The sequence below is a fragment of the Pristiophorus japonicus genome, chromosome 3, assembly GCF_044704955.1.
Source record: "Pristiophorus japonicus isolate sPriJap1 chromosome 3, sPriJap1.hap1, whole genome shotgun sequence".
NCBI classification, from domain to species: domain Eukaryota; kingdom Metazoa; phylum Chordata; class Chondrichthyes; family Pristiophoridae; genus Pristiophorus; species Pristiophorus japonicus.
Window position 1 is genome coordinate 105,097,038 of NC_091979.1, and position 1,153,433 is coordinate 106,250,470.

Below are 1,153,433 nucleotides of genomic sequence, written 5' to 3' on the forward strand. Positions count from 1 at the left end.
CTCCTCCATTACCCGGATAACTCTGCTCAATAAACCTTTTCACATCTGGTTCCTCCATTAGACAGGTAGTCAGCAATACAGGCGGAGACAATACAGGCCCAATTCTTTTTAAATCTCCAGAATAATTTTCAATGAAAAAACTAACTAAAATGCCTTTGATCTTAATAAGTTACTTAGTATCAATAAAAATACTTTTTCCACTATAAATTGCACTGTAAAGTCACTGTTCACCTCAGAGATAAGACCTGCTGCTTGAGCTGACTGTTCCGCATTAAATTTATAATGGGAAACAAAGAAATGGCAGACCAATTGAACAAATACTTTGGTTCTGTCTTCACGAAGGAATGTAGTAGGGGACAGTGGGTATAGTGAGAAGGAGGAACTGAAGGATATCCTTATTAGCTGGGAAATTGTGTTAGGGAAATTGATGAGATTGAAGGCCGATAAATCCCCGGGGCCTGATAGTCTGCATCCCAGAGTACTTAAGGAAGTGACCCTAGAAATAGTGGATGCATTGGTGATCATTTTCCAACAGCCTATCGACACTGGATCAGTTCCTATGGACTTGAGGGTAGCTAATGTAACACTACTTTTTAAAAAAGGAGGGAGAGAGAAAACGGGTAATTATAGACCGGTTAGCCTGACTTCAGTAGTGGGGAAAATGTTGGAATCCATCATTAAGGATGAAATATCAGCACATTTGGAAAGCAGTGACAGGATCGGTCCAAGTCAGCATGGATTTATGAAAGGGAAATCATGCTCGACAAATCTTCTGGAATTTTTTGAGGATTTAACGAGTAGAGTGGACAAGGGAGAACCAGTGGATGTGGTGTATTTGGACTTTCAAAAGGCCTTTGATAAGGTCCCGCACAAGAGATTGGTATGCAAAATCAAAGCGCATGGTATTGGGGGTAATGTACTGATGTGGATAGAGAACTGGTTGGCAGACAGGAAGCAGAGAGTCAGGATAAACGGGTCCTTTTCAGAATGGCAGGCAGTGACAAGTGGAGTGCCGCAGGGCTCAGTGCTGGGACCCCAGCTCTTTACAATATACATTAACGATTTAGATGAAGGAATTGAGTGTAATATCTCCAAGTTTGCAGATGACACTAAACTGGGTGACAGTGTGAGCTGTGAGGAGGACGCTAAGAGGCTGCAGGGTGACTTGGACAGGTTAGGTGAGTGGGCAAATGCATGGCGGATGCAGTATAATGTGGATAAATGTGAGGTTATCCATTTTGGGGGCAAAAACACGAAGGCAGAATATTATCTGAATGGTGGCAGATTAGGAAAAGGGGAGGTGCAATGAGACCTGGGTGTCATGGTTCATCAGTCATTGAAAGTTGGCATGCAGGTACAGCAGGCGGTGAAGAAGGCAAATAGTATGTTGGCCTTCATTGCTAGGGGATTTGAGTATAGCAGCAGGGAGGTCTTACTGCAGTTGTACAGGGCCTTAGTGAGGTCTCACCTGGAATATCGTGTTCAGTTTTGGTCTCCTAATCTGAGGAAGGACGTTTTTGCTATTGAGGGAGTGCAGCGAAGGTTCACCAGACTGATTGCAGGGACGGCAGGACTGTCATATGAGGAGAGACTGGATCAACTGGGCCTTTATTTACTGGAGTTTAGAAGGATGAGAGGGGATCTCATAGAAACGTATAAGATTCTGACAGGACTGGACAGGTTAGATGCGGGAAGAATGTTCCCGATGTTGAGGAAGTCCAGACCAGGGGACATAGTCTTAGGATAAGGGGTAGGCCATTTAGGACCGAGATGAGGAGAAACTTCTTCACTCAGAGAGTTGTTAACCTGTGGAATTCCCTGCCGCAGAGAGTTGTTGATGCCAGTTCATTGGATATATTCAAGAGGGAGTTAGATATGGCCCTTACGGCTAAAGGGGATCAAGGGGTATGGAGAGAAAGCAAGAAAGGGGTACTGAGGTGAATGATCAGCCATGATCTTATTGAATGGTGGTGCAGGCCCGAAGGGCCAAATGGCCTACTCCTGCACCTATTTTCTATGTTTCTATGTTTCCCGATTTAAAAATGGTGGCACCGAGCCCTCTGCCCATTCAACATTGTGTAAAACCACCTTTTCCAGGACGGTATGCAGCTCGAGTGGTGTGTCGGCGGTACGTGGTGAAAATCGGACTTTTGGGCAGTATGCGGGCAGTCCTGCACGGTGCATGGTGTGCATACCGCTCGGCGGTATGTCACTGATGAATATTCCGCTGAGCGGCATGTCAGTGCTATGCAAGTGTTTTTTCACCAAAATCGCATTTGAGTGGTAAGCGGGCGTTACGCAGGTGGTAGGGAGTGGTATGTCCATGAATTTTGGGCCCAAAGCCTTAAAGGCTTATTCTATTTATAGATTTCCATGCTCAATTCAGAAATGGTAATGCTATTTTTACTTCAAGACTGAGGAAGTATGGTGATGACATGGTTTATACAGAGCCATATGACAGGAATTCAATTTTCACTTCTCCACACAGCGAGCTCAAGTTCATCCTCATGCCACGTGGGGAATAATCACTTCGCCAGTGGGAAGACCAATCAGTAAACTGGAGAGAGGGTTGGAAAAAAAAGGTAAGGCTGAAAAAACATTCTTTATGATCAGTGGTAGATCATTATGCAAAATATTGACTCCAAATTTAGCTAAAGTCTATTATTACCCTTCAATTCTGATCATTATAAATACAACAAGCAGGAAATTGGGGGACCGAAATTGTCCTCCACCTGAAACGGGGCGCACCTACCAATTTTTAAGTGTTACGTCCGCCCTAATGAATGAGATGGACAATCCAGTGATTTTCAGCACTTTGTTTCTTGCTTCCGGTCGGATCGGTGTTGGTGTCAGGAGAGGGGCGGAAGTGCAGGCGGGTCGGTGCAGCCGTCATCAGTGGGGCGATAAAGGGGTCAGGTCGGACCGGCCGTCGCTCCAAGTCATCAGTGGTGTTGGTGATGTCAGCGTGTCGCTGACGCGTCACAACATCCCGCCCCTTCAGTTAACGTGGAGAGCCGCTGCAAACTCTTCAGCCACTTTAGTGGCAAACACTGGGCCACCAGGGAGGGTTTAGGCCGGGCAAGCGGCCTGGCACCCAAGAGGCGGTGCCAGGTTGCCTGTTGGAGGCCCGGCCGAACCCGTGGGCATAGTTGTCGGCCCGATCTGGCAGTCGGCCGACAAGAAAAAATAAAATGGAGTCGTCAACAGCGCGACCTCCCCTTTAAGGCCGGACAGGCTGCCCAGCCACACACAGCTCCCCGCTGGTGAGAGTCGTCAGTTGCACCGACCAGCAGCAGCGCGCTCCCATGGGGCAATTCCACATGGGGTCATTTCCCGCGGGGCAATTTCTCACGGGGGTCAGAAAGCGGGTCGCCGCCGGTCGGTAAGGGGTCGGCACGTGCCCGACACGACAGGAAAACAGGAGGGCAGTCCCGTACACCGCTCCAAAAATAAGAGGGCAATTTACAAAATGGCGGCCCCTCCATGCCGACCAAGAAGTGAGTCCATACCGACCCATGGCCACCTGTTTGAGGCGGTCACAGCTCTTAAAGAAAGGGGCAATTTCAGCCCCTTAAACTTTTAAAAAGGTATGGACACCATTAAATTTACAGTAGCAGAGTCAATAGTGACCAAAAATGGTGCAATGGAGTAGACACTTCCCATTCACCGCAGAGACTAGTGGTTAAATGCAGCTTAGACTCATGGGTTATGGCGGGGGGGTGGGGGGGGAGTGGGGGAGAGAAAGAGTAGAGTTGAGGAAGAAGATCAGCCATGATATTGAATGGAAGAGCAGGCTCAAGGGGCCGTATGGCCTACTCCTGCTCCCATTTCTTATGTTCTATTTGCAATGAAATAAGCTTGGATAGTCTCTACTCACTTCATAGTGGACATGACTTACAGCACAAAATTCTGCTTAATTTAGCACACATTGGTAATCTCTGAGTCTAGAGACTTGAGTGCAAAAATCTAGGCTGACACTCCAGTGCAGTACAGAAGGTCAATATGGGAAATGATAAATGTCACTGGTGCAATAGATGGTCTTGTGAGGTTGGGGCTGAGTCATGTTGTCACGGAAGTGAGCTTTTTCACTCTGTATCTAGCTGTGTTATACTGAACTTTAGGAGTGCTTGATGTTGACACTGGCACTTGAAATAAACGTATTCCATCCCCATGAACCAACATCCCTTGTCTTGATATCAATGACCACAACAGCAAGCGTTTATATCGTGCCTTTAACAAAGGAGAACATCCCAAGGAATTTCAAAGATTCAAGGGCAAAAAATAAAAGACCAGAAATCACCCACATGCTCAAAGCTTTACTTTGTTAAGGTAATACAGATGTCAAAGGATGCTATTTCATTTGTAACAAACATTACTACCAGCCTCCCCCAACCATTAAAATGTTCCAAGTTTGTGGGAGCTCATTAGATACAAAATTAGAATTTTTTACAAGAATACTTCATGCAGAGAAAAGCACAGCATGTCAGCTGTGGCTCAGTGGATAGCACACTTGTCTCTGAGTCAGACTCCCAGTCTAGAGACTTGAGCACAAAAATCTATGCTAACACTCCAGTGCAGTACTGAGGGAGTGCTGCACTGTCGGATGTGCCGTCTTTTGGATGAGATGTTAAACCGAGGCCCCGTCTGCCCTCTCAGGTGGATGTAAAAGATCCCATGGCAAATGGCACTATTTCAGTGGAATTATCCCTAGTGTCCTGGCCAATATTTATCCCTCAACCAACATCACTAAAACAGATTATCTGGTCATTATCACGTTGCTGTTTGCAGGAGCTTACATTACAACAGTGACTACAATTCCAAGAACTCCGTCCGGTGGTCACGAAAATGCTATATAAATGCAAGTCTTTCTTTTTATATGTAAACATTCTGAATCATACACCACAAATCTGCATATACTGTACTGTGAATTTTCATTTACACTATACACTGAGGATAGTTTACAAGAATCACTGAGATTTAAAATAAAAAGGTCGTTAAATCAACTCATAGCACTCACTGAAATACTAATCACTCATAGCACTCACTGAAATAGAAAATAATGATTTCTCCAAAATTAACTGCAATCTAATCAGAATAAAAACACAAGGGAGAAGAGGCATTTTACTACAAATAGGGTACCAGAATAGCCTTGTAAACTTTAATACATATGGATGTAAATTTAATTTTTGCCAGAAAAAATACCAACAACTGCCCAAAGCCAAAGATCAGGTCACAGCAAGCAACTTTTTTCGGACAGACTACGTTATGTTACTTGTTGGGTGATGCAAAGTGCTTTTATCTTTGTATTGATGCAGGCTGCATGGTTCGATGAGATCACTTTAGTTGTCTCACATCACTTTGGCTTCACTAGCTGCAACAGGTAGAAAACACATTTTCAAATATGGATCGCCTTGAAGTATCAGCGACTTGGACAGGCTCAAGGGTCTTGGGTCTATTTACTCTAGAGTAAAGTAGCTAGAGGTTTATAAAATAATTAAAAGGGCTGGACAGTGTCCCTATTTATAGATTATACCAGTTTAACAGATTAGGCAAGTCCAGGGAACACGAGTTTAAACTTGTAAGAGTAGGAATAGACTGGATATTAGGCAGTTCTTCTTTTCGCAGAGAATTGTGAGCCTCTGGAATACATTGTCAGCTGGTGTAGTGGGTGCTGACTCTCTGCATATCTATAGAGGAAGCTGGCCCGGTTCCTGACTGGGGCAGAGATCGCATCATTTAGAAGGCAAGTGTCATTATAGGTTAGAGAGGTTCATGTGATTTCCTGGACTGGTTTTGATTGTGTGAGGTGGTTGGAGAGGAATTTTAGAGAATATTTTTTCCCCCTTATTGCTCTGGGTTTTTTCCTTTGTTTTTTGTGTCTCTCGCAGGAGATTACATGGCGGTGGGGGTGGGTGTGAGGTGGGTGTGGATGGTCAGGGGTGGGAAGACGTTTTTAGCCATAGGTCCGACCATCATGGTGTGGGACAGGCTTGATGGACCAGCTGGTCTTTTCCTGCCCGTCAATTTTGTATGTAACTAATGTACTAGATTGTATAGTACAAGCTGCACACGTCACTAGAGTATTAGTATGCCAATCTTTCAGCTTTGAGATCTGACCTAATAAATCTCCTATCCATTGTCTCTGTATTGTCAGACTGCGTGCTCAACATTCAGCCTTGGATACGCCATAATTTCCTGCAACTAAACATTGGGACGATTCATGCAGAAGGATGTGGGGTTGGAAGGGTTTTTTGGTGGTGATGGATGTAGAGTAGTTGGAGATGGCCTCGTCAGTGATCAAGACCATGGGACTAGCGAGATTGCAGGAGATTATGAAGTCAAAGTCCTTACAATAAGTATTAATAGAAGAATTTATTTGTGTTTACAGAGCAACAACTGAAAGATTGGTCAGCTGGGTTTGAAATGTTTAAATTTTCAAACATTAAATGTTTCCTTCCCTTTTAAGGCCTATGCACAGCTTCTCACTACTACAGGTAGTACTATATTACTATAGGTGTCCAGGGCTGCCATAGATAACGGACTGGAGTACTTCCTCCTCCCTCTCTTTCAAATGTACATGGCCCATGCTGAAAGTTCAGCAAATTGAAATTGGGCTATATGCACAGACACGCTTCCACAAAGTCCCAACAGCTGTGAGAAGGGGAGAAATGGACCTCAAGAAAAGGCACTCTCCAGGACCGAGAATTCCAAATCAACAAACTCCAGATGTCACTGATATAACTACATGGTTGAAGATCCTTTTACTGTTTAATATACACAGTTGATCATTATTTTACTTGAATTAACTAAACTGATATATTTCACTGTAGACGTAACAATATACAAATCAAATCATCAACATCTATAATATTTCAGCAGATAACTTAAGGCTTTCCTACATCTGGAATGAAACAAATATGCAGTAAAAACTGCCCACTTAAATAGAACCAACAACCTGGGAGGAGCTTGTCTAGTGTTCCCAGTTCGACCCCTTCCCAAGCTCCTGAACCAGACGATGCATAAGCTCAGTGTCCTGCTTGACCCTCAGCTGAGCTTCAAACGTCATAATCCTATCCATCACCAAGGCTCCTCGCTATAAGTTTCGAGATCTGCCTTAAATATTCTCTCAGGTACAGTAATGCTGGTCACTCCCATAAAGGAGAAGTTTAGAAATGGGCTTGGACTACCCAATGTGTAATTATATAATGGCATAACCCAGGTGTGCAACAAAAAGAACCACCTTGTGATTTTAATTGGTTATTGTGTCTTTTGCACACGAGACAAGACCAGGTATGATTTCTTTCGTAAGCTGCTTTATTTTACAGGCAGCGAGTGAACATTGGGAACCATTCAAAACAAATTTTACTTACTTCATTCAATACTACTTCTCTCCTCTAAAAATTAGGAAAAAAATAAACCTTGCACCCTGTCCCTTTTGCGAGCCGACTTGTTTTTGGCAAATTCTAGACAATTTTGATCTGCAAAAAGTTACATCCTGTATGTTAGCTTCCAGCTCCAGAACTGCACCTCAGTCTATTATTTACAACCTGAATGTCCATGTGTCCCTTGGTCAACAATAACTTGCATATATATAGCGCCTTTGATATAGTAAAAATGTTCCACGATGCGTTATTTTATCATTGTATCTGTGATGCCGATTTCTTTCCCATTCAGTAATTCACCAATAGGTCTATCTTATCTTGAGGTAGGTGCATGAAGGAAATGGCCCATATTTTGCGGTGAGTATGGCGGCAAAATCTCAGTACGCCGTCATACCACCGTTGAAATCCACGCAAGTTCGGGATTTCCGCAGGACCGGCCATCCGCACAGTCCACAAGAAAGCAATTGCTGGTGCAGAGTTGGGCTATTTTCCTACCAACTGCCCAGCAGGGCCTGTTTGCATCAGCGTAAGGGGATATGTCAGGCATGTTTTAAACATGTTCATCTCAGAAATCATATAGTTTAACTATATCAAATATGTTTTTCTAGTTTCTGCAAATATTAGAGTTTTAATGATCAGCAAATTTTAATTTTTAGTGAAGTTGATGGATTGAAGCTAATTAAGAGTTAAATTCCAATCCTGTCAACTGTAATTAAATCTGATTACGGGATTCCCTTCTGAAATGATGTAAAATCTAATTCTGTTTTCTGATTGGAGGACCAGGCCCACGTGATCCCAGGTACACTTCCGCACAGGCTGCGTCCCTGGGCCATTATGCTGCCCTCCTACTCTCAGTGTCAGACCGAGTTTATCGCAGGAGAGCCGCCATCAGGTAGGTACGTATTCTTTTCACAGCTCGGCACTGTACTCCGGAGGTACACCACCGACCGCAATCTTTGGCCCACTAGTCCCTGCTATTCTTAAAATGAATGGGGACCATTGACAATTGACAGTCATTGTATCAGTTTAAAATAGACGGTGAATTGTGACATTCCACAAACTAGCCCATCCAGCTTTAAAACACATCTTCGATACTGGCAGCCTGTGGTTTGTTTGTAAATCTGTGTGAATTCACTTTGTTTTAAAACACAACACTTAAACATAACGCAAACACAATCCCAAAATCCTTTCTGCAAAGAAGCAAATGATCAAAATTCCTAAAACTTGACACATTTATTTCTACCTCGATATCACCTGTCTCCCTCCTTATTTCAACCTCACTACCACTGAAAGCCTTAGCTATGCCTCCATTACCTCCAGTCTCGACTTCTTTAATGCTCTGTTTCCCGACTTTCACCATTCATAAATTCCAATTTGTCCAAAACTCCCATCCTACTCTACATTAAGTCTCACTCCTCTATCACTACTGCCCTCCATGGGGCCCCACCCCACCAAACATTTTGGGCCAGATCTTGCTGGAGCTTGGCATCTAATAGCGAATCCCATTAGACTTTTTTCTGCAACCTTCAGCTCAAACTTTTTTTGCGCCGTAACTTGCAGGATGTGCAAGCTGATAATGGCAAAGGCAACAGGGCATCTGGGGCTTTGGTGAGCAGTGGGACCAACAGTCCATCCCTTTAACCATTAGATTTAAGGATTGAGAAAGAATCAGAGGGACGATGGAGAAGAAGGGTGAATTAGAGTTAAATCAGGCACAGAAAGAGAAATAAAGAGAGGGAATGAAAGATTGGATTGAGAGAGAGAGAGAGAGAGAGAGAGCGCAAAAAAAGAGACAAAGTAAAATAAATAATATATATTTTTTAATTTATATTTTTTTAAATCTCTAACCACAATCGACTACATGCAATGAGATTGAACGGTTTAAACTGGGCCAAAGAGGTTGACTAGCTTTGCATTAACAATTATGAAGTTGTGAAAAAGATACGTACGCTGTTAATTATCAGACTTAACTTTGTGTCTAGTTCAGGGTGCAAATCCAGCAAGTTCTTAAAAATAAAGGGGAGGCTATCCGCAAAATGCTGTTTGTGCGAAGCAAACGCACAGTGGTGTAAACCAACCAGCAACATACGACATATCTCTTATTCCCAGAACTTGATGGCTGTTTTTCACATTAATAATGGCGTGCATCGTTAACGCACCATTATTTTTCCAGCAAGATCCGGCCCATTGAATTCAAAATTCACATCTTCCTTCACAAAACCTTCTACCGCCTCATCCCACCCTAACTCTGCTACCTCCTCCAGCTCGTGCCCTCGTTTCTTGTGACTCTGGCCTCAGTTTATTTCTGCCATCAATAACCTGTCACATTCTGAGGTTTGGGTGCATTTTTGATGGCCTTGGTTTTCGAGTCCGTAGGCCTGATACCGTCAGCAGCAATTTTTCTCCCCAGGAATTCGACTTCCGGTGCCATAAAGATGCACTTCGAGCATTTCAGTCTGAGTCCCACTTTGTCCAGACGATGTAGAACCTCTTCCAGGTTGTTCAGATGTTCGGCGGAGTCACGACCTGTGACCAGTATGTCATCTTGGAACATGACGGTTCTGGGGACGGACTTCAGTAGACTCTCCATGTTCCTCTGAAATATGGCTGCAGCCGAGCGAATTCCAAAAAGGCATCTATTGTAGATAAACAGTCCTTTAAGAGTGTTGATGCACATAAGTTTCTTCTACGTGTCGAACCAGCTCCTGTGTCATGCAGGCCGATGTCAGATCCAGTTTTGTGAACGACTTCCCCCCAGCTAGCGTTGCAAACATGTCATCAGCCTTCGGTAATGGGTATTGATCCTGTTTCGAAACTCGGTTGATCGTAACCTTGTAGTCTCCACAAATCCTGACAGTGCCATCACTTTTCAACACGGGAACAATGGGGCTGGCCCATTCATTAAATTCGACTGGTGATATGATCCCTTCACACTGGAGTCTGGCCAATTCGATTTCGACCTTCTCCCTCATCATGTAAAGAATCGCCCGAGCTTTATGATGTATGGGTCTTGCATCCGAGTCCACGTAGATCTGCACCTTGGCTCCTGTGAAATTGTCGATGCCTGATTCAAACAGCGAGGGGAACTTGCTCAGCACTTGAGCACATGGATTATCCTCCTCCGACGACAACGCTTTGATCTCGTTCCAGTTCCATTTGATTTTTTCTAACTAGTTCCTGCCAAACAGCGTTGTACCATTGCCTGGAACAATCCATAACGGTAAATCATGAACTGCACCATCATACGACACCTTGATTACTGCACTGCCAATCAGCATTATGAGTACTTTAGTGTATGTACGCAACTTGGCATTGACTGAACTCAGCTTAGGCCTCACAGTCTTAGTATCCCACAGCCTGTCGAATGTCCTTTGGCACATTATTGATTGACCGCACCCGTGTCCAATTCCATCGATACCGGCACACCATTAAGTTTTACATTAATCATTATCATTTGGCTCTTTGTTAGGAACGAATACAGTCCATACACTTCCTCCTTTGGTATCTCGGATTGCATATCCGGATCCACGCTAGACTGGTCATCATCCTCCACGTGGTGTGTCGCAGTACACTTGCTCAGTTGCAGACACATGCGCTGGAGATGTCCCACTCTCGAACAGCCTTTACAAATATATTGTTTCAACCGACACTGATGATGCCAATGATTTCCCCCACAACACCAACACGTGATATGGGATTAATTCCCGCTGGCGGACTTTGAGCAGCCACAGGTTTCGCGTACGCAGTCGGGTAGGCCCTGCCATATGCAGCTCTGCCAAACGACGATACCGTCTTGTTTACAGTACTTGTCGAGTCCGATTTTTCAATGATATCTGCTTTAAGCTTTTGTCTGTAGTCATGCATGATTGGGCAATCGTGATGGCCTTGCTCAAATCCAGCGTCTCCGCTGCCAGTAGCTTATGCAGGATCACCTCGTGGTTGATGCCGATTACAAAGAAGTCCCGCAGCATGTCTGCCAATGCAATTTCGAACTTACACAGTCCAGCTAGACGTCTTAGGTCGGCAACAAATTCCGACCTAAACGAACGTGCGTATAGAATCGATATCTTGAGATGATGATGCCTTCATCTGGTTTGAGATGGTCACGTACCACAGCACACAATGTTTCATAGTCCTTGTCCGTTGGACTTAAAGGCGAGAGGAGATTTTTTATAAGTCCATAGATTTTCGGACCACAAACCGTGAGGAGGACCGCCCGGTGCCAAACTGCGTCTGCCTCTTTTTCCATTTTGTTGGCCACTGGTTCAAGCGGGTTACAAAGTCTGCCCAATCTTCTCCCTTCACGAATCACTCCAGAATTCCAATTATGCTCATTTTTGCATGAGAAGATTGTTACCTCGTCGCCAAATGTTGTGTATGCAATAACTCAATAGACTGAATAATGTAAACTCCAAACAGGTACAAACCTGGCTCTACTTTATTAAGGCCCAAAGTGATTACATTACAAGATGGCTGGCCTTTTATACCTGGGCCGCACACACGTACGCACAGCCCAATGACCTCCAAAAGTGGCGCTACCTGGTGGCTAGTAAACCCAAGCATACATACATGACACATTTGTCCTCTATTTCTGAAGATCTCCAGTATATTCTTACTTCATAATTCTCAAACAGGCTCCCTACTGCTAATGTGAACAACTTCACAATTAAACAAAGGTGGTAAAATTGGAGAAGGACAACCAAGCAGTTTAAAGGTGAACTGGCACAAATCTCAAATCAAAAACAGTAAATTTGTGGTTAAAATGAAAGAAACCTGGAATAAAAAAATTTACAATCCAAACGGTGACTATTTTACACTGACTGTACTGTCTTTGATCTACACAGTGCTGTCATGTATATATATATATATATATAATATATACACACACACAATACTGGAGATTTTCACGGAAACGTCTCATTCATGTAAAATGTAGACTGTGTATCAAGTGAGTGCATGTTGATAAATATTGTCAACTTAACAGCATTCTACTGTTCTGCAACAGCCATCACTCCGCAAGTGACCTCTTAGTATGATTTATGGATAAATTATTTACGGATAGATGAACTAAGGGGACCTGGCAATTAACGGTTGAATTTGCAGTTCTTTCGTAACTTGCAAGACAACACTAATGTTCCATTACCTGCATCACTGCAGTGGCCCATTGTTATTTAGACTCATATTCAAGTTATTATACAGGTAAAGTATAGCAGTGGGCCTGCGTGCAAATGCACGTGGCTCTTCCATTTTAAGGGCAGATGTTGCTGCTGGCTAAAACACTGCTACAGCCCTTCCCTTTAGTTTCACAGCTTCAAAAAGCAAAGCACGTCTCCAGAGACTTCCTGTGGTTGAACTTCAATTAAGCCTGGAAGAACCAGTCAAAATCCATATCGAAGTGCTTAAATATTTCAGTATGAGTGAAATCAAGCAGATGGGAAATGTTCTGATGCTACCGATTCAATTCATTTGTACCCTAAAAGTGCCACAATGCATTCCACAATAGCTGACAGACTGTCACTATGTCTTACAGTAGGTCAGAAAACCACTGGCTGAGTTCACACTAAAAATAAATCTGGTAAAAAAAGTGTCTTCTCAGCAAATTGATTACAACTTAGTTTTCTAAGCACCTTTGTCCAAGCGCAATTCAAGATTCATAGACTAACGCTACCTTCAGCTTTCGCCAGGTGATCTAATTTCTCCTGCTTCACCACTTCAAACAAGCATGTCTACCTACAATTCCAATTTCCACCTTAAAATCATGATGACATTTGTGCATAGGCTGTACCAGTAATTCCTGGCACTTTGCTATGCAGGTAGGCCGCCCCAACATTCAAAACGGTATTGAAAGTCCGCTAGAAAAACGAAAGGGCCTGTAGCTTTAATACAAGGCTTTAACGATCGCTATGCATACTGAGATTGTTCTGCCTCTATAGCTGGAAGAACAAACAATTTCAAAATCATACAGGCTGTGAAAAGAGAATGAAGAATACAAAAAAAAGGAAAGTAAAAAAAAACAGAAAATTGAAAAGGGCAGTGAAATAGAGATAGGAGAGAAAAAAGAACAGAAAGAGAGAAGAGAGAATAATACACCAATGACTTTTGACTATCTTCTATGGGCCACATGCTGCACACACAGCTTGTCAATTTTAACCAAGTTTTTGTTTTTGACATGAGTCAACACTTCCAGCATGCTTGGCACCTGTCCTGCCAACAGCAGACTGATTTCCCACCCAACAGTCTCGCATTACTGATCTCTAGACTAACTTGCATCACAACCACCAGACCAAGCTGGTATCATCACCTACTACCAGGAATAGGATCACTATCACTAGGCCATCAGATGTGTGCCCTAATCCCATTGGCCTTGGGTCTCCAACTTCAAGATAGGACTGAATTCACAACCACTGAACTAGCTATCTCCATTCATCCCTTAGCTAGATTTCTTATTCTGAAACTTGTTCATGTAATTTGAGATTTTTCCTGTGTGTTCACTTGCAGACGCACATTGATTGCCACTTAGAACTGACACCACCCTCCCCCTCACTATCTTCTGCAACAATCTCCCCCAGCCTGCATCCTACTCACTATTCTCCCCTACCCCACTCCTGGCAAAAATGCCCCATTTGGTCCCCAGCCAACCTCATCTCCTGCTGCCATTGCACAGTACAGTCCCTTCTGGACAAGTCCACAGCTCCCTATTGCTACACCCTAGGTAATCTCTGTCACACTTACCACAGCATTTATTGCTCTATCTCCAAGAATAGCAAAACCAAATGCCTTATTTCACTCTCCTGACAAGCTTCCCAGCAAGTTCACTTGCACGGATTAATCTCGTACCCGTACCTCATTCACCTTCCACTGCCCCCTTTTCCTCTTCATGCGCCTCCCCCCCGCCCCCCACCCCTCCCTTTACCAATAGATTACTAACATCCAGAATATTCTCTCCCTTGCAAACAAAGCCATCCTGTCCATGGTTTCATCTTCAATGGATCAACCAACATCATGAACCTGACTAAAATCTGTCTAACAAGCAGGGACTGCTTCCTCCTCACTGAACTGCCCATCTGGGTATCATGTTGCCCACTCAAAGACCATTGTTCTCATCAGCAGGTCTGATCTTGATTTCCCTATATTCCTCTGGCACCTACTCATTTAAAGAATTCATCCTTTTACTTCCCTCCCACATCCCCTTTAAGCCTCATTGACTAGTGTCCCCCTTGTCCTCAGCCTCTATAGAGCGATTCTCATCCTCAGTGACTCTAACCACCACTTCAATGTTCCTTGCCCCCACATCTCTCCTTTCCACCCTCCTGCCCTCACTCTGCACATCAACTCTCCCCAGCCACAGTCACCCCTTTGATCTCATCTTCACACAAGATTTTGCCGAGCTCTTGATCAATGATAAGGCCATCTTTCATAACTTCGTCTCCTGCTTCATCTCCAACCCTATGACCACCTTCCTCACCAACATACTCTCCAACTCCAATCTGCCTCTTCTTGTTCTTCCAGCCACCACGACATCACTGCCTGTCGACCTGCTCAACAGTTCCTTAGGTTCTGCCTTCGACATGCTCATACCACCAGGTTGCTCAATCTCCTAGCACCCTCTGGTCCTATGGTACAGACCCTATCATCAGCACTTACGTCCGAGGGCTCAACCACACTTGGCACATGATTGGTGATGTCGTCTGAAGTGTCCTGGATACTTTGACGTTAAAGGTGCTGCAGACACCTGTTTTTAAAACAATTACAAGTGAATTTTTAAAATTCAGCACAAAATGATTGTCTTCTCAACTGAGGCAATTGTGCTCATGGCACAAGTTGAGCACTAAAATATATTGCTTCCTCAGTTAGCTTCAGCTCCCAAGCACCCTTTACCATCAATGCAGTCGCCAGGGGCACCAGGATTTATGGCTACATGGCAGAATGCTAAGTTTCCACGACTAGTCTCAGAAATGCAGAGAAGATCCAGCAACCTAGTGGTAAACGTAAATCAAAAAGGTAAAACAACAAAAATAGAGTTATCTTAATCAAATGAGTGCTGGAGGGCCGAAATCCAAAGTAAGTTTGATGGATGGCACACTCTGAAGACAAACGTTGAAGTTGCAATATTAAAGCTGTCTCCATGTTTAGAATGGCCCCAAATAAAATCTGTTTCAAATAATAGCAAAATATTTTACTATATACTGTTATATGACAGCTTCCTTCCTCTTTGCTTTTCAATATATTAAGGATTCACTGCCCTTGGCCTGAAATATTTACTGAAAATACTTACCCTTGAGGGAATTTCAATAGTCCTGATGTTTTTATACGAGTTTGGGCCCAAAATTCCAGATGGACTTTTTTTTGGCGCAGTTGTAGAGATACGTCCAATTTTTTTAGTGGCCCGACTGTGCCCCCCAAAAAAATTCCAAGTTTCGCCGACATACCCTTTCATTTTGGAGCGGTGCAGATGTCCTTAAGCACTGTGGGTGGAGCTTAAGGTCTGTGCCGAAAAACTGAGGTTGTCAGGGTAACGAGGGACGCTGAATTTATCCTGTACTGTCATTGCTGATTTTTCTGTCCCCAAGAACTTCTATTTTCATAACAGGTGTAAGCTGGGGTACTGAGTTGCATGTTCAGCCACGAACTCATTGAATGGCGGTGCAGGCTCGAAGGGCTGAATGGCCTACTCCTGCACCTATTTTCTATGTTTCTATTCCAAGAGCCTAATTTTTAAAAATTGATTTGTCTCTTTGTAAACTCAACCATGACCCCCTGATACCCCCCACCTCCCACACCCGGTGCCTGTCGCTTCTATCCCGGGCCGAAAGGCCTCCTGCACTGGGCTGAAAAGCGCCCTGATGCTGTGTCTTCAGCTCCACTAAAACAATGGCGTCTTCTCACTGCCGATTTTCTTAAGCGTAGGTAAGGTTTTTCAGAAGGGTGCAGTGCGCTGTTTTAGAAAAAGATCGTACTTGGCCAAACTCGTTTAAATGGCCAGAAAAAAATGGTGCACCCGGCAGGTTCCGTCCCCAGTAACGTCAAAAAATCGGGAATTAAAAAAAAAAAATCGGACTTATCTACTTTAGGATGGCGCAGAAACTTTGGAAAACTTGCAGATTTTAGTCTGCTCTAAAAAAACAGCGGAGGCCAAAAAAATGGTGGTGAAAATTCAGCCCAAATTTATGTGGTGCAGAAATACATACTGGATGTACTCATCACAGTGTAGCCAAAGGGAACAAAAATGGTTGTTTAAACTATAACGTTTCTCTTAGTCATTCTTCCATTTCCATTTACTGTATCCAAAGTGTGGTTGCACACTAAATCAATCAAATTAAAAATGAGATAATAGAGCAATCAAATAATTTCAGCTGACATCTGGCTGAATTTGAAGAGAGTCCTGTGAAACTGGAGGTCATGTCCATTGTCAGGTTATTACTCAGACTTTGTTGTTTTAATGCTGTCTGTAATAATGCTGGAACCCATAATTCACCTCCAACTGCTGCTCGTACTATCGTCAATTGAACTAACCAGCTCATTTGATTATTTTAATATTGTTTCCAGTGCACTGAGCTGTGCGAGCGTTAAGGTTGCCTGGGCAGAGTTTCTAGTGCCAGCAACATGCACAAGGATGCTGCCACATTCGATAAAGCAAAACCTTTGGAGAGGAGAGAGAAGGTTTGCAAAGGATGATGGTGGCAGGATAAAACTATGAAGCTGCAGGTAAGCTGGGTGGCTCTATTTGAAGGTCAAGACCACCCAAGAAAAAAAATGAAGTAACCCTGCTGCCCTCCCTTGAAATGCCCAAGCAACTGCCGTGCTTGAGAACATGCCTCATTTAAATAGGAAATGGGGCACTATGCAGCAATTAGTCAGAGCACATGATGGGATGCTGAGTGCTTTGACTGCTCAATAGGCTTCAATGCCCCAGAACGTGGGACATCAACACCCAAGGTGCTGGTAAGGATCACATTACTGGCCCCTCTGGATGTGCCAGGTGGTGCTAAATGCTCCCGTACATTTTAGAGAATGGAGAGCTCTTTTAAAAATAAATGTTAGTTAAGTCAAAGAACATCCTTTCTCACCACAGTTCCTGCCTCCCAATGATCAGCGAGGTCATCATTTTCAATTCTCAAACTATTACTTTGCTTCTTTTTGCATTCTCACTTACATGCAGATGATTTTAATTACTTTGGATTGTGCCTCTTTTGCTCAGTGCTGACGTTTGCAGAAAGTGGCTGAGGATTTTAAAGATTGTCAAGTTCAGTTTCAGCTGAACACACCAGCCAAGCCCGTTACCCACATTTCACAGTGCTGGTGCCACTATTAGTCCTTTATCTGATCTTTACGGCCTCCCTGTACTACACTATTACCACCACCTTCCCTGAAAGACATTAATGAATCAGATGGGTTTTTACGACAATCCGGCAGTTTCATGGTTATTATTACTGATGCTAGCTTTTCATTCCAGATTGATTTAATTAACTGATTTTAAATTTCCCAGCTGCTTGGTGGGATTTGAATTCACGTCTCCAGATCATTAGTCCAGGCCTCATGCGAAAAAAGGGAGATTTACAACCTCTGTTAGGATCAAAGGGTTCAAAGATGGAGTGGCTTGTGGTGTCAGCCTGGCTCAGTTGGTAGTATCCTCACTTTTGAATCAGTAGCTTGTGTTTCCAGCTCCACTCCAGGAGTTGAGCACATAGTCTCGGCTGGCACTTAGTTTTGGATGAGCCACAATTTCCTCCAGCTAAATCTGGGGAAGACCAAAGCCAATTTCTTTGGCCCATACCACAAACTCTGTACCCGTGCCACTAATGCTGTTCTACTCTCCGGCCTCTGCCTCAGGCTGAACCAGACAATTCGCAACCCCAGCATCTTATTGGACCCCAAGAGGAGTTTCCGACCCCATATTCTCTCAATGAGAAGGACCACCGACTTCCACCTCTGCCTCTGCCCATCTATATCCATGCTATTGTCACCTCCAGACTCCATTATTTCAAAGCTCTCCTGGCAGACTTTCCATCTTCTATACCCCTTTGACTCATCCAAAAGTCTGCTGTCCCTATCTTTTCTCACACCAAATCCCTCTCACCACTGTCCGATAACTTACACTGGCTCCTCGTCTCCCAACCTCTCAGATTTAAAATTCTCATTCTCATGTTTAAATTCAGTCATGACCTCGCCCCTCTCTACCTCTGCAATCTCCTACTTTGGCTCTGAAGCACTTTGGCACATTTTCCTGTGTTAAACACACATTATAAATGCACGTTGTTGTTAATAAGAGATCACATTAATGCAAACACTCATTTTGTAAAAGATAAAAAAGAATTTTTAGGTGCTGGAAAAGATCTATTTGCTAATTATCCCAGTTAAACACACATATATAATCATTACAATAATATGGGAATACATTTTATTGCTGTATTACATGATCAGACATGTTAAATTCTTTACAAGTTTTCACAACCAGGATTGGGAGAGGAGAAATCACAATCTGCCTGCTGCTTCAATTGCCATCGACCATATCTTTAAATGGCAGATACACGGTCTTGGACCTGTCATGTTGCAAATACCCCTCTAAAGTGCCTCATTAGCACCTGATCCCTGCAGGATGGTGCATCTCACCACCACATAAAATAAGCATTCACATATCAGAGCACTAAAGTCAGTGAAAAGCACAAACAAGCACTAAAACACTTAATTTGTCCATACCTAACTCTTGTAACGATAGAGGTCATAGCTTGAGATACATTAATAAAAATATGAAAAGGTTTACCCCTCCCCCATCCATTCTTCACATTATATACAGGCAAAGCAAAAATCCAACCAAGAGCCAAAACAGCCGGTTAGCCAGGACTTATTGGCAGTAGTCAGTATAAAGCATCAATTACACTGTACGTCTCAGAGTGCCTCTCACTGCTCAACTGGCTTGTCCATTTTTTCAGAGACAAGCAAAGAACATGTAAATTGAGTACAGAATTATTAACAAAAAAAATGACATGCTTGCGGCTTTCTTCAAATCATGGTATTAGTTTCTTGCTGTTACTAATTAATTTAGTGCATCCCAGTGTTTGGACATTAACTTGTCCTCAATCAAACCCACGAAGCAGTGAGCACAGAGCAAGAAAAGACTGCACTACAGGCTATGGTCTGACTCTGCCCCCAGGGTGGGTGTTGGAAACTGATCAATTTAAGTGCCAGGCTCCATCAGCACAAACATAAAACAGCCACTGTTTTGCTAGCTGGAGTGGGTTCCGAAAGCATCAATAGTGTGTTTCATGCAGAATAGTCATTGTCCATTACAGGCCACTTTTGTGACATCTACAGTAAACCACAGCAGCTTCTATAAAGAATGCAAAGAATGTGGGCCAAAGAATGTGAACCAAGTTCAGGTCTTCAGATTTCTCTGTCCAATCAGGCAAGCAGAACAAATAATAAAATATCAGCAAGACAGCGCCTGCCTTCCAACCGAGTCAAATCTAATAATTACTGTTTCCTCTGCCAAAGCTTTGTAATTGTACTCCTACTGTACATTTCTGAAGTTACTAATTTATAGAATGCCTCCAGTGAAACTCTGCTCTGTTTATAATGCAAACCAACAGCTCTTAAAGTATGCAAGAATTTAATGCAAGAACTTAATGTAAAAATAGTGTAAATTTAAAAAGTCAGGACTCGGTGCAATATCAGAGCAAAGTGAAGTGGGACTCGCTAGATTCAGGTTGGGTCGGAACTCTGAACTTGCAGTACACAAATTCAGCATTGATGTGAAGCCAAAATCTTTTGCTGCAATGCTTCACTGAATTTTAGTTAAATATCTTAAATTATCACCCTAAAGGCTCACCCGTTGACACATAACCACTGGAAGGTGTAGTGATCCATGCGCATCACTGTCCTTCAGACTCGGAGAAGGTATTTCAGATAGAATCTCACCACGACATGTATGTTTAGAATATCAATTAAATTAAATTCCACAAAAAAAATCAAACAACAATTAAAACTCAGCAGCTACAAAAAGGAATGCAAGGATGAACAATGACAAACTTTACATCATGGTCTCACATCTTACTGTATTATATTCCTACCTTGCCTTACTAACTATGTACAGGGTTACAAGTCTGGGTAGCTACATAACGCCTCTAAAAACAATCATCCTCACCACCAAAAAATGGATGAAGTGAGCAAGTATTTGCTTTGCAATTATAGGATTCTAACTATCTTTTAGGACTTGGAATGTTTTATTTCCTTTAGAGGTTTAATTTAATTAGCCACAATCGAATAGTATTTTACAATTCTGTATTGCAAGAGTCTCAAACTGGAATGTGATTGCTTTTTTGAGCGTGTTCAGGCACATCCATTTGATCCTCTGAATAGATTGTTTAAATATATTTAACCCTAACCTTGATTGTGTTTCTAGTTGTCAAAATACACTCTACACCCATACTGCCCACATCCTAAAAACTGTGATTTAAAAATGTGTGGCCAAGATGATTCAGGGTTTTAAGAATTATTCTGATAGAGATGTTGGTGTGGGGTGGGCTTGATGGATCAGTTGGTCTTTTCCTGCCCGTCAATATCGGATGTTCGTGTCCAGGCAGTTACCATGGGTATTTAACAACTATAAACTACAACTACGTGGCATGTACATGTGGGCAAAAAAAAATGAGAGCAATGACAAGCATGTTAAGTGTAATTACAGTCTACTTATAGTTTAACTATGTATAATGCTTTATCAGACTGGATCATTAGGATATTAAGAATACCAGCCAATTACTATTAAAGATATTAAGCAAAGTCCCTAATAGAACCTATCAAAAGGTTAAGGAGTGATCTGATCGAAGTTTTCAAGATATTAAACGGAACAGATAGACTAGATCGAGAGAAACCATTTCCGCTGGTTAGGGATTGTAGGACTCGGGTTGGGGGAGGCATAGCCTAAAACTTAGAACCAGACCTTTCAGGAGTGCAATTAGGAATCACTTCTACACGTAAAAGACCGTAGAAGTTTGGAACTCTCTTCCACAAAAGACAAATTATGCTAAAATCAATTATTAATTTTAAACCTGAGATTGATAACTTTTTGTTAACCAAAGATATTAAGGGATATGGGCCAAAGGCGGGTATTGGGAATTATGTCGCAGATCAGCCATTTTCATTGAATGGCGGAACAGGCACGAGGGGTTGAGTGGTCTACTCCTGTTCCTATGTTCCTAAGTCACAAATTGCACTTTCTGCAATGGTGACCATGGTATATTATTCCTGCTCTTCATCTCCGCAGCCTTCAACATAGTCAACGGTACAATCTTTCTCCAATGCTTCTCCTCTGTTGTTCAGTTCAGTGGGACTGCCCTCATTTGGTTCGACTTCTACCTATCTGATCATAGTTATGGTATCTCCAACAATGGTTTCTCTTTCCACCCCAACATTATCTCTGCTGGAGTCCCCCAAGGATGCATCCGTGACCCTTCCACTTCCTCATCAACATGCTGTTCCTCGGCATCATAATCCGCAGACATGTATGCTGAAGAAACTCAATTGTACCTCTACATCACCTCTCTAGGCCTCTGTGCTGTCAAGAGTGCTGGGCGAGTCTCTGCAGGAAAACATTAAGAAGACTGAAGCAATCATCTTAGTTCCCAATCGCAAACTCTACTCTCTCACCACCGACACCATTACCGTTACCTGCCACTGAACCTTTCCATCCTGTTCAATCCCAGCTGAGTTTCCAAGCCCAAATCGTCTCCATCACAAACTCTGTTCTTCCAACTCTGGGCTCGTGCAACCATCCTCCTTTCACTCAAACACTAGGGATCATTCCTTCAGTCCCACCTTCCCTTAACCTCTCTGCTTCACCACCCTCCTCTCTTCCTTTAATTCCACCTCCATAACATCACTTGCCTCCGCCCCAAGCTCAGTTGCTTTGCCGCTGAAATTCTCAAACACACTCATTACCTCTATACTCTGCTTGCGATCACCCACCTTCCACTTTCCATAAACTCCAGCTCGTCCAAAACTCTGTTGCCTGTATCGTAGCCTGCAACATATGCTGCTCACCCATCACACCATCCTCACTGACCTGCACCTTAAATTTAAAACCTTCTGTGGCCACGCTCATCTCCTATCTTTGTCATTTCCTCCAGCTGCACAAGCTTTCACCTTCCCAAACTCGAGAGAAAAAGGAATACCTGGATATTTTACTCGGATCCGCCACATGTTCCACATTCGCTGGAAATAGCTACAATAGGCACATGCTTAATCTACAACCACAGCAATTCCATAAATAGTCAATAGTGCAAAGTAGGCTAGATTCTTCAGTAATAAGATTATATTGAATTGCAAAATTGCTAAATGACTCTTGGTACAACAACTAAGTCTATTGATTTTAATGCCTTCAATTATTCAAATAAGAAGTTAGTTTGGCAGGTCTTTTCAATTAATGCAGTCCATGTCTTCCTTAATTTTACACCATCTTAAATACGTTTGATCACAAAGTGATACTAATTCATTAGATAACTGGGTTTCTAAAATTTTGAAAGTTGACTTAAATACAAATTAATGTTTTTTGTTCTGAAACAAGTTCCCAGTCCATTTTATAAAATCAGCCACCATTTTCTTTAAATGCAGTTCCACAAGATCAATATGGTCCATCAAGAACACACAGTCTACTTGATCAATTACAAACCGTACTTATGTGTGCAGGGCTGAAAAGTGAATGAGATGCACTATTAAAAAAAAAGGAAAAAGTGCAATAAATTAAAACAACTAATGATGCTGTCAACTTCTGCGAATTACTTTATTCTGGATTACGGTGAGACTAAAGAAACGAAGCAAGGCACAAACTCTGCACTGTAGCCCAGTGACAGGGCAATGCTTAATGTAAGCAAGGATACTCTGCAGCCTGTGCTGCATTTTTAACCTTTTCACAGAACTTACTTTGCCTAGGCGGGAAGGTTGTATGGTTACTTTTCAGTTTCACAACATCAATGCCCTACAGTTTGTGCAACATTCTATACCGGTGCGCCGCCTGGGGAGGAAGTGTTCAAGGATCAGGCCCTCAAATCTGGCACCCAGCTCATGGTCTACAGGCCTGTAACAATACCCGCCCTCCTGTATGGCTCAGAGATGATGGATCGGATTAGGCGATGGTCCGTCCAGCAGTCGTCAGCTCCTGTCATGGTGCGGGTGATGCGCACACAGGTGCCAGTGTTTGGAGCGCGGGTGTTGCCACGATGCCTTGTATTTGTCTCTCTGGCTGAACAGTGTGTTGGTGATGAGGAGTTCGTGTTCTAGACATTTTGTCAGGAGTAGGGTACCACTGGAGTTGGCTTTCCCTACCCCCTCTCTGCCAATCACACCTCCCCAAAGGGCTGTGTCTTTGCCGACCCTGGCATTAAAATCATCTAGGAGGATCAATTTGTCGCCCGTGGGGGCGCGGGACAGGGATGTCTCGAGGTTGGAATAAAAATCCTCTTTAGCCTCATCCGTTGCGTCGAGTGTTGGGGCGTACGCACTGATGACTGTGGCACATTGGTTCCGGGATAGGGTAATACGAAGGGTCATGAGGCATTCGTTAACCCTGCAGGGGGAGTCTTTGAGGCGGTCGACCAGTTCATTTTTGATGGCAAAGCCGACTCCATGAAGGCGGTGTTCTGCCTCTGGTTTTCCTTTCCAGAAAAAGGTGTAACCTCCACCATGTTCCTTGAGCTGGCCTTCCCCTGTCCGTCGGGTCTCGCTTAGGGCGGCGATGTCAATGTCAAAACGTGTAAGGTCCCGGGCAACTATGGTGGTGCGGCTTTCCGGCCTGTTGCTATTGGAGTTGTCCATGAGGGTCCTGATGTTCCAGGTCCCGAACTTCATATTAGCGAAGTGGAAGGTGCCTGTGCGTGAGTTCTTTTAACGTAGGGTGGCCGCTGCACACCGGCAACCACACGGGCTTAGCTGAGCAAGGTCTTGGTCCAGTGGCAAGGGGGGTCCAAGACAACTGGAGACCAGGCACAGCTGTATGAGCCTAATTGCCTACAGCAAGGCGTTGGCCGCAAGCTCGGCACCGAGTAGCACCATTGATGGTAGATGGCCCAAGGCTTGGTTGGGGGCAGGCATTGGGAAGGTCAGCTGCCCGCTGGGGTTCCGAGGGATGTTTTGGAAAGTTTCTTCCAAGGTTAAAAATTTCCCCAAAGGTTTCCAAGTTGTTTTAAAAGTTTAAGAGTTTAAAAGTATTTCCGAATTATTAAAAAGAAGTTACGCAGGTTGATTGAAGATTTAATAAATAGATAAAATTGATAAAGTTGATAAAAAAGTCTAAAATGTAAATCAAGTTGTTTAAATGTTAGAAAAAAAGAAAAAAGTTCTCCAAGTTGATGAGAAATGTAAGAGTTTTCCTGAATTGTTTAAGAAGTTTAAAAGTTGATTAAAAGCTTAAAAAATTGAGTCCCTTCGGCTGGCTCAGCGCTGGCCCTGGAGTCCCTTCGGCCGGTTGAGCACCGGCTCCGGAGTCCCTTCGGCCGGTTTGATGCCGCCCCGGGCAGAATGTTTCACAGTCGCCGCAGGAGGTCCAGCCAGGTGGCCCAAGTCGTGAGGCTGCAATACACGGCAGGGCACAGGGGCTGGAATCACCACCACACCTGTTCTCTCCCCTGCTCCCGGGTGGGACCTGTCCTCCGCTCCCGGGCTGAGCTTGTCCTCCGCTCCCGGGCTGGGTCTGTCCTCGCTCCCGGGCTGAGCTTGTCCTCCGCTCCCGGGCTGGGTCTGTCCTCCACTCTCGGGCTGGGTCTGTCCTCCGCTCCCGGGCTGGGTCTGTCCTCCGCTCCCAGGCTGAGCTTGTCCTCCGCTCCCGGGCGGGGCCTGTCCTCCGCTCCCGGGCGGGGCCTGTCCTCTGCTCCCGGGCGGGGCCTGTCCTCCGCTCCCGGGCGGGGTCTGTCCTCCGCTCCCGGGCCGGGTCTGTCCTCCGCTCCCGGGCGGGGTCTGTCCTCCGCTCCCGGGCCGGGTCTGTCCTCCGCTCCCGGGCAGGGCCTGTCCTCTGCTCCCGGGCTGGGTCTGTCCTCATCTCCCAGGCGGGGCCTGTCCTCTGCTCCCGGGTCGGGTCTGTCCTCCGCTCCCGTGCGGGGCCTGTCCTCTGCTCCCGGGCCGGGCCTGTCCTCCGCTCCCGGGCTGGGTCTGTCCTCCTCTCTCAAACCCACAACCTTCTGACTCAGATAGAAGTCGGCAGGTGCAGGGTCCCTTCGGCCCGGGATAGAAGCAGGCCGGTGCAGGTGTCCTTTCGGCCCGGGATAGAAGCAGGCCGGTGCGGGGTCCTTTCGGCTAGTACTCTGATCCCACTCTGCACTTGGCATAAAGTACAACATTCCCACCGGCACCTGGGAATCCCTGGCCCAAGACCGCCCTAAGAGCACCCGGGAGGGCACTGAGCACCTTGAGTCTCATCGCCAAGAGCATGCAGAAAACAAGCGCAGACAGCAGATGGAGCATGCGGCAAACCAGACTCCCCACCCACCTTTCCCTTCAACCACTGTCTGTCCCACCTGTGACAGAGACTGTAATTCCCACATTGGACTGTTCAGTCACATGAAAACTCATTTTTAGAGTTGAAACAAGTTTTCCTCGATTCTGAGGGACTGCCTATGGTGATAACAGTTTGACCACAAATTGGTACCAAATAGGTACAGTTTCATGATGTTGGTCCATAACTTCTAGTAATTGGATCAAAACTGCCCAAGCTAATTTCTCACAGGAACATTACTGCAAGCAGACTGCAAAATGTCTAATCCCCCTACTCTACCAAGTTCCACTAACTTCCTCTTTCACATTCCCACTTGCCACGTCAGCAGAGAGCAGTCAGGAGGAGGGAAGAACTCCCTACAATTTTTCATTCTTCCCTGTGGAGAAATATCTTCCCACAATAGCATAGCTGAGCTCAGTGACTTAATGGGCTAGATTTTACACTTTTGTGGTTATCATCCAAAAATGGGCGTTATTTCCGGCGTGGACGGTAAAAATGGGTTTTCAGATCGCCGGCTTCTCGCCCATTCTCAAAGCACCCAGTCTCCATTTTTTAAATTGGGCGTTACCGCGAGCGATATGAAATGGGCAGGTAGCGTCAAATCTCGCTGATCTTCTGCCGTAAAGTGTCGCCGTCCTTAGCAACAGCATGGCAACGCTTGATTCCCGTGATTCAGGAGGTCAAGGGTCATCATGACATGCGCATTGTTTCAGATAGCTGCACCATTACACACTGGTGATTCCTTAACATGAAAGGGTTAAATACAACTTAACATCAATCAACGTAAACTTTAACTGGAACCAAGGTGATGGGCACCATTGATGTCTGAGCTGCACGCACACAGCAGTGTGTCAGCACTGTCACTCACATCAACGCTCGTTCAGGCAAATTGTTCAGATATCAGCTCCTCACGTAAGAGTCCTGCAGCTATGTAGCCACCACAGGCCCTTTCCTGCGGTCTGAGGGGGTTGTGGGCATGGTTGCATAGCCAGCCTGATTGTCTGGCCCTAAGTCAGCATCCAGCCCCTCGTCGTCCTCTTCCTCTCTCTCCTGAGGTGGAGCATCAGACCCTTCTGGCAATTCTGGGACCCTCCTGATAGCCAGATTGTGCAGCATGGAGCACACGATCACAAATTGAGCTACTTGCTCAGGGTTGTATTGTAGCTCCCTCCCGAGTGGTCCAGACATCTGAAGTGCTGCTTAAGCACAGGTATTGTTTTCTGGACCACATTGCGCGTGACTCTATGGCTCTCGTTGTGTCGCTTCTCAGCCTCGGTGTGGGTGTCACACAAGGGGGGGGTCATCAGCCAGGTGGCTAGGCCATATCGGTTATCACCAAGCATCCAGCATTGTCCTTGTGGCTGACTCTTAAACATGTCAGAGACAGCGCTCTCACGCAGGATGTGAGCCTCATCGAAGCTGCCCAGATATTTGGCATTCACTGCCATGATGATCTGGTTGTGGTCGACAACTAGTTGGACCTTCAAGGAGTGAAATCCTTTTCTGTTACGAAAACGCTCCGGGTCCTGAGAAGGTGGTTGTTTGGCGATGTGGGTGGGTGCACTGTAGCCTCCGTGGTCATGGGGAAGCTGATAAAGTCCATCCTACACTTGTACAGGGCCTCCGTGACCTGTCTAATGCAGCGATGAGTTGCATGGTGAGACAGAGGGCATATTTCGACCGCGGAGGCCCGAAAGAAACCGGACGCGTAGAAAGACAGTGCCGCGGTGACTTTGACCTCGACCGACACTGATGTCCTGATGGCAGGCTACATATGTGGCCTGATGAGCTCACATATTTCATTGTGGAGGTGCAGTCTCCGAAGGCAGGTATGGTCGGACACGTCAAGGTAAGGCCTCTTTTCCCAATACGTGCGGGGTGTGTATGGTCTGGCCCTCCTCCTCATTCTTGCACGTCTTAAATTGGGGACATAATGATGTGCATCACACATTGAGCCATCTATACTCTGCAGCATCTGCGTATTAATTGATGCAGGCTGAGAAATGGCTGGTCCTATTGCAATGAAAGTATAATAGCGATTGATCAGAAGCAATAATTTCCTCACTAAAATACACCTAGAGTAAACCCCGAATAGTCCAGAGTCCGCAAATATGTCTGCTGAGATAGTCACTTCACCTGAGAAGAACTCCAGAGTCAATGCAAACTCCCCTGAAGTTGAAGCAGCCTTTTGAATGAAGCGACCTGCGATTTAAAAAATAGCAGCCACACTGCTGGCTTTAGTTCAGAACAGTTCCACTTTTTCTGGGTGAGCGATATTGTGGGTGATGTGTGCGAGGTGGTGAAAGTGACAGTGCGCGATCTCCTGGGCGTTAGTTTCGCCAAATGTGCTCTTTACGACAAAAGAAAATGTGCGGGCGGTATTATTGAATCTCGGCGTAAATTCTGTGCGGAAAGTAATGCTGGCCGATATTATGGGCATTGATTTCGCCCATTCTGATGATTCCATCCAAAAAAAAGTGGGCGGGCATTATTATTTTTTCTCGACGTTACACACATGGAGCAATAACGCTCGCCGCTAAATTTCCGAAAAATGCCCATCAGTTTCGATTTTGTGGCTAAATGGGTGATATATAGGGGTTATACATCATTTCAGCGGTTAAATGGACGGTAAGTGGGGGTTAAGCATGCAAAAAAACAAGGAACGTCGAGCCCAATAAGTGGGTGTCCAAGCTAACATTCTACCTCTCCATGATAGAGTGTACTGGAGCCCACTCAGGTAAGAATAAAAAGGACACCCACTGCATTTTGAAGATTAAGAGCAGAATATAACCAGTTTAGGGAAATAAGGCAACTCTGTCTATAGACACAATTGATTTTGGAGAACCAGCTAGCCAGTCATGCTATTGTCAATTATTTATACTTACAAAATCGATTGCATCAGAAACCACCTCATAAGTACATGTTAACACATTGCATCTAGTCAATACAAGAGCAAAGTTATTTAATATACAAAGAAGATATCAAAAACAAGTCAAAGCCAAACACAATGTCTGCTCTATGCAACTTGATTAATAACATTATTGTTTGGCTTGCAGGAAAGAACTGCATTGATTTTGGGCACTGCATTCTGCTGATGGAAACCCAGAGGAATGCGCTGATAAAGGGACGTTTCTATATTTCAAGAATTACCACTTCCCCTGTGTCATCCAAGTGTTTCCAGGTCACAGGGCTGAAACCAGACCCTGGGGCAGGTGGAGAAGCACCCATACCATCATCTTTATTCAGTGAGAAGATACTGAAACGGGCTAAAATTTTGCACACTTTATTCTCTTGATTCAGGAACAGTTTAAATAATGCACCAATCACTGTACTGCAAACTACCTGCTGTATTATGTTTTTGCTTCTGTATGATTACATTTGATTAGTTTTAGCCTGAATAGTATATCTGACAGCTTGATGTTTTCCACTTTTCATGAAGGACAGGAGGGCAGAATGGGCAGTCAAGATACATACTTAATCAGCAACGAGGCAAGTTCCATTAGCCCTCTACTATATCAGACCAGGAAACATTGCTGCCAAAAATATGGCAATGCAATATGTTCTTGACAATTTATCATATTTACTTGTCAAACTGATTTTTTCAATTACCATTTTTTTGCTGCTAATGCTAGTTTTTGCATTTCTTTTCTTTATAAACAATAATATTTCTAATTTATTACTTGGGAAGGAGCTGTTTACACAAATAAGATATTTGATTAATAATCAATGCACAGTATTTCAGTTCTGTCAGCACAGTACAGCTTAGAATTAAACACCAGCACCACAGTACTGCATCTGACAAGGCAGCACACAAGCAGAAGACTTTCCTTCGACACTGGAATAAAATAGGGCCCGTGTACCAAAATTCATATAGTAATAATTAACCAATACTTCATATTGCCAGTTCTCATTAGTAAACTTATACGATACCTAAGAAAACAGCTTATGAATATGTACGGTATCAGCCTTGGCTCAGTTGGTAGCAGTCTTGGCTAAGTCAGAACGTTGTGGGTTCATAATCTGGGCTGACATTTCAATGCCGTATTAAGGGCGTGCTGCACTGTCAGAGATGCCATCTTTCGGATGGGACGTTAAACTGAGGCCTGCCTTCTCAGGTGGATGTAAAAGATCCCACGACACTATTCAAAGAGCAGGAGTGTTCTCACCAGTGTCCTGGCCAACTTTTATCCCTCAACCAACTTCATTAAAAACAGATTATCTGGTCATTTCTCATTGCTGTTTGTGTGACCTTGTTATGCACGGATTGGCTGCCTTTCTACAAAAGTACGTAATTGGTTGTAAAGCGCTTTGGGACATCCTGAAGTCGTGAAAGGCTCTATATAAATGCAAGCTCTTTCTTTAATTATTAATGTAATATACTAATCAGAGGACAGCAACTTTACAAAGCAATAACGTACTCATTAGTGTTCAAAATAAAATTAATTCTCTTTTAATTAAATGCTGTGCCATGTTGTACACCATGAATTGACTGCATATATTTGCTCATGCATTCCAGAAGTACCTTGCATTGATTAATCAGGTGTAATGGACAAACACGTGGGGACGAAAATTGATCACCTTACCGCCCACTGCCGCCGACATTCTTCTGGAAGATCCGCCCAGTGCCACTTTCGGGGTGGCCTGGAGCAGGCGGGAGGAGAGAGCCGTAAGGAACAGCCCGCTGATGTCAGCAGACGGCCGAGTGGCGTAACTGACCTTCCGCCCACCGAGCTCCCATTTTCATGCGGGCGGGAGTCGGTGCCAGAATGGGAGTGGACCGCTGGCTGGAGGCTGGTCTGTCCCCGACGGTAAGTATAAAGATCCCGTAAAAAAGGTTAATGAACATTTGATATATTTTTTTTCCACAGCGACTTACGAGGATGGGGTCCCCTGAAGGTCTTCCGATAGTTTATTTATTTTTTACTGATGATTTTTTTTCCCACCTGTTCGACCCTCCATGGGCCCGACTTCATCCTCGGCAATACTTGGGCGGCAAGCGCCTCTGCCGCTGAGAATTAGGTCTCCTGCCCGCTGCCGCCCAGATTGGCGGTGTATATCGTCCATTTGCCGCCCACAGACCTTCAAGGGACCTCGGCGATGAATATCCCGCCCAAAGTACCGTCTGGTACCTCGGCGGCATTTTGGGCGGCACTTGGGAGGGTGAAGGCCTTGATCAAATTGACCCCGTGGTCTTATCAGTGTCGGTTACTCCTCCATCTGTAATTTATATAGGATTTAATTTGCTGTTTTTTGTAGTTTGTAACAGGTGGTGCAAATCAGTGTTGGCCTCATGTTGTGCTGCGATTAGGCAGTTAGGTAGAGAGCACGCAGGATCAGGATCAGTGTAAAGAGACCAGAGATTATAAGAAAAAACCAAAAGCTAGGAATTGGCACTGAACTGAGTTGGGACTGTGGGGAAGTGGCCAAGAGGCAGAACAACTTGCACGTAGAGAGTAGCAACATTTAAAACAAGAGGCATGGCTGGTTCTTCTGAATGAGCTAAAGATTCTGAAACATCAAATGGGTTGTATTCACTCACATATCGACAGTGAGTGTCTTTGAGACTTGCATTTACAGACTTAAATCAGTTCAGACCAGGCCCCTTTCCCACCAGTGCTGCGTATACCCAAGTTTGGCTCGGATTGTACCATACTGCTGCTAGCACTAGGGCAGGGATTGCTGAAACTCTGCATACTGTCAGTAGAAACTCCCATGGGAAGAGGAGTTCCTGCTTCTAGTATACAGAAAACCAACCATCCTTGCTATTAGTGCTAGCAACAGCAGCAGCAAGATGGAGAGCACAGCCCAGGCAAATGCATTCTCGCTCATAGGCAGTCCCTCGAAATCAAGGAAGACTTGCTTCCACTCTAAAAGTGAGTTCTCAGATGACTGAACAGTCCAATACGGGAATTACAGTCTCTGTCGCAGACAGACAGTCGCTGAAGGAAAGGGTGGGTGGGACTGGTTTGCTGCACGCTCCTTCCGCTGTCTACGCTTGCTTTCTGCATGATCTCAGTGATGAGACTCCCGGATGCACTTCCTCCACTTAGAGCGGTCTTTGGTCAGGGACTCCCAGGTGTTGGTGGGGATGTTGCACTTTATCAAGGAGGCTATGAGGGTGTCCTTGTAACGTTCCTCTGCCCACCTGGAGCTCGCTTACTGTGTAGAGTTCCGAGCAGAGCGCTTGTTTTGGGAGTCTTGTGTCAGGCATGCAAACAATGTGGCCTGCCCAACGGAGCTAGTCAAGTGTGGTCAGTGCTTCCATGCTCGTCATGTTGGCCTGATTGAGGACACTAACGTTGGTGAGTCTGTCCTCCCAGGGGATTTGCATGATCTTGCAGAGACATCGTTGGTGGTATTTCTCCAGCGATTTGAGGTGTCTACTGTATATGGTCCACGTCTCTGAGCCATACAGGAGGGTGGGTATCACTACAGCCTACAGTGCATTAGTAGCTGCAGGGAGACATATCCGGGACTGGGAGTGGCGGGCGTGGGGGCAAGAGAGATAGCAATGAGGGACACATTACCATTCATTCCCCCTTTGTGTTGCAAAATGGATTGCAAAATGGATGGCAATGAAGGAAAGAGGGATAGGAGAAATGGAAAGCAATAAAGAGAAGGGGGAAAAGTGATGACAGGGAAAGGTGTGAAATGGCAACAAAGGGGAAAGGGTAAGGGCAGAAACTGGGAGTAATGTTTGACGAGGGGAAAGGGATGAAGAGGGGCATTCTTAGCAGAGATTGTGGAGAGGGCGACTTAGTATGAAATTGGTTGGGGGAGAGGAGAGAGAAAGAGAGCCAACGTGAATTGGAAGAGTATAAAAGGACTATCTTAATTGGGTTGAATTGATGGCAGAGAGGGAAGGAAAGACAATATGAACTGGAAGCATTGGAGGAGTGAAAAAAAAATGTCTGTGCAAGGGTTCGGAGTTTGATGAGCATCTCTGAACTGGGTGCAGAGAGGGTAGAGTGCTTTTCTGAGTTTGTTTGGTTGTGCGAGTTGTGTTTTGGATGTGAAAGGGTTGGCTACTAAAGTAATATTTGATGGCCTGGTTGGTCTGTTAAAATCCAAATGCCATTCAGTATTTCCTTGATTTAAAAAATAGATTAGAAATCCTTTAATTGTGAAGCATAACTGTATTTAAAGGAACTAGAACACATTTTGTTTTTCATTTAACAATTCAGAAAAGTTTTTGGGGAGCATATTTCACAACCAATTTTGTACCTTCAATATTTGGATTTCCCCTTCAGGCTCTCATGTACTTGTATGTTTTTCCTTTATTACAAGTGAAGGAATGTTATATATTGCTGCATAAAGGGTACAAAAGAGGTCAACGTGTCAACCTTTACTGGAAAGTCAAGGCTTTGGAATAAGAGCCATGGAGATTACAGACATCTCTGGGGCTGGATAAAGACCAGAGATGTAATTTACACTTTGAATTAGCAAAGGCTCCAAGTCTCCATCAAAAGTTCACATTTGCTCCGGGAAATAGTAGAACATTTCAAAAGGCAAGAATGATTAAATCCTGCAACCATTCCACTATGGTCGCTTGTGACACTGCAGTAAAAGTCAACAATGACTGGAGCTAAGAGACAGGATCAGATCAAAGAGTAGAATCTTAGAGCAACACGAGGAAAGGAATTAATTCTTTCATCCTCTTACCACTCACACCCCCTTTCCCTCCCCCATCACTTCTGTTTGCAGAACCACAATCTTATTTTCATTTTGGTGCATAAATATTGTCATGGACCTTAAAGTATTTTTTAAAATCCAGCTATTGTTCATCAAACCAGTCTGTAAACAGAACATTTCCTCTTATTCCTGAAGGTCACCACAGCCATGTGATGTCAGTTACAGGTTTCTGTGCAAAAACACAGTAGCCAAGCAACTTTATGATGCCAACATTGATTGCTGTGCCTATTTGGTCTTTTGAATGAAGCAGTTCAAGCCTCAAGTTCTTGCAATTTCTATTTTTGCAGTGTTATTAAATTTAAATTTAGTAATAATGACATTTAATCAATTTTGTTTTTCCATCCAATTTACAGGCATCAGATACATTTCATTCTCAATGATTATTTGCTTATGCCCAATCACAGAACTATTAGAGAGCTGCATTCGGAAGCACAACACTGCAAACTGCCCACACAAAGGAAGACAGAAATTTGCAATTTTTGAAACAAGTTTTATTTTAGATGTTACAACTTAGAAGTCTTAATTTTCAATTAAAACTTTAGAAATCAGTGACTTGAAATGAAGTAATACCCCTTACAGTGTACAAGCCTGGATAATTTGTAGATTTAAAAAAATAAATTCCACACTTGCCAAATTTAGCAACAATAACAATGAAAATGACCAATGGTATCCTAATGTCAGCTTACTGTGGTCTTCTCCATAATACATGTTTATAATTATGATATACACACACATATAAACATGTCCAAATGTTACACTTTTGTTATACAGTAAATACAAAGCAATATTAAAATGCTCTATGCTCCTCAGCTGCGACCTTAAATTAAACATGCACTTTCCAATTTGCAAAGTTTCCTTACCAAACATTCAAATCAATTGAACAAAAAAAGAAAAATTCTGCAAATACTGGAAATCTGAAGGGATGGAAATTGGTGAAAACCGATGCTCCGCCCATTTCTTGGTGGTAAGCCAGTGTATGTCGTTTCATACCGCCGAGTACCGTTGGGCGGAGTGTGCGTGATTTTCGTTACTTTTTTCTTAGCGGTGTGCCAAGCGGAGTGCAGCCGGCAGTGTGCGGGCAGTGAGCCCTTTTCACTCGGGAATCTTCAGGTCCCGGGTTGTGTGCACGCGCATGCTACTGCGAAGCACCGCGCCCCCCCCCACCCCCAAGAGGCACTGACCAGAATCGACAGAGACTGCCGGCCTGAGAGCACTGTGCAGGTATGTGGGGTGGGGGGGGGGGGGGGGGGGGGGAGGGGCGGGGCAGGGAGAATCGCTGCTGTGGGGAGAGATGGCGACTTGGAGGGAGATGGCTGTGGGGCGGTGAGGGAAGAGAATGGGGCATGGGAGAGGCGGAGGGGGGCGGTGAGAGATGCATACTGGTAAAGATGAATACTGCAGACTGAAGATCGACTGAAAACCACCTTTTCCAGAGCGGTCTGCAGGGTCGGCGGTATGTCAGTGGTAAGTGATCAATTTGGCAATTTTGGGTGGTATGTTGGCGGTGTGCATGAGCGGACGGTATGCATACCGCCCAGCAGTATGTCGCTGATGAATTTCCCGCTGGGCGGTATGTAGGTATGTTTTGATCAATTTGGCAATTTTGGGCAGTATATCGGTGGTCCACGGGCGGTATGCCCACCAATTTCAGCCCAAAAGCAAAACAGAAAATGCCAGAAGCACTCAGCAGATCAGGCAACACCTGTGGAGAATGAACATGTCAATATTTTGAATCTTTGATCAGAATACATTTTAATTAGAGGCTGTTTACTTAACAATTATACTTGGTAGCCTTGAAAGGGATACTGTTCCACCCTAACAGCAGAGGAATACATCATCCCTTTTATGGATACGATATTTAAACGATATCGCCTCACCCACCCAATTCTTATAAAATTAGGATTGTTCACTTCAGCTCTCACTGATGTAGCAATATGATTTATATCATGCCTGTCACAACCACTGAACATCTCAAACACTTTAGAAACATAGAAAATAGGTGCAGGAGTAGGCCATTCGGCCCTTCTAGCCTGCACCACCATTCAATGAGTTCATGGCTGAACATGCAACTTCAGTACCCCACTCCTGCTTTCTCGCCATACCCCTTGATCCCCCTAGTAGTAAGGACTACATCTAACTCCTTTTTGAATATATTTAGTGAATTGGCCTCAACAACTTTCTGAGGTAGAGAATTCTACAGATTCACCACTCTCTGGGTGAAGAGGTTTCTCCTCATCTCGGTCCTAAATGGCTTACCCCTTATCCTTAAACTGTGACCCCTGGTTCTGGACTTCCCCAATATTAGGAACATTCTTCCTGCATCCAACCTGTCTAAACCCAACGTTTCTATGAGATCCCCTCTCATTCTTCTGAACTCCAGTGAATACAAGCCCAGCTGATCCAGTCTTTCTTGATAGGTTAGTCCCGCCATCCCGGGAATCAGTCTGGTGAACCTTCACTGCACTCCCTCAATAGCAAGAATGTCCTTCCTCAAGTTAGGAGACCAAAACTGTACACAGTACTCCAGGTGTGGCCTCACCAAGACCCTGTACAACTGTAGCAGCATCTCCCTGCCCCTGTACTCAAATCCCCTCGCTACAAAGGCCAACATGCCATTTGCTTTCTTAACTGCCTGCTGTACCTGCATGCCAACCTTTAATGACTGATGTACCATGACACCCAGGTCTCGTTGCACCTCCCCTTTTCCTAATCTGTCACCATTCAGATAATAGTCTGTCTCTCTGTTTTTACCACCAAAGTGGATAACCTCACATTTATCCACATTATACTTCATCTGCCATGCATTTGCCCACTCACCTAACCTATCCAAGTCACTCTGCAGCCTCATAGCATCTTCCTCGCAGCTCACACTGCCACCCAACTTAGTGTCATCCGCAAATTTGGATACCACATTCAATCCCCTCGTCTAAATCATTAATGTACAATGTAAACAGCTGGGGCCCCAGCACAGAACCTTGCGGTACCCCACTAGTCACTGCCTGCCATTCTGAAAAGTACCCATTTACTCCTACTCTTTGCTTCCTGTCTGACAACCAGTTCTCAATCCATGTCAGCACACTACCCCCAATCCCATGTGCTTTATATTTGCACACTAATCTCTTGTGTGGGACCTTGTCGAATGGAGCCAATGGAGTACTTTTGGAGTGTAGTCACTGTTGTAATGTAAGAAAATAAAAGAAAATAAACCTGCTGGCCAAAATCTGTGCTGTTACAATTAGACCAAAACCAATTACAATACAACTTTCATCCTATTCGTACTCAGACGTTACAAATTTGCACAAGGGTACACTGACATATTCTCCACTATTCTCCTCCAGTCTGCCCAGACACTGGGAATACACAAAAAGTAATTAATACAAAGGGGAAATGGTTGCCTCCTTATTCATCCAGTGACATCTTTGTTTCTTGGCTTCAGGTAAATTATTTCCACAGATCAAGATGTGGGTTTAGTCAGGACCTATCTGCAGTAATATGTCAACTTTCATGAAACAAAACTCAAAACAGATGGTTGTGAAGTTCTGTTGCACTACAGAACTAGCAAATGGAGAGAGACCACAGAATTCTAACAAACTTATTGAACAAAATCAGGAGGAATGCCAAACAGCAAAAGGCAACACAGGTTCACTCTTCTCAGTTATATTGCTGCATAACACATTTCAATGTACACCTCATTAGCATGATAGCTGCAAATGTTAGCTATTGGAGGCTGTTGCATTAAAACTTACCAACTCCCAATACCTGAATAACATGGATATACTTTATGGTGTTAAACTACCTACGGTTAGCGCTAAAAGATCCAAGGGCTAGAAATGGATCAAAGGCCACCACCGCCCAGTTACTGCCCAAAAAACCACTCAGCTTCTGCAATTAACGGCAGTGGAAAATTGATCAAAAAATAGAAGAAAAAAAAACGCCCGGCGGGAAAAATGTGCATTGCACATGGATTGTCGGCAGTCCTGGTCAAATTAAGTCCGAGGCTAGAGTCAGCCTAGGGAGGAGGGATAACACGAAAAATATTTTTTTCAAAAGATAAAACATCGGAAAACATTCAAAAGGAGCTTTTTTTAAACTGAATCGCTGCAAAAGAATTTTTAAAAACCCATTCACTTACCTTTTTTTTTTGCAGGGTTTCATACCTACCATCCATTGAAAGGCTGCTTCGACTGGGCGTTTTTTTTTTGCAGGAGTACAGATCACCGCTCCCACCAAACTCGGGCGGGAGCAGTTTTATCAGTGTTGCACGCCGGCGGTCTGCTCCTCAGCGGTATTTCGAAACCGCTAGTGTACGGCCCTGATGAAATTCCCAACGAATGAAAGACTGCCCAAAACAAGGAAATACCGCCAAGAAACGCGGCGGTAGACTTATCAATTAACATAAGAACATAAGAATTAGGGTCATAAGTCATAAAGGTCATAAGAATTAGGAACAGGAGTAGGCCATCTAGCCCCTCGAGCCTGCTCCGCCATTCAAAAAGATCATGGCTGATCTGGCCGTGGACTCAGCTCCACTTACCCGCCCGCTCCCCGCAACCCTTAATTCCCTTATTCGTTAAAAATTTATCTATCTGTGATTTGAATACATTCAATGAGCTAGCCTCAACTGCTTCCCTGGGCAGAAAATTCCACAGATTCACAACCCTCTGGGAGAAGAAATTCCTTCTCAACTCGGTTTTAAATTGGCTCCCCCGTATTTTGAGGCTGTGCCTCCTAGTTCTAGTCTCCCCGACCAGTGGAAACAACCTCTCTGTCCTGGGTGTGTTATTAGTAGATTTGGCACTTAACATGTCTGGTCACTGTGCAACAGCAATTACTAAAGCATATAGAACATTTAAGTATATAGTGCAGTATTTATTGGAGGATGCTCTGAAATTGTAGTGATCTGATAAGATCACTCCATACTCAGCTTGTGTTTGGTCTCTGATACACAGTTGTGCCTTGGAGAGAGTGTCCAGAGAAGAGCCTCAAGCCTTATTACGAAAGTCAAAAGATTGAACAAACCTGGGCTTTACAGCCTTGAAAGCAGATGACAGCAGTAATCTGATAGAGGTACCCTGTATCGAATATAGGAAAACATATAAAAAGACAAATCTGATCCGGGAGCACTACTTTAAGGCAAACCTTGAGTAAGACAAGGCAAAAGAGACAAATTTAGGATTGATGAAAGAACTGCTTCCACACTCAGTATCTTGAAGGGCAAAGAGAGTTTGGCACAAAAGAGGGAAGTAATCTTTGAGATAGCTTCAGCAATATCAGCTGATGATGGGTAAAGTATGGCCATCAAAGTCAAGAGAAATCTCTCAGTAAAGAGCAGAAAGAAACTAGAATTTCTCCTTTATGTCCCTCCTTAAAACCCACTTCCTTTTACTAAGCTATTGAGCAACCCTCTCAGTATCTTTGTTTAAAAAGGGAGAAAGGGATAGACAATAATTACTCAGCCTAACCTCGGTGGTGGGAAAATTATTTGGAGAAAATTCTGAGGTACAGGATAAATCTTCATTTAGAGAGACACAGACTAATCAAGGACAGTCAGCATGGATTTGTTTAGAGAATATCATGTCTGACTAACTTGATTGCATTTTTTGAGGAGCTAACAAGGAGGGTCAATGAGGGTATTACGTTTGATGTAGTGTAGATGGATTTTAGCAAGGCTTTTGGTCCCACATGGACCATGTACAGTAGACACCTCAAATCGCTGGAGAAATACCACCAATGATGTCTCCACAAGATCCTACAAATCCCTTGGGAGGACAGACACACCAACATTAGCGACCTCGACCAGGCCAACATTCCCAGCATTGAAACACTGACCACATGTGATCAGCTCCACTGGGCAGGCCACATTGTTCACATGCCAGACACGAGACTCTCAAAGCAAGCACTCTGCTCGGAGCTCCTTCACGGCAAATGAGCCAAAGGTGTGCAGAGAAAACGTTACAAGGACACCCTCAAAGCCTCCCTGATAAAGTGCAACATCCCCACCGACACCTGGGAGTCCCTGGCTAAAGATTGCTCTAAGTGGAGGAAGTGCTTCCGGGAGGGCGCTGTGTACCTCGAGTCTCATCGCCGAGAGCACGCAGAAATCAAGTGCAAACAGCGGAAAGAGCATACGGCAAACCTGTCCCACCCACCCTTTCCCTCAACGACTATCTGACCCACCTGTGCCAGGGACTGTGGTTCTCGTATTGTTCAGCCACCTAAGGACTCATTTTAAGAGCGGAAACAAGTCTTCCTCGATTCCGAGGGACTGCCTATGATGATAATGACATGGCAGACTGGTCACGAAAGTAAAAGTCCATGGGATCCAAGGCAAAGTGACAAGTTGGATCTAAAATTGGCTCAGAGGCAAGCAAAGGGCAACGGTTGATGGGTGTTTTTGTGACTGGAAAGCAGTTTCCAGTGGGGTTCCGCAGGGCTCAGTATTATATCCCTTGTGTTTTGTGGTATATATCAATGATTTGGACTTGAATGTAGGGGGTACGATTAAGAAGTTTGCAGATGTTACAAAAATTGGCTGTGTGGTTGATGATGAAGGAGAAAGCTGTCAACTGCAGGAAGATTTCAATGAACTGGTCAGGTGGGCAGAACAATGGGAAGTGGAATTCAATCCTGAGAAGTGTGAGGTAATGTATTTTGGGGAGGGCTAACAAGACAAGACAAGGGAATACACACTAAATGGTAGGTCACTGAGAAGTGTAGAGGAATAAAGGGACCTTGGAGTGCATGTCCACAGATCCCTGAAGGTAGCAGGCCAGGTACATAAGGTGGTTAAGAAGGTATACGGAATACTTGCCTTTATTAGCTGAGGCATAGAATACAAGAACAGGGAGGTATAAAACACTAGTTAGGCCACAGCTAGAGTACAGTGTTCAGTTCTGGTCACCACATTATAGGAAAGATGTGATTGCACTAAAGAAGCTACAGAGGAGATTTACGAGGATGTTGCCTCGACTGGAGAATTTTAGCTATGAGGAAAGTTGGAATAGGCTAGGTTTGTTTTCTTTGGAACAGAGGCGGCTAAGAAGCGACCTTATTGAGGTGTATAAAATAATAAGTGGCCTAGATAGAATGGATAGGAAGGACCTATTTCCCTTCGCAGAGGGGCCATAGATTTAAAGTAATTGGTTGGAGGTTTAGAGGGGATTTGAGGGGACATGTTTTCACCCAGAGGGTGGTATGGATCTGGAACTCACTGCCCGAAAGGGTAGTAGAGGCAGAAACCCTCACCACATTTAAAAAGTACTTGGATGTGCACCTGAAGTGCTGTAATCTACAAGGCTACGGACCAAGAACTGGAAAATGGGATTAGGCTGGCTAGCTTTGTCGGCCAGCGTGGACACGATGGGCTGAAATAGCTTCCTTCCGTGTTTTAAATTTCTATATTAGCTCCTTCTTTGTTTTTTTTAAATAAATTCTGTGCCAGTGAAGCAGTTTAGTACATTTTCCTACATTAAACAACCTATATAAATCCAATTTGTTGTCGTAAAAAAGATTGCCTGAATCTAATGTAAGCAGGACAACAGCCCAGGCTCATGGCGAGCATCACCCTTTGCCATTTCTTTGTCATTTCTTTACTCACTCAATCGTTTCCTCACATACAACATATACAATAGCATTACACACTAGAATATCTTGTCACATTTCAAGAAGTGTCTTATTTAAACATTCTTCTATCCTCTAGCTGCTGAAGGAATGAATGTAACAGAACCCCAATGCCTGCCTTGAACCAAGCACTTCACAGCACCCTGTGTTACTCACCCCTACAGTTAAGAGCCAGTATAGAACTCATACATAATAACATAAGAAATAGGAGGAGTAGGCCATTTGGCCCCTTGAGCCTGCTCTGCCATTCAATAAGATCATGACTCATCTGATCTTGGTCTCAACTCCACTTCCCTGCCCGCTCCTCATAACCCTTGATCCCCTTCTCATTCAAAAATCTCTCTATCTTCACCTTATATGTATTCAATGACCCAGCCTCCACAGGTCTCTGGGATAGAGAATTCCAAAGATACATGACTCTCTGAGAGAAGAAATTCCTCCTCATTTCCATTTTAAATGGGCAACCACTTATTCTGAAACTATGCCCCCTAGTTCTAGATTCCCCATGAGGGGAAACATCCTCTCTGCATCTACCCTGTCAAAACCCCTCAGAATCTTATATGTTTCAATAAGATCACCTCTCATTCTTCTAAACACCAATGTGTATAGGCCCAACCTGCTCAATCTTTCTTCATAAGACAACCCCTTCATCTCAGGAAACAAACTCGTCTGAACTGCCTCCAATACAAGTATATCCCTCCTTAAAAAAGGAGACCAAAACTGTACGTAGTACTCCAGGTATGGTCTCACCAACACCCTGTACAGTTGTAGCAGGACTTACCTACTTTTATACTCCATCTCCCTTGCAATAAAGGCCAACATTCATTTGCCTTCCTAATTACTTGCTGTATCTGCATACTAACTTTTTCTGTTTCATATACATGGACTCCCTCTATACCTCAGCATTTTATAATCTCTCCCCATTTAAATAATAATTTGCTTTTTTATTTTTTCTACCAAAGTGGATAACTTCACATTTTCCCACTTTATACTCCATCTGCCAAATTTTTGTCCACTCACTTAGACTATCTATAACCCTTTGCAGATTCTTGTGTCCTCCTCACAACTTGCTTTCCCACCTATTTTTGTATCATCAAAAATTTGGCTACATTACACTCGGTCCCTTCATCCAAGTCATTAAAATAGATTGTAAATAGTTGAGGCCCCAGCACTGATCCCTGTGGCACTCCACCAGTTACTGTTTGCCAACCGGAAAATTACCCATTTTTCCCAACTCTCTGTTTTCTGTTAGTTAGCCAATCCTCTAGCCATGCTAATATATTATTACCCCCAACCCAGTGAGCTCTTATCTTGTGCAGTAACCTTTTATGTGGCACCTTATCGAATGCCTTCTGGAAATCCAAATACGTGACATCTACTGGTTCCCCTTTATCTACCCTGCTTGTTACATATTCAAAGAACTCCAGCAAATTTGTCAAATAAGATTTCGATTTCATAAAATCTATATCCCTATATTATGACTGCTTGATTGAATTATGCTTTTCCAAATGTCCTGCTATTGCTTCCTTAATAATAGACTACAGCATTTTCACAATGACAGATGTTAGCCTAACTGGTCTATAATTTCCTGCTTTCTGTCTCTCTCCTTTTTTAAACATTTGCGATTTTCCAATCCGCTGGGACCTCTCCAGAATCCAGGAAATTTTGTTAGATTACAACCAATGCATCCACTATCTCTGCAGCCACTTCTTTTAAGACCCTAGGATGCAGGCTATCAGGTCCAAGGGACTTGGCCACTTTTAGTCCCATTAGTTTGCCCAGTACTTTTTCTCTAGTGATAGTGATTGTTTTAAGTTCCCCCCTCCCAATAGTCCCTTGATTATCAATTATTAGGATGCTTTTAGTGTCTTCTATCATGAAGACTGATACAAAATATTTGTTCAAGGTCTCTGCCATTGCCCTATTTCCCATTATTAATTCCCCAGTCTTATCCTCTAAGGGACTAATGTTTACTTTAGCTACTCTCTTCCTTTTTATATACCTGTAGAAGCTCTTATTGTCTGTTTTTATGTTCCTTGCTAGTTTACTCTCAAACTATTTTCTCTCTCTTTATAATTGTTTTTAGTCGTCCTTTGCTGGTTTCTAAAAATTCCCCAATCCTCTGGCCTTCCACTTTTCTTTGCAACATTGTATGTATTTGTTTTCAATTTGATACCATCCTTTACTCCTTAGTTAGCCAAAGATAGTTCCTCCTTCTCGTAGAGTCTTTCTTTCTCAGTGGAATATATCTTTGCTGAGAGTTATGAAATATCTCCTTAAATGCTTGCTACTGCTCATCTACTGTCTTACCCTTTAATCTATTTTCCCAGTCCACTTTAGCCAACTCTGCCTTCAGACCTTTGTAATTGCTTTTATTTAAGTTCACTTGTTTGAGACCAAGCTTTCTCGCCCTCAAACTGAATTTGAAATTCTACCTTGCTATGATCACTCTTTCCAAATGCATCCTTTATTATGAGATAATTAACTAATCCAGTCTCATTACCAGATCTAAAATAGGCTGCTCCCTGGTTGGTTCCACAACATATTGTACTAGGAAACCACCCCGAATACACTCTATGAACTCTTCCTCAAGGCTACCATTGCCAATTTGATTTGTCCAATCAATATGAAGATTAAAATCACCATGATTATTGCCGTACCTTTCTTACAAGCCTCCATTATTTCTCGATTTATACTCTGTTCTACAGTGTAGCTACTGTTGGGGGGCCTACAGACTACTCCCCCCACCAGTGACTTATTTCCCTTATTATTTTTTATCTCCACCCAAACTGACATCTTGATCTTCTGAGCCAATATCATTTCTCACTACTGCGCTGTAGTATTCACTAAAAGGGTTCATTTTCAGGAGGAAGGGCTTGGTTAATCACAGAGCACAAGTGAGAAGGAACAAGAGGAGGTGGCATGGAGGAGCCGCAACCTGCTATTGGAGGGCCAGCTTAATGGCTCCTTTATTGTGTTCGGGAATCATGATTAAGACAGACATAATGCAGGACTTTAGTAACCACAGTGCTGCCCAGCATTCTGCTCCTACACAGATCTCTGGATACGGTGAGGGAGTGCCCTGCAGCAGGGAAATGAGAGGAGCTGGCACAGATCATGGAGAGGTCTCTCAGGGGATCATCGCGTCCATAACACCCTGTCATCCTGTTCAAACAGATGTGTCATATAGTATATAGGCCCAGGCAATCATTGAACAATACCTGTCGCACTTGAAGTTGCAAGTCCGGCACAAGTTAATACTCGACTACCTCCAAGCTTAGAGGCATAAACTGACACCCAGCATCTATACATCTCACTTACTCCACCCACTGAAGAAACACTTAGGAAGCACACATGGTCAGAAAGTAGAAGACACACCATGGATTTCAACAAATTGTTTCATATGAAGAAACTACAGTTCATTTGTTCACAAGGAAAAGTTGAGAAGGCATTAAAATACTAGAGATGGTAGGTTCAGAACTCTCAGTATATGTACTGGTATACATCATATATTCTTTGATTTGCAAGATAGGTTTGCACACTGATTGTGCACAAATTACAAAATAGAGCATGCAATGACAATATGGATAAGCATGCCTCTCAACACCTCATCTTCTCCCTTCACAGAGCAAGAAGAACCCAGTGGTGGGTGATGAAGGGCTAGCAAGTGCAGGACAGAGGAAGTCCAACATGCCCTGTGTTCCTCCTCAGCTGCTTAGGAATACACATGTACCTTCTTTCCAACAGAGAAAATTAGGAATGGTCTGAGCTAAATGACCACCTTTTCTTGTGCAAAATATTTTGTGACAGTTTCAATGAGAATGCCATATCTCTTACAAACTGACACCAATATCCTATTTTCTGCATCACTGACTTCGCATAGCCAGGATCAAACAATTAACCTAAACCGTGACACTTCAAAAGTGGCTTTGGGACGTCCCGAGGTCATGAACGGCGCAATACAAAGGCAAGTTCATGAGTTGATTATGGTAAGTTGCTTACTGGAGAGCATGTAGGATCCCAAGTCCCAGCTAATTTCCCTGTCAATCAGGAAGGCAAAAAATATTACAATGCCAGACCAGTTTGCATAGGCTGTGCAATTCTCTTGAGTTTTTCATGATGCTATAAGCTAAAATCAACAAAAAAATATTTTTCCCCCCCCACACCCCGACCCCTTTGTGAAGCTATTTCAGAGCAGGAGGGATCCCCAGGGCAGCAGTAAACACGGGAGGACAGTCTATAATCACTTCAAACTGGAATTACATCTTTCTTTTGGTAGCAATATTGGAGAGAAGAATATATGGCCCAAAGTCTAAAGAGTGATATTTGTGTGGGACTAAGAGCAAAAGGAATTTGGAGACACATTGCAGCAGGCAAGCAAATAAAAGCAATTTAGACAAAAGGCAGTGGGTTGAGGGTGGGGTGAAAGATGTAGGAAAAGGTAACAGTGTAGCAAACACTGTGTGTTCTGTGCATGCTACAGACAGGAAACAGATGCAGAATATTCTGATATTCCTTTGAACATCAGGCATACAGATTTAAAGTATAGCTTATTTGGAAGTGTCCTCATATAATTAAAGTTTATTTTCATAAATATTAATAGTTTTTTGCAGTCTTTTTAAAAAGAAAACGCTTCAAGTCCATTGCAATTGTTATTTTGTTTTCTAAATAATTAAAAAAAAGGTTACAGTTGATATTCTCCTATGCCACTGAGACTAAGTCAAAGAAAAAGTAAATTCATTCCATAGATAAAAGCTGTGAAAAGCACTACAGATTCTGGTTATCAAAAGTACCAACGACACACTGCATCTAGTGCTAAAAATTGATGTGATGTAGTGAGTTAAAAACTGGTATTTGTGCAAGGCACAACAGAACTCCGGATACCCAATATGAAGTAACCACGTACATTGAAATGAAGGCGCAAATTATTCGACACTTGTGATACCCAAATTATGGATATACACACATGACAGTTTATAAACATGAATCAGCATTCAATGCTCAAGTATTAGAAAAATGACTGATAACCTATATTGTCTGAATAGATGTGGCAGTTACGGTTTTACAGGATCTCACTGGAGTTTAAAATGCATTCGAAACACAGTAGCTAAAAAGGAAGTTAGGAATGGATGGATTGGCTTCCTTTTTATTGCTGTACAAATTGATTATTTTGCCAATTGATTACTTAAATTGATTGCTGAACTTGTGGTCAGCTGCATTAAGTCCAATATTAGTTCAGTGGGAGCATAAATCTTCGCCAGGGCGATGTCTGCTCGCCTTGGTGCCGTGCTGGACCACATGATCCACCCCGACCAGTCATACACGGTCCCGGGCCGGACAATCCACGATAACATCCATCTGGTCCGGGACCTCATCCATTGTTCCCAGGAGGCTGGTCTGTCGGTCGCCTTCCTATCCCTCGACCAAGAGAAGGCGTTCGACAGGGTGGATCACGACTATCTGCTCGGAACTCTGCGCGCTTTCGGGTTCGGGACGCATTTCGTCGCCCGGATCCGACTTTTGTACGCCGCCGCGGAGTGTCTGATTAAGGTTAACGGGTCCTTGACGGCGCCCCTTCGCTTTAGGAGAGGGGTGCGCCAGGGATGCCCCATGTCCGGCCAGTTATACGCCGTTTGCGTGGAGCCTTTCCTGCGCCTCTTGCGGACGAGGTTGACGGGACTGGCTCTGCAAGGGCCGGGCGTGGAGGTCGTCCTCTCGGCTTACGCCGATGACGTGCTCCTCGCGGTAGAGGATCCCGCTGACCTGCGGAGGATGCGTGAGTGCCAGGAGATTTACTCGGCCGCGTCCTCCGCCAGGATCAACTGGGAGAAATGTTCCGGACTCCTGGTGGGTCAGTGGCGGGTGGACTCCCTGCCGGAGGAGCTCAGGCCTTTTGCCTGGAGCACGACCCATCTCCTCTATCTGGGAGTCTACCTTAGCCCCGACGAGGGAGCCTGGCCGGCGAACTGGCAGGAGCTGGAGGCCAAGGTCGCCGCTCGCCTAGGGCGCTGGACAGGACTGCTCCGAGTGCTGTCCTACAGGGGTCGAGCGCTAGTCATAAACCAGCTGGTGGCCGCAATGCTGTGGTACCGGCTGGTCACTTTGACCCCTCCCCCTGCGTTTGTCGCCAAGATACAGAAGAAGCTGATGGACTTCTTCTGGAACAACAGGAAGCACTGGGTCTCTGCCGCGGTTTTGAGTCTCCCGCTTGAGGAGGGCGGTCAGTCGTTGGTGTGCGTCAGCGCCCAGCTCGCGACTTTCCGTCTTCAGACCCTGCAGAGATACCTTTACGTCGAGCCCCCTCCTAGGTGGTGCGCTCTGGCGAGGTATTTCTTCCGCCAGCAGCTCGACCTCAATTATGACACGCAGCTCCTGTTTGTGAACTTGGGGGGTGCCAGGACCGCCCTCCGGGAGCTGCCTGTCTTTTACAGGGAACTCATCAGGGTCTGGAACAAAGTCTCCACCAAGCGCAGCTCTCCACCGGCTGGAGTGGCGGCCGTCCTGCAGGAGCCGCTGCTCGGGAATCCGTACCTCCACGGCCGAGGCTTCATGTGGCGGTCGGAAGAGAGGGCTGTGGCTGGTGAGGTGACCAGGGTCAGGGACCTGCTCGATGGCGGAGGAGCGGGCTGGATGGCGCCAGTCACGCTGGCGCGGCGCCTAAATTCTGCCAACGTCCGCCACGCGGCCGATGCCATCGAGTCGCTAAAAACAGCTCTGGGCCCTGACTCGGTTAGGTGTATCGAGGAGGCTCAAGCACGTGGGGAGATCCCGTCCGAACTGACCCCCGTCCGGACGGAATTCCTCATCGGCGCCAAACCCCGGAACCTCCCTCGGGGGCCGGCGCCTCACAACTTGAGCCGCCTCGGGGAAATCCCCTCCGTGCCTTTCAGTTCCGCGCGGAGGGGTTTCCTGTACGGGCTGCTCCTGCACACCCTCAACTTTGCCATCCTCGCCGGCCGTCCGGACACGCCATGGCGTACCATCTTGCCGTCCGGAGGAGGCGGGGGTCCCCGATGGAGGGCACTCTACGCAGGGGTCCTCCCACTATTCATCGGGGACTTGGCCTGGAGGGTGGTGCACGGAGCAGTGCCGTGCAATAAATTTTTAAGCCGGTTCACGGACTCCCAGGCCGCCTGCAATTTCTGCGGTCTGGAGGAGTCCGTGTTCCATGTTTTTATTGAGTGTACGAGGTTGCAGCCCCTGTTCCATTATTTGAAGGGGCTGCTCCTGAAATTCTGGCTGCACTTCAGTCCCACACTCCTGATCTTTGGGCACCCTGAGCGGAGGGGAGCGGGTAGGTCCGAGGGCCTCCTCGTAGGACTGCTCCTGGGCACGGCCAAGGGTGCCATCAGCCGGTCCAGGCAGCGGGCGGTCGAGGGGGTCGTTCAACCTGACTGCCTGCCTCTCTTCCGCTCTTACATCCGGTCCAGGGTGTCCTTGGAGATGGAGCACGCGGTGTCCACCGGTACGCTCGCGGCCTTCCGCGAGAGGTGGGCACCGGAGGGACTGGAGTGCATCATCACGCCCGGCAACCAAATTTTAATTTGATTTTACGTTTTAAAGTTTAATTTGTTTTAATTGCCGGTGCTTTTAGTGTCCCCCTCTCCTTTTATAGGGGGCACTGGAAAAAGGAAAAATTTGATTTTAGTGCCCCAAAAAAAAAAAAACCACAAAAAAAAATAAATAAAAAAGGGGCCTTGTAAATGTCTTGTGTGTGTCATCCAGGTCGGGTGGCACGGATACATGTTTTATGTTTTTGCAGTTTAACTCAAAAGAGTTTCAGTGGGAGCATTACCAAACAGTGTAGAACAAGGCGAAGTCTCTCAAAGCTTCATCACTTCCACCTTACATTACCTGGAGATAAGTTTCCTGATAATTTTTTCATTGCATGAGAGTTGTCCAGCTACCATTTCAGGTTACTTAACTCAAGTCCTTCAGAGAAAGAAATTCTTCCAAAACTCAAAACAGAAAAGTACTGGCGAATGATACTTAAAAGGATTGACAGTGGATAGGCAATGGCAGACATTTAAAGATCACATGGATGAACTTCAACAATTGTACATCCCTGTCTGGCGTAAAAATAAAACGGGGAAGGTGGCTCAATCGTGGCTAACAAGGGAAATTAGGGATAGTGTTAAATCCAAGGAAGAGGCATATAAATTGGCCAATAAAGCAGCAAACCTGAGGACTGGGAGAAATTTAGAATTCAACAGATGAGGAGAAAGCGTTTAATTAGGAGGGGGAAATAGAGTATTGGAGGAAGCTGGAAGGGAACATAAAAACTGACTGCAAAAGCAACTATAGATATGCGAAGAGAAAAAGATTAGTGAAGACAAATGTAGGTCCCTTGCAGTCAGATTCAGGTGAATTTATAATGGGAATAAAAAAATGGCAGACCAATTGAACAAATACTTTGGTTCTGTCTTCACTAAGGAAGACACAAATAACCTTCCGGAAATACTAGGGGACCGAGGAGCTAGCGAGAAGGAGAAACTGAAGGAAATCCTTATTAGTCAGGAAATTGTGTTAGAGAAATTGATGGGATTGAAGGCCGATAAATCCCCAGGGCCTGATAGTCTGCATTCGAGAGTACTTAAGGAAGTGGCCCTAGAAATAGTGGATGCTTTGGTGATCATTTTCCAACATTCTATAGACTCTGGATCAGTTCTTATGGACTGGAGGGTAGCTAATGTAACACCACTTTTTAAAAAAGGAGGGAGAGAGAAAACAGGGAATTATAGACCAGTTAGCCTGACATCAGTAGTGGAGAAAATGTTGAAATCAATTATTAAAGATTTAATAGCAGCACATTTGGAAAGCAGTGACAGGATCGGTCCAAGTCAGCATGGATTTATGAAAGGGAAATCATGCTTGACAAATCTTCTAGAACTTTTTGAAGATGTAACTAACAGAGTGGACAAGAGAGTACCAGTGGATGTGGTGTATTTGGACTTTCAAAAGGCTTTTGACAAGGTCCCACACAAGAGATTAGTGTGCAAAATTAAAGCACATGGTATTGGAGGTAATGTATTGACGTGGATAGAGAACTGGTTGGCAGACAGGAAGCAAAGAGTAGGAATAAACGGATCCTTTTTAGAATGGCGGGCAGTGACTAGTGGGGTACCGCAAGGTTCAGTGTTGGGGCCCCAGCTATTTACAATATACGTAAATGATTTAGACGAAGGAATTGAATGTAATATCTCCAAGTTTGCAGATAACGCTATGCTGGGTGGTAGTGTGAGCTTGAGGAGGATGCTAAGAGGCTGCAGGGTGACTTGGACAGGTTAGGTGAGTGGGAAAATGCATGGCAGATGCAGTATAAGGTAGATAAATGTGAGGTTATCCACTTTGGTGGCAAAAACAGGAAGGCAGAATATTATCTGAATGGTGACAGATTAGGAAAAGGGGAGGTGCAACGAGACCTAGATGCCATGCTACATCAGTCATTGAAAGTTGACATGCAGGTACAGCAGGCGGTGAAGGTGGCAAATGGCATGTTGACCTTCATAGCGAGAGGATTTGAATATAGGGGCAGGGAGGTCTTACTGCAGTTGTACAGGGCCTTGGTGAGGCCACACCTTGAATATTGTGTACAGTTTTGGTCTCCTAATCTGAGGAAGCACATTCTTGCTATTGAGGGAGTGCAGCGAAGGTTCACCAGATTGATTCCCGGGATGGCAGGACTGACATATGAAGAAAGACTGAATTGACCAGGCTTATATTCACTTGAATTTAGAAGAAGAGAAACATAGAAAATAGGTGCAGGAGTAGGCTATTCAGCCCTTCGAGCCTGCACCACCAATCAAGAAGATCATGGCTGATCATTCACCTCAGTACCCCTTTCCTGCTTTCTCTCCATACCCCTTGATCCCTTTAACCGTAAGGGCCGCATCTAAATCCCTCTTGAATATATCCAATGAACTGATATCAACAACTTTCTGCGGTAGGGAATTCCACAGGTTAACAACTCTCTGAGTGAAGAAGTTTCTCCTCATCTTAGTCCTAAATGGCTTACCCCTTATCCTTAGACTGTGTCCCCTGGTTCTGGACTTCTCCAACATCGGGAACATTCTTCCTGCATCTAACCTGTCCAGTCCCGTCAGAATTTTATATGTTTCTATGAGATCCCCTCTCATCCTTCCAAATCCAAGTGAATACAGGCCCAGTTGATGCAGTCTCTCCTCATATGTCAGTCCTGCCATCCCGGGAATCAGTCTGGTGAACCTTCGCTGCACTCCCTCAATAGCAAGAATGTCCTTCCTCAGATTAGGAGACCAAAACTGAACACAATATTCCAGGTGAGGCCTCACCAAGGCCCTGTACAACTGCAGTAAGACCTCCCTGCTCCTATACTCAAATCCTGTAGCTATGAAGGCCAACATGCCATTTGCCTTCTTCACCACCTGCTCTACCTGAATGCCAACTTTCAATGACTGATGTACCATGACACCCAGGTCTCGTTGCACCTCCCCTTTTCCTAATCTGCCGCCATTCAGATAATATTCTGCCTTCGTGTTTTTGCCACAAAAGTGGATAACCTCACATTTATCCACATTATACTGCATCTGCCATGCATTTGCCCACTCACCTAACCTGTCCAAGTCACCCTGCAGCCTCTTAGCGTCCTCCTCACAGCTCGCACTGCCACCCAGCTTAGTGTCATCTGCAAACTTGGAAATATTACACTCAATTTCTTCATCTAAATCATTAATGTATATTTTAAAGAGCTGAGGTCCCAGCACTGAGCCCTGCGGCACCCCACTAGTCACTGTCCGCCATTCTGAAAAGGACCTGTTTATCCCGACTCTCTGCTTCCTGTCTGCCAACCAGTTCACTATTCACATCAGTGCATTACCCCCCAATACCATGTGCTTTAATTTTGCAGACCAATCTCTTGTGTGCGACCTTGTCAAAAGCCTTTTGAAAGTCCAAATACAACACATCCACTGGTTCTCCCTTGTCCACTCTACTAGTTACATCCTCAAAAAATTCCAGAAGATTTGTCAAGCATGATTTCCCTTTCATAAATCCATGCTGACTTGGACCGATCCTGTCACTGCTTTCCAAATGCGCTGCTATTTCATCTTTAATAATTGATTCCAACATTTTCCCCACAACTGATGTCAGGCTAACCAGTCTATAATTACCCATTTCTCTCTCCCTCCTTTTTTAAAAAGTGTTGTTACATTAGCTACCCTCCAGTCCATAGGAACTGATCCAGAGTCGATAAGACTGTTGGAAAATGATCACCAATGCATCCATTATTTCTAGGGCCACTCTGGGATGCAGACTATCAGGCCCCAGGGATTTATCGGCCCCAGGAATTTATCGGCCTTCAATGCCATCAATTTCCTTCCTAATAAGGATTTCCTTCAGTCCCTCGTTCTCACTAGACCCTCGGTCCCCTAGTATTTCCGGAAGATTATTTGTGTCTTCCTTCATGAAGACAGAACCAAAGTATTTGTTCAATCGGTTTGCCATATCTTTGTTTCCCATTATAAATTCACCTGAATCTGACTGCAAGGGACCTACGTTTGTCTTCACTATTAATTTTCTCTTCACATACCTACAGAAGCTTTTGCAGTCAGTTTTTATGTTCCCAGCAAGCTTCCTCTCATACTCAATTTTCCCCCTCCTAATTAAACCCTTTGTCCTCTTCTGAATTCTAAGTTTCTCCCAGTCCTCAAGTTTGCTGCTTTTTCTGGCCAATTTATATGCCTCTTCCTTGGATTTAATACTATCCTTAATTTCCTTTGTTAGCCACGGTTGAGCCACCTTCCCCGTTTTATTTTTACTCCAGACAGGGATGTACAATTGTTGAAATTCATCCATGTGATCTATAAATGTTTGCCACTGTCAATCCTTTAAGTATCATTCGGCAGTCTATTTTAGCCAATTCACGTCTCATACCATCGAAGTTACATAGAAACATAGAAATATAGAAACATAGAAAATAGGTGCAGGAGTAGGCCATTCGGCCCTTCTAGCCTGCACCGCCATTCAATGAGTTCATGGCTGAACATTCAACTTCAGTACCCCATTCCTGCTTTCTCGCCATACCCCTTGATCCCCCTAGTAGTAAGGACCTCATCTAACTCCTTTTTGAATATATTTAGTGAATTGGCCTCAACAACTTTCTGTGGTAGAGAATTCCACAGGTTCACCACTCTCTGGGTGAAGAAGTTCCTCTGCATCTCGGTCCTAAATGGCTTACCCCTTATCCTTAGACTGTGACCTCTGGTTCTGGACTTCCCCAACATTGGGAACATTCTTCCTGCATCTAACCTGTCTAACCCCGTCACAATTTTAAATGTTTCTATGAGTCCTTAAGTTCAGGACTCTAGTCTCTGAATTAATTGTGTCACTCTCCATCTTAATAAAGAATTCTACCATATTATGGTCACTCTTCCCCAAGGGGCCTCGCACAACAAGATTGCTAATTAGTCCTTTCTCATTACACATCACCCAGTCTAGGATGGCCAGCCCTCTAGTTGGTTCCTCGACATATTGGTCTCGAAAACCATCCCTAATACACTCCAGGAAATCCTCCTCCACTGTATTGCTACTAGTTTGGTTAGCCCAATCTATATGTAGATTAAAGTCGCCCGTGATAACTGCTGTATCTTTATTGCACGCATCCCTAATTTCTTGTTTGATGCTGTCCCCAACCTCACTACTACTGTTTGGTGGTCTGTACACAACTTCCACTCGCGTTTTCTGCCCTTTGGTATTCCGCAGCTCCACCCATACAGATTCCACATCATCCAAGCTCAAGTCCTTCCTTACTATTGCGTCAATTTCCTCTTTAATCAGCAACGCTACCCCACCTCCTTTTACTTTGTCTATCCTTCCTGAATGTTGAATACCCGGAATGTTGAGTTCCCAGCCTTGGTCACCCTGGAGCCATGGCTCCGTGATGCCAATTATATCATAGTCATTAATTGCTGCCTGTGCAGTTAATTCGTCCACCTTATTACGAATACTCCTCGCATTGAGGCACAGAGCCTTCAGGCTTGTCTTTTTAACACACTTTGTCCCTTTAGAATTTTGCTGTAATGTGGCCCTTTTTGATTTTTGCCTTGGGTTTCTCTGCCCTCCGCTTTTACTTTTCTGCTTTCTATCTTTTGCTTCTGCCCCCATTCTACTTCCCTCTGTGTCCCTGCATAGGTTCCCATCCTCCTGCCATATTAGTTTAACCCTTTCCCAACAGCAGTAGCAAACACTCCCCCTTGGACATTGGTTCCGGTCCTGCCCAGGTGCAGACCGTCCGTATTGTACTTGTCCCCCCTCCCGCAGAACCGGTTCCAATGACCCAGGAATTTGAATCCCTCCCTTCTGCAACACTCCTCAAGCCACGTATTCAATGAGAGGGGATCTCATAGAAACACATAAAATTCTGGTGGGATTGGACCGCTTAGATGGAGGAAGAATGTTCCTGATGTTGGGGAAGTCCAGAACCAGGGGTCACAGTCTAAGGATAAGGGGTAAGCCATTTAGGACCGAGATGAGGAGAAACTTCTTCACTCAGAGAATTGTGAACCTGTGGAATTCTCTACCACAGAATGTTGTTGAGGCCAGTTTATTAGATATATTCAAAAGGGAGTTAGATGTGGCCCTTACGGCTAAAGGGATCAAGGGGTATGGCGAGAAAGCAGGAATGGGGTACTGAAGTTTAGCCATTATGATGATCAGCCATTATTATATTGAATGGTGGTTTGAAGGGCCGAATGACCTACTCCTGCACCTATTTTCTCTTACTTCTTGGCCACATTAGCTTAAAAAAAGAGAAAAAGCAAATCTCTTAAAAATTAAAACAGAAAAAAAGACAAGGCAGGATTGTAGGTGCATGTGCATAATTATGAAGATAGGTTCGTTTCTGGCTTGATTGTGGATCAGTTCTCAATTTGTCCAGTTTCCTCGTCATCACACACAAAGACACTGGAATTTGGCAGAGAAAAATTGTCCAACCTCCAGGTTAAATGTGGATTTAACATCTTACCCAGTGATCTGGTGTCTTTCTGAATTAACATCAGTATACTGTTTGAACTAGATACTAGTTTTGTTACTAAAACAATGTCACATGCTTCCTAAACTGGATCAAATTACAGTACAGCATCGGGTTTCTTGACAACAAACGAGTTAACCAACTTAATCCATACAAGGCAATTAAAACATTCTTTGTTCAAAATTAATAAAGTATGCAAGTTAATTGGTCCAAGTTCAAAAATACTGAATGAGGTTTGTGAGGAAATAGAATTAACATGTGAATTGCAGCAAAAGAATGGAGATTGGCAAAATGTTACAAAATAGGGGAAAGAGAAATGGCAGTTAGTTACAGATCTGTTAGCCTCACACTGGTGGTAGGAAAATTACAAGAGAACCATAAGAAGAGATAATATTAATAAGCACTCAGAAAGGCATGGGCAAATCAGGGTAAATCAACACAGGTTTATAAGGGAAAGGTCATGTTTGACTAATTTAATCAAATTCTATGAGGAATTTAGCAAGCATACACACACACAGAATCCAGTGAATGTGTCTATTTGGATCTTTAAATAGCACTTGATCAAATAACACATCAAGAGATTTGGTGCAAGATTAAGGCATGGTATTACATGTGGAGTGGTATCAATAGTAGGTAGGATGGCTGAAGAATAGAAAGCAGCAAATATCTCTGATTAGCAAGGTGTATCTCGTGAATTACCAACAAAATCTGTGTAGGACCTGTTATTCTCCATATGCATAACTAATTTCAACATGGGCAGTGAGAGGACATGGGCATTAAGAGACTAACATGTAAGTGTGTTGATAACACCACAACGGATGGCATGAGGAAGAATGCAGGAGTAACCAAATGTAGTTCAATGTAAATAAATGTGAACTAGCACATTTTGGCCTCAACAGTAAAATATTCAAAAGAAGTGGAGAAACAGAGATCCAAGTCCAGATACATGATAATTAAATTGGATTGCAGGTAGGAAAAACCTTTTTAAAAAAAGCAAATAGAATTATGGGCTTTATTTATAAAAGATTTTAAAAGCAAGGAGCCGATGAGCAAGATATTGCTTAGGCCACAGTTGCATTACTCTGTGTAGTTTTAGAGACCCCACTATAGAAATTATATTCATCATCTTAGGCGGTCCCTCAAACGAGGATGACTTGCTTCCACATGAGTTCACAGATATTTCAATGAAGGACCCGATGTTATAGTCCTGAATTCCAATTGAAGGGGTGGAGGATGCCTGTGCTTGTATTTTTTTAACATGTGGTGACCGTTACACATCAGCCACCACACGGGCTTGACAGAGCTAGGCCTTTATCCAGTGGCAAGGGTTAACCAGGACAACTGGAGACCTGCTCTGCTGCACGGACCTAGTGTGCACACATTCGACGAACAATCCAGTCAGTCCCACACTCTCGCTCTTTTACATATTCCTGCAATTTTTTCTCCTTCAAGTATCCATCCAATTCCCCCCCGAACGCCACCATTGACTGTATCCATTACCCCATCAGGCAGTGCACTCCAAATTCCAACCAGTCGTATTGTTTTCTCATGCCATCTCTGGTTCTTTTGCCAATCACCCTAAATCTGTGCCCTCTGGTCCCTCAGCCATTGGAAACAGCTTGTCATCATCCACTCTACCCGTAATGATTTTGAACACCTCCATCAAATCTCCCCAGCCCTCTCCGCTCCAAGGAGAACAACCTCAGCCTCTTCAGTCTCCCCACGCAACCAATCCCTCATCCCTAGAACCATTCTAGTAAATCTCATCTGCACCCCCTCCAAAGCCTTATATTATAGCATTGAAGAACGACAATGCAAGCTTATTGGGGTGATGCAAAGGATGATAAAGTGTAATTACAATGAGACTTGAAACACGAGGTCAAATTAATCTCGGCCATTTAAGAGGGAAGTGAAAGGTGGAAGAGGAAAAATATTAAAAGGAGATGAGATTAGTGTAGATAACTTTATTATTGAGCTACTGCTGACACCATCATGATGGGGTGAAAGGCCTCCTTCTGTGCTGAAATTTCTGAGATTAAATATTTTGTAACTGAAGTCAAACGTTTTCCCGTTGGTACAGTTTATTTTTAAATGGTGTTTGTGCTGATTATGGCAGTCTCTTACTTCAGTAGTAAGTCTTATTTGAGAATAAACCCTTTTCCAGCCATGTCCTGTTCATTGTGGATGGGGGAGGAGGATTTCCTTGTGTGATATATCATGCAAAATCATGTGTATTCTTTATGAACCCATTTGTTTGGCTCTGCATAATATACGGAGGACATTTTTCATCTGGGTGACCCAACTTCAGAAAGAACAATTTCGAGGACTTTAGATATTAAAAAGCATTGCAAAGTCTTGTCATCTGGAACCTAAAGTAAAGCAGGCATCTGAATAATAATCTACTGATCGCAAGTATCAAGTAATGTAACAAAATAGGAAATGATTCACTTAGCCAGATTTCATATTTGATGCAGTTTATTATGAAAGGTAATAGAGGTAAATTCTGTTCTGTTTGCATGACATCACTTCATTGATTATATATAAATATTTTATATATATATAATAAATAATATAAATATATATAAAAAGAACCGAGTGCTGTCATTTTCCTCTTCTGCTCTTGACAACTAATGGAAAAGAATGAATGGGATTAAAAAAATGTAAGAGTTCAAGACATGACTGACATTTTGAAAGGTTTTAATTGGTAGTGTTCAGAAATATAATGCACTTCTGCAAACAGAACAATCACGATTATGTCAAAGGAAATCTGGAAACAGGCGCCACAATCAGTTCAAACTTTGGACAAGCGATAGTGATGGAAAATTAAGCAACCATTTCACCACCATGACCTTCAATTGCTCAAACATGTATTCCATCTTCATTTTTTCCCCGTGTGAAGGTGGAGCAGTGTTTAACACGGCCAGTCCCTTCCAGGCCACACAATCCACTTGCTGCGAGAGATTCATTGGGGGTTGGTTGCTGTTGGTGAGGGAAGTCTGCAGATTGGTAAATTTCTGGCTCCATGTTAGTCTGCAGGCCTCCCTCACCAATGGCAAATGACCTCAGCATTGCCTTTCTTTTTAATACTTTTAATTGTCTGAAGCATGGCAGATGCTCTGAAAACAATAAATAGGTTTCCAAAGTGGACTGTCCCAATGTGCACTTCTTGAGAGACTGTGTAATGGGCATGCAGCCCAGTATTTTCTGCTGAGTCAGGTGCAGCAGCAGCGGTGGGTGAGTGGAAGAAGTGCCGAGAGAGGAGCGAGTGAAACCCTGGGACTTTACTGGGGGTAAATAGTAAAAGATTATTTCCAATGTGTGGGTAAATGGGGGACAATGGAGACCTCGGATTTTCACTGGAAAAACCAATGGGGAAAGGAGAAAGAAGATTTATGAAATGAGGGCTTTTAAACCATGGGATGCTTCACCACAAGTGGCTATTGTGGCAGAGACTAGAACATTATTTAAAAAGGAATGGAATAAATATTTGAAAAGGAAGAATATTAAAGGATCTGCTTCGGAGGGTGGGGGGGAAATGGGGTTACAGGAGAGAGCAACAGAACAAAAACAAGCACCGGGGAACCAATGGTCTCCTCCTGGACTGTAATTTCTATCATCCAATGAAAACTCTCCTTTCAGTCCGATCCCAAAAGGAGTGGTTTAAGAAAGGTTAGTGCTGAGCTGAGTGTGTGCATTGTGAGATGTTCCAAACCCCCGAGCCCACTGCCCTTTGTGCGATCTCTCACTTTGGTTCAGGTGGGTCTGTGACGATTAGTTTTCACGTGTGTAGTTCAGATACAGATTGGCTCTGACTGAGGCTTCCAGTTCAGAGTTATCACCTTTACACAGAACCAGAGTCCAAGGAGACAGGGAAAGTTATGTGGCCCATTAAATTTGGCATTGATTGGGGAGCCTGATTGCACCTTCTGCAATGCAGGAGGATTCTGGCTGTAGTTACAGGGGTTATTATTGGGTTTATAGGATTACTACTAGGCATTGCACCTATTACTGCAAGTGCATATAGACTATCATTGAGTTATTGCGTTTTCTGTTGATTATATGGGGAAGCTGAGTCTTAAGACTATTACTGTTAGTAACTCTAAAACTGCACCGATAACAGTTAGTTATTTGTGGAATCCAAGTTCCTCCCACCTCTGGTTTCCCACCTTTGAATCCCTCCATCACCTTCGGTTTCTCCTCTCCCCACTCTCAGTTTTAATTCTTTGCCAGGTGGTCTGGTTTTTGGAACATCTTGCACACAGCCGCTTGCATGAAACCATAAGCAAAGATACTCAACTACAGGGAACCCAACCGTTACAAAGGGTAAATGCAATAACATTTGCAGACGGCACGTGACGACTTACTCCGACATCACATGGTTAACCTCCAGGAATACCTCCAACCACAGTTGGTAACTCTAGCCGGCAGGAGAGTAGGATTCAACTAGGTGGATCACGTGGAGACATACACCACCTCAGACTTGATGGCCTGTTAACATTCTATCAGAAACAGTGCAGAGAGCTGGACCTGTACAATAATGTGGAAGACATCCACAGCAGCTGGAATTGTACGGAAGTATTCAGTACATTTTGCATGATAAGCCAACATCTGTTTTTTTAATAAAAACAGGAAATTTGTGCACGGAGTCTCTTGGACAACTTTCAAAATACATACTATTTCTTTCAAAGCACTTGCAAAAATTTAATTAGAGTATTGTATATTTAACTATTTTCATTCATTACATTTTTATAAAATTAAGCAATAAACAATCAAGCTATTCAGTCATTGCAAGGGAACAATTTCACTGTAAGTGTTTATTGTATGTTCTGATGAAGGGTCATCGACCTGAAACGTTAACTCGGTTTCTCTCTCCACGGGTGCTGCCTGACCTACTGAGTATTTCCAGGATTTTCTGTTTTTACTTCAGATGTCCAGCATCCGCAGCATTTTGTTTTTGTTTTTTTATTACGTCATTGTTGTGATTTCTTTTAAAAAACTAACAGCGCTCTTCCATATTACAGTCAAACTTTCACTCCTATATTTACCTGCAAGCACATGTTCTACCAGTCTTCCCACCTTTCTGCTGTCATGCCACTAATCATGCCTTCTGCTACCTTTTGCTTTATGGGTTAATTAACTGGGGTTTTATTGAGTCTTGTGAGCATCACGTGACTGGCTAAGCCACTCACAGTGCAACAGCTCCACAACTCTTTTTGGGGGAACAAAATAAACGTTAGATCAAGTGCCCCCTGATCTGGGGGACACTCCAGACACTTAACTGCCCCTTTTTAAAAAAAATTTTTTGTTTCTTTTTTTTGGTTTTTTTTGTGATTTTTTTTTGGGGCATTAAAACCATATATTTTACAAGTGCCCCCTATAAAAGGGGAGGGGGACACTAAAAATCCGGCAATTAAAACAAATTAAACTTTAAAACATATAAAATCAAATTAAAATTTGGTTGCCGGGGGTAACGATGCACTCCAGTCCCTCCGGCGCCCACCTCTCGCGGAAGGCCGCGAGCGTACCAGTGGACACCGCGTGCTCCATCTCTGAGGACACCCTGGCGCGGATGTAGGCGCGGAAGAGAGGCAGGCAGTCGGGCTGAACGACCCCCTCGGACCTACCCGCTCCCCTCCGCACAGGGTGCCCAAAGATCAGGAGTGTGGGACTGAAGTGCAACCAGAAATTGAGGACCCCCTTTAACTAATGAAACAGGGGCTGCAACCTCGCGCATTCTGTAAAAACATGGAACACGGACTCTTCCAGACCGCAGAAATTGCAGGCGGCCTGGGAGCCAGTGAACCGGCTTAAAAATTTGTTGCACGGGACTGCTCCGTGCACCACCCTCTAGGCCAAATCCCCGATAAATAGTGGGAGGACTCCCGCGTAGAGTGCACTCCATCGGGGACCCCCGCCTCCTCTGGACGGCAAGATTGTACGCCATGGCGTGTCCGGACGGCCGGCGAGGATGGCAAGGTTGAGAGTGTGCAGGAGCAGCCCGTACAGGAAACCCCTCCGCGCGGAACTGAAAGGCACGGATGGGATTTCCCCGAGGCGGCTCAAGTTGTGAGACGCCGGCTCCTGAGGGAGGTTCCGGGATTTGCCGCCAATGAGGAATTCCATCCGGACGGGTGTCAGTTCGGACGGGATCTCCCCACGTGCTTGAACGTCCTCGACACACCTAACGGAGTCAGGGCCCAGAGCTGTTTTTAGCGACTCGATGGCATCGGCCGCGCGGCGGACGTCGGCCGAATTTAGACGCCGTGCCAGCACGTCTGGCGCCATCCAGCCCGCTCCTCCGCCATCGAGCAGGTTCCTGACCCTGGTCACCTCGCCAGCCACAGCCCTCTCATCCGACTGCCACCTAAAACCTCGGTCGTGGAGGTACGGATTCCTGAGCAGCGGCTCCTGCAGAACAGCCGCCACTCCAGCCGGTGGAGAGCTGCGCTTGGTGGAGACTTTGTTCCAGACCCTGATGAGTTCCTGGTAAAAGACAGGCAGCCCCTGGACGGCGGTCCTGACGCCCCCCAAGCTCACAAACAGGAGCTGCGTGTCGTAGTTGAGGCTGTGCTGCTGGCAGAAGAAATACGTCGCCAGAGCACGCCACCTAGGAGGGGGCTCGACGTAAAGGTATCTCTGCAGGGTCTGAAGACGGAAAGTCGCGAGCTGGGCGCTGACGCACACCAACGACTGACCGCCCTCCCTAAGCGGGAGACTCAAGACCGCGGCAGAGACCCCGTGCTTCCTGTTGTTGCAGAAGAAGTCCACCAGCTTCTTCTGTATCTTGGCAACAAACGCAGGGGGAGGGGTCAAAGTGACCAGCCGGTACCACAGCATAGCGGCCACTAGCTGGTTTATGACTAGCGCTCGACCCCTGTAGGACAGCACTCGGAGCCTCCAGCTCCTGCCAGTTCGCCGGCCAGGCTTCCTCGTCGGGGCTAAGGTAGACTCCCAGATAGAGGAGATGGGTCGTGCTCCAGGCAAAAGGCCTGAGCTCCTCCGGCAGGGAGTCCACCCGCCACTGACCCACCAGGAGTCCGGAACATTTCTCCCAGTTGATCCTGGCGGAGGATGCGGCCGAGTAAATCTCCTGGCACTCACGCATCCTCCGCAGGTCAACGGCATCCTCTACCGTGAGGAGCACGTCATCGGCGTAAGCCAAGAGGACGACCTTCACGCCCGGCCATTGCAGAGCCAGTCCCGTCAACCTTGTCCGCAGGAGGCGCAGGAAAGGCTCCATGCAGATGGCATATAACTGGCCGGACATGGGGCATCCCTGGCGCACCCCTCTCCCAAAGCGAAGGGGCGCCGTCAAGGACCCGTTAACCTTAATCAGACACTCCACGGCGGTGTACAAAAGTCGGATTTGGGCGACGAAATGCGTCCCGGCAACAGCTCCACAAACTTGTGAGCATGCTCACAGGTGCATACATTATACTACCTGTAACCAAGTGAGGATTATTTGTTTGGGCGGGGGGGGGGTGCGGGGGGGGATGCTGCTCCCTATATGCTTTGCAGCATACCACACAACAAATATTTTAAAACTATCAGTGTCATTTTCTATTTGCTGTTGGCATTTTAAAAACACTAAAAAATAGGGCAAAAATGTCAGGTTTCAGGGTCTTTTTCTTCACGTTCATATTCTCATTGTGAATCATGCAAAATATGGCAAATCACCATATAGATGGGTGCACTGCACACATGAATTCACAGCTGCAGTATAAACAGGGTGATGGATGTGAAATGGCCAGTTTTTCATGGCAGGCAAGAAAGGTCAAAATCTTTTTTTTAACCATTACATGGAAGCATTAGTTCCTAACAAACACCCCGGTTTCTTCCTTCCTCAAAAAGAACTGGCTCTACATAAAGAATTGTTAAACAAGATGTTTTCCACTTAAATCATTAGATTCCCCTAATCACTTCTGAATTAGATCTAGTCTTCCTGCTGGTTACTTGAAGACCAAGAATCTCCAGTTACATTAAAAGCAAGGCTCATCTCCCAGCATTTAGTCAAACCAACAAAGAACCAGCATCAAATTTCAAAATCATATCATGAGCAACAAAGAAATGAAGAGGTCTTACTGACGTCGGTTCTGCACACTGCCAGCAAGTTAACCATTACAAAAACAAGGTTGAAGGGTTGAGAAACACACTGCATATGAATTATATGTAATTGTATCAAACTGCTATGGTCTCTGTTTGACTACACTGTGGTATTTATTCCTAAATTAAGGCACAACAACACCATTTCACTGCTGAAACGACTAGCAAAGATGACATTAGTAAGCTGTATCCAAAGTGCTAACATCCCTTTGACTTTCTTTTTGTGGTTCCAGCCAAGTCGTGTCACTGCACCATGGTAACCAGGACTGAGCACAAAGACATGCCCCTGCCTGAACAGGCCCATTTAATGCAAGCAGCAACTGACCATTTATACTATTTTTTTTTAAGACTTGAGTTCCCTCAGATCATTATTGCAATGGAAGATCTTGAATCACTTTTAAACCAGAAAGTATGTCCTTTGAGTCAAGAGAATGTATTTAAGTAGAAAACTCCTTTCCTGATGTGGCTTGCAATATTACAAAAAGTTGTTGAAAAGAGAGAGCAAAAAAAGAAGCCTTCTGCTCAACTGCTCATACTGCAGATGGTGCAAAGGGGGATTTTTGGTAGATTCAGCCCCCAAACAGGTCGATTTGGGTCTGCTCTTGCAATGTCGTGTTAGCAGCTACAATCAGATTGCATCACTGCAGACACTATAGTGTGAACTTTTATAAACCTGCCCCTTTGTGCAATTTTCGAATAAGATTACTTCTGTTAGCTGAAAGTTCCACAAGGGCTAGCAACTCTCAAGTACCTTGCCCAAGTACCATTATGTTCAAGTCAGAACAGCATTTGCTGGCAGTGTATTCGACCACAGAGGTATCGTAACCGAGGACAATCCTGTTCTCATCTGACTTTCACACATTGGCACATTTCAGCAGGGATCACTAGCAGTGAAGAGAAGTGGGAACCCTAACTATGTGTTCCCCGTCCCCAATACAAAGGGCTCAAGTTTCGGGTGCAGTTGCTCCTATTATTTTGGAGCAACTAGTTTAGAATGGAGCATCTCAGAAATTGCAATTCTCGGCATTTAGTTTGCTCCAGTTCTAGTGAGTTAAAATAGTTCCATTTAGAACAGATTTTTTTTCAAAAGGGGGCGTGTCCAGCCACTTACGCCTGCTTTGAAAGTTTAGGCAACGAAAACTTACTCCAAACTAACTTAGAATGGAGTAAGTGTAGATTTTTGTACGCTCAGAAAAACCTTGCCTATATTTAGAAATCAGTCGTAGGGAATGAGACGTGGGTGGGGGGGGGGAGGGGGATTTACAAAGATTAAACACTTCACTTTTACAAATAAAGAGCCAACATCAATAATAAATGATAAATAAATCAATAAATAAACCAATAAATCAATCCAAAAAAATTAAAAAATTAATTTTTTTTTAAATCACTCAATAATTAAAAAATTATTTCTACTCACCTATTGCAGCACCGGGGAGAAGAGAGGGGGGTGGGGGGAGGAGAAGAGAGGGGGGGGAGAAGAAAATGGGGGAGAGAAGAAGATGGGGGGAAAGAAGATGGGGGGGGGGGGAGAAGATGGGGGGGGAGAAGACAACGATGCCGGGCCGCCGCCGACTCTTCGGACAGGGCCCGCCCCCAGCGAGAGGCCGTGGGCCCTGCCGACGCCGCCGCCAGGCTCACAAAGTACTTCGGGCAGGGCTACCCCCAGCGAGAGGACGGACGGACAGGCCCCGCCGCCAGGTAAGATGCGTCAGGCCACTCGGCCCGGGATAGGGGCGACATCCCTTCGGCCTGGAATAGGGTCGTCGCCCCGGAGACAGGACATGCTGGGAGGGCCGGGAGCTACTGCGCATGTGCGCAGCTGCCGGCACTGTTTTTGGCGCAGGGCTGTAGCTCCGCCCCCAGCAGCTCCTGCTGCGCCGTGCCGAGGTGGAAATGGGCCTACAGCTATCTGAGAATCGCAAGGTATGTATTCGACGCAATTTTTGTTCTATAAATTAGACGGGCCTCTCCGATGTGCGGCATTCTAGCGGGCGTCCGAAACTTGAGCCCAATAACACTAAACCAAGGGTAGCAACTCTACCTCCACTCCAGCCAAGACCAAGAATCAAACCCAGAACCTGGCTTTGTACCACGTTATTTGGTGCATATGCCATTAGGGAAGACCTTCCCCCCACCTTTGTAATGTTTTATTAATAAAACCCACAATAAAAAAGAAAAATCTGAACATTTGGGGTCAACAAAACAGTATCATGGCATTGCAGGCACATTATTTCTCCATTGATAAGTAAAGTAACATAAAACCCCAAGACACTTCATCTTGCAATACAGCCCATTCTTTGATTTTATTTAAGGATCCCACGTTATTTCTTTAGTGACAGAGTAGAAGACTCTTCCATAAAATGGATGAATGGTAATTTGGCAATCGTCATTCGGCAACATTCATGCCATTGGAACAGAGATAGGCCATTCAGCCCCTCGAGCCCATTCCGACATTCAATTAAATCATGGCTAACCTGTACCTCAAATCTATTTGTGGAGAGAAACAGAGTTAACGTTTCAGGTCAATGACTTCGTCAGAACTGGCAAAAGTTCAAAATGTAACAGCTTCTTAAGTAAGTGCAAGGGGCAGTGAAAAGGAGAGGGGAGGAAAGAACAAAAGGGAAGGTTTGTGATGGGGTGGAAGGCAGGAGAGACTTAAGACACAAAAGGGATGATGGGCCAAATTGAGATGGTAATGGCACAAGTTAGGAAACAAAATATGAGTCTAGATGGGGTTTGAATGGTGAAATAATTACCAGCTGCCATGGGAAACTGAAATTTTTTTTTAAAAAGGGGGTGGGCGGGTTGTAAAAAAAAAGGGGGAATGGGAACAAAATATGGGCAGAGGTTATGGTCTGAAATTGTTAAACTCAATGTTGAGTCCAGAAGGCTGTAAAGTGCCTAAACGAAAGATGAGGTGCTGTTCCTTACATTGAGCTTCATCGAAACAGTGTAGGAGGCCGAGAACGGAGAGGTCAGAGTGGGAGTGGAGCGGAGAATTGAAGTGACAAGCGACCAGAAGCTCGGGGTCACGCTTACGGACTGAACAAAGGTGTTCTGCAAAATGGTCACCCAATCTGCATTTGGTCTCTCCGATATAGAGCAGACCACATCGTGAGCAGTGTATACAGTATACTAAATTGAAAGAAGTACAAGTAAATCGCTGTTTCACCTGGAAGGAGTGTTTGGGGCCCTGGTACTGGGAAGGGAGGAGGTAAAAGGGGAGGTGTTGCATCTCCTGCGCTTGCAAAGAAAGGTGCCGTGGGAAGGGGAGGTTATTGAGGAGTGGACCAGGGTGTCGCAGAGGGAGCGGTCCCTTCGGAACGCTGAGAGAGAAGGGGAAGATGCGATTGATGGTGGGATCACGCTGGAGGTGGCGGAAATGGCGAAGGATGATCCTTTAATTTGGAAGAAGTGAGTGGAGTCAAAGGAGAAGTTGTTTAATGCGAGAATAAGTTCAGCCAGGCAGAGGAGGGTGGTGATGGATGGGGATTGGTTGGGCCTCTGCTCGAGGAAGAAGCGGAGCGCCCTCAGGCCATCCTGGTGGGGGATGGAGATGTAGAGGGACTGGGCGTCCATAGTGAAAAGGAGACGAATGGGGCCGGGAAACTGGTGACTGTTAAAGTGGCGGAGGGCATCGGAGGAGTCACGGATGTAGATGGGAAGAGACTGGACAAGGTGAGAAAAAAAGTCGAGATAGGAAGAAATAAGTTCTGTGGGGCAAGAACAGGCTGAAACGATGGGTCTACCGGGGTAGTCCTGTTTGTGGATCTTGGGAAGGAGGTAGAAGCAAACTGTGCGGGGTTGGGGAACTATGAGGTTGGTGGCTGTGGAGGGAAGATCTCCAGAGGTGATGAGGTCACTGACAGTCTGGGAAACAATGGCTTGATGTTCAGTAGTGGGGTCATGGTCCAGGGGGAGGTAGGAAGAGGTGACAGAGAGTTGGCAATCAGCCTCTGCAAGGTAGTGGTCGGTTCGCCAAACAACAACAGCACCACATTTGTCAGCAGGTTTAATGACAAAGTTGGGGTTGGATCTGAGAGAGTGGAGTGCTGTAAATTCAGAGTGAGGTAGGTTAGAGTGAGTGAGGGGAGCAGAGAAATTGAGACGGCCGTTGTCCCGTCGGCAGATCGCAATGAAACTGCCGACAGGAAATAGTGGAGGATAGTCCGTTGAACGTGGAGGCTGGTGGGGTGAAAGGTGAGGACAAGGGGAATCCTGTCGCGGTTCTGAGAGGGAGGGGAAGGGGTGAGAGCAGAAGTGCGGGAAATAGAACGGACATGGTCAAGGACATGTTAACCACGGCGGAGAGGAATCCTCGGTTGAGGAAAAAGGAAGACGTATCAGAAGCACTAGTGCGAAAGGTGTCGTCAGACGCCACCTAGACTCATCTTTTGTTTCCTAACTTGTACCATTACCATCTCAATTTGGCCCATCCCTTTTGTCTCTCAAATTTCTCCTGCCTTCCACCCCGTCACAAACCTTCCCTTTTGTTCTTTCCTCCCCTACCCCTTTCTGTGCCCCTCGCACTTCCTTAAGAATCTGTTACATTTCGAACTTTTGCCAGTTCTGACGAAGGGTCATCGGCCCGAAATGTTAACTGTTTCTCTCCACAGGTGCTACTGACCCGCTGAGATTTCCAGCATTTTCTGTTTTTATTTCAGATTCCAGCATCCACAGTATTTTGCTTTTACCTCAAATCTATTTACTGGCCTTTGCTCCATATCCCTCACTACCCTTACCTAATAAAAATCTGTCAATCTCAGTCTTGAAAATGTCAATTGGTCCAACATTCACTACCCTTCGTGTGAAAAATACTTCCTGATTTCACACTTACATGACCAAGCTCTCATTTTAATTGGCCATTTCCAACGAAGCTCATAGGTATTAAGATAGTTTTGATGCCAAGTTAAATATATATTTAATTGCTAAAGAATGATATGACTGACTACTCCACAATAATAAGTGAATCCTTTTTTTTTAAGTACAGGTATGTTCCATTCAGAATCTACAATCTGCAAATACCCACATTTTAACATACTTTCTATTCATAGATATTTATCTTCAGAACATAGGTTCATAATGGACTTTCCAAAGTGGTTTCTTGCATAATTAATCATAGGGAAAGGTCTACAATAGATTCTGTAGTTCAAATTTACCCATAGAATATTTATGCTGACTACGCTGCTTCATTATATGACGACATTTATCCACAAATAAGTTCCTGCAGTCATACATTGTAAACAAAGCATTCAATAAAGCGAGACTAACTTTACAAAGAGAAACTAGAAACATTAAATATCAAGAAGTCCATAGTCCCACGAGGGAGAAAACTGCATATAATCATTTAAAAAATGATGTGAACAGCAGCCCCATAATCCTAAATGTATTTCTCTACACTTATTGGGGTCTCAGTTGCTCATTTTTACCATGTTTTATACACTTGAACTGTAGGTTAGAGGCTGTCTGGTAGCATACATTGTGTAGCAGTTCCCTTCGTGTAACGTGATGAATAGTGACTGCTGCCCTAGTGCACAAAGTCACTGGAGCAGAAGTCATCACGAAGGCGAAATTCTATACTAAATGTCTGCTCCCAGCCTACCTCTAACCAAGAGTTCTAAAGCAGGATAGCAAGGGATGATTGAGTGATGCTGATAATTGTAGCCTTTACAATGTTTAGGATACAATATTTCAATATACCTTTACCTTTTAAAAACAATTAAGCAGAGTCAATGGGGGTCATTTTCACTTTGGCCACAGCTTGTGCACCCACCTGATTTTCCTTTCCACTGAAGTCAATCAGGCAGGTGGTACAGGCAGAGCCACAGTCACCAGCTTTCCACCACCACCCAAAGTGAAAATCACCCCCAATATTTCTTGATGATTTATAAAGTCCAACTGGCTTCAAGTGGTGAACTGACTAAACAGTTACACATTTTTCTTGTGTTCTGCATGAGCAGTTCATTGTAAATGATTCTCTACAAATCCTTCAACAAGGAAGGTGAAGGAGTTCACTGGGATGAAAACAGGAACATGCAGAAATACATTAAATTAAAAAGGAAGGCCAGAGTGATAAAGAAAGTCCTGGGGAGAAAAAACTGTAGTTGCTGATATAAAACATAACAGCAAGAAATTGTTTCAGTATTTCAACAATGAGAGGAAAGTCAGAGCAGTGGTGAGACCCTGAACGGTGCAAATGGCTGAAACTGATGATTACAAGATAGTCAATTTAATAAATAATTACTTCTGCCAAGTATTCTCTGAGGAAGGCATGAGTAACATGTCCTCCCTAAATAGGGATACCCCAAATTAACCACTGATATAACTTGGGATAGAAATAAATGATTACAACTTTCAGGATACAGTAGTAAAGCAGTTCCCTTAATTGCCATCAGTGATTGTACTAATTCATCAGAATCGATGCCAATCCATATTTTGACAGTTTGCAATCTTTGGCTTTTTACTCAACACAAGAAAGTCAAAATTAAATGCCCAATTACTCCAAATCAGAATTTAAAACAGTAGAAAAGGTAGTTTGAATTAAGGCATGTGGAGAGTGAACTGCATTATTAATTTAAAGTGATTGTCAAAAGAACCAGAGGCAACAGGAGGTTTTTGAAGCAATAAGTGGTTAGGATTTGGAATGCACTGCCTGATCGGGTGATGGAAACAGATTCAATAATAGCCTTCAAGAAGGGAACTGGATAAATACTTGAAGAAGAAAAAATGCAGGGATATGGGGAACGAGCCGGGGAGTGGGACTAACTGAATTGTTCTTCAAAAGAGCCGGTGCAGGTTCGATGGGCCGAATGGCCTCCTTCTGTGCTGTATTATTCTGTGATTGAAAGAAGATGGTTCATTTTTCACTTATTTTCCACATATCTTACAATTATGCTATAACACTGCTTCAAAAAAATGGAGACGACCTACTTATTTGATCTTCTGGCAAATCCTGCTTTCAGCATCAATTTATCAATGTGTATCCTCTTGGGAAACAAGGTCTAGATTATTTAGTAAAGGCACAATAATTGTTGAACAGAACCACACAACATATGGAGTCTGGAGGAACTATCTTGATGTTTGGGCTATAGCGTATCAATAGCTCAAATATTGACTTTATCTGTTGAATGTTGGTTGATCTAATTGTTAAAATACGATGCAGTTACTGGAGGAGCCCGAAATGGAGGCTCAACATACTGAAATGACATCCAGATTATAGCTGTTAAGAGTAAGAGATTTAAGATTACAAAATAAGCACAAAAGAAGAATACATAATCTTTTGAAAAACAAAATTAGAGTTGTGATGCTGCTATATGTCTTTTCATAAACTTCAATATCAAAGAGTGCTCTGTCATAAACTTTTCATCAACAAGGGATGCAAAGCTGCAATGATCACTAAATAAACTTGATCTAAGCCTCAAAACAAGCTCCATTCAAACATGCATTATGGACAGAGCAGGCACATGATATTCAAACAAGTTTGGTTGTAAAGCCATTGCCCTATCAGCACAACACAAATTCCTTTCATTTGATGTTATGTACCTTTAAAGTACAAGATATTCTGAATGCCAAGCATGTGTTCGCACAACAGGGGAAATGCTGAAGATTTTGACTGCAGACTATTCTTCTCAAGCGGATTGGTCCATTTGTGGTTTGCAGCTCCCCACTTCCCACGGGTTTTCTCTTCTGAACCTGGTCTCTGACTGCTAAAGAGAAGAGATTTCTTACCTTGCAACTAGAAACATAGAAACATAGAAAATAGGTGCAGGAGTAGGCCATACGGCCCTTCGAGCCTGCACCGCCATTCAATAAGATCATGGCTGATCATTCCCTCAGTACCCCTTTCCTGCTTTCACTCTATACCACTTGATCTCTTTAGCCGTAAGGGCCATATCTAACTCCCTCTTGAATATATCCAATGAACTGCATCAACAACTCTCTGCGGCAGGGAATTCCATATATTAACAACTCTCTGAGTGAAGAAGTTTCTCCTCATCTCAGTCCGAAATGGCCTACCCCTTATCCTAAGACTATGTCCCCTGGTTCTGGACTTCCCCAACATCGGGAACATTCTTCCCGCATCTAACCTGTCCAGTCCCATCAGAATCTTATACGTTTCTATGAGATCCCCTCTCATCCTTCTAAACTCCAGTGAATAAAGGCCCAGTTGATCCAGTCTCTCCTCATATGTCAGTCCAGCCATCCCTGGAATCAGTCTGGTGAACCTTCGCTGCACTCCCTCAATAGCAAGAACGTCCTTCCTCAGATTAGGAGACCAAAACTGAACACAATATTCCAGGTGAGGCCTCACCAAGGCCCTGTACAACTACAGTAAGACCTCCCTGCTCCTATACTCAAATCCCCTGGCTATGAAGGCCAATATACCATTTGCCTTCTTCACCACCTGCTGAACCTGCCAACTTTCAATGACTGATGAACCATGACACCCAGGTCTCGTTGCACCTCCCCTTTTCCTAATCTGCCGCCATTCAGATAATATTCTGCCTTCGTGTTTTTGCCCCCAAAATGGATAACCTCACAGTTATCCACATTATACTGCATCTGCCATGCATTTGCCCACTCACCTAACCTATCCAAGTCACCCTACAGCCTCTTAACGTTCTCCTCACAGCTCACACCGCCACCCAGTTTAGTGTCATCCACAAACTTGGAGATATTACACTCAATTCCTTCATCTAAATCGTTAATGTATATTGTAAAGAGCTGGGGTCCCAGCACTCTACTAGTCACTGCCTGCCATTCTGAAAAGGACCTGTTTATCTCGACTCTCTGCTTCCTGTCTGCCAACCAGTTCTCTATCCCCAATATCATGTGCTTTAATTTTGCACACCAATCTCTTGTTGGGACCTTGTCAAAAGCCTTTTGAAAGTCCAAATACACCACATCCACTGGTTCTCCCTTGTCCACTCTGCTAGTTACATCCTCAAAAAATTCCAGAAGATTCGTCAAGCATGATTTCCCTTTCATAAATCCATGCTGACTTGGACCGATCCTGTCACTGCTTTCCAAATGCGCTGCTATTTCATCCTTAATAATTGATTCCAACATTTTCCCCACTACTGATGGCAGGCTAACTGGTCTATAATTACCTGTTTTCTCTCTCCTTCCTTTTTTAAAATGTGGTGTTACATTAGCTACTCTCCAGTCCATAGGAACTGATTCAGAGTCAATAGACTGTTGGAAAATGATCACCAATGCATCCACTATTTCTCGGGCCACTTCCTTAAGTACTCTGGGATGCAGACTATCAGGCCCCGAGGATTTATTGGCCTTCAATCCCATCAATTTCCCGCCTAATAAGGATATCCTTCAATTGGTCTGCCATTTCTTTGTTCCCCATTATAAATTCACCTGAATCCGACTGCAAGGGACCTACGTTTGTCTTCACTAATCTTTTTCTCTTCACATATCTATAGAAGCTTTTGCAGTTCTTTGATTATTACTGAAGAATCTGCAACTTGGGAGCACAGTACATAAGCAGGCCACCCACGAGATATTTGCACTCTGGAATCTTATTAAAGGAGCTAAGGTCACACTTGCTCATTGCACACAGTACTCAGCCTCACCCTTTATTATGAGTATAACAATGAGGAAGTACACTTAACATTTGGTCATTTTAGCAAAGGCTCAGGAAAACTGACTCAGACTCTTCTAAAACTGATCTAAAGTAGACAGCAACGGCTGAATTGGAAAGCAGATCAAGGGACACCAAAAACTGACACTCTCTGAACATTAAGGTCACCAGGAGTACTCGTCAAGGTACAAATACCAAAAGGCATCATCAACGCTTTTAGAATTTTAAAAAGCAATCTAAATCTTCAAATTTTTCTTTGAGAGTATTGAGCCTCTGGAATGCATTACCGGCTTGTGTGGTGGGTGCTGACTCTGCATATTTTCAAAAGGGAGCTGAACTGGTTCTTGGCTGGGGCAGAGATCACATCATATCAAAAATGTAAGTAGAAACATAGAAACATAGAAAATAGGTGCAGGAGTAGGCCATTCGGCCCTTCTAGCCTGCACCGCCATTCAATGAGTTCATGGCTGAACATGCAACTTCAGTACCCCATTCCTGCTTTCTCGCCATACCCCTTGATCCCCCTAGTAGTAAGGACTTCATCGAACTCCTTTTTGAATATATTTAGTGAATTGGCCTCAACAACTTTCTGTGGTAGAGAATTCCACAGGTTCACCACTCTCTGGGTGAAGAAGTTCCTCCTCATCTCGGTCCTAAATGGCTTACCCCTTATCCTTAGACTGTGTCCCCTGGTTCTGGACTTCCCCAACATTGGGAACATTCTTCCTGCATCTAACCTGTCTAACCCCGTCAGAATTTTAAACGTTTCTATGAGGTCCCCTCTCATTCTTCTGAACTCCAGTGAATACAAGCCCAGTTGATCCAGTCTTTCTTGATAGGTCAGTCCCGCCATCCCGGGAATCAGTCTGGTGAACCTTCGCTGCACTCCCTCAATAGCAAGAATGTCCTTCCTCAGGTTAGGAGACCAAAACTGTACACAATACTCCAGGTGTGGCCTCACCAAGGCCCTGTACAACTGTAGCAACACCTCCCTGCCCCTGTACTCAAATCCCCTCGCTATGAAGACCAACATGCCATTTGCTTTCTTAACCGCCTGCTGTACCTGCATGCCAACCTTCAATGACTGATGTACCATGACACCCAGGTCTCTTTGCACCGCCCCTTTTCCTAATCTGTCACCATTCAGATAATAGTCTGTCTCTCTGTTTTTACCACCAAAGTGGATAACCTCACATTTATCCACATTATACTTCATCTGCCATGCATTTGCCCATTCACCTAACCTATCCAAGTCGCTCTGCAGCCTCATAGCATCCTCCTCGCAGCTCACACTGCCACCCAACTTAGTGTCATCTGCAAATTTGGAGATACTACATTTAATCCCCTCGTCTAAATCATTAATAAACAGCTGGGGCCCCAGCACAGAACCTTGCGGTACCCCACTAGTCACTGCCTGCCATTCTGAAAAGTCCCCATTTACTCCTACTCTTTGCTTCCTGTCTGACAACCAGTTCTCAATCCATGTCAGCACACTATCCCCAATCCCATGTGCTTTAACTTTGCACATTAATCTCTTGTGTGGGATCTTGTCGAAAGCCTTCTGAAAGTCCAAATATACCACATCAACTGGTTCTCCCTTGTCCACTCTACTGGAAACATCCTCAAAAAATTCCAGAAGATTTGTCAAGCATGATTTCCCTTTCACAAATCCATGCTGACTTGGACCTATCATGTCACCTCTTTCCAAATGCACTGCTATGACATCCTTAATAATTGATTCCATCATTTTACCCACTACCGATGTCAGGCTGACCGGTCTATAATTCCCTGTCATCTCTCTCCCTCCTTTTTTAAAAAGTGGGGTTACATTGGCTACCCTTCACACCATAGGAACTGATCCAGAGTCTATGGAATGTTGGAAAATGACTGTCAATGCATCCACTATTTCCAAGGCCACCTCCTTAAGTACTCTGGGATGCAGTCCATCAGGCCCTGTGGATTTATCGGCCTTCAATCCCATCAATTTCCCCAACACAATTTCCCGACTAATAAGGATTTCCCTCAATTCCTCCTCCTTACTAGACCCTCCGACCCCTTTTATATCCGGAAGGTTGTTTGTGTCCTCCTTAGTGAATACCGAACCAAAGTACTTGTTCAATTGGTCCGCCATTTATTTGTTCCCCGTTATGACTTCCCCTGATTCTGACTGCAGTAGTTTAACAGTTACCATACCCATGGTCAACGGGATCTCCTGGACTCGCTTCTATTGCCTGAGGAAATCGGAGAAGAATTTTCCACATTTTTTTCCCCTCTTCATGGCCCTGTTTTTTTTCTTCTTTATATCTCACCTAAGAGATTACACTGCTGCAGGGAGGGCGAGGGTGGGGAGGCAGGAAGTGCCTAGTCATAATGCTCCAGGCTTGATGAAGCAGCCAGTTTTCTTCTGCGCATGATTTTCATGTTTGTAAGTCAAAAAGTTCCTCAATACCTCCCAGAATATCACACGAAGGAGTTGAAATTGTCAATATTTGTGGCATCTGCTAGCGCCTCCAAGGAGCACTAACAGGGCGCAAAACAATTTTCGCCCGGGAGGGGGAGGTGGGGCGTTACGAGAGTTAGCGGAGGAGATGCCAGTCGCGCCGTACCCCGCCCAGTCGGTCGCGTCCCGGGCCGCTGCTCAACCGCTGATATTGCCCTGCATCCCGCAAGGCTGCCGTGAGCGATGTCAGTGTCAGCCTCGTGGGTCGCCAACCATGCCGACCTCCGCTCGCGTAAGTTAAAGGGAACGTTGGGAGCACCCCGCACCGCCATCTTACCTGTTTGGCCAACGCACCAGTCGGCACTTCATTACTTCTCTAGTGTGGTCTGGGCTGCCATCGTGCAGCCCAGCATTCTGTTTTGGGTGCTGGGCTGAAGCCTCGGCACCATGTCGCCTTGGTGGCCCAGTGGAGGCCATCAGAGGCCCGACAGAATGCGCAGCGGCCCTCCCTTTTAAGCTGGCTATTGCGCCCCATTATCCCCCAGAACCTGCTCCATCAGGAAGTGGAGCGCGTGAGATTAGTCTCCACTTCCTGTGAGGGACGGTACCCACAATTTCGTGGCCGGGGCAGGACTTCCGCACCAGGGCGCAGGAAGTCCCACCCTGAGCCGGTTACTGCCCCCCAAACGGGGCGTTGGACAATTGCTCCCCCTAAGCACCTTTCTGAAGCTGAAGCCAAAACTGGGGTGTATATAGATTCGGCCAAGCTCCTACATGGGATTTCAAACCCTTAAAAGCAACTGAGATTGGGGCAGGTCTTAAAATAATCATAAAAGATTTCATAAGGAGAACTTCATCTGAGGATTACTTAGGTCTCCATAATTGGGGAGTTTCAACTGGACCTAACTCTCAAAGGACTGGAGGATTTGCGATCATGTTGCTGCTAACTAACAAGAACTAACTGCATTTACATAGCATCTTTAATGTAGTAAAGTGTCCCATGGCGCTTCACAGGTGTGTTATTAGACAAAAATATTCCCATTGCTGCATGCAATTGATTCTTCTTGAATGATTCCAGGATTTTCACCACCACTACTCTCTCTGAAACTCCATTTCAAGTGCTGATAACTCTGTATGAAGAACTTCCTGAGATAATCCTTTCACTAGTGTGAACCTGTGTCCATTTGATCTGCTCTCAATTTAATTTACAGCAGTGTTGCAGATTTACCTTCAGGTATTCCTCATAACTGAGAATCCAACAATAGAAATCAGCTTTGCAGCTCTTTGCACTGCCTCCAACACTTGAATGCCATCCTGGTTTCTTGGTGGCTAGAACCAGACTAAGTACTCAAGGTGTAGTCTGGGTAGAGCACCACACAGTTTAATCACAACCTCCTCTGATTTATAGTTACTGTTTTAATAATGTAGTTTTAACACGGACTGCAATAAATTGATCCAAAGTGCATGAAGTACCTGTACTTTGATCCTTTTCTGAGCTCTTTCTGGATTTCTTTGACAAAACTCATTTCAAATGAATTTACGATTGATATCAAACTAAATGTAGGTATATTCTATATACCAACATCGGTTAAGCTAAGGAGAAATTCAACATGGTCTTGGTGCTAAATATTAATAAATTCATTTGAAATATAGTTTTGCCAAAGAGGTCCAGAAAGGGCTCAGAAAAGTATCAAACTACTTCATGCACATTGAAGGGGAACACACACACACACAAACAACTGAAATACAAAATGAAAGCACACGAGGTCATTTTAAATTTCAAAAGTAAAAGTAATAAAATGGTGTAGTGGACATTTTAACAAAACATCTTATTTTGTTGTACTGTAGATGTAGAGACACTGGCGCTACAGTGGGTATTTGGTATAATTGAATACATGTGTTAAATTATGTGCATCTGTTAAAATTGCTGAAGTTGAATAATCCAATTTTTGTGGGTTTTAAAAAAAACTACATTGTGATCTAGTGAGAGACAGAACCCATCACTCTGCTTTTTTTCCAGGCACCTTGCCTTGTACAGTTCCCACAGAAAACAAAATACCATTTTTCGCTGTCTCCACAGAAATTGTGTTTTTTAAATAAATGGCACATTCAGAATACAATTGCTCTTTTTGTGACTTTAACAACATTCAATGTTTGTCTCATAAAATGGTTCACTGTTTCTATTAAACAAGACATAAACTTAACAGAACTTTAAGTGACTCCACAATAGGTCACACATTGTCAGACTATATTATGAGTCATGTACTGTTTACTTGGATTGTGCTAGAATTCCTTCATAGCCCAAGTTTTCAGATTGATCAAACATTTTAAGGTTGTGAAAACTAATGAGAACACATTTACCAGTTTTATTTTTAATTGAAGGGGGAAGAAGTTTGAATTTGTAACCGAAGTCAAAGGATCATGAGCTCAAAAGGAATGGAATCAGTTAGAATCAAAGTATGAAACAGCACAGTAATAGGCCATTCGGCCCATCATGCCTGTACCGGCACTTTGAAAGCTATCCAATTAATACCATTCCACTGCTCTTTCCTCATAGCCCAGCATTTTTTTTTCCTTTTAAGTATTTATCCTTTTGAAAGTTATTATTGAATCTGCTTCCACCACCCTTTCAGGAAGTACATTCTAGATCATAACAACTCACTGTAAAAAATATTTCTCTCATGTTACCTCTGATTATCATCCCTTCTGTCACTGAAAACAGTTTCTCCTTATTTACTCTACCAAAACCCTTCAAGATTTTGAACAACTGCAACAAATTTCCACTGAACCTTTTCTACTCAAAGGAGAACAACCCCAATTGCTCCACATAACTGAAGTCTTTCAACTCTGGTACCATTCTGGCAAATCTCCTCTACATCCCCTCAAAGAGCTTGACATCCATCCCAGAATTAGCCATAATAATCTGAGGAAGGACATTCTTGTTATTGAGGGAGTACAGTGAAGGTTTACCAGACTGATTGCTGGGATGGCAGGACTGACATATGAGGAGAGACTAGATCGACTGGGCCTGTATTCACAGGAGTTTAGAAGGATGAGAGGGGATCTCATAGAAACATATAACATTCTGACTGGACTGGATAGGTTAGATGCAGGAAGAATGTTCCCGATGTTGGGGAAGTCCAGAACCAGAGGGCACAGTCTAAGGATAAGGGATAAGCCATTTAGGACTGAGATGAGGAGAAATTTCTTCACTCAGAGAGTTGTTAACCTGTGGAATTCCCTACCGCAGAGAGTTGTTGATGCCAGTTCATTGGATATATTCAAGAGGGAGTTAGATGTGGCCCTTGTGGCTAAAGGGATCAAGGGGTATGGAGAGAAAGCAGGAAAGGGGTACTGAGGTGAATGATCAGCCATGATCTTATTGAATGGTGGTGCAGGCTCGAAGGGCCGAATGGCCTACTCCTGCACCTATTTTCTATGTTTCTATGTTTCCAGCTGGGTCCTAAACCAGTGTGTTATAAATGTTTAGCATAACTTCCTTGCTTTTGTACTCCACGCCTCTATTTATAAAGCCAAGGATCCCATAAGCATTTCTAACAGCCTTCTCAACTTGTTCTGGCATTTTCAAAGTCTTGTCTACATATACCTCCAGGTCTCTGTTCCTGTAACCCCTTTTAAAATGGTAACATTTAGTTTCTATTGCCTCTCCTCATTCCGCCTACAAAATGCATCAATTTACACTTCATTGCATTAAATTTCATCTGCCATGTGTCTGCCCATTTCACCAGTCTCTTTTAAAAGAAATTAATTCATAGGCTGTGGGCGTCGCTGGCACATCCAGCATTTATTGCCCATGAGAAGGTGGTGGTGAGCCGCCTTCTTGAACTGCTGCAGTTTGTGAGGCGAAGGTACTCCCATAGTGCTGTTCGGGAGGGAGTTCCAGGATTTTGACCCAATGATGATGAAGGAATGGCGATATACTTCCAAGTCAGGATGTCTGTGATTTGGAGGGGAACTTGGAGGTGACGGTGTTCCCATGCGCCTGCTGCCCTTATCCTTCTAGGTGGTAGAGGTCATGGGTTTGGGAGGTGCTGTCGAAGAAGCCGTGACGAGTTGCTGCAGTGTGAGTGAATGTTTAAGGTGGTGGATGGGGTGCCAATCAAGCAGGCTGTTTTGTCCTCTTGAAGTCTGCCAGTATCCTCATCACTGTTTACTACATTTCTGAGTTTTGTGTTACCTGAAAACTTTGAAATTATGTGCTGTATACCCAAGTAGAGGTCATCTATATACATCAAAAAGAGCAGTGGTCCCAACACCGACTCCTGGGTGGGGCACCAGTGCACACTTCCGTTAAGTCTGAAAAACAAACGTTCACCAATACTCTCTGCTTGCTGTCCCTTATCTAATTTCGTATCCACATTGCCGCTGCCCCTTTAATCCTATAGATTCTTCAGTTTTGCTAACAAGTTTATTATGTGGTACTTTATCAAACACCTCTTGAAAGTTCATACACACAATATCAACCAGACTACCCTCATGCACTCTCTCCATTGCTTCAAAGAACTCAATCAAGTTAGTCAAATACGATTTGCCTTTAATAAATCCGTGCTGGTTTTCACTTATTAACCCATATTTTTCCAAGTGCCGATTAATGTCTTTAAATATCTCCCTACCAGGTTAGGCTGATTGGCCTGTAATTGCCACGTTTATCACGCTTGCATTTTTTTTTGGAACAGGGTTGTAATATTTGCAATCCTCCTGTTCTCTGGCACCAACCCCATATCCAAAGAAGATTGGAAGATTTTGGCTAGAGCCTCCACAATTTCCATTCTTAGCTTCAGCAACCTAGGATGCATCCCACTGGGACCAGGTGACTTTTCTACTTTGAGTACTGCCAAAATTTTACGTACCTCCTCTATCTAATTTAATCCTGTCCGATTTCTCGATGACCTCCTCCTTTACTGTGACATTGGCAACATCCTCTTCTTTAGTGAAGACAGATGTAAAGTACTCAGTTAATACCACAGCCAGGTCCTCTGCCTCTTCAAGATGATCTTTGCTCCCTAAATCAATTACATCCTTCCATTATTTATATATGCTTATAAAAGACTATTGGGTTCCCTGCTAATCTATTCTTTGACCCTCTTAATTCCTTTTCATTATTCCCAGTACAGGTACTTTGTGTATTCAACTTGGTTTGCGACTGAATTATGAACCCGACATTTATCATAAGCTTCCTTTTTCTGTTTCATTTTATTCTCTATATCTTTAGTCATCTAGGGAGCTCTAGCTTTGGATGCCCTTCTTTTCCCCTTGTGGGAATGTGTCTAGTTTGCACTCAATCTCTTTCCTCTTTGAAGGCCTCCAATTGATCATTTACCGCTTAACCTGCCAATCTTTGATTCCAATCCACCTGGGCCAGAACCTTCTTCAACGCATTGAAATTAGCTCTCCTCCAGTTGAATATTCAGAGTTATTTTTTCCGTAACTACTCTAAACCTAATGACATTATGATCACAGTTTCCCCAAATACTCTCCCACTGAAACATGCTCCACTTGTCCCATTTCATTCCCTAGAACTAGATCCAGCGCTGCTTCCTTCCTCATTTGGCTGGAAATAAATTGATTAAGAAAGTTCTCCTGTACATATTTCAGGAATTCCAACCTCCAGCCCACTTGTCCTATATACTGTTATTTTTCAAGTCTAGATTAGGTTAATTGAAGGCCCCCATTTATCATTACTCAAGTTCTTGCATCTTTCTGCAATATGCCTGCAAATTTACTCCTCTATCTCCTTCCCACTATTTGGTGGCCTATAGTATACACCCAGCAGCATAATAGCTCCTCTATGGTTCCTTATTTCTAACCAAATATATTCTGCGTTTGAACCCTCAACTCTCTTTCCAGTGCAGTAACAACTATATGATCAATATTGCCAACCCCTCCTTTTTTTTTCCTTCCCCATCTTTCCTGAATACATTCTAGCCAGGAATATGAAGTGCCTATTCCTCCCCTTGTTTAATCCAGGTCTCTGTTATTGCCACTCTATCATAGTCCCATGTGACTACTTGTGCCAGCAGCTCATCAACCTTATTTACCTCACGGGCATTTATGCACATGCACTCTAAATCCATCTTAGTTTGCTTTGCATTTCCTCGCTGTCTTGATCCCTGCAATTTCTGAACTACTCTTTATTCGAATACGATTTGTCTCTTCCAGTCCTCTGTGCACTTTGTTTTTCCTCTCCAATGTATCATCCAGGTGTCCCCCCGCCCCGCCAAATTAGTTTAAGCCCTCCCCCACAGCACTAGTTAACCTCCCTGCAAGGACATTGGACCCAGCCCTGAAAGTGAAAGCTTTGCACAATGTGTATTGGTCTATAAACAGCAGACAAATCTAATCAGCATCATCATAGGCGGTCCCTCGAAACGAGGATGACTTGCTTCCACGCCAAAAAAGGGATGAGTTCACATTGTTTCAATGAAGGACCTAATATATCAGATCCCGAAATACATCTTGAAGGGTGGAAGATGCCTGTGCGTGGATTTTTTTAACGTGGGGTGGCCGTTGCACACCAGCCACCTCACGGGCTTGACAGAGCGAGGTCTTGGTCCAGTGGCAAGGATTGACCAAGACGTCTGGAGACCAGCTGTGGTCTGGCCTTGAAATGAAATACTTGAATTGATAACACAATAACTGAAAGGACAAGCTTTTCCCCACAAGTTTCGGCCTACAAAATGTTTATTTTGTCCAGGAACTTCACTGTTTTGCTGATGCATAATTCAAAACAATTTTGCTTTAATTATACTGACTAGATTAATATCTGCAGCTGAGGGAAGAGGGGCAGTCTTGACAGTAGAAAATGTTCACATCACATTGAACAAGACATAGGAGCCAATTCAATCAGATTTTCCAAAAGGTGTAATATTTGGACTATAAACCCTCACCTTTCTGAATTTAAGGAGTTTTCCTGAGAAATTCCTAATTTGATAGACAAACACAGATGCAAGTTACCCAGCTCCCTCCCAGCACTAAACTAGAATGCGGAAGGAAAATATAATTTGGTAGAAAATGCAAAATTACCACACTATGGGCCCAAGTTTAGCGCAGCCCCGACCTGGACGCCCGTTTATCGCGCCACAAAGTGCGCCTAAAAAAAACTTCCAGATTCTCCGGCTCCCTGCAGGTCGTTTGCCACTCGGCGCAGCGCAGCACGAGCTGTGGGGGGCGGAGCTAGGTCCCTGCGCTGAAAACAGTGCCGGGACCTCTGCACATGCGCGCTACAGTGGGCACGCATGTGCAGTAGCTCCAGGTGCCCAAAACTGTGTGGGAGGGACCCGAAGCACGCAGCCCCTAGCCCTGGCCGAATGGCCTCACTGGGGCTGCGTGCATAAGTTTGCCTCCCACACCCAGCTCCTGCTTCCTCCCGGTTCCCCCCCCCTGCCTCCGGACCCGACCCGACCCGTGCTCCCCCCCCCCCCCCACCCATCCGGACCGGACCCGACGACCCAACCTGACCTCCCTCCCCCCGCCCCCGACACGAACCGACCCGACCTCCCTCTGCCCCCCACCCGACCCGTGTTCCCGACCGTCCCCCCCACCCCCGGACCCGACCCGACCCACACGCCCGACCCCGACCCGAGCTCCCCCCGACCTGACCCGCGCTCCCGACCCCGGACCCCGGATCCCGGACCCGACCCAACTCCACCTACCTGTAAATCTGGTGCTGGGGATGGGCCCTGCCCGAAGTCTTGGGCCCGGCCAGGCCAGGCCCGTTCAGCCTCAAGAATGTTGTCACGGTAAGCATTTAGTTTAATTTTACAAGGTTACCATATATTGTAGAGCAACAGCACTTCATTAGAAGCTTGGGGAACCTCACACAAAGAGAATGCACAGCACTCTACGAATGGCTCATTCCAAATGCACAGGCATGCCCATATTCTAACACAACAGGCTGTATTGCTGCTATATAAATGCATTTGTCCTGAAGCCCAGTAAAAGTGGCAATCAACAAGCGCCAAGCATTCTGCTAACACCAGTGTCAGCTGTGGTAGAACCCTCGCCTCGGAGTCAGACGGTTGTAGGGTCAAGTCCCATTCCAGAGACTGGAGCACATAAATCTAGGCCGACACTCCAGTGCAGTACTGAGGGAGTGCTGCACTGTCGGAGGTGCCATCTTTCAGATGAGACGTTAAACCGAGGTCTCATCTGCTCTTTCAGGTGGACGTAAAAGATCCTTTGGCACTATTTTGAAGAAGAGTAGGGGAGTTATCCTCAGTGTCCTGGCCAATATTTATCCCTCAATCAACATAACAAAAGCAAATTATCTGGTCAATATCACATTGCTGTTTGTAGGAGTTTACTGTACACAAATTGGCTGCTGCGTTTCCTACATTACATAAGAAATAGGAGGAGTAGGCCATACGGCCCCTCGAGTCTGCTCCGCCATTTAATACGATCATGGCTAAGTGGATCATGGACTCAGGTCCACTTCTCTGCCCACAACAGTGACTGCACTTCAAAAAGTATTTCATTGACTGTAAAGCGCTTTGGGACGTCCGGGGATCGTGAAAGGCGCTATATAAATGTAAGTCTTTCTTTCTTTGACACAGGGTACCTACGGGCCCGCATGTTCAGATTCTGGGCACTAAGATAACATACATCTTCTCAAACCCCTCAGTCCGACCTTTGTCCCTCTTCAATCTACTTGAAGGACAGGCATGGAAACCTGAATTAGGTCACCTCATGGCTGCTGGATCCTTATGGAGGAAAGGTTACTGGAGAATCTGAGCCTGGGGACAATAAAGGGAGTGGGAAGTAGGAGGCCTCCTCCGAAGCTCATGATTAATATCATCCTTTGTTTCTCATCCTTTGTTTCCCTCACAAGCAGGCAAACACTTCAACACCATAACATTACAAGACCTTGCCACATCAGCTGTTTCAAGGGTATCTTCCTGCCAATAGTGTAAAGCATGTTCTTTGATCCTCTAGATGCCCAAAAGGACATGATGACAGACCAGCTAACATTACCCTCCATCACCCACTTCAACGGTGACAAGTACCAGCACAGATAGCTTCACTCCGTAGAAATCAATTAGTGAGCTGCAGGAGAAGCACTTGGTGAATTACTAAGCATGAGTGAGGAAAGCAGGTGGAATTAGAAGGGCATCATCTGAAGGTCCAAGAGACACTTGAGGCATCCTTCATGTGCTAAGCCCAGTGACTGACTCTTCACAGAGCTAGCGCTAGCTTACAAACAGTTTTGCACTTCAACATCAACAGTTATCAACCTCCTCTGCAGATCCCCCCTGCCCTTGCCCTGAACTTGCATCTCTCTCCAGTTTCTCTCTGATCTCCCCTCTTGATCTCTGCACGCTCATCTTGTCCATGAGACCCACTTCCTGCTCCCTTGACACTTTTCCCACTAAACCGCTGACCACCCAACTTCCTTTTCTGGCTCCCACGTTAGCCAACATTGTTAATGGTTCTCTCTCCTCGGGTACTGTAGCCCCTCTCCTTCAAATCTGCCATAATCACCCCTCACCTCAAAAAAACAGCACTGGATGAGCAGAAATTTTCTCCAATTAAATATTGGGAAGACCAAAGCCATTGTTTAGTCCCCGACACAAACTGCGTTCCCTAGCCACCAACTCCATCCCTCTCCCCAATTTCTGTCTGAGGCTGAACCAGACTGTTCGCAACCCAAGTGTCATATTTGAGCTTTCGGCCACATATCCGCTGCATAACTAAAACCGCTTTTTTCCACCTCCGTAACATTGCCTGTCTCCGACCCGCCTCAGCTCATCTGCTGCTGAAACCCTCATCTGTGAATCTGTTAGCTCTAGACTTGACTACTCTAAGCACTCCTAGTTGGCCTCTTACATTCTACCCTATGTAAATTTGAGGTCATCCAAATTTGCCCGTGTCCTAACTCGCACCAAGTCCCACTCACCCATCACCCTGTGCTCGCTGACCTACATTGGCTCCCGGTTAAGCAATGCCTCGATTTCAAAATTCTCATCCTTCTTTACAAATCCATCCATGGCCTCGTCCCTCCCTATCTCTGTAACCTCCTTCAGCCTCACAACCAACCTCCTCCCCCCCCCACCCCCCACCCTCGAGATGTCTGCACTCCTCAAATTTTGCTCTCTTGAGCATCCCCAAGTATAACTGCTCAACCACTGGTGTCCGTACCTTCAGCTGCCTAGGCCCCAAGCTCTGGAACTCCCTCCCTAAACCTCTCTGCCTCTCTACCTCTCTCTCCTCCTTTAAGATGCTCCTTAAAACCTACCTCTTTGACCAAGCTTTTTGGTCATCTGCCGTAATTCCTTCTTATGTGGCTCGGAATCAAATTTATTTGTTTTGTCTTATAACTATCTTGTGAAGCACTTTGGGACATTTTACTATGTTAAAAGGAGCTATATAAATACAAGTTGTTGTTGTAAGTTGTTGTAGTCATGCAACAGTCTGCCACAGAACTGGAGGACCTTGATGGAGAAGTCCACAGCTCACATCTCTGCAGTGCTTCATGATGCCTTACCAAGCTCCAGACTGCTGTGGACTTTCAAAGTCCGACATATAAACCACAACATGCTTGACTGGGGCTCTGTAGACCTTGGATTGTAGTCTACTTCAGTTGATCCTGTCTGAATTTAGCACGTTGGAGAAGCAGATTGAGATCTCATAACACATTGATGCCCAATGATCTGTCCCAACACAGACCTCCGAACATGACGAGGGAGTGGCCATGAATAAAGGAATGGCAGGAATTGGCACAAGTGATGAAAGGATCGATCGCATGGGGCATCTGCATCAGTCATCCACCACAACATGCCTGATAAAATTCTGCACAGCAAGTCTGGAGATTTCTTCCACATCTTGTGCTGTTGCTTAGAAAGACCTATTGCCAATAAATATTCAGGACAGTGGTTACTTTGACAGCCAATGACCTGAGCCGTTGGTGCCTTTAAAGTGGTTTCAAGGTCTGACTGTAAGAGACTTAAGTTGTATTATGGCTTAAGTTGTATTATGCCAAATCGTCATCACTGCAAGTAGATCTTTCTAAATACAGGTACATATCTTGGTGTGTATACATGGGTAACAGCATATGGCTAGCTCCGTGAGCATCCACAGCTTATGAATGAATAAAAAAAAGTTCATGCTTGATGTAAGTAATAGCACTTGGCTTACATGACTGCATTGATCCTCCTCCAAAACATAGAGCAGGATGCCCTGTGGCATACCCAAAGGTGCAATGCAAGCTTTGTACAATTAGTACTCTTGGCAAACACTCAAAGACGGGATGGGGGAACACAGCTGCGAGAGAGTGGATCAGAAGTTGGGTTCAACTTTAACTACTCACTACATGAACGATTAAGCCTGCTCTGCACAGTACAAAGAAATAAGCATCCTGCAACTAATTTATCATTTTATTCGATATTCAAAATCCAATAGCCTTCTTAACATCCCTCTGTAACCATAGTACCCATGTCAATGGCACAGTGACACCAGAGAATGGCCTGGTTCGCTCCCTGCCTTCATGGTGCTAAAAATATCAGAAACTTCAAATTAGATAGCCAACCCAAACTTCCTTAATGTAGTCATTTATAATGATGTAAATCTTACATTGATGCAGAATATAAATTCCTATGTACACATTTATAATAGAAACTACTCATGTAAATTTGTCACACTGTAACTATACTCCCCCACCAGTGGCGGCACTGTTGCATCAGTTTTACATCTCAGGTCCTCAGTCTGCACTGCGAAAAAACTCCCCACACTCCAAACAACGCTATTTCTCTGCTTTAGGAATTGAGGCAAGTTTTACTGTTTAAATACATTAATGCAAAATCAAAATATTATATAAAAAGAACAAAATGTATGATTTTAAAATGGGGACTAAATAACATCTGCCCACCCTGGTCAAATTATAGCCGCCCTCTAACCCTTTGCCTGTAGACTACACTTGGTCTTTTCTCCCATGTGTCATGGGAGATCAGCAAATTACAAATTCTATAATGCAATTAAAAAGGGTTGGCAATGCCCAAGAAAGAGGGTCTGTACACAGCAACTACACATCCTCGCAAAAGCCAGTGAATTTTCCAAAACCTTAAGAACAATCAATCAGCAGTCTCAGGCATTCCTTGCTGTACCTGCATGACAATCAGGAATCTCATACAATATAGAAAACTCCATGAAATGTGAGCATTGTGGATATCATGGAGGGGCACATTCTCATTACAGAATGTATTTTGCACAGTAAATTTTAGTTTAGTTTAATTATTTCTACGAACACATACAAGACTCTGTGGGATAGAGTATTTTATTTCCACCAGGAAGGCAATTGTGCGAAAGAACTAGGAGTAACACATGGTGTGTGTCAAATGTGGGGGAAAAAAGTAACACAGCCCTCCAGAAAGGTTTCGTTTCGAGCACTGGTTTCATGCGAGCATCATAAAAACAAATTTTTCAGCTGATAAAATTGGGTGTAGACCATTTGATAATGAAGTGATGACCCACTAGAATTGGGAAGCAAGTGTGTAAATAGGTTTTAAATTGTGTTTTTCTACTATACTTTACAGTGTCTCTTCCAATTGAAGCAGTTCAAATCTGGGTCAGCATTACGATGATCTGAAATGGTTTATCAGCAAAAGCTGAAAATACTCTCATTAGTTTGAGACTTTTTTCCCCTTGACTTTAGTCTGCAGAGTTGTAAATTGTGCCTTTCTGAGGACATTCTGCTCACGTGGAACACTAACTCATTCATGCAAGTGTTCAGCCCATGTCTGTCTTCACAAGTGATATGGGTCGGAGGTGGTGGGGTGCGCAGGGGAGAGAAAGAGACTGATTACAAATGGGAAACTATTGGGAGAAAGGAAGTTTTAAATCAAAATAGAAGCATTGGACATATTCAAGAGGGAGTTAGATATGGCCCTTGCACCTTACAAAGAAATGTTGCCTGTGGTCTACCACAAGCGGCCCTAATGCTCCTTTTGCTGAGGAATTCTTCACCATTTGCATATGATGGGGTGAAGGTGTGGAGGGTGTTAGGGGAAAGTGGGAGAGGCATGGTGGGGTGGGGTGGGGTGGGGGGGGGGGTGCTGCAGGGATTAGGCATTTGGCCTCAGTGCCAGATTTGTCTCTGGCTGTTCTGGGTATACCACGAAAAAAGGTACTAAAACACAAGGAAATCTAGGCTCTTGTTTCAATTTATGTTAATATTATATGATTGAGGTTCACACATTATTTTCTTACCAGTTGTGTTTTTCTTAGAAAACAAATTTAAAGATATTTTTGTGATTCTTGTCTTCATAACTCTTCCTCATCAGTCATTCTTAATAGGTCAGGCCCTTCCTCTCCTGCTCTAATAGACACATAGGGCCCAAATTTCCACAAGAAAAAAAACGGGCGCCCCTTCGAGCTGGGCGCCCGTTTTTCACGCCTAAAACGGCGCCTAAAATAAATCCTCGGTATTCTCCACCGACTTACAGGTCCTGTGGCCCTCGGCGCAGCCAGCACGAGCTGTGGGGGGGGCGGAGCCAGGTCCCGGCGCTGAAAACAGTGCAGGGACCTCTGCACATGCGCGCTACAGTCGGCACGCAAGTGCAGTAGCTCCAGGCGCCGAACTGTGTGGGAGGGGCCCGAAGCACGCAGCCCCTAGCCCTGGCCCAATGGCCTCACTGGGGCTGCGTGAATGAGGCTCCTCCCACGGCCAGCTCCTGCTCCTCGCCCGACCAGACCCGACACCCGCTCCCCCCCCCCCCGGACCAGACACCCGCTCCCCCCGACCCGAGACCCGCTCCCCCCCCGACCCGACACCCGCTCCCCCACCCCCCCCGACCAGAGACCGCCCCCCCCCCGCCCCGACCCGAGACCTGCTCCCCCCCCGCCGACCCGACCCGACACCCGCTCCCCCCCCCCGTCCCGACCCGACACCCGCTCTCCCCCGACCCGAGACCCCCCGCCCCGACCCGAGACCCGCTCCGCCCCCCCCCCGACTGACCCGACCAGCGCTCCTGTTCCCCGACCCGACCCCCTCCCGCTCTCTCTCCCCCTCTCTCCCCCCTCCCCTCCCCTCCTCCCCCTCTCCCTCCCCCTCTCCCTCCCCCTCTCCCTCCCCCTCCCCCCCTCTCTCTCACCCTTCCCCCCCTCTCTCTCGCTCTCTCCCTCCCTCCCCCTCTCCCTCCCTCCCCCCCCTCTCTCTCTCCCTCCCTCCCTCTCTCTCTCTCTCCCTCCCCCCCCCTCTCTCTCTCTCTCCCTCCCCCCCCTCTCCCTCCCTCCCTCCCCCCCCCCTCTCTCCCTCCCCCACCCCTCTCTCTTCCCCCCCCTCCTCTCTCTCTCTCTCTCTCTCTCTCCCCCTCCCGCTCAGCGGCACGAACGGCTGCAGAATTCTCCCTGGCTGAAGCACTTTCACACAGGTAGGAAGATGGTTTATTTAATCTTTTCTTGGCTTATAAATGTTTATTCAGGTTGGATTTATTTGTATAATATTTGTAGAAGTATAAATAAGGATTTATTGTCGAATTTAATGAGTTCCCTTCCCCCCCCCCCACCTCGGTCTGGACGCCTAATTTGTAACCTGCGCCTGATTTTTTAACGTGTAGAACAAGTTTTGTCAGTTCTACAAAAATCTTCACTGGCTCCATTCTACTTTAGTTTGGAGTACATTTTCACTGTGGAAACTTTCAAATCAGGCGTCAGTGGCCGGACACGCCCCCTTTTGAAGAAAAAATTCTGTTCTAAACTAGAACTCTTCTACCTAACTAGAACTGCAGAAAAAAAAATGTGGTGAATTGCGATTTCTAAAATAGTCCGTTCTCCACCAGTTGCTCCTAAAAATCAGGCGCGAATCATGTGGAAACTTGGGCCCATAGAAACATAGAAAATAGGTGCAGGAATAGGCCATTCGGCCCTTCGAGCCTGCACCGCCATTCAATAAGATCATGGCTGATCATTCACCTCAGTAACCCTTTCCTGCTTTTTCTCCATACCCCTTCCTCTATTAGGAGGACCACCGCTGATCAGATGTCTTATACGGGTTCTGCCCCTACCCACTCTTACCCATGCCTTTATATCCAAAGACCCAGGCAAGATTACTTCATCCTGAACTTTCAAGGCAATGCTTTGAAAGGTTGCACTTCCCTCATGATGCATTAACTGAGTTCTGCCAGCATCATCACACTCAGTGGATTGGCAACAGTCTCTACTCAATTTACTGTAGGCATTTAATTCTCCACAATTAACAAGACTCCCTTTTAGAAGCCATTCTCCTACTCCTTCACATAGGCATTCCCTACCTTGGCCCAAATCATTCTGCACATATTCCAAAAGGGACAAAAACATTTCCCAACATTTGTGATGACTGTACCACCTCTTGCTGCCTCCTACTATGTGCCCTTTGAATCCTAGCCTCCCATTTCTCCTACGGTAGCAGGAGGCTTTGAAGTGCCTGGCTATCGCTTTCCAGCAGGCCATTTGGGGAGTTTGAGCGAGCATTTTCTTGTCCAGCGTTGTGGGCCATTTCTCCTTTAAGAAGGGAGTAGATTTGAAGGCCCTCTGCCTGCTTTTGAAATCGATTGCAGCCCAGGTGCCAGGAAGCATTTGTTAATGGGGATGAGAACAGGTGCCGGTAATCAAATATTCAGCACGCAAGTCTTACACCACTTCCCTATGTGCTCAGCTGTGAGTAAAGAGACACTTACAAGGGAAGGATGGGGGAGTGAACCTCCAGTATATTGCTAGTTGCAGATGGTGTGGGACGATGTGAGAACAAGGTGACTGCCACTGGGAAATATGCTTATTACAGTGCATTGTTACAAAATATGACAGCCAAGATAACAGAAGGCAGTCACTAAGAAGTCATTGAACTTCTTCTGACATTGAGTGTGAGGGAAGCTGGAGGTTGCACTCATTGCCAAGACTACCTCCTTTTACTGGGGCTGCACCAGATCCTTTGTATGTCTCCTTCACTCAAGGCCAAATAGCAGGTTGTTCCCTCACTATATTACAGACACTTGCACCTCAACTGAAGTATCTTTAAAATTAATGGGCTTAGTGCGCTGAAGAACATCCAGCTTTAGAATCTACAGTGAGCCAAATTGGTAAAAGACATAAAATGGCTGCCTTGCCCCTTCAGGTGTTACAGCCACTTTAAAGCTGAGGCTGCACTAGATTTCTCTCCCTCCCAAAGGAAGACTCCCTACAGAGAGGGTCAAAATCCCACTGGGAAGCCATCATGAATATTTAAAGCAGGTCTAAGGAGGAAAAATTGCATGGTTCTCGGTCGGGTGATAGCCCAGAAACACAGCATGTGTGTTTCTGCACAGTGCAAGTGCTAAACCGGACAAGGAGGAAAATCTAGCTCCAAGTGTCGAAACTAGTTCCACTTACAAAAACAGTAGTAATTGTTTATGCTGCCATTAGAATATCAGGGCCAACATTCCTTCCACAACACTATTGTGCTGGGTTGTTGCCCTTCCTCTGTGGGAAAATGCATAGGTTCCTTCACCACATTTACCAAGTGGTCATTCATCTGGTGACATTAAATATTTGACAAAGGAGGAATCACATTGAAGCGCAATGCACGATTTAAACCTCTGAGGACATGAATAATAATGTGCAACCAAGCTGCTAATAAGCAAGAACTTTATTAAAAGTTGCAATGATAATTTAAAGTTAAAATGCGGGGAATGGTTTATTTATTTTTGTAATTTGCTGTTACCCTGCTTCACTCCCATTGGTCTACAACATAAGTTAAACAAATAGTACGAAGAAAGATTGTGTTATTTACTCTACCCCACAAAGACAACTTCGAGACCGATCCCTTTCTCTCTTCAACTGCCTCCCCATCCCCAACACTCCCAAAAAGTGGCGACATCAGTTGGGAACTGGATTTAAACGGATGTCTCCAAGCACTTCAATGTTTCAGCTTCTTCATCCTCTCCAAAAGGTCATTGTTTTTTAAAGTTGTTGTAAAAGCAACTGGCTTGTGTGACTCTTACAAAACACAAAGGGGTGAGATTTCCTGTGTATTTGCACCCAGAGATACAATTATGCCAAGCAGTCAGTGGGAGAAAGAGAGAGAAGCAAAAGATCGATGAAACTCGGTGCAAGCATGTTACACACACAATTACGCTATGTCTAAATTTCCTCGCTTTTTTCTGCCCATCTATCAATCCCTGCACCCAAACACATCTCGGCTCATTATAATGAGGCTAAAGAGCTACAAATGCGAATTTCCTGCAATTTCACTGGATCAAAACAGGTCAAATTAAGCCCAGAATTTTAGGTGCAGCAGGAAACAATAATTTTCTTGTGGTTTATTGCCATTTAAAAAAAATATCTTCACTGAGCTCTGCATTGTATTTCCTGTTTCTTTGAATGCTTTTCTATGGCATCCGTATAAATCACATTAAAACTTGAAATGTTTCCGCAATTGCATATTCTTAACCATATTATGCCAATTGTGCATGAATGATAGTAAGGTGGATTGAAAATTTAATTTTCATATTTAAAGAAGGAATATGAGTTTGGTACTTTCCTTGGGCCCCAATTGTTTATGCATATTTATGTTTGTTTACACCTATTTTTTTCATTCCAAGGTAGGTTAATGAGATTGTCTATTTGCACCGCAAATGCCCTGCCATTGGCAAAATGGTCATACAAATGGGCGTAATTTCAGGTGTAACTTCCTGATTTCACCCTCAAAGGAAATTCTACCCCAAACACCGCATAGTACTGATTAACCAAACTGGGAAAAGTCATAGATGACTTAGAAAATGGGTAAACTGACTGTAGAATGTCTGGCAATCCTTAAAGCAACTGGTCAATATAGCAGTCATCTTGAACTGTATTAATGATAAGGAGATGGCCCAAGTTTTGAAAAAAAGATCTTGTAGGAACATAGTGCCAGAGTGTGCTATGCCAAGACAGGTTCATTCAGTAGTGGTACATTATTTGATTGCCCCAAAGACCATATTCTTCATCTAAATTCCCGAGATGTGTTATTTCATGTTTTGCTCCTATGTTCTGCGAGATTCGGGCATCTTGGTCAAAAACTCCAGCAAATTCTGGAGGGTAGATTGCCTGGACAAGTGTAATAGCCAACCCATAAAGTAATAATGACCTTCACACCATATAATTACAAAAAAAATTGGTACTGAGATTAGGCACCAATTATATAGAGTTCTTTGTCTAGTTGAATTATGCCTAACTTTGAAAAATGTGGTCATTGTGTGATACACGAAGGGGTTGTCTTATGAAGAAAGGTTGAGCAGTTAGGCTTATACTCATTGGAGTTTAGAAGAATGAGAGGTGATCTTATTGAAACATGTAATATTCTGAGGGGGCTGGACAGGGTAGATACAGAGAGGATATTTCCCCTCGTGGGGGAATCTAGAATTGGGGGTGCATAGTTTCAGAATAAGGGGTCGCCCATTTAAAACGGAGATGAGGAGGAATTTCTTCTCTCAGAGGGTTGTAAAACTTTGGAATCCTCTGCCCTAGACAGCTGGTGAGACTGGGTAATTGAATATTTAAGGTAGAGATAGATAGATTTTTGAATGATAGGACAGTCAAGGGTTATGGGGAGTGGGCAAGAAAGTGGAGTTGAGGCCAAGATCAGAACAGCCATGATTTTATTGGCTAGAGGGGCCAAAATGGTCTACTCCTGCTCCTATTTCTTATGTTCTTATGTACATCATAATGCACAAATTCCACAGAAGTAAAAAGTAAATTTGAGCATGTACCTATGATTTTCGGTGCCTCACAGTTCAGTCAAGGTTCATGGTATTTCCCTTTCAAGGCTATGCATTTCCAGTCTATTAGCACTCAGCACATCAAAACACAATGTAGTAAAACCCAATTTGTAGATGGTAATAAATAACAATACTAAGTGCTCTTATGACAAAACACTATGATGCTGGATGGGAAGTCCATTTAAAACTATGTAATTTATCAAAAAATAAAATCAGAGCCCGAGTCAAAGTGAGAGTGAATCAGTAAATTGCAACAACTGATGAATCCCAGTGAGGCCACAGTGTCTGTGAAGCTCAGCTGATTTGAAACAAATCAGTGTGTTACAAATAGTTTTATTTGAAAGCGTAATGTTGGGCTGTCAGCACTATTATAATGGCACAACTAGGGATCTTGTTCACTTGAATAATTGTTTGTTATCTTGTAATGCATTTAACAACAACTAATTATATTTAATATTGTGCCTTTCATCCCAGAGCACCTCAGCAACATGGGGACAATATTAACTTCCTCCTCGGTGAAAACCAGGCAAGAGGGTAGTTAAAAATGGAATGGAGCACTTACCTACTCCTTTCTTGAAACAATCTGACCCAACGTAATTTTAAATCGCAAGTGAAAAGGACACCCGCCCGAAACCAGAGGGTTGTCTTTGAATATGCAGATAGGGCTCCAACAACGGGGCCTGAGCAAGAGAGCTGTGGCAGGCAACAGTAGCCAAAGCCAGAACATAAACATAGGACCATAAGGAGCAGGAGTAGGCCATTTGGCCCCTCGAGCCTGCTCCGCCATTTAATAATGTGCCTCCCTGCTGCCGGTCGGCTCGTTTTGCTGCGTTCCTGGCCAGAGTAAAAATCAACCTATAGTATCATAGGAACAAGAGTAGGCCATTTGGACCATTCAGCCATTCAATTAGGTCATGGTTGATCTGGACCTCAACTCCAATTATCCATCTTCGCTCCAAGTCCCTTGATATATTTACCTAACAAAAATCTATTGATCAAGTCTTGGAAATTTCAATTGACCCAGCATCCACAGCCTTTTTTGAGAGAGAGTTCCAGATTTCCACGACCATTTGTGAGAAAAAGTGCTTCCTAATTTCACTTCTAAATGGCCTAGCACTAAATTCAAAATTATGCATCCCTGTTCTGGATTCCCACCAGAAGAAATAGTTTCTCTATTATTTTTCTCTATTGAATTCTTTTATCATTTTAAAGAGCTCAATTAGATCATCCCTCAACCTTCAAAACTCAAATGGAATACAAGCCAAGTTTTACAACCTGTACCCATAATTTAACCCTCAAGACAAGGAAAAGAAATATTGAAACAAAGGAAAATGGTAATGACTAAAACATTCTTGGTTGCAAAAAAAGTCAACAGAAAAGGGGATATAACAGCAAAATAGCAATTTTTCAACAGGGGAACATATTTCATACAACTAATGCACCATTATTAAACTCCACTTACTCTCACCCCTCATTTTCTATGCAATCCATAAAAACCACCTATTTCCCAAAATCAGCTTTATCTTGAAAATTACTCTCTTAATTTGTAAGCAGATCTTCTTTATATCAAAGACAAGTCCTGTGGAGTAAAGGATTCATGTTGTTGTGCAGTACTGGAATTTAAATCTAATCACTAGAATTTTATTTAAATAATCTTAATTCTTATAAATATTGAAAGATTTATAAAACAGAAAAAATCATACTAGCTAAGTTAATGACTCACACCAAAAATAGCATAAAATACATAATCATAAAATGGAGATGGACTTTTAGTCCTTTAGCTCAGAACAATTAGAAGCCAAGCCTTTTTAATCAAATTAAATATAAAATTGCACATAAAAAGCATTTATTGTAATTGTACAAACGTCTGATTGATCAAGAAGGATAAAGAAAAAAAGGGAAGCTTATGTCACATACCGACAGGAAAATACTGTAGAGGAATATAGAAAGTTTAAAGGTAAAATTAAAAAGAATATTAGGAATGCTGAGAGAGAGCATGAAAAATTCTTGGCAAGTAAAATTAAAGAAAACCCAAAGATGTTCTATAAATATATTAAGAGCAAGAGCATAACTAAAGAAAGGGTAGGACCTATTAGAGACCATGAGGGTAATCTCTGTGTGGAGGCAGAAGATGTTGGTATGGTTCTTAATACTTGCCATCTGTTTTCACAAAGGAAAGGGGCAATGCAGATACAGATGCTATCGAGGAGGAGTGTGAAATTCTGGATGAAATAAACCTAGTGAGAGAAGAAGTATTAAGGAGTTTAGCAGCTTTGAAAGTAGATAAGTCCCCAGGCCCAGATGAAATGCATCCCAGGCTGTTGAGCAAAGTAAAAGAGGAAATAACAGAGGCCTTGACCATCATTTTCCAGTCCTCTTTGGATTTGGACATGGTGCCGGAGGACTGCTAATGTGGTATCCTTGTTTAAGAAGGGAGAAAGGGATAGGCCGAGTAATTACAGGCCTGTCAGCCTAACCTCAGTGGTGGGAAAATTATTGGAAAAAATCCTGAAAGACAGGATAAATCTACATTTAGAAAGGCAAGGATTAATTAGGGACGGTCAGCACGGATTTGTTAAGGGAAGATCGTGTTTGGCTAACCTGATTGAATTTTTCGAGGAGGTAACCAGGAGGGTCGATGAGGGTAGTGCATATGATGTAGTGTGTATGGACTTTAGCAAGGCTTTTGATAAGGTCCCACATGGTAGACTGGTCACGAAGGTTAAAGCCCATGGGATCCAGGGCAAAGTGGCAAGTTGGATCCAAAATTAGCTTCGAGGTAGGAAGCAAAGGGTAATGGTTGATGGATGTTTTTGTGACTGGAAGGATGTTTCCAGTGGGGTTCCGCAGGACTCAGTACTGGGTCCCTTGCTTTTTGTGGTATACATCAATGATCTAGATTGGAGTCTGATGACTTTTTCTACCTCGTGCAGTGTTGGGGTCTCACTGAGGTGGTGGTGGGTAGTATGCTGCGGAATGGAATCGAGAACACTCGAGTCAAAGGCAGAGTCTCAATTGAGGAGATCTTCGTACTGCTCCTTCCAATGGGCTCTGACTGCCTCGGTGTCCTTGATGAGTGTTTCCCCGTTCTTGGCCAGCAACGAGGTGGGGCCTTGGGTGTTTGGACCAAATGTGGTCTTGATTGCGAAGAAGAATCCTTGCACAGCTAAAAAATAACAAGGCTACAGGAGCAGATGGAATCCCTGTTGAGGCACTGAAGTATGGCGGAGAGGCATTGCTGGCGTGAATACATGACCTCATCTCTCTCATCTGGAGGGAGGAGAGCATGCCGGGAGATCTTAGAAATGCAGTGATCGTGACCATCTTTAAAAAAGGGGACAAGTCCGACTGCGGCAACTACAGAGGAATCTCTCTGCTATGCCACTAGGAAAGTCGTCGCTAGAGTCCTCCTCAACCATCTTCTCCCTGTGGCCGAGGAGCTTCTCCTGGGGTCGCAGTGTGGATTATGTCCCCTACGAGGCACAAAGGACATGATTTTTGCAGCACCAAAGCTGCAAGAAAAATGCAGGGAATAGCGCCAGCCCTTATACATGGCCTTCTTCGACCTTACAAAGGCCTTTGACACGGTCAACCGCGAGGGTCTATGGAGCGTCCTCCTCCGTTTCGGTTGCCCCCAAAAGTACGTCACCATCCTCCACCTGCTCCACGACGACATGCAACAGATCCTTACCAACGGATCCATCACAGACCCAATCCACGTCCGGATCAGGGTCAAGCAGGGCTGCCTTATCGCCCCAACCCTCTTCTCAATCTTCCTCGCTGCCATGTTCCACCTCACAGTTGACAAGCTCCCCGCTGGAGTGGAATTAAAGTGCAGAACCAGTGGGTACCTGTTCAACCTTCGCCGTCTCCAAGCCAGTTCCAAGACCACCCCAACCTGTGTCGTCGAGCTACAGTACGCGGACGACGCTTGCATCTGCGCACACACAGAGGCTGAACTCGAGGACATAGTCGACGTATTTACGAAAGCATGGGCCTTACGCTGAACATCAGTAAGACAAAGGTGCTCCACCAGCCTGTCCTCGCCGCACAGCACTGCCCCCAGTCATCAAGATCCACAGCGTGGCCCTGGGCAACGTGGACCACTTCCCTTATCTCGAGTCTCCTATCAACAAGAGCAGGCATTGATGTCAAGATCCAACACCGCCTCCAGTGCGCCAGTGCAGCCTTCGGCTGCCTGAGGAAAAGAGTGTTTAAAGACCGCGCCCTCAAAACTGTCACCAAGCTAATGATCTATAGAGCTGTAGTAATATCCACCCTCCTGTATGGCTCAGAAACATGGACCATGTACAGCAGACACCTCAAGTCGCTAGAGAAATACCACCAACGATGTCTCCGCAAGATCCTACAAATGCTCTGGGAGGACCAACATTAGTGTCCTCGACCAGGCCAACATCCCCAGCATTGAAGCACTGACCACACTTGATCAGCTCCGCTGGGCAGGCCACATAGTTCGCATGCCAGACACGAGACTCCCAAAGCAAGTGCTCTACTCAGAACTCCTTCACGGCAAACGAACCAAAGGTGGGCAGCAGAAACGTTACAAGGACACCCTCAAAGCCTCCCTGATAAAGTGCAACATTCCCACTGACACCTGGGAGTCCCTGGCCAAAGACCGCCCTAAGTGGAGGAAGTGCATCCGGGAGGGCACTGAGCTCCTCGAGTCTCATTGGCGAGAGCATGCAAAAATCAAGCGCAGGCAGCGGAAAGAGCGTGTGGCAAACTACCCCTTCCCTCAACGACTATCTGTCCCACCTGTGACAGAGACTGTGGTTCTCGTATTGGACTGTACAGCCAACTAAAAACTCATGTTAAGAGTGGAAGCAAGTCTTCCTCGATTCCAAGGGACTGCCTTTTATGATGAGATTTGAGTATGATTAAGAAGTTTGAATATGACACTAAAATTGGCTGTGTGGTTGATAATGAAGAGGAAAGTCATGGACTGCAGGAGGATGTAAATCTACTCGTCAGGTGGGCAGAACAGTGGCAAATGGAATTTTATTCAGAAAAGTGTGTGGTAATGCACTTGGGATGGGCTAATAAGGAAAGGGTATACACATTAAACAGTAGGCCACTTAATAGTGTAGATGAACAAAGGGACCTTGGAGTGCTTGTCCACAGATCCCTGAAAATAGCAGGCCAGGTGATAAGGTGGCTAAGAAGGCATACGGAATGCTTGCCTTTATTGGCCGAGGCATAGAATACAAGAGCAGGGAGGTTATGCTTAAATTGTATAATACTCTGGTTAGGCCACAGCTGGAGTACTGCATGCAGTTCTGGTCACCGTATTATAGGAAGGACGTGATTGCACTAGAGAGGCAGAGGAGATTTTCTAGAATGCTGCCTGGAATGGAGAATCTTAGCTATGAGGACAGTTTGGATAGGCTGGGTTCGTTCTCATTGGAACAGAGGAGGCTGAGAGGAGACCTCATTGGGGTGTATAAAATTTTGAGGGGCCTGGATATCGTGGATAGCAAGGGCCTATTTCCCTTGGTGGAGGGGTGAATTACAAGGGTGCAAAACTTTAAGGTGATTGGTGGAAGGTTCAGAGGGGAAGCTTCTTCACAGAGAGAGTTGTGGGGGTCTGGAATTCACTGCCTGGAAGGGTGGTGGATGCAGAAACCTTCACATTTAAAAAAGGTGCTTGGATGTGCACTTGAAGTACCATAACCTGCAGGACCTAGAGCTGGTAAGTGGGATTAGACTGGATAACCTCTTGTTGGCTGGCACAGATATGATGGTTATTACTGCAGGGAATCAAATACCGCCAGGGTAATCTCCTGGTTGGGTCGTAGAGGAATCTTCCCAGATTTTTTTCCCCCAATTGGCCTGGGTTTTCTGTTTTTTTGCCTCTCCCAGGAGATTGTTGGGGTGGTGTGTAAGAATGGTGCAGTGCAAGGGGTGTCGCAGTTGTGTGGGCAGACTGATTCGGCTGGATGCCCGTTACCTTTCCGCCACTGTTCATAGGTTTATATGTAACCTTCAGGGCTGCTGACCGAGGGCTGTGTGGCTCTTTGTTGGCCGGCGCAGACATGATGGGTCGAAATGGCCCCCTTCTGCGCTGTAGATTTCTAGGTTTCTAGAAGATAATCTGAGTAGACGACTCCTGGTGGATCCGTTCTGACCATTGTTAGTTCCTATGAGCAACATCCTCTATCATATTGCTGGCCCTGTACAATTAGCTTCTTTTGTTTCGACCAACATAATTGGGAATTATCTGATGTATTAAATGTGAAATCAGGCACACTGTTCTGCTGATTCAACTAATGCAGACGCTTGCAATTCTTACCTACCATATTGTCGAATTTGATACTAAGATAATACGGATTCACATTATAATAGAGTCAGTGCTTTCTAACAAAGTGGATAAAACACAATAATGCCAACATCAGGGCCTTTTATTAGTCTAAGCTTAATGCATTCTTCCAGGCTATTCTCAACAAACTGAAGGCAAAAGCAAGTGACACATGCATTTTGACACAATTGGTTCATTCCTAGTCAATGCATGTGTGGTAAATCTACAGAATTTTCTTTGAAAAAGAAAACAAGCTCAATTTTTTAAAAGTTTCAGTAAAACAGGAAAACCATTTTAAAGCTTATTCATTTGAACCAGAATAAATTACTGATGCATAAAAAGAAGAAAATAAACAGAGTTGTTACACACTGGTAAAATAACTGCCAATGCTGGAGGTCACAAGTATGCTATTATACTAGGATCACTGCACTCTGGCACATTTATTACACCAGGTCAAATTATTGTTAGCAAACTAAAGAACTACCACTCATACCATTCTAAATTAAAACAACAGTGTCACCACAGAAAAGCATCTTGCGAGGCTCATCAGCATATTTGTATACAAAGAAGTCCAGAAAGACATGATCAGCAATGGCAGAATGTCACATCACCCACTACATCTGGTGCTGTAAGGTTTTTAAAAAAAACAACCAAAATGATACAACTGGGTTTTTACAGTCATAAGTGTCTCCTGCAACAACCTCCCTCCTGTGACCAAAATGGTGAGTTTTACAAAGGCCCCTTCCCTGCAATACAGTGCCACTGTTCCTTTAAAACTAATGGAAACGCTAAAACAAAGTGAGGAACATGCACTGAACCATGAGGTTTGCTTTCAATGAATCATTCTTTAAAAGTTCCCTTTTGGCTCTATTAATGTAACTATGTTTCTATTAAAAAAGGACAGTATTATACTTGTGCTTGCTTTAAGACTGTAAAACACACTTCAAAATATTTCTAATGCTGCATCTTTTAGTTTTGCATTCAGACTGCTTTAAATGGCAGAAGCATCAAGTTAGGATGAAATGTGGTCATCCTGATCTTTCCCGTAACAAAATGGTGATGTTAATGTTCCATGGGGGTTACAGCTAGCTAAAGGAGGTTACTCTAGGGTTAAGGCACTTAATCATACTGATGTCTCATTTGTTTTTCCTATTTAAAAAAAAAAAATCTGCATTAAAGGGCTTTTCTGTGCTCGCCCACAGGTAATCCTGTGCTATATAAAAAGGAGCAAGGAGACACTCCAGCAACATGCTCCAGGGATATTCCTTTCATCCATATCTGCTTCCGAGCCATAGATTTGTTTTGTGGCTGAATTTATTTTTAAAGCTCACTAGCTGCCCCACAGAAGGCATCCAATTATGGTGAGGCAGCCACGCCAATCTACCGATGCGCATTGAACATTTATGGCACTGTTAAACTGATATCCATTGTTGTAAAGGGACTGGAGGGGGAGGGGCGAGGGAAAGGTTGCAGGGAAGTGCACGCTGGATCTGGGCAGACAATAGGAACTCCTGCAGCTCGCAGAATACAGGTGGTGCCAGAGACGAAGGAGTGCTGCAGCAAAAACAGTCAGCTGACCACATTGATGGGAGGAGCAAGTAGCAGCTGGCTTGCTGAATCAAGTACAAAATGAAAAGCAGGTGATTTTAATGGTGGACTTCCCCAATCAGAACTCAACTGTTTAATTTGCAAACACATTTTCAGGGGAGCAGAAAGCATTTCTTTTTTCTTACTGCGAAAACACCAAGATTAAAACAGATCACAATACAAACAGGGCTGTCCAGATCTTTGGAAAAGAACCTGAAATTCCAAATGATTGGGGATTCATTTTGATAATTAAGTCTGGTTGTAAGGAGGAGGTCAGTGAATAGCACGTCTTAAATTAAAATATCCCTTTAAAAAGGTAGACCCAAACTGAGATTAACTCTTCAGATAACTAGTATTTCTATATCAGAATTAAAGCTAGCAATGGAAACTTACAGAAGAGAATAGCATCTAAAGTATTTTTTTTTAAATGACTTGCCTGCTTAAGAGTTTATATTCATATTTGTGAATCCATTGCACATTCAATTACACAGTACTTGCAGGAGGAGTATTAATAGAGGTATCTTTGCATGACTGTGCTTGCACTGGGAGCCATGTAGACTGTGGTTTGAGGCAATGTGTTGGTTGTTTGTCTTGGGCTCAGTTGGATCAGGGAGCAAGGGGTTTAACCCCCCAGTGGTCCCTTCTGTTGGGATAGCTGTTTCCTTGTCTATGTGTGGGCAGATGCTGCTGGTTCACCAGCTCATCATGGCAGGTGGTTTGGTTATAAAGACAGGAGGTACCAAGTGACTCTCCAGAGGCAGACACCAGACTGTTTGATATTTTTTCCAGCTCCGGACAGCGCAAACACCACTTGTTCAGATTTTGATATATTCCACAAATACTACAGCCACTTGTTTGCTGTGTTAAGCTGCATTCCCCTACAACAGGCAGATTCATGGAATAGTACAGCACAGAAGGAGGCCATTCGGCCCATCGAGTCTGCGTCGACTCTTTCAAAGAGCAATCCAGTTAGTCCCACTTCCCGCTCTTTCCCCATATCCCTCCAATTTTTTCTCCTTCAAGTATTTATCCAATTCCCTTTTGAAGGCTATTATTGAATCTGCATCCACCACCCTATCATGTAATGCATTCCAAATCCTAACCACTCGTTAAGAGTTTTTCCTGGCTTCTGTTTATGACTAGACTGGGAAACTCAAAGGCAGAAGGAAGTGCAAAGAGACTGGGACGGCACACCTAGAAATATTTATTTCATGACATCTGCCAGTGACACTACCACAAGGTTGGAATATCCTCACTTTCTCACCTCTTTACAGCTCTCTTAAAAAAAAAAATATTCACAGGATATTAAACCCTTTAATTGCTTCTTTGTGATAGCTATTAAAACCATTGGACTCTTAACCTTTATATGTCCCCACCCCTGCCATCCCACTCCCTCCACTACAACAAGAGCAGTGCTATCTTGCATGCTGTCAGGGGAAACATAGAAATTTACAGCGCAGAAGGAGGCCATTTCGGCCCATCGTGTTCGCGCCAGCCGACAAAGAGCTGCACGGCCCTTGGTCAGCAGCCCTAAGGTTACATATAAACCTATGAACAATGAACAATGGCGGAAAGGTAAAGATAAGATCACCCAGCCCAACCAGTCCGTCCCACACAACTGCGACACCCCTTACACTGAAACATTCCACACTCCACCCCAACCGGAGCCATATGATTTCCTGGGAGAGGCAAAAACCAGATAAAAACCCAGTCCAATTGGGGGAAAAAAATCTGGGAAAATTCCTCTCCGACCCATCCAGACGATCAAAACTAGTCCAAGAGATCACCCTGGCCATATTCGATTCCCTGCAGTACTTGCCTTCGTATCTGCGCCAGCCAACAAGGGGTTATCCAGTCTAATCCTACTTACCAACTCTCTAAGTACGTAACCCTGCAGGCTACGGCACTTTAAGTACCCATCCAAGCACCTTTTAAATGTGGTGAGGATTTCTGTATCTACCATAGGGGTCGGGAAGAGAGAAAGAAGGCTCTCTTGCAAGTAAATAGGCCCAGCAACCACTGTGTTCGTCCTCCAGAATGGAAAGACTACTCATGGTCCTTGCGGTCTCCCAGGCTGCCAAACAAAATTGCTGAATGCGGCAGAGTGACTTGAACCAAGTGTTGGAGTTTACCTTTCTGGTTGCAGCACCTGTGTTATACCATCTCATATGGAAGGGAGTATTGGTGGAGCCTGTGTGGGATCCTCTATGCAAGATAGAATCATAGAGTGGTTACAGCATGGAAGAAGGCTATTCGGCCCATCTAGCCTGTGTCAGCTCTCTGCTACAGAACTTTAGCTAGTCCCACTCCCCCGCCCTTTGCATGTAGTCCTGCAAATTTTATTCTTTCAGGTACTTAACCAACTCCCTTTTGAAGCCGTGATTGAGTCTGCCTCCACCAGCCTTTCAGGCAGTGCTTTCCAGATCCTAACCACTTGCTATGTAAAAAAAAGTTTTTTTCTTAAACCACCTTTGGTTCTTTTGCCAATCACCTTAAATCTGTGTCCTCTGGTTCTCGACCCTGCACCAAGTGGAACAGTTTCTATCTACTCTGTTTAGATCCCCCATGATTTTGAATACACCTATCAAATCTCCTCTCAACCTTCTCTGCTCTGAGGAGAACCACCCCAGCTTCTCCAGTTTATCCACATAACTGAAGTCCCTCATCCTGGAATCATTCTCGTAAATCTTTTCTGCACCCACTCTAAAGCATTCACATCCTTCCTAAAGTGTGGTGCCCAGAAGATCTTGCGTCGCTGCAGATGGTAGTGATATAGGTGCCATTTATCTTATATCAACTGGAAGTCTAGCTCTCATTTCAAGTGTCTTTCAGATTTTCTGTTTTATATTTGATCATAAGAGGTAAAGGCGATCGACTGAGTGGAGTCTGTTGTGGTCTTTCAGATAAACGTAAAATCCAGACTTAAGGTAGAACACATTCTGCAGAAAGTTGATACCCTCACTACATTCAAGTGTGGTTGATAGATCTGGAAAATTAATACTTTAACCCACTGAAACACAGTCCTTAATTTATCGGCTAACTTGGTGTTGACAAGGGATTAACACCATTTGTCGGTAAATCTCAAAATAAAAAAATAAGACTGATTGTAGAATTTCAATAGAAATGTTTGCATGATGCCAAACAATCCAATGACTCCCAGAGGCACAATCTGTTAATGAAGCACCCAATTCCAAATACTGGCAATACTATTTACTGAAAGCAGCCAGCTTTTTAAAAATAAATTTTACAGATTCCCATGTCTTGATAACTAATGCAACTAAAACATCCTTCACATAGAAACATAGAAATTTACAGCGCAGAAGGAGGCCATTTTGACCCATCTGTCCGCACCAGCCGACAAAGAGCAGTGCGGCCCCTGGTCAACAACCCTAAAGGTTACATATAAATCTATGAACAATGACGGAAAGGCAAAGAGCACCCAGCCCAACCAGTCACCTCATACAACTGAGACACCACTTATACTGAAAACATTCTACACTCCACCCCAACCGGAGCCCTGTGATCTCCTGGGAGAGGCAAAAACCAGATAAAAACCCAGGCCAATTTAGGGAGAAAGATTCTGGGAAAATTCCTCTCCGACCCATCCAAGCGATCAAAACTAGTCCAGGAGATCACCCTTGCCGTATTCTACTCCCTGCAGTACTTACCATTATATCTGCGCCGTCCAACAGGTCATCCAGTCTAATCCCAGTTACCAGCTCTAGCAGGTTACTGCACTTTAAGGGCCCAAGTTTCGGGTGGAGTTGCTCCTAGTTTTTTGGAGCAACTAGTTTAGTTTGGAGTATGTTAGAAATTGCAATTCTCGGATATTAGTTTGCTCCAGTTCTAGTGAGTTAGTTTAGGTTGGCTTTAGATAAGGTACTTTTTTTCAAAAAGGGGTGTGCCCAGCCACTCAGGCCTGTTTTGCAAGTTTTGGCAGTGAAAACTTACTACAAACTAACTTAGGATGGAGTAAGTGTCCACTTTTGTAAGTTCTGAAAAACCTTACCTAGAGTTAAGTTTAGTGCAGGCACAGCCAGATACGGCGGGTGGGAAGCATTAAACACAAAGGACACATCAACATCACAACAGCGGGGGATAAGGGAAGTTAGAGGATTTTCCATAAACACCTTCACAACAACATTAAAGAAGCAAAGTACATTTAAAGCGCTAAGCACTAAACAAAGCAGTACATTTAAAGCACCAAGCACTAAACGAAGCAGAAAAAGTAATAAGCAATTAATTAATAAAAAATAGAAGGAACCCTGCACCTAAAGCACCAAGACCAAAGTAATAAGCAATCAATCAATAAAAAATAGAAGTCCTACCTTTATGTGAAGGGAAGGTGTCTCTGTCAGTGTCTCTCACTGTAGTGTCTCTCTCTCTCTGTATCTGACAGTGAGGGGTGCGGGGGGGGCGGGTGGTGTGGTGTGTATCTGTGTGTGTGTGTATGTGTATGTGTGGGAGTGGGTGTGTGGGAGTGGTATGTGTGGGGGGGGGGGAGGTGGGGAGGGGGTATGTGTGTGGGGGGGGTGGGAGGGGGTGTGTGTGGGGGGTGGGTGTGGGGGTGTGGGGGATGTGGGGAGGGGGTAGGGGGTGTGGGAGGGGGTGTGGGGGGGCTGGTGTGTGGGGGGGGGTGTGTGGGGGGGGGGGGATGTGGGGAGATGGGTGTGTGGGGTGGGGGAGAGGCTGGAAGGAGCCACCGCCGCTCTCTCCTCCGGCCCTTTGATCATTGAGTGCCCCCCAACCCACGCTCCTCCATCCCTGTTGCCACGCTCCCCCCCCCTCCCCACCCCGGTTGCCATGCTCCCCCCTTCCCCACCCCGGTTGCCACGCTGCCCCCCTCCCCACCCCGGTTGCCACGCTCCCCCCCCCCCCCTCCCCACCCCGGTTGCCACGCCCCCTCCCGGTACCCACGCCTCCTCCCCCCCCTTCCCGGTACCCACGCTCCCCCCCACCCCGTACCCACGTCCACCCTCCTCCCGGTACCCACGCTCCCCCTGAGTATTGCGCAGGCGCACATGCTCCAATGCGCCTGCGCAACGCTGCCGGCAATGAGAAGACGGCATGATCCCTAGCCCCGCCCCCCTGCAGGCAGGCTCCTTCCCAGGGAGACTATGCTGCGCCACGCCACGGTCCAGGAGGACCGAAGAATTGCTGCAGAATAATCCGGCGCACCTTCGAGCCCAGGCAGGTCACGTAAGTCTCGGAGGTGTGCCGTTTTCACCAGATGCCGAAACTTGGGCCCTAAGTGCCCATCCAACCATTTCTTAAAAGTCGTGAGGGTTTCTGCATCCACCACTCTCCCAGGCCGCGAGTTCCAGATCCCCACAACCCTCTGCGTAAAGAAGCACCCCCCCTCAAATTCCCTCTAAACCTTCCACCAACCACCTTAAAACTATGCCCCCTCGTAATTGACCACTCCACCAATGGAAATAAAAACTTACTATCCACTATGTCCAGGCCCCTCAATATTTTGTACACCTCAATGGGGTCTCCTCTCAACCTCCTCTGTTCCAATGAGAACAAACCCAGCCTATCCAATCTCTCCTCATAATTAAGGTTCTCCATTCCAGGCATTCTAGTAAATCTCCTCTGCACCCTCTCTACTGCAATCACGTCCTTCCTATAATACGGTGACCAGAACTGCACGCAGTACTCCAGCTGTGGTCTAACCAAAGTATTATACAATTTAAGCATAACCTCCCTGCTCTTACATTCTATGCCTCGGCCAATAAAGGCAAGCATTCCGTATGCCTTCTTAACCACCTTATCCACATGGCCTGCTACTTTCAGGGATCTGTGGACAAGCGCTCCAAGGTCCCTTTGTTCATCTACACTATTAAGTGGCCTACTGCTTAATGTGTATAACCCTTTCCTTATTAACCCTCCCAAAATGCATCACCCCACACTTCTCTGAATTAAATTCCATTTGCCACTGCTCTGCCCACCTGACCAGTAGATTGATATCCTCCTGCAGCCCATGACTTTCCTCTTCATTATCAACCACACAGCCAATTTTAGTGTCATCTGCAAACTTCTTAATCATACTCCCTATATTCAAATCTAAATCTTCATATATACCACAAAAAGCAAGGGACCCAGTACTGGGCCCTGCGGAACCCCACTGGAAACATCCTTCCAGTCACAAAAACATCCATCAATCATTACCCTTTGCTTCCTACCTCCAAGCCAATTTTGGATTCAATTTGCCACTTTGCCCTGGATCCCATGGGCTTTAGCCTTCATGGCCAGTCTACCATGTAAGACCTTATCAAAAGCCTTGCTAAAGTCCATATATATTACATCATATGCACTACCCTCATCGACCCTCTTGGTTACCTCCTCAAAAAATTCAATCAGGTTAGTCAAACACGATCTTCCCTTAACAAATCTATGCTGACTGTCCCTAATTAATCCTTGCCTTTCCAAATGCAGATTTATCCTGTCTTTCAGGATTTTTTCCAATAATTTTCACACCACTGAGGTTAGGCTAACAGGCCTGTAATTACTCGGCCTATCCCTTTTTCCCTTCTTAAACAAGGGTACTACATTAGCAGTCCTCCAATCTTACGGCACCATGCCCAAATCCAAAGAGGACTGGAAAATGATGGTCAAGGCCTCTGCTATTTCCTCTTTTACTTCGCTCAACAGTCTGGGATGCATTTCATCCGGGCCCGAGGACTTATCTACTTTCAAAGCTGTTAAACCCCTTAATACTTCTTCTCTCACTATATTTATTTCATCCAGAATATCACACTCCTCCTCAATAGCAGTATCTGCATTACTCCTTTCCTTTGTGAAAACAGATACAAAGTATTCGTTAAGAACCATACCAACATCTTCTGCCTCCACACAAGCATTTCCCTCATGGTCTCCAATAGGCCCTACCCTTTCTTTAGTTACCCTCTCACTCTTAATATATTTATAGAACATCTTCGAGTTTTCCTTAATTTTACTGGCCAAGAATTTCTTGTGCTCTCTCTTAGCATTCCTAATATCCTTTATAATTTTGCCTCTTAACTTTCTATATTCCTCTAAAGATTCTAAAGTATTTAGCCGTTGGTATATGACATAAGCGTCCCTTTTTTTCTTAATCTTCCCCTGTAAGTCCCTAGACATCCAGGGGGCTCTAGAATTATTTTTCCCAGCCTTTTTCTTTAAGGGCACATCACACTGCATAACTAGATAACTGGTTAATAGCAGATTTGTCACTAAAAGGACTTTGTACAAACCAACTATTAAGCTTTAACATACCAACTGCATACTAGTATTAACTTTGCCCTGCACACTAGAGTTTTGTTTGCACTAACAAGGTTTCTCCCTATAGGAAAAAAATGAAAACAAAATTACCAGACCTTATCGTGTGCGATCATAACTGTTTTATTCTGATTCCTGGAATTGCAGGAATCATACAGCACAGGAGGCCATTTAGCACATCATGTCTGTGTCAGCTCTTTTTTCTGACATTCCAACAGGGACTACACTTCAAAATATATTAATTGACTGTAAAGTGCTTTGGGACGTCCTGAGTTTATAAAAGGTGCTACATCAAACCAAGTCTTTCTTTTTTTCAAAGAGCTATCCATTTCGTCCCACTCCCCTGCTCTTTCGCCATAGCCCTACAAATTTCTCCTTTTGTGGATATACTGGGAAACGTCCTGTAATTCCAAACTCTCAGTAACCATATCTTGCAGCACGAAGACTAGGAATAAGAAACATTCCCCCAAGATAACTGCATCACCATCACTTTACAAAAATTGGTGCATTTATCTAGGGAGAATTGTGATTGTCATCCATGTTGCAGCTTGCCTGGAATGCCAGATTATCCTGGTAAGAGCCAACAAATCCTTTCTTCAGCTAAAACACGAAGTACAATAATGGTATATGCGCTCTTCCAATTCTGGCCCAATTTCCTTTGCAATACTACTGGCGGTCATGCCTTCAGCTGCCTCGGCCCCAAGCTCTGGAATTCCCTCTCTAACTCTCTCTCCTCCTTTAAGATGCTCCTTAAAACTTAGATCTTTGACCAAGCTTTTGGTCACCTGTTCTACCATCTCCTTATGCGGCTCGGTGTCAAATTTTGTTTGATAACGCCAGTGAAGCACCTTGGGACATTTTACTACGTTAAGGACACTATCTAAGTGTAAGTTTTTGTTGTAGAATACATCACTGGGATAAGATATGTTTACATCAGTGGAATCTCCCATTTAAAGCAGATAATGCTATGTTCATTAACATCTTTTAATAGTAAAAGGTTGGTCAAAAGAAGAGTAAGCAGAGAAGGCACCAAAAAGGAGATATTCTTGTGGAGTCCTATGACAATTGTAGGCTTCATAATAGAGTAGAGAATCAAGCTAAATATAGAAAGTACAGAGGAGATCTAAAAAGGGAGTAAGAGAGTCAAAGCGAGAATATGCGAATAGATTAGTGGCTAACATAAAAAGGGAACCCAAAAGTCTTTTATAAACACATACGTAGCAAAATGGTCATCAAAGGAAGGGTGGGGCCAAATAGGGTCCAAAAAGGAGATCTTCTTGTGGAGGCAAAGCTGAGGTACTATATGAGTGCTCTGCATCTGTCTTCTCTAGAGAAGAGGATGCTGCCAATGTAGCAGTATAGGAGGAGGCAGTAGCGATATTGGATAGGATAAAAATAGATAAAGAGGAGGTACATGTAAAGTTTGCCAGTCCTCAAAAGTAGAAAACTTACCATCTGGATGGGATGCTTCCTAGATTACAGAGGGAAGCAAGAGTGGAAATTGCTGAGGCTCTTGACTCAATCTTCCAATCCTCTTTCAATATTGGGGTGGTGCCAGAGGACTGGAGGATTACAAATGTTACACCCCTGTTTAGAAAAGGAGGTGGTTAAACTCAGGCTGACTGCCCTGTAGTTGCCAACAGTTGAAGGGGGAACTTTTAGACACAATAATCCAGGAAAAAATTAATTGGCATTTTTGAAAATTATGGGCTAAATCATACGGATTTGTTAAAAGGAAAATTATGTTTGACTAATAAGTTCTCGGATTAAATAAGAGAGATGGTTGACATGGGTAGTGTGGTTGATATTGTGTATATGGACTTTCAAAAGGCAGTTATCACATAACAGACTTGTTAGCAAAATTAAAGCCCATGAGATTAAATGGAGAGGCAGCATGGATATAAAATTGGTTAAGGGACAGAAAGCAGAGAGTAGTGGTGAATGGTTGTTTTTCCAGACTGGAGGGAGATATACAGTGGTGTTCCCCAGAAGTCGGTAATAGGACCACTGCTCTTTTTGATATATTAATGACCAGGAGACTTGGTTATACATGACATTATTTCACAGTTTGCAGATGATGCAAAACTTGGAAATGTAGTAAACAACAAGGAGGATAGTAGCAGACCTCAGGAGGACAGAGACACACTAGTGAAATGGGCAGACACATGGCAGATGGAATTTTGTAGAAATGTGTGATGTGATATATTTTGGTAGTAAGAGTAAGAAGAGACAATATAAACTAAATGGTACAACTTTAAAGGGGTGCAGAAACAAAGTAACCTGGGGGTGTATGTACACAAATAATAAGGCAGCAGGACAAGTTGAGAAGGCTTTTAAAAAAGTATATGGGGCACTTGGCTTTACTAATAGAGGTATAAATTACAAAAAGCTAAATCTTTATAAACTCTGGTTAGGCCTCAGCTGGAGTGCTGTGCCCAATTCTGAGCACCACACCTCAGGAAGGGTGTCAAGGCATTGGGGAGGGTGCAGAAGCAATTTACCAGAATGGTACCAGTGACACGGGACTTCAGTTATGTGGAGAGAGTGGAGAAGTTGGGGTTGTTCTCCTTAGAACAGAGAAGGTCAAGAGGAGATTTGATAGAGGTTTTGATTGAGTAAATAATGAGAAACCGTTTATAGTGGCAGAAGGGTTGGTAACCATAAGGCACAGATTTAAGGTGATTGACAAAAGAACCAGAGGCAATATGAGGAAACATTTTTTTTATATAAACACACCGAGTTGTCATGATCTGGAATGCACTGCCTGAAAAGATGGTGGAAGCATATACAATACAGATGTGACGTCCGAAATCTGGAAACCTCAGGACCGAGGCTGTTCCGGATTCCGGGTATTTCCGGATTTCGGAACATCTTTGCCTGGGCCGAGGAAGGTAGGTAGGTAGGGAAGGTTTGTCTGGATGCCGGAGGTCAGTCGGCCGCTTGGGGGGGGGGGGGGGGGGGGTAGCGATCAGGCTGAGGCTGGGGGAGGTCGGGGAAGGGGTCGGTCGGGCCAAGGCTGGGGAAGGTCGGGGAAGGTCAGTCGGCCCGAGGCTGGGGCAGGTCGGGCAGCCAGAGGTCGGGCTGAGGCGGGGGGAGGAGGCCGGGCCGAGGCCGGGGAAGGTTGATCAGGCCAAGACGGGGGGAGATCGGGCTGAGCCGAGGTTGGGCGGCCGTAAGTCGGGCCGCCGAGGCGGGGGAGTCCGGATTTTGGAACATTTTCCAGTTTCCGGACAACCCCACCATGGATCGGCCCGGTGTCCGGATTCCGGAACTCCGGATTTTGGACGTCGCACCTGTAGTAACATTCAAAAGGGAATTGGATAAATACTTGAAGGGAAAAAGATTTACAGGGCTATTAAGAGCACGATTCATTGGCTAGCTCTACCAAAGAGCACAATGGGCTGAATGGTCTCCTTCTGTGCTGTATTATTCTATGATTCTATGAATTAGATATTCATACAGTTCTTTCTTTAAAGAATGGAATTGAAGGTCATATGGTTAAGTAAATGATCGATTATTCTATGGAACACTCTGCTTCTAAGCCTTTTGGGTAAAATGGGAATGTAATCTGTGGAATGAAACCAGCCAGCATTGAATAATAGATTGTAATGTTAAATTCCCTGAGGCTTTCATACTTTTGGGAACAGGAAGAAATTTCACAGATAGTCCCATTGCCTCTGAACGTCATGTGGAAATTCACCTTGTGAGATTAAATACATTAGAGAGAATCTTTAACTGTATCTATTCTGTCAGAAGGAGAAGGTTCGATGGGATGAAGGACCTTTTCAGTTCAATACTTCATGTTCTTATATAAAAATCACAATATGGTAATTCATGGTTTTATGCTTCTGGATAAATGAAGATGTCACACAACACCAAAGTCTATCAATCCATAACCTCGGTTTTCCGATCTGGGTTGTTTCAATGATGGCATCTACCAATTGATTTTAAAAAGGTTAACAATGACACTAAAATAATGCTCATGGGAACATTTAGGCCACATTGAGTTTCAAACATTACAAAACAATAATAGAGGGATCAAGAGAACTTCAAAGCACAGGGACAAATCTTCAGCTATTTCTCAATGACATCTCGACTCTAATGTGTCTTACTACCTCAAAAACACTCTAAAGGTGTGCTCTAAATAAACTTAATATACTTGCCACCATTTATGGTTTACTGTTTTAATATCTTGCAATTAAAGATGTTATGAGAAGATACCATAGCTATCCAGACCCGGTGATTGATTTTTTTTAAACTTGAGTAGAAGAAATTATTTCACTGCATGTTAGAGAGATATCACAATATTTACAATGATCTGATCAACTTACATGAAAGAGTCTCTAAATAAAATCATAGAATCATGGAAATTTACAGTACGGGAGGCCAAAGAACGTTTGTAATATGAAAATTACACTGAATGGAGCAATGCTGCTTTTAAAAGGGAAGAAAAAAGGGCTTGTATTTATAGAACTTCTTTTAAGACTGCAGAATGGCCCAAAGCACATCACAGACAATGAAGTATTTTTTCAAGTATAGTCACTGTTGTAATGTAGAACTATGCAGCAGCCAATTTACAAACAACAATCAGATAATTTTTTTTTAAAGAAGTGATTTTTGTTGAGGGATAAATGTAGGCCTGGACACTGGGAGAACTCCCCTGATCTTCATTGAATAATACCGTGGGAATGATTACATCCACCTGAGGGGGAAGAAAACACCACCTCCCACAGTGCCTTCTCTGGAGTGGGGTTTGAACCCACAACTGTCTGACTGAGAAGCGCGAGTGCTACCATTTTAATTTGTAAGTATAAAAGGCTGATAACCCGAGTGCTAGTCACAGTGAATTGCATTTGTCTTTCACATCTGTACATTAAAACCAATAATTCACCATTAATGGGGTAACTTTTTTTTAATAGTTTCTGTTTCTACACTTCACACAGTTTAAGGTTTTTTTTAAAGTCTAAATGTATAATGCTCCTTCTGTTAAGCTGTTAATAGCACAGAGGAACTGTGTCAATCAATTCTACAATGCAATGTGTGATGCCATGAGCTATACAGGAACTACCTGTAGGCAGCTATCACATTACTGGGAAGTGAAAAGTGACACTACATCCAATGTAATAAGAACAATACTTTATAAAAAGTCCATGTGATATGATTTTTATTACAACTTGTGAAACTACTTCAGCTCACTTGTGAAACTAAATTCACATTACAAAGAATTGATTGAAATAAGCTTTCACACTACCTATGAATCAAATTATACAATTATTGTTTAAAGAAATAGGAACAATTTATAGTACTAGCGATAATCAAAGTACCAAACTCACTCTAAATCAATGCCACTGGACCAAAATTCAAATAATATATTTGGTTGGGGGAGGGCAGGGGAATAATTACCACTATTTAATTTGGGAGCAGCTATTAGTCTTTCTTTTAAAAAAATGACTTGTTATCCAAGGGAAAAGAAACAGCAGCTCTATCTGGGGCAGAAAAGAGATAGACCCATTTAATTAAATTTCGCACTAGTCAAAGAGGATGGTGGTAGTGGTCATATGTGCAAGTGATTGTTCAGTGGTCCAGTGAGGTGGAAGAGGTTAACAACACCAGCCAATGATCCAGTGGAGAAGTAGAACGTAAACAAGTTACTCAGCACTGTTAGTTGACATTGTTAACGGTTCTCTCTCCTCCGGTATTGTCCCCCTCTCCCTTCAATCTGCTGTCATCAACCCTCTCCTCAAAAAAATAACCCTCAATCCCTCTGTCCTTGAATACTACCGCTCCATCTCTAACCTCCCTTTTCTCTCCAAAGTCCTTGAACATGTTGTCACCTCCCAAATCTGTGCCCATCTTTCCCGCAATTCTATGTTTGAATCCCTCCAATCCGGATTCTGTGCCTGCCACAGTACTGAAACGGCTCTCATCAAAGTCACAAATGACATCCTTTGTGACTGTGACAAAGGCAATCTATCCCTCCTCGTCCTTTTTGACTTGTCTGCAGCCTTTGATCCGCTGCAGAAACCCTCATCCATGCGTTTGTTACCTCTAGACTTGACTATTCCAATGCAATCCTGGCTGGCCTCCCACATTCTACCCTAAGTAAACTAGAGGTGATCCAAAACTCGGTTGTCCGTGTCCTAACTCGCACCAAGTCCTGCTCACCAATCACCCCTGTGCTCGCTGACTTACATTGGTTTACGGTTAAGCAACGCCTCGATTTCAAAATTCTCATCCTTATTTTCAAATCCCTCCATGGTCTCGCCCCTCCCTATCTCTATAATCTCCGCCAGCCCCACAAACCGCCACCCCCCCCGCACTCCCTCCCCCAGATGTCTGAGCTTCTCTAATTCTGCCCTCGAGTATCCCTGACTATAATCGCTCAACCATTGGTGGCCGTGCTTTCTGTTGCCTAGGCCCCAAGCTTTGAAACTCCCTGCTTAAACCACTCCGCCTCTCTACCTCGCTTTCCTCCTTCAAGATACTTCTTAAAACCTACATCTTTGACCAATTTTTTGGTCACCTGTGCTAATTTCCACTTATGCGGCTCGGTGCCAAATTGTTTTATCTCATAATACTCCTGTGAAGCGCCTTGGGATGTTTCACTACATTACAGGCACTATATAAGTACAAGTTGTTGTTGTCATAACATGGGAATATATATGTCCAAGTAAGTTACTTCACTATCAATTTTCAGGGATGTGTCCAAGTGAATTGTCCATGATAGTGCAGGGTATATGCCTTAGAGAATGCTATAGATCCAACTAAGCACCTTGGCAAGTGGGAGAGGGAGGTTCCTGCTCGCCAGGATAGGTATTTGCCCAAGTTTCCTAGCAGTAATGTATAAGTGAGTATGTACCCAAGAAACTTCTCTGCTGGGTGCAAAGGGTTAGAATGTAATCATAATGTCTGACAGTGAGCCTGTCCCAGTAAACAGCTTTTTTTGATAACTACTATACATGAACGCACAATACTGGAACTGTCCAATATCTAAGATCTTCTTACGACCAGTATCTAACTTACCTCTATGAAAATGTTTGTCCTAGTGGAACATGTAGAAATGGAAGTGCTGACAGTCCATTTGCCATGCAAGATTAAACAAAATCTGTACAGCATTGCATCTGCAGCAGTAGAATCCGTTAAGGAAATCAGTCCGCCTGGACCTCTGCTTCATCTCTCATCTCTTTTGCTTTTCCTGCACATCCACTTCTAGCTCCACTGAGCCCTCATGGATTTCAGAGTAAGCATTGCTCCAACGTTTTTGGAGACTTCAGATTTGGATGGTATACAGACCATCTACATATTACTGGAGCTGAATCCAAATAATATCCCTAATAGTTACACAGCTAATCTCGATATTGAAGTTCGTGGTCACCACCCCCTCCCAAAGTTAAGTGTGTGGTGGTTCTCTCCCTCCACCATGAACACCAGCTACACAACGGTCCTTTAAGATAAAGATCGTAGTTACTAAACTCGAAGCAGTGTACCAAGATTTATCCAACTGGTTAAAAAAGTTTGCTGCTATACAAGTGGCACAACATTGCTAGTTATGGTTTCCAAGGACAAGTACGGCCTTGGCCTGGTCTGGATATACTGGAGGAAACAGTCAATTCAGGGAAACAAACAGAAACCCAAACCGTTACGCTCTCCAACAACCAATGTTTACAAAATTCATCAAACTCGAAGCAGAAGGACCGCGCCCGCTGAAGCCTAACCAGCTGGACACATTGACACACACATGTATTTCACAAAAAAAAGTTTCTGGAATGAATGTTTCCCTAATTTAAAACACGCCCTTAACTCATATCCACTGAACTTCACCAGGGCTGGTTCATTTCATGCTGCCTTGGAAAGCCACTGGAAAGAACTAAGGACAATTTCAAGGTGTGGAACAGTTCACACCAAACAACTAGGACCATCTCGGCTAATCATTAAATCTTAGACCGTCCAGACCTTAGGGTGCGTGTGTGTTAAACGGTCAGTGAGCAGAATCGCTGTGCCTGCCTTCTTGTAGATTCAAATCACCAACCTTAGATGTGAAGCATATGGCTGTTAACCTTTGATTCATTGCCTTTCCCTCCCCCTCCCCCTCCCCAAACTAAATCTGATGCCAAATCCATCAAAACAACCCAATAGAAATTAACTTGGGGGTGGGAGAAATTAAAGAAAAAACATTTTATGACCGTGATTTTTTTTAAAGAGAAGGTAGTCGCCGAGTCCGGGCACCAGTTACTTGACACAATAAAAAGCCAACAAATAGCAATGAAAACTTTACAGTGGGCAGTGCGAGAGAAGAGGATGCAGAGTTGAGGACTGACTCACCAGGACCACCACAAACCTCTCCTCCAGCTCACTGGGCTCGGGCATTGGCAGTTTCAGGGGCATGGTGTGAGCCCGCAGGTCCGTGTGCTGAGAATCCATGCTCCCAGCGTTTCCCATGATCGTCCCTCCCGGACCGTGCCGATTTCCACCCTTGCTTAGTTTCTGAGCACGGAATCAAAAAGGCAATATAAAGAAATCCTCCTGCGATCTTCTCCTCAGCGCCCTGCTTCTCCCCCTTTCCCCTCCTCTCGGCTGCAAAACACACACACACACACACTCTCTCTCTCTCTCTCTCTCCCCCCTCACTCTGCCTCGAATCCGGTCACTTTCCAACACGAAGCCGACAATGTGTGTGAAGATCTCCGTCTCCCTCCACCATCATAGCAGCGGCTGCAAGGGAAATCGCCGTCAGGGTCTCTGTTCTTTCATTCTCCTCTAAATCCCTTGGCTGCCGCCTGACGGACCGGGTCAAACGGTGGGCTCTAGCTGTTCTTTGCACAATCTGGGCACCACTCCCCGGGTGTGCAATGCATGATTCAGGTTTAGCGGTGCAGCCTGCTAATTCCCTGCTACACTCACACAATAAGCGCTTTGATCGCAGACACACAGCCAGCCAGTCACCCCGAGCGAGCAGCCTTTGCGCAACACACAGGGGCTGGGGCTGGGCTTGGCAAAGCTTGCTGGGCTCTGGGATTTGTAGTTTTCTGTTGCCAGCGGGTAACGCGGAATTTGTTGCAAGAGAGAGCACTCTTCAGGTTGCTGCATTTTGATTTGCCCAAACACGATTGGGGCGATGGTTCAGGCGTGGTCAATTTCCATTTATTGTGTCTGTTTTTTCTAATGAATTTCTGTCACCCTTATTCGCTTTTCCAAAACAAAATAAAGTTCATACATTGTAATTTTGGGCGGGGGGACTCAGTGCGGGTTCATTCAGCTGTAATTTATACTCTGCACGAACAATAGGAACCTTACAGAAACAGGTTATTATGCCCAACCAGTCCATGGCGGCGTTCATGTTCCACTCGAGCCTCCTCCCGTCATCTCAATCTACCAGCATAACCCTCTATCCCTTCTCCCTCATATGCTTGTCCAGCCTCCCCATAAATGCATCTATACAATTTGCTTCAACCACTCCCTGTGGTAGTGAGTTCCACATTCTCACCACTCTTTGGGGAAAGAATTTTCTTCCGAATTCCCTATTGGATTTCTTGGTGGCTATCTAATATTGATGGCCTCTAATTTTGTCCTTCCCCACAAGTGGAAACATTCTCTCTGTATCCACTCTATCATCATTTTAAAGATCTCTATTAGGTCACCCCACGGCCTTTTTTCAAGTGAAAAGAGACCCAACCTGTTCATCCTTTCCTGATATGTATGCCCTCACATAGAAACATAGAAAATAGCCTGCACCGCCATTCAATGAGTTCATGGCTGAACCTGCAACTTCAGAACCCCATTCCTGCTTTCTCGCCATACCCCTTGATCCCCCTAGTAGTAAGGACTTCATCTAACTCCTTTTTGAATATATTTAGTGAATTGACCTCAACAACTTTCTGTGGTAGAGAATTCCACAGATTCACCACTCTCTGGGTGAAGAAGTTTCTCCTCATCTCGGTCCTAAATGGCTTACCCCTTATCCTTAGACTGTGATCCCTGGTTCTGGACTTCCCCAACATTGGGAACATTCTTCCTGCATCTAACCTGTCTAAACCCGTCAGAATTTTAAACGTTTCTATGAGGTCCCCTCTCATTCTTCTGAACTCCAGTGAATACAAGCCCAATTGATCCAGTCTTTCTTGATAGGTCAGTCCCGCCATCCCGGGAATCAGTCTGGTGAACCTTCGCTGCACTCCCTCAATAGCAAGAATGTCCTTCCTCAAGTTAGGAGACCAAAACTGTACACAATACTCCAGGTGTGGCCTCACCAAGGCTCTGTACAACTGTAGCAACACCTCCCTGCCCCTCTACTCAAATCCCCTCGCTATGAAGGCCAACATGCCATTTGCTTTCTTAACCGCCTGCTGTACCTGCATGCCAACCTTCAATGACTGATGTACCATGACACCCAGGTCTCGTTGCACCTCCCCTTTTCCTAATCTGTCACCATTCAGATAATAGTCTGTCTCTCTGTTTTTACCACCAAAGTGGATAACCTCACATTTATCCACATTATACTTCATCTGCCATGTATTTGCCCACTCACTTAACCTAGCCAAGTCACTCTGCAGCCTCATAGCATCCTCCTCGCAGCTCACACTGCCACCCAACTTAGTGTCATCCGCAAATTTGGAGATACTACATTTAATCCCCTTGTCTAAATCATTAATGTACAGTGTAAACAGCTGGGGCCCCAGCACAGAACCTTGCGGTATCCCACTAGTCACTGCCTGCCATTCTGAAAAGTACCCATTTACTCCTACTCTTTGCTTCCTGTCTGACAACCAGTTCTCAATCCATGTCAGCACACTACCCCCAATCCCATGTGCTTTAACTTTGCACATTAATCTCTTGTGTGGGACCTTGTCGAAAGCCTTCTGAAAGTCCAAATATACCACATCAACTGGTTCTCCCTTGTCCACTCTACTGGAAACATCCTCAAAAAATTCCAGAAGATTTGTCAAGCATGATTTCCCTTTCACAAATCCATGCTGACTTGGACCTATCATGTCACCTCTTTCCAAATGCACTGCTATGACATCCTTCATAATTGATTCCATCATTTTACCCACTACCGATGTCAGGCTGACCGGTCTATAATTCCCTGTTTTCTCTCTCCCTCCTTTTTTAAAAAGTGGGGTTACATTGGCTACACTCCACTCCATAGGAACTGATCCAGAGTCAATGGAATGTTGGAAAATGACTGTCAATGCATCCGCTATTTCCAAGGCCACCTCCTTAAGTACTCTGGGATGCAGTCCATCAGGCCCTGGGGATTTATCGGCCTTCAATCCCATCAATTTCCCCAACACAATTTCCCGACTAATAAGGATTTCCCTCAGTTCCTCCTCCTTACTAGACCTTCTGACCCCTTTTATATCCGAAGGTTGTTTGTGTCCTCCTTAGTGAATACCGAACCAAAGTACTTATTCAATTGGTCTGCCATTTCTTTGTTCCCCGTTATGACTTCCCCTGATTCTGACTGCAGGGGACCTACGTTTGTCTTTACTAACCTTTTTCTCTTTACATATCTAAGGAAACTTTTGCAATCCGTCTTAATGTTCCCTGCAAGCTTCTTCTTGTACTCCATTTTCCCTGCCCTAATCAAACCCTTTGTCCTCCTCTGCTGAGTTCTAAATTTCTCCCAGTCCCCGGGTTCGCTGCTATTTCTGGCCAATTTGTATGCCACATCCTTGGCTTTAATACTATCCCTGATTTCCCTTGATAGCCACGGTTGAGCCACCTTCCCTTTTTTATTTTTACGCCAGACAGGAATGTACAATTGTTGTAGTTCATCCATGCGGTCGCTAAATGTCTGCCATTGCCCATCCACAGTCAACCCCTTAAGTATCATTCGCCATTCTATCCTAGCCAATTCATGCCTCATACCTTCAAAGTTACCCTTCTTTAAGTTCTGGACCATGGTCTCTGAATTAACTGTTTTATTCTCCATCCTAATGCAGAATTCCACCATATTATGGTCACTCTTCCCCAAGGGGCCTCGCACAACGAGATTGCTAATTAATCCTCTCTCATTGCACAACACCCAGTCTAAGATGGCCTCCCCCCTAGTTGGTTCCTCGACATATTGGTCTAGAAAACCATCCCTTATGCACTCCAGGAAATCCTCCTCCACCGTATTGCTTCCAGTTTGGTTAGCCCAATCTATGTGCATATTAAAGTCACCCATTATAACTGCTGCACCTTTATTGCATGCACCCCTAATTTCCTGTTTGATGCCCTCCCCAACATCACTACTACTGTTTGGAGGTCTGTACACAACTCTCACTAACGTTTTTTGCCCTTTAGTGTTCTGCAGCTCTACCCATATAGATTCCACATCATCCAAGCTAATGTCCTTCCTAACTATTGCATTAATCTCCTCTTTAACCAGCAATGCTACCCCACCTCCTTTTCCTTTTATTCTATCCTTCCTGAATGTTGAATACCCCTGGATGTTGAGTTCCCAGTCCTGATCATCCTGGAGCCACGTCTCTGTAATCCCAATCACATCATATTTGTTAACATCTATTTGCACAGTTAATTCATCCACCTTATTACAGATACTCCTTGCATTAAGACACAAAGCCTTCAGGCTTGTTTTTTTAACACCCTTTGTTCTTTTAGAATTTTGCTGTACAGTGGCCCTTTTTGTTCTTTGCCTTGGGTTTCTCTGCCCTCCACTTTTCCTCATCTCCTTTCTGTCTTTTGCTTTTGTCTCCTTTTTGTTTCCCTCTGTCTCCCTGCATTGGTTCCCATCCCCCTGCCATATTAGTTTAACTCCTCCCCAACAGCACTAGCAAACACTCCCCCTAGGATATTGGTTCCGGTCCTGCCCAGGTGCAGACCGTCCGGTTTGTACTGGTCCCACCTCCCCCAGAACCGGTTCCAATGCCCCAGGAATTTGAATCCCTCCCTGCTGCACCACTGCTCAAGCCATGTATTCATCTGCGCTATCCTGTGATTCCTACTCTGACTAGCACGTGGCACTGGTAGCAATCCCGAGATTACTACTTTTGAGGTCCTACTTTTTAATTTAGCTCCTAGCTCCTTAAATTCGTTTCGTAGAACCTCATCCCTTTTTTTACCTATGTCGTTGGTACCAACGTGCACCACTACAACTGGCTGTTCTCCCTCCCTTTTTAGAATGTCCTGCACCCGCTCCGAGACATCCTTGACCCTTGCACCAGGGAGGCAACATACCATCCTGGAGTCTCGGTTGCGGCCGCAGAAACGCCTATCTATTCCCCTTACAATTGAATCCCCTGTCACTATCGCTCTCCTACTCTTTTTCCTGCCCTCCTGTGCAACAGAGCCAGCCACGGTGCCATGAACTTGGCTGCTGCTGCCCTCCCCTGATGAGTCATCCCCCTCAACAGTACTCAAAGTGGTGTATCTGTTTTGCAGGGGGATGACCACAGGGGACCCCTGCACTACCTTCCTTGCACTACTCTTCCTGCTGGTCTTCCATTCCCTAGCTGGCTGTGGACCCTTCACCTGCAGTACGACCAACTCGCTACACGTGCTACTCACGTCATTCTCAGCATCGTGGATGCTCCAGAGTGAATCCACCCTCAACTCCAATTCTGCAACGCGGTCCGTCAGGAGCTGGAGGCAGATACACTTCCCGCAGCTGTAGTCGTCAGGGACACCGGAAGTGTCCCTGAGTTCCCACATGGTACAGGAGGAGCATATCACGTGACCGAGCTCCCCTGCCATGACTTAACCCTTAGATACACTTAAATTGGCTGATATAAAAGTTACTGACTGATATAAAAAATTAATTTCTGGTATCATCCTTTTAAAACTTCTCTGCACCTTCTCCAGTGCCTCCATATCCTTTTTATAATATGGCAACCAGAACTGTCCGCAGTACTCTAAGTGTGGTCTAACCAAAGTTCGATATAGGTTTAGCATAACTTCCCTACTTTTCAATTCTATACCTCTAGAAATAAATCCAAGTACTTGGTTTGCTTTTTTATGGTCTTGCAAACATGTGTGATTTGTGTATTTGTAACATAGAAAATAGGTGCAGGAGTAGGCTATCCAGCCCTTCGAGCCTGCACCACCATTCAATAAGATCATGGCTGATTATTCCTTCAGTACCCTGTTCCTACTTTCTCTCCATACCCCTTGATCCCTTTAGCCGCAAGGGCCTCTTGAATATATCCAATGAACTGGCATCAGCAACTCACTGCGGTAGGGAATTCCACAGGTTAACAACTCTCTGCATGAAGAAGTTTCTCCTCATCTCAGAAAGAGTTACCAAGAGTGGGGTTTGAACCCATGCAGGTATAAACCTACTCGATCTTAAGTGCAAAGCCTTAACCACTCAGCCATCCTTGTACTCTGAGATCCCTTTGTTCCTCTACCCCACCTAGACACCCACTCTCCACCATCATCATAGGCAGTCCCTCGAATCGAGGATGACTTGCTTCCACGTCAATAAGTTCACAGGTGTTTCAATGAAGGACCTCAAATTCCAGGTCCCGAACTAAATCTTGAAAGGTGAAAGATGTCTGTGCGTGGATCTTTTTAACGTGAGGTGGCCGTTGCACACCAGCCACCACACGGGCTTGACAGAGCAAGGTCTTCATCCAGTGGCAAGAATTAACCAAGACGAATGGAGACCAGCTCTGCTGCTCGGACCTAGCGCACATACATATCGCAGTGTGGGCTGGCCCATGCTGTCCCGGGCCCTCACCTCTTCTGGGCCCCGATTAGTAATCTCCCACACTCCAAGTAATAAGTGAGCTCCCTATCCTTCCTGCCAAAATGTAATACCTCACATTTATCTGTGTTGAACTTCATTTGCCAATTATATGCCCATTCTGCAAGTTTATTAATGTCCTCCTGTAATTGGCTGCTGTTCTCCTCAGTATTGACTATCGCCCCTAATTTGATGCAATCCTCAAATTTAGAAATTGTGTTTTTGATTCCAATGTCTAAATCGTTAATATAAATTGTGAACAACAGTGGTCCCAGCATTGATCCTTGTGAAACACTACTTCTCACCTTCTGCCACTGTGAATAGCTATCTTTTATCCCTACTGTCTGCTTTCTATCTTGAAGCCAGCTAGCAATCCATTCTGCTACTTGTCCCCTGACTCCGCACTCTCCGTCCTTGTTCATCCGTCTATTATGAGGTACCTTATCGAAGGCCTTTTGAAAATCTAGATAAATAATATTGTGTTCCTAACACAGATGAGACTGCACACAGGGAGGTTAAAGTAACAGTGACCTCAGTCTTTATTAAGACACTCCAGAGTGAGGAACAGGCCTCAGGGGTCGGCTTATGTACAGTGCTCCCAAGGGATGCTGGGATCCCTTGGGACTTCAGGGGATGCGCTCCCTGGTGACGGAATGTGGGAGTGCATGCTTTACAGATACATAACATCACTCCCCCACAAAGTCAAAGTGAAAACTATATACAAGGTGAGGCGGTCGGGAGCCTTTCTTTCCCTGGTGGACTGCCTCGGTACAAATGTCTGTTCTGGTGTGTTGGCTGTGCCCTCGCTGGGCTGGCGTGTTGTTGGCCCTGCAAAGCTGCTGGGTGAGCCTGGCCTTGCTGGGCTGTTGGGCGTGATGGGTTAAATTTCCTGGTCCGGGGTGGTGTCATTGATCCTTTGGGTGTGTGTTGTGGGCTCGAAAAAGGTGATGTCTGCTGTGGGTTGTTCAGGGCAGTCAGTGAACCGCAGCCTCGTTTGGTCCAGGTGCTTTCTGCAAATTTGCCCATTGTCTAGTTTGACTACAAACACTCTGCTCCCTTCTTTTGCTATCACGGTGCCCGCGATCCACTTGGGACCATGTCCATAGTTTAGCACATACACGGGGTCATTCAGATCAATTTCCCGTGACACAGTGGCGCGACCATCGTTTACATTTTGTTGCTGCCGCCTGCTCTCTACCTGATCATGCAAGTTGGAGTGGACCAGCGAGAGACGGGTTTTAAATGTCCTTTTCATGAGTAGCTCAGCTGGGGGCACCCTATGAGCGAGTGGGGTCTCGTGCGGTAGCTGAGCAATACTCGGGACAGGCGGGTTTGGAGTGAGCCTTCTCTGACTCGTTTAAGGCTCTGTTTGATGGTTTGTACTGCCCGCTCTGCCTGCCCATTGGAGGCTGGTTTAAACGGGGCCGAGGTGACATGTTTGATCCCATTGCGGGTCATGAATTCTTTAAATTCGGCACTGGTGAAACATGGCCCGTTGTCACTGACCAGTATGTCAGGCAGGCCGTGGGTGGCAAACATGGCCCTCAGGTTTTCAATGGTGGCGGTGGCGGTGCTTCCCGACATTATTTCACATTCAATCCATTTTGAAAAAGTATCCACCACCACCAGGAACATTTTACCGAGAAACGGGCCCGCATAGTCGACATGGATCCTCGACCATGGTCTGGAGGGGCAGGACCACAAACTGAGTGGTGCCTCTCTGGGCGCGTTGCTCAACTGAGCACACACGCTGCATTGCCGTACACAGGACTCTAAGTCAGAGTCGATACCGGGCCACTACAGGTGGGACCTGGCTATCGCTTTCATCATTACTATACCCGGGTGTGTGCTATGGAGATCCGAGATGAACGTCTCCCTGCCCTTTTTGGGTAGCACTACGCGGTTACCCCACAACAGGCAGTCTACCTGAATGGACAGTTCGTCCTTTCGCCGCTGGAACGGCTTGATTAGCTCTTGCATTTCAACGGGGATGCTGGCCCAGTTCTCATGCAGTACACAGTTTTTTACTAGGGACAGCAAAGGATCTTGGCTGGTCCAAGTCCTAATCTGGCGGGCCGTGACAGGTGATTTATCATTTTCAAACGCTTCCATGACCATCAACAAGTCTGCGGGCTGCGCCACCATCAACAAGTTTGCAGGCTGCGCCATTTTCACCCCCGTGGTGGGCAATGGTAGCCGACTGAGAGCATCCGCACAGTTCTCGGTGCCTGGCCTGTGGCGGATGGTATAGTTATACGCTGATAGCGTGAGTGCCCACCTTTGTATGCGGGCTGAGGCATTAGTATTTATCCCCTTGTTTTCAGCGAACAGGGATATGAGGGGCTTGTGATCAGTTTCCAGCTCAAATTTGAAGCTAAACAGGTACTGATGCATTTTCTTTACCCTGAACACACATGCTAATGCCTCTTTCTCAATCATGCTGCAGGCCCTCTTGGCCTTCAACAAGCTCCTGGAGGTGACAGGTTGCAACTTCCCCACAACGTTACGACGACGCATCACATGCTAACACAAGTCTTTTACATGGGTTATACAATATAAGCAGCTTGTTGGAGCATAAAACGTTGCTGGCTTTCTCAAACGCAATTATTTGTTTTTTCCCCCATACCCAGTTCTCACCTTTACGCAATAACACATGTAGGGGCTCTAAGGGGGTGCTTAACCCCGGTAGGAAGTTACCAAAATAGTTGAGGAGTCCCAGGAATGACCGCAGCTCCGTGACGTTCTGTGGCCTGGGTGCGTTCATGATAGCCTCGGTCTTGGCGTCTGTGGGCCGAATGCCGTCTGCTGCGATCTTTCTCCCCAAAAACTCCTCTTCTGTTGCCATGAAGATGCATTTCGACCACTTCAGCCACAGCCCTACGCGATCCAGTCACTGGAGGACCTCCTCCAGGTTTTGTAGGTGCTCGATGGTGTTCCGACCCGTGACCAATATGTCGTCCTGAAAAACCACCGTGCGTGATACCGACTTGAGTAGGCTCGCCATGTTTCTCTGGAAGATCGCTGCAGCCGACCGAATTCCAAATGGGCATCTGTTGTAGATGAACAGTCCCTTGTGCGTGTTGATGCAGGTGAGGCCCTTCGAAGACTCCTCCAGCTCCTGCGTCATGTAGGCCGAAGTCAGGTCGAGCTTGGTGAATGTCTTGCCTCCTGCCAACGTCGCAAATAGGTCGTCTGCTTTAGGTAGCGGGTATTGGTCCTGTAGCGAGAAATGATTAATAGTTACTTTATAAATCGCCGCAAATCCTAAGCGTGCCATCACTTTTGAGTACTGGAACAATCGGGCTGGCCCACTCACTGAATTCCACTGGGGAGATGATGCCCTCGCGTTGCAGCCTGTCCAGCTCGATTTCCACTCTCTCCCTCATCATGTGAGGTACCACTCGCGTCTTGTGGTGAATGGGTCGTGACTCTGGGACCAAGTGGATCCGCTCCTTCGCCCCGGAAAAGTTTCCAATGCCTGGCTCAAAAAGGGAAGGAAATTTGTTTAGAACCTGGGTACATGAGGCCTCATCGACATGTGATAGCGCTCGGATGTCATCCCAGTTCCAACGGATTTTGCCCAGCCAGCTCCTTTCAAGCAGTGTGGGGCCATCGCCCGGGACAATCCAGAGTGGCAGTTCATGCACCATGCCCTCAGGTGACCTTGACCATAGCGCTGTCCAGGACATTGATGCGCTCTTTGATGTACGTTCTCAGTTTCGTGTGGATGGGGCTCAGGGCTGGTCTGAGTGCTTTGTTGCACCACAGTCTCTCAAACATCTTTTTACTCATGATAGATTGGCTAGCGCCAGTGTCCAGTTCCATGGCTATGGGTAAGCCATTCAATTTTACATTTAGCATTATAGGTGGACATTTCATCGAAAATGTGTGCACCCAGTGTACTTCAGCATCTGCCTCCTCTCTCTGAGGCTCGAAATTGCTTTGATCCACAATGGACCGATCTTCCTCTGCCACGTGGTGGTTAGCAGGTTTTGCAGAGCTAGCAGCTCATCTGCAAGCTCATTGGAGGTGCCCCATTGTTCCACAGCTCTTGCAAACATACCCTTTGAAGCGGCATGAATAAGCTGAGTGGAAGCCTCCACAATGCCAACAAGGTGTGAATTGTCTTGCATTCATCCTTTGTTGCAGACTCTGAGTCATCTGGGTCACCTGAGGCCTGCTGGCAGTTGCAGCCTCGTGGTTTCTGCCCTGTACATTTCTGCTCGCAAACACAGTTCCAGTTATTTTATGAACATTGCTAGCACTTGTGTGCTGAGAGATGTTTGGTGTTATCACTGGTGGACATAAACGCCTGTGGTACCGCAATGGCCTTACTGAGGGTCGGTGTCTCTACAGTCAAAAGTTTTCGTAGGATGGTCTCATGGCCAATGCCCAGTACAAAAAAGTCTCTGAGCATCTGCTCCAGGTAGCCATCAAACTGACATTGTCCTGCAAGTTGCCTTAGCTCGGCGACATAGCTCGCCACTTCCTGACCTTCAGATCGCTGGCACGTGTAGAACCGATACCTCGCCATCAGCACGCTCTCCCCCGGGTTAAGATGCTCCTGAACCAGTGTACACAGCTCCTCATATGACTTATCTGTGGGTTTCACCGGAGCCAGAAGATTCTTCATGAGGCTGTAGGTCGGTGCCCTGCAGACCGTGAAGAGGACCGCTCTCCTTTTTGCAGCGCTTCCTTCTCCGTCCAGCTCGTTGGCTACAAAGTACTGATCTCGCCATTCGACAGAGGCTTCTCAGTCCTCACCCTCCGAGAACTTCTCCAGGATGCCCACAGTTTGCTGCATCTTTGCGTTGGATTCGTATACTCATCACCAGTTATTGTGTTCCTAACACAGATGAGACTGCACACAGGGAGGTTAAAGTAACAGTGACCTCAGTCTTTATTAAGACACTCCAGAGTGAGGAACAGGCCTTAGGGGCCGGCTTATCTACAGTGCCCCCAAGGGATGCTGGGATCCCTTCAGACTTCAGGGGATGTGCTCTCTGGTGGCGGAATATGGGAGTGCATGCTTTATAGATACACAACAAATAACATCTACTGCATTACCATTGTCTACTCTCTCTCTTACCTCTTCAAACTTTCAATGAGATTGGACAAGCAAGACTTTCCCTTTTGAAATCCATGCTGACTATTTATTATTATATTTTTGGTTTTTAGATGTTCTTCTATTTTCTTCTTTAGTAGGGATGCCATTATTTTTCCTACCACCGATCTTAAGCTGACTGATCTAGACGTGTTCTATTCCCCTTCTTCAATATAGGCATTACATTAACTATCCACCAGTCCTTTGGCACGACACAATTTTCTAACAAATTATTAAATATGTGTAGTAATGCCTCTGCTATCTCTTCCCTATATTCTTTTAAAATGCGTGGATGCAATACATCAGGACCAGGAGTTTTATCCTCTTTGAGTTTGATTAGTTTATTTAATATATCCCTCTTTTTTATTTTAAATGTACTAATTTAAATTACTAATCTCATCATCCAATGTTATGTCCATCTGTCCTATCTCCCTGGTAAATACTGAAGCAAAATAATTATTTAATATTTCTGTCATCTCTCTATCGTTACCTAGTTTCTCTTTTATGAATAAAAGAAAATACTTGCATTTATATACAAATGCACAAACTTTATATGGTGCCTTCCACATGCTGAAGAGATTCCAAAGTGTCAATATTTATATAGCGCGTTTCACAACCTCGGGAAGTCCCAAAGTGCTTTACAGCCAATTAAATACTTTTGAAATGTAGTCATTGTTGTAATGTCAGAAACATGGCAGCTAATTTGCCACAGCAAGCTCCCACAAACAGCAATTAGATAATGATCAAATAATCTGTTTGAGTCATGTTGGTCGAGGGATAAATATTAGCCAAAACACCAAGGAGAAGTCTCCTCCCCTGCCCATCTTCAAAATAATGTCATGTGATCTGTTATGTGCACCTGAAGAGGCAAATGGAGCCTTGGTTTAATGTCTCAACCAAAAGGTAGCATCTCCAATAATACAGCACTCCTTCAGTACTGCACTGAAGTGTCAGCCTAGAATATACATTCAATTCCGAGGATGGAACTTCAACGCTCAGCCTTTTGACTCAGAGGCAAGCGTGGTGCCACTCAGCCAAGCTGACACAGGATAAGGGAGCAATTACCTTTATGTTGTAGGAAATTATAGACCCAAATCAGGATGATGGATGCATGCTATTTTAATTCTGAAGTTTCCATACAATCTGAATCCATTAGTGCTAATGTGAAAAAATTGGCCAATCAGAACTCCTCTGTAATAATGTTTTATTGTCATTTTTTAAGCACCTAAATTGGCATAAATAGCAAATATTTTGTACATTGACCAAAATGGCCCAGTAAAGTTTTTACAAGGCTTATTGCACCAACTAGGAGCAAAGGTTTTAGGAGGGGGAGGCAATTTAATGTTTGTAAGTGTGAGGTATCACATTTTGAATGGAAACATGAGGAATATGAATACATATTCAATGGAGAGACACCAAAGGATGTGAATGAACAGATAGACCCAAGGGTTCAAAGGTATAATTCATTGAAAGTGCGAGTGTAGGGTAGATAAAGCCACAAAAAATTCCAACAGAATATTTGGTTTTATAAAGAGGGGTTTAAAGTACAAGTGTAAATAAATAATGATGAATTTATATAAAATATTGGTTAGGGTACAGTTAGAATACAAGTTTGGACACTCCATTATAAAAAGAACTTTCAACTGATAGAAAACATTCAACATATACTCACCAGGGAAATGCCAGAGATGGGAAACGATAGTTAAGAAGAGAGGCTTAAGGTACCACATAGGAGGTTACTGCACAAGATAAAAGCTCACGGGGTTGGGAGTAATATATTAGCATGGATAGAGGATTGGCTAACTAATAGAAAACAGAGAGTCAGGATAAATGGGTCATTTTCCAGTTGGCAAATAGTGACTAGTGGGGTGCCGCAGGGATCGGTGCTGGGTCCTCAACTATTTACAATCTATGTTAATGACTTGGATGAACGGACCGAGTATAAGGTAGCCAAGTTTTCTGATGATACAAAGATGGGTGGGAAAGCAAATTGTGAGGAGGACACAATAAATCTGCAAAGGGATTATAGACAGGCTAAGTGAGTGGGCAAACATTTGGCAGATAGAAACATAGAAACATAGAAAATAGGTGCAGGAGTAGGCTGGAGTATAGTGTGGGAAAATGTGAGGTTATCCACTTTGGCAGAAATAATAGAAAAACAAATTATAATTTAAATGGAGAAAAATTGCAAAGTGCTGCGGTACAGAGGGACCTGGGGGTCCTAGTGCATGAATCACAAAAAGTTAGTATACAGGTAGAGCAAATAATCAAGAAGGCAAATACAATATGTTCAAAAGGGAGTTAGATGAAGTCCTTACTACGAGGGGAATCAAGAGGTATGGCGAGAAAGCAGGAAGGGGGTACTGAAGTTGCATGTTCAGCCATGAACTCATTGAATGGCAGTGTAGTCTAGAAGGGCCGAATGCCTACTCCTGCACCTATTTTCTATGTTTCTATGTTTCTAATGTTGGCCTTTATTGCAAGGGGGATAGATTATAAAAGCAGAGAAGTCCTGCTACAACTGTACAGGGTACTGTTGAGGCCACACCGACAGTACTGCGTGCAGTTTTGGTCTCCGTATTTAAGGAAGGATATACTTGTATTGGAGGCTGTTCAGAGAAGGTTCACTAGGTTGATTCTGGAGATGAGGAGGTTGACTTATGAGGATAGGTTGAGTAGGTTTGGCCTATACACATTGGAGCTCAGAAGAATGAGAGGTGGTCTTATTGAAACTTATAAGATAATGAGAGGGCTCAATAAGGTGGATGCAGAGAGGATATTTCCACTCAGAGGGGAAACTAAAACTAGGGGACATAGTCTTAGAATAAGGGGCCCCCCATTTAAAACTGAAATGAGGCGAAATTTCTTCTCTCAGAGGGTTGTACATCTATGGAATTCTCTGCCCCAGAGAGCTATGGAGGCTATTTATTTAAGACGGTGATCGACAGATTTTTGAGCGATAAGGGAGTAAAGGGTTATGAGAAGCGGGCAGGGAAGTGGAGCTGAGTCCATGATCAGATCAGTCATGGTCTTATTGAATGGTGGAGCAGGCTTGAGGGGCCAAATGGCCTACTCCTGCTCCTATTTCTTATGTTCTTGTGTTCTTATGTACTGGGACTATTTCAACTGGAGTACAGAAGGCTAAGAGTAATTTAATACAGGTTATTAAAATTATGAAGGCTTTTGATAGAGTGAATAGGGAAATAGTATTTCTTTTGGTTGGGGAGTCAGTGACAAGGGAACATCAATTTAAAATGTCACAGAGTGAAAAGAGAGATTAGGAGAAATGTCCTTAGACAGCCGGTTGTTGGAACATGGAATGCTTTGCCACAGGGACTGGTTGAGGCAGAGATCATTGCAACCATTATGGAAAAATTGGAAAAAAATGCAAGCAAAGCAAAGCAAAACGCTATGGAGAGAGAGCAGGCTGTATTAGTTTGGGATTGTTCTAGCACAGAACTTGCAAAGAAACAATGTGCTGAATGGTCTCGCTCTGTGCTGTAAATGTATATGGTTCTATTTTCATTTTAAATACCTTGCTTGCAATCTTGCTAAGATTCATTTTTCTGTGAGTATATTTTTCAGTCCATAGTAATTGTGCATATCTTTAACAATTATTACTTTGCTTCATGGCCGTATACTACTTTTGTGGCAATGTCATGATCATGTTTTTACCAAATACGCCCTCAGCATAAAGTTCATGCTGTCAGTCACATAGTGCCTTGCTTACCCTTCCTTTGAATATTTGGGAGCTCTCAGCCTTGGCTCAGTGGTAGCTCTAACCACTGAGTCAGGAGGTCATAGGTTCAAGCCCCACTCCAGAGACTTGAGCACATAATCTAAGTTCACACATCAGTGCAGTATTGAGGGAGTGCTGCACTGATAGATGTGACATCTTTCAAATGAGATGTTAAACCTGTCTGTTCCCTCAGGTGAATGTAAAAGCTCTTGTGATAGGATTTGAAGAACAGCAGTGTCTTATCTGACCCAACATTTATCCCTTAAACAACATTACTAAAAAAAAAAACAGATTATCTGATCATTTATCTCATTGTTGTTTGTGGGACCTTTCTGTTTGCATATTGGCTTGCATCACTCCGTTAAAAGTTACGAGAACTTGCCGGGCCTTGTTAAATCAGGATATTCTTACCAAAAACATTGCACACTTCACAACTGGATTAATTAGCTGAAAATTCCGGCATCGCCGGGTATGAAGTGCGCACGGCAAGGCCTCGCAAAAGCCGGTTTTTCGGCATGCGCCGAAAACCAACTTTTCCGATCTGTCAAGATTTCTCTTGATAGATCATTCGCATACCCGGGAGAAGGACATCTGCGTAGGAGAGATTGGCCTATTTGCCCAACTCATGCCCAGCGAATGTCCTTCAAACTTTTACACCTTGTAAAAGCAGGTGTATAGCTTACTTTTGCCAGCGTAAGAGTTTTAAAACATATAAAAATTAAATGTAATCATTCATTTTTATGTTAAATCCCTGTCCATTACGGTAAGTTTATTTTAACCCTATTAAAACACAATTAAAAAAATTCTAAAAAATATATATTTTTTTCTAAAACATTTAATTACATTTAATTTCAATTAATTTTAAATATGTGAGGTTTTTAAAAATTTATTATGCTGTATTTCTTGTTTCAGGAGGGTTTTCTCATTGATAGTAATGGGATTGCACACAAACAGAGATCCCATTTTTATCAATGAGAATACAGCATAGTGATTGGTGGTCCAAGCCCACGTGACTCCAGCATTTCCCTACGTATGGGGAAGTCATCTCCCATACGCTGTGCATCGAATGAAGCCCTCCGACCGGAATCAAAGGTGCCTCCGTGACCACCAGGTATTTTGGCAAAACATTTTCAGGTCGGAGGCGTTTGTCCGAATGAAGCCTCCGACCGCAATTTTCCCCTCAATATTTATATTGGTTAATTGGCTCATAAGTTGCTAGAGAAGTATTAAAGGATCATTATGGCAAATGCATCATGACCGACTGAGATTTTCATTGCTGCTATCAGAATGACATTCTCAGGAATCAAACATTTCAAAACTGCATGTTTCTACAATTTGAATAGCACTATTAATTATGCTGAAAAACAGCCGTTTTTTTCATTTTTTTCTTTGGAGGAATTCTGGATCATAGTTCCTGCATTTGATCTCTTCTAAATGTCATAGAAGATTTTTTTAAACTGATCATATTCAACAATAAATTTTGTAGTCGGTAGATATTTTTCTTCATCACTTTTTCCCCAAAGAATTCAACAATGGGCAACTATTTTTTTAATAAGAACGTGACGGTCTTTAAAGCAATGACGATTATCTTTGAACTCTCCCTCTCATTTTCACTGAATAGATTCGACTGGGATTTGAGGTTCCAAAATTCAGATCCCCACCCTTCCCCATAACTGTAATATCCTGTTTACACATTCAGAACATTGCTCAAAGTAAGAGGAACTAACCCCTCACTGCAGTATATGGAGTGTAAGATATCACAAATAGGAAGAGCATTGGTCAAAGCATGAAACACATACTTCAACATCCGATTCATACACACAGCTCACCTTGACTAAACATTGCATCACAAGTGGGAACATGACTACCTACCTATTGAATGAAGCTTAGTCATCATGTTCATTGACAGCTACTAATGATTATAGCTAGTGCAATATAAATAACAAACAGCTGAATCATTAATACTAATCTTGTAACATGATACAACATGGTAAAATTACATTCCTACTTGTGCATATTACACATGCTCTCAAGCAAAGACATCCTAATAGAGAACAGCTATTAGGAAACTGGATTAGCAAACTCTGAACTCAATCGCTTAGGCTGGAATCAAAGATACTCAAAGTTTGAAAATGCATACCAAGGTACTCTCAGAAATCTTTGCTTAAAGACAGAGATCTCCACTCCTCTCTCCAATCTGCCTGTTATACTTTAAGCAGAGTAATGCTTGAATTCTCACATTAGTAGGTGTCATACTCACCACTGAGTTAGAATTGCATGGGTTTAAGCCGCTTTCCAACATTTGAACACATAATCAAGGCTCAAAGTCAGTCTAATTTTATGGCCTGTTCAGGTGGATATAAAAGATCCCGTGGAACTATTTGAAGAAGGGCAGGGGAGTTCTCCTGTTGCCCCGGCTAGCCTTTATCCCTCAACGATTACCAGCAAAGCAGATTAACTGGTTATTTATCTCAATTATCTAATTCGCTGTTTGTGGAGTTTTACTATACACAAATTATATACTGTGTTTGTCTACAAAACAACAGTAGCTACACTTCAAAACTAATGCATTGGCTGTGAAGGATTTTAGGACATCCTGAGGAAGTGAAAGGTGCTATGTAAATCCAAGTTCTTTCTTTTCTTTCAGTTGTTTTTTCACGAGTTTCATTACCATGGTTTCGAGTAGCATTGCTGAAGCCAGTTGAGCAGTTTAGCCCAAAAGTAGCTCAGTGATAAAAAAATATTTTGAACAAGTTGGACATCTATCGTTTATCTGGATTAAAGTTAATTTCTATTACCCTAACTGTTCATTGGATCATTAGTAGATATAACTAAATACCCTCTCCCAGATGGCAGAAAGCAACCTCTTGCCAAGGACTAAATATGAATGCTTTGCAAAATTATATGACATCTTTTAAGCCATTATACAGGTATAAAGATAACATAATGTATTTCATAGACATGGCACAGGGAATCTCTGTGCATCCCCCATTGTCACAGATTTAATTCATCTTAAAATCTAAATAAATTACAGAATAATTTTCCTTTTATACAAATTAATATTATGCAAACAGATTCCATAATTTAAAAAGAATTACAGTGTACAAACTTGAATGCCGATTATTTGCTAATTGCAAGCTACAAGGTTTCTAAATTTTTATTTTACTCAGAATATTCACTGTATTTCTTGTTGTCTCTATCTATCCCTGTCTATGTTCTCTGATCCGTCTTCCAAGATTTCCTGATGCCTCTATACATCTCATATACTCCCTTTATTGTCTCAACTTTTCATTTGTTTTCAGTTACCTTCAATCTCTTTTCTAACTTTCTTTACTTTGCTGGGTCTTTAATTCCTGTTTTTTCTATCTACATTTCCAGCCTCTTTGGCCTGGATATTAACAGGGGTGGGTTACGTAGACAGGGTGGGGCGGAATTTTGGACGGCATACTCGGAAGTCCGTGTTTCCCCGTGTGCTGTGGAATTTAACTCTACAAGTGTATGTCTTTTGTTCTTGACAGGTTCTCCGCCCAGAAGTCAGCCTGATCTCCTGCAGGCTGCAGGAGCAGATAGATCCGGATGGGGGTGGAGGTCCAATCACAGGGGGGGTCTGATACTCTTTCCTGGGGGCAGGGCGGGGAATTCGATCTGATCCTGGGTGTCTGTGTACAGGAGGGGGAAGCACTCCTGCTCCTCCTGGCCCACAAGCTGTGCTGTAAAGGCGCTTACCTTCTCCCCAATGCTGTCCTCACCTCCCTTCAGCCTCAGGGTTTCCCGAGGCCTGGGAAACCTGGCCAGCTACTGTTAAATCTGCAAAGAAGGGTAAATCAGTGGCTTCTGGCCTTATTCAAATATTTAAATAGCCAACTTGCCTCCTGGGAGCAGGTTAGCTGCCCATCCCTTGTCCCGCATCCCTTAAACCTGGAAGTGGGCGGGTTGGGGTCAGGTTTCAGATTTTTAAAATTGTAACATCTGCCCCGACTCCAGCTCACTCCTTTTTGGGTGTTAAAATGCCCCTCTTTCTCTTTTCTCCATTAACTTCTACTTTTTAAATAAATGTTATGATCTCTTTTGCCAATGTATTCAATCCTTCACTTTCTCAGCTTTGTTGAAAGAATGTCCCACTGTTCGCTTTCTCTTCAGTCGACATGAAAACAGATTCTAGCTGGGGCCACTGCTATTGTAAGACAAGCAATAAATGATATAGAAAGAATAAAATTGCAATTAAAACATAAATGGATACAATTAATAATTAAAAAATAATATAAAAATGTAACTGTAAAAGTTGAAAAGGAAAGATAACAATGAAGGGTACTGACAGAGAAAGAAAATTAGAAATGCTGTACATTTTGGGAAGCGTTTTAAAAGGCAAGGTCAATATAATACTTCAAATAAAATTTCTATTACCGTGTTGAATGTATTATTGTATACATACCAAAATAGAGTCAGTTATCAGGATTACTTAAATTGTTCTGACGAAAGGTCATCGACCTGAAGCGTTAACTCTGTTTCTCTCTCCACAGATGCTGCCTGACCTGCTGAGTATTTCAGCATCTTCTGTTTTTATTACTTAAATTGTGTTTCTTTTAAACTGCACTATATTTGACAACATAACTTTGAAATAAATTGAATTCATCAACTAAGCAGCGATCAAGGTTGTGTGCGAGCTGATATCTATTTGTTTGGACTGACTGTTAAATTAGGAACAGTGTATTTACATTTCTCGAACTTAGATTTTTAAAATCCAGAAGAATCGAGGTGACCCATATGCGCACTCCATTGGATGTTGCAGTTTTTGTGTAACAACAAAATTGCACTACAAGTTGGAGAGATATGGCTTTGATTTTCATTTGGAACTGTGTTCTCAATCTTGTTGCTGTGGGGCAGTGAGTAATGGTTAGACATTACCCCACAGATAGAGCGAGGAAATCATTGGGACAGTCAACCCCAACCCATTGGTGGAATCCTTGGGAGCAAGTCACCTGCATTCTTGACTGGAATTGATACATAGGCTATACATAGCAGAGGAGAAACAGTTGGGAAAATTGAAGCAATTTGTCCTCTAATACTTCTTCTCGAATTCAAAATATATTCTCTTCTTTCCCACCGTGTCTCCAGTGCCAACTGCTGATATCTCAAATTTCCACTGATATGTCCTTACTATACAATATAAATGCACACGGCTCATACTTGAGAGAAGGTCACTCTGTGACCAGTTACCTTTATTACCAAGACCTCAAGTGATGAAGGTGGGTGGAGCTTCCCCTTTTATACCTGAAAGTCCAGGTTAGGAGTGTCTCCCACAAGTTCACCCCCTTGTGGTCAATGTTCTTAAGGTGTACAACTTAGGTCAGCTTATACATGGATTACAATGATAGTTGAATACATGACATCACCTCCCCCCCAAAGTCTTATTGGGATCACAGGTTAAGTCTCTCTGGTGGTTTACGCTCCCTTGTAGAGCGCCTGTGTTGGGGCTCCGGTTGTTGGGCGCTGGCCTGAGTGTCTGCTGCTTGCGGTGTCTCAGGTCTGTCCGGACTGCCCACAGTGATTGGGCTCTCCTCCACTTGGTTCCGGTATAAACTCTACATCCTGTTCTTTCTCTGCTTCTTCTATGGAGTTGCTGAACCTCCTTTTAGTTTGATCCACGTGTTTGCGGCAAATTTGTCCATTGGTAAGTTTCACAACCAAAACCCTATTCCCCGCTTTGGCAATCACAGTGCCTGCAAGCCATTTGGACCCTGCAGCGTAATTAAGGACAAAAACAAGGTCATTGACATCAATACATTGCGCCCTCGCCTTCCTGTCATGGTAGTCACATTGTGACCGACGCTTGCTCTCAATAATTTCTTTCATAGTAGGGTGTATAAGGGATAACCTGGTTTTGAGCATCCTTTTCATTAGCAGCTCTGCGGGTGGAACCCCTGTGAGCGAGTGTGGTCATGATCTATTGGCCAACAGGAGGCGTGATAAACAGCTTTGTAGGGAACCCCCTTGGATTCTGAGCATCCCCTATTTGATTATCTGCACTGCTCATTCCGCCTGGCCGTTTGAGGCCGGCTTGAACGGTGCCGTTCTGACATGGTTGATTCCATTGCCTGCCATGAAGTCCTGGAATTCAGTGCTTGTGAAGCACGGGCCATTGTCGCTGATCAAGACATCCGGTAGACCATGGGCGGCGAAAATTGCCCTTAGACTTTCTACCGTGGCAGAGGATGTGCTTGAATTTAAAATGGCACACTCAATCCATTTGGAGTAGGCGTCTACTACAACCAAAAACATTTTTCCCATGAAAGGACCTGCGTAGTCCACATGGATGCGTGACCATGGCTTGACGGGCGAGGACCAGAGGCTATGGGGGGCTTCCCTGGGTGCGTTGCCCAGTTGAGCACACGTGTTGCACCTGCGAACACAAAGTTCCAGGTCTGCATCTATCCCTGGCCACCAAACGTATGACCTGGCACTTGCCATCATCATGACAATGCCCGGGTGCTCATTGTGAAGTTCTCTGATAAACACCTCTCTGCCCCTCTGGGGCATGACTACTCAGTTTCCCCACAGTAGGCAATCGGCCTGAATCGAGAGTTCATCCTTGCGCCTATGAAACGGTTTAAATTCCTCAGGACATGCCCCGTACGTGGCTGCCCAGTCCCCATTCAGGGCGCATTTCTTAACTAAAGACAGTAGCGGGTCTTTATTTGTCCAGACTTTAATCTGACAGGCTGTCACAGGTGTTCCTTCACTTTCGAAAGCTTCAACAGCCATCACCATCTCAGCATCATGTTCAGTTGCCCTCTCAGTGGTGATTAGAGGGAGTCTGCTGAGTGCATCGGCGCAGTTTTCAGTGCCTGGTCTGGGCCGAATTGTGTAGTCATAGGCGGCTAACGTAAGTGCCTATCTCTGTATGCGGGTCGATGCATTCGCATTTATGGCCTTGTTGTCGGCCAAAAGGGACGTTCGGGGTTTGTGATCTGTCTCCAGCTCAAATTTCCTGCCAAACAGGTACTGGTGCATTTTATTTTACTGCAGATACACATACTAGCGCGTCCTTTTCTACCATCCCTAGCCCCTTTCTGCCTGGGACAGACTCCTGGAGGCATAAGCTACCGGCTGTAAATGACCATTGGCATTCACATGCTGCAACACACACCCGACCCCATAGGACGACGCATCGCACGTTAGAACAAGTTTCTTACACGGGTCATATAACGTTAACAGTTTGTTGGAGCATAACAAGTTGCATGCTCTATCAAAAGCCCTTTCCTGGCAGATCCAATCGCGACCTTTGCGTAGGAGCACGTGCAGCAGCTCTAGCAGCGTGCTCAATTTGGAAAGAAAGTTGCCAAAATAGTTCAGGAACCCCAGGAACGGACGCAGCTCTGTCATGTTACGGGGTCTGGGTGCTCTCTGGATCGCTTCCATTTTGGATGCAGTAGGGTCTGATCCCATCTGCTGCTGCCCTCATCCCCAGGAATTCTACCTCTGGAGCTAAGAAGACGCACTTCGCCTTTTTCAGTCGCAGCCCTAGCCGGTCCAGTCTGCGTAGCACCTCCTCCAGGTTGTGGAGGTGTTCTTCAGTATCACGACCCGTGATGAGGATGTCGTCTTGAAAAACCACCGTCCTTGGAATCGACTTGAGGAGGTTTTCCATGTTTCGCTGAAAGATCGCGGCGGCCGAACGAATCCCAAACAGACATCTGTTATACTCAAACAACCCCTTGTGTGTCGTGATGGTGGTCAGCTTCTTTGACTCACTCGCCAGCTCCTGGGTCATGTAAGCTGAGGTCAGGTCCAATTTTGAAAAAAGTTTAAAACCGGATAGCGTCGCAAAGCGGTCCTCCGCTCTCGGTAGTGGGTACTGGTCTTGGAGTGACACCCGATTGATGGTGGCCTTGTAATCGCCACATATCCTGACCGACCCATCCGCCTTGAGCACTGGCATGATCAGGCTCGCCCAGTCACTGAATTTGACTGGCGAGATGATGCCTTCCCTCAGCAGGCGGTCCAATTCGCATTCTATCTTTTCCTGCATCACATACCGCTCTGACCTTGTGGTGTACTGGCCTAGCGTCCAGATTTATGAGAACTACTGCCTTGGTCCCCATGAAAGTGCCGATGCATGGTTGAAATAATGAGTCAAATTTTTCCAGAACCTGTGAGCATGATACTCGCTCCACAGAAGAAATTGCATTGACATCGCCCCATTTCCAGTTCATGACAGCAAGCCAACTCCTCCCCAGTAGTGCGGGATCGTCCCCCAGGACAATCCAGAGTGGCAACCTGTTCTCCGAATCTTTGTGGGTCACGACTACCGTGGCGCTGCCTAGCACCGGAATGATCTCCTTTATATATGTCTGTAGCTGTGCGTCAATAGGCAATAAATTTGGCCTCCTGGCCTTGGACACCCACAACCTTTCGAACTGTTTGATAGTCATCAGGGACTGGCTGGCCCCCTTGTCTAGCTCCGTTAATACTGGGATGCCATTGAGGAGCATTTTGATCATTATCGGTGGTGTCCTGGTATATGAACTGTATATGTGCTCCACATGAACTCGCTGAACTTCAGCTTCCAGCGATTTCCCCCAGTATTCATTTAGCCTCGTAGGGCTTACATCGGGCCCATCCTCCTCGTACATCAACCTGGCTGCAGGCTTCCTGCACATACGTGCCAAGTGACCGCTGACGTTGCAGTTTCTGCAGGTATATTGCTGATACCTGCAAGCTCTGGCTGGGTGTTTGCCTCCACACCTCCAGCATGAGCTGGAGGCCCCATTGTTGGAAACAAAAGGTCCATTACCAGTCGATCGTCTGACTGTAACTGTCCTTAAACGCACCATTAACAGGTGTTGATGGCCCCATTACTGGCTACATTGTCCATTGCGATAGCATGAATCACCGTTCAGCTAGCCATTGTCTCTGTTGAATTCCCCCTTTGGGTTTAAATACATGCTGGGACATGTCCGATTGCCCTTGTCTGCCGTGAGAACTGTGTGCCACGTTAACAATGTTGACTCCCTGGTCGTTTGCCGCATTTGAGCCAAGATTTTTGTTATACATCATTCTGCTCTCTTCCTCTCCTGAGCTAAATGTCTGGGCTATCAGAGCCGCCGCTTCCAAGGTCAAGTCTTTGGTCTCAATCAGTTTCCTGAAAACCCCAGCGTGCCCGATGCCCTCAATAAAAAAAGTCTCGCAGCATCTCCGCTCTCCATGCATCTGGGAACTTACATAGGCTCGCCAGTCGCCGGAGATCTGCCACGAAGTCAGGAACGCTTTGCCCTTCTCGCCGCCGGTGCGTGTAAAACTGGTGTCTCGCCATGTGCATGCTGCTCGCCGGTTTAAGGTGTTCCCCGATCAACTTACTGAGCTCTTCGAACATCTTGTCCGCCGGCTTCTCTGGCGCTAGAAGGTCCTTCATCAGGGAGTACATTCTGGATCCACAAACCGTCAGGAGATGAGCCCTGTATTTGTCGGCCGAGTCCTGTCCCAACCATTCCTTAGTGACAAAACTTTGCTGTAGTCTCTCAATAAAGTCGTCCCAATCATCACCAACATAGTACCTCACTTCTGTGCTGCTAGTGGCCATGCTCGCTTGGTTTAAATCCCAGTTTCTCGTCGCCAATGATATGTCCTTACTATACAGTATAAATGCACACGAGGCTCTTACTTGAGAGAAGGTCACTCTGTGACCAGTTACCTTTATTACCAAGACCTCAAGTGATGAAGGTGGTGGAGCTTCCACTTTTATACCTGAAAGTCTAGGTTAGGAGTGTCTCCCGCAAGTTCACCCCCTTGTGGTCAATGTTCTCAAGGTGTACAACTTCGGTAAGTTTATACATGGGTTACAATGATAGTTGAATACATGACACCCACCCCTTAGGTTCTCTTTTCAAGTCATTTGCTAATTGTTTACCATGCCCTTCTGCATTCTCATTTTTGTCCTTGAGGTCTAAGTGCCCTATCATTTGTAACAAACCATTTATAAATTGTGTTTTTGCACCTCAGTGTATTTTGAAAATCTTAAGAGAAGCCTGCAATCTTTAGCCCAGTGTTCAGCACATAAAGAATAGGCAAACAAAGAACATGAGTTGAACTGCAAAACAACTTTATGTGAACAACAGATAACTAACCCAAACAAGGCTTATTGTGTGTTAAAGAAAAATACAGTGTTTCCACTGATGTCAGTAAGCCCAGCTAATGACTATTGTGGTGCAGCGATAAAATAAGGACTAGATGTAATTACAACTGTATGTGGCTATTATTTGGAAATAGAAATTGGTCTGCCACTTATTTTGCCTTCTGAAATTTTATTTTTTGTTGCTGTTACTTCAGATAGGATTTTGGAATATTTATTAGAACATAATAGGCTGAAAATTGCGGTTTTGTTGGGTGCGTATGATGCGCGCACGCACCCTGTGAGGCCTCGCAAATGCCGGTTCTCGGTGCGCAATGCGCATATGCCGAGAACCGGCTTTTCTGATTTGTCAAAATCCAACCCATCCCCGCAGGAAGGACATCCACGGGGCAGAGATTGAGCTATTTGGCCAACACATGCCCAGCAAATATCCTTAAAACTCTTACGCCTGGCATATAGCTTATTTTTACCAGGGTAAGAGTTTTAAAACATAGAAAAATTAAATTGAATCACTCACTTTTATATTAAAAACCGTGTCCATTAAGGTAAATTTATTTTTAACCCTATTAAAACAGATTAAAGAAAATTTCTAATTTTTTTTTCTAATACATTTAATTTACATTCAATTTCAATTAAATTTAAATATGTGAGGTATTTTTTTTATTTATTGTGTTGTGTTTCTTGTTTTAGGGGAGTATTCTCATTGATAGTAATGGGAGCTTGTAAAAACAGAGCTCCCATTATTATCAATGAGAATAGTACAGAGTGATTGGTGGTCCAGGCACACGTGATTCCCGGATACGAATACGATCCTGGAGGACATGTTCCCATACGCTGCACAGTGAATGAAGGCCTCTGACCAGAATCCTCCATTCCTCCGAGACCAGCAGGTATTTTCATAATTTTTTGGGGGGTTGGAGGCGTTCGTCCGAAGGAAGCCTCAGACCACAATTTTCCCCCCAATATGATTATCAATAATAATAGCAGATCTTCTGCATCACACCTCACAACAAGTTAGAGGTTGTGCTGTTGCAATGGGGGCGGGGGTGTTATTTGAGTTTTAAGGTGTAGGAGAATTTGGAAGGATGGGAATGTAGGAATAAGAAGAAGTGTGGTTGGGGAGCATAGGGAATTTTGGATTTAGGAGGATTTGAGGAGAATGAGAATAGAAGCACTGGGAAGGATTGGGACATGGGTACATTCCCTAATTATCTATCTATCTATTGTATCTAATATTTGAAGACAATCCATCATACTTCGGACTTCACACTTTTAAAATGTCAAACAGAGAAGGAAAGCAGTCACGCATGCTGAGGTCAATTGCAGGTTCTTTGGTATTAGTGAGGGGAGTTTGCAGATTGATTTAGAGTCAGAAATTTGTAAGCACTCACCAACAATAATTACACTGTAACTCACCTCGGGCTTCTGCTTACTTACAGCAATTTGATTGTGTATGCTCAAATAGTCTAGCCTGCTTTATCACTATTCCACCATTGCAGCAGGATATAATGGTCTTTTGTTCGAAAACAGCTTAACATCCAATTTGCCATAACTATGGGAGATCTACTAAAAAAGCATGTCACACATTAAAATTCTTGCATATTGTGCGCATTTATTGTAAGTGTACCACTTTCTGCAATACTTTCCTGTTACATCATTACAACTTTTCCCAACACGCCTGCCTGTCATGCTTTAACTTACCTAGCTATGTCTCCCATAATGTGCACCACAATCCCCAGGCTTGGTCAACCTATCTGAAGATCACCAGTAATCTGTCAACAATCTCGGGTATTTTTCATGATTTTAAATAAATGTTAAATAAATTAACGTGCAGCAGCAAATGTATTATTTCATTAAATTCTCTTCCTACCAACAGTTATATCTGTATGCAGGAAATGGTAGTATAGTGGTTATGCTACTGGATTAGTAATCCAGAGGCTTGGACTAATGATTTGGAGACATGAGTTCAATTCCTGCCATGGCAGCTGTGGAATTTAAATCCAGTTAGCTAAAGAAGAAAGAAAGACTTGAGGCAAGAATTTCGGGTTTTAGTAATTTAGGGGGATAATCGCGGCGCAAATTTTTTTTTACCGCTGGGTTACCGTTACCGCCAGTACTCGCAAAATTCGGCAAATGGTCAAGAACGTTAGTGATAGTGATAAGTCTGGCAATGCGCAACTGAATTTGTGCGCCGGAGCCGAAATTTGCGAGTGAAAAAAAAATTCGGACCTTCTGCGCATGCGCAAACTATTATATATTTTTTGCAATTTTTTTTCTTCTTCCCATGCTTTATGGTCAGCTGTCAGGGAGTGCCCGCACATGCGCAGTACACCGAGGGCTGAATCAGCCATTTTTTAGATTTAAATTACGATGGAAGGAGATGGGAGCAGGCAGAGAGCCAGAAGTTCAGCAGCGAGGCAAATGAGGCCCTTGTCACTGCTGTTGAAAGGAGATTGGCAGAACTGAACATGAGGGGTGCAAATAGATCCCTCCCAGCAGTTTTTCATAGAATTTAGACCAACATATAAGAACATAAGAACATAAGAAATAGGAACAGGAGTAGGCCATGCGGCCCCTCGAGCCTGCTCCGCCATTCAATAAGATCATGGCTGATCTGATCATGGATTCAGCTCCACTTCCCTGCCCGCTCCCCATCACCCCTTATCCCCTTATCGTTTAAGAAAATGTCTATTTCTGTCTTAAATTTATTCAATGTCCCAGCTTCCACAGCTTTCTGAGGCAGTTAATTCCACAGATTTGCAATCCTCTGAGAGAAGAAATTTCTCCTCATCTCAGTTTTAAATGGGCAACCCCTTATTCTAAGATCATGCCCTCTAGTTCTAGTCTCCCCCATCAGTGGAAACATCCACCTTGTCAAGTCCCCTCATAATCTTATACGTTTTGATAAGACCACCTCTCATTCTTCTGAATTCCAATGAGTAGAGGCCCAACCTACTCAACCTTTCCTCATAAGTTAACCCTCTCATCTCCAGAATCAACCTAGTGAACCTTCTCTGAACTGTCTCCAAAGCAAGTATATCCTTTCGTAAATATGGAAACCAAAACTGCACGCAGTATTCCAGGTGTGGCCTCACCAATACCCTGTATAGCTGTAACGAGATCTCCCTGCTTTTAAACTCCATTCCTTTTGAAATAGAGGCCAAGATTCCATTGGCCTTCCTGATCACTTGCTGTACCTGCATACTATCCTTTTGTGTTTCATGCACAAGTACTGCCAGGTCCGGCTGTACTGCAGCACTTTGCAATCTTTATCCATTTAAATATTGGCCCTGAAATTCCGGTTGACCTCTTCCCGCGGGCAAACGACCTAAAAACAGAAAAAAGATGCGCACTTACCTGCTGCTGCTGATCCCGTCCGAACTTCCGAGCCTGAGGCCTCTGGTAACAGCGCGCGCAGTGCGTGCACGTGGGGACATGCGCAGGCGGGATCTGGAGACAGCAGCCAATCAGGTACAGTATAGTTTCTCATTCATAGCAATAGGAGTTCCGTAAGTACAGAACTCCTATTATTATGAATGAGAACCCCTCCCCCGCCAAACACCCAAAGCACAATAAAAAATAGAAAATAAAGTACACATTTAACATTCATTTAGATTTAAAAAAAATAGTTTGCCGATTATTTAAAAAGTTTTTTTAAGTAAGCCTTAAAATAAACTTGCCGTAGTGAGGAGGTTTTTAAAAAATAAAATGTGTTTTTATAAATGTGTGTGTACTTTTAAACACTTGCGCCTGTAAAAGTGGGCTATACACTTGCTTTTTCAGGTGCAAGATTTTAAAGGACATTTGCAGGACAAGATATTCATAAATATCGGAAATCTTGCCCTGCAAGTGTCCTCGCTCCCGATCTGCGGATGATCTGTCAAGCCAGGAACTTGACAGATCGTTGACAGATCGGAAAAGCCGGTTTTTAGCGCATGCGCATTGTGCACTGAAAACCGGCTTTTCCGATGCCTTCCCGGGTCCGTAGAAACTTCTTATGGACCCGAGACATCAGAATTTCAGAGCCAATGACTTGCTCTTTGAATTTTTTTCGGCCAAAGTGCATGACCTCACACTTTCCAACATTATACCAAATTTATGCCAAATTATTGCCCACTCACTTAGACTGTCTATGTCCTTTTGCAGATTTTTTGTGTCCTCCTCACACATTGCTTTTCCTCCCATCTTTGTATCATCAGCAAACCTGGCTACGTTACACTCGGTCCCTTCTTCCAAGTCGTTAATATAGATTGTAAATAGTTGGGGTCCCAGCACTGATCCATCCCAATAGTTACTCTTTGCCAACCAGAGAATAAACCATTTATTCTGTTCTCTGTTAGTTAGCCAGTCCTCTATCCATGTTAATATATTACCCCCAACCCCTAGAATTTTTATCTTGTGCAGTAACTTTTTATGTGGCACCTTGTCAAATGCCTTCTGGAAGTCCAAATACACACCCACTGGTTCCCCTTTATCCACCCTGTTCGTTACATCCTCAAAGAATTCCAGCAACTTTGTCAAACATGACTTCCCCTTCATAAATCCATGCTGACTCTGCCTGACCGAATTTTACTTTTCCAAATGTCCTGCTACTGCTTCTTTAATAATAGACTCCAACATTTTCCCAACCATATCTGAGGAAGTCTCCTATATCGACGCCCGCCGAAGGACCCACACACAGTGCCGCAAGAGGTTTAATGACCTTTGCAGGGTCATTAGAGTAAGTAATATTTTTATTGGTGCACTTCTTCATTATTTAAATTCTAAATCTGACACACTATTTATTCTCATACTGTTGGTATAGGTAGCCTTAGTGTTGCATCTTATTTGCCATGAATGATCTTTACACATTATTAAGATTGCTTTCTGAGATCTTAAAAGATGTTTCTGCACTTCGATGTCTTCCTCATGAACCACGTGCAACTTCCAGGGCCATTAAACAGAGGACTGTATTAAATGCACACAGTATGGTATAAGTACTTGGTGGCTATCTGTGTGTGCCACAAGAGCAGATGGGCCCTCTGGTAACCATTCCCATTGTCACCTTTGCAGGGAAAGATGTCCCACAACCGACGAACACAGCGGCGGACAGGCAGCAGTCCACCGAAGCATGCCTCTGACAGACATCGCAAAGAGTTGCTGGTCTGATCGGTGCCTCAGGGAGGGCAACTGACCCCCTGTTCAATAGTGAGGGTAAGTCTTGCACACTCCCTGGACTGGGTTGGGGCAATGTGATGTAGTGTCTGTGGACTAGTTAGAGCAATGTGATGCAGTGTCTGTAGACTAGGGTTAGAGCAATGTGATGTAGTGTCTGTAGACTAGGGTTAGAGCAATGTGATGTAGCGTCTGTGGACTAGTTAGAGCAATGTGATGCAGTGTCTGTAGACTAGAGTTAGAGCAATGTGATGTAGCGTCTGTGGACTAGTTAGAGCAATGTGATGCAGTGTCTGTAGACTAGGGTTAGAGCAATCTGATGTAGCGTCTGTAGACTAGGGTTAGAGCAATGTGCTGCAGTGTCTGTGGACGAGGTTTGGGGCAATGTCATGCAGTGTCTCTGGACTTGGGTTGAGGCAATGTGATGTAGTGTCTGTAGACTAAGGTTAGAGCAATGTGCTGCAGTGTCTCTGGACTAGGTTTGGGGCAATGTGATGTAATGTCTGTAGACTAAGGTTAGAGCAATGTGCTGCAGTGTCTGTGGACTAGGGTTAGAGCAATGTGCTGCAGTGCCTGTGGACTAGGGTTAGAGCAATGTGTTGCAGTGCCTGTGGACTAGGGTTAGAGCAATGTGCTGCAGTGTCTGTGGACTAGGGTTAGAGCAATGTGTTGCAGTGCCTGTGGACTAGGGTTAGAGCAATGTGCTGCAGTGCCTGTGGACTAGGGTTAGAGCAATGTGCTGCAGTGTCTGTGGACTAGGGTTAGGGCAATGTGCTGCAGTGTCTGTGGACTAGGGTTGGGGCAATGTGCTGCAGTGTTTGTGGACTCGGGTTAGGGCAATGTGCTGCAGTGTTTGTGGACTAGGGTTAGGGCAATGTGCTGCAGTGTCTGTGGACTAGGGTTAGGGCAATGTGCTGCAGTGTCTGTGGACTAGGGTTAGGGCAATGTGCTGCAGTGCCTGTGGACTAGGGTTAGGGCAATGTGCTGCAGTGTCTGTGGACTAGGGTTAGGGCAATGTGCTGCAGTGCCTGTGGACTAGGGTTAGGGCAATGTACTGCAGTGTTTGTGGACTAGGGTTAGGGCAATGTGCTGCAGTGTCTGTGGACTAGGGTTAGGGCAATGTGCTGCAGTGTCTGTGGACTAGGGTTAGGGCAATGTGCTGCAGTGTCTGTGGACTAGGGTTAGGGCAATGTGCTGCAGTGTCTGTGGACTAGGGTTAGGGCAATGTGCTGCAGTGTCTGTGGACTAGGGTTGGGGCAATGTGCTGCAGTGTTTGTGGACTCGGGTTAGGGCAATGTGCTGCAGTGTTTGTGGACTAGGGTTAGTGCAATGTGCTGCAGTGTCTGTGGACTAGGGTTAGGGCAATGTGCTGCAGTGCCTGTGGACTAGGGTTAGGGCAATGTACTGCAGTGTTTGTGGACTAGGGTTAGGGCAATGTGCTGCAGTGTCTGTGGACTAGGGTTAGGGCAATGTGCTGCAGTGTCTGTGGACTAGGGTTAGGGCAATGTGCTGCAGTGTCTGTGGACTAGGGTTAGGGCAATGTACTGCAGTGTCTGTGGACTAGGCTTAGTGCAATGTGCTGCAGTGTCTGTGGATTAGGGTTAGGGCAATGTGCTGCAGTGTCTGTGGACTAGGGTTAGTGCAATGTGCTGCAGTGTCTGTGGACTAGGGTTAGGGCAATGTACTGCAGTGTCTGTGGACTAGGCTTAGTGCAATGTGCTGCAGTGTCTGTGGATTAGGGTTAGGGCAATGTGCTGCAGTGTCTGTGGACTAGGCTTAGTGCAATGTGCTGCAGTGTCTGTGGATTAGGGTTAGGGCAATGTGCTGCAGTGTCTGTGGACTAGGGTTAGGGCAATGTGCTGCAGTGTCTGTGGACTAGGCTTAGTGCAATGTGCTGCAGTGTCTGTGGACTAGGGTTAGGGCAATGTGCTGCAGTGTCTGTGGACTAGGGTTAGGGCAATGTGCTGCAGTGTCTGTGGACTAGGGTTAGGGCAATGTGCTGCAGTGTCTGTGGACTAGGCTTAGTGCAATGTGCTGCAGTGTCTGTGGACTAGGGTTAGGGCAATGTGCTGCAGTGTCTGTGGACTAGGGTTAGGGCAATGTGCTGCAGTGTCTGTGGACTAGGGTTAGGGCAATGTGCTGCAGTGTCTGTGGACTAGGGTTAGGGCAATGTGCTGCAGTGTCTGTGGACTAGGGTTAGTGCATTGTGCTGCAGTGTCTGTGGACTAGGGTTAGGGCAATGTGCTGCAGTGTCTGTGGACTAGGGTTAGGGCAATGTGCTGCAGTGTCTGTGGACTAGGCTTAGTGCAATGTGCTGCAGTGTCTGTGGACTAGGGTTAGGGCAATGTGCTGCAGTGTCTGTGGACTCGGGTTAGTGCAATGTGCTGCAGTGTCTGTGGACTAGGGTTAGTGCAATGTGCTGCAGTGTCTGTGGACTAGGGTTAGTGCAATGTGCTGCAGTGTCTGTGGACTAGGGTTAGGGCAATGTGCTGCAGTGTCTGTGGACTAGGCTTAGTGCAATGTGCTGCAGTGTCTGTGGACTAGGGTTAGGGCAATGTGCTGCAGTGTCTGTGGACTAGGCTTAGTGCAATGTGCTGCAGTGTCTGTGGACTAGGGTTAGGGCAATGTGCTGCAGTGTCTGTGGACTAGGGTTAGTGCAATGTGCTGCAGTGTCTGTGGACTAGGGTTAGGGCAATGTACTGCAGTGTCTGTAGACTAAGGTTAGGGCAATGTGCTGCAGTGCCTGTGGACTAGGGTTAGGGCAATGTACTGCAGTGTTTGTGGACTAGGGTTAGGGCAATGTGCTGCAGTGTCTGTGGACTAGGGTTAGGGCAATGTGCCTCAGTGTCTGTGGACTAGGGTTGGGGCAATGTGCTGCAGTGTTTGTGGACTCGGGTTAGGGCAATGTGCCTCAGTGTCTGTGGACTAGGGTTGAGGCAATGTGCTGCAGTGTCTGTGGACTAGGCTTAGTGCAATGTGCTGCAGTGTCTGTGGACTAGGGTTCGAGCAATGTGCTGCAGTGTCTGTGGACTAGGGTTCGAGCAATGTGCTGCAGTGTCTGTGGACTAGGCTTAGTGCAATGTGCTGCAGTGTCTGTGGACTAGGGTTAGAGCAATGTGCTGCAGTGTCTGTGGACTAGGGTTCGAGCAATGTGCTGCAGTGTCTGTGGACTAGGGTTAGAGCAATGTGCTGCAGTGTCTGTGGACTAGGGTTCGAGCAATGTGCTGCAGTGTTTGTGGACTAGGGTTAGGGCAATGTACTGCAGTGTCTCTGGACTACATATAATTGAGTAGCGGCGGTTCACTGTTCAAGCAAAGTGTTGAATTACGAACTGCTGACGTTAAGGCTTTGGCAGTAGTGAAAGCTGCGCAAGGCCTCCCCTGTGATGGTGGTGGTGGTGGGGGTGGTGTGGTGGCATAGGTTCCTCGCCAGGCTCCTCGTCCTCGTCCTCCTCTCCCCCCCCCCCCTCTCCTGAGATGGTCCTGCAGTCCCCGGTGGCAAACCCTGTCCCCTCATGATGGCTAAGTGTAACATGCAACACATCACAATAAACTCAGAGACCTACTGAGGGGAGTATTGCCGGCAGCCTCCAGAGTGGTCCAGGCATCCGAAGCGCTGCTTGAGCACTCCAATTGTCTGTTCGACGATGTTGCGTGTGGCTATATGGGTCTCATTATAGCGATGCTCGGCTTCTGTCTGAGGGTTCCAGAGTGGGGTCATGAGCCAGGTGACGAGGCCGTAACCTTTGTTCCCCAGCATCCAGCTCTGGCCTTGTGGTTGATGCTCGAACAGGTATGAGACACTGCTCTCACGCAAGATGAAAGCATCATGGATGCTCCCTGGATATTGGGCATTGACTACCAGGATGCGCTGAGTATGGTCGCAGACAATCTGTACATTCAGGGAGTGGAAACTCTTTTAGTTTCGGTAAACCTCTGGATTGAGTAAAGGTGCTCACAGGGCGATGTGCGTACAGTCAATGATACCCTGAACCTTGGGGAAGCCAGCAATTCGTCCAAAACCTACAGTCCTCTCATTCTGTGCCTTCTTGGTCATTAGGAATTTTATAAAGTCCATCCTGCATGCATACAGTGCATTAGTCACTTGGCGAATGCAGTGATGTGTAGTGTGCTGCGAGATGGAGCATATGTCCCCTGTTGATGCCTGAAAGGAGCCGGAGGCATAGAAGGCAAGTGCCACAGTCACCTTCACCTCGACAGGCAGTGCAGTCCTGTTGCCGCTGGTAAGCTGTAGGTCTGCCTTTATGAGTTGGCAAATCTCTGTGACCACTTTTCGGAAGAGCAGCCTTCTAATGCACTGTGCCTCAGATAGCTGCAGGTATGAGCGCTGTTCCCTGTAAACTCGTGAGGGGTAAAGCCTCCTCCCCATATGTCTGCGAGCTCTTTGATTATACCCAAAATGCTCATCAATAAGCCTTTTTCCAGCTTGACGCTGCATAGAAAAAGCAGCCAGGAATAATGACTGACATAGTTTAGTCCCCATTTTTTAAAATGTCCTTAAATATCCTTTAAAACAAACCATAAACTCACATCAAACTTCACTGTGAAAAACGCAGCATTTATCTCCAAATCCTTTTATGCACTGAACTTCCACTCTATTTTCAAAATGGCGGCGTCAGCGGCGGGTGCGCGTGGTTCCGATCTGGGCTCAACTCAGTTTTTCTACGGGTTCCCGGGCGGATGGTAAATTGTGCGATATCATCGAATATTTTTCCTGGAGCGATAGCGCAACATTGCATGCTGATTGACGTCATCCAAACGGTGAAAACATCGGGTGGGCACTAAGTTTTAGCACTGCTGAAAAACCACTGTCGAAATGTCCGCCTGGGCGCAAAATGTTGTGTGACTCGTTTAGTGCCAAAAATTTAGTTTTTGCGTTTCGCCCAGGCGAAAAACAATCGCAAACCTGTCGAAAATCTAGCCCTTGGAATTATATAGCGCCTTTCACGACCACTGGACATGTCAAAGCGCTTTACAGCCAATTAAGTTCTTTTGGAGTGTAGTCACTTTTGTAATGCAGAATAAAAAGCTAATACCAGTAACAGTGACCATAACACTACCAGATTGTTGTAAAAACCCATCTGGTTCACTCATGTTCTTTAGGAAAGGGAATCTGCTGTCCTTACCTGGTCAAGCCTACATGTGACTCCAGATCCACAGCAATGTGGTTGAATCTTAACTGCCCTCTGTAATGGCCCAGCAAGCCACTCCGTTGTTCAAAAGCAATAAATGCTAGCCTTGCCAGTTACACCCACATTCCGACAACAAATTAAAAAAATATAAAGCACATATAATTAAACCAAGCACTTGACTGCCCAATACTTACAAAAGAATTTAAGAACATAAGAAATAGGAGCAGGGGTAGGCCATTTGGCCCCTCGAGCCTGCCTTATCTCTACCTTAAATATATTCAATGACCCAACCTCAACAGCTCTCTGAGGTAGAGAATTCCAAAGATTCACAACCCTCTGAGAGAAGGAATTCCTCCTCATCTCCGTTTTAAATGTGCGACTCCTTATTCTGAAACCTAGTTCTAGATTCCCCCACGAGGGGAAACATCCTCTTTGCATCTATCCTGTCCAGCCCTTCAGAATCTTATATCTTTCAATAAGATCACCTCTCATTCTTCTAAACTCTAATGAGTATAGGCCCAACCTGCTCAACCTTTCTTCATAAGACAACCCCTTCATCTCTGGAATCAACCTAGTGAACCTTCTCTGAACTGCCTTCAATGCAAGTATATCCCTCCTTAAATAAGGAGACCAAAACTGTACACAGTACTTTAGGTGTGACCTCACCAAAACCCTGTACAGTTGTCGCAGGACTTCCCTTCTTTTATACTCCATCCCCCTTGCAATAAAGGCCAACGTTCCATTTGCCTTCCTGATTACTTGCTGTACCTGCATGTTAACTTTTGTGTTTTATGTACAAGGATCCCCGAGATCCCTCTATATCGCATAATTTTTTAGTCTCTCATCATTTAAATAATAATTTGCTTTTTTATTCTTCCTACCAAAGTGGATAACCTCACATTTTCCCATATTATACTCCATCTGCCAAATTTTTGAACACTCACTTTGAACATATCCCTTTGCAGATTCTTTGTGTCCCTTCACAACTTGCTTTCCCACCTATCTTTGTATCATCAGAAAATTTGGCTACATTATACTCGGTCCCTTCATCCAAGTCATTAATATAGATTGTAAATAGTTGAGGCTCCAGCACTGATCCCTGTGGTACCCCACTAGTTATTGTTTGCCAACCTGAAAATGATCCATTTATCCCAACTCTCTGTTTTCTGTTATTTAACCAATCCTCTATCCATGCTAATATATTACCCCCAACTCTGTGAGCTCATATTCTGCAGTAACCTTTTATGTGACACCTTATCGAATGCCTTCTAGAAATCCAAATACAGGTTGGACCTCCCTTATCCGGGACTCCCTTATCCGGCACCATACCTTGTCTGGCATGATTCAGGTGGCCGGGGGCACATGCGCAGAATACGGCCGACCTTCACCCCGACTTTGGGGCAGCCTGACACTCGGCCTGCCCAGGAGCCGTTGACACTTGGCCCGCTGGGGCCGCCCAACACTCGGCCCACAGGGGCTGCCCGACACTCAGCCCGCCGGGGGCCCGCCGACACTTGGCCCGTGGGGGCCTGCCGACACTCGGCCCGCTGGGGCCGCCCGACACTCGGCCCGTGGGGGCCGCCCGACACACAGCCCACCCAGGGGGGGCTGCCCGACACATGGCCCGCGGGGGCCTGCCGACACTCAGACCGCTGGGGAGGCCGCCCGACACGGCCTCCAGGGGCCCGCTAACACTCAGCCTGCTGGGGGCCTGCCGACACTCACTGGGGCCACGCCTACACTCAGCCCACTGGGGCCTGCCGATATTTGGCCCGCTGGGTCCCATCAACACTCGGCCCACTGGGAGGCTGCCGACACTCGCTGGGGGCCCACCGACACTTGGCCCACTGGGGCCCGCCGACAATCGCTGGTGCCGTGCCGATACTTGGCCCGCTGGGGTCCGTCAACACTTGGCCCGCTGGGGGCCCGCCGACACTCGGCCCACTGGGGCCCGCCGACACTCGGCCCACTGGGGCCCGCCGACACTCAGCCCACTGGGGCCTGGCGATATTTGGCCCGCTGGGTCCCATCAACACTCGGCCCATTGGGAGGCTGCCGACACTCGCTGGGGGCCCGCCGACACTCGGCCCACTGGGGCCCACCGACACTTGGCCCACTGGGGCCCGCCGACAATCGCTGGTGCCGTGCCGACACTTGGCCCGCTGGGGTCCGTCAACACTTGGCCCGCTGGGAGGCTGCCGACAATCGCTGGGGGCCCGCCGACACTCGGCCCACTGGGGCCCGCCGACACTCAGCTCGCCGAGGCCGCCGATACTCAGCCTGCTGGGGCCCGCTGATACTCGGCTCGCCGAGTGGCCACCGACACTCGGCTTGCTGGGACCCGCCAACACTCAGCCCGCTGGGGCCCGCCAACAATCGCTGGGGCCGTGCCGACACTTGGCCCGCTGGGGCCCGCTGACACTTCGTGGCCCACCCGGGCACCGACCTCCTCCTCCCCCGCCCGACCTCGAGCCGCCTCCCCAACTCCCCCTCTCGGGCTGCCCTACCTTTATCCGGCAAAATCCCTTATTCAGCACAGGCCAGGTCCCGAGGGTGCCGGAAAAGGGAGGTTCAATCTGTACACGACATCTACTGGTTCCACTTTATCCACCCTGCTCATTATATCCTCAAAGAACTCTAGCAAGTTTGTCAAACACGAGTTCCCTTTCATAAAACCCTGCTGACTCTGCTTGATTATATTATGATTTTCTAAATGTTCTGCGACAGGTGCAGCGCTGAGAATCCGGCGTTCCGGAATCCGAAATACCCGAACCTGGGCTCGGATGTTTCTGGATTTGTGACGTCAGAATGCAAATCGCAAGTCTGGAAAATCCTGGAATCCGGAATGGCCTCGATCCTGAGTGTCCGGATTTTAGGCGCTGCATCTGTACTTCTTCTTTAATAATGGAGTCCAGAATTTTTCCAATGTCAGATGTTTACTAAGCTATCTTCTCTCTTTTTATTATTATTTTTTTTAGCCATCCTTTGCTGGTTTCTAAAAATGTCCCAATCCTCTGGCCTACCACTAATTTTCACAACATTGTATGCCTTTGTTTTCAATTTTATACCATTCTTAACAAAGAAGTAGAAAGAAGTCGAAAGGTGATGTCACAACCAAGGTGATAAGTGATTGGCTGGTGATTGGTGAGTAGTGTTCTTTTTCTTTTCCTTTATCAGTAAGTAACCTTTATCATTATTGTTGCCAAATTAAGTTAATCTAGGGGTTAAGTCATGGCAGGAGAGCTCGGACACATGTCATGCTCCTCCTGTGCTATGTGGGAACTCAGGGATGCTTCCAGTGTCCCTGATGACTATATGTGTGGGAAGTGTATCCTGCTGCAGCTCCTGACAGACCGCATTATGGCACTTGAGCTGCGGGTGGATTCACTCTGGAGCATCCGCGATGCTGAGGATGCTGTGAATAGCACGTTTAGCGAGTTGGTCTTACCGCAGGTAAAGGTTACACAGACAAATAGGGAATGGGACAAATAGGGGTTGGTGAGACGAGAGTCTGGGATCGAAGGCCGATAAAAAGGCCGCGAGAGGCGTCGGGAGTTCGTTGGTGAGGCGAGAGTCCGGGGTCGGAGGCCAATAAAAAGGCCACGAGAGGCGTCGGGAGTTCATTGGTGAGGCGAGAGTCCGGGGTCGGAGGCCTATAAAAAGGCCGCGAGAGGCGTCGGGAGTTCGTTGGTGAGGCGTGAGTCCGGGGTCGGAGGCCTATAAAAAGGCCGCGAGAGGCGTCGGGAGTTCGTTGGTGAGGCGAGAGTCTGGGGTCGGAGGCCTATAAAAAGGCCGCGAGAGGCGTCGGGAGTTCGTTGGTGAGGCGTACTTGTGCAGCTACAGGGAGAAGGCAAAAAAGAAGTAGAAAGAAAGAGAAAGGTGATGTCACAGCCAAGGGGGTAAGTGATTAGCTGGTGATTGGTGAGTAGTTTTTCTTTTTTCTCTTCTATAACAGTGAGTAAACTTTAGCATTGTTGTTGCCAATTTAAGTGTATCTAAGGGTTAAGTCATGGCAGGACAGCTCGGTCACGTGATATGCTCCTCCTGTCCCATGTGGGAACTCAGGGACACTTCCGGTGTCCCTGACGACTATGTGTGCGGGAAGTGTATCCGCCTCCAGCTCCTGACGGTCCGCGTTGCGGAATTGGAGCTGAGGGTGGATTCACTCTGGAGCATCCACGATGCTGAGAATGACGTGAGTAGCACGTATAGCGAGTTGGTCTGACCGCAGGTGAAGGGTCCATAGCCAGCTAGGGAATGGAAGACCAGCAGGAAGAGCAGTGCAAGGAAGGTAGTGCAGGAGTTCCCTGCGGTCATCCCCCTGCAAAACAGATACACCGTTTTGAGTACTGTTGAGGGGGATGACTCATCAGGGGAGGGCAGCAGCAGCCAAGTTCATGGCATCGTGGCTGGCTCTGCTGCACAGGAGGGCAGGAAAAAGAGTGGGAGAGCGATAGTGATAGGGGATTCGATTGCAAGGGGAATAGATAGGCATTTCTGCGGCCGCAACTGAGACTCCAGGATGGTATGTTGTCTCACTGGTGCAAGGATGTCTCGGAGTGGGTGCAGGACATTCTGAAAAGGAGGGTGAACAGCCAGTTGTCGTGGTGCACATTAGTACCAAAGATATAGGTAAAAAAAAGGGATGAGGTCCTACTAGACGAATTTAAGGAGCTAGGAGCTAAATTAAAAAGTAGGACCTCAAAAGTAGTAATCTCGGGATTGCTACCAGTGCCACGTGCTAGTCAGAGTAGGAATTGCAGGATAGCTCAGATGAATATGTGGCTTGAGCAGTGGTGCAGCAGGGAGGGATTCAAATTCCTGGGGCATTGGAACCGGTTCTGGGGGAGGTGGGACCAGTACAAACCGGACGGTCTGCACCTAGGTACCTAGGCAGGACCGGAACCAATGTCCCAGGGGAGTGTTTGCTAGTGCTGTTGGGGAGAAGTTAAACTAATATGGCAGGGGGATGGGAACCAATGCAGGGAGACAGAGGGAAACAAAAAGGAGATAAAAGCAAAAGACAGAAAGGAGATGAGTAAAAGTGGAGGGCAGAGAAACCCAAGGCAAAAAACAAAAAGGGCCACTGAATATAAAAGGGCTGCAGGAGGGGGTCAAAACTAAAAATCATGGTTTGAAAACTAGTATTAAAACACTCTACCTAAACGCACGCAGCATTCAAAATTAAGTAAATGAGTTGATGGCACAAATCATTACAAATGGGTATGATTTGGTGGCCATTACTGAAACATGGTTGCAGAGTGGCCAAGACTGGGAATTAAACATACAGGGGTATCTGACAATTTGGAAAGATAGACAAGAAGGGAAAGGAGGTGGGGTAGCTCTGTTAATAAAGGATGATATCAGGGCAGTTGTGAGGGATGATATTGGCTCTAATGAACAAAATGTTGAATCATTGTGGGTGGAAATTAGAGATAGTAAGGGGAAAAAGTCACTGGTGGGCGTAGTTTATAGGCCCCCAAATAATAACTTCATGGTGGGGCGGGCAATAATCAAGGGAATAATGGAGGCATGTGAAAAAGGAACGGCAGTAATCATGGGGGATTTTAACCTACATATCGATTGGTCAAATCAAATCGCACGGGGTAGCCTGGAGGAGGAAGTCATAGAATGCATATGGGATTATTTCTTAGAACAGTATGTTACAGAACCTACAAGGGAGCAAGCTATCTTAGATCTGGTCCTGTGTAATGAGACAGGAAAAATAAACGATCTCCTCGTAAAAGATCCTCTCTTGTGATGAGTGATGAGTGATGAGTGATCACAGTATGGTTGAATTTGTAATACAGATTGAGGGTGAGGAAGTAGTGTCTCAAACGAACATACTATGCTTAAAGGGAACTACAGTGGGATGAGGGCAGATTTGGCTAAAGTAGACTGGAAACACAGACTAAACGGTGGCACAATTGAGGAACAGTGGAGGACTTTTAAGGAGCTCTTTCATAGTGCTCAACAAAAATATATTCCAGTGAAAAAGAAGGGCGGCAAGAGAAGGGATAACCAGCCGTGGATAACCAAGGAAATAAAGGAGAGTATGAAATTAAAGACCAATGCATATAGGTGGCCAAGGTTAGTGGGAAACTAGAAGATTGGGAAAATTTTAAACAACAGCAAAGAATGACTAAGAAAGCAATAAAGAAAGGAAAGATAGATTTCGAAGGTAAACTTGCGCAAAACATAAAAACAGATAGTAAAAGCTTTTACAGATATATAAAACGGAAAAGAGTGACTAAAGTAAATGTTGGTCCCTTAGAAGATGAGAAGGGGGATTTAATAATGGGAAATATGGAAATGGCTGAGACCTTAAACAATTATTTTGCTTCGGTCTTCACAGTGGAAGACACAAAAACCATGCCAAAAATTGCTGGTCACAGGAATGTGGGAAGGGAGAACCTTGAGACAATCACTATCACTAGAGGGGTAGTGCTGGACAGGCTAATGGGACTCAAGGTAGACAAGTCCCCTGGTCCTGATGAAATGCATCCCATGGTATTAAAAGAGATGGCGGAAGTTATAGCAGATGCATTCGTTATAATCTACCAAAATTCTCTGGACTCTGGGGAGGTACCAGCGGATTGGAAAGCAGCTAATGTAACGCCTCTGTTTAAAAAAGGGGGCAGACAAAAGGCAGGTAACTATAGGCCGGTTAGTTTAACATCTGTAGTGGGAAAAATGCTTGAAACTATCATTAAGGAAGAAATAGCGGGACATCTAGATAGGAATAGTGCAATCAAGCAGACGCAGCATGGATTCATGAAGGGGAAATCATGTTTAACTAATTTACTGGAATTCTTTCAGGATATAACGAGCATGGTGGATAGAGGTGTACCGATGGATGTGGTGTATTTAGATTTCCAAAAGGCATTCGATAAGGTGCCACACAAAAGGTTACTGCAGAAGATCAAGCTACGTGGAGTCAGAGGAAATGTATTAGCATGGATAAAAAATTGGCTGCCTGACAGAAAGCAGAGAGTCAGGATAAATGGGTCCTTTTCGGGTTGGAAATCGGTGGTTAGTGGTGTGCCACAGGGATCTGTGCTGGAACCACAACTGTTTACAATATACATAGATGACCTGGAAGAGGGGACAGAGTGTAGTGTAACAAAATTTTCAGATCAAAGATTAATGGGAAAGCAGGTTGTGTAGAGGACACAGAGAGGCTGCAAAGAGATTTAGATAGGTTAAGCGAATGGGCTAAGGTTTGGCAGATGGAATACAATGTCGGAAAGTGTGAGGTCATCCACCTTGGGAAAAAAATCAGTAAAAGGGAATATTATTTGAATGGGGAGAAATTACAACATACTGCGGTGCAGAGGGACCTGGGGGTCCTTGTGCATGAATCCCAAAAAGTTAGTTTGCAGGTGCAGCAGGTAATCAGGAAGATGAATGGAATGTTGGCCTTCATTGCGAGAGGGATGGAGTACAAAAGCAGGGAGGTCCTGCTGCAACTGTATAGGGTATTGGTGAGGCCGCACCTGGAGTACTGCGTGCAGTTTTGGTCACCTTACTTAAGGAAGGATATACTAGCTTTGGAGGAGGTACAGAGACGATTCACTAGGTTGATTCCGGAGATGAGGGGGTTACCTTATGATGATAGATTGAGTAGACTGGGTCTTTACTCGTTGGAGTTCAGAAGGATGAGGGGTGATCTTATAGAAACATTTAAAATAATGAAAGGGATAGACAAGATAGAGGCAGAGAGGTTGTTTCCACTGGTCGGGGAGACTAGAACTAGGGGGCACAGCCTCAAAATACGGGGGAGCCAATTTAAAACCGAGTTGAGAAGGAATTTCTTCTCCCAGAGGGTTGTGAATCTGTGGAATTCTCTGCCCAAGGAAGCAGTTGAGGCTAGCTCATTGAATGTATTCAAGTCACAGATAGATAGATTTTTAACAAATAAGGGAATTAAGGGTTATGGGAAGCGGGTGGGTAAGTGGAGCTGAGTCCATGGCCAGATCAGCCATGATCTTGTTGAATGGCGGAGCAGGCTCAAGGGGCTAGATGGCCTACTCCTGTTCCTAATTCTTATGTTCTTATAACAGGAAGAGCATTGGAAGGAAGGTAGTGCAGGGGTCGCCTGCGGTCATCCCCCTTTAAAACAGATACACTGTCTTGGGTACTGTTGCGGGGGTGACTCACCAGGGGAGGGCAGCAGCAGCCAAGTCCATGGCACCGTGGGTGGCTCTACTGCACAGGAGGGCAGGAAACAGATTGGGAGAGTGGTAGGGGATTAAGGGATTCTATTGTAAGGGGAATAGATAGACGTTTCTGCGGCCGCAATCGCGACTCCAGGATGGTATGTTGCCTCCCTGGTGCAAGGGTCAAGGATGTCTTGGAGCGGTGGCAGGACATTTTGGAGGGGGAGGGTGAACAGTCAGTTGTCATGGTGCATACAGGTATCAACGATATCGGTAAAAAATGGGATGAGATCCTACAAGGTGAATTTAGGGAGCTAGGAGTGAAATTAAAAAGTAGGAGCCCAAAGGTAGTAATCACAGGATTGCTACCAGTGCCACGTGCGAGTCAGAGTATGAATCGCAGGATAGCTCAGATGAATATGTGGCTTGAGGAGTGGTGCAGAAGGGAGGAATTCAGCTTCCTGGGAAATTGGAACCGTTCCTGGGGGAGGTGGGACCAGTATAAACCGGACGGTCTGCACCTGGGCAGGACCGGAACCAATGTCCTAGGGGGAGTGTTTGCTAGTGCAGTTGGGGAGGGGTTAAACTAATATGGCAGTGGGATGGGAACCTACGCAGGGAGACAGAGGGATGTAGAATGGCGGCAGAAGCAAAAGATAGAAAGAAAAACAGTTAAAGTGGAGGGCAGAGAAACCCAAGGAAAAAATCAAAAAGGGACACATTACAGCAAAATTCTAAAGGGGCAAAGTGTGTTAAAAAGACAAGCCTGAAGGCTCTGTGCCTCAATGCAAGGAGTATTCGTGATAAGGTGGATGAATTAACTGCACAGGCAGCAATTAATGAATATGATATAATTGGCATCACGGAGACATGGCTCCAGGGTGACCAACATCCAGGGGTATTCAACATTCAGGAAGGATAGACAGAAAGGAAAAGGAGGTTGGGTAGCATTGCTGGTTGAAGAGGAAATTAATACAATAGTAAGGAAAGACATTAGCTTCGATGATATGGAATTTGTATGGGTGCAGCTGCAGAATACCAAAGGGCAGAAAACGTTAGTGGGAGTTGTGTACAGACCACCAAACAGTAGTAGTGAGGTTGGGGACAGCATCAAACAAGAAATAAGGGATGCGTGCAATAAAGGTAAAGCAGTTATCAAGGGCGACTTTAATCTACATATAGATTGGGCTAAACAAACTGGTAGCAATGCGGGTGGAGGAGGATTTCCTGGAGTGTTAGGGATGGTTTTCTGGACCAATATGTCGAGGAACCAACTAGAGGGCTGACCATCCTGGACTGGGTGATGTGTAATGAGAAGGGACTAATTAGCAATCTTGTTGTTCGAGGCCCCTTGGGGAAGAGTGACCATAATATGGTAGAATTCTTTATTAAGATGGAGAGTGACACAGTTAATTCAGAGACTAGCGTGCTGAACTTAAGGAAACGTAACTTCGATGGTATGAGATGTGAATTGGCTAGGATAGATTGGCGAATGATACTTAAAGGGTTGACGGCGGAAATGCAATGGCAAACATTTAAAGATCGCATGGATGAACTTCAACAATTGTACATCCCTGTCTGGATTTAAAAAAACTGGGAAGGTGGCTCAACCGTGTCTAACAAGGGAAATTAAGGATAGAGTTAAATCCAAGGAAGAGGCATATAAATTGGCCAGAAAAAACAGCAAACCTGAGGACTGGGAGAAATTTAGAATTCAGCAGAGGAGGACAAAGGGTTTAATTAGGAGGGGGAAACTAGAATATGAGAGGAAGCTTGCTGGGAACATAAAAACTGACTGCAAAAGCTTCTATAGATATGTGAAGAGAAAAAGATTAGTGAAGACAAATTGCAGTCAGATTCAGGTGAATTTATAATGGGGAACAAAGAAATGGCAGACCAATTGAACAAATACTTTGGTTCTGTCTTCACGAAGGAAGACACAATTAACCTTCCAGAAATACTAGGGGACCAAGGGTCGAGTGAGAAGGAGGACCTGAAGGAAATCCTTATTAGGCGGGAAATTGTGTTAGGGAAATTGATGAGATTGAAGGCCGATAAATCCGCGGGGCCTGATCGTCTGTATTCCAGAGTTCTTAAGGAAGTGGCCCTCGAAACAGTGGATGCATTGGTGATCATTTTCCAACAGTCTATCGACTCTGGATCAGTTCCAATGGACTGGAGGGTAGCTAATGTCACATAACTTTTTAAAAAAGGAGGGAGAGAGAAAACGGATAATTATAGACCGGTTAGCCAGACATCAATAGTGGGGAAAATGTTGTAATCAATTATTAAAGATGAAATAGCAGTGCCTTTCGAAAGTAGTGACAGGATCGGTCCAAGTTCGCATGGATTTACGAAGGGGAAATCATGCTTGACAAATCTTCTAGAATTTTTTGAGGATGTAACTAGTAGAGTGGACAAGGGAGAACCAGTGGATGTGGTGTATTTGGACTTTCAAAAGGCTTTTGACAAGGTCGCACACAAGAGATTGGTGTGCAAAATTAAAGCACATGGTATTGGGGGGTAATGTACCGACGTGGATAGAGAACTGGTTGGCAGACAGGAAGCAGAGAGTCGGGATAAACAGGTCCTTTTCAGAATGGCAGGCAGTGACTGGTGGAGTGCCGCAGGGTTCAGTGCTGGGACCCAAGCTATTTACAATATACATTAATGATTTAGATGAAAGAATTGAGTGTAATATTTCCAAGTTTGCAGATGACACTAAGCTGGGTGGCGGTGTGATCTGTGAGGAGGATGCTAAGAGGCTGCAGGGTGACTTGGGCAGGTTATGTGAGTGCATGGCAGATGCAGTATAATGTGGATAAATGTGAAGTTGTCCACTTTGGTGGCAAAAACACGAAGGCAGAATATTAATCTGAATGGCGGCAGACTAGGAAAAGGGGAGGTGCAACGAGACCTGGGTGTCAATGGTACATCAGTCATTGAAGGTTGGCATACAGGTACAGCAGGCGGTGACGAAGGCAAATGGTATGTTGGCCTTCATAGCTAGGAGATTTGAGTATAAGAGCAGGGAGGTCTTACTGCAGTTGTACAGGGCCTTGGTGAGGCCTCACCTGGAATATTGTGTTCAGTTTTGGGTCTCCTAATCTGAGGAAGGATGTTCTTGCTATTGAGGGAGTGCAGTGAAGGTTCACAGAATGATTGCCGGGATGGCTGGACTGACATATGAGAGACTGGATCGACTGGGCCTGTATTCACTGGAGTTTCGAAGGATGAGAGGGGATCTCATAGAAACATATAAAATTCTGATGGGACTGGATAGGTTAGATGCAGGAAGAATGTTCCCGATGTTGGGGAAGTCCAGAACCAGAGGACACAGTCTTAGGATAAGGGATAAGCCATTTAGGACTGAGATGAGGAGAAACTCCTTCACTCAGAGAGTTTTTAACCTGTGGAATTCCCTACCGCAGAGAATTGTTGATGCCAGTTTGTTGGATATATTCAAGAGGGAGTTAGATATGGCTCTTACGGGTAAAGGAATCAAGGAGTATGGAGAGAAAGCAGGAAAGGGGTACTGAGGTGATCTTATTGAATGGTGGTGCAGGCGCGAAGGGCTGAATGGCCTACTCCTGCACCTATTTTCTATGTTTCTACGTTTCTATATTTCTATGTTTGTTAGTTAGCCATGGATGGTTCATCCTTCTCTTAGAGTCTTTCATCTTTCACTAGGATATATTTTTGCTGAGAGTTATGAAATATCTCCTTAAATGACTACCACTGCTTATCTACCATCTTACCCTTTAATCTATTTTCCCAGTCCACTTTAGCCAACTCTGTCTTCATACATAAGAACATAGGAACATAAGAAATAGGAACAGGAATAGACCATACGGCCCTTAGAAGCTGCTCCGCCATTTAATACGATCATGGCTGATCTGATCACGGACTCAGGTCCACTTCCCTGCCCGCTCCCCATAACCCCTTATTCCCTTATCTGTTAAGAAACTGTCCATCTCTGTCTTAAGTTTATTCAATGTCCCAGCTTCCATAGCTTTCTCAGGCAGCGAACTCTAAAGATTTACAACCCTCTGAGAGAAGACATTCCTCCTCAAATCAGTTTTAAATGGGCGGCCCCTTATTCTAAGATTATGCCCCCTCGTTCTAGCCTCCCCTATCAGTGGAAACATCCTCTCTGCATCCACCTTGTCAAGCCCCCTCATAATCTTATATGTTTCGATAAGGTCAGCTCTCATTTTTCTGAATTCCATTGAGTAGAGGCCCAACCTACTCAACCTTTCCTCATAAGTCAACCCCCTCATCTCCGGAATCAACCTAGTGAACTGAACTGCCTCCAAAAGCAAGTATATTCTTTCGTAAATATGGAAACCAAAATTGTACGCAGTATTCCAGGTGTGGTCTCACCCTGTCTAACTGTAGCAAGACGTCCCTGCTTTTATACTCCATCCCCTTTGCAATAAAGGCCAAGATTCCATTGGCCTTCCTGATCACTTGCTGTACCTGCATACTATCCTTTTGTGTTTTATGCACAAGTACTCCCAGGTCCCGCTGTACGGCAGCACTTTGCAATTTTTCTCCATTTAAATAATAACTTGGTTTTGATTTTTTTTCTGCCAAAGTGCATGACCTCACACTTTCCAACATTATACTACATCTGCCAAATTTTTGCCCACTCATTTAGCCTGTCTATGTCCTTTTACAGATTTTTTGTGTCCTCCTCACACATTGCTTTTCCTCCCATCTTTGTATTGTCAGCAAACTTGGCTACGTTACACTCGGTCCTTTCTTCTAAGTAATTAATATAGATTGTAAATAGTTGGGGTCCCAGCACTGATCCCTGCGGCACCCCACTAGTTACTGATACATTTGTAATTGCCTTTATTTAAGTTCAGGACACTAGTTTGAGACCCAAGTTTCTCACCCTCAAACTGAATTTGAAATTCTAACATGCTAGGTCACTCTTTCCTAGAGGATCCTTTATTTAAGATCATTAATTAATCCTATCTTATTATACATTACAGATCTAAAATAGCCTGCATCCTGGTTCGTTCCACAACATAGTGTTCTAAGAAACCATCCCGAATGTACACAATGAACTCGTCCTCAAGGCTATCTTTGCCAATTTGATTTATCTAATCAATATGAAGATTAAAATCGCCCATGATTATTGCCTTTTCTTACAAGCCTCCATTATTTCTTGATTTATACTCTGTCCTACAGTGTGGCTACTGTTTAGGGGTATACTTGCCTGATGTGCTGCCTGAAATAGATTAATAATTAAATTAACATAGGGAAAAATACATATTCATGTTCTGCTACTGAAGTTCATGTGTTGCAACTACAAAAATAGTTTATAATAAATTCTTTTCCTCCCAATGGGGTCAAGTTACGGCCTGAGTTGCTCCTATTTTTTTGGAGCAACTGGTTTAGAATGGAGTATCTTAGAAATTGACATTCTCGGCATTTAGTTTGCTCCAGTTCTAGTCAGTTAGAACAGTTTCAGTTTGGAACAGATTTTTTTTTTCAAAAGGGGGCATGTCCGGCCATTTACGCCTGTTTTGAAAGTTTAGGCAGTGAAAACTTACTCCAAACTAACTTAGAATGGAGTAAGTGCAGATTTTTGTACGCTCAGGAAAACCTTGCCTACACTTTACAAATCAGGTGCAGGTTACAAATCAGGCGTAGGGAATGGTGGGGGGGGGGGGGTGTAGGGGGGGGGGAAGGGAAGTAATTAAATTCTACAAGCATTCAACAGTCTTACTTATTCAAATAAAGAGCCATCCTGAATAAAAAATGATAAACAAAGCAAAGACAAAATATTGAATATTTCTACCTGTGTGAAGCAGCAGCAGCCTTTGAGCTGCGGTGCTTCGGGCAGGCCTTCCTTCCATGTAGGAGACGGAGGCGGCGTCAGTGGCTCGACGGCAGCCGAAGACACAGCAAGCAGCCTTCGAGCTGCGAGGGAGACTGAGGGCATTCGGCCACGGGATAGGGGCGGCGTTAGTGCCTGACGGCAGCTGAAGACACAGCAAGCAAGCAGCCTTCGAGCTGCGAGGGAAGCTGAGGCCATTCGGCCACAGGATAGGGGCGGCGTCAGTGGCTCGATGGCTGCCGAAGACACAGAAAGCAGCACACTGATTTCAGCGGGTGATTACTTCAACAGTGCTGCTAAAAGCACTCCTTCAGACACCAAAAAAATCACCAAAATTCAATCCCAAGCCCATGGGTTCAACAGACAAATGAACACTTTTCTTTAAGTCCCTTTAAAAATGGCTGAGTGCCAATGTTTATGGGCTACTGCGCGTGCACGCCGCTCCAACGCGCACGCGCAAGGCTGCCGGCACGACGCTGTCTCATTTAAATTAGCCCCGCCCCCCACCACTTGTAGAATCGGCGCAACTCTGTGGCTCCGCCCCCCACGCTGCTGTGTGCGCGCCGCGCCGAGCTCCCAGGGATCTGCAGGGAGCCGGAGAATCTGGAGGTATTTTTCTGAGGCACTTTTAGGCGCGAAAAACGGGAACGGCGCAGCCCGAAACTTCACCCCAATATATCTAAAGCATGTGCCTCAATGCTCACATTAACACAGCACTGCCTGAAATCTAAATAGTTACATTTGGCACTTGGAATTTATTTTTCATCAAAGTCATATATTGCCACGGTCTTTTTGAAAGTGAAATTTAGGTGTTGACATAAATATATATCCCTTTCTAAAAAATATTATTTATACTTCTTTTATATGTGTGTTCACATATATAAAACAATGCCTGCGGTATATATAACTATGGTCTACATAAATAATAGTGCTAGCTAAAATGTTCTAAGTGACTGTGAAATTTAAAAATTTTGCTCAAGTCATGTCTGATGGAAAATATGATCCAATTGCCCTATTTCAAGCAGAGAATAGCCCCAAGCCATGGCCCAATTTGAGGAAACAAAACTCCATAAAGCAAAAAAGTAAAACAAAATTCAGGAGATCAAAAATGGTCTTTCAATGAAAAATGTAATTTGACATAAGAATAGGCACCAGACAGGAAAATTCAACCACAACTGTGCATGTGTGGAAAATATGTCCCTGATTCACACATGTGTAATAGGTCTGAAGTAGGAAAAAAAGGGCAATAAAGTGAATGATTGAGACTGTTGGAAAGCAGTAAATGTCTAAAGGCCCCTGAGACAAGGTGAGCCTGCAGCAGCCTGCCTCTTGCAGGGAATAAAACTTCTTACAGGCAACTTTATTGACAATTTTAATTACTTTGGTATGAACTATATAAATTGTAATGTATTTAGAGTTTTGTGATTTGTGTTTTTAATTAAATGATATTTCGGTCAATCATTATATGTTGCGTATGAAAATTTTCAAGTATTTTATGTGTCACATTTGATGTATGACAAAGACTAGGGGGGAGAAATTGGTCTTGCACCAGAAACCATCGTGAAATGGCCATCATGTAGCTGAAGGCATCGTCTCAAGATCAGTGGAAATGGGGCATCGGGCCCCATTCAAAAAAATCGCCGAGCTACGAAGGGCAATTGGGTGTCCCATCGCAGATCACCAGTCGGGGCCTTCGGAAATTCAGCCAGCTCCAACACCGAGCTGGCTCACAGGTAATTCCTGGGGACGGGGACAGAGACGAATTGGATGGGGTCGCATCCGGGTCGGCAACAGCCTGCAGTATTTTTGTAGAGCCAAGAGGAACATTCCTGTTCCTCCTGACTCCATAGAAAGGAAAGTATAAAAAAGTTAACTTGCCTTTTTTGGCCAGCTTCCAAGATCTTATGTTCTTATGTTCCTTTCCCTTTAAGGATCGTTGGTTATGTTGCTGTACAGCCTGAAAAACTGAGGGAAACATGCGTGGTGCAGTTGAAGATGAATTTCGCGCAAGGTCGTAAAACAGGCATTAGGACCCTGATTGGCATCTTCAAGGACCATAATGCTTGTTTCAGGCATTTGCTCTGGATACTTGGATTCACTGGCTGCCAACTTCCGGGGACATCATGCACGAGAAGTCGCAGCCTAAAATTGGTCCCCTACAATGCAAATTTTTCACTCAAAACCAGGCGCGACGAGGATCACTTTCTCTTCTAATTATAACAAATAGCAAATCTCCCCTGACACTGCTCATGGTGAGTCAGAGGTTTTATGCTAAGTAGTATTATCAGGGATGCTGATTGGTGTCAGTTGTCGCTCAGATAGTTGTATCCACACCTCTAGGTAAGAAAAAAAGGAAGACTTACATTTATATAGTGCCTTCCACGACTATGGGCGTCTTAAAGCGCTTTACAGCCAATTAAGTAGTTTTGGAGTGTAGTTGCTGTTGTAATGGGTCAAAAGGTTGTGAGTTCAAGCCCCACCCCAGAGACTTGAGCACAAAATCTAGGCTGACACTCCAGTGAAATACTAAGGGAGTGCTGCACTGTTGGAGTTGCTGTTGGATGAGACTTTAAAGCAAAGCCCTGTAAGGCTTCTTAGGTGGACATAAAAGATCACATGGCATGATTTTGAAGGGCAGGGGAGTTCTCCCTGGTGTCCTGGTCAATATTTATCCCTCAACCAACATAATTAAAACAAATTATCCGGTCATTATTGTTAAATATCTGGACTGGTATATACTGTGTACAGCCACCAGAGGGCTCATTCCCCGGAGTCCCAAGAGAGCTCATAATCCCTTGGGAGCACAGGTATTTAAGAGTGCTTCACAGGTTGGAGAGGCACTCTGGAAACCTGCAATAAAGGATTAATGTCACACTTTACTTTGAGCTCACAGTGTTCAATCTGACTCTTTCTCCATACACTACAACTGACGACGAGATACAGATAGCGAACCCAAAGATGCAGAGAACAGTGGGCATCCTGGAGAAATTCTCGGAGGGAGATGATTGGGAAACTTTTGTGGAGCGACTCGACCAATACTTCGTGGCCAACGAGCTAGATGGGGAAGCGAGCGCTGCCAAACGAAGGGTGATCCTCCTCACCATATGTGGGGCACCAACGTATGGCCTCATGAAGAATCTGCTCACTCCAGCGATACCCACGGAGAAATCGTATGACGATTTGTGCACACTGGTCCGAGAGCATTTGAACCGGAAGGAAAGTGTTCTGATGGCGAGGTACCGGTTCTATACCTACAAAAGATCTGAAAGCCAGGAAGTGGCGAGTTATGTCGCCGAATTAAGACGCCTTGCAGGTGCGAATGAGAAGGACATTTGGAGCACATGCTCAGAGACTTTTTCGTACTTGGCATTGGCCACGAAACCATACTTCGCAAACTTTTGACTGTAGAGACCCCAACCTTGAGTAAGGCCATAGCGATAGCCCAGGCGTTCATTGCCACCAGTGACAATACAAAGCAAATCTCTCAGCGCACAAGTGTTGCTACAAGTACTGTGAACAAAGTGATGTTGTTTTTGAATCGTAACGAACAGGGCAGGTCACACATACCTGCAGCTACACGTCTGCAGATGTCTCAGAGTCCACCATCAAGGGTGATGAATGCAAGGCCATTAACACCTTGTTGGCGCTGTGGGGGTGATCATCGTTTCCATTCATGCCGATTCAAAGGATACATTTGCAAGGGCTGTGGAACAATGGGACACCTCCAACGAGTGTGCAGGTGAGCTGCTAGGCCTGTTAAACCTGCAAACCACCATGTTGCAGAGGAGGACAGATCCACGAAGGATCACGACGAAAGAGAACCTCTGATAGAGGAGGTGCATGGAGTGCACACATTCACCAAGAATTGTCCCCCGTTAATGCTGAATGTTGAACTAAATGGACTCCCGGTGTCAATGGAGCTGGACACGGGCGCGAGCCAGTCCATCATGGGCAAAAAGACTTTCGAAAGGTTGCGGTGCAATAAGGTCTCAAGGCCAGTCTTAACTCCAAATCGCATGAAACTAAGAACTTACACTAAAGAACTGATTTCTGTAATTGGTGATGCTACCGTAAAGGTCTCCCACGATGGAGCAGTACACAAACTACCATTCTGAGTGGTACCGGGCGATGGTCCCACGCTGCTCGGTAGGAGTTGGCTGGGAAAGATACGCTGAAACTGGGACTACATCTGAGCGCTATCGCCCACTGACGACACTTTGTGTGCCCAGGTCTTAAACAAATTTCTTTCGCTGTTCGAACCAGGCATCAGGAAATTCCAAGGAGCAAAAGTGCAAATCCACCTAATTCCGGGGGCGCGACCCATCCATCACAAGGCGAGAGCAGTACCGTACATGATGAGAGAAAGGGTAGAAATCGAGCTTGACCGGCTACAAAGAGAGGGCATCATTTCACCAATCAAGTTCAGCGAGTGGGCCAGTCCTATTGTCCCAGTCCTCAAGGGAGACGGCACCGTCAGAATCTGTGGCGATTACAAAGTAACTTTCAATCGTTTCCATCTGCAGGACCAATACCCACTACCAAAAGCCAACGACCTCTTTGCAACGCTAGCGGGAGGAAAGACGTTCACGAAGCTGGATCTGACCTCAGCCTACATAACGCAGGAACTGGAGGAATCATCGAAGGCGCTCACCTGCATCAACACGCACAAAAGTCTTTTTGTTTATAACAGATGTTCGTTTGGAATCCGATCAGCGGCGGCGATATTCCAGAGAAACATGGAAAGTTTGCTGAAGTCAGTTCCACACATCGAGGTCTTCCAGGACGACATCTTGGTCACAGGTCGGAACACAGTCGAGCATCTGCAGAACATGGAGGACGTTCTTAGTCGGCTCAACTGCGTGGGGCTCAGGTTAAAACGCTCGAAGTGCGTTTTCCTGGCGCCTGAAATGGAGTTCTTGGGAAGAAGGATTGCAGAGGACGGCATCAGGCCCACCAACGCGAAGACGGAGGCAATCGAGAACTCACCGAGGCTCAGAACAGGACGGAGCTGCGGTCATTCCTGGGACTGTTGAACTACTTTGGTAACTTCTTACCGGGTCTCAGCACCCTGCTAGAATGACTACATGTCTTACTACGAAAAGGGGGTGAATGGGTTTGGGGAAAAAGCCAAGAAAATGCCTTTGTAAAAGGGAGAAAATTGTTATGATCAAACAAATTGCTTGTGTTGTATGATCCATGTAAGCGTTTGGTACTAGCATGTGATGCGTCGTCATATGGCGTTGGGTGTGTATTGCAACAAGCTAATGATTTCAGGAAACTGCAACCGATTGCTTATGCATCCAGGAGTCTGTCTAACGCTGAGAGAGCCTACAGCATGATTGAAAAAGAAGCGTTAGCGTGTGTATATGGGGTAAAGAAAATGCATCAAATACCTGTTTGGGCTAAAATTCGAATGGGAAACTGACCATAAGCCACTTATATCCCTGTTTTTCGAGAGCAAAGTGATAAATACCAATGCATCGGCCCGCACATTGTCCGCATACAACTATGCCATCCGCCACAGGCCAGGCACAGAAAACTGCACCGATGCTCTCAGTAGGCTGCCATTGCCCACCACGGGGGTGGAAATGGCGCAGCCCGCAGATCTAGCCATGATTCTGGAAGCATTTGAGAGTGAGCAATCACCCGTCACTGCCCGGCAGATCAAAACCTGGACAAGCCAGGCGCCTTATTATCTCTAGTCAAAAGCTGTGTGCGTCACGGGAGCTGGTCCAGTGTCCCAGTGGAAATGCAGGAAGAGATAAAGCCGTTCCAGTGGCGCAAAGATGAAATGTCTATATAGGCAGACTGCCTTCTGTGGGGCAATCGAGTAGTGGTCCCCAAGAAGGGCAGAGACACCTTCATCAATGACCTCCACAGTACCCACCCAGGCATCGTAATGATGAAAGCGATAGCCAGATCCCATGTCTGGTGGCCCGGCATCAATGCGGACTTAGAGTCCTGCGTTCACAAATGTAATACATGCTCGCAATGTACCCAGGGAGGCGCCTCTAAGTTTATGGTCTTGGCTCTCCAAACTGTGGTCTAGGGTACACGTCGACTATGCAGGCCCGTTCTTGAGTAAAATGTTCCTTGTGCTTGTAGACACGTACTCCAAGTGGATTGAATGTGAGATAATGTCGGCTAGCACGTCCGCTGCCACCACTGAAAGCCTGCGGGCCATGTTTGCCACACATGGCTTACCCGATGTTCTGGTGAGCGACAACGGGCCATGTTTTACCAGTGCTGAGTTCAAAGAATTTATGACTCGTAACGGGATCAAACATGTCACATCTGCCTCGTTTAAACCAGCGTCCAATGGTCAGGCTGAGAGAGCAGTGCAAACCATCAAGCAAGGCTTGAAGAGGGTAACTGAAGGCTCACTGCAGACTCGTCTATCCTGAGTCCTGCTTAGCTACCGCACAAGACCACACTCACTCAGCTGCTGAACTGCTCATGAAAAGAGCACTTAAAACAAGACTCTCGTTAGTTCACCATGATCTACATGAACAGATAGAGAGCAGGCGGCTTCAACAAAGTGCATACCATGATAGCGCAAATGTGTCACATGAGATTGAAGTCAATGATCCTGTATTTGTATTAAATTATGGGCAAGGTCCCAAGTGGCTTCCCGGCACTGTCGTGACCAAAGAGGGGATCAGGGTGTTTCGGGTCAAACTTTCAAATGGGCTCATTCACAGGAAACACTTGGACCAAATCAAACTCAGATTCATGGACTACCCTGATCAACCCACCTTGGACCCTACCTTTTTTGATCCCCCAACACACACACCAGTGGCAACCGACACCACGGTTGACCACGAAGCAGAACCCATCATCCACAGCAGCCCTGCAGGGCCCAACACACCAGGCAGTCCAGCAAGGCCAGCTGCACAGCTGCACAGCAGTCCAGTGAGGGCCCAACAAATGGCTCAACAACACCAGCCTTCACACCAAGACGATCAACCAGGGCAAGAAGGGCCCTAGATCGACTCACATTGTAATAAGTTACATTATTGACTTTGGGGCGGAATGTTGTTATGTATCTGGACTTGTATATACTCTGTACAGCCACCAGAGGGCTCATTCACCGGAGTCCCAAGGGATCTCATAATCGTAATAAAGGACTAAGGTCACACTTTACTTTGAGTTCAGTGTTCGGTCTGACTCATTCTCCATACATTGCTGCATGTGGAATCTTGTTGTGTGCAAATTGGCTGCCACATTTCCATTACAACCATGACTACACTTGAAGAGTACTTCATTGGTAGTAAAATGCTTTGGGACAACCTTAGATTGGGAAAGATGCTATATAAATGCAAGTTCTTTCATTTATTGGAGGCATCATGGTGTCTGGCAGAAATGGGATATCATGTCAGGGTTCAGAAGTAATTTGAGGAGACATCCCAGCATGTGGAAGCACTGGGAGGGGGCGCTGTGATTCTATAGAGAGGGTTACTGGAAACATTGGAACAGATTCTGGAATCTGAGATCACTGGGAGAAGGATGCTGTGATCAAGGAACATTGAGGAGGATGGTGACTGTCTTGGGTTCACTGTGAATCACTACTTTCTGATTTATCTCACCTTTTCTTCTACTCTATTTAAATGTGCTGGTGTGCCATACTATCGTCCTTGACCCTTCATCTAGGTTTCTCAATGCAAAATGTTCAAAAAGAATGCAGTAAGAAAGTATAGAAATGATAAAACTGTTCCAATAGTTTGATCCAATGTTTGAATATAAAATATTTATTACTTTCTTTTGTTACTTTACTTTTTTTTGTTTCTCAGTCTCATTTCTTTGTATCTTCCCCATCACTTCTCCCGGAGCCTTGTCAAGTTCCCTTTGATGGCTTGGCTGAATAACCAGGCAATGACATTCTTTGAACAAATATGCAAATGTTATTGGCTAGTTTCAGCTGTGTGGGCAACAAGACAGCAGCATCCTGCAAACATTACTGAACTTTGCCATTTACCTAAATGTATCTGTATTTCCTTCAGGTTCCCATTAAATGTAGCTATCCCCATTGATCTTGATCTTCAGATATTATTTCAAACTATAAGTAGTGACAAGCAACAGGATTAAATATTTTGCATAAAAATTAATTTCCCTACAGGCATCTTCTCCTTTTAAAAAGATATTGGGGTGGAAATTCGGTCATGCCTCAGTTGGGGATTTGTCCCGGCGGGAGCGATAAATTTTGCGCCGGAAAATGGTTTGCTTCTGCTGTCGCAAAATTCATCAGCTAGGCCCGGAGTTTGGAGTGGGGCGCTAAGAGAGGCGGCACGCCTCTTTTAGGTCACGAGGCCGGCTGAGCAAGGGAAAATCCAGAGCTCAACAGCCGGCCTCGGAGCACCTTAACAGAGGCCTGGGGAGGGTGGGGGGGGGGGGGGAACCTGAAAAAGACCCACCAAAAACATTTCAAATATATAGCTAATGCCACCACAACATAAATCGCAAAGAAAACCCAAAAAACAATCACTCTTATCTGAGGTCAGCATTACTTACCTGAATGCGGTCGCTATAGCTCAGACCACCAGCTTTCACAGGTGTTCCCACCAGGGCGCGCTACGGAGTGCTAAGAGTCGGTTGGAAACCATAAATCGAGCTGGTGTCGCAACCAGGGGTGTTGCACACTGGCTCGCCTCTCCTGGGCTGTACTGCTCTGCACCCTGTCGATACCGGCACTGAATGTCCCGGCGGGGCACTGGAAGTTGGCCGCCCGGGCGCAAGTGTTTTCCACTGCCATTGACCCCCCTCCAGGGCGCTAAGAGGAATGGCAGAAGACCAAATTTCCAGCCCATTAACTTATATCAACAAAGGTAAAAAATGAAATGGCAGTTAAAAAATGGCTTGTGTGACTAGATATAGAATAACTACTCTAAAGCCTCTGTGGAATTTTTTTTCAAAATGTGATTACAGCTTACAATTATATTGGGGCTTTAATGTAGAAAAATGCTTCACAGTAGCTTAGGGAAAATGGACACTGAGGCAAGGAAAAATAAATTAGCTGGGTGGTTAAAAGCTTGGTCAATGAGGTACGTTTTAAGGAGAAGAAAAAGAGGGGTTTAAGGAGGGAATTCCAGAGTGGTGGTGGAGGCAACTGAACGTATGACTACCTTTAATAGAGTGAAGGGAGGAGAGGATGCAGAAGAGGCCAGAGTCAGGGGAACAGAGAGTTTGGGGAAAGCTTATAGGACTGGAGGAGATGACAGTGATGGGTGGAGTGAGTGGTGGTGGTGGGGGTGGCTGGCATAGGTGCAGGGGGCAATGAGGCCATAGAAGGATTGAAAGACAAGAACAAGAATTTTAAATTTGAGGTCTTGAGGGAATAGAATCCAATGTAGGTCAGTGACGATAGGGGTGCTGAGTGAATGGGACTTGTGGGATTGGATACAGGCAGCGGAGTTTTGGATGGCAGAGCATGGAAATCAAGGAGAATATTGGAGCGACAGTCTGGAAATGGTGAAGGCAATTGAGGGTTTCAGTGGTAGATGGGCTGAGGTAGAGGCAGAGGCAGGCAATGTTATGGTGGTGGAAGTGAGCGATCATTGTAATGTAAACTCAGCTCGGTGTTGAACCTGAACATGGGGTTAAATAGAGCATGAAAGTGTTGTTCAGCTTGAGACAGTGGCTGAGGAGGGGGATGGAGTCAGTCAGTGGCAAGGGGACAGAGTTTGTGGTGGGGGGGCTGATGCTTAGCTGGAGGAAGTTAATACTCGGGCATGTAGTTTGACAGTACAGAAGCATTGGAGGGGTCAAGAGAGATGGTGGAGAGATAGATCTGGGTATTATTGGCACACATGTGGAAGCTGATTCAATGTCTGTGGATAATGTTGCAAAGAGATGAAGAGGACGGGGCCAAGGATAGATTATTGGGTGACTTCAGAGGTGATGACGCCGGGGTAAGTTGAGAATCCATTGTTGGAGATACTATAGCTATGATTGGATAGGTAAGAGTAAAACCAAGTGAGGACAGTCCACTGAACTGGACAACAGAAGGGAGGCAGTGGGGGAAAAGGGTGTGGTGGACTGTGTTGTTGGCTGCAGAAGTGTTGAGGAAGGAAAAGGGATAATGCATCATGGTCACAGTCACCAAGAATGCTATTCGTGACTTTGGTTAGGGTTGTTTCGATGTTGCGGAGGAAGAGAGGTCTGACTGGAGGAATTCAAACCCAGAGTCATAGAAGAGATGGAAGGCATGGAGCTGGGGAATTATAACACGTTCAAGGACCTTGAAGAGGAAAGAGAGGTTGGAGATGGGAGCTGGGTTGTAAGGACATGGGGTGCCCTCCAAGTTGATCCTAACATATTGGATGGTTTAGTAGAGGAGAATGAGGCTCAAGATGTGAACAAACCAGAGCAGGCCATGGATAGCTAAGGCAATTGTGCATCAAATACATTTCTGTGCTTTTCTGACTTGAGGAAGCAGAGATCTGGGGCCATACCAGAGGGAATGGAAGGGGTGAAAGATAGTGAAGGTTTCGCTGGAGATATGAGCATTAAAAATGATGGAGTGTTTCAGCAAATTATCAGTTGTAGAGATATTGTGGCAGAGGGAAGGCCAAAGACTTGGCAGTTGGGAGTTTAAAAGTGCAGTTGTGGATGATATAGGAGAGATTTTCTTCTATAAGCAGATGCTGAAAGAAGTGACATTGAAAGAGGGTAGGGGGATGTGACTATGAGAAGGTGATAGAGATAGCCTTGTTGATAATCAGGACCATAGGAGAGTTGGGACACGGGAGAGGCAGGGTCGAAAGAGTGGTTATAAACACGAGTAGAGGAATCTATATGGAGAGAAACATTTAGAGAATACAGGAAAACAGTGAATTTGGAGGAAAGAGGGTAAGGGACCTGAGATTGAAATCACCAAAGATGAGGAGTCACTTGGTGCAGAGGCTGAGGAAAGAAAAAAGTGAAAATATCATGGTGAGGAACTTGGATTAGGCCTTGTGGATGTAGTAGATGACAAGGATTTCAAAGAAGATGTGAAGGGATAGAGCAGGGTGAAGTGCTTGAAGGTGAAGGTACTACAGGAGTAGGGAGTGAAGCCAATGTGTGACTTTGTGATAAAGACCACACGACCAACATAGATAGCAATTTGGTGGGCGAGATGGTGGAAGTAAAGCCAAGCAGGGAAGCAGGGAAACTTTGGCAATGGGCAAGGTGTCGCCACCCATGAGCCAAGTTTCAATCAAGGCCAGGCTGTCAATACAATCACCCACAATGAGGTTGTTGATGGCAAAGGCCTTGTTCCTGAGTGAGCGGACATTCAGGAGGGAAATGTGGAGGAGGCTGTAATTGTTAATCTGGTGGCAGAGATCAGAGGTTGGTTGTAATGGGTGGGCTGAGGAAGATGGGAAGGAGATTGGTGGGGTTAGCCTCCAGTGAGCACACTGGGCAGGAAAATCAGTGACAGTGAAGGAAGCAGCGTGCAATTTTTTAGGAGGTAGCAATGGGTGCTGCAATGCGCCTGTCAGAGAATGCCAAGGGAGGTTGCAGGGTAGATTTAGGCTTGTTCAAGGGGGAAGCAAGCCAGGTGCAGGAGAACAGGCAACAGTAAGATGAGGAGTCGTGATGGGTAGGGCTAAGGATCAAGGGGAGAAAAGAACCAAAGCGGGGAGAAATGAAAAGAGTCATTGCCGGGTGAGGGGAAGAGGAGAGCGGGGCATTGAGGGTCAAACATGAAGATAGAAGTTGTGGGCTCAGGTTTGTAACAACAGTCAAAATGCACATGCGAATGGCCAACAACATTTTCAGTGAAATTAGAAAAAAAAATTTAAATTGTAAGGTAAGTTTAGCATGAGCACTTTAATAACTCCTTAATGTCAGTGTAGGTGTGGCCAACCATGCTCTCACAAGCTACATGCAATGCTTCTGTACTGAAGTCAGCTCTTTCAGTGCTTTGCTTGGAACCCACCCACAAACACAGTCTCCTTATAGGAGCTGCAGAATAACAAAGGATATGATCAGCTACAACAAAACAAGTGGTCTGTAATGGTGGATCCAAACAGGGCCAGTGGGAGTGCAGGGCAGGATGTTCTTTTCAAAGACTGGATAAAAGCCAGCATATAGAAAATCCAGGAATGTAGAATGACGGAAGGCTGAGCAGGAGTAGAGCTAGCTGGTTCGGTCTCTTCGTGGAGTGTAGGAAAACTATATAGAGAAAATGAGTGAGTGAGTGAGGGAGGGAAAAAGTAAAATAAAAATATAGACAGAGCAAGGCCCAGGGGGAAAAGAGACATTGTCAACTGAATCAACAGATCAAGCAGACAAAATCTCAGTTTAATTTCTTATCCAAATGACAACATCTCCAAGAACACAGCACCCTTTCAATACTATATTATGTAACTCCTAAAGTGGGGCTTGAATTCATAACCTTCTGACTCAGAGGCAAGAGTACTACTAACTGAGCCAAACTAAGATCACAACGGCATGACAAAAGAACACTTGGTGGAGGAAAGAAAAAACCCTGAACGTCAGTACGGGGGATACGGTAGCATAGTGGTTATGTTACTAGACTAGTAATCCAGAGGCCTAGATTAATAATCTGGAGACGTGAATTCAAATCCCACCATGGCAGCTGGGGCAATTTAAATTCAGTTCACTAAATAAATCTGGAATTAAAAAGCTGGTATGGTGACCATGAAATGACTGGATTGTCAGGAAAAAACCCAACTGGTTCACAATGCCCTTTAGGGAAGGAAATCTGCCGTCCTTATCCGGTCTGGCCTACATGTGACTCCAGACCCACAGCAATGTGGTTGACTCTTAACTGCCCTCTGAAATGGCCTAGCAAGCCACTCAGTTGTATCAAAAGCACTACAACAAAGTCAGCACCGTGGGAGTACCTTCACCACACAGACAGCGGTTCAAGAAGGCAGCTCATCACCACCTTCTCAAGGGCAATTAGGATTGGGTAATAAATGCTGGCCTTGCCAGTGACATGAACGAATACATTTAAAAAATAGTAAGAGCCTAGAGAGAGAAAATGTCTGAAAGCAGATTAGCAGCAGAGAGAGACCCACAGTGAAACCAAAAAAAACTAGCCTGCATAGCCCGTTCTGGAACTCACCCAAGTTCAAGGTGGGTGTTTCAACTGGCTCTAGTCCCAGTATCATTAGAGCATAGAGACAGCCTGTAATTTAAGAGTGGCAGGTACTAAGGAGTTTGATCCAGAGGAAATAGCAGAGGCTCTGATGATCATTTTCCAATCCTCTCTGGCTACAGACGTGATGCTGGAGGACTGGAGGACTGCTAACATTGTACCTTTGTTTAAAAAGGGTGAAAGGGATAGACTGAGTAATTACAGCCAATCAGCCTAACCTTGATGGTAGGAAATTTATTTGGAAAAAATTCTGTGGGACAGGATAAATCTTCATTTAGAAAGACATGGATTAATTAAAGACAGTCAGCATGAATTTGTTAAGGGAATGTCGTGTCTGACTAACTTGATCACATTTTTTGAGGAGGTAACAAGGAAGGTCGATGAGGGTAGTGCATTTGATGTAGTGTATATGGATTTTAGCAAGGCTTTTGATAAGATCCCACATGGCAGACTGGTTACGTAAGTAAAAGGCCATGGGATCCAAGGCAAAGTGTCAAATTGGATCCAAAATTGGCTCAGAGGCAGGAAGCAAAGGGTAATGGTTGATGGGTATTTTTGTGATGGGAGAAAGGAATAGAAGGATATGTTGATGGGTTTAGATGAAGAGCGGTGGGTGGAGGCTCCTGTGGAGCACAAACACCGGCATGTTGGGTCGAATGGCCTGTTTCTGTGCTGTAATATTTTGTTATTTTGGCTGGTCTGAGAGAAATTCTGTGTGAAACCATGATGATGGCTGGGGAGGCAAATGTTGTAATCAGTAGCATGGTCTCCAAGGTTTCATGGATTCTAACCAGCTTTCAGACCATACTGATGTAATGCCACTGTTGTTTCAAATGGAGCAGGTCTGGGAGGCACAGGGTCACTGGAAATCAACGATATGACTCGGGTGGTTTAGCAGCATATAAATGAGAGAATATTGATATTTTCACAAACACTTCAAATAAAAATTTCTTGAGAGTATAAAATAGAAGAGTACTTTGAACAAAAAATACTGTCCATGGACATAACTGCTTAATAAAAGCAAAGTCTTGAAAACATTGTTGCCAATATTAGCAGATAAACAGTTAAAGCTTTAGGGCTGGATTTTCGAGGGGTTTAGCGCCTGGGCGGGGCGCAAAAATGACTTTTTTGCCGCGAAATGAGGCGCACAGCGTTTTGCGCCGGGGCGGAAATTTCGGCAGTGGTTTTGCGGCTGCGTTAAAACTTAGCGCCCACCCGATGTTTTCACCATTTTTGGATGATGTCAATCTGCATGCAGCGCTGCGCTAGCGCTTCGGGCGGAACTTTTGAACATATCTCCCGATTTAGTGTCCGCCCGGGAACCCGCCAGCAAAAAGCAGTTTCACCCAGGTCGAACCCGGCGCTGACGGCGCCATCTTGAAAACGGAGCAGAAGTTGACAGCATAAAAGGATTGGGAGAAGAAGGCTGAGTTTTTCATAGTGAAGTTTTATGTGAGTTTATAGTTCGTTTTAAAGGATATTTAAAAAAATGGGGGCTATACTACACCAGCCATTATTCCTGGCTACTATATTTATATAACATCGAGCTGCAAGAAGGCTTATTGATGATCATTTTGAACGTAATCGAAAAGGTAGCAGACGTATGGGCAGGAGGACTAACCACAACGAGTTTACAGGGAACAGCGCTCATACCTGCAGCTCCCTGAGGCACAGTGCATTAGAAGGCTGTGCTTCCGAAAAGAAGTGCTGACAGAGATATGCCAGCTCATAAAGGCAGACGTACAGCCTCCCAGCGGAACAGGACTGCACTGCCCATCGAGATGATGGTGACTGCGGCACTTGCCTTCTATGCCTCTGGCTCCTTTCAGGCATCAGCAGGGGGCATATGCTTCATCTCGCAGCACGCTACACATTGCAACATTTGCCAGGTGACTACTGCACTGTACGCACGCAGAATGGACTTCATAAACTTCCCAATAACCAAGGAGACCCAGAATGAGAGGGCTGTAAGTTTTGGACGAATTGCTGGCTTCCCAAGGTTCAGGGTGCCATTGACTGTACGCACGTCGCCCTGCGAGCACCTTTACTCAATCCAGAGGTTTACCAAAACCAAAAGGAATTCCACTCCATGAACGGACAGATCATCTGTGACCATACTCAGCGCATCATGGCAGTCAATGCCCAATATCCAGGGAGCATCCATGATGCTTTCATCTTGCGTGAGAGCACTGTCTCAGGTCTGTTCCAGCGTCAACCACAAGGCCAGAGCTGGATGCTGGGAGACAAATGTTACGGCCTCGCCACCTGGCTCATGACCCTCCTCCGAAACCCTCAGACAAAAGCCGAGCATCGCTATAATGAGAGCCATGCAGCCACACGCAACATCGTTGAACAGACAATTGGAGTGCTCAAGCAGCGCTTCCGGTGCCTGGACCACTCTGGAGGCTGCCTGCAATACTCCCCTCAGCAGGTCTGTGTGTTCATTGTGGTGTGCTGCATGCTACACAGCTTAGCCATCATGAGGGAACAGGATTTGCCAATGGGGATTGCAGGAACACCTCAGGAGAGAAGGGAGGAGGAGGAGGAGGAAGACAAGTAAGAGGAGCCTGGCAAGGAACCCATGGTACCACCACAACAACCACAGGGGAGGGAGGCCTTGTGGAGCTTTCACCGCTGCAAAAGCCTTACATCAGCAGCTCATAATTGAATGCTTTACTTGAAGAGTGAACGTTTGACCGTTGCCTGGCCACTCTATCCCACCATGTTGACTATTCCCCCTCTTATTCTGCAAATGCGATACTACACAGATTTTATGAAAAATGTAAACATTTAGAACTTTGTAAACTTCGAAACATTGGAAAATTTAATAAACATTCAGAACTTTTATAATTTAATATTAACATAATTTGAAAACTGTGAAAACTTTAATAAAATAACAACAACAACAACAAAACAACAACCCTGCTCCAACTCTCTTTTACAACTGCTCTTCCACCACCTTCCCTTACCCTTAGCCCCCTCCCTCTCCTTATGCCCCTAACCAAAGTGGCACCAAGAGTTCGTGCAGCAAGACGGCCAGAGCCCTGCTGAATTGGGGGGGGGGGAGAGACAATGGAGACGCCATGTGTGGATCCACTTTTAGAAGCTCGTGGTATGGAAGGCCCAGCTTCTGACTGACGAGCCTCTTGATTGGCATCGCCAGTCACAGGTGGTGTGGGTCTGGGTGTGACACTGGGGACTCTCCAGTGTCACTGGTGGAGGCTATCAGTGATGGGTGGGCATTGATGGCCTTGCAGGTTTCGCGGCTTGCACTGACAATCTGCGACCCTACCTCTGTGATGGTCACAGTGACTTTTCGATGCTCGCGGGAATCAAGCAATTGTCATGTCAGCTGGACGCTCCACAATGTCCAGTTCCGCGTCTGTCTGTCAGCAGATTGACTTTGCCGACTCACCCTCCGGAGAGATGGCATATGGGATTCGCTAGTCCCAGGAGCCCCACAGATCTCAAAGCCCGGGAATATCTGATCGTAAAAAAGGGGGCAGACAAAAGGCAGGTAACTATAGGCCGGTTAGTTTAACATCTGTAGTGGGGAAAATGCTTGAAGCTATCATTAAGGAAGAAATAGCGGGACATCTAGATAGGAATAGTGCAATCAAGCAGACGCAGCATGGATTCATGAAGGGGAAATCATGTTTAACTAATTTACTGGAATTCTTTGAGGATATAACGAGCATGGTGGATAGAGGTGTACCGATGGATGTGGTGTATTTAGATTTTCAAAAGGCATTCGATAAGGTGCCACACAAAAGGTTACTGCAGAAGATAAAGGTACGCGGAGTCAGAGGAAATGTATTAGCATGGATCGAGAATTGGCTGGCGAACAGAAAGCAGAGAGTCGGGATAAATGGGTCCTTTTCGGGTTGGAAATCGGTGGTTAGTGGTGTGCCACAGGGATCGATGCTGGGATCACAACTGTTTACAATATACATAGATGACCTGGAAGAGGGGACAGAGTATAGTGTAACAAAATTTGCAGATGACGCAAAGATTAGTGGGAAAGCGGGTTGTGTAGAGGACACATAGAAGCTGCAAAGAGATTTAGATAGGTTAAGCGAATGGGCTAAGGTTTGGCAGATGGAATACAATGTCGGAAAATGTGAGGTCATCCACCTTGGAAAAAAAAACAGTAAAAGGGAATATTATTTGAATGGGGAGAAATTACAACATGCTGCGGTGCAGAGGGATTTGGGGGTCCTTGTGCATGAATCCCAAAAAGTTAGTTTGCAGGTGCAGCAGGTAATCAGGAAGGCGAATGGAATGTTGGCCTTCATTGCGAGAGGGATGGAGTACAAAAGCAGGGAGGTCCTGCTGCAACTGTACAGGGTATTGGTGAGGCCGCACCTGGAGTACTGCATGCAGTTTTGGTCACCTTACTTAAGGAAGGATATATTGGCTTTGGAGGGGGTACAGAGACGATTCACTAGGCTGATTCCGGAGATGAAGGGGTTACCTTATGATGATAGATTGAGTAGACTGGGTCTTTACTCGTTGGAGTTCAGAAGGATGAGGGGTGATCTTATAGAAACATTTAAAATAATGAAAGGGATAGACAAGATAGAGGCAGAGAGGTTGTTTCCACTGGTTGGGGAGACTAGAACTAGGGGGCACAGCCTCAAAATACGGGGGAGCCAATTTAAAACCGAATTGATAAGGAATTTCTTCTCCCAGAGGGTTGTGAATCTGTGGAATTCTCTGCCCAAGGAAGCAGTTGAGGCTAGCTCATTGAATGTATTCAAATAACAGATAGATAGATTTTTAACCAATAAGGGAATTAAGGGTTACGGGGAGCGGCCGGGTAAGTGGAGCTGAGTCCACGGCCAGATCAGCCATGATCTTGTTGAATGGTGGAGCAGGCTCGAGGGGCTAGATGGCCTACTCCTGTTCCTAATTCTTATATTCTTATGTTCTTATGTCCTCGGATGAGGTATCTACCAGTTGCAAAAGTGGTGTTGAGTGCATCTTATGTGATTTCTTTACCTACAAAGATGAAAATGGGAATGGTTACCAGAGGGTCCATCTGCTCTTGTGACACACACAGATAGCCACCAAAGCATTTATACCGTACTGTGTGAATGTAATAGAGTCCTCTGTTTAATGACCTTGGACGTTGCATGTGGGTAATCAAGACATCGAAGTGCAGAAACATCTTTTAGGATCTCAGAAATCAACCTTACTAACGTGTAAAGATCATTCATGGCATATAGGGTGCCACACTAAGCCTACCTACGTGTCATGCATTTTAGGAGGCAACCCGCAGAGTGCTGAGAGACAGAAACAGCATGAGAACAAATAGTGCGTCAGATTTATAATTTATGTCATGAAGGAGTGCATCAATAAAATTTGTACTCACTCGAAGGATCCTCGTATGATCGTTGAATTTTTTCCGGCACTGTATTGCAGAGTCGGAGGCAGAGACCTCCTCTGAAGTTTGCCTCCAGATCTTTTTAAATACTGCTGGGAATGTATCTGGATCCACCCCTCCTGTTTAATTCAGGCCATCTACGCTCCACTGCCCCCACTAGAGCTTCGTTTGCCTCTGGGCTGACTCTCCTCGCACGCTGCGTGCTATCTTCCTCCTCCATCGTGAAAATCAAAAAGTAAAATGGCTGATTCGGCCCGGCGGCCGTGCCCTGCATTAGCGTTTGCGATCAGACAACGGACCAGAAACGTGGGGAAAAAAATATTTGCGCATGCACCGAACAGCCTATTTTTTTAATGGTTGGAATTTTCGGTTTTGGCGCACAAATTCAGTCGTGCTAACAGCCACTGTGAACTTTCATCTGGCGCTAACGCTAACCCAGCACTAAAATTTTTTTTTTCCGTGATTAGCGCCGGAAATGGGCGAAATCGCAAAAAAACAAAATTCAAGCCCTTAGTATGACATCCCTCTGCCCGCTGTTTAGCATTATCCTATTTAACATGAATGGGTTAACACCTGATAATGCCAATAATAATTTCTACACTATAATATCTCAAATTGTCCATAAATTTAGAAACTGAACAAAAATTAAGAATGACCATCATTTCACAACCTTCTTTGCTGCACAGTCTACACTTCAAAAGCCAGTGCCTGAGGTATATCATAGATTCCTGCCAAATAATTAAGTTTGTAACTGAATGCTCCTTTGACTATCGAAATTAATTAAATAGTTTGACATGCTGATTATGTTCTCTGTAATCAACAGATAGTCATGGGTCAAATTTCAGAAGTTTCCTCAACTTTTACACTGCTTCCAGCAACAGTGAAACACTATTTGCAGAGGTTTGGTCGTTATGCCATCATGAACTTTGATGTTCTAGATTGTATATAGTCTAATAAATTAGCCATTATGCGAATTATGTTTGACTGCCATTTATGGACCTCGGAAGATGCGAATGCACTATTAAAACTATTAATTTAAGGAGATGAAAATCCAATCTAAAGCTTGTTTGCAATGAAAACTTGTGTTGAAACTCATCACCGCAACACTTTTGTAATGAAAATGGCACGTCGTTGCTCAGGCTCTTCTCTCTACCCAAACAAAAGAAAAGATTGGTCAAATGGTTTTCATAAAGAATGTGGCATTCAATACTTGAGAGACAGCTATGAAAACTGTTCTGACTAAACTTGCTAACAGTTGCTGAGGCACTCCATATAAACTACTAACTAGCAGGCACATTTGCTAGGTTATGCCTTACACATCATCAATGAACATTTGAACAAATACTTTGGTTCTGTCTTCAGGAAGGAAGACACAAATAACCTTCCGGAAGTGCTAGGGGACCGAGGGTCTAGTGAGAAGGAGGAACTGAAGGATATCCTTATTAAGTGGGAAATTGTGTTAGGGAAATTGATGGAATTAAAGGCCGATAAATCCCCGGGGCCTGATAGTCTGCATCCCAGAGTACTTAAGGAAGTGGCCCTAGAAATAGTTGATGCATTGGTGATCATTTTCCAACAGTCTATCGACTCTGGATCAGTTCCTATGGACTGGAGGGTAGCTAATGTAACACAACTTTTTAAAAAGGAAGGGAGAGAGAAAGCGGGTAATTATAGACCGGTTAGCCTGACATCAGTAGTGGGGAAGATGTTGGAATCAATTAGTAAGGATGAAATAGCAGCGCATTTGGAAAGCAGTGACAGGATCGGTCCAAGTCAGCATGGATTTATGAAGGGGAAATCATGTTTGACAAATCTTCTGGAATTTTTTGAGGATGTAACTAGTAGAGTGGATAAGGAGAACCAGTGGATGTGGTGTATTTGGACTTTCAAAAGGCTTTTGACAAGGTCCCACACAAGAGATTGGTGTGCAAAATCAAAGCACATGGTATTGGGGGTAATATACTGACGTGGATAGAGAACTGGTTGGCAGACAGGAAGCAGAGAGTTGGGATAAAAGGGTCCTTTTCAGAATGGCGGGCAGTGACTAGTGGAGTGCCACAGGGCTCAGTGCTGGGACCCTAGCTATTTACAATATACATCAATGATTTGGATGAAGGAATTGAGTGTAATATCTCCAAGTTTGCAGATGACACTAAACTGTGTGGTGGTGTGAGCTGTGAGGGGGACGTTAGGAGGCCGCAGGGTGACTTGGGCAGGTTAGGTGGGCAAATGCATGGCAGATGCAGTATAATGTAGATAAATGTGAGGTTATCCACTTTGGCGGCAAAAATGCGAAGAAAGAATATTATCTGAATGACAGCGGATTAGGTAAAGGGGAGGTGCAACGAGACCTGGGTGTCATGGTTCATCAGTCATTGAAAGTTGGCATACAGGTACAACAGGCAGTGAAGAAGGCAAATGGTATGTTGGCCTTCATAGCTAGGGGATTTGAGTACAGGAGCAGGGAGGTCTTACTGCAGTTATACAGGGCCTTGGTGAGGCCTCACCTGGAATATTGTGTTCAGTTTTGGTCTCCTAATCTGAGGAAGGACATTCTTGCTATTGAGGGAGTGCAGCGAAGGTTCACCAGACTGATTCCAGGGATGGCAGGACTGACATATGAGGAGAGACTGGATCAACTGGGCCTTTATACACTGGAGTTTCGAAGGATGAGAGGGGATCTCATAGAAACGTATAAGATTCTGACGGGACTGGGTAGGTTAAATGCGGAAAGAATGTTCCCGATGTTGGGGAGTCCAGAACCAGGGGACACAGTCTTACGATAAGGTGTAGGCCATTTAGGACTGAGATGAGGAGAAACTTCTTCACTCAGAGAGTTGTTAACCTGTGGAATTCCCTGCCGCAGAGAGTTGTTAATGCCAGTTCATTGGATATATTCAAGAGGGAGTTAGATATGGCCCTTATGGCTAAAGGGATCAAGGGGTATGGAGAGAAAGCAGGAAAGGGGTACTGAGGGAATGATCAGCCATGATCTTATTGAATGGTGGTGCAGGCTCGAAGGGCCGAATGGCCTACTCCTGCACCTAGTTTCTATGTTTCTATGTTTCTATTTCATTCTCTCCAAAAAGAGAAAAATGACAGCACTGATTGGAGGCAAGCTGCAGTGAATGCAATTTTGGAACTAATTTAAGAAGCATTAAGACATATTCCATTGTCACTGGATTAAAATCATCAATTAAAGGAAAATTATATTTTTGAAGGGAAGTTCCATTTTTTCTTTGAGGACAAATTTTGTTTTAAAATTGTTTCTAAATTCTAAAGAATTAATTTTGTTTACAGGGCGACAGAAGAGCAAAGCCAATAATTCGATTAGTTTTGGATTAATCCAGTAAAGGGATGAGGGAGAAGTGGGATGAGAGAAGGAGGATTAGGTATGCGGATACCCTCATCTTCAATGGCTTTAGCCCGACCGGTGGCCACGGCCTCAGCAATGGCCCTTCCAAAAATGGCCAGTAACATCTCCTCCATGGGGTTAGAACATGCAGGTGCGCCTCTCCTCCTCTGGTTAGTTTGTGCTGCCTCCGGTTGTGCACCTCCTTCTGCTGCAAGAGAGAGGGTAGTGAGTGTCCAGCAATCTGTGTGGGTTATGTGGCTGTCATGGTTGAATAGCTGTGAGGTGTGGATTTGAGGCTTGCAACACTGCTTAGTGTGCGAGGGTGAGGTGAAGTATATGAATGTGAGGTATGAGTCCTGATTGATAGAGAGTGGGTGAATGATGAAGGTGTGGTGAATTGAGCAGTGGCTGAGGCTAATGGTGCAGTTGGTAGGATGTGGCATTTGAAGATGCATTCATGGACCTCAACCACTTGTGTCAGATCATTAAACTTCCTCCTGCACTAGATCCATGTTCCTGGACCTCCTCCACTATCTTTTGCAATGAACCCGCGCCACTGCCTTCTGAGCATGTATCTGGAAGGCCTCCAGCCCCTCTGCGGATATAGGACATCTCTTCTCCATTCCACCTCTTCCACCAAAACCTCCAGTGCAGCTTGGTGCCCGTGCTCTCCCATGGTCAACCATGTTGATTGTTGTACGTCACACTATTTCCAATAATCTCAGCAGCTCCAGCAGTCATAATGCACATTCCCTTTAAGTGGTGCAGGCAAGCTTTAAGTACTTCAGGCTAGCTTAATTTATTGCTCGGATGTAACCATATTGGGCCTCTGCTGATATGTGCAGCCAATGAATAGCACGGCTAGCACTGGTTGCAAACAGAAATCATTATAATGAGAAGGCCGGACGAAGTTGGCACCCTATCTGCATTTCACTGGATGGGCGCGGGTTAATCGCGCATTGAGATCCCTGCGCCTGTCTTCGGGTCTAACCAATTTAATCCCCCCTATTTGCTTAAGCAAGCAATTTCACATCTTGCCCATGGACAACTGGCAACAGTATGTGTGGGCTGTGCAATTTTACAAAATGACATGGTTGAATTCCTGAGATTGCAGTGGATGTATAGATTGGACCAATGTGCCACCAAGTGCTCCAATGCACTATGCCATTACCTACATAATCAGAAAGTGTTCAACTCATTTACAACATCACCACTGGATTATACAGATCATTGCTCACTTCCAAGGTATCTGTCACAATGCCTTCATTTTATGGACCCACCAACATTTGATCGAGAAACGCAAGTCTCAAGGAAGCTGCTCGGCAGTCAAAGCAATCTTCTGGAGCCATAGTTCATGACACATCTGAACACAGGGATAATGAGGTTCTGGCATTGACTGTTGTATATCTGTAAAGCATGCACTCCCATGTTCCTCTACCAGGGAGCGCATCCCCTGAAGTCCCAAGGGATCCCAGCATCCCTTGGGAACACTGCATATAAGCTGGCCCCTAACGCCTGTTCCTCACTCTGGAGTGTCTTAATAAAAACTAAGGTCACTGTTACTTTAACCTCCCTGTGTGCAGTCTCATCCGTGTTAGGAACACAATAACTGGCGACGAGGATACGAATCCAACGCAAAGCTGCAGCAAACTGTGGGCATCCTGGAGAAGTTCTCGGAGGGTGAGGACTGGGGAGCCTATGTCAAATGGCTAGACCAGTACTTTGTAGCCAACGAGCTGGACGGAGAAGGAAGCACTGCAAAAAGGAGAGCGGTCTCCTCATGGTCTGCGGGGCACCGACCTGCAGCCTCATGAAGAATTTTCTGGCTCCAATGAAACCCACAGATAAGTCGTATGAGGAGCTGTGTACACTACTTCGGAAGCATCTTAACCCGAGGGAGAGCGTGCTAATGGCGAGGTATCGGTTCTACACGTGCCAGCGATCTGAAGGTCAGGAAGTGGCGAGCTATGTTGCTGAGCTAAGGCGACTTGCAAGACTATGTGAATTTGATGGCTACCTGGAGCAGATGCTCAGAGACTTTTTTGTACTGGGTATTGGCCATGAGACCATCCTACGAAAACTTTTGACTGTAGAGACACCGACCCTCAGTAAGGCCATTGCGATAGCACAGGCGTTTATGTCCACCAGTGATAACACCAAACAAATCTCTCAGCACACAAGTGCTAGCAATGTTCATAAATTAACTGGAACTGTGTTTGCGAGCAGAAATGTACAGGGCAGAAACCACGAGGCTGCAACTGCCAGCAGGCCTCAGGTGACCCAGATGACTTAGAGTCCGCAACAAAAGATGAATGCAAGGCAATTCACACCTTGTTGGCGTTGTGGAGCCTTCCATTCAGCCTATTCATGCCGCTTCAAAGGGTACGTTTGCAAGAGCTGTGGAACAATGGGGCATCTCCAACGAGCTTGCAGACGAGCTGCAAGCTCTGCAAAACCTGCTAACTACCACGTGGCAGAGGAAGATTGGTCCATTGTGGATCAAAGCAATTTCGAGCCGCAGAGAGAGGAGGCAGATACTGAAGTACATGGAGTGCACACATTTTCGACGAAATGTCCACCTATAATGCTAAATGTAAAATTGAATGGCTTACCTGTAGCCGTGGAACTGGACACTGGCGCTAGCCAATCCATCATGAGTAAAAAGATGCTTGAGAGACTGTGGTGCAACAAGGCACTCAGACCAGCCCTGAGCCCCATCCACACAAAATTGAGAACGTATATCAAAGTGCTCATCACAGTCCTGGGCAGTGACATGGTCAAGGTAACCTACGAGGGCACGGTGCACGAACTGCCACTCTGGATTGTGCCAGGCGATGGCCCCACACTGCTTGGAAAGAGCTGGCTGGGCAAAATCCGCTGGAACTGGGATGACATCCGAGTGCTATCACATGTCGATGAGGCCTCATGTACCCAGGTTCTTCACAAATTTCCTTCCCTTTTTGAGCCAGGCATTGGAAACTTTTCCGCGGTGGAGGTGCGGATCCACTTGGTCCCAGAGTAACGACCCATTCACCACAAGGCGCAAGCGGTACCTCACATTATGAGGGAGAGAGTGGAAATCGAGCTGGACAGGCTGCAACGCGAGAGCATCATCTCCCCAGTGGAATTCAGCGAGTGGGCCAGTCCGATTGTTCCTGTTGTGTTCTTACACACTACAGCAAATCAACACGAGGCACATACTGGAGACAAGGTCACTCTGTGACCTGTACCTTTATTCACAGGACCAAGAAGTGATGACCCTGCGTGGGACCTCCCTTTATATACCTGGATGACCAGGTGAGGAGTGTCTCCCACAAGTTCACCTCCTGTAGTCAAGGTGTGCATTTCTCAGGTGTATACAGTGTACAGTGTTGTTACATAAAGATTACAGTTAAGTGAAGGTTACAAACATGACAGTTCCAATACTCAAAAGTGATGGCACGGTCAGGATTTGCGGTGATTATAAAGTAACTATTAATCATTTCTAACTACAGGACCAATACCCGCTACCTAAGGCAGACGACCTATTTGCGATGCTGGCAGGAGGCAAGACGTTCACCAAGCTCGACCTGACTTCGGCCTACATGACGCAGGACCTGGAGGAGTCTTCGAAGGGCCTCACCTGCATCAACACGCACAAGGGACTGTTCATCTACAACAGATGCCCATTTGGAATTCGGTCGGCTGCAGCGATCTTCCAGAGAAACATGGAGAGCCTACTCAAGTCGGTACCATACACGGTGGTTTTTCAGGACTATATATATTGGTCACGGGTCGGGACACCGTCGAGCACCTACAAAACCTGGAGGAGGTCCTCCAGCGACTGGATCGCGTAGGCCTGCGGCTGAAGTGGTCGAAATGCGTCTTCATGGCAACAGAAGGGGAGTTTTTTTGGGGGAAAGATCGCGGCGGATGACATTCGGCCCACAGACGCCAAGACAGAGGCTATCAGGAACGCGCCCAGGCCACAGAACGTCACGGAGCTGCGGTCGTTCCTGGGACTCCTCAACTATTTTGGTAACTTCCTACCGGGGTTAAGCACCCTCTTAGAGCCCCTACATGTGTTATTGCATAAAGGTCAGAACTGGGTATGGGGAAAAAAACAAGTAATTGTTTTTGAGAAAGCCAGAAACATTTTATGCTCCATCAAGCTGCTTGTATTGTATAACCCGTGTAAAAGACTTGTGTTCGCATATGATGCGTCGTCGTACGGAGTCGGGTGTGTATTACAACAAGCTAACGTTGCGGGGAAGTTGCAACCTGTCGCCTATGCCTCCAGGAGCTTGTCTAAGGCCGAGAGGGTCTACAGCATGATTGAGAAAGAGGCATTAGCGTGTGTGTTCAGGGTAAAGAAAATGCATCAGTACCTGTTTGGCCTCAAATTTGAGCTGGAAACCGATCACAAGCCCCTCATATCCCTGTTCGCTGAAAACAAGGGGATAAATACTAATGCCTCAGCCCACATACAAAGGTGGGCACTCACGCTATCAGCATATAACTATACCATCCTCCACAGGCCAGGCACCGAGAACTGTGCGGATGCTTTCAGTCGACTACCATTGCCCACCACGTGGGTGGAAATGGCGCTGCCTGCAAACTTGTTGATGATGGCACAACACGCAGACTTGTTGATGGTCATGGAAGCGTTTGAAAATGATAAATCACCTGTCATGGCCCGCCAGATTAGGACTTGGACCAGCCAAGATCCTCTGCTGTCCCGAGTAAAAAACTGTGCACTGCATGGGAGCTGGGCCAGCATTCACGTTGAAATGCAAGAGCTAATCAAGCCATTCCAGCGGCGAAAGGATGAGCTGTTCATTCAGGCAGACTGCCTGTTGTGGGGTAACCGTGTAGTGCTACCCAAAAAGGGCAGGGAGCCGTTTATCTCGGACCTCCAAAGCACAAACCCAGGTTTAGTAATGATGAAAGCAATAGCCAGATCCCACGTGTGGTGGCCCGGTATCGACTCTGACTTAGAGTCCTGTGTACGGCAATGCAGCGCATGTGTGCTCAGTTGAGCAACGCGCCCAGAGAGGCACCACTAAGTTTGTGGTCCTGGCCCTCCAGATCATGGTCGAGGATCCATGTCGACTATGTGGGCCCGTTTCTCAGTAAAATACTCCTGGTGGTGGTGGTGGATGCTTTTTCAAAATGGATTGAATGTGAAATAATGTCGGGAAGCACCGCCACCGCCACCATTGAAAGCCTGAGGGCTATGTTTGCCACCCACAGCCTGCCTGACATACTGGTCAGTGACAACGGGCCATGTTTCACCAGTGCCGAATTTAAAGAATTCATGACCCGCAATGGGATCAAACATGTCACCTCTGCCCCGTTTAAACCAGCCTCCAATGGGCAGGCAGAGCGGGCAGTACAAACAATCAAACAGAGCCTTAAACGAGTCACAGAAGGCTCACTCCAAACCCGCCTGTCCCGAGTACTGCTCAGCTACCGCACGAGACCCCACTTGCTCACAAATGTGCCCCCGGCTGAGCTACTCATGAAAAGGACACTTAAAACCAGGCTGGTCCACCCCAACCTACATGATCAGGTAGAGAGCAGGCGGCATCAACAAAATGTAAACGATGGTCGCGCCACTGTGTCACGGGAAATTGATCTGAATGACCCTGTGTATGTGCTAAACTATGGACATGGTCCCAAGTGGATCGCGGGCACGGTGATAGCTAAAGAAGGGAGTAGGGTGTTTGTCGTCAAACTAGACAATGGACAAATTTGCAGAAAGCACCTGGACCAAACGAGGCTGCGGTTCACAGACTGCCCTGAACAACCCACAGCAGACACCACCTTTTTCGAGCCTACAACATGCACCCAAAGGATCAATGACACCACCCCGGACCAGGAAATTGAACCCATCATGCCCAACAGCCCAGCAAGGCCAGGCTCACCCAGCAACCCTGCAGGGCCAACAACACGCCAGCCCAGAAAGGGCACAGCCAACACACCAGAACAGACATTTGTACCGAGGCGGTCCACCAGGGAAAGAAAGGCTCCCGACCGCCTCACCTTGTAAATAGTTTTCACTTTGACTTTGGCGGGGGAGTGATGTTGTGTATCTGTAAAGCATGCACTCCCATGTACCGCCACCAGGGAGCGCATCCCCTGAAGTCCCAAGGGATCCAAGCATCCCTTGGGAGCACTGTATATAAGCTGGCCCCTTAGGTCTGTTCCTCACTCTGGAGTGTCTTATTAAAGACTGAGGTCACTGTTACTTTAACTTCCCTGTGTGCAGTCTCATCTGTGTTAGGAACACAATATCCACCAGAATAATCACTGAGCTCACCATTTATGTTAAAGTAGTACTTTAGGTACCTAGATAGATCCTGTAAAGGTTTCATGGTAGCCTGAATCCTGATAGGAATGTGAAAGGTGGCTGCTTTGTGTGCATAAAAACCTCTTGGGATTGACGTGGCCCTCACATCTGAGGGCTAAAGCTGTAGGCTCTGCCACTTCTGGAACTTAATGGGCAGCATAGACTGTGCTCTTTCTGCTACATGTGCAACCATTTGAGGGAGGATGGAGGGAGGGTCCCAGTGTGACATACAGATCCGTCATCCATACATAATTCTATTGTTATTGAGACCGTTCCGGAATTAGTGTACTAAAGGTACAGTGGGTTTTTATCCTGCACCACCTCACTTCCAAAGGGGCTTATGTCCAATCAGAAAATCCAGGTTACAGGGTCATAATTCGTTTTTATGAATACTAGTGGGAGGTGTTAACAGATGAATCATATGTGTTTATATTACTCTGAATTCAGGAAAATTAACAAAAAGTAACATTTTTAAAAGTTTTGCTCGTTAAGTGTACATCTTATTTAGAATTACAAAAACTAGAAGGTTTCACCACAACTGCAAAGATATTGTAAAAAATATCACGTAAAAAAGACCAAATATTCGTGGCAAGGAGTGACACATAACATGGCTTTGGATTTTTTTATGTACTGTGCTTTCTGTGGTTGTTATTAACCTCAGTTAATCGGAAACTAGAAAAGACTTTAGAACTTCAAAACGTGTCGGGACTGACTCTGACTAAACAAAGATTTAAAATGCTCGCATTCCTGCACCCCCATCACTCGGGTGCTGGACAGGTGAAGCGCACCTAAATGCAACCTGTCTCTCCATGTCTCAGAGTACTCATATTTGGTGGATTCGGTCATTCTCCTAGGCCTGTTCTAGATGCATGGATTGGACTGCCTGTGCAAGGAAGCCCAGCAAATCCTGAGACAATATTAAGGGGGTGCTGGCCGCCATAACAGGGCTCTGTCCTCTTTTCCTCTCAAAGCAACTGGGAAATGAACAATTTCAGGCACTAGGAAGAGCAATATTAGAGCAGTGGCATTTAGTGTCAGTTGTGGCTCCGTGGGTAGCACACTTGCCTTTGGGTCAAAAGTTTGTGGGGTCAAGTCCCACTTAAGTAGCTAAATCTAGGTTGACATTCCAGTGCTGTGCTGAGGGAGTGTTGCACTGTCAGAGGTGCCATCTTTTGGATGAGACATTAAATCGAGGTCCCATCAAGTGGATGTAAAAGTTCCCATGGCACTATTTCGAAGAAGAATAGGAGAGTTATCCCTGGTGTCCTGGGCAATATTTATCTCTCAATCAACATAACAAAAACAGATTATCAGGTCATTATCACATTGCTGTTTGTGGGAGTTTGCTTTGCACGAATTGGCTGCCACATTTCCTACATTGCAACAGAGACTACACTCCAAAAGTACTTAATTGACTATAAAATGCTTTGAGACATCTAGTGGTTGTGAAAGATGTTATATAAATGCAGGCCAACATCCCCAGCATTGAAGCACTGACCACACTTGATCAGCTCCACTGGACAGGCCACATAGTTCGCATGCCAGACACAAGACTCCCAAAGCAAGCGCTCTACGCGGAACTTGTCCAGAGCAAACGAGCCAAAGGCGGGCAGAGGAAACGTTACAAGGACACCCTCAAAGCCTCCCTGATAAAGTGTAACATCCCCACTGACACCTGGGAGTCCCTGGCCATAGACCGCCCTAAGTGGAGGAAGTGCATTCGGGAGGGCGCTGAGCTCCTCGAGTATCGTCGCCGAGAGCATGCAGAAATCAAACGCAGGCAGCGGAAGGAGCATGCGGCAAACCAGGCTCCCTGCCCACCCTATCCATCAACGACTACCTGTCCCACCTGTGACAGAGACTGTGGTTCTCGTATTGGACTGTTCAGCCACCTAAGAACTCATGCTAAGAGTGAAAGCAAGTCTTCCACGATTCCGAGGGACTGCCTATGATAATGATGATAAATGCAAGTCTTTCTTTCCTTCTTTCTTTCTTTCATCATTCATCAACAATGTAGTGAACTGAGTGCAGTTGCCAACCATACAAACATTTCCAGTTCAGAGGCTGCAGTCATGGAACTTATATTTAACTATGGATATGAAGGTATCCCAGTTCCTCTTAAATACCATCCCATCTTCAGTTATTACATTGCACAATATGATATTCACTTGCTATTTCACTTATGCTGGTAGCCATTTCCTTTTTCCTGTTGGCTGAAATCTGGCAACTTTTCCTTCTCTATGTCTATCAAACGATATTGTACCTTTATTATAGAAGTCTTGTTTAGCTTTACTGAGGTTATGCTTTTCTTTTACATCACTTACTGCCCTCAGATTCAGAAGCTGACTTGCTGTAGGGTGGAGTGCCTTAGTTCATCTGCCAAATAATCTTTGAGCTAGTGAACTGTCCAAGATCTCATCTGATGTGTCATCAGTCAAGAAGAGAGGAGCAAGGTTTTATGCTCTTCGTTAGAGTGGCTTTGTAATTTTAACAGTTTTATCTGCCTTGCCATTTGACTGTGGATACCTTGTCAAACTAGTGATATGACTGAGCTCATACTGTTGTGTGAATTGTAGGAATTCCCTTGAGTTGAATAGTGGTGCTCTGTTACAACCTCATTTTTAATACTATGATGTATAAAATGAGCTTAATGATTTAAGATTGTTTCTGTGTTTATTACAACATGTAAATTTCAAAGAAATCAGAGTAATAGTTGGAATATACGAGATCGTTTCTGCCTTTTGCTTCCCAGGACCTTGCTGATATTTGATGGCAGGAATATATCACATCTACATATATATATCTATGTGCCAGAGGTAAATAAATCATTTTTGAATGCTATCACCAACATTGGATTCTGAAGTGGCACAAGTGAACTCTGTGCTTCATCTCTTCGAAAAATCAGTAAGTAAAATGCATCAGTAAATCAAGACCAGCCAGCATGGATTTGTTAAAGACGAGTTCTGTTTGACATATTTAAGTTTTTGAAGAGGCAACTTTTATTTTCAAAAGAGGTTTGATAAAATCTCTCACAAGAGGATTGGTAGAAAAATTAAGGAATATTGTACAAGAGGAAATGCAGCAGCATGGATAGAAAGTTAGTTGATGGACAGGAAACGGAGTTAGCGTAAATTAGCGCTGCTCAGACGGGAGAAGGGTTGGAGGTGGTGTACCCCAGAGATCAGTGCTGGTCCAGTTTTGTTCTTGGTATATATACACGAAAATAGGAAGTGTGGCAAACAATGAAAAGGACTGTAAAAGACTCATGGATGACATAGATGGGTTAGCGGAATTTTCCAGACAGCTGGCAGATGTATGTTAATATGGATACGTATGAGGTAATACATTCTGGGAGAGAAAAAAAACAAGGAATGGAAGGTAAACACTTACTGAAAATATATTGAAGAGTGTGAATGAACAGAGAAACTTAGGTCTAAAAATTTGTTGATGCCGCTCTCATTCTATAGATGGAAAATGGGTACCAAAGCAACCAATGTGGCGGGCGGCATGCACGTGTATATTCCGCACTAGTCATAGGGTGCCACAATATTAGTAAAGGCTGACCTGTAGGCATCCAGAACCTATGCTTGAAACAAGTATTAGGTTCCTTGCATATCCTTATGCAAGATAATCCTTTTGATATCTTCTGTGCACTTCTAATGGTGGCAGTTCTCTGTAAAATTAATTTCTTCCTTCAGTAAGTCACAAAGAGGAGGAAATTATTCTAAGAATTCGCTAGAAACCTTGTCAGTGGGAAAGGCATCTGAAGTATTGCTTCAATTTTAGTAGCATCTGGTATTTGTCCATCTTCAGAAAATCTGTGGCCTAAATATTTCACTTCTTGTTCCTTGAACTTCATCTTATTCTTGTTTAGGTTGATATCTTTTTGTTGGCATTGCTTCAATAGGACTTCCAGTTTCTAATCATGGCCTTGTTCTCTGTACCAGAGACTAAATTGTCTTTCACCATGATTGCAACTCTTTCCAGATGTTTTCTGAACTTTCTCAATAGCTGAAGAGATTCCAAAAGCCTTGAACAACCACATATATCTTACTAATAGTGCAGAAAAATGAGTTAGAACATAAGAACATAAGAAATAGGAGCAGAAGTAGGCCATACGGCCCCTTGAGCCTGCTCCACCATTGAATACGATCATGGCTGATCCGATCATGGACTCAGCTCCACTTCCCTGCCTGCTCCCCATAACCCCTTATTATCTTATCGGTTAAGAAACTGTCTATCTCTGTCTTAAATTTATTCAATGTCCCAACTCCACAGCTCTCTGATGCAGCAATTCCAGAGATTCACAACCCTCTGAGAGAAGAAATTTCTCCCTCATCTCAGTTTTAAATGGGAGGCCCCTTATTCTAAGATTATGCCCCCTAGTTCTAGTCTCCCCCATCAGTGGAATCATCCTCTCTGCATCCACCTTGTCAAGCCCCCTCATAATCTTATACGTTTTGATAAGATCACCTCTCATTCTTCTGAATTCCAATGAGTAGAGGCCCAACCTACTCAACATTTCCTCATAAGTCAACCCCCTCATCTCCAGAATCAACTTAGTGAACCTTCTCTGAACTGCCTCCAAAGCAAGTATATCCTTTTTTGAATATGGCAACCAAAACTGTACACAGTATTCCAGGTGTGGCCTCACCAATACCCCCTGCAAGACCTCCCTGCTTTTATACTCCATCCCCTTTGCAATAAAGGCCAAGATTCCATTGGCCTTCCTGATCACTTGTTGTACCTGCATTCTAACCTTTTGTGTTTCATGCGTAAAAATAAAAAAGGGAAGGTGGCTCAACCGTGGCTATCAAGGGAAATCAGGAATAGTATTAAAGCCAAGGAAGTGGCATACAAATTGGCCAGAAATAGCAGCGAACCCAGGGACTGGGAGAAATTTAGAACTCAGCAGAGGAGGACAAAGGATTTGATTAGGGCTGGGAAAATAGTGTACGAGAGGAAGCTTGCAGGGAACATTAAGACAGACTGCAAAAGCTTCTATAGATATGTAAAGAGAAAAAGGTTAGTAAAGACAAACGTAGGTCCCCTGCAGTCAGAATCAGGGCAAGTCATAACGGGGAACAAAGAAATGGCAGACCAATTGAACAAGTACTTTGGTTCGGTATTCACTAAGGAGGACACAAACAACCTTCCGGATATAAAAGGGGTCAGAGGGTCCAGTAAGAAGGAGGAACTGAGGGAAATCCTTATTAGTCGGGAAATTGTGTTGGGGAAGTTGATGGGATTGAAGGCCGATAAATCGCCAGGGCCTGATGGACTGCATCCCAGAGTACTTAAGGAGGTGGCCTTGGAAATAGCGGATGCATTGACAGTCATTTTCCAACATTCCATTGACTCTGGATCAGTTCCTATGGAGTGGAGGGTAGCCAATGTAACCCCACTTTTAAAAAAAGGAGGGAGAGAGAAAACAGGAAATTATAGACCGGTCAGCATGACATTATTAGTGGGTAAAATAATGGAATCAATTATTAAGGATGCCATAGCAGCGCATTTGGAAAGAGGTGATATGATAGGTCCAAGTCAGCATGGATTTGTGAAAGGGAAATCATGCTTGACAAATCTTCTGGAATTTTTTGAGGATGTTTCCAGTAGAGTGGACAAGGGAGAACCAGTTGATGTGGTGTATTTGGACTTTCAGAAGGCTTTCGACAAGGTCCCACAGAAGAGATTAATGTGCAAAGTTAAAGCACGTGGGATTGGGGGTAGTGTGCTGACGTGGATTGAGAACTGGTTGGCAGACAGGAAGCAAAGAGTAGGAGTAAATGGGTACTTTTCAGAATGGCAAGCAGTGACTAGTGGGGTGCCACAAGGTTCTGTGCTGGGGCCCCAGCTGTTTACATTGTACATTAATGATTTAGACGAAGGGATTAAATGTAATATCTCCAAATTTGCGGATGACACTAAGTTGGGTGGCAGTGTGAGCTGCGAGGAGGATGCTATGAGGCTGCAGAGTGACTTGGATAGGTTAGGTGAGTGGGCAAATGCATGGCAGATGAAGTATAATGTGGATAAATGTGAGGTTATCCACTTTGGTGGTAAAAACAGAGAGACAGACTATTATCTGAATGGTGACAGATTAGGAAAAGGGGAGGTGCAACAAGACCTGGGTGTCATGGTCCATCAGTCTTTGAAGGTTGGCATGCAGGTACAGCAGGCGGTTAAGAAAGCAAATGGCATGTTGGCCTTCATAGCGAGGGGATTTGAGTACAGGGGCAGGGAGGTGTTACTACAGTTGTACAGGGCCTTGGTGAGGCCACACCTGGAGTATTGTGTACAGTTTTGGTCTCCTAACTTGAGGAACGTCATTCTTGCTATTGAGGGAGTGCAGCGAAGGTTCACCAGACTGATTCCCGGAATGGCGGGACTGACATATCAAGAAAGACTGGATCAACTGGGCTTGTAATCACTGGAGTTCAGAAGAATGAGAGGGGATCTCATAGAAACGCTTAAAATTCTGATGGGTTTAGACAGGTTAGATGCAGGAAGAATGTCCCAATGTTGGGGAAGTCCAGAACCAGGGGTCACAGTCTAAGGATAAGGGGTAAGCCATTTAGGACCGAGATGAGGAGAAACTTCTTCACCCAGAGAGTGGTGAACCTGTGGAATTCTCTACCACAGAAAGATGTTGAGGCCAATTCACTAAATATATTTAAAAAGGAGTTAGATGAAGTCCTTACTACTAGGGGGATCAAGGGGTATGACGAGAAAGCAGGAATGGGGTACTGAAGTTGCATGTTCAGCCATAAACTCATTGATTGGTGGTGCAGGCTCGAAGGGCCGAATGGCCTACTCCTGCACCTATTTTCTATATTTCTATGTTTCTATGCACAAGTACCCCTTGGTCCTGCTGTATTGCAGCACTTTGCAATTTTTCTCCATTTAAATAATAACTTGCTCTTTGATTTTTTTTCTGCCAAAATGCATGACCTCACACTTTCCAACATTATACTCCATCTGCCAAATTTTTGCCCACTCACTTAGCCTGTCTATATCCTTTTGCAGATTTTTTGTATCCTCTTCACACATTGCTTTTACTCCCATCTTTTTATATTGTCAGCAAACTTGGCTACGTTACACTCGGTCCTTTCTTCCAAGTCGTTAATATAGATTGCAAATAGTTGGGGTCCCAGCACCCGACTAGTTACTGATTGCCAACCTGAGAATGAACCATTTATCCCGACTCTCTATTTTTTGGAGAGCCAATCCTCTATCCATGCTAATATATTACTCCCAACCACGTGAACTTTTATCTTGTGCAGTAACCTTTTATGTGGCACCTTGTTAAATGCTTTCTGGAAGACCAAATACATCACATCCACTGGTTCCCCTTTATCCACCCTGTTCGTTACATCCTCAAAGAATTCCAGCAAATTTGTCAAACATGACTTCCCCTTCATAAATCCATGCTGACTCTGCCTGACCGAATTTTGCTTTTCCAAATGTCCTGCTACTGCTTCTTTAATAATGGACTCCAACATTTTCCCAACCACAGATGTTATGCTAACTGGTCTATAGTTTCCTGCTTTTTGTCTGCCTCCTTTTTTAAATAGGGGCGTTACATTTACAGTTTTCCAATCTGCTGGGACCTCCCACAATCCAGGGAATTTTGGTAAATTACAACCAATGCATCCACCATCTCTGTGGTTACTTCTCTTAAGACCCTAGAATGCAAGCCATCAGGTCCAGGGGATTTATGTGCCTTTAGTTCCAATGGGGCCAAGTTTCGGCCTGAGTTGCTCCTGTTTTTTTGGAGCAACTGGTTTAGAATAGAGTATCTTCGAAATTTGAATTCTCGGCATTTAGTTTGCTCCAGTTCTAGTCAGTTAGAACAGTTTCACTTTGGAACAGAATCTTTTTCAAAAGGGGGCGGGTCCGGCCACTTACGCCTGTTTTCAAAGTTTAGGCAGTGAAAACTTACTCCAAACTAACTTAGAATGGAGTAAGTGAAGATTTTTGTACGTTCGAAAAAACCTTGTCTGCACTTTAGAAAATCAGGCGTAGGTTACAAATTAGGCGTAGGGAAAGGGGTGGGGGGGCTAGGGTTTAAAGGGAAGTTTACAAACATTAAACACTTCAGTTTTACAAATAAAGAGCCATCATCAATAATAAATGATAAATACATCAATAAATCAACCAATAAATCAATCCAAAAAAAATTAATAAAAAAAAAAATTAAAAAAAAAATCAATCAATAAAACATTTTCTGCTTACCGACTGCAGCACCGGGAGTCCTCCAACAGCGTGCTGGGATGGCCCCATCAGTGTGTCTCAGTCAGTGTCTCTATCTCTCTGTCTGTCTGTGTGTGTCTCTCACTCTCTGTCTGTCAGTGTCTGTGTTTCTGACAGCGATGGGAGGGGGAGAAGGGGGCTGGGAGGGGGAGAAGAGGGGTGGGGGGAGAAGGGGGTTGGGGTGGGGGGGGGAGAAGGGGGTGGGGGTGGGGTGGTGGTGGGGGGGGGAGGTTGTGGGGTGGGGTGGGTGGGGAGGGGGGAGGAGCGGGGTGGGGAGGGGGGAGGAGAGGGGTGGGGAGGGGGTGGGGGGGAGGAGGGGGTGGGGGGGAGGAGGAGGAGGAGGAGGTTTGTGGGGGGTGGGAGGAGGAGAGGAGGGGCGGGGGTGGGAGGAGGAGAGGAAGGGCGAGGAGAAGAGGGGGAGGAGAAGGGGGGGAGGAGGAGAGGGGTGGAGGAGGAGGGGGGAGGAGGAGAGGGGGGTGAGGGGGGGAGAAGGGGGGAGAGGGGGATAAGGGAGAGAGGATGGAGGGAGGGAAAGGAGAGAGGATGGAGGGAGGGAAGGAGAGAGGAGGGAGGGAAGGAGAGAGGAGGGAGGGAGGGAAGGAGAGAGGAGGGAGGGAGGGAAGGAGAGAGAGGAGGAAGGGAGGGAAGGGAGAGAAGGAGGCTGAACGGCCGGGCCCAAGACTTCGGGCTGGATTTACAGGTAGGTGGCGTCGGGTCTCCGGGGGGGGGGGTGGTTGCGGAGGTCCGGGGGGTGGGGGGGGGGAATTAGTCGCGGAGGTCCGGGGTGGGGAAGTCACAGAGGTCCGGGGGGGAGGGGAGAGAGAGTCGCGGAGGTCGGGTCACCGGGTGGGTCGCGGAGGCCCGGGGAGGGGTGGGGGGGGGGGAAGAGAGAGAGAGTCACGGAGGTCCGGGGTGGGGAGAGGGGGAGAGCCGCGGAGGGAGGGGAAGTCATGGGTCACGGAGATCCGGGGGGGGGAGAGAGAGAGTCGCGGAGGTCGGGTTGCCGGGGGTGTCGCGGAGGTCCGGGGGGGGGGGGTAGAGAGAGAGAGTCGCGGAGGTCCGGGGGGGGGGGAGAGTCGCGGAGGGGGGGGCAAAGTCGCGGAGGTCCGGGGGCGGGGGGGAGAGTTATGGAGGTCGGGTCGCCGGAGGGGTCGCGGAGGTCCGGGAGGGCGGGGGGGAAGAGAGAGAGTCGTGGAGGTCCGGGGGGGTCGCGGAGGTCGGGTTGCCGGTGGGGGGGGCGGTGGTGGGGGAGAGCGGGGGTCGGGTCGGGTCCGGTCGGGTGGGAGGAGCCTTATCCACGCAGCCCCAGTGAGGCCATTCGGCCAGGGCTAGGGGCTGCGTGCTTCGGGCGCCTCCCACAGTTTTGGGCGCCTGGAGCTACTGCACATGCGCGCCCACTGTAGCGCGAATGTGCACAGGTCCCCGCACTGTTTTCAGTGCAGGGACCTGGCTCCGCCCCCAACAGCTCGTGCTGCGCTGTGCCCGGCTCCAGAGGACCTGCAGGGAGCCGGAGAATAGGTAAGTTTTTTTAGGCGCACTTTCTGGCGCGTAAACGGCGCAGCCCGAAACTTGGGCCCATTATCTTGCTGAGTACCACCTCCTTAGTGATTGTGATTATGTTAAGTTCCTCCTCCCCGCTATAGACCCTTGACTATCCACTGTTGGGATATTGTTTGGAGACTCATCTGACTACAATATGCCAAAATCCTATTGTTGCACCTACAAATGTGAATAGTGCCACTTTCACTAGTTTAGGCAAAACATTATCTTTGTTTCAAACTGGGTAATGATTACATTTGAGACCTTTGTTGCACAGGTGAACTTTACCATTCCTTTTCATTACCATCACCATTCAAGTTGGGATATCATCCGATCCAACAACTTTCCTTTTAACAAGCTAAATAATGTGCTTCTTGACAAGTTCTTTTATAACTAGAGATAGGCTTCTGGCTGGCAACTATGTAGGTTGAACCTTGACATTAATTTGGATGTCTTTGAAGGGATTCTGGTATTTGGCATTGTATTGTGTCTAGTAAGCTTTGATGAATCCTCCGTCATCATAATGTTCCGTTATCCGCGATTAGTCTTTTCAACATAAAATTGTTCCATCTCACTGAGAACAACCTCTATATCAGTCTGAACTTCACCTGTCGCAAGCTGAAGACCTTCAATTATTTTTAGTGCTTCCCTGCCCATACAGGTAATTAATCTAGCAGTACTGACATCCTTTGGTTGCTTAATGAGCAATCCCTTAATTTTTCGATATTCTTTTAAAGCTTTTCCAATTGCCTGCTAGAGTACTTTCCATCACTAATTTTACTAGGAACGGCTCATTTTGTAGGTTTTCAAAATTTAACAATAGCTGAATCTCCAATGCTTCACAGTTTAATTTTCCATATTAAAATGAATATTTGGCTGATGTAGTATGCAGTTGTGTAACGAAAGTATAGGTTCTGGATTTTATCTGTTTAAAATAAGTTTCAATTGGTTAGCTGAAAGAACCTTTTTCTGTAGGAAGCTAGATACCTGGCTTAAAGTGGTTTCCTTTTTCTGTACCTCCATTAAGACATTTAGGGTTCGAAATTTGGGTTTTAGCGATTTTGCCTGTTGTTAGGCAATAATGGCAGCGGAATTTTTTTTTACCGCTGGGGTACCGTTATCGCTGGACCTAGTAAAATTCGCCAAACGGTGACCAGCGATAGTGATAGTGATAAGTCTGACATTGCATAACTGAATTTTGCGAGCAAAAAAAAAATGGGCCTTCTGTGCATGCACAATTTTTTTTTCCTGATTTTATTTTGTTGCCATTTTTTTCTTCTTCCCACGCTTCTGGTCAGCTGTCGGGGAGCGCAGTCCAGGGCTGAATCAGCCTTTTTAGGGTAGCAGGCACGATGGAAGGAGATGGGAGCAGTCAGTGACCGAAAAAATTCAGTAATGAGGCGAACAAGACCGCTATCACAGCTGTGGAGAGGAGATGGGGGGATTTAAATAGAAGGGGTGCAAGTAAATCCATCCCAGTGGTTCTTAGGCATCTTTGGGCCAGCATCTCTGAGGAGGTGACATCAGAAGGATCTACACCCAGTGCCACAAGAGGTTCAATGACCATTGCAGGATCGTCAAAGTAAGTAATATTTTTATAGATGCACTCCTTCATTATTTAAATTATAAATCTGACACATGTTGGTATAGGTAGGCTTAGTGTTGCTCCTTATTTGCCATGAGTGATCGTTACACATTATTAGGATTGCTTTCTGAGATGTTAAAATATGTTTCTGCATTATGATGTCTTCCTCATGAACCACATGTAACTTCCAGGGCCATTAAACAGAGGACTGTATTAAATGCCCACAATATGGTATAAGTGCTTTGATGGCTATCTGTGTGTGCCACAAGAGCAGATGGGCCTTCTGGTAACCATTCCCATTTTCATCTTTGCAGGGAAAGTTGTCCCACAATCCCAGAGAGCAGCGACGGACAGGCGGCCGTCCACCCCGAAGCATTTCGGTAAACCTCTGGATTGAGTACAGGTGCTCGCAGGGTGATGTGCGTACAGTCAGTGGCATCCTGAACCTTGGGGAAGCCAGCAATTCGTCCAAAATCTATAGCCCTCTCATTCTGTGCCTCCTTGGTCATTGGGAACTTTATAAAGTCCATCCTGCCTGCGTACAGTGCAGTAGTCACCTGGCAAATGCAGCGATGTGTATCGTACTGCGAGATGGAGCATATGTACCCTGCTGATGCCTGAAAGGAGCCGGAGGCATATAAGGCAAGTGCCGCAGTCACCTTCACCTCGACAGGCAGTGCAGTCCTGTTGCCGCTGGTAGGCTGTAGGTCTGCCTTTATGAGCTGGCATATCTCTGTGACCACTTCTTTTCGGAAGCGTAGCCTTCTAATGCACTGTGCCTTAGACAGCTGCAGGTATGAGCGCTGTTCCCTGTAAACTCATGGGGGGGGGGGTAAGGCCTCCTCCCCATACATTTGTGAGCTCTTCGGTTATGCTCAAAATGCTCATCAATAAGCCTTCTTCCAGCTTGAAGCTGCATAGAAAAAGCAGCCAGGAATAATGGCTGACATAGTATAGCCCCAGTTTTGAAAATGTCCTTAAATATTCTTTAAAACAAACTATGAACTCACATAAAACTTCACTGTGAAAAACGCAGCCTGCTTTTCCAAATCCTTTTATGCACTGAACTTCTGCTCCGTTTTCAAGATGGCGCCATTAGCGCTCAGTGCGCCCTGGATCCGACTGTTTTATCCGGGCGGTGATAAAATGGGCGATATCACCGAATTTTCCACCCTTGGGGCTGGATTTTCCCAATGTTGCCGCCTCTGTTTGTGCCTTGGAGGAGCGGTAATGCCAGCGGGAATGGATTCCGAATGGGTGGCCACCTCCCAGTGCCCGCCGGGAAATTAGTTGCCAGTTTTGCGGGAGGGCTGAGCAGCACCACTCGGGAGCGTCGAGTCAGTGTGGAACGCCTCAGGTTTCGACAGCGCATCAATTTTTGTTGTACGCCGACCCTCTAGCGCACCAGGCAGTCAGATCTGTCCCAGCAGCGGTTAATGAATTAAGTAATGAATGAAGTAAGTTTGATTGTTTTGTTTATTTTTATCTTTGCGATTTATCCTAATGTGGGGTGGGCAAGCTTTTGGGAATGTTTCTTGTGACTTGTGGGGTGCTTTTTCTCTCCCACAAAAGCTTCTCTTCATGCGTTCTGAGGCTGGCTCTTTAGCAACAGATTTCAGTTGCTCAGCCGGCCTTGTGCCCTAAGAGAGGTGCGCAACGCCTCCCTTAGCGCACTGCTCCACATTCAGGGCTCAGATGGCAAATTTTGTGGCTGCAGGTGCAACTATTTCTCGGTGCAAACTTTCCGCACCGCTGCCATTACCGCCCTGCGATGAGCAGAACCGAAAATACAGCCCTTAGTGTCAGCCGTGGCTTAATGGGTAGCACACTCACCTCTGAGACCAAGATTGTGGGTTCTGTTATGTATGCAACCCTATGTAACCAGTATTATACCGCCACCAGAGGGCATACCTGTTGGAGTCCCAAGGGATCCCAGCATCCTTTGGGAACACTATATATAAGCAGGCCTCCCATGTTGTATCAGCATTCTGGAGTTAGAATAAAGTAACTAAGGTCACACTTACTCACATCTACAGTACTCAGTTACATTACTTTATTATGGACGTATCAACTGGCGACGAGATAACGAACCATCTCGCGAAAATGTAGAGAACTGTTGGTATCCTGGAGAAATTCTCAGAAGGTGATGATTGGGAGGCTTTCGTGGAGCGACTCGACCAATACTTTAGGGCCAATGAGCTGGAAGGGGTCGAGAACGCTGCCAAACGAAGGGCAATCCTCCTCACCGTCTGCAGGGCAACAACCTATGGCCTCATGAAGAATCTTCTTGCTCCGGTGAAACCAATAACCAAATCATATGAAGAACTATGTACACTGGTCCGGGTGTACCTAAATCTGAAGGAGAGCGCTCTGATGGCAAGATATTGATTTTACACATGTCAACGGTCTGAAGACCAGGAAGTGGCGAGCTACATCACCGAACTAAGGCGCCTTGCAGGACATTGCGAATTCGATGGATTCCTGGAGCAAATGCTAAGAGACTTTTTTGTGCTTGGCATTGGCCATGAGGTTATCCTTCGCAAACTATTGACTGCTGAAACACCGAACTTGAGCAAAGCCATAACGATAGCTCAGGCATTTATGTCCACCAGCGATAACACCAAACAAATTTTGCAGCATAAAGAGGTTTTGGCAAGTACTGTACACAAAGTAACGTCATTTTCAGGCAGGAATGCATATGGCAGAACGTACATGCTTGCAGCTGCACGACCTCAGATGACCCAGAGTCCGCCATCAAACTTTAATGAGAGGCAATTAACACCTTGTTGCCCCTGCGGAGGTGATCATCAAGCCCATCAATGCTGCTTCAAATACTATGTGTGCAAAGGCTGTGGAACAATGGGACACCTCCAGCGAACATGCAGATGAGCTGCAAATCCTGCAAATCACCACGTTGCAGAGAAAGATCGATCCATGGCGGATCAAGCTGAACTAGAGACTCGAACCGAGGAGGCAGAAGTGTACGGGGTACTCATCTTCACCACGAAATGTCCTCCGATCATGTTAAAAGTCAAACTGGACGCAATTCCAGTATCCATGGAACTGGACACGGGTGCGAGTCAGCCTATCATGAGCAAAAAGGCCTTCGACAGGCCATTGTGCAACAAGGCAGACAGGCCCAAGCTGAGCCCCATTCATACCAAGCTGAGAACTTACACCAAAGAGCTGATCCCTGTAATTGGCAGAGCAGCAGTAAAAGTCTTCTATGATGGAGCAGTGCACGAACTTCCACCATGGATTATACTACGAGATGGCCCCACACTGTCGGCAGAAGCTGGCTGGGGAAATTCCACTGGAACTGGGACGACATCCGAGCGCTTTTGTCCGTCAACGACACCTCATGTGCCCAGGTTCTGAGCAAGTTTCTGTCGTTATTTCAGCCAGGCATCGGAAGTTTCTCGGGGGCGAAGGTACAGATCCATTTGGTTCCCGGTAGATGACCCATGCATCACAAGGCACGGGTGGTGCCATACATGATGCGAGAGAAAGTGGAGATCGAGCTGGACAGGCTGCAACGAGAAGGCATCATCGCGCCGGTGGAGTTCAACGAGTGGGCCAGTCAGATTGTTCCGGTCCTCAAGGGTGATGGCACGGTCAGAATTTGTGGGGACTATAAAGTAACGATTCACAGTTTTTCGCTGCAGGACCAGTACCCGCTACCCAAGGCAGACGGCCTATTTGCGGCCCTGGTAGGAGGAAAAATGTTCAACAAGTTGGACCTTGTTATATATGTAAACTTGTATTTATTCTGTACAGCCACCAGGGGTTCATCACCTGGAGTCTCAAGGGATCCCATAATCCTGTGGGAGCACAGGTATTTAAGGAGGCCTCACAGGTTGGAGAGGCACTCTGGAGACCTGCAATAAAAGACTAAGGTCACACTTTACTTTGAGCTCACAGTATTCAGTCTGACTCTTTCTCCATACATAACAACTTTGGACCTGACCTCGGCCTACATGACGCAGGAGTTGGCAGAATCTTCGAAAGGCCTCACCTGCATCAACACGCACAAAGATCTGTTCATCGACAATAGATGCCCGTTTGGGATTCGATCGACTGCGGCTATTTTTCAAAGGAACATAGAGAGCCTGCTAAAGTCGATTCCGCACACTGTCGTTTTCCAGGACGATATATTGATCATAAGTCGGGACACCATCAAACACTTGAAGAACCTGGAAGAGGTTCTAAGTCAGCTAGATCGTGTGGGACTCATGGCTCGAAGTGTGATTTCCTGGCGCCAGAGGTTGAGTTCTTAGGGAGAAGAATCGCGGTAGACGGCATCAGACCCACCGACGACAAGACGGAGGCCATCAAGAACGCGCCGAGACCACAGAACGTGACGGAGCTGCGGTCGTTCCTGGGACTCCTCAATTATTTTGGTAATTTGCCACCCGGGTTAAGCACCTTGCTAGAACCCCTACATGTGTTGCTACGTAAGGGAGATGACTGGGTATGGGGGAAATCACAAGAGGTTGCTTTTGAGAAAGCCAGAAATCTGTTATGTTCCAACAAACTGCTTGTTCTGTATGACCCATTTAAACGTTTAGTGCTAGCTTGCGATGCGTCTTCATACGGGGTCGGATGTGTGTTACAACAAGTTAACAAATCGGGAACACTGCAACCGGTCGCTTATGCGTCCAGGAGTTTGTCCAAGGCCGAAAGGGCCTACAGCATGATTGAAAAAGAAGCTCTGGCATGTGTTTACGGGGTAAAAAAAATGCACCAGTATCTGTTTGGGATTAATTTTGAGTTAGAAACTGACCATAAGCTGCTCATATTGTTATTCTCAGAGAGCAAAGGTATCAATACCAATGCCTCTGCTCGCATCCAAAGATGTCTGCCTATAACTATATAATCCGCCACAGACCAGGCACAGAGAACTGCGCTGATGCTGTCAGTCGGCTACCATTGCCCACCACTGGGGTGGAAATGGTACAACCTGCAGACTTGCTCTTGGTGATGGATGCATTTGAAAACGAAAAGTCACACGTTACAGCCCGCTAGATCAGGACCTGGACCAGCCAGGATCCTTTACTGTCCCTTGTAAAATACTGTGTCCTCCATGGGAGCTGGTCCAGTGACCCAGCAGAGATGCATGAAGAGATCAAGCCATTCCAGCGGCGCAAAGACGAAATGTCCATACAGGCGGACTGCCTTTTGTGGGGTAATAGCGTGGTTTTGCCTAGGAAAGGCAGGGAAATGTTCATATGCGGCCTACACAGTACCCACCCAGGCATAGTTATGATGAAAGCTATAGCCAGATCCCATGTGTGGTGGCCCCGCCTCAACTCAGATTTGCAGTCTTGCCAAGGCAATACTTGCTCTCAACTGAGCAATGCACCCAGGAAGTTTGTGGTCATGACCCTCCAAACTGTGGTCTAGGATCCACGTTGACTAGAATCCACGTTGACTTTGCTGGCCCGTTTCTAGGCAAAATGTTTTTGGTTGTTGTGGATGCTTATTCATAATGGATTGAGTGTGTAATAATGTCTGTAAGCACGTCCACTGCCACTATCGAAAGCCAACGAGCCATGTTTGCCACGCACGGCCTGCCTGATGTCCTTGTAAGCGACAATGGGCCGTGCTTCACCAGGGCTGAATTCAAGGAATTCATGACCCGCAATGGGATCAAGCACGTAACATCTGTCCCGTTCAAGCCCTCATTCAATGGCCAGGCAGCACGGGCAGTCCAAACCATCAAGCAATATTGAAGTCAATGACCCTGTATCTGTATTCAACTATGGACATGGTCCCAAATGGCTTGCTGGCACTGTCATAGCCAAAGAAGGGAGTAGGCTGTTTCAGGTCAAACTTGCTGGAAGCATTTGGTCCAAACCAAACTGCAATTCACAGGCAGCCACGAGCAACCCGAAGAGGACACCACCAACTTCGACCCTCCGACACACACACAAATGGCAACCGACATCACGGTTGACCACGAAGCAGAACTCACCATCCCCAGCAGCCCAGTAAAGATAGCTGCACAGCAGCCCAGCGAAGAACCAACCAACTCACCTACACCTACATTTGTACCGAGACGATCGACTAGGGAGTGAAAGGCCCCAGATTGTCTCACCCTGTAAATAAATGTACTGTTGACTTTGGGAGGGAGTGATGTTATGTATGTAACCCTATGTAACCAGTATTATACCGCCACCAGAGGGCGTACCTGTTGGAGTCCCAAGGGATCCCAGCATCCCTTGGGAGCACTGTATATAAGCAGGCTTCCCATGCCCGTACCAGCATTCTGGAGTTAGAATAAAGGAACTAAGGTCACACTCACGTCTACAATACTCAGTTACATTATTTTATTATGGATGTAACAGGTTCAAATCCCATTCCGGGGACTTGAGCATATAAATCTAGGCTGACACTCCAGTGCAGTGCTGAGGTAGCACTGCACTGTCAGAGGTGCCGTCTTTTGGTTGAGACGTTAAACCGAGACCCTGTCTGCTCTTTCAAGTTGATGTAAAAGATCCCATGGCACTGTTCGAAGAAGAGCAAGGAAGTTATCCTCGGTGTCCTGGACAATATTTACCCCTCAATCAACATAACAAAACAGATTATCTGGTCATTATTACATTGCTGTAGTGTATACAAATTGGCTGCCGCGTTTCCCACATTACAACAGTGAGTACACTCCAAAAGTACTTCATTGGTTGTAAAACGCTTTGAGACGTCCGGTGGTCGTGAAAGAACATAAGATATAGGTAGGCCATTTTGCCCCTGGAGCCTGCTCCGCTATTCAATAAGATCATGGCTGATCTGATCATGGACTCAGCTCCACTTCCCTGCCCTCTTGCCGTAACCCTTTATTCCCTTATTGCTCAAAAATCTGTCTATCTCCATCTTAAATGTATTCAATGACTTAGCCTCCACAGCTCCCTGGGCTAGTGAATTCCATAGGTTTACAACCCTCTGAGAGAAGAAATTTCTCCTCATCTCAGTTTTAAATGGGCGGCTCCTTATTCTGAGACTATGTCCCCTAGTTTTAGTTTCCTTTATGAGTGGAAATATCCTCTCTGCATCCACCTTGTTGAGCCCTCTCATTATCTTATATTTTTCAATAAGATGACCTCTCATTCTTCTGAACTCCAATGTGTATAGGCCCAACCTACTCAACCTATCTTCATAAGTCAACCCCCTCATCTCCAGAATCATCCTCGTGAACCTTCTCTGAACAGCCTCCAATAAAATTATATCCTTCCTTAAATACGGAGACCAAAACTGTATACAGTACTCCAGGTGTGGCCTGATCAATACCCTGGACAGTTGTAACAGGACTTCTCTGCTTTTATACTCTATCCCCCTTGCAATAAAGGCCAACATTCCATTTGCCTTCCTGATCACTTGCTGTACCTGCATACTAACCTTTTGTGTTTCATGCACCAGGACCCCCAGGTCCCTCTGTACTGCAGCACTTTGCAATTTTTCTCCATTTAAATTATAATTTGCTTTTCTATTATTTTTGCCAAAGTGGATAACCTCATATTTTCCCACATTATACTCCATCTGCCAAATTTTTGCCCACTCACTTAGCCTGTCTATATCCCTTTGCAGATTTTTTGTGTCCTCCTCACAATTTACTTTCCCACCCATCTTTGTATCATCAGCAAACCTGGCTACATTACACTTGGTTCCTTCATCCAAGTCATTAATATTGATTGTAAATAGTTGAGGATCCAGGGGCGCTATAAATCCAAGTCTTTCTTTCTTCTCTCTTTACCAGGGATGCATCTAGGGACAAAGGCATCAATAACAGTTTCTAACTTTACCCCTAACTACTGGCTCTAACCACTAACCCGTACCCGAATTCCGAGCCTTAATCCTAACCACGAACCTTAACATCTTGTGGCCACATTGTCAATAGTTACTCCGTTTGGTAAATTCAGAGAGTGTGTTATTTCCATTCTGACACCATGTGCTGTTTGTTATTAAGTTCAGCTAGTAACAAACTAGAAAAGCTTTAAAGCATGTGGTTTGTCTTCATCAGGCATTTTGGTGAATTGTGTGCAGATGTCAATCTTACAAATCTATCCGGGTCAGAGGGAACCGTCTGGGAACTGCCTGTACTTAGTAATGGATACAAAGTTACAGCAGTATTGATCTACGCTCCACATACTGTACACATCATGCCACGGAGAGTACCAGGAGGAGGGGGGAATGGGATCTGTGTTCCCCATCCCCTCTCCCCCCCACCCCCACTTCATTGTATTATACACCTGAGTTATGAAAACCATTTCTTCAAAGTCTGCTTTACTATTTTTTGCTCCATTGCTTCATAATGCAACATTTACCTTTCCCGCTTCAGAGATCCTGAGACTCCGTTATGTTGTCAATGGTCCTTTTCCATGTTTTTTCTCTCAGTACTTCAGCAATCACCTCAAATACTTCGCTGGGATCAGTGTCAGCGTTCACACAACCTGAATACCAAGACGATTGGGCGATTATCCAAACCAAACAATTAACATTTGAAAACTGCAGTAGCATTTCTTTATTAAAAACATGAGTTGAATTTTAAGAAAAGCTTACTGCTATTGAAGTGATGATAGTCCTGGCTTTTCATTACTCAAAGAATTAATTAATAAGTTTGAATGCTTAAAATGCACAAGATATCTGTTGCTTTGTTGAGCAGAACCGTTTGTTTAGGTGAAGCACAAGTCATAGCAATCGTCTTCCTGAACCTCATGCTTTGATTTTGAATTATGCTTTAATGCCATTGGACTGTTTAGGTGTGTTTTGTAACATTCTGTGCAACTGCTGCCCCTTTTGAAAGTTACAACATGCCTGGGTCTGGTATTTGAAATTCCTTTAACTCTTGGGCCCCAATATTGGTGGCCTTACCGCCCACTGCTGCCTGCTGCCGCCCACTGCCGCTGAGTTTTGCTGCCGGTCTCTCCTCTTTGCCATTTTCCACTTGGGCTGGAGCGGGCGGGAGGGGAGTACTGCCGGAAACCGCCTGCTGACATCCTCTGGCAGCCAAGCAGCATAAGTGGCCTCCTGCCCGCCGAGCTGCCGGATTGGTGTGGGCAAGAGTCGGCTTTTCTAACCCTGACGGTAAGTACGAAGAACGGAAAAAAAGGTTAGTGAATATATTTTTAAATCTTTTTTTTACAGCGACTTACCTGGATGGGGTCCCCTGAATATGTTGTGGTGGTTTTTTTTTTGCTATGATTTTTATTTTCAGGTCTTCAAACCTCCCTGGGCCCGACTCCATCCTCGGCGGCGCTTGGGCAGCAAGAGCCTTTGCCACCGAGATTGAGAGCTCCCGCCTCCTGCCACCCAGATTGACGGCGTAAGCCATTGTTTGGCCTCCGGGCGTTACTGCCACCTCTTTTAGAGGAATCAACATAGCCCCAAAGCGGCGACGGCAGCAGAAACAGTGCCGCAAAAAAGTCAATGCCTGGGCACTCAAAGACCCAGCTAAGAGAGTCATATACAATCAGCGCCTCACTGCTAACCTGGCGTGCCTTGATGATCCCGAGACGCAGAATGCCCACAGTGCTTGGTCTGCCCTCCAGGCCTCCATATCCAGTGCCTGCGAAGTGATGCTCGGTCACTCAACCAGGAAACACCAGGACTGATTTAATGAGAATGACCAGGAGGTTCAAGAGCTAATAGATCGCAAGTGCAAGGCATTTCTGAGCCTTAAACAACAACCCAACTCGGGAGCAGCAAGGCAGCATTACAGACGGCTTATGGCCGAGGTCCAACAAAAAAATCAGGACCTAAAGAACAGATGGTGGATGGAGAAAGCACAGGAGATACAGCAGCTGGCCGACAGCCATGACATGTGAAGATTCTTCACCATAGTCAAGACCACCTACGGGCCAAACACCCAAGGCCCCACCCCACTGCTGGCCAAGAATGGGGAAACACTCATCAAGGACACCGAGGCAGTCAGGGCCCACTGGAAGGAGCACTTAAAAGATCTTCTCAACTGAGACTCTGTCTTTGACTCGAGTGCTCTCGACTCCATCCCGCAGCAAGCTACCCACCACCACCTCAGTAATACCCCAGGCCTGCACAAGGTAGAAAAAGCCATAAGACAGCTTAAGAACAACAAGGTTACGGGAGCGGATGGAATCCCCACTGAGGCACTGGAGTATGGCGGAGAGGCACTGTTAGCTCGAATGCATGACCTCATCTCTCTCATCTGGAGGGAGGAGAGCATGCCGGGAGATTTCAGAGATGCAGTGATCGTGACCATCTTTAAAAAAGGCGATAAGTCCGACTGCGTCAACTACAGAGGAATCTCCCTGTTATCAGTCACTGGGAAAGTCGTCACTAGAGTCCTCCTCAACCGTCTTCTCCCTGTGGCTGAGGAGCTCCTCCCGGAGTCACAGAGCAGGTTTTCGTCCCCTATGGGGTACAATGGTCATGTTTTTACAGCGCAACAGCTGCAAGAAAAATGCAGAGAACAGCACCAACCCTTGTACATGGCCTTCTTTGACCTTACAAAGGCCTTTGACACTGTGAACCACGAGGGTCTATGGAGCGTTCTCCTCTGTTTTGGCTGCCCCTGAAAGTTTGTCACCATCCTCCGTCTGCTCCACGACAATATGCAGGCCATGATCCTTACCAACGGATCCATTACAGACCCAATCTGCGTCCAGACTGGGGTCAAGCAGGGCTGAGTCATCACGCCAACCCTCTTCTCAATCTTCCTCGCTGCCACGCTCCACTTCACACTCAACAAGTTCCCTGCTGGAGTGGATCTCCAGGCCAGATCAAAGATCACCCCAATCTCTGTCATCGAGCTACAGTACACGGACGACGCCTGCGTCTGTGCACATACAGAGACTGAATTCCAAGTCATTATCAATATATTCACTGGGGCATATGAAAGCATGGGCTTTACACTTAACATCCGTAAGACAAAGATCCTCCACCAACCTGTCCCCGCCGCACAGCACTGCCCCCCCAGTCATCAAGATCCATGGTGCGGCCTTGGACAACGTGGACCATTTCCCATACCTCGGGAGTCTCTTATCAACAAAGGCAGACATTGACGATGAGATTCAACACCGTCTCCAGTGCGCCAGTGCAGCCTTCGGCCGCCTGAGGAAAAGAGTGTTCGAAGACCAGGCCCTCAAATCTGCCACCAAGCTCATGGTTTACAGGGCTGTAGTAATACCCGCCCTCCTGTCTGGCTCAGAGACATGTACCGTAGATACCTCAAGTCGCTAGAGAAATTCCAACAACGATGTCTCCGTAAGATCCTGCAAATCTCCTGGGAGGACAGACGCACCAACGTTAGCGTCCTCGACCAGGCCAACATCCCCAGCATTGAAGCATTGACCACACTCAATCAGCTCCGTTGGACAGGCCACATTGTGCGCATGCCTGACACGAGACTCCCAAAGCAAGCATTCTACTCGGAATTCCTTCATGGCAAACAAGCCAAAGGTGGGCAGAGGAAACATTTCAAGGACACCCTCAAAGCCTCCCTGATAAAGTGCAACATCCCCACTGACACCTGTGAGTCCCTGGCCAAAGACTGCCCTAAGTGGAGGAAGTGCATTTGGGAGGCCGCTGAGCACCTCGAGTCTCATTGCTGAGAGCATGCAGAAATCAAGCGCAGGCAGCGGAAAGAGCATGTGACAAACTAGTCCCACCCACCCTTTCCCTCAATGACTGTCTGTCCCACCTGTGACAGGGACTGTCGTTCTCGTATTGGACAGTTCAGTCACCTAAGAACTAATTTTTAGAGTGGAAGCAATTCTTCCTCGATTCCGAGGGACTGCCTATGATAGAGGAATCTTCCAGGCAAAGTACTGCCCGGTCTCTCGGCGGCCATCAACAGTCCTTTGGGCGGCACTTGGGCAGGCCTTGGCTTCGACCGAGTTCGGCCCTTTGTATATTAAACATTTTTTAAGCTTTTGTTTATATGTTATTCCCTTTACACCACAAATAAAGTGAGAAGGCAACTTTCTCCTAGGCCCCTGCCTAGGAGCTGTTTGAAAGGTTTGGTTTGACTTGCTCTCTATTCTTTGTTCTGGCTGTGTTTCTTGGACTTAACTTTAAAATTCCTGCAATTATGTTTTGACACTGATATAAAAATGTTACTGTAGGCCTCAAGGATAACCTGTGTTGTAACACGTTTTTAGCTTGCTTCTATTCAGTCCTTCGACCTTGATTTACTGTTCCCCAAACCAAAGACTGAAATATTTACTGTTCTCCAAACCAAAGACTGAAATACATCCGTACAAATAGAAATATTTTGTCTGTGTGCGCCTATTATGGTCTACTTCTTTTGCTAGGACAAGCTGTACTCTATTTATAGAGCACAGGTAGAACTCATTCAGAGAAACAATTTACCATGAGAACAAATTCTTCAAAGTATTACTGATTAAAAACCAAGCTCTCTCTTGAGCACAGAATGGTCTGCACAGAGTGGTCCTAAAGGGAGTGGACTTAAACAAAGTGGTTTATTTGGGAATTTGGAGAGAGTGGGAATTCGGAGAAGAGGGGAAAGGAGTTGCAGCTTTTTGCCCACATTATTTATAGTGCTTTGTGTTATGTATGCAACCCTAGGCAACCTGTATCATACCGCCACCCGAGGGCTTACCTGTAGGAGTCCCAAGGGATCCCAGCATCGCTTGGGAGCACTGTATATAAGCAGGCCTCCCATGCTGTACCAGCACTCTGGAGTTTGAGTAAAGGAGCTAAGGTCACACTTACTCATTGTCTACAGCACTCAGTTGCATTACTTTATTATGAGCTTAACAACTGGCGACGAGATAACGAACAACCACGCGAAAATGCAAAGAACTGTTGGTATCCTGGAGAAATTCTCAGAAGGGGACGATTGGGAGGCCTTCATGGAGCGACTCGACCAATACTTCATGACCAACGAGCTGGAAGGGGACGAGAATGCTGCCAGACGAAGGGCGATCCTCCTTACCGTCTGTGAGGCAACAACCTATGGCCTCATGAAAAATCTTCTAGCTCCGGTGAAACCAACAAGCAAACCCTATGAAGAACTGTGTACACTGGTCCGGGAGAACCTAAATCCGAAGGAAAGCGTTTTGGTGGCAAGATATCGATTCAACATGTGTCAACGGTCTGAACGGCAAGAAGTGGTGAGCTACATCGCCGCATTAAGGCACCTTGCAGGGCATTGCAAATTCGATGGATTCCTTGAGCAAATGCTAAGAGAATTTTTTGTGCTTGGCAATGGCCATGAGGTTATGCTTCGCAATCTATTGACTGTTGAAACACCGAATCTGATCAAAGCCATAACGATAGCCCAGGCATTTATGTCCACCAGCGATTACACCAAACAAATTTTGCAGCATAAAGAGGTTTCGGCTGGTACTGTGCACAAAGTAACGTCGTTTTCAGGCAGGAATGCATATGGCAGAATGTACATGCCAGCAGCTGCACGACCTCAGATGACCCAGAGTCCGCCATCAATCGTTAATGCGAGGCGGTTAACACCTTGTTGGCGCTGCGGAGATGATCATCGAGCCCATCAATGCCGCTTCAAACACTATGTGTGTAAAGTCCTTACACAATACCACAAATCCACATTCTATGGACAAGGTCACTCCATGACCTGAACCTTTATTCACAGGACCAAGAAGTGATGACCCTGTGTGGGACCTCCCTTTATATACCTGGATGATGAGGTGAAGAGTGTCTCCCACAGGTTCACCCTCTGTGGTCAAGGTGTGCATTTCTTACGTATATACAGTATTGCAGTGTTGTTACATAAAGGTTACATACATGACATCAGCCCCCCCCCCCCTCAACATTTTATTGGGATCATAGGTTAAGTCTCTCGGGTGGTCTGCGCTCTCTCGTGGAGCGCCGCAGTTGGGGCTTTGGTTGTTGAGCCTTGGTATGCATGTCTGTCACCTGTGGTGATTCCAGCCTGTCCGGGCTGACCGCAGGGACTGTGCATGCTGCTGAATGTACTTGTTGCTCATTCACTGGCGGTGATGTAAATATCATCTCATGATCTTCCTCAGGTTCTTCAGTGTCCATGCTGAACTTTTTTTTTACTTGGTCCAGATGCTTGCGGCATATCTGCCCATTGTTAAGTTTAACCACGATGACCCTATTCCCCTCTTTGTCTATTAAAGTACCCTCAAGCCATTTGGGCCCCAAACTGTGATTGAGAACAAACACGGGGTCATCAATTTCTATACATCTCCCCCTTGAATTTCGGTCATGGTACTCGTTTTGGGACTGGCGTTTGCCCTCAACAATGTCGGACAGGACTGGATGAATGAGGGACAGCCGAGTTTTGAGTGTTTGTTTTATGAGTAGCTCCATGGGCGGGACCCCCGTGAGTGAGTGCGGTCTGGACCTATAGGGCAGCAGGAGGCACGATAGGCGGCATTGAAGGGAGGATCCTTGAATCCGGAGCATGCCTTGTTTTATGATTTGGACCGCACGTTCCACCTGGCCATTGGAGGCCGGCTTGAACGGAGCTGTCCTGATATGGTTAATGCCATTACCCGACATGAACTCCCGGAATTCGTGGCTTGTGAAACATGGGCCATTATCGCTAACAAGGCTGTCCGGCAAGCCGTGGGTCGCAAAGACCGCGCGCAGACTCTCCACGGTGGTGGATGTCATGCACGAATTCAAAATGATGCACTCGATCCATTTCGAGTATGCATCAATCACAATGAGAAACATTTTTCCCATGAACAGGCCCGTGTAGTCTATGTGAATACGTGACCATGGCCTGGTGGGCCAGGGCCATGGGCTGAGCAGGGCCTCCCTGGGGGCATTACTTAGCTCATGCACCTGCGAACACAGTGTTCCAGGTCTGAATCAATTCCCGGCCACCACACATGTGACTGAGTAATGGCCTTCATCAGCATGATGCCTGGGTGCTCGCTGTGGAGTTCCCTGATGAATGCTTCCCTGTCCCTCAGGGGCATAACTACCCAGTTGCCCCATAGTAGGCAGTCGGCTTGGATGGAGAGCTCATCCATCCGTCTGTGAAACGGTCTGACCTCCTCAGGTCATGCTCCGTGTGTGGGCGCCCAATCCCCAGTCAGGACACATTTCTTAATCAAGGATAGGAGGGGATCTCTGTTGGTCCAGATTTTGATCTGGCAGGCTGTGATGGGGGAGCCTGTGCTGTTAAAGACATCGACAGCCATGACCATCTCAGCGCTTTGCTCCGCTGCCCCCTCAGTGGTGGCCAGTGGAAGCCCGCTGAGTGCGTCAGCGCAGTTTTCAGTGCCGGGCCGGTGCCGGATGGTGTAGTCATACGCAGCGAGCGTGAGAGCCCATCGCTGTATGCGAGCTGACGCATTGGCATTGACAGCCTTGCTGTCTGACAACAGGGATGTTAACGGCTTGTGGTCCATTTCTAATTCGAACCTCCTGCCAAAAAGGTACTAATGCATCTTTTTCACCCCATAGACACATGTGAGTGCTTCCTTCTCAACCATCCCATATCCCCGTTCAGCTTGAGAGAGCGACCTGGAGGCATAAGCCATAGGCTGTAGTTGGCCCTCAGCGTTACCGTGCAGCAACACGCACCCAATCCCATAGGACGATGCATCACAGGTCAGAACCAATTTCTTACGGGGGTTGTACAGGTTCAACAACTTATTTGAACAAAGTAGGTTCCGCGCCGATTGAAAGCCCGTTCCTGATAGTTCCCTCAAAACCAATCGCAACCCTTACGCAGGAGCACGTGTAGCGGCTCCAACAATGTGCTTAAGTTCAGCAGAAAGTTCCCGAAATAGTTCAAGAGTCCCAGAAATGAACGCAACTCCGATGTGTTGCAGGGTCTGGGCGCTCGTCGAATTGCCTCTGTTTTGGATTCGGTGGGCCGAATCCCGTCTGCAGCAACCCTCCTGCCCAGAAACTCGACCTCGGGAGCCAAAAATACACACTTAGACTTCTTGAGTCGCAGGCCTACCCAGTCCAGTCGGCGTAGCACCTCCTCCAGGTTGTGGAGGTGTTCCTCGGTGTCACGACCGGTCCTGAAATACGATTGTTCCAGGAATGGATTTGAGCAGGCTTTCCATGTTTCTTTGAAAAATCGCGGCCGCTGATCGAATGCCAAATGGACACCTGTTGTAAGCAAACAGTCCCTTGTGCGTGGTGATGGTGGTCAGTAGTTTAGATTCATCGGCCAGTTCTTGGGTCATGTAGGCTGAAGTGAGATCCAACTTGGTAAACAGCTTGCTGCCTGCCAGCGTGGCAAAAAGGTCCTTCGCTCTCGGGAGCAGGTATTGGTCTTGTAGGGATACCCGGTAGATAGTGGCCTTGTAGTCACCACAGATCCTGACCGAGCCATCCGCTTTTAGGACGGGAACGATGGGGCTCGCCCAGTCGCTGAATTCAACAGGCGAGATGATGCCCTCTCTCAGCAACCGGTCCAACTCGCTCTTAATTTTCTCCCGCATCACATACGGCACAGCTCTGGCTTTGTGGTGCACTGGTCTGGCGTCCGGGGTGATGCATATCACTACTTTGGTACCTTTGAACGTCCCAACGCCAGGTTGAAATAGTGACTCAAATTGCTGTAGGACCTGTGAGCATGAACTTCGCTCCACAGATGACATGGTGTACACACTCCCCATTTCCAGTTTATCTCAGCTAACCAGCTCCTCACCAACAGTGCGGGACCTTTGCCTGGGACAATCCAGAGCGGCAGCCGGTTCACCGATCCATTGTGTGTGACCGCCAACATTGCACTGCCTAGCACTGGAATGATTTCTTTGGTGTACGTCTGTAATTGCGTCTCAATGCGTTCTAGTTTGGGTCTGCTGGCTTTGCGTGGCCACAGCTTTTCGAATTGTTGAACACTCATGAGTGACTGGCTGGCCCCCGTCTCTAGCTCCATGCGTACAGGGATGCCGTTTAATAGGACTTTCATCATCATAGGTGGCGTTTTGGTATATGAGCTGTGAATGTTTGCCACATGAACCCGCTGAACTTCAGCGTCCATTGATTTGCCCCAAGCGTCATCCTGCCTCGCAGACCCCTCATCTGGTCCATCCACTTCGTATATTAGCCTGGTTACAGGCTTTCTGCACATTCTGGCTAAATGGCCACTGAGGTTACAATTTCTGCAGACGAACTGTTGAAACCTGCAAGTCCTGGCAGCATGTTTTCCCCCACACCTCCAGCATGAACTGAGATTCCCATTGTTTTGAACAAAAGAGCTGTTACAAGGCATTCCTCACTGATTGTCCCTTTGACTTCCCTTGAGCACCCTGTTAGTGGGTGTCAATGGCCCCATCCCAGGACACATTGTCCACTGGGGGGGTGGCATAAATGTCCATTCAGCCTGCCATTGTCTCTGTTGGAGATTACTCTTGGGTCTATTGATGCCTGGGGTGTGTCGAACTGCCCTTTCCTGCCTGCGGGGCTCTGTGTCGTGTTTATGATCCTGATCCATCGCCACGTTGAAGGCAGAATTGCGCGTGTATATTATCTTGGTTTCCTCCTCCCCTGCCATAAAAGTCTGAGCCATCAACGCCGCTGCTTCCAAGGTCAAGTCCTTGGTCTCAATTAGCTTTCTGAAAATCCCAGCATGACTGATGCTCTCAATAAAGAAATCCCTTAGCATCTCCCCCTTCCAGACATCTGTGAACTTACAGAGGCTGGCCAAGAGCCGGAGGTCCGCAACGAAATCCGGTATGCTCTGTCCTTCCCGACCTCGGTGGTATAGAATCTGTGTCGGGCCATGTGTACGCTGCTCGCCGGTTTGAAGTGCTCACCGATTAGTTTGCTGAGCTCTTCAAAGGTTTTGTCCGCCAGCTTCTCGGGTGCGAGCAGGTCCTTCATGAGCGCGTAAGTCTTAGGTCCACAGCTGGTCAGCAGATGAGCCCTTCGCTTGTCGGCCGCTGCGTCTCCCAGCCAGTCCTTCGTGACAAAACTCTGCTGGAGCCTCTCAATGAAATCGTCCCAGTCCTCACCAACACAGTACCGTTCATCGTTTCTCGTCACCAATGTAAAGTCCCTACACAATACCACAAATCCACACGAGGCACATTCTATGGACAAGGTCACTCCATGACCTGCATCTTTATTCACAGGACCAAGAAGCGATGAACCTGCGTGGGACCTCCCTTTATATACCTGGATGACCAGGTGAGGAGTGTCTCCCACAAGTTCAACCCCTGTGGTCAAGGTGTGCATTTCTTACGTATATACAGTATTGCAGTGTTGTTACATAAAGGTTACATACATGACACATAGGTTCCCATCCCCCTGTCATATTAGTTTAACCCCTCCCCAACAGCACTAGTAAACACTCCCCCGAGGACATTGGTTCCGGTCCTGCCCAGGTACAGACCGTTCGGTTTGTACTGCTCCCACATCCCTCAGAACCAGTTCCAATGTCCCAGGAATTTGAATCCCTCCTTTCTGCACCACTCCTCAGGCCACATATTCATCTGAGCTATCCTGCAAATCCTACGTGGCAGTCGGGACAGGCGAGTCTGCAGGGAGCCTTCCGACACACGTTTCAAGCTTTGCTTGATGGTTTGGACTGCCTGTTCTGCCTGACCGTTGGATGCGGGTTTGAACGGGGCAGATGTGACATGCTTGATCCCATTGCGGGTCATGCATTCCTTGAATTCAGCACTGTTGAAGCACGGCCTATTACCGCTGACAAGGACATCAGGCAGGCCATGAGTGGCGAACATGGCTCGTAAGCTTTCAATGGTGGCAGTGGACATGCTGACAGACATTATTACATATTCAATCCATTTTGAATTAGCATCCACAACAACCAAAATAATTTTGCCAAGAAACAGGCCCGCAAAGTCAATGTGGATCCTAGACCACGGTTTGGAGGGCCATGACTGCCATGTATCCCACATTATTATATATAACTGTATCCCAACATGCTATACGTGACTGTAATAAGATATGACCTGTAATCACCAACATACCTTACCACCAGGGGTGCACTTATAAGAGACAGGTATATAAGGACAGGTCTCAGGCAAGTGCTGCATTCCAGAGCTGTGAAATAAAAGGTGCAGGTCCAGAGTGCCCTTGACTTCACTACATGCCTCGTGTGAATCTGTACTGAGGGGACAGGACTTTACAGTGGCGACGGGTTACAGGATTACAGAATCCACAGAATGGTAAACAACGGATCAGATGAAAAGTACAATGCGGGAGACAATTGGGAGGACTTTATAGAAAGGCTCCAGCAAAGCTTTGTAACCAAAGACTGGTTAGGCGACGATACGGCAGACAAGAGAAGAGCCCATTTCTTGACCAGCTGTGGCTCGAAAACATATGCTTTAATGAAGGATCTGTTGGCACCTGAGAAACCAGCAAGCAAGTCGTTTGAAGAATTGAGCACACTGGCAAGAGACCACCTGAAGCCAGCGAGCAGCCTACACATGGCCAGACACAGGTTCTACAACTATAGACGCTGTGTGGGCCAGAGCATACCCGACTTTGTGGCGGAACTTCGGAGGTTGGCTAGTTTATGTGAGTTCTCCGATGAACTGAGGAGAGAAATGCTGAGAGACTTTTTCATTGAATGAATAGGCCACGCAGGCATGTTCCGAAAGCTCATAGAGACCAAGAATCTGACCTTAGAGGCAGCAGCACTGGTTGCACAGACATTCTTGGTAGGGGAAGAAGAAACAAACTTGATTTACAATGCAGGTACGACAACTAACAAAATAATGGAACAAGGAGTTCACAGCATTAGAAAAGCTGCTACCCCCACACACAGACAAAACCGTCAGAACAGGTTTTCGACAGCAAGCAGTGGCAACAGAAGCCATCAAGAGCCACAGGAACGGCCGTTCACACCTCATCAACCCACAATGCGAGCAATCAACGACAAACTGAGAGAAGCTCAAGAGAGATCAACCAGACGCAGCTCATTCTTTGCAAGCAGTCTGTGCTGGAGGTGTGGGGGTGGGCACTTGTCAAGGGAATGTCGATTTCAGCAAGCTGTTTGCAGGAACTGTGAATATACAGGGCATTTGGCACACATGTGCAAAAAAACGGCACCTCGGCTGGTATACGAATCGGATGGGTCGGAAAGCGGACCAGAAGACGGTGGGGACAGTACCCAGGACACCAATGTACAGCGGGTCAACACGATCAATGGCCGCTGCTCCTACGACAGGACGCCTCCTATAATGATGAAGGTCCTACTCAACGGGATATCTGTCAACATGGAGCTGGATACAGGAGCGAGTCAATCTCTCATGGGCGCTCAACAATTTGAACAACTGTGGCCGCATAAAAAAGACAGACCAAAACTCACAAGGGTCGACACCAAACCAAGGACCTATACCAAAGAAATTGTTCCAGTCCTTGGCAGCGCCATGCTCTCTGTCACACACAAAGGGACAGTGAACCGACTTCCCCTGTGGATTGTCCCTGGAGAGCCCCCAGCACTGCTGGGGAGAAGCTGGCTGGCAAAACTAAACTGGAAATGGATGATGTCCATGCCATGTCATTAGAGGAACGGACCTCCTGCTCAACAGTTATAAAGCGATTTGAATATCTCTTTCAGCCAGGTGTGGGCACTTTCAAAGGGGCCAAAGTCAAAATCTACATCACACAGGATGCTAGACCGGTCCATCACAAGGCCAGAGCTGTACCCTATGTGATGAGGGAAAAGATTGAACACGGACTAGACAGGCTTCTGCGGGAAGGCATTATATCACCTGTGGAATTTAGCGACTGGGCAAGTCCCATCATCCCAGTCATGAAGCCTGATGGATCCGTACGAATCTGTGGGGACTACAAATCCATCATAAACAGAGTCTCCCGACAGGACCAGTACCCACTGCCCAGAGCGGAGGACTTATTTGCCACATTGGCTGGAGGTAAACTTTTCTCAAAACTAGACCTCACATCTGCGTATATGACGCAAGAATTGACCGAGAAATCCAAACTACTCACCACCATCAACACACATCGAGGCCTTTTCATGTACAATCGATGCCCATTCGACATCGGGTCGGCAGCTGCCATATTCCAGCGCAACATGGAGAGTCTGCTCAAGTCCATCCCGGGGACGGTTGTATTTCAAGATGACATACTTATCACGGGCAGGGACACCGACTCCCATCTCCGTAATTTGGAGGAAGTACTAAAGCGGTTGGATCGGGTAGGCCTACGAGTCAAGAAATCCAAGTGCCTGTTTCTCCCACCCGAGGTTGAATTTTTGGACAGAAGGATTGCCGCTGATGGAATCTGCCCAACAGAGTCCAAAACAGAAGCAATTCGCCTGGCACCCAGGCCCCGGAATGTCTCAGAACTGCGCGCCTTTCTCAGGCTACTCAATTACTTTGGGAACTTTATGCAGAACTTAAGCACGCTGCTGGAGCCTCTCCATGTGCTACTCAGGAAGGGGTGCGATTGGTATTGGGGAGAGGCCCAGGACCGCGCCTTCAATAAGGCACGCAACCTTCTGTGTTCCAACAGTGTTTTGACTTTCTTTGACCCAGGTAAAAAGCTAGTTCTCACATGCGATGCGTCAGCGTATGGGGTCGGGTGCGTTTTGCAACATGTCGATAGTGCGGGCAAATTACAACCCATAACTTATGCCTCCAGGTCACTTTCGCGGACGGAGTGCGGGTACGGAATGGTAGAGAAGGAGGCGCTCGTGTGCGTGTACGGTGTCAAAAAGATGCACCAATACCTTTTCGGGGCCAAGTTCACGTTAGAAACCGACCACAAGCCCCTCACGTCCCTCCTATCCGAGAGCAAGGCAATAAATGCCAACGCCTCAGCGCAAATTCAATGGTGGGCACTCATGCTGGCTTCCTACGACTATACCATAAGGCACAGACCAGGCACAGAGAACTGTGCCGACGCGCTCAGCAGGCTACCCCTGGCGACCACGGAAGGTTCTGACGAACAGGACTGTGAAATAGTCATGGCAATCAATGCCTTTGAGTCCACAGGTTCGCCCATGACGGCTCGCCAAATCAGAGCCTGGATAGCCAGCGACCCCACGTTATCCTTAGTAAAAAGCTGTGTCCTAACCGGTGACTGGGCAGAGGCTTGCAATGCCTGCCCCGAGGAATTAAAACCCTTTCACAGGCGCATGCATGAGCTGTCACTATAAGCAGACTGCCTGATGTGGGGCAGCCGAGTAGTCATGCCTCTGCGAAGCAGAGAGGCATTTGTCCGGGAGCTCCACCGCGAGCACCCGGGGATCGTTCTCATGAAGGCCACAGCCAGATCCCATGTCTGGTGGCCTGGTATTGACGCGGACTTGGAGCTCTGCGTCCGAAGGTGCACCATTTGTGCCCAACTCAGCAATGCCCCCAGGGAGGCTCCACTGAGCCCCTGGCCCTGGCCTACCAAACCATGGTCGTGGGTGCACGTACACTATGCAGGCCCATTCATGGGCAAAATGTTCCTCGTAGTTGTAGATGCATTTTCAAAGTGGATCGAATGCACCATTTTAAACTCGAGCACAACCTCCACCACTGTGGAGAGCCTCGCAACCATGTTTGCAACGCACGGAATCCCTGACATATTAGTCAGTGACAATGCCCCGTGCTTCACCAGCGCAGAATTCCAAGACTTTACAATTGACCACGGCATAAATCACGTCAAGACGGCACCGTTCAAGCCGGCCTCCAATGGCCAGGCGGAGAGAGCAGTGCAAATCATTAAACAAGGCCTGCTTAAAATCCAAGGTCCCACGCTGCAGGGTCGCCTGTCACGACTGCTGTTGGCATACAGATCTCGTCCGCACTCACTGACTGGGATCCCCCCCGCGCAACTGTTGATGAAAAGGACTTTAAAAACAAGGCTCTCATTAATCCTCCCAGACATGCACGAAATCATTGAGGCAAAGCGCCGTAAGCTGACTGACTACCATGACAGAAATTTGAGGGGGAGATGGAATGAGATAGGGGACAAAGTGTTTGTACTAAACTATGCCAGGGGTCCCAAATGGTTTGCAGGGACAGTAACGGGCAAGGAAGGAAACAGGCTATTGGTAGTACAAATGGACAATGGAAAAACCTGCCGGAGGCATGTAGACCAAGTCAAAAGCAGATTTAGCAACAGCACTGCGGAACCAGAGGCAGACTACAATGTGGAACTCGCACCACACCTGGTGGACAGACAGAGGGAACAACCTAAGGAAAGGGCAATCCCAGGCGAGTCAACAACAATCACACCTATCGAAACAGACAGCCCAGGCGAGATACCAGCAACCACACCCAAAGAAAAACAGACACCAAGGCAAACAACTGAACCACAACTCAGACGCTCCACGCAAGAGCGTAGACCACCTGAGAGACTGAACTTATAAAGACAATAAGACCTTGGGGGAGGGTGATGTCATGTATCTTACATTATTATATATAACTGTATCCCAACATGTTATACATGACTGTAATAAGATATGACCTGTAACCACCAGCATACCTTACCACCAGGGGTGCACTTGCAAGACAGGTATATAAGCACAGGTCTCAGGCAAGTGCAGCATTCCAGAGCTGTGAAATAAAAGGTGCAGGTCCAGAGTGACCTTGACTTCACTACATGCCTTGTGTGAATCTGTACTGAGGGGACAGGACTTTACAATGACTACAAACTTAGCGGTGCCTCTCTGGGTGCATTACTCAGTTGAGAGCAAGTGTTGCCTTGGCACACATATGACTCTAAATCTGAGTCGATGCCAGGCCACTACACATGGGATCTGGCTATAGCTTTCATCATTACTATGCCTGGGTGGGTACTGTGTAGGTCGCGTGTGAACATTTCCCTGCCTTTCTTCGGGAAAACCACGCTATTACCCCACAAAAGACAGTCCGCCTGTATGGACATTTCGTCTTTGCGCCGCTTGAACGGCTTGATTTCTTCATGCATCTCCGCTGGGACGCTGGACATGGAGGCCCAGGTCATGATCTGGCGGGCCATAACGGGTGACTTTTCGTTTTCGAATGCATCCATCACCAAGAGCAAGTCTGTAGGCTGTGCTATTTCCATCCCGGTGATGGGCAATGGTAGCCGACTGAGAACATCAGCGCCGTTCTCTGTGCCTGGTCTGTGGCGGATTACATAGTTGTATGCAGACATTATGAGCGCCCATCTTTGGATGCGGGCAGAGGTATTGGTATTAATCCCTTTGCTCTCTGAGAATAGCAAAATGAGCGGCTTATGGTAAGTTTCTAACTCAAACTTAAGACCAAACAGATACTGGTGCATTTTTTTCACACCGTAAACGAATGCCAGAGCTTCTTTTTCAATCATGCTGTAGGCCCTTTCGGCTTTGGACAAACTCCTGGACGCATAGGTGACCGGTTGCAATGTTCCCGATTTGTTAACTTGTTGTAACACACACCCGACACCCTAAGAAGACGCAACGCAAGCTAGCATTAAATGTTTACATGGATTATACAGAACAAGCAGTTTGTTGGAACATAACAGATTTCTGGCTTTCTCAAAAGCAGCCTCTGTGACTTCCATGCCCAGTTGTCTCCCTTGCGTAGCAGCACATGTAGGGGTTCTAGCAAAGTGCTTAAACCGGGTCGGAAATTACCAAAACTGTTGAGTCCCAGGAACGACCGTAGCTCTGTCACGTTCTATGGTCTCGGCACATTCTTGAAGGCCTCTGTCTTGGCGTCGGTAGGTCTGATGCCGTCTGCCGCGATTCTTCTGCCTAAGAACTCGACTTCTGGTGCCAGGAAAACACACTTCAAGCGTTACAACCTGAGTCCCACGCAATCTAGCCAACTTAGAACCTCTTCCAGGTTCTTCAAGTGTTCGATGGTGTCCCGACCTGTGACCAGTATGTCGTCCTGGAAAACGATGGTGCGCGGCACCGACTTTAGCAGGCTCTCCATATTCCTTCGAAAATTGCCGCGGCTGATCGAATCCCAAACGGGCATCTTTTGTAAATGAACAGACCTTTGTGCATGTTGAAGCAGGTGTGGCCTTTCGAAGATTCCGCCTGTTCCTACATCATGTAGGCCAAGGTCAGGTCCAACTTGGTGAACATCTTTCCTCCAGCCAGGGTCGCAAATAGGTCATCTGCCTTGGGTAGCGGGTACTGGTCCTGTAGCGAAAAACAGTTCATCGTTACTTTATAGTCCCCACAAATTCTGACCATGCCGTTGCCTTGAGAACAGGAACAATTGGACTGGCCCACTCGTTGAACTCCACCAGCGCGATGATGTCTTCTCGCTGCAGCCTGTCCAGCTCAATTTCCAGTTTCTTTCGCATCATATATGGCACCGCCATATATGGTGGATGGGTCGTGTACCGGGAACCAAATGGATCTGCACCTTTGCCCCCGAGAATCTTCCGATGCCTGGCTCAAACAATGATGGGAACTTGCTCAGAACCTGGGCACATGAGGTATTGTTGAAGGACGAGAGTGCTCGCATGTCGTCCCAGTTCCAGCGGATTTTTCACAGGCAGCTTCTGCCGAACATTATGGGGCCATCTCCTGGTACAATCCATAGTGGGAGTTTGTGCACTGCTCCATCATAGGAGACTTTTACTGCTGCACTGCCAATAACAGGGATCAGCTCTTTAGTGTAAGTTCTTAGCTTGGTATGAATGGGGCTCAGCTTGGGCCTGTGTGCCTTGTTGCACCACAGCCTGTCGAAGGCCTTTCTGCTCATGATAGACTGACTCGCACCCATGTCCAGTTCCATGGATACTGGAATTCCATCCAGTTCGACTTTTGGCATGATCAGTGGACATTTCGTGGTGAAGGTGTGTACCCCGTACACTTCTGCCTCCTCGGTTCGAGTCTCTAGTTCAGCCTGATCCGCCATGGATCAATCCACCGTCAACCCTTTAAGTATCCTCTGCCAGTCTATTCTAGCCAATTCACGCCTCATACCGTCGAAGTTACCTTTCCTTAAGTTCAGGGCCCTAGTTTCCGAATTAACTGTGTCACTCTCCATCTTAATAAAGAAGTCTACCATATTATGGTCACTCTTCCCCAAGGGGCCTTGCACAACAAGATTGCTAATTAGTCCCTTCTCATTACACATCACCCAGTCTAGGATGACCAGCTCTCTAGTTGGTTCCTCGACATATTGGTCTTGAAAACCATCCCTAACACTCCAGGAAATCCTCCTCCACCGCATTGCTACCAGTTTGGTTAGCCCAATCAATATGTAGATTAAAGTCGCCCATGATAACTGCTGTACCTTTATTGCACACATCTCTTATTTCTTGTTTGATGCTGTCCCCAACCTCACTTCTACTGTTTGGTGGTCTGTACACAACTCCCACTAGCGTTTTCTGCCCTTTGGAATTCCGCAGCTCCACCCATACCGATTTCACATCATCCAGGCTAATGTCCCTCCTTACTATTGCATTAATTTACTCTTTAACTAGCAACACCACCCCGCCTCCTTTTCCTTTCTGTCTATCCTTCCTAAATGCTGAATACACTTGGATGTTGAGTTCACAGCCATGTCTCCGTGATGCCAATTACATCATACCCGTTAACTGCTATCTGCACAGTTAATTCGTCCACCTTATTCCGAATACTCCTCACATTGAGGCACAGAACCTTCCGGCTTGTCTTTTTAACACACTTTGCCCCTTTAGAATTTTGCTGTAATGTGGCTCTTTTTGTTTTTTGCCTTGGGTTTCTCTGCCCTCCACTTTTACTATTCTCCTTTCTATATTTTGCTTCTGACTCCATTTTATTTCCCTCTGTTTCCCTGCATAGGTTCCCATCCCCCTGCCATATTAGTTTAATTCCTCCCCAACAGTACGAGCAAACACTCCGCCTCGGGCATTGGTTCCGGTCGTGCCTAGGTGCAGACCATCTGGTTTGTACTGGTCCCACCTCCTCCAGAACCGGTTCCAATGCCCAAGGAATTTGAATCCCTCCCTTCTGTACCACTGCTCAAGCCACGTAGTCATCTAAGCTATCCTGCGATTCCTACTCTGACTAGCATGTGGCACTGGTAGCAATCCTTAGATTACTACTTTTGAGGTCCTACTTTTTAATTGAACTCCTAGCTCCCTAAATTCATCTCGTAGGACCTCATCCTGTTTTTTACCTACATCGTTGGTACCTATATGCACCATGGCAACTGGCTGTTCACCCTCCCTTTTCAGAATGTCCTGCACCCGCTCCGAGACATCCTTGACCCTTGCACCAGGGAGGCAACATATCATACTGGAGTCTCGGTTGTGGCCGCAGAAACGCCTATCTATTCCCCTTACAATTGAATCCCCTATCATTATCGCTCTCCCACTCTTTTTCCTGCCCTCCTGTGACAGGATTCCTCCCCTCTCAAAAGCATCTATGACTAACAGTAGATCTGCAGGTTGAGGCGTCTCCATCTCAGTTGTGGGTAAGGGCAGACGACTCAGTGCATTGGCACAATTCTCAGTACCAGGTCTATGACGGATGACATAATCATAGGCAGACAATGTCAGCACCCACCTTTGAATACAGGACAATACATTGGTATTAATATCTTTGTTTTCCGCGAACAATGAAATGAGTGGCTTGTGATCCGTTTCTACTTCAAAATGAAGACTAAACAGGTACTGGTGCATTTTTTTTACCCCATACACACAGCCCGAATCTTCTTTCTCTACCATACTGTAAGCTCTTTCTGCTTTAGACAGACTTCTCGAAGCATATGCAATAGGTTATAGCTTACCTGATTCATTTGCTTGTTGGAGTACGCGCCAACCCCATATGATGAAGCATTACAGGCCAATACAAGACACTTACGTGGATCATAATGAACAAGCAACTTGTTTGAACATAGCAGATTCTTGGCTTTTTCAAAGGCTCTATCTTTAGATGCACCCCAGACCCAGTTGTTGCCTTTTCGTAGTAACACATGCAATGGCTCTAGTAAAGTGCTCAATCTGGGTAAGAAATTACCAAAGTAGTTGAGTAGCCCAAGGAACAAATGCAGCTCTGTCACATTCGGAGGCCTGGGTGCATTTTTAATGGCCTCGGTTTTTGAATCAGTGGGCCTGATGCCATCAGCAGCAATCTTCCTCCCGAGGAATTCGACTTCAGGTGCCATGAATACACACTTCAAGCGTTTCAGCTTGAGTCCCACATTGTCCAGATGCTGTAGGACTTCTTCAAGATTGTTCAGATTGTTCAGCAATGTCGTGACCTATGACCAGAATGTCATCTTGAAACATGACAGTTCTGGGAACGGACTTCAGTAAACTCTCCATATTTTTCTGAAATATGGCTGCAGCCGAACGAATCCCAAAAGGACATTATTGTAGATGAACAGTCCTTTATGGGTGTCGATGCAGGTGAGTTTCTTCGAAGTGTCAACAAGCTCCTGGGTCATATAGGCCGACGTCAGATCCAGTTTAGTGAACGACTTTCCACCAGCTAGCATGGTGAACAGGTCATCCGCTCTCGGTAATGGATACTGATCCTCTTTCGAAAATCAGTTAATCGTAACCTTGTAGTCTCCACAAATCCTGACAGTGCCATCACTCTTCAACACAGGAACAATGGGACGAGCCCACTCATTAAACTCGACCGGTGATATGATCCCTTCACGCTGGAATCTTCAAACCCAATTTCAACCTTCTCCCTCATCATGTACAGAACAGACCGAGCTTTGTGATAGACAGGCCTTGCATTGGAGTCCAGGTGAATCTGCACCTTGGCTCCCGTAAAATTACCAATGCCCAGTTCAAACAAAGAAGGAAACTTTTTCAATACTTGAGCACACGAAGTGTCATCCACCGAGAACAACATCTTGACATAATTCCAGTTCAGCTTGATTTTCTTGAGCCAATTCCTGCCGAACAGCATTGGATCATAACCTGGGACGATCCTTAATGGTAGCTCGTGAACCACACCGTCATATGACACCTCGATTGCTGCACTGCCGAGTTCCTTAGTGTAAGTACACAACCTGACATTGACTGGACTCAGCTTCAGTTTCACAGCCTCAGTATCCCACAGCTTGTCAAATGTCTTTTGACTCATTATCGACTGGCTCGCACCCGTGTCCAGCTCCATTGATACAGGCATGCCATTCAGCTTCACATTAACGATTATCGGCTGACACTTGTTCAGGAACGAATACAATCCATTCACTTCCTCCTCAGGTTGCGTATCCGGGCCATCACTGAACTAGTCCTCATCAACCACATGGTGAGCAGCACCACGCTTGCTCCAGAGAAGATGCCCCACTTTCGAACATCCATTGCATGAGTATTGTCTAAACCGACACTGATGAGGCCGATGATTGCCCCACAATGCCAACAGGGTGAAATCTGGATCGAATCAGTTGCTGGGCTCTGAGCAGCAGCAAGTTTCGCGTAAGCAGCTCTGCCCGAAGACAACGCCATCTTGTTTACAGTACTTGCCGTGGAACTCCGACTCGTCGATGATATCTGCCTCAAATTATCATCCGTCATCATGCATGCCTGGGCAGTCGCAATGGCCTTTTTCAAACCTAGCGTCTCTGCAGCCAACAGCTTCCTGAGGATCGCATCATGGCTGATGCCTATCACGAAGAAATCACGCAGCATGTCTTCCAGCATGTTCCCGAACTTACACGGCTCAGCAAGATGTCGCAGATCGGCGACAAATCCTGACACGTCCTGGCCCTCAGCACGAACATGCATGTAGAAACGGTAGCGTGATATGATGATCCCCTCTTTTGGCTTCAGATGCTTACCCACCAACGTACACAATTCTTCGTACCCTTTTTCCGCCGGACGTATAGGCAAGAGAAGATTCTTCATGAGGCCATAAATTTTCGGACCACAAACGGCGAGGAGAACTGCCCTGTGCTTAACTGCGTAGGTCTCTGCCTCCATGCCGTTGGGCACAAAATACTGATCCAGGCGGTCGACAAAATCCGCCCAATCCTCGCCCTCCACGAATCTCTCCAGGATTCCAACAGTGCCCATTGTGCATGCAAAGGTTCTTAAATTACCTCGTCACCAATTGTAATGACTCAAGCGTCTGGTTACTGTAAACTCACTCAGGTGCCACCTGATCCATCTTTATTCCAGCCCAAGAGTGCCAGCGACAAAGACACTCAGCTTATATATAGATGACCAAGCACACATGCCACATGCATACAGCCGGATGACCTCCGACCGCGGCGCCCTCTCGTGTCTGGTGACCCCCAAACATTAATACATAACAATAATGTTCCTCAGTGCCTTGAGTTACAGTGAGAAAAATTGGCCAAGACAAATGTCCTGATTGCTACCCAGAATTCTGTGTGTGTAGCCATCAGACAAGAACAAGATCAGCATGTGGAAATATGCAAGCTATGGCAACATAACATGGAAAGGCCCCCGAGAGTAAGGTTAAGGTGCCTTGAACAGAAAATGAATTACCAACAAAATGTAATCAATGGGACAGAATATACTAATCAGCAGGGTACAGACAAAATGTAATCAAGGAAACAGGTCAGATTGTAACTAGAATAACCCAATCACCAGGGCACAGACAAATGTGTGGTCAAAGGAGATGGAACAGATTATAGAATAGTATAAACCCCACCTAGAGGGCGAGAACCTAGGCTGTGAGAACCTAGGAACAACACTCAACAGAAGCAGGGACCAGGGAGCGACCCTTGAAGGAACAGTGTCAGGACCGGATTGATCATCTGGGACGTATTGTGTAACTATGAGAGTATGTTGAGTTAAACAGAGTATTTTGAGTGGCAAAGAACACCTTTTGGAATGCCTTGTCTGCAGAGTTAAACAAGAGTTGAACAGACAAGAGGATTTTGAGTGGAGAGGAACACCTTTTGGAATGCCTTTTCTGCAGAGTTAAACAGAGTTAAATAGAGTATAAGTAGTGAGTCTTGTACTTCTTTTGTATCGAAGAATTATAGAGTATAAATAGTGAGTCTTGTACTTTTCTTGTATTAATCGAACATTAACGATACTGTCATTTGTCTAGTGTGTAATTTGGTATTTAACTCAGGAACCGTCGCAGGCAACTACTCGTCACACAACTAGCGAAATTGTCGCTTGTGCAACACAGCACATCATGAGGACAGAAAGGACTATACGGCTAAGCTGCTCACTGTGAAACCTCTGGAGCTATATGGAAATGTGTTTCAATAGCCTATCATGTCTCACACTTAAAAGGAGATACTATACAGCAACAAAAGATTAGGAAGGGAAGAATATTACCTGATAAAGAAAATGAAATATTTTAAACTTTCTTTGCCACAACTTTACATTAAAATTGATGTATTGTATTCATTAAACAAAGTATTTGAGTCAGTGTACCATCAATTAAACGCACTTCTGGCAAGCCAAGTAGCTAAGGTGACAGAGTCAATACTTAGTTTATTTTACTTTTTGTTTTTAGCAGTACGGTATATTAAAGGCGAACTAAAGAACAGTAGTGAAATTATTCTTTTCACTATTATATTACGGGCTATTTCCATTCAATTATTTTCTAGGCAAAGTACTGTGCTCATATATTTTATTCAGCTTGCTTTCTTTGATAATATTTTCCTGCTGGAAATTATAAATCAATCTGTAACTGAGAACTTTTGATGCCTGTATCTGTATCCCAGTTTGATCACTTAAGAATAATGACTTGGAAAATGGGTTAAGTTTTTGGCACTGGTCATTCGACCAGCAGATGGAATTTTCTGAAACTGAAGGCTACTTCTTGCTCAAACTTGTTTGCTTCAATAGGCTGCTTTTGATCTCTATTCTGCCATGTGCAGTACTGAGGGAGTGCTACTTTGTCAGAGGTGCTATCTTTCAGGTGAGACATTACTGAGGCTCTGTCTTGAGTTTTCCCAGTGTCCTGGCTGACATTTATATCTCAACTAACACCACCAAAACAGATTATCTGGTCATTTATTTCATTGCTGTTTGTGGGACCTTATTGTGCCCGTATTAGCCTTCATATTTTCCTGCATTAACAGTGACTACACGTCAACAGTAATTAATTGGCTGTTAAGCACGATGTGCTGTCTTCAGGATGTGAAAAGCGCTATATAAATTCAAACTCTTTTTTTAATCTAGATGGAGTGCTACATAGAAGAGACATTGGTGGCAATTTTCAACTGCCTGCCACCTGATAAACAAGCAGTTGAAAATTAGGCAGGACATCTTGGCTGCCCATTGATGCCCAAGGCCTGTCTGATTCAATTTTTAGGTGGGTCTGTAAATGGGCGAGCAAATAGCCTACCTATTTTCTGCAGGAGACTGCTTGAATACATAAGACATGAACTATACCAGTTGAAGAACCCTAACTGCAATTTATACTAGGCATCAAAGAGCCTTACCAAGGGTCATTAGTGGGACTGAAGAAGGGCACTCAAAAAACAGCCAAAGAGATTTTAATTTTTGTGGGCCAAAAAAAAAACCTCCAACCCTCAGTTTGTCTCCTCACCCCCAGGCCTGATCTGCTGACTGTCTCAATGTGGGAGCTGGTCCATTTTCCACTCTCCCACAACCAGCTACAACAGAGTATCCGCAGTTCACCCACAGTCATATAAGGCCTGAACCGGAAATGGTTTTGGACCTCCCAATGCTGTCTTCGGGCAAGTGTTGCAACTGCTCTGTTGACCGCATGGCGTTTTGGGGGTAGTCAAAAGATTGACCCCATTGTACTTGAGTTAGGTAACGCACTACATTTGAATCCTTGCTCCTGCTGGCTAACCATAAATTAGCAATAATGAAAATATTCTTGCTCTTCTGCCTGAAGATGTATGACAGATGGTCTTGCCAGGAGAAAAATTGGGAGAAAATGAGGAAGAGAGAAAATAATCTTAACTCGGTCTGATAATCTGGTACATTTTTATCTAATTGTAATTAACTGGCATATTTTAACTAATTCTGCTTGTCTCAGTAATTATTCTGATCCTTAAAAGCCTTATTTGGTCAATAGAATAGTAACACCAGAATATTAAAGATCACTCTCGTGAGAGGCCCACATAGCTGCTATAACAAAAAGGCAGTCAATTAAAAAAAAACTTTTCTGTTGAAATAAACTTCCAATTTATCTATTTTGTGTGTGATTTTGCTGCAATATATATCAAAGTAATACGAACAGCGCACATCTTGTTCCCAGTTTGACATGTACAATGAGTGTAGATAGAGACGTGCACTTATTCTGTGTAACGGAACAATGCGTAGGGATAGGTGAGAGCAGCATCTACATAAAAGATTCCACTTTTTCATTAATTGCTCAAATATTAAATATTCTGCCCGTACTAAACCTTGAGAATTACTTTTTTTTAAAATTGTACGTTATATTGGTAATGGTTTTCCCTTTATCTCGACAAAGATGTTCTAGCTTTATTAACAAGAGAAATTTACTGAATTTTAAAGAGTAAGCATTTGTATATGCAGACCAGGTATGTTCCAGACCTTCCTTTGTAACTCAGTTACTGTAACTGCCCTTATGCAGGAAAAGTTCTATGTTGTTGCCGCGGTATTATATTTTCTCGACAGCACCCTCCCCCAACTGCTGCTTCCTTCTACCTCAGCAGGGAAGGTGGAATGATCAGGACCATTAATTTCTGGGAGTTGGTTCTAAAATATGGTTTGCTGTGCAATTGGTAGTCTGCAGATTTTTTACCAATAATTCCCCATATGATGAGTTCCCGATCTCAGTGCTATCAAAGAGAGGTGCCAGTTAAGGCCAGGCATTTCTCAAGAAAGGGAGGGAGATCAGCAAGTGGCGCACCACAGGCCACACTTGTCACCATCTTAGCCATCTGTATCCAGAGCAGATACCTTGGAGCAGGTTGCCCACTTACATGTGACTGTTCCTGGAACTCCTAACCTAACAGCACTGTGGGAGTACCTTCACCTCGTGGACTGCAGCGATCCAAGAGTGCAGCTCATCACCACCATCTCAAGGGCAACTAGGGATGGGCAATAAATGCTGGCCATGCCAATGACACCCACATCCCATGAACAAATTTTAAAAAATAACAAAGGGCCTGAAAGCGTAAATTAAAATAATTATAACTTACATAGTGGAATATCTACTGGCTTTGTGGAAAGGCATTATATAAGTGTAAGTTATGAGTTTGTTTGGCATTGACAGCACTGGGGCTTTCCTGCCAGGTTGAAGCAAATCAGAAGAAGATCGGGACATGACTTGGCCCTGAAAGGTGAGTTTTTTTAACTTTCCTTGGACTTAGGAGGACTAAGCACAGGGAAAGCTTAGGCCTCCCCTGCTCTGGACTCCCCCTCTCCCATTCCCTCCTGTGAGACCCCTTTCCCCACACTTACCCTCACATTGGAGTGCAGCCATGCAGTTCATGCCCCATGAACCCAGCTGCCGCTTCACACCCACTTCCAGATGGGAAGCTCACCACTGGCATGGTGATGAGGCCTGGCAATTAGAATTACCATGGCCTCATGCTGCCACAAGCGGGTAGAAAATGGACTGACTCCCATGGTCTCCCACCAGGAATCCACTGGGAGTACACATCAACCCTGAGGATTTTATGGATTAAGAGTCAAGAAGTATCACGAGGACCTCTACTGCATTTCAGCTGCATTGAATAGTTTGAATGAAAGTCTGCTTGGATGATTTGTAACTAGAGATTACCATAAACTTTTAACAGAACAGAATTGGATGGGTATCTGGCTTCTTTCATTTTTCTTTCATTCTTTCCTCTAGCGGTCTCCTTCTCAACTCGGTAATGTTCATGGATTATCAACTGGAATTGTCATACATTAAATTATTGGCCTTGGAGGGATTGCAGCGCATATTTACCAGAATTATACCAGGGCTTAAAGAATTAAATGATAATAGATTGCGTAAACTTTGTTTGTATTCCCTTACATTTGGAAGGTTGAGGGTGATCCAATCGAGATGATAAAAATGGTAAAGGTATTCAAAAAGGTAGATGCTAAGAATATGGGCTCAATTTTGCCCAAGCCCGTTTTCTGGCGTATTGCCAGAATTACGCCTGTTTTTCTAGGCCAGAAATTTGCCGGAAATATTTTGCCATAGTTTCTCCAATGTATAATTCGAATTTGGCGCCGCGCAGCATGTCCAGTCGCCTCAGGGGGTGGAGCCTGCTGTCTGCGCCGAAAAAACAATGCCACACCTTCTGCGCATGTGTGACAAAAAAAGTGACGTTTTTGACGTCGTTGCAATGGACGGGCATGCGCAGTACAGCACCGAGTTGGCAATCAGCCATTTTTAAAGAGACAGTTGTGTGTTTGAGAAGGAGTGCTGCATGAGAGCATTGGAAAAATCACAGTTGCAGCAGTACATGATGCAATGCGGTGCAAGAACCAAACATTTCTTGCTGGAAGAAGTGGAGGCACTAGTTACTGTGATTGAGAACAGATGACAGAAGCTGGACACCAGCAGAGATCACATAAAAGTTCCACCCAAAGAAATGAAGAAACGCTGGAACCAAGTTGCAGAAGATTTCTGTGCAATGGTGACCACCACGAGATCTGGAGGCCAGTGTAAAAAAAAATGGCAGGGCCTTGGTCAAATAGTTAGTGTAAGTAATATTTTCATTTATTCAACGCAATTGCAATTGTAAATGTGACCAGCTGTATAGGTCGCACCCAGCAGAAAGACACCCTCTCTAAAAAGTTATGTTTTCATCTTTGCAGAGGAAAGTGGCACACAATAAACTTTGAAAGAACCCGAACAGGAGGGGGCCCAGCAAATCTGCAGCCACTGACACCCTTGGAAGAGATGAAAGGTCAAAATTCATGGGAAGACCCCCCACACCCCACACCCCCGGGTTTGGGTTCATTGGAAAATAAATTTAATTTGGGACTATCTACCGGAAAGTTTGAAATCCTAAAGTGTTTATGGAAGAAATTATGAACTTTAATCGAATTTTGGACTTTTACAAGTCAAATTCAAGCCTGTGGGCGGGCCTAAGGAACTAAAGGAGCCAACTTGATTCTTGGAACTGTCTGGGTGTTGGGACTAAAGTAAATTGTCTGGAGAAATGGATATTCGAAAACCCTTCTCCATAAGAGACATTAACATTACAACAATAACTCAGAGGTGGCCAGCCATCAAACTAAACTGAGAAAAGCCATCTTCAGCATGAATTAGAACAAAGGGCCCACTACAGCCTGTATGCAAAAACCAAGCACAAAAGGACATTGCGATTACCAAGCTAACATTTACATCAGGAAACAGATTTAGAAGAGCAACCCACCCAAGACATATTAACTTTTAAAGAGCCCGCCAAAATATTACAAAGAAATGTCAAGCCCGCCAAATTTAAACAAAGAATTCTGGACCGATTTGGCACGAAGATTAGGACAACTCAAACTGGCCCCCTGTTTTAACAAAGGGTATGTCATACCACGCCTGTGCCATACTGCGACTATGCCATCAAGAAGGGAGAGAAACCAACGCGACAGTTGTAAACTAACTTCTTCAGCCTCTAAATCCTGAAGTCCAAAAAGGAAGGAAGAACATCACCATCGCGGCAGCGACCGACCACAGCCAACATTGCACCACCAAAACCACCGCGATCGACCAAACCCGAAACAAAACTCCAACAGAAAGAAACCGAAGAATCGAAAGTTTCCACTCTACAAGCTGTTTCTGAGCTACCAATGGGTAAAACATTACCTAAAGAACTGTAAAAACATACTTCTAACGAAAGAAAACAGGGAACTTACCCCGCAAATCCAAAACGCGCCTTACCACATCAGCGGACTCAACCCAACTGAAGATTGCGCAGTGAGAAGTCTCCTCCACCGTTCGGGGTACAGCAAGCAGAACCTACAGAATTCAACGAAGCCCGAAATCGCGAACTACCATTAACTGACCAGAAAGGATTGGTACGCATAGTCCCTGCCTCCGCTGGAGTCTAACCTAACTAGGATTAGGTATTGGGAGGTGGGAGGTGTAATTTTTACTGCAACCCCCTTTGAATGTGTAATGTATTGTTCTTTATTAGAGTGATTATAAGTTTGACATTGTACTTTCTTGTCTGTAATAAAATCAAAGTTCTTTTGCATCAAACCAGTTGCCCTTTGCACTTTATCACACCCCCAAATAAATCCAGAGTCTAGAACCCAAGGGAGTGGGAGTGATTCGAACCGCTCAAGTAGGTCAGAGGTGAACCTGACCCCCGGGACCACCCCTTACAGAGAGGGTTGCTGCTTTGATGGGTCCTGCCTGGTCAAAAGCAACCACCACTGCACAAGCTGGGCCCACACTCGAGGGAGAGGGTAAGTCCTGCAAATTCCACAGTCTGGCTTTGCTAAATGTTAAGTACTGCGTGGGCTAGCTATGCTTCGGTTCCTGGGGATGTCTCCGTCAGCTACGCTTCGGTTGATGCAATGTGCTATCATTCATCGTGGTCCTTCAAATCCGCCTGCTGCCTGCGCTGTGTGAGCCTACTCATGCAACCCACCCTGTCCCCTCCTCTACTGCTAAACATTTGTCTGTGTTCTGTTATATTTTGCAGAACTTGAGGCCAACACTGACGATATAGAAGAAAATTCAGAAGAGGACCAGCATGAACAGGTTAACATCTTCGAATCCAACCCTCCAGACCAAGAATATGGGAGTGAGGGGGACGGGGAGGGGATGGAGCTGGATGAAGCCCCCACTGTTTTACTGACTTTGGAGGAGGTGCCGCTCATTGCAGTGACAGCCCCTTCCGTGACTAGTGGTTTGAATGCTGGTGGGACATTCCATGGTTTCAGAATGTCCAAGGCTGTGGGTCCCAGTGGTGTGGTGCAGCAGGGTAGACCCAGGGCCCCACCTTCCGAGGCTGCAGATCCCAGTGGGGGAGTGCAGCGAGGCACACCCAGGGCCTCCCTGTCCCAGGCTGCGGGTCCCAGTGGTGGGGTGTGAGCCACACTCATGGGGAGGAGGGGAAGGAGAGCTGGACCGCGTTCTCCTGAGGTGCAGGATCTAACAGATGTGCTTCAGATGATGGCAGTGACTGGGGAGAGCACTGACCTTACGCGATCACTCCTGGACACCATCAGTGGGGTGGGTGACGAGGTAGCGGGACTGTTGAGAGAAGGAACAGCAATCTCATGAGAAATGGGAACGATGTCAGTGAGCATGAGAGAGGGAATGTCATAGGAAGGTGATGCGCTGTCAGTGAACATCAGGGAAGGAACGTCCGAGATGGTGCAAACACCATCACTGAACATGAGGGAGGGAATGTTGTAGGTAGTTGAGACACTGTCAGGGCTCATGAGGGACGGCATGTTGGAGTTAGCTGCTGCAATAAGGGAACAGGCCCAGACCCAACGTCCATTGACAGAATCAACTGCCACTCCCACTCCAATCCCCAGACCAGCCTCTGAAGAGGCCCAAGCCAGGCCCCACACATTGCCGTCTCCCCGCCTCCCCCCCACTTCAACAGGTGTGCACTACCTGAGATCTTAGAAAGAATAAGCTTGGTACCAACCCCAGAAACACTGCGCCACCAACTGCGGGCAGGGGTAGTGGAGTCACCAAGAACAAGCGTGGCGGGCGGTCTTAGAGTAAGGTGGAGAAGAGATGGGTGCAGCCTTTCTTGGCTGCTGCTGCAGCTGCTGTTGTTGTTGTTATTGTTGTTGTTGTTGTTGTTATTATTATTGCTACTGTTGTAACTGTTGTTCTCAAATTAAAAGATTTTTGTAAGCTATGTAAATTTACAACTTTAAAAGTTAGTAAGAGATCTTAAAGTTTTTATGTGATCTTAGAGTTTGTAAGTTAATATGTCCTTACTATACAGTATAAATGCACACGAGGCCCATACTTGAGAGAAGATCACTCTGTGACCAGTTATCTTTATTACCAAGACCTCAAGAGACAGATGGTGGGTAGAACTTCCCCTTTTATACCGGAAAGTCCAGGTTAGGAGTGTCTCCCACAAGTACGCCCCCTGTGGTCAGTGTTCTCAAGGTGTACAACTTAGGTCAGCTTATACATGGGTTACAATGACAGTTGAATACATGACATCACCTCCCCCCCAAAGTCTTATTGGGATCACAGGTTAAGTCACTCTGGTGGTTTACGCTCCCTTGTAGAGCGCCTGAGTTGGGGCTCCGGTTGTTGGGTGCTGGCCTGAGTGTCTGCTGTTTGCGGTGCCTCAGGCCTGTCCAGACTGCCCACAGTGACTGGGCTCTCCTCCACTTGGTTCCGATGTTCGGTCACCTGTGGTGGAGTAAACTCTACGTCGTATTCTTCCTCTGCTTCTTCTATGGGGTTGCTGAACCTCCTTTTAGTTTGATCCACGTGTTTGCGGCAGATTTGTCCATTGGTAAGTTTAACTACCAAAACCCTATTTCCCTCTTTGGCAATCACAGTGCCTGCAAGCCATTTGGGCCCTGCAGCGTAATTAAGGACAAAAACAGGATCATTGACATCAATACATCGCGCCCTCACATTCCTGTCATGGTAGTCACATTGTGACTGATGCCTGCTCTCAACAATTTCTTTCATAGTAGGGTGTATAAGGGATAACCTGGTTTTGAGCATCCTTTTCATTAGCAGCTCTGTAGGTGGAACCCCTGTGAGCTACTGTGGTCGGGATCTATTGGCCAACAGGAGGCGTGATAAGCGGCTTAGTAGGGAACCCCCTTGGATTCTGAACATCCCCTGTTTGATTATCTGCACTGCTCGTTCCGCCTGGCCATTTGAGGCTGGCTTGAACGGTGCCGTTCTGAGATGGTTTATTCCATTGCCTGCCTGGAATTCAGTGCTTGTGAAGCACGGGCCTTTGTCGCTGACCAAGGCGTCCGGTAGACCATGGGCGGCGAACGTTGCCCGTAGACTTTCTACCATGGCAGAAGATGTGCTTGAATTTAAAATGGCATATTCAATCCATTTTGGGTAGGCGTCAACGACAACCAAAACCATTTTTCCCATGAAAGGACCTGCGTAGTCCATATGGATGCGTGACCATGGCTTGGTGGGCCAGGACCAGGGGCTATGGGGGACTTCCCTGGGTGCGTTGCCCAGCTGAGCACATGTGTTGCACCTTCGAACACAAAGTTCTAGGTCTGCATCTATCCCTGGCCACCAAACGTGTGACCTGGCAATTGTCTTCATCATAACAATGCCTGGGTGCTCATTGTGAAGTTCTCTGATAAACACCTCTCTGCCCTTCTGGGGCATGACTACTCGGTTTCCCCACAGTAGGCAATCGGCCTGAATCGAGAGTTCATCCTTGCGCCTATGAAACGGTTTAAACTCCTCAGGGCATGCCCCGTACGTGGCTGCCCAGTCCCCATTCAGGAAACATTTCTTAACTAAAGACAGTAGCGGGTCTTTATTTGTCCAGACTTTAATCTGACGGGCTGTCACAGGTGAGCCTTCGCTTTCGAAAGCTTCAACAGCCATGACCATCTCAGCATCATGCTCTGCTGCCCCCTCAGTGGTGGCTAGTGGTAGCCTGCTGAGTGCATCGGCACAGTTTTCAGTGCCCGGTTTGTGCCGAATTGTGTCATCATAGGCGGCTATCGTAAGTGCCCATCTCTGTAAGTGGGCTGGTGCATTCACATTTATGGCCTTGTTGTCGGTCAAAAGGGACATTAGGGGTTTGTGATCTGTTTCCAGCTCAAATTTCCTGCCAAACAGGTACAGGTGCATTTTATTTACTGCTAGCGCTTCCTTTTCTACCATCCCATAGCCCCTTTCTGCCCGGGACAGACTTCTGGAGGCATAAGCTACCGGCTGTAACTGACCATTGGCATTCACATGCTGCACACACACCCGACCCCATAGGACGACGCATCACACGTTAAAACTAGTTTCTTACACGGGTCATATAACGTCAACAGTTTGTTGGAGCATAACAAATTGCGTACTCTATCAAAAGCCCTTTCCTAGCTGTCCCCCCAGACCGAATCGCGACCTTTGCGTAGGAGCATGTGTAGCAGCTCTAACAGCATGTTCAATTTGGGAAAAATTTACCAAAATAGTTCAGGAGCCCCAGGAACGAACGCAGCTCTGTCGTGTTACGGGGTCTGGGTGCTCTCTGGATCGCTTCCGTTTTGGACGCAGTAGGTCTGATCCCGTCTGCTGCTACCCTCCTCCCCAGGAATTCTACCTCTGGAGCTAGGAAGATGCACTTCGCCTTTTTCAGTCGCAGCCCTAGCCAGTCCAGTCTGCGTAGCACCTCCTCCAGGCTGTGGAGGTGTTCTTCAGTATTGCGACCCATGATGAGGATGTCGTCTTGAAAAACCACCGTCCTTGAAATCGACTTGAGGAGGCTTTCCATATTTCACTGAAAGATCGTGGCGGCCGAACGAATCCCGAACAGACATCTGTTGTACTCAAACAACCCCTTGTGTGTCGTGATGGTGGTCAGCTTCTTCGACTCACTCGCCAGCTCCTGGGTCATGTAAGCTGAGGTCAGGTCCAATTTAAAAAAAAGTTTGCCACCGGATAGCGTCTCAAAGAGGTCCTCCGCTCTTGGTCGCGGGTACTGGTCTTGGAGTGACACCCAATTGATGGTGGCCTGGTAATCGCCACATATCCTGACTGACCCATCCGCCTTGAGTACTGGCACGATCGGGCTCGCCCAGTCACTGAATTCAACTGGCGGGATGATGCCTTCCCTCAGCAGGCAGTCCAATTCGCATTCTATCTTTTCCCGCATCACGTACGGCACCGCTCTGGCCTTGTGGTGTACTGGCCTGGCGTCTGGGTTTATGTGAATCACTACCTTGGTCCCCATGAAAGTGCCGATGTCGGGTTGAAATAGTGAGTCAAATTTGTCCAGGACCTGTGAGCATGATACTCACTCCACAGAAGAAATTGCATTGATATCGCCCCATTTCCAGTTCATGACAGCAAGCTAACTCCTCCCCAGTAGTGCGGGACCATCCCCCGGGACAATCCAGAGTGGCAACCTGTTCTCCGAATCTTTGTGGATCACGACTACCGTGGCGCTGCCTTGCACCAGAATGATCTCCTTTGTATATGTCCGTAGCAGTGCGTCAATCGGCAATAATTTTAGCCTCCTGGCCTTGGACACCCACAACCTTTTGAACTGTTTGATACTCATCAGGGTCTGGCTGGCCCCCTTGTCCAGCTCCATTAATACTGGGATGCCATTGAGGAGTACTTTCATCATTATTGGTGGCGTCCTGTTATATGAACTGTATATGTGCTTCACATGAACTCGCTGAACTTCAGCTTCCAGCGATTTCCCCCAGTATTCATTTGGCCTCGTAGGGCTTACATCAGGCCCGCTTCCTCGTACATCAACCTGGCTGCAGGTTTCCTGCACATACGTGCCAAGTGACCGCTGACGTTGCAGTTTCTGCAGGTATGTTGCTGATACCTGCAAGCTCTGGTTGGTGTTTGCCTCCACACCTCCAGCATGAGCTAGAGGCCCCATTGTTGGAAACAAAAGGTCCATTACCAGTTGATCGTCTCTGACTGTCTCTGTAACTGTCCTTAAACGCACCATTAACAGGTGTTGATAGCCCCATTACTGGTCGCATTTTCCATTGCGATGGCATGAATCGCCATTCAGCTAGCCATTGTCTCTGTTGAAATCCCCCTTTGGGTTCGACTGCATGCTGGAGCATGTCCGATTGCCCTTGTCTGAAGAGAGAACTGTGTGCCGCGTTAATAATGTTGACTCCCTGGTCGTTTGCCGCATTTGAGCCAAGATTTTTGCCATAAATCATTCTGGTCTCTTCCTCCCCTGAGATAATTGTCTGGGCTATCAGAGCCATCGCTTCCAAGGTCAAGTCTTTGGTCTCAATCAGTTTCCTGAAAACCGCAGCGTGCCCGATGCCCTTAATAAAAAAGTCTTGCAGCATCTCCGCTCTGCATGCATCTGGGAACTTACATAGGCTCGCCAGTGGCCGGAGATCTGCCACGAAGTCTGGAACGCTTTGCCCTTCTCGCCGCCGGTGCATGTAAAACCAGTGTCTCGCCATGTGCATGCTACTCGCCGGTTTACGGTGTTCCCCGATCAACTTACTGAGCTCTTTGAACGACTTCTCTGGCACTGGAAGATCCTTCATCAGGGAGTATGTTCTGGATCCACAAACCATCAGGAGATGAGCCCTGCGTTTGTCGGCCGAATCCTGTCCTAACCATTCCTTAGTGACAAAACTTTGCTGTAATCGCTCAATAAAGTTGTCCCAATCATCACCAACACAGTACCTCTCTTCTGTGCTACTAGTGGCCATGCTCGTATGGTTTAAATCCCAGTTTCTCGTCGCCAATAATATGTCCTTACTATACAGTATAAATGCACACGAGACGCATACTTGAGAGAAGATCACTCTGTGACCAGTTACCTTTATTACCAAGACCTCAAGAGACAGACGGTGGGTGGAGCTTCCCCTTTTATACTGGAAAGTGCAGGTTAGGAGTGTCTCCCACAAGTTCGCCCCCTGTGGTCAGTGTTCTCAAGGTGTACAACTTAGGTCAGCTTATACATGGGTTACAATGACATGACATAAGCGATCTCCCAGGGTGCTCGCAGCAGTATCCAAGAGATTGTTCTGTAATTCCTGGAGACTCCAGGACAATGCTGGTGGGTTGGCAACCCTTACTGCTCCCCCACTCATGCTTCAGGTTAAAATGGCAGATTGGGCCCCGTTAACATCAATATTTAAAGAATATTGCCAGCTTGGGGTGGTGGCACCTGCAACTTAAACTTGCAAGATGATCCTGGAGTAGTGAATGATTTTGGCAAAGAAGACCAAGGTATGATAGTAGCCCAGTCAAATCTGGCAATCTGCGCTCCTTGGTCTTGACATAACTCTTAGGCCCAGGCTTTAACTGGGGGCTGGTTTCCGATGGATGACTTTAGATTTCAGTTTAAAAATCTCTTGCTTCAGAAAGATAGAGGCCCAGGGCATTTTAATTCTTTTTAAATGCCCATGGCTGACTTCTCAACGGTTTCAGATATAAAGTTGGCAGCATGCGCCACAAATTTCATGCCATGTTCATGGAATGGGCAGACAGATGGCAGATATCATTTAATGCAAAGAAGTGTGAGATAATATATTTCAAACGAACAAATATATTTCAAAAAAACAAGGAATGGAATGATACTAAAGGGTATGGATGAGTAGGGAGATCTGGGCTTCAGATACATAATTCTTTGAAAGTCTATAAATAAAGGCATTAAAAAAGGTCAATACCATTTTGGATTTACAAATAGAGCAGAATAAAAGAGCAAAAAAGGTCATCAAGAATTTGTACAAAACCTTCATTAGACCACAATTAGCGTACTGTGTCCAGTTTTGGACACCTCATTTTAAAAAGGACGTTAGAGCCACAGAGAGTAAGTATACAGTGTAGATTAAACAGGGATGCGAAACTATAGTTATAAGAAGAGACTTGAGACACTGGAGCTATTTGCACTGGTGCAGAGAAGGCCAAGAGAAGATTTAATGCAGGTGTCTAAATTAGTTTTAATTCGGTCCATAAGAAAATATTACTTCCTTGGGGATTCAGTTGGTTGGGCACTTAGTGCCAAGTGCTCATCAATTTAAATTGTCACTGAGAGAGATAAGTGAAAGGTTAGAAATTTCTTGACACGGAGGGTTGTTGGAGCATGAAATGCTTTCTCACAGGAAGTGGTTGAGGCAGAAACTATTGCATTGTTTCAGGGAAAAGTGGATAAATATTTGAAGCAGAGGAAGATACAGAGCCACAAGGAGAAAGCAGAGCAGAGAGATTTGTTTTCAGTTGCTCTCACATGGATACAATAATCTGTATGACCTATTTCTATGTTTTATACTTCTATTAGGGCTGCAAATTGCATGGAGATCGCCCCCACCCGATCCTCAGTGGTATTCCGGCGGTTGCGTCTTTTTGAACCACCAGAATGCCGTTGGTGCACGCTCCCGCGGTTTTTAGGTGGTCCATGTCGGCGGCAGCGAAGCAGTGCGGGAGCAAAGTGCAGTGGGCGGCTGAAGTGGGACCAAAGTTGGTGATCAGCTTTCCTCGATAAAGGAAAGCTGAACCACTGCCTGAAAGGGCTTGAAACAGTTGTCTGTGCATGTGAGGCCATTCTCCCGCATTTGCGGGGTCAAGGGTGACCCCACACATGCGCAGACAACAGAAGGACAGCCTGGTGCAGTGGCCAGGGAAAGGGGCCCGTGGTTCCGTCGCATTAGCCAGTCAGTTTATGATTTGCTGCACATGAACTTGGTGAATACAGCAATTGGGTAATGAGTTGCTATTACTGAAACTAGTTAATGAGTTGCTACGACAGACATTAGTTAATGAGTTGCCACTTTAACTTGTGGCTGCGGTTGGTTACAATAAGTGTTGTCGGGCTTAATAGGCGCCAAGGAGGTGCATCACAGTCCATAGCTGGGATTGAGGGTGTATTTTCGGTGTTGTTTTTATAATTATGTCGATAGGGCAGAGGGAAGGGAGTGAGCTGAGGTTGTTGTGCAGGGGTCAGAGGTTTTATTGCGATGGTATGAAGATAGCGCAGTGCAGGGGCGGCTGGGGGGATGATTTGTGGGGGTATATTAAGCCTGCCAATGGGGTTGCATCACAGTCTGTAGCTGGGAAAGAGGGTGTATTTTCGGTGTTGTTTTTAAACTTATGTTGTTAGGTCTGAGGGTAAGGTGTGATTTGATGTTGGGCGGGGTCAGAGGTTTTATTGTGATGGTATGAAGCTGATTCATTGCAAGGACGGCAAGGCGATGATTTGTGGTGGTGATGGAGGGAGTCAGGCAAGTGGGTTGCAGGTTGTGAGCACAGGGTTTTAGCTGAGAGGCTAATGCTTTATTGGGGTGGGGGGGAAGGTTTAAACTTGTGTCGGGCAGTCATTGTTGCTGGATGGAAGGGGGTCAGCAAGCTGAGCGCCTTTCGTTGGAAGCCGGCTTTGCTGGCCGTTTAAAGTGTACCAGAAGCACGTGCCGCGGTGGAAAACTTTGATTGGCCATTTCTCGCGGGCTGGTGCGGCCACGGCCGGAAGGGGGATTTTCCCGTCCCTTGTCGGATTTCTTTTGGGCATGACTTGTTGGAAAGCCCCGGTGGCAGTGCCTGCACCTGCTATGGCGGTGGTCTGCTCCCGATCGAAGGAGCGACAGCATTGAAAGGCAGCCGGTATCCGGTGTAGTAATTCGGGTATAACTTCGGGAGGCAATGGTGGAACTGCATAGGCCAGAGGAGTGGAACAGGGTGCTACCGACGGTGAGCGGCTGCCGCTTTGCCTGGCGGAGGTATAGTCATTGGCTGGAGACAGCTTTCTGACTGCTAGCTCCACGGGCTGGCCACCAGCCCTTCTTGGGTGCACGGTGCTGGGAAGAGGAAGGCAAGAGGCATCGATCGGTACCTGAATCGGATGGGCCGCCCACCGGAAAGCGGGCTGGGAGTCCCTGAAACCTATGGAGGCAGACCGGTTTGAATTGCAGGGAATAAGGCTGCCCTCAGCCGGTAACAAAATGGCTACCTCGCCTCAGTAGTTAGTCAACAACTAACTAATGTGGCAAATGGTTAACCAAATGGCTGATGCTTTATTGGGGGCAGGGCGGGAAGTTCGAAGTTCTGTCGGGCAGTTATTGTTACTGGATGGAAGGGGGCCAGCAAGCTCCAAGCAAAATGGAGGGAGTCATAAGACTGTGCCCAAGTCAGGTAAGTATTCCAGAAACAGGCGGTATCCAGCGCAGCATTAACAGGCGGTACTGGGCCTTAAGAACACAGATTTTAATGGAATTTAGGGCTGGAAGGGAATTTTCCAACTTTTTTGGATCTCAAAAGTGGGCAGGCATTTGCAGCAATGCTGGCAGTAATGGTCAGCCCAAATTAACGCCGGAGCTAACCGGGAGCGGTAACGGGCGGTAATTTCCAGTTTTTATGAAAACTGGTGGTGACTGGGTGGTAAATGGGCGATTTGAGAGGAAATTCTAGCCTCCTATAATGATGAGAGTCCTACTCAACGGGATATCTGTCAACATGGAGCTGGATACGGGAGCGAGTCAATCTCTCATGGGCGCTCAACAATTTGAACAACTGTGCCCGCATAAAAGAGACAGACCAAAACTCACAAGGGTCGACAGCAAACTAAGGACCTATACCAAAGAAATCATACCAGTCCTTGGCAGCGCCATGCTCTCTATCACACACAAAGGGACAGTGAACCGACTTCCCCTGTGGATTGTCCCCGGAGACCCCCCAGCACTGCTGGGGAGAAGCTGGCTGGCAAAACTAAACTGGAAATGGGATGATGTCCATGCCATGTCATTAGAGGAACGGACCTCCTGCTCAACAGTTATAAAGCGATTTGAACATCTCGTTCAGCCAGGTGTGGGCACTTTCAAAGGGGCCAAAGTCAAAATCTACATCACACAGGATGCTAGACCGGTCCATCACAAGGCCAGAGCTGTACCCTATGTGATGGGGGAAAAGATTGAACACGAACTAGACAGGCTTCTGCAGGAAGGCATTATATCACCTGTGGAATTTAGCGACTGGGCAAGTCCCATCGTCCCAGTCATGAAGCCTGATGGATCCGTACGAATCTGTGGGGACTACAAATCCATCATAAACAGAGTCTCCCTGCAGGACCAGAACCCGCTGCCCAGATCGGAGGACTTATTTGCCACATTGGCTGGAGGTAAACTTTTCTCAAAATTAGACCTCACATCTGCGTATATGACGCAAGAATTGACCGAGGAATCCAAGCTACTCACCACCATCAACACACATGGAGGCCTTTTCATGTACAATCGATGCCCATTCGGCATCAGGTCGGCAGCTGCCATATTCCATCGCAACATGGAGAGTCTGCTCAAGTCCATCCCGGGGACGGTTGTATTTCAAGACGACATACTTATCACGGGCAGGGACACCGACTCCCATCTCCGTAATTTGGAGGAAGTACTAAAGCTGTTGGATCGGGTAGGCCTACGAGTCAAGAAATCCAAGTGCCTGTTTCTCGCACCCGAGGTTCAATTTTTGGGCAGGAGGATTGCCGCTGATGGAATCTGCCCAACAGAGTCCAAAACAGAAGCAATTCGCCTGGCACCCAGGCCCCGGAATGTCTCAGAACTGCGCGCCTTTCTCAGGCTACTCAATTACTTTGGGAACTTTATGCAGAACTTAAGCACGCTGTTGGAGCCTCTCCACGTGCTACTCAGGAAGGGGTGCGATTAGTTTTGGGGGGACGCCCAGGAACGCGCCTTCAATAAGGCACACAACCTTCTGTGTTCCAACAGTGTTTTGACTTTCTTTGATCCAGGTAAAAAGCTAGTTCTCATGCGTCAGCATATGGGGTTGGGTGCGTTTTGCAACATGTCAATAGTGCGGGCAAATTACAACCCATAGCTTATGCCTCCAGGTCACTTTCGTGGGCGGAGCGCGGGTACGGAATGGTAGAGAAGGAGGCGCTCGCGTGAATGTACGGTGTCAAAAAGATGCACCAATACCTTTTTCGGGGCCAAGTTCGCGTTAGAAACCTACCACAAGCCCCTCACGTCCCTGCTATCCGAGAGCAAGGCAATAAACGCCAACGCCTCGGCGCGAATTCAACGGTGGGCACTCATGCTGGCGTCTTACGACTATACCATAAGGCACCGACCAGGCACAGACAACTGTGCCGACGCGCTCAGCAGGCTACCCCTGGTGACCACGGAAGGGTCTGACGAACAGGACTGAGATAGTCATGGCAATCAATGCCTTTGAGTCCACAGGTTCGCACATGACGGCTCGCCAAATCAGAGCCTGGACGGCCAGCGACCCCACGTTATCCTTAGTAAAAAGATGTGTCCTAACCGGTGACTGGGCAGAGGCTCACGATGCCTGTCCCGAGGAATTAAAACCCTTTTACAGGCGCATGCATGAGCTATCACTACAAGCAGATTGCCTGATGTGGGGCAGCCGAGTAGTCATGCCTCTGCGAGGCAGAGAGGTATTTGTCTGGGAGCTCCACCGCGAGCACCCAGGGATCGTTCTCATGAAGACTATAGCCAGATCCCACGTCTGGTGGCCTGGGATTGACGCGGACTTGGAGCTCTGCGTCCGAAGGTGCACCATTTGTGCCCAACTCAGCAATGCCCCCAGGGAGGCTCCACTGAGCCCTTGGCCCTGGCCTACCAAACCATGGTCGCGGGTGCACGTAGACTATGCGGGCCCATTCATGGGCAAAATGTTTCTCGTAGTTGTAGATGCATTTTCAAAGTGGGTCGAATGCACCATTTTAAACTCGAGCACAACCTCCACCACTGTGGAGAGCTTCGCAACCATGTTTGCAACGCACGGAATCCCTGACATATTGGTCAGTGACAATGGTCCGTGCTTCACCAGCGCAGAATTCCAAGACTTTATAATTGATCACGGCATAAATCACGTCAAGACGGCACCGTTCAAGCTGACCTCCAACGGCCAGGTGGAGAGATCATTAAACAAGGCATGCTTAAAATCCAAGGTCCTACGCTGCAGGGTCGCCTGTCGCGACTGCTGCTGGCATACAGATCTTGTCCGCACTCATTGACTGGGATCTCCCACGCGCAACTGTTGATGAAAAGGACTTTAAAAACAAGGCTCTCATTAATCCTCCCAGACATGCATGAAATCGTTGAGGCAATGCGCCGTAAGCTGACCGAGTACCATGACAGAAATTCGAGGGGGAGATGGAATGAGATAGAGGACAAAGTGTTTGTACTAAACTATGGCAGGGGTCCCACATGGCTTGCAGGGACAGTAACGGGCAAGGAAGGAAACGGGCTGCTGGTAGTACAAATGGACAATGGCAAAACCTGCCGGAGGCATGTAGACCAAGTCAAAAGCAGATTTACCAACAACATTGCAGAACCAGTTGCAGACTACAATGTGGAACTCGCACCACACCTGGTGGACAGACAGAGGGAACAACCTAAGGAAAGGGCAATCCCAACAGATAGCCCAGGCGAGTCAACAACAATCACACCAATCGAAACAGACAGCCCAGGCGAGATACCACACCCAAAGAAAAACAGACACCAAGGCAAACAACTGAACCACAACTCAGACGCTCCACACGAGAGCGTAGACCACCTGAGAGACTGAACCTATAAAAACAATAAGAACTTAAGGGGAGGGTGATGTCTTGTATCTTACATTATTATATATAACTGTATCCTAACATGCTATATATGACTGTAATAAGATATGACCTGTAACCACCAGCATACCTTACCACGAGGGGTCCACTTGCAAGAAACAGGTATATAAGGACAGGTCTCAGGCAAGTGCAGTATTCCAGAGCTGTGAAATAAAGGTGCAGGTCCAGAGTGACCTTGACTTCACTACATGCCTCATGTGAATCTGTACTGAGGGAACAGGACTTTACAGCTACTGTGAGCGATATCAAATGGGCGTTAGTGTAAATTTTTTCTGCTCATCTGCCGTAAAGTGTGGCTGTCCTTAGCAATGGCATGGCAATGCTCTATTCCCGCGATTCAGGAGGTCAAGGGTCATCATGACATGCGCAGAAGAGGAGACAGAGAGAGAGCGAGCTCAGAGGCACTGAAACCTTGTGTGGCGGTGGTATGCGCTTGTTTGGCTGTTGTGGGAGGAACGACAGAGATTCACCGGCAGCAAAAAGCCTACTGAGCACCGAGTTTTTGTCCAACAAATAAGATATAACATGGAAGGGATGGAGGAGGCCCTGGAGCTGGTAGCCAGGAACACTGGTGGCAGAGGGCTCCCAGTGGTCCCGAAGCGCCGCACTGCACCCCAAGGTGACGCACCCCCTTTGCCAACACATGAGAGCCAGCAGCAACATCTTGCTTATGGCTCGAAGCACGCTCCCACCTTGGGATCGTCCTCTCCCGTATCCATCCAAACAGCGTTTCAGCTGTCACCCCCCCGCCCCTACTGACCCCCCCCCCCAATGAAGCATCGCCTGAGGACCTCCTCGGCCAGGCGGCTTGGAGTCAGGAGGGGAAGGGGAAGGGGTAGAGGTGGGAAGGAGAAGCGGGGGCGATGGGTGGGGATGAGGGGGAAACGGTTGGCCTGTACAGAAATACTGATGATTTCAGACTAAGGTTCAGTTTAAATGTTTTTTATTTTACAAAACCTTGCAGCACATTGGCTCAGATAGCTGCACCATTACACTTTGGTGATTCCTTAATATCAAAGGGTATAATCACACTTAACTTCAATCAACGTAAACTTTAACTGTCACCAAGGTGATGCCCACCATTGATGTATGACCTGCACACCCAGCAGTGTGTCAGCCTTGTAAATAACACCAACATTCTTTCAGGCAAAGCGATCATTGATGAGCTCCTGACATAAGGCTCTTGCAACTATCATGCCACAATGGGCCCTTTCATGCGGTCTACAGGGAGGCGGGGGCATGGCTTCAGCGTCCGCCCCCTCGTCCTCCTCTTCCTCTCTGTGGTGAGGTGGACTGTCAGACTCAGTTCTTGTCCCCTCCTGATAGCCAAGTTGTGTAGCATGGAGCAGACCACCATGAATTGAGCTACCTGTTCAGGGTGGTATTGAAGCTCGCCTCCTGAGTGGTCCAGGCATCTGAAGCGCTGCTTCAGCACTCCAATGGTTTTCTCTACGATATTGCGAGTTGCTCTGTGGCTCTCGTTGTATTGCCTCTCGGCCTCAATGTGGGTGTCACACAGTGGGGGTCATCAGCCAGGTGGTGAGGCCATATCCTTTGTCACCAAGCATCCAGCATTGACCTTGTGGCTCATTGTTAAACAAGTCAGATACAGTGCTCTAACGCAGGATGTGCTCATCATAGATGCTGCCTGGAAATTGAGCATTCACTGCCAGTATAATTTGCTGGTGGTCGACAACCAGCTGGACATTCAGGGAGTGGAATCCCTTGCGGTTCCTGAAAACCTCAGCATCCTGAAAAGGTGCCCGCATCGCGATGTGCGTATAGTTTATTGCTCCCTGCACCTTGGGGAAGTTTGCAATTCTGGAGAAACCTAGAGCCCTCTCACTCTGTGCCTCCTTAGTCATAGGGAAGCTGATCAAGTCCCTCCTGTGTGCGTACAGGGCTTCAGTGACATTTCTAATGCAGCGATGTGTGGCATGCTGAGAAAGCCCACAAATATCGTCAGCTATGACCTGAAAAGAACCAGAGGCATAGAACGACAGTGCCGCGGTGACTTTGACCTCAACGGACAGTGCAGTTCTGATGGTGCTGGCAGGCTACAGGTCTGCCCTTATCAGCTGGCATACTTCAGTGATAACCTCTTTGTGGAAGCGCAGTCTCTGAAGGCAGGTTGTGTCGGGCAAGTCGAGCTAAGAATGCTTCTCCTTGTACTTGTGGGGGGTGTAACATCTGAACCTCCTCATTTGTCTATCACTTCGTACATTGGGCACAGAATGCAGTCCAACATTCCCTCTATGATGTCGAGTCTGCTGCATGTATTTGGTCACCAAGAGAGGGTGAGAAAGGACAGGCCCCATTGCAGTAGCTCGCTGTTTTCCACCGATTACACACAAACAAGGAATGTCCCGATGAGCACACCTCTTCAATTCCAATCGGTCACAGTGTGGTCAAGATGTTTTTAGAGATGTTCACATCAACTCCAACGACCTGCAGAGTACATCAGAACTCCACCAAGGTTGAAGCACAGCAGCCTTTTAAAGGATGCGACATATGATCTGCAACATGGCGTCCATAACGGTGTGATTCATTCCGGTTAGTTCCACTTTTTGTGGCCGTTTTTTTGAGCGGGCGATATGGGCAAAATGTGTGCGAGGAGGTGAAATTGACGATGGGCGATCTCCATGGCTGCTAGTTTGGGTAAATATGCCCTTTATGACAAAAAACAGTTGCCGGGTGTTCATATTGAATCTCGGCGTTAATTCCGTACGGAAAATAATGCTGGGCGATATTATGGGCGTTGAATTCACTCATCCTGCTGATTCCATCCCAAAAAATGGGCGGGCGGAAATATTTTTTCCCAACGTTAAGCACATGGGGAAAGTAACGCTTGCTGATAAGCTTCCGAAAAATGCCCGCCAGTTTCCATTTTGTGCCAAATTGGGCGACATATGGGTATTATATGTCATTTCAGCGGTAAAATGGGCATTAAGTGAGCGTTAAGCAGGCAAAAGAATTGGGGGTTCTATCCCATGGTTTCGAAGTGAATTTCTGCAAAAACACTTGATTAACAGGGGTGGCCAGTATATGGCACATATGACAGCATGAGAGAAGGAAGCATTGTCATTATAGCCATTTGAAGATAAAGGAACAAAAAAATTACATGTAATAAAAGCAACTCAATAAAATATGTGGTGAGAGAGGTGCAGTTTCACTTTTTCCTTATCAAACCATAACCATATCTTTTTAATAAAATTCCTTGTGTCGGTAGTGTACGTTGTGCTCCTCAGTTCAGTTGTCAAGTCTGCTACCTATGTTGAGCTATCAGCTAATTTTCTCCTTCCTCATTGTTTAAGTGTTTAGGTCTCTGGTGGTGAATTTCTACAGGGGGTCTCCTGCATGTCCACCATAACTTTGGGGGAATAACCGTGGAAACCCCAGAAAAATGGTGTTTATGCCATTTTTCCAGAGTTTCAGTGGCTATTCCTCCAAAGTTATGGCAGACGAGCAGAAGAACTCCCATGGAAATTCAACCCTACAATTTTTATGTTGCAGGTAGAGAAGTGGATCCTATTATCAAGATTATTATTAATTACATTTTACAGCCCTTGGAATTTTCATTTATTTATTTGTGGGATCTGGGTGATGTGGGCAAGGTTACATTTAATACCCATCACTAGTTGCTGTCAAAGGTGGCGGTGGGCCTTCTCTTTGAACAGTCCTTGTGCTGATGGTGCTCCCACAATTATGTTAGGTACATATTTCCAGTGTGGTATTAGCTTTTAAAAATTTGCCATGATGTGTAAGAGATTAAAAACCAGCTTCACTCATAGAAATCATAGGTTGATACAATTGTTACATAGTTAAGTTAGATTGGCTGTATCTGATATCTTGTGGAGGAGCCAAACTATTAAATTCAAGTACAAACATACAAGCATAGAATGATACAGCACAGAAGGAGGCCATTCGACCCATCATGCACCAGCTGGCTCTTTCAAAGTTCTATCCAATCAGGCCCATTCCCCTGCTCTTTCCTCATAGCCCTGCAAGTGTTTCCCCTTCAAGTATTTATTCAATTCCCTTTTGAAAGTTATTATTGAATCTGCTTCCACCAACTTTTCAGGCAATGCATTCCAGATCATAACAACTCACTGTGTAAAAAATATTTCCCCATGTCACCTCTGATTCTTTTGCCAATTACCTTCAATCTGTGTCCTCTGGTTACTGACCCTTCTGCTACAGGAAACAGTTTCTCCTTATTTACTCTATAAAAATATTCATGATTATGAACACCTCTATCAAATCTCCTCTTAACCTTCTCTACTCTAAGGAGAACAATGCTAATTCTCTAGTCTCTCCACAGATTGGAGTTTCATATGACAATGAGGTGCTAGCTCAGTAATTTGCCACGAATGCCATGTGTTTTAATGTTCTTTAAAACATTACATGTGGAACTTAGGCCAATGTCTTTTGGAAAATTAGGCAAATTATTTACCATATAGCTCATTCACTAAATTAGATACAGTAACTTCTTAAAGAATTCCAGCAGCCTCTTAATATTGTCAATTGCAGAAACCAAAAAGGTTTGCTCATTATTTTCTTTCGGATTTGATTTTGAAGATTGGTGCCTTGCAGTCAATGCCTATGACTGGAAAACATCTTACTGTCTTCTGTGTTATTACTTACTTACAGTTATTTAAAGTTACTGAGGTGACAGGAAGTGGGGCTGCAAGTGGAGAAGGCTTTTCTTCTGAATTCAAGGGTTCTGGTCAGATCACTTGCTCCCAGTCATGGGTGCTCTAGTTATTATGGGCCCAAATTTCCCCATGAGTTGCACCGTTTTTTTTGATGTAACTTGATTTTTCTGGTGTATCTTTTTAGTTGCAAATATGGCTATTTAATTTGCGCCAGTGTAAGTGAGTTAATTCGTTTTTTTGTTAGGTCAGTTTTTTTTTTCAAAAGGGGGCGTTCCCAGCCACTGACACCATTTATGCCAATTTGGCCAGAAAAAAGTTGTACTAAACCAACTTAGAGCAGCAAATGTGTCCACTTTTGTCCGCACAGAAAGACCTTACTTACATTTAAGGAATCAATGCAAGTAACTACATTTAAAGCACCACCAAGCACCAAACAAAGCACAAAAAGTAATAAGCAATTAATTAACAAAGAAAATAGAAGGAACCCTGCACCTAAAGAACCAAGACCAAAGTAATAAGCAATCAATAAATAACAAATAAAAAAATAGAAGGAACCCTGCACCTAAAGCACCAAAGTCAATCAGTAAATAAAAAATAGAACTCCTACCTTAGGGCCGCCGATGAGAGGGCCCATTCGGCCAGGGCTAGGGACGGCATGCTTCGAGCCTCTCCCACACAGCCTGCAGCGCACGTTTGCCAAAACGGCCTGCCAGGAGCTACTGCACATGTGCGCAGACTCTAGCGCACATGTGCAGAGGTCCCGGCACAGTTTTCAGCGGCGGGACTTAGCTCCGCCCCCCTCTCTTCCTCTCTTCATTGTACGTCACGCCAGCTCCACAGATGGCCTGAGAATCAGCCATGATCGCAGGGAGTTTTATCGGCGCTGCTTCTGAGGTAAAAAGTCAGCGGGGAGGCTCGGAGGTACGTGGAAAAAAACGGAGGGCCAAATTTGGGCCCTATACCCCCGATGGGGAGATGGAGCAGGGGCAGCAAAGAAGAGGACAAACTGCTCACAGAGGGCGGAGGAGGAGAGGGAGAAGGGCTCTCAGCAGGCCTTACAAGACCAATTCTCATGCCTCAACCTGAGCTAGGAGCATTGTCTGAGACGTCTGTGATTTACGAAGGAAGTGCCACCAGAAATCTTCTATTTTTTTCAACCTGCAGCCACACTCCAGGGCAAGGACAGCGCTGCCGGTGGCTGTGAAGAAGACGGTGGCTCGTATTTCTTCGCGTTGGGATCCTTCGAGGCTGGAGTAGGCGACATCTTGTAAGGGGTTCTCAGGGAGTGTTGTTGTGCCTTGGGTGTCTCTCTCTGGGCTTCTGTCCTCACAGCTTAGGCCTGGCCTGTGAGGTACCCTGAGTGCTGCAAGAGCACCCCTGGAGAGACTGTGTCCACAGCTTATGAAGGGGGTTTTGAGACTCGTGCGTCCCCACAGCTTATGCCTAGCCTGTGAGGCACCTGTGAGTGTCAAACACTCCTAACCCCTTTTTCCCTAGCCTGTGACACACAGTTAAGCATTTTCGAGGCGCTCCTAGCTTCCCGTACAATGTTTTGACATAAGACTCACGATCAGGAGATGTAATACAATAGAACTGAGACAAGGTGATTCCAAGAGGAACTTAGGCTTCTAATTTATTTGACAAGGTGTATCTCAACAAACAGCAATACACCAACAAAACAATCCCCCTAAATCCCACTAAACGGACACAAAGAAAATCTTTACACAAGTTTAGCAGTACAATGCCCAACCTCCCACCTTTCCTGGCCTAACTGAGTTGGGAGTTTTGGGGACCAGAGGTTATACTCACTACTGTGCCTTCTGCAGTCTAGTGGTTTGTTTCTTCTATCTTCTGTGTCTTCGGACACTGGTTTTCCTTCAGTGTCGAGAGTCTTGCTGGTTGTTGGATGATGAGGGCAGGGAACCACCCACACTACGTCAGAAACCCCTTTTTATAGCCAGATTATCCAGTCTGCCTCTCCTGCTGAAATCGATTCTTCCCATTGGTGGGCTTTGTGATTTTGAAAAATGCAGCAGTTTTAGATTATTGCGGGTTTTTTCCACTGATGTTAACCTACTCAAGGTTTGAGTGGGTGTTGATTGCGTTGGCCTCCTGTAGCCATTGTGTAGGCCCTTGGGTTGTTTTGGGTTTCCTGGTTTCTGAAGGTCTGCATAATTTTCCTCCAATTCAGTTTTTCTAACCTACTCAAGGTTTGAGTAGGTGTTAATTGGGTTGGCCTCCTGTAGCCATTGTGTAGGTCCTTGGTTTGTTTTGGGTTCCCTAGTTTTCTGAAGATCTGCATAATTTCCTTCCATAGTGTAAACATGGGGAAGACAATAGTCCGATAATGGCTGTGAGTCAGTCCCACAGTTTTCGAGCAAGTGCTCTCCCATTGGCTTGAAAGCCCCATGCTTCGGGCTGACTCTGTCTCACCATTGGTCCTCTGGTGTCCTCCCCCGTCCAATCACTGCTCTGCCAAGGTCAAACTGTATCGGTTTCAATTCACAGCACAGACTGATCCCACAGCCCTTTTCCTTCTGGGTAAAATGAGGGGGTTTTCATCCTCCCCGACATAATCCCCCATCTGACACAGTCAGACACCACTCGAGTATGTCAAAGTTCAGGGTGGTGAGAAAACCCTAGGTCTCTCAAATTGCCCAACTTTCCCCAGTTTAACTCTAAACTGATCCCGTCGATATATATCGTTATTCCTTTTAACGCGGTACAAAACACAGAATCCAACAGGTTACAATATACGACAGCAATATACATATATGTACTTTAGGTTACAGCAGCAATTGCAGATTGAGTCTCATTTCAGTCTTAACCATAAAACAAAGAAACCTACCCTGCAAACTCCCCAGGGGCCATGTATGAAAACGCAGTCATCCCTGGGAATAACAAAACCGCCTAAGTGTCGCGGTCAAGCTTTGTTTACACGCCTTGAGTGTTTAGCAACGGCTCTCTAGCCTGAGGAACTGCTTTCTTTTACTTTTTCTCCTGAGCTTACAGCTTGTAACTAGCAGATAAGCTACAATCAGGAGTTGGCCGATTACTAAGGCATGCGATCCCACCGGATCCACGCAGGTATGTCTGCCCTTTTCCCCAAATCCCACCATGCTGGGGGTTTAATCTGGGCAATCTCCCCTGCTAGAATTTCAGTTTTCTGCTCCATGGTGTAAAAATTTTTTTGAGCAAATGCACTGCCTGGAGGAGGGCTGTAAGTTTCTCAGGTAGTGGGGCAATGGGATAGCCAAACTGGGCGACATATTGTTGTAGGTGGCTGAGGTTGTTTTGTACCATGAGGTGAATCGTGGAAGGTTCAGGGATGTGTGTGATTCTGGTGTGTGCCACTTGAACCTCTGCCCTGGGTTTAAAGCAAAGCTGCTGTACGGTATTGGACACCACCTTCCCGGTCTGTGTTCATACCGTTGGGCACTTGTGGTGACACAATATGTCCCACCGCTTACATATGCTACCTGTGGAGGCATGTGGTTAGGGGCCATTACCTCTATTGTGCAATTGATAGGCTCTGCCCCAGCAGTGCTAAACCCGCATTGTGGCCTTGCAAAAGCGGTCAAGTGCTGGGGGCACAGGATTACCTGTGCTCCCCTGCTCCGACAACCCGAGAGGTCTATACCTGTCACAGTGTGCTCCCACATTGTGACATAAGGTGGGACCTCTTGGAATCAAACATGCACCTCTCCACGAATGACTCCCATATTCTCCACTTGGTACAAGGGTGCTGGTCGTGGGGACGCCCCCATCACGGGCATCCTGACCACCACACCCATGATGGTATGGTTTGACTTTCCACAGTCCACCGGTACCGAGTAGGCTTCCGACGCTACATGAAGTTGGCAAGGACTCAAAACATTATCATAAGGGTGCAGTGCTGCTAAGTGCTGGTTGCTGATCCAGGAGGGGACCTGTCCCTGTCTCAGATCCTCGAGGTTACTCCGTCCCTCTCCCAGCAACCAGGCCCCATAGAGCACGCACACCTCATTTTGGGTAGCTTGATCAGAGGCGTTTCTATCCTCCCGAATCAAGGCGTTTACAGCCCTGGCCTGTGCCTCCAATTGAGAGATAATCTCCTTTAAGTGAACTGTCATTGCCACCTCTTCGTGGAGCGCGGATCCCACTATGGTATTCTCGTCCCCCAGGATTTTGCACAGCTGATTCTTTAACCCATTTATCTGGAGGGCCAGCTGCATGTTATCCAAACTGTTTATGGTGGATGCCCCGATGTTAAACCCCGTAAAAATGTCATTTAAAGTACCACGCCTCTGCCTGCCCAGTTCGGCCCTATCCCACTGTTTATACAAGTCTGTCACTCTCACTCTGGAAGTGGCCACAGTGATCTCCGGGCAGGGGATGGAGGCCTCTCCGTAGGTAAAGTCCTTATGGTTGGAGTACTTGGTGGAGTTCGATCCCAACCATCCAGGCCATCTCCCCTCGTGGGAGTAGGTGACCCGGCCATCCGCCGCCGGAGTCCCTTCTCCGGTGGTCACTGTCGGCGCTCTGCCCCCGGAGCATCCGAAAACCAGGGAGTCCTCGGTGTCCCCTCGGTGCCCGGTGCAGATTCTTAGCGATACCAGCATCACTAACGTCCAGTAGGGAGGTGTTGACATCTGAAAGGCAAGAAGAACATGGCCTTGCCTTGAGAGACCTCTCCAGGCTCGGCCCACTTAACATGTTCCGAACATAAAATGCTGTTCCCAACCGTCACTGCCTTACCTAAACACATATGCACACAACACAAAGTAAGTAACAAAACAGGAAGGGAAAATATATACACCGCCACCCGTCCCCGGGTGGCCAGGCTACATCCTGTCACTGTACAGGCGTCGTCGACCACTCGGCTGACCGTACCCTGGGGACCAGGATGCCCTCCGCTGAGGGGCTCGTATAGTCCCCCTTAATGAGTCTTGTGCTGCTCTCCAAGGCCGTCCCGAGCCCTGGATAATCGGTGGGAGACCCTTGCTAGCGCAACAGAGCACCCTTCCTGTTGTCTTTCGCCTTCTCGGTCTGGGGCGGGGAGCTAAGTAAACAGGGGACCACGGCGTCCTGGTCTGTGGCACTCTGTTACTCCTCCTTACTGTCGGTGCAGAGTTCCACGTTATGGGCTGCAAAGGACTCCTCCACCTCTTGGGCTCGCCCCAGCTGATCCACCATGGGAGGTTCAGCTTCCCCTTGGACCTTGCTAATGGTAGAGCCTTTCTCCCTACTTCTGTTAGTGGGCTGGGAACCTCTACCCAGTGGTGGTATCGCCTTACTGGAGCAGTGAACCAGCCCTGGCTGTAGAGCTTCGGGGCCTGCTGCCTCCTCCAGAGCCTCCAAATCCACCGGGGCCTGTTCTTCCCCCAGTGCCTGATTCCCTTCCCTTGCTCGTCCCCTCTGTTTTTTTTACCTCTTTTGGGGTCAAACAATTTACACTGATTAATGTGATACCACTTCACCCGGCGAGGCAAATGAACCGCATAGACCAGAGGGCTAGCCTTGTCGACTATGCTGTATGGTCCCATATACAGTGGTTCAAATACCCCGACCCGGCGAAGCTTCTCATCATCACCTGGTCGCCCACCTCCCAATCATGGTGACTGCGGGGTTCCAGCAGCAGCCGATTGGCACGGTGCTGTTTACCCATGTTGTTGGCCGCCTGCCAGTGAATCTGTTGAAGCTGTTCAAACAGATTCCTGACGAAGCGGTCCCGGTTCACCTCTCGAAGCTGTCCTTCGGTGAGAACCGGCGCCAACACATGCACTGGGGTTCTCATGATCCGGCCAGTCATCAGCTCATGGGGTGAGTACCCTGTGCTCTTTGACTGACTGGCCCGGATTCCCATGAGGACCAACGGTAAGACGACCTCCACCCACTTGTTCGGTGAGTCTCCCGTCTCCTTGCGCAGCCTTTCCTTTAGGGTCCAGTTCAGGCGTTCTATGGGGCCTGAGGACTGAGGGTTTTAGGCGACATGCCATTTGGCTCTTATCCTCAGCACCTTTAGGATGGCCTGCATCACCTGGCCGGTGAAGTGGCTTCCCCGGTCGGACCCCACGATTTGAGGTAGACCCCACCGAGAGAACACCTCCCTCACCAGGATTTTTGCAATCCCCACCGCGGTAGCTGTTCGGCAAGGGAAGGCTTCCACCCACTTGGAAAACACATCCACCAGGACGATGCAGTATTTATAACCTCCCTGGGCGGCCGGTAGGGGTCCGATGTAGTCGATCTGGATCGACTGCCATGGTCCCTCTACCCGCCTGACGTGTCCCATAGACACCTTCCTTTTCTGAGGGTCTGGGTTGTTTGCAGCGCAAACCAGACAGCCCGCACAGAAGTCGCGGACGTCTTCCCAGAGGCCTGGCCACCACCCTGCCTTTTCTACCCATTGCCAGGTAGATTCCGGCCCAGGGTGTCCCGCACCTGGACCCTCATGGGCCAGCTGAAGGAATTCCCTCCGGTGTTGTGGCGGCACTACCCATTTGTCCCCTTTAAACAACATGCCTTCCCACACAGCAATATCTGCAGCACTGTATGGGCCCTCCACCTTTTCCCCCTTTTTGATAGCAGCCAAGGCAGCCTTCAGGATCGGATCCTGCATCTGGACTACTTTAAGGTCCAGGGCCGCAGCCGCCCCTACACTCCCTTGTGTCCCTGGCTTGCTTCTTGCTGCTGTTATCCTGTCTGCCTCGTATGGGTCCCATGGGTGACCTGTACGAGCACCTTCCCTTGCCAGCAGGTCTGCCTGCTGGTTACCTTCCCCCCGTGGCTCAGTTTTGGAGTGGGCCTTTACCTTATGGATATATACATCCCCGGTTTCTCCCACTGCAGCCACGATCTTTTCTAGCAGGGGTTTGGTCACAAGGGGCTTCCCATCTGCAGAGGTGTACCCCCGGCGTGACCAAATCGCCAGATACTCTGTACACGAATTGCAAGTGAACATGCTGTCCGAGCAAATCGTGTATGGGGTAGGGAATTCCTCGGGGTGTGTGACCACATACATCACCGCCGAGAGTTCCGCCTGCTGGGCGCTCAGGGTGCATGGGAGTTTAAGAGCCAAGGCAATCCCTGCCTTGGGATCCCAAACTCCGCAGCCCGTGAGTTTTGTACCTGCGGACACTGAACTGGAGCCATCAAGGTAGATCTCGCGGCCTGTGGGGTGTATCCCTGCTCGAAATCCAAAGTTGATGTCCCATACCTCCTCCACAGAGCATCTATGCGGCTGCCCTGGATAGATTAAATTTGCTGCGAGCCTGGGCTTGCAGAGGCCCTTGACCTTTAAAGTCATTTGGGAGAGGAGGAGGGTCCAGCGAGTGATTCTAGCACTGCTCATTGTCGCGTCCTTAATCCCCCCGTTCAACAGCATCTGCGTCGGGGTATGATGGGTGAGGAGTGTAATGGGGGATATTCCGGTAAAGATCTGAGCTCTCTTTACTGCCCAGTGGGTGGCAAGCAAGTGCCTCTCACAATTGGGGTATCCCTTTTCTATCTCCGTGAGGGCCCTGGAGGAGTACACCACTGGTCTCAGCTGACCGTTTCACTCCTGGAGCAACACTGCACTTAAGCTGTCGCCACTGGCTGCCACCTCCAGGAAGAATTCCTCCCCCCCATCAATTGCCCCGAGGGCTGGTGCTACCTGCAGGTCTCTCTTAAGACAGACAAATGCTGCCTCACAGCCCTCGTCCCATTCCCACTCGACCCCCTTATGTCTGAGCAGAGGGGCGGCAGTGGCTGCATAGTCCTCGATGAAGTCCCTACAGTAGCCAGTGATTCCCAGGAAAGACCTTACCCCCGACACATCCTAGGGACAGGGAGTTCCTGCACTGCCTTTCTTCTAGCCTCATCAATGGCCCTTTCTCCTGCCCTTATCGTCAGGCCCAGGAATTTTACCTCTCCTAGATCTATCTGGGCTTTCTTGGGGTTAACTTTAAAACCCCCTTCCTTCAGTAAGACCAGCAGTTCGGCCAGCAGTGGACCGTGTTCCTCACTGCTGTCTGTGAACAACAACAGGTCGTCCACATACTGGACCAGCTGGTGTGGTTGGCTGAAGCCTTTTAAGCAGTTCGCCATGCATTGGTGAAAGATGCTGGGACTATTATGAAAGCACTGTGGGAGGCAGCTCCATGAATACTGCTGTTCCCGGAAGGTGAAGGCAAACTTGTACTGGTCTTCCCTCCGTACAGGGATAGACCAGAACCCGTTGGATATGTCCAACACTGTGAACGTGGTTGCGGATGCAGGGATTTCCCCTATCAGATCCGCAACCGCCGCTACTGTGGGAGCACAAGCTGGGATGTTTTTATTGAGCACCCTATAATCCACCGTAGCCCTCCAAGAATTGTCCGGTTTCCTAACTGGCCAAAGCGGGGAGTTGACATGGGTGGCGATGGGTCTCAAAACACCCTGCTTGACAAGCGAGCTTAAAGCTGTCTCCAAGTCTGCTTCTGCCTCTCGGGGAAAGCCATACTGCTTTTGCGGGCGGGACATGGGATCCCCATCTATTCTAACCTCCACTCCTGTGACTCTCCCACAATCGTGTTTATGGGTGGCAAATGCTGCAAGATGTGCTTGCACATAGGCCCGGTACTCAGCCGGGGTGTTACCGACCAGAACCTCCAGGTTGTAACCCACTTTTGGCTTCATTGTACACAGAGTCCCTTTTCCCTGTTTCTTATCAATAACCATGACTTCTCCCTCTGCTCCTGTTAGCGTTAGTGTTTTCTCTGAAGAATCACTCAACACTCAGGGTCGGTTCCAATGCTGAAGCAGCTTTATTACGCTCAGCGGGAAGGAAAAACTCAGGACCGTATCCAGGTTTCTCTTCACAGAACAAAGAGTTACATGTACCTTTATATGTTTTACAACAGTTACAAAAACAGCTTACTGCAGTTACACAGCTCATCACGGCTGGACACAAGCCAATCATAACGATTATAGATTACATATAGGTTTTTTAATCCAATAGAATTCTCCTAGTAACCAGGGAACCATTGTCAATTTGGGTTGATCGATGACTTTATATGTTCTCTCCCTAGTTCTTTCATCTGGGAGAAATAATTGGTTTGTAGCCTTGTTTACAGCAAATGGTTTCCCTCTTATCTTTCTTCCTGGGGAATTAATTGGTTTATGGCCTTGTTCACAGGAGATGGCTTCCTTCTTATCTCTGCCTTCCCAGGCATTCCTACAGTGGGCCTCACAGGGTTATTGCTCGGTCAGTGAACGTTCAACAGTTCACAGTTTGACTACCTGATTTCCCATAATATATCTTTCGACTCTCTACAACAATTCCCCCTTTCGGTAAAGGGACTAGCCCTAGTCCCCTTTTAACCGAAATACTGCCTTTATCTGATATTTGTGCACGGCCCGGTATTCCTTGCCTCAACGTGCTGGCCAGTCACGCGGTTTCAGGAGTTCCGGTTGCTCAAATCAAATTAACAAAGGCTAGCTCCTCCCGTCCCCTTATCAAACAGACTTGTTTAATATCCAGGGAACGGTGATTGGTCCGTTTCTGCCGTTTGTGGCGCCTGCATACCTAGCAGGCCATCACGCCCCATGTTATTGCTAAGATTAATTGTATTCCGACCAGTGTGTGTGAAATAATTCGAATCCATGGGTGGATGTTCACATTTATTCCCCAGTCCCAGACCTTTCTCCACCAACTCTGACTTTGTAAGTCTACCTCGGTATCTTCTTTGATTTTAGTTTGTAGCTGGTGATAGAGTTTTACAGATTGACCCACTCTGAGCCTCAACTCCCGTAATACTTCGGTTAGATGTGGGATAGGGACCTGCTCTGGCTCGTCATAATCCTGCAAATGATCATGGAGCTGATCAGTTACTTCAATAACTTCGGACTTCCGGCGCCTAACCTGGGTGATATGCGCTTGCCCGATCGCGACAGGTCGTAGTGGTGTAAAGCAAAAGTTTGGCTGCGGTATAGGGCACTGCAGGTCATTATACTGGTATGAACGCTCAGTAGTAGAGACGCAGTATCTTCCCCTCCCTCCGTAGCCTGCCCTCGCGAAGTGCATGTGTGCGGGCACTATTTCTAGTACACACCCGTTGGTTCGGTTAAACCCGCACTCGTCTAGTTCCCCTCGGCCCACCGGGTGAGGGCATACTGTGATTTCCCCCCTTTGCTTGCAATCTGCTAGGGAAATCCCGGTAAGTATGTTGTTTCGACGAACGGCAGAGGTGGTGGTCAGGTAGTAGCGTATGGAGACATTTTCCCGTATTACTCCGATATTCTCTAGTTGGTATAAGGGGAACGGCCCTGAGTCCGGCGTTGCTATGGGGATCAACAGGACTATCCCTATCCCGGTAGTCCTACCCATCTGGCAATCTGGAATTGCGGGGTATACTCGGGTCAGTCCCTTCAGAGTACAATTATCCAGTGTCCCCCTTTGGTTCGCCAACTGAGCTAAATGTGAACTGTCTATCCAATCGGGTACCTCCCCGCGTTGGATCTGGTTGAGGTTGTGGCGGATCTGTCCCACCATCCACAGACCATAAGCATGACAGAGTTGCCCCTGTCTTTGCTTTATTGTATCTTCTTGTTCTCTATCAATGAGGTGATTGATGGTTTTAGCGTGAGCTTCCAGGACTGAGATGCCATCCAACTGGATTTCGGCCCCCTCCTTTCCTAGGTTGGCCTGGTCTTCCTGGTTTTGCTCCACCCTCTCCAATAACCCCTTCATCACCCCTTTAAGCTGTTCTACCCTCTCATTTAGCCCTTGTATGTCTATCGAGTTCACTACGGAGGTTCCTGTATTGAAAACGGTAGCAACATCATTTACTATTTCCCTCTTCACCCTGGGTGCTAACCCCTGTCCCCGGAACTTACTGGCACCCATGGCATCGGCAGCCTGCTGCATTACGACTTTACTTAATACATTGTACATCTTCCTTGACTGTTCGGTACAATATTCCGGCATCTGGATGCCTGAAATATTGATCAGAACAGGCACAATTTCATGTTTAACATTATCATACAATAATTCCCCTTCGTTGTACATTGCAATCCCATTTTCTGGTCCCTTAGTAGTTATGGGACAAGGCAGTTCTTCGGGCAATGTAGTGATTCTTATGGGGCGCGGTGTCGGAGGGGGTGAGAAACATACATACAATTATATTGCAGCCGCCCCCGCCTCCTCGTAATACCCACACAGCCCCATTCCCTTCTTGCGGATGACTGATTGCTGGGATTGTCCCGGAGGCGCGCAAATTATGCCGAAAGTACATTCATCAGGCCCTTTGACATCCCTCCGTTTAATGCATCTGCTCCTTATACCCGTGGAGCACTGTACACATACTCTTATTCTTATTAGGATTCTTATTAGGATTCACTTGTAACCATGCATTAAAATAAGTCCTGTCCTTGCTCCAGTCCTTGGTTGCTGGGATGCACATTCCGTCCGTTAAATTAAACAAGACTCCATAGTTCATATAGTTGTTTATTTCCAGCGTGCTCTGCTGTCCGTCGGTGTTGCCCAGGGTACGTGCATGTCGCAGGGCTATCCATATTACGAGTAGCGCCTTTCGTATTCCCATTCCGGTAAGTATTATCTGTAATTTTAAACAGACGGCCTGGTCGTCACCAGGGGTTAAGTTTTTTTGCTCTACGAGTGTCCCTGTCACCCTGCAAAATCAGAAGGACAAGGTTATAATCGAACCATTTCGAGCTGAATCTGTAGGGCGTGCGCCCGTGTCTTTACCCACTTAAATATTACCCAAACTCCTATTATGACCAAGGCCAAAGCTATTCCTCCAAACATCGCTGTCTGCTTTACCGTTAGGTTGGGTTTGTGGACTACACCTACCCACCGTGGGGTACATTGGCTCTATTGCCAGAGGTGATGGTGCTATGGCTGCGCACTGCACTATCCGTCTAGTCCCGTTATCTCTTCCAGCCTGTTTATCTTAGCTTTTAACTCTTCAATTTGTTTTATTGAATATCTATTTCTTTATTGTATCAGGCAAGTATTATTACATAAGCTAGTTCTGTTTTTATTTTTGTTTTTCCTCTGTTAGGTGAGTCTTTTTTTTTCCCTATTAAGAAATCCAAATTAATAATGTTCAGTATAAAACGGCTGTCAGTGGAAAGGGTTAACTCCTTTCCAGGTTTGTAAGAAGACCTGATGTCATTACGTGACTTCACGTAATCATCTGAAAAAAAAAATCTTTGTGCCTTCAAAACTGGCTTCGAAATTAGGAATCCGTTAAACAGCATAAATCATTAGAGTAAACTCCAATGTTTTCTTAACTTCTAATTCAAGTACTTGCCAAAGAATTTTTTTTTTAAATTGTTTTAAAACAAGACCACACATACAATAGCAATTTTGTTTACTGAAATTCAATTCTGTTTTTTTTTTATTTCTCTCTTTCTCCTCGTTATCTTCAAAACCCTCCTGCTTGTTTAGACTGTTCGGGACATTTTGGAAATCTTTTCAAACTGCATTGAAACTTTTTCATAATTGAAAATTCGAATCCATGTAGAGTGTTTTTTACTTATTCCAATTTTTTTTTTTCCTCTTCTAATTAAACCAATATCTTTTTCACAGCAAACATCAACTAGTATTTAGTAAGTTATGTCTTTTTCCATTTAGTCCGTTACATCTTTTTTTTTTTTCTTTCTTCAAATTAGGTTTTGTATTTTACACGGAGGGTTCGTAACTCCATAAAGTTGTTAATTTGTTTACTTTCAAAGTGGCGTCTTTATCTTTTTCTTTTTCTCCATAACTGGAATGGAGACCAGCTTTGAGAGTTTGAGTGCTGCCTTTCGTTATCTCAAAATGCTCCAGTTTCAAAGCCGTTACTAAAGCTTGCTGTTTTTTAACATTTTCCAAAAGTTCCTTTTACACCTTCGCAGATAGCTCGCCACTTGCCCAGGAGTTTGACCTGATCAGATTTAATTTAATCTTTCTCTTTTTTTTTTAAATCCACCTCAGTATTTCCTGTGCCTTCTCTGAATATCTCAAAATCCCAATTCAAACGTTGTAATTTCAATCTTTATTTGAAACTTTTTTTTTTAGAAGCTCTTTTTTTTTAAAGCATTCTTTATCTCATTCCGAGACTAAATTTATGTCTTTCAACCCAATCAATCATTGCATGTTTTCTTTCGGCAAGTAAGTGAGCATGTCAAATAAATATTTTGCTCAACAAACCTATTCTTTATTTGTTTATTCTCCTAGCTCCGTAACTTATCATCCGAATAAATCCACACCTGCGTTTCTAACTTAAATGTCTTAAAACTTCCCACATACAGGACAACATTACAAAGGGTTTAAAAAAAAAGACTTTCACTCTGTTTCTAAAATAAACAGACACTTGCATTCCTCTTCCAACCAGGCTTTCGGAACATGAAAACATAAAACAAAAATTCATTCTGCAGTCAAAAATCACACAGACACTTCTCACTCAACGATCAGACATTTACAACAGTCTCTCTTCTTGTTTTGGCCGGCTCTATTTTTGGATCCATGACCTTTCAGGGAATTCGTAGTTTTATCTAAATAATTCCTCACATAACTAATTCCTGAGGATTCCACCCTGCTTTAATCATTTTTTCAATTAGCTTCTTTTGTTTTTCCGCCAGGTGGCGGGTAAGCGACCCTTCTGGTCCCCACTCGAGTTTACTTGTTTTCATGGCCATTCCTGGGTAGGACTGGTATCGTTAGGAATCTACTCTCAGCGGTCCGCTTTCTTTCTAGCGCGACTTGTAGTAAACTGTCTCTTGGCTACTGTCAGGTCACAAGTTCTGCTGTTACACAAACTTATACAATTCTTAAAAACGCGTTTAAGCAATTCCCGCAGTGCTCTACATATCCTTAACGACTACCTACCACCGCTCAGCCTGTTGGTCCGACCCTGTTCACAGGTTTGGATTCCGTTAGCCGCTGTACACCGCTTGGTTCTATCCCGGGGTATTTCAAATTACACTACTGGGTCCGGAAGATGTCTCTCGGTATCACGATCCCACGGTCTAAGTGTGTTCCCTACGCCTACTTGGTTCCTGGCCGTCACGTGGGACAAAAGTCCTCTTAATTCAGGCTCAGGCTAGGCGTTTGAGATATTAGACCGTCTCCTCATGTCGATCAACCAGCTTCCACCTTCCGCACCCTTTATACTTAAAAATTGTTTTTTATACTCACCCGGGTTTTTTTCCAAGGGCGTCCAGCGACTCCGGGAAATCCCGTCGACTACGCCATTGTTAGCGTTAGTGTTTTCTCTGAAGAATCACTCAACACTCAGGGTCGGTTCCAATGCTGAAGCAGCTTTATTACGCTCAGCGGGAAGGAAAAACTCAGGACCGTATCCAGGTTTCTCTTCACAGAACAAAGAGTTACATGTACCTTTATATGTTTTACAACAGTTACAAAAACAGCTTACTGCAGTTACACAGCTCATCACGGCTGGACACAAGCCAATCATAACGATTATAGATTACATATAGGTTTTTTAATCCAATAGAATTCTCCTAGTAACCAGGGAACCATTGTCAATTTGGGTTGATCGATGACTTTATATGTTCTCTCCCTAGTTCTTTCATCTGGGAGAAATAATTGGTTTGTAGCCTTGTTTACAGCAAATGGTTTCCCTCTTATCTTTCTTCCTGGGGAATTAATTGGTTTATGGCCTTGTTCACAGGAGATGGCTTCCTTCTTATCTCTGCCTTCCCAGGCATTCCTACAGTGGGCCTCACAGGGTTATTGCTCGGTCAGTGAACGTTCAACAGTTCACAGTTTGACTACCTGATTTCCCATAATATATCTTTCGACTCTCTACAACAGCTCCCGTGCCCACTGTACCCCATAGACAGTGATTCCTCAAGTCTACTAGGATCTGGCGAGCGATGATGAAATCAGCCCCCAAGATCCCTTTTCCCACCTGCTCCCAGTTCATCAGGACGCACTTCCATTGTGTTTGGAGTGCTCCTAAACAAACTGCGAGCGGGACTGAGAAAAACCCAGCCTTCTCATTACCTGTGAACCCAACTAGTTGATACGGCACCCCGTTTGATAGAGGTGAGGTTGCGGGGTCCTCCGAATGGACTATCGTGCTGGAAGCACCAGTGTCCAAAAGGTAAGTACCCAATACACCCTCAACCTCCATCTTGACCCAGGGTCGTCCCCAGGGGTCGTATTCTAGTGGGCACAGGTATGCAGGCTGGGTCTGGGCTAGTCATGGCCTCTGTACTGGCAGGGTTGCTGGTGTTTCCCTGCCTGTTGCCGTGGCTACCTTCCCAGTCCCCTCCAGCGCTGTCCTCACTGCAGCTACTATCTCGTCAAGGGATGGTGAGGAGCTCCCTCCCTTCCCCCACTCTGGGCGGCTCCTAAAGAACTTCTCCCCCCATATCTCTTTACTGGGCTCCTGCAATCCTTTTTAAAATGCCCAGCTTTCCCGCACCCGTAGCACACTCCCTCCTTATCAATCAAGCGGCCACCCTCCTGGTGCCATTCCCTTTTGGGAATCGAGTTGGGTTTTACTTCATTTACCCGACCTTTGGAGGTTTTCTCCTGCTCCCCTCCTCCATTCCGTTGGACCAGTGCCAGTTGCCTGACCACTGCTTCCTCGGTGAGGTTGGGGTCCCGGGAATCGAACCACAGTTCTGCCCTGGCCTTGAGCCGGGGCAAGCAGTTTGCCACCAGCATCCTCAGCCAGCGGCCAGTCTGTACCGCAGAAAGATTCACCCGGTCGAGGAGCTCCCCACAGGCTGCGTGGTATACCACCCTCAGCCTGTCCGCAAACGCCTGCGGGGTTCCCCTTGCGAGCTGCCTTGTCCTTTCGACCCATTCGAAAGGACTGCCATCATCGAAGCCCATAGCCTCAAGGACGGCCCTCTGGACCTCAGTAAATGTACGCTGTCCCCTCCAGCATTCTGCCGGTAGGGCCTGGTACAATTTGCTGTCCAGAGAGAAGAGCAGCAGCTTGGCTGTCTCTTCCTCGTCGCATCCATTAATTTCCCTTACCTGCATCACCTCCATGAAGTGGATAGATGGGTCCCCACTGCGAGTGAGTTTGGCCAAATGGGCCACCATGGCCCTGAGTGATTGAACTCCATGGGGAATAATAAAGTCGCTCTCCAGCGCTCCCTGACCTTGGCCACCTCCCTGTGGAGGACCGTACTTGCACTGCCTGACTGGGCACATCCGCCCTGATTCAGGATCTTTTTGCGCTGGTCCCTCTACCTCCGGCTGTCCCACCATACCCGGTGCAGCAGACAGTGCCTGGTCGCCTGATCCTGCCCTTAACTGACCCTCGGCGGGAGCCTCACATCCCTGCTGCCAAGCGGGACACATTGGTCCTGCCCACAGCCCTGGTTTTGCTACTACCTGCGCACCCCGCTCCTCCTGGTACCCCACTGGACAAATCACCGGTGTCTCAGGAGGTGGTCGGGTATCTCTTGCCTTTGGATTCTTCTCTACCCCCCAATACTCTCCTTTGTCCCCTGTGGACCCTCCGGGTCCTATCAGGGCGACCATCTCCTTTGCCTGGGATAGAGCGTGGGTGAGAGTTTTAATCCTCTCCTGGCAGGGACCGTGATCTGCAAACTCACTGCTACTGGCCACTTTATAGGCTGCATGTGCGTCTTTTAATTTATTCTCTAGTTCCCAAATTTTCTGGGTGTACCGAGAGTTCTGTTCCCGGAGGGACCCCTCACTACCCTTGGCCTCAGTGACCTAACACTGAAGATAGTCCCGGTTATTTCAGAAGTCTCCTCCAACTGCCTCTTCCCTTGCTGCTCCACAGCTAATTCGGCCAGCAGGTTGTCCCCAACCGCAGCCCGGATAGCAGAGAGCTCCTCTGATTTCTGAAGACTCTGTTCCAAGTCCTTCACCCGCTGGTCGAGCTTTCGGACTTGGCGGGTGAAGCAGATAAGCCAGATGGCCTTTTCCACCCTGTGGTTGTGGTCCTTCCCTGCTGTCCACTGAGCAGCAGCATCCACTGGGCGCTCTGCCCGTGTGAGGGCTTGCACCCAAGGTTTGGTGAGGTTCACCTTGCCAAAAATGTATGAGGAAATTCTCTCCTCCATTTTAGTTTCCTCTCTTATCACCTCATCTGTTATATTAACATCTCCTGTTTGCTTATGTCCTGCCGCGGTCACCATGTTCTGTAAGGGGTTTTCAGGGAGTGTTGTTGTGCCTTGGGTGTCTCTCTCTGGGCTTCTGTCCTCATAGCTTATGCCTGGCCTGTGAGGTACCCTGAGTGCTGCAAGAGCACCCCTGGAGAGACTGTGTCCACAGCTTATGAAGGGGGTTTTGAGACTTGTGCGTCCCCACAGCTTATGCCTAGCCTATGAGGCACCTGTGAGTGTCAAAACTCCTAACCCCTTCTTCCCTAGCCTGTGACACACAGTTGAGCATTTTCGAGGCGCTCCTAGCTTCCCTTACAATGTTCTGACATAAGACTCACGATCAGGAGATGTAATACAATAGAACTGAGACAAGGTGATTCCAAGAGGAACTTAGGCTTCTAATTTATTTGACAAGGTGTATCTCAACAAACAGCAATACACCAACAAAACAATCCCCCTAAATCCCACTAAACGGACACAACGAAAATCTTTACACAAGTTTAGCAGTACAATGCCCAACCTCCCACCTTTCCTGGCCTAACTGAGTTGGGAGTTCTGAGGACCAGAGGTTATACTCACTACTGTGCCTTCTGCAGTCTAGTGGTTTGTTTCTTCTATCTTCGGTGTCTTCGGACACTGGTTTACCTTCAGTGTCGAGAGTCTTGCTGGTTGTTGGATGACGAGGGCAGGGAACCACCCACACTACGTCAGAAACCCCTTTTTATAGCCAGATTATCCAGTCCGCCTCTCCTGCTGAAATCGATTCTTCCCATTGGTGGGCTTTGTGATTTTGAAAAATGCAGCAGTTTTAGATTATTGCGTTTTTTTTCCACTGATGTTAACCTACTCAAGGTTTGAGTGGGTGTTGATTGCGTTGGCCTCCTGTAGCCATTGTGTAGGCCCTTGGGTTGTTTTGGGTTCCCTGGTTTCTGAAGGTCTGCATAATTTTCCTCCAATTCAGTTTTTCTAACCTACTCAAGGTTTGAGTAGGTGTTAATTGGGTTGGCCTCCTGTAGTCATTGTGTAGGTCCTTGGTTTGTTTTGGGTTCCCTAGTTTTCTGACGATCTGCATAATTTCCTTCCATAGTGTAAACATGGGGAAGACAATAGTCCGATAATGGCTGTGAGTCAGTCCCACAGTTTTCGAGCAAATGCTCTCCCATTGGCTTGAAAGCCCCATGCTTCGGGCTGACTCTGTCTCACCATTGGCCCTCCAGTGTCCTCCCCCGTCCAATCACTGCTCTGCCAAGGTCAAACTGTATCGGTTTCAATTCACAGCACAGACTGATCCCACAGTCCTTTTCCTTCTGGGTAAAATGAGGGGGTTTTCGTCCTCCCCGACAATCTGTAACACCTCCCAGTTCACCGTCCACGGCTGCATAAGAGGTGACAGATGCTCTTTATACCAAGAGTGGGGACTTCTTTGCCTTTTCTCTGACCAGAGAGAAACAGGTGGAGCGTTTTGGCTGGATAGCGGACTACCCCATGGTGCAGGGCACCATTGACTGCATGCACTTAAAACGCGGGCAGCGTATATAAATGCTCAGTTATATCACAACTGCAAAGGGTACCTCATAAAAACATAAGAAGTAGGCTATTCGGTCCCTCGAGCCTGCTCCGCCATTCAATAAGATCATGGTTGATCTGATCGTGCCCTTAACTCCACTTTCCTGCCTGTTCCACAACCCTTGACGCCCCTGCAGTTCAAAAATTTGACTATTCCACCTTGAATATATTCAATGACTCAGCCTCCACAACTCTATGGGGTAGAGAATTTCAAAGATTCACCACCCTCTGAGAAAATAAATTCTCTCGCCCAATGTACAGTTGGTGTACGACCATGCTCGGCACATCATGATGGTGAATGTCCAGTATCCTGGCAGCAGTCAAGATGTTTTTATTCTGTGGCACTTCTCTGCTCCCTCAGTCTTTGCACCACTAAGATAAACCAGAGGATACTGGGAGACAAGGGCTAACCTTTGACCTTCTCATGACTCCGCTCCGCAACGCAACCACATATGGGCAGCATGTTTACAACGGGAGCTATGCTACCACACGAAACATCATAGAGCTGACCAGTGGTGTCCATAAACAACTTTTCTGCTGCCTGAACCGCTCTGGAGGAGCACTGCAGTACTCAGCGGAGCATGTGTCTCGATTCATGGTGGTCTGCTGTGTCCTCCACAACCTGGCTATCATGAGGGCACAGCCCTTGTCACCAGAGATATGGCCACCAGCTCAGGAATAGGAGGAGGAGGAAGAGATGGAGATGGATATGGAAGTGGAAGGAAGGAGGAAACCCAAACAGTCTCTTTCTGTCCAGGATATCCAGGATCGAATCCTCCTCCTGCAGTACGATTGAATGCAACCCCAACTCCCCATTTATCATTAGTCCCACACCTTATCTTCCCTCTGTTACTGTCCATCACAATGTCCACTTGGCCACAATGCGGAAATTAAAACCTTCACAAAGCAAACTTTCCAATCAAACATTATCATATATCCAATATTACATCAAAACTTCAACTAATCACCCTTGTGCATTCTCTTAGTGACTGTCTTGTGTGTGCTTTTGCCAATCCTAGTGCTCTTATGCAGTTCTACCCAGGTGGCTATAGCATGACTGGTCGAAGACTGCTGACTTTCTGTGGGGGAGACTTCAGATGGTCTTGAAGGATGACTTCGAGCAGCCCTGGGCCTAGTAGGCCCGGCTTCGGACTTCACCACCTTGGCATGGGCGGCAGCAGTCTGGGCGGGCTTGACAGGCAACAGCAAAGGCAATGGCCAAGTGGCAGTGGTGGGAGGACGAATGCTGTCATCCTGGGAGAAGACAGCAGTGTCGGCCTCCACAGATCCATTGCCACTCCCTGGGGCCGCGTCTTAGCAATCCTAGTAATCTGCTTGAGTACAGACTGCTGGACTGCTGTGACACCCTGCAAGCCTCTTTCCACGCTTGTAAACCCAGCCTTGATGGCAGCAGTCTGTGTCTGCAGACTTCAGTATGAGCTTCCACTGCAGCACTCAGGCGTTGGGTGGCTTGTGTATGTGCTGCAATGGACGCTTAGACATCGGCCATCAGATGCTGCATGATGGTTGGGTCCACAAGTGTGTTAATGGATCTGCCAACCCCCTCCACCCTCGAAAGGATGGGCTCCAAGCTTTGTGCAAAGTTGGAGCTGGTCTCCTCCACGCTCCTTGAAATTATATTCAGGCTTTCTGGCAGGCCTGCCAATGCACCAAACATTTCATTGTGCATACCCATCAGCGATCTTCTGTCGGCCGCCCCATTGAGGTCTTCATCTGAGTCCTGTGCAGCAGAACTCGTGTGCGAGCTCAGCCTCCAGGGAGCTAGCACCTGAGCTACCCTTTCTCCCTGTCCTGGCTGCAGCCCACTCACCAAGTGCAGATCCCGTGTCTAACCTATGCTCTAATGTACGCGGAGTGTCAGTTTCTGAGCTGGAGGCTGGGAGTGTTAAATTGAGTGATGGTTTCTTCCTCTTCTTCTGGACTCTCCTCTCCCCCTTGTTCCTCAACTACTGGCTGGGCAAGCTGCAATTCTTGGTGTCTGAAATGAAAAAGTCACAAGGGTTGTGGTGAGGGGACTGGGGGGAAAGCAATATCTGCATGTTTATACCATGTGCAGATTGTAAAGCAGAAGAGATTGTGGATTGAGGGGGAAGTGGGATGTGAGAAGGAGGATACTGTATGAGGATACCGGCATCTTAAGCCCCACCGTTGACCATGGGCTCAGCCATGCCCCTGCCAAGAATGGCCAGCACCATCTCCTCCAAGTGGGTGAGATGATGCAGGTGAGCCTGGCCTCTGCTGGTTAAGCTCTGCTGCCTGCGTGTACGCGCTACCTTTTCCCGCAAGAGAAAGTCAGTGAGTGGGGTGTAATGTCTTTAGGTGATGTGCCTGTCATAGTTCAATAGCTGACAGAGTGTTCACGTTGTGAGATGTGGGTGTGTATCTTGTAACAATGGAAAGTGTGTGTGGGTGAGGTGAAGCTATGAATGTGTGTCATGTTTGGTAGAGATTGTTGGTAGGTGAGTAATGGGTGGGTGTGATGGATTGAGCAGTGTGTGAGGCTTGTGGTACTGATGCTGGGATATGGCATTTGAAGATGAGTTCACTGACCTTGACCACCTGTTAGAGGTCCTTAAGCTTCTTCCAAGTCCTCCGGGCTACACTGCTGACATTGACCACATTGACTATCTGTTCCCACTGCACTCTTGTCTGGGTCTCCTGGCCTCCTGGCCCCTTGTGGGAAGAGGACCTCTCTCCTGGAGTTCACCTCCTGGACCAATGTCACCAGTGTAGCAGCGGAGAATCTCAAAAACAGCGGAGAATCTCAAAACCCTTTCTCTGACCTGTTCAGTCATTTCTCAAACTTGGTTTTCTGATAGCAGCCTTCACAATCACTTCCATTACCTGTTGTAGGCAGAATGCACCTACCCATTAAGAGGTGCAGACTGCCTCCATGAAGTGCAGGCTAGCTTTAATTGGAGTTAGCCTCGCATAAACTTGGGCCCCCTGTTGAGCATTCAACCACTCAACAGCGCGTTTAGCGCTCAGCTGAACGTTACAGTCATGCAAAGTAGCAGGCCGCATGAATTTTACCCGCGAGCTGCAGTCCTTCGAAAGGACGCGGGTTCCTATCGCTTCGCGATCCCTCTGCCTGTTTTTCAGGGCTACCGAAATTCTAGGCTGTCATCTTACTTTGTGTCACAATTTGCACAGCTCACTGAAGGCCTCTGGTGGTCAAACCTGGTACTGCAGCATTACAGCATCAGATGGGTTCTGGTAAAGTAAGTGACTAAAGCGCTGAATGTTTTGATCGAGTCATGTATATGCCTGGAAACTAATTTTATATGCCAGCTTGTGGAAACTATTAGCAAAGATGGTTTACCAGTTAATTTCCACTGTTGATATTTTATAGCCACTAATTCCATCCCCCTCCACTGTCTCAGGCTGAACCAGACTGTTTGCAAACTTGGTGCTCTATTTGACCCTGAACTGAACAAAATATTGCCAGTCTCTGTTCCTGCCTCAGCCTGTCTGTTGCTGAAACCCTCATTCATGCTTCTGTTATCTACAGACTCGATTATTCCAATGTTCCCCATCTTCCACCCTCCATGTAGTTGAGCTCATCTGAAGCTTTGCTGCCTGTATTCTGACTTGCACCGAGTCCTGTTCACTCACCATCCATGTGCTCGCTGATCTACATTGGATCCAGTTCCAGCAAAGTGTAAGGAAATAGAGTTTAGAAGGTATTTGGGCAAACTGGTTTAAAAGAATGAAAAGTTGCTGCCTTGCCTGGAACAGTGGATTCAGGAACCTTAAACTGCTGCAATTGATAGTGATTTCCAAACTTGTGAGTGTTCTGCCACAGGTTGAGCCTCCCTTATCCGGAACCCTCGGGATCTAGTCTGTTACGGATTAGGGATTTTTCTGGACAAGGGATGGTACAGGTACTGAGCAAGGGGATATCGGGGCTGGCTGGCTTGGGGCTGGGAGTGCGGCAGAGAGATCATGGCGGTGGGGGGGGGGGAACGGGGGAAGGGGCAGTGGATCGCGGGGTCTGGGCAGCGATTGTGATAGTCAGCAGCGAGGAAGAACTTCAATTTGTTCATGTCGGAGTTCTGCGCATGTGCCACCCGGTGGCCGGGAATGGTTCTGGACGAGGGGTGGTTCAGGATAAGGGAGTTCTGGATAAGGGAGGTTCAACCTGTACTAAGAAAAACAAAGGAGGAACCTTGAGATGTAAAACTCGCTACCTTGGTATTTACCTGCCCAGCCGCAGCCATGTGTGCTATAGAATTCTTATTCACAATTCACAACCTCCTTCATTAGTTTATAATTTTGGGCCTTGGTAGAATACATTTAATGTCTTAGCTTTGATAGGCCACAGTTACATTTATTCCTATAATTACATTAGTAAAGAGAACAATGTTTTGAGACTTGATTGCAGTCAGTAAGGCCGTTAGTGGCAAGGTCTGCAGGCTGGGCCATTGATCCAGAAACAATAAGGGCTGGATTTTCCATTTTTATGCGCTCCAGGTTTCGCCCCGGAGCGGCGTGAGAGGCGACGATGAGGTCTCCAGCACCCCGCAGCGATCCTCCGGTTAGGTTTTGCGGCGGTGCTGAGCAGGAGCACCTGGAAGAGCTGCGCCGGGTGTGCAAGGCCCCTGGTTGCGACACCAATGTGAGTTTTGAGTCTTGCCTGACCCGTCCGTCCGGAAGTGCGCCCGCAATGATCTCCTGGGAAATCAGAGCGGTCCAACGATCCCGGCGGCGGAGAGAAAGGTACAGTACTACAAAGGTAAGTGCGATTGTTTTTTCTTTTTCTTTTTTGTGCGATTTGTGTTGCGGTATCGTGGGCAATGTTTTGGGAATGCTTTTGTATTTTTTTTTAGGTTTCCTCCCTCTCCCCCCAGGCCTCTCTCAGAGTGCTCCCTGGCTGGCTCGCTAGCTCGTAAGTTTCCCATCCTACAATGTACAATGCCTCCCTTAACGCCGCGCACCCTGATGCAGGGCCCAGATGTCCAAACTTAACAACTAAGACCCAAACTATTCATGACTGCTAACTTTCCCGCCCCGTCGCCATTATCGCCCCGAAAACATAAAAATCTAAAATCCAGCCCTAAAAGTTTGCGATGAGACTGAAGACAGAGCTAAGATGAGCCCAGGCATTGTCTGTGCCTGGACATATATCGTCAATATGATTGGGTAGGTTGGAGGGAGCCTGGGAGAAAATGTGATTGGATGATTTCTCCTGCAATTCCTGTTTTTGGGGTATAACCAGGGGCCTTGGAGCCACTCTCAGTGCAGAAGCTTCAACAATGAAGGGTTGGCGAAGACAAACTGTAGAAGGAAATTGGAACAAAGTAACAGCTTCTACCCAAGGAACACCAGGATAACATAATTCTCAACTGTACCTTGTAAACTGATAAAACCCAAGACAAGAAGTTCGAAGTTATGTGCGACACAATTATTGTCAGTTCTGACCAGTCTGGAAGGGAACTCATATCAGAAGGAAACAGGATGGATTCAGAGTTAAGTAAATCTGGATAAAATTAAACCAGATAAAGGCAGGAAATTATTACAATATGCAGCCCACTTTTCCACGCAACAGGTTGACATAAGGGATAACAATCACCAGAGAGATATAAAGGAATGTGTGAAAGAACACCATCAGCTGTAAACCAGGAATGGTGATTTCAGTTAAATGGTAGCCCAACTCCAGCCACTATGGCAGCTGCACAGGCTCTAGGAGCGCAGCAAATGAAGGAAAAGAACTGTGAGTTAGAAATATAGAATGAACAACTTAAAAGACAGCTAGAAAACACCAGGGAAGCCCTCCTGGAAATGGCGAATCGAGGCTGGTCACACAATTTGCCGACTGCAGCTCTATGAGTTGCGGGGCAGATTAAACCAGCAGATAGCTGTGGATTTGGCCATCACCATGCAGGGACTCAATGATGTTAATGCCAACTGGGATGATATGGGATATCAAATCTCCTTGAACCCAGATTGCGACAATTGGGCAGGGCATGATTGTCACAATGTGTACGCAGAGCCACCCATGCCCGTGATTGTGATCACAGCGAGTATCAGATGTAACGGACAGAGTGTTGAAACATAGAAACATAGAAAATAGGTGCAGGAGTAGGCCATTCGGCCCTTTGAGCCTGCACCACCATTCAATATGATCATGGCTGATCATGCAACTTCAGTACCCCATTCCTGCTTTCTCTCCATACCCCTTGATTCCTTTAGCCGTAAGGGCCACATCTAATTAATTCCATTTTGAATATATTTAACAACTTTCTGTGGTAGAGAATTCCACAGGTTCACAATTCTCTGAGTGAAGAAGTTTCTCCTCATCTAGGTCCTAAATGGCTTACCCCTTATCCTTAGACTGTGACCACTGGTTCTGGACTTCCCCAACATCGGGAACATTCTTCCTGCATCTAACCTGTCCAATCCCGTCAGAATTTTATATGTTTCTATGAGATCCCCTCTCATTCTTCTAAACTCCAGTGAATATAAGCCTAGTCGATCCAATCTTTCTTCATATGTCAGTCCTGCCATCCCGGAAATCAGTCTGGAGAGCCTTCGCTGCACTCCCTCAATAGCAAGAATGTCCATCCTCAGATTAGGAGAACAAAACTGTACACAATATTCAAGGTGTGACCTCACCAAGGCCCTGTACAACTGCAGTATGACCTCCCTACTCCTATACTCAAATCCTCTCGCTGTGAAGGCCAACATGCCATTTGTCTTCTTCACCGCCTGCTGTACCTGCATGCCAACTTTCAATGACTGATGTACCATGACACCCAGGTCTCATTGCACCTCCCCTTTTCCTAATCTGCTGCCAGTCAGATAATATTCTGCCTTCGTGTTTTTGCCACCAAAGTGGATAATCTCACATTTATCTGCATTATACTGCATCTGCTATGCATTTGCCCACTCACCTAACCTGTCCAAGTCACCCTGCAGCCTCTTAGCATCCTCCTCACAGCTCACACTGCCACTCAGCTTAGTGTCATCTGCAAACTTGGAGATATTACATTCAATTCCTTTGTCTAAATCATTAATGTATCTTGTAAATAGCTGGGGTCCCAGCACTGAGCCTTGTGGTACCCCATTAGTCACTGCCTGCCATTCTGAAAAGGACCCGTTTATTCCTACTCTTTGCTTCCTGTCTGCCAACCATTTCTCTATCCACGTCAATACATTACCCCCAATATCATGTGCTTTAATTTTGCACACTAATCTCTTGTGTGGGACCTTGTCAAAAACCTTTTCAAAGTCCAAATACACCACATCCACTGGTTCCCCCTTGTCCACTCTACTAGTTACATCCTCAAAAAATTCTAGAAGATTTGTCAAGCGTGATTTCCCTTTCATAAATCCATGCTGACTTAGACCGATCCTGTCACTGCTTTCCAAATGTGCTGCTATTACATCTTTAATGATTGATTCCAACATTTTCCCCACTACCGATATCAGGCTAACCGGTCTATAATTCCCTCCTTTTTTAAAAAGTGGGGTTACATTAGCTACCCTCCAATCAATAGGAACTGACCCAGAGTCGATAGAATGTTGGAAAATGACCACCTTTGCATCCACTATTTCTAGGCCATTTCCTTAAGTACTCTGGGATGCAGACTATCAGGCCCTGGGGATTTATCGGCCTTCCCATCAATTTCCCGAACACAATTTCCTGACTAATAAGGATTTCCTTCAGTCTCCCCTTGTTGCTAGACCCTCGGTCCCCTAGTACTTCCGGAAGGTTAATTGTGTCTTCCTTCGTGAAGTCAGAACCAAAGTATTTGTTCAATTGGTCTGCCATTTCTTTGTTCCCCATTATAAATTCACCTGATTCTGACTGCAAGGGATGTACATTTGTCTTCACTAATCTTTTTCTCTTCACATATCTATAGAAGCTTTTTCAGTCAGTTTTTATGTTCCCTGCAAGCTTACTCTCATACTCTATTTCCCCCCCCCCCCCCAGCTAATTAAACCCTTTGTCGTTCTCTGCTGAATTCTAAATTTCTCCCAGTGTTCAGGTTTGCTGCTTTTTCTGGCCAATTTATAGGCCTATTCTTTGGATTTAACACTATCCCTAATTTCCCTTGTTAGCCATGGTTGAGCTAACTTTCCCATTTTATTTTTTAGCCAGACAGAGATGTACAATTGTTGAAGTTCATCCATGTGATCTTTAACAGTCTGCCATTACTTATCCACCGTCAACCCTTTAAGTATCATTCACCAGTCTATCCTAGCCATTTCACGTCTCATACCATCAAAGTTACCTTTCTTTAAGTTCAGGACCCTAGTTTCTGAATTAACTGTGTCACTCTCCATCTTAATGAAGAATTCTACCATATTATGGTCACTCTTCTCCAAGGGACCTCGCACAACAAGATTGCTAATTAATCCTCTCTCATTACACAACACCCAGTCTAGCATGGTCAGCTCACTCGTTGGTTCCTCGACATATTGATCTAGAAAACCATCCCTTATACACTCCAGGAAATCCTCGTCCACCGTATTGCTACCAGTTTGGTTAGCCCAATCTATATGTAGATTAAAGTCATCCATGATAACTGCTGTACCTTTATTGCATGCATCCCTAATTTCCTGTTTGATGCCATCCCCAACCTCACTACTACTGTTTGGTGGTTTGTACACAACTCCCACTAGCGTTTTCTGCCTTTTGGTGTTCTGCAGCTCTACCGTATAGATTCCATATCATCCAAGCTAATGTCCTTCCTTGCTATTGCGTTAATCTCCCCGTTAACCAGCAACGCTACCCTACCTCCTTTTCCTTTCTGTCTATCCTTCCTGAATATTGAATACCCTTGGATGTTGAGTTCCCAGCTTTGGTCACCCTGGTGCCATGTCTCCGTAATCCCAATTACATGGTGACTAGTATGGTCCTGAGACAGAGGACCTAGGATTGGATCCCATTGCAGAGGGCAGCACTCTGATCGAGATGCCTCGTCAGATCACCTCCTTTGAAAAACGCCCAGCTGGAGCTATCAGAGGTGGACCAAAAGGTTATATTGGTGGCATGCCAATAAGCTGTTAAAGCTCCCTCGGTGCTATTCCCACCCCCAGAACCCCCTTACAAGACGTTAAACTGGATGTCATGCACATATTTGGGGATGGATCAAATTAAAGCCCTAAAGGAGTACACGCAGACTATCCAGAGGCCACAGGAACATCCGTGGGCTTTCGCAAGCAGATTGTGGGACTTGTTCTGGCTGCTGCAGAACAACCAGGTAATGACCAGGGCCTCTGAGGTATTCAAACAGGTTTTCCTGTCCCAACTATACCCTCAGCATGGGGGGTCAATAAAACAACTCAGTAGATTAATTTTTTAGATGCAACACAGTCGTGGGTAATCTTTAAAGACCATATGCCCAAAACTGCACAAAAGCAACCTGCGGCTGCAATTGAAGGACCTCCCCAATCCCATCACCCATAGAAATCCGGGAGGTTGGGGACCCCACACATGGAGAGCCATGAGCAATGTTTCCTTTAATTTTGGGGAGGTGCGTGGCCCTTTTAATGGGCTGCACATCCCATTCAAATTCCCTCGTATGCGCATTTTTTCCCCACGGTAAAGCCGGCAGCGGCCTGCATGGGAGCTCCCATGGCCAAGCAACTTAAAGGGAACATTAGTCATAATCTGCTTCAATTGTGCCAAACCCGGCCACATTTCACAAGATTGTCACAGACCTAGGCGAGGCGTGCCGTTTTCATACCAACTGCTCACGGAATCCCAAGGGAAATCCAGACCCACATCTGTGGAGGCAAAAATGGATGAAATATTGACCATATGGGAAAACAGCAACCTTACCGGGGGTTCAAAAGAACACCAGGTAACAGCGGTAACAGCACCGTCGGCCCAACAATCAGAGGACAGATCATGAAAAGAGTCCCTCCATCTCCCTGGCACAGTCGGTACTGGGGTTCCGATGTGATGGTCATGCTCGACCCATGGTATTTGCTGTTATTATTGGGGACCAACGACAGATTAATGTTCGTTGACATGGCTTCGGCAGTGAGCATCATTCATACTCCTCATTCCGAACGCCACGCAGCGGCAGGAGGGAGGTGCTGGCTTTTGACAGGTCCTCACAACCAGCTTTTGAGGCACCCTCAGTTCACCTGAATCTGGATAGGGTTGGGTGTAGCCTGCAATCCACGGTTGTAACATGTACCAAGCACGGAAGGGGAATATTGGGAACTGATACGTTGACTCAATACGGGTTTTGGTGGACTATACTAATGAATGTTTGTAGTTCAATTCATATAACAAAAATCCTTGGGTGAAAATTGCGGATGCACATTCAGTGTTCACTATTAAGAAAGCCTTTCCTCTCCACCTGAATCGTGCTATTGGGAACTTGTTACGAGAAAGCGCGGAGGTGTTTGCTAAAACTAAGCTTGCTTATGAGCAAATGGAAGGGAAAGAGTCCATTCGCCAAACAATATTCTATACCCAAAGAAAGTTATCAGTATGTTCGGGATACTATTCAATAGTTGATATGGCAGGGTATTATTAGAGTGGGCTCGTTCATTACAAATTCCCCCATCTGATCGGTAAAGAAACCTAACGATAGTTGCTGATTGATCGTTGATTATCGCAAATTAAATGCAGTCCTGCCTGCCTGTTCACCCGTTGTCTGGGAAACAAAATCATTGTTGTCTCAGGTTCCAATGGGTTTTAAATATTTCTCCAGCCTCAACATTGCAAGTGGCTTTTGGAGTATCCCCATCTGTAGGGAAGATAAATACAAGTTTGCCTTCACTTTCGAGGATTGAAACTACACGTAGACCTGTTTGCCCCAGGGATTTAAAAACGCTCCTACCATTTTCCACAAAAGAATGGCTGCAGCCATTAAAGATTTTTCCTGCCCTGAATGCCTGCTGCAATATGTTGGTGATTTACCACTGGCGACTCAAACGAAAGAGGAACACCTCCAGCTATTGGAGGAACTGCTGAACTTAATGAAAGGGGCAAAACTAAAACTAAACCCTCGCAAGGCCCAGCTGTTGCAAGAGCGGGTGATATTTTTGGGCGTTTCCACCTCCGCCGCCGTGCAAGAACCGGAGAAACTTAAAGTACAGATCATTCAGAGACTGCCTTTATCAGCACCTCGCGTCTCGTCGCCAAGAGCATGCAAAAATCAAGCGCAGACAGCGGAAAGAGCGCATGGCAAACCAGACTCCCCACCCATCCTTTCCTCCAACCACTGTCTGTCTTACCTATGACAGAGACTGTAATTCCTGCATTAGACTGTACAGGTGTCAGGTATGTACATGCTGTTTGTAGCCACCAGATGGTGTCATTGTTGGAGGCCACTGAGCACACGGTACTGCTCTGGCATAAAAGGCCAGCCATTTTGTGAGTCAGAGACTTTGGGCCGTAATAAAGCAGAAGCAAGGTTGTACCTTGTTCAGTTAAACAGTACTCAGTTTGTACCTTTACTGCATACATAACAACAGGTACCTGAGAACTCACTTTGAGAGTGGAAGCAAGTCTTCCTCGATTTCGAGGGACTGCCTATGATGATGATGATTATCAGTTTTGAAAACGGCACTACGAACATTTCTGCATATTAAGGAGCATTTATACCCAGGTTCACTGAGTTGCCGAAAGTCCTGTACGAACTATTAAAAGGGAAAGGTGACAAAGTCCAGGGCCAGTGGACATCCATACATGCTGAACCGATTGGGCTGTTAAGAAGCTGTGATACCAGCTACGTGCTTGATCGTCCCTGACACAAGTATCCAATTTCTGCTAGAGGTGGGGATCACCAATCAAAGTTTAGCTGCAGTTCTGTGTCATGGCAAACTAATGGCAATCGCACATGCTTCACGTGTTCTAACCGGAATAGAAAAAAACATATGATCCCCGCGAAAGACATTTACTTGCCACCGTTTGGGCAGTGAAGCATTGTACATTTGTTGCTGGGTTACTGACTTTAATGTTGCATTCACCTCACACCTCGCTCAACCTTCTTATGAAACCAGGAGACACTGGTCTCCTCCTCTCACCACAGTCACTGGACACTGTTATTGATGGATCTCGGGGCATTACGCCAAAGCAAACGACGCAGCTACCTCAAGTGAGCGTCGGAGGTGGAGCGGGAGACCAAGGGAGGCCCATAAAAGGCCCAGCAGTCGTCGAGGAGGGAGCGGCAGCATCGGAGGAGGAGTGGGATTCCAGGGGAGGCCCATAAAAGGCACAGCAGTCGAGGAGGGAGCAGCAGCGTCGGAGGAGGAGGCCAGCTGGTGCAGTTGCAGCATGGAGAGAAGGCAAAAAAGAAGTAAAAAGAAATCGAAGTGTGACATCACAGCCAAGGGGGTAAGTGATTGGCTGATGATTGGTGAGTAGTTTTTCTTCTTTTTCTTTTCCTTTATCAGTAAGAAACCTTTGGCATTGTTCTCAAATTAAATTAATTTAAGGATTAAGTCATGGCAGGAGAGCTCACACCCATGCTCCTCCTGTGCTATGTGGGAAGTCAGGGATGCTTCCAGTGTCCCTGACAAGTACATGTGCAGGAAGTGTATCCAACTGCAGCTCCTGACAGACCGCATTGCGGCACTGGAGCTGCACATGGATTCACTCTGGAGCATCCGCGATGCCGAGGATGTCGTGAATAGCACATTTAGTGAATTGGTCACACCGCAGGTAAAGGTTACTCAGGCAGATAGGGAATGGGTGACCATCAGGCAGAGCAGTGGAAGGAAGGTAGTGCATGGGTCCCCTGCGGTCATCCCCCTCCAAAACAGATACACCACCTTGGGTGCTGTTGGGCGAGATGACTCATCAGAGGAGGGCAGCAGCAGCCAAGTTCATGGCACCATGGGTGGCTCTGCTGCACAGGAGGGCAGGAAAAAGAGTGGGAGAGCTATAGTGGTAAGGAATTCTATTTTAAGGGGAATAGATAGATGTTTCTGTGGCCGCAATCAAGACTCCAGGATGGTATTTGCCTCCCTGGTGCAAGGATCAAGGATGTCTCGGAGCGGCTGCAGGACATTTTGGAGGGGGAGGGTGAACAGCCAGTTGTCGTGGTGCATATAGGTGCCAACAATATAGGTAAAAAATGGGATGAGGTCCTACAAGCTGAATTTAGGGAGCTAGGAGTTAAATTAAAAAATAGGACCTCAAAGGTAGTAATCTCAGGATTGCTATCAGTGCCGTGTGCTAGTCAGAGCAGAAATAGCAGGATAGCTAAGATGAATACGTGGCTTGAAGAGTGGTGCAGGAGGGAGGGATTCAAATTCCTGGGACATTGGAACTGGTTCTGGGGGAGTGGGACCAGTACCAACTGGACAGTCTGCACCTGAGCAGGACCAGAACCAATGTCCTAGGGGCAGTGTTTGCTAGTTCTGTTGGGGAAGGGTTAAACTACTATGGCAGGGGGATGGGAACCTATGCAGGGAAACAGAGGGAAGTAAAATGGAGCAGAAGCAAAAGATAGAAAGAAGAAAAGTAAAAGTGGAGTGCAGAGAAACCCAAGGCAAAAATCAAAAAGGGCCAATGACAGCCAAATTCTAAAGGAACAAAGTGTGTTAAAAAGACAAGCCTGAAGGCTCTGTACTTCAGTGCGAGGAGTATTCGTAATAAGGTGGATATATTAACTGTGCAGGCAGCTATTAACGAATATGATATAATTGGGATTATGGAGACATGGCTCCAGGGTGACCAAGTATGGGAACTCAACATCCAGGGGTATTCAACATCCAGGAAGGATAGACAGAAAGGAAAAGGAGATGGGGGTAGCGGTGCTGGTTAAAGAGGAAATTAACGCAATAGTAAGGAAGGACATTAGCTTGGATAATGTGGAATTTGCATGGGTGGAGCTGTGGAATACCAAAGGGCAGAAAATGCTAGTGGGAGTTGTGTACAGACCACCAAACAGTAGTAGTGACGTTGGGGACAGCATCAAATAAGAAATTAGGGATGCGTGCAATAAAGGTACAGCAGTTATCATCAGCGACTTTAATCTACATATAGATTGGGCTAACCAAACTGGTAGCAATACGGTGGAGGAGGATTTCCTGGAGTGTATAAGGGATGGTTTTCTGGACCAATATGTTGAGGAACCAACTAGAGGGCTGGCCATCCTAGACTGGGTGATGTGTAATGTGTAATGAGAAAGGACTAATTAGCAATCTTGTTTTACGAGGCTCCTTGGGGAAGAGTGACCATAATATGGTAGAATTCTTTATTAAGATGGAGAGTGACACAGTTGATTCAGAGACTAAGGTCATGAATTTAAGAAAAGGTAACTTCGATGGTATGAGATGTGAATTGGCTAGAATAGACTGGCGAATGATACTGAAAGGATTGATGGTGGATAGGCAATGGCAAACATTTAAAGAACACATGGATGAACTTCAACAATTGTACATCCCTGTCTGGAGTAAAAATAAAATGGGGAAGGTGGCTCAACCGTGGCTAACAAGGGAAATTAAGGATAGTGTTAAATCCAAGGAAGAGGCATATAAATTTGCCAGAAAAAGCAGCAAACCTGAGGACTGGGAGAAATTTAGACTTCAGTAGAGAAGGACAAAGGGTTTAATTAGGAGGGGGAAAATAGAGTACGAGAGGAAGCTTGCTGGGAACATAAAAACTGACTGCAAAAGCTTTTATAGATATGTGAAAAGAAAAAGATTAGTGAAGACAAAAGTAGATCCCTTGCAGTCAGATTCAGGTGAATTTATAACGGGGAACAAAGAAATGGCAGACCAATTGAACAAATACTTTGGTTCTGTCTTCACGAAGGAAGACACAAATAACCTTCCGGAAATACTAGGGGACCAAGGGTCGAGTGAGAAGGAGGAACTGAAGGAAATTCTTATTAGGCGAGAAATTGTGTTCGGGAAATTGATGGGATTGAAGGCCGATAAATCCCCAGGGCCTGACAGTCTGCATCCCAGAGTACTTAAGGAAGTGGCCCTAGAAATAGTGGATGCATTGGTGATCATTTTCCAACAGTTTATCGACTCTGGATCAATTCATATGGACTGGAGAGTAGATAATGTAACACCACTTTTTAAAAAAGGAGGGAGAGAGAAAACGGGTAATTATAGACCGGTTAACCTGACATCAGTAGTGGGGAAAATGTTGGAATCAATTATTAAAGATGAAATAGCAGCACATTTGGAAAGCAGTGACAGGATCGGTCGAAGTCAACATAGATTTATGAAAGGCAAATCATACTTGACAAATCTTCTAGAATTTTTTGAGGATGTAACTAATAGAGTGGACAAGGGAGAACCAGTGGATGTGGTGTATTTGGACTTTCAAAAGGCTTTTGACAAGGTCGCACACAAGAGATTGGTGTGCAAAATTAAAGCACATGATATTGAAGGTAATGTATTGAAGTAGATAGAGAACTGGTTGGCAGACAGGAAGAAGAGAGTCAGGGTAAATGGGTCCTTTTCAGAAGGGTAGACAGTGACTAGTGGGGTGCCACAGGGCTCAGTGCTGGGACCCCAGCTATTTACAATATACATCAATGATTTAGATGAAGGAATTGAGTGTAATATCTCCAAGTTTGCAGATGACACGAAGCTGGGTGGCGGTGTGAGCTGTGAGGAGGATGCCAAGAGGCTGCAGGGTGACTTGGACAGGTTAGGTGAGTGGGCAAATGCATGGCAGATGCAGTATAATGTGAATAAATGTGAGGTTATCTACTTTGGTGGCAAAAACATGAAGGCAGAATTATTATCTGAATGGCGGCAGATTAGGAAAAGGGGAGGTGCAACAAGATCTGGGTGTCATGGTACATCAGTCATTGAAAGTTGGCATGCAGGTACAGCAGGCGGTGAAGAAGTCAAATGGCATGTTGGCCTTCATAGCTAGGGGATTTGAGTATCGGAGCAGGGAGGTCTTACTGCATTTGTACAGGGCCTTGGTGAGGCCTCACCTGGAATATTGTGTTCAGTTTTGGTCTCCTAATCTGAGGAGGGAAGTTCTTGCTATTGAGGGAGTGCAGCGAAGGTTCACCAGACTGATTCCCGGGATGGCAGGGCTGACATATGAGGAGAGACTGGATCGACTGGGCCTGTATTCACTGGAGCTTAGAAGAATGAGGGGATCTCATAGAAACATATAAAATTCTGACGGGACGGGACAGGTTAGATGCAGGAAGAATGGTCCCGATGTCGGGGAAGTCCAGAACCAGGGGTCACAGTCTAAGGATAAGTGGTAAGCCGTTTAGGACTGAGATGAGGAGAAACTTCTTCACTCAGAGAGTTGTTAACCTGTGGAATTCTCTACTGCAGAGAGTTGTTGTTGCCAGTTCGTTGGATATATTCCAGAAGGAGTTAGATATGGCCCTTACGGCTAAGGGGATCAAGGGGTATGGAGAGAAAGCAGGAAAGGGGTACTGAAGGAATGATCAGCCATGATCTTATTGAATGGTGGTACAGGCTCGAAGGGCCGAATGGCCTACTCCTGCACCTATTTTCTATGTTTCTATGTCTCTATGATACAATATCAAGGAGAACCGTATGAATATCTGCTCCCCTTGCTGAGATTTGTAGCCCACTCTGTTCTAAAGACAGTGTTCGAAGGTGTGCAACATGTTTACGTCGACGGTGCGTCATTCCATGTCGACGGGAAGCTGGCAACTGGCTTTGTCGTTGTTTTTCCTGACTCACTTCTTCAGCATAAATCTATGCCTCAATGAGTTCACTATGCTGAAATAGCAGCCCTGTTGACTGCTGTAATTGAAACATTTAATCAAGGAGTCAACATTTGGTCTGACAGTGCCTATGCTATTTACACCATGTTGTCTCTTTCCTTGTACCACAGGAATGTTTGGCGTACTTCCGATGGTAAAATGTTAATGCATGCTGCATTGTTGAGAAGGTTGTGGGAAGTGTTGCGAGACAGGGAACAGCCCTGTTTCATAAGAAATGTAAAGGCCCACACAAAGTGTGCCGATAAGCACACTGTGAGGAATTCCGGAGCTGGTAGGGCCGTTAATGAGACTGCCAACCCAGGTAACCCTTTTCTCACGGACAGCCAATGTCCAAGTAGCAGGTAGGCTGGCCAAATACGACTTATTTTCAATTCAAATGTCGTGATTCCCTCCGAGTGCACCCTAACATGGCACCAACAGGGCAAGCCATTGCCCCAGCCCACGATGTGGGCTCACCAGAATGGCCAAGAAATTGGATATCAATGAAAAGCGGGCCAGTGGTACAGGCCGCCAAAAATGGTGGTGCTGGCAGGACCGGTAAATTGTCGCTGGTGGCTACTTACCCCAGAGCTAAACTCACTGTGCCGTGCCACTTTGGTGGTGTTCCTCCTGGCAGGAGGCCCCAAACGTAGCGTGGCCGTAACATAATTGCAGTAAGAGCTGCCTTCTCTTAAAGGAAGGCTGTCATTTCAGAAAGTATTGCGGTCCCATAAAGGGGAACTGCCTTTTGAAATGAATCAAATAAAAATCATGTAAAAATAGGCAGTTTTTAGCCCTTATAGCTCAACTGCCTCCTGAAAAAATGTATATTAAAACGATTTTCCAAATGGGAGTCTTCAGCTCTTAAAGCCTTCCACACCTCAAAAAATGCTAAAGGTGCTTCAGCATTCTCTCTCTTCTCTTAGGCAGTCCCTTGGAGTCGAGGGTGACTTGCTTCCACACTAAAAATGAGTTCTCAGGTGACTGAAGAGACTAATGTGGGACCTACAGTCTCTGTCACAGGTGGGGCAAACGGTGGTTGAAGGATGGGTGTGGTGCCTGAGTTACCGTGTGTTCCTTCAGCTGTCTACACTTGGCTTCACTTTGCTATCGGCGAAGAGACTCAAGATGTTCAGCGCCTTACCTGATGCTTTTCCTTCACTTTGAGTGGTCTTGGGTGTTGGTGGGAATGTTGCACTTTTTCAAGGAGGCTTTGAGGGTGTCCTTGAAGCATTTTCTCGGCCAGCTGGGGCTCGCTTGCCAAGTTGAATCTCTGAGTAGCGCGCTTGTTTTGGGAGTCTCGTGTCAGGCATGTAGACGATGTGGCCCATCGAATGGTGCTGGTCGAGCGTGGTCAATATTTCGATGCTGGGGATATTGGCCTGAGCACTAACACAAATGGCTCAGCAAACCAGGGAAGGGGGCACCCAAGGTCTTGCACACAGCACTCCAGCTTTGTGCAGGGGTCAACAGGGGCCAGGAATCCCTCCAGAAAGAAGAATTACCGAGGCGGTCACTGCCAGCAGTGTCGCCCCCAGAACCTGGCTCCAGTGCCCAAAGAAATTTCATGACCTCAGATGAGTGGTCAAGGTCAGTGAATGCATTTTCAAAAGCCATCTCCTACCAACTGCACTACTAGCCTCGCACACTGCTCCTTGTACAACCTCGACCCCATCACTCACCTACCAACAATCTGTACCAAACACGAGGCACACCTCCCATTCCTAGCTTCACCTCACCCCCTTGGAAGAGACGGTGCTGGCCATTCTTGGCAGGGATATGGCTGAGCCCTTGGCCTGCAGCGGGGTAGAAAGGATACTAGATGCTGGTATCCTCCTTCTGGTTTTTGTCTCTCCCAGGAGATCACATGGCTCCAGTTGGGGTAGAATATGGAATGTTTTATTGTAAGGGGTGTTGCAGTTGTGTGGGGTGGACTGGTTGGACTGGGTGCTCTTTACCTTTCCGTCAATGTTCATTGTTCATAGATTTATATAAAAACATAACAATATAAGAAATAGGAGCAGGAGTAGGCCATTCGGGTCTGCTCTGCCATTCAATAAGATCATGGCTGATCTTCTACCTCAACTCCACCTTCCCGCGCTTTCCCCATATCCCTTAATTTCCTTGACTCTCAGAAAGAGCTAAAGAAAGACTTGCATTCATAATAGGGCCTTTCACGTCCTCAGGGCGTCCCAAAGCGTTTTACAGCCAATTAAGTACTTTTGAAGTGTGCTCACTGCTGTAATGTAGGATACGCAACAGCCAATTTCTGCACAGCAAACTTTCACAAGCAATATTGTGATCATGACCAGATAGTTTTTTTTAGTGATCGTTGGTTGAGGGATAAATATTCGCCAGGACACCAGACACAAGTTCCCTGCTCTTCTTTGAAATAATGCCATGGGATCTTTTACGTCCCTGAGAGAGCAGAAGGGGCCTTGGTTTAATGTCTCATCCAAAAGACGACACCTCCGACAAATCAGCACTCCCTCAGAACTACACTGGGAGTGTCAGCCTGGATTATTGTGTTCAAGTCTCTGGAGTGGGAGTTGACCCACAAACTTCTGTCTCAGAGGCAAGGGTGCCACCCACTGAGCCACAGCTAACACCCTGATAAGGGGCTGATATCCACTTATCCAGTTTTAGATGTGCTGTAAACGCGAATATGGACTTCTTTTGGCCTAGCTTGCCTCACTGCAGTCAAATCTTAGCTCATCTAAACCTCATCAAAACTATCTTATTTTCTCAAACAATTAGCCTTTTACTCTGCTAATTGCATCTTACAAAAATACATAGGCAAATGTGAATAAATATTTTCACTGTCTCCCTTTGATCTCGCCAGATCATGCAACATTGGCAGCCAAGAATGCGAACTTCCCCAAAATGATGCAGCCGAGATCAGCAACAGCGTGATGGGGGGAAAAAAGCAAACCTGAAATAAAACATTCATATTTATATAGTGCCTTATCACATTTAAACATCTCGAAACACTTCATATAATGAATTGCAATTTTTGGAGTGCAGTGATATTATGCAGGAAAGCAATGCAGTTATTTTGTGCCAGCACATAATGAAACAAATGACCAGTCCATCTGTTTTGTTGGTTATACAGATTGAGGGAGGAACTTTGGCCAAGAAACTGGGATAAAGGGAATCAAGGGATATGGAGATCAAGCGGGAAAGTGAAGTTGAGATCGATACTCAGCCATGATCTTATTGAATGGCAAAGCAGGCTCGATGGGCCGTAGGGCCCACTCCTGCGCCTATTTCTTATGTTCTTATAACTCACTACTATTTATTTTTTGAGTAGTGCCATGGAATCTTTCAGGTCAAGCTGAACAAGTAGACAGAAAGTCTTGCATTTATATAAGAACATAAGAAATGTAATCTTTAGGACTGCTGACCGAGGGGCCGTGTGGTTTTTTGTCGGCCGGCGCGGACACAATGGGCTGAAATGCCCTCCTTCGGCGCTGTAAATTTCTATGTTTCTCACATGCATCTCTTGCTTTCCTGCCCACCTCTCACCACAACTCTATCCTTATGTCTTCCTCATTTCACACATCCAAGAAATGCAGCCTGCCCAGCCAGTGGTTAACCAAGAAGAGAGGAGAGTGAAGAAGAAGAAACACCATCACTCAATTTCACACTCCCAGCCACCAGCTCCTCAAGGTCGACCTGCAAAGCCATTTGCAGTGTCCCCAACTGAATGTCAGCAGCCTTCCACCAGCCATGCTGTAGCCACTGGGGTAGCACTGCATGACTTCACCAGGACAGGCAAATGCACACATAAGATAGTCATGAAGGAAATGCATAAGGGCGGTGAGTTGATCTCTTGATGTTATATTGGATGGATAGATGTATAAAGTTGGATTGGAAAGTTTGCTTTGTGATGGCTTTTATTCCAGCATTGTGGCCAAGAGGATGCTGTGATGGTCAGTAACAGAGGGAAGGCAAGATGTGGGACAAATCTTGAAAGGGGAATTGGGCTTGTGTTCACTGCTACCGCAGGCGGATGATTTCATCCCGGCTATTCCAACTAGAAAAGGGCAATCTGGATTGCATCCTTCCTTCTGCTTCCTCCTCTTCTGCTACCTCCTCTTCACATTCTTCCTCTTCTGTGTCTACCTCTTCTGCGTCTTCCTCCCTCTGTGAGTAGATGCTGCATATCTGAAATAAAGGCATAAAACACTGGAAATATTCATCAGGTCAGTCAGTATCTCAACCTGAGATTTTAACTCTCTTTCACTTTCCACAGATGCTGCCTGACCTGCCGAGTATTTACAGCATTTTCTGTTTTCTCAGAGGCCTTCATTTACCATCCGAGGCCATGCCAGTGTCCAGCAGCACTCCCTGCGCAGTTAAACTTTTAGTAGCACCAAGCCACTACTTTAATAAAAATCAAAAAATCTATTTAAATTGGACGAATATTACCCTGAAGCACATATTATAATAGGATTACGTAAGGACAGCAGGAAGAATGTGGAAGAAAGAGGAGGAACAGGGAGAATGGGACAATTAAAGTGTCTCTATTCCACCCACCAATACCACCTCAGAGGGAAGCTATAGACAACGATCCACTATGGACTAGGTGGCAGGATGGGGCAGTGATGGAGGCAGCGAAGAACAGATTGGCTTTTGGCTATAATCAGTTTTGGAATCAGTGTAAATTAACAAACTAAATTAAGAATCAGTTGAACCAACAGAACATTGCAGGTGGTCAACAAATCAGTGAACATTTAACGGGCATCCTGTCCCTCGTTGAACTAGCAAAGGGACACAATGAGTTAGTGCAAAGAATAGATGAGATCATTCGGAACCAAGATGAAGTAGAGGATAATGTCAATGGCGTGTACGATTCATGTATTAAACAGGGAAAACATTATTAGCGAGGGTTTGCGATATTTTCATGAAGGACACATTCTTGAGTTCATTCTACATATTGCCTTAGAGGGTGGCTTGGGGCGAATAATAACACCTGTCTGGCTCGGTGGTTCGGACAGGTAGTCTCAGTCAGGCGGCCATGCAGTGAGAGTAAGAAATGGGCCCTTCTCCCATTAATAGGGCCACAGGTTTCAATTAAGAACCGGTATCATCTGTTCAAGGTAAAATCCATAGGGCAGGTACAGCAGGGTCACTTTGTCCAGGACCCACCCCTCTTTTTGGCCAAAAACAGTAGCAGTTGGGGTGTGGTAATCGTAAGCGGCTGTGAGCGAAGGGATAACACTTGGTTATGTAGATGCGATGTGACAAAGGATAAAGCTTGTGGGTACACCATGACTCCACAGTCTCCTGTATGTCTAATGACTATGATATCTAAGTGGAAGGGTACACGCATTGGCCACAAGAGAAGGGGAGAGTATTGCCTCACCTCAACAGCAAATCAGTATGAGCATGGGGATCAATACTGCCCACACGTGTCACATGGGTGCAGAAAACCAGATACACAATGATAATGGATGACCAAATGGCGATACCTGTAAGATGGCCGCTAACACAATGATTGGGGTACAAACACCACTCACTGAGGAGGCGGAACAAGCACTTGCACGGTTTGGTATTCTGTTTCCTATTTAGCCTGCAGTCAGTCCTTGATCGCAGTGTCACATCCACAGAACACCTGGTGCTATGCAGCAGCAAAATGTGCAGACTGCCAAAGTGATCGTGTAACTGGGAAAACATGAGTGTTTGGGTGTGGGACAGCACCCATGGTACCGCATCATGTTTATGTGTTGTGTGATAGGCTACGCCATAATAATATGTTTTAATAATCATGGTGTGTTGCTTAAAAAGTATGCTTAGGGGACTTAGGCAACCTAGAACTAGTGGGCCTTTTACAAGAGGGCAAGGGATGAGACCGAGTGAGGGGTCGGAGATGGCTCCTCCCCCTCAAGGCAGGGACTGAAAGGAAATATGGGTTTAGATGGTATTTGGGGAAACTGGTTTGAAAGAACTGAGGGCTAGATTTTAATTTTTTTTTGCATGCATAACGCCCACTTAATATTCATTTTACCGCTGAAATGAGGTATAATGCCCAGATATCGCCCATTTATCCACAAAATGGAAACTGACGGCCATTTTTCCGACTCTTATCGACGAGCTTTATTCTCCTCATGTACGTAATGCTGGGATAAAAATAATACCGCCCACCCACTTTTTTTGGGCAGAATCATCAGAATGGGCGAAACCAATGCACGTAATTAATGCCGAGATTCAATAACATTGACCACCAAGTTTATTTTGTCGTAAACATCACATTTGCCGAAACTAACGCCCAGTCGATCGCCCAGCATCACTTTCGCCACCTTGCACACATCTCACCCACAATATCGCTCACCCCCCAAAAAAAGTGGAACTAACCGGAACTATTCTCAGCAGTATGGACGCCATGTTCTAAATCACATGTCGCATCATTTAAAAGGCTGCTCTGCTTCAACCTCGGGGGAATTCAGATGTACTCTGGAGATCTTTGGAGGTAATGCGAACATCTGAACAAACATCTTTATCATTGGACGAATTTAATAGGTGTCTTCGTCGGGACATTCATTCTTTGTGACCAATTGGTGGAAAACAGAGAGCTATTGCTCACCCTTTCTCACCCTCTCTTGATGACCAATTACATGCTGCAGACTCAAGATGGCAGAAGGTACGCTCAACAGCATCATGTGCCCAATTTAAGACATGCCAGACAGATGAGGACCAGAAGCTATACCCCCCGCAAGTACAGGGAGAAGCAGTCTTACCTCAACTTGCCCGACACCACCTGCCTTCGGAGACTGCGCTTCCGCAAAGAGGTTATCACTGAGGTATGCCAGCTCATAAGGGGAGATCTGCAACCTGCCAGCACCATCAGTACTGCAATGTCCGTCGAGATCAAAGTCACCGTGGCACTGTCGTTCTATGCATTGAGATCTTTTCAGGCCTCAGCTGGCGACATTTGCGGTATGTCTCAGCATGCCACACATTGCTGCATTAGACCGGTAACTGAAGCCCTGTACGCACGCAGAATGGACTTTATCAGCTTCCCTATGACCAGGGAGGCTTAGACTGAGAGGGCTCTAGGATTCTACCGAATTGCTAACTTCCCCAAGGTGCAGGGAGCAATAGACTGTACGCACATCGCGATGTGGGCACCTTTTCAGGATGCAGAGGTTTTCGGGAACCACAAGGGATTGCACTCCCTGAATGTGCAACTCGTTATTGACCACCAGCAAATTATTATGGCAATGAATGCTAAATTTCTGGCCAGCATCCATGATGTTCACATCCTGCGTGAGAGCACTGTATCTGACTTGTTTAACAATCAGCCACAAGGTCAATGCTGGATGCTTGGTGACAAAGGATATGGCCTCGCCACCTGGCTGATGACCCTCTGCGTGACACCCACACCGAAGCCGAGAAGCGATAAGAGAGCCACGGAGCCACTCGCAATATCGTGGAGAAAACCAGCGCTTTGGTTGCCTGCAGCACTCAGGAGGCAAGCTTCAATACCCCCTGAGCAGGTAGTTCAATTCGTGGTGGTGTGCTCCATGTTGCACAACTTGGCTATCAGGAAGGGACAAGAATTGCCAGAAGGGTGTGACAATCCATCTCAGGAGAGAGAGGAAGAGGAGGACGAGGAGGTGGACGCTGACCTCGGGCCACACGATTAGGCTGACGCTGAAGCCATGTCCCCGCCCCCCCTGTAAACCGCATGAAAGTGCCCGTGGTGGCATCACGAGCTCATCAATGAGCGCTTTGCCTGAAAGAACATTAGTAGTATTTACAAGGCTGACACACTGCTGGTGTGCAGGTCATACATCAATGGAGGGCATCACCTTGGTGACAGTTAAAGTTTAAGTTGATTGACGTTAAGTATGATGATATCCTTTGATGTTAAGGAATCACCAGTGTGTAACGATGCAGCTATCTCAGCCAATGCGCATCAAGGTTATGTTAAATAAATAACATTTAAACCAAACATTTGTCTGGAATCGTAAGTATATCTGTAAAAAACAATCCTTGCCCCAACCCCTCCCCCCCCCATTCTCATACCCACCTCTACCCCTTCCCCAACTGTCTCCAAGCCGCCTGGCCGAGGAGTTCCTCAGGCGCTGCTTCGTGGTGGTGGGTTGGGAGATGACGGCTGAATCGCTGCTTGGACGGATACGGGAGAGGACGGTCCCGAGGTGGGAATATGCTCTGAGCCAGAAGCAAGATGTTGCTTCTGGCTCTCATGTGTCATTGGCAATGGGGGTGCAGTGCCGCGCTCCGGGACCACTGGGAGCCCTCTGCCACCAGTGTTCCTGGCTACCAGCTGCAGGGCCTCCTTCATCCCTTCCTTGTTATATATTATTTGTTGGACAAAAACTTGGTGCCAACTATGTTCTGGGTGCTTAGTAAGCTTTTTGCTGCTGGTGAATCTCCCTTGTGCCTCCCCCAACTGCCAAACAAGCACACACAACCCCCACACATGCTTTCAGTCCCTCTCTGCTCCCTCTCTGTCTCCTCTTCTGCACATGTAATGATGACCCCTGACCTCCTGAATCGCGGGAAACAAGCTTTGCCATGCCATTGCTAAGGGCGGCGACACTTTACGGCAGAAGGTCAGAAAGATTTAATGCTATCGCCCATTTCATACCGCCAAATTTTTTAAATGGAGACTGGCGTCTTTGAGAATGGGCGACAAGCCAGCAATCTGAAAACCCATTTTTACCACCTACGCTATAAATACCGCCCATTTTGGGGCGATCTGCACAAAAGTGTAAAATCTAGCCCTGAAAGTTGCAGCCTTTCCTGCAACAGTGGATCCAGGAATCTTAAACTGCTACAATTGATGTACATCTTCTTCTTCTTAGGCAGTCCCCCAGAGTCGAGGATGAATTACTCCCACACCAATATTATGGGTTCTAAGGTGACGAATGAGTCCTATGCGGGATCTACAGACTCCGCCACAGGTGGAGCAGGTGGTGGTTGAAGGGATGGGTGGGTGGGAAGATTGGTTTGGCATATGCTTCTTTCGCTGTTTGTACTTGGCATATATGCCACAAATGCTTCACCTACTTTTTTTTATTGGGTAGGATTATGCGCCACCAGAGTGGGGGATGTACTATCGTGCAACTAGCAGTGGCAATTGTGCTAGCCTGCATACTGCAGTGGCAGTTGCTCTGGACGGAGGAGGTGCTCCCAGTGGGAGGGGGTTAAATGTCCGGCATTGGGCTGAAGATTTTTTTTGTGGGTCCAGGAAGAGGATGCCTCCTTACAAAGCAGTGCATGTATGGTGCAAGTGGGGCATAAGAATTTCACATCCAGGGTCCTATTAAGGGCATAGGATCTTGATATGCATAATTAAGGAGCCGAGCGCCTGTTTCAGGCAAGCGCCCCAGAAGTCGAAAAGTCACCTGAGCCAATATGATGTCTGATGCACTTCAGGCGTAGTTGTGCCTGGAAGAGCATGCCATGAAATTCAAAGATCTAACACCAATTTTACACCACAAAAAAAAACTAGTTGAATTTCTCCCCCACAGTGGAGGAATTTTAACCGAAAAAAACGGGTGGGTTTGGAGTGTGGGGGTTGATTAAATTGTTAAAAATCTGAATCCCGACCTGAACCTGTCTCCAACCCGCACACTTCGGGTTTTAATGGATTCAGGAGGTAAATGCCTTTATAGCTACCTCCTTGATTCAATATCCCCGCCGAACCCCTCACCATGAGGCCTCTGATCGCTTTCCTGGACCCCCACCCCACTCTACCCCACTCACGATAATCCTGAGGCCGACCACGATCCTGCAGTGGCCTTCCCCGATCTTCCCTTCCCTCTTCCCCCCCCCCCACCCCACTACACCCCCAATCATCCTGAGATCAACCACGATCCTACGGTGGCCAGCCTCTATCTTCTCTTCCCTCGCAACCCCACCCCCTGATCACTCGACGGCCCCAATTGCAACCCACTGGAAAGCGTGCGTGTGTGGACATCAGACAAGGGCAGAATCAGGTTACTTGAGATCAAATAACCTGCTGATGCTCAATGTCTGAATTCAACCCTGAAAAATGGTCATTTGAGTGAGGTGCCAAGGGGCTTGGCATTGCTTTTAAAATGACACCCCTGTATGAGTCGGCACCTTCAGGAGAGGAGAAAATAGTACCAAAAAAATTGAAAATGGTGAATAGATAAATGAAGTGTTGTCCATATTTTTAATAACTGCTTTCAAAATACAAATATTGGATAGTTGTTAGCATCATAAACATTATAAAATTGTCTATACCTACTTCATCGGTTGTTATTATGGTAAAGGTATAATTACCTAATTTAAAATGTGGTTCAGTTTTAGTTTATGGTTGAAATATTTTTTTTGCATTTAACTGAATTAATTTTATGTTGATAGAATGCCACTTACATCTTTAAATCCAGAATTGCATTTATTAAGCAATATGACAGCAATGGAAACTAAAAATATGCCATTCAATGGTCATTTATTCAAACCTAAAGCTTGGCACATATTATTGAAAGGGTTGGAGAAATGTTCTGTCCGAGTGAACTACTGTACACTACAGTTAAATCTGAAACAAAGGCCTTTCATCTCACACTTCCAAATGTCTAAGTTTTAATCAGTAATATTTAAGATAATGCCATACTACAGTGCAGTATTGTTAAAATAGAATACATTGGGTCTGTTAAAATCTGACCAATTCTTAATCAAACAAAATGTTTTACTATAAAGTTGAGAGACACACACACTAAAATGGCCCTGGAATTGGTGTAATTGCTGAATATAGTTGAGATGATATTGGCTCATAAAATAATTGTACATATAAAGCTGGTGTTTATTATAGCCACCTTTGTCTCTCCAATTGTTGCAACCGTGCATGCTTCTTATAAAAACCTGCAAACTCTGCACCCAAGTTTTCTGTTCATGAACAGTTTTGTATTAAAAAGCAACACAATACTATTTAGATCAATTTTAAAAGAAATGTAATATATATGTGTGTATGTGTGTGTGTGTATGCATTTAGTTAGCCAGATGTCTGACATGTATGGAAACCCATTACTATGTTTAAGAGTCTTCTAATCAAGCTATTCAGAAATCAGCATTCACCTGTAGGATTTCTGTTTACCCAATATAAAGTGCACATTCTCTCTCCATAGGGACACATCCCACTTACCCAAATACAGAGAACTTAGTCACAGATTGACAGGGTTTAAAACCTAAAAAAATGCACAGGGGTGATCCTGGACTTTCGTTTCACCAGCTAAAACTAGGTCATGTACCAGTACAGAGCACTGCTTGATTAGCTGGGACCACAATACCCATTTGGATCTTGGACTGCATGATTATCTGGAGCCAAGAATCTTGGTGACAGATCTACCCCTCCAGATTCTATCAGTAAGCTGGGCTAGCTGGCCAATCATTAATAATGCTATGAAGTACTCTGGACCTGCCTGGTTCAGGTATCCTGGTTTGACTTTGTTGCAAGGTTCCATCAACAGGTGTATCATCTTGGAGCCACCTCAATCTCAAAGAGATCCCACTTTCCTTTACCCCTCCCAACTTGGATAGCAACTAGTTGGCCACGTTAATATTGTGTGTTGTGATTAATAGAAATCCAATACACAGTATTACAGTAAGGATATCCAAAATCAGAATAAACCAAAGCTAGGTGATTTTGTCGCGGCCATTTCTAGAAACAATGGTTAGCAGGAATCATTATGTTTTGCATTCCTAGTTCATTTTAATCTTGGGGCTGTAGATCCATAAATGATCACTTGGAATTCCATTAAATAACTCCACTTGTAAGGTGTTGCTTCAGAAATGTATCAGTCCATAAATTCTAACAAGGCATGGAAATTTAGGAATGGTACATAAGCTAACACAAGAAAATTATCATCTTTAAAGATATTTGAGTAAATAAATATATATGGTATGTTAAAATAAGTCACAGGAGTAACAACCATCCCATTTGCTGAAAAAGAATTTACTTAATAACATTAGGATGGCTTATGGTACAGGGTTTTAAGATTAGCTCAAGTGTCTGAAACTGGGATGCAAAACATGTTTGTGTGATAGAAATGGTTTAAAAATGGTTCTTCGTTGGTACATAACTAAGATAGTCTGCACATTACATCAATGAAAAATGTAACTTAACTATGGTTTTATAGCTCTATTGAAGTGTGTAGTATTTGAAATTTAAATTTGACAAATTTTTATATTACAATCTGAAGCAGTTTATTTATTGCACTATAAATGACTGGAAACTAGGATGACTTCCAAACATAAAGTTTGGTTGCCAAACCAACCCACTTAAAATGTAAAATGTCAAACTAAAACTGCCTTGACTTGGACTTCTGCTGCCTATTATCCAAACTAAAATTGGCTTAACTACTCTATTTCACAAGTTACATGACATTCAGTATTATACATGTTGCAAGCTTATAAGATGCAACAACAGTAATTATGATAGACACTTTGCAACTAATCCATGGTCAAAGGTTTGTGGCTTTTTGGCACAGTATCGGTTCAAATTTGGAGGGGCGAAACTGGTCCAGATCAAATTTACATAAGATGTAGTGTAACCTGGTCTTATGTCAAGACTTCAACCCTGGTTTCCTAATGATAGCAAAAATGGTTGAGTTGGCCCATGGTATAGTCTTGCCTCAGCTGGCACAGAGGGTGGACCTTGCTGAATTTTCTAACAGGAATCCCTCCCCTAATTTGAAATGAACGGAAAGCCTGACCATTGAAGCCTGACTTGTAGCACACTCGACTGGGGAATAGAAAATCTACCATTGCAACAGCTGTTAAAGGGTGCAGCTTGTTATTAAAGGGAAACTTATGGCATTGACAGAAAAATTGACTCATTGTTCTCAATGGTATAGGAGAACATGTGGGTAGCACTGCTACCTTTGATGCAGTAAGCTTTGCGGTCTTGCAGCAGGAAAGGAAAGTGTCTCTATTTGTAGTCAAAGGCCAATTTCTAGTAAAAGTCCAGGTGGAATTGGCATGGAGGGATGTCACTGACTGAGGCCATGCAGATTCCTGAAACTGGCTCCAAATGAGGAATAAGTTTGTTGGTATCAGGAGGGAAGTGAAGGTAACTGTTTTCAATGTTGTTCATATTTCTTGTGGGGACCACCAACTATTGCACAAACCTAAGTTGGGATAGGCCACACCCTCCGGATGGTCCCATTTGAAGCACTGCACAAAAGCTATTGCCCTTTTGAACACCTCTCTTGAAGGTAGAGGAGGTGGGCAAGGAACTTTGTGTGCTTTAGGGTTTATCAGTGGGGTCAGTAGCAATGGATGCAGAGGATAGCCATTAATACAATGCTTCTTCCTCTTCAAATAATGTGGGCACTGTGAGCTGCTACACAATGAAGGCATCATGGCTCCTTCCTGGATAATGGTCACTGAAATACTGTTTTTTTTTAATTCACTCCGGGATGTGGGCATCGCTGGCAAGACCAGCATTTATTTCCTATCCCGAATTGTCCTTGAGAAGATGGTGGTGAGCCGCCTTCTTGAATGGCTACAGTCCGTGTGGTGAAGGTTCTCCCACAATGCTGTTAGGGAGGGAATTCCAGGATTTTGACCCAGCGACGATGAAGGAACGGTGATATACTTCCAAGTATACTTTTAAGAAAGGAGGGAGAGAGAAAACAGGGAATTATAGACCGGTTAGCCTGACATCAGTAGTGGGGAAAATGTTGGAATCAATTATTAAAGATGAAATAGCAGCGCATTTGGAAAGCAGTGACAGGATCAGTCCAAGTCAGCATAGATTTATGAAAGGGAAATCATGCTTGACAAATCTTCTAGAATTTTTTGAGGTTGTAACTAGTAGAGTGGGCAAGGGAGAACCAGTGGATGTGGTGTACTTGGACTTTCAAAAGACTTTTGACAAGGTCCCACACAAGAGATTGGTGTGCAAAATTAAAGTACATGGTATTGGGGGCTAATGTATTGATGTGGATAGAGAACTGGTTGGCAGACAGGAAGCAGAGAGTCGGGATAAACTGGTCCTTTTCAAAATGGCAGGCAGTGACTAGTGGGGTGCCGCAGGGCTCAGTGTTGGGACCCCAGCTATTTACAATATACATTAATGATTTGTATTGAGTGTAATATCTCCAAGTTTGCAGATGACACGAAGCTGGGTGGCGGTGTGAGCTATGAGGAGGATGCTATGAGGCTGCAGGGTGACTTGGGACAGGTTAGGTGAGTGGACAAATGCATGGCAGATGCAGTATAATGTGGATAAATGTGAGATTATCCACTTTGGTGGCAAAAACACAAAGGCAGAATATTATCTGAATGGCGGCAGATTAGGAAAAGGGAGGTGCAACAAGACCTGGGTGTCATGGTACATCAGTCATTGAAAGTTGGCATGCAGGTACAGCAGGCGGTGAAGAAGGCAAATGGTATGTTGGCCTTCATAGCTAGGGGATTTGAGTATAGGAGCAGGGAGGTCTTACTGCATTTGTACAGGGCCTTGGTGAGGCCTCACCTGGAATATTGTGTTCAGTTTTGGTCTCCTAATCTGAGGAGGGAAGTTCTTGCTATTGAGGGAGTGCAGCGAAGGCTCTCCAGACTGATTTCCGGGATGGCAGGACTGACATATGAAGAGAAACTGGATCAACTGGGCCTGTATTCACTGGAGTTTAGAAGGATGAGAGGGGATCTCATAGAAACATATAAAATTTTGACGGGACTGGACAGGTTAAATGCAGGAAGAATGTTCCCGATGTTGGGGAAGTTCAGAACCAGGGGACACAGTCTAAGGATAAGTGGTAAGCCATTTAGGACCGAGATGAGGAGAAACTTCTTCACTCAGAGAGTTGTTAACCTGTGGAATTCTCTACTACAGAGAGTTGTTGATGCCAGGTCATTGGATATACTCAAGAGGGAGTTGGATATGGCCCTTATGGCTAAAGGGATCAAGGGGTATGGAGAGAAAGCAAGAAAGGGGTACTGAGGTGATGATCAGCAATGATCTTATTGAATGGTGGTGTAGGCTCGAAGGGCTGAATGGCCTACTCCTGCACTTATTTTCTATGTTTCTATGTTAAGTCAGGATGAACAGTAATCGAGTAAAAACCCTTTTGGTACACGTAGGTCAAGTCTCTGATATGAAGTGCTGTGATGCCTATATGGTGTCTGCCATATATAATGCATTGCACTCAAGGAAAGTCTACCACCCAGTGAAAGCTAGGTGACCTATACAGCTGATGCCTCCTTTCCATAGGGAAAGTTATGAGGGCATTACCACTTGCTAACATGTGTGTGTGCAGTACAGACTGCCTGATGCAGCAGATGTCCCTTGTGATGGATTGGAAGGATGAGCTGGCATGAAAACTTCATGCTGCGATAGCCTTCTTTTCTTTGAAAGAGCTGTCCCTGTTCCAAATGCTGTCTACAAGTTATCCTGCAACAAACTATACATTTCTGTGGCAGCTGTTCTTATGAACAAAGAAAGGTCTATCTCTTATATGTTCAGGTAAGTATGGAAAACCTGGGTCCTGGAGGCAGTGCTGGGTGACAGACCAGAACACCTCAGGTATATCTGCATCTGCATTTGATGAACTCTTCATTTAAATCTAAATTATTCTCAAAATTATGCATTATATTTGGAACGGCCGAAGGAACACCTCACCAATTTGCACGTTGCAATTTAAAAACCAGCAGAAACCAAAAATAATGAAGAAAAACATTGGCAAGGGAAAAAAACCAAAATGGGAAAAATGGTGGAGTACCTTTCAAAACCAAACAATGCAAAATATAAATAAAAATGAAAAAAAAACATAATTGAAATGAGACCCAAATTGCCCGTTGAAATATCAAACTCAATGGGAATTGGGTCACGATCAAGGCCAGGTTTTCTAATCTGTGCTCAGTGCCAGCCAGGCTCTATACCATGGGTGAAACCGCAAAGAATGAGAGCATTTGAGTCCAAGTGCAGGACTTCTCCAATGCATCAACAAACAACTGGATTCGGCAATGCTAAACACAATCTATTTATTTAATATTGTGTACTTAGATTTGTTTAAAAATGAGGTGTACCATTTTATGCTCGCAAGTATAATTTTAGATAAGTACTTTGCAACAATATGCTTTGCGATGTCTTATGGCATTATCCTTACATTCAGTCCGTATGAATCGAATTATTTGTGAGTTCCATTCTCTATTTTAGTTTTAGATTCAAAGTGCGCAAAGTGATACAGCAATATTAAAAATGTTCTGTTTAATTTTCAAACAGCAGGATTTGGTAACCAATGTTACCTTTCTGTGACGTTTACATTCTTAGATTTTTATTATAAATCATAAACAAAGCTGTATTTTTGTGTATGTAGTAATAAAAATGAATAGCTGTTTGGTGAAAGGAATTTGGGGTGTTGAACTCCTGTCTGAGATCTGTGTTACAAAACCAGTAAAAACATCAACTGTATTATTGGCAAAAACCATAGACTAAGGTGACACATAAAAAGCAATGTGAAAACATAAAAATATAAAAGGTGCAGTGTAATGTAAACAAAATATGTGTTTAAATATCTTTAGATCACAGAAAGTTCCATACATCTGCAAGTCAAGAAGCTGGATAAGATCCAGAAACTAGGATTCACCAGCCTCTCAAACATCTGTACATGCAAATAGGGATCGACAAAGAACCGAGTCAAAGAACTAAGAGATTAATTTAGCAGGTTTCAAAATAACTGGTTTAGAAGCTTGAGGTCCAAAGAATTCCTAAATTCCACTGAAAAAGAAAGTGATTATTGCTGTAAATTGGTAAATGTGGGTGAAACTGATCCGAGAATATATAGTATGTATGCTGTGGTGTTCAGATGGAAATATATCCATCATTTGGTAAGCGGGTGGGTTCTAATCTTAAATTCCCAGGCATGACTGCAATATTCTATGGTGATTTCTTAGGCATAGAGTGCATATATATATATATCCATAAACACCTTCCATGCCCTGGAAATGAACAAAGAACTTTGCATTGTCAAAACCTTGTTTTTTTTATATATAGGTTTTAATGGTATAGAATCTAACATCAGTCAAAATGCACATCCCTACAAGCAACACTTTTACTTTGATTCAGTGTTACTCATCTTGTCCATTGTTTCCACAATGAGCTCAGATGTCCAGGTTGCTTCTCCTAGGCTGTTGAGGGCCTTGCAAGTATATTTGCCATCATCATGTGCAGATACCTCAGAAACAATCAAACAGCAGTTTCCATCTTCATCGTATTCGATTTGGTAGTGACGAGACTCCTTGATAGGCTGCTCACCCTTGTACCAGATAACTTCAGGATCAGGGTAGCCTGTGAAGAATATGCAACCATTACACTGTTAGAAGTGCTCATATACACAAATTATGCGGTTACTTTTCAACAAATAAACTACCAGTTTTCACTGGCAGCTTGATCCTTCAGTGCAGTTTGCAACTCACAATAATTCTTATCTGAAAATGATTGAGCTGTTGGCTGGAATGCTCCGCTTTAGCACATCTGGCTTATGTTGAGAGCGAATATTGCAAAATGTTGCACCTTTGCCCTTGATTTTCTGGCCAATAATTTTGATGGTCAGAAAATTATGTTTGCAGTCTTTATTAAATTAATTATTAGATTGTTTTCTTTCCAAATTAATGAACATGAAATTGTTCTGGATGATTATATATGTTATCATTTACTGCTAGATTTTTGTAACAATGTTGATTACCACAGAAATGAGAATGTTAAACCTTTCCGATATGAACAGAAAGATTAACCACTTAAGGGTATACTTGTTTGTGCCCACATTTTACATGTTTGATTGAAACAGGAATTGTGTGTGTTGTAATACCCTGTAATATAGAAACATAGAAAATAGGTGCAGGAGTAGGCCATTCGGCCCTTCTAGCCTGCACCGCCATTCAATGAGTTCATGGCTGAACATTCAACTTCAGTACCCCATTCCTGCTTTCTCGCCATACCCCTTGATCCCCCTAGTAGTAAGGACCTCATCTAACTCCTTTTTGAATATATTTAGTGAATTGGCCTCAACAACTTTCTGTGGTAGAGAATTCCACAGGTTCACCACTCTCTGGGTGAAGAAGTTCCTCCGCATCTCGGTCCTAAATGGCTTACCCCTTATCCTTAGACTGTGACCTCTGGTTCTGGACTTCCCCAACATTGGGAACATTCTTCCTGCATCTAACCTGTCTAACCCCGTCAGAATTTTAAATGTTTCTATGAGGTCCCCTCTCATTCTTCTGAACTCCAGTGAATACAAGCCCAGTTGATCCAGTCTTTCTTGATAGGTCAGTCCCGCCATCCCGGGAATCAGTCTGGTGAACCTTCGCTGCACTCCCTCAATAGCAAGAATGTCCTTCCTCAGGTTAGGAGACGAAAACTGTACACAATACTCCAGGTGTGGCCTCACCAATGCCCTGTACAACTGTAGCAACACCTCCCTACCCCTGTACTCAAATCTCCTTGCTATGAAGGCCAACATGCCATTTGCTTTCTTAACCGCCTGCTGCACCTGCATGCCAACCTTCAATGACTGATGTACCATGACACCCAGGTCTCTTTGCACCTCCCCTTTTCCTAATCTGTCACCATTCAGATAATAGTTTGTCTCTCTGTTTTTACCACCAAAGTGGATAACCTCACATTTATCCACATTATACTTCATTATACTTCATATGTTTGATAATTAGCAAATAGAGATGTTTCCTTAACATAAGTAAGTGATGTACCAAGTAATTAAGCAGCGAATTAGGTCCAGACTGGAGATACTCAGTCTGAAAGTTGTTAAGGAGGAGCTGCTGAATACTACTGTTTGCAAAGTTCACGAGGTAGATAGGTAAGTAAGACATTTAGCCCATCTTAGTCCAAATGAAATACCCCATTAGAGGCTAGCACATGGGGTCTGAAATTTGTGTGTCTGTATGGAAAATGGTGGAGATTTTAGTTCTCGAAATAACTCTGTGCATCTAGTTTATTCCCCTGTGCTATCGGGGGTTGTTGGGGGAGGTTGAGGGTTGGGGGGGGAGGGGGCCGCGGGTGGAGAAAGGTAGGGGCAGAGGCTATGCAAGGAAAATATAAAATTGTTTACATTTGCACAATGACAGAGGGAGAGATGTTTGGGTTGGTTGTTGAATGGGTGTGATATCGCTGGTGCGCCTCTAGCGCCAGCCCAAAACAGCAGTCCGGAAGCCCAAACCACTTTCAGATTTGGGCCACAGTAATATTTTCTCAGTGAGCTGCAGCTGCCAAACAGGCGTTCTGCTCCAGCTTGCCGGTCTGTTGAGGAAGAAAATCAGTCGGCATTGCACAGAATTCTGTTCTTCCAGGCTGCTCAAAAATCTTTAACAAAACCCCAAAAACTTAGCTTTTGAGAAAGGTCTCCAGTAGTCCCTTTAAAGAAAGCGGTTAAGCCTCCAATGGTCCCTTTAAGGACCACCGGTGAGGCCTCTCAACGCCTGGAGAAAGTGGGACTGGAATGTGCCATGCATGCTTTGCACATTTCTCCTTGAAAGTTGTAATTCCCGTAGTATCCTGATTTTCATAATTAAACGTTTGGCTGGGAGTTCTCGTCACCCATTTAAAGGCCTGCCTGAAAGTTGATTCCTATGGTCCCCATCAGAATTTCAATTACTGGTTGCCTTTTTTCAGATGAGGAATGGGTTGAAAGCCTCCACCAGAATGTTTTTACATAATATCAAATTATCCTTTCTATGAACAAAAGCAAGCAAAGAGGCGGCAGAGGTCAGGACCTGGCATATAAGCCGAAGTGTTAAATGGCTAGTGTTCAGCACAGTAGTAAAGATAAGGAAAAAATGTAACAGCAGCCATAAAAGAATGTCACAGCTAGTTTTCCTTCTACCCAGCTACAACAAATGTTTTTCTCTCAGGATATCGTCGATGTTTTTTAATATTCAAACTCACATGAGAGTTTAACTGGTTCTTCTTGGAGCCAATCATAATAGGATATTTGGAAATAGTAGCGGCTTTGACCATAATCTTTCAATGCTCCTTAAATCTGTAAATTGTGCTTTGGGACTGGAGAGTAGCCAGTGCAGTACAGCAGCAACAATTTGCACTTATATAGCACTTTAATGTCCATGGCCTTGCCGCTTCCTATCTCTGTAACCTCCTCCAGCCCCATAACCCTTCAAGATCTCTGTGCTCCTCGAATTCTGGCAGCCTGCAGATGCCCAAATTTAATCGCTCCATCACTGAAGGCCGCGTCTCAGCTGCCTAGCCCCAAAGTTCTGGAATTCCCTCCTAAACATCTCTGCCTTTCTACCTCTCTTTCCTCTTTTAAGAAACTCTTTAAAACCTATCTCTTTGACCAAGCTTTCTCCTTACAAGACTCTGTGTCAAATGTTGCTTTATAACGCTCCTGTGAAGGACCTTGGGATGTTTTACTATGTTAAAGGCATTATATAAATGCAAGTTGTTATTGTAGTTGTAACAATAATAAGAGAAAACCAGACGGACCAGTCGACTCTGCAAAGTCCTCCTCACTAACATCTGGGGACTTGTGCCAAAATTGGGACTAGTCAAGCAACAGCCTGATATGGTCATACTCACAGAATCATACCTTTCATCCAATGGCCCAGACTCCTCCATCACCATCCCTGGGTACGTCCTGTCCCACCGGCAGGATAGACCTACCCGAGGGGATGGCACAGTTGTATACAGTGGGGAGGGAGTGATCCTGGGAGTCCACAACATTGACTTTGGACCCCATGAAGTCTCATGTCTTCGGGTCAAGCATGGGCAAGGAAACCTCCTGCTGATTGCCATCTACTGCCCTCCCTCAGCTGATGAATCAGTACTCCTCCATGTTGAACATCACTTGAAAAAAGTACTGAGGGTAGCAAAGGCACAGAATGTACTCTGGGTGGGGGACTTCAATGTCCAGCACCAAGAGTGGCTCAGTAGCACCACTACTGATCGAACTGGCCGAGTCCTGAAGGACATAGCTGCCAGACTGGGCCTGCAGCAGGTGGTGAGAAGCAACACGAGGGAAAAACCTACTTGACCTTGTGCTCCCCAATCTACCTGTCGCAGATGCATCTGTCCACGACAGCAGTGGTAGCAGTGATCACCGCACAGTCATTGTGGAGATGATGTCCCATTTTCATACTGAAGACACCCTCCATCGTATTGTGTGGTGCTACCACTGTGCTAAACGGGACAGATTCAGAACAGATCTAGCAGCTCAAAACAGGGCATCCATGAGGCTCTGATGGCCATCAGCAGCAGCAGAAATGTATTCCACCACAATCTGTAACCTCATGGCCCGGCATATCCTCACTCTACCATTACCATCAAGCCAAGAGACCAACCCTGGTTCAATGAGGGTGGCAGAAGAGCATGCCTGGTGCAGCACCAGCCCTACCTGAAAATGAGGTACTAAACGGGGGAAGCTGCAACATAGGACTACATGCATGCTATGCAGCGGCAGCATGCTATAAACAGAGCAAAGCAACCCCACAATCAACAGATCAGATCAAAGCTCTGCAGGCCTTCCACATCCAGTTGTGAATGGTGGTGGACAATTAAACAACTAACAGGAGGAGACTCCATGAATATCCCTGTTATATCGGTGTACTTGTATTTATTCTGTACAGCCACCAGAGGGCTCCCTTGGGAACACAGGTATTTAAGGAGGCTTTACAGGTTGGAGAGGCACTCTGGAGACCTGCAATAAAAGACTAAGGTCACAATTTACTTTGAGCTCACAGTGATCAGTCTGACTCTTTCTCCATATACAACAACTGGCGATGAGATACAGATAGCGAACCCAAAGATGCAGAGAACAGTGGGCATCCTGGAGAAATTCTCACAGGGAGATGATTGGGAAACTTTTGTGGAGCAACTTGACCAATGCTTCGTGGCCAACGAGCTAGATGGGGAAGAGAGCGCTGCCAAACGAAGGGCGATCCTCTTCACTGTCTGTGGGGCACCAACGTATGGCCTCATGAAGAATCTCCTCACTCCACGGAAACCCACGGAGAAATCGTATGACGATTTGTGCACACTGGTCCGAGAGCATTTGAACCCGAAGGAAAGCGTTCTGATGGCGAGGTACCTACAAAAGATCTGAAGGCCAGGAAATGGCGAGTTATGTTGCCGAGCTAAGACGCCTTGCAGGACATTGTGAATTTGAAGGACATTTGGAGCACATGCTCAGAGACTTTTTTGTATTTGGCATTGGCCACGAAACCATACTTCGCAAACTTTTGACTGTAGAGACCCCAACCTTGAGTAAGGCCATAGCGATAGCCCAGGTGTTCATTGCCAGCAGTGGCAATATGAAGCAAATCTCTCAGCACACAAGTGCTGCTACAAGTACTGTAAAAAAACTAATGTTGCTTTTGAATCATAATGTTCAGGGCAGGTCACAGATACCTGCTGCTACACGTCCGTAGATGTCTTAGAGTCCACCATCAAGGGTGATGAATGCAAGGCCATGTTGGCGCTGTGAGGGTGATCATTGTTTCCATTCATGCTGATTCAAAGAAAACATTTGCAAGGGCTGTGGAACAATGGGACACCTCCAACGAGTGTGCAGGCGAGCTGTGAAGCCTGTTAAACCTGCAAACCACCATGTTGCAAAGGAGGACAGATCCATGGAGGATCACGACGAACCAGAGCCTCAGATTGAGGAGGCAGAGATACATAGGGTGCACACATTTACCATAAATTGTCCCCCGATAATGCTGAATGCTGAACTAAATGGACCCCCGGTGTCAATGGAGCTGGACACGGGCGCGAGCCATCCACCATGGGCAAAAAGACTTTCGAAAGGTTGTGGTACAACAAGGCCTCAAGGCCAGTCTTAACTCCAGTTCGCACAAAACTAAGAACTTGCATGAAAGAACAGATTCCTGTAATCGGCAGTGCGACCGTAAAGGTCTCCTACGATGGAGCGGTGCACAAGCTACCACTCTGGGTGGTACCGGGCGATGGTCCCATGCTGCTCGGCAGGAGCTGGCTGGGAAAGATACGCTGGAACTGGGACGAGGTCCGAGCGCTATCGCCCAGGTCTTAAAACAAATTTCCTTCGCTGTTTGAACCAGGCATCGGGAAATTCCAAGGAGCAAAAGTGCAGATCCACCTAATTCCGGGGGTACGAACCATCCATCACAAGGTGAGAGCAGTACCATACATAAAAACAAACAAACATAGAAAATAGGTGCAGGTATAGGCCATTCGGCCCTTTGAGCCTGCACTACCATTCAATAAGATCATGGCTGATCATTCACCTCAGTACGCCTTTTGTGCTTTTTCTGCATACCCCTTGAGCCCTTTAGCAGTAAGGGCCATATCTAACTCCATCTTGAATATATCCAATAAACTGGCATCAACAACTCTCTGCGGTAGCGAATTCCACAGGTTAACAATTCTCTGAGTGAATAAGTTTCTCGTCATCTCAGTCATAAATGGCTTACCCCTTATCCTTAGACCGTGTCCCCAGCTTCTGGACTTCCCCAACATCGGGAACATTCTTCCTGCATCTAACCTATCCAGTCCCATCAGAATTTTATATGTTTTTTGAGATCTCCTCTCATCCTTCTAAACTCCAGTGAATATAGGCCCAGTCGATCCAGTCTCTCCTCATATGTCAGTCCTGCCATCCCAGGAATCAGTCTGGTGAACCTTTGCTGCACTCCTTCAATAGCAAGAACGTCCTTCCTCAGATTAGGAGACCAAAACTGAACACAATATTCCAGGTGAGGCCGCACCAAGGCCCTGTACAAATGCAGTAAGACCTCCCTGCTCCTATACTCAAATCCCCTAGCTATGAAGGCCAACATACCATTTGCCTTCTTCACAGCCTGCTGTACCTGCATGCCAACTTTCAATGACTGATGTACCATGACACCCAGGTCTCGTTGCACCTCCCCTTTTCCTAATCTGCCGCGATTCAGATAATATTCTGCCTTTGTATTTTTGCCACCAAAGTGGATAACCTCACATTTATCCACATTATACTGCATCTGCCATGCATTTGTCCACTCACGTAACCTGTCCAAGTCACCCTGCAGCCTCTTAGCATCCTCCTCACAGCTCACACCGCCACCCAGCTTCGTGTCATCTGCAAACTTGGAGATATTACACTCAATTCCTTCATCTAAATCATTGATGCATGTTGTAAATAGCTGGGATCCCATCACTGAGCCCTGCGGTACCCCACTCGTCACTGCCTGCCATTCTGAAAAGGAACCGTTTATCCTGACTCTCTGCTTCCCGCCCGCCAACCAGTGGAAAATGATCACCAATGCATCCACTATTTCTAGGGCCACTTCCTTACGTACTCTGGAATGCAGAATATCAGGCCCCGGAGATTTATCGGCCTTCAATCCCATCAATTTCCCGAACACAATTTCCCGCCTAATAAGGATATCCTTCAGTTCCTCCTTCTCACTCGACTCATTTGTCCCCTAGTACATTCGAAAGGTTATTTGTGTCTTCCTTCGTGAAGACAGAACCAAAGTATTTGTTCAATTGGTCTGCCATTTCTTTGTTCCCCATTATAAATTCGCCCGAATCCGACTGCAAGGGACCTACGTTTGTATTCACTAATCTTTTTCTCTTCATATATTTATAGAAGCTTTTGCAGTCAGTTTTTATGTTTCCTGCAAGCTTCCTCTCGTACTCTATTTTCCCCCTCTTAATTAAACCCTTAGTCCTCCTCTGTTGAATTCTAAATTTCTCCCGGTCCTCAGGTTTGTTGCTTTTTCTAGCCAATTTATATGCCTCTTCCTTGGTTTTAACACTATCCTTAATTTTCCTTGTTAGCCATGGTTGAACCACCTTCCCCGTTTTATTTTTACTCCAGTCAGGTATGTACAATTGCTGAAGTTCATGCACGTGATCTTTAAATGTTTGCCATTGTTTATCCACCGTCAACCCTTTAAGTATCCTTTGCCAGTCTATTCTAGCCAATTCACCCCTCATACCATCGAAGTTACCTTTCCTTAAGTTCAGGACTCTAGTTTCCAAATTAACTGTGTCACTCTCCATCTTAATGAAGAATTCTACCATATTATGGTCACTCTTCCCCAAGGGGCCTTGCACAACAAGATTGCTAATCAGACCCTTCTCATTACACATCACCCAGTCTAGCGTGGCCAGCTCTCTAGTTGGTTCCTCGACATTTTGTTCTAGAAAACCATCCCTAATACACTCCAGGAAATCCTCCTCCACTGCATTGCTACTAGTTTGGTTAGCCCAATCAATATGTCGATTAAAGTCACCCATGATAACTGCTGTATCTTTAGTGCACACATCCCTTATTTCTTGTTTGATGTTGTCCCCAACCTCACTACTGCTGTTTGGTGGTCTGTACACAACTCCCATTAGCGTTTTCTGCCCTTTGGTATTCCGCAGCTCCACCCATACCAATTCCACATCATCCAGGCTAATGTCCCTCCTTACTAATGCATCAATTTCCTCTTTAACCAGCAACGCCACCCCGCCTCCTTTTCCTCTCTGCCTATCCTTCCTAAATGTTGAATATCCCTAGATGTTGAGTTCCCAGCCTTGGTCACCCTGGAGCCATGTCTCCGTGATGCCAATTCCATCATATCCGTTAACTGCTGCCTGCACAGTTAGTTCGTCCACCTTATTCTGAATACTCCACGCATTGAGGCACAGAGCCTTCAGGCTTGTCCTTTTAACACGCTTCGCCCCTTTAGAATTTTTCTGTAATGTGGCACTTTTTGTTTTTTGCCTTGGGTTTCTCTGCCCTCCATTTTTACTATTCTCCTTTCTATCTTTTTCTTCTGCCTCCATTTTATTTCTCTCTGTCTCCCTGCATAGGTTCCCGTCCCCCTGCCATGTTAGTTTAGCTCCTCCCCAACAGCACTAGCAAACACTCCCCCTCGGAGATTGGTTCCGGTCCTACCCAAATGCAGAGCGTCCAGTTTGTACTGGTCCCACCTCCCCCAGAACCGGTTCCAATATCCCAGGAATTTGAATCCCTCCCTTTTGCACCACTCCTCAAGCCATCTGAGCTATCCTGTGATTCCTACTCTGACTAGCACGTGGCACTGGTAGCAATCCTGAGATTAGTACTTTTGAGGTCCTACTTTTTAATTTAGCTCCTAGCTCCATAAATTCGTCTTGTAGGATCTCATCCCGTTTTTTACCTATATCTTTCATACCTATATGCACCACGACAACTGGCTGTTCACCCTCCCTTTTCAGAATGTCCTGCAGCCGCTCCAAGACATCCTTAACCCTTGCACCAGGGAGGCAACATAACATCCTGGAGTCTCGGTTGCGGCCGCAGAAACGCCTATTTATTCCCCTTACAATTGAATCCCCTATCACTATAGCTCTCCCACTCTTTTTCCCGCCCTCCTGTGCAACTGAGCCATCCACGGTGCCATGAACTTGGCTGCTGCTGCCCTCCCCTGATGAGTCATCCCCCTCAACAGTATCCAAAGCGGTGTATCTGTTTTGCAGGGGGATGACCGCAGGGGATCCCTGCACTACCTTCCTTGCACTGCTCTTCCTGTTGGTCACCCATTTACTATCTGGCTGTGTACCCTTTACCTGTGGTAAGACCAACTCGCTAAACGTGCTATTCATGTCATTATGGAAGCATTTGAGAGTGACCAATCACCCGTCACTGCCCGGTTGATCAAAACCTGGACAAGGCAGGACCCCTTATTATCTCTAGTCAAAAGCTGTGTGCTTCACGGGAGCTGGTCCAGTGTCCCAGTGGAAATGCAGCAAGAGATAAAGCCGTTCCAGCGGCGTAAAGATGAAATGTCTATACAGGCAGACTGCCTTCTGTGGGGCAATCGAGTAGTGGTCCCCAAGAAGAGCAGAGACACCTTCATCAATGACCTCCACAGTACCCACCCAGGCATCGTAATGATCAAAGAGATAGCCAGATCCCACGTGTGCTGGCCCGGTATCGATGCGGACTTAGAGTCCTGCGTTCACAGATGTAATACATGCTCGCAATTAAGCAATGTACCCAAGGAGGTGCCGCTAAGTTTATGGTCTTGGCCCTCCAAACCATGGTTAAGGGTACACGTCGACTATGCAGGCCCTTTTTTGGGTAAAATGTTCCTTGTGGTTGTAGATGCGTACTCCAAGTGGATTGAATGTGAGATAATGTTGGCTAGCACATCTGCTGCCACTACTGAAAGTCTGCGGGCCATGTTTGCCACACACGGCCTACCCGATGTCCTGGTGAGCGACAATGGGCCATGTTTTACCAGTGCTGAGTTCAAAGAATTCATGACCCTAACGGGATCAAACATGTCACATCTGCCCCGTTTAAACTAGCGTCCAATGGTCAGGCAGTGAGAGCAGTGCAAACCATCAAGCAAGGCTTGAAGAGGGTAACTGAATGTTCACTGCAGACTTGCCTATCCTGAGTCCTGCTTAGCTACCGCACGAGACACCGCTCACTCACTGGGATCCCATCTGCTGAACTGCTCATGAAAAGAGCACTTGACAAGGCTCTCGTTAGTTCACCCTGACCTACATGAACAGGTAGAGAGCAGGCGGCTTCAATAAAGTGCATACCATGATAGCGCAAATGTGTCACACGAAATTGAAATCAATGATCCTGTATTTGTTTTAAATTATGGACAAGGTCCCAAGTGGCTTCCCGGCACTGTCGTGGCCAAAGAGGGGAGCAGGGTGTTTCGGGTCAAACTTTCAAAGGGACTCATTCACCGGAAACACTTGGACCAAATCAAACTCAGGTTCACGGATTATCCTGAGCAATCCACCTTGGACCCTACCTTTTTTGATCCCCCAACATACACACCAGTGGCAACTGGCACCACGATTGACCACGAAGCAGAAACCATCATCCACAGCAGCCCAGCAAGGCCCAACACACCAGGCAGCCCAGCAAGGCCAGTTGCACAGCAGCCCAGTGAGGGTCCAACAAATGATTCAACAACACCAGCTTTCGCACCGAGACGATCAACCAGGGCAAGAAGGGCCCCAGATCGACTCACATTGTAAATAGTTACACTATTGACTTTGGGGGAAGAGTGTTGGTTGTATATGTATACTTGTATTTACTCTGTACAGCCACCAGAGGGTTCATCCTCTGGAGTCCCAAAGGATCCCATAATCCCTTGGGAGCACAGGTATTTAAGGAGGCTTCACAGGTTGTAGAGGCACTCTGGAGACTTGCAATAAAAGACTAAGGTCACACTTTACTTTGAGCTCACAGTGTTCAGTCTGACTCTTTCTCCATACACAACAATCCCCATCCTCAATGATGGCGGAGCCTAGCATGCAAGTGCAAAGGAAAAGACTGAAGTGTTTGAAACCATCTACAGCCAGAAGTACCGAGTGAATGATCCATCTCAGTCTCCTCCTGAGATCCCCACCATCACAGAAGCCATTCTTCAGCCAATTCGATTCACTTCACGCGATATCAAGAAGTGGCTGAGTACACTGGATACAACAAAGGCTATGGGCCCCGACAACATCCAGGCTGTCGTGCTGAAGACTTGTGCTCCAGAACTAGCCGCGCTTCTAGCCAAGCCGTTCCAGTGCAGCTACAACACTGACATCTACCCAACAATGTGGAAAACTGCCCAGGTATGTCAAAGCAGGACGGCCAATTACCGCCGCATCAGTTTACTCTGAATCATCAGCAAAATGATGGAAGGTGTCGTCGACAGTGCTATCAAATGGCACTTACTCACCAATAACCTGCTCACCGATGCTCACTTTGAGTTCTGCCAGGACCACTTGGCTCCAGACCTCATTTGAGTCTTGCTCCAAAAATGGACAAGAGCTGAATTCCAGAGGTGAGGTGAGAGTGACTGTCCTTGACATCAAGGCAGCATTTGACCGAGTGCGGCATCAAGGAGCCCCAGTAAAATTGAAGTCAATGGGAATCAGGCGGATTACTCTCCACTGGCTGGAGTTATACCAAGCACAAAGGAAAATTATCCCAGCCACAGGACATTGCTGCAGGAGTTCCTCAGGGCAGTGTCTTAGGCCCAACCATCTTCAACTGCTTTATCAATGAGCTTCCCTTCATCATAAGGTCAGAAGTGGGGAGGTTTGCTGATGATTGCACAGTGTTCAGTTCCATTTGCCACTCCTCAGAAAATGAAGCAGTCCATGCCCACATACAGCAAGACCAGTATGACATTCAGGCTTGGGCTGATAAGTGACATGTAACATTCGCGCCACACAAATGCCAAGCAATGACCATCTCCAACACGCGAAAGTGAAGCCACCAGTCCTTGACATTCAATGGGATTACCATCATTGAATCCCCCACCACCATGAGGTCATGCACTTTGACAGAAAAAAATCAAAGAGCACGTTATTATTTAAATGGTGAAAAATTGCAAAGTGCTGCAATACAGTGGGACCTGGGGTACTGGTGCATGAAACATAAAAGATTAGTATGCAGGTACAGCAAGTGATCAGGAAGGCCAATGGAGTCTTGGCCTTTATTGCAAAGGGGATGGAGTATAAAAGCAGGGAGGTGTTGCTACAATTGTACAGGGCCTTGGTGAGGCCACACCTGGAGTATTGTGTACAGTTTTGGTCTCCTAACCTGAGGAAGGACATTCTTGCTATTGAGGGAGTGCAGCGAAGGTTCACCAGACTGATTCCCGGGATGGCGAGACTGACCTATCAAGAAAGACTGGATCAACTGGGCTTGTATTCACTGGAGTTCAGAAGAATGAGAGGGGACCTCATAGAAACGTTTAAAATTCTGACGGGGTTAGACAGGTTAGATGCAGGAAGAATGTTCCCAATGTTGGGGAAGTCCAGAACCAGGTGACACAGTCTAAGGATAAGGGGGAAGCCATTTAGGACCGAGATGAGGAGGAATTTCTTCACCCAGAGAGTGGTGAACCTGTGGAATTCTCTACCACAGAAAGTTGTTGAGGCCAATTCACTAAATATATTCAAAAAGGAGTTAGATGAAGTCCTTACTACTAGGGGAATCAAGGGGTATGGTGAGAAAGCAGGAATGGGGTACTGAAGTTGCATGTTCAGCCATGAACTCATTGAATGGCGGTGCAGGCTAGAAGGGCCGAATGGCCTACTCCTGCACCTATTTTCTATGTTTCTATGTTTCTATGAGGAAAGGTTGAGTAGGTTGGGCCTCTACTCATTGGAATTCAGAAGAATGAGAGGTGATCTTACTGAAACATATAAGATTATGAGGGGGCTTGACAAGGTAGATGCAGAGAGGATGTTTCCACCGATAGAGGAGACTAAAACTAGGGGGCATAATCTTAGAATAAGCGGCCGCCCGTTTAAAATTGAGATGAGGAGGAATTTCTTCTCTGAGAAGGTTGTAAATCTGTGGAATTCGCTACATCAGAGAGCTGTGGAAGCTGGGTCATTGAACAAATTTAAGAAAGAGGTAGACAGTTTCTTAACCGATAAGGGAATAAGGGGTTATGGTGAGTGGGCAGGGAAGTGGACCTAAGTCCGTGATTGGATCAGCCATGATCGTATTACAGGGGACTTTTGGCCTACTCCTGCTCCTATTTCTTATGTTCTTATCAACATCCTGGGGTTCATCATTGACCAGAAACTTAACTGGCCCAGCCACATAAATATTGTGGCAACAAGAGCAGATCAGAGGCTGTGTATTCTGTGGTGCGTTTCTTACCTCCTGACTCTCCAAAGCCTTTCCACTATCTACAAGGCACAAGTCAGGAGTGTGATGGAATATTCTCCACTTGTCTGGATGAGTGCAGCTCCAACAACACTGAAGAAGCTTGACTCCATCCAAGACAAAGCAGCCTGCATGATTGGCACCCCAACCACCACCTTCAACATTGACTTCCTCCACCACCGGCACACCTTGGCTGCTGTGTGTACCATCTATAAATGCACTGCAGCAACTCACCATGGCTTCTTCAGCAGCATCTCCCAAACCCGCAACCTCTACCACCTAAAAGGACAAAAGCAGCAAGCGCGTGGGAACACCATCACCTGCAAGTTACACACAATCCTGACTTGGAAATATATCACCGTTTCTTCATCGTCGCTGGGTCAAAATCCTGGAACTCCCTCCCTAATGATACTGTGAGAGTACCTTCACCACAAGGACTGAAGCGGTTCAAGAAGGTGGCTCACCATCACCTTCTCAAGGGTAATGAGGGATGGGCATTAAATGCTGGCCTTACCAGTGACATCCACATCCCGAAACAAATAAAAGAAAAAGTTTTGTTGCATAAACTGTTAGAATGGGGTACTGAAGTTGCATGATCAGCCATGATCATATTGAATGGTGGTGCATGCTCGAAGGGCCGAATGGCCTACTCCTGCACCTATTTTCTATGTTTCTAATCCATAATTTGAGATAAAATTAGAGCATTTAGGAATGCATGAGCTAATGAAGGACAGCTAATGTTGGATTTGTTAAATGCAAGTTGTGATTGACAAACTGAGTAGAACTTTTGAAGAGTTACTATAACTGAATTGATAAATAAAGGGAATGCAGCACATGCAGAGTATATAGATTTTCAGGAAGTGTTTGACAAAAGACTTGTTAGAAAAATTCAGGCACATGCTATAAGAGGAAATGTAGCAGCATGGATAGAGAGATGGTTGATGTACAGGAAACAAAGAGGGCAAATGAGCATTACTCAGTTTAAAGAAATGGTGTACTATTCACCAGAATGATGCTAGGGAGAGGAAACTATAGTTATGAGGTGAGATTTGAGATACTAGAACTATTTCCACTCGAGCAGAGAAGGCAAAGAAGAGATTTAATAGAAGTATTTAAAATTATGAATGCTTTTATTGGCATGAATAGGAGGACTATTTCTTCTGGTTGGGCAGTCAGTGACTGTTGGTTGTAAATGTAAAATTGCCACTAAGAGAGTGAGGATAGAAATGTATTTGTGCATCGGGTTATTTGATTATGGAGTACTTTGCCACAGGGAGTAGCAGAGGCAGCGACCACAATATTTTTTAAGAGAAAATTTTAAACAGAGGAAGATACAGGACACCAGGAGAGAGCAGGGTAGCGATTAGTTCCGGATTGCTCTGGTGCTCTGGCAATGGACTGTATGGTCGCTTGTGCTATAAATTTCTATAGTTCTGTGGTCTCTTATTGCACGTATTCAAAAACAAATACAGCTTTATTAAAGGAATGGCAGTTTAACATTTAACTATCCCAATGTATTTTGGGTAGTGTTTCAATTCCCTTTAAAACAACAATTACTAAATTCACAGCAAATAAACTAGGATGACAGTTCCATGATAGAGGAAGGCTTTGATCTCTATGCATGGATTTGAGAATGCAATGGCTCCTTTAAAAAAAAAAATGCAATTCTTCACCAACAAAGATCATCAAACATGGTGGTTTTACATTAAATTCTATGAGTAACATTGTCAATGAACGATACTGCAAACTGCTGCTAATGCATTCTGTATCTGTATCAGGATCTGTGAATTTACCTTCAATTTTGCAGTCAAAGCGAGCAGCACTGCCTTCTATAACCTCAATGTTTTTAAAGGTCTTGGAGAAATATGGCTTAAAACTTTGCCTTTCTTCGGAAACTTCCTCAAGAAGCATCTTGGCTTCATCAGCTGTGATAAGGAGACACAATAACATTTAAATGGACTATCTATTATTGGTCACCATGTGAAACCATAACACCTGCACATATTGGGCAAATGTCAATGTTGGAATAGCTGAGGCATGCATTATACTTTATACTAGTTGTCAAGAGCCTGACCTAAAAATGAAGATTATTACCGTTAATCCATATTTATTGAAACAAAATGTTCTAGTATCAATTTATATTGAAGCTTGTTCAGCTAATGTTGGCCCATTTTCCATTGGCAGGGACTTAAATTTTCAGCCAAGTGGAAATGCTAAATCTACAATACTGCCAAGTTTCTGAAGCTCACAAACTGAATCTCCAAATGGTGGCAATATGGTGCTATCAATGGAACTTGAGGAAAGGTTGTAGGCACAGTTACAATGCAGAGTTTCACTTTCAGTGTACGTAGGACAATTTAAGTCAATTTAAACTGTTGGTAAACTAATGAGAAAAAAAAGGATTAGAGGGAGTACCATACTTATCACAAGTTAATTTATTGCTACTACACAGGGAAACTTATACATATCTACATGTATAGTTTTTTCCATTTGCTAATGTTAGCAAAAAAGTCACGTGAGTGCATACATCATTTTTGTCTCTAACATAATCGAATGGTGAAAAATATACAACGCCATAATATTTTTTATTTATATTGCAATTTGAATATTTAATAAGGTTACTTTACGGCTGTAACTATTTGTAACACCAAAATTCTGATTGGTCCCCTTGGAAGACGAGACCAGATTTCTGATTGGTCCCCTTGGAGGACAAAACACACCCAGAAGTTTGTCTGTAATGTGTAATTAGATCCTGCCTGCCTGAGTAATCAAGTTCTTTGCAATGTGTAATTTGATCCATTCATTGTGACAGCCAGGCTCCAGAGCTCACAGTGCTAAAACTACTGCTTTCAGAGCGCAGATAGGGCCCACCCTCCCGGGTTAGGAGCACTCACACTGCCGAGTTCAGATAGGAAGAAGTGAGGCCATGGAGGGATTTTAACATGAAGATGACAATTTTAAAATCAAGGTGTTGGTGTACAATATTCCACCTAATTTTTTTTAACATGTTGCGTGAGACCTCCAGACAGTTGCACAGGGAAAATGGGTGAATGCAACTTACTGCTTATTAGGATACGTGCAGCAGACTTTTGGATGAGCTCAAGTTCATTGAGGGTGGAAGATGGGAGGCTGGCCAGGAGAACATTGGAATAGTCGGTTCTGGCAAATAACACATAAATGTAATGTTCTGCATGTTGTAGGACCAACACAGAATATGCTCTCAATTTTTAAAATTCATTTATTTATTGCCCATTCTTAGCTGCCTTCTTGAACCGTTGCGGTCTGGAGCGGGGGGGGGGGGGGCGGGATGGTGCAGGAGGGGGAGAATGTAGTGCATAGTGCAAGTGTAAAGAGAGTATGGTGGAAGAACGTGATCCAGGGTGAACAGAGGGTGGAAGAACATAATCTATCTTCCCATCTGGATCACGTTCTTGCTCTCAGAAATTTCCTCCTTTAGACCTGTAGCATGTTCTTCCGCCACTCCCCACTGTTCTCAACGTGCTCCCCCCCAAAAAAGTTCCTGACCTGCTCTCCCAGAATTCCTGAGCTCCCCCCATAACAAGCTCCTAACCTTCTCCCCCTTCTCTGAGCTCCTCTCTCTCCGAGCTCCTCCACCCCTGTCCATTTAGACAAAGTGTTTATCAATGATAACTGAAAATCTACTACCAGAGATAAGGAGAAAATCCACAATTACTGGAAATCTGAAATAAAAACAGAAAGTGCTAGAAATGCACAGCAGGTTATTTAACATCGGAAAAAGAAAGAAAGATTAACATTTCATGTGGAACCCTTCATCAGAACATTACTTCTTTAAAAAAAAGTAATACGTATGAAAATAATATTTTTACTAAGTGTTGAACAATTGCTCATAAAACATCTTAAAGGAGCTCAAAACAGAATCATTTGATTGGAGAAATGGATTTAACTACATTTGGCAAAAGTTAAACAATTTAAGATTTTATTTTCCTTCTAAATGTAGGCTGATCACACTGTGTTTTACCATTTTATCTCCTTCCAGCAGCATCCATCCCACCGGTGCCCCAGGACACTATTCAGTCCTCACACATTACAAATGCTGGCTGTGCCATCAGGAATACAGCTTTATAGTCACAGGCCAGATCCTTGGATCACCATGCCAGATTTGTTATTTTAAGGCAATGTTTCAATTATACAAGGAGTTCTGATGAATTACACAGCCAGTTACTGGCTAGGTATTGTATAATTTGTGGGGAAATGTAACTATTGAAATAGAGATGTAAATGGCAATCATTTTACTGATATGGCTGTGATACTGCTTTATGGTCTTAATGTACACATAGTTGAATCTTGAAGAAAATAGACTAAAAGCTGTGATTCTTATTACCTTCTGCTTCTGGCTTTTCAGCAGAACCTGGAGGACTGGCAGACATGTTTCCCAGTGAAGATTTCCTCCCACTTAGACCAGCTAGCATTGCCATAGAAGACAGCCGTCCTATTGCCCTGACTGCATGCCCTGTTTTCTGTAAATCACAGAAGAATTGAATAACGCGAAATTCTTATACAAATTCTCTAACTGTCTGAGCAAAGATAAAATGTATTACAACTAATACATTGGTGTACAGTGCATTGATTTTTAGCTTATCAAACTGTATTGTGGGGGGGCAATTTTTAATTGCCATCTGTACATTTCTAGTCTGAGAAATGGGCGGCCAGCAGTTGAAAATCGAGTGGATGGGTTCTCCATCACCCCACTGACTTGATGCAACTTTCAGGCAGGACTATAAATGGGCAAGGAGACAGTCTGACTGAAACAGGCAGGAGGAAGCTTAGATATGTAAATCAGGGTCCTACGCTAGTTGTAGGACTAGAAGCGAAGATGGTTCAGGCCTTGGATGTGATTTCAAGCCTGTTTCGGGCAGAAGTCGGAGATCAATCCTATTGGGGCTGAATTAACGGTATGAACTGCGCATGCACTGGTAGGGGCCCGCAAGTTCTGGGTTTAGACATGCACTGCGCATGCGCTGAAACTCCGAACTTGCAATCTGTCAAGAATCCTCTTGACAGATCGCACGAATCCGAAAGTAAAAGACATTCGCGGGAAAAGAGTGGGGCTATTTGCCCAACTTCTGCCCAGTGAATGGCCTTGAAATTCTTATGTCTGTTAAAAGCAAGTGTAAGGCCTGCTTTTATCAGCATATGAGTTTAAAAAATAGAAAAATAAAATTTATCACTCATTTATACATTAAAAACCCTGTCCAATAAGACAAGTTTATTTTTAGCCCCATTAACATTTTTTTTCCAAAAAATACATTTTTGTTTAAAATATTTAATTAAATGGCATTAAAATTCATTTTAAATATGTAATGTTTTTAAAAACATTTATTTCATGTGTTCGTGTGTTTTTTAAGTGATTCCCATTCATAGTTATAAGGTTCCCATACAAACGATCACCCCATAAGCATGAATGGGGATCCCTTCTTTTATTGGTCGGGCCGGCCCACGTGATCCCAGAGGTGCTTGCGAACCGCATGTGCCCCTGGGATACGTAGGCCTCCACGCAGGCCGACACAGAGGCCCAAGAGCGCGAAACTACAAGCCATCCGGACCAGCAGATAAATTTGTAGATTTTTTGCAGATTGTAAGCCTCTGACCACAATTTCTACCCCATTGTGTCTTAATAAGTAAAAAGGCAAATTACATTCATTGTTCAATTCAGAAGTATATGGCCCAGTGGATCCCTGCTAAAATTAAAGGCTTCGAATTAACATAACTTGACATTTTCAATAAAGGACATTGCTGTTAAGAGTTCCTTCTGCAACTGTCTGCAGGATTGCCCATATAGTGCATCTCTGTGGCTGTTTTGTGCAGCACATTACACAGACCATCTGGCTGGTGATTCATCAATCAATGGAGAAGGTTGAGAGAAAGAAAAGTAAATTAAGATTGAAAGAAGAACAGAAAAACCAACAGCGAAGAAATAAAGCAGAGAGAGAATTAAAAAAAACAAAATGAAACAGAAGTAAATAGGGAGACTGGCAGGAGTTTGTTTAATAATATAATATAGCAATTATATATTTCCTGAATAGATGTAAATGTGACTAGACCAATAGGAATTGGAAATAGTTTCAATAAAATCAGCAGAGATACAGAAAGATTAAGGGCAATCCTACTTGTGATGGATAGCAATGTCTTCCAATTGTCGAAAACTACATGGAAGTGCATGACTTTCATGAGGGAAATGGAAGATTAATGGGGGAGAAGGACAATTTGTTTATGACTGTAAAAGGAAAAATCTCTAAGGGTGGTATGCCTCCTAATAAGCTTTCAGTCTGAGCCATTGTGTGGCAAAATCAGACAATACATTGTGATTTTATTGCTAAGATCAGGTTTTGAATCTGGCTGAAACCAATGAGATAAAAGTATTGTCTCTCTACTGGTTATAAAAAAAAACCTACATTAAATGAGTTTGGGAGAATTTCACTCAGTGAAGGCACAAGGAAGGTGCCTATAGTAAACTCCAGGCTGTGTAGTAGGGGGGTGATATTTTGAGAAACTTTTCTGGGGTACAGTAGATTCAACTTTTCAGTGCATCTAACTGCCTATTGCCTGAGTTGGAAATGCTGATGGGCATTACAAATTGTAAATGCTTCATTCAGCAACACTAACATGTCTTGCCATAAAGGACAAGAAGTTTCTCAGATTCAATTTTTGGTTTGTGATGAGTTTGGATGCTACTTTTGGTCTGGACTCTGGAGGGGAAAAGTCTGTTCACTTATGTTTATTATCTAGTGACTTCTGATGGAAAATGACAGGTGTGGATGTCCAGTGAGGGGAAAAGCCAGCCCTATAAACACATAGGGGCCGAAATTGCCCCCGTCCGAAACCGGGAGCTGTACCCCGTTTCAATGGTGTTTGCCGCAGCTATGGTTGAGGTCGCCCCTTGAGCAAAATTCCGCTGTTGTTGTTTTTTTAAATTCGGATCCGGAAGTCCTCATAATGGAGTCGGTGACTACACGAGAGGGGTGGATACGGGCCGGTGGCAACACCTGAGGAGCGATGCGGAGTGACCGCCATGATTATGTCATTACAGTGCCATGTCACCATGACTCTCCCATTCACTTAAAGGGGAGAACCTTCGCGATTTTAAAACTTTGGCCCACTGGGCCACCAGGGAGGGTTTCAGCTGGGCTAGTGGCCTGGTACCCCAGAGGGAGTGCCAGGCTGCCTGTTGATGGCCCAGCTGAACCCAGGGGCATAATTGTCAGGCCGACATGGCAGTTGGCTAACAAAAACAAAACACATGGAGGCAGCGGCAGTACATCCTCCCCTTTAAGAGAAGCTGCACTGCCATTGCAGAAGGCCTCAGCCTCACTGGATCCCCGGGAAAAAACAGATTTTGGCACCGCCGGGCGGGTCGAAGATTTTCAGAGGGGAATTTTGCCATCGGGGGAGGGCGGGTAGATTGGCAGTGTGCACGGTGATGATGCACTTAACATGGATCGGCAGCAGCAGAGCAGTAGTGGGGGGGGAATCGGGGCACTGCTGGGAAACCTCGGAAGGGCAATTGGGCCATCGGCGGCCATTCCATGAAAAGTCGCTGGCCACTCCACTCCGCCGATTGGCGATGGTAACAGGTCTTAAGGAGAGGGGTAATTTCAGCCCCATATTGTTCAGGCTCATCATGAATAATGGTCACGTGGTTGGGCCATCAGGGGGCTGCAATACTCTACTGTATTAATTGTATTGCATCATTTAGATGAACAGCCTGAATCAGCAACTTCAGGAAGGAAGGAGAAAAAATTGAGTAAAAAAAAGTATCAAAACATACACCTTTCTGCACTTTGACTAATACTTTCTGAATTATTTCGGACAGGGAGAGTCTTTCTCAGTGACTCAGTTATTACATTTACAGTTTTTTTATTGTCAGTTGTACCTGCCATTTCCTCCTGGCCATGTACTTCTTCATTCTCTCCTTTGAAAGCTTTTTCACTGCCATGTTTTTAACATCTTTTTTCAGCCACTTGTGCTCAAGACACTGATCACAGTTCAAGCGTTGTCTAACAATGAAAGAAAGAAAGACTTGCATTTATATAGCACCTTTCACGACCATCGGATGTCTTAAAACGCTTTACTGCCAATGAAGTACTTTTGAAGTGCAGTCACTGTTATAATGTATGAACAAATATTGTAGAGTTTTAAGACATTGGGGCTAAAATTCCGGCCTCACCGGGTCTGTAGGAAGTGCGGACGGGCCCAGAGAGGTCTCGCAAAAGCCGGTTTCCGGGGCGCGATGCGCATGCACCAAAAGACAGCTTTCTGATCTGTTAAGATTTCTCTTGACAGATCCTCTGCATCCCCAGGAGAAGGACATTCGCGCGGGAGAGATTGGGCTATTTGCCCAACTCATGCCCAGCAACTGTCCTTCAAACTCTTACGCCTGGTAAAAGCAGTGGCACATAAAAATGTAATTTAAATAGACATTTTTATAGTAAAATCCCTGTCCATTAAGGTAAGTTTATTTTAAACCCTATTAAAATACATTTTTTTAAAATCCCCAAAATATCTATTTTTTCCAAAACATTTAATTAACTTTAATTTCAATTAATCTTAAATATGTGAGGTGTTTCTAAAAAACATTTATTATGTTGTGTTTCTTGTTTTAGGGGTTTATTCCCATTGATAATAATGGGAACTCGGAGAAACTGAGTTTCATTATTATCAATGAGAATACCGCAGAGTGATTGGTGAGCCAGGCCCACGTGATTCCAGCTCTTTCGTGTGTATGGGGAAGTCCTCTTCCCGTACACTATGCATGCAATGAAGGCCTCCGACCGGAATCGAAGGTGTCTCCGGGACCAGCAGGTATTTTCATAAAAAGTTTTCGGAGGCCTCCGAACAGAATTTTAGGCCCATTATCTTCATTACTTTTTGCAGCATAACTTTAATAAGTCTATTGCCAATTGAAAAAACAATTTGTTAAAATAAAAATTGAAAACCAAGATAATGCAAATGAAAAACTTTACTTCATGTCCTTTTTCAGTAGACTATCAATGAAGTCTTTGGCATCATCCGAAATTTCATTAAAAGCATCATCATCGAAGTCCCAGGTAGCAGATGTTACATTGGCTAGGGTTTCATTATCATTATCGCCCATGAATGGAGAAAGTCCACTGACCCTGGGACACAAAATGAAAATCAGACTAGATAACATTACGAAGAAGAACACTTGTCAAGATGTAATCCTTTAAAAATACTTGTTATCTTTCCTACAAATTTGTAAACTTCAATTACTTCTAATAAATGTCATGACCAAATGAAATTAAGGACAGAATTAAAAGTTGTCCCAGGACTGTTATTTACAGATTTCTACCCAAACCATATCACAAATGTACTAATGCATTTCCACTGTATTTACTGTTACAGTTTCGGTTATATATAGAGTGAGTCATCATCACAAACACACATTCTTTTCTGAGAAATTTGGTCACTGTATGAGCATGTGCACTGATCTCGGAGTAAACTCATTTTCTTAATCACAGGACAGGAGATTGCACAAACATTAAAAATGATGCTCTGTCATTATTTGTTTGACTAAAAAAAACTCCTGTATTATTACTTTCTCCTTTCCCCTTAGATCTTCCTAAAGCACACACCATTATCATTTCCCATTGCAATGACAAGCAGGCATACTTCAACTGACCACTAGAAGGTGCACAAGATCCCTGGATGACCTGTAATCTGTTTTTCACTTCCCTCCGCAGGAGGGGTACATTTTCCAGGTATTCCTCAATAAAGTTCCTGCCTATTTTTCACCATGGAGGACATTGGAAGTTGACTGTAAATTTGGGCTTTGGTCATATTTTTGTCAGTCTGAAGTATCTACCCTATATTTAACTGGGTGGAATATTTTTCTGCACAATGTCAACATGTACCAACTCAGCCATTTATTTTTTTATTAGTTCCTGGGATATGGGCATCTTTGGCTAGGCCAGCATTTATTACCCATCCTTAATTGAGAAGGTGGTGGTGAGCCACCATCCTGTACTGTTGCAGTCCTTGTGGTGAAGGTACTCCCACAGTGCTGTTGGCGAGGGAGCAATGTTCCTTTATTGTGGCCGTGCAGTGCTCTGCAACTGCAACTCCAATATAAGCACTCGCCAGCTTTTAAAGAGGAAAAATCACGCATGCGAGGTATTTTGAATAGTCCGCGCAACCCCCCTAAAATTAAAGGGAACATTGGAAGGGAGTTCCAGGATTTTGACCCAATGACGATGTAGGAAAAGCAATATATTTCCAAAGCAGGATGGTGTGTGACTTGGAGGGGAACTTGCAGGTGATGGTGTTTCCATGTGCCTGCTGCCCTTGTCCTTCTAGCTGGTAGAGGTCGCAGGTTTGAGAAGTTTCTGTCGAAGAAGCCTTGGCGAGTTGCTGCAGTGCATCTTATAGATGGTGGGTGGGTCAATCAAGCGGCTGCTTTGTCCTGAATGATGTTGAGCTTCTTGAGTGTTGTTGGAGCTGCACCCTTCCAGACAAGTGGAGAGTATTCCATCATACTCCTGACTTGTAGATGGTGGAAAGGCTTTGGGGAGTCAGGAGTTGAGTTACTCGCCGCAGAATACCCAGCCTCTGACCCGCTTTTGTAGCCACAGTATTCATATAGCTAGTCCAGTTAAGTTTCTGGTCAATGGTGACCCTCAGCATGTTCATGGTGGGGGATTGAGCGATGGTAATCCAATTGAATGTCAAGGTAAGGTGGCTCGACTCTGTCTTGTTGGAGATGGTTATTGCCTGGCATTTGCGCAATGCGAATGTTACTTGGCACTTATCAGCCAAGCCCGAATGTTGTCCAGCTCTTGCTGCATGTGGGCATGAGCCACTTCATTATCTGAGGAGGAGCTGAACACTGTGCAGTCATCAGCGAACATCGCCACTTCTTAGCTTATGATGGAGGGCAGGTCATTGATGAAGCAGCCGAAGATGGTTGGGCCTAGAACACTGCCCTGAGGAACTCTTGCATGATTGGCCTCCAACAACCACCTCCCGTTGTGCTAGGTATGACTCCAGCCAGCAGAGAATAATCCACCTGATTCCCATTGACTTCAATTTTACTAGGGCTCCTTGATGACGCACTTGGTCAAATGCTGCCTTGATGTCAAGGGCAGTCACTCTGACCACACCTCTGGAATTCAGCTCTTTTGTCCATGTTTGGAGCAAGGCTGTAATGAGGTCTGGAGCTGAGTGGTCCTGGCAGAATCCAAACTGAGCATCAGTGAGCAGGTTACTGGCGAGTAAATGCCACTTAATAGCACTGTCGATGACACCTTCCATTACTTTGCTGATGATTGAGAGTAGGCTGATGGGGCAGTAATTGGCTGGATTGGATTTGTCCTGCTTTTTGTGGACAGGATATACCTGGGCAGTTTTCCACATTGTTGGGTGGATGCCAGTGTTGTAGCTGTACTGGAACAGGTTGGCTAGAGATGAGACTAGTTCTGGAGCACAAGCCTTCAGCACTCAGCCGGGATGTTGTCGGGGTCCATAGCCTTTGCTGTATCCAGTACGCTCAGCCGTTTCTTGATATCACGTGGAGTGAATCGAATTGGCTGAAGACTGGCTTCTGTGATGGTGGGAGCCTCAGGAGGAGGCTGTTATCATCAGTCGGCACTTCTGGTTGAAGATTATTGAGGAAGAAAAAGGTTTTAATTTAATGAAGAGGCATGAAATTGCTAAATGTGGAATTTACCTCACTGCTAGTATGTTCTTGTCATTTTTCAACATGCTTTGCTTGGGCTACTGCTTTGATTGATCTCTCCGAGGAGAAGCACAGATTCAAAGGGTTCAGTGATAGAGGAGGGGGTAAGTAGAATGAGATAGATAGTTAAGATCCAGAATGAATTACTGTTTTTTTTTTGAAGGCAGCAGAAGTGTTATAATGGGAATATGTGAATTATTTGCTACAGATGTGAGCACTATGTCATAGATTTATAGAATGTCACAGCACAGAAATAAGCTATTTGACACAAGTCTTCACCAATGTTTTTCTCACCTAATCTATTCCCACTTTTCTTCTTAATCCCATACCTTTAACACCTTTTTCAAGGAACTATATAATTATTTAAAAAAAAAATCATGGACTCTGCTTCAACAAAGATTTACGGTAGGGAATTTGACATTCTACCCAGCTTTTGTGTAAAGACTTTTTTTCTAAACGTCCCTTTACGTCTTTTTGTGATTAGCTTAAATTTATCTAATTTATTTGTCTCTGATCAATGCAAGTAATCTGTCACTATTTATCCCGTCATAAACCTTCATTAACTTAATATCTCTATCAGGTCATCCCATAATCTTTTCAGCTCTGGTGAAAAAAAACATCAATTTGATCAGTGACAAATATAATAAATGGGATAAACAGCAGGCACCAATGCCAGCTATATCAGAATATTTTATGCCACTCCTGAATCTGGGAAGAACATTAGGTTTGTGGCCACGCCGACTTGTTTTGTAAAAATCATTTAACCACAATCATCGGCCATACTTTGGGCCCAAGTTTCCACCCCCCGTAAAAACAGCACACCTCCATGAGGTGCGCCGACTTTCTAGAATAAAAAGGTAAAGTTACCTTCTAATTCTCCACTCTCCTCAGGACGTCTTTGGCCCCGGCGAAGTGCAACACAAGGGGGGGCGGAGCAAGCTCCCGGTGCTGAAAACAGTGCCGGGACCTCTGCACATGTGTGCTAGAGTGTGCGCGCATGTGCAGTAGCTCCTCGCCCCCGAATCTCTGCGGGCTGTGTGGGAGGGGCCCAAAGCACGCCGCCCCTAGCCCTGGCCGAATGGGCTCCCCGGGCATTGAAGATGTGCTTAAATAGTTATCGGGACTCGGGCTTCCTAGAAACACCCACACCGATTATCGCTGGGATGATCTGATTAACTGGGAGCCCAGAAAGCAACGTCCGCCTGAGATTTCTGGGAGGGAAAATGCTGGTTTCATTGACAGACCGACTGACAAATCACCCGATGGGAAGTAAGTTGGAGGGAGAGCCCACTCACTTGATGTGGTCGGGAGTTACACAAGCCCATGTTTGGAGTCAGTCTGTGCTCCGTTCAGAAGATGGACGCTCCGGTCACGGATGCTTTAACAGTGACCAAAGATCAGTAACAGGGCAGAAAACTCGCACACAACTCCCGTTGACAGACGCAGCTTGCCCCATTTAACAAGACTATATTCTGGCTGTGAGAAAACACTCCAGATAAGTGGCTGATACGGACTCATGACTGAAAAGCTCAGATGTGGGACCTGCCAGATATTGACGACTCTGAGCTGGACTTGGGATCCACGTCTTTGAACATTCTCTGACAACCACAGTTTTCGGCAAAGTAAGGAGATGACACTTCAAGACCGACCTGCGCATCCGTGGGGAGTGTGCCTAGACTGGGGAGAAACGCCCTGCTTTTATTCCGGACTGATTGGAATTCTAAAAGTAGAATCTTGCAATCTGGAAGCACCAAATTAATAAACACCTAAATTAATAAGCATCTAGGTACAAAATACGCCAATTCCGGTGCGTGCGCCAGTCGGCAAGGTAGGACTTCTAATTTTTATTACTTGATTTAATGTTCATTTATTGTTATTTAAAAATTATGATGGTTTCTATGCATCTTTATGGTTAAAAGTGAAGTGTTTAATGCTTTGTAAAATCCCCTAACTCCCCTCTAACTTCCCTTCCCTCCCTATCTCTTGCTACTTGCGCCTAATTTATAAAGTGTAGGAAAGGTTTTTCTGAGCGTACAAAAATCGACACTTACTCCGTTCTAAGTTAGTTTGGAGTAACTTTTCGCTGCCTAAACTTGCAAAACAGGTGTAAGTGGCTGGTAACGCCCCCTTTTGAAAAAAAACTGTACTAAAACAAAACAATTTTAACTAACTAGAACTGGAGCAAACTAAATACGATAATTGCGATTTCTAAGATACTCCATACTAAACTAGTTGCTCCAAAAAAATAGGAGCAACTCGAGCCGAAACTTGGGCCCATTATACTGTGAAACTTTAATCAAGGACTTTAAAAAAAATTAGCATCCTTCAGAAACATAGAAACATGGAAAATAGGTGCAGGAGTAGGCCATTCAGCCCTTCGAGCCTGCACCATCATTCAATATGATCATGGCTGATCATGCAACTTTAGTACCCCATTTCTGCTTTCTCTCCATACCCCTTGATCAGTTTAGCCATAAGGGCCACATCTAACTCCATTTTGAATATATTTAACGAACTGGCCTCAACAACTTTCTGTGGTAGAGAATTGCACAGGTTCACAATTCTCTGAGTGAAGAAGTTTCTCCTCATCTAGGTCCTAAATGGCTTACCCCTTATCCTTAGACTGTGACCCCTGGTTCTAGACTTCCCCAACATCGGGACCATTCTTCCTGCATCTAACCTGTCCCGTCCCATCAGAATTTTATATGTTTCTATGAGATCCCCTCATTCCAAAATACACTTAGAGAGAGCATTTTACATTAATTATTTTCTGAATGATGAGTTATTAGTCATTACTCATTTTTGGAAACTGTAACCAGCTATCAGAAACCATTTCAACAATTAGAAATAGTTCAAAAAGGGATGGATTTTTGGGAATACTTATAGCAACTCAATTTGTTGCAATTCAGGATTCTATACTGTCGGCCAGAATCCAGATTAAAAATAGATAAAATATTTGTGATCTAAAACCTTTATAACAATATCGCACTCACTTGTTTTTATCACAAGATAGAAATAGATGAGGAATAACGTCCTAGCTCATCCATCTAGAATGCCCCTACAGATCCTTCATCACAGTAGCCAATTATTTGTTAAATGATTCCATGGTTTCTACCTCCAGTATTCTATCCAGAAGATCATTCCATATGTGCATCACTCTTTGTGTGAAGAACATCCTAACAGTGTTAATTGGCCTTTTATTATTTTGAACCTGTGATCCCTTGTCCAACTGTCAGTTTGAAGTAATATCTCAGATCTACCTTGACTATACAGTTTACTATCTTGTGTACCCGAGCACCTATCAGTCGCTTAATTTCAAGGGTGAAAAGGCAAATTTCTCCAGTCTTTTGTCATTGCTCAGTCCTCCAATGCTAGGAATCAGTCATGCGGCTCTTTTTTGAGCTGTCTCCAGGTTTAAATATCCCCCTTGGTGACCAGAAATGGCTGCAGTGCTCAGGGTGTGGTCTGACCAGAGCACTCTACAGGTTGAGCACAATGTCCTGTGGCTTGTACTCAATATGCTTCAACTTTAAAAGCCCTAGCTATCTTTGCAATACAGTCTACTCCTGATAACTCAAAAGTAATTTTTGCACTAAACCTCTGAATTATCCAATAAGTTAAATTAAGCAACATAAGCAGTACATCAAAGTGGGAACTTAATGCTAAAAATGTGAATCATCAGATAATTTAAATTAAGCAAATCAGAGATGTATTAGGAAAAATAGTTGATTCTCTGTTGAATCTCTTGTCTCAGGCATATTTCTTTAGTTAACCGAAGACTTTGGTCAATATTAAACTTTTTAATTTCTGTAGTTGGCTACTGGCGTTGAGTCCAGAATACAAACAACTATGTGTTGTGGTTCTCGTTCTATAAATACTTCCCAACTGCATGCTGACTTTGGGTGTTTAATTTTAAAATCTACTTGCTTTTAGTACAATGTTTGAACAAGAGAAGTAAACCGGTGTCCCTGCTGATGAGAGTAGCAAATGTACTGCATTGGAATGTGATGAACACATTGTATAATAACACTAAACTGTTTATTGCTTTACCAAACTAAACAAAATAATTGTTTAGTTTACAGCACCACAGGGAAATACTCATTTTTACTCAGCACATTGCTTCCAAATTTACTTCATAGGAGTCATTATTGTTGCTGTTGTTGCAGCTTTTGCTTTGCATGTGTTAGATTGCATGATTTTCCCAGAAAACAATAGTTTGTTTCCAGTTGCTTATTCAGTACACATGAAGATGTAATATAATACTTTCTCAAAACTATAAGCATGTACATTAATTTATTTCCTTTTTACTTTAATTTAGAATACACCGAGAATCACTGAAATCTCTCTGGGGAGTTCAAGTGTATAATCTCTAAATGAAAGGGTTACCATTCCTTTTTATTTTATTTGTTCCAGGATGTGGGTGTCCCTAGCAAGGCCAGCATTTATTGGCCAACCCTAATTGTCCTTGAGAAAGTGATGGTGAGCCTTCTTGAACTGCTGCAGTCCTTGTGCTGGAGGTACTCCCATAGAGCTGTTAGGGAGGGAGTGCCAGGATTTTGCAATGATGAAGGAAAGGTGATATATTTCCAAGTTAGAATGGTGTGTAACTTGAAGGGGAACTTGCAGACGATAGTGTACCCTCACACCTGCTGCCCTTATCCTCCTAGGTGGTAGCGGTCGCAGGTTTGGGAGGTTTTGTCGAAGAAGCTGTGGCGAGTTGCTGCAGTGCATCTTATAGATGGCACACATTGCAGCCATGGTGCACCAGTGGTGGAGGGACTGAATGTTTAAGGTGGTGGATGGGGTGCCAGTCAAGCAGGCTGCTTTGTCCTGGATGGAGTTGAGCTGCTTCAGTGTTGTTGAAGCTACACTCATCCAGGCAAGTGCAGAGTATTCCATCACACTCCTGACTTGTGCCTAGTAGATGGTGGAAAGGCTTTGAGGAGTCAGGAGGTGAGACACTTGCCACAGAATACCCAGCCTCTGACCTGTTCTTGTTGCCACAGTATTTATGTGGCTGGTCCAGTTAAGTTTCTGGTCAATGGTGACCCCCAGAATGTTGATGATGGAGAATTGGGTGAAAGTAATGACATTGAATATCAAGAGGAGGTGGTTAGACTCTTGTTTGTTGGTCATCACCTGGCATTTGTGTGGCGCGAATGTTACTTGCCACTTATCAGCCCAAGCCTGAATGTCGCCCAAGTCTTGTTGCATGTGGGCATGGACTGCTTCATTATCTGAGCAGTTATGAATGGACTGCTTCATTATCTGAGCAGTTGTGAATGGAACACTATGTAATCATCAGCGAACATCCTCACTTATGACCTTATCATGGAAGGAAGGTCATTGATGAAGCAGCTGAAGATGATTGGGCATAGGACACTGCCCTGCAGTGATGTCCTGGGGGTTAAGATGATTTGTGCTAGGTGTGACTCAAGCCAATGGAGAGTTTTCCCCCTGATTTCCACTGACTTCAATTTTACTAGGGCTCCTTGATGCCACACTCGGTCAAATGCTGCCTTGATGTCAAGGGCAGTCACTCTCACCTCACTTCTGGAATTCAGCTCTTTTGTTTGGATCAAGGCTGTAATGAGGTCTGGAGCTGAGTGGCTCTGGTGGAACCCAAACTGAGCATCAGTGAGCAGGTTATTGCTGAGTAAGTGCCACTTAATAACACTCTCGATGACACCTTCCATCACTTTGCTGATGATTGAGAGTAGACTAATGGGTGGTAATTGGCTGGATTGGATTTATCCTGTTTTTTGTGCACAGGACATACCTGGTCAGTTCTCCACATTGTCAGGTAGAATCCAGCTAGAGGCGAGGCTAGTTCTGGAGCACAAGTCTTGAGCACGACAAGCCTGGATGTTGTCAGGGCCCATAGCCTTTGCTGTATCCAGTGTGCTCAGCCATTTCTTGATATCAAATTGGTTGAAGACTGGCTTCTGTGATGGTGAGGACCTCAGGAGGACACTGAGATGGATCATCCACTTGGCACTTCTGGCTGAAGAAGGTTGCACACACCTCAGCCTTGTCTTTTGCACTTGCGTGCTGGGCTCCACCATCATTGAGGATGGGGCTAGTGATGGAGCCTCCTCCTCCCCTTAGTTCTTTAATGGTCCACCTCCATTCACAACTGGATGTGGCAGGACTGCAGAGCTTTGATCTGATCCGTTGATAGTGGGATCGCTTAGCTCTGTCTATAGCATGCTGCTTCCGCTGTTTAGCATGCATGTAGTCCTGTGTTGCAGCTTCCCCAGGTTGGTACCTTATTGTTAGTTACGCATGATGCTGTACCTGGCATGCTCTTCTGCACTCCTCATTGAACCAGGGTTGGTCCCCTGGCTTGATGGTAATGGTAGAGTGAGGGGTTAGCCAGGCCATGAGGGTACAGATTCCACAGACCTTCTCATCTAATTCAATAGTTCAATTAACACTATAAAGCTTTTAAAGTAAGTTGTTTTTAAACCGAATAAACCATGTCCAATGTAACCTAGCACTATAATGTTAAAAGAGTTGCAAAAATTTATGGCATTAAAAATTGATTTTCCACAAAACAAGCTCTTAGCACAGTTAACCTGCTTTTGCTTTATCAGGTCCATTAAATCTGCTTCGACACAGAGTAAAAACTTGGAATGGGCACGACACTCCTTTTATATCCTTTTAAAGTTAAGAACTGGTAGGAGTGGATCTACTTACTATGGAAACAATTTTCCATCCGGAATGCAAAAATAAACTGATTTATCTTCAGACTGTCAAAGGAGCAGCTGGCACTGGGAGCAAGCCATCAGCTCCTTACTACAGCACTCTGAATTCTTACAATTTGAGTTTGTTTTAGAATAATCTTAAGTTTATTATCAACTTCAATTCTATTTACACGATTTCCCTTTATCTTAGCTCTTACACCCATTTAATTAATTCTGGCTCTTTTTCAAACAAAAGATCATAAACACTGTGCTTTTTGGGAGATTAAAAATATATCAAATACACTTATAAACATCATTTCCTTTTGGTTAAAGCTTGCCAAGATATTTTTCAAACTCATCTGATCATGCCAAAGATTATAAACGCTTCTCAGTTTTAAATGTAGACTATACTAGTTTTGTGTTCAGTTTTGGTCTCCTAATCTGAGGAAGGACGTTCTTGCTATTGAGGGAGTGCAGCGAAGGTTCACCAGACTGATTCCAGGGATGGCTGGACTGTCATATGAGGAGAGACTGGATCAACTGGACCTTTATTCACTGGAGTTTAGAAGGATGAGAGGGGATCTCATAGAAACGTATAAGATTCTGACGGGACTGGACAGGTTAGATGCGGGAAGAATGTTCCCGATGTTGGGGAAGTCCAGAACCAGGGGACATAGTCTCAGGATAAGGGGTAGGCCATTTAGGACTGAGATGAGGAGAAACTTCTTCACTCAGAGAGTTGTTAACCTGTAGAATTTCCTGCCACAGAGAGTTGTTGATGCCAGTTCATTAGATATATTCAAGACGGAGTTAGATATGGCCCTTACGGCTAAGGGGATCAAGGGGTATGAAGAGAAAGCAGGAAAGGGGTACTGAGGGAATGATCAGCCATGATCTTATTGAATGGTGGTGCAGGCTCGAAGGGCTGAATGGCCTACTCCTGCACCTATTTTCTATATTTCTATGTACTCCACATAATTTTTGATGCATAGAGTATAACATTAATTTCCCATATTTTAATGTTTTGTTACTTGTACAAGCATTACTTTATTATATAATTCATATAAAAAGTATTTTCTTTTTCTACTTGTGCCATGGGTAGACCAATATGGAACTTATGACTGGAACAGATCACCGTTGTTCAAAATCTAACATCACCATAAATTGGTGGCCATTACTGAACTGAAATGTTTACCTTTTCTACTGCAACACACATTCTGGACTTAGAGAAAGTCAATAATATATATGGCTTAGCTGCGAGTTGTTATAGCATTCCCCTGCTCAAGATAAATGTAATCAGTATTTATCCTTTCTCCGGCTTAGAGAACAGATGAAAGGACCACAACTTCTAATGCTATCTTGCCCAGCCAAAATAAGGAGATTTTACTGCAAGGCAAGGTAGGGCAAGGCAAGAGAATTGTCAGCGTTATCCTAATGAAAAAATCCATCTTCAGCACGAAGCTTAAAATGGCCAAGAGACATTGGCTCAGAATTTGCTGGGAAAATACAGGGAGTTTATTGTGTTCGCCGTTATTAGTGTGTAAATAACCCAGCAATTTGTGGCGAGGAACAGATATGCCGTGAGTTGTGAATCACCACAGGTTGCTGGACAATTTGTGCTGCTCCACCCTTAGCCTCCCAATGAGTTTCAAGGAATTGCTGCATTTGCGCAGTTAAAATGAATTAAACTCACTGCAGAAAGTTAGTTTTGTACTTAACAATGTAAGGACCTTTTTAATGACGAGATTTAATGCAATGCCATTAAACCTCTCTGGCTCAAAAAGGGAACAACTGAAACTGTGGCGTTTCATTCCTGCAGGTGGTAAAGTGTTCTTAGAGATGTTTAAAATTTAAAACTTAAAATTAAAAAAATCTTACTTTTCCTTTCTTTTTTTACTCTCTCTTAGTCCAATCTTTCCCTCTTCGTTTCTCTTTCTGTACCTTATTTGACTCTAATTCACCCTCTTTCCTTCTCTGTTATTCCTCTGCTTCTTTATCTTTAAATCTCATTGGTTAAGGAGATCTACTGTCGCTCCATTGTTCACCAAGGTCCCAGATGCCCCATTGACCTTGCCACGCCGTTATCAGCTCGGATGTCCAGCAATTTGTGGCGCAAAATATTTTCGAGATGAAGGCTAAGGAAAAAAATCTAACAACCTAGGCACGCCGCAAAATGCCCCGCCCCAGCAAGTTCTGGGCCATTAAAGCTTCATACGTTTAATAGATGGATACAAGCGCTGCATTGGCAGTTGAAGTGGGAACTTCAGCAACAGGAAAATCATAACTTAAGCTTTAAATAAGTTTATATTTATAAAATACAAACTGTTTATATTATTATTATGGCAAAGATTGTATTGAATTTTGTTACAATTCTGGGTATTTTTAGAACCATTTTTTCTCTCAATGGTTCAACGATAAGCTAAGCTGTATCTTCTCAGTAATCTATCATTATAAAGTTGTGTAACCCAAGAATGAATAATTTCACTCTTCAATTATCTGCTTATTTGAATAAACATAGACTTGCACTGTACATGTACTTCGCAAGTATGGATACTTAATCAGACTGAAGAACTAATTTTGTTTGCAATAAAACAATTATGAGGCAAAATGTACACAAATATTAATTGTACAATCTATAAATGAACATAATCAAGAAAAGTCAATAATTGGTCAATTACATGGGATATGCGGCACAGAAACAGGTCATTCGGCCCAACCAGTCCATGCCGGCATTTATGGTCCCACTCGAGCCTCCTCCCGTCTTTCCTCATCTAAATCTATCTGCATAACCCTCTATTCCCATCTCCCTCATATGCTTGTCTAGCCTCCCTTGAAATGAATCTATACTATTTGCTTCAACAACTCCCTGTGGTAGCGAGTTCTACATTCTCACCATTCTTTGGGTAAAGAAGTTTCTCCTGAATTCCCTATTGGATTTTTTGGTGACTATCTTATATTGATGGCCTCTAGTTATGCTCTTCCGCACAAGTGGAAACATTCTCTCTGTAACCACTCTATCAAAACCTTTCATAATTTTAAAGACCTATATTAGGTCACCCCTCAGCCTTCTTTTTTCAAGAGAAAAGAGACCCAGCTTGTTCATCCTTTCCTAATATGTATACCCTCGCATTTCTGGTATCATCCTTGTAAATCTTCTCTGTACCCTCTCCAGTGCCTCCAAATCCTTTTTATAATATGGCGACCAGAATTGTACGCAGTATTCTAAGTGTGATCTAACCAAGATTCGATACAGATTTAGCATAACTCCCCTACTTTTCAATTCTACTACCAGAAATAAAGACACTTTTTGATGAAGTGTAATAGCTTTCTGTATTGAAATAAGATAATAATGGTAACCTTAACATAGGGAATTCAAAATAAGTCCTCATCCAAATCAAATAGCAGAATTTCAGATGTACGGATCCAGAAATACATTTTAACCCATTAATTCCTTTGAAGTCACATTCTCGGACTAACTTAACAGGATTGTATTCGCAAACCCAGAGAATATGAGTTCAAATCTCACCATGGCATGTTGTGAAATTGGCACCAAATAAAATGACAATGAAAACTGCTGGTTTGCAAAAACACTACTATTTAACTAATGTCTTTCAAGGAAGGAAATTTGCCATCCCTATCTCCTCTGGCCGACTCATAACTCCAGCCCCACAGCATAGGTTGCTTCTTCATGCCTCAGGATCACTAGGGATGGTAATAAATAATGCCTAGCCAGTGCCATCCACATCCCAAGATCAAATAAAAGAAAATTCCAATGAGCAATATTACAAATAACACAGAAATTATTACAGAATAGAGCAAGATAGAGTTCATGCAACCCAGTTAACAGGAAAATATGTTTGTGTTTATAAAGATTCATCAAGTTTGTAAATTTCCAATAAATGTAACTGTTAGTTAAGGTGTAACTAGACATTCAAAATAGATACAGAATTAGCTTGTTCAGATAAAGGAAGCCACTCGTATTTGCATGAATGCACTCATTAGTAATTTAAGTGAATGCACCAATCTGATCTAGGATCAAAGACACTGGTAATTTCCACTTTCCACTTTCATTGCCCATCAGATTTTCAGCCCATTGATTTAATACCACAGACGGGATAGCCGCTCTGCCAGATTACTGCCCAGGCTGTGAAGATGAGGATTTTCCCCACTTTTTCCATTGCTTAAAAAAAATGAAACAAAGCTATTCGCAACTCATGACAACTGTTAATTAACTATTTGTTTGAGAAATAGTCGAGATAAAAATGGGGGTCTGTTTTGACAAAAATATAAAAATTATGTATGTGTCTATTTTGCATATATCCATGATATAATCAGGTTCACTTCATGGTTGGAATTGACTTAACTTACAAGATGTAGCAGATGACTCCTATGCTCCACATATCTGTTGGATATCCAATTGGTTCATAGTTGATAACTTCAGGAGCCACAAATTCAGGTGTTCCAAACAGTACCTTCAGAGAGGATGTACTTTCTGGAAGAAACAGCAAAAAGATCAAGTTATGCTCCAATGCTTCCTTTTCTGCTGAGGCATGTAGCACTTTATTGAGTTCTGGCAATATAGTACTCATTTCCAGAGGGTCACTAGTTCATTTCTAGCCTTAACCAAATATCTCAGTTAACTGTCTGTATTGGATAAGGTTTACCAATGAGTTGCTCCATTTTTTGGAGGAGGGGTGCGAATAAAGACAGAAGGTAAAACAAGAAGGGCAATGTCACACTACGTCAGAAGTACACCTCATTCTGGAGTACAGGTGGTAAGGTGAAGCACTCATGAAGCAGCTGTGTTAATGCATAACTGAGGGATTAACAACATAACAACATAAGAATTTGGAGCAGGAGTAGGATATTCGGCCCCTTGAGCCTGCTCGCCATTTAATAAGATCATGGCTGATCTGATCTTCGGCTCAGTTCCACTTCCCTGCCCGCTCCCCACAACCCTTCACTCCCTTATCAATCAGAATCTGTCTAGCTCCACCTTAAATATGTTCAATGACTGTTCATCCACAGCTCTCTGGGGCAGAGAATTCCAAAGATTTACGACTCTTTGAGAAAATAAATTTCTCCTCATCTCAGTTCTAAATGGGTGACCCATTATTCTTAAACTATGCCCCCTATTTCTGGATTCCCCCATGAGTGGAAACATCCTCTCTGCATCTACCTGTCGAGCCCCCTAAGTATCTCATATGTTTCAATAAGATCACCTCTCATTCTTCTAAACTCCAATGAGTATAGGCCCAACCTACTCATCTGTTCTTCATAAGTCAACCCCCTCTAAATATAAAAACAGATAGTAAGAGTTTCTATAGGTATATAAAAAGAAAAAGAGTGGCTAAAGTAAATGTTGATCCCTTAGAGGACGAGACCGAGGAATTAGTAATGGGGAACATGGAGATGGCAGAAACTCTAAACAAGTACTCTAAACAAGGATCAAGGGTTATGGCGAGAAAGCAGGAAGGGGGTACTGAAGTTTCATGTTCAGCCATGAACTCATTGAATGGCGGTGCAGGCTAGAAGGGCTGAATGGCCTGCTCCTGCACCTATTTTCTATGTTTCTATGTTTCTATGTATCATTTTTACGGTAGAGGACACTAACAATATTCCAACAGTGGATAGTCAAGGGGGGAGGAACTTAACACAATCACAATCACTAAGGAGGCGGTGCTCAGCAAGATAATAGGACTAAAGGCAGATAAATCCCCTGAACCTGATGGCTTGCATCCTAGAGTCTTAAGAGAAGTAATGGCAGGGCTTGTGTATGCATTGGTTGTAATTTACCAAAATTCCCTGGATTCTGGGGAGGTCCCAGCAGATTAAAAAACTGCAAATGTAATGCCCCTATTCAAAAAAGGAGGCAGAGAAAAAGCAGGAAACTATAGACCAGTTAGCCTAACATCAGTGGTTGGGAAAATGTTGGAGTCCATTATTAAAGAAGCAGTAACAGGACATTTGGAAAAGCAAAATTCGGTGAGGTAGAGTCAGCATGGATTTATGAAGGGGAAGTCATGTTTGACAAATTTGCTGGAATTCTTTGAGGATGTAACGAACAGGGCGGATAAAGGGGAACCAGTGGATGTGGTGTATTTGGACTTCCAGAAGGCATTTGACAAGGTGGCACACAAAAAGTTACTGCACAAGATAAAAGTTCATGGGGTTGGAGGTAATATATTGGAGCATGTATAAAAGATTTGCTGACTAACAGAAAACAGAGAGTCGGGATAAATGGTTCATTCTCTGGTTGGCAATCAGTAACGAGTGAGGTGTGCTGGGACCTCAACTATTTACAATCTATATTAACGACTTGGAAGAGGGGACTGAGTGTAACGTAGCCAAGTTTGCTGATGATACAAAGATGGGAGGAAGGGTAATGTGTGAGGAGGACATAAAGAGGCTGCAGGAGAACATAGACAGGCTAAGTGAGTGGGCAAGAATTTGGCAGATGGAGTATAATGTTGGAAAGTGTAGGCTCATGCACTTTGGCAGAAAAAAATCAAAGAGCAAGTTATTATTTAAATGGAGAAAGATTGCAAAGTGCTGCAGTACAGTGGGACCTGGGGGTACTTGTGCATGAAACACAGAAGGATAGTATGCAGGTACAGCAAGTGATCAGGAAGGCCAATGGAATCTTGGCCTTCATTGCAAAGGGGATGGAGTATAAAAGCAGGGAAGTCTTGTTACAGCTGTACAGGTTATTGGTGAGGCCACACCTGGAATACTGCGTGCAGTTTTTGTTTTCATATTTACAAAAGGATATACTTGCTGTGGAGGCAGTTCAGAGAAGGTTCACTAGGTTGATCCCAGGGATGAGTGGGTTGACTTATGAGGAAAGGTTGAGTAGGTTGGGCCTCTACCCATTGGAATTCAGAAGAATGAGTGGTGATCGTAGAGAAACGTATAAGATTATGAGGGGGCTTGACAAGGTGGATGCAGAGAGGCTGTTTCCACTGGTGGGGGAGACTAGAACTAGAGAGCATGATCTTAGAATAAGGAGCCGCCCTTTTAAAACTGAGATGAAGAGAATCTGTGGAATTCACTGTCTCAGAGAGCTGTGGAAGCTGGGCCATGAAATAAATTTAAGACAGAAATAGACAGTTTCTTAAACGATAAGAGGATAAGGGGTTATGGGGAGCAGGCAGGAAAGTGGAGCTGAGTCCATGATCAGATCAGCCATGATCTTATTGAAAGGCGGAGCGGGCTCGAAGGGTCTTATAGCCTACGCCTGCTCCTATTTCTTATGTTCTTATGTTCTTATGTTATGTTCATCTCCGGAATCAACCTAGTGAACCTTCTCTGAAATGCCTCCAATGCAAGTATATCCTTAAATAAGGGGATCAAAACTGTACGCAGTACTCCAGGTGTGGCCTCACCAATACCCCATACAGTTGTGGCAGGACTTCCCTGCTTTTATACTCCATCCCCCTTGCAATAAACATTGAAACATAGAAACATAGAAAATAGGTGCAGGAGCAGGCCATTCGGCCCTTCTAGCCTGCACCGCCATTCAATGAGTTCATGGCTGAACATGCAACTTCAGTACCCCATTCCTGCTTTCTCACCATACCCCTTGATCCCCCTAGTAGTAAGGACTTCATCTAACTCCTTTTTGAATATATTTAGTGAATTGGCCTCAACAACTTTCTGTGGTAGAGAATTGCATTTGCCTTCTTGATTACTTGCTGTACCTGCATACTAACTTCTTGTATTTCATGCACAAGGACCCCCAGGTTCCTCTGAACTGCAGCATTTTGTAGTTTCTCTCCATTTAAGTAATAATTAGCTTTTTTATTTTTCCTGCCAAAAGGGATAACCTCACACTTTCCCACATTATACTCTGCCAAATGTTTGCCCACTCACTTAGCCTGTCTATATCCCTTTGCAGATTTCTTGTGTCCTCCTCACAACTTGCTTGCCCACCCATCTTTGTATCATCAGCAAACTTGGCTACATTACACTCGGTCCCCTCATCCAAGTCATTAACATAGACTGTAAATAGTTAAGGCTCCAGCACCGATCCCTGTGGCACCCCACTAGTTACCATTTGCCAACCGGAAAATGAGCCATTTATCCCCACGCTCTGTTTTTTGTTCGTTGGCCAATCCGTTATCTATGCTAATATATTGCCATCAATGCCTTGAGCTCCTATCTTGTGCAGTAACCTTTTATGTGGCACCTTATCGAATGCCTTCTGGAAATCTAAATACACCACATCCACTGGTTCCCCCTTATCCACCCTGCTTGTTACATCCTCAAAGAACTCCAGCAAATTTGTCAAACATGATTTCCCTTTCATAAAACCATGCCGACTCTGCTTGACTGTATTATGCTTTACCAAGTGTCCTGTTACTGCTCCCTTAATAATGAATTCCAGCATTTTATCAATGACAGATGTTAGGCTAACTGGTCTATTGATTCCTGCTTGCTAACTGCCTCTTTTTAAAAAAACGGGCATTACATTTGGGGTTTTCCAATCCCCTGGGACCTCTCCAGAACCCAGTGAATTTTGGTAGATTACAACCAATGGATCCACTATCTCTGTAGCCACTTCTTTTAAGACCCGAGGATACAGGCCTTCAGGTCCAAGGGACTTGTCCACCTTTAGTCCCATTATTTTACCAAGTACTTTTTCTTTAGTGATAGTTATTGTTTTAAGTTCCTCCTTCCCTACAGCCCCTTGATTATCTATTATTGGAATGTTTTTAGTGTCTTCTACCGTGAAGACCGATACAAAATATTTGTTCAAAGTCTCAGCCATTTCCCTGTTCCCCATTATTAATTCCCCAGTCTCATTCTCTAAGGGATCAACGATTACTTTAGCTACTCTCTTCCTTTTTATTTACCTGTAGAAGCTTTTACTATCTGTTTTTATATTTCTTACTAATTTAATCTCATCCCCTATCTTCTCTCTCTTAGTTGTCCCTTGCTAATTTTAAAAAATTTCCCAATCCTCTGGCCTCCCACTAATCTTGACAAATTTGTATGCCATTTCAAAAAATTTTATATCATCCTTTACTTCCTTAGTTAACCACAGCTGGTTCTCCCTTCTTTTAAAGTCTTTCCTTTTCACTGGAATGCATTTTTGTTGAGTTATGAAATATCTCCTTAAATGTCTGTCACAGATTATCAACCGTCGTAAACTATTTTCCCAGTCCACTTTAGCCAACACTGCCTTCATGCCTTTGTAATTGCCTTTATTTAAGATCAGGGCACTGGTTTGAGATCCAACTTTCTCAGCCTTCAACTGAATTTGAAATTCAACGATGTTATGGTCACTCTTTCCGAGAGGATTCTTTACTATGAGATAATTTATTAATCCTGTACCAGATCCAAGATTGCCTGCTTCCTGGTTGGTTCCATAAAGTACTGTTCAAGGAAACTGTTATATATGTGGACTTGTATTTACTCTGTACAGCCACCAGAGGGCTCATTCCCTGGAGTTGCAAGGGATCCCATAATCCCTTGGGAGCACAGGCATTTAAGGAGGTGTCACAGGTTGGAGAGGCACTCTGGAAACCTGCAATAAAAGACTAAGGTCATACTTTATTTTGAGCTCACAGTTTTCAGTCTGACTCTTTCTCCATACTCAACAACTGGCGACGAGATACAGACAGCGAACCCAAAGATGCAGAGAACAGTGGGCATCCTGGAGAAATTCTCAGCCAGAGATGATTGGGAAACTTTTGTGGAGCGACTTGACCAATACTTTGTGGCCAACGAGCCAGATGGGGAAGAGAGCGATCCTCCTCACGTCTGTGGGGCACCAATGTATGGGCTGATGAAGAATATGCTCACTCCAGCGAAACCAACGGAGAAATCGTACGGCGATTTGTGCACACTGGTCCGAGAACATTTGAACCCGAAGGAAAGCGTTCTGATAGTGAGGTACCGGTTCTACACCTACAAAAGGTTTGAAGGCCAGGAAGTGGTGAGTTATGTCGCCGAGCTAAGACGCCTTGCAGGACATTGCGAATTTGAAGGACATTTGGAGCACATGCTCAGAGACTTTTTCGTACTTGGCATTGGCCATGAAACCATACTTCGCAAACTTTTGACTGTGGAGACCCCAACCTTGAGTAAGGCCATAGCGATAGCCCAGGCGTTCATTGCCACCAGTGATAATACGAAGCAAATCTCTCAGCACACAAGTGCTGCTACAAGTACTGTGAACAAAGTGATGTTGTTTTCGAATCAGAACGTACAGGGCAGGTCACACACATCTGCAGCTGCACGTCTGCAGATGACTCAGAGTCCACCATCCAAGGGTGATGAATGCAAGGCCATTAACACCTTGTTGGCGCTGCAGGGTGATCATCGTTTCCATTCATGCCGATTTAAAGAGTACGTTTGCAAGGGCTGTGGAACAATGGGACATCTCCAACGAATGTGCAGGTGAGCTGCAAAGCTTGTTAAACCTGCACCACCATGTTGCAGAAGAGCACAGATCCATGGAGGATCACGATGAACCAGAGCCTCAGATAAGAGGCAGAGGTACATGGGGTGCACACATTCACCACAAATTGTACCCTGATAATGCTGAATATTGAACTAAATGGACTCCCGGTGTTAATAGAGCTGGACACGGGCGTGAGCCAGTCCATCATGGGCAAAAAGACTTTTGAAAGGTTGTGGTGCAACAAGGCCTCAAGGCCAGTCTTAACTCCAGTTCGCACGAAACTAAGAACTTAGACAAAAGAACTGATTTCTGTAATTGGCAGTGCTACCGTAAAGATCTCCTACGATGGAGCGATGCACAAGCTACCACTCTGTGTGCTACCGGGCGATGGTCCCACGCTGCTCGGCAGGAGCTGGCTGGGAAAGATACGCTGGAACTGGGACGAGGTCCGAGCGCTATCGCCCACAGACGGCACTTCGTGTGCCCAGGTCTTAAACAAATTTCTTTTGCTGTTCGAACTAGGCATCGGGAAATTCCAAGGAACAAAAGTGCAGATCCACCTAATTCCGGGGGCGCGACCCATCCATCACAAGGCAAGAGCAGTACCATACATGATGAGAGAAAGAAAGGGTAGAGATCGAGCTAGACCGGCTGCAAAGAGAGGGCATCATTTCACCGATCGAATTCAGCGAGTGGGCCAGTCCTATTGTCCCAGTCCTCAAGGGAGATGGCACCATCAGAATCTATGGCGATTGCAAAGTAACTATCAATCGTTTCTCCTGCAGGACCAATACCCACTATCAAAGGCCGACGACCTCTTTGCAACGCTGGCGGGAAGAAAGACGTTCACGAAGCTGGATCTGACTTCAGCCTACATGATGCAGAAACTGGAGGAATCATCGAAGGCCCTCACCTGTATCAACACGCATAAAGGTCTTTTTGTTCATAACAGATGCCCATTCGGAATCCGATCAGCGGCGGCAATATTCCAGAGAAACATGAAAAGCTTACTGAAGTCGGTCCCGCACACCGTGGTCTTCCAGGACGACATCTTGGTCAAAGGTTGGAACACAGTCAAGCACCTGCAGAACCTGGAGGAGGTTCTTAGTCAACTCAACCACGTGGGGCTCAGGTTAAAATTCTCAAAGTGCGTTTCCTGGCGTCTGAAGTGGAGTTCTTGGGAAGGAGGATTGTGGCAGACGGCATCAGGCCCACTAACGCGAAGACAGAGGCAATTGAGAACGCACCGAGGCCACAGAACGTGACCAAACTGCGGTCGTTTCTGGGAGTCTTGAACTACTTTGGTAATTTCTTACCGGGTCTCAGCACACTGCTAGAACCACTGCATGTCTTACTCCGAAAAGAGGACGAATGAGTTTGGGGCAAAAGCCAAGAAAATGCCTTTGTAAAAGTGAGAAAATTGTTATGCTCAAACAAATTGCTGGTGTTGTATGATCCATGTAAGCGTTTGGTACTAGCATGTGATGCGTCGTCATATAGCGTCGGGTATATTGCAACAAGCTAATGATTTCGGGAAACTGCAATCGATTGCTTATGCATCCAGGAGTCTCTGTCTAAGGCTGAGAGAGCCTACAGCATGATTGAAAAAGAAGCATTAGCATGTGTATATGGGGTAAAGAAAATGCATCAATACCTGTCTGGGCTAAAATTCGAATTGGAAACTGAACATAAGCCACTTATATCCCTGTTTTCCAATAGTAAAGAGATAAATACCAACGCATTGGCCCGCATCCAGAGATAGGCGCTCATGTTGTCCGCATACAACTACGCCATCCGCCACAGGCCAGGCACAAAAAACTGCGCCGATGCTCTCAGTAGGTTGCCATTGCTCACCACGGGAGTGGAAATGGTGCAGCCCGCAGATCTAGCCATCGTTATGGAAGCATTTGAGAGTGAGCAGTCACCCATCACTGCCTGGCAGATCAAAACCTGGACAAGTCAGGACTCCTTATTATCTCTAGTCAAAAGCTGTGTGCTTCATGGGAGCTGGTCCAGTGTCCCAGTGGAAATGCAGGAAGAGATAAAGCCGTTCCAGCGGCGCAAAGATGAAATGTCTATACAGGCAAACTGCCTCTGTGGGGCAATCGAGTAGTGGTCCCCAAGAAGGGCAGAGACACCATCATCAATGACCTCCACAGTACCCAACCAGGCATCGTAATGATGAAAGTGATAGCCAGATCCCACGTGTGGTGACCCGGTATCGATGCGGACTTAGAGTCCTGCGTTCACAGATGTAATACATGCTCGTAGTTAAGCAATGTACTCAGGGAGGTGCCGCTAAGTTTCTGGTCTTGGCCCTCCAAATCATGGTCTAGGGTACACGTCGACTATGCAGGCCCATGCTTGGGTAAAATATTCCTGGGGTTGTAGACGCGTACTCCAAGTGGATTGAATGTGAGATAATGTCGGCTAGCATGTCCGCTGCCACTACTGAAAGCCAACGGGCCATGTTTTACCAGTGCTGAGTTCAAAGAATTCATGACCCGTAACGGGATTAAACATGTCATATCTGCCCCGTTTAAACCAGAGTCCAATGGTCAGGCAGAGAGAGCAGTGCAAACCATCAAGCAAGGCTTGAAGAGGGTAACTGAAGGCTCACTGCAGACTCGCCTATCCCGAGTCCTGCTTAGCTACCGCATGAGACCCCAGTCACTCACTGGGATCCCACCTGCTGAACTGCTCATGAAAAGAGCACTTAAGACAAGGCTCTCGTTAGTTCACCTTGATCTACATGAACAGGTAGAGAGCAGGCGGCTTCAACAAAGTGCATACCATGATAGCGCAAATGTGTCACGCGAGATTGAAATCAATGATCCTGTATTTGTATTAAATTATGGACAAGATCCCAAGTGGCTTCCCGGCACTATCGTGGCCAAAGAGGGGAGCAGGGTGTTTCGGGTCAAACTTTCAAATGGACTCATTCACCGGAAACACTTGGACCAAATCAAACTCAGATTTACGGACTATCCTGAGCAACCCACCTTGGACCCTACCTTTTTTGATCCCCCAACATACACACCAGTGGCAACCAGCACCACGGATGACCACGAAGCAGAACCCATCATCTACAGCAGCTCTGCAGGGCCCAACACACAAGGCACCCCAGCAAGGCCAGCTGCACAGCAGCCCAGCGAAGGCCCAACAAATGATTCAACAACACCAGCTTTCACACCTAGACAATCAACCAGGGCAGGAAGGGCCCCAGATCGACTCACATTGTAAATAGTTACACTATTGACTTTGGGGGAGAGTGTTGTTATATATGTGGACTTGTATTTACTCTGTACAGCCACCAGAGGACTCATCCCCTGGAGTCCCAAGGGATCCCATAATCCCTTGGGGGCACAGGTATTTAAGGAGGCTTCATAGGTTGGCGAGGCACTCTGGAGACCTCCAATAAAAGACTAAGGTCACACTTTGCTTTGAGCTCACAGTGTTCAGTCTGACTCTTTCTCCATACACAACAGAAACCATCTCGGATACACGCTATGAACTCTTCCTCAAGGCTACCTTGGCCAATTTGATTTGTTCAATCAATATGAAGATTAAAATCGCCCATGATTATTACCATACCTTTCTTACAAGTCTCCATTATTTCTTTATTTATACTTCGTCCAACAGTGCAGTTAACTAGCGTACTAAGCTTAAATAAAGGAGACTACGAAGGTATGATGGCAGAGTTGGGTAAAGTGGACTGGGAAAATAGATTAAAGTGTAGGACGGTTGATGAACAGTGGTGTACATTTAAGGAGATATTTTACAACTCTCAAGAAAAATATATTCCAGTGAGGAGGAAAGGGTGTAAGCGAAAAGATAGCCATCCGTGGCTAACTAAAGAAATAAACAACGGTATCCAATTAAAAACAAGGGCATACAAAATGGCCAAAACTAGCGGGAGGACAAAAGATTGGGAAGCTTTTAAAAGCCAGCAAAGAATGACTAAAAAAATTATTGAAAGGGAAGGTAGACTATGAAAGTAAACTGGCACGAAGTATAAAAACAGATAGCAAGAGTTTCTATAGGTATATAAAAAGGAAAAGAGTGGCTAAAGTAAATGTTGGTCCCTTAAGAGGACGAGACCGGGAAACTAGTAATGGGGAACATGGAGATGGCAGAAACTCTGAACAAATATTTTGTATCAGTCTTTATGGTAGAGGACACTAACAATATTCCAACAGTGGATAGTCAACGGGCTATAGAGAGGGAGGAACTTAACACAATTACAATCACTAAGGAGGTGGTACTCGGTAAGATAATGGGACTAAAGACAGATAAGTCCCCTGGACCTGATGGCTTGTATCCTAGGGTCTTAAGAGAAGTAGCGACAGGGATTGTGGATGCATTGATTGTAATTTACCAAAATTTCCTGGATTCTGGGAGGTCCCAGCAGACTGGAAAACCGCAAATGTAACCCCCCGATTTAAAAAAGGAGTCAGTCAAAAAGCAGGAAACTATAGACTAGTTAGCTTAACATCTGTGGCTGGATAAATGTTGGAGTCCATTATTAAAGAAGCAGTAGGATATTTGGAAAAGCAAAATTCGGTCAGGCAAAGTCAGCATGGATTTATGAAGGGGAAGTCATGTTTGCCAAATTTGCTGGAATTCTTTGAGGATGATACGTATCCTTATCACTATATAACTCACACGTGGCCCATGCTGGAGCTGATCACCTTGCCACCTTTAGGTTTAATGTAAACTCCAAAAGTGAGCAGTACAGCGGGAGCCTGCTTTGCATAGGGAGACAGCACGAGGTGCAGTAATGTGTGCCTCCTGGGCTTTCTCCATCTGTTGGCTATTACATGTAATTACATGGTACAATGCACGGTACAGAGTATGGCTGCAAATACATCACAACACTTCCCCCCAAGTCTTAGATGCGGTTTACAGGTCAAGCCTGACCGGGGGTCTGCGCTCTCTGGTTGAGTGTCTGAGTTGGACGCTGGGTGTGGGCAGCCTGACCGGAGTGTGTCGCTGCCGTGCCGTGCTGCGACTCTGGTCGGTCTGTCCGGTGCGACGGGTTCTGTCTCTTGGTGAACCGCTGGTTCTGTTGCTTGTGGTTGGAAATCGATGTCACTGTGGTCATCCAGCAGTTCTGGATCGTCGGTGAACTTCAATTTGGTTTGATCAATGTGCTTCTTGCAGGTTTGGCCATTAGTGAGTCTTACCACGAATACCCTACTCCCCTCTTTAGCTACGACAGTGCCTGCGAGCCACGTGGGGCCCGTACCAAAGTTCAGCAGGAAAACAGGGTCATCGACATTGATACAACACGTTACAGAGTTGTGGTCATGATATGTACATTGCTTAAGTCGCCAGTTTTCGACAATCTCACTTAAAACCGGGTGCATGAAGGCAACCTTGTTTTGTGGGTCCTCTTCATGAGGAGTTCGGCGGGCGGAACCCCTGTGAGTGAGTGGGGCCTCGTCCGATATGCAAGCAGCACGCAAGACAGATGGGTCTGCAAGGGGCCTTCTGTCACTCGCTGCATGCCCTGCTTTATGATCTGTACTACGCGTTCAGCTTGGCCTTTGGAGGCTGGTTTGAACGGGGCCGACCTGACATGCTTTATGCCGTTACAGCACATAAATTCGCGAAATTCGGAACTCGTAAAGCATAGTCCATTGTCACTAACAAGGACGTCGGGCAGGCCATGGGTGGCGATCGTTATCCGAAGGCTCTCTATTGTGGCGGTGGATGTACTAGACGACATTATAACACGTTCGATCCATTTCGAATAAGCATCAATTACAACTAGGAAACCCGCATAGTCTACATGGATGCGGGACCAAAGTTTGGAGTGCCAGGACCACAGGCTCAGGGGGGCTTTCCTGGTGCATCTTTTTTACCATGTACACACAAGCTAGGGCCTCCTTTTCGACCATGCTGTACCCCCTTTCGGCCTTGGAAAGGCTGCGGGACGCATAGGCTACAGGTTGGTGCTTACCCGACACATTCGCTTGCTGACGCACACACCCGATCCCGTAGGATGACGCATTGCACGCTAAAACAAGATGCCTACAGGGATCATACAGCGCCAGTAGTTTGTTTGAGCACAATAAGTTTCTGGCCTTCTCGAAGGCAGTTTCTTGATTAATACCTTAGACCCAGTCACCACCCTTATGGAGCAGTACATGTAATGGTTCAAGCAAAGTGCTCAGCCCAGGCAGAAAATTACCAGTAGTCCTAGGAACGAGCGCTGCTCTGTCATGTTGCGTGGTCTCGGGGCCTTATGGATCGCCTCCGCCTTGGAGTCTGAGGATCTGATGCCATCTGCTGCGATTCTCCTTCCCAGGAATTCCACCTCTGGTGTCAAGAAGACGCATTTGGTTCGTTTCAACTTTAGATCTACTCGATTTAGTCGACGTAGCACCGTTTCCAGATTATGGAGGTGTTCATCGGTGTCGTGTCCGGTGATCAAGATGTTGTCTTGGAAGACGACTGTTCCCGGGACAGATTTCAGCAGACTCTCCATGTTTCGTTGGAAGATCGCAGCCGCTGAATGATCCCGAAGGGCCACCGGTTGTATATGAACAGCCCTTGTGTGTGTTTATGCATGTCAGCTTCTTGGACAATTCCGCCAGCTCCTAGGTCATGTACGCCGAGGTGAGGTCCAATTTCGAAAACAGCTTTCTGCCCGACAGAGTCGCGAACAAATCCTCCACCTTGGGTAGCGGATACTGGTCATGTAACGATACTCTGTTTATGATTACTTTATAATCTACACAGATTCTAATTGTCCCATCACTTTTAAGAACAGGGATAAGGGACTGGCCCAGTCATTAAATTCCACTGGCGATATGATGCCTTTGTGCTGAAGCCGATCGAGCTCGACTTCTATTTTCTCCCACATCATGTAAGGGCCTTGTGGTGAATGGTTCTCGCGTCTGGGCTGAGGTGAATTGTCACCTTGGCCCCTGTGAAGCTGCCGATGCCAGGCTGGAACAGTGACGGAAATTTGTCTAAGACCTGCACAGACGTGGCTTTCTCCACCGACGATAATGCTTTTACATCGCCCCATTTCCAGTTAAAATTCCGTAGCCAGCTTCTGCCAAGCAGCATGGGCCAGTTACTGGGAACAATCCATAATGGCAATTTATGCACAGAACCATCATACAGCACCTGAACCATTGCACTTCCGAGGACCAGGATAATCTCTTTAGTGTAGGTGCGCAGCTTCGCATCGATCGGGCTCAGCTTGGGCTTGTGTGCCTTGTTTGCTCATAACTTCTCGAAGGCCTTCTGGCTCATGATCGATTGGCTTGCACCTGTGTCCGGTTCTATCGGTACTGGTATGCCGTTCAATTTAACGTTCATCATAATTGGTAAAGGTGTGCACTTCATGCACGTGCACCCCATGTACCTCCTCCTCCTCGGTCATCTCTGCGCGATCCTCAGGATCTACGCTTGACCTCCCATCCCCCGCTACGTATCGAGTTGTAGCACGTTTACACATTCGTTGGAGGTGCCCCATCATTGAGCAATTCTTGCAGACATATTGTTTGAACCTGCACTGGTTTGCTCGATGAGCCCCTCCACAGCGCCAACAGCTTGCTGATGGACTTGCATTCACAGGTACTGATCTATTCGCATTAGTCCATTGTTGCGGTGAGTGAGTCATCTCAGGTCGAGCAGAGGTCGCACTAGCCCAGCTGGGGGCACTTCTCCTGTCTGCCAACGAATTTAGCTTATTCACGGTGTTTGACCCCGGGTGGTTCCGAAGTTGTGAGTAGAGTACCTTTGTTTCTTCCTCTCTGGCCCTATATGCCTGAGCAATCAGGGTGGCTTTGGCTAGGTCCAAATCTTCCTCCGCTAGTAATTTGCGGAAAATCCCTTCGTGCCCGATTCCCAAAACAAAGAAGTCTCTTAACATATCTTCAAGAACTGTCCCGAATTTGCATGGCCCAGCAAGACACCTTAGCTCAGCGATGAACGCTGTCACGTCTTGGCCTACTCCGCGCCGTTGGGTGTAGAAACGGCACCTCGCCATGAGCGCACTGCGTTTTGGCTTTAGGTGATTTCGAACTAGCTCACCCAGTTCTTCGTAACTTTTCTCAGCGGGTTTCGGCGGGGCCAGTAGGTCCTTGATCAGTGCTTTTGTCCGTGATCCACAGACCGTGAGGAGGACGGCCCTGTATTTGCTGGCATTTGTAGCTCCCTCTAAGTCTTTCGCGACAAAGCAATGATCCAGCCGGTCAATGAAGTCATCCCAGTCTTCCCCAACGCAATATCGCTCGATGTAGTCAACGATGGCCATAGCTGCGTGTTAGTATCCTATTCTCATCGCCAGTTGATACGTATCCTTATCACTATAATAACTCACACGTGGCCCATGCTGGAGCTGATCACCTTGTGACCTTTAGGTTTAATGTAAACTCCAAAAGTGAGCACTGCAGGGGGAGCCTGCTTTGCATAGGGAGGCAGCAAGAGGTGCAGTAATGTGTGCCTCCCGGGCCTTCTCCATTTGTTGGCTATTACATGGTACAATGCATGGTAGAGACTATGGCTGCAAATACATCACAGAGGATGTAACAAACGGGGTGGATAAAGGGGAACCAGTGGATGTGGTATATTTGTACTTCTAGAAGGTATTTGACAAGGTGCCACATAAAAGGCTACTGCACAAGATAAAAGTTCACGGGGTTGGGGGTAATATATCAGCACGGATAGCGGATTGGCTAACTAACAAAAAACAGAGAGTCGGGATAAATGGTTCATTCTCGGGTTGGCAATCAGTAACTAGTGGGGTGCCACAGGGATCAGTGCTGGAACCCCAACTATTTACAATCTATATTAATGACTTGGAAGAAGGGAACGAGTGTAACGTAGCCAAGTTTGCTGCCAATACAATGATGGGGAGAAATTTCTTCACTCTGTGGAATTCGCTGCGTCAGACAGTTTCTTAAACGATAAGGGGATAAGCAGTTATGGGGAGCAGGCGGGGAAGGGGAGCTGAGTCCATGATCAGATTAGCCATGATCTTATTGAATGGAGGAGCAGGCTCAAGGGGCTGTATGGCCTACTCCTGTTCCTATTTCTTATGTTCTTATGGGAGGAAAAGCAATGTGTGAGGAGGACACAAAAAATCTGCAAAAGGACATAGACAGGCTAAGTGAGTGGGCAAAAATTTGGCAGATGGAGTATAATGTTGGAAAGTGTGAGATCATGCACTTTGGCAGAAAAAAATCAAAGAGCAAGTTATTATTTAACTGGAGAAAGATTGCAAAGTGCTGCAGTACAGCGGGACCTGGGGGTACTTGTGCACGAAACACAAAAGGATAGTATGCAGGTACAGCAAGTGATCAGGAAGGCCAATAGAATCTTGGCCTTTATTGCAAAGGGGATGGAGTACTGGAGAGAGACCGTTCACCTGCTCCGTGTGTGGGAAGGAATTCACTACCTCATCCCAGCTGCTGATGCACCAGCGAGTTCATACTGGCGAGAGGCCATTCACATGCTCAGTGTGTGGGGAGGGATTTACTCAGTCATCCAGCCTGCTGAAACACCAGCAAGTTCACACTGGGGAGAGACGGTGCAGGCTCGAAGGGCCGAATGGCCTACTCCTGCACCTATTTTCTACATTTTCTATTTTCCATAAAAGCAGGGAAGTCTTGCTAGTTATACAGGGTATTGGTGAGGCTACACCTGGAATACAGTGTGCAGTTTTGGTCTCCATATTTACGAAAGGATATACTTGCTTTGGAGGCAGTTCAGAGAAGGTTCACTAGGTTGATTCTGGAGATGAGGGGGTTGACTTATGAGGAAAGGTTGAGTAGGTTGCGTCTCTACTCATTGGAATTCAGAAGAATGAGAGGTGATCTTATCGACACGTATAAGATTATGAGGGGGCTTGACAAGGTGAATGCAGAGAGGATGTTTCCACTGATGGGGAAGATTAGAACTAGAGGGCGTAATCTTAGAATAAGGGGCCGCCCATTTAAAACTAGATGAGGAGAAATTTCTTCTCTCAAAAGGTTATAAATCTGTGGGACTCGCTGCCTAAGAGAGTTGTGGAAGCTGGGACATTGAATAAATTTAAGACAGAAATAGGCAGTTTCTTAAACGATAAGGGAATAAAGGGTTATGGGGAGCGGGCAGTGAAGTGGACCTGAGTCCATGATCGTATTAAATGGCGGAGCAGGATCGAGGGGCTGCATGGCCGACTCCTGCTTCTTATGTTCTTATGTACTGTTAGTGGGCCTATAGACTACGCCCACCAGTGATTCTTTCCCTTATTATTTCTTATCTCCACCCAAACTGATTCTACATCTTGATCTTCTGAGCCAATATCATTCCTCACTATTGCACTGATCTCATTCTTTATTAAGAAAGCTACCCCACCTCCTTTTCCTTTCTATCTATCCTTCCAAATTGTCAAATACCCCTGAATATTCAGTTCCCAATCTTGGTCACCTTGCAACCACGTCTCTGGATTAGGAAAGGAAATGTGTGAAAAAAATCTGTTACAAACCCAAATCAAATTTCATTGAGGGCAGTTTTCAGCTGCTGCCTTCCTGATTCTTGCAATATGGACATCCAGCCGTGAAAAATCGGGGGAGCACCTTGGCTGCCCTTGAATAGCCAAGGCCCATCTGATGTAATTTTCAGCTCGGCTGGTAATTGAGTGTACAGCACTCGCACCCGAAAAGAAAGGAAGACTTGCATTTAAATAGCGTCTTTCACGACCTCAGGATGCCCCAAAGCACTTTACAGCCAATGAAGTACTTTTGAAATGTAGTCATTGTTGTAATGTAGGAAACGTGGCAGCCAATTTTTGCACAGCAAGCTCCCACAAATAGCCATATGATAATGACCAGATAATCTGTTTCTGAGTGATGTTGATTGACAGGTAAATATTGGCCAGGACACCGGGAAAATCTCTCCTGCTCTTCGGAATAGTGCCATAGGATCTTTTACGTCCACCTGAGAGGGTGGTTGGGGCCTCGGTTTAACATCTCATCGTTGGAATACATTAACGAGGGGCCTGATGCTTGTCTGAGGATTCATTCTGAGAAATTCTCTGCCCATTGATACGGGTATTCAGCATCTTTAAAGGGGCCACTGGATGGTGGTCCGGAAAAAAAAGCAGTCCTGTTTTATACAAGAATGCACCTCCTAAGCCCACATAAAAACTCTTGCTTGTTGCCTGCAGGTGCGAGTCCCCTCTGAGTGTCAGCTGGCAACGTCAATTTTCTGCAGCCACACTCCCCCAAAAGGCTCAATACACTGATCTGGCATAGGTAGCATCCAAATGAGACCCGTGTCTGGGCCTGACGGCACTAACAACGGGGGTCCACCGCCTGCCCGTTGTGCACTTAAACTGTAAAGCAACCCCGTCCCCCATCTATCCCATCCCGGTGAGGGTCCCTTTGAATTGCAGCTGGTGCTATAGGCAGGGGGCTGCTTACATATTCAAATCGGGGTGCTACCCATTTGTAGGACCCCAATTGCAAATTTCAGGTACAAATGGGCAGATTGTGTGCTGTGCATGGTCTGTTCATCTGTACCAGGCAGTGAGTGGCCTAACCAGTGGTCCCTCCCAAGACAATCTGAAACTTGTTTTGGGGGAATCATTGGGGGAATGCTCCTTCTGGCCCCACAAAAATACTGCAGCCTGCTACCAATCACTTGTTGGGCACATCCCCTCCCTTTTACTATTGCCTTCCGGCTCAAATCGCCCAAGCTGCTGGATTTATCATCCTTAAATTTTTTATTTCACTTAACTGCCAGGAAGTCCTTCGGGGTTTCTCTTTCTTCGCCACCGTAACTTCAGCGGAAGTTCAGTGAGTAGCCCATTTATGCACTCTAACACTGTTTCCGCCAAAATTATGGTAGCGGAGTGATAGAAGCCCCAAGGCAGGGGAGTGGGATAAGCACCAAGGCAGTCGAGTGGGAGAAGTCCAGGATAGGGGAGTGAGAGAAGCCCGAGGGGAGTGGGTTAAGCCCCAGGGCAGAGGAGTGGGATAAGCCCCAGGGCAGGGGAGTTCGATAATCCTTCGACTTCTGCAACATGGCACTTTCTTTGTCGTTGACTAAATTCTGAATTGACAGTGGCTGGGAGTTAAATACATTATTAGTGTATTAAAAGAGTTATTGTGAGTCACTATGGCATGGAGAGAGGATTGGCTAACTAACAGAAAACAGAGAGTCGGGATAAATGTTTCATTCTCGGGTTGGCAATCAGTAACTAGTGGGGTGCCGCAGAGATCAGTGCTGGGACCCCAACTATTTACAATCTATATTAACGACTTGGAAGAAAGGACCGAGTGTAACATTGCCAAGTTTGCTATCGATACAAAGATGGGAGGAAAAGCAATGTGTGAGGAAGACACAAAAAATCTGCAAAAGGACATAGACAGGCTAAGTTAGTGGCAGATGGAGTATAATGTTGGAAAGTGTGAGGTCATGCACTTTGGCAGAAAAAAATCAAAGAGCAAGTTATTATTTAAATGGAGAAAAATTGCAAAGTGCTGCAGTACAGCGAGACCTGGGGGTACTTGTGCATGAAACACAAAAGGTTAGTATGCAGGTACAGCAAGTGATCAGGAAGGCCAATTGAATCTTGGCCTTTATTGCAAAGGGGATGAAGTATAAAAGCAGGGAAGTCTTGCTACAGTTATACAGGTTATTGGTGAGGCCACACCTGGAATACTATTTACAGTTTTGGTTTCCATATTTATGAAAGGATATACTTGCGTTGCAGGCAGTTCAGAGATTCACTAGGTTGATTCCGGAGATGAGGGGGTTGACTTATGAGGAAAGGTTGAATAGGTTGGGCCTCTACTCATTGGAATTCAGAAGAATGAGAGGTGATCTTATCGAAACGTATAAGATTATGAGGGGGCTTGACAAGGTGGTTTTAGAGAGGATGTTTCCACTGATAGGGGAGACTAGAACTAGGGGGCATAATCCTAGAATAAGGGGTCGCCCATTTAAAACTGAGATGAGGAGGAATTTCTTCTCTCAGAGGGTTGTAAATCTGTGGAATTCGCTGCCTCAGAGAGCTGTGGAAGCTGGGACATTGAATAAATTTAAAACAGAGACAGACAGTTTCTGAACCGATAAAGGATTAAGGGGTTATGGGGAGTGGGCAGGGAAGTGGACCTGAGTCCATGATCGGATCAGCCATGATCGTACTGAATGGCGGAGCAGGCTCGAGAGGCCATATGGCCTACTCCTGCTCCTATTTCTTATGTTCTTATTAAATATTTCAGCTACATGAGTCCAAGATAACGGACCTGATATCTCTCAGGCTTACCAACATTCAGTGGGATAACTCATGCACAGATTCATACCAAACAGCAATGTAGAATTTGACAAAGTTATTAAAGCTGATATTCTAGTTGAATTATTACCTAATCTTCGCGCAAGTCCGAAATCAATAAGCTTTATCCTTGCTCCTGTTTTGTTGACACACATGATGTTTTCTGGCTTTAAGTCGAGATGTACAATTTCCTGTTTGTGGATGAACTGCACCCCTTCATTAATTTGTTGCATGTATTGGATGCATTCCCTCTCAGTCAACTCAAAATCCTCATCGATTATTCTCTCAAACAGCTCCCCTCCTGAAACACTGTGAGACAAGAAATTATATTGTGTGAATAATTGAAGAAGCAATGAGGAGAAACATAGTAGTTTAACTCACTGAATATTCATCTATTAATTAGTAAGGTATGAGTTTGTAATGTTAGGCATTCTTACATTTTGTTGGGATTCGGGTCCATTGACTTCAATGGAGCGTAAAAGCGGGCAGGATGTAAAACAACCATCTAACCTGAACGTGTCTTGTTCCTGCTGGGCTGGTTAGACTAAAATGGGGACTTGTGTGTGTACTGGGCACTTCCACAGAGCAAATTTTGGGTCTCTGTTGATCTTGAATTGGGAAAGATCGATGAGTTTATTTCTCGGTGCACCACTGACTGAGAGAAACCCATATATTGACAGCATTCGCGCAGTGAAAAAAGCAGCTTGTGTTTGCCCACACAGTGAAGACACAGCAGGGAGATGCTAATGGAAGCCTGGAGGGAGGAAAACTGGGCCAGTAGCCCAAGCCACCCTTCTGTCCCACCTGTATTTGATCCATTCAATGTCATATTCTGCGCATTTACATCCCAAAGTCAAATATCACAATGTTTATGAATAGAATTGCACTGGCAGAGAGCTGGGCTAGGACCTATAAATTCCTCGTGGTAAATTGTACTGCTCTTACACCAATAGAAAATGAGTTGTGCCTGCTGATGGTCTGGAGAGGTATTTACACCAGAATTTTGTGGGTCACCTCATGTTTTTTATTTATTTATTCATTCACGGGATGTGGGCATCGCTGGCAAGGCTGGCATTTATTTCCCATCCCTAATTGCCCTCGAGAAGGTGGTGGTGACCCTCCTTATTGAACCGCTGCAGTCCGTGTGATGATGGTACAGCCACTCTGCTGACTTTGTCGTAGTTTGATACAACTGAGTGGCTCACTCGGCCATTTCAGAGGGCAGTTAAGAGTCAACCACATTGCTGTGGATCTGGACTCACATATAGGCCAGACCGGATAAGGATGGCTGGTTTCCTTCCCTAAAGGACATTAGTGAACCAGTTGGGTTTTTACGACAATCCAGTAGTTTCATGGTCACCATTACTAATATTAGCTTTTAAAAAAATTCCAGATTTATTTAATTAACTGAATTTAAAATTCCCCAACTGCCGTGGTGGGATTTGAATTCACGTCTCCGGATTATTAGTCCATGTGCATATCCATGTAAAATAGGAAACAGGCGTTTGGGTGAATGGAAATTAGAGTGCAGCTAGGTCTAGCTGATGAGTGCACCAGCATTCTGCGGGGGGAAGTTACTAAAGCACAATGCTTGTCTCAGTGAGTTGACTGTCAGCTAGCTAGATTGGATGTCTCACGACTGTTTTTCTGCCACTTTACAAGAATCACTAATACAGGAGAGCTTGACAGGCAGGCAAAGAAGAGACTAGGACATGGCACAAAGGCAGAGAAGAAGATGACACAATTTCACAGATTCTGACTTGCAAAACCTGCTGCATGAAATAGAACACAGGAGAAATAGAGAGCTGCACGTTTGTGGCAGGAAACCTACCAAAACAGTCACTTGTGCAATGTGGAGGTAGTTTGCACTGGCACTCATTGCCACAGAGTGTGGTCAGATGACTATGGCTGCAGCTCCTCATGCAGTAGGTGACAGAGCTCCCCTATTGTCTCCTTGGTGAAGCACACTCATAGGGAATGTCATACCTGCTCCTGAGAAGCCCTTTCCGTGAATGGAGGTGGGGTTGAAAATCTCCCACTGGCCTCACACTGCCAGAAGCAGTGAGAAACAAGTCCAGGTCTAGGTAGGCAGAATATGAAAAAACAATCGCTGCAAAAAGGCGTCCCTAGCTGCATAAATTGCTACTGAAACTCTTCACACCTGGAAATCCCTCACTTCTGCCAGTTTCGAATGATCCTGTCCATACTAATTCTCAATCTACCTTAGCCCAGTGCACTGTGTAAATGCAAGAAACTCAGGGGTACAGTGCCACCAGCCCTCATTATATTACATATAATGAACTGAAATTTAGCAGTTCAATAATTGTTCTACATTTGGTTACTAAGAACTATTCAATCATTTGAGTTTTAGGTAGAGGTTTCTGGTTGTATCATTTAAGGGGATGTAAAGTTTAAGAGGAGTACATTCTCTGTAAAATACCATCCAACTTTTGCATCTGAAGAAAATAATAATTAATATATTTGTTCCTTTTGCCTTATGGAGACCTATTCTCTTTCCCCTCTCAGCTGTTCTATGATGGAATCATAGCAACTCGCTCGAGGCATTTCAATGAGGCCTGAAGCCAAATTTGGCTCATGCCTCAGGCTGGCACAAACCAGCGATTAGAGATCTACTCAAGGAAAAAGTAGGAAAAAAGGAAATTGGTTAGATACTTTGTCAATTAAGTTAAAACAACTGAAAGTAAAAGTTGCTATTGTACATTCTAAAGGAGGTGTTTCACTTTCCTTCATTAAAAGGAAAGTAATTCAATGGCAACTTAGTTTTTGAAGCATCGTATATTTCTTATACATAGTGAGTATTGTAGATGATAGATGCGAGCATTAGGTAATGGAACATTTTTTTTGCATTCGCAACTAGTGTTGCATCAAGCATTCCTTTGTTAGATATGGCACGGTTCAGATACAATGTAGAGCTAACCTTCCATTATCCTGGCAGAAGATGTAAATGCCATCCCCAGAGGATCATTCCATTTTGAAACTGTGACTTCACAACCTCAGAGCATGGCTGCCAAATTAGTGCCAAAATTGGGATGGCTTCATATAATAGATTTATTTTATTCCACACCAGACTGAGACCAGCCAAACATATTTTGCTCATGACCCTTAACGCTGTCAAAAACTTTCATCCTTTCTGTCGAAATTAATTTTGAGCTTAACTTCCAACGATGAGAAGTACTGCTTTATTACTGTGTGCAATTCAGCTCTACTGCCCCAAAAATCTCATTACATGAATGCTGTTTTTAATTTTTACTCTCTCAAAATTTTATCTTTTTGGAGGCTTGTTTTGGACTCACCATTGCTGGTAAATGGAACATTTTCCTACTTTGTTCATCCTTTGTCAGGATTACGTACTCACAGTTCTGACATAGCACAATGAGATACAAAGTAAACTTCTCTGTATTCATAACCCAAAGTCCCAATTCTAAGCCAGTCCCCACGGCATGAACATGGGGGGGGGGAAGGTCGTTAAAATGCCGATGGGGGTTGCGCTGCGTTCCCGATGCATTCCTGCCACCCGCAATTTTAGCAAGGCAGAATTCAGGTGTGGGAGGTCCTCCTGCCCCGGGGGATACTTAACAACAACACCAAGTTACATTTTTATAGAATCTTTAATGTAGTAAAATGTCTGAAGGCATTTAACATTCTACACGTGTGGCCCAATGATGTTATCGGTGCTGCAGCGTGATTTTAACTCCAGAAATTGGGAGGCCCGAAGCGAGCCAAAGTCATAGAATCATAGAAATTTACAGTACAGAAGGAGGCCATTTCGGCCCATCGTGTCTGCGCCGGCTGACCAAGAGCTATCCAGCCTAATCCCACTTTCCTGCTCTTGGTCCGTAGCCCTGGAGGTTACGGCACTTTAAGTGCACATCCATGTATTTTTTAAATGTGGTGAGGGTTTCTGCCTCTACCACCCTTTCAGGCAGTGAGTTCCAGGTCCCCACTACTCTCTGGGTAAAGACATTTCCTCTCATATCGTCTCTATACCTGCCCCCAATTACTTTAAATTTATGTCCCCTGCTTGTTGATCCCTCTGCCAAGGGAAAAAGGTCCTTCCTATCCACTCTATCCAGGCCCCTCATAATTTTATACACCTCAATCAGGTCTCCCCTCAGCCTCCTCTGTTCCAAAGAAAACAGACCCAGCATCTCCAATCTTTCCTCATAGCCAAAATTCTCCAGTCCAGGCAATATTCTTGTAAATTACCTCTGCTCCCTCTCCAGTGTAATCACATCTTTTCTGTAATGTGGTGACCAGAACTGCACGCAGTACTCCAGCTGCGACCTAACCAGTGTTTTATACAGTTCAAGCATAACCTCCTTGCTCTTGTATTTCTTGCCTTGACTAATAAAGGCAAGTATTCCATATGCCTTCTTAACCACCTTATCTACCTGGCCTGCTACCTTTAGGGTTCTGTGGACATGCACACCAAGGTCACTTTTCAGTGTCATACCATTTAATGTGTATTCCCTTGCCTTGTTAGACTTCCCCAAATGCATTACCTCACACTTCTCTGGATTCAATTCCATTTGCCACTATTCTGCCCACCTGACGAGTACATTGATATCTTCTTGCAGTCCGCAGCTTTCTTCTTCGTTACAAACCACACGACCTATTTTCGTGTCATCTGCAAACTTCTTAATTATACCCCCAACATTCAAGTCCAAGTCATTGATATATGCCACAAAAAGCAAGGGGCCCACCACTGAGCCCTGCGGCACCCCACTGGATACAGCCTTCCAGACACAAAACACCTATCAACCATTACCCTTTGCTTTCTGCCTCTGAGCCAATTTTGGATCCAACTTGCCACTTTGCCCTGGATCTCGTGGGCTTTTACATTTGTGACTAGTCTGCCATGTGGGACCTTAGCAAAACTGCCAAGAAGTAGCAGAGTGGCCGGAAGAGACCAAGGTGAGTATTTTGTTACTTTATGTGAGGATATCTTGTGGGTTAGGAGGGGCACAAGTGCTCCTCTGAGCCTCATGAGGAATCCTTGAACCTGCCCACCTCTCCCTCCCAGTACTGGCATCCATGTGCCCGCCAATGGTGATGTCATTCCCATCAACTTCAGGCAGGAGACAGTTTATCACTGTTTTAACTGCTGCTGGGAGTTAAAATCGGCCGGGCCACACATGCTGGGGGTGCTAGGTGGATTGCTGCCCACACCCCCAATTCTCGCCCAAGGTTAAATCCAAGGCTCAACAATCTGCATTACTCCCAATCTCAGAAGAACAGCCACTACTCCATCAGTGTGAACTTATACCCTCCCAGACAACATTTGGCCGTCATTATTAATCCCATGCTAAACCAGAGATTTACCTAGTCCCTTTTTAAAGGATTTAATTGTTTATGTTGGGAGACTGTGCACTAGCACCTAATTCCTTTAATGTGTACTCTTTAAATCAATCAAACAATCTCTTATTGATCATTTTTATCATCATGCCCAGAATTAACAATCAAGTAAAGGAATTAGTTATTACTCACATTTCCAGGACCATGACGATGTCTGACCTTGATTCAAAGGCATCAACACATTGAACAAGCTTTGGATGGTGCAGACAATTCATAATACTGATTTCTTGCCTCACATTTTCCTTGTCCTTCGCAGAAAAGGCTTTGAAAAACTTTCCTGCCCAAACTTTTCTAGTTTTCTTTTCAACAAGTTTGAAAACCTGTCCAAATTTTCCCCTGTAGACAAGACCACAACAATTTTCATACATATTTGAGCTGTATAATGGAATATATTATAGATAAAGATGATGTGAAATCCGGTAATGGGTACTATTGTAATATTAATAGTGGCACTCACGTTCCTATTTTTTCCAGTATTTCATAATATTCTGAGACTTTCTCAGTTGTGATTTTTACATCACGATAGTCTGGCTCACCACCTTTTTCATCTGAAAGGTAATTATATTTTATTATAAAATATAACGCAGATTTTATCCATATTTGTGATTGTTTGGCAATTAAGCAGAAATAAAAAAATATTTACCATCATCAGACAGATCAGCTTCATCTTTGCGTTCTTAAAATTAAATAAAACAAAGTTAGACCAGAATACAATAAAACGATGTCTAAGAAATGTTTAAGAAGCATATTTAAAAGTATAAACAACTGGCAGCTAATAAATCCATAAAAATTCTATTTAAGCATTTTATAAAATGGTGCTAAAAGCATATATGAATATTAACAGGAATACCTTCAAATTTGTATAAACCCATTAGTTTCAGCCCACAGTTTAAACTTCAAATGGTACTCTGGCTACTTTATAGCTGTCAACTTCAATGTACTGATACGATCATGAGTAGCAGCACATGATTTAAATTAAGAGCTTACATTTTTGTGAGATAAGAAACAAGATTTCCTTTTATGCAGAAAAAGTCTCAGAATTTGATTGTGCACAGTATTTATCAGCACAGCAAAGCATTTGGAAACCAACATAATATAAAAGAAATCCAAGTGGAAGCAACACTATTTAACAGGGCTGAACAAAGGGTGATAGTGAAAAATCTTTAAAACATTTAAAATGACTGTCAGGTATGTACCACTTAAGAGAGAAAGCTTTGTGCAGTTCATTTTATTTCCTTTAGGTAGAGCTAACCTTCTTTGTCTCCCACTCTGACCAAATCAGATTCCTGACTTGGCTCACTGATCCCATAAACATTAACAGCTCGGACACGGAATTTGTACTCTTTGTCAGGATTTAGATCACACACACTGCAGGAGGTGCTGCGACAGGTGGTCAGATCTGTCCATTGTGTCTCCACTGAATTCCAAGTTTCCACATTGTAGGATTGAACAACACTCCCACCATCATACGTGGGACCGTACCATGACAGAGTCAGGGTGGAACTACGGATATCAGAAGAGCATGGTTTTCCAGCAGGTGGTTCGGGTCTGTCTGTGTATAGAAAAAGGAAAAGTCAACAGCAAGATTTTATAAAATGTAAATGGAAGAAAATCAAAGAGTTTTCTATGCATTCCAGCTGCTTCATTTACTGTTAATGGTTTTTCTCATATACCTCGTCTAGATATTCATTTTACAGATTAAAGAGACACAGGAGGGCCAAATTTGAGGATCCCATAAACGGGGCGTTTGTGGCCCAAAAATGGTACTGGATCACCTAACACCCTTTTATGCTGGGGCTCTGGCCGCTAGTGTCCGAGGATGAGCGCTTGCCTCTTTCAGGCGGGAGGCCATTTGTAACATGCAAATCGGAGTCCTATAATGTAAATCCAGATCAATTCTACAGCATTCTACAGCACACAGATATGTCATTCTGGCAGGCTGCATATGGAATATTTTGATAGCTTGGCTTTATTCCTATTTTTTTCAAAGGGTGTTCAAAAAAAAAATCTTCAAGACAAACAATATGGGAAACAAGACTCAAACCTTAAGCTAAAATGTCTTCTCCAGTCATTACTAAAACAGCTAAAAAGAACACAAGCTGTAATTGCTGAATATACTGTTCTATACATGAAACGTTAACTTTTCTTTTAAAAAGCTGACAGACCTGCTGGTATTCCTAGTATTTTCTGTCTGACTGCAGTTAACTTCCAATAAAGATACTCTTACAAGATATGTGAAGAGAAAGTCCTGAGTTCTCGATGAAAGAATTTTAAAAGGGTATGTTTGCCAAAAATAGGCATGTAAAATAACTTATTGATAAATACTCTTGTAACCAAAATCTAAATGGGTTTGTTCTTTTGTTAAGGTTAAGATGGTAGATCAGTGCTGAGCATCTGTTAAGCAATGCTCACGCTATTCTTGAGGAAAGGTTAATTAAGTTAAAAGCTCTTAAAATGGAACTATCAGACTGTTGATTAATTGTTAAAGAGAAGTTCAGTTTGCTTCACATTTACACCACTTAGATGACGGATGGATAAAAATTCGCAGCTGTTCCACAGGCGTAAAATAGATGCAAAAGGTCCAATCTCAAGGCATAATGTCCAGTGCCCCAAGGATGCTTGAAATTGCATCGGGCCATCTTTCAGGAGCTTGGGGTAGGTGCCTAAATCAGACATTAGGCCCCTTCCAAATGTTAATAAATCTTAACGCCTGTTTATACCCATTCCAGAAACTGGCCTCAGGCCTCTCTGCCTGGGTTTTCTGGATGTGGATGCAGCCTAGCCTGTGGCAGCTACTGAAATGGTGAATACGGTTTTTTAAACTTTTAATTTGGAACCAAGAGGAGCAGGAGTGCTCCTCCTGGCTCCGCAGTACACCTGACGGCTTTGATCGGCCCCCATCCCACTATTCTTCGCCCCCACCCCCTGCTTTTCAGGACATATCTGAGTGCCGCTTCCAGCATGACAGGCCACCTAAAGTTGAAATCTTCCCTTGGGCAAGCTGTCTATGAAGGTGCGGCGAGCGCCAGCGACTCGCCCTGAATATGCAGATGAGGATTGAGGACCAATTTTTAGAAATCGTCAGGCGTCTGTTTTAAGGCACTCAATTCCTCTGCAGCGGCGAGTCTGGGTGTGAAAATGGGCCCAGATGAAAATATACCCCAATGACAACAACAATTTGCATTTATAGAGCATCTTTAACATAGTAAAACATCCCAAGGCACTTCTGAGTCCATATAATAGTGTAGAACTTTGTATTGAGGTGAGAGTGGTATCATTGTACTTAAAATATTCTTGATGTTATATATATACCATCAGATTATAATCTGAACGAGTGTGTTTTGTACTGCATGGCACCATGTGAGCTTTACCTGGTGAACAAATTGATGAACTAGCTGTTATTATGGCACTGTGATGGAAGATTAATCTGGAAAGGCATTTCAAAGAAAAAAAAATAAGGATTTAAAGCTAGATTGTGACTTTATCTAAATTTGAGTAATCTTTCATTTTTTGGAGGGGAATGGTGGCAAGGTGATGCTAACTATTTGCAGTTGACTAAAATCATTCCTATTTGATCTGCGTGTATTCCATTACTAGCTCAACATTAAGTAACATAGGGCTAGAGTTTCCCTAACCTATTTTTCTGGCGCCCTCACCCAAGGTGCGCCACTTTTGTCCGCCTTCAAGCGCGCCGAAAAAAGGCATCCGTATTCTGGTCTCTCCCCAGCCTCTCCTCAGTTGTGGCGCAGCGTGGCCCAATGAATTGGGGGCGGAGCCAGGTCCCGGCGCTGAAAACAGTGCCGGGACCTCTGCACATGAGCGCTAGAGTCTGCGTGCATGTGCAGTAGCTCCTGGCAGGCCATTTCTGCAAACGCGCGCTGCAGGCTGTGTAGGTGTGGCCCGAAGCACGCCGTCCCTAGCCCTGACCGAATGGGCTCTCTCATCGGCAGCCCGCTGTGTTCCCTAAGATAGGACTTCTATTTTTTATTTGTTATTTACTGATTGATTTTGGTGCTTTCGATGCAGGGTTCCTTCTGTTTTTTTCTTTTTTTTTCTTGATTGCTTATTACTTTGGTCTTGGTTATTACTTTGGTCTTGGTGCTTTAGATGCAGGGTTCCTTCTACTTTATTTGTGAGGTTATCCACTTTGGTGGTAAAAACAGAGAGACAGACTATTATCTGAATGGTGACAGATTAGGAAAAGGGAAGGTGCAACGAGACCTGGGTGTCATGGTACATCAGTCATTGAAGGTTGGCATGCAGGTACAGCAGGCGGTTAAGAAAGCAAATGGCATGTTGGCCTTCATAGCGAGGGGATTTGAATACAGGGGCAGGGAGGTGTTGCTACAGTTGTACAGGGCCTTGGTGAGGCCACACCTGGAGTATTGTGTACAGTTTTGGTCTCCTAACTTGAGGAAGGACATTCTTGCTATTGAGGGAGTGCAGCGAAGGTTCACCAGACTGATTCCCGGGATGGCGGGACTGACCTATCAAGAAAGATTGGATCAATTGGGCTTGTATTCACTGGAGTTCAGAAGAATGAGAGGGGACCTCATAGAAACGTTTAAAATTCTGACGGGTTTAGACAGGTTAGATGCAGAAAGAATGTTCCCAATGTTGGGGAAGTCCAGAACCAGGGGTCACAGTCTGAGGATAAGGGGTAAGCCATTTAGGACCGAGATGAGGAGAAACTTCTTCACCCAGAGAGTGGTGAACCTGTGGAATTCTCTACCACAGAAAGTAGTTGAGGCCAATTCACTAAATATATTCAAAAGGGAGTTAGATGAAGTCCTTACTACTCGGGGGATCAAGGGTTATGGCGAGAAAGCAGGAAGGGGGTACTGAAGTTTCATGTTCAGCCATGAACTCATTGAATGGCGGTGCAGGCTAGAAGGGCTGAATGGCCTGCTCCTGCACCTATTTTCTATGTTTCTATGTTTCTATGTTTCTAATTAATTGCTTATTACTTTTTGTGCTAAAACAGGGGTAAGTGGCTGGGAATGCCCCCTTTTGAAAAAAAATCAGAACTAAAAAAAAACTAACGGACTCACTTACACTGGCGCAAATTAAATGGCCAGAACTGCAACTAAAAAGATAGTCCAGAAAAATCAAGTTGCTCCAAAAAAAAAGGAGCAACTCCTAGGGAATCTTGGGCCCATATATGTATATGTGCCAAGTATTGGCGCTCTCGAGAAAAGGCTTTCTACATTTCTAGCTCTTGACATTTTATTGTTTCACTGTGGTGTGAAAATTGAAATTAATAATAGAACAAATATTTACTTGGATCCTGCATTGGATAATTTTACTCTTTTGGAAATGAAACCACAGAATAAATTATTTGAAGATTACTCGGTTTCCCCAAAACGTAATTAAGATTTGTTTTTCTGGTAACTTCCCAGATGAAAAATTTTAAAAACCACAAAGGAAATACTTCAGTATTAGTTTTCATTACAAAATAACTTTCCATATGAACACATTATTAAGTCTGCAGATATAAATTTATTTTGATGTTTATAGAATGCAGCCTGAAAAGGCCATTTCTAAGGGATCGTGCATTTTTAACATTGTTCATCAAACCCATGTGCTAAATTATACTTTACTTGCACATGATGGCAGCATAAACCCGGAAAAAAAACTGAATTTGTTAAACAAGGGTTTAAACAGTATTATTCAAAAACAGCCCAAATTACTATTCACCACAAAGCAGTTAAGACTACATTCCATTGTCAACATTATACAGAAAAAATTGATTTAATAAAACAAATGATCTAACTCGTCTATAAATCCGTGAGTCATGAAAGAGTTAATTATCTCTAGCATGCACTCCAATTTAGAAGATACTGGGCTAGAGTTTCCTCTCAAATCGCCTATTTACCGCCCAGCTACCGTCCAGAAATAGAAGTTTCCTCTCAAATCGCTCATTTACACAGTCATTACCGCCGGGCGGTATTCCATACTGTCCGCCCATATATTACGCTCAAATACCACCCAAAATGGAAGTTTCAGCATTAAGATCCGTTTACCACTGGACCTTAATACCGCCCTGAAAAAGCAGGTCTTACTGGATCGTAAGTGGATCTTAAGTAGGCGGCATGGACACAGATCTGACAGGTTTGTTTGATATTACACAGATCTTTATAGTTCTCCACAGTTTGATGTATTTTTAAATGGATTGTAGTATTTTCTAGTATTTGGCAACAATATAAATGGTCTAATAAAGCCTTATTTACTCCATTAGTCTATCTCACTCACTAGTCTCACTCACATTAGTCTCACTCACCCCCCAGTCTCTCATCCCCCAGTCTCTCTCACCGCCCCCCAGTCTCTCTCACCTCCCCCAGTCTCTCTCACCCTACCCCCGTCTCTCCCCCTAATCTCTTCTCCCCAGACTCTCCTCCCCCCAGTCTCTCTTCCCCCAGTCTCTCTCACCTCCCCCCCCCAGTCTCTCTCACCCCCCAGTCTCTCCTCCCCCGGACTCTCTTCCCCCCAGTCTCTCTTCCCCCAGTCTCTCTCACCCCCGCCCCCCCAGTCTCTCTCACACCGCCCCCCCCAGTCTCTCTCACACCGCCCCCCCCAGTCTCTCTCACCCCCCAGTCTCTCCTCCCCCCAGTCTCTCCTCCCCCCAGTCTCTCTCACCCCCCAGTCTCTCTCCCCCACCTCGGGAGCCGAAGATTCCCGAGTCGCTAGGCCTCCTCTGCCGCACACCGCCCGCTGCACTTCGCTCCCGCACCACTTTGCCGCCAGCGACATGGAGCACCTGAAAACCGCGGGAGCGCGCACCAGTGGCATTCCGGTGGTTGAAAAAGACGCAACCGCCGGAACACCGCTGAGGATAGGGCGGGGGCGATTTAAAAGAAAAATCCAGCCCACAGGCTCTTGTAATTACCTGTAGTATAATTTATTTCAAGCCATTCATAATCATATCAACATATACCATTACTCTTTTCCCATTAAATTAGCACTGATATTCCAGATATTTGACTAACCCCAGGAAACACTTGATTTGGTTCCTTCTCGTATCTCCAAAATGCCATTTCCATGTAGTACATGAAAAATATTAACTGGGGCTATTGTATCATGGGACCCATTACAAAATCATGTCCAACCCTGAAAGTTCACTAAAAGCACCAAAGAATAAATTGCAGGGATCATGGGGTCTTTGCTAAGGGTAACACATTAAAAGGGATCAGAGGATTTTTCCATGACTGTGACAAATTATGCAGGCCTACTCACATCAAATCAATACACCAATTAGAAATCAAGAAATAGCACAATGACATTTTAAATAGATATTGCCATTCTGGTAAAATGATTAGTTTGTTATTTTACCATATTTGCACAATGCTGTTCATGTCTGCACTAACAAAATCATTTTCCAATCTCCTAAAAAAAATAAGTTATCAGCGAGTGGATCTCCAATGCATTGCACAAAGTGGTGCAGATCTTGACTTAGTGCGATAGTGTAAAATGGGTTGGGAGAGATGTAAAACGAGCTGCTGACTCGCTATTACTCATCTTACACTATCGCACAAAGGCAAGAATTATTCTATTATTTCAAAGATTATGTGGCTAGAACCTCCACTTTTTTTGTATGCTTAATGCCCGCTTAACGCCCATTTTACCGCTGAAATGACGCATAACGCCCATATATCACCCATTCTGGCACAAAATGGAAACTGCCGGGCTTTTTTAGGAGACTTATCGCCGAGCATTAGAAAAGATATTACCGCCGCCCACTTTTTTGCGGCGGAATCAGCAGAATGGTCGAATTCAATGCCCATAATATCGGCCAGTGTTACTTTCCGCACGGATTCAACGCCGAGATTTAATATCAACGCCCGCCCACTTTATTTTGTCGTAAAGAGCATATTTACCCAACTAGCGGCCATGAGATCGCCCACCGTCAATTTAACCACTTTGCACACAAAAGTGGAACTAACCGGAACGAACGGCAGCAGTGTGGCTGGCATTTGTTAAATCCCACTCTTACGTGAGGGGCTGATATCTGAAAGATTTGCCTGAAAAAGCGCTGATGTGAGTGACAACGCTGACACACTGCTGTGTGAGTGCAGCTCGAGGTGATTAGTGCCCTCCCGGATGCACTTCCTCCACTTAGGGCTGTCTTTGGCCAGGGATTCCCAGGTGTCAGTGGGGATGTTGCACTTTATCAGGGAGGCTTTGAGGGTGTCCTTGTAACATATCCTCTGTCCACCTTTGGCTCGTTTTCCATGAAGGAGTTCCGAGTAGAGCGCTTACTTTGGGAGTCTCGTGTCTGGCATGCAAACAATGTGGCCTGCCCAGCGGAGCTGATCAAGTGTGGTCAGTGCTTCAATGCTGGGGATGTTGACCTGGACGAGGACGCTAACGTTGTTGCATCTGTCCTCCCTGGGGATTTGTAGGATCTTGCGGAGACATCGTTGGTGGTATTTCTCCAGCGACTTGTAATGGTAGGAGACAAATGGAAGACTGCCTCAATGTCTGGATCAGTGGCACCTAAGTTTTGTTGTTAAAAGCCACGGGGGGCTAAATTGGATAGCGCTCGAAAATGGGCGCGGGGATCGCAATGCGCAATTAACCCACGCTCGTTGTTTGAAATGCAGGCAGCACACCACCTTTGTGCTGTCTGCTCATTAGCATGATTTCTGCGTGTAGCCAGCGCTAACCGTGCTGTTCATTGGCTGCATGCATCAGCAGGGGGCCCAAAATTGTAACTTCCCAGCACTACTTAAAGCTAGCATCCACTGTTTAGAGTTTGCCTGCATCTCTTAAAGGGGAGGTGCATTGTGGCTGGAGCAGGTGCCGAGAGTCGTGGAAGAAGTGAATCTGACCTGGGATACAGTGAAGAATGGAACAACATGGGAGAGAGTGGGCTCCAAAGTTTTCCAATGCTGTATTGGAAGTCTTGGTGGAGGAGGTGGAAAGAAGGAGAGATGTCCTGTATTCACAGGGGACCAGGAGGTCCTCCAGACACAGTCAAAAGGCAGTGGGATCAGATAGCCATGGAGGTCAATGCCCCAAGGACTTGGATGCAGTGCTGCAGGAAGTTCAATGACCTCACACGAGTGGTCAAGGTCAGTGAATGTATCTTCAAATGCCACATCTCACCAACTGCACCACTAGCCTCAGCCATTGCTCAATGGACCACAACCTCATCAGTTACCTACCAACAATCTCTATCAATCAGGACTCATACCTAACAATCATATGCCCCACCTCACTCACACACTTAGCACTGCTGCAAGCCTCACACTCACACCTCACACCTTGCACACTCTGCCAGCTATTCAACCATGACAGCCATATCACCCAAACAGATTTCATGACACTGACACACTTCCCTCTTTATTGCAGGACAAGGTAGCGCACAACCAGAGGCAGCAGGACCTAACCGAAGGGGGCGAGGTGCACCTGCACGTCCAAACTCCCGTGGAATGGCCATTGCTGTGGCCGTGGCCAGCAACAGGGCTGAAACTATTGAAGATGATGGAATCCTCATACCTAATCTTCCTTCACACATCCCACTTCTCTGTCATCCCACAAGCTCTTCTGACTTACAAGCTGCAGATGATGTAAGCATGCATCCCTCACCACAACCTTACCCTTGTGCCATTTACCTTTCAGATACTGCAACCTGGCCAGGCAGTGGAGGAAGGCAATAATGATGAAGACACACAGTCACTTCATATTCGCAGACACCAGCTCAGATACTGACACGACACGTATCTTAGAGGATAGCATAGAGGTGGAATCTTCACATGATGAGACATCGGGCACGATTGCATGCTGCTAGGGCAAGGGGCAAGGATAGTGCAGGTGCCAACTCGCCAAAACTTCTGCTGCAGAGGACTCAGATGAGGACTTTGATGGGGCAGCCTACAGAAGAAGGCGGATGGGCATGCACAATGAAATGCTTGGTGCATTGGCAGGCCTGTCAGAAAGCCTGCATGCAATGTCAAGGAGCATGGAGGAGTCCAGCACCAATGCGGCACAGGGCTTTGCACATAGTTTGGAGCCCATCCCTTGTAACATGGAAGTGGTGGCCAACTCCATTAACACACTTGTGGACCCAACCATGATGCAGTGTCTGATGGCCAATGTCTCAGCTTCCATTGCAGCACAATCAGCATCCACCCAATGTCTGAGTGCTGCAGTGGAAGCTCAGACTGCTGCCATCATGGCTCTGGATACCAGTGTTCAAAGGGGCATCACAGCACACCTGCAATCTGTTCTCCAACAGATCTGCTCCTTAAATATCCTCTGCAGATATGGCCTCCTGCTGAGAGCCCTTCTCCCCCTCCCTCTCCTCACTCTTCCAGCAGCCTGTCCTGTGCTGCGTGGCCTTTGATCATTATCCCAGTCATGCTCAATGTCAAGAGAAAGCCCTACTAGGCCACCATTGTCTGGAAGCAACTGGTTTGGGCAGAAGCCTTGAAGTCAGCAAAAATCCTTTAGCGCCTGCCAGACCACTCCCTGTAGACTTTTGCAATTTGAAACAACTATGGAAAGCATCAAACGCTTGTACAACTCTATCAACAGCCAGAAGAAATCAACCAGCAACTAACCTGTAATTAGCTGATAATCCCTTTAAATAGCCCTGGTGGGAGGGATGGGACCTTCATGCTGCTTAACATGTGTTCAGCTGTGTGAGGTTAAGAGAGGACGCCGGCTGGAGCTCGAAATGGCAGCGCTGGCGTCAATTCAGCATTGCATGCTTATTGACGTCATGAACTGCCTGCTCTGCATACTTCCGGTGGATATTAGCTGCACGCATGCTAACACCTTCTCTAATATGTCGACCGGCGCGATTCACGGTAAAATTGTGTGCGCGTGCAGCGGACGTCATTTTGGTCCCCGATTAGCACCTATAACGTCCAAACAATGTTACCGAACCTAATTTCATGTCTGCTTTGTTTGCCAGTTTATTGGAGCTGGTATTAAAATGATATCCAATTCCAGCCAGAATATATATTTGATGCCCTGTATTCTACCCAGTATGGGCAAAGTACTGTAGTATATGGCTTTGTATTATAGGTCTCTTTGTACAGGACATGGTTATCTGGAGAGAAGGGGGGAAAGAGACCTTACGGTAGTGGTGTATTTTGGAACACAACTCAAAATAGCAGATTTCATTTCTGGCTGAATTATGGAGCTTGAAAAGCAAATTTGAGCTTGGAATCTGTTGGAAATGGAATCCTTACCACTCATGAACATTATGGTGAAGGCAGTGAAGCATTTTACTGTGTAATCAGCAGATTGTCATTTCCTCTCCAATTTCTTAGCCACGTACTCGTTTGGTATTATAGCTATAAATTGTCAATGGTGTGAGAGCATATAGATAAATCTAATTTATCATTTGTCATTGAATTTAACAATGACTTGATAATTGAACTTTCATTTCTTTTTTTAAAGCATTCAATGGATCCACCATTGTAGGAATTATGGGCCCAAGTTTCCACATGATTTGCGCCTGATTTTTAGGAGCAACTGGTGGAGAACGGACTATCTTAGAAATCGCAATTCTCCACATTTTTTTTCCTGCAGTTCTAGTCAGGTAGAACAGTTCTACTTTGGAACAGAATTTTTTCTTCAAAAGGGGGCGTGTCCAGCCACTGACGCCTGATTTGAAAGTTTCCACAGTGAAAACGTACTCCAAACTAAAGTAGAATGGAGCAAGTGAAGATTTTTGTAGAACTGAAAAAACCTGTTCTACACATTAAAAAAATTAGGCGCAGGTTACAAATTAGGCGTCCAGAACGAGGTAGAGGGGGAGCGGGGGGGAAGGGAACTCATTAAATTCTATAATAAATCCTTATTTATACTTATACAAATATTATACAAATAAATCCAACCTGAATAAACATTTATAAGCAAAGAAAAGATTAAATAAATCATCTTCCTACCTGTGTGAAAGTGCTTCAGGCAGGCCTTTCGGGACCGAAGGCTGAACGGGCCGGCCCGAGACTTCGGGCAGGGCCCGTCCCCAGCACCAGATTTACAGGTAGGTGGCGTTGGGTTGGGTCGGGTCGGGGAGGTTCGGTTCGGGTCGGGGAGGTTGGGTTCGGTCCGGGGGGGGCGGAGGGAGGGAGGGAGAGAGAGAGAGAGAGAGAGAGAGAGGGAGGGAGGGAGGGGGGGAGGGAGGGAGGTCAGGCCGGATCCAGTCCTGGAGCGGGAGTCGGGTCGGGTCGGGTCCAGTGGGGGGGGGGGGGGGGGGGGTCGGGTCGGGTCGGGGGGCGGGAGCGCGGGTCGGGTTGGGTCCAGTCGGGGGGGCGGGGAGCGGGAACAGGAGCGCGGGTCGGGTCGGGTTGGGTCCAGTCGGGGGGGGGCGGGGAGCGGGAACAGGAGCGCGGGTCGGGTCCAGTCGGAGGGGGTGGCGGAGCGGGAACAGGAGCGTGGATCGGGTCGGGTCCAGTCGGGGAGCGGGAACAGGAGCGCGGGTCGGGTCGGGTCCAGTCGGGGGGGGGGGGGAGCGGGTGTCGGGTCTGGTCCGGAGGCAGGGGGGGGCGGGGAGCGGGTGTCGGGTCTGGTCGGGGGGGTGGATGCAGGAGCTGGCCGTGAGAGGAGCCTTATTCACGCAGCCCCAGTGAGGCCATTCGGCCAGGGCTAGGGGCTGCGTGCTTCGGGCCCCTCCCACACAGTTCGGCACCTGGAGCTATTGCACTTGCGTGCCCACTGTAGCACACATGTGCAGAGGTCCCAGCACTGTTTTCAGCGCAGGGACCTGGCTCCGCCCCCCTACAGCTCCTGCTGCGCTGTGCCGAGGGCCAGAGGACCTGCAGGGAGGTGGAGAATACGGAGGATTTTTTTAGGCGCACTTTGTGGCGTGAAAAACGGGCGTCCAGGTCGGGACTGCGCCGTTCTAGGCGCGTGTGGAAACTTGGGCCCTATAATTCTTCCAAAATGCACTTGCTAGAATCAAGGATAATCTCAAGGGAAATTAGGGATAGTGTTAAATCCAAGGAAGAGGCATATAAATTGGCTAGAAAAAGCAGCAAACCTGAGGACTGGGAGAAATTTAGAATCCAGCAGAGGAGGACAAAGGGTTTAATTCGGAGGGGGAAAATAGTCTACGAGAGTAAGCTTGCAGGGAACATAAAAACTGACTGCAAAAGCTTCTATAGATATGTGAAGAGAAAAAGATTAGTGAAGACTAATGTAGGTCCCTTGCAGTCAGAATCAGGTGAATTCATAATGGGGAACAAAGAAATGGCAGACCAATTGAACAAATACTTTGGTTCTGTCTTCACTAAGGAAGACACGAATAAACTTCCGGAAATAATAGGAGACAGAGGCTCTAGCGAGAAGGAGGAACAGAAGGAAATCCTTATTGGTCAGGAAATTGCGTTAGGGAAATTGATGGGATTGAAGGCCAATAAATCCCCAGGGCCTGATAGTCTGCATTCCAGAGTACTTAAGGAAGTGGGCCTAGAAATAGTGGATGCATTGGTGATCATTTTCCAACATTCTATATACTCTGGATCAGTTTCTATGGACTGGAGGGTAGCTAATGTAACACCACTTTTTAAAAAAGGAGGGAGAGAGAGAAAACAGGGAATTATAGACCGGTTAGCCTGACATCGGTAGTGGGGAAAATGTTGGAATCAATTATTAAAGATATAATAGCAGCGCATTTGGAAAGCAATGACAGGATCGGTCCAAGTCAGCATGGATTTATGAAAGGGAAATCATGCTTGACAAATCTTCTAGAATTTTTTGAGGATGTAATTAGTAGAGTGGACAAGGGAGAACCAGTAGATGTGGTGTATTTGGACTTTCAAAAGGCTGTTGACAAGGTCCCACACAAGAGATTAGTGTGCAAAATTAAAGCACATGGTATTGGGGGTAATGTTTTGACGTGGATGGAGAACTGGTTGGCAGATATTAAGCAAAGAGTAGGAATAAACGGGTCCTTTTCAGAATGGCAGGTAGTGACTAGTGGGGTACCGCAAGGTTCAGTGCTGGGACCCCAGCTATTTACAATATACATTAATGATTTAGATGAAGGAATTGAATGTAATATCTCCAAGTTTGCAGATGACACTAAGCTGGGTGGCAGTGTGAGCTGTGAGGAGGATGCGAGGAGGCTGCAGGGTGACTTGGACAGGTTAGGTGAGTGGGCAAATACATGGCAGATGCAGTATAATGTGGATAAAAGTGAGGTGGCAAAAACAGGAAGGCAGAATATTATCTGAATGGTGACAGATTAGGAAAAGAGGAGGTGCAACAAGACCTGGGTGTCATGGTACATCAGTCATTGAACGTTGGCATGCACGTACAGCAGGCGGTGAAGAAGACAAATGGCATGTTGGCCTTCATAGCGAGAGGATTTGAGTATAGGAGCAGGGAGGTCTTACTGCAGTTGTACAGGGCCTTGGTGAGGCCACACCTTGAATATTGTGTACAGTTTTGGTCTCCTAATCTGAGGAAGGACATTCTTGCTATTGAGGGAGTGCAGCGAAGGTTCACCAGACTGATTCCTGGGATGGCAGGACTGACATATGAAGAAAGACTGGATCGACTCGGCTTATATTCACTGGAATTTAGAAGAATGAGGGGGGATCTCATAGAAACATATAAAATTCTGACGGGATTGGACAGGTTAGATGCAGGAAGATTGTTCCTGATGTTGGGGAAGTCCAGAACCAGGGGTCACAGTCTAAGAATAAAGGGTAAGCCATTTAGGACCGAGATGAGGAAAAACTTCTTCACTCAGAGAATTGTGAACCTGTGGAATTCTCTACCACAGAAAGTTGTTGAGGCCAGTTGGTTAGATATATTCAAAAGGGAGTTAGATGTGGCCCTTACGGCTAAAGGGATCAAGGGGTATGGAGAGAAAGCAGGAATTGGGTACTGAAGTTGCATGATCAGCCATGATCATATTGAATGGTAGTGCAGGCTCGAATGGCCGAATGGCCTACTCCTGCACCTATTTTCTATGTTTCTATGGAAGAGACCAGTTCTGTCCACTTTGCCTTCTCAGCAGTTCTGTCCAATAAAGTACTTATTTTCAAGGTACTTGTCCAATTTTAACTTCAAGAGATCTAAAGCAAAGGTAATAATCTCTGGATTGTTACCTGAGCCAATTGGTATAGGGATAAGCAGATTAGTAAGTTTAATGCGTGGCTGAAAGAGTGGTGTGAGAGGCAGGGGTATTGCTTCATGGAGCACTAGCACCAGTGCTGGAGAAAGAGGGAGCTGTTCCATTGGAATGGGCTGCACTTAAACTGGGATGGAACCAGTGTCCTTGTGAATCGAAGAACTAGGGCAGTAGACAGGCTTTAAACTAATAAAGGGGGCTTTAAACTAATAAATGAGGGTGTGGGGTTGGGGGGGGGGGCGCGGTTGCAAGTGCGAGGATTCAGGAAAGAGTTAATTTAAAAGCAGCAAGAGAAATATCAAGGCTCGTGAGCAGAGCATAGTTTTGGGTAAAATTAAGCAGAGTGGGTCAGGAAGGGACAGAGTGACTAACAAAGGGAATAGAGCATAAAGGGAATAAGGTGAGATCAGGAAAAAATAGACAAAGGTCAGAGCTAAAGGCAATGGTCCTGAAATTTCAGCCTCCCCGGATCCGTACGGAGTGTGAACGGACCCGGGAAGGCATTGGAAAAGCCGGTTTTCGCGTGCTATGCGCATACGCTGAAAACCGGCTTTTCCGATCTGTTAAGTTTCTGGCTTGACAGATGGCTGCATCTCGCAGCAAGGACATTCCCACGGCAGAGATTGGGCTACTTGCCCATCTCTTGCCCTGCGAATGTCCTTAAAACTCTTACGCCTGGTAAAAGCACCTCACATGAATACATTATAGAAATTAAAGTTGATAGAAATGTTTTTGAAAAGAAAAATATTTGCTGATTTTTAAAAAAAGTTTTAATTATGGTTTAAAATAAAATTACCTGAGTGGGCAGGGTTTTTATATAAATATGTATTTTTAAATTTTATTTTAATTTGTTTTGGATTTTTAAAAAACTTTTATGCTGGTAAAAGTAGGCTAGGCCTTTATACTTTATTTGTAGAAGAGGTAGGCAAAATAGAAAAGGAGGTGGGGTAGCTCTGATAATAAAGGATGGGATAAAGACAATCGAGAGAAAGGATCTTAGCTCGAAAAATCAAGATAGAATCAGTTTGGGTGGAGCTAAGAAACAGCAAAAGGCAGAAAACATTGGTGGGAATTGTTTATAGGCTCACAAACAGTAGTGGTAATGTAGGGAACCGTATAAATCAGGATGTTAGAGGTGCATGTAACAAAGGTAATACAATAATCATGGGGGACTTCAATCTATATATTGACTGGGCAAACCAAATATGCAGTAATAGTGTGGAGAACAAATTCATGAAATGTATACAGTATGGTTTTCGAGATCAGTATGTTGAGGAACCAACTAGAGAACAGGCTATTTTAGATCTAGTATCGTGCAATGAGAAACAGTGAATTAATAACTTTGTAATAACCTTAGAGAAGAATGACCATAATATGATAACATTTTGTACTAAGTTTGAAATGATTTTGTTAAATCTTAAAGTAGGGTTTTAATCTAAACAAAGGAAATTACACAGGTATGAGGGGAGAGGTGGCTCAGGTAGATTGGGAAACTACATTAAAAGGGATGATGGTAGACAAGCAATGGCTAGCATTTAAAGAATTAATACATAATTTACAACAAACATACATTCCTTTAAGGCACAAAACCCCCACAGGAAAAGTGGTCCAACCGTGGCTAACAAGAGAAGTTAAAGATAGTATTAGATCAAAGGAAGAGGCTTATTGTTACGTCTCAAATAAAGCAATGTGACTGAGTACTGTAGACTTGAGTAAGTGTGACTTTAGTCTCTTTATTCTGACTCCAGAGTCCTGGCACAGCATGGGAGCCCTGCTTATATGCAGTGCTCCCAAGGGATGCTGGGATTCCTTGGGACTCCAACAGATGTGCCCGCTTGTGGCGGTAGAATGCTGGTTACAAATTGTTGCATACATAACATCATTCCCCTGCAAAGTCAATAGTACACTTATTTACAGGGTGAGGCGATCTGGGGTTTTCCACTCCCTAATCGATCGTCTCGGTACAAACACAGGTGCAGGTGAGTTGTTTGGGCCTTCGCTAGGCTGCTGCGCAGCTGGCCTTGCTGGGCTGCTGGGGATGATGAGTTCAGCTTCATGGTCACCTGTGATGTCGGTTGCCACTTGTGTGTGTATCGGAGGGTCAAAGTTGGTGGTGTCCTCTTCAGGTTGCTCGTGGCTGTCTGTGAATCGTAGTTTGGTTTGGTCCAAATGCTGTCTGCAACTTAGTCCATTTTCAAGTTTGACCTCAAACACCCTATTCCCTTCTTTGGCTATGACAGTGCCAGCAAGCCATTTGGGACCATGTCCATAGTTGAGTACAAATACAGGGTCATTGACTTCAATATCGCATGACAAATTTGCGCGATCATGGTACATGCTTTGTTGATGCCGCCTGGCCTCGACATGATCATGGAGATCAGGGTGGACTAGAGAGAGGCTTGTTTTGAGTACCCTTTTCATGAGCAGTTCGACAGGGGGAACCCTGGTGAGCGAGTGGGGTCTTGTCCGGTCAGGCAGGCCATGCGTGGGAAACATGGCTTGTAGGCTTTCGATGGTGGCAGTGGATGTGCTTATAGACATTATTACACACTCAATCCATTTTGAATAAGCATCCACAACAACCAAAAACATTTTGCCTAGAAATGGGCCAGTGAAGTCAACGTGGATCCTAGACCACGGTTAGGAGGGCCATGACCACAAACTTAGCGGTGCCTCCCTGGGTGCATTGCTCAGTTGAGAGCAAGTGTTGCATTGGCGCATGCAAGACTTCAAATCTGAATCGATGCCGGGCCACCACACATGGGATCTGGCTACAGCTTTCATCATTACTATGCCTGGGTGGGTATGGTGTAGGTCGCGTAAGAACGTTTCCCTGCCTTTCTTAGGCAAAACCACATGATTACGCCACAAAAGACTATATGGACATTTCGTCTTTGCGCCGTTGGAACGGCTTGATCTCTTCATGCATCTCCGCTGGGATGCTGGACCAGCTCCCATGGAGGACAGTTTTTTACAAGGGATAGTAAAGGATCCTGGCTGGTCCAGGTCCTGATCTGGCGGGCCGTAATGGGTGACTTTTCGTTTTCAAATGCATCCATCACCAAGAGCAAATCTGCAGGCTGTGCCATTTCCACCCTGGTGGTGGGCAATGGTAGCCGACTGAGGGCATCAACACAGTTCTCTGTATGCCTGGCCTGTGGCGAATTACATAGTTATATGCAGACAGCGTGAACGCCCATCTTTGGATGCGAGCAGAAGCATTGGTATTAATACTTTTGCTCTCTGAGAATAGCGATATGAGCAGCTTATGGTCAGTTTCTAACTCGAACTTAAGCCCAAACTGATACTGGTGCATTTTTTTCACCCCGTAAACGCATGCCAGAGCTTCTTTTTCAATCATGCTGTAGGCCCTTTCGGCCTTGGACAAACTCCTGGACGCATAAGCGACCGTTTGTAATGTTCTCGATTCGTTTGCTTGTTGTAACACACACCCAACCCCGTACGAAGACGCATCGCAAGCTAGCACTAAACGTTTACATGGGTCATAGAGAACAAGCAGTTTGTTGGAACATAACAGATTTCTGGCTTTCTCAAAAGCAGTCTCATGTGATTTCCCCCATACCCAGTCATCTCCCTTGCGTAGCAACATATGTAGAGGTTCTAGCAAGGTGCTTAACCCGGAAATTACCAAAATAATTGAGGAATCCCAGGAACGACTCCAAGATAATTTTCTGTGATCTTGGCGCGTTCTTGATTGCCTCCGTCTTGGCGTCGGTGAGTCTGATGCCGACTGCCATGATTCTTCTCCCTAAGAACTCGACCTCTGGTGCCAGGAAAACACACTTTGAGCGTTTCAACCTGAGTCCCACACGATCTAGCTGAATTAGAACCTCTTCCAGGTTCTGCAACCGTTCGATGGTGTCCCGACTTGTGATCAACATGTCGTCCTGGAAAACCACGGTGCGCAGAACCAACTTTAGCATACTCTCATGTTCCTTTGAAAAATAGCCGCGGCCGATCGAATTCCAAACGGGCATCTATTGTAGATGAACAGACCTTTGCGCGTGTTGATGCAGGTGAGGCCTTTCGAAGATTCCGCCAGCGTCATGCAGATGGAGGTCAGGTCCAACTTGGTGAATGTCTTCCCTACTGCCAGCGTCGCAAATAGGTCGTTTGCCTTGGGAGCAGGTACTGGTCCTGCAGCGAAAAATGGTTAATCGTTACTTTATAGTCCCCGTAAATCCTGACCGTGCCATCGCCCTTGAGGACCGGAACAATCGGACTGGCCCACTCATTGAACTCAACCGGTGCGATGATGCCCTCTCGCTGCAGCCTATCCAGCTCGATCTCCACTTTCTCTCGCATCATGTAGGGCATCGCACGTGCCTTGTGGTGGATGGGTCGTGTACCGGGAACCAAGTGGATCTGCGCTTTCGCCCCAGAGAAATTTCCGACACCTGGCTCTAACAACAATGGGAACTTGCTCAGAACCTGGGCACATGAGGCGTCGTCGACGGATGAGAGTGCTCGGATGTCGTCCCAGTTCCAGCGGATTTTTCCCAGCCAGCTCCTGCTGAACAGCGTGGGGCCATCTCCTGGTACAATCCATAGTGGTAGTTCGTGCACCGCTCCATCATAGGAGACTTTTACTTCTACACTGCCAATTACAGGGATCAGTTCTTTAGTGTAAGTTCTTAGCTGGTATGAATAGGGCTCAGCTTGGGCCTTTGTGCCTTGTTGCACCACGGCCTCTCGAAGGCCTTTTTGCTCATGATGGACTGATTCACACCAGTGTCCAATTCCATGGATACTGGAATTCTGTTCAGTTCAACTTTTAATATGATCGGTGGACATTTCATGGTGAAGGTGTGTACCCCATACACTTCTGCTTCCTTGGTTTGAGTCTCTAGTTCAGTTTGATCTGCCATGGATTGGTCTTCCTTTGCAAAGTGGTGGTTTGCAGCTCATCTGCACATTCGCTGGAGGTGTCCCATGGTTCCATAGCCTTTGCACACATAGTGTTTGAAATGGCATTGATGAGCTCGATGATCACCTCCGTAGCGCCAACAAGGTGTTAATTGCCTCGCATTCACACTTGATGGTAGACTCTGGGTCATCTGAGGTCGCGCAGCTGCAGGCGTGTACAGTACTTGCCGATGCATCTTTATGCTGTGAAATTTGTTTGGTGTTATCGCTGGTGGACATAAATGCCTGGGCTATCGTTATGTCTTTGCTCAGGTTCGGTGTTTCAATCGTCAATAGTTTGCGAAAGATAACCTCATGGCCAATGCCAAGCACAAAAAAGTCTCTCAGCATTTGCTGCAGGAATCCACCAGATTCGCAATGTCCTGCAAGGTGCCTTAGTTCGGCGACGTAGCTCGCCACTTCCTGGCCTTCAGACCATTGACATGTATAAAATTGATACCTTGCCATCAGAACACTCTCCTTCGGATTTAGGTGCTCCCGGACCAGCGTACACAGTTCTTCATACGATTTGGTTGTTGGTTTCACCAGCGCAAGAAGATTCTTCATGAGGCCATAGGTTGTTGCCCCGCAGACGGTGAGGAAGATTGCCCTTCGTTTGACAGCGTTCTCATTCCTTTCCAGCTCGTTGGCCACGAAGTATTGGTCGAGTCGCTCCACGAAGGCTTCCCAATCGTCACCTTCTGAGAATTTCTCCAGGATACCAACAGTTCTCTGCATTTTCGCGTGATGGTTCGTTATCTATTACTCGTCGCCAATTGTTATGTCTCAGATAAAGCAATGCAACTGAGTACTGTAGACTTGAGTAAGTGTGACCTTAGTCTCTTTATTCTGACTCCAGAGTCCTGGCACAGCATGGGAGGCCTGCTTATATGCAGTGCTCCCAAAGGATGCTGGGATCCCTTGGGACTCCAACAGATCCGCCTTCTGATGGCGGTAGAATGCTGGTCACAAGGTGTTACATACATAATACTTATAATGTTGCCAAAAAGAGCTGCAAGCCTGAGGATTGGAAGGATTTTAGAATTCAGCAACGGAGGACCAAGAAATTGATAAAGAAAGGGAAAATAGAATCTGAGAGTAAACTAGCGAGAGACATAAAATCAAGACTGTAAAAGCTTCTATAGGTAAATAAAAAGGAAAAGATTAGCAAAAGTAAATGTGGGTCCCCTACAGGAGAAATTATAATAGGGAATAAGGAAAAAGCAGAGAAATTAAACAAAAACTTTGTGTCTGAGTTCATGGAAGAAGACACGAAAAACAAAAATAGTGGAGTACCAAGGGTCTAGCGAGAATGAGGAACTGAAAGAAATTAGTGTTAGTAAAAAAATAGTACTGGAGAAATGAATGGGACTGAAAGCTAATAAATCCCCTGGACCTGATGATCTACATCCTAGGGTTTTGAAAGAGGTGGCTATAGAGATAACGGATGCATTGGTTGTCATATTCCAAAATTCCATCGATTCTATAATGGTTCCCGCAGATTGAAAGGTAGCAAATGTAATCCCGCTTATTAAGAAAGAAGGGAGAGAGAAAATGGGGAACTACAGACCAGTTAGCCTGACATCAGTAGTATGCTAGAATCTATTATTAAGGACTTGGTAACAGGGCACTTAGAAAATAATAACAGGATTGGGCAGAGTCAACGTGGATTTATGAAAAGGAAATCATGTTTGACAAATCTATTAAGAGTTTTTTGAGGTTGTAACTAGAAGGATAAGGTGGGACCAGTGGATGTGGTGCATTTGGATTTTCAGAAGCCATTCGATAATGTGCCTCACAAGAGATTATTAAACAAAATTAAGGCTCATGGGATACCAGCATGGATTAAGGATTGGTTAACGCGTGGAATAAACGGGTCATTTTCGGGTTGGCAGGCTGTAACTAGGGAGGTACCGCAAGGATTGGTGCTTGGGCCCCAACTATTCACAATCTATATCAATGATTTGGATAAGGGGACCAAATGTAATATATCCACATATTGCTGATGGTACATAGCTTGGTGGGAACGTAAGTTGTAAGGAGGATACAAAGAGACTTCAAGGGAATATAGACAGGCTAATTGAGTGGTAAGAACATGGCAAATGCAATATAATGTGGAGAAATGTGAAGTTATCCACTTTGGTGGGAAAAATAGAAAAGCAGAGTATTTTTTAAATGGTGAGAGATTGGGAATTGTTGGTGTTCAGAGGGACCTGGGTGTCCTTGTACACGGATCACTGAAAGTTAACCTGCAGGTACAGCAAGCAATTAAGGAAGTAAATGGTATGTTGGCCTTTATTACAAGAGGATATGAGTATAAGAGTAAAGACGTCTTACTGCAATTATATAGGGCCCTGGTGAGTCTGCACCTGTGAACAGTTGTGGTCTCCTTACCTAAGGAAGGATATACTTGCCATTGAGGAAGTGCAACGAAGGTTCACCAGACTGTTTCCTGGGATGGGGAGACTGTCCTATAATGAGAGATTGAGTAGGCTAGGCCTATATTCTCTAGAGTTTAGAAGAATGAGAGGTGATCTCATTGAAAGATTCAAAATTCTTACAGGGTTTGATAGGGTAGATGCAGGGAGGATCTTTCCTCTGGCTGAGGAGTCTAGAACCAGGGATCACAGTCTCAGAATAACGGGTCGGCCATTTAGGACTGAGATGAGGAAAAACTTCTTCACTCAGAAGGTGGTGAATCTTTGGAATTCTCTACCCCAGAGGGCTGTGGTGGCTCAGTCTTTGAGTATATTCAAGGCATAGATCGATTGATTTTTGGATATGAGGGGAATCAAGGGATATGGGCATAGTGCAGGAAAGTGGAATTGAGGTAGATCAGCCATGATCTTATTGAATGGTGGAGCACGTTCGAAGGGCCGAATGGCCTACTCCTGCTCCTAATTCTTATGTTCTACTGCATTATCTGTTAGTTTTCTGGTGGCACAGTGGAAATACATTGGGTTTGTGTCCTGATACATTTTCCAGAGGGTGGGACCAGCATTGTTGGCAGTGACTGCCTCAAATGGATCAATGTTTCATTTTAATACAAATTTGGGTGTGTGTCAGTCCTGCATGCCATTGTTCTGGTGTGCAGGACTCCTGACATGAAGAACGCCCAGTGTAAATGGATGTTCAGAGTTAATAAGTGGCCATAAACAATCAGGTCACAGAAAAGACACAATATAAACAGAAGTGTATTCTTGGAATTTAAGTTTCCTACCAGCCAGCATGATTTAATCCATCTCCGCACGTTAATGCCAATACCAAGTCTGCTCTTTTTCTAAACTTACTAAAAACGAAGTTAAAATCTAAGTAGATCACATTTATATTCTCACCCACATATATATTTTTGTTACCTTATTAAAAATAATAAAATTAAATCACATGGCTTCCATTTTGTAAATCATTGATGGTTGGTTTATTTCTCCCAAGGTGATCCTCAATCAAGTCCTTAATAACTACTCTAGAATTTTTCCTGAGTACTGATGCAAGACTACAGTACCTGGATCCCCTCCAAATCCCTTTTTGTTATGTTTCACTTGTATGGCACAACCACCTTTTCTAACAGTACTGGAGGATTTGTTGCTTATTCATTATATCATAGAATTATAGAAGTACAGCACAGAAGGAGGCCATTCGGCCCATCGAGTCTGCGCTGGCTCTTTCGAAAAGCAATCCAGTTAGTCCCACTTCCCTGCTCTTTCCCCATAGCCCTGCAATTTTTTCTTCTTCGAGTATTTATCCAATTCCCTTTTGAAGACTACTGTTGAATGTGTATCCACCACCCTATCGGGCAGTGTATTCCAAATGTTAACCACATTTTCCTCATGTTGCCTCTGGTTCTTTTGCCAATCACCTTAAATCTGTGCCCTCTCATTATCGACCCTTTAGTGAGTGGAAATAGTTTCTGTCTATTTACTCTATCTAAACCCTCCATGATTTTAAACATCTCAGACAAATCTCCTCTTAACCTTCTCTGCTTTAAGGGTAACAACCCTAGCTTCTTCAGTCTATCCACGTAACTGTAATCCCTCCTCTCCGGAACCATTCTAGTAAATCTCTTCTGTACTCTCTCCAGAGGAATTAAATTAAATTAAATCAAATAATTAACAGAGTATAACTCCCATTTTCATCGTGTACATATTTCTTTCATATTCATTTGATTTGAAAAAGTACTATGGGGCCAAAAATCCCAATGGGCCCATGCTGCTGGCACAAGTGAACGGAATGGAATCTCCGTCTGCCTGCTGACCCTCACCCAAATTGTGGGTAAGGGGTCATAAACATGGTTAGGTGGACACATAGTGCCTATAATCTGCGCCAGCACACACTGAGGCTTGGAATGCTGGGCTGCTCCATGCTGCTCTAATGCAGCAAATCACGGGAACGGAGCACTTCCCAAATAAGCCATTGAGACATTCTGCAAGGTATTCAGTCCCTCCAAGACTGAATAACTACTTTCTTCGACATACTGGGCTCTTTACTAGGCCCATAATGGAATGTACACCTATTTTCAGCAGGCATAGGTTCCATTGGGCCTATCAGGAGGAATAGAGTGCAGAACTTCCCTGGAGCACTTGGGAACTCTCTTGGCTACATCCCCTTGATTTGGGGTCCTGTGAAAGATTCGCCCACTGGCCTCCACTGGAATTGCCCAACCTCCTCTCCATGGGGCAGAATCCAGGTCAGCCCCATTTTCCACACCTGCCCCTCCTAGAAGCAACACCTGAGATGTGCCCAGTGTAAAGGCAGAAATTCAGTCTCCATGTACTTTCTTCACTGTTTTATTCCCCTTCTACCACCACTTGTCACATTTTCCTTGCGCCAAGAAAGCAATCTAATTGGACTCACAGATCTCACAGCAGTCACGAGTAATGTTGCACTATGACCAACTGACAAGAGATATTTCCCTCTAGGGTGAGATTATTCCAGTTAGTTTTTCCTCCTTCCTCAGATCATACTGCTGCTATAAAGCACTCCTGTTAGTGGACCATCTGAAAACTGACATAACTCAGTCAATGAGGGCAGACAAATACAAATGTTAGTTGAAGTTGGGGTTGTAACTTGTGATCCTCATGATTGGGAATCCAACAGTAAACAAGTTTCTATTAAACTTAATTTCGCCAAAACATCAGCCAAGAATTTGCTGGGAAAATAACGGTGAGTTCACAACATTCGCCATTATTAACGCATAAAAATCCCAGCAATTTTGGCAAGGAAGAGATATGCCATGAGTTCTGAATCACCACAAATTGCTCAACAATTTGCCCCACTCTGTCGTTAGCCTCACACAAAAATAGGATCTCGGCCTCAACCTCCCCATGAATGTCAAGAAATTGCTGGATTTGCACCGTAAATATGAATTAAACTCACCGCAGCAAGTTTAGGCATAAGGATCCTTTCAATATGGTGATTTATGGTCTTGATATGCCACTCAACCTTGCAGACTCAGTAAGAACATAAGAAATAGGAGCAGGAGTATGCCATTTGGCCCCTCGAACCTGCTCCAGGATTTAATAAGATCATGGCTGATCTGTTCATGGACTCAGCTCCACTACTCTGCCCGCTCCCCATAACCCTTTATTCCTTTATCGCTCAAAAATCAGTCTATCTTTGCCTTAAATATATTCAATGACCCATCCTCCACAGCTCTCTAGGGCAGAGAATTCCACAGATTTACAACCTTTAGAGAGAAGAAATTCCTCCTCATCTCAGTTTTAAATGGGTGGCCCCTTATTCTGAGACTATGCCCCTTAGTTTTAGTTTCACCTATCCTCTCTGCATCCACCTTGTCGAGCCCCCTCATTATCTTATATGTTTCGATAAGATCACCTCTCATTCTTCTGAACTCTAATGGGTATCGGCCCAACCTACTCAACCTATCTTCATAAGTCAATCCCCTCATCTCCGGAATCAACCTAGTGAACCTTCTCTGAACTGCCTCCAATGCAAGTATATCCTTCCTTAAATACGGAGATGAAAACTGTATGCAGTACTCTAGGTGTGGCCTCACCAATACCCTGTACAGTTGTAGTAGGACTTCTCTGCTTTTATACTCTATCCCCCTTGCAATAAAGGCCAACATTCCATTTGCCTTCCTGATTACTTGCTGTATCTACATACTAACTTTTTGTGTTTCATGCACAAGGACCCCCAGGTCCCTCTGTACTGCAGTACCTTGAAATTTTTCTCCATTTAATTTCTAATTTGCTTTTCTATTTTTTTTTCCAAAGTGGATAACTTCACATTTTCCCACATTGTACTCCATCTGCCAAATATTTGTCCACTCACTTAGGAAACAATTGAAACTATGGAGTCTCATTCCTGCAGGTAGAAAATTGTTCCTAGAGGTTTTTTAAATTGTTACTTTTGTGATGTAAAATGATGTCAAAAATGTAACAAATCATTTATGCTGATGGCAAAAGACACATGGGCTACAAATTCGGTAGCACCCTGTTGGGGGCGATAATTTTTGAAATTTTGAAAACTTAGTGCCAGGTGGTAATGATTGTGAGTTTCCCCTATATTGGCTGTTAGAGCTCCAAGAAAGAACTGGAGTGCTAAATCAAGCGCGAATGACCTCAGTAGGGTGTGACAGGGGCGCTATCAGCAGAGCGATAATGAATTTCAGGTGCAAGGCAATGGGCAATGATCCTTCACACTGGCTCCTTTCAGCTCTTAAAGGGGAGGTTCCATCATTGTGCAGATCCTCATTATCAGCGCTGCTGGCTGTGAAGGCAACTTACAACCAACTGAATCCCCTAATCGTAATGGCTGATCCCACTCCCATGGAGAGAGCTCGTCATTTCACGGACGAGGCATTGGAGGTATTGGTCACGGGAGTGGAGCAAAGGAGGGCAGTGCTGTTCCCGGACATTGGAAGGAGGCCACTGCCCCAGGTCTTCAGGGTAATGAGGAGAGAAGTGGCCCAGGAGGTCTCAGCCAGTAGTGTGGCCGTCCGCAGCCTGACATAATGCTGGAAGAAATTCAATGACCTCACTCGGATAGTCAAGATGAGTACATGCTTCAAGAGGTCCTATATACCAGCATTTGTACCTCAGTCTGTACACACTGCACAAACCACCACAGCCCCACCACTTACTCACCAAGCATCTGCACCTACTCAAATTCACATCCACATCTCATGCCTTGCCTACAATTACAGCTATTCAACTATGGCATGCATATATCTCAAACATCATAGCTGGAATCTGACTCATACATATTTATTTCTCTTTTAGGCCAAGATGGCCCACAATAGGAGGGAGCAGCAGAGAACAGGCGGGGGTGATGCGCAGCTCCAGCAGCTGTCAGACCTTGAGGAGCGAGCACTGCGGCTCTTTGAGCAGCAGGTGGTGGGTGCTGTGGCCGTCAGCGATGTCGACCGCGTTGGGGGCAACAATGGTATCTTCATCCCCTCTCCTTCTAAGGGCTAAGTCATGGCAGGAGAGCTCGGTCACGTGATATGCTCCTCCTGTACCATGTGGGAACTCAGGGACACTTCCGGTGTCCCTGACGACTACGTGTGTGGGAAGTGTATCCGACTCCAGCTCCTGACGGTCCGCGTTACGGAAGTGGAGCTGAGGGTGGATTTACTCTGGAGCATCCACGATGCTGAGAATGACGTGAGTAGCACGTGTAGCGAGTTGGTCTTACCGCAGGTGAAGGGTCCACAGCCAGCTAGGGAATGGAAGACCAGCAGGAAGAGCAGTGCAAGGAAGGTAGTGCAGGGGTCCCCTGCGGCCATCCCCCTGTAAAACAGATACACCGCTTTGAGTACTGTTGAGGGGGATGACTCATCAGGGGAGGGCAGCAGCAGCCAAGTTCATGGCACCGTGGCTGGCTCTGCTGCACAGGAGGGCAGGAAAAAGAGTGGGAGAGCGATAGTGATAGGGGATTCAATGGTAAGGGGAATAGATAGGCATTTCTGCGGCCGCAACCGAGACTCCAGGATGGTATGTTGCCTCCCTGATGCAAGTGTCAAGGATGTCTCGGAGCAGGTGCAGGACATTCTAAAAAGGGAGGGTGAACAGCTAGTTGTTGTGGTGCACATTGGTATCAACGATATAAGTAAAAAAATGGATGAGGTCCTACGAGACGAATTTAAGGAGCTGGGAGCTAAATTAAAACATAGGACCTCAAAAGTAGTAATCTCGGGATTGCTACCAGTGCCATGTGCTAGTCAGAGTAGGAATCGCAGGATAGCTCAGATGAATACGTGGCTTGAGCAGTGGTGCAGCAGGGAGGGATTCAAATTCCTGGGGCACTGGAACCGATTCTGGGGGAGGTGGGACCAGTACAAACGAGACGGTCTGCACCTGGGCAGGACCGGAACCAATGTCCTAGGGGGAGTGTTTGCTAGTGCTGTTGAGGAGGAGTTAAACTAATATGGCAGGGGGGTGGGAATCGATGCAGGGAGACAGAGGGAAACAAAATGGAGACAAAAGCAAAAGACAGAAAGGAGATGAGTAAAAGTGGAGGGCAGAGAAACCCAAGGCAAAAAACAAACAGGGCCACTGTACAGCAAAATTCTAAAGGGTCAAAGTCTAATAAAAAGGCAAGCATGAAAGCTCGGTGCCTCAATGCAAGGAGTATTCGGAACCCAGGAGAGGGCTCTGAGCTAGTTAGAGTGGGTGAGAGCTCAGATGAACAGGACCCCAAGAAAGAATGCAAAAGGCAGCAGGCAACACAGCAGAGTAGCACTGGGGTAAGTGTAAATCACAAGGTGATAGGAAGGGACAATATGTATGAATATAAAGGGGCTGCAGGAGGGGTCAAAACTAAAAATCATGGTTTGAAAACTAGTATTAAAACACTCTACCTAAACGCACGCAGCATTCAAAAGAAAGTAAATGAGTTGACGGCACAAATCATTACAAATGGGTATGAATTGGTGGCCATTACAGAAACGTGGTTGCAGGGGGGCCAAGACTGGGAATTAAACATACAGGGGTATCTGCCAATTTGGAAAGATAGACAAGAGGGAATGGAGGTGGGGTAGCTCTGTTACTAAAGGATGATATCAGGGCAGTTGTGAGAGACGATATTGGCTCTAATGAACAAAATGTTGAATCATTGTGGGTGGAGATTAAAGATAGTAAGGGGAAAAAGTCACTGGTGGGTGTAGTTTATAGGCCCCCAAATAATAACTTCACGGTGGGGTAGGCAATAATCAAGGGAATAATAGAGGCATATGAAAAAGGAACGGCAGCAATCATGGGGGATTTTAACCTACATATCGATTGGTCAAATCAAATCGCACGGGGTAGCCTTGAGGAGGAATTCATAGAATGCATACGGGATTGTTTTTTAGAACAGTATGTTACAGAACCTACAAGGGAGCAAGCTATCTTAGATCTGGTCCTGTGTAATGAGACAGGAATATTAAACGATCTCCTAGTAAAAGATCCTCTCGGAATGAGTGATCACAGTATGGTTGAATTTGTAATACAGATTGAGGGTGAGGAAGTAGTGTCTCAAACGAGCGTACTATGCTTAAATAAAGGGGACTACAGTGGGATGAGGGCAGAGTTGGCTAAAGTAGACTGGAAACACAGACTAAACGGTGGCACAATTGAGGAACAGTGGAGGACTTTTAAGGAGCTCTTTCATAGTGCTCAACAAAAATATATTCCAGTGAAAAAGAAGGGCGGCAAGAGAAGGGATAACCAGCCGTGGATAACCAAGGAAATAAAGGAGAGTATCAAATTAAAAACCAATGCGTATAAGGTGGCCAAGGTTAGTGGGAAACTATAAGATTGTGAAAACTTTAAACGACAGCAAAGAATGACTAAGAAAGCAATAAAGAAAGGAAAGATAGATTACGAAAGTAAACTTGCGCAAAACATAAAAACAGATAGTAAAAGCTTTTACCGATATATAAAACGGAAAAGAGTGACTAAAGTAAATGTTAGTCCCTTAGAAGATGAGAAGGGGGATTTAATAATGGGAAATGTGGAAATGGCTGAGACCTTAAACAATTATTTTGCTTCGGTCTTCACAGTAGCAGGCACAAAAACCATGCCAAAAATTGCTGGTCACGGGAATGTGGGAAGGGAGGACCTTGAGATAATCACTATCACTAGCGGGGTAGTGCTGGATAGGCTAATGGGACTCAAGGTCGACAAGTCCCCTGGTCCAGATGAAATGCATCCCAGGGTATTAAAAGAGATGGCGGAAGTTATAGCAGATGCATTCGTTATAATCTATCAAAATTCTCTGGACTCTGGGGAGGTACCATCAGATTGGAAAGCAGCTAATGTAACGCATCTGTTTAAAAAAGGGGGAAGACAAAAGGCCGGTTAGTTTAACATCTGTAGTGGGGAAAATGCTTGAAGCTATCATTAAGGAAGAAATAGCGGGACATCTAGACAGGAATCGTGCAATCAAGCAGACGCAACATGGATTCATGAAGGGGAAATCATGTTTAACTAATTTACTGGAATTCTTTGAGGATATAACGAGCATGGTGGATAGAGGTGTACCGATGGATGTGGTGTATTTAGATTTCCAAAAGGCATTCGATAAGGTGCCACACAAAAGGTTACTGCAGAAGATAAAGGTACGCGGAGTCAGAGGAAATGTATTAGCATGGATAGAGAATTGGCTGGCTAATAGAAAGCAGAGAGTCGGGATAAATGGGTCCTTTTCGGGTTGGAAATCGGTGGTTATTGGTGTGCCACAGGGATCGGTGCTGGGACCACAACTGTTTACAATATACATAGATGACCTGGAAGAGGGATCAGATGTAGTGTAACAAAATTTGCAGATGATACAAAGATTAGTGGGAAAGCGGGTTGTGTAGAGGACACAGAGAGGCTGCAAAGAGATTTATATAGGTTCAGCGAATGGGCTAAGGTTTGGCAGATGGAATACAATGTCGGAAAATATGAGGTCATCCACCTTGGAAAAAAAAACAGTAAAAGGGAATATTATTTGAATGGGGAGAAATTACAACATGCTGCGGTGCAGAGGGACCTCGGGGTCCTTGTGCATGAATCCCAAAAAGTTAGTTTGCAGATGCAGCAGGTAATCAGGAAGGCGAATGGAATGTTGGCCTTCATTGCGAGAGGGATGGAGTACAAAAGCAGGGAGGTCCTGCTGCAACAGTATAGGGTTTTGGTGAGGCCGCACCTGGAGTACTACGTGCAGTTTTGGTCACCTTACTTAAGGAAGGATATACTAGCTTTGGAGGGGGTACAAAGACGATTCACTAGGCTGATTCCGGAGATGAGAGGGTTACCTTATGATGATAGATTGAGTAGACTGGGTCTTTACTCGTTGGAGTTCAGAAGAATGAGGGGTGATCTTACAGAAACATTTAAAATAATGAAAGGGATAGACAAATAGAGGCAGAGAGGTTGTTTCCACTGGTCGGGGAGACTAGAACTAGGGGGCACAGCCTCAAAATATCAGGGAGCCAATTTAAAACCGAGTGGAGAAGGAATTTCTTCTCCCAGAGGGTTATGACTCTGTGGAATTCTCTGCCCAAGGAAGCAGTTGAGGCTAGCTCATTGAATGTATTCAAATCACAGATAGATAGATTTTTAACCAATAAGGGAATTAAGGGTTACGGGGAGCGGGCGGGTAAGTGGAGCTGAGTCCACGGCCAGATCAGCCATCATCTTGTTGAATGGCGGAGCAGGCTCGAGGGGTTAAATGGCCTTCTCCTGTTCCTAATTCTTATGTTCTCTAGACCCTCGGTCCACTAGTATTTCCGGAAGGTTATTTGTGTCTTCCTTTGTGAAGACAGAACCAAAGTATTTGTTTAACTGGTCCGCCATTTCTTTGTTCCCCATTATAAATTTACCTGAATCTGACTGCAAGGGACCATTGGTAGGGATGCTGAGGTGTGGCTCCTGCTCCGGCGGAGCAGGAACCTGCTGTCTTCTGTCAAGATGACAGCATTCCTGATCTCACCATTGGCACTCCGCCATTGCACTTGTCATTGCCCGTCAGGCAGCCTTCCCAGACTGCCACCGCCTATCCTGAGGTGGCGCAGTGTGCAGCTCCAGGCCCAGAGCTAGTCAAGGGCGTCCTTCAAGGCCATCTGTAGTCTCTAGCACTGAACTTCAGCAGCCTTCCACCAGCCATGCTGCAGCCACTGGGGAGACACTACGTAAAGAAAGACATATTTAAGGACAGTAGTTTAGGAAAAGGCACTGTAAAGAGGGAAAGTAAGGGTTTGCACAAGGATGATTAGTTAATATTGTTGTGTATATGAGGTTATTGAATTATGATAAATTTCTTATGGGAATGTTGCAGATTTGGTGCCGTGTCTCATTTCAGTTTTGGGCTGTTGTATGGAATTAAAAATTAATGGAATGATGGGGACTTGCTGAGCAACCGGGAAGTGGCCTCGAATTCATTGGAACCAAAGTCTGATGAGACGGTCACCATTCCACAAGGCTGACTGAGTGACTGCCTCCTCCGTCGCTGCTGTTCGTGCTCCTACTGTTCCTCCTTCTCCTCCTCGTCTCCTTCTTCCTTCTCTGAGGTAGTGCTGGTGGCAATGGCTATGCCCTCATGATGGTCAAGTTGTATAGCATACAGCAGATGACCATGAAAAGGGACACCCGCTCAGCCAAGTACTGGAGGGTTCCTCCCGGGCGGTCATGGCAGCGGAACCGTTGCTTGGGCATCCTAGTGGTCTGCTCAATGATGTTCCTGGTGGCAGCATGGCTGTCATTATGAGTGCTGGGCAAGAGTGTTGGGGCTGCGGAAGGGAGTCATGAGCCAGGTGGAGGGTGGATAGCCCTCGTCTCCCAGCAGCCAGCCATGCGCTTGATGGGTTGGCTGGAACAGAGCTGGCACAGGATGCTGCCAGGATAGCGGTCACTGATGGTGAGGACTCGCTGTGTATGGTTGCACACCAACTGCACATTCGATGAGCGGTAGCCTTTGGGGTTGTGGTATACCTCAGGATTATTATGTGGTGTCCGCAAAGCGATGTGGGTGCAGTCAATGGCGACCGGCACCATGGCGAAGCTGCTATCCTAGCAAAGCCACATGCATGCTCGTACTGCTTCTCTCTGTTGATGGGGAAGGAAAGGTAGTCCCTTCTCCTTCTGTAGAGAGCATCTATGACCTCACGGATGCAGCAATGCACGACAAATTGTGATATGTTAGATATGTCTCTTGTTGCACACTTGTTGGAAGGGTCCACTGGCGTAGAAATTAAGGGCAACGGTGACCTTGACTGTCACTGAGAGAGCCGAGCTGACCCTGGTCTGAGGCTGGAGGTCTGGTTGCAGAATGTGGCACAGCTCTGTGACCATGGCTTTGGTGAATCAGAGTCTTCTAAGACACTGTTCCTCAGTGAAATTGATGTAGGAGAACTGCTGCCGGAATACCCTGGGAGGGTAAGGCCCTGTTGGCCCTCCTCCCTCTGGCCACATTTTGCAATCTTTCTCTCTGCCTCCGATGTTGACGCTGGAGGGCGAGGTCCAGTGCGAGCACAGCCCACATGAACATATGGAAATGGTGCACTTTGAAATCTCACTCAAATGAAAGTGAATAATTTTTCTGAAGCAGAAGACTCCTGAAAGTGAAAAACGCCAAAATCGCTTGTTTGCCTATAACAAACTGACAAGACAGCATTCTTTGCCCACTAAAACAAAAACGGATGGGGGCGAGCAGGAATTTCTGATCCGGAATGGTAACGGGGCGCTGCGCACCGGATGACGTCAGTATCACCAGGGTGCTAGGGACTGAGGCGGTGACTCTTAGCGCCAGTGCAAAACCGGCAGGGAAGTTCGCGAGCGTTGTTCAATTTGCTGCGCTCGGTCACAAACCCATTTGCTCCCAGTTATCGCCCTCCAGAAGCGCCAATGGGAGGCACAAAGGAGGCCAATTTCTCCCCCATAAACTTTGTACATTCGCTGAACTATTAAAGATTATTCTTACAGGACTAAGCTTCCTGTATTTTCACAAGGAAAGTACAATTTAGATGCTTGAGTGATAGGTGAAGAGCAGACACACACAAACTAATATAATTCCCCTCCCCAGGCTTTGCTTTGCAGCCACCAAGGCACTTAGTGATCAACAAGCCAACTTGGACAAACTCCACGCTGAGAGTATTGGCAGCATCATTCTTTTAAAATAAATCATTTGATGAAACTGAAACCATAAAAGGCTATAATTGAAGCTTCCCTCCAGCAGGAACAGCCTACAGCTACTGACAATTTTTACTGCTTACTGCAAGATTGTTATAGCAACTTTCTTTTTATAGGACAATCCCTTGGTGGAAAAATCTCTGTTATTTTAACAGAAAACATGGCCTTAAGAAACGTAAAACACAATCAACAAAGTGGGTACGAAATAGTTAGCCAGGATCCATCTAATATATACCCCAGCAGGACAATGTGCATATGTTACTAAATGTTCAGCCTGAATAGAAACAATTGGGCCGGACTTTTCCTCAAGGAGGCAGGTTGGGGGCGGCGGTGGCGGGCTCTGAGGTGGGCGAGAAACCCAGGAGGCCGTGTTTCCCGCAGGCCCTGTCGATTTTAAAGGCAGGGCCTAATTTGAATGTGAGGCCTCGGTTTAACACACGCAGCCAGCCAGCTTGAGAGGCCGGCTGGTTGTGGGTGGGTAGCCCTCAGTTGCGAGGAGTCAGTCTGGGGGAGGGATCGTGGGAAGTGGGTCAAGGATCGACGGGAGGGGGAGTCGGGAAGCAGGAGGGGGATCAGCAATCGGCGGAATGGGGAAGGCAATCAGGAGGTGTTCGACAGGGGCGGTGAGAGAGGATTGGCGGGGGTGTTTGCAGGACCGGCAGGAGAATCGGGGATCAGCAGGCAATGGTCGAGGATCATGGGGGGAAAGATTAGAGGATTGTGGCTGGCCTTATCATTATCGTGGCGGGGGAGGGGCGGGGGGGTGGAGGGGAGTTGGAGGCCTGGGAATGCGGTCGGGGGTCGGCAGGGGGGGGGGGGGGTGGGTGTGTTCCAATCGCAAGGTGTGGGTATGGTGGGGACCCTGGATCCAGGAAGTAGTTATAAAGTCACACCTCTTGGCTGGAGCAGTACCCGCCTCTGTTTAACTGCCGGGTTTCACGAATTGTGCGAAACCCGTCCACAGGCAATTAAATTCAAACTGGAACAGAAAAAAGAGGCTTCCAGCCTCAAGACAATATTTAAATTATGGTAACGTCCCCTGAGAGTGGGTTGGTCGCCTGCTACCCTATCCTGCCTCTGGCAAAACTGGAAGTGGGCGGGATCAGATCAGGAATCCCATTTTTAACACTTTAACTGCCCCACCGATTTTTGATGGGAAAATTCCGGCCTTGATGTTAACAGAACATGCGAACAGAGAATGTTGAGAAGGTGATTAAAAAAAAACGGACATTATTTTTTAATAAAAACAAAAGTTGGCTGAGAATATGATCAAGCCTGCTACAGTAGTGATATATTCACAGAGCACAAGCACACACAGCTCCTAACATGGAGGCAGCTCTCCCGGAAGTTTCCGGAAACTACCGAGTTCTGTTTAATGATTAACTATGCACTTGCAGTACACAATACGTCCACATCCACAGTGTGGAGCTACAAACATTACAAGCTTACAGACATTACACTTCTCCCTCCTTAATGAAGAAGCCATCATAACAAACATCATACATAACTTTCATGTTTCTACATAACACAGAATATAAACTTTTTTTTTTCCATATTTACAAATTTAACTTCACCACTTGTTTTCTGTTTCGAAGAGAATACCTTCGCTCTCGAACAGAACCTTCCAAACATGGTGTCGAATCTAAACTCATTCGAGGCTCATCCTAAGGAACGTTTTCCTCCACGGAATTTCCTTGATTTTCATTTGAACTCACCCTAACTTCAGGCTCTTTGTTTTCCTGACTCAGACTCAGACTTTCATTCTGATTCTCTCCTGGATTTGTTTCCAGTACATTGAATTTAGGATTTGCTACTGGTGTATCAAAACTATCTGATGAGTCAGAAATAATTGAATCATTCCCACCTTCAACTCTTTCCATGTCTGTAGGTAAAATATGATCAATATGAACAAACCTAATCTGTCCATTATCAAACATCTTGACCAAATATGTGCGAGGACCACATATCCACCACTCTTCCTGGTAACCACTTTAACCATTTATGGTGATGGTTCTTCACTCTCACCTTCTGGTTTAATTTCACACTTCTCTCTTTTACTCTACCTCTATCATGATTCGCTTTCTGTCTTAATTGTGTCTCTTCTACGGACTGTGCCAAATTTGGCTTTAACAATGAGAATCTGATTCGAGGCTGTCATTTGAGAAACAACTCTGCTGGTGTTCTACCAGTAGTTGTATGAGGAGTATTTCGATATGTAATCAAAAAATTAGCCAATTTGTGATCCAATGACAACTGTCGTTTCCTTGGATTAGGATCTAACATTTGTTTTATGAGGGCATGTTTTATAATTTGTACAGTGCGCTCTGCTGCACCATTAGAAGCAGGATGGTATGGTGGAACCTTGGTATGTTTCACGCCATTTCTGCTTGTGAATTGTGCAAATTCTTCTGAACGAAATTGTGGTCCATTATCCGAAACAATCTCTTCAGGGAGGCCAAATGCAGAAAATAATTTTCGTAAAATGTCCAATGTTTTACTTGTTGTTATTTTCCACATTGGAAACATCTCAACCCACTTCAAATGGCTAACAATCACAATGAACAATTGTTGCCCTTCTAACTCAGCAAAATCAATATGTAGCCTTTGCCACACCCTGGGAGGTCATTTCCATGGCTGTAATGGTACTGGTGGTGGTTGCTTGCTTACCGATTGACATGTCGTACACTGACTCACGATGTACTCTATATCTTTATCAAGACCTGGCCACCATAAATAACTGCGTGCAAAACTCTTGGTCAAGCACATTCCCAGGTGCTGGTCATGGAGGTCTCCGAATAATTTGGACCTGAATTTACTTGGTATAACCACTCTTGCACCCCACATGATACAATCTTTATTGACTGATAATTCATTCCGACGAATGAAGAATGGATGTGTACCTTTGTCTGTTACCTGGTTTGGCCATCCATTTGCAATATAATCATACACTTTTGACATCACTGGGTCACGTTTGGTTGTTCTACCAATCTCTTCAGCTGTGACTGGCAGTTCATCAATGTATGAAAAATGAAACACTTCTTCCCTATCGGGTGTAACTTGTGATGGGGAAGACAAACTAGACATTGCATCAGCATTACTGTGATCAGCTGATGGTCTGTATTCAATATCACATGTATATGCTGACAAAATCAAAGCCCATTTCTGCATTCGGGCTGCAGATAATGTTGGAACTGGGGACTTTGGATGGAGGATTGCTGTTAAGGGTTTATGGTCCATAACGATGGTAAACTTATGACCATACAAGTATTTGTGAAACTTCTTGACCCCAAAAATTAATGCCAAAGCTTCCCTTTCAATTTGCGCATACTCTCACTGGCACTGAGAGTGCGTGACGCAAAAGCAATTGGTCTCTCCTCCCCACTACTTAATACATGAGAGATTACTGCCCCAACTCCATATGGAGAAGCATTATATGCTAGCTTAATCTCCTTAGATATATCATAGTGAATTAACATGGTGTTCTCTACCAATTTCCTTTTACACTCCTTGAATGCTGTATCGCATTCTTTTGACCACTTCCAATGGGCCTGTTTTTCAAAAGTTCATTCAGTGGATGTAATACTGTAGCCAAATTTGGTAGGAACTTCCCATAATAGTTCAAAAGACCCAAGAATGAATGAGTGACATTCCTGGGAGTGGGTGCATTTCTAATTGCATCCAATTTTTCCATGGTTGGATGTAAACCATCTTTGTCTACTCTGTACCCTAAGTACTCCACTGAGTTTTTAAATAACTCACATTATGAGCAGACACTCGTACTCTGTGCTTCTCGAGCCGTTTGAGGACTTCATTCAAAATGTTATTATAAATTTGCCTATTTGGTGCTGAAATTAGTATGTCATCCAAATAACATACTACCCCTTCAATACCTTGCAAAATCTGGTTCATCACCCCTTGGAATGTGGCAGGGGCGGAAGGCACTCCAAACGGTAGCCTATTAAATTGATATAGGTCTAGATGAGTGTTTATAGTCAAACATGACTTGGACTCCTCATCTAGTTCAAGCTGTAAGTAGGCATTCGTAAGATCCAGTTTTGAGAAGATCTGACCACCTGTCAGTGTTGTGAACAAATCTTCTATATTCGGCAATGTATTGGGGACATTACCCTCTAGAACCTGGTTTACGGTTACCTTATAATCACCACACAGTCTTACCTTACCATCAGACTTAGGTACAACAACAATGGGCGTAACCCAATTACATCGATCTATCTTACAAATAATGTTCTCAGTCTCTAGTCTTTTGAGTTCTTGCTCAACTTTCTCCTTGAGTGCATATGGTACGGAACGTGGCTTGCAGTAAACCGATCTAGCTACTTTCTGTACCCTGACACTCGCCTTGAAGCCTTGGATCGGACTGCCGGTTTCGCAGAACACCTTCGGATACTGCTTGATAACCTCATCCGTTGATGAAAATCTCGCTTCCACACAGAAAATCTTACTCCAATCCAGCTTCAGTGAGCTCAACCAATTTCTTCCTAGTAAGTCTGACTTGTCTCCTTTCACTACTATTAGAGGCAAGTTCTGAAATTGATCTTTATATTTCACCGGTACGGTGATACGACCAACCACAGGAATTTTCTCTCCCAAGTAGCCTCGCAGCTCTATCTTGGATTTCTCCAGTTGAAAATCACGCAATTTGTCGCGGTACAGTGACTCCAATACTACACGCATGGAGGCACCCGTGTCAATTTCCATTGGTATCTTGAATCCCGCAACATCGATGTGGATTTTGATGCTTTCCGAATCGCTGTCCGTTAACCTCGTGCTCCTGATGACGTGTAACTCTAACATCTCCTCGTCCTGTTGTTGTTCTTCCATGCTATGTAGTCTCTTTGGATTTCTACTCATAGCTTTGAACGCTGGACTTATAGCTTTAAAAACTGGTTTACCCTTCAGTCGGCATGCCTTCGCAAGATGCCCAGTCTTTCTGCAGAAGAAACACTCTGCCTTCACGTATGGACAACTTTGAGCAATGTGTTGTCCCAGGCACCTATAGCACGACTTCGACGCTCTGGTAGAATTTCCAGTTTCTGAGACTTTCGGCCATGCCCGTCTTTTACTTTGAACATGCAGGTGATTTACCTCGGTTGACTGATGACCGTAATCATTATTTAATTCTCGGGAATATTGTTCGGCCATGCTCATCAACCTCGCTGTCTGACAAGCAATCTCAAAAGTCAAGTCATCCCTCGTCAATAACTTCCTTCTGATCGCATCACTTTTCACCCCACAAACAAAACGATCCCGTAATGCTCGGTTTTGAAAGTTTCCAAAATTACTGTGCATCGATAGCTTTTTTAATGCTATGATGTAATCACCGATACTTTCACCAGCCTTTTGATTCCGAATCCCAAAATGATAGCTTTCAGCAATTTCTAACTGTTTGGGGTTATAGTGTTGCTCCAGCTTCGTTAAAATCTCTTTAAGCGTTGTGTCCTTTGGCTCATCAGGCACAAGCGGGTTTACAAGGGTTTCGTATAATGCCGGACCTGCCTCCAATAAGAAGATCACTCTCTTACGTTCCAATACAGCCATGTTCTGGACTGCATTGTCTGGAACTTCCATTATGTTATTTGCAGTGAAATACATTTCTAGCCGATCCACATACACTTTAAAATGTTCCCGGTTGTGTCTATATTCACCCAAATGTCCCAATAAACCTGCCATTTTAATCTCTAGCTGTTCACACCGTGTGCTGTATTTTACCTCGGATTTTTGTAGCTTTTTTCCAAAGACAGAAACTTCCAAAGTCTCTCTGTCGGCTAGCTGAATCCTTCACCAACAAAAATTAAGCTTTAAATCATCCAAAAAATGCCATCTCAGTTGCCAAATGTGATATCTTTACAGAGCACAAGCACACACAGCTCCTAACATGGAGGCAGCTCTCTCGGAAGTCTCCAGAAACTGCCTAGTTCTGTTTAATGATTAACTATGCACTTGCAGTACACAATACATCCACATCCACAGTGTGGAGCTACAAACATTACAAGCTTACAGACATTACAATAGTCAGGTTACAGGTTATTGTGTAAACTGTGAAAGAAGCTCTCACTGTATAATAAGAGCTCCACCTAGTGGATTACTGTGTTAATGCAAGGATAATCGGATTCCCGAGCTGAAATTCTTCTTAGTGGATGATCCAGCCAACCGACAGAGAGACTTTGAGAGGTTCTTTGTTTTGCAGAACAGCTAAAAATCCAAGGTACATTACAAGCATATTTGGCTGAACTGAAGAGTCCAGATGGCTGTGCCTATGGGAACAATAGGGCACTTGGGTGAGTTCCATCACGACCAAGAGACTTTCGGCGCATATGTGGAGCGGTTAGAAATGTATTTCACCGCAAATATTATTGTCGAAGTCCCCGATGATGAAAACCATAACCAGGTGGTTTTAGAAAGAAAACGGGCTATTTTCTTGACTAAAGCAGGACCCGAGGTGTATGATACCCTGAAAAGTGTGCTTGTTCCCAGCAAGCGAAAGGAAATGCCACTGATGGAGATTCTAACCAGGTTAGAACAGCACTGCAGCTCTGAGCCCCTGGGAATTGTAGCAAGTTATCATTTTGGAACACAAAATCAGTTGAATGATGAGAGTATCAGTGAGTACATTGTAGCTTTAAAGAAGCTATCCATTCACTCTCATTTCGGAAACTTTCAGGACCGAGCATTGCGTGACCGCTTTGTTCGTGGGATGAAAAATGAACCAATCAGAAGAAAGTTGACTTTTGACTTTTGATTTAACTTGTCAGACAGCTATGTCGATGGATATAGCCGAGCAATATTCTCGAGAATTTTGCACCATTTCCAGTCATCAGACAACCGAGGTGATTCACCTTCAGGTTAAAATTAAAAGGCAGTTGGGCCCCAAAGCCTCAGCAACTGGCCAAGGGAACACCAATTGAAGTCGTGCTATCGGTGCCTAGGAAAATACTTTGCTCAAAACTGTCCATATTTGAAGGCAGAGTGTTTCTACGGCAAGAAAACTGGGTGTCTTGCAAAGGCAGGCCGATTGAAGAGTAAACTGACGTTCAATGTTCGAAGTAGAAATCGTCAGACACTACATAGCATTGAAGAGAAGCAACAGGATGAGGAGGTTCTGGAGATACACGTCATCAGGCGCACGAAGGTATCTAACAGTGATTCACAAAGTGTCGTCATCCAAGTAGATGTTGCAAGAATCAGGATACCCTTGGAAATCAACACTGGTGCATCTGTGAGCATAGCACCGGAGTCACTGTATCTCGACAAGTTGAGTGATTTTCCACTGGAGAAATCGAAGATAGAGCTGCGAGGCTAATCAGGAGAGCAAATCCCTGTAGTAGGATGTATCACCATACTAGTGAGATACAAGGATCGGTTTCAGAGCTTGCCTCTCACACTAGTGGCAGGAGACAAGCCTGCCTTGTAAGGTAGATATTGGTTGGGATCACTGAAGCTGGATTGGAACGAGATTTTTCATGTGGAAATCAAAATATGACGTAATCAAGTAGCATACGAAGCTGTTCCACAAAACAGGTAGTCCGATCCAAGGCTTCAAGGCGAGTGTCAGGGTACAGAAGGACGCGAGACCAGTTTACTGCAAGCCACATCCCGTACCATACGCACTCAAGGAGAAAGTTGAGCAAGAACTCAAAAGACTAGAAACCGAGAACATTATCTCCAAAGTAGATCTAAGTAATTGGGCTACACCCATTGTTGTTGTATCTACCGGACGGTCTGCACCTAGGCAGGACCGGAACCAATGTCCTAGGAGGAGTGTTTGCTAGTGCTGTTGGGGAGGAGTTAAACTATTATGGCAGGGGGATGGGAAACTATGCAGGGAGACAGAGGGAAACAAAATGGAAACAGAAGCAAAAGACAGAAAGGAGATGAGTAAAAGTGGAGGGCAGAGAAAGCCAAGACAAAAAACAAAAAGGGCCACTGTACAGCAAAATTCTAAAGGGTCAAAGTGTAATAAAAAGGCAAACCTGAAAGCTCTGTGCCTCAATGCGAGGAGTATTCAGAACCCAGGAGAAGGCTCTGAGCAAGTTAGAGTCGGTGAGAGCTCAGATGAACAGGACCTCAAGAAAGAATGCAAAAGGCAGGAGGCAACAGAGCAGAGTAGCACTGGGGTAAGTGTAAACCACAAGGTGATAGGAAGGGACAATATGTATGAATATAAAGGGGCTGCAGGAGGGGTCAAAACTAAAAATCATGGTTTAAAAACTAGGATTAAAACACTCTACCTAAACGCACGCAGCATTCGAAATAAAGTAAATGAGTTGACGGCACAAATCATTACAAATGGGTATGATTTGGTGGCCATTACAGAAACATGGTTGCAGGGTGGCCAAGACTGGGAATTAAACATACAGGGGTATCTGACAATTCGGAAAGATAGACAAGAAAGGAAAGGAGGTGGGGTAGCTCTGTTAATAAAGGATGGTATCAGGGCAGTTGTGAGAGACGATATTGGCTCTAATGAACAAAATGTTGAATCATTGTGGGTGGAGATGAGAGATAGTAAGGGGAAAAAGTCACTGGTGGGCATAGTTTATAGGCCCCCAAATAATAACTTCACGGTGGGGCGGGCAATAATCAAGAGAATAATAGAGACATGTGAAAAAGGAACGGCAGTAATCATGGGGGATTTTAACCGACATATCGATTGGTCAAATCAAATTGCACAGGGTAGCCTTGAGGAGGAATTCATAGAATGCAGAAGGAATTGTTTGTTAGAACAGTATGTTACAGAACCTACAAGGGAGCAAGCTATCTTAGATCTGGTCCTGTGTAATGAGACAGGAATAATAAACGATCTCCTAGTAAAAGATCCTCTCGGAATGAGTGATCACAGTATGGTTGAATTTGTAATACAGATTGAGGGTGAGGAAGTAGTGTCTCAAACGAGCGTACAATGCTTAAACAAAGGGGACTACAGTGGGATGAGGGCAGAGTTGGCTAAAGTAGACTGGAAACAGAGTCTAAACGGTGGCACAATTGAGGAACAGTGGAGGACTTTTAAGGAGCTCTTTCATAGTGCTCAACAAAAATATATTCCAGTGAAAAAGAAGGGCGGTAAGAGAAGGGATAACCAGCCGTGGATCACCAAGGAAATAAAGGAGAGTATCAAATTAAAAACCAATGCGTATAAGGTGGCCAAGGTTAGTGGGAAACTATAAGATTGGGAAAATTTTAAACGGCAGCAAAGAATAACTACGAAAGCAATAAAGAAAGGAAAGATAGATTACGAAAGTAAACTTGCACAAAACATAAAAACAGATAGTAAAAGCTTTTACTGATACATAAAACGGAAAAGAGTGACTAAAGTAAATGTTGGTCCCTTAGAAGATGAGAAGGGGAATTTAATAATGGGAAATGTAGAAATGGCTGAGACGTCAAACAATTATTTTGCTTCGGTCTTCACAGTGGAAGACACAAAAACCATGCCAAAAATTGCTGGTCACGGGAATGTGGGAAGGGAGGACCTTGAGATAATCGCTATCTCAAGGGCGGTAGTGCTGGACATAGAAACATAGAAAATAGGTGCAGGAGTAGGCCATTTGGCCCTTCTAGCCTGCACCGCCATTCAATGAGTTCATGGCTGAACATGCAACTTCAGTACCCCATTCCTGCTTTCTCGCCATACCCCTTGATCCCCCGAGTAGTAAAGACTTCATCTAATTCCTTTTTGAATATATTTAGTGAATTGGCCTCAACTACTTTCTGTGGTAGAGAATTCCACAGGTTCACCACTCTCTGGGTGAAGAGGTTTCTCCTCATCTCGGTCCTAAATGGCTTCCCCCTTATCCTTAGACTGTGTCCCCTGGTTCTGGACTTCCCCAACATTGGGAACATTCTTCCTGCATCTAACCTGTCTAAACCCATCAGAATTTTAAACGTTTCTATGAGGTCCCCTCTCATTCTTCTGAACTCCAGTGATTACAAGCCCAGTTGATCCAGTCTTTCTTGATAGGTCAGTCCCGCCATCCCGGGAATCAGTCTGGTGAACCTTCGCTGCACTCCCTCAATAGCAAGAATGTCCTTCCTCAAGTTAGGAGACCAAAACTGTACACAATACTCCAGGTGTGGCCTCACCAAGGCCCTGTACAACTGTAGCAACACCTCCCTGCCCCTGTACTCAAATCCCCTCGCTATGAAGGCCAACATGCCATTTGCTTTCTTAACCGCCTGCTGTACCTGCATGCCAACCTTCAATGACTGATGTACCATGACACCCAGGTCTCGTTGCACCTCCCCTTTTCCTAATCTGTCACCATTCAGATAATAGTCTGTCTCTCTGTTTTTACCACCAAAGTGGATAACCTCACATTTATCCACATTATATTTCATCTGCCATGCATTTGCCCACTCACCTAACCTATCCAAGTCGCTCTGCAGCCTCATAGCATCCTCCTCGCAGCTCACACTGCCACCCAACTTAGTGTCATCCGCAAATTTGGAGATACTACATTTAATCCCCTCGTCTAAATCATTAATGTACAGTGTAAACAGCTGGGGCCCAAGCACAGAACCTTGTGGTACCCCACTAGTCACTGCCTGCCATTCTGAAAAGTCCCCATTTACTCCTACTCTTTGCTTCCTGTCTGACAACCAGTTCTCAATCCATGTCAGCACACTACCCCCAATCCCATGTGCTTTAACTTTGCACATTAATCTCTTGTGTGGGACCTTGTCAAAAGCCTTCTGAAAGTCCAAATATACCACATCAACTGGTTCTCCCTTGTCCACTCTACTGGAAACATCCTCAAAAAATTCCAGAAGATTTGTCAAGCATGATTTCCCTTTCACAAATCCATGCTGACTTGGAGCTAACATGTCAACTCTTTCCAAATGCACTGCTATGACATCCTTAATAATTGATTCCATCATTTTACCCACTACCGATGTCAGGCTGACCGGTCTATAATTCCCTGTTTTCTCTCTCCCTCCTTTTTTAAAAAGTGGGGTTACATCGGCTACCCTCCACTCCATAGGAACTGATCCAGAGTCAATGGAATGTTGGAAAATGACTGTCAATGCATCCGCTATTTCCAAGGCCACCTCCTTAAGTACTCTGGGATGCAGTCCATCAGGCCCTGGGGATTTATCGGCCTTCAATCCCATCAATTTCCCCAACACAATTTCCCGACTAATAAGGATTTCCCTCAGTTCCTTCTCCTTACTAGACCCTCTGACCCCTTTTATATCCGGAAGGTTGTTTGTGTCTTCCTTAGTGAATACCGAACCAAAGTACTTGTTCAATTGGTCCGCCATTTCTTTGTTCCCCGTTATGACTTCCCCTGATTCTGACTGCAGGGGACCTACGTTTGTCTTTACTAACCTTTTTCTCTTTACATATCTATAGAAACTTTTGCAATCCGTCTTAATGTTCCCTGCAAGCTTCTTCTCGTACTCCATTTTCCCTGCCCTAATCAAACCCTTTGTTCTCCTCTGCTGACTTCTAAATTTCTCCCAGTCCCCGGGTTCGCTGCTATTTCTGGCCAATTTGTATGCCACCTCCTTGGCTTTAATACTATCCCTGATTTCCCTTGATAGCCACGGTTGAGCCACCTTCCCTTTTTTATTTTTACGCCAGACAGGAATGTACAATTGTTGTAGTTCATCCATGCGGTCTCTAAATGTCTGCCATTGCCCATCCACAGTCAACCCCTTAAGTATCATTTGCCAATCTATCCTAGCCAATTCATGCCTCATACCTTCAAAGTTAGCCTTCTTTAAGTTCTGGACCATGGTCTCTGAATTAACTGTTTCATTCTCCATCCTAATGCAGAATTCCACCATATTATGGTCACTCTTCCCCAAGGGGCCTCGCACAACGAGATTGCTAATTAATCCTCTCTCATTACACAACACCCAGTCTAAGATGGCCTCCCCCCTAGTTGGTTCCTCGACATATTGGTCCAGAAAACCATCCCGTATGCACTCCAGGAAATCCTCCTCCACCGTATTGCTTCCAGTTTGGTTAGCCGAATCTATGTGCATATTAAAGTCACCCATTATAACTGCTGCACCTTTATTGCATGCACCCCTAATTTCCTGTTTGATGCCCTCCCCAACATAGAAACATAGAAACATAGAAAATAGGTGCAGGAGCAGGCCATTCAGCCCTTCTAGCCTGCACCGCCATTCAACGAGTTCATGGCTGAACATGAAACTTCAGTACCCACTTCCTGCTTTCACGCCATACCCCTTGATCCCCCGAGTACTAAGGACTTCATCTAACTCCCTTTTGAATATATTTAGTGAATTGGCCTCAACTACTTCCTGTGGTAGAGAATTCCACAGGTTCACCACTCTCTGGGTGAAGAAGTTTCTCCTTATCTCGGTCCTAAATGGCTTACCCCTTATCCTTAGACTGTGACCCCTGGTTCTGGAATTCCCCAACATTGGGAACATTCTTCCTGCATCCAACCTGTCCAAACCCGTTAGAATTTTAAACGTTTCTATGAGGTCCCCTCTCACTCTTCTGAACTCCAGTGAATACAAGCCCAGTTGATTCAGTCTTTCTTGATAGGTCAGTCCCACCATCCCGGGAATCAGTCTGGTGAATCTTCGCTGCACTCCCTCAACAGCAAGTATGTCCTTCCTCAAGTTAGGAGACCAAAACTGTACACAATACTCCAGGTGTGGCCTCACCAAGGCCCTGTACAACTGTAGCAACACCTCCCTGCCCCTGTACTCAAATCCCCTCGCTATGAAGGCCAACATGCCATTTGCTTTCTTAACCGCCTGCTGTACCTGCATGCCAACCTTCAATGACTGATGTACCATGACACCCAGGTCTCGTTGCACCTTCCCTTTTCCTAATCTGTCACCATTCAGATAATAGTCTGTCTCTCTGTTTTTACCACCAAAGTGGATAACCTCACATTTATCCACATTATACTTCATCTGCCACGCATTTGCCCACTCACCTAACCTATCCAAGTCACTCTGTAGCCTCATAGCATCCTCCTCGCAGCTCACACTGCCACCCAACTTAGTGTCATCCGCAAATTTGGAGATACTACATTTAATCCCTTCGTCTAAATCATTAATGTATAATGTAAACAGCTGGGGCCCCAGCACAGAACCCTGCGGTACCCCACTAGTCACTGCCTGCCATTCCGAAAAGTACCCATTTACTCCTACTCTTTGCTTCCTGTCTGACAACCAGTTCTCAATCCACGTCAGCACACTACCCCCAATCCCATGTGCTTTAACTTTGCACATTAATCTCCTGTGTGGGACCTTGTCGAAAGCCTTCTGAAAGTCCAAATATACCACATCAACTGGTACTCCTTTGTCCACTTTATTGGAAACATCCTCAAAAAATTCCAGAAGATTTGTCAAGCATGATCTCCCTTTTACAAATCCATGCTGACTTGGACCTATCATGTCACCATTTTCCAAATGCGCTGCTATGACATCCTTAATAATTGATTCCATCATTTTACCCACTACTGAGGTCAGGCTGACCGGTCTATAATTCCCTGCTTTCTCTCTCCCTCCTTTTTTAAAAAGTGGGGTTACATTGGCTACCCTCCACTCGATAGGAACTGATCCAGAGTCAATGGAATGTTGGAAAATGACTGTCAATGCATCCGCTATTTCCAAGGCCACCTCCTTAAGTACTCTGGGATGCAGTCCATCAGGCCCTGGGGATTTATCGGCCTTCAATCCCATCAATTTCCCCAACACAATTTCCCGACTAATAAAGATTTCCCTCAGTTCCTCCTCTTTAATAGACCCTCTGACCACTTTTATATCCGGAAGGTTGTTTGTGTCCTCCTTAGTGAATACTGAACCAAAGTACTTGTTCAATTGGTCTGCCATTTCTTTGTTCCCCGTTATGACTTCCCCTGATTCTGACTGCAGGGGACCTACGTTTGTTTTTACTAACCTCTTTCTCTTTACATACCTATAGAAACTTTTGCAATCCGCCTTAATGTTCCCTGCAAGCTTCTTCTCGTACTCCATTTTCCCTGCCCTAATCAAACCCTTTGTCTTCCTCTGCTGAGTTCTAAATTTCTCCCAGTCCTCAGGTTCGCTGCTATTTCTGGCCAATTTGTATGCCACTTCCTTGGCTTTAATACTATCCCTGATTTCCCTAGATAGCCACGGTTGAGCCACCTTCCCTTTTTTATTTTTACGCCAGACAGGAATGTACAATTGTTGTAATTCATCCATGCGTTCTCTAAATGTCTGCAATTGCCCATCCACAGTCAACCCCTTAAGTATCATTAGCCAATCTATCTTAGCCAATTCATGCCTCATACCTTCAAAGTTACCCTTCTTTAAGTTCTGGACCATGGTCTCTGAATTAACTGTTTCATTCTCCATCCTAATGCAGAATTCCACCATATTATGGTCACTCTTCCCCAAGGGGCCTCGCACAATGAGATTGCTAATTAATCCTCTCTCATTACACAACACCCAGTCTAAGATGGCCTCCCCCCTAGTTGGTTCCTCGACATATTGGTCTAGAAAACCATCCCTTATGCATTCCAGGAAATCCTCCTCCATCGTATTGCTTCCAGTTTGGCTAGCCCAATCTATGTGCATATTAAAGTCACCCATTATAACTGCTGCACCTTTATTGCATGCACTCCTAATTTCCTGTTTGATGCCCTCCCCAACATCACTACTACTGTTTGGAGGTCTGTACACAACTCCCACTAACGATTTTTGCCCTTTAGTGTTCTGCAGCTCCACCCATATAGATTCCACATCATCCAAGCTAATGTCTTTCCTAACTATTGCATTAATCTCCTCTTTAACCAGTAATGCTACCCCACCTCCTTTTCCTTTTATTCTATCCTTCCTGAATGTTGAATACCCCTGGATGTTGAGTTCCCAGCCCTGATCATCCTGGAGCCACGTCTCCGTAATCCCAATCACATCATATTTGTTAACATCTATTTGCACAATTAATTCATCCACCTTATTGCGGATACTCCTTGCATTAAGACACAAAGCCTTCAGGCTTGTTTTTTTAACACCCTTTGTCCTTTTAGAATTTTGCTGTACAGTGGCCCTTTTTGTTCTTTGCCTTGGGTTTCTCTGCCCTCCACTTTTCCTCATCTCCTTTTTGTCTTTTGCTTTTGCTTCCTTTTTGTCTCCCTCTGTCTCCCTGTATAGGTTCCCATCCCCCTGCAATATTAGTTTAACTCCTCCCCAACAGCACTAGCAAACACTCCCCCTAGGACATTGGTTCCGGACCTGCCCAGGTGCAGACCGTCCGGTTTGTACTGGTCCCACCTCCCCCAGAACCGGTTCCAATGCCCCAAGAATTTGAATCCCTCCCTGCTGCACCACTGCTCAAGCCATGTATTCATCTGCGCTATCCTGCGATTCCTACTCTGACTAGCACGTGGCACTGGTAGCAATCCCGAGATTACTACTTTTGAGGTCCTACTTTTTAATTTAGCTCCTAGCTCCTTAAATTCTTTTCGTAGGACCTCATCCCTTTTTTTACCTATGTCGTTGGTACCAATGTGCACCACGACAACTGGCTGTTCTCCCTCCCATTTCAGAATGTCCTGCACCCGCTCCGAGACATCCTTGACCCTTGCACCAGGGAGGCAACATACCATCCTGGAGTCTCGGTTGCGTCCGCAGAAACGCCTATCTATTCCCCTCACCATCGAATCCCCTATCACTATCGCGCTCCCACTCTTTTTCCTGCCCTCCAGTGCAACAGAGCCAGCCACAGTGAAACATAGAAACATAGAAAATAGGTGCAGGAGTAGGCCATTCAGCCCTTCTAGCCTGCACCGCCATTCAATGAGTTCATGGCTGAACATGCAACTTCAGTACCCCCTTCATGCTTTCTCGCCATACCCCTTGATCCCCCGAGTAGTAAGGACTTCATCTAACTCCCTTTTGAATATATTTACTGAATTGGCCTCAACTACTTTCTGTGGTAGAGAATTCCACAGGTTCACCACTCTCTGTGGGTGAAGAAGTTTCTCCTCATCTCGGTCCTAAATGGCTTATCCCTTATCCTTAGACTGTGACCCCTGGCCATGAATTTGGCTGCTGCTGCCCTCCCCTGATGAGTCATCCCCCCCAACAGTACCCAAAGCAGTGTATCTGTTTTGCAGGGGGATGACCACAGGGGACCCCTGCACTACTCTTCCTGCTGGTCTTCCATTCCCTATCTGGCTGTGGACCCTTTCCCTGCGGTACGACCAACTCGCTACATGTGCTACTCACATCATTCTCAGCATCGTGGATGCTCCAGAGTGAATCCACCCTCAGCTCCAACTCCGCAACGCGGTCCGTCAGGAGCTGGAGGCGGATACACTTCCCGCACACGTAGTCGTCAGGAACACTGGTGTCGTCCCTGAGTTCCCACATGGTACAGGATGAGCATAACATGTGACCGAGCTGTCCTGCCATGACTTAACCCTTAGGTAAGCAACAACAATTCTAAAGTTTACTCACTGTTATAGAAGAGAAAAAAGAAAAGCTACTCACCAATCACCAGCCAATCACTTACCCCCTTGGCTGTGACGTCACCTTTCTGTTTCTTTCTACTTCTTTTTTTGCCTTCTCCCTGTAGTTGCACTGGCTCACCTTTTATAGGCCTCACCAACGGACCTCCTCGACGCTGCTCCCAACTGCCGCCAACGCTGGGCCCCGAACTCCCTGCTGTGCCTTTTATAGGCCTCACCAACGGACCTCCTCGACGCTGCTCCCGACTGCCGCCGACAGGCTAATGGGACTCAAGGTAGACAAGTCCCCTGGTCCTGATGAAATGTATCCCAGGGTATTAAATGAGATGGCGGAAGTTATAGCAGATGCATTCGTTATAATCTACCAAAATTCTCTGGACTCTGGGGAGGTACCATCTGATTGGAAAGCAGCTAATGTAACGCGTCTGTCTAAAAAAGGGGGCAGACAAAAGGCCGGTTAGTTTAACATCTGTAGTGGGGAAAATGCTTGAAGCTATCATTAAGGAAGAAATAGCGAGACATCTAGACAGGAATCGTGCAATCAAGCTGACGCAACATGGATTCATTAAGGGGAAATCATGTTTAACTAATTTACTGGAATTCTTTGAGGATATAACGAGCATGGTGGATCGAGGTGTACTGATGGATGTGGTGTATTTAGATTTCCAAAAGGCATTCGATAAGGTGCCACACAAAAGGTTACTGCAGAAGATAAAGGTACGCGGATTCAGAGGAAATGTATTCGCATGGATAGAGAATTGGCTGGCTAACAGAAAACAGAGAGTCGGGATAAATGGGTCCTTTTCGGGTTGGAAATCGGTGGTTAGTGGTGTGCCACAGGGATCGGTGCTGGGACCACAACTGTTTACAATATACATAGATGACCTGGAAGAGGGGACAGAGTGTAGTGTAACAATATTTGCAGATGTCACAAAGATTAGTGGGAAAGCGGGTTGTGTAGAGGACACAGAGAGGCTGCAAAGAGATTTAGATAGGTTAAGCGAATGGGCTAAGGTTTGGCAGATGGAATACAATGTCGGAAAACGTGAGGTCATCCACCTTGGAAAAAAAAACAGTAAAAGGGAATATTATTTGAATGGGGAGAAATTACAACAAGCTGTGGTGCAGAGGGACCTGGGGGTCCTTGTGCATGAATCCCAATGTTTGCAGGTGCAGCAGGTAATCAGGAAGGCGAATGGAATGTTGGCCTTCATTGCGAGAGGGATGGAGTACAAAAGCAGGGAGGTCCTGCTGCAACTGTACAGGGTATTGGTGAGGCCACACCTGGAGTACTGCATGCAGTTTTGGTCACCTTACTTAAGGAAGGATATACTAGCTTTGGAGGGGGTACAGAGACGATTCACTAGGCTGATTCCGGAGATGAGGGGGTTACCTTATGATGATAGATTGTCTTTTCAACGATGTTACGAGTTGCTATGTGACTTTCATTATACCATTTCTGTGCTTCAGTGACAGGATTACACAGTGTGCGTGCAGTCTAAAGCTCCCTGTACCTTGGGGAATTGTGATATCCTGTAGAAACCCCTCTCGGTCTGTGCCTCCCTGGTCATTGGGAAGCTTATGAAGTCCATCCTGCGAGCGTAAAGTGCTTCAGTCACCTGCCGAATGCAGCAGTGTGTAGCATGCTGAGAGATATGGCAGATGTCGCCAACTGAAGCCTGAAAAGATCCCGATGTGTAGAAGGCTGGAGCAGCAGTAACCTTCACCTCAACGGGCAATGCGGTTCTGATGGTGCTGGAAGGCTGCAGGTCACCCTTGACGAGTTGACATATCTGATCGATGACCTCCTTCCGGAATCGCAGCCTCCTAAGACAAGCATTTTCAGACAAGTTCAGGTAAGATTGCTTTTCCAAGTACCTTCGTTGGCTATACGGTCTCCTCCTCTGTCTTCGTCTCCGTCTACGCGTTACTGTGCCACCTCTTCGATTGATCCTTTCAGTAACCAGTGTGTGAGCAGTTACCATTAAAGGCAGGGAAAGCATAGGCCGCATATCACTATCAATAATTACTTTCACTAATTTTAATAATCTCCCTACTCTACTCTATATTCTATACTCTCTAATCACTGTACTCTGCACTCTCTGTACTCTCTATGTTATATACCAGTCAGTTTGATAGGCCCCAACAATATCAGTAAATAACTTCACTATGAAAAAGCTATTTACAAAATAATGTCAATATATAAAAGCTATTTACCAAAAATAACTTGATAATACCTATTTATATTCCTTGTTCCAATATTCTGAGTACAATTATCTTTAAATTAACTCTCTAAATAACTCACAACTAATCCTCCACCCTGCCTCTGAAGTTCAAAATGGTATCCATAGTGCCCATTTCCTTCTCTTAGGCCCAGTAAAAGCAACTATTTCTCAGCACACTTTTGGGCCTTGCATCGGCCCAGCGAAGTGCATACTAGGTGCCGAAACTTGGGATGGGCCTTGTGTGGGCGATCATTTGGGCGATCATCTCGGCGATCAAAGTGGAAACGTAAGCACCACCTGTTTTTCTGGCGATGTTTTGGGCCTAGTTTCCACTTTTTGCTATAGAGGTCCATTTTGGGCGAAAGATGGGCCATAGATGGGCGATGTGAAGTGGAAATTCTAGCCCATGGAGTACATCATTAGACAGTGTAAAACATGTCAATCGCTAAGCAAGAAACCACCATCAGTACCATTACAGCCATGGAAATGGCCTCCCAGGGTGTGCCAAAGGTTACATATAGATTTTGCTGAGCTAGAAGGGCAACAATTGTTCATTGTGATTGACAGTCATTCAAAGTGGGTAGAGGTGTTCCAATGCAGAAAATAACAACAAATAAAACACTAGACAATTTGCGAAGATTGTTTTCTTCATATGGTCTACCAGAAGAAATTGTGTCTGATAATGGGCTGCAATTTTGTTCAAAAGAATTTGCACAGTTTATGAGCAGAAATGGTGTGAAACATACTTGCTCATAACACCCTGCTTCAAATGATGCAGCAGAGTGCACAGTAAAACTGTAAAACGTGCTCTCATCAAGCAAATGTTAGATCCAAATCCAAAGAAACAGCTGTTGTTGGACCACAAATTAGCAAATTTTCTAATTACTTATCGTAATACGCCTCATACAACTACTGGTAGAACACTCGCAGAGTTGTTTCTCAAACGACAGCCACGAACCAGGTTCTTGTTGTTAAAGCCCAACTTGGCACGGTCAGTAGAAGAGAAACAATCAAGACAAAAAGAGAAGCATGATAGAGATAGAGTAAGAGAGAGAAGTGTGAAATTGAATCAGAAGGTGAGAGTGAAGAACCATCACCATAAATGGTTAAAGTGATTACCAGGAAGACTAGTGAAGATATGTGGCCCTCGCACATATTTGGTCAAGATGTTTGATCATGGAAAGGTTAGGTTTGTTCACATTGATCATATTTTATCTACAGATATGGAAGAAGTTAAAAGTTGGGATGATTCAATTATTTCTGATGAGTCCTGTTACAAGTACAGTACCAGTAGAAAATCCTATATCCGATGTACTAGAAACAAGTCCAAAAAAAAGTCAGAATTTAAGTCTGAGTCTGAGTCAGGCAGATAAACAGTGTGAAGTTGTACAGAGTTCAATTGTAGAAAAAGGGTTGCCCTTAGAGAAAAACTCTTCTCAGGCTCAGCCTAGAAGGAGTCTAAGTTCAACACCAAGTTTGGAAGGTTCTGTTTAAGAGCGAAGGTACCCTCTTCAAAACAGAAAACCAGTGGTTAAGTTTGATTTGTAAATATGGCAAAATAAGTCCACATCTTTTGTTGTGTATAACCATGCAAGTTATGTATGATGATTATTTTGTTGTGATTACTTCTTAAGGAGGGAGAAGTGTAATAGAGCTCCACCTAGTTGACTACTGCTCCACCTAGTGAACTACTGTGTTAATGCAAGTACTGATGTAAATACAATAAAAGGGTCATATTTCAAAAGTCACATGATGACAGTTGGAGCCATCTTGTGGAGTGTGTTTGTTAGTGATGTCGTAAGAAGATATCACACACTGCTCATGATATACTTCTCAATTCCTCAGGTATGAGTGCGTTACCTCGGAAGACAATTCCAGGTCGCTCCCATTTTATCACTTACCTGAGATTGCTGTTGACATCGCAGTGGCCCAATCTTCAATCCCGCTTCGTTGGGGAGCTGCCTGTTACTGTACGCAACTCTCCGGCCTGATGGGAATGAGGTCCGAGGCCCACTAGCGGGTGCGGCACGGACTTCACCAATAGCTCACATGGGCACACCTAAATATCTAGGCCATCATGTCCTGCGGACACCTGGTTTGCACCTCCCCTGCGTCTGTGTGATGTCACGAACAGGTTCCCTGTGCGGAAGTCAGTCTGATTGACAGGATGGCTTCCAGTCAGATGGTGAACGCTGGACAGGAGGCTGCACCACAGGTAAGTGCGAGCCCCGTCCCCAGGGGTGGGTCCGATCCCTGGTCGGGGGGGGGGGGGGGGAGTAGATTCTTGAACCGGGGTGGGGAGTTCTATGCCTGACCGGTGGGGTTTGTACGGAGGGAAGCTGATGGTGGGGGAGCTTGGGCCTGTTTCTCCCGGCCCACAAGGATTGCTTCCCAAGACTGTCCTCGCCTCATTGCAGTTGCTGGGAATCCTGAGGCCTGGGATTCCCGGCTGGCCAGTTAAATCTGCACAGCAGGTTAAATCTGAGGCTTTCGGGCCTCATTATAATATTTAAAGTGCCAATCCACCTCCTGCACGTGGCTTGGCCGCCCAGCCCCTGTCCCGCCTCCGTTAAACCCAGAAGTGCATGGGTTGGAGCCAGAGTGGGTTCGGGTGAGAGGCTAAAGTACTAAAAATGTGAATCCCGATCCCAACCCACTCATTGTTTGGAGTTAAAATTTCCCCCATGGGATCACAAAATTGGACACAGTGTCTAATGAGCAGAGATCCGGCATAAGGAATCTATGTCCCTTTTTTCTGATCAACTATGCCTACTTTGTGCACAACAATCATGTGTTGTTAATTCTGCTTTCAACACAATTTAAGAATCACCTTAAGCACAAGTAAACTTCATATTGGGAAGACTCCAAAAGTCTGTTTCCTGCAAAAGTCTCAAATTATCAGATAAGACAAGAAATATTTTCTGAATTAGATATTTTAGAAACATAGAAAATAGGTGCAGGAGTAGGCCATTCGGCCCTTCGAGCCTGCACCGCCATTCAATGAGTTCATGGCTGAACACCTTGTGGACTGATTATATCTTTATTTTTTAATAAGCATTTGTACCAACAGTACGATTTGTTTTTTTATTTCAGTGTAATTTTCTTACTCATCTTAGCTTGAATGGAATGGTCTGATAATGTGTTATTTACCACCTTTGTGAGTAGATAAGAGTATGTGGCAGATATCCCAGGTGGTCACCGGTGTTGAAACATTGTTAAAGTATATCGAGTCAATCTCCCATGGTCAATCACACATGGGAGGCGGTAGGGAACTTTGACTTTGTAAAATAGTGTAAAATGGCGATATTAGATCAGCCACCCATTGTACATCTTTTCCGTAATCACCTCCGGGATGTCAAGATGTGTGCAGTCCTGAAAAGTTTCATATTCATTTTCCCAATCTAATAACAGTACGCCTTAAAATAATGGACAATAGAAGCTGCTATTACAATAAGCTGAAAATTTAAAAAATAACAGATTAAACTGAGAATTTAAATTAAAACAAAATGTTATTTTTGATACCACATTATTGCAACAAGAGCATGGATCCCAAGAAAAAACCAGCACAAACTTCATGCATTGTGCCTCACTGACAACAATGAAAGGTCATCTGAAGTATTGCTTTCAGTTTGGGCATCGAACCTCAGGAAAGATAGAGCGTCCGAAATCCGGAAACCTCGGGACCGAGGCCGTTCCACATTCCGGGTATTTCTGGATTTTGGAACGTCTTTACCTGGGCTGAGGTAGGTGGGGTCAGGCAGCCGAGGTAAGGGGGTGAGGTCGGCCCGCCGAGGTAAGGGGGAGAGGGGGGGAGAAGGGGGGGAGCCAGGGCCAGGGCGAAGTCGGGCCGGGGCGAGGTCGGGCCGCCGAGGGCCAGGGCGGGCAAAGTCGTGGCGAAGTCGGGCTGGAGGTCAGGCCGCCGAGGGCCGGGACGAGGTCGGGCCACTGAAGGCTGGGGCGAAGTCGGGTCGCCGAGGTGGGGGGGGGGGGGGAGTCCGGATTTTGGAACATTTTCCGGTTTCCGGACAATCCCGCCACAGATTGGCCCAGTGTCCGGATTCCGGAACATTCCGAATTTTGGAACTCCGGATTTCGGACACTCAACCTGTATTAGCCTTAGAGGGTATAAGGCTTAACGGGTTAAATTATGAGAACAGGCTGAAAATTTGATTGGTATTTCCTTGAGTTTGGATGGTTGAGCGGCGATCTAATCAAGGTATTTAAAATGATTAAAGAATTCAATAGAGTAGATCCAGAGAAACTATTTCTTCTGGACAAGAGGGCAAAATCTTAAAATTAGAGTTCGGCCATTTAGGAGTGAAATCAGGAAGCACTTTTCCACTCAAAGGGTAGTGGAAATCTGGAACTCGCTCCCCAAAAAGCTGAGGATGTTGAAATTTACATTTTAAAGACAGAGGCAGAGAAATTGCGGTAACCTGCTCGGGGCGGTACTTCCTGCGACCGCAGAATTAGCCTTACTGCCCCTCGGAGGAAGTGGAGCACAATCTCGCGCGCGCCACTTCCTCTTGGGGTGAGTCCAGCGGCGCTAATGGGGTGCGATCAGCAGCTCAGGATGCTCCGCATAACGCTGACGCGTTTCAAAGACCCTCCCCTTCGCTTAAAGGGGAGGGCCACTGTGCACTCTGCACAGCCACTGATAGCCTCCACTAGGCCACCATGGCAGTGTGGTACCGGGGCTGTCATCATCATCATAGGACATCCCTCATATCAGGGATGACTTGCTTCCACACCAAAAAGGGATGAGTTCACAGGTGTTTCAATGAAGGACCTAATATTCCAGGTCCTGAACTACACGCTGAAGGGTGGAAGATGCCTGTGTGTGGAATTTTTTAACGTGTGGTGGCCGTTGCACACCAGCCACCACACAGGCTTAACAGAGCTAGGTCTTGGTCCAGTGGCAAGTGGTAACCAAGGCGACTGGAGACTGGTGCTTGCACAATGGCGGCTTGGATCATGCAAGGGGGAAAGAATTCTGGCCGACCAGTGAGTCGGCAAAACTGCCAAGATGGCAGTGCGGGGCACTCGCGACCTCCTCTTTAACTTACCTCCAGCGAGCGGACGTCAGCCCGCATAACGACCCGCAAGACTGGCACTGACACCCGCTCGAGCGGCATGGGGCAATATCCGCCGCGGGGCGGAAAGGGGTCGGCACGTGACGCTATAGGGTCGGCGCACGCCGTTAAGGATTCGACGCGCATGACAATGACATCATCGTCGGTCGGGCACCGGCCCGGGACGAAAAGTGTTTCACGTTAGCGCCTCGCAAAAAGGGGCAAATTCGACCCTAATGATCAATACATTTTTGTTACGTAAGAGTATCAAGGGATATGGAACATAGGTGGGTAAATAGAGTTGCGATACAGATCAGCTACTATCTAATTGTTGGCAAAAGAGGCTCGAGGGACTGACTGGCCCCCTTCTCTTCCTATGTTGCCAAAATGGCATCAATTAACATTAGGAATTATTAATTAGTTCTAGTTGCTATAATTAAGTATTATTAAATAATAGTGAACGTTAATTGCAAATAGGGCAAAAAACGCAGAATAGTACTAAAACTGAGGTTGCAAGCATTTAAAAAAAAGATGTTCCTTCTGATTTCTCACCTGGAATTATGATCCCATTTATGCTTTTTAATAAATGCAGTGCCCCAGTTTTGTCTGAATGTTTCAAATAGAAATTAAAGGCAAGTAATCCACCCAGAATGGATGAAAAATTATTTTTTTTAACTTGTGAGAGTTCTGTAAATTCACAGAGACCATCAATCAGGGAGTTATTTTGCTTATTTCAACAAGGATTTTTAGAACAATGTATAAAGATGATTCTACAAGTTCTTTGCTTGAAACTAATATCTACTGGTCTAGTTTCTAATTGAGCAAAGCTGTAAAAAAAATGCTGAGTTCTTCAACAAAAGTATTCTGAAACACGGATGCTATTTCTTTAAGGCTTGAAACAAGACATTGTTGCAGGTATATCCCTATATTTTCCTTTGTGAATGAGTGTTAATGAATTCATAAACATCTTAACAAGCAATGCATTTATGAATTTGTTAAAACTAACACACTGAGGAAGATAACAGGGATGATTTAATCGACTTACCTACAACGGTGAGGTTAACTTGAACTTGTTTACTTCCTATCTTATTTTCTACAAGTAAATAGTAACAGCCACAGTCTTCATGCTTAGTTGAAGAGATGATTAGTTTACTGCTGCTGTCTGTATTCTCTATTTTTGTGTGATCACTTTCTTTAATCTGAAATGAGAACAAAATGAAGGATGGATTTAGGAAAATATTTTTTTTTTGAAGTGTACAAAAACAAAATATTAACAAAGTGAACTGAGTTGATTGGTTTAGTCTTCATTTTAGAAAGAACCACAGATAACATCACAAGCTTTCCACACCCCGGGGGTAATTGTCTGAGTACATGGTGGTGATTGGGTGCTTCACCTGTCGCCAGCGCATGTCAGGCAACACACTCGTGATTTTTTGAGATATGTTGCAGGCAGGTGAGGCTCTTAAGCAATGGTGTGTCCTCAGAAAATGACCGTTTATACATAAAACTGAAAATTACTAGGCATCAAAAATTCAATTTAAAGGATTATGTGATGCAGTGAGTTAAACTGTTGTCTTTTTACCTATGGGATCGGGGCTTCATATTCTACTCAAATTGATGGTACAAAAATCTCCTTTCTCTGCTAGCTGTAAGGAACCTGCATGAAATGAGTTTATACAGTCTTAACCTGAGAAAGAATTCCATTATGTAGCACTGAAAATCCTCATTTTTACAAGTCCAATTATATAAACAAAAATAATTCAATATGGATTATCAATTATACTACAAAGCAAAATTTAAACTGAATTTTGTTTGAAGTGGTAACAGAAACTTAGCACTTACACTTTACTGCTACATTCACAACGTTATTGTGGAAGATTGTATTGTGTGAACCCACAATTTTGTATCTAAAGAAAAAGTTTGCGGATTCAGTAGCAGATACTTTACCCAGTACAATATTTAGAACTCTGGAGGATAAGGACAATTTCAGACTCCTCAATGACAAATCATCTCCTCTGACCTTGTATTCCTGCCCTCTCCAACCTCACATCAAAGCCAAATACGAGGAAGATTTCATCTCTAAGATCAAGACTACCTGGGTGGCCACTTCAGTCGCCATCTTCTCTTCTTCCCATCGCCTGCCAGCCCCTCCCTTATTCCAGTCTTGACCCCATAATCCTCTACAAATTCTCTTTATATACCCCAGCTCTCACAAGGCTTATTGCCTCCTTGAAATCAGTTTCATGCTCCCTCATCCCCTTCCCCATTTAACTCTTTCCCCCAGTGCTTGCTGACAACCCAAATGGTTCTTTTGATCGTTCCGTCATAGTGCCTTGAGGTATTTTAATACACCATACACAAAACAAATACAAGTTATTGCTGTTATTAGGGACATTCTATAGTGGATTAGTATAAGGACGTTGTGCTGAGCATTTAAAGACCATTGAAAACCAGAGACTTGAATTCCAGGATTACCTTACATAGGGAAAATAAGTGATGCTGTAGACGCTATCCGGAGGGGGTATTCTAACTATAATGTCATTTCCTGGACCAGGCATTGAGGTGATAGAGAAGTATCAGTTCTATAAACAGACAGCGGTGAACTGAGGTGAATTCAATGGGTTTCCCAAGTCTAACTCAAGTCTATATATAAAAACTAATCATTTTTGCTTTTGGCTAAATCCGGAAGGCTGCAGAAGCCATCGTTTACATCAGCCAGGTACCCATGCCTTATGATATACCTCATGTGTATTTACGCTTACCAGGAGAACAAGTCACACTCGTTTCTCAGGCAGCGAAAGGTCAGCAAGTCAAAAAGTTAAACTAAATATTATATCTTCCTAATGTCAGGGGCCAATCAGTTGGATGCATATGGCTCTTAGACTACCATTTTTAGGACATATAAATCTTTTCGAATAGTAAACTGTTCATTTATAAATGCATGGCAAATTTATAATTCTTTTAGCTGAGTTATTACCCAAAGGTACAAGGCTTCTTAAGCTCTCTGTTCTACATGGATGATACTCCAAAGGTGCCCTATATTCATTTTTTGGATGCCATTCTAGGACTGTCCACTTTTGCTTTACATTACTCTGATGGATTTATTTTCCTTCGACACTGTATGACTTTTGCCTAATCTGCCAAATTGTAGGGGGCGAAATTCGGTACCACCCCGCGACCTAAATTGGGCTCACTGCCCCCCAGAGGAAGCGTAGCACAATATATCTTGCTGTACTTCCTCTCAGGGTGGGGTCGGGGTGCAAAGGGCCACGAATTTTCCAGCGCTACGTGGAGAGATGCGTAGAACTGGCAGGAAAACTTCCATTAAAGGGGAGGGCCGCTGAGGACTCTGCTTTAGGGAGAAGGGGCCACCGCTAGACTATTAGGGAGCGAGGTGCCACGGAAGCAGCCCAGCACACAAGCAGAATGCCGGGCTGCAACATCGCGGCATGGACCCCGCGACTGGTAAATCAGCCATTTAAAACATTTTCAGCGCCGCAACTCCCCTTTAATTTTTGCCCGCGAGTGGCCTAAAGCCCGGTACGCATCCTGTGAAGCTGTCACTATCATCGCCCATGGAAGCATCACAGGGCCCTACTGAATTTTCGCTCCGGGGCGAAAACGGTTAGCGCCACCGGTAAACTCCCGTGGAATTTCGCAGGAGTCGGTAGCGGTGCCACGCCCAGGCGAAGTCATTTGTGCCATGTGAGCATCCCCGGGGGCACTAACGGAAGGCGCTAACGACCCAAATTTTTCCCTCTTGGTCTCTTCTTGGAGACAGTTATGACATAACAGTAAAAAACAGACGATAACGTAAGAAGAAAAATATTGAAGGATATATGGGGACAAAGTAGAGAAATGGTATTAAAGGTGAAAATCCTGATATGGAGCTAGCGCTGGCGCAAGGATGATGGGCACCTTCTGGGCTAATGTTTCTATGATTTTACATCTTTTATTTGAATAGGCATCTACATGGGCAAATCCCTTCCTTCTAGGTATGAACCAAGGTTTATTCTTTAGTAAATGAACATTTAAGCCGTTTCTGACAGAAAATATTAAACGTAAGGATTAAACATTACCTGTTTTCTAAACTTTAGCCAGGTATAGCTGAGTGGTTGTGTTCCGGCAAGCTTACAGAGTAGTTCCGCAGATTCTCCAGCACGGACTTTCATGCTTCCAGGACATTTAAGTATCTGTGGCGGAATAGCTGTTGAAAATGAACATCAGATTGAAAGATAAGGAAAAGTTGGTTGTTCTGATATCTAATTTCATGTTCATATACAGGTATTTGGAAAAATATTCTGTGTGTTCATAAAACTGGACAAGATTATGAAACAGCTGTGATTGTCCATGGTTTTAATTATTAATAACTATGCTGTCTTGCAACCTTCCAGTTGGGTGATTTAATCACTGAAAATAAAAATGTGATTCTCAGAAAAATTATTTACAGTTACGAAAAGTTTTCAGAATAGTTTAGTTTAAAACACTGAGAATGGATTGCTACAGAATCAGGAAAGGCTTAGTGATTATATCTGGCAGTTTGATTCAGATTAGAGAGCCTGATCTATTTATTAAACAGCAAATTCTCATAGCACTTTAAGTGGAGAAACCAGTATCACTGTCTCTACTGGCTTGTTAACCTGAGGCAGGTTTAGGATGTGTAAGTTGTTTTTGAATATTTTACTGAAAATATTAGCTTTTTTTTTGTTCTTCATTTTAATCTAATAAAATATAATTCAGCACTTGTTTTTTTGTCAAAATATAATAAAATTCTGACATGCTGTGACATTACAAGTGATAAAATAAACAATCCTATTTAGGTGCTGCTTTATATGCTGCCAAGGCAATGTAATATATCTAATTTATTATACAAGGCTACAAATCTTGTATGAAAAATAGATATTCAAATATGAGTTAGCAAACAAGTGTTTGAGTATTTTGTAACAAGAAAATAAATCATAATAGCAATAAGATAATAGAATACATTTAACAGCTCCCTTTTAATACATTTACTGCACTCATAGTGACATTATATTCATTCATAATCTCTCATGCCCTGATGTCCTTCAAAACTTTGATCAGTATAGTTACAAGTTTTTGATTTTCTCCCGCTACACTGTGAATAGTCAATATTTCATGTATCTGGTCCCTTTTTACACTAGGATTTTGAGTAAGATTATATTTTGACAAAATATACCTGAGAAAAAATAAATCACAATACAGAGGTACAGCAAGTTATTGCACTAATAATCCAGCGATCGGGCGTTCAAATCCAACAGCGGCAATTTAAGAATTTCAACTTTTAAAATTAAAAAAAATCTGGAAATAAAAAGCTGGTACTATTAAAGTGGCAATGAAACTGTTGGATTGTTGTAAAAACCCAAATGGTTAACTAATTTCCATACCTAGTCTAGCCTATATGTGACTCCAGTCCCACACCAATGTGGTTAACTGCCCTCTGATGCGGCCTAGCAAGCCACTCAGTTGTATCAAACTGCTTTCAAACATTAGGACCACCACCACCTTCTCACGGAAACTACAGATTGGTAATAAATAGCAGTCTTGCCAGTGACGCCCCCATTCCGAGAATTAAAAAAATTAAAATGTTTGCCAGGAAACAAAAGCAATCCTCAGAGAGCTAAGTTAATAAATAATTGTTTCATTTATCTCCCACAGACTTTGAGTCACATCTGAAAAGCATTCATTTCATTGAATTTCATCAGCTCTGACAAAGCATATCCAAATTTTTAACTTGTCATTTTTCTTTAAGATATTGACTAATGCTATGCATTTCTGTTTTTAGTTCAAATTTCTAGTATTTGCAGTTTTTTTCTTTTGATTCAATTTCAGTAGACTGTTGCTGTTGCTCTACTGTTCATTAAATTCATTAACTGTAAAAAAAAACTTAATTACTGCATGACTGACCCACATACCTGGGTTAAAGGCATCTAATTATCTTTTAGTCACAAGAGGCTTACTTTTGAACTTGCTGGCTTCATTCCCTTAAGTTCAAAAGCTAATGGTAGATTTAATAAACAAATACCCCAGAGAGTCCCAGCTGACTGTATGAGCATTTTTCATTGATCTGATAACTAAAGTAGGAAATAGTTGGTAAAATGCAAGTTTCTTGCTTGATCAGTTGTAAATTATTAGCCAACTGGGATATGTTTAGGTCAATTTTCCACAACAACTGCAAACACGTGGAAGGTAACAACTAGTTCTTCATTAGGAGCTCATGTTATTGGAGTTCGGATCGGGTTGAAGACCCCGACAAGGGGGAGGAAATGTTGGCAAAAGGTTTGTAAGGACACAGGTTGCAAAATGCTAGATTTCACTGTCTGAGGATGAACAGAATACTACATGTCAAGTTTGGCAAAAAACAAAAGGAAACAAAGTTAAACTTGATATGAAACATCTTACCTGGTTTGGGAGGAGTTTTGGGAGTTGGTTTCTTTTTTATGGTGGCCTCAACTAAAAGAAAGGAAAAAAGTATAAATTGAGACCCTCAATAAAAACATTAAAATAAATCATGAGTGAGTGTTCCACAATTCTGCAGCATTTGGACATAAATCCTACACGTTGCGATATATTTGGGAGAATGGATGAGGGAAAGACTGTCCCAGGCTATGATCATTGCTCATGCTGTGATCACAAGTACAATTATAAACAATTAAAGTGCTGTTTTGGGTTCTACTACTGATTACAGTTAAAAGACCCAGTGATATTATTGGGACAGACTTGCCATCCAAAAGATCAGTGTTAAAGGTCTTGTAGTATTATATTTGAACCATAGTTCAGGCTTCTTGATTATCATCTTCATAAATACATGATGAAAACTAATTCCATCCAAATTAATATATATTAAAAAGCAAGTGAACACAGAGAGCACAAGGAGGATTTGAAATAGTGCCCTTTTCAGATTTCAGTCCCTGGCTGACTTGGCATCGCAATACAAGATATGCCCGCGCACATTCAAAAAGCGCAGGCATCATGACAACTTCGTGCTGCCCAGTAATTATAATGACTGTAGTGCACAGCCTAGTGCTGAATGTGCTGCCGACAGGCTGTGCACCCAGCAGGCGGCGAAGTTGGCATTGTTCAAGCGAGAAGCTAGCCTGCTCCTCTTAAAGGCAGTCTGCACCTCTTAAAGATGAGCTGTCTTCTGCTGAGCAAAAATGGTAAAAGTGCTTCAGCACCAATATAAATGGCTCAACAGGCCAGGGAAAGGACACCCAGAGTCTCGTATGCAGCACTCATGCTTTGTGCAGGGAGTAAACACTGGAAGAGAGTTCTTTTCCCCACAGGGGCAAGGAGGACCTCCAGAAAGGATGATGTGGGAACAGATCGCCGAGGTGGTCACTGCCAGCAGTATCACCCCCACCCCCCCGACCCTCCCAAGACCTAGCTCAAGTACCTAAAGAGGTTTTATGATCTCAGACGGGTGGTCAAGGTCAGTGAATACATTTTCAAAAACTATCTCCTACCAACTGCACCACTAGCCTCACACACTGCTCAATGTACGTCCCCTCCCTGGTCATCTCTACCAAACATGAGGTACACCTCACTTTCCTAGCTTCACCTCACTCCTTTGGAGGAGACGGAGCTGGTCATTCTTGGCAGGGTCATGGCTGAGCCCTTTGCCAGTGGCAAAGCTGAAAGAATACAAAATGCTGGTATCCTCATACTTTATTCTCCTTCTCACATCCCACTTTCCCTTCATTCAACAGTCTCTTCTGATGTACAAGCTGCGCATGGTGTAAGCATGCAGCTCTTGCTTCATCACCCTCCCCTCACCACAACCCTACCCTTGTGCCTTCCTCATTTCAGACACCCAAGAAATCCAGCCTGCCCAGCCAGTGGTTCACCAAGAAGAGGGACAGTGAAGAAGAAAAAGAAACACTGTCACTCGATTTCACACTCGCAGCCACCAGCTCCTCGAGGTCATCCAGCAAGGCCATTTGCAGTGTCCCCCACTAAAAGTCAGAAGCCTTCCACCAGCCATGCTGCAGCCACTGGGGTAGCACTGCATAACAACACTAGGATAGACAAAGACAATATTTTGATGTAATATTGCACGCATACATGGATAAAGTTGGATTGGAAAGTTTGCTTCATCATGGCTTTTATTTCAGCATTGTTGCCAAGATGGTCAGTAACAGAGAAAAGATAAGATGTGGGACAAATGTTGAAAGGGGAATTGCGGTTGTGTTCACTGGTGCCTCAGGTGGATGATTCAATCCTAGATATCCCAGCCAGAAAGGGCTGTCTGTGTTGCCTCCTTCCTTCCACTTCCTCCTCCTGCATTCTCCTCTCTGCATCCTCCTCCCCCTCCTCCTCCTTCTGCGAGCAGCTTGTCCCCATTGCTGCCTGTGCTCCATCTGCATGTCATGGTGCAGCCCAAGGGGGACTGCAACAAGAGCCCCCAGGAGTGGGAGCAAGTGGTGTTCGTTGCAAGGCCTTGCAAGCATCCAGCAGTATTTCCTGCACACTTGAATATCTTTTTAAATGTATTGCACCAAGTCACTACTCCAATAAAATGTAAAGTAACCAGTACAAAAGCAAAAATCTAATCTTACCTGAAAGTTGTGTTTGTCCCTTTAAAAAGTGCTGGGTTCGTCGTTCTGCCGTGCGGGCTTTGGAACGGGCGTTAATAGGAGTGGGGACGTCCAAAATACCAGATTATGCGTCAATTCAGCGTTGCATGCCGATTGACATCACGATCTGGCTCATCTAAATATCTGAAGCGAGCGCAGGCAACAGCAGCGCTGCTGGCCTGCCCAAAATGGCAGCCACCGCATTCCACCCCAGATGTGGGTGGAGTGCGGTGGCCGCCATTTTTTCTCCCAAACCGGCCTTAATGGCCATTGCAAACGGGTCCAATTTCCCGGCTATGAGTTTAAAATATAGCACTTTTAGAAGTCAGGCTCTGACTTTTGCTATTAAATGTACTAACATTATCTTGTGACTTACCCTTATAAAAATTCCCCCAAAACTGAGAAATAATGAAAAATGTTCGGAATGCAAACGTACATAGAATTACATAGGATTTACTGCACAGAAACAGGCCATTCAGCCCAACAAGTCTATGACAGTGTTTATGCTCCACACGAGGCTCCTCCCACCTTACTTCATCTGACCTCATCAACAAATCCTTCTATTCCTTTCTCCCTCATGTACTTATCTACCTTCTCCTTAATGCTATTCACCTCAACCATGAAGGCACCAAGTTATATATAGAGTGACAAAGAATAACCACAATAGCAAAATGAAAGTACAGGTGGAATAAGAACATAAGAAATAGGAGCAGCAGTAGGTTATACGGCCCCTCGAACCTGTTCCACCATTCAACACTGTGATGGACTCAGGTCCACTTCCCTGTCCGCTCTTCAGAACCCCGTATCGTTTAAGAAACTGTCTATTTCTGTCTTAAATTTAGTCAATGACCCAGCTTCCAAAGCTCTCTGAGGCAGCAAATTCCACAGATCCACAACCCACTGAGAGAAGAAATTTCTCCTCATCTCAGTTTTAAATGGGCGGCCCCTTATTCTATCATGCCCTCTAGTTCTAGTTTCCCCCACCAATGGAAACATCCTCTCTGCATCCACCTTGTCAAGCCCCCTCATAATCTTAGACATTTCTACAAGATCACCCCTCAGTCTTCTGAATTCCAATGAGTAGAGGCCCAACTTACTCAACCTTTCCTCATAAGTCAACCCCCTCATCTCCGGAGTCAATCTCGGGAACCTTCTCTGAACTGCCTCCAAAGCAAGTATATCCTTTCGTAAATATGGAAACCAAAACTGCACGCAGTATTCCAGGTATGGCCTCACCAATACCCTGTACAGCTGTAGCAAGACTTCCCTGCTTTTATACTCCATCCCCTTTGCAATAAAGGCCAAGATTCCATTGGCCTTCCTGATCACTTGCTGTACCTGCATACTAACCTTTTGTGTTTCATGCACAGGCACCCCAGGTCCCGCTGTACTGCAGCACTTTGCAATCTTTCTCCATTTAAATAATAATTTGCTCTTTGATTTTTTTCTGCCAAAGTGCATGACCTCACACTTTCCAACATTATACTCCATCTGCCAAATTTTTGTCCACTCACTTAGCCTGTCTATGTCCTTATGCAGATTTTTTGTGTCCTCATCACACCTTGCTTTTCCTCCCATCTTTATATCATCAGCAAACTTGGCACGGTACACTCAGTCCCTTCTTCCAAGTCATTAATATAGATTGTAAATAGTTGGGGTCCTAGCACTGATCCCTGCGGCACCCCACTGGTTACTGATTGCCAACCCGAGAATGAACCATTTATCCCGGCTCTCTGTTTTCTGTTCATTAGCCAATCCTCTATCCATGCTAATATATTACCCTCAACCCCGTGAACTTTTATCTTGTGCAGTAACCTTTTATGAGGCACGTTGTCAAATGCCTTCTGGAAGTCCAAATACACCATATCCACTGGTTCCCCTTTATCCACCCTGTTCTTTACATCCTCAAAGAATTCCAGCAAATTTGTCAAACATGGCTTCCCCTTCATAAATCCATGCTGACTCTGCCTGACCGAAATTTGCTTTTTCCATATGTCCTGCTACTGCTTCTTTAATAATCGACTCCAAACATTTTCCCAACCACAGATGTTAGGCTAACTGGTTTCCTGCTTTTTGACTGCCTCCTTTTTTAAATAGGGGCGTTACATTTGCAGTTTTCTAATCTGTTGGGACCTCCCCAGAATCCAGGGAATTTTGGTAAATTACAACCAATGCATCCACAATCCCTGCCGCTACTTCTCTTAAGACCCTAGGATGCAAGCCATCAGGTCCATGGGATTTATCTGCCTTTAGTCCCATTATCTTACTGAGTGAATGAAAAAAGAACCAGTATAATAAACACTAGTAGTACATATGCTAATTGTTAGTTCTCAATATAAGCAAATTTTAACAAATTACTCTCCTTTAAGGGACGGTAATAGGATGCGGGAACCCTAATCTTGCCCTTGGGTTTTAAACATGGAAGTAATGTAGTTATTGTACAAAATGCTTCAAATATTGGGGATCTAACAGTTAGAAGGGAATGAAAATTGAGAGCTCTCTATTTATTTTCACCATCATTCGATCCAGAGAAAAACTTTCAAAAGAAACGCCAGTCTGCATTTGTGTAGCACCTTGATTGTATTGAAACACCCCAGGTGCTTCACAAGTGGGATCAGACCACAAGCACAAGTTGGGAGAAGGGTTAGAGGAGATGACTGAGATGTGTGAATGAGTATCCATTTCAGGATTTCCTTAACATATATAATAACATACAATCAAAAAATATAATTTGGATACAAAATAAGGGTTGCTGAAAGACTAATTTTTTGACATATTATTGCATAACACAGGAAACCCAAAATACAGAAAAATATGTATCACTACTGCATTCATGAAGAATTCAAATCCTAATTAATTAAGAGTTACTGTGGAGAGCGGTTTTATTTCTTTCTACAGAAAATATACTCAAAACATCTGGCCACCAGGTAATACCTTCCAATAGCTGTTATCCCAAATTCCAGTTCCCTTGCCACTCATATAATGGACATCTGACTTTAGTGTGCTGCAATGACTGACACAGGGTAGCTTGCACTGCGGTTAATCTCCTTGATATGCTAGATGTTCCAGTCCAATGCTAGATACCAGTTTATTCATCATCAGCTTCTTAATCCAGGTGCTCAGCTGAGGGACTTTGTCAAAGAGGTGGGCCTATCGTGGGGCTGCCCTCCCCTCTATGGGACAGGTCAATGTAAGCTACAACCCTCCCTCCTAGTAGTCACTTCCATTTTTGCCACAAATCCGCCACACAGCTTAAAACTGGATCTCATTTCTAGAGGTTTTGAACTATGAAAGAGAAATGTTAGGCAATGCCACAAGCTTAATTGCTGGAATTCTCTGCCTGTACATCCTTCTTCAGCCTTATGTTTCAGCATTCTCTTAACTCTGGCTACCCTCTGCTTCACTCTCGCTGGCAGAGTTTCCAGCTGTTTCCACTCCACACTTTTGAGCACTCACCTCCGCCTTGCTACTTCTCGCCACTCCACCAAAACCTCCTTTAAACCTACCTTAGCATGCGCTAAAACCCGGAACTTGTGATCTGTCAAGAATTCTCTTCACAGATCATCTGCATCCCTGGGAAAAGGGCATCTGAGGGCAGAGTTGGGCTATTTGCCCAACTTCTGCCCAGTGAATGCCCATGAAATTCTTACATAAGACATCGGAGCAGGAGTAGGCCATTCAGACCCTTGAGCCTGCTCTGCCATTCAATGAGATCATGGTTGATCCTCTACCTCAACTCTTCTGCACTATCTCCATATCCATGATTCCCTTAATATCCAAAAATCTATCGATCTCTGTCTTGAATATACTCAACAAATGAGGCCCCACAGCCCTCTGGGGTAGAGAATTCCAAAGATTCTCCACCCTCTGAGTACAGAAATTTCTCCTCATCTCAGTCCTAAATGGCCAACCCCTTATTCTGAGACTGTAATTCTTGGTTCTAGACTCCCCAGCCAGGGGAAAAATCCTTCCTGCATCTACCGTGTTAAGCCCTGTAACAATGTTGTATGTTAGCTCTCATTCTTCTGAACTCGAGAGATAATAGGCCTAGTCTACTCAATCTCTCCTCTAGAACAATCCCCCCACCCAAGGAATCAGTCTGGTGAACCTTCATTACACTCCCACTCTGGCAAGTATATCCTTCCTTAGGTGACGAAACCAACACTGTACACAATAAGCAGTAAGGCCTGCTTTTACCAGCCTAAGAGTTTTAAAAAACATAACAATAATTTTGTTTCATTCATTTAAACATTAAAACACGTGTAAAATAAGGTACGGTTATTGTTAGCCCCTTTAAAAATTTACATTTATTTTTCAAAAAATTAAATTTTTGTTTTAAATGTTTAATTATATTGTATTTTAATTAATTTTAAATATATAATGTTTTTAAAATTTATTTAAATGTGTTTTATATGTGATCCCCATTCATGCTTATTCACCAAACGGAATCACCATAAATATGAATGGGAAACCCCTTCTTTCATTGCTTGGGTCGGCCCACATGATCCCGGGGCACTTGTGAACCACATGCACCCCAGGGGTACGTGGGCCTCTATGCATGTCTGCGCATAGAGGCCCAGGAGCACAAGTGTCTGCGGATCCCAAGGCAGGAGGTAAGTTCGTAGATTTTTGGCCTGTCGGAAGCATCCGCAAGTTCAGGTCCATTGTAAAATTTATCCTGTTTGTTCACATATACAAGTAAAATAAACCGACTTGTTTGTTTATAATTGGTCTTGTCTAACCAGAGTAGTTATTATTCCAAATATGTTCCTTGTGATGCCGCCCAACACATCATTGATACAGATATTGAATAGAACTGGTAAAGTGGTCAACCTTGCTCCTTTGAAGTAGATTCAGTGAATCTTCAATCTACCCATAAATTCGAGCTGGAGTGCACATCCTGAATAAAATTTAAGATTTAGTCATGTACTCACATAGATTTTATCTTCTTTATGGTTTTGTATTGGGTACTATATCGAAAGTTTATGAGTATTGACAAAAACAATCTAACATGGAGTCTCACTCTGTGACCTAATGCCTCACAAGAGCAAAATCTTGTATGCTCCTTTCTGGTGGTTCCGTGAGTCTTCAGAGTCCATGTACAGGCACTGTGCCAACCAAAAGAACCATCTTAAAAGCCACTGCTATCAATTAGATTCTTTAGTCGTTTTTGAGTTTACTAGGGTTTCCCTTCTTGCAAGCGGAAACCACAGTTGTACTTTGGAATACTGAGTATGTATGCCTCAAAGAGATTCTTAATCATCAGCCTCACAAGGGCAGTTCCAAGGTTAGTCAGTGGATCCTGGTACTGTTGACCAAGAACATTGCTGTTCCCCTACTCTCTACAACATGCTTTAGGAATTCAACATGAATACTGACCATGTTCCCTTACATATTATCAACTAGATAACAATACAATGTGAGCTCAATTCCTCTGATCAAATTGGTTAATTAAGGTCTTCCATCCGTGAAGCACATTTCACCAGTTTTTTAACCTCCATGCAGTGCTCTCACCAAACCTCAAGCAAGGCCTCAAAGGTTTGTTATTAACTCAGATACAAATGTTTGTAATTGTAAATTATTTACAGCTGTTAGATTAAGTAGGTTACATCATTTTCAATTGAATGCAAACACACAAGGCGAAAAGACCAATGTGTTAGCTCTTGGAAGTATTTTTTTGTAACAATAATAGGCCTCAGAAAGGAGTTAACAAGATTTCAACATGGTACATTGTCGGCATTCATGAATTAGAAATTCTGTGAAAATAGTGCAAAAAAAATTGGATGCGCTTATTTGTACTGCAAAAATGGCCAGCATGCTCCACCCTTTGTTTCTGATTGGTCCCCTTCGAGGATAAGCCACACCCTGAAGTTTCACAGGAACGTGTAACTGGAACCACCCATGCCAAGGTCTCACTGACTTTGCAAATTGTTACTCGATCCACTTTGACTTCCTGAAGCAACAGAGGACAGAACTCTCCAGAAGACAACAAGGGCCAGCCAAAGTCCTGCACCCCAGCGCAAGTGCATGCCTCCCCAGCCGAAGTGCCTTATCCCAGTCCAATTGCATGCCTCCCCCAGCTGAAATGCCTTATCCCAGTCCAAGTACATCCCTCCCCCAGCCAAAGTCACATATCCAACACAAGTGCATGTCTGCCCCAGCCGAAGCGCCTTACCTAAGCACATGCATCCTTCCCCCTCCCCCTCCCCCTCCCCCACCATAGATGGGGCAGTTTGTATGGATTGTTAACAGGTTTATTGGGTATGAAGTGAATAGTGACAGTGTTGTGACTTCTGGATATCATCCACTCCAATGATGTCCCTGGCAGGGGACTGGAAGAATGTGATCTGTCTTTCCTGAGTTCCCTCTCTCCCCTCTGATCCCCCCCGCCTTCGTGTCTCTCTTCCCCCTCCCCCGCCTCTCTCTCTCTTTCTTCCCCCCCCAATCTCTCTCTGTTCTCCCCCCAACCTCTCTCTCTGTCCCTCCAGCCTCTCTCTTTCTCTGTCCCTCCAGCCTCTCTCTATCTCTAACCCCAGCCTCTCTCTATCTCTAACCCCAGCCTCTCTCTATCTCTAACCCCAGCCTCTCTCTTTTAACCCCAGCCTCTCTCTATCTCTAACCCCAGCCTCTCTCTCTCTCCCCCCCAGCCTCTCTCTCTCTCTCTCCCTCCCTCCCCCCAGCCTCTCTCTCTCTTTCCCCCCACAGCCTCTCTCACTCTCCCCCAGCCTCTCTCATTCTCCCCCTCCCAGCCTCTCTCACTCTCCCCCCCGCCCAGCCCCCCCCCCCCCCCACCAGCCTCTCTCACTCCCCGCCCCCCAAAGCCTCTCTCACTCTCCACCCCCCAGCCTCTCACTCTCCTCCCCCGCCAGCCTCTCTCACTCCCCCCCCAGCCTCTCTCACTCCCCCCCCAGCCTCTCTCACTCTCACCCCCCCCCCCCAGCCTCTCTCACTCTCACCACCCCCCCAGCCTCTCACTCTCACCACCCCAGCCTCTCTCACTCTCCCCCCCAGCCTCTCTCACTCCCCGCCCCCCAAAGCCTCTCTCACTCTCCTCCCCCCCAGCCTCTCTCACTCTCCTCCCCCCCAGCCTCTCTCACTCTCCCCCACCAGCCTCTGTCACTCTCCTCCCCCCCAGCCTCTCTCACTCTCCCCCCCCCAGCCTCTCTCTCTCCTCCCACCCAGCCTCTCTCACTCTCCTCCCCCCCCAGCCTCTTGCACTCTTCCCCCCCCAGCCTCTCTCACTCTCCTCCCACCAGCCTCTCTCACTCCCCCTTCCAGCCTCTCTCACTCTTCCCCCCCAGCCTCTCTCACTCGCCCCCCCCCCCAGCCTCTCTCACTCCCCGCCCCCCAAAGCCTCTCTCACACTCCCCCAACAGCCTCTCTCACTCTGCTCCCCCCCAGCCTCTCTCCCCCCCCCAGCCTCTCTCACTCTCCCCCCCCAGCCTCTCTCACTCCCCGCCCCCCAAAGCCTCTCTCACTCTCCTCACCCCCAGCCTCTCTCACTCTCCCCCCCCACCCCCAGCCTCTCTCACTTTCCTCCCCCCAGCCTCTCTCACTCTCACTCCCCCCCCAGCCTCTCTCACTCTCCTCCCCCCCAGCCTCTCTCACTCTCTCCCCCCCAGCCTCTCACTCTCCCCCCACCAGCCTCTCTCACTCCCCCTCCCAGCCTCTCTCACTCTCTTCCCCCCCCAGCCTCTCTCACTCTCACTCTTCCCCCCCCAGCCTCTCTCACTCTCCCCCCCCAGCCTCTCTCACTCTCCTCCCCCCCAGCCTCTCGCACTCTTCCCCCAGCCTCTCTCACTCTCCCCCCCCCCAGCCTCTCTCACTCTCCCCCCCCCAGCCTCTCTCACTCTTCCACCCCCCCCACCCCAGCCTCTCTCACTCTCCCCCCCAGCCTCTCTCACTCTCTCCCCCCCCCCAGCCTCTCTCACTCTTCCACCCCCCCACCCCAGCCTCTCTCACTCTCCCCCCCAGCCTCTCTCACTCTTCCACCCCCCCCCCAGCCTCTCTCACTCTCCCCCCCAGCCTCTCTCACTCTTCCACCCCCCCAGCCTCTCTCACTCTCCCCCAGCCTCTCTCTCCCCACAGCCTCTCTTGCTCTCGTCCCCAGGCTGGCCCGGGGCGCAGAGAGTTGGAGTCTCAGGTCCTGCTTCTCGGCACCACGTGCATGGAATGATTTGGGCCGGGAGGTTGACGGGGCGGGGCTTGTCGCATGTCTGTCAAAAAAGTGCAGTGGGGGCGGGGCTGAACAGACGTCTGTCTGTCAAAGAAAAGTGCAGTGCAAATAGTTACTTCGAAAAAAAATTACCCCCAAAAAATGAACCAAGATTAACTTGCAATATAATTTAGACATTTAATGTCATTTTCTCAAATGTTCCAAAATCTTCTTGCTGCATTTTTCTGCAGATCTATTTTGAAGAAAAATGGATAATTTGAAATTTTGTAGGCTAGGAAAAGCTTTGTGAATAGGGCCCCAATTCTGATATCATAAAGTGGCCAAATGAAAATGAGGTAAAACATCTGGCAGAAGGTGAAAACTGAAGCCTTGCTGCTGATGTTAAAGTTAAAGTTAGGCACACTTTGTGCTTTGTTTGCATTACATTATTTGTCTCAATTAAAATATTTAACTGAAAGTTCCTCTTCCATTTTAAGTGTCTATGCCATTAACTGTTAAGCTGTGCAATATCTTTCGACTATTTTGCTGAACTAAAGTCTGCTGTTTGCTTTCATTTTATGGGGGCACGTAAAGGCTAAAGCTACATCTTGGGAGATGCCCTTTTTTGGTAATATTGAAAATAGCTATAAAAATCTGCCAAGGAAATGGTTGAATACACAATTTGTTAAGCTCTCATCATAAATGATTACTGTCCAAAAAGTAATTGGCAATTCATGGCAATCATTTTATCACCATTCCTACAATAGTTCTTCATATTATACCAGGAATCTAACCTCCAGTTTGAAACAAAGGAAAATTCTGTGTATTACAAGTACTTAATAATTTCTATTAAAAAGAGATGCAATTAAATTATACTATGAAATTACAGTCTTTCAACGGAGAAAATATGAACTTCAATAAGAAAAGTCTGATTCAACATGGCACTGTGAATCAATCTTTAGTTTCAAACCCCAAGGAATTTTTGTTCGATTTTGGTCTGGGCCCCTTTTTGACACCACGCCCGAACTGAGAGGCCTGAGGATCAATGGAGATTGCTTCTCAGGCCTCATCAGTATTCTCGGCTGCCAGAGCTGGTCACGTCTCCACAGGCAGCTCATCTGAGCGAAGAAAGCAATGTCAGGCCATCTGCCTCACCAGCAGCAACACTCAGATACGTTTGGATCGGGCTATAGTGGAGGGGTGAGGAGGGCGATCACGACTCCCTTGGAGTCAGAGAAGAGGTCTGTTTAGTTAATCTGTTTCTTCCTAACTTTGTCTGGGCCGTATTGTAGAAAGCCTCCAGAGCGATCAAGGCAGCTGAAACTTTGCTTCAAAATGTTAATGATGTTCCTGGAGGCCCCATTGCTTCTATGTGGCTCAGATGTAGTGGGGTTGCAAAGGGAGTATCCTTTGTTTCATAGCAGCCATCCTCTGATGTTCCTAATTGGGTGGAAAAGTGGGGAAATGGATATGTTGCAGAATGAAGGCGTCATGGCAGCTACCACAGAAACTGCCGCAGACTTGCATTATCCTCCTGAGCTGATCACACACCAGTTGTACATTGATAGAGTGAAAGCCCTTCCTGTTCACATCAGCAATCATTTGGATACTGAAGAGTTAAAGAGTGAGAAGGAACTTCAGTGGAAAAAAAGTAAATGACTGCAATGTTCAATGGCTAATGTCTGTTACGTGCAAGCTGTGTTGCCAATTGAGCCCCTTCCCTGAATACTGTATTTCATTATGAATAGGAACACATTTAAAAGGTTTTACTTATAATAACTTCTCCGTTAATAAAGGTGTCATTGAACTGTGTCTGATACTAGAAAGTTTTCTAATGTCTGCTGTATAAGGTTAATTCTGCAATCACATGCTTCCAGCAGGGAGCAGTGCACATAGTTGGAGATAGGGCTACAAAGTAGAAAAATCACAAGATAGGATGCATCCTAGATCAGTGGTTCTCAAATCTTCTTAGTTGAAGAACCCCTTTTCAAATTGATTAATAATCACAGATCCCCCATCTAAATTATACTATATTACTATATAATACTTATAAATATGAAAATGTTGCATGTAAAGAATGTTTTAATAATGCTTTTAAGAAAACAGGTATTTACTTACCGATGTCAGTGATATGGGTGTGCCAATTCTGGGTACTCTGCAGCAACAGATGTCCACTACTACCGACTGAGTGCTGGACAATTTTTAAAGCCGTCAGCAGGCTGGCCAAGGTGATGAGGGTACGAGCATCCATGCACATGCTGGGATGTTGTTGGAAGCATGACTCACCGCCATACTGTCCCATTGGCATATTCTGTAAAAGCTGCACTCTGGGATTGTATGTGTTTGTGTGAACATTTTCAGGCATGTGTTTGAAGGGCCCTGGAGGCACTCTGATCACATGTTGGGACATGGCTCAGGGTTGCTCTACCAACAGGAGGAATCAGCTCGACCAGCAGGGAGTGCTCGTCGCAAAGTGAGTGAGAGCTATAGATCTGTGAGGAGACAGGCCCAGCCGTTGAGAACTGAATCAAACTCGGTTTTATAAAGAGTTACCTCTGGTAATTATTTTTCAATATTTTTAATTATTTAAAAAATATTTAACTTTTATAAAGGAGACATCACACTCCAATGCCCTCCCCATAGAATTTAGTTAATGAGATTTCGAAGATTCATTCCACCAAGAATCAAAAAGCCCCCAAAAACTATGGGTTGTGTCATGTAAGTACTTTTGGGATCACTCGTCACTAGATGGCGTCACTGTTGGAGGTTATTGGGCTGCACGCATGTATGTGCAGCCCAAGTATAAAAGGCCAGCCATTTTATATATTAGTCACTTTGGGCGTTAATAAAGCAGAGCCAAGGTCATACCTCTTGGAGTTAAACAGTACTTAGTCTAACAGTTATTGCATACACAACATTTGGCGACGAGGCAATAAGAAACTTTGCATGCAAAAATGAGCACAATTGGATTGTTGGAGCGATTCGTGGAAGGAGAAGATTGGGCAGACTTTGTGAGCCGTTTGACCCAGTTCTTCGTGGCCAACAAAATGGAGGAGGTCGGTGGCGCAGATCGGCGGCGGGCAGTGTTCCTCACGGTTTGCGGTTCAAAAATTTATGGTCTGATAAAGAATCTATTCCTGCCTGTGAGTCCAACAGAGAAGATGTATGAAGAATTGTGTACACTGGTACAGGACCACCTTAAGCCAAATGAAGGCATCATTATCTCAAGATACAGATTTTACACATGTTCACTCAGAGGGCCAGAATGCGGCGGAATTCGTTGCCGACCTGAGACGTCTCGTGGGACCGTGCAAGTTCGGGGCTGTGTTGGCAGACATGCTGCGGGACTTCTTTGTAATTGGCATCAACCACGAGGTGATCCTGCGTAAACTACTGGCGGAGACGTTGGACTTGAACAGGGCCATCACGATCGCTCTGTCATGCATGACGACGGATAGAAGTCTAAAGCAGATATCAGTGCAAAATCAAAACCCGGCAAGTACTGTACCGTCCATCATAAAGCTCGGGCAGTTCCGTATATATTGAGGGAGAAGATCGAAGTCGAACTGGACAGACTCCAGTGAGAAGGATCATATCACTGGTTGAATTTAATGAATGGGCCAGCCACATTGTTCCTGTGCTGAAAAGTGATGGCACAGTCAGAATCTGTGGAGATTACAAGGCTACGATCAACAGGATCAGTACCCGTTACCGAAGGCTGATGACTTGTTTGCAACACTAGCCGGGGGAAGTCATTCACCAAACTGGACTTGACGTCGGCCTACATGACATAGGATCTGGTCGAGGCGTCAAAGAGACTTACGTGCATTAACACGCATAAAAGACTGTTTGTTTATCACAGGTGCCCTTTTGGAATCTGCAGCAATATTTTAGAGGAGCATGGAAAGTCTACTGAAGTCTGTTCCCAGAACCGTCGTGTTCCAAGATGACATCCTATTCACAGGTCGTGACTCCGAGGAACATCTGAACAACCTGGAAGAGGTTCTACATCATCTGAACAAAGTGGGACTCAGACTGAAACGCTCGAAGTGCATCTTCACGGCACCAGAGGTCGAATTCCTGGGTAGGAAAATTGCTGATGACAGTATCAGGCCCATGGATGCGAAAACCAAGGCCATCAAGAATGCACCCAAGCCGCAGAACGTGACGGAGCTACATTCGTTCCTGGGTCTACTCAACTACTTCGGTAACTTCCTATCTAAATTGAGCACCTTATTAGAACCACTGCACATGCTGCTAAGAAAAGGCGACAACTGGGTGTGGGGTGCGTTTCAAGACAGAGCTTTTGAGAAAGCCATTAATCTGCTTTGCTCTAACAAGCTGCTGGTACATTATGACCCATGTAAACGTTTAGTTTTGGCCTGTGATGCTTCGTCATATGGAATTGGTTATGTACTCCAACAAGCTAATGAGTCGGGTAAACTTCAACCAGTTGCATATGTTTTAAAAAGTTTGTCTAAAAAGGAAAGAGCCTACAGCATGGTAGAGAAAGAAGCACTAGCCTGTATGTATGGGGTAAAAAGATGCATCAGTACCTGTTTGGTTTTCGTTTTGAACTGGAGACAGATCACAAGCCGCTCATTTTACTGTTCTCTGAAAACAAAGGTATCAATACCAATGCTTCATCCCGCATCCAGCGGTGGGCGCTGACATTATCCGCTTATGATTATACCATTTACCATAGACCTGGCTACGAGAATTGTACCGATGCTTTGAGCCATCTGAAGTTGCCCACACAGGAGGTGGAAATGCCACAACCGGCGGACGTATTGTTAGTTATGGCTGCTTTTGAGAGTGAAGGAACCCCCGTCACGGCTCAACAAGTTAAGGCCTGGACCAGCCAGGACCCAATTTTATCGGTGGTGAAGAGTTGCATCCTCAAAGGTGATGGTCTGCCATACCCAAGCAAATGTGCGAGGAGACCAAACTTTACATTCGTCGCAAAGACGAACTGTCTATTCAGTCGGATTGTATACTGTGGGGCAATCGTGATCTTATGCCCAAGAAAGAGAGAGAGAAATTTGTATGTGAGCTACATAGCACACATCCCGGCATTTAATGATGAAAGCCATTGCCAGATCTCATGTATGATGGCCGGGAATTGACTCTGAGCTGGAATCATGTGTGCATCAGTGCAACACTTGCATGCAGCTCAGCAAAGCACCAGCGGAATCGCCGCTGAGTTTGTGGTCGTGACCGTCCAAACCATGGTCCAGGATCCACATAGACTTTGCAGATCCCTTCCTGGGGAAGATGTTTTTAGTTGTGGTGGATGCATATTCGAAGTGGATAAAGTGTATAATCATGTCATCCAGCACATCCACAGCTACTATTGAGAATCTCAGTGTCATGTTCGCGACACATGGTCTGCCTGACATCGTTGTTAGCGACAACGTATCATGCTTCATCAATCAGGAGCTTCAAGAGTTCATGAAACTCAATGGTATCAAACATGTAAGGTCAGCACCGTTCAAACCTGCATCCAATGGGCAAGCAGAACGTGCTGTCCAAATCATAAACCAGAGTATGAAACGAGTAACCCAAGGGTCACTGCAGACCTGCCTGTCATGCATACTGCTGAGCTGCTGGACAAGACCCCACATGCTTACTGGGATCTCACCTGCTGAACTAATGATGGAGAGAGGTCTTAAGACCAAGCTATCTCTTTTACACCCTGACTCGAATAATCATGTTGAATATAGAAGACAAAGTCAGCAAGGGTATCACGATCGCGCAGCTGTGTCATGCGATATTTCTGTAAATGATCCCGTATATGTTCTGAATTATGGTCAGGGTCCCAAGTGGATCGTTGGTACTGTCATGGCCAAGGAGGGCAACAGAGTATTTATTGTCAAGCTCAAAAATGGGCAAACATGCAGGAAACACATGGATCAGTCAAAGCTGCGGCACACAGACGAACCGGATCAATCGGAGGAAGAGACAATCAACGACCAACCAACCTACCCCCAGTCATCAGAGGACTCAGTGGTCATCAGTGAATTGGGACTTTCAATCACTGACCTGTTCAATGAAAATGGACTTTCAATCCCTGACATGGCCATTGCCACTCCCACCAGGTCAGCCACCCAGCCACCAGTCACAACAGATTCTGAACACTCACCCAAGGTTGGCGTTGAACTGAGACAGTCAACCCGGGAGCGTAAACACCGGACCATCTCAATTTGTAAAAGACTGTGTTAATATCTCAGAGGGGGGTATTGTACTTTTGAGATCACTAGCCACTAGATGGCGTCACTGTTGGAGGCCATTGGGCTGCACGCACGTGTGTGCAGCCCAAGTATAAAAGGCCAGCCATTTTGTATATTAGTCACTTTGGGCCTTAATAAAGCAGAGCCAAGGTCATACCTCTTGGAGTTAAACAGTACTCAGTCTAACAGTTATTGCATACACAACAGGTTGTTTTAATGATCGCTAAGTCACATTTAAAGCAGGGACCTGCTTGTCTGCTAAAAAGAGTAGGTTATTATTGGGCCCAGTGAGAAGACAGTGGGATCAGAGCAGCTAAGTCACACAGGACATTTTGACTGTACCGGTTTCCGCCGGGTAGGAAAGGGGATTGAAATCCCCCACCCCTCTACCTGATTCTTCTTTTATTCTAGTGATCCACAGTAATTCCTAGTTAAAGGTTACCTTCCCTTATTGTCACAGATCTCTACCCAAATTGACTTAACCCTGAGTTTATAAAATTGAAGCTGCGCGCAAAGTACTTATAGGCAAAGTAAAAATGTGCTTGCTTATATTCAGAAAACAGCCAGAGCAGACAGTGCTTGACGTAGTATTGAATGAAAGTACCCCTGAAAAGCACATCCCAATTGGTTATTAGTAGCAATTTAATAATGAGCCACTATGCTCGTTTCATGCCACGAGATTTCCTGTGCAATTGTATCCTAGTTACAATCTGTGTCTTTATATCTGCTTTTTGTTTTCATTTTCTTAAAGATATGTTGGAGTTTTTAGTTTTCAACTTTTGAACTACAGAGCAATATGCACCATTCAATCATTTTTAATTTTTAATTACCTCCAGCCACTTCTATTCGTGGACCACCAGAAAGTCTCTAGGGTACCCCAGGGATCCAGTTTCAGAAACATGGAGGGAAGTAAGGATGGAAATTGCAGAGGCTCTGGCCACAAATTTCCAATCTTCCTTAGTTATGGGCGTGGTGCCAGAGGGCTGCGGATTGTAAATGTTACACTCCTATTCAAAAAAAAGGCAGAGGGATAAACCTGGCAATTACAGGCCAGTCAGCCTAACGTTAGTGGCGGGGTCAGTTTCAGAGAATGATAATCTGGGACAAAATTAATTGGCATTTGAAAAAGTATGGACTAATAAATGAAAGTCAGTATGGATTTGTGAAAGGCAAATCGTGTTTGCCTAATTGAATTTAGTTCTTTGATGAAGTAGCGGAAAGGGTTGATGAGGGTAGTGCAGTTGTTGTTGCGTATATGGACTTTCAAAAGGCATTTTATAAAGTACCACATAATAGACGTGCTAGCAAAATTAAAGCCCATGAGATTAAAGTGAGAGTGGCAATGTGAATACAAAAGTGGATAAGGGACAGAAAGCAGAGAATAGAGTTCACTGGAGGGAAGTATAAAGTGCTGTTCCCCAGGAATCAGTATTAGAACCACTGTTCTGTCTGATACAGTATATATTAATAACCTGGACTTGGGTATAAAGGACATAATTACAAAGTTTGCAGATGAGACAAAACTCAGAAATGTAATAAGCAATTAAGTGGATAGTAACAGACTTCAGGAGGACACAGATTGATGAAAGGGTCAGGCAGATGGCAGAGGAGTGTGAAGTGAAACATTTTGGTAGGAAGAATGAGGAGAGGCAATATAAACTAACGCAGTAACTATTTGTACTAAGTCTCCCTTCTGCGCATGCGTCTCCCGATGCATGCACAGAAGTGAGAGTTAGGACAAATGTCACCAACTCTGCCCCCTCAGCGCAATTCCTACTAACCCTTTTCTGGGCACGCGTCCAACACTACGTTGCCTCCACTGAGCAGCTGAACGCATCCGACGAGCCTCCCACAGCGCTGAGCCCCAAGCGGGCCTCGGGCCCTAAGCCCCGAGCTCCCTGAGCGGGCTGTGGGCCCTGAACTTCCCCGAACCCCGAGCCTCCCACAGCCCCGAGCCTCCCTGAGCGGGCTGTGGGCCCTGAACTTCCCCGAGCCTCCCACAGCCCCGAGCCCCGAGGGGGTCCCGAGTCTCTCACCGCGCCGAGCCTTGAGTGGGCCGCGAGCCCCGAGTCTCCCACAGTGAATCGAGTGGACCCTGAACTTCCCCGAGGCCCAAGCCTCCCACAGTGAATCAAGTGGGCCCTGAACTTCCCTGAGCCCTGAGCCTCCCACAGCTCCGAGCCCCGAGCGGGCCCCGAGCCTCCCGCAGCGCTGGGGAGACCGGGCAGCGGGGAGAGCGAGAAGCGAGGAGAGAGAGCTTGGGAGAGGGGGGTGGGGGTAGAGAGAGAGAGAGAGAGCTTGGGGAGAGAGAGAGAGCCTACATGGGGGAGAGAGAGAGTGAGCCTGGGGGACGGGGGAAGAGAGAGGCACAGGAGGTGGGGTGGGATCAGATGGGAGAGAAGACGGATCACGTTCTTCCTACCCCCTGGCGCGTGCAAGCTTGGTCTGTGTGTTATAAGGGACATCGTTGGGGTGGACACTGTCACTATTCACTTCATACCCAATAAACATGTTAACAATCCGCACACAATGCCCCATCTATTGAGGGGGGGGTAAGGTCTTGCACTTGGGTAAGGGTCTTCAGCTGGCAGAGGGATTGCTGGGGTAAGGGTCTTCAGCTAGCGGAGGGATGCACTTACACTGGGGTAATCGACTTCAGTTGGGGGAGGGAAGCACTTACGCTGGGGTGAGGGACTTCGGCTGGAACTTGGTGGTTTTTGGGGAGATCTGTCCTCTGTGGCTTCTGAAGTCAAAATGGATCGAATTACAAATTGGAAATTCACTCAGAACTTGGGCTGGGTGGTTCCACACATTCCAGAGGAACTTCAGGGTGTGACCTATCCTCCAAGGGGACCAATCAGCAATAGGTCTGGAGAGCCAATCAGAGAAATGGCTGCATTTCAGTTAGTACAAATTGATGCATCCATAAACTAAATGGTACAAATTAAAAGGGGTGCAGGAACAGAGAGCCTTGGGGATGTATGTACACAAATCTTTGAAGGTGGCAGGATAATTTGAGAAGGCTGTTTGACTTTATTAGTAGAGGCTTTATGATTAGAGGCATAGAGTACAAAAGCAAGGAAGTTATGCTAAACCTTTATAAAACACTTGTTTGACCCCAGCTGGATTATTGTGTTCAATTCCGAACACCACACTTTAAGAAGGATATCAAGGATTGAGTGAGAATGCAGAAGAAATGTACTAGAATGGTACCAGGGATGAGAGACTTCAGTTATGTGGAGATATTGGAGAAGCTAGGGTTGTTCTCTTTAGAGCAGAAAAGGTTAAGAGGAGATTTGATAGAGGGGTTCAAAATCATGAACGGTTTTGATAGAGTAAATGAGGAGAAACTGTTTCCAGTGACAGACGGGGACACAGATTTAAGGTGATTAGCAAAAGAACCAGAGGCGACATGAGGAAACATTTTTACACAGCGAGTTGTTATGATCTGGAATGCATTGCCTGAAAGGGTGGTGGAAGCATATTCAATTATAAATTTCAAAAGGGAATTGGATAAATACTTGAAGGGGAAAAACGTACAGGGCTGTGGGGAAAGAGCAGGCAAGTAGGACTAATTGGATAGCTCTACCAAATAGCCAGCACAGGCACAAATGGCATCCTTTTGTGCTGTATCATTCTATGATTTTATGATTCTAAAATGATAGGCTCGATTCTCTGACTCGTGCTCCAGGCAAACATGGCTTCCAGCTGGGAGTGCAGTAGCGGTGAATTAGCCCTCTTATCACTGACCTTCATATTTCAGAAAGGTATAATGTAGGGTACAGAATTTTGAGGTTGATTCCGGAGATGAGGGGGTTGACTTATGAAGATAAGTTGAGTAGGTTGGGCCTATACTCAAACATATAAGATAATGAGGGGGCTCGACAAGGTGGATACAGAGAGGATATTTACACTCATAGGGAACATTAAAACTAGGGGACATAGTCTCAGAATAAGGGGCCGCCCATTTAAAACTGAGATGAGGAGGAATTTCTTCTCTCAGAATTCTTCTATGGAATTATCTGCCTCAGAGAGTTGTGGAGGCTGGGTCATTGAATATATTTAAGGCAGTGATAGACAGATTTGTGAGCAATATGGGAATAAAGGGTTATGGGGAGCGGGCAGGGAAGTGGAGCTGAGTCCATGATCAGATCAGCCATAATCTTATTAAATGGCGGAGCAGGCTCGAAGGGGCCAGGTGGCCTACTCCTGCTCCTATTTATTATGTTCTTATGTAACTGTGATATGAATTTTGTTTAATATACAAAAGTAATGCCAACTGAGAGGAAAATTATACCAAAGTTCTTTCTTTTTATAACCTCTGTTTAAGATTATTTATCATTTTTGCTAAAAACAAATCCTACTTAAAAGCCTTTAAAAAAAATCCAAATTTTCACATTTCAGAAATTGTCTGCCACATTTGCCACTTGCTTAAAAGAAAGAAATCTGAATTCATAGTTAAGAAGAAAACATGGAATTTGCACAATTAACTTCAAACTCCTTTACATTAGTTTTTGATATTTAACATTCATAGCATAGTTTGTGTCACAAAGGAGAAATCCACATATTCTGTGCCAAAGGTTAAAATAACATAATATATCAACATCACAGATGACAACTTCTTCAGTGAATAGCCTCTAACTAATGGGAAAATAGCTGAAAGCCCAATCCATTCCTTATTTGGAAACAGGTTGGATAAATGATCTTGACTTACCACAGTCTGTTTCTGAAGTGGGACTCGGGATGGATTTTGCCTTCTTTGATATTTTCTCAGTAGTTTGGGGAGTCTTGGGTGCAGCTGCATCTGAAAAACAATGATTCTAGGATAACGTGGGATGACTGAGAAATAATGTTTATCTTCTGTTGTTCTGCAGCATATAAGAGTACTTATAAAAAGTTTTATTTTGAAGATACCAAACCAAACTTTACTTATGTTGTTTAACCATTCATTGTTTTATTTGTAATTGTTTCTTTGGAGAAGTAGGAAATTGCCTAGATTTCTACAATTCTATATAACTGTCAGCATTATAATAGAAAGTTAATTCTGCAAATAAAGCTTGACCAACATTCATACATTTTCATTTAAAACTCAAAAGTTTTTGGGTTCCTTGATTTTAATTGTCCAAGATGATTTTCATTTTGCTTTGTGCTGTTAAATGTCAGGGAAACTCTGGTTTAATCTTGCGTTAGTAATTTGTTTCTGCTACAGACTAGCGGAAGGAATTTTGTTTTTAATTTTGCAGTTTAATGACAGGAAGAAAAGACAAACAATGTTGCATGCAGAGGAATGTTTTCCATTGCGAGTTCTCATGCTGCTGAATGTTCTTACCAGCCACAGTAACCGAGCAAGTACATTCCATTTTCCCTGCAGAATTCTCAGCTATGCATTTGTACTGGCCTTCATCTTCAGGCAGCACCTCCTCAATGGTAAGTGTACAAAGTGATCCTGACATAAATAAAAGCTTGTGAGAGTCCACAGTCCACATAGATTTTAAACTAAGATTCAATTATAATTAACTCTTTACACATAGCTTTTGAGGAAAAGTTTTCATCAACTCCAGATTAATAAAAATATCTTCTAAACTTTCCACAAACTTACAACAAGATCATGTATTACAGAATAAAACTTGGCTTTGAGGAATATTTTGATATTTGCATTACTGATGTGCATTTATATCAAAAATCAAAGTGAACAAATAATATGCATAATCCTCAGGGCTTTAAAAGATTAAATCAAGATGAAAGTTTTGTTTGTGCAATAAGTAAATGAAATATACTTTATTAATAAAGTCTATTAGAATAATTTTGCAATATAAGCACAGTGTACTGTTTAAATGTTTATTATGACTTAAGATTTAATTTACAACTCCATCTATTCTTGGAAATCAGTTACCTTCTTGAGATATATTAATGAACTTGGTTGACTTGATGGGTTTTCCATTTATAGTCCAGGTGACTACTGGAGGTGGTTCGGCCACAACCCGACATTGTAACAATAAACGTTCACCATCTGCTACCTGAGCATCCTTTAATGTTTCCTTAAAGACAGGTGCATTGCCTGTGCTTTCAGATTTCTCAATTACTCCACCATCGACACATGAACATCCATGTTTACAATCGCCATCATCATTTAAGTCCAGTTTTACAGGTTCAATGCCATCATTATTTGTCTCTTTGTCAGTAGATGTTTGTTGCTTTTCGTCCAGAGCTCTCCTGAAGTCTGGCTGCACTTGCTTTGGTGTGATCATTTCTTGTGGTGATATTTTGGGAATATTCTTTTTAGCTAGGACTGCCCGGAAGTCTACCTGTTGGGGACTTGAAATTTTCTTTTCTTCTTCAAATGAGTTGGTTGTTTTAACATGTCTGGAAAGAGAGTCACGGAAGTTCATTTGTTCTGCTGATCGTTCCTTCAGTTCTTCCTCAGAAAAGCTTTTGGTGAACACTTTCTTCCCTAGTACACAACGGAAATCTTTCTGTTCAGCCTCTTGCTGTTTGAGTTGTTCTGCAGACTGCTCTTTGGTTTCAACTTTTCTCCTAAGCACTCCACGGAATGCTTTCTCCTTGTCTGGGCTTGCTTTTGTTTCTACAATGCTCTTCTTGGCACTATCAGGTTTACCAAAATTCCCTATGCCATCACCACCATCCTTCTCCTCTTCAAACACACTGACATTCAATTGCTCCTCACTGTTACCAGCAGTAAATGGAAAGAATTAACAAGAGGTTAGTTTGAAAGTTACAGAACAGCCTCGGGCTTGATACAAGAATGTTTATAAAAGGGAAAGGCTTATTACATGAATACAATCCATTACTGTACTGCATCACTGATGACTTCAGTGACCATGTAAGGGCATGAAAAAAAGTGAGACAGACTCTACTCGGGCCATGTACTATGGCACAGCTGTGTGATGTAAACAATTTGTTTGGTCACTTTTGGGGATTAGTTTTGAATCTATTCCAGACTAGAACTGACCTTAGTACAGGCAGTGCATAAATAGAACCCGCCCAAGTAATGTGGGAATCATACTTACTCTTCGTCGGCTTCTTCACGGGAAAGGGAACATTCTTTGACCACAAGAGACACATGGCAGCTGCACTTGCCAACCTGGTTTCTGACATTTGTGAAAGAAAGAGAGAATGGGAGGGGGGGGGGGGGGTTAAGTTAAATAATATATGGAAAATAGATTACAAAAATAATGTGACTATTATGAATAACCATATTTGACAATGCATCTGAATTTGTAGCAATTTTTAAAAAACTGTGAATCATATTGTTTAGGCATTGTGGTTATAAATGCTTGCTATCTCTCCGTCACAGTGTGAGCAGCATCCGTGCAGAGCAGTGTGTGCATAAATGTTCAACTACTTATCAAAGCAAAACAAGCCTACTGCAATTAACTGAATCAGATTTATGGAATGAGATACACTCAGGCTGTTAACTCTTCCTTTTCAAAATAGGTTAATAATGCTGTGACCAAATGATTTAAGGATTAACATTTGCAAGTAAAAACAACAACAACAACTTGTATTTATATAGTGCCTTTAATGTAGTGAGACATCCCAAGGCGCTTCACAAGAGTATTATGAGTTAAAACATTTGACACCGAGCCGCATCAGGAGTAATTAAGGCAGGTGAGCAAAAGCTTGGTCAAACAGGTAGATTTTAAGGAGCGTCAGGAAGGAGGAAAGAGAGGTAGAGAGGTGCAGAGGTTTAGGCAGGACATTTAGATTTAGGGCCTAGGCAATGGTTGAGCGATTATAATCAGGGATGTTCAAGAGAGCAGCATTAGAGGAGCGCAGACATCTCGGGAAGGTTATGGGGCTGGAGGAGATTACAGAGATAGGGAGGTGCGAGGCCATGGAGGGATTTGAAAACAATGATGAGAATTTTAAAATCAAGGTGTTGCTTAACTGGGAGCCGTTGTAGGTCAGCGAGCACAGGGATGATAGGTGAGCGAGACTTGATGCGAGTTAGGACTTGGGCAGCCGTGTTTTGGATTACCTCTAGTTTACGTAGGGTAGAATGTGGGAGGCCAGCCAGGAGTGCATTGGAATAGTCAAGACTAGAGGTAACAAAGGCTTCTGCAGTGGATGAGGTGAGGCAAGGGTGGAGCTGGGCGATGTTACGGAGGTGGAAATAGGCAGTCTTAGTTATGCTGCAGATATGTGGTCAAAAATTAATTTCAGGGTCAAATATGACAACAAAGCAAAGACCCTTACTGATCTTCAGAAATCAATCAACTCTGCTTTATAGATCTCCCCCAAGCAGCACGGTCAAGGAGGGTCACAGGTTCAATCACTGGTTTGTGCTGATTTACCTTATCTCAGCTTGGGTAAAAGTAGAAACACTACAACTGATATAGGGAGAATTCCTGCACCCAATTATTATTCAACAGCCTTACTGTGAGTTCGTGTGTGGATGTTGGATGAGGATAAAGTCATGCATGGTGATGATGCTCCTGTGGCTGAATGGCCTTCCAACACTCATTGGCAAGGCTCGGGTGCTGGCAGCCCACCGAGGACCCTCCTTGACTGTGCAGCTCGACTACTCACTGATGCATTGGGGGAGATCTATAAGACAGAGCTGATTGATTCCTGAAGAAAAGTAAGGGTCTTTGCTTTGTTACTTACAACTGTTAATCCTTAATATCCACTTGGCTCAGGTGCAAATGGAAGCATAGTCCAACAAGAAATGAATGCCTTGGCGAGCAGTAGGGAGGGAATAAAATTGCTGAGAATACAAACACTGCCATGTGTTTATTTTTTTGAAACTCAGCTAGCTTCACAGCTCCACAATCCTAAAACTGGAACTATAAACTCAGTATATTATTCTAAGGTGATCTGCCAATATTCAACTGTCACACATTTATGTTTAAATTAACGGTCTCAGTTGTTAAAGGCACATGTAACTCAGTCGTGCAGGCTATTTTATTTTTGATCCGTGCAGCACTAGTGTGGAATAGAGGGCTACAATTGGTCTCAGCACCAGTGGTTGAGGAGAGAAACAATCAGCTATAGTTCCTTTTTGCCCTACTGGAAGGTCCACAGTTGCAGATGTTGGGTTAAGACAACAACAACAACTTGCATTCTTATAACACCTTTAACATATTAAAACGTCCCGAAGTGCTTCACAGAAGTGTAATCAAACAAAATTTGGCATCGGGCCACATAAGGCGATATTAGGGCAGGTGACCAAAAGTTTGGTCAAAGAGGTAGATTTTAAGGAGTGTCTTAAAGGAGGAGAGAGATGTAGAGACAGGATGAGGTTGTGATGTCCCCATGGAAAGCAGTCTATCATCATTCCTGGTCTAGCTTCACACATGACGAACGACCTCTTGAGAATAATTCAGCATCCTTTGAATTGTTTCTCAGCAGGGCTTTCAGACACGGAGAAACATCAGTAAAAAAAGTTTAAAAAAATGAAGTGCAAGAAATCTGATGGGCAGCCAGTCCATGGAGCGATTGTGTCAACCTGAGGGCTTGTGGCAAATTTGGCATCGGAACTCATTTGAATGGAAGCAGTGGGTGCCCTGATGAAGTATGCTGGCCGAGGCCTGCCAAATTCCAACCTGCTCTAGCATGGCATTGACCCGCAGATAGAGAGATAGGTGGCGGAGGGCGGGGGGGGGGAAGAGAGGAAAATACGAGTGTTGTGATCCTGGACTGCCAGAGGTCTGCAATATTTTTGTGAAGCCAGGCCAAGCACTTCTGCTCCTTCTGGGTCCCCCAAAATTTAACTTTGTGAAAGTTTTGTGGCTGATTTTTGAGCAGCCTCCAGCAGTCCCTTTAAAGTTGCTTACTCAAGAACTGCAACAACTAGGTGGAGCTTATGCGGTGCAATATCCTCCAATTTGAACCAGGATTACAACCTGCATAGGACCCCAATTTCCTTAATAAAACAGCCGTATCCCTGTTTTATGCAGGTCTTGGATGTCAATGAGGCGGCCAAGAAGCCCCCAGATTTACAACTCATGGCAGCCCACTTTTCAGAGGCAAAACAGATGGTCTTGTGTTGATTTTCTCCCCCAAAATGTTTAAACTGTTACCATGTATAGCATCATTGTGTTCTTCCTTAAGAAGACAGATGTATCAGATGCATTCATAGATTATTGTTAAACATTTATTTTTGATTGAAAATGATTATCCTGATCCTATTTTTACCCCTTATTCTGCCTCTCCTAAAGGCGCTGAATTATGCTGCTGCACGTCTGCAAAATGGTAACTTTCCACAAGGGTCAGCAGGCTATTTGGCAATGGAGTCCATCACACTCAAGCCCAATTCTTGCTCCAGTCTAGGTCCACACACATATGAACAGACTTCCAGCAAACAATGCACATTAGTCAGTGATTAAAAATCAGTGAGGAAATATTAGACTTTCTCACTCCCATTCCAAGAAAGCTGAGGCTCATGGGGGGGGTTTATATTAATGAGGATGAGCACATAGGTCTGGGTGTGGGTGGGGGTGAAATCCAGGAAAAATGCGAGCATGTCGGGAAGCCAGCTCCAACCTGCCGACTTCCGCATTTCACTCCAGCGCGTTAGGCTGAAAGTGCCCAGCCCCCTCGGGAGAGGCGGGTTGTTAATTTCAATATTGCTCAATTAGAGCGATATTAACATGGGTTTTGCACTTTAGCTTTGGCTCCACGGATTTCCCGGGCTTCCTGGAAGTTGCCAGTGAAAGCGAGGTGAGAAGACAGTGGCAATTGAGAGGGCTGCAATCATGTCAAGGAAATATGCCAACAAGTGCTGAGTACTCACAGCTGCTTTCTTACCTGCTTGTGTTAACATAAGAACATAAGAAATGGGTTTTGTTATGTATGCATGTAGACCTTACCCAAGTGTAAGACTTGCCACCAGGGGGCACACCTGTGGGAGACCTAAGAGTCACCTGTGCACCCTGGGGCAAGCAGGTATAAAAGGTGATTCACCATGCTGCTTCCTCACTCTAGAGTCTGAAATAAAGAGACCAAGGTCACAACAGTTTGAGCTTGCGATATAGTCCTGTGGATTTATTCTGAACATAACAGTTCACAATGCTGAGGTGACTTTACACACTTTTGGAGGTGACTTTACACACTTTGGAGGTGGCTTTGCACACATTGGAGGTGGCTTTGCACACATTGGAAGTGGCTTTACACACATTGGAGGTGGCTTTACACACATTGGAAGTGGCTTTACACACATTGGAGGTGGCTTTACACACATTGGGGGTGTCACCTGCACCTTGGAGGTTTGGAGGTATGATCTGCACTTTGGAGCTCTGATCTATCAGATCAGCTGTGTTACTTTGGACCTCAGATGAGGACCAAGTTGGCCACCAGTAGCACCAGGAGCATCAGGACCTGCACCAGCAGCAGCCTGCTGCTCACAGACGTACAGCTCCACAGGAAAGAGGGGATCAGCAGAGATGTGCAGCTCGCAGGAGGTCATACCATCATACAGGGTCCGCAGACCGAGGATAAGTTTCCTCGACATGTCCGAACGCCAGTGTCTCAGGAGCCCAAGTGTGTAGCATCAGAGGGTTGCAGACATTTGCAGTCTGCTGGAACAAGACCTGCTAACAACTGGACCTGATGTGGCATCAGCACGCTGAAGGTGCACCTCAGGTGCCTGGACAGATCTGGAGGCGCTCTTCAGTATGCACGAGCCAGGGGCCCCAGAATGGGCGTGGTGTGCTGCATTCTGCACAACATTGCGCAGCACTGAGGTTTGGACCTGCAGGAGGGACAAGGTATGAGCTCAGAGCCTCATAGGAACTGGAGTAGGCCATTCAGCCACTCAAGCCTACTCCTTCATTCAATAAGATCATGGCTGATCTGCGACCTAACTTCATATCCCTTGATACTTTGCGCCTAACTTCATATCCCTTGATACTTTTATCAGGCGCAAGAGTTTTCAGGACATTTGCTGGGCAAGATATGGGCAAATACTACAATCTTGCCCATGCGGATGTCCTCGCACCTGAGATGCGGAGGATGGAGCTTGACAGATCGGAAAAGTCAGTTTTCAGCGTATGTGCATTGTGCGCTGAAAACCGGCTTTTGCGATGCCTTTCCGGGTACACACTCAGTACGGACCTGGGGAGGCTGGGATTTCTGGGCCAATAATATTTACATGGCTCACATATAAAACAGAAACTTAACATTCTAACAATGTGTAACACATCCATATATATACCCTTGTGCAACTACAAATCTGTACTCTTCCTTTTCCTAGCACTTCTCAGGTACAACCCCTGAGGTTTCAGCAGATGTAGAGACATGCTGCTCAGAACCCTGCTCTGACTGCTGAGATGCTCTTGGCCGACATCCTCTGGGCTTTGGAGCCTGTGAGGACCTGTGCAGGGACAGACTTGGTCATTGGGACACAAGGTAGCACGTGGGGTACTGACTGAGGGGGTGGTGGAAGTTTGGAACTCTCTTCCGCAAACGGCAATTGATGCTAAACCAATGGTTAATTTTAAATCTGAGATTGATGGCTTTTTGTTAACCAAAGGTATGAGAAGTGGAAGTGCTTTGAGCTGAGTCCCCACTTCCATGTCCCCTTTCACCATCATCCCTCTCATGGCCAAGCCGCACTTCTCTGTTAGCAATGAGCTGGAGAACACTTTGCTGTACTTTCCCATCTTGCCCATTCTTTGTTGCTGGCTGGCAAGTGACCTTTTCAATGGGATTGTGAACGGCCAAGGCTGAGATATCATTCAGCCTATTTAAGGTGACATTCATAGTGTGCAGTCCAATGGTGAAGGCCTGCATGCGCTTGTGTGATTGCCACATTTTATGCTCCATGCAGGTGGCCACTCTTTCCATGGATGAAGACATCATTGCAAAGGCTTGCACCATCATGCCACTCATGCTTGCGACAGACCCCTCCAATCTCTCTGCATGCATGCAGTGTGGCTAGAACAGCTGCCAGCACATTTTCTGCTGCTGCTCCAGAAGTATCCTGTTCATTGACAGCCCTGCAGGTACAGCATCTGCGTCCAGCTGAGCAGAGCTTGGAGCGTCCTGCATCCTCCGAAGCGACCTCTCCACTGCTGTCCCTGTCTCCATCATCTGCTCTTGCTCACTTGAGCAAATTGCTTGTGTTGTATGATCCATGTAAGCATTTGGTACTAGCATGTAATGCGTCGTCATATGGCGTCGGGTGTGTATTGCAACAAGCTAATGATTTCGGGAAACTGCAACCAGTTGCTTATGCATCCAGGAGTCTGTCTAAGGCTGAGAGAGCCAACAGCATGATTGAGAAGAAGTGTTAGCATGTGTCTATGGGGTAAAGAAAATGCATCAATACCTGTTTGGGCTAAAATTCGAATTGGAAACTGACCCTAAGCCACTTATATCCCTGTTTTACGAGAGTAAAGGGATAAATACCAACGCATCGGCCCGCATCCAGAGATGGGTGCTCACGTTGTTCGCATACAACTACGCCACCCGCCACAGGCCAGGCACAGAAAACTGCATCGATGCACTCAGTAGGCTGCCATTGCCCACCACGGGGGTGGAAATGGCGCAGCCCGCAGATCTAGCCATGGTTATGGAAGCATTTGAGAGTGAGCAATCACCCGTCACTGCCCGGCAGATCAAAGCTGGACGAGCCAGGACCCTTTATTATCCCTAGTCAAAAGCTGTGTGCTTCACGGGAGCTGGTCCAGTGTCCCAGTGGAAATGCAGGAAGCGATAAAGCCGTTCCAGCGGCGGAAAGATAAAATGTCTATACAAGCAGACTGCCTTCTGTGGGACAATCGAGTAGTGGTCCTCAAGAAGGGCAGAGACACCTTCATCAATGACCTCCCAGACATTGTAATGTTGAAAGCAATAGCCAGATCCCACGTGTGGTGGCCTGGTATTGATGCGGACTTAGAGTCCTGCGTTCACAGATGTAATACATGCTCGCAGTTAAGCAATGCACCCAGGGAGGGGCCGCTGAGTTTATGGTCTTGGCGCTCCAAACCGTGGTTTAGGGTACACGTCGACTATGCAGACCCGTTCTTGGGTAAAATGTCCCTGTGGTTGAAGACGCATACTCCAAGTGGACTGAATGTGAGATAATGGCGGCTAGCACGTCCGCTGCCACTATTGAAAGCCTGCGGGCCATGTTTGCCACACACGGCTTACCCGATGTCCTGGTGAGCGACAACGGGCCATGTTTTACCAATGCTGAGTTCAAAGAATTCATGACCTGTAACGGGATCAAACATGTCACATCTGCCCCGTTTAAACCAGCGTCCAATGGGCAGGCAGAGAGAGCAGTGCAAACCATCAAGCAAGGCTTGAAGAGGGTAACTGAAGGCTCACTGCAGACTCACCTACCGCACAAGACCCCACTCACTCACTGGGATCCCACCTGTTGAACTGCTCATGAAAAGGGCACTTAAGACAAGGCTCTCGTTAGTTCACCCTGCTCTACATGAACAGGTAGAGAGCAGGCGGCTTCAATAAAGTGCATACTATGATAACGCAAATGTGTCACGCGAGATTGAAATCAATGATCCTGTATTTGTATTAAATTATGGACAAGATCCCAAGTGGCTTCCCAGCACTGCCGTGGCCAAAGAGGGGAGCAGGGTGTTTCGGGTCAAACTTTCAAATGGACTCATTCACCGGAAACACTTGGACCAAATCAAACTCAGATTCATGGATTATCCTGAGCAACCCACCTTGGACCCTACCTTTTTTGATCCCACAACATACACACCAGTGGCATCCGGCACGACGGTTGACCATGAAACAGAACCCATCATCCACAGCAGCCCTGCAGGGCCCAACACACCAGGCAGCCCAGCAAGGCCAGCTGCACAGCAGCCCAGCGAAGGCCCAACAAATGATTCAACAACACCAGCTTTCACACCGAGACGATCAACCAGGGCAAGATCGACTCACATTGTAAATCCCATAATCCCTTGGGGGCACAGGTATTTAAGGAGGCTTCATGGGTTGGATAGGCACTCTGGAGACCTGCAATAAAAGACTAAGGTCACACTTTACTTTGAGCTCACATTGTTCAGTCTGACTCTTTCTCCATACACTACTCAATCCAAACAAAAATTCGGCCCATAGACTTGGAAATCCCTAAGGCCCAATTCTGCTGGTGTAAATGCAGCAGAGCAGAGCCCTTTCCTGCCCTCACACAAACCGAGACGATGTCCCAAATTCTGTGATCATTTGCTTAGCCAAATTGGGCCACTGGCTCCTGCCCTAACTTGAGCCAATCCGTCCTTGTAAAACAGAATGGAGTCCACCAGCAGCTCAAATGCGCCATCAACTCATCAGTTCCCACTGAAGTTCACTTGGATCAGAGAAGATGTTTGATCCCCTCTGGTAATGGATTACCTTTCTCTAGTGAAGCTTTGGGGCCTTTAGAAGGCTGTCTCAATTACTGCAGGTCTCATTTGGTTTGAGTTCCGCTGGGGCCTTTCAAGGGAAGGAATTTCTGGAGCAAGTACGGAACTCCCCCCGCAACCCCCCCCTCCCCACCCTGACCCCTTGACATAGTGCGGACAAGCAGAGGATCTGCCCGAAGTCCTCAAAGTGGAATTTAAGGGTGCGGCCCACGAAACGAAATCCCGTCGGAGCTGTATGCTTGAAAAGCCGCAGCCCAATCTGAGCAGTAAGAAATCCAAACCAGTCGAAATTGCACTCTAATATAGTAATTTCAATCAGCCCATTTGGACCAGTTCAAAATTGCGCTTCCAATTTAATATAAAAACAAAGAATGCTGGAAATTCTCTCCACAGATGCTGCCTGACCCACTGAGATTTCCAGCATTCTCTGTTTTTATTTCAAATTCAAGCATCCGCAGTATTTTGCTTTTGTATTTGCTTCCAATTTAATATTTGTCCATAACTAGCCATGAGAAACTGAAGAGCAGCAATGCATATGTTGTGGTAGTGTCTCCGTCTCGGGCGCAATCGGCGATTTCAGCGCGAATTGTGCCCAAAATTGCGCTCATTGTGAAAAGTGTTTTATTCCCCCCTCCCCCCCCAGGTTCCGTTCAAACTCATTTGCATAATATGTAACACAAAATTTGCCATGAACCAGCGCAATAGGGCAGCATTCTCAAATGTCATTAAAAAAATTTTGCTTTTAAAAAGAAATACTCCTTGATATATTGTTAAATTTTGATCAATGTGTTTATCACAAAAATTAAGCATTTTAAATCACACTGTTAATTCACCACCTGTGAGTAACACAATTTTAAATGACTGAAAATGACTTTTAAAAAATATCTAAAACTATTTTCTAGTTATACTGGGGTACAGTAGGCAGTCAGTTAGTAAATAAAAAAAAAATCATTCAAAACATATCTATATCCTTGCGCCCAAAAGTTCCAGCTTAATTTTTGGAGTCTCCTCAAAGGCCCACAAATGAGTGCAATTAGCAGAAGCTCCCAATGATGATTAATTCACGCTGGGAGGTGTGACCGGTTTTGTGGGTGGGGTCTGCTTCTGGCGCAATGTTTTTAAAATTAGCGTAAAAGATCGCAGAAACTCGAGTTGCATTGAATGCAATTTGCGCTTAAAATTCCACAATCTTTTGCGGTGGTTACACAACTATCGGGGAAAGTGCGCCAAAAAAACCTCAATTGTGTGGAAACTCTAGACCGTTGTGCCAACACAAACTGTTCAGGAGTTCAGGCACATTTTGCTGAAGGCCATGTCCTATAAAGCCATATCATTGAGTTAGACCAAATAAGTCAAACTGCAAGTTATGAAAAAAAATACATATTAAAATTATAAATAATACATGATGAAGATTTATACACTTGCATTAAAATTAGTTATATAGAAGGAACTTTTCCACTAATTGCTATTTACAGTGAAATTATAAATGCTTTCTTTATACACATTTATGATTGTTCTATAAACAGTGAATACTAAAACACATTTAGTTTGTTGCATAGCTTATATGGACTACAGCATAAAGACTTAGGGAGAATGCATTGTAAACATACTTGAGCCGCATTTGATATTGACCAGCATGGTGAAGCTGGACATTCTTGATGAACAGTGTAAATACATCCTCATTCTGGAGGACTTTGCAGTCTTCATCAATTACAACCTCTTGCCCGTCTTTCATCCACTGCACAGTTGGGAATGGATCTCCAGCGATGGCACATGAAATGAGGGCATGTTCCCCTAAAGTCGAAGTCACAGCTTTTGGCTTGCTGATAAACCAGGGCTGTATCCCATCCTGAGGCTCTACAGAATCAGAAGAGACTTCTGTATGATTTTTGTCTGACAATGTTGGATAGAGCAAAGCATACAATATATTTCTGTTCAAGAATATCAAACTTCCAAGTAGGGTTGCCAAATCTCCAACATTCTCCTGGAGTCCCAGGAATTGAAGCGTAATCTCCAGGATGCTGCTACAAGCAACCCAGGAGATAAATCATAGGGGCATTTAAAAAAGTGTGTTATTTGTTTTATTTTCTTTGAACACTTATTTATTTATAAAAATATTGGTGACAGTAAAGCATCATCCAATCAGGTAATTAAGACCCTGTTTGCCTTCCAATTGGCGTTAGAAGGAGATGCATTGTGAGGATGGTTGTGTCAGGTGACCAATGGTAGGAGCATGGGGGTGGGGCAGTTGGAGGCAGGATACGTCCAACCAGAGTTGGCAGCCCTACTTCCAATCCACAATTCTTCATTGCAAACAAACTTCTGTGAGATGCCTCATCAAAGTAAGATCTTTTGTCACTTTCATTGAGACGATCTAGACCTTTAAAATTCAACATTCATTATATTGGATAGGTAATAGTGAATTTGAAATATTGGCACAAAAATTCAGTGTCACCATTTATGTTTTACAGGTTTAAAGAGCACCTAAGCGACAATATGGTGGGCAGCACACAAGTGCTCATTGCCCGGCATATTAGATCAGGCTCCATGGTAGGCTTCAGGGCACACACCATTACTATTTAAAACACATTAAAATATTTAACTAGGAGTCCTATGTTTGTTGTAGGAGCCTTTTCTGAAATTGGGCTGTCAGTGTTTGACTCGCCATGTGATAAATTCACTCCGCAACTCTTGGCATTAACAGGCAGCAAGGACCCTTCAGCAGTGCTATTTAAAGGGCTTATCCACTACATACCGGTTAGATCTTGGTTTGTCTTTTTAGGCTGCTGGTTAACTTCTGGGTCTTTTTTGGCCTATAACTTAATTCTGACTTCTAACAAGAAAAGTATTTTGCTGCATACTTTTGGCTGCTTTCAAAATAGTTTCCCTGCAGTCATGGGTGGTCTGGTAGAGCTGCCTTTCAGGCTGAAGGATGAGGAACAGCCAAGAAGATAAGAGAGAGCAGTAACAGCTGGTAGAAGAGGGGGGAGGACACTGCATAGGAAGCCATACCCACAGTGGTCTTCAGGAAGCACTTTTACCTGAACTTCACTGAGGAGCAATGTCTCGGGCACCTTCACAAGGAAGTTATCACGGAGCTATATCACCTGCTGCAGTTACAACTCAAGCCTCCAACCAGGGCATGGACAGCACTACCTGTGGCTGCCATGGCAGCTGCCAGCAGAGGCTCCATCATGGTGCACGCCACTATTGTGTTCATGGATCTGACAACTTGGTCCATATTGGACAGAAAGGTCTCCATGCTCTGCGCAAAGCCTTAACACAGGTTGAAGGTGGACTCAGTGACATTGTACGCTTGCCTTCTGTCAGGCTGCCCAGTGCACCAAACATTTCCTGGTAAATGCCCGTGAACCTTCTTCTGAAACTTCAACCCTCAAAGTCTGACATCTGAGTCCACTGCAGCAGAGCTGGTACGTAATCTCGTCGTCTCGCGAGCTGGCACGTGTGGCGTCCTATTCCCCTATTCTAGCTGCTGCACACTTATGCTTACACTGTGGTTCACCATGTGAATGCCCCTGCTCTAACCTAGCCTCTAAAGTACACGTGGTGCCAGGGTCAGATCGAGTGACAATGCACTTCCAGGCTGGCCTCCTCTTCCTGAAGCGGTGAAAGCATGTCCATCTTTTCAGCACCTGAAATGAAAGAAAGGGACAAGGTGTGAAGGCAGAGCAGACGTAGAAGTGGCTGGTGAAAGCAGCTGAGGTTTGTCATGCAGAATATGTCGGGTGAGATAGAAGTAAGAAGGGCAAAAGAGGATAAAGCGTGAAGAAACCCTGTGCAACCTCTCCTCCAGCGCCGCCACTCGCCACGGCCATGTTTCTCCCGCTGCCTGTGATTACCAGCACATATTCTTCCACAGTGGAGAGGGTGTGCAAGTGGGCTCGGCCTCCGTCAGTGGAAATCTCCCGGCACAGATTGTGCGTGGCCCTCCCCTGGAAGAAAAAAGTGTGTTAGTGACATCCTTGAGGGGCTGATCATGGTTGAATAGTTGGGTGTGCAGTGTGCAAGATGTGAGGCGTGGGAAATTGAGTGAGTATAAGGAGAAGGAGATGTAGTGGTATGATACTGTGATCGTAAGAATGTGAAGGGAAGCAGGGGAGGGGAGTATTGTGAGTAGCGAGGCCGGAGGTGGTAGTGGTTGGAACAGAGAGTAAGAGAGCCGTATTCTTACCTTGACACATCTGGTGAGGTCCTTGAACCTCTTTTGGCATTTCAGCCAGATCCTGGGAGCTAGACTTCTGGCATTGACATCCTCAGTGACCTCTTGCTACTGGCAGCAGAGGTGTTGCCTGAAGGACTTTCTGCCCTCTGTGGGGAACAGGATTTTCCACCTCCTGTTCACCGCCTGGCCGAGAGCCTCCAAAGCAGCATCAGAGAATCTGGATGCCCTGTCCGGCCATTTTCTTCAATCTGGGAAGATTCCCTGTTGTCTGCAGCCAGAATGCACCACCCCTTTAAAAAATGCTGTCTGTCTGATTTCCTGATGAATATTGGCTGCATGCCAGAATCACTTTAATGAATTCCCTGCACGAATTTAAAGTGGGGCTTGGGACCATGGGAACAGGCACACACAGTGTGCCCCATCACCTACACGCTCATGTTTAGGTGCGTTTCAATTTCTAGGTCATAAACTTTATCATGGATTGTTCTATTTTCCATTTCATCCCTTTCCTCACTAAGAAAAGCTTCATCTGAAGTGACTAGTTTTTTTTTAGCCACAAACATCTCTATTAATAGATTTAATTAAATATCATTAATCTTATTAACAATCAGTGGAATAGATTTTTGTCTTTACCACCTGTGCAGTAAAATCTGTCTGGGATGAGCATAGAAAAGAATATCCGGTAGGAGGATTGCATGCCGTCAACAGAATTAATTTAATTTTCCTTCTATTTAAATGAATGAATGAATGGAAAATTGGGCTGGTTTTGTAGCCCGTGTGGGATCCTCCTTGTCCAATTTTCCTCTCTGCTCTCTGGTTAGGCCATGCTTAATGTCCAGGTGGTAAAAACTAAAATCTACCCCAATGTTTGCATATATGCAGGATATGAAGAGAGCACACTGAAACAGTTTACAATTAGCTGCCTCGGGTCAGCATTAAATCAGCTTATGGAAGCAGGCCCTCAAAATTCTAAAATGTAGGCACTTTTGAATCATATAGTGCTGGTATTGTGCCAAAACTTTCATATGCAACTGAAATGCGTTATCACTGAAAGTTATTTATTCCGTGTTGGCTGAGCATAATAATACTGTGCTCCAAATTGATCTTACAAAGCAGTGAAATAGTTCAGACTATTTTCAAATCCAGTTGTTTAAAATACCAACCCAAAGGTGGTTTTAAACATATTTTGTTAAAAAAGTTAATGTTGTGACATAATTTAAAGCATATAAATATAAAAAGAGTAGTTATTATTCCCATATTTTCAATTACTTATTTTTAAAGACCACCATTCTCTTTAAATGTAAAGGACAATACATGGAGCGCAGCTGCACATGGAAACACAATCGTTGTTGCAATATAAATCTGTAAGAATAGTACCTTGTACAGTTAGTATTGCCTGAGTCTGCACTTCCCCAATATCATTCCAAGCTTCACACGTATATTTTCCTGTATCTTCAGGAAAAACCTCCTGAATAAAAAGATTGTATTCATTTCCATTCTTCTCAAACTGAAAGTCTTCTGATTCCTGAATTTCTTTCCCATTATGGAGCCAGATAATTTCCGGGGGTGGATTAGCTGATAAAATCAACACATTTATTAGCATTAACAAATGGCGGACAGAAAAAACAGTAGTTAAAAATGTTTTGCACAGTAGAATTTTCCAACTATGTGGAAACTATTTTCTGAGAGATGATGATCACATTCCTGCACAGTATCAAAGCTATTAAAACAATAAATAAATATAAAAGTTAAAACTTTTGTTACACAATCATTAATTTTATAGCCAACAATAACATTAACCAGTTTGTTGAAGACAGGATTCTGCCCCAGGAGCTGAAAATAGCATTTCTTAACAGGAACTTGACAAGAAAAAGTTCCTTTTTCTTCCAAATTTGTTGCGGGGCAAACTACTTGTACAGAATTTCTCCACTCTACTTTTAGAATTATTTTTATTATTGGTTAGCAACAGTCTTGGCCCCTTGTGACAACTCGAGTCTATGAATTACTTTAGATTAACACTCTTATTGATATATCTTACTTACTATTTGTGCAATTAAGTCCTTTCTATGCATAATTTTCTCTAATTACCATTCCCCTTGATCTGGAAGCCTCTTCTCACCTCCAGTTCCATCTATTGTAGTATAACTTTGATCTTCTTGGTGGCGTGGAGCCTCATTTCGTGGTGGTCATGTTCAGAAAGTCAGAACTCCAGTCTCACACGCTGCATTCACACTGTGTTCAATTTTGAGCATCAAATGCAGGCCTTGCTACTGCCATGCGAAACTCCACAAAACTTATTCAAATGATGTCCCATGCCAAATTTCTTTGTATTGGGCACGGCCCTGACCATAAGAATTGGGCACTTATCTGGGAAGCAGCCTGGCCTGCTTTATAAAAGTACTTAAAGTGAGGTTGTATTTGCTGATTTTTGTAAGATTGCAAATTTCTGTGTTGCTACATTTCATATTTTTAGAAACCTTTATTTTTGGCTGCCTTTTCTGCAGCTTACATTTTACCAACAGTCAATTGCCTCCACTTTAGCCATTACTGCTGCTTCACAGGATTGGATAATGAGAATCCCTTTGGGTATTTCAAATATAGTACATGATTTGAATGAAAAGGAAAATGATGAGGGGGACACTATCTTGAGGTGCAAAGGTACTTCAGGGGTTATGTGTGCTCCTGGAGATACCCCAGGCCTGAGTCCATAGGCCATGCCAGTTGTACTGAGGGACATCAGATGAGATCTGTTGCCAGCCCTTTTGCTTCACCAGTTATCTGCTGCAGGCTTATCTTCAAACTACATCTACGACTGATAACATCACTCCCTGTTAAAGTGACAATATTATTTTTTAAGCTGCTGGATCCTCCAGGCCACCATCTGTCGAAGCCATTCTGCTGTTCGCGAATGCATAAAGCAAGTGACAGACACCATATTTGCAAAGAGAAATATCTTCAGAACTTTGCCATTCGTCTGTTGCCTGCTTCATAATTTAGCAATCAGAAGATTAGTGGCCATGTTACAGCACGAAGAGCAATGGGGCCTACAGCCCCCAGGAACAGGAGGAGATGGAGGAAGACTACACAGAGGGAGCTGATGTGCAGGCTGGAAATAAAGTGCATTGCATGTCAACTACATTTAGTAAATGGACACATCCTGTTACTGTCCAGCTGTAGTTTTACTATGAAAACAAAAACATTAGAGTCTCCAGTAATGCGACATACATTTCCATCACTTAACTCGTATACCTTCTCTGCCCTATACCAGCAATTACAAACTTGCCACAACTATAACCAACACATAATGGACAAAAAAAAACAGATTTTAAATCTACATTTATTTTGTGGCAATTCTGTATGGTGTGCTTGTCCTATTCCACAAGCGGCTTATACTTTAACAAAATTCTCCCTAAGTGGGAACAGCAACTATGGTTCAAGGAAGACCACTTCCCTTCACTGTCTTTCCTCTAACAGGACCTTCAATGCATCATTACCGAACACAGGAGGCTTTCCCTTGGCTGTCATTGTGCACATCTGCAGAATATTTGGCACTCCTCCACCTTCACTCAGCTGCAGCACTCCTCTCCTCCCCTTTAAAGGTGTTGCAGATGTGTCCCCACATTGCCAATGGTCTGCTCCTGCAGGCCCTTCCACAGTCCTGCCAATTAATGGCACGGTGAGCGATAGAATTCTGCCATCGGCGCATTCCCGGTGGAATTTTAAGGCTCTGGTCTGTTCTCACATGGTTCCATGTGATCAGCGTTCAGTATTATTTGTCTATTTGTGATTGCCTTACCTGCCACTTCCACTGTCATTCTCACTTGGCTGCCATCCATGACCTGCAGGTCAGTCAGATTCTTCAGGATGATCGGGGCAAAAGTCTTTTTGGAATCTTCAACACTTGCACTCTCAGTCTTCTTGGTGGTCTTCCTTTCTGTTTATAAAAAAAACTGTAAACTATTACAAAACAAATTTAATGACATTTACATGAATTCATTTTAAGACACTTTAGCAGACACTTTCCAAGGTGCACTCCTGCGCAGAAACAGGGTAGTGAATGATTCAGGCCCACCCAGTGTGAAGTAGGGTGACCCTGCTGTCATTTTGGGGTCAGCCTAATTTAAATAATTGGGGCGAGCTTCAGATTCAACAGTAATTGGGAGCTTGCCCATTTAGGGGTGAACTAGCATGCTACAGCAGGATTTAAAGGCCTGTAGCATCTTAAAGAGAAAGCCATCTACCAAAAGAGATTGGGCACAGGGTACAAATACCACTTCAGAAAACATATCTGTGAGGTCTGTTGGAGGGCAGAGAGTCATCAGTTTCTTTGATGAAGTGGTGCTGGATGAACTGAGCCAGAGGACAGAGGTTCTGCTTGGCACAGAGCAATGTAAGCCTCAACAAGCGTTGCACAAGGGTAGTGGAAAGAGAACCAGGGCAATCAGTGCCACTGATAAAATCACAAGCATGGCAACTTTTAAAAAATTTGTTCCAGGATGTGAGCATCGCTGGCAAGGCCAGCATTTATTGCCCATCCCTAATTGCCCTCGAGAAGGCAGTGGTGAGCCAGCTTCTTGAATCGTTGTAGTAGTATGACTATGTCAGGCTGTTGCGTCTACTAGTCTATGGGACCGCTCTTCCAATTTTGCCACAAGTCCCCAGATGTTAGTGAGGGGGACTTTGTAGGGTCGACTGGGCTGGATGTACCGTTGTCGTGACCGAAGCCGGTGGCGAGGTCGATGCCAGGTGGTCTGTCCGATTTTATTCTTATTATTGTTTCTTGTAGTAGTTTGTTACAACTGAGTGGTTTGCTGGGCCATTTCAGAGGGCAGTTAAGAGTCAACCATATCGCTGTGGGCCTGGAGTCATATATAGGCCAGACCAGGTAAGGACAGCAGATTTCCTTCCCTAACAGACATTATTCAACCAGATGGGTTTTTACGTCAATCCGATAGTTTCATGGTCACCATTACTGACATGAGCTTTTTATTTCAGATTTATTTAATTAATTGAATTTAAATTCCCTAGCTGCCATGGTGGGATTTGAACTCATATCTCAGGATTATTAGTCCAGGCCTCTGAGTCCCATAAAAAGTTTTAATGGCCTCATCAGGTCAGGCAAGGTAAGAAGAGTCTTTCAAGAATTCATTCATTTACCACAAATATCACTGCACACACGATTGGCATGTTGAAGGAACTGCATTGATCTGGAGGGCTGGAAGTTGGAAATTACTACAGATGTAGTAATATATGCTGGTAGGGTCTCAAAAAACAAAATGGTGTGCTGCATGCTGCAAAACTTTGCCTTATGAAGAGGCCTCCTCCTAGATGCTTCAGAGGACAAAGAACCTCATGTGCGGCAAGAGAGAGGAAGAGCAGCAGCCTGAAAAAATGCAAAGGACAACCATTGCATGCTGAAAGTCAAGTTTATGTCACAATGATGTAGAAAACCTCCTCTATTATGTCTGACCACTGTATTAACAACCCTCCATAAAAATCCTCTCCCTTCTAACCACAGATATGCCAATGAGCCAGAATTTGCTGGCAAAATAACGGAGAGTCTGACGTGTTATTAGTGTGTAAATTGTCTGGTAATTTGTAGCGAAAACATTGCTGGAGGATTTGTGCTGCTCCACTGTTAGCCTTGCAAAAACAACAGCTTGCCATTAATCTCCCCGAGTTTCAAGAAATTGCTGCATTTGGGCTGTTAAAATAAATTAAACACGCCACAGAAAGTTAGAACTAGTGCTTAACCCTTTTAATGATGAGATTTATGTTTCTGCCTCTGTGGACCAGAAAGGGATCAATTGAAACTGTGGAGTCTCATTCCTGCAGGTAGTAAATTGTTCTTCGCGATTTTTAAAAGTTAAAATTTGAACGTTTTAATTTTTTTTTCCTTACTTTTCCTTTCTGTCTCTTTTTCTCTCTCTTTTAATCCAATCTTTCTTTCCCTCTTTATTTCTCTTTCTGTATCTAATTTGACTTTAATTCATCCTATTTCCTCCCCCATCATTCCTCTGTTTCTTTCGTTATCCTTAAATGTCATTTGTTAAGGAGATAGACTGTAGTTCACCAAGGTTCCAGATGGCCTGTTGGCCCTGTTCTCAGCTCACACTTCCAGTAATTTGTGACGTAAAACTTTTTCGAGCTGAAGGCTGAGGAATAAAATCTAACTAATGGGTCTCTCCAGCAAAATCTGGGCTATTAGTCTTGCATACAAAGCTCAACCATTGTAAAATGTTTACAAAGAATTCCTTACAGAGCAGTTAGAAAGTAGCATTCTCTGCCACAAATCACTGTTGAAACATAATCCAGAAATAATTTTATTGAAGAATTACATTGCATCTTGAAAAACAAGGAATAATAAAGAGTGTGGGGAGCAAGCAGGTGAGTAGGAATCGACACAACCCTCTGGGGAGGCGTGATTGGCAGCAAGGGGGTATGGAAAGCCAACTCCAGCGGTACCCTAATCTTGACAAAATATCTAGAACATGCCCTTGTCATCACCGACATCTTGTCCATCCAGAGGGACAAATACAATGCATCGTGGCAATACTGTCGCTCCAAACACTGGCACCTGCTCGACTATGTCATCGGCCGAGCCAGGGATCGCAAGGGTGTGTGCATCATCTGTGCCATGACAGGAGCTGACGACTGCTAGATGGACCACCGCCTAATCCGATCCATCATTGACATCAACGTAGCTCCAAAGCGAAGGGGTCAGTCGAAGCGGTGCTGCAAGAAAGTCAATGCTGGGGCACAGAAAGACCTAGCTAAGAGAGCCCTATACAGTCAGCACCTCACAGCTAACCTGGCATGCCTTGACCCCGAGATGCAAAATGCCCACAGTGCTTGGTCTGCCCTCCAGGTCTCCATAACCAGTGCCTGTGAAGAGACGCTCGGTCACTCAACCAGGAAACACCAGGGCTGGTTTGATGAGAATGACCAGGAGATCCAAGAAACATAGAAAATAGATGCAGGAGTAGGCCATTCGGCCCTTCAAGCCTGCACCGCCATTCAATAAGATCATGGCTGATCATTCCCTCAGTACCCCTTTCCTGCTTTCCCTCCAAACCTCTTGATCCACTTAGCCGTAAAGGCCCTATGTAAATCCCTTTTGAATCTATCCAATGAACTGGCATCAACAACCCTCTGTGGCAGGGAATTCTACAGGTTAACAACTCTCTGAGTGAAGAAGTTTCTCCTCATCTCAGTCCTAAATAGACTACCTCTTATCCTAAGACTATGTCCCCTGGTTCTGGACTTCCCCAACATCGGGAACATTCGTCCCGCATCTAACCTGTCTAGTCCCGTCAGAATCTTATATGTTTCTATGAGATCCCCTCTCATCCTTCTAAACTCCCGTGAATAAAGGCCCAGTTGATCCAGTCTCTCCTCATATGACAGTCCAGCCATCCCTGGAATCAGTCTAGTAAACCTTCGCTGCACTCCCTCAATAGCAAGAACGTCCTTCCTCAGATTAGGAGACCAAAACCGAACACAATATTCCAGATGAGGCCTCACGAAGGCCCTGTACAACTGCAGTAAGACCTCCCTGCTCCTATACTCAAATCCCCTAGGTATGAAGGCCAACATAGCATTTGCCTTCTTCACCGCCTGCTGAATCTGCATGCCAACTTTCAATAACTGATGAACCATGACACCCAGGTCTCGTTGCACCTCCCCTATTCCTAGTCTGCCGCCATTCAGATAATATTCTGCCTTTGTGTTTTTGCCCCCAAAATGGATAACCTCACATTTATCCACATTATACTGCATCTGCCATGCATTTGCCCACTCACCTAACCTGTCCAAGTCACCCTGCAGCCTCTTAGCATCCTCCTCACAGCTCACACCGTCACCCAGTTTAGTGTCATCTGCAAACTTAGAGATATTACACTTAATTCCTTCATCTAAATCGTTAATGTATATTGTAAAGAGCTGGGGTACCAGCACTAAGCCCTGCGGCACTCCACTAGTCACTGCCTGCCATTCTGAAAAGGACCTGTTTATCCCGACTCTCTGCTTCCTGTCTGCCAACCAGTTCTCTATCCATGTCAGTACATTATCCCCAATACCATGCGCTTTAATTTTGCACACCAATCTCTTATGCGGGACCTTGTCAAAAGCCTTTTGAAAGTCCAAATACATCACATCCACTGGTTCCCCCTTGTCCACTCTGGTAGTTACATCCTCAAAAAATTCCAGAAGGTTCATCAAGCATGATTTCCCTTTCATAAATCCTTGCTGACTTGGATCGATCCCGTCACTGCTTTCCAAATGCGCTGCTATTTCATCCTTAATGATTGATTCCAACGTTTTCCCCACGACTGATGTCAGGCTAACCGGTCTATAATGACCCGTTTTCTCTCTCCCTCCCTTTTTAAAAAGTGGTGTTACATTAGCTGCCCTCCAGTCCATAGGAACTGATCCAGTGTTGATAGACTGTTGGAAAATGATCACCAATGCATCCACTATTTCTAGGGCCACTTCATTAAGTATTCTGGTATGCAGACTATCAGGCCCCGGGGAGTTATCGGCCTTCAATCCCATCAATTTCCCTAACACAATTTCCCCCCCAATAAGGATATCCTTCAGTTCCTCCTTCTCACTAGACCCACTGTCCCCTAGTACATTCGGAAGGTTATTTATGTCTTCCATCGTGAAGATAGAACCAAAGTATTTGTTCAATTGGTCTGCCATTTCTTTGTTCCCCATTATAAATTCACCTGAATCCAACAGCAAGGGACCTACGTTTGTCTTCACTAATCCTTTTCTCTTCACATATTTATAGAAGCTTTTGCAGTCAGTTTTTATGTTCCCTGCAAGCTTCCTCTCGTACTCTATTATCCCCCTCTTAACTAAACCTTTAGTCCTCCTCTGTTGAATTCTAAATTTCTCCCAGTCCTCAGGTTTGTTGCTTTTTCTAGCCAATTTATATGTCTCTTCCTTAGTTTTAACACTATCCTTAATTTCCTTTGTTAGCCACGGTTGAGCCACCTTCCCCGTTTTATTTTTACTCCAGAGAGGGATGTACAATTGCTGAAGTTCATCCATGTGATCTTTAAATGTTTGCCATTGCTTATTCACTGTTAACTCTTTAAGTATCCTTTGTCAGTCTATTCTAGCCAATTCACGCCTCATACTGTCGAAGTTACCTTTCCTTAAGTTCAGGACGCTAGTTTCCAAATTAACTGTGTTACTCTCCATCTTAATAAAGAATTCTACCATATTATGGTCACTCTTCGCCAAGTGGCCTCGCACAACATGATTGCTAATTAGTCCATTCTCATTACACATCGCGCAGTCTAGGATGGCCAGCTCTCTAGTTGGTTCCTCGACATATTGGTCCAGAAAACCATCCCTAATACACTCCAGGAAATCATCCTCCACCGCATTGCTACCAGTTTGGTTAGCCCAATCTATATGTAGATTAAAGTCGCCCATGATAACTGCTGTACCTTTATTGCACATATCCCTTATTTCTTGTTTGATGCTGTCCCCAACCTCACTACTACTGTTTGGTGGTCTGTACACAACTCCCACTAGCGTTTTCTGCCCTTTGGTATTCCGCAGCTCCACCCATAGAGATTCCACATCATCCAAGCTAATGTCCTTCCTTACTATTGCATTAATTTCCTCTTTAACCAACAACGTCACCCCGCCTCCTTTTCCTCTCTGCCTATCCTTCCCTAAATGTTGAATACCCCTGGATGTTGAGTTCCCAGCCTTGGTCACCCTGGAGCCATGTCTCCGTATTGCCAATGACCTCATACCCGTTAACTGCTGTCTGCGCAGTTAATTCATCCACCTTATTCCGAATACTCCTCACATTGAGGCACAGAGACTTCAGGCTTGCCTTTTTAGAATTTTGCTGTAATGTGGCCCTTGTTGTTTTTTGCCTTGGGTTTCTTTGCCCTCCACTTTTACTATTCTCCTTTCTAACTTTTTCTTCTGCCTCCATTTTGTTTCCCTCTGTCTCCCTGCATAGGTTCCCATCCCCCTGCCATGTTAGTTTAACTCCTCCCCAACAGCACTAGCAAACACATTGGTTCCGGTCCTGCCCAGGTGCAGATCGTCCGGTTTGTGCTGGTCCCACCTCCTCCAGAACCGGTTCCAATGTCCCAGGAATTTGAATCCCTACCTTCTGCACCACTCCTCAAGCCACGTATTCATCTGAGCTATCCTGCAATTCCTACTCTGACTAGCACGTGGCACTGGTAGCAATCCTGAGCTTACTACTTTTGAGGTCCTACTTTTTAATTTAGCTCCTAGCTCCCTAAATTCGTCTCGTAGGACCTCATCCCGTTTTTTACTTATATCGTTGGTACCTATATGCACCACGACAACTGGCTGTTCACCCTCCCGTTTCAGAATGTCCTGCATCCGCTCCGAGACATCCTTGACCCTTGCACCAGGGAGGCAACATACCATCCTGGAGTCTTGGTTGCGGCCGCAGAAATGCTTATCTATTCTCTTACAATCGAATCCCCTATCACTATAGCTCTCCCACTCTTTTTTAGTTAATAGATCGCAAGCGAAGGGCATTTCTGAGCCATGATGTGCGAGGATTCTTCATCGCAGTCAAGGCCACTTACGGTCCAAACACCCAAGACCCCACCCTACTCCTGGCCAAGAACGGGGAAACACTCATCAAAGACATCGAGGCAGTCAGGGCCTGTTGGAAGGAGCATTTCGAAGATCTCCTCAATCGAGACTCTGCCTTTGACTCGAGTGTTCTCGACTCCATCCCGCAGCATGCTACCTGCCTCCACTTCAGTAAAATCCCAGCACTGCACGAAGTCGAAAAAGTCATAAGATAGTTTAAGAACAACAAGGCTGTGGGAGTGGATGGAATCCCCACTGAGGCACTGAAGTATGGCGGAGAGGCACTGTTGGCCCAAATACATGACCTCATCTCTCTCATCTGGAGGGAGGAGAGCATGCCGGGAGATCTCAGAGATGCCGTGATCGTGATCATCTTTAAAAAAGGGGACAAGTCCGACTGCGGCAACTACAGAGGAATCTCCCTGTTATCAGCCACTGGGAAAGTCATTGCTAGAGTCCTTCTCAACCGTCTTCTCCGTGGCTGAGGAGCTCCTCCCGGAATCACAGTGCGGATTTCGTCCCCTACGGGGAACAATGACATGATCTTCGCAGCTCGACAGCTGCAAGAAAAATGCAGGGAGCAGCGCCAGCCCTTATACATGGCCTTCTTCGACCTTACAAAGGTCTTTGACACTATCAACCACGAGGGCCTATGGAGCGTCCTCCTCCGTTTCGGATGCCCTCAAAAGTTCGTCACCATTGTCCGCCTGCTCCACGACGACATGCAGGCCGTGATCCTTACCAATGGATCCATTACAGACCCAATCCACGTCCGGACCGGGGTCAAACAGGGCTGCGTCATTGCCCTAACCCTCTTCTCAATCTTCCTCGCTGCCATGCTCCACCTCACAGTCAACAAGCACCCCGCTGGAATGGAACTAAACTATAAAACCAGTGGGAACCTGTTCAACCTTCGTCGACTCCAGGCCAAGTCCAAGATCACCCCAATGTATGTCGTCGAGCTACAGTACGTGGACGATGCCTACAGAGGCTGAACTCCAAGTCATAGTCAACGTATTTACTGAGGCGTACGAAAGCATGGGCTTTACGCTAAATATCCGTAAGACAAAGGTCCTCCACTAGCCTGTCCTCGCCGCACAGCACTGCCCACCAGTCATCAAGATCCACGGCACGGCCTTGGACAACGTGGACCATTTTCCATACCTTGGGAGCCTCTTATCAACAAGAGCAACTGATGACGAGATTCAACACCGCCTGCAGTGCGCCAACGCAGCCTTTGGCTGCCTGAGAAACAGAGTGTTTGAAGACTAAGCCCTCAAATCCACCACCAAGCTCAATGTCTACAGGGCTGTAGTAATACTCACCCTCCTGTATGGCTCAGAGACATGGACCATGTACATTAGACACCTCAAATTGCTGGAGAAATACCACCAAAGATGTCTCCGCAAGATCCTACAAATTCACTGGGCGGACAGACGCACTAACGTTAGCATCCTCAACCAGGCCAACATCCCCAGCATTGAAGCACTGACCACACTTGATCAGCTCCGTTGGACAGGCCACATCGTTTGCATGCCAGACACAAGGCTCCCAAAGCAAGCGCTCTACTCGGAACTCCTTCACAGCAAGTGAGCCAAAGGTGGGAAGAGGAAACTGTCATGTATGTAGACCATGTATCCTAACTGTATAGTCACCTAAGGTGTGCCATTAAAGGACACTACAGTATAAAAGGCTGCCCACCATGCTTGTGCCTCACTCTGAAGTTACAATAAATGGGACTAAGGTCACAACAGCTCTTATGGAGTCATTCATAAGAGTATTAAAGACGTAACAAATGGCGACAAGATTACGAACTTTCATGCAAAAGTGACTAAAGTTGATGCATTAGAAAAGTTCTCAGAGGGTGAAGATTGGGAAGCCTTAACGGAGTGGCTTGACCAATATTTCATAGCAAACGACCTGGTAGGTGATGATCTGGCCACGCTAACAGATAGGCGCAGAGTTATCCTGTTGACCATTTGTGGGCCCGCGGTCTACGGCCTTGTCAGAGATTTGTTTGCACCAGAGAAAACAACGATCAAGTTATACAAGGGGCTGAAAGTGCTAATTCGGGACCAACTCAAACCGAAGGAGAGCATCCTCACGGCCAGGCATCGATTTTATACACACCCCGAGGGCCAGGAAATCGGCAAGTACGCTGCTGACCTCAGGAGGCTGGTAGAACTGTGTGAATTCGGCGCATCCCTCGCCGATGTGTTGCGGGACGTCTTCGTAATTGGCATCGGTCATGAGGCCCTTTTTCACAGGCTACTGTCTGCCGAAACCACCGTCACTCTGCAAAAGGCCATCAGCATCAGCCAGGCGTTCATGACCTCAAGCTGCAGCTCCAAGCAAATGATGACTCACTCTCAGGACTCAAACCCGGTAAGTACTGTAAATAGAATGGCGCCTTTCACAGGCAGAACTGTTGAACATGAATCTGCCCAGGGCAGAGCGTACAAGCCCCCGAGTCCTTTAACTCAGAGTTAGCCAAGGGGTGCAAATATAAGTCGAGTAGCACCATGCTAGTGTTGCGGAGGTAATCATAGAGCTCATCAGTGTCAGTTCAGAGACTATGTGTACAAAGGCTGCAGCACAAAGAGCCACTTCCAGCGAATGTACAAAAGAGCTGTGACTCACCACGTGGAAGAGGAGTCAGCAGATGGCTGTGAATCCAGCGCAGATTACGAGGATATGGCTAGAGAGGCAGCTCAGTCCCAGGATGAAGTGTATGGAGTATATACCTGCACCACAGATTGTCCTCCAGTGATAATGGAAGTCGCGATAAATGGTGTTCCAGTCTTCAGGGAAGTGGACACGGGGGCGAGTCAGTCAGTAATGAGCCATGAAGCCTTTGAGAGGCTATGGAACGATCAAGCTGAACGACCCAAACTGGTCCCAGTTCAGGCAAAACTGTGCACCTACACAAGGAACTGATATCAGTTGTTGGTAGTGCGGATGTAAGTGTATCCCATGATGGCGCGGTGCACAATTTACCATTGTAGATTGTTTCAGGTGATGGACCAACACTACTTGGAAGAAGATGGATGGGAAAGATTTATTGGAACTGGGAAGACTTCATCCCTCCAGCGAACGACCTCCCCCATGCTCAGAGGCAGAGCAAGCCCCCACCTTCGGTTGGACCAGGCACCGGAGAGCAGATCCGCGCAGCCCCCGAGGCACAGGCCGTTCATCACGACTGCGTGGCGATGATCCGGCCGAGACGACCCGAACGCGCCTTCCCGGCTCCAGTGGCAGAATCTCTGGGAAAGAAGATCGTGGCAGTTGACATCATGGACAGGGAAAAGATGGCGTCCAAACCACAAGGTGCAGTGCTAATGGAGCAACGACACATGGTTCCATGCAAGGAAGACGATTGGGGTAAAAGTAGTAAGGCCATTTTAAAGGAGGCCAGCAACCCACCATTTTTGAATGAACTGCTTGAAATTGATAACCAATGTAAAAGTCCAGCTGAAACCAGCAAAATGTTGTTGAGCGATGTCGGGTGCAAATTGCAATCAGCCAATGTAGCGGGCGAACACCTAACGGTTGTATACAGGTCCAGCAGGCTAACCAATGCTGTAGCCTGCATCCCTGGGACCAGAACGATGTATCATAAAGTGTCCCCACAGCTGACAGAAGTAGACAAGTCACAGAGTAAACGATCCCTGGAGAGCAGAGGCACCGGTAGCGATACCCTGCCTTAGATCAGTTTAACATTGCAGACACCCAATGGCATGAACCGAAACAGTAAACTGCGCCTATGCTCGCAGTCGGCGACCATTGTCTACCACCCGGGTGGAAAAGGCGCAGCCCACAAACCCACTCACCACCATGGCAATGCCCAAGAGCAAAGGGTCACCCGCAACGGCTCCTCCGAACGGGACCTGGACCAGCCAGGATCCCAAACTAGAGAGTGCTCACAACGGTGCCCTCAAGAAAAGTGAGTCAGCAGTCCCCTGCGAACTGCTAGACAAAACGAGGCAGCCCAACCATCGCTTAGACGAAACGCTCACTCGCTCAGACCACTTCCCAGGGAGCAGCAGCGACACTGTGCAAACGAAAAGGACAGGGAGGTCACAGACACATTAGCTGTCTTTGGGCCTGCCCAACACTAGGAGTAATGGCAAAAGCCCTGAGCTCCGGAGCTCAAGCAAAATAAGCTCATCTCGTCCACAGACCCACTAGCATGGGGCGCTGTGCCGCCACCAGACGACCCGGATCTCATCCGGCCGTGCTGGAACTAGACTGTCCTTGTGTACCTGTACTGATATACCTGGACTGATCATGTAAATGTACCATACAAAAAGAAACACAACTGTAATCCACCCAATAAGTGTACCAAGATGTAAATGTAAAACGCATGTGATGAACTTGAATGCATTTTGCATGTAACGGGCCATTAACATGATCTCTGTGGGGGGGGGGGGGGAAGAATGGAGTAGTCATGGACTCACAACCAGAAACCACTGGGACCTCCACTGGCAACAAATCTCACTACTAACCCACCCAAGCTAGAAGCGATCCTCCAATGGTCAACCTGGAAGAGCAAAGCCCAGGTCACCATCAATGTACGAGTCAATTTGCATTAAAGACTTGGGGGAAGTGATGTCATGTATGTAGACCATGTATACTAACTGTATAGTCACATAAGGTGTGCCACCAGAGAGCACTGCGGTGAGAGACCTGAGGGTCACCTACATAGGTGTGCAGGGCCCAGTATAAAAGGCTGCCCACCAAGCTTGTGCCTCACTCTGGCGTTAAAATAAATGGGACGAAGGTCACAACAGCTCAAGTACAATACTAGACCTCGTGGAGTCATTCATAAGAGTATTAAAGACATAACAGAAATGTTACAAGGACACCCTCAAAGCCTCCCTGATAAAGTGCAACATCCCCACTGACACCTGGGAATCCCTGGCCAAAGACCGCCCTAAGTGGAGGATGTGCATCTGGGAGGGCGCTGAGCACCTCGAGTCTCATCGCCGAGAGCATGCAGAAATCAAGCGCAGGCACGGGGAAGAGCTTGTGGCAAACCAGTCCCACGTACCCTTTCCCTCAATGACTATCTGTCCCACCCGTGAAAGGGACTGTGGTTCTTGTATTGGACTGTTCAGCCACCTATGGACTCATTTTTAGAGTGGAAGCAAGTCTTCCTCGATTCCGAGGGACTGCCTATGATGATGATGAGGAATCGACTAGGTGGCTCATTTGAGAAAATGATCAGCAGACTTCATGGGCCAAATGACCTGCTTCTGCACTGCAACATTCATGATTCAGTTTACATCTTGTAGTACTTTATTAATTTGAGATTAGATTGGACCTATGTTCAGTTAAAGAGCTGATTGGTGCTGGCATGAACTAGATCCAGTTCAGAAGTGGATTCATGGTAATGCAATCACCCTTTCCACCCTTCATTATTGCCACTATTTGGATCTAAACTCAAAATCCAGATACTGCTTGAATATGGAGGCTGAACAACATTAATCACTGCAGTGCATTTAATGGACATACAAAATACATAAGAGTGTTTGACTGGATGCTCACCCAAGGAATGGGAATGCAGTGAATATGTGAAATAATACACAAGCAAATTGGCACTCTTAGGAGAAAGGATATTTTAGCCAAGAAACCTTTCAATAATTATTCTATATCATGATGGATTTATTTAATGCCAGTTGGAATGGGACTTAAGAGTTGCTTTCAATGTTTTCCACATTTTTTTCAGTATGGAATTATTTTAACATTATTTTCAGCAGATACCAGGATGGAATCTTTGTTTATTGATTGAATATTTATACAATATTTGAAGAGCAGACTATTTTTCAAGTGTCTGGAATTGAATGATGGTTGGTTAAGGAGTATCCCACAAATGAGTGTACGGAACTGGCTTTCGCGAAAGAAAATGTGCCTACATTTTCCTGCCCAAAGCGAACATTCATGAGCCTTAATAAGGTGAAGACTGAGAGGAGAATGGAGTTACTTCCACAAATGAACGACTGTCTTCAAGAAGGAAGCTGAAAAGTGATCAATAAAACCGCAATCACTCACAGTCCACTGTACAGGTTTTACAGTAAGAACAATACATATTTTGGGAACAGGAAACATGTCACAAGGCCTAAAAGGCCTGTCTCTTTTTGATCTCACCATATCACTCAATTCCTTCTCTCTACATAAACACAACATCCTAGAAATCTGGCCACGCAGCACACGTTCCTCGTGGGCTAAACAGCCTGCTATGTTTCCAATATGGTGGGCAGGAAACGCGTGCACATTTCTGGTCAGCACTATTATGAGTAACCCGGGAGAACATCATCGGGGCATTAAAAATAATGTGTGTTTTTTTCATATGCTTTGAACACGTTTGTATATTAATGATATAAATATTGGAAATGGGAAAAAAGGCTAATGACTATGGAAGTCTGTTGGAGGCGTGAATTCATGTGGTGAAACCTCCAGGAATACATCCAACCAGAGTTGGCAACCAATGCAACGCCGCCCCACCCCACGCTGTCTACTGATCCCTGTACCCTGGCCACCGATGTCCGCCCCCCGCCGCCGCCCCCCCCCGTCGGCCATCCCTCCGCCCGAGGCCAGAACACGCCCCCACCGGCCCACGATCGCCCCTGCCCAGCCCAAGGCACAATTCATAGAATCATAGAAATTTATGACACAGAAGGAGGCCATTATGTCGGTGCCGGCTGAAAAAGAGCTATCTCGCCTAATCTCACCTTCCAGCTCTTGGTCCATAGCCTTGTAGGTTGCAGCACTTCAAGTGCATACTTTTTAAATGTGATGAGGGTTTCTGCCTCTACTATTGTGTTCTTAACACAGATGAGGCTGCACACAGGGAGGTTAAAGTAACAGTGACCTCAGTCTTTAATAAGACACTCCAGAGTGAGGAACAGGCCTTAGGGGCCGGCTTATATACAGTGCTCTCAAGGGATGCTGGGATCCCTTGGGACTTCAGGGGATGAGCTCCCTGGTGGCGGAACATGGGAGTGCATGCTTTACAGATACACAACATCTGCCATCCTTTCAGGCAATGAGTTCCAGACCCCCACCACCCTCTGGGTGAAAACATTTTGTCTCAATTCCCCTCTAATTCTTCTACCAATTACTTTAAATCTCTCCCTTCCCTCTCCGACCACCGATCACTCCCCCTAACCCGAGGCCCGATCGTCCACACTTTCTCTCTTACCTGAGGGCTGCTGGAATGCCAGCTGCAGCCTGATCTTCAGGATTTGCCAGCAGTGCTGCGCAGCTTTCCGCCTCTACTGAAATGAGGCCCGAGGTCTAATATCGGGGGCACCTAAGGCCTCATTATTTAGGCGCAGGGATTGGATCCTGCTCCCGAATTTCTAGGCCAATTAATATTCTCTTGAAGTCATTGACATTTTTTTTTACTTCAAAGGCCTTTCCTGTTAACTTATTCCACTTGACTAAATCCATTACGTCAAACTTCATAAATCAGTGTCCTTTGATGTTTGAATCCTTCGCAATAGAGAACAGTTTGCTTAGGTCAATCGTATGAAGCAAATTTACTTTATTTTCAGTGATAAAAATGCAAGTATATTATTCCATAGCATTACTAAGTATGACAAATAAATATAATGAACAGAATTGTGAGACTTTTGCTAATGCAGTTTATATTTTCCTCACCGCCTCCCCAACCCCAATTCCCCCAAAATTTAACCTGAGACAGTGGACCATGAAAAAAGTATGTTCATCTCTTCTGCAGCAAAGTTAAGTTTTATGAAGATCTGGGCATTGCAACAGGTACTTGTGCTGCTCATTCATTGACTCTACATGCTGGGTTTTGTTGTGCAGTCATTCACATCTGGAGCTTTGGGAACTATAAATCACAAATAAAAGATGATATCACATGGGAAAGTGAATGAGATTACAAGGGTCTCAGGATGTCAAAATTGAGCCTTCATGATAAAAACAGCCTGAAGTAACTGACAGAGCCGAGCTCAAGCTTTCTCATTGGGCAATGCATTCCAGAGCACAGTATTAGTAACCTTGATGAATGAGTGACATTGTGATTATTTAGAATATCTAATTACGGTGCCAACTCTCATTGTCCCTCCATATAAGGGTATGATGTAAGGATCTGTACTTTGTTTGCAGTAGGAAACAGAAATCCACTCAGCATAAAACAATCACATCTTCAGCTTCCCATTCCATTACTGATATCAGAAAGCAAATAAAACTACACCATCAAAACTGATTTCAAAACTCCAGAAGCAGAAGATGCAGCATTCACTCTCCTGTCCTGCAGAGTCGGAAGAAAACCTCAGAAGGAAAAAAGAATGACCATCATTAGAGACACACATTGTCTGCTGGTGCATAAACTGTTCTCAGAAAGGTTTTCAGGACATCACCTTTCATCTAAGAAATGAATCATGAATCATGGTTCCGGTTTAAATACAATCAGGGCAGAAGTTGAAGCATGGTAAAAATAACAGCTACTTGGGCTGGTTTTTCGGCTTCTCCATTTTCGGGGCGAAAACGGAGTGGGGTGGGAAGATTACCACCCAATTAGCGTTACCGATTAATTATTTAACTTCGGCATTTGGGGTCTGTGCCAGGGGTGCAGCACAAAGGGAGGCGTTGCACTATTTTTGCGGCGCAAAAACGGGATCCTTGCCAAATTTAGTGCGGGGCCGGGAGCGCTCTGAGAGAGGCCTTGGGAGGGGAAAAAAATTCAAAAAAACATTACCAACACCCTTACCTCACAAATCGCTGCAAAAATATAAAAAATAAAAACTTTAACATATTCTTTTCAGTTTATTCAACTTAGCGCCGCCAGCAGGGCTGGATCTGTTATGTCTTCAGATGCTCTAATAATGACTCCACAAGACAATGTGTTGAACTGTAGTGATCTTAGTCCATTTAATGTAACTCCAGAGTGAGGATCACACCTGGTGGCCTGCCTTTTACACTAGGCCTGGCACACCTGTACAGGTAACCTACAAGTCTCCCACTGCGGTGCCCTCTGGTGGCACATATTGTAATAGTACAAGCAGTAACCATGTAGGATACATGACATGACTCTCCCCCAGATCTTTAGTGCAAATTGCCTTTGCATTGACTGTGCTCTGGGCTTAGCTCTATCTGGTTGATCCCTGGAGGGTCGTTTCCATCTTGGGTGAGTAGGTGGTGTATTGTTGGCAGTAGAGTTGCTGGTGGTTTCTATTTGTGCGTCCATGACCACTCCATTCTCTTCTCCCCGCCCCCCCCACATACAGATTGTGCCATTGGCTCATTACATTCATATACATTCAATTTTGCATTTACCATGTTGCATCCGTGGTACCATGGTGAGGTAAGTACATCTGAATGGTGAGGAACATACTTGGAATATACTTGGAGTCAGGGCTGGGGTCAGCACCAGGGCGTGAGGAGCAACTAATGCCAGAACTGCTGGATGGTCCAGGTAATCTGGTGGTGGCGCGTTGCCCGGTGCTGGCAGTGGGAACCCGGTTGGCTCAAGTTGCCTGCTCTCGGGGCTTTTGCCGTTGCTTCTAGCATCGGGCAGGTTTACAAATGCCTGTGACCTCCCTGTCCTCTCCTTGCGCCCCGGGTCGCTGCTGCTCCCTGAGGAGCAGTCGTCTAGCAGTGCACAGGGAACTGTTACTCGCTTGCCTGGGCATTATTTGGTTTGGGATCCTGGCTGGTCCCAGTCCCACTTGGGAGAACCATTGCGGGTGACCCTTCATTCCCGGGTGTAGCCTTGGTGGCGATAGGGTCTGGGGGCTGCGCCTTAGCGCAGCTTGCTCTTTCAGGCTCGTGGCGGTTGGTGCCATCGGGTGCCTGAGAGGTGGAGCCGATCGGGGGCAGGGTATCGATGCCAATGCCGTTGCCCTCCTGAGATCGCTTGCTCTGCAGCTTGTATATATTAACTGCTTGTGGCCACACTCCGTGGTGCATCACTCTGGTCCCAGGGATGCAAGCTACAGCGTTGGGTAGCTCCCGATGGGTGTTTGCCCACTGCATTGACTGTTTGCAGTTGAAATCCTACATCGCACAACGTTTCGTTACTTATTGTGAATAACTTATAGCTCTGATCGCAATCGCGCGACTTTTCTTTGCTTATTGCATGTACACAACTCTGATCATTAATTACACATCTTACATCTAACACACAGTTGCTATTACATTGATTGAGAATGTGGAACTGTCTCTTTAAGTGTGATGAGTTGCAGGCCTCCTTTAAGAGAGCCTTGCTATCTTTACCCCAATTCTCTTCTTTGTTTGGTGCCATGTGTTGCTCCCTCAGCACTGCACCTCGTGGTCTGGCCGCTGCCATCTTTTTCTTCAGTGCCTCACTTCGTGGTTTGGGCACTATCTTTCTTCCATCGACGATGTCGACTGCTGTGATCCTCTTCTCCCCAGGTTCCGCCATCGAAGCTGGGAAGTCGCCCCTGGGTCCGATTTTCTTCCTCCGGAGTCCTGCCATTGGAGCCTGGAAGGTGCGTTCGGGTCATCTCTGCTGGATCATCTCCGCGCAGTCGTGCTGAGCGGTCTGTGCCTCGGGTGCTGTGCTGGCCTGCTCTCTGGTGCCGGATCCAACCTCAGGTGAGGGCTTGTTTTGCCTCTGAGCGCGGGGGACGTTGATCTCAGGAGGGATGAAATCTTCCCAGCTCCAATGGATCTTCTCCATCCACCTTCTTCCGAGAGCATTGATCCATTGCCTGCAACAATCCACAGTGGTAACTTGTGCACCGCGCCATCATGGAGTACCTTTACATCCGCAATACCAACGACTGGGATAAGTACATCGGTGTAGGTGCACAGCTTTGCCTGAACCGAGACCAACTTGGGTCGTTCAACCTGATTGTCCCATAGCCTCTCAACGGCTTCTTGATTCATTACTGACTGGCTCGCCCCCGTGTCCACTTCCATGAAGACTGGAACGCGATTTATCTCGACTTCCATCCTCAACGGAGAACATTCGGTGGTGCAGGTAAACATACCATACACCTCATCGTGGGGCTGAGCTGACTCTCTGACTATTGCTTCACAATCCGCGCTGGATTCATGGCCATCTGCAGACTCTTCATCAACACAGTGAGTCATATTTCTTTTACACATTCGCTGGAGGTGGCCCTTTGTGCTGCAGCCTTTACATACATAGTCTTTAAAACGGCACTGGTGAGCCCTGTGATTCCCTCCACAATGCCAGCATGGTGCTACTCGATTAGCCCCCCTCGGTGGACTCTGAGTTAAGGGACTCGGGGGCCTGTTCTCTCTTCCCTGAGAAGATTCACATTCTACAGTCCAGCCTCTAAAAGGCGCCACTCTGTACACAGTACTTGCCGGGTTTGAGTCCTGAGGATGAGTCATCGCCTAGAGCCGCAGGTCGAGGTCATGAATGCTTGGCTCACGAAGATGGCCTTCTGCAGTGTGACTGTGGTATCCGCAGATAGTAGCTTATGAAGAAGGTCCTCATGACCGATTCCGATGACAAAGATGTCCCGCAGTGCTTCGATGAGGTGGTCGCCAAAATCACACAGTGCCGCCAGCCTCCTGAGGTCTGCAGCATATTTCATGATCTCCTGGCTTTCGGGCCGTCGGTGTGTATAAAACTGGTGTCTGGATGTGAGGATGCTCTCTTTGGGCTCGAGTTGTTCTTGGATCAGCGTTACAAGCTCCTCGTATGTCTTGGTCGTTGTCTTCGCTGGTGCCAGCAAGTCCCCTGACGAGGCCATAGACGGTGGGCCCACAACTGGTTAGCAGGATAGCTCTGCGCTTATCAGCCAGTGTCGCTGGATTGTTGCTTGCCAGGTCGTTTGCTGTGAAGAAATAGTCGAGCCTCTCCACAAAGGCTTCCCAATCATTACCATCGGCGAACTGCTGCAACGTACCAAGATTAGCCATTTTCGCGTGAAGGTCCGTAATCTCGTCGACAATTGTTATGTCTTCAGATGCTCTAATAATGACTCCACGAGACAATGTGTTGTGCTTGAACTGAAGTGACCTTAGTCCATTTAATGTAACTCCAGAGTGAGGATCACACATGGTGGCCTGCCTTTTACACTAGGCCTGGCACACCTGTACAGGTAACCTACAAGTCTCTCACTGCAGTGCCCTCTGGTGGCACATCTTGTAATAGTACAAGCAGTAACCATGTAGGATACATGACAGGACCGACCACTGTGTTTTCCCTGGTAGTCATCGAGGCGCGGCGTATGGGTCGGGTGACTCAAAACTCGGATGGTGTCGCAATGCAAGCTGTTACATGAGGTTACATGTCCGGCGCAGCTCTCCCCGGTGGTGCTTGTAAGCGCCGCTGCAAAAATCGAACTGAGCTGAGTGCGCCAGTTTTTGCCGCGGAGGGTGAAAGTCCAGCCGCTTGTATTTATATAGCCTTTAAGGCTAGATTTTCGAGGAGTTTACGATCAGTTTAGTGCCTGGGCAAAGCGAAAAACGCCTTTTTTTTGGCGCTAAACGAGTCGCACAACACTTTGCGTCCGGGCGGAAAATTCGGCAGTGGTTTTGCAGCAGTGCTAAAACTTAGCACCGGCTCGATGTTTTCACTGTTTGGATGACATCAATCGGCGTGCAACACTGCGGTAGCGCCCTGGGTGGAAAATTCGGCGATATCGCCTGATTTACTGTCTGCCCGGAAATCCGCCAGCAAAATCCAGTCGGACCCAGAGAGCACCCGGCGTGAACGCCGCCATCTTTAAAACGGAGCAGAAGTTCAGTGCATAAAAAGATTGGGAGAAGAAGGCTGCGTTTTACACAGCGAACTTTAATGTAAGTTTATAGTTCGTTTTAAAGGATATTTAAGAACATTTAAAAAAATGAGGGCTAACTATGGCAGCCATTATTCCTGGCTGCTTTTTCTATGCAGCGTCGAGCTGCAAGGCAGCTTATTGATGAACATTTTGAGCATAATCGAAGAGCTCGCAGATGTATGGGGAGGAGGCCTTACCCCCACGAGTATATAGGGAACAGCACTGGTACCTCCAGCTCTCTGAGGCACAGTGCATTAGAACATAAGAACCTAAGAAATAGGAACAGGAGAAAGCCATACGACTCCTCAAGCCTGCTCTGCCATTCAATAAGATCAAGGCTGCACTTCCGAAAAGAGGTGTTCACAGATATGCCAGCTCATAAAAGCAGACCTACAGCCTATCAGCGGCAACAGGACTGCACTACCCTTCAAGGTGAAGGTGACTGCAGCACTTGCCTTCTATGCCTCCGGCTCCTTTCAGGCATCAGCGGGGGACATATGCTCCATCTCACAGCATGCTACACATTGCAGCATTCGCCAGGTGACTACTGCACTGTAAGTACATAGGATGGATTTCATAAACTTACCAATGACCAAGGCGGCACAGAATGAGAGGGCTGTAGGTTTTGGATGAATTGCTGGCTTCCCCAAGCTTCAGGTTGCCATTGACTGTACGCACATCACCCTGCATGCACCTTTACTCAATCCAGAAGTTTACTGAAACCGAAAGGATTCCATTCCATGAACGTACAGATCGTCTGCGACCATACTCATCATGGCAGTCAATGCCCAATATCCAGGGAGCATCAATGGTGCTTTCATCTTGCGTGAGAGCAGTGTCCCATGCCTGTTCGAGCATCAACCACATGGCCAGAGCTGAATGTAGGGGACAAAGGTTACGGCCTCACCACCTGGCTCATGACCCCCGTCCGGAACCTTCAGACAGAAGCTGAGCATCGTTATAATGAGAGCCATGCAGCCACACGCAACATCATCAAACATACAATTGGAGTGCTCAAGTAGCATTTCCGATGCCTGGACCACTCTGGAGGCTAACTGCAATACTCCCCTCAGCAGGTCTCTGAGTTCATTGTGGTGTGCTGCATGCTACACAACTTAGCCATCATGAGGGGACAGGATTTGCCAATGGGGATAGCAGGACCACCTCAGGAGAGAGGGGAGGAGGAGGAGGAGGCCGAGGAGGAGGAGGAGGAAGACGAGGAAGAGGAGCCTGGTGAGGAACCCATGTCACCACCACCATCACAGAGGAGGCCTCATGGAGCTTTTGCCACTGCAAAAGCCCTACGTCGGCAGCTCATAATTCAATGCTTTGCTTCAAGAGTGAACAGCATGTTTGACCATTGCCTGGCCACTCTATCCCATCATGTTGACTATTCCCCCTCTTATTCTGCAAATGAGACACTACACAGGAATGGTTAAGGTGAACAAAATAATTTAATAAACATTGTCAACTTGTTAAATATGACTTTCAAACTTAAATAACATTTATTAAACATTGAACTTGAACAGAATTTTTAAACTTTTAAAACTTTTATAAAATAACAACAACAAAACAACATCAAAACAACAACCCTTGCACCAAACGTCTTTTACCTCCGGCTCTTCCTCGCTCGCCCTAACCTCCCTCCTCCCCTCACCCTACACCCACTCCCTCGCATCATGACCCTACCCAAGTTGGCACCAAGAGTTCGTGCAGCACGACGGCCAGAGGCCTGCTCTATTGGAGAGAGACAATGGAGACGCATGTGTGGATCCACTGGAGAAGCTCGGGGTGTGGAAGGCCCGGCTTCTGAGTGGCATCCTCTTGCTTGGCCTCGCCACTCACAGGTGATGTGGGTCTGGGTGTGACACTGAGGACTGCAGAGTCACAGATGAAGGCCATCAATTGCACGTGGGCATTGACAGCCTCGCAGGTTTTGCGGCCCACATGGACAATCTGCAACCCGACCTCCGTCATGTTCGCAGATAGTGTTACGATGCTTGCGGGAATCCTACCCAACACCCTCCGGAGAGACGGCATACGGGATTCAACTCCGGGAGTGCGCTGCTGCACACCACCAGTACTCAGGCCCTCGGATGGCTCAAAGCCCTGGAATGTTTCTTCCTCGGACGAGGTATAGGCCGGTGGTATGAGATGTCAAGTGCATCAGCCCCCTCTCCGCCCCCCCACCCAGCTCTGCCCACTCCTCTCCTTCAAGTTCCTTGTCCTCTTCCTCCTCATCCTCCCCCCCGCACAGGACGGCCTGAGGTGGAGGCTTTCATTGAAGGATTTGCCGCATGCAACTCCTCATCTGGAAATAGAAAACAACAGATGAGTAGTTAGCAGCAGGGGAAGAGACAGGGTGACATGAGGAAGATCACATAGCACAGGCTCATTTGAAGGACCGGCGCTACTCCATTATATGTAGTCCGAAGACACTGCATCACATTGCCCCAACCCTAGTTCATAGACGTTACATCACACTGCCCCAACCCAAGTCCACACACACTACATTACATCGCCCCAGCCCTACTTCCACAAACACTGTATCACATTGCCCCAACCCAGCCCGAGAGTGTGCAAGACTCACCTTCACTACTGAACGGGGGGGTCAGCACCCCCATGGGCTGTTGCCCTTCCTGAGGCACCGGTCAGTCCAGCCACTCTCTCCTCGATGTCTGTCAGAGGCATGCTTGGGGACGGACTGCTGCCTGTCCACTGCTGCTCCCGGCCATTGTGGGACATCTTTCCCTGCAAAGATGACAATGGGAATGGTTACCAGAGGGAACATCTGTTCTTGTGACACACACAGATAGCCATCAAAGCACTTAAACCATACTGTTTGCATTTAATGTAGTCCTGTTTAATGGCCCTGGAAGTTGCACGTGGTTCATGAGGAAGACATTGAAGTGCAGAAACATCTTTTAAGATCTCAGAAAGCAATCTTAATAATAAGTAAAAATCATTCATTGCAAATAGGGTGCAACACTAAACCTACCGATACCAACAGCATGAGGATAAATAGTGTGTCAGATTTATAATTAAGTAATGAAGGAGTGCATCAATAAAAATATTACTTACTCTAATGACCCTGCAATGGTCATTAAACCTCTTGCGGCACTGTATGTGGGTCCTTCGGATGGCATCGACACAGGAGACCTCCTCAGCTATGCTGGCCCAAATTTTTTGAAAAACCGCTGGGAGGGATCAACTTGCAACCCTCCTGTTTAATTCTGCCCATCTTCTTTAAACAGCAGTGACAAGGGCCTCATTTCCCTCACTGCTGAACTTTCTGGCTCTCTGGCTGCTACCATCTCCTTCCATCGTGAAATCAAATTTAACAATTGCTGCTTCAGTCCTGGGTGTACTGCGCTTGCCTGCCAGCTGACCAGAAGCACGGGAAGAAGAAAAAAAATTGCAAAAAAAAAAAAATTGGTGAAAAAAAAAATTCGTACATACGCAGAAGGCGATTTTTTTTTGAGTCGCAAATTTTGGCTCCGGCGCACAAATTCTATTGTGCAACGCCAGAGTTATCGCTATCGCTAACAATCTTCACCGTTTGACTAAATTTGCAAGCTCTGGCGATAACGGTAACCCAGCGGTAAAAAAAATGTTTCACCGCGATTATCGCCCAAAAACAGGCAAAACCACAAAAACCCAAAAATCTAGCCCTTAATGTAGTAAAACATCCCAATGTGCTTCATAGCAGCGTTATCAAATAAAATTTAATACTGAAGGCAGATGATCAAAAGGTTGGTCAAAGAGGTAGGTTTTAAAGAGCGTCTTAAAGAAGGAAAGAGCGGTAGAGAGGTGGAGAGGTTAGGGAAGCAATGCCAGAGCTTAGGGATTCGACAACTGAAGGCAAGGCCACCAATGGTGGAGCCATTAAAATTGCGGATTCGCAAGAGGAGCGCAGATATCTCAGAGGGTTATAGGAATGGAGGCGATTACAGAGATAGGGAGGGGTGAAGCCACAGAGGGATTTGAAAACAAGGATGAGAATTTTAAAATTAGGGCAGGATGCAGACTATGGCTACGTGTATCTCTCTGCTGTTGATTAAACCGCCTGCAGCATAAATTAGGTGGTTTTACAAAAAGGAGAGAAAAACTGAATGTTCATTGCTGCTTTTCAATGTGGCTTTGTAGCATAAACTGAAAATTATATCAGGATCCCATGACAGGGCAGAAATTAAGATGTTAAGATGCAGGACTCACTTTCAAAACATTTCAATTTATTTAATCACTGAGAACATAAGAACATACGAATTAGGAGCAGGGGTAAGCCATACTGCCCCTGGAGCCTGCTCTGCCATTCAATAAGATCGTGGCTGATCTTCAACCTCAACTCCACTTTCTTGCCCTAACCCCATATTCTTTAATTGCTCTGGAATCCAAGAATCTATCTATCTCAGCCTTGACTATACTCAATGACTCAGCATCCGCAGCACTCTGGGGCAGAGAATTCCAAGGATTCACATCTCTCAATGAAGAAATTTCCTCACGTTATATTCCATCTGCCACCTTATTGCCCCACTCACTTAACCTGTTTATGCCCCTTGAAGGCTCTTTGCATCCTCCTCACATCTTACTTTTCCACCGAGCTTTGTAACATCAGCAAACTTGGATACATTGCACTTGATCCCTTCATCTAAGTCATTAATATAGATTGTAAATAGCTGAGGCCTAGACACTGATCCTTGCGGCACCCCACGAGTTACAGCCTGCTGTAAAGTCCTGGCCCCTCAGTACAGATTCACACGAGGCATGTAGTGAAGTCAAGGTCACTCTGGACCTGCACCTTTATTTCACAGCTCTGGAATGCTGCACTTGCCTGAGACCTGTCCTTATATACCTGTCTCTTGCAAGTGCACCCCTGGTGGTAAGGTATGCTAGTGGTTACAGGTCATATCTTATTACAGTCATGTATAGCATGTTAGGATACAGTTATATATAATAATGTAAGATACATGACACCTGCCAATCTGAAAATGACCCGTTTATCTCTACTCTCTGTTTTCTGTCCGTTAACCAATCAATTATCCATGCTAATACCTTACCCCAAACCCACGTGCCCTTATCTTGTTTTACAACCTTTTATGTGGTACCTTATCGAAAGCTATTTGGAAATCCAAATCTACTACATCTACTGGCTCCCCTTTATCTACCCTGCTAGTTACATCCTCAAAAAACTGTAAATTTGTCAAACATGATTTACCTTTCAGAAAACCATGTTGATTTTGCCTAATCATATTGGCCCAGAATTTGCGGACGGAGGTGGATGCCTCTGACCACAAAAATTTCGGAATTTCGGAGACTTGCATTCCTGGGCCTCGACACGAAGGCCTTCATAGATGCACATGTATCCCAGGAGCATAAGGGTTTCAAAAGCATCACTGGGATCACGTGAACGGGCCCAACCTATCAGAGCAGGGGGAGTCCCATTCATACTTATGTGAGTTCCGTAGATACCCTTAAAAACACAGAAACATTGAAAATAACAAAAAAAAATCATATATTTCAAATTAATCAAAATTGAATTTAATTTAAAAAAATTAATTAAAACAAATAAATGTACATATTTTAGCAGGTCTAAAAATAAACTTATCTTATTCAACAGGATTTTAAATGTTTCAATTATTTAAAAAAATGTAAAATTTTTTTTTTAAAAACTCTCCGCCTGTGGAGGTCCTTTAGTTTTGGATGCGGTGGTAGTTTCGAGATTTCTTGACGGATTGCAAGTTCTGGGTTTAGGCACATGCACTTTGCATACCTAAACCCGGAACTTGCCAGGACCCCATAGGTCTGGTCAAATATACAAATCGGTGTCCTCCGCTGTTGTAGGACTCAGATTGCAATGGGCAGAGCCACACTGTGACACTCCATCCATTTGTATTAGGTGACGAGCAGCCTAACCAATGGTCCTTAAAGAGACTGCTGGTGGCCACTCCGAAACAAGGCCGCAAAATAATTTTTCTTCCATTTTTTCGGGGATAGGAGGTGTGGGACTGTCCCCTCTGCTCCATGAAAATACTGTCGTCTACTGCTTTCCCATTCTCACCCCTTCAGAGATTCAGTTTCCCCCTCTCCCTCAGCATAGGAGCTGTCCAATTCCCTGACCGCCTACAAACAGCAAGCTGCAGTGGGGTGCCCATTTAGTGCCCGCAGTTTACTGGTGCTTTCCGTGCAAATGAGGCCCAAACCGGAAAATGTTTCAGGCCTCCTGATGCCAGCTTCAGGCAGGCAGTAATGGCCGCTCCACTGATTTTGGGTGAAAGTTGATGATTTCCTTTCCTGATCTCAGTCAGCGGGAGTTGCCTTAAGCTTGAGAAAGTAGTTCTGAGTTTCCATATAGCTACAAAATAGTTTGTTAACGCGATCTTTGCAACCTAAGAGGCAATGATGGGAAAATACCCTCATACTTCACTATCTCCTCAAGTTGATACTCTAAGCTGATGCCTGAAGTTAGATGCGGTAAACAGATCAAGACTTACTCTACTGATAGCATTCATCAATCCAAAAATTTGCACCTTTGTTCATGGTTGGTTAAAATTTGCTTTAAATGCCTCGGTATTTGAGTTCGTTCACTCAGTATATTTTTTCATTATCAAATATATGTGGCCTTTAATACACAATTAAGATGTTAAGAAATAGCAAGAGGATTATGGTTAAGATTTTCAGTAATGCAGATTTTAAGATATTGCTAATTGTACATTGAATAAGTGACTGCCTCACCAATCTTGGCAATTCTAAATAAATCTCACTGATGCCCTTAGGCATACCATTGCAGCAGAATTCATGGCCAATGCTATGACATCTGGGTGATCCATCAAGACTATTGCTTTGAATGCAGGTCTCTGCTAATTTGAGGCCTACATCTGGCACTGGCAAATATTCTCTTAATTGGCCAGTAACGATTTACAACTCTTATAAAAAGCAGAATTATATAATCCATTAAGGATACTGACGGGTAAACTTATTTGTCTAAATTATACTTCCTACTGGCCAATCAAAAGAATATTTGCCAGTGCCAGATGTGGCAAAAATGATCCTAGTCAGACCAGACACTGGCATCTTCTGCCTTGCTCCAGCTCATACTTAGTGATCACAATTTACCAAAATTCCCTGGAGTCTGGGCAGGTCCCAGCAGATTGGAAAACTGCAAATGTAACGCCCCTATTTAAAAAAGGAGGCAGACAAAAGCAGGAAACTATAGATCAGTTAGCCTAACATCTGTGGTTGGAGTCCATTATAAAAGAAGCAGTAGCTGGACATTTAGAAAAGCAAAATTTGGTCAGGCAGTCAGCATGGATTTATGAAGGGGAAATTTGCTGGAATTCTTTGAGGATGTAACGAACAGGGTGGATAAAAGGGAACCATTAGATGTGGTGTATTTGGACTACCAGAAGGCATTTGACAAGGTGCCACATAAAAGGTTACTGCACAAGATAAAAGTTCACGGGGTTGGGGGTAATATATTAGCATGGATAAAAGATTGGTTAACTAACAGAGAGTCAGGATAAATGGTTCATTCTCAGGTTGGCAATCAGTAACTAGTGGAGTGCCGCAGGGATCAGTGCTGGGATTCCAACTATTTACAATCTATATTAACGACTTGGAAGAAGGGACCGAGTGTAACGTAGCCAAGTTTGCTGACGATACAAAGATGGGAGGAAAAGCAATGTGTGAGGAGGACACAAAAAATCTGCAAAAGGACATAGACAGGCTAAGTGAGTGAGCAAAAACTTGACAAATGGAGTATAATGTTGGAAAGTGTGTGGTCATGCACTTTGGCAGAAAAAAATCAAAGAGCAAGTTATTATTTAAATGGAGAAAGATTGCAAAGTGCTGCAGTACAGCGGGACCTGGGGGTACTTGTGCATGAAACACAAAAGAATAGTATGCAGGTACAGTAAGTGATCAGGAAGGCCAATGGCATCTTGGCCTTTATTGCAAAGGTGATGGAGTACAAAAGCAGGGAAGTCTTGCTATAGCTATACAAGGTATTGGTGAGGCCACACCTGGAATACTGTGTGCAGTTTTGGTTTCCATATTTACGAAAGGATATACTTGCTTTGGAGGCAGTTTAGAGAAGGTTCACTAGTGTAAGAATAAAAGTGTTCAGTAATAAAATTGATTCTGTGTATGTATAAATGTTGAAAGTGTAGACTATACGAAAAGACAGTTTTGAAAGATTCAAAATGGAAGCTCACAGACCTCCAGTATGCTGTTTGAGTATTGTCTTAATTGGAAAGCCATGAACTTAATCAAGGGATGGCTGGGCCAGTCCAGCAGACACATGAGTGAGGAGAGCCAATAAGGAACTGCTCTGGAACCAAGGTCCAATCCTGAGACTTAAGGGATATAAAAACTCAAGCCGCAGTTTGCTCTGTCTCCTTTTCTTAAGCACAAGGCAAAGCAGACCTTCCTCTACAGACCAAGAAGCAGGCCGTGTGCTGTGCCAGAGGGAAGTAAAGTGTACCATTTTTATTATCTGGATCAGTTCCTATGGAGTGGAGGGTAGCCAATGTAACCCCACTTTTTAAAAAAGGAGGGAGAGAGAAAACAGGGAATTATAGACCGGTCAGCCTGACATCGGTAGTGGGTAAAATGATGGAATCAATTATTAAGGATGTCATAGCAGCGCATTTGGAAAGAGGTGACATGATAGGTCCAAGTCAGCATGGATTTGTGAAAGGGAAATCATGCTTGACAAATCTTCTGGAATTTTTTGAGGATGTTTCCAGTAGAGTGGACAAGGGAGAACCAGTTGATGTGGTGTATTTGGACTTTCAGAAGGCTTTCGACAAGGTCCCACACAAGAGATTAATGTGCAAAGTTAAAGCACATGGGATTGGGAGTAGTGTGCTGACGTGGATTGAGAACTGGTTGGCAGACAGGAAGCAAAGAGTAGGAGTAAATGGGTACTTTTCAGAATGGCAGGCAGTGACGAGTGGGGTACCACAAGGTTCTGTGCTGGGGCCCCAGCTGTTTACATTGTATATTAATGATTTAGACGAGGGGATTAAATGTAGTATCTCCAAATTTGCAGATGACACTAAGTTGGGTGGCAGTGTGAGCTGCGAGGAGGATGCTATGAGGCTGCAGAGTGACTTGGATAGGTTAGGTGAGTGGGCAAATGCATGGCAGATGAAGTATAATGTGGATAAATGTGAGGTTATCCACTTTGGTGGTAAAAACAGAGAGACAGACTATTATCTGAGTGGTGACAGATTAGGAAAAGGGGAGGTGCAACGAAACCTGGGTGTCATGGTACATCAGTCATTGAAGGTTGGCATGCAGGTACAGCAGGCGGTTAAGAAAGCAAATGGCATGTTGGCCTTCATAGCGAGGGGATTTGAGTACAGGGGCAGGGAGGTGTTACTACAGTTGTACAGGGCCTTGGTGAGACCACACCTGGAGTATTGTGTACAGTTTTGGTCTCCTAACTTGAGGAAGGACATTCTTGTTATTGAGGGAGTACAGCGAAGGTTCACCAGACTGATTCCCAGGATGGCGGGACTGACATATCAAGAAAGACTGGATCAACTGGGCTTGTATTCACTGGGGTTCAGAAGAATGAGAGGGGATCTCATAGAAACGTTTAAAATTCTGACGGGTTTAGACAGGTTAGATGCAGGGAGAATGTTTCCAATGTTGGGGAAGTGCAGAACCAGGGGTCACAGTCTGAGGATAAGGGGTAAGTCATTTAGGACCGAGATGAGGAGAAACTTCTTCACCCAGAGAGTGGTGAACCTGTGGAATTCTCTACCACAGAAAGTTGTTGAGGCCAATTCACTACATATATTCAAAAAGGAGTTAGATGTAGTCCTTACTACTAGGGGGATCAAGGGGTATGGCGAGAAAGCAGGAATGGGGTACTGAAGTTGCATGTTCAGCCATGAAATTGAATGGCGGTACAGGCTCGAAGGGCCGAATGGCCTACTCCTGCATCTATTTTCTATGTTTCTATGTTTCTATAACCTCATTGCATCGCTGTTGTAATTAGGTAGATTTGTAAGATAACTGACGATTGCTGATAAATGTGCATGTGTGTGTGTTTAATAAGCTGTTCCAAATTGTTTTAAAAGAATCGTCTCGCTGTCAATTTAATGCCAGAGATTTAGAAATCTTATACTAGGTTGATTCCGGAGATGATGGGGTTGACTTATGAGGAAATGTGGAGTAGGTTGGGTCTTTACTCATTGGAATTCAAAAGGGAGTTAGATGTGCCCCTTACGGCTAAAGGGATCAAGGGGTATGGAGAGAAAGCAGGAATTGGGTGCTGAAGTTGCATGATCAGCCATGATCATATTGAATGGTGGTGCAGGCTCGAAGTGCCGAATGGCCTACTCCTTCACCTATTTTCTATGTTTCTATGAATGAGAGGTGATCTTATCGAAACATATAAGATTATGAGGGGGTTTGACAAGGTGGATGCAAAAAGGATGTTTCCACTGATAGGAGAGACTAGAACTAGGGGGCATAATCTTAGAATAAGGGGCCACCCATTTAAAACTGAGATGAGGAGAAATTTCTTCTCTCAGAGGGTTGTAAATCTATGGAATTCGCTGCCTCAGAGAGCTGTGGAAGCTGGGATATTGAATAAATTTAAGACAGAAATAGACAAGTTTCTTAAACGATAAGGGGATAAGGGGTTATGGGGAGCGGGGGGGAAGTGGAGCTGAGTCCATGATCGGATCAGCCATGATCTTATTAAATGGCGGAGCAGGCTCGAGGAGCCGTATGGCCTACCCCTGTTCCTATTTCTTATGTTCTTATACTGAATCCTCTCATCTGCTGAACATTTCATGTTGAGATTTAATAGAAAACATAGTCAGCAACAGCCACTTTCTTCTATCATTAGAAACTTAAAGAGAGGCAACCTGAGATTTGATAAGACTTAAAAGTTCCGGTTATCCGACTCTGTGCTCGCCAGCTCACAATATTCATGTTAATTGGCAGAATATGGCACGCTGGTGAGTGCAGAAGTGAAAACCCCACCCATAAGGTCCATGCTGCAGTACGTGCATGCTGCCCGCAGTGCACAATAACCATTTTAAAAGTTTCTCTGTTGGCACTAAGCTACTGATTTTCTGTGAGATCACCATTATTACAATGATTAATTGGTCTTGGGTTGGTGCAGAATATCTGGCTTCAGATGACAAATAAGTTGTATAATTGGGGCACTACTCAGCCCATAGTGTGGGAAATGGAAAATTCAGACTGGTTGAGTAGAGGGTGCTTTTTGAGGTTAGGAATTCACTGCCGAGTAAGGGGAGGTTATAATTTCCATCTGACCATGCTATACCCAAAAATAGAACTGCTTGATATTGACATTGGGTACAAGAAATGTAAAAATATTAAATTCACTAGCACAGACATCTCTCCCTTTGATATGTGAGGAACAGACAAAAATGTGTTTGTTTAAGTAATGAAAACAAAATAGTTAGACATAATAGGAAAGAGTCTCTATACTGCATTAAAGTCATTAACTGACAGAGGCATTCTCATTTCCAACATACAAGCCCCACCATTATTAAAAATGGAGCCAGTACAGAGCCTTTGGAAAACTCCTCCAAAACATTATCAGAAGATCCTGTTACTTTCAATTACTGATGCCTGAGGAAATAAAGTCTTATTTGGGCTAACAGCAAGCACTTATGGAAAGTTAATTCAGTGTTTGGAAATCTGAACACATTCTCATTTTAAAATATTGTCTATCGAACAATAGCACCAGCTGACAATTCAAAGAGAAAGTTATTTTATTACTGGAGAGACTGTATTAGAAAGACGCAGGAACATCCTTACTCAGCAGTTGCTATTTACCATTTATGGTATTTGAATGAAGTCCTGGCAGCCAGGATAATAAGTGTTATGTGGTGAGCATAAGGATTTAACTCCTAAGTGAGAAGAAGAGGTCAGTCACAAGAAGCTTGAATATCCAAAGTGCTGCTAAACTTGATGATAAATATTTCAGTGAAACGTTCTCAATATTTTTCAAAATTATTTTCAGTTTTAAGGTACCGCAGAGTAGTTTTGTTGAAAGTGCTCCCTCAATATCTATGTAAGTATCTATACACACAAACATATATACAAATACACAATTATAAATGTATTTTTTTTACCAGTTTTTAAAAAAAAAATCAAGTTTTTGCTAGCAGGTTATGTTGCTTATTTCACCAATGGCATGTTCTACTGAAGTGGGTGGATTCAGTACAAAGTTGCCACCTCGGGTAAAATAAAATCAGCCATTCTGGATTGCAGGCTTCTGTTCTTTGATGTCCCCAGAGTGGCCTGGAGGAAAGGAGAGCTGCAATTATGGATCTCCAGTGAGGGCAGGATATATTAATATATAGAATAAAAAATCAAAAACATAGCAATGAGTGTTTTCATAGTTCTGGCACAAATATTTGGGAAGTACTTTGATAGAAAAGGTGTTCTCCCTAGACTTTCCTTCTTCTTTAGAGTTAAAGGAAATGCTGGAACCAACGTCTGAACACAAATCAAAGTAGAACCATATTTTCAGTAAAATATTGAGGTATTTGAACAATGGATTTAGATGAAGTAATTTTCTTCATGCTTGAAACCGACCCTGGAAGACTAGAGTTTTTTTTGCAGTTTACTGGAGTAAATCCTCAGCAATGACATTAAAATAAATGCGATATTGAAAAATTCTAACACTCCTGTTGATCTTAAACTCAACTATTAACACTATCCCAGTAATAACAAATGTGGGTGGCTGAACTAAATCTTTGTGATGTTTCTCTGGGTTAAATTGGTATCGACCTATTTTAGCGCAACAGATGACATTTAATATTGTGCTTGAAGCATAATGCATGTCTTGAGGAAAATTATTCAATTCATCGCATCACAACCAGTGCAATTGCAGCTTTTTCCTGTAAAATAGTAGTAATGATTTGTAATCTACAACAGCAAAGAATTGTAAAATGTCATACAGATAGAATTGTTTGATTAACAGTATCAATTCTAATCAATCCTTTTAATACTCATTATTATATTTTGGTGACAATCTTCCACATCACTGAGGTACTTCAGAGATTCACCTGCTTCTCCCTCCCACATTAATCTTCTACATCTATTATTCATAAGTGCAGATTGGCATAGGTAGACACCTGAAAGCAAGACACTCAAATATTTGCTCCAGTGGTTGGAGAACCCGGGATTGAAAATTGCTGCATATTGATATGTAGAAACTAATAGAGGTTATTGCCATCTGGTGGCCAGGAAAAGTAAGTTTGTAATCTTGAGGGGAAGCATTACTTTGTTCTGGAAGTGTCTGAGGGTGAGCGTTGATAGAAAACCTTGTGCAACAATAAAAGTTTAGGCACCGAAATTGGTGAAGGCCAAGAGCTGCCCAAGTACTGCCCAAAGGACCGCCGATGGGCGCCGAGATACTTGACGGTACTTTGGGCGGGAGTTTCGGCAAAAAGTCCTTTGAAAGGGCGCCCGGTGGCAAAAGAGGGACTTACACTGTCAATCTGGGTAAGCGGTCTCATTCTCGGCGGCAAAGGCGCTTGCCGCCCAAATCCAAATGCCGCCGAGGATGGAGTCGGGGCCAGGGAGGGTCGAACAGCTGGAAATAAAAATCATCAAAAAAAAACATCGGAACACCTTCAGGGGACCCCATCCAGGTAAGTCGCTGTAAAGAAAATTTAAAAAAAAATGTTTACTAACCTTTTCTTGCAGATCTTCATTCCTACCGTCGGGCACAGACCAGCCTCCTCGCAGCAGTCCTTCCCCAGCCTGGCGCCGACTCCCGCCCACACCAATCTGGCATCTTGGCAGGCGGGAAGTCACTTGCGCCACTTGGCCGTCCGCTGACGCCATCGTGCGGTTCCCGGCAGTTCTCCCCTCCCGCCTGCTCCATACCAAATGGAAACTCGCACAGGGCGGAACCCGAGGAGGAATGTCGGCGGATCTTGGTGGCAGTGGGCGGTAAGGCCATCAATTTTGGCTCCCTGGTCTTTGTTAAGACCATCGCTTTGTGTAGCTGCTCTTAACAACAACCATGCTTTTATTATTGCACAAGAACAGCACCTGAATTAAGCCCAGTCAATTATAGCTGGGATATAACATGGGCAGCAGGATAAAAAGGAGCTGTCTGAAGGTCTAGTGGATTTACTGTTTTCAGATGCCCTGGCCACGTGTCCACATTTTGGAAAGATTGCAGAGCACTGGATGGTTGCAAATGATATTGATGAAGAAAAGAGGGTCAATGCTTTCTTAATGGTTATCAGTCCCCAAGTTCATGAACTGGTTAAAAAAATAGTGCGTGTGGGATATCAAAGGAAAAATATTTTGGACTCAAGTTATTGGTGGTGACTCATGTAAGGCTGGAATGTCCCAAAATTGCAGAATGGTTCAGATTTCACCATCAAAACTGAAATGAAGGGGATACGGTTCCACTTATATTGTTGCTTTGAAACAACTATTTAGTTTGTCACTTTTTAAAATGATACCCATGTGAGATTGTTTGTGGACAGAGCAATGAATCCATCAAAAGAAGCTCCTGTCAAAAAGACTTAGCTTTTACATCTACTTGTGTAATTTTCCTATGGAAATGACAAATAATAAGACTCAGGAGCTATCAGGAAAAGCAAGTCCTCCAGTGTGTACATAAAATAAGTTACTGCTTGAAAAGAAAAATGTGTGCAGAGGTATTCCTCAGATGTAAATTCTATAAAGAGGATTGAATTTGCAAAAATGTGAAAAGGGAAAGTCATGTGAATGGAACAAAACTGCAAGCATTATAGGGATCCCTATTTGGTGTAAATGCAAGGATGTAAAATGCCATCGAAATTCAGACATATAATACTGATGTTTAGGAATTTAAAGTCCCCATTGGAAAACCAAGGGATAAAATGGTTGTGGTTTTTTCCCACATCCCAAACAGCCATTACCGAAATCACTGACATGATTTGGAATTTGTTTCCTATCAATTCCAGAGGAAGTAGTCTCTGGCAACGAACCACAGTTCACTGCTTCAGAATTTGCTATTTTTCTTAAATTGAACAGAATTAACTTATCATTGTTCACCAAACCAGCCTGTCTCAAAAGAGTTGTGGAAATGCCCGTGCAAGTACTTAAACAAGCGGGGGGTTGGGGAAATTGGGTTTGCGTCCGTTTGGGGGAAGTAACTGAGTCGGGGCGGGACTTCCTGTGCCCAGCACGAAGTCCCGCCCGGCTGCAAAATTTGGGTTACCGCCCCTCACAGGAAGTGGAACGCAATGTCCCGCGCTCCACATCCTGTTGGAGCTGTGTCCGGAGCGCTACGCAGGTGGAATTAGCAACGCTACACGGCTTCTCCAAGTAGCGCTAACGCATTTCAATGCCCCTCCACTTCCGTTAAAGGGAAGGGCCACTGACAACTCTGCAGGCCCTTTGATGGCCTCCACTGGGCCACCAAATGGAGTGCCGGGCTGCACGATCGCAGGCCGGACCACACGACATCGCTGCAGCCCGGGCCAAGCAGTGAGTCGGCCGAAGAAATGGCGGCATGTGCATCACAGCGCACCTCTCCTTTAACTTCTGCCCTGGGAGCGGAGGTCAGCTGTTTCGCGACCTGCGATGACGGCGCGGGCATTGCCAGGGGGGCGCATAGGGGTTGCTGTGCACGGCAATGATGTTATCACCGAAGGCATGGTGGCCTGGAGCACTACTAGCGGGGCACGAGTTACCATGTTCGCATCCTCCGCTAACTCCTGTGCAATTTCGTGGTAGCTGATAGAGCTCCTCTCCCGGAGGCGCAGAACAGGGCAATTTCGGCCCGCACATTTTTTAAAAAGTTACATTCTGATCAGAGGATAATGAATTTGTCCATCCAACATTGGTTGGTGCATTTTCTACTGATGTACAGAAACATCCTTCATTCTATAATATTGCAGAACGGTTTTGAAAGCACCAATTGAGGCCTTGATTCAGTTTATTTAAAGTTCTGGAAGCAAAATAAAACTGGCAGAAGATTCAGCTGAAATTTAGAGAATTTGTGGTACTTCAAGGAGTAGTAAAGAAAAATTGGATGTAAAGATAAAAGAGGTTTGATTGTGTAATGGTAAAGAAACTGGGCCCTTTGACTTATTTGTTTGAGGCAGGAGAGAAAATCCAGCATGTACAAATGCTAATTTGATTTTGTCAAAAAAATGTAATGTAGAGTTTTTTCAGGGCTGGACAAAATTGCAGAAATAGGGAAGGGCAAGGCCATGAAGTGATTTAAACATAAGGATAAGAATGTTAACTTTGAGGCGTCGGGGCACTGCGAGCTAAGTCAGTGAGAGATGGGTGAGCAGGACTTGGTGGGGGATAGGGTACGGGCAGCAGAGCTTTGGATGAGTTAAGGTTTGCAAAGTGGAGAATAGGAGATTGGCCAGGGGAGCATTGAAATAGTCAAGTCTGGAGGTGCCAAAAACATTGATGAGGGTTTCAGCAGCAGATGGGCTGAGGCAGATGCAAGCAATGTTATGGAGGTGAAATTAGGCAGTCTTTGTAATGGAGAGGTTATGGGGTTGGAAGCTCAGCTTGGGGTCAAATAGCCTGCCATGGTTGTGAACAGTCTGGTTCAACATGAGACTGTGGCCAGGAAAAGGGATGGAATTGGTGACTAGGTTGCAAAGATTGTGACGGGGGCCAAAGATAAAAGCCCTGAAATTCCGATGTCCCACGTCCGTATGAAGTTCCTAAGGACCCAGGAAAGCTTCGGAAAAGTCGGGTTTCAGCGCGCAATGCGCATGCGCTGAAAATCGGTTTTTCCGATCTGTCAAGTTTCTGGCTTGACAGATCTCACGCATATCGGGAGCAAGGACACTTGCAGAGCAAGATTTCCGATATTTACGAATCTTACCCTGCAAATGTCCTTTAAAATCTTGCGCCTGAAAAAGCAAGAGTATAGCCTACTTTTACAAGCGCAAGTGTTTAAAAATACATAAAAACATTGAAATTAAATTAAATAAAGACATATGAAAACATACTTTATTGTTTAAAAACCCTCCCCACTATGGTAAGTTCACTTTAAGGCATCTTTAAAAAATGTCAGGAAAATATTGTTTTTTATAAGAACTTTAATTTAAATGATTCTTAAATATTCCCATTATTATGAATGAGAAAATACTGCACCTTGATTGGCTGCCCAGAGCCATGTGACTATAGCTCCAGCCCTGCGTACGTCCTGACGTGCACGCGCTCCGATGCGTAAGAGTGAAGGCCTCAGGCTCGGAAGTTCGAGCAGGCGCAGCAGCAACAGGTAAGTGCGCAGTTTTTTACATTTTTTCTTTAGTTTGCCCACGGGAAGATCTCTAGCAGAATTTCAGGCCCATTGGCTTTGGTCTTCCCAATGTTTAACTGGAGCAAATTGTAGTTCATCCTAAAGTGAATGTTGGACAAGCAGTCTGACAACACAAGAGGGAAGTGATGGAAAGGTAGAGCTAAGTGTCATCAACATACATGTGGAAACTGACCAGTATCTTTGGATAATGTTGCTCAGTGGCAGCATGTAGATGAGGAAGAGGAGGGGCCAATGTTAAATAGTTAAGGGACCCAAGAATGCAGGAATGGGAACAGAAGCCATTGCAGGAAATTCTGCAGTAATGATTTGATAGGTAAACATAGAAACATAGAAAATAGGTGCAGGAGCACGCCATTTGGGCCTTCGAGCTTGCACCACCATTCAATATAATCATGGCTGATCATGCAACTTCAGTACCCCAATCCTGCCTTCTCTCCATACCACCTGATCCCTTTAGCCATAAGGACCACATCTAACTCCCTTTTGAATATATCCAACGAACTAGACTCAACAACTTTCTGTGCTAGAGAATTCCATAGGTTCACAATTTTCAAGATGAAAAAGTTTCTCCTCATCTCGGTCCTAGATGGCTTACCCCTTATCCTTAGACTGTGACCCATGGTTCTGGACTTCCCCAACATCAGGAACATTCTTCCTGCATCTAACCTGTCCAATCCCGTCAGAATTTTATATGCTTCTATGACATCCCCTCTCAATCTCCTAACTTCCAGTGAATATAAGGCTAGTCGATCCAATCTTTCTTCATAAGTCAGTCCTACCATCCCGGGAATCAGTCTGGTGAATTTTCGCTGCACTCCCTCAGATTAGGAGACCAAATTTGCACACAATACTCAAGGTGTGGAATCACCAAGGCCTTGTACAACTGCAGTAAGATCTCCCTGCTCCTATACTCAAATCCTCTCACTACGAAGGCCAACATGCCATTTGCTTTCTTTACTGCCTGCAGTACATGCATGTCTACTTTCAATGACTGATGTACCATGACACCCAGGTCTCGTTGCACCTCCCCTTTTACTAATCTGTCACCATTCAGATAATAATCTGCCTTCCTGATTTTTCCACTAAAGTGGACAACCTCACATTTATCCACATTATACTGCATTTGCCATGCATTTGCCCACTCACCTAACCTGTCCAAGTCAACCTGCAGCCTCTTAGCATCCTCCTCACAGCTCACACTGCCACCCAGCTTAATGTCATCTGCAAACTTGGAGATTTTACATTCAATTCCTTCGTCTGAATCATTAATATATATTGTAAATATCTGGGGTTCCAGCACTGAACCTTGCGGAATCTCACTAGTCACTGCCTGCCATTCTGAAAAGGACGCATTTATTCCCACTCTTTGCTTCCTGTCTGCCAACCAGTACTCTATCCACGTCAATACATTACCCCCAATACCATGTGCCTTAATTTTGCACACTAATCTCTTGTGTGGGACCTTGTCAAAAGCCTTTTGAAAGTCCAAATACACCACATCCACTGGTGATGACTCATCACGGGAGGGCAGCAGCAGCCAAGTTCATGGCACCGTGGCTGGCTCTGTTGCACAGGAGGGCAGGAAAAAGAGTGGAAGAGCGATAGTGATAGGGGATTCAATTGTAAGGGGAATAGATAGGCGTTTCTGCGGCCGCAATCGAGACTCCAGGATGGTATGTTGCCTCCCTGGTGCAAGGGTCAAGGATGTCTCGGAGCGGGTGCAGGACATTCTAAAAAGGGAGGGAGAACAGCCAGTTGTCGTGGTGCACATTGGTACCAACGACATAGGTAAAAAAAGGGATGAGGTCCTACGATATGAATTTAAGGAGCTTGGAGCTAAATTAAAAAGTAGGACCTCAAAAGTAGTAATCTCGGGATTGCTACCAGTGCCACGTGCTAGTCAGAGTAGGAATCGCAGGATAGCGCAGATGAATACGTGGTTTGAGCAGTGGTGCAGCAGGGAGGGATTCAAATTCCTGGGGCATTGAAACAGGTTCTGGGGGAGGTGGGACCAGTACAAACCGGACGGTCTGCACCTGGGCAGGACCAGAACCAATGTCCTTGGGGGAGTGTTTGCTAGTGCTGTTGGGGAGGAGTTAAACTAATATGGCAGGGGGATGGGAACCAATGCAGGGAGACAGAGGGAAACAAAAAGGAGACAAAAGCAAAAGACAGAAAGGAGATGAGTAAAAGTGGAGGGCAGAGAAACCCAAGGCAAAAAACAAAAAGGGCCACTGAATATAAAAGGGCTGCAGGAGGGGTCAAAATTAAAAATCATGGTTTAAAAACGAGGATTAAAACACTCTACTTAAATGCACGCAGCATTCGAAATAAAGTAAATAAGTTGACGGCACAAATCATTGCAAATGAGTATGATTTGGTGGCCATTACAGAAACATGGTTGCAGGGTGGCCAAGACTTGGAATTAAACATACAGGGGTATCTGACGATTCGGAAAGATAGACAAGAAGGGAAAGGAGGTGGGGTAGCTCTGTTAATAAAGGATGATATCAGGGCAGTTGTGAGAGACGATATTGGCTCTAATGAACAAAATGTTGAATCATTGTGGGTGGAGATTAAAGATAGTAAGGGGAAAAAGTCACTGGTGGGCATAGTTTATAGGCCCCCAAATAATAACTTCACGGTGGGGCGGGCATTAATCAAGGGAATAATGGAGGCATATGAAAAAGGAACGGCAGTAGTCATGGGGGATTTTAAACTACATATCGATTGGTCAACTCAAATCGCACGGGGTAGCCTGGAGGAGGAATTCATAGAATGCATACGGGATTGTTTTTTAGAACAGTATATAACAGAACCTACAAGGGAGCAAGCTATCTTAGATCTGGTCCTGTGTAATGAGACAGGAAAAATAAACGATCTTCTAGTAAAAGATCCTCTCGCAATGAGTGATCACAGTATGGTTGAATTTGTAATACAGATTGAGGGTGAGGAAGTAGTGTCTCAAACGAGCGTACTATGCTTAAACAAAGGGGACTACAGGGGGATGAGGGCAGAGTTGGCTAAAGTAGACTGGAAACACAGACTAAATGGTGGCACAATTGAGGAACAGTGGAGGACTTTTAAGGAGCTCTTTCATAGTGCTCAACAAAAATATATTCCAGTGAAAAAGAAAGGCAGTAAGAGAAGGGATAACCACCCGTGGTTAACCAAGGAAATAAAGGAAAGTATCAAATCAAAGACCAATGCGTATAAGGTGGCCAAGGTTAGTGGGAAGCTAGAGGATTGGGAAAATTTTAAACAACAGCAAAGAATGACTAAAAAAGCAATAAAGAAAGGAAAGATAGATTTCGAAGGTAAACTTGCGCAAAACATAAAAACAGATAGTAAAAGCTTTTACAGATATATAAAACGGAAAAGAGTGACTAAAGTAAATGTTGGTCCCTTAGAAGATGAGAAGGGGGATTTAATAATGGGAAGTGTGGAAATGGCTGAGACCTTAAACAATTATTTTGCTTCGGTCTTCACAGTGGAAGACACAAAAACGATGCCAAAAATTGTTTGTCACGGGAATGTGGGAAGGGAGGACCTTGAGACAATCACTATCACTGGGGGGGGGGGTAGTGCTGGACAGGCTAATGGAACTCAAGGTAGACAAGTCCCCTGGTCCTGATGAAATGCATCCCAGGGTATTAAAAGAGATGGCAGAAGTTATAGCAGATGCATTAGTTATAATCTACCAAAATTCTCTGAACTCTGGGGAGGTACCAGCGGATTGGAAAGCAGCTAATGTAACGCCTCTGTTTGAAAAAGGGGGCAGACAAAAGGCAGGTAACTATAGGCCAGTTAGTTTAACATCTGTAGTGGGGAAAATGCTTGAAACTATCATTAAGGAAGAAATAGCGGGACATCTAGATAGGAATAGTGCAATCAGGCAGACGCAGCATGGATTCATGAAGGGGAAATCATGTTTAACTAATTTACTAGAATTCTTTGAGGATATAACAAGCATGGTGGATAGAGGTATACCGATGGATGTGGTGTATTTAGATTTCCAAAAGGCATTCGATAAGGTGCCACACAAAAGGTTACTGCAGAAGATAGAGGTACGCGGAGTCAGAGGAAATGTATTAGCATGGATAGAGAATTGGCTGGCGAACAGAAAGCAGAGAGTCGGGATAAATGGGTCCTTTTCGGGTTGGAAATCGGTGGTTAGTGGTGTGCCACAGGGATCGGTGCTGGGACCACAACTGTTTACAATATACATAGATTACCTGGAAGAGGGGACAGAGTGTAGTGTAACAAAATTTGCAGATGACACTAAGATTAGTGGGAAAGTGGGTTGTGTAGAGGACACAGAGAGGCTGGAAAGAGATTTGGATAGGTTAAGCGAATGGGCTAAGGTTTGGCAGATGGAATACAATGTCGGAAAGTGTGAGGTCATCCACCTTGGGGGAAAAAACAGTAAAAGGGAATATTATTTGAATGGGGAGAAATTACAACATGCTGAGGTGCAGAGGGACCTGGGGGTCCTTGTGCATGAATCCCAAAAAGTTAGTTTGCAGGTGCAGCAGGTAATCAGGAAGGCAAATGGAATGTTGGCCTTCATTGCGAGAGGGATGGAGTACAAAAGCAGGGAGGTCCTGCTGCAACAGTATAGGGTATTGGTGAGGCCGCACCTGGAGTACTGCGTGCAGTTTTGGTCACCTTACTTAAGGAAGGATATACTGGCTTTGGAGTGGGTACAGAGACGATTCACTAGGCTGATTCCGGAGATGAGGGGGTTACCTTATGATGATAGATTGAGTAGACTGGGTCTTTACTCGTTGGAGTTCAGAAGGATGAGGGGTGATCTTATCGAAACATTTAAAATCATGAAAGGGATAGACAAGATAGAGGCAGAGAGGTTGTTTCCATTGGTCGGGGAGACTAGAACTAGGGGGCACAGCCTCAAAATACGGGGGAGACAATTTAAAACCGAGTTGAGAAGGAATTTCTTCTCCCAAAGGGTTGTGAATCTGTGGAATTCTCTGCCCAAGGAAGCAGTTGAGGCTAGCTCATTGAATGTAATCAAGTCACAGATAGATAGATTTTTAACCAATAAAGGAATTAAGGGTTACGGGGAGAGGGCAGGTAAGTGGAGCTGAGTCCACGGCCAGATCAGCCATGATCTTATTGAATGGCGGAGCAGGCTCGAGGGGCTAGATAGCCTACTCCTGTTCCTAATTCTTATGTTCTTATGTTCTTATGTTCCCTCTTATGCACTCTACTAGTTACATCCTCATGGGACCAAGCAAGGGCAGTCCCACTGAGCTGGACAAAGGAGGACAGATGTTGGAGGAGGATGATGGAGTCAACTGTATCAAAGGCTGCAGAGAGGTTGAGGAGGATGAGGAGCGATAGTCACAGAGGATGTCATTGTGACTGATGAGGGTCATTTTAATGCTGTGGCAAGAGCAGAAAATTAAAGGGAAGATTTCCAGATGCTTTAGATTTACAGCGCTGAAACGATGACTGCAGTCAATAAAATGTTCCAGTTATGTCTTGATAGTGCTATATACTTTTACAAATCATTATGATCACTTATTGGAAATTTAAAAAAAAACTTTTATAAGGTGTCATCTATTTAAAAAAAAAGAAACAAAAGTTTTGTTTGCAGATCTGTATTCTGGTCAACTGGTATAACAGAACCATCTGCCTCAAGGTAAAAGTGCAAAGCATCCAAGTCCTGGCTCCCCATTCCCGACCAGCTTGATGCTCCTGCTCCAACTCACTCTCCCTCCCATGCACTGTCCCAGGAATGGAGAGGCATGAAGAAAGAGGGAAGAGTGAGAGGGAAGGGAGAGAGAAGAGAGAGAAAAATGAGAGGCAAGAGAGTAAGATTGAGATTCAGAGACAGGGAGTTACAGAGAAGACAACTAATGTGTGCGTGAGCACAGGAAAATCAGGTACCTCAACCTCAATCTCCTTCACCCTACCCTGCCAAGATTGCCAGTGGCCACCTATTCCTCGCCTGGCACATGCAGATGTCTGAAGGAAGGTAGGACCCAGGTTCTGCATGGATTTTCCTGGTGCCTATTCATGTTCCTGTTATTCCCCAAGACCACCAGATGACACCTGGGGCAGAGGTGGGAAGGCTCTGAACCTCCTGATGGAAGGAGAAGGTCTTGCAGCAGTCTCCTCTCTCTCCAGTTCAGCCTAGCATTTACCTGCTGAAGGTCTCGGTCTCAACTGAATTTTACAGTGGGACAGTTCCAGTCTTCGGGAGTTCCTCTGGTGCTGCAGCCACAACCCACTGTAGCACAGCTGGCACTTCCCGTGGAGCCACTGGCTGGCTCTTGCTTTCTGGTGGGAATCCAGCTGAGAGACCACCATCAATAGCTAATGATCGGCAGCTCAGGAAACAGGGCCAGGGCTGTGGGCGGAGGTCCTGCCCCAATTATGTCGGGGCAGGAAAAGGAAAAGTCAGCCCTGACAGGTTCTTTGCAGCTGTAGGCAATGCCACAGGATTAATTAGGAAGTGAAAATTAATTTGGAAGTGAAAAGTAAGAATGTACAAGAAAGGCTGTAACCAAACAGCCTAGAGAAAATGAGGGTGTCAATAATATATAGTAGTTTTACGGTAGGATTGGGATGAACTATAATACAACCGCTTGGGCCTAATTTATTATGTTCTGTACAATGAAATCACATTTACTATAAATTTATTATTGCTGCTGGCTGGTTCAATGGTGATCATTCCTATGGGCACAAAGATATCTGATGGATATTATATCGAGAATCATTATATCGGTGAACTTCTATTCTGTCACCTTATTAATGGTAAATATTTTGTAAGTTTATTGAAATAGCATTTAATATATACATATAGGAATATAAGAACATAAGAAATAGGAGCAGGAGTAGGTCATTTGACCCCTCGAACCTGCTTCGCCATTCAGTAAGATCATGGCTGATCTGATCTTGGCCTCAACTCCACTTCCCTGCCCGCTCCCCATAACCCTTGACCCCTTATCATTCAAAAATCTGTTGATCTCCACCTGAAATATATTCAATGACCCAGCCTCCCCAGCTCCCTGGGAAAGAGAATTCCAAAGATTCACGACCCTCTGAGAGATAAAATTCCTCCTCACTTCCGTTTTAAATGGGTGACCCCTTATTCTGAAACTATGCCCCCTAGTTCTAAATTCTCTCACGAGGGGAAACATCATCTCAGCATTCACCCTGTCAAGCCCCTTCAGAATCTTGTATCTTTCAATAAGATCCCCTCTCATTCTTCTAAACTCCAACGACTGGAGACCCAACCTGCTCAACCTTTCTTCATAAGACAACCCCTTCATCTCAGGAATCAACCTCGTGAATCTTGTCTGAACTGTCTCCAATGCAAGTATATCCCTCCTTAAATAAGGAGACCAAAACTGTGCACAGTACTCCAGGTGTGGTCTCATCAATGCCCTGTGCAGTTGTAGCAAGACTTCCCTACTTTTATAGTCTATCCCCCTTGCAATAAAGACCAACATTCCATTTACCTTCCTAATTACTTGCTGCACCTGCATGCTAACTTTTGTGTTTCATGTGTAAGGACTCCCAGAGCCCTCTGTATCACCGCATTTTGTAATCTCTCCCCATTTAAATAATAATTTGCTTTTTTATTTTTCCTACCAAAGTAAATTACTTCACATTTGCCCACATTATACTCCATCTGCCAGATTTTTGCCCACTCACTTAGCCTGTCTATATCCCTTTGCAGATTCTTTGCATCCTTGTCACAATTTGCTTTCCCACCTATCTTTGTATCATCAGCAAATTTGGCTACATTACACTCGGTCCCTTCATCCATATCATTAATATAGATTGTAAATAGTTGATGCCCCAGCACTGATCCCTGTGGCACCCCACTAGTCACTGTTTGCCAACCTGAAAATGATCCATTTATCCCGACTTTCTGTTTTCTGTTAGTTAGCCAATCCTCTATCCATGCTAATATATTACCCCCAATCCTGTGTGCACCTATCTTGTGCAGTAACCTTTTATGTGGCACCTTATCGAATGCTTTCTGGAAATCCAAATACACCACATCCACTGGTTCCCCTTTATGCACCCTGCTCATTAGATCCTTGAAGAATTCCAGCAAATTTGTCAAACATGACTTCCCCTTCATAAAAATATGCTGACTCTGCCTGACTGAATTATGATTTTCTAAATGTCCTGCTACCACTTCCTTAATAATGGACTACAGCATTTTCCCAATGACAGATGTTAGGCTAACTGGTCTATAGTTGCCTGCTTTCTGTCTCCCTCCTTTCTTAAATAGGGGCGTTACATTTGCGGTTTTGCGATCCGCTGGGACCGCACCAGAATCCAGGGAATTTTTTTAGATTACAACCAATGCATCCTCTATCTCTGCAGCTACTTCTTTTAAGAACCTAGGATGCAGGCCATCAGGTCCAGGGAACTTGTCTCCCTTTAGTCCCACATTTATGTAAAGTCCACTAAGCGTCAGTTTGAAAAAGAAACAAGAATTGAATGCATTCAACTGATTCACAGTAAAAATGATCTGTAGCATTGTTATAGTATGCAGAACTTTAATAATTAACCTTAATTCAATTACAACATTTTGTAGAGACTTATATCACATTTATGAGTTAATGTAACATATTTATTTTGTGACAAATTTAATGATAATTATTTCAAATTAACATCCTTTGAAATTACACTACTTTTATCAAAAAGGCACTCATTTACAAAAATGGGCATGTTTTCGACCTCGGCAAAGCCTATACTTTGCACTGTTATTGAACAATAAAGGACACCTTATTATGCATTTAGGAACATAGGAACAGGAGTAAGCCATTTAGCCCCTCGAGCCTGTTTTGCCATTCAGTGAGATCATGGCTGATCTGTGACCCAACTCCATATACCCACCTTTGGTCCATATTCCTTAATACCTCAGAATCGGTCCAAGTCAACATGGATTTATGAAAGGGAAATCAAGCTTGACAAATCTTCTAGAATTTTTTGAGGATGTAACTGGTAGAGTGGACAAGGGAGAACCAGTGGATGTGGTGTATTTGGACTTTCAAAAGACTTTTGACAAGGTCCCGCACAAGAGATTGATGTTCAAAATCAAAGCGCATGGTATTGGGGGTAATGTACTGACGTGGCTAGAGAACTGGTTGGCAGACAGGAAGCAGAGAGTCAGGATAAACGGGTCCTTTTCAGAATGGCAGGTAGTGACTAGTGGAGTGCCGCAGGGCTCAGTGCTGGGACCCCAGCTATTTACAATATATATTAATGATTTAGACGAAGGAATTGAATGTAATATCTCCAAGTTTGCAGATGACACTAAGCTAGGTGGCAGTGCGAGCTGTGAGGAGGATGCTAAGAGGCTGCAGGGGGACTTGGACAGGTTAGGTGAAAGGGCAAATGCAAGGCAGATTCAGTATAATGTGGATAAATGTGAGGTTATCCACTTTGGTGGCAAAAATACGAAGGCAGATTATTAACTGAATGGTGACAGATTAGTAAAAGGGGAGGTGCAACGAGACCTGGGTGTCATGGTACATCAGTCATTGAAGGTAGGCATGCAGGTACAGCAGGCAGTAAAGAAGGCAAATGGCATGCTGCCCTTCAGAGCGAGGGGATTTGAGTATAGGAGCAGGGAGATCTTACTGCAGTTGTACAGGGCCTTGGTGATTCCACATCTTCAGTATTGTGTGCAGTTTTGGTCTCCTAATCTGCGGAAGGACATTCTTGCTATTGAGGGAGTGCAGTGAAGGTTCACCAGACTGATTCCCGGGATGGCAGGACTGACTACATGAAGAAAGACTGGATCGACTAGGCTTATATTCACTGGAATTTTGAAGATTGAGAGGGGAACTCATAGAAACGTATAAAATTCTGACGGGGTTGGACAGGTTAGAGGCAGCAAGAATGTTCCTGATGTTGGGGAAGTCCGGAACTAGGGGTCACAGTCTAAGGATAAGGGGTAAGCCATTTAGGACCGAGATGAGGAGAAACTTCTTCACTCAGAGAATTGTGAACCTGTGGAATTCTCTACCACAGAAAGTTGTTGAGGTCAGCTCGTTAGATATATTTAAAAGAGAGTTAGATGTGGCCCTTACGGCTAAAGGGATCAAGGGGTATGGAGAGAAAACAGGAATGGGGTACTGAAGTTGCATGATCAGCCATGATCATATTGAATGCTGGTGCAGGCTCGAAGGGCCGAATGGCCTACTCCTGTACCTACTTTCTATGATTCTATATTAACAAAAATCTATCATTCTCAGATTTAAAATTCACAATTGACCGAGCAACAACTGCCATTGCAGAAAAGTTCCAAACTTCTACCACCCTTCGCGTGTAGAAATGTTTCAGAACTTTGCTCCTAAAAGGCCTGACTCTAATTTTTAGGTTATGGCCCTAGTCCTAGACACCCCAATCAGTGGAAATAGTTTCTCTCTATCAGTTCCCCTTAATATCTTGAAAACTTAACTTTCTAAATCCCAGGGAATACAACCCTAGTTTGTGGAATCTCTCCTTGTAATTTAACGCTTGGAGACTGAGTATCAGTCTGGTAAATCTAAGCCGCACTCCCTCCAAGGCCAATATATCCTTCCTGAGGCATAGTGCCCAGAACTGCTCACAGTACTCCAGGTTCCAGGGTCCCAATTTTGGTCATGACTTGCTCCAATTTTTTTGGAATAAGTTGGTTTTTCTGGCGTAAGTTAAAAAACCCAATTTTCCCCAATAGCTTTCTTCAGAGTAACTCAGGTATGATTTTTTTTAGTTGAGTTTTTTTTTCAAAAGGGGGCGTTCCCAGCCACTTACGCCAGTTTTGGCCATTTATGCCACTTTGGCCAGCAAAAACTTATTCCAAATCGACTTAAGTCAGCGTATGTGGCCAGCTCTGAAAAACACTGCAGGCAGTTAAGAATTTGGCGCAGGTTAGTACATTGAAAGCATCAAGACTTACAAAGCACTAAACAAAGGCCAAAAATAATAAGCAATTAGTTAACAAATAAAAAATAGAAGGAAGCTGAGGACCTGCACCAAGACTTACAAAGCACGAAACAAACCACAAAAAGTAAAAAGCAATCAATAACAAATCAAAAATAGAAGTTCTACCTTTATGCCAGAAACAAGTTTTTTTTTAAAGTCCACCCCCCCCCCCACATCAAATCACTCTTCCCCCCCCCCACCCCACAACCCCTATCAAAACTCTCCACCTCTCCCCCCCACCCCCAATCAAAACTCTCCTCACTAAACAAAGCACAACCCTCAATAAATAAAAAATAAAACTCAAGTCCTACCTTGGCCTGGGAAGTCAGCGGGCCAGCCAGCCGGTGCGGGAGGCCAATCCGCCGGGGATAGGGGCTGTGAGCATCGGGTCCTGCTCACAGCCTGCAGGACACACTGGGAGGGCGAAGAGCGTGCGCGCAGACTCCATTGCGCATGCGCGCAGCTGTCGGCAGCGTTTTCTGCGCTGAGCTGTTGCTCCGCCCCCACTGCACTATGTACGCCACGCTGGGATGCCAGAGACTCGGCAGAGCGGGCAGGATGGGGCCACTTTTTTTCGGCGCCGTTTCCAGCGCGCAAAGTCGCCGCATTTAGGGTAAATGCGCCAAAAAAAGGAGTTGGGGAAATTGAGCCCCCAGTCTAGTATAACCAGGGCTTTGTAAAGCTGTAGCGTAACTTCTATCCCTTTGTATTCTAGTCCTCTAGTTTCTTTTTGTACTCCCTTTTTGTAGCTCTTACAATCTGTTTTGTCACCTTTTGTTGTTTTTTGTCTCTCTTCCAGTCGCCAGGATCGGTGCTATTTTTATATGCTTTTTCTTTTAGTTTTATGTTGTCCCTTACCTCTTTTGTCATCCATGGCTGTTTTTTTGGCATGTACAGCTTTTGCTCTTTAGGGGTATAAACTAGTTCTGTATCACATCCTTTTTTGAACATCTCCCTCTGATCTTCTGCCAATTTACCCAGTAACAGATTTGTCCAGTTTACCATGAAGAGTTTCTGTCTCACCGTGTTGAAATCGGCCTTACCCTAAAACTAGAATCTTAGTCGCTGTTTTGCGTTTCTCCCTTTCAAACACAACATTGAACTTGATCATATAATCATCGTTTTTAGATAAATGTTCACGCACTGTTAGGCTATTAACTAAATCTGGCTCATGACTCATTATTAAATCTAATTATTTTGGTGCATGTTTTAGGATGTGGACTGAGTTATAAATTAGTGGGCTATGAGGAGTAATAAAGGAGTACCTGGACACACAGAATGGCTACATAAAAGGAAATGATAGAAGCGTTGTGTGGGAAAGTGCTGGTATTCTGAGAACCCTTTGTCGAGATCTGAAGTGGAATCAAGTTGCCAGAAAACCACAGCTATAAATAAGCTTTAAAAAGAGGATTTAGAATGATAAATAAGGTGGTTTTTCATCTACACTATAAAAATGTTTACAGCTCTGACCTCAATTAGTGGGATGTGTTTTTGAAAGTTTGTGTGGAGGTGCATGTTAAGTCAGTGAGCTTTGCAACTAAGTCAAAGCATACAAACAATTCTAAATATAGCGTTTGGTAAGTCTGGAAGTAAGCTAACTTTGTACGAGCTACTGCTGCAATGCAAGTACTTCTGCAAATATTTATACGTTTAGATTAATGTGTAAACAAGGAAGAATAAGAGAAAGGCTGCAACAAATGTATATAACAACGAAATGGCCAGTCAGTAGAGTACTCCAGTCAACAGCATTATATTGTACCTTGCAGTCGTAGAATGTATTTTATTCCTTGTTATTCCTTATGGATTAAGTTTCTGACCTTTCTTGATCATATCTTGCAGAAATGCCAATCAAAATTAGACTTTTCCCCAAAAGGAAAATCAAAAACAATCATACATTAACAGCCAATTATGATTAATTCAGGGTTGTATTGGCTGGGAATGAGTTACCTCTCTCCTCTCTCAATGCAAGCAACTGAGGAGCCCAAGGTGGACAGTGGTACAATTTTTATTCAAAGTTTGATTTGCTTGCAAAAATAAACTATACAAAATGTTCAGGGGTCAAAATTCGGTATCACCATTTTTGAGGCGGTGATACCGGCTGAGTGGGGATTTTAATGCCAGCCGACAATCACCGCCTCAAACTGCCAAATTCAGTTTTGCCATGCAAAGAGGAGAGAGCAGCGCTAAAAGTGGCATTGCACACTCCTCCTCGGGCACCAACAGAGAGGTAGCTCAGGAGGCCGACTGAATTTCCCGACGGTAGGCAAGTTGGAAAAATGAAAAAATAAATTCCGAAAATTTATCTGACCCACACCCACACTTTCCCGCTGGTGTTACTAATACATAAATGCTGAAAAAAATTAAAGATAACAACTTACCTTGATCTCTGGATGTCACTGCCCCGGGACCCCCAATGTCCTGACAACTTTTCCAGCTGTACAAACGTCTGCCGGTAAGGCCACCATACCATTCGCAGCTGGGGTGTCAAGAGACGTTGCACGCTTAATGACGCCACCACGTGGATGCCGGCAGAGCGCGCAGCGATACTTGGCACTTGGCACGCCACTTGGCATGCCCCCACTGCCCAACTAAATTTCCCATGAGCCGAGGAACCCGATTCCCGCCAGCGGTAGATCCTTAGCCGCCCATTAGCCGCCCCTCTCCGGTGTTAACAGGTGGCGTTAGAAACTGATTTTGGCCCCTCAATGTTTAACCCAGAATTTATTGCTAAAAGAATGGCGAGTTTAATGCACACAACATTATTAATGTGTAAATCATCCAGCAGCTTGTGGCGAGGAAGAGATACCCCGTAAATTGCAAATCTCCACAAGTTGCTGGACGATTTGTTAGCCTCCCAAAAACAGCAGCTTACCGTCAACCTCCCCGTGAGTTTCAAGACAATGTTGCATTTGCACATTAATTGCCAATTAAACTTGCTGCAGAAAGTTAGGGTTGATACTTAAAAGCATAAGTAACTTTTTAATGCTTAGATTTATGTTCATGTCATGCCACTCCACCTCTCCAGCCCAGGAAGGGAACTGTGCAGTCTCATTCTCAGATAGTAAATAGTTCTGAGTGATTTTTAAAATGATAAACTTAAATTTTTTTCTTGCTTATCCTTTCTGTTGCTTTTTTCTCTCTCTCTTAATCCAATGTTTCTTTCCCCCTCTTTCCGTACCTCTTTTGAGTCTAATTCACCCTATTTCCTTCTCCATGGTTGTTTCTTTTGCTATCCTTAAATCTCATTGGTTAAGGAGATAGACTATTGGTTCCATCGTTCACCAAGGTCTCTGATACACTGTTATCAGCTCGCACTTCCAGAAAGTTGCAAGGCAAACATTTTTCCAGCTAAAGTGTGAGGGAAAAAGTGTAACCAACGGGGCATGCAGCAAGATGCCCTGCTCCAGAAAATTCAGGACCAATATTTGAGCTAAGCTGAAATAATGGAAACATTTGAATAATAGGAGGATGGTCTAACTACTCTCATGTGGAATGCCCAGGCAAAGTCAGTTCATAAGATTATCATCTTGAACACATCTTTTAGCACGTGGATTTTTAAAGATTGTCTTACCTTTTACCGTCACTTTGGCACAGCAAGATACCCTTCCAAATTTGTTCTCTGCTACACAGGTATAAATAGCATCATCTTCTGGCAAAGCATCTTGTATGGATAATTTTGCGACATAATTTTCAAATGTGCTGTGAGCATACTGAATGGGTATATCTGTGGATTAAACAGAGAGAAATGTGGCACTGTAAAATACATCATTCTCAAGCAACACCATAAAGCTGTTTTCATAGAATCATAGAATGGTTACAACATGGAAGAAGGCCATTCGGCCCATTGAGCCTATGCCAGCTTTCTGCAAGAGCACCTCAGCTATTCCCGCTCCCCCGCCCTTTTCCCGTAGCCCTGAAAATTTGCTTCTCCGACACAAATGTTCTTCTGGTTATTTAACTCTCTCAGGATATGGTGCCTTGTTAAATTGTTTGCAAGGGGAGGGGGAGGTTTCCCACTAAGCCCTTGGGCATTGTTAAGCTGAACTTCTTCCAGCCACTTTCAGTCTGTATTATCTGTAGCTTTCTGCGTCGGACTAATGAGACTGGCCTATGCTGCATCATTTTGATCTCTTTCCTGAGCAGCTTGTCTATAATCCCCTCTGCAATGTTTGAATGTTTACGATGTTCCCTGTTAAAACATTGGACGGCATGGCCTTTCCACCATCTACAAGGCACAAGTCAGGAGTGTGATCGAATACTCTCCACTTGTCTGGATCAGTGCAGTTCCAACAACACTCAAGAAGCTCGACACCATGCAGGACAAAGCAGCCCGATTGATTGACACCCCATCTAACCCTTAAACATTCACGTCCTCCACCACCGACGCACCATGGCTGCAGTGTGTACCATCTACATGATTCACTGCAGTAACTCGCCAAGGCTTCTGCGATGGCACCTCCAAAACTAACGATCTCTACCATCTAGAAGGACAAGAGCAGCAGGCGCATGGGAACACCATCACCTCCAAGTTCCTCTCCAAGTTACACACCATCCTGACTCGGAAATATATCACCACTCCTTCATTGTCGCTGGGTTAAAATCCTGGAACTCTTTCTCCAACAGCACTGTAGGAGTACCTTCACCACAAGGACTGCAGTGGTTCAAGAAGGCGGCTCACCACCACTTTCTCAAGGGCAATTAAGGATGGGTAATAAATGCCGGCCTTGCTACACATCCACAACCCTGCATAATCAAAATATTCCAGCCAATCTCTAGCCACAGACAGGAACATAGGAAGAGGAGTAGGCCATTCAGCCCCTTGAGCCTGTTCCACCATTCAATTAGATCATGGCTGATCTGTATCTTAACTCCATTTACCCAGCTTGGTTCCATAATCTTTAATACCTTTGCCTAACAAATATCTATCACTTTCAGTTTTGAAATGTTTAATTGTCATAGCCTCAGCGGTTTTGGGGGAAAAGAGTTCCAGATTTCCACCACCCTTTGTGTGAAGAAATGCTTCCTGACATTATCTACAGATAATGCAGTGTTTATCTACCCTATCAAATCCTTTAATCATTTTAAACACCTCAATTATATCACCCCTTAATCTTCTATACTGAAGGGAATACAAGCCTAGTCTATGCAACCTATCCTAATAATTCACACAATTTACTGTGCCATCTAACTTAGTGTTGTCAGCAAACTTGGATACAGGGCTTTCTATTCCTTCATTCATGTCATTTATAAATATATACAGGTCTCCAGTTGTCTTGGGTAATCCTTGCCACAGAACCAAGACCTAGCTCTGTCAAGCCCGTGTGGTGGCTGGTGTGCAACAGTCACCACAAGTTAAAACATTTCACGCACAGGCATCTTCCACCCTTCAGGATGTAGTTCAGGACCAGGAATATTAGGTCCTTCATTGAAACATCTGTGAACTCATTCTTTTTTTGGCGTGGAAGCAAGTCATCCTCGATTCGAGGGACTGCCTATGATGATGAAATATAGTAAAAAGCTGAGGGTCCAGTACAGGTCTCTGGGGGACACCATTTGTCACATTCTGCTACTTGGAGTACATACCCATTATCCCTACCCGTTATCCTACCTCCTAAGAAATTCCCTCTCCGTGTCAATAGATTGCTTCCAGTTCTATATGCTCCCATTTTTGTTAGCAGCCTCTTATGTGGAACCTTATCAAATGCCTTCTGGAAATCCATATCAATAAAATCCATAGACAATCCCTTTTGTATTCCAGATAAAGATAAAAGCCAACATTCGATAGCTTTTTTAATTATTTTTTTATAACTGTCCACTAGCTATTAGAGATTTCTGTACATGGACCCCTCGGTACTTCTGTGCTCCTTTGTAGCCCCAAAATGTGGGCAACTTTGCCCTTCACAGAACGGTTGTTCCTCACCAGGTTGCCATATATTATTGTGAGCTAGAAGCCAGTGTCTTCACCCCCCTAACATGTGCCCCACTCAAGCTGATTAAGTGACGGTAATGAATCAATCTGTCTACATCAGCAGTCACTACATACCTAGCCATCTCACATCTTACAAGCTCACATGGTCTCTCAGTTTGGATCACAGGATTTCTAAAATTCCAGCACTGGTTCGCCTCATGACCTACCTCACCACGTTTAAAACACTTGTTCCCAATGCCTTCAGATCTCAGACTTCTGCTTAGCTCCCCTCCAGCCTCACCTAGTCTGTGTTCAGCAGGTGACTCACTGAGTGGTTTAAATGTGGGATGAGGCATCGGGCCTCCCATTCATGCAGCAGCTTAGCTGTACTTGTGAGGTCATGAAATGATCAGGCTGCTCAATAATAGCAAGACCTTCATTGTGTGTTACGTCTTCATTTATGCGCCACATCTGTCACATGTCCTTGAGCTGCAGTCCGTGTGGTGAAGGTACTCGCACAGTGCTGTTGGGGAGTGAGTTCCAGGATTTTGATCCAGCGATGATGAAGGAACGGTGATATATTTCCAAGTCAGAATGGTGTGTAACTTGGGAGAGGAACTTGCAGGTGATGGTGTTCCCATGTGCCTGCTGCCCTTGTCCTTCAAGTGGTAGAGGTCGCGGGTTTGGGGGATATTGCCAAAGAAGCCTTGGCAAGTTGCTGCAGTGCATTTTGTAGATGGTACACACTGCAGCCACAGTGCGCCAGTGGTGCAGGGAATGAAACTCTTTTGAGTTTACCTGCAAAACATAAAACGGTGCCACCCGACCTGGGTGACACTCCAGACATTTACAAGGCCCTTTTTTTCCCCCCCCCCCCTTTTTTTTTTTTTTTTTTTTGGCACTAAAATCACAATTTTCCCCAGTGCCCCCTATAAAAGGGAAGGGGGACACTAAAAGCACCGGCAATTAAGACAAATTAAACTTAAAAAACGTAAAATCAAATTAAAATTTGGTTGCCGGGCGTGATGATGCACTCCAGTCCCTCAGGTGCCCACCTCTCGCGGAAGGCCGCGAGCGTACCGGTGGACACCGCGTGCTCCATCTCCAAGGATGCAGGGAATGAATGTTTAAGGTGGTGGATGGGGTGCTAATCAAGCAGGATGATGTCGGGCTTCTGGAGTGTTGTTAGAGCTGCACTCTTCCAGGCAAGTAGCGAGTATTCCATCACGCTCCTGTCTTGTGCCTTGTAGATGGTGGAAAGTCAGGCGGTGAGACACACACCGCAAAATACCCAGCCTCTGATTTGCTCTTGTTCCCGCAGTATTTATGTGGCTGGTCCAGTTATGTTTCTGGTCAATGCTGACCCCCAGGATGTTGGTGTTGGGGGATTCAGTGATGGGAATGCCTTTGAATGTCAAAGGGTGGTGGTTAAACCCTCGCTTGTTGGAGATAGTCGTTACCTGACAATTGTGTGGCATGAATGTTACTTGCCACTTATCAGCCCAAACCTAAATGTTATCCAGGTAATAAATACTGTCTAGATTCTTCCTTTGTTTCCCGATTTTCCCGATTCTCGATTGACTCCTGCTACTACTCATTTTGCACCCTTGCCAAAGTTAAATTTTAACCTCCTCCACCATCTTTAAAATGATCACTCATAGCTCAAGCTCACAGCAATTTTGTTGTGTGGTTGTAATCCAGTTTTATATTCTTGTTTGTATCGGATTAAAAAGGCCATCTGCTATATGTAATGTCGGCCTGCCCTGTAAGAGTTCAACCACGCCATTCAAGTAGATGAATTGCCATGAACTTCAAAAATATTCTTGAGCTGAATAACGGAACTGTCCAATTTACTTTTGGCAGGCTCTATTGTTAAGAATAGTTTCACGTGACCTGAACTAACAGGAAAAGCTTCCTGGTGGTGCCTAAAGCAAAGGAATTTAAGGAACTATACAGCAGGTCAAACTAAAACAAATTTAAAAGTTATTTTTGAAAGTAAATGTCAGTTCAGAACTGTGCATGGGTGAAATGCTCAGCCTTTGCAGTTTATCACTGTAATGGAGAAAAATCAGACTGCTTTGAGACAAATAAAGGTGATAGGACAAACTAAGTGTTAGAATAATTTCATGTTGCTGAGAGTGAGGAGTAAACTTAAAAACTGCACAGGACGTGTTCCACAAAAAGTGCAACTACACTATAGGAAAGGAAGGTTTTTGAAGAGAATGGAACAGATATATTTATATTAGCATAAAAGGCACGAATTTTGCAGTACTAATAAAGGTGAGGCTGGGTAAAACTGACAGCATCCGCACATACACAATTAAATGCAGAAATCTGGAACTTGCTGACAATGGTACTCAGCTCTTCCACAGGGTGTGCTGTTGCAGTCTTCGCCGATGGAATCTGCACATACTGTCATGGTGTAAACTTGGGCTAATTACCCACTATTCTCACTCTAAAAACCGATGGAAAAGTTAGGCCTTGTTCAATCAGGACTTACTGAGTTTTTAATGGCGTAGTAAATGATAATTACTGCTCAACAAACTCTCTGGCCCTGAAGAGTTAATTTGATAAGTGTGGCGGCTCATTCCTTCCGAAGAAAATAATTTTGCAGATTTTTTTGTTTTTCTGTTTTGCTCTTTTATGTCTTTCTCTTAATCCCATGTGTATGTCCCTATCTTTATTTAGCATCCTGTATAATGATTTAAATGTAGTTTATATTTCCTGTTTTTTACCTACTGCTTTGCTGTCTGTGTATCTTAGTGAGGATTCTTCAATCTGATTGGTTCAGAAGCTTCTGTGCTGCTTTGCCTGATCACAGATCACCTGTAGATGACGCCGCACTGGATCAGATGGCACATTACTAGAAATCTCCACTTACAAGCCTGCTAAAAGTCTGTGGGCAATTGTACGCGAGGTGAACAGCGAAAGTCGTTCCTTCATTGCTCACAGGAAAATCTGGCCATAGATAGAGGGAACAAGCCTAAGTGATAGCAACCACTATGTAATTTATCTCATGATCAGTAGACAAAAATGATTTATTATTTGATACAACATTCAAGATATTTTCTGAGTTTTAGTGTCTGTTAATGCTTCTCTTAATAGTGAACTGAACCTTTTCATGATCCAATTTTAGAAAATGTCTATCTGTTGAAGCAGGTCACATGGATTTAACTAAGGATACAATACATTGCAGTTACTGGTGTGAGCAGTATCTGGCTTTCAGATTCCAGCCAAGCAAAACCTTATTTATATAGCTGGGATCCTGCCTAGCCTGACCTTGAATTATCCTGTTGTGTGTATCGAAGCAAAAGCAAAGCACTCTTGGTGGGGGCAGTGGAGAAGGAGGCCATCGCCACAGGTCTTCAGGGCCATGTGGAGAGAAGTGGCCGAGGAAGTGTTGGCCAGCACTGTTGCTGCTCGAACCCTGACAGTGTCGCAAGAAGTTCAACGACCTCAGTCGGGTGGTCAAGGTGAGTACCTGCTTCCACACCTCCTACATACCAGCCTCTGAACCTCTATCTGTGCACACTGAGCAAAGCACCACTCCTCCACCACTCACCCACCAAACATATGCAGCTACTCAATCTCACATCCTCATCTCACACCTTGCCTACATTCACACCTATTCAACCATGGCAGGCATATCTCCCAGACACATAGCTGGACTCTTACTCACACAAGTTCCTTTCTTTTGCAGGCCAAGATGGCACATAATAGGAGGGAGCAGCAGAGGACTGACGGGGGTGAACCTCAACTGCAGGAGCTCAGTGACCTGGAGGAGCGAGTGCTGTAGCTCATTGGCCTGCAGGTAGTGGACGCTGTGGCCGGCGGAGACATTAAACCCGCTGGGGGCAACAAGACTATCTATATCCCCTCTCCTTTTCTCATCCCACTTCTCCATCACACTAGAAGGCTTTATCACTTTCCAGCTCCTGATAGTTTCTCTCTTCCTTGTTCCATTCCTGCCCCCCTGCTCTCACCTTAACGTGAGTCTTGTGCCATTTATGCTTTCAGATAATCAGCAAACAGATGTGCAACCTATACCTGAGCCCCCCCATCACATTGAGGAGGGAGAAGAGAAGGAGGAGGACCCAAACACTGCGTCATTGCATCTCTCACCGGCAGGCACCACCTCACAGACTGGCACTACGCAGTCCTTCAAGGTTAGCTTAGCTTAAGGGTCTGTACCACGTGATGCACCGGGGCCTAACGGGCTGCAGCACAATCAAGGGGAAAGGGTAACTCGGGCTCCAGCTCTCTGGAGGGAGAGTTCACTCGCGTGTTCTGCTGCACAAGACTCGGTTGAGGACCTCGATGGGGAAGCATTCACAAGAAGGGTGATTGCCATGCACTCCGACATGATAGGTGCAATGGCAAGGATGCCCGAGAGCACTTTCCGCTATGGTATCGAGCATGGAGGAGTCCACCTCCAGCATTGCAGAGCTCTGCACACACAATGGAGCCCAGCATTGTCAGTGTGCAGACGATGGTGAACTCCCAGAGAGACCGTGCAGATCCAGACATCATGACGCGTTTCATGGGCAATGTGGCAGCTTCCGTTGCAGCATAACATCTTGATGCTGTAATGCAGGCGATGGTTGGTGGCATCAAATCTCAGACTGCTCTCATGCAGTCTCAGCTGGATGCCACGCATGCTCTTACTGCTACCATCACCCTGGATCCACCACAATCCACCGGGGATCTTGTGGTGTCACAGCAGGCCACCAATCTGTGCTCCATCAGAGTGGTGGGGATGCTAAGTATTGTGTTCCTAACACAGATGAGACTGCACACAGGGAGGTTAAAGTAACAGTGACCTCGTTCTTTATTAAGACAATCCAGAGTGAGGAACAGGCCTTCGGGGCCAGCTTATATACAGTGCTCCCAAGGGATGCTGGGATCCCTTGGGACTTTAGGGAATGCACTCCGTGGTGGCGGAATATGGGAGTGCATACTTTACAGATACAAATCACTCCCCTGCCAAAGTCAAAGTGAAAACTATTTACAAGGTAAGGCGGTCGGGAGTCTTTCTTTCCCTGGTGGACTGCCTCGGTACAAATATCTTTTCTGATGTGTTGGATGTGCCCTCACTGGGCTGGCGTGTTGTTGGCCCTGCAGGGCTGCTGGGTGAGCCTGGCCTTCCTGGGCTGTTAAGCGTGATGGGTTCGATTTCCTGGTCCGGCGTGGTGTCATTGATCCTTTGGGTGTGTGTTGTGGGCTCTCAAAAGGTGGTGTCTGCTGTGAGTTGTTCAGGGTAGTCTGTGAACCGCAGCCTCGTTTGGTCCAGGTGTTTTCTGCAAATTTGTCCATTGTCTAGTTTAACTATAAACAACCTACTCCCTTCTTTAGCTATCACCGTGCCCGCGATCCACTTGGGACCATGTTCATAGTTTAGCACATACACAGGGTCATTCAGATCAATTTCCCGTGACACAGTGGCGCGACCATCGTTTACATTTTGTTGCTGCCGCCTGCTCTCTACCTGATCATGCAGGTTGGGGTGAACCAGCGAGAGTCTGGTTTTAAGTGTCCTTTTCATGAGTAGCTCAGCCGGGGGCACCCCTGTGAGCGAGTGGGGTCTCGTGCGGTAGCTGAGCAGTACTCGGGACAGGTGGGTTTGGAGTGAGCCTTCTGTGACTCGTTTAAGGCTCTGTTTGATTGTTTGTACTGCCCGCTCTGCCTGCCCATTGGAGGCTGGTTTAAACGGGGCCGAGGTGACATGTTTGATCCCATTGTGGGTCATGAATTCTTTAAATTCAGCACTGGTGAAACATGGCCCGTTGTCACTGACCAGTATGTCAGGCAAGCCGTGGGTGGCAAACATGGCCCTCAGCCTTTCAATGGTGGTGGTGGTGGTGCTTCCCGACATGATTTCACATTCAATCCATTTTGAAAAAGCATCCACCACCACCAGGAACATTTTACCGAGAAATGGGCCCGCACAGTCGACATGGATCCTCGACCATGGTCTGGAGGGCCAGGATCACAAACTTAGTGGTGCCTCTCTGGGCGCGTTGCTCAACTGAGCACACACGCTGCATTGCCGTACACAGGACTCTAAATCAGAGTCAATACCGGGCCACCACACGTGGGATCTGGCTATCGCTTTCATCATTACTATACCCGGGTGTGTGTTGTGGAGATCCGAGATGAATGTCTCCCTGCCCTTTTTGGGTAGCACTACGCGGTTACCCCACAACAGGCAGTCTGCCTGAATGGACAGCTCATCCTTTCACCTCTGGAATGGCTTGATTGGCTCTTGCATTACAACGGGGATGCTGGCCCAGCTCCCATGCAGTACACAGTTTTTTACTAGGGACAGCAGAGGATCTTGGCTGGTCCAAGTCCTAATCTGGCGGGCCGTGACAGGTGATTTATCATTTTCAAACGCTTCCATGACCATCAACAAGTCTGCGGGCTGTGCCACCATCAACAAGTTTGCAGCGAAGGTTCACCAGACTGATTCCAAGGATGGCTGGGCTATCATATGAGGAGAGACTGGCTCAACTGGGCCTTTATTCACTGGCATTGAGAAGGATGACAGGGGATCTCATAGAAACATATAAGATTCTGATGGGACTGGACAGATTAGATGCGGGAAGAATGTTCTCGATGTTGGGGAAGTCCAGAACCAGGACACATAGTAGGATAAGGGGTAGTCTATTTAGGACTGAGATGAGGAGAAACTTCTTCACTCAGAGAGTTGTTGACCTGTGGAATTCCCTGCAGTAGAGAATTGTTGATGCCAGTTCATTGGATATATTCAAGAGGGAGTTAGATATGGCCCTTATGGTTAAGGGGATCAAGGGGTATGGAGAGAAAGCAGGAAAGGGGTACTGAAGGAATGATCAGCCATGGTCTTATTGAATGGCAGTGCAGGCTCGAAGGGCCGAATGGCCTACTCCTGCACCTATTTTCTATGTTTCTATGAAGTGGAATGGAATTCAGTGGAACCAAAATCTGATGAGACAGTTGTGGACCTCACTTGGAGAATTGCGATTGTTTACCTGCCTCCTCCATCGCTGGTGTTGTTGCTCCTGTTCCTCCTCTTCCTCTTCCTCCTCCTCCTGATGTGGCTATGCCTAGTGGCAATACCTGCACCCTCATGACGGCCAATTTGTGCAGCATGCAGCAGACTACGACGAATCGGAACACCTGCTCAGCTGAGTACTGGAGGACTCCTCCCGAGCGGAACCGTTGCTTGAGCACTCCGATGGTCTGCTCACTGATGTTCCTTGTGGTGGCACGGCTCTCATTATCGAAGTACTGGGCAGCAGTGTTGGGGTTGTGGAGGGGAGTCATGAACCAGGTGGAGAGCGGATAGCCCTGGTCTCCTACCGGCCAGCTGTGAGCTTGATATCGTGGCTGGAACAGAGCTGGCGCAGACTGAATGCATTGTGGCTGCTGCCAGGACAGCGAGCATTGACCGTGGATGTAGGTGCAGTCAATGGCGCCCCGCACCATGGGGAAGTCCGCTATCCTGCTAAAGCCACATGCACATTTGAGTTGCTTCTCTCTGGTCATGGGGAAGGAAATGTAGTCCCTCCTCCTTCTGTACAGTGCATCTGTGACCTCGCGGATGGAGCAATAGACGGCAAACTGGGAGATGTTGGAGACGTCTCCTGTTGCACACCGGAAGGATCCATTGGCTTAGAAATTGAGCGTGATGGTGACCTTGACTGCCACTGAGAGACCCGTCCTCACCCTGGCCTTAGGCTCGCGGTCTGGTGGCAGCAGATGGCAGAGCTCTGTAATCACGTCTTTGCTGACGCGCAACCTTCGAACACACTGTTCCTCAGAGAAATTCATGTCGGACAAATACTGCCGGAATACCCTGGGAACGCAAGGTCTCCTGTTGGGCCCCCTCCCTCTGGCCACATTTTGCTGTCATTCTCCCTGTCTATCTCTCTGTCTATCCCGTGCCTTTCTCCCTGCCTAAAATGCCTTCGACTGTGAGGTTGGAGCAGGAGGTCGAGTGCCAACACAGCCCCCATAAAACAATATAATTGTTGTCCTTTCAAATCTGCCATCAATGAAAGACAAGAATGTTTAAGAGCCAGAATACTTCTTCAACTGAAAATCGCTCAAATCTGTCAAACAGCCAGTCTGCCTATGTGTTAGTAAGCTGCAAACAGTAATGGCCACCAAAATTCTTTTCTAAAGATGGCACCTTTAAATAGCGCTCCTCCAGCCGGCTCCTGACTGAAACTCAACAGCTAAAGCTGTCATTGTTAGCGTCAGGCAGTAAGTCAGGGGGCGTGACCAAATTTAGCTCCCGGGGCAGTAACAGGGCGCTGCGCATGGCGATGACATCATCATTGCCGGGCGCAGCTGAGTGGGGTGCTATTTGTTAGCGCTGTAGCAAATCCCCCAGCCAATTTAATGGGCTGCTTTTGCCTCGCCCAGGTGAAACTCATTTGCACCCTGACAGTGCCTCCCGCGGGCGCTTACGGGAGATGCAAAGTACCCAAATTTCGCCCCAACTGTCTCCAACTCCTTCCCCAATCAGGGATTCATAAGTCGCCCTATCAACCAAACCCACCATCTTCTTTCCCAAGAGTACATTCTCATCCTGAGCTCACGCGAATAGAATCATTCTCCTATAATAGATGTAGATGTTTTGTTTGGCTGCCCAAGGTCCCTAATGTCATGCCAAATTCTACAATTTATATCTCAAGTCCCCCTCTGTCTCACAGTCTGCAGCCTGTGACTTCTTAACCTTGTGTCAATTCACTTTATTTTAAAATACAACCCTAAAACATAACTTATCCCCTAATCATTTCCTTGAAAAAAAATGATCAAAAATCCCAAATCTATGACAATGCCCACCACAATTAATTTTTCTTGTAAAACAGATGTATAGATATAGGATTACAAAAAGAACTTAAGGTTATAAGAATAAGACTAATGTCCGATGTAACCTAATAGTTCCTGAACTGTCGGTACAGGTTGTATCTGTCTAGTCCAGGACTCTTTCATCTGGAAACATCCATGGTTCGTCATTAGTTGGGCCTGCGGGTGAGGAGCATTTCTTTTTTTTAAAGTTTTGATCGGCTGCAGTCGTTGATCAGTCAGTGTGTTCGGCGATTGGCTGGGAGCATCTGTCAGTCAGTGAGTGTGAGCACGGGTGCTGAGGGAGCCATCCACAGGCTGCCATGTGCACTCACACATACAGGAGCCCAGGCGCTGTCCACCGGTACTGGTATGCAAGGCCTCCCGTGGTTCAGGAAATTCTCTGTTCCGGCACCGGTCAGGTCCCGAGGGTGCTGGACTGGAGAGGTGCATCTGTATCATCAAAATATATTCCTATGGAAACAGTCACTCAAAGGAAAATAATGCAAACTGCAAGCTTTGGTAGATAGGCGTCATTACATGTGGAGCAGAGTGAAATTTTGCACACCCTTCCTTTAAGAAATTAAATGAGTTAAGTAAATCACATGATCGGTCAAATTGCACATGATCGGTACAAGATTAATGAGAGATTGTAATGACCACAGAAAGCAAGAAAAATCATTGAATTTATATTTTTGTCAACTTTGGCTTTGTCACTTGTTTAGTCAAAATAAGGGGAATTTAATTTGTAACAACAGGGGTTATTTGCTTCCCTTCGGGCCACATATCCATCAAACAATTGACAGTTTTGATGATTATCACTGCCCATGGCAAGTAGGCACCGGTAAATGCAGTGACACGGCATGTTAATAAAAAGTTTTTATAAGTGCCTGTTGAACAATTTAGGATTGTCCGGGAAAGGAATACTGGCACTTATGTGAAGAATGCTGTTACATATGTGAACTTGTAAATACCTTGTTTAACCACCAGAGGGCTCATCCCCTGGTGTCCCAAGGGATCCCACAATCCCTTGGGAGCACCTGTACATAAGGAGACCTCACAGGCTGGAGAGGTACTCTGGAGACCTATAATAAAGGACTACAGTTACACTTTACTTTGAGCTCACGGTATCTGGTCAGACTCTTTATTCAATATATAACAACTGGCGATGAGATACAGATGACGAACCCCACCACAACGATGCAGAGAACAGTGGGCATCCTGGAGAAATTTTCGGAGGGAGATGATTGGGAAACACTCGTGGAGCGACTCGACCAATACTTCGTAGCCAACGTGCTGGAAGGAGAAGGGAATGCTGCCAAACGAAGGGCGATTCTCCTCACCATTTGCGGGGCACCAATGTATGGCCTCATGAAAAATCTGCTTGCTCCAGCGAAACCCACAGAGAAGTCGTATGATGATTTGTGCACACTGGTCCGGGAGCATCTAAACCCGAAGGGAAACATTCTGATGGCGAGGTCTTGGTCTGAAGGCCAGGAAATGGCGAGCTACGTCGCCGAGCTGAGACGCCTTGCAGGACATTGCGAATTTGAAGGACACTTGGAGTACATGTTCAGGGACTTTTTTGAACTTGGCATTGGCCATGAAGTAATACTTCACAAACTTTTGACTGTAGAGACCCTAACTTTGAGTAAAGCGATAGCGATAGCCCAGGCGTTCTTCGCCACCAGTGACAATACCAAAAAAGTCTCTCAGCACATGAGTGCTGCCACAAGTACTGTGAACAAAGTAATGTTGTTTTCGAATCATAATGTGCAGGGCAGGCCTCACACGCTTGCAGCTACACGTCCGCAGATGTCTCGGAGTCCACCATCAAGGGTGGTGAATGCAAGGCCATTAACACCTTGTTGGCGCTGCGGAGGTGATCGTCGTTTCCATTCATGCCGCTTCAAGGGAGATGTTTGCAAGGGCTGTGGAACAATGGGACATCTCCAATGTATGTGCAGGCGAGCTGCAAACCCTACTAATCCTGCAAACCACCGTGTTGCAGAGGAGGACAGTTCCACGATGGATCACGATGAACCAGAACCTCAGACCAAGGTGGCAGAGGTATATGGGGTGCACACATTTAACACAAAGTGTCCCCCGATAATGCTGAAGGTTGAATTAAATGGACTTCAGGTGTCAATGGAGCTGGACACGGGCGCGAGCCAGTCCAATATGAGCAAAAAGACTTTCGATAAATTGTGGTGCAGCAAGGACTCAAGGCCAGTCCTGACTCCATTCGCACTAAGCTGAAAACGTAGACAAAGGAACTGATTCCTGTAATCGGCAGTGCTACCGTAAAGGTCTCCTACGATGGAGCGGTGCACAAGCTACCTCTCTAGGTGGTACCGGGCGATGGCCCCATGCTGCTTGGTAGGAACTAGCTGGGGAAGGTACGCTGGAACTGGGACGAAGTCCGAGCACTCTCATCTGTCGACAACACTTCATGTGCCCAGGTCCTAAAAAAGTTCCCCTCACTGTTCAAACCAGGTATCAGGAAGTTCCAAGGAGCAAATGTGCAGATCCACCTGATTCCGGAGGCGCGACCCATCCATCACAAGACGAGAGCGGTACCGTATATGATGAGAAAGAGCGTGGAGATCGAGCGGGACAGGCTGCAACAAGAGGGCATCATTTTGCCGATCAAATTCAACGATTGGGCCAGTCCAATTGTTCCAGTCCTCAAGGGAGAAGGCACCGTCAGAACCTGTGGCGATTACAAAGTAACTATCAATTGTTTCTCCCTCCAGGATCAATACCCACTACCAAAGACAGATGACCTATTTGCGACGCAGGCGGGAGGAAAAACGTTCACGAAGTTGGATTTGACCTCGGACTACATGACACAGGAGCTGGAGGAATCATCGAAGGGCCTCACCTGCATCAACACACACAAAGGTCTCTTCATTTACAACAGATGCCCGTTTGGGATTCGATCAGCTGCGGCGATATTCCTGAGAAACATGGAAAGCTTACTGACATCGGTCCCATGCACCGTGGTCTTCCAGGACGACATCTTGGTTACAGGTCAGGACACCGTCGAGCACCTGCAGAACCTGTAGGAAGTTCTTAGTCGACTCAATCGTGTCAGGCTCAGGTTAAAACACTCTAAGTCCGTTTTCCTGGCGCATGAAGTGGAGTTCCTGGGGAGAAAAATCGCGGGGGACAGCATCAGGCCCACCGATTCGAAGACGGAGGCAATCAAGAATGCACCAAACCAAAACCACAGAACGTGATGGAGCTGCGGTCGTTTCTGGGACTCCTGAACTACTTTGGTAACTTCTTACCAGGCCTTAGCACACTGTTAGAACCACTACACGCTTTACTGCATAAGGGAGATGAATGGGTATGGGATAAAAGCCAAGAAAATGCCTTTGTAAAAGCTAGAAAACTGTTATGCTCAAACAAATTGCTTGTGTTGTATGATCCATGTAAGCATTTGGTACAAGCATGTGATGCGTCGTCATGCGTGTCGGGTGTGTATTGCAACAAACTAACGAATCTGGGAAATTGCAAATGGTTGCTTATACATCCAGAAGTCTGTCTAAGGCTGAGAGGACCTACAGTATGGTAGAAAAAGAAGCGTTAGCATGTGTTTATGGGGTAAAGAAAATGCACCAATATCTGTTTGGGCTCAAATTCGAATTGGAAACCGTCCATAAGCCACTAATATCCCTATTTTCTGAAAGTAAGGGGATAAATACGAATGCATCGGTCCGCATCCAGAGATAGGCGCTCACGTTGTCCACATACAACTACGCCATCTGCCACAGGCCAGGCACAGAAAACTGCCGATGCTCTCAGTAGGCTGCCATTTCCCACTACGGGGGTGGAGATGGCACAGCCCGTAGATTTAATCATGGTAATGGAAGCATTCGAGAGTGAGAAATCACCTGTTACCGCCCAACAGATTAGAACTTGGACGAGCCAGGACCCCTTACTGTCCTTAGTAAAAAAAATTGTGTGCTCGTCCAGCGTCCCGTTAGAAATGCAGGAAGAAATAAAGCTATACCAGCGGCGCAAAGATGAAATGTCCATAGAAGCAGTCTGCCTCCTGTGGGGTAATCGGGACGTCGTACCAAAAAAGGGCAGGGACACTTTCATTAGTGATCTCCACAGTACCCATCCAGGCATGGTAATGATGAAAGCGATAGCTAGATCCCATGTGTGGTAGCCCGGTATCGATGCAGACTTGGAGTCCTGCGTGCACAAATGTAATACATGTTCACAGTTAAGCAATGCACCCAGGGAGGCGCCACTAAGTTTATGGTCTTGGCCCTCCAAACTGTGGTCTAGGGTCCACATCGACTATGCAGGCCCGTTCTTGGGAAAAATGTTCCTAGTGGTTGTAGATGCGTACTCCAAATGGATTGAATGTGAGATAATGTCGGCAAGCACGTCCGCTGCCACCACTGAAAGCCTGCAGGCCATGTTTGCCAAGCACGGCCTGTCTGATGTCCTTGTGAGTGACAATGGGCCATGCTTCACCAGTGCTGATTTCAAAGAGTTCATGACCTGTAATGGGATCAAAATTGTCACATCTGCCCCGTTGAAACCAGCATCCAATGGTCAGGCAGAGAGAGCAGTGCAAACAATCAAGCAGAGCTTGAAGAGGGTAACTGAAGGCTCACTGCAGACTCGCCTATCCCGAGTCTTGCTTAGCTACCGCACAAGACCCTACTCGCTCACTGGGATTCCCCCTGCTGAACTGCTCATGAAAAGGGCACTTAAGACAAGGCTCTCATTAGTCCACCCTGATCTACACGAACAGGTGGAGAGCAGGCGGCTTCAACAAAGTACATATCATGATTGCGCAAATGTATCACGCGAAATTGAGATTAATCATCCTGTATTTGTGTTGAACTATGGACAAGGTCCCAAGTGGCCGAGGAGAAGATTGGGTGTTTCTGGTCAAACTTTCAAATGGACTCACCTACAGGAAACACTTGGACCAAACCAAACTCAAATTCACGGACTATCCAGAGCAACCCACAATAGACTCTACCTTTTTCGACCCTCCAACACACGCACCAGTGGCAACCGACCCAGCGGTTGACCACGAAGTAGAACCCATCACCCACAGCAGCTCAGCAGGACTCACCACGCCAGGCAGCCCAGCAAGGCCAGCTGCACAGCAGCCCAGTGAGGGCCCAACAAACGACTTACCAAAACCAGCATTTGCACCAAGATGATCAACCAGGGAAAGAAAGGCCGCAGATGACTCACATTGTAAATAGTTACACTATTGACTTTGGGGGTGAGTGTTGTTATATATGTAAACCTGTAAATACCTTGTTTAACCACCAGAGGGCTCATCCCCTGGAGTCCCAAGGGATCCCACAATCCCTTGGGAGCACAGGTACTTAAGGAGGCCTCACAGGCTGGAAAGGCACTCTGGAGACCTGTAATAAAGGACTACGGTCACACTTTACTTTGAGCTCATGGTATCTGGCCAGACTCTTTATTCAATACATAACAAATGCCATCAAGTTTTCTCTTTGGCCTAGGCATCTAACGGCATCTGCCATTCGTTAGACTTGTCCTTGTATGTTTAGCTTCATTAATTTTTCATGTGGCAAGTTGCTGAAAGTGCGAGCTGATAACAGCATAGTAAGGGAAACAGGGCAGATTGAAGGATTGTGAAATTAACAGCACAGGGACTGAGAAGGAAGTGTAAATGTCAAATCAGGTACAGGAAGTAAAATAAAGAGAGGGAAAGAAAGATTGGATTAAGAGAGAAAGAAAAAAAGAGACTGAAAGAAAAAGTAAAAAAGTTTTAAATTTTACATTTTTAGGGCTCAATTTCCCCCAAGCCCGTTTTCTGGCGTATTGCCAGAGTTACGCCCGTTTTTCTAGGCCAGAAATGCGGCAGATATATTTTGTCAAAGTTTCCCCGATGTATAATTCAAATTTGGTGCCGCGCAGCGTGTCCAGTTGCCTCGGGGGGTGGAACCTGCTCTCTGCACCGAAAAACGAAGCTGTACCTTCTGCGCATGTGCGGAAAAGAAAGTTATGTTTTTGACGTTGTTCTAATGGACGTGTAAGCTCAGTACAGCTCGGATTTGGCAATCAGCCATTTTTAAAGAGCCAGTTGTGTGTGTTAGAAGGAATGCTGTATGAGAGCATTGGGAAAACCGCAGCTGGAGCAATACAAGATGCAACACAGTGCAAGGACCAAGAATATCTTACAGGAAGAAGTGGAGGCACTAGTTACTGTGATTGAGAACAGATAATAGGAGCTGGACACCAGCAGAGGTCACATAAAAATTCCACCAAAAGAAATGAAGAAACGCTGGAACCAAGTTGCAGAAGATCACTGCACAGTGGTGATCACCACAAGATCTGGAGGCCTGTGTAAAAATTGGCAGGGCCTTGGTCAAGTAGTTAGTGTAAGTAAATATTTTCATTTATTCAATGGAATTGCAATTATAAATGTCCCACTCAGCAGAAAGACACCCTCTCTTTAAAAAGTTGCATTTTCATCTTTGCAGAGGAAGGTGGCACATAATAAAAGGGAAAGAACTCGAACAGGAGGAGGCCCAGCAAATCTGCACCCACTGACACCCTTGGAAGAGAGGGTCGCTGCTTTGATGAGTCCTGCCTGGAAAAAAGCAATCAGTACTGCACAAGCAGGGTCCACACGCGACGGAGCGGGTAAGTCCTGTAAATTCATCATGGTCCTTCAAATCAGCCTGCTGCCTGGTCTGCGATGTGTGAGCCTACTCATGCCACACACCCTGCCTCCTCCTCGGCTGCTAAACATTTGACTGTTCTGTTATCTTTTACAGAACTTGAGGCCAATGTTGATAATGCAGAAGAAGATTCAGATGAGGATGAGCTTGAAGAGAAGAACATCTTCCAATCCAACCCTCCAGACCAAGAGCAAGGGGGTGAGGGGGAGGAGGAGGGGATGGAGCTGGATGAAGCTCCCACTGTTGTACTGACTTTGGAGGAGATGCCACTCACGGAGCTGACAGCCCCTTCCGTGACTAGAGGTTTGAGTGTTGGTGGGACATTTCATGGTTTCACACCTTCCGAGGTTGCGGGTCCCAGTGGTGTGGTGCAGCAGGGCACAACCAGGGTCCCATCGTCCAAGGCTGCAGGTCCCAGTGTTGGGCTGTGAGCCACACCTGTGGGGAGGAGGGGAAGGAGAGCTTGACCGCGCTCTCCTGAGGTGCAGGATCTAACAGATGTGGTTCAGATGGTGTCATTGACTACGGAGAGAATTGACCTTACCCGATCACTCCTGGATGCCATCAGTGGGGTGAGTGATGAGGTAGTGGGACTGTCGGGAGAAGTAACAGCAATGACACGGGAAATGGGAATGCTATTCGGGATCATCAGTGAGGGAATAGTGGCCATGAGTGGGGGAATGTCAGAGGTAGTGCAAGCCATGTCACTGACCATGAGAGAGGGAATGTTACAGGTAGTTCAGACAGTTTTGCTCAACATGAGGGAGGGAATGCTGCAGGTCATTGAGACACTGTCAGGGCACATGAGGGACGGCATGTTGGAGTTAGCTGCTGCAATAAGGGAACACGCCCAGACCATTGACAGAAGCAACTGTCACTCCCACTCCAATCCCCACACCAGCCTCTGAAGAGCCCAAAGCCGGGCCCTCCAACTTGCCGCCTGGGCCGTCCAACTTGCCGCCTGACGCCACCCCACCCTCAAGATGTGTGCAGTACCGAGATGTTAGAAAGAATAAGCTTGGTATCAAGCCCAGAAGCACTATGCCACCGCCTGCAGGCAGGGATGGTGGAGTGTGCAAGACCAAGCGCAGCAAGCAGTCTTAGAATAAGGGGGATGAGAGACGGGTGCAGCCTTTCTTTGCTGCTGTTGTTGTTATTATTGTTACTGTTGTAACTATTCTTAAATTAAACATTTTTGTAAGTTATGTAAATTTACAAGTTTATAAGTGATCTTAAAGTTTTTAAGTAATCTTAAAGAGTGATATTACAATAAAGTTTGATACAAAAATAATTTTATTAAAGTAAAGTTAAGTACATTGTAAACTTTTGAATAAAATATATTTTACGTTAAAACATGTTCCATTAACACAACACAACATTACGGAACAGCTGCAAACAATAAACATGTCCATGTGGAATAGTTGTTGTTGAGCCCTCAGGCATCAGCAAAGCGTTCACGGATGAGCTGCTGGCGCAAGGCTCGAGCAATCATTAAAGGGACATGATGGCCCACCCATCTCCGACTTGGTGCTCCGGCTTTAGGCACTTGCCTGGCTTCCTCAAACCTCGTCCTCCTCCTCCTCCTCCTCCTCCTCCTGCTCATCACCTGCATCTTCCACATCATTATTATCAGCCACTCTCACCGCAGGTGGGTCTTCCACTACCAGGTGCTGCTGCCTCATGATGGCTAAGTTATGCAGCAGGCAGCACACAACAGTGAACTGACCGACAATCTCAGGGGAGTACAGTAAGTAGCCTCTGGAATGGTCCAGGCATCAGAATCACTGTTTCAAGATGCCAATGGTCCTCTCTATGATGCTGCGCGTCGCAATGTGCCTCATGTTGTATTGATGGTCAGCTTCCATCTGGGTTACACGTCGGGGCGTCATGAGTCAGGGGGCGAGGCCATAACCTTTGTCTCCCAGTAGCCAGCTCTGCCCATCTGGCTACTGCTGCTCAAACATGGCAGATATAATGCTGTCGTGTAGGATGAACGCATCATGGGTGCTGCCAGGGTATCTTGCATCGACTGACATGATATGATGCACACGAGCTGCACATTAATGGAGTGGAAGCCTTTTCTGTTCCTGTACATCTCGGAATCCTTCAAAGGTGCTCGCAAGGCGATGTGGGTACAATCAATGCAGCCCTGTACCTTGGGGAAGCCAGCAATCCAGGAGAAGCCAAAGCCCTGTCATGGATTGCTTGGGCGGTCATGGGGAATGTTATGAAGTCATTCCTTTACGCGTACAGTGCAGCTGTGACCTGGCGAATGGTGACATGTGATGCATGTTGAGAGATGGCGCACACATCCCCAGTTGTAGCTTGAAACGATCCGGAGGCATAGAATGAAAGTGCAGCTGTAACCTTCACTTCAACTGACAAAGCAGTCTACCTGATGCTTCTAGGTTGCAGGTCTGCTTTGACCAACTCACAGATCTCAGTTACAACTTATTTGCGGAAAGGCAGCCTTCTGATACAGTCTACATCACTCAAGTGGAGGTACGAACGGCTGTCTCGATATACCCGAGGTGGGTAAGGCCTGCTGCCCAGCATCCTACGGGCTCTGATGTTCGAATCAATTGTCTCCTACATAGCACGATGATGCAGAAGGCTCACACAAGGTATGGCATTGTCAGTATTGCCCCCAATACCTTTGAAAGAAGCTCAAAACGGCAGGAAAGCAGGCAGCACGGGTTTGCAGTTGTATCACTCCAGGTCTGTATGGATGGACCACACTCAAAGATCTTGTGACTTCTCCTCTCTCTCACCCGCTCCCCCAGTGGAGTCTTGTGACTTCTCTCTCTCCCTCCCCGGGCTTCAAGCCTTCCGATCGGCACCTCGCGCTCTCTCCTCTCACCGCCCCCCCACTTTACTATTTGGAGTCTTGTGACTTCTCTCTCTCTCCCTCCCCCTCGCCAGGCTCCAAAGCCTTCTGATCGGCACCTCATTCTCTCTCTCCTCCTCTCCCCCCTGCCCGTTCCACCTCCACCGGCTTGTTTTGTAGCCGAGCCTCAAACCTCTATGTCCGAGCGCAGGGCCGATTATACCAGCCAAACCTACGACCCTCCAGCCCTGCTTCAAAATGTTCGGTGGTGGCGTGTGAATGAGTTTAAAAAATGAGAGAACTTCTGAAATCCAACAAATTTACACTCCTATGTTGACAGGTTAAAAAAAAGTTGAACTTTATTATTGATTTTGACAATGTTCTCGACTCCCTCCAAAATCTTCGATTTAAAAACAATGGCGTCTTTCAGCACAGATTTGTGAATGTGCGCTGGTTTTCTTAACTCACCAGAAGGTTTTTCAGGAGTAGCCAGATGCGCTGTCCTAAGAGAAAAAAATGTTGGCCAAACTGCGAAAAATTGAAAAAAACGGCGCAGACATGAGGGAACGCCCCCATGACGTAAAAGAAAACTGGCCTACAAAAATTGTAACTAAGTCAGTTACACCGGCGCAGATCGCAGGGGGAAACTTTGAAAAAAATACGCCCAAAAAAACGGTGCGAATGAATCTCCAACAGTTAATACCTAAAGGAATGAGGCTCCACACTTGTAATAGTTAATTTTCAGCGTCAAAGAGGTTGATTGGCAGTAATTAACACTTATCACATCTTTAAAAGGGTACTTACACTTGAAAGGACAAGGCTTAACTTCCTGTGATGAGTTTAGTTCGTATCTGCAATGCAAGGATAGCAATTTCACACCATTCAATGCATCTTTGAGGATGTAATGAGCAGGGTGGATAAGGAGAAACCAGTGGATGTGGTGTATTTGGATTTCCAGAAGGCATTCAATAAGGTGCCACATAAGAGGGTACTGCACAAAATAAAAGCTCATGGGGTTGGGGGTAATATATTAGCATGGTTAGAGGATTGGCTAATTAACAGAAAACAGAGATTCGGGATAAATGGGTCATTTTCCGGTTGGCAAACGGTAACTAGTGGGGTACCACAGGGATCGGTGCTCAGGCCTCAACTATTTACAATCTATTTTTAATGACTTGGATGAAGAGACCGAGTGTAATGTAGCCAAGTTTACTGATGATACAAAGATGGGTGGGATAGCAAATTGTGAGGAGGACACACAAAATCTGCAAAGGGATATAGACAGGCTAAGTGAGTGGGCAAAAATTTGGCAGATGGATTATAATGTAGGAAAATGTCAGGTTATCCACTTTGGCAGAAATAATAGAAAGGCAAATTATAATTTAAATGGAAAAAAATTGCAAAGTGCTGCAGTACAGAGAGACTTGGGGGTCCTTGTGCATGAAACACAAAAAGTTAGTATGCAGGTACAGCAAGTAATCAGGAAGGCAATTGGTGAAGCCACAACTGGAGTACTACGTACAGTTTTGGTCTTCGTATTTAATGAAGGATATACTTGCTTTGGAGGCTGTTCCGAGAAGGTTCGCTCGGTTGATTCTGGAGATGAGGGGGTTGACTTCTGAGGATAGGTTGAGTAGGTTGGGCCTATACACATTGGAGTTCAGAAGAATGAGAGGTGATCTTATTGAAATTTATAGATAATGAGGGGGCTCGACAAGGTGGATGCAGAGTGGATATTTCCACTCAGGGGAAACTAAAACTAGGGGACATAGTCTCAGAATAAGGGGCCGCCCATTTAAAACTGAGATGAGGAGGAATTTCGTCTCTCAGAGGGTTGTAAATCTGTGGAATTCTCTGCCCCAGAGAGCTGTGGAGTCTGAGTCATTGAATATATTTAAGGCGGAGATAGACAGATTTTTGAGTGATAAGGGAGTAGAGTTATGGGGAGCGGGCAGGGAAGTAGAGCTGACTCCATGATCAGATCAGCCATGATCTTATTGAATGGCGGAGCAGGCTCGAGGGGCCAATTCGCCTATTCCTGCTTCTATTTCTTATGTTCTTATATCCAATGGTAAGGCTGTCAGCGAAATGCTTTTTCCAGGGGGGCAGTGCAACTCGGACACCAACCTTGCGATATTGGTATTTAAACGCACATCGGCTCCTTGCTGTACAATGTGCGCATAAATAACGGTGAGCGCCATGAGCCTCACCGTTATTTTGACAGCAAAATCTCGAGAGAATATAGTAGACCACACCTGATTTTAACCTTGCCCAGACGACTGCAGACGTTTGGTTAAAATAGTGAGCATGTACTCACCGCTGCCATTCCACTTGCTCCCACCCATTGCTATTTTAACTACACACTTATTTTTTTAATTGGGACAGGCCCCCACCACAGACAGATGGGGGCTTTATAAATATATTAAAATCAGGATCCTATGGAGCAATTAGGACTTCAACACCATTTTAACTAAAAATCGTGGAAGTCCCAACTGATTGACCTGCCAGTAAAACCTGCTGAGATTGGTGTTTCAGAGCCACTGAAGCTGTATGTCAATGGAACACAGGATCTTCTTGCTTTCTGATTTTCCAGGAGAGTTCCCAGTTTTGCAGATTGCTTTTTTCGCGTTTGTTTTTGCCTTATCACCCTCAGTAAACCTTCGGTGCCTATTATGGGTGCTATTATTGCTGGTTTCATTTGGATAGAGGAACAATTCGAGGAAGAGGAGTAGCAGCAGCCTTAGCAACCAGCATCAACAACAAGTGGGCCCATTAGAAGACAGCAAGTGAGAGGGGCTGCTCGTAGGAGGGCATACTCAGCACAGAAGATGTACAGGCCAAGACTCATTTCCTTGGATCTATCTGAAGAGCAGTGCATCAGGAGGCTGCAGGTCTCCAGGTAGGCTATTGCAGACCTCTGAAGCCTCCTGCAATAGGACCTGCTAGACGAGGGGGGGGGGTTGCTTTTCCAGTGACAGTCAAAGAAACCACAGCCCTTAACTTCTTTGTCACTGGCTCTTTCCAGTCAGCTACAGGGGACATCGGCCGCACCTCACAATTTGCAGCATAAAGATGCATTAAAGAGGTCACCAATGCCCTGTTCGCCAGGGCTTACCAGTAAATCACCTTCCCTACTACAGGTTGAACCTCCCTTATCTCACATCCTTGGGACCTGGCCTGTGCCTGATGAGGGATTTTGCCGGATGAGGGGAGGTCATCGGCCTGAGGGTGGGGGGGGTGGGGGGAGGAGGTTACCCGAGGTTGGGGGTGGGGTTGGGGAGGAGGTCGATGGCCCCAGCGGGCCCCAAAGTGTCGGCGAGCCGAGTGGGCCTCAAGGTGTCGGCGGGCTGTCAGGCCCAGAGATGTCGGTGGGTTGTCGGGGACCCGAGGTGTCGGCGGACTCTCGGGCCCCGAGGTGTTCTAGGTTGAGGGGGTTTCTTACTGCTGATCACTTTCTTTCTAGTAAATGTGTGGATTTTCTGTTTAGGTGAATGATTTAATTAAATCATAAAGGAAATGTATCACCGTTGTGCCTAAAAAGGGAATGAGAAACCTGGGGGGGTGGGTGGGTCAGAGTTCTGCGCATGCACCACCCGGTGGGTGGGAATGGTGCTGGACGAGGGGTGGTGCCGGATAAGGAAATCCCGGATAAGAGAGGTTCAACCTGTACTCCATTAATGTCTAGGTCCAGTCAGATGAACAGGAGCATGCAAATTTCTGCAAGGTACCCAAGTACTTGCCACAACAAATTTATCCTGCAACCCTCTACCATCTCGTCAATATGTCCCACGAAGTCTCCCTCATCTCGGTGATGTGTGCTGCATCTGCACAACCTTGCCGTCCAAAGAGGCCAGCATTTGGAGGAGGCACAGCATCATCAGCAGTCCTCGTCCCATGAGAAAGACCGGGGGAAGGTGGGGAAGCAGAAGAAGGAGGACCAATTTACCACCTTGCAGCAAGAGTTGTGAACGATCAGCTAATTGCACTGAGCTTCTCATACCCCTGCCCAGAGAACTTGCCCCTACACAGCAGGCCTTGTTATATCTTCACCAGTTCTTTAAGCCTTCATTAAATCACATTCAAACCATTCAGACAACTTCTATATCAGTGATATACTGATAATGCAGACTCAGAAGCTGTGAAACCACGCTGCAGACCAAAGTGCCAAATGTGATAAAGGTGCTTCAGTTAATGGCAAAAATAACAATGGCCTCCCATTTATTTCTTACTCAAGTGATGAACCCATAGTGCTTTTCTTCAAGAAAGGTTTATTAACTCTGCTGCCCATATGAGGTGTTCTCTTAGTGACCTCAGCAAAGTTGGCAGAAGGCTGCTGTTCCTCAGGTTGGTATAGCTGCTTGTGTAGGATCAGCAGTTTTCTTTTTATGGCTGGGCCCACGAAGTCCTCGGCTGCAAAATTCGGGGGTGTAACTCCGGCGTTAAGGCCGGTTGTGCTGAAGAAATGGTGGCCAACTCGATTCCGGCATGGGACATGGCGACTGCCATTTTGGGGAGGTCGTTAGCGCTGCCATTGCCTGAACTCGCCGCCCACATGTAAATATACCGATTGTGATGTTAATTTGCGCGCAATGCCTGAATTGACACATGACTGTGACTTTGGACATCGCCGCTCTCCATAACCACACATGGAAGAATGTGCATGCAGCAGTACAACAGAGATGCTGCCAGCGCCTCTTAATGGGACGCACACATTTTTCATGTAAGTTTCGATTTCAGCTTTTGGTGTGGTTTCTTTATATTTTATTGGAGTAGTGGCTTGGTGCAATACATTTAAAAAGTTGTTAAAGTGTGTATGGAGTGCTGCTGGATGATTGCAAGGCTTTGGATGTTAAAGGAAGGCCTCTGAGAACACCACTTGCTCCCAGTCTTGGGGGCTCTAGTTGCAGTCCTCTTGGATTGCAACATCACATGGAGATGAAGCAGAAGCAGCAAAGGAGACAAGCAGCTCACAGAGGGAAGAGGAAGAAGCAGAAGAGGAGCAAGCAGAGATGGAAGAAACCGAAGAGGAGGAAACGGAAGGAAGGAGGCAACCCAGACAGCCCAATTCTGACTAGGATATCGGGGATGGAATCATCCGCCTGCGGTACCAGTGAACACAGCCCCAATCCCTTTTTCAACATTTGTCCCACACCTTACCTCCCTTCTGTTACTGCCCATCATAGCGTACTCTTGGCCACAATGCTGAAATAAAAGCTACACAAATCAAACTTTATCCACATATACATGAATCTTTTTTTCATTGAGCCCAGATCCTGGGGGTGAAGCTGATGCCACAGACCCTGGCGGGCATCTCTATTCAGGCCTGTTTCATAGTGGCCATGGGTATACTCCTGAAGCTGCTGGGGAACAATACCCCACTCCTTGCCCTGATCTCCTCCACTAGGATCTCCAGGGCGACATCAGGAAACCTGGAGCAGCTCTTTGACTCACCTGCGCTGCAAAAATGTGTTCTATAGTTGATAAAGGAAAAGTCCAAGCAGGGAATGCAACCTTGCTTTAAGAGGTGCGTGGTCACAATAAATAGGACTCGGGTTTGCGCTGGACAGTATGAACATCCTGTTGGTGATCTGCCTGATTTCCGACACGATCGCAAGGGCAACCCATCAGCCAAACGGAAATGAGTCATGGGAGTTAAAATTGCCTGGGCCTCCCCCGGCCCACCCGCATCGCCTCCTGACTTAAAATCGTGGCCATTTTATCTTTCAAGATTTTCCTCCAAATTTCTCCCTTTGTCTCCTTAAGGTGCTAACTGAAGTTAAGCTACAGCTCTAGCATCTGGAACTTTTCTAGAATAAAGTATTGAAATGTGAAGCAAGTGGTGAGGGTAAACATCAATATGCAATATTTAATCCAGAGTTCCCAAAGATGAAACTGAGAGGTGAAAATCAGCTGTTAGTAGTTTAAATTACAAAATCACAAGATAGGCTTCAGATCTTATCCTTCGAGAATACTAACTCGACCAGCTTCCTGTTACAGCATCTATATATTATAATGACTTCAATGTGCTGGCCTCAAAAAACCTTCCTGGAACCCATTCCAGCTGCTGATCACAGTCTCCCAATATGGAAATGCTTCCTGACATCTGTATTAAATTTGCCTTTTATAACCTTTAACCTGTGCCCTTTTCTCATATCATTCTAGCATCTGAAAGTACCAATTCTGTTATGTCACTTCTGAGACATTGCTTTTCAAGGCTGAAGATTCCCAGTTTATAATGTTGTTCTTCATAGCCTTCCCTCTAAGAGCTTAGAAATGACAAAGTTGGATAAATATGTTAATGGCAAGAGGAACAGCAAATGCAATTTAATGCAGACTAGGGTAAAGTACTGCATATAGGAAAGAAAAACACATATTCCATGAATTGTATTGAAATATCTAAGGATGGAATCGACTTGATGCGCAACATGTCAGCCAACACAGAGCAACAAACAGGAAAGCAAATAGAATGCTGAACAACATGGCCAGAACAGTAGACTACAAAGTAGTGAAAATCATGCTCAAACGATCACTGCCCTGCACCAATCCCTTTGCGCCCGCGAGGGAAATTGCCCCGGGGGCCGCGAGGCTGGGGCAGGCGGATGTCACTGCCAGCTTTGCGGGTTGTGAAGCTGGCGCTCCTTAAAGGAGAGCCTTTATCGCCCCGAGCCACTATTTTTATTTGTCAGCCGACTCTTACATTGGCCTGATAATAGCGGCCTGCGTGTCAACCGTGCCGCCATCATGCAGCCCAGCACTCTGTTTTGGGTGCCGGTCGCTGGCCAGGTTGATCGAGTCCCTGGTGGCCCAGTGGCGGCCACCAAAAGGCCTACAGAGTGCGCAGCGGCCCTCCCCTTTAATTGACTATAAAGCCAAGGATCCCATATGCTTTTTTAACAACTTTATTAACTTGTCCGACCCCCAAGTATCACTGTTCCTGCACCCCCTTTAAAATTGTATCATTCTCTTTATTTTGCCTATAGGTTCACTCAAGTCTTCAATGGCTGGAGACTAGTTAGTATGGCTGAATTAACTTCAAGAGCTTTATCACACTTGCATCAGATTCCAAAGCCAACACTTCCAAGCTGTGCGCACAGTGACAACAATAAAAATGCTAGAAGTCTATGTTTAAAAGCTGCATTTCATTCTTTCAGAGTTTATAATATTTTGACTGCAGGGACTAACTTATGGAAATCTTTAGTTCAGCTGTCACAAATCATAGAGTCATACAGCAAAGGAGACCATCCAGCCCATCCTGCCTGTGCCAGCTCTTTGAAAGAGCTACCAATTAGTTCCATTCCCCTGCTCTTGCCCCATAACCCTCCAAATGTTTCCTTTCTGAAGTATATATCCAATTTCCATTTGAAAGTTATTATTGAATCTACTTCCAGCACCCTTTCAGGCAGTGCATTCCAGATCATAACTCAATGTGTAAAAAAAATTCTCCTCATCTCCTCTTGACATTTTTGCCAATCTATGTCCTCTAGTTACCGATACTCTTGTCAGTGGAAACAGTTTCTCCCTATCTGCTCTATCAAAAACACTCCTAATATTGAAAACCTCTATTAAATCTCCCCATAACCCCATGCTCTAAGGTGAACAATTCTAGGGGCCGAAATTGCCCACCGTCCGAAAGGAGTCGCCCCTACCACTCTTGAAGTGTTCCGGCCGCCCCAATGCATGGGGCAACCTAACCGTCGCAATTCCGCACTTTGGGGATTTTATTGGAGCAGGGTGGAAGTGGCCTCATCATGGGGGCGGGGAAGAGTGGCCGACGCTGCAAGGCATCAGCGCCGCGCTGATGACACAATCGTGCTGACGTGTCACAATGTCTCTCCCCTTCAGTTAAAGAGGAGGGCCGCTGCGAACTCTGAAGCCACTTTAGTGGCAAACACTGGGCTTCGACCGGGCCAGCGGCCTGGCACCCAAGAGGCGGCGCTAACAGGACACTAATGGGTTTTCACCCGGGTGCGGCAGCCAGAGCACTCACCCCTGGAATTTCCCCCGGGGCTCGGAGCGCGAAATGTGCTTTGCGCTGTGCCCCGCGACTAGTGCAGCGCACACATGGCCCCCCGTGGGAAATGGCCCCACGGGACGCAAGGTTGGTGTGGGGCAATGTCACCGACAGCTTCGCGGAGTGAGAAACTATGTTGGCTAGGGCGCCCTGGCTGCCCTTAAAGGGGAGGTGGTAGCGCCGCGGCCGCCATCTTTTCTGTGTCGGTCAACTTTATAGTCGGCCCGATAATGGCGATCGCTAATGCAGCCAGACCGCCAACATGCAGCCCGGCACACCCTCTTAGGTACTGGGCCGCTGGCCCGGCCGACACCCTCCCTGGTGGCCCAGTGAGTGCCACTAAAGTGGTTGCAGAGCTTGCAGTGACCCTACCCTTTAAAAGGGGGCAGACAGTGTGACGCATCAGCATGACGCGGCATGTCCGCGTCGCACTGACGTCATCAGCGCGGCGCTAATGTGCTGAGCACGCCACTGAACGTTCGTCCCGCGAACGCCATGTAACCGGCACACAACACTTTTTGGCTCAAAGAGCCCAAATCTGGAACATTTAATGTCCCATGTCGCCGGGCATAAAATTTTCTTTTAATTCGAAGTGTGCGCCCCAAATCCAGCGTGGGGCCCCCATATCCTTTGACTTGCCATGAACAACACCAAGAGTTAGAATTGCACTTACCTTTGAATACATGCTGCAGGAAATTTAAGAAGATTGCAGTACATTTAACCAAAGGTTTATTATCATAAGCCAGAAAAAAGGGCATTGAATGAAGTTTCCTAAGTATAAACATTGTTGAAATATTGGAAAATTAAAATTCATATACTTTGATTCATGTTGTTACATGTTGCATTTCATTCTGAATTCAAAAATACTGTTTTTGGTTTGTGCAGGAAGGGCAAAAGAAGCAACAACATAAATAACTTGATAAAAACTGATATAAAGAAAGTCACCCCTAGAGGTTTTCATTAAACTGCAACGTGGCACGTTATAAGACTATAAATCCTTGAGGTAAAACGGAGGTCAACTGTAAAATGGCAGCTTGTTCTGATGTAGTACTGTGAAAGCATCTTCTCAAAAGCACCCAGTATCTCGATAGGCTGGAGACTCCTGCTGGCATTGTTTTAGAACTACACCATAAAGAACAGATCAAATTCTGCGGTAAATTCAAACACTTTCTACAAAAGTCCACACAGCTACCACCATTGTAGATAAGGCTTTTAAATCAGAACATATTTTTCATTATTTTTAAAGCCAAGAAAATAAACAAGAAAATAAAGCCACATTTTTTTTTGGATTTGTCTTCTGTTTAACTTTCCAGTTGAATTTCCTGTGAGCATATCAAGGAGATCTCAATCATAGGAACACTGATAAAAACCTCAAAGCACAGCTAACAATGTATTTGGGTTGTGGCTGGACTTAAAGAAAGATATGTGACATTAACTATTTCTTTGCCGGTGTACTGGAGGAAGGAGAATGGTACAGTAGGTTAAGATCTCAGGTTTGAGTACAATTATTAATGTAGAATACTGAATTTTTCACAAATACAACAAATAATGGCTTGCTACTTTGTAGTACTCATTGTAGAAAACATTTTGCTCATATATTTTCTTTATCGGAATGCAATTCGTTTTTGAAGGTTAAGCACCTTAGTCTACGAGAAATAGATTTCATATCAAACAGAACAAATAGCTCCACAGCAATCAAAATGGAAAAAAATGATTTGTGAGGTTTAGATCATCAAGTGATCCTTTGACAAACAACAAAAATGGAAGGAAAAGCAATGTGTGAGGAGGACACAAAAAATCTGCAAAAGGACATAGACAGGCTAAGTGAGTGGGCAAAAATTTGGCAGATGGAGTATAATGTTGGAAAGTGTGAGGTCATGCACTTTGGCAGAAAAAAAAATCAAAAAGCAAGTTATTATTTAAATGGAGAAAGATTGCAAAGTGCTGCAGTACAGCAGGACCTGGGGGTACTTGTGCATGAAACACAAAAGGATACAGCAAGTGATCAGGAAGGCCAATGGAATCTTAGCCTTTATTGCAAAGGGGATGGAGTATAAAAGCAGGGAAGTCTTGCTACAGTTATACAGGGTGTTGGTGAGGCCACACCTGGAATACTGCGTGCAGTTTTGGTTTCCATATTTACGAAAGGATATAGTTGCTTTGGAGGCAGTTCAGAGAAGGTCCACTCGGTTGATTCCGGAGATGAGGGGGTTGACTTATGAGGAAAGTTGAGTAGGTTGGGCCTTTACTCATTAGAATTCAGAAGAATAAGAGATGAGAAACGTATAACATTATGAGGGGGCTTGACAAGGTGGATGCAGAGAGGATGTTTCCACTGATAGGGAAGACTAGAACGAGAGGGCATAATCTTAGAATAAGGGGCAGTCCATTTAAAACTGAGATGAGGAGAAATTTCTTCTCTCAGAGGGTTGTAAATCTGTGGAATTCGCTGCCTCAGAGAGCTGTGGAAGCTGGGACATTGAATAAATTTAAGACAGAAATAGACAGTTTCTTAAACGATAAGGGGATAAAGGGTTATGGGGACCGGACAGGGAAGTGGACCTGAGTCCATGATCGGATCAGCCATGATCGTATTAAATGGCGGAGCAGGCCCATATGGCCTACTCCTCCTCCTATTTCTTATGTTCTTATGTTCTTATAACTTACTGATTTCACAAGAACACTGGCAGATATTGAATAATCTGTGATTATTTTTGGTAGTTTGATTAATACTAATTCTGGAGCAATTTTATGTTAGTGTAATGCAGCAGTTGTCCTAAAATCATATTTAGTAATGTTTGAATATCAGTTGACAACTATCTACCAGTTTGCTGTGACGGTGTTTGACATAAGTCAAATTATTTTACTGCAACAAACACCTGTATGCAGACATTTCAATGATTCACAGAAGAGTGTCAGCATCTTTATAAGAAGAACCTTAGAGATCACAAGCTAATCAAATGCATTTTAATTTTGAACTTTACTCAAGTAATTGTTGACTGGTCAATTCTCAAATGTTGACAAAACTACCCCTTTGAATCAGTTGGTGAGGAGAATGTTTGTCTTACCATTCACAAGCCAAGTAACCTGAGGCAGAGGCTTGCCATCCACAGAGCACTGCAGTACAAAATCCTGACCCTCGCTCACTCTGCATTCTGTTAGGATGCTTGTGAAAAATGGTGGTATCTCCTCGTCCTTGGATTGACCTAAAATTGATTAATCAAAAATAATCTATTAATACGGTGTACATAAATTCTTTGCATATGCATTTTTTTAGATGCGTAATATGGCCTTCACACAATAATTTCCAATAGCAATCATATATAACACTTCTCATTTAAATAAAATATTACTGTGGGAATCATTGTTGTCCTTGGAAAGTTGATTCATTTCAGTTAGTTAATAACTTCATAGATGTAAAATTCAGATAATACAAACAAAAGCCTTGAAATTACACCATGGGATATAAATGTGCTAAGTTTAATGAATCTGTCTCAAAGTTCCCTCTGTTTTTAGCAGCAGCATTAACCCATTGATTTAAAACAGATTAGTGCCGCTGCCAAAAAAGTAGAGAAAGGAAATTTCAGACAAGCATTCATACACATGTATCCCACATTGTAATTTCAACTAATAAAAACAGCAAATGCTGGAAATATTCAGCAGGTCAGGCAGCATCTGTGAAGCCGAAAGGTCATCGACTTGAAACAATTGGCCGAAAATTCCGGCTTCGCCGGGTCCGTATGGAATGCACATGGACCCGGCAAGGCCACGCAAAAGCCAGTTTTCGGTGATGTGCACGCGCCGTAAAACCGACTTTTCCGATCTGTCAAGATTTCTCCAGATAGATCCTCCGCATCCCCACAGGAAGGACATTCGCGTGGGAGAGATTGGGCTGTTTGCCCAACTCATGCCCAGCAAACGTCCTTCAAGCTTTTACGCCTGGTAAAGGCAGGCGCATCACTTATTTTTACCAGCGCAAGAGTTTTAAAACATATAAAAATTTAATTTAATCATTCATTTTTATGTTAAAATCCCTGTCCATTAACATAAGTTTATTTTTAACCCAATTAAAACACATTAAAACAAATTCCAAAAAGTATTTTTTTTCTAAAACATTTAATGACATTTAATTTAAATTAATTTTAAATATGTGAGGAGTTTTAAAAATTTATTGTGTGTGTTTCTTGTTTAAGGGTGTTATTCTCATTGATAGTAATGAGAACTTGTAAAAACGGAGTTCCCATTTTTATCAATGAGAATACTACCTAGTGATTGGTGGTCCAGGCCCACTTGACTCCAGCATTTCCCTACATACGGGGAAGTCATCTCCCAGTATGCTGCACAGCAAATGAAGCCCTCCGACCGGACTCGAGGCGTTCGTCCGAAAGAAGCCTTTGACCGCAATTTTCCCCCATTTCCCCATTTCTCCCTCCACAGATGCTGCCTGACCCGCAGAGTATTTCCAGCATTTTCTGTTTTAATTTCAGATTTCCAGCATCCACAGTATTCTGCTTTTGTATTCGTGTAATTTCAAGGTAAGTTACGGCTAAATACTATAGAATCTTTCGAGGGATATAGTAAGTTAAGAGGCAAAATTAAAAAGGGTATTAGGAATGCTAAGAGAGAGCACAAGAAATTCTTGGCCAGTAAAATTAAGGAAAACCCTAAGATGTTCTAAAAATATACTAAGAGTAAGAGGGTAACTAAAGAAAGGGTCAGGCCTATTAGAGACCATGAGGGTAATCTTTATGAGGAGGCGGAAGATGTTGGTAGGGTTCTTAACGAATACTTTGCATCTGTTTTCACAAAGGAAAGGGGCAATGCAGATACTGCTAGCGAGGAGTGTGATATTCTGGATGAAATAAATATAGTGAGAGAGGAGGTATTAAGGGGTTCAGCAGTTTTGAAAGTCGATAAGTCCCCAGGCCCGGATGAAATGTATCCCAAGCTGTTGAGCGAAGTAAAAGAGGAAATAGCAGAGGCCTTGACCATCATTTTCCAGTCCTCTTTGAATCTGGGCATGGTGCCGGAGATTGGAGGACTCTTAATATTGTACCCTTGTATAAGAAGGGAGAAAGGGATAGGCCGAATAATTACAGGCCTGTCAGCCTAGCCTCAGTGGTGGGAAAATCTTTGGAAAAAATCCTGAAAGGCAGGATAAATCTGCATTTGGAAAGGCAAGGATTAATTAGGGACGGTCAGCATGGATTTGTTAAGGGAAGATCGTGTTTGACTAACCTGATTGAATTTTTTGAGGAGGTAAACAAGAGGGTCCAAGAGGGTAGTGCGTACGATGTAGTATATATGGACTTTAGCAAGGCTTTTGATAAGGTCCCACATGGTAGACTGGTCACGAAGGTTAAAGCCCATAGGATACAGGGCAAAGTGGCAAGTTGGATCCAAAATTGGCTTGGAGGTAGGAAGCAAAGGGTAATGATTAATGGATGTTTTTGTGACTGGAAGGATGTTTCCAGTGGGGTTCTGCAGGGCTCAGTACTAGGTCCCTTGCTTTTTGTGATATATATCAATGATTTAGATTTGAATGTAGGGAGTATGATTAAGAAGTTTGCAGACAAAACTAAAATTGGCTGTGTGGTTGATAGAGGAGGAATGTCATGGGCTGTAGGAGGATATCAATCTGCTGGTCAGGTGGGCAGAGCAGTGGCAAATGGAATTTAATTCAGAGAAGTGTGAGGTGATGAACTTTGGGAGGGCTAATAAGGAAAGGGTATACACATTAAGCGGTAGGCCACTTAATAGTGTAAATCAACAGAGGGACCTTGGAGTGCTTGTCCACAGATCCCTGAAAGTAGCAGGCCAGGTGGATAAGGTGGTGAAGAAGGCATACGGAATGCTTGCCTTTATTGGCCGAGGCATAGAATATAAGAGCAGGGAGGTTATGCTTAAATTGTATAATACTTTGGTTAGGCCACAGCTGGAGTACTGCGTGCAGTTCTGGTCACCGTATTATAGGAAGGATGTGATTGCACTAGAGAGGGTGCAGAGGAGATTTACTAGGATGCTGCCTGGAATGAAGAATCTTAGTTATGAGGACAGATTGGATAGGCTGGGTTTGTTCTCATTGGAACAGAGGAGGTTGAGAGGAGACCTCATTGAGGTGTACAAAATATTGAGGGGCCTAGACATATTGGAGTAAGGGTCTATTTCCTTCCATTGGTGGAGGGGTCTATTACAAGGGGGCATAGTTTTAAAGTGGTTGGTGGAAGGTTTAGAGGGGATTTGAGGGGAGGCTTCTTTACACAGAGGGTTGGGGATCTAGAACTGGAAGAGTGGTGGATGCAGAAACCCTCACCACTTTTAAAAGATGGGCACTTAAAATGCAGTAACATGCAGAGTTACGGACCTGGAGCTGGTAATTGGGATTAGTTTAGATGACCTTTTGTTGGACGACGCAGATATAATGGTAAGTACTGCAGGGAATAGAATATGACCAGGGTGATCTCCTGGACTTGTTTCGATCGCCTGAATGGGTCGGAGAGGAATTTTTCCAGAATTTTTCTCCCTAAATTGGCCTGGGTTTTTATCTGGTTTTTGCTTCTCCCAGTAGATCACATGGCTCCGGTTGGGGTGGACTGTAGAATGTTTCAGTGTAAGGGATGTCGCAGTTGTGTGAGGTGGACTGGTTGGGCTGGGTGCTCTTTGCTTTTCTGTCATTGTTCATAGGTTTATATGTAACCCTTAGGGCTGCTGACCAAGGACCGTGCAGCTCTTTGTCGGCTGGCGCAGACATGATGGACCGAAATGGCTTCCTTCTGAGCTGTAAATTTCTATGTTTCTATGTTATCTACCATTTGATTTTTTTTTTGATAAATATGAAATCATACAACTTTGCTGCTGAAATCTAAAAACCTTGTCTATAGCATAAAAACATTTGTTGTCAATATTACTGGATGAACACATAATGTGCATATATGACATTCCTCTGCTATTTTAATGTAGGGGTTAACCAATTTATTTTAAAAGGTCTGCAAAAATAGCAAACATAGGAATGTCATGTGAACATAAGTATTCCTCAGATAATATGGCCAACAGGAATTTCTCAGTTTATATTTTTGTCTGTCTAAACTATAGTTGTTAAATAAATCAGTGAATTATTTCACAGAGCTCACACATTAGAATTAGCTGGTGCAACTAAGGCTACAATTGGAATTATGAAAATGCTTAGAAAAACAGTCAATAAATATTGAATATTCTCAAACAATTTAACAATGATCATCGTAATTAATTTGGTCACTAATTTAACTGTTTTGACTGAAGTGAGGAGCATTTGGACACCAGTAACATTTGTCAACAATGACACATACAACAGCACTGGTAATAGCCATCATTCTTTAGAGCTCGTAGAAAGTAGCAAAATCTACAAAACCAAAATAATATTATAAGGAAAATACTCTTCAGAATTGGCTTGCACGTGGAATTGTCTCGTTTTATAACCAACGATTTGCAGCTGGCCTTCAAGACTGCTATGGTCTTGAATTACAATCTCAAAAATCCACAACCCGTCATTATTCTTCAACCATTCTATATTCATCATTATAAGCTGTAATAATTGTGATATTTATGACAGGTCAACAAAGAATTTTCCAAAAACAGTATAATACAGCCTTAGTATATAGACAAGTCTTCATGAATCAGTGTTAGGTGCCATTAGACTAATGAGATATCAGTGACCCTTGAAATTTGTGCAGAGTATTTATTTAAATTAAATACAGTCCTTTTTGCACTCGTGCTCAGGAGCAAGGACAGGGGACTAGGACAGTCTTCGTAGCAGCTCACTGGAGCTTTATCCTAGCCTTGCTGCAGAGGGCACAGGTCAAGATATTAAGGGCCCACCATGGATGAGAAGACTGATGACAAACCTCATGGACCTTCTAAATGCACTGGCCTGCCTGCCAGTGAGCTTGTGCACAATGTCAGAGAGCATAGAGGAGTCCAGCTCCAACTTTAGTACTGTTTTCGCACGCAGCTTTGAGACCATGCAGTCAATCATGGTCAGCTCTAAGATCACTGCAGGGGGCTCACAGCAATGGAACTCTGGTGGAAGCTCTGACAGCTTCGATGGGAGCTCAAACTGATGCCATATTGGCTCTGGGGTCCAGCATCTCCTCTGGCTTACAAACTCTGAAGCAGATCGTGGATAGGGGTTTTGCGAGCATCCCCATACATCTGTACTGTTCTCGGGTCCAGCAGTGGACATGCCAAGGCTCAGTCCCAAGAGTGGCATGGCTCCATGGAAGAGGCACTTGCTGTTTTTTCTCAGGATGACGGCACACCTACTGCCCCGCCAGCCTCACAACCAGTGCCAAACTGCCTTGGCCAAAGCTTAGATCCAGCTGTCTGCAGCCGGGTCCTTGACAGCCATGATCGCCCACTTTGGCCTATCAAGTGCCGACAGTGGAAGTTCAGCAGTCCTCCACATCCCAAGCTGTAGCAATTGCGGAACCACCGAGTAAAAGCACTAGATCAGGCAATCAAGTACACAAGGCAGGGACTAGGGTTTTGCACAAGGGTGATTTGTAGATAGATATGATTGGTGTAATCATTTGTCAAATCAAGACTAGATTTGTTTAGAATAGTGAAGTAAAATGTTTTGGGTAAAAAAATTTCCCTGCGCCCAAATTGAGCACAGGAACCTTCCAGGGTGGTCCTGGGGGTGGTTGTGCGATGCTGATTCCAGCACTACCCAGATGCTCTGCATAGCGCTTATGCGTTACAATGCTCCTCCCCTTTCATTAAAGGGGGGGCCGTTGCACAATATGCACGGCCCTTTGGTGGCTGCCACTGGGTCACCAGGGCCAGCAGCTCGGCACCCAAGACGGAGTGCCGGACTGCATGATGTTGGCTCGGACCATGCTAGGGCTTCCATCATCGAGCCGACCGGAGTCGGCCAATGAACAAAGATGGCGGCCCAGGATGCTGCAGGCCTCCCCTTTAAACAGCGCCCCGAGAACAGATGTTAACATCAGCCCACGCCAGCCTTGCAGCCCATGGGGCAATTTCCACTGCAGGGTGTTAAGGGGTTGGCACGGGACGGTAAGCGGTCGCTGAGTAAAGTGATGACATCATCGGCGGTTGCGCGATGGCCCAGGGCGATAACTACGGGTGGCGGCACTGTCAAGGCAGCGCCTTCCAAACTCCCGGGGCAATTTCCCGGGAGACGGTAGCACAACCCTCCCCCGGACGAAAACTGCCTTACCATCCCCCGGAGACGCTAGTGGAGCGCAAAATAGGGGCAATTTTGTCCCCTTTGTTTTGCTATTGTTGTTGGTCTTCATAATCTTTGTGAAGTAACAGGAACATCCATGAAGTTCTACAGGGCATGATATGGTGAGTGATAAGAGGGAGTGTTGATGCTCTCGGAAGGGGATTGATGATTCCGGTGAATCTCTCCTCAATAATTTGCTGCCTCACAGCTCTGGAAGCTTGCAGCACTGAGGGGTTGTGTGTTTCCTCTGCATCCTCACATTCATTGTCACCATCTTCCTTCTCAGGAAGTTCCAAGGCAACTCCTCTTTGTATTTCAAGATTGTGGAAAATGCAGCAAACAATTATGAGTTTTGACATTCTGGCCTGTACTGAAGGTCTCCTCTGGAGCTATCCAGACATTGGAACCATTATTTCAGGATGCCAATGGTTTGTTCAATCAGAACCCTTGTTGTTGCATGGCTCTGATTATATCAGTACTCTGCATCTGTGTTCCTGGCATTGCTGCCAGTGATCACCAATAAGTTGAACACTGAGCGATTGGAAGCCTTTCCTGTTGACAACAGTGCTGGTTTGTCATGTGGAACATGCAAGGCTTTGTGCATGCAATCTATGAAGCCCTGCATCTGTGGAAATCCAGCAAATTCCACTGCTTTTTCTTCCTGCTTGCCTTTTTGTGGCTATGACGTTGTAATAGAGCTCCCCTGGTGGACTACTGATGTACTGCAACTACTGATGTAAATAATAAAGGATCACAGATGACAGTTACATAGAAACATAGAAAATAGGTGCAGGAGAAGGCCATTTGGCCCTTCGAGCCTGCACCACCATTCAATATGATCATGGCTGATCATGCAACTTCAGTACCCCATTCCTGCTTTCTCTCCATACCCCTTGACCCCTTTAGCTGTAAGGGTCACATCTAACTCCCTTTTGAATATATCTAACATACTGGCCTCAACAACTTTCTGTGGCAGAGAATTCCACAGGTTCCCAACTCTCTGAGTGAAGAAGTTTCTCCTCATCTTGGTCCTAAATGGCTTACCCCTTATCCTTAGACTGTGACCCCTGGTTCTGGATTTCCCCAACATCGGGAACATTCTTCCTGCATCTAACCTGTCCAATCCCGTCAGAATTTTATATGTTTCTGTGAGATCCTCTCTCATTTTCTAAATTCCAGTGAATATAAGCCTTGGTAATCCAGTCTTTCTTCATATGTCAGTCCCGCCATCCCGGGAATCAGTCTGGTGAACCTTCGCTGCACTCCCTCAATAGCAAGAAAGTCCTTCCTCAGATTAGGAGACCAAAACTGTACACAATATTCAAGGTGTGGCCTCACCAAGGCCCTGTACAACTGCAGCAAGACCTCCATGCTCCTATACTCAAATCCTCTCGCTATGAACGCCAATATGCCATTTGCCTTCTTCACCGCCTGCTGTACCTGCATGTCAACTTTCAATGACTGATGTACCATGACACCCAGGTCTCATTGCACTTCCCTTTTTCCTAATCTGTCACCAAACAGATAATACTCTACCTCCCTGTTCTTGCCACCAAAGTGGATAACCTCACATTTATCTACATTATACTGCATCTGCCATGCATTTGCCCAGTCACCTAAACTGTCCAAGTCACCCTGCAGCCTCTTAGCATCCTCCTCACAGCTCACACTGCCATCCAGTTTAGTGTCATCTGCAAACTTGGAGATATTACATTCAATTCCTTTGTCTAAAGCATTAATGTATATTGTAAATAGCTGGGGTCCCAGCACTGAACCTTGCAGTACCCCACTAATCACTGCCTGCCATTCTGAAAAGGACCTGTTTATTCCTACTTTTTGCTCCCTGTCTGCCAACCAGTTCTCTATCCACGTCAATACATTACCCCCAATACCATGTGCCTTAATTTTGCACACCAATCTCTTGTATGGGACCTTGTCAAAAGCCTTTTTGAAAGTCCAAATACACACATCCACTGGTTCTCCCTCGTCCACTCTACAAGATACATCCTCAAAAAATTCTAGATTTGTCAAGCATGATTTCCCTTTCATAAATCCCTGGTGACTTGGACCGATCCTGTCACTGCTTTCCAAACGCACTGCTATTACATCTTTAATAATTGATTCCAACATTTTCCCCACTACCAACGTCAGGCTAACCAGTCTATAATTCCCTATTTTCTCTCTCCCTCCTTTTTTAAAAAGTGGGGTTACATTAGGAACTGATCCAGAGTCTATAGAATGTTGGAAAATGATCACCAATGCGTCCACTATTTCTAGGGCCAGTTGCTTAAGTACTCTGTCTTGCAGACTATCAGTCCCTGGGGATTTATCGACCCTCAATGTCTTCAATTTTCCTAACACAATTTCCTGACTAATAAGGATTTCCTTCAGTTCCTCCTTCTCATTAGATCCTCGGTTCCCTATTATTTCCGGAAGGTTATTTGTATCTACCTTAGTGAAGACAGAAACAAAGTATTTGTTCAATTGGTCTGCCATTTCTTTGTTCCCCATTATAACTTCACCTGATTCTGACTGCAATGGACCTACATTTGTCTTCGCTAATCTTTTTCTCTTCACATATCCATAGAAGCTTTTGCAGTCAGTTTTTATGTTCCCTGCAAGCTTACTCTCATACTCTATTTCCCCCCTCCTAATTAAACCCTTTGTCTTCCTCTGCTGAATTCTAAATTTCTCCCAGTCCGCAGGTTTGCCGCATTTTCTGGCCAATTTATACACCTCTTCCTTGGATTTAACACTATCCCCAATTTTCCTTGTTAGCCACAGTTGAGCCATCTTCCTCGTTTTATTTTTACGCCAGATAGGGTGTACAATTGTTGAAGTTCATCCATGTGATCTTTAAATGTCTGCCATTGCCTATCCACCATCAACCCTTTAAGTATCATTCGCCAGTCTATCCTAGCCAATTCACACCTCATACCATCGAAGTTACCTTTCTTTAAGTTCAGGACCCTAGTCTCTGAATTAACTGTGTCACTCTCCATCTTAATGAAGAATTCTACCATACCATACTGTAAGAGCCATCTTGTTTAGTGTGCTTCTTAGTGATGTTGTAAGGATATATCACATTGGCGATGTAGGATAGATTTCTGGATTCCCAGGCTGAAATTTTTGTTGGTGGATGGTCCACCAACACTTTGAGAGGTTCTTTGTTTTGCAGAATAGCTAAACACCCATGGTAAATTTCAAGCACACTTGGCTGAACTGTCAATATTGGCAGAATCAAGATGGCTGTGTCTGTGAATATAATAGAGCGCTTGGGTGAGTTCCATCATGACCGAGAAACTTTCAGAGCATATGTGGAGCGGCTAGAAATGTTTTTTAACGCGAATAGTATCATCGAAGTTCCCGATAATAAAAACTGTAACCGGATGGTTTTAGAAAGAAAACAGACTATTTTCTTGACTGAAGCAGGCCCCAATGTGTATGAAACCCTGAAAAATGTGCTTGTTCTCATCAAGCCAAAGGACATGCCACTGACGGAGATTCAGCACAACTGTCCTAAGCCCCTGGAAATTGCTGAAAGTTATCATTTTGTAACACAAAATCAATTAACTGACAATTGTATCAGAGAGTACATTGCAGCATTAAAAAAGCTATCCATTCACTGTCATTTCGGAAACTTTCAGGACCGAGCATTGCGTGACCACTTTGTTTGTGGGATGAAAAATGAAGCAAGCAGAAGAAAGTTGTTGACAACCCCTAACTTGCCTTTTGATTTAACTTGTCAGACAGATATGTCGATGGATATGGCTGACCAATAATCCTGAAAATTTCGTGCCATTTCCAGTCGTCAGACAACCGAGGTGAATCGCCTGCAGGTTAAAAGTAACAGACAGTTGGGCCCCAAGATCTCAGCAACTGGTCAATTGAGTTCATTGAAATCGTGCTATCGGTGCCTGGGACAACACATCGCTCAAGGCTGTCCATTTGTGAAGGCAGAGTATTCCTTCTGCAAGAAAACTGGGCATTTTGTGAAGGTATGCCGACTGAAGAGTAAACTAACTTTCAATGCTATCAGTAGAAATGGCCAGACACTACATAGCATGGAAGAGAAACAACAGGACGAAGGTTCTGGAGATACACGTCGTCAGGAGCACGAGGGTACCTAACAGCAATTCATGAAGTATCGTCATCCAAGTAGACGTTACAGGAACCAAGATACCCATGGAAATAGACACTGGTGCATCCATGAGCGTTCATCCTCGTTCGAGGGACCGCCTATGATGATGATCTCGACAATTTGAGTGATTTTCGACTGGAGAAATTGAAGATAGAGCTGGGAGGCTACTCAGGAGAGCAAATCCCTGTTGTAGGACATATCACCGTACCAGTGAAATACAATGATCAGTTTCAGAGCTTGCCTCTCATAGTAGTGGCAAGAGACAAGCCTGCCTTGATAGATAGAAATTGGTTGGGAGCACTGAAGCTGGATTGGAATCAGATTTTGTACGTGGAAATGAAATTTGCATCAAAAAATTATGTCATCAAGCAATATCCGAAGGTGTTCTGCGAAACAGGCAGTCTGATCCAAGACTTCAAGGTGAGTGTCAAAGTGGAGAAGAACGCAAGACCAGTTTACTACGAGCCACGTCCAGTACCACACACACTCAAGGAGGAAGTGGAGCAAGAACTCAAAAGACTGAGGATATTATCTCTAAGGTAGAAGAAGTGTTCTATTTCTCATACATTGATGAACTGCCAGTCACAGCTGAAGAGATTGGCAGAGCAACTAAGCGTGCCCCAGTTATGTCAAAGCTGTATGATTACACAGCAAATGGCTGTCCATTTATCAGATATCAAAGGAAGATATTCATCCAAACTTCGTTCGTAGGAATGAATTATCAGTGGATAAAGATTGTATCATGTTGGGTGCAAGAGTAGTTATCCCAAATAGGTTCAGGTCCAAATTGTTAGGAGATCTTCAAGACCAGCACATGGGAATGTGCTTGACCAAAAGTTTTGCATGCAGTTCCTTATGGTGGCCAGGTTTAGATAAAGATATAGAGTACATCATTAGTCAGTGTGAAACATGTCAATCGCTAAGCAAGAAACCACCATCAGTACCATTACAGCCATGGAAATGAACTCCCAGAGTGTGTCAAAGGTTACATGTAGATTTTGCTGAGCTAGAAGGACAACAGTTGTTCATTGTGACTGATAGTCATTCGAAGTGGGTAGCGGTGTTTCTGATATGGAAAATAACAAGTAAAACACTAGACAAATTGCGAAGAGTGTTTTCTTCATTTGGCCTCCCAGAAGAAATTGTGTCTGATAATGGACCGCAATTTGTTTCAGAAGAATTTGCTCAGTTAATGAGCAGAAACTATGTGAAACATACCAAGGTTCCACCGTACCACCCTGCTTCAAATGGTGCAGCAGAACGCTCAGTACAAATTGTAAAACGTGCTCTCTTCAAGCAAATGTTGGATCCAAATCCAAGAAATGGCAGTTGTTGTTGGACCATAAACTAGCAAATTTTCTGATTACTTATCATAATATTCTTCATGCAAAACTACTGATAGAACACCAGCAGAGTTGTTTCTCGAATGACAGCCACAAACTAGGTTATCGTTAAAGCCAAACTTGGCACAGTCAGTCGAAGAGAAACAATCAAGACAGAAAGTGAATCATGATAGAGGTCGAGTAAGAGAGAGAAGTGTGAAATTGAATCAGAAGGTTAGAGTGAAGAACCATCACCATAAATGGTTAAAGTGGTTACCAGGAAGAATAGTGAAGATATATGGTCCTCGCACATATTTGGTTAGAATAGACTGGCAAATGATACTTAAAGGGGTTGACGGTGGCTAGGCAATGGCAAACATTTAAAGATCACATGGATGAACTTCAACAATTGTACATCCCTGTCTGGAGTAAAAATAAAACAGGGAAGGTGGCTCAATCGTGGCTAACAGAGGAAATTAAGGACAGTGTTAAATTCAAGGAAGAGGCATATAAATTAGTCATAAAAGCAGCAAACCTGAGGACTGGGAGAAATTTAGAATTCAGCAGAGGAAGACAAAGGGTTTAATTAGGAGGGAGAAAATAGAGTATGAGAGGAAGCTTGCCAGGAACTTAAAAACTGACTGCAAAAGCTTCAATAGATATGTGTAGAGGAAAAGAATAGTGAAGACAAGCGTAGGTCCCTTGCAGTCAGATTCAGGTGAATTTATAATGGGGAACAAAGAAATGGCAGACCAGTTGAACAAATACTTTGGTTCTGTCTTCACGAAGGAAGACACAAATAACCTTCCGGAAATACTAGAGGACCGAGGGTCTAGAGAGAAGGAGGAACTGAAGGAAATCCTTATTAGTCAGGAAATTGTGTTAGGGAAATTGATGGCATTGAAGACCTGATAGTCTGCATCTCAGAGTACTTAAGGAAGTGGCCCTAGAAATAATGGATGCATTGGTGATCATTTTCCAACAGTCTATCGACTCTGGATCAGTTCCTATGAACTGGAGGGTAGCGAATGTAACACCACTTTTTAATAAAGGAGGGAGAGAGGAAATAGGTAATTATAGGCCGGTTAGCCTGACATCATTTGTGGGGAAAATGTTGGAATCAATTATTAAAGATTAAATAACAACGCATTTGGAAAGCAGTGACAGGATTGGTCCAAGTGAACATGGATTTATGAAAGGGAAATCATGCTTGACAAATCTTCTAGAATTTTTTGAGGATGTAACTGGTTGAGTGGACAAGGGAGAACCAGTGGGTGTGGGGTATTTGGACTTTTAAAAGGCTTTTGTCAAGATCCCACACAAGAGATTGGTGTTCAAAATTAAAGCACATGGTATTGGGAGTAATGTACTGAAGTGGATAGAGAACTGGTTGGCAGACAGGAAGCAGGAAGTTGGGATAAATGGGTCCTTTTCAGAATGGCAGGCAGTGACTCGTGGAGTGCCGCAGGGCTCAGTGCTGGGACCCCAGCTATTTACAATATACATTAATGATTTGGATGAAGGAATTGAGTGTAATATCTCCAAGTTTGCAGATGACACTAAACTGGGTGGCGGTGTGAGCTGTGAGGAGGACGCTAAGAGGCTGCAGGGTGACTTGGACAGGTTAGGTGAGTGGGCAAATGTATGGCAGATGCAGTATAATGTGGATAAATGTGAGGTTATCCACTTTGGGGGCACAAACACGAAGGCAGAATATTATCTGAATGGCAGCAGATTAGGAAAAGGGGAGGTGCAACGAGACCTGGGTGTCATGGTACATCAGTCATTGAAAGTTGACATGCAGGTACAGCAGGCGGTGAAGAAGGCAAATGGTATGTTGGCCTTCATAGCTAGGGGTTTTGAGTGTATGAGCATGGAGGTCTTACTACAGTTGTACAGGGCCTTGGTGAGGCCTCACCTGGAATATTGTGTTCAGTTTTGGTCTCCTAATCTGAGGAAGGACGTTCTTACTATTGAGGGAGTGCAGCGAAGGTTCATGAGACTGATTCCCGGGATGGCAGGACTGACATATGAGGAGAGACTGGATCAATTGGGCCTTCATTTACTGGAGTTTAGAAGGATGAGAGGGGATCTCATAGAAACATATAAAATTCTGACGGGACTGGACAGGTTAGATGCAGGAAGAATGTTCCTGATGTTGGGGAAGTCCAGAACCAGGGGACACAGTCTAAGGATAAAGGGTAAGCCATTTAGGACTGAGATGAGGAGAAACTTCTTCACTCAGAGAGTTGTTAGCCTGTTGAATTCCCTACCGCAGAGAGTTGTTGATGCCAGTTCATTGAATATATTCAATGTGCATATTAAAGTCACCCATTATAACTGCTACACCTTTATTGCATGCACCCCTAATTTCCTGTTTGATGCCCTCCCCAACATCCCTATTACTGTTTGGAGGTCTGTACACAACTCCTACTAACGTTTTTTGCCCTTTGGTGTTCTGCAGCTCTACCCATATAGATTCCACATCATCCAAGCTAATGTCTTTCCTAACTATTGCATTAATCTCCTCTTTAACCAACAATGCTACCCCACCTCCTTTTCCTTTTATTCTATCCTTCCTGAATGTTGAATACCCCTGAATGTTGAGTTCCCAGCCCTGCAGGACATTCTGAAATGGGAGGGAGAACAGCCAGTTGTCGTGGTGCACATTGGTACCAACGACATAGGTAAAAAAAGGGATGAGGTCCTACGAAACTAATTTAAGGAGCTAGGAGCTAAATTAAAAAGTAGGACCTCAAAAGTAGTAATCTCGGGATTGCTACCAGTGCCACGTGATAGTCAGAGTAGGAATCGCAGGATAGCGCAGATGAATACGTGGCTTGAGCAGTGGTGCAGCAGGGAGGGATTCAAATTCCTGGGGCATTGGGACCGGTTCTGGGGGAGGTGGGACCAGTACAAACCGGATGGTCTGCACCTGGGCAGGACCGGAACCAATGTCCTAGGGGGAGTGTTTGCTAGTGCTGTTGGGGAGAATTTAAACTAATATGGCAGGGGGATGGGAACCAATGCAGGGAGACAGAGGGAAACAAAAAGGAGGCAAAAGAAAAAGACAGAAAGGAGATGAGGAAAAGTGGAGGGCGGAGAAACCCAAGGCAAAGAACAAAAAGGGCCACTGTACAGCAAAATTCTAAAAGGACAAAGGGTGTTAAAAAAACAAGCCTGAAGGCTTTGTGTCTTAATGCAAGGAGTATCCGTAATAAGGTGGATGAATTAATTGTGCAAATAGATGTTAATAAATATGATGTGATTGGGATTACGGAGATGTGGCTCCAGGATGATCAGGGCTGGGAACTCAACATTCAGGGGTATTCAACATTCAGGAAGGATAGAATAAAAGGAAAAGGAGGTGGGGTAGCATTGTTGGTTAAAGAGGAGATTAATGCAATCGTTAGGAAAGACATTAGCTTGGATGATGTGGAATCTATATGGGTAGAGCTGCAGAACACCAAAGGGCAAAAAACGTTAGTAGGAGTTGTGTACAGACCTCCAAACAGTAATAGGGATGTTGGGGAGGGCATCAAACAGGAAATTAGGAGTGCATGCAATAAAGGTGTAGCAGTTATAATGGGTGACTTTAATATGCACATAGATTGGGCTAGCCAAACTGGAAGCAATACGGTGGAGGAAGATTTCCTGGAGTGCATAAGGGATGGTTTTCTAGACCAATATGTCGAGGAACCAACTAGGGGGGAGGCCATCTTAGACTGGGTGTTGTGTAATGAGAGAGGATTAATTAGCAATCTCATTGTGCGAGGCCCCTTGGGGAAGAGTGACCATAATATGGTGGAATTCTGCATTAGGATGGAGAATGAAACAGTAAATTCAGAGACCATGGTCCAGAACTTAAAGAAGGATAACTTTGAAGGTATGAGGCGTGAATTGGCTAGGATAGATTGGCGAATGATACTTAGGGGGTTGACTGTGGATGGGCAATGGCAGACATTTAGAGACCGCATGGATGAATTACAACAATTGTACATTCCTGTCTGGCGTAAAAATAAAAAAGGGAAGGTGGCTCAACCGTGGCTATCTAGGGAAATCAGGGATAGTATTAAAGCCAAGGAAGTGGCATACAAATTGGCCAGAAATAGCAGCGAACCTGGGGACTGGGAGAAATTTAGAACTCAGCAGAGGAGGACAAAGGGTTTGATTAGGGCAGGGAAAATGGAGTACGAGAAGAAGCTTGCAGGGAACATTAAGGTGGATTGCAAAAGTTTCTATAGGTATGTAAAGAGAAAAAGGTTAGTAAAGACAAACGTAGGTCCCCTACAATCAGAATCAGGGGAAGTCATAACGGGGAACAAAGAAATGGCAGACCAATTGAACAAGTACTTTGGTTCGGTATTCACTAAGGAGGATACAAATAACCTTCCGGATATAAAAGGGGTCAGAGGGTCTAGTAAGGAGGGGGAACTGAGGGAAATCTTTATTAGTCGGGAAATTGTGTTGGGGAAATTGATGGGATTGAAGGCCGATAAATCCCAAGGGCCTGATGGACTGCATCCGAGAGTACTTAAGGAGGTGGCCTTGGAAATAGCGGATACATTGACAGTCATTTTCCAACATTCCATTGACTCTGGATCAGTTCCTATGGAGTGGAGGGTAGCCAATGTAACCCCACTTTTTAAAAAAGGAGGGAGAGAGAAAACAGGGAATTATAGACCGGTCAGCCTGACCTCAGTAGTGGGTAAAATGATGGAATCAATTATTAAGGATGTCATAGCAGTGCATCTGGAAAATGGTGACATGATAGGTCCAAGTCAGCATGGATTTGTGAAAGGGAAATCATGCTTGACAAATCTTCTGGAATTTTTTGAGGATGTTTCCAGTAAAGTGGACAAAGGAGAACCAGTTGATGTGGTATATTTGGACTTTCAGAAGGCTTTCGACAAGGTCCCACACAAGAGATTAATGTGCAAAGTTAAAGCACATGGGATTGGGGGTAGTGTGCTGACGTGGATTGAGAACTGGTTGTCAGACAGGAAGCAAAGAGTAGGAGTAAACGGGTACTTTTCAGAATGGCAGGCAGTGACTAATGGGGTGCCGCAAGGTTCTGTGCTGGGGCCCCAGCTGTTTACATTGTACATTAATGATTTAGACGAGGGGATTAAATGCAGTATCTCCAAATTTGCGGATGACACTAAGTTGGGTGGCAGTGTGAGCTGCGAGGAGGATGCTATTAGGCTGCAGAGTGACCTGGATAGGTTAGGTGAGTGGGCAAATGCATGGCAGATGAAGTATAATGTGGATAAATGTGAGGTTATCCACTTTGGTGGTAAAAACAGAGAGACAGACTATTATCTGAATGGTGACAGATTAGGAAAAGGGAAGGTGCAACGAGACCTGGGTGTCATGGTACATCAGTCATTGAAGGTTAGCATGCAGGTACAGCAGGCGGTTAAGAAAGCAAATGGCATGTTGGCCTTCATAGCGAGGGGATTTGAATACAGGGGCAGGGAGGTGTTGCTACAGTTGTACAGGGCCTTGGTGAGGCCACACCTGGAGTATTGTGTACAGTTTTGGTCTCCTAACTTGAGGAAGGACATTCTTGCTATTGAGGGAGTGCAGCGAAGATTCACCAGACTGATTCCCGGGATGGCGGGACTGACCTATCAAGAAAGACTGGATCAACTGGGCTTGTATTCACTGGAGTTCAGAAGAATGAGAGGGGACCTCATAGAAACGTTTAAAATTCTGACGGGTTTAGACAGGTTAGATGCAGGAAGAATGTTCCCAATGTTGGGGAAGTCCAGAACCAGGGGTCACAGTCTGAGGATAAGGGGTAAGCCATTTAGGACCGAGATGAGGAGAAACTTCTTCACCCAGAGAGTGGTGAACCTGTGGAATTCTCTACCACAGAAAGTAGTTGAGGCCAATTCACTAAATATATTCAAAAGGGAGTTAGATGAAGTCCTTACTACTCGGGGGATCAAGGGTTATGGCGAGAAAGCAGGAAGGGGGTACTGAAGTTTCATGTTCAGCCATGAACTCATTGAATGGCGGTGCAGGCTAGAAGGGCTGAATGGCCTACTCCTGCACCTATTTTCTATGTTTCTAAGAGGGAGTTAGATATGGCCCTTACGGCTAAAGGGATCAAGGGGTATGGAGAGAAAGCAGGAAAGGAGTACTGAGGTGAATGATCAGCCATGATCTTATTAAATGATGGTGCAGGCTTGAAGGGCCTATTTTCTATGTTTCTATATTTCTATGTCAAGATGTTTGATCATGGAGGTTTGTTCTCATTAATCATATTTTACCCACAGATGTGGAAGGAGTTGAAAGTTGGAATGATTCGATTATTTCTGATGAGTCAGATAGTCTTGTTATAAGTAGAGTACCAATACTAAATCCTACATGAAATATACTAGAAACAAGTCCAAGCGAAAGTCAGAATTTAAGTCTGAGTCAGGCAGACAAACAGTCTGAAGTTGTAGAGAGTCAAGGGTATCCCTTGGGGAAAATCTCTCCTCAGGCTCAGCCTAGATTGAGTCTAAGTTCGCCACCAAGATTGGAAAGTTCTGTTCAAGAGTGAAGGTATCCTCTTCAAAACAGAAAACCAGTGGTTAAGTTTGATTTGTAAATATGGAAAAGTAAGTGCATATCTTTTGTTGTGTATAACCATGCAAGTTAAATACGATGATTATTTTGTTATGATTACTTCTTCATTAAGGAGGGAGAAGTGTAATAGTGCTCCCCCTAATGGACTACCGCTCCACCTAGTGGACTACTAATGTACTGCAACTACTGATGTAAATAATAAAGGAACATGTGGGAAGGTCACATGATGACAGTTTCTGTAAGAGCCATCTTGTGTAGTGTGCTTCTTAGTGATTTTGTAAGGATATATCACAGACGTACCTGGGTAATCTTCCACATTGTTGGGTATCATACTTGTGTTGGAACAGCTTGTCTTAGGGAGCAGCTAGCTCTGGTGTGTGGGACCCAAAGCTTTTGCTGTGTCGAGTGCACTCATCTGCTTCTTAATGTCGCATGGAGTAAAACAAATTGGCTGGACACTGGCATCTATAATGGTGGGGACTTTGGGTTGAGGTTGAGTAGGATCATCCATTCCACACTTTTTGCTGAAGACACTTGTCTTATACTCAGGTTGGGCCAAGAAGAGCAGCAGTGCTTCCGCTGCATGTTTTCTTCACCAATTGTGAGAACCTGTGACCCGCAGAAAAACCCGCCATTCCCCTGGTGTTGACGGATGGCCTCCTTGCCTCTCAATTTTCCGCCACTTCATAACTGAACAGGTGGAAGGTCAGCTGGTGGGATTTAAATGAGGCTTGGCGTTAAAACAGACCACGCCTCATTTCTGGAAAAGTGGATGAGTTTCGAACTCACACCACTCCCCCTCCCCGAACAAAGGCCACCGAGATTTAAAATTGGAGCCCATATGTTAATGAGGAGGACTTTGCAGGGTTGCCTGGGCTGAGATTGCCTAATTGCTGTGCCAATATGAATTCTGTGTCATTGCCATTTAGATGTGTCCAATATCTTTGCCTTATTTTTAAACTTTGAAGCATTTGTTTACAACTAAATGGCTTGTTACAACAACAACAAACCAACTTGTATTTATATAGCGCTTAACATGGTAAAATGTCCCAAGGTGCTTCACAGGAGTGTTATCAAACAAAATTTGACCCCAGGCAATATAAGAAGCTATTAGGGCAGATGGTCAAAGAGGTACGTTTAAAGGAGTGTCTTAAAGGTGGAAAGAGAGATAGAGAGACGGAGAGATTTAGGACCCTATTTTCGCCACAATTGTGCGCCGTTTTTTGGTGTCCAAATGTTTTTTGGTGTGCAATACTCATTTTCGAACTTTTGCCAACGTTTGGATACCGGTGCCGACCATGTGCGCCAGTTTAAACATTTTTTGCCGCCGACCCGAGTCAAAACGGGATTGGGCGCCGTTTTTGTGGACTTAATCGATTTTGGCCGTCCACGATTTTTTTCAGCACGGCGCACACTCTCCAAAAGCCCCACAAAAAAAACAGACGTTAACTTAAGGAATCAGCGCAAGTGGACAGGAGCGAGACAATTGAATAAACGTTAAAATATCTTTTTTTTCACAGGGAACTCTTTTTGGAGCAAGGGAAGAAGATTTCCAGGCCGAATGGACTGCTACCCTCGCTGCAATCCCCGGCCTAAGGACTGCTCCCCACCAGCTGGACCCACTACAATCCTGGGCCAAATGGCCCGCCCGCTCGCCCTGAAAGTTGAAGTTCGGGAGCGGGAGGGCCATTCGACTCAGGATTGCAGTGGGTCCAGCAGGGGGGTGGGAGCGTTGGCCACAGGTCCAGCCTGGGGGAGTGGTTGCAGCAGATCCAGCCGGTGGGGGGGGGGTGGGGGGGGAACGGTAGCAGCGGGTCCAGCTGGGGGGTGGGGTAACAGTTCTTTCGGGGGAGCAGGCTTCAGCTTGTTTCAGCGTCTCTGGTTTCCCTGGCAACTTCAGCTTTTTGCGCATGGCCAGACAGTTTTTAGCACAGACTTGAAGCTCCGCCTCCCCAGACTAACTTCGAAGAGCGCTGCGTTAAATTCAAATATTTCTTTGGCGAAAGTTCTGATTTTTTTTTCTACTGCAAATGTACACAAAAAAAATCGTACGTTAACATGCGCGGGCACCATAAATCCAGCAGGTGGAAAATAGGGGTCCTGAGCACTGGCCTAGGCAACTGAAGGCATGGCCGCCAATGATGGAACGGTTGAAATCGGGGATGCTCAACACCGCAGAATTGGAGGAGCGCAGATATCTCAGAGGGTTGTACAGCAGCAGATTACAGAGATAGGGAGGGCCGAGGCCATGGAGGGATTAGAAAACAAGGATGAGAATTTTAAAATTGAGGCGTTGCTTAACTGGGGGAGCCAATAGAGGTCAGTGAGCACAGGGGTGATGGGTGAACAGGACTTGGAGCGAGTTAGGACATGGGCAGCAGTTACACCATTTCAGACGGCATCAACAGTCAGGTAGTGTGGGATGGAGGCATATGTAGGCAACACTTGGTAGGAGTGGCATACTTCCTTCTGAAGGAAGCATATATTACTCAAAAATGGAATTTTATGACAATCTGGAGGCTTTCATGGTCATTTTTAGGTGCGAGCCCATAAATTACCGAAAGGTTTTAAAATTCATTTTCACAATCTACCATGGTGGGATTTGAACTCACGACCTTGTTGCTACTAGTCCAGTACTACAATCACATGAACATAATCCTAATCCCTAATGTACTATCAACAGTGAATTCAAAACAACAATATGGGAAATAATTTCATGAAACTTGGCTACTTGCCTTTTACACTCAATATCCAGCTCCTTGAAAGCTGGCCTCTGCTGTTTGTCACTGTGCAGCTGTAGGAACCACTATCAGCCACATTTATATTATTTAGGCAAAGATGTTGAATCCCATCCTCTTCATATATTTCAACACCTCCTTTTCCTTGTAGTGAAACTCCATTTTTAGCCCACTTCACTTCTGGTTTTGGACTTCCTGTAACTGTGCAACACAAGCTTATGTCAAAAATTATAGTATCATATGAAGTCTTAAAGAACTTTGACTTCTAATACAAATAATAAATGTACCATATAAATTATACGGGATGATCATTTAAACCACATTGAATATTGACTTAAAAAAACATTTCAACAGAAGGTAAGTTTTATTTTTTATTTTTAAACTTATTCCATTCTGCTGGTTGTGAACAAAACATTTCCACTGCTTTCTACATATTTAGTTCAACAAAAATCAAGCAGTTGTATAATATTCATCGGGGTTTTGTAAATACAGCATTGTGGAGTCATTAATTTGAAGCATGCATGAAGGTGTCCACAACTGAAACAAAGTTTATGGACAACTGCTTTATATAGTCTTTATCAAAATGATTTCTGCAAATTAAAGTACAGGGTAAGAACATAATTAGCAATGCTAATTTCAAGTGTATTTCCATCTACACAGTACAGCAGCAGAGCAGGTCTCCAGTCATCTTGGGTAATCCTTGCCACTGGTCCAAGACCTAGCTCTGTCAAGCCCGTGTGGTGACTGGTGTGCATCAGCCATCACACGTTAAAAAAATCCATACACAGGTATCTTCCACCCTTCAAGATGTAGTTCGGATCTGGAATATTAGGCCCTTCATTGAAACACCTGTGAACTCATCCCTTTTTGGCATGGAAGCAAGTCATCCTCATTTCGAGGGACTGCCTATGATGACAGAAATGAGCTTTTTCACTTGTTAATTTAAATAACAACCAACAGTTGAATTACTTTATATGGCTGTTGTTAATGAAGTTAATACTTACAGATAGGGTCTGGCCTATATACAATATATATGTTTTATACATACACCTCATACAATGTATAGTGGGATTACTTTAAAAACAGGGTGCAATTACTGAAAATAAGAGGCTTCTAAATTACAGTAATATGATTAAAAATAAGGCATGGAACAAGTTATGCCATGAAAACAATCGAGCTATTTTTCCTTTGTTCACTTACTTTTACAACTGAACTTGACCTCTTCACCCTCTGGAGTGGTCTGGCTTTGAGGACAAATAAGGAAGTCTGGGGGTGATCCTCGAGTGGCTGATTTTTGTTCTGTAATCTTCCTGCTTTCCTCTTGCAGTGAAGGTTTCCCAGTCCCTGTCTGTGAATGCTGCCTAGTACTGCAACTCTCTACATTCAACTGTGGGCTAACTTTCGTACAATCTTTCATCTGTCTTCCTGCAGCACCTTTTGCTTCAATGATTGGCTGTTCCTCTATCTCGTGTGACTGAAGTATTATAGTACTCTTGGATTTCTGTTGGATTTGGCTTGTTCTAATACTTTGGGATTTCTGTTGGGTGGGGGCTGTTGTAGTTTGGGCTTTCTGTTGGGTGGTCGTTGATATGGTTGTTGGGGATTTCTGTTGGGTGGGAGCTGTTGTAGTAATTTGGGCTTTCTGTTGGGTGGAAGTTTTCTTTATTTCTACTTTTGTTTCCTGAAGTGTTATGGTATTTAATGCTTTTTGTTGTAACGTAGCTATTTCTTCTTCTGCCTTTGGTTTTGGATGAGATTTGATTTCCTCTATTGTTTTTTTCATTCTCTCTTCAATCTCAGGGTTCTGTTTCTCAGAGGCTGCTACAGTGCGTTTCACCACTTTCAAACTTTCTTTGGGTTGAATAGTGACTATGCTAGCCACTTTTTTTTCCATTTGGATGCCATTTGTAGTTGTACGATTAGTTTCCAGAGGTTCAACAGTTTGGGCTCCATTGCTTCTTTGCTGAACTGATGTGCTATTAATTAACACAAATCTTGTCATTTCAATGACCTTTCCCCTCCCCCCCACAGATTAACAGATTGCTTCTTTAATTAACTTTGAATGGTATCAAATAGTATGACAGATACAGCATATATTTAATACTTGTTTTTTGATTGAATTCACAATATTGTTTTAAGCATATACTTACATTTCAGGTATTGAGCCTGTACCTGAAAAGAAAAAGAAAATTCACTTGAACATAATTTTGTTTGAAACAAACGTATGCCTGTTCCACTGTAAGGTTTATATATAAACATTTGCCGCACCTCTGTCACTATCTCTCAATGTTTGTGGCGGAGGAGCGGCGAGAGATTGTGGCAGAGGTGCAGCAAATGGGGTACAGGGCCCAGAAGAGCCGAGGGCCCAGGGGCAGCACGGACCAGCCCACACTGCGATATGTGTGCGCACTAGGTCCGTGCAGCGGAGCAGGTCTCCAGTTGTCCTGGCTAACCCTTGCCACTGGATAAAGGCCTAGCTCTGTCAAGCTTGTGTGGTGGCTGATGTGCAACGGTCACCACACGTTAAAAAAATCCACACACAGGCATCTTCCACCCCTCGAATTCAGGACTGGAATATCGGGTCCTTCATTGAAACATCTGCAAACTCATTCCTTTTGGTGTGGCAACAAGTCATCCTCGTTCGAGGGACCGCCTATGATGATGATAGATATAAATACTCATTTTCAAAAAGAAAAGAAAACTGATTCTCCTAATTTAATTAGAAATATTTTCCCAGCAATGCAAGTATTTATAAACAATGACTGGCATGAGGCTCTTGCTTCCTGTCTAACTGTTGTAGTGTGGGAGATCTGGATATGTGCATTTCCTTTTACTATTAATGAGGTACGGGGCCCAGAAGAACCGAGGGCCCAGGGGCAGCACGGGCCAGCCCACACTGCGATATGTGTGCGCACTAGGTCCGTGCAGCAGAGCAGGCCTCCAGTCGTCTTGGGTAATCCTTGCCACTGGACCGAGACCTAGCTCTGTCAAGCCCGTGTGGTGGCTGGTGTGCAATAGCCACCACATGTTAAAAAAAATCCACGCACAGGCATCTTCCACCCTCTGAATTGAAGTTCAGGGCTGGAACATCGGGTCCTTCATTGAAACGTCTGTGAACTCAATGTGGAAGCAAGTTATCCTTGTTCGAGGGACCGCCTATGAATGGGAGCTACTCAAAAGGAAGCATACAAAAGGAGAAGACTCAAAAGTAAAGTGGAGCACATTGTAAGTGAAGTGGGAAAGCCTATTTGAGGAAATCTTTTACTTTTACTAAATCTGCCTAGGAGAGCCTCACTCTGGGGAACATTTCTCCTGTACTTGTTAACATCATCTTTTGGGGTTAAGAACATGAATTAATTCAAAATCACAAGGAGATTATTTTTGATTTTAGACTAAAGACGGCAGGTGTGTCTGTTACAAGTAAGTTTAGCTGCCAGTGTTGTGCTAGATAACACATCAAGCTATCTACACAACTATGAGAAAGAGTAGTATTTTGGACTTACATGACTAAGAAACTCGAGCTTGAAGTTTATATTTAGAGAGCTGAAATATTGTCACAATTTTGTGAAATGAATTTGGACTCCCTCCTTAGGTTCTTAAGTTTACTGTCTAGTCATGCCTGGTATTCCCATTATAATTTTTTTTAGATATATTGAGAAACCAAGATAAACGCCACAAACCCAGGTTGCAGGGCAGCACAAGAGTTGTAAAAAATGAAAGCGTGCCATAAATTTAGGAAGTACCAACACAAGGTCAATACGGCAGCAGCTATAAGGTTAAGACTGGGATGAAAACAAGGACATTTCCAAGGACAAGTAATGGTGGAATGGAGGTAACAGCAATGGAAAAGACTGCATAGAGTAAGTCCAGAGAGCAGAGGGACTTAGAATAGAATGGGGAAGTGAGAACGTTTCTTTGCCAGAATTAAAGCCAGAAGAAAACGGAGCTAAAAATAGTTTTTTTCTTTAGAAGAACTTGCAACTGTACCTCAGGAAGGATTTAAAGGTGAAAAGGATGATTCCTAGAAGTTGCAAGAGAGAGAGAGTTTGCTGGAGGGAAAGGAAGATAGCTGTTATTACTTACTTTCAATTGCAGTTATTCAGCAGTATTTAGCAGCTCTCATAGTGGATTTACAAAAATTAGGTGTACACTTAAAGTTGACTGATATTTCAGACTGATTAAGATGCCTAATGTCATGGGCAGAAGTTATATGAGAGAGTGTGGTTGTATATTAGTGCACACTTGAAAATTGCTATCCATTTATTTTATGTGCTTGGGGTTTGCTGAATTTTTGTAACTTTTTTGAATGTGTGCATCAGGAGAAATCAGGAATTTGGTTGAGGATTCTTGTGCTGATCCTTACTCAACTGGGATTGGGTGCTATGAACAAAGAGTGCACAGATTTATCCTTTTCTTAGAAATACTCTGGAAACCATGAAAAGGAGATTGAACACAAAGATTATCTGTTTTGTCCCAAGGGTTTATTTTTTTCTTATGTCTCAAGCTGTTGTTTAATCTGTAATAGACAGCTTTCTGCTGATAGAAACATCTACTGTTTTAGAATCTGTAGTAAGGCTGCAAAAATGAGGAGCTAGCATTTCTTGAGGAACTGAATTCTGTTAATTTTCACTAGCTAGAGATAAAGGAGTTAGCATTGTAACTTATTATTTTATGGCATGTATGATGCATTAGAGTGTACAAGTATATTTATTTCTTCTCGATGTTCACTTGGTCCACTCTTATGTCAATACAAATCAAGCATTAGGAAGCTTACAGTTTCCAGAAATTAAAGTAAGAAAATAATTCCCAGTATTGGTTCCAGATGTGGAATGCGGTTACAGATCAGGGTCAAAATTCAACATATGAAGTTATTCAACAATGATATAAAGTCTGATAGAAATATAAAAGTCAAAGGAAATGATTCTATATTTATTCATATGGAAGCTGCTTTATTCTGATCACTGCACTCTGTAATCTCAACATTTACAGTGATGGATGAAGTTGCATTTTTCCCCAATTAAAGCATCAATGTGTGCAAGATGGATAAATAGAGGAGAGAATTCAAAGCCAAAACATGAAGAATCAGGAAAGACAATTTACTGAAAAATAGCCCCAAAATGTTCATACTTTGAAATATGAGCTCCACAGATGCCATTGCTTTTCCAGAATTATTCATCACTAAACACACATAGTTTCCGGCATCCTCTGCCTGTGCAGCACAGATTTCCAAAAAGTGAATCCCAGACTTCTCAAACATGTTGAAATGATCACTTTGCTGCAACTCTGCATCACCCTAGGGAAAGGAAGAGAATGGGAGGCGTATTTTGTTTATTAATCAAATAATTAATTCTTATTTCTAAAAGTATTTTTTCTAATCTATGCAAATAGCATTTTAATCCCATTGTTACCCTCCTACTGTGCAAATTTTGGATTACTTCAATACTTCTTGATTTAGTCGGTCTTCATTCTTGTTATTCTCGGCCTCGGTGGTGTTGTACGCTGTGGGCCTATTATTCAGCTAGGTTCTTAATAAAGATAACTAATAGTCTAGTGGTGAATTTACTTGCTTCACAGCAATTCCGTGGTCATCTGCTCTGATTCCAGAGTAGCCTGCAATGTGTTGCCTTGGGTTCTGTCATTTATTCTGTGGACATAATAATTTCTACTGAGCTCTTCCTTAATTTCAGATGATCATTATTACACAGTTTCAGCAACACCATGGGAATAATTGGTAACTTACTACGAAGAAAATGTTCATTCTTGCCAATACAGGCCTTGTTCTTCAGGGAACACTCGTTAAAAGTTTAATGTCCTGATAAATACAAATTGGTGTGTCATCCTATTTTACATTGGTGTATTACTGATATTTTTTCATCTATGAGAAAGGCCTCCTTATTCACTAATGTTTGCTGCATGAATGAATTCTGGATCTTTCACACTCATAAACTAAATCCAGCAATGTTCATTATCCTAAATGTCTTGGTCAGGTTGCTCAGGAAGCACTTTTCCGAGGGATGACAAAAAAACATTTGCACAATGAAGTTTCCTCTGAAAAATGTGCCTTGTGTCAACTGAGCATAGCCAGCTGAATATATAATGTGGAAGCAAGAGATTTTGTGAAGCTATTTAAAGCAATTAAGCACAAAGTAAAGATTAAATCAACTTTACACTCTGGTTTCATTTATAAATTTTCTACAAAACACATTATGTATTTCTTCCAACTTGAAGGACATAACACAGGCAAATCAATTTAAAAAGAACAAGTTGAAACAAAATCCTGATACACTGCTTATTTAAACAGACATGTTTTGCTTGGTTTAAAATTTCTATATAGCAGGAGTGAAGAGGTAAGATAGACTTGGATAGCAAGCTTGAGTCTGTACTGCATTTGGACGAGTTACATGGGAAGGACATGTCGGGGGAGTGATTTTTATTAAAAAAAATGAAAAAATTCAATCAAGAATTTTTTTTAACTTTAAACAATTAACATGAATTTTCCGAGTTACAAAGAGGGTGCAAAGTTCCTGCTAGACCGTTACATAACATCACCTACTGAGAATGTCCTCGTTTGTTCTAAAATAGTTCCATTGAAAACAACTTCAGAATGACATAAGCATCATAAGATACTCTTGGCTCGGGATGCAGAGTGTCTAGTCAATAGTGTGAGTCCCCTTGATCCAGCTCGAGTTGATTAAAAGTTACTGTCATGTTGTTTTTAATGGAGCTGACATCACTGGCCTTCTTCCAGCTCAGTAGATTGGTGTTTAAAGTCAAACAACATTTATGTGCATATATGTTTTTCTCAAAAAAACTAGTTGAACAGAAAGTGCTCTCCCCCCTCAGACTTTCCTTCTCCTTTAAATGTCTTTGTAAACTTCACGATGTGTGATAAATATGAAAAATAACTCCAGACAAGTTTTGTAGAAAAGCACTTGGCCCCGATTTGATCCAGGTGGGTTTTGGGCAGGTGGGTAGCCAGGGTAGCGCCTAACTCACCCGCTGTAGAAAATTTGATGCCCCAGCTATTTTAACTCCCAGGCCTCATTTCAATTTGACTGCCATGTTTCCCACCCGATTTGCTAATGTAATGGGAAACCCACCCAATTTAGGCACACAATTTCCTCCTCACCTGCAGATGCCTATTTAAAGTGGGAATTCCCTCTTAAAGTGAGGTTGCATTCCCTTTTGGCTGATTATTTTGTTGGATTGGTGGAGGAAGTAACTACTTAATAATGAGTCGCACGTAAGCCCCAAAGTTATCTGAAGCCTCCCTGGATGTTCTCATAGAAGAAATGAGGGTGGGAGAAAAGTTCTGTTTCCAGCCAGTGGGAGGAGGATCCATAAACATCATGAAACCAGGCCTGCAGAGAGATTGCTGACATTATTAGCTCCAGGAGCATCACCCCCTCCCAGGACCTGGATCCAGTGTAGAAAGGGCTTCAATGACCTAAGAGTAGCAAGGGTGAGTACAGCTCATCAATTCTCCATGGCCTAGAAATTGGATAAGCTCCGAAAAACGGGCAGTGTCAAGGGCCAGCGCTATTTGCCTGCACCTGCTGAAAGTGGTCCAGGCAGCACGCAAGATTCATGCTCCTGCCCATTATAATGATTGGAATGCTGATCTCAGCGCTACTGATTGGCTTAGCGCTTAACAGGTGGGTCAATATTGGTGCAGTCTAATCTTTGGCGTAGGCTCTCTGCACGACTTAAAGTGGAGAAGCATTGTTGCAGCAACACCTCATTGTCAGTCAGGCTGACGACATGGCTCAGCAACCGAGAGAGAGAGCAAGAAGGTTTTCGGATGGTGTACTCGAGGCTGTGGTAGTGGAAGTTCAAAAAAGGCGGGACGTCCTGTTCCCACAGGGTGTCAAGAAGCCATCCAAGGCTACCAGTAAAAGGCTTTGGTAGGAGTGCCAACAGTGCAGTTCCAATGCTGAAAGAGGTTTGATGACCTCACATGGCAGGTCAAGGTGAGTGAAGGTTTTACCAAATGACATCTCCCACCATCTGCATCACAAGCCTCACACACTCCTCAATGCATCTACTAACAATCTCTACCTATCATCATTCAAACCTCACAATCAGAGCTTCACCTCACCCTCACAAGCTTATCACTGCTGCAACACTCACACCCACATCTCACACCTTGCACACACTGATAGCTATTCAACTATAGTAGTTATATCACCCAAACACATAGCACTACACTCACTGCTACACTTTCTCTTGCAGGCAAAGATGGCTCATAACCGCTGGGAACAATAGCAGGCGGGAGGCGGCCAAGCCACTGTACAGTCTTTTCCAAGCATTTGCAATCTCCTTTGCAGGAGACACTTTATAAGTCTCACCCTCTCTTTCTGCAGGACAAAATGTTGCACAACACAAGGGAAAGACTGAAGGAGGACCAGCCAACCTCATGAACCTCTTCAAGCTGCACTGAAAATAAATGGCCCATCCATTGCTATCAAAATAGGAGATCTTGAGTCCAGGGGTGCAACGTATGTACATAAGGTCTGCCCACCACCAGGGGGCATTACCGTCGGAGGTCCTAGGGGTCATAGGTACACTCGTGTTGGGCCCGGTATATAAGATGAACTTCACCTTTGTATCTTCACTTCTGGAAGCCATTAAAGACTGACCAGGTTACACCTAGTCACTGGCTCACAGTACGGAGTTCATTGTATCATTTCATACACCACAACTGGCGACGAGGCAATTACGAACCCACGCAAAAGTATGGCGAGCACAGCACAATTGAGTACTGTTGGAATTCTCAAGCGATTCAATGAGGAAGAAGATTGGGGAGATTTCACAGATCGTCTTGACCAGTATTTTGTGGCAAACGACCTAAACAAAGACAAGGATGCAGAGAAATGCAGGGCAGTTCTTCTCACTGTCTGTGGCCCCATGATGAATGCACTCATCAAGAATCTGCTCTCATCCACTCTTCCTACAGAAAAGGATTACAAAGAATTGTGTGCTCTAGGTCGGGAACATCTTAAACCCATGGAAGGAATCCACATATCCAGATATCACTTCTATACGCACGTTCATCCAGAAGGCCAGGATGTAGCGGCATTTGTTACCGACCTGAGACATCTTGCAGGGCCTTGCAAATTTGGGCCTGCGTTGGAAGACGTGCTGCGTGACTTTTTCGTGATCGGGGTCAACCACGAGGCGATCTTAAGTAAGCTGCTGGCTGCGGAGACGCCGGACCTCAGCAAGGTCATCACTATCGCCCAGGCTTGCATGTCCACGCAGAAAAGCACGAAGCAGATATCGCGACAAAACAGGAACTCCATGGCAAGTACTGTGTACAAAATTGCATCGACGGCCGGCAGAGCTGCACATGGCAGAGACTACTTGACTGCATATGGAATTAGACATGGGTGCGAGTCAATCGATAATGAGCCAGAGGACTTTTGAAAAGCTGTGGGAGACTAAGGCAGAGAGACCCAAGGTGAGTCCGATAAATGCGAAGTTGCGTATCTACACCAAGGAGCTCATACCAGTGATCGGTAGTGCAGCAATAAGAGTGTCGTATGAGGGAGCGGTTCATGATCTACCATTATGGATTATCCCGGGCAACAGCCCATCGTTATTGGGCAGGAGTTGGCTCAAGAAAATAAAATGGAAATGGTACGATATCAAAGCTTTGTCATCAGTGAATGATGATTTGTGTGCTCAAGTGCTGAGCAAATTTCCCTCGCTGTTTGAACCGGGAATTGGCAGCTTCAGCCATGATGCAGATTCAACTAGGCCCAGACGCAAGGCCCATCCATCACAAAGCCAGGGCGGTCCCGCACATGATGAGAAAAGGTTGAGCTCGAATTGGACAGGCTACAACATGAGGGGATCATCTCACCGGTCGAATTTAATGAATGGGCCAGCCATGGCACGGTCAGGATTTGTGGAGATTACAAGGTCACGATCAACCAAGTTTCGAAACAAGATCAGTACCCGCTACCGAAAGCTGATGACTTGTTTGCAACGCTAGCCGGGGGAAAATCGTTCACCAAATTGGATCAAACGTCGGCCTACATGACACAGGAACTGGTTGAATCATCAAAGAAACTTACGTGCATCAACATGCTCGAAGGACTGTTTATTTCTAACAGGTGCCCTTTTGGCATTCGTTCGGCGGCAGCCATATTTCAGAGAAACATGGAAAGACTATTGAAATCAGTCCCCAGGTCCGTTGCATTCCAAGATGACATCCTAGTCACAGGTCGTGACACTGCCGAGCGCCTGCACAATCTGGAAGAGGTTCTGCGTCGTCATGGGACTCAGGCTGAAACGTTCGAAGTGCGTTTTCATGGCACCAGAGATTGAATTCCTTGGACGAAAGATTGCTGCAGACAGAATCAGGCCTACAGACGTGAAAACAGAGGCCATCAAAAATGCGCTCAGGCCCCAGAATGTGACGGAGCTGCGTTCGTTCCTGGGTCTTCTCAACTACTTTGGTGACTTCTTACCCAAATTGAGCACAGTATTAGAGCCTTTGCATAAGCTGCTCAAGAAAGGAGATGACTGGGTGTAGGGTGAAATTCAAGACAGAGCCTTTGAGAAGGCTAGAAATCTGTTGTGTTCCCACAAGCTACTGGTACTGTATGACCCATGCAAGCGTCTAGTTTTGACCTGTGATGCGTCGTCCTATGGGGTCGGCTGCATACGCCAGCAAGCCAATGAGTCAGACAAACTACAACCAGCATCTCAAAGCCTGTCCAAGGCGGAAAGAGCCTACAGCATGGTAGAGAAAGAGGCTTTAGCATGCGTTTATGGGGTAAAAAAAAAATGCACCAGTACCTGTTTGGGCTTCGCTTCGAGCTGGAAACCGATCACAAGCCACTTATATTGTTGTTCATGGAATATAAAAGGTATCAATACCAACACGTCGTCCCGCATCCAGAGGTGGGCGCTGACATTATCTGCCTATGATTATGTCATTCGCCATAGACCAGGCACCGACAAGTGCGCTGATGCATTGAGCCAGTTCCGTTGCCCACACCGGAGGTGGAAACATCAATGTCTGCAGAGCTACTCATGGTCATGGATGCCTTTGAGAGTGAAGGGTTGCCTGTCACTGCTCAAAAAGTTAAGACCTGGACCAGCTAGGATCCGACCCTATCAGTTGTAAAACACTGTGTTCCTAACGGGGACTAGTCGACCATCCCCAAGGAAATGGGTGATGAAACCAAACCGTACAGCCATCGCAAAGATGAGCTTTCCATCCAGTCCGACTGTTTACTGTGGGGAAATCGTGTTGTAATGACCAAGAAAGGCAGGGCGAGATTTGTACGGGAGTTACATAGTATGCATCTCGGTATTGTCATAATGAAGGCCATCGCCAAGTCCCATGTTTGGTGGCCTGGCATTGACTCGGACTTAGAATCATGCGTGCATCAGTGCAGCACTTGCATGCAGTTACGCAATGCCCCAAAGAAAGCTCCGCTCAGTCTGTGGTCATGGCCATCCAAACTGTGGTCTAGAATCCACATCGATTTTGCGGGCCCCTTCCTCGGTAAAATGTTTTTTGTGGTGGTGGATGCATACTCCAAATGGATAGAATGTGTGATCATGTCATCCAGCCCTTCCACTGCCACCATTGAGAACCTGAGAGCCATGTTTGCCACACATGGTCTGCCAGACATTGTTGTCAACGACAACGGACCGTGTTTCACAAATCTGGAGTTTCAAGAGTTCATGAAACGCAACGGCATAAAACACGTGATGTCAACCCCGTTCAAACTCGCGTCCAATGGTCAAGCGGAGCGGGCATTTCAAACCATCAGGCAGAGCCTGAAACGCGTAACTCATGGTTCCTTGCAGACACGCCTGTCACGCATACTGCTCAGTTACAAGACAAGGCCACACATGCTCACCGGGGTCCTGCCTGTGGAACTATTGATGAAGAGAGGTCTCAAAACCAGGCTCTCTCTAGTCCATCCTGACCTTAACGATCGTGTCAAAACCCGACGTCAACGATGCAGTGTCACACGACATATCTGTAAATGACCCAGTATATGTACTTAACCATGGTCAAGGGCCCAAGTGGCTCCCGGGCAATGTTATGGATAAGGAGGGTAATCGGGTGTTTCTGGTTAAGCTCAAGAATGGGCAGATGTGCAGGAAACACATTGATCAAGTCAAGCGAAGACACACTGACGAATTGGAACAGTTGGAAGAAGACACCGCGAGCTTAGACGACCAACCAACTCATGTCCAGCCATCAGAAGAACCCACTATGGTCAACGCTCAGCCCCAAGTCGTGAGAGACTCAGAAAGCACTGGGATTGTACTGAGACGGTCAACCAGGGAGCGAAGGGCTCCGGACCGTCTGAATTTGTAATATAGACTTATGCCAAGAACTGGGGGGGGGGGGAATGATGTAATGTATGTACATAAGGTCTGCCCACCACCAGGGGGCATTACCGTCGGAGGTCCAAGGGGTCATAGGTACACTCGTGCTGGGCCCGGTATGTAAGCTGAACTTCACCTTTGTATCTCCACTTCTAGAAGCCATTAAAGACTGACCAGGTTACACCTAGTCACTGGCTCACAGCACGCAGTTCATTGTATCATTTCATACACCACAAGAGGCATATCTGAAAAGAGTCTCTGAGTATTACTTACACCTCTCATGAACTTCAGAAAAACACATAATCAGGCATCTTAACAACATCAAGTTGCATTGTGATACCTGTCATCTGCTACAGTCCAGCTCTTGTCACTTTTCTGATTCTTCTCGGTCGTTCTCAGCAGCCGCAGCCCATAGAAGAAGACAGCTCAGGGCAGAACAGTCTTTCTGAAGAGGCATCAATCCTAAGCTCCAGCACAAAGGTTGGCATCCCGACTCAGTTAGAGAATGAGTTGGAGGGGTCTGCACATGGTGAAGTACGAGCGAACAGCAACAGATATTGGTGACAGGGACAAAGGGTGTGTCCCTCTCCCAGATCTGCTGAGAAGAACAAAGATGAGGTTTTCAAGGGCTCAGCGATGGGAAGTAAACTGCTTGCCTCACACAAACAGTTATGCCAGCTATTGGAAGATCTGCCATGGAGTTTCAGAACCATAAATGTAAGAATGGAGGAGTTCACTTCCAGCCTGTGTTATCTCCCAGGGCATCAGCACTCTTCAGTTTATCTTGGAGAGTGCGGCCACCTCCAGGGATGCTGCAGCAGGGCCCTCTCAACACGAGCCAATGTTCACAACCTTTTCAGCTTTGGTGGAAGCTCAAACAGCTGCATTGCAGACTCTGGACTCCATCTTGGAGAGACACCTTGGAGAAATTTGTAGACCACATGTGTCACGTATGTATGTTTGGGTTACTAGCCACCAGTTGACGCGACTGTCAGAGGTCATTGGGCTGTACGCACGTGTGTGTGGCCCAGGTATAAAAGGCAAGCCATCATATAATGTAATCACTTTAGGCCCGAATAAAGCAGAGCCAGGTTCGTACTTGTGTTAGTTTACAATATTCAGTCTATCGAGTTATTACATACATGACAACATGGTTAGGGGCTTTCACTCATCTTCTGCAGTCTCTCTGCCACAGATCAGGGGAAATGATGAACTACACCGGCAATGGTGTAATGGGAGCAGCAGGGGTTGCCATCTCTCAGGATTTCAGTACATTTGCTTCCTCGTCACCCGCCTCAACCAAGATGCCAGAAAGTCAGCTGGGCCGAACTGCACTGCCAACAGCCGAAGTGCTGCAGTCTGCAGAAGGACCTTATCAGGCTTGAGCTCCCAGAAGTCACTGACCATGAGCATCTCAAGGATCTCCACATGAGCAACAGCAGTCTTCCTTCACTGGGGAGCACCTCACAGAAGTAGCCAAGTTAGTAAGCCTCCTGCTATATACAGCAGGCACCTCAAAGCGCTGCCTCTGCAAGATCCTGCAAATCCACTGGGAGAACAGATGCACCAACGTCAGTGTTCTCGATCAGGCCAACTTCCCCAGCATCGAAGCACTGACCACACTCGACCAGCTCCGTTGGGTGAGCCACATCGTCTGCATATCCGACATGAGACTCCCTAAGCAAGTGCTCTATTTGGAACTCCTACGCGGCAAGCGAGCCCCGAGTGGGCAGAGGAAATGCTTCAAGGACACCCTCAAAGCCTCTTTGATAAATTGCAACATCCCCACCAGCACCTGGGAATCCCAATGTGGAGGAAGAGCATCTGGGAGGGCGCTGAGCACCTCGAGTCTCGTCGCCGAGAGCATACAGAAACTAAGCGCAGAGATCGGAAGGAGCTTGTGGCAAACCAGACTCCCCATCCACCCTTTCCTTCAACCACTGTCTGCCCCACCTGTTACAGAGACTGTAATTCCAACATTGGACTATACAGCCACCTGAGAACTCACTTTTAGAGTGGAAGCAAGTCTTCCTTGATTTTGAGGGACTGCCGATGATGATGATGATGATGATGATGAAGCCTCCTTTTAAAAAAAGATTGGTCACTTGGGTGACAAAATAATCCACGACAATATTGTGCTTGGAATTAAAATGAACACTTTAATCACATTTGGGACTTTGGTTTCTAGTTTAATTTTATTACAGCTTGTTAGACTGCATTGTCAGAATTTCACTGATATGCAGATTGGATGAATGGGTTCATCTTTAATGCATAATCAAGGTCCAGGCTAAATGATAACAAGGACTATTGTTGCAGGGGGGCTTTTTGTCACTTTTCTGGTAAGGGGATTAAGCAAATTACCGAAAGTGCTACGCTATCAACTGCTCCCTGGCCTCTCTAGCTGCAATATGTTGTGGTGCCCCTACTTCTTGTGGCTTCAACCAATTCTTCCTCGTGATGATGCTTCTTGTTGTTTGCTGTGCCTCCTCCAATTCAAAATCTTCTTTACATTGCTAGGTTGTGCAGAATACAATATAGACCAAACAGAGATATTTATATAAGGAAACTAAAGAATAATGCAAAATAGAAGTCATTACAAAAGTTAGTAGAAGATAGCTTACAAATTCAGGTCTGCAATAGATACTTTTTTTTATGTTTAGGGATGTCAGTTGCTCACTTAAATGTTCTGAGCACCTTATCCTTATGAGAATTGAATAACAACTTGTATTTATATAGCACCTTTAACGTAATAAAACGTCCCAAGGTGCTTCACAGGAGTGTTATTAAACAAAATTTGAAACCGAACCACATGAGGAGAAATTAGGACAGATGACCAAAAGCTCAGTCAAAGAGGTAGGTTATAAGCAGCATCTTAAAGGAGGAGAGAGAGGTAGAGAGGCAGAGAGGTTGAGGAAGGGAACTCCAGAGCTTAGAGCCTAAACAGCTGAAGCACGTGCATCAATGATTTCGTGATTAAAAGCAGCGATACCAGAATTAGAGGAGCGCAGATATCTCGGGCGAGTTGTGGGGCTGGAGGAGATTACAGAGATAGGAAGGGGCGAGGCCATGGAGGGATTTGAAAACAAAGATGAGAATTTTTAAATTGAGGCATTACTTAACCGGGAGCCAATGTAGGTCAGTGAGCACAGTGGTGATGGGTGAAAGGGCATTGGTGCAAGATAGGACAAGGACGGCTGGGTTTTGGATTATCTCAAATTTACATAGGGTGGAACATGGGAGGCCAGCCAGAAGTATGTTGGAATAGTCAAGTCCACAGATAACAAAAACATGGATGAGGGTTTCAGTTGCAGATGATCTGAGGCAAGGGCGGAGACGGGCGGTGTTAATGAGATGGAAATAGGCGGTCTTAGTTATGGCGGGGATATGAAGCTCATTTCACGGTCAAATATGGCACCAAGGTTGCAAACAGTCTGGTTCAGCCTCAGACAGATGCTGGGGAGATGGATGGAGTCGGTGGGTAGGGAACCGAGATTCTGGCGGGAACCGGAGACAATGGCTTCGGTCTTCCCAATATTTAGTTGGGAAAAAATTTCTGCTTATCCATACTGGATGTCGGACAAGCAGTCTGATAATTTAGAGACAGTGCAGGGGTTGAGAGAAGTAATGGTGAGGTAGAGCTGGGTTTTGTCAGCATACATGTGGATGAGAAAAATGAGAGGGCCAAGGATAGATTCTTGGGAGACACCAGACATAATGGGCCCAAGTTTCGGCCTCAGTTGCTCCTGATTTTTTGGAGCAACTGGTGTAGAACGGAGTATCTTAGAAATTCAAATTCTCGGCATTTAGTTTGCTCCAGTTCGAGTCAGTTAGAACAGTTTCACTTTGGAACAGAATTTTTTTTTCAAAAGGGGGCGTGTCCGCCCACTTACGCCTGTTTTCAAAGTTTCGGCAGTGAAAACTTACTCCAAACTAACTAAGAATGGAGTAAGTGAAGATTTTTGTACGCTCGAAAAAACCTTGTCTACAGTTTAGAAAATCAGGCGTAGGTTACAAATCAGGCGTAGGGAATGGAGGGGGGGGGGTTTAAAGGGAAGTTTACAAACATTAAACACTTCAGTTTTACAAATAAAGAGCCATCATCAATAATAAATGATAAAAACATCAATAAATCAATCAAAAAAAATTAATAAGAAATAATAATTTTTAAAAAAAATCAATAAATAAAACATTTTCTACTTACCGACTGCAGCACCGGGAGCCCTCCAACAGCATGCTGGGATGCCCCCCCCCCCAGTGTGTCTCTGTCAGTGTCTCTATCTCTCTGTCTGTCTGTGTGTGTCTCTCATTCTCTGTCTGTCAGTGTCTGTGTTTCTGACAGTGAGGGGAAGGGGAGGAGGGGGGTAGAGGGAGAGAGGGGGGGGTAGAGGGAGAGAGGGGGGGCTGGAGGAGGGGGACAGGGGGAGAAGGGAGAGGGAAGGGGGAGAAGGGAGAGAAGGGGAGGGGGGAGGAGGAGAAGGGGAAGGGGGGGAGGAGGAGAAGGGGAAGGGGGGGAGGAGAAGGGGAAGGGGGAGGAGGAGGAGGAGAAGGGGAAGGGGGGGAGGAGGAGGAGAAGGGGAAGGGGGGAGGAGGAGAAGGGGAAGGGGGGGAGGAGGAGGAGAAGGGGAAGGGGGGGAGGAGGAGGAGAAGGGGAAGAGGGGGAGGAGGAGAAAGGGAACGGGGGAGGAGGAGAAAGGAAAGGGGGGAGGAGGAGAAGGGGAAGGGAGGGAAGGGGGAGGGGGAGGAGAACGGGGGTAGAGGGGGAGAAGAGGGGAAGGGGAAGGGGAAAGAGGGGAGAGGAAAAGGAGAAGGGGAAAGGAGAAGGGGGAAAGGAGAAGGGGGGAAGGAGAAGGGGGGAAGGAGATGGGGGAAAGAAGAGGGGAGAGAGAAAGGAGAGGGGGGAGGAGAAGGGGGGGAAGGAGAGGGGGGGAAGGAGAGGGGGGAAGGAGAGGGGGGGAAGGAGAAGGGGGGGAAGGAGAAGTGGGGGAAGGAGAAGGGGGGGGAGGAGAAACGGGGGGGAGAAGGAGAAGGGGGGGGGGGAGAGGCTGAATGGGCCGGGCCTGGCAGAGAATCACCTGCAGTGGCTTCTCTTCCTGCTCCTGCATAATATGACCCAAGACTTCGGGCAGGGCCCGTCCCCAGCACCAGATTTACAGGTAGGTGGCGTTGGGTCGGGTCTGGGGGAGTGCGGGTCGGGGTCGGGAGCGCGGGTCGGGTCGGGGGGGGGGGGGGGGGGAGGATGGAGGTCGGGTTGGTTCGGGTAGGGTGGGGGGGGGCAGGAGGGAGCGCGGGTCGGTTCATGTTGGGGGCGGGGGGAGGGAGGTCAGGTTGGTTCAGGTCCAGTCAGTGGGGGTGATGGGAGGGAGGTCAGTTCGGTTTGGACCGGGGGGGAGGGAGAGGGAGGTCAAGTCGGGTGGTGGGGGTGGGGGGGGGGAGCGCGGGTCGGGTCCAGTCCAGGGAGTCGGGACCGGTCCGGTCCGGGGGCGGGGCGGGGAAGCGGGAGTCGGGTCGGGAGGAAGCAGGAGCTGGCCGTGGGAGGCAGCCTTATTCACGCAGCCCCAGTGAGGCCATTCGGCCAGGGCTAGGGGCTGCGTGCTTCAGGCCTCTCCCACACAGTTTTGGGCGTCTGGAGCTACTGCACATGTGCGCCCACTGTAGCGCGCATGTGCAGAGGTCCCGGCACTGTTTTTAGCGCAGGGACCTAGCTCCGCCCCCCTACAGCTCGTGCTGCGCCACGCCAGGCTCAAGAGGACCAGCAAGGAGCCGGAGAATCTGGAAGTTTTTTTAGGTGCACTTTGTGGCGCGAAAAACGGGCGTCCAGGTCAGGGCTGCGCCGTTCTAGGCGCGGCCCGAAACTTGTGTCCAATGATGCAGGAGCAGGAAGAGAAGCCACTGCAGGTGATTCTCTGGCTACGATTAGATAAATAAGAATGGAATCAGGCGAGTGCAGTCCCATCCAGCTGGACGACGGTGGAGAGGTGTTGGAGCAGGATGGTGTGGTCAACCGTGTCAAAGGTAGCAGGCAGATTGAGAAGGACAAGGTGGGATAGTTTGCCTTTTGTCACAGTCACATCGGATGTCATTTGTGATTTTGATAAGAGCTGTTTCTGTACTGTGGTGGGACGAAAACCTGATTGGAGGGATTCAAACATGGAGTTCCGGGAAAGATAGGCACTGATTTGACACAAAATGCCCTATTATCTACTTGTATGATAGCATAACCCAGAAATATCACAATAGCATTCGCCTTTCACACATGAATTTTTTCAATCTCCCTGAAGGTGAACTAAGTTATCACTAGTTGAGGCTTGATACATAACATTAAGCTACTTTCTTGCACATTAATGTGAAGATACAGAACTGGATGGACTTATTTTCATCAATACAACTTGTCTTTGCAATAATGCAAAAACATTACATGAAGGTACAAATATCAGTGAGGCTAATAGCGCTCACCATTATTCACTTCAAAATCGGACAGAAGCTTCTGACGACTGCACATGTACAGTTAAATGTGGAAATCAGGAAATTGCCCATTCCTCCAAAAGCTCTGTGATAACAGTAAAGTTAGGGCTTGTCCATTCCAATGTATGTAACCTTTTAATGGTGTGATAAATCTTAATTGCTGCCAAACAACCTCTCTGACACTGAAAATTCACTTTTAAAAAAGTGTGGAGTCTCATTCCATCAGAGTTTAATTATTGTTGGAGATTTTTTTTTAATTTAAAATTTAAATAAAACATTTCTTTAATTTTTTTCTGTCTCTTTGATCTCTCTCTCTTAATCCAATTTCTTTTTATTTCACTTTCTGTACCTGATTTGACATTGAATTAAATATTTTAACTGACACCTACTGGTTCAGACTTTGCACTGCTCATTAATGATTCTTCAATCTGATTGGTGAAGAAGACAAACAGTTGCTTGCCTTGTACACACAGGTACCAGATGCTCGGTAGAGGGCACCACACTTTTTGGATAGTTGGCTGACAGGAACTTACAGCGCAAAAACCCATAGAAAGTCTATGGGCAAGTCATCATCATAGGCAGTCCCTCGAAGCGAAGGTGACTTGCTTCCATGCCAAAAAGTGATGAGTTCACAGGTGTTTCAATGAAGGACCTAATATTCCAGATCCCGAACTACATCCTGAAGGGTGGAAGATGCCTGTGCGTGGATCTTTTTAACGTGAGATGGCAGTTGCACACCAGCCACCACACGGGCTTGACAGAGCTAGGTCTTGGTCCAGTGGCAAGGGTTAACCAGGACAATTGGAGACCAGCTCTGTTGCATGGACCTAGTGCGTACACATATCGCAGTGTGGGCTGGCCCGTGCTGCCCCTGGGCTCTCGCCTCTCCTGGGCCCCAGTCACTTCCCTCTACAAACTCTTTCCGCTCCTTCGCCCCGCCTGCTGTGTCTTCCCGTACTGCAATCAGCGACCTGGTTTTGCAGCCGTCGCCCTCCTGCAGCAGCACGCGCTGCTCCCTGCAGTGGTATGACACCGCATGCTGCTCCCTCCAATGGCCCCGGCCTGCTGATGGTCTTGCAGGTCGGGACCACGCCGATTTCCAGGCCGGTACTGTACAGCCACCTGAGAACTCACTTTTAGAGTGGAAGCAAGCCTTCCTGGATTCCGAGGGGCTGCCTATGATGGTGGAGTGGGGAGACGTGCAATAAGGCTCATGGTCAATGGTTCCACTGTGAGGACACGGCCCTCAGGCTGCAACAAGTATCAGTGCGAGCAGCTCTCCAGGCCCCCACCTGCTCAGTGCGCAAGTACAAGTGTAACGAACGGCTCACGCGATTAGGTTGCTGCTAACCGCAAAATCTGCTATACTATCAGTGGGTCACCTTGCTTAACTTAAAGATAAGCCCCTTCTTCATTATTTCAGTACAGCCCTTTGACATCTGACTGCCTCCCAGCTTCCATAGTTCTCTTGGTTTTCATAAAGCCTGACTCTTATCAGCTTTTAAATGAATCAAATAGCCCCTCTCCACCCCGCCACCCACCCCCCATAATCAAATCTACCAGCCGAACTTAGCAATGACCCTTGCTGAGTTCAAATGAATAAGCTTGTCACAGAAACAATATGTGTGATCAGTGGAATGTTAAACTATCTTTTATTGCTTGTAGGAAATTGGTCAAATGCGCAGTCTGAAATCTAATCTACACCAGACGCCCTGCTGTACTGTAACTTTAACTCTTTGACTACATGTCACTCAACAGTTAAGCTTTTAACATCAAGGTCCCCTGTGGCAGCAAAGTCTGAAATCCTAAAAGGTCGAAAATGAATATTACATATAAAGGGAGAAACAGAAGAGCAACTTATAGATAGCACCGAAAGGGATCTGTAGAATTTATTTTAGCTATATTTGTAATAGACAGAAGATGAAAGATAGGTTTGTTAAGGGATAATTAGGGTAGAAATGTTAGAGAATCAGTAAAAGGCAGAGAATTCTTCTCATGGGTCTTTGTGACAATTTTCAGATCCTGTTACTTTAGCTCAGGAATCATCAACATATGTGGACTTATGCAAAATTTTTATAAGTTTTGTTTCCTCTCAGAGTTATGGAATATTGTGTTAATTATCTAATGAATTTCTAGTTAGGAATGAATTGAGAATTCGGGAGATAATTACAGATACAAATAATTAAATCTTGAGAAAATGGCCTGGTACGTGTAATATAGGATATAAGATTAGACAGATTGTTTGTACTTTTATTTTATTTCTCTTCTTTGGGCTCAATTTTCCCCAGTATTTGCTCCATTTTTTTGGAGTACGCTGTTTTTTCTGGCCCAACTTAAAAATCCCCAGTTTCCTCCAAGCAATTTGCACCAACGTAACTGACTTAGTTACATTTTTTTTAGGTAGTTTTTTTTTGCTCAAAAGGGGGCGTTACCAGTCACCTACGTCAATTCTGGCCATTCAGGCAACTTTGGCCAATTAATAGCTACTCCATTTCTACTTAGGCCAGCGTATGTGGCCACTTGAGAAAACCCTTGCGGAGAGTTAAAGACATCAGCGCAGGTAAGGAAATCGGCGCAGGTAAGTGCAGCAGGTGCCCGGACAGCAGCAGAAGGAAAGGTAAGAGAGATGGGGAGAGAGAGGTGGGGGAGGGAGAGAGAGGTGGGGGAGGGAGAGGGGGTGGGGGGGCAAGCCTTTCGGGTGTAGTTAGGTGCGGGGACCGGGAGGGAGGAGACCACTCGGCCTGGGCTAGGGGCAAGGGAGCGGACCGGGAGGCCACTCGGCCTGGGCTAAGGGCGGGAGAACGCACCGGCAAGCCCTTCGGCCAGGGCTAGGGAGCAGAACGGGAGGCTGGGGATGGGGGGGGAGGGAGCGAACTGGCCGGCATCGGGGGCCATAGAGCAGCGAGAAGACACCGGAGAGGCCCGGGGGGGAGAGACTGTGTGTTATAATCTACAGCTTCTTGAAATCTATTGCACTGTCACCTAACCATTATTTGTTCATCTTGATAAATGCACCTTCTTTCTTTTTCAACCTTGATGTTGTCCAACACTTTGGGGCTTTGCCCTTCAAAAGATTTCTTTCTGTTCTCCTTTTATCTTCCTGTTGTAACTTTCTCTTCCACTCACATCATCCATCATTATCTATCTGAGAAGACAGACCTCGAAGGTTACACACTATATGAAGCGAGGGAAGTCTCTCTGACTCGGAGCTCTACTGCACATGCGCGGCCATTTCAGCGACGTCAAGAACGTCACTTTTTCCCCCCCACGCATACGCAGAAGGCCCGGCTCCTTATTCCAGCGCAGACCGCAGGCTCCACCCCCTGAGACGACTGGCCACGCTGCGCGGCTGCAGATTAGAGGCCAAACATCAGGGAAACTACGAAGATTTTTTCCCTGGCGCATCTATTCACGTAATTAAGCGGCACAACTCGGGCAAGTACGCCAGAAAACGGGCTCGCCGAAAATTGAGCCCTATGAGAGGACAAGAAGAAAGTTTGTAAACAAAAGACCTTCAATAAGGTGCCACATAATAAGCTTTTGAATAAGGTCAGAGCATGTGGAGTTAAGGGGAAGTAACAGAATGGATAGCTAGCTGGCTGCACGACAGAAAGCAGAGAATAGGGGTAAAGGGTAGCTATTCAGAGTGGCAGAAGGTGGAATGTGGGGTCCCACAAGGATCACTGTTGTTAAAAATTTATATTCATGATTTAGACTTTGGAATCCAAAACACAATTTCTAATTTTGCAGATGACACCAAATTCTGTGGGGAGGGGAGATAGACAATACTGAGGAGGGCTGCAACAAATTGTAAAAAGACATTAATACAGAATGGGCAATTGACTAGCAAATGAATTTCAACACAGATAAGTGTGAGGTATACACAAATCATTAAACGTAGCGACGCAGGTAAATAAGGTCTTTTAAAGAAAAGCAAACCAAGCAATAGGGTTTAATTCTAGAGAGATAGAATTGACCAGTAGAGAAGTTAGATTAAACATGTATCGAACTTTGGTTAGATCATACTTTGGCTGGAATCTTACCAGCACTGCGAGTGTGAGTTTGGAGGTGGGCCCGCTGTCAAAATGGTTGTGAATGACAGTGGTGCGGAAGTCCGTTCTTAACCCACCTCCTTGTGAATTTCTCAAGTGCTGGGTCCGCTGCGGATTGCAGACCCGGCACTAAACAACAGGTCAGGCAATTGTGATAGTTAACAAGCTGCTTAAACCTATTTAAGCAGCATTTTACAAGCTCCAAAAGATTTAACCAAATTTTTAACAATCTTTCCGTTGCTTGGGCTTCACATCGGGTAAGTGTGTTGGGTTCTCAGTGACTCTCCATTGCTTTGACTAGTTGACAACTGCAGATGTGGTATAAAAGCTACCATTTCACAGCTGTTCACTTACCAATCTTGGAAGCTGAAGCCTTCAGGAATTGGATGACACTTTTGAGCTGTATGCAGTTTGGAAGTGTTTGCAGTGAACTCTCTATCCACTGTCACCTCCTTGGAGCAACTCTCTCACCATTGACAGATTGCTTCTGTCATCTCAACTTCAGCTGCCATCTATTCCATTAGCATCGGTGCCCTTGAAAAAATCTCACCTTGGTCCTCAGAATCCCACCACGAACATCACTAAACACACCAGCATCACTACCAACAACACTAAACCTCCAAGCAATCGCCTGATGGTGCACAGGACACAGGGCATCAGCACGTGACCACATTGCTGCCCGGGACAACAGGAATGGTCTCACCATGGCCAGACTTACTTCACTTGGCGCTGTACACCCTGGCTACCACATGATGTGCCAGGTTGGCACCACCTCACACCAAGACCATAAAGCATTCCTGCAATGCCCAAGTCATTCCTTTCACACTCATCAGCATTATGTCTCACCATTCACTACAACTCATTTCCAAATGTTCACACGAATCTGTCCAAGAACACGAAGTTTTAAACTAAAGATTTCAATGTTTGACAACACATTAGCACAAACTCTACATTAACATTGGCTAAAAGACCCAAGTGCCTACTCTTGTGTGTTGTCAGTTGGTATGATTGTGAGTGTGATGGGTAGCTAGTGAGATAGGGATCTTGTAATTATAGATAGAGAGCGAGGGATGGGTGGAGGTGCAAGGTAAGTTGGTGTGAGTAAGGATGTGCAGGAGTAGAGTAGGGAAGAGTGATGGGGATGCAAAGCAGAATGAGGTTGAATGTGGCTTTGCAGTAATGTTTCATGATCTACCGAGATCATTGAAAGGTTTGCGCCACTGCAGCCAGGTCCTCCCAACGATATCCTTGCTTGTGCCCTCCTATGCAATGTGCAGCCAGGCTGCATTGGTGTCCTGGGGAGGTCTCTTGAGGGAAGAGAACCTCCTTACATGTTGTGACTCCCTACATAAGCATTTGGAGGGAGTCATGGGAAAGCCTGGGTGCAGCCGTCAGGTGTTTGTAGCACCTCAATGCTGTAGACCACTGACAGCACAAATGTCAAAATAAATTTGGCCATGGTCCCTTTAAGAAAACCGGTTGATGACGAGCCATCAAATGACATCATCAGACCCGCTTCCTTCAATTGGCAGGTACCTCGCAGGTGGGTCTAACAAGCCCCATCAATGGAAGATTCTTCATACTGTATGGGCTGGAGCCAAGAACTGCTTCGTCACCCCCACCGACCGCCCCAGACTCGCCAAGGTTGGCGAGATGGCAGCCAGAGAGTGCTGTGTATAGTTCTGGTCGCCATATTATAAAAAGGATATAGAGGCACTGGGGAGGGTGTAAAAAAGAATTACAAGGATGATGCCAGAAATGCATCAGGAAAGGATGACCAGGATGGGTCTCTTTTTTTTCCTCTAGAAAAGAGAATGCTGAGGGGTGGCCTAAAATTATGAAAGAGTAGATACAGTGAGAGTGTTTCCACTTGTGGGAAGAGCAAAGCTAGAGGGCATCAATATAAGATAGTCACCAAGATGGGGAATTCAGAAGAAACTTCTTTAACCAAAGAGTGGTGAGAATGTGGATCTCACTACCACATGGAGTGGTTGATGCGAATAGTATAGATGCATTTCAGGGGGTTGGGGTTGATCATTCTGCGATTCTGAGGACCAGGGTGAGGGAGTTTCAAGGGCACCCATGCTGATGGAATAGATGGCAGATGAAGTAAAGATGACAGAAGCAGTCAATGGTGGGAGAGGTAATGAGGTCAGACTGGATGGAGACTTGTGTAAAGATTTGCAGCTTTCTGAATCTGTAGTAGAAATGCAGTTTAGAGAAGCTAGTGGTTAAGGGAACATTTCTCAATCAGCTGGGAGCTTTGACTTGACATTTTAAGCTGTCAACTCATTCAATGGCCACTGACCTCCCACCTCAGCTTTACAGACGAAGTCTAGGCACAGCGGGAAACCAGTGGGCGACCTGTCAAATCCAATAGTGGTTGTAAACAAGCCACTAATGATTTTAATTGCCCTAATGATTTTAATTGCCTTCCCCGCCACTGCGTGTCAGGTCTGCTCAGCGCTGACAGACCCAACATTTGGTGTCCCCACCCACTGGGGGAAAAAATACACTTTCCCACCTGACCCTCCACTGATCGTGCCACTAACCCCCCCGCAAAATTCAGCCCAAAGTAATTATTTGATTTTTCTGCTATTTCACTATTGCTGCCTGTGATTTTATCCTGCCCTATTCCCATCCCGAAGTTCCTTTTTTTATTTATGTGCCTGTAGAATATTTTACAATTTAGTTTTATGTTCCTTGACAATTTAATTTCACAATTCCCTTTTGCCTTCCTAATAGTTTTTTGACTTCTCTCCTCATCTCTTCGTATTTTCCCTGGTCATGCTCTTCCCTGCTGTCCGTGCCTTTAGTGTATGCCTCTTTACTTACCCTCAATTTTTCTTTTCTGTCTTTATTCATCCAAGGTGTCACATTAGTGTTTAATTGCTTAATTTCCATTTTTTTAAAAACTCAATTAAGGCACTGTTGCTATAAAGGGCACTAATTAGCTCTCTGTGGAATTCTGGTTATCTAAACATTGGAAGGATATTACTGCCCTTGAGATGGCAAGATAGCAAGCAACAATGATTCTGGCTCTGAAAGGTTGTGGAAAGTGGGGCTTTCTTTGAAAAAGAGAGTTCATGGTGATCTAATTAAAGTTTTCAAAATTATGAAGGAAATCAATAAAATCCATCGAATGAAATTGTTAATTATGAAAGGCTTAAATATCAGAGACTAATTTAAAAACCTAGGAAGTCAATACATAATAATAACTTTTATTTATATAGCACCTTTAACATAGTAAAACGTCCCAAGGCGCTTCACAACAGTGTTACAGACAAACAGATAAATTTGACACCGAGCTACAGAAGAAATTAAGGCGGATGATCAAAAGCTCGTTTAAAGAGGTAAGTTTTAACGAGCATCTTAAAGGAGGAAAGAGAGGTAGAGAGACGGAGAGGTTTAGGCAGGGAGTTCCAGAGCTTAGGGCCCAAGCAGCTGAAGGCACGTCCACCGATGGTTGAGAAATTATAATGAGGGATGTTCCAGAATTTGAGGAGCGCAGACATCTTGTGTGCTTGTGATGCTGAAAAAGATTACAGAGCTAGGGAGGGGCACGTCCATGGAGTGATTTGTAAACAAGGATGAGAATTTTGAAATCGAGGCGTTGTTTAACTGGGAGCCAATGTAGATCAGAAAGTACAGGGGTGATGAGTGATCTTGACTTGGTGTGGGTTAGTACATGGGCTGGAGTTTTGGATGACCTCAAGTTTACGTAGTGTAGAATGTGGAAGGCTGGCCAGGAGTGAGTTGGAGTAGTCAAGTCTAGGAGGTAACAAAGGCATGAATGAGGGTTTCAGCAACAGAAGAGCTGAGGCAGGGGCGGAGGTGGGCAATGTTACAGAGGTGGAAAAAGGATAATGTAATTGTGCAATAAGGTATCAGGCAAGGTTTTTCAAGGGGTTAATATAAATGGTAGCTAAAGGACTGTAAGCAACTTCAGAAATACACACATAGCTTAGTAGATTGGGCAGAGGTGTCAGAAGAAATTTAATGCCGAGAACTCCTTAAAACATTATTCAGTTAACACATTCTATTTCATAAATGACTACAGTTCTTTAAAAGCAGTGTTACATAGTATTGGAGACCAAACTTGCTTTACCTTCAGCCAAGTTACTTGAGGATGAGGTCTACCTGTTATCTTACAGGAGAATTTGCCATTCTGTCCTTCTTTGACAATCAGTCGTGTTGGTTTCATGACAAATTTTGGTGGGCTCTCACCCCAGATACTGGGTCTATTTTCAATTGATGGACCAGAATATCGACTGCAAATAAATGAAAGAAAACCTTTTTCATGACTTACTTTTACTATTTGCACTTTATAAATATAAAGAAAATTATTGTAACTTTGATGGAAAATTTTGGTATTGTCCAGCCATGGCTAAGACCCAGTTTAAAAATCTTTTGTGATGATATACATGTGTTCTTTAGCAATATAGATAATATTTATGATAGGTATTTGGTTTTAGAATTGGCTCTTGGAGTAGCTAAAAATGCACTGTGATGGATTTGAGAAGCTCAATGTTATCACAAGTATTATGGGATAGAGAATCAGATAAATGCCTCAATCAGCTGTTAAAACATTCAGTGCAATGAGTGAGTGTTTTTCTTGTTTCAGGAGATATCATTACCTAAAATGGTTCCAGGATATTGAGGGGACGAATTTGGTGTGATCATGTTGGCAGGATGGCAGATCAATTTGTAGGTCGGGCTTCATTTAAATAGACGGTCAAAACTGGAATGGAAATGTCTTCAGCTGTAAATCTGCAATTTTTCCCACGATTTTGATCCCTTGACTGGCCCATTTATAGCCGTGAATGGGCAATAGCAAGTCAAAAGTTGGCCCCGTAGTACTTAAAACAAAACTGTAAATAAATCTGCTTAGGATATCTGTAAAAGCTCTAGACAAAGCAGGAGTATTGTAAATATGGTTAAACTTCTCTGCCAGGATCTGTAACTTGTGCTTTGCCTTCACCTTTCCCAGCAGTAGCAGAAGAAGCACTAATAATGAGAATTTGCCCCATTTGTATCATTACATCATATTGATGTTAACTTGACCCTTAACTTAAAAAGTCTAAGCATTGGCTGTGAAAGTACGGGATTTGAACCCTTGTGCAAACACTACATAGTATGAAGATAGACATTTATAGGCAGTAAACACTTTTGACAACTGGCTCCATTTTTAAAATGTAAAATGTAAGTATAACAAACCTCAACATGAGGAGATCTGCTGGGTTGGGTTTCCCTCACCCTTCCCCAGGCACAGTGGACAAGATTTCTGCCTGCTGGCCTAAGCACAGTGACCCCTAACAAATTTCATGGGTTGAACCTCATTCATTATACAAGGTGAGAACAATACCAACAAGACGGCGCCAACCTTTGCCGGGGGAAGAGAGGTGTCACAGTGTCGCAGTGGGACAACCACTGCAGCAACTGAAGAGATGGAAGCAACTTTAAAGGGACAGAAGATCTGCCTCCAAAGATCCAAGGCATAAAATCAGCTAAAGTTTTGAGGACTGAGGGTAAGGAGTGGTACTCACTATTGGCACTTCTCTGTTCAAAAGGGTGTTCAAGAGCCTTCTGCCACTGCCTCAGGAACTATGGCACCCCTTTCCTGGCCATACCTGGGGCCAGTGGTAATAGGAACAGAAGGCAAGATGGCTTGCACGGCTTTGCTCCACACTGCCATTTAATTATGCAACACAGTAAAGGGTCTGCTGGGGCGGGGAAGGAAACTTGAATGTAGTAGGCCTCCATACTGGATTTTCTACCATTCTTCATCACAATGCTGCCCAATTTGATATAGGGGAGGTCCTGAAGTGGTTTCACTTCTGTCAGAACAGATAAAATTGAATTTCAATTCAGAACACTAGAGCCTGTGGGCGCGAAATTAGGCTCGGTAATGTCCGTTGTTTGAACGCTACGGGTGCCATTCGGGGACCAAAGTGCACACACACACACTTCTGCCATGAATCGTGCGGGACATCATATCGGTGAAAGCTAACATCCACCAGAAGTATGCAGAGCAGGTTCATGACGTTAATCAGCGGGCAACGCTGAATTGATGCCACGCTGCCCTTTTGGACCTCCATGCTCCAGCTGATGCCCTCTCTTAAACTCACACAGCTGAACACCCATTAAGCTGCATGAAGGACTCTCCACCAGCGTTACTTAAAAGGATCATCAACTACTTACAGGTTAGTTGATGGTTTATTTCTTCTGGCTGTTGGTACAATTCTACGAGTTTTGTGCTTTCCATAGTTGTTTCAAGTTGCAAAAGTCTACAGGGAGTGATGTTGCAGGTGCTGAAGGACCTCAAGGTTTCTGCACAAACCACTTTCTCCCAGACAATGGTTGCCTAGTAAAGCTTCCTCTTGACATTGAGCATGACAGAGAGAATGATCAGAAGCCACGCAGCACAGGACAAGCTGATTGAAGAGCGAGAAGGAGGAGGGGGAGAAGGGCTCTCAGCAGGAGGCCATATCTGCAGAAGGTTTTTAGGGAGCAGATCTGTTGCAGAACAGGTTGCAGGAGGACTATAATGCCTTGGGAGCCACTTTGCACACTGGTATCCAGAGCTATGATGGCAGCAGTCTGATGTTGGGTGGAAGCTGCAATGGAAGCTGAGACATCAGCCATCAGACGCAGCATCATGCTTGGGTCCACAAGTGTGCTCATGGAATTGGCCACCACTTCCTTGCTGGAAAAGATGGGCTCCAAGCTATGCGCAAAGCCCTGTGCCAAGTTGGGCCAGACTCTTCCATGCTCCTTGACAATGAACGCAGATTTTTTGGCAGGCCTCCCAATGCACCAAGCATTTCATTGTATATGCCCATCAACCTTCTTCTGTAGTCTTCCCCATCGAAGTGCTCATTTGAGCCCTCTGCAGCAGAACCCATGTACGACCTCGCCCTCTGGTGAGCTGGCACCTGCGCTATCCTTTCCTCCTGCCCTGGCTGCAGCGCGCTCATGCTCGGTGTCTCACCATGTGCAGATCCCGCCTCTATGCTATCCTCTAAGATACGTGCAGTATCAGTATCTGAGCTGATATCTGCAAGTATGAAATCAAGTGATGGTGTGCCTTCCTCATCACTCTCCTCTTGGTGTTCCTCCACTGCCTGGCCAAGTTGCAGTTCTTGGGTATCTGAAAGGTATAAGGCACAAGGATAAGGTTGTGGTGAGGGGAGGGGGTAAAGTAAGAAGTGCATGCTTACAGCATTTGCAGCTTGTAAGTCAGAAGAGATTGTGAGATGAGGAGGAAGTGGGATGTGAGAAGGAGAATTAGGTATGAGGATACCATCACATTCAATGGTTTCAACTCCGCCGCTGGCTATGGCTGTTGCAATAATGACCAGCACCGTCTCCTCCATGAGGGTTAGGACATGCAGGCGTGCCTGCACCCCCTCGTGTTAGCTCCTGCTGCCTCCTGTTGTGCGCCACCTCGTCTTGCAAGAGTCAGGGAAGTGTGTCAGTATCATACAATCTGTTTGGCTGTTGTGGTTGTCATGCTTGAATAGCTGGCAGTGTGTGCAAGCTGTGAGATGTGGGTGTGAAGCTTGCAGCAGTGCTACATGTGTGAGGGTGTGGTGGCATCTATGAATGTGAGACATGAGTCCTGATTGATAGATTGTTGGTAGGTGAGTGATAGGTGTGTGATGAATTGAACAGTGGTTGAGGCTAGTGGTGCAGTTGGTAGGATATGACATTTGAAGATGCATTCAACTGACCTTGACTGCTCATGTGAGGTCATTAAACTTTTTGCACCACTGCATCCAGGTCCTCGGGATTCGACTCCTGGCATTGACCTCCATGGCTATCTGGTCCTACTACCTTTTGATGATGTGTCTGGAGGACCTCCTGGCCCCCTGCAGATACAGTACATCTCTCCTCCTTTCCACCTCCTCTGCCAGGACCTCCAATACAGCATTGGAAAATCTTGGGGCCCGCTCTCTCCCATGTTGTGCTATTCCTCGCTTTTTCCCAGGACAGATTCACTTCCTGCACAACTCCCAATACCTGCTCCAGCCACAATGCATCTCCCCTTTAAGAGGTGCAAGCTAGCTTTAAGAAGAGCTAGGAAGTTATGAATTTTGGGCCCCCTGCTGATGAGTGCAGCCAATGAACAGTACGGTTAGCACTGGCTGCATGCAGCAATCATGCTATTAAGCAGGCAGCATGAAGATGGCGTGTTGCCTGTACTTTAAACAATGGGCATGGGCTAATCGCGCATCGCGATCCCTGCGCCCATTTTCGGTGGCTATCCAATTTAGCTCCGTGTTTCTAAATACTTATGGCTACAATTCCATTTGTGCTTTGCACTTCTGATGCAAATGTAAGATACAGCAAATGTTCATCTGTGATGTCACAAAAAATATATTTTTAAAATTATGTGGCAACAACATGTCCAATTGGTAGGTAAAACTGGAGCATATCCATCTAACTCTGGTGCATCTCCACACCACATTCTAGTTGGAATTCATATTTTTGACCACAAATCACAAGCATAAGATAGAATCAGTTATATCAGTTTCTCAATGTCCTGATGTTGTCAGAAATGGAAATGAAGAATGGATTTGAGATTTAAAATATTCCCAGGTCACACGTCTGCAATTAAAATCATGATGCAAAATTACTGCAACATTAATCCCGCTGTCTGTTGTTCAGACTCCGGCAAGTTATCATACTGATGTTTGATTTGTAACATACAGTCTTCAAATTCCTGTCACCTTGTACAGCTAACTGAGAATATTAATAATAATATGGAATAGGCATAAAACGATGACCCTACTCATAACTGATGTCTGTTAGAATGCCGTTTTTTTCCTTATTGCATTTTGGCTGATTTATTATCTATATCTACCCAAATTGTTGAACTCTTTTGCTCATTACCACTTATATAATGACACTTCTTTTCTTTTACATAGGATATGCAACACAGAAACAGGCCATTCGGCCCAACCAGTCCATGGCGGCCTTAATGCTCCACTCAACCCTCCTCCCATCATTCCTCATCTAAATCTACCAGCATAACCCTCTATTCCCTTCTCCCTCATATGCTTGTTTAGCCTTCCCTTAAATGTATTGGTAATATTCGCTTCAATCCTTCCCTGTGGTAGCGAGTTCCACATTCTCACCACACTTTTTTGGTAAAGAAGTTTCTTCTGAATTCTCAATTGGATTTCTTGGTGACTATCTTATATTGATGGCCTCATGTTATGTTCGTCCCCACAAGTGGAAACATTCTCTCTGTATCCACTCTATCAAAACCTTTCATAATTTTAAAGACCTCTATTGATCACCCCTCAGTCTTCTTTTGTGACCCAGCCTGTTCATCTTTTCCTGATATGTATAACCTCGCATTTCTGATATCATCCTTGTGAATCTTCTCTGAATCCTCTCCAGTGCCTCTATATCCTTTTTATAATATGGCGACCAGAACTGTAAGCAGTACTCCAAGTGTGGTCTAACCAAGGTTCGATACAAGTTTAGCATAACTTTCCTACTTTTCAATTCTATACTTCTAAAAATAAACTCTAGTGCTTGGTTTACTTTTTTTATGGCATTGCTAACCTGTGTCCCAACTGTTAGTAATTTGTGTATTTGTACTCCCGAGTTCCCTTTGTTCCTCTACCACACCTAGACTCGCACCCTCCAAGTAATAAGTGACCTCCCTATTCTTCCTAGCAAAATGTAATACCTCATATTTATCTGTGTTGAACTTCAGTTGCTAATTATATGCCCATTCTGCAAGTTTATTAATGTCCTCCTGTAATTTAGAAACATAGAAAATAGGTGCAGGAGTGGGCCATTCAGTACTTCGAGCCTACACCACCATTCAATAAGATCATGGCTGATCATTCCCTCAGTACCCCTTTCCCGCTTTCTCTCCATACCCCTTGATCCCCTTAGCCGTAAGGGCCATATCTAACTCCCTCTTGAATATATCCAATGAACTGGCAGTTGCAGTTCTCCTTAGTATTGACTATCGCCCCCAATTTGGTACAATTAGCCAATTTAGAAATTGTGTTTTTGATTCCAAAGTCTACATCGTTAATGTAAGCTGTGAACAGCAGTGATCCCAGCACTGATCGTTTTGGGATACCACTCCCCACCTTCTGCCACTATGAATAGCTACCCTTTACTCCTACTCTCTGCTTTCTGTCTTGAAGCCAGCTAGCTATCCATTCTGCTATCTGTCCCCTGACTCTGTATTCTCTGACCTTGTTCATCAATCTATTATGGGGTACTTTATCGAAGGCCTTTTGAAAATCTAGATAAATTACATCTACTGCATTATCATTGTCTACTCTCTCTGTTACCTCTTCAAAAAAATTCAATAAGGTTGGTCAAGCAAGACGTTCCCTTTTGAAATCCATGCTGACTATTCATTACTATATTTTTGGTTTCTAGATGTTCTTCTATATTCTCCTTTAGTAGGGATTGCATTATTTTTTCCTACCACTGCTGTTAAGCTGACTGGTCTATAATTCCCTAATGTTTTATCCCCCTTCTTAAATATTGGTTAGATATCTGCCAGTCCTCTGGTACTACACATTTTTCCAACGAATTATTAAATATGTGTAGCAATGCCTCGGTTATCTCTTCCCTAGATTCTTTTAAAATGTGTGGTTGCAATTCATCCGGATCAGTGGGTTTTATCTTCTTTGAGTTTGATTAGTTTATTTAATATATCTCCTCTTTTTGTTTTAAATGCATTTATCTCATTGTTAATCTCATCATCCGATGTCATGTCCACTTGCTCTATCTCCCATGTAAATACTAAATAAAGCAAAATAATTATTTACTATTTCTGCCAAATCTCTATCGTTACCTGTAGCATTATCTTGTCTATTGTAAGACTACAGCATATTTTTCATCTCAGTTTCTGCTAATAACTGTGCTTGCAAACAGCCCCAAGATGGCTGAACTTGGCTTCACCATTTTTAATGACCTAAAATGTTTGCGAATTCAAAAGACTTTCTCATGAATTTTAACACCTCACAGCTGCAAAACACTTGTCTGGAAACTGTGGAAAAAGACTATCCAGGAGATAAGAGAATGAAAGACCTATTCATTGTGAGAGAGTGTCCCTTTGTTTTGAACCTAGACAATTGCATACACGGTGGGCAGACATCCATAAAAACAGTATAAAATGGCTGTAACACGTGAGGTTAAATGCTAGAGTCAAGAGACTGATAACCTGGTCAGTAACAAAGGGAAAGGGGACTCATTTTCAATCTTTGACCACGGCTAGAATTAACACTGTGAGTGACTTTGCTTTCTATTAATCAATCATTTAGGGGATAGGCAATTTTATCTGTTTCAAGGTATTTCAAATGGGATAGGTTGGTGCAGGCTAATAATTGGAAATTATTGTGCATTTGATGCTATTGTAAATTGCTTGTATTTCTTTTGATTATTCTAAGTGAAGATAACCCCTGGATAGGGCTGAGTGAAAAAACATCCTGAGTCTGTATTGTTCTATCTCAAGTCCAAACTCTGAAAGTGTAGAGTTAAGACTTTACAGACTAAAACCTGTACTTGTAAAAGATAAGTCTTGACTCTGTTTAGTGGAAAGAAAAGACAAAATCTTACAGGCTAAATGCTGTTCTTATACTATCCTTTAATGGCCCTATTGCCATTCCAAACTTCCTTTTTTTTTCATTGATGTGCCTGTAAAATATTTTACTATTTTGTTTTATGTTCCTTGATAACTTAATTTCATAGTTTTCCTTTGCCTTCCTACTTTTTTTTGACTTTCTCCTAATCTTTTCATATTCTCCCTCATCATGCACTCCCCTGCTGTCTATTTACTTAATGTATGCCTCTTTCCTTACCCTCAGTTGTTCCCATGGCTTTATTCATTCATGGAGTCCCATTAATGTTTAATTTGTTCTTTTCTTTTAGCAGAATATATTGTTCCTGCAATCTGTTGAACACCATTTTAAATGTTTCCCATTACTGCTCCACATCGTTTTTTGCCAATATTGTTGCCCATTTTATTTCCCCAAGTTCTATTCTCAGACCCTCAAAATCAGCTTTTCTTCAATCTATTATCATGGTTTTCATCATACTTCTGACCTTCTCAATTATCATTTTAAAGCTTATTATATTATGGTCACTATTGCCTAGATGTTCCCCTACTTTTACTTCTCTAATCTTCTCTGGTTCATTCCCCATTACCAGATCCTAGCGAATCCTCCCTTGTTGGGGATTTTACATATTGGGTTAGAAAGGAGTCCTCTGCACAGGACTGCTGTTAAAAGTTTTGAAGTTCAGATAATCTCCCTTATTTCCTGACTGCTGTAGGCTATTTTCACTGTAGGCTTTCATGCAATTTAATTGAAGTGGGTTTTAAGTATAGCAGCATTAGCAATGTCATCCACATTTAACTACAGTAATATTTGATGTTATCAACTAGAAGTTGGACTTTCTAAGATCAAGTTGAATTTTGCAAATTCAGTCCAACTCCTTCAAAACAATAACACACCCCCTGCCATAAAACATTTCTGCATTTAATAGCTCTTCAGATGGTTTAGTTTCTCAAGGCAACTTAGACTGAGCCATACAGACCAAATGGTTCCAAGTTTGATTCCTGGACTGTATTGATTTAGCTGGTCTTAACTGTGGTAGGAGTAGCCACTCAGCTTCACGTCCAGTTCTCCTATCATTTATTGTTTCAATCTGTTCACTGCAGTTTCCACCCTACACTCAGCACCAGCACAGTCCTGGTGAAAATCATTAGTGACATCCTTTATAATTATGATCATAGTGGATTATCCTTCCTTGTCCTCCTCAATGTCACCACCATACTCGACTTGGTCCATCCTCCTCCAACATCTCTCCTCTGAATCACCACGCTAGCACTGCCCTTGGCAGTTCCGTGGTGCTGCTTTTGTTTGGTTCCATTCCTACCTGTCCAAATAGGGCCAGCACATCTCCTGCAAAAGCCTCTGCTCCTGCTCCATAGGGTTACTTCAGATATGCACCAAGATTCCATATTTGGACCCCTTCTTTTCCATCAAATGCAAACCATTAGCAACATCATTCATTGTCATGGAGCCATCTTGTAAGTATGCTGACAACACCCAGCTCTTTCTCTTCACTACCATCCTTGGCACCGATTTTCTGGGGTTTTAGCAGTTCTTCTGCTGATGTTACAGTGGAGAGGCAGGAGAAACCGCGCGGAATGTCAGCCCAGAGTGTTGAGCATGCACAATAAAAGCTCAGACCACATTGAATTGACTCAAAGTGGATCAATAAACACATTATTAGTAAAATAAAGAATATAAAACATACTTCTAAAAATTCTGTTAGGAGAAAAGGGAAGGGGTTCACTGGGATAGATATGAAAACACACAAACAGGTTAAAAGGATGATTTAAAAGAAAGACCCAGAAAAGAGCATAGCTACAGATACAAAATATAAGAGTAAGAAATGTTTCAACATTTCAATTGTAAGATGGCAGTTAGAGAAGAGGGGAGGACCATAAAAGATGCAAACCGGCTTGAAATAGGGCATGACACAAAATAGTAAAGATTCTGAGTGATTACTTCCCCCACAAGTATTCACAAGGGAAGTCATGAGTGCATGTCCTCCCCAAACAAGAGTTAATCCAGGCAAAATCAATTACTTTAATATAACGGAGATAGAAGTTCGAGATAGGCTAAAAAGGCTGAAAAGCAATAAATCCCCAAGGAAAGATGGTATTTATTCCAAAGCCGTAAAGGAAAAGAAGAAGGTGAAGTGTTGACAATCATTATGAAGAAGTTACTGGCCACTGGAGAAGTACTAGCAGATCAGGAATAAGTTAACATGATGCCCATATTCAAAAGGGATGACCCAGTTGTCCTATTTCAAATCATTGAAGATTATCTGCACAATAATAATTTAATTAACACCAGTTAATGTGGATTCAGAAGCGGAAAATCTTGTTTGACCAACTTCCTGGAATTCTTGGAGGAAGTAACATCCGAAGTGGATTGTGGTAAACCCTGGCATGATCTTAACTCGACTTCCAGAAGGTACTTGATAAAGTTACACACCAAAGACTATTATTCATTAAGCTCTAAACTGTGGATATCAGGATAAATCTCAGTTATGGATAAGAAATTGGCTGAAGGGCATAAAACAATTGTTAGAAGAGTTCTGTCAAGTTGCGAGAAAATAATTAGTGGGATACCCGAGGGATGAGTTTTGGAACCATTACCAATTTACACTAGTGACTTGGTCTCAGAAACTCCAGAAATTTCCAGAAGGTACTAAACTGGAGGCGGCACCTCAGAAATTACAGAATGAGCTGCATATATATAAGTGTGCAGAAAAATGTGAGATTAAATTTAATACAAAAAAATAGAAAACATTACACATAAGGAAAATGAGCAACACAGCCATAAATGGTATTGAAATAGCTATGAACAAAGCTTGTTTGAGTCTTAGTAGATTCGATGCTCAAAATTATCGACCAATGCACATCAGCATTAACAAAATCATGTCTCGCTACATCGCCAGAGCAGCAGAATACAAATCAGAGGAAATCATGATCAAACTGTGCAGTGATCTGCTCAAACTACACCTTGAGTGTTGTGTACAGTCCTTGTCACTGAGACACAAGGGAGACAGTCAAGCCTTGGAGGTAGGGCAAAGCAGCGTCACAAGAATGGTCTTCAGTTTTAGAGTTACAAAGTCTCCAGCCGTCTTGGGTAATCCTTGCCACTGGACCCAGACCGAGCTCTGTCAAGCCCATGTGGTGGCTGGTGTGCAACGGCCACCCCACATTAAAAAAATCCACGCACAGGCATCTTCCACCCTTAAAGATGTAGTTCGGGATCTGGAATACTATGTCCTTCATTGAAACACCTGTGAACTCATCCCTTTTTGGCATGGAAGCAAGTCATCCTCATTTCGAGGGACTGCCTATGATGATGAAAGGATAGACTGGAGAAACATGGGGGCTGAAATTCAGCCTCCTGAAAAGGCCTCTCACTGCCGGAAAGCGGCAGCCACGCAGTGGTGTCGAATGGCCGCTGACCTCTGGTGGACTGACCGCCGTTCGCTAAATTGTCCACACGGGTTTTTCCGGCGGTGACCACATCCACCCCGCTCCCCCCACCTCTGCCTCGCTGCTGCCAAACCCTCCTTCGTGCGTCATCAGAGCTCACACCGCCGATGTCCCACCCCGGAAGCGAAATTCAGCAGAGAAAATCTACTGGGCGCCGCGTGATGCCCCCGACAGCTTTTTCTGTTAGTGCACTGTCTTTGAAATGGCAGTGCGGCAGCCATCTTATTTTTTTTTGTCGGCCGACTGCCAGGTCAGCCCGGCAATTACGCCCCCGGGTTCGGTCGGGTCGCCAACAGGCAGCCTGGCACCCCCTCTTGGGTGTCACGCTGCTGGCCCAGCTGAAACACTCCCTGGTAGCCCAGTGGACCTAACTTAAAAACATGCAGAGCTCGCAACTGAAGAGGAGAGACGTGCTGATGCACCACCGCGATGATGTCATCAGTGCTACGCTGATGACTGACAGCAGTGAACACTCCGCCCTCCGCATCCATCGTGGCGGCCAAGACTCATCAAAAATGTTAGGTACACCCCGTTTCTGGCGGGGCGGAATTTCTACCCCATGGGCTCTTTAGCCTTCAGAGCAGATGTCTGATGGGTGATGTTATATTGGTCTAAAAGACTATAAATAGCATGGAAAAGGTAAATCTGGAAAATTATTTCAAATTAAATTGCAATAGAACAGGTTTCAATTTGTAAGAGACAAATTTATAATTGACATCAGGAAGTTTTTCTTCCTGAATGGATTCCCTGATTGATCAAGGATAGAATGGCGCAGGCAAAAATCCTGGAATCACTGAAGAACTGATTGAACAGCAATGACTTTATGTTCATTCTGAATGGATGTACTGAATGGCCTTCCTTATCCAGAAGTATCTTGTGAGCTATGACTATAGCTGTTATGTGCAAAGGAAAGTGACTGGAAAAAAATAACAGAAAGAGTAATATGTAAAGAGGTGACTGGTGAGAGGTGGGAGCAGCGTCGGAGCGGCCTATAAAAGGCCCAGCGGGAGCTCGAGAGTCAGCGGCAGTTGGTGAGAGGTGGGAGCAGCGTCGGAGCGGCCTATAAAAGGCCCAGCGGGAGCTCGAGAGTCAGCGGCAGTTGGTGAGAGGTGGGAGCAGCGTCGGAGCGGCCTATAAAAGGCCCCAGGGAGCTCGAGAGTCAGCGGCAGTTGGTGAGAGGTGGGAGCAGCGTCGGAGCGGCCTATAAAAGGCCCAGCGGGAGCTCGAGAGTCAGTGGCAGTTGGTGAGAGGTGGGAGCAGCGTCGGAGCGGCCTATAAAAGGCCCAGCGGGAGCTCGAGAGTCAGTGGCAGTTGGTGAGAGGTGGGAGCAGCGTCGGAGCGGCCTATAAAAGGCCCAGCGGGAGCTCGAGAGTCAGCGGCAGTTGGCGAGAGGTGGGAGCAGTGTTGGAGCGGCCTATAAAAGGCCCAGCGGGAGCTCGAGAGTCAGCGGCAGTTGGTGAGAGGTGGGAGCAGTGTCGGAGCGGCCTATAAAAGGCGTACTGGTGCAGCTACAGCGGGAGAGAAAGCAAAAAAGAAGTAGAAAGGAATCAAAAAGTGACGTCACAGCCAATGGGGTAAGTGATTGGCTGGTGATTAGTGAGTAGCTTTTCTTTTTATTTTTATATCAGTAAGTAAACTGTAGCATTGTTATTACCAATTTAAGGGTATCTAAGGGTTAAGGCATGGCAGGAGAGATCGGTCACGTGATATGCTCCTCCTGTGCCATGTGGGAACTCAGGGACGCTTCCGGTGTCCCTTACAACTACATGTGTAAGAAGTGTATCCGCCTCCATCTCCTGATGGACCGCGTTGCGGAATTGGAGCTGAGGGTGGATTCACTCTGGAGCATCCACGATGCTGAGAATGACATAAGTGGCACGTGTAGTGAATTGGTCTTACCGCATGAGAAGGATCCACAGCCAGCTAGGGAATGGAAGACCAGCAGGAAGAGTAGTACAAAGAAGTTAGTGCAGGGGTCCCTGTGGTCATCCCCCTGCAAAACAGATACACTGTTTTGAGTGCTGTTGAGGGAGATGACTCATTAGGGGAGAGCAACAGCAGCCAAGTTCATGGCACCGTGGCTGGCTCTGTTGTACAGGAGGGCATAAAAAAGAGTGGGAGAGCGATAGTGATAGGGGATTAAATCATAAGGGGAATAGATAGGCGTTTCTGCGGCCGCAATCGAGAGTCCAGGATGGTATGTTGCCTCCCTGGTGCAAGGGTCAAGGATGTCTCCGAGCGAGTGCAGGACATTCTGAAAAGGGAGGGAGAACAGCCAGTTGTCGTGGTGCACATTGGTACCAACGACATAGGTAAAAAAAGGGATAAGGTCCTACGAGACGAATTTAAGGAGCTAGGAGTTAAATTAAAAAGTAGGACCTCAAAAATAGTAATCTCGGGATTGCTACCAGTGCCACGTGCTAGTCAGAGTAGGAATCGCAGGATAGCACAGATGAATACGTGGCTTGAGCAGTGGTGCAGCAGGGAGGGATTGAAATTCATGGGGCATTGGAACAGGTTCTGGGGGAGGTGGGACCAGTACAAACCGGACGGTCTGCACTTGGGCAGGAACGGAACCAACGTCCTAGGGGGAGTGTTTGCTCGTGCTGTTGGTGAGGAGTTAAACTAATATGGCAGAGGGATGGGAACCAATACAGGGAGACAGAGGGAAACAAAAAGGAGACAAAAACAAAAGACAGAAAAGAGATGAGTAAAAGTGGAGGGCAGAGAAACCAAAGGCAAGAAACAAAAAGGACCACTGAATATAAAAGGGCTGCAGGAGGGGTAAAAACTAAAAATCATGGTTTAAAAACTAGGATGAAAACACTCTACCTAAATGCACGCAGCATTAGAAATAAAGTAAATGAGTTGACAGCACAAATCATTACAAATGGGTATGATTTGGTGGCCATTACAGAAATGTGGTTGCAGGGTGGCCAAGACTGGGAATTAAACGTACAGGGGTATCTGACGATTCGGAAAGATAGGCAGGAAGGGAAGGGAGGTGGGGTAGCTCTGTTAATAAGGGTTGATATCAGGGCAGTTGTGTGGGATGATATTGGCTCCAATGAAAAAATGTTGAATCATTGTGGGTGGAGATTAGAGATAGTAAGGGGAAAAAGTCACTGGTCGGCATAGTTTATAGGCCCCCAAATAATAACTTCATGGTGGGGTGGGCAATAATCAAGGGAATAATGGAGGCATGTGAAAAAGGAACGGCAGTAGTTATGGGGGATTTTAACCTACATATCGATTGGTCAAATCAAATCGCAGGGGGTAGCCTGGAGGAGGAATTCATAGAATGCATACGGGATTGTTTCTTAGAACAGTATGTAACAGAGCCTACAAGGGAGCATGCCATTTTGGATCTGGTCCTGTGTAACGAGACAGGAAAAATAAACGATCTCCTCGTAAAAGATCCTCTCGGAGTGAGTGATCACAATATGGTTGAATTTGTAATACAGATTGAGGATGAGGAAGTTGTGTCAGAAACGAGAGTACTATGCTTAAACAAAGGGGACTACAGTGGGATGAGGGCAGAGTTGGCTAAAGTAGACTGGAAACAAGGACTAAACGGTAGCACAATTGAGGAACAGTGGAGGACTTTTAACGAGCTCTTTCATAATGCGCAACAAAAATATATTCCAGTGAAAAAGAAGGGCGGCAAGAGAAGAGATAACCAGCCGTGGATAACCAAGGAAATAAAGGAAAGTATCAAATCAAAGACCAATGCGTATAAGGTGGCCAAGGTTAGTGGGAAACTAGAGGATTGGGAAGATTTTAAGCAACAGCAAAGAATGACTAAAAAAGCAATAAAGAAAGGGAAGATAGATTACGAAGGTAAACTTGCGCAAAACATAAAAACAGATAGTAAAAGCTACAGATATATAAAACGGAAAAGAGTGATTAAAGTAAATGTTGGTCCCTTAGAAGATGAAAAGGGGGATTTAATAATGGGAAATGTGGAAATGGCTGAGATCGTAAACAATTATTTTGCTTCCGTCTTCACAGTGGAAGACACAAAAACCATGCCAAAAATTGCTGGTCATAGGAATGTGGGAAGGGAGGACCTTGAGATGATCACTATCACTAGGGAGGTAGTGCTGGACAGACTAATGGGATTGAAGGTAGACAAGTCCCCTGGTCCTGATGAAATGCATCCCAGGGTATTAAAAGAGATGGCGGAAGTTATAGCAGATGCATTTGTTATAATCTACCAAAATTCTCTGGACTCTGGGGAGATACCAGCGGATTGGAGAGCAGCTAATGTAACGCCTCTGTTTAAAAAAGGGGGCAGGCAAAAGGCAGGTAACTATAGGCCGGTTAGTTTAACATCTGTAGTGGGGAAAATGCTTGAAACTATCATTAAGGAAGAAATAGCGGGACATCTGGATAGGAATAGTGCAATCAAGCAGACACAGCATGGATTCATGAAAGGGAAATCATGTTTAACGAACTTACTGGAATTCTTTGAGGATATAATGAGCATGGTGGATAGAGGTGTACCGATGGATGTGGTGTATTTAGATTTCCAAAAGGCATTCGATAAGGTGCCACACAAAAGGTTACTGCAGAAGATAAAGGTACGCGGAGTCAGAGGAAATGTATTAGCATGGATAGAGAATTGGCTGGCGAACAGAAAGCAGAGAGTCGGGATAAATGGGTCCTTTTCCGGTTGGAAATCAGTGGTTAGTGGTGTGCCACAGGGATCAGTGCTGGGACCACAACTGTTTACAATATACATCGATGACCGAGAGGAGGGGACAGAGTGTAGTGCAACAAAATTTGCAGATGACACTAAGATTAGTGGGAAAGCGGGTTGTGTAGAGGACTCAGAGAGGCTACAAGGAGATTTGGATAGGTTAAGCGAATGGGCTAAGGTTTGGCAGATGGAATACAATGTCGGAAAGTGTGAGGTCATCCACCTTGGGAAAAAAAACAGTGAAAGGGAATATTATTTGAATGGGGAGAAATTACAACATGCTGTGATGCAGAGGGACCTGGGGGTCCTTGTGCATGAAACTCTTTTGAGTTTACCTGAAAAAAAACATAAACATTAAACCGTGCCACCCGCCTGGGTGACACAGCAGACATTTTCAAGGCCCCTTTTTTTTCTTCCTTTTTTTGTGTTTTTTTTCTCTTTTTTTTTTGTTTTTTTTTGGGCGCTAAAATCACATTTTTCCAAGTGCCCCCTATAAAAGGGGAGGGGGACACTAAAAGCACCGGCTATTAAAACAAATTAAACTTTAAAACGTAAAATCAAATTAAAATTTGGTTGCCGGGCGTGATGATGCACTCCAGTCCCTCCGGTGCCCACCTCTCGCGGAAGGCCGCGAGCGTACCGGTGGACACCGCGTGCTCCATCTCCAAGGACACCCTGGACCGGATGTAAGAGCGGAAGAGAGGCAGGCAGTCAGGTTGAACGACCCCCTCGACCGCCCGCTGCCTGGACCGGCTGATGGCACCCTTGGCCGTGCCCAGGAGCAGTCCTACGAGGAGGCCTTCGGACCTACCCGCTCCCCTCCGCACAGGGTGCCCAAAGATCAGGAGAGTGGGACTGAAGTGCAGCCAGAATTTCAGGAGCAGCCCCTTCAAATAATAAAACAGGGGCTGCAACCTTGTGCATTCCATAAAAACATGGAACACGGACTCTTCCAGACCGCAGAAATTGCAGGCGGCCTGGGAGTCCGTGAACCGGCTTAAAAATTTGTTGCACGGCACTGCTCCATGCACCACCCTCCAGGCCAAGTCCCCGATGAATAGTGGGAGGACCCCTGCGTAGAGTGCCCTCCATCGGGGACCCCCGCCTCCTCCGGACGGCAAGATGGTACGCCATGGCGTGTCCGGACGGCCGGCGAGGATGGCAAAGTTGAGAGTGTGCAGGAGCAGCCCGTACAGGAAACCCCTCCGCGCGGAACTGAAAGGCACGGAGGGGATTTCCCCGAGGCGGCTCAAGTTGTGAGGCGCCGGCCCCCGAGAGAGGTTCCGGGGTTTGGCGCCGATGAGGAATTCCATCCGGACGGGGTTCAGTTCGGACGGGATCTCCCCACGTGCTTGAGCCTCCTCGATGCACCTAACGGGGTCAGGGCCCAGAGCTGTTTTTAGCGACTCGATGGCATCGGCCGCGTGGCGGACGTTGGCAGAATTTAGGCGCCGCGCCAGCGTATCTGGCGCCATCCAGCCCGCTCCTCCGCCATCGAGCAGGTCCTCCTTGTGCATGAATCCCAAAAAGGTTAGTTTGCAGGTGCAGCAGGTAATCAGGAAGGCAAATGGAATGTTGGCCTTCATTACGAAAGGGATGGAATACAAAAGCAGGGAGGTGTTGCTGCAACTGTATAAGGCCGCACCTGGAGTACTGCGTGCAGTTTTGGTCACCTTACTTAAGGAAGGATATACTAGCTTTGGAAGGGGTACAGAGACGATTCACTAGGCTGATTCGAGAAATGAGGGGGTTAACTTATGATGATAGATTGAGTAGACTGGGTCTTTACTCCTTGGAGTTCAGAAGGATGAGGGGTGATCTTATAGAAACATTTAAAATCATGAAAGGGATAGACAAGATAGAGGCAGAGAGGTTGTTTCCATTGGTCGGGGAGACTAGAACTAGGGGGCACAGCCTCAAAATACGAAGGAGCCAATTTAAAACCGAGTTGAGAAAGAATTTCTTCTCCCAGAGGGTTGTGAATCTGTGGAATTCTCTGCCCAAGGAAGCAGTTGAGGCTGGCTCATTGAATGTTTTCAAGTCACAGATAGATAGATTTTTAACCAATAAGGGAATTAAGGGTTACGGGGAGAGGGCGGGTAAGTGGAGCTGAGTCCACGACCAGATCAGCCATGATCTTATTGAATGGCGGAGCAGGCTCGAGGGGCTAGATGGCCTACTCCTGTTCCTAATTCTTATGTTCTTATGTTCTTATGTGCAGTGTAAGGAGTTGTTTTGTTAGATTATAAGAACATAAAAAATAGGATCTTATTGAATTTTGTTTTCTATGTTTCTATGTTTCTATTAGGAGCAGGGGTAGGCCACCTGGCCCCTCGAGTCTGCTCCGCCATTCAATAAGATCATGGCTGATCTGATCATGGACTCAGCTCCACTTCCCTGCCCGCTCCCCATAACGCTTTATTCCCTTATCGCTCAAAAATCTGTCTATCTCCGCCTTAAATATATTCAATGACCCAGCCTCCACAGCTCTCTGGGGCAGAGAATTCCATAGATTTACAACCCTCAGAAGAAATTCCTCCTCATCTCAGTTTTAAATGGGCGGCCCCTTATTCTGAGAATATGTCCCCTAGTTCTAGTTTCCCCTATGAGTGGAAATATCCTCTCTGCATCCGCCTTGTCGAGCCCCCTTATTATTTTACATGTTTCGATAAGATCACCGCTCATTCTTCTGAATTCCAATGAGTATAGACCCAACCTACCTTCACAAGTCAACCCCCTCATCTGCAGAATCAACCTAGTGAACCTTCTATGAGCAGTCTCCAATGCAAATATATCCCTCCTTAAATACAGAGACTAAAACTGCATGCAGTACTCCAGGTGTGGCCTCACTAATACCCTGTACAGTTGTAGCAGGACTTCTCTGCTTTTATACTCTATCCCCCTTGCAATAAAGGCCAACATTCCATTTGCCTTCCTGATTACTTGCTGTACCTGCATGTTAACTTTTTGTGTTTCATACACAAGGAGCCCCAGCTCCCTCTGTACTGCAGCACTTTGCAATTTTTCTCCATTTAAATTATAATTTGCTTTTCTGCCAAAGTGGATAACCTCACATTTTCCCACTTTATACTCCATCTGCCAAATGTTTGTCCACTCACTTAGCCTGTCTATATCCCTTTGCAGATTTTTTGTGTCCTTCTCACAATTTGCTTTCCCACTCATCTTTGTATCATCAGCAAACTTGACTACATTAAAGTCGGTCTCTTCATCCAAGTCATTATTATAGATTGTAAATAATTGAGCACCCAGCACCGATCCCTGCGGCACCCTACTAGTTACTGTTTGCCAACCGGATAATAGCAGCTAGACATATAGGAGAGAAATTGCATGGTGTCCTTGCTGCCTGCTCAGGGAAGTTGGTAGAAATAATGGGCTGGATTTTCGGCTTACTCCATTTTGGGGCAAAAAGAGAGACGATGCGTTAAAATTACTGCCCAATTAACGTTAGCGATTAATTGCCTAACTTTTGGCATTTGGGGTCTGCGACAGGGGTGCAGCACAAAGGGAGACCTTGCACTATTTTCCGTGCGCAAAAACGGGATCCTCGCCAACTTTAGTGCGAGGTCGGGAGCACTCCGAGAGAGGCCTTGGGAGGGAAAAAAAAGCCCCAAAACATTCATAAAACATTACCTTACCTCACAAATTGCTGCAAAAATATAAAAAAATAAAAACTTTAACTTAGCTTTTTTTCAGGTTTTCCAACTTCGCTGCCGGCAGGGCTGTACCACCGTGTTTTTGCCTGGCTGATCGTCAGGGTCGGGTGAGTCTCGAAAATCGGTTGGTATCGCAATCAGAGTCATCACACCACGGCACAGCTCTCCCCGGTGCAGCTCTCTCCGGTGATGCTTCCAAGCGCTGCCACAAAAACTGAGCCGGGGATTGCAACCGGGCGAGAAACAACTGAGCGGATGGTCAAATCGTGGTGAAAAAACGGTCGCAAACCCTTCGAAAATCCCGCCCCATGACTTGTCAGATCTCCAGGGCAGTAAGTGTTCTGGGGGAATTTGAGTGCCCACCAACTCTGTCGGGCAGGTAGGGTTGAGATCAATCTTTATTGCACACAATTAATTGACAACGTATTAAATAGACATATACCTGGAAGTGTTGGTGTTGGAAGGCCATCCATATTTCCTGCCAGTATCTTCTGTAATATAAAAAAGTACAATTCATAAAGATCATATTTGCAAAAGTAATGTTTTCTGAACACTTGATTGTGTGCTACTCTACACAATGAACACAGTCTGTGGAGTTACACATTCCCATCACATGCTGCTAACAGGTTGAGACATACTGAGGCATGGGGTATACAAGCTGCTAATGCAGCCACATGCTCAGCCAAATACATCAATATGAATGAAGTTGTGTGTGAGTTTACTGCATATCACCCAATATTAGTTTCTGCAGAAATGATGAGATTGGTTCATTACTATTAAGCCAAAGGTTCTTCTGGAAACTTAATTAAAAAATTCTCCTGTCAGTGAAGATCAAAGATCTATGCATTAGTGAACTCTTATTCAAATTAGAGAAAAATGAATGCGTTTAATTAGAATACAGAGCAATAATACATTTCAATTACTATTTTGACACAGTAGGCCGCTATCTTCTATTGCCAACTGCCCTTAGTTGCAACATAGATTTGGATTAAAGGCAGGAGTTCTGTTCCACTAGAACTCCGTCCATTTTGTGCCATGATGTCATTTCTGGGTGATGGGATCAGTGAAGGTGGAAGCAACCGCTTCATTTAAATATTAATTTGGTAGTGTGTCTGTCCTGCACACCATTTCATGCTGCAGGTGGTCAGATCTAAATGCGAAGTGATCATCTAGGGTTGCTAGGCGGTGGTAAGTAACAGAAGGAAAATCGAAAGAACCAAGTGATATTAAAGAAACTGCATTCCAGACATTTCTTAATAGTTCTTCTTCAATTTTTTTCTTGCTGGCAATTAGGTTCTCATGAGTATTCATGCAAATTGTTGTAAATTATTTCTGGTTTTCCCCTGCATCATTACTGGCATCAATGAGTTTCCTAATTAGAATTGGCCTATCTGAGGCAGTTGAAAGAGCAAGACCAAAAAGTGGGAATGCCAGATAGTTCAAGCTACACAAGAAGTGGTCTGTGCCCACTCACCCATGAGTACCTATAGACAGAAGTGAACATAAATTGATTTGGCAGACAATTAGTGCAGGCAGAGATCCCTATTTCCAACTGAAGCTGGGAGAGCAGACCTGATGACAGTACCAAAATATGTGAATGCCTGACTAGCTATAATGCTGGATGCTTCCTCAGAAGCATCCCAATCACAATATGTCCTGCTTTCAGTGACGCTGCATGAAAGAAGGAATAATAGTGATCAACAGCCACCCTGATTGGCTGCACCTGCCAAGATGCCACCAACAATCTCTGCAGAGTCTAGTACATTTACCTGGCAATGAATGTGGGGAACAGTGATCACAAAGCCTGGGTCAGCAGATAGCCTGATTCAGAATTGTGCGTAGGATTTCTGAAGCAACCACATGAAGAAAGAACAAAGAAAAAAACGTGTATTTGTATCATGCCCCACTCCGGAGATTGGAGCATAAAATCTAGGCTGATACTTCTGTACAGTACTGAGAGAGTGCTGCACTGTCAAGGGTGCCATCTTTCAGATGGACATTAATCCAAGGCTGCATTGCCTTCAAAAGATCTCATGACACTTTTCAAAAAAAGACAGGAAGTTCTCCCAATGTCCTTTATCATTTATCAACCACCACCATTAAACCAAATTAAAGTTGTCAATTAGAAAAATGACGGAAATGTTCTGATTTCTAATTATGTTCACTTTCAAACTAATCTTTTCTCACGTAATTTTCTATTGACACATCATTTCAATATTATCAAGTCTGCAAACTATTTCCTCTGTCACATCTCTTAGTTCAGCAGCTGAAAAATGTCATGAACTCAGTTAATCCAATAACTAGAGGCTAGAAATATTCCCCAGCCCTCCCCCCCAAAAATGAATGTAACTTTTTTGTATACCAGCGGTATAAATTTTTAAAAAAGAATAAAATAGAAATAATACAAAGAGCCTCAATAAAATGCAACACATGAAAAAATTAACTCAATAAAAGTAAGTTAAAATAACAAACGGAAATAAAATTATAACAAAATTGAGACTCTAAGAAAACAAAAACAATATAAAATAGATGGGCAAAGAAATTGGAAAACAGAAAAAAATGATTAAAAATCAGAAAATTAAAAAAGACAAAAATAATTACGAGGAATGAAAAAGAGAAAATACAAGAAGATACAAGAAAACTAAAAAGGGAGAAGGAGAATTAAAACCATTTATCAGAAAGAGAAATTGCAGGACTTGGTTGGGAGGAGTGGACATCAACCAACCAGGGTCTCCCCTCATGATTGCAATGTTACCCTACAGCTAACAGCCCGACAACACTTTCTGTCTCGGCTCACACATGAGTAATTGTTACTTGGCCGAGTACTGGACAATGGCCGATGCATGGGAAACCAGCAATAGTCAGTGCTCACAGGAAATTAGGAGAGAAAAGGATAAAAAGGCATTAAGGAAGAACATTGTCATTAAAACTAAAACAAAATCAAAAACTTCAGAAAATGAATAATGCTAATTTTGAAGCCAAGCTTTCAGTCACCTCTCTCAGGACCCAAGTTTCGAGCCGCGCCTAGAACGGCGCAGTCCAGACCTGGACGCCCGTTTTTCGCGCCACAAAGTGCGCATAAAAAAACCCTCCAGATTCTCCACCTCCCTGCAGGTCCTCTGGCCCTCGGCGCAGCGCAGCACGAGCTGTAGGGGGCGGAGCCAGGTCCCTGCGCTGAAAACAGTGCCGGGACCTCTGCACATGCGCACTACAGTGGGCGCGCAAGTGCAGTAGCTCCAGGCGCCTGCAACTGTGTGGGAGGGGCCTGAAGCACGCAGCCCCTAGCCCTGGCCGAATGGCCTCACTGGGGCTGCGTGAATAAGGCTCCTCCCACGGCCAGCTCCTGCTTCCTCCCGACCCGACCCGACTCCCGCTTCCCCCCACCCCCCGCCCCCGGACCGGACCGGACCCGACTCCCGCTCCCCCCCCTGCCTGGACTGGATCCGACCTGACCTCCCTCCCCCCGACCTGACCTCCCTCTCCCCGACCCGACCCAATTCCACCTACCTGTAAAGGCCCTGCCCGAAGTCTCGGGCCCGGCCCGTTCAGCCACCCTCCCCCCCCAATCTCCTTCCCCCCCCACATCTCCTTCCCCCCCCACATCTCCTTTCCCCCCCATCTCCTTTCCCCCCCAATCTCCTCCCTCCATCTCCTGTCCCCCCCAATCTCCTCCCCCCATCTCCTTTCTCCCCCTTCTCCCCTTCTCCCCCCTACCCCCTCCCCCTACCCCCTCTCTCCTTTATCCCCTTCCCCCCCCCCTTCTCCCCTCCCTTCTCTCCCCTTTATCCCCTTCCCCCCTCCCCTTCTCTCCCCTTCTCTCCCCTTTATCCCCTCCCCCTTCTCTCCCTCTGCTCTCTCCCTCTCCCCCTCCCCCTCCCCCTCCCCGTCAGAAACACAGACACTGACAGACAGAGAGTGAGAGACACACACAGACAGACAGAGAGATAGAGACACTGACAGGGACACACTGGGGGGGGGGGGGGGGGGGGCATCCCAGCATGCTGTTGGAGGGCTCCGGGTGCTGCAGTCGGTAAGTAGAAAATTTTTTATTTATTGATTTTTTTAAAAAATTATTATTTCTTATTAATTTTTTTTGATTGATTTATTGATGTTTTTAATCATTTATTATTGATGATGGCTCTTTATTTGTAAAACTGAAGTGTTTAATGTTTGTAAACTTCCCTTTAAACCCCCCCCTCCATTCCCTACGCCTGATTTGTAACCTATGCCTGATTTTCTAAACTGTAGACAAGGTTTTTTCGTGCGTACAAAAATCTTCACTTCCTCCATTCTAAGTTAGTTTGGAGTAAGTTTTCACTGACGAAACTTTGAAAACAGGCGTAAGTGGCCGGACACGCCCCCTTTTGAAAAAAAAATTCTGTTCCAAAGTGAAACTGTTCTAACTGACTAGAACTGGAGCAAACAAAATGACGAGAATTCCGATTTCTAAGATACTCCGTTCTACACCAGTTGCTCCTAAAAATCAGGAGCAAATCATGTGGAAACTTGGGGCCCTAATCTCTCAGCATTTGTTTCCCTATTTCATGTGCAAAGCACTTGAAGTTTTTTATATGAATAAGTAAATGTAAACTGTTGTTCAGAAGTGACTGATTCAATGACATTAATCCACCAACAGAGGGCACCACAAAAGCAGATAGAAAACGAGAGAATGGAACCATGCTGGAAGAGGGGAACAGCACAAAGGAACAGTATGTGATAACACTAGTAAAGTTACACTCTTAAATCTTATGACTATCATTGAAAATTATTTTCTGAACACCACACTTCACTGGTATTAATAGGAAACGAATCCATATGATAAATTGATACAAATCCTTCAAATTTGTTTGTTCTACTTTACTTATACCAACCTTTGTGAAGGTAACGAGGAGGTAATGCTTAATGGCACTTCAAAAACTCAAAAACTTCAGTATAGCTGGTTTCAATCTATCTATTCTTTGCATTGTTCCCCCAGACTGGGTTTAAGCTTGTGCTTTTTTTCTGTACATTAAGTACTAATCAGCTTATGCCTCTGAAAGTGTAACCGATTAAACTAATCATTACACCAATTATTACACACATTATACTTAATCTTCAACAATAAAAACACTGCACATAATTACTCTTCTTTTTATAATGTTGCTCATAGCACACACACCGCCTGAGAATGCACTGACGATTACTTTCCACCTGCTACCACTGTTCCTCTCTAACTGCTGCCAAGAGGGGTCAAGAAAGTCATTTTTTCATGATGTTCCTTTTTTCCCCAATTTGGTACACCCTGCATCATGAGTCATGAGTCATGAGTCATGTCCATTACCAAGAGTTCATCCTGGTGAATTACTCCCATACCTTTACCAATGTTACTCTTGATTTACATGGCTGGTATTTAAGAGAAGGATGCGTCTATTTGTACTAACTGAAATGCAGCCGTTTCTCTGATTGGCTCTCCAGACCTATTGCTGATTGGTCCCCTTGGAGGATAAGCCACACCCTGAAGTTCCTCTGGAATGTGTAACTGGAACCACCCAGCCCAAGTTCTGAGTGAATTTCCAATTTGTAATTTGATCCATTTTGACTTTAGAAGCCACAGAGGATAGATCTCCCCAAAAGCCAACAAGTTCCAGCCGAAGTCCCTTACCCCAGCGTAAGTGCATTCCTCCACCAACTGAAGACCCTTACCCCAGCACGTGTGCTGCCTCCCACAGCCGAAGTCCCTTACCCCAGCATAAGTGCATCCCTCCGCCAGCTGAAGTCCATTACCCCAGCGTAAATGCATCCCTCCCCCAGCTGAAGACCCTTACCCCAACACAAGACCTTACCAGTCCCCCCATAGATGGGACATTGTGTGCGGATTGTTAACATGTTTATTGGGTATGAAGTGAATAGTGACAGTGTTGTGACTTCTGGATTTCATCCATCCCAACGATGTGCCTTGCAACACATGCACGAGGTTGCATGCACCAGGGGGTAGAAAGAACGTGATCCATCTTCTTGAGTTCCCTCGCTCCCCTCCGATCCCCCCTAACCTGTGCTTCTCTCTTCCCTCCCCCCAAACTCTCTCTGTCCTCCTCATGCTCTCTTCCCCACCCCCCCCCCCAAGCTCTCCCCTCCCCCCACACCAAGCTCTCCCCCCCTCACCCAAGCTCTCTCTTCCCGCCTCTCGCTCTCCCCACCTGCTGGCCACTCTCCCCGCCTGCCTCTTGCTCTCCCCGCCTGCCTCTCACTCTCCCCGCCTGCCGTCCGCTCTTCCCGGCACTGTGGGAGGCTCAGGGCATGCAGCCCGCTCAGGGCTTGGCGCTGTGAGAGGCTTGGCAGATGCGCTCGGCTGCTCAGTGGAGGCAACGTGCTGTTGGACGCATGCGCAGAAAAGGGTTAGTAGGAATTGCGCTGTGGGGGGATGGAGTCAGTGATATTTGTTCTAACTCTCGCTTCTGCACCAGCCCCTATTTAACATCTTCCCCCAAGAGCACAGATGATATTAAGGGGGAGAAATTTGGGGCATTTACACCTCCTCTTAAATGACTTTTCGCCTGAGCGCAGTGCCACTAATGACTTTTTAGCGGTGGCGGTAACCGGTAGCGCCCCGCTCCACTGGAGATGACGATGTCATCACCGTGCACATCGACCCATTATCGCCCTGGAGCGAAAATGCAGCAGTGTACCCTGAAGCTGCGCCGAACAATGCCAGCAACATCGTCAGGTGGTATGTATGGGCTACAGGTTGCCCGGGGGGCGAAATTTAAAGGACAGCTAGGGATTTCAAAATAAAGAAATGGCCGACTTACCAGTCGCGGCCTTCTTCCTCTTGGATTGCGGGGTCCGTGCCATCATCTTGCAGGCACTCAGCTTGTGTGCTGAGCTGCTGACACGGCACCCCACTCTCTGGTGGTCCAGGGATGGCCCTGTTTCTCGGCCGCAGAATCGGCAGCTTGGCCCTCCCTTTTAATGAAGGAGAGGGTCCTGTTTATGTGGCAGCGCTACCCGTCCCACCGCGTAGCCCTGCACCCCACACGGAGTCCTTCCGCCCTGTTCCCGCGACATTTTGCGCTCCACTTGCTCCCGGGGGCAGTAATCCGAATATAGGTCGCGGGGCAGTTGGTATGCAATTTTGCCCTGTAATAATTCACACTGTTGGGAATGGTGTCTGTGACCTCATTGGTCTATTGCTCAGATTTGGCCGCCAATTTGAAATTTAAAAGTGTCTTTTCTTTAACTTTTTGAGGACTGCTGTAGTATTTACAAGATATTTAGTGTGACTTTTTAAAAATTTACTGAAAATAAATGGTATATTTTGTAATGTGTTTAAACATTTTAAATACCTTTGTCACATTCTACATGAATCTGCATTTTAGAGACTATTACTTTTCCATATCTTATACGGTAGAGAGCAGATGTACATTTTTAAACTGGAAAAGACATTGGTCCAGAATTTGCTGAAGTGGGGCCTCTTGTGGCGAACTTTATTAGTTAGACTTGTTTTTGCACCCTTCAGTTCACAAATATCTTGCCCACAAAATTGCTGGAAGTGCGAGCTGATAACCGTGTGGCCAGGGCAACCTTGGTGAACAAAGTGACCAACTGTGCTTCTCCTTAACCAATGAGGTTTAAGGATTGAGAAATAAACAGCGGAAAGACTGAGAAGGAGGGTGTATTCGAGACAATGTGGTACAGGAAAAGCAATAAAGGGCGAAAGAAGGATTGAATTAAGCGAGAGAGAAAAAAAACAGAAAGGAAAAGTAAATTACATTAAAATCCCCAACAACAATTCACTAGCTGAAAGAATGAGGCTCTACACTTTTAATTGTTCACTTTCAGGGCCAGGGAGGTTGAATGGCAGCCATTAAAAATTACCTTGACATTACAAAAGGTACTTATGCAGTTAATTATTGGACTTAACTTTCTGTGGCGAGTTCAATCGGCAATAATGGGCAAATGCAGAAACTTCATGAAACTCACAGGGAGATTAATTGCAAGATGGCGTTTTTGCAAAGCTAACGGAGGAGCGGCGCAAATCGTCCAGCAATTTGTGATGATTTGAAATTCCCGGGTATCTCATCCTCACCATAAGTTGCTGGCCGATTTGCATATTAATAACAGCATGTGGTAATTCCTGAAAACTGGCCACCTTTCAGTGCTCCAGGTCACACAGGTCATAATATTCCCTGCGGCAGGCAGGATGGATTATTATACAGTATCATGCTCATTCAGCACCCAGTAGGAGATGCTATAAATGAGCATCTGAAATCCATCTTTGTCACTGAGCAATTAACCCTGGAGATCAATTCAGCTGTCATGTAACACTGTAACAAGTTGTTACTGGAAGACCTAAAGACTGGTTGAATTCCAGACGCATGCTTGTAAGCTTTTGGCAGCTACAGTTTCATCTGAATCTGAATAAATCCATACATGCCAACCCACAAAACTCACAAAAACTGAAAAGTAGCTGCAAAAAGGCAGATCTCAAACAATAGCATATGAACTGACTAACTGCCCTGAGGAAAGGCCTATGCTTCATGGAGACTGAATAAGTAACATTTATTTTCATTACATTGGATTTCAGGAATTTTTAGTAGTGTTTTGGAATCACATTCTGCAATTTTGTGCATTTGTCCGTGAAAATGAAAACTCTTACATTCATTAATAGCAGTTTCAAACAAAAGGCCTTTGATGTAGATGCATCTCCATTGAGCAGTAAGATCTATTCTTGATAGCTTGCTCAAAGTCACCAAGATATAGCAAATATCCTCTGAACATGCTACATGCACAGTGCTCAAGGTGCTTCTTGTGTCGCTGTAAAAGCATTACTCCAAGTAAGCTAAACTCGAGCTGGTCTCACCATGGAGTCAACATTAAGTGTCTAATGTACATTGAAACTATGCACTTAGGTTACTATCACTACAATATATCAAACTGCAGTAGAAAGGCTCACTATAACTTGTATGGCTGTTCCATAAAAAGATACTATACTCCAACCACCACGTTTCACCTCACTATTGGGATGTCACACAGACATCTACCACAGATATATATCTGAACACAACACCTCTTCCAGTCAGAATTCCTGTGCAGGCCCTACCACATAAAACACCTTGGATCCTTTTTTTTTGTGACAGGGATGAGCCCGCTTGGCTGTTCTACATCCAAACACATGGCTCCCGATTAGCCTATGGGCTTCCCAGCTCTGTGAGCCGGATCTCTCAGCAGCTTTCCACTTCCATACCCAAATGTCTCAGTTTTCCAATTATTTTTTAATTCATTCACGGCATGTGGGAGTCACTGGCAAGGACAGCATTTATTGTCCATCCCTAATTGCCCTTAAGAACATGGTGGTGAGCCACCTTCTTGAACCGTTGCAGTCCGGGTGGTGATGGTAATCCCACAATGCTGTTAGGGAGGGAGTTCCAGGATTTTGACCCAGCGACGATGAAAGAACAGTGATATACTTCCAAATCAGAATGGTGTGTGACTTGAAGGGGAACTTGGAGGTGGTGGTGTTCCCATGCGCCTGCTGCCCTTGTCCTTCTAGGTGGTAGAGGTTGCGGGTTTGCGAGGTGCTGCCGAAGAAGCCTTGGCAAGTTGCTGCAGTGCATCTTGTAGATGGTACGCACTGCAGCCACGGTACATCGGTGATGGAGGGAGTGGTGGGGTGCCAATCAAGCGAGCTGCTTTGTCCTGAATGGTGTCGAGCTTCTCGAGTGCTGTTGGAGCTGCACTCATCCAGGTCCAGGAGACTTGTCCACCTTTGGTCCCATTATTTTACTGTGTACTACTTCTTTAGTGATACTGATTGTATTAAGTTCCTCCCTCCCAATAGCAACTTTGATTATCCACAATTGGGATGTTTTTAGTGTCTTCTACCGTGAAGACCGATACAAAATATTTGTTCAACGCCTCTGCCATTTCCATGTTCTCCATTATTAATTCCACGGTCTCATCCTCTAGGGGATCAACATTTACTTTAACCACTCTTTTCCTTTTTATGTACCTGCAGAAACTCTTACTATCTGTTTTTATATTCCGTGCTAGTTTACTTTCATAATCTATCTTCCCTCTCTATCATTTTTTTAGTTGTTCTTTGCTGGCTTTTAAGTTTCCCAATCCTCTGGCCTCCCACTAGTCTTGGCCACATTGTATGCCCTTGTTTTCAATTTGATACCCTCCCTTATTTCCTTAGTTAGCCACAGATGGTTATCCCTTCTCTGACAGTCTTTCCTTCTCATTGGGATATATTTTTGTTGCGAGTTATGAAATATCTCCTTAAATGTCTGCCGTCCATACTTTAATCTATTTTCCCAGTCCACTTTAGCCCACTCTGCCTTCATACCTTTGTAGTCTCCTTTATTTAAGCTTAGGACACTGGTTTGAGATCCAACTTTCTCACTCTCCAACTGAATTTGAAATTCAACCATGTTATGGTCACTCATTCCAAGAGGTTCCTTTATTACGAGATCATTTATTAATCCTGTCTCATTATACAATACCAGATCTAAGATAGCCTGCTTCCTGGTTGGTTCTGCAACGTACTGTTCAAGGAAACTATCCCAGATACACTCTATGAACTCTTCTTCAAGGCTAAACTGGCCAATTTGCTTTGCCCAATCAATATGAAGGTTAAAATCACCCATGATTATTGACATTCCTTTTTACAAGCCTCCATTATTTTTTGATTTATATTCCATCCAACAGTGTAGCTACTGTTAGAAGGCCTATAAACTATGCCCTGGTCGTGTCTGACTAACTTGATTGAATTTTTTGAGGAGGTAACAAAGAGGGTTGATGAGGGTAGTGCATTTGATGTAGTGTATGTGGAATTTAGTAAGATTTTGATAAGGTCCCACATGGCAGACTAGTCACAAAAGTAAAACCCCATGGGATCCAGGGCAAAGTGGCAAGTTGGATCCAAAATTGGCTCGGAGGCAGGAAGCAAAGGGTAATGGTTGATGGGTGTTTATGTGACGGAAGGCTGTTTCCAGTGGGATTCCGCAGGGCTCAGTACTGGGTCCCTTACTTTTTGTGGTATATATCAATGATTTAGATTTGAATGTAGGGGGTATGATTAAGAAGTTTGCAGATGATACTAAAATCGACTGTGTGGTTGATAATGAAGAAGAAAGCTGTCGACTGCAGGACGATGTCAATGAACTGGTCAGGTGAGTAGAACAGTTGCAAATGGAATTCAATCCAGAGAAGAGCGGGGAGGGCTAACAAGGCAGGTGAATACACATTAAATGGTAGGACACTGAGAAGTATAGAGGAACAAAGGGACCTTGGAGTATGTGCCACAGATCCCTGAAGATAGCAAGCCAAGTAGATAAGGTGGTTAAGAAGGCATACGGAATACTTGCCTTTATTAGCCGAGGCACAGAATACAAGAGCAGGGAGGTTATACTTGAGCTGTTTAAAACACTAGTTAGGCCACAGCTAGAGTACTGCGTGCAGTTCTGGTCACCACGTTACAGGAAAGATGTGATTGCACTAGAGTGGTTGCAGAGGAGATTTACGAGGATGTTGCGTGGACTGGAGAATTTTAGCTATGAGGAAAGACTGGATAGGCTGGGGTTGTTTTCCTTGGAAAAGAGGCTGTCCTTATTGAGGCATATAAAATTATGAGGAGCCTAGATAGAGTGGATAGGAAGGATCTATTTTCCTTATCAGAGTGGTCAACAACCAGGGGGCATAGATTTAAAGTAATTGGTATAGGTTTAGAGGGGATTTGAGGGGAAATTTCTTCACCCAGAGGATGGTGGGTGTCTTGAACTCACTGCCTGAAAGGATGGTAGAGGCAGAAATCCTCACCACATTTAAAAAGTACTTGGACGTGCACCTGAAGTGCTGTAACCTACAGGGCTATGGACCTAGAGCTGGAAAGTGGGATTAGGCTGGATGGCTCTTTGTCGGCCAGCACGAACACGATGGGCCGAAATGGCCTCCTTCAGTGCTGTAAATTTCTATGATTCTATGATTTCTAGTAGCAGCCGCCAAATGACCATGCAGAATGTGCAGCGGCCCTCCTCTTTACAGGAAGGGGAGGGGCGTTGTAGCGTGCCAGCGTTAAGCAGAACATCTGTATTGCGCTGGCCTGCTCTGCGTAGCGCTAAACTCAGCGCCGCGCTATTGCCCCAGGAGCGCCCCTCAAAGGAAGCGGAGCCATTCAGAAACAGCGCTCCGTCTCCTTTGAGGTGCATACGGCCCAATTCCGCATCGGGGGCGGGACCTTCGGGCCGGGCAATAAATGTCCTGGCCCCGGGAGGTTACCATCCCTAATCGGGCCAAGGGGCAATTTCACCACCATGATTCTTGATTTCTCTCCTAAATGGCCAAGCTCTAATTCTAAGATAATGTCCCCTCGTTCTTTTTTAACATTTATTGACAGGATGTGGATATCGCTGGTAAGGCCAGCATTTATTGCCCATCTATAATTGCCTTTGAGAAGGTGGAGGTGAGCTGCTTTCTTGTATGGCTGCAGTCCGTGTGGATTATAGTTTTTGGTAGTGGTTTTTAGAGGGCACTTCAGAGGGTAGTTAACAGTTAACCACCTTGGTGTGGGTCTGGAGTCACATAAAATCCCAGACTAGATAAGGACGGCAGGTTTCCTTCCCTGAAGGATGTTAGTGAAACAGATGAGTTTTTATGACAATCCGGTAGTTTCATGGTCACCATTACTGATACTAGCTTTTTATTCCAGATTTATTTAATAACTGATTTTAAATTCCCCAGCTGCCGTGGTGGAATTTTAACTCATGTCTCTGGATTGTTAGTGCAGGCCTCTGGATTACTAGTCCAATAACATAACCACTATACTACCATTCGCCTATCAGAGGAAACAGTTTTTCTGATCTACCAAATCGAATCCTTTCAATATTTTAAACACCTCGAACAGACCACCACTCAATCGCAGTCTTGAAAGCTCTAATTGTCCCAGCGTCCACAGCTTTTTGGGAGAGGGGTTTCCAGGTTTCTATTACCATTTGTGTGAAAAAATGCTTCCTGATTTCTCACCCAAATGGCCTAACTTTAATTCTAAGATTATGTCCCCTCGTTCTTATTCCCCCCATCGATCTACCATATCAAATCCTTTTAATATTTGAAACACCTCGATCAGATCATACCTCAATCTTCTATACTCAAGGGAATATAAGCCAAGTTTATGCAATCTGTCCTCATAATTTAACCCTTTAAACCGCAGTATCATTCTGGAGAATCTGTGCTGCATCCTCTCCAAGGTCAATATATCCTTCCTGAGGTGTGGTCCCCAAAACTGAAGGCAGTACTCCAGATGGGGTCTGACACTTGATGCTTTTACTGTAGTTGCTGCCAGTGCAAGCACAATAAGCACTTTAAATAACTAAGGCATAGATGCTGGATGAATGCTGGGAAAGAAATTTGCGTTTGGAGAAAGATCCTATCATCATGCATCAGGCCTTGACCTAGAAATTGGCTTTACATTTTTTAAAGAACTTCATTGTACTTATACTAACTTAAGAAAAAAGGGCAGAAGAAACATCATTTTGTGGATGATTTAAAATTTAATCGGCTAGAAATCTGGGAGCGCCTATTTTTTGGGCTGATTATTCTGCACACAAATGGTGAGGTCTGAGGGGCCTTGGACATCACTAGACAGAAGATGACGCTGCAGTACAAAGTCACAAGGGTAAGTAATGGAAGTTCGGGGTGGGAGCGATCAGTGCTGGGGGGTGGGGGAGGGTGGATCAGAGGACAGGGAGCCTGGAGGTCGTGGCCAGTGTGAGGGAGATCGGAGTCCAGGGCCATGGCCTATATGTCAGGATCTTGGAGCCGGGGGGTGGGGGGGAGGGAGTGGGAGGGGAGGTGGCGGTGCCAGGAGTGTCCAGGATTGGAATAGTGCTTTGCAGTTAAGTAACTTACCTTTTTATTTCCGGGTGATTTTTATGGTTGGTTTCCTTGAGTGCAGCCATCAAGGCAAACCAATATTGCAGCGGGGATCTGAAGCAGGCATTCAGCTCCTTATTTGCATATGGAACCGGCCTAATGCCTCCTTCAAGGGTGGGTAAAGGCGCCTCTTTGTCTTTACTCAATATGATGGGCGACGGATTGAAATTGTGCGCGCACTTCCTGCATGCCATTCTGGGGCCTTAAAAAGCCATGTCATTGGAGGCCGATACTCATTGGAGTTCAGAAGAATGAGAGATGGTCTTAGCGAAATATATAAGATAATGAGGAGGCTCGACAAGGTGGATGCAGAGAGGATATTTACATTCATAGGGGAAACTAAAACTAGGGGACATAGTCTCAGAATAAGGGACTATTATTTAAAACTGAGATGAGGAGGAATTTCATCTCTTAGAGGGTTGTAAGTCTATGGAATTCTCTGCCCCAGGGAGCTGTGGAGGCTGGGTCATTGAATATATTTAAAGCGGAGATAGATAGATTTTTGAGCGATAAGGGAATAAAGGGTTATGGGGAGCAAGCAGGGAAGTGGAGCTGAGTCCTTGATCAGATCAGCCATGATCTTATTAAATGGCAGAGTAGGCTCAAGGGGACAAATGGCCTACTACTGCTCCAATTTCTTATGTTCTTATGTAGCTCCTGAAAAATGGCACTAAGTGACCCAGTTTCTTAGCTAATATGTTTATTATGCGATCATTTTTAATTTTTAGGTATATATAATCAGCTCAGAACTAACATAGTCACTCAAAGAGGTCTAGAAAATGTTTTTGAGGGATTTGATTAGTTGCTTTGGTAGTTGTTGATTGATAGCTTTTTGAAAGCAATGTAGTGATTTTTCTTTCTACAGGTACTGGTTTTTGATTGGTGCATTGTTCAATTTTAGAAAACACCATTCACTTAACAGATAGTGGTTTGCTCTTTTTCAGGAGGATACATGAGCCAATCACAATTTTTCTGCCTTTCATGCATTTTCCCTTGACCAATGGAGTTTCCCCATCCTTATTAAGACTTTTGACGAGTTATGCAGTATAGGCACATGCTACGTGCAAGATTTCTAATTATACAAACATATTATTATTGAAAATATCCCTGTAAGGAGCAAGTAAAATGGAAAGAAAGATGTGGGTCATGGTGGAGTCCGTTCTGCAGTAATACTACATGAAAGCTCAAAGGTTGCAAAGGATTCTCTCTTCCTCTTCACTTTGCTTGCTGTGTAATGAGGTAACAATCATTTTTCTACCAGATTAATTATATGCACATACCTTGCACAGTTAACTCCACAGTTACTTGGCGAACCCCAGCAACATTGGCAGTTTCACATGTGTACTTTCCAGCATCTTCTTTTTGCACTTCTTTAATGACGAAGCTGAAAGTTCCACGTGTACTTTGTTCAATAATGTACCGATCGTCCTTTTGGACAAGCTGTCCATTCCTATACCATGTGATGTGAGGTTGTGGATGACCCCTGACCTAAAGAAAAAGCAATGAATTTTAATTACTACTAACTGCGATTGTTGGTGAGTGGCAACACTTGTTACTCCAAGCATGAAGAGCAAAAGGGGAAGAATTACTCTGATTACTTTGTGCAATGGCATCATAAATGCATTCAACGAGACAATGTTTGCAGTTACACTCCACATACTGACTGGACTAATATTTCCTCTAATATTGCTGTGTAGGTTTAACCATAATTTAAAAAATGAAGTTGGCTAAACTAGGTAATTTATAATCACAGCATCTAGTTATATACAGTTGCTGCTTGTTAATTAAAAAATCGAGTAAAATGGAAAGAAAGATGTGGGTCATGGTGGGGTCTGTTCTGCAGTAATACTACATGAAAGCTCAAAGGTTGTAAAGGTTGTAAATGGACTTCTAGGAGGACATCGTGTAAATTCTTTATTGAGCAAATAGAGATTTTTAGTGTAAATTTCTCAACACCTTTGATTCGGAGACCATTAATGGGTTCCCATGCATACCAGCCTTCCATCTGACTTAAAAGTAATTCTGGCCTTGACAATCATCTATATGTTCCATAATTGAATCGTAGCAGATTAAAAACACATCTCACACCTTTACTGGAGGTCTATGCAAATCAATAAAAAAATTATAATGCTTTTTTAGTTAATTTTTTTTGTGGACAGAATGGAACATCTTCCTATTTTGGATGCTCGGTGTTAGAAGGACAAAATCTCAGGACAGCTCTAGCATGGCCAGGTGCATAGATCCTTCGCATTAATTCAGCAATGTTCATTAACCCAAATCCCAGAGAGTGCTCTATAATCAGTGTCAATTCTTCCATTTCCCACACCAGCTGTATTTCCGAGCAAGTAAGATCTCAAAGTTAGTCCCAATTTGTACCAAATGATGTATAGTTTTGGGCTGATAGCAGTTACCTGCTAACCAAACTCATCTCATATAGGATCTGTACAATCAGCAGAGAGGGGGATTTTTATCCCATCATTCTCAGCGTGAGGCAAATGCAGATCCTATCGGTAAAAGTGTCCTGAATCATTTATATTTCAGCATTTCCTAATCATTCCATCCAATATGACATTCCCCACCCTAAACACCAGTAACAAGATGTTGAACGGAACTTGTTTCTTTCCCATTAACCTCAGAAACACATTTCAGCCACCTCAAGGACTGAATTAATCCTAGTCCAGGCTGCCCTTTTGAAATTGATAGGGAGGGTAGATAGCAAAAAATCTTTCAATTCCAACAGCTCAGTGAACATCTGAAACAGGTGACAGTCTGGCAGGAGAAGTAGTTTACATAATCGTTGTTGATCTAGTGGTGGTATCGATCTTCCTTGCTGCAATGCTCCATCTCACCTTCAATAAGCTCCCCACTGGAGTGGAGCTAATCTACAGAAAGGGAAATTGTTCAACATCCCTCGCCTCCAGTCCACCTCCAAGTTCGTCCCATTCTCTGTCATTGAATTACAGTATGCTGACGACGCTTGCGTTTGCACACACCCGGAGGTCGAACTCCAAACCATTGTAAACACCTTCGCCGAAGCATACTAGTGTATGGGCCTTACACTAAACATCCGTAAAACAAAGGTCCTCTACTAACCTGCCCCCACCACACAGTACTGCCCCCCAATTATCAAGATCCATGACGAGGCCTTGGACAATGTGGACCATTTTCCATACCTCAGGAGCCTATTGTCAACAGGGGCAGATGTCAATGACGAAGTCCAACATCGCCTTCAGTGTGCCAGTGCAGCCTTCGGTCGCCTGAGGAAGAGAGTGTTTGAAGACCAGGATCTCAAATCCGGCACCAAGCTCATGGTCTACAGAGCATTAGTGATACCCGCCCTCCTAAATGCTTCAGAGACATGGATTATGTATAGCAGGCACCTCAAAGCACTGGAGAAGTATCACCATTGCTGCCTCCGCAAGATCCTGCAAATCCATTGGCAGGATAGGCGCACCAACGTCAGTGTTCTCGCTCAAGCCAACGTCCCCAGCAGAGATGCATTGACCATGCTTGATCAGATCCAATGGACAGGCCACATCGTCTGCATTCCTGATACTAGACTCCCAAAACAAGCGCTCTACTCAGAGCTCCGACACGGCAAGCGAGTCCCAGGTGGGCAGAGGAAATGCTTCACGGACACCCTCAAAGCTTCCTTGAAAAAGTGCAACATGCCCACTGACATCTGAGAATCCCTGGCCCAAGACTTCTCAAAGTGGAGGAGAAGCATCCGGGAAGACACCGAACACCTTGAGTCTCTTCGCCGAGAGCAAGCGGAAGCCAAGCGCAAACAGCGGAAGGAGCGCACGACAACCCAAGCACCCACCCACCCGTCCCTTCAACCACCGTCTGCCCCACCTGTGACAGAGACTGTAGGTCCCGCATTGGACTCATCAGTCACCCGAGAACTCATTAGTGTGGAAGCAAGTCATCCTCGACTCCAAGGGATTGCCTAAGAGAAGAGAAATGATGGTATCAGTCCTCGTCTCCAGTGCTTTAATAGAGACATTTCTGGTTATTCATTAACATAACAAAATTTAAACTTGGGTCTCGATCCAGTTGTCCAGCATGCAGATACTCACGTTGATACTCTAAAGATACTCAATTTTGGCCAGGAGTTGCTCCGTTTTTTTGGGGGTAACTTGGTTTTTCTGGCGTAACTTAAAAATCCTCATTTTCCACAATCAATTTGCACCAGTGTAAGTGAGTTAGTTACAATTTTTTTAGTTTCATTTTTTTTCAAAAGGGGGTGTTACTAGCCACCTGCGCCAGTTCTGCCCATTTAGGCAAGTTTGACCAGCTAATAGTTACTCCAACTCTACTTAGGCCAGCGTATGTGGCCACTTCAGAAAACCTTGCGGAGAGTTAAAGAAATCGGCGAAGGTAGGAGGCCATTCGGCCTGGGATAGGGGTGGGGAGGGAAGCGGAGAGGACCTGCACTTAAACCACCAAGCCTTACAAACCACCAAAACCTGGAAACAAAAAGTTCTAAGAATTCAATCACAAATAAAAAATTGGAAGTAAGACCTACTTCATCTTAAAACGCGGCCCAAGAAGGCAGTGGGCCGACTGGTGCAGGAGGCCACTCGGCCAGGGCTAGGAGCAGGCAGGAGAACTGATAGTGCTCCTGCCTCGATGGTTTCTCAGTTCTGCTGCCCGCCTGCCCCTAGCCCTGGCCAAGTGGCCTCCCGGTGCAATTTCTAAGATTAAAGTGATTAAAGCTTCAAATCGATGCATTTACTAAAGTAGGGTTAAGTTAAGGCTTTTCAACGTGGGTATCTAAAGAAACATGCTACTTAAACTGACTGCATCACCTGTTAATGCACACACAGCTCCCCAATAAGCAATGAATTTTCCAATTTAAGTCCATAAATAGGCATTTTCCAACCAAATGGAACTAAGCATTCCATGCAATTGCTGCTCCATACCCCTACTCACAACATTTGGCTGGCATCGGGTCCCACACCGCGGCTGCAGCAAGACACGGAGAGGCTGGGGACAAGGAGCTACTGCGCATGCGCGGACACTCTACTGCGCATGTGCAGACGTTCCGGCACTGTTTACGGCGCAGGACGCTGGCTCCACCCCCGACTCGACTGGCCACACTGTGCAACCACAGGGAGGAGGCCGGACAGCGACCAAAGTGGGAAGGAAATTTGTCGGCACACTTATGAATGGAGAAAAGCATCGCATCTCCAGTAAGTGCGTCGAAAAACGGGCTGGGCCAAAATTGAGCCCAGTAGTACTAAAAGTTTTACATAGCAGTTAAAATAGGTTTGGAGACTGTTACTGTGCATGTACAATTGTTCAAAGCCACTGTGCTGAGGAAGTGCAGTTCTGGAGGTAGCACAGGAAGTTGCTGCAGACCCTTTAGGAGATTCGGTGATGTCACAGATTTACAAGTCTGCCAAATAAATAGGTGGAAGTTTATTTTTAGTTATTTCAGGGAATTGGTTAATGTGAAGAACTTTGGAGAACTCAGAGGGGCAAATCAAATTGAAGAGACTCTCACAGGATGTGCTACATCAGTCTAAATACACCTTTAGTAGCAATTGACAAAAACAAAAGGAGCAAACACAGAATCAGTCCTGCTCCTCCTGGCCCCACAAAAGTTCTCACCAAAGATTTATTTTTTGAAGCGGCCTTCGATGGTCCCTTTAAGGACTGTTGTTTAAGCCGCTCACCACCTGGTACAAATGGACATGTTCCGCCCATTTGTCCCTGAAAATTGCAGTCAGGGTCCGACAACCGACAGGCAATGGTTGCTTGGCGTGATTATTTAGGAGAGGCCCGAGGACCAATTACTCACAACTGTTGGGCCTACGTCTTCCAGCGCACCCATTTGATGCCTGCAAACTGGATTAAATTCTAGGCCTGTGTCTTTCACAGCAGAAGTTCTATGTGACAAAGGAACCGATACTATGATCCAAACTGTGCAGCACTGAAATCGTTGGTCCCCAGGTGCTGCTACATCCATGCTTGAATGAATTGACACTGCCACATAATGCAAAGTCGTTACAATGTCATCGTGTTGCACCCAATACATAAGACAAAACATAGTAGGAAGGCAAAGAATACATAGAGACAGGATTTCAGGCACCAGCAGTACAAAAGTGGGCTGGTCACACAGGAGGATGCAAAGTATATTGGTTGCATGGTCGGCCTCCGTACTTCATAACGCAGGCAGCCTATTCCCAATGCGCTTCAATGCAATGGGCACCGGCCAGTATATTACTGTTCTCAGAGAGTCTTTAAAGCATTGGGAATTGCTTTCAAATTAAAGAGAGACTGATGTTGCCTTTTGTGAAGAAAACAAATCTTTAATCAAAATAGCAGAAAATAACTACCTTATTGGTAATTGAATAAAATGATTAAAGGGTTGCACCTTCCATACTGCTTCTTACAATCACCTAGTTTTCATTACCAGTTAGTTCCTTCTTTACCACTTGTGTAATCTTGTAGACATGCCTCAGCCTATAGCTATACTAGTCTGAAAAAGACCGATCTCGTCTGATCTTGGATGCTAAGCAGAGTAAGGTCTGGTTAGTACTTGGAAAGGAGACCGACTGGGAATACCAGTTGCTGTAGACTTTTAGGGAGGGCGGTCAGGCGTTGGTGTGTGTGCACCCAGGCTGTGACTTTCCGTCTTCAGACCCTGCAGAGATACCTGTACGTCGAGCATCTTCCTAGATGGTGTGCGCTGGCGACGTATTTCGTCCACCAGCAGTACTGCCTCAATTATGACACGCAGCTCCTGTTTGTGAATCTGGGAGGTGTCAGGACCGCCATGTGGGGGCTGCTCGTCTTTTACCAGGAACTCATCATGGTCTGGAACAAAGTCGCCACCAAGCGCAGTTCTCCCCCATCCGGAGTGGCGGCTGTCCTTCGGGAGCCACTGCTCAGGAATTCGTACCTCCACGAGCGCAGTTTTAGGTGGCAGGCTGACGAGAGGGCTGTGTTTGGGAAGGTGACCAGGGTCAGGGACATACTCGATGATGGAAGAGCGGGCTGGATGGCCCCTGAGGAACTGGCACGGCGTCTATCCTGGGCCACCATCCGGCGCGCGGCCAATACCATCGAGTCACTAAAAACAGCACTGGGTCCTGACTCCATTTGGTGTGACGAGGATGTTCAAGCACGTGGGGCGATCCCGTCCGAACTGACCCCCGTCCAGACGGAATTCTTCATGAGCGTCAAGCCCCGAAACCTTCCTCGGGAGCCAGCACCTCACAACTTGAGCCTCCTCTGGGAACTCCCCTCCGTGCCTTTCAGTTCTGCGTGGAGGGGATTCCTGTATGGGCTGCTCTTGCACACTCTCCACTTTGCCATCCTCGTCTGCCGTCTGGACATGCCATGGCGCACCATTTTGCCGTCCGGAGGAGGCCGGGGTCCTCAATAGAGTGCTCTCTACGCGGGAGTCCCTTTATTTATTGGGGACTTGGCCTGGAGGGTGATACAGGGAGCAGTCCCTTGCAATCGGTTTTTAAGTCGGCTTGTAATTTCTGCGGTCTAGAGGAGTCCGCATTCCATATGTATGTCGAATGTGTGAGGTTGCAGCCTCTCTTTCAATATTTGAAGGGGCTGCTCCTCAAATTCTGGTTGAACTTCAGTCCCATGCTCCTGATCTTTGGGCACCCTGTGCGGAGGAGAGCGGGCAGGTAGGATGGCCTCCTCGTAGGACTGCTCCTAGGCATGGCCAAGGTGGCCATCAGCCATCCAGGCAGTGGGCGGTTGAGGGGGTCATTCAGCCCGACTGCCTGCCTCCCTTCCGCGGGTGGCCCTGGATATGGAGCACGCGGTGTCCACCGGTACACTCGCGGCCTTCCGCGAGAGGTGGGCATCGGAGGGACTGGAGTGCATCATCACCCCCGGCAACCAAATTTTAATTTGATCCACTAATGTTAAAAGTTTAATTTGTTTAATTTGTCGGTTTTAGTGCCCCTTTACAAAGGGGGCATTTGATTTACAGGTTCAACTGAAATAGTTGTAGACATACCTCGATTTGCAACATCATTAACAATCCCTTACCAGCCTTATTTCTCCTGTGATATTCTGTCCCTCTATTCTTTCTCCTCAAAGCACCTATTCCCTTTTTCCCCCAGTACCACAGAAGCCACTGCTTTCATGATGAAGTTTATTTTTAGCCCCTTTAAAACATGTACATTTATTTTTCAAAAAATTAAATTAAATGCCATTTTAATTCATTTTAAATGTGTGATTTTTTTTTTCATTTGATGTCTAGATGTATTTTTGGGGGTATTGGCTGCCTGTTAGTGGCCAAACCCAGGGGCATAATTGTCGGCCCAATCTGGGAGTCGGCCGACAAATAAAAATGGCGGCCGCGGCAGTGCGCCCTCCCCTTGAATGAGCCATGTTGCACACACTGAAAACACAGTGCACCGATAGAAAAAGCCATCAGCGGGACGAAGATTTTTGCAGGTGAATTTAGATGGAGGTGCGAGAGATCGGCGGTGCGCGCTTTGATTGCGCACTTAGAAGGGGTTGGCAGCAGCGGGGCTGAAGTAGGGACCGCCAGAGAAACCCCCAAGGTGAAATTCGCCGGTGGTTCCATTCGACCGCAAATCGGCGGCCACTCAACTCCACCGCTTGGCCACCACTTTCCAGCGGTAAGAGGCCTTTTCGGGAGGCTGTATTTCGGCCCCCACTTCTCTTCACCCCAATGTCCGCTCAAGGCTAATTTGCATGCTGCAGATGTTAAATGGTGAGTGTTAAGGCCATCTATTGAGCTCAGTTAATGCAGAAGCTCCAATTCCCATGATAGTTGGTGATATTATGCCTAATGCCACAGATATGTGAAAGCATGACTAAACAGTGGGGTGACAAAAATTCCTGTAACCAACTCATGTAGCACAACCTCTATTACATCAGTCATCAAATAGCACGGTGGGCTATATCACTTGCCTTCACATTGGGTTAACCGTCCCTTCATGACTTCATAGCTCTCTCCCATTTCAGCTTCACTAAAGGCTGCCGTGGGATTCAAATGCCTTTTGAGCTTTTCGTAAGCCTGCAAGAATTTTTGTACCCCAAATCTGCCACGTTCCTTTAATTGTACACATTGCTTTAAATTTCAACTCTATGCAATTTCCGGTTCCACCACTAGTCGGCCTCTCTGTATTCCTGGTGTCCAAATCTGCATTTGACGTTGTAAATAATTATGTAAATGCTAACACGAGAAAATTGATTGCCGTTAGCACATTACCACTTTTGCACAATTTGCACCACTTCTTAACTATTTAGAACAAACTCACACAACATGCAAATATAACCTCATTGTCAGATTCTCAATGTAATGCTTAAAAAGTAACTAACAGAAAATGGGCTTTACTAAACGATCATCTCTGTTGACAACCCTCCCACAATGCTCTGAAACTCATTCAGCAGTTAACCTACTTTTTACTGTTCTGCCCTGCAAGGCACTACTACATACAAAATACAAATCTTCTTTTCAAAAAATGCACTGTGCAAACAATCGTTGATATTCCCAGAGTGTTTAATTGGATATGCGCATCTCGTCTCTCTGGTTGTCCAATGGATTATGCAGCAATAGGCCCATTTTCAAGATGGTTATGTGTTTTTTCTTCACTTCTATTTCCATGCTGCCTAGTCTCTTTCCCTAACATCTCTCCTGTCTTAGAAGTGGCTGAGCAGTACTAGTAGCCACATGGAAACACAAGCCAAGTCGCATGAGATCTATTAGATATAGTCTTCAAGAGGGGGAGAAAGCTTCAGTTTTAGTTTTAGACTCCCCCACAAGTGAAAGCATCCTCTCTATGTCTGCATGCACAAAATGTATGCACAGACATCTGACTAAGAGGTGAGGATGCTACCACTGTACTAGGGCTGACACATAAACATAAATAATACACAAGTGTTGGAGGGAAATGCACAAGTTGTTCAAATGTAGAATCGTCGGGACTTGTGGTATCACAATACATAACAACTCACTGTTGGGCAATAAAATTTGACACAAACATAGAACTGTTACTTAAAATTGTGGACCTATTTTAAATGTATGCACAGTGTTGTGGGAGAATATCACAGAAATACCTGGTGAGTTGGTTGATATATTGATAGTTAGTGGGGAGCTTTAACATCGAAGAGTGCATGGGTTTCGGTACGAGTGGGGTTAAGTTCAGTGAAAATGTCAGCACGTCTGGAATCTGGCTCCAATGCACTGACTTCCCGGTTTAACTCAGGCACATTTGGCAATGTCTCCCTAACCCCCTCCAGAGGTGGATTAGTAATTTGAAAATACCAGCAGCTGCAGGAGGCGTCCATTGGGAGGCCAGGCACTTCGGGGGCAATGCTTAAAGTTGATATAGCCGAGGTAGGATTTTAAATGCTCTCGTTGAATTTTTTCCGGTGCTTTTCCCTTGCGATCGATCAACCCGGCACTCTGCTGCAGTGCATCGGGCCGAGTGGGCCGGATCGCGGCTGCCATCGGGGTTCAAGTAAGTTTTCCTCTTGCAGAGCCTGCAGCAATAGCCCTTCCCTTTAAGGGAGGGAAGGAGCCTTCCAACGCAACAGCGCTGCACAGCCCATTGGGCAACGCTGCACACCTACCGCCCCGCCTGCTGCCTGTTGCGCTCCGACTTAGTGATCCACTTCCTTCCTGGAGCGCAAATGCCGAATTTTTAAAAAAGTTAACAAACATTAGCGCCTGCCGCTAATTTTTTCAACTTTTAAAAGTTAGCGCCCCAAATGGGGTACTCCTGAATTTTTCGCCCTTAGTCTCAGGTAGTCATAGTATGTGAACATTTCAAAGTCTGTAGTGTTCATTGTTTTTTGAGATTACATGTAGTTTTTAATAACAGTTCCACATATTTATTGTTATTACTGCGTTCTGCTTTGAGATGGTTTTGTTTACAGTGTAATTGTTTTTCTCTCCTCTTTTCAAGTGAAATTTGACTCTGAAGAAGAATAACAGCAACAGTATTAAAGTAAGGTTTGGGATTTCCGTGTCTGTGCTCCCTAGCCGACAATTTTCTGCTCATTCACTTTAATGGTCTGAGCTGGTGAGTGCAAAAGCAGAAAACTCCAGTAATAGCAGAGGTCGGAATGTTGGAAATTAGTTCTATAAAAACAGCTTTTCACAATGCTCTAATAACCATACTGAATGTAAACAACGACCACATAAGCACCAGCTCACACAAGGGTTTCCTTATACATAGGGATAAAGGAGCTCACAGATCTTGAACTATGTTTCCTGAAGCTGTTGCTAGCATCGCCTGGCGCAGTTTCAGGGAGTGCTTCCCAATTTTTGTTCCAGGTCGATAACGGAGCGCTGTGCATGGTGATGACGGTGATGGGTTCCGCCAGAACCACTTGGCTCCAGACTTCATTACAGCCTTGGTCCAAACATGGACAAAAGAGCTAAATTCCAGAGGTGAGGTGAGAGTGACTGCCCTTGACATAAAGGCAGCATTTGGCCGAGTGTGGCATCAAGGAGCCCGAGTAAAATTGAAATCAATGGGAATTAGGGAGAAAATTCTCCACTGGCTGGAGTCATACTGAGCACAAAGGAAGATGGTTGTGGTGTTTGGAGTTCAATCATCCTTGACCCAGTACATCGCTGCAGGAGTTCCTCAGGGCAACGTCCCAGGTTCAATCATCTTCAGCTGCTCCATCAATGACCATCCCTCCATCATAAGGTCAGAAGTGGGGATGTTCGCTGATGACTGCACAGTGTTCAGTGCCATTCACAACTCCTCAGATAATGGAGCAGTCCACATGCAGCAAGACCTGGACGACATTCAGACTTGGGCTGATAAGTGGCAAGTAACAGTTGAGCCACAGAAGTGCCAGGCAATGACTATCTCCAACAAGTGAGAGTCTAACCACCGCCCTTGACATTCAACGGCATTACCATCGCCGAATCACCCATCATCAACATCCTGGGGGTCACCATTGACCAGAAACTTAACTGGACCAGCCACATAAATACTGTGCCAACAAGAGCAGGTCAGAGGCTGGGTATTCTGTGGCAAGTGTCTCACTTACTGACGCCCCAAAGCCTTTCCACCATCTACAAGGCACAAGTTAGGAGTGTGATGAAATACTCTCCACTTGCATGGATGAGTGCAGATCCAACAACATTCAAGAAGCTCAACACCATCCAAGACAAAGCAGCCCGCTTGATTGTTACCCCATCCGCCACCTTAAACGTTCACTCCCTCCATCACCGACGTTCCGTGGCTGCAGTGCGGACCATCTACAAGATGCACTCCAGCAACTCGCCAACGGCAGCACCTCCCAAACCCACGACCTCTACCACCTAGAAGTACAAGGGCAGCAGGCGCATGGAACACCACCACCTCCACGTTCCCCTCCAAGTCACACACCATCTTGACTTGGAAGTATATTGCCGTTCCTTCATTGTCGCTGGGGCAATATCCTAGTACTCCCTCCTTAACAGCACTGTGGGTGAACCTTTACCGCACCGACTGCAGCGGTTCAAGAAGGCGGCTCACCACCATCTTCTCAAGGGCAATTAGGGATGGGCAATAAATGCTGGCCTTGCCAGTGACGCCCACATCCCATGAACGAATAGAAAAAATGAAGAATTAGTTCATGTCAGTGAGGATATGGCACTGGGTGATTCTCAGAACCTTCAACGAAGGCCAAGGAGAAGGCTGCCCATGGTTTTGGATTCGTGGGACCCAGATTGTCATGTATGTAACCATCATGCAACGGTAATTTTCATGTAACTGTAACCTTCATGCAACTCCTGTACACTGTACTTATACCCTAGAAATGCACACCCTGACCACAGGGGGTGAACTTGTGGGAGACACTCCTCACCTGGATTTCCAGGTATAAAAGGGTAGGTCCCACCCAGGGTCAGGCACTCCTTAGTCCTGGGAATAAAGGTTAAGGTCACAGAGTGACTGTGTCTGCAATACAGGCTTAGTGTGAATTTGTAATAAGGTGCAGGGACACCACATTTGGCGATGAGAAACGGGAACCACCAAACCACGAGGATGGCCACCGGTAGCACAGAGGAACGTTACTGTGTGGGTGAGGACTGGGACGACTTAGTGGAAAGACTCCAGCAGAGCTTTGTCACGAAGGACTGGCTGGGAGTGACAGCGGCTGACAAGCAGAGGGCGCATCTACTGACCAGATGCGGACCACAGATGTATGCGCTGATGAAAGACCTGCTCGTACCCCAAAAGCCAGCGGACAAGTGCTTCGAAGAGTTCAACCAGCTGATCAGTGAGCATCTCAAGCCGGCGAGTAGCGTACACATGGCCCGGCACCGGTTCTACACACACCGGCGTCGGGAGGGACAAAGCATCTCGGACTTCGTTGTGGATCGGCGGCGCTTGGCCAGTCTCTGTAAGTTCTCAGATGCCTGCATGGGGAAGATGTTAAGGGATTTCTTCATTGAGGGCTTTAATCATGCCGGGATTTTCAGGAAGCTCATAAAGACCAAGGATTTGACTTTAGAAGGGGCAGTGTTGATAGCTCAGACCTTCATGGCAGGAGAAGAGGAGACCAAGCTAATTTACGCGCGCAGCCCTGGTCCCAACGTGGCGACAGACCAGGGAGTTAACATGGTGAACGCGGCTCGGGACCCCGCAGGCAGGCAAGGGCATTTCGAAACCGCCCAGGCAGCAACAGACTCTAGGGGGGCCCGCAACAGGGACAATGGAAAGTGGATCGGCAATTTACGCCATCAAGAGGAACAATGCGTCCTGCGATGGGACCATTAACACCCACCATCAGAGTGCTTAGAAACAACCAAATCAAAGAGAGGAATGCCTGGTAACAGTCCCTTTGTTAACAACAATCTCAGCTCATGCTGGAGGTGCGGGGGTAGACATACTGCGAAAAGATGCAGGTTTCAGCAATATACCTGTAGGATTTGTAACGTCAGTGGACACTTGGTCAGGATGTGCAAAAAGGCAGTAGCGAGGCTAATCTGCGAGACAGAGGAACCAGATGAGGGGTCTGCAATGCAGGATGATGCCTGGGGAAAAGCCATGGATGCTGAAGTTCAGCGGGTTCATGTGGCTGATGTCCACAGCTCATACACTAAAACGCCACCCATGATGATGAAAGTTTTATTGAATGGCACATGGAGCTGGATACGGGAGGTAGCCAGTCACTTATGAGCGCCCAACAATTTGAGAGACTATGGCCACACAGAGCTAGCAGGACCAAACTGGAACGCATTGAGACGCAGCTATGGACGTACACCAAAGAGATCATCCCAGTTCTGGGCAGTGCAAACTTGGTGTTAACACATAATGGATCACAGAACTGGCTGCCACTCTGGGCCGTCCCAGGAAATGGCCCCACGCTCTTGGGGAGGAGTTGGCTAGCTGAGATGAATTGGAAATGGGGGGATGTGCACATCATTTCATCTGTGGAGCCAAGTTCATGCTCACAGGTCCGACAAAAATTCGGGTCACTGTTTCAACCCGGCGTCGGAACGGTCAAGGGCACTAAAGTAGTGATACGCATCACTCCGGATGCCAAACCACAAAGCCAGAGCGGTGCCGTATGTGATGCACAAGAAAATTGAAAGTGAATTGGACAGGCTGCTCAGAGAGGGCATAATTTTGGGCGCTGAATTCAGTGATTGGGCAAGCTCCATCATTCCTGTTAATTCAGAGACCATGGTCCAGAACTTAAAGAAGGGTAACTTTGAAGGTATGAGGCGTGAATTGGCTAGGATAGATTGGCGAATGATACTGAAGGGGTTGACTGTGGATGGGCAATGGCAGACATTTAGAGACCGCATGGATGAACTACAACAATTGTACATTCCTGTCTGTCGTAAAAATAAAAAAGGGAAGGTGGCTCAACCGTGGCTATCAAGGGAAATCAGGGATAGCATTAAAGCCAAGGAAGTGGCATACAAATTAGCCAGAAATAGCAGAGAACCCGGGGACTGGGAGAAATTTAGAACTCAGCAGAGGAGGACAAAGGGTTTGATTAGGGCAGGGAAAATGGAGTACGAGAAGAAGCTTGCAGGGAACATTAAGACGGATTGCAAAAGTTTCTATAGATATGTAAAGAGAAAAAGGTTAGTAAAGACAAACGTAGGTCCCCTGCAGTCAGAATCAGGGGAAGTCATAACGGGGAACAAAGAAATGGCGGACCAATTGAACAAGTACTTTGGTTCGGTATTCACTGAGGAGGACACAAACAACCTTCCGGATATAAAAGGGGTCGGAGGGTCTAGTAAGGAGGAGGAACTGAGGGAAATCCTTATTAGTCGGGAAATTGTGTTGGGGAAATTGATGGGATTGAAGGCCGATAAATCCCCAGGGCCTGATGGACTGCATCCCAGAGTACTTAAGGAGGTGGCCTTGGAAATAGTGGATGCATCGACAGTCATTTTCCAACATTCCATTGACTCTGGATCAGTTCCTATGGAGTGGAGGGTAGCCAATGTAACCCCACTTTTTAAAAAAGGAGGGAGAGAGAAAACAGGGAATTACAGACCGGTCAGCCTGACATCGGTAGTGGGTAAAATGATGGAATCAATTATTAAGGATGTCATCGCAGTGCATTTGGAAAGAAGTAATATGATAGGTCCAAGTCAGCATGGATTTGTGAAAGGGAAATCATGCTTGACAAATCTTCTGGAATTTTTTGAGGATGTTTCCAGTAGAGTGGACAAGGGAGAACCAGTTGATGTGGTATATTTGGACTTTCAGAAGGCTTTCGACAAGGTCCCACACAAGAGATTAATGTGCAAAGTTAAAGCACATGGGATTGGGGGTAGTGTGCTGACATGGATTGAGAACTGGTTGTCAGACAGGAAGCAAAGAGTAGGAGTAAATGGGGACTTTTCAGAATGGCAGGCAGTGACTAGTGGGGTACCGCAAGGTTCTGTGCTGGGGCCCCAGCTGTTTACACTGTACATTAATGATTTAGACGAGGAGATTAAATGTAGTATCTCCAAATTTGCGGATGACACTAAGTTGGGTGGCAGTGTGAGCTGCAAGGAGGATTCTATGAGGCTGCAGAGCGACTTGGATAGGTTAGGTGAGTGGGCAAATGCATGGCAGATGAAGTATAATGTGGATAAATGTGAGGTTATCCACTTTGGTGGTAAAAACAGAGAGACAGACTATTATCTGAATGGTGACAGATTAGGAAAAGGGCAGGTGCAAAGAGACCTGGGTGTCATGGTACATCAGTCATTGAAGGTTGGCATGCAGGTACAGCAGGCGGTTAAGAAAGCAAATGGCATTTGGCCTTCATAGCGAGGGGATTTGAGTACAAGGGCAGGGAGGTGTTGCTACAATTGTACAGGGCCTTGGTGAGGCCACACCTGGAGTATTGTGTACAGTTTTGGTCTCCTAACCTGAGGAAGAACATTCTTGCTATTGAGAGAGTGCAGCGAAGGTTCACCAGACTGATTCCCGGGATGGCAGGACTGACCTATCAAGAAAGACTGGATCAACTGGGCTTGTATTCACTGGAGTTCAGAAGAATGAGAGGGGACCTCATAGAAACGTTTAAAATTCTGACGGGGTTAGACAGGTTAGATGCAGGAAGAATGTTCCCAATGTTTGGGAAGTCCAGAACCAGGGGACACAGTCTAAGGATAAGGGGGAAGCCATTTAGGACCGAGATGAGGAGGAATTTCTTCACCCAGAGAGTGGTGAACCTGTGGAATTCTCTACCACAGAAAGTTGTTGAGGCCAATTCACTAAATATATTCAAAAAGGAGTTAGATGAAGTCCTTACTACTAGGGGAATCAAGGGGTATGGTGAGAAAGCAGGAATGGGGTACTGAAGTTGCATGTTCAGCCATGAACTCATTGAATGGCGGTGCAGGCTAGAAGGGCCGAATGGCCTACTCCTGCACCTATTTTCTATGTTTCTATGTTTCTATGTTTCAAAGCGGAAGGCTCGGTCAGGATTTGTGGCGACTACAAAGCCACCATCAACCGAGTGTCGCTGCAAGACCAATACCCGCTCCTGAGAGCGGAGGACCTTTTTGCCACACTGGCAGGTGGCAAGCTGTTCACGAAGCTGGACCTCACTTCGGCCTACATGACTCAGGAACTGGCTGAAGAATCCAAGCTTCTGACCACCATCACGACGCACAAGGGATTATTTATCTACAACAGGTGCCCGTTTGGCATTCGTTCGGCGGCAGCTATCTTTCAGAGAAACATGGAAAGCTTGCTCAAATCCATTCCTGGAACAATCATATTCCAAGACGACATTCTTATAACAGGTTGAGACACCGAGGAACACCTCCACAACCTGGAGGAGGTGCTACGCCGACTGGACAGGGTAGGCTTGCGGCTTAAAAAGGCCAAGTGTGTGTTTTTGGCCCCAGAGGTCGAGTTTTTGGGCAGGAGGGTTGCCGCAGATGGGATCCGGCCCACTGAATCAAAAACGGAGGCGATCAGCTGGGCACCCAGGCGCGGCAACACATCGGAGTTGCGATCATTCCTGGGACTTTTGAACTATTTCTGGAACTTTCTGCCGAACTTAAGCACATTGTTGGAGCCGTTACACATGCTCCTACGTAAAGGTTGTGAATAGAAAATAACATAGAAACATAGAAACATAGAAACATAGAAAATAGGTGCAGGAGTAGGCCATTCAATGAGTTCATGGCTGAACATTCAACTTCAGTACCCCATTCCTGCTTTCTCGCCATACCCCTTGATCCCCCTAGCAGTAAGGACCTCATCTAACTCCTTTTTGAATATATTTAGTGAATTGGCCTCAACAACTTTCTGTGGTAGAGAATTCCACAGATTCACCACTCTCTGGGTGAAGAAGTTCCTCCGCATCTCGGTCCTAAATGGCTTACCCCTTATCCTTAGACTGTGACCCCTGGTTCTGGACTTCCCCAACATTGGGAACATTCTTCCTGCATCTAACCTGTCTAACCCCGTCAGAATTTTATATGTTTCTATGAGGTCCCCTCTCATTCTTCTGAACTCCAGTGAATACAAGCCCAGTTGATCCAGTCTTTCTTGATAGGTCAGTCCCGCCATCCCGGGAATCAGTCTGGTGAACCTTCGCTGCACTCCCTCAATAGCAAGAATGTCCTTCCTCAGGTTAGGAGACCAAAACTGTACACAATACTCCAGGTGTGGCCTCACCAATGCCCTGTACAACTGTAGCAACACCTCCCTGCCCCTGTACTCAAATCCCCTTGCTATGAAGGCCAACATGCCATTTGCTTTCTTAACCGCCTGCTGCACCTGCATGCCAACCTTCAATGACTGATGTACCATGACACCCAGGTCTCTTTGCACCTGCCCTTTTCCTAATCTGTCACCATTCAGATAATAGTCTGTCTCTCTGTTTTTACCACCAAAGTGGATAACCTCACATTTATCCACATTATACTTCATCTGCCATGCATTTGCCCACTCACCTAACCTATCCAAGTCGTCTGCAGCCTCACAGCATCCTCCTCGCAGCTCACACTGCCACCCAACTTAGTGTCATCCGCAAATTTGGAGATACTACATTTAATCCCCTCATCTAAATCATTAATGTACAGTGTAAACAGCTGGGGCCCCAGCACAGAACCTTGCGGTACCCCACTAGTCACTGCCTGCCATTCTGAAAAGTACCCATTTACTCCTACTCTTTGCTTCCTGTCTGACAACCAGTTCTCAATCCATGTCAGTACACTACCCCCAATCCCATGTGCTCTAACTTTGCACATCAATCTCTTGTGTGGGACCTTGTCGAACGCCTTCTGAAAGTCCAAATATACCACATCAACTGGTTCTCCCTTATCCACTCTACTGGAAACATCCTCAAAAAATTCCAGAAGATTTGTCAAGCATGATTTCCCTTTCACAAATCCATGCTGACTTGGACCTATCATGTCACCTCTTTCCAAATGCACTGCTATGACATCCTTAATAATTGATTCCATCATTTTACCTACTACCGATGTCAGGCTGACCGGTCTATAATTCCCTGTTTTCTCTCTCCCTCCTTTTTTAAAAAGTGGGGTTACATTGGCTACCCTCCACTCCATAGGAACTGATCCAGAGTCAATGGAATGTTGGAAAATGACTGTCAACGCATCCACTATTTCCAAGGCCACCTCCTTAAGTACTCTGGGATGCAGTCCATCAGGCCCTGGGGATTTATCGGCCTTCAATCCCATCAATTTCCCCAACACAATTTCCCGGCTAATAAGGATTTCCCTCAGTTCCTCCTCCTTACTAGACCCCCCGACCCCTTTTATAACCGGAAGGTTGTTCGTGTCCTCCTTCGTGAATACCGAACCAAAGTACTTGTTCAATTGGTCCGCCATTTCTTTGTTCCCCGTTATGACTTCCCCTGATTCTGACTGCAGGGGACCTACGTTTGTCTTTACTAACCTTTTTCTCTTTACATATCTATAGAAACTTTTGCAATCCGTCTTAATGTTCCCTGCAAGCTTCTTCTCATACTCCATTTTCCCTGCCCTCATCAAACCCTTTGTCCTCCTCTGCTGAGTTCTAAATTTCTCCCAGTCCCCAGGTTCGCTGCTATTTCTGGCCAATTTGTATGCCACTTCCTTGGCTTTAATACTATCCCTGATTTCCCTTGATAGCCACGGTTGAGCCACCTTCCCTTTTTTATTTCTATGCCAGACAGGAATGTACAATTGTTGTAGTTCATCCATGCAGTCTCTAAATGTCTGCCATTGCCCATCCACAGTCAACCCCTTAAGTATCATTCGCCAATCCATCTCAGCCAATTCACGCCTCATACCTTTAAAGTTAGCCTTCTTTAAGTTCTGGACCATGGTCTCTGAATTAACTGTTTCATTCTCCATCCTAATGCAGAATTCCACCATATTATGGTCACTCTTCCCCAAGGGGCCTCGCACAACGAGATTGCTAATTAATCCTTTCTCATTACATAACACCCAGTCTAAGATGGCCTCCCCCCTAGTTGGTTCCTCGACATATTGGTCTAAAAAACCATCCCTTATGCACTCCAGAAAATCCTCCTCCACCGTATTGCTTCCAGTTTGGTTAGCCCAATCTATGTGCATATTAAAGTCACCCATTATAACTGCTGCACCTTTATTGCACGCACCCCTAATTTCATGTTTGATGCCCTCCCCAACATCACTACTACTGTTTGGAGGTCTGTACACAACTCCCACTAACGTTTTTTGCCCTTTGGTGTTCTGCAGCTCTACCCATATAGATTCCACATCATCCAAGCTAATGTCCTTCCTAACTATTGCCTTAATCTCCTCCTTAACCAGCAATGCTACCCCACCTCCTTTTCCTTTTATTCTATCCTTCCTGAATGTTGAATACCCCTGGATGTTGAGTTCCCAGCCCTGCTCATCCTGGAGCCACGTCTCCGTAATCCCAATCACATCATATTTGTTAACATCTATTTGCACAGTTAATTCATCCACCTTATTGCGGATACTCCTTGCATTAAGACACAAAGCCTTTAGGCTTGTTTTTTTAACACCCTCTGTCCTTTTAGAATTTTGCTGTACAATGGCCCTTTTTGTTCTTTGCCTTGGGTTTCTCTGCCCTCCTCTTTTCCTCATCTCCTTTCTGTCTTTTGTTTTTGCCTCCTTTTTGTTTCCCTCTATCTCCCTGCATTGGTTCCCATCCCCCTGCCATATTAGTTTAACTCCTCCCCAACAGCACTAGCAAACACTCCCCCGAGGACATTGGTTCCGATTCTGCCCAGGTGCAGACCGTCCGGATTGTACTGGTCCCACCTCCCCCAGAACCGGTTCCAATGCCCCAGGAATTTGAATCCCTCCCTGCTGCACCATTGCTCAAGCCACGTATTCATCTGAGCTATCCTGCGATTCCTACTCTGACTAGCACGTGGCACTGGTAGCAATCCCGAGATTACTACTTTTGAGGTCCTACTTTTTAATTTAGCTCCTAGCTCCTTAAATTCATTTCGTAGGAACTCATCCCTTTTTTTACCTATGTCATTGGTACCAACGTGCACCACGACAACTGGCTGTTCTCCCTCCCTTTTTAGAATGTCCTGCACCCGCTCCGAGACATCCTTGACCCTTGCACCAGGGAGGCAACATACCATCCTGGAGTCTCGGTTGCGGCCGCAGAAACGCCTATCTATTCCCCTTACAATTGAATCCCCTATCACTATCGCTCGCCCACTCTTTTTCCTGCCCTCCTGTGCAACAGAGCCAGCCACGGTGCCATGAACTTGGCTGCTGCTGCCCACTCCTGATGAGTCATCCCCCTCAACAGCACTCAAAGCAGTGTATCTGTTTTGCAGTGGGATGACCACAGGGGACCCCTGCACTACCTTCCTTGCACTACTCTTCCTGCTGGTCTTCCATTCCCTCGCTGGCTGTGAACCCTTCTCCTGCGGTAAGACCAACTCGCTACACGTGATACTCACGTCATTCTCAGCATCGTGGATGCTCCAGAGTGAATCCACCTTCAGCTCCAACTCCGCAACGCGGACCGTCAGTAGCCGGAGGTGGACACACTTCCCGCACATGTAGTCGTCAGGGACACTGGTGTTGTCCCCGTGTTCCCACATGGTACAGGAGGAGCATATCACATGACCGAGCTGTCCTGCCATGACTTAACCCTTAGATACACTTAAATTGCCGAGGGGGGGACTGTCAAGAACGGGCTTTCAATAAGGCGAGGAACCTGCTGTGTTCTAACAAACTGTTGACTTTGTATGAACCCTGTAAAAAAACTGGTTTTAACGTGCGATGCATCATCCTACAGGGTTGGGTGTGTGTTGCAGCAGGGTAATGATGACGGCCGACTCCAACCGGTGGCTTACGCCTCCAGGTCACTCTCCCAGGCAGAGTGTGGATACGGAATGGTCGAAAAGGAAGCACTCACTTGTGTTTACGGTGTGAAAAAGATGCACCAGTACCTTTTCGGTACTAGACGGTTCGAGCTAGAGACGGACCACAAGCCGTTAACATCCTTGTTGTCTGACAGCAAGGCTGTCAACGCCAATGCGTCAGCTCGCATACAGCGATGGGCCCTCACGCTGGCTGTGTATGACTACACCATACGGCACCGGCCAGGCACCGAAAATTGCGCTGATGCGCTCAGCAGGCTCCCACTGGCCACCACCGAGGGGGCGTCGAGCAGAGTGCCGAGAAGGCCATGGCTATTGAGGCTTTTGACACCGCAGGCTCCCCCATCACAGCCCGCCAGATCAAACTCTGGACCAACAGAGACCCCCTCCTATCCATGATAAAGAAATGTGTCCTGACTGGGGATTGGGCGCCCCGAGGAGGTCAGATTGTTTCAGAGACGGATGGATGAGCTCTCCACCCAAGCCGACTGCCTGCTATGGGGCAGCCAGGTAGTCATGCCCCAGAAAGGAAGGGAAGCATTCATCAGGGAACTCCACAACGAGCACCCTGGCATCGTGTTAATGAAGGCCATTGCCCAGTCACATGTATGGTGGCCGGGGATTGACTCAGACCTGGAACACTGGGTTCGCAGGTGCACGACGTGTGCCCAGCTGGGCAATGCCCCCAGGGAGGCTCCACTTAGCCCGTGGCCCTGGCCCACCAGGCCATGGTCACGTATTCACGTAGACTATGCGGGCCCGTTCATAGGGAAAATGTTCCTGATCGTTGTCGATGCATACTCGAAATGGATCGAGTGCATCATATTAAACTTGTGCACGACATCCATCACTGTGGAGAGTCTGCGTACGGTTTTCGTGACCCGTGGCTTGCCGGACATCCTGGTCAGCGACAACAGCCCGTGTTTCACCAGCCATGAATTCCAGGAGTTTATGTCGGGCAATGGTATCAAACACGTCCAGACAGCGCCGTTCACGCCGGCTTCCAATGGCCAGGCGGAACATGCGGTCCAAATCATAAAACAGGGCATGCTACGCATCCAAGGACCCTCCCTTCAGTACCGCCTATCGCGCCTCCTGCTGGCCCAGAGGTCCCGCCTGCACTCACTCATGGGAGTCCTGCCAGCGGAACTCCTCATGAAACGCACGCTTAAAACGCGGCTGTCCCTCATCCACCCAGCCCTGGCAGACATTGTTGAGGGCAAGCGCCAGTCCCAAACCGAGTTCCATGATCGAAACTCAAGGGGGAGGTGTATAGAAATGGATGACCTGGTATTTGTTCTTAACCATGCTTTGGGACCCAAGTGGCTTGAGGGCACTGTAATTGGAAAAGAAGGGAATAGGGTCATAGTGGTCAGACTAAACAATGGGCAGATATGCCGCAAACACTTGGACCAAGTAAAGAAAAGGTTCAGCATAGACACGGAGGAACCTGAAGAAGAGCATGAGATGTCACCCACACCACTGCCAATGGACGAGCAACAAGGACAGTCCACAGCATGCACAGTCCCTGCGGCCAGCCTGGACAGGCCGGAATCACCTGAGGTGACAGAGACACATGCCGAGGCTCAACCACCTGAGCCACAACTGCGGCGCTCCACGAGAGAGCATCGACCACCTGAAAGACTTAACCTTTGACACAAAAAGACATAAGGGGGGAGGTGATGTCATGTCTGTAACCATCATGCAATGGTAACTGTAATCTTCATGCAACTCCTGTACACTGTACTTATACCCTAGAAATGCACACCCTGACCACAGGGGGTGAACTTGTGGGAGACACTCCTCACCTGGGTTTCCAGGTATAAAAGGGGAGGTCCCACCCAGGGTCAGGCACTCCTTGGTCCTGGGAATAAAGGTTAAGGTCACAGAGTGACTGTGTCTGCAATACATGCCTCATGTGAATTTGTAGTAAGGTGCAGGGACATCACACAGATCCCATGAAAAGAAGGATATTCAAGGCAAATCACACCAATGTGTAGTCTCTGAGGTCAGTCTCCAAAGATGTGCAGCAACTGACAGCTGTGACACTGGGATCTACAGCCCTCATTCCCTGTAGCAGCTTCATTGGAGTCTGCAACAGCCATCACCTCAGAAGTGGCTGGGACCAACTGGCATCCAGACCCAAGTGACTGGGATACAGGATATTATCTCTCGAGATGTTCAGCATCTGACAGCTTCTGTTAGACCAGCCAGCCTGCTAATTCATGAGGGCACACATCTGGGGCAGAGTGGGATGGTGAGTCGACCTACACAAGAATTCTATTTCTCAGGATAGTGGCATCTGCTAACCATCAGAGCACCAAGCAAGTGGTACAAAGGAAGCAACACCATATTGCCTAGGCAGAAGCTCTAGAGATGCAGCCAGTCACGGCTTCTTCCATGGAACAAGCTGCCATGAAAGGTAGGCCACCCTCAGTCTCATGATCCTTTTTACCACAGGAGCAACCAACCACCTCCAGTGATACTGGCCCTCTGATTGCACCTGAGAAAAGCACTGGAATAGGTGATAGAAAGGCAGGTTTATCCTTCTGGTGGCACGGTATTAGGAAAGAGTGGGTTGAATTATGGTCATTTTTGAGTTCCTTGTATTGAAGGAGAATATGCACTATTTCATGCTGACTTATTAAAAATCAGATGAAAGAAGTATGATGTGTACAGAAGTCTAGGATTGGTACAGGATTGAATGATTTGTCCTTTATTTGAAGGTAGGGGAGAAGGATTTGTAGCAAAGCATAAGAACATATGAACATCAGAAATAGGAGCAGGAGAAGGCCATGCGGCCCCTCGAGCCTGCTCCGCCATTTAATACGATCATGGTTGATCCGCTTATGGACTCAGGTCCACTTCCCTGCCCGCTCTCCATAACCCCTTATTCCCTTATCGTTTAAGAAAAGTAGACTGTTTTAAACAGATAAGAACACTTTAATTTATAATAAAAACAGAAATGCTGGAACTACTCAGCAGGTCAGGCAACATCTGTGGAGATAGAAACAGAGTTAACGTTTCAGGTCGATGACCCATCGTCAGAACTCCAAAAACATAAATGGTATGTTGAATTCTGATGCCCCTGTAGCAGTCATTGAGGAATGTTGATCATCCTGATGCTCTCCTCCATATTGGTCTGTCTCCAAACCAGGTAGGGCCACATCCCCAGCAATCTGCATTTCCAGGCCTTTATGGATGGCAAAGTTATGGAGGACACAGCAGGCTATAAATATGCGGCCACACATTCTGGATCATATTGCAGCTCCTGATCTATCATGGTAACAAAAGCTTTCCTTTCTCCTCTCTGTAGCTCTCCCTATGGTTTTCTCTATGACTAGTCTGTGCCATGTCGTAATTCTCCTCAGTTGCTATCTATTTTCCTTGAAGAGCTCAGGAAGGACAGAATTCCTCAGAATCAGGGGCAGACTGGCTCCCCAAAAGGGCACAGGATTCTTAATGATTCTGATGGGAAAGGTGGTATATTGCAAAGAGGCCTAACCAACCATTGCAAAATGAAGTGTCCCAATTTAGGGGCAGAAACCCAGTAGAAATGGCTCTTGCACTAATTTGGAGGCCTAAAATACCATTGCGCCACTCCACTACATAAGACATGCCAAAAACATGAGTAAATTTGGGGTCACGCTTCCTAATTCAATATAGTGCCAGTTATTCTAATTGAAACAAGCCATAATGGGGTGAATCAATAGATGCCTCAAATTTCAAATTGACTCAACTTACAAAAACTTCAATAAACTCGACCAGTGACCTATCCACACAATTGTGCCCTCTTAAAAACATATGGTAGAATGTTTTAAGGATGAAATAAATTAAATGTAAAGAGACATTTAATGAAAAAGCTTGCGGCAACTCAAGCATAAAGAGGATATAAAATCTAGTCTCTAGAAATAAAACACATCTGTTAAACCCTTGGTCTGTCTTATAGAGTTTCAGGATTTACTGCTGCCTTTTGCACAGTGACCTCCACTATACACAGCTTGTCCTGCTACACTACTGAGTAATGTCAGGGCTCTTAACTTGCCATTCGTCTTTCAAAAGGCAACTGGTGTTTCTAATCAAAAACCTGACACTGTTACCAGTAATCGGTCCAACTCTTTTATTTATTCAAACAAAGAACGAGTTCTGTGATTAATGGTCATTATTAAGTCTTATAGTCACTTTATAAATATTTCACTTTACAATTTTATAATAGTTTAAACTCCAAGGAGTTGTCCTCTAACTCATAATAAAGGCTCGACAAAAGCTAATACAAAAGCAAAATACTGCAAATGTTGGAATCTGAAATACAAACAGAAAATGTTGGAAATACTCAGCAGGTCAGGCAGCATCTGTGGAGAGAGAAACATAGTTAACGTTTCAGGTCGATGACTCTTCGTTAGAACAAAAGCTAAGCTATCTTCCTCTGAAGGCTGTGTTTGTATAAGGCTGCCTTCAAAAGCCACATTTTAAATAAAACAACCAGGCATGTGTTGGAGTCTTCCAAATAATACAAAATATATCTGTGTTGAAGTGAAGCCAGACTCTTGGGCCTAGAAATTTGGGCGCACCTACTTTTGGGCGCCTTACCCGCACTGTGTTAACAGCTTGCGCTCAAATGGGGAGGTCTGAGGAGCCGCGGGTTTTGGGCCTCGGACCCCATTATAACATAGATGGTGCTGCGGTAGGAGCCCGCACAGGTTATAGATACATACAATGATAGAAATTTATAGCATGGAAGGAGGCCATTTCGGCCCATCGTGTCCGCGCCAGCCGACAAAGAGTTATTCAGCCTAATCCCACTTTCCAGCTATTGGTCCATAGCCTTGTAGGTTACTGCACTTCAAGTGCATATCCAGGTACTTTTTAAATGTGGTAAGGGTTTCTATCTCTACCACCCTTTCAAGCAGTGAGTTCCAGACCCCCACCACCTTCTGGGTCAAAAAAACTTCTAAGCAATTCAATAATTTACGAATCACTCAGGTCCAATCATCCTTTGTAAACTTATTATGGAAGCACTTATTTCTGAATATGCAATAATGTTACAACCAAACAGAACATTGAAATTTGGCACAAATCTGCAATTTTTTACAATAATAGATTCTGCTCATGTACCAAAATATTAATTAAGCCCATTATTAGACCGCACATCCTATTTACTTTTGCAAGTCTGCAATTGTACAACTTTTAAAATCATAATGAAAAGCAATCCTAAAGAAGTTTTATTACTGCTATAACATTGATCACTGCAGTGGAGTATTTCTTTTGCACACTGTCTCAAGGTGAACAAGCGATGCCGACTCTGTCAGAAGGATGAAAGGAAAAAGGGAGCAAATAGGAAAAAGTTATATGAAATAAAAGGTATACATAGGATTTTAGATAGGCAAAAATTCAGTCAACATTTAAAGCAACAAAAGTATTTTTTTTCTTTTGGAGAATGCTTGTGTCCTGGAGTTCATTTTTATTAGCTGTTGCTGTCAGTTGTTGTTCCGCTCCTTGGGGATATTTAAATTATTATTCTTCCTACAAACTTCAATCCAGACTCCGACTGCTGATTTTACATCTCTTCTCCTTTTGCCTTTCCCAGTGAGCGGTCTCCAATTTAAACTAGCAGTTGAAGCTGGAATTGAAGTTTGGAGGGAATTTCCTTTTGCTCTGCTTCACTCTAACGCAAGGTTGTAGAATGTATCAAGAAGAGTGGGCACACAAATAAATAGCGACAGAATCAAACAAATGAGCAGATTTTGCTATTTGTGAGGTTACAGAGTAAATGTGTTCGGAAGAGATAAAAAAAAAACTACAAGGAAAAGCAGCTGAAAGGTTGATCAAATTTTGGAAGTATAGGAGCATAATTTGTGGAATAAAAAAACTGCTGGAAATGACGATAGGGTAGGTTTTTACAGATAAAAATTATGGACACCAAGAAACGAGCACACAGAAGAGTTGTGGGCTGTGAAAGATTGCTGGATGCTCACAAAGATAAATATTTTTTTAAATTCTCCAATACTTAAGAGGGAAGAAGAGCACCTAGGCAAGGCTATCATGAATGGGAAAATAACTTAGAGAACAAGTGATGAAAAGACAGTCAGATAATATAAAGAAAAAGAGAGAAATGCCAATCACTCCAATAGGAGCAGCAAATGGCAGGCAACATTTGTACAGAATCTTGTATCGGGCCATTGAACTTCAGATATGAAAGCTACGCTTGAGAGAGTCCCTTCCACATGTGGACATGAAATGCTCAAAATATAACCCTACAAGTGACTGTGAAATGTACCGGTTATAATATGGTACCATCATCAATAATCTTGTGTCCCTGATTTATTCAAACAGCAGATCCATCTATAAGACTGGCTTTTGAGGTGCAATAGTTATAGGCTCAAACAATGGCTAGTGTGACTTTTATACCACCTGTAAATGGTAATAAAGCCAACATAACCAACAACACCAATGAAGGGTGATTCATTAATGAAAGGACCTTTGGAATTTAGAAGCAGTAATGTCAATGCCCTGATCCTTCCAAGAGATAGAAGAGGAACCATTCCTACTTATTTTGGCTTTGTCAACAAAATATTTTTGAATTCCCTGTTTTCATTAGTTCTGTGCATTTCTCCACCTTTGGGACAAGCAGAATCAATGTTATGCATCAGTATCAAATTGGAATTAGGATCAAAGTGAACCAATTTAGGTAATTTCACAACTATTTGAAGATACCTAAAGTTTGGAACATTTTGGTTGGGGCTGTTTGGAACAAAATATTGACATATCATATGATCAGGGGGCAAAATAGATGCCAGGCCACATATTCACAAGAATACTTGCACATCAATGGACTTGAAAAATACTATTTGCAAGATTTTTCTAAGGAGACGTTGACTAAATATTTTGTATCGGTCTTCACTGTAGAAGACACTAAAAACATCCCAATAGTGGATAATTAAGGGGCTATAGGGAGGGAAGAACTTAATACAATCACTATCACTAAAGAAGTAGTACTCGGTAAAATAATGGGACTAAAGGCGGACAAGTCCCCTGGACCTGATGGCTTGCATCTTAGGGTCTTAAAAGAAGTGGTTGCAGAGATAATGGATGCTTTGGTTGTAATCTACCAAAATTCCCTGGATTCTGGGCCAGTCCCAGCGGATTGGAAGACCACAAATATAACACCCCTATTTAAAAAGGAGACAGACAAAAAGCAGGAAACTATAGACCAATTAGTCTAACATCTGTCATTGGGAAAATGCTGGAGTCCATTATTAAGGAAGCAGTAGCGGGACATTTGGAAAAGCATAATTCAATCAAGCAGAGGCAGCGTGGTTTTATGAAAGGGAAACCATGTTTGACAATTTGCTGGAGTTCTTTGAGGATGTAATGAGCAGGGTGGATAAGTGGGAACCAGTGGATGTGGTGTATTTGGATTTCCAGAAGGCATTCGATAAGGTACCACATAAAAGGTTACTGCACAAGGTAAAAGTGCATGGGGTTGGGGGTAATATATTAGCATGGATAGAGGATTGGCTAACTAACAGAAACAGAGTGTCGGGATTAATGGGTCATTTTCCAGTTGGCAAACAGTAACTAGTGGGGTGCCACAGGAATCGGTGCTGGGGCCTCAACTATTTACAATTTATATTAATGACTGGGATGAAGGGACCGAGTGCAATGTGGCCAAGTTTGCAGATGATACAAAGATGGGTGGGAAGGCAAATTATGAGGAGGCCACAAAAAATCTGCAAAGGGATATAGACAGACTAAGTGAGTGGTCAAAAATTTGGCAGATGGAGTATAATGTGGGAAAATGTGAGGATATCCACTTTGGCAGAAAAATAGAAAAGCAAATTTAAATGGAGAAAAATTGCAAAGTGTTTCAGTACAATGGGACCCGGGGGTCCTTGTGCATGAAACACAAAAAGTTAGTATTCAGGTACAGCAAGTAATCAGGAAGGCAAAAGGAATGTTGGCCTTTATTGAAAGGGGGATAGAGTATAAAAGCAGAGAAGTCCTGCTACAACTGTACAGGGAATTGGTGAGGCCACACCTAGAGTACTGCAGTTTTGGTCTCTGTATTTGAGGAAGGATATACTTGCATTGGAGGCTATTCAGAGAAGGTTCATTAGGTTGATTCCGGAGATGAGGGGGTTGACTTATGAAGATAGGTTGAGTAGGTTGGGACTGTACACATTGGAGTTCAGAAGAATAAGAGGTGACCTTATCGAACCATATAAGATAATGCAGGGGCTAGACAAGGTGGATGCAGAGAGGATATTTCCACTCATTGGGGAAACTAAAACTCAAGGACTTAGTGCCCAACTTTGCCCGTCACTGGGTGCGGTTTTCTCGGCGCCCAGTGAATTTTTTGGGGCCGAAGCTTACTCCAAACGTTCCCCAGTGTTGGGGCGCCGGCATCTACTACCAGCGGCAGAATGTTTGGCGCCATACATTCTGGCACTGGTGTACCTGTAAAACAAGGTTCCGCGCAATTTTTACTCATAAGGCAAACTTTCCCCACCTAAAAAATGTTTTAAACCGGCGCACTGACCCTAGAAAGACCATAAGAAAAACCTTTGCCTGCAGCTAGAGAATCCGCGTTGGCCCGCTGCTATGCCTGGCCAAACAGACTTTCATTTAGTCTACAATGTAACTTACCTTACAGTTTAAGACAAAATTTAAACTATAAATAGGTATAAATATAAAATAAATAAAAACTCACCTATACTGATGATCCTGTGATGAAAAAAAAATGATGGCAAAAAAATAAATTTAATATCCTTTCCTTTTTCCATAGATGTCCTCAAGGCTCAAAATAATCCAAAAAGTCCAAGGAAAACATTAAAAAGTTCCAAAAATGCACAAATTCTCCTCTTCTTCTGCGATCCAGTGCAGCCTTCTCCCCATTCTCCTCAACGTCGACTGGAGCCCCTGCTAGCCCAGGCCGAAGGTCCTCTTCCCACGAGACCCACTGCTAGCCCAGGCCGAAGGTCTGCACAAAGGACAGTGCAAGACACTCCAGGTTCAAAGGCAAGCAGCAGTGATCTCTAGTAAAGGTGGAACTTTAAATTAAAAAAACATAATCCCACCACAAATATTTTAGGTTTTTATGGAGTGTTGGAGTGCCTAAGTGGAAAATATATAATTTATATTAAATGTTACCACGAGAAATTTTTTTATGTTTCAAGGGAGTGTTGGGAGTGCTTAGGTGGACATCACATAATGGCTATTAAATATTCCCTCCACCAATCTTTTATGTTTTAAAGGAGTGTTGGAGTGCTTAGATGGACATAACCTTATGTTTATTAAATATTCCCACCACAAATCTTGAATGTTTAACTGGAGTTTGGCTGTGTTGGAGTTCTTAGGTGGACAATAAGACAAAGTTGTTCATGGATCCAGACTGGGTGAGGGTCACTGATATATGCACCATGGTACTCCGTTGCATGCATCAGTGACCCAGAACAAGGCAGGATCCATGAATACCTTAGTACTGGCACCTGCCCCTGTATCATTTAAACCAATAGGTTGCAAGGGTGATGCACTTTTTACATTTTCTGTCCAGTTATCTTGCAATATTTATTGGTGCAGCATTAAAAAATGAAAAGTCCAAAATTAAAATGTTTATTAAAACGTTTGTACAGCACAGTTGTGATTAATGTGACTTTACTTATGTTTAAATCTTCAAAACATCAGAGCCATGGCAAACTTTACAAACAATCAACAAAATCAACGAAAGAACAATTATTCTATCCTCTTCATTAGCGCTGTGCGCCAACCCTGCCCCAGTAGATGCTGCCACCTCTGTGCGTGCCCACCGTAGTTGCAGACTTCTGCTTCCTTGACCCCCTTACCCGCAGGTGTGGTCTGTTCCGTTTCCGGCACGGCGTTTCTTGATGCTGGGCTATGACAGGGACAGCGCCAAAATGTGTAATGGCAGAATACCCGAGTACCTCTTCGTCGTCAACATCATCCTCGGGATCAACCCTTGAATTTGGTGTAGAGTTGAAAGTGCTCCTCGCATTAAGGACAGCCTAAGGGGCCGCCATTTAAAACTGAGATGAGGAGGAATTTCTTCTCTCAGAGGGTTATAAATCTGTGGAATTCACTGCTCCAGAGAGCTATGGAGGCTGGGTCATTGAATATATTTAAGGCGGAGATAGACAGAATTTTGACCGATAAGGGAATAAAGGGTTACGGGGAGTGGGTAGGGAAGTGGAGCCGAGTCCATGATCAGATCTGCCATGATCTTATTGAAGGCGGAGCAGGCCCGCGGGCCCAAATGGCCTTCTCCTGCTCCTATTTCTTATGTTCACATGTTCTTAATATTGATTGGTGCTCTGTTGGTTGATGTGACAAAAACAATGCCAGAGAGAGACTTCCTGGATAGTCAGCAACAAACATCAATGTTAAGATTAATTTTCGGGGATTTTGTACAGTTACGTTTACATTTCAGTTTAGCATGCAACTGTTCTATCTTCCAAAGAGTAATAGTTAAGCCTGTAACTACTGTAAATCTACAGTGTGTCACTGCTTGCGAGTAGTTATCCATTTATTGTGAATTTTGTTTTTTGAGGAAAAAGAAACGTCTGATTTTTGGCATCAACTTCTAGCTGTTGTAAAAACAAATGGACATCTGAAACCTGTAGTAGAATAAGCTATAGATGCAGGAGTTTTTATCTTCTGATGCTTCTGCATGCGTAAGCAAAGATTACAGTTTGAATAAATTGCATTATACATGTGGGAGGGGAATACAATGAGTTCTGTAATCTCTCTTATCTCATTATTCAAGTGGAGGGGTGAAATGTCATATATATTCTATGTATCTCACTACACAGATTTCTATACCAAATAGACCTAAGTATTTTTGCAGTCCTCTTTAGTCATGGCTCTACACAGAAAACAAGTAGCCTCACTAGTGTTCATAATAACTATTAAACTACCAAAAAACACAGATGTATTTCTTGCCAGCTGACCGTAGAAGACTTCTTCTTCTTCGGCAGTCCCTCGGAGTCGAGGATGACTTGCTCCCACACTAATAATGAGTTCTCAGGTGACTGAAGAGTCCAATATGGGACCCCTACAGTCTCTGTCACAGGTGGGGCAGACGGTGGGTGGGGTGCCTGGGTTGCCACGCACTCCTTCCACTGACGGCGCTTGGCTTCAGCTTGTTCTGAGCAAAGAGACACGAGGTGTTCAGCTCCTTCCCGGATGCTTTCCTCCATTTTGGACGGTCTTGGGCTAGGGATTCCCAGGTGTTGATAGGGATGTTGCACTTTTTCAGGGAGGCTTTGAGAATGACCTTGAAGCATTTCCTCTGCCCACGTAGGGCTCGCTTGGTGTGTCGGAGCTCTGAGTAGAGCGCTTTTTTGGGAGCCTCGTGTCAGGCATAAGGATGATATGGCCCATCCAGCGGAACTGATCGAGCGTGGTCAGTGCTTCGATGCTGGGGATGTTGGTCTGAGCGAGAACACTGACATTCGTGCGCCTATCCTGCCAGTGGATTTGCAGGATCTCTCGGAGGCAACGTTGGTGGTATTTCTCCAGTGTTTTGAGGTGCCTGTTGTATATAGTCCATGTCTCTGAACCATATAGGAGGGTGGGTATCACTACTGCTCTGTAGACCATCAGCTTGGTGCCGGGTTTGAGGTCCTGGTCTTCAAACATTCTTTTCCTCAGGCAACCGAAGGCTGCAGTGGCACACTGGAGGCGGTATTGGACCTCATTGTCGATGTCTACCCTTGCTGACAATAGCTTCCCGAGGTATGGAAAATGATCCACATTGTCCAAGGTCTCGTCGTGGATTTTGATAACTGGAGGGTAGTGCTGTCTGGTGGGGGCAGGTTGGTAGAGGACCTTTGTCCTACGGATATTTAGTGTAAGGCCCATGCTCTCATATGCCTCAGTAAAGGTGTTAACAATGGCTTGGAATTCGGCCTTCCGGGTGTGCGCAGACGCAAGCGTCGTCTGCATACTGTAATTTGATGATGGATGATGGGACGACCTTGGATCTGGCCTGGAGGCAGCGGAGGTTGAACAGATTCCCGTTTGTCCTATAATTTAGCTCCACTCCAGCAGGGGGCTTGCTGAGGGTGAGATGGAGCATTGCAGCAAGGAGGATCGAGAAGAATGTTGGAATGGTGACACAGCCTTGCTTGACCCCGGTCCGAACATGGAATGGGTCGATGGTGGATCCATTGGTCAGGATCCACCACAGGCGGTGGATGGTGACAAACCTTTGAGGGCAGTCGAATCTGAGGAGGACGCTCCATAATCCATCACGGTTGACAGTGTCGAAGGCTTTTGTGAGGTCAAAGAAGGCCATGTATAAGGGTTGGTGCTGTTCCCTGCATTTCTCTTGTATCTGCCGCGCAGTAAAGATCATGTCCATTGTGCACCTTAGTGGGCGGAATCTGCATTGCGACTCATAGAATAGTACAGCACAGAAAGAGGCCATTTGACCCATCAAGTCACGCAAGCTCTTTCGAAGAGAAATCCAGTTAGTTCCATTCCCCTACTCTTTACTCATATCCCTGTATCCCTGCAATTTATTTATCCTTCAAGTATTTATCCAATTCCCTTTATAGTGTTTTATATAGGTTTAGCATAATTTCCTGGCTTTTGTACTCTGTGCATCTATTTATAAAGCCCAGGATCCCATATGTTTTATTAACTGCTTTGTTAAACTGTCCTGCCACCTTCAAAGATTGTGCACAAGCAGCCCCAGGTCTCTCTGCTCTCGCACGCCCTTTAAAATTGTATGGTCTCTCCTCATTCTTCCTATCAAAATGTATCATTTCACAATTTTTTGTGTTGAATTTCATCTGTCATGTATTCGCTCATTCCACCAGCCTGTCTATGTCTTCTTGAAGTCTATGGCCCTGAAATTCCGGTCGGAGGCTTCTTTTGGACGAACACCTCTGACCGGAGAATTTTTACAAAAGTACCTGGTGGTCCCGGAGGAGCGTGGGATTCCGGTGGGGAGGCCTTCTCTTCCCGCACTGCGCAGCGTGCTCCCGTCCTCCAAGTTCCCATGCAGAAGGTGCAGTCACCGTGTGACAGCACAACCAATCAGGTACAGTATTCCACAGCTTTCCCATTAATAACAATGAGAACTCCATATCTACAAGTTCTCATTGTTATCAATGAGGAAAAAAAGCAAACACACTAAACACCATAATAAAGAAAAATACACCTCATATAATTAAAATTAATTGAAATTAAAGTTAATAAATGTCTTTAAAATAATTCGGATTTTTTAAGAAGCATTTTTAATTATGGTTTAAAATAAACTTATCGTAGTGGGCAGGGTTTTTAACAATAAAATGTGTTTTTAAAATTTTATTTTATGATGTTTTTGTGTGTTTTAAAACTCTTACTACTGTAAAAGTAGGATATGTGCCTGTTTTTATCAGGTGCAAGAGTTTTCAAGTCATTCGCTGGGTATGGGTAAATACCTCAATCTTCCCCATGTGAATGTCTTCGCTGCTGAGATGCGGAGGATCTGTCAAGCTGGAGCTTTTGCGATGCCTTCACGGGTCCTGGGAAGGCCGCGATTTCTGGGCCACTTAGCATTTTCCACACTTCCAAGTTTTGTGTCTCTGCAAATTTCGAAGTTGTGCCCTGTACCCCCAAGTGCAAGTTATTAATGTGCATCAAATACAGCAGTGGCCCTAGTACTTAACCTTGCGGCTACCTCCCTCCAGTCTGAGAAAAGCAATTTACCATAACTCTGTTTTCTATCCCTTAGCCAATTTGTATCCATGCTGCTACTGCCCCTTTTATCCCATGGGCTTCAATTTTGCTAACAAGCCTAGTATGTGGTACTTTATCAAATGCCTTTTGAACGTTCATATACACAACATTAACTTCACTGCCCTCATCCACCCTGTCTGTTACTTCACCAAAGCTAGAAGGAGTCAAAAACATAATCACCTCCCCTCTCCCAACACCACCAGGCCATAAGATGGTTGGATGCATAACAGCACAAAATCACCACAATTGAGGGACATGCCATTTAACCACCAAAGCAGTGTTGAATTTTAATCTGCCACATCAGGCGGTACATAATTTTCCTGCCCAGTTACAAAATAGGGAGAATAGCAAACTTGCCATTAACCCACTACTTTAATTCACAGCTACAATATATTATTTTTACAAAATACTAACATTCCCTTTGCACCAGTGAATCAAACACAATTTGTGCCATTGCTCTCAGAAAATATTTTATACGCTTAACACTAACAAAATTCTGCGTATAATTTTATGGAGTTTCATATAACTGAAAATGTGAATTGCTTGTATTAGAATTTTGGTCCTCTTACAGCATTTCATGATGCAGTCAATCCTGTTTAATTGCTTACTTTAGAACATCCCAGCAAAATCCGGAGCGCTTTTATGAAGTTGTGTACTGTATTCTATATGTGAAACATGCCAGTATTCTTTGAATTTTGTGCAATTTGCCTTGTTTAACTTTGGACTGATTATCCTAGACCTGGACATGCATTTGCTATAACCTGTTTTGATGAAAGAATTATCTGCAGTTTTCGCTGAAACCACATTGAGTTTTCCAGACTAAACATATAAATTGCAATGAGGTATACTGTACACTAGATACAATCTAGAAATTCATGTCTGGTACTGTATGGTTCTCATTGTTAACTAATGTAAATGTATGATGTAATTGGATAAGCTGTGTGCCTACATGCCCACTCTTGGAGAAGCCAACATTTCAGAGCAATACAAACTATGATGGTGACAGATAAGCCCGTATCTAGTATTATATGTACGATCTCCAGGAATTTCCCCAGAGGTTGCCTTGATCAGCTGCCGTAACTTTGGAGTGTATCTGGGGTTTTTGAGCCACCCTGAAAGGAATTAAGCAGATAAAAAAACGGCTCCAACTGCAAACTCTTCAGTTCTTGCCAAATCAAGATTGTTGAGATTAAAGAACTGCTGGTGTCTGTTTGGCTTAGGTATTCCACCTCCATACCTAAATAAATTTATTCAAAGTAATGTCCTGTTATTAAGGTCTATGAGGAAACTTAGTAGTGCCATTTGTCACGAAATTCCAAGAGTCTGTTCTATCTGCCAAAGTAGAGCTGAGGAGAACTCTGATGAAATGCACATTTATAGTTATGTTCCCCAATATTAGTCCAATTTGCTGTATTTTATAACTGTACTTATTTTATAATTTAATTTAATTAGCTATTTTATATTATTTATATTATTTTTCAAAATCCCACAGTGAATATTGTGGTCCTATAGATCCCAATTTAAATACTTCAATGAAGCTCTAGCCTGCTTCAGGTGGGTGCCTGGGCAGCCCTAATGAAGGCTGCGAGCAAAATGGTGGCAGGTGAAATTAGAGCAGGAATAGGGCAGTAAGCACAGCACTGTTATTTTCAGACTACAACGCCCCATTCCTGCCAAGCAGAGTGAATTAAAATCAGGCCTTTTGTTTCTTTCGACTTTTAAAAAGCATTTACCTTTTCTTTCTCTCATTTATGACACAGATCTCATTAGTTCATTGGCACCTTAATAGCACAGTACTCACCCTCAGCCATTGCACGAGGCATGCCAAAAGACTTTGAATGGTGCATATTTTATTTATCTTTTTCATTACAATACAGTTTCCTAAATATTGTTAAAAGACATTGTTAACCTTTTTAAGTTCACTATCTGTCAGTTTGAGGTAAGGAATCATCTCCATGGATCAGCTGACATCAAATATAAACAAATGAAAATATAGTTTGTCTGTTTTCCTTATCAATAGCAGCAATACCTTTCTGATACCAGATGTTGTCATTTGTGCCATTTTTTAAATTTTCTATGCAAGAACTAACTTTCACAAGAAAGTAGCGATAAGTTGATTTTCAACATTTGAGTGAAACTCATCTTCTTGCATGGTGTCAGCCATGGCTTAGTTGGCAGCATTCTCACTTCTGAGTCAAAAGGCTGTGGGTTCAAGATCTCGGAGGTGCCGCTTTCAGCTGAGATGTTAAACCGAGATCTTTCCTCTGCTGGATGTAAAATATCCCATGGCACTATTTCAAAGAAGAGCAGGGGAGTTCTCCCCGGTGTCCTGGCCAATGTTTATCCCTCAACCAATATCACGAAAACAGCTGAACTGGTCACTATTATTGTGTTCCTAACACAGATGAGACTGCACACAGGGAGGTTAAAGTAACAGTGACCTCAGTCTTTAATAAGACACTCCAGAGTGAGGAACAGGCCTTATATACAGTGCTCCCAAGGGATGCTGGTATCCCTTGGGACTTCAGGGGATGAGCTCCCTGGTGGCGGAACATGGGAGTGCATGCTTTACAGATACACAACATCACTCACCCCCCACAAAGTCAAAGTGAAAACTAATTACAAGGTGAGGCGGTCGGGAGCCTTTCTTTCCCTGGTGGACCACCTCGGTACACATGTCTGTTCTGGTGTGTTGGCTGTGCCCTCGCTGGGCTGGCGTGTTGTTGGCCCTGCGGGGCTGCTAGGGGAGCCTGGCCTTGCCGGGCTGTTGGGCGTGATCGATTCGATTTCCTGGTCCGGCGTGGTGTCGTCGATCCTTTGGGTGTGTGTTGTGGGCTCGAAAAAGGTGGTGTCTGCTGTGGGTTGTTCTGGGCAGTCTGTGAACCGCAGCCTCATTTGGTCCAGGTGCTTTCTGCAAATTTGTCCATTGTCGAGTTTGACTACAAACACCCTATTCCCTTCTTTAGCTATCACCGTGCCCGCGATCCACGTGGGACCATGTCCATAGTTTAGCACATTCACAGGGTCATTCAGATCAATTTCCCATGACAAATGGCGCGACCATCGTTTACATTTTGTTGCTGCCGCCTGCTCTCGACCTGATCATGCAGGTTGGGGTGAACCAACAGAGAGTCTGGTTTTAAGTGTCCTTTTCATGAGTAGCTCAGCCGGGGGCAACCCTGTGAGCGAGAGGGGTCCCATGCGGTAGATGAGCAGTACTCGGGACAGGCGGGTTTGGAGTGAGCCTTCTGTGACTCATATAAGGCTCTATTTGATGGTTTGTACTGCCCGCTCTGCCTGCCCATTGGAGGCTGATTTAAACGGGACCGAGGTGACATGTTTGATTCCATTGCCGGTCATGAATTCTTTAAATTCGGCACTGGTAAAACATGGCCCGTTGTCACTGACCAATATGTCAGGCAGGCCGTGGGTGGCAAACATGGCCCTCAGGCTTTCAATGGTGGCGGTGGCGGTGCTTCCCGACATTATTTCACATTCAATCCATTTTGAAAAAGCATCCACCACCAGGAACATTTTATCAAGAAACGGGCCTGCATAGTCGACATGGATCCTCGACCATGGTCTGGAGGGCCAGGACCACAAACTTAGTGGTGCCTCTCTGGGCGCATTGCTCAACTGAGCACATACGCTGCATTGCCGTACACAAGGCTCTAAGTCAGAGTCGATGCCGGGCCACCACACGTGGGATCGGGGTATCGCTTTCATCATTACTATACCCGGGTGTGTGCTGTGGAGATCCGAGATGAACGTCTCCCTGCCCTTTTTTGGTAGCACTACGCGGTTACCCCACAACAGGCAGTCTGCCTGAATGGACAGCTCATCCTTTCGCCGCTGGAACGGCTTGATTGGCTCTTGCATTTCAATGGGGATGCTGGCCCAGCTCCCATGCACTACACAGTTTTTTACTAGGGACAGTAGAGGATCTTGACTGGTCCAAGTCCTAATCTGGCCGGCCGTGACAGGTGATTTATCATTTTCAAACACTTCCATGACCATCAACAAGTCTGCGGGCTGCGCCACCATCAACAAGTTTGCAGACTGCGCCATTTCCACCCCCGGGGTGGGCAATGGTAGTCGACTGAGAGCATCCGCACAGTTCTCGGTGCCTGGCCTTTGGCGGATGGTATAGTTATACGCTGATAGTGCAAGTGCCCACCTTTGTATGCGGGCTGAGGCATTAGTATTTATCACCTTGTTTTCAGCGAACAGGGATGTGAGGGGCTTGTGATCGGTTTCCAGCTCAAATTTGAGGCCAAACAGGTATTGATGCTTTTTCTTTACCTCGAACACACACGCTAATGCCTCTTTCTCAATCATGCTGTAGGCTCTCTCGGCCTTAGACAAGCTCCTGGAAGCATAGGCGACAGGTTGCAACTTCCCCGCAACGTTAGCTTGTTGTAATACACACCCGACTCCGTACGACGACGCGTCACATGCTAGCACAAGTCTTTTACACGGGTTATACAATACAAGCAGCTTGTTGAAGCATAAAATGTTTCTGGCTTTCTCAAAAGCAATTACTTGGTTTATTCCCCATACCCAGTTCTCACCTTTATGCAATAACACATGTAGGGGCTCTAAAAGGGTGCCTAACCCCAGGAGGAAATTACCAAAATAGTTGAGGAGTCCCAGGAACGACCGCAGCTGCGTGACGTTCTGTGGCCTGGGCGCGTTCCTGATAGCCTCTGTCTTGACGTTTGTGGGCCAATTGCCATCCGCCGCGGTCTTTCTCCCCAAAAACTCCACTTCTGTTGCCATGAAGACGCATTTCGACCAGGACTTGCTCCAGGTTTTGTAGGTACTCGGCGGTGTCCCGACCCGTGACCAATATGTTGTCCTGAAAGACCACTGTGTGTGGTACCGACTTGACTAGGCTCTCCATGTTTCTCTGGAAGATCGTTGCAGCTGACCTAATTCCAAACGGACATCTATTATAGATGAACAGTCCCTTGTGCATGTTGATGCAGGTGAGGCCCTTCGAAGACTCCTCCAGTTCCTGCTTCATGTAAGCCAAAGTCAGGTCGAGCTTGGTGAACGTCTTGCCTCCTGCCAGCATCGCAAATAGGTCGTCTGCCTTAGGTAGTGGGTATTGGTCCTGTAGCGAGAAATGATTAATAGTTACTTTATAATCGCTTCAAATCCTGACCGGGCCATCACTTTTGAGTACTGGAACAATCGGGCTGGCCCACTCGCTGAATTCCACTGGGGAGGTGATGCCCTCGCATTGCAGCCTGTCCAGCTCGATTTCCACTCTCTCCCTCATCATGTGAGATACCGCTCGTGCCTTGTGGTGAATGATTCATGTCTCTGGGACCAAGTGGATCCCACCTTCGCCCCATCAAAGTTTCCAATGCCTGGCTCAAAAAGGGAAGGAAATTTGTTAAGAACCTGGGTACATGAGGCCTCATCGACATGTGACAGCGCTCGGATGTCATCCCAGTTCCAGCGGATTTTGCCCAGCCAGCTCCTTCCAAGCAGTGTGGGGCCATCGCCCGGGACAATCCAGAGTGGCAGTTCGTGCACCGTGCCTTCGTAGGTGACCTTGATCATGGCACTGCCCAGGACAGTGATAAGCTCATTGGTGTACATTCTCAGTTTCGTGTGGATGGGGCTCAGGGCTGGTCTGAATGTCTTGTTGCACCACAGTCTCTCAAACATCTTTTTACTCATGATGGATTGGCTAGCACCAGTGTCCAGTTCCATGGCTACGGCTAAGCCATTCAATGTTACGTTTAGCATTATAGGTGGACATTTCGTCGAAAATGTGTGCATCCTGTGTATTTCAGCATCTGCCTCCTCTCTCTGAGTCTCGAAATTGCTTTGATCCACCATGGACCGATCTTCCTCTGCCACGTGGTGGTTAGCAGGTTTTGCAGAGCTTGCAGCTCGTTTGCAAGCTTGTTGGAGGCGCCCCATTGTTCCACTGCTCTTGCAAACATACCCTTTGAAGTGGCATGAATAGGCTGAATGGAAGCCTCCACAACGCCAACAAGGTGTGAATTGCCTTGCATTCATCCTTTGTTGGGGACTCTGAGTCATCTGGGTCACCTGAGGCCTGCTGGCAGTTGCAGGCTTGTGGGTTCTGCCCTGTGCATTTCTGCTCGCAAATACAGTTCCAGTTAATTTATGAACATTGCTAGCACTTGTGTGCTGAGAGATTTTTTTGGTGTAATCACTGGTGGACATAAACACCTGTGCTATCGCAATGGCCTTACTGAGGGTCGGTGTCTCTACAGTCAAAAGTTTTCGTCGGATGGTCTCGTGGCCAATGCCCAGTACAAAACAGTCTCTGAGCATTTGCTCCAGGTAGCCATCAAACTCACATTGTCCTGCAAGTCGCCTTAGCTCAGTGACATAGCTTGCCACTTCCTGACCTTCAGATCGCTGGCACATGTAGAACCGATACCTCGCCATCAGCACGCCCTCCCTCGGGTTAAGATGCTCCCGAACCAGTGTACACAGCTCCTCATACGACTTATCTGTGGGTTTCACCGGAGCCAAAAGATTCTTCATGAGGCTGTCGGTCAGTGCCCCGCAGACTGTGAGGAGGACCGCTCTCCTTTTTGCAGCTCTTCCTTCTCCGTCCAGCTCGCTGGCTACAAAGTGCTGGTCTAGCCATTCGACATAGGCTTCCCAGTCCTCATCCTCCGAGAACTTCGCCAGGATGTCCATAGTTTGCTGCATCTTTGCGTTGGATTCGTATACTCGTCACCAGTTATTGTGTTCCTAACACAGATGAGGCTGCACACAGGGAGGTTAAAGTCACAGTGACCTCAGTCTTTAATAAGACACTCCAGAGTGAGAAACAGGCCAAGGGGCCGGCTTATATACAGTGCTCCCAAGGGATGCTGGGATCCCTTGGGACTTCAGGGGATGAGCTCCCTGGTGGCGGAACATGGGAGTGCATGCTTTACAGATACACAACATCACTCCCCCCCCCACAAAGTCAAAGTGAAAACTATTTACAAGGTGAGGCGGTCGGGAGCCTTTCTTTCCCTGGTGGACCGCCTCGGTACACATGTCTGTTCTGGTGTGTTGGCTGTGCCCTCGCTGGGCTGGCGTGTTGTTGGCCCTGCAGGGATGCTAGGTGAGCCTGGCCTTGCTGGGCTGTTGGGCGTGATCGGTTCGATTTCCTGGTCCGGTGTGGTGTCGTTGATCCTTTGGGTGTGTGTTGTGGCCTCGAAAAAGGTGGTGTCTGCTGTGGGTTGTTCTGGGCAGTCTGTGAACCGCAGCCTCATTTGGTCCAGGTGCTTTCTGCAAATTTGTCCATTGTCTAGTTTGACTACAAACACCCTATTCCCTTCTTTAGCTATCACCATGCCCGCGATCCACTTGGGACCATGTCCATAGCGAATGCGGAACATGCGAATGCATGCTTTACAGATACACAACAACTATCACATCGCTGTTTGTGGGAGCTTGCTGCGCACAAATTGGCTTCTGTGTTTCCTACAATGGCCGTAAAGTGCTTTGGGATGTCGTAAAAGGCATTATATAAATGCAAGAAGAAAATACATAAGAACATAAGAAATAGGAACAGGAGTAGGCTATACGGCTCCTTGAGCCCACTCTACCATACAATACGGTCATGGCTGAGCTGATCATGGGCTCAGCTCCACTTCCCTGCCCACTCCTCATAACCCCTTATCTCCTTATCATTTAAGAAACTGTGTATTTCTGTCTTAAATTTATTCAATGTCCCAGCTTCCACAGCTCTCTGAGGCAGCGAATTCCACAGATTTACAACCGTCTGAGAGAAGAAATTTCTCCTCATCTCTGTTTTAAATGGGCAGCCCCTTATTCTAAGATTATGCCCTCTAGTTCTCGTCTCCCCCATCAGTGGAAACATCCTTTCTGCATCCACCTTGTCAAGCCCCCTCATAATCTTATACGTTTCGATAAGATCACCTCTCATTCTTCTGAATTCCAATGAGTAGAGGCCCAGCCTACTCAACCTTTCCTCATAAGTCAACCCTCTCATCCCCGGAATCAACCGAGAGAACTTTCTCTGAACTGCCTCCAAAGCAAGTATATCCTTTCGTAAATATAGAAACCAAAACTGCACACAGTATTTCAATATCTTATATTGCTGTAGCAAGACTTCCCTGCTTTTATACTCCATCCCCTTTGCAATAAAGGCCAAGATACCATTGGCCTTCCTGATCACTTGCTGTACCTGCACACTACTCTTTTGCGTTTCATGCACAGGTACTCACAGGCCCTGCTGTACTGCGGCACTTTGCAATCTTTCTCCATTTAAATAATAAATTGCTCTTTGATTTTTTTTCTGCCAAAGTGCATGACCTCACACTTTCCAACATTATACTCCTTCTGCCAAATTTTTGCCCACTCACTTAGCCTGTCTATGTCCTTTTGCAGATTTTTTGTGTCCTCCTCATTCATTGCTTTGACTCTCATCTTTGTATCGTCAGCAAACTTGGCTACATTATACTCAGTCCCTTCTTGCAAATCGTTAATATAGATTGTAAATATTTGGGGTCCCAGCACTGATCCCTGCGGCACCCCACTAGTTACTGGTTGCCAACCCGAGAACGAACCATTTATCCAACTCTCTGTTCTCTGTTAGTTAGCCAATCCTCTATCGATGCTAATATATTGGTACAGTAACCTTTTATGTGGCACCTTGTCAAATGCCTTCTGGAAGTCCAAATACACCACATCCACTGGTTCCCCTTTATCCACCCTGTTCGTTATATCCTCGAAGAACTGCAGCAAATTTGTCAAACATGACTTCCCCTTCATAAATCCATGCTAACTCTGCCTGACCGAATTTTGCTTTTCCGTATGTCCTGCTACTGCTTCTTTAATAATGGACTCCAACATTTTCCCAACCACAGATGTTAGGCTAACTGGTCTATAGTTTCCTGCTTTTCGTCTGCCTCCTTTTTTAAATAGGGGTGTTACATTTGCATTTTTCCAATCTGCTGGGACCTCCACAGAATCCAGGGAATTTTGGTAAATTACAACCAATGCATCCACAATCCCTGCTGCTACTTCTCTTAAGACCCTAGGATGCAAGGCATCAGGTCCAGGGGATTTATCTGCCTTTAGCCCCATTATCTTACTGAGTACCACCTCCTTGTGATTGTAATTGTGTTAAGTTCCTCCCCCACTATAGCCCCTTGGCTATCCACTGTTGGAATATTGTTAGTGTCCTCTACCGTAAAGACAGATACAAAATATTTGTTCAGAGTTTCTGCCATCTCCATGTTCCCCATTACTAATTCCCCGGTCTCGTCTTCTAAGGGACCAACATTTACTTCAGCCACCCTTTTCCTTTTCATGGCCCCAAGTTTCCACATGATTTGCTCCTGATTTTTAGGAGCAACTGGTGGAGAACGGAGTAACTTAGAAATCGGAATTCTCCACAGTTAAGTTTTCTGCAGTTCTAGTCAGGTAGAACAGTTTCACTTTTGAACAGAATTTTTTTTTCAAAAGGGGGCGTGTCTGGCCACTGACGCCTGATTTGAAAGTTTCCACAGTGACAACATACTCCAAACTAACTTAGAATGGAGCAAGTGAAGATTTTTGTAGGCTTGAAAAAACCTTGTCTTCACATTAAAAAATCAGGCACAGGTTACAAATTAGGCGTCGGGAACGAGGTGGGGTGGAGGGGGTGGGAAGGGAAGTCATTAAATTCTACAATAAATCCTTAGTTATACTTATACAAATATTAAACAAATAAATCCAACCTGAATAAAAATTTATAAGCAAAGAAAAGATTAAATAAACCATGTTCCTACCTGTGTGAAAGTGCTTCAGGCAGGCCTTTCAGGCAGCGGTTTGCCGTCAGGACCGACCGACGGCAGGGAGAGAAAGCTGCAAGAAGCCTCAGTACTTGAGGCAGCCGTTTGCAGTCGGGCCCGACCAACGGCAGGGAGAGAAAGCTGCAAGAAGCCTCAGTGCTGATCATGAAAAGGCAATGTGGCTTTATTAAAAAATGTTAAAAATTGAACAGCTACAAAGAATTTGAATAGTCTCAAACAAGTGCATGTGTCCCGTTTATCACAGTCTATCTTTAATGACAGAATGCACTCCCTCACACACAGAAATATCAAGAAAATTAAAATGCAAGCCTTTGCAAGGGTTCAAAGAACAAATGTTACTTTTTCTGCAGCACTTTTTAAAATGGCCGAGTGCCAATGTTTACTTCAGACTGCGCGTGCGCGAACGCTCCAACGCGCAGGGTTGCCGGCACCAAAAAACCTCATTTAAATTGTACCCGCCCCCTCCAATTACAAAATCGGCGCGAGTGGTAGGCTCCGCCCCCTGTGCGCCGCGCCAAGCAGACATCGAGCTGCAAGGCGCTCGAGAATACCGCGTTTTTTTTCAGGCGCCGTTTTCGGCGCGAAAAACGGGCGCCCAGCTCGGAGGGGCGCCTGTTTTGCTGCGTGTGGAAACTTGGGGCCTATATACCTACATTCACCTCAAAGATTTTTATTCGGACATTCAATAGTGAGCAACAAAGTGATAATATCTCATACTAGCTTTTATGCAGCATTCTTACCTTTCCATCAAACCTGGCTGTTCCACCAATGGGAATCCGAACATTTCTTGGAGGCAGTGTGAACACTGGTGCTTCAGGAGGGTAAGTGCCAGTTTGACATTTTTCCAAAGTTAGTGTGGTTTTGGAAATACGAGTGGTAGTTTGAGCAATCTTAACATCTCCCATGGTTAATTATTGAATCTGATGATGAGAAGGAAACATTTAGTTAATATTTAACATAAAAACAATCTGAAAAATATATAAGAAGACATCGCAGCAAACTGTCAGATTACCAGATAAATGATGAGCATTGAGGAATCAGCTAATCAGACACTGACTTCAGGTATGCCACAAAAAAGTTACAACAGCAAAATTCTAAATACTTATCCCTACTTGTTAGTATATTTCTTCTCCACCAACACTTCTCTGTCCTATTTTACCCTGAGCTAGCTTCTGAGCATATATTCTTTCCATCACCAAGACATAGAAACATAGAAAATAGGTGCAGGAGTAGGCCATTCGGCCCTTCTAGCCTGCACCGCCATTCAATGAGTTCATGGCTGAACATTCAACTTCAGTACCCCATTCCTGCTTTCTCGCCATACCCCTTGATCCCCCTAGTAGTAAGGACCTCATCTAACTCCTTTTTGAATATATTTAGTGAATTGGCCTCAACAACTTTCTGTGGTCGAGAATTCCACAGGTTCACCACTCTCTGGATGAAGTAGTTCCTCCGCATCTCGGTCCTAAATGGCTTACCCCTTATCCTTAGACTGTGACCTCTGGTTCTGGACTTCCCCAACATTGGGAACATTCTTCCTGCATCTAACCTGTCTAACCCCGTCAGAATTTTAAATGTTTCTATGAGGTCCCCTCTCATTCTTCTGAACTCCAGTGAATACAAGCCCAGTTGATCCAGTCTTTCTTGATAGGTCAGTCCCGCCATCCCGGGAATCAGTCTGGTGAACCTTCGCTGCACTCCCTCAATAGCAAGAATGTCCTTCCTCAAGTTAGGAGACCAAAACTGTACACAATACTCCAGGTGTGGCCTCACCAATGCCCTGTACAACTGTAGCAACACCTCCCTGCCCCTGTACTCAAATCCCCTCGCTATGAAGGCCAACATGCCATTTGCTTTCTTAACCGCCTGCTGCACCTGCATGCCAACCTTCAATGACTGATGTACCATGACACCCAGGTCTCTTTGCACCTCCCCTTTTCCTAATCTGTCACCATTCAGATAATAGTCTGTCTCTCTGTTTTTACCACCAAAGTGGATAACCTCACATTTATCCACATTATACTTCATCTGCCATGCATTTGCCCACTCACCTAACCTATCCAAGTCGCTCTGCAGCCTCACAGCATCCTCCTCGCAGCTCACACTGCCACCTAACTTAGTGTCATCCGCAAATTTGTAGATACTACATTTAATCCCCTCATCTAAATCATTAATGTACAGTGTAAACAGCTGGGGCCCCAGCACAGAACCTTGCGGTACCCCACTAGTCACTGCCTGCCATTCTGAAAAGTACCCATTTACTCCTACTCTTTGCTTCCTGTCTGACAACCAGTTCTCAATCCATGTCAGTACACTACCCCCAATCCCATGTGCTCTAACTTTGCACATCAATCTCTGGTGTGGGACGTTGTCGAACGCCTTCTGAAAGTCCAAATATACCATATCAACTGGTTCTCCCTTGTCCACTCTACTGGAAACATCCTCAAAAAATTCCAGAAGATTTGTCAAGCATGATTTCCCTTTCACAAATCCATGCTGAGTTGGACCTATCATGTCACCTCTTTCCAAATGCACTGCTATGACATCCTTAATAATTGATTCCATCATTTTACCCACTACCGATGTCAGGCTGACCGGTCTATAATTCCCTGTTTTCTCTCTCCCTCCTTTTTTAAAAAGTGGGGTTACATTGGCTACCCTCCACTCCATAGGAACTGATCCAGAGTCAATGGAATGTTGGAAAATGACTGTCAACGCATCCACTATTTCCAAGGCCACCTCCTTAAGTACTCTGGGATGCAGTCCATCAGGCCCTGGGGATTTATCGGCCTTCAATCCCATCAATTTCCCCAATACAATTTCCCGGCTAATAAGGATTTCCCTCAGTTCCTCCTCCTTACTAGACCCCCCGACCCCTTTTATAACCGGAAGGTTGTTTGTGTCCTCCTTCGTGAATACCGAACCAAAGTACTTGTTCAATTGGTTCGCCATTTCTTTGTTCCCCGTTATGACTTACCCTGATTCTGACTGCAGGGGACCTACGTTTGTCTTTACTAACCTTTTTCTCTTTACATATCTATAGAAACTTTTGCAATCTGTCTTAATGTTCCCTGCAAGCTTCTTCTCATACTCCATTTTCCCTGCCCTAATCAAACCCTTTGTCCTCCTCTGCTGAGTTCTAAATTTCTCCCAGTCCCCAGGTTCGCTGCTATTTCTGGCCAATTTGTATGCCACTTCCTTGGCTTTAATACTATCCCTGATTTCCCTTGATAGCCACGGTTGAGCCACCTTCCCTTTTTTATTTTTATGCCAGACAGGAATGTACAATTGTTGTAGTTCATCCATGCGGTCTCTAAATGTCTGCCATTGCCCATCCACAGTCAACCCCTTAAGTATCATTCGCCAATCCATCCCAGCCAATTCACGCCTCATACCTTCAAAGTTAGCCTTCTTTAAGTTCTGGACCATGGTCTCTGAATTAACTGTTTCATTCTCCTACAAGGGAAGACCACCTACTTCCATCTCTGTGGCCCATGCCTCAGCACTTCTGTTGCTGAAATCCTCATCCATACTTTTATTACCTCCGAACTCGATTTTTCCAAAGCTCTCCTGGCAGGCCTCCCATTTTCCACACTCCATAAACTTGAGCTCTTCCAAAACTCTCCTGTCCGTATCCTAACTCACACCATGTCCCGTCACCAAGCACCCCTGTGTTCGCTGACCTACACTGCCTCCTGGTCCCTAAACACTTTTATTTAAAAATTCTCATCTTTAATTCAAATCCCTCCATGGTCTTGCCCCTCCCTATCTCTGAAACCTCCTCCAGCCCAACAACCCTTCGAGACATCGCACAGGCTTGTCTTCACTACATTAATATCTGTATTCAATTAAAATGATGAGTAACTATTAAAGAATAACAGTATGAATATATTTCAGGACAGCAACAATCTTCAGTTTAAATAGTGATGGAAATTGCTCAAGAATTGCCTGCTCTCATTGTTTATTATACCATGAATCCCTCCACGTGTTACTGTCTTGTAATGGATGACAATGGGTAATCCTTTGTATACACATTGAAAATCTATGTAATAATCTTCCATTATTTAGCAATTAACTCCTAAGGCATAGACAGATGTGCCTTGTGCAGCAACAGCAGCCAGTGCCTCTATTCACAAACCTATTTGTACTATGACAGAATGTCTTGAGAAAGACTTAATAACTGGTTTTCCCTGCTCTCTTTTAATTTGGATTCCAGGAACCTGACATCCAAGAGCCAACATCAGTTGTTTATGCTATTAAATCTGTTTTCCATAGTGCCAAGGCAGACTCATAGGGCTGAACTTTCACCACCATTCGGCGCCTTTTTTTGGCCTACGCTGTTTTTTTAGAGCAGACTAAAATCTGCAAGTTTTGCCAAAGTTTCTGTGCCATCCATGATTTAGAGTGTAATGGAAGTGTTTTGTAAAACTGTTTGAACCAACCTTTAAGTACGTACAATTTTTTTAGTTCACGATTTTTTGATATCACTGTGGGCGGAACCTGTCGGGTGCGCCAGTTCTGGCCATTTAAGCGAGTTTGGCCAAGTATGATTTTTTCCTAAAATGGCGCATTGTACCCTTCTGAAAAACCTTCCCTATACTTAAGGAAATCGGCGCAGAGAAGAGAAAATCGGTGGAGAGAAGATGCCATTGTTTCAGGAGAGCTGAAGACATGGTAGCTAGGTGGGGGTCCTTTTAGACCAGGATGGCAGCGGGCCGGTGCGGGCTCCTTTCGGCCCGGGATAGCAGCGCGCCGGCACTGTAGAGGTGAAAAAAATTTATAAATGCTCAAAAGGAATAAAGGAATTTCATATTGTTTCATATATTGAGATTTCAGTCTGTTGTCCCAAGTCTCACTTCATGATCTATTTTACAAAAGGGAAATGCTTTATTTGTGCCTCAGCTCTTCAGAGCATCCCTCGTAACCCTGGCAACCTCAGTTTTTCAGCGCAGAGCTTAAGGACATCTGCGCCATCCAAAATGAAAGGTTATGCAGGCGAATCCTGACATTTTATTTGGCGCAGTTGGGCCACTAAAAAAAAAATCGGACATACCTCTACAACTGCGCCCAAAAAGTGGAACTTTGGGCCCATAGGCCCAGGATCTACAAATCTGCTATCAGGCTACAGAAATCAGGGCCAAAATTCTCTAACGCTTCTGGTGCTCCACTGCCGCAATTCTAACGGAAAGACCACAAATGAGGCTGAATCCTAAATGTGGCAGGTCCCAACCTTCCCTGGCAGCTTCTGTATGGCCTTGTTCATTTGCGGAGTCTCCTCCCCTCCAAAACAAGACCAGCAGCATAAGACACGGCATGGTAGGGGCTGAAGGCTCCTTGGTGGGGTGTTCCCACATCCCAGCCTGGTGGGACATCAGTGGCCCAGTTCGCAGGGAGGAAGCAGGTATACCAGCCTGGCGATTGACGGAATTCAGGGTCCATATCTTTGCTCCCTAAAGATTTTGTAATTTTAAACTTTAGCTCAAGCCCTGATAAGAGGGTCTTAATGGCCCCAATACCCCAAGGGGTAGCGTTGTGCTGGTTTTACCGGCATAATTCACCTGAAATCGGCTAAACTAGCATTAAAAAATAAATAGGAAAATTTCAAGTGCAAGTTATATCCAGCGCAAATCGAATTTCCACAATCTTTTGCGATAATTTAAAAATCATTGTACTGGTAACTGGCCCCGCCCACAAAATTGGCCACACCCCCAGATTGAATTAATGAGCATGGCAAGTTTCCACCAATTGAGCCCGTTTGCGACTGTTCGTGGAGTTAGGTACCCTTGACCAGGTGAACTTTGGCAGGGTCAGGGTCAGAGGTCACCAGAAGGTGGATTCCAGCATTTACCAGAGATCAAAGGCTCACTGATTTTTGGAACCTAAGAATTTAACAATATGTACAACAAGAGCTGACTCAAGAACACTGGGCTTCTGGAGTCCAAATCAATAGAGAACAGTATAAAGGCGAACTTTAGCTTTAGTTAAGTATCTACTGTAACTGAACTCAAATGTGGTCCTGATAATCAATTCAATAATGAAATTGTGTTGTGACAAATTACTCTAAGGGTTTGTATTGTATTATTGGCTGGCTCAAAAATGTCTGTAACCAGTCAACAAACAGCACCCGCTGTTAGTTAAACTTGCCCTGGCACGGTTAAGTTTTAAAAGTTTTTGCATGGCAAATTGCTCAATGTGCGAGCTGATATCGTCACAGTGAGGGAAACAGGACATCTGCACAGAAAGAAAAAGTTAAAAAGAAGTTTCTTTTAAATCCCCAACATCAAGTAAAACCTGAAGGTATGAGACGCCACACTTGTAATAGTTAATTTTCAGTGCCGGAGAGGTGGACTGGCAGTAATTAACAGTTATCACATCGTTAAAAGGGTACTGAGATTTGAAATGTCTTGACAACTTTTTGTGGCAAGTTTACTTCATAACTCGGGCCCAAAATTCATCAGGATGTAAGGTCCGTTCCTCGGTGGTATTCTGACAGTGCATTGTTTAAAACTGCCGAAATACCACCGCGACCGAAGAGCGGTAGTTTGGTGGATTTTTTTTCGGTGGTATGCGAGTGGTGTGCAGCGAGTGGTATGCTGTATTATAGTCGATCAAGATTGACTTTCTTGTCGATGGACAGTGTGGCACTGCACTGCACATACGCAAATATATTTTTGCTTTTTTTTTCACAGATGCTTTTTCCCCATGATTTCAGGGGTCAGGGGTCACCTGTGTATGCGCAGAGTTGAAGTCAAGGGAGAGAGAGTGAGAAAGAGCAGCAAGATAGTTGAGGGTCAGTTGGTTTAATCAGAGATTCCCAGAGTCAAAAAATATTAATAACAAATAATAATTATAAAATATCAACAATAATACATACTTTATAAATCAAAAATCATATAATAAATATAAATATAATGGAAATGCTGAAAAAGAATTCGAAGTGCAACATGGTGGTCTGCAGGATTATCAGGATTTGCAACTCGCCTGCACATACATTGGAGGTGTCCCATTGTTCCACAGCCCTTGCAAATGTATCCTTTGAAGCGGCATGAATGGAAACAGTGATCACCCCCGCAGCGCCAACAAAGTGTCAATGGCCTTGTAGTCACCACCCTTGATGGTGGACTCTGAGTCATCTGTGGACATGCAGCTGCATGGATGTAAATCTTGCCCCGTACATTTCGATTTGAAAACAACGTTACTTTGTTCACAGTACTTGCAGCAGCACGCGTGTGCTGAGAAATTTGTTTGGTATTGTCACGGGTGGCGATAAACGCCTGGGCTATCGCTGTGGCTTTATTCAAGGTTGGGGTCTCTACAGTCAAAAGTTTGAGAAGTATTACTTAATGGCCAATGCCAAGTACAAAGAAGTCCCTGAGCATGTGCTCCAAGCGTCCTTCAAATTCGCAATGTCCTGCAAGGCGCCTTAGCTCAGCGACATAGCTCGCCACTTCCTGGCCTTCAGACCTCTTGTACGTGTAGAACCGATACCTCGCATCAGAACGCTTTCCTTTGGGTTTAGATGCTCCCGGACCAGTGTTCACGACTCATCGTACGACTTGTCTGTGAGTTTCGCTGGAGCGAGCAGATTTTTCATGAGGCCATAGTTTGGTTCCCCGCAAACGGTGAGGAGGATCGCCCTTCGTTTGGCAGCGTTTGTTTCTCTTTCCAGCTTGTTGGCCATGAAGTATTGGTTGAGTCGCTCCACGAAGGTTTCCCAATCGTCTCCCTCCAAAAATTTCTCCAGGATGCCCATGGTTCTCTGCATTGTTGCGGTGGGGTTCGTCATTTGTATCTCGTCGCCAGTTGTTATGTCTTGAATAAAGAGTCAGACTCGATGCTGCAAGCTCAAAGTAAGGCGTGACCGTAGTCCTTTATTAGTCCTTAGATCTCAGAGTGCCTCTCCAGCCTGTGAGGCCTCCTTATATACAGGTGCTCCCAAGGGATTGTGGGATCCCTTGGGACTCCAGGGGATAAGTCCTCTGGTGGTTAGACATGGTATTTACAGGTTTACATACATAACAAAAACCACGCAATTATCCCACAAAAGACAGTACGCCTGTATGGACATTTCATCTTTGCGCTGCTGGAATGGCTTGATCTCTTCATGCAAGGGACAGTAAAGGATCCTGGGTGGTCCAGGTCCTGATCTGGCGGGCCGTAACGGGTGACTTTTCGTTTTCAAATGCCTCCATCACAAAGAGCAAATCTGCAGGCTGTGCCATTTCCACCCCGGTGGTGGGCAATCGTAGCCGACTGAGAGCATCAGCGCAGTTCTCTGTGCCTGGTCTATGGCGGATTACATAGTTGTATGCAGACAGCATGAGCGCCCATCTTTGGATGCGGGCAGAGGCATTGGTGTTAATCCCTTTGCTCTCGAAGAATAGCGATATGAGCGGCTTATGGTCAGTTTCTAACTCAAACTTGAAACCAAACAGATGGTGCATTTTATTCACCCCGTAGAAGCATGCCAGAGCTTCTTTTTCAATCATGCTGTAGGCCCTTTTGGCCTTGGACAAATTCCTAGGCGCATAGGCAACCGGTTGCAATGTTCCCAATTTGTTAGCTTGTTGTAACACACCCTGTATGAGGACGCATTGCAAGCTAGCACTAAACGTTTATATGAGTTATACAGAACAAGCAGTTTGTTGGAACATAACAGATTTCTGGCTTTTTCAAAAGCAGCCTCTTGTGATTTCCCCCATACCCAGTCATCTCACTTGCGTAGCAACACATGTAGGGGTTCTAGCAAGGTGCTTAACCCGGGTAGGAAATTACCGAAATAGTAGTCCCAGGAACGACTGCAGCTCCGTCACTGTGGTCTCGGCACGTTCTTGATGACCTCCGTCTTGGCGTCGGTGGGTCTGATGCCGTCTGCCGTGATTCTTCTCCCTAAGAACTTGACCTCTGGCGCCAGGAAAACACACTTCGAGCATTTCAACTTGAGTCCCACACGATCTAGCCAACTGAAAACCTCTTCCAGGTTCTTCAAGTGTTCGATGGTGTCCTGACCTATGACCAGTATGTCGTCCTGGAAAACCACGGTGCGCAGAACCGACTTTAGCAGGCTCTCCATGTTCCTTTGGAAAATTGCCGCGGCTGATCGAATCCCAAACGGGCATCTATTGTGGATGAACAGACCTTTGTGCGTGTTAATGCAGGTGAGGCCTTTTGAAGATTCCGCCAGCTCATGTGTCATGTAGGCCGAGGTCGCAAATAGGTCGTCTGCCTTGGGTAGCGGGTACTGGTCCTGTAGCGAAAAACGGTTAATCGTTACTTTATAGTCCCCACAAATTCTGACCGTGCCGTCACCTTTGAGAACCGGAACAATTGGACTGGCCCACTCGTTGAACTCCGCCGGCGCGACGATGGCTTCTCGCTGCAGCCTGTCCAGTTCAATTTCCACTTTGGCTCGCATCATATATGACACCACCCGTGCCTTGTGGTGGATGGGTCGTGTACTGGGAACCAGGTGGATCTGCACCTTCGCCCCCGAGAAACATCTGATGCCTGGCTCAAACAACGACGGGAACTTCTCAGAACTTGGGCACATGAGGCATCGTCGACGGACGAGAGCGCTCGGATGTTGTCCCAGTTCCAGCGTAATTCTCCCAGCCAGCTTCTGCCAAACAGTGTGGGGCCATCTCCTGGTGCGATCCATAGTGGGAGTTCATGCACTGCTCCATCATAGGAGACTTTTACTGCTGCGCTGTCAATAACAGGGATCAGCTCTTTAGTGCAAGTTCTTAGCTTGGTTGGTATGAATGGGGCTAAGCTTGGGCCTGTGTGCCTTGTTGCACCACAGCCTGTCGAAGACCTTTTTGCTCATGATAGACTGACTCGCACCCGTGTCCAGTTCCATGGATACTGGAATTCCATCCAGTTTGACTTTTAGCATGATCGGTGGACATTTCGTGGTGAAGGTGTGTACCCCGTACACTTCTGCCTCCTCAGTTCAAGTCTCTAGTTCAGCATGATCCGCCATGGATCAATCCTCCTCTGCGACGTGGTGGTTTGCAGGGTTTGCAGCTCATCTGCACATTCGCTGGAGGTGTCCCATTGTTCCACAGCCTTTGCACACATAGTATTTGAAGTGGCATTGATGGGCTCGATGATCACCTCGCATTAAGGATTGATGGCGGACTCTGGGACATCTGAGGTTGCGCAGCTGCCGCCGTGTACGTTCTGCCATATGCATTCCTGCCTGAAAACGACGTTACTTTGTATACAGTACTAGCCGAAACCTCTTTATGCTGCAAAATTTGTTTGGTGTTATCACTAGTGGACATAAATGCCTGTGCTATCGTTATGGCTTTGCTCAGATTCAGTGTTTCAACAGTCAATAGTTTGCGAAGGATAACCTCATGGCCAAGCACAAAAGTCTCTTAGCATTTGCTCAAGTAATCCATGGAATTCGCACTGTCCTGCAAGGCGCCTTAGTTCGGCAACATAGCTCGCCACTTCCTGGCTTTCAGACCGTTGACACATGTAGAATTGATACCTTGCCATCAAAACGCTTTCCTTTGGATTTAGGTGCTCCCAGACCAGCGTACACAGTTCCTCATAGGATTTGGTTTTTGGTTTCACCGGAGCTAGAAGATTCTTCATGAGGTCATAGGTTGTTGCCGAAACAGACGGTGAGGAGGATCGCCCTTCATTTGGAGCGTTCACGTTCCTTCCAGCTCGTTGGCCACGAAGTATTGGTCGAGTCTCTCAATCGTCCCCTTCTGAGAACTTCTCCAGGATGCCGACTGTTCTTTGCATTTTCGTGCAGTTGTTCGTTACCTCGTTGCCAAATGTTACACACATAATAGGTGAGGCTGAGTACTGTGTATAATGAGCAAGTGTGACCTTAGCTCCTTTAATAAGATTCCAGAGTGCAAGTACCTCGTGGGTGGCCTGCTTATATACTGTGCTCCCAAGGGATGCTGGGATCCCTTGGGACTCCAACAGGTGGGTCCTCTGGTGGTCAGGTGTCATGCAGGTAACAAAGGGTTAAATACATAACACAAGCGGTGCACAGAAATACACCCCCAGTGTTGCAGCATCTTTGCCACAGCGACGCAGGTTGGTGCAGAAAAGATCCGTTGCTGAAAGACAAATAGGTGCGTTCCAGAACATGGTGTGTCTGTCACAGGCCAGCATCGACATAGGTCGCGAGCTGCTCAAGACCATGGTTACGATAGTAGGGGATTTTAACTATCCAAATATTGATTGGGACAAATACAATGTGAAGGGTATAGAGGGTGCGGAATTCTTGAAATGCATTCAAGAGAACCTTTTGAGTCAGTATATAACTAACCCAACACGAGAGGGGGCAGCCTCGGATTTAGTTTTGGGGAATGAAGCTGGGCAGGCTGAAGGGGTATTAGTGGGACAGCACTTGGGTGCCAGCGACCATAATTCAATCAGATTCAGGTTGGTTATGGATAAGGACAAGGATAGGTCTGGAATAAAAGTCCTGAATTTGGGAAAAGCTAATCTTGTTAAGTTAAGGAGTGATTTGGCCATAGTGGACTGGAAATAGCTACTTGTGGGTAAATCAGTGTCGGAACAGTGGGAGGCATTCGAGAAGGAGATCCAGAAGGCGCAGGCCAAACATGTGCCCTTGAAGAAAAAGGTTGGGAATAATAATTCTAGAGCCCCTTGGATGTCTAGAGACTTACAGGGAAGGATAAAAAAAAAAGGGAAGTTTATGTCATATACCAATGTCTAAATACTATAGAATCTTAGAGGAATCTAGAAAGTTAAGAGGCAAAATTAAAAAGGATATTAGGAATGCTAAGAGAGAGCATGAAAAATTCTTGGCTAGTAAAATTAAAGAAAACCCAAAGATGTTCCATAAATATATTAAGAGTAAGAGGGTAACTAAAGAAAGGGGCAGGCCTATTAGAGACCATGAGGGTAATCTTTGTGTGGAGGCAGAAGATGTTGGTAAGATTTTTAACGAATACTTTGCATCTGTTTTCACAAAGGAAAGAGGCAATGCAGATACTGCTATTGAGAAGTGTGATATTCTGGATGAAATAAATATAGTGAGAGAGGAAGTATTAAGGGGTTTATCAGCTTTTGAAAGTAGATAAGGCCCCAGGCCCAGATGAAATGCATCCCACGTTGTTGAGCGAAATAAAAGAGGAAACAGCAGAGGCCGTGACCATTATTTTTCAGTCCTTTTTGGATCTGGGCATGGTGCCGGAGGATTGGAAGACTGCTAATATAGTACTCTTGTTTAAAAAGGGAGAAAGGGATAGGCCGAGTAATTACAGGCCTGTCAGCCTAAAATTATTGGAAAAAATCCTGAAAAACAGGATAAATCTACATTTAGAAAGGCAGGGATTAATTAGGGACAGTCAGCATAGATTTGTTAAGGGAAGATTGTGTTGAATAACATGATTGAATTTTTTGAGGAGGTAACCAAGAGGGTCGATGAGGGTAGTGCATATGATGTAGTGTATATGGACTTTAGCAAAGCTTTTGATAAGATCCAACATGGTAGACTGGTCAAGAAGTTTAAAGCCCATGGGTTCCGGGCAAAATGGCAAGTTGGATCCAAAATTGGCTTGGAGGTAGGAAGCAAAAGGTAATGGCTGATGGATGTTGCTGTGACTGGAAGGATGTTTCCAGTGGGATTCTGCAGGGCTCAGTACTGGGTCCCTTGCTTTTTGTGGTATATATCAACGATTTAGATTTGAATATAGGGAGTATGATTAAGAAGTTTGCAGACAACACTAAAATTGGCTGTGTGGTTGATAATGAAGGCGAAATTCATGGGCTGCAGGAGGATATCAATCTACTGATCAGGTGGGCAGAGTAATTGCAAGTGGAATTTAATTCGAGAAGTGTGAGGTGATGCACTTTGGGAGGGCTAATAAGGAAAGGGTATACACATTAAGCGGTAGGCCACTAAATAGTGCAGATGAACAAAGGGACCTTGAAGTGCTTGTCCACAGATCCCTGAAAGTAGCAGGCCAGGTGGATAAGGTGGTTAAGAAGGCATACGGAATGCTTGCTTTTATTGGCCGAGGCATAGAATATAAGAGCAGGGAGGTTATGCTTAAATTGTATAATACTTTGGTTAGGCCACAGCTGGAGTACTATGTGCAGTTCTGGTCGCCGTATTATAGGAAGGATGTGATTGCACAAGAGAGGGTGCAGAGGAGATTTACCAGGATGCTGCCTGGAATGGAGAATCTTAGTTATGAGGACAGATTGGATAGACTGGATTTGTTCTCATTGGAACAGAGGAGGTTGAGAGGAGACCTCATTAAGGAGTACAAAATATTGAGGGGCCTGGACATAATGGATAGTAAGGGCCTATTTCCATTGGTGGAGGGGTTTATTACAAGGGGGCAGTTTTAAGGTATGTGGTGGAAGGTTTAGAGGGGATTTGGAGGGGGGGGGGCTTTTTTAGGCAGAGGGATGTGGGGATCTGGAACTCACTGTCTGAAAGAGTGGTGGATGCAGAAACCCTCACCACTTTTAAGAACATAAGAACATAAGAATTAGGAACAGGAGTAGGCCATCTAGCCCCTCGAGCCTGCTCCGCCATTCAACAAGATCATGGCTGATCTGGCCGTGGACTCAGCTCCACTTACCCGCCCGCTCCCCGTAACCCTTAATTTCCTTATTGGTTAAAAATCTATCTATCCGTGACTTGAATACATTCAATGAGCTAGCCTCAACTGCTTCCTTGGGCAGAGAATTCCACAGATTCATATCCCTCTGGGAGAAGAAATTCCTTCTCAACTCGGTTTTAAATTGGCTCCCCCGTATTTTGAGGCTGTGCCCCCTAGTTCTAGTCTCCCCGACCAGTGGAAACAACCTCTCTGCCTCTATCTTGTCTATCCCTTTCATTATTTTAAATGTTTCTATAAGATCACCCCTCTTCCTTCTGAACTCCAACGAGTAAAGACCCAGTCTACTCAATCTATCATCATAAGGTAACCCCTTCATCTCCGGAATCAGCCGAGTGAATCGTCTCTGTACCCCCTCCAAAGCTAGTATATCCTTCCTTAAGTAAGGTGACCAAAACTGCACGCAATACTCCAGGTGCGGCCTCACCAATACCCTATACAGTTGCAGCAGGACCTCCCTGCTTTTGTACTCCATCCCTCTCGCAATGAAGGCCAACATTCCATTCGCCTTCCTGATTGCCTGCTGCACATGCAAACTAACTTTTTGGGATTCATGCACAAGGACCCCCAGGTCCCTCTGCACCGCAGCATGTTGTAATTTCTCCCCATTCAAATAATATTCCCTTTTACTGTTTTTTTTCCAAGGTGGATGACTCACACTTTCCGACATTGTATTCCATCTGCCAAACCTTAGCCCATTCGCTTAACCTATCTAAATCTCTTTGCAGCCTCTCTGTGTTCTCTACACAACCTGCTTTCCCACTAATCTTTGTGTCATCTGCAAATTTTGTTACACTACACTCTGTCCCCTCTTCCAGGTCATCTATGTATATTGTAAACAGTTGTGGTCCCAGCACCGATCCCTGGGCACACCATTAACCACCGATTTCCAACCCGAAAAGGACCCATTTATCCCGACTCTCTGCTTTCTGTTAGCCAGCCAATTCTCTATCCATGCTAATACATTTCCTCTGACTCCGCGAACCTGTATCTTCTGCAGTAACCTTTTGTGTGGCACCTTATCGAATGCCTTTTGGAAATCTAAATACACCACATCCATCGGTACACCTCTATCCACCATGCTTGTTATATCCTCAAAGAATTTCAGTAAATTAGTTTAACATGATTTCCCCTTCATGAATCCATGTTACGTCTGCTTGATTGCACTATTCCTATCCAGATGTCCCGCTATTTCTTCCTTAATGATAGTTCCAAGCATTTTCCCCACTACAGATGTTAAACTAACCGGCCTATAGTTACCTGCCTTTTGTCTGCCCCCTTTTTTAAACAGAGGTGTTACATTAGCTGCTTTCCAATCCGCTGGTACCTCCCCAGAGTCCAAAGAATTTTGGTAGATTATAACTAATGCATCCGCTATAACTTCCGCCATCTCTTTTAATACCCTGGGATGCATTTCATCAGGACCAGGGGACTTGTCTACCTTGAGTCCCATTAGCCTGTCCAGCACTTACCCCCTAGTGATAGTGATTGTCTCAAGGTCCTCCCTTCCCACATTCCTGTGACTAGCAATTTTTGGCATGGTTTTTGTGTCTTCCACTGTGAAGACCGAAGCAAAATAATTATTTCAGGTCTCAGACATTTCCACATTTCCCATTATTAAATCCCCCTTCTCATCTTCTAAGGGACCAACATTTACTTTAGTCACTCTTTTCCGTTTTATATATCTTTTAAGAGATGGTTGGATGGGCACTTAAAGTGCCGTAACCTGCAGGTTTACGGACCCAGAGCTGGTAATTGGGATTAGACTGGATGACCTTTTGTTGGCCAATGCAGTATTAAAGGTAAGTACTGCAGGGAATTGAATACGACCAGGGTGATCACCTGGACTAGTTTTGATTGCCTGGATAGATCGGAGAGGAATTTTCCCAGATTTTTTTTCTCTAAATTGGCCTGTGTTTTTATCTGGTTTTTGCCTCTCCCAGGAGATCACATGGCTCCGGTTGGGGTGGTGTAGAATGTTTCAGTATAAGGGGTGTCGCAATTGTGTGAGGTGGACTGGTTGGGCTGGGTGCTTTTTGTCTTTCCGTCATTGTTCATCGGTTTATATTTAACCTTCATGGCTAGTAGTAGAGTGGACAATGGAGAACCAGTGAATGTGGTGTAGTTGGACTTTCAAAAGGCCTTTGACAAGGTCCCACATAAGAGATTGGTGTGCAAAATCAAAGCACATCGTATTGCGGGTAATGTACTGGCGTGGATAGAGAATTGGTTGGCAGACAGGAAGCAGAGAGTCGGGATAAACGGATCCTTTTTAGAATGGGAGGCAGTGACTAGTGGAGTGCCGCAGGACTCAGTGCTGGGACCCCAGCTCTTTACAATATACATCAATGATTTGGATGAAGGAATTGAGTGTAATATCTCCAAGTTTGCAGATGACACTAAAGTGGGTGGCGGTGTGAGCTGTGAGGAGGATGCTAAGAGGCTGCAGGGTGACTTGGACAGGTTAGGTGAGTGGGCAAATGCATGGCAGATGCAGTATAACGTGGATAAATGTGAGGTTATCCACTTTGGTGGCAAAAACACGAAGGCAGAATATTATCTGAATGGCAGCAGATTAGGAAAAGGGGAGGTGCAACAAGACCTGGGTGTCATGGTTCATCAGTCATTGAAAGTTGACATGCAGGTACAGCAGGCGGTGAAGAAGACAAATGGCATGTTGGCCTTCATTGCTAGGGGATTTGAGTATAGGAGCAGGGAGGTCTTACTGCAATTGTACAGTGCCTTGGTGAGGCCTCACCTGGAATATTGTGTTCGGTTTTGGTCTCCTAATCTGAGGAAGGACGTTCTTGCTATTGAGGGAGTGCAGCGAAGGTTCATCAGACTGATTCACGGGATGGCTGGACTGACATATGAGGAGAGACTGGATCAACTGGGCCTTTATACACTGGAGTTTAGAAGGATGAGAGAGGATCTCATAGAAACGTATAAGATTCTTACGGGACTGGACAGGTTAGATGCAGGAAGAATGTTCCCGATGTTGGGGAAGTCCAGAACCAGGGGACACAGTCTTAGGATAAGGTGTAGGCCATTTAGGACTGAGATGAGGAGAAACTTCTTCACTCAGAGAGTTGTTAACCTGTGGAATTCCCTGCCGCAGAGAATTGTTGATGTCAGTTCATTGGATATATTCAAGAGGGAGTTAGATATGGCCCTTACAGCTAAAGGGATCAAGGGGTATGGAGAGAAAGCGGGAAATGCGTACTGAGGTGAAAGATCAGCCATGATCTTATTGAATGGTGGTGCAGGCTCGAGGGGCCGAATGGCCTACTCCTGCACCTATTTTCTATGTTTCTATGTTTCTATGCTGACCAAGGGCCGTGTGGCTCTTTGTTGGCCGGTGTGGACACGATGGGCTGAAATAGCCTCCTTCTGCGCTGTAAATTTCTATGTTTCTATGATAGCCGGAAACATCACGGCGCTATCAGAACGACAGTCGGAGGATATGTCGCATCTGATCACCGCGATGGAGTGAACCGCCGAATCTGTTGATGCCATGCGACAATTGATTGGATCGGGAGATGGCGCGGAATCCCCCCGTGCCATTCTAGTCGGGTCGACAGCACCCGAAGGTGGGGAGCTGCCAGCAGCTTCCAGCCCTGAAGCCATACCTTCCGGATCATGAGCTTCTCCTGAGGCCCCATTCATTGTGCCTGCAATGTCTGAGCCCCAATGACAGCAACAGCATTCGGGGTGCACTGCTGCACGCCGGCTTGGTACCACCACGGGGAGGTCCGGGCTCAGGGGCAGTGGGAAAGGAAAGGGCGGGAGTAAGAAAGGGGGTGAGTCCGAAGGGTGGTGGAGTACGCGATCGAGGTCGAGGTCGAGGACAGTAAAGGGTGCTTTGTTGTAGTCAAGTGTTCATTGTTCATTTAAAATCGTTGAAGTTTGATTTTTAAAAGTTTATTTCAAGTTGTTAAAGTTGTTGCACTTGTTCAAAGTTATAGTTATAAGTTTTACAAAGTTTTACAATTGTTGTGTATTTTTTTGCATTTTTACATAAACGTTTGAATTGAATTTAATTACTCTTGTGCAGTGTCAAACTTTTGGGGTAACAGTCATTAGGGTCCCAAAACGCAGCTCTCCACATTCAAGCAAAGCATTCATTTATGAGCTGCTAACGTAACAATTTTGCAGTGGCATACGCTCCACGTGCCCTTCACTGTGGTGTTGGGGGGTGGGGTGCCTTGGATTCATCTGGAAGCTCCTCCTCATCCTCCTCCCCCTCATTTTCCCCTTCTTCCTCCTCCGTCTCCTGCGCTCTCTCCTCAGGTGATCCCGCAATTCCCTGTGGCAATTCCTGTCCCCACATGATTGCTTAATTATGCAACATGCATCACACTACTGTGAACTGAGCAACCTGCTCAGGGTGGTATTGTAGCCTGCCTCCTGCGTGGTTCAAGCATTGAAAGCGCTGCTTCAGCACTCCCATTGTCTTTTTGATAATATTACGTGTGGCTATATGGCTTTTATTATATCGTTGCTCGGCTTCTATCTGAGAGTTCCGCAGGGGGATGTCAAGAGCCAGGTGGCGAGGCCGTACCCATTGCCGCCCAGCATCCAGCATTTACCTTGTGGCTCAGATTTCAACAGTTCAGATACAATGCTCTCAAGCAAGATGTGCACATCATGGATGCATCCTGGAAAGTAGGCATGCACTGCCATGATGTGTTGCTTTTGGTTTCAGATGAGCTGCACGTTGAGGGAGTGGAATCCCTTATGGTTTTGGTACACCTCCGCCTCCTGTAATGCTCGCAGGGCAATATGGATACAGTCGTGAATTGGCTAGAATAGACTGGCAAGTGATACTTAAAGGGTTGACGGTGGATAGGCAATGGCAAACATTTAAAGATCACATGGTTGAACTTGAACAATTGTACATCCCTAAAAATAAAACGGGGAAGGTGGCTTAACCGTGGCTAACAAGGGAAATTAAGGATAGTGTTAAGTCCAAGGAAGAGGCATATAAACTGGCCAGAAAAAGCAGCAAACCTGAGGACTGGGAGAATTTTATAATACAGCAGAGGAGGACAAAGGGTTTAATTAGGAGAGGGAAAATAGAGTATGAGAGGAAGCTTGCTGGGAACATAAAAACTGACTGCAAAAACTTCTATAGATATGTGAAGAGAAAAAGATTAGTGGAAACAAACGTAGATCCCTTGCAGTCAGATTCAGGTGAATTTATAATGGGGAACAAAGAAATGGCGGACCAGTTAAACAAATACTTTGGTTCTGTCTTCACTAAGGAAGACACAAATAACCTTCCAGAAGTACTAGGGGACCGAGGGTCTTGTGAGAAGGAGGAACTGAAGGAAATCCTTATTAAGCGGGAAACTGTGTTAGGGAAATTGATGGGATTGAAGGCCGATAAATCCCCGGGTCCTGCATCCCAGAGTACTTAAGGAAGTGGCCCTAGAAATAGTGGATGCATTGGTGATCATTTTCCAACAGTCTATCGAATCTGGATCAGTTCCTATGGACTGGAGGGTAGCTAATGTAACACCACTTTTTAAAAAAGGAGGGAGAGAGAAAACGAGTAATTATAGACCTGTTAGCCTGATATTATTAAAGATGAAATAGCAGCACATTTGGAAAGCAGTGACGGAATCGGTCCAAGTTAGCATGGAATTATGAAAGGGAAATCCTGGTTGACAAATCTTCTGGAATTTTTTGAGGATGTAACTAGTAGAGTGGACAAGGGAGAACCAGTGGATGTAGTGTACTTGGACTTTCAAAAGGCTTTTGACAAGGTCCCACATAAGAGATTGGTGTGCAAAATTAAAGCACATGGTATTGTGGGTAGTGTACTGATGTGGATAGAGAACTGGTTGGCAGACAGGAAGCAGAGAGTCGGGATAAAAGGGTCCTTTTCAGAATGGCAGGCAGTGACTAGTGGGGTGCCGCAGGGCTCAGTGCTGGGATCCCAGCTATTTACAATATACATTAATTATTTGGATGAGGGAATTAAGTGTAATATCTCCAAGTTTGCAGATGATACTAAGCTGGGTGGCGGTGTGAGCTGTGAGGAGGACGCTAAAAGGCTGCAGGTTGACTTGGACAGGTTAGGTGAGTGGGCAAAAGCGTGGCAGATGCAGTATAATGTGGATAAATGTGAGGTTATCCACTTTGGTGGCAAAAACACGAAGGCAGAATATTATCTGAATGGCGGCAGATTAGTAAAAGGAGAGGTGCAACGAGACCTGCAGGCGGTGGGGAAGGCAAATGGTATGTTGGCCTTCATAGCTACGGGATTTGATTATAGGAGCAGGGAGGTCTTACTGCAGTTGTACAGGGTCTTAGTGAGGCCTCACCTGGAATATTGTGTTCAGTTTTGGTCTCCTAATCTGAGGAAGGACATTCTTGCTATTGAGGGAGTGCAGCGAAGGTTCACCAGACTAATTCACGGGATGGCAGGACTGACATATGAGGAGAGACTGGATCGACTGGGCCTGTATTCACTGGAGTTTAGAAGGATGAGAGGGGATCTCATAGAAACACAAAATTCTGATGGGACTGGACAGGTTAGATGCAGGAAGAATGTTCCCAATGTTGGGGAAGTCCAGAACCAGGGGACATAGTCTAAGGATAAGGGGTAAGCCATTTAGGACTGAGATGAGGAGAAACTTCTTCACTCAGAGAGTTGTTAACCTGTGGAATTCTCTGTCGCAGAGAGTTGTTGATACAGTTCATTGGATTTATTCAAGAGGGAGTTAGATATGCCCCTTACGACTAAAAGGATCAAGGGTATGGAGAGAAAGCGGGAAAGGGGTACTGAGGTGAATGATCAGCCATGATCTTATTGAATGGTGGTGCAGACTCAAAGGGTGAATGGCCTACTCCTGCATCTATTTTCTATGTCTATGTTTCTATGTTAAGTCAACAGCACAAAGCCCTCTCACTCTGTGCTTCCCTGGTCATTGGGAAGTTTATAAATTCCATCTGGTATGCATACAGTGCTTCAGTGACCTGTCGAATGCAGCGATGAGTAATGTGCTGAGAAATGCAGCGTATGTCCCCAGCCGATGCCTAAAAAGAGCTGCATGCATAAAAGGAAAGTGCCACAGTCACCTTCATCTCGACAAAGAGAGTAGTAATGTTGGTGGTTCTGGGCTGCAGGTCTGACTTCATGAGCTGACAAATCTCAGTGATCACCTCTTTTCAGAAGCGCAGCCTTCGGAAACACTGTCGATCAGTCAGGTCCAAATATGAATGCTTCTCCCTGAAAATCCCAAAGGCCTCCACCGCATCATCAGTCTGCAACCTCCTCCATTACCCTGATAACTCTACTCAATAAACCTTTTCCCATCTGGATCCTGCAGTTGACAGCTAGTCAGCAATACAGGCTGAGATAGTACAGGCCCCATTTATTTTAAATCTCCAGAATCTCCTCAAATATCCTGAGATAAACTCAAATGATTTTTCAATTAATATAATTTTAACTCAAATGCCTTCTATAATAATGTACTCAGTACCAATAAAAATACCTTTCCCACTGTAAATCGCACAGTAAAGTCACTGATTACCTGCTTCACGATTTCAAAATGGTGGCACCGAGCACTACCGCTCATTCCCACCCCTTAAGATTGAGCAAAACCACCTTTTCAAGGATGGTATGCAGCTCCGGTGGTTTGTCGGTGATATGTCATGAAACTTGCACTTTTTGGGCGGTATGCAGACGGTTCTACATGGCGGACGGTGTGCCCTATTTTCTGTGTTTCTAGGGATCAAGGGGTATGGAGAGAAAGCAGGAGTGGGGTTCTGAGGTGAATGATCAGCCATGATCTTATTGAATGGTGGTGCAGGCTCGAGGGGCCGAATGGCCTACTCCTGCACCTATTTTCTGTGTTTCTGTGTTTCGGCGGTATGTCAATGGTGAATCTTCCGCCGAGCAATATGTCAGCGGTATGTACGTGTTTTTTGACCAAACTTACATTTTTGGGCAGTAAGCAGGCGGTAGTGAGCGGTATGTCGATGAATTTTGGGCCCCTACAATGCAAGTATCGGAACATTCATGCTGCTCAATGCATTTGAATGGGGAGCCAGACAGCGAGATGCTGTTTTCACAAAGTTATGGCGGAACGGCACATCTCTGACAGCAAGTTCTCACATTTAATCACATCTGCCCTCGCCTGAAGTAGCTGTGGCATTTGCACTTCCATTATCTTTCCAGCATTTAGGATATTTAGTGCAGATCTGTGCTATAAAGCACTATTTAATAGCCAATCAAATAACACATTAAAGTACAGCAGGAATCTTTTATCTATTATCATTTCAAGTGCAGTTTTGAGGTCAGCATATTTTGTTGATTTACTTGGCGGTTATTTCATTTCTAAATTCATGGCCATTTCCAGGCTATGGATCAGTTGTCAGGTGCTGCAAATCCCACATGCACAAAAACGCATGTGCCTCTCTGGATGAGCTTTGCTGACTGGCGAATCAGAGGAATTATGTCTAAACAGGAACACATAAATCAAGAGCTAGATCCCTATTGCACACTAACTATGACTTACGAAATAAGATGGTCTAGCCATCACCAAAAAACTCCAAAGCTCTCTGACAACTTAATTATAGAAAACCCACAGACCTCAACCTTGTTATTTTCTGCAGAACGCCTAAAATTTTGTTATTCAATGTAATGTTTAAAATGTTTTGAGAAATACAGGACTGTGAGTGATGAGAATGCAACATAAAAGCCATGCTTGAGTGAACTAAAGAATTGTGAAAACTGAGGAGGATTTGAAACTCTGAAATTAAAAAGTCAGTCAACAGACCCAGAAAATACACGGGACAGTGTATCTCCATGCAGGTGCTGAGATTTATCATCTCTGCCACTGATCCGTCAAAGTTTATGCAGTCTAGGAGCAGACCCATGTTTGAAATAGTAATGGAAGGTTACTGCTCATTGAGGGCACCCTGCTCTTTCCTCCTCCCCCGCCCCCCCCCCACCCTCTACCCCCACCAAAGATGTTGGAAAGAGTTGGAGGGTGCTCGTTTCCCCTGGAGCAGATCTTGATAGAAGCTGAAAGTTGATTACCATTGGGTACCAATGTGTGCCAAAGTCTGTGCATCATGTTCCTCATCACTTAAACAAGATTGTTTGACAAATAATTTGTAAATTCCTCCAGATACAGAGTACGCATTACCTGATGGAAAAACCTTATGAATTTGTCAATAGGAGAAATCCAGAAAGACATTCCATAAGGGAAATCCAGAGAAATGTTTCCCACAAAACCCAGGAAGTAAAATCCCTCAATTTCTGAACTCCCAGTTGTGCCTCATAACTGCCAGTTGTTATGGGGAAGTAGGCTCGGAATACAGAGAGTGTATCGCCCGCCCCCTTATGTTAGTGGAGCAAGCAGATGCTCACACAAGGCCATCCAGTGCAGGGTTGGGACCAGATGTTACTGGATCCTGGCCTTACTCTCCAGCCATTCCAGATTAAAGCTTAACAGTACTGCACAAAAAAATTTAAACGTTAAGAGGAGAAAAAAGAATAAAAAGGCACAGGTGAAATGACTAAAATATTGTGTTTTGACTTATCTGAGAGTGAGTTTCAATGAAGTGTCTAATTAAAGGGTTCAGCTGACATTTCATCATCATCATAGGCGGTCCCTCGTTTCGAGGATGACTTGCTTCCACACCAAAAAGGGATGAGTTCACAGGTGATTCATTGAAGGATCTAATATACCAGATCCCGAACTACATGTTGAAGGGTGGAAGATGCCTGTGCGTGGATTTTTTTAACGTGTGGTGGCCGTTGCACACCAGCCACCACATGGGCTTGACAGAGCGAGGTCTTGATCCAGTGGCAAAGATTATCCAAGACGGCTGGAGACCAGCTCTGCTGCACGGACCTAGCGCGCACACATATCGCAGTGTGGGCTGGCCCGTGCTGCTCCTGGACCCTTGCCTCTCCTGGGCTTCGAACTCACGCTTCTCCTGGGCCCCGATCACGTCATTCCACGATCTCTCGCCACTCCTCCGCCCCAACCTCGTCACTCCTTTGCCCCGACCTCGCTGCAAGGGCAGGTACATCAGGAGCAGCGAGGTCGGGGTGAAGGAGCGGCGATCATGATTGTACTCTGCCTACAGTATGTCATCTGCCCACTGGTGTAGTGTAAGGCAGCTTCTCAAACCTTCCTCAACATGAAAGGTCATCAAGCCCCTTACACCCTCGAGGTTGACTCAACTTTCAACAAGCAGCTAAAGATTACTTCCTGGCTGTTTCTCTTGCGTCTGGTTACAAAGCATCTGTTTGATTTATCATCAATTCTTTCCAAAGTAACCAAAATGATTTGCAGCAACCTCCTTAATTCGATCTAGCTTTCTCCAGTGGTTTGATTAAATAGCCGATGCTGGTGCTGCAGTTAGAATTGACATGCCCTCCTCTCTCCCCTATCCCCTTCAGATTGCCAGGCACGAGAGCAATGCTGAGGTACAAACTCAACACATTTATATTTTTACAAAATGGTGTTGGTGCTTAAAACACAATTTGCATTCTGCACTCTTGTATTAAGATTCTAAATTTGAAATCCAAGCTTTTTCAGTGGAAGGAGAAAGTTTAAAATGGATCTGGACAAATTCCGACAACAGTCAATTTAACGTGAGAGCCAGTAGAATTTTGTAAAACTTGCTTTTGTGCTGAAATTACTGTTATGAGGAAAAACAGGTGATTGAATTAGCTTTGGCAAGCTGTACTTAAACCAGGTTTCTCCCCATCAGAATAATTTCTGTTTATATCAGAAGCTTTCCTCTCTAATGCAGTGGTCTTGAGTGAAATCCGCACAGCATTCCTACACAGATGCAACAGTAGCTTGTGTTATAGGCTGAGCAGGTGTGTTGCCTGAGTCCATGGTTTAGAGTGTAATGGAGGTGTTTTGTAAAACTGTTTGAAGCAACCTTTAATTAAAAAGTCTCTGTTTAAAGAAAGAATGGAATTATTATTGCTGCTGAGCAGAGTACTGACCTGATTGGATAGTTGTAATACTACGTGCATCTGAGCCACAGGTTCAATTCCTCTTCTGTTCTGGGTTAACTGATCTCAGCCAGATTAGCAATAGGAATGCCAGCACGAACTGAGAGGGGCAAGCAACCAGGGATCTTGTTTCTGTTACGATGCAGTGACTTCTGATGAAAAGTGCATGTGTGTGGAAATTGGGATACCCTTCATGATTAAATATCCTGCCAGCACACAATATCTAGGCTCGTATATTTGGATAAGTTACTGGAGAATGGCTAGCCCTTGTGGAACCTGCAACCCAATGAGGGTCATCACCGAGATGAGAGCGGGGGGGGGGGGTCAAGCATCAAGGTGATATTTAGCAGACGAATGTATGTCCTATGATTACACGCCACAGATTATGTGATAGAAAGGTGGTGATCATGGTGACTGACACGTTGATATTTAATTTTCAATGTAACCCTTCACCTCCCGCAATGTTTATATCCACTCCAGGCTACTCCGGTTTTTCCCAATTATCGAGTAAACTGACATTTATGCCAATAGTTTACAGCAGTCGTTCGGTCCTTGAAACTACAGCCTTGAAATTGCTCCTTAATTTTATTTTAAACAAATGATTTCAAGTTTTGTATCAGGTTTTTAATTTCAACTCGTTATAATAAAATATTTCCAATACATGCAGCATCATGTTTGAGCCAGTTCCAGAAAACAGATTTGCTGAAATAATTTGATTAAGTCAATGACATCCAGATAAGCACAGTAGCCTGGCCATACCAGCCATACAACAGCAGCAATATGCCAAATGTCTGTCTAACCGGCAATGCATAGCTACATTATGCATCGGATGCCTGGGCCTGGGATTTTATTATTTTCTACTTGGATTGTTGCCAGCAGACTAGCCTATCCTCTGGAGTCTTGGCTCATGTCCCCTTTGAAACACTCAAACATGAGATCTGAATAGAAATACAACTGGAATACTGAAACAAGGTTTCTGATACTTCAACCATCAGGAAAATTCTTGTGCAACCTGCCCAAAGATATCCCTGATAATTATTGGCTGCATTATTGCCTTGGATCATGAAGAGGAGAACCAGCCTCAAACCACTGGCAAAAGAGGCCCCAAACCAGGAGATGTTTGCAGAGCCACCTGTTGAATCAAGAGACAGAGGGGCTACAAATTTAACTACAGGGGCACAAAATGAGCAGTAACGATCAACTGCCTATTTTACATCCCATCCGATTATCCTTTCCAAATGGAAAAGAAAATCAGGTGTTGTGTATAATAGGCAGTTGATCCACGCTCCACTATCCACACATTGCAATAATGTTACTTAAGTGACTGTACCATTCAATATACAACAGTATCCAGTGTCCTGACAAAAGGGTGGGATCACTACCATTGACCTCAGCCTTACTTCAAGCCTGATGAATGCTGCTGCACTATTTTGCCACATCCCAAATCTTTGAATGTAGCAGGACAAGTTGATAAGGCAGTTAAGAAAGCTTATAGGATTGGCTTTGTAAACAGGGCAATGAATACCAAAACAAAGAAGTCATGCTAAATCTTTACAAATCATTGGTTAGGCCATAACTAGAGAATTGTGTACAATTCTGGGCACCACACTTTAGGCCATGGAAAGAGTACAGAGAAGGTTTACCAGGATGATACCAAGGGTGAGGGACTTCAGTTATGTGGAGAGATTGGAGAAGCTGGGATTGTTCTCCTTTGAGCAGGGAAAATTAATGGGCAACCTAATAGAGGTATTGAAAATTACAAGGGGTTTTGATAGAACAAATAGGGAGAACCTGTTTCCTCTCACCATAGCTTTAACATAATTGGCAAAAGAACTAGAGGGGAAATGAGGGGAAATGATGGGTTGCTATGATTTAGAACACACTACCTGAAAGGGTGGTGGACTTAGATTTCATAGGAAATTTCAAAAGGCAATTTGACATGTACGTGAACAGAACTAACTTACAAGGTTATGGGGGGAAAACGAGGCTGTAGGAATTCTTTCAAAGAGCCGGCACAGGCACAACAGGCCGAATGGTCCCTTTTTGTCTCATGACACAACAGTGTCTTTGTTAAGCTAAATTTTATTTACCTTGACAGTGTATGTTCAGTGCATTTTACCATAGTCCTTCCTCTCTGCAACAGTATGGGAGCAACAATTTTTGTATTCCTGGCATAGATACAAAGGTTTGGCTTAAGTGCTTACAACTCTTTTGAAGCTGTTCCAGTCATAATCTATAATTACCGACATCTCTAGGGCAGTGTAGAGGATGTTCTGTATCACAGGGCAGGCATTCTTACCAAATTCAGAGGTCTGCATTACTTTTGACTACAGTGAGCCCAAGAGCAGTTGATGGGATTTCCCTGTATACTTTAAAGCAGGGTTACAACATTCAATTTCTAAGTGGCCATAGCCTTTGCGGAACAAAAAAATGACTAATTCTTACCAAACAAGGGGGGGAAAATTGCGGTCGGAGGCTTCCGTCATATGAATACCTCCGACCCGAAAGAAATCTACGAGAGTATCTGGTGGTCCCGGAGGAACGCCTAGATTCTCTGCGCAGCGCACGGCGTGATGTCTTTCACATACGTACGTACATGCTGGAGTCACATGGGCCTGGACCACCAATCACTAAGCAGTATTCTCATTGATAAAAATGGGAATGCCGTTTGTACAAGTTCCCATTACTATCAATGACACAAAACCCTAAAACACCGAAACACAGCATAATAAATAAATAATACACTTCAGATATTTAAAAATTGATTGAAATTAAATGTGATTAAATGTTTTAGAAAAAAAAAATTTTTTGATTTTTTTTATAAATGTGTTTTAATAGTGTTAAAAATAAACTTACCTTAATGGACAGGGATTTTAATATAAAAATGAGTGTTTAAATTTAATTTTTATATGTTTTAAAAGTCTTACGTTGATAAAAGTAAGCTATGCACCTACTTTTACCAGGCATAAAAGTTTGAAGAACATTCGCTGGGCATGAGATGGGCAAATAGTCCAATCTCCCCTGCCCAGATGTCCTTCTCCCGGGAATGCAGAAGATAGAAACATAGAAACATAGAAAATAGGCGCAGCAGTAGGCCATTCGGCCCTTAGAGCCTGCACCGCCATTTAATAAGATCATGGCTGATCATTCCGTCAGTACCCCTTTCCTGCTTTCTCTCCATACCCCTTGATCCCTTTAGCTGTAAGGGCCACATCTAACTCGCTTTTGAATATATCTAACGAACTAGCCTCAACAACTTTCTTTGGTAGAGAATTCCACAGGTTCACAATTCTCTGAGTTAAAAAGTTTCTCCTCATCTCAGTCTTAAATAGCTTATCCCTTATTCTTAGACTGTGACCCCTGCTTCTGGACTTCCCCAACATCGGGAACATTCTTCCTGCATATAACCTGTCCAATCCTGAATTTTATATGTTTCAATGCGATCCCCTCTCATTCTTCTAAATTCCAGTGAATATAAGCCTAGTCGATCCAGTCTTTCTTCATATGTCAGTCCTGCCATCCCTGGAATCAGTCAGGTGAACCTTCGCTGCACTCCCTCAATAGCAAGAATGTCCTTCCTCAGATTAGGAGACCAAAACTGTACACAATATTCAAGATGTGGCCTCACCAAGGCCGTGTACAACTTCAGCTAGACCTCCCTGCTCCTGTACTCAAATCCTCTCGCTATGAAGGCCAACATGCCATTTGCCTTCTTCACCACCTGCTGTATCTGCATGCCAACTTTCAATGATTGATGTACCATGTCACCCAGGTCTCGTTGCACCTCCCCTTTTCCTAATCTGTCACCATTCAGATAATATTCTGCCTTCCTGTTTTTGCCAACAAAGTGAATAACCTCTCATTTATCTACATTATACTGCATATGCCATGCATTTGCCCACTCACCTAACCTGTCCAAGTCACCCTGCAGCCTCTTAGCATCCTCCTCACAGCTCACACCACCACCCAGCTTAGTGTCATCTGCAAACTTGGAGATATTACATTCAATTCCTTCTCTAAATCATTAATGTATATTGTAAATAGCTGGGGTCCCAGCACTGAGCCCTGCGGCACCCCACTAGTCACTGCCTGCCATTCTGAAAAGAACCCGTTTATTCCTACTCTTTGCTTCCTGTTTGCCAACCAGTTCTCTATGCACGTCAGTATATTACCCCCAATACCATGTGCTTTAATCTTGTGCCCCAAAAACCTTCTTTTGCGATGCCTTGGCGAGTCCGTGCGCATTTCGTACGGACCCGGCGAGGCCAGAATTTGTGGCCCATCGTGTTTCGTTAAGCAAGCTTGGCAAAAGAACCAGAGGCGAGATGAGGAGAAATCTTTTCATGGAGTGAATTGTTACGATCTGCAATGCATTGTCTGAAAGAGTGGTGGAAGCAGATTTAAACAGCCGGCACAGGTATTGATGGGCCAAATAGTCTCCTTCTGTGCTATATCATTCTATGATTCTATGAATATCTTTCTTCATTTGCATTAGTCTACCACCTCCTCCAGTCACCAGCACCGCGTGTTTGGTCCAGAATAGTTCAAATTGGTTTATTTTTAAAAAATGAACCTGGTTTTATACAGCACGTTTCACATCCGCAAGATTTCCCAAGCTAATGTCTCTCTGAGCAGATGGGCATCTGTTTAATATCTCATCCAAGAGACTGCATCTTTGATAATGTAGCACTCCACAGCACTGCTTAAGACCATAGAGAGGGTTAAATCTCAACCTGTTGACTCACTGGGCAGAGAGATACCAACTGAGCCAAAGTGACACCAACAACAACAACTTGTATTTATATAGCGCCTTTAATGTAGTAAAATGTCCCAAGTTCCTTCGCAGGAGTATCATAAGACAAAAAATTTGACACCGAGCCACATAAGGGGAAACTAGGGCAGATGCACAAATACTTGGTCAAAGAGGTAGGTTTTAATGAGCGTCTTAAAGGAGGAAAGAGAGGTAGAGAGGTGGAGAAGTTTAGGCAGGGAATTCTAGAGCTTAGAGTCTTGACAACAGAAGGCACGGCCACCAATGGTTGAGCGATTATAATCAGGGATGCTCAAGAGGGCAGAATTAGATGTGCAGATATCTCGAGAGGTTGTGTGGCTGTAGATTACAGAGATAGGGAGGGGCAAGGACATGGAGAGATTTTAAAAGAAGGATGAGAATTTTGAAATGGAGACGTTGCTTAACCAATGTAGGACTGCGAGCACAGGGGTGAGGGGTGAACGGGACTTGGTGCGAGTTAGGATATGCACAGCTGAGTTTTGGATCTCCTCTAGTTTACGTAGGGTAGAATGTGGGAGGCCAGTCAGGAGTGTATTGGAATAGCCAAGTCTAGAGGTAACAAAGGCATGGATGAAGGTTTCAGCAGCGGATGAGCTGAGGCAAGGGAGGAGACGAGCGATGTTACGGAGGTGGAAATAGGCGGTCATAGTTATGCCACGGATATGTGGTCGAATGCTCATTTCATGGTCAAACATGGTCAAACCAAGGTTGAGAACAGTCTGGTTCAGCCTCTTACAGATGTTAGGGAGAGGGATGGAGTCAGTGACTAGGGAAGGGAGTTTGTGGCGGGAACTTCGGTCTTCCCAATTTTCAATTGGAGAAAATTTCTGCTCATCCAGAACTGAATGTCGGACAAACAGCCTGACAATTTAGAGACTGTAGAGGGGTTGAGAAAAATGGTGGTGTGGTAGAGCTGTGTGTTGTCAGTGTATATGTGGAAACTGACGCTGTGTTTTTGATTGATATCGCCAAGGGGCAGAATGTAGATGAGAAATAGGAGAGGGCCAAGGATAGATCCTTAGGGGACACCAGAGGTAATGATACGGAAGAGAATCTATTGCAGGTTATTCTCTGGCTGCAAGGAGATAGATAAGAATGGAACCAGGCAAGTGCAGTCCCTGCTCACTGGACGACAGTGGAGAGGCATTGGAGATGGATAGAATGGCCAAAACATAAAAACATAGAAAATAAGTGCAGGAGTAGGCCATTCGGCCCTTCGAGCCTGCACCGCCATTCAAATAAGATCACGGCTGATCATTCACCTCATTACCTTTCCTGCTTTCTCTCTATACCCCTTGATCCCTTTAGCGTAAGGGCCATATCTAACACCCTCTTGAATATATCCAACGAACTGGCATCAACAACTCTCTGCGGTAGAGAATTCCACAGGTTAACAACTCTCTGAGTGAAGAAGTTTCTCCTCATCTCAGTCCTAAATAGCTTACCCGTTATCTTTAGACTGTGTCCCCTGGTTCTGGACTTTCCTAACATCAGGAACATTCTTCCTGCATCTAACCTGTCCCGTCCGGTCAGAATCTTATATGTTTCTATGAGACCCCCTCTCATTCTTCTAAACTTCAGTGAATACAGGCCCAGTCGATCCAGTCTCTCCTCATATGTCAGTCCTGCCATCCCGGGAATCAGTCTGGTGAACCTTCGCTGCACTCCCTTAATATCCATCCTTCCTTAGATTAGGAGACCAAAACTCAACACAATATTCCAGGTGAGGCTTCACCAAGGCCCTGCACAACTGCAGTAAGACCTCCCTGTTCCTATATCCAAAGCCCCGAGCTATGAAGGTCAACATGCCATTTGCCTTCTTCACCACCTGTTGTACCTGCATGCTAACTTTCAATGACTGATGTACCATGACACCCAGGTCTCATTGCCTCCCCTTTTCCTAATCTGCCACCATTCAGATAATATTCTGCCTTCGTGTTTTTGCCACCAAAGTGGATAACCTCACATTTATCCACATTATACTGCATCTGCCATGCATTTGCCCACTCACCTAACCTGTCCAAGTCACCCTGCTGCCTTTTAGCATCCTCCTCACAGCTCACACCGCCACCCAGCCATCTGCAAACTTGGAGATATTACACCCAATTCCTTCATTTAAATCATTGATATATATTGTAACTAGCACGGAGCCCTGCGGCACCCCACTAGTCACTCCCTGCCATTCTGAAAAGGACCCATTTATCCCGACTCACTGCTTCCTGTCTGCCAACCAGTTCTCTATCCACGTCAGTACATTATCCCCAATACATGTACTTTAATTTTGCACACCAATCTCTTGTGTGGAACTTTGTCAAATGCCTTTTGAAAGTCCAAATACACCACATCCACTGATTCTCCCTTGTCCACTCTACTAGTTACAGCCTCAAAAAATTTTAGAAGATTTGTCAAGCATGATTTCCCTTTCATAAATCCATGCTGACTTGGACCGATCCTGTCATTGCTTTCCAAATGCGCTGCTATTTCATCTTTAATAATTGATTCCAACATTTTCCCCACTACTGATGTCAGGCTAACCGGTCAATAATTCCCTGTTTTCTCTCTCCCTCCTTTTTTAAAAAGTGGTGTTACATTAGCTACCCTCCAGTCCATAGGAACTGATCCAGAGTTGATAGACTGTTGGAAAATGATCACCAATGCATCCACTATTTCTAGGGCCATTTCCTTAAGTACTCTGGGAAGCAGACTATCAGGTCCTGGGGATTTATCGGCCTTCAATCCCATCAATTTCCCTAACACAATTTCCCGACTAAAAGGATTTCCTTCAGTTCCTCCTTCTCACTAAGGCTGCAGACAGGTCCAGGAGGACGAGGAGGGATAGTTTACCTTTGTCACAGTCACAAAGCATGTGATGTTTGACTTTGATGATAGTTGTTTCGGTACCGTGACAGGTGCGAAAACACAATTGGAGGGATTCTAACATGGAGTTGTGGGAAGGATGGGCACGGATTTGGGAGGCGACAACACGTTCAAGGACTTTGGAGAGGAAAAGGAGGTTGGAGATGGGGCAGTAGTTTGCAAGGGTGGAGGGGTGAAGGGTAAGTTTTTTGGGGAGAGGGGTGATGATGGCAGATTTGAGGAAGAGAGGGATGGGGGTGGGGGACCAAGCCAAAGAGCTGAAAGTGTTAACTGATGATTTGAGGTTAGTGGCCAGCATCACAATCTTTATATTAGTGACTTGGTCTTCTTAGTTGAAGATAAAACACTATTTGCACATCCATTTTTCAGTTTAATCAGAATCATCTCACCCAGTTCTTGAAGTTGGTGGGCCTAAGGCACTTTCATGAGGATAGGATACATTTCTAGACCACCAGCAGACCAAGACCCACAAACCTCATTTTAGTATCTGGTTCCAGCCAGGATTAGGTCATCCAAAATGCAGAGAGCTAGAATTATCTTGTTATGCAAGTAAACTGTATTGGTACACTATAAGCAACAAACATGGAATTCAAATGAATGTCATGAACTCATGCTAATAGTTTCGAAGTGTAAGGAAATGATGGGATGGCAAAATTTTCCTCAACATGCACAAATTAAAATGGAACAATTGGTTTCAAGTGCACTCACTTATTATTGGTAGTTAGGGAAGAAAAGCATTTTTCAGTATGCCAAACAATTTTGGATTCTGAATCGTAACTGTCTGCCAGGTCTAGATACCGGTGTCCACACTCCAACACTTGACACATCCTTTAAAACTGGATTTCATTGTAACTCAGAAAAAAAATCAGTTATATATCTGTTTGTTATCTATAAAAGATAATTAACGAAAAGAAACAGATAACTATAACTTTAGCCATTACACTAAAAAACAAAAAGTGCATGGAGAAAGGCAACATGTTCTGATCAATTTGATATTGTTAGATTGGTAGATAATTCTTGTACGAAATATGTCCAAACTGATGTCATAATGGAACAAACTGTAATGCCAGAAATGAGGTTGTAGATTATTGCTAGAAAGGATCCAAATACTTTATTTCATTTTATTATCAAATCACAAATTTTTCTGTGGCCTTGCCCTCCTTATCTATGTAACTTCCTCCCAATTTCTTAATTCTTCTGACTCCGCTCTCTTCTATATCCCCCGCCACTGCTTTTGCTATGTCCTTACACTCTACTGTAAATCAACACGAGGCACATACTGGAGACAAGGTCACTCTGTGACCTGTACCTTTATTCACGGGACCAAGAAGTGATGACCCTGCGTGGGACCTCCCTTTATATACCTGGATGACCAGGTGAGGAGTGTCTCCCACAAGTTCACCTCCTGTGGTCAAGGTGTGCATTTCTTAGGTGTATACAGTGTACAGTGTTGTTACATGAAGGTTACAGTTACATGAAGGTTACATACATGACAGCTTTGCCCCACCATTAGTGCCCATCCTATCAGTCACCAAGGTCCCACTTTTAAAAAATTTGTTCATGTGATGTGGGCGTCGCTGGCAAGGCCAGCATTTATTGCCCATCCCTAATTGCCTTGAGAAGGTGGTGGTGAGCCACCTTCTTGAACCGTTGTAGTCTGTATGGTGAAGGTATTCGCACAGGGCTGTTAGGAAGGGAGTTCCAAAATTTTGACCCACAATAATAAAGGAATGGTGTGCGACTTCGAGAGGGCATTGGAGGTGATGCTGTTCCCATGCGCCTGCTGCCTTTGTCCTTCTAGGTAGTAGAGGTGCTGCAGTGCATCTTATAGCCACAGTGCACTACTGGTGAAAGGAGTGAACGTTTAAGGTGGTGCATGGGGTGCAAATCAAGCAGGCTGCTTTGTCCTGGATGGTATCAAGCTTCTTAAGTGTTGTTGGAGCTGCACTCATCCAGGCAAGTGGAGAGTATTCCCTCACACTCCTGACTTAGAAACATAGAAACATAGAAAATAGGTGCAGGAGCAGGCCATTCAGCCCTTCTAGCCTGCACTGCCATTCAATGAGTTCATGGCTGAACATGAAACTTCAGTACCCACTTCCTGCTTTCACGCCATACCCCTTGATCCCCCGAGTAGTAAGGACTTCATCTAACTCCCTTTTGAATATATTTAGTGAATTGGCCTCAACTACTTCCTGTGGTAGAGAATTCCACAGGTTCACCACTCTCTGGGTGAAGAAGTTTCTCCTTATCTCGGTCCTAAATGGCTTACCCCTTATCCTTGGACTGTGACCCCTGGTTCTGGACTTCCCCAACATTGGGAACATTCTTCCTGCATCCAACCTGTCCAAACTCGTCAGAATTTTAAACGTTTCTATGAGGTCCCCTCTCACTCTTCTGAACTCCAGTGAATACAAGCCCAGTTGATCCAGTCTTTCTTGATAGGTCAGTCCCACCATCCCGGGAATCAGTCTGGTGAATCTTCGCTGCACTCCCTCAATAGCAAGAATGTCCTTCCTCAAGTTAGGAGACCAAAACTGTACACAATAATCCAGGTGTGGCCTCACCAAGGCCCTGTACAACTGTAGCAACACCTCCCTGCCCCTGTACTCAAATCCCCTCGCTATGAAGGCCAACATGCCATTTGCTTTCTTAACCGCCTGCTGTACCTGCATGCCAACCTTCAATGACTGATGTACCATGACACCCAGGTCTCGTTGCACCTTCCCTTTTCCTAATCTGTCACCATTCAGATAATAGTCTGTCTCTCTGTTTTTACCACCAAAGTGGATAACCTCACATTTATCCACATTATACTTCATCTGCCATGCATTTGCCCACTCACCTAACCTATCCAAGTCACTCTGTAGCCTCATAGCATCCTCCTCGCAGCTCACACTGCCACCCAACTTAGTGTCATCCGCAAATTTGGAGATACTACATTTAATCCCCTCGTCTAAATCATTAATGTACAATGTAAACAGCTGGGGCACCAGCACAGAACCCTGCGGTACCCCACTAGTCACTGCCTGCCATTCCGAAAAGTATCCATTTACTCCTACTCTTTGCTTCCTCTCTGACAACCAGTTCTCAATCCACGTCAGCACACTACCCCCAATCCCATGTGCTTTAACTTTGCACATTAATCTCCTGTGTGGGACCTTGTCGAAAGCCTTCTGAAAGTCCAAATATACCACATCAACTGGTACTCCTTTGTCCACTTTATTGGAAACATCCTCAAAAAACTCCAGAAGATTTGTCAAGCATGATCTCCCTTTCACAAATCTATGCTGACTTGGACCTATCATGTCACCATTTTCCAAATGCGCTGCTATGACTTCCTTAATAATTGATTCCATCATTTTACCCACTACTGAGGTCAGGCTGACCGGTCTATAATTCCCTGCTTTCTCTCTCCCTCCTTTTTTAAAAAGTGGGGTTACATTGGCTACCCTCCACTCGATAGGAACTGATCCAGAGTCAATGGAATGTTGGAAAATGACTGTCAATGCATCCGCTATTTCCAAGGCCACCTCCTTAAGTACTCTGGGATGCAGTCCATCAGGCCCTGGGGATTTATCGGCCTTCAATCCAATCAATTTCCCCAACACAATTTCCCGACTAATAAAGATTTCCCTCAGTTCCTCCTCCTTAATAGACCCTCTGACCACTTTTATATCCGGAAGGTTGTTTGTGTCCTCCTTAGTGAATACTGAACCAAAGTACCTGTTCAATTGGTCTGCCATTTCCTTGTTCCCCGTTATGACTTCCCCTGATTCTGACTGCAGGGGACCTACGTTTGTCTTTACTAACCTTTTTCTCTTTACATACCTATAGAAACTTTTGCAATCCGCCTTAATGTTCCCTGCAAGCTTCTTCTCGTACTCCATTTTCCCTGCCCTAATCAAACCCTTTGTCCTCCTCTGCTGAGTTCTAAATTTCTCCCAGTCCCCAGGTTCGCTGCTATTTCTGGCCAATTTGTTTGCCATTTCCTTGGCTTTAATACTATCCCTGATTTCCCTTGATAGCCACGGTTGAGCCACCTTCCCTTTTTTATTTTTACGCCAGACAGGAATGTACAATTGTTGTAATTCATCCATGCGGTCTCTAAATGTCTGCCATTGCCCATCCACAGTCAACCCCTTAAGTATCATTAGCCAATCTATCTTAGCCAATTCATGCCTCATACCTTCAAAGTTACCCTTCTTTAAGTTCTGGACCATGGTCTCTGAATTAACTGTTTCATTCTCCATCCTAATGCAGAATTCCACCATATTATGGTCACTCTTCCCCAAGGGGCCTCGCACAATGAGATTGCTAATTAATCCTCTCTCATTACACAACACCCAGTCTAAGATGGCCTCCCCCCTAGTTGGTTCCTCGACATATTGGTCTAGAAAACCATCCCTTATGCATTCCAGGAAATCCTCCTCCACCGTATTGCTTCCAGTTTGGCTAGCCCAATCTATGTGCATATTAAAGTCACCCATTATAACTGCTGCACCTTTATTGCATGCACTCCTAATTTCCTGTTTGATGCCCTCCCCAACATCACTACTACTGTTTGGAGGTCTGTACACAACTCCCACTAACGATTTTTGCCCTTTAGTGTTCTAAAGCCTTGTAGATGGTGGAAAGGCTTTGGGGAGTCAGGAGATGAGACACTCACCGCAGAATACGCAGCTTCTGATCTGCTCTTTTAAGCCACAGTATTTATGTGGCTGGTCCAGTTAAGTTTCTGGTCATTGGTGATCCCCAGGAATGTTGATAGTGGGGGTTCGGTTGATGGTAATGCCATTGAATGTCTAGGGGTGGTGGTTAGACTTTCGCTTGTTGGAGATAGTCATTGCCTAGCACTTGTGTGGTGTGAATGTTACTTACCACTTATCGCCCAAGCCTGAATGTCGTCCAAGTCTTGCTGCATGCAGGCATGGACTGTTTCATTAGCTGATGGGTTGGGAGTGAAAATGAACACTGTGGAGTCATCAGCGAACATCTCCGCTTCAGACCTTATGATGGAGGGAAGGTCATTGATGAAGCAGCTGAAGATGGTTGGGCCTAGGACACTGCCCTGAGGAACTCCTGCAGCAATGTCCTGGAGCTGAGATGATTGCCCTCCAACAACCACAGCCATCTTTGTGCTAGGAATGACTCCAGCCAGTGGAGAGTTTTCTTCCTGATTCTCACTGATTGCAATTTTACTAAGGATCCTTGATGCAGAATCCAAACTGAGCGTTGGTGAGAAGGTTATTGGTGAGTAAGTGTTGCATGATAGCACTGTCGACGACACCTTCCATCACTTTGCTGATGATTGAGAGTAGACTGATGGGGCTTAACTGGCCGGATTAGATTTGTTCTGCTTTTTGTGGACAGGACATACCTCGGCAGTTTTCCACATTGTTGGGTAGATGCCAATGTTGTAGCTGTACTAGAACAGCTTGGCTAGAGGCGTGGCTAGTTTTGGAGCACAAGTCTTCTGCACGACAGCCAGGAAATTGTTGGGGCCATAGCCTTTGCTGTATCCAGTGCGCTCAGCCATGCAGTTAATCGAATTGGCTGAAGACTGGCTTCTGTGATGGTGGGGACCTCAGGAGGAGACCGAAATGGACCATCCACTCCGTATTTCCGGCTCAAGATGGTTGCAAACACTTCAGCCTTGTCTTTTGCACTCGCTTGCTGGGCTCTGCCATTATTCAGGATGGGTATATTCATGGAGTCTCTTCCTCCTGTTAGTTGTTTAATTGTCCACCACCATTCACAACTTTTTGTGGTGGACTGCAGAGCTTTGATCTGATCCATTGATTGTGGGATCACTTAGCTCTGTCTATAGCATGCTGCTCCTGCTGCATAACATGCATGTAGTCCTGTGTTGCAGCCTCTCCAGGTTGGCACCTCATTTTAGGTACGCCCAGTGCTGCATACACTCTTCATTGAACCAAGATTAGTCCTCTGGCTTGATGGTAATCGTAGAGTGAGGGATATGCCGGGCCATGAGGTTATAGATTGTGGTGGAATACAATTCTACTGCTGCTGATGGCCCACAGCGCCTCATGGATGCCCAGTTTTGAGCTGCTAGATCTGTTCTGAATCTATCCCATTTAGCACACACAAAAGGGGATAGATTCAGAACACACAACACGATGGAGAGTGTTTTCAGTATGAAGACGGGACTTCGTCTCCACAAGGAATGTGTGGTGATTACTGCTACCAATGCTGTCATGGAGAGATGCATCTGTGACAAGTAGATTGGTGAGGACGAGGTCAAGTCGGTTTTTCCCTTGTGTTGGTTCTCTCACCACCTGCCGCAGGCCCAGACTGACAGCTATGTCCTTCAGGACTCGTCCAGCTTGGTCAGTAGTGGAGATTGAAGTCCCCCCGCACTCCCCCCGCACCCCCTCCCCCCCCACCCCCGCAGAGTACGTTCTGTGCCCATGCTACCCTCAGTGCTTCTTGCAAGTGGTGTTGATGGACGAGCAATGATTCATCAGCTGAGGGAGGATGGTCGGTGGTAATCAGCACGTTTCCTGGCCTATGCTTAATCTGAAGCCATGAGACTTCATAGGGTCCACAGTCAATGTTGAGGACTCCCAGGGCCACTCCCTCCCTGCTGTATACCACTCTGCTGCCACCTCTGGTGGGTCTGTCCTGCCAGTGAGACAGGACGTACGCAGGGATGGTGATAGAGGAGTCTGGAACATTGGTTGAAAGGTATGATTCTGTGAGTATGACTGTGTTGCTTGACTAGTCTGTGGGACAGCCTCCCAATTTTGACACAAGTCCCCAGATGTTAGTGAGGAGGAATTTGCAGTGTCGATTGGGCTGGGTGTGCCTTTGTCGTGTTAAAGCCGGTTCCAAGGTCAATGCCGAGTTGTCCGTCCAGTTTTATTCATCTTATTTTTTTTTGTAGCTGTTTGGTATAACTGTGTGTCTTGTTCGGCAGTTAAGAGTCAACAACATTGCTGTGGGTCTGGAGTCACATATAGGCCAGACCAGGTAAGGACGGCAGATTTCAATCCCTAAAGGACATTAGTGAACCACATGGGTTTTTACGACAATCCGGTCGTTTCATGGTCATTACTGATATTAGTTTCTGTATTCCAGATTTATTTAATTAACTGAATTTAAATTCCCCAGCTGCAGTGGTGGGATTTGAATGCACATCTCCAGATTATTAGTTCTATGGATTACTATTTCAGTATCATAACTGCTATGCTACTGTTCCCGGTAGACTTTGTAAGTCCCTCCCTAAATCCATCTGCGTCTCCACTTCCCTCTCCTGCATTAAGTCCCTTTTTAAAACTCACAACTCTAAACAAACCTTTGGTCACTCCAATTAATATTTCCCTGTTTGGTGCAGCATCTATTTGTTCCTTACACCTCTGTGAAGCACTTTTGGATGTCCTTGTACATTAAGGAGATGATATAAATTGTTGTAGTTGTTGTTAATTAGTTAATTTGACAGATAGATAGTTTCCCAGTGTCCTAGACAACTTCCGTCCTTCAACAAATACCAAATTAATAGATTAACTGGTCATTCACTCATTTGCTGTTTGTGGGACATTGCTATGGGTACATTGGCTTCTGTGCTTGCCTACATAACAATGACCAAACTTCAAAAATAATCCATTAATTGTAAAGTGCTTTCGGACATCCTGAGGATGTGAGAAGGCACTATATAAATGCATGTTTATTCATTTTTCTTTATCTATTTACAGCTTAAGATGAACATAAGAGAAGATCAGAACAAATATTAACGATAATAGTATTGATAAAATAAAGAAAAAGCGATACACACACGGGCAGCACACATACAAATATAAAAGATTAAAAAGGAGAGAGAGAAGTTGCAAGTTACATGAGAGAGAATACTCATCTGATAAGCTTTTTGTGAGAGACTTGAAAAGATCCTTCAAGATATGGGAACAATATTCAAGTCTGGGACGGATGTGGGGCTTATTGAGAGTGAAACGTTGTTAAGGGAAAACACATTTGGCACATAAGAGACCAATCTTCTAGCAATGGAGAAGATGTAGGAGTTCCATCCAGTATAAATGTTGATGGTAAATGTTTGTTCGATCTACGTGAGATATGAAAAATTGTGTCTTTGAAGAAATTAATGAAACAAGGGTGTTGACTTTTAGCTCCAGGCAGGCGGGAAACAGGGTGAGTGCAGAACAGACTTGCTGAAGAAAATTTGAGACCCAGACTATTCTAACTCCACCCCACTAGCATGAAAGTGGGTGTAGGGAAGTGGTTGCTGGAAAGGTCGCACAAGAGGGAAGTGTGGGTAGGGGGAGTCTGCAGCAGGGAAGGCTGTAACTTTCCTTGTGGGGCCCAGAGGAGCCTGGCTCCACAGAGGAAAGTAAACATTTTACTTGTTTGGACCTCTTCATCTACTTGGCAGGTCCCAACTCTCTTTCGCCTGGTGATTTCCTCACTCAGGCCTGAGTTAAAATCACAGATGATCACCCAGAAGTCTGAATAAAAATCGCAAGTGGCGGCTCTGGCGGGTAAGTAACTGGGGCTTTTTAACTGTTCACCCGTATGGTTTCCACCAGGCAGTAAAGGTTAAAATTTTCATTGCAAGGAAAAAGTCGGTGATTTATTCATTGCCGTGAGAGGACTGGTACACTGAAGGTGCACATTCTGAAGGAGTTATTAGCAAGAGAATAAATATGGGCCCGGAATTTGTGGTTGTAATGACAGCAAAACTGACAGTGTTTGTCATTATTATAACTGTGAAACTGACAGCAACTTTAGGCGCCCACACGTGCACAGTTGAACATGGAAATCCAGAGGTTAAATTAACATAAGAACATAAGAAATAGGAGCAGGAGTAGACCATACGGCCCCTCGAGCCTGCTCCACCATTCAATAAGATCATGGCTGATCTGATCATGGACTCAGCTCCACTTCTCCGCCCACTCCCCATAACCTCTTATCGTTTAAGAAACTGTCTATTTCTGTCTTAAATTTATTCAATGTCCCAGCTCCCACAGCTCTCTGAGGCAGTAAATTCTACAGATTTACAACCCTCTGAGAGAAGAAATTTCTCCTCATCTCTGTTTTAAATGGGCGGCCCCTTATTCTAAGATCATGCCCTCTAGTTCTAGTCTCCCCCATCAGTGGAAACATCCTCTCTGCATCCACCTTGTCAAGCCCCCTCATAATCTTATACGTTTCGATATCACCTCTCATTCTTCTGAATTACAATGAGTAGAGGCCCAACTAATCAACCTTTCCTCATAAGTCAACCCCCTCATCCTCAGAATGAACCTAGTGAACCTTCTCTGAACTGCCTCCAAAGCAAGTATATCCTTTCGTAAATATGGAAACCAAAACTGCCGCAGTATTCCAGGTGTGGCCTCACCAATACCTTATATAGCTGTAGCAAGACTTCCCTGCTTTTATACTCCATCCCCTTTGCAATAAAGGCCAAGATACCATTGGCCTTCCTGACCATTGCTGTACCTGCGTGCTATCTTTTTGTGTTTCATGCACAAGTACCCCCAGGTTTCGCTGTACTGCGGCACTTTGCAATCTTTCTCCATTTAAATAATAATTTACTGTTTGTTTTTTTCTGCCAAAGTGCATGACCTCACACTTTCCAACATTATACTCCATCTGCCAAATTTTTGCCCACTCACTTAGCCTGTCTATGTCCTTTTGCAGATTTTTAGTGTCCTCCTCACACCTTGCTTTTCCTCCCATCTTTATATCGTCAGCAAACTTGGCACGGTACACTCAGTCCCTTCTTCCAAGTCATTAATATAGATTGTAAATAGTTGGGGTCCCAGCACTGATCCCTGCGGCACCCCACTAGTTACTGGTTGCCAAACAGAGAATGAACCATTTATCCTGACTCTCTGTTCTCTGTTAGTTAGCCAATCCTCTATCCATGCTAATATATTACCCCCAACCCTGTGAACTTTTATCTTGTGCAGTAACCTTTTATGTGGCACCTTGTCAAATGCCTTCTGGAAATCCAAATACACCACATCCACTGGTTTCCCTTTATCCACCCTGTTTGTTACATCCTCAAAGAATTCCAGCAAATTTGTCAAACATGAATTCCCCTTCATAAATCCATGCTGACTCTGCCTGACTGAATTTTGCTTTTCCAAATGTCCTGCTACTGCTTCTTTAATAATGGACTCCAACATTTTCCCAATCACAGATTTTAGGCTAACTGGTCTATAGTTTCCTGCTTTTTGTCTGCCTCCTTTTTTAAATAGGGGCGCTCCATTTGCAGTTTTCCAATCTGCTGGGACCTCCCCAGAATCCAGGAAATTTTGGTAAATTACAACCAATGCATCCACAATCCCTGCCGCTACTTCTCTTAAGACCCTTGGATGCAAGCCATCAGGTCCAGGGGATTTATCTGCCTTTAGCCCTATTATCTTACTGAGTACCACCTCCTTAGTGATTGTGTTAAGTTGCTGTCAGTCATTCCCTGCTCCTCCACAGGGCGCACTATTGAACTCTCCGCAGCCAGCAATCAATTGAAATCACTGGACTGACAAGATCTTAAGTTTTTATGCTTTAATATCACTGTTAAAAAAAAAGTTAAGCCTTGTTGAATGAGGTGTAACTGACCCTGAAAAACTGATTTTATAATTGTGAAATATCAAATTATTCCATTATGATAAAAATTCCATGATTTTTAAAAATACTTTTTTTTTTACGGTTTATCTTTGATACTTCAGTTTCTACCTTAACCCCATGTGTATGCCCCAATCTTTATTTCATTTTCTGTAAAATTTTGTAAAAGTGAAGGATAATCTGTATTTTACTTCATGGTTTTCTGTCTGTGAAAATTCTTCAATGTGATTGGCAGCTTATCTAGCTGGATGACGCTGAAGATCCCCTAGATTTAGCGACAGATTCAAATTGATATCAGGAGAGGTAAAATCCATGCCACAGAGATTGCACAGCAAGCTCCCACAAACAACAATGTGATAACGACCAGATAATTTGTCTTATTGATGTCGATTGAGAGAAAAATATTGGCCAGGACACTGGGGAGAACTCCCCTACTCTTCTTCAAAATAGTGCCATGGGATCTTTTAAGTCCACCTGAGAGAGCAGATGGGCCTTGGTTTAACATCTCATCCGAAAGACGGCATCTCCGACAGTGTAGCACTCCTTCAGCACTGCACTGGGGTGTCAGCCTAAAATGTTGTGCTCAAGTCTCTGGAGTGGGACTTGAACCCACAACTTCTGACTCAGAGACGAGGATGCAACCAACTGACACATATTACCAAATAATAAAGCAAAGAACCATATCTTAGCAACAGTTTCGGGTTAACATTGAATTTGCTTCAATATCGACTGAGAACTACGTACAGACAAACATCCATGAAAAACTCACAGATCGATCAGGCATACTGAAAATGCAGATTTACAGAACAAAAAAGAAATTATGGAAACATATTTACACAACAAACTATTAGATATTCCAAGTTCAAGTCCAATGATTCTGTCAGCATTGTTCAAAATTCACAGAGTTAAATGTTTCGCACAGAAAAAATGAGAGCTTGTCATGGCACAAATGGTAGTGCAAAGATAAGCAGGGTTTTGCAGCTTTCAGTTGTCTATAAAAGTAGACAGGGAGACATTTGATAGGATCTTCATAGTTTACAATTTCAGATGGTTAATTTCAGACTGCATTCTTTTTACATGACTACAACATGCCGGACTGAATTCCTACATGTTTCAGAAACATTGACACACAATAGGACATATGTAAACTAAAGAAGAACTGCACTAATAGGGCTGGATTTTCACTTGGAGACTTTCTCAGGCGACAATGGTAGCGGGGTGGTAAAGTTTGCACCGGGAAATGGTTTGCTTTTGCAGCCATAAAATTCAGCAGCTGGGGCCTGAGTGTGGAGCAGAGCGCTAAGGGAGGCATTCCACACCTCTCTTCGGGTGTTAGGCCGGCTGAGTAACTGAAAATCCGTTGCTATAGAACCGGCCTCGGAGCGCCCTGAGAGGCTTCCCTGGGAAAAATAAATACCCCCAAAAAACACAAAAAACATTCCCAATACCTTGCTCACGCCACATAAAGATAAATCGCAAAAATAAAACAAAACAATCACACTTACCTCATGTAGTCATTCCTTCCCTCACCACTGCCACTGAGCAACAGCTCGGACCGCCCACTTTCTCACGCGGTCCCACTACGGCGCGTTACAGGGCGCTACGGGTCGCGCTCAAAACAAATTTCACCATGCTGTCCCGGGCAGTACTGCTCAGCACCCCCGCAAAACTGGCACCAAATTTCCCGGCAGGATGTTGGAAGCCGGCCGCCCAGCCGGAAATCATTTGCATACCGATTACTGCCCCTCCGGGGCGTCCGTGGAGGTGCAAGCTCAGTGAAAATACAACCCCTTGGATTTTAAAATCTTTCTTTGATGACAGGCAAGACAATTTCAACGATTATCTCTTTCAACACTATTTTTAGGCACTACTATTATGGCTATATACAACAGTTAGGGAGATGATCACGGCAGTTTTTGATATGTCCTTAATTACACAGCATAAATGCACACGAGGCCCATACTTGAGAGAAGGTCACTCTGTGACCAGTCACCTTTATTACCAAGACCTCAAGAGAGTGAAGGTGGGTGGAGCTTCCCCTTTTATACCGGAAAGTCCAGGTGAGGAGTGTCTCCCACAAGTTCGCCCCCTGTGGTCAATGTTCTCAAGGTGTACAACTTAGGTCAGCTTATACATGGGTTACAATGATAGTTGAATACATGACATCACCTCCCCCCCCCAAAGTCTTATTGGGATCACAGGTTGAGCCTCTCTGGTGGTTTACGTCCCTTGTAGAGTCCCTGAGTTGGGGCTCCGGTTGTTGGGCGCTGGTCTGAGTTTGCGGTGCCTCAGGCCTGTCCGGACTGCCTACAGTAACTGGGCTCTCCTCCACTTGGTTCCGGTGTTCAGTCACCTGTGGTGGAATAAACTCTACGTCGTGTTCTTCCTCTGCTTCTTCTATGCGGTTGCTGAACCTCCTTTTAGTTTGATCCACATGTTTGCGGCAGATTTGTCCATTGGTAAGTTTAACTACCAGAACCCTATTCCCCTCTTTGGCAATCACAGTGCCTGTGAGCCATTTGGGCCCTGCAGCGTAATTAAGGACAAAAACAGGGTCATTGACATCAATACATCGTGCCCTCGCATTCCTGTCATGGTAGTCACATTGTGACTGACGCCTGCTCTCAACAATTTCTTTCATAGTAGAGTGTATAAGGGATAACCTGGTTTTGAGCGTCCTTTTCAGTAGCAGCTCCGCGGGTGGAACTCCTGTGAGTGAGTGTGGTCGGGATCTATTGGCCAACAGGAGGCGTGATAAGCGGCTTTGTCGGGAACCCCTTTGGATTCTGAGCATCCCCTGTTTGATTATCTGCACTGCTCGTTCCGCTTGGCCGTTTGAGGCCGGCTTGAATGGTGCCGTTCTGACATGGTTGATTCCATTGCCTGCCACGAAGTCCTGGAATTCACTGCTTGTGAAGCACGGGCCATTGTCGCTGACCAAGACGTCCGGTAGACGATGGGCGGCGCACATTGCCCGTAGACTTTCTACCGTGGCAGAGGATGTGCTTGAATTTAAAATGGCACACTCAATCTGTCATGTATCTCACACTACTGTATATAACTGTATGTTACCATGCTATACATGACTTTAACTAGATATGACCTGTAACCACAAGCATACTTTACCACCAGGGATGCACTTGCATGAGACACTGCATACCTGTTCCACACAGGTATATAAAGGCAGGTCTCAGGCAAGTGTGGCACTCGAGAGCTGTGAAATAAAGGTGCAGGTCCAGAGTGACCTTGACTTCAGCATGTGCCTCGTGTAAGTCTGTACTGCAGGGTCAAAACTTTACAGTGGCGACGAGATACGAGATCATAGAATCCACAGAATGGCTACCAACGGCTCAGATGAGAAATACAATGCTGGAGACAATTGGGAGGACTTTATAGAAAGGCTCCAGCAAAGCTGTGTAACCAAAGACTGGTTGGGCGATGACAAGAGAAGAGCCCATCTCTTGACCAGCTGTGGCTCGAAAACATACGCCTTAATGAAGGACCTGCTGGCACCCGAGAAACCAGCAAGCAAGTCATTTGAGGAGTTGAGCACACTGGTGAGAGACCACCTGAAGCCAGCGAGCAGCCTACACATGGCCAGGTTCTACAACTACAGACACTGTGTGGGCCAGAGCATACCCGACTTTGTTGCGAATCTTCGGAGGCTGGCTAGTTTATGTGAGTTCTCCGATGAACTAAGGAGAGAAGTACTGAGAGACTTTTTTATTGAAGGAATAGGCCACGCAGGCATATTCCGAAAGCTTATAGAGACCAAGAACTTGACCCTAGAGGCAGCAGCACTGGTCGCACAGACATTCTTGGCAGGAGAAGAAGAAACAAGGTTGATCTATACTGCGGGTACGACAACTAACGAAACATCGGAACAAGGGGTTCACAGCGTGAAACAAGCCGCTACCCCCACACACAGACAAAGGCAGGAGAGCAGGCCTTCAACAGCAGGCAGTGGTGCCAGAAGCCATCAAGGGCCACATGACCAGCCGTTCACACCTCATCAACCCACAATGCGAGCAATCAACTACAGACTGAGAGAAACTCAAGCGAGATCAGCCAGATGTAGCTCATCCTTCGGAAACAATGGAAGCGGTCTGTGCTGGAGATGTGGGGGAAGGCACTCAACAAGGGGGTGTCGATATCAGCATGCCGTTTGCAGAAACTGCAACTATACAGGGCATCTGGCCTGCATGTGCAGAAAAACAGCAGCTCGGCTGATATACGAATCGGAAGGGTCGGAAAGCGGACCAGAAGAGGGTGGGGGCAGTGCCCGGGATGCCGGGGTACAGCGGGTCAACACGATCAATGTCCACTGTTCTTACAACAAGACGCCTCCAACAATGATGAGGGTCTTACTCAACGGGATACCTGTCAACATGGAACTCGACACGGGAGCTAGTCAATCTCTCATGAGCGTCCAACAATTTGAACAGCTGTGGCCGCACAAAAGCAACAGACCAAAACTCACAAGGATCGACACCAAACTAAGGACCTATACCAAAGAAATCGTCCCAGTCCTTGGCAGCGCCATGCTCTCAGTCACACACAAAGGGACGGTGAACCGACTTCCCCTGTGGATTGTTCCTGGAGATCTCCCAGCACTGTTGGGGAGATGCTGGCTGGCAAAACTAAATTGGAAATGGGATAATGTTCACACTATGTCATCAGAGGAAAGGACTTCCTGCTCAACAGTTCTAAGTCGTTTTGAACATCTCTTTCAGGCAGGTGTGGGCACCTTCAAAGGGTCTAAAGTTAAAATCTACATCACACAGGATGCCAGACCGGTCCATCACAAGGCTAGAGCTGTGCCTTATGTGATGAGGGAAAAGATTGAACATGAACTGGGCCGGCTTCTACGGGAAGGCATTATCTCACCGGTGGAATTTAGCGACTGGGCAAGTCCCATCATCCACATCATGAAGCCTGATGGATCCGTACGAATCTGTGGGGATTACAAGTCTACCATAAACAGTCTCCCTACAGGACCAATACCCGCTGCCCAGAGCGGAGGACCTATTTGCCATATTGGGTGCAGGAAAACTTTTCTCGAAACTAGACCTCACATCTGCATATATGACGCAAGAATTGACCGAGGAATCCAAGCTACTCACCACGATCAACACACATCGAGGCCTTTTCATGTACAACCGATGCCCAGTCAGCATCAGGTCAGCAGCTGCTATATTCCAGCGCAACATGGAAAGTCTGCTCAAGTCCATCCCAGGAACGGTTGTGTTTCAAGACGACATACTCATCACGGGCAGGGACACCGACTCACATCTCCGCAATTTGGAGGAAGTACTAAAGCGGTTGGATCGGGTAGGCCTAAGAGTTAAGAAATCCAAGTGTCTATTTCTCGCGCCCGAGGTTGAATTTTTGGGCAGAAGGATTGCCGCTGATGGAATCCGCCCAACAGAATCCAAAACAGAAGCAATTCGCCTTGCACCCAGGCCCCGGAATGTCTCAGAACTGCACGCCTTTCTCGGGCTACTCAATTACTTTGGGAACTTGATGCAGAACTTGAGCATGCTGCTGGAGCCTCTCCACATGCCACTCAGAAAGGGGTGTGATTGGTTTTGGGGAGACCCCCAAGAATGCACCTTCAATAAGGCACGCAACCTTCTATGTTCCAACAGTGTTTTAACCTTTTTTGACCCAGGTAAAAAGCTAGTTCTTACATGTGATGCGTCAGCGTACAGGGTCGGGTGAGTTTTACAGCATGTCAATGATGCGGGTAAATTACAACCCATTGCTTATGCCTCCAGGTCACTTTAGCGGGCGGAGCGCGGGTACGGTATGGTTGAGAAGGAGGCGCTCGCGTGAGTGTACGGTGTCAAAAAGATGCACCAATACCTTTTCGGGGCCAAGTTCGCATTAGAAACCGACCACAAACCCCTCACTTCCTTGCTATCTGAGTGCAAAGCAATAAACGGCAACGCCTTGGCACGCATTCAGCGGTGGGCACTCATGCTGGCTACACAATAAGGCACAGACCAGGCACAGACAACTGTGCCGATGCACTTAGCAGGCTACCCCTGGTGACCAGGGAAGGGTCCGACGAACAGGACTGTGAGATAGTCATGGCAATCAATGCATTTGAGTCCACAGATTCGCCCATGACGGCTTGCCAAATTAGAGCTTGGACGACCAGCGACCCCACGTTATTCTTAGTCAAAAGATGTGTTTTAACTGGTGACTGGGCAGAGGCTCATGATGCTTGCCCCGAGGAGATCAAACCTTTCCATAGGCGCATGCATGAACGATCACTACAGGCAGACTGCCTGATGTGGGGCAGCCGAGTAGTTATGCCCTTGCGAGGCTGAGAGATGTTTGTCCGGGAGCTCCACAGCGAGCACCCGGGGATCGTTCTTATGAAGGCCATAACCAGATCCCACATCTGGTGGCCTGGCATTGACGCGGACTTGGAGCTCTGCGTCCGGCGGTGCACCATTTGTGCCCAATTCAGTATTGCCCCCAGAGAGGCCCCCGAAGCCCCTGGCCCTGGCCCACCAAACCGTGGTCGCGGGTACATGTAGACTATGCGGGCCCATTCATGGGCAAAATGTTCCTCGTAGTCATCGATGCATTTTCAAAGTGGACCGAGTACACCATTTTAAATTCGAGCACCACCTCCACCACTGTGGAGAGCCTTGTTTGCAACGCACGGAATTCCTGACATATTGGTCAGTGATAATGGTCCGTGCTTCACCAGCGCAGAATTTCAAGATTTTATAGTTGACCACGGCATAAATTACGTTAAGACGGCACCGTTCAAGCCGGCCTCCAATAGCCAGGCAGAGCGAGCAGTGCAAATCGTTAAACAAGGCATGCTAAAAATCCAAGGTCCCACGCTGCAGAGCCACCTGTCGCGACTGCTGCTGGCATATAGATCTCGTCCGCATTCGTTGACTGGGGTTCCCCCCGCGCAACTATTGATGAAACCGACTTTAAAGACTAGGCTCTCTTTAATCCTCCCAGACATGCATGAAATTGTTGAGGCAAAGCGCCGGAAGCTAACTGAGTACCATGACCGAAATTCGAGGGGGAAGTGGAATGAGATAGGGGACAAAGTGTTTGTGCTAAACTATGGCAGGGGTCCCAAATGGCTTGCAGGGACAGTAACAGGCAAGGAAGGAAACAGGCTACTGGTTGTACAAATGGACAATGACCAAACCTGCCAGAGGCATGTCGACCAAGTAAAAAGTAGATTCACCAACTACACTGCAGAACCAGAGGCAGACTACAATGTGGAACTCACACCACACCTGGTGGACAGACAGAGGGAACAACCTGAGGAAAGGCAGTCTCAACAGACAGCCCAGGCAAGATACCAGCAATCATACTGAACGAAACAGACAGCCCAGGCGAGATACCAGCAATCACACCGAAAGAAAAACAGGCACCAAGGCAAACAACTGAACCACAACTAAGACGCACCACGCGAGAGCATAGACCACCTGAGAGACTGAACCTATAAAGACAATAAGACCTTAGGGGAGGGTGATGTCATGTATCTCACACTACTGTATATAACTGTATCTTACCATGCTATACATGGCTGTCACTAGATACGACCTGTAACCACAAGCATACTCTACCACCAGGGGTGCACTTGCAGGAGACGCTGCATATCTGTTCCACACAGGTATATAAAGGCAGGTCTCAGGCAAGCGTGGCACTTGAGAGCTGTGAAATAAAGGTGCAGGTCCAGAGTGACCTTGACTTCAGCATGTGCCTCGTGTAAGTCTGTACTGCAGGGTCAGGACTTTACACAATCCATTTGGAGTAGGCGTCTACTACAACCAAAAACATTTTTCCCATGAAAGGACCTGCATAGTCCACATGGATGTGTGACCATGGCTTGGCGGGCCAGGACCAGGGGCAAAGGGGGCTTCTCTGGGTGCGTTGCCCAGCTGAGCACATGTGTTGCACCTGTGAACACAAAGTTCCAGGTCTGCATCTATCCCTGGCCACCAAACGTGTGACCTGGCAATTGCCTTCATCATGACAATACCCGGGTGCTCATTGTGAAGTTCTCTGAAAAACATCTCTCTGCCCTTCTGGGGCATGACTACTCGGTTTCCCCACAGTAGGCAATCGGCCTGAATCGAGAGTTCATCCTTGCACCGATGAAACGGTTTAAACTCCTCAGGGCATGCCCCGTACATGGCTGCCCAGTCCCCATTCAGGACACACTTCTTAACTAAAGACAGTAGCGGGTCTTTATTTGTCCAGACTTTAATCTGACGGGCTGTCACAGGTGAGCCTTCGCTTTCGAAAGCTTCAACAGCCATGACCATCTCAGCATCATGCTCAGTTGCATCCTCAGTGGTGGCTAGTGGGAGCCTGCTGAGTGCATAGGCAGAGTTTTCAGTCCCCGGTCTATGCCGAATTGTGTAGTCATAGACGGCTAACGTAAGTGCCCACCTCTGTATACGGGCCGATGCATTCGCATTTATGGCCTTGTCTGTCTCCAGCTCAAATTTCCTGCCAAACAGGTACTGGTGCATTTTTTTTTAACTGCATATACACATGCTAGCGCTTCCTTTTCTACCATCCCGTACCCCCTTTCTGCCTGGGACAGACTTCGGAGGCATAAGCTACTGGCTGTAGCTGATCATTGGCATTGACATGCTGCAACACACACCCGACCCCATAGGACAACGCATTGCACGTTAAAACTAGTTTCTTACACGGGTCATATAACGTTAACAGTTTGTTGGAGCATAACAAATTGCATGCTCTATCAAAAGCCCTTTCCTGACTGTCCCCCCAGACCCAATCGCGACCTTTGCATAGGAGCACGTGTAGCAGCTTTAACAGCGTGCTCAATTTGGGAAGAAAGTTGCCAAAATAGTTCAGAAGCCCCAGGAACGAATGCAGCTCCGTCGTGCTATGGGGTCTGGGTGCTCACTGGATCGCTTCTGTTTTGGACACAGTAGGTCTGATCCCATCTGCTGCTACCCTCCTCCCCAGGAATTCTACCTCTGGAGCTAGGAAGACGCACTTCGCCTTTTTCAGTCGCAGCCCTACCCGGTCCAGTCTGCGTAGCACCTCCTCCAGGTTGTGGAGGTGTTCTTCAGGATCCCGACCCGTGATGAGGATGCCGTCTTGAAAAACCACCGTCCTTGGAATCGACTTGAGGAGGCTTTCCATTTTTCGCTGCAAGATCGCGGCGACCGAACGAATCCCGAACGGACATCTGTTGTACTCAAACAACCCCTTGTGTGTCGTGATGGTGATCAGCTTCTTCGACTCACTCGCCAGCTCCTGGGTCATGTAAGCTGAGGTCAGGTCCAATTTTGAAAAAAGTTTGCCACCGGATAGCGTAGCAAACAGGTCCTCCACTCTCGGTAGCGGGTACTGGTCTTGGAGTGACACCTGATTGATGGTGGCCTTGTAATCGCCACATATCCTGACCGACCCATCCGCCTTGAGCACCGGCACAATCGGGCTCACCCAGTCACTGAATTCGACTGGCGAGATGATGCCTTCCCTCAGCAGGCGGTCCAATTCGCATTCTATCTTTTCCCGCATCACGTACGACACCGCTCTGGCCTTGTGGTGTACTGGCCTGGCGTCCGGGTTTATGTGAATCACTACCTTGGCCCCCATGCAAGTGCCAATGCCGGGTTGAAATAAGGAGTCAAATTTGTCCAGGACCTGTGAGCATGATACTCGCTCCACATCGCCCCATTTCCAGTTCATGACAGCAAGCCAACTCCTCCCCAGTAGTGCGGGACCGCCCCCCAGGCAATCCAGAGTGGCAACCTGTTCTCCGAATCTTTGTGGGTCACGACTACCGTGGCGCTGCCTAGCACTGGAATGATCTCCTTTGTATATGTCCGTAGCAGTGCGTCAATCGGCAATACTTTTGACCTCCTGGCCTTGGACACCCACAACCTTTCGAGCTGTTTGATTCTCATCAGGGACTGGCTGGCCCCCGTGTCTAGCTCCATTAATACTGGGATGCCATTGAGGAGCACTTTCATCATTATCGGTGGCGTCCTGGTATATGAACTCGCTGAACTTCAGCTTCCAGCGATTTTCCCCAGTATTCATTTGGCCTCGTAGGGTTTACATCGGGCATATCCTCCTCGTATATCAACCTGGCTGCAGACTTCCTGCACATACGCGCCAAGTGACCGCTGACGTTGCAGTTTCTGCAGGTATATTGCTGAAACCTGCAAGCTCTGGCTGGGTGTTTGCCTCCACACCTCCAGCCTGAGCTGGAGGCCCCATTGTTGGAAAAAAAAGGTCCATTACCAGTCGATCATCTCTGACTGTCTCTGTAACTGTCCTTAAGCGCACCATTAACAGGTGTTGATGGCCCCATCACTGGCCGCATTGTCCATTGCGATGGCATGAATCGCCGTTCAGCTAGCCATTGTCTCTATTGAATTTCCCCTTTGGGTTCGACTGCATGCTGAGGCATGTCCGATTGCCCTTGTCTGCCTGGAGAACTGTGTGCCGCGTTAACAATGTTGATTCCATGGTCGTTTGCCGCATTTGAGCCAAGATTTTTGCAATAAATCATTCTGGTCTCTTCCTCCCCTGAGATAATTGTCTGGGCTATCAGAGCCGCCGCTTCAAAGGTCAAGTCTTTGGTCTCAATTAGTTTCCTGAAAAGCCCAGTGTGCCCGATGCCCTCAATAAAAAAGTCTTGCAGCATCTCTGCTCTGCATGTATCTAGGAACTTACAAAGGCTCGCCAGTCACCGGAGATCTGCCACAAAGTCTGGAACGCTTTGTCTTTCTCGCCGTCGGTGCGTGTAAAACTGGTGTCTCGCCACGAGCATGCTCGCCGGTTTAAGGTGTTCCCCGATCAACTTACTGAGCTCTTCGAACGTCTTGTCCACCGGCTTCTCTGGCGCTCGAAGGTCCTTCATCAGGGAGTACATTCTGGATCCACAAACCGTCAGGAGATGAGCCCTGCGTTTGTCGGCCGATTCCTGTCCCAACCATTCCTTAGTGACAAAATTTTGCTGTAGTCTCTCAATAAAGTCGTCCCAATCATCACAAACACACTACCTCTCTTCTGTGCTGCTGTGCTGGCCATGCTCGCGTGGTTTAAATCCCAGTTTCTCGTCGCCAATGATAGGTCCTTACTATACAGTATAAATGCACATGAGGCCCAAGTTCACCCCCTGTGGTCAATGTTCTCAAGGTGTACAACTTAAGTCAGCTTATACATGGGTTACAATGATTGTTGAATAAATGACAGTTTTGAAAAGGGAGGGGGACAGTACCTGAGGAGAGGGAATCATTTACAATGTCAGCTGGCATGGGGGCCAGGAATGGAAGTTTGGTGGTCAGCAGCTTAGTGGGAATGGAGAAGAAAGCAAAAGGTGTGTCTCATGGGTGAGATTAGCACAGAGAGGTCTTGCGAGAGATAGGAGAGAGAATAGAAGTTAGAAAATAACGTGAGCTCAGGCCTCTGGAAGGGGGGAACCTTGGAGGAGGTATGGATGGTGGGTAAAGGGAAATGGGGTGGGATTTGGGGGTGGAAGAGGCAGATAAGTAGATGGTATTCATCTTAGTGATAAAGAAGATCATGGGCTCCTCACAGGCGACGGTTGGAAGTGGAGAACAGGAGCCATGTTAGCTTTGTTTTGAAGGATGAGCCCAGAATAATCAACAGCTTTTAGTAGGATTGGCAGAGGAGAACAAGGCCTAATAGTGCTTGATGTGATCCAGCTAGTTGTACACCAGATATGCTTAAGTCTAAAGATCAGAGTTAAAAAATAAATCATTATAATAAGTTTATAATATACTGAGATATATTTCATTGGACTATAATACATTGTTTTTGATTTTTACACAGCTTTGGCATTTTCATGTTCTATCATTGATAAAGAACACCTGTCATGCCCATTCCCTGACCAAGTGCCTGCCGGGCAATCTGTTTCTGATCCAGTGGAGGAATATGAAAATATTCTCGGATCAGTTGTCGATTTTTTGCTCCCTCTCTCCCTGTGGGAAATTTCTAGTCTCTACTAAGTATCTCCTTTTTGATAACCCAGGCACAGTCAGAAGGCATTGAATCCTAGGTACTATCACATGCTATCATGCTATCCACTAGAAACTATCACATGCTATCATACTGCGACTCAGTGTATTATTAATATGTCAATACAATATACCATTGAGTTACCCTGATCTTATTTGTGGTTTCAACAATTTTAGAAAATTATAGAAGCATCAACAGTACTTACTCAGGGAAAAGCGTAGCATCATAAATATCACTGAAGAAACATATCGTGCTCAATTCAACAAAACAATGGAAGCAACGGTACATTCAAAGGGCTGGATTATCGGCTTTCAGGGCTTTTCGGTGAAAATGGTAGCGATACATGAAACTTAACATTTTCGCTGCGCTACCGTTTTTAGCCCAAACTTTCGGCCTTTACGTCTGCGCCAGGAGTGCATCGGTAAGGGGGGGGGGAGGGGGTTGTTGCACAAGCATTCATGGTGCAAAAACGTGTGTTTCGCCAAATTTAGTCTGGGGCTGTGAACGCTGCGAGAGATTTCCCAAAAACATTCCAAAAACATTTAGAAGATCCTTGTCTATCGAATCACTGAAAAAAAAGTAAAAAATAAAAATTTTAACTTACATTTTTTGCAGGTTCTCATACTTACTGCTGCTGGCAGGACTGCACCGACAGGTTTGGCCTGTTGTTATTCTGGGCGCAGCGTACGGGTCAGGAGAGTGCCGAAAGTCCAACACAAACGCAATCCGAGTCGTTGCACATCGGCGCACCTCTCCTCGGCAGTACTTGGAAGTGCCACCGTAAACAGGTACCCGAGGATCTCGCCCGGGCTTTGTGACCGGGATTTCGCCGCGGAAAGTCAAATTGCAGTGAAAATCCAGTCGCAAACCTGCCAAAAATCCGGGCCATAAGCTTTTCCTTCAAAGTTAGGCCAGATTTGTCTTTATCTTAGAGCTCACACAGCACCAGACTGGTTACTAATTAAAGGCTTTGAGACCAAACTTTACAGAAACAACCAAATGAGTTGGGTATTTTTATCTTAATGATAGCTAGTCCTCTTTGCACAACCAAAATGAATACAGAAAGTAGAGAGGAGATCTGAAAAAAGAAGTAAATGGGACAAAGTGAGAGTATGAGAATAGATTAGTAGCTAACATAAAGGAGAACCCAAAAGACTTTTATAAACACATAAATAGTAAAAGGAAGGGTGGGACAGATTAAGGACCAGGATACGATCTATTGGTGGAGGCTGAGGTACTAAATGAGACTTTGCATCTGACTTCACTGGAGAAGATGGATTTTTATATAGGATAAAAATATATAAAGGTGAGGTATTTAAAAGTTCGGCGGTACTCAAAATAGAAAAGTCACCTGGTCCAGATGTGGTGCACCTCCTGAATAGAGCTGGGACCAATATTCTCGCGGGCAGGTTAACTCGTACTGTAGGGGATAGTTTAAACTATGTCGGCAGGATGTTGAGCACCAAGATGTAGTACTGAACAGTAAAAATAAGGTGCACAGAGGACTAGGATAGACAGTTGGAGTTAGAAAGAATACAGAATTAGGTGGATCATAGGGAATACAAAAAGTTAAGTTTGGAGTACCTGTGTGTAAATGCACAAAGTATGGTTAATAAGTTTGGTGAGCTGCAGGCACAAATAGCCACATGGGAATATGAAGTAGCGGTGATAACTGAGACCTGGCTCAAAAACAGAAGGATTTGATGCCTAATATCCCTGGGTGCAAGGTATTCAGGAAAGATAGGGAAGGAAAAAAAGGAGGGGTAGCAATTTTGATTAAGGAAGATATTACAGTGCAAGAAAGAGAGAATGTCAAAGACAATATCTATTTCATTAAAATTAAGAAATAATAGAGGCTATTAAGCTACGTGGTGTATTTTATAGGCCACCCAATAGTGGAAAGGAGATAGAGGAGCAGAATTGCACAGAAATTACTGAGTGGTGCACAAACTATAGAGTAGTGATAATGGGAGTCTTTAACTACCCCAACATTGAATGAGGCAATGATTGTGTTAAGGGCAGAGAAGGGGAGCAATTACTGAAATATTTTCAGGAGATTTTTCTTGATCAGTATGTTTTTTGTCAATGAGGAAGGTGACATTGCTGAATCTAGTCCTGGGGAATGATGTGGGTCAAATGGAGAGTGTCACAGTGGGGAGCATCTCAGGAATAGTGATCATAATATCATAACGTTTAGACAAATTATGGAAAAGGATAAGGAACTATCTACAATAAAAATACCGAACTGGAGAAGGACTAATTTCAACAATTTGACGAGGGATCTGGCCTGGGTAAATTGGAGTCAAAGACTGGCAGGCAGAAATGTAATGGAGCAATGGGCAACTTTTAAAGTGGAGATGGTTTGGGTAAAGGCTAGGTGCACTCCCACAAGGGGGAAAGGGAAAGCCACCAAAGCCAGAGCTCCCTGGATGGTGAAGGAGCTAGAGAGTAGGATGAAGCAGAAAAAGGGGATAATACAAGGGAGAATAAGGCTAAACATAAAAAGTACAGAGGAGAAGTGTAAAAGGAAAGGGCAAAGAGAATGTACGAGAATAGATTGGCGGCTAACATAAAAGATACTCCAAAGATCTTCTATAGAAAACATAGAAAACATAGAAAATAGGTGCAGCAGTAGGCCATTCGGCCCTTTGAGCCTGCACCGCCATTCAATGAATTCATGGCTGAACATGCAACTTCAATACCCCATTCCTGCTTTCTCGCCATACCCCTTGATCCCCCTAGTAGTAAGGACTACATCTAACCCCTTTTTGAATATATTTAGTGAATTGGCCTCAACAACTTCCTGTGGTAGAGAATTCCACAGGTTCACCACTCTCTGGGTGAAGAGGTTTCTCCTCATCTCGGTCCTAAATGGCTTACCCCTTATCCTTAGACTGTGACCCCTGGTTCTGGACTTCCCCAACATTGGGAACATTCTTCCTGCATCTAACCTGTCTAAACCCATCAGAATTTTAAACGTTTCTATGAGATCCCCTCTCATTCTTCTGAACTCCAGTGAATACAAGCCCAGTTGATCCAGTCTTTCTTGACATGTCAGTCCCGCCATCCCGGGAATCAGTCTGGTGAATCTTCGCTGCACTCCCTCAATAGCAAGAACGTCCTTCCTCAAGTTAGGAGACCAAAACTGTACACAATACTCCAGGTGTGGCCTCACCAAGGCCCTGTACAACTGTAGTAACACCTCCCTGCCCCTGTACTCAAATCCCCTCGCTATGAAGGCCAACATGCCATTTGCTTTCTTAACCGCCTGCTGTACCTGCATGCCAACCTTCAATGACTGATGTACCATGACACCCAGATCTCATTGCACCTCCCCTTTTCCTAATCTGTCACCATTCAGATAATAGTCTGTCTCTTTGTTTTTACCACCAAAGTGGATAACCTCACATTTATCCACATTATACTTCACCTGCCATGCATTTGCCCACTCACCTAACCTATCCAAGTCACTTTGCAGCCTAATAGCACCCTCCTCGAAGCTCACACTGCCACCCAACTTAGTATCATCCGCAAATTTGGAGATACTACATTTAATCCCCTCGTCTAAATCATTAATGTACAATGTAAACAGCTGGGGCCCCAGCACAGAACCTTGCGGTACCCCACGAGTCACTGCCTGCCATTCTGAAAAGTATCCATTTACTCCTACTTTTTGCTTCCTGTCTGCCAACCAGTTTTCAATCCACGTCAGCACACTACCCCAATCCCACGTGCTTTAACTTTGCACATTAATCTCTTGTGTGGGACCTTGTCGAAAGCCTTCTGAAAGTCCAAATACACCACATCAACTGGTTCTCCCTTGTCCACTCTACTGGAAACATCCTCAAAAAATTCCAGATGATTTGTCAAGCATGATTTCCCTTTCACAAATCCATGCAGACTCGGACCTATCATGTCACCTCTTTCCAAATGCGCTGCTATGACATCCTTAATAATTGATTCCATCAATTTACCCACTACTGATGTCAGGCTGACCGGTCTATAATTCCCTGTTTTCTCTCTCCCTCCTTTTTTAAAAAGTGGGGTTACATTGGCTACCCTCCACTCCATAGGAACTGATCCAGAGTCTATGGAATGTTGGAAAATGACTGTCAATGCATCCGCTATTTCTAAGGCCATCTCTTTAAGTACTCTGGGATGCAGACCATCAGGACCTGGGGATTTGTCGGCCTTCAATCCCATCAATTTCCCCAACACAATTTCCCGACTAATAAGGATTTCCCTCAGTTCCTCCTTCTTACTAGACCCTCTGACCCTTTTTATATCCGGAAGGTTGTTTGTGTCCTCCTTAGTGAATACCGAACCAAAGTACTTGTTCAATTGGTTTGCCATTTCTTTGTTCCCCGTTATGACTTCCCCTGATTCTGACTGCAGGGGACCTACGTTTGTCTTTACTAACCTTTTTCTCTTTACATATCTATCGAAGCTTTTGCAGTCCGTCTTAATGTTCCCTGCAAGATTCCTCTCGTACTCTATTTCCCCTGCCCTAATCAAACCCTTTGTCCTCCTTTGCTGAGTTCTAAATTTCTCTCAGTCCCCGGGTTCGCTGCTATTTCTTGCCAATTTGTATGCCACTTCCTTGGCTTTAATACTATCCCTGATTTCCCTTGATAGCCACGGTTGAGCCACCTTCCCTTTTTTATTTTTATGCCAGACAGGGATGTACAATTGTTGTAGTTCATCCATGCGGTCTCTAAATGTCTGCCATTGCCCATCCACTGTCAACCCCTTAAGTATCATTCGCCAATCTATCCTAGCCAATTCATGCCACATACCTTCAAAGTTACCCTTCTTTAAGTTCTGGACCATGGTCTCTGAATTAACTGTTTCATTCTCCAACCTAATGTATAATTCCACCATATTATGGTCACTCTTCCCCAAGGGACCTCGCACAACGAGATTGCTAATTAATCCTCTCTTATTACACAACACCCAGTCTAAGATGGCCTCCCCCCGAGTTGGTTCCTCGACATATTGGTCTAGAAAACCATCCCTTATGCACTCCAGGAAATCCTCCTCCACCATATTGCTTCCAGTTTGGTTAGCCCAATCTCTATGCATATTAAAATCACCCATGATAACTGCTGCACCTTTATTGCATGCACCCCTAATTTCCTGTTTGATGCCCTCCCCAACATCACTACTACTATTTGGAGGTCTGTACACAACTCCCACTAGCATTTTCTGCCCCTTGGTATTCCGTAGCTCCACCCGTACCGATTCCACATCATCCAAGCTAATGTCTTTCCTTACAATTGCATTAATTTCCTCTTTAACCAGCAACGCCACCCCGCTTCCTTTTCCTTTCTGTCTATCCTTCCTAAATGTTTAATACCCTTGGATGTTGAGTTCCCAGCCTTGGTCACCCTGAAGCCATGTCTCCGTGATGCCAACCACATCGTATTCGTTAACTGCTATCTGCACAGTTAATTCGTCCACCTTATTCCGCATACTCCTCGCATTTAGGCAAAGAGCCTTCAGGCTTGCCTTTTTAACACACTTAGACCCTTTAGAATTTTGCTGCAAAGTGGCTCTTTTTGTTCTTTGCCTTGGGTTTCTCTGCCCTCCACTTTTCCTCATCTCCTTTCTGTCTTTTGCTTCTGTCTCCATTTTATTTCCCTTTGTCTCCTTGCATTGGTTCCCATCCCCCTGCCATATTAGTTTAGCTCCTCCCCAACAGCACTAGCAAACACTCCTCCTTGGACATTGGTTCTAGTCCTGCCTCGGTGCAGACCGTCTGGTTTGTACTGGTCCCACCTCCCCCAGAACCGGTTCCAATGCCCCAGGAATTTGAATCCCTCCCTGCTGCACCACTGCTCAAGCCACATATTCATCTGAGCTATCCTGCGATTCCTACTCTGACTAGCATGTGGCACTGGTAGCAATCCCGAGATTACTACTTTTGAGGTCCTACTTTTTAATTTAGCTCCTAGCTCCTTAAATTCGTCTCGTAGCATCTCATCCCGTTTTTTACCTATATCGTTAGTACCAATGTGCACCACGATAACTGGCTGTTCACCCTCCCTTTCCAGAACGTCCTGCACCTGCTCCGTGACATCCTTGACCCTTGCACCAGGGAGGCAACATACCATCCTGGAGTCTCGGTTGCGGCCGCAGAAACACCTATCTATTCCCCTTACAATTGAATCCCCTATCACTATCGCTCTCCCAATCTTTTTCCTGCCCTCCTGTGCAGCAGAGCCAGCCATGGTGCCATAAACTTGGCTGCTGCCCTCCCCTGATGAGTCATCCCCCTCAACAGTACTCAAAACGGTGTATCTGTTTTGCAGGGGGATGATCGCAGGGGACCCCTACACTACCTTCCTTGCACTGCTCTTCCTGTTGGTCTTCCAGTCCCTATCTGGCTGTGGACACTTTACCTGCGGTAAGACCAACTCACTAAATGTGTTATTCACGTCATTTTCAGCATCGTGGATGCTCCAGAGTGAATCCACCCTCAGCTCCAATTCCGCAACGCGGTCCATCAGGAGCTGGAGGCGGATATACTTTCTGCACACGTAGTCGTCAGGGACAGCGGAGGCGTCCCTGATTTCCCACATAGTACAGGAGGAGCATAACACGTGTCCGAGCTCTCCTGCCATGACTTAACCCTTAGATACACTTAAATTGGCAATAACAATGCTAAATGTTACTTACTGATTTAGAAGAGAAAAAAGAAAAACTACTTACCAATCATCAGCCAATCACTTACCCCCTTGGCTGTGACGTCACCTTTCTATTTCTTTCTACTTCCTTTTTGCCTTCTCCCTGTAGCTGCACAAGCTCGCCTCACCAACGGACTCACGATGCTCCCGACTCAGCGACGCACCTCCCGACTGCTGAACTCGCGGCCTTTATAGGCCTGTCGCCGACCCCGGACTCACGCCTCAGCGACGCACCTCCCGACTGCTGATCTCGCGGCCTTTATAGGCCTCTCACGGACCCCGGACTCACGTCTCTCCATGCATATTATCGGCATATTAGCGGTAAAACGCTTGTCAGAGGAATGGTGGAACCAATTAGGGACCAAAATGGGAATCTATTGGTAGAGGCAGAAGGCATGGCTGAGGTACGAAATGAGGACTTTGCATCTGATTTTGATGTTTACCAAGGAAGATGATTTTGCCAAAGCGACGGTAAATTTTGAGGTTGTCAGAATACCGGATAAGGTCAAATAAAAAAAGAGGAGGTACTAGAAATGCTGGCAGTACTTAAAATGGATAAGTATCCCGGGCCGGATGGGATGCATCCTTGGTTACTAAGGGAAGTAAGGGAGGAAAATTCAGATGCTCTGGCCACAATCTTCCAATCCTCCTTAAATACAGGGGGGGATGGGATGCCAGAGGACTAGAAATTTTACACACGTTCAAAAAAGGAGGAAAGGGTAAACCTGGAAATTACAGGCCAGTCAGTTTAACATCAGTGGTGGGGAAGCTTTTAGAAGCAATAATCCAGGAGAAAATTAACAGCTACTTAGACAAGCATGGATTAATAAAGGAGAATCTTTATTAGTCCATATCCGGACTGGGGGGAGGTAGACAGTGGTGTTCCCCAGGGTTCAGTATGAGGACTACGTATTTGTTAAAGGCAAATTGTGTTTGACTAATTTGATTTGAGGTTTTTGATGAGGTCAAAGAGAGGGTGGATGAGGGCAGTGTAGTTGATGTTGTGTATATGGACTTTCAAATAGTGTTTGACAAAGTTAGGCTTGTTCGCAAAATTGAAGCGCATGGAATAAAAGGGGCAATAGCAGCATGGATATGAAATTGGCTAAGGGATAGAAAAGAGAGTTATGGTGAATGGCTGTTTTTCAGACTGGAGGGAGGTATACAGTGGTGTTCCCCAGGGTTCAGTACTAGGAGCACTGCTGTTTTTAATATACATAATGACTTGGACTTGGGGGTACAGGGCACAATTTTTAAATTTGCAGATGACATGAAATTGGGAAGTATAGCAAACAGTGAAAAAGATAATAATAGACTTCAAAAGGACATAGACAGGCTGGTGGAATGGGCAGACACATGGCAGATGAAATTCAACACAGAAAAGTCTGAGGTGATACATTTCAGTAGGAAGAATAAGGAAAGACAATACATGCTAAATGGTACAATTTTAAAGGGTGCAAGAACAGAGAGATTTGTGTTTGTGCACAAATCTTTGAAGGTTGCAGGGTTGGTTAACAAAGCAGTTAATAAAGCCTATGGAATCCTGGGCTGGATTTTCACCGACATTGCGACCAGGTTTTTGCTGCGATTTGACCCTACGCGGCAAAAACCCGGTCGGTGGGATCCTTGGGCACCTCTTTGAGGCGGCGCTTCCACGTACTGCCAGGGAGAGGTGCGCCGATGTGTAATGATGCAGATTGCGTTTGCGTCGCACCTTTGGCACTCTCCCAACCCATACACCACACCAGAATACCGACAAGGTCAAACCTGTCGGTGCAGCACCTGCCAGCAGCGGTAAGTGTGAAAACCTGCAAAAAGGTAAGTTTAAGTTTTTATTTTTTAATTATTTTTCAGCGATTTAGTAGGTAAGGGTTTTGTGAATATTTAATGAATGTTTTTTGCAATATTCTTTTGTTTTTCCCCCTTCCAAGGTCTCTCTCTCTCAGCACTACCGGCACCGGACTAAAGTTGTCGAAACTCGCGGAGCGCGCCGCAAATCTTCGTGCAATGCCGACTTTACCATGGCACAGACGTAAAGGCCGAAAGTTAGGCCGAAAAACGGTTGTGCAGTGAAAACAGTAATTTGGGCATAATACTACCATTTTCGCACCGAAAATCCAGCCCTATTATAGAGTACAAAAACCAAGAAGTTATGCTAAACCTATATACTCCAGCCCCAACTGCAGTATGGTGTCCAGTTCTGGGCAACACACTTTAGGAAGGGAGTGAAGGCTTTGAAATGGGTACAGAAGAGATTTACTATAATTGTTCCAGGGATGAGGGATTACAGTTATATGGATAGACTAGAGAAGCTGTGGTTGTTCTTCTTAGAGCAGAGAAGGCCAAGAGGAGATTTGATACAGATGCTTAAAATCATGAAGGGTTCAGGTAGAGTAAATAAAGAGAAACTATTTCCAGTGCTTGAAAGGTCGATAACCAGAGGGCACAGATTCAAGGTGATTTGCAAAAGAACCAAAGGTGATAAAAGGAAAAGCATATTTTGCACAACGAGTGGTTAGGATTTGGAATGCACTGCCTGATAGGGTGGTGAATACAAATTCAATGGTAGCCTTCAAAATGGAATTGGTTAAATACTTGAAGGAGAAAAAAACAGCAGGATATGGGGAAACAGTGGGGGACTGGGACTAACTGGATTGCTCTTTGAAAGCGTCAGTGCAGACTTGATGTGTCGAACGGCCTCCTTCTGTGCTGTACTATTCTATGATTTTATCAGGGATTTCAGTTATGTGGAGAGTCTAGTGAATCTGGGATTATTCTCCTTAGAGCTGAGAAGATTACTCTCATAATTCACTCATAGGCAGTCCTTCGAAATCGAGGAAGACTTGCTTCCACTCTAAAAGTGAGTTCTCAGGTGACTGAACAGTCCAATACAGAAATTACAATCTCTGTCACAGGTGGGGCAGACAGTCGTTGGAGGAAAGGGTGGTTGGGGAGTCTGGTTTGCCACACGCTCCTTCCGCTGTCTGGACTTGGTTTCTGCATGTTCTCGGCGACAGGACTCGAGGTGCTCAACACCCTCCCGGATGCTCCTCCTCCACTTAAGGCTGTTTGTGCCAGGGATTCCCAGGAGCCGGTGGGGATGTTGCACTTTATCAAGGAGGCTTTGAGGGTGTCCTTGAAATTTTTCCTCTGCCCACCTGGGGCTCGCTTGCTGTGTAGAGTTCCGAGTAGAGCGCTTGCTTTGGGTGTCTCGTGTCAGGCATGCGGACGACATGGCCCGCCCAATGGAGCTGGTCGAGTGTGGTCAGTGCTTCGATGCTGGGGATGTTGGCTTGAGCGAGAACACGGACATTGGTGCATCTATCCTCCCAGTGGATTTGCAGGATCTTGTGGAGGCAGCGCTGGTGGTACTTCTCCAGCAGATGAGGCCAAAGAGGAATTCTACTCCAGCCTCAAACAATCTCTGTCCCTGTGGACAACAAACTGATCCTTCTCGGCGACTTCAATGCCAAAGTCAGTAAGGACACAGACTTCTGGGGAGGCGTGATCGGCAAAGAGGGGGTAGGGAAAACCAACTCCAGTGGTACCCTGCTCCTGACAAAATGCCTAGAACATGACCTTGCCATCACCAACACCTTGTTCCATCAGAGGGACAAGTAGAAGGCATCGTAGCAACACCCTTGCTCCAAACACTGGCAACTGCTCGACTACGTCATCATCTAAGCGAGGGACCGCAAGGACTTGCGCATCACCCGCACCATGACAGGAGCCGACAACTGCTGAACAGACCACCGCCTAATCTGTTCCTTCATCAACATTAATATAGCCTCAAAGCAGTGCGAAGGTTAAGAGGAGATGTGATAGAGAAGTTCAAAATCATGAACAGTTTTGATAGAGTAAATAAGGAAGAATTGTTTCCATTGGCAGAAGGGTCGATAACCAGAGGACACAAATTTAAGGTGATAGGTAAAAGAACTAGAGGCGACATGAGGGTTTTTTTTACGCGGCGAGTTGTTGTGCTCTGGAATGCACTGCCTGAAAGGGTAATGGAAGAAAATTCAATAGTAACTTTCTAAAGAGAATTGGATAAATACTTGAATGGAAAAAAATTTCAGGGCTGTGGGGACAGAGTCAGTGAGTGGGACTAATTGGATAGCTCTTTCAAAGAGCCGGCATTCGTGCGATGGGCCAAATGGCCTCTTTCTGTGCTGTATCATTCTTTGATCCTATGATCTATTGTACTTTACTACGTAATCCCTTTTTGTTGAATGTCTTGCACTAAGTAGTTTTTGTTCCTGTTGAAATATTTTCTTTAGTGGCATTGGGTTTCAGATATGTGGAGAGCTCTTTAGTTACCTTTTCACCATACAGCTTTTTTCTTTGTTTAAAAGGACTTTCTGGAAAAGGACTTAGTGAACAGGGCAGCCCCCAAAGCAACACAAAACACCTTATTCCCACCTTGACAAAAGACCCACTTCGGGTCGTTTCTCAATACATTCCTTTCAACTCTTTGAGGACATGTTAGAACCACGGTCAAAACAAAATCCTAGTGAATTCCCTGTTCCATCCATATGCAGTATTTACTGTAGTCCAGGTGTCTTATACTAATCATTAAATCATGTTTTTCCCAGAAAGTAGCATGGCAATCATTATTTATGCTTACCATTTGACTTCTTCTACTGTTTTCATTACACTTTCATACTGCCACACAGAAATTGCATGCTGGATATTAAAAGAATGCTACTCTTCAGTGGAGGAGAATTCTAGTGTTCAGTTCCTGGATCAGCCCACTCCACTATACTGATCGTCTCTTCAGTCAGTTAATGCTTCAGTGCAAACTTTCTATTTTTAAAAATGCTGTTAACCTCAATTTTTTGCTCTGGTTAAAATCATAGAATTGCATCCTCTTCCATTAATAAACAAGGTAGAGTGCCTAACTCCTATCACCACTGACTGCCAAAGGATGAAGAGCTGGCCCTGTACAAGGTCAGGTGATGTAAAAGTTAAATTGCACATCTCCACATTGCCTTTCAATCAACACTAGGCCAATCAGGAAGCCGGCAATAGCATACTCCCCAACAAGAGGTTAGGAAGGACATTAAATAATTTGTTTTCCTTTGTGACATATTTAGAACAGGTTTCAAGTCAGTGTCCTATCTGGCATTTGCAAGCAGCTGAAAAATAGGAATCTGGAAAATATATCCCAGTTGTAAACAAACCACAGATGTCGTCTCAATGTTTGAAAGCCATCTTATCCTGTGGTTGCTTCAAGTAAAATTGCTAATTTAGTGTGAGGTTGTGCTCGATTAGAATCAGTTTTCTTCTCTGTTGAAATTATCCACTTAGAAACCCTTACAGCCATCGAAGAAAAGAGCTTTCATCCTCTTAGTTTCTGGTTGTATTTAGAGCAAGGTTTCAGAAGTGAAAGGAGTGCTCTAACCTATGCTCCCCATCTCTCAAGAAATGACTTGCGTATGTAGTGACCACTCATTGGGCTCAAAATTGCCCAGGAGTTGCTCCGTTTTTTTGGGGGCAACTTGATTTTTCTGGAGTATCTTAAAAATCCCCATTTTGCACATTCAATTTGCGCCAGTGTAAGTGAGTTAGTTAGGATTTTTTTAGTTTAGTTTAGTTTTTTTCAAAAGGGGACGTTACCAGCCACCTACATCCGTTTTAGCCATTGAGGCTACTTTGGCCAGCTAATAGTTACTCCAAACTAACTTCGGCCAGCGTATGTGGCCACTTGTGGCCGCACAGAAAACCCTTGCGGAGAGTTAAGAAATCAGCGCAGGTAGGTACTTAATGACTTGACTAAAGAATGTGAATAGGATCAAACAGCTATACAGGACATCATATGACAAACTTCGCAAAGTTAATTTACTACACAACAGAGCCATTCATGGAAGCTTAAACTACAAAAATAAAAGAAGTAAAGAGACAAAACATATTTACATAATGTTGTCAAAATATCTAAATAACAAATAGAAATACCTCCTGCTCATAATTCTTATCTTCTTAAGTACAAAAGTATTTTCATCAACAGGGTTAAGGAAAGTCTTGAGTAAGCTCATTAAAATTACTGGCTACACAGTTATCACACCCCCACCCCCAGATCAAAACTCCCCCCTCAGATCAAAACTCTTCCAGCACCCACCCCCCCATCAAACGTTTCCTCCTCCTCCCCCCCAGATCAAAACTCTCCTCCTCCCCCCCAGATCAAAACTCTCCTCCTCCCCCGCCCCCCCAATCAAAACTCTCCTCCTCCCCCCCCCCGATCAAAACTCTCCCCCCTCCATCCCCTCCCTCCGATCAAAACTCTCCCCCCTCCCTCCGCCCCCCCAGTCCAATCAAAACTCGCATCAACCTGTTTGTAGCCTTAGCCCGGGAAGGCAGCAGACCGGGCTGTGTGGCAGGCCACTTGGCCCAGGATAGGGGCGGGACCGGGATAGGGGCGGGACGCATCGGGTTCCACACTGCAGCACACATCATCAGCAGGAGCTACTGCGCATGCGAGAACGCTCTAATGCGCATGCGGACAGTTGTCGGCACTCTTTCACGCGCAGGGCCCTAGCTCCGCCCCCCACAATGGAATCGCCACGCCGCGCCAAAGCACCAGGAGAGTCAACAGAGCGGCCAGAATCCGGGGATATCTTTTTGGCACCGTTTTGAGCCGAGGAAGTCGACGCATCTCACGTGAGTGCGCTGAAGAAAACGGATGGGCCAAATTTGGGCCCATACATTCACACAAATCATACACAATTCTGCTGATACAAAAGACCAGTCATCGCATCATTAAAAAATACAAAATCACTTTGCATGATGACTCAAGAAACAGACTCTCTGCAGTCAATTTTAACCATTCCCCTTTGCCTGACAGCAATGGTGTGTGGCAGAGGCTAAAATCATCCGGGCCCAATTACCGGTCTGAGGCCGCACAGTTCCCGCCCATCGACATTTAATCTTCACCGACTTTGAAGTCAACTGAAGTGCCCATTGCAGGCAAACAGAGGCTTAATTTAATTCTAAAAGTCGCAGCCCAATGGCATCATCAGCGCCACAGAGGCATTCTAACTCACGGATTCAGGAGGCTCACAGGGGGCCAACCCTGACAGCTCTAACATTGCAGGTGTCAGCGGAGTGGCCAAAAGAGGCCAAGGTAAGCTAACAAAGTTTCCTCTATGTGGAATCCTTGTGGGCTCCTCCCTCTCCTGATTGGCATCGACTCTGCAGCACTCCACCAGCCGGAGTCAATTCCCTTGGGTCCCTGCTATCGCCCGGCTCCCACCCACCGACCATGACATCATTCTTGCCAGCTTCAGGCAGGAGGCTGGTTTAAAAATTGAAATGAGACCCAGCAGTTAAAATCATCTGGGCCTCAGTCATGACTTCTTGGTGCACGACCCGTTTCGGGCCTCTCACACACTGATTTAAAATCAACCCCCTTGTCTCACTCTCTGCTTTACTGATTGTAGGAAAGCAAGCCAGTAATCTCAGACATTCTGTTCAAGTGATTAGTTTCTCTGGAACAATTTTCAAAATAGGCAGCAAGTTGTGACTGAACTGTGTGTCCTCCTCATGAGGTCATACATATTTGTCCATCACAATGTCAAAAAGGCTTCAGAGCCTCCATTTCATAACATGTCAATTTTCCTTTTTTGGTGAAAACTCGTAGAAATAGCTCCTAGGCACTGTGATCATTTGAAGGACCTTTTTCAACAGTTCAATAATCAAAGCATGTTATATTCATCCCTAGATAAAGCTTTACCAAATGTTATCACACAATATCTGCTCGCTCCTTCATAATGTTACCCTGCTTAGTTCATTCTCTCACAGTATCTCCATACTTCATGGAACAGTACATGTACACAGTAGTTTGGTGTGACACCAGTGTAATGATACTGTATGAGCCTTTAGAGATGTTCTCTTACTTCACTATTAGTTTTACACAGTAGCATGAGTATGCAATTCAGAAACATTCCCTTGATGATCAATTGCTGGTAATGCATCAATTAGGTAACTGGTCCATTTAGGCTAAGGTCAAGAGGCTGAAGATGGAGATTTGTAAACAGAGGTTGCAGGGCCAGATGCTGCTGTTATAATGCTGCTTTCAACCTCTAGAGAATTATGCCTTTTTGACTTTTAGGTTACAAAGAGCCCTATAATCAGTTCAAAATAAGAACTTTACAGACAATAAATCCAAAGCTAAACCAAAAAAGGAAATTATAGGAAGTATAGCATACAATTTTAATTCTTAGTAGTTAGGAACCAAATCAGTTGCATTGTGATCTTCAATTCAAAATCAATTATTTGACATGAAAGAACTTTTTATACTAGTTACTATTTTCACCCTACTGGACACAAGCAGGGAAAAATAAACAATTTCTCCACCTCACTCTTGTACTTTCACAAATGGCTCTGTAAAGAAGACAATATCATAATATTTTAGCATGTACATAACAAATAGTACAGTCAGAGCTTTCCTAAACTCCTGTCTATTAGAATGGCGTTTGTTTGCACAAAAATGTGAGTTGATTGTTTTTAGATAGTGTTATTGCTGAAGATTGGAGTTATAAACTGTTATAGTATCATAGAAACTTTTACAGTTAATCTATGTTGAAAATAGATACAGGAAATATATAAAATCAAAAGAGATGTACAAAGAATGAATTGATCGACAAGTTAGTAATTATTTTAAACACCATTGTGAAGTTGAACTGCAGAACTTTTCAAAGGATCAATGTAAACTATTTGTGCTTTTAACTGAAGGACAAATTGATTGCCGAGAGACTATACCATGTGGATTACATGTAAGCTTTAAAAAAAAGGGGAGTGGGGAGGAGAGTTATCACAAATGCCCTTTTACTGTGATTATTCCTTCATGTTGTCTTCCGTTAGCTGGGAGGTGAGATCAATCTAGATCACTGTCACCAGCTGTGCTGCGCTCCATCGGCCAACAAGTGGAACCAGAAGTTGGCAGACCTCATATTTCTGGAGCAAAAGCTGCAGCAAAATTTACAATACAATATCCACCCCATGGAACAATTTGTGAGTGCGAGGCAAGAGGAAAGAGAGACAGCTTGTCATTTTTTTTAATTTCCTTCTTTCCCCATGTGGAAGTTCAAGTGACATAACCTATGGGTAATTCAACAGTTTGTCTTCAAGTTGATAGCACAGTGTTGCATTCAAGTTGATATGTCTCAACTTGCAGTTGGTACCATTCCCCAAAAGCCCCCTCTGCCTGTTTAGGTGGATGTATAAGATCCCATGGTACTTTTTGAGAAACGGGGCGTTCTCCCAGTGTCCTGGCCAATGTTCATCCCCCAGCCAATACCAGCAAAAATAGAGATTATTCGTCTCATTTCCTGATCGTAGTGTAAGTGGGTGTTCTGTTTGCCCATACGACAACAGTAATTGCAACTCAAAAGTAATTCATTGGTTGTGAAGCACTTGGAGATGTACTGAGGATGTGATAAAGAACAATATCAATGCAAGTTCTACTTTCTTTCTGAGATGGTCCATCAAGCATACCAAAGGCAATTGAGATTTAATAGTGAAGCCATGGAGCAGTACATGTACACAGTAGTTTGGTGTGACACCAGTGTAATGATACTGTATGAGCCTTTAGAGATGTTCTCTTACTTCACTATTAGTTTTACACGGTAGCATGAGTATGCAATTTAGAGACATTTCCTTGATGATCAATTGCTGATAATGCATCAATTAGGTAACTCAGTCCCCTCATCTAAGTCATTAATATAGATTGTAAATAGCTGAGTCTCAAGAATTGATCCTTGCAGTCCTGTTTATTCCTACACTCTATTTGCTGTCCATTAACCAATCCTCAATCCACGCTAATATGTTACCCCCAATCCCATGAGTCATAATTTTTGTGTTCCGAACACAGATGAGACTGCACACAGGGAGGTTAAAGTAACGGTGACCTCAGTCTTTAATAAGACACTCCAGAGTGAGGAACAGGCCTGAGGGGCCGGCTTATATACAGTGCTCCCAAGGGATGCTGGGATCCCTTGGGACTTCAGGGGATGTGCTCCCTGGAGGCGGAATATGGGAGTGCATGATTTACAGATACACAACATCACCCCCACCCCCCAAAGTCAAAGTGAAAACTATTTACAAGGTGAGGCGGTCGGGAGCCTTTCTTTCCCTGGTGGACCGCCTCAGTACAAATGTCTGTTCTGGTGTGTTGGCTGTGCCCTCGCTGGGCTGGTGTGTTTTTGGCCCTGCAGGGCTGCTGGGTGAGCCTGGCCTTGCTGGGTTGTTGGGCGTAATGGGTTCGATTTCCTGGTCTGGGGCGGTGTCGTTGATCCTTTGGGTGTGTGTTGTGGGCTCGAAAAAGGTGGTGTCTGCTGTGGGTTGTTCAGGCCAGTCTGTGAACCACAGCCTCGTTTGGTCCAGGTGCTTTCTGCAAATTTGTCCATTGTCTAGTTTGACTACAAACACTCTGCTCCCTTCTTTAGCTATCACCGTGCCCGCGATCCACTTGGGACCATGTCCATAGTTTAGCACATACACAGGGTCATTCAGATCAATTTCCCGTGACACAGTGGCGCGACCATCGTTTACATTTTGTTGCTGCCGCCTGCTCTCTACCTGATCATGCAAGTTGGGGTAGACCAGCGAGAGACAGGTTTTAAGTGTCCTTTTCATGAGTAGCTCAGCTGGGGGCACCCGTGAGCAAGTGGGGTTTCATGCGGTAGCTGAGCAGTACTCGGGACAGGCGGGTTTGGAGTAAGCCTTCTGTGACTCGTTTAAGGCTCTGTTTGATTGTTTGTACTGCCCGCTCTGCCTGCCCATTGGAGGCTGGTTTAAATGGGGCCGAGGTGACATGTTTGATCCCATTGCGGATCATGAATTCTTTAAATTCAGTACTGGTGAAACGTGGCCCATTGTCACTGACCAGTATGTCAGGCAGGCCGTGGGTGGCAAACATGGCCCTCAGGCTTTCAATGGTGGCGGTGGCGGTGCTTCCCGACATTATTTCACATTCAATCCATTTTGAAAAAGCATCCACCACCACCAGGAACATTTTACCGAGAAACGGGCCTGCATAGTCGACATGGATCCTCGACCATGGTCTGGAGGGCCAGGACCACAAACTTAGTGGTGCCTCTCTGGGCGCGTTGCTCAACTGAGCACACACGCTGTATTGCCGTACACAGGATTCTAAGTCATAGAGTCGATACAGGCCACCACAAGTGGGATCAGGCTATCGCTTTCATCATTACTATACCCGGGTGTGTGCTGTGGAGATCCAAGATGAACATCTCCCTGCCCTTTTTGGGTAGCACTGCGACAACGCAACACATGCTAGCACAAGTCTTTTACACGGGTCATACAATACAAACAGCTTGTGGAGCATAAAATGTTTCTGGCTTTCTCAAAAGCAATTACTTGGTTTTTTTCCCCATACCCAGTTCTCACCTTTACGCAATAACATATGTAGGGGCTCTAAGAGGGTGCTTAACCCCGGTAGGAAGTTACCAAAATAGTTGAGGAGTCCCAGAAACGACCGCAAGTCCATGGCGTTCTGTGGCCTGGGCACGTTCGTGATAGCGTCTGTCTTGGCGTCTGTGGGCCGAATGAAGTCCGCCGCAATCTTTCTCCCCAAAAACTCCACTTCTGTTGCCATGAAGACGCATTTCGACCTCTTCAGCCGCAGCCCTACGCAATCCAGTCGCTGGAGGACCTCCTCCAGGTTTTGTAGGTGCTCGACGGTGTCCCGACCCGTGACCAATATCTCGTCCTGAAAAACCACCGTGCATGGTACTGACTTGAGTAGGCTCTCCATGTTTCTCTGTAAGATCGCTGCAGCCGACCGAATTCCAAACGGGCATCTGTTGTAGATAAACAGTCCCTTGTGCGTATTGATGCAGGTGAGGCCCTTCAAAGACTACTCCAGCTCCTGCGTCCTGTAGGCTGAAGTCAGGTCGAGCTTGGTGAACATCTTGCCTCCTGCCAGCGTCGCAAATAGGTCGTCTGCCTTAGGTAGTCGGTATTGGTCCTGTAGCGAGAAACGATTAATAGTTACTTTATAATCGGCGCAAATCCTGACCGTACCATCACTTTTGAATACTGGAAAAATCGGGCTGGCCCACTCGCTGAATTCCACTTGGGAGATGATGCCCTCGCGTTGCAGCCTATCCAGCTCGATTTCCACTCTCTCCCTCATCATGTGAGGTACCGCTTGCGCCTTGTGGTGAATGGGTCGTGCCTCTGGGACCAAGTGGATCCGCACCTTCGCCCCGGAAAAGTTTCCAATGCCTGGCTCAAAAAGGGAAGGAAATTTGTTAAGAACCTGGGTACATGAGGCCTCATCGATGTGTGATAGCGTTCGGATGTCATCCCAGTTCCAGGGGATTTTGCCCAGCCAGCTCCTTCCAAGCAGTGTGGGGCCATTGCCAGGGACCATCCAGAGTGGCAGTTCGTGCACCGTGCCCTCATAGGTGACCTTGACCATGGCGCTGCCCAGGACAGTGATGAGCTCTTTGGTGTACGTTCTCAGTTTCGTGTGGATGGGGCTCAGGGCTGGTCTGAATGCCTTGTTGCACCACAGCATCTCAAACATCTTTTTATTCATGATGGATTGGCTAGCGCCAGTGTCCAGTTCCATGGCTATGGTAAGCCATTCAATTTTACATTTAGCATTATAGGTGGACATTTCATCGAAAATGTGTGCACCCCGTGTACTTCAGCATCTGCCTCCTCTCTCTGAGGCTCGAAATTGCTTTGATCCACCATGGACCGATCTTCCTCTGCCACGTGGTGGTTAGCAGGTTTTGCAGAGCTTGCAGCTCATCTGCAAGCTCGTTCCAGGTGCCCCATTGTTCCACAGCTTTTACAAACATACCTTTTGAAGTGGCATGAATAGGCTGAATGGAAGCCTCCACAACGTCAACAAGTTCTGAATTGCCTTGCGTTCATCCTTTGTTGCGGACTCTGAGTCATCTGGGTCACCTAGGCCTGCTGGCAGTTGCAGACTCGTGGTTTCTGTCCTGTACATTTCTGCTCGCAAACACAGTTCCAGTTAATTTATGAACATCGCTAGTACTTGTGTGCTGAGAGATTTGTTTGGTGTTATCACTGGTGGGACATAAACGCTTGTGCTATCGCAATAGCCTTACTGAGGGTCGGTGTCTCTACAGTCAAGTTTTCGTAAGATGGTCTCGTGGCCAATGCGCAGTACAAAAAAGTCTCTGAGCATTTGCTCCAGGTAGCCATTAAACTCACATTGTCCTGCAAGTCGCCTTAGCTCGGCGACATAGCTCGCCACTTCCTGACCTTCAGATCGCTGGCACATGTAGAGCCGATACCTCGCCATCAGCACGCTCTCCCTAGAATTAAGATGCTCCCGAACCAGTGTATACAGCTCCTCATACGACTTATCTGTGGGTTTCACCGGAGCCAGAGGATTCTTCATGAGGCTGTAGGTTGGTGCCCCGCAGACCGTGAGGAGGACCGCTCTCCTTTTTGCAGCGCTTCCTTCTCCGTCCAGCTCGTTGGCTAAAAAGTACTGGTCTAGTCGTTCGACATAGGCTTCCCAATCCTCACCCTCCGAGAACTTCTCCAGGATGCCCACAGTTTGCTGCATCTTTGCGTTGGATTCGTATACTCGTCACCAGTTATTGTGTTCCTAACACAGATGAGACTGCACACAGGGAGGTTAAAGTAACGGTGACTTCAGTCTTTATTAAGACACTCCAGAGTGAGGAACAGGCCTTAGGGGCCAGCTTATATACAGTGCTCCCAAGGGATGCTCGGATCCCTTTGGACTTCAGGGGATGCGTCCCTGGTGACGGAACATGGGAGTGCATGCTTTACAGATAAATACCCTCTTGTGTGGCACCTTATCGAATGCTTTTTTGAAAATCCAAATAAACTACATCTACTGGGTCCCCCTTATCCATCCTACTAACAGATTTGTCAAACACGATATCCCTTTCATAAAACCATGTTGACTCTGCTAATCATATTACGATTTTATAAATGTCCCGTTACCACATCCCTAATAATAGATTTGAGCATTTTGCCTACTACTGATGTCAGGCTAACTAGCCGATAGTTCCTCGTTTTTTTCTCTTCCTCCTTTCTTAAATAGCGGGGTTATGTTTGCTAGCTTCCAATCTAGGGAATTCTGGAAGATTAATAACAGTGCATCCACTATCTCGGCAGCTATGTCTTTTAAAACCCTAGGATACAGGTCGTCAGGTGTAGAGGATTTGTCGCCACTTAGTCCCATTAATATCTTCAGTACTATGGGCTGAATTTTCCAGTCCTTTCGCCCCGGAGCAACGTGAAAGGCGGTGTTCTGGTCTCCTGTGCCCCTTCGCGATCCTCCGATCCATTTTTGCAGTGGCACTCAGTAGCACCGCCAGGAAAAGCTGCGCCAGTTGTGCAACGCCTCTTGTTGCGTTTTGCCCGATCCGTCCACCTGGGAAATCAGTGCGGTCCAGCATAGCCGGCGGCGCAGAGTAAGGTAACTGCGAGCCTTTGTTCTTTTAATTTTTTTAGTGATTTGTGTTGTGGTGATGTGGGCAATATTTTGGGAATGTTTTTGTGGGTTTTTTTAAGTTTCCCCCCCAGGCCTCTCTCGGAGTGCACACTGTAAGGGGTGGTTTGCAGGGGGTCAGCTTTCCCTTCTGACCTTATATGAGCGGTTCCGAATCGCTCCCACACCCTTGGTTCTAGACACTGGAATTAAGAAGGGACTGTGACAGACTTGGACAGACAATCGGTTTCAAGGTAGGAAGCAGGTATGGCTTTGTTGTGTTTAAAAAGAAGTAAAAGTCACACCTTTAATAACACACACAGACCAATACACACTGAGGGGTACAACACATTGAATAAATTGTCCAATTACAGTCTGTGGGGAAAAGAATACAGTTTAAACTCTAAATGGGGTAAAAAGGCGAATGCAGATACATTTACACAAGTTATCCCAGCCTCCCTCCTTCCAATTCCCCATACTAACGAAGTTATAGCTCTGGGGGGTTCAGGGGCTATGCTCACCAATCCATTTAGACAGTTGCCGGTGAATCGCGGTTTCGGGGTTCGCTGCACTTGGCCTTCTAGACGAGCCGTACCCCGGTCGGAGGAGAGGACTTCGGACTGCGTAGTCTTCGGTTGGGGTGCGTCCGTTGATGCGGTAAGTTGCGTTTTGGATGTATGGGGTAAATACCCACTTTCTTTGGTTAGGAATAGTTTAGTTAGTCCCTTTTGGTAATTTCTCACCCGTTGGTCGTTCCGAAGTAGATTGTAGAGTGGAAATAAATGTCGATTCTTCGTTTTTTGCTGAGTTGGTTTTGGTTGGTCGTTTCGCTGGTTGTGGTGGCCCGGGTTGTCAATTTGGTTGCTGACAACCTTCCGTTTCGTGGACCTCGTGCTCGGTCAGTTCTTGATGAGTTCTAGTAGTTTCCTTCACTGCTCCATTTCCTCACTCCCCAGCTCCGGCTGCTTGTGTCTGTGTCTGTGTTCCAGTCTGTGCTCTGCTTCTCTCCTGTCTTCTGCTAGTTTCTGTGTTCTGCTAGTCTGCGTGCTGCTCCTTGCTGGTCTTTCCTTGTAAAACTGGGGGATAGATATATTCCAAAAAAAAGGCTCCATTATCTCCCATCAAATCTCTTGGGCTCTGTTTGAACTGTTCTGTCCACTGATTTTCAAATGTCTCCTTTGTCAGCAGTAACTCGATTAGGGTGTGAGAATGTGCTATCACTGGTTTTGCATTGTTTTAGAATTGTCCAGTTTCTTGACCATGATTTCCATTGTGCTTGATTGGGTAATTCGATTATCTCTTAGAGGGTGAATAGTTTCCCCAGACAGTCTGGGGTCTTTAATACACGAGTTTGGCCCCACCTCCTGTATTTGGTAACTTTTTTTTTGCAGCCAAAATGTTGTAGAATCTTAAAATTGATATGCTCCTTCCCATAGATGTTTAGGGGATCTCAAGCTTCTGTAATTTAGGTCCATTTTGAATTCCCTTTCCTATGAGTCCAAAAACTGGGGGGGGGGGGGGGGCGGTGGTCTCAATGAATGCATCCCCTTTTATCCCCCGCAGGCTTCGTCTGCCCCTTTAAGCTCATTTTAAAAGCCCAGAAAGGGATTCTTCTCCTCTGTAGGGGAAAGGTACCTGGAATCTTTGCGAGATATTGGTAAACTCTACATTCCCCCCTCTGATACCATATCACTTATGGTATCATTCTTCAAGGTGAGCAAAGTTCCTGACTCCCAAGAGATAACCTTCCCCATAAATTAGCTAAACTAATACCCAAAATGCATTACACTTATGCAACATCACCATAGATGCACACTTTTCCCTTTACAGGTACAAACTTTTTACATTTATACCCTCCCAGCTTGGAGGGGGTTCAATCACTACAATTGCATTTCAGCACAGTTACATTTCATTTCAGTTACATTATATTCACCAGCATCTAGGCAACGTACAACCACATTACAGAAGGAAAAAAACCTAGATTAAAATTAAACAACATCAATTGGTCTCCTGGTAATGTCTGGATCCTGCCCTTGAGAACTGCTCTCAGGCTGGCTGACACACAAGACAAACTCAAAATAATCACCTAAACATTACTGCAATATTACCCTCAATTCTAAACTAAACCTTAAAATATTCTTAAATTAAAATTAGAGCTATGTACAACCGCCACCCGTCTCCGGGTGGCTTGGTTAGTCCCTGTCAGGCCCATGCCTTGTGCGGCCTGATAGCCGCCTGGATGCTAGGGTTTCCCCGCAGCCGGTGAGCTGGAGATCCTTGTGTCTGGGACAGCTCGTTGCTACTGCTCCTGTGAGTCCCTCACCGCTGGAGGCGGCTGGCTGGTGGTCCCTACTCTGAGCGGCCTCTTCTGACCTTCGGCCTTTCCTGTCGGGCTGCCCTTCTCCTAGGGTAGAATCGCTGAGGCTCAGATGCCGGTGACCACGGTATCTTTGGCCGTGGTGTACGGAGGGTCCTTCTCAGGGCTTGGGTTACTGGGGGTGTGTCCGAATCCCAAACGATGGGTGGGATAGCCCTTCCAGTACTACAATTCACCGCCCCTATAGGCACGGTTTCTGAGCCTGTCACATTCCCTGTGGGCCCTCCACCGTCGGGGGCGGCCAACGGAGGGTCCCTGTCCTGAGGACGGTTCACCTCTCCCGGCTGCCCTCTGTGCTTGGCTGACCCTGGGTTGTATAGCTTGCACTGGTTGATGTGGAACCACTTAGTACGGCGGGGCAGCTTTATGGCATAGACCATCGGGCTTGCCTTGTCCACAATGCTGTATGGCCCCATATATAATGCTTCAAAAACCCCGACCCAAGCATAGTTCCTCACCATGACCTGGTCCCCTATCTCCCATTCGTGGTGTTTGCTGGGTTCCAGCAGCAATCGGTTACTCTGATGCTGTCTGCCCATGTTACTAGCAGCCTGCCAGTGAATCTGTTTGAGGTGTTCAAACAGGTTCCTGACAAACCGGTCCCGGTTCACCTCTCTGAGCTGACCTTCTGTGAGCAGCGGGGCTAGGACATGGGTGGGGGTCCGCATGATCCGGCCAGTCATGAGCTCATATGGGGAATATCCGGTGCTTTTTGACTGGCTAGCTCGGATCCCCATTAGGACCAATGGTAAGACCTCCACCCACTTTTGGGGTGAGTCTCCTGTTTCCTTCCGCAGCCTTTCTTTGATGGTGCGGTTTAAACGCTCCACAATACTAGATGACTGTGGATTGTGGACAACGTGCCATTTCCCCTCAATGCCGAGCAGCTTAAGGGTTGCCTGCATTACCTGCCCGGTGAAATGGCTCCCCTGGTCCGACTCCACATACTGTGGGAGTCCCCACTGGGAGAACACTTCCCTCACTAGAATCTTAGCTGTCCCTAGTGTGGTGGCTGTTCGGCAGGGGAAGGCTTCAACCCATTTTGAGAACACGTCCACCAGGACTAGGCAGTATTTGTAGCCTCCCTGGACGGTGGGTAGGGGCCCGATGTAGTCAATTTGGATTGACTGCCATGGTCCCTCTGTAGGGGAAAGGTACCTGGAATCTTTGCGAGATATTGGTAAATTCTACAACACGGCCCGGCAGTTTAGTTTGCGAGTTTCCTATCTTTGCGCCACAAAAAGTGTACACGCCTCTCTTCGCACTGCACCCCTGACGTAGGGCCCAGATACCGCAACTTCCTTACCAAAGCACAGACTTTTCCCGGCCAGTAGGGTTCCCGCCGCAAAAACAGAAAAGTCTAAAATCCAGCCTATATCTTTACTTATACTGATTTCTTTAAGTTCCTCACTCTCTCTGGACCCTTCGTTCCCCATTATTTCCGGAATGTTTTTTGTGCCTTCTACTGTGAAGACTGATAAAACATATTTGTTTAATGGCTCTGACATTTCCTTATTGCACATTATAATTTCTCCTGACTCTGCCTCTAATAGGCCCATGTTTACTTTCACTAACCTCTTCCTATTTGCTTGCCTATAGAAACGTTTACAATCTCTTTTTATGTCTCTTGCTAATTTACTCTCATATTCTTTTTTCTCTTTCCTCATCAATTTCTTGGTCCTCCTTTGCTGAATGCTAAAATCCTCCCAAAGGAAGATGGTTGTGGTTGTTTGAGGTCAATCATCTCAGCCCCAGGACATCGCTGCTGTCATTCCTCAGGGCAGTGTCCTCGGCCCAAACATCTTCAGCTACTTCATCAATAACCTTCCCTCCATCATAAGATCAGAAGTGGGGATGTTCGCTGATGATTGCACAGTGTTCAGTTCCATTCGCAACCCCTCAGATAATGAAACAGTCCATGCCCACATGCAGCAAGACCTGGATGACATTCAGGCTTGGGCTGATAAGTAGCAAGTAACATTTGTGCCATACAAGTGCCAGGCTATGACCATCTCCAACAAGAGTCTAACCACATCCCCTTGATATTCAACAGCATTGCCACTGCCAAATCCCCACCATCAACATCCTGGGGATCACCATTGATCAGAAACGTAACTGGACAAACCACTTAAATACCGTGGCAACAAGAGTGGGTCAGAGGCTGGGTATTCTGTGGCGAGTGTCTCAGCTCCTGACTCCCCAAAACCTTTCCACCTTCGACAAGGCACAAGTCAGGAGTGTGATGGAATACTCTCCACTTGCCTGAATGAGTGCAGCTCCAACAACACTCAAGAAGCTCGACATCATCCAGGACAAAGCAGCCTGCTTCATTGGCACCCATCCACCACCTTAAACATTCACTCCCTGCATCACCAACGCACCGTGGCTGCAGTGTGTGCCGTCTATAAGCTGCACTGCAGCAACTGGCCAAGGCTTCTTCGGCAGCACTTCCCAAACCCGCGACCTCTACCAACTAGAAGGACAAGTGCAGCAGGCGCATGGGAACACCATCACCTGAAAGTTCCCCTCCAAGTTACACACCATCCTGACTTGGAAATATATCACTGTTCTTTCATCGTTTCTGGGTCAAAATCCTGGAACTTCCTCCCTAACATGCACTGTGGGAGTACCTTTACCACACGGACTGCAGCATTTTAAGAAGGCGGCTCACCACCACCTTCTCAAAGGCAATTAGAGATGGGCAATAAATAATGGCCATGCCAGCAACGCCCACGTCCGGAACGAATAAAAAAAATTAAACGCATCACAAGAGAACACCAGCAGCAAGGACCCCACCTGCACATATTAGGGGAAGTATTACTTTGGCCATACCTATTATCTGACCCATTCTCCTAATGTTTACAGAGTTTGATCAAAAATTTAGATTTATAACGCTGGCCCCGAAAAGCCAAGTAAGTACCTGGAGCCACTTGCCGGGCCTACATAAGAATAAGGAGCAGGAGTAGGCCATTTGGCTCCTCGAGCCTGCTCTGCCATTCAATAAGATCATGGCTGATCTTCGACTTCAACTCCATTTTCCTGCCCGATCCCCATATCCCTTGATTTCCCCATGAGTCCAAAAATCTATCTTTCTCAAGACTTCTAGTGCTGGCAGCATCAAAGTATGCAGGATCAGGTGGAGGCTACCTAATTTAAATAGCGCGATGAACCAAGAGATGTAGCCGGGAAGAGGTCCTACAAGCTAAATTTAGGGCGCTAGGAGTTAAATTAAAAAGTAGGACCTCAAAGGTAGTAATCTCTGGATTGCTACCAGTGCCATGTGCTAATCAGAGTAGAGGGGGCAGGATAGTTAGAATAAATACGTGGCTTGAGCAGTGGTACAAGAGGGAGGGATTCAAATTCCTGGGACATTGGAACCAGTTCTGGGGGAAGTGGGACCTGTACAAAAGGGACGGTTTGCACTTGGGCAGGACTGGAACTGATGTCCTGGGGATAACATTTGCTAATGCAGTTTGGGAGTGTTTAAACTAATATGGCAGGGGGATGGGAACCTATGCAGCGAGACAGGGCGAAATAATATGGAGTCAGAAACAGATGGTAGAAAGATAAAAAGCAATAGTGGAAGGCCAAGTAAACAAAGGCAAGAAACAAAAAGGGCCACACTACATCATAATTCTAAAAGGACAAAGGGTGTTAAAAAAATAAGCCTGAAGGCTTTGTGTCTTAATGCAAGGAGTATCCGTAATAAGGTGGATGAATTAACTGTGGAAATAGATGTTAACAGATATGATGTGATTGGGATTACAGAGACGTGGCTCCAGGATGATCAGGGCTGGGAACTCAACATCCAAGGGTATTCAACATTCAGGAAGGATAGAATAAAAGGAAAAGGAGGTGGGGTAGCATTGCTGGTTAAAGAGGAGATTAATGCAATAGTTAGGAAGGGCGTTAGCTTGGATGATGTGGAATCTATATTGGTAGAGCTGCAAAACACCAAAGGGCAAAAAACATCAGTGGGAGTTGTGTACAGACCTCCAAACAGTAGTAGTGATGTTGGGGAGGGTATCAAACAGGAAATTAGAGCTGCATGCAATAAAGGTGCAGCAGTTATCATGGGTGACTTTAATATGAATATAGATTGGGCTAACCAAATTGGAAGCAATACGGTGGAGGAGGATTTCCTGGAGTGCATAAGGGATGGTTTTCTAGACCAATATGTCGAGGAACCAACTAGGGGGGAGGCCATCTTAGACTGTGTGTTGTGTAATGAGAGAGGATTAATTAGCAATCTCGTTGTGCGAGGCTCCTTGGGGAAGAGTGACCATAATATGGTGGAATTCGACATTAGGATGGAAAATGAAACAGTTAATTCAGAGACCATGGTCCAGAACTTAAAGAAAAATAACTTTGAAGGTATGAGGCGTGAATTGGCTAGGATAGATTGGCGAATGATACTTAAGGGGTTGACAGTGGATGGGCAATGGCAGACATTTAGAGACTGCATGGATGAACGACAACAATTGTACATCCCTGTCTGGCGTAAAAATAAAAAAGGGAAGGTGGCTCAACCATGGCTATCAAGGGAAATCAGGGATCGTATTAAAGCCAAGGAAGTGGCATACAAATTGGCCAGAAATAGCAGCGAACCCAAGGACTGGGAGAAATTTAGAACTCAGCAGAGGAGGACAAAGGGTTTGATTAGGGCAGGGAAAATAGAGTACGAGAGGAAGCTTGCAGGGAACATTAAGACGGACTGCAAAAGCTTGTATAGATATGTAAAGAGAAAAAGGTTAGTAAAGACAAACGTAGGTTCCCTGCAGTCAGAATCAGGGGAAGTCATAACGGGGAACAAAGAAATGGCAGACCAATTGAACAAGTACTTTGGTTCGGTATTCACTAAGGAGGACACAAACAACCTTCTGGATATAAAAGGGGTCAGAGGGTCTAGTAAGAAGGAGGAACTGCGGGAAATCCTTATTACTCGAGAAATTGTGTTGGGGAAATTGATGGGATTGAAGGCCAATAAATCCCCAGGGCCTGACGGTCTGCATCCCAGAGTACTTAAGGAGGTGGCCTTGGAAATAGCGGATGCATTGACAGTCATTTTCCAGCATTCCATAGACTCTGGATCAGTTCCTATGGAGTGGAGGGTAGCCAATGTAACCCCACTTTTTAAAAAAGGAGGGAGAGAGAAAACAGGGAATTATAGACCGGTCAGCCTGACACCGGTAGTGGGTAAAATGATGGAATCAATTATTAAGGATGTCATAGCAGCGCATTTGGAAAGAGGTGTCATGACAGGTCCAAGTCAGCATGGATTTGTGAAAGGGAAATCATGCTTGACAAATCTTATGGAATTTTTTGAGGATGTTTCCAGTAGAGTGGACAAGGGAGAACCAGTTGATGTGGTATATTTGGACTTTCAGAAGGCTTTCGACAAGGTCCCACACAAGAGATTAATGTGCAAAGTTAAAGCACATGGGATTGGGGGTAGTGTGCTGACGTGGATTGAGAACTGATTGGCAGACAGGAAGCAAAGAGTAGGAGTAAATGGGGACTTTTCAGAATGGCAGGCAGTGACTAGTGGGGTACCGCAAGGTTCTGTTCTGGGGCCCCAACTGTTTACATTGTACATTAATGATTTAGACGCGGGGATTAAATGTAGTATCTCCAAATTTGCATATGACACTAAGTTGGGTGGCAGTGTGAGCTGCGAGGAGGATGCTATGAGGCTGCAGAGCGACTTGGATAGGTTAGGTGAGTGGGCAAATGCATGGCAGATGAAGTATAATGTGGATAAATGTGAGGTTATCCACTTTGGTGGTAAAAACAGAGAGACAGACTATTATCTGAATGGTGACAGATTAGGAAAAGGGGAGGTGCAACGAAACCTGGGTGTCATGGTACATCAGTCATTGAAGGTTGGCAAGCAGGTACAGCAGGCAGTTAAGAAAGCAAATGGCATGTTGGCCTTCATAGCGAGAGGATTTGAATACAGGGGCAGGGAGGTGTTGCTACAGTTGTACAGGGCCTTGGTGAGACAACACCTGGAGTATTGTGTACAGTTTTGGTCTCCTAACTTGAGGAAGGGCATTCTTGCTATGGAGGGAGTGCAGCGAAGGTTCACCAGACTGATTCCCAGGATGGCGGGACTGACCTATCAAGAAAGACTGGATCAACTGGGCTTGTATTCACTGGAGTTCAGAAGAATGAGAGGGGATCTCATAGAAACGTTTACAATTCTGACGGGTTTAGGCAGGTTAGATGCAGGAAGAATGTTCCCAATGTTGTGAGAGTCCAGAACCAGGGGTCACAGTCTAGGATAAGGGGTAAGCCATTTATACCGAGATGAGGAGAAACTTCTTCACCCAGAGTGTGGTGAACCTGTGGAATTCTCTACCACAGAAAGTTGTTGAGGCCAATTCACTAAATATATTCAAAATAGAGTTAGATGAAGTCCTTACTACCAGGGGGATCAAGGGGTATGGCGAGAAAGCAGGAATGGGGTACTGAAGTTGCATGTTCAGCCATGAACTCATTGAATGGCGGTGCAGGCTCGACGGGCCAAATGGCCTACTCCTGCACCTATTTTCTATGTTTCTAGCCCTTTCCCTTCCGAAATAAAACTTCAAATGTGCCCATCAGCTCCCTTTATAATGTAGGGAAAAAAAGCTGTTAACATTTTTTTTGGACTTTCAGGAATCCAGACTAACAACCCACGCCTGGACATGGAAACTCATGCCCTGGAATTCCCACACCCCAGTCACTGCTGTCCTTATTTGGGGCACAATGAGACTCTGCATAAACTGATGCATCCAGGCCCCGGCCTAATTTCTGGCCATTCTTCCACAATCGCACAGGAATGCGCCTGAAAGGCTACAGATTTTTGGCCCCATTGCATTTTGTTGCACGTTTTTTTTTAATTGTAGCTCTAAGCGCTTCTTTCATTAAACTGACCTATTATTCCTGCATTACTTTGCAGTCTTGCTGAACTGCTTAGCCTTGCACTCATTAACAGTTTGATTCCATCAGTGAGAATGCTTTCATGTCCTGAAAACAGCTTGAAAGGCCATTACAGCTCCAGCCAGCAGCACAGTTCCACCTATCTCAGGGAGACACTGCAGGAACACAAGGATCCACAGCCATTCTGGAGATAATGTTGAATACGTCTTCAACTGTGCTTGTTATAAATTATACAAACAGGAAAATTGTTGGCTCAAGCAACTTGTAATTATACGCAGAGGAAGCAAATTACATCATATATTTTCGTAATAAATATAGTAATTAATATATAGTTCACTTACTCCAAAGAACACCATTACATTTATGGCAAAGCAAGGTGCATTTTGCTCCTGCAGCAGATGTTAAATTAGTGTTTTTACCAATAACAAACTAAAATATGCTGCTATTTCTATGTAATAACAGTTCTTTAAAGAAGCTTTGTTCATACGTACAATGTTTATAGCAGAGCCCCAACCAGTGCCACAGTCATCAACTGTATTTAAAAAAAACACAATTGTGACAAACAAACTTTGTCTGAGACTATGTAAGTGTGGTTGGCACAACACAGCACAAGGCCACAATGAAAATCTATGCAGGATGTCATGCTTCAAAATGTTACATTTTGTTACAGATACAAAATCATTTAAAAAATCATCCTCTAATTGACCCCATGGGGTCCGTAAGTGAAACTGGCTTCTAACTCATGTAGAGTGGGAATACTGCACATCCATTTGAAACCCCTACTAACCTGCTGCAATTTACTCCTGGAGCCCTAATTAATCATTGATGGTGGGTTTAGGTTTCCCAACTCTGGTTGGAGGCATTCCTTGAGGTTTGATCAGGTGGTGGAGTATAAAAGCAGAGAAGTCCTGCTACAACTGTACAGGGCATTGGTGAGACCACATCTAGAGTACTGCGTACAGTTTTAGTCTCCGTATTTAAGAAAAGATATACTTGCATTGGAGGCTGTTCAGAGAAGGCTAGGCCTATACTCATTGGAGTTCAGAAGAATGAGAGGTGATCTTATCGAAACATATAAGATAATATGGGGGCTCGACAAAGTGGATGCAGAGAGGATATTTCCACTCATAGGGGAAACTAAAACTAGGGGGCATAGTCTCAAAATAAGGGCCGCCCATTTAAAACTGAGATGAGAAGGAATTTCTTCTCTCAGAGGGTTGTAAATCTGTGTAATTCTCTGCCCCAGAGAGCTGTGGAGGCTGCGTCATTGAATATATTTAAGGCGGGGATCAACAGATATTTGAGCAATAAGGGAATAAAGGATTATGGGAAGCAGGCAGGGAAGTGGAGCTGAGTCCATGATCAGATCAGCCATGATCTTATTAAATGGCAGAGCAGGCTCGAGGGACCAAATTGGCTACTCCTGCTCCTATTTCTTATGTTCTTATGTTCACATGCGATGCTCGATCACATGATATCTGATAACATGATTTCTGCAAATGTTATTGCATTTAACTTCTAATGTTTGGGTCCCCTGCAGTTGAGTATTTTTGCTTGTGGTTTCACGCTGGTAGCCGTTGTGCAACAAGTTCCAAGAACCAGGATCAAGCGAAGTGGGGAAACCGGGGGAGGGGAAGAGGGGGAGGGGAAACCGAGGGTGGGGAAACCGGTGGAGGGGAAACCGGAGGAGGGGAAGAGGGGAAACCGGGAGGTGGGGAAGAGGAAAAAATGGGGGGGGTGTGGAAGAGGGGAAACCGAGGGCAGGGAAACCGGGGGAGGGACAGAGGGGAAACCGGGGGTGGGGAAGAAGGGAAATCGGGGGCGGCGAATCCGAGAATGAGGGTGCAATTCACAGAGGGAAAATCAGAGGTGGATTCCACCAGTAACTAAGGTAACTCACTGAAATGGCACTAACTAATAGTCAAATGGTAACACTCAAATTCCCCTCATAACCAACAGTAATGCAGTAGCTCACTGATAGTATATATGTAACTGGTAGTAATAGGTGTAATGCCCGATATCCTATCTGTAACCAATAGTAATCCTATAACCCGCTGATATTCACCCTAGAATCATAGCCCAAAACCCCTCCACTGCATAAGGTTTGGTCAGGCTCCACAGTTGGCCACTTTTAAAAGACCAAATCTCTCTCCATCTCTCTTTGGGCTCTGGTTCCCCGTGAAGGTGACAACTCTGAACCAGAAACCTTAGTCACAGCTGATCTGTACTTGAGCTTCACACACACGTCAATACCAGGTGACACAGACCGACCTGAACCTAGCCGAGAAATCACACAAAGGGCAGTGAGTGTTTCGGGCATTTCTCATGGGGCACATCGTCATAAACTCAGCTCAACACCAACATTTCTAAACCAGTCCCTGAGCTCGGACTCGATAAATGAAAGATGTCATAGAATTGTAAAAATTACAGCACAGGAGGAAGCCATTCGACCCTCGGTGCTGCTGCTCTCTCCTATAACCCATATTTTTATATTCATCCTTTTCAAATATATATCCCATTCCCTATGAAGGCTGAACCTCAATCGCCACATATGGTGAAGTATCCTACGCTCTAATAGCCCTGAGTGCAAGAACTTTCCTCCTCTCTTCCTATTTCTTTCTTCCAGTGAGAGTCCTTGTTTTCCATTCTCTTGTTCCCTATTCGCCCACCGATGGAAATAATCCATTTACCCACACTAAGGTCTCCGGGTTTCACTTACCCCTGAACTGGCTATTCCTCACTTGGTGCTGCTTCCATTCACCACCTTGCTGCTGCTGAAATGCTGGTCCCCATGCCCATCCCCACCCCCAACCCATTCCCCCATAACTCACTTGAGCCCCATTCCTCACCAATAGTCCCCTTCTCTCTCACAACCTCCCATCCCCTAATTCCCCATTTTCTCTCCCTGAGCCATCATTCCCCAGTCTCCCTCTCCTCGAGCCCCCATTCTCCAGTCTCCATTCCCCCCAAGCCCCCGTTCCACAGTTTCCATCTCCGCGAGCCCCTAGTCTCCATCTCTTCACCGAAGCCCCTTGAGCCCTCATTCCCCATCTCTCCACCCGAGCCCCCATCATAGAAATTTACAACACGGAAGGAGGCCATTTCGGCCTATCATGCCCATGCCGGCCGACAAAAAGCGATCCAGCCTAATCCCACTTTCCAGCTCTTGGTCCATAATCTTGTAGGCTACGGCACTTTAAGTGCACATCCAAGTACTTTTTAAATGTGGTGAGGGTTTCTGCCTCTACCACCCTTTAAGGCAGTGAGTTCCAGACCCCTATCACCTTCTGGGTGAAAACATTTCCCCTCAAATGCCCTCTAAACCTCTTGCCAATTACTTTAAATCTGTGCCCCCTGGTTGTTGACCCCTCTGCTAAGGGAACTAGGTCCTTCCTGTCCACTCTATCTAGGCCCCTCATAATTTTATATACCTCAATAAGGTCTCCCCTCAGCCTCCTCGGTTCCAAAGAAAACAAACCCAGCCTATCCAATCTTTCCTCATAGCTAAAATTCTCCAGTCCAGGCAACATCCTTGTAAATCTCCTCTATACCCTCTTCAGTGCAATCACATCTTTCCTGTAATGTGGTGACCAGAACTGCAGTATTCTAGCTGTGGCCTAACTAGTATTTTATACAATTCAAGCATAACCTCCCTGCTCTTGTATTCTATGTCTTGGCTAATAAAGGCAAATATTCCATATGACTTCTTAAACACTTTATCTATCTGGCCTGCTACCTTCAGAGATCTGTGGGCATGCACACCAAGGTCCCTTTGTTCCTCTAAACTTCTCAGTGTCCTACCATTTAATGTGTATTCCCTTGCCTTGTTCGCCCTCCCCAAATGCAATACAACACACTTCTCCATTTGAATTCCATTTGCCACTATTCTGCCCACCTGACCAATCCATTGATATCTTCCTGCAGTCCACAGCTTTCTTCTTCATTATCAACACACAGCCAATTATTGTATCATTTGCAAACTTCTTAATTATACCCCCTATATTCAAGTCTAAATCATTGATATAGACTGCATAATGCAAGGGACCTAGTACTGAGCCCTGCATTACCTTACTGGAAACAGCCTTTCAGTCACAAAAACATCCATCAACCATTACCCTTTGCTTCCTGTCTCTGAGCCAATTTTGGATTCAACTTGTCACTTTGCCTTGGATCCCATGGGCTTTTACTTTCAACCCATCTCTCCACCTGAGCCCCCATTCCCCATTTCTCCATCCGAACCCCGAGCCCCCATTCCTCAGTCTCCAGCTCACCCCCAGGTCCCCATTCTCCATCTCTCCACTCAAGCCACGATTTCCCATTTTCCATCTCAGGCACTATATGAATGCAAGTCTTTCTTAGTGTGATTTTCCACATACAATATCTGGTAATTTAACATTGCCCAGAGCCTTTTCAGTCTTGGCTCAGTGGCAGTACTCACATATCTGAGTCAGAAGGTTGTGAGTTCAAGTCCCACTGCAGAGACTTGAGCACATAACCTAGGTTGACACTTCTATGCAATATTGAGGCAGTGCTGCAATGTCGGAGGTGCCATCTTTCGGATGAGACATTAATCTAAAGCCCTGTCAGCCGCTGAGGTGGATCTAATAGATCCCTTGGCACTATTCAAAGAAGAGCAAGGGAGTAATCCCCAGAGTCCTGGTTAATATTTATCCCTCAACCAATATCAGTTAAAGAGATTATTTGGTCATGTTTGACATTGTTAATGGTTCGCTCTCCTCAGGTACTGTCTCTCTCTCTCTCCCTCAAACCTGCCATCATCACCCCTCTCCTCAAAAACCAACACTCGATCCCTCTGTCCTAGCAAACTACCGCCCCATCTCCAACCTCCCTTTCCTCTCCAAAGTCCTTGAACGTGTTGTTGCCTCCCAAATCCATGACCATCTTTCCCGTAATTCCATGCTTGAATCCCTCCAATCCGGTTTCCGCAACTGCCACAGTCCCGAAATGGCTCTCATCAAAGTCACAAATGACTTCTTTTGTGACTGTGACAAAGGCAAACTATCCCTCCTTATCCTTCTTTACTTGTCTGCAGCCTTTGACATAATTGACCACGCTATCCTTCTCCAACGACTCTCCAACGTCGTCCAGCTGGGTGGGATTGCACATGCCTGGTTCCATTCTTACCTATCTAATCATAGCCAGAGTGTCACCTGCAATGGCTTCTCTTCCCGCCCCTGCATCATTACCTCTGGTGTTCCCCAAGGATCTATTCTTGGCCCCTTCCTATTTTTTACCTACATGTTGCCCCTTGGCGACATCATCCAGAAACACAGTGTCAGTTTCCACATGTACACTGATGATACCCAGCTCTATCTCTGTACCACTTCTCTCGATCTCTCCATGGTCTCTAAAATGTCAGACTGCTTGTTTGACATCCAGTTCTGGATGAGCAGAAATTTTCTCCAATTGCATATTGGGAAGACTGAAGCCATTGTTTTTGGTCCCCGCCACAAACTCCGTTCCCTAACCAGTGACTCCATCCCTCTGCCCAACTTCTGTCTGAGGCTGAACCAGACTGTTTGCAACTTTCGTATTATATTTGACCCTGAAATGAGCTTTCTACCACAAATCCACAGCATAACTAAGACCGCCTATTTCAACCCCCGTAACATCGCCCGTCTCTGCCCTTGCCTCAGCTCATCCACTGCTGAAGCTCTCAGCCATGTTTTTGTTATCTCTAGACTTGACTATTCCAACACACTCCTGGCTGGACTGCCACTTTCTACCCTACGTAAACTAGATGATCCAAAACTCAGCTGTCCAAGTCCCGCTCACCCATCACCACTGTGTTCGCTGACCTACATTGGCTTCCGGTTAAGCAACGCCTCAATTTCAAAATTCTCATCCTTATTTCCAAATCCCTCCATGGCCTTGCTCCTCCCTATCTCTGTAATCTCGTCCAGCCGCACAACTCTCTGAGATGTCTGCGCTCCTCTAATTCTGCCCTCTTGAGCATCCCTGATTATAATTGCTCAACCATTGGTGGCCGTGCCTGCTATTGCCTGGCCCCAAACTTTGGAACTCCCTGTCTAAACCTCTCCGCCTCTCTACCAATCTTTCCTCCTTCAAGATGTTCCTTAAAACATACCTCTTTGACCAACCTGCACTAATCTCTACTTATGCGGCTCCGTTTCAAATTTTTATCTCATAATACTCCTGTGAAGCGCCTTGTGATGTTTCACTACATTAAAGGCGCTATATAAATACAAGTTGTTGTTGTTATTTCTTTGCTGTTTGTGGGACCTTGCTGCCTGAAAAAAGGCTGCCATGTTTCCTACTTTACAACAGTGACTACACTTCAAAAGTACTTAATTGGCTGTAAAGCAATTTGAGCTGTTTGAGCTTGTAAAATGCAAGCTTTTTCTTTCTTTGTTACCGCAATTTGCTCACTGGAATTGACATGAGTCCGCTCATATTCTCTTTGGATGAGCTTATCTCAGTTGGTAACACTCAAGCTGCTGAGAAATTTATGCACATTTGTCATGTTTCAGTTTTTCCAATATGGAGTATGTAATCGTTCCCTGTAAAAGCACATTCCTGTTTACCGAAATTCTAAATGCAAATTGGCAGAGCAAAGATTTAGGAACCCTCATCTGGTAGTGCTGGAGTTTAACCAGCTAAAACCATGCACTTTACCAGAGTAGATCACTGGTAAGCCGATTGGTGCTTGTCCAGCTAGGATCACCCTATCCATTAGGGATGTTTTAAGAAAAAGCTAGATGCTATAATGGGAAGACAACAGAGTTTGCATTCTGCTAGGATTAAATCAAATGGGGGTGAAATGTCTTCTTCATCCAAACCTATCTTGCGATAACATGTATTAATGACCTTTAGCTGAATGGCAACTTCGTTTACTTTCTGCTAGTCTCACAGCAGTGAATCATTGAAGCCCACTTTCATATGCAAGAAGATAATTTCATTTGGTCCCTGGTGAGATGCTACAGTTGCACATTTGTGGGATTAATGTATTTCCAAGGTAAGGAAAAAAGATTTTGCTACTTATGTAGCAGGATTGAATGCAATTATGGATAAGACTATGGAGCAAACTGTTAGCTGTAGGCAAATGAGTATCTTCCCAAGGAAAGATAAAGGGGAATAGAATTGGGGATTTTAAAAGTTTCTTATTCTATATTGAATCTATATTGAATCTCCAATGAATGTGCACTGAAGGCAAATTATAAGTGCATTTCAAAAATTATTTATGGACAAAATCTTTGAGATACAGTCCAACACCATTTTTCGCATATGTATTTCTTCAATCTCTCCAAGGGTGAACTGATCGAACAATTGGTGAGACGAGACTTCATACCAATCAATATGTTCACAATAAAGTGAGCATACAAACAGCAGTTATAATCGGACTCATTTATATCAGTTAGTATAACTTATCTTTGTATAACACAATGCATGCTACACTTCCCCTCATTAGCAGGTTGTCTGACTTGACTTGAGCAAAATGGTTTCTAACTACCTTCTCTTGTGTTCCATCCTTTTCACTGCCCTTGCTGCCTCACTGCCTATGTCTGTCTCTGTGTTTTATCTCTTGCCATTAATAGCCAGAAAAGGAAAGCCTGTCAGATCCCCTGCTGAACACCCAGGACCAGCGATTCTCCAACACAATGTGTGAGTCATTTATCAAATACTGAGACAAGCTAGTGAACAACTCATCATCAACAGTCCATAGGGAAACAACATCAAAGCTAGCTTATAAGCATCTTAACAACCTATCATTTCAGAGTCTACTTTTTAAATTTATGTGAAAACACTATGCTTTAAAACAGGACATTTAAAAGGAACTATTTTTTTTTACCAAAATGGATGAATGGTGAAAAGATTACTTTGGCACAGTGGATTTAAACCAGAGCGGTGAAGCAAATGTGGTATAGCACAAGAGGTTGGTTGAAAGTAACACACACACATATCCAACCCTGGAACAAAGCTTCTGCTCTTACTGAAAAGGATCTTGCTATAATTGGATTCAGTGGACTGCTTCCGACATAAAAGGTGGAGTATTTAACCCACCCGCCTGGTGGGAACGGGGCAGGTACATAGTTAAAGGCTTACTGCCAGCACCATCTTAATTGGGCCGTTTTGTTAGGTGACCGAGGTGCCCAACTGACTCTGTGGGGGGGGCTCATGAAGAGATGCTAATTAAACTCCGATAATGTCCATAGGATCCCGATGGCATTTTAATGGCCTAGTAAGCCAGGCATGCGCTGCAGGCACCCAACTCAGTGAAAGCTGGCAGGGGAGAAGAGGAGGTCCACTAAGGTCAAAAACAGGAGTGTTCCTTTGAGCCCCACAAGGAAACTCTGGACCTCTGCTGCCCCAGGATCCCCTTCCACTTTCCACCCATGCAACTGTACCGATTCTCCTCTCCCTTCCACCCTGCAATTTACCTGGTTGCCGGTAGGCAGTTTCCAGGCCCTGCGATTTTGACCTGCCCGCAGCTAGGCAGCTGCCTCTTTCAGCTCGTTTCAAGCGGGCACGTAGCCGGAGGATGTAAGTGAGGACCATCAGCTATGGCCTCCCATGGAGACTCCAGAACTGGAAAACCATTGGCTCCCCCTGACTTATTGCCTGGGAGCTAAAATCCAGTGGCTATTTTTTTCATTTATATTTCAGTCTATGTGGTGAAAGTATTCCCACAATGCTGTTAGGTAGGGAGTTCCAAGATTTTGACCCAATGACAATAAAGAAATATATCCAAGTCAGGATGGTGTGTGACTTGCAGAGGGGAACATAGAGGTGATGGTGTTCCCATGCGCCTGCTGCCTTTGCCCTTCTACGCGGTGTAGGTCGCAGGTTTTGGAAGTGCTGCCAAAAAGCATTGGCGACTTGCTGCAATGCATCCTGTAGATGGTACACACTGCAGCCACGGTACACTGGTGGTGGAGGAAGTGGATGTTTAAGCTGGTGGATATGGTGCCAAAATTTAGACTACTTTGTCCTAGATAGTGTTGAGCTTCTTGAGTGTTGTTGCAGCTGCACCTCCAGGCAAATGGAGAGTTTTCCATCGCACTCCTAACTTGAGCCTTGTAGATGGTGGAGAGGCCTTGGGGAGTCATAAGGTGAGCCACTCGCCATAGACTACGCCGCCTCTGACCTGCTCTTGTAGCCACGGCATTTATGTGGTTCGTCCAGTTCAGGTTCTGGTCAATGGTGAACCCCCTCCCCTCGGATGTTGATGGTGGAGATTTGGTGATGGTGTTGCCATTCAATGTCAAAGGGAGGCAGTTATGCTTTCTCTTCTTGGAGATGATCATTGCCTGGTACTTGTTTGGCACGAATGTTACTTGACACTTATCACCCCAGCTTGGGTGTTGTCCATGTCTTGCTGTATGCAGGCATGGGCTGTTTCATTTTCTAAGGAATGGAGCTGAACACTGTGCAATCATCAGCAAACAGCCCCACTTCTGACCTTATGATGGAGGGAATGATCATTGATGAAACAGCTGAAGATAGTGCGACCTCAGATGCTGCCCTGATTCTTAAAGGAACACTCCACTTAGGGTACACAAAATCTGTTTTACTGGTGTGTCTCCGAATTTGTTAAAAGTTTGAACTTTCTGGTGCCGAAATTGCCCCAAACGGGGCAAATAATTCGAATTAAATGAATATTTTCCGCCCAGATCCATGGGACGGAGAATAGAGGGAAATTGCCCTCTTCTTGTGCTTTAATTCATTGTTGCAGTGTTTGGGGCGGCTGAGGGGGCAGAAGTGCGACGGGAGCGGGGTGGAAGACGGGCGGTGTCATCAGCGCTGCGCTGATGCTTAGCAACATCCCTCCACTTCAGTTAAAGGAGAGGACCGCTGCAAGCTCTTCAGCCACTTTAGTGGCGTCCACTGGGCCACCAGGGAGGGCTTTGGCCAGGCCAGCGGCCCGTCACTTAAGAGGCCGAACCCGTGGCCTCCATTGTCCGGCTGACTTCAGAGTGGGCTGACAATTAAAATCAAATGGCGGCCGTGGCGGTGTGCCCTCCTCTTTAAGGGTGGACGTGCCACCCAGCCACTGGCAGCTCCCTGCCGGGAAGAGTTTTCAGGGGCACTGACTGGCAGGAGCTCCGCTCCCGTGGGGCAATTTCCCTCGCGGGGCAGTAAGAAGTTGGCCCGTGCTCGACAGGGCGGAACCATGGGGTGCGGGGGAAACCTGTTTCAGCCGCCCCCGACCAGGAGGCAATTTTGGATGGGTCAGCCCATCCGCCTGCCCCTGGTGGGAAAGGTCATGCCGCCTCTTAGAGGTGGTAATGGATCTCAAAGAGGGAGGCAATTTTGACCTCGCTGTCTTTCATACTGGGCTTTTTAATTCACAAATTACCACCCTTTATATCATCATAGCTACAACCACTATACGAATGTCACATTCATTTTCACCTTTCAACAACTTTCAAAAATGATGGTTGCTGCGGCCATGGTCCTCAGTTATTAGCACTGAGCCAGGCACTGAATTTAAAAGAAAGCATTTTAGCAATCGTGGCTAGTCCTTTTACAATTATCACTTCAGAATAAGCTTAGATAAACAAAAAATCTAAATCAACCTTCATAAAGGGTGATGGTTCTTGCCTAATTTATTCAGCTAACACACAGACTGTTACTATTGTCACAGTTGGTGCAAGATCCTGCAAATCCACTGGGAGGATAGGCCCACCAACATCAGTGTCCTCGCTTAGGCCAACATCCCCAGCATTGAAGCACTGACCACACTCGACCAGCTCCGTTGGGCGGGCCACATCGTCCATATGCCCAACACGACACTCCCTAAGCAAGCGCTCTACTCAGAACTCCTACACGGCAAGCGAGCCCCAGGTGGGCAGAGGAAACAACTTAAGGACACCCTTAAAGCCTCCCTAATAAATTATAACATCCCCACCGGCACCTGGTAATCTCTGGCCCAAGACCGCCCAAAGTGGAGGAAGGGCATCCAGGAGGATGCCGAGCACCTTGAGTCTCGTCGCCGAGAGCATGCAGAAATCAGACAGCGGAAGGAGCGCATGGCAAACCAGACGCCCCACCCACCCTTTCCTTCACCCACTGTCTGCCCCACCTGTTACAGAGACTGTAATTCCAACATTGGACTGTACAGTCATCTGAGAACTCACTTTTAGAGTGGAAGCAAGTCTTCCTTGATTTCGAGGGACTGCCTATGATGATGATGATGATTGTCACAGTATTTATATATTTTCAATCCAGTAATAGATCATTTGCAGTACTGACTAAGCATAATGTTTATGATGTAGCAAGTACTTGTCCAAATGGTTCCTGTAAAGCAGAATTGCATTATTATGTATGGGGAATTAATTTATGCCTGACCAAATATTCCCACTGCGACATACCAGTGCGTTGGCTTAAGTTATATGCAAGTCTGCCAGTATTTCACTGCAGGATCAACACACTACATCCTTTTTCAAAGTATGTATTTTATAAGACATTATTTGTTGAAGGTCATGAGTTATGTAACAAATCTTAGTGACTATAATATAAAAGAAAGGATCTTACCTCAATCAAGTATAATACGCCCGCCCTTTTTTACTTTGATTGCTGATAACAGCCCTGAAGTAACTGGAGACACTGCAGGATCGAGCCTGTAGCAGTAAAAAAGCTCCCAGTCTTTTGTTAGACTTCAAAGCAGCAGATAGGTACACCGTTTCTACATGTAGTAAAAAATACATAGGGGTAATGTTCATATTTCAATAGCAAGTTCAACGCAGGTATATAACTGCAAAATATATAGAGAAATTTATGGAACAAATCAAGTTTATACTATTTGATAATCTGACTTCCTGTCATAAAAACTGGCAAAAACATTACAGAAAACATGTGGTTGGTAACAGTCTTTAGTAACATCCCCTGCTGTTCATTCTTTAAAGCTTGTCATGTGAGCAGTGTAACAATGATGGAATGTTCTCAACTCGTGAGGCACATTAGTCATCAGTCAGGTGACTAAAAGTTTAACATTAGTTATTAAAACGTTGCACTAAAAAGTCTGACATGAAACATTAAAAATATATTGGCCCAGAATTTGCGGTCAGTAGTGAAGCAAAGGCATTTACCGTTGGCCTCGAAGTACGCTTCGCACAAAGAGCTCGTAATGTTTGTAGCGAGAAGTTTGGGTTTTCAAACGTGTAATTCAAATCAATGGAGTATAGTGGGGATCCCCTAGTGTGAGCTGCTGTGACGTCAACAAGTTGTCTAAGCAGCAAATCAGAATGCAAAGTTCTCAGACAGCGAACAAGGAGGTGAGTCAGCTCCTAAAATTCTAACTTTAAAATAATGATAGGGAGAGCAAGACAAATATTGGGGCTCTCACGTGGGGAAACGCAAACCTGAAATAAAGATGAACCAACTTAAAAAAAAATTCTTTAACATTTTTATTTTTATTAAAATAGATAAATTTGACACTGCACAAAATTAAACTAAGTTTTTCAGGTCCATAACTTTTGTTTAGCAGTCAATACGCTGTTAAAACCCCAGGTACACTTAATCACTTTGGGTCTAACTTTTAATGGGGTATTTAACAACAGTATTACTGTGGAAGAACCGAAGTTTTCATCAATTTCCCTGATTGGAGAGATTACACTGATTGCCAGCTCTGTGGGATGGGGCACAGCGCAGCCTGTGGAAGTGCAATGAATGACAGACCACAACTTCAGGATTTCCACATTAGGCTGCACATGCGCTCAGTCCTGAAGTTGCGGTCAGTTTCAAAGGCAGAATGACAGCGAATGTGGGCAGCAAATTCCAGGCCTATAAGTTCAATACATGGGGAAGGAATTTCATTGAAAACTCATTATAAGTATCTAAATTACCTCTTTCGTTTGGTGACGTTGTGATAGGTATTTTCAAAGTTAAAGGTGTCACATTTCCTTAGCACAATAACTGCTATTTTATAGTGAGAGTACGTCACCCTATGATTGAATAACTTGACCAAAGGGTTCTCCCAAATTGTTCAAAATGCTTTCTGAAACTATTTTTCATCATATTTTTTCAGTAACTCGGAAATTTAATTTATAATGTCCAAAATAAGGGTTTAAACAAAATGAAAATGTTTTTAAATTACATATTTTACAATATCATAATTACTTTTATCCATTGGATTATCTTTTGTATCTTTTAATGCCTTCATTAAAGTTTTTATTTGAAGGCCTTAGCCCCTTCCAAAAACCTGTACTTGGACTTGCGCTCTTTGTCCATAGCTGGGAGTCTGGGAAGTGAATTTGGATTGTGCAGTCTGAGCATGTTCAGTGCATCTAAATTACCAGATCAATTACACTGTATAGTTTCTTTAGATTCCTGTAATTTCTTCTAAGAGTAGAGGAGCTCTCTGTGGTGTCCTGGCCAATATTTATACATCAACTAATATCAATAAAACAGAATATCTGGTCATTATTGCGCGATGAGGTCAGAGAGGTCAGAATGGTCGCCGTCATTGCATGTACCACGTGCTCGACAGGGGCTCTGCAGTAGTGTGCGACCAGCGGCTGGAGGGAGGCCAGAACATCGCCGGAGAGAGGGAGGCCAGGAAGCCGCTGAAGGTAGGCCCAAACGTCACCAGAGGGAGGGCCAAACATCGCCGGAGGTAGGCCCAAACCACCTGAGGTAGGCCCAAACATCGCCGGAGGTAGGCCCAAACGTCGCCGGAGGTAGGCCCAAACGTCGCCGGAGGGAGGCCCAAACGTCGCCGGAGGGAGGCCCAAATGTCGCCGGAGGGAGGCCCAAATGTCGCCGGAGGTAGGCCCAAACGTCGCCGGAGGTAGGCCCAAATGTCGCCGGAGGGAGGCCCAAACGTCGCCGGAGGGAGGCCCAAACGTCGCCGGAGGGAGGCCCAAACGTCGCCGGAGGGAGGCCCAAACGTCGCCGGAGGGAGGCCCAAACGTCGCCGGAGGGAGGCCCAAACGTCGCCGGAGGGAGGTCCGAAACGTCGCCGGAGGGAGGCCCGAACATGAGGGCGGAGAGAGAAGGCAGGGCCCAAACCTGTGGTCGGAGCTGGTCGTGGCTCACCGGACACCATCAGGGATCGAGTGAAGCAGCTGAGTCGGCCACATCCAGTTGGGGAGTGAAAGGTTTGGTAGCAGGAAGGTCGATCTGGATGGTAAGTCTGGCGCTCATAGATGGAGGTAAGCAGTCATGGTTGGGGGATGGGCACTGGGCTCAGGTAGCTTCCCTTGCAGCACGGAGTAGGGGTAAGGAATACACTTTAAGGGTAAAAAAAATACACCCACTATTAGAGCAAGGGGAAGCTTAAACAGTGGGGGGCAGGGGGTGGAGATTGGGAGAGAAAGTGAAGGATGGGAACGGATGGCTGGGGGGAAAAATTGTTCAGGGAGAGCTCCCTAGGGAGCCGCCATCCCATCCGCCATCTTTGATCATCTCCACCTGCTCCATGATGATGGGCAAGCTGTAATCCTGAACAACAGATCCACCACAGACCCAATCCACGTCCGGACTGGGATCAAGCAAGGCTGTATCATCGCACCAACACTCTTCGCGATCTTCGTTATTTTAATGCTCCATCTCACTATCAACAAGCTCCCTGCTGGAGTGGAACTAAACTATAGAACTAATGGGAACCTGCTCAACCTACGTCACCTCCAGGCTAGATCCAAGGTCGTCCCATCCCCTGTCATCGAACTACAGTATGCGGACGACGCTTGCGTCTGTGCACACTCTGAGGCCGAACTCCAAACCATCATCAACACCTTCACCAAGGCATACGAAAGCATGGGCCTTATGCTAAACATCTGTAAGACAAAGGTCCTCCACCAACCTGAGCCTGCCACGCAGCACTAACCCCCGTCATCAAAATCCACGGCTCAGCCTTGGACAACGTGGACCATTTTCCATACCTCAGGAGCCTACTATCAACAAGGGCAGACATCGACAACGAGGTCCAACACCATCTCCAGTCTGCCAGCGCAGTCTTTGGTTGCCTGAGGAAGAGAGTGTTTGAAGACCAGGACCTCAAATCTGGCACCAAGCTATGATCTACAGGGCAGTAGTGATACCTGCCCTCCTATATGGCTCAGAGACATAGACTATATACAGCAGACACCGCAAAGTGATGGAGAAGTACCACGAGCGCTGCCTCCACAAGATCCTGCAAATCCACTGGGAGGATAAACGCACCAATGTCAGTGTTCTCGCTTAGGCCAACAGCCCCAGCATCGAAGCACTGACCACACTCAACCAGCTCCGTGGGGCGAGCCACATCGTCCACATGCCCGTCACAAGATTCCCTAAGCAAGTGCTCTACTCGGAACTCCTACACGGCAAGCAAGCCCCAGGTGGGCAGAGGAAATGCTTCTGGGACACACTCAATGCCTCCTTGATAAAGTGTAACATCCCCACCGGCACCTGGGAATCCCTGGCCCAAGACCGCCCTAAGTGGAGGAAGAGTATCCGCGAGGGCGCTGAGCACTTTGAGTCTCGTCGCCGAGAGCATGCAGAAACCAAGCGCAGGCAGCGGAAGGAGCGTGCGGCAAACCGGACTCCCGACCCACCCTTTCCTTCAACCACTGTCTGCCCCACCTGTGACAGAGATTGTAATTTCCGCATTGGACTGTACAGCCACCTGAGGACTCACTTTTAGAGTGGAAGCAAGTCTTCCTCGATTTCGAGGGACTGCCTATGATGATGGTTTGAGGGATCTTGATGACACTTCAAAGATACTTCAATGGTAAAGCTTTTTCGGACAACCTGAGATCATGAAAATTCTATATAAATATAAGTCGTTCCCTTTTCTAATTTCAAAATTATTTAAAGAAAAATTAGAGGACAAATTTCAACATCTTTATTCAGGTAAAATTTCTATTGTGCATTTTTTTTTAATCAGAGAGGCCATGTGTGTGCGTGTGTGTGAGTGAGACAAAAGACAGACTACCGATTACACACCTGGCGTACCTTTGTTTTGCATTCGCCAAATTTCAGAAAAGAGGAGGGGTTGATTTTGATGTGATCCCTAAACCCTGTCTGCTCTCTATCTCTCTGTCCTCCTTTAAGAGGCTCCTTAAAATCTACCTCTCATCTGCCCTAATATCACCTTACGTGGCTCGATGTCAAATTTTGTTTGATTATGCTCCTGTGAAGCACCTCGGGACGTTTTACTACATTAAGGGCGCTATAGAAATGCAAGTTGTTGTCATTGTTCTTGATCTGTCACTCACCAGATGGAAGCAGTCAGAAGCCTGAACAATTTTTATGTCTTCATTTGAATTCTATCGGTGATCTGCTCACACGTTCCCAGTAGCACATCAATCAAATGGGGTGAGAAATCCAGGGGTCCAACCAGTTCAGGTAGGTTAAGGCAGGGGGGGAGGCAATCCCGTGGGAGGGCTGCAGAGGGTCAAGTGATCTGGGAGGGGGGTGGGTTGATTTTTGCTTGCCAGGAGGAGAGTTAATCATTTTAAAAGCTTTTTTGTCAAAATCTTTTGAATGACCTGCAATGGTCTCTAAAGGACCGCTGGTTAGGCGGCTCTACGTCAAGTACCAATGGGATGTGCGTGAGCAGTACATCTAACATCCATTGGCAGTTCAAAATTGCACTGGGCCCTATTGAGCCCGATTTACAGCGAGCACCTGGGCTACCGATTTCAAGGCCCCCTCCAGAATGACAGCAGTCTGAGCATCGGCAGGAAGGTGCAGTAAGTTGTGCAGGCCGGTTTCAGTATGCTATTACCTGATTCACAACCAAAAACATGGGTGGAAATCGCCCCCAGAGTGTTTTTCCCCAATGTAATTAAGTTTATTTAAAAAAAATAAAATTCGTTCAATGTTGAAACAAATAATCTCTAATAATCCCTGATTATCAGATCTCATGTTGACAGTGAGAAATGTAAACATTTTAATTAATAATAGCTGTCAGAACCAGAGATAGAGAGAGAACGATTGTTTTTCCAGATCTTAATTCATTAAAATAAAAACAAACTTGTTTCAATATGTAAACTCTGATTATCACCTGTGTTTTATTGGTATCTATTAATTAGAATGTTTACATTTTCTTTCAGCTATGGGAGAGACAGACACAGAGATACAGATCTAGGCACTAATAATAGACCACCCAATGCAATGTTCACAGACATCCTAAAGAAATTCACAAACCAAAGCTGTCACACACAGGATCTCCCTACATCCAATGCTGTCAAGCCCAGGCCCAGCACCACCCCTGACTGCTGACAGAAACCAGGAAACCACCAGTGAGCCAAACCTCACATTCAAATCCCAGTTGTGCTCCACCTTCCATGGTCCTGCCAAACCCCAAATTATTCCTCCATCGTAATGCCAGATCAAAAGAATCCCCATGTTGCCAAACTGCATTAATGTCAAACACCAGTGTTCCCACAGGACTGTCCCCCCCTGGTTAGACCACACCTGGAGCACTGTGAGCAGTTCCAGGCACCACCCCTTAGGAAGGATATATTGGCCTTGGGTGGAGTGCAGCGTAGGTTTACCAGAATGATACCCGGACTTCAAGTGTTAAGTTACGAGGCGAGATTGCACAAATTAGGGATGTATTCCTTAGAATTTAGAAGGATAAGGGGTGATCTGATCGAGGTTTTCAAGATATTAAGGGAAAACAGATTGGGTGGATAGAGAGAAACTATTTCCACTGGTTGGGGATTCTAGGACTCGGGGGCATAGCCTAAAAATTCTTTATTCTCAGCTTTAAAAATTGTACGAGATAAAATAAAAATATAAATAGGTAAAGGGATATATATAAAAATATGTAAAGGTCGTTTATTTACAGAAAAAGCAAAATAGTGCAGATGGTGGAAATCTGAAGTAAAAAGAAAAAATCAACATGTCAGGCAGCATCTGTGGAGAGAGGAAGGTAGGGTTAATGTTTCGGGTCCTTCGTCAGAAACCAATTCAAATTTATTAAGGGTGGAAACTCAGTCAACTGGTGAAGGTGCAGTCAAACTTTGTTGGTAATTCAGCTTTAGGCCTTGAAAAATGTTGGGCTGTCGAGAACCTTTAGTTGATATAAGATACATAATCTAAGTAATGAGATAATTGTGTGTATGATAAGAACTGTAGGTGAATACGCAGAAAGAGGATTTTGGACTCAGAAAGATTGAGATTTCTAAGATTTGTCTGTTGACCTTGTCTTGTGTTGTAGTAAGATACCATATATGGACTGTATTTTCGATACTAATAAATTCAACAAGGAATTAGTGGTAGATAGTGATAAGACAATTCTACACATACAGTACACCAATTTTTATTACAATCCTACAATGTGTCATGTGTCAGCCTTGGCTCAGTTGGTAGCACTCTCACCTCTGAGTCAGAAGATTGTGGGTTCAAGTCCCAGTCCAGAGACTTAAGCACAAAATCTAGGCTGACATTTCAGTGCAGTACTGAGGGAGTGCTGCACTGTCAGAGATACTGTCTTTTAGATGAGACATTAAAGCAAGGCCCTATGTGGATGTAAAAAGTCCAACGGCACTATTTCAAAGAAGATCAGGGAAGTTTTCCCAGCATCCTTGCCAATGCTAGCTTGAATCCACAACCTTCTGACTCAGAGTTGAGAGTGCTACCACTGAGCCACAGCTGACACCTAACAAACTCACATTGCAGAGTTCTAGATTAGCTGACATTTGTGGAGGATAATGGATTGGTGTCCAAGAAGGAAGTGATAAAGATATTGAGGGGAATGGTAGTGGTCTAATCGGGTGATATTCCGGAGGTTGAAGAAGATAGAATTGACAACAATTCCGATGTGTGGTTGAAATATCAGCTTGAGATCAAACAACACCAAGGTCGTGCACTACGGGTTTAGCCTGAGAAAACAGCCAGGAATGTTGGTGAAATCAGGTGCTGGTGAAAGCCAAATAATATAATTTCAGTTCAGCAGATGTTGAGCTTTAAAACGTTCCAACTCATTCAGGACTGGATGTCAGGCATACAGTTGGATAATACAGTAACTGCCCTGGATTCAACGATGAGGGCAGAAAAGTACAGGTCGGCAGCCAACCCCATACTTTCAGATGATGTCAATGGGGGAGGGGCTAGATGTAGGTGATGGGAATCAAGGGTAGAGTACATGGAACAATGCAGGATCCTTTCTGGACAAGAGAGGAGTTAATTGAGGAGACGTAATAATTGGGTTGCAACAGCTAGGAGTGGAACCATCACACGGTACAAACACTTAAAAAGCTTAAAATGATCATGATGGCTTATAAGGTCAATGGTTTATTGATACTAAATGATGACAGGAAGGAATTTTTAAAATTCATTCACGGGATGTGGACGTCACCGGTAAGGCTAGCATTTATTGTCCATCCTAATTGTCCTCGAGAAGATGGTGGTGATGAGCCACCTTCTTGAATACAACTGAGTGCCTTGCTAGACCATTTCAGAGGGCAATTAAGAGTCAACCACATCGCTGTGGGTCTGGAGTCACATATATGCCAGACTGGGTAAGGACGCCATATATCCTTCCCTAAAGGACATTAGTGAATCAGATGGGTTTTTACGGCAACCCGATAGTTTCATGGTCACCATTACTGATACTAGATTTTTATTCCAGATTAATTTAATTTCCTTTAAATTTTCCAGCTGCTGTGGTGGGATTTGAACTTGTGTCTCCACATCATTAGTCCAGGACTCTGTATTACTAGTCCGGTGACATAACCACTCTGCTACTGTACCCGTCAAATACATGGGAGAGCGATAACGGGGCGCTACCAGCTCTGCGACCGGGCGTGGCGAGAGTAACAACACCCATGAACTTGCTTTGCAGGTTAGCGGTGGCGGTAAACCCTAATACCACGATCTCCTGCGCCCCGAAGATCATATCGTCATCCGGTGCGCAACATCCCCAGTACCGCCCCAGGTGAAATTCAGTTCCGCCCCCTGCAACATCGCCAGACGTCAACGCCAGCAGCTGCAGGAGGCGTTGTAAGGGAGTCCGGTCGCTTGGGGAGCGATAATTAAAGGTATTGCCGATGAGGTAGGGTAAAAAATGTTATTCAGCCCACAGATCATTTTTTAACATTTTCCTCTGCTCCGAACGATCAGCCCTGCACCCCCTGAGAGTGATCGTCGCGGATCGCGGGTGCCGGCGGCGAGCAGGGGATTCGATTTATTGCAGAGCCTGCAGCAATGGGACTTCGGGATATTGTGCAGCGCTCTGCTACTACCGCCCCTCTTGCCTGGTTTCGTGCTCCAAGGGAAGTGGTGGTACTTGATTTAGCGATCCACTCCCCCCCGCCGGAGCACAAAATCTGAAGTTTGCGTCTGCTAGAAAAGTTATCATCCCCAAACGGGGCACTACGCAATTTCAAGCCCATGCTGTTTTCTAAAAGCAAGACTGCTTCAGAGATATTTTAGTGCCTGATCAATCAATGTGAAAGCTTATACTGACTGAGTTAAATAAATCACTTCAGTAGTCATTTGCAAAGGGATTGTGTCATAGGTTATTTCTTTTTGAATTGTTGCACTATCTATAGTATCTGACTGTTTAAGAGTCAAGCCATGCTTCTTTAAAATGCATCTCAATTTGCTTTTCAGATGTCACCTCAAATCTATTGAGTTGAGACAAATGTGGTAGAAAGACAATGGAGTATTGAAAGAAAGGAAACCCCAAACAAGCTTTTCCTTTGAAGCTTTGATACAGACTAGTTACAGCTACGTGAAGCGGGAATACCAAGAACCAACAGCATATTACTCTGAACAATGTTTGTCAATCACTTCTTTTCCAGTGTGAATGTCAATCAAACTACAAAAACTAATCTCGTCATCAAAAGAAGGTGTCTTTTTAAGTAATCCAAAGAAGTGGGATTAATTCACTGCTTTTCCATTTAACCAACTGGATAAAAGAAAAATCACTATGGAGATGTTTTCAGTACTTTGCACCTTATTATTGGTTTCAATTATTTCAGCTCCTTTTCAAAGTCGAAGGAGCAACACTTCTTTTCACAAATGCTAGTTATTTGATACCGGTTCCTAAGGATACAGGGACATACATGGAAGATGCTTTTACTCTCAGTAGGTTCAAATTTTAAATAGAGCCAGTCAAGTTTTGTCCACATGAATTGATTACTCCTCTTTGTGTGAGCAGATAAAGCCTCGACAGATTGAATTTAAAATGACTGAATCAGTCTAATTACTGCAGTGAAAACAATTGATGTGGTGGAGATTTAGAAATAATAATCTTCCTTATTTACAATTCTGTCAGCTTTGAGGACAGAAGGAAAATAAATATAATGTTACATAGTTGTCTGAAGCCATGGGTCTTCATATAAACAGTTAAAATAAAACCACCTTTAAATTCCAGCTCTCTTACTCAACATAGCTACTGTTGTTTGACAGGAAATCCACGTGCGTTTGGAGAGCAGATAGTGCATTTGAACAAAGCATGCCTGCCTCATTCCACCAGAAGACTAATTGCTAGTGGAATGTTTGCAGCTGCTTACAGCTGGAAACCATTTACCATCATTACAACAATTTGATACTGAATAAAAGAAAAAATAATTAAATAGATTGTTTTCAGGTCCTACTATTTTATGCACCCAATATGTCACACTGAATAATAAGTGTTCCTACAGCAATAAAATCATTTATTTTGAACAGATCAAAAAACACTAATTATCATGGAACACACCCCATTAAAGTATCATGCTCGTCTTATACTACAGTCGATTCTGACATTCACTGATCAGAAATGAGGGGCTTAGGGCTCAATTTTCTTCTCTGCCAATTTTTGGCACTCAGGAGGTTGAACGGCTGATTTTTTTTGTGCCCAATTGCGCCGGAAAAAAAAGTTGCAACTTTCACCAAAGTAAAATTTCATTTTGGCGCTGTGGTACCCGAAGTTAAGTTTGGGTGTGGAGCTTCAAGTGTGCAGCAAAAAGTCTCTTGAGCATGCGCCGAAAAAAAAAATCACTTTTTCCACGTGACGAGTGTGCCCGCGCATCCACAATAAACTTCCTGGTCTGGATCAAGAGCTTATGAGAATATATTCGGATCGGAGCTGGATCTGGACATGTACATTTTAGCTGCAAAAGGTGGATCCAAGGGAATGGGAAGGGGAAGGGGCCGCGAGATTGCCAGCAGAAGAAATTGAGCCCCTGGTAGACATCATTGAGAGGAGATGGAATGTGCTGGAGAACAAAGGGAGAATGGGACAAAAGAAACTGAAACCCTCTCTACTAGAAAAACTTTGGGACCAAGTTGCAGAAAAGTTTAATGCAGTGACCATGACCCCGAGAAGCAGCACTCAGGTCAAAAAGAAGTGGCCGGACCTTGGCCAAGTAGTTACTGTAAGTAATATTTTTATTTATGCATTGCAATTATATTTGTAAATGTGGCAAATATGTGTGTGTGTGTGTGTGTGTGTATGTGTGTGACGTGTATGTGTCCATCACAGCAGAAGGACCCTCTCTTAAAAAGTTCTATTTTCATCTTTGCAGAGGAAGGTGTCACAGATCAACCGAGAAAGGTCAAAAACTGGAGGAGGTGCGCCAAGTCATCATCATAGGCAGTCCCTCGAAATCGAGGAAGACTTGCTTCCATTCTAAAAGTGAGTTCTTAGGTGACTGAACAGTCCAATACGGGAATTACAGTCTCTGTCACAGGTGGGACAGACAGCGGTTGAAGGAAAGGGTGGGTGGGGAGTCTGGTTTGCTGCACGCTGCTTCTGCTACCTGCGTCTGCTTTCTGCATGCTCTCGGCGACGAGACTAGAGGTGCTCAACGCCCTCCCGGATGCTCTTCCTCCACTTGGGTGGTCTTTGGCCAAGGACTCCCAGGTGTCGGTGGGGCTGTTGCAGCTTATCAAGGAGGCTTTGAGGGTGTCCTTGAAATGTTTCCTTTGCCCATCTGGGGCTTGCTTGCCGTGTAGGAGTTCCGAGTAGAGTGCTTGCTTTAGGAGTCTTGTATCAGGCATGCGAAGAATGTGGCCTGCCCAACGGAGCTGGTCGAGTGTGGTCAGTGCTTCGATGCTGGGGATGTTCGCCTGATCGAGGACGCTAACATTGGTGTGTCTGTCCTCCCAGGGGATTTTCAGGATCTTATGGAGACATCGTTGGTGGTATTTTTCCAGCGATTTGAGGTGTCTACGTCTCTGAGCCAAACAGGAGGGCGAGTATCACTACAGCCCTGTAGACCATGAGCTTGGTGCCAGATTTCAGGGCCTGATCTTCGAACACTCTCTTCCTCCGGCGGCCGAAGGCTGTGCCGGCGCACTGGAGGCGGTGTTGAACCTCGTCGTCGATGTCTGCCCTTGCTGATAATAGGCTCCCGAAGTATGGAAAGTAGTCCACATTGTCCAGGGCCACGTTGTGGATTTTGATGACTGGGGGCAATGCTGTGTGGCAGGGTCAGGTTGGTGGAGGACCTTTGTCTTACGGATGTTTAGCGTAAGGCCCATGCTTTCGTACGCCTTGGTGAAGGTGTTATGGTCCGGACGTGGATTGGGTCATAGAAACATAGAAACGTAGAAAATAGGTGCACGAGTAGGCCATTCGGCCCTTCTAGCCTGCACCGCCATTCAATGAGTTCATGGCTGAACATGCAAATTCAGTACCCCCTTCCTGCTTTCTCGCCATACCCCTTGATCCCCCTAGTAGTAAGGACTTCATCTAACTCCCTTTTGAATATATTTAGTGAACTGGTCTCAACTACTTTCTGTGGTAGAAAATTCCACAGGTTCACCACTCTCTGGGTGAAGAAGTTTCTCCTCATCTCGGTCCTAAATGGCTTACCCCTTATCCTTAGACTGTGACCCCTGGTTCTGGACTTCCCCAACATTGGGAACATTCTTCCTGCATCCAACCTGTCTAAACCCGTCAGAATTTTAAACGTTTCTATGAGGTCCCCTCTCATTCTTCTGAACTCCAATCTTTCTTGATAGGTCAGTCCCGCCATCCCGGGAATCAGTCTGGTGAACCTTCGCTGCACTCTCTCAATAGCAAGAATGTCCTTCCTCAAGTTAGGAGACCAAAACTGTACACAATACTCCAGGTGTGGCCTCACCAAGGCCCTGTACAACTGTAGCAACACCTCCCTGCCCCTGTACTCAAATTCCCTCGCTATGAAGGCCAACATGCCATTTGCTTTCTTAACCGCCTGCTGTACCTGCATGCCAACCTTCAATGACTGATGTACCATGACATCCAGGTCTCGTTGCACCTCTCCTTTTCCTAATCTGTCACCATTCAGATAATAGTCTGTCTCTCTGTTTTTACCACCAAAGTGGATAACCTCACATTTATCCACATTATACTTCATCTGCCATGCATTTGCCCACACACCTAACCTATCCAAGTCACTCTGCAGCCTCATAGCATCCTCCTCGCAGCTCACACTGCCACCCAACTTAGTGTCATCCGCAAATTTGGAGATACTACATTTAATCCCCTCGTCTAAATCATTAATGTACAGTGTAAACAGCTGAGGCCCCAGCACAGAACCTTGCGGTACCCCACTAGTCACTGCCTGCCATTCTGAAAAGTCCCCATTTACTCCTACTCTTTGCTTCCTGTCTGACAACCAGTTCTCAATCCATGTCAGCACACTACCCCCAATCCCATGTGCTTTAACATTGCACATTAATCTCTTGTGTGGGACCTTGTCGAAAGCCTTCTGAAAGTCCAAATATACCACATCAACTGGTTCTCCCTTGTCCACTCTACTGGAAACATCCTCAAAAAATTCCGGAAGATTTGTCAAGCATGATTTCACAAATCCATGCTGACTTGGACCTATCATGTCACCTCTTTCCAAATGCGCTGCTATGACATCCTTAATAATTGATTCCATCATTTTACCCACTACTATAATTCCCTGTTTTCTCTCTCCCTCCTTTTTTAAAAAGTGGGGTTACATTGGCTACCCTCCACTCGATAGGAACTGATCCAGAGTCAATGGAATGTTGGAAAATGACTGTCAATGCATCCACTATTTCCAAGGCCACCTCCTTAAGTACTCTGGGATGCAGTCCATCAGGCCCTGGGGATTTATCGGCCTTCAATCCCATCAATTTCCCCAACACAATTTCCTGACTAATAAGGATTTCCCTCAGTTCCTCCTCCTTACTAGGCCCTCTGACCCCTTTTATATCCGGAAGATTGTTGTGTCCTCCTTAGTGAATGGGTCTGTAATGGATCCGTTGGTCAGGATCACGGCTTGCATGTCATCGTGGAGCAGGCGGAGGATGGCAACAAACTTTTGGGGGCAGCCAAAACGGAGGAGGACGCTCCATAGTCCCTCGTGGTTAACAGTGTCAAAGGCCTTTGTAAGGTCAAAGAAGGCCATGTACAAGGGTTGGTGCTGTTCCCTGCATTTCTCTTGTAGTTGTCGCGCCGTAAAGATCAGGTCCGTTTTACCCATAGTGGACGAAATCCGCACTGTGACTCCGGGAGGAGCTCCTCAGCCACAGGGAGAAGACAGTTGAGGAGATTCTAGCGATGACTTTCCCAGTGGCTGATAACGGGGAGATTCCTCTGTAGTTGCCGCAGTCGGACTTGTCCCCTTTTTTAAAAGATGGTCATGATTACTACATCTCTGAGACCTCCCGGCATGCTCTCCTCCTCCCAGATGAGAGAGATGAGGTCATGCATTCGTGCCAATAGTGCCTCTCCGCCATACTTTAGTGCCTCAGTGGGGATTCCATCCATTCCCGTTGCCTTGTTCTTGAACTGGCAGATGGCCTTTTCTACCTCGTGCAGGGCTGGGGATTTGCTGAGATGGTGGCGGGTAACATGCTGCGGGATGGAGTCGAGGACACTCGAGTCAAAGGCAGACTCTCAGTTAAGGAGATCTTCGAAGTGCTCCTTCCAACGGGTCCTGACTGCCTCAGTGTCCTTGATGAGTGTCTCCCCATTCTAGGCCAGCAGTGGGGTGGGGCCTTGAGTGCTTGGACCGTAGGTGGCCTTGACTGTGGTGAAGAATCCTCGCACATCATGGCTGTTGGCCAGCTGCTGAATCTCCTGTGCTTTCTCCATCCACCATCTATTCTTTAGGTCACGGGTTTTTTGTTGGACCTCGGCCTTAAGCCGTCTGTAATGCTGCTTTGCTGCTCCCGAGTTGGGTTGTTGTTTTAGGTTCAGAAATGGCCTGCGCTTGCGATTTATTAGCTCTTGGATCTCCTGGTCATTCTCATCAAACCAGTCCTGGTGTTTCCTGGTTGAGTGACCGAGCGTCTCTTCGCAGGCACTGGTTATGGTGGCCTGGAGGGCAGACCAAGTGCTGTGGGCCTCCCTTCCTCCGGCGACGTCATGGTCTCCCTTCCTCTGTGCTAAGTAGGCTGCAACTAACAGCAGTGGAACAGAGGATATGATTAAATCTTGCAAGAGATCAACCACCAATGTGTGGGCCCAGGTTACTGAGAGAGGGTAAGCCCTGCAAATTGCACAGTCTGGGTTGGCCAAATGTTAATTACTGCGTGGGCTAGCTACTCTTCGGATTATGAGATGTTTTCGGTCAGCTACACTTCGGTTTATCCAATGCCTATGATGATGATATCCAACGCGCTATCATCGTGGTCTTTGAAAAGAGCCTGCACTGTGTGACCTGCATATTCATGTCACCCTGCCCCCTCTGCCCCTCCCCTGCTGCTAACCAAACATCTGCTCTGTTATGTTTTCCACATGTTGCGCATCAGGAAGAGACAGAAGCTGAAGCAAAAGATCAGGAAGCCGTCAGTCCAGATATTCTTCATCAACATCAGGACGAGGATGAACTGGAGAATGTAGGGCAGCAGGAAGACCCCAATACTGAGATGATTTTATTGGAATTGGAGCTGGTGAACTCCCCCCGCCCCCCCGTCCCCCCCAGAGTGCGCCAAGCCCTTTGCTGAGCGATACAACCGACACGACATTTCATGGTGTACTGTCTGAGGCTGCGGATCCCAGTGGGTTGCAGCAAGCCACACCTGGGAGATGGCCAAAAAGGGTGGGAAGGAGAGCTCAACTTGAAATGCAGGGTGCAGGGAACATGGGACAGCTCATGGGAATGAGTGAGGAGAGCATTGAGCTAATAAGATCGCTCCTGGATACCATGGGTGGGGTGAGGGGAGAATTAGCGGGACTGTCAGTAGAAGTAATAACACTGTTTGGAGGAATGGGAGCACTGTCGGGGCAGATGAGGGAGGGAATGTCGGAGATTAGGGAGGGAATGTCGGAGATTAGGTAGGGAATGTTGGAGATTAGGAGGGAATGTCGGAGGTAGCTGCTGCAATAAGTGGACACACCCAGGCTGTCATTGCCCAACAGCAATTGGCAGCATCAACTGCTGCCACTCACTTTCCAATCCCCAGACCAACCTCAGGTAGTGTGCCGGGGGTTCATCCACAGGCTGAAGAAGAATCCGACGATGAACCCGGGCCTTCCACAATGCTGTCTGCTAGGTCTGCCCCTGTCCAGCCCCACCCTTCGCGCAGAAAGCAGAAAAAACCTTGAGTCATGGTGAGGAAGCAGAAGTCTGAGACAATGGGCACGGGTAGGGGTAGAGGAAACAACAGGGGCAAAAGGGGCACACAGCACTAAGGTCTTTGAATAAGGGGGAGGAAAGATAGCTGCAGCTAGAGTTTGTTTGTTGCTGCTACTTGTTGTTTTCTTCATTGAAAAGTTTAAAGTTTGATACAAAATTTTTTAATTAAAGTTAAGTAAAACTGTACAAATGTTTAATAAAACTGATAATTTTTTAAATTTAACCAGAATCCTGTTTATTTATTTTTGAATTAAAGTATTATAAACCAACACAACATTACGTACATATGATGTACATTATTTTTTCACACTAACAGGTGCAAAGAGTCAACACTGTCGGGCCATTTAGCCTTCAGGCAGCAAAGCGATCACGGATTAGCCGCTGACACAAGTCTCTAGTTATGGCTATCGGTTTACGAGGCCGCTTCCTCTGCCGTCGTCCTGCGGGTTGCGGTGGTGGCATGGGTTCATCGTCCTCCTCCTCCTGCTAGTCCTCCTCCTCCTCCTCCTCCTCCTCCTCCTCCCACCCGCCTTCTTTCTCCCCTCAGGAGCATCTTCAGTGTCCAGTACCTGTTCCCTCATGATGGCCAAGTTGTGCAGCATGCAGCACATGACAGTGAACTGATCGACATGGTGAGGGGTATATTGCAGGTAGCCTCCAGAGCGGTCTAGGCATCGGAAACGCTGCTTCAGTATGCCAATTGTCCGCTCTATGATGCTCCGTGTCATTATGTGCGACATGTTGTCCCGATGCTCTGGCTCAGTGCGGGGATTGCTTGGTGGGTGGGGTCATAAGCCAGGTGGCGAGCCCGTACCCTTTGTCCCCGGGCAACCAGCTGTGCCCTTCTGGCAGCTCCTGAAACATGATAGATATAACTCTCTCACATAAAATGAAAGCATCACAGATGCTACCTGGATATTTGGCATCCACTGCCATGATCCGATGCATTTCGTTGTAGATGAGCTGAACGTTTAGGGAGTGGAACCCGTTCCTGTTGAGATAAACCTCGGAGTCGTCCAAAGGTGCTCTCAAGGCGATGTGGGTACAGTCAATCACACTCTGTACCTTGGGGAAGCCAGCAATTCTGGAGAACCCCACAGCCCTGTCTCGCATTGCCTGCATGGTCAGAGGGAAATTAATGAACTGGTCCTTTTTGGCATACAGTGCAGCAGTCACCTGTCGAATGCAGCAATGTGTGGCATGCTGCAAGATGCAACTTGAAATGAGCCAAAACCATAGAAGGCAAGTGCTGCAGTAACCTTCACTTCCACAGGTAGGGCAGTCCTTTGGCCACTTCTTGTCTGAATGTCTGCCTTGATTAGCTGGCAGATCTCGGTGATGACCTCCTTTGTAAATTGCAGCCTGCGAGTGCAGTTTGCCTCACTCAGGTGTAGGTATGAACGTCTCTCCCTGTAGATTCAATCAGGGTATGGCATCTTCCCCACCAATCCCCGAGCTATCTGGTTTCTCCGATGTTGGCGTCGTATTATCCGTTGCCTCTGCATGGCTTGCATGCAAAACGACCTTATGACGAGACATAGTCCGAATTGCACCCTTAATTATTATTGTTATTGTTGTTATTACAGTTATTGTGAGACAGTATTAACTGAAGCACTCACACCGTTGCAGGGTGACGCCCTAGTAGAACAGACCACACACAGGTCTGCGCATGCGCAACAGTCGGCTGTCTCTAAGGAGACGCGATGCACAGTGCTTTATGGAAATCCTTATTAGTCAGGAAATTGTGCTAGGGAAAGTGATGGGATTGAAGGCCAATAAATCCACAGGGCCTGATAGTCTGCATCACAGAGTACTTAAGGAAGTGGCCATAGAAATAGTAGATGCATTGGTGGTCATTTTCCAACATTTTATAGACTCTGGATCAGTTCCTATGGACTGGAGGGTAGCTAATGTAACCCCACTTTTTAAAAAAGGAGGGAGAGAGAAAACAGGGAATTATAGATTGGTTAGCCTGACATCGGTAATGGTGAAAATGTTGGAATCAATTATTAAAGATGTAATAGCAGCGCATTTGGAAAGGATCGGTCCAAGTCAGCATAGATTTATGAAAGTGAAATCATGCTTGACAAATCTTCTAGAATTTTTTGAGGATGTAACTAGTAGAATGGACAAGGGAGAACCAGTGGGTGTGGTGTATTTGGACTTTCAAAAGGCTTTTGACAAGGTCTGATACAAGAGATTAGTGTGCAAAATTAAAGCACATGGTATTGGGGGTAATGTGTTGATGTGGATAGACAACTGGTTGGCAGACAGGAAGCAAAGAGTAGGAATAAACGGGTTCTTTTCAGAATAGCAGGCAGTGACTAGTGGGGTATCACAAGGTTTAGTGCTGGGGCCCCAGCTATTTACAGTATACATTAATGATTTAGACGAAGGAATTGAGTGTAATATCTCCAAGTTTGCAGATGACACTAAGCTGGGTGGCAGTGTGAGCTGTGAGGAGAATGCTAAGAGGCTGCAGGGTGACTTGGACAAGTTAGGTGAGTGGGCAAATGCGTGGCAGATGCAGTATAATGTGGATAAATGTGAGGTTATCCACTTTGCTGGCAAAAACAGGAAGGCAGAATATTATCTGATTGGTGACAGATTAGGAAAAAGGGAGGTGCAACGAGACCTGGGTGTCATGGTACATCAGTCATTGAAAGTTGGAATGTAGGTACAGCAGGTGGTGAAGAAGGCAAATGGCATGTTGGCCTTCATAGCGAGATGATTTGAGTATAGGAGCAGGGAGGTCTTACTGCAGTTTTACAGAGCATTTTTGAGGCCACAGCTTGAATATTGTGTACGGTTTTGGTCTCCTCATCTGAGGAAGGACATTCTTGCTATTGAGGGAGTGCAGTGAAGGTTCACCAGACTGATTCCCGGGATGGCAGGACTGACATATGAAGAAAGACTGGATCGACTAAGCTTGTATTCACTGGAATTTAGAAGAATGAGAGGGGATCTCATAGAAACGTATAAAATTCTGATGGGATTGGACAGGTTAGATGCAGGAAGAATGTTCCCAATGTTGGGGAAGTCCAGAACCAGGGGTCACAGTATAAGGATAAGGGGTAAGCCATTTAGGACCGAGATGAGGAGAAACTTCTTCACTCAGAGAATTGTGAACCTGTGGAATTCTCTACCACAGAAAGTTGTTGACGCCAGTTCGTTAAATATATTCAAAAGGGAGTTAGATGTGACCCTTACAGCTAAAGGGATCGAGGGGTATGGAGAGAAAGCAGGAATGGGGTACTGAAGTTGCATGATCAGCCATGATCATATTGAATGGTGGTGCAGGTACGAAGGGTCGAATGGCCTACTCCTGCACCTATTTTCTATGTTTCTATGTTTCTGTGGCACTTTAATTATAACTTTGGGCGGACGAAATGTGCATGTTTGCTGTTGTGCACAAAACTGTAGTACCGTCTCCGATGCTCACCAGGCTCGAGACACAAGTCTTTGTGCCGGCCGGCAGCATTGCTCCCTCGGCCGGCCAGAAACGCAGGAGTTCGGCGCTCAGCTTGGAAAGAAGCCCGGGGAGGCATGACGTGGGTGGAATCCAAGCGGCGAGCTCCTGTGCTTGTGTCCAGCCAAGGGAGCGATCCTGCCGCCAGCCGGTCGGCACTCCTCCGACCTGTGCCTGGAGCCCCATGAGCAGAGATTCTGTGGTGGGGTGGAATCGCAATTTCTAACATTCTGTGGAAAATTTAACTTTCCGACTTATTTTTCGCGTTCCCTCTGCAAAAATCATCATGAATTTGTATTTGAAATTGTTTTCTTCCCTCGCTCCAAAAAATCAGAAATATACTAAGTGCGGATTTCCTTAAGTTAGTGTAGGGTTTTTCTGATCGGTACTCAAGACCACTCTGCGTTGCCCTTTAAAAAATCATTGTTGGCGAAAATCATTTAAATGCCCAAAAAGGGCCAAAAACAGCACGGAAATCAGTTTTCACCTAGACCTGCGCCAAAAAATCTTGCGTACAAAAAATCTGGCGCTGACAGTCGCCGCCGGCGTACAAACTTTGAGGAAAGTTGCAAATTCATGATTGTTCAAAAAAAATCAACAGACGCCAAAAAAACGGCACCCAATGGTGCCAAAAATGGAGCCATTAGTAACTGGGTAAGATCATCGCACTTGCTCCATTTTCAGCAATAGATCTGAGGGGTCAATTTTAACCCGGAGCAGGTTTTGGGTGGGTGGGAGAGGGACGAGCGCAAAATGCACTCAATGGCCAAAACTTCCAGCCTGGGTTATTTTAACTGCCTCATTTAAATACCGATGGTCCATTTGGGATTGAGGGCACAGAGTAGGTGGCAGCAGGAAAGGATTGGCTGCCCACCAAGTTAGTGTCAGACAACAAAACTGTCAGAGAGAAGGTTTTGGTAAGGTCTTGTGAGAAGGAAGAAAAAGTGCTTCCAAAGGAGAGCGACCACTGCAATACCAGTTGGTCTGATGTATTAAACACTCTCTACCATGTTTCAGTGATTTTGGAATTGTTAAGACTCATTTCCATAATAGAAGTGCAGGTTATAAAATTTGTTACGTTATTAGCATAACTTGTATATTGTAGGCAACATTTTTCGCTGAAGTTAAAATAAACAGACGGAATATTCCTCGAATGTTTTTGCTTGGCAACTGCAGTAACCTTACAAGCACCCATTGGGTCTATAATCATGACAGTTAAAAACATAAGTACTAAATGTAGAAAGTGAATTTGAAGAACAGAGGAAACAAGGACTAGAAAGTAGTCAACAAGGAAGTCTGGCTGTACTAAATGGTATATACATCAATGCAAGGAGTATAGCGAATAAGGCATAGCGAATAAGGCAGATGAGCTGAGAGCACAGTTAGACACTTAGGAGTATGATATTATAGCTATTACAGAGACATGGCTAAAAGAGGGGCAGGTATGGCAGCTCAACATTCCTGGTTACAGGATCTTCAGGCGGGATAGAGAGGGGGTTAAAAGGGTGGAGGGTTTGTTGTATTGATTAAAGAGGAGGGATGATATGATAGAAGGATCATCAAATGAGTCCATAAGGTTGAACTGAAGAACAAAAAGGGGCGATCACACTGCTGGGAGTGCACTATAAACCCTCAAACAGTCAAAAGGAGATAGAAGAGCAAATATGAAGGCAAATTTCTGAGAAGTGCAGAAACTATAGGGCAGTAATAGTAGGGGATTTCAACTACCCTAATATTAACTGGGACACAATTAGTGTGAAGGGTATAGAAGTGCAGAATTCCTAAAATGCATTCAAGAAAACTTTTTTGGCCAGTATGTAGCAAGCCCAACAAGGGAGGGGATGGTTCTGGATTTAGTTTTGGTGAATGAAGCTGGGCAGGTGGAAAGGGTATCAGCGGGAGATCATTTAGGTGCTAGTGACCATAATTCAATTAGATTTAAGGTAGTTATGGAAAAGGACATGGATAGACCAGGAATAAAAGTTCTAAATTGGGGAAAATCCAACTTTGCTAAGCTGAGAGGTGATTTGACCAAAGTGGACTGGAAACAGCTACTTGAAGGTAAAGCAGTGTCAGAGCAGTGGGAGGCATTCAAGGAGGAGATCCTGAGGGTTCAGGCCAAATATGTGCCCTTAAAGAAACAGGGTGGGAATTACAAATCTAGGGCCCCCTGGATGTCGAGGGACATACAGGGTAGGATAAAGAAAAAAGGGAGGCTTATGACAGAGACCGAGGGCTAAATACTGCAGAATCTCAAGAGGAGTATAGAAAGTCCAGGGCTGAAATTAAAAAGGATATTAGGAAAGCAAAGAGAGAGCATGAACAATTTTTGGCAAGTAAAATCAGGGAAAGCCCACAGATGTTTTATAAATATATTAAGAGCAAGAGGATAACTAAAGAAAGGGTAGGGCATATTAGTGACTATGAGGGTAATCTGTGTGTGGAGGCAGAAGATGTGGGTAAGGTTCTTAATGAACACTTTGCGTCTATTTTCACAAAAGGGACGATGCCGGCACTACTATCGAGGAGGAGAAGAGGGAAATATTAGATGAAATAGACAGTGAGATAGTAGGTATTAAGGGGTTTAGCAGCTTTGAAAGTGGATAAGTCCCCAGGTCCGGATGAAATATATCCCACGCTGTTAAGCGAAACAAAAGAGGAAATAGCAGAGGCTTTAACGATCATTTTCTAATCCAATGAGGAGAAAGGGATAGACCAAGTAATTACAAGCCAGTCAGCCTAACCTCAGTGGTGGGAAAATTATTGGAAAAAATCCTGAAGGACAGGATAAATCTTCACTTAGAAAAACATGGATTAATCAAGGACAGTCAGCACGGATTTGTTAAGGGAAGGTTGTGTCTGATTAACTTGACTGAATTTTTCGAGGAGTAACCAAGAGTGTCAATGAAGGCAAAGTGTATGATATAGTGTATATGGATTTTAGCAAAGCTTTTGATAAGGTCCCACATGGCAGACTGGTCGCAAAAGTAAAAGCCCATGGGATCCAGGACAAAGTGGCAAGTTGGGTCCAAAATTGGCTCAGAGGCAGGAAGCAAAGGGTAATGGTTGATGGGTGTTTTTGCAACTAGAAGAATGTTTCCAGTGGGGTTCCGCAGGGCTCAGTACGAAGTCCCTTACTTTTTGTGAGATACATCAATGATCTAGACTTGAATATAGCGGGTATGATTAAGAAGTTTACAGATGATACTACAATCGTCTGTGTGGTTGATAATGAAGAAGAAAACTGCGGACTGCAGGAAGATATCAATCAAGTGGTCAGAACAGTGACAAATGGAATTTAATTTGGAGAAGTGTGAGGTAATGCATCTGTGGAGGGCAAACAAGGAAAGGGAATACACGTTAAATGGTAGGACATTGAGAAGTGTAGAGGAACAAAGGGACCTTGGAGTGCATGTCCCCATAGATCCCTGAAAGTAGCAGGCGAGGTAGCTAAGGTTGTTAAGAAGGCATACAGAATGCTTGCCTTTATTAACCAAGGCATAGAATACAAGAGCAGGGGAGTTATGCTTGAACTGTATAAAACACCGGTTAAGCTACAGCTTGAGTACTGCATGCAGTTCTGGTCACCGCATTACAGGAAGGATGTGATTGCACTGGAGAGGGTACAGATGAGATTTACGAGGATGTTGCCGGGAGTGGATAATCTAAGCTATGAGGACAGATTAGATAGGATGGATTTGTTTTCATTGGAGCAGAGGAGGCTGAGGGGAGGCCACATTGAGGTGTATAAAATTATGAAGGGCCTAGATATAGTGGATTGAAAGAATGTCTTTCACTTAGCAGAGGGGTCAACAATCAGGTGGCATAAATTTTAAGTAATTGGTAGAAGGTTTAGAGGGGATTTGAGGGGAAGTTTCTTCACGCAGATGGTTGTGGGAGTTTGGAACTCACTGCCTGAAAGGATGGTAGAGGCAGAAACTCTCACCACATTTAAAGAATACTTGGATGTGCACCTGAAGTGCAGTAACCTGCAGGGTTACGGACCTAGAGCTGGAAAGTGGGATTAGGCTGGATCGCCTCTTGTTGGCCGGCATGGACACAATGGGCTGAAATGGCCCTTTTTGTGCTGTTCACCTCTATGATTCTATGATTCCAAAGGATTAGCAAAGTGGTTCTAGCTCAGTTCAAATGATCTGATTAAAGACACTCAAACCTTGAATCTTTAACACATCCTCCCCATTCCTACCACTAAGGCTACCTATTTAAAAAAGGAGGCAGACAGAAAGCCAGAAACTATAGACCAGTTAGCCTAACAGCTGTCATTGGGAAAATGCTGGAGTCCATTATTAAGGAACCAGTAGCAGAACATTTGGAAAAGCATAATTCAATCAAGCAGAGTCAGCATGGTTTTATGAAAGGGAAATCATGTTTAACAAATTTGCTGGAGCTCTTTGAGGATGTAACGAGCAGGGTGGATAAGGGGGAACCAGTGGATGTGGTATATTTGGATTTCCAGAAGGCATTCGATAAGGTGCCACATAAAAGGTTACTGCACAAGATAAAAGTTCACGGGGTTGGGGGAAATATATTAGCATGGATAGAGGATTGGCCTACTTACAGAAAACAGAGAGTCGGAATAAATGGGTCATTTTCCAGTTGGCAAACAGTAACTACTGGGGTGCCGCAGGAATCGGTGATGGGGCCTCAACTATTTACAATCTATATTAATGACTTGGATGAAGGGACCGAGTGTAATGTAGCCAAGTTTGCTGATAATACAAAGATGGGTGGGAAAGCAAATTGTGAGGAGGACATTAAAAATCTGCAAAGGAATATAGACAGGCTGAGTGGGAAAAAATTTGGCAGATGGAGTAAAATGTGAGGTTATCCACTTTGGCAGTAAAAATAAAAATGCAAATTATAATTTAAATGGAGAAAAATTGCAAATTGCTACAGTACAGAGGGGTTCTGGTGCATGAAACACAAAAATTAGTATGCAGGTACAGCAAGTAATCAGGAAGGCAAATGGAATGTTGTTTTTTCTTGCAAGGGGAATAGAGTATAAAAGCAGAGAAGTCCTGCTACAACTATACAGGGTTTTGGTGAGGCCACTCCCAAAGCAATCGCTCTAAGCAGAGCATCAACACGTCAAGCAAGTCATCCCCAGGTGGGCAGAGAAAACGCTTCAAGGACACCCGCAAAGCCTTCTTGACAAAGTGCAACATCCCCACCGACTCCCGGAAATCCCTGGCCCAAGACCACCCAAAGTGGAGGAAGAACATCCAGGAGGTGAGAACCATCGCCGAGAACAAGCAAAAAACAAGCGTAAACAGCGGAAGGAGCGTGCATCAACCCAGACTCCCCAACCACCCTTTCCTTCAAGCACTGTTTGCCCCACCAAGACAGAGACTGTAGGTCCTGCATTGGACTCCTCAGTCATCTGAGAACTCACTTTTAGAGTGGAAGCAAGTCATCCTCGACTCCGAGGGACTGCCTATGATGATGAATCTTGTAAGAAGTATGATTTCTACTGAAAACATGGTGGGTAGGAGTATTTTCAAATAAAATAAGAAAGTACAAAAGTAAGGAAATGATGCTTCAATTGTACAGAGCCTTGGCCAGACTCCATCTGGAGAACTGTGTTCAGTTTTAAGTATTCATCTCCGGTGTTCTTAGCTTTCAAAATATTCACCATTTCATGGACTATCTGCAAAAACAATTTCTGTCCACCCAATACTAATTAAAAGTAGTTGTACAGAAATAAACAAAAGATTTGAGGCTGGATTTTCTGCTCCCTTGCTCCCAAAGGGGCGGTAAAAGCTGTTTTGAGGCGTAATGGCGGATGCCCAGCTTATACCGCTCAGTCGGCAAATTCGGCTCAGAATTTGCGATGGCGCAAATATTTACCGCCCGTCCGCTAGTTTCACTGAGATCATGATGTCAATCATTGTGCAACGCTCTGCTAGCGCCCCAGATGCAAAATTAGGCCCAAACGCCCACCCCAAGAAACATCTGAAAATCCAGATGTTCCCACAGTCCAGTAGTTTGTATTTGCGGCATATGTAATTTGAGAGAAGAGGCTCCTACATCGCAGGCCACATTGACTGCAATGTTTGCGCACAGCACGCTGCATGAAGCTCTGTCTTGAAAGCGGCACTTATATCTGCCATTTCAGTGAACTTACATCGTGAAAGAATTTAATGGGGGCATTACTAATTCACCAACATTTCAACCTCCATGCTATTGGTAGGCGACGTCACAATACAACAAGGGCTCTTGGCCACGTCAGCCATTGGATGAGGAGAGGCTGAAGATGTCCGGGGAGGAGGCCTCACCCCCCATGGGTTTACAGGCACCAAAGCTGATTACTCCAGCTCTCTGAGGAGTAGTGTGTGAGAAGGCTGTACTTCCGAAAGGAAGTGCTGACAAAGATATGCCATCTCCTACAGGAAGACCCATGCCTGGATCGCTCTGGAGGCAGCCATCAATACTCCCCTGAACAGGTTAAAAAAATCATTGTGATGTGCTTCATGTTGCACAACTTGGCCATCATGAGAGGTCAGGCATTGCCAGTGGGGACTGCAGGTCCACCTCAGGAGGAGGGGGATGACGAAGAGGAGCCTGGCGAGGCCCCCACTGGATAGCCACACCACCCACGAGAAGGCAGCGTGGAGATGCTGCCGGAGTCGCACGTCGCCAGCTCTCCTAAATGGATGAAACTGAGGGATGGAGCTAATACTCGACACGTTATGTGCCCCCATAAAAGCATATCTCCGGTGAATGTTGGAATGATACACAAGACATCAATGGCAAAGGATGAATCATAACTTTTACTGCAACAAAATAACAAAAACTCTCCCCACCATAAGAAAACCATACAATGTACAACATTATGTTGCAGGGCACTGAACAACAATGAAGTTCCTTAAATGAATGAAACTATTTACAAGGGAAATGAACAAAAACCAGGGCATCTGTACAACCTTGCTCTGCACGTTATTCTGACTTGCCCTGCGCTTTTCCACCCTGCACCTTACCCACTCCCACGCCTGCTGCTCCTCCTCAATGAGGTCTCAGTGCCGACAGCAAGGCTGCTTGAGGCTGCTGTGTAAGGGAGGAAGACATTGCAGACGGCATAGGAGGATGCCCTGGACCAAATGTGCCCTGGAAAATTGAAATACGTCTACACATGTGCGAAATTTCAAATGTTTTTAACGCCGCGATTTTCGGCTGGGCGCAAAAATGTCCTTGTGTAACGCCTGATTTTGCGCCCCGATCATGGAATCTCATTTTTGCCAAATTTTTCAGACGAGGGCACAAACGTTGTCCTCATGGTATCAGGACGGACACTCCATCATTTCTGTCCTGAAATCACAAAAGCCGAAAATCCAGCCTTTGAAATGTAATTCTTGTCTCACTTTACAGTAAAACTCTCCTTGAGCTCTCAGAGAATTAAAATATCTTACTTTTTTGAAGGAATAAGATAAAAAGTTTCAGGGGTAACTTTAACTTTTATCACCGGACAGAAAATGGGTGATTGCAAATCAGCAGCCCATTTCACACCACACACAATTTTCTTCCAGGGCCCGTGCGACTTACCCACTGAGGTTCCGCTGCCTCCCCACCGATTTTAACCTGCTCTTCTGAGCAGCCAACAAACTGGTAGGGCCTTCTTTAAATAAGCAGATTGGGCTCCAATTACATCATCGGGACCCGACTGCTATTTCAACCCAGTAGGAAGAGGAGGCGGGGCTCGAAGAGGCCAAAAAATATGAAGGGGTTGAAATTCGGTATCACCGATTTTAAGTCGGTGACACCAGCTGAGTGCAGATTTTAACGCCAGGCGGCATTTGCCACCTAGAACCACGAAATTCAGTTTTACCGTCTGAAAAGTGGATTGCAGTTTTAACTCCAGGTTTTGCATGCTACTCTGCAGGCCGTAAATGTCATTAAGTGGGCCGTTAAGTGGGGCAGTAAGCAGCATTTTTACAAAATTGCCACATTTTTCAGTTATGATTTGCCACTTACAGACAATGTATTGAGCAGCGTTTGGAGCTGTGCCACCTGTATTCAATTGAGGCGGTGATTGGGCACCTCATTACCTCGTGGTTATATTCACTTCCTACGCACTCAGTCAGATGGTGAAGATGGCAGATGCAGCGGCAGCGACCAGCGCACTCACCACTTCTCGGACACCATCGTCGATGCACTCCTTCAGGCCCTGGAGAGGTGGCGGGAGCTACTGAGGACAGAGGCTGGGAGGAGGCCACCACCATAGGGTATTCGATGCCAATGGAGGGAAGTGGCTGAAAAAGTGTCAGCGAGTGACACGGTGCACAAGACAGCCACTCAATGCCGCAAGAAGTGGAACGACATGATGAGGCTGCTGAGGGTGTGTATCTTTAAAATCAATCTGACCATGCCATGCTGCCAGTTCAATGTGCAGTCTGTCCTCAATGGGAATGTGTCGGGCCCCATGCTCTACGTGGGTGAGGTGAGATGCAAAGTTTGCATTTGCAGCTTCACCCACTCCAACGTGCTCATAACCTTCCTCATCCGTCTTTTATACCTACCCCTCACCTTGTTACCTCCTCAATCTCCATATGCATGTGGAAGATGGTTGCCTCACCGTTACTGTTAAGTCCTGGCCCCCTCATTTAAGCTTTGGCAAACCAAGGACACGCAGCTAATCTAAGTTTCCTTGAACTGTGAAGACTCAAATACAGTAACATATACTCAACTATGTAAGGCACTTGGGACAGACCAATAGAAGGGCACTAACTCTGACATTCTCTTTAATCTTGCAGGCCAAGCTCGCCCACAATCAAAGAGAGCAGATGAGGACAGGAGGAGGAACGCATCTCGGCCCTGATGGGCCCGCAATTTGGTGCGGTGGCAGTGGGTGAGGCCGAACTCCTTTGGAACAGTGACGGTATGTTGTGTTCCTTTGCAGCGTTTAGCAGGCCATTTAGCCTTGACGCAACAACCCTTCAGCTCTTTCCATGAGACTGGCATTTCCAAATGCTTTTCCTGGTCCTGGTCCCCTCCTCTGCAGGGAACCACTCTTTTCTGGCTTTGTTCTTTCAGTTGATCAACCAGACGGACCGGAGCCTGCATGTCAGCCTTCGACTGCGGGAGATGTTGCACAGGAGGAGGAGGAGGAGGAGGAGGAGGACACCTCTATGGATGTCACACAGGAGGCAGCAGCCTCAGAGAGTGGAGCCAGCAGCTTTCGGGAGGAAGGCGTGGTCGGGGAGGTGGAGGTGGGTGATGCTGCGGGACCCAGTGGCCTGCATCAACGCCACGGGGGAGGGGATGTCCGGGGGCCAGCTCCCCAGAGGGTGAGTGTGCACCTGGGTGATGCTCAGCAGCACTCTGATGAGGAGGCCGAATTATAGGTTGTCGCAAGACAAACATTGCGGTTGCACCGCGATCTGCTGGGTGCACTGGCAAGGGTGCCTGAGAGTAGCGATGCACTAGTTGTGAGAATGGAGGAGTCCGCCTCAAGCTTTGCACCTACCTCTCAGCAGCCCACAGAGCCCATCCTTGGGAGAGAACAACGGATGTCGGATGCAACAAGTGACCATGGGATCTTAGACATGGCGGCACGGGCTATGACTGACATTGCAGTAGCCACTGAACACCAGGCCGATGCTATAGGAGGCCTGCATAATGTAATGTCGTGAGTGCCTGGTGGCATCAATCAGCTCTGTGGTGTGCTGCAATTGCAGTCTGTGTTAATGCAGAGGTAAATTGATGGCATGGACGCAATGACCACTGCCATCGTGTCTGGGGCCCCATCAGCTCAACGGGACATAGAAACATAGAAAATAGGTGCAGGAGTAGGCCATTCGGCCCTTCGAGCCTGCACCACCATTCAATAAGATCATGGCTGATCATTCCCTCAGTACCCCTTTCCTGCTTTCTCTCCACATCCCTTGATCCCCTTAGCCGTAAGGGTCATATCGAACTCCTTCTGGAATATATCCAACGAACTGGCATCAACAACTCTCTGCGGTATAGAATTCCACAGGTTAACAACTCTCTGAGTGAAGAAGTTTCTCCTCATCTCAGTCCTAAATGGCTTACCCCTTATCCTTAGACTGTGTCCCCTGGTTCTGGACTTCCCCAACATTGGGAACATTCTTCCTGCATCTAACCTGTCCAGTCCTGTCAGAATCTTATACGTTTCTATGAGATCCCCTCTCATTCTTCTAAACTCCAGTGAATAAAGGCCCAGTTGATCCAGTCTCTCCTCATATGACAATCCAGCCATCCCTGGAATCAGTCTGGTGAACCTTCGTTGCACTCCCTCACTAATAAGAACGTCCTTCCTCAGATTAGGAGAACAAAACTGAACACAATATTCCAGATGAGGCCTCACTAAGGGACCTAACTTTGCCGAAGCAGTGCAATAATCTGTGCTCACCCACATTGCTCCAGATGCTGAGGCTCTGCCCCAGGGGAATAGCACCATGTTGGGCCTGTTGGAATCTGATGTCCTCTCTCAGGACAACATCATTCCGCCTTTGCACCTGCCTCTCTCTACAACCCATCCACACCAGAGTGCTGCCGCCCATGCCGAGGTGATGCAGTCTGTTATGTATTTCACCCCTTGTAACCTTGTAACCTGCATCACACCTGTCCACTAGAGGGCCTACCTGTTGGAGTCCAAAGGGATCCCAGCACTCCTTGGGAGTACAGTATATAAACAGGCCACCCACAAGGTACCTGCACTCTGGAACTACAATAAAGGAGCTAAGGTCATTATACATAGTACTCGGTCTGACCATTTATTATGAGTATAACAATTGCTGACGAGGTAATGAACCGCGCGAAAATGCAAAGAACAGTCGGTATCCTGGAGAAGTTCTCAGAAGGGGATGATTGAGAGGCCTTCGTGGAGAGACTCAACCAATACTTTGTAGCCAACGAGCTGGAAGGGGACGAGAACGCGACCAAACGAAAGGCGATCCTCCTAACTGTCTGTGGGGCCACAACCTATGGCCTCATGAAGAATCTCCTGGCCCCGGCTAAACCAACAGAGAAATCCTATAAAGAACTGTGTACGCTGGTCTGTGTACATATATCCTAAGGAAAGTGTTTTGAGAGCGAGATATCAGTTCTACACGTGTCAACGATCGGAGGGCCAGGAAGTGGCGAGCTACGTCGCCGAACTAAGGCGCCTTGCAGGACATTGTGAGTTTGAGGGATTCCGAGAACAAATGCTCAGGCTTTTTTGTACTGGGCATCAGACATGAGACAATCCTTCGCAAACTGTTGACTGTAGAAACTCCGAATCTGAGTAAAGTCATAACGATAGCCCAGGCATCTTTGTCCACCAGTGACAACACCAAGCAGATTACGCAGAACAAAGAAGTTTCGGCCAGTACTGTGCATAAAGTAATGTCGGTTTTGAGTAGAAATGTACAGGGCAGAGGCCGGCTGTTGTGGCCAGACCTCAATTGACCCAGAGTCCGCTATCGTCTGTTAATGCAAGGCAGTTAACACCCTGTTGGCACTGCACGGGTGAACATCGGCCCCATCAATGCCGCTTTAAGCACTATGCGTGCAATGGCTGCAGAACAATGTGACAACTCCAATGAATGTGCAGGCGAGCTGCAAACACTGCAAACCACCATGTTGCAGAGGAAGATCGGTCCACAGTGGATCAGACGGAATTAGAAACTCGTATGGACAGTGTACAGGGTACACACGTTCACGACGAAATGCTCACTGATAATGTTGAAAGTGGAACTGAACGGTATTCCATTGTCTATGGAGCTGGACACTGGGGCAAGTCAGTCCATAATGAGTAAAACGGCAGGCTGTGGGGGAAGAAGGCACACAGGCCCAAGCTCAGCCCCATTCACACCAAACAAAGGACTGAGACAAAGGAACTAATCCCTGTAATTGGCAGTGCTGAAGTCAAAGTCTCCTATGATGGAGCCACACATGAACTCCCGCTGTGGATTGTGCCAGAGGATGGCCCCAGGTTGTTTGGCAGAACTGGCTGGGGAAAATCCGCTGGAACTGGAATGACATCTGAGCGCTCGCTCGCATGAAAAAGTGGAAATCGAGCTGGAAAGGCTGCAACATGAAGGCATCATCGCACCGGTGGAGTTCAGCGACTGGGCCAGTCCGATTTGTTCTGGTACTCAAGCAGGATGGTACAGTTAGAATTTACAGTGATTATCAAGTAACGATTAACCGTTTTTTGCTGCAGGACCAGTAGAAACATAAAAACATAGAAACATAGAAAATAGGTGCAGGAGTAGGCCATTCAGCCCTTCGAGGCTGCACCGCCATTCAATAAGATCATGGCTGATCACTCCCTCAGTACCCCTTTCCTGCTTTCTCTCCATAACCCTTGATCCCTTTAGCCGTAAGGGCCATATCTAACTCCCTCTTGAATATATCCAATGAACTGGCCTCAACAACTCTCTGTGGCAGGTAATTACACAGGTTAACAACTCTGAGTGAAGAAGTTTCTCCTCATCTCAGTCCTAAATGACCTACCCCTTATCCTAAGACTATGTTCCCTGGTTCTGGACTTCCCCAACATCGGGAACATTCTTCCTGCATTTAATCTGTCCAGTCCCGTCAGAATCTTATACGTTTCTATAAGATCCCCTCTCATCCTTCTAAACTCCAGTGAATAAAGGCCCAGTTGATCCAGTCTCTTCTCATATGACAGTCCAGCCATCCCTGGAATCAGTCTGCTGCACTCCCTCAATAGCAAGAACGTCCTTCCTCAGATTAGGAGACCAAAACTGAACACAATATTCCAGGTGAGGCCTCACCAAGGCCCTGTACAACTGCAGCAAGACCTCCCTGCTCCTATACTCAAATCCCCTAGCTATGAAGGCCAACATACCATTTGCCTTCTTCACCGCCTGCTGTACCTGCATGCCAACTTTCAATGACTGATGTACCATGACACCCAGGTCCCATTGCACCTCTCCTTTTCCTAATCTGCCGCCATTCAGATAATATTCTGCCTTCGTGTTTTTGCCACCAAAGTGGATAACCTCACATTTATCCACATTATACTGCATCTGCCATGCATTTGCCCACTCACCTAACCTGTCCAAGTCACCCTGCAGCCTCTTAGTGTCTTCCTCACAGCTCACACCACCACCCAGTTTAGTATCGTCTGCAAACTTGGAGATATTACACTCAATTCCTTCATCTAAATCGTTAATATATATTGTAAAGAGCTGGGGTCCCAGCATTGAGCCCTGCGGCACTCCACTAGTCACTGCCTGCCATTCTGAAAAGGACCCGTTTATCCCGTCTCTCTGCTTCCTGTCTGCCAACCAGTTGTCTATCCACGTCAATACATTACCCCCAAAACCATGCGCTTTGATTTTGCACACCAATCTCTTGTGCGGGACCTTGTCAAAAGCCTTTTGAAAGTCCAAATACACCACATCCACTGGTTCACCCTTGTCCACTCTGCTAGTTACATCCTCAAAAAATTCCAGAAGATTCGTCAAGCATGATTTCCCATTCATAAATCCATGCTGACTTGGACTGATCCTGTTACTGCTTTCGAAATGCGCTGCTATTTCATCCTTAATGATTGATTCCAACATTTTCCCCACTACTGATGTCAGGCTAACCGGTCTGTAATTACCCGTTTTCTCTCTCCCTCCTTTTTTAAAAAGTGGTGTTACATTAGCTACCCTCCAGTCCATAAGAACTGCTCCAGAGTCGATAGACTGTTGGAAAATGACCACCAATGCATCCACTATTTCTAGGGCCACTTCCTTAAGTACTCTGGGATGCAGACTATCAGGCCCCGTGGATTTATCGGCCTTCAATTCCATCAATTTCCGTAACACAATTTCCTGCCTAATAAGGATATCCTTCAGTTCCTCCTTTTCACTCGACCCACTGTCCCCTAGCACATTCGGAAGGTTATTTGTGTCTTCCCTCGAGAAGACAGAACCGAAGTATTTGTTCAATTGGTCTGCCATTTCTTTGTTCCCCATTATAAATTCACCTGAATCCAACTGCAAGGGACCTACGTTTGTCTTCACATATTTATAGAAGCTTTTGCAGTCTGTTTTTACGTTCCCTGCAAGCTTCCTCTCGTACTCTATTTTCCCCCTCTTAATTAAACCCTTAGTCCTCCTCTGTTGAATTCTAAATTTCTCCCAGTCCTCAGGTTTGTTGCTTTTTCGAGCCAATTTATATGCCTCTTCCTTGGTTTTAACACTATCCTTAATTTCCCTTGTTAGCCACGGTTGAGCCACCTTCCCTGTTTCATTTTTACTCCAGACAGGGATGTACAATTGCTGAAGTTCATCCATGTGATCTTTAAATGTTTGCCATTAAGTACCTTTAAGTATCCTTTGCTAGTCTATTCTAGCCAATTCACGCCTCATACCGTTGAAGTTACCTTTCATAAGAATTAGGAACAGAAGTAGGCCATCTAGCCCCTCGAGCCTGCTCCGCCATTCAATAAGATCATGGCTGATCTGGCTGTGGACTCAGCTCCACTTACCCGCCCTCTCCCCGTAACCCTTAATTCCCTTATTGGTTAAAAATCTATCTATCTGTGACTTGAATACATTCAATGAGCTAGCCTCAACTGCTTCCTTGGGCAGAGAATTCCACAGATTCACAACCCTCTGGGAGAAGAAATTCCTTCTCAACTCGGTTTTAAATTGTCTCCCCCGTATTTTGAGGCTGTGCCCCCTAGTTCTAGCCTCCCCTACCAGTGGAAACAACCTCTCTGCCTCTATCTTGTCTATCCCTTTCATGATTTTAAATGTTTCTATAAGATCACCCCTCATCCTTCTGAACGCCAACGAGTAAAGACCCAGTCTACTCAATCTATCATCATAAGGTAACCCCCTCATCTCCGGAATCAGCCTAGTGAATCGTGCTAGATGTCCCGCTATTTCTTCCTTAATGATAGCTTCAAGCATTTTCCCCACTACAGATGTTAAACTAACCGGCCTATAGTTACCTGCCTTTTGTCTGCCCTCTTTTTTAAACAGAGGTGTTACATTAGCTGCTTTCCAATCCGCTGGTACCTCCCCAGAGTCCAGAGAATTTTGGTAGATTATAACGAATGCATCTGCTATAACTTCCGCCATCTCTTTTAATACCCTGGGATGCATTTCATCAGGACCAGGGGACTTGTCTACCTTGAGTCACATTAGCCTGTCCAGCACTACCCCCCTAGTGATAGTGATTGTCTCAAGGTCCTCCCTTCCCATATTCCCGTGACCAGCAATTTTTGGCATGGTTTTTGTGTCTTCCACTGTGAAGACCGAAGCAAAATAATTGTTTAAGGTCTCAGCCATTTCCACATTTCCCATTATTAAATCCCCCTTCTCACCTTCTAAGGGACCAACATTTACTTTAGTCACTCTTTTCCGTTTTATATATCTGTAAAAGCTTTTACTATCTATTTTTATGTTTTGCGCAAGTTTACCTTCGAAATCTATCTTTCCTTTCTTTATTGCTTTTTTAATCATTCTTTGCTGTTGTTTAAAATTTTCCCAATCCTCTAGTTTCCCACTAACCTTGGCCACCTTATATGCATTGGTCTTTGATTTGATACTCTCCTTTATTTCCTTGGTTATCCACGGCTGGTTATCCCTTCTCTTACCGCCCTTCTTTTTCACTGGAATATATTTTTGTTGCGCACTATGAAAGAGTGCCTTCAGTTCAGGACCCTAGTTTCTGAATTAACTGTGTCACTCTCCATCTTAATAAAGAATTCTACCATATTATGGTCACTCTTCCCCAAGGGGCCTCGCACAACAAGATTGCTAATTAGTTCCTTCTCATTACACATCACCTAGTCTAGGATGGCCAGCTCTCTAGTTGGTTCCTCGACATATTGGTCTCGAAAACCATCCCTAATACACCCAGGAAATCCTCCTCCACCGCATTGCTACCAGTTTGGTTTGCCCAATCAATATGTAGATTAAAGTCGCTCATGATAACTGCTGTACCTTTATTGCACACGTCCCTTATTTATTGTTTGATGCTGTCCCCAACCTCACTACTACTGTTTGGTGGTCTGTACACAACTCCCACTAGCGTTTTCTGCCCTTTGGTATTCCGCAGCTCCACCCATACCAATTCCACATCATCCAGGCTAATGTCCCTCCATACTATTGCATTAATTTCCTCTTTAACCAGCAACGCCACCCCGCCTCCTTTTCCTCTCTGCCTATCCTTCCTAAATGTTGAATACCCCTGGATGTTGAGTTCCCAGCCTTGGTCACCCTGGAGCCATGTCTCTGTGATGCCAATTACATCATATCTGTTAACTGCTGTCTGCGCAGTTAATTCGTCCACCTTATTCCGAATACTCCGTGCATTGAGGTACAGAGCCTTCAGGCTTATCTGTTTAACACACTTTGCCCCTTTAGAATTTTACTGTAATGTGGCCCTTTTTGTTTTTTGCCTTGGATTTCTCTGCCCTCCACTTTTACTATTCTCCTTTCTATCTTTTACTTCTGCCTCCATTTTATTTCCCTCTGTCTCCCTGCATAGGTTCCCATCCCCGTGCCATGTTAGTTTAACTCCTCCCCAACAGCACTAGCAAACACTCCCCCTAGGACATTGGTTCCGGTCCTGCCTAGGTGCAGACCGTCTGGTACCCAAGGCAGACGACCTATTTGCAATCCTGGCTGGAGGGAAGACATTCACCAAGCTGGACCTGACCTCGGCCTACATGACGCAGGAACTTGAAAAGGCCTCACCTGCATCAACACGCACAAAGGTCTGTTTATTTACAACCGATGCCCGTTCGGGATTCCGTCGGCTTCAGCGATCTTCCAGCGGAACATGGAAAGCCTGCTAAAGTCGGTTCCTTATACGGTGGTCTTCCAGGATGACATATTGGTTACAGGTTGAAACACTGTGGAGCACCTGAAGAACCTGGAGGAGGTTCTTAGTCGGTTAGATCACGTAGGGCTCAGGTTGAAACGCTCGAAGTTGTTTTCCTGGCACAGGACGTCGAATTCTTAGGAAGGAGGATCGCAGCAGACGGCATCAGACCGACGCCAAGACAGAGGCCATCAAGAACGTGCTGTGATGTGGTCGTTTCTGGGACTCCTTAACTATTTCGGTAATTTCCTACCTGGGTTAAGCACCCTGCTAGAACCCCTGCATGCGCTACTGCGCAAGTGAGACAACTGGGTATGGGGGAATTCACAAGAGGCTGCCTTTAACAGCCAGAAATTTACTGTGTTCTAACAAATTGCTTGTCCTGTATAACCCATGTAAACGACTAGTGTTAGCTTGCGATGAGTTGTCATATGGGGTCGGGTGTGTGTTACAACAGGCTAATGAATCGGGAATTTTGCAACCAGTTGCGTATGCTTCCAGGAGCTTGTCCAAGACCGAAATGGCCTACAGTATAGTTGAAAAAGAGACTCTAGCGTGCGTTTACGGGGTTAAAAAAAAATGCACCAGTACTTATTTGGCCTCAAGTTTGAGCTTGAAACTGACCACAAGCCGCTCATATCGCTATTCTCAGAGAACAAAGGGATCAATACCAAAGCCTCTGTCCACATCCAAAGATGGACGCTCACACTGTCGGCATACAACTATGTAATTCGCCACAGCCCAGGCACTGAGAACTGCGCAGATGCTCTCAGTCGGCTACCATTGCCCACCACAGGGGTGGAAATGGCACAGCCAGTGGACTTGCTTATGGTCACGGAGGCATTTGAGAACGAGAAATCCCCCGTTACAGCAGCCAGACCAGGACCTGGACGAGCCAGGATCCTTTACTGGCCCTGGTAAAAAGCTGTGTCCTCCATGGGAGTTGGTCCAGTGTCCCAGTGGAGATGCAGGAAGCGATTAAGCCATTCCACAGATGCAAAGATGAGCTGTCCCTACAGGCGGACTGTCTCTTGTGGGGCAATCGTGTGGTCTTGCCCAAGAAAGGCAGAGACACATTTATTGGGGAACTGCACAGCACCCACTCAGTCATCGTGATGATGAAAGCCATAGCCAGATCCCACATGTGGTGGCCAGATATCGACTCAGATTTAGAGTCATGTCTAGGCCAAAGCAACGCTTGCTCTCAGTTGAGCAATGCACCCAGAGAGGCACTGCTAAGTCTATGGTCCTGGTCATTCAAACCGTGGTGGAGGATCCATGTACACTATGCAGGCCCATTTCTAGGCAAAATGTTTTTCGTTGTCGTGGTTGCTTACTCAAAGTGGATTGAATGTGCAATAATGCGTGGAAGCACGTCCACACCCACCATTGAAAGTCTAAGCTATGTTTGCCACGCACGGCCTGCCAGACGTCCTAGTCAGCGACAATGGGCCGTGCTTCACAAGTGCCGAATTCAGAGTTCATGACCCACAACGGGATCAAACATGTCACATCTGCGCCATTCAAGCCCACATCCAACGGCCAGGCAGAACAGGCAGTTCAGACCATCAAGCAAAGCTTGAAACACGTGTCGGAAGGCTCCCTGCAGACCCGGTTGTCCCGAGTACTGCTCAGCTACCGCACCAGACCCCACTCACTCACAGGGATTCCCCCAGCCGAGCAGCTCATGAAAAGGGCACTTAAAACAAGGCTCTCTCTGGTCCACCCTGATCTACATGATCACGTGGAGGACAAGCGGCATCAACAGAGTGTGTACCATGACCGCGCAAACTTGTCACGCGATATTGAGATCAATGATCCTGTGTTTGTGCTCAATTATTGTCATGGTCCCAAATGGCTCGCTGGCACCGTCACAGCCAAAGAGGGGAGTAGGGTGTTTCAGGTCAAACTGACCAATGGACAAACGTACAGAAAACACTTGGACCAAATTAAACTGCGGGTCACCAACAGCTACGCACAACCTGAAGAGGACACCACCAACTTTGACCTTCCAACACACACACAAGTGGCAACTGACATCACAGTTGACCACGAAACAAAACTCATCATCCCCAGCAGCCCGGCAAGGCCGGCTTCCCAACAGTCCAATGAAGAAGTGACCAATCCAACCACACCAACATTTGTACCGAGACGATCGACAAGGGAGCACAAAGCCCCAGATTGTCTCACCTTGTAAATAAGTGTATTGTTGACTTCACGGGCGAGTGATGTTATGTATTTAACCCCTTGTAACCTAGTAACATGCATCACACCTGACCACCAGAGGGCCTACCTGTTGGAGTCCCAAGGGATGCTGGGATATAAGCTGGCCACCCACGAGGTACCTGCACTCTGGAACTACAATAAAGGAGCTAAGGTCACACTTGCTCATTACACACAGTACTCGGTCTGACCATTTATTACGAGTATAACATAGTCCGTAGCCAGGCCTTCCATGGCTCGAGCTGGTCGGGGACGTCCTGCTGGGTCATCGTGTGTGGCAGCGGCTCAAAGTGAACAACTGACTACCGGCCTTGTTACAGGCACTGAGACCCTGTTGAAGAGCAGCAGTAGGTGTGGGAGGGGGGGAGAAGGGAATGGGTGGGAAAGCACTCAGCGAAACCCATTAAACAACTGGGGGATGGTGTCCACAGATGCTGGCCTTGTTAAATCTTGTTTAAATCTGAACTCATGCAAAGAGTTTCACTTGGATGAACCAGCAAACAATTGTTTGATAGTCACCAGAGATGGCTACCCTTGTTGGAAAATGAACTCGTAAATAGTTGCACTTGGATGTCACTGGGAATGTTTGAAGGGGTCTTGTGGGATTGATTATTTGCTGAGGATTATAGGGTTATGTTGTGTTATTTTACAGAACACTCTGTTTTTCTGTTAAACAATTACATTTTTGATTTTTGAAGTCTTCGCCACTGAACGGCGTGGTGTGCCATCACTGCCCCAATTGAGTTGCAGAGCTAGCGAGATACATGTTGCCAATGTCAACGACGTGAAGCCCACCAATGTTTGGGAAATGCTAGTAGTCAAGCTGAGTAGTCAGCAGACACAGCATGCCAACACCTACGCAGTGTGCGAGGACCAAACGCTGCACTGACCGCGACCTCTGTGCCCCGGTTTCAACTCCGTTTAAGTACCGCCACAGAATCCTAACCCGCCTTGTGAACAGCAACCGTTTGTGGCGTGTTGGCCACCAGCCAGTAAGCAAGGCAGCAAAAGTGAATTTGCCAAGACGTCATGATTTCAGCGGGGTGGCAATTCTTTATGCCCTTGAAAAAGCAGAACTAAATTTTGCACCAGGCGTCAACGCAGCCGCGAGCCACTGCCGCCCAGTCAACGACCGCTGGTGTTATCAGCTAGTGGTAGCAACCGAATTTCAGCCCAAAGTGTTTTTACTTTTTCTGATTTTTCTTGTGGGGCCAGGAGGAGCAGGAGTGCTCCTCGGAGCCCAAGGAAAGTTTAAGCCTCCCCAGCCCCGAGCTTCCCTCCTTCTCCCAACCACGAAGCCCTCCCGAACCATCTCCCAGCCACTTACCCGAGTACTGGGGATGGTTTCTTTGGTCAGCTATTTGCAAATACAGCTGCACTCGTAATGGGGTTCAAAGGCTAGCTATATTGTCTCCAGCCAAATAAGGTGACAAGCTATTCTACATTCCAACAGCGACTACACTTCAAAAAGTACTTCATTAGCTGTAAAACACTTTGGGACATCCGGTGGTCATGAAAGGTGCTATATAAATGCAAGTCTTTCTGTCTTTTTCTATCAATATTCCAGAGTCAATGGACTGCTAACTGTACAGATAGATAAGAAGTGTATCTGATATGATCAGCCCTAATAGCTTTGCAATGAAAAAAATTAACATTTTATTTCATGATTCAGTTTAACAATTTTCAGAGTACAGTAAGTATTCAATGTTGCAATTATCCATTAATATATGAACCATACTGAGGGTCATTTTCACCTTCATCTCTTAGGTGGTAAACAATTTAATTTCCGATGACAATCAGGCGAGTTTTTTAATGGGCAGGCAACCTATGACACCAGTTACTGCCCAAGTGGTGAATGTGAAAATGGTCTGCACTGTCTCATTACACCTCGATATTAACCCAACCCATCCCCCACCCCCCCTCCCCTCCCCCATCCCAACAACGGGCAGGAGGAGGTTGAAAGAAAGAACTGGCATTTATATAGCGCCATTCACATCCACAGGACGTTCCAAAGTCCTTCACAGCCAATGACTTTGAAGCATGGTCACTGTTATTTTATAGGGAAACACAGCAGCCAATTTGCGCACTGTTTTTAGTGGATTGAAGTTGAGGGATAAATGTTGAGAGGACATTGAGAACTCCCTGCTCTTTTACATGCACCTGAGCAAGCAGACAGGACCCCAGTTTAACGTCCCATGTTGAAAGCAACAACTCTGACAATGCAGTGATCCTCAGTACCGCACTGAAGTGTCAGCCGAGATAAAGGGCCTAAAATTCCGGCCTCGCTGGGACTGGACGAAGTGCGCATGGACCTGGCGAGGCCTCGCAGAAGCCGGTTTTCGGGGCGCGATGCACATGCGCCGAAGACAGGCTTTTCCAATCTGTCAAAGATTTCTCCAAACAGATCCTCCACATCCCCGGGTGAAGGACATCCGTGCGGGAGAGATTGGGCTATTTGCCCAACTCATGCCCAGCGAATGTCCTTCAAACTTTTACGCCTGGTGAAAGCAGGCACATAGCCTACTTTTACCAACATAAGAGTTTTAAAACATATAAAAATTAAATTTAAATACACATTTTTATAGTAAAAATCCTATCCATTAAGGCAAGTTTATTTTTAACACTATTAAAACACATTAAAAAAAATTCCAAAAAATATTTTCTTTTTCTAACGCTTAATTATATTTAATTGAAATTAAATATAATTATGTGAGTTGTTTTATTTATTTATTATGCTGTGATGTGGTGTTTGAGGGGATTTTCTCATTGATAGTAATGGGAACTCATACAAACGGAGTTCTTCTTTTTAATCAATGAGAATACATCATTGTGATTGGTTGGGCCCACTTGAGGCCCACTTGAGGCCCGCTTGGACTTACGTACGGAAAGGCATCTCCCCATGTGCTGCACAGCGAATGTAGGCCTTCGACTGGGATCTTACGCTCCTCTGAGACCACCAGGTACTTTTGTAGATTTTTTCGGGTCGGAGGCATTCATACGAAGGAAGTCTCCGACCTCAATTTTAGGCTCTATGGGGCTAGAACCTCCACTTTTTTTGCCTGCTTAATGCCCATTTAACTGCTGAAATGACGTATAACACCCAGATAGCGCTCATTTTGGCACAAAATGGAAACTGATGGGCTTTTTTAGGAGACTTATCGCCAAGCTTAATGCCAAGAAAAAAATTACTGCCCGCCCACTTTTTTTGGGCAGAATGGGCGATTTCAACGCCCATATTATCGCACTGCGTTACTTTCCTCACGGACTTAACGCCGAGATTCAATAATAACGCACGGCGACTGTTTTTTGTCGTAAAGATCATATTTACCCAAACTAGCGGCCATGGAGATCGGCCGTCAATTTCACCACCTCGTACACATATCGCCCGCTCATAAAACCGCTCACAAAAAGTAGAACTAACCGGGACGGACGCCAGTGGTGTGGCTGGCATTTGTTAAATCCCACTCTAACGTGAGGAGCTGATATCGGGAAAGATTTGCCTGAAAGAGCATTGATGTGAGTGACAACGCTGACAGCGTGCAGCTCAGGCATCAATGGTGCCCATCACCTTGGTGCCAGTTAAAGTTTACGTTGATTGATGTTAAGTTAAATTTAACCCTTTCACAGTAAGGAATCACCAGTGTGTAATGGTCCAGCTATCTGAGACAATGCACAACAAGGTTATGTTCAATAAAAAAGTTTAATACCAACATTGGTCTGAAATCAGAAGTAACACAGCCAATAACACCCAACCCCCGCCCACATCCCACTTTTTCCACCATTGACATAAATCACATGGTCAACATGTCCAGCAACACAGACTACAAAGGAAAAGCAGGAGCATGGTCCCCAGCCCCCACACATTGCAACAAATTGCATACACCCAGATGGAAATGTAACACAGCCATTACCTGCGCACATGCACCTCAATTTCCTTCCCTCCCCCTCTTTCTTCTCCCCATCTCTATCCCTTCCCCTCCTCGCTCCACGGTGCCTGGCCAAGGAGCTCCTCATTGGGGGGGGGAAATGAAGGCAGATGCGTTGGTTGAACAGGTACGGGAGTGGGGGGGTGCCGAGGGGGGGCAACATTCTCAGATGCAGAAGCAGGATCTTGGTCCTTACTCTCATCTGTCGTTCGCAGTGGTGGTGCGGAACCTAGGGATGGAGTGCCACTCTCGTGGACCTCTGGAAGGGCTGTGGCAGCAGTGTTCCTGGCTATCGCATGCAGGGACTCCGCCATGCACGAATGTACTCGGACATGGTGGCCAGGTATCGGGATATGCCCCCCCAAAGCTTCGATGAGCTGGTCACCAATGTCTACAGTCCTCCGGGACAACTGAGCCATCTCTCCACTGTCATGTTGTGCTCGTGGAACAGACCTGCCGCGTCCATGAGGCCTTCGCGGGGTCGGCGCCGTCCTGGGGACAAATGGGGTGCCCTGTGGAGAGGTTCTTGGAGTCGGCACCTCCAGAGTGGAGGCGGGAATGACCAGGGAACCAATAGGTGGAATGGGTTCTGGAGCGTGGCGATGCAGTTTCTTCGAAGTCTGCGCTCTCATCTGTCGAGAACAGACCCAGCGGATTGACAGGCGACAATCGGAGCTCCTCAGCACCAGATGTAGTCGGATCATCCGCCAACTCCTGCCCCATGCCCCCACCTTATGGCCTCTGTGGCCTTGCCTGGGGCCGTGCTGCTGGCTGAGCTGCAAGACACACATGAGGTTGTTAGAGGAGAAGGGGGTGCTAGGGTAACAAGGTGAGTCCAGTGCTATACACAGCATATGCACGACAAAAGCAGCACCGCTATGAAAATCATCGCAGACATCACGTTTCATGACCTTCAACACATTGTGGATTGCAATGATTTTCATTAGGCCAGCATTATTTCTATGAAACTTTTAGAAATAATCTATCATATATGATTGGTCGGATATGAGTTGGTGAGGCATCTATTGACTTTACATCATGCAATGGTGTAAGCTTTCCTCATGTGGCATCACTTCAGGGTCTGCAGATGCGTCCGTGGCTGTCCGGGTGTGCTTCCCCACGAGTGCTGGCACCCGCTCCTCCGTCACAGTGATGTCGCTGGGGACTCGTGGCTCCCCACCTGTTCACCTCTGCATGGACCTCATCGTCGATAGCTTCTTCTGAAAAGGTGACAGTACGACATGGCATGAGATCATTGTGTGATATCATTGCTAGTTACTGTCGCAGAGACTGATACAACACATAACCGACAGATGTAATCATGGATTATGATTATTATCATTCTTTAACGAAAGATGTACACCGTGAAGACAGACTTTGAGTAAAACATTCCCGGTAAAAGTGAAAGATCTCACATCTGATGATAGTCACTCATGACTGTTACAAATCAAATTATATAAACAAATACGTACATGTAAATCAATGTAATACTTACTCTTGCGGATCCCACAAGGTCATTCCATCGTTTGCGGCATTGGTTGCCCTCACGCACCTCGTTGGTCGCTGACGAGACCACCGCTGCTATCTTGGTCCATATCCACTGGTAGGCCTTTGGGGTGGGCTTCCCACGCCCTCCCTGTGTCAAATCACCCCAGCGTGATTCGACCTCCTGCAGGAGGGAGGCATTTGCCTCGTCCGAGAACCTCCTGGCTCTTTTGCGGCCTCCAATGTGCTCCTCTCCCACCTTACTGCTCTCTCCAGTATCAATCTCCACAGCGTGCTGTGATGCCTCCTACTCTCCCTCCATTATAGGGCAAATTCGGTCAAATATGTGACTGTTAACAGCTACTTTTTGTTTGCCTACTTGCTGTGAAGCTCTAAAATCTCCCTCCTTCCTCCAAAAGCAGCCACACCACACCTAGCCATGCCTTCAGTCCCACTCAGCTCCCTCTCTCTGTCTCCTCTTCTACGCATGTAATGGTGACCCTTGACCTCCTGAATTGCGAGAATCGAGTGTTGCCATGCCATTGTTAAGGACGGCCACACTTTACAGCAGAAGGTCAGAAAAATTTAACCCCACTGCCCATTTGATATCGCTCACGGTAACGCCAATTTTCAAAAATGTAAACTAGGTGTTTTGGGAATGGGCGAGAAGCTCAAAAGTGGAGGTTCTAACCCTATGTCTTTGCACCTTCTGACTTGGAGGCAAAATTGCTACCACAGAGCCAAGGCTGACACTGAATGGTTAGTAATTTATTCATTAAAATTTAACCTCAGTAGACTAGATGCAGAACTAGCAGAACTAATATTGAAACAGTGCATTTCTACTTTTTTTATTAAATGGGCCATTCATTCCAAGTAAAACTAAACCTACAGTAAATATCTGTAAAGGACTTTCAGATGTTGCTGGCAACCTTTGTGGCGTGGTGCCAAAATTCTTTGAACTTTGTTAAAGATATTCAGGATTCCAGAACAATGAAGCTTCTTAATTGGAACAGATCAAAGTGCAGATTTAAAATAAAATAAAGGATGAAACACTTTTTAATATAGGGAAAATTAGCAAGTCATATTTTTTCTCTCTTAATATAATTTGTCTACTATCATCTTCTGCTACAATTTCCCTCTTTGTAATGAAATATTTACACTGGAAATCCCTCCCCAGTGTCCACAGGCACTGTTTCTGCAGTGTTAATGGAAAACAAAAACAGAAACCACAGCAAAGATTCTTTACGCACCATTTTTAATCCTGTCAAAATGTGAGGGAACAAAGTTAACGAGCTTGTATGCGTGGGAGGAGAGGAGGTGAGGGGTGAGGAGAATGTTTTCACTGTCTAATGCAGCCTCAGGGGAATAGAGGGGTAAAAGAAGTGACCAATCAGTCAGGTGTTTTGCTCGGCAGATGGAAGTAAGACACAACCAAACTGTGCTGAATTTTCTTGCATTTTTAAAAGTGACATTGCTCTGAAGTGATTTATGTGTTATAATATACGTGGATTTATTTCTGTAATTCACAATATAAAATAATCTGTTAATGCTGCACGGGACTGATATGATGTTTTCCAACATGCAACACTGCTTTCATATCCAAGCAGACTCCTGCAACATCAAAGAAATCTGCCAATGCCAATGGAAAATAAACTGCAAACCTATTTTATGTGAAAATTCACTATCCACTATATATATGTTAAATAATACCAGATGTTTCTCAGTGAATTAAAACAATAGTCCAGTCTCTGGAATCAGATGAAGAATATAAACCATTCAAGCTCCATTCCCACTGTCTGCAGTGTCACTTAAACCCTAAGATTGAATTACTCTTATGTAAATCACTGAAAGAAATCCCACATCTTCATCATCTTTCCAAGTAGATTTGCTAAACCAGAAGCAATACCTTTCTGCAACCGTTCATTGCCGTGCAACATTTTTATCTCTGTTCTTTCATGCCTTTATAATATTTAATACTAAATATTGTATACTACTTTTTGAGAATTAACATTCTATTCAACAAATAACAGTGAAAACAAATCATCCAGATTTTTAAAAAGGATATGAGAAAGGCAGCACATACACACAAAGATGGTGAATGGTCCATTCTCAACTATCCTCGAGCTAATCATTTGCTTCTTCTAACATCACATTGCCCATTCTACTCCCATAGGCAGTCATGTCAGCATTCACACATAAGGCATTCAGCTCATACGTGAAGTATTGTGTAAGGTCACTGGCACTGAACAAACAAAAATCAGGGAGTGGATGACAGTCAAACTCACTTTTTCACCTCCTTCACCAACTTCACCAGATTTAAGGGCTCTGCATTACTCCAGGAATGTCAGGGAAATGTGTGTGAATGGATTTAAGCAAAGGGAATCTCATTCCATGTCATCTGCTATATTACATATTATATATATGCATATTAGTAGAAAGTACTTTCATGTGTGAAGAGGAACTTTGGGAACTAAGCCAAACGTCAAATGTATAAATGTTAGCATCTTTATTTTATTAAGCCAATGACATATTCTTACCTCAATCCAGATGCAGCTGTGTTTAATAATTTTTGTCACTTGATTTTTATATTTATTATGCTCTCAGCACTAAATTGACAGGGTTCACAGGAGTATAACAACTCCCAGACTTTTCTGGTTGGGCATCAGACTTCAAGGGGGAGATTTTCCCCAACAACTTTAGGTGCTAAAGAGGTGGCCAAGATGGGGGTCTTAAGCTGTAACACCAGTTTAGCCTGCATTTAGCTGAAGATGCCATCTTGATAAAGGAGTTGAAGCCAATACTAGGAAAGGATTGTTAAGGGGCAGATTGACCATTAAATTGCTTGCTAGTGCTCATTAAAGAGGCTGCACACCTTTCTGGTGGATAATGCTTCATTTAATGACCTCTCCTAACACAGACCAGCTGAACAGGAGTAAACAAGTCCTTGTGGAGGATTTTGAGCACGACTTAAAGCCATGCTCATCTTTCAATGTTCACTTGTTGATTGAGATCGACTGACTGCACTGCATTTGAAGAGGACTTTTGAGACACGTCAGAAGACTTTCTGGGACACTTGACAAGACTTCACCAACATTCTATAAACATTTTTCCCAGATATTCTCTCAGGACTTCAAATGGACAACTTATATGAGTTACCTGGAGAAAGGGAGTGCTTGGTCACTGGCATCTTGCTAGGAATCCCACTTGCTGTGCATGACGATTTGGAGGAGGAGATGAGGGCAGGTAGAGCAGCATCAGCTGCTGCAGGAGAGAGGGACAGGAGGGTGAGGAGGGCTCTCAGCGGGAGGCCCTATCCAACCAGGGCTTTCAGAGAACACTACTCCTACATTCACATGACCCAAGACCAGTGCATGAGGAGTTTGTGCTTTACCAAGGAGGTCATCACAGAGATCTGTGGCCTTGTGAAACAAAGACTCAAGACATTACAGCACAGCCAGGACTACATTGCCTGTGACATTCAAGGTCGCAGTAACATTTAATTTTTATGCTACTGGAACCTTCCAGGCTGTCACAGGTGAGATAAGTCACATATCGCAATCCTTTGTGCACTTCTGCATAGGGGAGGTCTCTGTGTCTCTGTATTCTCTGAGGAATGACTATATTATTCCCTATTGCCAGGGAAGAATAGAGACAGAGAGTTCTAGGATTCGACAGAATTGCAGGATTCCCCATGGTACATGGAGCCATTGACTGTACACATGTAACTATGCGAGCACCTCATTTGAACTTGGAGATGTTCAGGAGCAGGAAGGCATTCCATTCTCTCAATGTACAGCTTGTCTGCGACCACAGCAGTGCAGCATGCAGGTCTGCTATCCAGAGAGCTGCCACGATGTATTTATAATGAGACAGTCATCAGTCCCACAGATATTTGAGCCCCAACGCAATGTGCATGGCTGGCTACAAGGAGACAAGGGACACCCTCTGCTACCATGACTCATGACTCCCCTGAGAAACCCCCGACACCAACTGAGCACTCATATGAGAGCCATGAGAGCCACGCAGCCACCAGGAATATCAATGAGCAGACCATTGGGGTCCTGAAGGCTTGGATGCCTTGACCGGTCAGGAGGTGCCCTGCAGTACTCAGCTGAGAAGGTGTCCAGATTCGTGGTGATTTACTACATGCTCCACAATCTGTTGATCATGAGAGACCAGCCATTACCACAAGAGGGTCAAGCTCATGAACCCCAAGAGGAGAAGGAGGGAGAAGTGGAAGAGGAGGGGGACCAGGAAGTGCAACAAAGATTTCCAGGCAGATACCCTGAACCTGCGAGGGACGCTCACCGTCATCTAATTGAACAGCACTTTTGAGAGATGTGTTCACCATAAGACTCCAGAGCACTGTTGCCACATGATGTACCTTCCATGACTTAGGATCCATGAGGCGGTCCATCATCTGTACTCAATCCTTTCAACCGCTTCCCCATGAAGATCACAATAAAAAAGACCACCGATTCCACCACTACCCAATTATCATAATCACTGTTTATATACATCAAAAACAAGCAATATAAACATGACACAGCACTTACAAATATTGAACTATTCACCTTGGTGCTTACCCTTAGTAGCTATCTGTAACTGCCCTTGCAGATTCTAGTGCTTCTACAAAGTCCAACCCCAGTGGCAGTAGCAGGCGAGGTGCATGGCTGCTGAGAATCTGAAGTGGGCTGTTCAGATGTCCTCCTGAGCCGCCCTAGAGAATCTATGGGCCATGATGACCCTGCTTCGGACTGCAACATTTCAGCATGGGCTTCAGCATTCTGGGCCGCCTGGCTGACAGGCAACTGCAAAGATAATGGTGGAGTGGCGGGGGAGGGGGCACCAATGCTGTCATCCGAAGAGAGGCCAGTAGGTTCCTGTTCCACGATTCCCATGCCATTACCTCAGGACCTCTGTTTAGCCAGCCCAGTGATCTGCTGGAGGACAGATATCTGGACATCAGAGACATTCTGCAAGCCCCTTTCAACCAAGGAGCCCAGAGCCACCATGGCAGCTGCCTGAGCTTCCATTGCAGCAGTTTGTCGTTCCATGCAAGCTGCAATAATTGCACTGGAAGCTGCAGCCTAAAACATCAGACACTGCATGATGTCAGGCTCCACAGGACTCTGGCCAGAATTTACTAGCCTCTCCATGCTGGCGAGGATGGGTTCCAGGCTCTTTGTTAAGCCATAGACTCCTCTAGCTGGATATCTGGAGGGCCATACTCCACTGGTATGGCTCGGAGCATGATGGAACCATGGGCTTGTCTTCAAAGGGAGTGAGGAGTTTAAAGGTGGGAAAGCTCCTTCCACTGGCCTGCGTTTCGCTGGCATTGGGTGCTAATTTCTCCTGAAAAAGATAAGAAAATGAGGGTATGGCAAATAGTTCGGAAGTGGCATGTGGCATGGGAGAGGTGACGTAATAGATGTGGGGGTATGAAGCTGTTAAATTGGAAGAAGGGGTTTTGGAGTTATGGTAGGCAGTTGTTGTGTGTTAGGAGAGTTTTGTAACATAAAAACATAATAACATAAGAAATGGGAGCAGGAGTAGGCCATTTGGCCCCTCGAGCCTGCTCTGCCATTCAATAAGATCATGGCTGATCTGATCATGGACTCAGCTCCACTTCCCTGCCCGCTCATCATAACCCTGGCTCCCTTATCATTCAAAAATCTATCTATCTCCGCCTTAAATATATTCAATGACCCAGCTTTCACAGCTCTCTGGGGCAGAGAATTTCATAAATTTACAATTCTCAGAAGAAATTCCTTCTCATCTCAGTTTTAAATGGGCAGCCCCTTATTCTAAGACTATGTCCCCTAGTTTTAGATTCCCCTATGAGTGGAAGTATCCTCTCTGCATCCACCTTGTCGAGCCCCCTCATGAACTTTTAAGTTTCAATAAGATCACCTCTCATTCTTCTGAACTCCATGTATAGGCCCAACCAACTCAACCTATCGTCATAAGTCCACCCCCTCATCTCTGGAATCAACTTAGTGAACCTTCTCTGAACAGCCTCCAATGTAAGTATATCCTTCCTTATATACGGAGACCAAAACTGTACGCAGTACTCCAGGTGTGGTCTCACCAATACCCTGTATAGTTATCGTAGGACTTCTCTGCTTTTATACTCTATCCCCCTTGCAATAAAGGCCAACATTCCATTTGCCTTCCTGATTACTTGCTGTACCTGCATACTAACATTTTATGTTTCATGCACAAGGACCCCCAGGTCCCTCAGTACTGCAGCACTTTGCAATTTTTCTCCATTTCAATTATAATTTGTTTTTCTATTATTTCTGCCAAAGTGGATAACTTCACATTTTCCCACATTATACTCCATCTGCCAAATTTTTGCCCACTCACTTAGCCTGTCTATATCCCTTTGCAGATTTTTTGTGTCCTCCTCACAATTTGCTTTCCCAACCATAGTGCAGGATAAAAAGTTGGAGGCACCCTTGACGAGAGAGCATTGAGACAGATTAGTTGTGGAAGTAAAAACAGAAAATGCTGGAAATACTCAGCAGGTCAGGCAGCATCAGTGGAGAGGGAAACAGAGTTGACATTTCAGGTCAATTACCTTTCATCAGATCTGGAAAAAATTTGAGATGTAACAGGTTTTAAGCAATTACAGAGGCAGGTAAAGAGGGGAGGGGAGGAAAGAACAAAGGGGAAGGTCTGTGATAGAGTGAAGACAGGAGAGATTAAATGACAAAAGGGATGATGGTATAAGGCAAAAGGAGATGGTAATAAGAACATAAGAAATCAGAGCAGGAGTAGGCCATACGGCCCCTCGAGCTGCTCCGCTGTTCAATAAGATCATGACTGATCTTCGTCCTCAACTCTGCTTTCCCGCCCAATCTCCATATCCCATGATTCCACTAGAGTCCAGGGAACCAAAATTTCCTCGGCCCCAAACGGGTTGCACCTTTCGAAATAAATGATAATTCTCCGTCCCAATCCTTGGGGTGGAGAATAGAGGGATTTTGCCCTCATTTTGTTGGAGTTTCGGTCGGGCCGGTGTTTCAGGTGGCTGTGGGGTGGTAGTGGGTTGGGAGCGGGGTGGAAGGCAGGCGGTGTCATCCCAAATCTGACGTGTAGCAACGTCCCTCGCCTTCAGTTAAAGGGGAGGGCTGCTGCGAGCTCTGCAGCCACTTTAGTGCCGTCCACTGGGCCACCAGGGAGGGCTTCAGCCGGACCAGCGGTCCGGCACCCGAGAGCAGGTCGGCCGAACCCGTGGCCGCCATTGTCGGGCCGACTTCAGAGTCAGCCGACAATTAATATAAAATAATGACCACGGCAGAGTGCCCTCCCATTTAAGGGTGGACGCGCCGCCCAGCCACTGGCAGCTTCTCGCTGGGAAAAGCTGTCGGGGGCACCGACCGGTGGGGCAATTTCCCTCGCACACCCTACGGGGCAGCAACACGAGCGGAGCGGAAACCTGTTTACGCCGCTCCCGGTCCAGGGGCAATTTCTGATGGGACATCCCATCTACCTACCGCCAGTCGAAAATGCCTTATTGCCCCATTACTGCCTCTTAGAGTGGACCTTAAGGAGAGGGATAATTTCGGCCCCCAAATATCTATCTATCTCAGTTAAATATACTCAGGGACTTAGCATCCACAGCCCTCTGGGGCAGAGGATTCCAAAGATTCATAGCCCTCTGAGTGAAGAAATTCCTCTCATCTCAGTCTTAAATGGCCTACCCCTAATCCTGAGACTATGCCCCCTAGTTCTCGACACTCCAGCGAGGGGAAACAACCTCTCAGCATCTATCCTGTCAATCCCCTTCAGAATCTTGTATATTTCAATGAGATCACCTCATTCTTCTAAACTCCAGAGAGTATATTTCCATTCTACAAATCTCTCATCATAGGACAACCCTCTCATCCCAGGAATTATATAGTGAACCTTCATTCGTTATATAAGAACAAAACTGTGCACAGTACTCCAGGTGTGGTCTCACCAAGGCCCTGTACAATTGTAACAGGACTTCTTTATTTTTATACTCCAACCTCCTTGCAGTAAAGGCCAATATGCCATTTGTCTTCCTTATTGCTTGCTGTACCTGCATACTAGCTTTCTGTGTTTCTTGCATGAGGGCACCAACATTTAAAAGTTTCTCATCATTTAAAGAGTATTCTGTTTTTCTATTCTTCCTACCAAAGTGAATAACCTCACATTTCCCTACATTATACCCCATCTTCCACTTTATGCCCACTCACTTAGTCTATCTATATCCCTTTGCAGCCTCTTTGGGGTCAAAATTCGGTCCCGCCATTTTCGAATGGAGATTTTACCGCCAGGCAGCAATTGCCGCTACCAACTGCAAAATTCAGTTTTGCCACCTGAAAAGGGGATTACAACGTTAAGTCAGGCGTTGCACGCTACGCTGGAGGTGGTAAGCGGCGGTAAGTGGGGTGGCAAGTGAGGCGGAAATATCCAGGCGGCAATCATTATTTGTAACTGCGCCATAGACATATTGCCGCTACCTGCACTCAATTGAGGTGTTGATTGGGTGCAGCACCGCCTCGTGCGTATCTTCCCTTCCTACGCACTCTCACAGGGTGAAGATGGCAGATGCAGCAGCAGATCGCCAGCACGCTCACCGCTTTTCGGATGCCGCTGTCAATGCACTGCTTGATGCCCTGGTCACTGTTTGATGCCACCTCAAGTCACTGGAGAAATACCATCAACGATGTCTCCGCAATATCCTACAAATCCCCTGGGAGGACAGACGCACCAACATTAGTGTCCTCGACCAGGCCAACGTCCCCAGCATCGAAGCACTGACCACACTTGATCAGCTCCGCTGGGCAGGCCACATAGTTCGCATGCCAGTCATGAGACTCCCAAAACAAGCGCTCTACTCGGAACTCCTTCACGGCAAACGAGCCAAAGGTGGGCAGCGAAAACATTGCTAGGACACCCTAAAAACCTCCCTGCTAAAGTGCAACATCCCCACTGACACCTGGGAGACCTTGGTCAAAGACCACCCGAAGTGGAGAAAGCACATCTGGGAGGGCGCTGAGCACCTCGAGTCTCGTCGCCGAGAGCGTGCAGAAATCAAGCGCAGGCAGCGGAAAGAGCGCACGGCAAACCAGTCCCACCCACCCCTTCCCTCAACGACTATCTGCCCCACCTGTGACAGGGACTATGGTTCTCATATTGGACTGTACAGCCACCGAAGAACTCATTTTAAGAGTGGAAGCAAGTCTTCCTCGACTCCGAGGGACTGCCTATGATGATGACGATGATGCCCTGGAGAGGCGTTGAAAATTACTGAGGACAGAGGCCCAAACATCTCGAAGGCTCTGGTGGGAAGTCGCTTAAATAGTGTCAGCGAGTGACACGGTGCCCAGGACAGCAACCCAATGTCGCAAGAAGTGGAATGACATGACTAGGTTGCTGATTTTACATTAACTTGGGCATACCATGCTCTGAGCTCTCCTCAATGTGAATGTGTCTGACCCCATGCTCTAAGTGGGTGAGGCCAGATGCAAGGTTCGCATTTACAGGCTCACTCAGTCCGAGGGCCTGCATGAGCGGTTAACTTTCCTACTCCGTTGTGGACACCCACCCCTCATCTTACATGTGAACATAAGAAATAGGAGCAGGAGTAGGCCATTTGGCCCCTCAAGCCCACTCCGCCATTTAATAAGATCATGGCTGATCTGATCATGGATTCTGCTCCACTTCCCTGCCCGCTCCCCATAATCTCTTATCCACTTATCGCTGAAAAATCTGCCTATCTCCGCCTTAAATATATTCAATGACCCAGCCTCCATAGCTCTCTGGGGCAGAGAATATGTCCCCTAGTTTTAGTTTCCTCTGAGTGGAAATATCCTCTCTGCATCTACCCTGTCAAGCCCCCTCAGAATCTTATACATTTCAATAAGATCACCTCTCAGCCTTCTAAACTCCAATGAGTTTAGGCCCAGCCTACTCAACCTATCTTCATAAGTCAACCCCTCACTTCCTCGCTTTTCATATGCGTCTGGAAGGCGCTATCCTCTCAGTAACTGTTAGGTCCTCGCCCCCTCATTCAAGTATTGCCACAAGTACTTGCAACTAATGGAAGTTGCATCGACCTTTAAAGACTCTCATACACTAACATGTTCTGACCTATGTAAGGCACTTTGGACAAACAGATAGAAAATCACTAACTCTGACTTTCTCTTTAATCTTGCAGGCCAAGCTCGCAGAAGAGATTAGATGTAGACCTGAGGAGGGGACCCTGAACAGCAACCCCTAACTCCCGTAGAGGATCACATATCAGCCCTGATGGGCGCACATGTGGGTACGGTGGCAGGGGATCAGGCCGAGCCCCCCTCTGGACAATGATAGTATGTTGAGTTCTTTTGCAGCCATTAGCAGGCTACTTAGCCCCGACATCACAATCCTTCACCACTTTCAATGAAACTGGCATTTACGAACGCCTTTCCCAGTCTTGGCTCTCTTCCCTGCATGTAACCACTCGTCTTGTCTCAGATAATGACTCAGAAGGCCAGGGCCTGCACGTCAGCCTTCCACTGCGGGTGACGGTGAAGAGGAGGTGGAGGTAGAGGACATCTCTCTGGACGTGACAGAGGATCCAGCGGCCTGAGAGAGCTGGGCCAGCAGCTTTGTGGTGGAAGGTGTGGTCGGGAAGATGGAGGTGGGTGATGCTCCGGGACCCAGTGACCTGCAGCAACGCCACGGGGGAGGGGAAACCAGGGGGCCAGCTTCCCGGAGGGTGAGTGTGCACCTGAGTGATGCTTAGCAGCACTCTGATGATGAGCCCGAATTAGAGGTTGTTGCAAGACAATCATTGTGGATGCACAGCAAGCTGCTGCGTGCATTGTCAAGGGTGCCAGAGAGTAGTGATGCACTAGTTGCGAGGATGGAGGAGTCTGCTTCAACTGTCGCACATGCCTCTCAGCAGTCTGTGGAGTCCATCCTTGGTTGGGCTCCATGCAAAGGATGTTGGATGTTTCAAGTGATCATGGGGTCACAGACATGGTGGCATGTGCTATGGCTGACGTGGGAGTAGCCATTGAGCACCAGGCCGACGTAATGGTAGCCCTGTAGACTGTCATGTCATCAGTGCATGGTGGCATTAATCAGCTCTCTGGTGTGCTGCAGTCGCAGTTTGTTCTCATGCAGAGCCAACTTGATGCCACTGACTGCTGCCATCGTGTCCAGGGCCCCATCAGTTCAACAGGGACCTATCGCTGCCAAAGCAGGGCAGCAATCTGTGCTCACCCAGATTGCTCCAGATGCTGAGGCTCTGCCCTGGGGGAGTATCAGCATGTCGGACCTGTTGGAACATGATGTCCTCTCTCAGGATGACGTCATTCAACCCTTGCACCTACCGCTCTCTGCAACCCATCCACCACAGAGTGTTGCTGCCCATGCTGAGGTGATGCAGTCCGCAGCTGAGTTTTCCAGGGCTTGAGCTGGTGGGGAACATCCTGCTAGGCCATCAGCGACTTTCTAACAGTCTTGCTGCATGCATTGAGACCTCATTGAGGAGGAGCAGTGGGCGTGGGAGGGGAGAAGGGAAGTGATGGGAAATCACTCAGAAAGACCCACTAAACATGTGTGTTCTAGTGGCCAAAGCTGGTGACCTTGCTCGAATATGAACTCATGTAAATAGTTGCACGTGGATGTGGGTGAGAATGTTTCAAGGGGTCTGGTTTCAATTACCGTTTGCTGTGGACGAGGGCATCCTTTAGTGCTTCTATGGTTTTTGTTGTCAATAAAAATTCTTTTAATTTGTCACAATCCTGTCTTGGCGGAGGCTGAGAGGCTAGGGCGCGATGTCTACAGCAGATCGCCAGGTGAATAGGCAGGCCATTCGGCACATCTTGCATTATTCACTGGAATCGATGTGCGATGAGTCTCTGACGAGCAGCCTTTGCAGCCGTAACAGTGTCAGGCTGCCTCCTCCCTGGCTGAAGCTCCTCGTCTTCCTCCTCATCGTCCTCATCCTCCTGAGGTGAATCATCCATCCCTGCTGATAATGGCTGGCCCCTCATGATGGCCAGGTTGTGTAGCATGCAGCACACAACGGTGAAGATGGAGACTCTATCAGGTGAGTACTGAAATGCCCCTCCAGAGCAGTCAAGGCTGCTTCAGAACCCCGATAGTTTGCTCTATAATGGTCCTGGTTGCGATATGGCTGCTGTTATAGTACTGCTCGGCAGGTGTGGTGGGATTGCGGCGGGCTGTCAGCAGCCAGGTGGTGAGACCATATCCTTTGTTGCCGATGAGCCAGCCACACCCTTCATGCAGTGGCTGGAACAATCATGGCACACTGCTCTCCCGCAGGATGAAGGCATCGTGGCAGCTGCCAGGATAGCGTGCATTGACAGCGAGGATCATCTGCCTGTGATCGCAGACCAGCTGAACGTTGAGGGAGTGGTAGCTCTTTCGATTGCAAAACACCCCTCCATTGTGGGGCTGTGCCCGCAGTGCCACATGCGTGCAATTAACCCTGGCTCCCTGAACCCTGGGGAAGCCCACTATCCTGGCAAAGCCATGACGCGCCCATCCTGGCTCTCCCTGGACATGCTGAACCTTATGTAATCCATCCATCGGCTGTAGAGACCGTCGGTCGCCTGGTGAATGCAGCAATGTACTGCCATCTGCGAGATGTTGTCTTTATCGCCTACAAGAGACTGGAAGGAACCGGTAGCATAGAAGTTGAGGGCACCTGTCACTTTCACTGCCACTGACAGTGAGGTCCTGGTGCCGATGTCAGCTTCGAGGTCTGTCTGCAGGAGGTGGCAGAGCTCTGTGACCACCTCCTTGCAGAACCGCAGCTTTTTTATGCACTGCTCCTCAGACATATCAAGGTAAGAATAATGTGCACGGTAAACCGTGCGTCTGTACGGCCTCCTGCCCTGAGGTCTGGAGCTTCTCCCCTGACGTGGACCCACATTGGCCTGAAGCCGTCTCTGTAGCCGGCGCCTTTGAAGTCTTCGCCGCAGGACAACGTGGTGTGCCACCACTACCCCCATTAAGTTGCAGAAGGTAGCTGCGATATGCTAGTCGCCAATGGACCGACCTGAAACGCACCAATGTTTGCGAAATGCTCGTTGTGAAGCTGAGTAGTCGCAGCCATCAACACCTACGCACTCTGCGAGGAGAGAACGCAGGACTGACCGCAACCTCTGTGGCCCGGCTGCAACTCCCTTTAAATACCGCCCCAGAATCTTTACCTCGACTTGTGAATGACAACTTTTTGTGGCATGTTCCCCAACAGCCAGTAAGTGAGGCAGTAAAAGTGAATTTGGCGAGACCAGCACCAAGGAGATGTTGCACACGTACTGACATCAGCATTTCCACAGCGGCAGTCGGCGAGGAGGCAAATCTTTACGCCCTTGAAATAGCAGAACCAAATTTCCCATCAGGCAGCCAGCCCACCTAACGCCGCCGCCCAGCCGTTTACACCCTGTTGCTGCCTCTCTGAGGCGGTATCAGCTGGCGGTAGCAACTGAATTTCGACCCCTTTGTGTTCTCCTCACAACTTACTGTCCCACCTAGCTTTGTAACAATGGGACAAGTAAAGAAACAAAAGATGGGTCGAGAGGAATAGCAAGTGGCAATAGCAGAATCATGCTCAAAAAAATGGGAGCAGTGGTTATGATCTGTAATTGTTCAGCACAAAGTTGAGTCCGAAATTGGCTATAAATTGCCTAATCGAAAGATGAGATGCTGTTCCTCGAGCTTCCGTTGAGCTTCATTAGAACAGTGTAGAAGGCCGAGGAAGTCAGAGTGGGACTGAGGCAGAAAATTAAAATGACAAGTGACCGGAAGCCTAGGGTCACGCTTGCAGACTGAATGGAGGTGTTACTCCCACTCTTTGTCCTTGTTGATTTGTACGCATCCTGATTTGTGGTCACAACTAAACTAAATAACCTGCATATACAGTGTCTGCATTATTCATACAGTGAAGATTTATGTAAGTGCGAGAGAGCTGGATCTTCAACTTCTTCCAAAGCTCCAATCTAGAACAGAGTTAATATAGAACTGAATGTTTTCAATAATAACCACTAACAATGATTTCAGTCAGCAATTACAACTGCACTTCCCCTTCTGCCTTTCTGTACTTCTCTCAACAACATTTTCTGAATATTACCTGAAATAGCCATCTCATTTCCCCCTTTCTCTTCAGACAGGAGGAATCACAACTCCACCTTGCCACAGACCAATCCCTCAGGATTGTTACAATACCATTCATTATTTAAAAATATGGATCAACCTCTTCTCGATCTTGTGTTCTCCATGAAAACAAATTTAGGTCCATATGCTTTGCATCATAAATTAACATCCCAAGTATAGGAAACATCTTGTCTATAAACCTTCGTAAATAAATTGATGCCCTTTTTGACGTAAGGTCCCTGAACTCACACTTGGAGCACCACAACACCCCAAAATGACATGGGAATACTGGATGTTAAATTTTAAATCAGCATTTGCTCAGTTCTGCAATCAGGGACAAGTTGGACTAACCCAACAAGTAACTAAAAATAACATTTAAGGCAACATTATGTGTCTACTCAGCAGGCGGTTCTTTATTCCCAATACGAGTGTGGGAACCATGTAATGTTATCAACCCATAACACTGAGCAAACATTAATTTAATAGTAAAATATAAAAATGTTCAGTCTGCAGCATGTGCATAGTCATCAAGACAGGCTGAGAAATTACAGGCCCCATTACAATAACTATCAGTGTTAGACCTATTGTTCACAAATAATAAATTTACCTACTAAAACAAACAAAATAAATTAAGTTCGTCCACAGTATGTATGATGTTTGTTCAGATGTTCAAATCACCTTAAAATAACTCCAAGATGACATCAAAACTCCCCAGAAGTTGAAGAAGCCTTTTTTATGAAAACTCCTCCAATTTACAACATGGTGTCCATAACGCTAGGTTTAGTTCGTCAGCAAATAAAACAAAATAAAAATTATTTCAAGCAAAAAACTTGCCCACGTTTACCTCTTGAAATGTTTTGGACTATGATGTCTGTAACACTGATAGTTTCTTGGATTTGCTAAAATTGTTCATTAACAATAGGAAACAATTAAAGAAAGAACTTACATTTATGCATCACCTCTCATGACCTCAGGACATCCCAAAGTGTTTCACAACCAATGAATTACTTTTGAAGTGTAGTCACTGTTGTAAAGTAGAGAGATGTGGCAGCGATTTTCAAACAGCGAGGTCCCACAAACAGCAATTAAACAGTTGACCAATTAAACGGTTTCAGTGGTGTTGGTTGAGAGATAAATGTTGGCCAGGACACAATTATTTTGTAATTTAAAGGTCTAGGCTGGAGTTACACTGTGACCAATTGACACCCACATCCTTGGCATGGAAATCTGTCAGCCATGATGTTCCTTTCTATACTTCACACAGCATTGTTCGTATTTTACAGAAATGATTGTTGCCTTGACAGTTTTTTTGAGACTTATTTTAATACACTCGCAAATGTCGGAATAGCATTATTATCAGCAGATAACAGGCGAAGTGGTGTCCTTTAAATGTCTAGCATGCAGTGATTTAGTGGTTTGTTTATGTTCCTATAGTGTTGTAATTCCTTCCTGTGAAGTAAAAAAATTTGTTGCTCATATTATTCAGTGCTTGCAAGGACAACTTTTTCATACTTCCTACTTCTTTCTTAGCAATCAAAGTACGTGTGGTAGAAGTTAGCATTTTATCAATGCCTTGAAAAATTATGCATAGTTTTCTTATTGTTACATTAAAACAAGAGTTTATAGCATAGGTACTGGTGCATCATGTAAAACAATAAATATCAGAAGATTCTCACCAGCGAAGCAGGAAGTAAAAGTACAGAGTGTTTTCATTCCTGTGTAACAGAACTCCCAAACTTACTTCAGCTTTTGGATCCTATTCTAGAAGGGCTCACTGTTTTATGATCGTTCTTCAGTTTCTCTCAAAAAATCTTCAACCACTTTACTTAATTTCCTTTGTTTAGAGCTGGAGTTAGTTGGTATCTGTTTACATAGTACCATCAGTACTTTTGTAGTTGCGAGAAACTCTGATGAAATTATTGCTCCAGATAAATGCTATATTTTAATTTTTTTATGTTTTATCATTTTTCTCCCTTTCGTCTTCTGACGTTTGTAACACGTGGTAACCTACTAAACACAGTGGGCCCAAAATTGGCCAGGAGTTGTTTTTTTTTGGAGCAACTTGATTTTTCTGGAGTATCTTAAAAATCTCCATTTTGCACATTCAATTTGCGTCAGTATAAGTGAATTCGATAGGATTTTTTTAGTTTAGTTTGGTTTTTTTCAAAAGGGGGCGTTACCTGCCATCTATGGCAGTTTTGGCATTTAAGCCACTTTGGACAGCTAATAGTTGCTCCAAACTAACCTAGGCCAGCGTATATGGCCACTTGTGGCGGCACAGAAAACCCTTGCGGAGAGTTAGGAAATCAGCGCAGGTAGCCAGAGATGGGGGGGGAAGGGAAATGGAGAGGACCTTGCAAAGCACTAAACACCTTCTCAACAACATTCAAGAAGCATAAAAACCATCAATAATAAATAAAAAATAAAACTTAGGTCCTACCTTCCTAACTTGGCCCGGGAAGTCAGCGGGCCGGCCGGTGGGAGAGGCCATTCAGCTGGGGATAGGTGCGAGTAGAACTACCGGGCGGGAGAGCACAGTGAACTGATTCTCTCTCTGACTGACTCTCTCTGACTCTCTCTAACTATTCCAGCGATCTGACTCTCTCTCTCTGACTCTCTCTCTGACTGACTCTCTCTGACTCTCTCTCTCTTTCTCTATTCCAGCGATCTGACTCTCTGACTATCCCAGCAGCCAGCCCGGCGCGTGTCGTGAGGCCACTCGGCCGGGGATAGGGGCGGGACGCATTGGGTCCCATGCTGCAGCATGGCTGGGGGCAGGAGCTACTGCACATGCGCGAAACTTCCAGTGTGCATGCGTTGAGCTGCCGGCACTGTTTTTCGCACAGGGCCCTAGCTCCGCCCCCTAATGGAGAGGCCACAGTGTGACCAGAATCCGGGGAGATCTTTTCGGTGCCATTTTCACCCTAGGAAGGCGGCGCATCTCCGGTGAGTGCCCCCAAAAAGCAGGTGGGCCAGGCCCAGTGAAGCTGAAAAACAGCTTTATAAAAACTGACCCAGACCCAAAAACAGCCGATAACTGAAGAAACAATATATAACTAAAAACAGCCCTGAATACAGGTCTGTGACCAAGGCCATTGCTTCAAGATGACTGAATAGATTAAATTCATTTTTATAACTTGGATTTCTGGATTTTCTAGCATTTTCGCATCAGATTCCATAATTCAGTTTATTTTTTCTATGACAACTGAAATCAAATGGCCTCAAAGATAACATACCAAAATAGTTACAATGGGAGTGCAGTGGCACAAAACTTGTTATTACTTCAACTGTAGCTATAACTCCATCGGTTGTAATATGGAGGGGAAAACTCAAGTGCACAAAAGCGAAATGTTTGCAGTGGTGGATTTAAACATTTTTGAAGGGAGAAGTGAGCTTTGATGGTGTAACATTTATCTCTCGGAGCATCTGGGAGCATGCCCCCTCAGAGAATTCTGACTTTTGAAACTCTTTTAGTGCATTTTCCAGCATTTGAAGTGTACTGTGATTCAGTTTTAAAGAGAGACTCACAGAAAGGTACCATAGACAAAGGTGAAATTAACATAATTGCATGGATCTATTCATAACATTTCTAGAAATACCTATTATTTGCAATATGAAAATTTTGTTTATAAAAGGATTATACACAAAGTCAGGAAAGATAAACGGAGCAGTGGGATTTAGAGACCCACCTCCATCATTCACATGAGCTCCAAAATCTTGACCAAGTTGCTGCTGGGAAATTGAGAAGATCCTGATCAGAGACAGGTGACAGTCAGGGAGCAAAATGCCACCACAAACATTTATAAGAGTCATATACTCCATCGTTTACATTGTACATGGAGCTCCTAACATTTTAACCATCACCCTCATCATCAGTGCAACTCATTGAAGACCAACTTCTTAGCAATGATATTCACAGAATCATATAAATATGTCACATACAGTCCACTCGGCTCAACAATGCTATGTACCCTGGGATTGACAGGGAACTATTTGTCTAGCACATTATTGATAATAGGCACAAACTCTTAAAGTTTGACATCTTCTGTCCAGGGATAGCATCACCAACATCAAGCAAGTGCATATTCAAACCTTACTCACCCAGACACCAAACAAATGAGCAATAGTCTGGGCAACTGTATAACCACTTCCCACATGAAAGCCTACTCCAAAGCTTGGAATTCACCAGGCCAATGTCATCGTAAGTGCTGTGAATGGCCCTGCAAGTTCCAGGTTTCCACATGTGATGTGCATGCACGAAAACCCGGAACTTGCGATCTGTCAAGTTTCACTTGGACAGATCCAACACATCTGCTACAAAATCACTTTTGCTATTTGCCCAACTACTGCCCAGCAAATACCCACAAATTCCTTATGCCTGGTAAAAGCAGACATAAGGCCTTCTTTTACCAGCAAAAGGATTAAAATAAATGTTAAAATATTTTTTTTTAATGTTTTAAACATTCACTTACATTTAAAATTAGTTTAGTTTAGGTAAATGTTGTCCTGTTTATAAATGTAACATTTTATTTTTCCCCAAAATTAATTTTTATTTTAAATGTTTAATTAAAGGGTATTTTTAAAATTAATTTTGAACCTGTGATTATTTATTTTTATTTCAGTGGTCTGAAATTTTATTTATTAGGTGTTTTCTATTATGCTTATGGGGATTCTGTACGTAAATGGAATCCCCATAAGCATAATAGGAATCCCCCTTTGTGGTTGATCGGACCCACGTAATCCCAGGGGCGCTTGCGAACCGTTTGCGCCCCTGGGATCCATAGGCCTTTACCATAGGCGTACACCTGCAGACCCAGGACCGGAAAAGTCTGAAGTTCCAGAGACACAAGGTAAGTATGTAGTTTTCTTTTGGTTCCGAGGCATATGTGGACAGCAAGCCTCCGACCGTAATTTCCAGGCCATCGTCTATAATCAGCTATTTGGCAAGGTGAAGTTAAAACCTACTGGTCTTAAGTGTTGTTCCAAATTTCACACGCAGGCAGCAGAAAGCCTGGGAGTCATCAGCAGCAATGTGCAGAACCAGCTTTGTTTTTGGATGACATTTGCTCATTAAAAAACAGCTCTGCCTGACCTTCAAATTATAACAACTTGAGACTAGGGGTGTATTGACAGTGTCTGAATTAAGAAGCCCAGTGGGGTATTGCAGTGAGCCCATGGAAGTTTTAAGCACATTACTGGGTTGCTTTGTATCAGAACAGCTGGTTGGCTGATTTCACCAGCATTAATCCTGCTGCGACAAAAAACCATGAGGGTTTGCACAATATACTGGAGTTATACATAGCACAAAGGAAGATGCTTGTGGTTGTAGCCAATCATCTTAGCTCCAGGACATCGCTGCAGTGATCGCTGCATCGCTCCAGGAGTTCCTCAGGGCAGTGTCCTAGGCCCAAACATCTTCAGCTACTTCATCAATGATCTTCCCTCCATCATATGGTCAGAAGTGGGGATGTTTGTTGATGATTGCGCAGTATTCAGTTCCATTCATAATTCCTCAGATAATGAAGCAGTCCGTGTCCGCATGCAGCAAGACCTGGACAACATCCAGGCTTGGCAAGTTACCTTCGCGCCACACAAGTGCCAGGCAATGACTATCTCCAACAAGAGAGTCTAATCATTGACCATAAATTTAACTGGACCAGTGACATAAATATTGTGGCTACAAGAGCAGGTCAGATGTTGGGTGTTCTGCTACAAGTGACTCACTTCCTAATTCCCCAAAGCCTTTCAACCGCATACAATGCACAAATCAGAAATGGGATGGAATACTCTCCACTTGCCTGGATGAGTGTAGCGCCAACAGCACTCAAGAACCTTGACACCATTCAGGTCAAAACAGCCCGATTGAGCAGCACCCCATCCACCACCTTAAACATTCCCTCTACCGCCGGCACAACATGGCTGCAGTATGTACTATCTAAGGCTTCGTCGACAGAACCTCGCACACCCGCGACCCATACCACCTAGAAAGAAGACAAGGGCAGCAAGCACATGGGAACACCACCACCTCCAGATTCCCCTCCAAGTCACACACCATCCTGACTTGGAAATATATCACTGTTCCTTTATCATCAGGGTCAAAAGCCTGGAACTTCTGATCTAACAGCACTATGGAAATACCTTCATTACGTGAACTGCAGCAGTTCAAGAAGGCAGCTCAACACCACCTTCTCACCAAATAAGGATGGGCAATAAATGCTGGCCTTGTCAGTAACGCCCATATCCCGTGAATGAATTAAAAAAATTGTACTAACCATAAGCAATTTTTATTGTGAATAAAAATATAGCTTTAAGCATATATTTACTCATAGGCTGTGAAATGGACCACTTGAGTGGGAAGCCAAGCAGTCAGACTAGGAACAGAGTACAGATCTAGGGAGTGGAGCAGTTGGAAATTTTTTGAACGCATGTACCAGATATTAGTCCTTTGTATATGCAATTAAAGGGCCTAATGCCTGTTTGAGGCCCCCTCTGCAAGACTGGTTTGCCCTGAGCCAGCCAGCACCAGCTGCCCTCAAGAAAACCAGGTTTATGTGCGGCCTCACAGACAGTCGTTAAAGAGCCGCCTGTTGGGCCATAACCAACAACGTAAGATTTAAAATATGTTTATCTGAATGTGGAGCCAGTAGGAGTGTTCCTCCCGTCTCTTACCCCTTAATACCTTTCGTTAACAAAAATTTATTAATCTCAGATTTAAAATTAACAATTGATCCAGCATCAATTGCAGTTTAAGGGAAAGAGTTCCAAACTTCTACCAACCTTTGTGTATAGAAGTGTTTCCTAACTTCACTCCTGAAAGGTCTGGCTTAATTTTTAGACTATGCCTCCAAGTCCTAGACTCCCCAATCAGCACAAATAGTTTCTCTCTATCCACCCTATCAGTTCCCTTTAATATCTTGAAAATTTTGATCAAATTACCCTTTAACCTTCTAAATTCTAGGGAGTACAACCCTAATTTGTGTAATCTCTCCTCGTAATTTAACTCTTGGAGTCCAGGTATAATTCTGGTAAGCCTACGCTGCACTCCCTCTGAGGCCAATATGTCCTTCCTCAGGTGTGGTGCCCAGAACTGCTCACAGTACTCCAGGTGTGGTCTAACCAGGGCTTTGTCTAACTATAGCATAACTTCTACTCCCTTGTATTCTGTCCTCTAAATTTAAAGGCCAGCATTCCAATAGTCTTTTTGATTATTTTATGGACTTGTTCACGATATTTAAATGATCTATGTACATGGACCCCAAGTTTCTTTGGACCTCCACTGTGTAATGTTTGCACCTGTGAGGATGCTCACAGAGCTGCTTTGTAGAGCTGTTGAACGCAGCTCCTGTTTGTAAACCTGGGAGGCGTGCAGACCGCCATGCGAGGGCTGCTTGTCTTTTATCAGGAACTCATCAGGGTCTGGAACAGAGACGCCACCAAGCGCAGTTCTCCCCCGTCTGGAGTGGCGGCTGTCCTTCGAGAGCCGTTGTTCAGGAATCCGTACCTCCACGACCGAGGTTTTAGGTGGCAAGCGAATGAGAGGGCTGTGGCTGGCGAGGTGACCAGGGTCAGGGACCTGCTCGATGGCGGAGGAGCGGGCTGGATGGCGCCAGACATGCTGGCACGGTGCCTAAACTGGGCCGACGTCCGCCGTGCAGCCAATGCGATTGAGTCGCTAAAAACAGCGCTGGGCCCTGACTCCGTTAGATGTGTTGTGGAGGCTCAAGCACGTGGGGAGATCCCGTCCAAACTGACCGCCATCCGGACGGAATTCCTCATCGGCGCCAAGCCCCGAAACCTCCCTCGGGAGCCGGCGCCTCACAACTTGAGCCGCCTCAGGGAAATCCCCTCCGTGCCTTTCAGTACTGCGCGGAGGGGTTTCCTGTACGGGCTGCTCCTGCACACTCTCAACCTTGCCATCCTTGTCTGCCGTCCGGACACGCCATGGCGTACCATCTTGCCATCCGGAGGAGGCGGGGGTCCCCGATGGAGTGCACGCTACGCGGGAGTCCTCCCACTGTTTATCGGGGACTTGGCCTGGAGGGTGGTGCACGGAGCAGTCCCCTGCAATAAATTTTTAAGCCGGTTCACAGGCTCCCAGGCCGCCTGCAATTTCTGCGGTCTGGAAGAGTCCATGTTCCATGTTTTTACTGAATGTACAAGGTTGCAGCCCCTGTTCCATTATTTAAAAGGGCTGCTCCTCAATTTCTGGTTGCACTTCAGTCCCACACTCCTGATCTTTGGGCACCCTGTGCGGAGGGGAGCGGGTAGGTCCGAGGGCCTCCTCGTAGGACTGCTCCTGGGCACGGCCAAGGGTGCCATCAGCCGGTCCAGGCAGTGGGCGGTCGAGGGGGTCGTTCAGCCTGACTGCCTGCCTCTCTTCCGCGGTTACATCCGGGCCAGGGTGTCCTTAGAGATGGAGCACGCGGTGTCCACCGGTACGCTCGCGGGCTTCCGCGAGAGGTGGGCGCCGGAGGGACTGGAGTGCATCGTTACCCCCGGCAACCAAATTTTAATTTGATTTTATATGTTTTAAAGTTTAATTTGTTTTACTGCCGGTTTTAGTGTCCCCTCTCCTTTTATAGGGGGCACTTGTAAAATCCATGATTTTAGTGCACAAGAAAAAAAAAATTAAAAACACCCCCAAAAAAACACACAAAAAAAAGGGCACTTGAAAAATGTTTGGAGTGTCCTCCCCCTTTAATCAGGGGAGCACTTGATTTAATTTGTTAATTTGTTTATAACCAAAAGAGTTGTAGAGCTGTTGAACGCAGCTCCTGTTTGTAGACCTCGCTGCCTGTCTTTTACCAGGAACTCATCAGAATCTGGAACAGTGACGCCACCAAGCGCAGTTCTCCCCCGTCTGGAGTGGCGGCTGTCCTTCGGGAGCCGCTGTTCAGGAATCCGTACCTCCACGACCATAGTTTTAGGTGGCAAGTGGATGAGAGGGCTGTGACTGGCGAGGTGACCAGGGTCAGGCACCAGCTCGATTGCGGAGGAGCGGGTTGGATGGCGCCAGGGGAGCTGGCACGGCGCCTATCCTGGGCTGAGGTCTGGCGCGCGGCCAATGCCATCGAGTCGCTAAAAACAGCACTGGGCCCTGACTCCGTTAGGTGTGTCGAAGAGGCTCAAGCACGTGGGGCGATCCTGTCCAAACTGACCTCCGTCCGGACGGAATTCCTCATCGGTGCCAAGCCGCGAAATCTCCCTCAGGAACTGGCGCCTCAAAATTTGCGCCTCCTCCGGGAAATCCCCTCCGTGCCTTTCAGTTCAGCGTGGAGGGGATTCCTGTATAGGCTGCTCTTGCGCACTCTCCACTTTGCCATCCTCGTCTGCTGTCCGGACACGCCATGGTGCACCATCTTACCGTCCGGAGGAGTCGAGGGTCCCCAATGGAGTGTTCTCTACATGGGAGTCCTCACTTTATTTATTGGGGACTTGGCATGGAGGGTGTTGTACAGAGCAATCCCGTGCAATCGTTTTTTAAGTCGGTTCACGGACTTCCAGGCCGCCTGTAATTTCTGCGATCTGGGAGAGTCTGTGTTCCTAATTTATGTGGAGTGTGTCAGGTTGCAGCCCCTGTTCCATTATTTGAAGAGGCTGCTCCTCAAATTCCGATTGCACTTTTATCCCACGCTCCTGATCTTTGGGCACTCTGTGCGGAGGGAAGCAGGCAGGTCAGAAGGCCTCTTCGTTGGGCCTGGCCAAGGTGGCCATTAGCCAGTCCAGGCAGAGGGCAGCTGAGGGAGTCGTTCAGCCTGACTGCCTTCCTCTCTTCCGCGGCTATGTTCGCTCCAGAGTGTCCCTGGAGAGGGAGCACGCGGTGTCCACCGGTACGCTCGCGGCCTTCTGCGAGAGGTGGGCACCGGAGGGACTGGAGTGCATCATCACCCCCGGCAACCAAATTTTAATTTGATTGGTTTAATGTTCAAAAGTTTCATTTGTTAATTTGTCGATTCTAGTGCCCCTTTAATAAGGGGGCACTTGATTTAAAAGTTTTATACAAAATAGTTGTAGAGCTGTTGAGTGAGAGTGGCTTAGCCAGTCACGTGATATTCACAAGACTCCATAAAACCCCTGGGCTGGTGGCTGCGAGCCTGATTGTCAAACCTTTTGCTAATAAACCAACTGATTTTTGGTAGCTATGTGTTGCTATGATTTCTTCAGCAAAGAACCGATGAAGCAAATACCTTACACACTGTTTCCAACTTTTCACCATTTAGAAAGTACTCTGTTCTATGCTTTTTAGGTCCAAAGTGGTGACCTCACATCTAGCTACATTGAAATCCATTTGTCAGTTTTGCCACACAAATTTCAAATTGCACAACTTGCTATACTAGGATTTGAACTTACGATGTCTCGGCTGCTAACCTTGAACCAGAGCCATTATACTACTGTAGCCATATATAGTTTCAGATTATTGACCATCTATGTGATTTGAGTTGTAGTCTCATCTTCAAATTATTTTGACAGACATAGGGCTGGGTGTCCAAGATGTCTAATTCCCCCCCAAAAAAACACTTACCCGCAGCACTAAATCACCCGCAACAGTATAGGGGCGATGCACCCATAATTATCAATTCCCTGTAGTGGTATATCTCACACCTTATTGCTCTCCAAAATCTAATGGTCATACTTCTGAATTCCTGTGCAACTTTTTGCTTTGATTCACAAATTGTCCTCTTGGATTGGAAAACTACCAATGTCACTCCATTATTTAAGAAGGCTAGGGGAGATTAACTAGGAAATGATAGGCCTATTAGTTCAATGTTAGTTGTGGGGAAGTGACTAGAATCGGGACAGGATAACTGAGCACTTGGACAAATATGAAATGATCAGAGAGAGTTAGCATGGATTTGCAACAGGTAAATCATGTCGAACGAGCCCAGTTGAATTTTCAGAGGAGGTAACAAACATGGTAAATAAAGAAATCTCTGTGGATGTTATTTGTATGTACTTCCAGAAAACATTCGACAAGGTTCCACATAAGAGACTGTTAACAAAAATGACCTATTGGTTTCAATAGGGAATTGGTTAGGACGAAGGAGACAGAGAGTAGGGATAATGGCTATGTACTCAAATTGGCATGATGTGACTAGTGGTGTCCCCCAGAGATCTGTACTGGGGCCTCAGCTTTTCACTATATTTATAATTGACTTAAATGAAGGAATAGAAAGTCGTATATCTAAGTTTTCTGATGACATGTGAGGAGGCACAGTAAATAGTGTAGATAGAAGCAGAAAGTTGTAAAGGGACATTGATAGATTAAGTGAGTGGGCAAACCTGTGGCAGATGGAGTTCAATGTGGGGAAGTGTGAGGTAATACACTCTGGGGTTGAAATTTGGTACCGCCATTTTTGATGCGGTGTCACTGCATGAGATAAATATTTAATGCATTGCTTCAGGCGTACTCCCCAAACACGAAATTCAGTGTTGATGCCTAAAGCATTGATAGGAGCATTAAATCAGGGGGTTGCACACTTACCTGGATACGCTACATTGTGCTAAGTGGGCCATTAAGCGTTGGCTCAACAACTGGGACTTAGGAATCATTTGGAGCTGCGCCACAGACATAGTGGCACCACCTGGATTGAATTGAAACGTTGATTGGCCGGCGCAATGCCTCGTGGCTATATTCGTTCCCTGCATCTCCTCAGACGTGAGCATGGCAGACCTTGTAGCAGCAGCTCGTCAGCGTACCCATCGGTCCACGGACGCTGCAATCCATATACTCCTTGATGCCCTGGAGAGGCGTTAGCAGGTGCTGGGACAGAAGCTGGGAGGAGACCACAACCCCAAACATACCGAAGGCTATGGCGGGAGATAACAGAGCGAGTGTCTGCGAGTGACATGGTGCCACAGATATCGATGCAATGTCGCAAAAAGCGGAACAACCTGACACAGATAGTGAAGGTATCTTTAATTTCAAACTTCAACATGCTATGCACTGACCTCAAAATGCACTCCCTGCTCAATGTAGTGTCTTGGAAATCCATGCTGTAAGTGGGCGATGTCACAGTCAAGGTTCCCATTTGCAACCTCACCCACTGCAAGGGCCTACATGCACTGTTAACCTTGCTACTCGGCTCTGCAGACCCACCCCTCATGTTGTTTACTCCTCAGTCTTCATATGTGTCTCGAAGTCGGTAGCCTCCCTGTTACTGTGAGGTCCTCACCCTAATTCAAGCATTGCCACAGCAAGTCAACACCCCAAATGGTAGTTACATCGAGCTGTGAGGACTGTCATAGAATAAATGGTACCAAAGTATGTAAAGCATTTGGGACACACTGATAGAAGGCCTCTAACTCCGACTTTGTGTTAAATGTTACAGGCGAAGCTCATCCACAACCGACAGGAGCAAATGCGGACTAGTGGAGGGGAGACAGATCTCCAAGTGCTCATTCTGTTGCAGGAATGGATAGTTGCCTTGATGGGCGTGCAAGTTGGTGCGATGACAGTGGGTGCGGCCGACACTCCTCGGGACAGTGACGTTTTGTTCAGTTCATTTGCAGCGACCTGCAGGACACTTGGCCCTGACCCCATCAACGTGCAGCTATTGCCATGAGACTGGCATTCACGAATGCCTTTCCCGCTCCTGACCCCCTCCCCTGCAGATGATCGCTGTTCTGTGTTTGTGCTTTCAGATGACCAGCGAGATCCAGCGGGGCCTTCTCGGGCACCTTCCATGGGTGCAGATGCTGCCGACAACCCAGAGGACGAGGAGGGGCAGGAGGACGACATCTCGTTCGACCTCACGCAGGATACTGCACCTTTGAAGCGCGGGGCCAGTAAAGCTGCTGACCAAGAGGTGTTGGGGGTATTGTGTTCCTAACACAGATGAGACTGCACACAGGGAGGTTAAAGTAACAGTGACCTCAGTCTTTATTAAGACACTCCAGAGTGAGCAGGCCTTCAGGGCCGGCTTATTTTCAGTGCTCCCAAGGGATGCTGGGATCCCTTGGGACCTCAGGGGATGCACTCCCTGGTGGCGGAACATGGGAGTGCATGCTTTACAGATACATGACATCACTCCCCGCCAAAGTCAAAGTGAAAACTATTTACAAGGTGAGGCGGTCGGGAACCTTTCTTTCCCTGGTGGACAGCCTCGGTACAAATGTCTGTTCTGGTGTGTTGGCTGTGCCCTCGCTGGGCTGGCGTGTTGTTGGCCCTGCAGGGCTGCTGGGTGAGCCTGGCCTTGCTGGGCTGTTGGGCGTGATGGGTTCAATTTCCTGGTCCAGAATGGTGTCGTTGATCCTTTGGGTGTGTGTTATGGGCTCGAAAAAGGTGGTGTCTGCTGTGGGTTGTTCAGGGCAGTCTGTGAACCGCAGCCTCGTTTGATCCAGGTGCTTTCTGCAAATTTGTCCATTGTCTAGTTTGACTACAAACACCCTACTCCCTTCTTTAGCTATCACCGTGCCCGCGATCCATTTGGGTCCATGTCCATAGTTCAGCACATACACAGGGTCATTCAGATCAATTTCCCGTGACACAGTGGCGCGACCATCGTTTACATTTTGTTGCTGCCACCTGCTCTCTACCTGATCATGCAGGTTGGGGTGGACCAGCGAGAGTCTGGTTTTAAATGTCCTTTTCATGAGTAGCTCAGCCCTGTGAGAGAGTGGGGTCTCGTGCGGTTGCTGAGCAGTACTCGGGACAGGCGAGTTTGGAGTGAGCCTTCTGTGACTCGTTTCAGGCTCTGTTTCATTGTTTGTACTGCCCGCTCTGCCTGCCCATTAGAGGCTGGTTTAAACGGGGCCGAGGTGACATGTTTGATCCCATTGCGAGTGATGAATTCTTTAAATTCGGCACTGGTGAAACATGGCCCTTTGTCACTGACCAGTATTTCAGGCAGGCCGTGGGTGGCAAACATGGCCCTCAGGCTTTCAATGGTGGCGGTGGCGGTGCTTCCCGACATTATTTCACATTCAATCCATTTGGAAAAAGCATCCACCACCACTAGGAACATTTTACCGTGAAACGGGCCCGCATAGTCGACATGGATCCTTGACCATGGTCTGGAGGGCCAGGACCACAAACTTAGTGGTGCCTCTCTGGGCACGTTGCACAACTGAGCACACACGCTGCATTGCCGTACACAGGGCTCTAAGTCAGAGTCGATAGTGGGCCACCACACATGGGATCTGGCTATTGCTTTCATCATTACTATACCCGGGTGTGTGCTGTGGAGATCCGAGATGAACGTTTCCCTGCCCTTTTTGGGTAGCACTACGCGGTTACCCCACAGCAGGCAGTCTGCCTGAATGGACAGCTCATCCTTTCGCCGCTGGAACGGCGTGATTAGCTCTTGCATTTCAACGGGGATGCTGGCCCAGCTCCCATGCAGTACAGTTTTTTACTCGGAACAGCAGAGGATCTTGGCTAGTCCAAGTCCTAATCTGGCGGGCCATGACAGGTGATTTATCATTTTCAAACGCTTCCATGACGATCATCAAATCTGCGGGCTACGCCACCATCAACAAGTTTGCAGGCTGCGCCATTTCCACCCCCGTGGTGGGCAATGGTAACCGATTGAGAGCATCCGCACAGTTCTCGGTGCCTGGCCTGTGCCGGATGGTATAGTTATACGCTGATAGCGCGAGTGCCCACCTTTGTATGCGGGCTGAGGCATTAGTGTTTATCACCTTGTTTTCAGCGAACAGGGATATGAGGGGCTTGTGATCGGTTTCCAGCTCAAATTTGAGGCCAAACAGGAACTGATGCATTTTCTTTACCCCGAACACACACGCTAATGCCTCTGTCCCAATCATGCTGTAGGCCCTCTCGGCCTTAGACAAGCTCCTGGAGGCATAGGCAACAGGTTGCAACTTCCCCGCAACGTTAGCTTGTTGTAATACACACCCGACTCCTTACGACGACGCATCAAATGCTAGCACAAGTCTTTCACATGGGTTATACAATACAAGCGGCTTGTTGGAGCATAAATTGTTTTTGGCTTTCTCAAAAGCAATTACTTGTTTTTTTTCCCCATACCCAGTTCTCACCTTTGCACAATAACACATCTAAGAGGGTGCTTAACCCCGGTAGGAAGTTACCAAAATAGTTGAGGAGTCCCAGGAACGACCGCAGCTCCGTGACGTTCTGTGGTCTGGGCGCGTTCCTAATAGCCTCTGTCTTGGCGTCTGTGGGCCGAATGCCGTCCGCCGCGATCTTTCTCCCCAAAAACTCTACTTCGGTTGCCATGAAGACGCATTTTGACCTCTTCAGCCGCAGCCCTATGTGATCCAGTCGCTGGAGGACCTCCTCCAGGTTTTGTAGGTGCTCGACAGTGTCCCGATCCATGACCAATATGTCGTCCTGAAAAACCACTGTGCATGGTACCGACTTGAGTAGGCTCTCCATGTTTCTCTGGAAGGTCACTGCAGCCGACCAAATTCCAAACGGGCATCTGTTGTAGATGAACAGTCCCTTGTGCGTGTTGATGCAGGTGAGGCCCTTCGAAGACTCCTCCAGCTCCTGTGTCATGTAGGTCAAAGTCAGGTCAAGCTTGGTGAACGTCTTGCCTCCTACCAGCGTCGCAAATAGGTCGTCTGCCTTAGGTAGCGGGTATTGGTCCTGTAGCGAGAAACGATTAATAGTTACTTTATAATCGCCGTAAATCCTGACCGTGCCATCACTTTTGAGTACTGGAACAATCGGGCTGGCCGACTCGCTGAATTCCACGGGGGAGATGATGCCCTCGCGTTGCAGTCTGTCCAACTCAATTTCCACTCTCTCCCTCATCATGTGAGGTACTGCTCGCACCTTGTGGTGAATGGATAGAAACAGAGAAACATAGAAAAATAGGTCCAGGAGTAAGCCATTCGGCCCTTCGAGCCTGAGCCGCCATTCAATGAGTTCATGGCTGAACTTGCAACTTCAGTACCACCTTCCTGCTTTCTCGCTATACCCCTTGATCCCCCTAGTAGTAAGGACTTCATCTAACTCCCTTTTGAATATATTTAGTGAATTGGCCTCAACAACTTTCTGTGGTAGAGAATTCCACAGGTTCACCACTCTCTGGGTAAAGAAGTTTCTCCTCATCTCGGTCCTAAATGGCTTACCCGTTATCCTTAGACTGCGACCCCTGGTTCTGGACTTCCCCAACATTGAGAACATTCTTCCTGCATCTAACCTGTCTAAACCCGTCAGAATTTTAAACGTTTCTATGAGGTCCCCTCTCATTCTTCTGAACTCCAGTGAATACAAGCCAGTTGATCCAGTCTTTATTGATAGGTCAGTCCCACCATCCCGGGAATCAGTCTGGTGAACCTTCGCTGCACTCCCTCAATAGCAAGAATGTCCTTCCTCAAGTTAGGAGACCAAAACTGTACACAATACTCCAGGTGTGGCCTCACCAAGGCCCTGTACAACTGTAGCAACACCTCCCTGCCCCTGTACTCAAATCCCCTCGCTATGAAGGCCAACATGCCATTTGCTTTCTTAACCGTCTGCTGGGCCTGCATGCCAACCTTTAATGACTGATGTACCATGACACCCAGGTCTCGTTGCACCATTCGTTTTCCTAATCTGTTACCATTCAGATAATAGTCTGTCTCTGTTTTTACCACCAAAGTGGATAACCTCACATTTATCCACATTCTACTTCATCTGCCATGCATTTGCCCACTCACCTAACCTATCCAAGTCACTCTGCAGCCTCATAGCATCCTCCTCGCAGCTCGCACTGCCACCCAACTTAGTGTCATCCGCAAATTGGAAATACTACATTTAATCCCCTCGTCTAAATCATTAATGTACAGTGTAAACAGCTGAGGCCCCAGCAATGAACCTTGCGGTCCCCCACTAGTCACTGCCTGCCATTCTGAAAAGTACCCATTTACTCCTACTCTTTGCTTTCTGTCTGACAACCAGTTCTCAATCCATGTCAGCACACTACCCCCAATCCCATGTGCTTTAACTTTGCACATTAATCTCTTGTGTGGGACCTTTTCGAAAGCCTTCTGAAAGTCCAAATATACTACAACAACTGGTTCTCCCTTGTCCACTCTACTGGAAACATCCTCAAAAAATTCCAGAAGATTTGTCAAGCATGATTTCCCTTTCACAAATCCATGCTGACTTGGACCTATCATGTCACCTCTTTCCAAATGCGCTGCTATGACATCCTTAATAATTGATTCCATCATTTTACCCACTACTGAGGTCAGGCTGACCGGTCTATAATTCCCTGTTTTCTCTCTCCCTCCTTTTTTAAAAAGTGGGGTTACATTGGCTACCCTCCACTCGATAGGAACTGATCCAGAGTCAATGGAATGTTGGAAACTGACTGTCAATGCATCCGTTATTTCCAAGGCCACCTCCTTAAGTACTCTGGGATGCAGTCCATCAGGCCCTGGGGATTTATCGGCCTTCAATCCCATCAATTTCCCCAACACAATTTCCCGACTAATACGGATTTCCCTCAGTTCCTCCTCCTTACTAGATCCTCTGACCCCTTTTATATCCGGAAGGTTGTTTGTGTCCTCCTTAGTGAATACCAAACTAAAGTACTTGTTCAACTGGTCTGCCATTTCTTTGTTCCCTGTTATGACTGCCCATGATTCTGACTGCAGGGGACCTACATTTGTTTTTACTAACCTTTTTCTCTTTACATATCTATAGAAACTTTTGCAATCCGTCTTAATGTTCCCTGCAAGCTTCTTCTCGTACTCCATTTTCCCTGCCCTAATCAAACCCTTTGTCCTCCTCTGCTGAGTTCTAAATTTCTCCCAGTCCTTGGGTTCGCTGCTGTTTCTGGCCAATTTGTATGCCACTTCCTTGGCTTTAATACTATCCCTGATTTCCCTTGATAGCCACGGTTGAGCCACCTTCCCTTTTTTATTTTTACGCCAGACAGGAATGTACAATTGTTGTAGTTCATCCATGCGGTCTCTAAATGTCTGCCATTGCCCATCCACAGTCAATCCCTTAAGTATCATTCGCCAATCTATCCTAGCCAATTCATGCCTCATACCTTCAAAGTTACCCTTCTTTAAGTTCTGGACCATGGTCTCTGAATTAACTGTTTCATTCTCCATCCTAATGCAGAATTCCACCATATTATGGTCACTCTTCCCCAAGGGGCCTCGCACAACGAGATTGCTAATTAATCCTCTCTCATTACACAACACCCAGTCTAAGATGGCCTCCCCCCAGTTGGTTCCTCGACATATTGGTCTAGAAAACCATCCCTTTTGCACTCCAGGAAATCCTCCTCCACCCTATTGCTTCCAGTTTGGCTAGCCCAATCTATGTGCATATTAAAGTCACCCATTATAACTGCTGCACCTTTATTGCATGCACCCCTAATTTCCTGTTTGATGCCCTCCCCAACATCACTACTACTGTTTGGAGGTCTGTACACAACTCCCACTAACGTTTTTTGCCCTTTGGTGTTCTGCAGCTCTACCCATATAGATTCCACATCATCCAAGCTAATGTCCTTCCTAACTATTGCATTAATCTCCTCTTTAACCAGCAATGCTACCCCACCTCATTTTCCTTTTATTCTATCCTTCCTGAATGTTGAATACCCCTGGATGTTGAGTTCCCAGCCCTGATCATCCTGGAGCCACGTCTCCGTATTCCCGATCACATCATATTTGTTAACATCTATTTGCACAGTTAATTCATCCACCTTATTACGGATACTCCTTGCATTAAGACACAAAGCATTCAGGCTTGTTTTTTTAAAACCCTTCGTCCTTTTAGAATTTTGCTGTACAGTGGCCCTTTTTATTCTTTGCCTTGGGTTTCTCTGCCCTCCACTTTTCCTCATCTCCTTTCTGTCTTTTGCTTTTGTCTCCCTTTTGTTTCCCTCCATCTCCCTGCATTGGTTCCCATCCGCCTGCCATATTAGTTTAGCTCCTCCTCTGGAGATCGTGCCTCTGGAACCACATGGATCTGCACCTTCGCCCCGGAAAAGTTGCCAATGCCTGGCTCAAAAGGCAAGGAAATTTGTTAAGAACCTGGGTACATGAGGCCTCATCGACATGTGATAGCGCTCGGATGTCATTCCAGTTCCAGCAGATTTTGCCCAGCCAGCACCTTCCAAGCAGTGTGGGGCCATCACCTGGGAAAATCCAGAGTGGCAGTTTGTGCACCGTGCCCTCGTAGGTGACCTTGACCATGGCGCTGCCCAGGACAGTGATAAGCTCTTTGGTGTACGTTCTCAGTTTCGTGTGGATGGAGCTTAGGGCTGGTCTGAGTGCCTTGTTGCACCACAGTCTTTCAAACATCTTTTTACTCATGATGGATTGGCTAGCGCCAGTGTCCAGTTCCATGGCTAAGGGTAAGCCATTCAATTTTACATTTAGCATTATAGGTGGACATTTCGTCAAAAATGTGTGCACCCCGTGTACTTCAGCATCTGCCTCCTCTTTCTGAAGCTCGAAAGTGCTTTGATCCACCATGGACCGATCTTCCTCTGCCACGTGGTGGTTAGCAGGTTTTGCAGAGCTTGCAGCTCGTCTGCAAGCTCGTTGGAGGTGTCCCATTATTCCATAGCTCTTGCAAACATACCCTTTGAAGCGGCATGAATAGGCTGAATGGAAGCCTCCACAACGCCAAAAAGGTGTTATTACCTTGCATTCATCCTTTGTTGCGGACTATGAGTCATCTGGGTCACCTGAGGCCTGCTGGTAGTTACAGACTCGTGGTTTCTGCCCTGTACATTTCTGCTCGCAAACACAGTTCCAGTTAATTTATGAACATTGCTAGCACTTGTGTGCTGAGAGATTTGCTTGGTGTTATCACTGGTGGACATAAACGCCTGTGCTATCGCAATGGCCTTACTGAGGGTCGGTGTCTCTGCAATCAAAAGTTTTCATAGGATGGTCTCGTGGCCAATGCCCAGCACAAAAACGTCTCTGAGCATTTTCTCCAGGTAGCCATCAAACTAACATTGTCCTGCAAGTCGCCTTAGCTCGGCGAAGTAACTCGCTACTTCCTGACCTTCAGATCACTGGCACGTGTAGAACCGATACCTCGCCATCAGCACGCTCTCCCTCGGGTTAAGATGCTCCCGAACAAGTGTACACAGCTTCTCATACGACTTATCTGTGGGATTCACTAGAGCCAGAAGATTCTTCATGAGGCTGTAGGTCGGTGCCCCGCAGACCGTGAGGAGGACCGCTCTCCTTTTTGCAGCGCTTCCTTCTCCGTTCAGCTCGTTGGCTGCAAAGTACTGGTCTAGCCGTTCGACATAGGTTTCCCAGTCCTTATCCTCCGAGAACTTCTCCAGGATGCCCACGGTTTGCTGCATCTTTGCGTTGGATTCGTATATTCGACGCCAGTTATTGTGATCATAACACAGATGAGACTGCACACTGGGAGGTTAAAGTAACAGTGACCTCAGTCTTTATTAAGACACTCCAGAGTGAGGAACAGGCCTTAGGGGCCGGCTTATATACAGTGCTCCCAAGGGATGCTGGGATCCCTTGGGACTTCAGTGGATGCGCTCCCTGGTGGCGGAACATGGGAGTGCATACTTTACAGATACACAACAGGAGGAGACTGAGGTGGGTGATTTTCCAGGACCCAGCAACTCCACGGGGGAGGGGAAGTCCGGGGGCCAGCTCCCCGGAGGGTGAGTGCGCGCCTGAGTGACTATCCCTGCAGTTGCACAACAACCTGTTAGGTGCACTAGGAAGGGTGCCACAGAGTCTTGATGCACTAACTGTGAGCATGGAGGAGTCCACCTCAACTGTTGCTCAAGCCTCTCAGCAGCCCACCAAGCCCACCCTTGGTAGATACGAACAGATGCCGGATGCAAACAGTGACCATGGGGTCTCATGCATGGCAGCACCAGCTGTGGCTGACATTGCAGTGGGCATTGAGCACCAGGCCGATGCTATTGTAGGCCTCCATACGCAAATGTCATCAGTGCGTGGTGTTCTGAGTCAGCTCTCTGGTGCTCTGCAGTCACAGACACTCTTGATGCAGAGGCAAATTGATTCAATGGGAGCACTGACCGCTGCCATCTGTTCTGGGGCCCCATCAGTTGGACGGGGACCTAACCTTGCCGACCCAGCACAGGATTCTGGCCTCAGCCATATTTCTGCTCATGATGATACTCTGCCCCGGGGGAGTATCAGCCTGTTGGGCCAATTGGAATGTGATGTCCTTTCATTCTGCCTTCGCAGCTGCCGCTCTCCGCACCCCATCCACACCAGAGTGCTTTCAGTCTTGCTGAGCCAATGCAGTCCGCAGCCGGGTCTTCCAGGGCCCGAGCTGGTCATGGACGTTCTGCTAGGCTATCATGTGTGGCTGAGGATCGAAGTCAGCAACCGATTACCAGCCTTGCTGAAGGCCCTGAGACCCCACTGAGGAAGAGCAGTAGACGTGGGAGGGGAGATAAGGGAAGGGGTCATAAAGCCCTCTCTAAGACAAGGTCAAGACCTTTGGGAAAGTGGCCACATATGCTGACCTTGTGAAGATATGAGCTTTTAACATTAGTCGCACTTGTATGATGCACCAAATACTTGGTTCAGTCAACAGAGATGGCTAAGTTGTTGCAATGTGAGCTCATGTAAATTGTTGCACTTCGATGAACGCTCCGACAATTGTTTTATACTCGCCAGAAATGGCTACCATGTTACAAAATGAACTGATGTCAATAGGTCCATTTGGATCTCTATAAGAATGTTTGAAGGAGTATGGTGATGTGCTCGGGATGAAGTTGTTGCTTTGCGGTTGTTTTCACCACACATGATTTATGTTTGTAATAAAGCAAGTTTGGATTGTTCAAATGATGAGGCACTGATTATTTAAGGCGGAGGGCTGCAGGGTATGTAGCAATGTGTTGAGTTGATGCCCAGATGTATATCATCATCATAGGCAGTCCCTCGAAGCGAGGATGACTTGCTTCCATGCCAAAAAGGGATGAGTTCACAGGTGTTTCAATGAAGGACCTAATATTCCAGATCCAGAACTACATCTTGAAGGGTGGAAGATGCCTGTGCGTGGCAGAGCCCGGTCTTGGTCCAGTGGCAAGGATTACCGAAGACGACTGGAGACCAGCTCTGCTGCACGGACCTTGTGCACACACATATCGCAGTGTGGGCTGGCCCGTGCTGTCCCTGGGCCCTCGTCTCTTCTGAGCCCCAAATTCACGCCTCTCCTGGGCCCCAGTCACTTCCATCCACAAGCTCTTGCCGCTCCTTCGCCCCTCCTGCTGTACCTGCCCGCACTGCAGTCAGCCGTCGCCCTCCTGCAGCAGTACCCGCTGCTCCCTGCAGTAGTATGTCACGGCATGCTGTTCCTTCCAATGGTCCCGGCCTGCTGATGGATTTGCAGGCCAGGACCGTGCCGATTTCCGGGTGTATAGGCTGGCCATTGGCCACGTCATTACTCATTCATTGGAATCGATGAGTGATGAGCCTCTGACAAGCAGCCCTTCCAGCCGTAGCAGTGTCAGACTGCCTCCTCCTTCAGTGAGGATCCTCGTCTTCCTCCTCATCATCGTCCTCCTCATGAGGCGGATCATCCATCCCTGGTGGTAATGGCTGGGCCCTCATAATGGCCAGGTTGTGCAGCATGCAGCAGACAACGGCGATCATGGAGACTCTGCCAGATGAGTACTGCAATGCCCCTCCAGAGGCTTTGGAAACGTTGCTTCAGAACCCCAATAGTTTGTTCGATAATGGCCCGGGTTGTGGTATGGCTGGTGTTGTGGCGTTCCTCAGCAGGGGTGGTGGGATGGCGGAGGGGTGTCATCAGCCAGGAGGCCACACCATATCCTTTGTCGCCCAAGAGCCAGCCACGGCCTTCATGCAGTGACTTGAAGACTCGTGGCACACTGGCCTCCCGCAGGATGAAGGCATTGACTGCGAGGATTATCTGCCTGTGACCGCAGACCTGCTGTACGTCGAGGGAGTGCAATCCCTCGGAATTCCGAAAGACCTCTCTATTGTGGGGCGGGCCCTCCAGCCACATGCGTACAATCAATGGCTCCTTGAACCCTGGGGAAGCCCGCTAGCCTGGCAAAGGCACGGGTACACTCATCCTGGTTTTGCCTTGAAATGCTGAATTTGATGTAGTCCAATCGTTTGCCGTCGAGAGCGTCGGTCACCTGACTCCAAATGTACTCCAAACTGAGAAGTGTTGCACATATCGCCTACAGAAGACTGGAAGGAGCCGGTAGCATAGAAGTTGAGTGCTACTGTCACTTTCACTGCCACCGACAGCGCGGTCCAAGTGCGGATCAGCTGCCAGGTATGTCCGCAGAAGGTGGCAAAGCTCCATGACCACCTCCTTGCTGAACCTCAGCCTTCTTAAGCAGTGCTCCTCGGACATCTCAAGATAAGAGTAATGCGGACGGTAAACCCTGCATGTGTACGGCCTCCTGCCCGCCGTCTGGGGCCTCTCCTCTGGGGAGGATCCACATTTGCCATAAGCTGTCTCTGCAGCTGGTGCCTTTCAAGTCAGCGCCACAGGATGATGTGGTGTGTCATCACTGCCCCCATCACTTGGCACAGCTCACAGCGAGATAGAGATTTCAAAGTTTTCCGAGATGGCAGCCAATGTGTCTCAGATATTAGCAGTCAACCTGACGAATCCACAGCAATGCGATGCCAACACCCTACTGTCTGCGCGAGCATCAAACACAGCACTGACCGAGACCTCTGAGCTTCAGCTGCAACTCTGTTTAAATAACGTAGCCGATTTATTTCACCACCTTTTTCATGGATGCCAGTCGTTACGTAAGGCAGCAAAAGTGAATGTGGTGAGAGAGGTGCCTAGGAGCGTACTGACATCATGATTTCCATGGTGTTCGGCGGCGGTACATTAGTGTTTACGCCCCGAAAAAATTTCAAGCGAATTTTGCGTCAGGGCATGCACAGCACCGAGCGCCACTCCCAGACGCCTAACTCCCGGTTAACACCTAACACTGGCATTATCAGCATGCGTTACCAACCGAATTTCGACCTCTTTGGACCTAATAACGATAGATCAGAGAATTTTCTAAATGGCGAGAAGCTAGGAACTGTAGACAAAAAATAATTGAAAAGGCTAACGGAACGTTGGCCTTTATCGCAAGAGGGTTGGAATATAAAGAGGTGGAAGTTATATTACAGCTCCACAGATCTCTGGTTAGACTCTATTTGAAGTACTGCATTCAGTTCTGGGCACTGCAGCTCAGTTGTGCGCAAGTTAGCTGCCGTGCTTTCCACATTACAACAGTGACTACACTCCAAAAGTACTTTATTGGCTGTAAAGCGCTTTGAGACGTCCAGTGGTCATGAAAGATGCTATATAAATGCATGTGTTTCTTTCTTTCAGAAAGGATATATAAGCTTTGGAAGAGGTGCAGCGCAGATTCACCAGAATCATACCAGAGCTAAAAGGGTTAAATTATGATGACAGGTTGCATAGACTAGGCTTGTATTCCCTTGTGATTTAAGATGATTAAAGGATTTGATAGGGTAAGTAGAGAGAAACGAATTACTCTGGTGGGGATCCAGAATAAGGATGTGTAACCTTAAAATTAGAGCTAAGACATTCATGGGGTGATGTCAGAAAGCATTTCTTCACAGAAGGAGGAATGGAAATCTGGAACTCTCTTCCTCAAAAAGCTGATGCAGCTCGGTCAATTGAAAATGTAAAAAGTGAGATTGATAGATTTTTGTTTGCATGAGTAGTAAGGGTTACAGAACCAAGGAGAGTAGATAGACTTAAGCTGTTAGCCATGATCTAATTGAATGTCGGAACAGGCTCGAGGGCTGAATAGCCTACTTCTATTCCTATGTACCCTGTTTAAGAAGCTCTACCTAGCTAAACAAAACTTTTTGTTTTCAAATGGACTTTTGGTACAATTAATTCAAAATTTAGCTGGGCAAAGGAATGAACAGGGAGCTCAGATCTGATTCCAAATATATCTACACATTCATCCCAAGTAGCAGCCAAATATTTGTCAGATTCTCTCAGCCCTGGGATTTGAGCCTATAGCCATCTGTGATCCAGGTCTGTCTGGCGCCCTCGCAACATTAGGCTACTGAAAAACATTCTTTTTCCAGCTCTTGATTTTAACCCTTATTTGTGCTCATTCAAACCCCCAAATCACTCAAATACAACTGCCACAGCTACTGAAGTGAGAAGCATATTTATCAGGAAGATGCATAAAGAGCTCAGTTGTGTCCATGACAGATAGCACCATCTCCTGACTGCAATAATAACAATTTGCATTTACATAGCGCCTTTAACGTAGTGAAAATTGAGTGCAGATGGAAAGCATTCTTTTCCTTTTTTCGAAGGAAACTTAAGGAGCAATTTTTCATGAAAATGTTCAGTGTAATCCACCAACAAACTTGAATAGTTTGGATCTGTTGATCATAAACTCCCATTTTAGACTCCTTATCCAACCCCTGGGGCCTATTTTCGTCTCGCAATGCCTGTAAATGGGAGTGTAGTAGGAGGCACGGCGGCCCCGACCTGCAAGGACCATCAGCAGGTCGGGGCCTTCAAAGGAGCCTACCACTTCAAGGTACAGCGCATGCTGGAGAGCGACAGCTGTGAAGAGGAAACTGGATTGGACGTCACCATAATCCAGGTCGCTGATTGGAGCGTAAAGCAAGAGCGGTGAGTGATCATGGAGCGACGTGATCAGGGCCCAGAAGAGGGGTGAGTTCGGGGCCCAGAAGAAGCGAGGGCCCAGGGGCAGCATGGGCCAGCCCACACTGCAGAGCTGGTCTCCAGTCATCTTGGTTAATCCTTGCCACTGGACCTAGCTCTGTCAAGCCCGTATCGTGGCTGGTGTGCAATGGCCACCACACGTTAAAAACATCTACGCACAGGTATCTTCCACCCTTCAATATATAGTTCGGGACATGGAATATGAATTGAAACACCTGTGAACTCATCCCTTTTTGGCGTGGAAGCATCATCCTCGATACCAGGGACCGCCTATGATGATGATGATGAGTAGGAGGAAAATCAGGGAGAAAACATCGATTTACCACCGGAGGTCTGCCTCGATTTTTGGGTGAACCTTAATTTAGGTGGCCAGAAGGGGCTGGTTCAAAATATTCAAAGCGGGATAAACTAGTCCCAGTGCCACCACTACTTCCACAACCTGCCCACAAACCATGGGCGGTACAGGTCAGGAGGTGGCAATGTACAGCGCTACTAAAGGGATCATTAGCTGCAGTAAGAGAAAGTGGAAGCAGGTCTGACACTCATATTTACTTCAATCCTCTGGGAGGTACTGTTGGTCAAGGCTCACACATGAATAATGACCAGTTGGGCAAGGTCCTGAGGGTACCTGGCATTTACAGAATTGTATCCAAAACACAACCAGTGCCTTTCAGGAACAGAGGGAAGAGGAGATAATGGATGAGAAAAGTTTAAGATATTCAAATGTGTGATCCATATTACAGACTTGTTTTTTTTTTACAAAGGAATTTAGTAGTAATCCATGGTGTGCAGCACAACTTGATCACAATTGACAGTATGAACTCCACAGAAATCAAAATGATCAATTTAAGTTAAATTCAGAGTTTCCACTCCTGAATTGTAATAAAAGAACACTGGTCAAGAGCACCACTTGGTCTGTCTAAAGGGGACACAGACCCACCAATTTCTTTTACCCAAAAGAATATTTCTTGGCAGCCAGAGTGGCATTCTTGTCTGTGCCTAAGTGACTTAAATAAAATCCACTAAATTAAAATGCAATATTCTATTATATTCAAAATGTAAACTCCATATTATACGTAGGAAAATTGTGTTAAATGCCCTGGAAGTTGTGGCCACATTAGTTACCTGGACACATGAATTACAGTATTTTTGGTAGTCCTTCATTACAGACAGTTGCGTACACAATTTGCTACTAAAATCTGCCATTAAGAATCTGTGTTGAAAACTGAAACACCCTATTTGGTTTGTTAAATGTCAGCAGAATGATTTATCAGCAACTTATCTCAAAAGGGAACAGTGGAGCAGAAGCAACAGAGACAGACATTACACACTTCAGTGAAATTCAGTTACACTAAGGGTAATTTTTCTTCCAGACATGCCAACAAAGCTGTTCCCTGCCACCAAGCAGCTCAAATAATGGGATTAGGAGTTATATTCTGAATACAAAGTGCTCTTCTCTAATAGTTAAATCAAGTATATTTAAATATGTTTGACATGATTACCAATCAAGGATTAAAGAGTTACCACTATCCTCGTTGCATGGGAGGCAGAACAGTGGGACAGCTGCATATCATTTTGCTAAAATGACATCAAATGCAAACAACACAAATGACATATTTTGTGTCATTAAATCACAGCATTTGGAAATAAAAAGATATGTTCACAACTTTTTACAAATGTAGTTGGGACAAATGACCAAAAATGCATAAAAACAAAGTATGTACACCATGAAAATACAATGCAAGCTAAAAATCAATCCCAATAAGACTAAGTTCCTAAATAGTTCACTCCATTTGTCGGCTCTTCTTATTCATTTCAGTCAAAGCTACTTCTCTAATAACCATGTATATTCCTCATTTAATATTCATGTGCTGCAATGGCAAGAAATCTTGGATTGTGTGAAATGTTTTCAGCCATAAAAAAAAAATTATAAGATGTCTCATTATACCTTTCAGAGCACTTCTGTTACAATGAATTACTTGAAGTGCAGGGACTATTATATAAGCAAACATGCCAGTCATTTTGCACACACCAACATCTCTCAGGAGCAACGAGTTAAATGGCCAATTAATCTGTTATCTATTTTAACAGCGTTGGTTGAGGAAGGAATGTTGGAAAGGGCACTGGTCGTCTTTCAATAGCATCTTGGGATTTTTAATGGCCACATGAACAGACAAAGAGGACTTGGTTTAAAATCTCATCGATAGGATATTATATTCTGACAATGCAGCACTCCTAATGGTAACAAATGAGCCAAGCTGTCACAAAACCAGTGCAGTTAATTCATTCCCCTGCTTTCCTTTTGCACAGAGTTGCTGGTGGCACCCACAGAGAAGTCTGTGATCCAGGGCATTTGGCTTTATAACCAGCCATTTCGTAGATTTTTGCTCCAGTGTTTTGCATTGCCAGTTTCAAAGGCAAGACATTTTTTGGTATTGAACAGTGAAATAAAATTTCATGTGTGGGTTCTTCTGATCTATGACAATGTTACTACCCAGTTAGTACTTATTGTGGAATTATAATTTTGATGTTCACTCTAATTTTAGCGTAATTACCACAAATCACATTTTTCAGTTAATCAGAGAATTATGTTGCCATAGAATTATTAAATTACACCAATTGGTAAGGCACAGATCATTTTTTCATGAAACATCTGTACATGTGCAGGCCATTTTGGAACAGGATTTGCTATCTTTCCACTTTGGACAAATACTGGACCCAAAAAAGGCTTATATAGTCGGCTACATACAAAAGGGTGGTGATTTAAGAATATTGAACTTATAAAATATCATTAATATATTAAAAGTCTTGCATGTAGCAGGCAGCTCTTGTCACACTTTGTTGATTGGCTTGAAGTCAGAACTGAAGAGGTAGGGAGTGAATGGGTCAACAGTGAGGGAAACTACGAGAAAACTACCAATAAAAAACTTAATACAGATCAATGTCAAGAGTCAATCCTTAATGATCAATCAGGAGAATGTACCAGCATAATAAAATCCAAATCACTAAAAAACAGTTTTGAAAACAAATTTCATCCACTATTTCTTCTCTGTAACTGAAATTTCTAATGTTTGAAATAAAGTTTGTAATATAAAGCAAACATTAAAATTGACATAGTTCACAATAAAATGATAAAACTTAATTATAAAGTTATCTTTTGTGCCTTTGAATACCACCATTAATGTTTTAGCTTGAAGGCCTCTGCTTCTCTCAAAAGTCAGACCTTAAGACAAAATGGCCAAAAACTCCTGTGACATGTTAATGAATGGCGCCCGTCATTAGTTAAACTTGTCAGTGCATGTTTAGGTTTTTAAAGTTTTTGAGTCACAAGTTGCTGAAAGTGCAAGCTGATAACATCGCAGCGAGTGAAACAATGCATCTGGAGCCTGAGTTAACAATTGTCTATCGGCCAATTAGCCAGTATGTAACAAGCCCAACAAGGGAGGGGGCGGTTCTGGATTTGGTTTTGGGGAATGAAATGGGGCAGGTGGGAGGGGTATCAATGGGAGAGCATTTTGGTGCTAGTGATCATAATTCAGTAAGATTTAGGGTAGTTATGGAAAAGGTCAAAATGGGAACAGGAATAAAAGTTCTCAATTGGGGTAAAGCCAATTTTGCTGAGCTGAGATGGGATTTGGCGAAAGTGAACTGGAAACGATGGTAAATCAGTCAGAGCAGTGGGAGGCATTCAAGGAGAAGATCCTGAGGGTACAGAGCAAGTATGGTCCCTTAAAAAAAGGGTGGGGCTAACAAATCTAGAGCCCCCTGGATGTCAAGGGACATATAGGATAAGATAAAGAAAAAAGGGAAGCTTATAACAGATACCGAGAACTCAACACTGCAGAAACTCGAGAAGAGTATAAGAAGTGCAGGGGTGCAAATAAAAAGGATATCAGGAAAGCAAAGACAGAGCATGAAAGAATGTTGGCAAGTAAAATCAGGGAAAACTTAAGATGTCTTATAAATACATTAAGAGCAAGAGGATAACTAGAGAAAGAGTGGGGCCTATTAGAGACCATAAAGGAAATCTGTGTGTGGAGGCGGAAGACCTGGGTAGGATTCTTAATGAATACATTGCATCTGTTTTCACAAAAGACAGGGGCTGTCATGCATTTAACCATCTTGCAATGACATAGTCATGTAACTGTAACTCATGTACACTGTACCTGTACCCTAGAAATGCACACCCTCACCACAGGGGTGAGCTGGTGGGAGACACTCCTTACCTGGGTTTCCAGGTATAAAAGGTGAGGTCCCACCCAGGGTCAAGACTCCTTGGTCCTGGCAATAAAGGTGAAGGTCACAGACTGACCGTGTCTGATATATCCATGCCTCATGTGAGTTTGTAGTAAGGTGCAGGGACACTACATTTGGCGACGAGAAACGGGAATCACCGAACCACGAGGATGGCCACCGGTGGCACAGAGGAACGTTACTGTGTGGGTGAGGACTGGGACGACTTCGTGGAAAGACTCCAGCAGAGCTTTGTCACAAAGGACTGGCTGGAAGAGACAGCAGCTGACAAGCGGAGGGCGCATTTACTGACCAGTTGCGGACTACAGACATCTGCGCTGATGAAAGGTCTGCTCGCACCCCAAAAGCCGGCGGACAAGTCCATTGAAGAGCTCAGCCAGCTGATCAGTGAGCATCTCAAGCCAGCGAGTAGTGTACACATGGCCCGGCACCAGTTCTACTCTCACCAGCGTCGGGAGGGACAAAACGTCTCGGACTTCGTGGTGGAACTGCGGCGCTTGACCAGTCTCTGTAAGTTCTCCGATGCCTGCAGGGGGGAGATGTTAAGGGACTTTTTCATCGATGGCATTAATCATGCCGGCATTTTCAGGAAGCTCATAAAGACTAAGGACTTGACTTTAGAAGGGGCGGCATTGATAGCTCAGACCTTTATGGCAGGGGAAGAGGAGACCAAGCTAATTTACGCACGCAGCCCTGGTCCCAACGTGGCGATGGACCAGGGAGTTAACATTGTGAACGCGGCTCGGGACCCCACAGGCAGGCAAGGGCATTTCAAAACCACCCAGGCAGCAACAGGCTCGAGGGTGGGCCCGCAACAAGGACAATGGAAAGGGGATCGGCAATTCACGCCATCTCGAGGAACAATGCGTCTCACGATGGGATCATTAACACCCACCATCAGAAACAACCAAATGGGCAATCAGAGAGGAATGCCTGGTAATAGTCCTTTTGTTAACAGCAATCTCAATCTCAGCTCATGCTGGAGGTGCGGGGGTAGACACACTGCGAGAAGTTGCAGGTTCCAGCAATATACCTGTAGGATTTGTAATGTCAGTGGACACTTGACCAGGATGTGCAAAAAGGCAGTAGCGAGGCTAATCTGTGAGACAGAGGAACCAGACGAGGGGTCTGCAATGCAGGATATGAGGCCTGGGGTAAAGCCATAGATGCTGAAGTTCAGCGGGTTCATGTGGCTGACGTCCACAGCTCATACACTAAAACGCTACCCATGATGATGAAAGTCTTACTGAATGGCATCCTAGTGCATCTGGAGTTGGATACCGGAGCTAGCCAGTCACTCATGAGCACCCAACAATTTGAGAGACTATGACCACACAGAGCTAGCAGGCCCAAACTGGAACGCATTGAGACGCAGCTACGGACGTACACCAAAGAGATCATCCTAGTGTTGGGTAGTGCAAACTTGGTGGTAACACATAATGGATTACAGAACCGGCTGCCACTCTGGATCGTTCCGGGAAATGGCCCCGCGCTTTTGGGGAGGAGTTGGCTAGCTGAGATAATTGGAAATTAGGGGGATGTACACGCCATTTCATCCGTGGAGCGAAGTTCATGCTCACAGGTCCTGCAAAAATTCGGGTCACTGTTTCAACCTGGTGTCGGAACGTTCAAGGGCACTAAAGTAGTGATACGCATCACTCCGGACGCCAGGCCAGTGTACCACAAAGCCAGAGCGGTGCCGTATGTGATGCGTGAAAAAATTGAATGTGAACTGGACAGTTTGCTCAGAGAGGGCATAATTTCAGCCGTTGAATTCAGCGACTGGGCAAGTCCCATCGTTCCCGTCCTCAAAGCAGATGGCTGTTAGGATTTGTGGCGACTACAAAGCCACCATCAACCGAGTGTCGCTGCAAAACCAATACCCGCTTCCGAGAGCGGAGGACCTTTTTACCACGCTGGCAGGTGGTAAGCTGTTCACGAAGTTGGACCTCACTTCGGCCTACATGACTCAGGAACTGGCTGAAGAATCCAAGCTTCTGACCACCATCACGACACACAAGGGATTATTTGTCTACAACAGGTGTCCGTTTGGCACTCGTTCGGCGGCAGCTATTTTTCAGAGGAACATGGAAAGCTTGCTCAAATCCATTCCTGGAATGATTGCATTCCAAGACGACATTCTCATAACGGGTCGAGACACCGAAGAACACCCCCACAACCTGGAGGATGTGCTACGCCGATTGGATCGGGTAGGCTTGCGGCTGAAAAAGGCCAAGTGTGTGTTTTTGGCCCCAGAGGTCGAGTTTTTGGGCAAGAGGGTTGCCGCAAATGGGATCCGGCCCACTGAATCAAAAACGGAGGCGATCCACCGGGAGCCCAGGCCCGGCAACACGTCGGAGTTGCGATCATTCCTGGGATTTTTGAACCATTTTGGGAACTTTCTGCCGAACTTAAGCACATTGCTGGAGCCGTTACACATGCTCCTGCGTAAAGGTTGTGAATGGTTTTGGGGGGACTGTCAAGAATGGGCTTTCAATAAGGCGAGGAAACTGCTGTGTTCCAACAAACTGTTGACTTTGCATGACCCTTGTGAAAAACTGGTCTTAACATGCGATGCATCATCCTACGGGGTTGGGTGTGTGTTGCAGCAGGGTAACAATGACGGCCGACTCCAACCGGTGGCTTACGCCTCCAGGTCGCTCTCCCAGGCAGAGTGTGGATACGGAATGGTCGAAAAGGAAGCACTCGCTTGTGTTTACGGTGTGAAAAAGATGCACCAGTACCTTTTCGGTAGACATTTCGAGCTAAAGACAGACCACAAGCCGTTAACATCCTTGTTGTCCGACAGCAAGGCTGTCAACGCCAATGCGTCAGCTCGCATACAGCGCTGGGCCCTCATGCTGGCTGCATATGACTACACCATACGGCACCGGCCAGGCACCGAAAATTGCGCTGATGCGCTCAGCAGGCTCCCACTGGCCACCACCGAGGGGACGCGGAGCAGAGTGCCGAGATGGTCGTGGCCGTTGCGGCTTTTGACACTGCGGACTCCCCCATCACAGCCCGCCAGATCAAACTCTGGACCAACAGGGACCCCTTCCTATCCATGATAAAGAAATGTGTCCTGACTGGGGATTGGGCGCCCACACACAGGGCGTGCCCCGAGGAAGTCAGACCGTTTCAGAGACGGATGGATGAGCTCTCCATCCAAGCCGACTGCCTGCTATGGAGCAGCCGGGTAGTCATGCCCCAGAAAGGAAGGGAAGCGTTCATCAGGGAACTCCACAGCGAGCACCCTGGCATCGCGTTAATGAAGGCCATTGCCCAGTCACATGTGTGGTGGCTGGGGATTGACTCAGACCTGAAACACTGGGTTCGCAGGTGCACGACGTGTGCCCAGCTGGGCAATGCCCCCAGGGAGGCTCCACTTAGCCTGTGGCCCTGGCCCACCAGGCCATGGTCACGTATTCACGTGGACTATGCGGGCCCGTTCATGGAGAAAATGTTCCTGATCGTTGTCGATGCATACTCGGAAGTGGATCGAGTGCATCATATTGAACTCGTGCACGACATCCATCACCGTGGAGAGTCTGCGTACGGTTTACGCGACCCATGGCTTGCCAGACATCCTGGTCAGCGACAATGGCCCATGTTTCACCAGCCATGAATTCCAGGAGTTTATGTCAGGCAATGGTATCAAGCACGTCCGGACGGCGCCGTTCAAGCTGGCTTCCAATGGCCAGGCAGAACGGGCGGTCCAAGTCATAAAACAGGGCATGCTACCCATCAAAGGACCCTCCCTTCAGTACCGCCTATTGCGCCTCCTGCTGGCCTACAGGTCCCGGCCACATTCGCTCACGGGAGTCCCGCCAGCGGAACTCCTCATGAAACGCATGCTCAAGACGCGGCTGTCTCTCATTCACCCAGCCCTGGCAGACATTGTTGAGGGTAAGCGCCAGTCCCAAACCGAGCTCCATGACCGAAACTCAAGGGGGAGGTGTACAGAAATAGATGACCCGGTATTTGCTCTTAGCCATGCTTTGGGACCCAAGTGGCTCGAGGGCACCGTAATTGGCCAAGAAGGGAATAGAGTCATGGTGGTCCGACTAAACAATGGGCAGATATGCCGCAAACACTTGGACCAAGTAAAGAAAAGGTTCAGCATAGACACGTAGGAACCTGAAGAAGAGCATGAGATGGCACCCACACCACTGCCAGCGGCCGAGCAACAAAGACAGCCCTCAGCATGCACAGTCCCTGCGGCCAGCCTGGACAGGCCGGAATCACCTCAAGTGACAGAGACGCATGCCGAGGCTCAACCACCAGAGCCACAACTGCGGCGCTCCACGAGAGAGCATCGACCACCTGACAGACTTAACCTCTGAAACAAAAAGACTTAAGGGAGGAGGTGATGTCATATATTTAACCATCTTTCAATGACATAGTCATGTAACTGTAACTCATGTACACTGTACCTGTACCCTAGAAATGTACACCCTGACCACAGGGGGTGAACTTGCGAGAGACACGCCTCACCTGGGTTTCCAGGTATAAAAGGGGAGGTCCCACCCAGGGTCAAGACTCCTTGGTCCTGGCAATAAAGGTGATGGTCACAGAGTGACTGTGTCTGATATATCCATGCCTTGTGTGAGTTTGTAGTAAGGTGCAGGGACACTACAGGGACAATGCAGACTTTGCAATGAGGGAGAAGAAGTGTGAAATATTAGATGAGATAAACATAGTGAGAGTGGAAGTATTAAGGGGTTTAGCAGCTCTGAAAGTGGATAAATCCCCAGGCCCAGGTGAAATGTATCCCAGGCTGTTAAGAGAAGCAAAAGAGGAAATAGCAGAGGTTCTGACCATCATTTTCAATCCTCTCTGTCTACAAGTGTGGTGCCAGAGGACTGGAGGACTGCTAATGTTGTACCTTTGTTTAAAAAGGGAGAAAGGTATAGACCGAGTAGTTACAGGCCAATCAGCCTAACCTCGGTGGTGGGAAAATTATTGGAAAAACCCTGAGGGACAGGATAAATCTTCATTTTGAAAGACATGGATTAATCAAGGACAGTCAGCATGGATTTGTTAAGGGTAGGTCATGTCTGACTAACTTGATTGAACTTTTCGAGGCGGTAACCAGGAGGGTCGATGAGGATAGTGCGTATATATGGATTTTAGCAAAGCTTTCGATAAAGTCTCACATGGCAGACTGGTCATGAAAGTAAAAGCCCATGGGATCCAGGGCAAAATGGCAAGTTGGATCCAAAATTGGCTCGGAGGCAGGAAGCAAAGGGTAATTGTTGATGGATGTTTTTGTGACTGGAAGGCTATATCCAGTGGGGTTCCGCAGGGCTCAGTGCTGGGTCCCTTGCTTATTGTGGTATCTATCAATGACTTGGACTTGAATGTTGGGGGTATGATTAAGAACTTTGCAGGTGATACTAAAATAGACTGTGTGGTTGATAATGAAGAAGAAAGCTGCGGACTGCAGGAAGATATCAATGTACCAGTCAGGTGGGCAGAACAGTGGCAAATGGAATTCAATCCGGATAAGTGTGAGGTAATGCATTTGGGGAGTTCAAACAAGGCAAGAGAATACAAATTAAATGGTACGACACTGAAAAATGTAGAGGAACAAAGGGACCTTGGAGTGCAGGTCCACAGATCCCTGAAGGTAGCAGGCCAGGTAGATAAGGTAGATTAGAAGACATATGAAATACTTGCCTTTATTAGTCGAGGCATGGAATACAAGAGAAAGGAGGTTATGTTTGAACTGTATAAAACACTGGTTAGGTCACAGCTGGAGTACTGTGTGCAGTTCTGGTCACCACATTACAGGAAAGATGTGATTGCACTGGAAAGGATGCAGAGGAGATTTACAAGAATGTTGCCTCGTCTAGAGAATTTTGGCTATGAGGAAAGATTGAACATGCTGGGTCTGTTTTCTTTGGAACAGAGGAGGCTGAGGGGAGACCTGATTGAGGCGTATAAAATTATGAGGGGCTTAGATAGAGTGGACAGGAAGGACCTGGTTCCCGTGGCAGAGGAGTCAGCAACCAGTGGGCATAGATTTAAAGTAATTGGGGGGAGGTTTAGAGGTGATATGAGGGGAAATTTCTTCACCCAGAGGGTGATGGGGGTCTGGCACTCACTGCCTGAAAGAATTTTAGAGGCAAGAACCCTCATCACATTTAAAAGATACTTGGATGTGTACTTAAAGTGCCGTAACCTACAGGGCTATGGACCAAGAGCTGGAAAGTGGGATTAGGCTGGATAGCTGTTGGTCGGTCGGTGCAGACACAATGGATTGAAATGGCCTCATTCCGTGCTGTAAATTTCTATGATTCTATGATTTTATCTCCAGTGTCAACCAGTGGCTCAGTGGGTGACACTTTTGCCTCTGAGTTAGAAGGTTGTGGGTTCAAGTCCCACTCCAGATACTTGAGCACAAAAATCTAGGCTGACATTCCAGTGCAGTACAAAGGGAATGCGACACTGTGGAAGGTGCTATCTTTTGGATGAGACATTAACCCGAGGCGTCGTCTGCTCTCTCAGGTAGATGTAAAAAATCCTGTCGCACTACTTCAAAGAAGAGCATTGAAATTATCCCCAGTGTCATGGCCAATATTTATCCCTCAATCAACATAACAAAAAACAGATTATCTGCTCATTATCACATTGCTGTTTGTGGGAGTTAACTGCGCGCAGATTGGCTGCCGCATTTCATAGATTACAACAGTGACTACGCTCCAAAAGTACTTAATTGGCTATAAAGTACTTTGGGATGTCCGGTGGTGGAGAAAGATGCTATGTAAATGCAAGAATTTATTTTTTCTTTCCTTAACCAATCAGATTGAAGGACTGTGAAATGAACAGTGCAAAGTCTGAACAAGGAAGTGTAAGTTAGAATGGTGAATTCAATCAAGTATGAAAGGGAAATAAAGAGGGATAGAAAGACTGGATTAAGAGAGAGAAAATGAAACAAAGAAAAAGCTTTTAAAAAGTTTTAAATCTCCAACAACAATTAAAATCGCAAGGAATGAAATTCCAAGCTTGAAATAGTTCATTTTAAGTTCCAGAAAGGTTTACTGACAGTAATTAACACTTACCACGTTATTAAAAGGGTACTTAGACTTAAAATGACCTGACTTAACTTTCTATGCCAAATTTACTTCATATCTACAGTGCAAGTACAAGAACTTCATGCCGCTTAATGTATTTCAATGCGGAGCGAGACAGTGAGATGCCATTTTCCTGAAGCTAACGGTGGAGTGGCCCATCTCCGACAGCAACTTTAATTTCTACACATCTGCCCTATCTGACGTTGCTGTGGCATTTGCACTTAAATAACGACGAGAACGATTAGCCTCGCTGTTATTTTGACTGCAATTTTGGGACGATCATTTTGGCCAGAACTATGACTCTGTTGGTTGAAGGCAGATTCTGCAGTCTGAGTACTGCAGTATGCATGATTTCCTGAGATGTATTGTAGCATTTTTGTCAGCCCAACTGGAAGAATGTTTCTTTCCAGCTTGTAACATTATATCTGTTTGGTTGTTTTTCAAAATTATTTCAAGAAAAACACGAGACAAATATCAAAAGCTTTATTCAGATAAAGCTAATATTGAGGTTTTTTAAATTTAAATAAAGAGGCTATCTGAGAATGAGAGAGGAACAAGCAGAGACCACTTAACCAAAGCCGACCAACATATATCCAGACAGCACTGATTATAAATCTGTGTTTCTTGTTTATATTTGACTTCCAAAATAGGATAAATGATGCTTTGCGTGCAACAGTATTTCAGTTTGTGTGCTTTTCAAATCAATTTAAATACAAACTGGATGATGAATTAGAGTGAGTATTAAATACAAGCTATAAACTTGCTTTTACTTCAGAAAATATCAAGCTGAGGAATACAATTCTGCATTTGTTTACACTTAAGACTTTGAAAAACAAATCACTGTTTACAGATAAGGGGTTTATATGTCTGCAGATTGTGAGTGAAATGGTAATTATTGAGTGGAAAATCCTGGAAACTTGTGAGGAAATTCAATATTTGCAGAATAACGTGGTAACAACATGAACATTTTGTCAACAGATTTTTATTCAAAATATATTTTGTGGCTCGAATCCCATGTAAATAATGTTTTCTGAGATAAGTTCTGGAAGTGTTTATGACTGACAGCAAGAAAGGGTCTCACGGAGGGTGCTGGTTTCAAGCCCTGTCCTTTCACCCACATTCCAAAATATGCAAAAATATCTGACTGAATTCTGCTAATTGAATTTAAAAATATATATATAAATAAATCAGCCAGTATATTATCTGCTCTAGCAAGGCAGAAGGAGAGACAGACACATTGAATATTTGTGATAAACTTTCTATGGGGGTTCTCCCAATGTCTTGCTGCAATCTCAGCGGACGATTGAAGGAAATGTGGGAGATACACGTGGAAATATTATCCCCATATATTTATGTGGCTGTGGCATTTATTTATTTATTTCTTTGGAATCAATATCTATGTGAAGATTCTCTTACAAACCAGTGCAGCCAGACCATGTCAGTCCATGCCTAATGCTGTTAGACCCACGCCTTCCCCCAGTGCTGACAGACTCCAAGAATCCACCAGTCAGCCAAGTCCTACATTCCACCCCAGTTCTGACCATCCCCAAGTTCCCCTCCACGGTGCTGTCAAACCCTAGCGCTCTCATCCCCACTGCTGCCAAACACCTGCAGCCAGCCCCAGTGCTGCCTTACTCAGGACCATCTCCCAGTGTTACAAAAGCCTACGACCATGCCCCACTGCAGCTCCTCAGTGTTGCAAAACACCAGCGGGGAGAAATTCGGTCGTGTCTCATTTGGAGCGGTAACCCTGGCGGAGGAGTCATTTTATCGCCTTGAAAAGGTTTGCGCCCTCCGCCCAGAAATTCGTCAGAATCAGGCGATGAGCTGATAGAGGTGCAAAATCAGCTGTTGTACGCCACAGCTGGGCGGGCGATAACGAAAGTTTGGTCGATAAATTTAGCGGGTCCATTGCACATGCGCCGAACTCCGATTCAGATCCCGGGAACAGCCGAGTCTTAAAGGTAAGTTAGCGCATGAGCAGCTCCACAGTGCCTTCAGAGTGCCAAAATGGAGGAGGAAGGAGGATGCCAGCTAAGTGCCTGCTACTCGCCCACTGCCCTTGATGTCTTGCTGGAGGCAGTAGAGAGTAATTGAAATGCCCTCCAGCCTGGAGGGGGATGACAGTCACCAGCTAGTGTTTTGGCAAGGCTGTGGAGAGAGGTGATACACCACATTTCAGTCTGGAACACGGCAGCCACAACAGCAACGCAATGTCGCGATCAATTTAATGAACTTACTCGGATTGTCAGGGTGAGTAGCCTTTTCATTCGCCTTCCAATGCCTTCATGTGAACCTCACTGCCTCACAGAATGTAAAGACTTTGCACTGCCTACCCCTTTTATATGTCTACCAGGCCATGCTTGTCCTTGCTGAAGTCAGCCTCCATCACCTCACCAGACATGCCCTGCCATTCCAAGCCTATCTCACCTTCTACCTCCTTACTCAGCCTGAGCCCACCTACCTGCATATGCGGTCCCAGGCCTAAGTCTCATACTTACTGGTAGTTGCTTTTGCCCCAGACCCACCGTTCACACATCTATTGTACGATGCTATGCAGGATGAAATGCAGATATGCACATTTCCTCATATTACTCACGAGTGCCCGACTGCAGACACACCAGCACCTACACAGCCACTAACAGCTTTTTGCTTTTGTCAATGCGGGTCAAATACGTGCACAATATGCGCAAGCAGTATCGTCGGGGAGAGGGTCAGCCCTACCTCCAGGACCTCACCGAGGTGGAGGAACGAATGTCCGCCTTCATGGGCACTCCAGTCGTGGCGGTGGAGGGCGGAGAGGCAGAGCCCCTGCTCGACAGTGACGGTATGTGAATGAGATGGGCAGTTTCTGGGAGTCCCCTTAGCCTTGAGCCCAAATGCCTTACATGTTGCAACCAAAATAACAATGCCCCCCTACTTCTTGCCTTATCTTCCCCCTCTCCAGCTGATAACCGCACTTCTGTTGCTTTGTGCTGACAGATAATGAGCCGGAAGAGCAGCAGCCTGCCCGCCAGCGGGTGTCTGCAGACGACGGGCAAGATGAGCAGTGTGCCGGGACAGGGCGAGACGTCCTCACTGGGAGCGAGTGGGGAGACCACCTCGGTGGAGGAGGCCACCTTCGCGGGGTTGAATGAACCTGAGGCTCCTGGCCCCAGTGGCCTGCAGCAACGCCCAGCCTCGTGAGGGGCCAGTTCTCCAGTGGGTAAGTCGGCCCATGAATCCTGCTCACAGACAAGCAGATGAGCACCTGGACTTGGAGGCTATGTTCAGGGAATCAATGCCGATGCACCGCGAGCTAATGGATGCACTGGCGAGGATCCCGCTGAGCGTGGATGCACTTGCTTTGAGTGTGGTGGTGGCCGCCTCAACATTTGCATTTGCATCTCAGCAGCCCATCAAGCTGATCCTTGGTAGATTCCAACAGATGATGGGCGCCAGAAGTGACCATAGGGTCCCAGACATGATGGCGCAGGCCATGGCAAAATGGCCCTTGAGTGGCAGGCTGAGGTCATGCTACACCTGCATTCTGCCATGTCATCAGTGCATGGTGGCATCAAGGCGCTGTCTGCTCTGATGCAGAGTCAAATTGTTGCCAGCAAGCATTGACTGCTGCCATCGTGTCTGGATCCCCAGCAGTCCAACAGGGAGCTAACGGTGCCAAAGTAGGCCAGCAATCTGTGCTCCACCAGATTGCTCCAGATGCTGAGGCTGTGCCCTCGGGGTGTGGCAGCCAGTCGGTCGAGATGGAACCTGATGTCCTCTCTCAGGGGCACATCATTCCAGCTCCAACCACTGTCATTCCATCTTTGCATCTGCACCTCAGCCATCCAAGACTGGTGCCGTACATTCTCATAGGGGGCTATCAGCAGCCGGGCCTTCGAGGCCCAGAGCTGGTCCAGGGTGTCTTGCTAGGCCATCTATCCTGTCTCCCTCAGACACACAGCAGCTCTCAAGTGGCCTTGCTGCAGGCTCTGAGGACCCATTGAGGAGGAGTAGTAGACGAGAGAGGGGAGTGATGCAGAGGGGTGGGAAATGTCAGCAGGGCGAATGGAATGTTGGCCTTCATTGTGAGAGGGATAGAGTACAAAAGCAGGGAGGTCCTGCTGCAACTGTATGGGGTATTGGTGAGGCTGCACCTGGAGTACTGCGTGCAATTTTGGTCACCTTACTTAATGAAGGATATACTAGCTTTGGAGGGGGTAGAGAGACGATTCACTAGGCTGATTCCGGAGATGAGGGGGTTACCTTATGATGATAGATTGAGTAGACTGGGTCTTTACTCATTGGAGTTCAGAAGGATGAGGGGTGATCTTATAGAAACATTTTAAAATCATGAAAGGGATAGACAAGATAGAGGCAGAGAGGTTGTTTCCACTGGTCGGGGAGACTAGAACTAGGGGGCACAGCCTCAAAATACGGAGGAGCCAATTTAAAACCGAGTTGAGAAGGAATTTCTTCTCCCAGAGGGTTGTGAATCTGTGGAATTCTCTGCCCAAGGAAGCAGTTGAGGCTTGCTCATTGAATGTATTCAATTCACAGATAGATAGATTTTTAACCAATAAGGGAATTAAGGGTTATGGGGAGCGGGCGGGTAAGTGGAGCTGAGTCCACGGCCAGATCAGCCATGATCTTGTTGAATGGCGGAGCAGGCTCGAGGGGCTAGATGGCCTACTCCTGTTCCTAATTCTTATGTTCTTATGTAAGACGCACTGAATAAATATGTCCCCATGGGACCTATGTATATATGTTGGCAAGTTTCACCATCTGTTGTGTTTTTTGAAGGGGTGGGTGCTGCATGTTGTTTTATTGGAGGGTGTGGGGTATATAGGGTTGTTTGACGCATATTTGCCAAATAAACTGTTAGCTGAACCATTTCCTTCAGCATCTGGTATATGACTGTTCAGTTGTGACGGAGATGTGGCATTATCGTGGCAAAATGTGCGGTCATTATTAGCTGCATCCCTCAGCTACCTCCATTTAAGCGAAGCGCTCCCTTATGAGCTGCCGCCGAATAGCCATGGCGCCACCAACATTGGTAGGCTGCCTCCTTCGTGGCTGCTCCTGGTCCTCGTCATGTTGTTGCAGATTCGGGGTGTCACCAGGCTCCTGTTCCTCTTCCTCCTCCTTCTCCTGAGGTGGGCCTGCGATCCCCACTGGCAAGGCCTAGGCCCTCATGATGGCCAAGTTGTGCAGCATGTGGCACACCACAATGAATAGTGAGACCTGTTGAGGGCAGTATTGAACGCTGCCTCCGCAGCGGTCCAGGTATCTGAATCACTACTTCAGCAACCCTATTGTCTGCTCTATGATGTTGCGGGTGGTGGCATGGCTCTCATTGTAGCGTTCCTCCGGCTCTGTGGTGGGGTCATTAGCCAGGTCACCAGGACATATCCCTTTTCCCCGAGCAGCCAGCCTCGGCTTCGCTGAGGTGGCTGAAACAGTCGAGGAACTTTCTGTTTCTCTTTCTGTTTTTGAAAACCTCTGCATTCTGGAATGGTATTCGGAAGGCCACGTGTGTGCAGTCAATTGCTCCCTAGGGAAGCCCGCGATCCTGGCAAACCCACATGCACGCTCATCCTGTTTCTCCCTGCTCATCGGGAAGGTAATGAAATCCATTCTGCATGTATAGAGCGATGTGCTGTTAATTGTGAGATGCTGCATATGTCCCCTAATGCAGCCTGGAAGGAGCCGGATGCATAGAAGTTGAGTGTCTTCACTGCGACGGGCAGCGCAGTCCTGGTGCCGATATGAGGCTGCAGGTCTTCCTGCAGGACATGACATCATTCTGACACACTGTTCCTCGCAGGTATGAGCATTGCCACCAGTAAAGCCATGGGGGATAAGGCCTCCTGCCCTGACATCTTGAGGCTCTCCTCTTTCGGCCGCCAACATGCCCAACGGTCCTTCTCTGTTGCCGATGCCTTGCTAGAACATGTAGAATGCAATGCTGGCGAACAAGTAATGCCTACATTAAAGTTTCACAAAGAAGTTTCTCTCAAGCTGAACTGGTATGTCTGTGTGCCGCTGCCAACTCGGAGGCTCATCACCATGCTGTTTTTAAAAGTTGCACTGAATATGACCTCCAAGGGAAGCGCTTCCTCATCCCTTTAAATAGCCACCAGTTAACGACTCTGCAAGCCTGTACCGACTGTTTTACCAGACGTTGTTCTTGGCGACTGATAAATGAGGCGGCCGCACCTCATTTTACGAACGGGGCGCAAGTGTGGGCATTGCACCAGGACTGACGTCAGGATCGCAGTGATCGTCAGCAGCCAGGCACGAATGATCTGCACCCCCGGGGAGCCTCTAATAAGGCAAAACACTGCGCCCCCTGTCGGTAACCCCTTACGCTCCCATTAATGCCCCCTTTGGCCACTAACTGAGGCGTTAGAAAACCGAAAATCCAGACCTCGGTACCTACTTCCAATCTGGTACATCTTGTGTTTGAGTTGCTATATATTCTAGGCTTTAAAAAAGGCAAGATTTAGAAATTATATACAAATAGGTAAACATATAATTGTAATTTTTATGTATAGTAAACACTTCCTGTCCACAATAAGCTTAGTTCCTGTATCACAATTTTTGAGCCGTGTCTTGTGTGTCAATATTTTTAATGCAAAATCATATGTCAATATTTGCTCTTGTTCATCCACCATTTCTTCCTCAATAACTGTCATTTCTAATTCTAAAGGTTTTAAACAAATCTTTTCTTAAAATTTTAAAATGACGTATTTCACAGTAACACTGGCTTGCCATTTAATGTCTTCCATAAAGTTTTTACTTTAAAGCCTCAACCTCGCTCCAAAGCATGGCTTGAACTGGGCATTTCCCCGAGAAGTTAGCGAGTTTCCACATCCGTGCATTCTGAACATGTGCAGTTTGCTGAATATCCCAGCATGCACCAAAGCTTCATGTTAAATTGAAGTGTGCTTCCCTCATCCTCTGAGGATTCAAGAGTTTCTTTACTTTTCTCAAAAGACTTTGGGGGTCATTTTCATCTTCACTGGCTGGACGGGAACCCAGCAAGCGAAGCGTCTGCCCATAATCCCTTCACATTAAGAAGTGTTTTTTTATTCATATAGTGTGAGAGGATGAAAAAGTTCTGATGGTTTTTCTCATGAATTATATAAATTGGGTATTCTAACATTTCCAGTGGTATATTCTGTCTTCACACCAGATCTGGAGCTATAAAAGACAACTGCAATAATCAAATTTACTTTCAAAAGATTATAAGTATTCTTAAGTCATGTGAGCTTCCTCGCACCATCCTATAGACATGCCTGGTCATCATCAAGAAAGAACGAAAGACTTGGATTTAGAAAGCGCCTTTCATGACCACCGGATATCTCAAAGCGCTTTACAGCCAATGAAGTACTTTTGGAGTGTAGTCACTGTTGTAATGTGGGAAATGCGGCAGCCAATTTACGCACAAGCAAGCTCCCGGAAACAGCAATCTGACAATGACCAGATCTGTTTTTCTTGTTATGTTGATTGAGGGATAACTATTGGCCAGGACAAAGGACAAGAGCTCAGGAAAGATACAGTGCAGCCCATGCATTCCACCAGGGTCACTGTGTAATGCACCTTTGACATCTTGAATCAGTGATTCCATTGCTTAGACTGTTCACAGGGAGTTCTGCAGTGTAGCCCAGTCAGAGGAAGTGAGGTAGCTATCTGTTGGGTATCCGTGCCTGCTTCGAGGGGTAGAGGTTTTACAGTCCCTCCTTCTGCTTGGTCTGAAGATCATCATCATCGTCATCATAGGCAGTCCCTTGGAATCGAGGAAATCTTGCTTACACTCTAAAAATGAGTTCTTAGGTGACTGAACAGTCCAATACGAGAACTGCAGTCTTGTCACAGGTGGGACAGTCGTTGAAGGAAAGGGTGGGTGGGACTGGTGTGACGCACGCTTCTTCCGCTGCCTGCGCTTGGTCTCTGCATGCTCTCGCCGATGAGACTCAAGGTGCTCAGCGCCCTCCCGGATGCACTTCCTCCACTTAGGGCGTTCTTTGGCCAGGCACTCCCAGGTGTCGGTGTGGATGTTGCATTTTATCAAGGAGGCTTTGAGGGTGTCCTTGAAACATTTCCTCTGCCCACCATCTCGTTTGCTGTGAAGGAGATCCGAGTGGAGTGCTTGCTTTAGGAGTCTTGTGTCAGGCATGCGAACAATGTGGCCTGCACAGCGGAGTTGGTCGAGTGTGGTCAGTGCTTCAATGCTGGGGATGTTGGCCTGGCCAAGGACGCTAATGTTGGTGCGTCTGTCCTCCCAGGTGATTTTCAGGATCTTGCAGAGACATCATTGGTGGTCAGCAGGTGAAGATGCTAAGTTTAGTGATGAAGTAGCTGCTTTGCTGTACAATTGGTGATTCAACTGTAGTCATTTCTTGGGGTGGCAGAAAGCTTGGAATGTGGCATTTCCCTGAGACACATCGTCATCTGTATAAACTCCTGCTATTACCCTGTTGCTGGAAATTCTGTAAGAATGGTCAACAATCTGTGTGGGAGCTGACCTCTGGGCAGTAATGAGATGGTTGGGCCCAGCTGTACTGCAGAACTGCAATATTGGAGGTGCCGCTTTTTGGATCAGGCATTAAACCAAGGCGTCATCTACTCCGTTAGATGGATATAAAACACTATTTTAAGAGCAGGGGAGTTCTCCCAGTGTCCTTTGCAACATTTCTCCCTCAACCAACATCATTAAAACAGATTATCTGGTCATTTATCTCATAACTGATTTTTATAACATTACTGTCTGCAAATTGGCTGCTGTGTTTCCCTACATTACAACAGTGACTACACTTGAAAAGTACTTCATTGACTGTGAGGCACTTTGGGATGTCCTGAGGTTATAAAAGACACTACATACATGCAATTTCTTTCTTTTCTTTCTTTGTTGAAGCCCTGTATCAATCTAATTCCACAACTTGCTGAATTCAAAGGAGACAGATTGCGACAGATTAGAGCTCAAGGTCTCTATAGAATTAGCCAAAGCATTTATGAAAGAAGCTTATCCTTAGCTTAGAACTTGGTCAAGGGTTGCTCTGCTGCAGAGGGTCTTGGAGAGGCCAGATTTCCCATGGTGCCCTGCAGCTCGGTCATGCAGCATTGCACAAATGTGGGTGGTAGACTCCTGCAGGGATGCCCCAAAACTATGCAGGTTTCATGTCAGTCTCAAATGACATCATAAAGTGTTGATATTGAGCTATCAAATAATGTTTATTAGGGAACCCTGAATCGCCAAACAGCAGCTGAAAGAGGTTTGAAGCTGGCTGTTTTCCGGGTGGTAGGTTGCAGCTCCTGCAATTCCACCTGCACTCTTTACCTCTTCACTTATGGTCACTGCTTCATTAGGAGCTCACTCTTGAAACTGGCTAACAGACATCTGCCCTCTGCCCCCCCCCCCCCCCACGCACCCCTTGATTGCAGAGTTGCCCGCTCTTCCAAACAGAGTCACCCTTTGTTGCAGGACTTCCAACTCTGTTATCATCCATAATCCAGCCTAGAAAGATGTCTACCTTTGAGGGAAGCCAGCAGCCTTTTAAGAGCTGCTGTTGAAGGAAATCCTGCCCTCAACCTCAGCACTCTGAGACTGTCACGCACTATGCATTGGGAGCACCAGATAATTACGCCAATGAGCTCATTTTGGTAAGGCTAGTTTCCTGGAACACAAGCCACGTTAGTGTCCAATGCACAGCATTAGCAGCCTCCTCAGGTCCAAGTTAGTATATAACGCAGAAAGACGGGCACTAAAAGTTGATGATGAATATGTTGAATAACCTGTCTGTGCAAGATTCCTGCTGGTATGAGAAGAAACTGAATCAGAATAAAAGGCAATTAGAAAGCTTGAATTAGAGCAGGACATAGTAAAGAGGATCGTCAAGCAAAGTTTATCATACTTTGAACATTTGACATGGATGAATGTAGTGGACTTCCAAACAAATTTGTTACATGACTGATTTCTGGGCACTTGATCTAAAGGAAGACTTTATAGCATTCACTGTCTCCACAGCTTGGTGCAGTATAGCAGCAAAGAGCTCACAGAAATAAAGAAAAGTCTTTCTCATTCATGGTTATATGTAGGCAAACAATACAATAATACACTAAATTACATCTTCCCCTCCTCTGCCAACTTTGATTGCCCTTTTGAAAAGTCACTCAACATGGACGAGCACTTAGGCTGTCTGACTGTAAGTTCAAACCTAATGTGTTGTGGCAATATGTTACAGAAGTAGAATGATGCTTTAGTTATGTTCTTTCTAATAAACAGATTAAATCCGGGACACACTGTTCCACATAACGTTATTGTAACAATGCACAGGAAGGAGGGGGTGTAGGATGCAACTCATACGCATGATCTCAGCTGTCCTGTCAGAGGCGACAACAAGGGAAGATTTGCCGCTTTCTCAGCAGGAGTGACAGAGGAGTGTGCATGTCATCTTGGATTGCCTCTTAGCAACTCATTACAAGAGTGCATACAGGTTTAGGAGGAGTATTATCGCCTATTTTCTCAGACAAGGGATTTATGGAGCACAGTGACATTTTAAGAGTGGAAAATATATTTTAAAAGGTGCAAAAATAACAAAAATACAAACAAATTCCAAAATCGAAGTTTAGTCACTGCGTGTATGCGTTTTAATTACTTACCTCTGATTTCTATATTTGAATCATTCTCCTTACAGCAGATGACGGTATAAACGTTTAGTTTACTACAAGCTCAAATGTTATTTGCCAGAAATGTCCTGTGAAATTAATCTCTTATCCTCAATATGTACATTTTCTGGAGGGCATTCATCACTTGTAGAGAAAGATGAAAGAAAACTTGCACAGCCCACTTCAAAATATTAATGCACCTTCTGCACTTGTAACGGTTCTCCTTTTGGATGCGTGTGAGCTGAGCTGAGATTTCCATTCACCCAACTCTGTGTTCTGTGCATGCACCTGGTCCAGACTAGCTGGGTGTATTATACCAAGTATTGCTTATTAACATTAAGTTAAAATAGAATTTAAGAACAACATTAAATTAATGCACACCTTTTAAATTATTTTTTTAAAGACATACACTTCAAAGGTCTTCAGATAAAAGTGGCTGGCAAATCTTCTTGTCAAACAGTGCAAACACACAACACAATAATGTAAATGGTGTAAACGCATCTGTACATATATTATCGTGACAAAATTACACATGGCTTTTATAACTCTTATACATCCACCAACAAAAAGGTTGACAAAATATGCTTTCATGAAGGCGGTGTCCTTTTAATGATACACGCGAGGTAGAAAACAGAAGACCCAAATGGAAAGCTTTGAACAGTTTAAAAAAAAAATCTATGGTCGTCAGGTACTTCACTGGGTGAATTAAACTTTACATTGCACAATACTTTGCTTTAGGTATCCGAAATAAGTGAAAACCTTCCCGAAAAAGGCTAGGGCTCATTCAACAGAAATCAGTCTGTTCTCCTTACAACAGGCTACAAAAGCAATAATATTGCCGAACACACCAACCTTTCAGAAAGAAAGCTCCGGGGAGCTGTTGAATCTGCCAGCAGCCTCTCTGCAGTTTTCACCCCGGTTCTGTAAGGCTGGGATTGGGGCACGGCGAAAGTTCAGGGAGATTGGGAGCCAGTGCAAGGCGGCTGGCAGGCTGGCTGACCTTCACTGCCGCCAATCGGGAAGGAAACGCCGAGCTCACCACAACTATGTTCCAAATGCTACATTTTATCAGGCACAGAATGAATGTTTGGGAGGCCACCCACTCGTGCTGTACCTTACAGTCGGATTGTTCCACCTCCTCCCGCTGCAGCTTCCAATAGAACAAGATGCGACCCGCTTTGCTTGGGGGGGGGGGCAGCAGCAGGTTCCGAATTCCAGGCACCGCCAGAAATATGCGAATTGTGAAATAAAATAAATGAAACACACTCTTTCTTCTCACCACTGCCAGCACTGGGCCTTTTCATAATCAATACTCAGGACAATATATACCGACTTAATGTTCACCTCCACAGTCACAGAACAGAAAACCACTCTGGGGCATTGGGAATACACTGAGGCAGGGAAACCCACCCATTCATTCACAGTCCATTCAACAGGTTGTGATTTTTGAGATGAGGGACAATAAAACAGCACAAAAATCTGTTTTAGGGATACCTGGTCTGTTTTGTTTAAGAAGCAAATAAATATTTTAATATAACCATAGTTAATTATTGATCACAGCTTCTTGGAGGCGGGACTTATTTTCTGAAACCAGTCAGAGTTTTCTTTTTACTTACAGAGGGCGCCGACGGATCGCAGCTGGTCCCAGTGAAGGAATCTCACAGTTTGCCGATTTTCTACACAGGATCAACTAACCTTGCGATTTGTTGGAGTCCAATTGCGACACGGAAAAGAATTACATTGTTGTGCTATATGGCACCCACCACATTTTTGACTGCTTTCGTGCTTTAGCTACCGGCAACCTTATTAGGTAATGTGTTTATCTTTCAGAACAGCCACACTAAAATAATGTTGACAACAAAGTATTTCCTATCAGAGGAAGCAAGCCGCTTGGAAGAAACAACAAGACTGATTTCTCCACAGAACACAGCACAGGGAACAGAAGAGAATATCAAACCACAGCAACAGGAGACAATATCAACCCACAGGAACAGGGGAAAGGTAGAAAAACCTGGAACTGTACCATACAGCACCGTGGGAGGGAGTGCCTTCAAGACATGGACTGCAATGGTTCAAGATCACTCACCACCACCTTCTCAAGGGCAACTGGGGATGGCAAAAAATATTGGTCTTACCAGCGATGCCCACATCCCGAGAATGAAAAAAATCTGTATTGGGGTTTTGCTGTAATTGAATAAAGTTGTGAAAAGATGAGGCACCGCCACCACTGCTCAGTGTAGTCCAGAAGTAATGTTTAAACTTAAGTTAGCATCCACCAGATCCTCAGGTACCATATATGAATCAACAACTTGAATAGATGGCCCTGTATCTTCCAATTAGTATCTTTGAGGTCTCCGCTTAAGCTAACAAATCCATAATGCCACGCGTGGTACTTAGCTGCACATTGTGTGGGTTAGCCCATTGTTTAAGATGCCAAGTTCATTGCACTAGATCCCAGGCATGTCTACTAAAAATGCAATTTTAGAGCGAGGGACAGGAGAGCAAGGTGGACTCCCCTCCCCCCATGGGTACAGGACATCGCTCCTCCTCTGGACCTCCTCCACCAGCACCACCAATGTCGTGTCTGAGAACCTGTGTTGCCTCTCACTCAGTCCCTGAGCCATCCTGAAACCTGCCGCTGTGCATCAGGCAGTGCAATCTACACCTTCAGTGGAAATGGGTATATGGAGCCCACATATACTGCTTCTCGAAAATTGCATCTAATCAGCGCTTGAGTGCTAAACCTGCAGGTGTCTGTTTTAGCACCTCCAGGCAAGTTCAAATGATGGTAATCTGTAACTGACCAAAATTACATGTTAAATCTGGACTTTCAAACAGGCTGTCTTATTAGCACAGCACCCATTTAGCATCTGTTTTCACCCTTTCACCAAAATAACCCGCGATAGCTTTTATTAAATATGCTATGGTTGTTTGGTGGTGCACCAAACAATAAACATTACACCAATATTTATTTTTGTTAAATTTGCATGCTGGGGTTCCCCCGGTTAGCATAATTGTTAAGAGCACTGCCCAATGTATCACTAAGTCATATGAACTGAAGTGTCTCCGCTTTGATTCGCAGTCTATGCTGAACTATCTGATCTCAGCTGGAGCAGCCATTGGGGTTCTACAAGAGGGAATTTATTAATTCTCGGGATGTGGGCATTAATTTATTGCCCTAACTGAGTGGATTGTTAGGCTACTTCAGAGGGTAGTTAATAGTCAACCACACTGGTGTGGGACTGGAGTCACATATACATAAGGACAGCAGGTTTCCTTCCCTAATGGTCATTTAGAACCAACTTTAATTTTTCAATGACAGTTTGATAGCCAGAGGTTCCCCACTCCTGAGCATTATCTTTAAGATTATGAAATGGCAAAGGGCTAGCTAGGATAGACATGGAGAAAATGTTTCCACTTGCTGGAGAGACCAGAACTAGGGGCCATAAATATAAGAGATTGTCACTAATAAATTCAATATGGAATTCAGGAGAAATCTCTTTACCCAAAGAGTGGTTAGAATGTGGTATTTGAGGCAACTACCATTGATGCATTTAAGGGGAAGATAGATAAACACATGAGGGAGAAAGGAATAGAAGGATATGCAGTTGGGTTAGATGAAGAAAGGTGAGAGGAGACACATGTAGAGCTTAAATACTGACATGAACCCATTGGGCAGAATGGCCCGTGTCTGTGCTGTAAATACCATGTAATACTATGTAATTATCACATTGTTTTTGTTGAAAACTAGATATTTGGACATCTAGTGAGCTCTAGAAAAGGAACTGTGATGCTTTCCATGTCAAATAGCCTGACAACATTCAGTATTCAGGGTCACTGATGAAGAATAGCCACTTGGATAGGGAATCAGTAAACACCCATGGAACTGTACTCTAAAAAGAATGAGTAATTTCAGGAGATGAAAGAAGAAGATTGGAAGAAGAGAAAAAAAGAAGCTGTCCAATTTTGTGATGTTTGATTCTTTTTGTCTATATACAATGCCAGGCATGTATTGGATGCTTTAATATATGTTCAGATGTATCACTGTGGATAAAAGAGTGAGGCAAGATTACTTTAGTATTCATGCAATGACTATAGAGCAAACTGCATAATGCTAACCATTGATTGCAACATTGACCACAACATGTGGACCATATGCTATGGTCAGGGCACGGACCAGACCACAAGGATATATTACACCACAGAATATCAACTCCAGAATAAAAATCATAAAACATTGACCACAGCATGTGGACCATATGCTATGGTTAGGGCACGGACCAGACAACAAGGATGTATAACACCACAGAATATCAATTCCAGAATAAATATCATAAAACATTGACAACAGCATGCAGAAAAGACAATACAAATCAAAATCATGCACAAATAACGTGGCCAGCACTTTTCCCAAATTAACATTCCAGAAGCAGTTGACCTTGTCACCTGCCTCTCTACACCCTTTATTCATTTTACATAACTCTTTTGTGGGATTTTATTCTTTCTTCCTTTGTACAGTTAGTTTCATAATTTTGTATCTGTTTATCTTCTTTGACCGGTTTCTCTCAGAAAATATGGAACAAAGACAAAATAAATGCCAAAAGATGATATCAGACTGAATCAAATAATATGCAATAAAGATGCAAACATTTTTAAAAGGTCCAGTCGCGATAGTCTGGACTTTTGGAACATGTTCAAATCCAGGAACAGCCATTGTACATTGGATGTCACAGTATTTTTTTTACTCTAATAGATGCTATAAATGCTATAACCCAAATATTTTCAATCATTTTTACTTATGTTTTATTAAACCAAAAATAAAATAATATTGCTGAGTGAACTGTTATCTATTAAAAGTTATCAGTTCCACCCTCCTTTCTCATGGCTGCTGAATATCCTTTTCCACAGCCTCTCCTTATTGTGCATCCTCCTCATGCTGTGGGGAGGGAGGTTCTTCAAAGGAGTGACGTATAAAAGCAGATAAGTCCTGCTACAGCTGTACAGAATATTGGTGAGGCCACACCTAGAGTACTGGGTACAGTTTTGGTCTCCTTATCTAAGGAGGGATACACTTGCATTGGAGGAAATTCAGAAAAGGTTCACTAGGTTGATTCCTGAGATGAAGGGGTTGACTTATGAAGAAAGGTTGAGTAGGTTTGGCCTATACTCATGGGAGTTTAGAAGAATGAGAGGTGATCTTATTGAAACATATAAGATACTGAGGGGGCTCGACAAGGTGATGCAGAGAGAATGTTTCCATTCATGGGGGAATCTAGAACTAGGGGGCATAGTTTCAGAATAAGGGGCTGCCCATTTAAAACTGAGATGAGGAGGAATTTTTTCCCTCAGAGGGTTGTAAATCTGTGGAATTCTCTGCCCCAGAGAGCTGTGGAAACTGGGTCATTGAATATATCCAAGGCGGAGATAGACAGATTTTTGAGCGATAAGGGAGTAATGGGTGATGGAGAGCGAGCAACGAAGTGGAGCTGAGCCCAAGATCAGATCAGCCATGATCTTATTGAATGGTGGAGCAGGCTCAAATGGCCAAATGGCCTACTCCTGCCCCTATTTCTTATGTTTTTATGTTTATGTTCCATCCTCTCTTCATCTTCATTATCATCCTGAGCTCACATAAGCATGATATTATGTAGAAGACAGCAAGTTGCAATATTTCTTGAAACTCTCACTGGGCTGTATTGCAGGGCTCCAGTAGACTTACCCAGGCAGTTAAAACAGGAACTGAAAATTCCTATTCTAGCGGCACATGCCTCATTGGATCTGTTGTACACCTCTGTCTATGGAAGCCTTATCAGTAGTCATCATCCATGACTGCTAGGAATAGCCTAGATCACCAATCAACCAATCGATACCTGGCCCCAAGTCATGAGGGCTCTCATGGTGGATTGTTGTATGATGAAAGCCTTATGGCAGCTTCCTGAGCATCTGTCATTGATGTGCACAATTAGGTCATTGGCATCACACATTAGAATGAAGCCATTTCCTATTCATAAAATTGAAGGAGTGTTATATAAGTCTTTGAGTGACACATGCATTCCATCACTTGGTCCTTGCATCTGTGGGAACCCTGCCAGCCTGCAAACTGGATATCTCTCTCTCTCTTTGTTAGTCAGTGTGGTGTATGTAGCACACAAATCCTTGACTCCACATGGTCTGGTATTGATATAACTGCTGTGACCTAAGTCCTTTATTGTGTAACTCCAGAGTGCCTCTCAGGTGTGGTGGGCAGCCTTTTATACTCTGTCTTGCAGGTACTTTCAGGTCTCCCACCACAGCGCCCTCTGTGGCGCACCATTGTACTTATACATTTAATGTAACTGGACAATACATAACATCTCACTCCCCTCCCAGTTCCAAAAGCCATTGTCGGTGACCTCGGCCTTGTTCGTCCTGGTTGATTTGTGAGTGTGAGTCCATGACCATCCACTTCCCTCATCTCCCCCATGTGGAGGACCTGGTGCAAGCATGTGGTTTTTGCAGTCCTTACATGGGTGATAAGATATACGAGCATAACCTCCAACGGAAAGCAGGTATACATAGATGGTACATTTGTATGGTACATATAATATGTGGTACAGATGTTATGTCAAAAGGTTGCAGGTCCACTAAACAATTATTTAATCCCAGCTCCTCTGGGTGAGATACAGTGGCAGTACACAACCCCTTTTTGCCCTAGGTAATGGGCTGCGCTGAGACAGGGTATCGCAACTGGTGCGTTGCCTCTGTTCTCATGAAGTAGTCGCCTTAGCAGCCACTGAACCATTGCATGAATCCCCTAAATCGAAAATCGCATCAGCTCGTTGGTAATGTTAGACACGGATCCATATCCCTTTCACTAGAACCTCGTGGTATTAACTCTTTCCGTGATTCATATCCATAATTTTAAACACAGTGACCATTCAGCATTGAAATATTAATTCTTATTATAAATCCATCATCCTACATTCACATAGCTCATTTAGACTCGCTCTTGCCTCACAAAAGTCTTTATGTGGGGACCGCCAACGGTGTAAAGCCCTTTTAAGACTCCTGGGTGCATTTCCCTTTTAAGACCCCATCTTGTGGCTCCCATGAGGCTTCCCTTGGGTGCCGCCACCTTAGGTGTTCTGCTGGCCTTTGTCTGCAGAGCTCCGTTGCCACGAGGCTCACCACCATCTTGAGCTCGCTGGCGAAGAAAGAACAGAAGGGACAAGAAAGAAAGGAAGGGAAAAAAATGGCCCAGAGCAACCCGTCTTTGCAGAAATGGCTCCCTGGACTCGATCAGTCACAGTCCCTGTGAGTCCCTCCGTACTTGCTGTCGCATCCATCGCTCTGGCTCACGTTCTCCCGAGTTACGCCAGCCGCCGCCGCAGATTGTGGGTTCCGTGGCTAGCAGCTTGTGAAGGAGGCCCTCATGGCCAATCCCCATAACAAAAACGTCCCGCACCGCCTTGTCAAGGTGTGCGCCAAAATCACACGCGCTGCGAGTCTCCTGAGGTCCACAGCATATTTGGTGACATCCTGGCCCTCGGGCCTGCAGTGATGGTAGAATTTGTATCAGGCCGTGAGGATGCTCTCCTTTGGTTTCAACTGGTCACGAATGAGTGCGACCAGCTCCTCATATCACTTGTCCCTGGCGCTCGCGGGTGTCAGCAAATCCCTGACGAGACAGTAAACCTCATCGCCACAATTGGAAAGCAATAGCGCCTTACGCTTCTCTCTCAGTGCGTCTGTGTGCCCCGTCAGGTCGTTTGCTGTTAAGTAGTATTCGAGCCTTTCCGTAAAGGCCTCCCAATCATTGCCCACGGTAAAATCCTTTAGCGAGCCCAGAGTAGCCATGATTGCGTGGAGTTCATCCGCTTCCTCATTGCCAATGTGGTGTATGTAGCACACAAATCCTTGACTCCACACAGTCTGGTGTTGATATAACTGCTGTGACCTTAGTCCTTTATTGTGTAATTCCAGAGTGCCTCTCAGGTGTGGTGGGCAGCCTTTTATACTCTGTCTTGCAGGTACTTTCAGGTTTCCCACCACAGCGCCCTCTGTGGTGCACCATTGTACTTATACATTTACTGTACCTGGACATTACATAACAGTCAGCTTCCATGAAGCCTGACTCTAAGGGCATCCAATCTAGTCTCTTCCATATTTTCATGCTTCTACTCTTCATAGCATAAGAATAGAGATATTCTCAAAGGAAAATCCATGTCCCCAGTGCAAAACAAAAATTTGAGCAGAGCTGAGGGAAACTAACAGCAAAAATCCTGAACTTCAAAGCGTTAAAGTGATCGATATGCAGCCAAAGTAACACATCATCATAGACAGTCCCTTGAAATCGAGAAGACTTGCTTCCACTCTTAAAATGAGTTCTTAGGTGGCTGAACAGTCCAATATGAGAACCACAGTCTCTGTCACAGGTGGAACAGATAGTCGTTGAGGGAAAGGGTGGGTGGGACTGGTTTGCCGCACGCTCTTTCCACTGCCTGTGCTTGATTTCTGCATGCTCTCGGCGATGAGACTCGAGGTGCTCAGTGCCCTCTCAGATGCACTTCCTCCACTTAGGGCTGTCTTTGGCAAGGGATTTCCAGGTGTCAGTGGGGATGTTGCACTTTATCAGGAAGGCTTTGAGGGTGTCCTTGTAACATTTCCTCTGTCCACCTTTGGCTTGTTTTCCATGAAGGAGTTCCGAGTAGAGCGCTTGCTTTGGGAGTCTCGTGTCTGGCATGCGAACAATGTGGCCTGCCCAGCAGAGCTGATCAAGTGTTGTCAGTGCTTCAATGTGGGGATGTTAGTCTGGTTGAGGACACTAATGTTGGTGCGTCTGTCCTCCCAGGGGATTTGTAGGATTTTGCGGAGATATCGTTGGTAGTATTTCTCCAGCGACTTAAGGTGTCTACTGTACATGGTCCATATCTCTGAGCCATACAGGAGGGCGGGTATTACTACAGCCCTGTAGACCATGAGCTTGGTGGCAGTTTTGAGGGCCTGGTCTTCAAACATTCTTTTTCTCCGGCAGCCGAAGGCTGCACTGGTGCTCTGGAGGCGGTGCTGAATCTCGTCGTCAATGTCTGCTCTTGTTGATAAGAGGATCCCGAGGTATGGAAAATGGTCCACGTTGTCCGGGGCCGTGCCATGGATCTTGATGACTGGGGGGCAGTGCTGTGCGGCGAGGACAGGCTGGTGGAGGACCTTTGTTCTTACAGATGTTTAGCGTAAGGCCCATGCTTTCGTATCATGTTAGAGGAGTGGAAGATGCCTGTGCATGAGTTCTTTTAACATGGGGTGGTCATTGAACACTGGCTACCACACGGGCTTAGCTGAGCAAGGTCTTGATCCAGTGGCAAGGGGGTCCAAGACGACTGGAGACCAGACACTGCTATATGGGCCACAGCTATATGCAAATGGTCTATGCAGAGCTCCTTCATGGCTAACGAGCCAAAGGTGGGCAGCGGAAACGTTACAAGGACACCCTCAAAGCCTCCCTGATAAAGTGCGACATCACCACTGACACCTGAGAGTCCCTGGCCGAAGACCGCCCTAGGTGGAGAAAGTGCATCCGGGAGGGTGCTGAGCTCTTCGAATCTCAACGCCGAGAACGTGAAGAGGTCAAGCGCAGGCAGTGGAAGGAGCGTGCGGCAAACCAGTCCCACCCACCCCTTCCCTCGACGAATGTCTGTCCCATCTGTGACAGGGTCTGTGGCTCTCGTATTGGACTGTTCAGCCACCAAAGAACTCGCTTCAGGAGTGGAAGCAAGTCTTCCTTGATTCCGAGGGACTGCCTATGATGATGATAATATAGACCTAGTTGCCTAAACGGCGAGATGTTGGCTGCAGACTCGGCACTGAGTAGCATCCTTGAGGGATGTTGGCCTGGTCGAGGATTACATCTCAGTAGAAGCACACAAAATGCCTTGTCAGGCTGTATATACATTCCTGAAGCTCTACCACCACTTATACAGTGGCGGTAGTTATCTGGGGTGGGTTTGGGGCTGAACTTAAGTGAAATTTGTCAGAGGCGTTAATCATACTCTTTCTTTCATTTACATGAATTGGATTATTATAGAAATGTGTGGCAGAGAAGGAGGCCATTTGGCCCATCGTGTCTGCGCAGGACAATAAAGAGCTATCCAGTCTAATCCAACTTTCCAGCTCTTGGTCCGTAACCTTGTAGGTTATGGCACTTCAAGTGCACCTCCAAGTACTTTTTAATGCGCTGGGAAATTCTGCCTCTATCATCCTTTCAGGCAGTGAATTCCAGACTCCCACCACCCTCTGGGGGCAAAATAATTCTCAACTCCCCTCTAATCCTTCTATCAATTACTTTAAATCTGTGCCCCTTGGTCATTGATCTTTCTGTTAAGGGAAATAGGTCCTTCTTATCCACTCTATCTTGGCCCATCATAATTTTATACACCTCAATTAAATCTCCTCTCGGCCTCCTCTGCTCCAAAGAAAACAACCCTAGCCTATCCAATCTTTCCTCATAGCTAAAATTCTCCAGTCCAGTCTCCTCTGTACACTCTCTAGTGCAATCACATCTTTCCTATAATGTGGTGTCCAGAACTGTATGCAGTACTCTACTGTGGCCCAACTAGTGTTTTATGGATGTGCTTATTTGTATTGCAAAAATGGCCACCATGCACCACCCTTTGTCTGTGATTGGTCCCTTGGAGGATAAGCCACACCCTGAAGTTTCACAGGAATGTGTAACTGGAACCGCCCATCCCAAGGTCTCACTGATTTTGCAAATTGTAACTCGATCCACTTTGACTTCCTGAAGCGACAGAGGACCAAGCTCCCCAGAAGACAGCAACGGCCAGCCAAAGTGTCTTACCCCAGTCCAAGTACATCCCTCCCCCACTCCCACCATAGATGGGGCATTGTGTACGGATTGTTAACAGGTTTATTGGGTATGGAGTGAATAGTGACAGTGTCATGATTTCTAGATATCATTCACTCCAACGATGTCCCTTGAAGGGGGTTGGGAGAATGTGATCCGTCTTCCCTGAGTTCCCTCTCTCCACTCCAATACCCACCCCCCCCACCCATGTCTCTCCACCCCCCACGCCAGTCTCTCTCTCTCCCAACCTCTCTCTCTCTCTCTCCCCCCCCACTCCAGTCTCTCTCTCTTCCCAGCCTCTCTCTTCCCCCCCCCAGCGTCTCTCTCTCCCCCAGCCTCTCTCTCTCTCCCCCAGCTTCTCTCTCTCTCTCCCCCCAGATTCTCTCTCTCTCTCCCAGCTTCTCTCTCTCCTCCCCTCCAGCCTCTCTCTTTCTCTCCCCAGCCCCTCTCTCTCCCTCCTTATCGGCCCCCTACCGCATCTCTGCTCGTCGCCGCCCACACCGGCCACTCTTGGCCCCAGGCCCGCCCTCTCTCTCTCTCTCTAGAGAGAGTGAGAGAGAGGTCAGGGTTGGAGTGGAAGAGAGTCGAGGAGAGAATCAGCACCGGGGCCTGAGCGGGAGAAGAGTCGGGGCCTCAGATCCTGCTTCTCGGCATCACGTGGAGGGAATGATTCGGGGCCGGGAAGAGGGGTGAAGCTTGACAGGGGGCGGGGCTTGACAGATGCATGTCTGTCAAAAAAAGTGTAGTTCAAATAATTACACTGGTGTTTTATATAGTTCAAGCATAACCACCTTGCTGTTATATTCAGGTATCTGTGGAAATATGCTTCAAGTTCCCTGTTTCTCTACACTTCTCAGTGTCCTACCATTTATTGTGTATTCCCTTGCTTTGTTAGCCCTCCTCAAATTACCTCATAGTTCTCTGGATGGAATTCCATTTGTTACTTTTAGTTCAGAGATATCTTCCTGCAATCAACAGCTTTCTTCCTCACTATCAACCACATGGTCAGTTTTTGTAACATCTGCAAACTTTTTAATCATGCCCCCTACATTAAAGTCTAAATCATTGATATATACCACAAAAAGCAAGGGACCTAGTACAGAGCCCTGTGGAACCCCACTGTAAATAGCTTTCCAGTCACAAAAACATCTATCAATGATTACCCTTTGCTTCCTACCACTGAGCCAATTTTGGATCCAACTTGGCACTTTCTCTTGGATTTCCATTTGCTTTTACTTTACTGACCAGTCTGCCATGTGGAACCTTGTCAAAAGCCTTGATAAACACCATGCAGACTACATCAAACGCACTATCCTCATCGGCCCTCCTTGTTACCTCCTCAAAAAATTCAATCAAGCTAATCTGCCATGACCTTTCCTTAACAAATCCATGCTGACTGTCCTTGATTAACCGTGCCTTTCTAAATGATAATTAATACTGTCCCTCAGAATTTTTTCTGATAATTTACCACCACTGAAGTTAGGCTGACTGTAATTACTCGGTATATCCCTTGCTCCCTTTTTAAACAATAGTACAATGTTATTAGTCCTTCGGCACCATGCCTGTAGCCGGAGAGGATTGGAAAATGATGGTCAGAGCCTCCACTATTTCCTCCTTTGCTTCTCTTAACAGCCTAGGATACATTTCATCTGGGCCTGGCAATTTAACTATCTTCAAAGATGTTAAACCCCTTAATATTTCCTCTTTCACTATGTTTATCCCATCCAATATTTCACACTCATCCTCCTTAACTACAATGTCTGCATAGTCCCTCTCTTTTGTGAAGACAGACGCAAAGTATTCATTACGAACCATACCGAAGTCTTCCGCCTCCATCACAGTTACCTTTTGGTCTCTAATAACCCTACTCTTTCCTTTGTTATCCTCTTGCTCCTTATGATTGGACTTTCAGTGGGCCTTAAAGGAGACTGGCACTTTCTTGGGAATTTAATATTCGGATATTTGGCAATAGATTTAGGAACATAGGAACAGGAGTAGGCCCCTTGAGCCTGCTGGCTGATCTATATCTAACTTGATCTACCCGCCTTGATTCCATACCCTTCCCTACCAAAAATATATCATCTCAGTTTTGAAATCATATGACCTAGCCTCAACAGGTTTTGAGGGAGAGAGTTCCAGATTTCCACCATCCTTTGTGCGACAAAGTGCTTCCTGATATCACCCCTGAACAGCCAGCTCTAATTTTAAGGTTAAGCCCTGTTGTTCTGGACCAGAGAAAATAGTTTCTCTCTATCTACCCTGTCAACTCCTTTAATCATCTTATAGAATCATAGGCCCCGATAATGGTGGCCTTACCGCCCACTGCCGCCTGCTGCCGCCGACTGCCGCCAAGCTTTGCTGCCGCTTTCCTCTCTCTCCCAGTTTCTACTTGGGTTGGAGCGGGCGGGAGGGGAACACCGCCAGGAAGCTTCGCGTAAGTGGCCTCCCGCCCGGCAAAATGCCAGATTGGTGCGGACGGGTGTCGGCGCCAGCAGGGGGAAGGACCTCTGTGTGAAGGCTGTTCTTACCCCGACAGTAAGACATAAAGAAAAGGTTAGTGAACATCTTTAAAAAAACATTTTTACAGCGACTTACCTGAAGGTGTTCTGGTGGATTTTTTTTGCTAATGTTTTTTACTTTTCAGAATTCCTCCCTCCCTGGGCCCAACTCCATCCTCGGCAGCACTTGGGTGGCAAGCTCATTTGCCGGCGAGATTGAGAGTTTCCGTCCGCTGCTGCCCAGATTGATGGCGTAAGACATTATTTTGCTGCCAGGCAGTACTGCCACCTCTTTTAGAGGAACCTTTCAGGCAAAGTACCACCCGGTCTCTCTGCAGCCATCGGCGGTCCTTTGGGTGGCAAATGAGCGAGCCTTGTAGCTCATGAAAACTGTAGCCATAGAATGGTTGCAGCACAGAAGGAGGCCATTCGGCCCATTGAGCCCATGCCGGCTCACTGTAAGATCACTTCAGCATGTCCCATGCCTCCACTCTTTTCCTGTTTCCTTGCAAATAATTTTCCGTCAAGTAATTATCCAATTCCCTTTTGAAAATACGATTGAATCAGGCAGTGCATTACAGATCATAACCACTCGCTGCGTAAAAAAGTTTTTCCTCATGTCGTCTTTGGTTCTTCTGCCACTCACCTTAAATCTGTGTTCTCTGGCTCCTGACCCTTCTGCCAGTGGGAACAGTTTCTCTCCATCTACTCTGTTAGACCACTCATTATTTTTAATACCTCTATCAATTCTCCTCTCAACCTTCTCTGCTCTAAGGAGAATATCCCAGCTTCTCCAGTTTATCCACATAACTGAAGTCCCCCATCCCTGGAAACATTCTTGTAAAGCGTTTTTTCACCCTCTCTAAGACCTTCACATCCTTCCTAAAATGTGGTGCCCAGAATTGGACACAATACTCCAGTTGAAGTTGAAGCAGTGTTTTATACAGGTTCATCACAACTTCCTTGCTTTTGTACTCTGTGGGGCTGCAATTGCCCCTTCCCTTAAGGCCTGTTACCACCTGAAATCGGTGGCCATGCTGCGGAGTGCAATGGCCGCTGATTTTTCGTGTAACGGTCGCCATTTTGAAAATTCTGCTCCTGCGGTATCCCGGTGGTGACCCGCTCCCTCCACTACCACTCTGCTGCTGTCCTAAATGAGTCATCAGAGCGCGCACCGCTGGTGTTCCACCCCGATGGCGAAAATCCGCCGAAAAAATCTTGCTCCTGCTGCACATTGCCAAAAGCTGCTTTTTTCTGCCAGTGCACTGATATTGTAGACCTTGTAAATTGGCAGTACGGCTCCCATTAAAGAGGATGACCGACTGCTGCTACCGCCATATTTTGTTTTGTCGGCCGAGTGCCATGTAGGGCCGACAATTATGCCCCCGGGTTCAGCTGGTCCACCAACAGGCAGCCTGGCACCCCCTCTTGGGCCAAAACCCTCGCTGGTGGCCCAGTGGACCAAACTTTAAAAAATAACGCAGGCTCTCACCTTTAACTAAAGGGGAGGGCCGTGGTGATGCGGTGCCATGGTGATTTCATCAGCATTATGCTCATGACTGACAGCGTGGGCAATCTGCCCACCCCCCAACTTCCAGCCTTCTACACTGCCAACTTCCGGTTACCACCCCACTTCCGCCCCCATTATGATCGACTTCTGGTCTGCTGAGAAAAGAAAAGCCAAAGAGCAGAATTTCCCTCACGAGGTCACCGCATTCACCGTGCCGGTAAAATCACCAGAAATAGGGTAGGTGCGCCCCATTGCCAGCGGTGGGCAATTTCAGCCCCTGTATCTCTATTTATGAAGCCCAGGATCCCGTATGCTTTTTAACCGCTTTCTCAACCTGCCCTGCCACCTTTAACAATTTGTGCACATATACCCCCAGGTCTCTCTGTTCATGCATCCCCTTTAAGGTTGTATCCTTTAGGTTATATTGCCTCTCCTCATCCTTCCTACCAAAATGTATCACTTTGCACTATTGTGTATTAAATTTCATCTGCCACGTGTACACCCATTTACCAGCCTGTCTCTATCTTTAACACCTCAATTAGTTCACCATTTTCTATATTCAAAGGAAATACAAGCCTTGTCTATGCAACCTACCTTTTTATCCCCAGTATCGTTCTGGTTAATCTGCGCTGCAACCCCCTCCAAGATCAATATATCCTTCCTAAGGTGCGGTGCCCAAAACTGAATGCAGTATTCTAAATGGGGGTCTAACCAGAGCTTTATAACTTCCACCCCTTTATATTCCAGCCCCCTTGAGATAAAGGCCAGCATTCCAATACCCTTTTAAATGATTTTTTTGTACCTCTCCATTAGCTTTTAGTGATTCTGGCCATGCTCGCACGTCCAGCAAGTTGTGGCACGAAAATATTTAATCTGAAGAGTGCAGAAACAAGTGTAACTAAATGGGCCCGCTGTGAAATGCCCCGCTCCAGCAAGATCCAGATCTACCAGTCCAGTCTGAAGATATCACTCCACATGAGAGATCTGTATACATGCAGCCTAATGTCCTTTCTATTACTAAGTCTCTAGAACTGCACATAGTACTTCAGATAAAGTCCGACTATGCCTTACAGAAATAAAATGTAATCTCTTCTGATTTGTACCCTATCCCTCTGGTAATATAACCCTGATTTATATACAAGTCACAGCACAGTAAGAGATAACATAGCAAACTCAGTGTGAGCTGCTGCTATTATAGATGTGGAGGAGTTGGAAAACAAACTACTTATGGAACTGTAAGTTACATTGAATCTCCTAAATAGATTACAGGAAAAGTTTACAATTTTCTCTGAATTACTAAGTTCGCCATGACCTGTTCTTTTTATTACAAGAAAGATTGTTTTGTGATAGTAACTGTTTGATCTTAATGTAAGAACTTTAAAACAAAACAACAGCAGAAAAAAATTGTATTTCTGATCTCCAGTAAGTAAGTAATTACAGTAAGATAAAGGCCAATCGGGTACAGGTATTTCACTCAAGCATGAACTCTGAGTCATTCATACAAGGTGAATCATCCCACACTGTTTTTTGTACACCTCCTAGTGGTTAACCTGAGAGATTCATTTGTACCAACCTGAAATGAAGAGGCTTGACTCCTTGCATTGAGACAGAGGGGGCTACATTCTCAGGGGGAATCATTAACTCTGTTTCTCTCCCAGATGCTGCCTGACCTGCTGAGTATTTCCAGCATTTTCAGTTTTTATTTCAGATTGCCAGCATCCGCAGTAATTTGCTTTTGTATGATGGAATATTTTCCACTTGCCTGAATGAGTACAGTTCCAACAGCACTCAAGAAGCTCGACACCATCCACCACAATGCACCCTGCCTGATTGGCACCCCATCCACCACCTTAAACATTCACTTCCTACACCGTGACTGCAGTGTGTACCATCTACAAGATGCATTGCAGCAACTTGACAAGGCTCTTTCAATAGCACCTCCCAAACCCGCGAACTCTACCACCTAGAAGGACAAGGGAACACCATCACCTTCAAATCCCCCTCCAAGTCACATATCATCCTGACTTGAAAATATATTGCTGTTCCTTTATCATCGCTGGGTCAAAATCCTGGAACTCCCTCCCTAACAGCACTGTGGGAGTACCTTCACCACATAGACTGCAATGGTTCAAGAAGGCGCCTCACCAGCACCTCCTCAAGGGCAATTAGGAATGGGAATAAATGCTGGTCTTGCCAGTAATGCTCACATCCCATGACTGAATTTTAAAAAATCATCCTCACCGCTTTATTGTTCAGAAACATAGGCCACGATTGTGAGAATCGACTTTCCTTCTAAGCACGCCCAAGTGAGCTACCATTTAGTTGGCCAGCGCTCTCACAAGAAACAGGCAAGGACCTCATAATGCCATGTAAATCAGGGTCCTTTGAAGTAGTTGGAATCACAATGCCATTTTGGTAAAGGACAGTGCAGTACTTACTGAGTGCTGGACCTGACCACCATACAGAGCAGGAAACAGCTAGAACCAGCATCACTGAAAGGGCTCGCTGGTAGTGGTCTGGCAAGAAGAAACACACTCTATATAATGCTGTCTGGGCTTCAGGATGATTATAATTATTCACTCTGCTCCTCACTGACAATGCTACTCATTTCAATAATTCTCTCTGTTGTCCCCACCCTCCCCTTTAATGCAGAGTAGGGCCATGCTCTGTGGCTGACCCACTAGATTTTCTGTCCTCCCAAAATGTTGAGCTGCCTATCAGCGTTGCAATCATGATGCAATTCGTTAATTCAATTTAAATGAGGTCCGACCATCAAAATAGTTTGAGCCTCTTGCCAACAACATCAGGTGGGTATTGCGACTGATGCACCTACTGCCCACCCACTATATGCTACAGTCAAAAATTTGGGCCATACTTGTTGGGCTGTGCTAACATGATAAAAATAAGCTTGAAGTATTTTAGTTTGCAATGTACCATGGTTGCAATGGAAGTCCAGGATGTGAATTTTATTTTCCAGACCCAGTTATCTTATTGGATTTTGGATTGCAATAATGCATCTATTTTTAATGTTGCCTTAACTAAATTCTGTAATTTACAGTGTTCCATTTTAAATAAAATCAATAGTGTTCAAATCTATGTTCTGTTCCATAAAATTTGTTATCTCAGGGGAGAAAGGGAACTGCAGTGTCATTGTGAATGATTGAGGGACAATCCACTTCCTTCAAAATTCCAATTTAACAGGCCAAGTAATAACAGGCCTTTTAGTCTAACCTCAGTGGTGGGAAAATTATTGGAAAAAATCCTGACGGACAGGATAAATCTACAATTAGAAAGGCAAGGATTAATTAGGGACAGTCAGCACGGATTTGTTAAGGGAACATCGTGTTTGACTAACCTGATTGAATTTTTCGAGGAGGTAACCAGGAAGGTCGATGAGGGTAGTGCGTATGATGTAGTGTATATGGACTTTAGCAAAGCTTTTGATAAGGTCCCACGTGGCAGACTGGTTACAAAGGTAAAAGCCCATGGGATCCATGGCAAAGTGGCAAGTTGGATCCAAAATTGGCTTCGAGGTTTCCAGGACTGGGAACTAAATATTCAGGGGTATTTGACAATCCGGAAGGACAGACAGAAAGGAAAAGGAGCTCTAATGATAAAGGATGCAATAGTGAGAATTAATATTGGCTCAAATGATCAGGATGTTGAAATAGTTTAGGTGGAGATAAGGAATAATAAAGGGAAAAAGTCACTGGTGGACATAGTCTATAGGCCCCCTAACATTAGCAAATCTGTTGGTCAGAGTATAAACCAGGAAATAGTGGGGGCTTGTAAAAAGGGAACAGCAATAATCATGGGTGATTTTAACCTCCATATTGATTGGACAAATCAAATTGGTCTGGGTAGCCTTGAGGAAAAGTTCACAGAGTGCATAAGGGATGGGTTCCTTGAGCAGTATGTAACGGAACCAACCAGGGGGCAGGCTATCTTTGATCTGGTCCTGTGTTATGAGACAGGATTAATAAACAATCTCCTAGTAAAGGATCTCCTTGGAATGAGTGATCATAGCATGGCTGAATTTCAAATTCAGATGGAGGGTGAGAAAGTTGGATCTCAAACCAGCGTACTAAGCTTAAATAAAGGAGACTTCAAAGGTATGAGGGCAGAGTTGGCTAAAGTGGACTGGGAAAATAGATTAAAGTGTAGGACGGTTGATGAACAGTGACATACATTTAAGGAGATATTTCACAACTCTCAAGAAAAATATATTCCAGAGAGGAGGAAAGGGTGTAGAAGAAAAGATAGCCATCCGTGACCAACTAAAGAAATAAAGGACGGTATCTAATTAAAAACAAGGGCATATAAAGTGGCCAAAACTAGTGAGAGGACAGAAGATTGGGAAGCTTTTAAAAGCCAGCAAAGAATGACTAAAAAAATGATTAAGAAAGGGAAGTTAGACTATGAAAGTAAACTAGCATGAAATATAAAAACAGATAGCAACAGTTTCTATAGGTATATAAAAAGGAAAAGAGTGGCTAAAGTAAGTGTTGGTTCCTTAGAGGACGAGACTGGGGAATTAGTAATGGGGAACATGGAGATGGCAGAAACTCTGAACAAATATTTTGTAAGAGTCTTTACGGTAGAGGACACTAACAATATTCCAAAAGTGGATAGTCAAGGGGTTATGGGGGGGAGGAACTTGACACAATCACAATCACTAAGGAAGTGGTACTCAGTAAGATAATGGGACTAAAGGTGAATAAATCCCCTGAACCTGGTGGCTTGCATGCTAGGGTCTTAAGAGAAGTAACGGCAGGGATGCATTGGTTGTAATTTACCAAAATTCCTTGGGTTCTGGGGAGGTCCCAGCAGATTGGAAAACTGCAAATGTAATGCCCCTATTTAAAATAGGAGGCAGGCAAAAAGCAGAAAACTATCGACCAGTTAGCCTAACATCTGTGATTGGGAAAATGTTGGAGTCCATTATTAAAGAAGCATTCGCAGGATATTTGGAAAAACATAATTCAGTCAGGCAGAGTCAGCATGGATTTATGAAAGGGAAGTCATGTTTGATAAATTTGCTGGAATTCTTTGAGGATGTAAAGAACAGGGTGGATAAAGGGGAACTAGTGGATGTGATGTATTTGGACTTCCAGAAGGCATTTGACAAGGTGCCACATAAAAGTTTACTGCACAAGATAAAAGTTCACGGGGTTGGGGGTAATATATCAGCATGGATAGAGGATTGGCTAACTAACAGAAAACAGAGAGTCGGGATAAATGGTTCATTCTCGGGTTGGCAATCAGTAACTAGTGGGGTGCCGCAGAGATCAGTGCTGGGACCCCAACTATTTACAATCTATATTAATGACTTGGAAGAAGGGACCGAGTATAACGTAGCCAAGTTTGCTGATGATGGGAGGAAAAGCAATGTGTGAGGAGGACACAAAAAATCTGCAAAAAGACACAGACAGGCTAAGTTAGTGAGCAAAAATTTGGCAGATGGAGTATAATGTTGGAAAATGTGAGGTTATGCACTTGGCAGAAAAAAAATCAAAGAGCAAGTTATTATTTAAATGGAGAAAGATTGCAAAGTGCTGCAATAAAGAGGGACCTAAGGGTACTTCCATACTTGTGCATGAAACACCAAAGATTAGTATGCAGGTACAGCAAGTGATCAGAAAGGTCAATGGAATCTTGGCCTCTATTGCAAAGGGGATGGAGTATAAAAGCAAGGAAGTCTTGCTACAGTTATACAGGGTATTGGTGAGGCCACTGCATGGAATACTGCATGCAGTTTTGGTTTCCATATTTAAGAAAGGATATACTTGCTTTGGAGGCAGTTCAGAGAAGGTTCACTAGGTTGATTCCGGAGATGAAGGTGTTTACTTATGAGAAAAGGTTGAGTAGGTTGGGTCTCTACTCATTGGAATTCAGAAGAATGAGAGGTGATCTTATCGAAACATATAAGATTATGAGGGGGCTTGATAAGGTGGATGCAGAGAGGATGTTTTTCCACTGATGGGAGAGACTAGAATTAGGGGGCATAATCTTAGAATAAGGGGCTGTCCATTTGAAACTGAGATGAGGAGGAATTTCTTCTCTCAGAGGGTTGTAAATCTGTGGAATTCTCTGCCTCAGAGAGCTGTGGAAGCTGAGTCAATGAATAAATTTAAGACAGAGATAGGCAGTTTCTTAAACGATAAGGGAATAAGGGATTATAGGGAGCGGGCAGGGAAGTGGTCCTGAGTCCATGATCGGATGAGCCAAGATCGTATTAAATGGCGGAGCAGGCTCGAGGGGCCGTGTGGCCTACTCCTGCTCCTATTTCTTATGTTTTTATGTTGTTATAAAGTGGCAAGTTGGATTCAAAATTGGCTTAGAAATAGGAAGCAAAGAGTAATGGTTGAAGGATGTTTTTGTGACTGGAAGGATGTTTCCAGTGGGGTTCCGCAGGGCTCAGTACTGGGTCCCTTGCTTTTTATGTTTATACATCAATGATCTAGATTTGATTAAGAAGTTTGCAGATGGCACTAAAATTGGCTGTGTGGTTGATAATGAAGAGGAAAGCTATGAACTGCAGGAGGATATCAATCTAATGATTAGGTGGACAGAAAGGTGACAAATGGATTTTAATTCAGAGAAGTGTGAGGTAGTGCACTTGGGGAGGACTAATAAGGAAAGGTTATACACATTAAATGATAGGCCACTTAGAAGTGTAGATGAACAAAGGGACCTTGGAGTGCTTGTCCACAGATCCCTCAAAGTAGCAGGCCAGGTGGATAACGTGGTTGACAAGGCATACGGAATGCTTGCCTTTATTGGTCGAGGCATAGAATACAAGAGTAGGGTGGTTATGCTTAAATTGTATAATACTCTGGTTAGGCCATAGCTGGAATACTGCGTGCAGTTCTTGATCGTCATATTATAGGAAAGACATGATTGCACTGGAGAGGGTGAAAAGGAGATTTACAAGGAATCTGCCTGGAATGGATAATCTTAGCTATGAGGACAGATTGGATCGGCTGGGTTTGTTCTCTTTGGAACAGAAGAGGCTGAGAGGAGACCTCATTGAGGTGTTGAAAATTTTGAGGAGCCTGGATATAGTGGATAGCAAGGGCCTATTTTCCTTTGTGGAGGGGTCAATTACGAGGGGGCACAGTTTTAAGGTGGTTGGTGGAAGGTTCAGAGGGGATTTGAGGGTATGCTTCTTCATGCAGAGGGTTGTGGGGATCTGGAACTCACTGCCTGGAAGGGTGGTAGAGGCAGAAGCCCTCACCACATTTAAAAGGTGTTTGGATGGGCACTTGAAGTGCCGTAACTGTCATGTATGTAACCACAATGTAACACCACTGTATTACCGTATACATTCAACCAAGATGCACACCTTGACCACTAGGGGTGAGCTTGTGTGAGACACTCCTTACCTGATCACACGGGTATAAAAAGGGAGGTCCCACGCAGGGTCATCATCTTTGGAGTCCCGTGAATAAAGAGTTAAGGTCACAGAGTGACCTTGTCCCCAGAATGTGCCTCGTGTGGTTTCATGCTGTAGAGTAAGGACTTTACATTGGCGACAAGAAACGGGAATTCACGGCCCACGCGAATGGCTACGGGTAGCACAGAGGAACGGTACTGTGTTGGGGAAGACTGGGACGATTTTGTCGAGAGGCTTCAGCAAAGCTTCGTTACGAAAGAATGCCTGGGAGATGCAGCGGCCGACAAGCGAAGGGCTCATCTTTTGACCAGCTGCGGACCAAAGACTTACGCACTCATGAAGGACTTACTAGCGCCCGAAAAGCCGGTGGCAAAACCTTTGAAGAACTTAGCAAATTGATCGGGGAGCACCTCAAACCGGCAAGTAGCATACATATGGCCTGACACAGATTCTACACCCACCGACGTCGTGAGGTGTAGAATCTGTGTAAGGATAAGGGGTAAGCCATTTAGGACCGAGGTGAGGAGGAACTTCTTCACCCAGAGAGTGGTGAACCTGTGGAATTCTTTACCACAGAAAGTTGTTGAGGCCAATTCACTAAATATATTCAAAAAAGAGTTAGATGTAGTCCTTACTACTAGGGGGATCAAGGGGTATGGTGAGAAAGCAAGAATGGGGCACAGAAGTTGCATGTTCAGCCATGAACTCATTGAATGGCGGTGCAGGCTAGAAGGGCCGAATGGCCTACTCCTGCACCTATTTTCTATGTTTCTATGTTTCTATGTCAGAATGGCACCATTCAAGCCGGCCTCAAACGGCCAGGCGGAACGAGCAGTGCAGATAATCAAACATGGGATGCTCAGAATCCAAGGGGGTTCCCTTCAAAGCCACTTATCACGCCTCCTGTTGGCTAATAGATCCCGACCACACTCGCTCACGGGGGTTCCACCCGCAGAGCTGCTAATGAAAAGGACGCTCAAAACCAGGTTATCCCTTATACACCCTACTATGAAAGAAATTATTGAGAGCAGGTGTCAGTCACAATGTGACTACCATGACAGGAATGCGAGGGCGCGATGTATTGATGTCAATGACCCTGTTTTTGCCTTTAATTACGCTGCAGGACCCAAATGGCTTGCAGGCACTTTGATTGCCAAAGGGGGGAATAGGGTTTTGGTAGTTAAACTTACCAATGGACAAATCTGCCGCAAACACGTAGATCAAACTAAAAGGAAGTTCAGCAACCCCATAGAAGAAGCAGACGAAGAACACGACGTATAGTTTACTCCACCACAGGTGATCGAACACCGGAACCAAGTGGAGGAGAGCCCAGTCACTGTGGGAAGTCCGGACAGGCCTGAGGCACTGCAAACAGCAGACACTCAGGCCAGCGCCCAACAACCGGAGCCCCAACTCAGGCGCTCTACAAGGGAGCATAAACCACCAGAGAGACTTAACTTGTGATCCCAATAAGACTTTGAGGGGGGAGGTTATGTCATGTATTCAACTATCATTGTAACCTATGTATAAGCTGACCTAAGTTGTACATCTTGCGAACATTGACCACAAGGGGGTGAACTTGTGGAGACACTCCTAACCTGGACTTTCAGGTATAAAAGGGGAAGCTCCACCCACTTTCATGACATGAGGTCTTGGTAATAAAGGTAACTGGTCACAGAGTGACCTTCTCTCAAGTACGGGCCTCGTGTATAGTAAGGACATATCACCAACTAATGGCAGTGAGGCATGGTTATTATGAAAATGAGAGGTCTAGAGAAGTGCAGATACTGAGATCAAACAGGGAATAAATTGGATCATTTTGCTGAAAGGGAACAATTGTTACTTGGACTGGCAGTAAACACTGGTAAAATTAGAAAGGAGCGAAATGAGATAGCTAAATCATTAGAGCAAAGAGCCAAACAGGAAAGAAGGACAAAGATTTATGAAAACAGTGCTATTACAAAACACAGTCCAGTGCAGCATACTCAACAACCATTGGGTACAGTAGTATATTGATTGTGTAACTGGGCGAATAATCCAGATAACATGAATTCAAATCCCACCATGACAAGTTGAGAATTTGAATTCAGTTTAAAACATTTGAAAATAAAAAGCAGATATCTGTACAAGTGAGCATGAAAACCCAACTGGTTCACTAATGGCCCTGAGAGAAGGAAACCTGCCATCCTTACCCAATCCGCCCTATATGTGACTCCATCCCACACCAATGTGACAGATAAGTTAGGAAGAACAGTAAGTTGTGTAGATGGATGCAGGAAGTTACAGAGGCAAATAAACAAATTAGTGGGTGAGGGGCAAAACCAAGGCAAATGGAATTCCATGTACATAGGACCCAGTTTGTCATTTTAGGAAAGTATTGTGCGGGAATCATGTGCCACACATACTTTGCCTAGTATTAGCTAGCGGGCCAGCCGAAGAGAAGCCCACAGATAGGCTTTACTGTATATTGCGGGGCTGCGAGGTGCAGGAGTCTGACTTGCACATTGAAAGGCCTACTACCTGACTCAGCCCAGCAGTAGGCCCAGGGGAAGATTGCAGCAACCACAGCGAAGGTGGGAACGGGACAGTGAGTCATTTCCAGGGTGGGAGGAATCAAATAGAGAGAAACTGTTCCCATTGGTGGAAGGATCAAGAACCAACGTACACCATCATCATCATCATCATAGGCAATCCCTCTAAAAGTGAGTTCTCAGGTGACTGTACAGTCCAATACAGGAATTACAGTCTCTGTTATAGGTGGGACAGACAGCGGCTGAAGGAAAAAGTGGGTGGGGAGTTTGGTTTGCCGCAAGCTCCTTCCGCTGCCTGCGCTTGGTTTCTGCATGCTCTCGCGATGAGACTCGAGGTGCTCAGCGCCCTCGCGGATGCTCTTCCTCCACTTAGGGTGGTCTTTGGCCAGGGATTCCCAGGTACTGGTGGGGATGTTGCACTTTATCAAGTAGGCTTTGAGGGTGTCCTTGAAATGTTTCCTCTGCCCACCTGCGGCTTGCTTATCGTGTAGGAGTTCTGAATAGAGTGCTTGCTTTGGGAGTCTCGTGTCAGGCATGCGGACAATGTGGCCTGCCCAACGGAACTAGTCGAGTGTGGTCTGTGCTTCAATGCTGGGGATGTTGGTCTGATCGAGAACACTGACGTTGGTGCATCTATGCTCCCAGTGGATTTGCAGGATCTTGCGGAGGCAGTGTTGGTGGTATTTCTCCAACACTTTGCGGTGTCTACTGTACATGGTCCACGTCCCTGAGCCATACAGGAGGGCGAGTATCACTGCAGCCCTGTAGACTATGTTTGGTGCCAGATTTGAGGGCCTGATCTTCGAACATTCTCTTCCTCAGGTGACCGAAAGTTACACTGGTACATTGGAGCTGGTGTTGGACCTTGTCGTCGATGTCTGCCCTTGCTGATAGTAGGCTCCTGAGGTATGGAAAATGGCCCACATTGTCCAAGGCCACGCCGTGGATTTTGATGACTGGGGGGCAGTGCTGTGTGGCGGGGTCAGGTTATTGGAGGACCTTTGTCTTACGGATGTTTAGTGTAAGGCCCATGCTTTCGTACATCTCGGTGAAGGTGTTGACAATGGCTTGGAGTTCAGCCTCTGAATGTGCACAGATGCAAGCGTTATCCGAGTAGTGTAGTTCGATGACAGAGGATGGGACGACCTTAGATCTAGCCTGGAGGCGACGAAGGTTGAACAGGTTCCCATGGTTCTATAGTTTAGTTCACAGTACACAGATTTAAGGTGATTGGCAAAAGAACCAAAGGCGACACGAGGAAAAACTTTTTTATGCTGCGAGTGGTTAGGACATGGAATGCACTGTCTGAAAGGGTGGTGGAGACAGACTCAATCATGGCTTTCAAAGGGAATTGGATAAGTACCCGAAGGAAATTTTTTTGCAGGGCTATGGGGAAAGTGCGTGGGAGTGGAACTAGCTGAAGTGCTCTTGCAGAGATCCGGTACAAGCTCGACGGACAGAATGGCCTCTTTCTGTGCTGTAACCATTCTATAATTCTGTGAAAATATCTGCCCCTAAAACATAAAGATGATTATTTTAAAATTGCAAAGCACATACCTATGTTTCACAAGGCAGCACAGAGCACAAGAAATGGTCCTTTCACTCTCAAATAGGGTCTTAATCCAATCGTTATTTTTTTGGATAGGAGCTGGACAGCTATGGTACCTCCAAGATACAATTAATCTTTAGTTACCATCATCATAGGCAATCCCTTGAGAAGAGGATGACTAGCTTCCACGTCAAAAAAAGAACAAGTTCACAGGTGTTTCAATGAAGGACCAGAACTACATCCTGAAGGGTGGAAGATGCATGTGCATGAAATTTTTTAACATGGGGTGGCCGTTGCACACCAGCCACCACATGGGCTTGACAGAGCTAGGTCTTGGTGGCAAGGATTACCCAAGACGACTGGTGACCAGCTCTGCTGCACGGACCTAGTGCACACACATACCGCAATGTGGGCTGGCCCGTGCTGCCCCTGGGCCCCTGGGCCCCTGGCCCCGAACTCGCGCCTCCTTGGTCCCCGATCACATCCATCTACAGTCTCTCGCAGCTCCTTCGCCCCTCTCGCTGCTCCTGCTGTATTTGCCCACGCTCCAATCACCGACCTGGATTTTGATGACGTCACACTTCACAGCCGTCGCCTGCTACACCAGCTCGCACTGTACCTTGAAGTGGTATGCCTCCACACGCTGCTCCTTTTATGGCCCCGACTTGCTGCTGATATTCTCTCGCAGGTCGGGGCCTCCACGCTGAGCATGATAGCATCAAGGGTTGTAGAGAGGAATGAAATCAAATAAGTAACCTATGAAAAATCTGACAATTATCTTCAAAGTATTTTTTCATAAACATAGAAACATAGAAACATAGAAAATAGATGCAGGAGCAGGCCATTCAGCCCTTCTAGCCTGCACCGCCATTCAATGAGTTCATGGCTGAACATGAAACTTCAGTACCCACTTCCTGCTTTCACGCCATACCCCTTGATCCCCCGAGTAGTAAGGACTTCATCTAACTCCCTTTTGAATATATTTAGTGAATTGGCCTCAACTACTTCCTGTGGTAGAGAATTCCACAGGTTCACCACTCTCTGGGTGAAGAAGTTTCTCCTTATCTCGGTCCTAAATGGCTTACCCCTTATCCTTAGACTGTGACCCCTGGTTCTGGACTTCCCCAACATTGGGAACATTTTTCCTGCATCCAACCTGTCCAAACCCGTCAGAATTTTAAACGTTTCTATGAGGTCCCCTCTCATTCTTCTGAACTCCAGTGAATACAAGCCCAGTTGATCCAGTCTTTCTTGATAGGTCAGTCCCACCATCCCGGGAATCAGTCTGGTGAATCTTCGCTGCACTCCCTCAATAGCAAGAATGTCCTTCCTCAAGTTAGGAGACCAAAACTGTACACAATACTCCAGGTGTGGCCTCACCAAGGCCCTGTACAACTGTAGCAACACCTCCCTGCCCCTGTACTCAAATCCCCTCGCTATGAAGTTAAAGCACATGGGATTGGGGGTAGTGTGCTGACGTGGATTGAGAACTGGTTGTCAGACAGGAAGCAAAGAGTAGGAGTAAACGGGTACTTTTCAGAATGGCAGGCAGTGACTAGTGGAGTGCCGCAAGGTTCTGTGCTGGGGCCCCAGCTGTTTACATTGTACATTAATGATTTAGACGAGGGGGTTAAATGCAGTATCTCCAAATTTGCGGATGATACTAAGTTGGGTGGCAGTGTGAGCTGCGAGGAGGATGCTATTAGGCTGCAGAGTGACTTGGATAGGTTAGGTGAGTGGGCAAATGCATGGCAGATGAAGTATAATGTGGATAAATGTGAGGTTATCCACTTTGGTGGTAAAAACAGAGAGACAGACTATTATCTGAATGGTGACAGATTAGGAAAAGGGAAGGTGCAACGAGACCTGGGTGTCATGGTACATCAGTCATTGAAGGTTGGCATGCAGGTACAGCAGGCGGTTAAGAAAGCAAATGGCATGTTGGCCTTCATAGCGAGGGGATTTGAATACAGGGGCAGGGAGGTGTTGCTACAGTTGTACAGGGCCTTGGTGAGGCCACACCTGGAGTATTGTGTACAGTTTTGGTCTCCTAACTTGAGGAAGGACATTCTTGCTATTGAGGGAGTGCAGCGAAGGTTCACCAGACTGATTCCCGGGATGGCGGGACTGACCTATCAAGAAAGATTGGATCAATTGGGATTGTATTCACTGGAGTTCAGAAGAATGAGAGGGGACCTCATAGAAACGTTTAAAATTCTGACGGGTTTAGACAGGTTAGATGCAGAAAGAATGTTCCCAATGTTGGGGAAGTCCAGAACCAGGGGTCACAGTCTGAGGATAAGGGGTAAGCCATTTAGGACCGAGATGAGGAGAAACTTCTTCACCCAGAGAGTGGTGAACCTGTGGAATTCTCTACCACAGAAAGTAGTTGAGGCCAATTCACTAAATATATTCAAAAGGGAGTTAGATGAAGTCCTTACTACTCGGGGGATCAAGGGTTATGGCGAGAAAGCAGGAAGGGGGTACTGAAGTTTCATGTTCAGCCATGAACTCATTGAATGGCGGTGCAGGCTAGAAGGGCTGAATGGCCTGCTCCTGCACCTATTTTCTATGTTTCTAACATGCCATTTGCTTTCTTAACCGCCTGCTGTACCTGCATGCCAACCTTCAATGACTGATGTACCATGACACCCAGGTCTCGTTGCACCTTCCCTTTTCCTAATCTGTCACCATTCAGATAATAGTCTGTCTCTCTGTTTTTACCACCAAAGTGGATAACCTCACATTTATCCACATTATACTTCATCTGCCACGCATTTGCCCACTCACCTAACCTATCCAAGTCACTCTGTAGCCTCATAGCATCCTCCTCGCAGCTCACACTGCCACCCAACTTAGTGTCATCCGCAAATTTGGAGATACTACATTTAATCCCCTCGTCTAAATCATTAATGTACAATGTAAACAGCTGGGGCCCCAGCACAGAACCCTGCGGTACCCCACTCGTCACTGCCTGCCATTCCGAAAAGTACCCATTTACTCCTACTCTTTGCTTCCTGTCTGACAACCAGTTCTCAATCCACGTCAGCACACTACCTCCAATCCCATGTGCTTTAACTTTGCACATTAATCTCCTGTGTGGGACCTTGTCGAAAGCCTTCTGAAAGTCCAAATATACCACATCAACTGGTTCTCCTTTGTCCACTTTATTGGAAACATCCTCAAAAAATTCCAGAAGATTTGTCAAGCATGATCTCCCTTTCACAAATCCATGCTGACTTGGACCTATCATGTCACCATTTTCCAAATGCGCTGCTATGACATCCTTAATAATTGCGTAATAGGCACCTTTTTGTATAAATGGGGAAATACAGAATTAAAACTTAATCTCATATGGATATTTTAAAAAGTATAAATTTTACTAATGTGAGAAAGACTATTAAACTTTGAAGCCTTGAGTCTTAAATATTAACATTTGAAAGATTCTGAAGCAGGTTGTTATGAGGACCGACAGCTCTGTTTAATGCACGTCTAAATATTAGTTTTAGCTATCAAAGCTTCATAATTTCTTGTCTATTCCGAGTCGTAGGATATCCTTACATTTCATTGCATTCTATCTGCTAATAATGGTACTTTTCTATTCATGGAAGCATTTAAGGATACTTGGACAAAGAGAGGGATGTGTGTACACACATCTTCAAGGTGAAAAAGTTTTAGAATATTGGGCTTACCACAGAACTTAATTGCCACTCTAGTCAGTTTGCTATCATATTTAGTTATTTGTCATTGTCAATGGCAGAAATTAGCAGATTCAGCAGAGGTTTGCAGTTTTAGCAATACATCACAGTTCACCTAAGGGAAGGAATGCTGTCTGAGTAAATCACCTGTCCATCAAGTAGCTATGCAGAGTTTTTCAGTTTTCTCTGTTGATGCTCTCAGATACATAATTTTCTTCATCTTCCTTTCATAAATGATCTTGTGATGTGCGAGGGAGCTTAGTTTACAGTACAAATGTTTTGACCAATGAAGATATTTCTGTATGATAGTGGCCAATGAACTGAACAAAACATTTGTTTTGCTGGGTCCTCTGAAAAGTTATCAGCAAATCTAGAAAGTCTATTTAGCATTTTACAGAACATTCTGGATAACAACAATCAGTGTGACTCACACTTGGTTTCCTTCTGCAGTTAAATCACAAATGAATAAAAATTGTAATAAGATATTTTTGCTAATAAAATGGAGCAGCAAACTTGATGGCTGGATGACCTACCACTGTTAGTATGTAAATTAATGAAATATATATTACACAGAATAATGTATAAATGATACAATGAACTGCTAATTCATTACTGAACTTTTTCTTAACATTTGACGTTCAGATTCGACTACTTATTTCTGCAATTTCTTTAACCTCTTTCAGATAATAAGATGCAATGCATCTGTATTTTGCAAGCCATCAATAAAATTTTGGATATAAAATATTGCGTCCTTTTACTAGGTTTTGTTGCAGACAGAAGGATACTCACACAATTTGTGCTGTGCACAGTATCCTTTTAAGGAGTTTGTCATGACATGCAAACAGATGTATAGAAGCATCTAGTGGTCAGAGATGGGATTAAAGAAAGAAAGACTTGCATTTATATAGCATCTTTCACGACCTCTGGACGTCTCAAAGCGCTTTACAGCCAATGAAGTACTTTTGGAGTGTAGTCACTGTTGTAATATGGAAAACGCGGCAGCCAATTTGCGCACAAGCAAGCTCCCAAAAACAACAATATGATAATGAACAGATAATCTGTTTTTTGTTATATTGATTGAGGGCTAAATATTGGCCAGGACACTGGGGATAACCTGGTAATTAATAGATAAATACCATAGGGGTAATTTTCAACTTCACCATCTGGGTGATAAACTGATGGAGCATATCAATAGCCTATTGTAGAACCCATCCCCATTTATATTCCATTGTGAATTGTATACAAATTCACCTGCTAGTGAGGTAGCGAGGAAATGGAGCCTGAGGCCGAAGAGGGAGGCTGGAATGAGATAGAAGAAAAAAAATGGGGTGGATTTAAAAATATAGTTTGGGTAGTAAGGCTTGAGATCCAACAGGAAGCGAGCACAGGCTGACAAAAAACAAGATAGGATGAGGAAAGGCAAAAATTGTTGGCTGAGCTGAAAAGTGGAGCTGAGAAAAGGTAGAAGGGCAGGACCGGAAAGAGGCTGTAGAATGGGATGGTAGTGCAGGAGCAGGATTCCCTAAAAGACTTCACCAAGGCTTTAAAGAAGACCTTGGTATTTCAAATTAGAAACACACTAAATAACAAGGTCTTCCCTAAAGTCATGGTGAAGCCCTTTCGGGAGTCCTATCCTTGCACTTCAAAAGCCAGTTCTTGGTGAAGACCAGTAACAGGCTGTTTAAGTCTGTCTTGGGCAGGCAAGAGTGTGTGGAGGCTGTATTGAGCATGGGAAGAGACGGATGGGACAGCAAGGAGGGTGACAGGGAACAGGCCCTAGATTGGGAACAGAATAGAGACTCACAAGCAGCTGACGGAAAAATTGGGGGTGTAACTGCCCCTTTTATTGACAGCAGTTAGCGCCTTTGAGTGCGGTGCAAAAAAATCAACCTCCTCGCGGAATTGGGCAGGGGCTTTGCGGAGGCGCTATGAGGTAACCCGCTGGAGCGCCCAACTGGACTGCGCGCGGCGATGATGATGTCATCACCATGTGCATCGCCCTCTTACCACCCCGGAAGTTAAATTGTCCCGTGCAACCTACCTTAGCGCCTGGCGGTGACAACGACAGCTTCAGCTGTTGAGTTGCAGTAGGGAACCGGATGGAGCAGCACTATTTAAAGGCGCCATCTTAAAAACTACTTTCCGTCGGCCATTACTTTTTTCTACTTTCCAACTGATAGGCAGAGTGGCTGGTGGACTGATAGCAGCGATTTTCTTCCCTCAAAAGTCTTCCGGCTCCTAGCTTCTCACCTGAATAATTCACGGCAGTTTTGAAGTTAAAGTATTGCTGTCGCTTCCTGGAGCTGTGCTGACACTCGACCTGCTGCTTCGACATCACCGTCAGAGGATGCTTAGACGAAGACAAAGGCAGCGACAATTTCAGAGAGAAACGCAAAGAGAGAGGGAGAGAGAATGACAAAGGCAAAGGGCTCAATTTTCCCCAGTATTTGTGCCTTTTTTTTGGAGTAGGCTGTTTTTTCTGGCCTAAATTAAAAATCCCCAGTTTCCCCAATCAATTTGCACCAGTGTAACTCAGTAAGTTACCTTTTTTTTAGGTCAGTTTTTTTTTCTCAAACAGGGGCATTACCAGCCACCTACGCCAATTCTGGCCATTGAGGCAACTTTGGCCAGCTAATAGTTACTCCATTTCTACTTAGGCCAGTGTATGTGGCCTCTCGAAAAAATCCTTGCGGAGAGTTAAAGAAATCGGCGCAAGTAAGTACATCGGAGGCCATTCAGCCTGGGCTAGGGGCGGCAAGCTGAGCAGACCTGGACTGTCACGAAATCGGGGGCCACAGAGAGGCAGGAAGGCACCGGAGAGCCTCGGGGTGAAGGGACCAAGCTGGACGGCACAAAATCGGGGGCCACAGAGCGGCGGGAAGGCACCGGAGAGGCTCTGCGGGGGAGGGTACTCACCGCAGCGGACCAGGAAGGCACCTCACTCGGAACTCTACTGCTCATGCGCGGCCATTTCAGAATGTCGAGAACATCAGTTTTTCCCCCGCGCATGCGCAGAAGGCTCGGCTTCATTTTCCAGCGCAGACCACAGGCTCCACCCCCCGAGGCGACTGGCTACGCTGCACGGCCGCAGATTAGAGGCCAAACATCAGGGAAACTTCGGAGATTTTTTTCTGGAGCATCTATTTAATTAAGCGGCGCAACTCAGGCAATACGCCAGAAAAAGGGCTCGGGGAAAATTGAGCCCATTGAGAGGGAGCATTACAGGGAGAGGCCCATGAAGCAGGGCACTGGGAGAGGCAAAGGGAGAGGCAAAGGGAGAGGCTCAGACAAAGACAGGCAGCAGAATAGGGAGAACCTGAGGCAGAAGCACAGGGAGAACCACAGCAACATGTTGCCAGAGGAAGAAGGTGCCACAGGGCTGGCAACAGGAAGCCTTACTCTCCCCAGGTTTTCTGGCAGCAGTTCTACATCAGTGTCACTGAGGAGCAGTGTGTGTGAAGGCTGCGCTTGAGCAAGAATGTGGTCACAGAGCTCTGCCATCTGCTGCAACCAGCCCTCGAGCCTCAGACCAGGGTGAGGACGGCTCTTTCAGTGGCAGTCAAGGTCACCGTCATGCTCAATTTCTACACCAATGGATCTTTTAAGGGAGCAACAGGAGACATCTCCAACATCTCCCAGTTTGTTGTCCATTAATCCATCCGCGAGGTCACAGATGCTCTGTACAGAAGGAGGAGGGACTACATTTCCTTCCCCATGACCAGAGAGAAGCAGCATGAGTGTGCATGTGGCTTCGTCAGGATAGCGGGCTTCCCCATGGTGCAGGGTGCCATTGACCGTACCCACGTCACTTTGAGGGCACTGCATCACAATCCTGAGATCTTCCGTAACTGCAAAGGCTACCACTCACTGAATGTCGAGTACACACACAGAATACCCACCGTCAATGCCTGTTATACAGGCAGCAGCCACGATGCCTTCATCCTGCGCCAGGCCGATATGCCAGCTCTGTTCCAGCCCCCAAATGAAGCTCGTGGCTGGCTGCTTGGAGACCAGGGCTATTCACTCTCCACCTGGCTCATGACTCCCCTCCACAACCCAACCACTCCTGCCCAGCACTTGCACAATGAGAGCCATGCCGTCACCAGGAACATCATTGAGCAGACCATCGGAGTGCTCAGCAATCGTTCCGCTACCTTGACCGCTCGGGGGGAGTCCTGCAGAACTCGCCTGAGTGGGTGTCCCTATTCGTCATTATCTACTGCATGCTGCACAACCTGGCCATCATGAGGGCACAACCATTGCCACCACCTCATGAGCAGGAGGACCAGAAGGAGGAGCAACAGCAGGAGGACGAGGAGGAGCAGGAGCAGCAACACCTGCGATGGAGGAGGCAGTGACTCCATCACGATCCTGCAAGGGGGTCCACAAGCTCCTCATCAGAGCTCGTTTTCAACTGATTTCCATCCCACTTCCCAGTTCCTCTGGACATCCCCATCACCACATCAATTTGCCCTTCCATACCAAAGCACCACAACTGAAATGAGAGACAACAGCAAACATTAAACTTTCCAATCAACATTTATCAAACAACAATAAAATGTATAAATGTGTATTTATTCATCACCCTTGTGCATTTCCTTATATCCCCTCTTTTGTTGACCTATTCTAATAATCCTCCGCAGTGTGTCCCCTATGCCTGTAGCATGGCTGGTGGAAGGCTGCTGAGTGTCAGGGCCACAGACTACAGATGGTCTTGCAAGATGCCCCCGACCAGTTCTGGGCCTGGAAGGCTCGGCTGTAGACTGCACCACCTCAGGCTGGGCAGCGGCAGTCTGGGCTGGCTGGGTGACAGAGTGACAAGTGCAATGGTGGAGTGTTAGTGGTGGGATCAGGAATGCTGTCATCCTGAGAGACAACAGCAGGTTCCTGCGCCACTGACCCACTGTCACTTCCTCGGGGCAGCACCTCAGCATCCCCACCAATCTGCTGCAGGATAGATTGTTGAGTTGCTGCGACACCGTAAGATCCCCAGTCGACTGTGGTGGACCCAGTGGTGATGGTAACCATCAGAATTTGCGAGGCATGCAGCTGAGACTGCATGACAGCACCAAGACATTGTGTGGCATCAAGCTGGGTTTGCATGAGAGCAGTCAGAGCTTCCATGCGAGCAACCATTGACTCCATTACAGCACCAAGATGTTGCGTTGCTTCCGCCTGTGCTGCAATGGAAGCTGCCACATTGCCCATGATACATGTCATGAGGTCTGGATCTGCACAGTTTTTCTGGGAGTCCAACATCATCTGCACACTGACAATGATGGGCTCCATGGTGTGCACAGAGCTCTGTACAATGCGGGAGGCAGACACCTTCACGCTCCTTACCACTTCCGACAGGCTCTCGTGCGCCCTAGCGATTGCACCTATCATGTCGGAATGCATGTCCATCTCACTTTGTGTGAATGCCTCCTCATCAAGGTCCTCATCTGAGTCCTGGGCAGCAGAACTCGTGTGCAAACTCGCCCCCCGGGGATCTGGCTCCCAAGATTCCCTTTACCCTTGACCGTGCTGCAGCCCACTAGGCGCTGGAACGTCACCCAGTGCAAACCCCTCTATTAACCTAACCTCTAAGAACCACGTAATGCCAGTATCTGAGGTGATGCCTGCGGGTGAGAGAAGCAGTGACGCAGTGCTTGGCTCCTCTTCCTCCTCCCCCTCCTCATCGCCGTCCCCCTATTCTTCTCCCTCGTGACTCAGTTGCGGGATAGGGGCTCCAGGACAGGCTGGTCATCTGTTGCATGGTTATCTAATAGCATAAATGGCACAAGAGTCGTGTTAAGCTGAGGGCAGGGTCCAGGAATGGAGCAAGGAAGGCAGACAGTATGAGGAGCTGGAAAGTGATAGGGCCTTCTGGTTTAACGGGGAAGTGGGATGAGAAGAAGGGATAAAGATACCATTGTTGCCCCCAGCAGGATCAATGTCTCCGCTGGCCACAGCGCCCACCACCTGCGGGCTAATGAACTGCAGCACTCGCTCTTCCAGGTCAGAAAGCTGGCGCAGTTCAGCTCCCCTCCTCCAGTCCGCCGCTGCTCCCTTCCATTCTGTGCCATCTTGTCCTGTAAAAGAAAGGAACCTGTGTGAATAAGAGTCCAGTTATGCCTGCTATGGTTGAATAGGTGTGAATGTAGTCAAGGTGTGAAATGAGGATGTGACTGTGAGTAGGTACAGATGGTTGGTGGTTGCCTGTTGGATTAAATGCTGGTTTGCAGAGTGTGCACAGACAGAGGCTCAGAAGCTCGTATATAAGAGATGTGCAAACATGTACTCACCTTGACCACCTGATTGATGTCGTTGAATTTCTTCCGCCACTGTGATGGGCTTCTGTCGACCACAGTGCTGGCCAACACCTCCGCGGCCACCTCTGCCCACATCGCTCTAAAAATCTGCGGCATTGGCCTTGTTGCAGATGAACACTGCATGCCTCCTTTTCTTCACTGCCCTCACCAGTGTCTCCAATGACAGGTCATTGAACAGAGTGACCCTTCAAAGAGGCATTGGAGCAGGCATCGCAGATCTTCCTTCTAGCTCTCAGTGAAGTCCAGCAATGAATGATCAAAATGACCAAGTGGTGCCTGAAACGACATCCGCTTTAAGAACTGGAATGAGCAAGAAGCTGATTATCGCTGATCAAAAATCACTTGGAATTGGGTGCAGCTCTGGTAAAAGCGCTCCTGCAGCGCCCCACTGAGACCATTAGTACCTTAGATACCGCCTCCTTCATTTCTGAGGCAAAAGTGCCCAATTCCCCACAATTTTGCAGCCCATCTAGCCAGACGCTAAATGTTCAAAAAGATAAAACTTAGTACCCCAAACATGGCCCGACGAATTTTGGCCCCTCAGTATTTTGACAGAGGGAGCTCAATGGAGAGCAAAGGTAGGCAGCCAGTGGTCAAAAAGAAAAGTAAGACCATCAGATGAGGAGTCCAATGGGGCAAGGCTGGAGAGCCCAACAGGGTCGGAGAGAAGTGCTGACCATTGGCAGACGGCTTGGGATAGTGGCAAGATGGTGAAAAAGCAAAAAAATAAAATAAAGCAAAGTAAAAGAAATAGATTGAATTAAAAGAAAACCTATCTTCACATCAAATGAAAAATAAAATGTTTGCTGGAGCTATGAGAGAACATTGAAACACATGTCACAGTGCCACATAGTGACCAAAACCTAAAACTACAATGACAGGAAACAGCTTACATATGAATATTTACATTGGGATTCCAATTGTAAATGTTTACATAAACAGATTTAATGTTAAATATTAAGATAAAAAGTGTGAATCAAAATCATGAACAGGAAATAAGATTTGTGGACTGGAAATATTCGCCGTACACAAGGGGGTAGAAACGGGGTGCACCTACTGCTTTTTGCCGGTCATTACCACTGCAATGGTTGCGGTGGCCATTGGAACGAAATTTAGATCTTTTGCTGAAAAAAAGGAGCGGAGCGGTATTGGTGGGAATCAGCAGTTTGCAGCGGTGTGGGGGCAGAGTGGCGTTTGGACCACAACATTCACCTACTGCTGATTTGCTGCGAATGAGCCAGCTGCTCCTTGGCCTTCTTCAAGGTTCGGGTTTGCAGCTAGGCCCTGAGCAGGGAAGCTGTTTGAGTGGAGGCCATGGCTAATGCACCAGTAGCAAGAAGGGCCAGCAGATTTTCCACGCTGAACTGGAGACCCTCATGGAGGCTGTGGAGGGAAGGAGGCGCCTCCAATACCCCGATACAGGCAGACTGACTCTCGATGTACTCATCAATGCGTGGAGAGAGATTGTTGAGCAGTTCTCGGGGACCTCCATTCATGACTGGACCGCCACCCAATGCTGCAAAAGGCTGAACGACATCATTCGCCTGATGAAAGTGAGTACATGTTCCCCCAACTCCTCACCTTCCATCTGCGAGCCTCTCCTTCACCTTCTCTTATTTCCCACCATTACTATATAGTCACTGAAGCAGCATTTGATTGTTGAGGCCTGTTTATATATGTGTGCGTTCTCGCAATGGAGGCTCCCTTTCATGTCACAATTACAGCTGCACACTTGTGCACTCATTGCTGAGGCCTCATGACACTACTACTCAGCAATCCTTCTTTGTTTTGCAGGCGAAAGTTTCTCACAACCGTGTTGAGCAACAGAGGACTGGTGGTGGTGAGCCAGAGATCCAGCAGCTCACTCCCCTGGAAGAAAGTGTCCAGTCACTAGTAGGCCCACATGTTGCCTTCCCTGTGGCTGCCGGTCGTGCCGATCTTGCTGGGGACAGCATGGGTAAGTGAAGGCCTTCCTTTAATGCTATCTCTCCCTGAAAGTGCCAGCGCCTACAGCGCACTTGCTTCTGATAGTGTGCAAGTTGCAGCCTGCATGCGTCAATGGCTACCTCCCCCTCATGGCAGCCCTTGTGCCATTTATGCTTGCTGATGCAAGTGGGACAGCAAGCCAGGATGACAGCCTTGAGGGCACCGACAGCCGATGCCAGGGAGAGGCTGATGATAATATTGGGAGCCAAAGCCTGGACCACAGCCTTGAGGGCACTGGCAGCCATGGCCATGCCGACACCCTAGAGACCATTGGGAGCACGGGCCTGGACGATACCCTGGGGGTCAGTCCATATGTTGGCGTGATGTCGGATGATGCCGAGGAAGAGGGGATCACGGCTGGCAGCACCACCTCACTGCTTCCTACAGTCACACGTGCCAGCTCAGATACTGGGAGTACACGGTCGGATAGGTTAGACATAACAGAGGGGTCTGCACTGGGTTATGCACTGGGGCCTAGTGGAATGCGGCATGGTCAGGAGCAAATGGAACCTCGAGTGCCATCTCTCCAGGGGGGCGAGTGTGCATGCGAGTTCTGCTGAAGACGACTCAGATGAGCCCACCACTTATGAAAGAAGGGTGGAGGCCATGCATTCCCAGATGTTGGGGGCAATGGCAAGGGTGCCCGAGAGCCTGTCGCATGTGGTCAGGAGCGTGGAGGAGTCCACCTCCCGCATTGTCGACAGCTCTGCGCACACCATGGAACCCATCATTGCCAGTGTGCAGACGATGGTGGACTCCCAGAGTGACCGTGCAGATCCAGCAGTGATGCCACAACTCGTTGGCGATGTGGCAGCTTCCATTACAGCACAGGTGCAAGGGAACGAGCGCATCGGGGCTGCTTTGGAGAGGATGGCCGCAGCCCTGGAAGTTCAGAATGCTCTTATGCGTCTTACTGCTGTCCTCTCTGGTGGCATCGAAACTGTGTCTGCTCTCATGCAGTCTCAGTTGGATGCCACGTGAGACTTGACTGTTGCCATCGAGGCTGGGTCCACCACAGTCCACAGGGGACCTTCTGGTGTCGTGCCACACTACCGACCTGTGCTCCCTCAGATTGGTGCCGGTGGTGACATGCTGCCCCCAGGGAGTGGCGCAGACTCCTCGGCCCAGAATGATGATGATGTGCTCGCTCAGGATCACAGCATTCCTGACCCCAGACCCGTCACTCCGCCATTGCCGAGAAGCATGGACTCACCTGAGCCAAGGCTGACTGAATGCACCGAGCACCGAGGAGGGTGCTGCTTAGTCATGCAGCTAGCCCTTCCAGGGCCAGGGCTGGTCGAGAAGAACATCTGTAGCTGCTACACCTGAAAGACAGCAGCCTTCCCAGAGCCATAAGGCAGTCACAGGGGAGACACCATGGTGTAGTTCCAGAATAGGCTTGCATAAGAGGGGTTATAAGAGATGCACAAGGGTGAGAATTGATTATGTGTATTTCTTTTGCACCTTTCTTTATTCTGCAATAAATCTTTATTTTGTATTCCCCTATCTGTGCAGGTGTATCATTTTAATGATGTGTGAAAGGGCTCATTGGGATGGCCATGGAAATTCACAGATGAAGGGTGAAGTGGCCATTAACTGATCGGAAACAAGCAGCAATAAGATGGTATAGGACTTCCCTTTCCGGGTTTGGATGGTGACGACACCTCCTGCGTGGCCCCCGACCCGCATCCTGGTTCTCCTCCTCCTCCTCCTGTGCATCGAGCTCCCGCACCTCCTTCTCCTCCTCCTCCTGTGCCTCCTCCTCCTGATCCTCCTCCTCAGGTGGTACTGCTGGCTCGTCCTCCAACCGCAGGCCCCTCATGATTGCCAGGTTGTGAAGCATACAGCAGACGAGCATGAATAGGGCGACCTGCTCAGGCGAGTACTGCAACACCCCACCAGAGCAATCCAAACAATGGAACTTCTGCTTCCGATGCACTGCTCAATGATGCACCTGGTGGCTGAATGATGATCATTGTCGGCTTGCTGTGCAGCAGTGCTGGGGTTGCGATGGGGAGTCAGCAGCCAAGTGCTCAGTGGGTAGCCCTTGTCACCAAGCAGCTACCCGCAATTTTGGTTTAGCCCAGAAAATACAGTGGGCACACCGGTCTGGCACAGGATGAAAGCATCGTGGCTGCTGCTAGGATACCGGGCATCAACTGCCATGATTTTGTGATGGTGGTCGCGCACCAACTGCACGTTGAAGGAGTGGAATCCCTTTCGGTTAATGAACATCTTCGTATCGGTTTGTGGCGCCTTCAATGCGACGTGGGTGCAATCTATGGCGCCCTGGACCCTAGGGAAGCCCGCAAGGGACACAAATCTGGTCTGCCGCTCTTACTGCTTCTCCCTGCTCACCGGGAAAGATATGTATTCGCCCCTTCTCTTAGAGAGAGCAGCTGTCACTTGACGGATGGAGCGATGGGCGGAAAACGGAGAAATGTTCGGAATGTCTGCAGTGGCAGACTGGAAAGAGCCTGTGGCATAGAAATTGAGTGCTATGGTCACTTTGGTTGCGATGCTCAGAGCTGTCTTCAGCCTTGTCTGAGGCTGGAGGTCTGACTGCAGGAGATTGCACAGCTCCCTGACGATGTCCTTCCTGAATCTGAGCCTGTGGAGGCATTGGTCCTCTGTAAGGTCCCTGAAGGAAAACTGCTGCCTGTAGACCCTTGTACGATAGAGCCTTGTTCACCCAACTCTATGGTCGGCTCCTCCTATGGCAACTGGCTCATTGCCTTCTCCCTCATGCTCTTCATGCTCTGCGGCCTCTGCAGCCTGCTGCTGGCAAACATCTACCTCCTGTGCATCCTGCCTTGTTTTTATCTCGCCCACTCTCTGGTGCGGGTGGTCAGCGTACCTGGCCCTCCGCCTCACACCAGGTCATTCCTGGGCCCCCTTTCTGGGATGAGGTCTGTCGCCATCTCCAGGGCCTTCTGCATGTTGGGCAGCCATGTGTGCGGCGACCCTTACCCGCTGCCTCTGGAGCCGTTGGAGACGGTGCTGCCTTCTCTGCGTGCCTCCCTGTCGAGCACAATGTGCAGGAGGCGTTCCGCTGCCAGCATTGAGCCAATTGCCTCCACAAGCTCAACCTCCACAATGAGGCCTCTGTGGAGTACAGATTGAGGCCCCCAGACCACTAGCATCCAATGCCGTTATGAAAAAGGATGAGTGACAAACTTCTGAGAACTCCGAAAAATTATCGTCCAAAAAAATAGAGATGCACGCAACACGTCTTTAAAGTGCACTGGTAATCTTGAGCACCGACACAAAAACTGTCGCAGTACCAACAAGCGGCCAGTTAACTTTGAAAACTGAATTTAGCTTCTGGGGCGGAGAGGCTGCAGTACCGCTCTGATCTTTAACGACACATCTGCAGAAGCGGGGCGGAGGTTGGGGGAGTGGGGTGGATCTCCACACCGCTGCAAAAACCCCCGAGGAGAATTTTGCAAGTGGCAGCTATTCGACTACAAAACGACATCCACACGACACCGCCACATGACCACCGCTTTCCGGCAGTAACAGGCCTTATCGGGAAGCTGAATTTCGTCCCCCAGGTTTTTAATAATATATAGGTATTAAAAGTAATTTTGAGAGCATCATCACAGTTCACAGTGTCAAGGAATATATATATATACACGTTGAACCTCCCTTATCTGGCACCCTCGGGACCTGGCCTGTCCCGAACGAGGGATTTTGCTGGATGAGGAACAGTCATGTGTTTGGGTGGACTGCGTCATTAAGTGGTGTTGCTGGGGTAAGTGTGTGTGTGCGCCGATTGGCTGGACCAACTGTCAGTTAGTCAGCCAATCAGTGTGCAGGGGTCTGAGCTGAATCGGCGGGCCCCGAAGAGCCAGCGAGCCTCGAAGAGTCAGCCCGACCCACCCGGAGGGAGTGCTGTGAGGAGGAGCGTCCGGCCTGAGGATTGTAGCTGCAGCAGTTCCAGAAGGGCGATGAGGAGGAGACAGCCGATCGAGGAGAAAGATTATATTGGTGAGTAGGATTTTGACGAGTCTCGTTCTGTGCATGAGCCACCCGACGGCTGGGAATGGTTCCGGACGAGGGGTGGTGGCAGATAAGAGAGTCCCGAATAAGAGAGGTTCAACCTGTATTAAAAAAGATAGGAAGTCTTTTCATATTGTTTACTTTTTCCTGACTTAGACTCAGGAATGTATACGTGATTTCCAATCAGTGCACGTCCCACATCAAGTCACTATTAAACTCTGATTGTCTAACCCGTGCTTGCTTACATCAGTTAGACTTTGTGCCCTTAAAGGGTCACTTCAAACAGAGCTCTGTTATATATGTAAACCTGTAAATACCTTGTTTAACCACCAGGGGGCTCATCCCCTGGAGTCCCAAGGGATCCGACAATCCCTTGGGAGCACCTGTACTTAAGGAGGCTTCACAGGCTGGAGAGGCACTCTGGAGACCTGCAATAAAAGACTAAGGTCACACTTTACTTTGAGCTCACAGTATCTGGTCAGACTCTTTATTCATACACTATAACTGGCGACACGATACAGATATCGAACCCCACCGCAACGTGCAGAGAACACTGGGCATCCTGGAGAAATTTTCGGAGGGAGATGATTGGGAAACCTTCATGGAATGACTTGACCAGTATTTTGCGGCCAACGAGCTGGAAGGAGAAGCGAACGCTGCCAAACGAAGGGCGATTCTCCTACCGTTTGCGGGGCACCAACGTATGGCCTCATGAAAAATCTGCTTGCTCCAGCGAAACCCACAGAGAACTCTTATGATGATTTGTGCACACTGGTCCAGGAGCATCTTAACCCGAAGGAAAGCGTTCTGATGGCGAGGTACCGGTTCTACACGTACAAGAGATCTGAAGGCCAGAAAGTGGCGAGCTATGTAGCTGAGCTAAGACGCCTTGCAGGACATTGCGAATTTGAAGGATATTTGGAGCACATGCTCAGGGACTTCTTTGTACTTGGCATGGCCATGAAGTAATACTTTGCAAACTTTTGACAGTAGAGACCCCAACCTTGAGTAAAGCCATAGTGATAGCCCAGGCGTTCATCACCACCAGTGACAATACCAAGCAAATCTCTCAGCACACGAGTGCTGCTGCAAGTACTGTGAACAAAGTAATGTTGTGTTTGAATTGTAGCGTTAAGAGCAGGCCTCACACGCCTGCAGCCGCACATTCGCAGATGTCTCAGACTCCACCATCAAGGGTGATGAATGCTAGGCCATTAACACCTTGTTGGCGCTGCGGGTGTGATCATCGTTTCCATTCATGCTGCTTCAAAGGATATATTTGCAAGGGCTGTGGAACAATGGGACATCTCCAATGTATGTGCAGGTGAGCTGCAAACCCTGCTAATCCTGCAAGCCACCATGTTGCAGTGGAGGACAGATCCACTGCGGATCACGACAAACCAGAGCATCAGACCGAGGATATGGGGTGCACACATTTAACACAAAGTGTCCCCCGATAATGCTGAAGGTTGAATTAAATGGACTCCCGGTGTCAATGGAGATGGACACGGGCGCGAGCCAGTCCATTATGAGCAAAAAGACTTTCGATAAATTATAGTGCAGCAAGGCCTCAAGGCCAGCCCTGACTCCCATTCGCACTAAACTGAGAACTTTACACAAAGGAACTGATTCCCGTAATCGGCAGTGCTACTGTAAAGGTCTCCTACGATAGAGCGGTGCACAAGTTACCACTCTGGGTGGAACCGAGCGATGGCCCCACGCTGCTCGGCAGGAGCTGGCTGGGGAAGATATGCTGGAACGGGAATGAAGTCCGAGCGCTCTCGCTCGTCGAAGACACTTCGTGTGCCCAGGTCCTAAAGAAGTTCCCCTCGCTGTTCGAACCAGGTATCGGGAAGTTCCAAGGAGCAAAAGTGCAGATCTATCTAATTCCGGGGGGGCGACCCATCCATCACAAGGAGAGAACAGTACCATACATGATGAGAGAGAGGGTGGAGATCGAACTGGACCGGCTGCAATGAGAGAGCATCTTTTCGCCGATCGAATTTAACGAATGGGCCAGTCCGATTGTTCCAGTCCTCAAGGGAGATAGCACCGTCAGAATCTGTGGTGATTACAAAGTAACTATCAATCATTTCTCCCTGCAGGATCAATACCTACTACCAAAGACAGACGACCTTTTTGCGAAGCTGGTGAGAGGAAAGACGTCCACGAAGCTGGACTTGACCTCGGCCTACATGACGCAGGAGCTGGAGGAAGCATCGAAAGGCCTCACCTGCATCAACACGCACAAAGGTCTCTTCACTTACAACAGATGCCCATTTGGGATTCGATCAGCCACGGCGATATTCCAGAGAAACATGGAAAGCTTACTGAAGTCGGTCCCGTGCACCGTGGTCTTCCAGGACGACATCTTGGTTACAGGTCGGGACACAGTCAAGCATCTGCAAAACCTGGAGGAGATTCTTAGTTGGCTTAATCGCGTGGGGTTCAGGTTAAAACGCTCGAAGTGCATTTTCCTGGCGCCTGAAGTGGAATTCCTGGGGAGAAGAATTGTGACGGATGGCATCAGGCCCACCGATTCGAATATGGAGGCAATTGAGAAAGCACTGAGGCCACAGAACGTGATGGAGCTGCAGTCATTTCTAGGACTCCTGAACTACTTTGGTAACTTCTTACTGGGTCTCAGCATACTGTTAGAAACACTGCACGTCTTACTGCATAAAGGAGACGAATGGGTATGGGGTCAAAGCCAAGAAAATGCCTTTGTAAAAGTTAGAAAACTGTTATGCTCAAACAAATTGCTTGTGTTGTATCATCCATGTAAGCGTTTGGTACTAGCATGTGATGCGTCGTCATACGGTGTCGGGTGTGTATTGCAACAAGCTAATGAATCTGGGAAATTGCAACCGGTTGCTTATGCATCTAGAAGTCTGTCTAAGGCTGAGAGGGCCTACAGCATGATTGAAAAAGAAGTGTTAGCGTGTGTTTATGGGGTAAAGAAAATGCATCAATATCTGTTTGGGCTCAAATTTGAATTGGAAACTGATCATAAGTCACTGATATCTCTCTTTTCTGAAAGTAAAGGGATAAATACGAATGCATCGGCCCGCATCCAGAGATGGGCGCTCACGTTGTCCGCATACAACTATGCCATCCGCCACAGGTCAGGCACAGAAAACTGCGCCGATGCTCTCAGTAGGCTGCCATTGCCCACCACGGGGGTGGAAATGGCACAGCCCACAGATTTAGTTATGACAATGGAAACATTCGAGAGTGAGCAATCACCTGTTACCGCCTGACAGATTAGAACTTGGACGAGCCAGGACCCCTTACTGTCTTTAGTAAAAAACTGTGTGCTCCACGGGAGTTGTTCCAGTGTCCCATTAGAAATGCAGGAAGACATAATGCCGTACCAGCGGCACAAAGATGAAATGTCTATACAGGCAGACTGCCTTCTGTGGGGTAATCGGGTAGTGATACGAAAAAAAGGCAGGGACACTTTCATTAGTGAACTCCACAGTACCCACCCAGGCATTGTAATGATGAAAGTGATAGCCAGATCCCACGTGTGGTGTATTGATGCAGACTTAGAGTCCTGCTTGCACAAATGTAACACATGTTCACAGTTAAGCAATGCATCCAGGGAGGCGCCACTAAGTTTATGGTCTTGGCCCTCCAAACCATGGTCTAGGCTCCATGTCGACTATGCAGGCCTGTGCTTGGGAAAAATGTTCCTAGTGATTGTAGATGCGTACTCCAAATGGATTGAATGCGAGATAATGTCGGCAAGCACGTCCACCGCCGAAAGCCTGCGGGTCATGTTTGCCACGCACGGCCTGCCTGATGTCCTTGTGAGTGACAACGGGCCGTGTTTCACCAGTGCCGAGTTCAAAGAGTTCATGACCCGCAATGGGATCAAACATGTCACATCTGCCCCTTTCATACCAGCATCCAACGGTCAGGCAGAGAGAGCAGTGCAAACCATCAAGCAAGGTTTGAAGAGGGTAAGTGAAGGCTCATGCAGACTCGACTATCCCGAGTCCTGCTTAGTTACTGCACAAGACTGAACTCGCTCACTAGGATTCCACCTGCTGAAATGTTCATGAAAAAGGCACTTAAGACAAGGCTCTCGTTAGTCCACCCTGATCTACACGAAGAGATAGAGAGCAGGCAGCTTTAACAGTGTACATATCATGATAGCGCAAATGTGTCATGCGAAATTGAGATTAATGATCCTGTATTTGTGTTGAACTATGGACAAGGTCCCAAGTGGCTTCCCGGCACTGTCGGGGCCAAAGAGGGGAGTAGGGTGTTTCAGATCAAACTTTCAAATGGACTCATCTACAGGAAACACTTGGACCAAACCAAACTCAGAGTCACGGACTATCCAGAGCAACCCATATTGGACCCTACCTTTTTTGACCCCCCAACATACACACCAGTGGCAACCGACACAGCGGTTGACCACGAAACAGAACCCATCACCCACAGCAGCCCAGCAGGACTCACCACACCAAGCAGCTCAGCAAGGCCAGCTGCACAGCAGCCCAGAGATGGCCCAACAAACAACTCACTAAAACTAGCATTTGCACCGATATGATCAACCAGGGAAAGAAAGGCCCCAGATCGACTCACCTTGTAAATAGTTACACTATTGACTTTGGGGGGGGAGTATTGTTTTATATGTAAACCTGTAAATAACTTGTTTAACCACCAGAGGGCTCATCCCTTGGGGTCTCAAGGGATCCCACAATCCCTTCGGAGCACCTGTACTTAAGGAGGCCTCACAGGCTGGAGAGACACTCTGGAGATCTGCAATAAAAGACTAAGGCCACACTTTACTTTGAACTCACAGTATCTGGTCAGACTCTTTATTCATACACTACAAGCTCCACCTTAGCCGCAGAATAATGCATACCATTTTGTATCATGTCCTCCTATCATTATAGAATTGCATATCATCCAACTTGCAATGGGAGGCCTGCTGATATATTATAAATATCAGGGCCCAGTACTAACCCCTGACATCCCCTAATCTTTTTGATTGAGGCAACCCTCTCTTGCCTGTTTTAAGGCATTTTTCTATCGAGTGCTCTTTTTGGGGCCCTATTGCAGGATTTGACTTAATCTCCAAAGTAGAAACTCTTAAAAAATATTCTGAAATCTAAAGATTATTATATTGATTGAATTTCCCTTGTCCATTGATATCTTTATAAACTTCCAACAAGTTAGTTAAGGATGACGTCCTTTCCCTGAATTAATGCTGGTCACCCTTTATCTTTTCAGCTTTTTCAGGTGTTCACCCATCGGATCCTCTACAATGGGCTGGATTTTCCAGTCTCGCCCCAGAGCGGCGTGATCAGGGGCGGCGAAGTCTCCTGCGTCCTGGCGCGAGCTTCGGGTCGGGTTTTGCGGCGGTGCTTAGCAGCACTGCCAGGAAGAGTTGACCGGGTGTGCTACGCCTGTCGTTGCGACACTGTCCGGGTTCTGACTCGAACCCGACCTGTATGCCTGGCATTGCACCTCGCAATGACAGCCTGGGAAACCAGAGCAGTCCGGCCATGCCGGCGGCGGTGATGCTGTAAAGTGCGAGTGTTTGTTCTTTTAATTCTTTTAGTGATTTGTTTTGTGGTGGCTTGGGCAATGCTTTGGGAATGTTTTTGTGGGTTTTTTTAAGCTTTCCCTCCCCGAAGGCCTCTTTCGGAGCACACACGGCCTGGGACTTTGGTTCACAAGTTTTCCATTTTTGCGCCTCGAAAGTTGTACACGCCTCCCTTCGTGCTGCGCACCCTGGCTCAGGGCCCAGATGGCGAAAATTCCTTACAAAAGCTCAACCTATTCGGCCGGTATCTTTCCCACCTCGCCTCCGTTTTCGCCCTGAAAACAGAGAAGCCTAAAATCCAGCCCAAGAACTTTGAAAACTTTCTCTGTGACTGACATTAAACTTACTGATCTATGATTTTCAGTTATATCTCTTGACTGATTTTTAACTAATGCTGGAGTTAAACCAGGTTACGATCCAATCCTTAGGGATCGCTCCTGAATCCAGTAAACTTTTAAAAATGTCAGTTAATGTCCAGTTAACTTCTATCCTTTAAAACTTATGAGGATCAAAATAATGTTATGGAACATCAGCAATGAATGGCTTAACATGTTTGTCTGACATTCCTTTGTCTGCCATTTTACCAAAGGTGTTAAAATAAATAGGTTAACATTCCCATTAAGAAATTAAGTGTAAAATCCTGACCCTGCAGTACAGACTTACACGAGACACATGGAGAAGTCAAGGTCACTCTGGACCTGTACCTTTATTTCACAGCTCTCGAGTGCCACACTTGCCTGAGACCTGCCTTTATGTACCTGTGTGGGACAGGTATGCAGTGTCTCCTGCAAGTGCACCCCTGGTGGTAAAGTATGCTTGTGGTTACAGGTCATATCTAGTTACAGTCATGTATAGCATGGTAAGATACAGTTATATGCAGTAGTGTGAGATACATGACTTCACCCTCCCCCAAGGTCTTATTGCCTTTGTAGATTCAGTCTCTCAGGTGGTCTATGCTCTCACATGGAGCGTCTTAGTTGTGGTTCAGTTGTTTGCCTTGGTGACCGTTTTTCTTTTGGTGTGATTGCTGGTATCTCGCCTGGGCTGTCTGTTTCATTCAGTATGATTGCTGGTATCTCGCCTGGGCTGTCTGTTGAGACTGCCCTTTCCTCAGGTTGTTCCCTCTGGCTGTCCACCGGGTGTGGTGTAAGTTCCACATTGTAGTCTGCCTCTGGTTCTTCAGTGTTGTTGGTGACTTTGCTTTTTACTTGGTCTACATGCCTCCGGCAGGTTTGGCCATTATCCATTTGTACAACCAGTAGCCTGTTTCCTTCCTTGCCTGTTACTATCCCTGCAAGCCATTTGGGACCCCTGCCATAGTTTAGCACAAACACTTTGTCCCCTATCTCATTCCACCTCCCCCTCGAATTTCGGTCATGGTACTCAGTTAGCTTCCGGCACTTTGCCTCAACAATTTCATGCATGTCTGGAAGGATTAACGAGAGCCTAGTCTTTAAGGTCCGTTTCATCAATAGTTGCGCAGGGGGAACCCCAATCAGCGAATGCGGACGTGATCTGTATGCCAGCAGCAGTCGCGACAGGCGGCTCTGCAGCGTGGGACCTTGGATTTTTAGCATGCCTTGTTTAACGATTTGCACTGCTCGCTCCGCCTGGCCATTGGAGGCCGGCTTGAACGGTGCCGTCTTAACGTGATTTATGCCGTGGTCAACTATAAAATCTTGAAATTCTGCGCTGGTGAAGCACGGACCATTGTTACTGACCAATATGTCAGGAATTCTGTGCGTTGCAAACATGGTTCTAAGGCTCTCCACAGTGGTGGAGGTGGTGCTCGAGTTTAAAATGGTGCACTCGATCCACTTTGAAAATGCATCGACGACTACGAGGAACATTTTGCCCATAAATGGGCCCGCATAGTCTACATGCACCCACGACCACAGTGTGGTGGGCCAGGGCCAGGGGCTTAGGGGGGCCTCCCTGGGGGCATTACTGAGTTGGGCACAAATGGTGCACTGCCGGACGCAGAGCTCCAAGTCCGCGTCAATGCCAGGCCACCAGACGTGGGATCTGGCTATGGCCTTCATGAGAACAATCCCCGGGTGCTTGCGGTGGAGCCCCCGGACAAACGCCTCTCTACCTCGCAAGGGCATAACTACTCGGCTGCTCCACATCAGGCAGTCTGCCTGTAGTGATAGTTCATGCATGCGCCGATGGAAAGGTTTGATCTCCTCGGGGCAGGCATCGCGAGCCTCTGCCCAGTCACAACTTTTGACTAAGGATAACGTGGGGTCGCTGCTCAACCAGGCTCTGATTTGGCGAGCCGTCATGGGCGAACCTGTGGATTCAAAGGCATTGATTTCCATGACTATCTCACAGTCCTGTTTGTCGGACCCTTCCGTGGTCGCCAGGGGTAGCCTGCTAAGCGCGTAGGTTAGCTGTTTGTCTGTGCCTGGTCTGTGCCTTATTGTGCAGTCAGTCGTAAGACGCCAGCATGAGTGCCCACTGCTGAATGCCCGCCGAGGCGTTGGCGTTTATTGCTTTGCACTCGGATAGTAGGGATGTGAGGGGTTTGTGGTCGGTTTCCAACGCGAACTTGGCCCCGAAAAGGTATTGGTGCATCTTTTTGACACCGTACACGCACGCGAGCGCCTCCTTCTCCAACATACCGTACCCGCGCTCCGCACGCGAAAGTGACCTGGAGGCATAAGCAATGGGTTGTAATTTACCCACATCATTGACATGCTGTAAAACGCACCCGACCCCGTACGCTGACGCATCACATGTAAGAACTAGCTTTTTACCTGGGTCAAAAAAGGCTAAAACACTGTTGGAACATAGAAGTTTGCGTGCCTTATTGAAGGCGCATTCTTGGGCGTCCCCCCAAAACCAATTGCACCCCTTTCTGAGTAGCACATGGAGAGGCTCCAGCAGCGTGCTCAAGTTCTGTATAAAGTTCCCAAAGTAATTGAGTAGCCCGAGAAAGGCGCGCAGTTCCGAGACATTCCGGGGCCTGGGTGCCAGACGAATTGCTTCGGTTTTGGATTCTGTTGGGCGGATTCCATCAGCGGCAATCCTTCTGCTCAAAAATTCAACCTCGGGTGCGAGAAATAGACACTTGGATTTCTTAACTCTTAGGCCTACCCGATCCAATTGACTTAGTACTTCCTCCAAATTGCGGAGATGGAAGTCGGTGTCCCTGCTCGTGATAAGTATGTCATCTTGAAACACAACCGTCCCCGGAATGGACTTGAGCAGGCTCTCCATGTTGCACTGGAATATGGCATAATGCCGACCTGATGCCGAATGGGCATCGATTGTACATGAAAAGGCCTCGATGTGTGTTGATGGTAGTGAGTAGCTTAGACTCTTCGGTCAGTTCTTGCGTCATATACACAAATGTGAGATCTAGTTTCGAGAAAAGTTTTCCTCCAGCCAACGTGGCAAATAGGTCCTCCGCTCTGGGCAGCGGGTATTGGTCCTGTAGGGAGACTCTGTTTATGGTAGACTTGTAATCCCCACAGATTCGTACGGATCCATCAGGCTTCATGACGGGGACGATGGGACTTGCCCAGTCGTTAAATTCCACAGGTGAGATAATGCCTTCCCGCAGAAGCCGGTCCAGTTCGTGTTCAATCTTTTCCCTCATCACATAAGGCACAGCTCTAGCCTTGTGATGGACCAGTCTGGCATCCTGTGTGATGTAGATTTTAACTTTAGCCCCTTTGAAGGTGCCCACACCTGCCTGAAAGAGATGTTGAAAACGACTTAGAACTGTTGAGCAGGAGGTCCGTTCCTCTGACAACATGGCGTGAACATCATCCCATTTCCAATTTAGTTTTGCCAGTCAGCTTCTCCCCAACAGTGCTGGGAGATCTCTGGGGACAATCCACAGGGGAAGTCGGTTCACTGTCCCTTTGTGTGTGACTGAGAGCATGGCGCTGCCAAAGACTGGGATGATTTCTTTGGTATAGGTCCTTAGTTTGGTGTCGATCCTTGTGAGTTTTGGTCTGTTGCTTTTGTGCGGCCACAGCTGTTCAAATTGTTGGATGCTCTTGAGAGATTGACTAGCTCCCATGTCCAGTTCCATGTTGATGGGTATTCCATTGAGTAGGACCCTCATCATTATTGGAGGCATCTTGTTTTAAGAACAGTGGACATTGATCGTGTTGACCCGCTGTACCTCGGCGTCCCGGGCACTGTCCCCACCCTCTTCTGGTCCGCTTTCCGACCCTTCCGATTCGTATACCAGCCGAGCTGCTGTTTTTCTGCACATGCGGGCCAGGTGTCCTGTATAGTTGCAGTTTCTGCAAACAGCATGCTAAAATCAACACCTCCTTGTTGGGTGCCTTCCCCCACATCTCTAGCACAGACTGCTTCCATTGTTTCCGAAGGATGAGCTGCGTCTGGCTGATCTCTCTTGAGCTTCGCTCAGTCTGTTGTTGAGTGCTCGCATTGTGGGTTGATGAGGTGTGAACGGCCGTTCATGTGGCCCTTGATGGCTTCTGGCGCCACTGCCTGCTGTTGAAGGACTGCTCTCCTGCCTTTGTCTGTGTGTGGGGGTATCGGCTTGTTTCACGCTGTGAACCCCTCATTCCGATGTTTCGTTAGTTGTCGTACCCGCAGTATAGATCAACCTTGTTTCTTCTTCTCCTGCCAAGAATGTCTGTGCGACCAGTGCTGCTGCCTCTAGGGTCAAGTTCTTGGTCTCTATAAGCTTTCGAAATATGCCTGCATGGCCTATTCCTTCAATAAAAAAGTCTCTCAGTACTTCTCTCCTTAGTTCATCGGAGAACTCACATAAACTAGCCAGCCTCCGAAGTTCCGCCACAAAGTCGGGTATGCTCTGGCCCACACAGCATCGGTAGTTGTAGAACCTGTGTCTGGCCATGTGTAGGCTGCTCGCTGGCTTCAGGTGGTCTCTCACCAGTGTGCTCAACTCCTCAAACGACTTGCTTGCTGGTTTCTTGGGTGCCAGCAGGTTCTTCATTAAGGCGTCTGTTTTCGAGCCACAGCTGGTCAAGAGATGGGTTCTTCTCTTGTCTGCCTTATCATCGCCCAACCAGTCTTTGGTTACAAAGCTTTGCTGGAGCCTTTCTATAAAGTCCTCCCAATTGTCTCCAGCATTGTATTTCTCATCTGAGCCATTGGTAGACATTCTGTGGATTCTGTGATCCCATCCTCGTCGCCACTATAAAGTCCTGACCCTGCCTTACACGAGGCACATGCTGAAGTCAAGGTCCCTCTGGACCTGCACCTTTATTTCACAGCTCTCGAGTGCCACACTTGCCTGAGACCTGCCTTTATATACCTGTGTGGGACAGGTATGCAGTATCTTCTGCAAGTGCATCCCTGGTGGTAAAGTATGCTTGTGGTTATAGGTCATATCTAGTTACAGTCATGCATAGCATGGTAAGATACAGTTATATACAGTAGTGTGAGATACATGACAATAAGAACACAGGAAATAGGAACAGGAGTAGGCCATACTGCCCCTCGAGCCTGCTCCACCATTCAATAAGATCATGGCTGATCTGATCATGGACTCAGCTCCACTTCCCTGCCCGCTCCCCATAACCCTTTATTCCCTTAAAATTGCAGAAGAAGAATTTCACACAAACCTCTTTGTTATTAACATTGCAGAATATTTTTTTAAATATTTGTTCTTGGGATGTGGGCGTTACTGGCAAGGCCAACATTTATTGCCCATCCCTAATTATTCTTGAGAAGGTGGTGGTGAGCCGTCTTCTTGAACCGCAGAGGGCAGTTAAGAGTCAACCACATTGCTATGGGTCAGGAGTTACATATAGGCCAGATTGGGTAAGGGCAGCAGATTTCCTTCCCTAAAGGACATTAGTGAACCAGTTATGTTTTTATGACAATCCGGTACTTTCATGGTCACTATTACAGATACTAGTTTTTTTATTCCAGAATTATTTAATTAACTGAATTTAAATTCCATAGTTGCCATGGTGGGATTTGAACTCACGTTTCTGGATCAGTAGCGCAGGCCTCTGGATTATTAGTCCAGTAACATAACCGCTATACTACTGTACCCCGTCAATGTGATGTCAATGCCACGGGTACAGATTATCTCACCAAGGTATGTTGTTTTTAAAATATCCAAACTTTTTATGACAATTCCTGCTGTTCCCTACACATTGCCAGGCCCCTTCACAATCCTGCCAGGATATCTGATTTCCGGAATCAAAACAGATAAAGCTGGAAACAGAAAAGATCAGTTAACATCTATGGAGAGAACAACCAGTTTCAAATATTTGCAGTATTTTGCCATTTATTAATCTGATTCCACTTCCTTTGTAAAGACATGCAAAGGGGGAGAAATTGGCCTCCTTTGCGCCTCCCGTTAGCGCCCCCGGGGGGGTGATAACGGGACGCTAAGGGCTTACCAACCAGGTGAGGCAAAATCACCGACACCCGCGAACTTCTATGGTGGGTTAGCGCTGGCGAAAAAATTTACCACCTCGATCTCTTGCGACCAGGAGATTCTGATGTCAACAGGTGTGCAACGCCCCGTTATCGTCCCGGATGTAATATTGGCTTCCGCCCCCTGCGGCATCGCCGGGCGACAACAACGGTGCTGTCACCTCGGCTGGACGCTTGGGGAGCGGTAATTAAAGACAGTGGTGGTCAGGTAGGCCAAAATTTAATTCTGTCCCCAGTGTGTTAGATTTTGCTTTTTTTTGTAGGCCGCGATTACTCTGCCCTGCACTCTCTTAGAGAACATAAGAACATAAGAACATAACATAAGAACATAAGCACATAAGAACATAAGAACATAAGAACATAAGAATTAGGAACAGGAGTAGGCCATCTAGCCCCTCGAGCCTGCTCCGCCATTCAACAAGATCATGGCTGATCTGGCTGTGGACTCAGCTCCACTTACCCGCCCGCTCCCCGTAACCCTTAATTCACTTATTGGTTAAAAATTTCCCTTATTGGTTATGTTCTTATGTTCTTATGTAAAAACAAGTTATTTTATAAATGTGTATGTGTGACTGGGTTATTATCCGGTACAGTGCTGCTCATTCTACTCACATTGGAATGAGGAGGAGTAGGAAACGGAGGAGGATGCCCCTACCATACCGATTGATGAAAGTGATGTACCTGTGGGATCTGCGGCCACAACGTCGGTTTCGATGGTCGGTAGCGGGACCAAGCGGCGTGCAGCTGGCGACGCCAAGGCGTTTAGCGCTCATGCCGACCCCACAGAGGTCGGGTCAGCGAGGTCAGCACACACCTCCTCTGGCTGATCGGATCGAGGGCTTGACCAGATTGTGTGAGGAGAGTGTCGTGATTAGTCGCGAGCATCTCCAGGCGTTTGTGGAATTCACGGTGTCATGACCTGGTCGTGTGCTCGCAATCCGGAGAATATGCAGCAGATGATCCGGGAGATGCATGCGACGACCACCTCCATTGATGCCTTGCAGCATGCGATAGTGGCGGGACACAGCACTGAACCATAAATGTGTATGTGTGACTGGGTTATTATCTGGTACAATGCTGCTCACTCTACTCACAGTGGAATGTCTTCCTAATGAACACTCAGTTTGAAATGTATTCCTGTGTCTTTACGTGGAAATTGTCCAGACGATGCTGAAGTTGTTAAATGTTTTTAAAATGTACTAGTGGTATGTGCTTTTTAGATATCTACTATTATGCTCAGTACATTCATCTTAAGCTATAGCTAGCATCAATCGCCATGGAGTGTGAAGCATAAACACCAGCATTGGCCTGTTGGGCCAAATGGCCTATTTCTGTGTTGTAAAATTATAGGCTAGAAATTCCACAGCCTGTTGTTATTTGATAAATAACGTAATTTTTGTGAATAAATAAGAAGAAAAATATCACTATTTTTTAAGGGGGTAAGTTTGGCCAAACAATATCCCTGTCGTTAAAAAACGGTGTTGCTGGAGGAATCGTGTTTAATATCGTCGTCCTGCTAACTTTACAGCAAGGCCAATATCGTCAAAAATATAGGGGAGAAAACACAAAAAAAAATTTGCAAAAATAAAAAAATGAGAAAACATTCACAAAAGCCTTAAGAAATGAATCGTTGAAAATAATGTTCTTTTTTAAACTTCAACTCACCTTGGGCTAGACTTTCCACTCAGCTCACTCGGGCCCAAAAAATGGGCGACGTTCCAGCCTTGGCAATGTGTCAGCCTTCATGATCGCTGGAACATCGCCCATTTTTGGGATCGCGACTTTCAGCTCAGCGATAGCCCAGCGAAGTGAAATGGGCCCAGCGATATGATACGGGCCTCAATGATGTGGAAGGCAAAACTTCCCTCTCAACGGCCTTCTGCGCATGCGTTTTTTTTTGGTAAACCGTTTTTCCCGTGTTTCGGAAGGACAGGGATCATCCACACATGCGCAGAAGGCAAAGGGAGGGGGGGGGAGAGAGAGAGAGCAGAGAGGAAGGCGAGTACAGACTTGTGGAGTGATTGAATGAGAGAATTAGAGATAAAATAAAAATTGGAGATAAAATTACATGTAATTAATGTAATTGATACATTTAAAAAAGGTCATCTTCTAACGAAAGTCTCCATGATGTGGAGGAGGCGTGGAAAAGGGCTAAGCCTTTTAGCGATGAGGCCAACGAGGCCCTCGTTCAGGAGGTGCACCCCAGTGGGCCCAATTAACCTGGGGTGGGCGTGGGAAATCATCACCCCAGGCGTATCGGAAAATCTGGGCCGAGGTTGCGGATGTGGTCTCGTCGGCATCCCATGAGGCGACGGAGTCCGACCTGTGCCGGAAGCGCTGGAACAGCCTGGTTGCTTCGGTAAGAGTAAATATAGATTTTATATTGTAATGATGCAAATTGTAATTATAATTATAATTCTCCTGGATTGAATTTAAGCTTGTTATTCTTACATATATTACATATATTCCCTGCTAAGATCTGGACATAGCTATGAACTTGCACCTTTTTTAAGTTTCTCTGGCTGCTGTCACTTACACAGTGACCCAGCATGGACTGGGGGAGAGCTGCCCTTGCTCACTGTCTGCCCTGAGACACTTTGGGACATTAACTCCTGTCATTGCTGAGTTCAATGGAGATTGTAGTCGAGAGAGATGAAGTGTCAAGCTGTAGCTCCTAAACACGATCTTTTGCTATAACCGTGCATCAATTGTGGATAAAAACCCTAGTGGCATATAACGTTGGCGAATGTTGTCTTTACGTGATAGTACCTAGTCAATGAGTTTATGCCACGCTCTTTTCAGGTTTGCTGAAGAAGTTAGCGAAGAATTGCTCAGAGCGAAGGCGCACCGGAGGAGGCCCTGCCCAGCTAACTCAGCTCACCAACTTGAAGGAACACACTGCGGCACTGGTCGGAAGCCACACTCAGTCGGCTACCCATGGTGAGGCAGAGCCCTTGCTTGTGTCACGTGAGTAATGCGTCAAGCAGTGTTAAAATAATGTAACGTCATTTCATTATAATATACGAATGATGTCATGTTATGCATGCAGCTATCCTGATTCCTATGCAGCCTCTGTGCTACTCTCAGGTTGACAACATAAGAGATAAGAGCAGGAGCAGGCAATCTGGACATCTGTCCCCTTCTCTGTCCGCTCCCCATAAACATTCACTCCCTTATCATTCTGTCTTTCTCTGACTGGTCCAGATTCCAGAGCTCTCTGAGTCACTGAATTTCGTATGCCAGCACAACGCAGCGCAAGAGTGTGCACCCTTCCATTCTAATAAGCTCAATAAGCTCAATTGTGTTTTGCAGGTCCACCAACACCCATGCATAGCGAGGTGGAGGCACGACCAGAACCCCTCCCCCTCCCGATGCAGGTGGTCATCACCATGGCAGGGGAGGATGATGGCAGCAGTAATGACCCTGAGGAGGAGGAGGAAATGGAGGAGGATGCCCCTACCATACCGATTGATGAAAGTGATGTACCTGTGGGACCTGCGGCCACAACGTCGGTTTCGATGGAAAGGGTAGTGGGACCAAGCGGCGTGCAGCCGGCAACACCAAGGTGTTTAACGCTCATGCCGACCCCACGAAAGTCGGGTCAGCGAGGTCAGCACACACCTCCTCTGGCCGATCGGATCGAGGGCTTGACCAGACTGTGCGAGGAGAGTGTTGTGATTAGTCGCGAGCATCACCAGGCGTTTGTGGAATTCACGGTGTCATGACCTGGTCGTGTGCTCGCAATTCGGAGAATATGCAGCAGATGATCCGGGAGATGCGTGCGATGACCGCCTCCATTGATGCCTTGCGGCATGCGATGGTGGCGGGACACAGCACTATAAGGGGTGGTCTCGAGGGTCAGGTTCACCTCTGACCTTCTGAGCGGTTCGAATCGCTCCCACTCCCTTGGGTTCTAGACTCTGAATTTATTTGGGGGATGTGATAAAGTGCAAGAGACAACTTGTTTGGTGCAAAAGAACTTTGATTTTATTAAAGAGAAGAAAATACAATGTCAAACTTATAATTACTCTAATAAAGAACAGTACATCACACATTCAAAGGGGTTACAGTGAATAATACTCCTCCCAGCTCCCAATACCTAACACTGACTAGATTAGACTCCAGGGCAAACAGGGACTATGCTTACCAATCCTTTATGGTCAGTTGGCGATAGTTCGCGATTTCGGGGTTCACTGGATTCTGTAGGCTCTGCTTGCCTTACCCTGAATGTCGGAGAAGACTTCTTACTGCGCAATTTTCAGTTAGTGGTGTCCGCTGATGCGGTAGGGCGCGGCTGGGGGGCGAGAGCCTGGAGGCCGGGCTGCTGCCCATCGCAGACAGCCTGGAGTGCGTATGCCGCAGCCTGCTGAAGAGTTTTGTCACCAGCGCAGCTTTGCGGGAGGAGCCAGTCCACGTGTTTCATTTCGAATTATGGGGGAAGTATCCGTTTTCTTTCGTTAGAAATAGGTTTAAAGTCTCTTTAGGTAATGTTTTCACCTGTTGGTAGTCAGGACTTAGATTGTAGAGTGGAAACTTTCGATTCTTCGGTTTCTTCCTTGTGGAGTTTTGTTTCGAAGTTGGTCGATCGCGATGGTTTTGGTGGTACCACATTGGCTGTGGTCAGTTGCTGCCGTGATGGTGATGTTCTTCCTTCCTTTTCTGATTTCAGGACGTTGAGGCTGGAGAAGTTAGTTACAACTGCTGTGGTGGTCTCTCTCCCTTCTTGATGCTAGGTTGCTGTGTGCATATCTTCTGCTAAGCATCCCTAGCAGTGTCTTCTGAGGCAGTAGCATACCCTTTGTTAAAAACAGGGCCCAGTTATACTGTTCGAGCTGTTCTAATCTTCGCGCCAAATCAGCCCGGATTCTTTGTTTAAATTTTGTCGGGCTTGATATTTCTTTGTCATATTTTGGCGGGCTCATTAAAATGTTAACCTGTCTCGGGTGTGTCGATCTTCTAAATCTGTTTCTGATGGAAATATTAGCTTGGTATTTGCAAGGTCTGTCTGTGCTTGGGTTTTTTCATGCGGGCTGGATGGGCCTTTGTTTGTTATGCATATGCTGAAATGGCTTTCCAGATTCAGGCTGATGGTTAGCTATCTCTGGGTTAATTGTTGCTATGTTAATGTCTCCTGTGGAGAAGGATTTTCAAGTATCCATAATTCTCCAGACAATTTATTTTAGTTTCAATGCCCCAGACAACTTCAATACTCAAACTGGTTTCTTTGTAGGAGAGCATCCTTTAGTTCTCTAGCCCTGCGCACACAGACTAAATTTGTCTCGTAAAATCCCAAATTCGATTAAAGTTCGTAGTTTCTTCCATATGTACTTTAGGATTTCAAACTTTCTGGTAGATAGTTCCAAATTAAATTTCCTTTCCAATGAGTCCAAACACTAGCGGGGGGGAGGGGGGGGGAAGCGGTTTCCCATGAATTTTTGCACCCTTCAGTCCCCCCTGTGACACTCTACATACTTGAGTGTCATGCTAGGTGAGCAAAATTCCTGATTTCCCCGAGAGTCAACCTTCCCTGTGTTTACTTAGCTAAAACTTTAACGTGCATCCCCCTTTGAAATGCAATGCAGTTTACAGGCAAATACAATCATTTCAATTCTATTACAGCATAGAGGGGGTCTGACACCCCTCCATTACTCCGCTTTTACAGTACATCATCAAAGAGATTTCTCAGTAACATTCTTACAACACTTGATTTCGGCGTTTTTACAGCAGGTAAACTTAAAACAAATCAAACATTGTAACATGGTGTCACCCCTCCCTGTGCGATTCCCAAGATTAGCCAGGGAGCGTGCAGCACCCTTTGGTGCCTGACCTGACAGCCTCTGCGTTTCACTCAGCAAGTGAAACACCATAAGTAAAGAATAATCGCGAGTTGACAGACAATCAAAATGTGGGAAGCTATTCTGATCCCGGCTGGAACTTTTATATTTCTGAAAATGTCCCACCAAGGCAGAATTGTGATCTTGAGAATCTTTCTCCCTATCTCAATTTTTTTCTGTTCTAGAGTATAGAAATGTTCTTGTGAGATTACTACAGCTGCTAGCAGAGCGGTAAGATGTTCGGGTAGAGGGGGAATTGCATAGCCAAAATGTGTAACATAATCCTGCAGGTTTGTAATGTTTTCCCTCACAGTGAGGTGAACAGTGGAGGGTTCAGTGATGGGGACAATCAGTTCCTGGGCCACTTGAACTGATGCCTCAGGTTTAAAGCAAAAATTGCTGTCACTCACCGCACACCAGAAGTATCCATGCTGGTAGTGGGGCGCACTGGTGGTGACACAATATGTCCCACCCTCTATGTATGCTACCTGTGGAGGAACATGGTCATGTGCCATTACCTCCATGGTACAGTTGATAGGCTGTGCGCCAGCAGCTTTAAACACACACTGTGATTTAGAATAGGCGTTCAAGTGCTGGGGACACAGTGGCTCCGGCACCCGGATAGGTCAGTACCCATCATAGTGTGCTCCCACTTTATGACATAGGGTGGAACCGCTGTGAAACAAACATGTGCACTTCCTTGAATGACCCCAATGTTCTCCACCCTGTATACCGGTGTGGGTCGGGCTGTCCCACCCATGACCGGCATCTTTCTCAGTTGGTTCTTTAGACCATTTATCTGTGTTAGCAGTTCTATATCGTCCAGGTTATCCCCATGATGATGTGGTTAGATTTCCCGCAATCTACTGGGACAGGGCAGGCTTCAGAAGCTAGGCGGAGCTGGCATGGGCTTAGTGAATTACTGACGGGTGGAGGGCTGCGAGGTGCTTGTTACTGATCCAGGAGGGGACTAAACCTTGTTTTAAATCCTCCAGGTTGTTGAGACCCTCGCCCAACAACCATGCCCCAAACAACACACACACCTCGTTCGTTGCAGCCTGGTCAGAAGCATTTCTATCCTCCCGTATGATTGCATTCACTGTCTGTGCATGTTTTTCCAGCTCAGCCACAACTTATTTTAAATGGACCGTCATAGCCTGCTCCTTGTGTAGCTCTGAGCCTACTACTGTGTTTTCCTCTTTCAGGATCTTTCTCAGTTGGTTCTTTAGACCATTTATCTGCGTTTTCAGTTCTATATCATCTAGGCTATTTATCACAGAGGACCCTGTATTATATGCAGTAAAAATGTCGTTCAAGGTTCCCCTTCTAAGTCTCCCTGTGCCCATGGTGTCCCTAGCGTGTAGGATGGATAGATCTGCTTTGTCTATATTTCCAAAGTCTATCTCGTAAAATTTCTTGAACATTTCTCCAAGTAGGGCCTGGTATAGCTGCTCTGTTTCCTTCAGGCACCATGCAGGTAAGTACACCTCGGTAAGGTTTAAGATAACTGAAGCTACTGCATAGTGTACCCCCTGGTATAACACCTTTTCTGTCGGTACCAATACTAATCCGTTCCCTGGTCCCTTGGTGGTGGTAGGACACCTTTCTATTATTGTGCGTATTGGTGGGGTCGTGGGCAGGGGTTTCTTAATATGTGCTCTTAGTTCGGTGGCGTTAATTGGGAGTGGGGAGTTTGGGACCGCACATCCGTGTAGGCTAGAATCCCATTCCATCCCTTCCCCCTCATCTTGCCATTGCCTGGCGAAGGCGATTGATATGCCTGCGGGACAGATCTCCTCTGACCCCCATATACAAACGGAAATTCCCTGTTCAGACTCCCACCACTTGTTCCAACACACCTTCACTCCTCCCCGTGTCCCCGTGATGGTACGGTACGTGTCATTAACGAGTCTTTCCCAGTCAGATTCCTGGTCTCCCGCATCCTTGCTCAGCTTTCTGAGCCATCACCATTTACCCAGAGGAATCTTTCCATTACAAGTCAAACACACATGTTTTCCCTCCATAACACTGACCCGCGCAGCAACGACCCATATCCTGGGGCATGGAACGGATACCTCCCCATAGGTAAACCCTTCCTGGCTGGAGTAGCGGGTGGAGTTAGACTCCAGCCACCCTGGCCACCTCCCTTCGTGGGCGTAAACGGTGAGCTCTTCCACACCCAGTCTCGATCGGTGCTCTTTCTCCCGAACACCCATAAATGAGGGATTCTTCCACGTCTCCTCAGCCGCCGCTGCTCATCCTTATTAGGGCGAGCAAGAACAGGACCATTCTCATGTTGTTCTCCTTCCTGTAGAGGCACATAAAACAGATTGTCCAGCCCTGAGAAAAGCTCTCTGGCTTGACAAAGATGACCGAGTTCAAATTTGGGCTCATTTCTTCTCAGACACACAATACAGTCTTTAATCGGCCGGCTGTCTTATTCAGTTCCTTATGGAACCGATGTCTGCTTTTAACTTTTGTCTCACAGCCATTTTACTGTTATCTTACTGGTGTTTCCTTTAATAGCTATACGGGTAGATTCTTCCTACTCCTGGGTGTTACCCGGCCTGTACCTCTTTTAATAGCTGCACAGGTGGAATTTTCCTCTTCCCCCACTAACTAGTACATATGTTACTACCATTATACAGATAATCCTACACTACGCTAGATCCTTAATAAACATACTTAAATTCATATTGTGCTATATATGTACATCTGCCACCTGTCTCCAGGTGGCCAGGTTAAATCCTGTCCTCCTCGTTCCTTCTCTGGCCTCTTGGTTTCCAGCGGGGCCGATAGTAAGTCAGCCTGTACTGCAGGACCCGGAGTGTCCTGACCGGAGATGGGTCTGAGTCCCACACTATTGGGGGAACGTCCCCTCCGGTGCTACAGCACACCGCTCCTTTGGGGGTGGCTGCCCGGTTCATTTCTTCGCCTGGGGGTTCTGCCTGGTCGAGGGCTGCGGGCTGGGGACTCCCAATTGGGGGCTGGTCCCCCACTATCTCTTCCAGGGGTCCCTCGTTGCCCGAGGCAACAGGCTGGGGGTCCCTACTCACAGGCTTGTCCCTGATTTTAGGTACCCTTTTGCAGCTGGTCCCTCTCCCGGGGCTGAACCACTTGAATTGGGGTGCTGGCGACCAATGTGCCTTTGATCGTGGCGTGCAGAGAGTCCTTCTTAGGGCTTCGGCTACTGGGGGTGCATCTGAGTCCCAAATGATTGGGGGGATAGCTCCTCCAGTAACACAGTCCACCACCCCTCTCGGTGCAGTCTGTGGGTCTGCCACGTCCCCTGTGGGATTTCCAGTCGGGAGCTGCTGGCTGAGGATCCCTGCCTTTAGCACGTTTCACCTTTTCTGGCTGTCCCTTGCGCTTAGCTGCTATCCCGGGGTTGAAAAGATTGCACTGGTTTATGTGGAACCACTTTGTACGGCGGGGCATTTTCACGGCATAGGCCATGGGGCGTGACTTGTTGACAATGTGGTACGGTCCCATGTACAGTGCCTCAAAAACTCCTACTCGAGCGTAGTTCCGTACCATGACCTGGTCCCCTACCTCCCATTCGTGGTGTCTGTGGGGTTCTAGCAACATTCGGTTGCTCCGATGCTGTTTTCCCATGTTGTTAGCAGCCTGCCAGTGAATCTGTTTAAGGTGTTCAAACAGCTTCCTGACAAAGCTGTCCCAGCTCGCTTCCCTAAGCTGACCTTCCGTGAGTACCGGGGCTAATACATGGGTGGGGGTGTGCATGGCTCTGCCGATCATGAGCTCGTACGGGGAGTACCCCGTGCTCTTTGACTGGCTGGCCCAGATCCCCATGAGGACCAGTGGTAGGACCTCTACCCATCTCTTGGGTGAGTCCCCTGTCTCTTTACGCAACCTTTATTTGATAGTGCGGTTTAAATGCTCCACAGGCCCGGATGACTGCAGGTTATGGGCGACATGCCATTTCCCTTTGATGCCGAGCACCTTAAGGGTCTCCTGCATCACCTGCCCGGTGAAGTGACTCTCCTGGTGGGATTCCACATACTGTGGTAGTCCCCATTGGGAGAACACTTCCCTGACCAGGATCCTAGATGTTCCCAGAACAGTAGCTGTTCAGCATGGCAAGGCTTCCACCCATTTGGTGAATACATCCACCAATACCAGGCAGTATTTGCAGCCTCCCTGTGCAGTGGGTAGGAGCCCAATGCAATCGACCTGGATTGACTGCAGGGTCCCTCTACCCTCCTGATATGTCCCATAGACACCTTTCTTTTCTGGGGTCAGGGTTGTTGGCAGCGCACCCCAGACAGCTGGCGCAGAACTCGCGAACGTCTTCCCTGAGTCCCGGCCACCACTATGTCTGTTCCACTCATTGCCAAGTGATCTCAGGTCCGGGGTGTCCTGCTCCTGGACCCTCATGGGCCAGCTGGAGGAATTCTCTCTGGTGTTGTTGCAGTACTACCCATTGCTCCCCCCGAACAGCATGCCTTCTTTAATGGTAATTGCTGCGGTGCCGTATGGGCCGTCTACCCTTTCCCCTTTTGCGAGCGTGTTCAGGACAGTTTTGAGGACGGGGTATTGGGTCTTGTCATGTATCTTACATTATTATATATAACTGTATCCTAACATGCTATACATGACTGTAATAACATATGATCTGTAACCACCAGCATACCTTACCACCAGGGGTGCACTTGCAAGAAACAGGTATATAAGGACAGGTCTCAGGCAAGTGCAGCATTTCAGAGCTGTGAAATAAAGGTGCAGGTCCAGAGTGACCTTGACTTCACTACATGCCTTCTGTGAATCTGTCCTGAGGGGACAGGACTTTACAGTGGCGACGGGTTACGGGATTACAGAATCCACGGAATGGCGAACAACGGATCAGATGAAAAGTACAATGCGGGAGACAATTGGGAGGACTTTATAGAAAGTCTCCAGCAAAGCTTTGTAACCAAAGACTGGTTAGGTGATGATAAGGCAGACAAGAGAAGAGCCCATCTCTTAACCAGCTGTGGCTTGAAAACATACGCTTTAATGAAGGATCCGTTGGCACCCAAGAAACCAGCAAGCAAGTCGTTTGAAGAATTTGAGCACACTAGTAAGAGACCACCTGAAGCCAGCAAGCAGCCTACACATGGCCAGACACAGGTTCTACAACTACAGACGCTGTGTGGGCCAGAGCATACCCGACTTCGTGGCGGAACTTCGGAGGTTGGCTAGTTTATGTGAGTTCTCCGATGAACTGAGGAGAGAAATGCTGAGAGACTTTTTCATTGAAGGAATAGGCCACGCAGGCATATTCCGAAAGCTCATAGAGACCAAGAACCTGACCTTAGAGGCAGCAGCACTGGTTGCACAGACATTCTTGGTAGGGGAAGAAGAAACGAGGTTGATTTACAATGCAGGTACGACAACTAACGAAATATCGGAACAAGAAGTTCACAGCACTAAACAAGCTGCTACCCCCACACACAGACAAAACCAGGAGAACAGGCTCTCGACAGCAGGCAGAAGCCATCAAGGACCACAAGAACGGCTGTTCACACCTCATCAACACACAATGCGAGCAATCAACTACAAACTGAGAGAAGCTCAAGAGAGATCAGCCAGACGCAGCTCATTCTTTGGGAACACTTTGAACAATAGAATAGGTCTGTGCTGGAGGTGTGGGGATGGGCACGCGACAAGGGGATGTCGATTTCAGCAGGCTGTTTGCAGAAATTGTGAATATACAGGGCATTTGGCCCCCATGTGCAAAAAAACGGCAGCTCGGCTGGTATATGAATCGGATGGGTCGGAAAGCGGACCAGAAGATGGTGGGGACAGTACCCGGGACACCGATGTAGAGCGGGTCAACATGATCAATGGCTGCTGCTCCTACAACAGGACGCCTCCTATAATGATGAAGGTCCTACTCAACGGGATATCTGTCAACATGGAGCTGGATACGGGAGCGAGTCAATCTCTCATGGGCGCTCAACAATTTGAACTGTGGCCGCATAAAAGAGACAGACCAAAACTCACAAGGGTCGACACCAAACTAAGGACCTATACCAAAGAAATCGTACCAGTCCTCGGCAGCGCCATGCTCTCTGTCACACACAAAGGGACAGTGAACCGACTTCCCCTGTGGATTGTCCCCGGAGACCCCCCAGCACTGCTGGGGAGAAGCTGGCTGGCAAAACTAAACTGGAAATGGGATGATGTCCATGCTATGTCATTAGAGGAACGGACCTCCTGCTCAACAGTTATAAAGCGATTTGAACATCTCTTTCAGCCAGGTGTGGGCACTTTCAAAGGGGTCAAAGTCAAAATCTACATCACACAGGATGCTAGACCGGTCCATCACAAGGCCAGAGCTGTACCCTATGTGATGAGGGAAAAGATTGAACACGAACTAGACAGGCTTCTGCGGGAAGGCATTATATCACCTGTGGAATTTAGCGACTGGGCAAGTCCCATCGTCCCAGTCATGAAGCCTGATGGATCCATATGAATCTGTGGGGACTACAAATCTACCATAAACAGAGTCTCCCGACAGGACCAGTACCTGCTGCCCAGAGCAGAGGACTTATTTGCCACATTGGCTGGAGGTAAACTTTTCTCAAAATTAGACCTCACATCTGCGTATATGACACAAGAATTGACCGAGGAATCCAAGCTACTCACCACCATCAACACACATCGAGGCCTTTTCATGTATAATCGATGTCCATTCGGCATCAGGTCGGCAGCTGCCATATTCCAGCGCAACATGGAAAGTCTGCTCAAGTCCATCCCGGGGACGGTTGTATTTCAAGACGACATACTTATCACGGGCAGGGACACCGACTCCCATCTCCATAATTTGGAGGAAGTACTAAAGATCGGGTAGTCCTACGAGTCAAGAAATCCAAGTGCCTGTTTCTCGCACCCGAGGTTGAACTTTTGAGCAGAAGGATTGCCGCTGCTGGAATCCGCTCAACAGAGTCAAAAACAGAAGCAATTCGCCTGGCACCCAGGCCCCAGAATGTCTCAGAAATGCGTGCCTTTCTCGGGCTACTCAATTACTTTGGGAACTTTATGCAGAACTTAAGCACGCTGCTGGAGCCTCTCCACATGCCACTCAGGTAGGGGTGCGATTGGTTTTGGGGGTCGCCCAGGAACGCGCCTTCAATAAGGCACGCAACCTTCTGTGTTCCAACAGTGTTTTGACTTTCTTTGACCCAGGTAAAAAGCTAGTTCTCACATGCGATGCGTCAGCGTATGGGGTTGGGTGCGTTTTGCAACATGTCAATAGTGCGGGCAAATTACAACCCATAGCTTATGCCTCCAGGTCACTTTCGCGGGCAGAGCGCGGGTACGGTATGTTGGAGAAGGAGGCGCTCGCGTGCGTGTACAGTGTCAAAAAGATGCACCAATACCTTTTCGGGGCCAAGTTCGCATTAGAAACTGACCACAAGCCCCTCACGTCCCTCCTATCTAAGAGCAAGGCAATAAACGGCAACGCCTCAGCGCGAATTCAATGGTGGGCACTCATGCTGGCGTCCTACGACTATACCATAAGGCACAGACCAGGCACAGACAACTGTGCTGACGCGCTCAGCAGACTACCCTTGCGACCATGGAAGGGTCTGACGAACAGGACTGTGAGATAGTCATGGCAATCAATGCCTTTGAGTCCACAGGTTCACCCATGACGGCTCGCCAAATCAGAGCCTGGACGGCCAGCGACCCCACGTTATCCTTAGTAAAAAGATGTGTCCCAACCGATGACTGGGCAGAGGCTCTCGATGCCTGCCCCGAGGAATTAAAACTCTTTCACTGGTGCATGCATGAGCTATCTCTACAAGCAGAGTGCCTGATGTGGGGCAGCCGAGTAGTCATGCCTCTGCGAGGCAGAGAGGCATTTGTCCGGGAGCTCCACCGCGAGCACCTGGGGATCATTCTCATGAAGGCCATAGCCAGATCCCACGTCTGGTGGCCTGGTATTGACGCGGACTTGGAGCTCTGCGTCCGAAGGTGCACCATTTGTGCCCAACTCAGCAATGCCCCCATGGAGGCTCCACTGAGCCCCTGGCCCTGGCCTACCAAACCGTGGTCGAGGGTGCACGTAGACTATGCGGGCCCATTCATGGGCAAAATGATCCTCGTAGTTGTAGATGCATTTTCAAAGTGGATCGACTGCACCATTTTAAACTCGAGCACAACCTCCACCACTGTGGAGAGCCTCGCACCCATGTTTGCAACGCACGGAATCCCTGACATATTGGTCAGTGACAATGGTCCGTGCTTCACCAGCGCAAAATTCCAAGACTTTATAATTGACCACGGCATAAATCACGTGAAGACGGCACTGTTCAAGCCGGCCTCCAACAGCCAGGCAGAGAGAACAGTGCAAATCATTAAACAAGGCATGCTTAAAATCCAAGGTCTCACATTGCAGGGTTGCCTGTCGCGACTGCTGCTGGCATACTGATCTCGTTTGCACTCACTGACTGGATCCCCCCCCGCGCAACTGTTGATGAAAAGGACTTTAAAAACAAGGCTATCATTAATCCTCCCAGACATGCACGAAACCGTTGAGGCAAAGCGCCGTAAGCTGACTGAGTACCATGACAGAAATTCGAGGGGGAGATGGAATGAGATAGGGGACAAAGTATTTGTACTAAACTATGGCAGGGGTCAAAAATGGCTTGCAGGGACAGTAACGGGCAAGGAAGGAAACAGGCTACTGGTAGTACAAATGGACAATGGCAAAACCTGCCGGAGACATGTAGACCAAGTCAAAAGCAGATTTAACAACAACACTGTGGAACCAGAGGCAGACTACAATGTGGAACTCGCATCACACCTGGTGGACAGACAAAGGGAACAACCTGAGGAAAGGGCAATCCCAACAGACAGCCCAGGCGAGTCAACAACAATCACACCAATTGAAACAGACAGCCCAGGCAAGATACCAGCAACCGCACCCAAAGAAAAACAGACACCAAGGCAAACAACTGAACCACAACTCAGACGCTCCACGCGAGAGCGTACACCTGAGAGACTGAACCTTTAAAGACAATAAGACCTTGGGGGAGGGTGATGTCATGTATTTTACATTATTATATATAACTGTATCCTAACATGCGAGACATGACCTGTAACCACCAGCATACTTTACCACCAGGGGTGCACTTGCAAGAGACAGGTATATAAGCACAGGTCTCAGGCAAGTGCAGCATTCCGGAGCTGTGAAAGAAAGGTGCAAGTCCAGAGTGACCTTGACTTCACTACATGCCTTGTGTGAATCTGTACTGAGGGGACAGGACTTTACAGGTCTGAACCATTTTTAGGTCCGGGGGCAATGCTACCCCTGCCCTCCTTGCTGTCCCAATCCTGCCTCTGACTGCTGCAATGGGGCCTGGGTTGTACGGATCCCAGAGCTTGCCTGTGAGGCATGTCAGCCTGCTGGTTTCCTTCGCTACGGGGTTCAGTAGTGGAATGTGCCTTCACCTTATATATATAGATCTTCCCTTCCTCCCCCACAGCTGTCATGATCTTTTCCAGTAAGGGCTTAATTGCCAGGGGTCTCCCGTCTGCAGATATGTATCCACGACGGGACCAGATAGCCAGGTACTCTGTGAACATACTGTCCGAGCAAATCGTGTATGAGGTGGTGAATTCTTCGGGGTGTGTGACTACGTACACCATCGCAGATAGTTCAGCATGCTGGGTGCTCATAGTACTGGGGAGTTTAATCGCCAAGGCAATGCCTACCTCTGGGTCATAAACTCCGCAACCTGTGAGTCGTTCACCCGCAGATACATGCTTGAACCATCCACTTAGATCTCTCAGCCTGTGGAGTGTAACCCAGCCCGAAAGCCTATGTTAATCTCCCATACACCTTCTCTGGAACACCGGTGGGCTGTCCCTGGATAGATCATGTTGGCTGCGAGCCTCGGCTCGCAGAGACCCTTTACCCTTAGGTCCATCTGAGAGAGTAGGGTCCAGCGGGCAATGCGGGCACTGCTCACTGTCCCATCCTTGATTCTCCCGCCCAGGAGCATTTGGATGGGCATATGGTGGGTAAGGAGTGTGATAGGGGGATCCCCCTGTGAAGATCAGTGATCTTTTCACAGACCAGTGAGTGGCTAGGAGGTGCCGCTCACAGTTGGAGTATCCCTTCTCCACGTCCGTGAGTATCCTGGAGGAATAGACCACTGGTCTCAGCCAGTCGTGCCGCTCTTGGAGCAGTACTGCACTCAGGCTGTCCCCACTGGCTGCTACCTCCAGGAAAAACTCTTTATCCCCATCTATGGCCCCTAGAGCTGGCGCGGTCTGCAGGTCTTTCTTGAATTGGATAAATGCTGCCTCGCAACCTTTGTCCCATTCCCACTCCACTCCCGTGTGTAGGAGTCGGAGCAGAGGGGCTGCTGTGGCTGCATAATCCTCAATGAAATCTCTGCAGCACCCGGTTAGCCCTAGAAAAGATCTTACTCCTGTTACTGTGTTGGGGGCTTGTAACTTCTGCACTGCTTCCCTTCCAGCTTTGTCAATGGCCCTTTCCCCAGCACGCACAGCCAGTCCCAGGAATTTTACTTCCTTCAGGCTGATTTTTGCCTTCTTGGGATTCACTTTAAACCCTTCTTCTTTCAGCAGCTCCAGCAGTTCAGCCAGCAATGGGCCATGCTCCTCCCCCACATCGGTGAATAGAAGCAGGTCGACCTCATGCTGTACTAGCTGCTGGGGTCTGCTGAAGCTCTTTAAACAGTTGGCCATACATTGGTGAAAAATGTTAGGGCTGTTGTGGAAGCCCTAAGGGAAGCAGTTCCAAGTGTGTTGCTGTCCTTTAAAGGTAAAAGCAAACTTGTACTGATCTTCTCTTCTTAAAGGTATGGACCAGAACCCATTGGAAATATCCAGCACCGTGAAGGTGGTCGCGGAGGCTGGAATACTTCCAATGAGGTCGGCGACGGCAGCCACAGTGGGTGCACAGGTGGGGATGTTATGGTTGAGTACTCGATAGTCCACCATGGCTCTCCAGGAGTTGTCCGGTTTCTTAACCGGCCACAACGGAGAGTTCACATGGGCAGCTATTGGTCTCAATACCCACTGTTTAACCAAAGAACCCAAGACTGTTTCCATGTCTGCCTACGCCTCCCTGGGGAAGTGATACTGTTTCTGTGGTCGGGTCATAGAGTTCCCATCTATGCTAACCTCAACCCCGTTTATCCTCCCACAGTCGTGTTTTTGAATCGCAAAAGCTGCAATGTTTGCCCTCACATACTCTTGGTATTCCATCGGAGTGTTACTGACCAGTGATTCAAGGTCGTAACCCTCCTTTGGCTTCGTGGTGCACATCGTCCCTTTTCCCCGTTTTTCTGGGATAACCATCACCTCACTCTCCTGTCCCGTACATACTGACCCCCAAAGACAGTGCTTTCTTAGATCCACTAGGATCCCGTGGCCTAGAATGAAGTCAGCCCCCAGGACCCCTCTCCCTTCCTGTTTCCACTTCATCAGGCGACACAAGTCCACTTGGTGTGGAGTGTTCCTAAATGAATCGAGAGCAGAACGGAGAATGAGCCAGCCTGCTCAGCACCTGTGAAACCCACCAAGCTGTAGGAGACCCTGTAGACAGAGGTGAGGCAGTGGGGTTAGCTGCATAGACGAGGGTGCTTGATGCACCAGTATCCAGCAGGTAAGTCCCTTTCACCTTTTCCACTTCCACCTGAACGGTCGGTCTCTCCCACGCGTCATACTCGAGAGAACACAGGTGAACAGGCTGCTCCTCTCCTAGTCACGGTTTTGGCTGGGATGGGGCAGATGGGATTTCGGTACCGGTGGCGGTGGCTACCCTCCCAGGGCCATCTAGCATTGTTCAGAGCACAGTCAGGATGGTATCAAACGTGTGGGGAGGGACTGGCTTCTCGGTCTCGGTCTTTTGGGCAGGGACTGGAGAACTCTTACCTGCGCTACTCTTCCATGGGTTTCTGCATCCTTTCTCCTGTGCCCATTCTTTCCGCATCCAAAACAGGTACGTTTTGTATCAGAGGGGTTGCCCCGCTCGTGGTGCCATTCCCGCTTGTCCTGACCTGGTGGACCCTTCCCATGTGTGGGTGCTCTTCCGTCCCCCTGCTATTCCGGTAGGCTAGGGTCAGTTGCCTGACCACTCCCTGTTCGGTGGCCTGGGGATCTCTCGGGTCAAACCAGGCCTCAGCCTTTGTTCTTATTCGTGGGCTCTCTCATCCTGGCTAAAATGATTTCGGTTGAGGTCCCCTCCACAGGCGCTCTGTCTGCGAAAGCCTGTGGGGTTTCCCCTGTGAGCTGTTTTCTCTGCCCTGGAGAAGGGACTCCCGTCATTACAGCCCATGGCTTCTAGAATGTCTTCCTGGATGGCGGCACATGTCCTCTGCCCCCTTTTGCTCTCAGCAGAGAGGGACTGGTGCAGCTTGCCGTCCAGTGAGAGGAGAAGCATCTTTGCTATCTCGGCACCATCGCACCCGTTAATAACCCCTGCCTGTTCCACTTCTATAGAAACATAGAACATAGAAACATAGAAAATAGGTGCAGGAGTAGGCCATTCGGCCCTTCTAGCCTGCATCGCCATTCAATGAGTTCATGGCTGAACATTCAACTTCAGTACCCCATTCCTGCTTTCTCGCCATACCCCTTGATCCCCCTAGTAGTAAGGACCTCATCTAACTTCTTTTTGAATATATTTAGTGAATTGGCCTCAACAACTTTCTGTGGTAGAGAATTCCACAGGTTCACCACTCTCTGGGTGAAGAAGTTCCTCCGCATCTCGGTCCTAAATGGCTTACCCCTTATCCTTAGACTGTGACCTCTGGTTCTGGACTTCCCCAACATTGGGAACATTCTTCCTGCATCTAACCTGTCTAACCCCATCAGAATTTTAAATGTTTCTATGAGGTCCCCTCTCATTCTTCTGAACTCCAGTGAATACAAGCCCAGTTGATCCAGTCTTTCTTGATAGGTCAGTCCCGCCATCCCGGGAATCAGTCTGGTGAACCTTCGCTGCACTCCCTCAATAGCAAGAATGTCCTTCCTCAGGTTAGGAGACCAAAACTGTACACAATACTCCAGGTGTGGCCTCACCAATGCCCTGTACAACTGTAGCAACACATAAAGTGGACCGAGGGGTCTCTCTTTGGAGTATGCTTTCCCAGGTGACTTATCATAGCCCGAAGCTGTTGGGTAGTGTGGGAAACCACAAACTGACTTTTCAGGGGCCCCAGGCCCCCTGCACCGGTGGGCAGGCCAAACTTTTGTTGTCAGACCGTGCACATTGGCCCTGGTTCTGGCCCTTCCTGTTCTGGCTCGCCTACCTCTCCTCCCTGCTGCCAAGCCGAGCTGAAACTCGGTGCCACAGGTGGTGGTGGTCCGCTATCCCTGTCCGCCCCGCAACTCATTCACCCCTCCTGCTGCCGAACCAGTGTAGTCACCGGCACCACAGGTGGTGGTTGAACAGTTTCCTCCTTCTCTTCCAGGTTTACCTGGGCCGTACCCGGGTTTATTAGGCATACCATGCCTTTTGCCTTCGACAGAGCAAGGGTTAAACTTTTGATTTGTTGCTGGCAGGGACCATGGTCTCCTGACTCAAACCCATTAGTGCTAGCTACTTTATATGCTGCCTGTACATCTCTTAATTTCTCATCCAGCTCTTTTACTTGAAGGGTGAGGCGAGTGCTTTCCTCCCGCAGTATATTTTCATTATTTTTAGCCTCGGTAACCTGACACTGAAAATAGTCCTGACTGTTCTTAAACCTTTCCATTAGCTGTGCCTTTCCATGTTTTAGCTTACAGAGTTCTCCCCATAACCTTTCTTCTGCCGTAGCCCTTTCCTGTGATGTATCTGCACATTCCCATAATTCAGCCTGTAGTGACTCAACGGTTTTGTCTAGGAGTTGGTCCTGTCGCTGTAGACAGACCAACCAAATTGCCTTTTCTACTGATTCTTTATGGTCCTTGCTTGCTGTCCACTGGGCTGCAGCATCTCCCGGATGCTCAGCGCGCAATAGACCAAGCACCCACTCTTTAGTGACATTCACTTTCTTATACACATAGGAGGAAATCCTCTCTTCCATCTTGGTTCTTTCTCCCAAACCAGCACTCTCTGCATCACACCCATTATACCAGAGTCCTGCTGCGGTCGCCATTTTGGAAGGGGTGGTCTCGGGGATCAGGTTCACCTCTGACCTACTGAACGGTTTGAATCGCTCCCACTCCCTTGGGTTCTAGACTCTGGATTTATTTGGGGGATGTGATAAAGTGCAAGAGACAACTTGTTTGGTGCAAAAGAACTTTGATTTTATTAAAGACAAGAAAATACAATGTCAAACTTATAAATTACTCTAATAAAGAACAGTACATCACACATTCAAGGGGATTACAGTGAATAATACACCTCCTACCTCCCAATACTTAACACTGACTAGATTAGAGTCCAGGGGAAACAGGGACTATGCTTACCAATCCTTTATGGTCAGTTGGCGATAGTTCGCGATTTCGGGGTTCTCTGGATTCTGTAAGTTCTGCTTGCCATACCCCGAACATCGGAGAAGACTTCTTACTGCGCAATCTTCAGTTGGGTGGTGTCCGCTGATGCGTTAGGGCGCGTTTTGGATTTATGGGGTAAGTATCCATTTTCTTTCATTAGAAATAGGTTTAAAGTCTCTTTAGGTAATGCTTTCACCTGTTGGTAGTCAGGACTTAGATTGTAGAGTGGAAACTTTTGATTCTTCGGTTTCTTGCTTGTGGAGTTTTGTTTCGAAGTTGGTTGATCGCGGTGGTTTTGGTGGTACCACGTTGGCTGTGGTCAGTTGCTGCCATGATGGTGATGTTCTTTCTTCCATTTCCGATTTCAGGACGTCGAGGCTGGAGAAGTTAGTTACAACTGCTGTGGTGGTCTCTCTCCCTTCTTGATGCTAGGTTGCTGTGTGCATACCTTCTGCTAAGCATCCCTAGCAGTGTCTTCTGAGGCAGTAGCATACCCTTTGTTAAAAACAGGGCCCAGTTATACTGTTGGAGCTGTTCTAATCTTCGCGCCAAATCAGCCCGGATTCTTTGTTTAAATTTTGGCGGGCTTGATATTTCTTTGTCATATTTTGGGAGGCTCATTAAAATGTTAACCTGTCTCGGGTGATGTCGATCTTCTAAATCTGTTTCTTGATAGAAATATTAGCTTGGTATTTGCAAGGTCTGTCTGTGTTTGGGTTTTTTCATGCGGGCTGGATGGGCCTTTGTTTGCGATGCATATGCTGAAATGGCTTTCCAGATTCAGGCTGATGGTTAGCTATCTCTGGGTTAATTGTTGCTTTGTTAATGTCTCCTGTGGAGAAGGAATTTCGAGTATCCATAATTCTCTAGACAATTTATTTTAGTTTCAATGCCCCAGACAACTTCAATACTCAAACTGGTTTCTTTGTAGGAGAGCCATCCTTTAGTTCTCTAGCCCTGCCCACACAGACTAAATTTGTCTCGTAAAATCCCAAATTTGATTAAAGTTCGTAGTTTCTTCGATGTGTACTTTAGGATTTCAAACTTTCTGGTAGATAGTTCCAAATTAAATTTCCTTTCCAATGAGTCCAAACACTGGTGGGGTTTCCCACGAATCTTTGCAACCTTCAGCACTGAACCCCAAGGTGCCGTCATCCGACATACCACCAGCATCAGCACACAAACGAGTCAGGAGGAAGCACTTCCTTCCGACTCGGAAGGCGATTCCCCAGCTTCGTCTTGCCCTCCAGCACCCCACAACAGCCGATCACGCCACCATCACCCCCACCAAGGCAGGATGTCTTGCCATTGCCCACTGCACGCCAGCTTCGTCTCGGTACCCAGGGACCACAACGGGTGGGTGAGGCTAAGACACAGGAGTGTACAGGACCTGGAGGGAAACGTGGCCCCAGGTAGGCAAGGGGGGGGGGTGCTTTATTGTTTTTTATATTGTTGATATTATTCATTGTTTATTGTTGTTGTTTTTATTGTTGGTTCACTGTTGGGGTGTGGGTTGGGGTGATGGGTGGGGTGGGGGGGCGGAAGGGTTGGGTGGGTGGGTGTTATTTTAAAATAGTTCATAAATTTTTTAAATATAATTTAAAAGCATTATTTCACTTTACAATTGTTGTGCAGCATCTTCTAATAACGTAAGTTAAGGTAAAACTATCAACTGTTGTAAAACAATGACCAGGCCAGGATGAAATGTAACTGAACGCAAACGCAACTGTTGTCTTTCCGTAATCGTAACTGTAACTGTAACTGTGACTGTGACTTCCCAATGTAAGTTCATGCAAAGCGTTCATTTATGAGCTGCTGGCACAACTGCTTTGCAGCCGTGTAACTCCCACGGGGCTTTTGCAGTCTTGCGGGATTGGTGGGACTATGGATTCATTGCCAGGCTGATTGTCCTTCCCGAGGTCTTCACCAGCCTCCCCCTCCTTCTCGTCTGACTCTTCCGCCTTCACGCTCTCCTGAGGTGGACCGGCAGCCCCATCTGGCAATTGTTGTCCTCTCCTTATAGCTAGGTTATGCAACATGCAGCACACCACAATAAACTCAGCGACCTGGTCAGGGTGATATTGTAGGCTGTCTCCAGAGTGGTCCAGGCATCTGAAGCGCTGCTTCAGCACTCCAATTGTCTTTTTGATGATATTGCGTGTAGCTATGTGGCTTTCACTGTAACGCTTCTAGGCTTCCATCTGGGGATTACGCACGGGGGTCATGAACCAGCTGGCAAGGCCATATCCTTTATCCCCCAGCATCCAACCATGCTTACTGACTGTGAAGCAGGTCAGAGACATAGAAACATAGAAACATAGAAAATAGGTGCAGGAGCAGGCCATTCGACCTTCAAGCCTGCACCGCCATTCAATATGATCATGGCTGATCATGCAACTTCAGTACCCCACTCCTATCGTCTCTCCATACCCCTTGATCCCTTTAGCCGTAAGGGCCATATCTGACTCCCTTTTGAATATGTCCAACGAACTGGACTCAACAACTTTCTGTGGCAGACAATTCCACATGTTCACAAATCTCTGGGTGAAAAAGATTCTCCTCCTCTCAGTCCTATATGGCTTACCCCTTATCTTTGGACTGTGACCCCTGGTTTTGGACTTCCCCAACATCGGGAACATTCTTCCTACATCTAATTTGTCCAGTCATGTCAGAATTTGAAAAGTTTCTATGAGATCCTCTCTCATTTTTCTAAATTCCAGTGAGTGTCAGCCTAGCCGATCCAGTCATTCTTCATATGTCAGCCCTGCCATCCTGGGAATCAGTCTGGTGAAACATAGAAACATAGAAAATAGGTACAGGAGTAGGCCATTCGGCCCCTCGAGCCTGCACCACCATTCAATAAGATCATGGCTGATCATTCCCTCGGTACCCCTTTCCTGCTTTCTCTCCATACCCCTTGATCCCTTTAGCCATAAGGATCATATCTAACTCCCTCTTGAATATATCCAATGAACTGGCATCAACAACTCTCTGCGGTAGGGAATTCCACAGGTTAACAACTTGAGTGAAGAAGTTTCTCCTCATCTCAGTCCTAAATGGCCTACCCCTTATCCTAAGACTGTATCCCCTGGTCCTGGACTTCCCCATCATTGGGAACAATCTTCCCGCATCTAAACTGTCCAGTCCTGTCAGGATCTTATAAGTTTCTATGAGATCCTGTCTCATCCTTCTAAACTCCAGTGTATAAAGGCTCAGTTGATCCAGTCTCTCCTCATATGTCAGTCCTGCCATCCCGGAATCAGTCTGGTGAACCTTCGCTGCTCTCCCTCAATAGCAAGAACGTCCTTCCTCAGATTAGGAGACCAAAACTGAATATAATATTCCAGGTGAGGCCACACCAAGACCCTGTACAACTGCAGTAAGACCTCCCTGCTCCTATACTCAAATCCCCTAGCTATGAAGGTCAACATACCATTTGCCTTCTTCACCACCTGCTGTACCTGCATGCCAACTTTCAATGACGGATGAACTATGACACCCAGGTTTCGTTGCACCTCCCCCTTTCCTAATCTGCCGCCATTTAGATAATATTCTGCCTTTTTGCTCCCAAAGTGGATAACCTCACATTTATCCACAATATACTGCATCTGCCATGCATTTGCCCACTCACTAACCTGTCCAAGTCGCCCTGCAGCCTTTTAGCGTCCTCCTCACAGCTCACACCGCCACCCAGTTAAGTGTCATCTGCAAACTTGGAGATATTACACTCAATTCCTTCATCTAAATCATTAATGTATATTGTAAATAGCTGGGGTCCCAGCACTGAGCCCTGCGCCACCCCACTAGTCACCGTCTGCTATTTTGAAAAGGACCCATTTATCCCGACTCTCTGCTTCCTGTCTGCCAACCAGTTCTCTATCCACGTTAGTACTTTACCCCCAATACCATGTGCTTTGATTTTGCACACTAATCTCTTGTGTGGGACCTTGTCAAAAGCCTTTTGAAAGTCCAAATACACCACATCCACTGGTTCTCCCTTGTCCACTCTACTAGATACATCCTCAAAAAATTCCAGAAGATTTGTCAAGCATGATTTCCCTTTCATAAATCCATGCTGACTTGGACCGATCCTGTCACTGCTTTCCAAATGCACTGCTATTTCATCTTTAATAATTGATTCCAACATTTTCCCCACTACTGATGTCAGGCTAACCGGTCTATAATTACCCGTTTTCTCTCTCCCTCCTTTCTTAAACAGTGGTGTTACATTAGCTACCCTCCAGTCCATAGAAACTGATCTAGAGTCGATAGACTGTTGGAAAATGATCATCAATGCATCCACTATTTCTATGGCCACTTCCTTAAGTACTTTGGGATGCAGACTATCAGGCCTCGGGGATTTATCGGCCTTCAATTCCATCAATTTCCCTAACACAATCTCCCGTTTTATAAGGATATCCTTCAGTTCCTCCTTCTCATTAGACCCTCGGTCCCCTAGTATTTCCGGAAGGTTATTTATGTCTTCCTTCGTGAAAACAGAACCAAAGTATTAGTTTAACTGGTCCGCCATTTCTTTGTTCCCCATTATAAATTCACCTGAATCTGACTGCAAGGGACCTACATTTGTTTTCACTAATCTTTTTCTCTTCACGTATCTATAGAAGCTTTTGCAGTCAGTTTTTATGTTCCCAGCAAGCTTCCTCTCATACTCCATTTCCCCCCCTCCTAATTAAACCCTTTGTCCTCCTCTGCTACATTACAAAATTCTCCCAGCCCTAAGGTTTGCTGCTTTTTCTGGCCAATTTATATCCATGGATTTAACACTATCCTTAATTTGCCTTGTTAGCCACGGTTGAGCCACCTTTCCTGTTTTATTTTTACTCCTAACACGGATGTACAATTGTTGAAGTTCATCCATGTGATCTTTAAATGTTTGCCATTGCCTATCCACTGTCAATCCTTGAAATATCACTCGCCAGTCAATCATAGCCAATTCACGTCTCATACCATTGAAGTTACCTTTCCCCAAGTTCAGCACCCTAGTCTCTGAATTAACTGTGTCACTCTCCATCTTAATAAAGAATTCTACCATATTATGGTCACTCATCCCCAAGGGGCCTTGCACAACAAGATTGTTAATTAGTCCTTTCTCATTACACATCACCCAATCTAGGATGGCCAGCCCTCTAGTTGGTTTCTTGACATATTGGTCTCGAAAACCATCCCTAATACACTCCAGGAAATCCTCCTCCACTGCATTACTACCAGTTTGGTTAGCCCAGTCAATATGTAGATTGAAGTCGCCCATGATAACTGCTGTACCTTTATTGCACGCATCCCTAATTTCTTGTTTAATGCTGTCCCCATCCTCATTACTACTGTTTGGTGGTCTGTACACAACTCCCACTAACATTTTCTGCCCTTTGGTATTCCGCAGCTCCACCCATACAGATTCCACATCATTCAGGCTAATGTCTCTCCTTACTATTGCAGTAATTTCGTCTTTAACCAGCAACGCCACCCCACCTCCTTTTCCTTTCTGTCTATCCTTCCTAAATGTTGAATACCCCTGGATGTTGATTTCCCAGCCTTGGTCACCCTGGAGCCGTGTCTCCGTGATGCCAATTACATCATATCCATTAACTGCTATCTGCGCAGTTAATTCGTCCACCTTATTCCGAATACTCCTCGCATTGAGGCATAGAGCCTTCAGGCTTGTCTTTTTAACACCCTTTGTCCCTTTAGGATTTTGCAGCAATGTGGCCCTTTTTGATTTTTGCCTTGGGTTTCTCTGCCCTCTACTTTTACTTTTCTTCTTTCTATCTTTTGCTTCTGCCCCCTTTCTACTTCCATCTCTCTCCCTGCATAGGTTCCCATCCCCCTGCCATATTAGTTTAACCCCTCCCCAACAGCACTAGCAAACACTCCCTCTCGGACATTGGTTCCAGTCCTGCCCAGGTGCATACCATCCGATTTGTACTGGTCCCACCTTCCCCAGAACCGGTTCCAATGTCTCAGGAATTTGAATCCCTCCCTTCTGCATCACTCCTCAAGCCACGTATTCATCTGAGCTATCCTGCGATTCCTACGCTGCACTCCCTCAATAGCAAGAACATCCTTCCTCAGATTAGGAGACCAAAACGGCACACACTACTCATGGTGTGGTCTCACCAAGGCCCTGTACAACTGCAGCAAGACCTCCCTGCTCCTATACTCAAATCCCCTCACTATGAAGGCCAGCATGCCATTTGCTTTCTTTACTGCCTGCAGTACCTGCATGCCTACCTTCAATGACTGATGTACCACGACACCCTGGTCTTGTTGCACCGCCCTTTTTACTAATCTGTCACCATTCAGATAATAATCTGCCTTCCTGTTTTTGCCAGCAAAGTGGATAACCTCACATTTATCCACATTATATTGCATCTGTCATGCATTGGCCCATTTACCTAACCTGTCCAATCCCCCTGCAGCCTCTTAGCATCCTCCTCGCAGCTCGCACTGCCACCCAGCTTAGTGTCATCTGCAAACTTCAATTCCTTTGTTTAAATCATTAATGTATATTGTAAATAGCTGGGGTCCCAGCACTGAACCTTACGGCACCCCACTACTCACTGCCTGCCATTCTGAAAAGGACCCGTTTATTCCTACTCTTTGCTTCCTGTCTGCCAAGCAGTTCTCTATCCATGTCAATACATTACCCCCAATACCATGTGCCTTAATTTTGCACACTAATCTCTTGTATGGGACCTTGTCAAAAGCCTTTTGAAAGTCCAAATACACCACAGTCACTGGTTCTCCCTTATCCACTCTACTAGTTACATCCTCAAAAAACTCTAGATTTGTCAAGCATGATTTCCCTTTCATAAATCCATGCTGACTTGGACCGATCCTGTCATTGCTTTCCAAATGCGCTGCTATTACATCTTTAATAATTGATTCTAGCATTTTCCCTACCACCGATGTCAGACTAACCAGCCTATGCTTCCCTGTTTTCTCTCTCCCTCCTTTTTTAAAAAGTGGGGTTACATTAGCTACCCTCCAATCCATAGGAACTGAACCAGAATCCATGGAATGTTGGAAAATGACCACCAATGCATCTACTATTTCTAGGGCCACTTCCTCAGGTAATCTGGGGTACAGTCTATCAGGCCCTGGGGATTTATCGGCCTTCAATCCCATCAATTTCCCTAACACAATTTCCTGACTAATAAGGATTTCCTTCAGTTCCTCCTTCTCACTCGACCCTCGGTCCCCTAGTATTTCCGGAAGGTTATTTGTGTCTTCCTTCGTGAAGACATAACCAAAGTATTTGTTCAATTGGTCTGCCATTTCTTTGTTCCCCATTATAAATTCACCTGAATCTGACTGCAAGGGACCTACATTTGTCTTCAGTAATCTTTTTCTCTTCACATATCTATAGAAGCTTTTGCAGTCAGTTTTTATGTTCCCTGCAAGCTTACTCTCATACTCTATTTTCCCCCTCCTAATTAAACCCTTCGTCCTCCTCTGCTGAATTCTAAATTTCTCCCAGTCCTCAGGTTTGCTGCTTTTTCTGACCAATTTATATGCCTCTTCCTTGGATTCAACACTTTCTCTAATTTCCCTCGTTAGCCACGGTTGAGCCACCTTCCCTTTTTTATTCTTATGCCACACAGGGATGTACAATTGTTGTAGTTCATCCATGTGATATTTAAATGTCTGCCATTGCCTATCCACCATCAACTCTTTAAGTATCATTCTCCAGTCTATCCTAGCCAATTCACGTCTCATACCATCGAAATTTCCTTTCTTTAAGGTCAGGACCCTAGTCTCTGAATTAACTGTGTCATTCTCCATCTTAATGAAGAATTCTACCATATTATGGTCACTCTTCCCCAAGGGGCCCCGCACGACCAGATTGCTAATTAATCCTTTCTCGCTCTCACGCATGATCTGCGCATCATGGATGCTGCCTGGAAATTTAGTATTAACTGCCATGATTATTTGGTTGTGGTCGACAACGAGCTGCACATTCAGGGAGTGGAATCCCTTTCAGTTACAAAACACCTCCGCGTTCTGTAAAGGTGCTTTCAGGACGATGTGCGTGCAATCTATTGCTCCCTGCACCTTGCGGAAGTTTGCTATTCTCAAGAAACCCAAAGCCCTGCCTCCCTGGCCATAGGGAAGTTTATAAAGTCCATCCTGCGAGCGTAAAGGGCTTCAGTCACCTGTCGAATAGAGCCGTATATGGCGTGCTGAGAGATACCACAGATGTCACCAGCTGAAGCCTGAAAGGAGCCAGATGCGTGGAAGGATAGTGCTGCAGTCAACTTGACCTCCACGGGCCGTGCGGTCCTGACGGTGCTGGTAGGCTGCAGATCCCCCTTGATGAGCTAGCATATCTCATCAATGACCTCCTTTCGGAAGCGCAGCCTCCTAAGGCACGTGTTTTCAGACAAGTTGAGGTAAGATTGCTTTTCCCTGTAAGTTCGTCGGCTGTACGTTTTCCTCCTCCGCCTCTGCATTGGTCTGCCACCTCTTTGATTGTCCCCTTCACTAAACCCTTCACTTAACTCAACTTCAGACTGCAGCATGTGAGCATTTACAAGTAATGGTAGAGAAGATACAAGCCCCATCATTATCACTATAACTATACCTTTGTACTAAAATAAATACAAATATAACTGTGAGTGGATCTTGAGTAACTTAAAGGCCCTTATATAACTCAGAAATTATAAGCCCCTTCGTAAGCAGCCTCCTCACTTCCTCCGACTTTCAAAATGGCGTCCATAGTGCTGAGTTCTGTGAGGAATGCCAGGTAAGAGCAGCTTTTCTCCAGCAATGTCCAGCAATCTCCTCGGCGAGCGATCAGCCCGGCGATGTGTGGGCGATATGCGAAAAGTTGCGCTGGGTGATGTGTGGGCAATCACCTTGGCAATCACCTTGGCGATGTGACACGAAAGTTGGGCCGACAATTTTCCCCTTTTTAAGTGAAATGGGCGATAGCTTGCCTTTTTGGGCACTAGCCCAGCAATGTCACGTGGAAAGTCTAGCCTTGTAGGTCTTCTTACTTACCAACGTTCCTTAGGCTGCAACGTCTGCTTTTTCCATGTGTTGTTTTTTGACCCGAGTATGGGTTTGTTGAATGGCCAAATTTAGGCTTTCCTATTTTTAAGGTATGATGATCTGGAAAATGGCAATATTTTGAAAACGGCATTCTTAAACTTTGGGGAATTTTGTGCACTTTATTTTAAGAACAAAAAAGCAGTTTGACACAAAAAAATTGTGTTAAAATGTGTGTTAGGCTGGCTAATTTCTAGCCCTATATAATTCTATGGGCTCTTCCCTCTCAGGTGGACATAAAATATCCCTTAGCAATATTCCAAGAAGAGCACGGGAGTTCTCACAGTGTCCTAGAACATTTTTATCCCTCAACCAAAATCACGAAAACAGATAATCTGGTCAGTTATCTCATTGCTGTTTGTGGGACCTTGCTGTGTGCAATTTGGCTGCTACGTTTCCTACAGTACAACAGTAACTACACCTCAAAACTAGTCAATTGGCTGTAAAGTGCATGGTGTCCAGTGCATTTTGGAATCTGGAACCCGAGATGCTCTTTAGTTGTGTTGCAACAAGATCCCTGTGAAACATTTCTAGTGTTGGCCACTTTGGAGGTTAATCTAAGTTGGCTATGCTGAAGTGGAACTTGATTTCATACAAAAGAAAATAAAATATGGAATGTGAAAAGGCCATTCAAGCCAATCCTATTTTAGATCACATAAAAGTTGCCCAAACATGGAATCAATTCAACCACTCAATCTCGATGTGGAAAATGACCAACTACATGTAAAACCTCTAAGACAAAGCTTTGTGAAATGTCTTCTTTATTCCAAAAGCTATCACACAAAACCCCAAGATATGAATCCTATTTTAGAAACCATGGGCCCAAGTTTGCCCCCAGGGTTAGAACGGCGCATCTCCATTTGGTGCGCCGACTTTTTAGAACACAAACGGTGCCTATTATTTACCTTGGTATTCTCCCCTCCGTCCGGTCGATCCAGGCCCTTGGCATAGCACAGCAGAACGCGTGGAGGGCAGAGCCAGGTCCCGGCGCTGAAAACAGTGCCGGGACCTCTGCACATGCGCACTAGACTGTGCGGGCATGTGCAGCAGCTCCTCACAGCCCGAATCTGTGCAGGCTGCGTGGGAGGGGCCCGAAGAACGCCGCCCCTAGTCCTGCCGAATGGGCTCACTGGGAATTGAAGATCGGGACTTGGGCTTCCCTCCCGTTCAGCTCCACCACCCCCCCCCCCGGCCCCCCGCCCCCTCCTATTCAGCTCCCCCCTCTCCTCCCTCCCTTTCAGCCCTTCGCCCTCCTCCCCACTCCTTTCCCTCCTCTACCCTGCCCCACCCCCCACATCATCGGCGGGGCCCGCCCGCCTGGTATCTCGCTGGCGGCGGGCCCCGCCCAAAATGTTGGTGGCGGCGGCCCGGCCTCTTCTTTGTCAGCTGCGGCGGGGGCCGTTCAGCCTCCCCCCCCCCTCCCGTTCAGCCTCCCACCCCCATTCAGCCTCCCCCTCCGTTCAGCCAACCCCACTCCCTCCCATTCTCTCCCCCCTCCCTCCTCCTCTCCTCTCCCCCATCCCTCCTCCTCCCCCCTCGCTCCTCCTCTTCCCCCTCCCTCCTCCTCTTCCCCACCTCCCTCCCTCTCTTCCCCCTCACTCCCTCCTCCTCTTCCCCCTCCTCTCCTCTCTCCCTCCACCTCCTCTCCCCCCTCTCTCCGCCCCCCTCTCTCCTCCCACCTCTTGCTGTCAGAAACACAGAGACACTGACAGAGACAAAGAGAGCGAAACTGACAGAGACAGAGATAATTACTGACAGAGACAGAGAGAGAGACACTGGGGGGGTCCCATCCCAGCACGCTGTTGGAGGGCTCCCAGTGCTGCATTGGTGAGTAGAAACTTAATTTTTTATTTATTGATTGATTTTTTATTATTTTTTTATTTTTAATTTTTTTAATTTTTTTTGATTGATTTATTGATTTATTTATCATTTATTGTTGATGATGGCTTTTTATTTGTAAAAGTGAAGTGTTTAATGTTTGTAAACTTCCCTCCGCGCCCACCCCACCCCTGACCTCTTGTTCCCTACGCCTGATTTATAAGTGTCGGCAAGGTTTTTCTGAGCGTACAAAAATCTACACTTACTCCAATCTAAGTTAGTTTGGAGTAAGTTTTCGCTGCCTAAACTTGCAAAACAGGTGTAAGTGGCTGGACACGCCCCCTTTTGAAAAAAAATCTGTTCTAAAATGAAACTATTTTAACTCACTCGAACTGGAGCAAACTAAATGCCGAGAATTACAATTTCTAAGATGCTCCATTCTAAACTAGTTGCTCCAAAAAAATAGGAGCAACTCAAGCCGAAACTTGAGCCCCATGACTGGGAAATTACTCGAAGCTGCTCCTGTTCTGCACGCGTTATCTCTCGAAGTGCAGCAGGAACCCCCTCTCCAATGTAAGAGAGGTTTCCACCGCATATCTGGTGAAGTAACATTGGCGGAGTGGAAGCAGCTCCAAAGAATTCTCCAGCCCATGTAATTTAAATGTTTCCAGTAGAGTGGACAAGGGAGAACCAGTTGATGTGGTGTATTTGGGCTTTCAGAAGGCTTTCGACAAGGTGACACACAAGAGATTAATGTGCAAAGTTAAAGCACATGGGATTGGGGGTAGTATGCTGACGTGGATCGAGAACTGGTTGGCAGACAGGAAGCAAAGAGTAGGAGTAAATGGGTACTTTTCAGAATGGCAGGCAGTGACTAGTGAGGTACCACAAGGTTCTGTGCTGGGCCCCAGCTGTTTACATTGTACATTAATGATTTAGACGAGGGGATTAAATGTAGTATCCCCAAATTTGCGGATGACTCTAAGTTGGGTGGCAGTGTGAGCTGCGAGGAGGAGGCTATGAGGCTGCAGAGTGACTTGGATAGGTTAGGTGAGTGGGAAAATGCATGGCAGATGAAGTATAATGTGGATAAATGTGAGGTTATCCACTTTGGTGGTAAAAACAGCGAGACAGACTATTATCTGAATGGTGACAGATTAGGAAAAGGGGAGGTGCAACGAGACCTGGGTGTCATGGTACATCAGTCATTGAAGGTTGGCATGCAGGTACAGCAGGCGGTTAAGAAAGCAAATGGCATGTTGGTCTTCATAGTTGAGTACAGGGGCAGGGAGGTGTTGCTACAGTTGTACAGAGCCTTGGTGAGGCCACAGCTGGAGTATTGTGTACAGTTTTGGTCTCCTAACTTGAGGAAGGACATTCTTGCTATTGAGGGAGTGCAGCGAAGGTTCACCAGACTGATTCCCGGGATGGCGGGACTGACATGTCAAGAAAGACTGGATCAACTGGGCTTGTATTCACTGGAGTTCAGAAGAATGAGAGAGGATCTCAGAAACATTTAAAATTCTGAATGGTTTAGACAGGTTAGATGTAGGAAGAATGTTCCCAATGTTGGGGAAGTCCAGAACCAGGGGTCACAGTCCAAGGATAAAGGGTAAGCCATTTAGGACCGAGATGAGGAGAAACTTCTTCACCCAGAGAGTGGTGAACGGAATTCTCTACCACAGAAAGTAGTTGAGGCCAATTCACTAAATATATTCAAAAAGGAGTTCGATGTTGTCCTTACTATTAGGGGGATCAAGGGGTATGGTGAGAAAGCAGGAATGGGATACTGAAGTTGCATGTTCAGCCATGAATTCATTGAATGGCGGTGCAGGCTCGAAGGGCCGAATGGCCTACTCCTGCACCTATTTTCTATGTTTCTATGTTTCTAACTTGCTGCACGGCTCTGATGGCTCAGCTATAATCTCGCAAGCATAGGAACCATTGTGTGCCACACAGCATTTGGTTATCTATGTCTATTCTTATTACCTTCAATTCCATTCTTAGACAGATATTGATCAACTCTTCTTAAAAGATGAAACCAACATAGCATCAATTACTTTTACTATGTGTCTAATCCACATATTCAGCACTCTGAGAACAAAAAAAATTATTTTTGAGTCCTGTCTGAGGCTGAACCAGATTGTTCGCAACCTTGGTGTCATATTTGACCCTGAAATTAGCTTTCGATCATATATCTGCAGCATAACTAGGACCGCCTATTTCCACCTCTGTAACATTGCTCATCTCCACCCTTGCTTCAGCTCATTCGCTGCTGAAGTCCTCATCCATGCCATTGTTACTCTAGGCTTGACTATTCCAACACACTGCTGGCTGGCTTCCCACATTCTACCCTACATAAACTAGGGATGATCCAAAACTCGTTTGCCCGTGTCCTAACTCACACAAGTCCCGCTCACCCATCACCCCTGTGTTCGCTGGCCTACATTGACTTCAGATTAAGCAACGCCTCGATTTCAAAATTTCCATCCTTATTTTCAAATCCTTCCATGGCCTCGCCCCTCCCTATCTCTGTAATCTCCTCCTGCCCCACAACCCCCCCAAGATATCTGTGCTCCTCTAATTCTGCCCTCTTGAGCATCCCTGATTATAATCATTCAACCATTGGTGGCTGTGCCTTCTGTTGCCGAGGCACTAAACTCTGGAAGTCCCTGCCTAAACCTCTCCGCCTCTCTACCTCTCTTTCCTGCTTCAAGACGCTCCTTAAAACATACCTCTTTGGCCAAGCTTTTGATCATCTGCTCTAATTTCTACTTATGCTGCTCGGTTTCAAATTTTTATCTCATAATACTCCTGTGAAGCACCTTAGGACATTTCACTACATTAAAGGTGCTATATAAATAAAAGTTGTTGTTGTTGTTAATTGATTTTTGTCATCTTATTTTGCATTCACAAGTCAAATTAAATAGTCTTTTTACAGCCACATTACTTATGTGGTGGTGGAATTTGAAGCTATTCTTATTCTAAAAATATACAATATCTAGAGTGCTTCTTGCTTCGCTGTGACTTTATTTGGTCATACTACTGTCCAAATAGGAACAGATTGCACAGCATAGTTGCATGATAAGTTATGCATGTTTCGCTGAGGATAAGATCAGGTCCTCCATTTTCTTTGGTTTGCAAATCATGACAGTGCTGAAACATGACAGCAAAGTGCTGTCTAATATCATATTTCAGAAAAGCTCTGTCAAAGTCTTAACCCAATAATAAGTTTGTGTGCATCCCACATTTTGAGAGCAATACCAAATAACATTTAATGATATTTGTATGTCTGACCATGAACAGTTTTGAAGAAAAGTGTTTAGTTATTTGCAGACAATAACCTTCAACATCGTTCAGAAACTGATTCCAACACATGAAAGTTGGATTTACAAAACTTTTCTTTTTCTACTTTAAAGCAATCAATTTTTTATAAACCTCCAGATCAACTGATTATCCAGGAATCTTGTCGAACAGTAATATAACTAAGGAAAAGGGTTTGTTCAACACAACATTGCAACAACAATACAGAAAATGCCAAGCAAAATGTGACATGCAAGATAAAAGCAATTGTCCTTCCAATAAATTATAACCATGAGCTGGATCATAAATGTGAGCATTTCAGGAGCCTTCCCAGTAAACCAGCTGAAGCATTTGCACAAAGCTAACATGCAATTTTCAGTTTTCATTATAGCATAAGTACCGCCAGTGGTAATTGTAGGTATCTTGAAATAGAAGTTGCAAAGGAAACAAAATAATTACTTTAGATGAGAGAAAACAATGAACCTCTATAACGCAGTCTAGCACTGCTAACTTGTGAAATGAAAAGCTCCAAAAATAACAACTTCCCTCCAGAAATCTTGAAACTACAGGAGGCAAGAGAACTTAATGGTTTCACAAATAAGGATTGTCATTTAGATTGCCATGGTAGATTTGAAAGGCACCATAGAGACTAGCATGAGCAGCCTGTACGGTGCTATGCGGACTGGTATGGCAGATATTCGCAATTTAAGCCAGACTGGTATGTCAGAAATGCAGAATGCCATCCAGACAAGCCTCATCTAGATGGATAGTAAGTAACCAGCAAGGTATTGTATACAACCTGTGCAAGAGAATTTAGGAAAATTGTTGACAACTCACTGGTCAGCCTTCTTACAGAGCTCTTTTCAAACTCAGATAGCCTTCTTCACAGGGTACGGTAGCATAGACTAGTAAGCCAGAGGCCTGTACTAAGCTGGAAACATGAGTTCAAATCCCACCATGGCAGCTGGGGAATTTAAATCAGTTAATAAATAAATCTGAAATAGAAAGCTAGTATCATTAATGGTAATCATATAACTACCAGATTATCATAAAAACCCATCTGATTCACGAATGTCCTATAGGGAATGAAATCTGCTGTCCTTGTCTGGTCTATCTATGATTCTAGAGCTACAGCAATGTGGTTGACTCTTAACAGCCCTCTGAAATAGCCTATGGCAATTAGGGATGGACAATGAATGCTGGCCTGCCAGTGACTCCCACATCCCATGAATGAATTTTAAAAAACCAGCACAGCAATAATGTTTGTCAGACCAGCAGATAATATGGAAGTTGCTTCAAACTTCACTGTGGCAGGAAGTTCATAAGCTCACAGGTTGAGCTGGTCCTCCACTTAGAATGTAACATTAGGCAACAGTGCTTCTGCCTGACAGCAAATGCTCAAAAGCAAAGAGCGAGAGGCACTCATATGGCATGGGAGGAGAATCACAATGATTGTATCTAACTTTTATGCAAAGAATTTATACATAAAACACATTTATTTGCACATAACAGTCACTTGGCTGGTGCTTCTGATTTGCCTGCTTGTTTCTTCTTGGTAAATTGCATGATTTTTGTTCCTGAAAGGGTTGCCAGGCAGTACTGTAAGTGTTATGCTATAATAACATATTTCCTGAACATGCTTTGACGTTCTCATTAGGATTACAGTGCATTCTCTATATATTATGCCTGTTCATCATACAATTATTGTAAAGTTTTTTTCTCAGAGTTTTTAGCCGAGTGTGTGCAGTTCACACCTGAATATTTTGAAACCGGTTTCAGGTTGGCAGAAGTAAAACCTATTATTTACATCCAACTTTTCCGTGCCCGGCACATTATCAGAATCACACATAGCTTCAGGTGCAGATTTGGACGTGTGCAGGAGGTGTTAAAATCAGGGGAAACCATTTAAAGACATCGAGCTGGAAATTCGGTTGTGTAGCACCTCTGTTAGCACCCTGGAGGGGCGGTAATACACCTGGAATTGTTTACCGCCCGGCCGCACAGCTTGCAGCGCCCCGCCGGGAAATTTGGTAGTGGTTTTGCGGCGGTGCAAAACGCCACCACCTCGCTGTGTACTTTCAGTCAGATCTCGATGTCAGTCGTCATGCAATGACCCGCTAGCACCCCGCTCACAAATTAGGTGTGGCCGCCTCATTTAGCATCTGCCCCTAATCACGCCCGAGAAACCAGGTGGTCCCACCTTCCTTTGGTGCTAGCTGCAGCTAATTTAAAGGAAGGGAGGAGGAGCATAAATTGGAGGGCACATTCAGCGCAACGTTTCTGCAGAGCACGTTGCATGAACCTCTGACTTTAAATCAGAAGATTGATCTGCCATAACAGGGTACTTACAACTTGAGTGAAATAATTTAATGGAAGCATTTCTCGTTCGCCAGTGTTGCCTACTCCATGTTCTGGTCAGGCGGCATGAAGATAGAAGAGCTGTTGGCCATGTAGGACCACCAATGAGGAAAGGCAGCAGATGTCTGGACAGGATGCCTTACCCCTCACGAGTTTACAGGCAGCAACACTCATACCTCCATCTCTGTGAGGAGCAGTGTGTGAGAAGATTGCGCTTCTGAAAGGAAGTGCTGACAGAGATATGCCATCTCACATCGGCACCAGGACTGCGCTGCCCGTCGCAATGAAGGTCACTATGGCACTGGCCTTCTATGCCTCCGGCTCCTTCCAGGCCGCATCAGGGGACATATGCAGTGTCTCTCAATATGCTGCACATTGCTGCATTCGCCACGTCACAAAGGCTCTCTACACCTGCAGAATGGACTGCATAATGTTCTCAATGAGCAGGGAGAGCCAGATTGAGCAGGCATGTGGGTTTGACAGGTTCAAAGAACCATTGGCTGCACACACATGGCCCTGTGAGCACCATTCGACAATGCAGAGGTATTCTGAAACCAAAAGGGATACCACTCCCTAAATGGCAGCTGGTGTGCGACCACACACAGCACATCCTTGCAGTGAATGCCCGCTATCCAGGTAGCGCACATGATGCTTTCATTCTGCGTGAGAGCACTGTGCCACGATTGTTTTGGCCACCAGGGGAAGGGCGCGGCTGGCTGCTTGGGGACAAAGGATACGGCCTAGCTACCTGGCTCATGACCCCCTGCAACCCCACCACACAAGCAGAGCATCGCTTCAATGAGAATCATGCAGCCACCCGCAACATCACCGAGCAGACAATAGTGGTGCTCAAGCAGCGGTGTCATTGCCTGGACCACTCTGACAGCAGCCTCCAATACTCCCCTCAACAGGTGTCGCTAGTCATTGTGGTGTGCTGCATGCTACACAACTTGGCCATCGTGAGGGGCCAGGCATTGCCAGTGGGGATTGCAGCCCCACCTCAGGAGGAGGAGGATGAGGAACAGGAGCCTGGTGAGACCCCGAATGGCCAGCCACACCAGGCGGAGCACTATCCACGGGGGAGGCAGCGTGGAGATACTGCCGGTGCAAGAGCCATACATGAGCGGCTCATAATGCATTGGTTCTTTTGAATGGAGTAAACTAAGGGATGTAGCTAATACTGACCGCGCTATGTGCCATGATAATGGCATATCTCCGTTAAAGTCCACAATCATACAAAGACACCAATGCTAAACGGTCAAAGTCAAATTTGATTGACGACACCAACGTCATCGCCTCAAACACCACAACCAAAGCCCTCCCCAGCAAGTAACAAAACAAAACACAACATCCTGTTGAAAGACCAGCAAACACAATGAACTTTGTCTGATAGGCCCCTTCCATTAGTCATCCCACAGCAGCATCCATGTGGCATATTAGGAACACACACTCACAGCAATACGTTGCGTCAGAGCAACAACATATTTAGAGCCATCATTTACATGATGAGGACATCTGTCCATGGTGTGCAAAGTCTTCACTCAGACTTCCTCTGACATTTGCCACCCCTTACCTTTACTCCATCCCTCGCCTAGTGCTCGTTCTCAATGTTGCCTCAGTGCCTGCAGCAAGGCTGCTTGTGGGCTGCTGTGTGCGTGGGACAGACAGTACAGATGGCCGAACAGGACATCTTGGACCAGCTCTGGGCCTGAAAGGCTCGGCTGTGGACTCCAACGCCTCAGCATCGGCGGTACCTGTCTGGGATGGCTCGGGGTTAAACTGCGGCAGGTGCAAAGGCGGAGCGGCAGTGGTGGGAGCCGGAATACTGTCATCTTGAGGAAGGACAGCACCTTCCATTTCCAGTGGCCCATTGCCACTCACCCAGGGCGGAGCGTCAACATCCATAGAGTAGTGGAATCACGACATTGCATCATAATGAAGATAATACAAATGTTTGTGCATGATGACATGATGTACCATCATGATGTTGCCAATGAAACACACATCTCCATTGCAGCAGCATGTTTACTAGAAATAGTGATGTCAGCAAAAGCCATTAAGATTCTGCAAAATATTGGGTTTTCTTTGCTGCGAATCAGGTTTATGTTGATGTGGCTACTGACTGCGGGAAACTTGAGCTATTGGGAGCCAACAGCTGAGCAATACAAAAGCAGCTATAATGTTGTTCTCCTGTTTCTTTTTTGTTGTTTTTTCTACTTCAATGTTTAATAAAGCCAGTCTAAGGTTTTGACTATGTTAGCTGGAGGAAGTATATGGATATAATGGTCCGAAATTTGTGATGAGAATAACGGTGAGCCTAACAGCGCTCACCGTTATAATGGAGGAAATCTGACAGCAACTTATGGAGTACACACATGTGCAGTTAAACACGGAAACCCAGAAGTTGCTGTCACAGATACCCTGCTCCTTCACAGGAAGTGCTGTTGCAGTCTTCGCCAATAAACTCGGCATTGAAATGATTGCATTGGCATGAACTTGCTATATTGAGTATATTCAAGACAGAGATCGATAGATTTATGGATATTAAGGGAATCAAGGGATACGGGGATAGTGCAGGAAAGTGGAGTTGAGGTAGAAAATCAGCCATGATCTTATTGAATGGCGGAGCAGGCTCGAGGGGCCGAATGGCCTACTCCTGCTCCTATTTCTTATGTTCTTATGTTCTTCTTGCTCACTAGTTCCACACTAAAAATGGCTGAAAAGGTTAGGGCTGGTGCATTAAGGAGTAAGTGAGGTTTTAATGACGTGATAAGTGATACTTACTGCTGAACAACCTTTCTAGCCCTGAAAAGTTCACCTTAGAAGTATGGAGTCTCATTCACTCAGAAGAAAGTTAGCATTGGATTCTGCAATCTAATTGGTTGAAGAGCCTTGCTGTTGCTTGACCTGTTCACCCATGCCACAAAACCCCTGTAGAGGGTGCCACGCTTAAACAGACAGCGGATATGGGGCATCTCTGCTGACAAGTCTGTGAAAATTCTGTGGGCAGTTGTCAGCGACGTGAATGGCAAATGCCGTCCCTTTGCCACAGAGAGCAAAATCCATGCCAAGGGTAAATTCTGGGTAGCACTGTACAACCAGGTGAATTTCCTCCAGAGTAGCATGTGGTATACTCAGTAAAGAATAAACATTTGCTTTGTTTGTTAAAATATACCACTTTATATACCTGTTACAAATTGGGACCAATTTTCCTTCCCTCCTCAGTACATCTGAGTACAACTTGTGAGCTGTAGAAATGCCCTCCACCCAAGCAGACTGAACCCACTCATATTTCTAGGTTGCTCTGGATGTTCTCCCTGGAACAGAATGACCCTGAGAATGGGCCAGTACCCAAATTAAGGGGAGGAAGCCTAAGAGACCAGCAGCAACAAGAATAGCTTTGGGATCTTCTGGCTGCTGACTAAAATAGCAATTAGAAGGCCTCCAACCCTGCTGATTGTCTTTCCTAGTCCAGAAATTTGAATCGGAGGTGGCTGGACACAACCTGTAAGGCCCACTTTCACTGGGTCTACCACCATTTGGGCCTCTGTCAGGTGGAGACTTCCTGATGTCACTCCTATGTCAGTAACTGGCAATATCATGGGATATACTTCCAGAGTCAGAGTAGACAGAGAAGAATTTCATCCTCCTACTTGGCTCAACTTGATGGTCACTGAACAATTGGATTTCTTCATTATTGATTCTGGGTTGGCATCTGCCAGCTGTATGTCTGTAGCTGTGTGCAGATTTCTGGCTCATTGAGCTATACATGGCAAACAAAAAGTTATTCAAAACAGCCAAAAACTGAAAGTGAGTCAGGGAGCTACATTTTCCAGTGAAAGGAGTGACTGACTGTCAAATTCAACAAATAGGCTCCCTCTTCATGACCTCAAACAATATGTGGTAATCCCAACCTCAGATCAATCACCAGTGTGATTTTTGTCAATTTTAAACATAAGCTAACCTTGGAGCCTGCCAAATTATTAACGTTGTGCTGTGGTTTTGTACTCACTGGGAACTACATTAAGACTGATCAAACTCATTTCAAGTAGATCCCTTATAGTCAGCAGAGAGCGATGAGACTGTTTTTCTAATCAGTCTGGGTTCGGATTTCAACTCAGACCCCAGAGTCTAACAACAATGTTGAAACACTATTGAATAACTCACTTAAAAAAAATCGGATTTCAATTCAAAGTTAGGACATTAATCAATTTTTAAATTTATTCCTGAGGTGTTGGTGTCGCTGGCAAGGCCAGAATTTATTGCCCATCCCTAATTGCCCTTGAGATGGTGGTGGTGAGCTGCAGTCTGTGTGGTGAAGGTACTCCCACAGTGCTGTTAGGGAGGGAGCTCCAGGATTTTGATCCAACGATGATGAAGGAATGGCGATATATTTTCAAGTCATGATGGTGTGTAACTTGGAGAGGAACGTGGAATGGTGGTGTTCCCATGCACCTGCTGCCCTATACCTTTTAGGTGGTAGAGGTTGCGGGTTTGGAAAGTGCTGTCGAAGAAGCCTTGACGAATTTCTGCATTCTTGTAGATGGTGCACCAGTGGTGGAGGGACTGAATGTTTAAGGTGGAGGATGGGGTGCCAATCAAGTGGGCTGCTTTGTCCTGGATGGTGTCGAGCTTCTTGAGTATTGTTGGAACTGCACTCATCCAAGCAATACATTCCAATTTGTGTAAATGTATTCAAAACGGTCAGAACTGCTTTTTCCTTGCAATGTGGAGCTGTTGTACATAAAATAGTGCTATCAAGTAAATTCTGAGCCACAGGCAAATATATGGGATTTAAAAATCTATCCTTACCACTAAATACTGATGTGTCATGGCTTGGCAGGCTTCACATTTTTAAAAATAAATCTTTTCAGATTTCAAATGTCATTGTTTTGTCTATCAGGCACCCCTGTCCAGGATACATTGATCTGGTTTCCACTGAGTTTCGCACATTTCCAACACATATTCATGAAGTTCATATTGAGTGTGTGCAAGCACCCATACTGTATTTAATATAAGATAGTTTAATTTGGATGCAGGTTCACCCATCCAACTTCTTGTGTCCAACACATTGTTTAGAATTTCACATTTTATGAAGAAAGACAAAATGCTTTCCAGCTCCAAGATCAGTTGTGAAATCATCTGAACGGTAACCTTGCCTGTTCTCTTCCTCTGGCAAGGGTTTCCAAATTATTTCTCCTTCCAAGAATTCCAATGAGCCCAACTAGTTCTTTGAGCAAGAAGGATTATCCTGACCAGTACCCATCTGATTTTTAGTCTTGGTTATTCCAGGGAAAAGAAAGTCAACTGCAATCCTCCCAGCTGTCAGTCAGGCTACTTATAGAACATTACTGGGTACCAATCTATATCCATGTATTGGAAGTTTTGCTATTTCATGATTATTCATCTTCCTGCATACGCACCAATTGTTTTTGGAGAGTTGCTCTTATATTCTTGTTTTTAGGAATTCTTGTGACAAACGGAATATAAGCCTCTGAATTTGTTTATGTTTAAATTTCATTAATATAACACCTGCAAAAAGAATTTCAGCCTGACATTGATGAATCTGCCAATGTAAATGTGACAACATCAGATATTAATGCAAATAAGTCCAAGTTTCTCTCACATCAAAAGACTGTCAAAAGTTTCAGCATGTTGATTAATAAATAATCCATCCCACCTCAGAGTGTTTAAAAGTCACAAATAATCCAACATCCATCACAGATAGCTTTAACCTGTTCCACAAAGGTAGAAATCAGTTCCCAAGATATGCATGCAATGGTTCTCTGCTGACCATCATTATAGGCAGTCCCTCAGAATCGAGGAAGACTTGCTTCCACTCCCAAACTGAGTTCTTTGATGGCTGAACAGTCTAATACGAGAGCCACAGACCCTGTTACAGGTGGGACAGACATTCGTCGAGGGAAGGAGTGGGTGGGGCTGGTTTGCCGTGCACTCCTTCCACTGCCTGCGCTTGACCTCTTCACGCTCTTTGCGTTAAGACTCGAAGAGCTCAATGCCCTCCTGGATGCACTTTCTCCACCTCGGGCGGTCTTTGGCCAGGGCCTCCCAGGTGTCAGTGATGATGTCGCACTTTACCAGTGAGGCTCTGAGGGTGTCCTTTGTAACATTTCCGCTGCCCACCTTTGGCTCGTTTACCATGAAGGAGCTCCACATAAAGCATTTGCTTAGGGAGTCTCGTATCTGGCATGCGAACTATGTGGCTTGCCCAGCGAAGCTGATCGAGTGTGGTCACTGCTTCAATACTGGGGATGTTAGCCTGGTCGAGGACACTGATGTTGGTGCGCCTGTCCTCCCAGGGGATTTGCAGGATCTTGCGGAGACATTGTTGGTGATATATCTCCAGCGACTTGAGGTGCCTTCTATACATCGTCCATGCCTCAGATCCATACAGGAGGGCGGGTATTACGACAGCCCTGTAGACCATGAGCTTGGAGGTAGATTTGAAGGCCTGGTCTTCAAACACTCTTTTCCTCAGACAGCCAAAGGCTGCACTGGCACACTGGAGGCGATGTTGAATTTCCGCATCAATGTCTGCCTTTGTTGATAAGAGACTCCCGAGATATGGGAAATGGTCCATGTTGTCGAGGGCCGCGCCGTGAATCTTGATGATTGGAGGGCAGTGCTGTGCGGCGGGGACAGGCTGGTGGAGAGACTTTGTCTTACGGATGCTAAGCGTAAGGTCCATGCTTTCATATGCCTCAGTGAATACATTGACTGCATCCTGGAATTCAGCCTCTGAATGTGCGCAGACGCAAGCGTCGTCCACATACTGCAGCTCAACGACAGAGGTTTGGCCGATCTTGGACCTAGCCTGGAGGCGGGGTAGGTTAAACAGCTTCCCACTGGTTCTGTAGTTTAGTTCCACTCCACTTGTTGACTGTGAGGTGGAGCATGGCGGCGAGGAAGATTGAGAAGAGAGTTGGAGCAATGACGCAGCCCTGTTTGACCCCGGTCCGGACTTGGATGGGGTCTGTAATGGAACCGCTGGTAAGGATCACGGCCTGCATGTCGTATGAAGCAGGCGAAGGATGTTGACAAATTTTGGGGGCATCCGAAACGGAGGAGGACGCTCCATAGACCCTCACGGTTGACAGTGTCAAAGGCCTTTGTAAGATCGAAAAAGGCCATGTATAAGGGCTGGCGCTGCTCCCTGCATTTTTCCTGCAGCTGTCGCGCTGCAAAGATCATGTCTGTTGTGCCTCGTAGGGGACAAAATCCGCATTGTGATTCCGGGAGGAGCTCCTCAGCCACAGAGAGAAGACGGTTAAGGAGAACTCTAGCGACAACTATCCCAATGGCTGATAGCAGGGAGATTCCCCTGTAGTTGCCGCAGTCGGACTTGTCCCTTTTTAAAAAATGGTCACAGTCACTGCATCTCTGAGATCTCCCGGCATGCTCTCCTCCCTCCAGATGAGAGAGATGAGTTCATGTATCCGCGCCAACAGCGCCTCTCCGCCATACTTTAGTGCCTCAGCAGGGATTCCATCTGCACCTGTAGCCTTGTTATTCTTGAACTGTTTTATGGCTTTGCCTACCTCGTGCAACGTTGGAGCTTCACTGAGTTGGTGGCGGGTCACATGCTGCGGGATGGAGTCGAGAACACTCGAGTCAAAGGCAGAGTCTCGATTGAGGAGATCTTCAAAGTGCTCCTTCCATCGGGCCCTGACAACCTTGGTGTCCTTGATGAGTGTTTCCCCGTTCTTTGCCAGGAGTGGGGTGGGGCCTTGGGAGTTTGGACCATAGGTGGCCTTGACTGCAATGAAGAATCCCCGCATATCGTGGCTGTCGGCCGGTTGTTGTATCTCCTGTGCTTTCTCTATCCACCACACGTTCTTTAGGTCCCAGGTTTTTTGTTGGACTTGAGCCTTGAGCCGTCTGTAATGTTGTTTTGCAGCTCCCAAATTGGGTTGTTGCTTGAGGCTCAGAAATGCTTTGCGCTTGCGATCTATTAGTTCTTCGATCTCCTGATCAATTTCATCAAACCAGTCCTGATGTTTCCTGGTTGAGTGACCAAGTGTCTCTTCACAGGCACTGGTTATAGAGGCCTGGAGGGCAGACTAAGCGCTATGGGCATTCAGCATCTCAGGGTTATCAAGGCACACCAGATTGGCTGTAAGGCGCTGGCTGTATAGGGCTCTGTTAGCTGGGTCTCTAAGTGCCCCGCCATTAACTTTTTTTGCGGAACTACTTCTGCTGTCCCCTCTGCTTTGGGGCAATGTTAATGTCGATGATGGATCTGATTTGGCGGTGGTCCGTCCAGCAGTCGTCAGCTCCTGTCATGGCGTGGGTGATGCGCACATCCTTGCGATCTCTGGCTCGGACTATGACATAGTCAAGCAGGTGCCAGTGTTTGAAGCAAGGGTGTTGTCACGATGCCTTGTATTTGTCCCTCTGGCGGAACAGGGTGTTGGTGATGAGGAGTTCTTGTTCTGGACATTTTGTCAGGAGTAGGGTACCACTGGAGTTGGCTTTCCTTATCCCCGCTCTGCCAATCACACCTCCCCAGAGGGCTGTATCTTTGCCAACCCTGGCATTAAAGTCAGCCAGGAGGATCAATTTGTCGCCCGTGGAAATGCGGGACAAAGATGTCTCGAGGTTGGAATAAAAACCCTCTATAGCCTCATCCATTGGGGTTGGGGCGTATGCACTGATGACTGTGGCGCATTGGTTCCGGGATAGGGTAAGGCGAAGGGTCATGAGGCGTTCGTTAACCCCACAGGGGGAGTCTTTGAGGCGATCGACCAGCTCATTCTTGACGGCAAAGCCGACTCCATGAAGGCTGCGTTCTGCTGCTGGTTTCCCTTTCCTGAAGAAGGTGTAACCTCCACCATGTTCCTTGAGCTGGCCTTCCCCTGCCCGTCGGGTCTCGCTTAGGGCGGCGATGTCAATGTCAAAATGTCTGAGTTCCTGGGCAACTATGGCGGTATGGCGTTCCGGCCTCTTGCTGTTAGGATTGTCCATGAGGGTCCTAACGTTCCAGGTCCCGAACTTCATACTGACAAAGTGGAAGATGCCTGTGCGTGAGTTCTTTTAATGTGGGTTGACCGCTGCACACCGGCAACCACACGGGCTTAGCTGAACAAGGTCTTGGTCCAGTGGCAAGGGGATCCAAGACAACTGGAGACCAGGCACAGCTCTATAAGCCTAACTGCCTACGGCAAAATGTTGGCCGCAAGCTTGGCGCCGAGTAGCGCCATTGGTGGTAGATGGCCCCAGGCTTGGTTGGGGGGGCAGGCATTAAGAAGGTCACTTCCAAAGTTATTTTAAAAGTTAAAAGTTGATGAAAATTCCCAATTTGTTTCAAAAGTTTCTATGAGTTGTTAAAAAGTCTAAGATGTAGATCAATAATAGGTTATAAAAGTTTCCCCAATTGTTTAAAAGTTTAAGATTGATTAAAAGTTTTTTTTTAAAAGAAGAATTAAAAGTCGATTAAAAGTTTAAGGTGCAGGGGTCCCTCCGGGCCGAGGTAGAAGTGGGCCGGTGCAGGGGTCCCTTCGGCCCAGGACAGAAGTGGGCCGGTGCAGGGGTCCCTTCGGCCCGGGACAGAAGCGGGCCAGTGCAGGGGTCCCTTCGGCCCGGGACAGAAGTGGGCCGGTGCAGGGGTCCCTTCGGCCCGGGACAGAAGCGGGCCAGTGCAGGGGTCCCTTCGGCCCGGGACAGAAGTGGGCCGGTGCAGGGGTCCCTTCGGCCCGGGACAGAAGTGGGCCGGTGCAGGGGTCCCTTCGGCCCGAGACAGAAGTGGGCCGGTGCAGGGGTCCCTTCGGCCCGGGACAGAAGCGGGCCAGTGCAGGGGTCCCTTCGGCCCGGGACAGAAGTGGGCCGGTGCAGGGGTCCCTTCGGCCCGGGACAGAAGTGGGCCGGTGCAGGGGTCCCTTCGGCCCGGGACAGAAGTGGGCCGGTGCAGGGGTCCCTTCGGCCCAGGACAGAAGCGGGCCGGTGCAGGGGTCCCTTCGGCCCGGGACAGAAGCGGGCCGGTGCAGGGGTCCCTTCGGCCCGGGACAGAAGTGGGCCGGTGCAGGGGTCCCTTCGGCCCGGGACAGAAGCGGGCCAGTGCAGGGGTCCCTTCGGCCCGGGACAGAAGCGGGCCAGTGCAGGGGTCCCTTCGGCCCGGGACAGAAGCGGGCCAGTGCAGGGGTCCCTTCGGCCCGGGACAGAAGTGGGCCAGTGCAGGGGTCCCTTCGGCCCGGGACAGAAGTGGGCCGGTGCAGGGGTCCCTTCGGCCCGGGACAGAAGTGGGCCGGTGCAGGGGTCCCTTCGGCCCGGGACAGAAGTGGGCCGGTGCAGGGGTCCCTTCGGCCCAGGACAGAAGCGGGCCGGTGCAGGGGTCCCTTCGGCCCGGGACAGAAGTGGGCCGGTGCAGGGGTCCCTTCGACCCGGGACAGAAGTGGGCCGGTGCAGGGGTCCCTTCGGCCCAGGACAGAAGTGGGCCGGTGCAGGGGTCCCTTCGACCCGGGACAGAAGCGGGCCGGTGCAGGGGTCCCTTCGGCCCGGGACAGAAGCGGGCCGGTGCAGGGGTCCCTTCGGCCTGAGACAGAAGCGGGCCGGTGCAGGGGTCCCTTCGGCCTGAGACAGAAGCGGGCCGGTGCAGGGGTCCCTTCGACCCGGGACAGAAGTGGGCCGGTGCAGGGGTCCCTTCGGCCCGAGACAGAAGTGGGCCGGTGCAGGGGTCCCTTCGGCCCGGGACAGAAGTGGGCCGGTGCAGGGGTCCCTTCGGCCCGGGACAGAAGTGGGCCGGTGCAGGGGTCCCTTCGGCCCGAGACAGAAGCGGGCCGGCGCAGGGCCCACACAGATCCCTTGGGCGAGCACACCAGGCCACAGACGGCTCCGTGGTTTTTTTTTTGACCGTGCATGCATTAAAGAATGAAAGTTCCCAGAGAACTGCAGGTATATAGTTTGTTCAAAGTGATTATATGGGTTAAACCACTTGTAGTTATCCCCCATCCCTCTCCATGTTTAAGCACCTCTATCCATCAGAACATAAGAACGTAAGAAATAGGTGCATGAGTAGGCCATATGGCCCCTCGAGCCTGCTCCACCATTCAATAAGATCATGGCTGATCTGATCTTGGCCTCAACTCCACTTTCCTGCCTGTTCCTAATAACCTTTGACCCCCCTCTAGTTCAAGAATCCATCTATCTCAGACTTGAATATATTCAATGTCTCAGCTTTCGCAGCTCTCTGGGGTAGAGAATTCCAAAGAATCATGACCCTCTGAGAGAAGAAATTCCTCTTCATCTCCATCTTAAATGGGCGGCCCCTTATTCTGAAACTATGCCCCCTAGTTCTAGATTCCCCCACAAGGGGAAACATCCTCTCTGCATCTACCCTGTCCAGCCCCCTCAGAATCTTATATGTTTCAATAAGATCACCTCTCATTCTTCTAAACTCCAATGAGTACAGGCCCAACCTGCTTAATCTTTCCTCATAAGACAACCCCTTCATCTCAGGAATCAACCTAGGAATCATCCAACTGGGAGACTGGGTCATCTATCAATAACATTGATGAATTGACCATTAAAAGGCGTGCAAGAATAGCCTTCATCAACTGGACCTCTAATTTCCTTTTTTACTGGAAATACCCTTGTACACCTAAACCCCAAAACTCTATGTGCATTCAATCACAGGGACAAACCTACATGACACTGTATGACACAGGATAGATTTGTGGATTGACAATCTGTACCAAAAGGCCTGATACGGCTTATAACCTTATAATTAGTGAATTTTGTCAGCTATGAGTCATTAATTTAAAACCCTGAAAATAGTTTCATAAATGTAGGATTACCTGCCTGTGCAGTAACTCGTGACAGATCTTCCACAACGATAACAGAAGAAATCTAATGCTTTTCTATTCAAACAGAATACAGCCAAACTCTGAGCAAATGGCAGCATTCTGTTATTTCTGAAATGTATTTCTTGTCTTCTGAGATACTACTAGCAAGATGCAAGAAATGAACGTTACGTGTTGACTAAGATTAATGGGTATTGTCCTAATCATGTACAAGCAGCATTTTGTCTGCTGCTGATATAAGAACATAAGAAATAGGAGCAGAAGTAGGCCATACGGCCCCTCGAGCCTGCTCCGCCATTTAATACGATCATGGCTGATCCGATCATGGCCATAGTTTAGTGCCTCAGCGGGGATTCCATCCGCTTCCAATACCTTGTTGTAGTTGAGCTGATGGATGGCCTTTTCTACCTCGTGCAGGGCCGGGGTTTTGCTGAGATGGTGGCGGGTAGCATGCTGCGGGATTGAGTCGAGGACACTCGTGTCAAAGGTAGAGTCTCAGTTAAGGAGATCTTCGAAGTGCTCCTTCCAGCAGGTCCTGACTGTCTCGGTGTCCTTGATGAATGTCTCCCCGTTCTTGGTCAGTAGTGGAGTGGGGCCTTGGCTGCTTGAACCGTAGGTGAACTTGACTACAGTGAAGAATCATCGCACATCATGGCTGTCGACCAGCTGCTGAATCTCCTGTGCTTTCTCCCCCCATATCTATTCTTTAGGTCATGGGTTTTTTGTTGGACCTCGGCCTTACGCCGCCTGTAAAGCTGGTTTTAGATTCAGAAATGCCCTGCACTTGCAACACTAAGTTGAGTGGTAGTGTGAGCTGCGAGGAGGATGCTATGAGGCTGCAGAGTGACTTGGATCGGTTAGGTGAGTGGGAAAATGCATGGAAGATGAAGTATAATGTGGATAAATGTGAGGTTATCCACTTTGGTGGTAAAAACAGAGAGACAGACTATTATCTGAATGATGACAGATTAGGAAAAGGGGAGGTGCAACGAGACCTGGGTGTCATGGTTCATCAGTCATTGAAGGTTGGCATGCAGGTACAGCAGGCGGTTAAGAAAGAAAATGGCATGTTGGCCTTCATAGTGAGGGGATTTGAGTACAGGGGCAGGGAGGTGTTACTATAGTTGTACAGGGCCTTGGTGAGGTCACACCTGGAGTATTGTGTACAGTTTTGGTCTCCTAACTTGAAGAAGGACATTCTTGCTATTGAGGGAGTGCAGCAAAGGTTCACCAGACTGATTCCCGGGATGGCGGGACTGACATATCAAGAAAGACTGGATCAACTGGGCTTGTATTCACTAGAGTTCAGAAGAATGAGAGGGGATCTCATAGAAACTTTTAAAATTCTTACGGGTTTATACAGGTTATGTCATGTATCTTACATTATTATATATAACTGTATCCTAACATGCTATACATGACTGTAATAAGATATGACCTGTAACCACCAGCATACCTTACCACCAGGGGTGCACTTGCAAGAGACAGGTCTCAGGCAAGTGCGGCATTCCAGAGCTGTGAAATAAAGGTGCAGGTCCAGAGTGACCTTGACTTCACTACATGACTCATGAGAATCTGTACTGAGGGGACAAGACTTTACAGTGGCGACGAGTTACGGGATCACAGAATCCACAGAATGGCGAACAACGGATCAGATGAAAAGTACAATGCGGGAGACAATTGGGAGGACTTTATAGAAAGTCTCCAGCAAAGCTTTGTAACCAAAGACTAGTTAGGCAACGATAAGGCAGACAAGAGAAGAGCCCATCTCTTGACCAGCTGTGGCTCGAAAACATACGCTTTAATGAAGCATATGTTGGCACCCGAGAAACCAGCAAGCAAGTCGTTTGAAGAATCGAGCACACTGGTAAGAGACCACCTGAAGCCAGCGAGCAGCCTACACATGGCCAGACACAGGTTCTACAACTACAGACGCTGTGTGGGCCAGAGCATACCCGACTTTGTGGCGGAACTTCGGAGGTTGGCTAGTTTATGTGAGTTCTCCGATGAACTGAGGAGAGAAATGCTGAGAGACTTTTTCATTGAAGGAATAGGCCACGCAGGCATATTCCGAAAGCTCATAGAGACCAAGAACCTGACCTTAGAGACAGCAGCACTGGTTGCACAGACATTCTTGGTAGGGGAAGAAGAAACGAGGTTGATTTACAATGCAGGTATGACAACTAACGAAATATCGGAACAAGAAGTTCATAGCACTAAACAAGCTGCTACCCCCACACACAGACAAAACTGGGAGAACAGGCTCTCGACAGCATGCAGAAGCCATCAAGGGCCACAGGAACAGCCGTACACACCTCATCAACCCACAATGCGAGCAATCAACTACAAACTGAGAGAAGCTCAAGAGAGATCAGCCAGACGCAGCTCATTCTTTGGGAACACTTTGAACAATGGAACAGGTCTGTGCTGGAGGTGTGGGGGTGGGCACTCGTCAAGGGGATGTCGATTTCAGCAGGCTGTTTGCAGAAATTGTGAAAATACAGGGCATTTGGCCCGCATGTGCAAAAGAACGGTAGCTCGGCTGATATACGAATCGGATGGGTCGGAAAGCGGATCAGAAGATGGTGGGGACAGTACCCGGGACACCAATGTACAGCGGGTCAACACGATCAATGGCCGCTGCTCCTACAACAGGACGCCTCCTATAATGATGAGGTCCCTACTCAACGGGATATCTGTCAACATGGAGCTGGATATGGGAGCGAGTCAATCTCTCATGGGCGCTCAACAATTTGAACAACTGTGGCCGCATAAAAGAGGCAGACCAAAACTCACAAGGGTCGACACCACACTAAGGACCTATACCAAAGAAATCGTACCAGTCCTCGGCAGCACCATGCTCTCTGTCACACACAAAGGGACAGTGAACCGACTTCCCCTGTGGATTGTCCCCGGAGACCCCCCAGCACTGCTGGGGAGAAGCTGGCTGGCAAAACTAAACTGGAAATGGGATGATGTCCATGCCATGTCATTAGAGGAACGGACCTCCTGCTCAACAGTTATAAAGCGATTTGAACATCTCTTTCAGCCAGGTGTGGGCACTTTCAAAGGGGCCAAAGTCAAAATCTACATCACACAGGATGCTAGACCGGTCCATCACAAGGCCAGAGCTGTACCCTATGTGATGAGGGAAAAGATTGAACACGAACTAGACAGGCTTCTGCGGGAAGGCATTATATCACCTGTGGAATTTAGCGACTGGGCAAGTCCCATCGTCCCAGTCATGAAGCCTGATGGATCCATACGAATCTGTGGGGACTACAAATCTACCATAAACAGAGTCTCCCTACAGGACCAGTACCTGCTGCCCAGAGCGGAGGACTTATTTGCCACATTGGCTGGAGGTAAACTTTTCTCAAAATTAGACCTCACATCTGCGTATATGACGCAAGAATTGACCGAGGAATCCAAGCTACTCACCACCATCAACACACATCGAGGCCTTTTCATGTATAATCGATGTCCATTCGGCATCAGGTCGGCAGCTGCCATATTCCAGCGCAACATGGAAAGTCTGCTCAAGTCCATCCCGGGGACGGTTGTATTTCAAGACGACATACTTATCACGGGCAGGGACACCGACTCCCATCTCCGTAATTTGGAGGAAGTACTAAAGATCGGGTAGTCCTACGAGTCAAGAAATCCAAGTGCCTGTTTCTCGCACCCGAGGTTGAACTTTTGAGCAGAAGGATTGCCGCTGATGGAATCCGCCCAACAGAGTCAAAAACAGAAGCAATTCGCCTGGTACCCAGGCCCCAGAATGTCTCAGAACTGCGCGCCTTTCTCGGGCTACTCAATTACTTTGGGAACTTTATGCAGAACTTAAGCACGCTGCTGGAGTCTCTCCACGTGCTACTCAGGAAGGGGTGCGATTGGTTTTGGGGGGGACGCCCAGGAACGCGCCTTCAATAAGGCACGCAACCTTCTGTGTTCCAAAAGTGTTTTGGCTTTTTTTGATCCAGGTAAAAAGCTAGTTCTCACATGCGATGCGTCAGCGTATGGGGTCGGGTGCGTTTTGCAACATGTCAATAGTGCGGGCAAATTACAACCCATAGCTTATGCCTCCAGGTCACTTTCGTGGGCGGAGCGCGGGTACGGAATGGTAGAGAAGGAGGCGCTCGCGTGCGTGTACAGTGTCGCCTACTCCTGCACCTATTTTCTATGTTTCTATGTTTCTATTTGCTCTTGGATCTCCTGGTCATTCTCACCAAACCAGTCCTGGAGTTTCCTGGTTGAATGACCGAGCATCTCTTCGCAGGCACTGGTTATGGTGGCCTGGAGGGCAGACCAAGCATTCTGAGTCTCGGGGTCATCAAGGATCGCCATGTTAGCAGTGAGGCGCTGGCTCTATAGGGCTCTCTTAACTAGATCTTTGAGTGCCCTGGCATTGATTTTTTTGCAGCACTGCTTCTGCTGCCGTCACCGCTTTGGGGCTATATTGATATTGATGACGGAACGGATTAGGCGGTGGTCCGTACAGCAGTCATCAGCTCCTGTCATGGCGTGGGTGATGTGCACATCCTTGCGATCCCTGGCTCGGATGATGACGTAGTCGAGCTGGTGCCAGTGTTTGGAGCAAGGTTGTTGCCACAATGTCTTGTACTTGTTCCTCTGGCGGAACGAGGTGTTAGTGATGACAAAGTCATCATTTTGTCATTTTGTCAGGAGCAGGAGTGGGTTTTCCCTACCCCCTCTCTGCCGATCACGCCTCCCCAGAGGGCTGTGTCCTCATCCTCATAGGGTGAGTCGGACAGTCATGAGACGGTTGCTAATCCCACAGGGGAGTCTCTGAGGCGATCGACCAGCTCGCTCTTGATGGCGAAACCGACTCTGTGAAGGCGGTGTTCTTCCTCTGGTTTGCCTTTCCAGAAGAAGGTGTAACCTCCACCTCGTTCCTTGAGCTGGCCTTCCCCTGCCCGCCGGGTCTCGCTTAGGGCAGTGATGTCGACATCGAAGCGTCTAAGTTCCCAGGCAACTATGGCGGTGCGGCATTCCGGCCTGTCGCTGTTGGAGTTGTCCACGAGGGTCCTGACGTTCCAGGTCCCGAACTTCATTTTGAAGGGTGGAAGATGCCAGTGCATGAGTTCCTTTAACGTGGGGTGGCCATTGCACACCGGCTACCACACGGGCTTAGCTGAGCAAGGTCTTGGGGGTCCAAGATGACTGGAGACCAGGCACTGCTGTATGAGCCTAGTTGCCTACGGCGAGATGTGAGCCATAAGCTTGGCGCTGAGCAGCGTCCTTCGATGAGATTGTGAGAGATCCGAGGCATGGCTGAGGGCATGCACTGGGATGGTCAGCGGTCCATTTTGTGGAAGGAGGAGCGGTCAGAGAGGCCAAAGGACCACAGCCATTGCGCTCACCATATGCCCGACAGAGACTCTGGTGTTGAGTGGGGCCAGCAGCTGGGGGGAGGCCAGGACATCGCCGGTGGAGTGAAGGCCGAATGTCAACGGTGGAGTGAAGGCCGAATGTCGCCGGTGAAGTGAAGGCCCGAACGTCGCCGGTGGAGTGAAGGCCCGAATGTCACTGGTAGAGTGAAGGCCCGAATGTCACTGTTAGAATGAAGGCCCGAATATTGCCAGTGAAGTGAAGGCCCAAATGTCACCGGTGGAGTGAAGGCCCGAACATCGGCGGTGGAGTGAAGGCCCGAAAGTTGCCGGTGGAGTGAAGGCCCGAATGTCACCGGTGGAGTGAAGGCCCGAATGTCACCGGTGGAGTGAAGGCCCGAAAGTTGCCGGTGGAGTGAAGGCCCGAATGTCACCGGTGGAGTGAAGGCCAGGACGTCGCCGGCAGCATGAAGTCTTGGACATCACCGGTGGGATGGAGGCCAGGATGTCGCCGGTGGAGTGAGTGAAGGCCTGAACGTCGCCGATGGGAGGCATGCCCGGATGTCGCCGGAGGGAAGGCTCACGTGTGAGGTAGGACCAAACCTGTGTTTGAAGCTGGTCAGAGACTCACCGCCGTTGAGATTGCTGGAGGTCGGTTGGAGCAGCTGAGTCGGCCGTGGGAAGCGAGAAGCAAGGATCCAGCTGGAGGGACTTGGCAGCAGGGATGTCAGCCTGGAAGGTAGGCCGAGGTTGGGGGATGGGGGATGGGCAGTGGGCCCTTGCAGCACGGGATTTTAGGGTTTTAGGGGTAGGTAGAATACATTGGGGGTCGAAGTTAGGGCCAGAGAGGGCTTAGACAGTGAGGGGGGGGGAAGGTTTGAGGGAGAAAGAGGTGGAAGATGGCAGCAGATGGTCAGAGGGAGGTTTGTTCAAGGAGAACACCCTAGGGAGCTGCTATCCCATCCATCATCTTGGATACAACTCTCACTCACCATGTTGCTGGTGCTGCTCTGGGCTCTGAAGGAAATGTGGGTGGATGGGGGATGTCACTGAATTGGGTGGGATGGACGGCAGGCGGAGAAGGGGGGCGGCGGTGGGGTGGTGGGGTGGTTGGGGGCTACTGTGGTGTAAGATATAAAAGGCACAGTTCTTTGGGGCTGTTAGAGCCTTTGAACAGGGTGATGACTGGATTTGAGTCAAACCTCAAGACACAGCCTTTGAGAAGTCCAGGAACCTGCTATGTTTAAATAAATTGCTTGTACACTATTAACCACGTAAACGTTTAGTGCTAGCTTGTGACGCCTCATCGTACGGGGTCGGCTGTGTGTTACAGCAAGCCAATGTATTGGGCAACCTCCAACCAGTTGCATACGCGTTTAGAAGTCTGCCTAAGGCTGAGAGAGCTGATTGGATGGTCGAGAAAGGGGCGTTAGGATGTGTATATGGGGTTAAGAAAATGCACCAATACCTATTTGGACTTTGGTTTGAGCTTGAAACTGACCACAAGCCGCTCATTTCACTGTTTTCAGAGAGCAAAGATATAAATACCAATGCTTCGTCCTGCATCCAAAGATGGGCACTAACATTATCCACTTCTGACCATGTTATCTGCCACAGACCAGGCACTGAAAACTGTGCCAATGTTGTTTAGGCACGCTGGAGTTGTAATAAAGAAGACTAAGGTCACATTAAGTTTAGCTCACTGTACTCAGCCTCGTGGAGTTCTTCTATACACAACACATTTGACATTACATTACATGACCTTCCATGACATGAGCGTCACACACAGACCGGTGAATCATTTAAACTTACCATCCTCGAACACGGGACCGGCACCACCATATGTGGTAGCACGGGGGTGGTCACCCACCAACGCCAAGGCACGCCTCTCTATGTTAGTCACCTTGATGACATCTGGTGATCTCCCTCCTGTGCCACTCTGCTTTGATTCGTTTGCTGTTCTGTTCTTCTGCAGAAATAAAAGTTGCAGCCTTTACCCCTTTTGCACATGCAACATACACACTCACAGACACACACAGACATAACGGCCACAGAACCTTTTTGAGTAGTACGGGAGTGCATCAATAAGATGTTTATTTACTCTTGCTTATGCAACCACATTGTTCCATCTTTTCCTGCACTGGTCTCCATAATGCACGGTGTTGCCCACTGAGACACGGCCTCACCAATCTCCCGCCAAATGCGTTTATATTGGGGCGGGGCTGGCTTGCCACGCCCATCCCGGGTGAGGTCTTTATAATGGCACTCCATCTCTGAGACAAGTGCCTCCAGCTCATCCTCAGTAAACCAGGGAGCTCTGGGCCTCCCTCCAATGGACTTCTTGGCAGCTTTTCTCCACTCATGAGAGCTTTGTAAGGTGGATGTCTGATGATAATGTTGCTTCTCTCTCTCTCTAAATTAGACCACTCTACTACGAGCAGGTGCAAGTGAGTAACGAGGTTATATACGCATGCGCAGCTGAGCCCTCAGTGCCAATCGCGGTAAAAGTGATGTCATCAGCCACAAGAAACTACAAAAAAATTGCAAAATCTCTGATGTTTGCCGCTTCAAGAGGCCTGCACCTACCGCCCACTGCTGCTGTCGCCCGCTCCCGCCACCGACTCTCGCTGCCTGCCGCTCCTGCTGCCGCTGACAGAAGCGCGATGAAACTCGCATTTTCTCTCTATCTACCCTATGAATTCCTTTCGATATCCTGAAAACTTCAGTCAAATCACCCCTCAACCTTTGATATACCAGGGAATACAAACTTAGTTTATGTAATCTCTCCTCACAAGCTAACCCTTGAAGGTGAATCTGCACTGCACCCCTTCCAAAACCAATATATATCATTTCTAATGTGCAGTGCCCAGAACAGTACACAATTCTTCAGATGTGGTCTAACCAAGGCTTTGCACAGCTGTAGCAAAGCTTCCTCCTCTTTATATTTTAGCCCTCGAGTTATAAAGGCTAACATTCTATTAGCCCTTTTGATTATTCTTTGTACTTGACTATTACATTTTAGTGATCTGCATACATGGATTCCTAAATCTCTTTGCACCTTCGCTGCTCTTAGCCTTTCATCATTTAAATAATACTGGATTTATCCTTTTATAGTTCAAAATGGATGACCTCACACTTACCTACATTGAAATCCATTTGTCACAGTTTCATCCACTCACTTACTCTATTAATGACCCTTCGTAAATTTTTGCTGCCGTCTACACTAGTTACTATACCACCAAACTTTGTGTCATTGGTAAAACTGGATATATGGATCTCCGTTGTGTTCTAAGTCATTATTAATTAGAATGATTCCCCAGCACAGATTCTTGTGGGCCGCCACTAGTCACTTCCTTCCAATTCGAGTATATACCCATTATCCCTACTCTCTGTCTTCTACCGTCTAACCAATCTTCCAACCAGGTTAATAATTTGCCTTCAATTCCATGAGCTTTAATTTTAGCTAACAGTTTCTTATGTGGAACCTTATCGAATGCCTTCTGGAAATCCATATAAACTACATCCATTTATATTCTCCAGTCTTCTACTTTAGCTACTTCCTCAAAAATAATTCAATCAGGTTCGGTAGACACTATTATGTATGCATGTTAATGTATGTATTGTAACACTAGACCACTGAATGTACCTTCACCCTGTATACACCATACCTGTATCACCAGAGGGTGCTACGTCTAGAGACCTAAGGGTCACCTGTACACTGCAGATAACCAAGTATAAAAGGGAGCTCACCTCTTGGTGTCCTCACTCTAGGAACTGCAATAAAGAACTAAGGTCACTACAGTTCAAGTACTATACCCTTACCTCGTGGAGTCGTTATTAGAGTGCTTGCATATACTACAGACACAACCTGCGCTCTACAAATCCATGCTGTCTCTCGCTAATCAGCTCAAATGTCTCTAAGTGCTCAGTCACTCTGTCCTCAATTGTAGATTCCAATAACTTCTCCACAACAGATGTTAGACTAACAGGTCTATAATTTCCTGATTTATCTCTCATACCTTTCTTAAATAATGGAGTTACCTTTTCTTCACAGACCTTCCCTTTCATTCTTTTCTCCCCTTCTCTACCCTTTTTCCCTGCCTCTACACTTGCTTAAAAACTGTTACATCTCTAACTTCTTTCAGTTCTGACAAAAGGTCATCGATCTGAAACATTAACTCTGTTTAAGGGGCGATCGCACTACTGCGAGTGTACTATAGACCCCCAAACAATCAGAGGGAGATAGGAGAACAAACATGAGGGCAAATTGCTGCGAAGTGCAAAAACTATAGAGCTGTAATAGTGGGGGATTTCAACTACCCTAATATTAACTGGGGAATAAATAGTGTGAATGGTACAGAGGGTGTGGAATTCCTAAAATGCCTTCAGGAGAACTTCTTTAGCCAGTATATAACAAGCCTAACTAGGGAGGCATGGTTCTGGACTTGGTTTTGGGGAATAAAGAGGGGAAGGTTATAGGGTTATCGATGGGAGAGCATTTTGGTGCTAGTGATCATAATTCAGTAAGATTTAGGCTAGTTATGGAAAAGGACAAAGGTGGTCCAGGAAAACAAGTTCTCAATTGTGGTAAAGCCAATTTTGCTGAGCTGAGATGGGATTTGGGCAAAGTGGACGAGAAACGGCTACTTGATGGTAAATCAGTGTCAGAGCAGTGGGAGGCATTTAAGGAGGAGATCCGAAGGGTACAGAGCAAGTATGTTCCCTTAAAGAAAAAGTGTGGGGCTAACAAATCTAGAGCCCCCTGGATGTCAGGGGACGTATAGGGTAAAATTTAAAAAAAGGGAAGCTTATGACAGATACCGAGAACTCAATACTGCAGAAACTTTAGAGGAGTATAAAAAGTGCAGGGGTGCAGTTAAAAAATATATCAGGAAAGCAAAGAGAGAACATGAAAGAATGTTGGCAAGAGAACATGAAAGAATCAGGGAAAACGTAAGATGTTTTATGAAAACATTAAGAGCAAGAGGATAACTAGAGAAAGAGGTGGACGAATAAGGTGGGCGAATTAACTGCACAGGCAGCAATTAATGAATATGATATAATTGACATCATGGAGACATGGCTCCAGGGTGACCAAGACTGGGAACTCAACATCCAGGGGTATTCAACATTCAGGAAGGATAGACAGCAAGGAAAAGGTTAGCATTGCTGGTTAAAGAGGAAATTAATGCAATAGTAAGGAAGGACATTAGCTTGGATGATGTGGAATCGGTATGGGTGGAGCTGCGGAATACCAAAGGGCAGAAAACGCTAGTGGAGTTGTGTACAAACCACCAAATAGTGGTAATGAGTTTGGGGACAGCATCAAACAACAAATAAGGGATGTGTGCAATAAAGGTGCAGCAGTTATCATAGAAACATAGAAACATAGAAAATAGGTGCAGGAGCAGGCCATTCAGCCCTTCTAGCCTGCACCGCCATTCAATGAGTTCATGGCTGAACATGAAACTTCAGTACCCCCTTCCTGCTTTCTCGCCATACCCCTTGATCCCCCGAGTAGTAAGGACTTCATCTAACTCCCTTTTGAATACATTTAGTGAATTGGCCCCAACCACTTTCTGTGGTAGAGAATTCCACAGGTTCACCACTCTCTGGGTGAAGAAGTCTCTCTTCATCTCGGTCCTAAATGGCTTACCCCTTATCCTTAGACTGTGACTCCTGATTCTGGACTTCCCCAACATTGGGAACATTCTTCCTGCATCTAACCTGTCTAAACCAGTCAGAATTTTAAACGTTTCTATGAGGTCTCCTCTCATTCTTCTGAACTCCAGTGAATACAAGCCCAGTTGATCCAGTCTTTCTTGATAGGTCAGTCCCACCATCCCGGGAATTAGTCTGGTGAATCTTTGCTGCACTCCCTCAATAGCAAGAATGTCCTTCCTCAAGTTAGGAGACCAAAATTGTACACAATACTCCATATGTGGCCTCACCAAGGCCCTGTACAACTGTAGCAACACCTCCCTGCCCCTGTACTCAAATCCCCTCGCTATGAAGGCCAACATGCCATTTGCTTTCTTAACCGCCTGCTGTACCTGCATGCCAACCTTCAATGACTGATGTACCATGACACCCAGGTCTCGTTGCACCTTCCCTTTTCCTAATCTGTCACCATTCAGATAATAGTCTGTCTCTCTGTTTTTACCACCAAAGTGGATAACCTCACATTTATCCACATTATACTTCATCTGCCATGCATTTGCCCACTCACCTAACCTATCCAAGTCACCCTGCAGCCTCTTAGCATCCTCCTCGCAGCTCACACTGCCACCCAACTTAGTGTCATCCGCAAATTTGGAGATACTACATTTAATCCCCTTGTCTAAATCATTAATGTACAATGTAAACAGCTGGGGCCCCAGCACAGAACCTTGCGGTACCCCACTAGTCACTGCCTGCCATTCTGAAAAGTACCCATTTACTCCTACTCTTTGCTTCCTGTCTGACAACCAGTTCTCAATCCACGTCAGCACACTACCCCCAATCCCATGTGCTTTAACTTTGCACATTAATTTCTTGTGTGGGACCTTGTCGAAAGCCTTCTGAAAGTCCAAATATACCACATCAACTGGTTCTCCTTTGTCCACTTTACTGGAAACATCCTCAAAAAATTCCAGAAGATTTGTCAAGCATGATTTCCCCTTCACAAATCCATGCTGACTTGGACCTATCATGTCACCATTTTCCAAATGCACTGCTATGACATCCTTAATAATTGATTCCATCATTTTACCCACTACTGAGGTCAGGCTGACCGGTCTATAATTCCCTGTTTTCTCTCTCCCTCCTTTTTTAAAAAGTGGGGTTACATTGGCTACCCTCCACTCTCGATAGGAACTGATCCAGAGTCAATGGAATGTTGGAAAATGACTGTCAATGCATCCGCTATTTCCAAGGCCACCTCCTTAAGTACTCTGGGATGCAGTCCATCAGGCCCTGGGGATTTATCGGCCTTCAATCCCATCAATTTCCCCAACACAATTTCCTGACTAATAAAGATTTCCCTCAGTTCCTCCTCCCTACTAGACCCTCTGACCCCTTTTATATCTGGAAGGTTGTTTGTGTCCTCCTTAGTGAATACTGAACCAAAGTACTTGTTCAATTGGTCTGCCATTTCTTTGTTCCCCGTTATGACTTACCCTGATTCTGACTGCAGGGGACCTACGTTTGTCTTTACTAACCTTTTTCTCTTTACATACCGATAGAAACTTTTGCAATCCGCCTTAATGTTCCCTGCAAGCTTCTTCTCATACTCCATTTTCCCTGCCCTAATCAAACCCTTTGTCCTCCTCTGCTGAGTTCTAAATTTCTCCCAGTCCCCAGGTTCGCTGCTATTTCTGGCCAATTTGTATGCCACTTCCTTGGCTTTAATGCTATCCCTGATTTCCCTTGATAGCCACGGTTGAGCCACCTTCCCTTTTTTATTTTTACGCCAGACAGGAATGTACAATTGTTGTAATTCATCCATGCGGTCTCTAAATGTCTGCCATTGCCCATCCACAGTCAACCCCTTAAGTATCATTCGCCAATCTATCCTAGCCAATTCATGCCTCATACCTTCAAAGTTACCCTTCTTTAAGTTCTGGACCATGGTCTCTGAATTAACTGTATCATTCTCCATCCTAATGCAGAATTCCACCATATTATGGTCACTCTTTCCCAAGAGGCCTCGCACAATGAGATTGCTAATTAGTCCTCTCTCATTACACAACACCCAGTCTAAGATGGCCTCCCCCCTAGTTGGTTCCTCGACATATTGGTCTAGAAAACCATCCCTTAGGCACTCCAGGAAATCCTCCTCCACCGTATTGCTTCCAGTTTGGCTAGCCCAATCTATGTGCATATTAAAGTCACCCATTATAACTGCTGCACCTTTATTGCATGCACTCCTAATTTCCTGTTTGATGCCCTCCCCAACATCACTACTACTGTTTGGAGGTCTGTACACAACTCCCACTAACGTTTTTTGCCCTTTGGTGTTCTGCAGCTCTACCCATATAGATTCCACATCATCCAAGCTAATGTATTTCCTAACTATTGCATTAATCTCCTCTTTAACCAGCAATGCTACCCCACCTCCTTTTCCTTTTATTCTATCCTTCCTGAATGTTGAATACCCCTGGATGTTGAGTTCCCAGCCCTGATCATCCTGGAGCCACGTCTCCGTAATCCCAATCACATCATATTTGTTAACATCTATTTGCACAGTTAATTAATCCACCTTATTGCGGATACTCCTTGCATTAAGACACAAAGCCTTCAGGCTTGTTTTTTTAACACCCTTTGTCCTTTTGGAATTCTGCCGGACAGTGGCCCTTCCTGTTCCCCGCCCCGGGCCTCTCCACCCCCCAGCCCCCCGCCCATCTCCCCTCCGTCTCCTGCCTCTGCCTCCCTTTTGTCTTTCTCTGTCTCCCTGCATTGGTTCCCATCCCCCTGCCATATTAGTTTAACTCCTCCCCAACAGCACTAGCAAACACTCCCCCTAGGACATTGGTTCTGGTCCTGCCCAGGTGCAGACCATCCGGTTTGTACTGGTCCCACCTCCCCCAGAACCGGTTCCAATGCCCCAGGAATTTGAATCCCTCCCTGCTGCACCACTGCTCAAGCCACGTATTCATCTGCGCTATCCTGCGATTCCTACTCTGACTAGCACGTGGCACTGGTAGCAATCCCGAGATTACTACTTTTGAGGTCCTACTTTTTAATTTAGCTCCTAGCTCCTTAAATTCGTTTCGTAGGACCTCATCCCTTTTTTTACCTATGTCGTTGGTACCAATGTGCACCATGACAACTGGCTGTTCTCCCTCCCATTTCAGAATGTCCTGCACCCGCTCCGAGACATCCTTGACCCTTGCACCAGGGAGGCAACATACCATCCTGGAGTCTCGGTTGCGGCCGTAGAAACGCCTATCTATTCCCATCACCATTGAATCCCCTATCGCTATCGCGCTCCCACTCTTTTTCTTGCCCTCCTGTGCAGCAGCGCCAGCCACGGTGCCATGAACTTGTCTGCCGCTGCCCTCCCCCGATGAGTCATCCCCCCCAACAGTACTCAAAACGGTGTATCTGTTTTGCAGGGGGATGACCACACGAGACCCCTGCACTACCTTCCTTGCACTGCTCTTCCTGTTGGTCTTCCATTCCCTATCTGGCTGTGGACCCTTCTCCTGCGGTAAGACCAACTCACTACACGTGATACTCACGTCATTCTCAGCATCGTGGATGCTCCAGAGTGAATCCACCCTCAGCTCCAATTCCGTAACGCGGACCGTCAGGAGCTCGAGGCGGACACACTTCTCACACACGTAGTCGTCAGGGACACCGGAAGTGTCCCTGAGTTCCCACATGGCACAGGAGGATCATATCACGTGACCGATCTCTCCTGCCATGCCTTAACCCTTAGATACCCTTAAATTGGTAATAACAATGTTACAGTTCACTTACTGATATAAAAAAGAAAAAGAAAAGCTACTCACCAATCACCAGCCAATCACTTACCCCATTGGCTGTGACGTCACCTTTTGATTCCTTTCTACTTCTATTTTGCTTTCTCTCCCGCTGTAGCTGCACAAGTACGCCTTTTATAGACTGCTCCGACACTGCTCCCACCTCTCGCCAACTGCCGCTGACTCTCGAGCTCCCGCTGGGCCTTTATAGGCCGCTCCGACACTGCTCCCACCTCTCGCCAACTGCCGCTGACTCTCGAGCTCCCGCTGGGCCTTTATAGGCCGCTCCGACACTGTTCCCACCTCTCGCCAACTGCCGCCAACTGGGTGACTTTAATCTATATATAGATTGGGCTAACCAAACTGGTAGCAATACGGTGGAGGAGGATTTCCTGGAGTGTATTAGGGATGGTTTTCTTGACCAATATGTCGAGGAACGAACTGGGGAGCTGGCCATCCTCGACTGGGTGATGTGTAATGAGAAAGGACTAATTAGCAATCTTGTTGTGCGAGGCCCCTTGGGGAAGAGTGACCATAACATAGTAGAATTCCTTATTAAGGTGGAGAGTGACACAGTTAATTCAGAGACTAGGGTTCTGAACTTAAGGAAAGGTAACTTCGATGGTATGAGATGTGAATTGGCTAGAATAAACTGGCAAATGATACTTAGAGGGTTGACGGTGGATAGGCAATGGCAAACATTTAAAGATCACATGGATGAACTTCAACACTTGTACATCCCTGTTTGGAGTAAAAATAAAATGGGGAAGGTGGCTCAACCGTGGCTAATAAGAGAAATTAAGGATAGTGTTAAATCCAAGGAAGAGACATATAAATTGGCCAGAAAAAGCAGCAAACCTGAGGATTGGGAAGAATTTAGAATTCAGCAGAGGAGGACAAAGGGTTTAATTAGGAGGGGGGGAAAGAGTATGAGAGGAAGCTTGCTGGGAACATAAAAACTGACTGCAAAAGCTTCTATAGATATGTGAAGAGAAAAAGATTAGTGAAGACAAACGTAGGTCCCTTGCAGTCAGATTCAGGTGAATTTATAATGGGGAACAAAGGAATGGCAGACCAGTTGAACAAATACTTTGGATCTGTCTTCACAAAGGAAGACACAAATAACCTTCCAGAAGTACTGGGGGACCGAGGGTCTTGTGAGAAGGAGGAACTGAAGGAGATCCTTATTAGGTGGGAAATTGTGTTCGGGAAATTGATGGGATTGAAGGCCGATAAATCTCCGGGGCCTGATCCCAGAGTACTTAAGGAAGTGGCCCTAGAAATAGTGGATGCATTGGTGATAATTTTCCAACAGTCAATCGACTCTGGATCAGTTCCTATGGACTGGAGGGTAGTTAATGCAACACCACTTTTTAAAAAAGGAGACAGAGAGAAAACGGGTAATTATAGACCAGTTAGCCTGACATCAGTGTTGGGGAAAATGTTGGAATCAATTATTAAAGATGAAATAACTACGCATTTGGAAAGCAGTGACAGGATCGGTCCAAGTCAACATGGATTTAGGTAAGGGAAATCATGCTTGACAAATCTTCTGGAATCTTTTGAGAATGTAACTAGTAGAGTGGACAAGGGAGAACCAGTGGATGTGGTGTACTTGGACTTTCAAAAGGCTTTTGACAAAGTCCCACACAAGAGATTGGTGTGCAAAATTAAAGCACATAGTTTTGGGGGTAAGGTACTGATGTGGATAGAGAACTGGTTGGCAGACAGGAAGCAGAAGTCAGGATAAACGGGTGCTTTTCAGAATGGCAGGCAGTGACTAGTGGGGTGCCGCAGGGCTCAGTGCTGGGACGCAAGCTCTTTACAATATACATTAATGATTTAGATGAAGGAATTGAGTGTAATATCTCCAAGTTTGCAGATGACACAAAACTGGGTGGCGGTGTGAGCTGTGAGGAGGACGCTAAGAGGCTGCAGGGTGACTTGGACAGGTTAGGTGAGTGGGCAAATGCATGGCAGATGCAGTATAATGTGGATAAATGTGAGGTTATCCACTTTGGGGGCAAAAACAGTAAGTTGTTAACCTGTGGAATTCCCTACCACAGAGAGTTGTTGATGCCAGTTTATTGGATATATTCAAGAGGGAGTTAGATATGGCCCCAACGGCTAAAGGGATCAAGGGGTATGGAGAGAAAGCAGGAAAGGGGTACTGAGGTGAAGGATCAGCCATGATCTTATTGAATGGTGATGCAGGCTCGAAGGGCCAAAGGGCCGACTCCTGCACCTATTTTCTCTGTTTCTATGTTTCTATGAGTGGGACCTATTACAGACCATAAAGGAAATTGGTGTGGAGGCAGAAGATGTGGGTATGATTCTTAATGAATACTTTGCATCTGTTTTCACAAAAGAGAGGGGCGATGCAGACTTTGCAATGAGGGAGGAGGAGTGCGAAATATTAGACGAGATAAACATACTGAGAGAGGAAGTATTAAGGGGCTCAGCAGCTTTGAAAGTGGATAAATCCCCAGGCCTGGATGAAATATACTCCAAGCTGTTAAGAGAAGCAAGACAGGAAATAACAGAGGCTCTGACCATCATTTTCCAGTCCTCTCTGGCTACAGGTGTGGTGCCAGGGGACTTGAGGATTGCTAATGTTGTACCTTTGTTTAACATAGAAACATAGAAACATAGAAAATAGGTGCAGGAGTAGGCCATCCGGCCCTTCGAGCCTGCACCACCATTCAATAAGATCATGGCTGATCATTCACCTCAGTACCCCGTTCCTGCTTTCTCTCCATACCCTTTGGTCCCTTTAGCCGCAAGGGCCATATCTAACTCCCTCTTGAATATATCCAATCAACTGGCATCAACAACTCTCTGCGGCAGGGAATTCCACAGGTTAACAACTCTCTGAGTGAAGAAGTTCCTCCTCATCTCAGTCCTAAATGGCTTACCCCTTATCCTAAGACTATGTCCCCTGGTTCTCGATTTCCCCAACATTGGGAACATTCTTCCTGCATCTAACCTGTCCAGTCCCGTCAGAATTTTATATGTTTCTATGCGCTCCCCTCTCATCCTTCTAAACTCCAGTGAATACAGGCCCAGTCGATCCAGTCTCTCCTCATATGTCAGTCCTGCCATCCCGGGAATCAGTCTGGTGAACCTCCGCTGCATTCTCTCAATAGCAAGAACGTCCTTCCTCAGATTAGGAGACGAAAACTGAACGCAATATTCCAGGTGGGGCCTCACCAAGGCCCTGTACAACTGCAGTAAGACATTCCTGCTCCTATATTCAAATCTCCTTGCTATGAAGGCCAACATACCATTTGCCTTCTTCACCGCCTGCTGTACTTGCATGTCAACCTTCAATGACGGATGAATCATGACACCCAGGATTCGCTGTACCTCCCCTTTTCCTAATCTGCCGCCATTCAGATAATATCCTGCCTTCATGTTTTTGCCCCCAAAGTGGATAACCTTACATTTATCCACATTATACTGCATCTGCCATGTATTTGCCCAGTTGCCTAACCTGTCCAAATCACCCTGCAGCCTCTTAGCGTCCTCCTCACAGCTCAAATCGCCACCCAGTTTAGTGTCATCTGCAAACTTGGAGATATTACACTCAATTCCACCATCCAAATCATTAATATATATTGTAAAGAGCTGGGGTCCCAGCACTGAGCCCTGCGGCACTCCACTAGTCACTGCCTGCCATTCTGAAAAGGACCCATTAATCCCGACTCTCTGCTTCCTGTCTGCCAACCAGTTCTCTATCCACGTCAGTACATTACCCCCAATACCATGTGCTTTGATTTTGCACACCAATCTCTTGAATGGGACCTTGTCAAAAGCCTTTTGAAAGTCCAAATACACCACATCCACTGATTCTCCCCTGTCCACTCTATTAGTTACATCCTCAAAAAATTCCAGAAGATTTGTCAAGCATGATTTCCCCTTCATAAATCCATGCTGACTTGAACCAATCGTATCACTGCTTTCCAAATGTGCTGCTATTTCATCTTTAATGATTGATTCCAACATTTTCCCCACTACTGATGTCAGGCTAACTGTTCTATAATTACCCATTTTCTCTCTCCCTCCTTTTTTAAAATGTGATGTTACATTAGCAACCCTCCAGTCCATAGGAACTGATCCAGAGTCGATAGACTGTTGGAAAATTATCATCAATGCATCCACTATTTCTAGGGCCACTTCCTTAAGTACTCTGGGATGTAGACTATCAGGCCCTGGGGATTTATCGGCCTTCAATCCTGTCAATTTTCCTAACACAATTTCCCGCCTGATAAGGATAGCCTTCAGTTCCTCCTTCTCACTAGACCTTCGGACCCCTCGTACATCGGGAAGGTTATTTGTGTCTTCCTTTGTGAAGACAGAGCCAAAGTACTTGTTCAATTGGTCTGCCATTTCTTTGTTCCCCATTATAAATTCACCCGAATCCGACTGCAAGGGACCAACATTTGTCTTCACTAATCTTTTTCTCTTCACATATCTATAGAAGCTTTTGCAGTCATTTTTTATGTTTCCGGCAAGATTCCTCTCGTACTCTATTTCCCCCCTCTTAATTAAACCCTTGTCCTCCTCTGCTGTATTCTAAATTTCTCCCAGTCTTCCGGCTTGCTACTTTTTCTGGCTAATTTGTATGCCTCTTCCTTGGATTTAACACTATCCTTAATTTCCCTTGTTAGCCACGGTTGAGCTATCTTCCCCGTTTTATTTTTACTCCAAACACGGATATACAATTGTTGAAGTTCGTCCATATGATCTTTAAAGGTTTGCCATTGCCTATCCACCGTCAACTCTTTAAGTATCATTTGCCAGTTTAATCTAGCCAATTCACGCCTCATACCATCAAAGTTACCTTTGCTTACATTCTGGACCCTCGTCTCTGAATTAACTTTGTCACTCTCCATCTTAATAAAGAATTCTACCATATTATGGTCACTCTTTCCCAAGGGGCCTCGCACAACAAGATTGCTAATTAATCTACTCTCATTACACATCACCCAGTCCAGGATGGCCAGCTCTCTGGTTGGTTCCTCGACATATTGGTCTAGAAAACCATCCCTAATACGCTCCAGGAAATCCTCCTCCACCGCATTGCTACCAGTTAGGTTAGCCCAATCAATATGTAGATTAAAGTCGCCCATGATTACTGCTGTACCTTTATTGCACACATCCCTTATTTCTTGTTTGATGCTGTCCCCAATCTCACTACTACTATTTGGTGGCCTGTACACAACTCCACTAGCGTTTTCTGCCCTTTGGTATTCCGCAGCTCCACCCATACCGATTCCACATCATCCAAGCTAATGTCCTTCCTTACAATTGCATTAATTTCCTCTTTAACCAGCAACGCCACCCCACCTCCTTTTCCTTTCTGCCTATCTTTCCAAAATGCTGAATACCCCTGGATGTTGAGTTCCCAGCCTTGGTCACCCTGGAGCCATGTCTCCGTGCCAATCACATCATACCCGTTAACTGCTATCTGTGCAGTTAATTCGTCCACCTTATTCCGAATACTCCTTGCATTGAGGCACAGAGCCTTCAGGCTTGTCTTTTTAACACACTTTGACCCTTTAAAATTCTGCTGTAAAGTGTCCCTTTTTGTTTTTTGCCTTGGGTTTCTCTGCCCTCAAGGAAAAAAGGGATAAACCAAATAATTATAGGCCAGTCGGCCTAACCTTAGTGGTGGAAAAATTATTGGAAAAACCCTGAGGGACAGGATAAATCATTTGAAAAGACATGGATAAATCAAGGACAGTCAGCGTGAATTTTTTAAGGGAAGGTCGTGTCTGACTAACTTGATTGAACTTTTCGAGGAAATAACCAGGAGGGTCGATGAAGGCATGTTGTCGTGTATATGGATTTTAGCAAAGCTTTTGATAAGGTACCACATGGCAGACAAGTCACGAAAGTAAAAGCCCATGGGATCCAGGGCAAAGTGGCAAGTTGGATCCAATATTGGCTCGGAGGCAGGAAGCAAAGTGTAATGGTTGATGGGTGTTTTTGTGACTGGAAGGCTATATCCAGTGGGGTTCCGCAGAGCTTAGTGCTGGGTCCCTTGCTTTTTGTGGTATGTATCAATGACTTGGACTTGAATGTTGGGGGTATGATTAAGAAGTTTGCAGATGATACAATAATTGGCTGTGTGGTTGATAATGAAGAAGAAAGCTGCGGACTTCAAGAAGATATCAATGTATTGGTCAGGTGGGAAGAACAGTGACAAATGGAATTCATTCCGGATAAGTGTGAGGTAATGCATTTAGGGAGGTCTAACAAGGCAAGGGAATACACATTAAATGTTACGACACTGAAAAGTGTAGAGGAACAAAGGGACCTTGGAGTGCAGGTCCACAGATCCCTGAAGGTAGCAGGCCAGGTAGATTAGGTGGTTGAGAAGGCATATGGAATACTTGCCTTTATTAGTTAAGGCATAGAATACAAGAGCAAGGATGTTATGCTTGAACTGTATAAAACACTGGTTAGGCCATATTGTTTGTAGTTCTGCTCACCACATTACAGGAAAGATGTGATTGCACTGGAAAGGATGCAGAGGAGATTTACAAGAATATTGCCTGGACTGAAGAATTTTACCTATGAGGAAAGATTGGAGATGCTGGATCTGTTTTCTTTGGAACAGAGGAGGCTGAGGGAAGCCCTGATTGAGGTGTATAAAATTATGAGGAGCCTGGAGAGAGTGGATAGGAAGGACTTGTTTCCCTTGGCAGAGGGGTCAACAACCAGGGGGCATATATTTAAAGTAATTGAGGGGAGGTATAGATGAGATATGAGGGGAAATGTCTTTATCCAGAGGGTAGTGGGGGTCTGAAACTCACTGCCTGAAAGGGTGGTAGAGGCAGAAAGCCTCACCACATTAAAAAAATACTTGGATGCGCACTTAAAATGCCATAACCTACAGGGCTACGGACCAAGAGCTGGGAAGTGGGATTCGGCTGGGTAGCTCTTAGTCGACCGGCGCGGACACAATGGGCTGTAAGATTCTATGATTCTATGTTTCTCTCTCCACATATGCTGCCTGACCCGCTGAGTATTTCCAGCATTTTCTGATTTTTATCACTGTATTCTAGATATAGCTGGACCAGGGCTTAATTTAAATAAGAATCCTGATTATGCATCCAAACATCGAATTTGATTTTATGACGGCCTTACAGCACTGGTCATGGACCTTCAATAGTTCATGAACTATAACTCTCCCCCACCACTGCCCCCATCCACCCCACCCACCCCCCAAATCTGGGCTTTTTCCGACTCAGCTGCCTTGAGTACACAACCCTGCATGGTGTATACATGTTTGGAAGTGCTCCTACCTAAATGCTCATTCTATAAAAAAAACCTCTAAGATACATGGGCACATTCCTCCATTACATACAGATCTGCTTGCATCCCATCTCTCTCATCCAGGGTCCTTACACCAGTTTTGGTATCATCCACAAACGTGTTGATCAATCCCTTGATGCCCATTCATATTATTAATGAATATGATGAAGAGGCCTAACGCTGCAGGATTTCACTCGTAATTGGCCCCAGGCAGAGCCGCTACCATGCAAATGCAACCAATTCTTATTTTGAATATTTCGAGCGCTCAGTATATACATCTTACTGTAGACTTGCCATCTTTCATGACCCCAAGTGTTTGCATTTTCCTGGTTCATATGCATCATTTCTCTATCATCCTCATTGCGTACATTCTGCCTTACAAACAGTATCATCTGGGTTCCAGTTACCTCCCAGCCTTCCCTATCTAACTTTTTTACATTGTTTTTGATTGCCATCTCAACCCGACTCAAAAGTCTCTTGGTTGCCATCTAGTTTAAGTGTAGCCCATCTCTCGAGCATCAGTCCATTTTGTACTGAAAATATTCCCAATTATTTATGAAAGTGGCATTGTTTCTGATGCACCAGGTTGCCATCCATTCATTTAAATCCTTCATTTTCTTGGTGCACTCCCCAACTTTCCCAAAAAACAGAGAACTTTACTTTACGTTCCCCAACTTTGAGTTTTGAGGCAATTCTCATACATGTGACTTTCAATCCCCAATATTATTTCTCCCTATATTATTTACCCCTATAGACTATCATCACTGAGTACTTGACCTGGAGTATTGTGTACAGTTTTGGTCTCCATACCTAAGAAAGAATATATTTGTCATAGAGAAAGTGCAACGGAGGTTCACCAGACTGATTCCTGGGATGGAGGGATTGTCCTATGAGGAGAGATTGAGTAGACTAAGCCTATATTCTCTAGAATTTAGAAGAATGAGAGGTGATCTTACACAAAATTCTTACAGGCTTGACAAGGTAGATGCAGGGAGGATGTTTTCTCTGGCTCTAGAACGAGGGCTCACAGTCTCAGAATAAGGGGTCGGACATTTAGGATTGAGATGTGGAGAAATTTCTTCACTCAGAGTGTCATGTATGTAGACCATGTATACTAACTGTATAGTCACATAAGGTGTGCCACCAGAGGGCACTGTGATGGGAGACCTGAGGGTCACCTGCATAGGTGTGCAGGGCCCAGTATAAAAGGCTGCCCACCATGCTTGTGCCTCACTCTGGAGTTACAATAAATGGGACTAAGGTCACAACAGCTCAAGTACAATACTAGACCTCATGGAGTCATTCTTAAGATTATTAAAGACATAACAACTGGCGACGAGATAACGGACTTTCACGCAAAAATGACTAACGTTGGTGCATTAGAAAAGTTCTCAGAGGGTGAAGATTGGGAAGCCTTTATGGAGCGGCTCGACCGATATTTCGTAACAAACGACCTGGTAGGCGATGATCCGGCCACGCTGACAGATAAGCGCAGAGCTATCCTGTTGACCAGTTGTGGGCCCACAGTCTACGGCCTCGTCAGGGATTTGCTTCCACCAGAGAAAACAACGACCATGTCATACGAGGAGCTGAAAGTGCTAATTCGGGACCAACTCAAACCGAAGGAGAGCATCCTCATGGCCAGGCATCGATTTTATACACACCGCCGCCCCGAGGGCCAGGAAATCGTGAATTATGCTGCCGACCTCAGGAGGCTGGCAGGACCGTATGAATTCGGCGCATCCCTCGCCGATGCGTTGCGGGACGTCTTCGTAATTGGCATCGATCATGAGGCCCTTCTTCACAGGCTACTGTTTGCCAAAACCATCGTCATTCTACAGATGGCTATCAGCATCAGCCAGGTGTTCATGACCTCAAGCTGCAGCTCCAAACAGTTGATGACTCACTCTCAGCACTCAAACCTGGCAAGTACTGTAAATAGAATGGCGCCTTTCACAGGCAGAACTGTTGAACATGAATCTGCCCAGGGCAGAGCATACAGGCCCCCGAGTCCTTTAACTCAGAGTCCGCTGAGGGTGCAAAAGTAAGTCGAGTTGCACCATGCTGGCGTTGCAGAACTAATCACAGGGCTCATCAGTGTCGGTTCAGAGACTATGTGTGCAAAGGCTGCAGCACAAAGGGCCACCTCCAGCAAAGTTGCAAAAGAGCTGTGACTCACCACGTGGAAGAGGAGTCAACAGATGGCTGTGAATCCAGCGCGAATTATGAGGATATGGCTAAGAGGCAGCTCAGTCCCAGGACAAAGTGTATGGAGTATATACCTGCACCACAGATTGTCCTCCAGTGATAATGGAATTCGAGATAAATGGCGTTCTAGTCTTCATGAAAGTGGACACGAGGGCGAGTCAGTCAGTAATGAACCAGGAAGCCTTTGAGAGGCTATGGAACGATCAAGCTGAACAACCCAAACTGGTCCCGGTTCAGGCAAAGCTGCGCACCTACACCAAGGAACTGATATCAGTTGTTGGTAGTGCGGATATAATCCCATGATGGCGCGGTGCACAATTTACCATTGTGGATTGTTTCAGGTGATGGACCAACGTTACTTGGAAGAAGATGGATGGGGAAGATTCATTGGAACTGGGAAGACTTCATCCCTCCAGCGATTGATGTCCCCCATGCTCAGAGGCAGAGCAAGCCCCCACCTTCAGTTGGACCAGGCATCGGAGAGCAGATCCGCACAGCCCCCGAGGCACAGACCGTTCATCACGACTGCGTAGCGATGATCCGGCCGAGACGACCCGAACGCACCTTCCCAGTTTCGGTGGCAGGACTCCTGGGGAGGAAGATTGGATCGGAGGGCATCTTCTCAGCTTCAGTGGCAGAATCTCTGGGAAAGAAGATCACGGCAGTCGACATCATGGACAGAGAAAAGATGGCGTCCAAACCACGAGGTGCAGCATGAATGGAGTAACGGCACGTGGTTCCATGCAAGGAAGACGATTAGGGTAAAAGTAGTAAGGCCATTTTAAAGGAGGCCAGCAACCCGCCATTTTTGAATGAACTGCTTGAAATTGGTAACCAATGTAAAAGTCCAGCTGTAACGAGCAAAATGTTGTTGAGCGATGTCGGGTGCAAATTGCAATCAGTCAATGTAGCGGGCGAACACCTAATGATCATATACAGGTCCAGCGGGCTACCCAATGCTGTAGCCTGCATCCCTGGTGTTATGTATGTAAACCTGTAAATACCATGTCTAACCACCAGAGGGCGTATACCCTGGAGTCCCAAGGGATCTCACAATCCCTTGGGAGCACCTGTATATAAGGAGACCTCGCAGGCTGGAGAGGCACTCTGAGATCTGTAATAAAGGATTACGGTCACACTTTACTTTGAGCTTGCAGTATCTAGTCTGACTCTTTATTCAGGACATAACAATTGGTGACAAGATACAAATGATGAACCCCACCGCAACAACGCAGAGAACCGTGGGCATCCTGGAGAAATTCTTGGAGGGAGATGATTGGGAAACCTTCGTGGAGTGACTCGACCAATATTTTGTGGCCAATGAGCTGGATGGAGAAGCGAACACTGCCAAACGAAGGGCGATCCTCCTCACTGTTTGCGGGGCACCAACGTACGGCCTCATGAAAAATCTGCTCGTTCCAGCAAAACCCACAGACAAGTCATACGATGAGTTGTGCACACTGGTCCGGAAGCATCAAAACCTGAAGGAAAGCGTTCTGATGGCGAGGTACCGGTTCTACACGTACAAGAGGTCTGAAGGCCCGGAAGTGGCGAGCTACGTCGCCGAGCTAAGGCGCCTTGCAGGACATTGCGAATTTGAAGGACACTTGGAGCACATGCTCAGGGACTTCTTTGTACTTGGCATTGGACATGAAATAATACTTCGCAAACTTTTGACTGTGGAGACCCCAATCTTGAATAAAGCCATAGCGATAGCCGAGGCGTTTATTGCCACCAGTGACAATACCAAACAAATCTCTCAGCCCACGAGTGCTGCTGCAAGTACTGTGAACAAAGTAATGTTGTTTTCGAATCGAAATGTACAGGGCAGGACTTACACGCCTGCAGCTGCACATCCGCAGATGACTCAGAGTCCACCATCAAGGGTGGTGAACACAAGGCCATTAACACCTTGTTGGCGCTGCGGGGGTGATCATCGTTTCCATTCATGCTGCTTCAAAGGATACGTTTGCAAGTGGAATAATGGGACACCTCCAATGTATGTGCAGGCGAGCTGCAAACCCTGCCAATCCTGCAAACCACCATGTTGCAAAGGACAGATCTACAGTAGATCACGACAAACCAGAGCCTCAGACCGAGAAGGCAGATGTATATGGGGTGCACATATTTACCACAAAGTGTCCCCCGATAATGCTGATGGTTGAATTAAATGGACTCCCAATGTCCATGGAGCTGGACACGGGGGCAAGCCAGTCCATAATGAGCAAATTGTGGTGATAAATTTTCGATAAATTGTGGTGCAGCAAAGCCTCAAGGCCAGTCCTGACTCCCATTCGTACTAAACTGAGAACGTACACAAAGGAACTGATTCCCATAATCGGCAGTGCTACCGTAAAGGTCTCCTACGATGGAGCGGTGCACAAGTTACCACTTCGGCTGGTACTGAACGATCGCCCTGCAATGTTCGGTAGTAGCTGACTGGGAAAGATACGCTGGAACTGGGACGACGTCTGAGCGATTTCGTCCGGCGACGACACCTCATGTGCCCAGGTCCTAAACAAGTTCCCCTCGGTGTTCGAACCAGGCATTGGGAAATTCCAAAGAGCAAAAGTGCAGATCCATTTGATTCCGGGGGCACGACCCATCCATCACAAGGCGAGAGCGGTACCTTACACGATTAGAAAGAGGGTGGAGATCGAACTAGACAGGCTGCAACGAGAGGGTATCATTTCGCCAATCGAATTCAATGAGTGGGCCAGTCCGATTGTTCCAGTCCTCAAGGGAGATGGCCCCGTCAGAATCTGTGGTGATTACAATGTAACTATCAATCATTTCTCACTGCAGGATCAATACCCGCTACAGAAGGAAGACGACCTATTTGCAACGCTGGCAGGAGGGAAAACGTTCACGAAGCTGGACTTGACCTCGGCCTACATGACGCAGGAGCTGAAGGAATCATCAAAAGGCCTCACCTGCATCAACACGCACAAAGGTTTCTTCAGTTACAACAGATGCCTGTTTGGGATTCGATCGGCCGCGGCGATATTCCAGTGGAACATAGAAAGTCAGTCCCACACACCATGGTCTTCCAGGACATAGAAACATAGAAACATAGAAAATAGGTGCAGGAATAGACCATTCAGCCCTTCGAGTCTGCACCGCCATTCAATGAGTTCATGGTTGAACATGCAACTTCAGTACCCCATCTTGGTTACAGGTCGGGACACCGTCGAGCACCTGCCGTACCTGGAGGAGGTTCTTAGTCGGCTTAATCGTGTGGGACTCAGGCTAAAACACTCGAAGTGTGTTTTCCTGGCACCTGAAGTGGAGTTCCTGGGGAGAAGAATTGTGGTGGATGGCATCAGGCCCGCCCATTCGAAAACAGAGGCAATCAAGAACGCACTGAGATCACAGAACGTGATGGAGCTGTGGTCGTTTCTAGGACTCCTGAACTATTTTGGTAACTTCTTACCAGGTATTAGCACATTGTTAGAACCTCTGCACTCTTTACTGCGTAAAGGAGATGAATGGGTATGGGGTAAAAGCCAAGAAATTGCGTTTGAGAAAGCTAGGAAGCTGTTATGTTCAAACAAATTGCTTGTGTTGTACGATCCATGTAAACGTTTGGTACTAGCATGTGATGTGTCGTCGTGCGGGGTCGGGTGTGTATTGCAACAAGATAATGAATTTGGGAAATTGCAACCGGTTGCTTATGCATCCAGAAGTCTGTCTAAGGCCGAGAGGGTCTGCAGTATGATCGAAAAAGAAACGTTAGCATGTGTTTACGTGATAAAGAAAATGCATCAATATCTGTTCAGGCTCAGATTTGAATTGGAAACTGACCCTAAACCACTTATATCCCTCTTTTCTGAAAGCAAGGGGATAAATACGAATGCATCAGCCCGCATCCAGAGATGGGCGCTCACGTTGTCCGCATATAACTACGCCATCCGCCACAGGCCAGGTAGAGAAAACTGTGCCGATGCTCTCAGTAGGCTGCCATTGCCCACCACAGGGTTGGAAATGGCACAGCCTGCAGATTTAGTCATGGTAATGGAAGCATTCGAGAGTGAGCAATCACCTGTTACCGCCCGACAGATTAGAACCCGGACGAGCCAGGACCCCTTACTGTCCTTAGTGAAAAAAACTGTGTGCTCCAAGGGATTTGGTCTAGTGTCCCGTTAGAGATGCAGGAGGAAATAAAGCTGTACCAGCGGCGCAAAGATGAAATGTCTATACAGGCAGACTGTCTCCTATGGGGTAATCGGGTAATGGTGCCAAAAAAAGGGCAGGGACACTTTCATCGGTGATCTCCACAACACCCACCCAGGCATTGTAATGATGAAAGCAATAGCCAGATCCCGCGTGTGGTAGCCCGGTATCGCAGCAGACTTAGAGTCCTGCGTGCACAAATATAATACATGTTCACAATTAAGCAATGCACCCAGGGAGGCGCCACTAAGTTTACAGTCCTGACCCTCCAAACTGTGGTCCAGAGTTCACGTTGACTATACAGGCCCAATGTTCTTAGTGGTTGTAGATGCATACTCCAAATGAATCGAATGTGTGATAATGTCGGCAAGCATGTCCGCTGCCACCATTGAAAGCCTACAGGCCACGTTTGCCATGCACGGCCTGCCTGATGTCCTTGTAAGTGACAAGGGGCCGTGCTTTACCAGTGCCGAGTTCAAGGAGTTCATGACCCGCAATGGGATCAAACATGTCACATCTGTCCCGTTTAAACCAGCTTCCAATGGTCAGGCAGAACGAGCAGTTCAAACAATCAAGCAGAGCTTGAAAAGGGTAACTGAAGGCTCACTGCAGACTCGCCTATCCTGAGTCCGCACAAGACCCCACTCACTCACTGGGGTCCCTCCCACTGAACTGCTCATGAAAAGGGCACTTAAGACAAGGCTCTCGTTAGTACACCCTGATCTACACGAACAGGTAGAGAGTAGACGGCTTCAACAGAATGCATATCATGATCATGCAAATGTGTCACGCGAAATTGAAATAAATGATCCTGTATTTGTGTTGAACTATGGACAAGGTCCCAAGTGGCTTCCTGGCACTGTTTTGGCTAAAGAGGGGGAGCAGGGTGTTAGTAGTCAAACTCTCAAATGGACTCATCTGCAGGAAACACTTGGACCAAACCAAACTCAGATTTACGGACTATCCAGAACAACCCACAATAGACTCCACCTTTTTCGACCCTCCAACACACACACAAGTGGCAACCGACCCAGCGGTTGACCACAAAGCAGAACCCATCACCCGCAGCAGCCCAGCAGGATTCACCACCCCCAGCAGCCCAGCAAGGCCAGCTGAGCAGCAGCCCAGCGAGGGCCCAACAAACGACTCACCGAAACCAGCATTTGCATCGAGACGATCAACCAGGGAATAGAAGGCCCCAGATCGACTTGCATTGTAAATAGTTACACTATTAACTTTGGGCAGGGGGGGGGTGGGGAGGTGTTGTTATGTATGTAAACCTGTAAATACCATGTCTAACCACCAGAGGGCTTATCCCCTGGAGTCCCAAGGTGATCCCACAATCCCTTGGGAGCACCTGTATATAAGGAGGCCTCATAGGCTGGAGAGGCACTCTGAGATCTGTAATAAAGGACTACGGTCACACCTTACTTTGAGCTTGCAGTATCTAGTCTGACTCTTTATTCAGGACAAAACACCCGGGACCAGAACAATGTATCATAAAGTGTCCCCACAGCTGACAGAAGTAGACAAGCCGCAGAGTAAACGATCCCCGGAGAGCAGAGGCACTGGTAGCGATACCCTGCCTCAGATCGGTTTAACGTTGCAGGCACCCAATGGCATGAACCGCCACGGGCCAGAAATAGTAAACTGCACCTATGCTCGCAGTCCATCGCCCACCACCCAGGTGGAAAAGGCGCAGCCCACAAACCCACTCGTCACCACGGCAATGCCCAAGAGCAAAGAGTCACCTGCAATGGCTCCTCCAAACGGGACCTGGACCAGCCAGGATCCCAAACTAAAGAGTGTTCACAATGGTCCCCTCAAGGGAAGCGAGTCAGCAGTCCCCTGCAAACTGCTAGACAAGATGAGGCAGCCCCACCGTCGCTTAGACGAAACGCTCACTCACTCAGACCGCTTCCCAGGGAGCAGCAGCGACACTGCAACCGAAAAGGACAGGGAGGTCACAGACACATTAGCTGTCTTTGGGCCTGCCCGACGCTTGGAGTAACGGCAACTCGAGCAAAATGAGCTCACCTCGCCCACAGACCCACTAGCATGGGGCGCTGTGCCGCCACCAGACAACCCGGATCTCATCCGGCCGTGCTGGAACTAGACTGTCCTTGTGTACCTGTACTGATATACCTGTACTGATCATGTAAATGTACCACACAAAAAGAAACACAACTGTAATCCACCCAACAAATGTACCAAGATGTAAATGTAAAACCCACGTGATGAACTTGAATGCAACTTGCATGTAACGGGCTATTAACATGATCTCTGTGTGGGGGGGAGAATGGAGTAGTCATGGACTCACAACCAGAAACCACGGGGACCTCCACTGGCAACAAATCTCACTACCAACCCACCCAAGTTGGAAGCGACCCTCCAAGGGTCAACCAGGAAGAGCAAAGCCCAGGTCACCGTCAATGTATGAGTCAATTTGCATTAAAGACTTGGGGGGAAGTGATATCATGTATGTAGACCATGTATACTAACTGTATAGTCACATAAGGTGTGCCACCAGAGGGCACTGCAGAGGGAGACTTGAGGGTCACCTGCATAGGTGTGAAGGGCCCAGTATAAAAGGCTGCCCATCATGCTTGTGCCTCACTCTGGAGTTACAATAAATGGGAGTAAGGTCACAACAGCTCACGTACAATACTAGACCTCATGGAGTCATTCATAAGAGTATGAAAGACATAACACAGAGGGTTGTTAATCTTTGGAATTCTCTACCCCAGAGGGCTGTGGAAGCTGAGTCGTTCAGCATATTCAAATCAGAGATCGACAGATTTTTCCTTATGTTTCTATTTCTTATGTTCTTATGTCGCCTACAGCGACCCTTCTATATGTACTGATATAACTCCACAATGCACAGCTCACCAGTGGTTCTTTGTGACACCCTGGGCCATCTACTGTCTTAAGTGTCATGTTTGTAACCTTCACATAACTGTAACCTTTATGTAACAACACTGTACACTGTATACACCTGAGAAATGCGCACCTTGAGCACAGGGGGTGAACTTGTGGGAGACACTCCTCACCTGGTCATCCAGGTATATAAAGGGAGGTCCCACGCAGGGTCATCACTTCTTGGTCCTGTAAATAAAGGTACAGGTCACAGAGCCTTGTCTCCAGTATGTGCCTCGTGTTGATTTGCTGTAGTGTGTAAGGACACAACATTTGGCGACGAGCAACGGGAATCAACGACTCAAGAGAATGGCCACCGGTAGCTCTCAACAGAGACAATGGCAGGTTGAACGGACATTTACACCATCACAAGGGACAATATGTCCCGGGATGGGACCATTGACACCCACAAACAGAGTACTCAAGAGTAATCAAAGAGACAATCAGAGAGGAATGCCTGGTAACAGCTCTTTTGTTCACAACAATCTCAGCTCATGCTGGAGGTGCGGGGTCAAACATGCTGCGAAGACCTGCCGGTTTCAACAATTCATCTGCAGAAATTGTAACTTGAGTGGACATTTAGCCAGGATGTGCAGGAAGCCCGCAGCGAGGCTGGTTTATGAAGTGGATGAACCACAAGAGGGGTCTGCAAGGCAGGGATATGCCTGGGACACAGCAATGGATGCTGAAGTTCAGCAGGTCCAGGTGGCAAACATCCACAGCTCATACACAAAAACGCCATCTATGATGATGAGAGTAATGTTAAACGGCATCCCGGTACACATGGAGCTGGACACAGGAGCCAGCCAGTTACTTATGAGTGTCCAACAATTCAAGAAACTGTGGCCACTCAGAGCTAGCAGACCCAAACCAGAATGCATTGACACGCAATTACGGATGCACACCAAAGCGATCATCCCAGTGCTAGGCAGTGCAATGTTGGTGGTCACACATAATGGATCTCAGAACCGGCTGCCACTCTGGATTGTCCCAGGAAATGGTCCTGCGCTTTTGGGGATGAGCTGGCTAGCCGAGATGAACTGGAAATGGGGGGATGTGCACGCCATTTCATCTGTGGAGCGAAGTTCATGCTCACAGGTCCTACAAAAGTTCGAGTCATTATTTCAACCTGGCATCGGGACTTTCAAAGGCACCAAAGTAAGGATACGCATCACCCCGGACGCCACACCAGTGCACCACAAAGCCAGAGCTGTGCCATACGTGATGCGGGAGAAAATTGAGAGTGAGTTGGACAGGTTGCTAAGAGAGGGCATAATTTCGCCCATTGAATTCAGCGACTGGGCAAGGCCCATCGTCCCTGTTCTAAAAACGGATGGCTCAGTCAGGATCTGTGGCGACTACAAGGCCACCATCAACCGAGTGCCCCTTCAGGACCAATACCGACTTCCGAGAGTGGAGAATCTTTTTGCCACGCTGGCAGGCGGCAAGCTGTTCACCAAGTTGGACCTCACTTCGGCCTACATGACCCAGGAACTGGCCGAAGAATCCAAGCTACTGACCATCATCACCACGCACAAGGGGCTGTTTGTCTACAACAGGTGTTTGTTTGGCATTCGTTCAGCAGCCGCTATCTTTCAGAGGAACATGGAAAGCCTGCTCAAATCCATCCCCGGAACAATCGTATTTCAGGACGACATTCTTATCATGGGTCGAGACACCGAGGAACACCTCCACAACCTGGAGGAGGTGCTACGCCGACTGGACTGGGTAGGCCTGCGACTAAAGAAGTCCAAGTGTGTGCTTTTGGCCCCAGAGGTCGAGTTTTTGGGCAGGAGGGTTGCAGCAGACGGGATCCGGCCCACCGAATCCAAAACGGAGGCGATCCGTCGCGCGCCCAGGCCCGGCAACACATCAGAGTTGCGTTCATTTCTGGGACTATTGAACTTTTTCAGGAACTTTCTACTGAACTTAAGTACATTGCTGGAGCTGCTACATGTGCTCCTGCATAAGGGTTGCGATTGGTTTTGGAGGGACTGTCAGAAACGGGCTTTCAATCGGGCGGGGAACCTACTTTGTTCTAATAAGTTATTGACCCTGTACGACCCCTGTAAGAAATTGGTTTTGACATGCGATGCATCATCCTAAGGGGTTGGGTGCATGTTGCAGCAGAGTAATGATGAGGGCCAACTCCAACCTGTGGCTTATGCCTCCAGGTCACTCGCCCAAGCAGAAAGGGGATATGGGATGGTTGAAAAGGAAGTACACGCATGTGTCTACGGGGTGAAAAAGATGCACCAGTACCTTTTTGGCAGAAGGTTTGAGTTAGAAATGGACCACAAGCCGTTAACATCCCTGTTGTCAGACAGCAAAGCTGTCAATGCCAATGCGTCAGCTCGCATACAGCGATGGGCTCTCACGCTCGTTGCGTATGACTACACCATACGGCACCGGCCAGGCACTGAAAATTGAGCTAACGTGCTCAGCAGGCTTCCACTGGCCACCACTGAGGGGGTAGCGGAGCAAAGCGCGGAGATGGTCATGGCTGTTAAAGCCTTTGATAGCACAGGCTCCCCCATCACAGCCCACCAGATCAAAACCTGGACAAACAGAGATCCCCTCTTATCTCTGATTAAGAAATGTGTCCTGACTGGGGATTGGGCACCCGCACACGGAGCATGCCCTGAAGAGGTCAGACCATTTCACAGACGGATGGATGAGCTCTCCATCCAAGCTGATTGCCTACTATGGGGCAGCCGGGTACTCATGCCCCAGATGGGTAGAGAAGCATTCATCGGGGAACTCCACAGCGAGCACCCAGGCATCGTGCTTATGAAGGCCATTGCCCGGTCACATGTATGGTGGCCGGGAATTGATGCAGACCTGGAACACTGTGTTCGCAGGTGCACGACATGTGCCCAGCTGGGCAATGCCCCCAGGGAGGCCCCACTCAGCCCGTGGCCCTGGCCCACCAAGCCATGGTCACGTATTCACGTAGACTACGCAGGCCCGTTCATGGGAAAAATGTTCCTCATTGTTGTTGATGCGTATTCGAAATGGATCGAGTGCATCATATTGAATTCGTGCATGACATCCACCACAGTGGAGAGTCAGCGTGCGGTCTTTGCGACCCATGGCTTGCTGGACATCCTAGTTAGTGACAACGGCCCGTGTTTCACTAGCTATGAATTCCGGGAATTCATGTTGGGTAATGGCATCAAACATTTCAGGACAGCGCCGTTCAAGCCGGCTTCCAATGGCCAGGCGGAATGTGCGGTCAAATTATAAAGCAAGGCATGCTCCGGATTCAAGGACCCTCCCTTCAATACCGTCTATCGCGCCTCCTGCTGGCCTATAGGTCCCGACCGCACTCACTCACGGGGGTCCCGCCAGCGGAACTAACAATGAAACATACACTAAAAACTCGGCTGTCCCTCATTCATCCAGTCTTGTCAGACATTGTTGAGGGCAAGCGCCAGTCCCAAAATGAGTGCCACGACCGTAACTCAAAGGGAAGATGGATAGAAATCGATGCCCCTGTATTTGTTCTTAATCACGCTGTGGGGCCCAAGTGGCTCGAGGGTACTGTAATTGGTAAAGAGGGGAATATGGTCATAGTGGTCAGACTCAACAATGGGCAGATATGCCGCAAGCATATGGACCAAGTAAAAAAAAGGTTCAGCATGGACACTGAGGAACCTGAGGAAAATCATGAGATGCTGCCCACACCACTGCTAGTGAACGAGCAACATGAACCGTCAGCAGCATGCACAGTCCCTGCGGTCAGCCTGGACGAGCCAGAATCACCACAGGTGACAGAGACGCATGCCAAGGCTTAACAACCAGAGCCCCAACTGCGGCGCTCCACGAGAGAACGTCGACCGCCTGAAAGACTCAATCTTTGACCCAAAGACGTAGGGAGGAGGTGATGTCATGTTTGTAACCTTCACACAACTGTAACCTTTATGTAACAACACTGTATATTGTATACACCTGAGTAATGCACACCTTGACCACAGGGGGTGAACTTGTGGGTGACACTCCTCATCTGGTCATCCAGATATATAAAGGGAGGCCCCTCGCAGGGTCATCACTTCTTGGTCCTGTGAATAAAGGTACAGGTCACAGAGTGACCTTGTCTCCAGTATGTGCCTCGTGTTGATTTGCTGTATTGTGTAAGGACACAACACTAAGCAGAACATCTCTCATGACCACCACTTCTTTCCTTCCTATCTTCCCCCATCCTTCTCTTCTCCTTCCCACTTCTCTGCTTCTTTCCCTTTCTTTCCCCTCCTCTCTTGCTGTTTCCTTCCATTGAACTTCCCTTAATTTCTCTTCCCCATTTCCTTTTCTTCCTTTGCCCTATCATGCTCTCTTTTCCCTCACTGCTTACCCACATCTCTCTCTTTGTCTTATCCCCATCTTCTCATTCCTTTTTCTCCCAGCCTATCCCTCTTCCCCCACTCCCTTTTCCCAGTACCTTCTGACCCCTTTCTCATTTTTCCCCAACAGTCTACTCCAAAGCTTTCTGCTGCAGCTACAACCCCCTTGACCAAGGCTTGCCACCTTCTACTTTTAGCCAGCCTCCCAGTACTGAGCTGGGAAACCGAGAGTTTGGATTTTAAAGCACAATGGGTTCTTGTAATAAAGTTGCTGATTGTACAGGCTTGGTGAAGAGCAAGCAACAGGCCTGGAGAGGAGATGTTAAGTGGAATGGTTGAGGTCCAAAGTAGCAGGCCAAGCAAAGCAGGAGGTGAGGAGAAGTGAGGATGGGCTGCCAAGGCCTGAAGTGTTGCTGATGATGAATTGGTTGGCGGGGTGAGGGGCGAAGAGAGGCAAGAATAGTAAATGGTTATGGAGAAAGGACAGGGGATTGGGACTAGTTGAAGTGCGCTTGCAGAGAGCCAGCATAGGCTCAATGGCCTACTACTGTGCTGTAACGATGCTATGATTCTATGTATCGGGGAATGAGAGGGGATCCAGCCCGGTGTGTGAAATAGGCATCATTGTGGACTGTGGTACCACAGCGCCACCTAGTACCTGGAGGACTGAAAGTTAAGTATAATGTGAAATATACATACTTTACAGTGTAAAACCAATGGAAATAACGTGGTGTGTTTCCCATAAACACAGGAAATATGAATTGTATTTTTAATAAATGCTATAGATATGATGGGCCGAATGGCCTCCTTCTGTGCTGCATCATTCTATTAAAGGACAAAGGAAAGGGGAGGGCGTGATGAACAGAAAGTAAAGTGAAGGAAATAAAAGGTACAAAAAGAGATAGAGGGGAGGAGCAAGGCGACAGCAGATGAAGAGAGCAGTTTTCGATTTACCAGGCGCAATGCCACGGGACCATGTGTGAGAGAGATAATTGAAATTGAGTGCGGAAGTGTTCCCTACTTCTGAGTATTTATGTTCCACTTGATCTAACACCATTGCCCAATTATATATTATGTTCAACACATTTAATTTCCAGCAAAAAATAATTTGAAAATAGAGTTTTAGACTGTATGAAACCGGAGGCATTATTGAATAAATCTAATAGACAAGGCTAGTTCGAACATGTCAGACTATTGTGCTAAAAGCAGTTAATTAACCCAGTTGTGCAATTGATCATTACATACCTTGACTGGTTTATTAGCAGGGTTTTAACAGGGGAGGGGGGAAGTGCTATTTTTACGCGTATGAATTGTATCCGATATAATCCTCAAAGTTTCCGCTGGCTGAGTTTGTAATCATATTGTGTGATTTACGATGGAGTCAGGAGATGGGGTTGTGACGCTAAAAATCGTGCTGTTTATTCTCAACCTGCTCTTTTTGGTAATTTTTGTTAAATGTATTTTTATTGCGCAAAAGTCTTGTTTGAAAGTTAATGCATTCATCGGATTTAAAATTCAAATGAATTTGTTTAAGTGACTTAGTTTTAGTATAAAGTGCAGTGTAGAGTTGGTTAACTCCTATTAATGATTCATGTGGACTTCTGCCGCTATGGTCAACTGATTTCTGAGTATTTTGGATTTCTTCCTTATTCTTCCATAGTTACAGGCGAAATATAACGAGAATAGCGTCGGAGTAATAGTGACTGCGCCCATAATCAGTCCCCATTCCCTTCTCGAGTCTCTCCCCATAACCACCAGTGCTCGGTGTTGGAAGGCGATTGTTCTCAATTAAAACAAACTGAGCCAAAACTACTGCATATTTGTTCATTTAATCCGTGTGTATTCCTTTCAACGGAAATCCTTGCATTTACTTTTAATGTTAATGGCTCAAACTCAATGTTTAATGTAAGTTACTCAGTTGTGTCCCGTGTGTACCTGGATTCTGATTATTTTCAACCCCTCGACCTGGGGGGGTGTTCCTGGTCCTTGTTGATAAACGGGCAGAGCTTTAGATTTTATGAAAATGTTCGTGACTTTTATTAATCACCCACGTGAAGATATGTTTACAGCATGTCTAAATCACTGGTAGGAAGGTGCTTTTTTATGGGCGTTAGTTCCATTCCAGTACAGACTACCACTTTTTAAAAATAAATGTAATCTCTTTCACCCCTCTCTCAAACAAATCCCCCATCCTTGCTCAGTAGGATAAAATGGTCTCTCCCAAAAACCTAAATAACTTGACCCCTGCTGCGCTAGCTGATGAGGGGAAACCAGCAAGTACACTATGTGCTCCTCTTCCAGGCCAAGCGAGGTAACTTAAGGCCATGATTCGGGAAAGCAAGTTCTCTCCAAACGTTTGTTTTGAAATGCAATTTACCCCTAATTTCCGATTATTTATTCCTCACTCAATGAGGTACCTCATTGTCAAAACTTATCTGTCGGCCAACTCTTATATTTGCAGCCAGTGTAAAACAAGCAGATTCATAAACTTCCTTTGCACGGAAGACCCAGCCCATCAGTCACTATAGCTACAAACATGGAGCAGTAGGCTGTGGCCAACAAGTTCTAGCAACGAACCTGTACTGTTCTACATGGCTTGAGCGGTGGCATATAGCAATTCATTTACTAACCCGTAAACTGGTCTGTACCTTCCCTTGCAGCCCATTCCTTTTTTTTAAAAAACCCTTTTGTGCTAGCAGGTAGGACTGGGAGCTAGATCTACTTAGCGTTTTTATATCGGGGGTAAGGAAGAGCATGAAACTGACCATATATTTCGAATATAAAGCTTTTATATCAGTAAGTGGGGTAGGGTCAAATGCTGCCGTCCTGCTACTCCCAGTGCTTTGTACAATTGGGAGAAAAGGTCAGCCATTTGCCCATTCATATAAGTATTTTACCCATTGTTCAGTTAATGGTCTTGTGTCCTGTGTGGGGCAAAAAGGGAAGGGGGTAAGAGATTGAGTGCAAAATTATGAATTGCATTTATAGTAAATAAATGGATTGTTGTACTTTGTTTCCAACAATGCAAAACAAGTGGTTTGGGAAGATTAATTGTTAGTGCAAATATTAGCAGCCATACCTATTTTTAATATATTGCTATTGAAACAGATTTGTCATCAAGACCCATGACCCATATGAATAGTTTGTTTATATATTAAGGTTTAAAGCAAATAGTATCTGTTGCTCAATACAGGCCACCTTTTGAAAGACCAACATACTCAACTTAAATCCCTTAAAATCAACACCACCTGTGTAGCTCATTTAAACTGGAAGCCAACTTCATTCAGTTTACCAGCAGTGAGATGTATAAAGAGGCTACACATCACCTGGATGCTTTTTAGTAGTCTATCTATTTCCTCCCCTCTCTGATTCAAAGTGGAAGAAGGGTGCAAAAGTAATTGGTGTGGCGTTTAGCTTGCATAACCTTTGTTGCAACATAATTCTATTAACTTCTCGATGTTTAACCTCGTAGAAACTGTTCTTTTAATTTAAAAAAAATGTTTTCCCTTCTAGGTGTTTGGTATTGAACTTGTGTGGATGGGTAGTTCAATCCATCTGAATGTGTATCCACTCGCTTTTGTGACTAGTAGATCGATCTCTGAAGTCCCTGCTGTGCTCATTATTGTTGGTGTCCTAATTTTTTTCATGGCGGTCTTTGGAATTGCTGCTGTTTGGAAGGAAAACATTACTATGATGAAAGTGGTAAAAAATCTCTCTTTCACTTGGTATAAATTAATTTTATTTGTGTTCAAAGTGTGTTCAACAACTTTGTTTATCTATGTATTTTTAAATAAAGTTGAAACCCCAATAATAAAAAGTTTTAAATATTTCCACAGTCCTACAGAAGTTTTTTCCCACTACTAGATTATCACCTCTCGTGTAGGATAATGACTGCTACTTAAAACCAGATGGGCTGCCTGGAATTCTTGGGGGGGAAAATGGTATTGTAGGGCATCGTTTAGAGTAATCAAACTTTTTTTAAGTCAGCATGCTTTCATAGATGGAATATGTTTTTTTTATATATTTTTTTCAGGATATGCATTGTAGGGAAAGCTGCCGCAGACTTTGTGCTGTACATTTAAACAGAAACACCAGCTTGACTTTGAGTTCTTGAGGCTCAGTGGTCGTGAAAGGGTGTGCTCGCTCCGAAAAGTGCAGCAAACAGACTTGTGCAGTTTGCATTTTACTTTTTACTAAACAGCAGCTGGAAGCTTATTACAAACTAGAGAATGGAATTTGCGGTGTACTTTCTATTTGGCTACAGTTCATGGTGGTAGTATTAGACTAAGTTTATAAACCCTTTCTTCCCACTGCTGTGATATTCTCTGTTGCTTTTGACACTCAAGCTTATCTTAACCAGAAAAATAGCTCTACCTTGGCTGCATAGATCTTGATAGCTGTTGTCAATGTGCTATTCTCCCCCCAGCACCTTAACCAGTATTACTGGCTTACTCTTGTGTCTAATTTTCCCATACAAAGCAACATCTTTGGATGTAAACTTTTAGTTATATGCCTCTGAATTATCTTTCAAAAAAAGTTCTTACTTTTATTTCATCATAGGCAGTCCCTCGAATCGAGGATGATTTGCTTCCACATCGAAAAGTTCACAGGTGTTTCAATGAAGGACCTAAAGTTCCAGTTTATTTACTAAATCACTGAATACCATTATGCTTTGTAATGGCTTCTATTCTGAATAAAAATTTCAAGTGTTGATAGCAGTTTCAGCCAGTGACCTGCTTTCTTTTGTGGTTCTGCCTCTAAACTACTATTGCACTTAAATTTTTTTTTTGTAAACTTAGTTTTTAATCAGGGAAGCCAAAAATATCTTGCAGGTGAGCCATTGCACCCTATATCCCTCAACATGTTTCTACTTGCCTCATTATCTAGACTATGAGCAGTGAACCCTCTTTGGATTACTCCAGCTATTAGTTTTAATCATGTGATCTCATATGATCCTACTCGTCTTTGGAAGACAGCAGAATAATATTACACTAGACAATTACTTTAATTGCTAAATATATTTATTCAGCATTGGCAAAATATATTTTTTTACAATACTTATTAAACTTAGCTAGCTACTTGAGTATTTGTAAATAATCATCCATGTGTGTGCTCTGCCACACTGATAATCTATTTTCTTGTGTAGCTATTCTGTTTTTCTAACGTGTGTATGTGAAGTATTGAAAATTGAAATATTATCTGGTCTGAATATCTTCTGACAACTTCAGACTCTCCAACCTAAACAAGACAGATTGATAAATACCAACAAAAATATTTGACTGGAATCAAGCAGATTTAAATAACTTGTCTATTTTAAAAATCAAATACATTTGAACAAATCCCACAAGATCTTTACATTTAAATAAGAACCCTGTGTTTCTCGAACTTTGGCCTCTTGTGCATCCCTGACTTCTTTCTTCCCACCATTTTCAGCTGTCCTCGCTCTCTCAACCCTCCTTTTTAATCCCAAGCTTTTAGTCACCCATCCTAATCTCTCTTTTTTTTTTAAAGGCTCGGTCTGATTTAACCTTTTAAGGTGCCTTAGTGCATTTTTCAATGTTAAAAGCACCATATAAAAACATAGAAATTTACAGTGCAGAAGGAGGTCATTTTGGCCCATCGTGTCCATGCTGGCCGACAAAGAGCCGCACGGCCTTTGATTAGCAGCCCTGAAGGTTACATATAAACCTATGAACAATGACAGAAAGGCAAAGAGCATCCAGCCCAACCAGTCTGCCTCATACAACTGCGACACCCCTTGTACTGAAACATTCTACACTCCACCCCAACCGGAGCCATGTGATTTCCTGGGAGAGGCAAAAACCAGATTTAAAAACCCAGGCCAATTTAGGGAGAAAAAAATCTGCGAAAATTCCCCTCTGACCCGTCCAGGAGATCACCCTGGCCGTATACGATTCCCTGCAGTACTTGCCATTATATCTGCGCCGGCCAACAAAAGGTCATCCAGTCTAATCTCAATTACCAGCTCTGGGTCCATAACCCTGCAGGTTACGGCACTTTAAGTACGCATCCAACCATCTCTTAAGTGGTGAGTTGTTAAATTGAATAGCTTGGTCCCTCCCTTAGACAGCAATCTCACTACTTTGCATTGATTTTGATGAGGTTCTATGACATGGTAGAACTAAATAAAAAATCTGCTAGGGCACCATGTGTAAATCAAGATTCACTTTATCTCTGGTGAAAGGGTAGAGCATTGGAGTGTTTCTCAGAAATAGCATAAATCTGAAGTTAGAGCAGACAAACCCTCATGGATATTCAACCCCAGAATTCATGAGTCATTGAATTACCACTTCTAGAGTTGCAGTTCTGTTTTTTTTTGTACTTTTAAGTCCTAGATGAGAGCTTTCTTTTGTGCTTTTAATGAAAAGGCCAGAAGAATAACTACCTAGAGTTTTTACTGTAAACTTCTAAAATGTGAAACACTCTAACTGTAATTCTATTGCGCCAAAAATAGGCTGCTAACCTAGAAAATGTAACTTGTTGAATACAAGTGCAGACTCATAATTGATTTAATTACAAGACAACATATTTTCTTCTGCAGTTTCTAATTCTGATGACTCTGGTCTTTCTTGTGGAAATAACTGTTGAAGTATCTACATACATCTTCAGGAGCCAGGCAAGTATTGCTTTTATAGAAGCAGTACATGTTGTTGTATTGTTATCAAATGTACTATACTTGACCTCATCCTCTGTTTTACAGTAATTTGACACATTTGTGTTTTTTTCCTAAGACTTTTTTGTAAATTTTTGGCAAAAGTAAAATGTTCTGAGCTTTGCTTTCCCCATTCTGTAGATGTACAGTAACGTAACTGATGGTTTTGAGAAGTCTATGCGTGGATATAATGAGAAGCCCAAACTGGGAGAAATAGTAGATCGACTGCAAATCCAGGTTATGTTTTTCTATACTTCTGTAGCTGAATTGTATAACAGATCTGTGGCATCCTGATGTCTTGAAGTTTTTTGGGATCTCCTTAACTCAGCTATTTTGTCTGAGTTCCATTTAAGATAACTGCTTTGATGGAATTTATTTTGCTCTGGGAAAGAAAACCTGTTTTGCATTTGCTGATATCAAGATTGAAGTCTTGTTCGAAGAACCAGGCTGGTCCTTGTATAGCTAAATTAAACCATTTTTGTTTTGTGGATATACCATTGATCTAATTCAAACAAAGCTAAGTGGTAAATGGGATGGTAGTACAATAATAGATTGTTACAAGAAATGGGTGGTATTCTTTTACAAAGTTGGATTACTTTAATTTGTAGTGCAAATTTAAATATTGTAATAGTAAGGAAAATAATGTGGTTGATGCTTGCATAAAACTACCACAAACTGAAAGAAATGTAGGTTTGTGTCTACAACTTCCCACATCTTTGCCGTGATTTCGTCAACCGTGGTGAGACAAGTACGGCCGGCATTGATGGTTTGTGTGGAACGTACTCCTGGATCCATCCCGCCCTCTCAACACAATTTTACAATGATTGGGCTAGTTAAGCTCACCCTGCAAGGTTCCCAACCAATTAACAGGAAGCCAGTCTGATGACATCATCTGATTACTCATCATCAGCCGGTTTCCTTGGGGAAACCGTGGCCAATTTTCTTTTTGACAGTACTTCTCCGTGTTCTACAGCACTGAGCTGCTGCAAACGTTGACAACTCTTTTAGTTGGATAAAATAAAAGTTAAGTCAAGTGCCGCCCAATCTAGGGGACACTCCAAACATTTTTCAAGGCCCTTTTTTTTCATATTTTTGGGGGTTTTTTGGGGTTTTTTGGGCACTAAAATCATACATTTTACAAGTGCCCACCAAAACCTGGCAGTTAAAACAAATGAAACTTTAAAACATATAAAATCAAATTAAAATTTGGTTGCCGGGCGTGATGATGCACTCCAGTCCCTCCAGCGCCCACCTCTCGCGGAAGGCCGCAAGCGTACCGGTGGACACCGCGTGCTCCATCTCCAAGGACACCCTGGTCCGGATGTAAGCACGGAAGAGAGGCAGGCAGTCAGGCTGAACTACTCCCTCGACCGCCCGCTACCTGGACCGGCTGATGGCACCCTTGGCCATGCCCAGGAGCAGTCCTACGAGGAGACCCTCGGACCTACCCGCTCCCCTCCGCACAGGGTGCCGAAAGATTAGGAGTGTGGGACTGAAGTGCAGCCAGAAATTGAGGAGCAGCCCCTTTTAAATAATGAAACAGGGGCTGCAACCTCGTGCATTCGATTAAAAACATGGAACACGGACTCTTCCAGACCGCAGAAATTGCAGGCGGCCTGGGAGCCCGTGAACCGGCTTAAACATTTATTGCACGGGACTGCTCTGTGCACCACCCTCCAGGCTAAGTTCCCGATAAATAGTGGGAGGACTCCCGCGTAGAGTGCACTCCATCGGGGACCCCCGCCTCCTCCGGACGGCAAGATGCAAACATTGACAAACACTGCAGAGAGGTGCACAGCTGCACGCAGGCTCTCCCATGACTCCCTCCAGATGCTTATGGAGGGAGTCACAACAAGTTGGGAGGAACTGTCTGTCAAATTTAGAGCCCCCTGGATGACGAGGTGCATACAGGGTAAGATAAGGTAAAAAGGGAAAGCCTACATCAGATATCATGAGCTCAATACTGCAGAAAGCCTAGAGGAGTATAGAAAGTGCAGGGGTGATTAGGAAAGCAAAAGAAGGGCATGGAAAAAGTACTTGCAAGTAGAATCAAAAAAACCCCAAAGGTGTTTTACAATTGTATAAAGAGCAAGAGGATAACTAAAGAAAGAGTAGGGACTATTGGATCACCATTTTGGTCCCTATGTGTGGAGGCAGAGGCTGTTGTTAAGGTACTGAATGAATACTTTGTAGCTGTCTTCACAAAAGAGGGGGACGATGCCAACGTTGAAGTTAAGGAGGAAGAGAGTGAAATATTAGATGGGATAAACATAGTAAAGGAAGTATTGAGGGGTTTAGCATCTTTGAAAGTAGATAAATCGCCAGGACCGGATGAAATTTATCCGAGGCTACTAAAAGAAGCAAGGGAGGAAATTGTGGGGGCTCTCGCCATCATTTTTCAATCCTCCCTGGCAACTGGAGTGGTGCTTGAGTGTTGAAGAAAAGAACGTAAGTATTATGTATGGAGAAAGAGTCGGACTGAACACTGAGCTCAAAGTAAAGTGTGACCGTAGTCTTTTATTGCAGGTCTCCAGAGTACCTCTCCAACCTGTGAAGCCGCCTTAAATACCTGTGCTCCCAAGGGATTATGGGATCCCTTGGTACTCCAGGGAATGAGCTCTCTGGTGGCTGTACAGAGTAAATACAAGTCCACATATATAACAATAAGAACCAGATTAGGCCATATGGCCCCTCGAGCCTGCTCTGCCATTCAATAAGATCATGGACTCAGCTCCACTTCCCCCCACTCCCCATTACCCCTTATCCCCTTATCGTTTAAGAAACTGTATTTCTGTCTTTAAATTTATTCAATGACCACAACTCTCTGAGGCAGTGAATTCCACAGTTTTACAACCCTCTGAGGAAATTTCTCCTTATCTCTGTTTTAAATGGGTGGCCTCTTATTCTAAGATCATGCCCTCTAGTTAGAGTCTCCCCCCATCAGTGGAAACATCCTCTCTGCATCCACCTTGTCAAACCCTCTCATAATCTTATACGTTTTAATGAAATCATCTCTCATTCTTCTGAATTCCAATGAGTAGAGGCCCAACCTACCCAACCTTTCCTCATAAGTCAAACCCCTCATTCCCAGAATCAACCTAGTGAACCTTCTCTGAACTGCCTCCAAAGCAAATATATCCTGTCGTAAATATGGAAACCAAAACTGCATGCAGTATTCCAGGTGTGGCCTCACCAATACCTTTATATAGCTGTAGCAAGACTGCCCTGCTTTTATACTCCATCCCCTTTGCAATAAAGGCCAACATACCATTGGCCTTCCTGATCACTTGCTGTACCTGCAATTTATCCTTTTGTGTTTCATGCACAAGTACCCCCAGGTCCCACTGTACTGCAGCACTTTGCAATCTTTCTCCATTTAAATAATAACTTGCTCTTTGATTTTTTTTTTCTGCCAAAGTGCATGACCTCACACTTTCCAACACTACTCCATCTGCCAAATTTTTGCCTGCTCACTTAGCCTATATGTCCTTTTGCAGAATTTTTGTGTCCTCGCACATTGCTTTTCCTCCCATCTTTGTATCGTCAGCAAACTTGGCTACGTTACACTCTGTCCCTTCTTCCAAGTCATTCATATAGATTGTAAATAGTTGGGGTCCCAGCACTGATCCCTGCGGCACCCCACTAGTTACTGGTTGCCAACCAGAGAATGAACCATTTATCCTGACTCTTTGTTTTCTGTTAGTTAGCTAATCCTCTACCCATACTAATATATTACCCCCAACCCCGTGAACTTTTATCTTGGTGCCACATGGAAGGTTGCTGCATTTGTCAAATGCCTTCTGGAAGTCCAAATACACCACATCCACTGGTTCCCCTTTATCCACCCTGTTCGTTATATCCTCAAAGAACTCCAGCAAATTTATCAAACATGACTTCCCCTTCATATATCTATGCTGACTGCCTGACTGAATTTTGCTGTTCCAAATGTCCTGCTGCTGCTTCTTTAATAACTGACTCCAACATATTCCCAACCACAGATGTTAGGCTAACTGATCTATAGTTTCCTGCTTTTTGTCTGCCTTTTTTTAAATGTTGTACTACTGTTTTAAAAAGCGAGGAAGGGAGAAACCGAGTAATTACAGGCCAGTTAGTTTAACCTCTGTGATGGCAAATTACTGGAATCAATTCTGAGGAACAGGATAAACTTTCCTTCATTTTGGAAAGATACAGATTAATAAAGGACAGTCAGCATGGATTTGTTAAAGGAAGGTCAGGAGTTCTTTTGAGGAGGTAACCAGGAGGGTGCATGAGGGCAGTGCGTTTGATGTAGTTTACATGGATTTTAGCAAGGCTTTTGACATGGTCCTGCATGGTAGGCTGATGAAAAAAGTATAAGCCCATGGGATCCAAGGGAGAGTGGCAAATTGGATCCAAAAATGGCTGTGGCAGGAAACAAAGGGTAATGGTTGAGGGAATTTTTTTGACTGGAAGGCTGTTTTCAGTGGGGTACCACAGGGCTCAGTACGCGATCCTTGACTTTTTGTAGTGTATATTAATGATTTAGACTTGAATGTAGGGGGCATGGTAAAGAGATTTGCAGATGCTACAAAAATTAGCCGTGTGGTTGACAGTGAGGAGGAAAGCTCAAGACTGCAGAAAAATATCAATGAACTGGTCAGTTGGGCAGAAAAGTGGCAAATGGAATTCAATCCGGAAAAGTGAAGTTTTGCATTTGGGGATGGGGCAACAAGGCCAGGGAATACACAATAAATGGGGGGGGGGATACTGAGATGTGGAGGAACAGAGGGACCTTGAAGTGTATGTCCACAGATCCTTGAAGGTAGCAGGACAAGTCAGTAAGGCATACGGAATGCTTTTCTTAGCCGTGGTATAGAATACAAGAACAGGGAAGTTATGCTGGAACTGTATACAACTTGAGTATTGTACTACTACTAGAAAGGGTGCAGAGGAGATTTACGAGGATGTTGCCATTACTGGAGAACTTTAGCTATGAGAAAGATTGGATAAGGCTGGGGTTGTTTTCCTTGGAACAGAGGAGGCTGAGGGAAGATTTAATTGTAGTGTATAAAATTATGAGGGGCCTAGATAGAGTGGATAGGAAGGACCTATTTCCCTTAACCGAGGGGTCAACAACCAGGGGGCAGAGATCTAAAGTAGTTGGTCGAAGGATTAGAGGGGAGATGAGGAAACATTTCTTCACCCAGAGGGTGGTGGGAGTCTGGAGCTCACTGCCTGAAAGAGTGGTAGAGGCAGAAACCCTCATCATATTTTAATAGGTACATGGATGTGCACTTAAAGAGCTGTAAACAGGGCTACGGATGTGTGCTGGAAGTTGGGATCTGGCTGGGTAACACTCTTTTTCGACCGGCATGGACACGATGGGCCTAATGGCCTCCTTTTTGTGTCGTAATTTTCTATGATTCCATGAAATTGTTTAGCAACAGGTCATTATTTGCCTCCTCAGATGGTAAAGGAAGTCCCTTGAAATGGAAAGGTGTTTTTTTTTAAGTAATTGCAGCTGTCATACACAACTGTTCAAATATATATCTTTACAACTTGCATTTATATAATAGCTTTAATATAGAAAAATGTCCCAAAGCACTTCAGCACATATGACTTGTGTACTTTGCCCTGAAAGCCAACAAACTGCACTCCGGAATGAAAAATCAAAAAATGCTGGAAATACAGTAGATCTCTGCAGAAAAGTTAGGTTAATTGTTTGTGTATAATCATCCTTGGAACTGAAATTGAATGATATGCCAGCTCTTTTGTAGTCTGCAGGGTGGGGAAGGAAGAAACAACAAATACCCTAGTCACTGAATAAATGAATGGGTTACTGGCCTTCAAACTATTTAATAAATGGACGCAGCTATTTGCACTCAATGCTCTGATAGGCTCTCCACGATCACATGATCTGATTGCTGATTGGTCCTCTTTGAGGATACGATTCATCCAGAAGTTTCTCTGGAATGTGTAATTTGAGCCATTCTGACATCAGACCCCAGACAGGATAGAGCTAACCCATCCCAGGCCAAGTTCCTCGCCCCTGACCTTTCTCTTTTCTCTCCCCAACCCCCCACCTCAGTGGAAGAAAAGGCTGTAAACAGATAACGTGGGAGTGCAGAGAAGATTTAAAAACAGATCAACATTCTCTCACAATTTCCATCACCACTGCCATTGTTTTGTGATGAGAACAAGAATATAAGATTATATAAGAATTAGGAGCAGTAGTGGGCTATTCGGCCCCTCAAGCCTCCTCTGCCATTCAATGTGATCATGGCTGATCATCATCTACCTCAACTCCACTTTCCTGCACTTGATTCCCTTTTAATATTCAATAATCTATTGATCTCTGTCTTGTATGTACTCAAAGACTGAGCCTCCACTCAGAGGATGGTAAATTTTTGGAATTCTCTACCCTGAGGGCTGTGAAGAAATTTCTCCTTATCTCAGTCCCAAGTGACCAACCCCTTTTTATTCTGATACTGACCCCTGGTTCTAGACTCCTCAGCCAGAGGAAACATCCTTCCTCCATCTATCCTGTCGAGCCCTGTAAGAACTTTGAATGTTTCAATGAGATCACCTCTCACTCATCTAAACTCTAGAGAATATAGGCATAGTCTACTCAATATCTCCTCGTAGGAAAATTCCTCCACCCCCCCCATCCCAGGAATCAGTCTGGTGAACCTTCGTTGCACTCCCTCTGTCATGTATGTAACCTTTATTTAACAATACTGTATATACGTAAGAAATGCACACCTTGACCACAGGGGGTGAACTTGTGGGAGACACTCCTCACCTGGTCATCCAGGTATATAAAGGGAGGTCCCACGCAGGGTCATCACTTCTTGGTCCTGTGAATAAAAGTACAGGTCATGGAGTGACCTTGTCCATAGAATGTGCCTCGTGTGGATTTGTGGTATTGTGTAAGGACTTTACATTGGTAACGGGAATCAACGACCCACGAGAACGGCCACCGGCAGCACAGATGAACGGTACTGTGTTGGTGAGGACTGGGACGATTTCATTGAGAGGCTCCAGCAGAGTTTTGTCACAAAGGACTGGCTGGGAGACGCAGCCGCCAACAAGCAAAGGGCTCATCGGCTGACCAGCTGTGGACTGAAGACTTGCGTGCTCATGAAAGACCTGCTAGCACCCGAGAAGCTGGTGGACAAAACCTTTTAGTTTGCTGAGCTCTTCAATCGGTGAGCACCTCAAACCGGCGAGCAGCGTACACGTGGTCCAACACACATTCTATACCCACCGACGTCAGGAAGGACAGAGCATATCTGATTTCGTTTCGGACCTCCGGCGCTTGGCCAGCCTCTAAGTTCACAGACGCCTGGGGGGGGGGGGGGGTGGGGGGGAAATGCTAAGGGATTTCTTTATTGAGGACATTGATCGTGCCGGGATTTTCAGAAAGCTAATTGAGACCAAGGACTTGACCTTGGAAGCGGCGGCATTGATGGCTCAGACTTTTATGGCGGGGGAGGAGGACACCAAGATAATATACGCGCGCAATTCTGCCTCCAACGTGGTGATGGATCAGGGAGTCAATATCATAAACGCGACACAGAGCCCTGCAGGCAGGAAAGGGCAGTTCGACACATCCCAGGCAGCAATAGACCCAAGAGTCAGTCACCAACAGACAATGGCAGGCTGAATGGACATTTACGCCCCCCCCCCCCCCCCCCCCCACCCAGTGGACAATGCGGCCCGGGATGGGGCCATTGACACCCACAAACAGGATGCTCAAGAGCAGTCAAAGGGACAATCAGCGAGGAATGCCTTGTAATAGCTCTTTTGTTCACAACAATGAGAATCTTAGTTCATGCTGGAGGTGTGGGGGCAGACATGCTGCCAGGACTTGCAGGTTTCAACAGTTCGCCTGCAGAAATTGTAACCTCAGTGGCCATTTAGCCAGAATGTGTAGAAAGCCTGTAACCAGGCTAATATACAAGGCGGATGAACCAGATGAGGGGTCTGTGAGGCAGGATGATGCTTGGGGCAAATCAATGGATGCTGAAGCTCAGTGGCTTCATGTGGCAAACATTCACAGCTCATATACCAAAACGCCACCTATGATGATGAAAGTCCTATTAAACGGCATCCCGGTATGCATGGAACTGGACACAGGGGCCAGCAAGTCACTCATGAGTGTTCAACAATTCGCAAAGCTGTGGCCACTCAAAGCCAGCAGACCCAAACTAGAATGCATTGAGACGCAATTACGGACGTACACCAAATAAATCATTCCAGTGCTAGGCAAAGCAATGTTGACTGTCACACGCAATGGATCGGTGAACTGGCTGCCGCTCTGGATTACTCCAGGCAATGGTCCCGCACTGTTGGAGAGGAGCTGGTTAGCTGAGATGAACTGGAAATGGAGGAATGTGCACGCCATGTCATCTGTGGAGCGAAGTTCATGCTCACAGGTCCTACAGCAATTTGAGTCACCATTTCAACCTGGTGGCGGAACGTTCAAAGGTACCAAAGTAGTGATACGCATCACCCCGGACGCCAGACCAGGGTACCATGACACCAAACCAGTGCACCACAAAGCCAGAGCTGTGCCGTATGTGATGCGGGAGAAAATTGAGCAGGTAGGACCGGTTGCTGAGAGGGCATCATCTCGCCCGTTGAATTCAGCGACTGGGCGAGCACCATCGTTCCCGTCCTAAAAGCGGATGGCTCTGTCAGGATCTGTGGCGACTACAAGGCCATTATCAACCGGGTGTCCCTACAAGACCAATACGCGCTCCCGAGAGCGGAGGACCTTTTTGCCACGCTGGCAGGTGGCAAGCTGTTCACCAAGTTGGCCCTCACTTCAGCCTACATGACCCAAGAACTGGCCGACGAATCTAAACTACTGACCACCATCGCCTCACACAAGGGACTGTTTGTCTACAACAGGTATCCGTTTGGCATTCGATCAGCGGCCATGATCTTTCAAAGAAACATGGAAAGCCTGCTCAAATCCATTCCTGGAACAATCGTATTTCAGGACGACATCCTCATCACCGGTCGTGACACCGAGGAATACCTCCACAACCTGAAGGAGGTGCTACGCCGACTGGACTGGATAGGCCTGCGACTAAAGAAGTCCAAGTGTGTTTTTGGTTCCCGAGGTAGAGTTTCTGGGCAGGAGGGTTGCTGCAGATAGGATTTGACCTACCGAATCCAAAACTCGGGTGATTCAACGAGCGCCCAGGCCCTGCAACACATCGGAGTTGTGTTCATTTCTGGGACTCTTGAACTATTTTGGGAACTTTCTGCCGAACTTGAGCACATTGTTGGAGCCGCTACACGTGCTCCCGCGTAAGGGTTGCGATTGGTTTGGTTTTGGGGGGATTGTCAGGAATGGGCTTTCAATCAGGCACGGAACCTACTTTGTTCAAATAAGTTGTTGATCCCGTATGACCCCCGTAAGAAATTGGTTCTGACGTGATGTATCGTCCTATGGGGTTGGGTGCGTGTTGCAGCAGGGTAATGCTGAGGGCCAACTACAACCTGTGGCTTATGCCTCCAGGTCGTGCGCTCAAGCTGAACGGGGATATGGGATGGTTGAGAAGGAAGCACTCTCATGTGTCCATGGGGTGAAAAAGATGCATCAGCACCTTTTTGGCAGGAGGTTCAAATTAGAAACTGACCACAAGCCGTTAACATCCCTGCTGTCAGACAGCAAGGCAGTTAATGTCAATGCGTCAGCTCTCATACGCAGCGAGTGCGAGAGCCCATCGCTGTATGACTACACCATACGGCACCAGCCTGGCGCCGAAAACTGCGCTGATGCGCTCGGCAGGCTTCCACTGAGGGGGCAGCGGAGCAAAGCGCCGAGATGGTCATGGCTGTCGCTGCCTTTGTCAGCGCAGGTTCCCCCATCGCAGCCCGCCAGTTCAAAATCTGAACCAACAGAGATCCCCCTCATATCCTTTAATTAAGAAATGTGTCCTGACTGGGGATTGGGCACCCGCACACGGAGCATGCCCTGAGGAGGTCAGACTGTTCCATAGACGGATGGATGAGCTCTTCATCCAAGCCGACTGCCTACTATGGGGCAGCTGGGTAGTCATGCCCCAGAGGGGCAGGGAAGCATTCGTCAGGGAACACCACAGTGAGCACCCAGGCATCGTGCTGATGAAGGTCATTGTCCGGTCACGTGTGGTGGCCGGGAATTGATTCAGACCTGGAACACTCTATTCGCAGGTGCACGACGTGTGCCTAGCTTGGTAATGTCCCCAGGGAGGCCCCGCTTAGCCCCTGGTCCACCAGGCCACGGGCACGAATTCATGGGAAAAATGTTTCTCATTGTGGTTGATGCATAATCGAAATGGATCGAGTGCATCATTTTGAATTAGTGCACGACATCCACCACCGTGGAGAGTCTGCGCGCGGTCTTTACGACCCACGGATTTCCGGACATCCTTGTTAGCGATAATGGCCCATGTTTCACAAGCTACGAATTCCGGGAGTTCATGTCAGGACAGCACCGTTCAAGCCGGCCTCCAATGACCAGGCGGAACGTGCGGTCCAAATCATAAAACAAGGCATACTCCGGATTCAAGGACCCTCCCTTCAATGCCGCCTATCGTGCCTCCTGCTGGCCTATAGGTCCCGACCGCACTCTCTCACGGGGGTCCCGCCCGCGGAGCTACTCATGAAATGAACACTCAAAACCCGGCTGTCCCTCATTCATCCAGTCCTGTCCGACATTATTGAGGGCAAGCGCCAGTCCCAAAACGAGTACCATGACCGAAATTCAAGGGGGAGATGTATAGGAATTGATGACCCCGTATTTGTTCTCAATCACGCTTTGGGGCCCAAATGGCTTGAGGGTACTGTAATAGACACATTGTGGTTCAACTTAACAATGGGCAGATATGCCGCAAGCATCTGGACCAAGTTTTAAAAAAAAAGGTTCCGCATGGACACCTGAGGAAGATCATGAGATGGTATTCACACCACCGCCAATGAACGAGCAACAAGAACATTCAGCAGCATGCACAGTCCCTGCGGTCAGCCCGGACAGGCCGGAATCACCACAGGTGACACGCATACCAAGGCTCAACAACCGGCACTCCACAAGAGCGCAGACCACCCGAGAGACTTAACCTATGATCCCAATAAGATGTTGAGGGGGAGGTGAGGTCATGTATGTAACCTTTTATGTAACAATACTGTATATATGTAAGAAATGCACACCTTGACCACGGGGTGAACTTGTGGGAGACACACCTCACCTGGTCATCCAGGTATATAAAAGGAGGTCCCATGCAGGGTCATCACTTCTTGGTCCTGTGAATAAAGGTTCAGGTCATGGAGTGACCTTGTCCATAGAATGTGCCTCGTTGGATTTGTGGTATTGTGTAAGGACTTTACACCCTCAAAGGCAGTTATATCTTTCTTTGGGTAAGGAGACCAAACTGTACACAATACTACAGTTGTGGTCTCACCATCCTATACAATTGCAGTGAGACGTCTTTACTCTTGTACACAAATCCTCTTAAAATGAAGGATCCACACTAAAATTGGGGTTGTCTTTGTTAGAACACAGGAGATTATGGGCTGATGTTATAGGTGTTTAAGATTTATAAATTGATGAGACAAAGTAAATTGAAACCAATTGATTTTAGAAATTGGATTGCACTCATCCGTGTACTGCACACGACATGCACTTAATGAAGCTGGTGGCAGGACCACAGGATATTGGTGCGTCGTCATCCTCTGTTTACTGCCAGTGAGCTGTGGCTGTCATTCGTGGCCTGCAAGGCAGCTTGCCAGGAAGAAGCCTAGGCTGTAAGTAGGTGGGTGTTCGATTGGCGGCTCGTGAATTTAATGTGGAGCCGGAAGGAACTTGCTCACTGCTCCATAATAAGTTTTAACCTGCATTTCTGGAGGCAGCCTCCAGTGGTGTGTATCTGTCTTTTTAAGGAGCAGTAGTATGGCTGCCAAGTGCTTGAGAATACTGACTGCACATGCACGATGCAATGTTCAGTCACTCACTAATTTAGGAAAGGGGGGCCTCCAGCAAGGATGAGGGCCCCTGTTTGCAAAGGAGCGACCCCTGTTTCAGGTGCGGATCCTGGATGCCAGTCCAAAAGTCTTTACCAATATGGCAGGCGACATAACTCCAGTTCAGTGTGTACACTGCCTGCTATATTGGATGCTTAGCCTTCTGTTTACACCTGTAAAACAGGTGCAGTGCCAACAAATTTCTTGGCCACTTTCCAGCGATTTTGAAGGGTCTAGAACGAGGGGGAAATTGATTAAATGTAAGAAATTTAGGATAGAGAGCAAAAGAAACTTTTATTTTATAAACCAGGTTGGGATTGTGGAATGTACTACCAGAGATGTTGAATAAAGCAGAGACCATATCAACTTTTAAGAATAGGTTAGATAGATGGTTGAAGGAAAACAGATTGGGCATATGGGATTAGGACCAAAATCAGAAGGTGGTCATCGTGCCTGTGCCAGCTGTTTGAAAGCTATCCAATTAGTCCCAGTCCCCTGCTCTTTCCCCACAGCCCTGCAAAATTTTACCCTTCAAATATTTATCCAGTTCCTTTATTGAATCTGCTTCCACCACCCTTTCAGAGAGTGCATTCCAGATCACAACTCGCTGCATTTATATATTTTTAAATCTCTATCTCTCCTCTGGTTCTTTTACTAATTATTGCTCACGTGGAAGATAGATGCCAACATGTTAAAAGAAACATAACAAAATTGCTCAAAGGTTAAAAATGGTGGTATCGAAATATCACCATACGTTTAAAAATAGGACCGCCTAAATTTGGTGAAAAAAAACAACACCTGGAAAAAGCAGGCATTGTAGTCTCAAACGTTGATAAGTAGGAAGACCTACAAAAAAGGTAAGTTGAAGGTTTCTTAAATTTTTTAGCGATTTGATTATGTAAGGGTATTTTCTGATTTTTAATATTTTGTTTTGCAAATTTTTTTACTGTTTTCTCCCCTGTATTTTTGGTGATATTGGCCTTGCAGTAAAGTTGGCGACAATGGTGGCTTCCATCACACATCCTCCAGCAATGCTGATTTTTATCAACAGGTGTATTTTTAGACCAAATTTACCCCGTTAATAAAAGGGTGAAATTTTTATTATTTTTCCACAAAAATGACTTTTTAAAAAAACATTCCCACCATCCCCTGTTGAAAAGAAAATGGAGATTATTACTTTGGTCTGAAATGACAGAAGTCAATATTCATATCAGAGGGCTGCAGAGTGCCCTGTAGAAAGATACTGTTGTTTAGTGAGGTCAGAGCAGGACTGAGGAGGAGTTAGTGGTGAGTCACTGGCGGATCACACTTGAGAACAGCATAGAGATGCTCGGCAAAATTTGTCCCTGATGCCCCATGAGCAACAAATACAGTATACTAGATTAGGGAAGTATATGTATATTGCAGTCTTGTATGGAAGAATACTTGAGGGCATGAATGATGGAGTGGGAAGAAGTGCATGGACATGTACATCTAGGGGAAGAGCAGCTGGGATGGCGAAACAATGAACAAGGTAGTCCCGGAGGGTTTGGTCATTCTGGAAAGTAGAGGGGAGGGGAAATTTTGCTTGATGGTGAGATCATGTTGTAGATGATGGAAAAGCATAAAGCTGATGTGTTGAATGTGTGCTGCTGGGATGTAAAGTGTGGAGCAAGGGGAATCCAGTCGTCATTGTGAAAGCAGAGATACTGGATATGGAGTTGTATTTACCTTGGAGACTAAACGCTTGGTAAACGTCTCTGTTCAGTCTAAGTTTGACCCTGACCGTCCTGTGGCTTGCTGCTTTATCCCTCCCATTCTCACTCTGATCTCCCTTTAGCATCAACTATGCTCCAATGCAAGTTTCAGGAACAGCGCTCTTTCTTTATCCTGGGTTCTGTGCAACCCCCAAGTCTGCACTTTGACTTTAAAAGACTTTAACAATACCTTACATTTTTTCTTCAGCTGAGGTCGTGGAGTAGGTCTGTTTACAGATACTGTTTGAGCTGCTGTCTATATCCAACATTTTTCTATTTTTCTTTCAGACTTCCAGAACTTTATTTCTTATTTGTACAAAGACAAAGCTCAACTGCTTTCATCCAAATCAACAGATGTTTGTCATGGATGGCAAGAAGCAATTTTTGGAAAAGGGGATACTCGTAAAAATATTGTGCTGTTCTATATTTTTGTGGTCGTTCTGCTTCTGTGTATTTTATTTGTAAATTAACCTTGGAGCAGTAGTTTTGTTAAGACAATAACTATCAGACAATTTTATTACATCCTCCAAGGTGACAGAAGAATGTGGTGGACATCATGCACATTTGGCTTTAGTTTCTGCATAATTTGACTTCATACAGCCCAAGTTTCAGTTCATAAGTGTCTCTGCCTGTAAAAACTGTACTCGAGATATTTAAATGAAGAACATCTGTATTTTTGGGAGTCCAAATTGAGTGTGTATACTACTATTGGATCCAAATTCTGTAATGCATTGATATGAATACTGCCAAGGATGCTGTGCCCTGCAATCATCACTTAATTACATTGAATTTAATTGCACTCATAAAAATAAAATGTTACATATGAAAGTCGGTTTAACGTTGCACTAGGACAGTGTTTGTCCATTTTAAGTTTGGGTGGATTTAGATATGTGACCTAGCAGAGCACAGAAAACTTGCTCATTAATGAAAACACACCGAAATGAAAATATGACTTGATTCAGAAAAGTGATTTGCAAAACTATTTGCTTATCTGGAAATCGTCTTACTGAGCTATACAAGTGGATCAGGGAGCACTACTAATTTGGATGAAGTCTTGTTGTATAGAATATGATTTTAAATCCTCAGATGCTGCATTGGCTCCGACCACACTAGTCTGGATATTGTATAGATAATAATGGTGCTGTTGGAGTTATCCCACTCCACCACAGAGTACACTATAACAGTATTTCCTGATAGACTCGGCACTGAAATCAATGCAGTGGCGCGAAGTTTGGATACTTGCCCCTAGTTCCCCACTAAAGAATATATAGACTAGGCTATATTCCCTAGAGTTTAGCAGAATGAGGTGATCTCATTAAAACACACCAAATTCTTAAGGGACTTGACGGTAGATGCTGGGAGGATGTTGTCCCTGGCTATGGAGTCTAAAACTAGTTATCACAGTCTCCAAATAAGGTGTCAGCCATTTTAGGAATGTGAGAGAAAAATGTCTTTACTCAGAGTTGTGAATCTTTGGAATTCTCTACCCAAGAGAGTTGTGGAGGCTCAGCCGTTGAATATATATTCAAGAAAGAAATCGATGGATTTTTGGATACTATGGGAATCAAGGGATGTGGGAAAGTAGAATTTAGATAGAAGATTAACTGTGATTCTATTGAATGGGAGAGCAGGTTTGAAAGGCCGAATGGCCTGCTGCTGCTCTTATTTCTTATGTTAAAGATATCAGAAACTTTAGTGCATTTTTTGATAGCGTGAGTAGTGATAATTATTCGCAAACAACACCTGACCCTGAATTTTATTTTACAAGTGTGGAGTCTCATTCCTTCAAGTTTATTATTGGAGATTTTTTTTATATTTGCTTTTTCTGTATCTCAATCTGATCTGCCTTTCACAATCTTTATTTTGCTTTCTGTACATGATTTTAAATCTAATGCTTCCTGGTTTAGACTTTGCATGTCTGTGAGGATACTTCAGTCTGGTTGAAAAGCATTGTTCCTTGACCTGCTCAGATACCACATATATCTTCTGTAGAAGGTGCTGTGCTGCATCAGGTGCCTGATTCCAGCAAGTCTCCACTAGCCCGCTCAAAAGCCCACTAACTTTGGGCAGCTGTCAGCGAGGTGAATGTGAGTGCTGTTCCTTCACTCCTAATCGCATTATCCAAGCTTTTATATAAGCATGAGTTGCTTGCAACAAGTATACAGCACAACTTAAGAATTAAAACCAATTAATTCCCAAATTATGTTCATAAAAGATGTAACTACACAACAATACACAAATAGCATAACCATGACAAATTTGAAACTTCTGTCTCAATGTAATAGTTTCCATTTTTTTTTTTGTGCAAATTGTTGGAATATTGCCACACCCCAGCAATTTTCAGTCGTAGCTTAAATCTGTGACCAGTATCTGTGGAGTATGATGGACTTCTGGCAGATCAGAGTTATACTGCTTGCTACATATTTCGCCAAGTCATATCAAACCACTTTAAATCATCGCAAAGCAGCAGTGTAACTGCAAAAGCGTGAGGGTGTGTATATAACCATTTGTGCATTCAAGATCACTTATTACAGGTGTTAGACTTCTACTTAAACTTTCATTCTGTCTCCACAGTTTCACTGTTGTGGTTCTAACAATTACACTGATTGGTTTAAGACAACATTTGGGCAGGCCACTTTGTCTGTTCCATCAAGCTGCTGTATCAATATCACAGAGTCTTGTGGAAGGAGTGTTTCCTATCAAATTACAAATATCCATACTGTGGTAAGAATCTGTTACAAATTGACACATTGTATTGATGCAAGGTTTTAGAAACCATATGCTGTGCATTCCTCTCGACCACATACAAACTAAAGAATATGATCTTTCATCATTGTGTATTTGTGTTTTTAAATCTGTATTGTCTCTATATTCAGGGCTGTCCTGGAACAATGGCATCATGGATTGAAGAGCATTTTTCAATTATTAGAGGAACTGGTGTCTGCTTTGCATTTGCACAGGTAAGGATGTAATAGGGCCATATTGGTTTCTTTTGCACCTGAAAATGTGCCAATAGTGCTTGGAAAATGGAGTGTTATTTGGTTTTACCTATGCCATACCAGTTTCCAGGGGGGTAGAAAATGACTGGATATTTTTCTGTGCAGAGCTCACATCAGAAACAATCCGGAGCATCATGTGTACATGCCAATAGAGTTTGTATGACCTTTCATTAAGTAATTTCTTGATCTTTCTATCCAAATAATTCTAATTTCTTGACCTGTCCACAAACAATGGTTGATAGAAGGTTTCTAGTTGCCATTTCTAACCATATTAAAAGGGTGACAGAGCAGCTCCGAGGTACTGCTTTATATAGCTTCTGTGTATCTTATTACATAGTTGTAGATAACTTTTTTACAATTCCTGTCAGCTTACTACTTATGGGATGAGGGGTAACCAGTGGAAGGAAATGTGGTCTCAAACCAGGTATATCGGTGCAAGAACATGCTGCAGTTCTGAGGAACATTATGTATGTATGAGGAGGGATTGTGTTTCCAGGGAAACAGTGACAGACTTGTCAGATCTTGCAAGAAACCCTGCAGCCAACTGCCAGAACCAGGTCACTGCAACCCTGAGCTTGTTTTGCCTGTGACTCCCTCCAGGTCACCACGAGATGTCCATAACACCAGCCAATTTGCAGTCATCATCATCACATCATAGATGGTCCTTCGTACCGAGGATGACTTGCTTCCACACCAAAAAGGGATGAGTGCATAGATGTTTCAATGAAGGACCTAATATTCCAGGTCCTGAACTACATGTTGAAGGGTGGAAGATGCCTGTGCGTGGATTTTTTTTAACGTAGTGGCTGTTGCACACCAGCCACCACACGGGCTTGACAGAGTTAGGTCTTGGTCCAGTGGCAAGGATTAACCAAGATGACTGGAGACCAGCTCTGCTGCATGGACCTAGCGCTCACACATCGCAGTATGGGCTGGCCTGTGCTGCCCCGGGCCCTCTGCTCTCCTGGGCCCCGATCAGTCGCCACTGCTGCTGTACCTGCCTACAAAGGAGCAGCATGTGACCCAATCTGCAGTCTAGTTTGTATTAACCAGCTGATTGAGACCTTGTATACTAGAATAAACACATTGGGGCTGAATTCGCGGCTGTACGAAGTGTGCATGCACCCGTAGGTGCCCCACAAGTTCCAGGTTTAGGCAATAACTGCGCATGCGCCTGAACCCAGACCTAATGATCGATCAAGAATCCTTTTGACAGATCGCATGCAGATAGAAGAAAAGGGCCTCAACTGGCAGAGTTGGGCTATTTGCCCAAGTTCTGCCCAGTGAATGCCTGTGAAATTCTTACGACTGAGTATAAAACTTTTTTAATGGAGAGAAAAATAATTTTTTTTTCAATAAGTTAAACATTTAAAAGCCTGTGGGGTGGGGGGGGAGAAAGGCAAATTTTTTTAGATCCTCTTAAAATGTCGATTTATTTTTCAAAAAATAACATTTTTGTTAAATGAAATTCCATTTTGATTTTAAATGTGATTGTGATTTAAAAAAAAAAACAATTATAGTGTTTGTGTATTTTTGGGGGGTATTCCCTTTCATACTTATGGTGATTCTGTGGAACTCACCACAAGTATGAATGGGAATATCCCTACTTTGGCTGGGCCAGTCCACGTGATCCCAGGGATGCTTGTGAAACGCCTGTGGGCCTGGGATCGCAAGTCTCCAGACCACCAGGTATGTTTGCAGATTTTTTTCAAGTCGGACATCCACCCGCAGGAAGCCTCCGACTGCAATTTCTGCACCATTATCACTTTCTCCCATGAAGATCCAGAAGGAGCAAGATAGGGCTCTGGTGTTTGCTGAGTTTGCAGGAATCCTCCAAATCTAGGACAGCATCTGAATGCTATCTGTCATGATTCATCCCAAAATATCAAATGGCAGCCTGTTCTATAGAGACAAGTTCCTAGAGACTTACTTTCTTCCCCCCCCCCCCCATATTGATTGTTTCATGCAGTTCTGTGTGTGTGAGAAAGGAGCAGGTGCAACTGACTTATGAGCAATTATGGAAATATAGCTGAATGAGCAAAAGCGAAGGAAGGATCATGTAGTGCTGAGCAGAAAGAATGAGTTGCCACTGGTAATCTTGCTGTTGGACATCTGGTCAAGTTCTCAAAATTCTTTCTAACTGTAACCAGGTCCTGGTATAAATATTGCTTCCATTCACCTGTTAAACTATCTCTCTCCAAGCCCATTCCCCAACTTGCTTTGTAACACAACCACCTGACTGAGGATGTTGTTTCTCCTCCTGAGCTTGCTCTATGGGCATCCCTATGATTACATATTATTTACAGCACAGAAACCGGCAATTCAGCCCAACTGGTCCATGCTGGACACTAGCCACCTCTAACTCCATTAACCTGCTTCTAGACCACCTTCATGTTTATCTTGCTTCCCCTTAAATGTATCTAGGCTATCTTGCTTCAACTACTCCTTGTGTTGCAAGTTCCACATTCTAACCACCCTTTGTTACTACTTTTTTTTTTAAAAAATTAAGGTTGGCCAAGCATGACCTTGAGTCATTGAATATATTCAAGGATGAGACAGACAAATTCTTGAACTATAGGGGAATCAAGGGTTATAGGGAACAGATAGGAAAGTGGAGTTGAGGCCATGATATTGAATGGCAGAGCAGGCTCGAGGAGCCGTATGGCCTTCTCCTATTTCTTGTGTTCCCTTTTTGAAATCCATGCTGACTACTCTTATATTTTCAGTTTCTAGATGATTTTCAATCACACATTTTGAGTAAGTATTGAATCCAAAAACTCCAGGTCCTACTGGAACTCTTCCAAGCTATCTTTTGCAGCTTCACAACATTGCTTTCCTATATGGGTCTGCACACAACAACAAAAAACTTCCCTTCATCTGTTTGTTGCTTAAGGCCTTTTAAGAACCTGCAGCAGCACCCAATTTGCTGACCCCCAGTTGGTGAACTGCCGATGGTAAGTATGTGTTGCACTCTCGGCTTGCCGAACTCGTGCAAATGAGCAGTGCCCAGGTCAGGTCTCTGACCAACTCGACTGGGCAGCTGTACCTTTCAACTTGCCCACCTCCTGATTTTTATGCCAGGAGACCAACATCAGCCTCTTTAACACTTGGTGTATGACTGATGGTGAGAGAGGTTATTGCCAGACAGATTTTTAAAAAATTATTTATAGCTAGTCTGTCTGTCTGTTATGGGATAATGGTGCTTTACCAACCTCCATTTCTAATATATTAACATTATATTTGTCCATGGCAGAAGCAGAACAGACAAATCAGGTAGCACTTTGAAAGGCCTGTGGTAAAAGTGGGTTTCCTCTGCTGTCAAAACCAAACCAGTTGGGTAATTTACATTGCTAACTGCAGTCAACAGTGAGATCTACATTTTGCTGTTTGCTGCAGTTATTAAATGTAAGAGTGTTATAGATTGGATATACCTGTCTGGTATAACTTTTTAAAATAGTAATGTATGGATGTTGGTATAAATTTACTGTGTATTAAAGAATTTAAAAAAATGATTTAACATTAAAAAAAATCTCTTTTCTCCCTGTCTAGGTTATTGGGATTTTCATCATCTGCTTGTATATAAAGAAGCTTCAAGATAACTATATACCAGGTTACTGATGCAAGTTTTATAGATCAATTGTACTGAACAACCTGGATTTCTTGAACTGGAAAGAGAAAGAAAAGGTTCAAGTTTACACATTAGAAACAAGTAGTGTTCCACTGCTGAATCTAATCATTTAGAATTGTATCTGTTTGCCATAAGTAGATGTACTGCTTAATGGGCAGTGTATATAGAAAACCGTGTTGTAACAGTATAAGTAAGTTGGTACTAATACTTTTGTAATTGACTATGAATAATGTGTGGAAAAACTTGTATGAATAAAACTGTCATCCTAAACCACATTTTCTGAAGTGAATGGAAAATATCAAATTGACACCTTAAACAAACCGAATCCAACCTGAAAATATCTTCCACTCTAATAACTTGCATTTACATAGTGCCTTTAAATACAGAGAAATATCCCAAGATGCTGCACTGAAGGATAAGGAAGACTGGGCAGTGGCAAGTCCATGGAGGGATTTAAGCAGAATGATTAATTATTTTAAATTTGAGCTATAAGAAGATTGCAAGCCAATGTAGATCAGCAGATAGGGGTGATGAGTGAGCAGGACTCTGCGGGATAGGATATGGGCAGCACAGCTTTGGATCAGCTTATGTTTCCAGAGGGTGGAGGATGGGTGGCCAGCCAGGAGAGCATTGGCATAATTGCATCTGGAGGTGACCAGGACAGGGAAAGTTTCAGCAGCAGAGAGGCTGAGATGGAACACTGGCAAGCATTTACAAAAATTGAAGTAGGTTCTTTGTGACATAGCAGGGGGGGGGTCAAATAACAGAGGTTGTGATTGGTCTACTCCAGCCCGAGATGGTGGCTGGAGAGGGAGATTGTAAATGCAGTTGGTGGTGAGGATAGGGCAGAAGCCAAAGACAGTGGTTTCTGTCTTCCCAATTAACTGAAATTGCAACTCATTCAAGACTGGAGCTCTGACGAGCAGTCTGACAATGCAGACCAGGGAGGTGATGGAGAATAAGAGCTGGAATAGTCACATGTGAACAGCATGCATGTAAAATCTGACCCTATATTTAAAGATGCTGCTGCCAAGGGACAGCATGAAATGGAGACCAGGATAAAGCCTGTGAGACTGACTCCTGAGGTGTTGGTGCAGGACAAAAAATAGAGAAGCTCTGGATAGTTATGAGTGGAACCAAGCAAGGGCCATCCCATTGAGGAGAGATGGTAAAAGAGGTTGGTGTGATTAATCACACTGGGCTGCAGAGATGATGGTGGGATAATGTGTTCGAGATTGTCATTTGTGACTTTGGTAAGGGTAGCTTCAGTGCTATGGATCAGTCTTCTGATCGAAATATTCAAACAAGGAATTTTGGGAGAGATGAGTATGGATCTAGGAGATGAAAACATGCTCGTGGACTTTAGGGAGGAAAGTGAGAATAGAGATATGGAGGGATTGAAGTTCTTTCTTTTAGGAGGGGTTGGTGCTAGTGGTTTTGAAAGGGAAGAGGACAGTGTTTAAGGAGGGGTACCATTTTACTATGTCAGTTTGGGAGGGTTCAAGAAAGGAAAATGGGTGGTCAGGAGTTTAATAAGATGGGGGCTTGGGTAAGTGAAGGACTAGGAGGGAAGTTGGCTTGATGGGGAAGGGGTTGAATGGGGATGTGGTTAAGAGTAGAAAAGACTGCAATAGACTGTCTCTATCTTGGTGACTAAGAAATCCAGAACCTCCCTTTGATTGTTTATGTTTTGCTAAAGTTAGGATACTCTGTGGAGTTGAAGAATAGTTGAGAAAATCAATAGCTGCAGAAGTATCCTAGCAAATCCAAAGCCAAAGTGGAGGCATTTGTGCACTTTCGTGTGTAGTTGTAAACAACTTGGTTTTTGTTTTCTTCCCAGGGATGACTTGGGAGGAAGTAGTAGGTTTCAAAAAAACAAGAGGGTTGCAGGTGGTCAGAAATACAAGGAAATGGTCAGATCAATTTTGGTGATAACCTGCAAGTGTAGCGAGGCTACAGGAAATGGTGATGTGGCCATGAATATGAATCATAGAGTTTATATAGGAGACATTTGAGGACAGCAGCGCAGTGAATTTGGAGGGGAGGGGTAAGGGAGCGGAGATGAAGATTGAAATCATGAGGATGAACAGGTCCTAGGTGTAGAGGCTGAGGGAGGAAAGGTGAGATATGTGGGGGAGTCAAGGGGGGAAAAACTTGCCAGGTGTTGAAGGCACAAAAGAAGGTGGTCATGTTTATTGCAGTCCCAGGACATCACTGAGTTCTCAGGAAAGTGTCCTTGGCCCAACCATCTTCAGCTGCGTCATAAATGACCTGCCCATTTATAAAAAGCATGAGTTGGACTGTTCACTGACAATATTTATAGTGTTCAGCTCTATTCATAATGTCTCTGATAAAGTAGCACATACCAGTCTAGAGCAGGACCTTGACAGCATCCAAGCTTGGGCTGGCTAATGACCATCTCCAACAAGAAAAGACCCACCTACTTCCTCTTGACCTTCAATGGCACCACCATCAACATTTCTAGGGGTCACCAGTGATCAGAAACTTACCTGGATGTAAGTGGTTTTGCCTTGGATGGTTTTGAATCACACACCCACCGTGCGCCCCCCCCCTCCCTCTCCCCTCCCTCTCCCCTCCCTCCCTCACCCTCCTTCTCGGAGGGTGAGGACTGGGAAGCCTATGTCGAACGGCTAGACCAGTACTTTTGTAGCCAACGAGCTGGACGGAGAAGGAAGCGCTGCAAAAAAGAGAGCGGTACTCCTCACGGTCTGCGGGGCACCGACCTATAGCCTCATGAAGAATCTTCTGGCTCCGGTGAAACCCACAGAAGTCGTATGAGGAGCTGTGTACACTGGTTCGGGAGCATCTTAACTGGTGGGAGAGCATACTGATGGCAATGTATCAGTTCTACACGTGCCAGCGATCTGAAGGTCAGGAAGTGGCGAGCTACGTCGCCGAGCTAAGGCGACTTGCAGGACAATGTGAGTTTGATGGCTACCTGGAGCAAATGTTGAGACTTTTTTTGTACTGGGCATTGGCCACGACACCATCCTCCGAAAACTTTTGACTGGAGAGACACCGACCCTCAGTAAGGCCATTGCGATAGCACAGGCTTTTATGTCCACCAGTGATAACACCAAACAAATCTCTCAGCACACAAGTGCTAGCAATGTTCATAAATTAACTGGAACTGTGTTTGCGAGCAGAAATGTACAGGGCAGAAACCACGAGTCTGCAACTGCCAACAGGCCTCAGTGACCCAGATGCCTGAGTCCGCAACAAAGGATGAATGCAAGGCAATTCACACCTTCGTGGTGTGGAGGCTTCCATTCAGCCTATTCATGATGCTTCAAAGGGTATGTTTGCAAGAGCTGTGGAACAATGGGGCACCTCCAACGAGTTGCAAGCTCTGCAAAACCTGCTAACCACCACGTGGCAGAGGAAGATCGGTCCATGGTGGATCAAAGCAATTTCGAGCCTGAGAGAGAGGAGGCAGATGCTGAAGTACATGGGGTGCACACATTTTCGACGAAATGTCCACCTATAATGCTAAATGTAAAATTGAATGGCTTACCCGTAGCCATGGAACTGAACACTGGCACTAGCCAATCCATCATGAGTAAAAACATATTTGAGATACTGTGGTGCAACAAGGCACTCAGCTCGGCCCTGAGCCTCATCCACACAAAACTGACAACATACACTAAAGAGCTTATCACTGTCCTGAGCAGTGCCATAGTCAAGGTCACCTACGAGGGCACGGTGCACAAACTGCCACTGCGATATCCCAACACTGCTTGGAAGGAGCTGGCTGGGCAAAATCTGCTGGAACTGGGATGACATCTGAACGCTATCACATGTCGATGAGGCCTCATGTACCCAGGTTCTTAACCAATTTCCTTCCCTTTTTGAGCCAGGCATTGGAAACTTCCGGGGCGAAGGTGCAGATCCACGTGGTCCCAGAGGCACGACCCATTCACCACAAGGCGCGAGCGGTACCTCACATGATGAGGGAGTGAGTGGAAATTGAGCTGGACAGGCTGCAACATGAGGGCATCATCTCCTCAGTGGAATTCAGCGAGTGGGCCAGCCCGATTGTTCCAGTACTCAAAAGTGATGGCACGGTCAGGATTTGCGCCGATTATAAAGTAACTATTAATAGTTTCTCGCTACAGGACCAATACCCGCTACCTAAGGCAGACGACTTATTTGCGACGCTGGCAGGAGGCAAGACGTTCACCAAGCTCTACCTGACTTCGGCCTACATGGCGCAGGAGCTGGAGGAGTCTTCGAAGGGCCTCACCTGCATCAACACGCACAAGGGACTGTTCATCTACAACAGATGCCCGTTTGGAATTCAGTCGGCTGCAACGATCTTCCAGAGAAACATGGAGAGCCTACTCAAGTCGGTACCACGTACGGTGCTTTTTCAGGATGACATATTGGTCACGGGTCGGGACACCGTCGAGCACCTACAAAACCTGGAGGAGGTCCTCCAGCGACTGGATCGCGTAGGGCTGCGGCTAAAGAGGTCGAAATACGTCTTCATGGCAACAGAGGTGGAGTTTTTGGGGAGAAAGATCGCAGCGGACGGCATTCGGCCCACAGATGCCAAGACAGGCTATCAGGAACGCGTCCAGGCCACAGAACATCACGGAGCTGCGGTCATACCTGGGACTCAACTATTTTGGTAATTTCCTACCGGGGTTAAGCACCCTCTTGGAGCCCCTACATGTGTTATTGCGTAAAGGTAAAAACTGGGTATGGGGGAAAAAAACAAGTAATTGCTTTTGAGAAAGCCAGAAACATTTTATGCTCCAACAAGCTGCTTGTATTGTATAACCCATGTAAAAGACTTGTGCTGGCATGTGATGCGTCGTCGTACGGAATCGGGTGTGTATTACAACAAGCTAACGTTGCGGAGAAGTTGCAACCTGTCGCCTATGCCTCCAGGAGCTTGTCTAAGGCAGAGAGGGACTACAGCATGATTGAGAAAGAGGCATTAGCGTGTGTGTTCTGGGTAAAGAAAATGCATCAGTACCTGTTTGGCCTCAAATTTTAACTGGAAACCGATCACAAGCCCCTCATATCCCTGTTCTCTGAAAACAAGGGGATAAATACTAATGCCTCAGCCCACATACAAAGGTGGGCTCTCGCGCTATCAGCGTATAGCTATATCATCCGCCACAGGCCAGGCACCGAGAACTGTGCGGATGCTCTCAGTCAGCTACCATTGCCCACCACGGGGTGGAAATAGTGCAGCCTGCAAACTTGTTGATGGTGGCGCAGCCCGCAGACTTGTTGATGGTCATGGAACCGTTTGAAAATGATAAATCACCTGTCACGGCCCGCCAGATTAGGACTTGGACCAGCCAAGATCCTCTGCTGTCCCGAGTAAAAAAAACTGTGTACTGCATGGGAGCTGGGCCCGCATCCCCGTTTAAATGCAAGAGCTAATTAAGCCGTTCCAGCGGTGCAAGGACGAGCTGTCCATTCAGGCAGACTGCCTGTTGTGGGGTAACCGCGTAGTGCTACCCAAAAAGGGCAGGGAGACGTTCATCTCCGATCTCCACAGCACACACCCGGGTATTGTAATGATGAAAGCGATAGCCAGGTCCCATGTGTGGTGGCAAGGTATCGACTCTGACTTAGAGTCCTGTGTGCAGCAATGCAGCGTGTGTGCTCAGTTGAGCAACGCGCCCAGAGAGGCACCACTAAGTTTGTGGTCCTGGCCCTCCAGACCATGGTCGAGGATCCATGTCAACTATGCGGGCCTGTTTCTCGGTAAAATGTTCCTGGTGGTGGTGGATGCTTTTTCAAAATGGATTGAATGTGAAATAATGTCAGGAAGCATCGCCACCGCCACCATTGAAAGTCTTAGGGCCATGTTTGCCACCCACGGCCTGCCTGACATACTGGTCAGTGACAACGGGCCATGTTTCACCAGTGCTGAATTTAAAGAATTCATGACCCGCGATGGGACCAAACATGTCACCTCGGCCCAGTTTAAACCAGCCTCCAATGGGCAGACAGAGCGGGCAGTACAAACAATCAAATGGAGCCTGAAACGAGTCACAGAAGGTTCACTCCAAACCCGCCTGTCCCGAGTACTGCTCAGCTACCGCATGAGACCCCACTCGCTCACAGGGGTGCCCCCGGCTGAGCTACTCATGAAAAGGATACTTAAAACCAGATTCTCGCTGGTTCACTCCAACCTGCATGATCAGGTAGAGAGCAGGCGGCAGCAACAAAATGTAAACTATGGTCGCGCCACTGTGTCACGGGAAATTGATCTGCATGACCCTGTATGTGCTAAACTATGGACATGGTCCCAAGTGGATCACGGGCACGGTGATAGCTAAAGAAGGGAGTAGGGTGTTTGTAGTCAAACTAGACAATGGACAAATTTGCAGAAAGCACCTGGACCAAACGAGGCTGCGGTTCACAGACTGCCCTGAACAACCCACAGCAGACACCACCTTTTGAGAGCCCACAACACACAAAGGATCAACAACACCACTCTGGACCAGGAAATTGAACCCATCACGCCCAACAGCCCAGCTAGGCCAGGCTCACCCAGCAGCCCTGCAGGGCCAACAACACACCAGCCCAGCGAGGGCACAGCCAACACACCAGAACAGACATTTGTACTAAGGCGGTGCACCAGGGAAAGAAAGGCTCCCGACCGCCTCACCTTGTAAATAGTTTTCACTTTGACTTTGGGGGGCAGAGATGTTGTGTATCTGTAAAGCATGCACTCCCATGTTCCGCCATCACGGAGTGAATCCCTTGAAGTCCCAAGGGATCCCAGCATCCCTTGGGAGCACTGTATATAAGCCGGCCCCTAAGGCCTGTTCCTCACTCTGGAGTGTCTTCATAAAGACTGAGGTCACTGTTACTTTAACCTCCCTGTGTGCAGTCTCATCTGTGTTAGGAACACAATAAGGAGAGGGAGAGATGGCAGCCGAAACCTGCCACTCTCTTTTATACCTGCAAAAATGCTGCTTCTCGTGCCAAAAGTTCAACTGTCCTTCGCCTGAGGCAGTACAACTAAAAGATCAAAGTCATGTCTTCAGCCTGTTTCTTTGTTACTGGGCTGTTTCCTCGATAAGGCTCCAACAAATCTGGGTGTTCGAAAAGCTTTGTGTCTTGAGCACCGATCACTCTCTCTCTCTGATTACATGACAGAGTACTCTCATCAACCATCTTTCTGCTATTTCAGCCCTTGACTCCTGCCCATCTGATGTGTATTCCTGTGGGACATGTTTGGACCTGCAGAAGGGCAGGCAGCAACAGCCAAATTCAAGGAGTGTCCAAAACTTTTAAGTCCAAACGTATATGCTTTTGTTGTCGATGTTTTCACCGAATTCTTACATGGACCAGTCATATGAACACCGTGGCTTTAAAAGTGGGGCAGATAGGTACTTGAAAGATCTGGTTGCATCAAAGTTCAGTGCTCTGGTGACCTTTTTGCTGCAATGTGTAGAGGTGTCTTAGTACTGGACCTCTGCAGATCCAGCTCCAGTAGATGACATAACTTGATCATAGATTCTCTTGTGTAGTCAAGGAGGCAAGGGCAGGAATCCTCAGACATGAAGTTTAAGTGCTAGGTATGAAACTTGGTTACTTGGTTGACTCTGACTGGGTGCTAGATTCTTGAGCTGCAGGCATACTTGTGTTTTGACCATCTGCATAAATTCCTCATCTTCCTCCAACTCCATGATGGCCATTAGAAGACCCAATGGAATATCTATGCTGAGCAATGTGGTTTCAATTCGGGTTTGCAGTTGCTGGTATCAACAATGCTGTGACTGTGTGCAGAAGGAGTCCTAGGTAGTACAGATCCCCAGTAAAGAACAGAAAAAAAGAAAGTGTGACAGCAATAGTGCAGAAATTAAAATCAAACATTGCCGCAAAATCAACAATTGGGATAATGCTAGCAGACCACCAAGAGTGAAGAGGCCTGAAAACACAGGCAATTCATCATGGGACCATGAAATTTGCATAAAATTTGGTTATATTGAGGCCCATAATCTCCAAAAACCAATGTATTTTTCACATTGGGGAGTTGGGAGCACAGCACTACTGGCACTGGGCCTATTTTGGTGTGTGTGTGGGAGAAGAACCGACATTTCAATTTCAACATTTACCTGCTTTATTTTTCAGAGGAATACAGTACCAAAGTGCATGTTTTATTTGTAAAACCAACACGAGTTTAAAATATTCAATTTTAAATGGCCATAAAATGTTCTGCCAATTGAATGCCTTAATAACATTATTTATAACTGATAGAGTCAGCTGGAATGACTCCAGTGAAGTGAGCAGGTTCAAATACCATCATGATTTACAAAGGCAGTTCTCAGTGGCTGGAAACTTGCAAACATTAAAGCATTCCAGCAATATTTTCCTTCTTTCTACTGACATAAGAGAATGAGTAGAAGCAATATTTTTGCTGTGAATTACAAGGTTTTTTGCCATTTTTAGACATTTCTCCCCTTTAGCGAGCTAAAATTATTTTTACCATCCTCCACACACATTCTAGACACATTTCTGTGGCTTAGATTATCTTGTGGTCGATCAGCCAAATTTGGCATAAACAGCATATCTGAAACTATCCGACTAACAAAGACACTAATTCCTCCTGACTTTGGGAATATAATGTTCATTTTTACTAAGAACGTAAAAGAAACCAGTGACTGCAACATAGTGGGATCACACAGTACCTTGATAAATGCATAACTAATTTGTCCTGACAGTTACTGTTTGGTTTAGGATTTAAGGGGAACGAAAGGTTTGAAACCTGTGCGTGTGGATCTGGTACAAGTTTATTCTGACTCGAGTGTTTAATTTTTCAACAACCTAGTCTCACGTATGCAGCTGTGCCCAGCTTTTTCAGTGTTTTCCTGAGGATGAACAGTTCTAGGATAACTCTCCAAAATTATTGGCCGCATTCAAATAAATGGAGCTGCCCCAAGATGCAGGCAGCAACTCCCTGTTGGTGGTGTCACTTGAGCAACAGGAGAAACTGATGTTGATAATGTGGTGGGGTTGTCTCCATGACCCTAGAAAAAATATAATTAAAAAAAAGTGAATAATGGATTTGTACGGTACTTTGAACAGAAAGTAATCCCCCTAGACATTCCTTCATCTTCAACGTGCAATACAAATTGATTTGTATTTTCTGAAAAAGAATCACAATTTTTTGTATGGATTAGTCCTCAGCTTCAGGTGTTTAATTGATATGTTCTCATTACCTTTCCAAATCCTCGTCCAAAGCTCTTGTAGTCATCAAGGACTTAATTTATGCATGCTCTCATTCAACTAAAATGCTTCAACAGGTCTTTCTCTGAGCACCACTAATCTATTTATCTGATAGGAAGTCCGATTGCACTTTGGCAATGTTCATATTGACTTTTTCTAACCATGATGTGATGCTTAACTATGATGAGGTACTTTAATTAACAGCCAAATATCATTACGTGTGTTGATTTAAGTTTCAAGCAGCTTTGCAAGTTGAAAGCACAACTGTTTTCACTGGTGTAACAGGTTGTCCACAAGTTACTACTTTGGAAGTTATCTGGTGATGAGAAATATACCTGCTTTTCTGGAAATACTGTATGACAGAATTCAAAGCAACAGGAGGGATTTTAAAATGACTTCTGAAGAAACTCAGATCTTTAACCTGTGGTACATACGTTATTAACCAATGGAACTATGTTTTCCTTGGAACACTTAAGATCTGGTATTTTTCTTAAATGAAATTTCTAAATAACTTTGCCAACTTCAGTGCATACTAGTTCATTGCTCACTTGTAAGCAGAGGGTATCAATTTAATAATGATGGGGTATTTTCATTTGCTTATGTGTTCAATTTCTATTTATTTAAGTCCAGGTTACACAGCAAGATGGTACCCTGCCCTTGAGTGTTGCTAAACCTTTTACCTCTCCCCAGAATATGAAGATTAGTCTCCTTAGTCCCACCTATCTCTCCTTCCCCCAGTGTTGTCAACCCCCTGAGCAACCCCACCCAATGTTGCCAAACATCAAGTCCAAACCTTTGATTCCCAGACCTGATCACCCCTCAGTCCCCTCTCCCATTCACCAATCCCCTGCTTTTTTTCCTTACCATTGCATCTACCCTTCTCTGCCAGCCTGATTGCCCAGGCACCCATTTTCTCTCTCACCAGCATGTGCCACACTTGTTCCCAGACACGAGCTCCCTGCCTGATTCCACCCCAATATATTCTGCTACCATTTTGCTACAAATTTTGTGCTCCAAAAAAAGCCAAAACATAAACATGGAGTATACATGAAGAATGCCTACTTGGATGGAATGCCAGAGAGCTGCCACGCTCATGAATCACTACCTTCAAGCGAGAAGAGGACTAAATTGCTAGGTAGATGGAGAAACACTTGTATCTTTTTCTCATTGATAGAATAGAGAGAGGTAAGTGACACCTAATTTATACTCATAGCTTTGAGCAATTATATATTAGCACAATCAAAACTAGAACATAAATGCAAGTTGGCTACAATTTTTACAATACCAATGCTTTTAGAGAATTTAAAAATGAGTGTGTAAAAAATATTACATCAGCTTTAAAACAGTTTAAAAACTGCTGTTACAGTGATGGTCATAAATGTGGATTTTCACCTTCACTATTGTAAAATACATAAGAACATAAGAAATAGGGGGAGTAGGTCATAAGGCCCTTCAAACTTGCTCCGCCATTCAATAAGATCATGGCTGATCTGATCATGGACTCAACTCCACTTCCCCACCCGCTCCCCATAACCCCTTATCGTTTAAGAAACTGTCTATTTCTGTCTTAAATTTATTCAATGTCCCAGCTTCCACAGCTCGAAGACGGCGAATTCCACAGATTTACAACCCTCAGAAGAAATTTCTCCTCATCTCTGTTTTAAATGGGTGGCCCCTTATTCTAAGATCAAGCCCTCTAGTTCTAGTCTCCCCCATCAGTGGAAACATCCTCTCTGCATCCACCTTGTCAAGCCCCCTCAATCGTATACGTTTCAATAAGATCACCTCTCATTCTTCTGAATTCCAATGAGTAGAGGCCCAACCTACTCAACCTTTCCTCATAAGTCAACTCCCTCATCCCTGGAATCAACCTAGTGAACCTTCTCTGAACTGCCTCCAAAGCAAGTTATATCCTTTCGTAAATATGGAAACCAAAACTGCACGCAGTATTCCAGGTATGGCCTCACCAATACCTTATATAGCTATAATAAGACTTCCCTGCTTTTATACCCATCCCCTTTACAATAAAGGCCATGATACCATTGGCCTCCCTGATCACTTGCTGTACCTGCATACTATCCTTTTGTGTTTCATGTACAAGTACCCCCAGGTCCCGCTGTACTGCAGCACTTTGCAATCTTTCTCCATTTAAATAATAACTTGCTCTTTGATTTTTTTTTCTGCCAAAGTGCATGACCTCACACTTTCCAACATTATACTCCTTCTGCCAAATTTTTGCCCACTCACTTAGCCTGTCTATGTCCTTTTTCAGATTTTGTGTGTCCTCCTCACACATTGCTTTTCCTCCCATCTTTGTATCGTCAGCAAACTTGGCTATGTTGCACTACGTTGTGTTTTATATAACCCAATTGTTTACATATAGCTTAAAATGCAATAACATTATTGAAACTATATAGCTCTGTTGACTTTTTTTTAATGTTTCAAATTATATTTAGTTTCCAAGTATCTTTATACTCTGTCCTTTACTAATCATTTTCTCCAGGTGTTTCCTCTTCAGTCTAGACATTGCTCAGAGTGCGTCCCATTTTCCATATTTTTTTAATGTTATTCTGGATATTCTATTTTTCCTGCTTTGCTGATCCTTTTTTCTGTTGTTTCAAATCATTGTTTTTGAATAGTTTCTAGATTTTAGGACACTAAGATCAGGTGGCATGAATCCTTATATTTATTGGATGTACATTCCTTGATTAATTCTGTGGTACATTTATGTAGTAAAACATCTGGTTGATTCATTACTATTTTCATTTAAAAATAAAATGAGTTTTTCTAATAAAACTTCTAGTCCAGTACTTAATGCAAGTACAGATAATTTTCATTTTGTTCAAGAACTAAAACTCCACATATTTAGAATAACATGTTCCAAAATAATGAACTTTCATTTAATTAGAATTTAATTAGGATTTGAAAACAACATTTAAAAATATTTAACAGTTTGCTGAAAGTGTTCCCAATTAGTTGAGAGCAGCTTGGAAATGTTAAGTATCTTGACATCACAGGCACCATACGCTCAACTGAGCAACCATAAACAAAATAATCAGTTTAATTAAAGAAAGGTGAAACAAAATCAAACAGAAATATTGGAGCACTGCAGAAGGTTCTAGGAAAAACATTCTCCTTTTATCATTGGAGGCTACAGTTCATAGAAACATAGAAAATAGGTGCAGGAGCAGGCCATTCGGCCCTTCGAGCCTGCACCACCATTCAATAAGATCATGGCTGATCATTCATCTCAGTACCCCTTTCCTGCTTTCTCCCCATACCCCTTGATCCCTTTTAGCCGTAAGGGCCATATCTAACTCCCACTTGAATATATCTATATCTAACAAACTGGCATCAACAACTCTCTGCGGTAGAGAATTCCACAGGTTCACAATTCTCTCAGTGAAGAAGTTTCTCCTCATCTCGGTCCTAAATGGCTTACCCCTTATCCTTATACTGTGACCCCTGGTTCTGGACTTCCCCAACATCAGGAACATTCTTCCTGCATCTAACCTGTCCAATCCCGTCAGAATTTTATATGTTTCTATGAGATCCCTTCTCATCTAAACTCAAGTGAATACAGGCCCAGTCAATCCAGTCTTTCTTCATATGTCAGTCCTGCCATCCCAGGAATCAGTCTGGTGAACCTTCGCTGCATTCCCTCAATAGCAAGAACGTTCTTCCTCAGATTAGGAGACCAAAACTGAACACAATACTCCAGGTGAGGTCTCACCAAGGCCCTGTACAACTGCAGTAAGACCTCCCTGCTCCTATACTCAAATCCCCTAGCTATGAAGGCCAACATGCCATTTGCCTTCTTCACCAGCTTCAAATCCAACTTGGAAATAAATGGATAGATTTTCATTCTGAATGTTTCCCGTGTTGTGAAAATTCATTTCTATCAATCTTGCTCTGAGTTTATTAAATGACTAACCTTCAAATAACAAAAAGAATCTTGCATTTATATAGCATCTTTCATGTTCTCAAGATATTGAGAAGGGTAGATAGAGAGAAACTATTTCCGATGGTTGGGGAGTCCAGGACTAGGGGACATAGCCTAAAAATTAGAGCCAGAACTTTCAGTAATGAAGTTAGGAAACACTTCTACATGCCAAGGGTGGTAAAAGTTTAGAACTCACTTCCACAAATGGCAGTTGATGCTGGGTCAATTGTGGTGGAGGTCTGGAACTCACTGCCTGAAAAAGGTGGTCGAGGCAGGAACTCTCACCACATTTAAAAGATACTTGGATGTGCACTTAAAGTGCCATAACCTACATGGCTACGGACCAAGAGCTGCAAAGTGGGATTAGGCTGGATAGCTCTTGGTCGGCCGGCGCGGACACAATGGGTCGAAATTACCTCCTTCCGTGCTGTAAATTCCTATAGTTTTATGAATTGTTAATTTTAAATCTGAGATTGATAGATTGAGGGATATGGGGCAAAGGCGGGCATATGGAGTTAGGTGACAGATCAACCTTGATCTCATTGAATGGCGGAACAGGCTCGCGGGGCTAAATGGCTTACTCATGTTCCTATGTTCCTCAGCACATCCAAAAATACTTCAGAACCAATGATTTATCCTAGCATTGCTAAATTATGACTTGCAACAAAATGTCTCATTTCAACAGAACACAGAAATTCTACTTTTTAAAATTGTCTTCATAGAGTAGTTGGTGATGGTGTCCCTTGGAGTCTGTGATAATGTCTGACCTGCTTTCCCAACTGAAGAGTGATGCAAAGTGAGACGTTATAGGGGAGAAACTGAATATGTTGCACGATTAGTTTTCTTTGGGGATTTAAAAAAGAATTGTGATTTATTATGCTGTATCCACAACTTTTGTTCTTTAGGATTCTGTCTATTTTGGACAATATCCAATCGAGAAGGTTGTCTTTATAAAGCTTCCTATTAGGGCGCAAATTCCTTCTAGTGGGGATGAGGAGTGGACAGGAGGCTGTAGCCCTCTATGCTAAGCATTTATGATGATCTTTACCAATATCAAGTTATTAACCTATTCTGTTATACACTATCCTACTTTGTAACTCTGGTCACCTGAAACCTTAACCTTTAATTATTTTTGTTCTGAGTTACTTTAATAAATGTTCTGCACATGCCACACTGCTGCCGCTGCTCTCATAGAATCATAGAATGATTTGGCATAGACTGAGGCCATTTGGCCCATCGCACCTGTGGTAGAGCTATCCAATTAGTCGCATTCCTCTGCTCTTTTCCCTTAGCCTTGTAATTTTTTTTTCCCCGTCAAGTTTTTATCCAATTCCCTTATGAACGTTACTAGTAAATGTGCTTCCACCATCCTTTCAGACATAGAAACATGGTAAATAGGTGCAAGAGTAGGCCATTCAGCCCTTCGAGCCTGCACCACCATTCAATATGATCATGGCTGATCATGCAACTTCAGTACCTCACTCCTGCCTTCTTTCCATATCCCCTGATCCCTTTAGCCGTAAGGGCCACATCTAACTCCCTTTTGAATATATCCAACAAACTGGACTCAACAACTTTCTGTGGTAGAGAATTCCACAGGTTCACAATTCTCTGGGTGAAAAAGTTTCTCCTCATCTCGGTCCTTGTTGACTTACCCCTTATCCTTAGACTGTGACCCCTGGTTCTGGACTTCCCAAACATCGGGAACATTCTTCCTGCGTCTAACCTGTCCAATCCCGTCAGAATTTTATATGTTTCTATGAGATCCCCTCTCATTCTTCTAAATTCCAGTGAATATAAGCCTAGTCGATCCAGTCTTTCTTCAGTGCATTCCAGATCACAACAACTCGTTCTGTTTATAAAAAAAAGTTTTCTCATGTTGCTTCTGGTTCTTTTGCCAATCACCTTTAAATCTGTGTCTGGTTACTGACCATTCATAAGAACATAAGAAATAGGAACAGGAGTAGGCCATACGGCCCCTCCAGCCTGCTCTGTCATTCAATAAGATCATGGCTGATCTGATCATGGATTCAGCTCCACTTCCCCGCCCGCTCCCCATAACCCCTTATCGTTTAAGAAACTGTCTATTTCTGTCTATAATTCTGCCATTTATTTACTCTCTTAAAACCATTCATGATTTTGAACATCTCTATGAAATCTCCTCTTAACCCTCTCTGCTCTGAGGAGAACGCCCCAGCTTCTCCAGTCTCTCCACGTAACTGAAATGCGTCATCCCTGCTACCATTCTAGTAAATTTCTACTGCACCCTCTCCAAGATCTTGACATCCTTCCTCAGAATTGAACACAATATTCCAGTTGAGGCCTAACCAATGTTTTATAAAGGTTTAGCATAACATCCTTGCTTTTGTACTCTTTGCCTCTATTAATAAAGCCAAGGATTCCAGATACTTTAACAACCATCTCAACTTGTGTGCATACATCCTGAGATCTCTCTGTTCTTGCACTCCCTTTAAAATTGTACTAGTTAGTTCATATTGGTTCTCCTCATTCTTCCTACCAAAATGAATCACTTCACATTTCTGTTTTAAATTTCATCTCCCATGTATCTGCCCATTTCACATGTTTGTCTATGTCCTCCTGAAGTCTGTTTGAGTACATTTCTGAGTTTCGTGTCATCTGCAAACTTTGAAATTATGCACTGTATGCCCAAGTCCAGGTCATTAATATATATCAAAATGAGCAATGGTCCTAATACCAACCTGGGGAACACCACTGTATATCTCCCTCCTGACAGAAAAACAACAATTCACCATTAATCCCTATTTTCAGTCCCTTGGCCAATTTTTTATCCATGCTGCCACTATCCCTTTTAATCCCATGGGTTTTGGCGGCAGTTGGCGAGAGGTGGGAGCAGTGTCGGAGCGGCCTATAAAGGCCCAGCGGGAGCTCGAGGGTCAGCGGCAGTTGGCGAGAGGTGGGAGCAGTGTCGGAGCGGCCTATAAAGGCCCAGCGGGAGCTCGAGGGTCAGCGGCAGTTGGCGAGAGGTGGGAGCAGCGTCGGAGCGGCCTATAAAGGCCCAGCGGGAGCTCGAGGGTCAGCGGCAGTTGGTGAGAGGCGGGAACAGTGTCGGAGCGGCCTATAAAGGCCCAGCGGGAGCTCGAGGGTCAGCGGCAGTTGGCGAGAGGTGGGAGCAGTGTCGGAGCGGCCTATAAAGGCCCAGCGGGAGCTCGAAGGTCAGCGGCAGTTGGCGAGAGGTGGGAGCAGTGTCGGAGCGGCCTATAAAGGCCCAGCGGGAGCTCGAGAGTCAGCGGCAGTTGGCGAGAGGTGGGAGCAGTGTCGGAGCGGCCTATAAAGGCCCAGCGGGAGCTCGAGAGTCAGCGGCAGTTGGCGAGAGGTGGGAGCAGTGTCGGAGCAGTCTATAAAAGGCGTACTGGTGCAGCTACAGCGGGAGAGAAAGCAAAATAGAAGTAGAAAGGAATCAAAAGGTGACGTCACAGCCAATGGGGTAAGTGATTGGCTGGTGATTGGTGAGTAGCTTTTCTTTTTCTTTTTTATATCAGTAAGTGAACTGTAACATTGTTATTACCAATTTAAGGGTATCTAAGGGTTAAGGCATGGCAGGAGAGATCGGTCACGTGATATGATCCTCCTGTGCCATGTGGGAACTCAGGGACACTTCCGGTGTCCCTGACGACTACGTGTGTGAGAAGTGTGTCCGCCTCGAGCTCCTGACGGTCCGCGTTACGGAATTGGAGCTGAGGGTGGATTCACTCTGGAGCATCCACAATGCTGAGAATGACGTGAGTATCACGTGTAGTGAGTTGGTCTTACCGCAGGAGAAGGGTCCACAGCCAGATAGGGAATGGAAGACCAGCAGGAAGAGCAGTGCAAGAAAGGTAGTGCAGGGGTCTCGTGTGGTCATCCCCCTGCAAAACAGATACACCGTTTTGAGTACTGTTGGGGGGGATGACTCATCGGGGGAGGGCAGCGGCAGACAAGTTCATGGCACCGTGGCTGGCGCTGCTGCACAGGAGGGCAAGAAAAAGAGTGGGAGCGCGATAGCGATAGGGGATTCAATGGTGATGGGAATAGATAGGCGTTTCTACGGCCGCAACCGAGACTCCAGGATGGTATGTTGCCTCCCTGGTGCAAGGGTCAAGGATGTCTCGGAGCGGGTGCAGGACATTCTGAAATGGGAGGGAGAACAGCCAGTTGTCATGGTGCACATTGGTACCAACGACATAGGTAAAAAAAAGGGATGAGGTCCTACGAAACGAATTTAAGGAGCTAGGAGCTAAATTAAAAAGTAGGACCTCAAAAGTAGTAATCTCGGGATTGCTACCAGTGCCACGTGCTAGTCAGAGTAGGAATCGCAGGATAGCGCAGATGAATACGTGGCTTGAGCAGTGGTGCAGCAGGGAGGGATTCAAATTCCTGGGGCATTGGAACCGGTTCTGGGGGAGGTGGGACCAGTACAAACCAGACGGTCTGCACCTGGGCAGGACCGGAACCAATGTCCTAGGGGGAGTGTTGGCTAGTGCTGTTGGGGAGGAGTTAAACTAATATGGCAGGGGGATGGGAACCAATGCAGGGAGACAGAGGGAGACAAAAGGGAGGCAGAGGCAGGAGACGGAGGGGAGATGGGGGGGGGGTGGAGGGTGGAGAGGCCCGGGGCGGGGAACAGGAAGGGCCACTGTGCGGCAGAATTCCAAAAGGACAAAGGGTGTTAAAAAAACAAGCCTGAAGGCTTTGTGTCTTAATGCAAGGAGTATCCGCAATAAGGTGGATGAATTAACTGTGCAAATAGATGTTAACAAATATGATGTGATTGGGATTATGGAGACGTGGCTTCAGGATGATCAGGGCTGGGAACTTAACATCCAGGGGTATTCAACATTCAGGAAGGATAGAATAAAAGGAAAAGGAGGTGGGGTAGCATTGCTGGTTAAAGAGGAGATTAATGCAATAGTTAGGAAATACATTAGCTTGGATGATGTGGAATCTATATGGGTAGAGCTGCAGAACACCAAAGGGCAAAAAACGTTAGTGGGAGTTGTGTACAGACCTCCAAACAGTAGTAGTGATGTTGGGGAGGGCATCAAACAGGAAATTAGGGGTGCATGCAATAAAGGTGCAGCAGTTATAATGGGTGACTTTAATATGCACATAGATTGGGCTAGCCAAACTGGAAGCAATACGGTGGAGGAGGATTTCCTGGAGTGCATAAGGGATGGTTTTCTAGACCAATATGTCGAGGAACCAACTAGGGGGGAGGCCATCTTAGACTGGGTGTCATGCCATTTGCTTTCTTAACCGCCTGCTGTACCTGCATGCCAACCTTCAATGACTGATGTACCATGACACCCAGGTCTCGTTGCACCTCCCCTTTTACTAATCTGTCACCATTCAGATAATAATCTGCCTTCCTGTTTTTGCCACCAATGTGGATAACCTCACATTTATCCACATTATACTGCATCTGCCATGCATTTGCCCATTCACCCAATCTGCCCAAGTCACCCTGCAGCCTCTTAGCATCCTCCTCGCAGCTCGCTTAGTGTCCTCTGCAAACTTGGAGACATTACATTCAATTTCTTCATCTAAATCATCAATGTATATTGTAAATAGCTGGGGTCCCAGCACTGAACCTTGCGGCACCCCACTAGTCACTGCCTGCCACTCTGAAAAGGACCCATTTATTCCCACTCTCTGCTTCCTGTCTGCCAACCAGTTCTCTATCCACATCAATACATTACCCCCAATACCATGTGCCTTAATTTTGTACACTAAACTCTTGTGTGGGACCTTGTCAAAAGCCTTTTGAATGTCCAAATACACCACATCCACTGGTTCTCTCTTATCCACTCAACTAGTTACATCCTCAAAAAATTCTAGAAGATTTGTCAAGCTTGATTTCCCTTTCATAAATCCATGCTGACTTGGACCAATCCTGTCACTGCTTTCCAAATGCGCTGCTATTATATCTTTAATCACTGATTCCAGCATTTTCCCCACGACCGATGTCAGGCTAACCGGTCTATAATTCCGTTTTCTCTCTCCCTCCTTTTTTAAAAAGTGGGGTTACATTAGCTACCCTCCAATCCACAGGTACTGATCCAGATCTATTATGTGGTACTTTGTCAAATGCCTTTTGAAAGTCCTTATACACAGCATCAACTGCACTACCCTCATCAACACTTCAACAAAGAACTCAATCAAGTTCGTCAAACTTAATTTGCCTTCAACAAATCTGTGCTGACTTTCATTTATTCGCCCATACTTTTCCAAATGCCAATTCATTTTATGCCAAATTATTGTCTCTAAGTTTCCCCACCACAGACATTAGGCTTGAAGTTGCCGGGTTTATCCCCCTCATATTTTTAAACAAGGGTGTAAAATTTGTAGTCCTCCAGTCCTTTGACACCACCTCATACTCAAATTGGTTTGGAAGATCGTGGCCAGAGCCTCTGCAATTTCCACTCTTACTTAATTCTCTCAGTAATCGAGGATGCATCCCATCTGGACTGGGTGACATATCTAATTTGAGGACTGCCAAACTTTTATATATCTCTTTATCTATTTTAATCTATCCAATATCGCTACTGCCTCTTTTACTGTTATTTTAGTAGCATTCTCTTCTCTAGTGAAGACAGATGCAACATACTCATTTAGTACTTCAGCCATGCCCTCTGCCTCCACAGGATCTCCTTTTTGGTCCCTAGTCGGCCCCACTCTTCCTTTGACTACCCTTTTTACTGTTTATAAAAGACTTTTGGGTTCCCTTCTATGTTAGCTGCTAATCTATTCTCATACTCTCTTTGCCCCTCTTATTCTCTTTTTTAGATTTCCTCTGCACTTTCTATGTTTAGCTTGGTTCTCTGCTGTACAACAAACCTTACATTAGTCTTTTTGACCTCCTATAACTTTAGTCATCCAGGGAACTCTAGCTTTGAATGTCCTTCCTTTCCCCTTTATGGGATTGTATCGACTGTGTACCTGAACCATCTCCTCTTAGAAGACCTCCCAATGTTCAATTACTGATTTGCTGATCAATTTTTGGTTCCAATCCACATGGGCCAGATCCCTTCTCGACTCATTGAAGTTAGCCTTCCTGCAGTTTTGTGTATTATGCTTGGTTATTCCTTGTCCTTTTCCATAAATATTCTAATCCTAATGATATTATCATCACTGTTCTGTAAATGCGCCGCCACTGAATCATACTCCCCTTCATTCGCCAGAACTAGATCCAGTACTACTTCCTTCCTTAATGCGCTGGAAACAAACTGATCAAGAATGTTCTTGTACATATTTCAGGAATTCCTCTCCCTCTTTACCCTTTATACTGTTACAATCCCAGTGTATATTGGAATAATTGAAGTCCCCATTATCACTACTCTCTAGTTCTTGCATCTTTCTGTAATTTACCTGCAAATTTACTCCTCTATCTCCTTCCCACTATTTGATAGCCTATAGTATACGCCCAGTGGTGTAAGAGCTCAACTGTTGTTTCTTCATTACAACTAAATAGATTCTTTGACTCTTCATATACATTATCTCGCTCCAATGCGATAATAGCTTCTTTGATTAATACTGCCACCCCCTTTTTTCCCTTCCTTATCTTTCCTAAATACCTTTCAGCCAGAAATCTAAGTTCCCAATCTTCCCCTTCTTTGAGCCAGCTCTGTTATTGCCACTGTATCATAGTCTCAAAGTAATGACTTGTGCCTGCAGCTCACCAACCTCATTGACCACACTATGTGCATTTACTCACATGCACTCCAAACCCATCTCAGACTGCCTTGCATTTTTCCACTATCTTTATTTTAGTGCTCTTTCTCTCCCAGCTCGCTGTGCACCTCGTTTCTTCTGTCTAATGTTTCATCCTGTTGCCCATCTCCTGCCAAATTAATTTAAACCCTCCCCCACTTTACTAGTTAACTTCCCCGTGAGGACATTAGTTCCAGTGTTGTTGAGGTCCTTCCTTGTATAGGTCCAATGCTCCAGGAATCTAAAGTCCTGCACCACTTCTCCAGCCACGCGTTGTCATGTCTTATCCTACTATTTCTATACTCAATAGTGCGTGACACTGGAAGTAATCTAGAGATTACTACCTTTGAGATCCTGCCCTTTAATTTCCTCCTAAGCTCCTGAAACTGTGACTGAAGGACCTCAACCCTTTTCCTTCCTATGTCATTGGTTCCCATATGGACCATGACTTCTGGCTGTTCCTCTTCCCTACCCTTGATGTTCTGCATCCTCTGTGATTTCCGTTACCCTGGTAACAGGGAGGCAACACACCATGCGGGACTCATGTCCGAGGAAGCAGAAATGCTTGTCTATCCTCCTGACTATTGAATCCCCTATGACCGTTGCATTTCTACACTTTTTTGTGACCCCTTTGCATTCATTTGCCCCAGTGTCGTGAATGTGCTTTAGACTGCACTCCCTCACCATTTCGGTAACTTTATGTTTTTTTAAACACTTAGCACTTCCGTTTCTCTGACTGCCTTTAACCCTATGTTTTTAGGTGCTTCTGTTCTTTTAAACCTTTGATCTGTGTAATACAGCTTTTTTTTTGACCAGTTAACTCTTTCACTGCTATAAACAGCTCTTTACCTACGTCAAGCTATTAACCTATTATATTATACAATATCCTACTATCCTATCCTTAGAGTTGGTGGAGGAAAGGTTTACACACAGGAAGGGTCTAACACCTAATCCTTCCACCACATGGGACTTTACATAAGGGAAGTTGTATATAACTTTCCCCATAATAATTTTTGCCCTTTGTGGGATGGAATCCTTTTCTCCCACATTCCCCATCTCTTTTCTCCCACTATCTTCTTTCATTCCTCGATACCCCATCCACTTCCCTTCATCCCTCCTTTCCTCTTACCTGCCTATCCTCCTCTCCCTTCTATTATCCCCCGACCCTGCTTGACCTGGAAATTTGAATTGGTCTTGACTAACATTTTGTACAATGCCACAGGAGATTTACTAATACAGTAAATGCACAGAGAGTCTCAGTGGCAAACACCAGGGGTTTTGGGTGAAGGCAAATTTTAATGGTCGCAAAGTCCAGAATTGGATGCAAAACTTTTTCTTTGGGAGATTGCTAGGGGTGAGCATTTCAGTTTCCCACAATATCGCATTAGGCTTCATAAGCTCAGGGAGCTGGAAGGGAAAGTTTCATTTGACTTAGGCGACAGAAACTCCTGGGATTAATAGGGTTGCTGCCAAATCAACATGTGTCAAATGCGTGGATGTTCGAGGCAATTCAATTGTAGTGGTTGGTAATATATTACTGCTTTGCTATGTAACAACATTGTGACTCATTTAAAAGTAAATTGTCCATTTATAGCACAAACTACTGGAGTAACTTCTACTGCAGGCACATGTTGACAGTTTTACATTGTCTTTTCCCACCCTAACATTTTCAATCCATTTTGAAATAGAATCTTGCAATTCATTCAGAAATATTAATGTGTGTGTGTGTATATATATATATTTTTCAGAACCAGAGAAGTTGGCTAGAGCATAAGAGTTTCTCTGCAGTATAGACTGAAGACTTCTGTGGCACAAAACTGGAGTGCAACAGTGCCAGCCACTGGTGGGAAGCTGTAATTACAGTATGACAAGTTTACATAGGCAATTTTCAGTATAAATGTTAACATAAGAATTTATAATGGCAAAAAGTTGGCATGAAAGTGTAAAAAATATAACAGGAAGCAAAGTTTTGTAAATAAGATGTATATGTAGATAAGATTTTTTTTTATTCATTATAGATATAGCAAAGAAAAATGTATTGGTGGCATAAAGTTACTAGTGGGAAATGTGCAATTTTAGAAAAGTGGTTGAAGAAAATACTGCACAGCTGCACTTTAAGAAGTAGATGTATCTTGTTTATAAATTCATGATAAGCTACACCACTGGAATTATGAGCAAATTTAATTGCTAATGGCAAATAAATGTGAAAAGAACCTTTATATGTTATAAAGAACCAGAACCAAAAAAGATAATTCCCCCATGTCTTAGTGAATAATTGAAGCATACAGATGAGGAAGATCCCAGATTTGATTGTAGAAGCTTAAGCTTTAAAATCCTACAGAAATAGGTGTTTCTCAAATTGACATGATATAATTAGTGGTGGCCCCAAGGATCTCTGTTGGGACCACCACTGTTTTTAATATACATAGGTAAAGGGAATATCCCATTTTTCTGAGATTACTAAGTTCAGGGTATAGCAAACTGAGTTTTTAAAAATTCATTCCTGGGACATGGGCGTCACTGGCAAGACCAGCATTTATTGCCCATCCCTAATTGCCCTTGAGAAGATTGTGGTGAGCCGCCGCCTTGAACCGCTGCAGTCCTTGAGGTGAAGATTCTCCCACAGTGCTGTTAGGGAGGGAGTTCCAGGATTTTGACCCAGCGCTGATGAAGGAACGGCAATTTACTTCCAAGTCAGGATGGTGTGTGACTTGGAGGGGAGCGTGGAGATGGTGGTGTTCCCATGCGTCTGCTACCCTTGTCCTTCTAGGTGGTAGAGGTCGCGGGTTTGGGAGGTGCAGCCAAAGAAGCCTTGATGAGTTGCTGCAGTGCATCTTGTAGATGGTACACATTGCAGCCATGGTACGTCGGTGATGGAGAGAGTGAATGTTTAAGGTGGCGGATGGGGTGTCAATCAAGCGGGCTGCTTTGTCCTGGATGGTGTCTAGCTTTTTGAGTGTTGTTGGAGCTGCACTCATTCAGGCAAATGGAGATATACCATCACACTCCTGACTTGTGCCTTGTAGATTTTGGAAGGGCTTTGGGGAGTTAGGAGGTGAAACAATCGCCGCAGAATACCCAGCCTCTGACCTGCTTTTGTTGCCACAGTATTTATGTGGCCGGTCTAGTTAAGTTTCTGGTCAATGGTGCCTCCCAGGATGTTGATGGTGGGGGATTCAGTGATGGCAATGCCGTTGAATGACAAGGAGAGGTGGTTAGACTCTCGCTTGTCGGAGATAGGCATGGCCTGGCACTTGTGTGGCGCAAATGTTAACTGCCACTTATCAGCCCAAGCCTGAATGTCGTCCAGATCTTGCATGATATAGGCAGATTAGGGCAGTAAGAATGTGGCAAATGCAATTCAACATAAATAAGTAGTCCATTTTGTGAAAAATAACAGGAATGGCCTGGAATTTGCAGTTGGAGGCTTACCTCGAGTACGTATCTGGGGATCCTTGTACATGAAACACAAAAAGTTAGCATGCAGGTACAGCAAGTATTTAGGAAGGCAAATGGAACGTTGGCCTTTATTGCAAGGGGGACGGACTATAAAGTCCTGCTACAACTGTACAGGGTGTTGGTAAGACCACACCTGGAGTACTGCATACAGTTTTGGTCTCCTTATTTAAGGAGGGATATACTTGCATTGGAGGCAGTTCAAAGAAGGTTCACGAGGTTGATTCCTCAGATTAAGAGGTTGTCATATGAAGAAAAGTTGAGCAGGTTGGGCCTCTACTCATTGGAGTTTAGAAGACTTCAAGATGATCTTATTGAAACACTTAAGATTCTGAGGGGCTGGACAGGGTAGATGCAGCGAGGATGTTTCCCCTCATTGGGGAATCTAAACCTAGGGGGCATAGTTTCAGAATAAGGGGTTGCCCATTTAAAACGGAAATGAGGAGAAATTTCTTCTCTGAGGGTTGTGAATCTTTGGAATTCTCTACCTCAGAGAGCTGTGGAGGCTGGGGTCATTGAATGTATTTAAGGTGGAGATAGACAGATTTTCGAACGATAAGGCAGTCGAGAGTTATGGGGAAGTGGAGTTGAGGCCAGGAACAGATCAGCCATGATCTTATTGAATGGCAGAGCAAACTGGTGGGGCCAAATGGCCTCCTACTGCTCCTATTTCTTATCTTTTTATGTATGCCTCCGATCCTATTTAAAAAAAAAAATCGGCACCTACCTTCAGGCTCCCGGGCTTCGGAAACTTCAAGTCCTCGGCCTGCAGGGTTACGCCTGCATAAAGGCCCACGGATCCCAGGGGTGCAGGCGGTACGGAAGCGTCCCTGGGATCACGTGGGTCAGGTCCTCCAATCAGAAAGGAGGATTCCTAATATGCTTTTGGGGATTCCATTTACGAATGGAATCCACAAGCATATGATGAATCCTCAAATTAAATAATTTATACAACTGGAATAAAAATAAGTGTTCCCATTTTCAAATTTAATTAAAAGTACCTTCAATAAAGCATAAATAAAAATATAATTATGAAAAATAATTTTAATTTGGGCCAAAATTTGTATAAACTAATTTAAAATGTTTGCATGATTTTTTATTTTTACATTTTTCAAGATTTATGGTAACCCTTACGCTGGTGAAAGCTGGCCCTATGCTTGCTTTTACAAGGTGTAAATAAGGGTATTGTGGGCATTTGCTGGCCAGAATAGCCTAACTCTGCACCAGCTAAAGTGATTTTTTGATTGACAGATCATCTGTACCAAAGTTTGTACAAGTTCCGGGTTTTCGCGCATGCAGAAACCTGGAACTTGCGGGGCCTTCTGATGCCTTATGATCAGCTTCCATATGCACTGCACAAAATATAGGCCGACATTCTTAACAGAATGGAGAAACAGAAAAACCTACTGGTGCAGCTACATAGGTTTTTCGAAGCAGAATCTGATGTGGAAAACCATAAAAAGGAGCAGTGGTATTCTGTTTTTTATGTCTGGGGCATTGAATACAAAATTAATCTATATAAAAACAATGGTTAGTCTATATTTGGAGTACTGTGGGTAATTTTGCGAACCCCATTGTAGAAACAATATTGAAACCTTGGAAATGGTGCAACAACGATTCAGTAGGTTCATGCCAAGAGGATGTAGCTGACTCAAAATTAGACTGGATTAATTGCATCAGACAAGTTTTTAAGACTTTTGAGGGTAAATAATGAAAGATTATTTGCAAAGGTGGGTAAATTGTTAATAAAAGGGCGTACGAGAGAGAAGCTGAAAATAAATGTTTTCACAAAGAGGGTTATTAGAATATTGAAAGCATGAGACTATTGTAAGGTCTGTCAGTCCTATACCAATTATTCACCCAGCCCAGTTTTCTCAAATCAGCAAAGGGTGATTAGCAGATCCCAGCCACATTCTAAATGTGTGTTGCTGATGCCCAGCTTTACCTTTTTTGTCTCACTTTTTGATTCCAAAGCTTTCGCTTGAATCTCCAAATGGTAGTCTGCAAGTCTTGGATGAATAAAATTTCCTTCAAATCAATGTGGACAAAACTGAAGCTATCAGCTCCTACATGCCTCTTTTAAATATTTCAACTTCCCTGATTGCTGTCATGTACTAAGTCCAGTAGTGTGGAGCCTTTGCGTATTGCATGATCTGGAACTGCCTCCTCCCACATTCAAAATGTTGCCTAGCTCCACTCCTCCCTCTCCTCTACTGCTGTGAAAGTTTAGTTCATGTCTTTTTGCTACTTTGAGGTGCAACTTTTCAAATGCTTTTCTAGATGTCCTCCCTGATTCCATCCTCCATAAATTTCAATTCATTCAGAATACCGCTGAATGTATCCTTACCAGCTCAAAGCCCTGAACTTCCATCACTCCAATACTTGCTAGACTCTTTGTGGAAGAAATTTGGTAGCTCCCCATTTAACTTTTTAAATATTGAAAATTTAGTGCCAGACGCAAAGGATTCTGAACTTCTAAATTGGGGTTTGGCGTCTCAGGAAGGAAGGCGGGGGGGGGGGGGGGGGGGTGGCGCGGTAAATCTAGTGCTAATTACCTCAGTGGAGCGCTACAGAGGCACTACCACCAGAGCGTTACTGAATTTTGGGTGACTTACATTCAGCAATCATCCTTCAATCCTTCACACTGGCTCATTTCAGCTCTCAAAGGGGAGGCTCCATCAAGCTGCAACTGCTCATTTTCACCATTCTTGCAACTGAACTCAATCTGAGACCAACTGAGAGATCTCATGGTTAATCCAGATTGAAGGGAGAGAGCTTGTCGGTTTAATAGTGCGCATTGGAGGCATTGGTGGGGCAGTAGATCAAAGGAGGGAAGCGCTGTTTCCCAGCAAGTGGAAGGAGCCATTGCCCCAGGTCTTCAGGGCAACATGGAGGGAAGTGACCGAGGAGGTCCCCATCAGTACTGTCATCGAACACAGCCTCACAGTGTCCTGTAAGAAGTTCAACGACCTTAGTCAGGTGGTCAAGATAAGTACATGCTTCAACAAGTTCTGCATACCAGCCTCTGAACCTCTGTCTGTGCACACTGTGCAAACCACATCTGCAACTACTCAAATTTACATCCTGATCTCATGCCTTGCCTACATTCACAGCTATTCAACGACGGTAGGCATATCTCCGACACATATAGCTGGACTCTGACTCAGACACAATCCTTTCTTTTGCAGGCCAAGATGGCACACAATAGGAGGGAGCAGCAGAGGACAGGTGGGGGGGAAACCTCGGCTCCAGCAGCTGTCCGATCTCAAGGAGCGAGTGCTGTAACACATTGGGCAGCAGGTGGTGGGCGCTGTGACCGTCGGCGATGTCGATCCCGCTGGGGGCAACAACGGTATCTTCATCATCGCTCCTTTCTCATCCCATTTCCCCCTCACACCAGAAGGCATTATCACTATCCAGCTTCTGATACTATTATGTATGCTTGCTTGTATTGTTATATGATGTTTGAAACACTGAATGTACCTTACACTGTACACACCTTACTGAATACCAGAGGGTGCTGCTGCTGGAGACCTAAGGGTTACCTACAGGTAACCCAGTATAAAAGGGAGCTCACAGCTTGGTGTCCTCACTCGAGGAGCTGCAAATAAAGAACTACAGTCTACACAGTTTCAGTACCATACCTTGCCTCGTGGAGTCATTATCAAAGGTGTCTGCATGCACTACAACTACGAGGATGGGATTCGAACCCACGCATGCAAAGAGTGTTATGTATGCTGATTATGGCAGAGAGTTTGAAATGCCTAATGTAACCATGTCTGGTGAGATCATGATACCAAAAAGTGATGCAAATACTGTTATTAACAATATAAAGGCAGTCAATAATGTAGACTCGACTATGTATGAGCCGTGGTGTCATGTATACAGGTAGAACACCATTAACGGACACTGGGTTCTACAGGGACCATGCAAATGCTAGAGGAATCTCCCTGTAGGAGACCCCCAGGTCCAGCTGGCTACCAGACCATGTAGCCTGGACCTTTGGAACTAGTGTGATGCCCCAGGAAGAACACACACAAACCCAGTGGGAGCAGACCCATTACAGGGACAGTGGTCAATGGGCAGCACAGCCACCACCACTGGCAACCTGCCCCAGACCAGCCCTATACCCCCTGGCCATGAGGGCCAACACTAGGAGCAAGAGGCCAATACCCTCCAGCTTTCCTGGCAAAACCTGGGATGACTAGACTCTCATCCCAATTAGAGGACAAGGAGCCCACAGTCCTGTGGCCCTGCCCACCACCACACAACTACCCACATCACAGAGTATGCACCCTACCCACTGCTGCAATGGCTACCCCACTGAGGGATCCCACAACAGTGGCACCCACATGGTTTGTGTGTGAAGGGGGGAAATGTATGAGGCCAGCCTCAAGTACAGGGATCACACCTGGCACCCACACAACCCTCAGCACAACCTCCCATAGCCCACTACTGATCACCTCCCCAGGTCATTATAATAAGGACTTGAAAAATGCTTAGCGGGGGGGTGGGCGGAGAGGAGTGTTATGTATGCTTGCTTGTATTGTTATATGATGTTTGTAACACAATGTACCATACACTGTACACACCTTACTGTACACCAGAGGGTGCTGCTGCTGGAGACCAAAGGGTTACCTATACACTATGGGTGACCCAGTATAAAAGGGAGCTCACAGCTTGGTGTCCTCACTTGAGGGGCTGCAAATAAAGGACTACAGTCTACACAGTTTAAGTACTATACCCCGCCTCGTGGAGTAATTACCAAAGGCGCCTGCATACACTACAGATACTGTCTGCATTCCCGACTACATTCCTACGCCCCTGACCTCACCTTGCGCTTTTATGCTTTCAGATAATCAGCCAGCAGATGACCAGCCTGTCCTGAGCTCTCCCCTATGAGAGTGACAAAGGAGAAGAGGAGGACCCAAGCACTGTGTTACTGCATCTCTCACCCGCAAGCACCACCTCAGACTGGCACTACGCATTCGTTAGAGATTGGCTTAGTAGAGCGGTCTGCACTGGGTGATGCACCGGGGACGAGCGGAAAGGGTAGCTCGGGGGGCAGCTGTCTGGAGGGAGAGTTCGCGCGCAAATTCTGGTGCACAGGGCTCAGATGAGGGCCTCGATGGGGAGGCGTTCACAAGGGCTGGTGCAATGGCAAGGGGCCCGAGAGCCTCACGGCAATGGTAAGAAGCGTGGAGGAAGTCTGCCTCCAACATTGCACAGAGCTCTGCGCACACCATGGAGCCCATCATTTCCAGTCTGCAGATGATGGTGGAGTCACAGAGAGACTGTGGAGACCTAGACCTCATGAACCATACCATGCGCAATGTGGCAATTTCTATTGCAGCACGGGCAGAAGCAACACAACATCTTAGTACTGAAATGCAATCAATGGTTGCTGGTGTCGAAGCTCAGACTGCTCTCATGCAGTCTCAGTTGGATGCCACGTGAGTTCTGACACTGCTGCCATCATCACTGGGTCCACCAGTCAACCAGGGATCTCATGGTGTAGCAGCATGCCACCAATCTGCTCCAGTGGATTGGCGGGGATGCTGAGGTGCTGCCCCAGGGGATTGGCAGTAGGTCAGTGAAGCAGGACCTTGCGATCCTCTCAGAATGACAGCATTCTTGATCCCACCATTACCACTCCACCATTGCACTAGTCACTGCCTCTCACCCAGCCAGCCGTGCCCAGCCTGAGGTGGTGTAATCTACAGCCGGGCTCTGTAGTCTCTGACCATCAGCAGACTTCCACCAGCAGTGCTGCAGCCACTGGGGAGGCACTACGTAGGAGCAGTAGAATAGGTAAAGACAGTATTTTATAAGGCTTTGCACAATATGTGGCTAATGTTTTATGATAAAAATTTAATTGGAATGTTGCATATTTGGTGCTGTATCTCATTTCACTTTTGGGGTTCTGCTATGGCATGGGAAATTGATGCAATGATGGGGATGTGCAGATCAACCTGGAATTGGGGTGGAATTCATTGCAACTGAAGTCTGATGAGGCGCTCGCAGGCCACAACTGTAAATCACTCAAAACGCCTGTCTGCCTATGTGAAACTAAGAAGGAAACATTATTGGCAGACTAAAACTTGACCGGTGCTGGCGCCTTTAAATACAGCTCCTCCAGTTGACATCTGACTGAAACCCGACTGCTGTAGTTCTTGTCGTCAGCGCTAGGCACTAAACCAGGGGGAGGTGGTCAATTTTTGTTATGGGCGCTGTATACGGTAATGACATCAGCATCACCGGGCGCAGCAGAGCGAGGCACTACGTGTTACCATAAGAACATAAGAATTAGGAACAGGAGTAGGCCATCTAGCCCCTCGAGCCTGCTCCCCCATTCAAAAAGATCATGGCGATCTGGCCGTGGACTCAGCTCCACTTACCCGCCCGCTCCCCATAACCCTTAATTCCCTTATTGGTTAAAAATCTATCTATCTGTGATTTGAATACATTCAATGAGCTAGCCTCAACTGCTTCCCTGGGCAGAGAATTACACAGATTCACAACCCTCTGGGAGAAGAAATTCCTTCTCAACTCGGTTTTAAATTGACTCCCCTGTATTTTAAGACTGTGGCCCCTAGTTCTAGTCTCCCCGACCAGTGGAAACAACCTCTCTGCCTCTATCTTGCCTATACCTTTCATTATTTTAAATGTTTCTATAAGATCACCCCTCATCCTTCTGAACTCCAACGAGTAAAGACCCAATCTACTCAATCTATCATCATAAGGTAACCCCCTCATCTCCGGAATCAGCCTAGTGAATCGTCTCTGTACCCCCTCCAAGGCTAGTATATCCTTCCTTAAGTAAGGTGACCAAAACTGCACGCAGTACTCCAGGTGCGGCCACACTAATACCCTGTACAGTTGCAGCAGGACCTCCCTGCTTTTGTACTCCATCCCTCTCGCAATGACGGCCAACATTCCATTCGCGTTCCTGATTACCTGCTGCACCTGCAAACTAACTTTTTGGGATTCATGCACAAGGACCCCCAGGTCCCTCTGCACCGCAGCATGTTGTAATTTCTCCCCATTCAAATAATATTCCCTTTTACTGGTTTTTTTCTAAGGTGGATGACCTCACATTTTCCGACATTATATTCCATCTGCCAAACCTTAGCCCATTCGCTTAACCTATCTAAATCTCTTTGCAGCCTATCTGTGTCCTCTACACAACTCGCTTTCCCACTAATCTTTGTGTCATCTGCAAATTTTGTTACACTACACTCTGTTCCCTCTTCCAGGTCATCTATGTATATTGTAAACAGTTGTGGTCCCAGCACCGATCTCTGTGGCACACCACTAACCACCGATTTCCAACCCGAAAAGGACCCATTTATCCTGATTCTCTGCTTTCTGTTAGCCAGCCAATTCTTGATTCATGCTAATACATTTCCTCTGACTCCGCGTACCTTTATCTTCTGCAGTAACCTTTTGTGTGGCACCTTATCGAATGCCTTTTGGAAATCTGAATACACCACATCCATCGGTACACCTCTATCCACCATGCTCGTTATATCCTCAAAGAATTCCAGTAAATTAGTTAAACATGATTTCCCCTTCATGAATCCATGTTGCGTCTGCTTGATTGCACTATTCCTATCGAGATGTCCCGCTATTTCTTCCTTAATGATAGCTTCAAGCATTTTCCCCACTACAGATGTTAAACTAACCGGCCTATAATTACTTGCCTTTTGTCTGCCCCCTTTTTTAAACAGAGGCATTACATTAGCTGCTTTCCAATCCGATGGTACCTCCCCAGAGTCCAGAGAATTTTGGTAGATTATAACGAATGCATCTGCTATAACTTCCGCCATCTCTTTTAATACCCTGGGATGCATTTCATCAGGACCAGGGGACTTGTCTACCTCGAGTCCCATTAGCCTGTCCAGCACTACCTCCCTAGTGATAGTGATTGTCTCAAGGTCCTCCCTTCCCACATTCCCGTGACCAGCAATTTTTGGCATGGTTTTTGTGTCTTCCACTGTGAAGACCGAAGGAAAATAATTGTTTAAGGTCTCAGCCATTTCCACATTTCCCATTATTAAATCCCCCTTCTCATCTTCTAAGGGACCAACATTTACTTTAGTCACTCTCTTCCGTTTTATATATCGGTAAAAGCTTTTACTATCTGTTTTTATGTTTTGCGCAAGTTTACATTCGTAATCTATCTTCCCCTTCTTTATTGCTTTCTTAGTCATTCTTTGCTGTCGTTTAAAATTTTCCCACTAACCTTTGCCACCTTATACGTATTGTTTTTTAATTTGATACTCTCCTTTATTTCCTTGGTTATCCACAGCTGGTTATCCCTTCTCTTACCGCCCTTCTTTTTCACTGGAATATGTTTTTGTTGAGCACTATGAAAGAGCTCCTTAAAAGTCCTCCACTGTTCCTCAATTGTGCCACCGTTTAGTCTGTGTTCCCAGTCTACTTTAACCAACTCTGCCCTCATCCCACTGTAGTCCCCTTTGTTTAAGCATAGTACGCTCGTTTGAGACACTACTTCCTCACCCTCAATCTGTATTACAAATTCAACCATACTGTGATCACTCATTCCGAGAGGATCTTTTACTAGGAGATCGTTTATTATTCCTGTCTCATTACACAGGACCAGATCTAAGATAGCTTGCTCCCTTGTAGGTTCTGTAACATACTGTTCTAAGAAACAATCCCGTATGCATTCTATGAATTCCTCCTCCAGGCTACCCAGTGCGATTTGATTTGACCAATCGATATGAAGTTAAAATCCCCCATGATTACTGCTGTTCCTTTTTCACATGCTTCTATTATTCCCTTGATTATTGTCCGCCCCACCATGAAGTTATTATTTGGGGGCCTATAAACTACGCCCACCAGTGACTTTTTCCCCTTACTATCTCTAATCTCCACCCACAATGATTCAACATTTTGTTCGTTAGAGCTAATATCATCTCTCACAACTGCCCTGATATCATCCTTTATTAACAGAGCTACCCCACCTCCTTTCCCTTCTTGTCTATCCTTCCGAATTGTCAGATACCCCCTGTATATTTAATTCCCAGCCTTGGCCACCCTGCAACCACGTTTCTGTAATGGCCACTAAATCATACCCATTTCTAATGATTTGTGCCATCAACTCATTTACTTTATTTCGAATGCTGCGTGCATTTAGGTAGAGTGTTTTAATACTAGTTTTTAAACCATGATTATTAGTTTTGACCCCTCCTGCAGCCCCTTTATCTTCATACATATTGTCCCTTCCTATCACCTTGTGGTTTACACTTACCCCAGTGCTACTCTGCTCTGTTGCCTCCTGCCTTTTGCATTCTTTCTTGGGGTCCTGTTCATCTGTGCTCTCACCCACTCTAACTAGCTCAGAGCCCTCTCCTGGGATCCGAATACTCCTCGCATTGAGGCACCGAGCTTTCAGGCTTGCCTTTTTATTACACTTTGACCCTTTACAATTTTGCTGTACATTGGCCCTTTTTGTTTTTTGCCTTGGGTTTCTCTGCCCTCCACTTTTAATCATCTCCTTTCTGTCTTTTGCTTCTGTCTCCATCTGTCTCCCTGCATTGGTTCCCATCCCCCTGCCATATTCGTTTAACTCCCCCCCCCCCTCTCCCCAACAGCACTAGCAAACACTCCCCCTAGGACATTAGTTCCGGTCCTGTCCAGATGCAGACCGTCTGGTTTGTACTGGTCCCACCTCCCCCAGAACCGGTTCCAATGCCCCAGGAATTTGAATCCCTCCCTGCTGCACCACTGCTCAAGCCACGTATTCATCTGCACTATCCTACTCTGACTAGCACATGGCACTGGTAGCAATCCCGAGATTACTACTTTTGAGGTCCTACTTTTTAATTTAGCTCCTAGCTCCTTAAATTCGTCTCGTAGGACCTCATCCCTTTTTTTTAAACCTATGTCGTTGGTACCAATGTGCACCACGACAACTGGCTGTTCTCCCTCCCTTTTCAGAATGTCCTGCACCCACTCCGAGACATCCTTGACCCTTGCACCAGGGAGGCAACATACCATCGTGGAGTCTCAGTTGCGGCCGCAGAAACGCCTATCTATTCCCCTTACAATTGAATCCCCTATCACTATCGCTCTCTCTCTTTTTCCTGCCCTCCTGTGCAACAGAGCCAGCTACAGTGCCATGAACTTGGCTGCTGCTGCCCTCCCCTGATGAGTCATCCCCCTCAACAGTACTCAAAGCAGTACTGTTGAGGGGGATGACCGCAGGGGACCCCTGCACTACCTTCCTTGCACTGCTCTTCCTGCTGGTCTTCCATTCTCTAGCTGGCTGTGGACCCTTCACCTGCGGTAAGACCAACTCGCTACACGTGCTACTCACGTCATTCTCAGCATCGTGGATGCTCCAGAGTGAATCCACCCTCAGCTCCAAATCCACAACACGGTCCGTCAGGAGCTGGAGGCGGATACACTTCCCGCATACGTAGTCGTCAGGGACCACCGCTGCAAACCCCTGCCAAATTTGGCCGGAGGCGCTGTTCTTGCCACACCTGGTCGCAAAGTAGCCCAATTTCTCCCCCTTTGTTGTGACCTTCACCACGAACTAACCCATCCTCGTTACTGATCTCCTTCAGCTCCATGTCCCTATTCACATCTTTCACTCTTCTGACAATGGTCCACTCTTTATTCACCATTCTCTAAACTCCAACTTCAATGGCTGCTTTTACAGTCAACATTTCTGTGCCCTCTGGAATTTTCTCCCTAAATCCCATCCCTACTACTGCTTTCTAAAGTTCTCTTTAAACATTCACACTCATTTTGAAACTTCCCGCACTCATTATTCCCTTCGGCTTAGTGTCCAGTTTTTCTTCTCTCTCTAAATTGCTCTGAGATATCTTTCGGGCACGAATTCAAATGTATTTTGAAGTGCTGCCATCACTACTGCTCAGCAAGTTACATTATGCCAATAATTATTCACAAGGTAGATATGGATGATAAAGGCCATTCAGTCTCTCTATTCAGAAATAAAATTCTGCAGTCCCCCACTCACAGCATCTAGCTGTTTCTTAAATGTTTCCTGGGTTTTACCCTCCATTACCCAAACCAGAGGTCCATTCCAATTATTAGGCTATGAAAGAATTCCTCAGGATATATTCAGGTGAACTCAGGTTTTGCAAAGGTTTTAAGTGGTTACTTTATTTCAGTCTTCACTCCAGTCGATGATGCTCAGTTGACACTAAAGCTGTAAATAACAAAATGTATGGGGATGTGATCCAAATCCACGGCACCATAGGTTGGTAGTAATCTCCGGATTATTCCCGGTGCCACATGCTAGTGAGTACAGAAATAGGAGGATCGAGCTGATGAATGGGTGGCTGAAGAGAAGGTGCAGGAGGGAGGGCTTTAGATTCCTGAGGCATTGGGACCACTTCTGGGGGAGGTGCGACCTGTGCAAGTCGGACTGATTGCACCTCAACAGAGCCGGGACCAATATCCTCGCAGGGGGTGGGGTTGTTGCTAGTGCTGTTGGGGTGGGTTTAAACTAGCTTGGCAGGGGGATGGGAACCAGAGAGTAGTTTCAGAAGGAAGAGAAGCAAAGCTGGAACTGGAAGGCAGAAAATTAGTGAGTTTGGAAGACTGAGGAAGCAAAGGCTAGAAAATAGGCAACAAGGGAGTTTGGCAGTGCTAAATGGCATGTACTTTAATGCAAAGAGTCTAGGGAATAAGGCAGATAAGCTGAGGGCACAGATAGACATATGGGAGTATGATATAGCTATTACTAAGATATGGTTGAAAAAAGGGCAGGAATGACAACTCAACATTCTTGGTTACAGGGTTTTCAGATGGGATAGAGAGGGGGACTAAAAAATGAGATATTGATTAAAGAAACAATTACAGTTGTGAGGAAAAATGATATGTTAGAAGTATTATATATGTAAACCTGTATATACCTTGTATAGCCTCCAAAGGGCTCATCCCCTGGAGTCCCAAGGGAACCCACAATCCCTTGGGAGCACAGGTACTTAAGGAGGCCTCCCAGGCTGGAGAGGCACTCTGGAGACCTGCACTTTACTTTGAGCTCACAGTATCCAGTCAGACTCTTTATTCACACAGAACAAGAAGGATCACCCTATTAGGCCATATGGATTGAATTGAAGAACAAAAAGGGCCAATCACACTGCTGGGAGTGTACAATAGACCCCCAAACAGTCAAAGGGAGATAGAAGAGCAAATATGTAGGCACATTTCTGAGAAGTGCAGCAACTATAGGACAGTAATAGTAAGGGATTTCAATTACCCTAATATTAACTGGGATAAAATTAGTGTGAAGGGTATAGAGGGTGCAGAATTCCTAAAATGTATTCAGGAAAACTTTTTTAGCCAGTATGGGGCGAGCCTAAAAGGGAGGGGAAGTTCTGGACTTAGTTTTAGAGAATGAAGTTGGGCAAGTGGAAGAGCATTTTTGTGCTAGTGATCATAATTTAGTTAAATTTAAGGTGGTTACAGAAAAGGACAAAGATAGACCAAGAATAAAAGTTCTCAATTGGGGAAAAGCCAATTTTACAAAGCAGAGATGTGCTTTAGCCAAAGTGGACTGGAAACAGCTACTTAACGGTAAATCAGTGTCAGAACAGTGCGAGGCATTCAAGGAGGAGATAGTGCAGGTTCAGAGGAAGTATGTTCCCTTAAAGAAAAATGGTGGGACAAACAAATCTAGAGCTCCCTGGATGTCAAGGGACAACAGTGCAGGATAAAGAATAAAGGGGGGTGGTGGGGTGTTATGACAGATATCCAGGGCTCAATACTGCAGAAACCCTAAAGGAGCATAGAAAGTGCAGGGGTGAAATTAAAAAGGAAATTAGGAAAGCAAAGAGAGAGCATGAAAACATTTTGGCAAGTAAAATCAAGGAAAACCAGATGCTTTATAAATACATTAAAAGCAAGAGGATAACTAAAGAAAGAGTATGGCCAATTAGAGACCATAATGATAATGTGTGTGTGGAGGCGAAAGACGTGGGTATGGTTCTTAATGAATACTTAGAGTCTGTTTTCACAAGAGAGCGGCGATACAGACATTGCAATTAGGGAGGAGGAGTCTGAAATACTGGATGAAATCAACATAGTGAGAGAGGAAGTATTAAAGGGTTTAGCAGCTTTGAAAGTGGATAAATCCCCAGGCCCGGATGAAATGTATCCCTGGTTGTTAATGAAAGCAAGAGAGGAAATAGCAGAGGGTCTGACCATCATTTTCCAGTCCTCTCTAGCTACAGATGTGGTGCCAGAGGACTGCTAACGTTGTACAAAAAGGGAGAAGGGGATAGATCGAGTAATTACAGGCCAGTCAGCCTAACCTCGGTGGTGGGCAAATTATTGGAAAAAATTCTGATAAATCTTCATTTCGAAAGACATGGATTAATCAAGGACAGTCAGCATGGATTTGTTAAGGGACGGTCGTGTCTGACTAACTTGATTACATTTTTTGAGGAAGGTAACTAGGTGGGTCGATGAGGGTAGTGTATATGGATTTTAGCAAGGCTTTTGATAAGATCCCACATGGCAGACTGTTCACGGAAATAAATGCCCATGGGATCCAAGGCAAAGTGGCAAGTTGGATCCAAAACTGGCTCAGAGGAACAAGCAAAGGGTAATGGTCGATGGGTGTTTTTGTGACTGGAAGGCTATTTCCAATGTGGTTCCGCAGGGCTCAATACTTGCTTTTTATGATATATATCAATGATTTAGACTTAAATGTAGGGGGTATGATTAAGAAGTTTGCAGATGATACAAAAATTGGCCATATTGTTGATAATGAAGAAGAAAACTGCGGACTGCAGGACGATATCAATGAACTGGTCAGGTTGGCAGAACAGTGGCAAACGGAATTCAATCCTGTGCAGTGTGAAATAATGCATTTGGGGAGGGCTATCATCATCATAGGCAGTCCCTCGGAATTGAGGAAGACTTGCTTCCACTCTTAACATCTTGGGTGCCTGTACATTCCAATAGGAGAACCACAGTCTCTGTCACAGGTGGGGCAGATAGTCATTGAGGGAAGGCGTGGATGGGACTGGTTTGCCGCACGCGCTGTCCGCTGCCTGCGCTTGATTTCTGCATGCTCTCGGCGACGAGACTCGACGTGCTCAGCGCCCTCCTGGATGCGCTTCCTGCAATTAGGGTGGTCTTTGGCCAGGGTCTCCCAGGTGACAGTGGGGATGTTGCACTTTATCAGGGAGGCTTTGAGGATGTCCTCGTAATGTTTCTGCTGCCCACCTTTGGCTCGTTTGCCGAAGGAGTTCAGAGTAGAGTGCTTGCTTTGGGAGTCTCGTGTCTGGCATACGAACTATGTAGCATGCCCAGCGGAGCTCATCAAGTGTGTGGTCAGTGCTTCGATGCTGGCCTGGTCAACGACGCTAATATTGGTGCGTCTGTCCTCTCAGGGGATTTGTAGGATCTTGCGGAAACATTGTTGGTGGTATTTTTCCAGCGACTTGAGGTGTCTACTGTACATGGTCCATGTTTCTGAGCCACACAGGACAGTGGGTATTACTACAGCCTGTAGACCATGAGTTTTGAGGAGGGCTAATAAGACAAGGGAATACACAATAAATGGTAGGACACTGAAGTGTGAAGGAACAAAGGGACCTTGGGAGTGCACGTCAACAGATCCCTGAAGTAGCAGGCCAGGTAGATAAGGTTATTAAGAAGGCATACAAAATACTTGTATTCTATACCTTGGCTAATAAAGGCAAGAGTAGGGAGGTTAAACTTGAACTGTATAAAACATTAGTTAGACTACAGCTAGAGTACTGTGTGCAGTTCTGGTCACCACATTACATAGAAAATAGGTGCAGGAGTAGGTCATTCGGCCCTTCGAGCCTGCACCATAAGATCATGGCTGATCATTCCGTCAGTACCCCTTTCCTGCTTTCTCTCCATACCCCTTGATCCCCTTAACCGTAAGGGCCATATCTAACTCACTCTCGAATATATCTAATGAACTGGCATCAACAACTCTCTGCGGCAGGGAATTCCATTGGTTAACAACTTCTCCTCATCTCAGTCTTAAATTGCCTACCCTTTATCCTAAGACTATGTCCCCTGGTTCTGGACTTCCCCAACATCGGGAACATTCTTCCCGCATCTAACCTGTCCAGTCCCATCAGAATCTTATACGTTTCTATGAGATCCCCTCTCATCCTTCTAAACTCCAGTGAATAAAGGCCCAGTTGATCCAGTCTCTCCTCATATGACAGTCCAGCCATCCCTGGAATCAGTCTGGTGAACCTTCGCTGCACTCCCTCAATAGCAAGAACGTCCTTCCTCAGATTAGGAGACCAAAACTGTACACAATATTCCAGGTGAGGCCTCACTAAGGCCCTGTACAACTGCAGTAAGACCTCCCTGCTCCTATACTCAAATCCCCTAGCTATGAAGGCCAACATACCATTTGCCTTCTTCACCACCTGCTGTACCTGCATGCCCAGTTTCAGTGACTGATGAACCATGACACCCAGGTCCCCTTTTCCAAATCTGCCGCCATCCAGATAATATTCTGCCTTTGTATTTTTGCCCCCAAAATGGATAACCTCACATTTATCCACATTATACTGCATCTGCCATGCATTTGCCCACTCACCTAACCTGCCCAAGTCACCCTGCAGCCTCTTAGCATCCTCCTCACAGCTCACACCGCCACCGTTTAGTGTCATCCGCAAACTTGGAGATATTACACTCAATTCCTTCATCTAAATCATTAATGTATATTGTAAAGAGCTGGGGTCCCAGCACTGAGCCCTGCGGCACTCCACTAGTCACTGCCTACCGTACAGGAAAGATGTGATTGCATGAGAGAGAGTAGAGGAGATTTACGAGGATGTTGCCTGGACTGGAGAATTTTAGCTATGAGGAAAGATTGGATAGGCTGGGCTTGTTTTCTTTGGAATAGAGGAGGCTGAGTGGAGACCTTATTGAGGTGTATTAAATTGAGGGGCCTAGATAGGGTGGATCATAAGGACATATTTCTCTTAGCAGAGGGGTCAATAACCAAGGAGTATAGATTTACAGTAATTGGTAGGCAGTTTAGAGGGGATTTGAGGGGAATCTTTTTCACCCAAAGGATGGTGGGAGTCTGGAGCTCATTGCCTGAAAGGCCGGCAGGGCAGAAACCCTCACCACATGTAAAAAGTACTTGGATATGCACTTGAAGTGCGGTAACCTACAGGGCTACGGAACAAAAACTGGGAAGTGGGATTAGGCTGGGTAGCTCTTTGGCTGCCGGCACGGATACAATGGGCTGAAATGGCCTCCTTCCGTGCTGTAAATTTCTATGATTCTATGTGATCCAGGAAATAATCAAATCGGACTGCTGCTTAATGAAATGGGAGATGTGCTAAGTAAGCCCCTTGATTGTATATTTAACAACTCGCTGGAGTCCAAGATTGTGCCGAAGGACTTAAGGAAGGCTAATAATGTACGAATATTCAAAAAGGGTAAGCCAGAACTGGGAAATTATAGACCTATAAGTTTGACTTTGGTTATAGGCTAGTTGCTAAAGGAATAATTAGTCAGGTATGACCATCTCGACAGAGAAGGCATTATTAGAGTATCTCAACATGGCTTCTGGAAAAGATGGTCGTGTCTCACCAACTTGGTTGAATTTTTTTGAGGTTACTAGGTTGGTAGATGAAGGAAGCCCTCTTAAAAAAATATATATACTTGGATTTTCAAAATCTTTGACAAGGTGCCACCAATAGGTTTCTTTATAAGATAGTCTTGTAGTATTGAAGGGCAGATTATGGATTGAGTAAGGCAATTGGTTGCATTCTTATAGGAAGAATGGTAGTGATTCTGCATGGAGAATAGTTACAAATGGAGTCCTGCATGGATTAGTGTTACAACCATTGCTCTTCACTATTTATGTTTGTTAGGAAACTGTCTGCACATTCAAGGATGACACAAATATTTGTGCTAGTGTTAAAAACTTGGATCTGAATAAAAGACTACGGGCTAGAATTTTGCCAACTTTGCGACAGGGTTTTTGCCGCGATTTGACCCTCCGTGGCGAAAATCCGGTCGGCGGGATCTTTGGGCATCTTTTTGCGGCGGCGCTTCCACTTACCGCCGGGGAGAGATGCGCCGACGTGAAATGACGTGCAATGCCGTGGATTGCGTTACCGTTGTACTTTCGGCACTCTCGGCCACGTCTAGAATATCGATGGGTCAAACCTATCGGTGCAGCTCTGCCAGCAGCAGCAAATATGAAGACCTGCAAAAAAGCTAAATTAAAGTTTTTATTTTTTAATTCTTTTAGCGATTTAGTAGGTATGGGTTTTGTGAATGTTTTTTTCCCCTTTCCTCCCAAGGCCTCTCTTGCAGCGCTACCGGCCTCAGACTAAAATTGCCAAAACTCGTGGTTTGTGCCGTGATTCCTCGTGCAATGCTGACTTTACCAATGGCAGAGATGCAAAGGCTGAAATTTAGGCCTAAAAACGGTAGTGCAGCAAAAATCGTAATTTTGGTGAAAAACTACCATTTGCTGACAACCAAAATTCTAGCCCTTAAGATCTAAATGTGGCTTGCATCCGTGTAGTCTTATACACGTGACAGCTAATGCCAGAAATGTGTATACCATACAGGGTTCTGAACTAACGTCTGTTGAGCAGAATCCTGTGTCGGGTTTTGGCCTCTTCACATGCTGGGTGAAGAGCTTGGAAAAGATTCAGAGGTGGCTTCAGAGGAGAGCCACTAGATCAGTGGTGGGCAAAATACAGACCTAGGGACTTATCTGGCCCACTAATTTATTCTATCTGGTTTGCGGGCTCCTGGTGTTACATAGGGACTTTCCAGGGAGTCCGTGAAATATTCTGAAGATTCGGAGATTTTAAGAGGGGAAGGAAATCAGCTTACCTGCTTTTATCTGTATAGAACAGACTTTTAATGAAAGACCTCTGGACTACTTTATGTGGCCAATGAGCGGCGGCCGGAGGTGGGCTTGATGCTGGGCGGGAACAGAGTGCAGCTGCCATGTGAAGAGAGCTCGCATGGAGGAGTGGTGCGAGCAACACAAAGATTTTAAATGTAAGTAACCATCTGATTGCTGATTTCTGCTGACTTTATGTTGAACACTGGAACAGAAGTCACTGAAGTGGTTTAAAGTGCCAGTGAGCATAGTATACGTAGGGTATTACATTTTCCAGTTACTACTGCACACAAAATCGGCAAGAACAGCAAACCGTTCTCTGAAAGAAAATTTATATATATGGTTGAATCTGCTGTGATTTTGTGCCCAGGCAAGAAAAAGCAGTGAGAGAACATTTGCTGGTCAAGGAGAACTATTATGAGATGTGCCGAGAATATTTCCAAACGAGGGCTTTAAACTAGCTTGGCAAGGGGATGGGAACCCAGGAGAGGGCTCTGAGCTAGTTAGAGTGGGTGAGAGCTCAGATGAACAGGACCCCAAGAAAGAATGCAAAAGGCAGGAGGCAACAGAGCAGAGTAGCACCGGGGTAAATGTAAATCACAAGGTTTGGAAGGGGTACAGAGACGAGTGACTAGGCTGATTCCGGAGATGAGGGGGGTTACCTTATGATGATAGATTGAGTAGACTGGGTTTTTACTCGTTGGAGTTCAGAAGGATGAGGGGTGATCTTACAGAAACATTTAAAATAATGAAAGGTATAGACAAGATAGAGGCAGAGAGGGAATTAAGGGTTATAGGGAGCGGGCGGGTAAGTGGAGCTGAGTCCACGGCCAGATCAGCCGTGATCTTGTTGGGTGGCAGAGCAGGCTCGATGGCCTACTCCTGTTCCTAATTCTTATGTTCTTATTAATGTTGGGGAAGTCCAGAATCAGGGGTCACAATCTAAGGATAAGGGGTAAGCCATTTAGGACCAAGATGAGGAGAAACTTTTTCACCCAGAGAGTGGTGAACCTGTGGAATTCTCTACCACAGAAAGTTGTTGAGGCCAATTCACTAAATATATTCAAAAAGGAGTTAGATGTAGTCCTTACTACTAGGGGGATCAAGGGGTATGGCGAGAAAGCAGGAATGGGGTACTGAAGTTGCATGTTCAGCCATGAACTCATTGAATGGCGGTGCAGGCTCGACGGGCCGAATGGCCTACTCCTGTACCTATTTTCTATGTTTCTAAACTAATTACAAAAATAACTAATACCACAACGGGGATGATGCCCAACTTCAATTATCTGATTAAAGAGACTTCATTCTTCCCATTGAGGGAGTTTGTTTTTCTCTAACCCAATTTTTAAATATACAAGCGCAAGACTATATTTTGAGCTATTACGCAATCGTTTCTATACACACTATTCAAACTAAAATTCAGGACAAAACTATTTTTTGAAAAAATTCAATGTTTTATAGTAGTTATTTGATTGTTCGTATGATTTGTTTCTTAACTATAATTGTTAAAATATCTTCTGACGGTTTATAACTGCTTCAAGTTTTTTTTTTTAAAAACAATTTTACAGCGGTTGTCAAGTAACCAGTTAATTATGGCATAATATCATCAATGGCTAAGAAGTTTTGGGTAAACCTGTACCATGTTAGCATGTTAATTTTATTGGGCCCAAGTTTAAGCCTCAGTTGGTCCTGATTTTTTGCAGCAACTGGTGTAGAACGGAGTATCTTAGAAATTCAAATTCTCGGCATTTAGTTTGATCCAGTTCTAGTCAGTTAGAATAGTTTCACTTTGGAACAGAATTTTTTTTTCAAAAGGGGGCGTGTCCGGCCACTTACGCCTTTTTTCAAAGTTTCGGCAGTGAAAACTTACTCCAAACTAACTTAGAATGGAGTAAGTGAAGATTTTTGTACGCTCGAAAAAACCTTGTCTGCACTTTAGAAAATCAGGCGTAGGTTACAAATCAGGCGTAGGGAATGGGGGGGGAGCGGTTTAAAGGGAAGTTTACAAACATTAAACACTTCAGTTTTACAAATAAAGAGCCATCATCAATAATAAATGATAAAAACATCAATAAATCAATAAAAAAAAAATTAAGAAGAAATAATTTTTTTTTTTAAATCAATAAATAAAACATTTTCTACTTACCGACTGCAGCACCGGGAGCCCTCCAACACCGTGCTGGGATGCCCCCCCCCCCCCTCCCGCAGTGTGTCTCTGTCAGTGTCTCTATCTCTCTCACTCTCTGTCTGTCAGTGTCTGTGTTTCAGACAGCGAGGGGAGGGGGAGGAAGGGGGCAGAGGGAGAGGGCGGAGGTGGGAGGGGAGGGAAGGGGGGGAGAAGGGGAAGGGGAGAGGAGAAGGGGAAAGGGGGGGAGGGGGAGAGAGGAGAAGGGGAAAGGGGGGGAGGGGGAGAGAGGAGAAGGGGAAAGAGAAGGAGATGGGGGGGGAAAAGGAGATGGGGGGAAAAGGAGATGGGGGGGAGAAAGGAGATGGGGGGGAGAAAGGAGATGGGGGGGAGAAAGGAGATGGGGGGGAGAAAGGAGATGGGGGGGGGAGAAAGGAGATGGTGGGGGGAGATAGGAGATGGGGTTGGGGAAAAGGAGAAGGGGCGGGGGGGGAAGGCTGAAATGAGCCGGGCCCAAGACTTCGGGCAGGGCCCATCCCCAGCACCAGATTTACAGGTAGGTGGCGTTGGGTCGAGTCCGGGGTCCGGGGTCGGGAGTGTGGGTCGGGTCGGGGTGGCGGAGGGAGGGAGGTTCGGGTCGGAGGGGAGGGAGGGAGAGGGAGGTCAGGTCGGGTCGGGAGGAAGCAGGAGCTGGGCGTGGGAGGCAGCCTTATGCACGCAGCCCCAGTGAGGCCATTCGGCCAGGGCTAGGGGCTGCGTGCTTCGGGCCCCTCCCACAGTTTTGGGCGCCTGGAGCTACTGCACATGCGCGCCCATTGTAGCGCGCATGTGCAGAGGTCCCGGCACTGTTTTCAGCGCAGGGACCTAGCTCCGCCCCCAACTGCTCGTGCTGCGCCGCGCCTGACTAAAGAGGACCAGCAGGGAGCCGGAGAATCTGTAAGTTTTTTTTAGGCGCACTTTGTGGCGCGAAAAACGGGTGTTCAGGTTGGGGCTGCGCCGTTCTCGGCGCGGCCCGAAACTTGGGACCATAAAGTGTGGAAACAATATGAAGGGTTCTTTATACAATAAATGCCATAGCAAATTTTAATGGTAGCTGTTAACATAATTCATTGTGTGTGTGCGGCCCTCAACAGCTCACCAAAACTTGTTAAGTGGCCCTCCAGTCCAAATAATTGCCCACCCCTGCACTAGAATGTTAACCAAGGACTTTTAAGCTAGGTCTTACAATAGGCTTAGGTCACCTTACTTGGCAGGAGCTCATCCAGCTTCCTTTTGAGTCGATGACCTTTGCAAAAAAGGAAAATCTCCCAACATCTCACCATCTTTCAAGGATGAATAACTGAAGCATCTCCAATCTTTCCTCATAATTTGGGACCACTGCATTACAGTGACTGAATAAGTTAGTTAATTTGTTGCATGGTATTCTAGGATTTGCACAATGTTTTGGGGATCATAATGTAATTATATGCATTTCTCCATAATTTGATCTTGTGCCTCTTTGTATAGCCTCATCATTGAGGGGAAGTATAGCAATGGATGCACTCTGCTCCAGAGCTGTGCCTGAGCCCTACAATGCTGTACCAGCTTATCTATTTCTATTACAAGCCATTCGAACGTCTGAGTGAGACTTCCAAACTAATGCGAAATTGGAGGGAGTTTCGGCTGTGGGTGCATCTCCACTAAGAACTGGATTAAGGTTGCTCAAACTCATTGCACATTGGACTTTGAGCTAGGATTCAGGAAAATGTCATCGCATCAATTTGAAACTAGGTCTCAAAAGGTGAAAAACTAGTGTCTGATGGTAGCAAGCAGTTCCCCAAAGTAATTGTTACATCTCTAAGCTGACATTAATTTGAGCATTAGTAATTAAAATTAGAAGGTGCTGCAACATGTTCGCCGCATCCAAGTGTGGCAAGCCTGATCTCCAGTTTGATGAGTTCCCAAATTGTATAGAGTCACTTTGGAGAAATATCTTGCTGATGTCAGGAAGGAAACCCATTTCTGAGGAGATATATAGTGGCACACCTCAAAAGTAACATAGGCAGTAGTTTAGAAACTGGTCAGTCATCTACAACGTTGATGGAAATGCTTATGCCTCTACAAACTAGGTGCAAAAACAAGGGAAAACAAAACCTTAAAAAAGGTAATATACCCTTAAAAGAAGCCTGATTTTTATAATTAGCAATATCCAAGTATAAAATTAAGGGATTTGAACTGAAAGTTTAATTAGTTCTGAATTGTAAAAACTAGTAAATAAGTATGAGTTTATTTTGAGATTAAAATCTAATTACAAAAAACAAGAAGCAACATCCATGATTGCAAAAGACCTAGAAACATTAAAAACTTGCTTAGTACATGGGGAAGTTCAGTGCAGAGTACTAAAAGTAGACTCAACATATTCCATTAAATCACATCATTTTATCATGCTAAAAATCAAAGAAAAAAATACATGACCTGCAAAAAAAAATTATTAAATATTTTGAGATCAATTTATCTCAAGAGATCTACCTGTAAGCTCTTTTGTAGTCTTGCAATGTTAGCATCTAAGGCTGCTAAACTATTCCTGAAGTCTTGCTCATCACGAGAATTAAATGATGAAACAGATGACATGCTCCAGTCAGATTTTATAGATTTATAATCAATACTTGAGAAACTTGAATCTACTGCTGAAACCCTGTCTTTATATAATTGCGGCCTGTTTCTTTGATGTGGTAGAGAGGTACAAAGATCTAAATTGAATTTGGGAAGGCCTGTTCTATTGTCGGGAAAATCAACACTAGTTATGTCTAATGGCCTCGACTGAATCTGGTTATCTTTTGCCGCTTCCACTCCCATTCTTGATGAATAATCTCTTGCTGCAGTCTTTTCCTTTAACTTGTGTGTAATGGGTATTTCTTCAGGAACAACTTCTTCTGGCTTTTCAAACCCATCCAGATTACATGGCATGACTGCCAGTCCATTACACGAACTTCCATTGTCATAGTACAACTTCTTTGATCCAGTGTTTGATTGTACTGGTATACAGTTCCTCCTTTCACTTGGTTCATTTTCTTGCTTGGTGGCATTGCCAACTAATGGAATGTAAGTGGTTTCATCCAGATTAGTGTCCTCATGTCCTTTAGTAATGTGATCTCCAAACTGTGCATTGTACCTGGAAAAACTTGAGGGTGAAGATTTTGCTGGCAGGCCATTATTTTGGTATGTTCTAGTAGCCGCAGATGTTAAATAAGGTTGAACAGGAATGGTCAGTGGTTCAGATTCAGGTATTTTACATGACAATGATAAAGCTTGTATGTCATGTTCAGAATTAGTGTCCAGATTTTTAAGATAAGCTGTCACAGAACTCAAACTGGAATCATCTTTTGGCTGCTTCTCATATTCTTGTAGGAGGTTTCTAGTCAGTCTGGACGTGTGTTTAGCTTTCACACAATCTATACGAAGGTCAGAAAGGAGTCTTGCCATGCTGCCTTGCAGGGTTCTGTGAAACAACCAAGCAATATAGTCAGTTGATAAATAGATAACTCCCTACCAATTACAAAAATAACTAATACACATTAAATCGAACAGATGGTACATAAAGTTTGCTAAGAGTGCAATTTCAATGTGGGCACCTTTCATAGCTGTATAGAACTAAATGAAAAAAGTGTTTTGGAATCTGCTGCAAATTCTGCAGTAGAAGGAAGGAGATCAATGAAGATAGAATAACTTTGAATTTGTGATCTGTTGCCCCACTCTTGCCTGGATCATTATTTTGTAGGTACAGTGATCCAGTATTGATTGGGTTATGAGCGAGGGGGAAAGAAGGAACTTAGTGTGTACAGGTTCAGCATCGAAAATCCGGAGTTCCGTAATCCGGATGATCGGTGACAGGGTGGTCCGGAATCTATAAAATGTTCCAAAATCCGGACCCAACGACTCTGCCGACCTCAGGGCCCTGCCGCTGCCCAACCTTGGGCCTCGCCGTCGCTCACCTCACCTCCGCTGTCATGCCTCAGGGCCTCCTCGCCGGCCCGCCCGACGACCTCCTCGCCCGCCCGACGACCAGCTCGGTTGGGCTCGTTTGAATACCTCTTCAGCGGGGCCCCGCCCAACGCCAACAGCTCCTCGGCGGGGCCAGCCCGCCCGACGAATTCCGTGGCGAGCCCCACCAGACAACATCCTCGGCGGGGCCGGCCCGCCCAACGATCACCTCCTCGGTGGGGCCCGCCCGCCTGACGACAGCTCCTTGGCAGGAATCCACCCTCACCCCCCCACCCCCCGCTTTCTGACATTCCGAAATCCAGAAATACCTGAACCTGGGCTCTGGTGTTTCCAGATTCGTGACATCAGAAAGCAAATCGAAAGTCTGGAATCCAGAACAGCCTCGGTCCCGGATTTTAGGCGCTGCACCTGTATTGAGAATCATGGTGCAGCACAAACTATAACCATGAAGTTGGGCTAGCCTGATCTTTTTGCTGAACAGTTAACTGAATTAAAAAAAATTATTCTCAGGATCTTGTAATTCCTGACATTTATCGTCAAGGTGAAGTGATTAGGATCTCTCGTTTGAAACGTTCATTGGCTGACATTTGAGGTGGCACAGATGTTACTTGCCACTTATCAGCCCAAGTCTGGATGTTGTCCAGGTCTTGCTGTGTGCAGGCATGGACAGTTTCATTATCGGAGGTATTGCAAATGTAGTTGAATACTGAAATCATCGGCGAATTGATTCCTTCGGACTTTATAATGGAGGGAAGGTCATTGATGAAGCAATTGAAGAAAGCTAGACCTTCCTGAGAAAATCCCTGCAGTGATGTCGTGGGGCTGAGATGATTGAACAGGGAACAATTTTGCACAGCAAAATGCTTCTCAAGAGCCTTTAAAGAATCAGTCATCCTCATTCTACAGAATGAACAACATTCTTCATTGTCCAAGAAACATGATGCCTAAAAGTACCTTTTGATAAATTTTTGCCCTGAAAAATAAACCCTACAGAATCTCTCTCAAATGCTAGAGTACATTTGCTGATGGATACCGTACATCCAGTGGGGAGATGTGTTCAAAGGGAGCTTGGGTTGGAGATAGAGCTACAACTCTGTAGTCCATTCTGTAACCTTGAATCTCTGACTCATGTTGAGCGCAGCTCCCTGCTGGGAGTACAAGATTGGTGAATTCAGTCTAAAATAGTTAAGCTGTTCACGGTTTTTACATCAGTGTAATTACATTTTAGTAATTTCTTCTATTTTGCACTCAAACTATTATTTAATTCTTAAATTAGCATCCAGTGTAATTTTGAAACTCCTTTTCAAGTATAATCCTATCTGAATGCACTTCTCAAACTCAATACAGGGCCATCTGGTGGTCAAAATTATACTACTATACAGTTTCAAACCAGCTTCCTTTGTAGAAATTTTTTTCTACATACAATCCCAAAAGAATACAGTTCTGTTACAGCAAATTAAATATGAAGGATGGGATTAAACCAGCTACATCACTCTATATGAAAAAGGAAGCATTTAAAAGAATAAATAAGTGACAATAAGAAACAATAGGAAACCAAAATAGGAATTAGAAAAATCCAGGGTAATAAAATATTCTGCAGTAAGTGTCGATAAGAGACATTTCAGAAAAACTCACTGCATTCTGGAGTTACAGTTTTGAAATGCTTCATGCCAGGTGCAAAAAAGAAAATGGCAAACTTCATAATTAACGGAAAGAGGAAAAGTAAATTGGTGTTCATTAAAATATATGGACAGAAAGAGGAATAGTATTTGTTTTACTTAAAAACATGAAAAGCCAACATACTGAAGCAGTGAAACTGCACATCCAACAAGCACTTGAATTTCAGAGTTTGGATTTCTGTAGCCATCGCCCAAAAACATTGGGGTATTTCTAGTGCATAATCAAAATTCATCTCCATTATCTTTATTTGGTCTCACATTTCAAAGAAGTTTGATGATTTACACGAGATAGTCCTCCACTCTTTTGGTTTATTGTTATAATGTTGAGGGGAGGAGGTCACCACGTATTATCAACCACCCACAAGTCAGGTCTTCCAAGATTCAAAGCAAGTAGCAGAAACAAGGACTTGCTGTGTAAGAAATGTACGTTTGTCACAAGTACACTGTTGGTCTGCCTGTTAGATAAATATATCAGGAGGTCCCTTACGGATTTCCTGTTTATATTATGAGACAGAAATAAACTAGTGATGGAAAGTATTAATAAAAATAAAACTGGGCGGCAACATAAGAACGTAAGAAATAGGAGTAGGCCATACGGCCCCTCGAGCCTGCTCCGCCATTTAATATGATCATGGACTCAGGTCCACTTCCCTGCCCACTCCCCATAACCCCTTATCAGTTAAGAAACTGACTATCTCGGTCTTAAATTTATTCAATGACCCAGCTTCCACAACTCTCTGAGGCAGCGAATTCTACAGATTTACAAGCCTCAGAGAAGAAATTCCTCCTCATCTCAGTTTTAAATGGGCGGCCCCTTATTCTAAGATTATGCCCTCTAGTTCTAGTCTCCCCTATCAGTGGAAACATCCTCTCTGCATCCACCTTGTCAAGCCCCCTCATTGACATGTCCTAATGAAGAAGTTCTGGACTCCAATCTTAATGTGTGTTTATTCCTCCACAGAATCCAAAAAGCAGCAAGCCGACATGTCACTACTGCAGAATGCAACTTTGGTGAGCCACAAAAAAAGGCAAATATTAATTTGAAAATGAAAACTGTTCCTTGCAACCTGCATCATCACTCACATGGCGTCTCCAACGTATTGACCCAGCTGCCACAAGGAAAACAACTCAATGTTCAGAGTCTCTTTCAGCCATCCCATTCAGCACAAGGAAGACTGTAAAAAAGGAGAGTGCTAAGCCAGTGCAACACTAAGACAACTGATCTATTGGCTCTAAACCGTTCCCCAATCACAGTTGCTGCCATCCATACCAAAAGTGACTCAATTGGGCCAGCAAGAAGACTACCTGCAGTACAGGATAAAATCCTTGTTTACTAACAAGAGGAGAGTATTGAAGAGTCGCCATATCTACCTCCAGCGAACCAGTCAGCAACTTCTGCTGAACTACCCACAGCGGAACTGCTTACCTTTAGCGAAACGATGCCTGCCTCGAGCAATCTTGCAGACTAAAATGGTTATCCTCAGAAAAGGGAGGGAAGGGGAGGAAAGAGAACGAGGCCCAACCACAGAACTCCCTAGCCGCAGTCCAAAAGTTGCCTCTCATCCTCAGAGAACCAATCACCAGAGTACAAGATGAACTACAAGCAGTGACTTCCTCATCTCCATCCTCAAATGCAGGGCGTAGCTACTAATCCCTTTTGTCAAATGACCTACGAGAAAGATGCTGTCCAGAAGCCTCAAGGTGACACATAGCCAGATTTGCCTTTGCCAGCAAACTACCTCATCAAATACAGGGCTCTACCAGTCCCACCAGTGATGCACATAACTCCTTGATCCTCTCCCCACAAACCTCTTGGGAACTGTTAGATCATCCCCAACAGCCAGAGTGAATGAGACAACTCCAGGCACTAATGACAGGTTAGGATAGTCTGGTATAGTCTGCTTAATCCTTTGCATAAAGTAGTTAACTCTGAACTCTCTTTTCACCCTTTCTCTAAGTTTAAGGCTATGCCCTCTGTTCAACAGAGGCACAGATTTTACAGCCATAGACATTTATCCTTTTACAATCTTCAATAAAATCAATTCTTCTCCAGTGTAAATGTTACCAGCTTCTGCAATCTCTCGTCATAACCAAAGCACTTAAGCCCAGCTTTCAATATAATTGTTGTTCACCCTCTCCAGTGCTTGGATGTCATTCTCATATGATCAGAACTGTACACAATACTCCAAATGAGGTCAGACCAACTATAATAACCTCTAATACAAAAGCAAAATACTGCGGAAGCTGGAATCTGGAATAAAAACAGAAAATGCTGGAAATCTCAGCAGGTCAGGCAGCATCTGTGGCGAGGAAGCAGAGTTAAAGTTTCGGGTCGATGCCCCTTTGTCAGAACTGTTTAATAACTTATCAGCTCATAATGACCTCCTAAATTCTAGTTTAATGATGTGAGCTATGGGAGCTGGTTGAAATCTACTTATGAAGGTTTCAGTTTGTTCGATTCAACTCTACTCCGCAAAGGACGGTTCTCATGAGCTGTTGCAAAGGCTCATCAAAAATTTATAATTGCCAGCCTCATCCACTAAATAGCAGTATATCATATTCAAAACTGAACCAATCGTTAAGTCTGCTTAAATTTGAAAATCATGTATTAAGACTTCCTCTCAAGTCTGTCATGAAAGAGACAATGACAAACTTCACAACATGTGTAATGATATTGCCGGAGGTGGTGCAGATGTAATTATAAACCCTCATGTACTGTGGATGATTGAAAACGATAAATATCGGGCAAAAGCAAGATAGAACTCACCCTCCTGTTAAAATTTCATACTCAAGTGCTGCCGAGTAGCACTCATGATAATCAAATTTATATTCCTGACATGACAGCACATTGGCATTCCAGTTTCGCCAAATATAGAGTCAACTTGGCTTAGTTATTCAGAGTCGGGTCAAGCCCCAATCCAGGACTTGAGCACATAATCTGGGCTGACATTTCAAGGCAGTTCTGAAGTGCTGCATTGCTGGAAGTGCCATTTTTCAGCTGAGACATTTAAAAAAAAGGCCACATTACCCATCCTCACCAACTCCCATTAGTTCCCCATCCCCCGATACATTGAATTCAAAATCAGTGTCCTCATCTACAAGTTCCTTAACAGCACTGCCTCTCTCTACCACTGCAACTTCAAAGCTCATGTGCCAACTTGTCCCTCTACTCTTCCACTCTGGCCTCCTTTGCATCCCATGGTGTCAGCCATGGTTCAGTGGTATAAGCTCGCCTTGGAGTCAGGCGGCTGTGGATTTAAGTCTCACTCCAGGGAATTGAGCACAAAATCTAAGTTGGGAGTCATCATCAGAGGCAGTCCCTCGAAATCGAGGAAGACTTGTTTACACTCTAAAAGTGAGTTCTTAGGTGACTGAACAGTTCAATACGGGAACCACAGTCTCTGTCACAGGCGGGAAAGACAGTCATTGAAGGAAAGGGTGGGTGGGGCTGGTTTGCCGCACGCTCCTTCCGCTACCTACGCCTGTTTTCTGCATCCTCTCGGCGACGAGACTCTAGGTGCTCAGCGTCCTCCCGGATGCACCTCCTTCACCTAGGACGGTCTTTGGCCAGGGACTCCCAGGTATCGGTGGGGATGTTGCATTTTATCAGGAAGGCTTTGAGGGGGTCCTTGAAACGTTTCCTTTGCTCACTTTGGGCTCGCTTGCCGTGTAGGAGTTCCGAGTAGAGCGCTTGCTTTGGGAGTCTAGTGTCAGGCATGTGAACAATGTGGCCCGCCCAACGGAGCTGGTCGAGTGTGGTCAGTGCTTCGATGCTGGGGATGTTGGCCTGATCAAGGACGCGAATGTTGGTGAGTCTGTCCTCCCAGGGGATTTGCAGGATCTTGCGGAGACATCGCTGGTGGTATTTCTCCAGCGATTTGAGGTGTCCACTATATATGGTCCACATCTCAGCCATACAGGAAGACGGGTATCACTACAACCCTGTAGACCATAAGCTTGGTGGCAGATTTGAGGGCCTGATCTTCGAACACTATTTTCCTCAAGCTGCCGAAGGTCTGCCCTTGCTGATAATAAGGCTCCCGAGGTATGGAAAGTTGTCCAGGGCCACGCAGTGGATCTTGATGAGTTGGGGGAGCGGGGAAGTGCTGTGTGGCGGGGTCAGGTTGGTGGAGGACCTTTGTCTTACGGATGCTTAATGTAAGGTCCATGCTTTCGTATGCCTCAGTGAAGATGTTGACTATGACTTGAAGTTCAGTCTCTGTGCGCAGACGCAAGCGTCGTCCGCGAATTGTAGTTAGACGACAGAGGTTGGGACGGTCTTGGATCTGGCCTGGAGACGTCGAACGTTGAACAGGTTCCCACTGGTTTTGTAGTTTAGTTCCACCCCAGCAGGGAGCTTGTTGAGTGTGAGGTGGAGCATTGCAGCGAGGAAGATCGAGAAGATGGTTGGCGCAATGACTCAGCCCTACTCAACCTCAATCCGGACATAGATTGGGTCTGTGATGGGTCCGTTGGTCAGGATTACGGCTCGCATGTCATCGTGGAGTAAGCGGAGGATGATGACAAACTTTTGGGGCAGTTGAAACGGAGGAGGACACTCCATAGTCCCTCGTGATTGACAGTGTCAAATGCCTTTGTAAGGTCAAAGAAGGCCATGTATAAGGGTTGGTGCTGTTCCCTGCATTTTTCTTGCAGCTGTCGCGCCGTAAAAATCATGTCCGTTGTACCCTGTAGTGGACGAAATCCACACTGCGACTCTGGGAGGAGCTCCTCAGCCACAGGGAGAAGACAGTTGGAGGATTCTAGTGACGACTTTCCCAGTGGCTGATAACAGGGAGATTCCTCTGTAGTTGCTGCAGTCGGACTTGTCCCTTTTTTTTTAAAAAACATGGTCACGGTTACTGCACCTCAGATCTCGCCGCATGCTCTCCTCCTTCCAGATGAAAGAGATCAGATCTTGCATTTGTGCCAACAGTGCCTCTCCACCATACTTTAGTGCCTCAGCAGGGATTCCATCCGCTCCCGTTGCCTTGTTCTTGAGCTGGCGGGTATCCTTTTCAACCTCATGCAGGGCCGGGGTATGCTGAGATGGTGGCGGGTAGCATGCTGCGGGATGGAGTCGAGGACACTCGTGTCAAAGGCAGAGTCTCAGTTAAGGAGATCTTTGAAGTACTCCTTCCAGCGGGTCCGGACTGCCTCGGTGACCTTGATTAGTGTCGCCCCGGCCAGTAGTGGGGTGGGGCCTTGGGTGCTTGGGCCGTAGGTGGCTTTGATTGCGGTGAAGAATCTTCGTAAATCATGGCTGTTGGCCAGCTGCTAAAGCTCCTGCGCTTTCTCCACCCACCATCTATTCTTTAGGTCATGGGTTTCTTGGTGGACCTCGGCCTTAAGCTGCCTGTAATGCTGCTTTGCTGCTCCAGAGTTGGGTGGTTGTTTTAGGTTCAGAAATGCCCTGCACTTGCAATTTATTAGCTCTTGGATCTCCTGGTCATTCTCATCAAACCAGTCCTGGTGTTTTCTGGTTGAGTGACCGAGTGTCTCTTCATAGGCATTGGTTATGGTGGACTGGAGGGCAAACCAAGCGCTGTGAGCACTCTGCATCTTGGGGTCATCAAGGGTCGCCAGGTTAGCAATGAGGTGCTGGCTGTATAGGGCTCTCATAGTTGGGTGTTTGAGTGCCCTGACATTGACTTTTTTGCGGCACTACTTCTGCTGCAGTCATTGCTTTGGGGCTATGTTGATGTTGATGATGGAACGGATTAGGTGGTGGTCTGTCCAGCAGTTGTCAGCTCCAGTCATGTGATGCGTACACATCCTTGCGATCCCTGGCTTGAACAATGACATAGTCGAGCAGGTGCCAGTGTATGGAGTGAAGGTGTTGCCATGGTGTTGTTGGGAGTACTGCACTGTCGGAGATGCCGTCTTTCAGATGAGATGTTAAACTGAGACCTGTCTGCCCTTTCAGGTGGGCATAAAAGATCCCATGGCACTATTTGAAACAAAAGCAGGAGAGTTCCCCACATCCAGTCCAATATTTATCCTTCAACCAATACCTAGAAACAAATTATCAGTTCATTATCACATTGCTGTTTGTAGGACCTTGCTGTGCGCTAAATGGGTGCTGTGTTTCCAACATTACAACAGTGATTATACTTCAAAAAATTTATTTTATTGGCTACAAGCACATTAAGGCGCCCTGAGGTCATGAAAAGCTCTATATAAATGCAAGACTTTCTTTTTCCTGGTCCAGTTTTGGTCCACGTCTTCAACTGCCTTGGTCCCACACTCTTAATGCTCTCCCTAATCTTCTCCAATCTTGATAACTTTCTCCCTTGCAAAAGCCATACAATCTGACCATTTAGTAACCTCACTTAACTCTTCTCTTATCACTGTTTAACATCCGTTTTCATCTCTGAGGCACTTCGCAATGATTTATTATATTAAAATTCTTAAATAAAAGTTGTTGTTTGTTCATCTGGACAGGAAGGAGAGCAAGAATACATCATAAACTCCCAAAAGAAATGGGAAGGGAGAACTCAGTCTCCCAAACTTCAGAAACTCCTACTGGGCAGCCCAAATCTAAAGCACCAACTCCTGGTCCTTGGCTTCTTGGCAAATGATGGGCTGAGAATTGTGATCAAGGTCTCCCTACCTAATTGGTTGCACAGCCTACTTTTATTAGACCTTTAGAAAAGACCAGTGATACACAAGCACCCTTTGGTCACTCTGAGCTCATCTTAGAGGAAGAATTACACCTCTCTGAAGATCCCTTTGGGTGTATTAGTCCTCTCCTCAGGATAAAAGAACAGCACCTGAAGCCCGAAAACAGCGGCGAGAGCGGGACCTGAGGAGTGGCAGCGGCGGGGATAAAAGAGCTAGCTTGGAGCAGCGCCAACCGACCAGAGGGGGGCAGGGGGGGAATAAAATTAAAGTGTGACATCACAGGAAAGCAGCTAAGTGATTAGTTGGTGAGTATTTCTCTCTTTTTATCTAAACTTGGGCATTGGTTTAAATTAGGAGCCTGGATTAAAAACTAAACATAGATAATTGATATTTCAAAACTTGAAAACCTAATTAATTAAATAAAATACAATAGAGATGGCAGGGCAGGCAATGTTTTGCAGCTGTAGCATTGAGCTGGTGGACACCAGTGTGATCCAAGGCGACCACATCTGCAGCAAGTGTTGGCTGTTCGAGAAACTTCAGCTCAGAGGTGATGAGCTGAAGTCTAAGCTTCAGACACTGCATTCCAGAAGGCAGTCACCCCCCTTAGGTTAAATAATTCAAATTTGGTTCGTGGTCAGGGACAGGAGGGTGTGACTACAAATAAGGCAGGTACGGGGATCCAGAAGGCAGCATTAGAGAAGCCTCAGCCCTTGCAATTGTCCAACAGGTACGAGGTACTTGCCCCGTGTGTGGACGAAAGCAGGGGCTGTCGAGAGGATGAGCAAACTGGCCACAGCACCATGGTACAGGGGGCCATTCAAGTTGGGGGAAGTAAAGAAATGTAGTAGTGGTAAGGGACAGTATAGCTAGGGGGATAGATACTGTTCTCTGCAGCCGAGAGCACAAGTTCCAAAGGCTCTGTTGCCAGGGTTAAGGACATCTCCTCTGAGCTGGAGAGGAACTTGGAGTGGGAGAGGAAAGATCTAGTTGTCATGGTCCACATATTACCAATGACATAGGTAGAACAAAGAAAGCAGTTCTGCTGAGGGAGTATGAGCAGCTAGGGACTAAATTAAAAAGCAGAACTACAAAAGGTAATCATTTCTGGATTACTACCTGAGCCACAAGCAAATTGGCATAGGGTAAATAAGATCAGAGAGATGAATGCGTGGCTCAAAGACTGTTGTGAGAAAAATGGGTTTTGATTCATGGGGGACTGGCACCAGTACTAGGGAAAGAGAGTTGTTCCGTTGTGATGGGCTTCACTTGAACCGGGCTGGAACCAGTGTCCTGGCAAATCAAATAATTAGGGCTGTAGAAAGGGCTTTAATTTAAATAGGGGGATGGGGAGGGGTTCAGGTGAGAGGAAATTTTATAAAGTCAGAGAAAGGAGAACACAATAGTGCAGGGTAGCGAAAGGGGCAATGATAATCAATCAGAGTGTGACAGGAAGGTACAGAGCGCATAAACATAAGACTGCATCTGAAAGTAGAGTCAGAGTGGGGAAAAATGGTAAAAAGACAAATTCAAAGCTCTTTATCTGAATGCATACAGCATTCGTAAAAAGATAAGGTGAGCTGATGGCACAAATAGAAGTAAATGGTTATGAGCTGATAGCCATTACAGAGACATGATTGCAAGGTCACCATGGCTGGGAATTGAATATTCAAGGGTATTTGATATTTCGGAAGGATAGGCAGAAAGAAAAATGAGGTGGGGTAACTCTGTTAATAAAGGATGAGATCAGTGCAATGGTGAGAATTGGTATTGGTTCAGAAGATCAAAATGTAGAATCAGTTTGGGTGGCGATAAGAAATAATAAGGGAAATAAGTCACTGGTGGGAGAAGTCTATAGGCTCCCTAACAGTAGCTACACTGTAGGACAGTATAAATCAAGAAATAATGGAGGCATGTAAGAAAGGTACTGCAATAATCTTGAGCGATTTTAATATGAATGTAGATTGGACAAATCAAATTGATAAAGGTAGTCTTGAGGAAGAGTTCATTGAGTGCATTTGGGATGGTTTCTTAGAATACATTGTGGAATCAACCAGGGAGCAGGCTATTTTAGATCTGGTAATGTGGTAACAGGATTAATTAATGATCTCATAGTAAAGGATTCTCGAGGGAAGAGCGATCATAGCAAGTTAGAATTTCATAATTCAGTTTTGAGCATGACAAACTTGGGTCTCAAACTAGTATCCTGAACTTAAATAAAGGCAATTACAAAGGTACATAAGAACATAAGAAACAGGAACAGGAGTAGGCCATATGGCCTCTTGAGCCTGCTCCGCCATTCAATAAGATCATGGCTGATCTGATAATGGACTCAGCTCCACTTCCCCGCCCGCTCCCCATAACCCCTTATCCCCATATCGTTTAAGAAACTGTCTATTTCTGTCTTAAATTTATTCAATGTCCTAGCTTCCACAGCTCTCTGAGGCAACGAATTCCACACATTTACAACCTTCTGAAGAAATTTTTCCTCATCTCTGTTTTAAATGGGCGGCCCCTTATTCTAAGATCATGCCCTCTAGTTTGAGTCTCCCCCATCAGTGGAAACATCCTCTCTGCATCCACCTTGTCAAGCCCCCTCATAATCTTATATGTTTTGATAAGATCACCTCTCATTCTTCTGAATTCCAATGAGTAGAGGCCCAACCTTCCCTCATAATTCAACCCCCGCATCCCCGGAATCAACCTAGTGAATCTTCTCTGAACTGCCTTCAAAGCAAATATATCCTTTCGTAAATATGGAAACCAAAACTGCATGCAGTATTCCAGGTGTGGCCTCACCAATACCTTATATAACTGTAGCAAGACTTCCCTGCTTTTATACTCCATTCCCTTTGCAATACGGGCCAACATACCATTGGCCTTCCAGATCACTTGCTATACCTGCATACTATCTTTTTGCGTTTCATACACAAGTACCCCCAGGTCCCGTTGTACTGCGGCACTTTGCAATCTTTCTCCATTTAAATAATAACTTGCTCTTTGATTTTTTTCTGCCAAAGTGCATGACCTCACACTTTCCGACATTATACTCCATCTGCCAAATTTTTGCCCGTTCACTTAGCCTGTCTATGTCCTTTTGCAGATTTTGTGTGTCCTCACACATTGCTTTTCCTCCCATCTTTGTATCTTCAGCAAACTTGGCTGTGTTACACTCAGTCCCTTCTTCCAAGCTGTTAATATAGATTGTAAATAGTTGGGGTCTAAGCATTGATCCCTGTGGCACCCCACTAGTTACTGGTTGCCAACCAGAGAATGAACCATTTATCCCGACTCTCTGTTCTCTGTTCTCTGTTAGTTAGCCAATCCTCTATCCATGCAAAGTATGAAGGCAGAGTTAGCTAAAGTGGACTGGGAAAATAGATTAAAGGGTAAGATGGTAGATAAGCAATGGCACATTTAAGGAGATATTTCATAATTCTCAGCAAAAATATATTCCAGTGAGAAAGAAAGACTAAGAGAAGGATGAACTATCCGTGGCTAACTAAGGAAGTTAAGGATGGTGTCAAATTGAAACAAAGGCATACAATGTTGCGAAGATTAGTGGTAAGCCAGAGGATTGGGAAAGTTTTAGAAACCAGCACAGGACAAATAAAAAAAGGAGAGAATATAGATTATGAGAGTAAACTAGCAAGAAATATAAAAACAGACAGTAAGAGCTTCTGCAGGTATATAAAAAGGAAGAGAGTAGCTAAAGTAAACATTGAATCCCTTAGAGGATGAGACTGGAGAATTAATAATGGGAAACAGGGAAATGGCAGAGACTTTGAACAAATATTTTGTATCGGTCTTCATGGTAGAAGACACTAAAAGCATCCCAATAATAATTAGATAATTCAGGGGCTATAGGGAAGGGGGAACTTAAAACAATTATCACTAGAGAAAAGTACTCGGCAAATTAATGGGACTAAAGGCGGACAAGTCCCCTGGACCTGATGGCCTGCATCCTAGGATATTAAAAGAAGTGGCTGCAGAGATAGTGGATGCATTGGTTGTGATTTACCAACATTCCGTGGATTCTGGAGAGGTCCCAGCAGATTGGAAAACAGCAAATGTAGCATCCCTATTCAAAAAAGAAGGGAGACAGAAAGCAGGAAACTATAAACCAGTTAGCCTAACATCTGTCATTGGGAAAATGCTGGAGTCCATTATTAAGGAAGCAGCAGCATTTAGAAAATCATAATGCAGTCAAGCAGAGTCAGCATGGTTTTATGAAAGGGAAATCATGTTCGACAAATTTGCTAGAGTTCTTTGAAGATGTAACGAGAAGGGTGGATAAAGGGGAACCAGTGGATGTAGTGTATTTGGATTTCCAGAAGGCATTCGACAAGGTGCCACATAAAAGGTTACTGCACAAGATAAGAGCTCACGGGGTTGGGGGTAATATATTAGCATGGATAGAGGATTGGCTAACTAACAGAAAACAGAGTTGGAATAAATGTGTCATTTTCAGGTTGGCAAACTGTAACTAGTGGGGTGCCACAGGGATCAGTGCTGGGGCCTCAACTATTTACAATCTATATTAATGATTTGGATGAAGGGAGAGAGTGTAATGTAGCCAAGTTTGCTGATGATTCAAAGATAGGTGGGAAAGCAAGCTGTGAAGAGGACACAAATAATCTACAAAGAGATATAGATAGGCTAAGCGAGTGGGCAAAAATTTGGCAGATGGAATATACCGTGGGAAAATGTGAGGTTATCCATTTTTGTAGAAAGAATAAAAAAGCAAATTATTTAAATGAAGAGGAGACTACAAAATGTTATGGTACAGAGGGACCTGGGGGTCCTTGTTCATGAAACACAAAGTAAGCATGCAGGTACAGCAAGTAATTAGGTAGGCAAATGGAATGTTGGCCTTTATTGCAAGGGAAGCAAGAATATAAAAGTAGGGAAGTCCTGCTACAACTGTACAGGGTGTTGGGGAGACCACAGCTGGAGTAATGCATACAGTTTTGGTCTCCCTATTTAAGGAGGGATATACTTGCATTGGAGGCAGTTCAGAGAAGGTTCACTAGGTTGATTCCTGAGATGGAAGGGGTTGTCTTATGAAGAAAGGTTGAGCAGGTTGGGCTTATACTCATTGGATTTTAGAAGCATGAGAGGTGATCTTATTGAAACATAAGATTCTGAGGGGGCTTGACAGGGTAGGTGCAGAGAGGATGTTTCCCCTCGTGGGGAATCTAGAACAAGGGGGCATAGTTTCAGAATAAGGGGTCGAATTCTCTACCCCAAAGAGCTGTGGAGGCTGTGTCATTGAATATATTCAAGGTGGAGAGAGACAGATTTTTGAACGACATGGGTGACAAGGGTTTTGGGGAGTAGACAGGAAAGTGGAGTTGAGGCCAAGACCAGATCAGCCATGATCTTATTGAATGGCGGAGCAGGCTTGAGGGACCAAATGGCCTACTCCTGCTCCTATTTCTTATATTCTAATACTGCAACCTTCAGAGTCCAGTAATATTTCAGACTCCAATGTGAGCCAACCTGCCCTGGAACTCTTTCTTCACTCCACAGCACACCCTGCAGATGCATCATGACCCTGTGCACTGTTGAACATGTTGAACAGTTGAGAGTTAATAATCAAACTCTTAATAATCAAAGAGTATAACCATAACTGTTCATGGAGCAACAGGCTTTCTCAGGAAGACAGAAAGATGGATCATGTTCCGCTTCAAAAGTCTGATTATCATCTACATGGAAATACATGACTAGGACAGTATCGACCATGAGTGATTAATGTATTACTTTAGTGATTAGTATAATAAACATAGGCAGAGGGATCAATTAACCGTAGTGTAGAGTGGATGTCTGTTAAAGTTTAAATAAATAAGCTGTCTACAAGCTATTCTTGAGTACAGATAAATCATGAAATCTTCTCAGTGAAATGTACTGTTGAAGTAGGCAAACTGGGATGTATAAATGATGAGTTTTCCAGAGTTAGCTGGAGAGCAAGGAGAGAGAGAGAGTGAAATCCGAAGATACTCTTTGTAATGATTAGACGATCACCTATGCTATATATATGAGTATCTCGCAGGTCGGAAGTATAAGAGCTCGAGAGGCATACCACTACAACTTCCAGCGCAAGTTGGTCCAGGTATGCAACGGCTTCGAGGTGGGCGACTGGTTGACGTCATCAGGACCCAGATCGCTGTTTGGAGCCTGGGCAGGAACATCGGCGGGGTCCAGGTACAACAGAGAAGCGAGAAGGTTACGGTGGAGGTACGACAAGTGATCGAGGCGGAGGAGCGTTGAGGGATCGTGGCTGAGATTCGGTGGGTGATCGTGACGGCGGTTTGGCAACTGTTTGGTGCGGAGGGAAATCGTGGCGGAGGTGCAGTGAGTGCTTTGTGGCAGATAAGTGGTGAGAGATCGTGGCAGAGGTGCGCCAAATAAGGGTATGGTGCCCAGAAGAGCCAAGGGCCATGGGGCAGCACGGGCCAGCCCACACTGCAATGGGTGCGTGCACTAGGTCAGTGCAGCAGAGCAGGTCTCCAGTCGTCCTGGTTAACCCTTGCCACTGGATAAAGGCCTAGCTCTGTCGAGCCAGTGTGGTGGCTGATGTGCAACGGTCACCTCACGTTAAAAAAAATCCACGCACAGGCATCTTCTAACCTTTCAACTGGAGTTCAAGACTGAAATATCGGGTCCTTCATTGAAACATCTGTGAACTCATGTGGAAGCAAGTCATCCTTGTTTGAGGGACCACCTATGATGATCTAAATATGAAATCTGTTCTGTATACTCAACTGTCAAGTATCTCGTGCTTACTCGAAGCATGTTATTGTGAACCATAGAAGGAAGGAGGTTGACTAACAGTTGACCCAACATGCACAATGTTCATCTCCATGACAAATAACAGAAGACAGCCTGGGAACAAGACTTGGACTGCCAATTAATGCAGGAGAAATGATTGAGAGATCTGGTATTAGACATTCAATACCACGATCTGCAACAAAATGTATAAGGGCGAACTCAATATCATACATTGTACATACCACACTCCACAAAGCTCTGAAAATATTCATTCCACCATACTGGATGTCCCTTGGAGGAGATTTTCCAAAAGGCCACCCATTTACTATTTCTGGTCACACTTCTGTACTCAGCTGCCTGGATGGTAGTCCAGAAGACCACAAGGATCATGACATGCCTCGCAATTTCATAGAACCAAGCCTAACACTGCTGGACCTGTCCAGTGAAGAAGGAGAGATGCTCACAACATGCACCCTACCAGCTGCAGGAATGTGCATCCCCAACCATGGTATAGTCCTCCCACAACAAACATGCAGCTAAAGAACATGTGGGACAAATGTCAACCTAAATGAATGGCCTTTAGCCTCTGCCTAGAAGTGGAGAAACACCAAGCAGTCTGGGGCCCAATGTTGGGGGCTCAAACACCCAAATCATCTTACGTGGGGAAAATGCAAACCACAACGGTGACACATTCAGACAGGCAAGGACAACAATCCCAAACTGACTACTAGCAGGCAGAAATCCCCCTCCCCCAATCCCGAAAAAAATTATACCTCAGAGGTGAGATCAAGATCAAATTGCTTCAACTTTTTAAACTCATATTGCTCCAAGTGCACACACAACCAAGCCAAGGGACATTAATGTATCAATGTATTCCTCCCACAAGCACCATAAATATCAAAACCTGAAAGAGATTCTTAAGTATATATGGGAATGGAAAATATCTACAATATAATTTTAAAATACTGAAGTTAAAAAAAAATGTGGTGAACACCTCATACATTAAATTGCTTCATCCTGTAGCAATGTCATAGAAGATGCAACACATTTTAAAAGCAGCAGAAAAATTAATTCTGTGGGATTGTTACGGCATCTTCTGTTTACTGATAGTAGAGTTGTTAATTAGGAACAGTTATTAGGAAGGGAACAGTGCTGGTGGCATTTAAAGATGGTAAGCAGACTATTATGCCCATGTATGGAGCAAAAATAATCCTTCTGGGTGTTATAAACATGCACTGAGAAAAGCAAAATACTGCAGATACCGGAAATCTGAAATAAAAACTGAGAAATGCCCATAGAATGTGCTTTAACACAAATATCTCTTAATAAACCAGTAACATTTCCATATTTTATACTAGCTATCCAAATGGTTAGACTACCCAAAATTGTAAATTTAATGTTATTAGTGTTATTGGGCCCAAATTTGGCCTGGAGTTGCTCCGTTTTTTTGGGAGCAACTTGATTTTTTTGGAGTATCTTAAAAATCATAATTCTGTACATTTAATTTGCACTAGTGTAAGTGAGTTAGTTAGGATTTTTTTTTTGTTTTGTTTTTTTCCAAAATGGGGCGTTACCAGCCACCTACGCCTGTTTTGCCCATTTAAGCTACTTTGGACAGCTAATAGTTACTCCAAACTAACTTAGGGCAGCGTATGTGGCCACAGAGAGTTAAGAAATCAGCGCAGGTAAGTACATTTAAAGCATCAAACACTAAACAAAGCACAAAAATAAGCATTCAATAATAAAAAATACAAGGAAGCTGAGAGGACCTGCACCTAGCACCAAGACTTAAAGCACTAAACAAAGCACAAAAAGTAATAAGCAATTAATTAATAAAAAATAGAAGGAACCCTGCACCTAAAGCACCAAGACTTACAAAGCACTAAACAAAGCACAAAAAGTAAAAAGCAATTAATAAATAAAAAATAGAAGTCCTACCAAAACATGGCCTGCTACGTTGATATAATTTGCACTTTCATGGGCAATTTAATCTACAATTGCAATAAATTCGAGCAGATTTGCCCTCAATCGTGTACATGCCAGCATGCTGATAAAACACCTTAATGGCCAACCCTCAAAAGTACTTTGTAATATATCAACATTATTTCAATTTTACTTAGAAATACAGATATTCTGGTAGCTAATCTGGCCACCGATGAGGGAGCCCATTCGGCCAGGAATAGGGGCGGCGTGTTTCGGGCCCCTCCCACATAGCCTGCAGAGCGCACTCACAGATTCTGGGGGCAAGGAGCTACTGCGCATGCGCGCACACTCCAGCGCACATGTGCAGAGATCCCTGCACTGTTTTCAGCGCCGGGAATTTGCTCCGCCCCCGAATCCAGTTGCCATGCTACGCCACCATAGAGGAGAGGCTGGGGAGTGGCCAAACCCAGCCTGAAGATTTTTGGGGCCCTAATCGTTCTACAAAAGCAGCGCACCTCTGGTTGAGTGCGCCAGAAATATGTCCGGGCCAAATTTGGGCTCATTATAACCAGCTGTGCAACAAACTCATATCCATAAAGATCTGTGATGATATTGTCCAAACAACTTTTCACTTGAGATCTTAATACCTGATAAATAAAGGAAATTATCATTTCATCAGCCTGTGCTCAAAAGCAAACCAAATGCCACAGGAAAAGGCACAAAGCTGTAACCCTGTCTCCAGTTTCATATATTTTAACTGATAAGAGATGAAGTTTCACAGATTGAAATCCTAAGCCAAAAGAAATCATGTAAAGGAGCAAAGTGGAGAGTGAACAGTCTCCAGTGAAGTCCTCTATTACCTGGTTAGTTCTCGTAATCTGCTCACTTCTGCATCACGTTGTCGTAGTGTTATTTCCAAGATTTGATTCTCCTTCTCAGAGGCCTCCAATTTCAGCTGAATGTTTCTCATTTTTGTCAAAGCTTCACCTACTTCTATAGGAGTGGAAGAATCAGTAAGAACTTCTCTCTCATTTCTGGTAATATTCATAGATCTCTTAAAAAAAAATTCAAAAAACCAATTTCTGACCTACCCATTTTGACTCGAGTCGTGTCCATCTCGCACTGCTGTCTGCTCTGGAACAGATCCTGTTCTTTTCCCTGCATCAGTCTGAGTAACTGCTTGTTCTCCTCTCTCTGTTTGTCTATCACATTCAGCAGCTCTTCATTTTTATTTTGCAAAGATTCAAGCCCTTTCACAGACTCTTGCAGCTGGGCCTGCAATGTTGTATTCATGGACTGCAATGAGATCGCTGTAAATCCAGAGACAAAGGGGGTGAAATTGGTCTTCGGCAGTAGAGCAAGATGGGCAATAGCGAATCAGCAGTCTGTTTTACACCTCATCCAATTTTCTTTTAGATTGAATGCAAAAGAAAATTGGCGGGGTGTAAAACAGGCTGCTGATTTGTTATCTCCCGTTTTGTATTATCGTCAAAAAACAATTTCACCCCCAAAGACCTTTGGTACATGTTAAGATTAAAGTAATGGAACAAGTATTAGATTTAAATTAATTAAACAAATATCCTGACAAGCTGGTACCTTGGTTTATATTAGATTGTTCCAATTTATCATCCTCCCTTTTTAACATCTTACTTCTACAATTCTACTACAACTTCAATTTTTAAAAAGTGGAAGCATTGATCCAGCACTCATCATGCTGACACTCCAAATTGGTCACAAGTGTAGACAAAACCATAAGTATATGGTTGTCCATTAGTGCATCATATCTGTGAGCTGTATGATTTATGTATGGTATACAGAATCATCGAACATAGGTTCGTGTTCATTATTCTCAGAACTGGGCCAATAGGGGGATTAAACAAGTGGAAACATCTGGCAACTGGTTAGGAGATTTTTTTTTATATACATATATTGTTATGATGTGGAATGTCCCATCAGAAACAGTAGTGCCAGCAGATTTTATAATAGCTTTTAAAAGTGAATAAATATTTGATAAAGAAAAATGTATATGGTTATGAACAAAAGGCAAGGGATTGAGACTGAGTCGATAGCACTTTCAGAAAGCTTTTGAAAGTTTAAATGTAAATTTACTCATGCACACATGATTAAATGTGGTTTCAATTATTGTGGCTAATCCAACTATAAGTCTTAAAATGCTTCTAAAAATCTCACAAGGAAAGTTACAAATGTACCAGTAGGTGTTAAATCATACACTGAAATCATTATGATAATCCACAATTCTTGTAAGGGTATTCTTTTGCTTGCTACCTCAATTTTATATGTTATATATTAAATTGAGTCAATAAACTATTCCCCATGTGACTATTTTTGAAAATGATAATAATGGGCCACACCACCTCCAAGGTTCATGCTTTTTTGAGTTGCCTACTTCAATATATTTTGGATCTATGCTTATAACAAAATTTACATTTGTATTCATAGATGATCAATGATGACAGAGATTATAAAAAGGAAAGTACAATTTGTTGAAAGGACTTTGATTCAAGAAGGTTGCTGATAATCTAAGTGTTGTGTATCTGTAAAGCATGCACTCCCATGTTCCGCCACCAGGGAGCGCATCCCCTGAAGTCCCAAGAGATCCCAGCATCCCTTGGGAGCACTGTATATAAGCCAGCCCCTAAGGCCTGTTCCTCATTCTGGAGTGTCTTAATAAAGACTGAGGTCACTGTTACTTTAACCTCCTAGTGTGCAGTCTCATCTGTGTTAGGAACACAATAACTGGCGACGAGGATATGAATCCAACACAAAGATGCAGAAACCTGTGGGCATCCCGGAGAAGTTCTTGGAGGGTGAGGACTGGGAAGCCTATGTCGAACGGCTAGACCAGTACTTTGTAGCCAACGAGCTGGACGGAGAAGGAAGCGCTGCAAAAAGGAGAGCGGTCCTCCTCACGGTCTGCGGGGCACCGACCTACAGCCTCATGAAGAATCTTCTGGCTTCGGTGAAACCCACAGATAAGTCGTATGAGGAGCTGTGTACACTGGTTCGGGAGCATCTTAACCGGAGGGAGAGCTTGCTGATGGCAAGGTATTGGTTCTACATGTACCAGCGATCTGAAGGTCAGGAAGTGGCGAGCTACGAGCTACGCGACTTGCAGGACAATGTGAATTTGATGGCTACCTGGAGCAGATGCTCAGAGACTTTTTTGTACTGGGCATTGGCCACGAGACCATCCTACAAAAACTTTTGACTGCAGAGACACCGACCCTCAGTAAGGCCATTGCGATAGCACGGGCGTTTATGTCCACCAGAAATAACACCAAACAAATCTCTCAGCACACAAGTGCTAGCAATGTTCATAAATTAACTGGAACTGTGTTTGCGAGCAGAAATGTACAGGGCAGAAACCACGAGTCTGTAACTACCAGCAGGCCTCAGGTGACCCAGGTGACTCAGAGTCCGCAACAAAAGGATGAATGCAAGGCAATTCACACCTTGTTGGCGTTATAGAGGCTTCCATTCAGCCTATCCATGCCGCTTCAAAGGGTATGTTTGCAAGAGCGGTGGAACAATGGGGCACCTCCAACGAGCTTGCAGACGAGTTGCAAGCTCTGCAAAACCTGCTAACCACCACGTGGCAGAGGAAAATTGGTGTGTGGTGGATCAATTTCGAACCTGAGAGAGAGGAAGCAGATGCTGAAGTATACGGGGTGCACACATTTGACGAAATGTCCACCTATAATGCGAAATGTAAAATTGAATGGCTTACCCGTAGCCATGGAACTGAACACTGGCGGCAGCCAATCCATCATGAGTAAAAAGATGTTTGAGAGACTGTGGTGCCCTGAGCCCCATTCACACAAAACTGAGAACGTACACCAAAGAGCTCATCACTGTCTTGGGCAGCGCCATGGTCAAGGTCACCTACGAGGGCACGGTGCACAAACTGCCACTCTGGATTGTCCCGGGCGATGGCCCCACACATCTTGGAAGGAGCTGGCTGGGCAAAATCTGCTGGAACTGGGATGACATCTGAACGCTATCACATGTCGATGAGGCCTCATGTACTCAGGTTCTTAACAAATTTCCTTCCCTTTTTGAGCCAGGCATTGGAAACTTTTCCGGGGCGAAGGTGCAGATCCACTTGGTCCCAGAGGCACGACCCATTCACCACAAGGCGCGAGCAGTAGCTCACATGATGAGGGAGAGAGTGGAAATTGAGCTGGACAGGCTGCAACACGAGGGCATCATCTCCCCAATGGAATTCAGCGAGTGGGCCAGCCCAATTGTTCCAGTACTCAAAGGTGATGGCACGGTCAGGATTTGCAGCGATTATAAAGTAACTATTACTTGTTTCTCGCTACAGGACCAATACCTGCTACTTAAGGCAGATGACCTATTTGCGACGCTGGCAGGAAGCAAGACGTTCACCAAGCTCGACCTGACTTCGGCCTACATGACGCAGGAGCTGGAGGAGTCTTCGAAGGGCCTCACCTGCATCAACACGCACAAGGGATTCGGTCGGCTGCAGCGATCTTCCAGAGAAACATGGAGAGCCTACTCAAGTCGGTACCACGCACGGTGGTTTTTCAGGACGACATACTGGTCACGGGTCGGGACACCATCGAGCACCTACAAAACCTGGAGGAGGTCCTCCAGCGACTGGATCGCGTAGGGCTGAGGCTGAAGAGGTCGAAATGCATCTTCATGGCAACAAAAGTGGAGTTTTTGGGGAGGAAGATCGCGGCGGACGGCATTCGGCCCACAGACGCCAAGACAGAGGCTATCAGGAACGCGCCCAGGCCACAGAACGTCACGGAGCTGCGGTCGTTCCTGGGACTCCTCAACTATTTTGGTAACTTCCTACCAGGGTTAAGCACCTTCTTAGAGCCCCTACATGTGCTATTGCGTAAAGGTGAGAACTGGGTATGGGGAAAAAAAAACAAGTAATTGCTTTTGAGAAAGCCAGAAACATTTTATGCTCCAACAAGCTGCTTGTATTTTATAACCCGTGTAAAAGACTTGTGCTAGCATGTGATGTGTCGTCGTACGGAGTCGGGTGTGTATTACAACAAGCTAACGTTGAGGGGAAGTTGCAACCTGTCGCCTACGCTTCCAGGAGCTTGTCTAAGGCCGAGAGGGCCTACAGCATGATTGAGAAAGAGGCATTAGCGTGTGTATTCGGGGTAAAGAAAATGCATCAGTACCTGTTTGGCCTCAAATTTGAGCTGGAAACCGATCACAAGCCCCTCACATCCCTGTTCGCTGAAAACAAGGGGATAAATACTAAATGCCTCAGCCCACATACAAAGGTGGGCACTCGTGCTATCAGCGTATAACTATACTATCCGCCACAGGCCAGGCACCGAGAACTGTACGGATGCTCTGTCGGCTACCATTGCCCACCACGGGGGTGGAAATGGCGCAGCCTGCAGACTTGTTGATGGTCATGGAAGCGTTTGAAAATGAAAAATCACCTGTCACGGCCTGCCAGATTAGGACTTGAACCAGCCAAGATCCTCTGCTGTCCCTAGTAAAAAACTGTGTACTGCATGGGAGCTGGGCCCGCATCCCCGTTGAAATGCAAGAGCTAATCAAGCCGTTCCAGTGGCGAAAGGACGAGCTGTCTATTCAGGCAGACTGCCTGTTGTGGGGTAACCGCGTAGTGCTACCAAAAAAGAGCAGGGAGATGTTCATCTCGGATCTCCACAGCACACACCCGGGTATAGTAATGATGAAAGCGATAGCCAGATCCCACGTGTGGTGGCCCAGTATCGACTCTGATTTAGAGTCTTGTGTACGGCAATGCAGCGTGTGTGCTCAGTTGAGCAACGCGCCCAGAGTGGCACCACTAAGTTTGTGGTCCTGGTCCTCCAGACCATGATCGAGGATCCATGTCGACTATGCGGGCCCGTTTCTCGGTAAAATGTTCCTGGTGGTGGTGGATGCTTTTTCAAAATGGATTGCATGTGAAATAATGTCGGGAAGCACCGCCACCATTGAAAGCCTGAGGGCCATGTTTGCCACCCACGGCCTGCCTGACATACTGGTCAGTGACAACAGGCCATGTTTCACCAGTTCCGAATTTAAAGAATTCATGACCCGCAATGGGATCAAACATGTCACCTTGGCCCCGTTTAAACCAGCCTCCAATGGGCAGGCAGAGCGGGCAGTACAAACCATTAAACAGAGCCTTAAACGAGTCACAGAAGGCTCACTCCAAACCCGCCTGTCCCGAGTGCTGATCAGCTACCGCACGAGACCCCACTCGCCAAAGGGGTGCCCCCAGCTGAGCTACTCATGAACAGGACACTTAAACCAGACTCTTGCTGGTTCACCTCAACCTGCATGATCAGGTAGAGAGCAGGCAGCAGCAACAAAATGTAAACGATTGTCGCGCCACTGTGTCACGGGAAATTGATCTGAATGACCCTGTGTATGTGCTAAACTATGGATATGGTCCCAAGTGGATCGTGGGCACGGTGATAGCTAAAGAAGGGAGTAGGGTGTTTGTAGTCAAACTAGACAATGGACAAATTTGCAGAAAGCACCTGGACCAAACGAGGCCGCGTTTCACAGACTGCCCTGAACAACCCACAGCAGACACCACCTTTTGAGCCCACGACACACACCCAAAGGATCAATGACACCACACCGGACCAGGAAATCGAACCCATCATGCTCAACAGCCCAGCAAGGCCAGGCTCACCCAGCAGCCCTGCAGGGCCAATAACATGCCAGCCGAGTGAGGGCACAGCCAACACACCAGAAAAGACATTTGTACCGAGGCGGTCCACCAAGCAAAGAAAGGCTCCCGACCGCCTCACCTTGTAAATAGCTTTCACTTTGACTTGGGTGGGGGGGGGGGGGGGGGGGGGAAGCGAGGAGGAATGATGTTGTGTATCGTGTATCTGTAAAGCATGTACTCCCATGTTTCGCCACCAGGGAGTGCATCCCCTGAAGTCCCAAGGGATCCCAGCATCCCTTGGAAGCACTGTATATAAGCCGGCCCCTAAGGCCTGTTCCTCACTCTGGAGTGTCTTAATAAAGACTGAGGTCACTGTTACTTTAACCTCCCTGTGTGCAGCCTCATCTGTGTTAGGAACACAATGCTAAGAATTAAATTATTGAGGTAATAACTATTTATGGGCAAATATTTGTTCTGTTTCTGTTTTTCATTTATTTCTAAAGGAAGTCAGCATGTGAAAGGAAATCACTTCCCAAGGCTAGTGCATTTCTTATTAAACATTAAAAAATTAAGGGCAACCAAGATTATTTCCTTTTAAAGTTATATACTTGCATGGATTCAGCAATAAAAGCTTTAGGCTATAATGAAAAAAATACTTTCATAAAAAAAGAAAGCTAATATACCTTCAAAGTTGCAGTCTACCGATCTCGAGTCTTTTTCGGCTCTTTCTCGCTCTCGAAGTTGCTGGTTAACTATCCTTAACCGTCTACAAAATTTAAAAGAAAACACCTTAATTTTAGAACTAAAATCAGATCTACATCAAATGTTTACCAAAACTAAGGTATCCTAAATAAAGCTCAGTTTATTGGCAGGAGAAAATTCAGTTTAACAAAATGTAGTTGTTACAGTTCAGACTTAAGGCTCTTGTTTTGTGTTCACAACAAAAAGGCAGTTTCCAGAAGCAGAATGAATCTCCTGTGAACTGAAACCAGTGCTTTTATACATGCCATGAGTGGGATAACATGCTTCGATTTAACAGCAGCAAACCTGTAAGTATTAAAAGGATTACGTTGGAAAAAAAAGGATTTTAAAATGTTTTAAAAAGGTGTTAATATATATGTAGAAATATTTAGATTTTTTGGAAAATTAAGAATCATACAAGAGTTTATTTGAATAAAAAAGTCCAGTAGCATACTACATTTATATAACACTATGAAACTGAAATTACAAGACATTTGTTGCCTGTGCCTGCGATTCTTCACACCGAGCTCCCATTTTGGTTAGACTGTCAAGGGAGGAAAAGTGAAGAAAAATAAAGTGCAAAGCAGACATTAGGAATGAAATATTATTGACCTGCGCAGCTGTGCATTCTCACTGCGTAGAGGTTGAAGACTCATAGCTATTTCTGCTTGTACATTAGTGCTTCCAATCACAGTTGGTAGTAGTGAGATACTATCTTCTAGCTCCATTATCAACCGGAGAACCTCAGAGTCGTCTGCCAACAGAAAGACATTAATATTTAACAAATCCTGTCAATATGTTGCATATTTAGTATTTAATTCCCATCAATGCTCACCTTACCTATAATGCAACAGATCATGATTTCAATCTTAAATGCTTATCCAACAAAAAGATGAAGTAGCACAGTTCAAGAATGAAGGGATTCCTCAAGTGCTTATTGAAGTAAAGCTATGCATATCTGCTGATATTACAATTTGTGACCATCTTAGATTAATGTATATATCGATTTGCTCTGGATTCCTCCACCATTTTACTCAATTCCTCCATCCCTTTTTTCCTGGCATGCAAGCTTAATTACTTTAAGTTTTGTTAAGTAATTGAAAGTAAGCAGGATACAATGCATCATGACTATATCAGGAAAAAAAAGTTGATAGATACTTATTAATGCTGAATTTATCTAACAAGAAACGTTCCTGTGATTGGGGAGACTCATGGAAAAGTTACATTATTTTATTAATATTTGTTTTGATGAATGGAATAGACGAAAAATTATCTAAATAGTTTGCAAATTAGTTTAACAGAAGACAGAAAGAACTTGAAGTACTATCAGGACATTCCAAAGCAGTTTGCAACCAATGGATTAATTTTGAGGTGTTATTCTTGTTAATGTAAGTGAACGGGAGCCAATTTAGAAGGGCGGACCGACGAAGAGAAGGAGGAAGGAATGACCAACCAGGTAATTTGTTTATAGTTAAGGGAGGAATATTGGCCAGAACTTCCTGCTCTTCTTCGAATAATCTAATTGAACAGGAAGATGGGGCCTCATCTGAAAGATACCACAATGCAACACTCCTGCACTATTGTTGTGGCAACCTTGGTTATGTGCTGGTCAATATTTGGGCTTGAATCCACAGATTTTTGGCTCGAGGCAAGAGTGTTACCATCCAAGTCAAGTTGACTTCAGAGTAATAATACTGTACCTGAGGCAAAGTAAGCAATGGTTTTCCAGAGAGATCCGATCAAGGACCCTTCATATTGTTGATAGCAAACAGGATGTCTTGTAGTATTATTACATTTAGCTGGTCAGGTAATGAGTAGAAAGGAGATAGAGTATCTTCAGAAAGACAGAAATAGGCTGAGATATAGATCAATTTTGATATGCACATAAATATAGGAAAAGCATTGAGGAACAAGTGACAGTAAACATATACAACTTTGAAGAGCTGTATTTTAGGATCCACGGTTGAGGTTGAAAGGAAAAAATGACTTTGGAGTGATCACTAACCTTCATCTGAAAGCATCTGATCAGTGCAAAGTGGTCATCAATACAGCAATTCAGGCAATGGGCTACATCAGAGTGCAGTGAATTACAATACTAGAGAAGTTATAATGACATCATACGGATCATTGATGAGGCCAATTCTGAAATATGGTATGTAGTTTTGGTTACACTACCTCAAAGATTATATAGATGAATTAAAAGGGCTCAGAGAAGAGTGACCAGGATGATCATTTTGCTGGAAATATAAGAGTAAATATGATGCAGGTTTTAAAATAATAAAAATTATAGCTAAAGTTAAAGTAAGCATGCGATTTAATATGCACAGTTAGGACATGGAAAGACTACAGTGAAGAAATTCTGACATCCCGGGCCCGTACGGAGTTTCTAGGGACCTGGGAAGGCATTGGAAAAGTCGGTTTTCAGTGCACAATACGCACGTGCTGAAAACCGGCTTTTCCGATCTGTCAAGCTCATGCATATTGGGAGCGAGGACATTTGCAAGGGCAAGGTTGCAGTATTTACACACATCTTGTCCAGCAAAGGTCCTCAAAAATTTTCCGCCTGATAAAAGCAAGCGAATAGCTTACTTTTACAGGCGCAAGTGTTTTAAAAACATGTTAAAATAAAATTATAAACACACATTTTATTGTGAAAACCCCTCCCCACTACGGTAAGTTTATTTTTAACCATAATTTAAAAAAACTTTTTTTTTAAATCAGGAAAATATTTTATTTTTAGAAGACATAACTTTAATTTCAATTAATTTTAAACGTGTGGTCTGTTTTTTTATTTATTATTATTTTGTGTGTTTGGTTTTGTTCCCATTAATATCGCTGAGAACTCGTAGATACGCGAGTCTCAGTGCTATTAATGGGAACCTGTGAAATACTTACCTGACTGCATCTTCTGCGTGGGAAGCCTCCGGACGGGAGCGTGCTTCGCAGCGCGGGAAGAGAAGGCCTCCCCACCGCAATCCAGGACACCTCCTAGACCACCAGGTACTTTCGTAAAAATTCTCCGGTCGGGAAGCAATTGCCCGCGGGAAGACCGCGAGAGGAATTTCTGGGCCGACAAGTACAAAATTCACAACTCAAGCAAGTTTTGAGATTTTTCTCAAATTTTTAAATAATTTTTTTTTTTAAAAAGAGCCCCAATCAATACAGGGAACCGGTTACGGAGTAGGAGGAAGGATTATAGAGATACTAAAGTAATTCACGGATTCCTCCCCCCACTCATCGGTAGTAGGGGAAGAAACTTAGTATTCCTGAAAAGAGGGAATCGGCAGGTGGTGGAGAAGTAGAACAATCTTGTGTGGACTTTGAATGGATTGGATTTGATGAGCTGAATGGTGTGTTCTCACCTTGGACTTCCTATTCTTATGAATGAAAATATGTATGGTTACATTGATGAAACGCACCCAACTGAGAAAAATAACGGACAGGCCTGGAACCCAAACCCTTCACACCTTTGGCTTAACAGCAACTACTGAATGATGTTTTACTCTTTTCAACAATATAGTTGTCCACAAGTAAGTAATAGTGTATGTTCCCCTATAATCCTGAAGCATTCCTTGGGGAGGAGTTAAACTAATATGGCAGGGGGATGGGAACCAATGCAGGGAGACAGAGGGAAACAAAAAGGAGACAAAAGCAAAAGACAGAAAGGAGATGAGGAAAAGTGGAGGGCAGAGAAACCCAAGGCAAAGAACAAAAAGATCAACTGCACAGCAAAATTCTAAAAGGACAAAGGGTGTTAAAAAAATAAGCCTGAAGGCTTTGTGTCTTAATGCAAGGAGTATCCGTAATAAGGTGGCTGAATTAACTGTGCAAATAGATGTTAACAAATATGATGTGATTGGGATTACGGAGACGTGGCTCCAGGATGATCAGGGCTGGAAACTCAACATCCAGGGGTATTCAACATTCAGGAAGGATAGAATAAAAGGAAAAGGAGGTGGGGTAGCATTGCTGGTTAAAGAGGAGATTAATGCAATAGTTAGGAAGGACATTAGCTTGGATGATGTGGAATCTATATGGGTAGAGCTGCAGAACACCAAAGGGCAAAAAACGTTAGTGGGAGTTGTGTACAGACCTCCAAACAGTAGTAGTGATGTTGGAGAGGGCATCAAACAGGAAATTAGGGGTGCATGCAACAAGGGTGCAGCAGTTATAATGGGTGACTTTAATATGCACATAGATTGGGCTAACCAAACTGGAAGCAATACGGTGGAGGAGGATTTCCTGGAGTGCATAAGGGATGGTTTTCTAGACCAATATGTCGAGGAACCAACGAGGGGGGAGGCCATCTTAGACTGGGTGTTGTGTAATGAGAGAGGATTAATTAGCAATCTCGTTGTGCGAGGCCCCTTGGGGAAGTGACCATAATATGGTGGAATTCTGCATTAGGATGGAGAATGAAACAGTTAATTCAGAGACCATGGTCCAGAACTTAAAGAAGGGTAACTTTGAAGGTATGAGGCGTGAATTGGCTAGGATAGATTGGCGAATGATACTTAAGGGGTTGACTGTGGATGGGCAATGGCAGACATTTAGAGACCGCATGGATGAACTACAACAATTGTACATTCCTGTCTGGCATAAAAATAAAAAAGGGAAGGTGGCTCAACCGTGGCTATCAAGGGAAATCAGGGATAGTATTAAAGCCAAGGAAGTGGCATACAAATTGGCCAGAAATAGCAGCGAACCCGGAGACTGGGAGAAATTTAGAACTCAGCAGAGGAGGACAAAGGGTTTGATTAGGGCAGGGAAAATGGAGTACGAGAAGAAGCTTGCAGGGAACATTAAGAAGGATTGCAAAAGTTTCTATAGATATGTAAAGAGAAAAAGGTTAGTAAAGACAAACATAGGTCCCCTGCAGTCAGAATCAGGGGAAGTCATAACGGAGAACAAAGAAATGGCTGACCAATTGAACAAGTACTTTGGTTCGGTATTCACTAAGGAGGACACTAACAACCTTCCAGATATAAAAGGGGTCAGAGGGTCTAGTAAGGAGGAGGAACTGAGGGAAATCCTTATTCGTCGGGAAATTGTGTTGGGGAAATTGATGGGATTGAAGGCCGATAAATCCCCAGGGCCTGATGGACTGCATCCCAGAGTACTTAAGGAGGTGGCCTTGGAAATAGCGGATGCATTGACAGTCATTTTCCAACATTCCATTGACTCTGGATCAGTTCCTATCGAGTGGAGGGTAGCCAATGTAACCCCACTTTTTAAAAAAGGAGGGAGAGAGAAAACAGGGAATTATAGACCGGTCAGCCTGACATCGGTAGTGGGTAAAATGATGGAATCAATTATTAAGGATGTCATAGCAGCGCATTTGGAAAGAGGTGACATGATAGGTCCAAGTCAGCATGGATTTGTGAAAGGGAAATCATGCTTGACAAATCTTCTGGAATTTTTTGAGGATGTTTCCAGTAGAGTGGACAAGGGAGAACCAGTTGATGTGGTATATTTGGAATTTCAGAAGGCTTTCGACAAGGTCCCACACAAGAGATTAATGTGCAAAGTTAAAGCACATGGGATTGGGGGTAGTGTGCTGACATGGATTGAGAACTGGTTGTCAGAAATGCTTCCTGTCTGACAACCAGTTCTCAATCCATGTCAGCACACTACACCCAATCCCATGTGCTTTAACTTTGCACATTAATCTCTTGTGTGGGACCTTGTCGAAAGCCTTCTGAAATTCCAAATATACCACATCAACTGGTTCTCCCTTGTCCACTCTAAAAGGGTACTTTTCAGAATGGCAGGCGGTGACTAGTGGGGTACCGCAAGGTTCTGTGCTGGGGACCAGCTGTTTACATTGTACATTAATGATTTGGACAAGGGGATTAAATGTAGTATCTCCAAATTTGCAGATGACACTAAGTTGGGTGGCAGTGTGAGCTGTGAGGAGGATGCTATGAGGCTGCAGAGCGACTTGGATAGGTTAGGTGAGTGGGCAAATGCATGGCAGATGAAGTATAATGTGGATAAATGTGAGGTTATCCACTTTGGTGGTAAAAACAGAGAGACAGACTATTATCTGAATGGTGACAGATTAGGAAAAGGGGAGGTGCAACGAGACCTGGGTGTCATGGTACATCAGTCATTGAAGGTTGGCATGCAGGTACAGCAGGCGGTTAAGAAAGCAAATGGCATGTTGGCCTTCATAGTGAGGGGATTTGAGTACAGGGGCAGGGAGGTGTTGCTACAGTTGTACAGGGCCTTGGTGAGGCCACACCTGGAGTATTGTGTACAGTTTTGGTCTCCTAACCTGAGGAAGGACATTCTTGCTATTGAGGGAGTGCAGCGAAGGTCCACCAGACTGATTCCCGGGATGGCGGGACTGACCTATCAAGAAAGACCGGATCAACTGGGCTTGTATTCACTGGAGTTCAGAAGAATGAGAGGGGACCTCATAGAAACGTTTAAAATTCTGAATGGTTTAGACAGGTTAGATGCAGGAAGAATGTTCCCAATGTTGGGGAAGTCCAGAACCAGGGGTCACAGTCCAAGGATAAGGGGTAAGCCATTTAGGACCGAGATGAGGAGAAACTTCTTCACCCAGAGAGTGGTGAACGTGTGGAATTCTCTACCACAGGAAGTTGTTGAGGCCAATTCACTAAATAAATTCAAAAAGGAGTTGGATGTAGTCCTTACTACTAGAGGGATCAAGGGGTATGGCGAGAAAGCAGGAATGGGGTACTGAAGTTGCATGTTCAGCCATGAACTCATTGAATGGGGGTGCAGGCTAGAAGGGCCGAATGGTCGACTCCTGCACCTATTTTCTATGTTTCTAATGTTATATTTTAAACAGCAAACAAACATTGACCAAATTGGCGGTAAAATTTAAACTTGCGTGCTAATTCAGTTTGGCATTTGTAATTGGTACCAATAAATACAATTTTAAGAGTCATTTTGAAAACCAACACAATACTAAAGTTACATCAATTTGAAAAAAGTAAGCAATAAAATGTTATTTCATGTAGTTTTTGATCAAACTTGGATTATAGGCCACAGGCCAAAAGAGTTACATTTTGTGTACAGCTTCTCAAAACATGAGCAAGAAATAAAATATTGCTTTGGTAATCAACACAGCTAGTGATCACCATTTGAAAAATTAAGTTTGGAGCCCTACGTAACTTCAGAGTAGCAATGAATAGCACCAAGCTGTAGTGCTGGCGTGATCTAAAATATAGAGCGAGTCACGGGTAGATATTCTAATTGCCAAAAAGTAAATCATAGCATTTATTGCAACTACCTTGATCAGCAATCAGAGCCTTCAGTTCACTCAGAAGATATCTGATAGTTTTCACTTTCTTGGCTGTTTTGTCAGGACTTTGTTTTTTAGGTCTTGTATGTTTGTCAAAACTGGTCTGGCAGCTGGTGTCCCTTACTGGTGTAGTATCCACTAAAGTGATGTCATCCTCTTCACTTGTAGTCCCATCACTGTGCTCAGTGTCTGATCTGTCAGTCCCTTGTGACTGTACTTGTGCTTTCCAAGCTACTTGCTGGGGCTCTTCCCCTTGTTGCTGCATTTGGGTTATGTGATACTGGATACACTTTAGTAGCTCTTGTTCCTTCAGTTGTTGTGGACCTTGGTTAATCAAGCTGTGACTGCCACCACTGTCACAGACCAGGTGAGCTAAAGTATGTGCAGTCACAGTAGGTGGGATTGCAGATGGAGCGAAGGTCACTACAGGTTGGATTGGAGGGGCAATGGTAGCGGACGCTGAATAAGCTGGCAAAAAGTTCAATCCTCCATGAGGAACAGGTTGATTGTAAAGGTCACTGGGCATAGTCTGCTGAAACAATGGAAAAGTTAAAATATAGAATAAAAGCATTTGGCAAGATAGTGACCATGAAAACAGTGCCCAAACAGCTTTCTTGTAAGGAATTAAATTTATGATGAAAGTATAGCAATTCTGGTTACTTAGGGCCCAAGTTTCTACACGATAAAAAATGGGCGCCCCTCCGAGCTGGGCGCCCGTTTTTCGCGCCACAAAGTGCGCCTAAAAAAATCCTCCGTATTCTCCACCTCCCTGCAGGTCCTCTGGCCCTCGGCGCGGCGCAGCAGGAGCTGTAGGGGGCGGAGCTAGGACCCTGCGCCGAAAACAGTGCCGGGAGCTCTGCACATGCGCGCTACAGTGGGCACGCAAGTGCAGTAGCTCCAGGCGCCCGAAACTGTGTGGGAGGGGCCCGAAGCACGCAGCCCCTAGCCCTGGCCGAATGGCCTCACTGGGGCTGCGTGAATAAGGCTCCTCCCACGGCCAGCTCCTGCTTCCTGCCGACTCCCGCTCCTGCTTCCACCCCCCACCCCCCCCGACCCGACTGTCGCTGCCGCCCCTGCTTCCGCCCCCCCCCCCCCCTCGACCGGACCCGACTCGACCCGTCTGCGTCTGCCGCTGCCACCCGACTCTACTCTCGCCCCCAGACTGGATCCGACCTGACCTCCCCCTCCCCGACCTGACCTCCCTCCTGATCTCTCTCTCTCTCTCTCTCTCCCCCTCTCCCTCGCCGACCCGAACCGAACCTCTCTCCCCGACCCGACCCAACGCCACCTACCTCTGGTGCTGGGGACGGGCCCTGCCCGAAATCTCGGGCCCGGCCCGTTCAGCCTTCGGTCCCGACGGCAAACCGCTTCCTAAAGGCCTGCCTGAAGAACTTTCACACAGGTAGGAAGATGGTTTATTTAATCTTTTCTTTGCTTATAAATGTTTATTCAGGTTGGATTTATTTGTATAATATTTGTATAAGTATAACTAAGGATTTATTGTAGAATTTAATGACTTCCCTTCTCCCCCCCCCCCCTCCCCTCCCCCCCTCGTTCCCTACGCCTAATTTGTAACCTGCGCCTGATTTTTTAATGTGTAGAACAGGTTTTTTCAGTTCTACAAAAATCTTCACTTGCTCCACTCCAAGTTAGTTTGGAGTACATTTTCACTGTGGAAACTTTGAAATCAGGCGTCTGTGGCCGGACCTGCCCCCTTTTGAAGAAAAAATTCTGTTCCAAAGTAGAATTGTTCTACCTGACGAGAACTGCAGAAAAAAAAAAATGTGGAGAATTGCGATTTCTAAGATAGTCCGTTCTCCACCAGTTGCTCCTAAAAATCAGGCGCAAATCATGTGGAAACTTGGGCCCTTAGAATTTTACTGTGAAGCCAGGAGGAGTGCAGCTCCCAAATCCACAGCACTCCTGATGGTCACGATCGACCCACCCACGTGATGTCCTCCCTCTTCCCAGGACTTACCAGAGGCCACTGCTGGTAAGGCAAGAGCCCCAAAATGCAATCCTCCTGAAGGGCGAGCTGTCTGTCGATATGCAACAGGCACCAGCAGTTCACCCAAAGTATTTAGTTGAAGCCAGAGACCCAATTTTGGACACACACTGTCAATGCAGCACTGATAGGCCGTGACAATTTTTTACGCCATTGTCTCTATATTTAAAAAAGGTCAACAAATCTGATCAATAACAGATAACATAAATGGAAACCATTCTAAAGTGTACCCTTGAGAAGAACCTGTACAGCAATATTTTAATGAGCCCTTTGTCAGCAGTTCTGATGAAGAGCTATACCTAAACATTAACATTCCTGCTTTCTCTACAGATGCTGCCCCAGAATTTTCTGTTTTTGTTTCAGATTTCCAGCATCTGTAGTATTTTGTTTTTTTTTTTCCAGGGGTTATGCAATGGCTTTATAAATTTTTGGTGAAACCAGATTTGGAGTATCATGCTCAATTCTGGCTGTCAGGGCATAAAAAATACATATGCGTTGAACAGGGTACAAGAACATTTCTATGTAGTTTAGAAATAACACATTTAAGTGAGGGACTCAGGAAGGTATAGAAAATCTTAAATTATTCAGAAAGTCAAGGTAAACCAGGAATAGTAAAACCCAATGGCAAATTTAAATTAGTGAAAAGTAAATTCAAACCGGTATTAGCAAGGACTTTTTTTTTTATTACTTAGAAATATTTAGAATAATCTGCCAGGCAGCATTGAAGAGACAAAAGGCTAAAGATTCGGGGGCTTATCGGCACCCATTACCAGCAAAAAGTTGCGTTAAGAGGGTGGCCGCCGCTATTTCACCGGCTGGTGGTGGGTCCTGCGACATCTGCCATTTTCCAAGGCCAGGCAGTACTGCAGGTATCATCCGTCACCCTGCAAATTAGAAGAGGCAAAGGTGACGCCAGTCAGCGTGCAACACCGACTTAACGTCTCCTCAGCAAATTTGGACCATGGCGCTGAGTTCAACTCTGGGTCCCAAACTCACCATGCAGCAAACTGACAGAGGTGCACCTCTTAAAGGGGCACAAATCTTTCAGGTAAGTTTGCATTTAAGCTTTTGGACTGGGGTTTTTTGATTTTATTGAAGTAGTGGTTTGCTGCAATATATGTTAAAAGTTTTTTTTTTAAATGTATAGGGAGTACTGCTGCATGCTTTCAAGGCCGCGGATGGTAAAGGAAAGTCTTTGAAGACAGAAAATGCTACAAATATTCAGGAGGTCAGGCAACATCCATGGAGAGAGAAACAGAGTTCACATCTCAGGTCAAGATGCTGCCTGACCCTGCTGAATATTTCCATCATTTTATGCTGTCATTTCAGATTTGCAGCATCTGCTCGCAGAGGGAAGAGGAAGACGCAGAAGAGGAAGAAGCCAAAGGACGGATGCAACCCAGACAGCCCCTTTCTGACTGGGATATCCGGGGTGAAATCATCTGCCTGCGGTACCAGTAACCACAACCTCAATTCCCCTTTAAACATTTATCCCACGTTACTTTCCTTGTGTTACTGACCATCAAAGCAGCCTCTTGACCACAATGCAGAAATAAGCACCACCACAAAGCAAACTTTCCAATCCAACTTTGTACAACTATCCATCCAATGTGACAACTCATCACCCTTATGCATTCTCTTAGTGACTATCTTGTGTGTGCCTTTGCCTATCCTACTGATATCATGCAGTATACCCCGATGGTTGCAGCGTGGCTGGTGGAAGGCTGATGACTTTCAGTGGGGGACCTGCAAATGGCCTTGCTGGTCGACCTTGAGGAGCTGGGAGTGTCAAACCAAGTGATAGTGTTGTTTCTTCACTCTCCTCTCCCTCTTCTTGGCCAACCACTGGGTGGGCAGACTGCATTTCTCGGGTGTGTGAAATGACGAAGGGACAAGGGTGGAGTTCGGTGAGGGGAGGGCGGGAAAGTAAGAGGTGCAGGCCAGAAGGAGCATAATGTACGAGGATACCAGCATCTTGTATCCTATCTGCCCCGCCGCTAGCCAAGGGCTTAGCCATGCCCCTGCCAAGAATGGCCTGCACCATCTCCTCCAACGTTGTGAGGTGAGGCTAGGAATGGGAGGTGTGCCTCGTGAATGGTACAGATTGTTGGTAGGCGAGTAATGGTGTGGGGTGGGGGGGGGAAGTTGTGCATTGAGCATTGTGCGAGGCTAGTGATGCAGTTGGTGGAAGACAGCTTTTGAAGATGCATTCACTGACTTTGACCACTGGTTTGGGGTCATGAAGCTTCTTTGGGCATTGGAGCCAGGTGGTGGGAGAGACACTGCTGACAGTGACGGCCTCAGTGATGTGGTCCCACATCGTTCTTTCTGGAGGGCCTCCTGGCCCCTGTGGGTAGAGGACCTGTCTTGCACTTTTGACACCCTACAAAAAGCTGGAATGCTGCATGTAAGACTCTGGGTACCCTTCCCTGGCTTGCGGAGCCATTTGTTTTAGTGTTGAAGTACTTTAAAAACAATTTGAGGTCGTCAGGGAATTCAACTTAAATTTTTTTTAAAGGCATGATTGGCTGAAAACAGCATGTTTTAATTCATTTCTATGTACACCAGGCACCTCAAAGCACTGGGAAAGTACCACCAACGCTGCCTCCGCAAGATCCTGCAAATCCATTGGCAGGATAGACACACCAATGTCAATGTTCTCGCTCAGACCAACATCCTCAGCATTAACCACGCTCGATCAGGACCGATGGATGGGCCACATCTTCTGTATGCCTGATGCGAGACTCCCAAAACAAGCACTCTACTCGGAGCTCCAGGTGGGCAGAGGAAATGCTTCAAGGACACCCTCAAAGCCTCCTTGAAAAAGTGCAACATACCCACCAACACCTGGGAATCCCTGGTCCAAGACCGCTCAAAGTGGAGGAGAAGCATCCAGGAAGGTGCTGAACACCTCGAGTCTCTTAGTCAGGAGCAAGTGGAAGCCAAGCACAAACAGCAGAAGGAGCGCACGACAACCCAAGCACCCCACCCAGCTGCCCCTTCAACCACCGTCTGTCCTACCTGTGACAGAGACTGTAGGTCCCGCATTGAACTCATCAGTCACCTGAGAACTCATTTTAATGTGGAAGCAACTCATCCTCAACCCTGAGGGACTGCCTAAGAAGAGAACGATTTTTTATTAGTTCAGAAGGCATTGCCCTTTTCATGCATTGCCCATTTAATTTCCTATAATGCCTAGCAAACTCCATTGCCTTGCTTCCAGAGGCTGTTGGAAGATCGAACGGTGCTTCTGGACAGCAACTTCACCTCCGATGGTGTGCAAAATTAAAGCACATGGTATTGGGGGTAATGTATTGACGTGGATAGAGAACTGGTTGGCAGACAGGAAGCAGAGAGTCGGGATAAACGGGTCCTTTTCAGAATGGCAGGCAGTGACTACTGGTGTGCCGCAGGGCTCAGTGCTGGGACCCCAGCTATTTACAATATACATTAATGATTTGGATGAGGGAATTGAGTGTAATATCTCCAAGTTTGCAGATGACACTAAGCTGGGTGGCGGTGTGAGCTGCGAGAAGGACGCTAAAAGGCTGCAGGGTGACTTGGACAGGTTAGGTGAGTGGGCAAATGCATGGCAGATGCAGTATAATGTGGATAAATGTGAGGTTATCCACTTTGGGGGCAAAAACAGGAAGGCAGAATATTATCTGAATGGCAGATTAGGAAAAGGGGAGGTGCAATGAGACTTGGGTGTCATGGTACATCAGTCACTGAAAGTTGGCATGCAGGTACAGGAGGAGGTGAAAGTGGCAAATGGTATGTTGGCCTTCATAGCTAGGGAATTTGAGTATAGGAGCGGGGAGATCTTACTGCAGTTGTATAGGGCCTTGGTGAGACCTCACCTGGAATAGTGTTCAGTTTTGGTCTCCTAATCTGAGGAAGAACGTTCTTGCTATTGAGGGAATGCAGCAAAGGTTCACCAGACTGATTCCCGGGATGGCAGGACTGACATATGAGGAGAGACTGGATCGATTGGGCCTGTATTCACTGGAGTTTACAAGGATGAGAGGGGATCTCATAGAAACACAAAATTCTGACGGGACTGGACAGGTTAGATGCAGGAAGAATGTTCCCGATGCTGGGGAAGTCCAGAACCAGGGGACATAGTCTAAGGATAAGGGGTAAGCCATTTAGGACTGAGATGAGGAGAAACTTCTTCACTCAGAGAGTTGTTAACCTGTGGAATTCCCTACTGCAGAGAGTTGTTGATGCCAGTTCATTTGATATATTCAAGGAGGGAGTTACGGCTAAAAGGATCAAGGGGTATAGAGAGAAAGCAGGAAAGGAGTACTGAGGTGAATGATCAGCCATGATCTTGCTGAATGGTGGTGCAGGCTCGAAGGGCCGAATGGCCTACTCCTGCACCTATTTTCTATGTTTCTATGCCTGCAGTAACGCCACCGCGAGGGTCTATGGAGCATCCTCCTCCGTTTCGGAGGCCCCAAAAGTACGTCACCATCCTTCACCTGTTCCACGACGACATGCAAGCTGTGATCCTTACCAACGGATCCAGCGCAGACCCAATTCATGTCCGGACCGGGGTCAAGCAGGGCTGCGTCATTGCCCCAACCACCTTCGCCATCTTTTTCACTGCCATGCTCCACTTCATAGTTGACAAGCTCTCCGCTGGAGTGGAACTAAACTACAGAACCAGTGGGAAGCTGTTCAACTTTCGCCGTCTCCAGACCAGGTCCAAGACCACTTCAACCTCTGTTGTCGAGCTACAGTACGCGGACGACGCCTGTGTCTGTGCACACACAGAGGCTGAACTCCAGGACATAGTCGACGTATTTACCGAGGCGTATGAAAGCATTGGCCTTACGCTAAACATCAGTAAGACTAAGGTCCTCCACCAGCCTGTCCTCGCTGCACAGCACTGCCCCCCAGACATCAAGATCCACGACGTGGCCCCGGACAACGTGGACCACTTCCCTTATCTCGGGAGCCTCCTATCAACAAGAGCAGGCATTGACGACGAGATCCAACACCGCTTCCAGTGCGTCAGTGCAGCCTTCGGCCGCTTGAGGAAAAGAGTGTTTGAAGACTCGGCCCTCAAAATTGTCACCAAGCTCATGGTCTACAGGGCCGCAGTAATACCCACCCTCCTGTATGGCTCAGAGGCATGGACCATGTACAATAGACACCTCAAGTCGCTGGAGAAATACCACCAACGACGTCTCCGCAAGATCCTACAAATCCCCTGGGAGGACAGACGCACAAACATTAGCGTCCTCGTCCAGGCCAACATCCCCAGCATTGAAGCACTGACCACACTTGATCAGCTCCGCTGGGCAGGCCACATAGTTCGCATGCCAGACACGAGACTCCCAAAGCAAGCGCTCTACTCGGACCTCATCCAAGGCAAATGAGCCAAAGGCGGGCAGAAGAAACGTTACAAGGACACCCTCAAAGCCTCCCTGATAAAGTGCGACATCCCCACTGACACCTGGGAGTCCCTGGCCAAAGACCGCCCTAAGTGGAGGAAGTGCATCCGGGAGGGCGCTGAGCTCAGAGTATCGTCGCCGAGAGCATGCAGAAATCAAGCGCAGGCAGCGGAAGGAGCGTGCGGCAAACCTGTCCCACCCACCCTTTCCCTCAACAACTATCTGTCCCACCTGTGACAGAGACTGTGGTTCTCGTATTGGACTGGACAGCCACCTAAGAACTCATGCTAAGAGTGGAAGCAAGTCTTCCTCAATTCCGAGGGACTGCCTATGATGACACTGCAAGTTAGCGCTGGGCTAAAAATCTTTAACCCGTTAACCCGAGGCCGCAATGACACTGGCAACTCTCGTGGCGGCTACGAATTTTTAGCCCAAAAACATTTGGCACGTTCAAATTGAGGCTCGATGCTACAAATATGAAAATCAGGGTGCTAGGGAGAAAGTTTGTGATGGACAGATTTTCTCATCACTAACTTTTCCATGGTTACCATTTTTTTAACTAGTCAGATCATCTTCAAAAGGTTGCAGTTATGCTATTAAATTCTGCCACTAAGTGGCACTGAATGAAATTTCAACACTGAAGTTGTTAGTGAGGTACTCTGTTTCTGCCACTGGGTGGTGCTACGCAGAAACTAAAAAGTAGGAATGGGCCAGCAATAAAACAAAGACCCATATTCTTTTTTTAAATATCTTGGGCTGTAATTTGCGGCCTCTGTGGGAGCGTACAAGGTGTGCACGTCACCGTAGGGGCCGCGCAAATTCTGTGTTAAGGCATGCACTAAAACCCAGAACTTCCCTGGGAAAAGGGCCTCCATGGGTCCAACTTCTGCCCAGCGAATGCCCGTAAAATTCTTACGCGAGGTAAGGCCTGCTTTTACCAGCATATAGAAGTTTAAAAATAACATAAAAATAAAACTTTATCATTTATACATTAAAAACCCTGTGCAATAAGGTAAGTATATTTTTAACCCTGCTAAAACATGTAAATTTATTTTTCAAAAAAGTGTTAAATATTTAATTAAATTCCATTTAAATTAATTTTAAATATGTAATTTTTTTTAAATGTATTTGATGTCTAGAGGTATTTTGGGAGGTATTCCCATTCATACTTATGTGAATTCCTTGCATCTGGAATTCCCATAAGAATGAATGGGATTCCCGTCTTTGATTGGTTGGGCCGACCCACGTGATCCCATGGGCGCTTGTGAACTGCATGCACCACTGGGATACGTGGGCCTCTACGCAGGCCTATGCCCACAGGCCCAGGAACGCACGTCTCCATGGATCCCGAGGCAGAAGATAAGTGTGTAGACTTTTTGTCAGTTGGAGGCATCCGCCTGTGGGAAGCCTCCGACCGCAAATTCAGCCCCATTGTGACTACAATTCAGAAAAATAATTTACCCCCTCCCAGCCAAAATTACTTTATTGTTGAGCATATCAGTTCTGAGTTTCAATGAACTGATCATCTTTACCCAAGTGTTTTTTTTATTAAAGACTCTGGCCTTTGGGCGCTACCCAATTCCAGCGGCTGTGAACTTCCGGTTTAGCTCTCCAGGAGGCAGGTGGAGTGCTAATCAAGCGCTAACACTTCCCTTAAAACGCTAAACGGAGCAAGTGGGATGGTAGCGTCAGAGCGTTGCACAATGTCCCTTGCAATGCTGCTGGAATCACAGGCTCCTTCCCTCCATTGAAGGGAGGGGCCATTGCTGACATGCTTTGATGGTAAGCCTGGGAATGGTGGGCGACAGGACCTGCGATCCACGAAGAGCAGCCCCATGCACTTTAAGAGAGTGCCACGGGAAACATTCAAAAACCAGCACAGAGGGGTCAGAATAAAATTTTGGCCTACCTGGCCATCAATACCTTTAAGCACTGCTCCCCAACCGGCCGGCCGAGCTCACAATGCCTTCTGCAGCTGCCGTTATTGACACCCGGCAATGCTGCAGGAAGCAAAAGGGAGTTTAGGATCCAGGGCGGTAACGGATTACGTCACGATCTCCGGGGTGCAGCGCTAACTGCCTGGGAAGTTCACGGGCGTCGGTACTTTCACCGCGCCTGAAAAGCCGTTAGTGCCCAGTTATCACCCACCGGAGGCACTATCGGGAGGCGCAAAGGAGGCCAATTTGTCCCCCTCTGTTGCACCAACATTTTTTTTTAAATCTACTGAAAATATGTCAACATGGCAATAATTCAACATTTCGGGACAAATTTGCATGGAGAGTTTATTTTGCATTGAGGAAGAATGAATATATTTTTGGTTGTTGACATTACCATGCTTAAAAGCCTCCAAACTAAACTACTGAGTACTATATTTGTCTGCTCAACATGGAATGCATACTTTTTTCTTAAACAAAGCTAGAAATCTTAGCCAGAAATTGGCAACAGCCAAGGCTTAAGGACATCAGTGTTCACAGGGATAATGTTGCAGTGTAATGCTGCAAGTACAAAAGTTTACTAACAGGGCACTGCCAAGCTTCTTTCTCCTTGATCAACTAGGACTACTCTATCTGATAGGGCACAGACTTAGAGAGATATCCAGGGTGGAGTGGGAAGAATCCCTGCCTCGCCAGGTTCCACAGCATCCTGAACCTTCCTGGCTCAGATATTAGATGAATTGATTTGTCACAGAAGGTTAACTGGTTCCAGACTTCAGTCACGAGACGTGTCACTTTGGAGCCAACTTAATCCCAAAGACCCTGCTTATCTCCCCTCCAAGGAGGATAGTCACTAGCTGTTTATTAGAAAACTGGCACATGCAGATGGGTTCCCTTTCAAAGTCGGGAACAGCTGCCAGGATCTCGGACTAGCATGGTTAGCAACACAAGTCGCCAGAAAGAAAAATGCTGCCATACAACAAACCTTGGGTTTGGTAGCAGGACCAATGCAGGGCAACTTGCAATGCACCAGCCACCTTGACATTGACGTACAAGCCCATTGCCATGTACCAGGCTTATTAGTCACCAACTGCTAAATCCAGTTCCTTATGTAGATCTAGGGTTGTTATTGCAATAAACCCAATTTCTAATATCCGAGTAGCTAGATTACTGTATTCATTTTTTTTTTTAAATCTTCAATGTACAAGATGAAAATTTACAACCAGAGAGATCGAATTCTCCTGAATCTGCTTGTCTAAAGGTTGCTTACATTACAATGTCCCAGATATTGTGAATAAAATACCTGTAACGTAACAACCTATTTATATACTCACAGACGGTATTACTAATGGATGTACAACATTCTTTGGAGACATAGTTGGTGTAGAGGTAGGCAGTCGACAATTAAATGTTGGAGCAGCTTGGGATCCTAAGAAAATACAAACATTTTGTTTATGGTAACTACTGGTTTCATACAAATAAACTGATGGTGTGCTATCTATTGACAACAACTTGTATCTATATAGTGCCTTTAACATAGTAAAACGTCCCAAGGTACACAGGAGTAAGAGACAAAAAAAATGTGACACCGAACCACAGAAGAAGAAATTACGGCAGATGACCAAAAGCTTCGTCAAAGGAGGTAGGATTTAAGGAGCGCCTTAAAAAGGAGGAAAGAGAGGTGGATAGGTTTAGGGAGGGAGTTCCAGAACTTAGAGCCCAGGCAGTTGAAGGCACGTCCACTGATGGTTGAGCAGTTATAATCAGGGATGCTCAAGAGGGCAGAATTTGAGTAGCGCAGACATCTCAGGGGGCTGTGAGGCTGAAGGAGATTACAGAGTTAGGGAGGGGGCGAGGCCAAGGATGAATTTGTAAACAAGGATGAGAAGTTTGAAATCAATGCGTTGCTTAACCGGGAGCCAATGTAGGTCAGCGAGCACAGGGGTGATAGGTGAGCGGGACTTGGTGCAAGTTAGGACTCGGGCTGCCGAGTTTTGGATGATCTCAAGTTTACGTAGGGTAGAATGTGGCAGTCCAGCCAGGAGTGCGTTGGAGTAGTCAAGTCTGGATGAGGGTTTCAGCAACAGATGAACTGAGGCAGGAGCGGAGACGGGCAATGTTACAGAGGTGGAAATAGGTGGCTTTAGTTATGCTGCGGATATGGGCCAGAAGCTCATTTCAAGGTCAAATAGAACACCTAGGTTGCGAACAGTCTGGTTCAGCCTCAGACTAGATGCTAGGGAGAGGGATGGAGTCGGTGGCTAGGGAACGCAATTTGTGGCGGGGACCAAAGACAATGACTTCGGTCTTCCCAATATTTAATTGGGGAAACTTTCTACTCATCCTGTACTAGATGTCGGAAAGCAATTTAGAAACCATGGAGAGGTAAAAAGAAGTGGTGGTGAGGTAGAGCTGGGTGTCGTCAGCGTACATGTAGAAAGTGACGAATGTTTTCGGATGATGTCGCCAAGGGCAGCATATAGATGAGAAATAAGAGAGGGCCAAGGATAGATCTTTGAGGGACACCAGAGGTAACGAAATGGGAGTGTGAAGAGAAGCCATTGTAGGTGATTTTCTGGCTACGATTAGATAGATAAGAATGTAACCAGGCAAATGCAGTCCCACCCAGCTGGATGATGGTGGAGAGGCGTTGGAAGAGTATGAAGTGGTCAACCATGTCAAAGGCTACGGATAAGTCAAGAAGGACGAAGAGAGATAGTTTACCTTTGTCACAGTCACAAAGGTTTCATTTGTGACTTTAATGAGAACCGTTTTGGTACTGTGGCAGGGGCGGAAACGGTATTGAAGGGATTCAAACATGGAGTTCCGGGAAAGATGGGCACTGATTTGGAAGGCGACAACATATTCAAGGCCTTTGGAAAGGAAAGGGAGGTTGGAGATGGGGCGGTAGCTTGGAAGCACAGTGGGGTCAAGGGTTGTTTTTTTTGAGGAGAGAGATGATAATGGCAGATTTGAAGGAGAGGGGGAAAGTACCCAAGGAGAGAGAACTGTTAACAATGTCAGCTAACAATGGCACCTCATAGAAACGTAATTATGTAAGCACATGCTGACGTTATCTGCAAACATCCCAAGCATTCTAAAATGCCAATAAAATTAAGATTTTTTTGACTACAATATGTACTGTAAAATCATGAAGCAGTTGTTTACCAGAGTCCAAAATTGTGTAGTAAGGTCGGGCTGCTATCCCATTAGGGTCATTTACTGGAGCATGACCATTTATAAAACCCATTTGTGTCTGAACATGATCAGAGAGGCACTGATGTAGAACGGGAGAATGCTGGCTTGATGGAATTGTGAACTGCTGCATCGTTGACAGATCCACAGTGTTATGCACACCTACTTCTGCTGTATCAGGGGTCACCTTGAACTTTGGTGCTGAAACTAATTATAAAATAAATTATATTTAAACTCTAGCAAAGTTGGTCATAGCACAAAACATAATGTAATTTGTTCATATTAAATAGCTCTCAGTTCAGAAGGAATTTAAAAATCTTTCCATGATTTCTAAAAGCATTTGTAATCACTTAAAAATCTCACAATAGGAAGTGATTTGGGAATACAAAATCCTATAATCAGATAGCAATCTGGAAGTTATACAATTTTAAGATACAGCTGTGAACAAAAGTCCCAAAGCAGACAGTTTATGATGCTCTGAATGATGCTCTGAATAAATCTTTAAAGGTTTTACTTTCTTCCATTTATGTTCCCTTACAGGCTGCATGCCACTACACATGTTCCATCAGATGAGAGACTGGACACTCTAGGCTCCAGGCTTCTCCATGGGCAGCAACAAGGCTGCTGATGATCGAACCACTGGCGGGGCAATTTACATGAAACAATCAAAATAATAGCCATGTCATTTCCCTTCTCCCAAGATTATCATGTGATGCTTCACCAAGGCAGAATGCTTTTGGACTCAAGTTTCACAGGTAAAAACCTTTGATACTGCTGATGATTTAGGTTTTAACAAAGTTATTGTCAGTATTTATCGACTTAAAAAAAGCTGAATTGTTTAATGTGGGTTTATGTTCTGCTGTTTTATGATGGAGACAAGGAATTTTCAATTTCTCATTAAGTTTATAGTTTACTTTTGTGTTTGAAATGACTTCATACCAGCATGCATAATAACTACAATATATTGAAACCAAAAATAAATTATCATTGGCTGATGTGAAATGCAGAGAGATTAATTACGATTTCTTGGAATGTTTCAGAGTATCATTAAAAGAACACACTTAAAAAAAATGATGATTTAACAGCTTCTCAAGAGCTATGCCGAAAGGGTTGTGGCCATGTGATCAATTCGGTGCTCTTCATTCAGGCACCCACACCTCTTTGTCAAGGTGAAAAGGGTTTTAAACTTTTGCCCGATAGGAACAATTCATTGCAGTGCTCTGGTTGTAGGAAGCCAGACTATCAGTTTACTTGTATGAGATTTAACAATTTACCTGATGAAACCAATTACCAGGCTATAGACAAGATTACTGAAATGAGACATTACATTACTCTTTAATAGGGTAAATGCAAATAATAAACTTGGTGCAAGTTCCCAAGCAAATTTCTCAAATTCCAGCATCCCACAACACAGACGATTTGTAGGACAGAACATTTATTTACTAATATACTCTATATATTAAATAGTAACAGACAGTATCAAGGTAAAAGAAAAGGTTTACACAAATACAAAGAAAAGTAGAAATCCAGTAGATGAGCAGCTATAAAAAGCAACAAAGGGATACAAAGAAAGTAATGAGGTGCAAATTGAATATGGAAAAAAAATTCCAAGGGATATCAAAGCTAACAGCAAAAGTCTACAAATATATTAAAAGAGTGGTTAATGGGGAAAGTAGGCCTGTTAAAGACAGATGCGGGCAAGGCTATAATGGACTATAAAGACAATAAGAAAATGGAGAACTTTGAATCAGTTTTCACAATGGAGGAAGAGTACAAAATACCAGTGGTACAAAGCAACAGAAAAATAATTCAAGGGGAAGAACTTATTTCATTTAACACAAGTAAAGAAATAAATAGTGAGAGAAAATAATTAGACTTAAGATAAACAAATCTGTAAGACCTGTTGGTTTCCACCCTAGAGTCTTAAAAAAAATGGGCGAGGAAATTGCAGCTGCATTAGTCAACTTTTTCCATAGCTCTCCAGATTCAGGAAATATGCCCTTGGATTGAAAAATTGCAAATGTCACTCATTATTAGATAGAAACCAGGTAATTTCAGACTTGTCAAAAAGAGAGAAAGAAAAAGAGAGAGAGAGAAGAGAGAGAGAGAGAGAGAGAGAGAGAGAGAGAACCCATGATTTTGAGGTGTCGGTCTCATTTAAATTTGGCATGCAAGCTGGAGGATTTAAGAGATTAGACTGGGACAGCTGCCAGCAAGGTAAATTAGCGGCCCAGATATTTTTGCCCACAAAAATAATTTGACACTTTGAGAAGGAATAAGGAGCCCAATTTTGGCCATGACTTGCATCAATTTTTTTGGAGTAAGTAGTTTTTTCTGGCGTAAGTTAAAAAATGACATTTCCCCCTCCCCCCCCCCCCCCAAATTTGCTCCAGAGTAAGTCAGTTAGGTATGATTTTTTTTTCCAGTTTTTTTTTCCCCCAAAAGGGGGAGTTCCCAGACACTTACACCAGTTTTGGCCATTTATGCCACTTTGGCCAGCTAAAACTTATTCCAAATCGACTTAGATCAGCATATGTGGCCAGCTCTGAAAAACATTGCGGGCAGTTAAGAATTCGGCGCAGGTTAGTACATTTAAAGCACCAACACTTACAAAGCGCTAAACAATGCACAAAAATAAGCATTCAATAACAAATAAAAAATACAAGGAAGCTGAGAGAACCTGCACCAAGACTTACAAAGCACTAAACAAAGGCCAAAAAGTAATAAGCAATTAGTTAACAAATAAAAAATAGAAGGAAGCTGAGGACCTGCACCTACAAAGCACTAAACAAACCACAAAAAGTAATTAGCAATCAATCAATAACAAATAAAAAATAGAAGTCCTACCTTTATGCCAGAATCAAGTTTTTTTTTTAAGTTCCCCCGGCCACCCCCACCCCCCATCAAAACACTCTTTCTCTTCCCCCCCCACGCCCTCCAAAAAAACTCTCATCCTCCCCCACTCCCCCCCAATCAAAACTCTCAAGCACAACTGAAGTCCTACCTCGGCCCGGGAAGTCAGCGGGCCGGTCGGCCGGTGCGAGAGGCCACTCGGCTGGGGATAGGGTGTGGCGAAGATCGGGGCTGCGAGCATCGGGTCCTGTTCACAGCCTGCAGGGAGGGCAGGCGCATGCGCGCAGCTGCCGGCAGTGCTTTCTGCGCCGGCCTGTTGCTCCGCCTCCACTTCACTAGCTACGCCACGCTGGGACACTGGAGAGTCAGCAGACCGGGCTGAATGGGACCCCTTTTTATCAGCGCCGTTTCCAGCGCGCAAAGTCGGCGCATTTAAGGTAAGTGCGTCGAAAAAAGGGGTTGGGGAAAATTGGGCCCAAGGAGAGGAAATATATACCAACTGGTAACATTTTAAAATGAACACGAGAAGGGGACTTAGGAGTTTAAATACATAAATCCTTAAAAATAGGAGCACAGATAAAGCTGCAAGAAAAATGGATTTATAAATAGAAGCAGAGTACAAAAGCAAAGAGTTAATGATGAAACCTCCAGAAATAATTGATTAGGTTGCAGTTATTATTTTAGAGTTTTGTGTGCCCCTCTTTAAAGAGTGCAGAAGAGATTAATAAGATTAAACCAAGGCTGAGAGGATGTTATGAGGAAAGGCTAGAGAAACTGGGTCTCTATCCACGAGAAAAAAAAGACAAGGGATTTGATGAAGATATTCAATATTATGAAGGTAAATCAGAATAATACAATTAGTTGTTGTGTTGGTAACTAGATAGCTTAAATTTAAGATCATCACTTGAACAGAAAAATATTGCAAGCACCAGCCTGTCCTCGCCACACAGCACTGCCCCCCAGTCATCAAGATCCACCGCGTGGTCCTGGACACCGTGGACCACTTCCCTTATCTCGGGAGCCTCCTATCAACAAGAGCAGGCATTGACGACGAGATCCAACACCGCCTCTAGTGCACCTGTGAAGCCTTCGGCCACCTGAGAAAAAGAGTGTTTGAAGACCAGGCCCTCAAAACAGTCACCAAGCTCATGGTCTACAGGGCTGTAGTAATACCCG

General features: G+C 45.5%; 3 protein-coding genes and 1 pseudogene across 16 annotated transcripts in view; 1 reads left to right on the forward strand and 3 right to left on the reverse strand.

The window, feature by feature from the left end:
- Nucleotides 1-214,746, reverse strand: part of LOC139259816 (formin-like protein 2) — a 425,278-nt gene extending 210,532 nt beyond the window's left edge. For 4 of the 6 annotated variants that reach the window (XM_070875635.1, XM_070875637.1, XM_070875636.1 and 1 more), the window contains exon 1: nucleotides 117,520-118,159. In XM_070875635.1, coding sequence (XP_070731736.1) covers nucleotides 117,520-117,636 — 117 coding nt within the window. In that variant the 5' untranslated portion in view covers nucleotides 117,637-118,159. Of the gene's footprint in view, nucleotides 1-15,026; nucleotides 15,115-117,519; nucleotides 118,160-214,592 lie in introns of those variants that run through there. The other 2 variants (XM_070875639.1, XM_070875643.1) reach the window with 2 other exon arrangements.
- Nucleotides 214,747-313,566: 98,820 nt separating this feature from the next.
- Nucleotides 313,567-892,772, reverse strand: mylka (myosin, light chain kinase a). 5 transcript variants are annotated; one of them, XM_070875644.1, is made up of 33 exons: nucleotides 891,946-892,116; nucleotides 785,471-785,621; nucleotides 689,324-689,503; nucleotides 644,511-644,718; nucleotides 629,762-629,810; nucleotides 609,985-610,147; nucleotides 588,130-588,295; nucleotides 585,153-585,174; nucleotides 584,203-584,978; nucleotides 583,000-583,203; nucleotides 562,065-562,202; nucleotides 530,289-530,441; nucleotides 478,896-479,033; nucleotides 476,477-476,674; nucleotides 472,527-472,773; nucleotides 462,604-462,684; nucleotides 461,469-462,259; nucleotides 460,905-461,021; nucleotides 460,290-460,379; nucleotides 439,017-439,067; nucleotides 436,676-436,803; nucleotides 433,642-433,795; nucleotides 375,952-376,251; nucleotides 375,343-375,375; nucleotides 375,157-375,247; nucleotides 374,832-375,035; nucleotides 369,415-369,632; nucleotides 350,002-350,125; nucleotides 336,219-336,371; nucleotides 335,129-335,252; nucleotides 331,580-331,715; nucleotides 329,010-329,141; nucleotides 313,567-313,895 (listed from the first exon to the last, which is right to left on the reverse strand). In XM_070875644.1, exons 3-33 carry the CDS (start codon nucleotides 689,486-689,488, stop codon nucleotides 313,660-313,662), a joined length of 5,790 nt encoding a protein of 1,929 aa, XP_070731745.1. In that variant the 5' UTR covers nucleotides 689,489-689,503; nucleotides 785,471-785,621; nucleotides 891,946-892,116; the 3' UTR covers nucleotides 313,567-313,659. The 5 variants fall into 5 exon arrangements, with proteins under 5 accessions (XP_070731745.1, XP_070731746.1, XP_070731747.1 ...); XM_070875645.1 differs by lacking the exons at nucleotides 785,471-785,621; nucleotides 891,946-892,116 and adding an exon at nucleotides 892,710-892,772; XM_070875646.1 differs by lacking the exon at nucleotides 785,471-785,621.
- Nucleotides 649,700-649,818, forward strand: LOC139260612 (5S ribosomal RNA; annotated as a pseudogene).
- A 172,790-nt stretch (nucleotides 892,773-1,065,562) lies between the features above and the next one.
- On the reverse strand, nucleotides 1,065,563-1,149,606 carry ccdc14 (coiled-coil domain containing 14). 5 transcript variants are annotated; one of them, XM_070874667.1, is made up of 9 exons: nucleotides 1,149,378-1,149,606; nucleotides 1,147,544-1,147,638; nucleotides 1,136,857-1,137,397; nucleotides 1,130,205-1,130,346; nucleotides 1,129,535-1,129,617; nucleotides 1,123,276-1,123,494; nucleotides 1,123,045-1,123,177; nucleotides 1,103,715-1,104,684; nucleotides 1,065,563-1,065,871 (listed from the first exon to the last, which is right to left on the reverse strand). In XM_070874667.1, exons 1-9 carry the CDS (start codon nucleotides 1,149,535-1,149,537, stop codon nucleotides 1,065,761-1,065,763), a joined length of 2,454 nt encoding a protein of 817 aa, XP_070730768.1. In that variant the 5' UTR covers nucleotides 1,149,538-1,149,606; the 3' UTR covers nucleotides 1,065,563-1,065,760. The 5 variants fall into 5 exon arrangements, with proteins under 5 accessions (XP_070730768.1, XP_070730763.1, XP_070730774.1 ...); XM_070874662.1 differs by having other exon boundaries at nucleotides 1,136,857-1,137,400; XM_070874673.1 differs by lacking the exon at nucleotides 1,149,378-1,149,606 and adding an exon at nucleotides 1,146,185-1,146,275 and having other exon boundaries at nucleotides 1,147,544-1,147,632.
- Nucleotides 1,149,607-1,153,433: the final 3,827 nt, after the last annotated feature.

Bases quoted from the DNA above. Each gene is read 5' to 3' on its own strand.
- mylka (XM_070875645.1), bottom strand. From the start codon at position 689,488: ATGGGAGATGTTAAGATTGCTCAAACTACCACTCGTATTTCCAAAACC. The intron at 562,203-582,999 runs GCAAGTAGCCAA...AATCAATTTTAG, and splicing joins CTGGATATTGAGTGTAAAAG to GTCAATCCAAGGACGAGGAG. The intron at 335,253-336,218 runs GTAAAGTTTTTC...TTTCATTGTTAG, and splicing joins CTACTGAAAAAGGACATGAA to ACAACGCTTGAACTGTGATC.
- ccdc14 (XM_070874662.1), bottom strand. From the start codon at position 1,149,537: ATGCAGCAGTTCACAATTCCATCAAGCCAGCATTCTCCCGTTCTACAT. The intron at 1,123,178-1,123,275 runs GTAGGTCAGAAA...CCACTCCTATAG, and splicing joins CACGACTCGAGTCAAAATGG to AAGTAGGTGAAGCTTTGACA. The intron at 1,104,685-1,123,044 runs GTAATAGAGGAC...GTTGTTTCACAG, and splicing joins AGATTACGAGAACTAACCAG to AACCCTGCAAGGCAGCATGG.